The sequence below is a fragment of the Schistocerca gregaria genome, chromosome 4, assembly GCF_023897955.1.
Source record: "Schistocerca gregaria isolate iqSchGreg1 chromosome 4, iqSchGreg1.2, whole genome shotgun sequence".
In the NCBI taxonomy this organism is placed as follows: domain Eukaryota; kingdom Metazoa; phylum Arthropoda; class Insecta; order Orthoptera; family Acrididae; genus Schistocerca; species Schistocerca gregaria.
This window is the reverse complement of record NC_064923.1, coordinates 91,366,056-92,519,488: the sequence shown is the minus strand read 5'-3', so window position 1 is coordinate 92,519,488 and position 1,153,433 is coordinate 91,366,056. Positions and strand designations below refer to the sequence as shown.

Here is a 1,153,433-nt window from a genome sequence, read left to right as displayed (position 1 = left end):
CAAGTTTATATGCCAACTAGCTCTGCAGATGACGAAGAAGTTGAAGAAATGTATGGTGAAATAAAAGAAATTATTCAGATAGTGTAGGGAGACGAAAATCTAATAGTCATGGGTGACTGGAATTCGAGTGTAGGAAAAGGGAGAGAAGGAAACATAGTAGGTGAATATGAATTGGGGCTAAGAAATGAAAGAGGAAGCCGCCTGATAGAATTTTGCACAGAGCACAACTAATTCACAGCTAACACTTGGTTTAAGAATCATGAAAGAAAGTTGTATACATGGAAGAACCCTGGAGATACTAAAAGGTATCAGATAGATTATATAATGGTAAGACAGAGATTTAGGAACCAGGTTTTAAATTGTAAGACATTTCCAGGGGCAGATGTGCACTCTGACCACAATCCATTGGTTATGACCTGTAGACTAAAACTGAAGAAACTGCAAAAAGGTGGGCATTTAAGAAGATGAGACCTGGATAAACTGAAAGAACCAGAGGTTGTACAGAGTTTCAGGGAGAGCATAAGGGAGCAATTGACAACAATGGGGGAAAGAAATACAGTAGAAGAAGAATGGGTAGCTTTGAGGGATGAAGTAGTGAAGGCAGCAGAGGATCAAGTAGGTAAAAAGACGAGGGATAGTAGAAATCCTTGGGTAACAGAAGAAATATTGAATTTAATTGATGAAAGGAGAAAATATAAAAATGCAGTAAATGAAGCAGGCAAAAAGGAATACAAAAATCTCAGAAATAAGATCGACGGGAAATGCAAAATGGCTAAGCAGGGATGGCTAGAGGACAAATGTAAGGATGTAGAAGCTTATCTCACTAGGGGTAAGATAGATACTGTCTACAGGAAAATTAAAGAGACCTTTGGAGATAAGAGAACCACTTGCATGAACATCAAGAGCTCAGATGGAAACCCAGTTCTAAGCAAAGAAGGGAAAGCAGAAAGGTGTAAGGAGTATATAGAGGGTCTATACAAGGGCGAGGTACTTGAGGACAATATTATGGAAATGGAAGAGGATGTAGATGAAGATGAAATGGGAGATACAATACTGCGTGAAGAGTTTGACAGAGCACTGAAAGACATGAGTCGAAACAAGGCCCCCGGAGTAGACAACATTGCATTACAACTACTGACGGCCTTGGGAGAGCCAGTCCTGACAAAACTCTACCATCTGGTGAGCAAGATGTATGAGACAGGCGAAATACCCTCAGACTTCAAGAAGAATATAATAATTCCAATTCCAAAGAAAGCAGGTGTTGACAGATGTGAAAATTACCAAACTATCAGTTTAATGAGCCACAGCTGCAAAATACTAACACGAATTCTTTACAGACGAATGGAAAAACTAGTAGAAGCCGACTTCGGGGAAGATCAGTTTTGATTCCGTAGAAATACTGGAACACGTGAGGTAATACTGACCCTACGACTTATCTTAGAAGCTAGATTAAGGAAAGGCAAACCTACGTTTCTAGCATTTGTAGACTTAGAGAAAGCTTTTGACAATGTTGACTGGAATACTCTCTTTCAAATTCTGAAGGTGGCAGGGGTAAAATACAGGGAGCTAAAGGCTATTTACAATTGGTACAGAAACCAGATGGCAGTTATAAGAGTCGAGGGACATGAAAGGGAAGCAGAGGTTGGGAAGGGAGTAAGACATGGTTGTAGCCTCTCCCCGATGTTATTCAATCTGTATATTGAGCAAGCAGTGAAGGAACCAAAAGAAAAATTCGTAGTAGGAATTAAAATCCATGGAGAAGAAATAAAAACATTGAGGTTCGCCGATGACATTGTAATTCTGTCAGAGACAGCAAAGGACTTGGAAGAAGAGTTGAATGGAATGGACACTGTCTTCAAAGGAGGATGTAAGATGAACATCAACAAAAGCTAAACGAGGATAATGGAATGTAGTCAAATTAAGTTGGGCGATGCTGAGGGAATTAGATTAGGAAATGAGACACTTAGTGTAGTAAAGGAGTTTTGCTATTTGGGGAGCAAAAAACTGATGATGGTCGAAGTAGAGAGGGTATAAAATGTAGATTGGCAATGGCAAGGAAAGCGTTTCTGAAGAAGAGAAATTTTTTAACATCGAGTATTGATTTAAGTGTGAGGAAGTCATTTCTGAAAGTATTTGTATGGAGTGAAGCCTTGTATGCAAGTGAAACATGGACGATAAATAGTTTGGACAAGAAGATAATAGAAGCTTTTGAAATGTGGTGTTACAGAAGAATGCTGAAGATTAGATGGGTAGATCACATAACTAATGAGGAAGTACTGAATAGGATTGGGGAGAAGATAAGTTTGTTACACAACTTGACCAGAAGAAGGGATCGGTTGGTAGGACATGTTCTGAGGCATCAAGGGATCACCAATTTAATATTGGAGGGTAGCGTGGAGGGTAAAAATCGTAGAGGGAGACCGAGAGATGAATGCACTAAGCAGATTCAGAAGGATGTACGTTGCAGTAGGTACTGGGAGATGAAGAAGCTTGCACAGGATAGAGTAGCGTGGAGAGCTGCATCAAACCAGTCTCAGGACTGAAGACCACAACAACAACACCAGTTACAACACAAGGAAATTGAAAGAGTTTGTGGCGTTGTGCAGGGTTTCCAAACTAGAGTCTGAAGGTGATTGGCGACCTCTACATTTAAACGCATCTGTCACAGTGACAGAATAGCTGATGGCTCTGCATTCTGTTTCAACTGACTCCTCATGTTGAAATTACGTGCGTGCTCATGGTTCGGTGCTAGCCATCCCCAAAAGGTGTCTCACATCGACAAAACTCTTTCTCCATCTCAAAGAAGCGATGGATTTCAATCAGTCATTATGTGGTAACGAACATCGTGCCAGTGGATGGGTGGGATGGAAAAGACACTGTTGATGTACTGAAATAATATGCATCACAGTTGATAGTGCAAACAATTTTAGAAATTTTACAGTAATTTCAACACCAACTAATAATGCGACAGCATGTTTTCCCTAATTTCAGTCTTATAGCTAAACCGCCCCTTCTCTACATTGCGAGTATCATTGCGAATGATCCCCTGTGGGTCTCGGGGTTTGAATAGGCCCGAGGTATTCCTGCTTGTCGTAAGAGGTGAATTAAAGGAGTTTGACACGTTTCGGCTTTTATGTGATAGTCCACTGTAGAGTTTGACATCCATTTTTCAAAATGTTCCCGAAGAGCGAGCTAATTGGGGGAGGGCGCCTTACATGGTGCATCGTGCTCATCATGCACTGAGACCTATCGCATTCTTCATCGACGTGGATCTGCAGTTCTCCTCATTCTCCAACTGTTGGGCGAGGTCACCCTCCTGGGTGCGTATTTTTCCATCAACTATGTAGTATCGTTTTCTACACTGCCGATGATAATTGACTTGTTTGCTTGGCTGCACCTGATATCCAGCATGGTAGCCAGTCCATTGTGGTGGGACCGCAATGTACCCTGTTGGTTGTAGCCCCCTGATCAAACAGGGATCGCTCTGCTGATGCCTGCGCTGGTCCCACGTATGCCAAAGAGTAGGTGCCCGTCACCCTGGGGCATCAGGACTCCCGGCAATGGCCATCCTGCCAGGTGGCCTTTGCTGTGGCTGGGTGTCGCCCTTGTGGAGGATCCCTGGTCAAAGTGGGTAGCTTCAGGGTGGATGACACAGGATGAAGCGTAGTACATCATCTCTTGCTGGTGGTCAAACATCAGCAGTCTCTAAGCGTTCACGGGCTCAATTCAATGGACAGATGTACAAATCCTTCCCTTCCCTGGCCACACCTTCGGAGGAACGTCAGGCTAAGGATGGCAGCAGCTCTTATTCGCCCTGGTACTGTGTATGTTCGAGAGTTGATGAGGAATCTTTCATGATGATGAAGCTCCAGTTTTTTGTTGAGCATTTTGAGGACAAGTTTGGGGAGGTGGAGGGCTTGTCCAAAATGAGATCTGGGTCAGTCTTGATCAAAAGAGCATCCTCTGCCCAGTATCGGGCGTTACTCTCTTGTAACAAGTTTAAGGATGTTTCTGTAACCATCACGCCCTATAAGAGCTTAAATTTGGTCCAGGGTATCATATTTCACAAGGACCTACTTTTGCAGTCTGACGATGAGCTGCGAGCCAATTTGGAGCGGCGAAGTGTACGTTTCGTTCAGTGTGTCCACAGAGGTCCAAGGGATAATCAAATTGTCACCGGTGCCTTCATCTTGGCGTTCGAGGGTGACACATTGCCCGAGAAGGTCAAAGTGGTGGTATATCGCTGAGATGTAAAACCCTATATCCCTCCCCCAATGCGGTGCTTTAAATGCTGGAAGTTCGACCGTATGTCTTCCCGCTGTTCTTCCAGCGTGACATGTCGAGATGACAGACATCTCAATACTCATTTTGCCCTACCTCCCATCTGTGTCAAGTGCCGAGAGTACCATTCGCCTTGCTCACCTGACTGCAGGATTCTCCAGAAGGAAATGAAAATCATGGACCAACTGACCTACACTGAGGCTAAGAGAAAATTTGAACGACCACATCCTGTACAACTGACATCAGCTTACGTCGCAACTACAATAGTTCTAGCACCATCCGCTCCGCCAACACCAGTCACCTGAGACTACACCTGCCCCCTTGATGGTGGGGGGGGGGGGGGGGTGGGGGGACACTTCTCTCCCTTTTGCTCCTGCACCACCTACTTTGGCAGCAACGCCTCCCCCCCCCCCCCTCCCAACCATTGGGGATATCAGTGACCACTTCTGCGCCAGAGAAGCGTAAGTCATCTTCGGCTCCTCTCGCTAGGAAGGGGGCCATTAGGTCACTCCCTTCCCAGGTTATTATTCACCCCTTTCAGCACCTGCTTTCTTTGGAGTTGGGATTACTACATTCTCCTGGATCTGAGTGTGAGGGTATTTCGCCTATCTCATACATATGGTATTAAAGTGCCTGTATTATTCGAAATTACGATGCAATGAATGCATCCGCTGTTACCCGCCAGTTATTGAACTATTCGGACAGAAACGTAAGTTAGTTACAAACTACTGTGGGTCACACTTTATTCAACATGTAATCGTCGCTACAGAAATTCAAATTTGGGTTGTGACATGTTCAATACGCCTGCCATCATTGGCGATGATGTGGCGCAGACGAGTAGCTGCATGAGCCACTGAAGTGTCGGAGCATCGACACTGTCGATGACATCCTGAATGGCTGTTTTCAGCTCAGCAATGGTTTTGGGGTTATTGCTGTACACTTTAATATAACCCCACGAAAAGGAGTCGCATGAGTTCAGATCTGGAGAATATGGTGGCCAATCGAAGTCCATGCCATTGTCCTCTGGGTACCACACAGTCAGAATGCGGGCCCCAAAGTTTTCCTCTAAGACATCAAACACTCTCCTGCTTCGATTGGGTCAAGCTCCGTATTATTCCGTGACAGGATCTGTTGACGGTGAAGAGACTTGTCGACCGCGAAATGCGGATTCTCAGCCCCCAAAAACGCCAATTTTGTTTGTTCACGAACCCAACCATTTGAAAGTGTGGTTCGTCGTTAAACCAAACCATGCATGCGCATACTAATTCGCATCATGCTCTGCGGCCAACCGTGCAGTTTGAACGCCTTAACGCAAACCGTTCTGAAGCTATGACGATTTTATTTTATGTTGTTGAATAATTGTCACCCTATACGTAATGGATGTACGAGTATAGTTTGTAGAGACATGATTGACGACATATGGAACCAGGGAGTCGTGGTCGGATAGCCTAATGGTATAAGGCGACCGCTCATGATAAGCGGGAAATCGGGGGTCGACTACTGGTGCTGCACAAATTTTCATTGTCATCGTTCCAATTATACACCCGACGGCTGTCCGCATTCGCAACTATGAATACATGTGTCCCATGCATGCCCTAGCAGCACTAAATTTGTATGAGCTACGCGTCGAGTATTTTCTCCAACTGGGAGCTCTTATTGTGTGACACTAGGGTTTCCGGTGTGCTGCAGATGTTCGTGTTCCACGTGGAGTCGCACCCGAACGTGACGTGGTACCGGCAGTGCGTGTCGTACAACTCCTTCCCCAGCAAGCTGTCCGAGTACTCGTACCTGGGCTTCGGCATGCTCATGATGTACGGCCTGCCGCTCGCCGTCATCATCTTCTCCTACACGTCCATCCTGGGCGAGATCTACCGGCGCTCCCGCGAGTTCAGCGACGGTAAGTCCCGCCAACTAGCCTCACGATCGCGCCGCCGTGCTGCTGCTGCTGCTGTGTTCGTGAGCTGTGCGCGAATTTCAGTCCAGGCAATCTGGTTTACACCGGAGTGGACTCTCGAGCGAACAGAGACACACTCCTCTCTGGTGTAAACGCTAGCCGAGCGCGAGCGAGCGGCGTTCGGTCGCGTTCGGTTCGCATTCGCTAGCGTTCACTTGTGTTCCGCTGGCTGTCGCCCAATTAGCGGACCACCAGAGCGCCAGCAGTACAGAAAGTTTTCGTCTGCTATCTCGTCTACTTCTGTTGTTGACGTGAGTCGAATGGGCGATGGAATGGTTTGAACAAAATTCAACGTTAAACCTTACTTTATACCGGCGTATGCGGTGTTCAAATAACTTACGCGTATGCAGCCGGGTGATGTCACTGACAGCCGCCGATATTTCGACAGTTCATCCTGCCATTTTCAAATAAACACTGCAGCAAGGAAGCGCTGTGGGAGCCAGTTTTTAGAGGATAACGACAGGGTGACTGACGAAATTATTGCTCAAATTGAAGATTGTTTTTCTACGTATTGGAATGTAATAGACAAATGGGGTTTGCTGCACTGAATAATACATACAATGAAGTTCTTATTGATTTTTTAATAAAAAATATTGATATCTTCACTGTGTAATTGGGGTTTTTCCGAGGTAGCTCTGAAAGGAGGTAGATCGACGGTTGTCGCTGTAACTCCGATTGTGGTTGTCTGAAACATGAAATTAGCATACGAGGGTCGTTCAATAAATAATGTCGCACATTTTTTAAAAAGCCATTAATACACAGGGTGATTATAACTAAAGTTAAATTTTCAAACCGCTTTAGAAATAACACCACGGGTCTGAATGACGTAAAATTGCAACGGAATATTATCGGAGAAGGGGGAAAACGTATGGCAGAAAGAAAATAAGCAGTTAAAAAATGTACCAATACATGGCATTGTAAGCATCATAACTGAATAGTAGTGGACTACAAAGGACAATTGAATCACACGGCAATGCCTAAGGCGTACGTTTGACGTTAAACAAACTGTACTACTCAGTGTGCATGGGTGTAGAGTTGTGATGCTGTTAGTTATGTAAGCCCATCCACCACGGCAAGGTCATAAAACATCGGATGGGCAAAATCGGTTTTTAATTATCCTGAGGCAAAAACACGCATTAGAAAGCATCAATCACATCGTTTTTTAATTTTTCTGGGGCCAAAAACCGCATAAAAAGCATGTCACTTCGGTTTTTAATTGTCCTGGGGCCAAAAACCACATAAAAAGCATCACAAAATCAAATCGGATTAGCAATTTCCGTGTGACTGGAGCAGACATGTTCAATGTGCTGTCCACCGTTTTGTGCAACAAGTCGAAATTGAGTAACAGCATGTTCACAACTGATCGAAGTGTTCCCCGGGTCACGTTCAGAATATGTTGCGCAATGAGTGTCTTCAGTGCAGCTAAGTTTGCAATCGGAGCACTGAACACAACATCTTTCAGGTAGCCCCACAGCCAGAAGTCACACGGATTAAGATCAGGTGATCGTGATGGACAGGCTGTAGGGAAGTGGCGGCTGATAATTCTAGCATTTCCGAAATGGCGATTCAGCAGCTGCTTAACTGGATTTGCGGAGGTGCGCCATCTTGCGTAAAAATGATCCCGTCCACACATCGACGCTGTTGGAGAGCTGAAACGACGCGCTGATACCGCTTGCCAGTGACGGTACAGGCAACATGACCGGAAGCTTCTGTCTCTTCGAAAAAAATATGGCCCTATGATTGTTAATCGATGCTGTAATGCTGCACAGTGACCTTTTCAGGATGAAGTGGTAATGGTTGATTTGCATGTGGATTTTCCGTTGCCCACATTCCACAATTCTGTGTATTGGCGTATCCTGTCAGATAGAACTGGGCTTCGTCTGTCCACAAAATCTTCTACAGCCAATCATTGTCCACCTCCATAAGAGCAAGAAATTCTAAACCAAAGGTCTCTCTCTTGCTGGCAGGTCAACAGGAATCAGCTCGTGCACATGGTAATTTTGAATGGATAGCAAAGATGGATGTTTCGTAGGATTTTACTCGCCGTGCTCACGAGTACGTCAAATCTTCGGGCAATTCTCCGTGCACTGCACGTTTGCACACCGTCACTCGTCTCCTCCTGCATTGCTATGGTCACTGCTTCCACTGACCTAGAAATAATTCTTTTCCTCAATACTTTCACCATTTCGCGGCCTTGTCAGCAACTGTATAAATATTAAATTCAAAATTAACAGCCTCAGTTGCGGAGTTACCTAGATTTACCTAGGTTTCAATTGGGATAACCCAACCTTCTTCAGAATTACACTTACTAATGTTTGTCCATAATGGACATTGTCAAACTAAAAATACAAATACACCAAGTGTAGTCATATTTTAAAAACTTAACTGAAGCTGTTCAGAACCCCACTTCCCGACCGCGATGCGGCAGCCACGAGTGTTGCACTGGAACTCAGTTATGGACAACATTAGTAAGTGTAATTCTGAAGAAGGTTGGGTTATCCCAATTGAAACCTAGATAAATCTAGGTAACTCCGCAACTGAGGCTGTTAATTTTGAATTTAATTCTTTTCCTCCCTCTACCAGGCTGCACACCAAAAGAACCAGTCTTTTAGAATTTCTGAATCATTTATTCGAGACCCACAGCATTCATCGGACCAACGCCTTTTTTCAAACCCTTCAGTGTCCGTAACTTCTGCAAAGCGACGTGTGCACAGCCATCAGTCTTGTAATAGTTTTACAAACAGAGCGCGATCCTGCGTTGACAAAGTCATGGAGAACGTCGCAGTCGCGAAAGGAGGAAAAGCCGTGTACCCGGCGTGTTTCTACCAAATTCAATGGGTCGTGCGCATGACAGGTGTTTTCATTTACGTATTCTAACACATACAGCGCCATCTAGTGATCAATTTTCACACTATTTTTTTCTTCTGCCATACTTCCCCCCCCCCCCCCCCCTTTCTCCGATAATATTCCGTTGCAATTTGACGTCATTCTGACCAGTAGTGTTATTTCTACAGCGTTTTGAAAGTTTAACTTTAATTATAGTCACCCTGTACACAGACAAACGTCTTTGTTGTTTCTTCACATTTGATGTTTGTTCTGTGCGTCGGTGAAGTTTCGAACCATTCTGCAGATGGCAGAGCCGTAGTACAGCGTCTATATACGACTCACGTTCAAGCAGCATGCTGTTATTGAGTTCCTGTGTGCAGAAAAAGAAACCTTGGTGAACTTCCATCAACGATTGTGTGCTGTGTATGACGATGCCGCATTTGATAGGAGTACAGTTGGGCGATGGGTAAAGGAAGGTACAGCCTCAGGAACTGCAGAAACAGAGCTCCATGACCAGCCAGGCTCGGGACGTCCTGTCACAGCCACTGATCCAGACATGCCGATGCCGTTATTCGTGCCGACCGGCTCATCACTACTCGACAATTGGCTCTACAGTCGTCGGTCAGCATTGGAAGTGCGTCTGCAGTGATCGAGACTGTCGGGTATTCAAAGAGGTGCACACGATGGTTTCCACGAATGCTCACAGCGGACAACAAGAGTCAAAGAAAGGTCATTTCATCTGAATTATTGTAGCGTTTTGAGACCGACGGAGAGGCCTTTCGGCCACGGATCGTTACGGGAGACGAAAGCTGTCAGTCATGGAGTGAAAACATGGCTCTCCTACAGGACAATGTTGGCATACGGTCATAGAACGCGATGGAGACTACGTACAAAAATAGAACACGGACAAGACATGATGATGCAAATTGTCGCCGAATTCTGACTCTAAACAATAAATACAAACGTCGCAAAAATGAGATCGACAGGAAATGCAAAATGGCTCAGCAGGGATGGCTAGAGGACAAATGTAAGGATTGTAGAGGCTTATTTCACTAGGGGTAAGATAGATACTGCCTACAGGAAAATTAAAGAGACCTTTGGAGAAAAGAGAACCACTTGTATGAACATCAAGAGCTCAGATGGAAACCCAGTTATAAGCAAAGAAGGGAAAGCAGAAACGTGGAAGGAGTATATAGAGGGTCAATACAAGGGCGATGTACTTGAGGACAATATTATGGAAATGGAAGAGGATGTAGATGAAGATGAAACGGGAGATACGATACTGCGTGAAGAATTTGACAGAGCACTGAAAGACCCGAGTTGAAACAAGGCCCCCGGAGTAGACAACATTCCATTGGAACTACTGACGGCCTTGGGAGAGCCAGTCCTGACAAACCTCTACCATCTGGTGAGCAAGATGTATGAAACAGGCGAAATACCCTCAGACGTCAAGAAGAATATAATAATTCCAATCCCAAAGAAAGCAGGTGTTGACAGATATGAAAATTACCGAACCATCAGTTTAATAAGCCACTGCTGCAAAATACTAACACGAATTCTTTACAGACGAATGGAAAAACTAGTAGAAGCCGTCCTCAGGGAAGATCAGTTTGCATTCCTTAGAAATACTGGAACACCTTACGCCTTATCTTAGAAGAAAGATTAAGGAAAGGAAAACCTACGTTTCTAGCGCTTGTAGACTTAGAGAAAGCTTTTGACAATGTTGACTGGAATACTCTCTTTCAAATTCTGAAGGTGGCAGGGGTAAAATACAGGGAGCGAAAGGCTATTTACAATTTGTACAGAAACCATATGGCAGTTAGAAGAGTCGACGGGCATGAAAGGGTGGTAGTGGTTGGGAAGGGAGTGAGACATGGTTGTAGCCTATTCCCGATGTTATTCAATCTGTGTATTGAGCAAGCAGTAAAGGAAACTAAACAAAATTTCGGAGTAGGTATTAAAGTCCATGGAGAAGAAATAAAAACTTTGATGTTCGCCGATGACATTGTAATTCTGTCAGAGACAGCAAAGGACTTGGAAGAGCAGTTGAATGGAATGGACAGTGTCTTGAAAGGAGGATATAAGATGAACATCAACAAAAGCAAAACGAGGATAATGTAATGTAGTCGATTTAAGTCGTGTGATGCTGAGGGAATTAGATTAGGAAATGAGACACTTAAAGTAGTAAAGGAGTTCTGCTATTTGGGGAGAAAAATAACTGATGATGGTCGAAGTAGAGAGGGTATAAAATGTAGACTGGCAATGGCAAGGAAAGCGTTTCTGAAGAAGAGAAATTTTTTAACATCGAGTATTGATTTAAGTGCTAGGAACTCATTTCTGAAAGTATTTGTATGGAGTGCAGACATGTATGGAAGTGAAACATGGACGATAAATAGTTTGAACAAGAAGAGAATAGAAGCTTTCGAAATGTGGTGCTACAGAAAAATGCTGAAGATTAGATCGGTAGATCACATAACTAATGATGAAGTATTGAATAGTGTTGGGGAGAAGAGAAGTTTGTGGCACAACTTGACTAGAAGAAGGGATCGGTTGGCAGGACATGTTCTGAGGCATCAAGGGATCACCAATTTAGTATTGGAGGGCAGCGTGGAGGGTAAAAATCGTAGAGGGAGACCAAGAGATGAATACACTAAGCATATTCAGAAGGATGTAGGTTGCAGTAGGTACTGTGAGATGAAGAAGCTCGCACAGGATAGAGTAGCATGGAGAGCTGCATCAAACCAGTCTCAGGACTGAAGACCACAACAACAACAACGATAAATATGTTCTGTGAAAAGAAATGTGGAGCATTACTTATTGAACCATTCTCGTATAATCCTGACCCTTGACCCTTACAGATCTAATTTTAGTTCATCGTAGGGATGGGCAGAAAAAAATTTCTTGACGAAGTTGTAGAATATTTGAAAAACTGGCCGTTTTTCGACCCCTCTTTTTTCAGAAAAAATATACTAAATATCAACATAAAAAATCGGAAACGATGAACTGAAGAGAATTCAAATGCTTCAAGGGAGATCAGAAATCATTAAAATTGAATGAAAATTGTAGTGTGGGAGACAACCATGCCGAAAAACATGGTTTTGAGAAAAATGCGTCCGAAGTTTGACACATATTTGTCATATAAAAAAAGGACAAAGCTACAAAAGTATAGGATATCATCGATACCTAGCCCATAACAACTATCGCCCCCGCTAGTGGATGGCCGCTTTCTGCTTCTTTGACCTGAAAAGCCCTCATTTTAGTCCTCAAAACTCTTTTCGCCACTGATCGCATCGTCGCTGGCGGCTTTGTCTCCACAGAATCGGCGCATTTCACCGTCGATTTTGATTTGAAGTGCATTTGCCACGAGCATTAAATGTAATCTTTTTGGAGTTCGCCCATAATTTTTGGGAAATAATTCTTCGATGTACAGTATACACATTCGAATTACGTAATAAAAAATATTTTAGAGTTTTTCCGACCGTCACCCTTTCGTTCACCCTTAAAACCTCGTAAAACCTCTGTTTTCAGAGAAGCTCTCTAAAGAGAACACACACACACACACACACATACACACACACACACACACACACACACACACACACACACACACTAGCGTCATCACAAACCAAAGATGAACGACGTCAGAAGTTGTCGATCGTGAGATTAATATTCAACGGTGAGGTATGTTGGGACATGCTGTTTATAGGAATCCTACTCATACTGACATATCTGCAGGGTGATAGTTATCACGATGAGAGTTTGACAGCTGAGATAGCCCATTTCGAAGTCACGTTTCGTCAGAATGGTTACAGTGAGACACAGATTAAACGTGCTTTGCTCTATCAACGAACGTTGAACCGCGTGAGTGATGATAATACCGGGGTACCACCAAAGTTTACCGCATTTTTGCCCTACGCAGGGATCATTTGGAACAGGATTGGTCGTATTTTGTGGATATATTATGTGAAGTGTTTCGATCGCCGTTCTCTGAAAACTGATGTTTTAAATGGACTTGCACAGCGCTTACTTGCTGCAGTTTTGCCTTGGAAATTGCAGTGTGTGCTCCTGCCGAAATATTGGTGGTTGTCGACGATGTTAACCCACTGCATTCCCGTAAGTTATCTGCTCAGAATGTAATGTTTCTGATACAGGAATATACCCGTAAGAATCATAGCTGATTTAGCGATCCAAGAGATCAACAGCGGAAGTGCCGAAGGAAAAGACAGACGACGTTCAGTGAAGTTTTGGGGATTCTGATCAATAAAGTGCATCAAGTAGGAGCATACTTCATTTGAGGATGATTTAGTTGTTACCTCTCTCATGTTGAAGGGGCTATTGTCTACACTACTGCCCTTTTAACTTACTGAACTTGGAAACTGGTATTTTCCCCCTTTATTGTTATTTCACTTCCGTCGCCCTATGATGGTTGAGGGAGGGGGACTGGCATCGGTACAAATAACACGCTCTTCAGGCAGTAGGAGTTAGCACTAACTTAGATGCTACAAACCACAAACAAGGAGAAACATGTACTATGAATTTAAAGTACTAAAAACGTGACATAAACGGGAGAAATGTAAATAACATAGTCCTGTCGCCATGAATTGTTTAAAAACAGTGATAAAACGTGGATGCAGTTAAAGACACTTGACAAACACTTCAACACTAGACGCTTGGAAAAACACTGGTGAAGCTCTAAACGCAACAAAAGATACGCCGACCATTAAAAACGGAGCACCGTTCGCTTTCTCCATAACTGGAACAGGACGTGCCCTAGGACGCTGAATTGTAGATGAAAAGGTTGGATATGTAGGGAGACAGGGAACTGGTGATGGTGAGGAAAGCAAACTAGGAAGAGGTGGCTACAAGATGGGGTTAGCTATGGGGTCAATTAGAGATGGGCAGCTGGTATTGGAAGTTGTAGACTGGAGAGTAGAATGAGGTGTGAAGGCTGTAGGATGAGGTGAAGTAGGGGGAGAGGAAGAGGAGAGAGCCCCGAGTGGGAAACGGGGGGGGGGGGGGTGGTGGATTGGGTGTTATGGATTTAGAGTTGGTAAGTTGGTAGGATGGGTATATATCAGGGCAGAGTTTGTGGTCTGAGAGAGGGAGATGGTTGAAATTTATTTTGGAGAAGATATGGTGGTGTGCAGGTGAAGGGTAGGTGGGATGTGTAAATAGAGGCATAGCAGTGCGCTTGGACTGGAAAGGAGAGAGGCAAGGTAAAATTTTTGGAGTCAAGTTTACATATGGTGTAGGTTATTTGGAGGTGTTCAATGTGAGCGAGGAGAGGTGCGAATTTGATGTATTGGTAAAGAATCCCTGTGGGGTAAGGTGAATGGATGGGGAAAGAGAGATGGAGAGCATGGCATTCGATCATCTGGATGGATGTATAGAACTTTGGAGAGGCAGAGATCCATGTAACATTTGCATAGAAAAAGATGGGATGGATTGCGGATTTGTAGATGGAATTTACAATGTATGAGTGGAGACCCCCCACAAGTTAGTACTTTAAGTCTATTGTGGACTTTCTTTTGGATGGATAGTAAGTGAGATTTCCATGTTAGTTGTCTGTCGAAGGTTTATACAAGGTCTTTTAGCATGTTAGTTAGCTGGATGAGATGGTCCTAAATGGTGAAGTAGAAGTCATGGAGACAGAAGGTGCATATAATACATCCTATAATTATTGCCTGGACTTTGGACGAGTAAATGTTAAGGAGCAGTTGGTTACACCAGGAGGTAAACTGATTGATGTGGATTTGGAGGGATCTTTGTAATGTCTGGACTGTAAGAGAGAGGGTGAGGGAAAAGGTGTCATCAGCATACTGAAGGAGGTGGTTGGGAGGAGGTGGTTTTGGTTCATTGTAGTGTATAAGAGATAACAGAGAGGAGAGAGAACGGAACCTTGTTGTACTTCTGCAGTGAGGTGGAAGGCATAGGAAATGGTATTGTTAGCAATGACATATGATGGGCGATTGGAGAGGAAGGATGCGAAAGGGGGAAACAGTTGATTGGAAGTGTGTGTTTGGAGTTTGGAGACCAGAATGCCATACACAGTCGTATGCATTCTCAAAGTCAAGGAAGAAAAAGACATTGTCTTCACGACTGTTGAGCTGGTTTGAGGTTTCCACAGATCAGTATAGTAGCCTGTGGAGAGAATAGTGGTATACAGGGTTGCAAGTGTATGAAAAAAGAGGTAGGGCATTCCGTGAGGTGACGATAGGTAATACAGTCATGATCAGGGTATGTGTTGTGTTTTCTGTGTAGTACTTGTTTTATGTCCTGTGCTTTGATTGGATGTTTAATTCTGCTTCTGGCATTTTGTTCAAGTACTGGAAGCTGGGATCCAGGGATGGGACTGTGGTATATGTGCATACAGGGACAGTATGGAACTGAGAGCAGTCTAAGTGAGGGGTCGTCAGAGATGGAGAAGATGTCAGAGAGATAGGATACAAAGTGACTGGCTTTGTTCAAGTCAATAGGTAAGGGACAGTTGTGAAGGATGTGGTGGATGCCAGATAAGTCAGTGGAATGATTTTCAGTACTGTTGTTGTTGTTGTTGTTGTTGTGCTCTTCAGTCCTGAGATTGGTTTGATGCAGCTCTCCATGCTACTCCATCCTGTGCAAGCTTCTTCATCTCACAGTACCTACTGCAACGTACATCCTTCTCAATCTGCTTAGTGTATTCATCTCTTGGTCTCCCTCTACGATTTTTACCCTCCACGCTGCCCTCCAATACTAAATTGGTGATCCCTTGATCCCTCAGAACATGTCCTATCAACCGATCCCTTCTTCTAGTCAAGTTGTGCCACAAACTTCTCTTCTCCCCAATACTATTCAATTTTTCATCATTAAAACTGTGTGCCCGACCGAGACTCGAACTCGGGACCTTTGCCTTTCGCGGGCAAGTGCTCTACGAACTGAGCTACCGAAGCACGACTCACGTCCGGTACTCACAGCTTTACTTCTGCCAGTATCCGTCTCCTACCTTCCAAACTTTACAGAAGCTCTTCTGCGAACCATGCAGAACTAACACTCCTGAAAGAAAGGATACTGCGGAGACATGGCTTAGCCACAGCCTGGGGGATGTTTCCAGAATGAGCTGTGAGTACCGGGCGTGAGTCGTGCTTCGGTAGCTCAGTTGGTAGAGCACTTGCCCGTGAAAGGCAAAGGTCCCGAGTTCGAGTCTCGGTCGGGCACACAGTTTTAATCTGCCAGAAAGTATCATATCAGCGCACACTCCGCTGCAGAGTGAAAATCTCATTCTAATTCATCATTAGTTATGTGATCTACCCATCTAATCTTCAGCATTCTTCTGTAGCACCATATTTCAAAAGCTTCTATTCTCTTCTTGTTCAAACTATTTATCGTCCATGTTTCACTTCCATACATGTCTGCACTCCATACAAATACTTTCAGAAATGAGTTCCTAGCACTTAAATCAATACTCGATTTTAAAAAATTTCTCTTCTTCAGAAACGCTTTCCTTGCCATTGCCAGTCTACATTTTATACCCTCTCTACTTCGACCATCATCAGTTACTTTTCTCCCCAAATAGCAGAACTCTTTTACTACTTTAAGTGTCTCATTTCCCAATCTAATTCCCTCAGCATCACCCGACTTAATTCGACTACATTCCATTATCCTCGTTTTGCTTTTGTTGATGTACATCTTATATCATCCTTTCAAGACACTATCCATTCCGTTCAACTGCTCTTCCAAGTACTTTGCTGTCTGACAGAATTGCAATGTCATCGGCGAACCTCAATGTTTTTATTTCTTCTTCATAGATTTTAATACCTAATCCGAATTATTCTTTTGTTTCCTTCACTGCTTGCTCAATATACAGATTGAATAACATTGGGGAGAGGCTACAACCCTGTCTCACTCCCTTCCCAACCACTGCTTCCCTTTCTTGTCCCTCGACTATTATAACTGCCATCTGGTTTCTGTACAAATTGTAAATAGCCTTTCGCTCCCTGTATTTTACCCCTACCACCTTCAGAATTTGAAAGAGAGTATTCCAGACAACATTGTCAAAAGCTTTCTCTAAGTCTACAAATGCTAGAAACGTGGGTTTGCCCTTCCTTAATCTATCTTCTATGATAAGTCGTAGGGTCAGTATTACCTCACGTGTTCCAACATTTCTACGGAATCCAAACTGATCTTCCCCGAGGTCGGCTTCTACTAGTTTTTTCCATTCGTCTGTAAAGAATACGCGTTAGTATTTTGCAACTGTAACTTATTAAACTGATAGTTCGGTAATTTTCACATCTGTCAACACCTGCTTTCTTTGGGATTGTTATTATTAAATTCTTCTTGAAATCTGAGGGTATTTCGCCTGTTTCATACATCTTGCTCACCACATGGTAGAGTTTTGTCAGGACTGGCTCTCCCAAGGCCGTCAGTAGTTCCAATGGAATGTTGTCTACTCCAGGGGCCTTGTGTCGACTTAGGTCTTTCAGTGCTCTGTCAAACTCTTCACACAGTATCGTACCTCCCATTTCACCTTCATCTACATCCTCTTCCATTTAGATAATATTGTCCTCAAGTACATCGCCCTTGTATAGACCCTCTATATACTCCTTCGACCTTTCTGCTTTCCCTTCTTTGCTTAGAACTAGGTTTCCATCTGAGCTTCTGATATTCATACAAGTGGTTCTCTTTTCTCCGAAGGTCTCTTTAATTTTCCTGTAGGCAGTATCTATCTTACCCCTAGTGAGATAAGCCTCTACATCATTACATTTGTCCTCTAGCCATGCCTGCTTAGCCATTTTGCACTTCCTGTCGATCTCATTTTTGAGACGTTTGTATTCCTTTTTGCTTGCTTCATTTATTGCATTTTTATATTTTTTCCTTTCATCAATTAAATTCAATATTTCTTCTGTTACCCAAGGAATTCTACTAGCTCTCGTCTTTTTACCTACATGATCCTCTGCTGCCTTCACTATTTCGTCCCTCAAAGCTACCCATTCTTCTTCTACTGTATTTCTTTCTCCCATTCCTTTCAATTGTTCCCTTATGCTCTCTCTGAAACTTTGTACAACTTCTGATTTAGTCAGTTTATCTAGGTCCCATCTCCTTAAATTCCCACCTTTTTTGCAGTTTCTTCAGTCATAACCAATAGATTGTATTCCGAGTCCACATCTGCCCCTGGAAATGTCTTACAATTTAAAACCTGGTTCCTAAATCTCTGTCTTACCATTATATAATCTATCTGAAACCTGTCAGTATCTCCAGGCTTCTTCCATGTATACAGCCTTCTTTTATGGTTCTTGAACCAAGTGTTAGCTATGATTAAGTTGTGATCTGTGCAAAATTCTACCAGGCGTCTTCCTCTTTCATTTCTTAGCCCCAGTCCATATTCACCTACTACATTTCCTCCTCTCCCTTTTCCTACTATCGAATCCTAGTCACCCATGACTATTAAATTTTCGTTTCCCTTCACTATCTGAATAATTTCTTTTATTTCATCATACATTTCTTCAATTTCTTCGTCATCTGCAGAGCTAGTTGGCATATAAACTTGTACTACTGTAGTAGGTGTGGGCTTCGTATCTATCTTGGCCACAATAGTGCGTTCACTATGATGTTTGTAGAAGCTTACCCGCACTCCTATTTCCCTATTCATTATTAAACCTACTCCTGCATTACCCCTATTTGATTTTGTGTTTATAACCCTGTAGTTACCAGACCAAAAGTCTTGTTCCCCCTGCCACCGAACTTCACTAATTCCCACTATATATAACTTTAACCTATCCATTTCCCTTTTTAAATTTTCTAACCTACCTGCCCGATTAAGGGATCTGACATTCCACACTCTGATTTGCAGAACGCCAGTTTTCTTTCTCCTGATAACGACATCCTCTTGAGTATTCCCCCCTCGGAGATCCGAATGGGGGACTATTTTACCTCTGGAATATTTTACCCAAGAGGACGCCATCATCATTTAATCATACAGTAAAGCTGCATGTCCTCGGGAAAAATTACGGCCGTAGTTTCCCCTTGCTTTCAGCCGTTCACAGTACCTGCACAGCAAGACCGTTTTGGTTATTGCTACAAAGCCAGATCAGTCAATCATCCAGACTGTTGTCCCTGCAACTACTGAAAAGGCTGCTGCCCCTCTTCAGGAACCACACATTTGTCTGGCCTCTCAACAGATACCCCTCCGTTGTGGTTGCATCTACGGTATGGCTATCTGTATCACTGATGGATGCAAGCCTCCCCATTTTCAGTACTAGGAAGAACTAATGGGTGTGTAACATTGAGACTGGTGCATGTCTGGCACAGTTGCGGTGTTTTTTGGCAACGAGAAATTTATAACGTACTGCTGTATTTCCCAGTAGTGTGTGAGTGTTTTCTGGTCACGAGTATGGAGGAAGGAGTGATATAAGTGATGAGGCTCACAGAGAAGGAGCACAGCTTTTGTGGAGTGATTAGGATACATGGGTTTAGTAGGAATATGAGCAGAGGTAGCATCTGACAAGGACTGTTGCAGGAAGGCTGTGGTATGAGGTATATCATCAGGTTTGCTGGAAGGCTAGGGGGTGGCTTCCAATCTGGGTATCTGTGGATTCCTGGTAGGCATTTCATTTTGGATGGGAATAGTTGTGGACAACTTTTCGATGCAGTTGGGATAGGCTGCAAGGGGGTACGATATGGTGAGGAGGACAAATAGATGGTAATTTCCATTTGTATCAAGGACTTACGCAGAGAGGTGTCGAAGGAGGTTGGGAGATGCTAGGATGACATTTGAGATGCTGTTGCTTTCAGGATGGGAGTGCTTTGGGATGGGGGCAGTATTGTTATGGAAGGATTCAGTAAACTGATGGCACCACTAGAGTTCTGCAGGGGATCTACAGTGGATTTTGAGGTCAGTGGCAACAATATAGGTTTACGATACATGGAGGTGTGTGGACGGTGTCTGTGGTTGCGGGGAACATTTCGTTAATGATGAAGATGTCAATGTTGTATTCGGATAGGGTATGCCAAAAAAGGGGATTGTCGGTGGCTAGAGAGCAGATGTCGCTATATCAGATGCCGTAGTGCTTCGCACTCTAGTGAGACGCTGGGAATCAGGTCGCAAGGTCTAGGGGTAAAGAGGTTTATATGAGGGTTTCTAGGCAGATTAAGATGAAGTGGACCTAGTGGACCTGGTTGCAGGAGTATGTGACTTAGGTGTTCAGGTGCAATACTGAGTGGGCAACGAGGGAGAAACCGCACGACCGCTACGTCGCAGGTTCGAATCCTGCCTCGGGCATGGATGTGTGTGATGTCCATAGGTTAGTTAGGTTTAAGTAGTTCTAAGTTCTAGGGAAATAATGACCTCTGGTCCCATAGGGCTGAGATCCATTTTTGAACGAGGGAGATTTCCTGAAGTGTGTGGGGTCGTTGGAAGGGGTGGGTATTTTGGAGGATGATGGTAAGGAAATATATGATGTCTTCAGCAGTGGGGATGGACAGAGGGAGTGGTTTCGATGGACAGGTACAGTTAACTCAGGTTTGACGGGTGGGCCTACACTTAGAGGAGAAGTAGGGTGAGCATCATTGCACATGTTTCAAGTGGGGGGATGGGGGTGGACGTAGGTTGAGACACTGGCCATTATTTAATTTTCTTATTGCACACTTATTTTTAACTTACATGTCTTTCATATCAGCGATGTTTTTCTTCTTCATCGTCTTATTCTTCTTTTTTACTTAAAGGGTGGATTATTCAAACCGTGTTCTGTTTTTTGCACAGCAGACAGGTTCCGGCGCTCGAGTCTGGGATTCCTGGGTCGAGCTCGCATCAGGACACTCAAGATGACCATCATCATCGTGGTGGTCTTTTTCATCTGCTGGACTCCGTACTACATCATGTGCTTATGGTGAGCCTCTTAGGCGGCTACTCTCGGGCTGTGAAAACCAACAATGGCCCAATTTCAGCTTAACGGCCTTTAGATGGTTTATTGTAGATTGCACTTTTCTTGCTCATTACAGAATAGAATAGTTATTGTAGAAATAACATATTACTGTATGAACGTCGTTTGTGTCCAATGTACACTCCTGGAAATGGAAAAAAGAACACATTGACACCGGTGCGTCAGACCCACCATACTTGCTCCGGACACTACGAGAGAGCTGTACAAGCAATGACCACACGCACGGCACAGCGGACACACCAGGAACCGCGGTGTTGGCCGTCGAATGGCGCTAGCTGCGCAGCATTTGTGCACCGCCGCCGTCAGTGTCAGCCAGTGCCGTGGCATACGGAGCTCCATCGCAGTCTTTAACACTGGTAGCATGCCGCGACAGCGTGGACGTGAACCGTATGTGCAGTTGACGGACTTTGAGCGAGGGCGTATAGTGGGCATGCGGGAGGCCGGGTGGACGTACCGCCGAATTGCTCAACACGTGGGGCGTGAGGTCTCCACAGTACATCGATGTTGTCGCCAGTGGTCGGCGGAAGGTGCACGTCCCCGTCGACCTGGGACCGGACCGCAGCGACGCACGGATGCACGCCAAGACCGTAGGATCCTACGCAGTGCCGTAGGGGACCGCACCGCCACTTCCCACCAAATTAGGGACACTGTTGCTCCTGGGGTATCGGCGAGGACCATTCGCAACCGTCTCCATGAAGCTGGGCTACGGTCCCGCACACCGTTAGGCCGTCTTCCGCTCACGCCCCAACATCGTGCAGCCCGCCTCCAGTGGTGTCGCAACAGGCGTGAATGGAGGGACGAATGGAGACGTGTCGTCTTCAGCGATAAGAGTCGCTTCTGCCTTGGTGCCAATGATGGTCGTATGCGTGTTTGGTGCCGTGCAGGTGAGCGCCACAATCAGGACTACATACGACCGAGGCACACAGGGCCAACACCCGGCATCGAACCCATCGTTCTACCATTCCTAGATCGGCAAGGGAACTTGCTGTTCCAACAGGACAATGCACGTCCGCATGTATCCCGTGCCACCCAACGTGCTCTAGAAGGTGTAAGTCAACTACCCTGGCCAGCAAGATCTCCGGATCTGTCCCCCATTGAGCATGTTTGGGACTGGATGAAGCGTCGTCTCACGCGGTCTACACGTCCAGCACGAACGCTGGTCCAACTGAGGCGCCAGGTGGAAATGGCATGGCAAGCCGTTCCACAGGACTACATCCAGCATCTCTACGATCGTCTCCATGGGAGAATAGCAGCCTGCATTGCTGCGAAAGGTGGATATACACTGTACTAGTGCCGACATTGTGCATGCTCTGTTGCCTGTGTCTATGTGCCTGTGGTTCTGTCAGTGTGATCATGTGATGTATCTGACCCCAGGAATGTGTCAATAAAGTTTCCCCTTCCTGGGACAATGAATTCACGGTGTTCTTATTTCAATTTCCAGGAGTGTATTTTAATTTTAAATGTGATATACAAAGACGGTTGTTATCCGGACATGCAACGCGACATACTTGTCACGACGTAACTCTTCCATCAGGCCATTTCGCTACTGAGACAAAACACACTATGAGTCGGTATGCCACCCAGCTACTCATTCACTTTTGAGTGGGGAGTGCGTAGAATCTCTAAGGCTAGAAACAAATATATTATATTTCTGTTGACTATGCTACAAACTACAGGCAAAATATTTTTGTAAAAAAGTAAGAACAAATAAATATTTTTGTCTTCGAATATTGTGTTACAGAATATTGCTAATTTGTGAAGCCATAACAAGATTTACAGGTTTGTCCTTCATGGCTTCTTGGGGAAAATGAATCCAAGGTGCATGGGTGGATGTTCATGTTGTACTGATACAGCATCTTTGCAAAAAAATAATTTATAGGTTTCTTAAGCAACTTTGTAAAATTATTTAATTGACATAGTGGGAATAGCAGTCATAATTTTGTTGAATGAAGGCTACGATTTTCTACTTAGTCTGTATGTTTATTAAGCCCTCTTCTTAGTTACACAACTACTTTCAGATTAAACAGAGCTTTAGAAGATCTCCAGCACATATTGGAACCGCTTGTCGGTAAAAAAAGTTGTGATCTTCACTGTGAACAAGTGTCGCGCTTCCTAAGACATGGCGTCAGTTATACTTTCAGATTAAAGAGCCATTTTTGAGCGTTTACTGAGAGTGTCATAAACACCGTGTGCTACCGTTCGTGATGGGTTTCCAGATTTACGTATTTACAATTGGAATTTCTTCAGTTGATACTTCTCATGTTGCGACTGTAACTTCTAAATACTTCAAAGTAAATAAGTAATCTTTTTGCATACTGACCTGTAACCGTATTTCTTGCTTTTGATAAAAGCATATTTGCGCCAGCAGTTGTACTGTTGTAGGCTTATGTTAATTCTCTACCAGTTTCAGTTATTAGAACCGCCTTCGCAGAAGATGCGCCCTTTTTTTCGCTTGTGAAAGTGGTTGTAATAACTGAAACCGGCAGATAATATACAATTGTACAGCTCATGGCCGAAATACTCTTCTTTTAAATATTTAACAGCCGTAGACAGTTACCTGCGGAAAGGTTTATATTTCTTTGTCGTGCAGTTTTACTTCGTTAACCCAAAATTTTGGAAAACTGCTTGTTTGGAAGAAATGCATCTTTTTTTTGAGTAGAAATCCCTGCATACAGAATAAATGTGAGTGGCCATAGCTAAGAAACTAGCGGTCGAGATTTCCGCCAACAAGTTTTGCTTTGAAAGTATAAAACTACACATCGTAGACGGCTTAATATTTGTTTTTGTTAAACAGTAGATTATCGGGCAGTAAAATAATTTGACCTTACTCGTGTGTTGCAGTCACACGTACCTCTGATTCATGGGTTGGGCCAGTGAGGAATACATATAGAGAAGAGTGTTGTAAACTAGACTGCACTGCATGTCGTCTCTTAGTTTTGACAGAAGTTACCACTCAGTGTAAATCACAGTAAAGATCCGCAAAAGTGAAATAATAATAGCTTTTCTCAGTGTTCCTTTTGTGGAGTAAAGTATTCTTTGATAACAAAACTTAACTGGTACATAAGTTTTGGGTTGTGACCTTTCGTGTGTGTGTGTGTGTGTGTGTGTTTTCACGCCCTTCGTTTCATAAATCTTCACAGCACTGAATCAGTTTTCACTCGTTGCAGGTGGTGGTTTGACAAAGACTCTGCGATGAAGATAGACTTCCGCCTGCAGAAAGGACTGTTCATTTTTGCCAGCACCAACTCGTGCATGAACCCCATTGTGTATGGAGTGTTCAACATCCGAGCCCGACCAGACAGGGGGCAGGTGAGAAACCATAACACGCTCTCCTCAACAGGTGTGCATTCTTCGCGTGCCCAAGGCACTACTCTATAATTTTTATTCTGCATTTAGCTGCACTAGGCTACTTGTTTATTTGTCTGTAATAACTGGGAAAGTCACTGACTGCGGCAGGCCACAGACCGTGATAGGGTCTTCGAACATGGACATTGGAATGGTGGTGTGGAAATTAGCTGCTCCGTGTTTTCCCATACAGTCAGAGATTCCTATAAAACTGTTATCGAATGTTGTTTATACCATCTGCAGACATTCTTCGGCTACAGTCTTGTTTAAAAGTGTCCATCGAAAATTCAGAACCATTTGTAATACAAGTGAGAATACAGGGTGTATCGAAAAGAATCATCCGATTTGGCACATCTGTGTTTCTGAAACTAATAAACATATACAATGAATTTTGTTTTTTGATGAACGGGAAACTCAATTTTTTTTCATACCTGTTCATAGGAGCTCAGTAGTCCCCCCTGAGATGCACGGCATTTGTCAGTGCGGTATTCAAACCGTTCCCACACTGCAGCGAGCATGTCTTGAGTTAAAGCTTCCACAACTACTGTTATGCGATGTCTCAGTTCATTCACTGTTGTTGGTAACGGAGGCACATAAACAGATTTTTTGTAAATCCCGACGATAAATAATCACATACAGTGAGTTCTGGTGACCTTGGAGGCCAGTAATGTAAGGCTGAATCATTTGGTCCAGTGCGACCGATACATCGTTCAGCAGATGAATTTTGTATGGTTTCATATGTAAGCGTCGATGATACACACGCCAGGAGGACATCGAGGGTATGTTGAACTCTCGAGCGGATTTCTGATGACTCCTTGTGAAACTATGACGTCTGTGTCGGAGGACAGCCCGGCGATTTGCCTTTACAAAGACAACCTGTTTCTCTGAATTGTTCATGCCATCGTCTAACGCTCTGTGCTGCAGGAGCATCCACACCATACCTAATACGAAAGTCACGCTGAACAATTATTACTGCCCCGCACTGCGCAAGACGTAGAACACAAAACGCTTCCTGTTGTCCTGATACCATTTTCACTAAAACTGAGGTGGGCGCACACTGCTGCTACCTAGCGGGAACCATGTAAAACTCGAGAGTTTGCTCTTTCCAATATCTCAAATAACATAATAGTTTGTTTTTTTTTAATCCGATGATTCTTTGTGATACATCCTGTATTTGGAACAATGCCCGTGTCAACGTTCCTCGGGAGATGGTCTATTGTTGACTTTATCCTACCGTTGTTCAAGCTCGGTTAAACGCGTAACATTGGCTAGGGTGTGGGGCAGTAGTGAACCAACCCAGTCCTTCCGTGTTCTAATGAGAGCGAGTATTCGGAAACTACCTGAGCACCCGTATGCCCTCAGCTTCTTTTTTTTTTTTCATTTTAATTTCCTTTGAGAAATACGATATTAAATGCAAATGATCAAAGATAGTGTTTTTTCGGTCAACGGTCGCGGCTGCATTAGCAGTGCACTTTTTCTTCCCTCCTAATAACTGCAGACGACAAAGCCACGAAATCGCTTCACTTAATCTGTAGATAATCTCACCTCTTTGTTTTTAAGGATGGAAAGCGGGAGTAAATAGATTGAAGAAAGCGAAACTCAAACCATTAATTTTATCAAGGCTCTTATTATGCAATATAAAAATGACTTATTGGTAATATAAATACAAAAATTTGAACACACACTAAACAAAATTCCATTTGCGCAATTCCTAGGCATTCAGGACGATAACCAACTAATCATGGATACCTTAACTAAACATCTCATTTCACTCTGAAATTTTTCTCACATTATTGCTTTCTGAGCAGTTTGCTAGCACACTGTAAATACAGGGTGATCAAAAAGTCAGTATAAATTTGAAAACTGAATAAATCACGGAATAATGTAGATAGAGAGGTACAAACTGACACACATGCTTTGAATGACATGGGGTTTTATTAGAACCAGAAAAACACAAAAGTTCAAAAAATTACCAACAGATGGTGCTTCATCTGATCGGAATAGCAATAATTAGCATAACAAAGTAAGAAAGCAAAGATGATGTTCTTCACAGGAAATGCTCAATATGTACCCCATCATTCCTCAACAATAGCTATAGTCGAGGAATAATGTTGTGAACAGCACTGTAAAGCATGTCCGGAGTTATGGTGAAGCACTGGCGTCGGATGTTGTCTTTCAGCATCCCTAGAGATGTCGGTCGATCACGATACACTTGCGACTTCAGTTAACCCCAAAGCCAATAATCGCACGGACTGAGGTCTGGGGACCTGGGAGGCCAAGCGTGACGAAAGTGGCGACTGAGCACACGATCACCACCAAACGATGCACGCAAGAGATCTTTCACGCGTCTAGCAATACTTTTTTTTGTTCTCATAAAAACCCATGTCATTCCAAGCATGTGTGCCAATTTTTACCACTCTATCTACATTATTCTATGGTTTATTAAGTTTTCAAATTTATACTGACTTTTTGATCACCTGGTACTTCCACTCATTACAGTCCGCTGGCATAATCTTCTGTGGCAGTTCAGATAAGACCACAAAAGTATTTATTCTACAGAAACATGCTGTAAGAATGATTTATAAATCTGGTAACCAAACATGTGGCAACGCTTCTTCAACAACGCTTAATATCTCAGATTTTAGGAACCAGAAAGCACCTCTTCAAACTTATAAAGGCTGCCGCTCCCCCTATTCCCCCACCCCCTCTTACCCCCCTCCCCTTCCCGCATGCATAAGAGCCACAAGTCTCGATCTCTGAAAGTTGAGCGTCGATCTATGTTCTAACAAGGGTGCGCACAAGGGAAAGAGGAAAATATTCTGAGCGCAGCGTGCAGAAGGGCGTGAGGGGGAAAGATGTTTACGTGTCGGCTCCAAAGACTATCAGCTTGGCACTACGACACTGAAAAAACAAGACTTCGTAAAAACGCATTGTAACAGACGCTCGCGTTCAAACATTCTTTACGTTATTTATTTCTCATCGATGCACATGAGACGAGACGTCGCCGCGCTACTAAATCACTGAGACTGCTGTCAGTCGGAAACAAAAGGCGCTATGAACCGACCACAAACAAATACGGAACCAAACTTATATCGGTATGCTGAGGTCGCCGGCAGACGCAAACAATAGACTGTCGACACGAAGATTGCCAATATAAACTCCACGTTGGTCCCCATTGCCACGTTAGATGGTGCCGGCGCAGCGGCAAATTACATGTAGGGTGGTCAAAATAAATGTTGCAGACTGCTTCGTTGTCAATACTGGACGTAATAAGAAACAAAAATGACATAGTTCTCTCAGATACAGTCATAAGAAAACAAAAATAAAGAAGGTGAAACTATTCCACTTAATAAAAAAGAAAACCCTTGCCAAACATCCCGCTAGAAACTTCTCACTACCATCTTGCATAACATATTGTTTACGAACCAACTGGCCCTCTTTCGAATTCTGGTGGGCGTAATCCGTACCAAATTGTCAGATAAACCTGTGGAAAATTCGACAGCGAGCTCTATGATGCCTTGTAAGTTCTGTGCTGGGACTGGACGATTGCAAACCGCACATTTCAGCACGCAGTTGAGATCTGGCAAATGCGGAGGTCTTTCCATCTGACTGATTCTGCACTCCGCTAGGAAAGCTTTCACAAGATTGTGACGGTGGTGGCGTGCATCGTCGTCCATCAGCGTTAATCGCGCTGTAATATGTCCACCAAATGGAGACACGATGCTGTGCCGTGTTCGGCACTACAGTCTTATTGGTTCACTCTGTCGATGCCGAGGTGACCTCTCTGACTGATATGTTGGCTATAATCTCTGTCGATGCTTAGGTGACCTATCTGACTGATGTTGGCTATGCCCTATGTCCATGCTGAGGTGACCTGTCTGACCGAAGTGAGGCCTCATCAAATGTGCAGAAGCCTTCGGACAAAGAGATTAGGAAAGGGTGGAAACTATTGATTGAAAGATAACATTTCATAAAACAGATTTATTTAAAAACTTTCACAGATCAGCAAATTTGTTGTGTGTTCCAATGAACAACTGCCCGTCGTCATCAAATATCTCATGAGAAGAAATTATTTTGCTAAAACATGGTAGCTATTCATACCAGCAGTAGCTCAAAACTATTAAAACGGTCTTAAAACAATTACTGATCCTACAGCAAAGAAGTTGATCGAATTAGAAGTCAATTTAACGCAATAAATAGTTATTCACCAGAGCATCAAGTAAGTTGTCTAAACTGAAATTACACTACAAAAACAGAATACTCACAAGTCCCAAACTTTGTGTAACGCAATTGTACAGCTGATAATTCTGCTAATGTTGCGATTTTAAAACAAAATTCCACCATAAACGTAATTAGTGGTACCACCTAGTAGACTTTAGCATGTCAGTTTACTACACCAGTTGTACTCAGAAAACCAACGAGTAATGAGCATAATCGTATATTGAGCACATTTTGCTTACTTCATATCGCAGCCAAATCAGCATTGATATTATCAACCAAAATTATTCCTTTTGCAATACTCGTTCAGTTTCCAACTGTTGTTTGTTACATGCAGATACTCGTCTGTTCAGTTTCTAAGTCCTTCATACAGGAAACAAAATAACACCTGAAACAACGCAGTATTAGGAAACACGGTACAATATTTCACTAATGCATGCGGCCAATGCAATATTATCGTAAATCAGCGGAAGCAAGCAAGTACAGGGTGACAGTTATTGAACTATATGAAATAAAATCGCCATAACTTCTGAACGCTTTGTGTTACGAAGTTCAAACTGCACGGTTCGCTGCAGGGTGTGATGGGAATCAGTATGGTTTGGTTTAACGACGAAGCCCACTTTCGCTTGGATCGGTTCGTCTATAAGCAAACTTGATGCATTTGGGGGACTGAAAATCCGCATTTCGCAATCTAGAAGTCTCTTCACCGTCAAGTGGTGACACTGTGGTGTCCAATGTCCAGTCACGGAATAATCGGTGCGATATTCTTCGATGGCGCGGTGGGTACCGAAACGTACGCGAAGGTTTTGGAAGATGATTTCATCCCCATTATCCAAAGTAACCCTGATTTCGACAAGATGTGGTTCGTGCAAGACGGAGCTCGACCTCATCGAAGCAGGAGATTGATATCCTGGAGGAGCACTTTGAGGACCACATTCTGGCCCTCGAGTACCCAGAGGCCACTGTCTTGAGCCTCAAGTAGACGCAGTATTCTCCGGTTCTGAACACATCTGACTCCTCTTTGCTGGGCTGTATCAAAGAATTTACAGCTACTAAATCCAAAACCATTGCTGAGCTGACAGCGTCGTTGTTCCGAGATTACAACGGGTCATGCAGAATTTCGCTGTTCATCTGCTCCTCATCAACGCCAATGATCGCAGACATATCGAACATGCCACAACATAAATCTGAGTATGTGTAATGACGTTTACATGTTGAATAAAGTGTGTGCATGCCGCATATTTTAAGTAATTTATCTTTCTTTCATATAGTTCAATAATTGTCATTCTGTGTATTGTACATGTTTTAAATCTCGTATTGCAGTAGCGACCACTGAAGAAATAGGGAAAAATGAATGCCTCAGTAATGAAGGTGAGCCTAACTGCCCATGCGCAAATAGTAATTAATGTTGGGATAGCAACTTTACTCAGATTAGTAAACACACTGTAGTCGGCTATGACGAGATAACAAGAATGCGTCAGCAGTCCAAGGGTACATCAAAGTCTCGCGTGGGCACCTGGCAGCCAGAAACCATAACCTGAGACAAAACTGTCATTACATAGTACCTAAAAACACTGATCCCTCAATACCGTTAACCTAGACAATTTCTACACTTATTATTCGTTCACAAACTTGAATGTTTACAAGGGGAACTCCCTATCCCAACCCTCTCCCACGCCCCCCTCCCTTCCCCCTTCATTCACTGGCAAGATTACCCAGTGGACAGCCTATAAAAACTGAACACGATCAAATATGAAAACAGGAAGGAGATGTACTGAACTCTGAAAAAGGAAGGAAAAAGAAGGTTAGCTTTCCAAGCTCAAGATGTGCTACAACGAGCGAATTGCAAAAATCAAGGCGTCATGGTCATGTGGTCACGCTGTTGGACTGCAAAGCGAGAGATTCGCATTCAAATCTCCCTCGTGCCCCATTTCCTTTTTCACAAAACTGTAAACTGTCCTACCGGCCATTGACGTGTCTGTTCTTTTGCAATGTTAGCATTTATCATTCTATACACTGGTTGTAGAAGTCGTGTGGTAAGAATATGTTACCGTCGCAAGTACAGGGTGTCCAGAAAAGGGCTTCCTGATTTCAAAATTAAATATTTCGAAAACAGAGATCGATAGAGGAATGCAGTAAACGGTATGTTTATTGTGAAAGCTGTAATAAGTTTATACAGCAGTTTGAAATAATAGTTACAAAACCTGCTAACAGATGGCGCTGTACGCTGTACAGCTCATATCAGCATCTATCTATATCCGAATCCCGCTCCAGTTACTGAAGGGTCTGGGTGCTGACGAGTCCTCTCCATTTGGCTCGGTCCTCCCACCACTTTTCTTCCTCCACTTGCTGCCAGGTCACACCTCTCCTTTCAACAGATATTCTCACTCCCATTTTCCACCGTGTTCTTGGGCGCCCTCGAGGTCTTTTCCCATTCATTTTTAGTTTGGGGAGTCTCTGCCCATGCATCCTCTTAACATGCCCATACCATCTTAATCTCTTTCTTTCAATTTCTTCTCTCATACTTTCTTGTTTGAGGTCCTTTCGAATCTCTACATTCCTTACTCTGCCCATTCTTGTTTTTCCCTTAACTGCTCTGAGAAATTTCATTTCCCCTGCTTGCAGTCTCCTCCAGTCCCTTTCTGTCATTGTCCATGTTTCTCCACCATAGGTGACAATAGGGATGTAATAATTCTTATAAGGAGTTTTGCTCTTTCTGAAACCTCATTATTCCAAATCAGATGTTTTATTGTTTGGTAGAAATTGCCTCCCTTCTGTAATTTCCTATTAATTTCGTTAGTTATTCTTCCATCCATAGATATTTCACTCCCTAAATAAGTGAAACGTTCTACCACTTTGAGGGGTTCTCCATTCAAGGTAATATTTCCATTGATTCCTTTCTCTCTTCCAAATACCATTACTTCACTCTTATCTTTATTTATTTTTAATCCATACCTTTTCATTATTTCCTTCCACGCATCAAGCTGTAACTGTACATCTACCTCTTTATCACCCCATATTACCATATCATCTGCAAAAATCATCTTTTTGTCTTTTTCTTTTACTATATCTTTAACTGCCCTATTCATTCCCTCCATCACAATATTAAAAAGCCCAGGAGATAGAATACTTCCTTGCTTACGTCCTTGTCTTATTTCGAAGTATTCAGAGTTCCCCAATGGTGTTCTAATTCTACAATTTTGGTCTCTGTACATTGTCTTTATAACATTAATGTATCCATCTTCTATATCTATCTTCTTCAGTTCTTCCCAGAGTCTTTCGCTGTCAACTGAGTCATATGACCGAGCGAGGTGGCGCAGTGGTTAGCACACTGGACTCGCATTCGGGAGGACGCCGGTTCAAGCCCGTCTCCGGCCATCCTGATTTAGGTTTTCCGTGATTTCCCTAAATCGCTTCAGGCAAATGCCGGGATGGTTCCTTTGAAAGGGCACGGCCGATTTCCTTCCCCATCCTTCCCTCACCCGAGCTTGCGCTCCATCTCTAATGACCTCGTTGTCGACGGGACGTTAAACACTAATCTCCTAATCTCCTTCCTGAGTCATATGCCTTTTCTATGTCTATAAAAACCATTATCACCCTTTTGATATACTCCCAACTTTTTTCCATCAGTTGACGGATTGAAAATATCAGGTCGATCGTGCTCCTTCCTTTCCTAAACCCATGCTGTTCTTCACTCAACTCCTTTTCTATCTTTTCACTTATTCGATTTAGGCGCGCAGTCCGGAACCGTGCGACTGCTACGGTCGTAGGTTCGAATCCTGCCTTGGGCATGGATGTGTGTGATGTCCTTAGGTTAGTTAGGTTTAAGTAGTTCTAAGTTCTAGGGGACTAACGACCACAGCAGTTGAGTCCCATAGTGCTCAGAGCCATTTGAACCATTTGAACTTATTCGATTTAGTAAAATTCTTTCAAAAATCTTGGCTGTATGACCCATGAGGGCTATTCCTCTGTAGTTTTTACAAAGTCTTTTATTGCCTTTCTTGAAGATGGGAACAATGTCTCCTATTCTCCAGTCGTCAGGTATTTCACTATTTCTCCACACGCTTGATAGTACTCTATACAGCCAGCTTTTAACAGCTTCTTAAAATGTTCTTTCCAGAGATCTTTTATATTCCCTGGCTCTTCAATAATGGTACCGTCCTCTGTTTCCATGTTTACTGGTACTTCAGAAGCCTTCCTTTTATTTTTCATCATTTTATAGAACATTTTCTTATTGCTCTTCACATCTTCTTCAAGTTTTTTTTTTTTTTTTTTTTTTTTTTTTGTAAACTCTTCCCATGCCTTTTTCTTTGCTGTTTCCACTATTTCTTTGCACTTCTTTTCCTCTATATATCTTTTATGATCTTCGACATTTTTAGTTTTCCACCATTTTCTCCATGCTCCATTTTTTCTTCTAACTGCTTGGATTGTGGTATCATCCCACCAACTTGTCTGTCTTATTTTTTCCTTTCCAGATGTTCTGCCACATACTTTTTGTGCTGCTTCGACTAAAATGTCTTTGAATAAACTCCATTCTTTTCCTACATCGCAGAAGACTTCTTTTGGAAATTTTTGTGTTATTAATTCTCTGTACTTCTCAGCACATTCACTCTCCTTCAATTTCCAATCCCGTATCCTCATCACTTTCTTCTGTTTTCTATTTTTCACACACTGATTCATTTTCCATTGTCCCACCAGTAATTTATGGTCTCCATCTGCATTCACACTTGGAATTACCTTCACATTTGTTACTTTCTCTCCCCATTCCCTATCTACTAGAATATAATCAATTACATTCTTCGTTCTTCCATCCCAACTGTATCTGGTGATAACATGACTTTCTCTCTTCATAAACCAGCTGTTTGCTATTTTCATTCCATTCCTCTGGCACAAATCCAGGAGTCTTTCCCCTTCTTCATTTCTGCCTCCATATCCAAAACATCCCAATACTTGCTCAAATCCCTTTCTGTCTTTGCCTACCTGTGCATTAAAATCTCCCATCACTATATTTGCACTGTCTATATGGTTTTCTAACACATTTTCAAAGTCTATCTTCTCTTCTTCGTTACATCCCACTTGAGGTGCATAAATCTGGATTACTTTTAGTGTTTCTTTTTGGAATCTCAGGCTTAAGATTATGATCCTGTCTGATATATATCTCACATTTTCAATACAGCTTTGTACATTCTTATTCATCATCACTGCCACACCATTTCTTCCAGACCTGTTATTCCCACTCCAGTACAGTTTTCCTCCTCCTCTCAAATTCTTCTCACCTTTTCCCTTCCACTTTGTTTCGCTTAATCCCAATATATCTAACTTCCTCTCTGTTAGTACATCTGTCATTTCTTCCATTTTTCCATTGAGGGTTAATATATTAAGGGTGCCAATAATAGTTTTTTTTAGTCCAGTTGGTTTCATCTTCTTGTACTAATGAATATCATCAGGTCTCCCATCATTTGCACCAGTACTTGAAGCAGTGGGGTCAAATCCTAAGTGGTTCGTTCCGAGGCTCGTCTGTGTTTTGAAAGCAATATGTGAAGACTTTCCTACTGGCTTCCTAGGCCTAACGCAAGGAAGGATTTTCTGTTGGGGTTGTCTCCCTTAGCCTTTGGAGTTTATCTTCCACCACAAGGCAGTGGTTCCCTTCTCATTTAATCCCCAGGAAGGAGGGTTGCCTCATCTGCCAGCTACGCCGTTCCGAAGTCTTTCTTGTTCGCCGTCGCTGCCATTAAGGTCTTCACCCGTAACCCTGGGCATGGGTTCTGTGTTATGCCCCACGGGATTGGGTCCCTGCCTGAACTCAGCCATCGTAGTACTCCGACCTACTGAAGTGTAGGATGCCCACCCCCGCGATGTGGACGCGCCAGACAGGAATTACTCCAGTGGAGGAATAGGGAAGGGCACCCTACCTCACTGGAGCCAGGTTAATGATTGTGTATAGTGCCACAATCAAAGGGCTCATATCAGCATACATAAGTGAAATAATCGTATGAAAACAATCTTTGCAAACAATCACATCATAATGTTTTCAAAATGTTCACCATTGGCACTACAGAGGTGGCGCAAACGAAGAATGAAATTCGCCATCACATTTCGTAGTGTCTCAACCGAAATGGATTCACATGCCACAGAGATCGCCGATTCAAGCTCGTCCAGCGTGGCGGGATGCTTCGGGTAGACCATGTCTTTCACTGTGCCCCACAAAAAAAGTCACAGGAAGTCAAATCCGGCGAATATGGAGGCCAATCCGTGCCTGCACCAGTAAATTTGGGATATTCCAAGACAATGACTCGATTCCCGAAGTATTCCTCAAGAAATCGAAACACTTGTTCGGTCCGATGTGGTCGGGCTCCATCTTGCATAAACCATTCAGTACCTGGTCGATCCTCTAATGCTTGCTGTGTGGCGACAAATTGTTCCAAAATTGCAACGTAACGTGCACCAGTGACGGTTTCTCGAATGAAAAAAGGGCCAATAATGCGTCTGAAGCATACTGCAGCCCACACAGTAACTTTAGGAGAATACAGGGGTTTCACTTCACACGAATATGGCTTTTCGGAACCCCAAAGTCGCCAGTTCTGCTTATTCACGTATCCATTCAGGTGGAAGTGTGCTTCCTCTGTAAACCAGATGCAGCCAACATCAAATCCTTCACTATCAATCATTGTGAGCATCTGTTTAGCAAAGGCAACCCTTTGTTGCGCAGCTCGTACGGGTATGGCCTGGTGCGTTTGAATTTTGAATGGAAACATGTGTAGGCTCTTTCTCAGTATTTTCTGCGTGCTGGAACGCTTCAAACCAGTCTCAGATGCAATTCTACGGATGGATGACATTAGATTTCGCTGAATAATTCCAGAAATTGTGGCGATATTTTCAGGCGTAACTGCGGTTTGCTTGTGGCCAACATGCCCCACTATATAATGTGTTCGGTTTCTGTTGGACTGCCCACTGGGGCATCTTGCCATCAAATCTTGGGGAGGGGGGAGGGCGGGGGAGGAGGGCGGGGGAGGGGGAGTGATGGGGATTTTCCCTTGTTAGTACACTCCCGACCAGTATATTCCATGGCGATATCCAGTAAGACAGAGCACGGTGCCCTCCGTCTAGAGCAGACTAACAAGTGGTCTGCGCTGAGCGTGCAAACATCGAGACGCGCACTTGCTGCTTACCCGCGGTGACAGTTCTGGGTCAGTGCTGCCCTTCTAACGCTACGCTTGCACAGAGAAGGCCACACACTTCAGTCAGAGATGTTGCCTCAGCATCGGCATCATAGCAGTAGTGCCGAACGCGGCACAATGCTTAAGAGGACGTTGTCTCGACATTTCAGCCCAGTCATCCTCCGACGTACACAAGTAGTGTCCTGCGACCATTTGTGATTCCACCCCCAAAACGTCACTGAACCGTCTTGATAAGGGTGGTGGTATATGACACAGCTAGGGCATAAACGCTGTCCTCGTTGCCTCCACACACGAATGTCAGTATTGTCAGAGTGGAGACTGAAGTGGGTCTCAACAGAAAAGAGTGCCGTGTCCCACTGCTGCCTAGTCCACAAAGAGTAGCTTCATACCCACTCGACACGAGCTCCTCTCCAAATCCGGTTAAGAAGAGGAGCGCCGAGGCGTCTTCTGGGAGTTAATCCCTGCTCACGGAGTATAACTCTTATCGTTAGTTTTGACACGTGCACTGCTGTAGCTGTTTGGAACTACCACCATAGACCTGTAACAGTGTGTTGAGGGCTTCTGCTTGCTGTTATACAGAGATATCGGTCCTACACGCCTGTTTTTCTCCTGCAACCACATCTTTGAAGATCCTCGACTGATTCTGTCGCTATAAACTTCTTCCAGTTTCTAGAGGCGTAACTTTGACTCACAGCGACATTCACTGCGACGTCCAGAGGTCTCATTCATTGCACCACTATGTGACTAAGCGGAGCCTCCGATCGTACTATACTGATCTCTGAACCATTCGGTAGTACCAAAACTCTTGTAATTACGAGCAGCACAAGTCCTGCAATGTTTGCAGGTGGCGCAGTTGCCATAGACTTCGCAGTAGAGCCATGTACAGATTCCTCTTGAATTACATTAAAAACAAGCCTATGTACTGATGCCAAAATGTATTTCTGGATCACAACGTTCAATAGTAAGGTTTCGTAAATATGCAACATTTATTTTGACCACTGCAGTACGTTGCCATTTAATATTTACTATTTGTTTAATATTTGCTACTTTAAACCTCCAGTGCTGATTTGTTACAGTGAATTAAAAAAGAAATTCCCCGCTTGTACCGGAGCAAATTTTGCACTGTTTGTTAGGAATATTGAGATTCATACACTCATGCATCAATACATTGAATTGTAGAGGATTTCCGGTTAATAGTGAGAGTTAAATTCACAGCTGTATTACTGGAAGCGAAACTAATTTCCACATTTATCTGTCTAGGATTCAGAACAGAGTGCTGTATTCCAATACAAGAGTGTACAGCAGGTTGCCAGTAGACTTCAGACAACCCACTGGAAATCCAAGTATATTCAAACGAATGTAAAACATAACCTTATTCTTACAATTTATCGGAATATTTTTACTTACAGTGCAAATTCTTCTTATTATTATATGGGTGATGTGAAGCACGAGTTTTAGTGTTTTTAGCAGCTAAAACTGACCCATCAGTGTTCATCCTTGGTACGATGCTGTAGAAAGTGTCAGGAAACCAACTAAGTGCAAAATCTGTGCATGCCAGCCTTTCGCCATGATCAACATTTTTCCTTCTCTTTGGCATACTTCAGTAAAAATGAGCAAAGATTTGTATTCTCTTCATCAGTGCGTCATTTTTCTGTAAGCTCGTCAGCACATTTGTGCATCATTATTTTTCTTCAACGCTTGGCTTCACTATTGCCCACAGAGTTTCTATTAATTCATGTCTGGACTCCTCCCACACAGTGACAAAATTTTTGTACCATCTTTCGGCTGAGACTTGTGTGATACTTTTGGCTTTATGACTTGGTTCTCCATCATGAATGAGAAGTCGTCATCAGGAAATCAGCCCTTCAGCTGAAGTAGGAGACTTTTAAACGGAATTTGGAAATTTGTGGTAAGGTCTTATGAGACCAAACTGCTGCGGTCATCGTCCCTAAGCCTACATACTACTTAACGTAACTTAAACTAACTTACGCTGTGGACAACTCACATACCCATGCTCGCGGGTGGACTCGAACCTTCGACGGGGGAGCTGCACGGACCGTAACAAGGCGCTCCAGACCGCGCGGCTACCCCACACGGCTAAACGGATTTTTTTTCGCATTGTTGTTAAGTGAACATCAGCAATATAAAGATTACCTCTACCATGCACTGAAGTTCTGTCCCACAGCATAGCTGATATTCAGTGCGTCATGGCTCGAGTCACACACAACGAAGAGAAATCTTCCATCTGTAGCCGTCCTCACATACTGCCTGCTTTATTCATATATTGAGGACACGGGCTCATCTGAAAAGCTGACCTATAACAATAAAAAATTGTTTAATAAAATAACATCATTATTTAATGTTTTACATGGTCAGCTGAATGGGTACTGCGTTTCAGTCATCTGTTTAGGGTTGTTATGTCAACAGGTAGTTGTCTTCCAGTTAGCGTTTCTCACTCTTGATCACGAGGTTTCGGGTTCGATTCCCGACCGGGCCGGAAGTTTTCTCAGCTCGGGAGTGGCTATTTGTATAGCCCTCATCATCATTCCGTCATCATCGTCGCACAACTGGCCGGATCAGCACCAAATAAAAAGCAAAAACAGACAAAATGTCTGATAGGATAGCAGCAATCAGTGAATTTTACAATGTTACTTATAATCAGTCTTTATTGCAATCAAGACTGATTATAAGTAACATTGCCAAATAAAAAGGCCTGCACCAGCCAGTCGAACATTCCAGATGGGACTTGCGGCCCTCAATGCCACACGCAGATTTTTTTTTTTTACTGTTGTGATAATGTAAACGTGTAATTTTTGTAACAAAAACTTTATTTTGTAGACTCTTCAGAAGCTGTGAAATAGATTCCTTTACCATACTTCAGCCATCCATCCCCAGAATGACTTTTAACATCATTAACCCATCGGAGTATCTTCTTAGCCATTCCAACTGTGAAAAGGCAGTCGTCTGAAATTCATCTTGCTCTGACTGTCTGTGAGATTTAGAAGTCAATATAGTGGAGCCATGATTGACTTCTGAAATGCATTCGACACTGTTATGCACTATCATCTACTGAAAAAAATGTGAGCTCATAAAACATCAGACCAGCTTTGTGACTGCATGAAGGGTTTCGTAGCAAATATAACTCAGTGTATTTTTCTTAACTTGGAGAAGTAATGAGATATGGAAGGAGTTTTGGGCATCCCCAGAGGAATACTGTAGTTGGTGTTACTTTACATAATGCACGTAAATGAGTCGGTAACTTAGTTCAGAAAGGACATAAGGCTGCTTACAGTTGATACTGTTGTGTACAGAGATGTTATAGTAGCAGTAATTTGAGGCAAAATGCAAGGCGACGACAGGCCTCAACATAAACAATTGTAATGTATTCTGCATGAAGAATGAGAGTATTGCTTCTCAGAGTGGGTCACTTGCCACGTTAAGATTAAGAGGGATAATATCAAAGATCCAAAGCAGAGCAATACATTTCATCATAGGTTCATTAATTATGAGATTGTTGTAGAGATACCTATCAAACTTCACTGGCAGACACTATAGACAGAATTACAGGTCACGTGAAGCTGAATTACGAAAATGTATGTTGCAAAAAAGTCAAGTAACAAATTACTTCCACCAGCATTAAATTTGTGTAATGACCAATCACAATTTTAAAATTGATACTAAGGCTCTCCGATACTCATACTTCGAGTGCGCCGTTTGCGAGTAGAGCAGGAAATGAGAGGAAATTGTGATGTATCAGGGGCCATATGCCAATCTCTGCAATATTTTTTTCAGAGAATAAATTTAAATGTAAGTTTTGACATACTGCAAAACTATAACTCCTGACGCAATTGGGAAATTTGCAGACAATTAGATTTCGCGGCGCAGCTAAGGCCAAATATCAGCAGCCCTGTAGCAAACTGTTTGCTCTAGGTTGAACTCTATCTGGCCAACGAAAATTTACAAGCCGCAGCCTTCAAATAACACCACAGAAACGCAGTATTACCTTAATGCTTCCAAGGTTTTTAACGTACAAAATGGAGTTCAAATAATATCTTTGTGTTATCACCAAAATTCTGCACTTTGTTCCCAACAAATATGTGAACACAATAGACACAGTGTGTTTACTTTAGAACCTTTCGTTATGACTGAATGATCTACCTGTTCAGAGCAATGTACTCATTTTTAATGCAAACCAAATAATTACAGTGAGTAAATCAAACCGATCATGTAACTTTCAATTTTCTGATTTCCCTGATCATGCTTGAGTTTTAGAAACACATCAGAATTGAGCCACTGAGAACCATAAAGCCCAAAGCACAGGAACAAAGCTTTGAGAAAAATAGAGGTTTGTGAAAATCAGATTTGTAGATAAATTGCCAGTGTCTTATGTTCGACTTATTTTGTAACCAACTCTTAATATTCTATATCTCACATAAAAAATCATATAGCTATTTTATATTGTGAAATTTTAATTAATATTTCGAGTTATTGTTATTAATGTTAATCCACAAAATTTTCATACACAGGCTAGTGGCAATAGTGTCTTTTGACTGTTGTGTAGTCTGTGTTTAACATGAAACTACAATCAAAAAATAAGGAACAGATGCTAAATGCGCCACTGACACAATTACGGCCTATCCCAATACTTCATGGTCTTCAATATCAGCATTTTCATGAAGTACATACTCTTTCTTGAGGTTCAGATAAAACTGTCTGTTAACCTTAGGCATGAAATGTAGTAGCCTGTCTGTTTCAGGCTTAATCTAGTTGCGTTTCAAGGCTGATATATGCCATCCACGGCATTTTGCAAGGCCTTTACAATTTGCAGTCTCCCTCAAGGAGAGTCGAAGAAAATGGTGGCCTCCTACGATTTCAATAAAGAATATGTCAGTTTGAACAACAGTTCATGGCAACCTGCTGAAAACTTCATATTTGCAAAATTTCTGAACTATACACTGTTACCACAAGCTTCAACTTTTGATTTGATAATGATGTCAGTAGCACCCTTGAAGGTTCTGAAATTCTCAGCGGCTATTTTACAGATTGGAATACTGAAGCCATGAATCGTGACGCTAAGAGCTTCCAGCTTTTATGAATGTTCATATATAGAGTGTAGGGGTACAGCACTCAACAGATACTAGGAGCGAGTGTACATCTACATCTACATCTACATCCTACGTCTACATCCATACTCCGCAAGCCGCCTGACGGTCTGTGGCTGAAGGTACCTGAGTACCTCTATCGGTTCTCCCTTCTATTCCAGTCTCTTATTGTTCGTGGAAAGGAGGATTGTCGGTATGCTTCTGTGTGGGCTCTAAACTCTCTGATTTTACCCTCACGGTCTCTTCGCGAGATATACGTAGGAGGGAGCAGTATACTGCTTGACTCTTCGGTGAAGGTATGTTCTCTAAACTTTAACAAAAGCCCGTACCGGGCTACTGAGCGCCTCTCCTGCTGAGTCTTCCACTGGAGTTTATCTATCATCTCCGTAACGCTTTCGCGTTTACTAAATGATCCTGTAACGAAGAGCGCTGTTCTCCGTTGGATCTTCTCTATCTCTTCTATCAACCCTATATGGTTCAGATCCCACACTGCTGTGCAGTATTCAAGCAGTGGGCGAATAAGCGTACTGTAACCTACTTCCTTTGTTTTCGGATTGCATTTCCTTAGGATTCTTCCAATGAAACTCAGTGTGGCATCTGCTTTACCGACCAACTTTAAATGATCATTCCATTTTAAATCACTCCTAATGTGTACTCCCAGATAATTTATGGAATTAACTGCTTCCAGTTGCTGACCTGCTATTTTGTAGCTACATGATAAGGATTCTATCTTTCTATGTATTCGCAGCACATTACACTTGTCTACATTGAGATTCAATTGCCACTCCATGCACCATGCGTCAATTCGCTGCAGATCCTCCTGCATTTCAGTACAATTTTCTATTGTTACAACCTCTCGATGCACCACAGCATCACCTGCAAAAAGCCTCGGTGAACTTCCGATGTCATCCACCAGGTCATTTATGTATATTGTGAATAGCAACGGTCCTATGACACTCCCCTGCGGCACACCTGAAATCACTCTTACTTCGGAAGACTTCTCTCCATTGAGAATGACATGCTGCTTTCTGTTATCTAGGAACTCCTCGATCCAATCACATAATTGGTTTGATAGTCCATATGCTCTTACTTTTTTCATTAAAAGACTGTGGGGAACTGTATCGAACGCCTTGTGGAAGTCAAGAAACACGGCACCTACCTGTGAACCCGTGTCTATGGCCCTCTGAGTATCGTGGACGAATAACGCGAGCTGGGTTTCACACGACCGTCTTTTTCGAAACCCATGCTGATTCCTACAGAGTAGACTGCTCGTCTCCAGAAAAGTCATTATACTCGAACATAATACGTGTTCCAAAATTCTACAACTGATCGACTTTAGAGATATAGGTCTATAGTTCTGCACATCTGTTCGACGTCCCTTCCTGAAAACGGGGATGACCTGTGCCCTTTTCCAATCCTTTCAATCCTTTGGAACGCTACGCTCTTCTAGAGACCTGCGGTAGGCCGCTGCAAGAAGGGGGGGGGGGGGGCAAGTTCCTTCGCGTACTCTGTTTAAAATCGAACTGGTATCCCATCAGGTCCAGCGGCCTTTCCTCTTTTGAGCGATTTTAATTGTTTCTCTATCCCTCTGTCGTCTATTTCGATATCTACCATTTTGTCATCTGTACGACAATCTAGAGAAGGAAGCACAGTGCAGTCTTCCTCTGTGTAACAGCTTTGGAAGAAGACATTTAGTATTTCGGCCTTTAGTCTGTCATCCTCTGTTTCAGTACCATTTTGGTCACAGAGTGTCTGGACATTTTGTTTTGATCCACATACCGCTTTGACATAAGACCAAAATTTCTTAGGATTTTCTGCCAAGTCAGTACATAGAACTTTACTTTCGAATTCACTGAACGCCTCTTGCATAGCCCTCCTCACACTACATTTCGCTTCGCGTAATTTTTGTTTGTCTGCAAGGCTTTGGCTATGTTTATGTTTGCTGTGAAGTTCCCTTTGCTTCCGCAGCAGTTTTCTAACTCGGTTCTTGTACCACGGTGGCTCTTTTCCATCTCTTACGATCTTGCTTGGCACATACTCATCTAACGCATATTGTACGATGGTTTTGAACTTTGTCCACTGATCCTCAACACTGTCTGTCCTTGAGACAAAACTTTTGTGTTGAACCGTCAGGTACTCTGTATACTGCTTTTTGTCACTTTTGCTAAACAGAAAAATCTTCCTACCTTTCTTAATATTTCTATTTACGGCTAAAATCATCGATGCCGTAACCGCTTTATGATCGCTAATTCCCTGTTCTGCGTTAATTGTTTCAAATAGTTCCGGTCTGTTTGTCACCAGAAGGTCTAATATGTTGTCGCCACGAGTCGGTTCTCTCTTTAACTGCTCAAGGTAGTTTTCAGATAAAGCACTTAAAAACATTTTACTGGATTCTTTGTCCCTGCCACCCTTTATGAACGTTTGAGTCTTCCAGTATATCTGGCAAATTAAAATCTCCACCCAGAACTATAAAATGGTGGGGAAATCTACTCGAAATATTTTCCAAATTATCCCTCAGGTGCTCAGCCACAAGAGCTGCTGAGCTAGGAGGCATATAGAGACATCCAATTGCCATGTCTGAGCCTGCTTTAACCGTGAACTTCACCCAAATCATTTCACATTTCGGATCTCCGTCAGTTTCCTTCGATACTATTGCACTTCTTATCGCTATAAACACGCCTCCCCCTTCTCTGTACAGCCTGTCTCTGCGGTATACATTCCAATCTGAGTTTAGGATTTCATTACTGTTTACGTCTGGTTTCAGTCAACTTTCTGTCCCTAGTACTATATGGGCGTTGTGACCGTTTATTAATGAGGGAGTTCTGAGACCTTTCTATAGACGATCCTGCAGTTTACTATTAGCACATTAATGTTGTTATTCCCTGTTGCATTTTGCCTACTCCTACCTTGCCGCGTCTCAGGAGGCGTCTTGTCGGGCCTAGGGAAGGAATTATCTAACCTAAAAAACCCCCATGTGCACTCCACACCTACTCCGCTACCCATGTAGCCGCTTCCGGCGTGTAGTGCACGCCTGACCTATTCAGGGGGACCCTACATTTCTCCACCCGATAGCGGAGGTCGAGAAATTTGCACCCCAGATCTCCTCAGAATCGTCTGAGCCTCTGGTTTAAGCCTTCCACTCGGCTCCAAACCAGAGGACCGCGATCGGTACTGGGAACGATACTACAAATAGTTAGCTCTGATTCCACCCCGCGAGCGAGGGTTTCCACCTTCACCAATTCCGCCAACCGCCTGTACGAACTGAGGATGACCTCTGAACCCAGACGGCAGGAGTCATTGGTGCCGACACGAGCAACAATTTTCAGTCGGGTGCACCCAGTGCTCTCTATCGCCGCCGGTATGGCGTCCTCCACATCTCGGATGAGACCCCCCGGCAAGCAGACAGAGTGAACACTGGCCTTCTTCCCCGACCTTTCCGCTGTTTCCCTAAGGGGCTCCATCACCCGCCTAGCGTTGTAGCTCCCAATAACTAATAAACCCCTCCCCCCGTGTGCCTGCTCGGACCTTGCTGAAGGAGCAGCCACATGTCCATTCACAGGCAGAGCGGGCGATGCCACACGGCCAGCCTCCACATTGACCCTCCGCCTCGTGCGCCGCGAACGCCGCTGAACCCGCCACTCCCCTTGGGGAGAGGGTGGCCCAACCGCGCCCGGTACCCACAAAGATGTCTCGACAGCAGGGACAGTGGGTGAAGCATGTAGAACCTTGGGTGTACCTTGCGACGCACCAGACTCCCCACTGCTGCTACACTCCGAGGCAGCAGCCTGAAGACGGCTGACCGCGACCATCAACACGTTCAGCTGTTCGCGAACAGTGGCCAACTCCTCCTGCGTCCGTACACAGCAGTCACACATCCTATCCATCCTAAGGAATCAATTTACTGAAGAGAATTAATCAACTTTTAACTAGACTGCTAATTCACTAAAGGCGGCTGATTATTGACTAAATTGTGATTGCTAGCCACTTCTTGTAGAAAACAATGAAAATAGCACTACCTGTCTCTGGACTGTATTGAAAACAAACACTAGCACTACTGGCACTACAGCTGACTAAAGGGACTCTCTCTGACTGTATTCAAAACAAACACGAAATCTATGGAACACTATTAATAGCACTCGACAATTAAAGCTTCCTCAAAGCAAAAACACACGGAAGAGGAAGTGACAAGTAAGAAAAATACAGTTAATACATAAATTAAGGTAAATCGCTGCACAGCAGACGTGAAGCAGACGGAGGTTAGGACGACATGCTACAATCTCAGAATTGACGACAGTGTGGTTTCGGCCCTTATGGTTCTCAGCTCCTCAGTTGTACAAATTCTAAGATTATCTATACTATTGTAACAATAGAGAAATATTTTTGTAAGAAAGAAAATTCTATTCCTAACATACTGAAACAAGTACCCAGATACCTGCACTATGAAACACACTTAGTGGCAGGGTGGGAAAAATTGTTTTTTCTTTCCAACGACTTTTTTCATGCAAGGACACAGGAGCAATTTAAATCGACAGGCTCCCTTGTTAATGCATTCCTAGAACCATTAGAAAAAACTTTATGGGGGCATACCCAGTAGTTGGGTAAAGTCAATTCTTGCACATTTTGTATGTGTTGGTTGCATACATTCAGGGTCAAGCATACCATCAGAGGAAAATCAGCCCTTAGGGGATCATAAATTAGTTAACATTGCAATAGGTTAAGAGAAGGTGGAGGGAGATAATTTACCCCTGAATGTATTCTTGCTGCTGAGTACCTACAACCCAAACAAAAAATATTCCAGGAGCATATTTATCCCACTACTATCACCATGCTGAGGTATGTCTTGTGTAGATGAATAAATGAATGGTTCTGTCACTAGATCTGTTTGTTATTATTGTCTCCAGTCCAAAGACTTGTTTGATGTAAGTCCCCTCACTAGTTCATACTGTGAAAGCCTCTTCATCTCTCCATAGCTACAGAATCTATAGTCATTTGCATCAACTTATTGATACCAAACCTTAGTCACTATCTACTATTTTTGTCCCTATACTTCCCTTGACTGCCATACTGATGAGTTCTTGACCCCTTCCTCTTAGTAAAATTGTGCCACAGTTTTCTTTCTGCTGAAGTCGATCCAGTAGCTATGCATTAATTATTCTGATCTACTCTTGTAATATTCATCATTCTTGTGTAGCACCACATTCCAAAAGCTTCTTTTCTTGTCTGAACTTTCCGTCATCCACATTTCACATCCATAGAAGACTACACTCCAGAAAAATTCCTTCAGAAAAGACTAACACTTAAATTTATATCTAATGAGAACAGATTTCTCTTTTTGACAAACTCTCTTCTTACTACTGCAAGGTTCCATTTTATATTCTCTCTATTTTGTCCATTGTCTGTTATTTTTCTGCACGAGTAACTACAGTCACCCCCTTTTTTTAATTTCCCATCTGTAATCCAGTTCCCATTTCAAGTAATTTTTTTGTGGATATCCATTTTATAATTTGTTTTTAAGGTGCTATCTATTCTGTTCAACTGATTTTCCAAGTCATCTTCCACCTTTGACAGAAGTACAATGTTGTCAGCAAACCTAAAAGACCTTATTTCTTCTCCCTCAATTTCAATTACCTATCCAAATTTCTTCTTACTTTTTCTTTTTTTCCACTTGCTCGATTTATAGACTGAAGTAAAAACGTTGCAAGAAATTGATTAGAAGACGATTAGAATATGATGAACTAGGAATCAATTAAGGCAGAACAGTAATACATAGTTATAGCGAAAGTAGAGAAGAAGAATCCCTAGTTAACTCTGGAAATACTTAAGCTTGTGGGTGAAAGAACACCGACGAAATTTGATTTTCAGCTTGCAGTCAGTGCACCTTGCCCCTACTATTAGTTGTAGGTAACTTGCTGCTCCCTTTATTCTTGCTACCGCCAGAACTTGAAACAGTGTATTCCAGTCCTCACTGTTAAAAACTTGCACTAAATTTACAACTGCCATAAATGCACTTTTGCTTTCCATCCTTCTTCTAAGATAAGTCGTGGGTCTGTGTTGTCTGATGTATTCGTTCATAAACAAACACGAGTAAAAGTCTGAAGATAGCCGCCACTATTCTGTTTGTTTAAGACATGCATAATGGTTACTGCTTTTTTCTGTAAAATACCCATATTTAATCATGAGCTCTGATCCCAGATCCTCACAAAAATCAATAAGGTTTTACAGATGTTTAAAAAAATGCAAATATTGTAATAATTCTATATCTGATGAGAAATGCTGAAAGAGTGTGAAGAACCAGAGCACTTTAAAATAAAAAAGTCATAAAGAAATGATTATAAGCTGAAAATCTGTAAGAAGTTGCTAGCAAATGTAAAACACTTAATTTGTAGTATGCATGCATTTAAACCCGATGAAAGGTATGTCATAGCTATTTTACACATGATAAGTTCGTATACACGGCGATTCTTATTAATGTTTAAGAAAACCCTGAAGCAACATGGATGTACCCAAAGAGTGAATGACAAATATTGGACATTTGACGTCACTAGATGACGTACCTCGCCTCACGTGCAGCGACTGAACTTGTTGATCCTACCCATGCTTCTAAGGGAAAGTGCTACACATCACAACACTAGGATACTCTGTTTTCAAACAACTCTTGGCCCAAAAAACTAAATCTCTACCCGAACAGGCCATGAAGGCCCACAGGCATCACTGTATGCGTATATGGAGAGGCATGTGGTCAGCACACCGATCTCCTGGGCGCATGTCAGTTTACGTGACCAGAGCCACTACTTCTCAATCAAGTAGCTCTTCAGTTTGCCTCATAAGTAATCATACATCCCGCTCGCCAACAGCACTCGGCAGGCTGGATGGTCACCCATCCCACTGTTAGCCCAGCCCAACAGCACTTAACTTCAGCGATCTGACGGGAACCAGTGCTACCACTGAGGCAACGGCATTGGCGTTGTAAACGTAGAAGCTGCAGAATTATTGTCATTGCTGTAATCAAGTACCCGATGTTCTAATTTTGTGTTCCTTTCCCTTTGTCCGTACTTTTTCTTTTGCAGAATTCATCTACAGAGGAACAAGTAGGTCATTTACTGCTAGCGATTCAGTGCGGAATTTTATACTTATTCACTTGAGGAACAAAACGGCACGTCTTTGTTGTACTGTGCTTTACAATCAACCAGCTGTGACAGCGATCAAGTAATAAATCTTGCTTCACTATAAACACGTAATTGTCTAAAGCAATGCAAAAAATACTTCCTGGTAGATGCAAGACACAATCCCAGCGAGCTAAAGTTGCGACAAAGGCCCGGAGCCATATCGACGTCAATACTTACTTGGCTTGGGATGGGTTGATTAGGTGTGACAGAAAAATAGGCTCCACTATTGCAGGTATGGTGAGGTATGTCATCTGGTGATGTCATATGTTCAACAATTGTCATCAACTTTTGGGGTGTTTCCCGACAGTTTCGGCAGCATGTGTATTAAATTATGTGTCTCAACGTTATCTACGTCTATACAAGAGTTTTTAAGCGTATATAATAATCATCCGGTATGCGTGGTTACCGATTTATCAGCTGTTTTATTGACATCAGTCAAAATAGACAATGAAATGCGCATCATTCATTCAGATGGGCCAGCCTCCTTGCATATAGTATAAGTTTTTCTCTTAGCTGTTATGTATAAGAATAAACATAAAAAAATCAGAAACATATGTACCCAGTAAGTCAGTCAAAAATTGTATTAACATTCCCTCATTGTTAATATCACATATAAAGGTTGCTTCTCACAACAGATGCGATTCACTAATGTGATGATAAACTCGTCTGACATTAATGAATTTTTTATAAAAACCTGTGGCAATCAGTGCAGATGTACATATGCATGCATATACAGCGTGTTTCTGAAGATACGGCATAGGTTTGAAGGAGTACCTGCACAGGGTGCTTCAGAACGACCTTCCAGGAATTTGTGGACAGGTTCCTAACACCAACACGAGAGAAAAATGACCAGTAAACATGGGCTCTAAAATGCATAGCTTAAGAGCTATGAGCACTTATTCATCCTCAATACTGTGAAATGCATCTGTTCTATGGCAAGCTCTTTGCTTTCCATTTTTTACAAGGAGGTAGTATCGACCAAAACAAGAAAAAAATTCAGAAAAGAGGGTTATAAGTGCTTATCTTAGGAGCTAGGAGCACTTGTTCAGTAGAAGCGAAGACGAGCGAGTGCTCATAGCGCTTAAGACATGCATTTTAGAGTCCATGTTCTCTGGAAATTTTATCTAACATTCGACTTGTTTTGGTGTAAGGAACCTGTCTCCAAATTTTTAAAACCTCATTCTAAAACATCCAGTATGGAATTACCACTTACGAAGTGTTAATAGAAATACACATAGAAATCTTTACGTGTCACACATCAAAGAAACCTTAGAAGCTTATTAATTTAAAAATAGTATGTTAAATTTTTATAGTTTTAATTAAAGTTTAAGTCTTTCTAACTTTAATACAAAGTCTACCACATTTTTTAGTAGAGTGTATGGATCTTTGGCTTTGTGGTGATCTGTTGTGGGATGGTCATAACATTAGCATCCAGTTTGTTTCTGGCGTTTATTCATACCCGGCATTGTTCGCATCCAAGCAAATGAACGAAAATTAAATGAAGTGATATGAATCTGGCAATTGATTCTTTAGGGGATGTTAGACCTCAGTATACAGTTGCTCTGGGTTGTGATACTCAGGAGCCCTGTGATGTTTATTTGATTTGAGCAATTTCAAAGCAGAACTATACTCTTATAACAATAATAATATAATAACATTAATTGAATTTGCTGTCAGTGCTTGGCAGAAAGTGATAATAATATTAAAAAGGAAAACACTTCCTAATGTTCTGCAAAATTATATTTATTCGGTCAAGAACAGGCTTTCGCCCTCTTATTTTATTTTCTTGTCACAACTGCATGTCGCCAACACAGATAAACATGATGTATGACTTAAACAGATGTTATTCGAACACAAGATACAAAAATGACAAAGTTTTTACATAGGAAAATATTTCCATAAGTACGTTAACTAAAAATGGGAGCGTAAACAAAGTTCTTATGTGGACATACCTACAACAAATGATGAGAAATAAAAGATTTTACAGTTATAATCTAGTATTTGTAACGAAAACTTAATTTAACAAGGGCGAAAACAGAAACTTAGTCTAATCATATAACACTAGGTTGACATTCTGTGTCGTGTGTTGGCTGTTTCCAGTAGAGTAATGTTTCTACATCGTATGAATGGTTTTGTGCTAAAAAGGTGATCAGCTAAGGTCGAAATTTTCTTCTTTAATCGTCAGTTTCTCTAATTTTCACGTAGCCTGACCGCCACAGCTCTGCGTGACTGAAAGTTAAATTTTCGCAACTACAGACCTACGTTTTATAATATCAATAACATATCAAAATTTATTATTCAGTAGTAAAGACAAAACAGACAGAGCAGTGGCAATTAGGTTACGTGAATATGAGAAAAGCTGGGGATTAAAGAGAAAAGTTTCGATCTTTGTGATCATCTTTTAGCAGAATACCATCAACACGATGTAAAATGTAAAATTCTATAGTCTGTCGAAAAAAAAATAATAAATAAGAGCAGAAAGGCGACCCTACTAGAAATATTGAAATTCAACAAACACATGACACAGAATGCCAGCCTAGTATAAATGATCAGACTTAATTCCCATTTCAAATACTAGATTCTAACTGTAAAATCATTTTATTTCTCGTAATTTTTAACGTATATCTCCACATAAAAACTTGGTTTATCCTCCCATGTTTTGTTAATGTACTTATTGTAATATTTTCCTATGTAAACAATTTGTCATTTTTGTATCTTCTGTTCAAACAATATCTGTGTAAGTCGCACATCAAGTTTATCTGTGTGGGCGACATGCAGTTGTCACCTGAAGATGGTTCGAGAAGCCGAAAGACAGTTCGTGACCAAATAAATATAATTTTGCAGAACATTTCCTTATTAAAATTAATAGTAATAATAATTGCTATTATTATAGGTGCAAATTTGACAAGCATTCTGCAGATAAGTCAGCCTAAGAAACCAAAATAATTGATTACTGCCCACAATCGCTAAAAAGCTGCTGCATAGCAACAGATGTTCACATAAACCTATATAATGAAAGTTATCTGCCTGCCCAACTGTTCATTCTGAAGCACCTTGTTTATGTGTACAGTAGTGAGTCGTAGAGATCTTTTGTGTGTGTTGACTCAGTGGATGATGTAAGTACAACTTTTGTGGAGTGCTCGCTCCTACCTGCGCGCTTTTCTTTGCCACTTGCAGAGGGCAGCAGCAGGCAGCGGAAGTAGCAAGCTGCAGCCGGCACGGTAGGCCTCCGGTGGACGGTGGACGGGGTAAGCTGAGCTCCGCCACCCTCATGTAGATAGACTACCGGTAGTGAGTGATCCCAGCCAGAGAACTGCGAGTTATTTGTACTGGCAGTGGAAACTTGCCTTCGCACCCCCTCAGGTCTAGTGGTAATATGGCCCAGTGGACAGCCAGTCAGAAACTAAAACATAGATCAAGCATGAAAACAGGAAGGAGCTGTACCGAACCGCAAAAAAAGACGCAAAATCGAAACAATGAACGGTCCAAGCTCAAGACGTGCAAATAGGGTAAATTTGAGTAGCCACGGCGCCATTGTTATGTGATCACGGTGTTGTAGTGCACCTTCATATCTCCCTCGTGCCTCATTTTTTTTCCACAAAATTATCAACTGCCCATCCGGTCATTGACGTATCTGCTCACTGTATTCAAATTTGTGTCTGTGTCGAGGTGTAACGGCCGTTTGCAACAGTGAGGTGTAAGGAAGGGGCCTCCGGGAGGACGAACCTCCTATTTGTTCTACACAAGTACTGCATGTTACGATTCTTGCGTTCAGTGTTGGAAGTTTTGACTCTAGAATTCCTTGGTTGTAACATAGTTGAGACCCGCTTATTTGTTGTTTTTATTTCTGTGAGAGGTCTATGCGGTATACCACCTCCTCTTACTATTCATCACATTTAGTTACGACGGTAATATATTCCTAGCACATGACTATATTCTATAACCAATGTATAGTATGACAATTACCAAGATCGCAGAAGGAGAACAGACACGTCAATGACCGATCGGACAGTTCGTAATTTGGTGAAAAAGAAAATGGTCGCGAAGGAGATTTGAAGACGAATCCCTTACTTTGCAATGCAGCACCATGGCCATATAACCACGACGCCGTGATTGTCGCAATTCCCTCGATGTTGCACATCGACCGTTCACAGTACACTCTCCTCCTGTTTTCATGCTTGATCTCCGTTCAATTTTTGATGGGTTATCCGCTGGGCCATTTTACCACTTAATCTGAGCGGGGGTTCGATGGCGAGTTTCCCTTGTGAGAAGCTACTGAATTCAAGCTGAAAACAAAAGTAACAAATGCTTCAACGTTTTGTGCAATTAACGGTGGCAGCACATTGTCCAATAGAAGACCTGTATAAATAAACCTCCACCGCACCAAACAACGTATCTTCATACCACTCACGCTACATGCCTCTCTCTCTCTCTCTCTCTCTCTATCTATCTATCTATCTATCTATCTATCTATCTCTGTAAAGCGCACACACAAATGTTCGTGATTTCTGTCACATCGTTTCCATCAGTAGCTTCAGTTTCCCGCCAAATCTTTTTATGCATGGCTTCGCTTCCCACCGGATTTTTTTGTTTTGGCGTCTGTAAATTTGTGGGCGAAAAACGCGCCGAAATACCTCGCGTTTCCTTCTGGGTTGAGTCCAGGCTACGATGAACATGTTGTGGTGGGAGGGAGATTTGTAGATCAGCTACGGTTTCGGTCGTTTCGTGAGCTGAGAAACATCCACGTTGCCGTTACGTTTTCTGCACACAACCCGGATGGCAGTGCGAAGAATTTCGGCAAGTTCCGCCCCCCAGAAGCTTTTTTTTTTTTTTTTTTTTTTTTGTCATCAGTCTACTGACTGGTTTGATGCGGCCCGCCACGAATTCCTTTCCTGTGCTAACCTCTTCATCTCAGAGTAGCACTTGCAACCTACGTCCTCAATTATTTGCTTGACATATTCCAATCTCTGTCTTCCTCTACAGTTTTTGCCCTCTACAGCTCCCTCTAATACCATGGAAGTCATTCCCTCATTTCTTAGCAGATGTCCTATCATCCTGTCACTTCTCCTTATCGGTGTTTTCCACATATTCCTTTCCTCTCCGATTCTGCGTAGAACCTCCTCATTCCTTAACTTATCAGTCCACCTAATTTTCGCCATTCGTCTATAGCACCACATCTCAAATGCTTCGATTCTCTTCTGTTCCGTTATTCCCCAGAAGTTACAGAGGCCAAACTCGCAAATCCTCGGGAAATCGAAGCGATGCATGAAATATGTGCACACCCCTGCGATTGCGTGTGTGTTGATTGAGGAGCGGACGGAAATTGGGGAGGGGGAGTAGGAGAAGTGAGAGGAAGGAGACAGCAGGATTATCACATAATTTCCATTACCATAGTAAAAATTGTTCGTTAGTCATCTGTACACAGTAAATTTGAAGTATAGTATAACAATCAAAATAAGGTATTAAGCTACGGCACTATAGTTGTTATTACATTGCAAAATTTCTGATTGCAGTGAATGCCAAATATAGCAATCATCTTGCAGTAACTGACGGTTCAGGACGAGGAGATGCGAACAAAGAAAAACTGAACTGACAGTGCATTCTCACGTGCCTACAGGAAAAGACTTGCTAAATAGAATATTACTGCTATTTCAGACTAAATCTTTCGTTCTGTAGTGGTGTGCTCACTACACTGAAACTCCCCACCAGGTTATCACTGTAGGCTGGGCACTGGGAGTGTCCGAGCTTTAATGTTTATGAGGACCTCACCTGCGTTTCTAGCATTTGTAGACTTAGAGAAAGCTTTTGATAATGTTGATTGGAATACTCTTTCAAATTCTGAAGGTGGCAGGGGTAAAATACAGGGAGCGAAAGGCTATTTACAATTTGTACAGAAAGCAGATGGCAGTTATAAGGGTCGAGGGGTATGAAAGGGAAGCAGTCGTTGGGAAGGGAGTGAGACAGCGTTGTAGCCTTCCCCGCTGTTATCCAGTCTGTATATTGAGAAGCAGTAAAGGAAACAAAAGAAAAGTTCGGAGTAGGTATTAAAATCCATGGAGAAGAAATAAAAACTTTGAGGTTAGCCGATGACATTGTAATTCTGTCAGAGACAGCAAAGGACTTGGAAGAGCAGTGAACGGAATGGATAGTGTCTTGAAAGGAGGATATAAGATGAACATCAACAAAATCAAAACGAGGATAATGGAATGTAGTCGAATTAAGTCGAGTGATGCTGAGGGAATTAGGTTGGGAAATGAGACACTTAAAGTAGTAAAGGAGTTTTGCTATTTGGGGAGCAAAATAACTGATGATGGTCGAAGTAGAGAGGATATAAAATGTAGACTGGCAATGGCAAGGAAAGCGTTTCTGAAGAAGAAAAATTTTGTTAACATCGAGTATAGATTTAAATGTCAGGAAGTCGTTTCTGAAAGTATATGTATGGAGTGTAGCCATGTATGGAAGTGAAATATGGACAAGAAGAGAATAGAAGCTTTCGAAATGTGGTGCTACAGAAGAATGTTGAAGATTAGATGGGTAAATCACATAATTAATGAGGAGGTATTGAATAGAATTGGGGAGTAGAGGAGCTTGTGGAACAACTTGACTAGAAGAAGGGATCGATTGGTAGGATATGTTCTGAGACATCGAGGGATCACCAATTTAGTATTGGAGGGCAGCGTGGAGGGTAAAAATCGAAGAGGGATACCAAGAGATGAATACACTAAGCAGATTCAGAAGGATGTAGGCTGCAGTAGGTACTGGGAGATGAAGAAGCTTGCACAGGATAGAGTAGCATGTAGAGTTGCATCAAACCAGTCTCAGGACTGAAGACCACAACAACAACAACAACACCTACTACATGTGCAATCTGTGATAGTAATATATTCTTTTGCGCTTCCACAGCCCACTCCTAAACAGACTACATTTTTTCGTATGCTATCACAGTCAGTTAGAATTTAAACATTCTTGAACAGCTTTAAAATCTTCATACACACTCAAAGTTTCCTAAGAAAAAGATTAAATATCAGATGTAAATGTATGCAGACTGGAACGGTCATGTAGTTTCACAGCCAAAGTCGCAAGTTCCCTATCTAAGGAACACGTATGTTATTGAGTGACTGACAATGTATGCAGTATGAGATTTTCCACGGTCTTCAAGTAATGCGGTGAGACGCATCTTATCAGATGCTCAGCTGTGTTTGTGTTGCACTTCTGTTCTCCTAATGTATGCCTTCCGTTATAGTACCGCGTCGTTGTATTTAAACTGGTGGGGTTCTGAGTGCTGCAGTACGGTCTGTATGCATCGCAGAACGCTGAAATGCGGTAGGTATGTTCATTAATCGGCGCGCTCGTAGAGTATGCTCAACGAATGATAGTTCTACTTTGTATCACCAGGCAAAAACATGCCGTTGTATGCAGTCTGAATGTGATGAGCGGGCACAAAAAAGAGAGGAATGATCAAAAACATGATAACCGTTGTTGTGGGATGTTTGTTAGGATATAGTCACAAGTTATACCATGTATCCACTTTGATCTCCCGACTCAGCAAGGAGTTGCATCCTTATTGTCGACATTTGCTGGCATTATACCGAGCGTAATCAGAGCAATATGCTGTCCTATGCTGTCCTTCATAGGAGAAAGAGTCCGGATAAATCCCTAATAGGCAAGGTTTTTCAGATGTCCTCACAACCAGAAGCTGCATGGATTTAGCTCGGGGAATCTCGAAAGCCATATATCTTGAAATTGCCTAGAGATGATGCGCTCATTACTGAATGTTTCTCAAAGCAAATCTTTCACCTGGAAAGCGACTTATGGGGTCGCCCCGTTTTGCATGAAAATGGTGGTGGCTGACACAGTTGCGTTCTTTCAAAAGTGGAATCACGTATTACACAAGGAGGTCCTTATAACGTGCAGCTCTCACTGTACGCATAACAAGCCCGCAAGGCGTCATCTCCTCGAAGAAAAACGGACCGAGAATGAAGGAGCTTGTGGAACCACATCACACAGTCACATGCGCTGTGTTCACTGGATGTTCCTCCACAACGTTTAACGAAGTAGAACACTAAGTGCGACAGTTCTGTGCATTCACCGCACAGTGCAAAGTAAAATGTGCATCGTCCGTCCAAAGAATATTTTCCAGCCACATGCCATATATTTCCATGCGTGCCAAAAAACCAAGGGAAAAATCACTGTATTGTAGCCTATCATGGGGCTTCATTTGGTGCACATTCTCAATCTTGTGTGGATACCAGTATAAAATGCGGCTCTGTTGATCAGAGGAAGAGATTTCCCGCTACAGAACTCGAGCGCTGGCTGCAGAATTTGAGCCATCTGCTGCGCGGTCAACTGTAACAATATGCAACTTCATCAACAACCGCCTTGGTAATGGGCCGTCTTCCTCTCCCTGCCGCGCCATCTTGTTTCTTCAAATTTCCTGATCATATTTATTGATACGAGGTCCCTCTTCAGCTGATTCTGTAGGCGATATTACCGCAATGCAGCGCTGCTATTAGTGCCAATTTCATAAAACAACTTTAACAGCAGTGCACAGTCTTTCTTCTCAGTAGTCATTGCGTTTCGTAAGGAAAATTTCAGCCATCTAAACCTTTTACACCAACGGTCACAGCAAAAGAGAAATCAATACGCATCGCCAAGCGACAAACAGCATGCTGACATCAATACAGCGAGCGTTTCACATTCCGACTGCGTACAGCGCCATATTTTCACCTGGTAGCAGAAAGTGGAACTATTATTTTTTGGGAATATTCCATGAGCGCACCGCCTGATGAGCATACCAATGCTGTATCAGTGTCTAACGATGTACACAGGCCGCACTGATGCACTCGTAACACCGTCTTTTCAATCATAAACACCCGGTACACAAACATGATTTTAGTATGTCGTGTGTGAGTGAAATCTTATGGGACTTAACTGCTAAGGTCATCAGTCCCTAAGCTTACACACTACATAACCTGAATTATCCTAAGGTCAAACACAAACACCTATGCCCGAGGGAGAACTCGAACCTCCGCCGGGACCAGCCGCACACTCCACGACTGCAGACCGCTCGGCTAATCCCACACGGCTGATTTTAGTAAATAAACAAAACAAATTGTCTGCCGTGAATAACTCACTGTAAGATAAAGCCAGACGTAGTCAGTATCACAATTGCAACTATTGTCCAAACATGGGCAGACGAATGCCGGAAAGAGCTTACGGCGTACGTGTAGCCCTGTTCTTAATAACAAAATGTCTCACGTAATGACAAAAGTAGACTGCGTAGTGAGCGAAACAGAGAGAGAGAGAGAGAGAGAGAGAGAGAGAGAGAGAGAAGACAAGACAAGAGGAATGTTGGCCATGACTTTCATAAGAAGCTAGTTCATTCTCAGTGTTACCCCTAGTTACAGCAGATTTATCATCAGCGTGTATAATGGGCATTAGCAGCCTCTGGTACTTTGACGTTGTTGTGGTCTTCAGTACGAAGACTGGTTTGATGCAGCTCTTCATGTTACTCTGCCCCGTACAAGCCTCTTCATCTCTACACAACTATGACAACCTACCTCCTTAGTCTTGGTCTCCCTCTGCAATGTTGACCCACCACATTTCCTTAGCAAATCGACAATTCCTTGTAACTCAGGATAAATTTTATCAAGTGATTCCTTCTTTTTCTCAGGTTGTGTCGGAATTTACTTTTTTGATCGTTTAGATTCAGCACTCCCTCATATGTTATTCGATCTATCCACCTAATCTTCAGCACTTTTTATAGCACCTTATTGCAAAAAGGTTCTACCTTTTTACTGTCTGGAGTTCCTATCTTGTGTGTTTCACATCCATGCAAAGCTGCACTCCAGACAAATACCTGCAGAAAAGGCTTCGTAATACTTAAATTTATAAATCGTCTTTTTCCTACTTCGGCCATCATTAGTTATTCTGCTGCCCAAATAACAAAACTCGCCTACTTTTTTTAGTGTCACGTCGCCTGATATACATTCCTCAGAATCACCTGGTGTACTTCGACTACATTAAGTTACAACTGTTTTACATTGTTGATCTTTATTGTATAACTTCTTTTCAAGACACTATAAATTCTGTTCAACTGATCTTCACAACCCTTTGCCGTCTCTGACATGCTTACAATGTCATCAGCACATCTCAGAGTTCGTATTTATTCTTCCTGGACATTAATTCCTACTCCAAATTTTTCTTTTGTTCCCTTTACTGCTTGCTCAGAGCACAGATTGAATAACATCGGGTTAGGCTACAGCCCTGTGTCACTCTCTTCTCAACCACTGCTACCATTTGATGCCCTCTGACTCTTATAACTGCGATCTGGTTTCTGTAGAAGTCGTAAATAGCCTTTCGGTCGCTGTATGTTGTCCCTAATATCTTCAGAAATTCGAAGATTGCATCCAGTAAACACTGTCAAAAGGTTTCTCCAAAATTATGAATAATACACATCTACCTTGTTAGATTAGTCGTGACTCAGTACCGCCTCTATGGAAATCAAAACTGATCTTTTCCGAGGTCGGCTTCTACCAGTTTTCCAATCTTCTGTAAATAATTCGTGTCAGTATTTTGCAGCCAAGACTTATTAAACTGATCATTCTGTAATGTTCACACGTCTTAGCATCTGTTTTCTTTGGAATTGAATTTACGAGTATTAAATTCTTCCTGAAGTCCGAGGGTATTTTACCTGTATCATATACAACTGTGTGCAAAACTTAAGTACGAAATGGTGTGTCATCGCCAAGTAACATAGCTCGATGGAACTTGGAGCATACATAGAAAGAACTGGCACAGTACAGTGCAGTACAGCACAGTACAGAAGGTAACTCAAATAAACACGGTACGAGACGACCAGAAATGACGCTTTCATTCAAAGACAATAATTAAAACGAAGACACTGTGGTTCGTGACGCTCACCTGGGTATTACAAAAGGATGGTACATGGTTCTTAACAGGGTGTGTGATCACCAAGGACAGCAACGTGCTGCCATGCTCGCCACATGATTGGTGAGCTGTTCTTGTGGAAGAGGGCGAAAACGAATTTTGCTGAGGGGTAAAAAAAAAGGGGTTGGATTGTGTTTTGGTAACGAAACTAAATTATTTTTCAAATAACATTACCATTTCATAAGACAGTACCACCGATTACGAACTTTAGTAATAATGGCATTTTTTTAAGTACTAGCTCTAACTGAGGTTATTGTGCTGGATCTGCAGTCAGATGGGTCATACTTACTGCCTCATTTGCATAAGGAAATCACTTTTTTCACCTAAAAAAATCTGACCATAATAAAATGTGCACGTGATTATTTTGCTGACGTGCAGTACAAGGTCTCTCTCTCTCTCTCTCTCTCTCTCTCTCTCTCTCTCTCTCTCTCTCTCTATTCGACTAGTCGGTTCCGACTCTCCCTGACTCCAAGAACCAAAGCATGCCAATTTCTTCTGTCCTGCACTTTCTCCCATAGGCTTTCCATGTTGGAACACATTACTTCTGTGATGCTGTCGATCCACCTCAGCATCTGACGTCCTCTTCTTCTAGTGCCTTCGATCTTCCCCAGCATTAGTGTTTTTTTTTTTTTCAGTGAAACATGTCCTCGCATGCTGAGTCCAAGATAAGTCAGCTTTCGTTTTAGTATCAGGTCCTCCAGGGAGCGCTCTGGTTTTATATGCTCTAATATTGACCTATTGGTTCTTTTTGCAGTCCATGGGACTCTAAGAAGTTTCCTCCAACACCAAAATTCAAAGGAGTCTATTCTTCGCCGTTCCGCCTTTCTAATGATCCAGGCCTCACGTCCGTACATCACAACTGGGAAGACCAAAGTCTTTAGAACGCGGATCCCTACTCCTTAAAACCTTGTCAAGGTTTGACATGGCCTTTCCACAAAAGCAGTAAGCGTCTCCTGATTTCGTGGCTGCAGTCATCATCAGCAGAAACCTGGGAACCTAGATAACTGATCGTAGCCACTACCTCCATTGTTTCTCCTCGTATATGACCTTGTATTGTCAGTACTTTACAGTTCACTAAAAAAACTGAAGCTTTCTTGTAGTCCAGTACGGCGTGCCGAATGGCTACTACAACATGGAAACTTTGCCTTTCATGGTCCCATTATCTACCATCTGAACTCTCTGGGAACACCCATATATTCATTCTCAGAAAGAATTGTTTGACAGTCCGTTTAGCTGCTACGAAAACGGTGTGCCCAACTGGTCATCACTGATAATTTTCTTGATAAGAAACTTGTTTGTCTATTTCCCACAGATCAGCTGACTTTGACCCATATGGACTTATAATTCCACAGTACATTGTCTTCAAAACTCCTCCATCAGTTTCGTTCTGCCTTCTTGGCTGTCAAAAAAATCTCTGTGGCTCGTTTATTCCAGATGATATTTCCGTGGTTTCCTAAAATTCATGCTCTTTCGTACATTAGTGCCTAAATACTGTGACCATGTGTCAAAAGCCTGAATAACAAACTTTTTCAGTGCGAACCGTTGCGAAACGTGCAGGAAGAGAGCCAGTGAGATTCTGGAAGGTACCGACAGGGACCTGGAGCCATGCAGTTCCGACTCTAGTGCCGCGGCCAGCTACGCTAGTTCTCGCGGTTGAGGATCCATTGCGCGAATAGTCTAGCTGAGGTGGTCCCACATGTTTTCGATAGGATTTTAATGTGCGGAGTTTGGTGGCCACACTCATCGTGCATGTACACTGCGAGGTGTGTGACGCGTTGGATTGTCCTGCTGGTAGCAAAACTGCATCTAATACCAGACATGGTCCCCAGGTGTTGACCCATTGTGCCGTACAGAAGAACGAAATCATCCAGGAAACGCCAAAAAAATATTATCCAGAGTCCACACCACACCCTTCCGACGATTATACAATGTAGGCTTTCACGGCCGGTGTTGTCTTCAGCTGAAACTTCGGGCTGAAAGGCCGTGGTCGATGTATAAAATATCCACCTGACGTTTCGTCTCCATCTGCGGGAGACATCTTCTGAGGTCATCCGGCTACTGCCACTGAGGCTCCAGTTAATCTCGCATTTACTCTCGCATGTACCTTTGGGAGTCACTGTGGGTTACGGGTGGATGGGACGCTGGGCCACAGGGTATACAGAAAGAACACTCACGCGGATCGATACCTCCACAAGGAATCAAGCACCATCCTAGGCAAAAAAGAGGTGTCATAAAAACCTTGGCGGACAGAGCCAACAAAATCTGCGATTCGGCTTACTTGCAAGATGAATTAAATCACTTACAGTCAGCCTTCATGAAAAACAGATAAATCAGCAAGGAAATTGATCCCTCCATCAAAGAAGGAAAGAAGCCAGAAGTCAAGAGCAACAAAGGTCACCTACTGGAAAAGTTTTCCTACCGTTCATTAATAAAGTCACGGACCGTATCGGGAAAGTTCTGGCCAAGTATGGGATCGAAACAACCTTCAGACCTCACCAAGAAGATTAAGGAATATTTAAGAACTGCAAAAGACGGCCGACACCCTCTAGCAACACCTGGGATATACAAAATTCCATGCAGTTGTGGACAAGTATATATTGGAATAACGAAAAGAAGTGTAAACACCCGCTTAGCCGAACATAAAAGGAATTGTCGCTTAGGACACATCGAAAACTCGGCCGTAGCTGAGCATGTTTTTCAAGATGGGAACCACGAAATTAAATTTAATGAGACAATCGTTCTAGCACGACCATCCCATTATCATGCGCGCATGTATAGAGAAGCGGTAGAGATTCACAAACACCATAGTAATTTTAGTAGAAAAGAAGGAGTTTTAAAGTTGGACAAAATACGGATGTCGACGTTGCGCCAGCAGAATGAAAATCGATTACTCTTAATCGAGAATGATGACGCCTTCCAAAGATAGGCATACCGGCAGCATCACGTGACGAATGGCGGTGTCCACTATCCGCTCTATAAATGCGAGAGTACCTGGAGCCTCTTTGCAATAGCCGGTCGACCTCAGATGTCTCCCGCAGATGGAGACGAAACGTTAGGTGGAAATTTTATACATCGACCACGGCCTCTCAGCCCGGAAGTTTCAACTGAATCTTACCGACGATTGATCCTGGGCGTTTCCTTTCAGATGATTCTTGCAGCACACAACAACAGTAATCTGTGCGAAGGAGCATAAAACTTAAACCATCTGAAAGGGGCACCTGTCACCATTAGGTGGACGACCAGTCGTGGTGTTGGCGTGCAAATTCCAGCCTCTGTCACTGGTGAACAGCAGTCAGCATGGGTGCGTGACCCAGACGCCTGTTGCGGAGGCCCGTACGCAGCAATGTACGCTGAACAGTCGTTGCGGAGTCACTGTTGGTAGCCCATTGGTTCATCTGGGCGGTCAGTTGCTCAACATTTACATGTCTGCACGCCCGCACACATCTCCGCAGCCGTCCATCACCCCTGTCATCTGTGGCCTGTTGTGCATCACACTTGCATCGGCGCCGGTTTTGGATAGTGCCATTTTGCGATTCACGGTAATCTTTATCCACGATGGCACGCGAACGGTTTACAAACCAAGCCATTTCAGAAACGCTTTCACCCTTTGCCCGAAAGCCAGTGATCGTGCACTTTCTGGCGTCAGATAAATCGCTACCTTTCTGCTTCACGAGAACGAGTGCATTGTTTTCCGCGGCGCAACAAACCCTGTTTATATTCCCCTCACTGCTAGTGCACCTATGAGTGGTGCCGCCCGGGTAGCCGACCGGTTCTAGGCGCTTCAGTCTGGAACCGAGCGACCGCTACGGTCTCAGGTTCGAATCCTGCCTCGGGCATGGATGTGTGTGACGCCCTTATGTTAGTTAGGTTTAAGTAGTTCTACGTTCTAGGGGACTAATAACCTCAGATGTTAAATCCCATAGTGCTCAAGCCATTTGAACCATTTTTGAACCTATGAGTGGTTGTTGCACGTTGACGTCCAACAAAGGCGCTGGTCACGTTAAGATGCGTGGACCGTGCATTGCACACTCCACTCTGGAACACTGAGAGTGCTGCTTCTGCTGAGTTTCTGAAAATACTTATTTGCGTTTTCTACATTTAAGGCTCCTTCTTTTGTAAGTACTTCCTTTGTTTCGGTTGTAAAGATAACAGATGCTCCCTCAATGTCCATGGCACCTATCAGATTTTTACTTCTCATGACGTCGTTTGCTTATTGTGCTGTTGTTGTTCTTGTGGCCTTCAGTTCGAATACTGTTTTGATGCAGCTCTCAACGCTACTCTATCCTGTGTAAATCTCGCAACCTCTGCGAAACTGCTGCAACCTACATCCACATCAACCTGCTTATTATATTCTAGCCTTTACCTCATTATAATTTTCCCTCTCCTCCAATCCTTCTCCCTATTGCCACATTTAGGATTCCTTGTTGCCTCATCATATGTCGTATACCAATTGATCTTTCCTTTTAGTTAAGCTACCCGTTAATATTTTCCCCTCAGTTCGATTCGGTATCTTCTCGTTACTAATTCGATCCACCCATCTAAGCATCAGCATTCACCTGTAGTCATATTTCAAATGCTTATATTCTCTTTTAATATTAATTGTTTATCGTTCACGTGGCACTTCTGCACAAGGCTACAAAAATACTCCAGAAAGGACATCTTAACACACACATTTAACTGTATGTTAATAAAACTCTCTTTTTCAGAAATGCTTTACTTGTTGATGCCACTCCGCAATTTATACCCTCTCCATTTCAACCAGGGTAAGCTATTTTACTGCGCTTCTACTACTTTTAGTGTCCCATTGTTCGCGGCTAGTGGTCTTGCGGTAGCGTTCTCGCTCCCCGCGCACGGGGTCCCGGGTTCGATTCCCCTCGAGATAACTGGATGTTGTGTGTCTTTCATCATCATTTCTTCCTCATTCACTCGCAAGGCGCCGTAATGGCGTTAAAGAACTTGTGGAGCGACGGTCGATCCGCCCCGCAAGGGGTTTCCTGGCCACCAATGTCATACGCTCATATAATGTCGCATTTTCTACTCTAATTCCTTCAGCAACACCTGATTCAATTCTGATATATCCTTGTTTCACTTTTATTGGTGTTCATCTTATAATTTCTCTTCAGGACATCATGCATTCCTTTCAGCTGATCTTCCAAGTGTTACGCTGTCAGTTCCTTCTATTTTGTAAAGGGTAGTCTGATTTTTGAGCAAATCGTAAATAATCTTCCTCTCTCTTTGTTTTATCCCTGCTACCCTCAGGAAACTCTGCAAACATAGATCTGCCTTTCTCGAACCTGTCTTCTAAGGTAAGCCGTCCCGATAGTACGGCCTCGCGTGTTCCTAAATTTTTTCACTTTGGGTTCTTCGTTGAAGTCGGTTTCTATCAGTTTTCTTCATTCGTCTGTATATAAATAGTGTCAGTTAGCTTTTTTGCAAATACAAGACTTACTAGGCTTATAGTTCAATAGTAATCACCCCTGTCAGTAAATTCCTGCAATGCAACTAGAGTTCTTACATACTTCTTGAAGTCTAAATGTATTTTTCCTGTCCATAGACCTTGTTCTTGAAGCCTGAAGGTATTTTTCCTGGCACATATACCTTGCATAGTAGGTGGGAGGTTTTTTTTATGATATGTTCTCCGAAGGAATGTCGTCTACTACCGGTGCCTTGTTTCGAAGCAAGTCTCTCAGCGTTGCGTCCAATTCTTCTCTTACTGTCTCCTCTCCTTTACTCATTCTTCCATATCTACGTATTTCTCTTCATGTTCATTTCCCTGGTACAGGCCCTCCATACATTCCATTAACCATTCAAACTCTTCTTTCGTTGCTCACTAGTAGCTTGCCATCTGAGCTGCTAATATTCATACAACCAGTTCCCCTTTCTCGGAAGGCCTCTTTAATTTTCTTATAATACTACATCTTTCCGAGAGTCATGCATTTTTCTGCAGCCTTTACATTCCCCCTGTAGACAGTCCTATTTTGCAAATTCGAATTTTTGTTAATCACATTTTTAGGTGGCGTCTTCATACGCTGCATTTTTATATTTTCACTTTCGTCAGTTCAGTATCTCGTATGTTACCCAAAGACTTTTATTGGGCCACGTCTTCTTGCTAATTTCATCCATTGCCGCCTTCAGTATTTCATTCCTCAGAGCTATCCATTCACCTTCTATTGTCTCCCTTTCCCCTGTTTCAGACATTGGTTTCCTAGTGTTCCTTTAGAACCTCTCAACGACTTGTCGTTCCTTTTGTACTTTCTTCGGTTGTCATCGTCAGTTCCTAACCAATAAATTATGACGAGAGTCGTTACCTGCTCTGGAAACAGTTTGAAGTTTAAAACCTGGCTTTGAAATCTCTGTCGTACCATAACATATTCTATCCGACGTCTTTTGGTGTCTCCTAGTTTCTTCCAATTAGACACCCTTCCTGCATGTTCATTAAATTTTCCCTCTCTTTCTATTCCCACTATCAGATTCAAGTCCTCCATACAAATGAAATTTCGCCTTCCTGAACTATATGAATAATTTATTTTTAAGTCATCAGACAGACTTTCAAGCTCTTCTTTGTCTTCAAACCTGGTAGACACAGGAACTTTTACAGCTGCGATGACTGTTGGCTTCGTATCTGTCTTGGCTATCATGATGCGATAACTATGCTCTTCATATTTCCGTTCACTAACCTGTATGTTTTCTTCGTCTAACCTACATACCCGAGCAAGGAATCTAACAGTGAACGCCCCGCTCCGTGGAATGCCAGTAAATGATAAGCAACAGAGGCCCAAGTACTGAATCATAAATAGCAACACTCTACACAGTAGAGAAGTACCTCAGTTTAGCGAGTACCAATGGCATGAGTTACGTAAATCATAATCCTACAGCAATATTCGGCAACCATTATGGAACAGATGAGAGAAAGCACTTCCCATTTATCGTACATAGTCCGTTCCATATGCTTGTGCAGCGCGGAGGAAGTGCCTGTTTGAATTCCACTGTAAGAATATTAACATTGCCCTGATGGTGTGCACGGCCACGATACGTAAGGAGATGTGGAACATCACTAGTTCTTTCACTCAGGACCGGTTTCTCAAGTCTGTAAGTAGGCTCTTGCGAGATAATCTGCTAGAGTCCGCCAATTCAAGATTTTCAACATTTCTGCGGCGCTCTCCCCTGGATAAAACAAGCCTGTGATGTCTTCTGCCTCCCTTCTATGTATACTTTCAATATCCCCCGGTTATCCCCATGTGATACGAGTCAAACACATTCAAGATGTATTGTAGGATGACTGGCACGAGTATATTTTAAGATGAACTGAGTTTTCCCAGATGCTACCGATGAACCGGAATCTATCACCTACTTTACCTATAAATGAACATATATGATCCATGACTTTCATGTTTTCATATTTTAGGAAGTGCACCATTTTGTATTTATGGATATTTGTACCAAGTTACAAATCTTTGAACCTTTTTGAAATCTTATCAAGATCCGAATAAATATTTATGTCGCTTTTTCAGGTACTGCGTCAGTATAGATAGCGTTCTCACCTGCAAAACGTCTGAGGTTCCTATTAATATTGTCTGCAAGCTTATTAACAGATACTGACAGAGAAAAATCGCAACACCGAAAAATATTTAATGTGAAGTAATGGAATTTTGGGAATACATTTGTCTACGTTACATATTGCAAGACCTCAGGTTAATGTAAGCGCTAATGTGAAATGTTGGTACAGCAGTAACCGGTGTATCCGTTAGAATGTTAAATGCAATACAAACGTGTATGCGCTAAGTTGTATAGATAACGGATGTCAGTTTGTGAGATGGAATTCCATGCCTGTTGCACTTGGTCGGTTAATATAGGGACGGTTAGTGCCGTTTGTGGATGACGCTGGAGTTGTCGTCCAATGATAACCCGTATCTGCTAGATTAGATCTGGTGATCGAGAAGGCCCAAGCAACATGTCGACACTCTGTAGGGCATGTTTGGTTACAACAGTTGTATGTGTGCGAGCGACATCCTGTTGGAAACACCCCCTGGCACGTTATTCATGAATAGTAGCCCGACAGGTCGAATCACTAGACTAACGTACAGTCTTGCAGTCAGGATGTCTGGGATTACCACGAGAGTGCTCCTGCTAGCATACGAAATCGGACCCAAAACCATAACTACAGCTGTAGGTCCAGGGCGTCGAGCACGAAGACAGGTTCTACATCTACATCTACATACATACTCCGCAATCCACCATACGGTGCGTGGCGGAGGGTACTTCGTACCACAACTAGCATCTTCTCTCCCTGTTCCACTCCGAAACAGACGAGGGAAAAATGACTGCCTATATGCCTCTGTACGAGCTCTAATCTCTGTTATCATATCTTTGTGGTCTTTCCGCGAATTATAAGTTGGCGGCAGTAAAATTGTACTGCAGTCAGCCTCAAATGCTGGTTCTCTAAATTTCCTCAGTAGCGATTCACGAAAAGAACGCCTCCTTTCCTCTAGAGACTCCCACCCGAGTTCCTGAAGCATTTCCGTAACATTCGCGTGATGATCAAACCTACCAGTAACAAATCTAACAGCCATCCTCTGAATTGCTTCTATGTCCTCCCTCAATCGGACCTGATAGGGATCCCAAACGCTCGAGCAGTACTCAAGAATAGGCCGTATTAGTGTTTTATAAGCGGTCTCCTTTACAGATGAGCCACGTCTTCCCAAAATTCTACCAATGAACCGAAGACGACTATCCGCCTTCCCCACAACTGCCATTACATGCTTGTCCCTCTTCATATAGCTCTGCAATGTTACGCACAAATATTTAATCGACGTGACTGTGTCAAGCGCTACACTACTAATGGAGTATTCAAATATTACGGGATTCTTTTTCCTATTCATCTGCATTCATTTACATTTATCTATATTAAAGTTAGCTGACATTTTTTACACCAATCACAAATCCTGTCCAAATCATCTTGTATCCTCCTACAGTCACTCAACGACGACAACTTCCCGTACACCACAGCATCATCAGCAAACAGCCGCACATTGCTATCCATCCTATCCAAAAGATCATTTATGTAGATCAACAGCGGACCTACCACACTTGCCTGGGGCACTATAGATGATACCCTCACTTCCGATGAACACCTACTATCTAGGACAACGTACTGGGTTCTATTACTTAAGAAGTTGGCTTCAGGCCCTCAACTGACCTCCTCCTAACCAACACACGGCCGTCGTTGGCGCCGAGGCAGAAGCAGCTCCCATCAGAAAACACTGCTGGCCTCCACTCCGCCCAACAGGGAGCTCACGCTTGACACCACTGAAGTCGCAAATGGCGGTGGTTTGAGGTTAGTGTAATGCACATTACACGGCGTCTGGCTTGGAACTTTCCTTGATGTAACCGAGTTGTAACAGTTCGTTGTGTCACTGCAGTGCCAACTGCTACTTTCGTTGCTGCTGCAGATGCAGTACGAGGCACCAGAGCCCTTCGCCGAACACGATGGCCTTCCCTCTCGGTAGTGACACGTGACCATCTGGAGGCCGGGCTTCTTGCGACCACGCCTTCTCGTGACCACCGTTGCTAGCAGTCATCTACAGTGTCTACATTCCTGACAAGTCTTTCTGCAGTATCATAAACATCCACCTTCTCGTAGTGCTATTACACGAACTCAATGAGATGTTGATAATGGCGTCTTTGTCGCCTTAAAGGCATTCTTGACTAACATCAAGTCACCACGGCCAATCTCAAAGGTAACTAACGCTCACGACCTGTACAGTGTCTTTTAAACCAAACTGATTTACAATCTCATGGTGGTTCTGCTATCGCCATCCTTATGCGACTGGTGCGAAATCTGAATAGACATAGTCTTTCAGATACAGAAACACGCCAACTAGCTTTCGTTTATGTCACTCAACTCCTTCCTGTTGTAGTGATTTTTTCCCATCAGTTATGACTTAATCAGGGCACGAATGAAGTTACTTCTGCTCCTGTCAATGACTTTCCATCAACGATCAAATACTGCGTACTACGTACCACAAATTACGTTTAATTCACCATATGATCGTACAGTGACCCTTGTGGAAATGACGAAGTACTGCATAAACCCGACTGTCTCTAACCGTGCCTTCAGAATGTTTTGTGAGTGAAATGTCAGTTTTTTTCACATGACGGATACTTTTGGAATGCATGCTGGTAGGCATTTTGTTCTGTATACCTTTATAGACTTATGAAATATTGTGTCAGCACTTGTGGGAACATAGGCATAATGAAAACGGAAATAGTATTAATATTCCACAATACTGTTTACTTCATATTTCGTATAAACCAGCTTTCACCTTTCTTGACTACCATCGGACAACGTAAGTCTACGCAACAACAAAGATAGTTTCTTTCCTTATGGAGATAGTTATTTTCAAAGATATATGACCATTTTACAACTGCATATATAGATTTAAAACACAAATTGTATGTTTCAGTTTTATGTGAGTACAAAACAAAAAATATTCTGTAATTATGTACTGAATGTTTTAGGCCCTAAAGATATAAATCTCTAAACCCACTGTTTTATGGACGTAAACATAGTACTACCACGTTGTACAGATATTGGTTAAAGTCTCTAGAAAACACACAAACTGATCAAATGCCATTTAGCGTATTGGAGTAGACACAAACAAGGTCTGAACAGATAACCTCTTATTACGTTCAAGGATTAAAAGTATAAGAAGATGATATTCAAAACAGTACGCTGGATGAGCAATGCCATAGTTTACGTGTTCTATGGACAAAATTAGTGGTGAAAGTGATGAACAGTTAAAAAGGGGAGAGGTGGTTGGGCAGAGTGGAGGAAGGTGTCAGTTAAGTGTGGGGGAACAACTATGGCATGGTGAGACAAATGTTAACTAGCTAATACTACTTTAGCAATGATGAATAGTGAGACTGTACTGGGTCATTTAGGACTAAGTTAGGATTCTGTAATTGGAGTTGCGGTTTTTGAGTCAACAGTCTTCTAACTGGTTTGATGCGACCCGTCACGAATTCCTCTCATGCGCCGACCTCTTCATCTCAAAGTAGCACTTGAGTTTGGTAGCCAGATACATAGATCATCACATTTAATATCATAAGAATGACATTCTCACTATAGTCGACACAATCGTCTTGAGATTTATTAGCTGTATAGATATTTTTTATTAAATTACAAGTTTCGATTACTTTGGATCATCTTCAGATTCAAACAATTGCGTTAGCAATCCGTCTTATCTACTTAGAGCCACATATCTGAGTACAGTTCTATTATATGTAGTTCTGAGACGTGTAGTTCTGAGGAGTGTAACAAACGGGCCACCATGTTATATTTAGGTCTTCGCAGGTACTTGCTAACAAATTGAACTCCAGGAATCATACAACAGCTGTTTACAGTAGGAGTACTATTGCCCACATTCTGTTCAACAGTAAAGACAAGATTCCGTATTTACAACAAAATAGGATTTATAGGATTTACAGCAATTTGTGAGCAATTTATACTTAGGTCAGTCATGCGGCACTGTAACTATTAGACTGACTGAACATGGAAAGAGTTGGAGACTGAAAGAGAAAGGATTCCCCCTTTTTTGGCCATGCTCTTAATGTATGTCATTCTTTAATTCTCTATTATTGTTCCATCTCACTTGCACATTTTTAATCAGATTATATTTTTCTGTCACTCTGCATCATCTTCAGATCTACGTAGTGGTGCAGCAACACGTCTTGTTTACTCAGAACCACATATAATAGAACTGTACTCAGATATGTGGCTCTAAGTAGATAAGACGGATTGCTAACGCAATTTTTTGAATCTGAAGATGATCCAAACTAATAGAAACTTGTAATTTAATAAAAAATATCTATACAGCTAATAAATCTCAAGACGGTTGTGTCGACTATAGTGAGAATGTCATTCTTATGATATTAAATGTGATGATCTATGTATCTGGCTACCAAACTCAAGTGCTGCTCAGAGATGAAGAGGTCAGCGCGTGAGAGGAATTCGTGACGGGTCGCATCAAACCAGTCAGAAGACTGTTGACTCAAAAACTTCAACTCCAATTACAGAATCCTGACTTAGTCCTAAATGACCCAGTACAGTCTCACTATTCATCATTGCTAAAGTAGTATTAGCCAGTTAACATTTGTCTCACCATGTATGATAGGAAGTAAAAATTTACACATGTGTGCATACGCTTGATATTGCGTCTAACACAAGTGATCTCGCAATCTGGCATGTTGCTTCATTTTCTGTTTTACCAGATTTGAGTTTCGATTAACAGTATTTCTACACTACCCATTAGCCTACCCTTTCGATATCCACTTACTTTTACCCCAAAAATCTCACTGCCACATTTTCATATTTTAGACAACTTTCCGCTCCTAGAATTATGTAAGAATGTCTCTTTTTCTGGAGTGCCTCAAACTCTGTATTTCAAACGCGTCGACATTAGATCACTAGTATTTTAACAGTCTTAACTGTGAGGGGGGGGGGGGGGGCATGTTTACTTCGATGTTAAACCACTACTTCAGGGTGACCTACAGTTAGCGCTGTATGGATTGCATGTAGAGGCATCCCATCAGTCTGCTAGCAGGTGAAAGCTAGTGGTGTGTAGAGCACCACCTACCCGTAGAGAGGGACTTTTAAGACTCCAACCTTCTGGATCAAGTCTAGGAAGTTGCTACCTGCCATAGAAATTTCGAAGTATCTGTCTCTAGCCTTCCAGTTTACTCTTAACCATGCGGCGGAAATCAGTCTGAGGAGAATGCTACAGATTGTGCTTTTAACTTCATTTCTCAGTATCACAAAACTTTTTCTAGAAATATGACTTTTTTTATAGGTAGTTTGACAAGGTATGAACCTGTGTTCAGTGTATGCCGTCTTTAGCATCTGAAGATGGTCATTTATGGCCAAAACCGGCTATGACTGTGTCATAAACATGTGATTTTCTATTAATAAACAAAAAAATGTTTACAGAAAAATCAATCACGCACTCCATAGACAAAATGTCGTTTTTTCCAAAGTGACTTATTTTTAGTTGTAAGACCCCACACGAAGGATACAAATATTAAAAAAAGGAAAGACCAGGTGTGAGTAAGTCTGAGGGTTCAGTACAAACTTCATTACGTTTGTTTGCGAGGCCATCTTCCGCAGCACCTGCTAAAATTAGTTACTATTGCTTACCCGTCTTGCGCTTACTGCAATTTAATTAAAGACAATTACACTAGATACTTTTCGCTTTTATTTATAAAGCATCTTCCATGGTTATTCTCCAAATTGGATACATACGTTCGTACATTTTCGGTTATTTAGTTAAAAACAGCGTTTATATATATATATATATATATATATATATATATATATATATATATATATATATATATATATATATATAGTTGGTGTGCAAGTTACCTACGGTATTTCTTTACATATACCGCTTCTTCCCTCTTTGCTAACAGCGGTTGACGTCGAAAGACAAAAGCACTTATAGTTTTTGCTATTCTGCAGTATTTATTGCCGCTTTTGTAGAGTGAGACGTCTTACAAAAGTGAAGTGTAAATAATGCACCGCAGACAATACAGCAGAATGGCAAAAACTGCCAAGTGCTTATGTGAATCGAATTCTTTCGACGTCAACCGCTGCTAGCGAGGAGGGAAGAAGCGCAACGTGTAAAGAAACATCGTGAGTAACTTGCACACCAACTTTATAAACAAAAACGCTGTTTTTAACCTAAAACAACGAAAAATGTAAAACCGTATGTATCTAATTTGCAGATTAACCAAGAAAGGTGCTTTATAAATAACAGCGAAACGCGTCTGGTGTAATTCTCTTTGATTAAATTGAAGTAAACTCCGGATAACCAATAGTAACTGGCATGTATCGACGGTTCATCCATCTCAGAAATAGAGGATTTCGACGATTTTTGCCTGTTATCGACATTGATACTGACAGGATGTCGTTTTGCGAGAACTCCAAGGCTTTCGAAAATGTTTAAATTTTGAGTTTGGGAGTCGGACAACACGTGACAAAATAAATATTTTTTCGTGTAATGCTATCACAAATCAACAATTTTCTTTTTTTTTCTTTCCTTCTACTGTAGGTACTATACGTTTTAATGAGTGAGTTTGCGAATATCAAAAATGTATGTCATAAAATGACCGTGTCTTTTGATTTCATTGACTCAGAAACTTACATTTATTAAACCATTGGGAAGCCAAAGACCTTAGAATATGACGTAAATTTTAATTTGACACGTCTCGCCGTTCCTGAGCAAAAATGTTTATAATAATCGGACGGAGAGACAGATAGACAGGACAAAAAAATCATCGTCTGAGAGTTTCGCTTTTACCGATTGAGGTACGGCGGAATCCTAAAAATAGATTTTTTTCATTGGTCCAACTACTATATTCCTAAAACAAAATGAATGTTATATGTAATAGGTTACCAGAAGAAAGTACAAACACTATTAAAAATTTGTTTAAAGTTTTGTATTTTGACATGTAACTCAAAGTTGAAAAACACTCAAGACTGATAACTCAGTGCCAATTTGGAAATCAGCTGCTGCTGCCATAGATAATCAGAACCTACAGATACATCTCCATCTGTACTCTGCAAACAACTGTGAAGTGAGTGGCGTAGGGTATTTTCCACTGTATCGTGCATATATGGTTCCTTTCTGTTCTGTGACATTTGTACACAGAGCGCGATTGGTGTGATGTCTTAAATCCCTCTGTGCATGCTGTAATTAATCTAATCTCATTCCTACGGCAGCAATAGGCGGGGTTACTGCTACATTACTTGTCTGCTCACTTATTGCTGTTTTTTGAGACTTTGTAACAATGATTTCATGGAATATGTTCACACGTCTGCCAGCTGAGATTTTCACCGTTTCCATGTAAATCTGCGAGCCCTGTTACCATTTGTATTGCCTTTTTTGTATACATTCAGTGCCCCTGGTAGTCCTATTCGGTATAGATTCCACGCTACGATGGACAACACAGATGTTTTATAAAGAATCTCCTTTGAGAACTGATTGCATTTATTTAGTATCCTAGCAATAAACCAAAGAGTACCATCTGTTTTACCTACAATGAAGCCTATGTGATGATTGCATTTTGTACCCGAACAAAAGAAAATTTACGCTGAGATATTTGAACGAGCTGACTACCTCCAATTGTCACTCACGGATGTAGTAGTCACATGACATTATGCTCTTGTCTTCTGAACACTTAAAGGAAGTTGCAAACCGTTGCAACACTTTGAAAGCTTATAACGATTTAACACTATATTTGTGCAGCTGTCTACAAATAATTCTTCATATATAAGTACGCAGTGAGAACAGAACGGGTCCCACACACTTCTCTGGAACATGCCTCAAGTTGCTTCTACAAGTATTGTCTCCCCATCCGACATGCTGCATCCTCCCTATCAAGAAACCCTCAGTCAAATTTTCTTTGAGGCTCCATATGATCACACTTTCGTAAATGAGAGTTGGTGGGGTATTGAACCAAATGTTTTGAGAAGTCAGGAAATTCTGCAGCCTGGTAACCTTGGTTATGGATTGAGTTTGACGTTCGTGATATTTTTCAATCTATGCTAGTTGGCATTGATAAGGTCATTCCGTTCGAAATACGTCGTTACGTTTTAGCTCTGAATATGCTCTAAGACTATAAAAACAGATTGATGTCAGTGATAATGAATGATAGTTTTAGGGCTCGCTTCTGCTACCCTCTTGATAAGTGGGTGGATGCTGTTCTTTCTTCCGGCTACTGGGCATAGTTTTTTGCTCAAAGGATCTATGGTATATCCCTTTGGCTACTGGGGCTTTCTTCAGTTTTAGTGCTTCCAACTGTTTCTCAACAGCGCTGAGAATAATATCAACATCTCTCGTCCTTGCAGTGGTGCATGAAATAAACTAGGTCATTTAAGATTCCATCATATCAAAAACGGTTAAAATTAATATCATTACTAGGATAATCATAGAATCATCAGGTGGTCCATTATTACGGACTGATGCGAGTATCAGAGCACGTCACGGCACTAGTGGAGATAAAACATTTAAATTCTGAAATTCCGGGACATCCTAAATACTAATCTTTACCAAAGGGTGAATAGATCTAGCTCATTTCTATAGATACACCATGATACCTAATTCATCTTCTACTTATTTGACATATGCACAAAGCAGATACATACATTCTGCTCGAAAAATTAGTCTCAGAATTAAAGTCCTTATCTATCCCTGCCTCTTAGCTACATATTCACAACACAAAAAAAATTAAGGCAGATCGTAATGATGTCTCAGATTTTCATGACAATTAATTGCATTTTTAAGTAATCCTACAAAACACTGAATGGTACAACATTTCTTACATTTTTCCCATATGTTAATGACATTTTAATACTCCAAACATGACGCACTTTTTATTATAAACCTTCGTTTCTTCAGTACACAAATTCTCGTTTTACATAATTAGTTTTCCATTACTTTTGGATCCCAACATTTACATATATTTACATGGCATTAATTTTGTCGATTATTTTTATTAATACATTGCTTCTCTTGTTAATATCTCTTGTTATATAAGATCATATGAAATATATGGTACCAAACAATGGTTCACACATTGTTAATACAGTATTACTGACTTCTTAGTTCCGTAGCACCATGTTAAATGCAACTGTTAACTTATTAAAGTACATTCAAATACAAAATCTTCTTTTGAAGACATGACGCAGAACGCAATGTACAGTATTACATTCATGTGAGCACAAGCGCCTTCAGAGAGGCAAGAAGCGCCTACACTCCCCTACCCCCTCCCCCTACCCCCTACCCTCCTCCCCCCTCCGGCCCTCCGGAATCCAAAGCACAGAGTTTTTATACAGTACAGAATTATCAAGCACTTCTATAAATGACTTCCCGTGATTTTGCGAAACCTCTTGTTTAGTCTATTGTAGGATTGCGTGGCTGACTGCAGTGAGACAATAGAATGGTTTCAGTCTGTCCAATTCATTTATATTCTTTGATTAAATTCCTGCGGACGCCGATGCGTGTGAGAATCGTACTGTTAATAGTATGTGAGTATCAGATGGTTAATTCCTATGCTATCACGGCAGGTAGCATTCTTGTATCTTAGTTTGTAAAGGAGTATTTGAATGTAGGGCTCATCATTTCTACTTTTGCTTTTTTACCCCATCAATTTCAGTTCCTGTGTCATCCCTAAGTGTCTAGTTTGCTTTCAGACACCGTTGACAGTCTTTACACATGCACTCCGTTTTCAGGCCACGAGTGGCCTACCGGGACCATCCGACCGCCGTGTCATCCTCAGTAGAGGGTGTGGATAAGAGGGGCGTGGGGTCAGCACACCGCTCTCTCGGTCGTTATGATGGTATTCTTGACCGAAGCCGCTACTAATCCGTCGAGTAGCTCCTCAATTGGCATCACGAGGCTGAGTGCACCCCGAAAAATTGCAACGGCGCATAGCGGCCTGGATGGTCACCCATCCATGCGCCGACCACGCCCAGCAGCGCTTAACTTCGGTGATTTCACGGGAACCGGTGTATCCACTGCGGCAACGGCGTTGCCTGACAGTCTTTACATATGACAATAATTTATTAGGATATCCTGCAAGGTCTGCTATGGTGGTCATTGATATGGCGTTCACGCATTGCACTCCAACAGACAAAAGGATCTCATTTAGAAGCTAACCATCTATTGCCCTACGCTTTGTTTACATCTGTGTTGCAGTAGTAGCTAATTCTTATGAAGCTTCGTTACAGAGAATGTACACTATGAATGGCCTCTTCCATTGTGTACTGTTCTAGCAGATACAGATGTATTTCCAGGGTTTGGTCAGCTACACACGTCTTAAACTGGGTCAGCCACAGCGTGCCGAATCAAACGCGGGCCGGATGTGTCGGCCACATGCAGACTGAGGCTCCACCTGCGTCGGAAGTACTCGGTACGGTGTGACATTTCATTCAGTGTTGCGGTCTGGCATTTTTCGGCCGGCACAACTCCCTTCAGTTCCGCAGACTCATGGTGTCAGCGCGGTTTGCCGTTCCAATTTGTTCGTGATATGCAGGATGTTTACAGGTCCAGCAGCTGTTTGCACAAAAAGAGGCAGTGTAGCGATGTACGGTTAAAAATGATACAGCATAATAGAAGAGAGGGATGAGAATTCTCAGTACCTATTATGGACTCGCAACATCGACAGGTACTTGCAAATTTGCTATGAAATGTCATTACAATAACATTCAGAAAGAATTTAAAGATTTAGTTGACAGTGAAAGAGCAGAAGATTACAACGTGTGAAACAGCTTATTTACGATTTGATTGGGGTGCATTTAAAAAGAAAATCCCATTGTAGAAGGGGCAAATTCTGACAAACGCACTCCAGTTCCTTAATTCCACTGAGATTAAATAAAATGCAAGGTTTGAAGAACTCGTTGTGGCTTTGAAAGTATTACAAGAGTATTTTTCTAAAAAGTTTTGAGGACACTGCCTTTCTTATATACGTTTTCGAACTGTTTTCGACATAGTTTGCCATTTTAGTTGAAAGTGACGTAGTTCATGTGCTGATGTAAATGATCAATCCGCAATAAAATTCCCTTTTTAAAGACAGATCCTTTTACATTAAATTTGTCCAGTTCGTCAACATTGTTATTCTCAGGTAGAGGTTGCACATATCCATAATATGGTGGGACAAGTGCCATAATATTTCGATCGAAATGTGTGTGTGTGTGTGTGTGTGTGTGTGTGTGTGTGTGTGTGTGTGTGGAAGGCCTTTTTTTCTATTATGGAACTAAATAAGTCGCGATTACATGGCAACTTGAGTGCGAAGATCAGTGAAATTATCTGTGACTGTACGCCAACAGATTGTACCAGACAAAAATTATGTTGTGTTTTCAGTGCACAAGTCCGCAGCTCGTGGTCTCGCGGTTGCGCTCTCGCTTCCCGAGCACGGTGTCCCGGCTTCGATTCTCGGTGGGGTCAGGGATTTTCACCTGCCTCGAGATGACTGGGTGTTGTGTCGTCACCACCATTACGGTCGGAGGAAGTCAATGGCATACCACCTCCACTAGGACCTTGCTAGTACGGCGGCCGGCCGGTGTGGCCGAGCGGTTCTAGGCGCTGCAGCCTCGAACCGCGCGACCGCTACGGTCGCAGGTTCGAATCCTGCCTCGGGCATGGATGTGTGTGATGTCCTTAGGTTAGTTAGGTTTAAGTAGTTCTCAGTTCTAGGGGACTGATGACCACAGCAGTTAAGTCCCATAGTGCTCAGAGCCATTTGAACCTAGAACGGCGGTGCGGGTCTCCCGCATCGTCCCCTACGCTCTGTCAAGGAGTATGAGACTTCATCATCATCATCGGTGGACAAAAATAATAATACTGACAATTTGTTTTGTTTGTTGTTTATACTGTTGAGAGATACAAAACGTAGAACCAAGTTGCATGCAGTACGACTGCATTGCCAACTAGATGCAGCATGTTTGTAGTTTCCCCCTGGTCTCCTTCTCCTTCCTCCCACTTACACAGCGTGGTGTGGTGGAGGGGGAAGTGTGCAGTCTGGCCGAGTGCAATGGCAATCATGCCAGAGCCCTACTCAAGTGCCGAACCTTGGCTACCCTTCGTCTATATGCTCCTGTCCAGAGCGATGTGGCACACAGAGCATCCACCCTGCAGGGCTTTACCTGTGTAGTATTCCGCAATCATGCCAGAGCCCTACTCAAGTGCCGAACCTTGGCTGCCCTTCGTCTATATGCTCCTGTCCAGAGCGATGTGGCACACAGAGCATCCACCCTGCAGGGCTTTACCTGTGTAGTATTCCGCAATCATGCCAGAGCCCTACTCAAGTGCCGAACCTTGGCTGCCCTTCGTCTATATGCTCCTGTCCAGAGCGATGTGGCACACAGAGCATCCACCCTGCAGGGCTTTACCTGTGTAGTATTCCGCAATCATGCCAGAGCCCTACTCAAGTGCCGAACCTTGGCTACCCTTCGTCTGTATGCTCCTGTCCAAAGCGATGTGGCACACAGAGCATCCCCCCTGCAGGGCTTTACCTGTGTAGTATTCCTTTCCTGTCAGATGCTCTCAAGAATCAAAAAAGCGTGACTGTTATGTCACCTCAGAGGAATACGAGGATCATTCCGAAAGTAATCCCTCCTATTTTTACTCGTGGAAACTACAAGAGATACATAAATCATAACAGCGCAGCTAAATAGAGAGACATTTCAGCTATAGACTGTCATTTTCCACATAATCACCACCATACGTTACGCACTTTCACCAATGCTGAACCAGAGCCTGCGTGCTGCACTTGTAAAAATCGGAAACAGCTGAGGCTAACCACTTCCTTACCGCTTTGACGACAGCATACGAGTCTAGAAAATGATCTTCAAGATCTTTCAGAGGGCCACAGGGACATCTATCAGAGCCCTATAGAGATAGAAGTCTGAAGGTGCTAATTGGATCTAGGGGTAGCGTCTTCGGTCCCGGGTTCGATCCCCGCCACTGCCTAAATTTTGGTAATAATAATCATCATTGGCGGCCGAAGACTTCCGGCATAAGAAGTCAGCCTCATTCTGCCAACGGCCTTGTCAAAGAGGGCGGAGGAGCGGATAGAGGTTCAGGGCACTCTTTTGTCCTAGGGGTCCGAAATTGCCCCTAAAGGCGGAAGAATCAGCAATGATCAACGACATGAGGATGCACAAGGCAATGGAAACCACTGCATTAAAGACACGTAACGTGTATCCACAGGACATTTGGCCTGTAGTTGAAGAAGTGTCATGATGATCTCTCCATTGGCAAAAGATTCCGGAATAGTCCCCCATTCGGATCTCCGGGAGGGGACTGCCAGGGGGAGGTTACCATCAGAAAAAGATTGAATAATCAACGAAAGGATAATGCACTACGAGTCGGGGCGTGGAATGTCAGAAGCTTGAACGTGGTAGGGAAACTAGAAAATCTGAAAAGGGAAATGCAAACGCTGAATCTAGATATAGTGGGGGTCAGTGAAGTGAAGTGGAAGGAAGACAAGGATTACTGGTCAGATGAGTATCGGGTAATATCAACAGCAGCAGAAAATGGTATAACAGGTGTAGGATTCGTTATGAATAGGAAGGTGGGGTAGAGGGTGTGTTACTGTGAGCAGTTCAGTGACCTGGTTGTTCTAATCAGAATCGACAGCAGACCAACACCGACAACGATAGTTCAGGTATACATGCCGATGTCGCAAGCTGAAGATGAACAGATAGAGAAAGTGTATGAGGATATTGAAAGAGTAATGCAGTATGTAAAGGGGGACGAAAATCTAATAGTCATGGGCGACTGGAATGCAGTTGCAGGGGAAGGAGTAGAAGAAAAGGTTACAGGAGAATGTGGGCTTGGGCCAAGGAATGAAAGAGGAGAAAGACTAATTGAGTTCTGTCACAAGTTTCAGCTAGTAATAGCGAATACCCTGTTCAAGAATCACAAGAGGAGGAGGTTTACTTGGAAAAGGTCGGGAGATACGGGAAGATTTCAATTAGATTACATCATGGTCAGACAGAGATTCCGAAATCAGATACTGGATTGTGAGGCGTACCCAGTAGCAGATATAGACTCAGATCACAATATAGTAGTGATGAAGAGTAGGCTGAAATTAAAGACATTAGTCAGGAAGAATCAATACCCTAAGAAGTGGGATACGGAAGTTCTAAGGAATGACGAGATACGTTTGAAGTTCTCTAACGCTATAGATACAGCAATAAGGAATAGCGTAGTAGACAACACAGTTGAAGAGGAATGGACGTCTCTAAAAAGGGCCATCACAGAAGTTGGGAAGGAAAACATAGGCACAAAGAAGGTAGCTGCGAAGAAACCATGAGTAACAGAAGAAATACTTCAGATGATTGATGAAAGGAGGAAGTACAAACATGTTCCGGGAAAATCAGGAATACAGAAATACAAGTTGCTGAGGAATGAAATAAATAGGAAGTGCAGGGAAGCTAAGACGAAATGGCTGCAGGAAAAATGTGAAGACATCGAAAAAGATATGATTGTCGGAAGGACAGACTCAGCATACAGGAAAGTCAAAACAACCTTTGGTGACATTAAAAGCAACGGTGGTAACATTAAGAGTGCAATGGGAATTCCACTGTTAAATGCAGAGGAGAGAGCAGATAGGTGGAAAGAATACATTGAAAGCCTCTATGAGGGTGAAGATTTGTCTGATGTGATAGAAGAAGAAACAGGAGTCGATTTAGAAGAGATAGGGGATCCAGTATTAGAATCGGAATTTAAAAGAGCTTTGGAGGACTTAGGGTCAAATAAGGCAGAAGGGATAGATAACATTCCATCAGAATTTCTAAAATCATTAGGGGAAGTGACAACAAAACGACTATTCACGTTGGTGTGTAGAATATATGAGTCTGGCGACATACCATCTGACTTTCGGAAAAGCATCATCCACACAATTCCGAAGACGGCAAGAGCTGACAAGTGCGAGAATTATCGCACAATCAGCCTAACAGCTCATGCATCGAAGCTGCTTACAAGAATAATACACAGAAGAATGGAAAAGAAAATTGAGAATGCGCTAGGTGAGGATCAGTTTGGCTTTAGGAAAAGTAAAAGCACGAGAGAGGCAATTCTGATAATGGAAGCAAGGCTAAAGAAAAATCAAGACACGTTCATAGGATTTGTCGATCTGGAAAAAGCGTTCGACACTATAAAATGGTGCAAGCTGTTCAAGATTCTGAAAAAGGTTGGGGGTAAGCTATAGCGAGAGACGGGTCATATACAATATGTACAACAACCAAGAGGGAATAATAAGAGTGGACGATCAAGAACGAAGTGCTCGTATTAAGAAGGGAGTAAGACAAGGCTGTAGCCTTTCACCCCTATTCTTCAATCTGTACATCGAGGAAGCAATGATGGAAATAAAAGAAAGGTTCAGGAGTGGAATTAAAATACAAGGTGAAAGGATATCAATGATACGATTCGCTGATGACATTGCTATCCTGAGTGAAAGTGGAGAAGAATTAAATGATCTGCTAAACGGAATGAACAGTCTAATGAGTACACAGTATGGTTTGAGAGTAAATCGGAGAAAGACGAAGGTAATGAGAAGTAGTAGAAATGAGAACAGCGAGAAACTTAACATCAGGATTGATGGTCACGAAGTCAATGAAGTTAAGGAATTCTGCTACCTAGGCAGTAAAATAACCAATGACGGACGGAGCAAGGAGGACATCAAAAGCAGACTCGCTATGGCAAAAAAGGCATTTCTGGCCAAGAGAAGTCTACTAATATCAAATACCGGCCTTAATTTGAGGAAGAAATTTCTGAGGATGTACGTCTGGAGTACAGCATTGTATGGTAGTGAAACATGGACTGTGGGAAAACTGGAACAGAAGAGAATTGAAGCATTTGAGATGTGGTGATATAGACAAATGTTGAAAATTAGGCGGACTGATAAGGTAAGGAATGAGGAGGTTCTACGCAGAATCGGAGAGGAAAGGAATATGTGGAAAACACTGAGAAGGAGAAGGGACAGGATGATAGGACATCTGCTAAGACATGAGGGAATGACTTCCATGGTACTAGAGGGAGCTGTAGAGGGCAAAAACTGTAGAGGAAGACAGAGGTTGGAATACGTAAAGCAAATAACTGAGGACGTAGGTTGCAAGTGCTACTCTGAGATGAATAGGTTAGCACAGGAAAGGAATTCGTGGCGGGCCGCATCAAACCAGTCAGTAGACTGATGACCAAGAAAAAACGATGGGTGCGGTAAGGCAGTCCTGCCAAATTTTGCAATGATTTGCAGCAGGTGAAAGTTGGTCTTCTTCTCTGGCCTTACCCTGGAAATTCGGGCTATCAGCTTAATCAGTATCGTCTTTTAGTCTGCTGAATTGACATTTTCTCCAGGCTCTAGGACATCTAAAAGAGCCACACTCTGGCTATCACAGTGAACATCGCTTTGCTTGCAAACGGCTGTGTCTTGAATTTCTTCTTTAACGGAGAGTTCACATGTCGCCATTCCGTGGACTGTTTTTTGGATTCCATCTCGTAGTGGTGACATTACGCTCATCTCCAGCAGGTCCCGACAAATTTCCATTGGATGAGTTTTTTTTTCTTCTGTAAGCATCCGCGGGACCCATCTCCCGCAGACTTTGCGATAACCGAGATATTCGAACATTGTTTCCGAGGCATTACAGCCGGCATTCAGCTTTGCACACAATTCTGTGGTCGTTATCCGCCGATCAGCGCGAATGGGTTGATTAAGACGCTCTTCATTGCGACGGATGACAACCGTGCTGGGTCGACCAGGCCGTGGTTTGTCATGCACACCCTTCTCATCACATTGAAAATCCTGTACAATACCTTTAAAATGCTGTACCCATCGCCTCACATTACATCGCTCCCATACACCTTTAGCAAGTGTCGATGGATTTCAGTCAGCACGATTTCTTCAGCAATGAGGAATTCAATTACACGTCTCTGTTTTACACTAGCGTCCGTATCAGACTCCATTTTGGAACAGTCCTATGCTGGCACGAACTACCGCAGGACAACGGAACCATCTGAAAATGAAAGAGGAAGGTTCAAGCATTAGTACTACGCCAACGACATCTGGCACCGACACCCAGAGTCACCACAAAAAAATAGGAAAGGCCCCCATACAAGTTGGATAGTGAAGAGCTTCCCATTCCTTTCAGCAAGTCTGCAGGTATGAATTATAAAACGCCTTCAGTCACAACTTTTCGTGTTTTATTAAGTACACGATGCATTTGGACCCTGTTGGTTCATCACCAGGCGTAATTCGTCTTAATAAGTGCTTTATTTTTTCTCTTGAATGAGGTGAAATACATATTCCTGTCATGAAAAAGTTTGATGTTAGGTCAAGAATTTCGTAAGTCAAACGCAGAAAATATGCCGGAAACAGCGTAAAAGATGAACAGTGTAAACCTACCAAGCAATCCAAGAAAAGCGTTTTAGCACAAGCATACATTCTTTTCTCCATCGTTTTCGTACATACCACTTCATTCAAGAGGCTCATTCGCATACTCATGTTTGTAAACAGTTCACAGATATTTCTGTACATGGTGTGGTCAAAGATGAATTTATTCATAAAGCTGAAGATATAATTAATGAACAATTGACATACGCTGGAAATAACTTTAGAATAAGTCTTTAAAATTACTGAAATAGCTATTCCAAAGTTACTCGAAAGTTATTTCCTGCATATGTCAATTGTTTCCTCCTACAAATAAATTAATACGAATTACACCTGATGATGGACCCCACAGGGTCCGAAATGCATCGTGTACTTACTAAAACAGAAAAAGTTGTGACTGGAGGCGTGTTTCAATTTATACCTCCAACGTATTGAATACAGTCACGTTTGAAGCTGCGAAATACGTAAAAATTAAATTTCAGCAAGTTTTTACTGTTAAAATAATTTGTACCGTTATTAAACATTTTAAAAGCGAAGTTGGACTTAATGTTCCCAAACAACGACAGAATTTTTATAGATGTGCGCCATGTCACCGGACCACAATTGTTCGCAATTGGTTTGAAGAACATTCTGGACAGTTCGAGCGAATGATTTGGCCACCCATGTCGCCTGACGTGAATCCTATCGAAAATTTATGGACATAATCGAGAGGTCAGTTCGTGCACAAAATACTGCATCGGCAACACATCTGAGATTATGGGCGGCTATAGAGGCAATGTGGCTCAGTATTTCTTTAGGATACTTGCAGTGACTTGCTGAGTCCATGCCACATCGAGTTGCTGCACTACACCGCGCAAAAGGAAGTCCGACGAGATATTAGAACGTATCCCATTTCTTGAGTCACGACAATTACACTACTGGCAATTAAAACTGCTACACCACGAAGCTGACGTGTTACAACCTGAAATTTAACCGACAGGAAGAAGATGCTGTGATATGCAATTGATTACCTTTCAGAGCGTTCACACAAAGTTGGCGCCGGTGGCGACAACTACAACGTGCTGACGTGAGGAAAGTTTCCAACCGATTTATCATACACAAACAGCAGTTCACTGGCGTTCCCTGGTGAAACGTTGTTGTGATGCCTCGTGTAAGGAGGAGAAATGCTTACCATCACGTCTCCGACTTTGATAAAAGTCGGATTGTAGCCTATCGCGATTGCTGTTTATCGTATCGCGACATTGCTGCTCCCGTTGGTCGATATCCAATGACTGTTAGGGGAATATGGAATCGATGGGTTCAGGAGGGTAATACGGAACGCCGTGTTGGATCGCAACGGCCTCGTATCACTAGCAGTCGAGATGTCAGGCATCTTATCCGCATGGCTGTAACGGATCATGCAGCCACGTCCCGATCCCTGAGTCGACAGATGGGGACGTTTGCAAGACAACAACCATCTGCACGAACAGTTCGACGACATTTGCAGAAGCGTGGACTATTAGCTCGGAGACCATGGCTGCGGTTACCCTTGACGCTGAATAACAGACAGGAGCGCCTGCGATGGTGCACTCAACAACCAACCTGGGTGCACGAATGGCAAAACGTCATTTTTTCCGATGAATCCAGGTTCTGTTTACAGCATCATGATGGTCGCATCCGTGTTTGGCGACATCGCGGTGAACGCACATTGGAAGCGCGTATTCGTCATCGCCATACAGGCGTATCACTTGCCGTGATGGTATGGGGTGCCATTGGTTACACGTCTCGGTTACGTGTTGTTAGCCTTGACGGCACTTTGAACAGTGGACGTTACATTTCGGATGTGTTACGACCTGTGGCTCTAACTTTCATTCCATCCCTGCAGAACCTTACATTTCAGCAGGAGAATGCACGACCGTATGTTGCTGGTCCTGTACAGGCCTTTCTGGACTGCCATGGCCAGCACATTCTCCAGATCTCTCACCAATTGAAAACGTCTGGTCAATGGTGGCCGAGCAACTGGCTCGTTACAATACGCCAGTCACTACTCTCGATGAACTGTGGTATCGTGTTGAAGCTGCATGGGCAGCTGTACTTGTACACGCCATCCAAGCTCTGTTTGACTCAATGCCCAGGCGTATCAAGAGAGGTGGTTGTTCTGGGTACTGATTTCTCAGAATCAAATTGCATGAAAATGTAATCACAGCTCGGTTCTAGTATAATATATTTGTCTAATTAATACCCGTTTATCATCTGCATTTCTTCTTGGTGTAGCAATTTTAATGGCCAGTAATGTATGTTTTAATTAATTAACACTAATTGAAACATTCTGCTTTAAATTAAACATGTTATCTGTATCAAGATAAACTGATAAGCAGAAATATTATGAATGTCGATTGGTGGCGTTGCGAATATATCACACGGTAACAAATGCATAAAGTAACGAAATGTACAGTGACATCTCCTGTAACATGCACAAAATATAATGAGGCGGATATTCACCTTGCTTATGCAAAGAGGTGCAGTGGGAGGGGAAGAAAAGCATTCCAGATTCTCTGTGCTATGATGGATCTCGCACCTCCATCTGTCAAATTTGAGAGGTATTACAAATGTTTGCATGATGCTCTGACAGAAAGGAGTGAAGCATCTATGCGAAAGGAATTGTAGATATTTGTCAGTCTACTGATATTGATGCTGCATTGGGCGGTTCCTGTGAGAAGAGGCAATACATCACTGACTAGAATTGTCACAGTCACATCTGTAGGTACAGGTAAGGTGCTAGACTATGAATACCTGCAAAACATTGCCAAGGTTGTGCCAATAAGGCAAATGAACACAAATGTGATAAAAACTTCGTTGCGCGGGATTAGCCCAGCGGTCTCAGGCGCTGCAGTCGTGGACTGTGCGGCTGGCCCCTGCGGAGGTTCGAGTCCTCCCTCGGACATGGGTGTGTGTGTTTGTCCTTAGGATAATTTTGGTTAAGTAGTATGTAAGCTTAGAGGCTTATGACCTTAGCAGTTAAGTCCCATAAGATTTCACACACTTTTTTTTTTTGATAAAAACTTCGAAGGTTTCAGTGGTGGTATGGAAAGCGAGTAGTAGTCTCATATTTTTAACAGATCAGTAGCTAGACGTGGTGTGTGATACTCACTATCTTGGTAACGTAGATTCTAAAGGTTTCAATAGTGTTGTGGCTGCTAAACCATGTGCTGAAACTGAAATTTAAAAAAAGTGGAATGTGTAGGTGATGTGCAGAAGACAATGAGGGCAAGACTTAGGAAACTCTGCAATTACATGACCTGAAAAAAAGACTATCTGATGGCAAACCAATTGCTGGATAAGACACACACCAAATCAGAAAGAGAAAACCTCACAGAATATTATGGTCTAGCCATCAGGAGAAACAGCGAAAATGTCAGTGAAATGAGAAAAACACTCTGGGCAACTCTGTTTCACAGAGTATCCAACTGATGGACATCCACAGAACGGCCTCAGTCCAAAAGGAAACACTTGCCAAAGTATAATAGGTGTCAACCAAATGGATAAAAGCATACACATACACACCCCACGCCAGAAGTTGTGTGTGTGTGTGTGAGTTCTTAAGGGACCAAGCTGCAGAGGTCATCGGTCCCTAGACCTACACACTACTTAAACTAACCTATGCTAAGAACAACACACACACCCATGCCCGCGCGAGGACTCGAACCTCCGGCGGGAGGGGCCGCGCTGTCAGTAACATGGCGCCTCTAACCGCGTAGCCACCTGCGCGGCGCCAGAAGTTGTAATGGTAGAATTAAAGAATAGAGACCTTTCAATTCTAAATTCATGGAAAAATATTTATATGGCAAAACACAGAATCCGAATGAAAGCTTCAATAGTTGCATTTGTGAACTCTTGTCAAAAACTGCTTTTGTTCGCATGTCAGCTTCTCATATTGGTCTGATGGACGGTATAATATGTTTTGATGATGAAATAACAAGCAGGTTAAAAACAATGAGCAGAATAGGCATCAAAACTGGGACCAACATGGAAAGTGGGCTGCTACAAGTGGACAGGTAAGCTATCGCTGAAGCTGTAAAAGCTACTGACAGCAAGACAAAGGAGGCCAGAATATCAAGGAAAAGAAACAAAACCAAGTAAGATGAAACGGACCCTCTGAATCAACAATACTGTAGAGCGGTAATGTTTTCACATTTTATATCGAGAAGAAAATTATGTGCAAATCTTTAGTTCGGGCTTTCCAGAATCAACGTATTTGCATGCTTAGGTACCTTTATTTTATCCAGTTTTAAAGCTACAAAACAAACATTTGCACGAATAATACTATAGTGCTTCCTACACAGTGAAATACATTATTCAACAAGGTATTAAATATTTTAAGGTGGAGTGTGTCGTATGTTCTTAAACTATTTAGACAGTTGATTTCAAAAAAAAGTTTTTTTTAATGTCATACAAATGAACATATTTCCTGGTTTGCTGTTCCAGCGAGTTAGTAATTAAAAGAACAAAATTTGTTTTTACCTGTTATTTTAAATAATGGCGAAGTACAGTGTTCATCAAATAAAAACTTTATGTAATTCGGTACATAAGATAAAAGTCAATATTCACTCAAATATGTAGTCCACAGTTTCTACTTTTTTTTTCACCTGCAAGCAATAATATACTAATTAATTGGTTATAGTCTCCAATATCTATTAATGTTCTTGAGTTATTAAATTTCAAAGTACTAATAAAAGCTACAGTCCATGAGGTCCAGGTCCCCTTAAGGACATAATGCAATAATGGTGCAGGCACAAGTATTTTGGAACCTGCCGTTCAACGCACGTTGTTGAACGTGGCCCTCCCCAGGCGACTACCACTATGTGATGCTCCAGTATTTAGCCAATGACCTCGTCAGTTACGATTTCATTGGTCATACTCCCACACTAGTCTCTCTAGGTGTACGCCTACCCCGGTGCGCCGAAAATCCGGGCGGGTTGCGTCACCGACTCGCTAGGCGCTTAGCAGGCAGTGCGGCACTATGTTTTCGAGGTTTTTCAAACTGCAGAGTCTAAGTCCGTTACGTAATCAAAGTCACCCGTTTCCTATATAGGCTCGATGGTCGTGTCCAGATACGCCGTAATCGAAGCTAAAGGCTGCTCGAAACATGCATCACGCCGCGGGCTCTGATAGTTAGGTCGGTGTGATGCAGAGGGGTGTGGGGACTCACCTGCGTTTTAATGGCACCTGTGCCCGTAGTCGAAGGTACCATCACGGCTATGAACTACGTGAATCTGTAGCCCTTCTTGCTTGAGGCCTCCTCCGATGGCAATGGCATTTTCCAGCAGCGTAACTGTTCGTCTCAAAAGTCCAGTATCATGCTACAGTGATTTCGGGAGCGTGATAGTGAACTCACCTTGATGTCTTCGCCAGCAGGTTCGCCTGATCTGAACCATATCAAACACATCTGGGACGTTATCAGGCGCCAACTCCGCCGCCAGAAACCACGGACCTGTAATGTACAGGAACTGCGTGACCTCTGTGTGCCACCTTCCTCTGGAAACGTGCTGTACTGTCTCCCAAAAGTGGACTGACACACTAATGATTAGGTGGTCATAATGTCGTCCCACTGGCGCATTTCAACATTATACTTGAAATGTAATGCTTCAGTTGCTGTAAACGCTTTCTAATGAGTGTCAAAAATATGTTGACCAGTACTCTCGTATCACGTTTGGTGGACTCAGTTCACGTAAAGTATCCTTCAAGAAACCTGTTATGTCACTGCCAATCGGACGATGTGGTTTTGACTTCCAGTAAATACACTACTGGCCATTAAAATTCCTACACCACGAAGAGAACGTGCTACAAACGCGAAATTTAACCGACAGGAAGAAGATGCTGTGATATGCAAATGATTAGCTTTCCAGAGCATTCACACAAGGTTGGCGCCGGTGGCGACACCTACAACGTGCTGACATGAGGAAAGTTTCCATCCGATTTCTCATACACAAATAGCAGTTGAGCAGCGTTCCCTGGTGAAACATTGTTGTGATGCCTCTTGTAAGGAGGAGAAATGCGTACCATCACGTTTCCGACTTTGATAAAGGTCGGATTGTAGCCTATCGCGATTGCGGTTTATCGTATCGCGGCATTGCTACTCGCGTTGGTCGAGTTCCAATAACTGTTAGCAGAATATGGAATCGATGGGTTGATAAGGGTAATAAGGAACGCCGTGCTGGATCCCAACGGCCTCGTATCACTAGCAGTCGAGATGACAGGCATCTTATCCGCATGGCTGTAACGGATCGTGCAGCCACGTCTCGATCCCTGAGTCAACAGATGGGGACGTTTGCAAGACAACAACCATCTGCACGAACAGTTCGACGACGACGACGTATGCAGCAGCATGGACTGTCAGCTCGGAGACCATGGCTGCGGTTACCCTTGACGCTGCATCACAGCCATGAGCGCCCGCGATGGTGTACTCAACGACGAACTTGGGGGAAAGAATGGCAAAACGTCATTTTTTCGGATAAATCCAGGTTCTGTTTACAGCATCATGATGGTCGCATCCGTGTTTGGCGACATCGCAGTAACGCACATTGGAAGCGTGTATTCGTCATCGCCATACTGGCGTATCACCTGGCGTGATGGTATGGGGTGCCAGTTTGCTACACGTCTCGGTCGCCTCTTGTTCGCATTGACGGCACTTTGAAGAGTGGACCTTACATTGCACATCTGTTACGACCCGTGACTCAACTCTTCATTGTATCCCTGCGGAACCCTACATTTCAGCAGGAGAATGCACGACCACATGTTGCAGGTCCTGTACGGGCCTTTCTGGATACAGAAAATGTTCGACTGCTGCCCTGGCCAGCATATTCTCCAGATCTCTCACCAATTGAAAACGTCTGGTCAATGGTGGCCGAGCAACTGGCTCGTCACAATACGCCAGTCACTACTCTTGATGAACTGTGGTATCGTGTTGAAGCTGCATGGGCAGCTGTACTTGTACACGCCATCCAAGCTCTGTTTGACTAAATGCCCAGGCGTATCGAGGCCGTTATTACGGCCAGAGGTGGTTGCGTTGAGCACTGATTTCTCAGGATCTATGCACCCAAATTGCGTGAAAAGGTAATCACATGTCAGTTGTAGTATAATATATTTGCCCAATGAATGCCTGTTTATCATCTGCATTTCTTCTTGGTGTAGCAATTTTAATCGCCAGTGGTGTATATTAATGATCTTGCAGCCAATATTAATAGTAACTTCCGACTTTTGCTGATGGTGCTGTTATCTATAATGAAGCATAATCTGAAAGGAATAGCACAACATACAGACGTTGATCACTTTCAAAGAGGCTCAAACATTGACAACTTGATATAAATCATCAGAAATGTAAAATTGTACATTTCACGAAACGAAATAACGTTGTATCGTATGACCATGATATCAGTGAGTCATTGTTGGAGTCGACCAACTCATACAAACACCAGTGTGTAGAACTTTGTAGGGATATGAAATGGAATGATCACATAGGCTCAGTTGTAGGTAAATCAGGTTTATTGATAAAATACTAGGGAAGTGCAATCAGTCTACAAAGGAGATTGCTTATAAATCTCTTGTGCGATCCATCCTAGAATACTGCTCAAGTGTGTGTAACCCGTACCAAACAGGACTAACAGAGGTTTGTCGAACGTACACAGAGAAGGGCAACACGAATGATCACAGTTTTGTTTCACCCGTGTGAAACTGTTACAGAGATGTTGAAGAAACCGAATTAGAAAATTCTTGAAGGTAACCGTTCCGAGAAAATCTACTAACAAAGTTTCAAGAAACGGCTTTCAATGATCACTCTAGGGATATACTACCACTCACTATGTATCACTCACACTGAGATCGTGAGGATAAGATTAGAATAATTACTGCACGCTCAGAGGCAGTCAGACAATCATTGTAACCGCGCTCCATACTTGAAGAGAACGGGAACGGGTACAGTGGGACGTACTCTCTGCCATGCACCTCACGGTGGTTTGCAGAGTATGAATGTAACGTAGATGTAGATGCCGCGAAATGTACCGACGAAATTATATATATGACACACAGTTTCGGAAATACGACGTCATAAACGTTGAGCTGCGTGAAAACGAAACTGCAGGGCAAAATTCGTAAGAGATACACGTAAAACATGTGTACAGATATGTGTGAAATATCTTAAATATTTTTTAATGTATGTGATATGTGCGTACACGGGTGAAGCCATGGGTAAAAAGCTCGTCGTAAACCCCTGCAGCGATCTCGACCAAACTTGGTACACGTGTTATTTGCTATATAGAAAGAAATATTGCGCGGGTAAGAACCACCAGTCTGTATTCGGGTGAGGGTGGGGGAGGAAGACGTGGAGAAACAGAGAGGTGGAAGGAGGAGACGGAGAGAGGGAGAGTAGGAGATGGACAGAAAGCGGGGGAGGAGGAGGTGAATAGGGAGACGTGGAAGTGGAGGTGGAGATGGACTAACAGAAGACTGCAGTAAATGCACACCCGGGCAGTGCCAGAGACTCAGCTTGTACGTGCAAAATTACTGATTGAAAAGGGGCTGATTTCAAGTATTGTTATGTTGCAGCCTGAAGTGTGCATTTTGTTCACAACAGGATCAGCTTTTATTACGCGAAAATTTAGGCTATTACGTACAAACAGCCTTCTGTTGAAGCATTAGATATTAGCCACGTGCTGACAGACGCTCTCTGATTGAGAAAAAGGGGCGGAGAATTCAGCAGAATGATGTCACTGCCCTATTGCTCTACCAGTGCTGTGGAAACCAAATGCCATTCAACCGAACGCCTTCCTCTTTCCAACTGATGCCTAGCGTAATGTTTGGTAGTCTGCTGCCTCGCCGTACACCTCATCCTAATACTCCCTGCTGGTCACCACGACCTGCGTCTCATCAAACGGAATGCTACAGCTGATCTTTCTATTTCTACCCTTCAACTACTACTTTCATTCTGCTCTATTCACCAACACTTCACAATCGAAAAAGCACAATCAACTTCCAGAAAAGCATTACATCACGCCTGAGTATGGATGTATTTACCTGAAATTTCACTTCCGTCTTCACGAAACCACTGTGTACAGTGTTGTAACGAAAGTCGTATGTCCTCCCCACCTTGAGATACCGTCCACAGACAGGAATCTAATGTTCGGTTCATTGAGCGAATCCATTTGATTGCGGCATAAGAGCCCCAGAAACAGCTACCTACTTTTCATAAAAATGTCGTCAATTGAAGATGGCATCCAGTGCATATTTCTTCCGAGTCAATTTTTTTTTTTTACAGGTGGCTTTCACGTCATTTATTCCTGCCCTTATTCCATTATCTCCCATGTTTTAACAATAAATTACGAAAGGTGTTGTGATTATAGCAAAACACGTGTTTTGTCGCCATTTATCACCCAGACTGAGGTTTTCCATGATCTCAGAATCTCTCAGCCTTGCGTCCCCTTTCAGAGCAGCTTTCACTATGATTATCTGTGTTTTAAAGTAGTTAGTTCCTCCCCACAAATAGCAAAAAAATGATGTATAGATTTCTAAATGATTTCATTATATGCAATGTTCCTTCGAAGAAACTGTATGATACTCATTCTTTACAGATCTCGTCATGCTAAGATTTATCAGGACTTATTTTTTAAGTCCAGAAGTTTGTCAACTTACATGAATTAAATAATATGGTTGTTTTCATAAAGTCTATTCTACTTATTTATTGCTGAAAGGAAGTTTTAATAATTTTACAATTTACATAATATGATTTTTGTTCAAAAATAAACGTAAGTGAAATGTAATAAACATTTATAAAACGAAAATCTACACCTGTATAACATATGTTAAGGCATTATACACTGAGAAATTTTTTCAATAGATTTGATCTCAAATAAGCTAACTGAGCTGCATTTTCACCAAAGTTAAAGTTGTAGATGAAATATTTGATAGTGGTGCAAAACAATTTGCAAGTTACCTGTGTTGTACCTCATTATAAAGCGCAAAAGCTGTTATCTGAGGCATTATTGTGTAATATTTCATTCAATTAGAGTTAAGATCTTGAACCTTGAAAAAATTATGCTCATAATAAGTAACTGTATGCATGAATGGTAAATCTAGTAGTGGCTTATAAGTACTCTTCTAATCGCATTAAACAGCTGAATTTTTTTCTGACAGCTTTACTCCATAAAAATTCCCATCTTGAAGTCCTCTTTGAGTTTGTCAATGAAATCTAGTGCCAAAAAATGTCACTCAGGACTAGATCTTGAATAATCATTCATAAAGAAACGTAGGTCAAAAAAGTTGGACATTATGTTATGTTCTGAGCCGTTTACTTCAGCCAATAGATTTCGGTACAATTTTATTTTTAGGTAACAAATACAGAAGAAAGCGGCCAGGCCCTTTATTCATAGTACACTCTGTGCACTTCTATGGAGAGTCAGCGGAAGGCAGTCCTACCTGTCACACACGACACTGTACGAATCCAAGACAGGCAGAAAACAGCATACACACCTTGCCTGGTAATATATGAACACAAAGTATTTCATTCCGTAAACCCACATTCAACATGAATGTGATCAAATTAACTACCAAAAAGGCTAAATTAATTATTAATATATAAATTAGAGCCAAAGAAAAGAGCATTGTTTGCAAATAGCTAATCTGACAAAATACGATATCTTACACAAGTGAGAAACAGTTGAGAATGGCCTGCATGTAATTGAATTGTTTACTTTTTGCAGAAAGGGAAACAGCAACAAGTCACGTCTCGCAGTGGTCGCGGCGTGAAAGTGATTTGTCTAGTCAGCTGGAAGAGACCCCCCAAGGTTCCCCCAGGAGCGGCCGATCGTCCTTACGTGTGTTCAAGCTGCGGGGCGACAGACAGAACAACGGAGGCAAGGTGACTCCCGCCTGATGCTGTAAACTAGCACGATGTGTACTTTTGAGGCAAGCTGTCAATAGGCAAAATACTCTTCAAGTGTTGTACTGTGACAGTGAAAACTCCATCACAGTGACACATTCCTCTACGGTGTACATTTAGTGTAATATCTTGTATGTGTTGCTCCTGTAATGAGGCCCATGTCTTTGATACAAATGACCTGAGGTTGTTTTGTCACAAGTTCTTATTATGCACTGTGATTCATAATGTTAACCATCGTTGATGTGCAAGACACACCACACGTAACCACTAAAAATATCATTATCACCTACTGAAGGTAATTTGTAAGAGATAAATAAGCAAACTGCATTACTTGCCGTTCACAAGGGTGTAATCATGTCTATCAGTTGTACATTGCAGTGAAATATGTTAAGGAGAACACTATAAAATGTGCATCTTAGTAACAAAAAAGAAATACTCATTGTAAAATTATGTGCATCACAAATAACTGTCACAAGTTTGTGATTTATGTGGTGTATATATATAGTCTCCACCAAAGAAAGACATGACTTGTATATTTTTATTTTGTACAGAAAAGAAGAAATATCGATAAATATGTCTTCATATGTTTCAGCATACTTTTCTAATTAATGTGACATGTTCAATGTATTCTCTAGTCTTTAAAGTGTACTTTTTTACTACTTTATGGGTAACTATTAAAGGTGTCCAAAACATTTTTCCAACCCTATAATCGAATTCTCCATCAGTTATAATTTGTGTAAGACTATTATTTTTTGTTCACCATGTATTACTTACCACCTTGTTAATAATGTAAATGACATTGAATGTCACCTTTTCTCAATAGTTCAATGTAGGTTGATCATAGGGTAAATTAACCACTTTACATTCCATGAGATTGCTGGTTGTTTATAACTTGAAGGCATATGATCCAGAAGACTACTTTTCCATACACTTGTACCTGTTCTGATGAAGGTTTGCAGAAAGTGTACTGTAAATTTGGATCAAAATGAATAATAAAAAACTTACCAGTACATCACATTTTAAAAGCACTTGAGGTATAGATACAACATCACGTTGTTGAGAGACAGTTATAATGCAAACATTCTTTGTATGTCTTTAGAACAACTTTTACATCAAAATTCACATGAAAAACAGTCAGTTCTGTGACACATTTTTACAATAAATTTATACCAATGAATATATATGGAGCCATTAAAATTTCGTTTTAAATGTTTATATTAATCTGTGCTTTTGATGTTGAACATAATGTGTAAAAGCAACATTGTCTACAAAAAGTAACTGTGGGAAATAGATTGTTATTAATACCAGTTATTCAGAAATAATTTCCTTCTCTGTGTGTACATGTGTTTCCGTGTGTGTTTCTGTGTAAACTTGTGAAATGTTCACGTTCATTGGAATGAGAGACTGAATTGACACATATTATGTGACTTTCCTGACTAGAAATGGTCAGTTTGTACAATGTACTCTGAAAACAAATTAAATAAATTTTCATGAATATTCCTGAATACTTTCAGTTATGCCTCATGTAAAAAAGAGATATCTAATGGAGATCTTCTAGCAGCACTTTCGACTTTAAAAGCAATTAAATCTGAGTGAAATCTGATATTAAATTCTTTCAAGCAGTTACTCACAGTGGGCAGATAAAGGTTACTGTGTAATCAAAAGAAAATCATTTGTGAATTATTGTAAAGGAACATTTAAGTACCAATATTTGTCAATTTTAGGTTAAGCTATACAAGAAACCTAAATATAAATATATATAAAATTAACATCTAGTATAGCCGATGAGATAGCAGCCTTCTAAGGAGAAGCAGCTTCCATTCTGATTTATGTGTAAATGTCCTTAGGCTATATAGTGACAGTGCGTAGTTCATATAGAACAGACATCAAGTTCTTATCATTACAACGCGTCTTTCAGTTGGGCAGACATGTGGGTACCACTAATGAACTTCTGTCTCTGAATAACTCTAAGACACAGATCGACCACTTCATTGACATTACTGTGAAAATTAAATGCAGCGGATTTTAACGCAAGTGACTATAAAACTTTGCCCTGTATAATGAAACTGAAGATTACACACTGCATTTCTTGCTGCAATACTACTGCTTTTGTCTGCCACATAAGTAAGTAAAATAATCAAATGTGAAGATGGCATCTCGTGAATTTGCATGATAGATACAATTACATATCATGACAGATTTGTTAATTAAAAAATGAGGTACTTGGAATACAGGTCGACATAATAGATTGATTATACTCTACCTCGTATTCATAAAGCAAAATGGTCTCCTTGGTGGTTGACGGAGTTGAACCAAGGGTGATGACTGGACTTTAATTGTGACTTTAAATAAATAACACAACCTGACTGTGATTAGTACGAATAAGAGTGGTTATGAACTGAAACCTGAAATAAACTGCTACAGTGAGTTTGACCATACACCTGCAGAAAATGTGAAACACAGTGTACAGCACGCCTCAGCGTCGAGACGGATGGTGTGCCTCCATCATATCTTCTCGTTTGTTCCGTTACATCTTCATGCGCAGGCTCTAAAAAGAAGTCTCTGGAGGACGCTATTAAATGTCGTCTGCACTCCTCCACAGTTCACCACCAAATCTCTGGCTTATCATACTATCTGCCACGCCGCGGAAAACTCTGTATGGAGTACATACCAACAAAATAAAACCTCCAATTGAGAACTCGAAAAACACTGTTGAGCCAATTTCGCCTACCATACAGCCTCGCTCCAGAAGACGGGAAAAAACTGTTGCTCCAATCCCAGCGTATGGACAGATGTCCACTGTGACGATTTCCGACGTCACGGACCACAGACCAGTCAACGCATTTATTTTGCACGAGCAGTCCGGAGTGTCTACATGACCCGAGAAAAAATTCCACAGCATTCTCGGCCATTCATTGGCCGGCCGCCAACAGTGCTCCCGCTCAATGTTTTCGCTGATCAAGTTGATACTGATCTTAGCGGTAGCAGGAAACAGATTGAAGCCCTCACGGAAATGGTGGACTAAGCTTTGCCTTTTGTCCAGGAACAATTACTTCTCACATTCCTAGACAACTCCACAAAAGAAGTTGTGAGAATAGCTTTTTTTTCCTCTGGCTACGGGGACAATATGCTGAGACCATCTGCTCCTGGCCTGCTCCCAGCGTGGTATGCCACATTCCTCGCGGTGGCTTCTGCCATGCTGGGACCTCAGCCCCACTGGCCTTCTCAGAACTGGCACCACAGCCATGGGGGCCAGGTCAAAAACAAGCACCTATCTCCTCCAGCTCAAGTAACGGCATGGGTCTAGCTACAATTGAATTTACCATTACAACTACTGGCAACCCTCTTTGTTAACCTCACTGACCATAGATCATGTGATTGTCAGTTCGAGAGAGTAAAGAAAGTGGAAGAAAGGCAGGTCGAAAGGACCTGCCATCTTTCACCATTACCTCTCAAGCTTTCTCATTCTACCACACACTTAACCACATGTACTATTCTTCAGCAACCCCCAAAATCGTTCTCTATTAATCTTTAGACTCTAATAAATTAATGTACAGCGTGTTTCAGAAGTGATGGCCAGTATTCAGCGATATGACAGAAATGACCATTCGAAATAAATAAGTGAAGTAAACATGGGTTCTAACCGCATACATTAAGAGCTATGAGCAATTCTTGATCTTCAGTACTGTGGAACAAATCTCTTCTACTGCAAGTTCTTTGCTTTCCACATTTTGGAACCAAAACAAGAAAAAAATTCCAGTAAACATGTACTCTAAAATGCATACCTTAAAGATTATGAGTAACTGTTCATTAGAAACGTTGTGTTTCGGAGTAGCTAAGATGAAAAAGTGCTCACAGCTCTTACGGTATGCATTTTAGAGCAAATGTTTGGACATTTTTTCCTTGCTCTGGTCCATACTACCGCTTCCCAAAGTGTGGAAAGCAAAGATCTGGCAGTAGAAGATATTTGTTTCGCACTATCGAAGATCAAGAATTGCTCATAGCTCTTAAGGTAAGCGTTTTAGGGCCCATGTTTACTTGAATTTTTTGTTTCGAGTGGTCATTCTCTACTGACAATCACTTCTGAAGCATCCGGTATAGTCTACAAAAGTAACATCTATTATAACTGATGAGGCAGCAGCCATCGTTGGAGTAGCGGTTTTTTTCTGATTTAGTTGATTATATTTTGGTGGCTTAAGTTTAAGTATCATTAGGCTCTATAGCGATATTTAATATTTCATGCAGAATAGACATTAAGTTCATATCATTACAACATGTCTTTCAAAAAAAATGGTTCAAATGGCTCTGAGCACTATGGGACTTAACTACTGTGGTCATCTGTTCCCTAGAACTTAGAACTACTTAAACCTAAGTAACCTAAGGACATCACACACATCCATGCCCTAGGCAGGATTCGAACCTGCGACCGTAGCAGTCGCGCGGTTCCGGACTGCGCGCCTAGAACCGCTAGACCACCGCGGTCGGCAACATGTCTTTCATGTGAGTACCTCTAATAAACCTCTATCTCCCAATAACTCTAAGACACAGAGCCACCACTTCAGTTGACACTACTGTGAAAATTAAACGCAATGGAATTTAACGCAAGTTTAATGAAACTGAAGATGACACACTGTGTACTTACTGCAGAACTGCTACATGATTAAGTAAAATAATCAAAGGTGAGGACATGATCCTGGTAAATGATAGATAGAATTAAATAACGCGACAGATTTATTCATAAAAGCATGAATTAAATGGAACAACACAATACATTCATTACGTTCGGTCTCGTATTCGTGAAGTAAAGTGATCTGGCTGGCAGTTGACGAAACTGACCAAGTGTGAGGGATCGACCTTAATTGTCACTTTAAATGAATAACACCATCTGACTGTGATTAATATGAATGATTGTGATTGTTAACCCAGAAATAAACTATTATACCGCGCTTGAGTTGGACAACAAATGTTGCTGCTGTGGGCGAGCAGTTGAGTAAGGGAACTCAGATTCCTAGTGTCAGTGTACAGGTGCTGACAGATTGAGTTCGGGAGTCCTTTGTTTTCAATAAAAGAAAAGGGATTTTTATTTTTTTTAAAAATGCGTGAGCTATGGATCTTCACAAAGCCGTGTACGGGCCCTGGGTTGGCGACACACAAGATTTTTCTAGTATGTGCCGCTATCCCACGGTTTGTTCACGTGCTCGACGAACAAACAACCTTTCTGCTGAAGGGGAGACGCTAGGGGAAGCGTCGCTTGCGTAGACAGAGCTCCAACAGCAGCCAATGAGAAAGGTCCAGGAGATCACGTGTGAGCGTCCAACGCGCCGAGCTGCGCGGCCGAGGCATGTGGATCGCCCTCTTTTACTGACAGACCTCGACGAGATCAGACGCATTGGCCGGTTGCCTCCGTGCACTCTAAGAGTCCCGGCTCAATCTGTTTGCGCCTTAGGGCCGCTAAACTCACATAATGTATCCCGGCTAGGTCAATCAGTAAAAACGAGAGGCAATTTGCCGACCGGAGTTGAAAAATTAACACTTGTGCTTTTTTAGACCCCAGTTCCACCTCAGCCACATCCTGAGATGCACAGTCAGTGCTGCGAAGTGCTAATCATACACTTGTAGAAAACGTGAGGTGCAATTCCCAGCAAAGCACGCCCGGGCGTCGAGTCGGACGGCGGGCATCCATCACCTCCTTTTGTCCGGATACACCTTCGTGCCCAGACTCCAAATTCAGAAAGAAAACCAGATCTCCTCTGGGGGGGCGCTACCAAATCTCGTCTGCAGTTCGCTATAGAATATCTGTCTCCTCGCACTGTCTGCCAAGTCGTAGTAAACTCTGTGTGGAGTTAGCACCGACAAACTAAAACCGCATATTCAAAACTCTGAAAACACTCCTGCGCATCACTCTACGATCGTACTGCCCCCCTCCAAAAGACGGGAAAAAACTGTTCCACCAACCGCAGTACATCCAAAGGCATGCGCAGTAACGATTTCTGACATCACGAACTGTGAACCATCAACACGCTGTTATTTTGTCTGCATAGGAAACCGCACAGTCCAGAGCATCTACGTGACCTGCAGGAAACGGCACGGCATTCCGGCCACCAGCAGTGCTTCCGCGAAATATTTTCACTGGTCAAGCCGACACCGTTCTTAGCGGAAGCAGGAAACAATATGAGGCCCCCTGTCGAAATGGTGGACTGTACTTCGCCTTGTCCAGGAACAATTGCTGCTCCCCCATTCCAACATAATTCCGTGAAAGAAGTTGTGAGATTTTTTTTTTTTTTTTTTTTTTTTGTTTTACCTCTGGCTACATGGACAATACGCCAAGGCCCCCTGCTCCAGATTTTTCACCTCTTGTGGCCAGTGACTCCCGTGGCTCAGGCTGAGTCCTCTGCGGTAGCTTCTGCCATGCTAAAACGCCAATTCAAGCTGTCAATTAAGCGCCACCTGCCGTGGCCATGACTTCCTGGCCAAAAACAAACACTCATCCATTCCATCTCAAGAAACAGCATGCATCTAATGTGATTCTTGAAGCTTTCCCGCTGCACTGAATGTTCGATGAGGTTTTGGCATTGCATTCGGATCATCTTGACTTCCTGGCACGATATTTCGGCCTCCAATCGTCCAGCCATCTTCAGGTGAGTGTCCATCACTGGAGACTGAAAGATCCCAGGGTCGGCTTTATAGCAAAAATTGGAGTGGATACTCGTGCGCATCAGTGGCAGTGGCAGGAGGGTCATCTATCGAAATCCGCGCCCTCTGGAAATACTGTTCTGCCTGTGGCGCGCAGGCCCATGCGTAACAGTGAAAACTCGATGTTCGCCCTCTGTCCAAATATGCGCTCGTGTCGCTAAAAACAAACGTCAGATGGCGCCAGACGTGTTATTATGAATAAACTTTCTTCTCTCAGAAAAAATGTGTGGCAAAGCAGTGCGGCAAAGCTTACGTCGGTCAGAACGCATGCACAGTGCATGAAATGTGCGTTGAACATGAATAGCACTCTCGCCTTTCGCAGCCCAGTAAGTCGGCCATAGCCGAGCATTGTATTACCACTGAACACGCTATGGATTTTTCTGCTACGAAAATCTTGGCCCCTGGGAGAACTGTTTGGGGTTTAGTAATTAAAGAACCTGTGGAGATACACCTAGCACAAAATCTAATAAATCGTGATGGCGGTTTTCAACTGAACAAAGCTTGGGACCTGGTGGTATCTATGGCATCTCCGTACCCTCTTTAAACTCCAAACATACGCCCTGGATATCAATTTTGTCCATCTGGTCGCTTCCTTCCTCTCACGCCGTCCTTCCTATGTCACCCTCTACAACACCAACTCCTGTATCTTTTATCTCACTGCTGGTGTCCCCCAGGGCTCCATCCCCTCCCCTCTCCTCTATCTCATGTACACCACAGATATGCGCAAGCCACCCCTAACTGTCCACCTCGTTGAATAAGATGATGACACTGCCTTCTTGACTTTATACCTTACCCTTCAACGGTCCCAACACACCCTCCAAACCCACCTTCAGCAGTTCATCACTTGGTGTAACCAGTGGTTCCTTCATATCAACGCCTCCAAAACCCAGGCAATCACCATAGGCCGCACAACCCGCTCCTTTCGTCTCCATGATTTCTACCTAACCATTTATGGCTGTCCCATCCAGCTCACCCCCACTCTGAGATACCTTGGCCTCACCCTTGACCATCACTTCACCTGAAAAATCAGCAGAAAGCCCATTCCCACCTCCACTTCCTGAAACTCCTGTCTGGACGGACATGGGTACTGCATCCTTCCCTCATCCTCCACAACTACAAATCCCTCATCTGTCCTGTCCTCTGTTATGCCAGCATTGCCTGGATCTCTGCCCCCCCTCCACCCCCACTTTTAGAAGGCCCTCCAAATCCTAGAATGCCACACAATCCACCTTGCCTTCCATATACGCCCTCCTTCCTCCACTGGACTCCAGTATGACTCATCCCCTTCTCCCACCTCCTCCTTTTCCTCCAACATATCCGCATCCTTTCACTGTCCACAGGCTTGATACCCCCACCCCCTGGTTTCCTCCTTCCTGTCCACCATCCACCCATTGGTGCACCTCTATCGCCGTATCCCTCCCTCTCCACATCCACACCCTCCGTCTCCTTCATCAGGGCAATTTCCAGCATCTCCCCATCCTAGATGTTGAACTTCGCCATGACATCTACCCTTCCTACCAACTGTAGCGTGGCCTTGTTCCCTCCCTCCTCCCTCCCCTCTTTTCCTCTCCCCTCCTTCACCCAGAGCAGACTTTCCCCCTTCCCCCTCTGAATCTCTGCACCCCCTTCTCGACTGTTTCCCTCCCACGGCTTTCCCTCCCTGGTCCCCTTCAGCGCGCTTCCCCGCCCATCTCCCCCCTCTCCCACACTTTAGCACCACCCCTCCCCCATGTCTTCCCTTCTCCCTCGTCTCCCTCCCCCTGGCAGATCCTCTCAGTTCGTTCATCGTCAGTGTGCTACGTGCGCGTTGTGTTTGGTGCTGTTATCCCGTGACATCAGAAGTTGTGATTTTAATCGTGTGTTAAACTTGTACATAGTGCTTGTTATGTGCAACGCTGCCCTTCGCTACTTTTATGCTCCGGCCATACTTCACCTTGTGTTTCTTTTAATTGTCACAGTGTGTGGTTTTCTTGTACAGTTTTTAGATTCTTATCACCATTTTACATTCACCCCATTTTATACGCTATCTTCCATCATGTTTCCCCTTTTATATGTCTATTTCGACGTATTTCCCCCTTTATGTTGTTTTAAATATCTCCATGTCCTGTACTTACTGTCTGTCTCTCGGCTGAAGAGCGGTGCCTATGCTGCTGCCAGCCCGCCCTATATGGGGCATTAAAACACAGTAAAGAAAAAAAAACCTTGCAGTCTCCATGGTGACCACACAGCATTATATACCACTGTCCGTATCACTGACGCCTTCGTCGCCAGCCTCCAGCGACATGTGGACGCCACCATCACCTGGTGCTGCATCAACAAAATAGGTCTCACTGCTGTCAAAACTACGGCAGTCTTTTCACCAAACGGAGCGAAGTTCTCCGCCGCAATATTTCGATTGCAGGCATGCAGATGCTCTGTCCCCTGCGACCACCTATCGAAGGGTCCAGATGTACCACAAGTTGCTATCCCACTGTCATGTGGAGAATGTCGCTAACAAGTGGCAAAAGCTGACCATGGCTTTGTACCCTCTCTTCCGCAGTAGGGAACTTAACCTGCATATCAAGCTCCGCATCTACCAAGCAGTCATCCTGCCTGCCCTCACGTATGGCTCCACTGCATGGGCCTCGATTAGTGTCACCAGGATGCGGACGCCTGCACAACAAGGTTCTCAGGCTGAGCCTACACGCCCCGCCACTCAAGAGAATTGTGATTCTCCATGAGGAAGCAGCAATTGTCCCTCTCAATACGACCATACACAACAACGTGCCGCGGCTCTTTGAGAAGGTAGATGCCCTGTGGGACACTGTCCATTGGTTACACCACGTTGGGACCACAATTCCACGCCGCTGGCATCGACATCTGGTTCCTCTAACCATCCTAGAGGAATCGGATTCCGACGATGGCTAAAAATAGGCCTGGCATGCCCACCATGGATGCATCCTTCGGCGGGACTAGCCCCCCATTCTATGTCCAATACTTTCCCACCCTACCTGCCCATGTTGGACTACGTTTTATACCTGACTGATGAGTACTGTCACCGTTGGTGGGGTGGTACGGGACTCCAAGTCCTACCGTCACACCTCCAAAATGTATTGCAGTGATGCAGCGTCAGTGCCCTGTGGCTAAATTCACTGCCTCACCAACACAGTCAGACCGCAAAAGACCAGTGATACTGTATTGTACCGTACCACACAAAAAAAAATGCAGTCTCCAGTGACGGACACTCATCTGAAGATGGCTGGAAGATTGCCGGCCGAAATACCGTGGCAAGAAGTCAAGATGATCCGGCTGCAATCCACCACCCTCATGGAACAGCATGCATCTAGCTACAATTAAACATTACAATCACTCTCATCCCTCTCCAATAAACTCATTGACCTTAGAGCAAGTGATTGTCAGTTCGAGTGAGTAAATAAAGTGGAAGAAAGGCGAGTCGAGACGATCTTTCATCATTGCTACTCAACCTTCTTCACTCCCTACCACTCTACATACACACTCGTCCTCAGCGACTCCCAAAATTATTCTATATAAATGTTTAAAATCTAATAAAGTAATATGTAGTCTAAGAAACTAACGTCTAATATAGCTGATGAAGCTTTCTTGGGTGTAGCAGCTTTCTTTCTTATTTAGTTGATTAAATTTTGCTGGCTGAAGTGTAAAGGTCATTAAGTCATATGGTGACAGTTCATAGTCAATACAGTACAGACATTCAGTTCGTATTACTAGTTCTCAAGCTTTTTCATTCAGCCACACGCTTATTTATGCGCACTCGTCATCAGCGCCCCCTTCCCCCCCCCCCCCCCCTTCCTCCCCCCTTGCCTAAATTATTCTTTCTAAACGTTTTTAAAATCTAAATACGAAACTGCGACTCTCGTTATTTTAAAATTAAAATTGACATTTATTTCAAATTTAATCATGGACCTAACTTTATACTCAGTTGTGAGAAGACAGAATTAATGTTCTAAGTTGACATTCTTATATGTGACGTACGAAAAATGTGATGCATAGAATTGGTGACGAGAGATCAGCTTTCCAACGTCTGTTTTAATTTCGGTTAATAAGTGCCTCAGATTTTCACGTTGAGTTACATGAAGCAGCACCACACTAAAACCACACACCACCAAATGCGATGTCGGGAATGACGAACAAAGCTTGTTAATCTCTCTCCATACTGCAGGATTCTGATTAGGGACCTTCCTCTGCAATCAAACATCCTGGTTTGTCTTCAAACTCAAGATAATTTTGTAGCACCATTAGTTCTTCCTCCAAAACTCCCACTTTCCCTATGTCTGAGAATGGGTTTGTCACTCAGTCTGGAATTTCCGTCGAAAGCACATCCTCGAATCGTTCTGTCATAACATCATGCAACACACTCAAATGATCACAGTAAGCTTGCAGATCATCAGGATGTAGTCTACTCTTTTCACCTAACCCCGACAACCTTGGAAGACAGTATAAATCTCAACAACATAGGTTTCTCTTGAACAAAACAGAACCAACCGCATCTCCATCTATATTACTATTCTCCAAATCACACTTCAGTGCCTGGCAGAGGGTTCATCCAACTGCCTTCAGACTATTCCTCTACCTTTCCATTCTCTAACAGTGGGTGGAAAAAATGAACACCCGGATCTCTTCGCAACAGCTGTGATATCTCTTATTTCATTATGAGTATCGTTTCTCCCTATATAGGTTGGCGACAGTAATATACATCGCGTTCAGAGGAGAAAGCAGGTAATTGAAATTGGTGAGTGAAATTTGAAACAAATGTGGTAATCATATATTTGACTTTGATTAGATTCATTTAACTACTTTGTAACTCGACACTACCCCCGTTAATTTCTGCAAACAGATGTGACAGGTATGCCACGTGCATCGCTTTTAGTTCCTCACTGAGAAAAGAATTATTTCTTACAAAAAACTCCACAACTGTACCAAAGAGGTCGTAAAACCTTCTAGCACCATTGCCTTTCGACAGGTGTCGAACTTCTGTATGAAGCAGCAGATGTTTGTCATTCTGGTCACGGAGCATCCATAAACGCCCGTCATTGAGAGCTTCGGATATAATTTTATTCATTGCAGTCCTGTTAGTCTGAAGTGGTTTATGTAAGCGGCCATTTAGTTTTCCCGCCACTAAATGTTGGTGTTGAACGACACAGTGAACTGTGAACACATCCATGACAGCTTTCTTCAAGTGGGCAATAAACCCACTGTAGCGACCTACTACTGACGATGTTCCATTGGATGCATAAGAAAGTGTGTTCCTAATTGGGATTTTCCTTCTCTCTGATGAACTGTTCAACAACACCATGTACTGATTCTCTTTTAGTGTGTATGTCGAGCAGCCTTGCAAAAAACAGCTCTTGAGCCAAGCTTTCATCCTTTGTAAAGTGCACATGAGCACAAGCATAATCTAAAAGTAAAGATTAATTCCCTGGTAAAGCTGACTCGTCAAGTTATAATGCGAAATCTGTCGTTCTTAGTATGGAGCATAAACATGTCCCCCACATTATCGGCCATTTCATCTATTCGCCTTTGTGCAGAACTTTTACGCAGTGGAATAATTATATCAAGTAGTAACACGCAAATTTCACTTCATCTAAGCAGCTCACACAAAACCCTCGATGCCACGAATCCACAGGCAACTCCAAAACCCAATAGCATAAATTTCACTTGATCTATATGGGAGCTAAAACGAAGCCCGCAGTACCACAAAACAACACACTGAAATCTTCAAAAGCTTTATCCAGAACATCGCTTGTCCTATCTAAAACGAAGTCTACATTTCAACATACTAAAACTCACTCACATAGCTAATATAAAAAACTTAATCCAACCAATAACGGTAAACCAAGATCCACAATACCTACCAACGCAGTTATCAAAAGGTAGCAAGAAGAAATCCGAAGTTCATGAAAGTTCATAAAACTTGCATCATCACCAGTTTCGAAGTACACAAAGAACTATAAACGTAGACATATATAGCGTACATCAATATGTATTATAAGAGTAAGAGCACAATGTACATGGCGTGAAAACTCAGAAACAAGTCCCGGTACAATCAAGAGCGTTACGACTTGTGGTAGTCCTCTATCCCCCATCCTTGAGGAAGGTTCCCGTTTTTACCCGAAGGGCGTGCTTATGAAGTTTCGCCCGCTAGATATTTCTGGAACATTCCAGAACATTCTAGAGTATCCTAGAACATTCCAGAACACTCGAGAGTATTCGAGGACATTCCAGAACATTTGAGAGTTCCACAACGATCCAGGATGTTCTGGAATGTTCAGGAATAGTCTGGAACATTCGGGAATATTTTAGAATGTTGAGCAACATACCAGATCGTTGTGGAACATTCCAGAACACTCCAATGTTGTGGCATATTCTGGAACATTTTGGACCATTCGAAGTCTTTTTGGTATGTCCTAGAATTCGCCACTGGTGGGCTACCCATTGGTAGGGGCATACAAAGCAAGACCCGTCGTGGGTTCGAACGTCAGTTTCTTATCAGTGATGAAGAAAGGAAACAAAAAAGTAGTGCAGTGAGTGAATAAAAACCAACAGCGAAGTATGAGTAGTTCAGTGACAACAATGACTGAATATAAATCGAAAATAAAGTGTAAAAGTGTACTAAGTATATCTGTTAATAAAAAATTGAGTTGATTTATATTTTAGACGATGTCCAAACGTAAAAGAGGAGGAGAGCTTGCCAGTTCTGAAGACACAATAAGAACAGCGCAAAAACAATCGATAAGGGCGAAGCACCTTTAAGTTCCCAACGATTGACAGTGAGTACCGTGAGAATCAGATAAATCGAAGAACAACGAAATGAACGGTTTGAAGCATCAAGAATTGCGACACAATCTTAGACAAGAAAATATCACCCTACTAGTAGCACGGGCGAGGACAAGTAAACAGTACAACCAACAAGTGAAGCGTGCCACTACGACCCATCGAAAGAATATAAGAAACACAAACATGTCGTAATCTCAAAAATGGATAACTTTTGCCAATTTTCAGAGTGAAAAAATTCAATAGAGAAACATCAGGATTCTGCTGCATGAATGGAAAAATTCGATTATCAGCATTGGCAGCAACTCCGCAGGAACTTTTACATTACATGACCAGGGAAACAGCAGAATCAAGACACTTTCTTCATACTGCAAAAGCCTAGAACGCCTACTTCTAAATGGCTCTTTTCTGTGTCACTTCGACCAACACTAACAGAGATGAAATTCATTTATGTTTTTTTTCCATCCAAGGACAAATCTATCACAACATGGGGTCATTACTACCACTACCCAACAAAGACCATAAATTTCTGCAGGTATATTTCATCGGAAATGAAGAAACAGAAATTGCTCAACGATGCACAAATATCAGTGGAATGAGACGAGAAGCACTCCAAGATGTACAGAGGCTCTTACACAAGTACAACCAACTGATTCACATATTCGAGACAGCGCTAGACCGAATGATTTCTGATAACTATAAATTTATATTTAGAGCCAAAAAAAGATCACCTGGTGAAGACGAACATCGATGTAATGCACCTTAGGTAGACGGACTCGCCATCTTCATTGTAGACAATGAGAACACAAGCGGTTACATATTAGTGCAACGAAGAAGAGAAGGACTACAACGCATTGCAGACACGCGCCGTTCATATGATGTCCCCCAATATCCATTAATACTTCTGCATCGAGGTGACGGATATAATTTTAATGTGAAACACATCCAGCCTGAAAAAGGCTTAGAAATAAGCAATAAAGTCACTGCCAAGGAGTTCTATGCTTATCGCTTAATGATCAGAGACAACGAAACACTCACATTCTCAACACTCGCCGTTTATTCCAACAATTCCTGGTAGATATGTATGAAAAAAACAGAAGTAGGACGGATGCTTTACGTGAGACTGAATCAGAAGAAACTACGCACAGAAGAATACATCCGTCTTCGAGACGCAATCATAAGAAAACATGGACAACCTGACCTCTTCATAACATTAGCATGCAAGTCGTCGTGACCAGAAATCAAAGAGCAACTAAGAATGTGACCAAACCCCGTGTATCGACACATCATAATAGCGCGAGTTTTCCGACTAAAACAAATGAGATTTATGGAAAACATCACAAAATATTACAGCTTTGGAACCGTTATATGGTGGATATACACAATCGAATGGAGAAAACGTGACTGCTTCACTCATACAATCTGATATGGCTGCATGACAGGATTTATCCCACAGATATCGACAAAATCATCCAAAAAAATGGTGGCTTCACAGCGAAAATCGAATACGAAAACTGCAAATAGATAATCAATGCGTAGTACCATATAACACACTACTTTCCAAAACGTTACAAGCGCACACAAATGTTCAACTTCTCAAAACATTACAAGTGCACATAAATGTTCAAATGCGTGTCAATTCCTAAGGGACCAAACTATTGAGGTCATCGGTCCCTAGACTTATATACTACTTAAACTAACTATAAACTAACTTATGCAAAGAACAACAAACGACTGTGATGGTGTTGTCCTAACGCATTACCTTCCTCCACGGCAGACCTTCAATGCACCGTATTGCTGTTCGTTTTTGGAGAATCATCTACGACCAGCTTTGCGAAAGAAGCGGCGACACTTTCTGCGCAACCGACTCACCATTTTTCACAACAATGCGTGAGCGCATACAGCGCAAGCTACGGCTGCTCTGTTCGGTCGATGGGACTGGGAAGTACTGTACTATCCACCATACTCCCCAGACTTCAGTCCTTGTGAATGTGATTTGATACCGAATATGAAGGAACCACTTCGTGGCATTCGCTTCAGAACTGTTCCAGAGATTCGACAGGCAGTAGACCGCTCCATTCATTCAAATGAGATTGGGCTCGGTCCCTATACCAAACCACAGAGAGCATACTAATTTCCAACATGCCCCGCGGCCTACTATGCAGTTCGAGTGTCCTAATCCAAACTGTTCACAAGTCATGACCATTTTACGATGGTTGGAACTTAAATAGTGGCAACTACAGTATTTATTCAAAACTGATACAGAAGAGTTACATGTTTGCACCTGTTAATGTACTTCAAAGAAGTTACCAGCGTTGTGTAAAAGCCGTTGCCAGCAATGTGGAATGCGTAGTATATCGTAAGAAGGGCCTGTTCTCTGTTGATGGTGCGAATGGAGCGGTCTAGTGCCTGTCGAACCTCTGGAACAGTTCTGAAGCGAATGCCTCGAAGTCGTTCCTTCATCTTCTACCTATGGCAACGGGTTCCACACAACGCTGTTGACTACTTTGAAGGACAGTAACAGGTGCAAACAAGTAGCTCTTTTGCATCGGTTGTGAATAAATAGTTGCCACTATTTAAGTTATTGTTACGATGGAAAATTGTACTGAAATGCAGGAGGATCTGCAACGAATTGACGCATTTAATCTCAATGTAGACAAGTGTAATGTGCTGCGAATACATAGAAAGAAAGATCCCTTATCATTTACCTACAATATAACAGGTCGGCAACTGGAAGCAGTTAATTCCATAAATTATCTGGGAGTACGCATTAGGAGATGCCAGACTGAGATTCATTGGAAGAATCCTAAGGAAATGCAATCCGAAAACAAAGGAAGTAGGTTACAGTACGCCTGTTCGCCCACTGCTTGAATACTGCTGAGCAGTGTGGGATCCGTACCAGATGGGGTTGATGGAGGAGAGAAGATCCAACGGAGAGCTGCGCGCTTCGTTACAGGATCAGTTAGTAATCGCGAAAGCGTTACGGAGATGATAGATAAACCGCAGTGGAAGACTCTGCAGGAGAGACGCTCAGTAGCTCGGTACGGGCTTTTGTTAAAGTTTCGAGAACATACCTTCGCCGAGGAGTCTAGCGGTATATTGCTCCCTCCTACGTATATCTCGCGAAGAGACCATGAGGATAAAATACGAGAGATTAGAGCCCACACAGAGGCATACCGACAATCCTTCTGTCCACGAACAATATGAGACTGGAAAAGAGGGGAGAACCGATAGATGTACTCAAGGTACCCTCCGCCACACACCATCAGGTGACTTGCGGAGTATGGATGTAGATGTAAGTTCCAACCCTCGTATTGAGAGTGGGTGGACAGGTCAGTTGGATAACCGGTTTGGGAATCAAATCGAGTGATATTTTGATCTTCCATGCATGTAAGCCCATATAACAACATTTAAGTAAATATCAGGAAAAACAAAACTGGCTACCCACGCTCCGGCGTGGAATGTTACATTCCTTCCACAGCGAGATAGGTTACAAAATTCAAAAATGGAAATGGAATGGGTTGAAGTTAGGGATTCGTCAAGTTCGGTGGCAGAATAAACAGGGCTTATGGTCAGGTGAGTACAGGGTTTTAAATACAAAATAAAATCGGCATAATGCAGTAGTACGTCTAATAATGAACAACAAAGCAGGTATGCAGGCAAGTTGCTACGAAGAGCATAGTGAATGCATTATCGACATGAAACCAACACTCGCCTCTGTAGTACAAGTTTATATGCCTACTAGCCCCGCAGATGGCCGGGAGACTGAAAAAAATGAATGACGATATAAAAGAAATCATTCAGAAAGTTAACGGAGAGAATAATTTAATTGTGGTGGGCGGTTGAATTATAGATAGCAGGAATACGAAGAGAAAGAAAAATAATAGGTGAAAATGACTGTGGGAAAGGAATGAAAAAGGAAGCTACCTTGTAGAATTATGCACGGAGCTGACACTTGGTTTAAGAATCATGGAAGAAGGCTGTATACATGCTAGATACCAGAGCACACTGTTTCACATTGATCATATGATGGTAAGACAGATATTTCGGAACCAGACTTTAAATTTCCAGGGACAGATGTGGACTTTGGCCACAACTTATTGATTATGAACTGTAGATTAAACCTGAATAAATTGCAAAAAGGTAGGAAATTAGAGAATTAGGGTGATTGGCCCTAGATAAGTTGAAAGATTCAGAGGTTGTTGAGAGTTTCAGACTGAACATTTCGCAACGGTTGGCTGAAACCGGGGGAAAGAATCAGTAGACATGAATGGGTAGCATTGAGAGATGAAATAGTGAAGGCATCAGAGAGTAAAATAGGTAAAAATACAAGTCCTGGTTGAAATTCTTGGATATCACAGGAAATATTGGATAAATACAGCAAATGAAACAGCCGAAAGGGAACACAAACGTCTAAAAATGAAGTTGATAGCAATGCGAAATGGCTAAACAGGAATGGCTAGAAGGCAAACGTAAGGACCTAGAAGCGGATGTAGCTAGGGAGAAGATACATACTACCTGCAGATGTTTGGAGAAAAGAAAAGCAGTTGTATGAATACCAAGAATTCAGATGTAAAATTGGTACTAAGCATATAAGGGAAAGCCGGAAGGTGGAAGGAGTATATCGAAGGGGTAAGCATGGGAAATGTAGTTGAAGGCAGTATTATACAATGAGAAGAGGACGTAGATGAACATATGATGAGAGATATGATACTGCGACAAGAATGTGACAAAGCACTGAAAGGCCCTTGGAATAGACGACACTCCGTCAAAACTTCTGACGAAACTTTTCCACCTGCTGCGCAAGATGTATGACATAGATGAAATATCCTCAGACTTCAAGAAGAATGAAGTAAATCCAACTCCAAAGAAAGCAGATGCTGACAGGTGTGAATATTATCGAATTATCTTTTTAATATCATGGTTGCAAAACACTAACACGAATTATTTACGGATAACAGGAAAACTTGATACAAGATCAGTTGAATTCCAGAGAAATGTAGGAACACAGAAGCAATACTGATCCTACGACCTATCATAGAAGACAGATAAAGCAAAGGCAAACGTACATTGATAGTTTTTGTAGATTTGGAGAAAACTTTAGACAATGTCGACTTAAATACACCCTTTGAAATTCTGAAAGTATCTGGGGTAAAAACAGAAGCCAGAATGTAGCTAGAAGAGTCGAGGGACATGGAAGGGTAGCAGTGGCTGAGAAGGGAAAGAGACAGGATTGTAGCCTATCCCCAATATAATTCAGTCTGTACACTAAGCAAGCAGTAAAGGAAACCAAAGAAAAATTTCGAGAAGGAATTAGAGTTGAAGGACAACATACACCATGTGATCAAAAGTATCCGGATATCTGGGTAAAATGACTTCGTGGCATCCTCCATCGGTAATGGTGGAATTCAGTATGGTGTTGGGCCACCCTTAGCCTTGATGTCGGTCGGTGAGGCCTGACACGAAATCGACGTTCAAAAACATCCCAAAGGCGTTCTATAGGATTCATGTCAGGATTCTGTGCAGGGCAGCCCATTACAAGGCTGTTACTGTCGTGTAACCACTCCGTCACAGGCCGTGAGTTAGAAACAGGTGCTCGATCGTGTTGAAAGATGAAATCGCCATCGCCACATTGCTCTTCAACAGTGGGAAGCAAGAAGGTGCTTAAAACATCAATCTAGGACTGTGCTGTGATAGTGACACGCAAAACAACAAGGGGTTCAAGCCCCCTCAATGAAAAACACGACCACACCATAACACCACCGCCTCAGAATTTTACTGTTGGCACTACACACGCTGGCAGATGACGTTCACCGGGAATTCGCCATACCCACACCCTGCTATCGGATCGCCACTTTGTGTACCGTGATTCGTCACACTACGCAACGTTTTTCCACTGTTCAATCGTCCAATGTTTACACTCCTTACACCAAGCGAGACGTCGTTTGGCATTTAAAGGCGTGATGTGTGGTTTATAGGCAGCAGCTCGACCATGAAATCCAAGTTTTCTCACCTAACTGTCATAGTACTTGCAGTGGATTCTGATGCAGTTTGGAATTCCTGTGTGATGGTCTGGATAGATGTCTGCCTATTACACATTATGACCCTCTTCAACTATCAGCTGTCTCTGTTAATCAACAAACGAGTTCAGCCTGTACGCTTTTGTGCTATACGTGTATCTTCACGTTTCCGCTTCACTATCACACTGGAAACAGTAGACCTAGGGATGTTTAGGAATGTGGAAATCTCGTGTAGAGACGTATGACACAAGTGACACCCAATCACATGACCACGTTCGAAGTCCGTGAGTTCCGTGGAGCGCCCCATTCTTCTCTCTCACGATATCTAATGACTACTGAGGTTGCTGATATGGAGTACCTGGCAGTAGGTGACATCACAATCCACCTCATATGAAAAATGTATGTTTTTGTGGGTGTCCGGATACTTTTGATCACATACTGCGCAAAGCTCTGAAGCTTTCTGGTGACACTGTAATTCTATCAGAGACAGCAAAGGACTTGGAAGAACAATTGAATGGAAGGACATGGTCTTGAAAGGAGGCTGCAAGTTTAATGTCAATAAAAGCAAAACAAGGGTAATGAAATGTAGATGAATTATATCAAGTGATGCTCAGGAAATTAAAATTTAAACGAGACACTGAAAGTAGCAGATCGGTTTTACTATTTGGGCAGCAAAATAACAAATGAGGGTGGAAGTGTAGAGGATATAAAATGTAGACTGGGAATAGCAATGGAAGCATTTCTAAGAAGAAAAATCTGTTAATATCGAATATAAATCTAATTGTCTGGAGTGTAGCTATATATGGAAGTGAAACGTGGACGAAAAAGTGTTTACATAAAAACAGAACAAAAGCTTTCGAAATGTGGTGATCTAGAATAATGGTGAAGATTAGATGGGTAGATCTTGTAACCACTGATAAAGTACTGAGCAGAACTGGTGAGAAAAGAAATTTTGACTAATTTGACTAAAAGAATGGACACACTGAGGCATCAAGGGATCAGCGTTTTAGTACTGGAGGGAAATGGGGAGGGATAAAAATTACAGAGGAAGTCCAAGAGATGAATAAAGTAAGCAGGTTCAAAAGAATCTAGGTTTGTAGTACCTTTTCTGCGATGATGAGGCTTGCACAGGATAGGGTAGCGTGGCGAGTTGCGTCAGACCAGTCTTGGAACTGAAGACAGCAGCAAGAAGTAAACACTGTGATTAGGCAGCTGAAATTGATCATGTGCGCTTACCTAAAGTCCATTTCAATAAGTATGTGTAACAGCAACAATAAAACAAACAATCCAGTCCTCTGGTAGCTCTCCATTATTTTCAGACATACTCACGAGGTACATAATAAATATGTCTTTTCTCCACCAACAATCCACAATCACTTTCAGTGTCCATGATCAGCTGTTATGATTTTCGCCTACTTATATATAATATTAGGCCTTCCTAAAAATGACTTGTGTAAAAAAGGTGATTTACTATTTTTCTAGAACATATATACACTTATATGCCCGAGTAGAACTTCAAGTATCACCTCGCTCAGTGAATTTCATATGTTATTTGTTAACACAATGTCCGACTTTTTAGTGTTCTGTTTTCTCTATTTCAGCTATCGGCATGATTACAAGCAGGACTAGAGTTGTAAAACTACCACAGTCTACCGTAGGAGACCATAAGTAAGTGTAGAGTACGGGGGTTTCCGCCGGCCGCTGTGGCCGAGCGGTTCTAGGCGCTTCAGTCTGCAACTGCGCGACCGCTACAGCCGCAAGTTCGAATCCAGTCTCGGGCATGGATGAGTGTGATCTCCTTAGGTTAGTTAGGTTTAAGTAGTTCAAGGGGACTGATGACCTCAGCAGTTAAGTCCCACAGTGCTCAGAGCCATTTGAACCATTTGAATGTTCGTCTAGTGATTTTGGTGGCCAGCGGAAGCGTTTAAACTCAGAAGAATGTTCCTGGAGTCACTCTGTGGCAATTCTGGACGTGTAGGGGGTCGTATTGTCCTCCTGGAATTGCCCAACTCCGTCGGAATGCACAATGGACATGAATGGAAGCAGGTGCTCAGACAGGATGCTTATGTACGTGTCAGCTGTCAGAGTCGCATTTAGATGTATCGGGGATCACACATCACACACCATTACAGAGCCTCCACCAGCATGAACGTTCCCCTACTGACATGCAGGGTCCATGGATTCATGAGGTTGTCTACATACCCGTTCACGTCCATCCACTCGATACAATTTGAAGCGAGACTCGTCCGACGAGGCAACATGTTTCCAGTAGTCAACAGTCCAATGTCGGTGTCGACGGACACAGGCGAGATGTAAAGCTTCATGTCATGCAGTCATCAAGTGTACATACCAGGATAGAATATATTAAGTTTCTGGATGCACATATAGATGAGAATCTTAATTCGAAAATTCATATTTTGGATCTCCTAAAGCGACTAGCTTCAGCATCTTTTGCAGGCAGAATAATTTTGAGGATGTAGAAATTAGTAAGCTAACATACTTCGCATACTTCCACTCTCTGATGTCATACGGAATAATATTCTGGGGCAACTCAACACTTAGGCAAAAGGTATTCACTGCTCAAAAAATGGTTCAAATGGCTCTGAGCACTATGGGACTCAACTTCTGAGGTCATTAGGCCCCTAGAACTTAGAACTAGTTAAACATAACTAACCTAAGGACATCACACACATCCATGCCCGACGCAGGATTCGAACCTGCGATCGTAGCGGTCTCGAGATTCCGGACTGCAGCGCCTAGAACAGCACGGCCACTGTGGCCGGCCACTGCTCAAAAGAAAGTAGTTGGAATAATGTGTGGGGTTCATAGTCGCAAATCTTGTAGGAATCTGTTCAAAAGGTTAGGAATTCTTACAACTGCTTCACAGTACATTTACACAGTAATGAAATTTTTTCTCAACAACATGGACCTGTTTAAAATCAACAGCGACATTCATGATTACAATACCAGAAAAAAGAAAGACCTACACTATCCTTTACGTAACCTACCTTTGGCACAGAAAGGGATAAAATATGCTGCTATAAAACTTTTTGATAAATTATTGTTGTTGTTGTTGTGGTCTTCAGCCCTGAGACTGCTTTGATGCACCTCTCCATGCTACCCTATCCTGTGCAAGCTTCTTCATCTCTCAGTAACTACTGCAACCTACATCCTTCTGAATCTGATTAGTGTATTTATCTCTTGGTCTCCCTCTACGATTTTTACTCTCCACGCTGCCCTCCAATGCTAAATTTGTGATCCCTTGGTGCCTCAGAACATGTCCTATCAACCGGTCCCTTCTTCTTGTCAAGTTGTGTCACAAACTCCTCTTCTCCCCAATTCTATTCAATACCTCCTCATTAGTTATGTCATCTACACGTCTAATCTTCAGCATTATTCTATAGCACCACAATTTGAAAGCTTCTATTCTCTTCTTGTCCAAGCTATGTATCGTCCATGTTTAACTTCCATACATGGCTACACTCCGTACAAATACTTTCAGAAACGGCTTCCTGACACTTAAAACTATATTCGATGTTAACAAATTTCTCTTCTACAGAAACGCTTTCCTTGCCATTGCCAGTCTACATTTTATATCCTCTCTACTTCGACCATCATCAGTTATTTTGCTCCCCAAATAGCAAAACTCCTTTACTACTTTAAGTGTCTCATTTCCTAAACTAATTCTTTCAGCATCACCCGACTTCATTTGACTACATTCCATTATCCTCATTTTGCTTTTGTTGATGTTCATCTTATATCCTCCTTTCAAGACATTATCCATTCCGTTGAACTGCTCTTCCAAGTCCTTTGCTGTCTCTGACAGAATTACAATGTCATCCGCGAACCTCAATGTTTTTCTTCTTCATGAATTTCAATATCTACTCCAAATTTTTCTTTTGTTTCCTTTACTACTTCCTCAACTGAATAACATCGGGGATAGGCTACAACCCTGTCTCACTCCCTTCCCAACCACTGCTTCCTTTTCATGCCCCTAGACTCTTATAACTGCCATTTGGTATTCCAATCAACATTGTAAAAAAGCTCTCTCTGTCTTCAAATGCTAGAAACGTAGGTTTTCCTTTTCTTAATCGTTCTTGTAAGATAAGTCGTAAGGTCAGTATTGTCTCACATGTTCCAATACTTCTACGGAATCCAAACTGATCTTCCACGTGGTCGGCTTCTACCAGTTTTTCCACTCGTCTCTAAAGAATTCGTGTCAGTATTTTGCAGATGTGACTTATTAAACTGATAGTTCGGTAATTTTCACATCTGTCAACACCTGCTTTCTTTGGGATTGGTCCTTATTATATTCTTCTTGAAGTCTGAGGGTATTTCGCCTGTCTCATACGTCTTGCTCACCAGATGGTAGAGATTTGTCGGGACTGGCTCTCCCAAGGCCGTCAGTAGTTTCAATGGAATGTTGTCTCCAAAGGTCTCTTTAATTTTCATGTAGGCAGTATCTATCTTACCCCGAGTGAGATAAGCCTCTACAGCCTTACATTTGTCCTCTAGCCATCCCTGCTTAGCCATTTTGCACTTCCTGTCGATCTCATTTTTGAGACGTTTGTATTCTTTTTTGCCTGCTTCATTTACTTCATTTTTTTTTATATTTTCTCCTTTCATCAATTAAATTCAATATTTCTTCTGTTACCCAAGGATATCTACTAGCCTTCGTCTTTTTACCTACTTCATCCCTCAGAGCTACCCATTCTTCTTCTACTGTATTTCTTTCCCCCATCCCTGTCAATTGTTCCCATACGCTCTCACTGCAACCCTGCACAGCCTCTGGTTTAGTCAGTTTATCCAGGTCCCATCTCCTTAAATTCCTACCTTTTTGCAGTTTCTTCAGTTTTAATCTACAGTTCATAACCAATAGATTGTGGTCAGAGTCCACATCTGCCCCTGGAAATGTCTTACAACTTAAAACCTGGTTCCTAAATCTCTGTCTTACCATTATATAATCTATCTGATACCTTTTAGTATCTCCAGCATTCTTCCATGTATACAACCTTCTTTCATGATTCTTGAACCAAGTGTTAGCTATGATTAAGTTATGTTCTGTGCGAAATTTTACCAGTCGGCTTCCTCTTTCATTTCTTACCCCCCATTCCATAATCACCTACTATGTTTCCTTCTCTCCCTTTTCCTACTCTCGAATTCCAATCACCCATGACTATCAAATTTTCGTTTCCCTTCACTACCTGAATAATTTCTTTTATCTCATCATAAATTTCATCAATTTTTTCGTCATTTGCAGAGCTAGTTGGCATATAAAGTTGTACTTCTGTAGTAGGCGTGGGCTTTCTGTCTATATTGGCCACAATAATGCATTCACTATGCTGTTTGCAGTAGCTTACCGACACTCCTATTTTTTATTTATTATTAAACCTACTCCTGCATTACCCCTATTTGATTTTGTATTTATAACCCTGTATTCACCTGACCAAAAGTCTTGTTCCTCCTGCCACCGAACTTCACTAATTCCCACTATATCTAACATTAACCTACCTATTTCCCTTTTTAAATTTTCTAACCTACCTGCCCGATTAAGGGATCTGACATTCCACGCTCCGATCCGTAGAACGCCAGTTTTCTTTCTCCAAATAACGACGTCCTCTTGAGTAGTCCTCGCCCGGAGATCCGAATGGGGGACTATTTTACCTCCGGAATATTTTACCCAAGAGGACGCCATCATCATTTAATCATACAGTAAAGCTGCATGCCCTCGGGAAAAATTATAGCCCTCGTTTCCCCTTGCTTTCAGCCGTTCGCAGTACCAGCACAGCAAGGCTGTTTTGGGTAGTGGTGTTACAAGGCCAGATCAGTCAATCATCCAGACTGTTGTCCCTGCAACTACTGAAAAGACTGCTGCCCCTCTTCGGGAACCACACGTTTGTCTGGCCTCTCAACAGATACCCCTCCATTGTGGTTGCACCTACGGTACGGCCATCTGTATCGCTGAGGCAAGCAAGCCTCCCCACCAACGGCAAGGTCCATGGTTCATTGTTCATTACCAGATGAAATAAAATGTCTGACAGACAACAGTAAGCCGCGCAGAATTAACCGAGCGGTCTAGGGCGCTGCAGTCATGGACTGTGCGGCTGCTCCCGGCGGAGGTTCGAGTCCTCCCTTGGGCATGGGTGTGTGTGTTTGTCCTTAGGATAATTTAGCTTAAGTAATGTCTAAGCTTAGGGGCTGATGACGTTAGCAGTTACGTCCCATAAGATTTCACACACATTTGAGCATTTTTTTTTATTTTTTATTTTTTTTTTTTTAACAAGACAGCAGTAGTAGTTTCAAAAACAAATTGAAATCATACCTCCTTGACAACTCCTTCTATACCATAGATGAATTCTTGAATATGAATAAATAAATCTGGAGGTATAATATATGCATTTTGTGCCATTTAAAGGAATGGGATAGATAAGAGAAATATTTAGGTGTAACACTATAATATAAAAAATAAATTAAAAAATAAACTTGTTTCCTATGCGCATTTCTTGTGCATTTGACATGTTCCACATCATAACGGTTTTTCCGTGCAACTGATCAATGGAACACGCAACTAACTAACTAACTAACTAACTAACTAACTAACATGGGCATCCTAGATACGCTCAATAATGTTCGTCTGCCGGCTCCAAAAGCCCACGAAAGCTAAGGAATGTGAATGGCCAGTAAAGATTGTGATAACAGATTGCCCTGTAGTGTAGCCTAATGTTTACTTTCGCGCTGTATTTAACAGGTCGATTTGAGCTGAACGTCAGTTGCACGATACTCATTTTAGTGGTTCGTACGGACTTGTGGAGAAAACATGTGCGGAAGAATGGAGGACATATAAAGGTGCGTCTGCACGATTTCTTTCTAATTACTTTGCTCGTACGGATAAGATTCCAAGAGCGTAACTCCCCATGTGCATTTGTAATTTTCTGAAACTGAAGGCTTTGCACGTAGTGCATTGCTTCTCACCTTCGGTGGGCATCATTGCGCCTTTTAGCAGACAACAGGCAGCTAGGACCGAGGTGTGTTTTGTTGCGTATTGTGTTGAGGCTATGCTGTGAAACGCTTTACGTGCAATAATGTCTCTTGACTCCAATCAAGGCATGCTTAAATTTAAAGATGATTACAGACAAACAAAAGTCGTATGGAATGAGCTTCTAAAGATTATTTGAATAAAATTTTTTAGATGTGATGTCCTGAGCGTCAAGTGTTAGATAAAAAGTCTCCGATCATATTACTATAAAGACTAACGTACCGTAAGTTTCGAAGTAGGAAAAACAGAGAAGACCAAACCCAAAGTTTATGAAAAACGTATACAAAAATTTTGGGCGAAAATTCATGCAGTGGAGACTTAATAGCACAACTGAGGAGCCTCACATCTGAAGACATAAAATGATAGAGTTTTTGTAGCTCCTCAACGAACTACTAGAAATAGAAATGGACATCGACGATCCAAAAAAAAAAAAAAAAAAAAAAAAAAAAAAAAAAAAAGTGGAAAACACTACCTCCACTGTAGTGGAGTCCCAGAATGTTAACCTACATATAATCTTCCATGATTAAAGCTGTGTAAACAAACAGTGTCTGAATAGGTCCTGGAAGGCCCAATGGTACCGACCGGCCGCCGTGTCATCCTTTGAGCCCAGGGGCGCTACTAGATGCGGATATAGAAGGGCATGTGGTCAGCACACCGCTCTCCCAGTCATCGTCAGTTTCCGTGACCAGTGCTGCTACTACTCCTCCAAGTAGCTCCTCAGTCGGCTTCACAAGAGCTGAGTGCACCGCAAAACCACTCGGCAGCCCTGGACGGTGGCCCATATAACTGCCAGACAAGCCCGACTGTGCGTAACTTGGGTGATTTGCCGTGAACCTTTGTTATCCCTGCGGCAAGGCAGTTAGCAAAGCTGTGTAAACAACTTTATAAAAATTAAATACAAATGACACATGGAAAGTTAGTTAACCTTCACATAATGACTAAAATCTCTCTCGACTATTTTTCACTTCCAGGAATAATCACTGAAAGGCGTCGTTTTGAAATGTCAAACAAACATTTCAAATTGGCATGTAAGTCACCGGTCACTATCTGAAGAAGTGTTATTTCCGGCGTTATCGCTGCTGTTTACAAGCAAGAAATCCAAAATATCATTGTGACCTGCTGAAAATTGAAAACAAAAGCATTATCATCGTTTTGTGTTTCCCGTACTTCAGTTATTTATATACTTCTTTAGCTACAGTTGCCTTCTCATTACAATAAATGCTGCACAAGCTCCCAAAGAAGGGAATGAATCCACAGCAGACTGCTTGCGCAATGAGGCAACGTGTGTACACGAGAACGCCCATGCGTATATGTGTTGTTTTGGCAAATGTTCGTGTATGCCATTTCATTCCCGTGCGTTTGCGAATGCGATTGCGCACAGACGTGTGGACATACTCTCGTCCATCTCTGCGTAGTGTGGAGGAGTGACACTAGATGGCAGCTAATGCCGGCAGTGGCCTGCAGCAGTGGCCAGCAACTGGCGCCTCCTACGTACGGTCTCTCACCAAAAGAGGGCAGCCGGGAGCTTCATTATCTAGTTTCTGGCCATATGTGCAAAGCGTTACATCACCGATAAGCAACCAACCCGACAACGACGAAGAAGAAGAAGGAAAAAAAAAATCTTTTTGTTTCCGTAAAACATTTTTGTTGCGTTCTCGTGTTTCATGACAAATGAAAATGGAAAATATCAAAGACTGAAAATGTGGGATTGAAACAGCCACGTAACTGGAAACGTGCTTAAAAATTTATGTTGTCAGGATTGTACGATCCTTGGAAGTAAAATATCTGAAACTGCACACAGTCGTTCTGGTATGGCTACGTGACTACGGAGCGGAGTTCTATCGTCAAGAAATTGAACTTTTAGCAGAACGCCCAAACATTCCGTTAGAAATACTTGGTGACTGGGACTGTGAAAAATAATGCAACTTTGGAGTGTAGTGCAGTATTTATAAAGTTATATTTTTTTAGTAAATCATCAAACAGAACAATTTTTAATGTATTTTCATCGAACTGTTTTAATCTTTTAACTCAATAAATTGTCTATATATTTTAGCATCATTTAGCTGAAGAGTGGCAGCCGCCCCCCTCCCCCTGCCCAAACATGCAAAAAACATGAAAACGAGCTTGTGGGCCATCAGACGAAAGAAGTGAGAACAGTACTTTAGGAATATACACTCTTTGTCGGATTAGCAATTATCTGTTTGTTCAAACGGCCGCGTGAAGCTCGTAAGCTTCTTTTATGATTAAACAAGAGACTGCTGGTGATTGACCTTTTTGTTTTCAGTCTTAATTCAATAGGGAAATCTGTCATCCACAATAAATAAACGTTCCTTATCACAGACAGCACACAGCTATAAGATAGACGTAGTTTTATCCAAAGCAGATGCAAACATTTGGCACCTTCGTTAATGATTTGCTTTTCTTTTTTATTTACGAAACTAACACCTCTAGTTACAATGACGTATTTATAGTCAGTAAAAAGAGTGATTTCATTTACTGCCATCCATTTCATCGTATATATGATATACGAAATGTCATTTGTGCAGAGAGAGAGAGAGAGAGAGAGAGAGAGAGAGAGAGAGAGAGAGAGAGACTACAGTGTGTCTTTACAAATATTCATGAGAGCACAAACATTTCACTGAATCTTTATATGTTACAGCCGTTAATTTACTAATGTAAATGGGATCTTTTCACATCGGCGTCTAAATTTTAGACGCTCTTCATATACTTGTACAAATATGTCAGGTATTTACACTGATTGTAAGCGTCGTATGGTTGGCTTACCATATTTAAATGGATCCAACCCAGAAAATATTTTTGAAATTACTTAAAAGTCTTAACAGTGTACTGAAATATTAAACTTTATTTCTTCAGTTGCACTTTTCAGACAGACATCACTTTTTTCAGAAATGCTTTGTTTTAATTACATCATAAAATTCACAACAGGAAAGTTTTGAATTAATTTTAAGATTTAGCAGATGTTTAACAGTAGACATTGATAGTCTATCCCTTTCTGAAGACCAAATGTTCTCTATAACTGAAAAAACTTCTCAGATAGAGCATATGTCCCAGGCAAACACACCGCAAATTCAACCATTTTAGAAACACTGCAACATGAAATGTAAGTCTTTTGCCACCTAAAAACTTGCCTCTTTGACAGCGCATTCCAGATCACTGTCATTCCCGTATTTGCATTAATGAAGTTCTGTTATGTTTGCTGAAGCAGTAACATTAATACCATCTTCAAGGACAACAGAAAATTCTCCAGAACACAGTGTGCAGTAAACACCTTCATTATTACCATCATCGCACAGTTTCAAAAAATCTTTTTTTTGTTGCGGATTTACATGAAAGTCACACTTTCTTTTGCCCATTGCTAAACTTTGAGACCAATAAACGAAAAAAGATAAAATGATGGAAGACGAGTTACTTCACAGACGCAAAAAATATAAACACATTGCTCCTGTTGTGATGCCAAATGACTTACGTTGAGTCCGCGGCTCGTGGTCGTGCGGTAGCGTTCTCGCTTCCCGCGCCCGGGTTCGATTCCCGGCGGGGTCAGGGATTTTCTCTGCCACGTGATGTCCTTTGGTTAGTTAGGTTTAAGTAGTTCTAAGTTCTAGGGGACTGATTACCATAGGTGTTAAGTCCCATAGAGCCATTTGAACCAACTTACGTGGGAAGTTGGGGCGGAAGCGGTAGCCAGGCTTCACCATCAACACCAGCGCTTGCCCTAAGAAGGCCGAGAGCTGCATGGCCGTGTTTCAAAACACGATGTCGAATATATTGGTCTAAAAGCTAAGAAAGCCCGGACATTTGGTAAGCCTACCTATGGCAGAACAAGTCCAGTTTCAGTTTGAGTAACACGAGAAATAACCAGTCGGATTAACCCTATTAAAAGGCATCATCTGGGATGCCAATTAAAATGTTCCACAAGGCTCAGAAATTAACATGTTCCCGAAATTGCTGCGAGTCAAACAAGCAGAAACGATATTTGCACGCCGATATAAAAACTTTTTTTTGTATAAATATTCTGAATTCCGACGTGCTGGTTACCATGTACCTGCTAAAAGCATAGCTTAAATAAACAGGGGAGTAAAAATGGCAGGGAGTTCGTGCTTGTAGAGAGGCAGGGTTTTTAAAACCAGATTTCAGATATGTCCGAAACGGAAATTTTAGAAATGATGAAACGCTATGCTACCATCAAAGAACTGCAGAAAAACAGGCTTTATCTCATTTCAACAGGTGATGATGTTCTTCTTCCTCCTTTCTTCCTGGGCTAAGGCCTGTTTCCTTCAGTACCTCCCAGTCTACCCAGACGTTGTCGCGCCATTTTTTCCTTCGCCGAATTTTCATTTCTGTTGTTTCCAAGCCGGCCGTAGTGGCCGAGCGGTTCTAGGCGCGACAGTTTCGGTCGCAGGTTCGAATCCTGCCTCGGGCATGGATGTGTGTGCTGTCCTTAGGTTAGTTAGGTTTAAGTAGTTCTAAGTTCTAGGAGACTGATGACCTCAGAAGTTAAGTCCTATAGTGCTCAGAGCCTTTTTTTGGGTGGGTTCCAAAAGTGTTTATGTTTGTTGTTTCTGGTCTTGTCTCAGCTGTGGATATCATAATTGGTTTTACTATATACATTTATGTAAAAGGTTTTACAGTATATTTTCTAGAATCTTCCATTTATGAAGTGTTCATCCTCCAAATGACACCTAGATACACCGAAGCCTGCAATCTTCGGATATAACGGCAACATTGTTTGTGATTATATTATACTGCAATGATGATCACGGAGATGAACGGTGCATAGTTTTCTTCGAGAAAGAGGAGGTAAATATCACTCTGTTCAAAGGAGAGTGAATAGATCAGTCGATTTAGACGGTTGCAGTGGTAACTGTCGCGAGAGACTCTGGAGGTGCGAACTTCGGCGCGTGAATTGCTGTTGGTGAAAGGATCCGCCAGCCACGCACCTGAAAATATTCACATTATTCGCACTTTCTCACGGCGCCGCTACTTAGATACCAGTATATTTTCTATATATGCCGGCCCGGCAAGCCGCTCTGCTTCCAGAGGTATGCCGGCCAGCCTGTGGATGGTTTTTAAAGCGGTTTTCCATCTTCCTCGATGAATGTGGGCTGGTTCCCCTTACTCCGTCTCAGTTACACTGTGTCGACCATTTGCTGTGCAAACACCGTACATGTAATTATTCCGCCACGCAAACATTTTGGGGTTACATTCGTCTGGTATGAGGCGTTCCGCCGTGTGCGTGGGGGGGGGGGGGGGGGGGGGGGGGGGGGGCGATCCGCACAATAACCATGGGTTTGGTGTGGGGTGAATGGGTGGACTGCTGTCGCCTGTTGTGAACCAATGAAGGCTACGGCGGGACGAAGCCTCTCCTTCGTTTGTATGTCCCCGGTTTAAAAACACACACACACACACACACACACACACACAAACACACACACACAAACACACACACACAAACACACACACACAAACACACACACACAAACACACACACACAAACACACACACACAAACACACACACACAAACACACACACACAAACACACACACACACAAACACACACACACAAACACACACACACAAACACACACACAAACACACACACTATGTCACTCTTTGCTTTTGTTACTTGTTCTCGAACTGCATTTTCAACATCTCCATTGATGGACAGTTCAATACCAAGACATTTAAATTCATTACCTGTTGAATAATTTTTCCTTCCACTTACAGTTTGTATCTGATTGGTTCTACAGATGTTATCATACATTTGATGTTTTGAATGGATAAGACCATATTTAGGTTTCTGGCTGCCATATTAAATGTGTGAAAAGTTTCTGCGTGTTATCTTCGTTGTTTGTCAGCAGAACTGCATCGTCAGCAAATGTTTTTAACTTCTTCCCCCATTCTACAAACACTACCAGCCAATCCTCCTTTATCTCCTCTTCCATGACTGTATTAAAAAGTAACTGAAAGTGTCCGCTTGCCTAATACCACTATGCTACATAGCTAGTTAGCCTGGGACCAATTTTCACCTGGGTGTAGTTGTTGGAAAAAATGTTTTCAATTAAACATATTAAGTGGTAAGGAATCCCCAATTGTAGGACAGGTGTATCACACCTAGTAACTGAATCCCATCGAAAACTTCTGTAAATCAATAAAACAAAGAAAACGTGGTCTGTTTTATTCAATGACTTTCTGTACAACCTAAGTGACTACTGCATCTGCACATGACATGCCGGATCGAAACCCATACTGCTCCTCTGCAAGAGTTGTAATGCTTTTTATTTTATTTCTTATTTTTGGTTCTAGTTCTCCATTCGTTTGGAATTTCATTGCCATTTATAACATTGTTAACCAACTTGGCTAACTGTTCACTTCGTGAACATCTTCCGTAATTCAGTAAATCATTTGGGATCCTATCTTTTCCCTGGAGACTTAATTATTTAACAGACTCACAGCTGCTTCTACCTTCGAACATGAATCAGATACGTCGTCACTTACTTGCATACTGACCTCTGATCTCTCTTCATTTTCTGTCGACTTTTTACCTTCAAACAACTGTTATATAGTTAACACACGACTCCACATTTATGTCCTTCACTTTAAAATTTTCGGTTAACTCTTTCCTCTTGTGTCATTCTCCAATTGTGCTTGTGTAGTCCACAGTATACACACAGCAGTTTTGTAGATCCGGTTTCCTCAATTTGTATTATAAACTGGTTTGCCAGTTATTCTATTCTGACCTACCCTACCCTACTGCAATGTGAAATCTACAGAGCATTTAGCAATCCAAACGCTGTCAAACCTAACTGATGGGCATGTTATGTATAGATGCATTATCTACAGAAGACGTAATCACTAGTGACGATGGATACGAAGCAGTTTTATCACAAATAGATATGCGATGTTGTTGCTTATAGCATGGTAGTTAAATTGCAAATGGATAACCGAGCTGATGGCGTGTTTATTACTTCCAATATCTTGCTGCGGAACTTCAATGCTCCCGAATGCTTCAATGCTTGCTGCTCCCGAAGGGCGCCCAGTCCAACTAACTCGCTGTTGCTTGGCCTTTAGATAGATGGCAGCACTACGAATGGTACAAGCGAGAAATTTGCTTTTCCGATATTCACATTGTAACAACATTTCACTTTCTGGACCGTCTTTCATAAACGTTTTACTGTCTGTAAAAAAAGACCGCTTCACGACGCACAATCGACTTAAAACTGACGCAGTCGAAAGATGACGGAGAATTGAGCAATGTTCATAGTCATATATAGGGATCCGAATATTCAGATTTTTCCAGAAATCGAGGAAAGAAACTTATACGACGGCCACTCACATACCGAGAACGAAAATGCTGTTCAACGAAAGCATCGCTGGCGTTGATGGAGTAGAGAAGCTGCGTACGATTCGCAAATATATTCTGTAGCTTTTTTTATTTCATTTACACTTTTTTCTTATTGAAATTGCTAAGAATAGGAAGGCATAATCAATAAGGAGTAACGTAGACAAATTTCGCAAAGAACTTGCATTAATAAAAATTATAATTTCATCTTAGTCGCTTTCCAATGGCTATTTCACTCATTCTGTTACAAGTTCTCAGTTTCCTTCGTACAGCTGGATGGATGTCAGTTATAAACATCCGAAGCGAACATACTCGCGGCACTAAGAACACTTAATGAGTGCAATCTTTGAGCAATTACGTCGTTCCTTCCGGAGATTTGTCGGAAAGCAGATTCTCTTAATTTTAAAGATTTTTCGGCAAGTAATTTTGCCGTACAACGCACACGATAATACTGGTTGCAAATTGCTGCTGAAAGTTGATGATGAGTCATGCTGTAAATAGTGATGCAATTGCCGCTGGGCTTCCAGAAACAGATTGCAATTCTGAAGCCTCGAAATAAATTTGAGTTTGCAATAAAAACAAATATCATATGGCTGGCAAACAGGTGCGCAATTTGGCGGTTTTATTTCTACCAAAATATGCTATCATACATGACGTTTTAGCCCTTTGACTGCCATTTTTATTTCAAAAACAATGTTTAGTTATTTTAATTAATGTCTTAGAAGTAACATTATGGAAAGAATATTTCTCGCCATTTAGTTTTCAAACGCGGTGGCAATGGTGAGGGGTTTGAGAAGACGACTGCGAAAAACCTAGAAGACACTCTGGAAACAGACACACACCAGTGGACAGCGCATCCCTCCAAGTTTGTAACTCACGCTGCAGGTGGTCATTACGCACTATGTTTCTGACGTTGACGTGGAACGTCAGTTTATGGGTACAAGTTGTCGACGCGATGTGTTCGCGAAGGCAGCCCGCTTTGCGAATGTGGTAATTGGTTTGCCTAGCTGCAGGTGCAAACTATTTCGATGTGACAATACTGAGACGAAGGTTAACTATGAAACTTGAGAACAGCACAACATATAGGTGAAAACTAATTGTAACGGTTCTGCTGACCATTAGTATTCTTCCTTTTACCAGTGAGACATTGATGTATAGCAATAAAATGCAACGAATTCCAATGGGTCCTCTAATAGCGTACCGTGGGGAACATACATTCCGTTGGTAGTCAAAGTGTTAGGTTGTCCACCACAGGAATCCATTATCAGACAAAACTTGTTATCAGCAAATGTTTTGCCCATGTTCTCACAGTAAAGTTCTGCATACAGAATTTGTCAGTTGCCTGGATTTGGAGCAAGTGACGTTAACATTTTTGACGAGTTAGTTAAACGACTGACTACTATAACATGAGGACCAAATTAATCAATTTCAGGAAAACTGTAGGCAACAATTACCCAGCCACTGTGATGGAATATTACGCCGTGCATGAATGCGTGATGTCTACTGCCAACTGTGGCAGGGATGAAAACTCCCTTAAGTAATGTTGTTGTCTTCAGTCCTGAGACTGGTTTGATGCAGCTCTCCATGCTACTCTATCATGTGCAAGCTTCTTGATCTCCCAGTACCTACTGCAACCTACATCCTTCTGAATCTACTTAGTGTATTCATCTCTTGGTCTCCTTCTACGATTTTTACCCTCCACGCTGCCCTCCAATACTAAATTTGTGATCCCTTGATGCCTCAAAACATGTCCTACCAACCGATCCCTTCTTCTAGTCAAGTTGTGCCACAAACTTCTCCCCAATCCTATTCAATACCTCATTAGTTATGTGATCTATCCACCTTATCTTCAGCATTCTTCTGTAGCACCACATTTCGAAAGCTTCTATTCTCTTCTTGTCTAAAGTATTTATTGTCCATGTTTCACTTGCATACATGGCTACACTCCAAACAATAGCATGCATAAAATGATTGTCTTCGCAAGTGTTACTCTGAATCACTTTCAGCCGACGACGTGTGAGGTTTAATTTTTTTTTTCTAGGCCAAATTCTTTGAGAAATGTACTTGCGTACTTACCCTTCAATGCCTGACAGATTCGGAAAAAAAGCGCAGAGGGGCAGGGTGGGGGGGGAGGAGGAACGGCGGCAGGGGGGGGGGAAACGGCGGCAGGGGGGGGGGGGGAAACGGCGGCAGGGGGGGGGGGAAACGGCGGCAGGGGGGGGGAAACGGCGGCAGGGGGGGGGGAAACGGCGGCAGGGGGGGGAAACGGCGGCAGGGGGGGAAACGGCGGCAGGGGGGGAAACGGCGGCAGGGGGGGAAACGGCGGCAGGGGGGGAAACGGCGGCAGGGGGGGAAACGGCGGCAGGGGGGGAAACGGCGGCAGGGGGGGAAACGGCGGCAGGGGGGGAAACGGCGGCAGGGGGGGAAACGGCGGCAGGGGGGGAAACGGCGGCAGGGGGGGAAACGGCGGCAGGGGGGGAAACGGCGGCAGGGGGGGAAACGGCGGCAGGGGGGGAAACGGCGGCAGGGGGGGAAACGGCGGCAGGGGGGGAAACGGCGGCAGGGGGGGGAAACGGCGGCAGGGGGGGAAACGGCGGCAGGGGGGGAAACGGCGGCAGGGGGGGAAACGGCGGCAGGGGGGGAAACGGCGGCAGGGGGGGAAACGGCGGCAGGGGGGGAAACGGCGGCAGGGGGGGGAACGGCGGCAAAGATTATATAGGAGAAAAAGGAAGCCACAGAATTCATCCAGGAATCTAACAGTTCCTTTACAGTAGTAGTTCCCAATCTTTCTTTCACCGTTACACCTGAGTGCAATCAGACATTAGCTAGTACCTGCACCCTCCTTAATAATGAATATGTGGTGCATCACTACTACTAGCACTACCACTACCACTACTACTCAGGTAAGCAAGTTAATTATCCACAGTGAGGGTAAACACTTCCCCTCATACACCTCTCCATTGTGGCATTTGTTTGACATGCACACTGAAACTCCATTTAATATCAACGAAATTAAAATGTGTGCTCCATACTTATTGTTTGTAATTCAATGGACTTCTGCACCCCTTACTTCTGAATTGGCAGAAACTGGCATATTTCAGGCTGTGAATTGTGTGTGTCTGACCACAGCCGCTAATAGTAGTAGTAACAACGTGTATGTAACTGCAATAGCCTTTATGTAGTTACTGTTGTGTCATGCTGTCAGTTAATTTACTTGTTTTGAAGCAAGTAATGAAGCAGTTTATGGACTACTCCAGGCACTATCTACAACTTGAAGATGTTTTCTTGAGATATGTAGCATTTGTTACGTGTACGTCTCAATTTTATCATCAGCAATGTACGGAACAAAGAACAACATCTGTGTCTAGTGGGTGGACTATGTGAGGACCTGTAATCTCCATCGCATTTATGCTACTATTAGAGAAAAAGAAATCATTGATAAATTTTTGTTGTTGTGGTCTTCAGTGCAAAGACTAGTTTGATGCAGCACTCCATGCTACTCTATCCTTTGCAATCCTCTTCATCTCCAAGTAACTACTGCGCCCTACAAGGTGGCGTGTGGCTCTCGCCCACTCTAAAGGTTGCAGGGAGTGAAAACTCAAGGTGTTGAAGGAGGCAACAAAAGCGAACTCCAAGGGGTAGCAGGGCAGAGACATACAACCCATATTGACGGTCTGACGGTCGAGAGAGTAGTCAAAAAATGAACGATATGATGGGTGGTCGGGCATTGACAGTAGCCGACAGGCATAACGACAAAGCAGTATATCGCGCAGGTAGGTGAGTGGCAATTCACCGGCTTCAGCATGAAGACTCTCGACGGGACTACTATAAAACGCTCCGATCGCAAGCCGTAGACCCCGATGTTGTATGGAGTTGAGGCAGCGTAAGATGGACAGCCGTGCAGAGGAGTATACAAAGCACCCATAATCCGGCTTGGAGCAGACGATCGACCGATATAGGCGAAGTAGGATGGTTCGATCCGCTCCCCACGACGTGTAACTGAGAACACGGAGGACATTTAGAGAACGGGTACAACGGGCAGCCAAATATGACACATGTGGAGACCAACTAAGTTTCCTGTCAAATGTAAGACCTAAAAATTTTGTTGTCTCCACGAATGGGAGAGCAATGGGACCGTGTCGTAAGGACGATGGGAGAAACACTTTGTAGTGCCAGAAGTTAATACAGACCGTTTTCTCGGCAGAAAAACAGAAGCCATTGGCGACACTCCAGGAGTAAAGACGGTCAAGATAACGCTGAAGACAGCACTCCAGGAAACATGTACGCTGCGTGCTGTAATGGATGGTAAAATCGTCCATGAAAAGGGAGCCTGATACATCATCTAGGAGGCAATCCATTATTGGATTGATCGCTATGGCGAAGAGAGCGACGCTCAAAATGGAGCCCTGTGGCACCCCATTCTCCTGGCGAAAGGTGTCTGACAGGACAGAACCCACATGTACCCTGAACTGTCGATCCATTAAAAAGGAACGAATAAAAAGAGGGAGGCGACCGCGAAAGCTCATGTATGCATGGTGCGGAGAATGCCCGCCCTCCAACAGGTATCGTAAGCCTTCTCCAAATCAAAGAACACAGCCGCGGTCAGGCGCTTCCGCAAGAAGTTATTCATAATGAAGGTCGACAAGGTAACCAGATGATCAACAGCAGAGCGGCCTCTACGAAATCCATATTGTACATTGTTAAGTAGGCGTCGAGATTCGAGCAGCCAAACCAACCGAGAGTTAACCATTCACTCCATCACCTTACAGACACAGCTGGTAAGCGAGATGGGTCGATAACTGGAAGGCTTGTCCTTCCCCGTCTTAGGAATCGGTACAACAATAGACTCGCGCCAGCATGCGGGAACATGTCCCTCATTCCATATGCGATTTTAAGTACGAAGAAGGAAACCTTTACCCGCAGGAGAAAGGTTCTTCAGCATCTGAATATGAATAGAATCAGGCCCTGGAGCGGAGGACCGTAACCGGGCAAGTGCATTTTCGAGTTCCCGCATGGTGAATGGGGCATTATAACTTTCACGATTCGAAAAGTGGAAGTTAGGTCACCGAGCCTCCTCTGGCTGTTTTCGGGGGAGGAAGGCAGGGGGGTAATGAGTAGAGCTTGAAACCTCTGCGAAAAAGCTTCCGAAGGCATTGGAAACATCCTCAGGGGCCACAAGGACGTCATTTGCGACCGTCAAGCCAGAAACTGGTGAGTGGACCTTAGTGCCAGATAGCCGGCAAAGGCTACCCCAAACAACAGAAGGGGGAGTAAAACTGTTGAAGGTGCTTGTGAAAGCAGCCCAGCTGGCTTTCTTGCTTTCTTTAAAAATACGACGACACTGTGCACGTAATCATTTACAATTGATACAATTTGCCACTGTAGGGTGGCGTTTAAAGGTGCGTAATGCACGTCGACGAGCACGTAAGGCGTCTCTACATGCTGTGGTCCACCAGGGGACCGGTATGCGGCGTGGAGAAGAAGTAGTGTGAGGGATGGAATATTCAGCAGCAGTGAGAATGACTTCCGTGAGGTGTGCTGCCTGACTTGCAGCTTGTGAAGGTTTGATCCTTAAGGGTCACCCTGGAAGAGAAGAGCCCCCAGTCTGCTTTGGAGATGTTCCAACTAGTTGAGCACGGAGTGGGGTTATGATGCAGGAGATGGATAACACACGGGAAGTGGTCGCTCGAATATGTATCAGAACGCGCACACCACTCAAACCGGCATGCAAGTTGGGTAGTACATAGAGAGCTCTAAATGGGAATAGGTGTGAGAAGTGCCTGAAAGGAAGGTAGGGGCGCCAGTATTGAGGCAGACAAGATTGAGCTGGTTGAAAAGTCTGCTAACACGGAGCCCCTCGGACAGGATGCTGAGCATTGAAGTCTCCAGTTAACAAAAATGGTGCAGGTAGCTGAGCAATAATTTGCAGCACGTCTGCCCTGGTAACGGCAGACGACGATGGAGTGTAAACGGTACAAATGGAAAATGTAAAAGTGGGGGGAGTAATGCGGACGGCAACTGCCTGCAGGCCGGTGTGCAATGTGATGGGATCATAGTAGATATCATCCCAGACCAGCAACATAACCCCTCCATGAGCCGGAATACCAGCCACAGGGGTAGGTCAAAACACACAGAGGTGTAGTGTGCCAAGGCAATTTGATCGCATGGGCGTAGCTTCGTTTCCTGGAGGGCTACGACGAGCGAACGGTGAAAGCGGAGCAGCAATTTCAAGTCCTCTTGGTTGGAGCAAATGCTGCAAATATTCCAGTGGATAAGTGCCATCATGAGAAGCAGAGGATGCAAGAAGGGGTCATCTCTAAGGCTGCTGAGGGCCCGGCTTCGAGCGAGCACTGCCGCCGCTAGCAGGAGGCGGACAGTCATCGTCCATTTGTTCTATAGGTTCACCGGCCATCTTGTGAAGATGGCCCGGAGGAGGAGCTTCCTCCGCTGGTGTACGGCCAGATGTTCGGCTACCAGCAGTGTGGCCAGGCGAAACGGATGATGGCCTGGGTCGGCAACCGCTGGGTGGCGCAGGAGAAGAAATGCGCCGTAGCGGGGAAGGAGAACTGTGCTTCCTATGAGCCTTCTTGGAAGGTCGTTTTGTGGAAGAATTGGTTGATGGCTGAGAGTTCGAGGTACGTAGAAGGTCTGCACGAGATGGTTCCTTTTTGAAGGCCCGTGCATCTGACTTCTGGGTCTTCGTCCTGGCAGAAGCTGATAAAGGTGCTTGTGTCGAAGGGGTGACGGGAGGAAGAGGAGACGTCAACCGAGCGATCTTAGCACTGGCCGAATGGACGACAGTAGTGCTGAAGGTCAGATCGCATGTCTGCGTCGCCACCTCCCTGGTAGTCTGAGGAGTGGCGAGGACAGTACTGTATTTCCCCGCTGGGAGCAACGTGGGCTTTCTACTAGCAAATAGCTTGCGAGCAGCCGAGGTGGACACTATCTTTGACCCAAATTTCTTGGGTACAGGGTTCTTCCTTGTAGATGGGACAGTCACGGGAGGATGCTGCATGGTCACCGTGACAGTTCACACAACGAGGAGACGGAGGTGTACAGTCACCCTCATGGGCATCCCTGCCATAAGTCACATGTAGCCGCATTGGAACAAGACTGGCTAGTGTGATTAAAATGCTGACACTGGTAGCAGTGTGTAGGTGTCGGGACATAGGGGCGAACAGAAATAACCTCGTAGCCCGCTTTGATGCGCGACGACAGCTGAACACTATCAACGGTCAAGAAAAGTGTCCGGGTTGGTACAAGGTCATTGTTGACCTTTTTCATGACCCTATGGACAGCCGTCACGCCCTGCTCAGCGAGGAAAGACTGAATCTCCTCGTCAGTCAATCCGTCAAGTGATCTAGTATAGACCACACCACGAGACGAATTCAAAGTGCGGTGAGCCTTCACCCGGACAGGGAACGTGTACAGGAGTGTGGCCCGAAGCAGTTTTTGTGCCTGAAAGGCACTCTCAGTTTATAGTAACAAGGTACCATTACGCAACCTGGTACAAGACTTGACCGATCCGGCTATGGCATCTACGCCCTTCTGGATAACGAAAGGGTTGACAGAGGAAAAATCCTTTCTGTCCTCAGATTGAGAAACTATGAGGAACTGTGGGGCAGGCGGGTAGTAGTACTTTTGTCACTGGTGGCTGGTCAAGTTTCCATTTGTGGGCAGAAGTCGAGAGAGAAGAAGAAGAAATCCATTGCGGAGGAATCCCCCATGATTGCCAGCATCTCCGATGGCGTGCTCCTTCCTTGTGGGGACCCTCTCAGAGGGCACTCCCGCCTTAGGTGATTGTTCACACCTCAGGTACACCTACCAAGAAACGGACGGAGGGACCTATCGGCATGGTCGGAAGGTGTCAGCTCAGGCAATCACCCCTCCCTGGGCCTGGCCTTTACCAGGGGGTACGTGCGTGACTTACTTGTCTACCCAGGGCAGGGAATTATGCGTTACCCCATCACCGGCTACACGTGCGAACGTGCGAGTCGGCCATCAGGCACGCACAGGGAGGAGGAGGAGGAGGAGGAGGAGGAGGAGGAGGAGGAGGAGAAGAAGGCAAGGAGGAGGAGGAGGAGGAAGAGAAGGCAAGGAGGAGGAGGAGGAGGAGGAGAAGGCAAGGAGGAGGAGAAGAAGAAGAAGGCAAGGAGGAGGAGGAGAAGAAGAAGAAGGCAAGGAGGTGGAGAAGAAGAAGGCAAGGAGGAGGAGGAGAAGAAGGCAAGGAGGAGGAGGAGAAGAAGGCAAGGAGGAGGAGAAGAAGAAGAAGAAGGCAAGGAGGAGGAGGAGAAGAAGAAGAAGAAGGCAAGGAGGAGGAGAAGAAGAAGAAGAAGGCAAGGAGGAGGAGAAGAAGAAGAAGGAGGCAAGGAGGAGGAGAAGAAGAAGAAGGAGGCAAGGAGGAGGAGAAGAAGAAGGAGGAGGCAAGGAGGAGGAGGAGGAGAAGGAGGCAAGGAGGAGGAGGAGGAGAAGGAGGCAAGGAGGAGGAGGAGGAGAAGGAGGCAAGGAGGAGGAGGAGGAGAAGGAGGCAAGGAGGAGGAGGAGAAGAAGAAGAAGAAGAAGGCAAGGAGGAGGAGGAGGAGGAGAAGAAGAAGAAGGCAAGGAGGAGGAGGAGGAGAAGAAGAAGAAGAAGGCAAGGAGGAGGAGGAGGAGAAGAAGAAGGCAAGGAGGAGGAGGAGGAGGAGAAGAAGAAGAAGAAGAAGAAGGCAAGGAGGAGGAGGAGGAGAAGAAGAAGAAGGCAAGGAGGAGGAGGAGAAGAAGAAGAAGAAGGCAAGGAGGAGGAGGAGGAGAAGAAGAAGAAGAAGGCAAGGAGGAGGAGGAGAAGAAGAAGAAGAAGAAGAAGAAGGCAAGGAGGAGGAGAAGAAGAAGAAGGCAAGGAGGAGGAGGAGGAGAAGAAGGCAAGGAGGAGGAGAAGAAGAAGAAGGCAAGGAGGAGGAGGAGAAGAAGAAGAAGGCAAGGAGGAGGAGAAGAAGAAGTAGGCAAGGAGGAGGAGAAGAAGAAGAAGGCAAGGAGGAGGAGAAGAAGAAGAAGGCAAGGAGGAGGAGAAGAAGAAGAAGGCAAGGAGGAGGAGGAGAAGAAGAAGGCGAGGAGGAGAAGAAGAAGAAGGCGAGGAGGAGAAGAAGAAGAAGGCGAGGAGGAGAAGGAGAAGAAGAAGAAGGCAAGGAGGAGAAGGAGAAGAAGAAGAAGGCAAGGAGGAGGAGGAGGAGAAGAAGAAGGCAAGGAGGAGGAGGAGAAGAAGAAGGCAAGGAGGAGGAGGAGAAGAAGGCAAGGAGGAGGAGAGGAAGAAGGCAAGGAGGAGGAGAGGAAGAAGGCAAGGAGGAGGAGAGGAAGAAGGCAAGGAGGAGGAGAGGAAGAAGGCAAGGAGGAGAAGAAGAAGGCAAGGAGGAGAAGAAGGCAAGGGAAACAGTAAGTAAGACAGGGAGATGGAGAAGAACAAAGAAAGGAACCAGCCAAAGGAAGGAAGAAACCAGAAGAAGTGAATAACCAAAATGAAATCAAATATAGGTCGTGAAACCGTCCGTCTCCGGATGCAGGCACTAACTACCCCCTCGAGGGGGAGGGACTCCTTTTAGGACAGGCAGGAATACCTCGGGCCTATTCTAAACGCCGGACCTGCAGGGGTGTTCTCATTTTGTGAAGAGCACAATTTTAAATTTGTGGCCCTTTAAAGCATATTTCCCATTTATGCACCACTTTGAAATCTTATCCAGATCTGACAATATTTATGCAGCTTTTTACAGACAGTACTTCATTACAGGTAACTGCATCATATACAAAAGGTGTGAGATTATTATTAATATTGTTCACAATGTCCACAAGGTCATTAATGACCAACATAAACAGCAAGGAACCTCCTCCTCCTCCTCCTCCTCCTCCTCCTCCTCCTCCTCCTCCTCCTCCTCCTCCTCCTCCCCCCCCCCCCCCCCCCCGCGCGCCTTTTATAAGTCTTTCCTAGATGACATGCTCACTAAGTAAGTGCTGTTTGGTACTTAATATTGAAATGAAGTACAATACAGCATGTATTTTAAATCACTCCACTCTGTGATTACCACAATGGGACTAATGCAGAAACTGTAATAAATCTTAGGAACAGAAAAAAGCCTTGGCTGCACAAATATACGTATCTTGCGCAACAAAGACTATTTTCTGTTCTAAATACATGTATTGTCGTGCAGGTTTCAAGTTTGTGAGAGAGCATAATAATGTAACAAAATAAGACTAATAGAAAACTGGGATGTATATTCCAATTAAAATAAGGCTTGGGGTGTAGTGCTCATTTAATAACATTTCACGTAGCATGTCATATTCCTGAGTCCAGAACCGGTGAATGTACAATTTTATAAAACATGATGACAGCTTCAGAGAATTAATTTATATCAAAGACGTTAACAGGCATCCACTGTCACTCCAGTTTAAATAGCAGGACAACACACACTCAACAGTCAAACTGGGGTTCAGATGGCTAGCCCACTAAAGTGCCATCTCTACAAGCAAGTAACAGTGACAACTAGCTCCTTTGTCCAAATTTTGGGTATAAAAGGATGAATCTGATGATGAACCTCCTGCTGTTCAAACTTCCCCAATCAAGGTATCTCCACTGTAACAGTATTCTGCACTGCCAAGAAATAGGTAGCAATCATTTCAATGTAAGTCAACTGATGCTGAATGAAACTGGACATTCGTTTTGTTTTGTTTTCAGGCCCAAAACAAACGAAGGTCATACATGCACATGTCAGAACCTTAGAAAACTAAAACAAAAGACAGGAGGTAAAAGTGACTACATGTTGAGCCCAATCAATGGAAGGAAAGAGCAAAGAACAACTTCCTTTTGGAGAAACAGCTGAACATCCAGAGGGCTGTGCCCAGTTCTCAGAAACAAGTGGAGTTAGATCAACTAGGGAAAGATTTGCTCATCTGGATGTGTTATAAAATTTTTCCCGTGTTCTATGGTGACACACATCAAATCAAAACTAACAGCTATGCCAAAATCATTTATGAAAAACTGACGATAAGACCCAAGCTAAAACCACACAGTGTTTGGCAATCACAGACAGGGGTTAAGCTTCAGAAAATGTATCTGCCTGTCTCCATAGTTATTCATGTACACTGAGGTGCCAAAAGTCATGGGATACCTCCTAGTATCATGTCTGACCTTTTGCATAGCATAGTGCAGCAACTCCATGTGACATGGACAGAATCATCATGACTCTATAGCCATTCATAACAGCAAAAGCGTTGCCAATGTACAATTTTGTGCATAAACTGACCTATTGATTATGTTCCCCAAGTGCTCAATGGGATTCAAGTTGGGTGATTTGGGTGGGCAAATCATTTGCTAAATTTGTCCAGAATGTTCTCCAAACCAATACCGAACTATTTTAGCCCGGTGATAATGGTGCTCTGTCATCTACAAAAATTCCAACGTTATTTGGGAACATGAATTCCATGAATGGCTGCCAACGGTATACAAGTAGATGAACACAATTTCCAGTCAATTATCAAATCAGTTGGACTATAGGACCCAGTCCATACTATGTAAACACCACTTACACCAATATGGAGCTACCACCAGCTTCCACAATGCTTTGTTGACAACTTGGGTCCATGGTCTCATGGGGTCTGCATCACACTAACTCTACCATTAGCTGTTACCAACTGAAATCAGGACTCGTCTGACCAGGCCAGGGTTTTCCTGTCACCTAGGATACAACCAATATTGTAACAAACCCAGGACAAGCACTGCAGGCGATGTCATGTTAGCAAATGCACACACATTACTCATCTACTGCCATTGGCAATTAACATCAAATTTCACCAAACTGTCCTACTGGGTATGTTCATCACAAGTCACACACTGATTTCTGCAAATATTTTAGGAACTGTTGCTTGTCTGTTAGTACTGACAACTCTACACAAACACTGCTACTATCTGTCGTTAAGCAAAAGCACATACATTGTCCATGGTGAGAGACGCAATGCCTGAAATATGGTATTCTTGGCACAGTCTTGACACTGTGGATCTTGGAATACTGAATTCCCTAATGATTTCTGAAATGCAGTGTCCCATATGCCTAGCTCCAACTACCCTTTTTCGTTCAATGTCTGTTCATTCCCACTGTGTGGTCAATCATGTCTGACACCTTTTCACGTGAATCACTTGAGTACAAATGACAGCTCCATCAATGCACTATTCTTTTATACCTTGTCACGATACTGCCATCTGCATATTTGCATATCACTATGTCACAACTTGCCTCCTAAATCAATGTCTTGTGAAGAATCAAATATACTTTTATCTTGACTCCTTCCCCAGGATCCATAACAAGCAGAAATTGTGCAAGGGTATTCTTTCAAATTTATATCTGAATGACAATTCTACCTACACTCCCAGACATCAGCCTCAGCCTGATGCTATTCTCAAAAATGATCAGACCTTTTTTCAGTGAATTTAAAAAGTGTTTCAGCCATACCAATAACTCATTATTGCCAACAGTATTTGTGCATTTGATTGATTACTGGTCTAAACAGAGAACAAACCAGACAAGTACACGGTGACACATGGGAGACAGACGGTTTTGAACAGCGTAGTACTGAGGGCGCGGTGGTGGGAGGTGGGGATAGTTCTGATCAACACAAGGCGCCATTTCATTTACTCAGTCACTATGGAGCAGTGGGACTTGGAATGTCGAATGTTTGTCTATGACAGTTTCGTGAAAACTGGTGAATCAATTATTGCTACGCAGCAATTGTTTCGTGCGTGGTTTAATGTTGGTCGACATGGAGCTGTTCCGAGTCATAACACATTCCTCAGATGGGTGGAAAACTTCAGATCAACTGGAAACATACTGGATAAGAAGCATTCTGGCCCAAGACGCAGAGTAATGACACCAGAAAATGTTGAAAGGGTAAGGCAAGCGGCAGTCAGAAGCCCAGGACGGTCAGCTAGACATCATGCTAGTGAGTTACGTATCAATCATGAATCGGTTAGACAAATTTTGCATAAAGAACTAAAATTCCATCCCTATAAAATGCTCATTGTCCAACAACTTAAGGAAACTGAATTTGCTGTACAAGAAGACTTCACTTACAGAAAGCAAGTGATTTTGGGATAGAATAAAAATGAAATTTTATTGATGATCAATGACGCTCATTTTCATTTAAACGAGACCATGGATAAGCAAAACCTACATTACTGGGCTCCAGAGCGTCCACATTTTATCCACCAGCGTCCTCTACACTCAGAAAAAGTAACAATCTGGTGTGCTCTTGGCTCTGTTGGCATTTCTGGACTTTTTTTAAGAAAACGGGGCCACAGTTACTATTAATTCTGTTCATTCCATTTGTATGCTTGAAATATTCTTGAAACCAGAACTAAGAAGATGATGATCCCTTTAAAACATGTTTGGTTTAAGCAGGATGGGGCAACATCGCACATCGCAAACACTTCAATGACAGTTCTTAGACGCACTCTTCCTGGCCAGATTATCTCATGTTTTGGCAATGTTGCTTGGCCTCCCAGGTCTCCCGACTTGTCACTATGTTCCTTTTTCTGTGGGGGTACCTTAAGAACTGTGTCTATAACCACAAACCACAAAATTTGGACGAGTTGAAGAATGCAATAATTCAAGAAATTGCTGCCATCCCTGCACAGATTTTAGTCCGTGTGGAGGAGGATTTTGAGAAGAGACTTGAGTCCTGCATTTGAAATGATAGACATCACCTTGACGACATTATTGTTCATAAATAACTTTGTTAACTAAAACTGCAAATAATGAGCTTTGGTTTTGTGTAAACACACGTGCATTAATTTTAAAGTTGGCTGAGTATTATTTCATTAAAAACCGTCTGTCTCCCGTGTGTCACCCTTTATGTTTATTGTGTGTGATTCTAATACTGGTCATATTCTTTGACTAAGTATACCCCAGAAAAAGAATCAAGGTGGGTAAATGTAATGCTGTTTATGTGGATAGGTTTTTTAGTTTGCCAGTAGTTTTATTTTATTTTATGGCAAAATAAAACTGAAGTTGTATGAACATGCACGTCTAACCTGAAGGAGCTGCCAAAAGAAAATGTTTCATTGAAACTCAGAGGCATCAGGTGTGTCAATGAGAAATAAGCTGCTTTGTCCAAAGGCAAAGCAGGCTGGAAACACACACACTGCAACTCTGTATGCCAGAATGCTTGACTTTTTTATGCAAAAGCCAGTTATGTGTGAAGTTGCTGAAGAATGCATCTCACACATTTTTTTAAGAATATTATACCCACAGAATCACAGAAAAAAAGATGAAAAAGAAACACTAAAGTTTATCTTTTTTAGTGTATATTGGCGTTTAAGACCTATCGATCGAAGGTGTACCACTTACCACATGAAATAATGAGAAATTGCTGGTTTTCTAAACCTGCATGTTTTGGAAGGGACTTTACCTCACAGTGTTAAAAACCAGCCATTATAAAAATTTTAAACAGCCAAATGAGGCAAAACAGTACTCTGAGAACTTTTACTGTGGCTGTAAACCAAACCTAGATGAACTTTACAGTTGTCTTTCGATCTTCCTTTAAAATAAATTTTAATATGATACAATGGGTGAATCACAAATAACGGTAGAAATAAAGGTAACTAATCACTCACCATACAGTTCAGACATTGAGTTGTCAATTAGCAATGTAACCTCTAAATGTTCAATGTGTCCATCCTTTACACACTTCCCAAAAACCACTAACCTAACCGCTCAGGGCTCCATATAGTAGTTGATTACTTTGCTCTAATCAAAAGAACCTCTGTACTCATTGGCCAACATCTGGAACCTAGTTTCCCCACTGGCTCTTAATCACCCACACACTTAACACCTCAAAGCCTTTTCATCACTGATAAGCACTACTTCTATACACACAAACATCCCCATAACCTTCTACTGTCCAAAACTACCTCTCCTGATGTCCAACAAACCCCAAAACATGCTCCTGAGATCTTGTGCACCTACCCAGCTATACCCTTACCCATACCCACTGTTCCTTCGAGGAAAGCTCGACAAACAAATCTGTGGCATGACCATAAGCACATGCATGGCACACACTAGTACCAACATGTTTATGGGCAATCTGAGGAATCTTACCTTGCTACCGAAGGTCCTAAAACCCCTCTCCTCATTCAGATTCACTACTGGCTTTGTGATCTAGTCGCAGTTCCAAAAAACTGTATCCTTATTCCCAATTTAGTCTGCAAACAATTTCCTAATCAAACCCTCCAACCATCCTAGTAATTAGGTACAGTACCACCCATCACTGAAAAATTTAACCACATATTACCAGATATTTGACTAGCTGTCGTCCGAAAGCCCAGAAATGACAACCATCCTACCCAAAATCTGTCCCACCCTCCTCAAGTGGTCTCAATATATGGAACTGCCTGGCCCACCACTGTACTGTAAACACTCTCAAGTCCTTAGTAATTGTCCATATCCTTGGGGAAGACAGGTCTAACACTTGCAGTGTTAGAAAGTCCAGCATATTCTACCATGGCAGAAGCCACCTGTGAAATCAGTCATGTATACCAATTCTGTATAGTTTCCACAGAGCCTTTTCCAAGTGGGCATGGCCACTACCAAATGGTGGCGAAAAGCAGAGAACACCAGTCAGTTGGCAGAACACACTGTTGAGCACAACACATACTACTTCAATGGCTATTCTACAAACCATTCTACTTTGGTATCTGGATACCCCCATTACCACATTCTCTGAATTACTTGGATGGGAATTGTTTTTACGAAGCTTCCTTGAATTTCATATCTGTGATAGCACTTATTATTACATAAGTTTGAAGAATGACCTGTTCAACAGCTCGGCAACATTTTCTACTTTGTGTATGAGCCTGTCAACCATCTAACACCTTAACTCTACAGTGAATGATTACGTTTCTCTCCTCCTGTATTTTTCAAGGTGGTTTACTGTATCAGTAACAACTTAGTAACACACTACACTATTCACTCATCTCTCTAGTATAATATTGTCACAAAAAGACTTTTCTGTACAGTAAAATAAGGACAGTAAAATGAAAACAATAGAAAATATTTATTCTTTATAAACCAATAATCTTCAGGTATATGAAAAATCCTGCAGTACAATAGAGAGATTTGCTTCATGCATACTATTTAGTCCATATGAAACTTGGAATTATTCAATACAAAATATCTGCATATGATTTAAGATATGAATGGAACAGCTGCAAATCACCACTACCAAATTAGGTAAATTTAACTGTCCAAGTTAGGAAACAGCATTTATACAGTAGCAATTACACAGTTACGATAAGGCAGCATAACTTTTACATTCAAACAATTTTAAATGTTACTCATATAAAACTATATGTCTTTGCAAAACTCTTAACAAAAATTTACACTTAAAGTAAACACACTATTGTGTGGGATCTACAAACAAGAACTAGTCATTTCTCTGCAACCACAAAATACCCAAAAACCATGATCATGAACCTGAAATTTAGGCATAATCACTCTGGAATAAGGTTACAAGAACCTGTAACGGTATGCTATTGCTCCTAGTAGAACAACTGCAATGCTGCTGCACGCTATGCCCCAAGTTCGATAAGAAATCTGCAACAAAGTAAAATAAAAATCAGCACAGGTATGAAAATTCATAATGTGTGTATTTCTTTTACCCAGCTATTATTATTGCTACATTAGTTGTTAAAAAGAAAAATGCATGTGTGCACAGGGTTTTAGTACTTTTAAGTATTTACTGAAATTATTTGTCTGGAGGGCAGCCTTGTAAGGAAGTAATAAAAAGTAGTTTAGATAAAGAACAGAAGCTTTTGAAATTTAGTTTTACCAACGAAAGCTGAAGGTTATATGGTGGATATTAAACACATAATAAATAACACAGGACAGTATTAAAGTTTTGAATGAAGTGACAAGCTGAAATAACCTGAATATTTGTATCCAGGTGTTCTCTTTTCACCTATCTTTATATGTTGACAATGTTACAAGCAAATCTCAAAAAACTATTTCCAAAACACTATTATAAACAATACCAGATACAGTGCTCTTTGAAGAGGATAATGATTTTAGCTCAAACAGAAGATTATCTGCAACAAGGCTGTACTTGCTTTTGAAAATGGCACATTAATATAATTTAAATATCTCTACAAGAAGACAAAACAAGAACGCAAAATAAATATTTACAAAAAATACAAAATGGTAATGTGCTTTGCAAGATCCCAAGTCAAATGGTTCTCCTTGATGTGAAATGTCAAATTGTGAACATACTGTCATTTGAAAGTTAAGAAACTTGTCACAAAACATGTAAATATTCAATACACTGACAATTCTTAGGCACCATCAATTAGAAAAATCACTTTCTAAAATATTTGTACTGATAACATTACTACATTAAAGTTTTACGGAAGTCAGATTTTACACTGATGTTAAATTACATACACACGTTAGTTCTGCTAGGAAACTCGTCAGTTGAGTAGTAGGAGTTGGTCACTAATAAATCCTATTTGCTCCTCTTAAATTGAACTTTATTAATAGTTAAATTTTATAGCTCCTGGTAAGCTATTGAAAATGTATGCTCTTTAATAATGGACGCATTTCCATAACAAAGTAAGTGGTTTTAAATATTTGTGAGTATTACACTTAATTCTTGTACTGATTTCATGAAGTGAACCATTACTTTGAACGAGATTTTTAACAGCAAATTTCACTGAGAAATAAATACATTTATTGTAAAGCAATAGTTAATATTCCTAGTTCCTTAAACAGGTCTGAGCAGGACATCTAGAGTTTACACCACCAATAATTCATATTACACATTTTTTGACTGAGAACTACTTTGGCTTGAGTTCCCACAAAAAATTATTCTGTACAACATTATGATACAAAAGCGAAGTATGCCAACTTTTTTATTTTTGCGTCACCTATATCTGACAACTTTAGTGCAAATAAAGCTTTATTTAGGTGCTTCAGCAGTTCTGTGGTATCCTCCTCCCAGCTGAACTTATAATAAAAGCTGTAATTTCATTTATCTGACACTATCAAACTATCTGCTTGTCACATTTTAGGCATATACTGGGGGGAAATTTCTTACCAGTTCTAATCTGCATATAGGATGTTTTTCGATGTTTAGTTCCTAGCCACTTCTTGTCATTAATGTCAATAAAAATTACATTAACTGATCTCTCTAAGGCTATACATGATTTGCTATTTATAGCAATGTTTGTATCAACTATGAATAAAACAAACTTGGCATCTGCTCATGTTAATGATGAAATGCCATTGATTTGCACAAGCAACTAACGAAAACGGCATGAAAAGGCTCAAGTGGTCTAATTTTGGATAAAGCTCCACAGGACCATCATGGACTTTGATGAATTTTTTTATGAACATTCACAATGTTCCCTATGAACACTGATGGAAGTTTTACTTTCACTGATTCAGTAATTGCAGTAATATAATCATTTGTTTGACGCCATAGTGCAGCTTTAGACAGTGTACCACTGATTGTTAGAGATAAAAAATTTTCTTGGCGGAAACTACAGTATGCCGTATTATTTTTTTGCACACTCTTACATTGAATAGTAAAAAATCATTTCATGAGAAAATTCCTCATAGATAATTTGAAGCAATGCCACTAAAAAAAAAAAAAAAAAAAAAAAAAAAAAAAAAAAAAAAAAAAAAAAAAAAAACAGCCAGTTTTAAAAATGAAGTTTACCTTTTAGTAACTCGGTAAGTGTGTCTATAATAAACATGAAACTCTGCATGTGATAACTTACCAACACAAGGCATTTGAATATGAAATTTTATTCCTCTACTGCTTCCCAGTACTTTACAAATTGAGAGCAAAGGTGAAGATTTTTGTAAAAACACAAAAAATGGGCACTTTCAGGCCATTTGTACAAAAAAGTACTCTGCAAAATGTTTCGTATAATTTTCTAAACCACCTATAAACTAACGAGAAGTCAACAATATAGTGAAACCATGCCTGTACTATGTTGGTACTCCAATCTGACTTTTTATGGTGTTTTTCAATTGATTAGTAGTGCCTGGTGAAAGCAAAATCAGAAGTCCTAATGAAATGGAAGTGAGATTGAATCAGAAAACTCCAAAAAATGCAAAAAAGTTTTTTTAAACATCTCTGAATTGTAAAAGATTTTTCTATTTAAGAAGGAAAGGGCATAAAAAATCAAATAAGGATAGTTTTGTATAATATGTATACTAAGATGATCGAATTACTGTAGCTTCACAAGCATGGCAGTTTGCAGCCAGCTATTTAAAGAATGTGTGTCCTGGACCAGAAGCTATAGAATCTGCAGTTGCTAGCTGATACTGTATGATTCACAGGAAATAATTGTGTATAAGCAACATGGGACAGTGGAGCTATATAGTCTTTACAAAGTGATGTCATTACAATGCCAGACATCAAAGTTTGTATCTTAAAGCCCTTAAATTTTATCTAAAGTAAGATGAGTTGATTGTCATTATAGATTTAGCTGAAAATTATTCAGGGGAAAGTAGACAAATATCAACACCACCATTTGTCTATTTCACCCAAAATCAGAAGATGGAATCTACAGATTTTTGCTATGTCAGTGACTGGCATGGCATAAATATTGCTCATGTTTTATCAAGGAGCTGATCGAATACGTAAAAACAGTTTATTCAGATTTCCCACATCAATTACTTCAGTGGTGGCTTCAGTGTCCAACACAAAACTTTCAGTAAGTTTCTCTATTTGTACTACCACAAGAGAGACTACAAAGATAAAAGAATGTACTTTCTTTTTTGCTCTACCTATGGAAAGTCACCTTGCTATGGGGACTGGAGATACAACAAAGTTATAAGCACCAAGATCAAGTTTTCAACAGCCAGTTAACAGGCAGATTCTTATGACTATAGATCTGTTTCTCTTCTGCACTGAAAGCATTAATTAGTTGGTTGGTTTAAAAGGGGAGGGAAAGGGACCAAACTACTTGGTCATCGGTCCCTTGTTCTGATAAACAATTCCACGAGGGAAAGAATAAAACAAAAGACACATACAACACAATACTGAAAGGAAGGAAAAACCACAAGAATGAAGGAAAGTCAACAAACACTAAAAGGAACAAAAGAGGACACGAAAACAGAGGCGAAAAGAAGAGATTAAAACAAGAAAGCAGATTACCATGGCTGGCTGACCACGTGAATATAAAGGAGAAGCCAGCCACTCTGCAACACATTAAAACCTCCGACCTAACAGCAGCAGGGGAGAGAAAACAGAGGAACAAACAACAAGCACTAAAACCTATATAGAAGGGTAAACACATCCCTCATGCATAAAACGTTAAACAAGATCAACTGTTAAGGTGTTGCCTGCTAAAGTAGCTGTAACAAGTCTGGTAAATAAAGTTTATGATGCAGGGCAGCCAAAGAAGGACAGCTTGAAAGTATATGGGCCACTGTCAACTGCATGCCGCACCAGCTCTGAGGTGGATCTCCATGGCGCAGGAGATAGCCGTGGGTAGTCCAAGCATGGCCAGTGCTGAGCCGGCAGAGAACCACAGGGCCTCTGTGAGAGGCCCTCATTGAGCACTTCCACACATTCGTAGTTTCCTTAATGGCATGCAGTTTGTTGCGAGTAATGATTATGCCATGCCATCTCCCAAAGCTGAATAAGCTTGCAGTGTGATAATGAACGCAGATTGGTTATGGGGATGTCGATCTCCATAAGCTGTTTCCATGTAGCCTGTTTGGTCAGCCTCTCAGCAAGTTCATTTCCTGTAAATCCGACGTGATCTGGGGTCCACACAAACACCACTGAATGACTGGATCATTCCAGAGCATAGATGGACTCCTGGATGGTCGCTACCGAGGAATGGTGAGGGTAGCATTGGTCTATAGCTTGGAGGCTGCTCAAGCAGTCAATTCAGAGAAGAAATGACTCGGCAGGGCATCAGCAGATGTACTCGAGAGCACGAGAATGGCCGCCAGCTCTGTAGTGATAACACTGCAGCCATCTGGCAAGAAGTCCTATTCACGTTGTCCTCCATGAACATACACGAAGCCAACGTGATCGTCAGCCAGTGAGCCATTGGTGCAAACCACGTCATTGCCCTGGTACATGTCAAGAATCGAGAGGAAGTGACAGCAAAGAGCCACAGGGTTAACTGAGCCCTTAGGGCCAATGGAAAGGTCAAGACAAAGCTTCGGCCTAGGTTTACCCCATGGAGGAGTACGTTAATGGACCTCGAGTAGAGGTGGTAAAGGGGAGGACTCCAGTCCAGACAGACGGGACCGGATGTGAACCGCAATCTGAAGCCCTGACCTGGGCTGCCGAGGCGAGAGTTTAATCGATGTTTGGGAAAAGGAGATTGTAATTTGTATATACCTAAGAATGTGTGCAACGTAACTGGTGAGCAGTTATACATGTCTAATCTGTAATGGAAGAACTCCAGCATCCACCAGCACACTGGTCACCGGACTTGTCCTAGAAGCTCCTGTCGTTAGTCGATTGCCGCAGTGGTGCACTGGGTCAAGTAAATGCAAAGCAGAGGGTGCTGCCAAACCATAAACCACACTCCCATAGTCAAGGCGGGATTGAACAAGGTCTCTGTACAGCAGCAGTAGCTTAGAGCAATCTGTACCCCAGCTGGTGTTGCTCAGGCAGCAAAGGGCATTGAGGTGCTACCAGCACTTCGACTTAAGCTCATTAAGATGAGGAAGCCAAGTCAATTGACCGTCGAAAACAAGTCCTAAGAATCTATATGTCTCCACTACCATGAGTGGATTGTAATTAAGGTAAATTTCTGGTTCTGGATGGGAGGTACGACACCAACAGAGGTGCATGAACCACGACTTTATGGCTGAAAACTAGAAGCCATGGGCTAGAGCCCATGAGTGCACATTGTGAATGGCTCCCTGTAGGCGCACTCAGCAACACCAGTATTGGAGGAGCAATACGAAATGCAGAAGTCGTCTGCATACAGAGAAGGTGAGACTGCTAGACCGTTTATGGCCATTAAAAATAGAGACTCAATACAGAGCCCTGCGACACTCCAGTCTCCTGGATATGGAGGGCAGCTATGGGAGGCACCAACTTTGACATGGAAAATACGAAGTGACAGGAAGTTTTGGATAAAAATCAGGAGTGGGCCTGTGAGACCCCACTCATATAAAGTGGCAAGGATATGTCACCAGGTTGTGTGTTACGCTTTCCGTAAATCAAAAAAGACGGCAACCAAGTGTTGGTGCCTGGGAAAGGCAATTCGAATGGCAGACTAGAGGGACAAAAGATTATCAGTGGTAGAGCGACCTTGGCCAAAACCACCCTGGCATGGAGACAATAGGCCATGTACCTCCAGGACCCAAACCAGCCACCAACACACCATACATTCCAGCAGCTTACAAAGAATGTTGGTGAGGCTGATGGACCAATAGCTACTCACATCAAGCGGGTTTTACTGGGTTTGAACACTGGAATGATGGTGCTCTCTCCCCATTGCGATGGAAAGATGCCATCACACAGATCCAGTTGAAGATAAGGAGATGTCGCTTGTAGTCAGACGAGAGATGTTTAATCCATGTGGACCTGATCTCGCCCAGGAGCTGTGTCAGGGCAATGCTGAGGGCACTGAGGAACTCCTACTCCGTAAATGGGGCATTGTAGGGTTCACTGTGGCAAGCAGTGAATGAGAGGACTTTCCCTTCCATCTGCCGTTTGAGGGTGCGAAAGGCTGGGCGGTAGTTCTCCGACACAGAGGGTCAAGCAAAGTGCTCTGCTATTGTATTGGCGGATAACACGCCATGTATGTTAACAACATGGGCACCTGTAGGGGTCTGGTAACCAAAAACACATCTGATCTATGTCCAGACTTGCGAAGGTGATGTATGACACCCAATGGTTGAGACATACATCTCCCAATGCTCCTATTTCTGTTTTTTTCATAAGCTGGCGAATGCATGCATGGAGCCGTTTAAAAGCTTTTAGGTGCTCCAGAGAAGGGTGCCGCTTTTGTCACTGTAGAGCCCGTCTACGTTCTTTAATGGCCTCAGGAATTTTCGGAGACCACCAAAGCACTGTCTTTCACTAGGTGCACCCTGAGGAACAAGGGATTGGAATTTTTGCCGCAGACGTGATCGTTCTAGTGACCCTCTCAACCACTACATCAATGGTATCTTGTGGGGGAGATTTGATGATGACAGCAGAGGTGAAAGCTTCCCAGTCTGCCTTGTTTATAGCCCATCTGGGTAGGCAACCATGAGCATGATGCCAGGGGAGTGACAAGAAGATGAGGAAGTGGTCACTACCACACAAGTTGTCATGGGCACTCTAGTGGACAGATGAGAGAAGTCCTGGGCTGCAAAGTGATAAATCAATTGCCAAGTAAGTACCTGAGTCACACTGAAACGTGTGGGGGCCCCAGTATTTAAGAGGCAGAGGTCAAGCTGAGACAGTACATTTTTGACACCTCTAACTCGGCCAGTAAGCTTGGTACCACCCCACAAGGGGTTATGGGCCTTAAAATCTACCAGAAGTAGGAAAGGTTTAGGGAGTTGAGTCAGTGTAGCCAATAAGTTCAGAGGTAGTGCACCATCTGGAGGACGATATACATTGCAGACAGTTTTTTCCCGTGTCGTCCTTATCCTGATAGCCACAGCTTCAAGAGGAGTTTGAAGGGGCACAGGTTCACTAGATACCGAGTTCAGGACATACACAAACTCCACCTGACACACTATTATATTCGCTAGAGTTCTTGTAATATCCTCTACAGCCGCAGAGAGCAGGGGTCTGCATTGCTGGGAACCTGGTTTCCTGGAGGGCAATGCATTAAGCAGGTGTGAAGCTTAACATTTGATGTAGCTCAGTCAGGTTGTGAAAAAACCGCAGCAATTCCACTCGAGGATGACATCGTGAGGCTGGGAAGGCATTAAGCACTCAAGGAGGTAGATTACATTGCAGGGTCACCTGCTGCCACCAACTGAGTACCATTCTATCAACATCCTTTGTGTCTGAGGGTCCAGCGAGATCTAGGTCCTCATGGAACACTAGAATCTCCACCTAATCCTCGGACGCAGAGCTTGTAGGTAGCAGTGGTATTGGTGCCACCATTATGTCTGGGTTCGTCAGAAATCTTCTTCTTTTAGGGTTTCTCTCGCGGCTCCTTTGGTTATTTTCCAGCTGGGAGGGCTTCACTGAGTCCGTCTCAGGGACTGAGGAGGATCATGAAGCCCTACGACCACCTCCCTGTGGCTGCTTCAGCCACTGGCGGGAGTCCACTTTGTCACTGGTAGGAACCTGGGAAGGGAGTGACCCAACGGACCCCTTTCTAGTGAGAAGAGCTGTAGAAAATTTACTCTTCTCAGACTGAGAAGTGGGGACTGATGTCCCTGACGGTTGGTGTGAGGTGGGGGTGGAGGGGTGAGAGTAGTAGTAGTAGTAGTAGTAGTAGTAGTAGTAGTAGTAGCAGAGGGGTTTTGGGCACACAACAGCAAGGTCTTCAGCACCCGTTTAGTAACATAGTGAGACAGGTGTCAAGAAAAATACCAGAACAGGAATATAAAACGGAACAGAAAACATGGGTAACAATCGTTGAAAAACATGTGCTCACCCACACCAAAGCGTGGGATGAAGCAGAGCGTCAGCAGTAAAACATGGACAACACATGAAGAAAATGATAAAGGAAGCTAAAACAATGTAGCAGATGGAAGTGGCTGACTGACCGCAAGGAAAAACAGGGGAGGAGTCAGCCACTCTGCAATACACTAAAACCTCCAGCCTAAAAGTTTAGGCCAGAGTCCAGAAACATCACAAAACTTAAAAACCCTAGACACACACGTCTCATCATTAGCTAAAACAGAAGGCAGATCCCCATCAACTTGTGCTTCTGCCAGCGCATCACGGTATAAAATGGAGTCTGTTAAAATGTGCCAGACAGAGATGTGCACACCACAAGCATCACAAAACGGAGGATCCTCCCGCCGTAATAAAAAGCTGTGTGTTGTGGTTGGCTGGAGAGCCAACACCGTATTACTAAACGAGGCCGAAATGCACGCGTCTCAGCTCACGCAGGCTGGCGAGAGGTCTGGAACATGACAAGGGAATTAGAATTGAGAAAAACGGACGTAGCTGGTGGAATACTTAAGTTTAATCCATTAATGAAGAATGTCGCTCGTGACAGTACATGATTCACAATATCAATGGTAACTGAATGTGGCGCCTTGCTATGTCGTAGCAAATAACGTAGCTGAAGACTGTGCTAACTATCGTCTCAGCAAATGAGAGTGTTTTGTCCGTGAACCATCGTTAGCAAAGTCGGCTGTACAACTGATAGTGGTGACACGCAGGTCCGACGTATACTAACAGACCGCGGCCGATTTAAAGGCTACCACCTAGCAAGTGTGGTGTCTGGCGGTGAGACCACACGATGTGCGAGAGGACAGTGCCCGATCCAAAGACGTGTAAGGGCCATCTCCTCCCACCTGAGCAACCGGCAGGAGGAATGCCATGGCCGAGTGGTTGACTTTATCAACCGCAGTTTATTGGCCGTCACCGCCAGCCATTCATCCTCCCACAACTCCACGCACTTCCTGTGGAGTGCAGCGATGACAGACTGCAAGGGAATAGGACACTGGACGACACGCTGCTCTCTGCAGGCCTCCTTGGCAGCCCGATTGGCCTGTTCATTGCCCCATATGCAGACATGACCAGGCACCCAGCAGAAGGATAATTCTGTACTCCGCCGTTGGAGCAAGTACAGTTGCTCATGTATCAGCTGGACCATCTCCTCAGTCGGGTACAGGTTCTGCAGTGATTGTAAGGCACTGAGAGAATCGGAGCAGAGAAGAAATTGATCGCCCCGAACACAATTCATCTGCTCCAGTGCCTTCAGGATCGCGTGGAGCTCCGCTGCGAAAACGGTATATTCAGCAGGGAGGCGAATCCAGGTAACTTTATCAGGGAACACTACAGAACAGCCAAGGAAATTCTCCTGTTTGGAGCCATCAGTGTACACGACAGTGAAACCATGATGCACATCTAAAATGTTAAAAAACAGAGATTGGAATGTAAAATCTAGTGTGCAATCTTTCTTAAAATTAGTCAAATCTAAAATAAGTTTGGGTCTCCGGAGGAGCCAAGGTGGAGATCTGCTCCAACCGCGACGCAAAACACGAAGACCAGCCATAGACATCGCAGGGAGGCAATCCTGTCCGTGCATCCCATAGGGCTGCGTCACACGTTGCCGGTTATGAAATAACTGTGCCAGAGGAGGCTGAGCAACGGTATGGTATGCAGGGGTGTATGGTGTGGAGAAAGTTTTATACGCCTGGCGCACTGTAAGTAGCCATCGCCGCATATGAAGTGGCGGTTCACCAGCCTCTGCACAGAGGCTTGGTATGGGGCTAGTTCGGAATGCCCCAGTGGCCAACCGAAGCCCTTCATGGTGCACAACATCCAGCATCTTTAAGTAAGAAGGCCTCGCAGACCCATACACCGTGCACCCATAATCGAGCCGAGATCACACAAACGCCCTGTAAAACTGGAGCAGACAAGTTCTGTCAGCTCCACATGTACTATGGCTGAGACATTTTAAAATACTTAAAGCCTTAAGTGACCGCCGCTTCACATCTAACATGAGGTAACCACATGAGGTTCGAGTCAAAAATGAGCCCCAGAAACCTCACTGTGTCTTTAAAAGTAAGAATAGTGTCCCTCATCCGCAACTCAGGAAAGGTTAAAATCGAAAGAGAACGGTTAAAAAGAACACATACAGACTTCTCAGTGGAAAACTTAAAACCACTCTTCCGCGCCCAGTCATCCAAACGCCTAATTGTAAGTTGCAACTGACGAGTTGTCGTTGCAAGGCTTGAAGAAGAGCAAAACAAAGAGAAATCATCCACAAACAAAAAACACTGGACAGGAATTTTTTACTATGGACGTAATGCTATTAATAGCGATGGTAAAGAGAGTCACACTTAAAACGCTACCCTGAGGGACACCGTTCTCCTGCTCAAAGCGATCAGACAGGACGTTACCAATTCGGTACCTAAAACATCGTGGCGAGAGGAAAGACTGAATAAAAAGAGGAAGACAACCACGAAAACTCCATTCGTGAAGTTGCTCCAGGATGAGACGCCTCCAAGTGGTATCATAGGCCTTCTCAATGTCGAAAAATACACCTAGAAGGTGACGACTGCGTAGGAAAGCTTGCTGTATAGCCACCTCCAGGAGGGCAAGGTTATCGAAGGTGGAACGAAACAACCTGAACCCACACTGAAAGCGACTAAGGAGTTGCCGGGATTCCAACATCCAGACAAGGCTGCAGTTGACCATCTGCTCCAAGGTCTTCCCCATGCAACTAGTGAGGGCAACACTACGGTAGCTACACGGACTCGTGCGGTCTTTCCCAGGTTTTAAAAAAGGGATTAAAACTGCCTCACACCACGCGTCAGGAAAGTGACCCGATGCCCAAATAGCATTAAAAAGTGCGAGAAGGATTTCTTTGTTGCGCAATGTGAGGTGCCATAGCATACTGTAATGGATCCTGTCGTGACCAGGGGATGTGTCACGAGCTCCAGACAATGCAGAATCCAGCTCCCACATAGAAAATTGGCAGTTGTAAACTTCACGAGAGATGGACTGGAAGTCCAGACTACATCTCTCAGCAACGGCCCTATGGCGCTGGAAACCTGGATCCTGACTGGTTGTTGCAGTAACTGTGGCAAAATACCCTGCCATAGTCTGGGCAATGTCTCGCGAATCGTGTGGAGAGTGCCGTTATGCATTACAGCAGCTATGGGGCACCTCCCTCCTCTGCCGGTAATTCTCCTGATGGTCTCCCACACAACGGAACTTTTGGTGGAACGATTAATGGTGTTCAGGAACTGTTGCCATGACCTCTTCTTGCTCTCACGAATAATGCGGCGACAGCTTGTCCTTGCCACCTGAAATACTGCAAGATTCTCAGCAGTTGGCCGAGACTAACCGACGCAGAGCCGCACGCCTGGTCCTGATTGCAGAGCGACATTCGGCACTCCACCAAGGCACAGATGGCCTCTTTCGGGGGCCCGTGGACTATGGAATGGATGCTGCAGCGGCGTGTGTGTGTGTGTGTGTGTGTGTGTGTGTGTGTGTGTGTGTGTGTGTGTGTGTGTGTGTTTTGAGGTTTACGGGCGCTAAACAGCGTGGTCATCAGCGCCCAAACGCATAGAAACAGGAACACAAGCGGCGAAGGGACGAAGACGGACGCCGAACAAGGAGAACGGCTAAAAGACACAGGCCTGACGCAGTTCCAAATGCGCACATACAGAGGCAAAACAAGAGGAGAAGAAACACACTAAAAAAGGAAAGGAAACACAAGGAAAAGAGAACAGATACCGAAGGGAAACAAGGAGGTAATCGTGACTGGCGGACCTCTTACCTAAAACCTGGGTGAGCCAGTCACCCAGCAGCACATTAAAACCTTCTCCCTAAAATCCGAGGCAACAGATTGGACAGGACACAAAACCGTAAGACCTTAACCACAGTCGCTGCGTCGTCTTGCAAAATAGAGGGCAAATCCGGTGGCAAGGAAACCACCGCCCTCTGGTCAGAGAATAAAAGACAGTCAAGTAAAATGTGGCGGACAGTAATCTGGACGCCACAAGCACTGCAGATTGGGGGGTCCTCCCGCCGGAGTAAAAAACCATGCGTGAAGGGACTGTGTCCAATGCGGAGGCGAGTGAGGAGAACCTCATCCCGCCTGTATGACTGGTAGGACGTACGCCATGGTCGCGTAGTGGCCTTTACCAGACGCAGCTTATTGTCAGAAACTGCCAACCACTCCTCTTCCCATTGATGCATAACACGAAAACGCAAAAGGGAGGTTACAGCATGGAGGGGGACAGCACATTCAACAACGTGAGGGAGGGAACATGCATCTTTGGCAGCCACATCCGCCAGTTCGTTTCCCCCAATACCCACGTGCCCCGGCACCCAGCAGAAAGAAACCTCCTTCCCCTGCCGTTGCAGGTGGAGTAGAGCATCATGGATGTTCAGGACGACCGTATCCGCTGGGTACAAGTGTTGCATGGTCTGAAGGGCACTCAGGGAGTCAGAAAAGATGAGGAACTTAAGACTGGTAACACATCTCAGCTGCTCCAATGCCCGCAAGATTGCAAACAATTCGGCATCGAGGATGGTAAACGCCACAGGAAGCCGTAACTTGACGACTCGATCAGGGAAAACAACAGCACAACCAACAGTGTCCCCCTGTTTAGTGCCATCTGTGAATACAGGTACATGGTCCGGATGCTGGTTTAAAATATCGTAAAATAAGGAGGTAAAAACAAAAGCCGGAGTGCAGTTCCTCCGGTTCTCCGACAAGTCTAAAAGGATGCTGGGCCTCTGGAGCAACCAGGGAGGCAGGCGAGTAAAACCTTGTCGTTGGGGGGCCAGATGCTCCACACCAAGGGACTCAAGCAAATGCTTGGCACGAATCCCAAATGGTTTTGTTGCCCTGGGACGACTGGAAAAGAGACGTTCCATAGGCGGTCGGGCAACGGTAGGGTACGCAGGGGAGGTAGGACAGGCAAGGAAATGACACACCCGTCGCACCATGAGGAGTTTCCGCCGGATGGCGAGCGGCGGTTCCCCTGCCTCAGCACACAGGCTGGGGATGGGACTGGTACGGAAGGCACCAGTGGCCAGCCTGATACCCTCATGGCGTACTGCGTCAAGGATCTTCAGATACGAAGGCCTTGCTGACCCATACACGGTGCAAGCATAGTCAAGACGCGATCGGACGAAAGCCCTATAAAACTGCAGCAGACGCGCCCGATCTGCTCCCCAGGACCGATGGCTCAGACACTTCAAAATATTCAGTGCCTTCAGGGCCCGCACCTTGAGGTCTTTAAGGTGAGGCAACCACGACAACTTGGAATCAAAAGTGAGGCCCAGGAACCTCACAGTGTCTCTAAAAGGAAGAACGGTGTCCCTCAGACGCAATTCAGGGGAGGTAAAAAGAAGCCGAGAACGATTAAAATGAACACACACAGATTTGTCTGCAGAAAAGGTAAAACCCGTCTTTGCAGTCCATGCCTCTAAGCGCTTTATCGTAAGCTGTAACTGCCGACTAGCACTGACAAGACTGGAGGAAGAACAGAAAACAGCAAAATCGTCCACAAACAAGGAGCATTGGGCAGGACTCCGGATAGTGGACGTGATACTGTTAATAGCAACGGCAAAGAGGGTGACACTTAAAACGCTGCCCTGAGGAACACCATTCTCCTGCACGTACAAATCCGATAGCACATTACCAACCCGATACCGAAAGAGGCGGTGAGAAAGAAAGGACCGAATGAAGATGGGGAGACGGCCACGAAAGCCCCACTCATGGAGTTGATTGAGGATAACGCGGCGCCAAGTAGTGTCATACGCCTTATTAATGTCAAAGAAGACCCCTAGACAATGCTGGTTATGTATAAAGGCCTGCTGGATGGCGGCCTCAAGCAGGGTCAAGTTGTCTATAGTGGAACGACATCTCCGAAAGCCACACTGAGAGGGGCTAAGGAGCTGCCTGGTCTCTAGCAGCCAAACCAGGCGGCGGTTGACCATGCGTTCCAACGTCTTCCCAACACAGCTCGTCAAGGCAATACTCCGATAACTACTGGGATGCATTCGGTCCTTCCCTGGTTTGAGGAGGGGAATCAAAATTGCCTCCCTCCACGAGTCAGGGTACGTGCCAGATAACCATATCATATTGAAACAGTTCAGGAGAACTTCCTTGGATGGCAGCAACAGGTGCCGCAGCATGCTGTACCGGATTTGATCATGACCAGGCGCAGTATCATGAGCCACAGACAGCGCAGAATCCAGTTCCCACATTGTGAAGGGGCAGTTATAGGGTTCAGAATTTAGAGACCGGAAGTCCAAGTGACCCCTTTCGACGGCAGTGCGGTAGCGGCAGAAATCTGGATCACAGTTAATAGTGGCGGTAGATTCCGCAAAATGCATGGCCAGTGTCTGGGCAATGTCTCTCGGCGCCGTGAGGAGACATCCCTGATGCAGCAATGCCGTGACAGGTAGCTGGCTGAGTTTCCCGGAAATCCTCCTGATGGCTTCCCATACTTTCGTAGAACTAGTGGAGCGAGAGATGGAATTCAAGAACGATTGCCATGACCGTCGTTTGCTCTCTTTAATCACTCGCCGCGCTCTGGCCCTTGCCACCCGAAAGGCCGCAAGATTGTCAGCTGAGGGACGGCACTTGAAGCGGCGCAGTGCTGCACGGCGGGCGCGAATGGCTGAGTGGCACTCAGTGGTCCACCAAGGGACAGGACGCCTCTTGGGATGACCAAATGACCGTGGGATTGACAATTCAGCAGCATGTGAGATCACGGCTGCAACATGGTCTACCCATTCGTGGACGCTGGCACGGTGTTCCAAAACAGCCAGTTGGCTGAAAAGTGTCCAGTCAGCTCTGCAAAGGTGCTACCGGGGTGGCACTGGTAATGCCACAGCCTCATCCAGGAGGCGAATCCAGAGGGGGAAGTGGTCACTAGAATGGAGGTCAGCTGCAGCCTCCCACAGAGCAGAATCCGCGAGTGCTGGAGAGCAAAAGGAAAGGTCAATAGCCGATGACGATCCGGAAGCAGTACAGAAATGAGTGGGAGCACCAGAGTTGAGGAGGCACAGTTCTTCAGACATCATGACGCTTTCCAGAATGCGACCCCTGGGGCAAGTAGTCTGAGAGCCCCATAAGACATTATGAGCGTTGAAGTCCCCCAGAAGAAGAAATGGGCGAGGGAGTTGGCTAATAAGGTCCGTGAGAGCCTCAGAGTCTATCGCATCCGGAGGTGGTAAATAAACAGAACAGACTGTGAGCCTCCGACCCACAAGAATGTCAACTGCAACTGCTTGCAAGTCAATGACGAGAGGGAGCTCAGATGAGGGGTGCACGTCACGGACAAAAACCGCAACACCACCCTTTGCCCCGTCAGATCATCTTTTCGATATACGGTATAGCCGCGTAAAGAAGGAGAATCAGTGGCCCGAAAATGTGTCTCTTGGAGACATAAGCACAAGGGGCACTCTCGTATAAGGAGTTGTAATTCGGCCACATGCGTCCTGAAACCATTCAGGTTCCACTGTAATATGGGAGCCAGTGATCAGGGTGGCTGAACTTTCACCCTGCCTCTGTGCTTTGGAGGAGAGACCGTACTGGCCGGAGATTTATTCCTGGGGCGAGAAGATCGCCCCCGGTCGACATCAATGTCCATAAGATCCGATGACGACCCACGGGAGATGTCAGACAGTACGATGGCATCATCATCGGACCGACGCTGACTAGTCTCCTCAGGTGGCAGAACCTTCATCTTCTGAGGCTTTGTCTTGGGGGGCTTGGAATGCAGAGCCTTGTCAACAGTTGGAGGTTGACTCGCCTGGGCAGAAGGCGCCATATGGGGGGAGGCTGGAAGTACCTCAATGTCAGCAACCACGGCCTTGTCCGATGTAGCGGGGAGAGCCACAGATTGCAAAACAACCGCAGCAGTACAAGTGCACTGGCAAGCGCAGGTTTTAGTGCTAACACTAGCAACCTACGTTTGTGTAGCAACAGTGGCCAGTTGTACCGGTTTTTTGAGAGCGGAAGCGAAAGATGTTGAAAACACAGGAGGTTGCATGGCCTTAAAGAGCTTCTTGGCCTCACCATAGGGGATGCGCTTAGATGTTTTAATCTCCTGTACCTTCCGCTCTTCGAGATAGATGGGGCAGATCCGGCTCCAGACAGGGTGACTCCCAGAGCAATTCACGCACTTCACAGGCGATGAACAATCGGCTCCGTCATGGGCAGGCTGACCACATTTACCACACGTGGCTATCCCATTGCACCCCAACGTAGTATGCCCAAAGCGCTGACATTTAAAACAGCGCATTGGGTTGGGGAAATATGGCCGTACGGGCAAACGTAAGAACCCCGCTTTAACATGCTCCGGGAGTCTCGGGCAACTGAATGTGAGAATAAACGAGTCAGATTTGACGAGGTCCCCATTGACTCGTTTCATAATGTGCTGCACGTCAACAATTCCTTCGTCAGCCCACTCAGATTTTAGCACGGCTATGGGGATATCCACCAAGTCCCTACACGTCACAACACCCTTACTATAATTCAAAGTGGAGTGGAGCTCGGTCTCGACAGCCTACTCTCCTAGACAATTTGCTTTCCGAAGGGCAGCGACTTGACGGGAACTAGAAGTTTCAACTAACAGAGTCCCATTGCGCAGTCGCTTTACAGATTTCAGTATTCCTGCAATTCCCTCAAGACCCTTGTGGATGTAAAAGGGAGAAACCCTCTCAAAGCTACCCTCCTTCCTTTTAATAATCAAAAACACATTCTGATTATCAGCATGTGCTCCGTTACTACATTCTGTTAAATCTCTAGCAACACCAGGCGCTGGAGGACTCGCAGCGCGTAGCTGCTTTTTCGATGGGGTGTGGTTTCCTACCAGCGGCCCACCCAAGCCACTGGTAGGGGGATATGTTGAGGTCGAAGGGTCCATTGCGGTCCCACGAGCAGCTAGGGAACTAAAAGTCCGCTCAGACAGAGCCCCGCGTGCCTGAGTAAGCCTTATACAACTGGGGTGCAGCAGGTGCCCCAGAGGTTGCCCGCTTGCGACTGTTCCACCCCAACAGCCATGCATCTTCTAGGCGCGGAGCACACCGAAAGATTGAGGGGTTTTTATAGAGGTTGGCCTTCCTCGCAATCCAGGCGGTCAAGCCAAGATTACCATTCACCGCAGCACACAACATTTCACCGCCGTGCCGTACGGTGGTCGCTGAAGCATGTTCGGGGGTTACGGTGACAGGACATTGGCGGCGCAGACCAGTCCCCAGCTCAGGACCCCAGGGTCGCCAAGCCCGTACTCAGCAAGTGAATGCTGAGCCCCTGGGGGCGATGCTGCAGCGGCATGGTGGACCATATCAGTAATATGATCCACCCACACCAACAGTCGCACAGTGTTCGAATTGGGCCAACTGGCTATAAAGTGTCCAGTCAGCTCCACTGTGCACCCATTGTGGTGGTTTCTTTTCGAGGCCCATGCCATCTGGCAGGTGAATCCAGATTGGGAAACGATCACTGCCATGCAAGTCAGCGACCACTTCCCAGTGAGCACTGGCGGCAAGAGCTGGAGAGCAAAGCGAGAGATCAATGGCAGAGAACGACCCAGTCGCTGTGCAGAAATGAGTACTTTGTCCTCCATTGAGCAAGTAGGCACAGGATGACAGGAGAAGCCTCTCAATTGCTCTACCCCTGGGGCACGTAATTGCAGAGCCCCAAAGCACATTGTGGGCATTAAAATCACCACAAATAATGAATGGTTGGGGGAGCTGTGTAAGAAAGTCGGTCAGGGCCACTTCATCAAGTGCGTCATGTGGGGCAAGTAAAGTGAACAGACAGTCAATGGATGACGCACGTGCACGGACACAGCGACAGCCTGTAAAGTCGTCATAAGCGAGAGGCGAGGAGTGGTAGTCTGTCCAGACGAAAATACCTACACCTCCTCTAGCTCTATCTCCACGCAGGTCGTCCTTTTTGTGGAGTGTATAGCCTCGCAGCTCAGGGGAGTATGAGGGATGGAAATACGTCTCCTGGAGACAAGAGACACAGTGGTCTACCCTGAGAGAGTAGACGAAGTTCCTCCACATGTGTCCTGAACCCTTGCCAGTTCCACTGAAGTATGGGAGCCATCTATGTTGGGGGTAGCACCTTTATCCTGTCTCTCCGATGGGGCGGGGAGACCGCAGCAGGTGGAGGGGCAAGTGTGGGGCGAGCTGATTGCCCCACACATACGTCGTATTCCATCAACCCTGGGATAGAGTCAGATGAAGCCTCAAGTAAAACAACATCCGCATGGTCAGATGGTTCACCATGGGACTTGACCCAGTGTTGCTGCTGTACAGGAGCTTTCTGCAGTTTGGTGGGCTTTGGGGGAGCTGATGGAGTGGTAATGGGTGCACTGGTCTTTGGTACAGCCTCAGCTGTTTGAGGTGCCAGGGGCTGACCCAAGTTTGCCACTGTATCTTTGTCTGCCGTTCAAGTAGGGGCTACTGGCTCTGAAACACTGGCTGTGTTGCAAGTGCACTGACAGCTGCAGCTATTAGTGCCAACACTCACCACCTCAGTCTGCATTGAGGCATCGACTTTTGGAGTAGGCTTCTGAACCAGGGATGCAAAAGATGTAGCAAATGTGAGAGGTTGCATAGACTTTTAGATCTTCTTGGCCTCACCATAGGGGATACGCTTGGTTATTTTGATTTCCTGGACTATCATTCCTCTAAAAATATTCGGCAGTCCCTACTCCAAACAGGGTGGTTCCCAGAGCAATTAATACATATGGCTGGAGACGAGCAACCAACTCCTTCGTGAGCAGCCTTACCACAGTTGCCGCAAGTCGCTTCACCTTTACATCCAAGGTGGTATGCCCAAAATGCTGGCATTTAAAACAGCGCATTGGTGACGGGAAATAAGGGCGCACACCAAGGCGAAGGAAGACAGCTTTAATATGTTGAACATCAACGATACCTTCCGGGGCCCACCTCACGTTGCAGTTCGTCTTTGGGAATGTCGACTAGATCCCGGCATGTCACAACACCTTTGCTATAATTCAAGGTGCTGTGCAGTTCAGTGTCTATGGCATACTCCCCAAGGCATTTAGCAGCTTGCAGGTTAGTGGCTTGCTGGGAGATGGAAGTTTCCACGAGCAAGGTCCCATTACGCAAACGCTTCACTGATTTTAAGGAGTCACAGATGCCCTCCAGACCCTTTTGTATATAGAAGGGCGAAACCTTCTCAAGATTACTCTCCTTCCGTTTTACAATGAAAAACACATTCTGATTACCAGAATGCATTCTGTTACTAAAGACTTCACTTGTCAAAGATGTGCTGCAGTCAGGGGAACTGACTGCACGAGCCCTCTTCAGAGACTGGGTGTTAGAACCCTCCAGTGGCCCACCCTTTCCGCTGGGAGGAGGAAAAGAGGATTTTGAAGGATCCATCTCGGTCCCACAAGCAGCTAGGGAACTAGAAGTCCACCCAGACAGAGTCCCGCGTGCCTAGGTAAGCCTTATACAACTGGGGTGCGGCAAGTGCCTCAGAGGTTGCCCGCTTGCGACTGTTCCACCCCAACAGCCATGCATCTTATAGGCACGCAGCACACTGTAAGATTGAGGGTTTTTTATAGAGGTTTACCTTCCTCGAAATCCAGGCGGTCAAGCCAAGATTACCATTCCCCGCAGCACACAACATTCCACCGCCACACCATATGGTGGTCGCTGAAGCATGTCCGGGGGTTACGGTGACAGGAGACTGGCGGCGCTGACCAGTCCCCAGCTCAGGACTCCGGGGTCGCCAAGCCCGTACTCAGCAAATGAATGCAGAGCCCCTGGGGGCGGGGGGTGGGGAGGTGTGCTTCTCCTGAAATAGGTGGTGCCGGAGCAACAGGGAGGGAAGTGCCCCCAACCATCAAGGGGGTCAGTGTAATCTTATGGCTCAGAGCTAACTGGAATTGGTGCAACGGATGGGGCTGGAAACAATAGTAGAAGTGGCGTAAGATGTCATGCATACGGAATGGAGCCTTACAAATTTCCTTTTAAACTCAGAGTAGGTCAATTGGTCCAGGGTCTTTTATTCCATGATTTTCCTCTCTTTCTGTAAAATCCTGCATTCTGGTGAGCAAGTTGAATGATGCTCTACGCAGCTGACAGATTGGAGGCAGGGCACATGGAGTATTGGGATGCCAAGGACATCCACAATTTCAACAGGTGACACTGGAAGTACAGCGGGAAGGACTTCCAGCACTTAAAGCACCAAATCATGGGAGGGATATATGGCATGACATCACATTGGTATACCATCACCTTGACCTTCTCAGGTAATGTGTCACCCTCAAAGGCCAGGATGAAGGCACCAGTGACTACCTGATTATCCTTTGAACCCCTATGTACGTGCCGGACGAAATGAACACCTCGCCGCTCTAAATTGGTGCTCAGCTCATCGTCAGACTGCAAAAGAAGGTCCCTGTGGAATATAATATCCTGGACCATATTTAAGTCCTTATGGGGGCGTGATAGTAACAGAAACATCCCCAACTTGTCACAAGCAAGTAATTTCCGTGACTGGGCAGAGGATGCTGTTTTTATCATGACTGACCCTGACCACATTTTGGACAATCCCTCCAGCCCCACAAACTTGTCCCGTATATGCTCTACAAAAAACTGAGGCTTAATTGACACAAAGGATTCCACATCAGCTCTCGTACAAACTAAGTACCAGGGCAAATAAGATTCGCTACCATTGTTAATCTGAAGTTCCCCCCATGGTGTGGCCAGGGAGGGAAATGATTTGGGGATATTACTTCCGTGCATTAAATTGAGCCCTTGAATGCTTTGACTGCTGGTGGTTGAGATGATGTACTACACTTCATGGCGTGTCATCCTCCCTGATGCCAGTCACTCTGACCAGGGGCCCCTCCCACAGGCACCACCCAGCCACAGCGAAGACCACCTGGCAGGATGGTCATTGCCGGGAGTCCCGATGCCCCAGAGTGAGTGGCATCTACTCCTTGGCATATGTGGGGAGTTAACAGTGCAGGCTTCAGCAGAGTCAGGGAGCTACAATCAACACAGCTGGATATGAGGTGCAAAAGAAGTCCATGGTCATCGTCGGCACAGAAAAAGATACTGCACAGTAGATGGAAAAAACACACCCAGGAAGGTGTCTTCATCCAAGAGATGGAGAATGAGCAGAACTGCAAAGCCACGATAATAAAGGATGTGAAAGGTCTCAATGCAGGATGGAGACAATGCACCATGTAAGGCGCCCTTCCCCAATTAACTCGCTCTTCGAGAATGCCATCACATAAAGACCGAAACGTGTGCGACTCCTTACTACAGGCCTATTCTAATCCTTGGGCCCAAATGGGGGGGGGGGGCATTAATTTTATTAAACTGGCTTTTATTAGCAAAGAAGAAATTGAAGAAAATAAATCATCACAAGAAAAGAGGTTTAAACATGGATATACTCGTGCAGGAACTTCAGATAATCTCCATGTTTTGCTAACTGATTGAACATCAATTCAGGTGGGCAGAGTCTGAAATGATTCATCCTCTTTTTTCTGGGCAAAATTAGTGTGACAGTGAAGTGAGTATCTTTACACAAGACCTCAAGCCAGAACAATACAATAAATTTCTTTATCTCCTTTCTCACACAAAGCCTTAACTTCAGCATATTTCAACCAAAAATGTGAGTAGAGAGCTACATAAAATCTACTACTTATCTGGCATAATCAGTTATTTTAAAAATAACAGAAGATATATTGTTTAAACCATACAAAGTAATGGCAGTACTAACACTGCTGTGTGGAAATGGTGTACTAAATGATACATCAAAAGGATAGAAAGTGCAGAAATAATTCTTATTTGTGTGTCCACAGCTGGTGTATTTTTTTTTAAAGTCTGTCTTCTCCTGCATAGGCTGTTTCTTTGATTTTGAAATGAAGTCTATTTCAATATTCAACAACTAATTCCTTTCACCTAGAATGTTACAATCAAGCTACAGGGTGATAATTATTGAACTGTGTGAAATAAAATTCTTAACTTATTAACGGTTTTCGTTAGGATGTTCAAACTGCAAGATTGGCCATGGGGGCATGATGGGAATTAGTATGCACCGTATGGTTTGGTTTACATACGAAGTCCACTTTCATTTGAATAGGCTTGTCAATAAGCAAAATTGGCACATTTGGGAGACACAGATTCTGTATTTCGCAATCAAGAAGTCTGCTCATCCTTGCCTGGTGACTGTGCGATGTTTAATCACAGAATAATCAGTGCGATCTCCCTTGATGGCACAGTGGCTATCGAATGGTATGTGAAGCTTTTTGAAGACAATTTCATTCCCATTATCCCACCTGAGCTTGATTTCAACAACATGTGCTTCACGCAAGATGGAGCTCGGCTCCATCAAAGCAGGAGAATGTTCGGTATTCTGGAGGAGCACTTTGGGGACACATTCTGGCTCTGGGGTACCCAGAGGCCATTGGCATGCGCCTCAAATGGCCACCATTTTCTCCGGACCTGAACACATGCAACTTCTTTTTGTGGGTCTACATTAAAGAAAAGGTGTACACAAATAACCCCAAAACCATTGCTGAACTGAGTCATTCATGTCATCGACAGCAATGATGTTCCGACACTTCAACAGATCATGCAGAATTTCGCGATTTGTTTTCACCACATTATCATCAATGATGGCAGGCCCATCAAACATGTCAGCGACATTTAGATGTTGAATAAAATGAAGGCAGGCCATACTAAGAAATTTAAGTTTTTATTCATACAGTTCAATAATTGTTACCCTTTACATTTTTATGGTAGTTTGAGAAGGTCTCAGGACAGAATATAAAGAAATGACTTACATCAGAGAAACTTTTTTACATTTCAATGTAGTCACCCTGTATATTAACATACTTGGTCCAGCAATGTTCCACTGCCTAGAGGCCATCACAGAAATTAGATTCCCACAGGCCTTCAAAGTACCTGTCAATTCTGGCTGTCAGTTATTTCATTTTAAAAGAATCTCTATCCAGCAAAGAAAATTTTGAGCTTGTTGGGGAAAAAGACTGAAGTCTTAAGGAGCCAAATGAGGTGAATACAACACATATGGCAACAATTCATATCTTCCTTCATGTATTTTTCCCAAGGTATATATAATATAATCATACATAATATGTTGAATATGTTAGCAAAGCTATTGAACTGAAAGCTCACACAGTGTCATCAGCATCTTACAATCTAAATATGATGCACATCGACCAACCAATTAGGCATGCTACCATATTTTTCGTTTCCGTGCGGTCCAGACATCAAAAAACGCAAAATTTAGGAAAATGCAGAGTTGAAGAAAATGTTAAACCTTCAAAATACAAGGAAAAACATGTAATTGGCATATGATTTGAAATCACAATCTCCTCCAATACCTTGCATGGAATCTAAGTGAAGGAAATTAAATACACAACAATGTTTTTACAATAATTTGTTGTAATGAATTTCATAAGTTATTAAAGACTGAGATGTGATATAACAAGTAAAAACTCACTAAAAAATTGAAATCCGTATCTGCCTACATGGTAATCTAGCTATTTACCTCACTCAAAAAGCAAAAACTAATTAACATGTTGAATTAAAGCAAGAACATCATAGCAGCTAAGTGGGTAAAACAAAAGCAAATGATTAACGACAAACTTTGTCACTATTGCTGTTACTGTTTAATGCTATTCTTACAAGCTGCACTCCGCAAGTTCACCACCATTAAAGTATTACTTTAGGCTTGATGAGAGAAAAACAGTTTACTTCCCCCATTGACGTTACAAGCTTATTAGAAGTCAAGCTCAGTGTACTTCTGTACACTGAGTAAAGTTTGAAAGAAAGCTCAGGTGCTACAGTTTCACTTCATGCCCTCTACACTGCTGCCCATCTTTACTGCTTACAGTGTGTGGTGCAAAGTATATATGTGAGTGGTGTATGTAGTAGTTGCAACTTTAATGTGTCAGATTTAAACAATCAAGTCTTTAAAATATGCTCTTGCAAAACCCTTGTTCTATTCCCCCGTGACACCTCTTTCACAGCACATCATCTGCACGAAAAGCATATCCTCAGCACTTCAAAACACACTTTAACCCCAACATGCACTCCTGTCATTGAAGGGTCTTGCTCCCTCTCCACACATCCAGTAGATGAACTCATTTTACATGTGTCAGTGTTGCAGTGGCTGTGCTGGCTACTGGGTGACTTAACATATTGCAGTCAAAGTTCACTAATCGGAAACATGAGACGTTTGCTCAATTATGATCAAGCATATTCTTCAAGACTGACAGACTGAATTTAAAAGGTTGACGATTGATATAGTTGCTGAATACAGTACATTGGAAATACATGTAAAAATATGACAATGACTTAGAAGTGGAAGAAAAGGTGGTGGGTGCACCCCTATATCATGTACTGGATCCGCTTGGAACACTTCACGTCAACTGTCTTGTTTTCCCATTACTGCTGCTACCTAGCAGTAGTTTTATCATAATTGTGTGGTGATGCTAAAATCTTCCCTCACATCTCCCCTTTGCTCAATGGCCTAAAATATTTCCTCAACTTTGACATCACCTGTGTTGCAAACGATCTGTCTTTTGTGCAACTTGCGGCTCGTTCAGTCACATCAAATGTCAATAGGAAGAATACGTAATGAAGTGAAGCGAAAAGAGTAAGAACTTTGAATCGAAGGAAACCTTACTAGGAAGAAAGGCAAAAATCCGAAATTTTTCGGATTTATCTTATGGTTTTTTCACAGATGCCAAAAATTTATTGTGTAGAATTGTGAAAAATGTAAAATCTGAGAACATAAAATTGAAGTTCCACTGTATTATTTTTGCGACATGTTGCCTGGAATATATAACAACCATCATTATAGTGGCGACTTCTGCCACCGAACGTAACAGCAACATCAAATGTAACAGGAAGAGGTAAAAGGCACCGTATTAAGACTCGTCCGAACTTTCCAAGTGTTTTATTGTTTCCAACTACAGTGGCCCCGTTCCTCTCGATCTGCGTCACTAGCTCTCGCAATGCTGAGGACAACACTTCGCTGTCTGCGAAACGGCTTGGCGTGGAATGGCTGCCTCAGCGAACCATGCATGCACTGCTGTGTGTCGGCCTTTTGCTGTAGCGGAGTTGCAGAGTCATCAGGATGCCAGCAGTTGACTCAGCAGTCTGTGACCCTGCCGACTCAGTGTCACTTGGTTTGAGCCAGCTGTGTGCTTCCCGCCAGTGTGGCTAAGATCGCAGCGACAACAGCAAGCGCCCGCGATTCCGGAGTCTGAATCTGCGGCCCTAGCCTCGGGATGCCTCCGGCATGTGTTGGAAGCCAGGACGACTGCCCGCTGTAGAGAGCCGTGGAGTGGCCTGCCGCTGGCTGGCTACAGACCCTGCGTCGGCCTCAGAAGGTCGAACCAGCGACCCGTCGTAGACTGTAACGCTGGCGCCCCATCTGCTGCTGCATGTAGCTGGTGGTGACACACCCTGCCGTCCAGGAGAGCTGCCACACTTGAAAGAATCTTGTTAGAAACCCACACCTGTTTAGATGCGGCTGTGTACCTCTGTTTTGCCATACACGCTGCTTCGTATCATGTACTCTTAACATGCTATGTTGGCCAGTAGGCCCCTTCTGCCTGTGATTTGACATGTGCCAAACCGCTATGTATACTCTTTCAGCAATTTGACGGCCCTATGGCCTCTATTCTACTTCGCAACTGTTGGTATGCGTAGCTCGCTGCAATCTAGCCTGCACCTGGCTGTAACTTGTGCTCAGAATATTGCACAAAGCTAACTTTCCCTATCATAAACGGGGGTGCCGCTACACTATGAATAACTTTTAATGTTATGTAGCCTGATAAATCCAAAAGACTAAATTAGCTTACTGCTAAATAATGAAATAAAATGTGTTCCAAAATAAAAGAATAGTCCAGGTAGAAAAAAGATTCATTTACCTAAGTGCAGATACAGTTTGGAGGACAGTAATTCAACACAAATTACTTGATAGGAAGAGAAAAAATATTTAATCACAGGGTTATATGCCTGGAAGGAAAAGTAATTCTTTGACTTTTCCCAGATTTCCCACTTAAAAACACTTCTTCCTGGGTGAAAACACACATTTTCCCAGGTGAAAACACACCTTCATGTTAAGTGACCGCATACTTTCCCTCTGAACTGTAAAAGTTAAAGATCCTTTGAATGGTAGAGGTTTTATTCACTGGCGCAGAAACATCCCGGCGCTTCAGGAAATGAAATACAGGCAAATAAATAATGTGTTTCAGAAAGATCTTTGATGTGCAGCAACGTGTATGCTGCATATTTTAGTCAAAGTATAAATACAAACTGCATCAAACACAGCATGTTAATTTCTGAAGCACTGAAATCGAGATTATGATGCCTTTATATCAGCCAATCACAGCTCACATCACATTATCTCACTAAGAAATCACAGCAGATATTCAGAGCATAGGACACATGATGTAGTCAGCCAATAATTCACTTAATTAGTGTGAACTCTTAGTTAATGTTCAAAATTAAGTATAGTACAGCTACAAGAAAAACTAAGCTTTCATTTGTAATATTGGTCTTTTTTGCATGTGTTATGCTTTAAGATATATCAAACACAAATGTGCCAGAAACGTTTATTCAAAGTTTAACACTTTAAGGACGAAAACATAGAAAAATTTCGAAGCTGCAAGACCAGACATTTGTCATCATTTGAGAGTCACACGTTCTGATTTAAGAAATTCATATAGCGTAAAGGGAAATTTACACTGAAATTAATGCTTCTCAAACCACCATTCGCAATACTTTCCCAGAACCTGTTAGAAATAGGTTAGTTTGAGCAAATGCCCGAGAGCACCAGAAGACACACAACTGCACATGCACAGGTATGACAATGTAGGAAGCATCTAGATCTACATCTACACCTATCCTCTGCAAACCACCATGGGGTGTATGGCAGGGGGTACGTCCACTTGTACCAGTTATTAGGGTTTCTTCCTGTTCCGTTCACATATGGAGTGCAGGAAGAATGATTGACTGAATGAATGAATGCCTCAATATATGTAGTAATTATTCTAATCTTATCCTCACAACCCCCATGTGAGAGATACATTGGGGGTTGTAGTACATCCCTACAGTAATCAGACAGTTCTTGAAACTTCGTTAAAAGACTCTCGAGATAGTTTGTATATATGATCACGAGTTTGCCAGTTCAGTTCCTTCAGTATCTCTATGACTCTCCCACGGTTCAAACAAACCTGTGACCATTTGTGCTGCACATGTCTGTATATGTTCAGTATACCCTGTTAGTCCCGTCTGGTATGGATCCCACACAGACTTCAGCAGTATTCTAGAACTGGTCACAAGAGTGATTTGTAAGCAACCTCCTTTGTAGACTGACTGGACTTCCCCAATATTCTACCTGTAAACCAAAGTCTACCACCAGCTCTACCCCCAACTGAACCTACATGATCATTCCATTTCATATCCCTACAATGCGTTACACCCAGGTATTTGTATGGCTTTGCCGATTCCAACAGTGACTCACTGATATTATAGTCATAGAACATTACTTTTTCTCTTTTTTCATTTTGTGAAATGCAAAATTTTATGTTTCTGAACATTTAGAGCAAGTTGCCAATCTCTGCACCAAGTTGAAATCGTATCTGAATTTGACTGAATATTTATGCAGCTTCTCTTAGACCATACTTCATTATAGATAACTGCACCATCTGCAAAAAGCCTGATTTTACTGTTAATATTGTCTGGAAAGTCATTAATATACAACATTAACAGCAAAGGTCTCAACACACTTTGCTGGGGCACACTCAATGTTACTCCTACATCTGATGATGACTTCTACATCCATGTTGTGTCCTTCCTACCAAAAAGTTCTCAATACAGTCACAAATATCACCTGATACTCCACAGATTGTACTTTTGACAAAAAGCGTATGTGTGTTACTGAGTCAAATGCTTTTTGTAAATCAAGAAATACTGCATCTTAACATCTTGCCTCGAACCAAAGCTTTCTGTATGTCGTGTGAGAAAAATATGAATTGGGTTAACAGCCTTGACATACGATCTGAATTTATTTGGAAATTGTGAAATGTCATTTGACAATATTCTGCTGTGGTACTCACTGAAGGTACAACACATTATTCTCTTGACAGCCAAATGTATTTTATTCAGCATGGTTTTACCTATGGCCCTATGTTTGTTTAACAACTATTATGCAGTAATCTGTTTCTTTGGAAGTTTCTTTACAGTGACTGTTGACCACAGAGGTTTCTCTCCTTATGAACTGTTCTACTGGGCACACATCTATCCAGTGCATGGTCAACTATTCTTTTAAACTGGGCCATAGTTCCTCCACTGCTCCTGCTCTGTGGTGAAAGTTTTAAGTTGCTCATTGAGATATGACACAAATGTTTTTATCTAATTTCCTGAACATATAAATATCTTTCTGGTTGTTTTAGTTGTCCTTTGCACTTTAGTAATTATTGTAGCCACAACTGAGTCATGGTCACTGATACCAGTCTCAATGTGGACACCCTCAAAGAGGTCAGGTCTATTTGTTGTTATTAGATCCAATTTATTACCACCATGACTTCACTTCCTAACTACCTGTTCGAGCTATTTTTCCAAATATACATTAAAAAAAAAAAAAAAAAAAAAAAAAAAAAAAAAAAAAAAAAAAAAAAACCAGTTAAATTTTCTCGTAACTTCTCATTGCTATCAATTTCTAGTTTCAACCAGCTTTCTGTACCTACAATTATGTGAGCCTTGCTGCTCTTGAGGAGCACTTCAAACTCTGGGACTTTTTTGAAAGTGTTTCAGCAATTTACCATTAGGATTTTAATATTCTCACCTGGGGAGGCATTTCTTTTGATCTTACACTGATACTTGTGTGTTTCCCACAGCTATCATCTGGATTGAATGGAGACTCAATTTAAATAAACCTTGTGTCCACCACACACAGTCAGCTGCATAAGTAGGAACATCTGATGGATAGTGCACACCTGACCTATTTATGGGGACCCCACAGCTCTCAACCCTATGACGCAAGTCCAGGATGTCAAAGCCTAACTTGTCACAGAACGTTTGAAGTCTCTGGTTCAGGACTTCCAATCAGAACCAAAGGGCCATGATCCATTCTGGAGACAACACTGCAAACTGTGAACTTCCTTTAAACTCCACACACAAGGCTGGTCTTCTCAACTTTCTCTGGCATTCACAGAAATGATACAAGATTGATTGATTGATTGATTGATTGAGAGGGGTTATGAAACCAAATGGCAAGGCTATCAGTTCTGGGATTCCGCAAAGTGAGTCACATAAGAAAGAGGGTCTATTAAATGTGGATGGATCCAGTCACAGGGGTCAAGTTATAAAATAATGAACATTGAACATGCACAGTAAAGGCAAGGTGAGACCAAATCCAAAAACTGGAAAAAAAGGGGGCAGTCATGGGGTCACAGACCGAGAAGACAGTAAAAACAAGTCCTAACCACAATCAACTTGTCCTTGCTTCAAGACTAAAGGAGAACTTTATGTCAGGAAATAATAACCACTTTCACAGACGAAACCAAGGACCAGTTCAACCATCCATGGATCGTCTGCTAACATTAAATTTAAGAATCAGGAAGACAAAACACAAAGGGCCGAAAGAAGGGGACATTCAACCAATATGTGAGATATTGTCAGTCTGGTGCCACAATCACATTGTGGGGGTGAGTCTATACATAGGAGGAAACAATTGGTGAGCCAGATATGACCAATGTGTAAATCGTATAAAGCAATGGACTAATACTGAGACGAATGGAAGGAAGAGTGCCAAACTGCAGTACACTCCTTGATTGTGCAGCGTTTATTACTATGAGCAGTAGCACTCCAGGTGGCACTGCACTTTTGGGCAGAAAGATTTAACATACATCCACATATCCGCCATTGGAATCATGAAAGGAAATGGGGCTAAGTATCTGCTTCTCTAGCCAAACCGTCAGTTCATTCCCTGGGATGCCCTCATGACTTGGAACCCAGAAAAAGACGATTACAGGCGGCATGCTCATCGGTCAATAGCCTGCAGACTGCTCATGGAGTCTGAACAAATTAAAATACTGTGGAGGGAGGCTGGTTGGTTGGTTTAAAAGAGGAGGGAATGGACCGGCTGGTTGGTTGGTTTAAAAGAGGAGGGAATGGACCAAACTACAATGTCATCGGTTCCTTGTTCCTAATAAAACAATGCCAGAAGTGTGAGAATAAAACGGACGAGACATAACACAAAAAGGAATGGAAGGAAGGAAAAACCACAAGAACGAAGGAAAGGCAACGAACCCGAAAAGGAACAAAAGAGGACAAGAAAACAACAGAGATGCTAGAAACGGAAGAGAGTAAAACAAGAAAGCAGATTACAGTGGCTGGCCGAGCACGAGAATAAAAAGGAGAAGCCAGACACTCTGAAAAACATTAAAACTTGCACCCTAATAGCACTAGGGTGGAGGACACAGAGGGACAAATGACATGCACTAAAACCTACATAGAAGTATAAAACCCACTCTCACAGATAAAACTAGAACTGCTGGTGAGGCATCGTCGCCCAACATCGAAGGTAGGGAGCTGGGAAAGTTAAAAATCCACCCAAGAGCGACTAAAAGTGGGCAGTCCAGCAAGAGGTGGGCAACTGTCATTTGGAAGCCACAGCAACCCAGCAGTGGGTCCTCACGACGGAGTAGGTGAACATGCTTTAGCCATGTACGGCCAATGTGGAGCCAGCACAGGACCACTGATTCCTTGCGAGAGGACCGCATGGAAGACTTGCGAACATTCATCATCTCCTTAATGATACGCAGCTTGTTGTGCTTACTGTTATGCCATTTCGTCTCCCAAAGCCTGAAAAACCTACGGCTTAAGACAGAACGCAGGTCAGATTCAGAGATAACCATCTCCAGAAGCGGTTTCCGCGTCGCCTGTTTGGCAAATCTGTCAGTACGTCCATTGCCCGGGATTCTGATGTGTCCAGGGGCCCAGACAAACACCACTGATCAACGGGACCGTTCCAGTGTATAAATGGGCTTCTCGATGGATGCAACTAGACAATGGTGAGGATAGCAGTGGTTGATAGCTTGTAGGCTGCTCACCGAGTCAGTACACAGCAGAAATGCGCCAGGGCATGAGCGGATGTGCTCAAGACCACAAGATACGGCTGCCAACTCTGCAATAAAAACACTGCAGCCATCTGGCAAGGAGTGCTTTTCAATATGTCCTCCATGAACATATGCAAAGCCTACATGACCATCAGCCATTGAGCCGTCAGTGTAAACCACTCCAGAGCCCCAGAACACAACAAGAATCGAGAGGAAGTGACAGCAAAGAGCCGCAGGGTGAACAAATTACTTAGGGCCACATGAAAGGTCCAGACAAATCTGGCCAAGGCATACACCATGGAGGCATACGTGATCGGACTGCAAGTAGAGGTGGTAAAGGGAAGGGCTCCAGTTGAGAGAGAAGGGACCAAACACAAATCATTAGCCCCGACCTAGGCCGCCGATGCGGGAGTTAGACTACTGCGGGCAGGAAAACGAGACTGTAATTCAGGTGCTCAGGACAACTACGAATGTGTGTAACTTAACTGGCGAGCAATTGTGCATGCCTGATCTGCAATGGAGGGACTCAAGCCTCCACCAGTACGCTGGTCACCGGACTCGTCCTAAAAGCTCCTGTCGTTACTTGAACCCTACAGTGCACAGGGTTGAGTAAATGCAACACTGAGGGTGCTGCCGAACCATAACCCACACTCCCGTAGCCAACTCGGAATCGGACAAGGGCTCTGTAGAGACGTAGCAACGTAGAGCGATCAGCACCCCAGCTGGTGTTGCTCAGGCAATGGAGGGAATTGAGGTGCTGCCAGTACTTCTACTTAAGCTGTTGAAGTTGAGGTAGTGAAGTCAATAGAGTGTTGAAAACCAATCCTAAGAATTGATAGGTACAGTTCTGGGTCCGGATGAACAGTATGACACCAACAGAAGTGCATGACACACGACTCTGCAGCTGAAGAAGTCTTAGGCTAGAGCCCATGACTGTGTCTTGTGGGTGGCTCCCTGTAGGTGACGCTACACAATAACACGACTTGAGGAGCAGAACGAAATGCAGAAGCCATCTGCATACAGAGAAGGTGAGACGGAGAGCCTGACAGCTGCTACTAGACCGTTGATGGCCACTAAAAATAGAGAGAGACTCAATACAGAGCCCCGGAGACCCCACTCATACAGTCTGGCAAGAATATGATGTCACCAGGTCACGTCGTATGTTTGACGTAAGTCAAAAAAGATGGCGACCAGGGGTTGCTGTATGGAAAAGGCTGTTCAGATGGCACACTCGAGGTACAGATTATTGTCAGTAGTAGAGCAACCCTAGCGGAAGCCGCCCTAACATGGAACCAGTAGGCCACATGACTCCAGGACCCAACCCAACCATCGACATACCATACACTCTACGGCATTGCGCTCGGATTCATATGTATCTGATACAATTTGCCAACGTAGGATGGCGGCAAAAGGTGCGTAAAGCACGTCGACAAGCACGGATAGCGCCTCTACAAGCCTCATTCCACCAGGGGACAGAAACGTGACGTGAAGAAGAGGTAGTACGAGGAATGGAATGTTCGGCAGCATTGATAACAGCTGTGAGGTATTCAACCTGACTGTCACAACTGAGAAAATCGTGGTCCGGAAGGGTCGCCAGGGAGGAGTAAAGTCCCCAGTCAGCTTTCGGTATGTTCCAGCTCGAAGGACGTGGGGATGTGGTGTGGCGCAGGAGACGAACGACACGGGGGAAATGGTCACTCGAATAGGTGTCAGAAAGGACATACCACTCTAACAAAAGTGGTAGAACAGATCGAGAGGTCCAAGTGGGAGTAGGTATGAGTAGAGTCCGAGAGGAAAGTCGGGGCGCCAGTATTGAGGCAGACAAGATTAAGATGGTTGAAGACATCCGCCAAGAGGGAGCCTCTCTGACAGGATGCAGGAGAGCCCCAAAGGGGATGATGGGCATTGAAATCGCCAAACAATAAAAACGGCAGAGGAAGCTGAACAATCAGGTGCATCATGTCAGCCCGACTAACTGCGGATGACGAAGTGTAGACAGTACAAACAGAAAAAGTAAAGGCAGAAAGAGTAATACGGACAGCTATTGCTTGGAGTGGGGTGGTCAATGAGATGGGATGGTAATAGACATCGTCCCGAACGAGCAACATGACCCCACCATGAGCTGGAATACCGTCCACAGGGGTGAGGTCAGACCACTCCGAGGCATAGTGGGTAAAAGCAATACGGTCAGTTGGGCACAACTTGGTTTCCTGGAGACCAAGGACGAGCGGACAGTGCAGGCGGAGGAGCAGTTTTAATTCCTCCCGATTAGATCGAATACCTCTAATGTTCCAATGTAACAAAGCCATCGCTAGTCAGAAAAATGGGGGAACGAAACGGTGAAGAGCTGGTCACCTCAACGGCCGCGGAGGGCCAGGTTTCGAGGGAACAACACTACAACCGGCGGGAGGTGGATCCTGTTCCATCGAGTCGTCGCCAGCTGCGGCCGCATTCCTGGGTTGCATAGAAGGGGCAGCATCATTCGCCGACGACAGGCCAGCTGAGGGCCTGGCAGCAGAGGGCCTGGCAGCAGAGCATCCCGGCGAAACTGAGGACAGCCGGCAGCAGCGTGTCACGGATGGAGCATCAGACGAAACGCGCCGGGGTGGAGAGGGGGATAAAGACTACTTCTTGGAGGCCTTCTTGGACGTCCGATGAGGCACGGGGATGGTGGGCTGGAACCGAAGAAGGTCCTCACGCGAGGGGTCCGTTTTGGAACGCCGGACCTCGGAAGCCGGGGTCCGGGACGTTTCCCCGATGGACTCCTTTTTTTAAATTTATTTACTGACGCAGAGGTTTTGGCGCCAGTATTTATCTTCGTGCCAACAAAGCATGCCTGTGTAGCGCTACATATATTTGATGGCAGAAGTTAGTTGTGGCGGCACCTACCAACATTTGTCAGAACTTCCGCTTGCTTTGCACTCTATTCTAATCCACAGGCGGTTTTTTGGATTACAAAAGGCGGAAAAAAAAGTGCGGCTTATATTCGAGTAAATACGGTAGAGGTCGAACTGAGACAGTGAAGTTTCGACATCTCTACATCAGCCAGTAAGCACAGTGCCACCAAACAAGGGGTTCTGGGTGTTAAAATCTCCCAAAAGAAAGAAAGGTTTAGGGACTTGATCAATCAGTGCACTTAATACAGTCAGGTGTACTGCACCATCTGGAGAACGATATACATAGCACACAGTTATTTCCTGCGTCTTCCTTTTCTGACAGCCACAGCTTCAGGAGGGGTTTGAAGGGGCACAGTTTCACTACGACCGAGTTTAGAACAAACGCAAACTCCACCTGACACACTATTACAGTCATTACGGTTCCTGTAATATCCCTTATAGTCGCAAGGGCAGGGGTCCGCATTGCCGGGAACCAAGTTTCCTAGAGGGCAATGAAGACATCAGGTCAGGTTTAACAGTCGCTGTAGTTCAGGCAGGCAGTGGAAAAAACCACTGCAATTCTACTGGAGGATGACATCGTGAGACTGGGAAGGCATGGAACATTCAATGAGGTAGTTTATGACTCAGAGTCACCTGCTGCCACCAACTTATTACCTTAGTCTATATCCACTGTGTGTGAGGGGTCTGGCGAGATCTAGGTCCTCAGCAGACACCAGAATCTCCAAGTCCTCAGCAGATGCCAAAATCTCCACCCCATCCTCAGATATACAGCTTGTCAGTAGTGGTGGTGGTGGTGCCACCGCAATTTCCTTGGTCTTAGGGGTTTTCTTTTTTTGATTTCTCTTGCTGCTTCTTGGGTTTCCTTGGCTCAGTCTGGGACTGAGGATGAGGATGAGTGTGAAGCACTACAACCAGCTGCTTTTGGGTTCTTCCGCCACTGGCGGGTGACATTTTTCACACAAACAGAAACCTAGAAAGGGAGAGAGACCCAAGGAAAGCCAAAGACGACTTACACTACTCCGGCTTCCCTGATGGTTTCATGGTTGGGGGGGGGGGGGGGGGGGGGGGAGTGTTGTACACAAAGTAGGTGGTTCTGGAGCAAAAGGGAGGGAAATGCCCCCACCATCAAGGGGGCAGATGTAGTCTTCCAGCTCTGAGGTGACTGGTATTGTCGGGGTTGATGGTGCCAGAAAAGCTGTAGCGGCGGCGCATAAGACTGTCATACACACAGGATGCAATCCAGCCTGATAGGTAGCATGTGTTTCATAGTTTCCTGTTCGTAATGTCACTACTATATCTAAGACTGGATTGTGTTTGTTTGACAGGGCAATCACAGTTGGCAATGCATGCATCTTTTTCTATTACAATTTACTCCTGAGCTCTAATCAAGAGCTTTTTGACTTCACATTGAAGTACTGACTAAGAAACAATCCCACTGTGCAGAAACCAACCAGAGTCAAGCAGTAACTGCAAAATTTTATCTAACATGAAGTCTAAAGGGCCTCAATTAAAATCCAGAAATCAATTTTAATCGAAAACAACGACACTCAACAGCTAGTGAGTTCTTTGTCCACTGGTATACATACCATTACTATTTTCTGTTTTGTCTCAGCTAATTTTGGACTTACGTTTTCTAGTGATAAGGTATGGCAATAAATTATCAGATAGACGTTTATCTTTTTCACCACTATGGAGAGTCACATTCATCACTGTCTCAGCAGTGCATAACTTACTACTAGTAAATACCTACTGCCTGACAAATGAGAACAATACAATTTGTTGAATTAGGACTGAAAGGTGATTTCCAAGAGACTTACCTTCGTTCCTCTTGTAGTCTTTTCTGTGCTTTTATCCTGCCCCAACATTTTCTTGTAGAGGCTTTTCTCTTGCTTTGTGTCACGTTTAATTACATCCAAAAGGCGCTGCACTTCTTGCTTTATCACCTTTGATTCAGGTTCCAATTGACTTGCATTTCGCAAGACTGATAATGCAGCTGTTGTATCTCCTTTTGCAGCTAGGATCTGAAATGTAAATGATTGGACATTACATTCAATCTTTCATATCTTTGTTCCTCATCAGAATATAATCAAACAAGGAAGAATAAGTTGGACCGGACATGTACAGAGAATGCCAGAAACTAAGCATCACGAAATCATAAGAAAGCTCTAAGGGAGAAGACCACGTAGATCCACTAAAGGGGGCTTGAAGAAATGGAAAACGATTTCAAAGCAATGAGAGTCATGACTTGGATAAGGAAATTGATGGACAGAAGAAAGAGGGCAGGTAACAAAAGAGGCCAAGTTTCTACAAGGACTAGCACCGACCAGTAAGTAAGTTGTTCATATTCACAACTGCGAATGTATTTCATGGAATACTGTTCAAATTGAAAATGTTACCCAGCCAAATTGCAGCAATATTTTCAAATGCTTTGAGCAGGCACATAATAGTACAATTGGCCTATACCTTTCTGTGGTTTTTCACATTTTATAAAAATAAAAGGCATACATACATATTCTTATAATATTTTCTATTTCTGTTGCTTTTATTGGAGAGGGAAAAGTATTTCATTGTAAAAATTGTTGTGGAAACAGTGTGCACACAGTGCATACTGAAACATTAAAGATTCTGTGTCATTTCTGAGAAGAATTTATTCAATTCACTGTATCTCACTTTTTCCAATCACATAATGAAATCCGGAAAGATTCTATCAGTGATACATTGTAGCAAGAGGAGTGTAAATGTACTGCCAAAACTGGAGCAGACTGGCCAACCCTGATTCAAAGTCAATTATTCACAAAGGAATTACAGACATTGGCTGCAAATTGGCACCAATTTAAATTAATGGGGAAGTGCAAAATTTGTGCCAGACACCAGGATTCAAACCCTGGTCTCCTGATCACAAGGCAGACACTTTGACCACTGCGCTATCCGAACTCTGGACATTGCTAGTGCATAGACCACCCTAGCAAGCCTCCTGTCACACCCAAATTCTCAACTTATCCACACACTACTAATGTTGTCTAATAAGCAGGAGACGTGGGTTCAAACCTCAGTGCAGCACAAATTTTTAATTTGCCCACTGATTTGAATCAATGCTCACCAGCAGCCAATATCTGTAATTCCTTTGTATCTCAATTCGTAGTGGCTGCTGGATCAAAAATGCGCGTGTTCTTTCAGACATGTTCAAAAATACAGACTCCTCATATCAAAATCATTTGCACTTAAGCTGAAACTGATTTACGATTTAATTCATCTTTATCTATAATGTTGGAAGCTCAAGAAATTAAAATTTGTGCCACAGCTGCAACTTGAACCCGGGTCGTCTTGCTTACTACGTAATAGTGACGATGTAAGGGGGGAATAAACGGTAGATATGAACTGAAGTTTGTGTTGGGGAGGGCATTCAACTTGAGTAGTTTGTGCACTAATGTTGACCAAATAGCTGTGGTGGTGTAGCGGTCAGCTTTTCTGACTAGTAAGTAAAAAGACTAGGGTTCGAGTCCCGGCTGCGTCACAAATTTTAATCCCATTCTTCAGCTTCCAACATTATTGTAGAAATCTTTCATGGAATTGCTCCGTTACTTGGCATATCAAATACCAGAGGAGTTTTGTCCATAGTCACTATATGGCTTCTTTCCACATTGGTTTTCTTTCAATATTTAATAATACAGCGATGGAAAGATAATTTCTCTCTTCATACAGGAAGTAAGGGGAAACTACAGCCAATGTTCTCTGAGGGCATTCTGCTTTACTGTATGGTTAAATGATGATGGCATCCTCTTGGGTGAAATATTCCAGAGGTAAATTAGTCCCCCTATTCCGATCTCCGGGCAAGGACTACTCTGGAGGACGTCATTATACGGAGAAAGAATTGGAATGTGAGATTCCTTAATCAGGTAGGTAGGTTCAAAACTGAAAAAGGGAAATGGATAGATTAAACTTGGATACTGCGGGAATTAGTGAAGTTCGGTGGCAGGAGGAACAAGACTTCTGGTCAGGTGAATACAGAATTATAAATACAAAATCAAATAGGTAAAATACAGGAGTAGGTTTAATAAAGAAACAAAAAAATAGGAGTAGGAGTAAGCTGCTACGAACAGCACAGTGAACGCATTATTGTAGCCAAGATAGACACGAAGCCCACACCTACCTCAGTAGTAGAAGTTTACATGCTTACTAGCTCTGCAGATGAAGAGACTGAAGAAATATATGATGAGATAAAAGAAATTATTCAGATTTAATAGTCATTGGGGAATGGAATTCGATAGTAGGAAAAGGAAGAGCAGGAAAAGGAAGAGTAGGAAAAGTAGTAGGCTAATTTGGAATGAAGGGTAAGGAATGAAAGAGGAAGCCACCTGGTAGAATTTTGCACAGAGCATAAATTACTCATAGTTAACATTTAAGAACCATGGTTGGTTGGTTGTTGGTTGGATTAAAAGATGGGGAAAGCGACCAAACTGAGGTCATCAGTCCCTCGTTTCGCAAAAAACAATGCCACAAATGTGAGAATAAAATAAATGAGGCTGACAACTCAAAACAGAATGAAAGAAAAAAATCACAAGAACAGTGAAGGTAAACAAACATGTAAATGGACAATAGGGGACAAGAAAACCACTGAAATGAAAGAAATGGGATGAAGAGATTAAAACAATCCAGATTACCATTGCTGGCTGACCATGAGAATAAAAAAGGAGCAGCCAGCTACTCTGCAACGCATTAAAACCTCCACCCTAAAAGCACTGACGGACAAAGGACATGCGCTAAAACTCAAGTCAAATGATAAAACCCACCCTCACAAAGAAAACTTAAAACTAAATCAGCCAGTGAGGTGTTGTCAGATAAAATCAGCAGCAACGAGTCCGGTAACCCAAGATCTCGTCACTGGCCAGGCAAAGTGGAAAGGGCACCAGAGTATGGGCCACTGTCAACCAGGTAACGCACCGACACTAAGGCAGGTCTTCACGGCGCAGGAGGTAACTGTGGGTCACCCAAGCACTGTCAATGTGGATCTGGCAGAGGACAATCGATTCCCTGCGAGAGGCCCACACGAAAGACTTCCACACATTTGTAGTCTCCTTAAAGACACACAGTTTGTTGTCTGTACTGTTATGCCAAGAGCACCAGGATTAACTGAGTCCTTAAGGTCATGCAAAAGGTCCAGATAAATTTGCGGCCTAGGTGTACACCATGGAGGTGTATGCAGACAGACATGGATGGAAGGTGGTAAAGGGAAGAACTCGCAGTTCAGATGGAAGGGATCACACGCAAACTGCAATAGTTATCCCTGACCTGGGCCACTGATGTGTGAAATGAACTGCCATGGGTGGAAAAGGGAGACAATGATTCGGATGCGCAGGAGAACTACGAATGTGTTCTACGTAACTGGCGAGCAGTTGTGCACGTCTGATCTGCAATGGAGGGACTCCAGCCTCCACCAGGACACTGGTCACCGGACTCATTCTAAAAGCTCCCATCATTAGACGAACGCCACAGTGGTGCACTGGGTTGAGTACACGCAACACTTAGGGTGCCACTGAACCATAAACCAGACTCATAATCAAGGTGGAATTGAACAAGGGCTTTGTAAAGCAGCAGCAGCAGCAGCAGCGTAGCCCGATGTGCAACCCAGTTGGTGTTGCTCAGACAGCAGAGGGCACTGAGGTGCCGCTAGCACTTAAGCTGACGAAGGTGAGGTAGCCAAGGCAATCAGGCATCGAAAAACCATTCCTAAAATTCGATATGTCTCCACTATAGTGAGTGGATCATCATGAAGGTAAAGCTCTGGTTTCGGATGAACAGCACAAAACCAACAGAAGTGCATGACACACAACTTAGAAGCTGAAAACTGGAAGCAATGAGCGAGAGCCCATGACTGCACCTTTTCCATGGCTCCCTGTAGGTGCCATTCAGAAACACCAGTACTGGTGGAGCAGTACGAAACACAAAAGTCATCTGCATACAGAGAGGGTGAGATGGACTGCCCTATAGCTGCTGCTAGACCATTAATGGCCACTAAAAATAGCGATATACTCAATACAGAGCCCTGCAAGACCCCATTCTCATGGATGTGGATGGAACTATGGGAGACACCAACTTGGACATAGAAAGTGTGAAGAGGCAGGAAATTCTGAATAAAAATTTGGAGCGGGCCTCTGAGACCCCACCCATATAATGTGGGAAGGATATGTTGTCGCCAGGTGGTCTCAAACAATTTGCATGGATCAAAAAAGACTGCAAAAGGTGTTACCAACTGGAAAGGGCTGTTCGGATGGCAGATTCGAGGGACACAAGATTATCAATGGTAGAGCGCCCATGGCGTGAGCCACCCAGACATGGAGCAAGTAGGCCACCTGACTCCACGACCCAACCCAACTGCTGACACACCATCTTACAAAGAACATTGGTGAGGCTGATGGGCCGATAGCTATCAACATCAAGTGGATTTTTACGGGGTTTGAGCACCACAACAATGGCGCTCTCTTGCCATTGCAATGGGAAGACACCATCGCACCAGAGCTGGTCGAAGACACAAGGAGATGGCGCTTGTAGTCAGACGAGAGTTGTTTAATTATCTGACTGGGAATCCAACTAGGGCGTTAATAGGGTTCACTATGGCTTGTAGTGAATGAGAGGGCTTTCCTTTCCATCCGCTGTTTGAGGGTGCAAAAGGCTGGAGGGTTTCTCCGACACAGAGCATAGTGCTCACCGAAGTGCTCAGCAATCGCGTTTGCATAGGTACATAGCATGCCATTGATGGTAATGCCAGGGACACCTGTTTGGATCTGGTACCCAATAAGGCGTCTGATCTTCATCCAGACTTGGGAAGGTGTTGTATGGCACCCAATGGTCGACAAGTACCTCCTGTTTCTGTCGTTTTAGAAGCTGGCGTTCATGGGCGCATAGCTGCTTGAAGGCTATCAGATAGTCTAAAGAAGGGTGTCGCTACAGAGCTTGCCGACACTCCGTAATTGCCTCAGTTACTTCTGGCGACAACCAAGGGACTGTCTTTCGCCGGGGGAATTCTAAAGAGTGAGGTATCGTGTTTTCTGCTGCAGAAACGAGTGTGGTAGTCACCTGCTCAACCATCACATCGATGTTACCATGAGGGGGAGAGTCAACGGCGACAGCAAAGGGGTACGTTTCCTAGTCCACCTTGTTTACAGCCCATCTGGGTAGGCGTTCGTGGACCTGACGCTGGGGCAGTGACAGGAGGATGGGAAAGTGGTCACTACCACACAGTTCGTCATGCTCTCCTGTGGATAAATTGAAAAAAATCAATGGCCGAGTAACTACCTCGAGCCACACTGAAATGTGTGGCGACCAGGATATTTAAGAGACAGAGGTCGAACTGAGAAAGTTTTGACATCTCTGCCTCGGCCAGTAAGCACGGTGTCACCCCACTAGGGGTTATGGGCATTAAAATATCCCAATAGTAGGAAAAGTTTAGGGAGTTGATCAATCAGTGCAGCTAATACATTCAGGACTACTGCACCATCTGGAAAAAAATACATTGCAGACAGTTGTTTCCTGAATCGTCCATATTTTGACAGCCATAGCTTCAAGAGGGGACTGAAGGGACACAGTTTAACTACAGACTGAGTTTAGAACATAAACACAAATTGCAACCGACTCTCGATTATAGTCGCTACAGTTCCTGTAATAACCCGTACACCTGCGGAAGACAGGGATCCGCATTGCCGGGAACCAGATTTCCCAGAGAGCAATGCAGAAAGCAGGTGTAAAGCTTAACAGTTGCCATAGCTCAGCCGAGCAGTGGAACAAACTGCCGCAATTCCACTGCAGGATGAAATCTTGAGACTGGAAAGGCATGGAACATTCAATTAAGGCAGTTTACACCTCATGGTCACCTGCTGCCACCGACTTTTTGCCTATAGGTAGTAGTGGTGTAGGTGCCACCGCAAGTTCCTAGTTCTTAGGAGCCTTCTTTTTCAATTTCACGTGCTGTTCCTTTGGTTTCCCTGGCTAGGAGGACTTCACTGAATCAGTCTACGACCAGCTGCTTTTGGGCTCTTCAGCCACTGGCAGATATCATCTTTCCCACTAGCAGAAACCTGGGAAGGGAGTGACCCAAGGGACCCCTTCCTAGCAAGAGGAGCTGAAGAACTCTTCACTTCTCTGGTTCAAAAGTGGAGACCGAAATCCCCAATGGTCGGGTGGTGTTGCTCCCGAAGTAGGTGGTGTGGGAGCAGTAGGGAGGCAAGTGGCCCCCCCACCATCAAGTGGGCTGGAGCAGCAACTGTTCTCATAGAGGCCGTGTGTGAGGTGGTCATAGCCACAGTATGTAAGTGCTCAAATTTCCTCTTAGCCTCAGTGCATGTCAGTCGGTCCAGGGTCTTATATTCCATGATTTTCCTCTCTTTCTGTAAAATCCTGCTGTCTGGCGAGCAAGGTGAATGATGCTCTCCACAGTTGAAACAGATGGGAGGTGGGGCACATGGAGTATTGGGACACATTGAACGTCCACAATCTCGCCAGGTGGGGCTGGAAGTACAGCAGGAAGACCTATGGCTGAACTTACAGCACTTAAAGCACCACATCGGGGGAGTGATATATGGCATGACGTCACAGCGGTAGACCATCACCTTGACCTTCTCGGGCCAAGATGAAGGCACTGATGGCAACCTGGTTATCCCTTGGACCCTGATGGACACGCTGAACAAAATGAACACCTCGCCGCTGTAAATTGGCGCATAGCTTGTCGTCCAACTGCAAAAGAAGGTCCCTGTGAAATATAATACCCTGGAAAATATTTAAGATCTTACGAGATGTGATACTAACAGAAACTTCCCCCAACTTGCCAGAAGCGAGTAATGCCCATGACTGGGCAGAGGATGCTGTTTTTATCAAAACTGACGCAGAGTGCATTTTGGACAAGCCCTCCACCTCCCGAAACGGGCCTCCAAATGCTCCACAAACACTGAGACAACACGGACATGAAAGATTCCCCATTAACTCTTGTCCATAAGGTTACTGGGACAAATAAGCTTCACTGCCGTCCTTATCTTGGTGTTCCCATGGTGTAGCCAGGGAGGGGTATGACTGGGGGTCATATTTTTTAGCATTAAAGTTAGATTTTGCCCAATTAGAGACTGCTGACAGCAGAACACCTGCAAGAGATGACGTACTAAGCTTCACAGCGTGCCATCCGCCCTGATGCCACTCGCTCCGACCAGGGGCCCTCACCACATGCGCCACCCAGCTGCAACAAAGACCACCTGGCAGGATAGCCACTGCCAGGAGGCCCGAAGCCCCAGGGTGACGGGCACATACTCGTTGGCTTACATGGGGAGTTAACAGTGCAGGCATCAGCACAGTGATCCCTCTGTGGTCACAGGGCTACAACCAACAGGGCACATGGCGGCCCCACCACAACGGACTGGGTACCATGCTGGATATGAGGTGCAAAGAAGTCCATGGTCTTCGTCAGCACAGAAAGTGACACTGCACAGTGAATGGTGGAAAACACATCCAAGAAGGTGTCCTCACCCAAGAGCTGGAGAATGGGCAGGACTGCAATGCCAGCTAAAGATCTCAATGCACGATGGACATGATGCGCCATGTAAGTACCCCTTCCCCAATGACTCACTCTTTGGGAATGCCATCACATGAAGGCCACAACGTGAGAGACTCCTTTTAGTTGCCTCTTACAACAGACAGCAATACTTGGGCCTATTCTATTTCCTAAATAAAGCTCTGGATACACAGTGGGTCGGCGACAAAAAGGCATAACCCGTGTTTTGGAAAGGGAAAACTGGAAGCCATGGACAGTGGCCCACGCAGAGGCCCATCGGATGGCACTCAGCTGACGCTATTGAGTGGGAGCTGCACAATCTGTCAACATACAATGCCGCGTTAACCAGAGGCCCAACAGAGGTCACAACCCATTTATGACAATGAGGAAGAGTGTGACACTTAGCACAGAACACTGTGGGATACCATTCTCCTGAATCTGAGGCGTGCTGAGTAAAGTTCCAACTGGAACCCGGAAGAGCCAGTAGAATAGAAATTCAAGGATAAAAATCTTAAGGGGTCCACAGAAGCCCCAGTAATGGAAGATAACTAAATGTAGGTCAAAGAAAACTGCGACAAGGTACCAGCAGTGAGTAAAAGCCTGTCAGATGGCTGATTCCAATCAGAGTAAATGTTCAGTTGGAGATTGCCCTGCCCGGAAGCCACACTGTTACAGTGACAAACGGCCCCAAGATTTGAGTAACCAACGCAATCTGGAGTTGACCATCCTTTTGAGCAGTTTACAAAGCACATTTGTATGGCTAATGGGGCAGTAGCTGTCTATAGACATTGGATGTTTCCCGGGCTTAAGGATGGGGATAACTATACTGTCTAACCATTCTGACGGAAAAATACCCATGAGCCACATGTGATTGAAAACCCTGAGGAGCTGTCGCCTCTGGGGAACATCCAAATGTTGAATCATCTGGTTGTGAATGGAATCTGGCCCTGTGGCTGTCTCTCGTGAAGAGCTAAGAGCCTGCACCAATTCCCATTCAGCGAAAGGTGCATTATATGGCCCAACATAGTGCGGGATGAAATGGAGGGTTTATGTTCAACACTGTGTTTCTGCTGGAGAAAGTTAGGAGGGTAGGAAGCAGACAACGATGCCAACACAATGTGTATCACAAGGTGTTCCGCAAGGACCAATGGATCAGTGCACAGAGCTCCTTTGAGGTTCAGACCCTGGACAGTTGAGTGTTGCTGGCGACCCAGAACGCCACAGAGCTTTGCTCAAACCTGCGATGAAGAGGCTTACATCCCCAGGGAGGAATTATAGCGCTCCCAGCATTTTTTACTCCACTCTGCTTCAATAAGGTAAAGAGCCTTAGCTCAGAGACACTTAAAAGTGAGGAGCTTGGTCTGGGAGGGGTGTCGCCGAAATCACTCCAGTGCCCATCGGCAGTCCTGGACAGTGGCTGCGACGTCCTTGGTCCAACACGATACCGGCCAATGATGAAGGGGCCCTGTGTATAGGGGAAAAGCAGTGCCAGCAGCATGAAGAAGAGCTGGAGAGATGCATTGCAAGACTACATCAATGGAATTCGAGATGGAGGTGTCAAAGTGGCAAGCAGACATGTATAAAGGCCAATTGGCCCTTCAGAATACTCAACATGGGGGCCTGTCTGCCTGGCGACAGCAGGGGAACGATAGTGTCACTGGGAAGTTGTCACTGTCACAAAGGCCATCATGGGATGATCAATGTAGGGAAGCCACCACGAGGGCAGGGGAGGAGATCATGATATCGATAGCAGAGAAGGTGCCATGAGCAGCACTGAAGTGGATAGGGGAACCATGGTTGATCAGAGACAAATCTAAGTCCACGATAAGTTGGTTGATTAGGATACCCTGACCTGTTGGAGTGACACTGCCCCACAGTGGATGGTGGGCACTGAAATCCCAAGGAGTAGAAATGGTGGTGGGAGCTGCTCGAGTAAGGTAGATAGTGCAACATAAGCAAGTGGCTGACCTGGAGGGAGGTAGACATTGCAAAGTGTGATTGCCAAAGTTGTTTGCACTCTAACCACTATCACTTCCAAGGTGGTAGGGAGAGGGATCCAGTCACTAAGGGCATCAAAGCAAACCGAAGTGTAGAACTCCACCAGATGCTATTCCAGGGCCAGCATGGTTCCGACAGAACACCCAATAACCACAGAAAGTTGGAGAGTGGCCATCACATAAATGCGTTTCTTGGAGAACAAGACAGAACGCAGAATAAAAGGAGACAAAGACGTTGCATTTCTGGTAAGCAACAATACTATCCATTGCAGTTCCACTGGATGATTGTGTGGCGCGAGTCCAAGATGGGCATGAAGGAGCCGAGGAGGAGGTCAGGCCACTTTGTCAGCAGCTGTCACTGACAAGTATGGGATGAAATCCAAAAATAAGATGTCAGACTAAAGTTGCAAGATGGGAGTTGGCACCTCCGAGGGCACCTTTTCATAGGATTTATGTTTTTTCTTCTGCTCTTTCTGAGGTGGAGGAGGGCAGAACACAGGGGGAGTACAGGCGTATGCAAGATCGAGTGCCAAAAGAGAGCAGACGACCTTGGGCCACACAGAAAGTGCGCCTCGTGGCGGTGACAGTCTTCTGGCCTGATAAGACACCAGCAAAGGGTTCCTGGAAAGGAGCCCAATCACCAGCAGATGCCGAGAGGGGAGGGGGGAGTGACTGTGATGTGAGGTCATGGGAAGTGCAGGGGTGGTCGAGGGGAGAGAGGGGAGGGGCTGGGGTAAGGGAGGAGGAGGAGGAGGAGGAGGAGGAGGAGGAGGAAAAAGTTGAAGGTAGTGACACCGGGTGGAGTCTCTCATACTTTTGGCGAGTCTCAGTGTAAGAGAGGTGATCCAGGGACTTGTATTCTTGTATCTTCTCTTTTGTCGAGTAAGTCTGACAATCTGGTGAGCAAGGGGAGTGGCAGCCAGCACAGTTGACACACACAGGTGGCGGAACACAAGGGCTTCCCTCATGGACTAGGTGGCCACAGTCACCACACAAAGGGTCCGCCGTTCAGCGGGAAGACGTAAGCCCAAAATGCAAGCACCAAAAGCACCGCATGGATTGAGTGATGTACAGTTTCACATCACATCTGTAGCACATAACCTTGACCACCTCTGGGAAGGTATCTCCCCTCAAAAGTCAGAATGAAGGCGCCAGTATCTGTGTGGTTGCCTTTGCGGGGTAACAGCTCAGGTATCAGTGTGATCCCTGTGTTGTCAGATGGCTCGACCATAAGGTTATATAACAGCCCCACCACACTGACTGGCTACACACGCTGGTGTCCAAGGAGGGGGCGAAGGAATCTACACTGTAGGTGGTAGGGAGGGATTTCTTCGCCATATGGCTCAAACTAAAATCAGGAAATTCTGAAATCGAGGTCAACCCTCAAGTGGGGACCCAAAAGAGTTAAAAAACAGGCATAAGGATCAAAACTGCAACCAATCAGGGAACCAGGGGAATAGCCAGGTTGACTTAAATCGGAACACCAGGAGAGGGGAAGGAGGTGGCAACGGGGAAGGAGCAGGGATAGGGAGGGAGGAGGCAGGGAGAAGGAAATGCAGCTAGGGAATGAAGAACGGGCTGAAGTAGTTTAGGAACCAGTGTGCGTCATACATGAACTCATGAAAGAACCGTGAGCCCCTGAGGGTTCTGTACTAGGGCAATTTACTTGAGGGCAATATTATGGAAATGGAAGAGGACTCAGTTGAAGATAAAATGGGAGACATGATACTGTGTGAAGAATTTGACAGAACACTGAAAGACCTCAGTCAGAACAAGGCCCTGGGAGTAGACAACATTCCATTAGACCACTGATAGCCTTGGGAGAGTCAGCCCTGACAAAACTCTACCGTCTGGTGAACAAGATGTACGAGAAAGGTGAAATACCCTCAGACTTCAAGAAGAATATAATAATTCCAATCCCAAAGAAAGTAGATTTGAAAACTACTGAACTATCAACTTAATCAGTCACAGCCGCAAAATACTGACATGAATTCTTTACAGACGAATTGAAAAATGGGCAGAAATTGACCTTGGGGAAGATGAGTTCGGATTCTGTAGAAATGTTGGCACACGTGAGGCAATACTGACCCTACGACTTATCTTAGAACACAGATTTTTTGTTTTTGGTCATCAGTCTACTGACTGGTTTCATGCGGCCCGCCACGAATTCCTTTCCTGTGCTAACCTCTTCATCTCAGAGAAGCACTTGCAACCTACGTCCTCAATTATTTGCTTGACGTATTCCAGTCTCCGTCTTCCTCTACAGTTTTTGCCCTCTACAGCTCCCTCTAGTACCATGGAAGTCATTCCCTCATGTCTTAGCAGATGTCCTATCATCCTGTCCCTTCGCCTTATCAGTGTTTTCCACATATTATTTTCCTCTCCGATTCTGCTTAGAACCTCCTCATTCCTTACCTTATCAGTCCATCTAATTTTCAACATTCGTCTTTAGCACCACATCTCAAATGCTTCGATTCTCTTCTGTTCCGGTTTTCCCACAGTCCATGTTTCACTACCATACAATGCTGTACTCCAGACGTACATCCTCAGAAATTTCTTCCTCAAATTAAGGCCGGTATTTGATATTAGTAGACTTCTCTTGGCCAGAAATGCCTTTTTTGCCATAGCAAGTCTTCTTTTGATGTCCTCCTTGCTCCATCCATCATTGGTTATTTTACTGCCTAGGTAGCAGAATTCCGTAACTTCATTGACTTCGTGACCATCAATCCTGATGTTAAGTTTCTCCCTGTTCTCATTTCTACTACTTCTCATTACCTTCGTCTTTCTCCTATTTACTCTCAAACCATACTGTGTACTCATTAGACTGTTCATTCCGTTCAGCAGATCATTTAATTCTTGTTCACTTTCACTCAGGACAGCAATGTCACCAACGAATCATATCATTGATATCCTTTCACCTTGTATTTTAATTCCACTCCTGAACCTTTCTTTTATTTCCATCATTGCTTCCTCGATGTACAGATTGAAGAGTAGGGGCGAAAGGCTACAGCCTTGTCTTACACCCTTCTTAATACGAGCACTTCGTTCTTGATCGTTCACTCTTATTTTTCCCTCTTGGTTGTTGTACATATTGTATATGACCCGTCTCTCCCTATAGCTTACCCCTACTTTTTTCAGAATCACGAACAGCTTGCACCATTTTATAGTGTCGAACGCTTTTTTCAGGTCGACAAATCCTATGAACGTGTCTTGATTTTTCTTCAGCCTTGCTTCCATTATTAGCCGTAACGTCAGAATTGCCTCTCTCGTGCCTTTACTTTTCCTAAAGCCAAACTGATCGTCACCTAGCGCATTCTCAATTTTCTTTTCCATTCTTCAGTATATTATTCTTGTAAGCAGCTTCGATGCATGAGCTGTTAGGCTGATTGTGCGATAATTCTCGCACTTGTCAGCTCTTGCCGTCTTCGGAATTGTGTGGATGATGCTTTCCGAAAGTCAGATGGTGGTCGCCAGACTCATATTCTACACACCAACGTGAATAGTCGTTTTGTTGCCAGTTCCCCTAATGATTTTAGAAATTCTGATGGAATGTTATCTATCCCTTCTGCCTTATTTGACCCTAAGTCCTCCAAAGCTCTTTTAAATTCCGATTCTAATACTGGATCCCCGATCTCTTCTACATCGACTCCTGTTTCTTCTTCTATCACATAAGACAAATCTTCACCCTCATAGAGGCTTTCAATGTATTGTTTCCACCTATCTGCTCTCTCCTCTGCATTTAACAGTGGAATTCCCGTTGCACTGTTAATGTTACCACAGTTACTTTTAATGTCACCAAAGGTTGTTTTGACTTTCCTGTATGCTGAGTCTGTCCTTCCGACAATTATACCTTTTCTGATGCCTTCACATTTTTCCTACAGCCATTTCGTCTTAGCTTCCCCGCACTTCCTATTTATTTCATTCCTCAGCGACTTTTATTTCTGTATTCCTGATTTTCCCGGAACATGTTTGTACTTCCTCCTTTCATCAGTCAACTGAAGTATTTCTTCTGTTACCCATGGTTTCTTCGCAGCTACCTTCTTTCTACCTATGTTTTCCTTCCCAACTTCTGTGATGGCCTTTTTTAGAGACGTCCATTCCTCTTCAACTGTGTTGCCTACTACGCTATTCCTTATTGCTGTATCTATAGCATTAGAACTTCAAACGTATCTCTCCATTCCTTAGAACTTCTGTATCCCACTTCTTAGCGTATTTATTCTTCCTGACTAATGTCTTGAACTTAAGCCTACTCTTCATCACTACTATATTGTGATCTGAGTCTATATCTGCTCCTGGGTACGCCTTACAATCCAGTATCTGATTTTGGAATCTCCGTCTGACCATGATGTAATCTAATTTGAAATCTTCCCGTATCTCCCAGCCTTTTCCAAGTATACCTCCTCCTCTTGTGATTCTTGAACAGGGTATTCGCTATTACTAGCTGAAACTTGTTACAGAACTCTATTAGTCTTTCTCCTCTTTCATTCCTTGTCGCAAGACCATATTCTCCTGTAACCTTTTCTTATACTCCTTCCCTACAACTGCATTCCCGTCTCCCATGACTATTAGATTTTTGTCTCCCTTTACACACTGCATTACCCTTTCAAGATCCTCATACACTTTCTCTATCTGTTCATCTTCAGCTTGTGACGTCGGCATGTATACCAGGACTATCGTTGTCGGTGTTGGTCTGCTGTCGATTCTGATTAGAACAACCCGGTCACTGAACTGTTCACAGTAACAGACCCTCTGCCCTACCTTCCTATTCATAGCGAATCCTACACCTGTTATACCATTTTCTGCTGCTGTTGATATTACCCGATACTCATCTGACCAGAAATCCTTGTCTTCCTTCCACTTCATTTCACTGACCCCTACTTATCTAGATTGAGCCTTTGCATTTCCCTTTTCAGATTTTCTAGTTTTCCTACCATGTTCAAGCTTCTGACATTCCACGCCCCGACTCGTAGAGCATTATCCTTTCGTTGATTATTCAATCTTTTTCTCATGGTAACCTCCCCCTTGGCAGTCCCCTCCCGGAGATCCGAATGGGGGACTATTCCGGAATCTTTTGCCAATGGAGAGATCATCATGACACTTCAACTTCAGGCCACGTTACGTGTCTTTAATGCAGTGGTTTCCATTGCCTTCTGCATCCTCATGTCGTTGATCATTGCTGATTCTTCCGCCTTTAGGGGCAATTTCCCACCCCTAGGACAAGAGAGTGCCCTGAACCTCTATCCGCTCCTCCGCCCTCTTTGACAAGGCCGTTGGCAGAATGAGGCTGATTTCTTATGCCGGAAGTCTTCGGCCGCCAATGCTGATTATTTATCAAAATTTAGGCAGTGGCGGGGATCAAACCCGAGACCGAAGACGTTTTGATTTTGAATCAAAGACGCTACCCCAAGACCACTGGTAACACAGGTTAAGGAAAGGCAAACCTACGTTTCTAGCATTTGTAGACCTGGAGAAAGCTTTTGACGATGTAGACTCGAATATGCACTTTCAAATTCTGAAGGTGGCAGGGGTAAAATACAGGGAGCAAAAGGCTATTTACAATTTGTAAAGAAACCAGATGGCAGTTATGAAGAGTCTAAGGGCATGAAAGGGAAGCAGTGGTTGGGAAGGGGGAGGGGGAGGGGGAGTGGGGGAGGGGGAGGGAGAGAGGGAGAGAGGGAGAGAGGGAGGGAGAGAGAGAGAGAGAGAGAGAGAGAGAGAGAGAGAGAGAGAGAGAGAGAGAGATAGCTTATCGCTGATGTTATTCAATCTGTATATTGAGCAAACAGTAAGGAAATAAAAGAAAAATTTGGTGTAGAAATTAAAATCCATAGAGGAGAAATAAAAACTGTGAGGTTTGATGATTACATTGCAATTCTGTCAGACAGCAAAGGACCTGGAAGAGCAGTTGAACGGAATGGACAAAGTCTTGAAAGGAGGATGTAAGATGAACATCAACAAAAGCAAAATGAGTATAATGGGTTGTAGTCTAATTAAATCAGCTGATGCTGAGGGAATTAGATTAGGAAATGAGACACTTTTAGTAGATGAGTTTTGCTACTAGGGGAGCAAATTAATGTAGACTGGCACTAGCAAGAAAATCATTTCTGAAGAAGAGAAATTTGTTGACATCAAGTATTGATTCAAGTGTCCAGAAGTATTTTTTAAAAGTATTTGTGTGGAGTGTAGTGATGTATGGATGTGAAACATGGACAAAGAGAATAGAAGCTTTCGAGATGTGGTGCTACTGAAGAATGCTGAAGGTTAGATGGGTAGCCCACATAACTAACGAGGTGGTGTTGAATAGGATTGGGGAGAAGAGAAGTTTGTGGCACAACTTGACTAGAAGAAGGGATCGGCTGCTAGGACAGGTTCTGAGGCATCAAGGGATCACCTATTTAGTACTGTAGGGAAGCATGGAGGGTAAAAATCTTAGAGGGAGACCAGGAGATGAATACATTAAGCAGATTCAGAAGGATGTAAGGTGCAGTAGTTACTTTGAGACGATGAGACTTGCAAAGGATAGAGTTGCATGGGGAGTTGCATCAAACTAGTCTAGACTGAATACAGTAACTTTTGGGTAGGAAGAAAAACGTTGAAGATTCGGATTTTCTGACAGAAAAGTAATCAGATATTTTCAAGAGTTCCCAGGTAACAAATATCCAGCTTCTCTACTGCCTTTGATAAATAGAATTGACTGTATATCAACATCCACCAGCAAATGTGACACTATCCACCAGCAAATGTAAAAGGAGTTTTGCAAATGAATCGTGGTTTAACCTAACAGGAGTGTCAGTGCACCTGAAGACTGTTGCCCACTTGATGTAAATCAGATTAGTAGAATCTCCTTTACAATTGTTCAACCCAACTCTATGTGGAAATCTGGTTTCTGAAAGGGAGATACATGGCTATAGACAGCCAACATAAGCTGCAGGAACAGGGGGAATGTTAAGTAGTTACAATTAAACTGGCTATGTTCCAAGTGCTGAAGCGCGAGCTATACACGGTCTGTTCAAAAACTACCAGAACATTCGTGATTTTGTGCCAATGGAATATTGGACCCAAATGTGGTTGGCATCCCTGTACACCTATCTTAAATGTGTAACTGCAAGAAGTTTCACTGTTTTATGTCTGTTAGTTATTGTTCAGTTTTGTATGGAGTAGAACGTTGTGTCACACAATTCGTGAATTTTGAGATGGCAGAGTTAGAGGAGCAATGCTTCTGCTTGAAATTTTGGGTGAAACTCTAAATATTTACAGTGATACACCAAATGATGCAGGAAGGCTACAGTGATGAGTGATTAAGTCATACTTTGAGCTACGAATGGTTCACTCTGTTTAAAAACAGCCAGAAGGTAATTAAGGATGATCCTCTTTCAGGATGCCCTTCGATGTCTACCGACAATGTTCATGTTACAAATGTCAACAAAACTGTGCGTGCCAATCAAATACTGACAGACAGAGATTACAGAAGAATGTAACGTTTCAGTTGGATCATGTCACGAACTCCTGGTATAGCAACTTGGAATGCATCGTGTTGCCGCCAAGTTCGCCCCACATCTCAAGTCGAGACCAAAAAGACCTTTGCCTCACAATATATGAAGAGTTTTTGGATTGTACAAATGAGAACAAGATGTTCCTTAAGATAATCATAACTGGTGATAAGACTTTGGTCTACGGTTACGATGTTGAGACCAAGGTATAGTCTTCACAATGGGTAGAGAAAGATACCTGAAAAATTAATTCAGGATGAATTTGTGCCAGAGGGACAAACTGTTACTCAATGGTACTATCAGGATGCTTTCCGACGCCTGCAAGAAAATGTGAGAAGGAATGGCCTGAAATGTGGTGAGACAATTCATGGCTCTTGCATTGCAAAAAAGCACTCTCACATTCATTTCAGTTTGTGCATAACTATTGCACAAAAAATGAAATCACTGTACTGCCTCTTACTCTGTACTCTCCAGACCTGGCCCCCCTGCAGACTTTACTTTCGAAGTTGAAAACCCCATTGAAATCATAAAGATCTGCAATGATAGACGAGATAAAAGAAAATTCCCAGGCAGCGTTTTGTGCAATCCAGCAAGTGACATACCAAGACTGCTTCTAGAAGTGTAAATGGCATTGCGAGCAGTGTACGATTGTGGAGGACAGTATTTCAAAGGAGACCAAACACAATAGGTAAAAGGTAAGTGCAAAAAAAAAATTTGTGGACAAAGTTCAAGAATTTTCTGAACAGACCCCACATATATCACAGGACACAAACATCGTAGGTAAGCTCATTAATCAATGCACTTGGGGCATTATGCTGAAAAAATAATAGTTTCATTTTTTGCCACCAGTGATAATATGGTGTAAAGAGTTAAGAAGTTTGTTAAGTTTTCCACACAAAACAAAGGTTACTGAGAAGAAGCTACTGGCAAAGTTGTTTTAGCAGAACGGTAGCAACAGCAGTCTGCATTGAAGAAACATTGTTGAAAAACAATTGGGGACAGCCCCCTTGCCAATAAAGACACTAAAGAACATAATCAAAAAATTTGAAGAAATAGGTGAATTAGGTGGGAGCAGGGACAGCATTCCCATGGCAGTTGCTGAAGTTGCTGTAGCTACAGCTGTATGTGTAGAACATGCCTCCAACTCTAAAGTCAGTGCTTGAGCTGTCTCATGGGCATTACCTTTCCATTGGTCAACAGTACAAAGATTTTGTGGTGCATTTTACACTGGTATCCCTGTAAGATTTAGAATGTGCTCCAAATCAAACACCAAAATAGGCTACACCACCTTGACTTCCCCTTTGTCTTTTGGCATGCAAGGAAATGCATGGCATGACCGGCGAACATTCTTTGGACAGTTAAGGCATATCTTGTTCTACATGGTGCCTTGAACACAGAACTGTTGCATATGGGGTTCTACTCCACCACATATCACGCGGGAACATCCACTGCACTCAGTTTATGTGACTGTGCGATGTAGTTTCACAAGCTCCTTAATTTTTCTTTAAGGAGATGACACCTCGTGGGCACCACATCATATGTAGCTAATTTCAAAATGTGTGGCCTTCCACATCACCTGATGCATTCATGTGCCTTCTGGTCATCTGGATATCAAAGATTATGTCTATCAGGGATGTATCTGGACTACTACTGATCTGAAGGCTCAGGATATGATCTGATTACACCAGATATGCTGTAAAGCAACTCAACTCTACTGGGTTATGGATGCAGCAGGTTGCTGGGTCAGGAAATGACACTGAACACATCTTTTAACTTGCCACCATGTCCTAATAAATATTCCAAAACCACGGCTCTCTCATGTTTGATCATTCCTCTTCTCTTCTGCACCTACACCAAATTCTGACTGCTTATAGCACCATATTTTCACCTGGCAGCAGAAAGTGGAACTATTTTCCACCCCAGTACACTCCATGAGCACACTGACTGATGAACATAGCTACAATGTTTCAACATCCTGCTATGTATACGGCCCACACTGCAGCACTCAGTTTAACTGTAACTACCTGAAACTTCCTGGCCGGACCGAGACTCGAACTCGGGACTTTTGCCTTTCGCGGGCAAGAGCTCTAACCGAGCTACCCAAGCACAACTCACGATCCGTCCTCATAGCTTTACTTGTGCCAGTACCTCATCTCCAACCTTCCAAACTTTACAGAAGCTCCCCTGTGAACCTTGCAGAACTAGCACTCCTGAAAGAAAGGATATTGCAGAGACATGGCTTAGCCACAGCCTGGGGGATGTTTCCAGAATGAGATTTTCACTCTGCAGCGGAGTGAAATTCTCATTCTGTATAACTACCTGGTATGACAGTGATATTCTGATGTCAATTTGGAACATGCTTTAAACAACTAGATTCATCTGTAAAGTACTTCTTCATTTTAATTCTAGATATAATACATAAAACTGAATTGTTTGCTTACTTTAAGGTATGTGTTAAAATTATTACACAATTTCTTACAGTAATAACTTGCAAACATTAGACACTGGCAACAGCTCACTGAGTACCACTTCTTTCCTAGAAAATCAGCACTGATTGCACACACGGAAGAGTCCTGGAGGCACTGTAAGTCTATGGATGTATTATTTAATGATAATGCATTTTAAAACCAAATTTTAAACTGCAAAACATTTCCATGAGCAGATGTGAACTGTTCGTAGTTTATTAGTTATGAAATGCAGCTTCAAGATGACAAAACCAAAGAAAGATAAGAGACTAAAAAGATGAGACCAGGATAAGTTTCAAAGGAAGCATTAGCCAAAACTGACTGATATATTTTAAAGGGATACAATGAAAGATGAATGGAAAGCTTTGAGAAACTAAATAATGAAAGCAACATAGAAACAACAAGACAAAATGGTATCGTGCAGCAAGAACCCTTGAATAAAACACGAGGAACAAATGAATTTAGAAGTAAAGGAGACCACTTGCTGAATACATGAAGCATTGAGTCATCAACAGGCACACACTAAAGTGAATGAAAACTTGCTAGCATTCATATTTCAGAAAAAATACTTTCATAAAGCTAGCATGTGCTCTTGCATTTTTTTTACTCAAACTGTTTACTACTCAGTGAGTGGTCTCCTTTACTTCTAAATCATTTACAGTCTGCCAAAAATTTCTTTTCTACCAACATGAGGTATGAAATTTATCAAAAGGAAAATTGACTTTAGGTAACTATAAAACTGTAAGGCTGGGCAGTACATATCTTAAGGAGGTGAAATTCTATGTACTGTCAACAGACATAGTTCAAAAATCGTCCTAGCTTTCAGAATTTTTAGTACTTTAATGAGAAACGAAAAGGGATAGCTGGATAAAGTTAGAAAGAAGGGCAGCTCATTCAGATCTAGGAATGTGGGGATTCACATGCTGTGAGAATGAACAGGGAGTGATGCAATACTGCGGGAAGGAACTGACAGAGCCTTGAAAGACCTATGTCAGAATGAAGCAACAAAAGAAGATAATGTTCAGTGTTATCAAAATCCTTGACGAAATCTTCCACAAAAAAACTGTTCCATCCAATATGCGAGATATGTGAGACTGGTAAAATAGTCTCAGACATTTCTTAGATTGTAACGAGCCCAATGCCAAAGAATGCAGGAGCTGACATGTGAACATTACCAAGCTATCATTGTGATAAACCACAGTTACGAAATAATAAATTGTATATAGTAGACCCGAAGCGCTGGGAGGAGACGAAGTGGATGAATACTGGGACAAACGGCCACGTAACCCGGACAGCAGGTTGCGAGGACTAAGGAAAGTCTAAGATCTGCCCATCCTTCCCAAATCTACCAGCCTTCTGCCGCTGACAAGGGAACAAACAGTTCTGAAAGCTAGAAACAGTTTTTTCACTTTATGCATCCGAAGGAAGTACTAGACTGTCACACTCTCAAAGTTAATACTTCCTTTTAATTCCATATTTTTCTCAAATGAATTTTTTTTCTGATGTGATGGAATTAGTTGGTATAAATTCCTGGCCAAGCAAAGTCTACTAGTATAAAATACAGGTCTTAATTTGAGAAAGAAATTCCTGAGAATGCATGCTTTGAGTACAGCATTGTATGGCAGTGAGACATGGACTATGGGAAAATTTGAACAGAAGAGAATAGAATCATTTGAGATGTGGTGCTACAGGAGAATACTAAAAATAAGCTAGACTGATAAGGTAAGAAATGAGGAGGTTCTCCACAGAATCAATGAGGAAAGAAATGTATAGAAAACACTGACAAGAAGAAAGGCCAGGATAATAGGATATCTGTTATGATATCAGAAAGTAACTTCCATTGTTCTAGAGGGAGCCGAAGAGGGTAAAACCTGTAGTGGAAAACAAAGACTGGGATACATTCAGGGACTAATTGAGGATATAGGTTACAAGTGCTTCTCCAAGATAAAAGGACTGGTACACAAGAGAAATTCACGGCAGGCTGCATCAGACCAGTCAGAAGACTATATTAACTGTAACAGTATGCTGACACTCCACGTGATAATTCAGACCATATTTAGTTTAATAACATGAACACATAGCTCCTCCGCTCTATAGAAATGACAAAGTTTTCAATTTAAAAATTTCTATAGGGCAAGAGTTGGCCCAAGTTCGTTGGTTGTTTGGTTGGGTGGGTGGAGAAGGGGCCCAACTATGTGGTCATCAGTCCCTCCGACCTTATATTAACTAAAACCGATAAAATCCCACATTAAAAGAGGGAACTACAATACCCATAAAATGATATACTATTGATAGGGAAGGCAGGAAAGGATGGAAGAAGAGGTGAGGGAAAGAAAGTGACTAATGGCAGGGGTGTGAAGGAAGCAGCACAGGAGACAAGAGAGATGCTCAAGACATCAGGCCCCATAAGGAAAGGTGTGAGAAGGCAGAGTGTCGGGATGAAACACCAGTTGAAGCCAATCCAGATGGGGTGAAGGGGGGAGGAAGAGGGCCTGCCATCCCCTCCACTCACCAAAAAGGTGGTAGGTCCCTCCCTTAAATAAAGCGATAACCCCCCCCCCCTTTCACAAATAAAACATGAAACGAGATCCGGCATTGAGGCATTGTCAGCCAACACCAGGGGTAGCAAGTTTGAAAAGCTCAAAGTCTGTCGCACGGTGGCTAAGTCCAATAAGATGTGAGCCACAGTCAACCTCGATCCACGAAGACAGAGGGGGGCTTGGGGGGTCCTCACGACGGAGGAGATAACCGTGAGTCAACCAAGTAAGGCCGATGCGAAGCCGGCATAGAACGACAGAGGCCTTACAAGAGGCCCAGAAGGAGGACAGCCACGAAGTTGTAGAATCCTTAATCGCCCTGAGCTTGTTCGGTAAAAAAAGAGTGCTATTCTGCATCCCCAGGGGCCAAAACCTGACGACATAATGCCGAGCAAAAGTTTATTTCCGGAATGGCAATAGCAGGAGATGGCCTAGCAGCAGCTAACTTAGCCAGTTCATCGGCAAGTTCGATGCCAGGAATCCCAACGTGGCCTGGGGTCCAAATGAAAACCACTGAGCATCCACATTGAGCAAGGAGAGAAAGGGAGACCTGGATAGCAATGTCCAACAGGTGGCGAGGGAAGTGCTGGCTGATAGCATGCAAACCGCTCAATGAGTTACTACAGATGTTGAAGGATAGTCCTGAGCAGGAGCGGATATGGTCTAGTGCGCACAAGATGGCTACCATTTCTGCAGTAAAAACGCAACAGCCATTGGGCAACGAACAAAATTGTGTGTGTCACGCATAGGTGTAAGCAAATCCAGTGCGGCCAACAACCATGGAGCCATCAGTACAAATCACTTCTGAACCCTGGAATGAACTGAGGAGACAGTAGAATTGGTGGTGAAGAGCCATCAGAGGGACAGAATCCTTTGAATCGATTGAGAGTTCAAGACAGAGCTGTGGCCGAGAGACGCACCAAGGAGGGGTTTGTGTGTGAGCAGAGAAGAGAGTTGGTAAGGGGAATTGCTGGAGCTCAGAAAAGAGCAACTGAATGCGGACAGCCATGGTAAGCACACATCGTAGCCACCACTGCGGCAGGGTGATCGTGTCTGGATAAAGGAGACCATAATTAGGGTGTTTTGGGGTGCAGCAAATTAAGAGCAGATAAGGTATCAGATTATGTTGGTGCAAAACTAGTAGTTGTGAAATCCCTGCCTCTGTGAGAAGGCAAAGTACAGGACTAGTCTGGAAGGCACCAGTCGCAAGTCGGACCCCACAGTGGTGGATGGTGTCTAGGATCCGCAGTGTCTTAGATATGACTTCCATAGTCTAAATGAGACTGGACCAATGCTGGATAGAATCACAGGAGAACAGAGAGGTCTGCACCATTGGCAGTATTGCACAGACACCTAAGAATATTGAGATGGGACCAGGACGCCGTCCTCAGCTGGCGAAGATGAGGGAGCCATGTCAACCGGGCATTGGATACCAGACCCAAGAAGCGATGGGTGTCCACTACCTCGAGGGGTTGGCCATCGAGGGACAGTTCCGGATGGGGATGGACAACAGAAATGCGTGACATACGCCTTGGCCGCCAAAAACTGTAAGCCATGGGAGAGGGCCCACGAGTGAGCCCGGCACGTTTCCCCCTGTAGACGGCGTTCTGCAGAGCCCATTATGGAGGAAGCGAGGTAGATACAAAAATCGTCAGCATACAAAGAAGGGGACACTGTCGGCCCAACAGCTGTCACCAGACCATTAATGGTCATGAGAAAGAGAGAAGCTCAGCACGGAACCCTACGGAACCCCATTTTCTTGCCAATGGGAGTGCTGTAGCAGCAGCCAACTTGAACCCGAAAAAAGCGACAGGAATTGAAGTTATGGATAAAAATGGGCAGAGCACTGCGAAGGCCCCATTCGTGAAAGGTGGTGAGAATGTTGTGGTGCCAGGTGGTGTCATAGGCTTTATGCAGATCAAAGAAGACTGCAAGGTGGTGTTCCCAATGGGCAAAAGCTGACCGGCTAGGAGACTCCAGGTGCACCAAGTCATCCACCGTAGAGCAGCCACAGTAAAAATCACTTTAAAAAGCGGGCCTAGGCACGGAGTCATTTAAAGACCAGAAGAGCAGTAGAAGGGTGCCACTTGAAGTGTTTAAGAGCATGCCAGCAATCTTTTATGGCTGCAGCAATTTCCGGAGTCCACCAAGGGACTATCTTCCAGCGTGGGGAACATGAGGAAGAAGGGATTGTTGAAACTGCTGCTGTAAGGATGGTAGCATTCGAAGTCTGAGTAGATTCATCAACACTGTTGTGTGGCAGTATAGGGAGGATGGGAACAGAGAAGGCGGCACCCCAATCAGCCTTAGATACGGCCCACCTGGGAGGGTGAGAGTAGGATACACTAAAGGAAGGTCAAAACAATCGGATAATGGTCACTGTCACATAAGTCATTGTGGATTCCCCACTGAATGGAGGGAAGAAGGTCAGGACTGCAGACGGAGAGGTCAATGGTAGAGAAAGTGCCGTTCTCCACATTAAAGTGTGTGGGAGTGCCTGTGTTTAGCAAACTGAGGTCAAGCCCTGCCAGAACAGCTTCAACTGTCCTGCCCAGGGCAGTAGTTGTACGACTACCCCAAAGAAGGTTGTGGGTCTTAAAGTCCCCTAATAGCAGGAAGGGAGAAGGGATTTCTTGAAGGAGGGTGGTGAGGGCATGGGATGTGGGCGACCTGTCAGGTGGGAAGTAGAGGTTACAGACTGATCGGAGTGGCCAGATGGACCCTGACATCAATGGCTTCCAGAGTGGTATGGAGGGGAATCCATTTACCAAGTGTCCTTGCGGACCAAGGTGCAACCACCACCAGAAGCCCACAAAGGGCCAATTCGGTTCCGACAAAGTGTGGAACCAATGAAGGGTGGGTGAGTAAGAATTGACAAAACGTGCCTCCTGGAGCACAATAAAAGTGACAGAGTAGAAGGGAAGAAGGGGCTGCAACTCTGGAAGGTGGTGAAAATACCCATTACAATTCCAATGGAGGATTCTCAAGCTGGAGGCCAAAGGGGAAGCAAAGGGACAAGAGTCAGTTACGCTGCCGAGTCGACATCCATAACTGATAAGGATGGGGTAATATGCATATAGGTGGAGTCAGACTCTGTTGGTCCATTGACGGGGGGAATGTAAATCTGCACCTCAGGGGATACCAGAGGGGCCTTGCTCTAGTTCTTGTGTTTCTGCTTCTTCCCTTAGAAGGAATAAAAGGGAAGACTTCAGCAAGGGCGGGCACAGAATTACACCAGGCAATCTTGGCGCCCACCGGTCGTGGATCGCACTGCCAATGTGGAGCCGTAGATCACCCTTCAAGGGGGTGCCGGGAAGAGGAGTCCCGGGAGGGAGCTCCAGTACTGGTAGCCGCCAAAGGAGGGGAGCACTTCTGCGGCAGGGAGGGGGAGCAGCACCCGAAGGGGTGGGTATGGGTACTGACGGGGAGGGGGAGCAGCACCCGAAGGGGTGGGTATGGGTACTGACGGGGAGGGGGCCAGGGAGGAGGAGGAGGCTGAAGGCATGGGGCGAATGGGGTGGGGGTGGGAAGAGGAGGGGGAATGGACATTACGGAAGCAAAAGTAAAAGACAGACACAGTATGGAGCCGGTCATACTTTTGACCAGCCTCAGTGTAGGTGAGCCGATCTAAGGTTTTGTACTCGTGAATCCTTTCTTTCACAAACCGGGCACACAGGCGAGCGTGGGAAATGCCGTCCATGACAATTTACAAACACTGGTGGGGGAGCACAGGCACTCCCCTCATGGAGGGGTCACCCACAGTCACCACAGAGGGGATCAGTGGTGCAGCGGGAAGACGTGTGTCCAAACCGTAAGCATTTAAAGCATCTCATCAGTGGTGGAATATAAGGTTTTACATCACACCAATACACCATTACCTTGACCTTCTCTGGGAGGACAACGCCCTCGAAGGCCAGGACAAAGGCGCCCGTAGCGGTACGATTGTTTGAAGAGCCTCGCTGCACACTGATAAAAACGAACCCCTCACCACTAGAGGTTAGCACGGAGCTCCTCATTAGTTTGGAGAAGATCTCGGTGGAAAATAATGCCCTGTACCGAGTTCAAAGATTGGTGGGGTGTGACGGACTGGTATGTCATCGAGACGATCACAAGCACACAGGGTGTCAGATTGGGTAGCAGAAGAGGTCTTTATGAGCAAAGCACCGGACTGCATTTTACTCATTGATTCCACTTCGCCATAATTCTCTTCAATAGTCTCCATGAAAAACAAAAGCTTGGTCTTGGAAAAACTTCTGCCATCCGTCCTGGTACAAACCAGGTACGAAGGGAAAGGTTTCAACCCCAGCCGGTGGGCTTGACCCTCCTCCCAGGGGGTTGCCAGGGAGGGGAAGGCCGAAGGATCAGAAGGAGTGTCACGTCTGCTACCACTCTTTGAGACGGTCACAGAATGGTGAAGCTTTTGTCGCTTCATGCGCGAGGCGTACACCCTAGTACCACCCACTCCGATCAGGGGCTCGCCCCATGGCCGCCACCCAGCCACACCAAGTTCTGTATGGGGGGAGTTTACCACAAATGGCACTAGCTGAAGTCCACTTTAATTAGTGGTATCAGCAAAATAAAATCCATTTTCTTTAGTGTAGGCTGTAATGAACTATCTCTTTTACAAAACACCAGTTTTCCAAATAGAAATTGTTTTTCCATCTCTACAGATGGAAATTGAAGCTATTTCATCGACAACAGATACTGTATAAGAACCATTACACAAAAAATTTACAACGTATTTAGGAGCAACAAACCTTTTATTTCAGCAAAAAATAAACATTTGTTTGATACTGACCTTTCCTTTTCTAAAAAGAGCTTTAACATTTTGAGGCTGGCAATGAAGAACATTATCTACTGACTTCAGGGCAGCATCATATGCCTTTATCTTCATCTGAGCTGCAGCCAAGTTATTGAATACCTTCAACCTATCTTCTAGTAGTTCTTGCAACTGTTTTTCCGCATCCTACAAATATTTGGAAACAAATCAGTACATAATTACTTGATGGAGCAGGAAATGAACTAATGTTCATAACTGTACTTTTAAAAATTGAATGATTACCTCTGAAATATCTTTCTTCTCAATAGAAAATCCACCTTCAGCTTCATCCAGAAACTCTATGGCTCGCCTGTAACTCTGTATAGCAAATGAGTATTCTTGCCTGGAAAACCACCAGTTCCCTCGTTCCCGTTTTTTATCGCTAAAATGAAATACGTGTAAATATATATTAAGATATTAAGTCGAAAACACTGTAATTAGTTAACATCACATTCAACCAATTTTTAAAATCGTGTACAAAGTACACATTCACAAACCCTTACCCTATTTCTCTGCGTTGGGCAATGGAAAGAGATTCTAGGTCTGGTTCACCTTCGGCACTCAGTAACTCAATTGTATACATAAGCTTTGCATCTGGTGGAATATCCGGTGAGCGACCTAAATTCCCATAAGCAAATCGTGGGCCAACTTCCAGCAAAGCAACTTCACCCACATTCATAAGAGGTAGAGCCAAATCAATTCCCTGTATGACCTGCATATGAGAAAGGTTTCGAAATGAGAAGCCTTGGTAAGAAAACGAGTTCTAGATGAAAGTGCACTTCTGTGTAACAACTTTTCTGTTGCATGCTGCTGTTGGTAACAGTTCATGTGATGAATGATGTGAAATGAACAAGATGAATCAAGTTTGGTGTGGGTCTCCAGTTGCACTGCTGCTCCATAATTTCCAACAATTCATAAATGAAGTTAACTGGTATTCTGTTTTACTCTAAGTTAAGCTGACCTATTAGGTTCTATCCTAACCAATACCTCTAAAATCTTGACAGACTCAGAAAAGAAAGGGCAATATTTGTGAGAAACCAGATAGGATTGAACAATTCTCATTGGCTACTGTATACTATCACCTGCTTGGCTACAAATGGTAACCAGGTACCAATGGTAGCTTACAAGGGAACACTGGGCATACCATAAGTGCACTTTAGCAAGTAACAATATTATTGTGTTTCAGCGATTCAATCACAATGAAGTTCAACTGAGTACTTACCTCAACGTCACCAATTTGTATTTTGAGATTTTCAAACTTTTCTACTACCGTTCCATCTTCAAGGCGCCCCTCTAAATTTATTTCACATATATGTAAATTTTGTGGCCTATACTCATTTTCTGCTTTTTTAATGATCTGTAAGAGATAAAAGATTATCAAATCAATCTTTGCATATTACACACACACACGCACGCATGCACACGCACAGTAGCCAAGTTTATGAAATTAATGATATACTGTAAAAATCTTGTAAAAGGTATCTTTATGAAACTGTTCTGGTGGTAATGTTTACTTTTACACAAGATTCCACATAAATAAAGCTCTAATAAACGAAAGAAAAAAACTGCTGACAAGCTTTTGATGAATATCTGCATGACGTAAATTTTGCTCTAGAGTAGAAAGTAAGTTCAAAAACTAATCTGCTATGTGCAAGCTCTCTTTTTTTCTTCATGCCTGTCAACCTGCTCAATACTCAAATGTAAGGTGAGTATTTGCTTATTCCCATTACTGGTAAAACCTAGTCATGCTCATACAAAAATAAGGTATGAAAATGAGACAACACAATGACTGGGAGAATGTAAATATTTACGAAGCAATGTACTCGTTCTACCCCACAGTATGATATTAAGATGGTTCACTGAACATGGAAATAACTAACCCATTGTTAGCTGAGTCTATGGAACAACAAAATTTCTTTAAAATTAACAATAATCTTGTAATCACCAGTCACTCCATGCAATAAAATCATATTTCAGAATGAGCTGCAAGGCTGCCGGTATATCAAGACAAACACAAACATTGTTTTACACAGAAAAAAGTGAAGGAGACAAAATGAAACTTAACAGGTTGAGAAGATATGCGATATTATTTTAGTGTTTACAAAATCATGTCAAATTTAGAAAGAACTTTGGAGTATGAGCTCGTTCATTTGTTTTAGGGCGTAAAAACAACTAAGGTCATGAGCGCCCAAGTCATAACCTTAGACCATCAAGAAGAAAAAGAACTTAAAAGAAAATATTCATTAAGCCCAATCGACAGAAGACAAGAGAGCTAAGAACACAGAAAATATACTGTAGAAACAGCAGAGCTCTGGAACCAAAGATAAATTTCCATCGCCATATTGCTACGATAGACAAAAAGTAAAACGCGATCGACAGCCCGCGCATCTTTCACTAAAACAGCTGATAACTCAGGTGGCACAAATACATGAGAATGTGAGTGGCTAAAGAAAGGGCATTTGGCCAGGAAATGGCGAACTGTCAAAGGTTGATGACAATGAGCACAAAGTGGTCAGGAGATCGCCACAAATGACAATGGCTAAAATAACAGTGCCCAATACACAGCAAGGCTAAATTGATCTCCTCATAGCGAGAGGGCCAAGATTATGTTGGCCAAGCTGCTGAGTGAGGTCTAATTCCCCGGAGCTTGTTTCTCTGAAGAGAAGAACAGTGGTGATACTAAAGTGACACCACCTGCCAACAGATGGCTACATGGAGATCATCCAAAGAGGTGGAAGAAATAGCGAACTAAGGTAGGACGACTGCAGCCTTGGCAGCACCATCAGCAGCCTCATTTTCTGTCAGACCAATGAGACCAAGAACCCACAAACATACTGGTGGCTTCCTTAAGAGTGAGCATGTCTAAGATTTCTTGGACCCACTGCATTAAGTGATGGACTATGTACAGTTCACAAGGCACTGAAAGAGACAGGGAATTGGAGCAGATGACAACTGAAAAGCCTGCGTCTCCAGATTTACTGCATGGCCTGATGCAGGGTGTAGAGTTCTACTGTACCAAAAATTGTCAGTGCAAATGATGAAGGCACAACCAACACCACAGTCAGTCCGAGAGCCATCAGTGTACTCAAAGGTCGAGAAACTTACAGTGATAGATTGAATATGGAATAATTTCCTTAGGAAGCAAACGAAGTCCAATGTGAACACAGACAATCACACAAAGCCAAAGTGGTGAAGGGTTTACACCAATCATGGAAGGGGCAGGTAGCGTGAGGTCAAGCTGCTGCAGCATTTATAGTCTAAAGCAAACTCCAGGAGGTAACAGAAGAGGGGCGCACTCCATACTGGGAGTCAAAGGAGTCCTCAAAGGAGGAAGCATTGGAGGGTTGGCTGTACACATCATCAGACAAGCAGCATGTGTATCTGCTGAATAGAACACATCACGCCGGTATGACAGAAGTAGTTCAGCAGCAGATCCTGCATGGAAACTAGGCTAGTGCAAAAGGTGCCAGCGTAAAAGACACCAGTGTCCTTATGGATTCCACAATGGTAGATACTTAGACAGCATTAAGATCGATAGATGCATAAACAAAACACCTATAGTCTAGTTTCGAATGGACAAGGGAACGGTACACACGGAAGAGGGTGGTCTGATCCGCTCCAGAGGAGGTACTGCTTAGGATAGACAGTACACTGAGGCACCAGGCACAGCGGGCAGCAAATACATGTAGGAGCACCAAGAAAGTTTCCTATCAAGCACAGTCCCAGGAGTTTTGTAGTTTCAGTGAACTAAGAGCAACAGGCCCAAGATGTAAAGATGGTGGAAGAAACCCACTGCACCACCAGAAATTCATACAAACGGTCTTGTCAGTGTGAAAGCAAAAGCCACTGCTAATGCTCCATGAGTAAAGACTATCAAGACATTGCTGAAGACACCACTCAAGGATACAAGTCCAAGAAGCAATGCAATAGACTGCAAAGTTGTCAACAAAAAGGGAGCCAGAGAACAACTTGGTCTTTCAAAAATATCTGAAGGAAATGGGGCAGGCAGCCTCAAAAGTCCATGTGTACAGAGTACGGAGGATATCAGTCCTCCAGCATGTGCCCTAGGCTTTCTCCATATCAGAAAACATGGCCAGTCTAGTATCTCTGCAGAAAACCATTCATGGCTGCAGAATGGCACACTGAAAATCCACATTGTGCAACAGTTAGTAGATTTCAAGATTCGAACCACCATACCAATTGGCCACGCATCAGACATTCCATCACCTTGCAAACAGAGGTGATGAGAGAAATGGAGCAGTAGCTACAATGAAGATTTTTGTCCTTACCGGGCTTAGGTCTAGGTACGACAGTTGCTTCATGCCACTATTTGGGAAACATACCATCTACCCACATGCGGTTGTAGATATGAAGGAGGAAGTGCTTGCCTGTGAGAGAAAGGTGCTGCAACATCTGAATGTGAACACTGTCCAGCCCTTGGGTGGAAGATTGGGATGAAGTGAGTGCATGATGTAGCTCCCTCAGAGTATAGGTAACCTTGTAGGACTCACAATTCTGAGAGAGAAGGGTATCACCTGAGCTGCCTCCACTTGTTTTCAAGGAAGGCAGGGTGACAAAGGTTGGAGCTAGGAAACTCTGCAAAATAGCTTTCCAAGGTACTGGACAGCTGTAGGGTCCACAATGATAACACCTGCTATGGTCAGGCTGGAAATCAGGGAATAGACCTTTGTCCCAGAGAACCAACAGAGGTGGTGGTGGATGTGCATGTTTTGTGGGATGCTCAACTGCACAGTCATTAGCACCTGTACAATGTCCCAAATTTTACACAGTCCAATCTAGCCACTGTCACAAATGATGATAATGACGACAACACAAACACCCAGTCCCCGGGCAGAGAAAATCCCCAACCTGGCCAAGAATTGAACCTGGGACCTCGTGATCCAGAGGCAGCAACACTAGCCACTAGTAAATGAAATCCAGCAAAGTTTTTTGCCATCACAAAAAATGTGACAACACTGTACACACAACTGTTTATAACAAACACAGTTCGCCATCACAGAACAAACAGTTAAAAAAACAGAGATCATGTCTCCACGCATGAATCTCGTTATGGCACACCTGTCCACCAGGGGACAGCAACACAGCAGAGTAATGATGAAATGTGAGGTACGGAATGTTCAGCAGCAGTAAGGATAACATTTGTGAGGCACACTACCTGGTCATCATAACCGGGAAAATGTTCATAAAACCTCCCGTCAGCCTCCTAAAGCTGCCGACTGAGGTTACATGTAGGTGGGGTATGAATCAGCAAACATGTAGCACACAGGAAAAGGTCACTCGAGTATGTGCTTGAACGAACCACTCAAGACGAACAAGCTGGGTGGTGCAAAACAAGAGGTCTAAATAAGAATAGATGTGTATTGAGTCAGAAAGGAATGTGGGTGCTCCAGCGTTAAGACAAATGAGGCTGAATTGACTGAAGGTCAGCCAAGAGGGCACCTATTTGAAAGATTCTAAAAGAGTCCCAAAGGAAATGGAGTGCATTACTCACCAATCAACAAAAAGCAGTGAGGGGCTGAAGGAAGTCCATCCTGGTGGCACTGAATGACAGAAGAATGTAGATGTTGCAAAGAGAGAAGTCTAAGTGAGAAAAGATAATGCAAACTGCAACAGCTTGCAGCTCCTTGTTGGACCTAATGACATGAATGTTGCATTGGAGTCATAATGAGGATTGGGGAGAAGGGAAAAAAATGAAGGTGCTACATCTACATACATACTCCGCAATCCACCATACGGTGCATGGCGGAGGGTACCTCTTACCATAACTAGCATCTTCTCTCCCTGTTTCACTCCCAAACAGAACGAGGGAAAAATCACTGTCTATATGCCTCTGTACGAGCCCTAATCTCTCTTATGTTATCTTTGTGGCCTTTCCGTAAAATATAAGTTGGCGGCAGTAAAATTGTACTGCAGTCAGCCTCAAATGCTGATTCTCTAAATTTCCTCAGTAGTGACTCACGAAAAGAACGCCACCTTTCCTCTAGAGACTCCCACCCGAGTTCCTGAAGCATTTCCGTAACACTCATGTGATGATCAAACCTTCCAGTAACAAATCTAGCAGCCCGCCACTGAATTGCTTCTATATCCTCCCTCAATCCGACCTGATAGGGATCCCAAACGCCAAGTTATGCTTAGTCACCTAGGTGGCTGCCGAGTACCATAGTTCGAAGACTCATTCCTACAGGGAGCAGAAATGGGAAGATCCTGTTCCATGAGATCTACAGAGCCACCAGAATTCTCACTGTGTTGGCCTGCGGAATCCAGTGCAGGAAAACAGTAGGCAGTGTGCACCAGTGAAGTGAGGTTGGCCGCGTAAGGGTATCAGGCAGGAACACTGTAAATGAGGATGTCGCCGTGAGGGAAGGAGAGGACCGTTTGCCGTTGATTTCTTTGAGCCTTTGTGGTTGGTAGATGAAGACTCAGATGTTTAGCGGCTGGAGGGATGCAAAAAGTATTCATAGGAGAATTTCTGTTGCCCTTTTTGGCCTACTGATTGCATGGCTGGTGATTTCACAGTCTGAGCCGAAGATTTGGTAGCTTAATGTGCAAGTGGAGGAGGAGGAGGAGACATGGATGCTACTGTGGTAATGGGTGAATTTACAACTGCAGTGCTGAATTTGAGGTTACAAGTCCGTATGGCCACGTCCTCCATCAGGTGAGGTGTAGGACGAATGGTACTGTAAGCACCATATGGTAAAACACAGGGCTTTCAACTAGCCAACAATTTGTGAGTGAGAGGGTAGGGCACTTTTTCCTTCACCCAGGTCTTCTACACAGCCAGCTCATCGAGATACACCAGACATTCTCGGGATGAGGCTGCATGGATGACTCAAAATTTTTCCATTATTGATATATCAGGGAGGAGGAGGTGGGCAATCCCCTCATAAACATCCCTGTTTCGACAGGACATGCGACTGTGGTTGTAACATTTACACTGGTTAGCAGCACATTGGGTTTGGAATGTACAGTCTAACCATGATGACTTCATAGCCTGTTTTGATCTTTGATGGAAGCACTACTGTGTCAAACTTGATAAAAGTGCAGGTTGGCACTAAGGTTGCATCAAAATTTTTCATTATCCCATGGACTGCAACGAAACCCTGATCAGAGAGGTAAGTCTGGATTTCTCTCTCTGACCATTGAGCAGCCTAGTATAAATTGTACCATGCAATAATATAGGAGAACAGACATGCAACACAAAGGGAAAATATGCTGGAAAGGCTGGGGCCCTGTAGTACCCATGTACAATCTCACCACAGATTGGTGAGCTCTGTGTGGGAATGACCTCATTTACCAGTATGAAATTGCACCTCCTCTGGTGTGGATACACACACCATCTAAACCACTGGATTTGGATATCTGACCAGGTCACCACCATAATCACCAACAGTGCTCATGTGACATAGTATGGTACAACGATTAATCACTGAACACAATGTGACAATTCATCAGCAATCCACCCTTCTCAGTCATGTCTTCTGGTTCTGCAACTGGTTATGGAATTTCTCAATTTTTAAAATAAAAAGCCATCTATTGTACCAATGTGGTAAAACAAAACCAATAAATAAGGTTACCTCCCATTCAGAAAGCTGTTGCACACAGCGACTGTTTTTGACTTGCAAATAATAAAATACAACTCAATGAACTGTGGATGAAGCCTGACCAACAGGCATTACATGCACTGATCAAAAATGATAGTGCATTGAGAATGGCTAGTTTCTAGCTGAAATCTAGATCTGGCAACAAAAGGACAATTGATAGCTGAAATCTATTATTTACAAAACCGATAAATGATATTTAAATTATTAATGAATATGACTAGTACAAAAATTTCTTCTTCTGTGTTAAGATTGTGAGTACCAATTTCAAGGTTCTTTTGAAGTAAAGATGTTTATATTTATCACTTCCTCTGATCTAAACATTTTAACAGGGTATCAAGATAGTGAATGAACAAGAAGTAGTCTCCTCTGGTAAGAATGATGTAGATTTTGCATCTGCAAAGGAAGAATTACATTCCCCGAATCCCCAACTATTAAGGTGGTTGTTAGTCCTGTTAAGTAACAGTGGTCAGCTAAGTCAAATTACAAAGTGCATACCTTAAGAAAGCACAGAGAATATATTGAACATGTGCATGATTATACCCGAGCAAAACTAATTACTCTCTTCAATGAAAAAGAAAATTTGGAGTTTTAGCAACTTTCGAGGAATTTTTATCAAATGTCAATTCAGTTGCTGAATTATGTGCTCCTACAATGGAATGGTGTAAATTTTAAGTTATACCAGTGCCCCCATGTAATAAAAATATTCTTTAGCGCATTACATCTGCATAAAAACACACTAAAGACGAAGCAAAAGGAAAGTGAACCAAAAATGGCACATGTTCAAACTGCAGAGTCATTCTCGAAAGTAGATGAGTGTTCCTGCCACAACGCTAACAAGAGATACTTTTATTATAATAGCTGCAGGAGAAAAAGTGGTGAAAGTGAAAAGATACATGATCCAAAGTACTGAAGAACCTTTAACCACGTATGACAAAGAACATTCTGTGTTGGAAGATCAAAATTTTATGCAGCATGATTTAAGTGGGTGGTTCCAAATCTACCTCAGTAAGTCCATTTGTGTGAACATTCCGCAGATTTTGCATTTTACATGGTAACAACTTTGAAGAACCTACTTAACTCAGTGAACTGTGACACCGTGGTTGATTGTGTGAAGTTGTTTGCTGTATGTGTTGCAAGGTGAGAGACCCTTTGCTTCAATAATGTATGGCTGTGTGAACAACTTTTTTTATATAAAATGAAATACAACTGATGCAACACAAGTCAATTAACCTCCACATATCAACAAATAGATTCCCTTAAGTATTCTCAGTTTCAGGAACAATCACTGAAACACAAACTAAATAGGTCAAACTGGTATAAGTTGCCAGTTACCAGCTAACAAAATGTTATTGCCAGCACTAGTGCTACTGCTGTTTTCCCAGTGAAAATCTAAGATCTTGCCATCTCCCAACATTTGCGAGCAAATTTTGCCACTATATATTTCTAATACCTCTGTTACCTTAGATACTTCTTTACCAACAGTTACTTTTGTGTTTCTCTCTCTCTCTCCACCCCCCCCCCCTTTTTCCATCACAAAAGCGCACAACCTCCAAAGCAAAGAGGGGGATATCTAGCAGATTCCTTGCACAATTAGGCATTGTGTGGATTCAAGAATGCCCATGCATGCATGCGCTCTTTCCACAAATATTTGTGCATGCCCTATTATCCCCACACGAGGAAAGAGGCATGATGTGGACATACTTTTATGTCCTTTCCCTGAGAGCACCACAAATATGTCACTGGTATGAGCAGTACAAAATTATTTTTATAGCTTTCCCACATTTATAAAATAGCACACCAATGCACCATTCTTCTACAGAAACAATATGGTCTGCCCACATTTCCTCATCCAGAAAGTGGATAGTCATGCAAACACAGTTGACACACTGCACAGTGATTTATGGGAATAACCATAAATAGAAAATGCCAGTCGCTCCCTCCAACCACCTCGCTGAGTGTCAACCCACTTTGTGCGAGCAGTAATTCACAGCAGGATCCAGGGTTATTACAAGCCCCAGACACACAACCTCTGAATGCAACTTAGAATTAACATACTCAAGAACTTTGCGGACATCAAATTTACCACAAGAACGCATCAACCTCCAAATATGCTGCCCATATATAACACCACACGTGGTCATTATATCTAAATAGTCCAGTAGCTACTGAACATTTCACATGACATTTTTTTCATATAAATTTGCAGAAACTTTTATTCCAGAAACATGAACATTTGATGCACAAAATTAACAATTATATTCAATGAAGTAGTACTTACAGCAACATACATACGATTCTGCAATTGCACTGATACTGTGTCTTAACATATAATTACACTAAAACCGTTCCGTAACCCTATAAATTTTATTTGTTTGTATTAGCTAATTATTACGTGTGTTTATTCGATTCTTTATTGCTAGGCCTACTTCATTCTTCACTTATGTACAATACCACATGCCAATTACTGTGTTGTATTTACTTATTATTCAAGTACCACATACAACGTCCAACCACCCTTCTGCCAATCGCTCCATGACACTGAAGCAAAACAAATTAAAAAACAAAATTTCCACCAAGGTAAGGATTTCCCACAAACCTATTACAAGGCTGTCAAAAATTTCTATTAATAAACAACAAAGCCGATCTTGCATAACCAAACTTTTCTTCTGAGCTATCACTCACACATGTAGTCAATTTTTAATTTAAGCAATATGTAGCATAAAGAGTAAATTGCACTGATACACACAGTCATTTCTTCCATTATCTGAATCACTACAACAAAATGAAAGGAATTATCTTTTGTGCACAAAGAATACATTTACCAAGAATTTACCAGAACTTTTAGGTTTCAAAGTGAATCAATCACCAACCTACAGTTTACAGGCAATACTAATGAAACACTATAATGACAGTAACTCAATGATAAAATTTCTAATACTCTCCTGTGGAGGAAAAATAATGTGGGATGATTTCAGAATGATTTAAGTTAACAAACAGAAGGTTATGTCTTTGATCTCTTCCTCTTTTCTGGTCAACACTATACATTTCATGCTGCAATCAGTATTCACATATTAGTCTGCCATTTCTACAATATCCCTTTCACTGTCTCTCACTTAAAGAGGCCATTTTCAAACTTGGAAGTTGGATTTTTCAGTTTGCTAATACATTCACAGGAAGTCAGATATTTAATGTTTCTCAATACAGATGATATAAAACATCAAAGCTTGGCTTCATATTAAAACTTATTACCACTCATATAAGGTCTTTCCTTCCTTTCTGCCAATTATGTGAGAAACCAAGGCAGAAAATGTACTGAACAAACCTGTTTTGTGGGTACCAAAAATTCAATTTTTATATTGACAACCCACAGCTCATACAGTAATTTAGTTTGAGAGACTAAAACCTCCCAATGCCAGTTACTTTACCATTTCTTACTGTGGAAACCATAATTAGTATAGTGTCCAAAGTGTTGTAAAATCTCTGACTGCTTAGTATAGCAAACTGGTGCATTGCTTGCATATACTTAACAAGCATTACAGTTTCTACACACAAATGTTTTTAACTTCCACATTTTTAACTTCCACAGATTTTGCAAAAAAAAAAGTATCAACAGTAGTTTTAAACCATCACCTCTTCATAACTTATAAATTATTAGCACTAATTATAATGTTTGCATAGACATAAATAATTTTTATGACATATCATCATGAATGTTTGGCAAATATCAGTTTTACTTGACATTAACTGCAAAAGACTCCTCAAAGAAATATTACATACCTTCTTCTTAAGATGTCCACTGCCCAAAATATCCAACCATTCATCTTCAGTTTCATCCTTTGATACTGGTAATTCAGATCTTTTATCAGTGTTCTCATCTGTCCCCTCTTGTTTACCAGAGGTGTCTAATTTTAAGTCTTCCTGATTCTCTCCTAGATGTGTGTTTCCAGCTACTGCAGGTGATTCAGTTTGCTTTTTCTCTTCCACAGACTCTCCTTCACTTTCATTCAAAGCAGAATGCTTGTCCTCAGACTCAATTTGTTGCTTTCTTTCTACAGGGTCCTTTTGTTCACCTTCATGTGAAACAAATTTTAGATGTTTTTCACTTTCTGAAATTTCATCACTTTCAGTCTTTGTTTGGATCTCGGACCTTTCATTAGATATAAAAGAATTATTACTATTCTCACTACTCTCTTTTACATTTTCATTCTCAGATTTCTGTTCACTCGGACCTAAAGACTCTCTTTGTTGCACATTCTTACTGTTACTTGACCACTGATCATCAGATCTGAGATCTGCATTTTCACCGTGTGTGCGTAAATTATCATTTGATTTAAAGTCTTCAGTGTCAGTCTTATTAATTTGAGGACTTACTTTCGGTACATCCATGTTGGTTTGTAAATTAGTACTATCCGAGTCCTTTGCTACCTCATCTCCGAGCACTGAATCACTTGTTTTGTCCAGGGCAGCGACATTTTCATCATTTGACTGTGGAAAGGTAAAACTGTTAATACCATCACGATTTTCTTCGGCGTTGGCTTCCGTTGCTGTTTGTCCGTTCTCTGGCGCAATTTTGCTCGATGTTTTATTAAGCCCATTTTCCCCAATGTCCACACTACCTGAACTATCTTGGCCTCTGACATTAAAAGCAGAATTGTGTGTCCTTTCAGTAACACTTAAGTCTTCAGTTTCACTTGCTTCGCTGGGCTTCCCAACATTTGTATTGGCAGCTAATAGCCCTTCCTCTGTTGGTACGTTTGTTCTGCTTTCATGAAGAATAAATTGATTAACGTCGGTCGCTGAAGGCACAAATTTATCCTTCTTCACGCCCCCACCGAAAAGAAAATCCTCTGGCTGGTGTTCAATGTGCTTGTCTCCCATAAAACCAAGTTGTTCACTGCTACGTAAATTTTCCATCATTCCCAATTCGGCATGTTGCTGTGGTTTAGAATGTTCCGCTGAACTCGACACGAATCTGTCGGTATGAATGTGATCTCCACTTTCCATATCTGTGCGACAAATTAAAAAAAAATAATATTCATTACTAACGCAACGTATAATTTGCGCAGTTAGGTTTAGTACTTTAAATTTGAAGATAAATAAACACCCCATTGGTGAAGCAATAACTTAAAACAACACATATCTTCAGCGACTTAATTGCTTTCCGTACGTAATTCATATAATTGGATATTAAACATTTGTTTTTAAAAATAAAGAACGAATTAACGAAACATCCTATGACATTTACAACAGTAACATGAATCACACTATACAAACCAGGAGTTAGATAATCACTAATTATTCGGTGCAACCGCGTCGCGTGATAACGCTATACACAATTTCGGTGAGTATTTCAGGCACTACTGTCAACCACAAACTTTCACGAAACCGAACCCGTAACACGCCGCATTACTCACAAACATTCTTAACCGGGAGGTGATTGGCAAAACTTTACAGTTCCCAAAGATATTACTTTCGCGATTCCAAAGTTGCGATAGTCGAAGAGGATAGGCCATGAAAAATCATATTTGAATACATAAAGAAATGATAGGGTCACATTACGACGTTATGCTTGTAATGGGTTAATAACTGATTAACTCTTTAAGGCTACAGTAGGAACAAAAGGTTTCTTTCTATGCAAAACAAATATCTACTCAACGGTCAAATTTCACCTGATTAATATCAGCAACATTTGTGTTTAACTGGGATTATATGCGCGTAACTAAATACTATTCCATCTTGTACGCAAGAGGTATGAGACAGGCTAAATACCATCAGATTTCAAGAAGATATAACAATTCCAATATCAGAGAATGCAGGTCCTGACAGACGTGAATATTGCCGAACTACAGTACCACTCTAATGAGTCATGATTTCAAAATACTGACGAGAATTATTTCCAGAAGAATGGGAAAACTGGTTGAAGATGACCTTTGGGAAGTTCGTATCCGAAAAAAGAAAATACTGACCCTACTATTTATTTTAGAATGCAGAGTAAAGAAAGGAAACCCTACGTCTAGAGAAAACTTCTGACAATATTGCACGGAATACACTCTTTCAACTTCTGAAGCCGTGAGGGGTAAAACACAAAAGTGAAATGGTATTTACAACTTTACCTAAACAAGACTCCAGTTAAAAGACTCGAAGGGCATGAAAGGTAAGCAGTCGTTGAGGGAGGAGCAAAGGACAGCAAAGAAGAATTTGGGGAAAGAATTAACGTTCAGGGAGAAGAGATAAAAACTTATAGATTTGCCAGTGGCATCATAATTCTGCCAGAAATGACAAAGCGCTTATAACAAGAAATAATGGAATGGACAGAGTCTTGGAAGTGGAATGCTTGTTTACTTGTTTGTTTGCTGTCCATATAACAATCAGTCTTCGGAATTTTTTAGGTATTACTTCACATATACAAAGGTTTACTTAACATACTTAAGTGCACACACTGATATATGTAGTGAAAGTCAGAAATTTCCTTTTTTTTGTTCCAAAAACTAACAAATAGTATATACACTGTTTTACAGCTAGTTTACAACTTGAAATATAAATGCATGCATTGATATAGTGTGTGAAGATCAGAAATTATCATTTTTGTGTTGTAAAAGCAAAATGCTACATATACTGTTAAAGGGATATTACAACTTGAAATCTTCCACTGAATTTTTTCCCTGTTAATAAATGATTAAGTTTATTCTTTAAAGTGTTTAAATTAGCTGTCATGAGGCCAGATGGAAGTCTTCTATAAACGATGGTTCCTATTGTAGGTGGACTATGATCTGCAGCATTTTTTGACATACAGTTCGGTGAAAGATTTCCCTTCCCCTTGGATTGTTCCTAGATACGTTACTGTTTGTTGCCTTATATTCTAGATGTTGTTTCACAAATATTATTGCATGCAGGACGTACACAGAGTAAATGGTTAGTATTTCATATTTTCTGAAGACTCCTCTCTTCTGTTTACCTTAGCTACCACTCTTAGCATCTTTTTTTTTTTTTTTTCAAGTGTAAAGAGCCTGATTGTATAGACAGCTGGTGCCCTGCCACGTATCTTAATAACATACTGATGATGTAGTCGTATCACTCTGAAGTACATTTGTGTCAAGCTATCACGATCTAGGAACGCTGAGACCCTTTTCAGTAAATACGTATTTGTACTCATTTTCTTACAGATATGGTCTATATGTTCTTTCCACGACAGATGTTCCTGAACAATTATACCCAAAAATTTGTATATGTTTCTGTAGCCAAGGGCCAGTGGAGATGTAAATAGAATTCTGTTTATGTACTGATTATAGCTAAGTGTAAATTGCATTGTCACTGTCTTCTCTTTATTTACGAGTAGCTTATTTGCAGTAAGATAACTTGAGAGAAATTTATAATTTATTTCCCTGCTGTTTGTAGTAGTTTGCATATCACAGCCCCAGCTGACAAAAGATGTGTCATTAGAATAGGTTTTGCAGTTTTGGGGATCACTTAAATCGTTAATGTGCACAAGAAACAGGAAAGGCCCCAACATACTTCCTTGGGGCACACCACATTGAAGTATCTTGTGAGTTAATTAGGTTGCTACCAACTCTTCACTTCTTTTATAAGTTAGCTTGACACACTTTTTCCTGTCTTCCAAATAGCAGTTAAGTAGTTGTAAGACTAACTCTCTCATCCCACATTCATCTAACTACTGCAATAGAATGTATGATTCACGGTATCAAAACCTCTACTCATATCCAGGAAGGTATCTGTTACCTTTTGGCATGTTAATATTTGATGTATATACATTGCTACTGCTTTTCTAAAACCTTACTGTAGATTGGTAAACAGATAATGTTTGATGAACTATGCCTGAAGTTCATTTAATATTACTTTCTCTAATAATTTCTTAAGCTCTGAAGTTAATGATATTGGCCTATAGTTTTTCATGTCAGTTTTTATTCTGCTCTTATGCACCAGTAAGATTTCAATGATTTTTGAAAGCACAGAAAATCCTCCATGGCAGAGGGAAATATTTATTAGATGTATCCAAGGGTCACTAATTCTCCTCTGCATCCCATCAGGGGCGGCTTAATGTCACCCCAGCCACAAAACATTTTAGCTTGTAGTTTTGAAATGATTGTTAGGAACTACATCTCAGTAATGCCATGGATGAAAAAAGATTGGCTAGTTTTTGTTACATTTAAATTTGGTGCCCAGTCATGTGTTTCATTTGTACCACCTGTACTAAACATATGTAAGAATTTCTCACACACTTCTTTTGAATCATTTGTTATACCGTTATTTTCTTTTACTGTTACACTCGTGTATTCATGAGATTGCTATTTCCCACATTCTTTATACATTATTTTCCAAGCTGTTTTACTAACACAGGTTGAGTTGCTTATTCTATAGGCATATTTATAAGCTTTAAGGTTAGTCAAGGAATCTCTGTATTTTTTCTGAGCAGCTTGTATTTTGTTAAAAAGTATTGTAATTTAGTATCTCTAAAGACTCCGAACATCCTTTGTGCTCTCTTTCAGTTCAATGACTTCCGGGGAGAAATTAATAGCTTTAATTACTTATTTTACTAAACGACATGTTTCATTGAAAGTTTTATTGAATAGTTTATACAAATCTTTCCATCTATCATTCACATTTTTTGCATTGGAAGCTGGTTCCCATTTTTCATTGCCTACTGCCCTCTTAAGTTTATTATAATAAAATTTTCTTTAATACATAAATGTGTCACTTTTAGTTGTATCTACATTTCCTACACCAGTTTCCATAGTCAGGGCTGTGTGGTCAGATACGAGGTCTGTTCAATACATTCTGGAACATTGCCCACAAATTTTTTTCTGTGCTTGCCTTTTTCTTACTGTGCATGGTCTCCTTCAAAATATCTCATCCACAATTTATCCACTACTCCCAATTCTGTTTTAGGTTCTGGAAGCAGCCTTGGTACGCCTTCTGCTGGATCTCGCAAAGCGCCGTCTGCAAATTTTCTTTTATCCAGTCTACCGTTGCAAATCTTCGTCCTTTCAATGTCTCAACATCATAACCGTAGACCCATGTATCAGCACCAGTTATGATTCTTTTGAGGAAAATCTCGTTCTCATCTGATCGATCCAAAAGCTCTTCATATATTGCGAGGCGAAGGTCTTTCTGGTCTTGAGCCATGAGCCTTGGTACAAACTTGGCGGCAACACAGTGCATTCGAAGATGCTGTGTCAGAATTTCATGAGATGATCCAACTGAAATGTTACATGCTTCTGCAATCGCTCGGACAGTCAGTCTTCAATTGGTACACACACTTTAGCTGAAGTTCATGGCATGAACGTCCTCAGTACCTGTCGAAGGGCGTCCTGAATAAGGGTCATCTTTAACTTTCGTCTGGAAAATTTTAAACAGTGTGAACAATACGTAGCACATTGTATGACCTACGCACTCATCACTCTAGGCTTCATGTATCATTTGGTATGCCTCTGTAATTTCTTTTTGAGTTTTAAGGAAAATTTAATTTGTCCTCTAACTCTATCATCTCGAAATTCGCAGTCTGTACAACACAACATTCTACTCAATACAGCACTGAACAAAAACTAACTGACTTATGAAACTTCCAGAAGTTACACAATAAACAGATGGATATACAGGGACGCCAACCACATTTCGCATCAACACAGCACTGGTGCGAAATTACGAATGTTCCAGAATTTTCTGAACAGACCTCGTATGTCGTTTTCTATGATGGTTATGTTTATGTTCTCCTTTAATATGTCTGTGAGAATGTGGTCAATGCATGTCTGTCTTTCTACAGCAATTCCTGTAGGTTCTGAGTTTATGTGATAATAATTATAACACTGTAGTAAGACATCACAATGCAAATAATTATTGCCACTATTTAAAGAACCTATGTTGATGTCTGTAACAAACATCATATTGTTCTTTATATATTGATATCTTCTGCAGTAGGTCTTCCAGACAGTTGGAAAATTCTTCAGTACTGCTTCCAGGTGACATATACAGAGCAACTATAATTAGGCTTTTGTTCCCTAGTTTTGAATTTATTGCTGCAACTCGAGTACCATTTCTTTACTCAGATCATCAATCCACTTGACTTTTTCTCATGCTATATCATTTCTGCTATAATTGCCTATCCCTCAACGTTTATGTGTCCTTCTAAAGTACAAGATTAAGAGTTCATAATTTCTAATCCTGTATCCTTATGCTTCCTCTTTCTTGCAAACTAATTCACCCGCTATAAAGAAATTAGCTTTTGATCCATTTAGGTGCATGTCCAAGTGAACATTATGGTATGTAAGGGTAAAATTTTTACGTTTTACTATAAAACAACATCCCTATCACCTTTGTGATCAGTAATTTCATTTACGTCGTCTTTCTCTGCAATGGTTTTGCTTATTTCTCATATAGAAGTTTCTTGCCTTCGAAATTCAGATGCAACCCATGTTTTATATGTAGGAATTTGTTCATTTTACCCATATCCATTATTCTACATTTTCCAAACGAAGCACACATCGGTTTAATTTTGATGTCCGTTTTTCGTGTCTCCTTCTTGACACAGAATTGTATGTTAGGTCATGCCTGAGATGTAGCATTGTAACTATTGTTTTTCTAGATTTGTTAACTTCTAAGAACTTTTCCAGCCTTGCTAAGCAATTTTGTGCCTTGTTTCTTGCGACATCGTTGGCACCAGCTATATGCATGACATATTCATTTTCATCTTCCATTTCTTCCTGCAGGTGGACATTGGTAACATTTATGATTCTTTCACCTGGTTTCACTATTCTCATTGTTTGGAAATCTTTGTTAGTGTTTTCTGATATACTCGCCATATTTCTGCTATGGTTGTCTGATAAGAAAATAACACTGTGCCGTTTTCGTGACTGATTCTTGGTTCAGTTGTCACTGTGTTTCGCTGTTGTTTCTTTTGCTCCACCACTGTGTTGTTTACCAAGTTCATTGCCATTACACTTCACACTTTCATGTTTAATACTACCATTTCTTTCAGTACTAATTGCGATTTCACTACCATCTGTAAATGTAAGCAAATTTCGTACTGATAACGGTTCAGAAAACTTTTTTGGGGTAATTTTTTTCATATTCATATTCATATTTGGAACAGTTTGGTTATCACGCCAAAGTACACGCGATGTTCGTGACGGCTCACACTTTTGAGATGTAAGCTTTTTTCATATCACTCATTAGAACGTTAACTGTTAGTTGAAGACTACTTACAAAATCATTTAAAGTTTCCATTTCATCACTACAATCCATGCACACTCTGTTTTTATCAGTATAGTTTTCACTTTTTTTGTTGTGAAGACACCATGTGTCTGTACATGCTGCATCTTGCATCCTTAACTTTGGTTTCAACATTAACAAAAGTCGAATTAAAACAGGTTATTCTGACAGAATTAAATTAGAAAATGAGACACTGAAGTAGTAGATGAGTTTTGGTGTTTGAGCACAAAATAGTTGATTTTAGTACAAGTATAGAGTATTTAAAATGCAGAGATGGATACAGGTTGCAGTAGTTACTCAGAGAGGTTTGCACAGGATACACTAATGTAGAGAGCTGCATCAAACCAACATTCAGCCTTGAGACCACAACAAAAAAATGTATTAAAATCTTCTGCCTCTGAGGGGCAAATTCCTGCAGCTACATCTAGAGTCTGCAAATCACCATCAAATCGGTAACTGAGACTTTTTTATTTATTTAATTTATTTACTTTTTACGTCATTTCAGGCTAAGTAATGATGATTATTTTTTTTTATTCTTTCAACCTTCTCCAAAATTCTTTCATTTCCTTAGAATGAGCACTTTTCTTCTTGTTTAACCATTTGACTCCAATTCTATTTCTATATGTTTTCTCTTCATGAAAATCATTGAATTTATTGATCTCTTGTCTGATTTTGTCTCTGTTGAAGAAGATCTCCTGTTCAATCTGCATTTGTTCTTAATTCTTTTTGTCTTGCCTCTCTATATAATTTCTGTTTATGTTTCTCCTGTTTTGTGAGAATGTGTTGATCATCCTTTTAACCCAGTTCCTTCATTTTCTCTAGATGTCCACAGAGTTTAACATATCATTGACTGATATTTTATGGAAGAATGGGTATACTTCCCGATTTGGTCTCAAAACCAAATTGCCATCTTTGTTCATGGCTGGACCTAATATTTTTCATAGCATATTTCTTTCACTCTTTGCTATACCTTCTAATGCTGTTTTGAATCCAGTTAAAGTAGTACATCCAACACATAAAGGACTTTGGGTCTTACAACTGTATTCGAATGGCTTAATTTAAATTATTCAAGAAATCTTTTTTATTGTACAGATTTCTCACTTTCATGTACACCCTTTTGTTTTTTCAATACTAACTGTAATAGGAACGTTTTCACTTTTTATGTTTTATTTTCACCCAAATAATTAAAAATGTTTGTTTTCTTGATGTTGCCGTACATGGTTTTCAAATTTTGTAGTGAGTTACTTTCACTAGTCATGTATTTTGTACTTTCAAAAGATACTTGAAGACATGCCTGTTCAGCTATGTCCTTCAGTAGATCTCTTTACAATCTTTACAGTTCTATCTATTATTACAAGATCGTCTGCAAAGGTCCAACAATTTGTTGTTTCTTTTGATCCACCCAGCTTTATGAAATTATTAACTTTCTGTTTTTCTTCTTCTGTTTTCCATTCTATTATAATTTTTTCTGGAACACAATTGGATAACAGTGACAAACCATCTCCATGTCTGACTCCTTCTATACTTTAGAAGGAACTGTAAGTCATTCCAAGTAATTTAACTTAAGTTACTGTGTTTGTAAGATTCTGTTCAGTTATTTTTATAGACGCTCTGTCTACTACAATTTCATTCAACGTTTTAAGGAGAGAATCTCTGTCCATTGATTCATACACTTTTACAGAATCAATAAAAGTCAGCACTGTTTTTATTTGATATTTTTGTATGCCTAATTATTGGATTAAGATTTAGAATTTGCTCTGAACAGAGCTGCTACTTCTAAATCCAACTTGATTGTTTATCTAACAGGAGATTTAATATGTCCAGAAGACCTTTCGATAAAATGTTGTATTCTAAGAGAATTTACTCTGTAATTACTGATATCATTTTTACCCCATTTTGACTGAAGTGTCCACATGCATAGGTTAGTGGCACAGCACAGATGGCTGGCATGTAGAGGAGACATGTTTGGTTCTTGGTACTGTCGAGAATTTTTCTTTGGTGGGAGAACTGGTACTGTACTCAGCCTCGTGACACCAACTGGGGAACTACCTGACCAAGTAGTAGCGGCTCCACAGTCTGGAAAGTTTACACAACAGCTTGGAAAGCATTATGCTGAACACATGCCCCTATACTGCATCCACATAATACTGCAAGGCAGAGGATGAGGCATTGGTTGGTAGCATCCATTGAGTGATTGGCGGTTTTTAATGGCATTCCGCTTGTTCGGTCAGTCTGAGCAGCTTAGTTCCTTTTTCCAATTATTCCACCAGTACCTTACAGTCTTCTTCTTTGCGAAATCCTAGTTTTTCACTTTCTCACCAGAAGCACAGTGACTGTGGAATGTAAGCAGACATACAGTTCTTAATTGTTTTCTTATAGTCTCTTGTACTATATTTTTTAAAGATTTCTTTTATATTTTGAAGTTGGTCCTTTGCAAAGTTACTCTTTTGTGCCCTAATAATTTTATCAGTTTGCTTCTTACCAAGCTGATAAATTTTCTAATTACTGCTTGCTTTCCTCCTGTACCAGTTCCTCCAAGCAAACAGTTTCTGCTTAACATGAAGAATAGCCCAGAAACTTCTTTGACTGGAAGAGGGGTCAAAATAAGTAAACGTACATCTCGGCTTATCTATAGATACTCGACAATTTCTGAGAAAATTATGGTCAAGTTTTTCAATATAATTTTGATACCTTTTACCAGGCAGTAAATTCAGTGGTAGCCTTCACATGGTTGATAGTGTCATGGCTTCATATTTTAGTAACCTAGGTTTGGAACTCAATTGTTGTTTTCTTTTTTTCTTTCTCATTTATCTACCCGTGTCTGTAGAAGGTTACTACACGAATGTTTCCTATCATTTTAGGAGCTATTAATCACCAGTGGCGGCCGGTGATGCATTTCATTGGTGATGCTAAAAAAAACTTAGTTTGGTATCATTGAACGTATTACGGAGTTTTGTCGATAATTCATACATTTCACAAGATATCATTTGAAACAAAACGTGTAGAGAAACGAAATAAACACTTATTACAACAGCGCCCTTTTTATGCACAGTAGGATATACGTATTCAGAGATAGTGAGAGAGAGAGAGAGAGAGAGAGAGAGAGAGAGAGAGAGAGAGAGAGAGAGAGAGAGACAGAAGTTAGTTTAGCTATCTTTTTCGCATGTCTGCATAAGATATAAAACATAACACTACTGTTAGAGATCAGGCCTGATCTACCACGTAACAACACCACCAACCTCAGCTAACAATTGCGCTCTAGCCTTTACCAAATGATTTATGTGCTCCGCTTTGCTCTGAGTTGTGCTTCCTCGTTGTTTCCTTTTCTTATTTTAGAATGAGAGAACATTCTTGCTCTATCACAGGGTTCGAATATGTTTCTCACAACGCCAGAGGAATCAACGATCCATATGTACATTAGTACATCGGTTCTGCCTTCCCAGGACCACAGAACACTGACGTAGGCTGCCAGCCCTATGAGAGGGATGCGTAGCTTGTGTCCCCCCCCCCCCCCCCCCACACCGCCCTTCTCCCCTCGACAGCCAAAACTCCATGTTTGTTTTACGTTCGCGGCCGACTACAACATGAGTTCCAGTATGAGGAGTAATAGTCATGTATAAATGATCCGAACTTGTAATCCTGATTTTGGGGAGCGAACTTAATCATATTAGCAACATTTAAAACTAAAAGCATTGTATTCACCAAAAGCAGTAACTCCGTGACTTTGAGAAGATAGCTTCAAGATCATTAGTAGCGACGGTATTGTAAATCGATTCGTCGCACCTTCTTGTTGGCAATAAATCTGTCATCTCAGATTGAAATGATCAATTTTACACATGAACGACTGTCCATGGGATAGTATCCCTAAAGAACTCCTTCAACGTGTTTCGTAGGAATGTTTTAATTCTCTTGAGCATTGAAAAGCACTGCTCAGCTTCTGATGTCGAGATAGGCTTCGTGATTAGCAGTTTCAAAACTTTAATAGTTTCGTCGACGAATGTGTCACGACGTTCATCCTCTAGAATCAGCGAAATAAATGCAACTGCTCTGAACTCAGTCCTAGCATAGAAGACCTGAAGCTATCTGTCCCTTCCTGTCCTTGATTATGGGTGGACGTGATGCGTGTGTATCAGGCAGCTATGCGTAATTGAGCAAAAGGTTTTTTACAATATATCTTCTGAATAGGGAGGCAGTTTCTTTCATTTCTAAATTATTCGTCCTGAAAATAATACATGGATGCACCGCAGCCTGTGTTCTTAGGATACAACTACGACATCTGTTATGACTGTATAATATTGCATTCTTGATCATGGCGATGAATAGCGCTTTCTTTTCTTCAAGAAAGAAGAGGTTAATATCACTCTGTTCAAAGGAGAGTTAATACATTAATCAGTTTAGACTGTGTCAGTGTAATCGTAGCGAGAGATTGTGGAGGTGCGAACTTAGACGAGTGAACTGGTGCTGGCGAAAGTATCCGCCAGCCACACACCTCGAAATAACCCACATTATGCACGCCTCCCTTATGGCACCAGTACATAAATACCAGTATAGTGGTCGCCTAGGATGGTAAAGTTTGGGGCAGTGAAGGGCGGGAAAAAATAATTTCAAAGCAAACAGCAAAAAAATTGAGCAAATGAGGAGAAAAAATGAAAAAGAGTTAAAATTAAAGAACCGAATTGTTTTCAAAGCATACAGAACGGTTACTTAATAAATTTTTACTTACTTTGACAAAAGTAAACGACATTTATTCTACCTACCTCAAAACTAAAGCAGCTGCTACTGAGTTATTATTTATTTATTAACCTTACAGAGTGACCCACCACCTTGGTAACTATAGTAAGACGTTTGCTACTACACATTATACAATTTTTAGAATTTTAGTACCTTTCTTTTTTATACAATTAAAAAGAAAACAAAAAACACATGATACATGAAGTACAATTGGGAATGGTAACAAACTTTACTATATTCTTAAGAAGAAAATAATAAGGTAAGGAAAGATTTAGATAGCAAAAGAGGTCCCTTTATCTAGCTACTTCAAGTGGAAGGGCTTCGGTAAACACTTAGAGTCTGTCTCACCTGAATTAACCTATTCTCTTCTACTATAGGTACTACTACACAGGGTGTTTCTGTAAAAGCATGCAAAAATTTAACAGAACATAATGATGGTCCACTGAACAATTTGAGGTAGAGAACGTGAGGTGTACTTTCTTATTTACATTATTTACAGTTAAATGCAAATACCATAATTGACACAATGAACGTACCATTTGTACCGTAGCTTACAAAATGTGCTGAAACTGACGGCCATCAACATCAATGCAAGGATGACAAGATTCTGACGCACCCTGAAAGGCAGCTACAATTCTGGCAACCAATTCCATCTCTGTATCGACTATTGTCTCATACATAAATGACTTTAGATTTTCCCATAGGAAATAATCAGGTCAGGTGGCCTCGCAGGCCATGGAATAGGACCTCACCTTCCAATCCAGCGACCAGGACATACAGAACTAAAATAGTTGCGGACATCCACACTAAAGTGATGCGTTGCACTGCATGTCGTATCCATATCCTCTCACAGACAGCCAAGGATACGTTCTCCAACAACTCAGGTAGAACTCTTTCCACAGACCTCAGGTACAGAGACGGCCAAGTAGAACATATGGCCCAATGAGATTGTCGCCTAGAATCCCGGATGATGCCTATTAGGAAATCGTTCCCTGTACAGCCTTTCAGCACCGAGAGCACTGCAACATTTTTCCCCATACACAAGGTGCATGTCGGTGAGTTCTGCGAAACTGTATCAGTACTACTCGTATTGTACTCTACATCTCTGAATAATGCATAGGTCTGTCATTGATTCATAGCACGTTCTGTCATGCAACAGTGTAAATACGATACAACAGAGCCCCCTTATGGAAAAGTAAAATAAACAAAACCTACATCATCACTTCCTAGTAATCACGCTCGTCCTCACTATTTCCTTACAGGAAATAAAGAATGTACATGTAAATAAACAGCACTGTACATGTAAACCTGTACACATGATACTTGTAAATAAGGGAACTGGTGAACACCACAGCACTGGGAATTTTCTAAGACAGCCATTCACCGCCTTGTGTCACAGTGGGACAAGCGTCTCAACAGCCAGGGTCAATACTTCCAACATAAAGGCACTGGTTTCTTTAATTATACTTCCAGCTCGTTTCTTTTTGAACGCCACTTATAAAAAGATTGAAACAGAATCGAAACATATTGTTTATGTGAGTATTAATAGTATTTTTACTTTTATAGAAAAGTAAGGTAAGTACCAAATATTTTCCAAAGATTCTAAAACGCAGTGGGTGACTGAAATGCTGAGGGTGTTTTCTTGCTTACTAAAAAAATGTTGAAATGTGTGTGAAATCGTATGGGACGTAACTGCTAAGGTCATGACACCCTAAGCTTACACACTACTTAACATAATATCCAAGGGCAAACACACACACCAGTGCCCAAAGGAAGGAATCAGCTGCACACTATATGACTGCAGCGCCTTAGACTGCTCGGCTAAACCTGCACAGCTGTTGCTTATTGAAATCAAGAAACTAAAACATGAGAACAAATAACTTTATCATTTAATTATAAATATTTGGAAATATTTAAGTACAAGAACTTAGAATTGCCCAATCTGGGATTCTGACATTCAACAAGAGTTTTTGCTAGGCAACTTTTTCACACATACTTATTGCACTTGAAGCATACGCTTGATGATTTATTTCCCTTTGTTGTTTGCAGAAAACCTGAATTTGACAAGACCTTCTACTTCCATATCGACAAGTGCTTGCATCGAGTGCCTGAATGGGGAGACTGACTTCTCTCTGCGGTTTGTGAGAGGCAGCTAGCTCATCTGCGACTCTGAGGATAAAGTCCTGAATTTTCCACATTGGCCAGCATCGGTGTAGGGTGCGTGCTAGGGGGGACTGGCCCCTGTCTGCAGTTCGTAAAGCAAGCTCATCTGCTATTCTGAGGATAAAGTCTCAATGTGAAATCTTCTTAGAGGTAAGTAACTTAAAAATTGTGTGAGCGTTGATCATGGCAAGGTCAAGAATATTGTAAAATACAAGCACGGGCCATCGGTGGGTGCCAGCTCGGACACTGTAGTTTCTAGCCATTTGGTCAGCTATGTAGACTCCACCCTTAGTTCGTTTCTTCTCAGTAGTCCCATTCATCTGACATGCAGCGAGGATACTGATATTTTTTTTTCTTTTTCCCTTGGTACGCCGTGAGAAGATTGTCGCCTGACCAGCAAGTGTGTTGCAAACAATGTGTCGTCTTCACTTCGCCCTGCAGGAAGGACCTCCTTCAGTTATCTCCGAAGAGCGCCAACTAAACTTGTTCCTTTTTGTTTCAGCTCATCAGCCAGTTGCTCGTAGGAGAAGAAGTTGTCAGTCGTGGAGTCCCCCCCCCCCCTCCCCTCCATCCGGCCACAGAAAGAGACTTGTAATAAGACTTAGAATGAGAAATTTTTTAGAAAATATTCAGGTTTCTAAGCCATAATATGTCATAATCAAAAATATAACACCACAAGGTTCCAATATAAGCAACAGCTGCCATCACTTGCCACCATACCGGTGTCACTTTGCTCCACAATTCTGCTTCATACGTATTGGCACAATTCGGTAGCCTTCGTGACTATGGCATCATGTTTTCAAATGCTGCCAGCCGCAACATTCGAACAGTTGCTTTTTAGCAACTCTATGAACGTGTGTTCGCTATTAATCAACAAGTGGCATTTACAGTTTGACGATGAAGCTACTCCTGCTCCACCTGGGCCTCATACAATTCCGATTTCCCACGTCTTCACGAAACGTTACTTCCATGTACATTTTGTACCATAGCAGCTCATCATTGCGTCGCGCCTGAGTTGATAATAATGCAAGATAAATATAAAGCATTGCCCCCTGTTCCCTCCTCACCCTGAGGCTGCCGTGATCTTCCTCATCTCCTCTCCTCTCCTGCCCACATCATGTTACACTATATGTAAAGTTCTTCAGTCAGATTTTGTGAAGAAGATACCACAAGTTTTACTTATACAGTTAATAAATAAATTCGCTTCTAAATGTAAAATGTAACTAACAGAATAAAAAATATCTATGACTTACTTTTACACTCATAAAATAATTAAGTAGTTTCTGTGTTACTAGCCAAAGAGAAAGGTCTTTACCATTTAATTAACATGAGACTCTACGTCTAAAAATTGAACTGAAAAACCACTAGTGCTCTTTGTAATTTTTGGCGGCCTTCACACGACTTTACTCCATTGCGCCGCTGTCCGGGCCAGGCAGCGGGTCGCCGCGTATAACAATCGGCACGTAACTTCAGCGTAGTAGTGACAATGGCGACAGCATCAAAGCTGGTCGCAGTGGCATTAAAACCCCTCACAGGAGCAGCAGCACGCGTTGCCAGTGGTGGCATGCTGATCTGTACCTTTTGACTTCTCGGGTACACAGAGAACCTCTTCTCGGTGGCGTCGTGTGGAGAGGAGTTCGTCTCGTTCTTTCTGCATCTACTGATTATTTCTCTCTAAGTAAACTAAAACATGAAGCGCGCTTGAAAATGGCAGTGAAACCTGTTAAGCATTGCAATTTGGAAAGTAATTCTGAATCTATATGGAATGTAGGCCTAACTTCTGTTGTGATGCTGCGCGATGCCAAAACATTGTATCCCACTATTGTCAATACTATCTACCAAATCGCTCAATAAACATTACCTTTTTTTCTGCTCGCACTATTGAATATACATTATTGTAAACACGGAACAAGGGCTATTATGACCCACAGAAATTAGTTCAAATAAAATTACTTCTATAACAAAACTGACCATAAAATACGCACCAACGGGTATTGTTTCTAAATGAAAACAATAGTTGTGGAAAATGCCATGCAATTTAAATGTTTCAATATCTTGCTTCCCGCAGTGAGCATAACCAAAGAAATGCTTTCTCTGTCTATAGCACAGAATCACCCAAAAATAATTTACTCAAATATATACAGAAATTAATTGCTGGAAAACAATTATGAAAATTCGAGGATCAATTAAATGGTCTTTCAAAAACTCATAGCCTAGACCTAGTGATTCTAACTGATTTAAAAGTTATTTCGAGATACCAGATGCTGTTGTGTCATTTAGCAGAAAAAGCATCAAAAATTGTCATGGGGTTTTCTATTCCTTTTAACGAGGTTCTAAAGCATACGATCAAAGCGTTTTTGTTTGAAAGAGATGTGGCTTCATCCAAAACAAGTGAAAATTTGGATCACACTTTATTAAATTATTTATTAGATCTGATGTCATATGGTGAGAAATATGAAGCACTATATTAAAACAAGCAATGTTTGAATGTTGTATTCAGCCCATATCCAAACCATTTTTAACTTGGAGATCAATTTCTGTCACAAACTCATAAAACGATCTATTTAACTTTGATGCTTATAAGCAGCGCGAAATAGATGCTCAGTAACAACTTGTTGTTCCTTTACCATGGAAGCAACTGAGTTCTAAATGTGATGTTTTTCTGCATTAGTCTGGATCATGTTCGCTAAACCGTGAGCTTGAGATGTGTGGTGATCAAATAGGTTTTTCGTAGAAGACGTTAGTTGATCATATAAGCTTACAGTTCCTAAAACCCATTGCTCACTCAGTTTTAAGCCTTTCGTTTATTCAGCACCTAGTGTAGATACACTTCTACAATCTTGGCAACCTAGCTTCTTTAAAATAATTAACCACGGGTTTGTAGCTTTATAATCTGTTTTTGTTCGATAGTCTGGTACCGCGCGCAGCGGAATTTCAATCAGCGTCAGACGTCATGGACGTTGAAGACCCATAGAGGTCGCTGCACCGTAAGCTGTGGCGGCGCACCTGCTGGCCCGCTTTTAGTGTGGGGGCGCCACCAGTGGAACACGCGTTCCCAGCGGCCAATAGCGGCGCCCCCGAAAGCGTACTTAACCGCCGGCCACTCGCACGTCAAGTCAGGCGATCATTATAGGCAAAACCACCCCTTCCTTCCGCCTCCTTGATTTCTATCTCACCGTCTATGGCCGTCCTATCGCCCTCACCCCCACCCTCAAGTACCTTGGCGTCACCCTCGACCGTCGACTCTCCTAGACCCCACATCTCCGGACAATCGAAGCCAAGGCACACTCCCGTCTCCATCTCCTCAAGCTCCTTTCCAGTCGCACGTGGGGTCTGGATCCCTCCACCATACTCCACACCTATAAGTCCCTCATCCGCCCTATCCTTTGTTACGCCCATCCGGCCTCGATCTCCGCCCCCGCTACCTTTTACAAATCCCTCCAAATCCTTGAACGCCATGCTCTCCGCCTCGCCTATCGCATCCGTCTCCCCTCCCCCATGCGGATCCTGTACGATCTCATTCCATTCCCCCATCTTCTCCTTTTCCTTGAGAGGATACGGATCCAGTACGCCTCACGCAAACTCGATCCTCCTCACCCGCTTGTCCCGCCCATCCTCTCCCGCCCCCGCCTGCTGCCGCGCCTGTTTTCCCACGTCCTACCTGGTCTCCATCTCTCTACCCTCCTTACCCTCTCCCAAGGTGGCTTCCGCCAGCTCCCCCTCCCTGATGATGTCCTCCTTCCCTCCATATACCCCTCCTACCAACTTTGATCCTCCTTCCCTCTTCCTGTCTCTGTTCCTTTGGGCATCCTTCCTCCCTCATCCCTTTCTCCCCACTCCTCCCCCGGGCTTCCCCTCCCCTGTCCCTCTACTCCTCCTCCCACCTCCTCAGCCATTGGCGTCTTTGTTCTCCCTCTCCAACCCCCCCCCCCCCCCGCCCTTCTTCCCCTCTTGGCAGGTCCCCGGACTCGCACACGCTACATGGACTTTCGCGCGCCGGAGATCTTCGCCCTCAGTGTCTCGTGTGTGCAGTCGTGTTTAGTGTTCAGTGTTCACCGTCGCACTTCATCGTTCACCTTTGCCATCGCCGTCTTCCGTGTTTGTGCGTCGTGTCAACAGTTTCAAGTGTGGACTATCGTCGAGTGTGAACGGCTCCGTGTTTGCCTTTCTGTGTCAACTGTTTTCTTGCCCACCGTTCTGTAACCTATGTGTAATCTTTCTGTTTTTCTCATCTTGTATCCTATGGCTGAAGAGCAGCATAGAACGCTGCTGACAGCCTGCCTGTTGTACAGCTTTTAAAATTACAATAGAGAAAAAAAAGAAGAAAAAAAGCACGGCAAGTCAGTCTTATCTCGCTTACATCAGTTTGCACCTCGTTTGCAGTGGACTGCTTTCTTCCTGGTTCGTGTACGAGTTTGTTTCCTTGTGACTCTGTTGTTCGGTCTTGTCGTATTCGTTCTGTCCTACGTTGGTCGTGTCCATCATTCTCCGTTGTGTTGTTGTTCTCGGGCCTCTCCGCGGGTCCCGCCGCGCCTTTCGTCAGTGCTACCCCTCGGCCGTCCTGGTCGCAGTTACAACAGGTAGACCAACAATTTGGCTTTTCATCATCATTGCAATTATCATTACTGTCTATAGATGTTTTGTCTGTATCCATATCCACCAACCAAATCTTCATTTAGCGACGACAACGTAGGTGAAGGATCGTCTGCTTTGTTGTTTGCATCTTCTTGTCCAGCCACAGTTGAAGTCGTGGATTCTACATCTAAACAGCGGTTTTCATTGCTCTCCCTAACTTTTTGTCTTTTAGATTTAAAGAAATCACTCATTTTCGTTGAGGTATGCATAATTATTAAACTCTCGTGTCCACTTACAGTCACAATGTGTAAATAAACACTACGAACAAACCGAAACAATGCTGTTGGTTCTGAGCAGAATAACTGAACTGCAAGCGACCAACGTACATTGAGTGAGTTATATCGTTGAACATTAATTCCGAAAGTGCCTGTTGGATTGTTTGTTGGCTTCTCTGTGAGACAGCGATGGCTAACAAAGTTAACTGATTCAAATTGAAAAAGCTGTAGACACGACCTGTCTGAATCATGGACTATAAAGACTGAATTCACTAACAGACATACAGATAGGCAATTATAACTCGAGAACCACTTATGCGACTTACATGTTTCTTTCTTTAACTCACAGATATAATCTTTTACTATCTATTAGTATATATTTAGCTACTTTAGGTAACACAAGAAATAAGGTGTAGCTATAATTGTAAGTCAAGTTGCAAGAAAGTGAGCTGCCGTCGCGCTCCCTTGCAGTACGCTGCTCAAACTATTAGAGCAAAATCATTTGATTTAGTAATGAATTGTAGACCTCAAAGAAGCGCAAAAAGTCAGCGAGAGCATATGTTTGTACTTCATAGTTAAGTCACAATCACACCTTTTCTGCTTTGTAGGTTCTGAAATAGGCGACATCAGAAGACAAAACTCATCATCTTTCAACAGTAATCTTTTATTTATGTACATCTTTTTGAACTCTACAATCTGGTACTACTTTACGTGATGTAGTTATTATGGACTACATAACGTATTTCAAGAGACCACGCTGCCGGAAAACAGTTTTACTTCATATAACAGATGAAATTTAAACGGCTGAACATACTTTCAGAAATATAGCTAAGAACCGTCCCGATTAAACCAGCTTTCAAATACAAAACGGCTTTAAAATTGGAACTTTCATTTGAGAACTATGTTGGGGCAGACAAACAGACATACCTACGGGTCAAACATATACACCTCCGTTCTGCACTGGGAGTTCAAATTTTCGTCTTGTGGGAGGTCACCTCTACTGTATAGCGTCAACCATGTTCTAACAAGGGTGTGGGCAGATAAAGATTGAAAGATCAAGAGTGCCATGGACAAAGGGACGTATCGGCTCGAAAGGCTGCCTACTTTTAGTCATGTGTGCTCCATCATACAGACCAAGTACCAGATCAGTCGTCAAAGCTTTTCACAGCACATACAAAGAATCTTGTTGAGCACCACCCCAGGTAAATTTAGCATCGGCTTTTAGCAACTCTTGGGGTGGCCTGGCTTTGATATAGATGTCTTTGATAAAACGACGGTAATAAGAACACAATTCGAGAGAGCTTATCACATGTCTAATACTTTTAGAAATAGGAAATTCCGTTATATCACTCACCTTTTCTAGGTCTGGCCGCACACCTTCGTTTAACACAAAGTGTCCAAGTGTTTTGATTTCTTTTGCTCCAAAGAGACACTTTCTTGGATTAAGTTTCAGTCTGGCTTGTTGGAGACACTTAAGAACTGCCCTCAGTCTTTTTATGTTTTCATCAAATGTCTCTGAGATCACTATAATGTTATCTAAATAACAAAGACATATCGACCACTTCAGTTACCTTAGAAGATTATCCATCATTCGTTCAAAAGTTGCTGGTGCATTACACAAACAAAACAGCATTACCTTAAACTGATACAGACCCTCAAGGGTGATGAATGCAGTTTTCTCACGATCAGTGTCATCTACTACGATTTGCCAGTATCCTGAGTACATGTCCATGGTTGAGAAAAACTTAGCCCCCTTCCAAAAATCTAGTTTATCGTCAGTTCGTGGAAGAGGGTAAACGTCCGTTTTAGTTATCTTATTAAGCTCCTTCTACCGACCCCCCAGACTCCGATGATATAGTTGCTGAACAGTTCAAAGGAAATTTGAGTCTCGTAACAAATAAATACCCCACTCATACAGTTATAGTTGGTGGGGACTACAACCTTCACTCGATATGTTGGCAAAAATACTTGTTCAAAACCGGTGGTAGGCAGAAAACATCTTCCGAGATTGTCATAAATGCTTTCTCCGAAAATTATTTCAAGTAGTTAGTCCACGAACCTACGCAAATTGTAAATGATTGCGAAAACATACTTGACCTCTTAGCCACAAACAATCTAGAGCTAATAGAGACCATCATGACTGATACAGGGATTAGTGATCACAAGGTCGTTGTAGCTAGGCTAAATACCATTTCTTCCAAATCCACCAGAAACAAACACAAAATAAATTTATTTAAAAAAAGCGGATAAAGTGTCACTAGAAGCCTTCCTAAGAGACAATCTCCATACCTTCCGAACTGACTACGCAAATGTAGACGAGATGTGGCTCAAATTCAAAGATATAGTAGCAACAGCAATTTAGAGATTCATACCTCATAAATTGGAAAGAGATGGAACTGATCCCCCATGCTACACAAAACAGGTCCGAACGCTGTTGCAGAGGCAACGGAAAAAGCATGCGAAGTTCAGAAGAACGCGAAATCCCTAAGATTGGCTAAAATTTGCAGACGCGCGAAATTTGGCACGAGCTTCAATGCGAGATGCCTTTAAAAGGTTCCACAATGAAACATTGTCTCGAAATTTGGTAGAAAATCCGAAGAAATTCTGGTCGTATGTAAAGTACACAAGCGGCAAAACGCAGTCAATACCTTCACTGGGCAGTGCCGATGGTACTGTTACCGACGACTGTGCCGCTAAATCAGAGTTATTGAACGCAGTTTTCCGAAATGCCTTCACCAGTGAAGACGAATGGAATATTCCAGTATTTGAAACACGAACAGCTGCTAGCATGAGTTTCTTAGAAGTAGATACCTTAGGGGTTGCAAAGCAATTCAAATCGCTTGATACGGGCAAGTCTTCAGGTCCAGATTGTATTCTGATTAGGTTTCTTTCAGATTACGCTGATACAATAGCTCCCTATTTAGCAATCATATACAACCGCTCGCTCACCGATAGATCTGTACCTACAGATTGGAAAGAATCGCAGGTCACACCAGTGTTTAAGAAGGGTAGTAGGAGTAATCCATCGAACTACAGACCTATATCATTGACGTCGGTTTGCAGTAGGGTTTTGGAGCATATATTGTATTCAAACATTATGAATGACCTCTTAGGGAACAATCTATTGATATGTAATCAGAACGGTTTCAGAAAACATCATTCTTGTACAACGCAGCTAGCTCTTTATTCGCACGAAGTAATGGCCACTATCGACAGGGGATCTCAAGTTGATTCCGTATTTCTAGATTTCCTGAAAGCTTTTGACACCGTTCCTCACAAGCGACTTCTAATCAAGCTGCGGGCCTATGGGGCATCGTCTCAGTTGTGCGACTGGATTCGTGATTTCCTGTCAGGAAGGTCGCAGTTCATAGTAGTAGACGGCAAATCCTTGAGTAAAACGGAAGTTATATCAGGTGTTCCCCAGGGAAGCGTCCTGGGACCTCTGCTGTTCCTGATCTATATAAATGACCGGGGTGACAATCTGAGCAGTTCTCTTAGGTTGTTCGCAGATGATGGTGTAATTTACTGTCTAGTAAGGTCATCCAAAGACCAGTATCAGTTGCAAAGCGATTTAGAAAAGATTGCTGTATGGTGTGGCAGGTGGCAGTTGACGCTAAGTAACGAAAAGTGTGAGGTGATCCACATGAGTTCCAAAAGAAATTCGCTGGAATTCGATTACTCAATAAATATAACAATTCTCAAGGCTGTCAATTCAACTAAGTACCTGGGTGTTAATATCACGAACAACTTCAGTTGGAAAGACCACATAGATATTATTGTGGGGAAGGCGAGCTAAAGGTTGCGTTTCATTGGCAGGACACTTAGAAGATGCAACAAGTCCACTAAAGAGACAGCTTACACTACACTCGTTTGTCCTCTGTTAGAATATTGCTGCGCGGTGTGGGATCCTTAACAGGTGGGATTGACGGAGGACATCGAAAGGGTGCAAAAAAGGCAGATCGTTTTGTATTATCACGTTATAGGGGAGAGAGTGTGGCAGATATGATACACGAGTTGGGATGGAAGTCATTACAGCATAGACGTTTTTCATAACGGCGAGACCTTTTTATGAAATTTCAGTCACCAACTTTCTCTTCCGAATGCGCAAATGTTTTGTTGAGCCCAACCTACATAGGTAGGAATGATAATCAAAATAAAAGTTGAGAAATCAGAGCTCGAACAGAAAGGTTTAGGTGTTCGTTTTTCCCGCGCGCTGTTCGGGAGTGGAATGGTAGAGAGATAGTATGATTGTGGTTCGATGAACCCTCTGCCAAGCACTTAAATGTGAATTGCAGATTAGCCATGTAGATACAGATGTAGAAGCTTCTTGTAATCAAGACAAAAGCGCCAACTGCCATCCTTCTTCCTGACTAGAGCCACTGGTGACGACCATGGGCTCTGCGAAGGCTGAATGATGTCAATCTTCATCATTTTCTCCACCTCGTCGTGAATTATTCGATGTTCCGTTGCTGACACACGGTATGCTTTCTGGCTTATTGGTTGATGGCCTCGAGTGCTAATCCAGTGCTTCACCATCGATTTGTCTAATGCGCTCTGCACCTGTGGACTGAACCATTAAGACAACTCTTGAAGAATGGCAAGTAGCTTCTTCTGTTGTTCCTTAGTGAGATATGCTAATAGTCGAGCTAGAATCTTGTCTCGTAGTGGTAGACCTAATTTCGTCCACAGATTCGGCATGGGAGGTTTCTATGACTCACAGCTGTTCTGCAATTAACAGCTCAGCCTTTGCTACGCACATGCGTCTTGGAAGGATCTGCGGTTTTTGGCGACAGTTAACTATCCACAATTCACTGAATTCGTTCTTAAACGAGACGGCAGAGGCTGGGATGACCAAGCTATTCTTCAGTGGTACGCTTCTCTTACATTCCACTACAAGATCCATGGGTTGGATGCATGGCATGACACATGGCAGTTACCTTTCTAGACCTGACTGCAGGAATGATCACTTCATCCATCACACATACTTTCCACATACTCGGATGCGCTTCTTCCTGTCCACAGTATCTCATCTCGTCTAGCATCATCTTCGAGTGACCACAATCTATAATTGCCTGAGAAGCATTCAAAAAGTCCGATCTGGGAGTGACGTCATGACTACACTTTTGTAAGACAATGAATTCCAAGAAATGTGTATGGCCACTTATACCCACAAGAATGGTACATCTTCCTCTATGTTTTACATATTTCCCATTAGTCACCTTCACCAGAGATGTTTTGCTGTCGACAAATACGGTTTTCAGCAACTAGCGATGGTACTTATCTGAAATGACTGAATATGATGCTCCAGAGTCCACAAGAGCTTGGACTGGTCGGCCATCCATAAGGATATCGACGTAGTTTCCTATCATTTTGTAGTGATCGATGGCGGAGGATTTTTCTCTTCAGCGGCCTCGCCTCCAAGGAAGGTCGCACCCTTTAGTTTTCCAGGTTGTGGCGGCTAGGTGATCGGCTGGAGCGCCTAAAAGGCGATGGAGACCTTCATCGGCGTGTTGAGGAACGTTCTCTCCAGCGGCTACCTTGCAACAATGGTGACCTATGTAGTCCTGCACCTACATTTTGTTGTTCATCTTCGTCGTCCCGGAGTTGCCGTCGGCTAAGATCCGTCTGCTGTCTTCTGGCGCAGGCGTCATCAAATATCCGTCGCCTTTCTCGACAACGGCGCACCACATGTCCTGGTCGTTTGCAGTGGAAAAATACTGGATGGTTATCCTGGGTCCTCCAGATATCAGTCTTCCTTGGTGCCCCAACAGTTTAATCATGTGGCATTGTAGAAACGTAACCCCGCCTCGGTCTCGACTTTTTTGCCGTTTGAAAGGGAAATGGAGGACGAGGGATTGGGTTCAATGTCTGTTCCACTTCCTCCCTTATGACCTCTTCAAGCGTCTTGGTTTTTTGCTCGCCATGCAATCCAAATGCCTTCTGAACTTCCTCTCTCACTATATGACGTAGAACATTTGTGAAATCAGTTTCTTCCTCCATCACAGACATCGATACGACGTTTGGAAGACGTTCTAACTCCTTGCGTGTAATTCTTTTTTGATGCATTGTCTCGATATGCTGGCACCATTTTATGTAGTCGTCTGCTGTCGAAACCTCCTTTAGGAGTAGGGCTTCATACATGCCCTCAGCAACACCCTTCATGAGATGTGCAACCTTATCTTCCTCCTTCAGTCAAGGGTCCACAATTTTACACAGCTCCAAGACGTCTTGATTGTAGGATGCTGTCGTTTCTCCTGGACGCTGTGCCCTGCACTTTAATTTATCTTCAGCCTTGCACTTCTGTCATTGTGTGTCACCGAAATACTTGCCCAGTTTCGCCTGGAATACCTATCAGCTTGTGAACTTCTCGGATGTCTCATGTGGTGGCACACAGTTGCTGTCATTATGATGTCTTCTTCTTCTTCGGTCTCCGATAGATTGCGATCTGTTGAATATGGCTCGAACTCGGGTTTCTCGAGACGTAAACGGTGGCTCTGTCGTGGCCTGATAGGAGCCACTGTGTCGTCGGTAATGTGCAGTATCACAAGTTCCAATAATCGGCGCCTCCACCAGCGTATAATGTCACATAGATGAAGGTGTAAGGACCACTAACTTCACTTAATGAAGGTTTATTCAGTACTTGCACGTACAAGAGTGAACTGCATCCGGCCAGAACACATACAGTGTACAGGGTGAGTCACCTAACATTATCGCTGGATATATTTCGTAAACATCAAATGCATTATAAAATGTTAATTACATCCGGAGATATTGTAACCTAATGTTGACGCTTGAGTACCACTCCTCCGCTGTTTGATCGTGTACCTCACCCCTCATGGTAATGTACACTCCTGGAAATGGAAAAAAGAACACATTGACACCGGTGTGTCAGACCCACCATACTTGCTCCGGACACTGCGAGAGGGCTGTACAAGCAACGATCACACGCACGACACAGCAGACACACCAGGAACCGCGGTGTTGGCCGTCGAATGGCGCTAGCTGCGCAGCATTTGTGCACCACCGCCGTCAGTGTCAGCCAGTTTGCCGTGGCATACGGAGCTCCATCGCAGTCTTTAACACTGGTAGCATGCCGCGACAGCGTGGACGTGAACCGTATGTGCAGTTGACGGACTTTGAGCGAGGGCGTATAGTGGGCATGCGGGAGGCCGGGTGGACGTACCGCCGAATTGCTCAACACGTGGGGCGTGAGGTCTCCACAGTACATCGATGTTGTCGCCAGTGGTCGGCGGAAGGTGCACGTGCCCGTCGACCTGGGACAGGACCGCAGCGACGCACGGATGCACGCCAAGACCGTAGGATCCTACGCAGTGCCGTAGGGGACCGCACCACCACTTCCCAGCAAATTAGGGACACTGTTGCTCCTGGGGTATCGGCGAGGACCATTCGCAACCGTCTCAATGAAGCTGGGCTACGGTCCCGCACACCGTTAGGCCGTCTTCCGCTCACGCCCCAACATCGTGCAGCCCGCCTCCAGTGGTGTCGCGACAGGCGTGAATGGAGGGACGAATGGAGACTTGTCGTCTTCAGCGTTGAGAGTCGCTTCTGCCTTGGTGCCAATGGTGGTCGTATGCGTGTCTGGCGCCGTGCAGGTGAGCGCCACAATCAGGACTGCATACGACCGAGGCACACAGGGCCAACACCCGGTATCATGGTGTGGGGAGCGATCTCCTACACTGGCCGTACACCTCTGGTGATCGTCGAGGGGACACTGAATAGTGCACGGTACATCCAAACCGTCATCAAACCCATCGTTCTACCATTACTAGACCGGCAAGGGAACTTGCTGTTCCAACAGGACAATGCATGTCCTCATGTATCCCGTGCCACCCAACGTGCTCTAGAAGGTGTAAGTCAACTACCCTGGCCAGCAAGATCTCCGGATCTGTCTCCCATTGAGCATGTTTGGGACTGGATGAAGCGTCGTCTCACGCAGTCTGCACGTCCAGCACGAACGCTGGTCCAACTGAGGCGCCAGGTGGAAATGGCATGGCAAGCCGTTCCACAGGACTACATCCAGCATCTCTACGATCGTCTCCATGGGAGAATAGTAGCCTGCATTGCTGCGAAAGGTGGATATACACTGTACTAGTGCCGACATTGTGCATGCTCTGTTGCCTGTGTCTATGTGCCTGTGGTTCTGTCAGTGTGATCATGTGATGTATCTGACCCCAGAAATGTGTCAATAAAGTTTCCCCTTCCTGGGACAATGAATTCACGGTGTTCTTATTTCAATTTCTAGGAGTGTACATGTGCGTCAGTGAAAAAGACCAATAAAAAGGTTTTAGCATGTGGATGTAATGTGCTGTTCCAGTCGCTTCTGTACCTAAGGTCCATCACCGTTCCCTTTGGATGCCTACATAATTCGGTGCTCTCCAATAAACAGCGGAGGAGTGGTACTCAAGCGTCAACTTTAGGTTACAATATTTCCGGATGTAATTAATATTTTACAATGCAACAAACGGCACTGATTACGTATTTGTTTATGTGTTCAGATGTGCTAACAAAACTAACGGGGTTTCATTTTAAAAAACGTAGGTTTGTATTAAAAAACATACTTCTGTGCATTTTTTTATCGTTTGTATTAACCAATTACACTAGATCTCTCCTCACATTCGGTCCGTGGAATCGATTTGTCAGTATTTGATGTTGTTTACGAAATATATCCAGCGGTAACGTTAGGTGACTCACCCTGTATATACAGTTACAGAAAATTCCAGAATAATGATACTTGTCATTTGTGGATACTTATATTATGTACTCGAACTGAATATAGAAATTAAAATTACACAGTCCAGGAGAGTTTTGAACTCATGACCCCTCAATGCAATAGTTTAGTATCATACCCACTACACCATGGTGCTACTCAGCTTCTTTTGTGACAATATATGACTTCTGTATTGGAAGGAGACCCATACATAAAGAATCCGAGTCCTTGTGGAACCATCGACAAGTGTCACAGAAACAAAGCAAACAATTAAAAATACCTATTAACACTATAAATACCATGTGGGTCATTTTTGACCCATGAGTTTTTTGAGGTCCCTACCTACCTCCATAATCATTGTAGGACCAAACACTCCCTTGACTTTTCATCGTGTATGGGGTTTTACAACTCACCTGAATTTCATCCCCCTAACCCAACTAGAATTATGAAACATATACCTGTTGTACCTATAGAACCATGAAGATCTTTATCGACCCATCCGCATTTTAACGCAATTTGATATCAGTAACACCAATTTTCAGACAAAGATAGTTGCCAGGCATGCCTTGGCGTTATTCACAATGCTGGAGAGTATTGCAATACTTTGGGCCGAAAAGACCGTGAAATTCTAAGAATTCGCAGGTGGTGCGATACTTTATATCAGAGCAGCTTTCCGTTTTCTACGGATTGGTGACATGCAGACCAACGGAGTGGCACTGGGAAGCCACAGAGAAACGTATTATACAGTGGGGAACCTCCCCTCACCCTCCCACAGCACTGTCTGGGGCGTTGCTAATAGTTCTCTTACACGATAGCAGATGTCAGGCGCGACGCCTTTTGTCTGTGATCAAACCGAGTGGGTTGAGGTAGTTCTGATGCCAGCGACGTGAGCTTGCAGTTTAATTTGTGCGAGGTTGCGTCATTGAAGCTGCAATGATAAGACGACATGGCCTTACAGACGTCGAGATTCTCTCCTATCTGGAGAACATTTCACTGACGCAAACGAGTGATGAATCCGGTAGTGAGACGAATGTGGAGGAGGACAAAGATTTTGTTCCAATGGAAACTGCTGATTCAAGTGACTGAGGTGCATCAAATGAAATGAGCAAGCAGAACCTGATCCATCTGACAATAACCTACGTCTTGCACACTGCGTACATGAAGCATTGTACATAAGGTTTTTAACCAATGAGCGCACAGTCCACTGTGCGGTTTTCTTTCTTTTATACTTCAGGTGTCAGATTTATGGAGTCCACCTAAGGGCATGGACGTCACACCGAACGATGAGCCAAATGTGTGTGCAGCACAAGACGTGGCCTTCGACAAGGGCGAGGATGGTGGGGTGGAGGAGGTATCGGTCAGCTACCTGATAGAGTCAGTAAGTCACTGATTAATAAGTCATTATGCAAAACTCAAACACAGTATCTCTAATCATCTAATATAAATGCATAATTTAAATTGCTTCATGGCTGGTCTTTCGCAATCATTTCCTATCTCTCACCAGTTACAAAGAATTTTGCATACAATTCGATTTGCAGCTGATAATGGCGACAATCAGGTGTTGTGACGACTCACAAGACGGCGATGCCTGGTGCAATTGATGGCGAGGAGAGAGGTAGACTTGATCGCGGTACATTGGGTACCGGACATGGTGTAGCAGCTCTTTGTGGACGAGGAAGAGGAAGCGCCGTACGGCATACATTCCCTGGCGATGAAGTGGAGAGTTCCAATGGCATCAATTGGACAAAGATTGAGTCAGCTAACACAGCATGTAGACGCAGTGCCCAGAATGTATTGTGGAAGATACACGGGCCAACAGGATACACCAAAAGACATGTTGCAGACAACTCGTCACTCTCTACTTTAGACTGTAAATCAGCGACCCAATCCTGCAACTGATGAAAAACTACGCTGAAAAAAAGACTCACAACACAGTTGGTAATAATGAGTGGTCCCTAAGCTTGAAAGAACTAGATGCTTTCATTGGATTACTCTAGCCTCTTGGAGCATATGACACTCAGGGTATTTCATACAAAGACTTATGGAACAATAAGTGTGAACTTCCTTTCTTTCAAAGCACCATGTCAAGGTACATATTTGCAGAAATATGCAGTCATCTCATTTTTTATTCTGTTTCATCAAGAAGATAACGTAAGATAACTGATACATTTTGCCTTGCTTCAGAAATCTGGAATGTATTTACTGACAACTGCATTGTCTACTATAAGCCAGATGGAAACATGACTGCTGATGAGCAACTGTATCCTTGCCACGACAGGTACCCATTCATACAGTACTTGCCGAGTAAACATGCTAAGTATAGGATAAAATACTGGCTTTTGTGTCATGCTGACAAGCGCTTTATCCTGAACAGATTCCCTTGCCATTGCAAACATGAAACTCATGATACAAACAAGGGTCTTGGTCACAACATCGTTATGAAGCTGACATAGCCATTCCTCAGCTGTGGTCGTAACACCACGACTGACAACTTCTTCACTTTCATGAAACTGATAGATAAGCTGAAACCAAAAGGAACAAGTTTAGTTGGCACTTTTCAGATGTCACTCAAAGAGGTCCCTACTGTGGTGCAAAGTGGAGAGAACAAATGGTATGCAACGAAATTTTATAAGTCAGACCACAATCTTCTCACAGTATACAAAGGGGAAAGAGTCTTTATTCTGAGTAACATGCATGATGGATATCAGGTCAATGAGAATACCGAGAAGAAACTTCCAGAAACTTTGCCGATTTATAATGAAACTGTGGGTGCAGTCGATATGGGTGACCAAATACCTAGAAATTACAGTATCTAAGCTGTTGCCACTGATGGGCTGTGCATGTCCTTTACACTAATCTTGACCTTGCCATTATCACTGCCCACACAGTATTTAATTTACTTACCTCTAAGAAGATTACACACCCATACTTCATCCTCAGTGTAGCAGATGAGCTAGCTACCCCCTACAAACAGTAGAGGAGCCAATATAACCTTGCATGCACTCAATACCAGCACTGGTCAGTACAGAAATAGAAAGCGTTGTCAAATTAAGGTTTCTTGCAAATAACGAAATGGGAATAAAACATCAAATATATGCTTCAAGAGTAACAAGTAAGTGTGCAAAAGCTGTCAAACAAAAGCTCTTGTCAAATGTCAGAACTGTGAGCCCATCCCAGTTAAGACAATTCTGTCAACTCTTTGAAGTTGTTTGTTCTTATGTTTTAATTCCTTGATTGCAAAAAGCAAGCAAACAAACAGAGCATTTCTAATCACCTATTGTGTTTTAGAATCCTTCACAAATACTTGGTACTTACCTTATTTGTCTGTAAAAGTAGAAATACTGTTAGTACTCACATAAAAAGTATGTTTTGACTCTGTTTCAGCCTTCTTATAAGAATAAATAAAAGCACAAAATCCATTATTATTACAACAGGGAGTGTGTCGAGAATAGATTAACTCACAATGTTAGAAGACAGCACCACTCTCCCTCTCAACATCAACACTTTCTCCCTGAGAAAGCTTTACTTTTATGTCCTGCTCCTTTTTGTGATGTACAATGTGAACTAACCGCATATTTCCCTACAGTACTGACCATCCAACTCGAGTTGTAATGATATTTAGTAATATATAATCGTGGAACTCATTATTTTATTAGCTTTATACTAGGTGTGCTAATTCATACACTTTATGAAAAGATATTATGTCACGAAATGTAACTTTTGCCTATAAAATGGCGAATATTACTATTGTTTGTTATCAGAGATTGGAAATATAGATACCCCTCACCTGTGGTCGAAGATATACCACATTGGCCTGACAATAAGTTGCCACTGCATATAAACCACATCCCCAAATTTAGAGGAAGAAATTTTTAAAAAAAGTATTTTGAATGAACATGAGCTGCGCACTGAGCGAAGCAAATTTACCATAAATTTGCTTTGTACTTACATGTAAGAACTCTTATTCACTCTCATTACTGTCTGTACAGGTATTCACTTCATCACTCTCGGTCCCTTCATTTTTTTGATTCTCCTCTTACAGTATGTCATCCTCACTGCCCCCCAGCACATTCGATATGCAGCATTTTTTGAACCTCTTGATGTTGAACTCTGATGATATGGAGAACCATCAACCAAGAATCCACTCATACAGAAGGGTGAAGTTTAGCTTCTAAATCTTACCATATGGCGTAAGGACAAGGTCTTTTTCCGGGAGCCAATCAGAAAACGTTTTTGAGAGGTTGTCCTTGAATGACTTATTTATGGCTTCATCTAGCAACTGTAGTTTTGAAGTGATTCTTCCGAATATTAGGATAAAGTCTATATCTTGTGGCGCAAGTTCATCTTGTACTTCAGCAGTTAGATGTCCCTTAAAAGCGTCCAAAACAAGCAAGCAATGCAACAGATTTGCGTTTCCAAACAGAAGACAATCAGTTGCGCTGTCACCCAGTCATTTTCGTAGCAGCGAATCGCTAAGCCCTTAAGAAAATTTTCTTTGGGCATAGTGTTTCTGTTCAGAATGACATAAGGGAGTGACTTGCCCCCTTCCCTCTCTCCCCATGGGCTGCAACGGCTAACATCAACAGTTATTTTATGTTTTTGTTTAATTCCAGGCTTCTCTTAATATGATATTTTTTGCCCTTTCACGTCTACTGTCATATTGCTAAGCATGTCAGAAAATACAGGCGTTTTATCAGCATTGCCAATTAGATATAAAGGGTATGAATGACATTTTCGCAACTGGATGACGTACCACTGGAAGATTACAAGTTTCTCCTCCTCGAAATCTGCTGGAATTCTCTGTGCTAATGTAGCACTTCGTCAGAGAGCAAGATTATTTCTCTGCATAAACAGTCGACACCAACCAATACTCTCAGGGAATTCTCCTTTTGGAATATTTAAGACTCTTGCGACTTCCAAGACTTTCAGTTGGATTATTTCTGATGAAATTGACATTCTGTCTTTCCTCTTATCTTACACATAGCTGAGAACCTCAGCTTCAAGTTCTGGATATTTTCAAATTTCGGTCCCCTGGATAACTTTCTAGCTTATCTTTCTAAGCAAACCGAACATCGCACATTACATTTGTAAGCTGCATACCTTCTGCTGGCCTCTCTGTTGGTTGTGGTTTTGGTATAATGCACAATTCTAAGTCTGAAGCATTGCATCGCAACTGGGCCGAATTCCTGCGCCATTTATATTGGCATAAATCAGGTTTCTACATCTACATCTCCATTTATACTCCACAAGCCACCCAACGGTGTGTGGCGGAGGGCACTATACGTGCCACTGTCATTACCTCCCTTTCCTGTTCCAGTCGTGTATGGTTCGCGAGAAGAACGACTGCCGGAAAGCCTCCATGCGCGTTCGCCTTACCAGTATCCAACTGAAACTGAGTTACAAGCTAACAAAACAGTATTTGTAGACCTCTTCAAATGCTCACATCAACAAAATACAGGAAAAGTTTTCACTGTTGCGTAATAAAATGTTTGCCACCTGTTACGATGACAGACACTATTTGTGCTGTGTAAATTAGTACAATTTTTTTTACAGCAGTTATGTATTAAGACAAGGTAACAGATATAAGCCACACACTAACGTTTTGAAGATGAAATTTGGATAAAATTGCAACTTATTTTTGGACCAATATGATACTTTATTTTTATTTTTACTTTATTTGTCATTTGCTAAATAACAGTCTTGTAATAGTACCATACAGCCACTCATACTGCATGTATAATACATTGCAAATATTAATGACATAATATATATTTTTTAATATTCCTTTCTTGAACGTCGAAATATCGCAGATTCAACCTTACTGTAATTTGAGCTGAAATTTATACATTGTCATACATACATATATATAGCGCTCATTTCAACTAAAGACAATGAAATATCTCGAAAACTACACATCACATAAAAAAGTTATAATTCCAATTTGTTTGTCTTGGAGGGCAACATCCAATGACACCACACTCTACCCACCACCTCATCCTATGCATGGGTGGTAGGGGACCTACTTTGAAATCTTCAATGAGAATACCCCCCATTTTTATTGCAGATTACAATTCTATAGCAAGTTTACATACCTGTCGTGTGAAGTATTTTCGTCGTTTCGCCATAGATGGCGCTCTAATTGGAAGAATAGAAATGTGTACACAATAGTAATTTACAACATTCTGCTCAATGGCCGCTGATTATCCAGTGGCACTCCCACTTCTTTGCTGCAAGGGTAGGACAGGCCAGTATTTCATAATGTTATATTGTTGTATCGAAGAGGGTGCTACTCATTGCCGCACCTTTACTGTGTAGCAAACTTCAACGTATCATGAAAGGCAGTACACTGTGACCGGAGCTCACATGCCATGCAGACATAGGACAGATAGTGGGTCAAAACACTACAATACTTGCACAGTGTTTGTTGCCTGCACACCTACCTATCATTTGGAAAACAGATGTGTAAGTGGACAATGAATGTTGCAACTACAGAACAAAATAATGGAAACGGTCCTATCTTACAGAGAACATGTTGAGACTGTTGTTGCCTTGTATGCTTTACAGACAAAGCTCGCTCTTATTTGTTCTTTTACAAGATTTTGAACTCCTTTATGGCTGACGGCAGTGTACAGAAGAGCAAAAGGAAAAGAAGCAAATGTGTTACAGGAGAAGCTAATGAAATAGCTGTACTAGCAGCAGTGCAGCACACCCACGAGATAAGTGCCTGGCAATTACACTGTAATTCCAGTATGTCTGTATGTAGTACTGTCACAATACTGCATCATCATAAGTATCATCCATACCATGCGCCACTGCATCAAGAACTTCATGACGCCAATTCGCATAACTTTGTGAATGGGCACATCAACAAAAGCAAACAACTCCAACATACTTTACCGAGGTACAATTTCCCAATGAGTCTAGCATCACAAATCGTAGGTCCTGAGTTCGAGTCCCAGTCCAGCACACAATTTTAATTTGCCGGGAAGTTTCATATCAGTGCACACTCTGCCGCAGAGTGAAGATCCCATTCTGGAAACTGTATTTTTCTCCCTCAACACAGATGACATTTTTACTATAGAAAAAGCTTTTTAAATCAAAATTGCTTGGTCAATATATGTTCTTATTTATACACAGTATAAACTTTTTCTTTGTCCTATGTTGCAAAACCTAAACCAGTTTTAGCTTTCACATATTGGTCTCTGTTGTGGAAGAACTATAGGTAACATATCGAAGTCCTCAGGAAACTGTCGAAAGTGTCACGAAACAAAAGAAACAATAAATATACTGGTTAAGAGTAGATTAATAGAAGATTAACATCCGATGTTAGAAGACCTTTCCACTTTCCCTCTGATCATCAACACTTAGTTGCCAAGATACATTGGCTTTTATGTTCCGCCCCTTTCGTGAAGAGCAGTGTGAACCGACCTGAACTCTGCGTTCCCCTACTGTACTGCCCATTCAACTCGACATGTAATTACTTTACTAACTTTATACCACATGTGATAATTCATGCACTTTATAAAAAGATATTATGTCACAAAATGTAACTTTTACTGGTAAACTGGCGAATATTTACCATAGGCCAAATCATCGTAGGGCCAAACAAATAAAAGAAAAAACTATGATCAGAAATATAGGTACTCTTTATCTGTGCTCAGCTCAGAGATATACTTAGTAGAATGTTTACAACCTAAAAGAAGCTTGTGTTGATCCACAAACCCGGTTACTGGTTAGATATACAGAATGGTGTTTCCGGCAAGCGGTGGTGCTAAGTTTTTCGCTGACAGCGCTAAAGTAATAAGATTTGCTCGCCAAGGCTGTACAAACAGACCCTTTTTCCATATTGTAGTGATGGAGGTAAGCATTAATTATGGTTATAGGGAAGTATCCTTTGTTTGTAATGTGCTTGTCGTCAAGGAATTACACTTCCCGGTTTTTCACTTTTTGCGCCCAGTCACTTTCGTCCGCTAGTGATTAACAACGAATGAAGAAGCTCGTCATGTGTTTTGGTATCGTTGTGTGTCTTTTTTTTACTGTTATATTTAGCTTGTCCCCTCCTTGCAAAAGATATACATGTCCTGTACTGTGAGAATTTGGTTTGTGGTTGGTTTTTGTAGGCTGGCTTTACTTACTTCACGTTTGATTTGCCTCCTGCTGCGTCACATGCATTTTTACCATGGCAAGATGCAAAAATGTGGCATTCAGCCTCCAACCCAACGCCTACATTGTGGCTGCAGAGTTTTCAAAAATTCTTGTTGTTCTTATACTAACTGCCACTTCCATCTGAAAAGTATATCAGTTTCTAACCTTTGAAATTTTCCTTTTATGTAATTTATTACATACTTTTGAACTAAATGTACAGTCAAAGTGTTGTGCTCCAAGTAGTCGCTTAGAATGCAAATTGAAGAACTGCAACCTTCATCTTTTTCATTTTTAAAGTAGACAATACATGGATGCACTGTTCCCTGATCATTGACCCAGTTGTATTGCATCCTGAATCACAGATGTAAAATTTTCTGCAAAATCAGGTAGCACTATGCATTAAATTTCATAAAGTTGTGTTTTTCTGGCCTTCAAAAACTTACTTTGGATTGTGGAAACATAGTGGTGACTTTTGAGTTTTTGTACGTTATCAGTTAAAGATTCCAAGTACTCTTCCTGAGATTTAACCACGGATATCATTTCTGCCCTGTCAGTTGTGACCCACTGTTTGATGGTAATACTGTCTGGCATTTCCTCCTCATATTCGTGAAACAATTCGATAACAGTTTCCTTACCAGGGCATTTATTATACAAACTCATCATGCAGTCATAACTGTTAGTGTCACAGACCATTAAATCTAGTAACTTTTTGTACTAAGATCACTAATTTTTGCACCAGCAATCATCAGTTTGACATTTTAATGATATAAGCAAATACGTACGGAGTGTGTCGCTGAGATCCAGCCAAAATAGACCACTTAGGGCAGAGGTCACAAAATTTTGACCTTCCAATTTTGCATTCAGGATGAGAATTTTTGAAAGCTACAGGAACTTCATTTAAATTTGCCAGCACTAGTTGTTTCTGCTTTATTACTTTAACTCCATTTATAACAACTCTTGTGCTATCTTTGCAACCTGGGCACATTCTACTGTCTTTATCATCTTCAAAAAACTGCTGGCTCTTTCTAATTGTTTCTTCACTTATACCTACTCCTTTCTTCTTTCTTAAAAGTGGAATAATGCCTTGCTCTTTCACTAATTTTTGGGTTAGTTTAACCAAATAATGAGAAAACGTTGAATTCATCAACTTTTTTCTCTTGACCATGAGTCAGAGAGCAAACTTAAATTTTAACTTCTTCCTCATTAGATGTCATTGAACATTTAATTTTTAACTTCTCTATTAAGTTCAAATATCCAGTGTCACATGATGCTGGTCGTAGGTTTTCTTCTTCTTTAGAAATAATGTTGGTATCTGTATTATTGAAGCATGATTCCAAGTCTCTTCTAATTTTGTCTGAAATTAGTTGTACCTTATTTTATAGCTGCTTCTCTTTTCTGCTACTTAATTTTATTATTTGCAAAGCAGGAGATACGTCTAACTTAGAACAAATAAAATCAAATATGCTAACAGCTTCCTCATTAGGATTATAAATGTCATTAACATGGTTACATGGATTCTGGCTCTGGATTCACAACAAATATTTTTGAGTAACAGTTTGGCCACAGGGAATTTCCAGGAATCATATTACGTTTCACTTGGGAAGCTGTTTCACTCTCGCATAACGAGGACAAATGTTCAAGTTTTATTTCCCTCAAACATTTAGTAATAAACTTTTTATGAACTTTAAGTGGATCACAGCACTTCCTTCCAAAAATATAGTAGTACTTCAGAATATATTTCTTCTCATGATATTTACACACTGATGTTACAGAAGAACTTATTCGAAATTTAAACAAAGTTTGTCTATCTTTATCAAAGTCATTGACATTTTAAAAGTTTTTTTTTTGAACTGAACCGTAAACTGTTTTGTGAAACACTTCACTTGCCATCTGTCCAACAGAGCACTGTTCATCCATGTTATTGCATTCCAATTAATCTCTCAAAATTAATTACAAATTAGACACAGAACAAAGCACATAACACATTCTACACTCTTGATGAATTATTTACTTATGCTCTAACAGAGATTTCAGAGCAGACTGACTACAACAGTGCCACACCAAAGTATAATGTACTTCTACAATGCCACACCCAGTAATAATGTACTTCTTTATTGACTGTAAACCGAAATGTAAATGGGCATTTTTATTACCATAGAACAAAAGTGAATGCTCCTATTGTTTAATATTGCATTATTAAAAATAAATAAACTAAATGGATATTGGGTGAGGGGCTTAACTAAATATATGTCACAATTAAATTTTATTACAATGAAACAATAAACCATTTAAATAGGCAACAGCCATAGGATCAGTTATAGAGTAATGTCAATTATTTCCTCATTTTCAAAAATTCAAATCTTTGTTCACAGTCAGATATCAATGTTGAAATTTGTACAGTACGTTGCTGTCATATAGCTATACAAAGTGAGCAAAAATCATATTTTTATATTCCGTCTCACCTGAGATAACTAACCCCAAACTTAACAAAAAATGAAACTTTTCAAATTTGAAAAATTCATAAAAAGTTAAGGAAATATTTGTAAGTGTTTTTGCTCTGTATGAGGCTAGTAGTGTATGATATCTAACTGTAGGAAAAAACTAGACTCTCATAAATCACTCCTTGTTTATTATTTTGGGCCTAAAAAGTAGGCCAGCCACTGTGGCCGAGCAGTTCTAGGCACTACAGCCTAGAACCATGCTGCTGCTACGGTCGCAGGTTCGAATTTCCACTCAAAAGAATGAATGAATAATTCAACCAATCAGTAAAACGACAACCGAATGAGTTGATTGTTTTAGAACAACCAAATGAATCCAATTTTTTCATTCAATTGTTCCTATCACTACAAGTATGATGCTTATATGTCCGTGTTGGAGTCATGCTGCATTGCATGTATGCATCAGCAACATTCTCAAATGGAAACATTTTGATTGCCTCTTATATGGCAATATGATTGGGGAATATAAGTACTAGGCAAATGAGGTCTTCAGTCACATCAGGGGTAGAGTCTGGAGGTTGATATAAGATCCAGTTACTAGTTCATTCTTGATAATGAAACTTGTCCGAACAATGTTGCATGCAGCTTTACTGTCGCGGTGGATTTGAATTCCTTGTCTGCTGCTACAAACATCATCTTCATTTTCTATTAGCCTAGCCTTTTGGAATACATTAAGATTTATCTGAAAATCACACTGTTATTGATTTTTGGGTTCTAGCCAGCTTTCTGTACCTATTATTATGTGTGTGCTCCACCATGTGTTGTGTTTTCTTTGGATCCCACACTAATATTTTGGCATCTCCTACATTGGATGGAGACTTGGCTAATCTGTAAAACCCAAGAGTGTATCCCAGGGTAGTAGTCTAGTGCACATCTTTCCCATTTAGGGGGCTCTACTGTTCTGAAATCTATAGGACAAGTCTAGGTAGCTGCAGCCCACCTTGTCACTTTCTCTGGCTCAAGCTACCCACTTGATTTGGAATGAGGAGGTGACAGTCAGTTCTTTGGATAATGCTGCAGATTGTGAATCTCGTTGAAATTCCAAGTAAGGCTGGTCTTCTGTAACTTCTTACTGAGTATGTGGAATGATCAAAGCACAACTTCAGAGCTTAGACTACAAGCATAGTATTCTACACTTGGCTATACACTTTACCCTCAGTAGCTGTTGGAAAAACCCCTTCAGCACATTGATTGAGGTCTCCAGGCATAAAGGCTGCATGCACAAGGTGATACTTTCCATCTCTCACTGCAGTTTCCCTGAGGGGTACCTTTATTTTCCTCATATTTGAACTTCTGATGTCTAATGGGCTGCTACCCTTTTCTGTTTGGCTCCACCTAACGTGAGCAAAAGCTGTCTTCCCAACAGATGACTTTTGCATTGCTGACTGTTTCAATTCCAGTGGAAGAAAGCATCTTGAATTTGGGCTTAGGGAGATGGATGTAATACCCTGAGTTCTCCCTGCTCTCTGTTTCCCTTGTTCAGTACCTCGAGACCCACCACTGACACACCATTCACAGGCAAATGGACGACTAGTGATAGGTCCTGTTCTTTCTGTAGAGGAGACAATATACACAAGAGAGGGTAGTAGCTGGAGTACCTTTGAAATCCGTGCCACAAGTCTTGTACACAGGAGATGATAGTAACTGTGGCTCATATATTATACACAGCAGAGGTTAGTTCTTGAAGTACCTTCGGTATCTTTGGCCCATGCTCTTGGAAGCCCTCGTAACACACCCATTTGTAGCAGCTTCCAATTGCCTGCAAGTAGTCAAGACATTTTACAGCTACTTATGCACAGAACTTAAATCATTCTGTGCCCAAGAACAGCATTTGCAATGGAGCTGCACTGTGGCTGGTGCAATGTTTTACATAACAGCAAACAAATGACTTTAAATTCGTTGTATTACAGCAATTACCAGTTTCCAAAGGCAACTGAAGTGATTATCATCCATCCATATTGTTTCTGTTGTGACAAGAGAAGAATCTGGAATAAAATTTAATGAGTCCTTGGGACTATTTGAAACTTTAAACCTCATACTTTTTTCCTCTTTTATTCATTTACTAATGGAGAAACCCGCCATTGCCCAGGTATTTATTTATAGCTGTGTGTCCGTGCCTGTAGCACATAGCATCTGGCCTTGTGCTTAATGTTCATGATGTCATGCCTCCTGAACTAAGTATCATACAGTGATATAATTTTGTAGGTACATTCAGCAGCACATCTGGATACAGTCAGCAAAATTTGTTGCAAATGGAGTTAGCAACAATGAAGAAATAAATTTAAACATCTTGTGTGATGCAGTAGTTTTTTTACACATGTAATTGTTTATAACATCATATCTCCTGAATTATATGTCTTACAGAGATATAATTTTGTAATTACACTCAGTGGTATATGTGCATACTGTCTGTTAAATATGTCACAGATACATTTGGTGGTAAAGAAGTAGTGAATTGTAATGTCATGCTTCATTTGGCAGTATTAGTGCATGAACAGCGAAAAATTAGTAAGCAATAAATGTTTTTCCTTTCTTCATTTAGTAGGAGTTGTCAGTGAGGGGAAAATGTTAAAGCTTTGCAATTATGTGTAAAGTTCGTTGCAAGTCGCTAACTGCAAATTCTGGGTGAATAAAGTCTGGGAATTCAGCATCACAGACTACCCTTCATTTTCATCCCCAACTGTTTGGTAGGTAAGCGGTTCTTACCTCCATGTTTATTGACAGTGAAGTATACGTGTACCAGTTCGGTGGAAATAGGTCCAGTAGCATAAGAGGAGCTGCGGAACAGGTACATAGGCAAACATATGGAAAATCCAGGATGGAATGTAGCAATATTATGAGAAGGAAAGTTGCTACACACCCTATAGTGGAGATGCTGAGTCACAGATAGGGAAAAAAGAAAGAAAGAAAAGAAAACACCTCTCACAATTAAAGTTTTTGGCCATTAAGGCCTTCATCAACAGTAGACACACATATGCGTGCGTACACGCGCGCGCGCCCACACACACACACACACACACACACACACACACACACACACACACACACACACACACACACACACACAAAACTCATGCAGACACAGTCGTGTGTGGAAGTTGCACACATGTGTATGTGTGTCTATCGTTCAGAAAGCTTTAATTGTGAGTGTCTTTTTGTTGTGCCTATCAGTGACTCAGCACATCTGCTATATGGTGAGTAGCAACTGTCCTTCTCATAATATTGTTAAATGCAAAAATATATATTTTTATACTATGTATGGATATTTATTTATTTATTTTTTGTTTTGTTTCACTCCTCTGGACTCTTCAACTATAGAATTTTTGAAAAAGAAGGCTAAGAACTTATATTTAGTCAACAAGTTTGCTATTTCGTAACAACAGTGGGTGGGAATCTTAAAACAAGCTGTAATTGGTCACCTAAAGTCTTGCATGGAGTTTAGGTTACACACAACTGAATCCATGTTAGATCATGTGTTAAAAATTTGTGACCTCACTAATGTGAAAAAGATAGTTCTATTAAATGAATTGAATCCATGAAGTGATTTTTTTTTGAGTTGTAAGCAATTAAAATAAATATTAGGTAAATGGAGACTCTTCCTGTCATTTTCCTAGGTTTCCATTTCATTAGACAGCACATTGTTAGCTATAATACTTGATAATTTTTCATGATTCGAATTTGGAATGAATGTATACAAAGAAAGGCAGCATAAGTGGTGCTAGGTTTGTTTGACCAATGAGTCACAGAAATGTTAAATAAAACCTGAACTGGCAGATACTTGTAGATAGATGCCACCTATCCCACATCATCCCACTAGTTCCTATATTCCCTTCAATGATATCTGTTGCCGTCTATCAGGAAGTGATGTCACTTTGGCATTGCCATTGGTCCTCCCCTTATGGGAATAAGCTACGGACTATTAACCCTCACCCAGCAGCTTGAATGACCTCCTCTCAGTGCTCCCACCAGGAGGAGGTTATTTTAAATAGGTTACATATTTGGAACTGCCTTTAAGCCATCAACATTTGTTAAGTAGCATTGTCCCCAAGTTTCAGTTGTCCGCCACTTCCTGATGGAATGCCCATTTTTTAACCATTTATGCCCCCACTTGGGTTTGCCATCTGGGATATCGACCATTTTGGCAAATGATGCATGGGCTGTCGACTGCGTTTTACTTTTTATCCATCGTAGCAATATGGCGAAGCAATTTAATTTTTAGTTATGGACCTCCATTTGTGTTCAAAAATTGTTCAAATGGCTCTGAGCACTATGGGACTTAACTTCTGAGTTCATCAGTCCCCTAGAACTTAGAATTACTTAAACCTAACTAACCTAAGGACATCACACACATCCATGCCCGAGGCAGGATTCGAACATGCGACCGTAGCGGTCGCGCGGTTCCAGACTGTAGTGCCTAGAACCGCTCGGCCACCCTGACCGGCTCCATTTGTGTATGGTGTCTTTCCTCCATGTTCCTGTTTTTAGCTGTCTCCTCTGACGTGTATTGGGATTGACATGTAGTTGTTTTTTAACTTCTCTCTGTTTTCGTGTTCTATAGTTTTGACTTGGGCACATATGTCTCCCATTGTTTTTGTGGCCTAAAACAAAACAAAGCAAAACCTATCCCACAAAAGCCTACTTAACAAAGTTTCATAAGTTGTTATGAATTTCACAGTAGTTTGAATAATGCGGATATAAATATAGATACATTGGAGGATGTCTGTTAATTTTGTGCATAGTCCCTTGACATTTCATATTGTACCATGTCTGATGCTGTGGCTGTGTTGTGGTCAGCAGGTAGCATAAATTGCAGCACTCATGTAGTGAAAGGACAGCAATGTGCCTTTCAGTTATTACAGGGAATGTCCAGACTCCTCTTCTCTGTGAATTCCTGGTGGTGGTGGAATGTCTAATCCTGTCTTCTTCTACAACTGTACTCTACAAACCACAGTGAAATGGATGGCTGAGGGTACTTCCCATTGTCCAATTATTGTGGTGTTTTCCTGTTCCATTAATTGTGTATTTTCCTTCCTGCTGTCTGTCCTATTGAAGGAGGAGGGTGATGTTGTAGGTGATCGTTTACCAGGACAGCAGTTATGAGACAAACTTCTGTTCCTTAAAATCTACTTAGCTGTTCTTTGCCGATGGTATAGAATACTTGACAGTTGTTAGGAAATATCAGTACCTTAGGTTTGGCTTTATTCCTTTCTTCTGTTTAGTTCTTGGTTTTGTTTAAATCTTTTCAGTTCTGCATTCCGTCTGATAGCAACACAAAATTATTTGCTACACCAAAGGATAGCTTTCGTCTAGCAATGTCAGATGACTTTGACATTAGTACATCATCAATCAAAGTGGTACTTCATATTTTTAGTGTAATTAGTGTGGTCCTTGTCACTGTTGTAATGTTGAAAACAGTAACTTATGTTGTAATGTTGAAAAATAGTAACTTAACTGCAACTGCAGTGCATTCATTACCTATCCAAGCAGATTTCTTTTGGGTGTAATTCTGTCTGCCAGACAGGAAAGATAATTGACACATAGATGGAAGGATAGATAGATGGACGGGTGGCTGAATATATGGATATACTTTTTGTACCATAGAACCATGTGATGAGGTCCTCAACTATGTAAAGCTTACTATAAAAACAAAAATACAAAATGCAAATTTGATAATGGTGAATCCTTGCTGAATATAACCAATGGCAGAAATGAAGGCAACAGTTCACTGTATCTTGAGAACATCATTGTGACTTAAGCTGACATCAGCTGCAATGTGTTTATTTTTAATCTACAGGACTGATATTTGGCCTCATGCCCAGCTTCAGTGCGACAGTAGAGAAGGTAATTCAGAGTGTTAAAGTGTATATAGTAATGTACCTAAGTCAGCAGTTTTGCACAATATCTTGATATGGATATTTATATGACGTAAGGTTCTATTTTTATAGTCAGGGAGTCCAAGGAAGAATGGACAGTATTTGAAGCTATGACAGGAACAGTCATTAGACGCAAAAAAGTCTAGCAAACACGCACTCTTCACATGCATATCTTAAGAGCTATGAGCCCTCGTTTATCTTCGATACTGTGTAACATGTCATATCTCTTCTACTGAACTCGTAACTCCTAAGTGCCAAAAAGTTTTATATGCAGGGCATCCACAGCTGCCGCAGGTCGTGATGAATGAAAATCCTGATGGCAGCTAGTAAAACTTAGTTTTCATTGGCCACACTACTGGTTTCATGGCTAACAGCCACATCTTCAGGTGCACAGATTGAACAAATTTACTGGCAATTCAATGCATGTGAAGTATCTATAAGAAAAGGAAATAGTGCTGAACACTAAAACCGATTTCAAAGATACAGCTAAAGTGTATTTAATGTTGGAAATAATGCAAGACACTAGGTAGAAATTAGAATAAACTGTGCAGGCCACTTCCTTACCGTCACAAACTAGACATTGAAAGTGCAGCTTGCAAGAGTAGGCCCTACCAACCAGCCATGAAGAAGCACTGATTTCCCAGGTAAATACCACCATGTGGACACAGTGTTACAATATAAATGTGACTAAGAGCATTGAGTTGCTCCCTTATGATACAGTTAACCGTACAAGTTATCAAAGTTTGGCAAAATACAAAGGCTATCCACAAAGTGCATTACGTTTTGGAATTAAAAATAAATAAAGTATAGGAAATTTTTTTAATTATATACAGACGAAAGCCACACTTAAATACCACTTTTCTACATAGTTGCCATTTAAATCAAGGCACTTATCGTAGCGATGGATGAGCTTGGAAATTCCTTCGTCATAAAATTCGGCCACCTGCGCCTTCAACCACGTGGTTACCTCTTCTTGAAGCTGTGCATCGTCATCAAAACTCTGCATAGCCAACCACTTCTTCATTGCTGGGAATAAGTGGAAGTCGCTCGGTGCCAGGTCGGGACTATACGGCGGATGAGGAAACAACTCGCACTTAAAAGATTCGAGAACTTCACGAGTGGCATTTGCCGTGTGGGCCTGGGCGTTGTCGTGAATCACCAAGATCTTTGAGCCCAACTTTCCAATGCGCTTGTTTTGTATTGCTCTTCTGAGGTTGTACAGAGTTTGGCAATACCTTTGAGAGTTTATTGTAGTGCCTCTTTCCAGGAAATCCACAAAAATCACACCTTTTCTGTCCAAAAAGACAGTCATTACGTGGTTGAAGGCGCAGGCAGCCTAATTTTACGACGAAGGAATTTCCAAGCTCGTCCATCGCTACGATAAGTGCCTTAATTTAAATGGCAACTATGTTGAAAAGTAGTATTTAAGTGTGGCTTTCATCTGTATATAATAAAAAAAATTCCAATACTTTATTTATTTTTAATTCCAAAATGTAATGTACTTCATGGATAACCCTCATATTATGAGTCCAACTGATTATTCAGTGTGTCCTGTATGCTACCTTTTTTGTATCTAAAAATTTCCACTTCCTCCTACAATTCAAAACCTGACCTTTTTCTTTTCTATGAAGGATTACAAGATTTTCAGCAAGACTTGCTATGCTATGCCCCTCTTCCCACAAGTGTGAGGTTAACACAGTTTTGGAATTTTTTAAATTAAGATGTTCCTGGAATCTTTTACTACAGGCTTTTTGTTGGGGGGGGGGGGGGGGGAGGCTAGTCTTGAAAGCTGTGCCTTCCGTGTGTAGTTTGTGATGCTAAGAAAGCAGCACACCTAGTTTATTCTAATTTGCAGTTACAGTCTTGCACTATTTCCAGCTATGTTTGAGCGATATCTTTGAAACTGGTTTTAGCATTCAGCACTGTTTCTTTTTCTTATAGATACTTGAACATGCAATGAATGGCCAGTATATCAATTAGATTTACCCGGAAACATTAGTAGAGAATATTTCAAGGATCACTTTCCCAAGTAGCCTTCGTCTGTTTAGTTTTTTTTAAATACTTGCAGTATTCTCTGAATGGCAATACCTTGACTGAAAATGTTGTGTTCACGTTTGCTGGATTTATGGAATAATTTTTGTGAGTATAAGACTTTAAATAATCTGTACACAGCAGCACAAATTTGCAATGCAGTTTATAATTACGAGGGCTACTCCAAAAGAAATACCCACTATTTTTGTAAAAATACAGTTTTCATTCTGCATGTGTGAAAGTTTCACAGTGTGTAGATACATCCTTCTCACTTGTTTTCAAACTTAGTTCAGCCTGTTCCCGTGATTGGCACCATCACAGTATGTCTTCAAGATGGCTGCTACACTTGACGTTCGCCAGAGGCAACGTACTGTCATAGAATTCCTGTGCTGTGGAAATGAGACAGTGCGAAACATCCACGTATAGTTAATTGGTGGGCGAGCAGGTTACGTGATGAAAGCAGGCTCGGCATTATTGAGGATTGTCCTCACAGCGATAGACCTCATACTGCACACACACCAGACAATGTACAGAGAGTTAACGAATTGGTGACTGCTGACAGACGCATCACAGTGAACGAATTGTCACACTACATTGGGATAGGGGAAGGAAGTGTTTGCAGAATACTGAAAGTGTTGGCGTTAAAAAAGGTTTCTGCCAGGTGGGCTCCCAGAATGTTGACAGTGGCTCACAAAGAAACAAGAAAAACGGTATGCAGCGAACTTTTGGAACATGTACGAGTATGGTACAGATGAGTTTCTTGGAAGAATTGTGACAGGTGATGAAACATTGCTCCATCATTTTTCACTAGAGATGAAGAGGCAATCAATGGAGTGGCATAATGCAAATTCATCCAAGAAAAAAAAAAATTCATAACCACACCCTCTGCTGGTAAAGTTATGGCTATGGTGTTTTTTGATACCGAAGAACTCTTGCTTGTGGACATCATGCCAAGTGGAACCACCATAAATTCTGATGCATACGTAACGACACTGAAGAAACTTCAAGGTTGACTGAGTCGTGTTCGACCACATCGGCAAAAGCAGTATGTTTTGCTGTTGCACGCCAGTGCACAGCCACATGTCAGTCAAAAAACCATGGAATCTATAACTAAACGTGGATGGACACCCGCCTTACAGTCCTGACCTGGCTCCATGTGACTATCATCTCTTTGGGAAACTGAAAGACTCTCTTCGTGGAACAAGGTTTGATGATGATGACTCCCTTGTACATACTGCAAAACAGTGGCTCCAAAAGGTTGGTCCAGAATTTTATGGTGCGGGTATACAGATGCTGGTTTCAAGATGGCGTAAGGCAGTTAAGAGGGATGGAAATTATGTGGAGAAATGAAAATATTGTTCCTAAAGGATATATCTACAAACTGTAGAACTTTCGAAGATGTAGAATAAAAGAAATATTTAAAAAAATAATAATAGTGTGCATTTCTTTTGGAGTGACACTCATATATTTAAATTCTTAAATGTGCAGGCTGCTCCTGAAGATGTGGCTGTAAGACAAAAAACAGTTGTTGTTGTTGTTGTTGTTGTTGTTCTGGTCTTCAGTCCTGAGACTGGTTTGATGCAGCTCTCCATGCTACTCTATCCTGTGCAAGCTTCTTCATCTCCCAGTACCTACTGCAATCTACATCCTTCTGAATATGCTTAGTATATTCATCTCTTGGTCTCCCCCTATGATTTTTACCCTCCACTCTGCCCTCCAATACTAAATTGGTGATCCCCTGATGCCTCAGAGCATGTCCTACCAACCGATCTCTTCTTCTGGTCAAGTTGTGTCACAAACTTCTCTTCTCCCCAATCCTATTCAATACTTCCTCATTAATTATGTGATTTACCCATCTAATCTTCAGAATTCTTCTGTAGCACCACAATTCGAAAGCTTCTATTCTCTTCTTGTCCAAACTATTTATCGTCCATGTTTCACTTCCATACATGGCTACACTCCATACAAATACTTTCAGAAATGACTTCCCGACACTTAAATCTATACTCGATGTTAACAAATTTCTCTTCTTCAGAAACGCTTTCCTTGCCATTGCCAGTCTACATTTTATATCCTCTCTACTTCGACCATCATCAGTTATTTTGCTCCCCAAATAGCAAAACTCCTTTACTACTTTAAGTGTCTCATTTCCTAATCTAATTCCCTCAGCATCACCCAACTTAATTCGACTACATTCCATTATCCTCGTTTTGCTTTTGTTGATATTCATCTTATATATTCCTTTCAAGACGCTATCCATTCCATTCAACTGCTCTTACAAGTCCTTTTCTGTCTCTGCCAGAATTACAATGTCATCGGCAAACCTCAAAGTTTTTGTTTCTTCTCCATGGATTTTAATACCACTCCAAATTTTTCTTTTGTTTCCTTTACTGCTTGCTCAATATACAGATTGAATAATATCAGGGAGAGGCTACAACCCTGTCTCACTCCCTTCCCAACAACTGCTTCCCTTTCACGTCCCTTGACTCTTATAACTGCCATCTGGTTTCTGTACAAATTGTAAATAGCCTTTTGCTCCCTGTATTTTACCCATGCCACCTTCAGAATTTGAAAGAGAGTATTCCAGTCAACATTGTCAAAAGCTTTCTCTAAGTCTACAAATGCTAGAAACGTAGGTTTGCCTTTTCTTAATATTTCTTCTAAGATAAATCGTAAGGTCAGTATTGCCTCACATCTTCCAGTATTTCTACGGAATCCAAACTGATCTTCTCCGAGGTCAGCTTCTACTAGTTTTTCCATTCATCTGTAAAGAATTCGTGTTAGTATTTTGCAGACGTGACTTATTAAACTGATAATTCGGTAATTTTCACATCTGTCAACACCTGCTTTCTTTGGGATTGGAATTATTATATTCTTCTTGAAGTCTGAGGGTATTTCGCCTGTCTCATACATCTTGCTCACCAGATGGTAGAGTTTTGTCAGGATTGGCCGTCAGTAGTTCCAGTGGAATGTTGCCTGCTCCAGGGGCCTTGTTTCGACTCAGGTCTTTCAGTGCTCTGTCAAACCCCCAGTATCGTAACTCCCATTTCATCTTCATCTACATCCTCTTCCATTTCCATAATATTGTCCTGAAGTACATCGCCCTTGTATAGACCCTCTATATACTCCTTCCACCTTTCTGCTTTCCCTTCTTTGCTTAGAACTGGGTTTCCATCTGAACTCTTGATGTTCATATAAGTGGTTCTCTTATCTCCAAAGGTCTCCTTAATTTTCCTGTAGGCAGTATCTATCTTACCCCTAGTGAGATAAGCCTCTACATCCTTACATTTGTCCTCTAGCCATCCCTGCTTAGCCATTTTGCACTTCCTGTCGATCTCAATTTTGAGACGTTTGTATTCCTTTTTGCCTGCTTCATTTACTGTGTTTGTATATTTTCTCCTTTCATCAATTAACTTCAATATTTTTTCTGTTACCCAAGGATTTCTACTAGCCCTCGTCTTTTTACCTACTTGATCCTCTGCTGTCTTCACTACTTCATCCCTCAAAGCTACCCATTCTTCTTCTATTGTATTTCTTTCCCCCATTGCTGTCAATTGTTCCCTTATGCTCTCCCTGAAACTCTGTACAACCTCTGGTTCTTTCAGTTTATCCAGGTCCCATCTCCTTAAGTTCCCACCTTTTTGCAGTTTCTTCAGTTTTAATCTACAGGCTATAACCAATAGATTGTGGTCAGAGTCCACATCTGTCCCTGGAAATGTCTTACAATTTAAAACCTGGTTCCTAAATCTGATACCTTTTAGTATCTCCAGGGTTCTTCCATGTATACAACTTTCTTTCATAATTCTTAAACCAAGTGTTAGCTATGATTAAGTTGTGCTCTGTGCAAAATTCTACCAGGCGGCTTCCTCTTTCAGTTCTTAGCCCCAATCCATATTCACCTACTATGTTTCCTTCTCTCCCTTTTCCTACTACCGAATTCCAGTCACCCATAACTATTAAATTTTCGTCTCCCTTCAGTATCTGAATAATTTCTTTTATTTCATCATACATTTCTTCAATTTCTTCGTCATCTGCAGAGCTAATTGGCATATAATTTTGTACTACTGTTGTAGGTGTGGGCTTTGTATCTATCTTGGCCACAATAATGTGTTTACTGTGCTGTTTGTAGTAGCTTACCCGCATTCCTATTTTCCTATTCATTATTAAACCTACTCCTGCATTACCCCTATTTGATTTTGTGATTATAACCCTGTAGTCACCTGACCAAAAGTCTTGTTCCTCCTGCCACCGGACTACACTAATTCCCACTATATCTAACTTTAATCTATCCACTTCCCTTTCTAAATTTTCTAACCTACCTGCCCGATTAAGTGATCTGACATTCCACGCTCCGATCCATAGAACACGTTTTCTTTCTCCTGATGACGTCATCCTCTTGAGTAGTCCCCTCCCGGAGATTCGAATGGGGGTCTATTTTACCTCTGGAATATTTTACCCAAGAGGACGCCATCATCATTTAATCATACAGTAAAGCTGCATGCCCTCGGGAAAAATTACGGCCGTATTTTCCCCTTGCTTTCAGCCGTTCTCTGTACCAGCACAGCAAGGCCGTTTTGGTTATTGTTACAAGGCCAGATCAGTCAATCATCGAGACTGTTGCCCTTGCAACTACTGAAAAGGCTGCTGCCCCTCTTCAGTATTCACACGTTTGTCTGGCCTCTCAAGAGATACCCCTCCGTTGTGGTTCCACCTATAGTACAGCTATCTGTATCGCTTTGGCACGCAAGCCTCCCCACCAACGGCAAGGTCCATGGTTCATGGGGGAAGAAGAAACTCATAGTGCAGTCGATTAAAACCAAGTTTTACCAGCTGTCAGCAGTGTTTTCATTCATCATGACATAGTTATTAATGTTTGCATTTTAGAGCCAATGTTTACTAGACTTTTTTGTTTCAATTGATCATTCCTGTCATATCCATGAATATTGACCATTCCTTCTGGGACACACTGTATAAACAGTATGCAGTGGAACATTTTGGCATTATCGACAGAATGCTTCAAGCCTTATATCTGATACAAGATACAAAATGTATGGCCACTGTTCACATGAAAGCAGACTTAGTATGTTTCCTTATAGATGCGTGCACACCTGCAGAAATCCCACACACTTTCCGAATGCACTGACGATTATCCACAATGCATCCCCAGAGTTCGACAATATCACCAGGGATGGAAAACACAAAAACTTTTAAGTATCTGAGCTCAACAAAAATTAAACAGATTGAGGTTCGTGGATGTGGGAGGCAATAGTATTGGCGAGCCACAACCGCCACAGTTGTTGCCAAAGATTCATGCTACATGTCCCCGACCCGAATACCCAAATGCACATCTGCATCCTTTCACCATAATGAACGTAATCTGAAATTTAGACTTAGATACGAACAGCATTGTAACATTTGCATGTCTGCACTTGTGCATGCATTGTATCAAGGAAACCATAGGTTTCCAGACATATATTTACCAGGATTATTTGCTTGTCTCATTGTCCTTTAAACATGAACACAAAGTTGTCACAAACACATAATTGTATGTACTCTGTAATGCGTAAGATAATTCTTCAGCTATTGTAGCAACACCTTATTAAACAGTTTATAACACTTACTTGTACAGATCACATTATCACTGTAAAAATGCACAGAAGTCAAATTTTATTTAACACATTATTTGATATTATTGTTAATGCGAGGAGCATTCAGTAAGTAATGCAGCATGTATGTTTCCATGAGTATTTCAGCTAAAAAAATGCAGAATTTGTGTGGGACATCACGAATATTCCCACTTCAGCTCCTATAGTCTTGTGAAGTTCTGACAGATGGCAGCACTATATGTACTCTACAAAGTGGCATCTGCGACGAAGGTGTATTCCGAGTAGAGAGCTATCAATGAGTTTCTTTTGGTGGGAAAAAAGTTTGTCACAGATATTTATAGGTGCTTGCAGGATGTCTACAAGAACCTGGCAGTGAACAAAAGCATGGTGAGTCATTGGGCAAGGCATCTGTCATCATTACAACAGGATTGTGCACACCTGTTTGATTTCCCATGTGTCAGCCAGCCACAAACCGTGCTGAAGTTGAAGAAACAACTTCAGTGTGTTCTGTATCACAAAAATGTGAGTGAACTTCCCCTTCTCCATGACAGTGTAAGGCCTCACACAAATCTGCACACTGGAGAGGAGCTCACAAAACTTCATTGGACTGTTCTTCCTCATCCATCATAAAGTCCTGATCTCGCCCCTTCTGACTTCCATCTGTTTTATGCCCAAAGGATGCACTCCGTGGGAAGCAGTACGTGGATGACAGAGGGAGTACTGATGCAGCAACTTTTTGGCTCTGATGTCAACTATTAGAGTTGTACCATGCACTCCTACAGGCCCTCCAAGTAAGATGGTGCTACACTGACACAGTGAATGGAGATTGTGTTGAAAAATAGGGTTTTGTAGCCAAAAGTGTGGGTAATATGGTGTATTGTAATCCTGAATAAAACCAACTTCCTTTCGGAAGAAAAAAGTGCTCCATTATTTAGTGAATGCTCCTCATATATACACCAATCAGTTCTACAGAGAAATTCATCAGTGGAATAGAAGTTGGCCACCAAAAAATCCTTTAGGCTCTGCATATACTGTGCTTTCACGATTGCTGACAAACTATTGTAAATATGTTCATGAACAAACTTTACTGGACTAATATAACTCACTTTCTACCTTTATGCACATTATTCATATATCTAGTATTGATTCCAGGAATTGAACTGCTGTTTTCTAAAATATATGTCTTTTTATGAACAATTTCATTAAAAAATAAATAAGGTGGAAAGCAGTAGTCAGTATCCCTAGTTCCCTGAACAGGCCTCTGCTGGAAATTCTACAATTCACACCAAAAAAATGCCATATTACTCCCTGTTGCACTTGGAAAACTTTATCTTGGCTTAATGACTTGCCCCATAATATGCTGCCATCTGACATTGTGGGATGGCAGTAAGTGTAATATGCCCACTTTTGTATTTTTTTATTGTGTTTTTATGTTATCTTTGTATGATAATATCCCCATTGCAAATAAAGATGTGTTTACAACAGTATAAGGAAAAGATAGATTGTTACTTACCATAATGATGACACGTTAAGTTGCAGACAGGCACAATGAAAAGATGCTTTTGGCCAAAGCCTTCTTTAGAAAAGTAAAAAAAAACACACACACACACACACACACACATCTCACACACACACATGCATACACACATATTCACAAAAGCAAGCACACCTCACACACACAACCAGCATCTCAGGCAGCTCAGACCGGAATGCAACTGTCACATACAATGAAAGCAGCAACCAGGAGGAGGCAGGATAGCAGTGTATGAGTGGCAGGAGAGGACAGAGCTGTCTGGTGGAGCTTGTAGGGACTAGATTGCCAATAGACATAGTGTCGGGAGGTGGTGTGGCAGGGAGATGGGGAATTGGGGAGAGGGGACTGGGAGTGAAAAAGGAGAGGAGCATGGAAGGGGAAAATGGGTGGGTGCATTGGCAAAGGATGGCAAACAATAAGGGTGTCAGACAAGGATAGAGGGGAGTGAATGTGACAGAGAGCATGGGAACTGTTGGGTAGAGGGTGTGGAGACAGTAGGTTTATCATAGGTTAAGGCTGGGATAGTTTCAGGAACGAAGAATGTGTCGTAAGGATAACTCCCATCTGTGAAGTTCAGAAAGCTTTTTGTGGAAGAGAGGATCTAGATGGCTTGGGTAGTGAAGCAGCCATTGAAATCAAGCATATTATGTTCATCTACATGTCACAGAGTGGCCTACTTTGCTCTTGGCTATAGTTTGGAAGTGACTGTTCAGCTTGGTGGAGCTGGTATACGTTGTGGCTACTTTCACACGTGGGCTGGCCTCTGATGAGGTAGGTAGAGGCTGTGCCAGGACTGGAAAAGGAAGTGCTGGCTGGGTGAATTGGACAGGTCTTGCACCTGGGTCTTCTACAGGTAGAGAAAGGTCTTGAGTAAGATGTCCCTCATTTCAGTGCATGGTGATAGGCAATCAAATCCCTGTCAAAGTATGTGGTTCAGTTGATCCTGTCTGGGGTGGTACTGGGTGATGAAGGGACCACTCCTTTGTAGCTGGTTCTTTGGGATGGTGAGAGGATTTGCGGTTGTGAAGAAATGGCACTGGAAGGCCTGTTGGTGGACTAAGTCTGGGGGGATAGTGCCTGTGGTGAGACCCTTAGCATACTATGCAAGGGAGATCTTCTCATTGTAGGTGTATCGTCTCCAGGTGGCCAGGCTAAATGGGCGGGATGGTGTTTTGGTGTGGAAGGGATGGCATCTGTTGAAATTCAAGTATTGTTGGTGGTTGGTGGATTTAATGTGAACAGAAATGTGGATGGAACCATCAGAGAGAAGGTCTTCAGTGTCCAGGAATGTGGCACACTGGATCTGAGGAGGACTAGGTGAAGTGAGTGGGAGAGAATCTGTTGAGGCTGTGAAAGAATGAAAATAGGGTGTCTTGACCGTGATACCAGATCATGAAGATATCACCTAGATGAACCTAAACCCGACCAGGAGTTTGGCATTTTTGGACGGTAGAAAGGTCTCCTCTAGGTGGACTATAAACAGGTTGACACACAAGTGTGCTATGCAAGTGCCCATGGCTATGTCACATATTAGTTTGTATACCTTCCCTTCAGAGGTGAAGTAGGTGTGAGTTAGAATAAATTTAGTAATGTGTATGAGGAACGAGGTAGTGGGTTTGGAGTCTGAAGGAATTGGGAAAGGGAGTATTTTTTAGTGGTAAGACTGTAGGCATGAGTGATGGTGTACAAGTAGATGTCGTCATCAGTGGCTAGTAGGGATCCAGGACGTAAAAGCGGTGGGGATGGTGGAAAGTCGGTGCTTCGGCTAGATTAAAGGCAATTGGTTGGAGATGTTGGTCAGTGAGGGGCAAAATTCGTTTAGTAGGGGCACAATAACCCATCCTCAGAACACCAACATTTCAGCAGAAGGAAGGACAGCCATATACAACCTCAAAACAAATCCTGACCTAATCAGCCTACCTGCAGACAAAGGTTCTACTACTGTTGTTATGAATCATATTGACTACTGGTGGAGGTCTTCTGCAAGTCATCAGTCTCTTTCGCCTATGAACTGTGCAGTCTGGTCCCATCCCAGAAGTCCAACATAACATACAATCCCTGCTTAAAGCCTTAGTCCCTTCCTGAACCTCCCTCCTGAGTCTATTTCCCTCCTCACTCTTATGATACCCTGCACATCCACAATCTACATGCTCCCCAAAATCCAAAAACCTAACAGTCCTGGATGCCCAATTGTAGATGGTTATCATGCCCCAAGTGAAAGAATTTTGGCCCAGATTGACCAATACCTCCAACCAGCAACCCATAATTTAGCCTCTCACATCTAGGATACCAACCACTTCCTTCAGTGACTCTCCGCCATCCCCACCCCATTACTTCCTGGATCCCTACAGGTCACTCTTGATGCCACCTCCTCATATAACAACATTCCTCATGCCTATGATATTCCTGCTATTGAACACTATATTTGTCAAAGTCCTTCAGATACCAAATCCACTACAACATTCATCATACACCTGCCCAACTTTATCCTAACTCACAGCTGCATTCCCTTTGAGGAGAAGATATACAAACAAACATGCGGCACAGCCATGGACATCCGCATGGCACCCTCCTATGCCAAACCATTTATGGCCCATCTAGAGGAGACCTTCCTAGCCTCTCAAAACACTGAACCATGAGTCTGGTTCAAGTTCATTGATGATATCTTCATTATCTGGTCTCAGGGTTAAGACACCCTATCTTTATTCCTTCACAACTTCAACACCTTCTACCCCATCCATTTCACATGTTCTTCCTCAACCCAGTGCGCCACCTTCCTGGACATTGACCACCTCCTCTCTGATGGCTCCATCCTCACTTCTGTCTATATCAAATCCACCAACCACCAACAATACCTGAATTTCAACAGTTGTCATCCATTTCGCACCGAAAAATCCCTCCCATACAGCCTGGTTGCCTGGGAAAGGTGTTTCTGCAGTGACAAGAACTCCCTTGCTCAGTATGCTAAGGGTCTCACTAAGGCCTTCACAGACAGGCACTATTTCCAAGATCTTGTCCACAAAAAGATCTCCTGTGCTGTTTCCCCTCACACCCACAGTCCTCTCACCACTCCCAAGAACCATTCAAATTACCACCCTGGACTGGATCAAATGAATCATTTCCTTTGTCAGGGCTTTGATTGCTTATCATTATGCACTGAAATGAGGGACATCCTTCCCAAGATATTTCCCACTCCTCCTAAAGAGGTGTTCTGTCACCTGCCCAACCTCCCTCACATCCTAGTCCATCCCTATGCCCCCTCCCAATCCTAATCCCTTGCCACAGGGAAGACGTAGGCACAAGACGTGCCCAATCCACTCAGTCAGCACTTCCTTTTCCTGTCCTGTCACTGGCTTTTCCTATCCCATCAAGAGGCCAGGCCACCTGTGAAAACAGCCAAGTCTTATAGTAGCTCTCTTGCAATCATTGCACAGCTTTTTATATTAGTGTGACTACCAACAAACTGTCTACCAGGCTGAAGAGCAATGTAGACCACCCTGTGGCGCAACATGCAGCTGATCATAACATGCTTTGCTCCAGAGCACTAGCCCGCGAAAGGCAAAGGCCCTGAGTTGGAGTCGCAGTCCGGCACACAGTTTTAATTTCCCAGGAAGTTTCATATCAGTGCACACTTTGCTGCAGAGTGAAAATTTCATTGTCATATATTATTAAAGGAAAAAACTGTTAGTTCACTTTGCTGATATTTTACCACATTTGTCAGATTTTTTAAAATTCAAAGATTTTGTGGTGAATATTAGTACTTATGACATAGTTAGCAGTTCATATTTATGTTACTATTGGTATTTATGATTGCCTGTTTCAGATATTACAAGGCAAAATTTACTGAGCCCTATAACCACCATCTTTTCTGTAACAAATATAAAATTCGTGAAAAGCTATAAGGTTTCCAGCTGTGTGGCAATGTTAATTTTCACAATGTTTCGAACAGCACTATACTCACCATCTTCTGGTGAATTGGTGAGATATTATGGATATCACGATATCTGTACTAGCGGTACACCTCCCAACCTGGCTGTGAGTGGCAGGGTACTGTCGAGGCAGTGGGCGGGGAGGGTGTGAGGCTGTGATGGTGAGCATAATTAGAGGGCTAGAGGCAGCACTTGAGTCTCAGTCTGGACATTTTGGATATGTCTTGTATGCAGGATGATACTAGCATTAGTGTGGGATTCCTCTCTGAATTGAATTGCCATCCTGCATCCTTACTGACCAGGTTCTTGCAAATCCTTATTAAGGGTTCCTTTATAATGCTGTTACAAAAGCCAGTTGCTCAGCATAGCACCTCGGTGTTCTAAAAGTCCAAAATGAGGTCTTCCTTTGTGCTATGCTTTGCTACTGCTGATTTCCCTGTGTGTCTTAGTTATACATACCTGATGTGCTCCTCACAGCATTTTGAGATACAGTGCTGTATTTGGTCAATGTGTTGGTGGCCACATTCACGATGGGTACTGTGTATTCCACGTATATTCAGTTTTAGTTGGTATTTTGCTGAGCCAAGGTATCCTTCCATCTTCGGTGGTGATTGGAAGATGGTTTTTAATCTTGGATTTATGAAACACTCCCTCAATTTTGGCTGAGAGCAGTCTCAAGTAAGGAAGGAAAGCAATTCTCCTGTGTTCTCACTTCACGTTTTGGATTGCTGCTCCTTTTCTCTTTGCAAAGCCTTACTATCCATTGTTTTACTGTACCCATTTTTGGCAAACACTTCCCTCAGGGCTGGAAGGCTTTCATTATCACAGATGGTGTGCACACTATACACTAAGGTGGTTAGCGTTGTCTGCTGTTGCACTGGATAATGGAAGCTTGTTGCATCCAGGTACAGGTCTGTATGGATCTTCTTCGTATATACTGTATGGCTGAATGGATCGTCAGCATTCTCATTTATTGGAACATCCAAGGGAGGAAGACACCTGTTGCACTCTATTTCCATAACGTATGCAGTGCTTTGATGTTGTTTAGATGGACCAGTAACTCATTCAACAGCTGTCTGTCATGCTCTCTCACCACGAAAGTATTGTTAGTAGAAGTTGCTGGGATTTTAGTGACTGGTTTGAAGGTCCAGTTGCTCATAGCATCCCGTGTAGAAATTTGTGATCTCAGGAGCTATTGGCAATCCCATGGCCACTTCATAAAGCTCTCTGTCGCGCCTGAAGTAGGTGGTCATCAGTGCATGTTCAAAAGGTTTAACCATTTGCAGCTTGAAATGTTGAGTAAGGAGCACCAAAGAATCTTGAAGAGATACTTATGTGAACAATGGAATAACATCAAAACTCATGAGCAGTTTACCCCTTTGTAATCACATGTCCTTAAGTACTTTCACGAAATTGGCCGAGTTCTTTACATGGTGTCTACAGTGTTCCAAAAGTGGTTTTAGAAGTGTTGCCAGCTATTTGGCTAGTCCATAATTGTGTGAGTTAATGGTGTTAAGTACTGGACACAGAATGGAAGAAGGCTGGAAAAACACCTGGAAGTTCTGACTGCCCATCTTGCTTTCCATGCGTGCATCACATTGGCCCTCTCAGGAAGGCCCTAGACATTGCTATTACACTTATATAAGCAGAACACCATGTCAACCCTGGCAGTAAATGCTTTCAACACCTGATTACGAGTGGTGGAGTCAGCTGTCGAAATCTAGAGTGTCTTATTTGAAGTGCCACGGCTTGCAAATTGAGAAGATGTTATTGCTACTATTTTTTTACTCGTAATCAATTTGCTTTTTGTGTGGTTTACTTTCTTCAGTATTTTGCAGTGTGCTTTGTAATGCACTAAAACATCAAAATGTGCTGTTTGCGACTGGCAGATTGTCTTACAGTATACCTTTATTCCTTGAGTAATCCAGAGCTTTTTGTAGACTTGAGTCAAATATGAAATACTTTTGAGAAAAAATAGTTTTCAAATATGGTGTGAATTTTAATAAATATGTTGACATTAAATTAGTTGTGTTTTTGTCATGTCAATGAGCACTGTATACATCCCTCCAGTTCAAGTGATCACTGGAATTGAAGTTGTTGGCTATTTTCTTCCGTATGGTATATGAGAGTGCAGGAGCACAACTACCACTCAGTGATACTAAAATGCATAATTTTCCTGGTGTTTAGCATAAACAGGCAGCATCTTGCTGTAAGTGCCTGCCAAACATTTAGCCCTGGATGCAGATATTGTAAGATGAGCCTCGTAGCACAGTGTGTGCATTTGCGTCTTTAAATAATGTGAATGGTTAGGGGGAGTTCCCAAAGCTCAATAAAAGCTGCACTGTCAAGATGCCGTTGAAGTGGTATATGCATACCAGAGTGTAGTGTTAACTGAAATGTCACACAATCCATTACTTAATAAATTAGTTGTGCAGCTACTTGGAGACAAGTGATAAGCTTCGATGACAAACACAGCAGCTCGACAAACACAGCAGCTCCATAAGTTGCCCACTTACCACTGGGATTTTGCTGTTCGTAAGTTGTATCTGCATTTCAGCATGGCAGTGTTTGAAAAGTTTATCAGTTCTTGCTCATAAAATCGATCTTGTTTCTGCATAGCGAAAGCTATCCCCTCCCTAGCTCACTTATTAAACTTGCAGATTGTCACTAGAATTGTTTGGAATAAAATCAGTTACCAACAGAAATTTGTACTCTACAGGTCATAATCAATGAACTGAGTTGGAAATGAATGAAGGCAACAATGACATAACAAATCATAATGTGCACCTCTGTAATTTTATTCTCTTGTAGTTCTTACTGCAGCTGGGACTGATACAACAAAATACCTTTCTTTATACTGAAGTTAAGTTGTAGCAACCTGAAATTCGGTAACTGACATGGTTAATCAGGTGCATCTTAAATTTTTTACATTTCTTGTGCTTACTTAGGGTGCTGCGTGGTCTCCTCCCCCCCCCCCCCCCCCCCCCACTTTTCTTATGCCAGTCATATAGATACATACATGTTCAAAAGAATTTATTACTAGAAATACATGTATTACAAACCTGCATGCAATTACTACTTTATATACATATCTTTATTTTTTTGTTGACATTTTCTTTGTTGATTTACATTGTTTTGGATTCTTCAAGACAAAGAAGAATAATTGCCAATTTTGGGGATATAGAACTCAGTAAATTAACAAACGTTGTATAGAGTCAAAACTGGTTATTACAACATCAAAGGGCCTGACAGTTTACCCTTGTTTTAGCTGATAGTCACACAAACAGGGTTTCTGCCTTCTTTCTTGATGAGTATTTCATGACTATAAATTTTAGGCTGCCTTAGTGTTAATCCTTCAGAGGGACTGAAGAGGACTTTTATTTTTTTGCAGCATATACAGCAATAAAATGCCAAAACCTTTAATAAGTGAAGAATGAAGTAGCAACAATGTAAATTGTTCAATAATGTTGAACATGGTTTTGGATATTGAATGAGATAAAATGTTGAGCTCATTTAAAACCTGCTGTAAGTGCTGTATAGTTCAGCAGTCACAAATGACACACCGGCATTCCAGTTACTGTATTACAAAAATGAGTCAACAATAGCAAAATGAAAAGACAGAATTCGTTATATAAATTACACAAAAGTGTACACCATCTCCTACGTTTCTTTTTAAAATGTTCTACAAATTTGATGTACTGCAGCTAACACATTGAAAATTCTAACACACATAACCACAAAACATCAATAATGAATACACTATTCTTTGAAAAAATAACACATACTGGAAGTTAATTTTCTAGTTTTCTATGGACAGAGAGCAGACAGTGCTGTTAAGTTTTTTAACCAGTTGACTAAACTTTAAAATGCAGTAGAGTAATGTATACTACAGTAGACTTTCCTACTTAAGGTAATTAGTTGTTGGCTTTCGGCATTTAAGATGTGCGTACACTTTTTGTATTTGACAGTGTATTCATTTTGATGCCTAATTTGAAACCATCAATCCTCAGAAAACAAGTGTTTGAAAATAAGCATTACATTGTTGTCAGTACTCTCCAAATACATAACAAACAAAAATGACCATAGACTTTACAGCTGATATATCTCTCCGAAAATGGAATAAAAATACTTCATTTTATGAGATAAGTCACAATAAGTGATGTATCTTTTAAATATAGTGTTTACATAGGATTTAGATGGGACTGTTCGTTTTTGATGTTATAGCTAATACATCATTAAAAGCAATGACTCTATAAACAGTATCGACTGTATTTTCATCCACTAATTTATTATGGGATAATATTGTGGGGTAGCTCCTTACATGGGCAAAAAGTCATCATTGCACAAAAGAAAGTAATTACTGTTAGATGTGGACTTCATCCAGGAGTACATCTTGCAGGTATTTCTTTAAACACTTGGGAATGTTAAACCATAGTCTCACAGAACCTTTGTTCACTTATGAAATTTATTGTCAATCCATCTGAGTTTGAGAGCAACAGTAGAACGAAAAATGACCTGCTTTACCTTTTAATGAGTCTACATTTGGCACAAAAAGGTCCTGTTGATGAAGTCCACATTGTAATGGTTGTTGTAAGTCCAATCTGTAAAAGAAGTAACTAATTGACTAACCAGCCATAGCATGATGTCCTACCTTTCATGGAAATCACATCTCAGTTTGCAAACCATTTATTTTATTTATTTATAGCAGAAGTATTTTATTATATTGACTTTTCATCATCATTCCTTCTCCAGTTTTCCAGTATAAAGATCTTCAAGTAATATGAGACTTAGCATTATTATGGAGCTTGAGCATTCAGACTGTTGTACATTTTCATGTTGAAATGCTTGTCCTGGTGTTCAAAAGTGCACTGACTGCGAGTAAAATTCAGAACATGAAAGGAATTTTCTGGAAGCCTTGCCAGCATTTTAGATTGTTGAAGGAGCCTAACTATACAAGATAGTGCCCCATAAGATGTAATACACAAGAATACTAGCTATCGGTGACATAGCACTGAGTCATAAGAGGCTGCTGATGTACTGATGCCTTCCCACACCATTATATTACAAGTGACCCTACTGTCTCTCTCCCAGCCACTGGTGGAATGTGTCCTCTCCTCATCACCATAACAATCATAGACAATAATTGTTTGAGTTAGTGCAAAAGTGACATTCATAACTGATGGTGATGAAACATCACTTATCAGCAGGCCATATGTCTCCTGGGTACATCACCACTCCAAACCGTCACCTTTGTTGTGCTATGTGCTATCAGTGGCACAAGGTAGTCTAATCACTGGTGCAGTATGCATGGGGTGGTGTTGTAGTAAGCCCATTAGTTGCCCACAGGAGACGGGCAGATGCAAAGGAGTGAAGCGAGAACGCTACCGCACGACCACGAGATGCGGGCGAGTGAACAGGTACTTGGCACATGCAAAGGAGTGAATATATGCTTGGCACACAATACAACTATCTATCCTCTGTCCAGTAAGGCTTCACCAAATGGAATCTTGAAAGTCCATTTCACATTCTAACATTCTATATGACTGGATACTGCATGCTTTTGTTGATAACCAGAACTTGGCAATCACACCAACCTCCTCAAACCCCAGAAGTTCTTGAATGAGATTTTCACTCTGCAGCGGAGTGTGCGCTGGTATGAAACTTCCTGGCAGATTAAAACTGTGTGCCCGACCGAGACTCGAACTCAGGACTTTTGCCTTTCGCGGGCAAGTGCTGTACCAACTGAGCTACCGAAGCACGACTCACGCCCGGTACTCACAGCTTTACTTCTGCCAGTACCGCGTCTCCTACCTTCCAAACTTTACAGAAGCTCTCCTGCAAACCTTGCAGAACTAGCACTCCTGAAAGAAAGGATATTGCGGAGACATGGCTTAGCCACAGCCTGGGGGATGTTTCCAGAATGAGACTTTCACTCTGCAGCGGAGTGTGCGCTGATATGAAACTTCCTGGCAGATTAAAACTGTGTGCCGGACCGAGACTCGAACTCGGGACTTTTGCCTTTCGCGGGCAAGTGCTCTACCAACTGAGCTACCAAAGCACGACTCACGCCCGGTACTCACAGCTTAGTTCTTCATAGAAAGCAGTTGTCAATAGATCTTGCTTCTGATTCACTGTAATCATTTACACAAGTATTCTCTTTGTTCTGGAGTTTACTTTCATTTTTCATATGCTTTAATCCATCCCCTTTCTCTTTTACTCTTTTTATTTTTAATTTTTCTTCTGTTTTTCAATCAATATGTCATCTCATTACTATTTTCTTTGAATTTGCAATTTCTTGCTCCAAATACAAATTTACTTTTAATAATGTTGCTTGAGTTGTGGGTTTACTTCTATGAATTATTTTTATCATTCTTGTAACTACAACACTGTCTCTAACTTAAACATAATGATATTTACAGAAATTTTAATACATAAAAATTCTGCATGAAATGGCAGGTACTGAAACTAAGTAATAGCTTACCTCCAACAAGAAAGCATTGTGCATGTTTTGAGTCAACTCACAAGGAAAAAAACTGCGCAGATATTATTGGAAGTAAATTAACGTGTACACTGTTATAACAAGAAATGTATATTAAATGCTCTTTGATGACAGTATCACCATATATGATAGAATATTTTGCTTATTTCAGCTACTTTAACACATCTGAACTTATAGCTGTTGCAAACACAAAAGTAAGTGAAATAATTTGAAAATTCTGTAATAAAAAGCCAAGTCAGAAAGATTGTATGGTGGACTTTTGAGGGAGATAATCAAGTAATTACCCAGTTTTTTAAAAGACATTTTGCAGTTTGTCAGTGGGAAAATGAATGGCTGTTGTTTGGGAGGAGTAAGTTATATCAGATGGAAGCTGGAATGCTGTTGTAGAAAATTTTTATATTTTACAAAGTTATTCAGCTTGGGTAGATAGAATCACCTAATTTTACTGTTGTGTATGCAAGAGACACTGCACGGATAGAAAGATTTATGTTGTGAAAGAAACCAGCAGTAATGAGGTAGTTACAGCATTTCATAATTTAATGCCTTTTTGTGTGCTTATGATACTGTAAAGTCCTCAGTGGAGTAAAAATAAGGGAAGGAATGAAGTTAACCATTGGTTGTATAGTTAATCAAACAATAGAAACTCCAGGTAGGAATATCAACAATATAGGAAAAGGCAGACTGCTACTCAGTGCTCCAGATTCTTGGGCCGCAATGTAACATCATATGGGATACAAGCAGCAATCTGGAGGGGAAGGAATAGGGGTAGTAGTGTACAGGAGGGGAGAGAGATGAACATTGTCTGGTGAAGTGTGCAGAGCTGCCAACAGGTGCAGAATCTGGTGGTTGTGGGGCAGGGAGGTGGGGGGAAAAAAGGGAGAGGAGTAGGTAAAGATTTTATGGGTGGATGCATTGGCAGAGGACTGCAAATAAACAGGGTGGGAGATGAGAATGGGGAGAAGATGGTCGGACAGAGAGGGTGGAAACTGTTGGGTGGAGGATGTAGGGACAGTATGTTACCATAGGTTGAGACTGGGATAATTAAGGTGGTGGAGAATGTGTTGTAAGGATAACTCCCATTTGGGCAGTTCAGAAAAGCTGGTAGTGGAGGGGAGGTTCCAGATGCCTCGAGTAGTGAAGTACCGTTGAAATCAATTGTGGACTAGGATTTGTGGAGATTAGATGGGTGATGGCAAATCACTTTAAGAGGAGGGGAGGGGGAGAAGTATCTCTGGTAGGATGTCACTTATTCCAGGGCACAAAGATAGATAATCAAAGCCCTGGTGAAGGATGTGGTTCAGTTGTTCCAGTCCGGGGTGCTATTGGGTGACTGCTTTGTGGCTGGTTCCTGGGGGTGGTGGGAGGATTGGAGGTGTGAGGGGAATGGCACTGGAGCTCTGTTACAGACTAGGTTCTGGGGGATAGTGCCTGTTTGTGAAGGCCTTGGTGAGACCCTCACCATACTGAGCAAGGAAGATATGCCATCCTGGAGTAGCCAGGTTCTATGGGAGGGATTTTTTTGTGTGAAAATGGAGGTACTGTTGGAGATTGGTGGATTTAATGTGGACAGAGGTGTGGATGGAGCCCTCAGAGAGGAGGAGGTCAACATTAAGGAAGGTGGCACGTTGGGTTGAGTAGGACCACATGAAGCAGACAGGAGAGAAGGTGTTGAGGTTGTGAAGGAAACGAAGATAGGGTGTCCTGGCCCTGGGTCCAGATCATGGTTGGTTGGTTGGTTTGGGGAAGGGGACCAAACAGCGAGGTCATTGGTGCCATCGGATTAGGGAAGGAAATCGGCCGTGCCCTTTCAGAGGAACCATCCTGGCATTTGCCTGAAGTGATATTGGGAAATCACGGAAAGCCTAAATCAGGATGGCCATACATGGTTCAGACCCACCATTCTCCAGATCAATGAACTTGAACCAGACTAGGGGTTTGGTGTTTTGAGAGACAAGGAAGGTCTGCTCTAGATGACCTATAAAAAGATTGGCATACGAGGGAGCCATGCGGGTACCCATGGCTGCGACATGGATTTGTTTATATACCTTCCCTTCAAATGAGAAGTAGTTGTGGGTTAGGATGAAGTTATTAAGATGTACAAAGAAGGTATATAAACAAATCCATGGAACAGCCAACAAATCCATGGCACCCTCCTATGCCAATCTTTTTATGGGGCTTCTAGAGGACACCTTCCTAGCCTAGCAAAACACCAAACTCCGAGTCTGGTTCAGGTTCATTGATGATATCTTCATGACCTGAACCCAAGGCCAAGACACCCTATCTTTATTCCTTCACAACCTCAACACCTACTCCCCAGTCCACTTCACATGGTCCTCCTCAACCCAGTGTACCATCTTCCTGGGACCTCCTCCTCTCTGATGGCTCCATCCACACTTGTGGCCACATTAAATTCACCAGCCACAAACAATACGTGAAGTTCAACAGCTTCATCCCTTCCACACTAAAAAATCCCTCCCATACGGCCTGGTCATATGAGAAAGGCTGACAAGAACTCCCTTGTCCAGTATGGTAACGGTCTCACCAAGGCCTTCACAAACAGGCACTATTCCCAAGATCTAGTCCACAAAAAGATCTCCTGTGCCATTTCCCCTCAAACTCGCAATCTCCTCACCACCCCCAAAAACATTCAAAAAAACCACTGTGGACTGGATCAACTGAACCATATCCCTTGTCAGGGCTTTGATTGCCTATTATCATGCACTGGAATGAGTGACACCCTACCCAAGATACTTTCCACCTCCACAACATCCTAGTCCATCCCTATTTTACTCCTAATTCCAACCCCTTGCCACAAGGATCATATCCCTGTGGATGACCCAGGTGCAAAAGCTGCCCAATTCACCCACCCAGCACTTCCTATTCCTGTCTTGTCACAGGGTGTCCTACCCCCTCAGGGGCTGGGCCACCTGTGAAAGCAGCCATGTCATTTACCAGCTCTGCTGCTATCATTGCACAGCTTTTTATATTGGTATGACTACCAACCAGCTGTCTATCACAATGAACAGCCACCGCTAAACAGTGGCCAAGAGCAGAGTAGGCCACCCTGTAGCATAACATGTAGCTGAATATTACACACTTGATTTCAATGGCTGCTTCACTACCCAAGCCGTCTGGATCCTTCCCTCCACTACCAGCTTTTCTGAACTGCACAGATGGGAGTTATCCCAACACATTCTCCACTCCCATAATTATTCTGGCCTCAACCTATGATAACATACTGTCCCCACACCCTTCACCAAACAATTTCCACTCCCTCTGTCCTATCATATACTCCCCATTCTCATCTCCCACCCTGTTTATTTGCAGCCCTCTGCCAATGCAACCACCCATCTTCCCCTGTGCTTCCTTTTTTTTCCCACCTCCTTGCCCCACAACCTCCTGACACTGCACCTGTTGGCAGTCTAGTCCCTTCACACTACCAGACAGTGTTCGTCTCTCTCCCCACCACTACTATCCCTTTCCCTTCCCCACCCCCTCCAGATTGCTGCTTGCATTTAGCAGAGCCTAAAGACAAGGCCCCGTTTTTGAGCTAACTGATATTGGACGAGGATTTTAGCCACAGAAGCCCTGTATTTACTCGGTCCTCTGCACTAAACTGCTGTGATGTTTTAGTGTTGTTATATACATTGATAAAATTGCCACTCCTTTGTAGAGTGCTCTTGAAGTTACAATATCCTCAGATGATGATGGACCTGGCAGTAATTCAACTGCCAGTTTGAATACTGCTGTATATTAGTTTATCTGAAAGCACCCTGAAGATTCTTCTCTTTCTGATATGTTTCTCTTTCATCTTTTTCTTTTGTTGCTTTTGTAATTTGTCAATAGCTACTGCAATTTTTATACCTGTGAAGCACTACATTTATGTTCTTTTTCCAGAGGCACAGGGAGCAGTATGATCCAGTCATTGAACAAGTGGGGAGTTACGATCCTATGCCAAATCAATTAAATGAGAAACTTGTGTCCTTAAATTTTGAGAGAATCAAGTATTGGATTGGGAATGGAGCAGATGTATCAACACCTGTGGCAGAGCTTCTGGGTATGTTGAGTAAATCCTTTTTTGTTGAGTTTATTTAAGAAATCAAACTGGCTGTTGATTAGTCAGCATACTATCTTTCTTATTTCTATCAAGTTAGTTTATAAGCTTTCAAGTTATCTTGATATCAACTTGTGTTAACATATTTCAAACAATGGAAACTCCAGGTTGTAAGATCAACAATATAAGGAAAAGATAGAGTGCTACTCACTGTAAAGATGCCACACTGAGCTGCAGATTGACACAACAAAAAGACACTTACTAGCTTTCAGCCAAAACCTTATCCAGAAAAGCATGGACAGACGCACACACACACACACACACACACACACACACACACACACACACACAAAGCAAGCACACCCTCACACTACCGCCATCTCTAGGAGATGGCGGTCATGTGTGCATGATGTGTGGTTGCTTGTGTTATGTATTTGTTTTATTTATTAAAGTTCTCCATGGTTCTGTTCTGATAGTGCAAAACATTTAAGATAATGCCTTTCTTGGTTTTGTACAAAAAAGAAAGCAAATACGGTCACTCATCTATAGCTGACTGATGTGCAGTGCATCAGAAAGAGAGAGAGAGAGAGAGAGAGAGAGAGAGAGAGAGAGAGGGAAAAAGGGGGGGTGGAGTGTGTGTGTGTGGGGGGGGGGGGGGGGGCAGGCAGTACACAATCTGGATGGGGAAGAAGTGATGTGGACAGAGGAGAGAAGGGAAAAGGAAAAGCAAAGGTTAGGCAACAGGAAATAGTTTAGCAGAAGATTAGCCCTGGGTTATTGTGAGAGCACAGGGTGTGTTGTGGAGACAATTTCCACTTGCTGTGTAGTTAAGATAAACTAGTGCTGAAAAGGAGTATCAAAATGGGTCATGTAGTGTAGCAACAATGGAAGTCATTTGTGTTGTGGTATGCAGTTATGTTCACAACTGGATGGTGACATTTGCAGTTTGCGAATGGCCATATCATGCATGTACACAGTTGACTACTTATCATGCCCACCCAGAATTCTGTGCAGTAATTGCAGCATAGTTGATATATATATCATGGCTGCTTCTGTATGTGGCCCTGCCTTTTATAGACAAATAAATGTCTGTGACTGGGTTGCAGTCCATGTTGGCCATAAGAGAATGATCTGAAGAGTGCAGGTTGGCAGCAGGATTGGAATAGTGATGGACAAGCATATTATGTAGCTTGGGTGGACAGCTGAACACTACTTTTAGTGATGTGGTTAGGATTTTGGGTACGATAGCCCTCATTTCAGGGCACAATGAGAGGTAGTTGCCCTGGTGAAACTTTTCAAGGTGAGGGTGTGTTGGTTGGTGAATAGGTATCAAAGGAGGAGATGGCATGGGACATCTGTTTATAGATAAACTTTCTCGGACATTGTCTGTCAGGAAAGGCCCTGGTTGTTGAGGCCATAAGGAAGTTACTTTTGGACATGAAAATGGATGACAGCTGTCAAAATGGAGGTATATGGCAATGTTTTGCACTTGATATGAACAGAAGTATTTATGGAGCCACTTGCGAGGTAGAGATCAACATATAGGAAGTGTATTTGGGAGCAGGTGTTGAGGTTATGGAAGAAAGAGCACAGGTTGGCCCTGTCCATATCGTGACAATGTCATCAATGAATCTGAACCAGATAATAAGGTTTAGGTATTGATAGGATAGGAAAGACTCCTTCAGATGGCCCACAAACGTATTGGCAAAAAATGGCAATACCACATATTTGTTTGTAGCAGGTATGCACAAACTGAGGAACACATGCGGTCTGCAGTTGACATCATGATGGCCTGCCCCTTATCATTTGTTCTTGTGAATATTTTTTTTTTCTTCCAAATCTTTCGTTCCCTCCCTGAAAATGCACTGGAAGCAGTGCAGCTGGAACTAATCAATGTGCTAAACAATGGGACACTGTGAACTAAATTCAATGAAACAAATCTATTGTAGATTTTCACTCTGCAGCGGAGTGTGCACTGATATGAAACTTAATGGCAGATTAAAACTGTGTGCCCGACTGAGACTCAAACTTGGGACCTTTGCCTTTCGTGGGCAAGTGCTCTACCATCTGAGCTACCAAAGCACGACTGGCAAAAGTAAAGCTGTGAGTACCAGGCGTGAGTCATGCTTCGGTAGCTCGATGGTAGAGCACTTGCCCGCGAAAGGCAAAGGTCCCAAGTTCGAGTCTCGGTCGGGCACACAGTTTTAATCTGCCATTAAGTTTCAAATCTATTGTATTTCTGCTGTTGGGTCAGTAGAAACAATTATACATTATTGGTAGGTAGTGTAATAAAATATGTTAACATTTTTGGTCATCTTATATATATCATCAAATTTTTTCAGCAATAAACATTAACAAAATAGGAATCACTCAAGGACTGACAATTTAGAGTGAAGCAATCATGGAAGCAATGGAGCATCATTTTTCTAATTTTTTAATTAAGTTGTGGCCCTTACGTAGTCACAGTGAGGGGTTTGCATCCTGCCTTACTAGCAAGTCTGTACATTTCTAGTTTATATATTTGGGCTTCAAGAGTGAAATAACTGTGGAACTAGATGCATCATTTTACATGTCGTATACCAGCAGTTATGTAAATAGTGTTCGGCCTTTTACATCGGCATGACTACCACCCTGTTCTCACTCAGGATGAATGGACATAGAGGATGTATACCACTAACACACAGTATCCTGTTGCAGAGTATGCTCTACAACATGACAATCATGACCTCGGTGCCTGTTTCACAACATTCGTCATCTGAATTCTTGCCCTAGTCACCAGTTTCTCAGAATTCTGCAGCTGGGAAGTAGCACTACAACATGTTTTTGGCCTTAATTTACATGAATTCCTTCTGTTTCTGCATTTATTCACAGTAACTACCACTGTCTTCACACCATTTTAGTTTTCTACATTTGTCACTTCCTGACCTGTGTATATTTTGCCGTCACCCCTCCCACCTCTGTTAAATACATTGCACTTCGCTTTTACTCTTATTAACTTGTGCACGATGTTTTAGTACTAATCTCAGTCTTGCATACTACCCTGCCTTCCACCACTAAGCTCTTAGGTTTTCAAATCTCATCACGTCCAATCCTTGACAATCAGTCTTTCCTTCTCACCCCACCTGGTAAGTCTGCTCTGACCCTGGATTCTGAGTGACTTTTCTGAACTGTACCCCTTTTTCTAAACCTCTTCTGTCCTTTTTCTTCACTCCTCTCCCTTCCTTTCCAACTGTTCTGCCAGAAGAAGAAGAAGAAGCAGCCATTGGCTCCGAAAGCTTGTAAAAGTTAAACATTCTTGTGTGTGTATTCTCTTGCTGCTGCTAGGTGAGTATATTTTTTTATCAATCCATTTACATTTTAGAAAATTATCTGTGTGACTTGCAAAGTTCTGGCTTTGAAGAGCACTGTCTCCCTGCAAATTTCCCCAACATGCAGCTGCAAGCATTGTACTCACACATCTCGTTACTGTCTGCGGAAATAGTTGCAGTGACCAAACATAACCGATACTACCAAATTTTGAAAGGGCTATGTGGTGAGAAAGAATGAAGTGATTAGTCAGTTTAACAAGCGTTTAATGGCATTGGGACTGGTAGTTCCAAAAATTAATGTTTTATGCGGAAAAATGCAGTAATGAGGGACGAGATTCCACTGTAATTTGTTTCTGTTATGTGTGGAGTTCTGAACTAGCTGTTCTATGTAGTTTTTAGAGAAGGTGCTTAGTAGTTTTTACAGGATGGTTTGTCATGCTCAGCACACACAAAACTGAATTATTTCATTCAGCTATAGGAAGACTGTAGTATCTAAAGTGACGACAGTACAGTCGAGGAATACATGTACCCGTGTTGTGAGTTCTTTTGTAAAGTTTTCATTTACATGGTGTGAACTTCAGAATTGGACATTGGAATACACCTTAATTGGTCCCTTTAATTTTAGGATGTAAATTAGGGCTTTCCCTATAACCAAATCACTGAAGGGTGTAAGAAGGAAGTTGTCAATAGCCATCTCATTGGGAATTGTACTAGTGGAAATAATTCAAAACTGGATGTATCAACAGCATCAGGGAGAAAATACTGAAACCGACACAAGTAATGTGTCTCCAGTGAAGACTACATAACCTTACAGAAGTGCTAATAACTGCCTAATGAAACTTAAGATACTGTACAGACCGCTATCAGGGAGTGTGAGAACTGTTAGCTTGTGTGTGAATGTTTTTAATTTAATATTATGGTACATGATTCAAAGACTTGAAAACACGAATATTTGAATATATAGCAAGCACAACTTTCATTTCATTGGTTCTGCTGTAGTCTTTTATTAGCTTGTGTCTGTCCTGCCCTGCCCTGCTCAGTGATTTCATAAGCACAATAGGTCTACTAATATTCCAGTTACCCTTTCATTTTTCGCCTTAGTTCATCCTTCAATTCACAAGGATTCCTGTGTTTTTATGGAAGACACTAAATATTTCTTTTGGTGTTAACAGTTTTGTCCAGACTGTAACTTATTTAAGTAGCAACTATAGAAACCCCACTTGGCTACCTGATATTTAATCAACCCATGAATTATGTGCCATTATATGAAGGGCTTATTTCAATAGTGGAACAAGTCTATTTTTGTTCCAGAAGAATGCTGAAGATTAGATGGGTAGATCACATAACTAATGAGGAAGTATTGAATCGGATTGGGGAGAAGAGAAGTTTGTGGCACAACTTGACCAGAAGAAGGGATCGGTTGGTAGGACATGTTCTGAGGCATCAAGGGATAACCAATTTAGTATTGGAGGGCAGCGTGGAGGGTAAAAATCGTAGAGGGAGACCAAGAGATGACTACACTAAGCAGATTCAGAAGGACGTAGGTTGCAGTAGGTACTGGGAGATGAAGAAGTTTGCACAGGATAGAGTAGGATGGAGAGCTGCATCAAACCAGATTCAGGACTGAAGACCACAACAACAACAACAACAACATTGAATATAATAGAGGGAAACATTCCATGTGGGAAAAATATATCTAAAAACAAAGATGATGTAACTTACCAAACGAAAGCGTTGGTATGTTAATACACACACACACACACACTGACATCTGCTTGTACATCAATAAGTGGTTGTATTAATCCTAAATCACATAGCCAATAAATAGTTAAGATGGTTGTGGTTTGATGCAGCTCTCCATGATAAGTCTGTCTTATAGAAGCCTCTTTATCTTTTCACAACTACTGCAGTGTTCATCCATTTGAACTTGTTTACTGCATTCAAGCCTTGGAACCCCCCCCCCCCCCCCCCCCCCCCCCCGATACACACTTACTTTCTCATCAGACTTGTATTTCACAATGTGTCCTATCCTATCAACCAATCTCATCTTTCAGTGACATTGTTTTTTTCCCCAGTTCGATTCAGTGCCTCCACATTTGCAATATCTACTTAATCTTCAGTATGATATCAGTATAATAGAGGGAAACATTCCACGTGGGAAAAATATATCTAAAAACAAAGATGATGTGACTTACCAAACGAAAGCACTGGCAGGTCGATAGACACACAAACAAACACACAAAATTCAAGCTTTCGCAACCAACGGTTGCTTCATAATCTTTCCTGATGAGGCAACCGTTGGTTGTGAAAGCTTGAATTTTGTGTGTCTATCGACCTGTCAGAGCTTTTGTTTGGTAAGTCACATCATCTTTGTTTTTAGATATAATCTTCAGTATGCTTTTACATCAACATGTTACAAAAGCTTCTATTGTGTTCTTATCTGAACTGCCTATCATCCACACTCTATTTCCATACAAGACTACACTTCAGACAAATACCTTCAGAAAAAAACTTCCTAACACTTAAACCAAAATTAGTTGTTAACAAATTCATCTTTTTTTCCAGCAACAGTATTCTTTCTGCGTTTGCATCGTCAGTTATTTTGCTACACACATAGTAAAACTCATCTGCTACTTTTAATGTCTCATTTGTTAGTCTTCGGAATTTTTTTTCTTTCTGAGAATGGCCTTGATTGCATAAGTGTGATGACAAACTTTAGAAGCAAACATGTGACATGAATTTAAAATTCTGTCAAGTGGATTATGTCATTTACTAAGACATGTATGTATTGTATGTGCAACTTCTGGGTGACCTGTGGCACTATCTGGTAGCAGAAGACAAAACACTACTTCGAGTCTTATACCAAGTTTAGTGTGTGCCTTTTATTGCAAAAGATGAGTTATAAAACTTTTGGCCTTCTACTACATTAATGTTTTGTCATCTGCTACCAGAAAGTGACACAGGTTATCCAAAATTCCGTGCCTTTGTGGAACCCCCAAATGCGTAGTGTAAATAAATTGTGAGATATTAGAGTAACTAATGGCACCAGTCTCATTTTGATTTAGTTTAACATTTTTTTTTATTTGAAAGAAAAATTAAAATTTTGGAACTTAAAGTTCTGTTTTGAAACTGGACAGTATGACATCACACTTAAGTGTTATTATCTCTACTGTTACACAGGATTAGCAGGTTTCTATCCCATCCATCCAAGGACATACATGACAGCCTGGAGGAACCGCCGCAGTGCTGCAGAAAATAAAGAAGAAGTTAAACTAGAAAATAGTAGTTAGTATGAACACAGTGATGTACATTTTACAGCATATATTTTGAAAAATGTATAATACAAACAATTATAGTCTATTAAATAAAACAGCTCTTTATCTACACTTTCGATGTATCACTTATTTCACCATGCACAGTACACAGATGCACCTAAAACTTCTTTATCTTTTGCAACTGATTATTTCTTCTCAATGCCATTTTCCTCAGTCTTCTCCAATACTCTTTAGTGTTAGGATCCAATTCCTCTAAAGCAGGTGGCTTGCCTAGACAAAGAGATAAACTAACATTAATCCAGCTTTTCCACACATTATTGACTTATCCAATGAAGAAACATTTTTTTTTTACTGTAAGATGACTATTCTAAAATAATTTGTGTCAGAATGAAAAGTGAGTGTTGAAATTCTGGATAACAATAATACAGTAAAACCCCCTTTTTACACTTTTCAGTGGACTGACTCAAAAGGAGTGTAAAATGCAGCAAAGCAGAGAAAACACAACTGCAAATGGATAAATTTCTCTGTCATATAGTTCAAAATATGAAATTGATGTAATTTAAATTTTGCCTATTTGAAAAAAAATATTTTATTGTTTTTGTTTCCTTCTGACAGCAATTAACTCTACTTGTTCATGTAACAACATTAAAAAGATTTTTTTTTGTCAATAAATGAAATTACAACATAAATGTTATTTTTATATGTTATAAATGTTTATGAATGCGAAAAAGTCACTTGATAAGTTTAAGTAAACGCAATCAACAATACAATGAGAATCAGCTTAAATTTTCAAGGAACTCCTTGACAGAATAGGAGTGACCCATGAGGAAGCTCTTCAATTCCGATTTGGAAGTGCATGGATTTCTGCTACGATTTTTGAATTCGAGTGGTAGCTTATTGAAAATGGATGCAACAGTATACTGTACACCTTTTTGCACAAGTGTTAAGGAAGTCTGATCCAAAATGCAGGTTTGATTTCTGCCAAATATTAACCGAGTGAAAGCTGCTTATTCTTGAGAATAAGTAAATATTGTTAACCAGAAATAACAGTAAGGAATATATATATATATATATATATATATATATATATATATATATATATATATATATATATATATATAGAGAGAGAGAGAGAGAGAGGTTCCTGAACTTACACCACTTACTGCCCAAACCGCCCATTTCTGAGCCAAAAATATCCTTTTAGAATGGGAAGAGTTACCCCAAAATATAATACCATATGACATAAGCAAAGTAGACTAATTTTCGTGTCGAACGATCATTCACTTCTGATACCGTTTGAATAATAAAAATGGCAGTATTAAGTCTTTGAACAAGATCCTGAACATGGGCTTTCCACGGCAGCTTACTATCTATCTGAACACCTAGGAATTTGAACTGTTCAGTTTCACTAATCATACACCCGTGCTGTGAAATTAAAACATCGGGTTTTGTTGAATTGTGTGTTAGAAACTGTAAAAACTGAGTCTTACTGTGATTTAGCATTAGTTCATTTTCTACAAGCCATGAATTAGGTCATGTAATGCACTATTTGAAATTGAGCCAATGTTGCACACAACATCCTTTAGTACCAAGCTAGTGTCATCAGCAAATAGAAATATTTTAAAGTTACCCATAATACTATAGGACATTTCATTTATATAAATAAGGAACAGGAGTGGCCCCAACACTGATCCCTGAGCCCCACTCAGATCCCACATCACATCCGTTAGCGGAGATGTTGTGTCCTATGGCTTGTGCGCTGACTAGAACACCATGTTCAAACTCACTTAAATCTTGATAACCTGCCATTGTAGCAGCAGTACCCGATCTAACAACTGCGCCAGACACTTGTTGTCTTATATAGGTGCTGCCAACCACAGAACCGTATTCTGTCTGTTTACATATTTCTGTATTCAAATACGCATGCCTATACCAGTTTCTTTGGTGCTTCAGTGTATAATGAAGTACTATGTGAAAAAAGCTACATAATGATTAATCATCATATGATGAGAAACCCTGAAAGTTTTTTTTGTTTTCATGTACACCGCAACAGCATAGTTTGGTAACTTGCCGATAGTCAGCACTAGTACTATGTGAAAAAAGCTACATAATGATTAATCATCATATGATGAGAAACCCTGAAAGTTTTTTTTGTTTTCATGTACACCGCAACAGCATAGTTTGGTAACTTGCCGATAGTCAGCACTAGTCACAAACATGGCGAGTTCAGTCGTGGAGCGAGCTTTCTGTGTGTTGGAGTTCGACAAAAACAAATAGGCTACAGCTGTTCAATGGATATTTAGAACCATGTCTGATAATAAGCTACCAACAAGGAAGGCCATTTACTATTGACACAACAAATTTGTTACAATGGGTTGCTTGTGCCCAGCAAAGAGAAGCGGATGTCCCAGTGTGAGTGAAATGAATGTGGAGTGTGTACAAGAGGCGACATTTATAAGGAGTCCAAAGAAATCGGTGTGTCATGCACATCAAATATCTGTACAATGTTAGTTCTTGTGCAATAAATAATTGAGAGTGTTCCCGGCCTTTTTGTACACCCTGTAGTGTCCTCCAGTCATCCCCACAGACAGTAATTAAGAATGAGAAATGAAAACTGTTTTATCATGGACAAGCAGTGTAGCAGGCAGTATTGAAATAAACAATTTGCAATAGCAACTGTTTGTTTATTAACATGAATTGAACTAAGTACAGTCCCCGAGGATGAATGTCCATGAAAGTCGAATTGGTGTGGAGCAGAGAGGATAAGCACCGGGGCATCCACTGATGAGAAGCACTGTGCAGTAACGACACAGTCCCATGAGGCAGTGTGCAGTCACATGCAGATCCTGTGAAGTAGTGCCTTACATGGATCATGGCGACAGCAAGACGACACCTTGGCAGGCAGCAGCAATGGCAGGCGTTGGATCAATAATGGAGACACTTGGCGGCTGACGTTCGCTCAGAGCATAACTGGCTCTCGAGGGGCACAACTTATGTATGGAACTGCAGAAGACTACATGCGTGCTGTCGTGTGGATGCATGGCCACATGGACACAGCTAGGTGTCTGTGGCTGCAGCACTATGTACTGTGGCCTGCATGCCACATACTGGAGCAGCTGGCCTCGCCAGATGCTGCAGCAGCTACAGGATGCTTGGTGATAAACATCTGAGTGACTCTTCTATTGAAAAACAACCTCCAAAATTAGGCAGGTGCTCTACCTGACCAAAGAAGCATATCTGTAAGTGTGGTGGACGAATATCTGGGCACAGCCCTGCATACAACACACCCTTTGCCCCTCAAAAGATATGGCTCAACCATCTTACAGAAGCATGGCACCCAAGGCATGAGACACAATGCAGCCACCAATGCAGACTATCCCAACAACTGGACTGAAAGAACAGTACAATCAGCCAACATGCAAACATGTGCCAGAGAAGTTATCAACTAGCTGCCAAGTACAGTAACACAACCTTGCATTCCATGAGCAATGAATACACATAGAACATCATGCATGAAAAGAACCTATGAAGTTACATCAACTTCACAATATGGATGCAAGATACAGCTAACAGGATGGCCGATTATGTTTTGCACAACCACTGACATCTGATTCACAAAAATAGAAAAATCAAATAACCCTTACGGAATAACTTCCTAAAGCTCAATTCAATGTCCTTGAATATACTGTATGAGACCACTACACAACACAAGAAACTGATGTCAATAAGACAAATACATCCTGTCTGTGAAAGGAAACAGTTACTGACTGCTGGAAGTGAGTCTGGGAAAAGCTGACAATGTAAACTAAAGACTTCAGTAACCACACCTGCAACGAAGTGAGCACGGAACCGTGTACCTTGTATGCCATAGGCTCTAAGCTGCATCTCCAACTGTTGACAGTATATGGCCTAGTCCTCTTTCTAGCCATCACATATCTGAAAATTCAGCACCAATGTGGAAGAAGCTTGCTGACACATGTCCACTGTAGGTAAAATCTGAGTGAGCTGAGTTATGAGTCAATGACAGCTCCAACAATTGGACAGACATTACAAATCAAAATGACACTCAAACCTTATGCGAAAATACACTGCCAGAGAACTGGAACCAGAACTATGGAGAACAGAAAACAACAAAGCCCTCCTGCATCAATGTAGAGAATTTCTAATGGACCAGTGCATAAAAGGACTGCCCAATCTACGCAGAAAATAGAACAACTACCACAACACAGGTTCATGAAAATGCAGCTACTAAGAAACTTGGACACCATTTACATAATGAACACCTACCAAAATCTAAACAACCAAATCAACACACACAGTATCTCAAACCAAGAGAATTTGTGGATTGTATTTAATATCACAGACTGTTATTACACAATAAGCATGAATGTGCTGCCCCATCAAGATAAACTAACACATAAGCAAAAATCCATTAGTCTGAAAGCCACACATGCAACATGCAAAAAAAAAACCACTAATACACATCAAGAACCACTGAGAGACACTCTTGTCACCATGTCCTTGGCCAAGTGATGTAGCAGAGAGTACTGAAAGGTAGACTCTGCAATAAGAACTATTTGTTTATTATAAGTACAGCTTCTGGGGACGAATGTCCCTGAATATCGAAGTGGGAAAAAGGAGGAAGGATAAGCAAAGACATGGTCCCATGGGGCTGGGAGCTCAGGGACGGTCACTAATGCTGTAATGACACAGTCCCACAGGGAAAAGGGCTCATGGTGGTCACATGCAGATTCTGCGAAGCGGTGCCACTGGGAGCGGCTGATGGAAGTCCAGTGTCCTATGAGGCTCATGGTGAAGATGTGGTAGATGTTAGTCCATAATGGCGACTAATGGCAACTGATGGTCAGCTGGAGTGTAACTGGCTTTCCAGGGGTGGAGCAGCAACTTAAGTATGCATACACGGAAGACAACATGCACAGTGTTACATGAACACGTGACTGCATGGACACAAATAGGTGCCTGTGACTGGAGTGCTGTGTTCCTGCGCACCACATTACCAGCACTCTTAGCACCACCAAATGCTTTGGCAGTCGCAGGAGGATTGGCAGTAAACAGTGACTCTTCTGTTGACAAACAAACTCTGAAGTGAGGTATAGCCAACCTGGCCAGCGAAGCATATCCACAAGTGTGGAAGCCAAATACACAATGCACAGTGCTGCACACCCCACAAAAATCATTAGGACAAACAACTGCAGCAAATGCATTATAACAATGCAGGAACAGTATCATACCCAGAAAGCTGTAGCAGAGAACAAATGTGTTACAAACCAGACACATATTAATACAAATTCCCTATTAAACTTAACAAAAAAAAACCTTTTATACACACAAACACATTAAAACAACACACACACAGGGATAGCTGACTGATATCATACAGGCACATTCTACAGTTGGTAACAACATTCAACAGATGGTAACACCATCCAAAATATTACATCAAATAAACTAATGTTCATTTCCTAGTGCTGTGAAAATGAAATTTTGTGTGGCAGAAAGCACAAGAATAACAGCTGTAAAACAGGAAGAACACAGGTAGACCAACAACATCTATGAAGTGTACATCAAAATTTATACACCACTCCAACAAAGATATGCAGAAAGTGCCACAACTGTTTATAACTTCAATATATAATGTCCAAAGTGTAAAGCAAAATAATTTAAACAAACAAATATATATGTACTCCAAGCCATTGAAGATGTCTTGCAATAATAAAGCTGAATATATTTTGTAAGAAAAATCTGTCCTACTCAGTTGAGCTTCGACAGTTCTAAAGCAATAATTTCAACATAATGATTCACTATTTTTGTGATAATTTCTTGTGTGGGTACCTTTCTTTTAAGTTCTTTCTTCAATATACATGACAGATGACCAAGAGTGCCAAAAGAGGGGCCTAGACCTAGGGAGGGGGGGGGGGGGGGTGCCGTATTTTTAATATTTCCGAAGACTAATGTCAACTTGTAAGCAGTAAACACTGTTAAAAACTGGTCTAATACTGACTTTTAAATAATTTTCTTGAATGAAACGAAACTGACATACTTAATATTATGTTCTTCACTTTGTTACTTAGAAATTAAAACTGCTGCAAGCTAGGACAATAATACAACTGGACTCTTTACACTATACTACAACACACCATAATAAAAATCTGTGGTTAACAAAACTGGAACAGAATATTGCTAACTACCTTGGAATTGCATGCAGAATTTGGACAGCAAATTCATCAAAAGATGGTCACTTGGTTGCAATAAACTGTAAAATAATTTGCACCTTGCAGTTTAACTGTAATGTAATTTGAGTCAAAAATTTAAAAAAAATCGCTTTTTTATGATACAATGGCCATCTTTAGATGTTATGGGCGACATCTGATGAACAAGTGTTCATGCATCTGGTTTCTTGGGAAGACATGTTTACTAGGGCATAGAAGTGGTCTACTTTGATGCAGTGTTAATGAAACACAAAAAGTAGTCCACATCAAAAATCTGTACATGTAATTTTATTGCTAAACAGTAAAACGCATTTTAAGGGAAAGCAGTAACAGGCAATAGAGACTAAGAGTTTCTAAGCTTTGTTGTTGGTGTACACACCTGTACGTATGTTCCAAAGCCAATCTGGATACTCAGAATCTTCCTTCAGTTTGATATCTTCACCTTCTTTGTATATGTTACTACCACAAACATAAGACACTAACCTAGCTGGATCTGTTTCTACAGGAAGAACCTTTTTCTCCATTACAGGACCTAATTTGCCAAGTTTCTTCCGTTTTCCAAGCCCAGCTATTGTGCCACCTATATAAAAGTCACGTTAATTTAATAGGTCCCTAAAATGATTGGTAATAATGTCATTCATTTGAACAAAAAGCAGCCACAAAGAAAATGAAAGCTTAAATTAGTGAGGTTTCACTATAATTCAGATTAACTGGGTATCCCAGTCCACTTTACACAAATGTTTTCTAAACTCTGAAGCTCTAATTAGCAAAATAACACAGAGCATATATAGTGTCTAAATAAAAAGTACATGAACTGTAGTTTTATTTGATTTTCTGCACAGTGTAATTTAAAAGCTATTAATGTAATTTTATCGTAATAATGAACAACAGGATTAAACAAATTAAAGTTATAGTAGAAATTAAAATCCTACACTAAATAAGACCAAGAGTGCCACACTGCCTGGCACAAAAAAAGTTACATGCGATGAATGATGAGTAATCATCTATTTAATAAAAGTGTAGCACTTTATCCTGTATTTTTCGATGGGGATGTTACTGACATTGCCTCACAAGCAAATAATAAAACTTCAATTGTTTACTGCAATAGACTTAACTGTTCTTCCCTGCACAACCTGAAAGACATCACTGCATGTGAGACGATAATGTCTTCCGTCTCTTTTACCTTTTATTGTTGTACCTTGTATTGCTCCCATTTCAATTACACACATTTGTTGGATCTTTCTCTGGTTATAATAATTGGATTTCTATAATACACATGCTGTTAAACCCTGAAAATGCTGCAAAAACTGTAACTTTGGAAGAAGATGGTTGCAGCAGGCATTATGTTGAAAATGTGTTGAGAACTACAACTACAACAATTTCCACAACTATAAGAAGATAGAGGAAAGTTGGACACTATGCAATGAAACTAGGATCACACGTGAGAAGAGTAACATTGGCAAGAGAACACCATTTCTTATGACTTCAAGTGTCCCACCACTGCCACTGAAGTACAAAATCAACTCCAACTAGTTTGAGAGGTCAATGTTCAGTGAGAGAACCATCCGGAGGAGACTGTAAGAACCCAATTTTCGATGCACAAGACCAGCTGCAGGCCAAGAACACGCCACAGTGCATCATACAGTTCAACTATGCTTCGCAAGAGAATATTGTGGGTGGAGAGCACAACAATGGAGAAAATGTTGTTTATTGATGAGTTGGTAGGGCCTGTGTACACCAGTCGGTAAAGAGAGGGTCTGGAGAACGTCTTGCACATTCTCATCCAGGGTGCATTCTCAGGGTGGTTCTCTGATGGTGTTAGCAGGAATATACTCCACTATAAAGACAGATTTGGTCTTTATAGAGCATGGGAGCCTTGCAACACATAGATGTAAGGAGGAAATTTTTTGGAGCATGTTATGCCTTTTGCTCCATTTACTGGTCATGGTTTTATATGAATGCATGACAATGCACATCCAGATGTTGCAAGAATTGTGCAGGAGTTCTTGGATTGAATGGAGATTTCTGCCACTGCATGGCCCATTTCAATCATATTGAGTTGAGAATGCCTTTTGCGGGCAACTGCTCTACCGACTGCGCTACCCAAGCATGACTCCCGCCCCGTCCTCACATCTTTAATTCTGCCAGTACACCGCCTCCTACAACCAAACTTCACAGAAGCTTTCTTGCAAAACTTGCAGAACTAGCACTCCCAGAAAAAAGGATATTGCATAGACATGGCTTAGCCACAGCCTGGGGGTGTTTCCAGAATGAAATTTTCACTTTGTAGTTGTGTGCACTGGTATGAAACTGAGAAATTGAGCACAATAAGAAACCATTCCAAATTATCACAAATTATGTACTGGAGAGATATATGTAAAATGCAGTTGAAGTGTACATCCCAGAAGAGGAGGTTATGAATTGTTAACAGCATATATACAAGGGTGGTTTGAAAAGTTCTCGGAATCACCACTAGAGGTCAGCACTGGCGCAATTAGTTGTTCACGTGATATTCGTTAGACTGTTGCCTGTGAACAGGTAACACGCCAGTGCTCTCGGAAGAGAGCTGTGGCGGTGGGATGGCTCTGTTGTTGTTCCACATAGGGATTTGCAAAGATGGAAAAAAATCAAGATTTGAGAAGTGATTAAATATTTCGTAAATGGAAGTATGAAACCAAAGGACATTCATGCCAATTTCCAGAATACACTGGGGGACTCTGCTCCTTCATACTCAACTGCTGCCAAGTGGACAAATGAATTTAAATTTGGTTGGGAGAGCTTAGATGATGATCCGTGCAGTGGTCAGCCAAGATGTGTCACTACTCCAGAAATCATTGCAAAAGAACACAAAGTGGTCATAGAAGACCGCCGACTGAAAGTGTACGAAATTGCTCACACTTGCCAGATGTCATCTGAAAGGGTGTATCACATTTTAACTGAAGAATTACAAATGAAAAATTTATCTGCAAGATGGGTGCCCCGACTCTTGATGCACACCCGCACACATGTGCCATCACCATGGCAAAAATTACATGAACTAAGGTATGAATTGTTGCCACACCCACCATATTCACCTGATATAGCTCTGTCAGACTTCCATCTCTTCCCAAAACTGAAAATTTTACTTGGTGGATGAAGATTCACTTCAAAGTAAGAATTGATAGCCACTGTTGACATTTATTTTACAGACCTGGAGGAAAATCATTTTCGGGATGGGATCAAGGGACTGGAACATCGTTGGACCAAGTGCATTAATCTACAAGGAGACTACATTGAAAAATAAAATAAAGTTTCACTGATGAAAGAACTTTTTTTCTGTTCTGAGAACTTCTCAAACAACCCTTGTATCTTAAAGTAACTATTGGCAAACAACAACAACAACAACTATAATAATGAAGTATATTAAATAACATTATGAAAGATCAAGTTACTTTACGGGCCATTTCAGAAGGAATAGTAAGTTTTTAAGAGGTTGTGGTACTGACTAGCTTAAATAAAACATTCCACATATTACATGTCCAATTTTTACTGCTTTCAGAGATACATTCATTAGAAAGTAATCCAACCAAATACTCACAAAAGGTGTTAAGCAAAGAGAAATTACTAAGTTCAAAGTCGATTTTCATAAAATCTACACCCGACTTCAATTTGCTTCAGAATTCTCTTGAAAACTCCTCGTGTAGCTCTCCTGATGTCATCCTGGCAGCACTATCCATACTCTGAATGATCTATATGTCCCTTATGTTTACTATTTCTTTGTAGACTTGGCTTTTCAATGATTTCCCACAGCCAAAAATCTAAAGAGGTAAGGTCTGGGGGATCTGTGTGGCCAATAAAAGTGGCCACTTGTGTTGATCCATATTCCGGGGAATGTTAGGTTTAGATGCTATGTCACCTGATGGCTGGAATATGCAGGGGAGCTATACTGGAAGAACATAGCTATCTTTGTATCCAAAGGAACTTCTTTCAATAATGCTAGTAGCTCATTTTCAAAAAAGTACAAAAAATGGGGCATTGTAACATTATGCAGTAATGCAACAAGGGCCAATAAACTGTTTGTCTATTACACCACACCACATATTTATAGAGAAGCATTCTAGAAAATGGTTCTCCTCAATGGCATGCAGATTTTAATCAGATCAACAATGTGAGTTACCACTGTTACTCACACCATCATGAGTGAAAATGGCTTTGTCAACGAACAGTATTAATGGGCTTACTCAGCAGTTTGCGATTAGCTAATGACAACATTCCAGCTTTCTACCTTCATCTCCTTCTCTGTGGTGTTGAATACATTGTAAATGATATAAAGAAAGGGCACACACACACACGTAATGTCATCATCTGTGGAACACCAATATGTGTAGAAATTGTGTGTGTGATTGTTGAAGGACATACTTCACTTATTTACACATTCAGATGACATATGGCTGCTGGGCACAGCACCAGTTTCATGCAGTTTGGTAAACACACTTTAATCTGAAACCGTGCTGTGAGGAAATCATCTATCATGTTCTCTACAAACCTGTGTTTCAATTAAAAAAACCTGTAGACAAATTAACACTTAGCACTTGTCAATATGTGTGGCATGCTTAAACAATACACTACTTAGCACTGCCTAACAAAGCACTCATACAGTTGAAAAATTCAATTTGTAAACTGGAGCACAACTTAACTTAACTTGGCCTTCAACTCCAAACTGACAATCAATATATAAACCCATAGCAAATGGAGTAGCAACACACAAAGTAAAACTTATACCTGTGGCTGATAAAAATTTGAACATATTATACAGAATGTTTATTTGAATTAGTCTATGCTACTACCTCCTAAAATAGGTGCTATTACTCCTGAAAGACTCTGGATTTAATTTGAAAAGGCTGTAAATAATAACACTGTACACTAAAAGGTGACACTTTTTCTGTCAAATCATTCACTGCTGTTTACGTCTGTTTGTACATCTCGACTATAAATATGCTTGTCAAGAAACCTAATTACTGTAATTCAGAAGAATGTCTCTTGGCCGAAAGTGTAAATGTAAGCAGTCGTTTTCATTGTACCTCTCTGCGACTCTAAGTCCCTTCTATATTGCAAGTAATATTCTCTTAATTACGGTGATTTATGTACAGGGAACAAAACTAGTGACCTGGCTGGACTTCACACAGATAGCATTAAGTATCTACAGCCAGATGACTTGTGTAGCATAGTACATTTTATTTTGCGGGTCACTATGTAGAGTTATGAACAAATTTCAGAGAACAATGTTAAATAACTGAATATCATCAACTTCACAGTACTTATTTAATGTAAGCACTCACAGCAGCAAAGTTGTCTGGAGGCACGAATGTTATATGTTCCATGCTGAATTGGCATTTGGAGTGACATATCATGGCAATGATGCGAGCACATTATGGTGCAAGTAAACATGTTTACAACCAATGTAAATATTGTATGTTTGTGTAATGATTCAGTATGTATCAGAAGCCGGCTGAGGTGGCACAAATAAAAGGAAAAAATAAGAAGAACATGCTTGATGTGGAAATTCTGAGTGGCTAGGGCCTTCTGTCGGATAAACCGTTCGCCTGGTGCAAGTCTTTTGAGTTGATGCCACTTCGGCAACTTGCATGTCGATGGGGATGAAATGACGATGATAAGGACAACACAAAACCCCAGTCCCTGAGCGGAGAAAATCTCAGACTCAGCCGGGAATCAAACCCAGGTCATTAGGTAGGACATTCCGTCACACTGACCACTCAACTACCAGGGGCAGACGACACGCATGATGTACATGCGCAACTCATGTTACAGCAGCCCTCTTGTGAAGCTTAGTACACACTGTGATGCACAGTTGAGACTCATTGCCACAATTCTTTGTCATGGACCTCTTATGGCATTCTTCATCATGCCACAAAAATTCATGTTCACATATAGGTTTGATTCAAGGAAGACAGAAAGCTGAAAGTTGATTCACTTGTTTTTTCAATGTGGAATTGTTCTTAAACAATTGCAGTGAAGCTATTGCTCAAAAATATTTGATTATTTCAAATTCTAAATGTCATATCACAGCTTGATGATGAGATAGTTATCTTTTCATAGTTGGTCACATTTTATTAGAAATACAGTAAGCAGACACAGAAATATGTAGGTTGCAGTAGTTATTCGGGGATAAAGAGGCTCACATAGGATAGAGTAGCATGGAGAGCTGCATCAAACCAGCCCTTGGACTGAAGACTGCAACATTTCATTACAATACCTCAAAATTGAGTAACTCACTGCCTGTTGTTCAAAGAATTTTCTGTGCATTTAGGATGTGAATTGTCACTACTAATCTGAGGGAAGCAGAAACTGGCAGTCAAAAATAACTAACAATCTGATACTGTATTCAGTGTATTGTTTCATCTACACTGAGTACTTCGTCTTGCATCTCTCCTGGTCTAACTTAGTTCCTCCTTTATTATATTTTTAAGTGAGCATTATTAATTTATTATATAAACTTTTTGTCTCATTTATGGTGGTTTCCTCCATAAGAACAAATAATCAGGTAATGATAAATAGGATTGATAGCTATGAAACAGTGTGTTCAATGTTTTTAGTTTCAACATTGTGGGGCAACTGGGTACAAATGCATCTCTCAGAGCTTAGATGTCACAAGAATTAGTAATGTCAAACAAAAAGAAGGGAAAGACTTATCTGGTGAGGTATAAATAATGTGTTAACTGGGGCAACAAATGTTGTTGCAAGTTTTGTGATCATTACAAACAAAAAGATGGGTAACAAAATTGATTAATTCAACCCATGCTGTCACACAATTAATTTTCTTGTAAATACAAAACTTTCAATATGAAAATATTTGTATGCTTAAGAAAGTGATGATTACAAAACAGAAAAATGTGAAAATTGAGGTACTGATCAATTATGTGACGATAATGGAATGTAGTCGAATTAAATCGGGTGATGCTGAGGGTATTAGATTAGGAAATGAGACGCTTAAAGTAGTGAATGAGTTTTGCTACTTGGGGAGCAAAATAACTGATGATGGTCAAAGTAGACAGGATATAAAATGTAGTCTGGCAATGGCAAGGAAAGCGTTTCTGAAGAAGAGAAATTTGTTAACATCGAGTATAGATTTAAGTGTCAGGAAGTCATTTCTGAAAGTATTTGTATGGAGTGTAGCCATGTATGGAAGTGAAATGTGGACGATAAATAGTTTGGACCAGAAGAGAATAGAAGCTTTCGAAATCTGGTGCTACAGAAGAAGCTGAAGATTAGATGGGCAGATTACATAACTAGTATTGAACAGAATTGGAGAGAAGAGAAATTTGTGGCACAACTTGACTAGAAGAAGGGATCGGTTCGTAGGGCATATTCTGAGACATTAAGGGATCACCAACTTAGTATTGGAGGGCAGCATGGAGGAGGTAAAACAATAAGTCTGAGGACTCAATAGACATTATTACCTTGACACAGCATGGTGTCTGAAATGTACCATATATTGGACTGAAAAGAAGAGTCGTGTGGATAAATATTGGGATCATAAACCAGTAATGAGAACAAAATTCTTAAATTCGAATAAATAAAGAGCAAACAAGGCATACACAGAATTGGTGGGAGGAGGGAATTACATGACAAAAGAGAAGAGGAAATTCACTGAAGTAATGATTGTTGAACGAAGCAAACACCAGAGACATAGAAAGAGACAGGCATAATATCATATGTAGGGGTGGAGATGTTATTGTGGCCAAAGCAGAGGCAGGAATAAGCTATGTGAGACTCCAGTTTACTGATGATAGAAGCACCATACTACAATGAAACAGATCAACCAATACATAAACGCATACCCAGAACAGATGGGAGAGAGACATGAAACTGCCTTGTATCCTTGTTTGACAACACGGAGGAGATGGGGCACATAGACTTGATTCCCTCAGTGTCAATGTCAAGGGCACCACCAGCAGCTGCTAAGGTGGCTGACACCTCTGGCAGAAACTCCAAAATTAGAGAGGCAGCACTGCCTAGCAACACCCAGGTTGTATTTAGGTTTGACTGTCACTCATCATCTATTTTACCGCATGCATCAACATCAACTTATTGGACCACTGGACTGTGTGTGTGTGTGTGTGTGTGTGTGTGTATGTGTGTGTGTGTGTGTGTGTGTGATATATGAAACATGATATATGAAACACAGGTATGAATACTGCTGAACCGTCAGTTCAATAAGCTGTAGCTCCAGAATATTAACATGAATTATTCACAGAAGAATAGTAAAACTGGTAGAAGCTGACATCAGAAGATCACTTTGGGTTGTAGAAAAATGTAGGAACAACTAAGTCAATACTGACCCTATCTCAGAAGACAGGTGGATGAAAGTAAAAACTGTATTTATTGATTTGGTTGATGAAAGTCAAAACTGTATTTATTGATTTAGAGAAACCTTCTGACAAAGTGGAGTGGACTAGACATTTTCAAATTCTGTATGGAACAGGGATAAAATACAACGAAGAAAGATTGTTTACAGATGTATGGAAACCAGATTACAGTTATGAGTTGAAGAATATGAAAGGGAAGTAGTAGTTGAGAAGTGAGACAGCATTGTAGCCTATCCCTGATATCATTCAATCTGCACATTAGACAAGTGGTAAAATAAACCAATTAGAAAAATGTAAAGGTAATTTAAGTTAAGGGAGGAGTTGAGGTATTTCAATGACACTGTCATTCTGTCAGAGACAGCAAAGGATTTTGAACATCAGTTGAACGAAATGAATAGTATCCAGAAAACAAACTATCAGGTGGATACCAAAGAAGTAAAAAAGGGTTATTCAATGTAGCCGAATTAAATGAGAGAATACCAAGGAGAATAGGTTATGAAATGCGACACTAAAGGCAGCTGATGAGTTTTGCTATTTGGGCAGTAAAATAACTGGCGATGGTTGACGTACAGAGGATAGAAAATTCAGACTGGCAACAGCACGAAAAGCGTTTCTGAAGAAGATAGATTTGTTAAAATTTAGTATAAATTATTTATCTGGAGTGTGGACAACTAGTATGAAAGTGTACCATGAACACTAAATGGTTCAGACATTAGGATAATAGAGGCTATATTAATGTCTTGCTAAGTAAGAATGCTGAAAATGGGATCGCAAGTCCAGCCTGGAACCACTCAGCACATGCCTAACCAGTAGACACAGCATTAGATTCCACCTGATGCATGGTGTCAGGCTGCTTGCAGTCCCCTCCATAAACAGCTTACTGTCCTGTACGATCTGGAATTCAGTATCAGTTCCAGGAACAGGATTATCAACAAGAATTAACACTTCACGCAGCAATCTTGTTTACGGAGAGCACATGAAAGTGCAGATGGACCTGAACTGTCTGCCTCAGCAGAAATTAGAAAAATTAATGCAATCATCAATCTGAAGATTGGTTTGAACACCACATTGCTTTACTAGGCATGGTACTATTGGAAGTAGTATCCCATAGCTTTTCTCCAACTTTTGAACTGACTTACCCACCCAGTTACAGGGACACCTACAATTTAAACGTGGATTCAAAACATGATGTAGCTCAGCATTTTTCATATCAACAAAAATTGCCAGAGGTAAAAAGGGTGATAAATGACAGGGATATTCCTTCTAGAGTAGGAAACATTTGTGTTTTTTAAAAGTTTAAAATTAGGTACTTCTTATGTATTGTTTGAAAATGTTTGACATTTTACTGTATGGCAACAACAATTGTTGCTCATTATTGCTCCCCCTCCATAATTTGTAGCAATTTTTATATAGTGATGTGTTTTTCATGTGATGGCAGTATGAATTATTGGAGATTTTGGACCTTGATTTCAACTCACTGACAGGTAAGAATTAGTATGTCATTATTTATATTACTGTTACATACCCTAATGTATTGCAGTATAAAATTGAAGTACATAAATTACAGGTCAGGATGAATAACATAACTTTCATGTAACACTAGTCACTTTTATGTAATTAAGTTTATATATTAAAGGGAATGTTAGAGCTAACTTCACCTTGTTCCATAATTTACTTCTTTGTGTAAATGTGTAACTAATATCACTATTAAAAATTTCCCAATTTGAACCAATATTGTAAAAACAGAAAATTAAATGTGTAACATGAGTCACGTAATTTGAGTCACTGTTATATTTTTTAATGTTAAAAGAACAGGATGCCCTTAACAAAAGCAGAAAGACAGAAAAGGAGGTAGGAAAAGTAAAACAGGGAAGAAAAATATGAAGAGTTTAAGAAGAAGCATCTGGAGGAAGCTAGAAAAAGTCAACAGAAGCATTTAAAAAAAAAAAAAAAGTTCCTGTATTTGAGTCCACATAAACAATGACTTATTAGAAGAAAGAAGCTCTAAAACCACAGAGAGAGTTCGAAAACATAGCACAATGTAAAGTAGAAATCAGCAACATGGTACGGCTAGGTTTTCACTGTATAAGTCACATAATGCCCTAGGTAAAGCCATGGCTCAAGCTGATCATTTCTTGCCATTGTCAACATGACATAAAGTCATAGTTGTTCTTGAGCTGTTCAGTGACTTGTGTGGAAATTCATCAGATGGAAAGTCTGAAAGACCCAGTGATGGCAGTAGTCCACAAAACAGAGGGGGGATTGATAATAGAAAAAACTGAGGTTATATGTAAATTTATAAAATTTGCATAGAGGAAAAACACATTTGTCCTTCACACATTCTGTCAGATGAAATTATGTAAAAAATGTAACTGGCACAGGTACATAAACCAGAAAATGAAATTAACTATATCTTACCAAACAATAAAGAAATTAAGCAGAATGTGATAGTCTTCAAAACGCTTTAGAATTTCATGTCATCATAGTACAGTAAGGTCCTGAGTAAAAATATAGGCAAAACTAAAAATGAAAAATGCAAGAGATAGCATATCAAAAAGCTAAAAATGAAAAATTCAAGAGATAGCATATAAAAAAAAAAATGTTGATAAGAATAATTTTCTCAGAATACTGACATAAACCAGATCAAATTTAGCAGCACGTTTAAATCTTTATCCAATCAAATTTGTTACTACATTGGATAACTGGGGAATTACGTCACAAAAAAACATAAAATGGCTATCGTAATAAGAAAATGACAAGTAATGAAGAGAAGGCGTGAGTTACGACTAAACGAAAGTCAGAACATGACGGAATTGGTCGAGCTGAGCGAAACAATATGGAAAAAAAAGTCTCAAGAGAGATTGTGAGTAGGCAGGCTATCACCTACATTTTCTATAAGAAACGATTCAAAATCATAAGCAGATGGGAAAATCATGTGGTTATGTTGACAGTACATAACGTTAAGACGTGACATTAAAATAATCAAAGTTCGATGCATTTCTCATTTAGAACTATTATCTACTCTATTCAAACATTTTTCAGCTAAGGAAGAAAAAATTAATGGGTTGCAAGAAGAGTACCAGTGCAGAATTAACGGAGCATTTGAGTGACTAGAGTTAGAATTATTACTATGGTCACTCAATATTGCATAGTTTTTATACAGTACTAAGCTTTTACTGAAAGAGTCTTGACTCACCGGCCTCTGCTTTTTTGGAATACATCAAATTGTTGATTAAAAAACATGATCTCCTCTGCAGTATATTTCTACAAATGTTCATATTTTGTCTCTTTCACGCCCCCAAATATAACTTTTCTCATACATACAAAACTTCTAACACAGTAGTTCTCCTGCCGGTCTGTTTCATAACATTCCAGCTATAATATTATCTTTGACTAGTTTGTAAACAAATGGTATGATTGGTCTCCATAAGCATGTAAAACTTGCACATGCATGTCCCTCAATAAGACCTTTGGTTATCACATGTAAACAAACAATAAATTCGCGAGCTCCTGATGTTTAACAAAAACAAATACTTAAAATTAGATTTTCAGACACTCAGACGTGTTTTGCGAAACAACGACTTCACGGTTGTTTTTAGAGACGAACATACCGATACACTGCTCTCTGTTAAGGTCGATCAAACTTAACGGAACGCCAAAATATTTAATAATACATTTTCAATCACAGTCTAACATAAATGTCGGGACACACCATCTCTTTGTGGTATACCCACAGCGGCAACAGCTCACCAAGCGAACAGGAAGTTATATTAGTGAATTCGGTTACATCTTGCGAAGGAAAAATCGAATCGTAATTGTTTATATTGGTCTGTAGCGTGGTTTTTACAAACGGCAACGTCAGTAGCGTAATACAATGAGGCAACAATAAGAAGGAGACACCACATTTATCTATTTTTAGGTTTCCTAAAGACCCTAGGAGGTGTGAGCCGCTACATTACAGAACGGTTTATTTCGATGTAACTGCCAAAGTAGTCCCAACTGTCGATAAAAAAAGGAATCACCTAGGTGTAATTAATGAAGAACCTAAATGTAAAGACTTTCTCTCAAAAATTTACTTTCATATTGCACAAGGTCTTGGAAGTAAAATATTTGAACAAGAAGTGTTATGTAAGTGAAAATACAGATGCAAAAATTCTATGTAAAACTGACACTTAATGGAAGCACAAGAAATCGAAAGTATAGTGCTCTTACAATTCACATTAATAGACAATTTTTCAAGAAAAATTTACAAAGGTGAGGAGAATTGCATATTTGCAAGGCAATGAATTGCAGCCTATCCACTCCAGATATGGTATTCTTACAGTATTGAGAAGGATTTAGAATTATTTGGAATTCAACTTACTGACCTCACTTTACCCTTAATTACTGTTTACAGATATCCCTCTGGTAACATAGGCTCATTCTTTAAACTCTAACAAAAAGATGCATTCCAAATATCTTAATCTGTGGCGATTTTAATACTGATTGCTTGGATTATGGCATAACCCAGACAGCCTTCATAAAATGGATGAATTCACGCAACCTGCATTTGAAAGTAAAATCTGCAACTAGAATTACATCTCATAGTAGTAGCTGTATTGCCCAAGTAGCCACTAACATAGAATGTGTTGCAAACTCTGTACAACTAGGGTTCTCAGTTCAAAATGCTGTAATTATATATTTAAAGTCACCTCTAAGGGATGCCTTAGTCAAAAATGTAGCAAGAGAAAGCAGAAATATTTCAGATAACAATATTTTAAAATTTCTATCCCACATGAATAAAGAAAACTGGCAGACAATCTTCTAATCACAAACAGTAGATAAGTATGAAGCTTTCCCAAACATTTTTTCCTATTACTTCAATTTTCCTATTACTTCAATTACGATTACGATTTTCCTTTAAAATTAAAAAAAGTTGTTCCTGGGTTTTTTCACAAAGTGGATTACCTTAGGCATTATGACTGCCTCCAAAAGAAAGAGGGAGCTCTTATCCCTGAGCAAAACAAACTTTGGCAGGAGGGTTCAGTTTAAAAATAGATCAGTGCTTATAAAAAAGATATTCAGAAATTTTCTCAAGGCAGCCAAAAAACTTCATTATGACATAGTTCTCAAAAAGTCAACTAACAAAAGTAAATGTATGTGGCAGATATTTATCACTAATATGGGTAGGACTAAAAATGTTATAAATAGCAGTAACCTAGAAATAAATGGAAGAGGGATTACTAACAAAAAAGAAACGGCTCTTGAATTTAACTCCTTCTTCACAAATTCTATTGAAACCCTTACTGCTCACTTAAAGAATAACCCTGTGCTGACCCCTCTTTCTAGCAGCTCTACAGCTTTATTATTCTTATCACCAACCTCAAAAGCAGAAATCGAAAATACAATTGGTCAAAAAATGAAAAAGATTCCTTCTGCTGGACAAGACGAGATCCCTTGTTACTTGTTCACAGATGTTCAGGTATTTTTGGAAGGCATATTCCCTAAATTACTTAAAATAGCAAAAATTGTACCGATACACATAAAAGACTCTAAATAAGATCCCAATAATTATTGGCCAATAGCAGTCCTCTCTGTATTTAGAAATATATTTGAGTATGTAGTGGCTGACAGACTAAAATCATTTCTGAATAAGTATAGTATCCTTTCTCCAGCTCAAAAGAGCACAGAATACTATTACAAAACCTATATAACTGTGATATATGGGTCACTGCCTACAATTGGTTTGCAGGCTATGTAATAAACAGAAAACAGTATGTGCAGTTATATGAAATCACTACATCAGGAAAATCCGCTGTTTCATATGCAAACTGTAAAACATGTGTCCCTCAAGGATCAGTTTTAAGCCCGATGCTGTTTCTCCTGTTCATTACTGATCTTCCTTGGCACCTACCAACTTGCAATACCTTCCTTTTTGCCAATGGCACCAGTATTCTGATATATGACTCAGAAGATCACACTGAAGCTGCAGTCAACGAATGTACAGCTCTACTGAGTTCATGGCTTACAGCTAATAGGCTACTTCTTAATCCAAAAAAGACTGTAGGCCTAACATCTCATATGGTCCAAGAACATAAGCCTCACTGTCCCAGCTATACAAATGGGTGGAAACAGTATTGAACTGGAAAATGTAACTAAATTCCTTGGAATATCTATCTGTGACACTCTAAGTTGGAAAAGGCACACTGACAGCTTAGCTACCAAACCAAGTAAACTATGTTTTATGCTTCTGTCAGTTAGGGAAGTGTTGAGTATAAAAATACTAACATCAGTGTACCATGCTCTTTTTCACTCAATCCTAACATATGGCCTCACATCCTGAGGCCACAGTTTTGAGTCCAATAAAATACTTAAGCCCCAAAAGAAAGCTTTGAGGATCATGTTATTTAAAAACCAGAGAGACTCATGCAAAGAACTATTCTGAAAACTAGGTGTTCTTCCACTTCCATGCCAGTACATATTGGAGATACTAAGTTTTAACAAGATAAATATTGGCAGCCTGAAGCAGAATCTGGACTATGACCAGCATGACACTAGAGGGAAATACTTGCTGACACAGTTCCGCCATTCCACTAAATTATATGCTGAAAGTGTAAAATGCATAGGAATTAAACTTTATAATCATCTACTACCAAACATAAAGAAAAACAACAATCCATCATATTTTAAAATAAGGCTTAACTCAACATTATTCCAATACTTGCATGAATATTTTGAATGTGATTTTTCTATGTAATATATTTGATCACTTATCTTTCTGTACCGTAATTTATCTTCAAAAGTTTAATTTAAATAAGGTCTAACTGACTGTTAAAAATTGATCTACTTGTATGTACTCATATTTATCTAAAAATCTTAACTATTCTATAAATTATGTAATGCTTATCTGTGCTTCATCTGATTTTAAATGCATCCTCAAGTTTTAATTTTACTTAGGCCTAGTTAACCTTTATTTTGAACAACCTGCAAGTATACTAATGCCATATCTTGTAATCTATAATTATCATACAATTGTGTAAGTCTAGTTGTATTTAATTTGGTGTTATGTATTTTTGAATGTTTGACGACGATAATGACTTTTCCCATATCATGTAGTACTCTCTCTACACAAAATAATGAGTGAATGAACAGTTTATTTATGATTTTCTTGTAACCTATATATATTTACTGGAGAGTATGGTGTTCATTAAGAGCAAAACACTGCTAGTTTACAGTAGAAGACCCTATATTCTATAAAAAGGTGTCGTATTTCTCCTTTAAAACGTGAAGTTTTATTCACTACACTTTCAGTGGAATCAGTGAATGTGGCACATTGGGAACATGTATGGAATGCAATACTTACATTATTTGACATAGCAGATAAGTTAGCGCAACTGTAGCTGAAGGAAAAATGACACATATATGATATCAAGAGAACAAGTTCAATAAAACTGCTTCCCAACATGGAACAAACCAAGTCCACAATCGCTGCTGCATGAGCCACAAATAGCACGAAAATTCTACACATTCACTTTTGAAGCAAAAGTAATTACATTTATAAAAATATATATGTGTCAGAAAGCTGTGTAGGGCGTAAGACAGTGCCTTCTAGGGATGGCGTAAATGTAGTGTTTGCATCGCTCAGAAAAGGCTGCCCCATTTAAATTCTGACAGAGAACAAGAGGGACGCTACAGAGTCACAAGCAGCCAGCGGTCCTTGAGTAAAGCACTGGCATTCCTGTCACAAATATTCGGGTTTGTTGGGTACTCCTTTTCTTGACAGAATTAGGAATAAAGACAAACACTTGAAGTAATAAACTAGTGAGCCACATCCTACGGTATGAAGTATAACGAATAGTAACATTGTGAGAATAGGATGGAAATGTCCTGTTGTATGCTGGCCACTGCAAGATTAAAAGTTTTTATCCTGTATGATAAGTGGGAGGCATGATTAAGCAGGCATCGAACGTTCATTGGGTGGTATTACAAATTGGCCTAACAAAGGCAACATGACTGACAATTTAGTAATAAAATTATTAACAGCCAACCAGTTGCAATGGATACAGAAATTCTTTACCTAGGTTTTGACAAATATAAATTTGTCTTCTTCAGAAGGTAACCTAAGGGCAATGACCATCATAGCTTATATTAGAAAAGTATGAAACTCATAAGCCAAAAATAAATTTTAAAACAAATTAGAGAACTCTTGTATTACAGAAGTATGATAACGACGATTGGTACTTACAATTTTACATTAGTAAGGACTAATGTACCATCGCCATTTTTACAATTCTCAGCATAGATCCATGTGTCAAAAATCAAATATAGCCCTAGAATTAGGGTTTGTCATGTTAATATAAAATAGCTCATGGATCTTGCAGAGCTCACAACAGACTGAGTGTAACCGGCGAGTGTAGTTACTCTGAAAACAGGGCAGGTGGCGCTCGTGCCAAGAAACTTGTGCCAATTGGAGTACAAAGGCCACGCGTAAATTATCAGTATTACTAACGTCCTTAGGTAGAGTAACAATAAAAAAGGAAGGAAATTAACATGCCTGTTATAACAGTATTAGAGCATTGGTACAAATAATGTAGTTACACATAAAAAAGGCAGGTGGCGGTTACGCCGAGAAACTTGCGCCGAGTGGCATATACAGCTAAAATATAAAAAAATACATTACTATATTAGTGAAGCCCACAAACGGTATACATGTCAGAACTTTAAAATTGACAATAATGGCTCTTGTCAAGAAAGAATTATGAACACTTGTACATGATCCTGTTAATACACATTCATAGGAAAATCAAAATTTTTAGAGTCAGGTAAAATCACATAAGGGCCGATGTAGTAGCAACATACATCGTGAGAAAACCACCATTACATAAGGGATAGTGAGCTTAAAGCACTGAAGGTGCATTATAGCTTCCTAAGGAAATATGCCACTAAGGTTACCAGCATTAATGTTATACCATACAGGTTTAAAGCCTTCGAAAAATTGTCTACAAGCAAGGTTCAACTGGTCGTTCAGTATATTACCGTCCTTGAGCTCAAGATGTTTGAAAATTTGTAACTCTTCCCACAGATCTAATGTACGCCCTTTCTCATCTTTGTGTAGGATAACAGTGTAGTCTAAATGTTTTGGCGTATGACTGGCTATCAGGAGATGTTCAGCAAAAGTAGAATTGTGTATATTCGCGTCTTTTTTACCTAATAGGTATTCTTGATATCTTGTTTTCACAGCTCTGCCTGTTTGACCAATATAATATGAAGGACAGTTGTTACAGGTTAGTTTGTAAACCCCTGAATTGGGAAACCAGTGGCCGGCGACTCTACTGAATGTACAAGATTTCTCTTTAAACTGTTGTCTGTAGTGAAGGAGACGTTACAGATATATTTTTTCATTAGAAGACGTTTTATCCTATATGATATATAAGCCCAAGAAAGGAACAGAAATAATTTTTTTAGCTTCTTTGCTATCAGTGGGGAGGTTGTTGCTCAAAGTCGAACAGTTTTGAGAAGTTTTCTTGCTGAACATGTAATCAATCATATTCTGACTGTACCCATTATTAACCGCAATCGCTTTGATGACATTCAATTCCTTTTGTTGATCGGCAGTAGTTACCATTTGGTGAGTGGCAGAATGAAAAAAGCGCCAGTTTATGAGCTTTTGGATGAATTGAGTCAGCAGGGATGACATTATCTGAATATGTTTCCTTACGGAAAATGTTGAAATTGAAGGAACTATTCTGTATAGAGATTGTTAAAGCAACAAAGTTGGGTTAACCTTTTTCGTTCTGAAGTTCTTTTGTGAAGGAAATTTTTTCATGTGAACCATTGACAGTATTGAAGACAAGCTCTAACTCATGATCAGTACCGTCAAAAGCAATGATAATGTCGTCAACATAATGTGCATAATAACAGATTTTGTGGCGTAATTCTGAAGTTGAATTGAAGAACGTAATTTCCTGAGTGTTGTGCAAATATCTGCCAAAATACCAGCGAGGGGACTACCATTGCTAAGCCTTCTGGTTGTATATACAGTTTCCCATTGAACGTAAAGTAATTGTATTTCAGAACGACTTTAAGTAAACTAGTCAGTTCTGGAATCTGAATTTCACTTAGTTTTTTATGTTTTAGCAGATTCTTTTTTACAAGGGCTTGCTTATTGTCATTGGAAATACGTGCTCTGTAACACAATTCTAATCATAATCCCAAAGTTTACGTAAGCAACTTTTCCGTTTTCTGTGAAAATCGAATGTGAGGAAGCTAACAAAATTAGACGTTGTTGTGATATATATATATATATATGGTGTTACAAAAAGGTACGGCCAAACTTTCAGGAAACATTCCTTACACACAAAGAAAGAAAATATGTTATGTGGACATGTGTCTGGAAAGAGTTACTTTCCATGTTAGAGCTCATTTTATTACCTCTCTTCAATTAAGCATTTCCGGGCACATGTCCAGATAACATCTTTTCTTTATTTGTGTGTGAGGAATGTTTCCTGAAAGTTTGGCCACACCTTTTTGTAACACCCTATATATATATATATATATATAAAATCGGAAAAATATAGTATGGGAGAAGCAATTTTTCTGACCATGAGAATGAAAACAAGAACTTACATATTCACAGCAGAGAACAGCACAGGATTTTCTTTCTCAGAGGCATTTAAAAGTAAGCCTGTAACTGTTGTTTAGAAAATATGTCACGTCTGAATGTCTGTTATAGTACTGTGTAAAAACTTGAAGGGAATTCGTCAAGAACATTTTGAGAATTTTGGCATCAATGTTTCTCATTTATGTATTATATATGTACTTGTAAATTAAAAGTAAATAGCCTACTTACATCTGAATTTTCACTAGCATATTGTGTAAAAATTTAAAAGGAATTGGTCAAGAACTTCTCAAGATTTCTAGTAGCAACATTCCCTCTCCCATATGTTACATATACATTTATATATTTAACATATATAGCCTGTTTCTGAATGTTCATTAGATTATTGTGTAAAAATTTGAAGTAAATCATTCGAGAACATTTCGACATTTTTGGTAGCAACATTTTCCCTTTGCATATTAAATATATAGTTATATATTGTATACATTAAAATATATAGGATTTTTACATCTGGATGTTCATTATAGTCTGTCTATCTGAATGTTCATTAGATTATCATCTATAAATTGGAAGTAAATTGGCTATGAAATTTTCCAATTTTTTTGTAATGTTTCCCTTTATATATCACATATTACATTAAAATATATATAGTCTATGTCCACCTGGAAGTTCAATAAATTATCACATACAAGTCTGAAGTAAATCAGCCAAGAATTTTTCAATATTGTTGATAACAATGTTTCCTCTCCATATATATGATGCATGTCTGTATATTAAAAAGTAAATAGCCTTTGTGCATCTGAGCATTCATCAGAACATCGTGCACTAGTTTTTAGTGACTTAGTAAAGAATTTTTCGAGATTTTTGTCAACAATATTGCCTATTTATATAATATGTAAAAACTTACATACCATATGTATTAAAACTATGTAGCATATGTTTGTCTGAGTGTTTACATGAGTTGTTGTTGTTGTGGTCTTCAGTCCTGAGGCTGGTTTGATGCAGCTCTCCATGCTACTCTATTTCGCACAAGCTTCTTCATCTCCCAGTACCTACTGCGACCTACATCCTTTTGAATCTGCTTAATGTATTCATCTTTACGATTTTTACCCTCCATGCTACCCTCCAATACTAAATTGGTGATCCCTTGATGCATTAGAACATGCCCTACCAACCAATCCCTTCTTCTGGCCAAGTTGTGGCACAAACTTCTCTTCTCCCCAATCCTATTCAATGATTCCTCATTAGTTATGTGATCTACCCATCTAATCTTCAGCATTCTTCTGTAGCACCACATTTCGAAAGCTTCTCTTCTGGTCCAAACTATTTATCGTCCATGTTTCACTTCCATACATGGCTACACTCCAAACAAATACTTTCAGAAATGACTTCCTTACACTTAAATCTATACTCGTTGTTAACAAATTTCTCTTCTTCAGAAACGCTTTCCTTGCCATTGCCAGTCTACATTTTATATCCTCTCTACTTCGACCATCATCAGTTATTTTGCTCCCCAAATAGCAAAACTCCTTTACTACTTTAAGTGTCTCACTTCCTAATCTAATTCCCTCAGCATCACCCAACTTAATTCGACTGCATTCCATTCTACTCGTTTTGCTTTTGTTGATGTTCATCTTATATCCTCCTTTCAAGACGCTGTCCATTCCATTCAACTGCTCTTCCAAATCCTTTGCTGTCTCTGACAGAATTACAATGTCATTGGCGAACCTCAAAGTTTTTGTTTCTTCTCCATGGATTTTAATACCACTCCAAATTTTTCTTTTGTTTCCTTCACTGCTTGCTCAATATACAGATTGAATAACATCGGGGAGAGGCTACAACCCTGTCTCACTCCCTTCCCAACAACTGCTTCCCTTTCATGTCCCTCGACTCTTATAACTGCCATCTGGTTTCTGTACAAATTGTAAATAGCCTTTCGCTCCCTGTATTTTACCCCTGCTACCTTCAGAATTTGAAAGAGAGTATTCCAATCAACATTGTCAAAAGCTTTCTCTAAGTCTACAAATGCTAGAAACGTAGGTTTGCCCTTCCTTAATCTAGCTTCTAAGATAAGTCGTAAGGTCAATATTGCCTCACGTGTTCCAGTATTTCTACATAATCCAAACTGATCTTCCCCAAGTCGGCTTCTACTAGTTTTTCCATTCGTCTGTAAAGAATTCATGTTAGTATTTTGCAGCTGTGGCTTATTAAACTGATTGTTTGATAATTTTCACATCTGTCAACACCTGCTTTCTTTGGGATTGGAATTATTATTGGAGTATCACATAAAAATTAGAAGTAAATTGGTAAAGAGCTTTTCAGGATATTTTACTAAAAACCTTTGAGCCACACACACAGAGAATACAAACGGAAGATATATATGTAATATGAGTGGAAGAAGTTTTTAGCAAAAAACATTATATATATATATATATATATATATATATATATATATATATATATATATATATATATATATATATATATAGAGCCAATTTGCGCCTAAATATTTATTAGAGTATTGTGTAGAAATTCATAGTAAATTCGTCAAGAACTTTTCAATATTTTTAATAATGCCATTAAACTATGGCTTGTCTTTGTATAGGATGTTCGAAATTTCCAATTACAAACTTCTAGGACTTGTGGTGGAGAGTGAGAACATAATATTTTGAATAGGAACCCATGCCCAAAAATGTACTGTTGCTGTTCTATGACAGTATCAGTTCGAATGTTAACTCATCCACTTCCACTTGAGAAATTGAATTGGGTGTGATCCAATACAATAATCAGGTAATAGAACACCCATTTGTCATTTAAGCATATTTCTATGTATTAATACTTAGGTAGTACATGTTTGCATTATTGCAAAATAAAAAAGAACCCAGCATACTGTACATATGGAGCAGTACTGGTGCATTACAGCAGCAGTTTGATGTGGCGTCCATGTACGTTGTTACAGACATTGTAACATCGAAGCTTTCTCTGGGTCACACTCTTCATCCCACCTGATGTCTCTTTAGTGTCTTGTACAACAGCTAGAACTCGTATCAGCAGATCTTTCTCTACCTCTATGGGTGTCTTGTAAATTACAATTTCCATACAAGCCCACAAAAGTAATGTATGTGATCTTGTCTACCCTATTGCATCTGAGGTAAAGCAAATTCTGTGATTTTTCTCTTTCCCTTTGCACACGTGGATGCACTACACATCTGAACTGAAAGCGTCATAGAGCAGAAATTGTCAAGTACCACGTATAGTAATATAGATTGTAGATTATAGTTAACTATAACTTAAGTACTGTGTTAACTTTACTTCATTGTTAATGAAGAGAGGGTAGGATATGGGAAGTACATATGCTCTGACTCATCACCTGCTGTGCTACACATATCCAACAGCAACGAAGATAAACATTTGGAATATATATTCATGTAGATCAAATTCCTTAATTGAAAGTGCCTGTACGTGACCTCTATAAATCTTTTAAAGTAGGCAGGTTTGTTTGCTTGAGGACTGTTTTCAAGTCAAAATTCGAAACACGAGCAAAAAATTACAATTGGTGACACTAACATAAATTTTCAATGCAGTAGTCGTTCCAGAGTGAAATTCATGAAGCTACTTCCTACTTCAAATGTGTCGCTACTTCAGCTTGTTTCTGTCCATCATATAAAATGTAGTCACACCATCGTAGGTACATTTGCAGTGAAATCGCGAAACAGAGTGAATCGTACCTCTCAGCTGTCTGCACCTGGCATGTCTGCCCAAGACATAGTTATCATGATGTACTCGCTAGAACGCCACAGAAAGAAACCACTAGCGAATACATTCTGAGAGTTCAGATGCTATAATTTAATTGAAGTGCAAGAAATAGTTTCGGGACGTCCTCTAGTCTCTTCACAGATATAAACGAAAAAAATCATGGATCTACCAACAGACTTACTCAGTTATATGAATGGATGACTGGAAAAATGTGGTATGTCAAATTTCGTGATTTTACAGGAAGCGTGTTTGTTCCATGTTTACTAGGTGTGGGGAGTGTTCCAGTGGCTATGTTATTCAACTGCACTGTAGTGTTTGTAGGAAGGGATGAAGAATCATACCACCACACAGTACCATTTCAATATCGCGTATGTATTATCTTCTGCCTCTGGCAGCTGTATCTCCATTCTCAATTTTCTATTGGAGATCCTTCACTTGCCGTTGGCTTGTAACAAAAATTTTACAGAGTCTTTAAACAAACTCGTTTGTCGTTTTCGATTTTTCTGTTTTTTCTGAACCCCTTTTCACATGATCAGTCTGTACCAATGTATTTCAGAAGAACTAATGACTGTTCGTCATATGATAGCTGGTAAAATTTGTTATACCAATCAGTAACAAAATCCATGTTTAAGTGCAGTATTTTCTGCATGATGACTTACAGGCTGTAGCCTGGAACAGAGGAACAACCAAAGCTGCTCAGATTATAAAGCTCTGTTGAGATATGTGCAATTCAGAAATATTAAGATTTAAATCTATGAAGATTTTGAAAATCTTCTCCTGTATATAAATATTTTAGTGTCGAAATACAATAGTAATGCCATGCAGGAGTACTTTTTACGCTTCTTACCTTTCAATCTAATATATTTACAGCCCTTTTCTGCCCGATCACTGGCAGTAATATTCAAGTGATTCAGCTGCACGCCTCAATGCCAAAGACCTGTGCACTGACTCTGAATCAAACCTGTCTCAGCTACATACCACATTTTTCCATTGGACAGTCGGTACTTCTGCATGTGTCACAGCCATCTAACGGTGTCTCCTAAAACTAGCACAAATTGACAATACGCCCTGAAAATGCGATATTGGGAAAATTTAACATACCACCTTCTTCCAGCCATCCATTCAAATGTTGAAATAATATGCTTCCTTAAGGACTGGAAAATTAAGAAGGAAACTAGCACCTTGGCTGACTGAAGAACTAAAACAACTCACGAATCTCAGAGACTACGCATATCGGGCATACAGACTGCGCTATGCCAGAAGATCATTTTGCTTACAAGCAGAATCGGAATAGAGGCAGTAAAACTGTGACAAGTGCAAAACGCAGGCATGCCCATACATGAATCGACAGCCGAAGCAGACCTACTGTCCTGTGGAAAATCCTGCTTGGTGTTGGAATAGCACTTTGCAGTACATACAATCACAACTGACCCACAAATAAAACGGAGACTCATTGGTTACTTCGTGGCGGTAAACGACTGTAGCTACGAAAACTTCTATCTAAGGCATGTTACTTGCAATAACGTTCAAAAAGCCATCATGCAGTATCAGATCAATATGTGTTCGACACAATGACATCTCTGTCCAAATGATGAAGTTTATTATTGACTCACTATTGGAAACCATAACAAAAATCTTCAACCAGTCCTTAACCACAAGTCCATGAGGCCACAAAACAGGGAATAGTTAAGCCACTACCTGAAAAGGACGTTGGGACATAACCCTCTGATTACCGACCTATTTACATTCATCCTGCACTGTCAAAGCCTTTGAATACATAGTCCACAACCAGCTAACAATCAATTATTACACCGGGAAAGTTCACAGAGCAACATAGCCAAAAATGACCTAGACAAATACCAATCAGGTTTCTGTAAGCATCGCAGCACCACTTCCACCTTAATAAAGGTGGCAGGTGACTTGAAACTTCCTGTGGATTCACAAGAGACAACCATCGTGTGCTTCTTAGAGTTCAGCAAAGCCTTTATACTGTTAACTTCGACGTGTTTCTTGCCAACCTCATGGACCTACATTTCTTGCCATGTGCAGTGCAATGGTTTTGCTCATACCTCATGTATCGCCAGCATTGCGTTATGTCTGGCACCATAAAGTAGCAATGGATGCAGATAGTATCAGAACGCCCTCAGGGTTCAGTATTAGGTCATTTACTCTTTTCACTGCTTTGCAATGAGGTGTCATAAATTTTGTTCTAGTGCAAATACCATGTGTGCTGATGAGATCCAGTTGTATCTATGTGCGAAGCCAATAACTGCTTGGAGGTAATGGTGACATGTGTGTTTTCATTCACATGCCATTTTGGGGAGTACTCACTTCCTCCCAGACCACTGCCCACATTGTCCTCTCAAGTGGACTGCAATGTCAGATGCCATGTAGTCATGCTGAATGCTCAACCTGGCCCAGTACACTAGGCTGGAGTTTAGGGCAGCTTCTGCCCTGGACTGGAGTAATGCCAGTAGACCCTCGAACTAGCCATCATGCACTGGCTGGTGTGCTGTCACCAGTACTGGATGACAGACTCCATCACACCTGTCCAAGTTCACCCAGTTTCCTTTTAATTACAGAGGCAGCTAACCCTCTGATTGAGCACGTTGAGCTACCGCGCTGGCGTCCACATGACCACCATGACTTCTCGTAGCCAATATTTTTCACACAGCCAAAAAAAAAAAACTGGTACACCTGCCTAATATTGTGTAGGGCCCCTGCGAGCAGTCAGAAGTGCCGCAACACGACGTGGCATGGGCACTATTAATGTCTGAAGTAGCGTTGGAGGAAATTGACACCATAAATCCTGCAGGACAGTTCATTAATCTGTAAGAGTACGAGGGGGTGGAGATAACAGCACGTTGCAAGGCATCCCAGATATGCTCAGTAACGTTCCTGTCGGGGGAGTTTGGTGGCCAGTAGAAGTGTTTAAACTCAGAAGAGTGTTCCTGGAGCCACTCTATAGCAATTCTGGAGGTGCGAGTTGTCGTATTGTCCTGCAGGAGTTGCCGAAGTCCGTCGGAATGCACAAAGGACATGAATGGAAGCAGGTGATAAGACGGGATGCTTACGTATGTGTCAGCTGTCAGAGTCGTATCTAGACGTATCAGAGGTCCCATATCACTCCAACTGCACCCGCCCCGCACCATTACAGAGTCTCCAGCAGCTCGAACAGTCCCCTGCAGACATGCGGTGTCCATGGATTCATGAGGTTGTCTCCATAACTATATCAGTTTCTTTGACGCTTCAGTGTATGTCAGTTGCATAATAGATGCATAAAACTTCTCTTGCGATTTTCTCGGAATTACCAGAGTAGTGCATCTTGCTACTTGCACATTAAGTTGTTTTAAAGTTGTACAAAGCTTGAAGTAAATCCGTGATCCCAACGTCGTGGGCTCCCCCTATTGGTATCTCTTATGTAATGTTACGGGAGTAACGAAGGCGGTTCGATCTGTAGTATTCTATTTTCTGCTGAGGTGTTCTCAGTCTCCTTGAGGGTGTCGAGATGGCTGTCTTCCTGGTCCAGTAGCGGTGTTGAAATGTTTAAGCCGCTGGCGGAACTTCGCGTGATTGAGCAACATTGACTATTCGAACTTGGAAAAATCTTTTCTCCCATGCTTCCTCATTAGTTTTGTCAGATAACACAAAGGTCGTTCACCATTTTCTTCCTGCATGTCTCGTCAGCACTTAGGTCTCGTTCTTCCCCCCTTTTTTTTGCGCTCACTGGCCGTTCCATTTCCGTCATTCCTTGTTCCCTCCTAGGGGTCTCGTTGAGCCGGTATCATTCTTTTGCAGGCGGTCACTCGTTGCTCGTTCCACTTCCATCATTCTTCGTTCAGTGACGAGTTGTATGACCTTTCGTTCAATGTTTCTATCTTCTCTTGGACAATTTCAAACCTTTCTCGAAATCTCCACCCCCAGTTCATTGTGTATACAGTTCAGCGTCCAACTACGCTAAAGTTACTTATTAAAGTTACAACAAGAAGCCTACATTAACAGGAACTCGTTTTTTGATATGTTAATCCTTGACTCTGAAAACGAAGTGCCCATAATTTCTAAGTCAGTTTTTACAATTAACGTTATGTTCGTATAAATAGATAATTATATATTCTATAACTTGGTAACAATTATTAAAATTAATTAATTCATCAAAACAATTCTCTGTGCCACTTTCACTTTTTTAGCTTCTGAGGCGCAGCTGTTATTCCTTTGAGGGGATTAGTGGGAAGTCGGATTACCTAGAGTCCATTCTAATTTCAGTTTCATTCGCTCAAGTTACCAACATTTTTAGTTCGAATTTCGAAAATATCTTATCCCACGTGGGGTTGGCATATACGCGATATTCATCTAACAAGAGGATCTTACAATGTCGTTCTCATCAATTCTCTTCATGCTTACTGGAGTTAGAGATGAGAGAAGTGAATTTTCTAAAGCAGTCCAACGCAGGCCCTAAAATAAAACAAATAAATAAAAATAAAAAATCACCTTTGAATATTAGAAGATTTTCGAGCTCTTTTAAGTATACAACACTTCCGCAGCTCGTGGTCGTGCGGTAGCATTCTCGCTTCCCGCGCCTGGGTTCCGGTGTTCGATTCCCGGCGGGGTCAGGGATCAGGGATTTTCTCTGCCTCATGATGACTGGGTGTTGTGTGATGTCCTTATGTTAGTTAGGTTTAAGTAGTTCTAAGTTCTAGGGGACTGATGACCATAGATATTAAGTCCCATAGTGCTCAGTGCCAACACTTCCTTCCATTATTTCGAAGTAGTCGCTGCTAGCTGAGCGCACACTAATAGTATATTAGTTACGCAATCGGACAGTTGCTGGATCGAATCGCACAATTTGCAAACTGTTTTTCACTTTTCTTTAAAACACACTTCTGGGAACAAAAATATTAATTACCAAATAATGATGTAATAAAAATAACATCTATTTTTAAATTAATGATCACTTGTGAATGATAGTATTCACAAAAAAATTGGTACAAAGATCCAAAACATCTAATACAAAATGAAATACTTTTTGTTTCTAGAGATTGGACAGTATTATTCATGTATATATTATAGAAACGAAAGATGACGTACATGAAGATGAGGTGGGAGATATAATACTACGAGTAGAATTTTGCACATCACTGAAAGATCTAAGTCGAAACAAGGCCCCTGAAGTAAAAGACTCTCTGTAAGAATTACTGACAGCCTTGGGCAGAAAGTGATGACAAAACTATTCCATCTCGTGCGTAACATGTATGAGACAGGCGAAATGCCCTTTGACTTCGAGAAGAGTGTAAAAATTCCCATTCCAAAGAAATCATGTGCTCACAGGTGTTAATATTACCGAACTGTGAGTTCATTAAGCCATGGTTGCAAAATACAAACACACATTCTTTGCAGAAGGATGGAAAAAGTGATAGAAACCAAACTCAGGGAAGATCAGTTTCGATCCCAGGGAAACGTAGGAACGCATGAGGCAATACTGACCCTATGATTCTGTTAGAAGATCGTTTAAGTAAAGGCATACCAACGTTTATAGTCATTATACATTTAGAGAAGCCTTTGACAGTATTGACTGAAATAGTCGCCTTGATATTCTGAAGATGTTGTTGTTGTTGTTGTTGTCTTCAGTCCTGAGACTGGTTTGATGCAGCTCTCCATGCTACTCTATCCTGTGCAAGCTGCTTCATCTCCCAGTGCCTACTGCAACCTACATCCTTCTGAATCTGCTTAGTGTACTGATCTCTCGGTCTCCCTCTACGATTTTTACCCTCCACGCTGCCCTCCAATGCTAAATTTGTGATCCCTTGATGCCTCAAAACATGTCCTACCAACCGATCCCTTCTTCTAGTCAAGTTGTCCCACAAACTTCTCTTCTCCCCAATCCTATTCAATACCTCCTCATTAGTTACGTGATCTATCCACCTTATCTTCAGTATTCTTCTGTAGCACCACATTTCGAAAGCTTCTATTCTCTTCTTGTCCAAACTAGTTATCGTCCATGTTTCACTTCCATACATGGCTACACTCCAAACAAATACTTTCAGAAACGACTTCCTGATACATAAATCTATATTCGATGTTAACAAATTTCTCTTCTTCAGAAACGCTTTCCTTGCCATTGCCAGTCTACATTTTATATCCTCTCTACTTCGACCATCATCAGTTATTTTACTTCCTAAATAGCAAAACTCCTTTACTACTTTAAGTGTCTCATTTCCTAATCTAATTCCCTCAGCATCACCCGATTTAATTTGACTACATTCCATTATCCTCGTTTTGCTTTTGTTGATGTTCATCTTATATCCTCCTTTCAAGACGCTGTCCATTCCGTTCAACTGCTCTTGCAGGTCCTTTGCCGTCTCTGACAGAATTACAATGTCATCGGCGAACCTCAAAGTTTTTACTTCGTCTCCATGAATTTTAATACCTACTCCAAATTTTTCTTTTGTTTCCTTTACTGCTTGCTCAATATACAGATTGAATAACATCGGGGAGAGGCTACAACCCTGTCTCACTCCTTTCCCAACCACTGCTTCCCTTTCATGCCCCTCGACTCTTATTACTGCCATCTGGTTTCTGTACAAATTATAAATAGCCTTTCGCTCCCTGTATTTTACCCCTGCCACCTTTAGAATTTGAAAAAGAGTATTCCAGTCAATATTGTCAAAAGCTTTCTCTAAGTCTACAAATGCTAGAAACGTAGGTTTGCCTTTTCTTAATCTTTCTTCTAAGATAAGTCGTAAGGTCAGTATTGCCTCACGTGTTCCAACATTTCGACGGAATCCAAACTGATCCTCCCCGAGGTCTGCATCTACCAGTTTTTCCATTCGTCTGTAAAGAATTCGCGTTAGTATTTTGCAGCCGTGGCTTATTAAACTGATAGTTCGGTAATTTTCACATCTGTCTGCACCTGCTTTCTTTGGGATTGGAATTATTATATTCTTCTTGAAGTCTGAGGGTATTTCGCCTGTCTCATACATCTTGCTCACCAGCTGGTAGAGTTTTGTCAGGACTGGTTCTCCCAAGGCCGTCAGTAGTTCTAATGGAATGTTGTCTACTCCGGGGGCCTTGTTTCGACTCAGGTCTTTCAGTGCTCTGTCAAACTCTTCACGCAGTATCGTATCTCCCATTTCGTCTTCATCTACATCCTCTTCCATTTCCATAATATTGTCCTCAAGTACATCGCCCTTGTATAAACCTTCTATATACTCCTTCCACCTTTCTGCCTTCCCTTCTTTGCTTAGAACTGGGTTGCCATCTGAGCTCTTGATATTCATACACATGGTTCTCTTCTCTCCAAAGGTCTCTTTAATTTTCCTGTAGGCAGTATCTATCTTACCCCTAGTGAGATAAGCTTCTACATCCTTACATTTGTCCTCTAGCCATCCCTGTTTAGCCATTTTGCACTTCCTGTCGATCTCATTTTTGAGACGTTTGTATTCCTTTTTGCCTGTTTCATTTACTGCATTTTTATATTTTCTCCTTTCATCAATTAAATTCAATATTTCTTCTGTTACCCAAGGATTTCTAGCAGCCCTCGTCTTTGTACCTACTTTATCCTCTGCTGCCTTCACTACTTCATCCCTCAGAGCTACCCATTCTTCATCTACTGTATTTCTTTCCCCTATTCCTGTCAATTGTTCCCTTATCCTCTCCCTGAAACTCTGTACAACCTCTGGTTCTTTCAGTTTATCCAGGTCCCATCTCCTTAATTTCCCACATTTTTGCAGTTTCTTCAGTTTTAATCTACAGGTCATAACCAATAGATTGTGGTCAGAGTCCACATCTGCCCCTGGAAATGTCTTACAACTTAAAACCTGGTTCCTAAATCTCTGTCTTACCATTATATAATCTATCTGATACCTTTTAGTATCTCCAGGGTTCTTCCACGTATACAACCTTCTTTCATGATTCTTAAACCAAGTGTTAGCTATGATTAAGTTGTGCTCTGTGCAAAATTCTACTAGGCGGCTTCCTCTTTCATTTCTTAGCCCCAATCCATATTCACCTACTATGTTTCCTTCTCTCCCTTTTCCTACACTCGAATTCCAGTCACCCATTACTATTAAATTTTCGTCTCCCTTCACTATCTGAATAATTTCTTTTATTTCATCGTACATTTCTTCAATTTCTTCATCATCTGCAGAGCTAGTTGGCATATAAACTTGTACTACTGTAGTAGGTGTGGGCTTCGTATCTATCTTGGCCACAATAATGCGTTCACTATGCTGTTTGTAGTAGCTTACCCGCATTCCTATTTTCCTATTCATTATTAAACCTACTCCTGCATTACCCCTATTTGATTTTGTGTTTATAACCCTGTAGTCACCTGACCAGAAGTCTTGTTCCTCCTGCCACCGAACTTCACTAATTCCCACTATATCTAACTTTAACCTATCCATTTCCCTTTTTAAATTTTCTAACCTACCTGCCCTATTAAGGGATCTGACATTCCACGCTCCGATCCGTAGAACGCCAGTTTTCTTTCTCCTGATAACGACATCCTCCTGAGTAGTCCCCGCCCGGAGATCCGAATGGGGGACTATTTTACCTCCGGAATATTTTACCCAAGAGGATGCCATCATCATTTAATCATACAGTAAAGCTGCATGTCCTCGGGAAAAATTACGGCTGTAGTTTCCCCTTGCTTTCAGCCGTTCGCAGTACCAGCACAGCAAGGCCGTTTTGGTTAATGTTGCAAGGCCAGATCAGTCGATCATCCAGACTGTTGCCCCTGCAACTACTGAAAAGGCTGCTGCCCCTCTTCAGGAACCACACGTTTGTCTGGCCTCTCAACAGATACCCCTCCGTTGTGGTTGCACCTACGGTACGGCCATCTGTATCGCTGAGGCACGCAAGCCTCCCCACCAACGGCAAGGTCCATGGTTCATGGGGGGGATTCTGAAGATAGTAGGTGTAAAATACAGGGAGTGATAGACTGTTTACAAGTTGTATAGAGACCAGGCAGCAGTTATAGGAGTCGAGAGGCATGAAAGAGAAGCAGCGCCTGAAAAGAGAGTGAGACAGGATTGTAGCCCATCCCCTATGTGACTCGACCTGTACACTGAGCAAGGAAACCAAAGGAAAATTTGGAGTAGGCAATAAAGTTCGGGGAAAGGTATAAAGACTTTAAGCTTTGCCAGTGTTGCAATTCTATCATAGACAACAAAGGACTTGCAAAAGCAGCTGAACAGAATGGACAGTGTCTTGAAAGGAGGATAATGGAATGTAGTCGAATTAAATCACGTAATGCTGAATATGAAAAGAGACAGTGGAAGTAGTAAATGAGTTTTGTTATTCGGGAAGCAAAATAACTGAGGATGACCGAAGTAGGCAGGACATAAAATGTAGATTGGCAATGGCAAGAAAAGAGTTTCTGAAGGAGAGAAATTTGTTAACATCGGATATAGATTTAAAGACGAGGAAAGGTTTTTTTCTGGGATGTAGCCATGTATAGAATTGACGATAACGATAAAGAGTTTAGACAATAAGAGAGTAGAAGCTTTTGAAATGTGGTGCTACAGAAGAATGCTGAGGATGATGGATAGATTATGTACCTAATGAAGAGGTGTTGAACAGAACTGTGGAGACAACAAAATGTGTGAGGAAACTTGACTAAAAGAAGGGATCGGATAATAGAACACATTCTGAGACATCAAGGGATCACCAATTTAGTACTGGAGGGAAATAAGGGGTTAAAAATCGTAGAGAGAGGCCAAGAGATGACTACAGCGAACAGATTCAGAAGCATGTAGGTTGCGGTAGTTATTCGGAGGTGAAGAGGCTTGCACAAGATAGAGTAGCATGGAGAGCTACGTCAAACCAGTCTTCCTACCGAAGATCACAACAATTAAAAATATCGATATATGTCTTTTTCTTTGGCTAATTTTGCTAAACGTTTGATCAACATGCTTATAAATGAGCGTTAGCTGGTTTTAACTGTGTACTTTGGTGACAATTGTTGATAACTTCGTAAACTGCTTTGGTTTCTTGGCAAGTTTCACTAATTTGCCTACTTTTCAGTTGAGTGTCTCTACCTTTTCCTATATCTAACCCAAGGAATTTATGTTTTTTATTGTTTTTGTTACTTTGGATAGTTTCTTAGATTTCTCTTCCATTGCATCTACCTTTAATGATATTTCCTTTGAAATCAAATAATTCCGTTCACAGATATCGCAAGTCGTTCGTTTTCTTCACAGATCACGTCTCTATTAGTGTTTCTGGCATTTTATTCAATAATAAGTAAGTTTTTATTATTATCCCTAAAAAATAACTTTTATCTTGCAAAAGTGTTTCCCATCAAAAGGTGCAAACACAAGTAAATATTTTTTCGTCACAATATAACGGTACTCTTCTCAATGACCTCCCCATGAACCATGGACCTTGCCATTGGTGGGGAGGCTTGCGTGCCTCAATGATACAGATGGCCGTACCGTAGGTGCAACCACAACGGAGGGGTATCTGTTGAGAGGCCAGACAAACGTGTGGTTCCTGAAGAGGGGCAGCAGCCTTTTCAATAGTTGCAGGGGCAACAGTCTGGATCATTGACTGATCTGGCCTTGCAACATTAACCAAAACGGCCTTGCTGTGCTGGTACAGAGAACGGCTGAAAGCAAGGGGAAACTATAGCCGTAATTTTTCCCGAGGACATGCAGCTTTACTATATGATAAATGATGATGGCGTCCTCTTGGGTAAAATATTCCAGAGGCAAAATAGTCCCTCATTCGGATCTCCGGGCGGGGACTACTCAAAAGGATGTCGTTATCAGGAGAAAGAAAACTGGCGTTCTACGGATCGGGGTGTGGAATGTCAGATCCCTTAATCAGGCAGGTAGGTTAGAAAATTAAAAAAGGGAAATGGATAGGTTAAAGTTAGATATAGTGGGAATTAGTGAAGTTCGGTGGCAGGAGGAACAAGACTTCTGGTCAGGTGACTACAGGGTTATAAACACAAAATCAAATAGGGGTAATGCAGGAGTAGGTTTAATAATGAATAGGAAAATAGGAATGCGGGTAAGCTACTACAAACAGCATAGTGAACGCATTATTGTGGCCAAGATAGATACGAAACCCACGCCTACTACAGTAGTACAAGTTTATATGACAACTAGCTCTGCAGATGACGAAGAAATTGAAGAAATGTATGATGACATAAAAGAAATTATTCAGATAGTGATGGGAGACAAAAATTTAATAGTAATGGGTGACTGGAATTCGAGTGTAGGAAAAGGGAGAGAAGGAAACATAGTAGGTGAATATGGATTGGGGCTAAGAAATGAAAGAGGAAGCCGCCTAGTAGAATTTTGCACAGAGCACAACTTAATCATAACTAACACTTGGTTTAAGAATCATGAAAGAAGGTTGTATACATGGAAGAACCCTGGAGATACTAAAAGGTATCAGATAGATTATATAATGGTAAGACAGAGATTTAGGAACCAGGTTTTAAGTTGTAAGACATTTCCAGGGACAGATGTGGACTCTGACCGCAATCTATTGGTTATGACCTGTAGATTAAAACTGAAGAAACCGCAAAAAGGTGGGAATTTAAGGAGATGGGACCTGGATAAACTGAAAGAACCAGAGGTTGTACAGAGTTTCAGGAAGAGCATAAGGGAACAATTGACAGGAATAGGGGAAAGAAATACAGTAGAAGAAGAATGGGTAGCTCTGAGGGATGAAGTAGTGAAGGCAGCAGAGGATAAAGTAGGTAAAAAGACGAGGGCTGCTAGAAATCCTTGGGTAACAGAAGAAATATTGAATTTAATTGATGAAAGGAGAAAATATAAAAATGCAGTAAATGAAGCAGGCAAAAAGGAATACAAACGTCTCAAAAATGAGATCGACAGGAAGTGCAAAATGGCTAAGCAGGGATGGCTAGAGGACAAATGTAAGGATGTAGAAGCTTATCTCACTAGGGTAAGAGAGATACTGCCTACAGGAAAATTAGAAAGACCTTTGGAGAGAAGAGAACCACGTGTATGAACATCAAGGGCTCAGATGGCAACCCAGTTCTAAGCAAAGAAGGGAAGGCAGGAAGGTGGAAGGAGTATATAGAAGGCTTATACAAGGGCAATGTACTTGAGGACAATATTATGGAAATGGAAGAGGATGTAGATGAAGACGAAATGGGAGATGTGATACTGCATGAAGAATTTGACAGAGCACTGAAAGACCAGAGTCGAAACAAGGCCCCTGGAGTAGACAACATTCCATTAGAACTACTGACGGCCTTGGGAGAGCCAGTCATGACAAAACTGTACCAGCTGGTGAGCAAGATGTATGAGACAGGCGAAATACCCTCAGACTTCAAGAAGAATATAATAATTCCAATCCCAAAGAAAGCAGGTGCTGACAGATGTGAAAATTACCGAACTATCAGTTTAATAAGTCACAGCTGCAAAATACTAACGCGAATTCTTTACAGACGAATGGAAAAACTGGTAGACGCGGACCTCGGGGATGATCAGTTTGGATTTCGTAGAAATGTTGGAACACGTGAGGCAATACTGATCTTACGACTTATCTTAGAAGAAAGATTAAGAAAAGGCAAACCTACGTTTCTAGCATTTGTAGACTTAGAGAAATTCTAAAGGTGGCAGGGGTAAAATACAGGGAGCGAAAGGCTATTTACAATTTGTACAGAAACTAGATGGCAGTCATAAGAGTCGAGGGGCATGAAAGGGAAGCAGTGGTTGGGAAAGGAGTGAGACAGGGTTGTAGCCTCTCCCCGATGTTATTCAATCTGTATATTGAGCAAGCAGTAAAGGAAACAAAAGAAAAATTAGGAGTAGGTATTAAAATTCATTGAGAGGAAGTAAAAACTTTGAGGTTTGCCGATGACATTGTAATTCTGTCAGTGACAGCAAAGGACCTGCAAGAGCAGTTGAACGGAATGGACAGCGTCTTGAAAGGAGGATATAAGATGAACATCAACAAAAGCAAAACGAGGATAATGGAATGTAGTCAAATTAAATCGGGTGATGTTAAGAGAATTAGATTAGGAAATGAGACACTTAAAGTAGTAAAGGAGTTTTGCTATTTAGGAAGTAAAATAACTGATGATGGTCGAAGTAGAGAGGATATAAAATGTAGACTGGCAATGGCAAGGAAAGAGTTTCTGAAGAAGAGAAATTTGTTAACATCGAATATAGATTTATGTATCAGGAAGTCGTTTCTGAAAGTATTTGTTTGGAGTATAGCCATGCATGGAAGTGAAACATGGACGATAACTAGTTTGGACAAGAAGAGAATAGAATCTTTCGAAATGTGGTGCTACAGAAGAATACTGAAGATAAGGTGGATAGATCACGTAACTAATGAGGAGGGATTGAATAGGATTGGGGAGAAGAGAAGTTTGTGGCACAACTTGACTAGAAAAAGAGATCGGTTGGTAGGACATGTTTTGAGGCATCAAGGGATCACAAATTTAGCATTTGAGGGTACTTTGGAAGGTAAAAATCATAGAGGGAGACCAAGAGATGAATACACTAAGCATATTCAGAAGGATGTAGGTTGCAGTAGTTACTGGGAGATGAAGAAGCTTGCACAGGATAGAGTAGCATGGAGAGCTGCATCAAACCAGTCTCAGGACTGAAGACAACAACAACAACAACAACAACAACAACTTCTCAATGACTGATTATGTCAACAATGCATGAACTTCTGCATGCACCATCGCTGGAATTATCTACATACTACAAGAAAATTTCTACTTTTCGCAGAAAAAAAATCTACTGCTCCGCTTTTTTGATCAAATTTCGTAACAATTTTTCTTCTAGTCACCAACTGAAAAAAGTACTAATAGAATTACTTTTGCTTTATGAGTTCAACATTGGCTGCATACTCAGTAATTTGATTCCGTGTTTTATTTAGTTCCTTATTTCTGTTCAGCTATAAAGTCTATCCTCTCCTTAACTGGTTTTCATTCAAATGTGTACATGCTATCAAACATCAGCCACAAGATTAGCAAAGAAAAAAGGGGCTACTCAATGATATACATTTGTAATTCATGACTCCTAATCCGAAAATTATTGATACAGTATGTACTACTTTCACAGTTCCAATTGGATTGCATCATCCTATGCTGCTTTCTTTAAAAAGGCTGTGCTATGATGGCTTATATGAAACTGCAAATGCTCACTGTTTTATTAAAACTATATTTCAATAAATAACTAGTTTATTTAGAATGTAGAACTCACTAATTTTATTGATTTTTATCTCAGTATTCACCAAATATATGTTAATGTAAATTCTTCGAACAGTCTGCAAAAAATAAGAAATCAAAATGGAGCATTCTTCTATATTGCATCTGTGGAGCTCTGCTCAAACAGTAGCCATGTTCTTGTTCGTTTTATCAAACAAAAAATCAATTAAGTTAATGTTTGTATCTCTGGCAGTAATAAGTATGCAAGAAACAATTTTATGCAAATCACTAATCCAAATCTCATGGAATATCGTACGGTGCATTATTTTAGGTGTTCTGTGTCCCTGTGGGGATGAAGGGATATCACAGGTTCGGGATAAGAAACCTCTTTATGAAGCTTTTCCTGACCATTGTATCACTATTTTGAGAAAAATGTGCTCTCAAATTCTTCAAAGAGCTAACATGTATAAGCAACTTCAGTTCATCAGAATGCAGTAGCCCATTGCGCTTTTCCTCAAAAAATCTGATTTTCTGGTTCTCAGACCATTTTTTAAGTTTATTATTATGATTATAATTTAATAAACACCTCTGGCTGAACACCGTGCATTTCACGCAAAAAAGTGAAAAACTGACGATGTCATAGCATACTGTCCTTAAGTATGTATGTTGTCAAATTGCTTTCAACGCCACAGGACTCGTAGTTCTTGCTAAATTTAACTATGCCATGCTGCGAAGCTACTGTCGCTAATGTTAGCCATTTGCCAGGAGTAAATGGGGCTAAGCATGGCATGGATCATAGAGGGTCCCGTACAAACTTAACTGTGAATACACACAGTTCATGCATCGAAAATCTCAACGCTTTTTTGTCTGTTATCGACATTGATACCGGCAAGATATCGGAGTGTTTTAATATAATGTTTGAAGTCGAACAGCAAACGAAAACGCTAATAACTTAAGATATCTCTCTTTATTTTGTACGATGAAGCCTTTACTCTTGTCAAATATCATGATTTGTTTTGTTCAGTGCGTTCGCAAATGGCCTTATCTTTTGATTGCACTGACTTGCACTGTCCAGTCACATTAATGTGGCCAAAAGCCTGAATAACCACCTTTTGCAGTTCCGACTGCTGCGAAAGTGCAGCAAGAGGATCAGTGACGTTCTGGGAGGTACCGACAGGGATGTGGAGCCATGCTGACTCCAGTGCTGTGCCAGCTGCATTAGGTTTCTCGGTTGGCGAGATCAGCCCTATCGAGGTGGTCCAACAGGTTCTCGATTAGGTTTAAATCCGGGGAGTCTGGTGGCCCAGGGATTACGGAAAACTCATCCTGGCGCTCATCGAACCATGCACGTACACTGTGAGCTGTGCGACACGTTGCATTGTCCTGCTGGTAGACTCAACAAGTTGTCCCCTGCAGAAATATTGAGCTATGCTGTCGCTTTTTTTTGTTTTTGAGTCATCAATCTCCTGACCGGTTACATCTTCATCTTAGAGTAGCACTCGCAACCTACGGCCTCAATTATTTCCTGGATTTATTCCAATCTCTGTCTTCCTCTACAGGTTTTGCCCTCTACAGCTCCCTCTAATACCATAGAAGTAATTTCCTGATGTCTTAACATATGTTCTATCATCCAGTCATTTCTCTTTGTCAGTATTTTTCACATATTCCTTTCCTCACGGATTTTGTGCAGAAGCTCCTCATTCTTTTCCAACACTTGTCTGTAGCACCTCATCTCAAATGGCTGGATTCTCTTCTATTCTGGTTTTCCCACAGTCCTTGTTTCATTTCCACTCAATAATGTGCTCCAAACGCACATTCTAAGAAATTTTTTCCTCAAATTAAGACCTATGTATGATACTAATAAACTTCTCTTGGCGACGAATGCCCTTTTTTCCGGTGCTAGTCTGCGTTTGATGTCCTTGCTCCATCCGTCATTGGTTATTTTGCTACCTAGGTAATACAAATTCTTAACCTCATCTACTTCGTAACAATGAATCCTCATATTACAGGGTGACAATTATTGAACTATATGAAATAAAGCCGTCGTAGCGTCTGAGCGGTTTGCGTTAGAACGCTCAAACTGCACGGTTGGCCGTGGGACATGACGGGAATTAGTGTGCGCTATATGGTGTGATTTAGCGATAAGACAACTTTCATTCGGATGGGTTCGTAAATAAGCAAAATTGGTGCATTTGGGGGATAGAGAATCCGCATTTCGCAATCGAGAAATATCCTCACCCTCAACGGGTGTCCGTTTGTTGTGCAGTGTCCAGTCACGGAATAATCAGTGCGATATTCCTTGATGGCACGGTGACTGCTGAACAGAATGTGAAAGTTTTGGAAGATGATTTCATCCCCATTATCGAAAGTGGCCTAGATTTAGACAAGATCTGGCTCATGCAAGACGGAACTCGACTTCATAGAAGCAGAAGAGTGTCTGATGACCTGCAGGAGCACTTTGGAGATGGCATTATGCCTCCTGGATACCCAGAGACGACTGGCATGGGCCTCGATCGGCCGCCATATTCTCAAGATCGGGACACATGAGACTCTTTTTTTGGGGCTATATTAAAGACAAGATGTACAGCAAAACCCCAAAAAGTGCTGAGCTGGAAACAGCCATTCAGGAGGTCATCGACAATATCGGTGTTCCGACACTTCAGAGGTTCATGCAGAATTTCGCTATTCGTCTTCGCCAATGATGGCAGGCAAATCTAACATGTCATAACCTAAACCCGAATGTCTGTAGTGACGTTTACATGATGAATAAAGTGGGTACACGCCGTAGTTTGCCACTAATTTACGTTTTTTCATATAGTTCAATAATTGTTACCCTCTAAGTTTCTCGCTGTTCTCATTTCTGCTACTTCTCATTATTTTCCTCTTTCTTCGATTTACTATCAACCCATATTCTGTTCTCAATAGGATGTTCATTCCATTCAGCAGATCATGTAATTTCACTCAGTATGGCAATGTCATCAGCCAATCCTATCATTGATATCTTGTCACCTTGAATTTTAACCCCACTCCTGAACCTTTCTTTTATTTCCATCATTGCTTCTTCGATGTACAGATTCAACAATAGGGGCGAAAGACTACATTCCTCTCTTACACCCTTTTTAATCCGAGCACTTCGTTCTTGGTCATCCACTCTTATTATTCTCTCTGGGTTCTTGTGCATATTGCATATTAGCCGTCTCTCCCTATAGCTTACCCCTATTTTTATCAGAATTGTGAAGATTTTGCATCATTTTATGTTGTCGAACGCTGTTTTTAGGTCGACAAATCCCATGAACGTGTGTTGATTTTTCTTTAGTCTTGCTGCCATTATCAGCTACATCGTGAGATTGCCTCTCCATTGTCCTTACCTTTCTTAAAGCCAAACTGATCATCATCTAACACATCGTCAATTTTCTTTTCCATTTTTCTGTGTATTATTCTTGTCAGCCACTTGCATGCATGAGCTAGTTGATTGTACGATAATTCTCGCACTTGTCAGCTCTTGCAGTGTTCGGAAGTGTGTGGATGATATTTTTCCGAAAGTCAGAATGTAAGAGGCGCACCTGCAGGCGAGCAATTCACCATAAAGCACATTCATTACAATATTTACATACATATTCAAATACAATTCGAGGTATAGAATATTTGAATGAGGTGCGTGCGCCCAGAAGATTTCGATGTTAGTATTGCGGCTGCCGCGCTTGCGCAGTCGCGTGTATTTCAGTGTGGCAATTGCCGTTAGTTGAACTCGCGACACGGTGATCACAGTTTATAAAGGTCGAATGTGCATGCGAGCAAGACATCACTGTGACAGGACATTCCATGATGTTTTTACAATAAATATGTACTAACACCTAAAACAGTCTAGTTCGGAGACTTGGCCGCTAAGTCTTGTGTTAATCTCGTCTACTTTTTCACACAAAGTATCATTACAAGTTTTTTAGTGCTCTTAATTCAGCCTTAATCTCGTCATGTCACGTTTGTAAAACTGTCATGTGTTCGTCAATGTCTTTTTTGTTTTGAGTCATCTGATTTTTGTTTTCAGTCATTAGATTTTGTATTGATGTCATGTGATTTTAGTTTTCATTCATTTGCTTGATAATAGCATAAAACATGCTTGAAATATTTGTCAGCTGAAAGTGCTCTGCCCCGCCACGTCATTTGACATAACGTCACGGGCAAGAATGGGCTCTGATCTGGATTTAGCTACAGTGGTCGGTCTACTTACGAAATTTCCTTCACTAGGCATGTTAACTGCTGATTGGTTGTCAATGTTTTGTCCAATGTCTAAGTTGGATTCGGTTTGTGTCTGTTGTCTGTCGTGTTTCATTTTTGCTAGTTGTTTACGCGTTATCACCATTCTACACGTAATGCATATTGCAAGAAAAATCTTTAAACACATTCGAGAATGAATTCATGAAATTAATTTCGTACGGTAACAATGCTGGCTTAACTGAGCAAGAATTGCAATTAATGGTGAAATAACTAAAATTAATGACTGCTTGCCATTTTGCGTTGCACATGACACAATTCGGCCATTTTGTGGACTAGAATGACTGTATTGTTGTAATAAACTGTATGATAAAAATAATTTGGAATACACGATCTTGCGCAAAAGTGACTGCTACGGTTACAGAAAATTTTCACAAAGCTAGGAAGCAAGCTACAATTACTGAAAGCGTTTGGACCAGCGTGCTAATACACTCCTGGAAATTGAAATAAGAACACCGTGAATTCATTGTCCCAGGAAGGGGAAACTTTATTGACACATTCCTGGGGTCAGATACATCACATGATCACACTGACAGAACCACAGGCACATAGAAACAGGCAACAGAGCATGCACAATGTCGGCACTAGTACAGTGTATATCCACCTTTCGCAGCAATGCAGGCTGCTATTCTCCCATGGAGACGATCGTAGAGATGCTGGATGTAGTCCTGTGGAAAGGCTTGCCATACCATTTCCACCTGGCGCCTCAGTTGGACCAGCGTTCGTGCTGGACGTGCAGACTGCGTGAGACGACGCTTCATCCAGTCCCAAACATGCCCAATGGGGGACAGATCCGGAGATCTTGCTGGCCAGGGTAGTTGACTTACACCTTCTAGAGCACGTTGGGTGGCACGGGATACATGCGGACGTGCATTGTCCTGTTGGAACAGCAAGTTCCCTTGCCGGTCTAGGAATGATAGAACGATGGGTTCGATGACGGTTTGGATGTACCGTGCACTATTCAGTGTCCCCTCGACGATCACCAAAGGTGTACGGCCAGTGTAGGAGATCGCTCCCCACACCATGATGCCGGGTGTTGGCCCTGTGTGCCTCGGTCGTATACAGTCCTGATTGTGGCGCTCACTTGCACGGCGCCAAACACGCATACGACCATCATTGGCACCAAGGCAGAAGCGACTCTCATCGCTGAAGACGACACGTCTCCATGCGTCCCTCCATTCACGCCTGTCGCGACACCACTGGAGGCGGGCTGCACGATGTTGGGGCGTGAGCGGAAGACGGCCTAACGGTGTGCGGGACCGTAGCCCAGCTTCATGGAGACGGTTGCGAATGGTCCTCGCCGATATCCCAGGAGCAACAGTGTCCCTAATTTGCTGGGAAGTGGCGGTGCGGTCCCCTACGGCACTGCGTAGGATCCTACGGTCTTGGCGTGCATCCGTGCGTTGCTGCGGTCCGGTCCCAGGTCGACGGGCACGTACACCTTCCGCCGACCACTGGCGACAACATCGATGTACTGTGGAGACCTCACGCCCCACGTGTTGAGCAATTCGTCGGTACGTCCACCCGGCCTCCCGCATGCCCACTATACGCCCTCGCTCAAAGTCCGTCAACTGCACATACGGTTCACGTCCACGCTGTCGCGGCATGCTACCAGTGTTAAAGACTGCAATGGAGCTCCGTATGCCACGGCAAACTGGCTGACACTGACGGCGCCGGTGCCCAAATGCTGCGCAGCTAGCGCCATTCGACGGCCAACACCGCGGTTCCTGGTGTGTCCGCTGTGCCGTGCGTGTGATCATTGCTTGTACAGCCCTCTCGCAGTGTCCGGAGCAAGTATGGTGGGTCTGACACACCGGTGTCAATGTGTTCTTTTTTCCATTTCCAGGAGTGTATAACGATGCGATGTCTTATGTTGGATTCAATTGCGCAGTGCATATTCTAGGTTTCATCAACAATTACAGTGGTTCGACATTTAGTTTGGTTTTTACAAACATGTAGTGGCAATGGCTCGTCGGATATGATCCCATTATCCACGCAAAAAGAAAAAAAAGAAAAGAAAGACAATGTGGCAAATACAATAAAAGGTCCAGACACGAAGTCGCCAGTTTGATTTTATCGTGGCTTTTCCAGTCTGGTATGAGAATATCAGAGAACGGACAAATAATAATAAATACTGATAGTAGCATCCATATCTCACTTCTCTGGGTATTGATTCTTCCTGACTAATGTCTTAAACTTCGGCCTACTCTACATCACTGCTACAAACTTTAGGCGCTTGACAATGGCTTATTGCGTAAGGTCCGTTCATTGTAAGTTTGACCGTGAGTGATTTTTCTGAAAATATTTCGCTATCGGACTTCGTAGACTGAATAATTTCAAAGCGTTGATTTGTACTGGACCTTTGATATAATTTGTAACACGGGATCTTTAGCCTTGCCAAGACGCGGTTTAATTGGAACAATAGCTTGCAACAGAAATGAAACACAAGATTAAATAATATCACTGTATTCACAAAATATTATACTAAATTAAATTACATAGACACTTACATTAATTCTGTTGCTGTGTGCACGCCTAACGAGACTGAGTTTCAATAAAATGGCGGTGTGCCCAAAAATTATCTGTAGCGATGGCAGACAAGCGTCCTATCTGGACAGCTACCAGAACAAAAAAGGTGCCTTCTTCACGGAAGACAACTGAACTGCGCAATTATTCTACTGTTTCAGCAGTTGCACGCCACAATCGACACAACCGCTTATACTAATTAATATCTTAAGTAATATTTTATATATATTTTGAACTTACATCTATGTTTTTGTAATATATCCAGGCCCATCTTGAAAATGTGCCTTTAAAAGCCTTAGAGAACTTCAAGCGCGTCTCTTCATTCGTTAGCGTTTCCATATCTCACTTCTCTGGGTATTGATTCTTCCTGACTTATGTCTTAAACTTCGGCCTACTCTACATCACTGCTACATTGTGATCTGAGTCTATATCTGCTGTTTGGTACGAATTGCAATGCAACATCTGATTTCGGAATCTCTATCTGACCATGATGTAATCTAACTGAAAACTTCCCGTATCACCCGGCCTTTAGCAAGCACGCCTCCTCCTCCTGTGATTCTTGAACAGAGTATTCGCTATTACTAGCTGGTATTTACCACACCGCTCGATTAGTCTTTCTCCAATCTCAATTCTTGTCACAAGTCCATATTCTCCGGTAGCAGTTTCTTCCCCTACAACTGTATTCCAGTCCCCTATGAGTATTAGATTTTTATCTCCCTTTACATACTGTATAACCCACCAATATGCTCATACACATTCTCTATCTCTTGATCTTCTGCACGCGACGCCGGCATGTATACCTGAACTATCGTTATCCATGTTGGTTTGCTGTAGATCCTGATAATACCACTGAAGTGATCACAGTAACACACTCTCTGCCCTACCTTCCTATTCATAACGAATCCTACACCTGTTATACCATTTTCTGCTGCTGTTGATATTACCCTATACTCATCTAACCAGAAGTACTTGCCTTCTTTCCACTTCACTTCACTGACCCCTAGTATATCTAGATTTAGCCTTTGCATTTCCCTTCCCTCTGTAGTTAAGGTGTTGCCGGTGCATAATTTTGTACACGAACTGGCCTCTCGATTATGCCCCATAAATATTCAGTGGGATTCAGGTCGGGTGATCTGGATGGCCATATCATTCGCTCGAATTGTTCACAATGTCCAAGTAGCCGAACACAACCATTTAAGTCAATGATCGGTTCAGCTGGACCAGAAAACCAGTCGATTTCATGCAAACACAGCCCACACCCTTATGGAGCCACCACTAGCTTGCCCAGTGCCTTGTTGACAACTTTGGTCCATTGGACTGTGGGATCTGCGGCACATTCGAACCTTACCATGGTTCTTATCTACCGAAATCAGGACTCATCCGACCAGCTCGCGGTTTTCTGTCATCTAGAGTCCACCTTATATGGCCACGATCCCATGAGAGGCGCTGCAGACGATGTCGTGCTTTTAGCAAAGGCACTTGCGTTGGTAGTCTGTGTCGCAGCCCATTTGGGTCAAAATTCGGCGGACTGTCCTAACGGATACGTTCGTCGTACGTCCCACATTAAAGTATGATGTTATTTCAGGTAGTGTTGCTTGTCTGTTAGCACTGACAACTCTACGCAAACGCCGCTGCTCTCAGTCGTTAAGTGAAGACCGCCGACGACTGCGTTGTCTGTGGTGAGAGGCAATTCCTGAAATGTGGTGTTCTTTGCACACTCTTGACACTATGGATCTTCGATTGCTGAACTCTCTAATGATTTCCGAAATGGAATGGCCCATGAGTCTAGCTCCAACTATCATTCCGCGTTCAGAGTCTGTTAATTCCCGTCGTGTGACCATTATCAGGTACAAATGACAGCTTCGCCAATGCACCGCCCTTTTATGCACGCGATGTTACCACCATATGTGCACATCACTATCCCATGACTTTGCCACCTCGATATACATGTTAGGTGTTACAGAAGAGCTATATTATAAATGTTATCTGCGTCACACTTAGCTATGATGTGGTTCAGTAGCGGGATAAATTAGCCATTTGCCTTTGAGCTTGTTAGAGAAATGGGGCTCCAATGAGTTCGTTGACGACACCGCTGCTCTTGTGTCCGCTCCGATTCGGATTGCTTGCCCGCTAATTCCAAGTTCGATCATCATTTTGGTTGATGGCCCATTCATCGGCATATCAAGCTTCTGACAAAGTTGTCTGTTGCGCCATGTCTCTCGTCGGTCTGACTTGCTATAAGTGCAATGCCCGGCGTCACAACGTGGGCGTTGTTTACACTTTTCATTGACATACTTGTTGAAAGGTGATTTATAAAATCTGTAAGTACAGGGACGAGAAGGGGCTGCTACGATGAGCCGCATTCACTGATTCCAACGGTGATCCACAGTCTCTTTTATCGAAGCGTCTGCCAACGTAACAGCAGATGAGTTAGAAGTTAACTTAGATGCTACTATGCGACTCATTTGTGGAGCAGTTATGGATGCTGTTAAGGATGATGAGTCTTGCTTGCCATCGGCTGAGTAACGACGTCGATTACGTGGAATGTGATGCAAATCGACATTGTTTTCGGAAATTTGGTGCACAGACATACACTATGTGAGCAAAAGCATCCGGTAACCTGGCTGAAAATATCTTACAAGTTCGTGGCGACCTCCATAGGTAATGCTGGAGTTCAATATGGTGTTGGCCCACCAGCTTCCACTCTCGCAGGCATACGTTCAATCAAGTGCTGGAGAGTGAAAATTTCATTCTGGAAACATACCCCAGGCTGTGGCGAAGCCATGTCTCCGCAATATCCTTTCTTTCATGAGTACTAGTTCTGCAAGGTTTGCAGGAGAGTTTCTGTAAACTTTGGAAGGTAGGAGGCGAGATACTGGCAGAAGTAAAGCTGTGAGGACGGGGCGTGAGTCGTTCTTGGGTAGCTCAGTTGGTAGAGTACTTGCCCACGAAAGGCAAAGTTCCCGAGTTCGAGTCTCGGTCCGGCACACAGTTTTAAGCTGGCAGGAAGTTTCAAGTGCTGGAAGGTTTCTTAGGGAATGGCAGCCCATTCTTCACGGAGTGCTGCATTGTGGAGAGGTATCGATGTCGGTCGGTGAGACCTGGCACGAAGTTGGCGTTCCAAACATCCCGAAGGTGTTCTGTAGTATTCAGGTCAGGGCTCTGTACAGGCCAGTCCTTTACAGGGATGTTATTGTCTCGTTACCACTCCGCCACAGGTGCTCGATCGTGTTGAAAGATGCAATCGCCATTCCCGAATCGCTCAACAGTGGAAAGCAAGAAGATGCTTAAAACATCAATGTAGGCCTGTGCTGCGATAATGTCACGCAAAACAACAAGGGGTGCAAGCGTGCAAGCACGCTCCACGAGAAACAAGACCACACCATCCCCGAATTTTACTGTTGCCACTACACACGCTGACAGATGATGTTCACCAGGCATTCGTCATACCCACATCCTGCCATCGGATCGCCACATTGTGTACCGTGATTCGTCGCTCCACACAACGTTTTTCCACTGTTCGTTTGTCCAATGTTTACGCTCCTTACACCAAGCGAGGCGTCGTTTGGCATTTACCGACGTGATGTGTGGCCTAGGAGTAGCCAGTGTCGACACTCAACAATACCCATTCTAAATTCAAAGAATAATCCGCCAGTCCTTCTAATAGCCGCCCAAATTTTAGTGTGAATTAAATCGTATGACAGTCGGGGAGGAGTAATTAGTTCTCGGGACCGAAAATTATCTAAAGGTAAGGCAATAACGAAAGAGGAAATTATGTGAAAGAGTGCAAAAATCTATGTGCTAACCGACTTTGGGCTCCTAAGTAATTTTCCTGAACGAAACAACACGGAACTATTGAAACGTACTATAATACTGCAGATCCATTACAAAGGCGCCTTGGAAGAATTTTTGAGTGATTGGGTTATTCATCTTGAAGCATACGCGAAGAGCAACGTAATAAAAACCTCCTCCCTAAGTACTCTGTGAAGAGTCTTGCGTGAAATCACATTCGAGAGTTGTTTCCTAATTTGGAGACTGCACTAGAAGTATTTTTGTCCACCGCTGCAACCAGTCGTTCGGTCGAGCACTCTTTCTCCTCAAAAGGCACGAGATTTATTTGCCGTTATCTATTTCGCAGGATCTAGTCAAGAGTCTTGCCGACCTCGGCATGTATTCTGCTATAACATAGCAACTAGACTATGAAGATGTTATCGACGGATCTGATGCAAAGAGACTACGCCATAAACAGCTTGCCTGGCTTGAGTGTGTGAGTGAGTCTAATATGCATGTATTATCATTACTAATACTATGATTATTAATTTTAGCAGCAGCAGCCGTAGTATTTAGTTGGCTACAATATACGTTGTATTGTATTGTATGTTAACCGGGGGCCTAGAAACGACGGAGGGGCTCCGTCCCCGCCGCAGCCGCAGTGGTCCACAACCCTACAACTACCACAGTCTACTTCACCCCTCCGCCACCCGACACCGAACCACTCTTTCAGGGTTATTGTGTGGTTCGGCCGCCGGTGGACCCCTCCCCCCCTCCACCCACCAGGAAACGTCTCACACCAGTGTAACCCCTATGTTTGCGTGGTAGTAATGGTGGTGTATGTGTACATGGAGAACTTGTTTGCACAGCAATCGCCGACATAGTGTAGCTGAGGCGGAATAAGGGGAACCAGCCCACATTCGCCGAGGCAGACGAAAGACCCCCTGAGAACGGTCCACAGACTGGCCGGCTCACCGGACCTCGACACAAGTCCTCCGGGCGGATTCGTGCCGGGGACCAGGTGCTCCTTCCCACTCCGGAAAGCCGTGCGTTAGACCGCACGGCTAGCCGGGCGGGCTACAACATACGTTACTTGGTAGAACATTTATGTTGAAATGAGAGATGGAAGTATTTTTCTCTATTTAGGTGCGGCGAGAAGCTAAATTCGCCCCCTTCATCGATAAGCCAGTTTGCATAGGAAACATAGGCTACACATCCAAAGTTACATTGTCCAGCGGCAACTTGCAATTTTTTGCATCAAGTCGCATATGACCAACCCGAATGTTTTATGTATTGTTTAAAGTTGTATCTAGATGCAATAGCGTGATGAAACACATTTTATTTGTATATAAACGATGGTCTGAAACAATCTGAAAAGATTGTAAAGTGTTGCAGGTTAGGTTGTACTGAGAGATGACTGTTAAGGAAAAAATTCGACGTATTGTGCTGTTTCCGCGTAATTTAGCATTGAAGTTAGCCAGTCAGGTCGTTGGACATGCAAAGTCAAGCACTTGCACTCACTAAAATGCGGGAATCCACGGCTGTCTGTGGGTCCGTTACTTACCATTTGTTGAAATGCTCATTACCGGTTAAAGTATATGTTTTTCGAAAGTGATAAATTTAAGTTAGATAAGCAAAAACGATCCGGTTTGTGGAAATCGAACGAAGAAAACGTTTGGTGACACGACCGCTCCCAGGCTCCTTGAATTTGCACTCAACGACCTGATTGAGTAACTTCAATGCTAAATAATTCGGAAATGATGCAACGTATCGAATGTTTTACTAACAAACTGCCTATTGGCTTCTGTCTCGGGTTCTTCGGCCGACGTTCATCTAATGATTTTTCTGACGTTTCTCAGCACAGTTATGTCTCAGCACAATCTACTTGCAACATCCTTACAAGCTTTCCAGACTTATCTGACCACGCTCTAAGTTTGCAAGACACCTATAACACAAACCAATAACGTGAGTTTATTGCCCATAGTGTGAATTTTCGAAATGTGTTTCTAGCTGCCGAGTTTTCTCTTCCACAATTGATGGTTGCTCCTACGTAAGCGGCGGGGTCAGAGATTTACTCTGCCTCGTGATGACTGGGTGTTGTGTGATGTCCTTAGGTTAGGTTAGGTTTAATTAGTTCTAAGTTCTAGGGGACTGATGACCATAGCTGTTAAGTACCATAGTGCTCAGAGCCATTTGAACCATTTTTCCTACGTAAGCGCTCAACCGTTCGCGAAACGTGCATGGTTTCAAAATTTCCGTTAACGCGGGCGAAGCTATTTTATGTGCTGTGAAACAAAGGAACTTTCCATTGGGTTGGAAGATGCTCAATTACTTTACTTACTTAAGCACATAGTGTACTTATTAGATGCATAGAGGCAGATAAATGATGATATCTGCGTTAGAAAAAATCGGAGCCCTATATTCTGCATAACTGAGCAATTTATAAACTGCTGTACCGATTCATTCACCAATATGTGTACAGGAACGTGAATGTGTCGTTATTCATTCCGAACATTCCAATCTTTGGGGCCTGCAGAACCTGGGAGTAGAATAATCTTCCAGCAGTTAACACGTCGCATTTTTTCGACAACCCATGACTTTTAGTTGCATTGATAAAATAGTTTCAGACCCAACTGTCGTGTATACGATTTTCCCCCCTACAGTCTCCTTCTCCTCTTCCTCTTCCTGATTACTTGACCACCTATATCCGTAAGGAAACTATAGTATATATTAAAAATAACTTTAACCGCGAAACCGCACATTTGATTTACAGACACCATTCGTGTAAAACAACTGACGATCGGAAACTGAATGTTTGATAGGGACTGAAAAATCAGTTAAGACGCAACATGAAAACATTACAGTGTAAATTGTGGAGCATGTAAACGTACTTATTAGACGTTGGATAGTTAGATAGTCGTCAATACGACGGAGCAACACGCACATATGGTAGTGTAGACACAAATGTTTATCGCATCACTCCTTGTTAAAGACCATCATCACAGAACGTGGTAGTCCACATGCGGATGTTTGTATTTCTGCACGTCTATAAAGACTGTTCGTTCACACACGTGATTGCCGTATGTAGCTCTGTTGACGTCCTACATCCCCTCCGGAAAACATATCGATTTATACCTGTGTGTGTGTGTGTGTGTGTGTGTGTGTGTGTGTGTGCATGCGTGAGAGAGAGAGAGAGAGAGAGAGAGAGAGAGAGAGAGAGAGAGAGAGAGAAGGGCTTATTTAATGGATATTGCGTTTAATTTTTCTACTCATTGTATAGCTGACGAAAGAATCTGCTTTTAACGTGATTTATAACCAGTAACGTGGAGTAAGTAAGCAATTGGATTGTCCAACGATGTAAACGTAAGTTTCTAATATTCGCTCACTTCAGTATTTCTGGCAGCATGAATTTTAATTTCGTGTATGTACACAACAAACAATTAAATTCCAATAAACTAAAATACTATTATCTTCATAAATTTAAACTATGGTGATTTATTAGTAAGACAGTATTGTATTCTCTAAATAAATCATTTATTATCCATGTTTCACAAAGCTTCCTATTTCTATACTAGCACCACATTTCGAAAGCTTCTATTCTCTTCTTGTTCAAACTATTTATCGTCCATGTTTCACTTCCATACATGGCTACACTCCACACAAATACTTTCACAAACGACTTCCTGACACTTAAGTCTATACCCGATGTTAACAAAATTCTCTTCTTCAGAAACGCTTTCCTTGTCATTGCCAGTCTACATTTTATATCCTCCCTACTTCGACCATCATCAGTTATTTTGCTCCCCAAATAGCAAAACTCATTTACTTCTTTAAGTGTCTCGTTTCGTAATCTAATTCCCCGATTTAATTCGACTACATTACATTATCCTCGTTTTGCTTTTGTTGATGTTCATCTTATATCGTCCTTTCAAGACACTGTCCATTCCGTTCAACTGCTCTTCCAAGTCCTTTGCTGTGTCTGATAGAATTACAAAGTCATCGGCAAACCTCAAAGTTTTTATTTCTTCTCCATGGATTTTAATACCTACTCCGAATTTTTCTTTTGTTTCCTTTACTGCTTGCTCAATATACAGAATGAATAGCATCAGGGAGAGGCTACAACCCTGTCTCACTCCCTTCCCAACCACTGATTCCCCTTCATGCCCCTCGACTCTTATAACTGTCATCTGGTTTCTGTACAAGTTGTAAATAGACTTTCGCTCCCTGTATTTTACCCCTGCCACCTTTAGAATTTGAAAGAGAGTATTCGAGTCAGTATTGTCAAAAGCTTTCTCTAAGTCTACAAATGCTAAAAATGTAGGTTTGCCTTTCCTTACTCTATTTTCTAAGATAAGTCGTAGGGTCAGTACTGCCTCACGTGTTCCAACATTTCTGCGGAATCCAAACTGATCTTCGCCGAGGTCCGCTTCTACCAGTTTTTCATTCGTCTGTAAAGAATTCGCGTTAGTATTTTGCAGCTGTGGCTTATTAAACTGATTGTTCGGTAAGTTTCACATCTATCAACATCTGCTTTCTTTGGGATTAGAATTATTATATTCTTCTTGAAGTCTGAGGGTATTTGGCCTGTCTCGTAAATCTTGCTTACCAGATGGTAGAGTTTTGTCAGGACTGGCTCCCCCAAGACCATCAGTAGTTCTAATGGAATGTTGTCTACTCCCAGGGCCTTGTTTCGACTCAGGTCTTTCAGTGCTCTGTCAAACTCTTCACGCAGTATCATCTCTCCCATTTCATCTTCATTGACGTCCTCTTTCATTTCCATAATATTGTCCTCAATTGCATCTCCCTTGTACAGACCCTCTATATATTCCTTCCATCTTTCTGCTTTCCCTTCTTTGCTTAGAACTGGGTTTCAATCTGAGCTCTTGATGTTCATACAAGTGGCTCTCTTTTCTCCAAAACTCTCTTTAATTTTGCTGTAGGCAGTATCTATCCTACCCCTAGTGAGATAAGCCTCTACATCCTTACATTTGTCATTTAGCCATCCCTGCTTAGCCATTTTGCACTTCCTGTCGATCTCATTTTTGAGACGTTCGTATTCCTTTTTGCCTGCTTCATTTACTGCATTTTATATTTTCTCCTTTTATCAATTAAATTCAATATTTCTTCTGTTACCTAAGGATTTCTACTAGCCCTCGTCTTTTTACCTACTTGATCTTCTGCTGCCTTCAATGCTTCATCCCTCAGAGCTACCCATTCTTCTTCTACTGTCTTTCTTTCCCCCATTCCTGTCAATTGTTCCCATATACTCTCCCTGAAACGGTGTACAACCTCTGGTTTAGTCAGTCCCATCTCCTCAATTTCCCACCTTTTTGCAGTTTCTTCAGTTTTAACCTACAGTTCATAGCCAATAGATTGTGGTCAGAGTCCCGATCTGCCCCTGGAACCGTCTTACAATTTCAAACCTGGTTCCTAAATCTCTTGGTTTCAGTAGTACGTAACTCACCCGAAACATGAGAATTAAGCAAACATGCCAAGCTTTTAAACTATAGAGTCGTCACTTAAACTGTATACGTTATCTCTGTTGACAATTTTGAGAAAATTACATGTGGATTTACAATTGTTGAATTTATTGTTTGTCTGAGTAGCTACCAGAAAGCAACTTCAAAACACTAGAAAACATGCCTTACTGCACACTCGCACGTACAATGATGTATGGATGCTGTGCACTGCGTTAGTAGGGGGACAAGGGGGGCATGGCCCCACTCTGCATTGTTGCCATACTTATTCAAGATGGCGGATCCAAGATGACGATGGTTGATATGGCAATGTCGCAGTGATGTCATGGCAGGAATTTCAAATTTTGAGGGGAAACTAGGTCAGTTGGCTACCTCCACTAACCAAATGCCCCTTCCCCTCCCACCCCCGCTATCCCAGAAAAAGGCGGGAAACTCAAATTTTGGTGGAGAAAGATCACTTCGCCTGCCTCCACTAACCTAAGAAAATGGTGGGAAAATTTTGGCAGGAAAATAGGTCACTTGGGCTACCTCTGCTAACCTATGTCATCTGTGAAATGCCTGGTTGATTCTGAAGGACAGAACAGGTAGTTGGAATTGTGGAAAGGGGCCAAAAATGAATGGCTGTCAGTTACACTCGAACACATATAACTTTATTTAGTTGCTAAACATTACAGTGCAAATTTCTGAGCTTAACTGTAGACTGAATAAGTCACACAATCTTATGGCTTAAGGACACAACCTCTTCAATTTTTAAAATGGCTGAAGGAACATGATTTATAACACAACTGCAATAAGTTTTCTAAAAGCAGAAAGCGCAAGATTTTATCCTTAAATAATATTTCAAATGAAGCTGAAGGCCCAAACAATCTAAGACTTGACATGTAAGGAATTTTAATTTTAAAACTGTTTGAGTCCCATGATTTAAAACACAACTACCATAAATTTTCAAATACTGAATGCCCAAGGCTTTATCCTTCAGCATCTTTTTTTAAAATGAGGCTGAAGGCCCAAACAATTCAAGACTTGACTAGTAAGGAACTTTCAGTTTTAAAACGGCTAAAGGCCCATTATTTAAAACCCAACTAAAAGCATACAAGTTCAAACCATGGGCTATGAGCATTAAAATACACAACCAAACAGCAATAAAGAAAGGCAGTACAGCCAGTGGCGATCAGAAGTTTCCAGGGGTCGGTATGCACTTGAAATATTAACATTCGCTTAGGGAGACAGGTAGTTAGCCCAACTATATCCAATCCACCGGCAGCCCAACCAAGTGACAGTCAACAGACCCACCGACAAGATGACTTGCTTCCCACCCGACCAGTGCACAAGGAACTCCAAAGCCAAAACATAAAAGGCATAGCTGCCCATAACCAAGTATGTATAAACTGTCAAAAACACATATGTCTTGTATAGCGACAACACGGTGGGAAAAGGTCACTGTCTGAATTTTAAGTCAGCGGCTAGGGAAGGTAACCAGAATGCTAACGGCCACAAGGCAGAAAATTCCGCTGGTGCACTTGGACTTCAAATAACCAAAATACAGTTAAACTCCAACAGATGGTGCCCAAACCTTCGCCAGCTCGAACACTCGCTTTTGCTCACGGGAATACCCTCAACAGTCAACCATGAAAACCAACGGCACAATGTGAACAGACTGGCTTCGGTAATCAAATCACCACTCAACTTTGCTGGCATGGGTCGGTGAACCACGAACTTTGTAGCAATCGGAACAGCTCCAATACACTGCTTAGAGACCGTTAGTGGGCCTGGCCCACTGCGCCGTGCAGAGATTTCCTGGCTGATCCCCACCAACCAACCAACTGCCACACATCAGCATGGAGACAGCGCTAAAATAACTGAGCAGTCGAAATCACACGTGGTTTCACAAACACTGTTGCAATGGTTCCTAGAACAACACAGGATACAATCTTCCTAGCGATTCTAATACGACAGTTCATCTCACATGTGAGACACATCAGACTTGATGCATGTGCTTACCTGCCCAGTATGGCTGACTCATAGACGTGAGATGTTTGCATAGCATGGCTGGAATTTTCGGTGTCCTACAGCTACAGGTCTGGAGGTGTCCTTATGCCACAATGGCAGATGAGGGACAGCATCATGCTAGAGATGTGCTGTGTAGAGGCTCCTATGTCTGGGCACAATGAATGGAACATTCTGATTGGCTCTTACTGAATTTACCCGCCAAACTGCTGCTTCTGCCAGTGTGGGAGTACTGTCCGCCATTTCTTTTCTGCAGACTACACTTTCAGCAGAAAAACTGTTTTGTACAGATCGCCATATTGCACTGACAGTTAAACGCTGCATACGTGGTCTACATATCGTCAAATAAAGACAGATACTTCCTCAAGTACATTGCTCTGTCACTGACGACGGAAGCTTGAATATTTCAGCGTGAAACCGATCTCCACGTACCGTAGTAAACACACAGTTCATATCCTGCGCCGAACAAAATCGCCACTTCTGTATCCTGCATTTAGTAGTATCGACCACCAGACATTTGTGCATATACTGTGAAGGCAGACAGCATAAGCACCTGCACCGTATATACTCCTCGCAGCACTAGATATTTCCCGTGAGGCCAGGCGGTCATCCACCACAGCCGACGGTCACACGTCATCCACCACCGCACACATACTGGCCCGATGCGTGACCAGAGCGCCGTCAGTGGACCAAGGTCACTCGTCAGACTCTTGTACAAAGCTTGGATCGGTTCCCCTCCTCACAAAGGCGTTACTGTTTCTGGCCCTGACCTGCTTAAGTTCTACACCCATCTCCAGACCCTGAGATTACAAGACGTATTTTCACATGGTTCGCCAGAATATCATACCATTTTTGCGATACTTTTCGATATCAAGCACTTAGCAGTATGCTACCATCGCTTGCGCAACGTAATTCCGAGGATATAGGCTGGAAATTTTTTCTCTCGAAACCGGAAACTTTAGCGAGGTGGAGCGTACTGTAAACGACTGACTAACTTGAAACTTATCCAATCTGTGAAGACCTTTACGTGTAAACTTAAAAAAAAAATATAGAGGGAACTGATATTTCCACTCGCGAATACCGATGTTGGTGATGTAACAGATTCCAAATAATCCCTATAATTTACAAAGTCAACTAAGGTGTTTCTTGTGTCTAGACAACCAACAAACGTGTCTTCCATCTGTCTTCTACCTGCTAGATGCACACACGACAATCAATGTTCTCTCAACCAAATAAAGACGGGCAATGTACAGAAGCAGTAAACTCGACGATTTACATTGGAGAGAATAACGGTCCAGTGCAAACACACGTCCATATTGAATCTCCTCAAGTTTCCACGGAGAACACACGTGATCACGATGGCTGTCCAACTCATAGTATTATTTCGTTATTCAGCCGTCTAGAGGGAGACACAGGTCAGCTACATTCCTGTACCCCAACAGGCCTTTTCATTCGGTCAGCTCCTGCAGTTAGCTGTAAACGTGAATCATTCCCACCACAGGCCACCGTCGCCGCGCGCCATCCACCACCAGACAGATTCGTCCTAGGAATCCAGCCACATGCATATTTGATCGCTATACTTACAATTAAACATTATGATTGCGGTCTCAATTGAATTACTAAGTATAATACTTGGCCAATAACTGATTGCTGCCGATACAAAAAATACTGAGTGAGAATCAGCTATGGGTGGACATATTTCGTAAGTTTTTCTTACGAGTGGTGCCACAGCGTCTTAGAAAGAGAGACGTAATCGTCAATGTTACTGACACAGGCAGTCTTGGTTCTACAAGTGCTCACAAGCGTCGCTAACGAAATCAATGTTAAAACTATACAAGCCTTACAAATCGTGGTATAGCATTACCTCAGAATGAAGTGGTTTTTCCGCACAAATACCACGACACTGAATATAGACGGTGATCGCCGGAGTGTATATTAACAGACTGAAGGTGCAGTTACAAGTCGCCGACAGTGTAATCTCGTAATAAAGTCACCAAAGTTAGAAAGTGATTCGGCTAAGGAATGTGGTATGAAGCCAGTATTTGCAGCTCCCTCATGCCACCGATAGATATTTCTGCAGTATTTGTAACTCATTCTGTCTCGATGCCACGTCAAAGGTTCCTGGGTAGAGCCGATGGTTCATTGAGAATGATCGCAAATGGCGGATGGTGTGCTGATTGAGGTCATGAAAGATGTACACTGGCTTTCCAGATCGCTAGTGCCACACTTTGCAGAAATGCTGTCTGCGATTTGGAATCAAGTCTTTCCATTCAACCACATACCTTATGAAGTCTTTTAATGCTTACAGTGAATGAGGGAGGAAGATGTTGCTGCTTGTCATTTGGCAATGTTTTTCTGCTGTTCTGTCAGGATACATCTGTCGAGTGACATAGCCTGCGTTTGACTCGTATACAACCACGTGTTCTGTGTGTTACTTAGAGCACTGTCTACTTGCGATCGTAAACAGCAAACCTCTCCGTCATCAGTGGACTTCCATCTCATGTGTGATGAAACGTGACCATCCTGTTTCGACACATTCCTCTATATGAACGAAGATTATGGGATGTACCCCATTTTCTGGCGCAGCTTGGGTATAAAATCGAAACTTCACTTTCATAACGAAGATGTCCTGTTTACAGAGTTAGTGGTGGAATAACTTGTAATTTCACAAGTCAAACGCCACTGATATGCGTTTATCTGTTTTCTTGTAAGAGGTCTTCTCTGTTACTAACGAAAATTTTATATAGGACTGATACGGGCATAATATAATTTCTGAACCTTGATCGAATGTGACCAGTGGACGCTATGCATCTCTGGAAAGCTTTGTTGTGCATATATCACACAGAACCGATGTTTTAAGGAAGTAGTTTTTTTAATTTTATAATTGGTTCCCCGCATGAAGGATGTATGTCATGTGCTAGAAATATATTTATTACATAGGAATATTAACAACGCTGCATTCCACAAAACTAATGGGTTGGAAACTCAAGCGATCTAACATTATGGTCTGTTTTAAGTGCAGAACCGTATAGTCTTAGGAGTGCATGTGTGTATGTTCTCTCTTACCAGTACCCTCCTTGTACTAATCTCAGACACTGGAACAATACCTTTAGAATTGATAGCGTAGTTGATTTACAATTGCTTCGAACTCCATCCATCTGGAGGTCCATCATGTATAAAAACCACCCGTTTCTTGTTCTTCTTAACCGTCTGCTATTACATCACAACAGTTTCAAATCTACTACTATACACCGGTAAGGGCTGCTAACCTCCTCGACATGGGTGCATCTGGAGAAATCTTGTGCCCTTAAATGGGTGTGGACTCGGCAAGCTCCATGCATTCACGAGATGTGGAATGTAGTGGTGTACTCCTGGTCAGCTGCAGATTAAATCGGTAATGCTGCCGCAGGGCGAGCTGGTCAAAGACAGTGCGAGGGGTCTTTCAGTCTAACTTTATCCTGAGACTGCAAGGACGCCCTGTGACTCATCCGCATAGAGACACATCGTAAATTACGCTTATGCTTGAGGCGCTAGAAATATGTAGATCGCTTCTGGTATACTTTCATGAAGTATATGTTCGAGAATTAACAACGAATGGACGTACTGCACAATCATCTCTCTCTACATTCGCAATGGTACTCGCAAAGTAGAGAAGTGGCAGTTTAGCGATGATACTGAAACTGGGAAACATGCTGTCGCGCCATTGGTCGGTGTTGAAATTACTGTAAAATAGCTAAAATTGTTCGCACTATCAACCTTGATGCTTATTATTACAGTCCAGCTACACGGTCATCAGTGTCATCTTTTCTTTCGAGAACACGTACTTTCTTCATATATAGTTAAAGGCTACCTGGCCTTTGACCCCTTCGTCTGTGCGAATGGGCACAGGTTGCCCGACCTTTTACAGGAATCGTCTCCTTAGTTGACGCGAGTAATGAGTGGATGGACAAAAAACTACACTCCTGGAAATGGAAAAAAGAACACATTGACACCGGTTTGTCAGACCCACCATACTCGCTCCGGACACTGCGAGAGGGCTATACAAGCAATGATCACACGCACGGCACAGCGGACACACCAGGAACCGCGGTGTTGGCCGTCGAATGGCGCTAGCTGCGCAGCATTTGTGCACCGCCGCCGTCAGTGTCAGCCAGTTTGCCGTGGCATACGGAGCTCCATCGCAGTCTTTAACACTGGTAGCATGCCGCGACAGCGTGGACGTGAACCGTATGTGCAGTTGACGGACTTTTGAGCGAAGGCGTATAGTGGGCATGCGGGAGGCCGGGTGGACGTACCGCCGAATTGCTCAACACGTGGGGCGTGAGGTCTCCACAGTACATCGATGTTGTCGCCAGTGGTCAGCGGAAGGTGCACGTGCCCGTCGACCTGGGACCGGACCGCAGCGACGCACGGATGCACGCCAAGACTGTAGGATTCTACGCAGTGCCGTAGGGGACCGCACCGCCACTTCACAGCAAATTAGGGACACTGTTGCTCCTGGGGTATCGGCGAGGACCATTCGCAACCGTCTCCATGAAGCTGGGCTACGGTCCCGCACACCGTTAGGCCGTCTTCCGCTCACGCCCCAACATCGTGCAGCCCGCCTCCAGTGGTGTCGCGACAGGCGTGAATGGAGGGACGCATGGAGACGTGTCGTCTTCAGCGATGAGAGTCGCTTGTGCCTTGGTGCCAATGATGGTCGTATGCGTGTTTGGCGCCGTGCAGGTGAGCGTCACAATCAGGACTGCATACGACCGAGGCACAGAGGGCCAACACCCGGCATCATGGTGTGAGGAGCGATGTCCTACACTGGCCGTACACCTCTGGTGATCGTCGAGAGGACACTGAATAGTGCACGGTACATCCAAACCGTCATCGAACCCATCGTTCTACCATTCCTAGACCGGCAAGGGAACTTGCTGTTCCAACAGGACAATGCACGTCCGCATGTATCCTGTGCCACCCAACGTGCTCTAGAAGGTGTAAGTCAACTACCCTGGCCAGCAAGATCTCCGGATCTGTCCCCCATTGAGCATGTTTGGGACTGGATGAAGCGTCGTCTCACGCGGTCTGCATGTCCAGCATTAACTCTGGTCCAACTGAGGCGCCAGGTGGAAATGGCATGGCAAGCCGTTCCACAGGACTACATCCAGCATCTCTACGATCGTCTCCATGGGAGAATAGCAGCCTGCATTGCTGCGAAAGGTGGATATACACTGTACTAGTGCCGACATTGTGCATGCTCTGTTGCCTGTGTCGATGTGCCTGTGGTTCTGTCAGTGTGATCATGTGATGTATCTGACCCCAGCAATGTGTCAATAAAGTTTCCCCTTCTTGGGACAATGAATTCACGGTGTTCTTATTTCAATTTCCAGGAGTGTATTAGCAACATTACGTATGTTGATTGTGGACAGTTGGGAATGTGGGTCTCATGGGAGGCGTGCAAGGGACAAGTCCCTGCTGCCGCGCTATTCATCTGTGTCCTCGTTGGCTCAGATGGATAGAGCGCCTGTCATGTAAACAGGAGATCCCGGCTTCGAGTCCCAGTCGAGGCACACATTTTCAGCTGTCCCCATCGAGGTATATGAACAACACCTGTCGGCAGCCGAGGGTTTCAATTAATTATCATTTATTCTAGGGAAGATGCACGGTCATCAATGGTGTCTGTTCTTTCGAGAACAGTTACTTTCTTCATGTATGATCTGTGAATGCCATACGTGTGTGAAAATGAAAATGTGCCCTTGAAATTGAGTGAACAGTTGAAACTAGACAACAGTATGGAATGAAACACTTTGTTTCGAATACACTCCTGGAAATTGAAATAAGAACACCGTGAATTCATTGTCCCAGGAAGGGGAAACTTTATTGACACATTCCTGGGGTCAGATACATCACATGATCACACTGACAGAACCACAGGCACATCGACACAGGCAACAGAGCATGCACAATGTCGGCACTAGTACAGTGTATATCCACCTTTCGCAGCAATGCAGGCTGCTAGTCTCCCATGGAGACGATCGTAGAGATGCTGGATGTAGTCCTGTGGAACGGCTTGCCATGCCATTTCCACCTGGCGCCTCAGTTGGACCAGCGTTCGTGCTGGACGTGCAGACCGCGTGAGACGACGCTTCATCCAGTCCCAAACATGCTCAATGGGGGACAGATCCGGAGATCTTGCTGGCCAGGGTAGTTGACTTACACCTTCTAGAGCACGTTGGGTGGCACAGGATACATGCGGACGTGCATTGTCCTGTTGGAACAGCAAGTTCCCTTGCCGGTCTAGGAATGGTAGAACGATGGGTTCGATGACGGTTTGGATGTACTGTGCACTATTCAGTGTCCCCTCAACGATCACCAGAGGTGTACGGCCAGTGTAGGACATCGCTCCTCACACCATGATGCCGGGTGTTGGCCCTCTGTGCCTCGGTTGTATGCAGTCCTGATTGTGACGCTCACCTGCACGGCGCCAAACACGCATACGACCATCATTGGCACCAAGGCACAAGCGACTCTCATCGCTGAAGACGACACGTCTCCATGCGTCCCTCCATTCACGCCTGTCGCGACACCACTGGAGGCGGGCTGCACGATGTTGGGGCGTGAGCGGAAGACGGCCTAACGGTGTGCGGGACCGTAGCCCAGCTTCATGGAGACGGTTGCGAATGGTCCTCGCCGATACCCCAGGAGCAACAGTGTCCCTAATTTGCTGGGAAGTAGCGGTGCGGTCCCCTACGGCACTGCGTAGGATCCTACGGTCTTGGCGTGCATCCGTGCGTCGCTGCGGTCCGGTCCCAGATCGACGGGCACGATGCACCTTCCGCCGACCACTGGCGACAACATCGATGTACCGTGGAGACCTCACGCCCCACGTGTTGAGCAATTCGGCGGTACGTCCACCCGGCCTCCCTCATGCCCACTATACGCCCTCGCTCAAAGTCCGTCAACTGCACATACGGTTCACGTCCACGCTGTCGCGGCATGCTACCAGTGTTAAAGACTGCGATGGAGCTCCGTATACCACGGCAAACTGGCTGATACTGACGGCGGCGGTGCACAAATGCTGCGCAGCTAGCGCCATTCGACGGCCAACACCGCGGTTCCTGGTGTGTCCGCTGTGCCGTGCGTGTGATCATTGCTTGTACAGCCCTCTCGCAGTGTCCGGAGCAAGTATGGTGGGTCTGACACACCGGTGTCAATGTGTTCTTTTTTCCATTTCCAGGAGTGTAAATTGATTGCCTGTACACCAAAGAAGTTTATTTTGATTAATAACAGCCAAATTTCTTTAGAAAAACGAAGAAACTAACTTCAGTGATCGGCAAGATGATTCGTGCTTGATTTGCTAATAATGTGGAAATAAAATAAAATCAGAAAACTAAAACTAATAAAATATTATTTTAGTTTTCTGTGCATTATGTGAATGTAATTCACTTGTTAGTTCCCACTCATAGAAATCCGTTTTGTTTTCATGTCACGTGAGAGCTGTGCACGAAGAGAAAAGAGCAGAACCAAGAAAGCGTAAACGCGGGTCAGGTGGAGACTACCACCCCTCTCCCGCGCCCCTCTCCGAGAGATTTGTGCGCACCCTTTGACAGCTCTGCGCCTGAGCAAATCTGGCAGCTTAAGAGGCCAGAAAAAAATTTCCAGGTAGAGTCTGGTTGGTTGCTCTCACTGCATAATAAGCAAACGACCACACTCCAAGTAGCCAGAGACGGGAGAAGCGCTGCTCAACTCAACTTCTGCTCTGCGCATGTGTGTGAGCCCGCTGACGACTGCTCGAAGTCACCTGTTATCTGCATAAATCATAAAACATAAAAAATTGTTTACCTATTAGTAAAACAGAGGAAGGGAAACAGGAAGATTAGCGTTTGACGTTCTACCGACAACGAAATCATTGGAGACGGAGCACGGAATGCTGAGGAAGGCAAAGGAGCCACGCCGGTGTACACCTGAAAGCGCTGTGGGGGAGTCAAGGGAAACATAACTCTGTATGGAGATATGGGGATTTGAAGCAGCATGCGATCTGAATGCAATCGGCCAAATAAAGAAGGTCGAAAAGTTACGAGACCCGTCTCATATCATAAAGCATTTCTTGAACACTTTCTTTTGCTCACCAGTTTTCTGACCTTCCTCCCCGTGATCTGATACGGCTTCCTCTCCTTTCATCTTCCATGGAGAAGCTCTTTATCCACATGCTTCCCTCAATCATTTATTATATACAGGATGTTTCAGAAGTGATGGTTAATATTCAAGGGTATGGCAGGAATAATCATTCGAAACAAGAAAGTCAAGTAAACACGGGGTCTAAAACGCATACCTTATGAGCTATGAGCAATCCTTGATCTTCTATACTGTGAAACAAATCTCTTTTACCTGCAAGCTCTCTGCGTTCCATATTTTGGGAAGTGGTAGTGCCGACTAAAACAAGAAAAAAATTCCAGTAAACATGCGCCCTAAAAAAGCATAAGCTATGAGCACTTGTTCATCTTCGCTTTACGATTCTCACGGCTGAAGCTCCTCTCATAAATCGCGGCAAACTCAGCTTTTCATATCTGAGGTCTGCTTGAGTGATTAAGATAGTTTCCAGAATTCCATTAATTTCCGGAAGGCAACACCCTTTTAGGAGCTGATTTTTACAGTCCGAAGTAGACTACAAAGGCTCAATAGCAGTGAGATCTGGTGATTGTGGTGTGGCCAGGAGAGATGAGACAATTTGTCCTCGTGCCCATAAAACCAGTCTTGGACGGTGCGAGCTGTATGAACAGGGGTCCTGCCGTCTTGGATCGCAGCATCACCACTGGTGAACAAGCACTGCACCACGGCATGGGCCTGATCAGCGAAAATTGTTCTTGGTCGTAACGGGCCCCATGGAATACCACGATACGTCTGCTCAAATTACACTGGCCAACAATGAAAATGTTTCGGACTCAAAAATAGTTCATTCTCATGTATTTCCACCTGCGGAATTAAAAAATCATAATAAAATGACAGGTTAGCTCTTGGAGATAAAGCCACACTTCAGTTTGGGGGAAATTTTGTTTTCACAGTTGGCACATGTCTCCAATAACAAAACACAAATGCTATTAAGCTGTTTGTAAGTCATAAACATAGATACTGTTGCTGTGACTGAGTTTCATATAGTTCCTGCTGTAATTGAAACAGACTTTTCTGGTTTGAGCGAGCTTTTGTGGTGATTAATTTTTGTTACATTTGTGGTAAAATAACATTTTCCTCACAGAAACGCAATCTGACAGCTCTTGTGAAGGCTGCCTATCAGCATTAAGTATTGGGCTCCACGTATACGTTGCAACGCATGTTCAGTTATACTGCGGGAATGGCTGTAAAAGAAGAAAGGATCTATGGCTTTTGTTGTGCCTGTGGTTTGGTGGGAGCCTACAAACAGTACAAAAAAAAAAAGGTTCAAATGGCTTTGAGCACTATGGGACTTAACATCTGAGGTCATCTGTCCCCTAGAACTTAGAACTACTTAAACCTAACTAACCTAAGGACATCACACACAACCATGCCCGAGGCAGGATTCGAACCTGCGACCGTTGCGGTCGCGAGGTTCCAGACTGAAGCGCCTAGAACCGCTCGTCCACACCGGCCGGCCAAACGGTACAGGTGACTGCTATTTTTGCTTGACTCCACCAATAACGGCAGGATTGTCTCTGAAGAAAAGAACAGTTCGGTGCCAGAATCTTCGATCTGCTAATTGTGTGGTTGAAGTAGAAAGTGAACAAGAAGAAGAAGAAGAAGAATAGGAACTAAGCAACACCTCCACATCCCGTTACACTGTTTTTGAGGCAAATGATGGAAACCATACAAACTGAATCAAGCGGAAATGAGTGATCTCATTAGAGAGCTTGAATTGTCAAAGGAGAAGGCAGAAATTCTTGGGTCTCGACTGCAGCAATGGAATCTTCTCGAAAGTGACGTCACAGTCTCACAGTACAGAAAAATCACATGGAGCTGCTTCCCTTTTTGGAGAAGAAAAACAATCTTGCTGCTTCCTCCTACATTAATGGCTTGGTGAAATCTTAGTAGCTGAACCATGATACAACTGAATGGAGGCTATCCATTGACTCCTCAAAGCTTAGTCTGAAAGCTGTGTTACTTCACAGTGGCAACCGTCTTGTTTCTATTCCTGTGGTCGTGCAGTTCACATGAAGGAGACATGAGGAAATATGACAGCCGTCTTGGACTCAATCAAATATCATGAAAGCAAATGAAAAATCTGTTGAGATGTAAACGTCATTGCCATACTCTTAGGAATGTAACTGGGCTACACAAAACATTGCTGCTTCCTATGTATGTGAGACAGTTGGCACTACATTAAAGCAGACTGCCCTGCAAGAAACTGGGTGTAGCGAACAAAATGTCGTTGCCGAGCCTCTCATGGACTCAAAAGATGTTCTTTCTTCACCCCCGCATATCAAGTTGGGCTTGCTGAAAAATTTATGTCAAAGATATGAACCAAGCAGACGGACCTTTAAGAATATAAGAGAGAAATTTCTGAAATTAAGTGATGTGAAAGTTAAGGAAGGTATTTTTTATCGGGCCAAAAATTCTAGATCTTGTAGATGATCCTGCATTTGACCACGTTTTGGAGGGGAAAGAAAATGAAGCTTGGGAAGCCTTGAAGGGAGTTGTTTGTGGATTTTTAGGCAACAAAAGAGGTGATAGCTACACTCACTGGTAACAGTCCTCCAGCGACAGTACCATAACCTTGGATGGAACATATCACTTAAAATCCATTTTCTCCACTCCCACCCAGTCCTTTTCCCTCCTAGTTATGGAGATGTCAGTGATGAACGTGGAGAGAGCGTCTATGAGAACATTTCTGTTATGGAACAAAGATATCAGGGCCATTCCTATGAAGCAGTGTTTGAGGATTGCTGTTGGTCTATGTGTAGGGATGCTTCGGAACTCCATTACAAGAGTCAAGCTAAAAGACGACGATCTCATGCAGCCACCACAGGATTCTGTTCAGTTCCAACAATCTGCGAGGAATTCTTCCATCATGTAGAACTCTTAAAATGTAACTACCATTTTCAAAAATTCAAATACATTTTCAACGTTGTTAGCACGTGTAACTAAAATGTATCTTTTTCTCTTAATCCGTTAATATGAAATACTTCCACTTAATGTGTATCATAGAAACTAGAGCCAAGGGAAACTTTTCATTGCTTTATTTGTTTTTCTTCACCCAGAATTAGTGGGAACTGACTCATGAAATTCAGGAAACATTTAATTTTTTTTGTTGGCACGTGCTATCACCATACCCCCACCATGTTTCACTCTTGAGACGTAAACTCGGCCAGAGGTTAGAAACAGCGTGAAGCAAGACTCATCCCATCAAATGACTTTCTTCTACAGGTACATAGTTCAGGGTTTTGGTTTCGGCAACATGGTTTCCTGTTATCATCACTGATGAGTGGTTTTGGAATTCCAGCTCGCCTTGCAATACTTTATTTCTTTAATTTAGACGTAAAGTTCTGTAGGAAAAAATTGAGGAGCAGATCTCCAAAGTCATGGAGCGTGTCAGTACATGAAATTACAACATAAAAGTTATAACAGAAAAAAATAAAATGTTTATGTACCCGAAAAAAGTAAAGCCATAAGTTTACTTAAACGCAATCAACACTACATGAAGGATCAGCTTAATTTTCCAAGGAACTCCTTGACAGAACAGAAGGAGTGAGCCATGAAGACACTCTTCAGTTTAGATTTAAAAGCGCGTGGATTACTGCTAAGATTTTTGAATTCTTGTGGTAGCTTATTGAAAATGGATGCAGCAGTATACTGCAAACCCTTCTGCACAAGAGTTATGGAAGTCCGATCCAAATGCAGGTTTGATTTCAGTCGAGTATTAACTGAGTGAAAGGTGCTAACTCTTGGGAATAGGCTAATATTGTTAGTAAGAAATGACAGTAAGAATATATGTATTGAGAAGCCGATGTCAGAATTCCCAGACTATTAAACAGAGGTCGACAAGAGGTTCGAGAACTTACACCACTTATTACCCGAAACGCCCGTTTCTGAGCCAAAAATGTCCTCTTAGAATGAGAAAAATTACCCCAAAATACAATATCATACGACATAAGCGAATGGAAATAAGCGAAGTAGACTAATTTTCGTGTCAAACGATCATTTACTTAAGATACCATTCGAATAGTAAAAATGGCAGCATTAAGTCTTTGAACAAGATCTTGAAGGTGGGCATTCCACGACAGTTTACTATCTCCCTGAACACCAAGAAAACTGAACTGTTCAGTTTCACTAATCATATGCCCATTCTGTGTTCGGCTCTACGAGCAGGTCTTATCCTATAGACTTTCCTTTCTAAAGGAGCATTTCAAAACTGTGTTTGGCATTTTAGCTTCCGCTGTACTTTCAGTTTTTTCAGTCCCCTTTGAGTTTCTGTGTGTTCGCTTTTGTTTGGTTGTCTGTTTTGGTTTGTGCGTCAACACGTTATTGCACTCTACTCTGTGTGCTCGAACGAACGTAGAAACATACAATTAAAGTCTATCAGATTACGAAGACTGCGAGGTATCTTCCGTGCAGCGAGTGTCTTTAGAATTCTGCTTTAGGAAACATGTCAGCCACACAATCCCGAAGGCATGTAGCACGCATAAATGCAGAAACTACGGTAAAATGAGGTTAACATCTCATGCATCCAAGTTATTTGCAAGAATACTGTGCAGAAGAATGGAAAAAGAAATCGAGGTTCCGTCAGATGACGATCAGTTTCGCTTTAGGGAAGGGAGGCGGTTCTGCGGCTGTTCTCGGCAGTGGAAACAAAACTTAAGAAAAATAAGGACTAGTCAGTAGAATCTGTCTACTACAAAAAAGTATTCCACAGTGTAAAATGGTGCAAGACGTTTGAAAAAACAGACGTCCACTGTAGGCAAAGACGAGTAATATGCAACCGGAGAAAAAAATGCTCCTATCGGAGTGAATATGCTCTTGTTTAAAGGACCCTGAATGATAATTGCGGTACCAGCTGCCTCATTCTAACTTCCTGAGCACTTTTAAAAAATTTTCCCCAGGGCTTTGGCCTGCAAACATATGCGCACTCGTTTTAATGTGCAACTCGCCTTGTAAGGTGTCAGGCAAATCCAACACCTTCCATGAAAACCCTGACATGATAAGCAAATCCAGTAGTATGTCACATATCTCTGAATAAATCGTGACATTAAATTAACCAAAGTAATACGAGTAGCGAGTGAGCAAATGGAATACCACAGACTAACACAAGAATGCCTAAATGCATGTCATACCTTCCCACCGTGAGACAGACGCAGTTCCAAGGGGAGAAACGAGAAAAGAAGCCGAAAGCAGAACCGCTGCTGCTGTCTCTTCTCACTGTCACTATCTCTCCCTTCCTCGTTGTTAGTGTCATAAACTCTGTCTCTCATTATGATTAATTCTCACCCACTTCCACTTTCTTCTTCTCTTTACTCGTCCCCACTTTCACTGTTTCCTTCATTCTCTTTCTAGCACTGTTCTATCACAATCAAATACGTTCCACTACCACTGTGTCCCTCTCTTTCTCATACACTGCCATTTTCTCCTTCGCTCTTTCTATAGCACAACCACTGTCTGCTATATCCAGTATTTATTACTTTTCCATGTCTTTCTCATTGCCACTGCCTCCTAATATCTCACAGTAAAAAAGTGCAAGCATGTTAGCATGCCAAAACGTTTGTGAAAAGTGTCAAAGATGCTCAGGAAGGTAGAATGAGGTAGCTGGTATTCCACTTTTCAGTCAGTCTTTTAATAAGTTGGAGCAGATTCGCCTTTTTCACTCCGATAGGAGTGTTTTTCCGCTGATTCCCTTGTCATACGAATTTATAGGTCGGTAAAATATGGAAACTTTGCTTTTGCGAAATTGAAATAGCAAAATTAATTTTACGTCTCAGACAGGATTTTACATGCACAAAAATTTTGCATGTTCTGCAGCACTATAACAACAGCATGGGGTTCCAGAACTCCTCTGATGATAACGCAGTTACTGCATATTCCACCCTGCTACGTCACTTTATAAACCACGTTTTTGCCTCACACTGGATATTACGTGAGTATATTATGTCTGCAAGTAGGGTAACTCCGAACCTATGCGTCTCGGAAATGGATAAAAATATCAAGAAAGTTTTAACAGTTGTTCGAGTTTTGGATATCAGGAATATAGGGCAAAAATGTCAGCCACTTCCTGTGAATAGCCGCCTTGGAATCCATTGAAGTTTAGGTAGCCAAAAACAAGTTTTTTCCGGTTTTCTCAGGAACCACCCATGAACGAAAGGTGCCTCCTTAAGCCCCTCGAGGCCTAAGCTGGGGGGCCGCGCGGTGCAGCCGCGTGGTCTGATGCGCCTTGTCACGGTTCTCACGGCTTACCCCATCGGAGGTTCTAGTCTTCCCCCGGGCATTGGTGTCTGTGTTGTCCTTAGCGTAAGTTAGTTCAAGTTAGATTAAGTAGTGTGTAAGCTAAGGACCGATGACCTCAGCAATTTGGTCCCATAAGATCTTACCATACATTTTCAATTTCTAAGCTGGAGGGCGTGCGGAGTATTCACAATTTGATCCTGTACTGAAAGACAGTCCTTCTGTTGGGTGTATGAAATGGTCCGTAGGCCAAGGGCTACACAAAACACTTGAGCCTACCTTTTTATCGTCAATAGAGCCCGAGGCATGAGTCCCAGAAAATTTCCGTTTTTATGTGAGACGTTTTGGAACATATTGGTAGCTCACGCTGTCACACATGTGTACATGAAGAGAGAGCTTTCGGCTTTGACTTCAAGAGTGCCTGAACTACTTGAAGGAAGATATTTTACACCTTTCTGTTTACCTCGTACTTCACATGTTCTAAAGAGTCTGCTACTGAATAGAAATATGATCGAATAAGAATGGCATTAGGGTCTTTAAATAAATGAGAATGATGAAATAATTTTACGTTATGTGGAAGACTATTTTACATTTGTATCGCAATGGAATTTTTGTAAGCTGATGTCCTTTCAATATGGAACTTCCCTTTTTGCCTTGTAACACGTCCATGGGCACTGAAATTTTTATTTGTGTATACTGTGGTGTCACCACCAGACACCACACTTGCTAGGTGGTAGCCTTTAAATCGGCCGTGGTCCGGTAGTATACGTCGGACCCGCGTGTCGCCACTATCAGTGGTTGCAGACCGAGCGCCGCCACACGCCAGGTCTAGAGAGACTTCCTAGCACTCGCCCCAGTTGTACAGCCGACTTTGCTAGCGATGGTGCACTGACTTCTACGCTCTCATTTGCCGAGACGATCGTTAGCATAGCCTTCAGTTACGTCATTTGCTACGACCTAGCAAGGCGCCATTATCAGTTATTATTGATATTGTGCATCATGTACCGTCCAGAGCGACGTTCGTCATTAATGGATTAAAGTTAAGTATTCCACCAGCTACGTCCGTTTTTCTCAATTCTAATTCCCTTGTCATGTTCCAGACCTCACGCCAGCCTACGTGAGCTAAAACGCGTGCATTTCGGCCTCCTTTAGCAAAACGGTGTTGGCTCTCCTGCAAACCACAACATATACGATAGACAGAAATGTGGCAGGGGTGGAATACAGGCAGCGATAAGCTTTTTACAGTTTGTACAGAAACCAGATGGCAGTTATAAGAATGGAGGGGTACAAAAGAGAATCAGTGGTTGAGAAGGGAATGAGACAGGGTTGTAGCCTATCGCCGACATTATTCAGTCTATATATTGAGCAAGCAGTACAGGAAACGAAATAAAAATTTGGAGCAGGAATTAAAGCCAAGGGAGCAGAAATACAGCAAACGACTTGGAAGAGCATTTGAAGGTAGTGGACAGTATCTTGAAAGGACGACATAAGATGAACATCAACAAAAGTAAAACGGGGATAATGGAATGCAGTAGAATTAAATCAGGTGATGCTGAGGGAATTAGATTAGGAAATGAGACACTTAAAGTAGGAAATGAGTTTTGCTATATGAGAACCAAAATAACTGATGATGGTCGAAGTAGAGAGGATATAAAATGTACTGGGTGATCAAAAAGTCAGTATAAATTTGAAAACTTAATAAACCACGGAATAATGTAGATAGAGAGGTAAAAATTGACACACACGCTTGGAATGACATGGGGTTGTACTAGAACCAAAAAATAAACCCATATTGCTAGACGCGTGAAAGATCTCGTGCCCGCGTCGTTTGGTGATGATCGTGTGCTCAGCCGCCACTTTCGTCATGCTTGGCCTTCCAGGTCCCCAGATATCAGTCCATGCGATTATTGGCTTTGAGGTTACCTGAAGTCGCAAGTGTATCGTGATCGACCGACGTCTCTAGGGATGCTGAAAGACAACATCCGACGCGAATGCCTCACCATAACTCCGGACATGCTTTACAGTGCGGTTCACAACATTATTCTACATCTACATCCATACACCGCAAGCCACCTGACGGTGTGTGTGGCGGAGGGTACCCTGAGTACCTCTATCGGTTCTCCCTTCTATTCCAGTCTCGTATTGTTCGTGGGAAGAAGGATTGTCGATATGCTTCTGTGTGGGCTCTAATCTCTCTGATTTTATCCTCATGGTCTCTTCGCGAGATATACGGAGGAGGGAGCAATATACTGCTTGACTCCTCGGTGAAAGTATGTTCTCGAAACTTCAACAAAAGCCCGTACCGAGCTACTGAGCGTCTCTCCTGCAGAGTCTTCCACTGGAGTTTATCTACCATCTCCTTAACGCTTTCGCGATTACTAAATGATCCTGTAACGAAGCGCGCTGCTCTCCGTTGGATCTTCTCTATCTCTTCTATCAACCCTATCTTGTACGGATCGCACACTGCTCAGCAGTATTCAAGCAGTGGACGAACAAGCGTACTGTGACCTACTTCCTTTGTTTTCGGATTGCATTTCCTTAGGATTCTTCCAATGAATTTCAGTCTGGCATCTGCCTTACCGACGATCAGCTTTATATGATCATTCCATTTAAAATCACTCCTAATGCGTACTCCTAAATAATTTATGGAATGAACTGCTTCCAGTTGCTGACCTGCTATTTTGTAGCTAAATGATAAGGGATCTATCTTTTTATGTATTCGCAGCACATTGCACTTGTCTACATTGAGATTCAATTGCCATTCCCTGCACCATGCGTCAATTCGCTGCAGATCCTCCTGCATTTCAGTACAATGTTCCATTGTTCCAACCTCTCGATAAACCACAGCATCATCTGCAAAAAGCCTCATTGAACTTCCGGTGTCATCCACACGGTCATTTATGTATATTGTGAATAGCAACGGTCCTATGACACTCCCCTGCGGCACACCCGAAATCACTCTCACTTTGGAAGACTTCTCTCCATTGAGAATGACATGCTGCGTTCTGTTATCTAGGAACTCTTCAATCCAATCATACAATTGGTCTAATAGTCCATATGTTCTTACTTTGTTTCATTAAACGACTGTGGGGAACTGTATCGAACGCATTGCGGAAGTCAAGAAACACGGCACCTACATGTGAACCCGTGTCTATGGCCCTCTGAGTCTCGTGGACGAACAGAGCGAGCTGGGTTTCACAGGACCGTCTTTTTGAAACCCATGCTGATTCCTACAGAGTAGATTTCTAGTCTCCAGAAAAGTCAGTATACTCGAACATAATACGTGTTCCAAAATTCTACAACTGATCGACGTTAGAGACATAGGTCTATAGTTTTGCACATCTGTTCGACGTCCCTTCTTGAAAATGGGGATTACCTGTGCCCTTTTCCAATCCTTTGGAACACTACGCTCTTCTAGAGACCTACGGTACACCGCTGCAAGAAGTGGGGCAAGTTCCTTCGCGTATTCTGTGTAAAATCGAACTGGTATCCCATCAGGTCCAGCGGCCTTTCCTCTTTTGAGCGATTTTAATTGTTTCTCTATCCCTCTGTCGTCTACTTCGATATCTACCATTTTCTCATCTGTACGACAACCTAGAGAAGGAACTACAGTGCAGTCTTCATCTGTGAAACAGCTTTGGAAAAAGACATTTAGTATTTCTGCCTTTAGTCTGTCATCCTCTGTTTCAGTACCAGTTTGGTCACAGAGTGTCTGGACATTTTATTTTGATCCACCTACCGCTTTGACATAAGACCAAAATTTCTTAGGATTTTCCTCGACTACAGCTATCGTTGAGGAATGATGGTGGACATATTGAGCATTTTCTGTAAAGAACATCATCTTTGCTTTGTCTTACTTTGTTATGCTAATTATTGCTATTCTGATCAGATGAAGCGCCATCTGTCGGACATTTTTTGAACCTTTGTATATTTCTTTGGTTCTAATAAAACACCATGTCATTCCAAGCATGTGTGTCAATTTGTACCTCTCTATCTACATTGTTCCGTAATTTATTCAGTTTTCCAATTTATACTGACTTTTTGATCATCCGGTAGATTGGCATTGGGAAGAAAAGCATTTCTGAAGAAGAGGAAGTGAAACATGGATGATAAATGTTAGCAGAATATGAAATCGGTGGGTTCAGGAGGGTAATACGGAACGCTGTGCTGGATCCCAAAGGCCTCGAATCACTAGCAACGGAGATGACAGGCATCTTATCCGCATGGCTGTAACGGATCGTGCAGCCACGTCTCGATCCCTGAGTCAACAGATGGGGACGTTTGCAAGATAACAACCATCTGCACGAACAGTTCGACGACGTTTGGAGCAGCATGGACTATCAGCTCGGAGACCATGGCTGCGGTTACCCTTGACGCTGCATCTCAGACAGGAGCGACTGCGATAGTGTACTCAACGACGAACCTGGGTGCACGAATGGCAAAACGTTATTTTTTCGGATGAATCCAGGTTATGTTTACAGGATCATGATGGTCGCATCCGTGTTTGGCGACATCGCGGGGAACGCACATTGGAAGCGTGTATTCGTCATCGCGATACTGGCGTATCACCTTGCGTGATGGTATGGGGTGACATTGGTTACATGTCTCGGTCACCTCTTGTTCGCATTGACGGCACTTTGAACAGTGGACGTTACATTTCACATGTGTTACGACCCGTGGCTCTACCCTTCATTTGATTCCTGAGAAACCCTGCATTTCAGCAGGATAATGCAGGTTGCAGGTCCTGTACGGGCCTTTCTGGATACAGAAAATGCTCGACTGCTGCCCTGGCCAGCACATTCTCCAGATCACTCATCAATTGAAAACGTGTGGTAAATGGTGGCCGAGCAACTGGCTCGTCACAATACGCCAGTCACTACCCTTGGTATCGTGTTGAAGCGGCATGGGTACACGCCATCCAAGCTCTGTTTGACTCAATGCCCAGGCGTATGAAGGTCGTTATTACGGCCAGAGGTGGTTGTTCTGGGTACTGATTTCTCAGGATGTATGCACCCAAATTGCGTGGAAATGTAATCATATGTCAGTTCTAGTATAATATATTTGTCCAATGAATACCAGTTTATCATCTGCATTTCTTCTTGGTGTAGCAATTTTAATGGCCCGACGTTTTTCCCAATCCTGAAGATTCGGTATTGTTTACCTTTTAGGCGGCTAACCTACTAACGCAACTTTTTACATTGTTTCACATAAAACATTTGATATTGCATTGCCCAGAAATTAATGTGTATGGAGATATTTAGAGTGTCCTTTTCATATAAAAGAAAAATTGAAGTGTAATTTTATATGGCTTTAGAAATGTGGGCTCAGAACTTGCGTAGTAGTTTGTAAATATTGAATATAATGAGTTAAGAACTCAATACCAATGTCTACAAATGTGGGTGTTATGCAGTAACAGCGTGTGCCTATTTGTTACATTTTGCCTGTTTGTTGGCACTTGCAAAAGTGGTGTTAATTTTTTAATTGTAAGTAGGTATTTTAACAAATGTAGCATTTTTCTTGTAGAGATGGGGAAAAAGCATGGCTTCATCTTTTAGCGAAACAAATCTGATGCTTTTTGAATTGCCGTTGAAACTTCATTCTTTGAGGATTGTGTTTTTTGTGCAGGTTTCCTCTCAAGGACCAATTCGCTGTAAAAATGTCACTCATTGTACTCCGCTTATATAAGAAATGGTTTTAAGTATTACTCAGTTTGTGTATGTATGTTTATTATGACGATGCTTAAATAGATCCCAATAAATATTCATCCCCACATAGCCAATTGCGAATACATCTAAAGAATCGAAAAATTTCGAGACTAACTACTTCCGTATAGTTCACGAGTGGGGGAGAAACGCAGTTGTATACAACTGTTTTCGTGTTTATAACTGCTTTTATTAACATATGCTTAGAATACACAGTTTAGTGTCAGGTCCTGTTGCCCATCTGTTTCTTCATTTGGGATCACCTGGAAATCTAAACATCGAAACCTATTTTTGCAATGGTTAATGCTGTTACAGTCCCGGGTCTACGATATTTCCGAACCGGAGCAAAAACTTTATAGTGTCGCTTCCCTTCCCCCTCCTCTGGCATTTGAGATGGGACGTCAAAAATAAAATAAAACAGCTTTTCAAAGATATGCTCATTTTGTAGCGTACATTCTTCTGAAGAGTTTGCTATATAAAACACTATGTTCGAGGAAATGCAAGACATGTTACTTAGTCTTAAGTGTGCCAAAGTGCAGTGCCACGCCTCTTCAGACAGAATTTTCCTATCACACGTCACTGTATTTCGCTCTGTGGAATTCAAACGTGTATACTTTGCAATGGAAGCCATCAAACTTATATTCAGGAAACTTAAAATTAAAATGTCCTGTGGGGCCTCTCCTGCTCCCAGTCGGCCGGTTTGACACCCTACTCCCATTAAAAAGAAACGCACAGTTAATACTGGGTGGGCTTCTTTGTGAGCGGGAGAATTAGAACTCTTCAGAAAATTTGCAGTCTTTATTGCCTATTAGATAACAACTTTTTCTTTTGTGTGACATAAAATTAAATATAGGAAACATAAAAGCAAACAAAGTACACATTCCTGTAGTCCTTAGATCCAAACATTTTTTTTCCTCTCTAATCTTGCTACTGCTTTCCACGGTGCGTTTTCCGTTCTTCGAAAGAATCTATTATCTCATCAAAGTTTGTCAAACGTTTTGCTACATGAAAGATCAAAGTGTCGTTGTCTTATACTGAAAAAGCTGTTAATACGAATACCACTCAAGACCGATGTGGTTTCTCGATTTGATTACGACTATTTTGTCACTGTCTGCTAGATAAAACGAATTACAACTGTAGCAGTTGTAACACACGCCAAATTAACGAGACTTTCTTGGAACAAGTGGTCATTTTTATCTAACTCATTTAGACAAATAACACGACAGAATATAGTTTACGAAGTTGTTGTTGTTGTTGTTGTGGTCATCAGTCCAGATACTGGTTTGATGCAGTTCTCCATGCTACTCTATCCTGTGCAAGCTTCTTTATCTCCAAGTACTGGATCCTACATCGTTCTGAATCTGCTTAGTCTGTTCATCTCTTGGTCTCCCTCTACGGTTTTTACCTTCCACGCTGCCCTCCAATACTAATTTGGTGATCCCTTGACGCTTCAGAACATGTCCTACCAACCGATCCCTTCTTCTAGTCAAGATGTGCCACAAATTCCCTTTCTCCCCAATTCTATTCAGTACCTCCTCATTAGTTACGTGATCTACCCATCTAATCTTCAGCATTCTCCTATTTCGAATGCTTCTATTCCCTTCTTGTCTATACTATTTATCGTCCATGTTTCACATCCAGACATGGCTACCCTCCGTGCAAATAATTTCAGTAACGACTTCCTGACTCCTAAATCTATACTAGATGTTAACAAATTTCTCTTCTTCAGAGCCGGCTGCTGTAGCCGAGCGGTTCTAGGCGCCTCAGTCCGGAACCGCGCTGCTGCTACGGTCACAGGTTCGAATCCTGCTTCGGGCATGGCTGTGTGTGATGTCCTTGGGTTAGCTAGGTGCGCTGCTGCTACGGTCACAGGTTCGAATCCTGCTTCGGGCATGGCTGTGTGTGATGTCCTTGGGTTAGCTAGGTTTAAGTAGTTCAAAGTTCTAGGGGACTGATGACCTCAGATGTTAAGTCCCATAGTGCTTAGAGCCATTAGAACCATTTGATCTTCTTCAGAAAGGCTTTCCTTGTCATTGCCAGTCTACATTTTATATCTTCTCCACTTTGACCATCATCAGTTATTTTGCTCCCTAAATAGAAAAACTCATCTTCTACTTTAAGTACCAATATCAAATGCCTATTAGACCTACTAGAAACAAAAAGTTTTATGTTAGGAAATAGTTTTACATTTCATTCATACACTCCAGTTTTTCGAGCTTGACATCGAAAAGTAGAAGTAGTACGAAATGTTTATGTATTATATGGAATCGTCATATTCATCCATATAATGTGTGACGTTTCCGTTTCTTCTCCTTCCTCGTTTTAACAAACAGTCTTGTCATCACTCATTCTATAACTATTCCTTCCATTCTCAAAACGTATTCTCCGGTTAACATGACTAACGCTGCCACAATCATCGGTTTAGTTACCCCGCGTTTTTTCTCCGCTTTGGCGTTATTAGGTGTTCGTACAATGCGTTTTCCGCGCTGTTCGGAGAATAGAACTCAAGCGGCTGCTAACCAGGGACTGTACAACTGGCCGTTAGTAGTGTAGGGATCTGGCAGAAATTTATTTTCTTAATTTCATTTTCTTGGATACACAGAGGAGATGATATATAATTTTTCTTACCTGTTATTCCTGTTAATCGTTATTTTCAAACTGATAATCTAAATCTGTGGATTTCGCAAAGTATTATAACAACGTTGATTATTCGTGCACCCGATCATCAACATAAACAAACAGCGATTGGTAATCACCTGGTTGGACTTTTTCGGCTCAGCTCGTCGCCTGCGACCGCTACGGTCGCAGGTTCGAATCCTGCCTCGGGCGTGGATGTGTGTGATGTCCTTAGGTTAGTTAGGTTTAAGTAGTTCTAAGTTCTAGGGGACTGATGACCTGAGATGTTAAGTCCCATAGTGCTCAGAGCCATTTGAACCATTTGAGTCACATGTAAACAAGTACGTATATTGTGTACTTTGAAGCAAACATGGAGGCCAGTTCTGCTCAGGTTATAAGAGCCTTAGGCCAGTATTGCACTATCAAATTTCTTTGGCAAAGATTTGATCAAAGATGTGAGGAAATATTCCGTCAAATATATTTGACAAAGATCTTTGACATAGCGCTAGAAGGGGTATTACACTGTTATCATATTTTTCGTCAAAGTTCAAGATGGCTGACAACAAGAAATTGTTATTAACCGCAGTAGTTGCATGTACCACAATTGCACTGTTTGCACATGCGGAAGAGAAGCAGGGGAAAAAAAGGAAACACACCTGGGTGAAGCCATGGGTTTTACGACGACACGATAAAAGCATTCAACAAAACTTGTTATGTGAGTTTCTAGTGGAGGACGTCAAGTCGTACATCAATTACTTAAGAATGAATGAGCATATATTTCTGAGTGTGCTCAGTGAACTGTATCCTCATATCACAAAGCACAATACTCACTCAAGAACTGCTACATCTGCAGAAGACAGGCTCACTGTAGCACTCGGATTCCTTGCTACAGGATAGGGTTAGCGTGCGTCGCGTTGTAAAACGCTTCATCAGCTTCATACATCTCTATTAATTTTGTAATTGTCAACACATAACAATTATATTTACCGGCAATGCTTATAAATACACTACAGACATCAGAACGCTGCAGCGATGCTAGCGCTCCATGCGGTAACATGTCACATTGCAGTGAACAGAAGACAAGCGACTTGTTTGTTCAAATCTACAGCGAGGCCTTAGATTTGTTCAAATATTGGACGACATTCGACAAAAGTCCCTATTACACCATCAAATATGTTTGGCAAAGATTTTTGACAAAGATATTTGAGAAAGAAATTTGACAGTGTAATCCGACCTTAGCTCTGCTGCCGACGTCAGCGCGGCTCGGCAGACGGTGCTGCCCAAAAGGCGGGCAGACAGCGCAACGTCGCACGCACGTCAGCTCGGCGAGCGCGCCCATTCGTCAAACGCCGCCGCACACGCTGGCGGCGCGCATTCCCACTTTTGTCTCTCCGAAATATGACGACGTCTGCGAAAACTGTGGGATCTGCTACTAAATGGACGGACAAATCTAAACTTGGACTGTGTGTAGGCAACGAGGCACTAAAACTGCGTCCACACGATATCTATTTTCTTTCTTTTCTTTTTTTTTTCTTTTCAACTTTACGCATGCGCTTCCATTTCCAGCAGTGCAAGGACGCATGCGTATTTGTGAGTGAATAAATTTGAAAAACGTCGATCAATCCACCATTCGTCCAGTTTTGTGGTTTTATACACGTGCCAATCATTCACTACTGGCAATTATAATTGCTACACCAAGAAGAAATGCAGATGATTAACGGGTATTCATTGGACAAGTATATTATACTAGAACTGAGATGTGGTTACATTTTCAGGCAATTTGGGTGCATAGATCCTGAGAAATCAGTACCCAGAACAACCACCACTGGCCGTAATAACGGCCTTGATACGCCTGGGCATTGAGTCAAACAGAGCTTGGGTGAAGTGTACAGGTATAGCTGCCGATGCAGCTTCAACACGATACCACAGTTCATCAAGAGTAATGACTGGCGTATTGTGACGAGCCAGTTCAGTCGTCCAATGTCTATGCTCCTTACACCAAGCGAGGCTTCGTTTGGCATTTACCGGCGTGATGTGTAGCTTATGAGCAGCCGTTCGACCACGAAATCCAAATTTTCTCACCTCCCGCCTAACTGTCATAGTACTTGCAGTGGATCCTGATGCAGTTTGGAATTCTTGTGTGATGGTCTGGATGGACTTCTGCCTATTGTACCTTACGACCCTCTTCAACTGTCGGTAGTCTCTGTTAGTCAACATTCGAGGTCGGCCTGCACACTAATCCGGTTACCTATGTTATTGAGACATAAGTGTTTTCATCAAGACTGAACGTTAGTTAAAATATAATTTCTCATCACTTCCCCTACCTCCTTGCACTCAGCCTCGTGATGCCAATTAAGGAGCTACTCGAGCGATTAGTAGCGGCTACAGTTAAGAATACCATCTTACGACCGGGAGAACGGTGTGCTGACCCCACGCCCCTCCTATCCGCGTCCTCCACCGAGGACGACACGGCGGTCGGATGGTCCCGGTAGGCCACTCATGGCCTGAAGACGGAGTGCTCCCCCACCTTCTCCTGAAAGTTTGCTGCATATTAAAGCTCTACCGAACAGTACAACAGTAGGAACCCAATAACCTGCGTAGTATAAACAAACAAGAAACCAACCCACAAAACGAAGCAACGCCAACGTCAGTGGTCCAGAAATATGAAGTCAAAATATTCACAACAAACAAAAGGAAACTGAACACGTGGTCTTAATACATATGGTATGTTACGTGAATGCTGAACATTTTTATTACCTTCTTCTCCTTCTTAGAGATTTTATTCTGTACCACCTGTAGTGCTGGTACCTGTAGCAAATCGTCTACCACTCCACTGAAGGGTTTTACTTCGCTTGTATGGGTAATCGGTGTCTCTGTTGGAAGCTGCACCTTCACATTTACTCTGTGAGTTCATATTGATCCTGGTATCTAGTTAAAAAATCTTTGCTCTTTCTCTTGATGTGTAGTCACAATGATAACACCAGTTCCCATCAGATCACCGAAGTTCAGCGCTCTCAGACTCGGCTAGCACTTGGACGGATGACCACCTGGGTCTGTCGAGCGCTGTTGCCAAGCGGGGTGCACTCAGCCCTTGTGAAGCCAACTGAGAAGCTGCTTGACTGAGAAGAAGCTGCTCCAGTCATCAAAACTGACAACGGCCGGGAGGGCGGTGTGCTGACCACATTCCCCTCCATATCTGCATCCACTGACACCTGTCGGATGAGGATGAGACGGCAGTCGGTCGGTACCACTGGGTCTTCTGGGGCCTGTTCGGACGGAGAGTTTTTGGTGTACACAGGTTTGTTACCTAAACACACTCACCCACTTATATTGCGGCAATGTCACCGTATGTTTCCTCTTCTTTTCCTATAGCTCGAGTGGCTTTGTATTCAATCGGTTGACCTTCTGGCAAACTTCTCTTAATCGCTTCACGAATTTTTTTACTGACTCCTCATTAACACACACACAAAAAATGAGCGTTTGGCATTGTCGGCCGAGAGGCCCCAGGCGGGGGAGTTCAGCCGCCGTATTGCAAGTCCTTTGTTTTAGCTCACGCCACTTCAGCAACTTGCTGGTCGATGATGACGAAAATGATGATGAAAATCACACAACACCCAGTCCCCTGCCGGGAATCGAACCCGGGCCTCCTGTGTGATAAGCTAGCGTTACGGTACGGAGGCGGACATTAACACCAAATTTAGGTTTTAGTACGTCGATAGAAGATGGCATCTTTCTACTGTATATCACCTCTTATGGTGAGAGACCAGTTGTAGTATGTACGAAAGATTTATGTTCTGACATGATGTACTGAAGATATGTGTTCCAGTTACCACGTCTACTATTTGATAATGACTTGACATTTTAGAAGTTTTGTCATGATTGTTTTCGGTACGACCATTTTATTGTGCATGAAAAGACCTAGCCGGCCGATGTGGCCGTGCGGTTCTAGGTGCTTCAGTCTGGAACTTCGCGGCCGCTACGGTTGCAGGTTCGAATCCTGCCTAGGTCATGGATGTGTGTGATGTCCTTAGGTTAGTTAGGTTGAAGTAGTTCTAAGTTCTAGGGGACTGATGACCTCAGCTGTTGAGTCCCATAGTGCTCAGAGCCATCTGAACCATCTGAAAAGACCTAGTGCGAAGTTTTCAGATATGGAGAAGCTGGTTATAACATTAGAAACACCAAGAAGCAGGTGACAGAACTCAACTGATTATAGTATTAGAAACACCAAATGTTAGTATCCAATTCTTAACCATCGCGATTGCGAATGTGCTTCCTCGCTGGTCCATAATCGCTATGATTGCTACCAACTGTGATAAATGATCTGCTATTGTTAGAATACACTTATTTTCAGCTGCTGTACTATTAAATGATCCAAGAATATCAATACTAAGCATCTGAAACTGTTTTGTCACTTCTGGCTACCTTTGTAACTGCAAACGCTGGTGAACAAGATCTGTTCTTTACGAACATCGCACACAGTCTTTCATGTAGTGTTCAGCGTCTTGTTTTTCGGGTCTCGACCAAAACTTTCTGGGTGCACGTCTGTCTGCCGTTCTATATCCCTCACGACTCTCCAAAATGTGATCATATGCCTGTTGCAATACTTCGTCTCTGAACAATGTGGGATCCATGATGTGCTGTCCGCATTACCTAAATCTGCATAGGAAACCATTGTGTGTCACAAACTGTAGCTACAGCCTAATAGCCTGACATTCTAGGTCTATGTCACTGCTTGTGCCGTCTGCTACTGTGCATATTGCTCGTCTTCAAGCAGACTTCAAGCTGGCAGTAAAGTTAAGTCTTCAGCCTGCGGGCAGCGTGGCGACTTCCTGGTCTACCGAGCCTTGTCTCGTCGGTGACACATGATGTTTATTTTTACAGGTGGGGGTTCATACTACTAGTTTCCAGTGTGGAACATGTATCTCTTACTACAGCGTCCACAACAGTCACTGTGTATGATGTCACTTTCGAATCATATAGTGTGGCGTGCATGATTTCAGTGTCCACATATGAAGATGTCTGCTTTTGTCAGTGTGCATTGCATATGAGACCTTCTACTTCATTGTTGTCACCGGTTTGTATAAAGAAACTATCCTGCTCACACAAATTATGACCATATGCACCGCTGTTTGGCTCTTGTGCGCTAATCAATGTACATTTATGATCTGAAGATGGCTGGTAGATAAACCAAAACTAGCAATCAGTAAAATTACTTTTGCGATCTTGGCTATTAAGATTTTTGTTAATCCACAGCTTTAATAATCCACAGTTTTAATATCATTATTGGTTTGAACTTTGTACGTTACGTTTCAGACCTGTTGTATCACTTTGGCTGGTAGCCATGATTATTTCAATTTTTGTACATGGTAATGTGACCTTGATTATTGATTTTGAAAAACTTTGGTCTCTACTGTTGTGAATGCGTTTTCTGTTGACGAACAAATGGCTTTATTATTGAAGTTTATGTACGGTGTGTCTTTCGATGCAATTTTTGTGCTGGCGATTTTATTTCACGTGATTGTGTACTCTGAAAGAAAAATTAATAATGCATTATCCTTATTATACTGCTATGTTAACTTTGTCATTTGAGATTTCAGAGATCTTACACATCCTTCAACGAACCCATAGGGCGAAAAGTGCAGTTTTGAAGTGGGATTTGCCTTTTCGTTAATGGAAAAGCTTGAATTCCCTCGACGAAAACTGAGTGCCATTTCTGTATCTACTGATCTCAGCAACTGTTCACTTGAGATATTTCTCTACAAAGCTTGGATTGTTTTCACAGAAGTTACATAGAACATTTGTATCATGTATGGAAATTCCATTAGCCACACATGTATATGATTTCAAATTATTAGCGTTTTCTCTTGTTTAGATGAAGCCCAGAAAAGGAACTTTTTAAGATATATTTGGTCCTTATGATGGTATTTCCTTGTCTACGTTAGATGTTATTTTTATGTATATCTATATTTCTTATCTTAAACTTTTGCTGACTGATTCACCACAAAGATGTACTACAGTAGTTTGCCACAAATTGGGTTTAATGCAAAAAATTGAAGAACGAAATCTGGCGCTACTTCATACTGCAATTAATCAGGTGAGTGCAATATGAAGTGGGGGTATGTGACATTATAAGTAGCCAGCCAGTGCAGACAGAGATGACGGATGTGGCACCAGCCGTAAATGAGGTCGCCACACAGGGCTGGTCCCTGGTCATCACAGTGACTGGTGGACCTGGAATTGCACTCCCCCCTCCCCCCCTCCCGGTGGGTCTAAACTGACGTCGTTGGTGTGGTTGGGGAAGACACGGTTATGGCAACTGTGTAAGAAACATAGGTGGATATCGTCAGGGAAGCTTCATTACAGATCACACTAAAATCGCACGATAAAAACGAATACACTACAAAGAATAGTACAGTTACACTTGGAGGCATAACTGGTGGTGCTGACGATGTGGATGGCCTAGTAGAAACACTGCTGAGGATAAAGAAGGCCTCAGAGAGGCAAGACACTTCGTGGCTGAGACAGGCAAGACACACCTCACCTTGTTGACCATGGATGCCACTGATGTACGGGCGGTGGCTTCCACTGTGTAGGTACCCTGCATTATTGATGGTCACAACCCCAGGGATATTTGACTTCTGTTGGCTATGACTCCTGAAATGGCCCCTCACGTACTTGTTCCCATCGATTTGCTTCATATTAATAGGGGGTGTAGATGGTGGCAAGGACTTCAAGATATTTGAGAAGGAAGGCGCAACTCTCAACCGTTTTCGAGAGAATCGAGTTTGAAAGCTGTAGGGTTGCATATACAGGATGATAGTTATTGAACTGCAGGAAAAAAAATACCGTCATAATTTCTTAACAGTTTGCGTTACGACATTCAAACAGCACGGTTGGCCTTAGGGCATGATGGGAATTAGTATGCACTGTATGGTTTGGTTTAGCGAAGAATTCCACTTTCATTTGGAGACTGAGAATCCGAATTTCGCGATCGAGAGGTTTCTTCATTCCCGACGGTTGACTGTGGTGTGCATTGTCCGGTTATGGAATAAATGGTGCTCTATTCCTTGATGGCACGGTGACTACCAAACGGTACATGAAAGGTTTTGGAAGATGATTTGTCCATTATTCACAGTGTCCCTAATTTCGACAATATGTGGTTCATGCAAGACGGAGCTCGACCCCATAGAAGCAGGAGTGTTTTTGACGTCCAAGAGGAGCACTCTGGGGAACTATTCCGGCTCTGGGGTACCCAGATGCCATTGACATGGGTCCCGATCGGCTGCCATATTCTCCTGATCTGATCACATGCGACTCCTTTTCGTGGGGCTATATTAAAAACAAGGTGTACAGCAATAGCCCCAAAACCATTGTTGAGTTGCAGTCATCCAGGAGTTCATCGAAAGCATTGATGTTCCGACACTTCAGCGGATCATGCAGAATTTCGCTATTCGTCTGCGCCACATCATCGCCAATGATGGCTGGCATATCGAACATGTCATAATCTAAATCCGAATATCTGTAGGTACGTTTAAATGCAGTATAAAGTGTGTCCACGCCGTAGTTTGTAACTAATTTACGTTTTTTCAAATAGATCAATGACTGTCACGCTGTGACTAATGTGTGGTCACTGGCAAACAAGCGACTGAGTAAGCGCTTGGTTTCATAAGATAGAGGGCTCTGGGTCGAATCTCGCTCCAGCTGCTTTCTTTTTTCTTCGTTCCTATTTAATTCTAGTAACAGGTTTATTGCGATTGTGCAAATTATCAGTATCTAAGGAACCATTTATTGTATTTTTAACGTAAGCTTTACTTTCAAAATTCGGTTTTTCGCTAACATTTTGGAAGTTATTTTCCGTTATAACCATATTCCTGTAGGTGCGTTTCAACACACCATGACCCGATTTTCCCCATATAGGTTCAGGTACAGTACGGTACACAGTATGAAGCTATTTTTCCCGATAATCCAAACATTACTTTTGAACCACCATGATCAGCTGCATGTGCACAAACAACTATCGGTTGGTGGAGGGAGAAATGCAACAATGTTTGGAAACCCACAACCTGAACTATTACGGTCTCAAGGGTAAGGGAGCTGACAACATAAAGTCATTTGTGGAATACAGAGAATAGTGCGTACAAGTAAAACATAAAACGAGTGACGCTATTGTAAATGTACACTCTAATTTTCTGGCACTTTTAGGTATGGTGTACCTCAGGGATCAGTTTTGGGCTTTCTTGTTTTCATTCTGTACTTAAATGATATAATATCAGCATTAGATTACAAAGTAGCAATGTTTACTGGGGACACTTCACTTGCAGTAAAAAGTGGCTCTGTAAAAGAAGTGAGATCTAGTACTTCGGGAAATCTGGATGAGACAAATATTTCAGTGAAAACAATGTACCTGTAAATGCGAATAAGTCAACTTACATACAACTACAAGCAAATAAAACTGCAGAGTCTGACAATATTTCCCATGAACTGGGTGATGAAGTTCTCAAATAAGTAAAGAATTACAAATTCTTGAGTGTCATCGTTGTTAAGCATTTGACATGGGAGGACCACATCAGCTAAGTATGCGCAAACATATTCTTAATGAGGGAGGTGTCTAGGATAGTCAACACAGACACGCTATTAAAAATGTATTATGGCCTAGTCTACCCCCCCACTTATCATAGTGCAGTTTAGTCTGGGGAAATGCACCACATATGCATATCTATAGGTTAGTGAAGCTTCAAAAGAAGGCTGTTAAATGCAGTTTGCAAATCTGATCCCAAACAAGTCCCATGGAAATAAATTTAGGGGACTTAATATCATGACAGATCCTTCACTATAAATAATTTGAAACAATTATGCATGTGAAAGCAAATAGTGCTATCCAGTTGAATAAAGATATACACAATTACAATACGAGAAATAGGGATGATTACCATCTACTCAGGAAGTAGCTTAAATTATTCGAAAAAGATCCTATAAGTGCTGGGCGCATTTTACACAATAAATTACCAACCAGAATAAAAAGTGTTGAAAAGACATCCATTTTCAGAAACAAATTAAAAGACTTAGTCTCCTTAGCCCTATATAGTTTAAATGAATACCTAGAAGCTAAACAGTGGAGAGGACCTTGTTCAAGCAGGAAGGCCATCATAAAATGTATTTCCCTAAACCACTAAGGATAAATATTAATGATGATGAGGTCCCATAGCGTAGGGGGTGATGCAGGAGACCAGCACCGGGGTACTACGCAAGGTCCTAGTGGAGGTGGTTTGCCATTGAATTCCTCTGACCGTAATAGGGATGAATGATGATAATGAAGACCACACGACAACACCTAGTCATCCTGAGCCAGGAAAAATCCGTGACCCATCTGGGAATTTTAACCTGGCACGCTGTGCGCGAGTGTGTAAGGTAGTGAGATTATTCAATGCGTAGTGTACACTGCTGAAGTGTGATGGTGAGAGCATACAATTTTGAAAATGTGAACTGAGCATGTGATATATATATAATGTGACCACATCTATTTTATGAAAATTGTCTGCTGGTGGATTGAGAAACAAATAAATAAATAAGAATATATACACACCCTTTCAGTATGAGTCAAAGTGGTGAGGGCAGGAGAAAAGGAGATTCGATCCGTTATTCTCTGGCATGAGTCAGATGATGGTTGGCACATGAGGACTCAGTGCTGGTGGCAGCAGGGGCTCATTGACAGCACTGGGACACAAATGGGGTGATGACCCCTCTGCATTGGGACCGAATTTTTGAAACCAAATATACAGTGATGTAGGTTAAGATCCCAGGTATCACACCCTGCAGCGTTTCACCATGGTGGGCCCTCATTTGCGAGTAACTGACGAAAAACTTTCGGAATTTTGCGTAATGCTCAATAGCTCTAAAACAGCAAGATTACATAGTGTGGTGGATAGGATATAGGTTTCCTCTGCACGAAGTTGTGAATTCGAAAGTCGTCTAGAATGGTAAATTATTTATTTTTTGAATCTTAATTGAAATTACTTCTATCATTATTTTTATTCAGTTAATTGGTTTATTTCTATTCGTTTGTCACATCATTTTAATCAATGTATGAACTTTTCATTTGCTTTCTTTATGTCACTCTTTTTCCAATCTACATTTTTGTGAATGTGAATTTAATTATATGTACAAGATTCTATAGATTACTTCGTCTTTTGTTTTCTAACTCATAGATCGAAATTTTCAAATAATTGAATATTATAATAGATAAATGTAACTAAGTTCACAATCACAAAAATTCGTAATGGAAAAAGGATGATATAAAGGAAAAATGAAAAAAACGAAAAGGTTCATAGAGTGATTAAAATAGTGTGAGAAAGGAAAGGAAAAAATGTTACTTTTAAAGTAATTAATTGAAAGAAATGATGACCAAAGTCATTTCGATAAAAATTTAGAAATAAAAAATGTTACTACACCTACACCTGACAAGATTCAAACCCACAATCTCCTGCATGTGAAATTACTATCCAATCCATTAAACCATCAACCACACTATGTAATGTAGACTTTTTTAACTCTATTGGGTACCATACAAAATTCTGAAGAAGTTTTTCATCATTTACTCGCAAATGGGGGCCCACCAGAGTGAATGGCTGAAGTGTGTGATACCTGGGATCTTAACATACCTAACCATGCAGATGGTTTCAGAAATTTGATCCCACTGCTGGGGACCTCTCCTTGTGAAGCCGTATGAGGAAGTTGGTGTGGAGGTGACAGGCACAGTCCGGATTAGAAGCCATGGTTGCTGCTGGCGATGTACAGTAGACACACTGTCCAACATTGCCCTGGTGTCATGGTGGTGCTGCCCGACTCCGGTGATGAGAAAGCTTCAGCCTCATAATTCAGACATATTTATATCTCTTTGGGGCGCAATTGCTTCGCTAAAACCGGCCCCTAGTCGTGTCGTCCATAGCAAGAGACTTTCCCTGCTGTTGTGGGTGACATCAACCCATCTGTAATATTTATTGCGACTGCATAGTGCAGTTTTCTGCTGAACACGGTTATCCCTACACTGATCAGCCAGAACATGATGACTACTGACCTACTATTGATGTACAACTGTCCATGCAGCATCAACTGGTGAGGAATGATTGTTAGGTCGGCCGTTGTGGCCGAGCGGTTCTAGGCGCTTCAGTCTGGAACCGCACGACCACTACAGTGGCAGGTTTGAATCCTTCTCCGGGCATGGATGTATGTGAAGTCCTTAGGTTAGTTAGGTTTAAGTAGTTCTATGCTCTAGGGGACTGATGACCTCAGATGTTAAGTCCCATAGAGCTCAGAGCCATTTGAACCATTATTGAATGATTGTTAGGCACACGTACAGTGCATTTAGCATCAATGAGAGTGATGTCCACGTGTACAATGGGGAAGGTGCGCATTCTGTCTGAGTTTGACCGAGGACAGATTGTGGTGGCATGGAGGGTCAGCATGAGAATTTCGGCAACTGCATGACTTGTTTAGTGTTCGAGAAGTGCAGTGGTCAGTGTCTTCAACACATGGCGAGACCAAAGTGGAACAAAGTCCATACCTCATACGATAGGGCGACCACCCCTCATTACAGATTTTGGACATTGTGTGCTGGGAAGACCGGTAAAACAAGACAGGTGACGAACTGTGGAGGAACTAACATCACACTTTAATACTGGACAGAGTACAACTGAGACTGAATACACAATGCACCAAATACTCCTAACGATCGGACTCCGCAGCCAAAACGCATGCGTATACCATTGTTAACGCCACGACATCGGCAACAACGACTGAAATGGGCATGTGACCGTCGACACTGGACGATGGCGCAATAGCAGTGTTGTATGGCCTGATGCTGATGATACCATTGTTAACGCCACGACATCGGCAACAACGACTGAAATGGGCATGTGACCGTCGACACTGGACGATGGCGCAATAGCAGTGTTGCATGGCCTGATGCTGATGATACCATTGTTAACGCCACGACATCGGCAACAACGACTGAAATGGGCATGTGACCGTCGACACTGGACGATGGCGCAATAGCAGTGTTGTATGGCCTGATGCTGATGATACCATTGTTAACGCCACGACATCGGCAACAACGACTGAAATGGGCATGTGACCGTCGACACTGGACGATGGCGCAATAGCAGTGTTGTATGGCCTGATGCTGATGATACCATTGTTAACGCCACGACATCGGCAACAACGACTGAAATGGGCATGTGACCGTCGACACTGGACGATGGCGCAATAGCAGTGTTGTATGGCCTGATGCTGATGATACCATTGTTAACGCCACGACATCGGCAACAACGACTGAAATGGGCATGTGACCGTCGACACTGGACGATGGCGCAATAGCAGTGTTGCATGGCCTGATGCTGATGCCGATCGGAGGAACAGCTCCTTGACACCTGTACTGCGAGATGGAGACAAGCTGGTGGTTGCTCCATTATGCTCTGGGGAACATTCACATAGGCAGCCATGAGTCCAACAGAGCTCATGCAAGGCACCATAATGGCCAAGCAGTATCGTACACTGGTTGCAGACCACGTAAACCCTTCCATGACAGTCATGTTTCCAGATGGCAGTGGCATTCGCAACATTACAAGGCCCAGAGTGTGATGGAGTCGCTTGAGGAACACAGTGGCGAGTTCCAATTCATATGCTGGCCCTCCAGCTCACCAGATCTGAACTCGACCAAACACATCTGGGATGTGACTGAACGTGGTGTCAGTTCCCCCCTCCCGGAAATTTATGGAAGTTAGGTGACTTGTGTGTGCAGTTGTGACCCGAGTCAAAGGTGGAGATACCAGAATTTAGGAAAGGGGTAATAATGTTCTGCCTGATCAGTGTATATCGCAATCCCCTTACGTGCATATTATTCTCACCAACATGTCGCCACACTATAGCTAACAGCCTGCAGCTGCTAAAGCAGTACTTCATGGTGGCTTTCTCACTACTTCTTACTACTTTTGCTAAAAGAGTGTGTACAGACAATACAACGAAAATCACAGCAGTGAGACAAATGCATAACAGGTTTTAGCATGATTATATGGTAAGATTTAGGACAATAGAAATTAATAACTATTAAACCATTGGAGTGATCACGTTATGCAGTGCATCAAACGAAATCTGAAAACCTCTGAAAACACAACAATAGGTTATATTTCAGATCTACTATGTACTACTTTGTGGATACAGATATGCTAAAGAGTCAGAGCCATGAATCCTTCACAAGGTACATGTAGTACGAAAACAGAATGAGTTACCTAGCTCCCCACCTGGTCATCTCAGATAATATTACAAACAATTAACTTTTAGACAGACTTTAAGAGATTATTCACATACGTTTAAAAATTTAAACTCCATCCAGACAGATCTTGGAAGACCCAACAGTACTGACCGATCGCCGTGTCATTCTCAGCCTACAGGCGTCGCTGGACGCGGGTGTGGAGGGGTGTGAGGTCAGAACGCCGCTCTCATGGCTGTTGTCAGTTTTGGTGATCGGAGCCGCTACTCCTCAATCAAGTAGCTTCTCATTTCGCCTCACAAGGGCTGAATGTTTAGTAATAAAAGTTGTATTAAATGTCTATGCAAATCCAAAAATAAATAATGAAACATTTGCACGAAAGAATATTTATCTAGACGGCCGAAGAACGCCATATGTACTTCGTAATTTTGGCTATTTTATATTGTGCTGTAATACTGGATATAAACATATTTAAGGATTTTCGCAAACTTTCGTAATAATGTTCTTTTTTTGTTTTTAATGAGAGATCACAAAATGACTAATTTGTGAGTTTATTTTCATAATATGCGTATATGTGCAAACAGCCTTACTTTTGAATGGTGGTCATTGTTTCAGTGTTTAACATGGATTAAGTAGTGTGCGACATGATAGAAATACTCGTATTTAATGGTGAGCGCAGCATGTAGGCAACTTTGATCTTTTGGACTTTTGTCAGCAGCCTGTCTTCGCTGAAGGGTTTCATCTTTTGTGAAAGGTTTTTGTATTGATGGTGTCAACTGAGATGTTCTGGGCATGAAAATAGACACATTAATAAAACACATTAACTTCGTTCGGTTGTCAGTTTTTGGACCTGGAATATTTTTGCAGAGTGTACACTCATACTTTAACTTTTCACTGAATTTAGGCTCTCTGGTAGTAGTTCCCGTAATTAAGTTTGTGGCGCTGATACGAACATTAATTTTATTTGTGGAACTTGATTGGTTCAAATAGCTCTGAGCACTATGGGACTTAACATCTGTGCTCATCAGTCCCCTACTACTTAAACCTAACTAACCTAAGGACATCACACACATCCATGCCCGAGGCAGGATTCGAACCTGCGACCGTAGCGGTCACGCGGTTCCAGACTGAAGCCCCTAGAACCGCACGGTCACACCGGCCGGCGTGGAACTTGAGTAGGTGAGAATTGCAACTGTCTTACGTCTAATGGACTTACTCAGTGTTTTTTGTACTGATTATTTAGGATAACGGACATTTGTTTTATGTCACAATCAAAAGTGAGAAACTGGGCTTTAGACTTTCATGAGTAATGGGCTTTGGAAATGTGTTCCATTTACTTTACTCTGCTGCATCACATTAATTATTGTTTATCTTTATTTTCGTTTGAATCAGCAATTGTGCAATGTTACAATTCAGAAATCGTGAACTACTTGCAGTAAACAGTTATTGGACTTAAAGAATAATTATTTCATTTCGACGATATTGTTAGCCCCACAGGATTTGTCTGTCCAGTTAGTTTAGTTATAAATTATTTCGCTATGCTGCCTGCTAAGTTCTGGAAATCCAAAGGTAAGCTCTGTAGTAAACACATGGGCCTCAGAGTTGTAACACACGACCGAATATAACGACACTGAAGCGAGTCGAAGCAACAGTGTAGGTAGTGCACTGGCCACACCGAAAGTCCCCGGCGATGTATTTTGCACTCCTTCCTTCGTTCCTGAGGGAAACTTATGCCGGTATTTACTAATGAAAAGAAAAGCTTTCCCTAACTGTTGGAGATAACGATAGCACGGCCGGCTCAAGACACGAGCGACATAAGCGGCCATTTGGTGCGTCAAGCCGAGAGAAGCACCCATGTGCATTATGTGTGTAGAATGCGTATCAAAATCAATAACGACAACTGACGCCGAGGAAAGTGTACGGGGGAAAAGGGAGGGGGTGGGGGATGGGAGGGGGGGAGGGCAGTGGAGGTAGTAAAAGACTGATTGTGTGTAAAATGTTCTCGGACCGGCCGTGAACGACAGAAATGTACCTTCATTTACTCCAAAGGTCACAGACAACACAAAACGTAATCCTTCAGTGTCTTGTGCATTTTTCATTCTCTGCTCCAAGGAGCAGAGCGGGCTGTTTGAGGTCCTGCCGATTATATAGGGCGAGGCAAATCAAAGTGGTCTGGACATTTTGAAACCATTTGTGGCAGCATTAATGGAGGAGGAAAAGACCTAGAATACTTTCAACAGGATGGAGCAACTGCCCACACAGTAGGCCGAAGCTTGGAGCACATTCACACAATCTTCACGCCTGACAGAGCTGTTAGCAGAGGTCACTCGGGTTGCGGCTCTAGATGGCCACCTGGATCACCCGTTCTGCCGGCATGCGATTAGTTTGTGTGAGGATTCCTCAAGTCTAAAGCGTATCGCAACAACCCTCACAGTCTTCAAGAACTGCAGCAGTACATTTCGGATGAGACTGCTGCAACTCCAGCAGTGCAGCATCGATCCACCTTCAGCAGCCTGTTGACCAGGGGCAAATGGTGGACACTTTCAACATCTGCTATCTCCCTTTCCTCTGCCGTGTTTCTTTGTATTCTGGAACTCTTTTCTCCAGGCCACTTTTATTTGCCCCACCCTGTCAAAGCAACGATTGTCTTCAGTGTAAAATCGCAGTAGGTGGAATGAGGTTTCCAGGTCTGGCATTCAGCTGGCAATCAACAGAAAGCTCCAAAAACCTTGGTCGGAACGAGACATTGGAACTATTTTATTCCTGCGACAATGTTATCAAATGTCCCAGACAAAAATTAAAATTTAGTTTCGTGTGCGTGCATACTTACGCGCGCGCGTGTTTGTGTGTGTGTGATTTTGTAAGTAAAACTCTCTTTCACGTATACACTTTCATGCGAATATAATTCACAAACAGCATGTTTTTTGTACCACACGAAATGCAAATAATTTCTCTCACCACCCAAACTAATAATAATTTACGTAGAAGAGAACATTCCCAGGCGTAAATAAACGATCTTAGTGAAACTTGGTAGATGTGAAGACGGCCAAAATAATGCAACACATAGTGTTTTGTTTGCATCTAGTTTCGCTTTTAAGGGGTAAAACACACTCCATAAGGTATTTTGGTACATTAAGCTCAGAGGGAATATTTTAGAAATGATGATATATAAAATAATTTGAGGTGATATGTAATTAATTTTCTTGAAAACTATGTAAAGAACTTTCGGAATAATTTGAAATTTTGCAAAATACCTCAGCACCATTAATTCATTTTGAAAAATGGAAACTTTTGTCACAAAATCCAGATCTAACTAACGTGATTTCTGAAATAACATTTTTGGAAAATAAACTGTTCACAGCATGCTGTTAGAGTATTTTCAATATACCTAATTAAAATATCCAAACAATCATTGTCATCCTAATCATTAATTTTTCTTGTATTTCTTTTTATGTTTTAAAGTAATGTTTTACATTTCCCATTCATGTTTCTTTTGTATTGTTTTTTAGATTGCCATATCACATACATGTATTTTGTTAACTGAAAATAATAAGTAACTCTTCATTATGATACAAAATCATTACAATAAAGAGCATCTGTCAATAATTCTTAAAACACAACATTTTTTCACCATGCATATAAAATAAACGAACACAACATAAAACAGAATTTAGAAGGATTTATAATTGTTGATGGTGATCATCTGAATACTCTGAATTGTATCAGGTGTATTTCATTACTGTGGAAAACCTTGGCAAAGAGAACTGATTATGTTCTAATGACTGCAGATTGATTATATTGTTTCTGAAGCGAAGGCTGGCAGTGTACTTATTCAACAGAACTAGATCTGAAAATTTCAAATAGTTCCTGCCACATCCAAAGCCGTATACATCCCACAGATGTCCTGTGCCATCGAGGGTCTTGAGATCACCGTATAAACAAGTTCCTTGTCCTCAAGTACGATGCTCAAAACAATTTTCGCACAGACATACAGAAAACAGAGCAAACGCTCTCCGAATGTGGAGGTGACTGGGCACAGTCGAGTACAGTGCTATATTACACCTCCTGATCAGTACATTTGGGCTAGGTGTTGGCCACTGTGCTACATTTACAAGGAATTTTAGAACATAGAACCAGATGTTATGTCATGATCATATGAATAGATCTGACATAAAATCGATAGAATTGCGAAAAATGATGAGGGAATAGGTATAAATTGACCGAATATACACCAAAATGTGGGGAAATTGAGGAAGTACTAGCGTATCTTCTGGTTCGCGCTGAACAATTCCTATGTGGAACAAGTATGCGGCAACAGGAGGAATCCGAGGAAACGTCAACATCGAAACGAAGGGAATCAGGGAGGCAGTCATTTTTTTCCGTCAAGGCAGTATTACACTGTATGTCTATTGAGGTACCAGTGATACACGCGAGGTGACTACAGTATTGGATGCTTTTCAGGATGACAGAGAACGATTCAACTTTGTACTTACTTGCATCTGCATTAAAGGATAACAGAGAGTGAATGGGGTGATTGATTGAGATAGAGCTGTAACAAGGTACGATTTATTGCTTGACTGATGCATTCTACAGAAGGAGAAGTTGCTGCATGTCAGTTTCTTTCCAGTGTTCTATCCGGATGCACCAGTCGCGTGACATAGCTTACTATCTACTCATATACAGCCATGTGTTCTGTATGTGGTTTAAATCACTGTCTACTTGCGATCGTTAACAGCAAAGCTGTCGGTCATCAGAGGACTTCCATCTCATGTATGATGAAACTTAACACATTCCTCTAAACAAACTTTGCCTTATGCAAGCCCCCCCCCCCCCCCCGTCTCATCTTGGGTGTAAAATCTAGACTTCAACGTCATAACAAAGTTAGTGATAGGAGCTTGTGAAGCGCTGCAATCCCCGTGTACACATTTGCCCACCAGATGTGCTGTACACAAAGTTAGTGACGGAATGACTTGTAATTTTCACATGTCAGAGGCTGCTGCTATGCATTTATCTGTTTCCTTGAAGGAGGTATTCCCCGCTACTGACGATGATGCAGGTATATATAATTTCTGAACAGTGGTCGGATGTGAACAATTGGACACTATATGACTCCGGAAAGCTATATTGTGCTCGTATCATACAGAGCAAATGTTTTTTTTCGTTTTACGGTTCGATGTCATAGCTTATCCTAGAGAAACCAGGCAGGAGGCCATATATCATGCGCTTGAAATATATTTCTTACATTGGAATATTAGCAGCGCTAAATTCCATATGACTGATAGGTTGAAGACGCAGACCATCTAACATTATAGCCCGTTTTAAATGCAGATCGTTGTAGCCTTAGGAGTATGTGTGTTTATGTTCTCTCTTGCCGATACCTTCCAGGTGCCGATCCTGGACTCTAGAACAATAGAGTTGATAGCTTGGTTGATTTAGGTAAAAATGTGTTGATCTCCACCTGTCTCGATCTCCATCACACATAAAAATCTATCGTCTATTGTTGTTCTTAATGGTCTGCTATTACATTACAACACTGTTACTGTACATTGATAAGGATTGTTAAGCTGCTCGACATGGGCGCATCTCGAGAAATCTCATGGATCAGTGAGGACTCGGAAAGCTCAATTCATTCAAGAGACGTGGAGTGTAGCGATCTTCTTCTGGACGGTTGCAGATTAATTTGGTAATGGTGTTCCATGGCTGGTTGGTCAATGACAGTGTGAGGAGGGTCCTTCACTCTCTAATTTTACCCTAAAATGCATAGAGCTAGATAGATTGTAGATTAATAATTATGCTCAAGGTGTTAGAAATATGTGGAGAGCTGTCTGGTATACTTTGATGATTTATGTGTTCGAGAATAACACTGAATAGATGTACTGCACAACTGCATAACTACGTTTGCAATGATACTCCCAGAGTGGAGAAGGGCTGGTTTAGCTGTGATACTGAATTTGGGGAGACATGTTGTCACATCAATGGCCGGTGTTGAAGTTACTGTAAAATTGGTAAAATTTTTCGCGCTATCAACTGTGATGCTTATGATTAGGGTTGTAAGGTGTCAGACAAATCCAACGCCTTCCATGAAAACTGCGACATGATAAGCAAATCCAGTAGTATGTCACATAGCTCCGAATAAATCGTGACATTAAATTAACCAAAGTAATACGAGTAACGAGTGAGCAAATGGAATACCACAGACTAACACAAGAATGCCTAAATACATGTCATACCTTCCCACCGTGAGACAGACGCAGTTCCGAGGGGAGAAACGAAAACAGAAGGCGAGAGCAGAGCCGTGTTAAGCTAGAAGGCCCTACGATAAGGGACGGACCCCACGTCGCCAGCTAACCGCTAGGACCACACCACCTGCAAGTTTTAGCGTGAGACTTTTTCGCATCTCTGTTACGTCAGGACCACCCCCCAGCCCATGTTAAAAGATAGAGCCCTCCAGAAGAACAGTATAGATCTTACAATAACGCTAAAAGCAGCACATCAGCTGCAAGTTTTAGCGTGAGACTTTTTCGCATCTCTGTTACGTGGCAAACTTTAAAAACATTTCCCCAACACGAAAAGTATAACGTTTCTTATTGGATAGACAGAACTTTTGTAGGCGGAGCTTAAGGTTAACATTGAGACCCTGATTGGTCAGATGAAAACACAGCCAGATAGTTCTTTTAAACCAACTTTGGTAAATTGTAGTAAGGAGAAGTTAAGAGAGAGTCGCTTCCGAGACGGCGAGGTGAGCGGAGCTGTGCTGCCCGCTGCCCCCTGACGAACACCGACAAGGTAATGAATGCACGCGATGCCGCATAACAGCGCATAAAGCTTCACTCAGAACTGCAGAAGTCTCAACTGTTACTCCCCCTTTTTGCGTAATACTAGTGTCGATCGTCAATTAAAGCTCATGTTGTTCACATTTGCCACTTGAAGTAAAAATCTGAAATGCGATGATTTTTCTGTTATATAGTTATTGAGAAGCCACATCAGCCACTCTAATTTACGACAAGTTAGATAAGTAATTAAAGATAATTGAGGGTCACTGTAGACCATTTTGATAGTTCTCTCTTTTGTGAAACTTAAATTAAACCTAGATTATAGATGTGATATGGCGTAGTTATCCTTTGATCGATTGTAGAACTTGGAAACCTATTCAGGGAATATTCGTTCACATTTTTGTTGAACGCAGTTGGTTTTTACCACCTTGTATTAAAACATCTCCTTTTATCAATAGTGCAATTTATAAACAATGTTTTGTGAGTAGAATAAAATTTCCAATGGTAAACTTAACTGCTTTTGCGACGTTATTTTACAAGCTAACGAAAACAGGAAGGTCTTGAATCCCTTCCACTAAATTTAGTTAGCATTAAGATTCTTTTACAGGGAGTGCAGTGGAGCTGACGCTGAAATCACTAAGTATTTGGTTATATCATCGCTAGTCTCACTGAACTCTTCTGAGTTCTACATGTCATGTGTGGTCTGGCGTCTCCTTACCAGCAACAAGTCCCAGGTTCAAACTAGCCAATTCCCTAAAAAACACGCTCAGAGCGTCGTTGCGCGAAAGTGGTAGGGAGACACGATATAGAACAAACAGACACCACGCAGAATGTTAGAGGGTTCATCGCTGGTGTCTTTCCCATCCCATCCATGGATTGGCGCGCTGTTTGCTACAATATAATGATTGACTGACAGCGCTTGTCTGGGTTGGGGAATGAGTTTTGTGGATGGGTGACACCTTCTGAGGGCAGCTAGCAGCGAAACAGAGCTCGCGTTCATGGCTCAGTATGAGGAATCAGTCGAATTGTAATGTAGAGTTATCAGCTATTCCGCCAGTGTGAAAGGTGAGTCTAAATGTGGAGCTTATGAATGAGCTTCGGGCTGTAGTTTGGAGACTCTGCACAAAGCGAGCAAACTCTTCCGGTTTTCTTACGTTGTAAGTGTCTTTTATATAAAATCAGCCAATGTGTGGTGTGTTATGGTAACCGCTGTAAGACACAGGAGGCAGTAACAGCAGCAGTTTGAGGTGTAAATTCGGAGAGGGACTATGTATACCGTTAGGAATGCTTGAATGGATGCAAACTGCGCTATTCTGGGGAGTATTGTGAAATTTCTTTCTCTGTGCTGAAGCCCCACCGTAGCTAGATGAAGGTAGTGGAACTTCTATACTTAATTTTTCTCTGTTTGGGGGTAGAGAATAACGATGATAGCATGTTGAGGGTGATAGATTCGAATTGATGCGGATCTGTAGTACTTGTATGTAGTTTGGGAATGAGGGTGATAGATTCGAATTGATGCGGATCTGTAGTACTTGTATGTAGTTTGGGAATGCACCACAATCCGCGCATTTTCATCGAATGGTCAAAACATCCTCCTGTCGCACTAACTCAGGTCGTTCTGTTTACACACTGGTTGCAGAAGGTGGTGGGTATGGTTTTCTCCGAGTACTGCTCAGTTCCGACTTAAATGGTATGAACACATGCGCGAAGCTGTATAAATGGGCGCAGATGCAGGATGTGTAGGAACTGGCTAAAAGCAGGTTCTAATTTTACTATAGCAGACAGGTTCAAGGAAGGTGACTCGTTGCGAGATATGATAGTGCCGGAAACATGACTGAGTAGTGGTTTTAATCATTAAAGGAACTGTCAATAGGATCCAAAGCAGGTATATGCTTGAATTGAAAGAGCTGTTTCCAAATCCCAGACATCATTTCCAGCGGATAGCATGACACTAGAAATCTGAGAAGCTAGTGTACATTTTCTTATGACCTCAATTGGCATTATTGTTTGTGTTCCTTCTCAACCAGTCATCGTCTATAGCTTACTGGGTGTATCGCGGAACGTCTGATATGGTCTCAAGATGGAATGCGCTACAAATACTATAGAATTATCGATTTGAGGGAGTGGCAAATACCGCTTACATACCACGTTCCTTAGCCAAAGCACTTTCAAAATGTGGCAATTTTATCACGAGGTTGCATCGTTGTCTGCTAATAGACATTCCTACGATCACCCTCACGGTATTTGTCTGGAAAAAACATCTTCATTCAGAGGTAACACCGTACCTCGATTTGTAAAGTGGGTATAGCTTTTAACATGGATACTTGTGTACACTTGTAGAACCAAGATAGCTTGTGACAGTAAGATGCAGTAGTTTTGGCGATTGGTTTTTTTAACATCTGGCCGATAAGCCACTCTTTCTAAGCCACAGTCATAGCACTGGCAGGAAAAAAATGTAAAAGACATGCACACCCATTGTTGATTTTCGGTCAGTATTATTTTTTATCGTAGGCAATCAGCTATTTATGACGTATTATACTTAGAAGTAGTGGTGGGTGTATTATATGTTCGTATTTGAGCATCAGGTTTATAAGGTATGTGTTTGTGGAATGGAAATGACCCAAGACTTAGTATGTGTTGGGCGGCTTTCGTGATCAAGTGGAAATTTGAGAAGATTATGTATGGAGGTGCGTTTGCACTAGACCGTTATTCCCTCGCGCGTAGGTTGTTCTGTTGAATGCTTCTGCAAATCGGTATTCGCGGGTGGAAATATGATTTTCGTCTCTTGGTTTCTAGTTACTCGTCGATCTAGAGCACCCGTCACCTAGGTAAAGTTTCGAGTTTGTATTGAAAAAATTCCCAGTCCGCATCTTCGGAATTACGTTGCGTGAACGATCGGCAGGATACTTCTGAGTGTGCAAACCATGAGAAAATATATTTGTTCTCCTAATCCCAGAGTCTCGAGATGGGTGTAGAAATAAGCAAGCAGGGAAGCAGGTCCGGACCATAAACAGTAACATGTTTGTGTCTAGGGGGAAACAGTCCTGAGAGTGACTTCAATCAATCGACTGATGGCTTTCTCACGTGAAAGGGATGATTTTGTATGGTGGAGGATATGAATTGTATGTTTACTACGCCGACACTGTATGTGGTGATATATTGCTCAGTTGGAGATCGCTTTCACGCACTAATATTCAAGCTCCTGGCCCCAGTGCAAGAACAGTGTAACTGAGTAGGTGTCTTTCAGTGTTTGATGATATGTATGGCACTTTGCGAGGTTTAATTGTCGGTTCAATATGGCGATCAGTGTAAAATAGCTCTTTTTGCTGCTGAATGTCATGTCTGTAGAAAGAAAGAAAAAGCGGATGGTGTTTCCCTAGGACTGAGCAGCACCGTGACATATAATCGGTGTGAGTGTAGGCATATGATAATTTTTTCGGGTACTGTACAGATATAAAAGATAATTGGACTGTTTGTGTAAAATGTGTATATATTAAATTGTAATGTTACTGTGGCTTATGTTGTGTAGAATGTATATATATTGCATTGTAAGGTTACTGTGGTTTATGTTGGAACATGACTGGAGAGGATGACGAGTGTCCTATCGTGAGGGACATATAGATTCAGCACATTGATAACTGGGAGAGATTTTTTACGTACAAAATTCTGTGCCCTATATATATTAAGATTCATTCAGCTTCCACATTCGTCAAGAGGAGATCGATGTCAGACTGTAGCAGCAATAGTAGTAATTAATTGTACTTACACTGGTAAACATGTTCCTGGCTTCCAAGATCCTTGTGAGTCTCGTATGTATCTGATGATCTGTAAACAACTTTGTGGGTATAACTGTCTACGCAATTTAGCCATAGTTCCAGAAAGAAAAGGTGGATGGTGCTTCGATACCAATGACAACAGTAATTAGGTGGATAAATTCGATAAGAGCCGTTCAAAATGCTCAATTAATTCACATCCTTTGTGCTGGGATATAGGAGCCTCTACGTAGCGGTGAGAACATTTGCTTATGCTCATTGTAAAACTGTGTCACCTGTATAACGCGATGGCCGGCCTTCGTCTGCCGCCTGCCGTGAGGCTGGCGCATCGCGCACTGAAACACACTAAATCACAATTTCGCGCCATATTTCCTAAAAATAACCTGTTGTCCTCTACAATTCCTCCCTCGTATGAAAAGAATTCGTCCCCAAATTCAACCAAAAAGTCAAAACAACTACAGTTCACTTCACAAACACCACAAAATGCGGTTGATTCACTATTTACGCTGTGTTCATTCACTTCTATCCTCAGTCTAATCTTTGTTCATAAACATTACTCAGTGTTCTGCTGCAGTGCCTCACAACTGTTCAGTGATTCTGTCTGGACCCTTAGGTTAAAGGTTGGAAGGGACGGGATTTGGGCTACCTTCCTCTTGAGCCGATAGCACACTAATCCTACGACAAAGATAAAAATACCGGTGGCGGTGATTGATATTCCCGTAACTAGTAAGCGCTGCTTATGCTCATTACGGTACTCATACACTCGTTGAAAAAGATGTTCCATAGTTATACGTCCATCCTGAGCTGCTAGCATCTGGTCCAAAGAGGCGAGCAAAGTCGGGTCTAATGTACTATTCAAAACTGTGAGATTTTCTTTCATGATGAATGGCACCGGTTGGCCGGGTACGTAGATCAGTGTGTGTGTGTTATGCTCATGATTGTAGTTCCAGTAATCACGGCTGGTAAAAGAAAAGTTGGCCCTGAAATGTCATACTGTGTGCAGTTAATTGACAGTCCCTGCCCCTGCAATTCTATTCGTTGCATACTCCCTTGCTTATCCTGCTCGTTACAAATGCAAATAACGACTGTGTTTTCCATTACGGAAAATACCCAATGTGGACCAACTTGCTGAAAGAACTGAACCCTGCCTGCTATAATTTCCTTAGGGCACTCCGCGACTGGTTCTTGAGAACAGAATAGAGAATACTCACAATGTTTGGGAACAGTGTGTAACAATTTCTTGGGGCAGATGGTAACTGGACCTGTTCCACAATGAACCAAGTCTTGTGCAGTGTGGAAAGCATGAGCTTGTGTGTTATGTACCACTAACAGTATTTCCCGTATGGTTAACTGTACGAATTTCTGCAAAATTTCTGCAAAACTTCAGTGGACATGTATGCAAGGCGTAACATTCCAATTTACAATCCTTACATGTTAATGGTATTATGACATGAATTCTCAGTAGGGTACCCGTCCACGTACTGGTAACAGTGGCCATTTTGTAGTACAGAGATAAGTGTTCGTCTGTTAATGTTGTCAGTATCTCCAGGAATGCGGGCAATTCCGATTGAACTTTCCGTAATCCTTCCCGAAGTTGTTCTGAAGGTAACAATACTGGGGTTAGGTGCCCACGCATTGCATGCAACAAAGCCTCCTGTAGTTCCATGGCTTCTATGAGTGCTTTCGTAATACTATCAGCAAGAAAACGGAGCATCTTAGCGATTATCAGCTGTGAATCGATGTTATCCAACCGATACTTGATTATAACCAAGTCGTGATTGGTTGTGTCGGCTGTGGCCTTGATGTGGGACATCAAGGTCATGGCCAAAGCTCGCAATTGGCGCGTATTATTAACTACATCTTCCTCCAAACTCTCTAATTGGGTTGTGTGAAGATCTAGCATTCCCAGGTTGCTATTCGCATTATCCTGTACCCGCCGTAGCGTTTCATTAATACTTTTAATATCTTCGGCGTCAGCGGTCCCAAAAACAGTTTTTATTATGCGGCCACCTATGTGTAACCATCCTCTTTTCCTACGGACGCTCGGGATTAATCCTGCACTTCGCCGCAGCTGAGCTTGTAAGCGTGCAAAAGCTGATCGTAGTAGCTGATATTTCCCCTGTATGTCATTAAACCTTGACTGATTAGCCACCATGGAATGAAGTTCATTAAGTGTATCCTCTAATTTACAGATATAGTCTTCAACCGCCCACATATTACAGTCCACCCTTAAGGTCCATTGATGTCCGGACATAATTACGTCCGCTTGTCGCGAGAACAACACACCACTTGATATAGGACGTACTTTCAAGGCTTCAGCTAAGCTGCAACAGCAAAACAGAATAACTATGCTGAGAGATAGTGCACACCTTCCCTCTTCCCTCTTCAGCGCAAACCATGATGCTGGAACTGCTGGTCTTATCAGAACGTCATGCCTTCTGAGAAACAAAAGAAATACAACTCACATTAGCTCTTCCTTTTTACGCGTGGCCTAAGAGCATAATAGTATGTCTGATTGCTTCCTCAGTTAACTTGGTTCTCTTGTTTATCTGCTCCTTTCTTATTATTTTTCTTAGATTCATCTTTCTCTCCACTAGTACTGCAGACAATGAAGGAAGTTCCTCAAAATTCCCCTTGAAAGGCCTAATTCGGCTCACATGCACAATAGTAGGGCGAGTTGGAAGCTATAATTTTACATTAACCGGCGATGTGATCTTGATCACCTGAAAAGGACCTTGATAATGGGATGCAAATTTTTTCGTTTTGCCTTTTGGCACATACACATTAGTCATCATCACCAATTGTCCTACATGATATTTGGGTAAAGCCGCCTTTCTATCCTCAACTTTGTCCTGTCTCTCTAACGCTTTAGTGTTCATTTTTGTCACTTCCCGCGATTGTTTTCAACTTTGTGAATAAATCCCAACAAGAGCTGTTGCAGGACGATTGATTCACGGACCCAGTTATATGGCTCCTTCCGTGCATAGCGATTTTACGGCTATGACGAGTGCGGTCTGAAAATGGCACCAATGTAATGCCGAAACTGGTAGCACATAGAAGTTCATAAAGTAAAACAAACTTCTACAAATCATACAGCTGTTGGTAAAGAAGTTTATGCTAAATGGCTGCTGGAAACTGCGTTGCACTGTTGCATGTGGGTTTGCTTCAGACCATACGTGCTCGTTATATAAATTGTGAAACGTCCCCTTAGAAAAATTATACATGACTGTGCTTAAACTGACACATATTATTTTTAGCACAACGCAATCTGACTTTCAAAAATCCCTGCGAAAGAATGACTCTGACTAACATTAACCTATACCTTTCACAAATCACTTACCTCACCAAAAATCTTCGTTACTCGAACTACTGCAATACAGCGAGCGCCACTACTGCCAGCTAAATGAAAGATTCAAACTACAGAAGGCACTAACTGCTGATAGGCATAGTTAGCGAATGAAAGATTTTAATAGAGAACAAACAATGTATTTACCTTAATAGTCACAATATATATAGCAGTTCATGACATCCATTCTTACAAATTTCAAAACTTCGCGATCTCTCTCCCCACGTCCACCACTGCTGGCGGCTCACCTCCAACTGCGCAACGCTACGGGCTGTTCACATCCAGCTGCCGCTGCCCAACACTACAAAGGCAGGCAACAATGCAAACTAGCCACAGACTGCACACAGCACAGCCAGTGATTTTTATACAGAGAGCTACGTGGCGTTACCAATAAGAAAACCTAAACAGCCTACTTACATAGCCCCATGCTCCCCACAAAAAATTTTACAAATTGTTTTGGGCAGTGGCCAATGCAGATTTGAAAAAAATTTCATAATTATAATTACAATAACAAAGAAATCAAATGCACACACTTATTGATACAATGTTGGTCAAAAGCTAAAATTTTCTCACAGTCCATAAAGACAGTCCAAATCGTTCATCACAGTAAAATGGCAGTGTTTTTCTCAATGTCTGAGCAGTAAAAGAAAATGCACACGGAAGTAATGGATCTCCATGAAGTCTTGAAGAAGTAGTGTTGTCCTTCCAACGGAAAGACAGTGCTGACTCTCAACATGCAGACAGGTAATGGGCCACAACAGAGCAAACCCACTGCAGAGTCAGTCGAAGTTTTGAAGAATATTGGTAGGTAGGTCATCACAGAGCAGACGCACTGCAGTCCTGGTAGAGATTATGTTATTGGTGGGGCACCAGAGGTGCAGACCCACTGCAGTCCTTGTAGAAATAATGGTACCGGTGAGTCATCAAAGGTGTAAACCCACTGTAGTCCTTGCATAAACAATGGTATTGGTGGGTCATCAAAGATGCAGACCCACTGTAGTCCTTGTAGAGATGGCCAGCAGCCATCTGTGGTGACTGTGCGGGTGCACAATCACCATTGAAGAGTCTTGCAGATAATATAGGAAGACCATAACTACCACTTGTGCACTCACAAAGTTTTTGGAATTATCCTTAGAACCAGCAATGCTGTTATCCAGTCCCTTGGTGAATTATTGACACACGTGCAAACACTAACAGTCCCTACTTCTCACATATTGTCCATATACTATGACCAATAGAAATGCGTGCAGTGAAATGTAACTTACAAGTTACGTAATTTGATGAACTGGTGTCAATTACAATTTTATAACATAAGAATACAATAACAAAGGTACAAAATACATCATTAAAGAAGATAACAATATAGATAACATTTGTAGTAACACAGGCTTTACAAAAGAATAGAAATAAACATATACATCAGTGTTCCAGGAATTATGACATAAGTAAATATATAAAATAATGAGAATAGCTTTCGAAACATTAATTTCACACATGAGCATTGAAACAGAATAATACATCAGTGTTCCAGGAATTATGACATAAGTAAATATATAAAATAGTGAGAATAGCTTTCGAAACATTAATTTCACACATGAGCATTGAAACAGAACAATACATCAGTGTTCCAGGAATTATGACATAAGTAAATACACTCCTGGAAATTGAAATAAGAACACCGTGAATTAATTGTCCCAGGAAGGGGAAACTTTACTGACACATTCCTCGGGTCAGATACATCACATGATCACACTGACAGAACCACAGGCACATATACAAAGGCGACAGGGCATGCACAATGTCGGCACTAGTACAGTGTATATCCACCTTTCGCAGCAATGCAGGCTGCTATTCTCCCATGGAGACGATCGTAGAGATGCTGGATGTAGTCCTGTGGAACGGCTTGCCATGCCATTTCCACCTGGCGCCTCAGTTGGACCAGCGTTCGTGCTGGACGTGCAGACCGCGTGAGACGACGCTTCATCCAGTCCCAAACATGCTCAATGGGGGACAGATCCGGAGATCTTGCTGGCCAGGGTAGTTGACTTACACCTTCTGGAGCACGTTGGGTGGTACGGGATACATGCGGACGTGCATTGTCCTGTTGGAACAGCAAGTTCCCTTGCCGGTCTAGGAATGGTAGAACGATGGGTTCGATGACGGTTTGGATGTATCGTGCACTATTCAGTGTCCCCTCGACGATCACCAGATGTGTACGGCCAGTGTAGGAGATCGCTCCCCACACCATGATGCCGGGTGTTGGCCCTGTGTGCCTCGGTCGTATGCAGTCCTGATTGTGGCGCTCATCTGCACAGCGCCAAACGCGCATACGACCATCATTGGCACAAAAGGCAGATGCGACTCTCATCGCTGAAGACGACAAGTCTCCATTCGTCCCTCCATTCACGCCTGTCGCGACACCACTGGAGGCGGGCTGCACGATGTTGGGGCGTGAGCGGAAGACGGCCTAACGGTGTGCGGGACCGTAGCCCAGCTTCATGGAGGCCGTTGCTAATGGTCCTCGCCGATACCCCAGGAGCAACAGTGTCCCTAATTTGCTGGGAAGTTGCGGTGCGGTCCCCTACGGCACTGCGTAGGATCCTACGGCCTTGGCGTGCATCCGTGCGTCGCTGTGGTCCGGTCACAGGTCGACGGGCACGTGCACCTTCCGCCGACCACTGGCGACAACATCGATGTACTGTGGAGACCTCACGCCCCACGTGTTGAGAAATTCGGCGGTACGTCCACCCGGCCTCCCGCATGCCCACTATACGCCCTCGCTCAAAGTCCGTCAACTGCACATACGGTTCACGTCCACGCTGTCTCGGCATGCTACCAGTGTTAAAGACTGCGATGGAGCTCCGTATACCACGGCAAACTGGCTGACACTGACGGCGGCGGTGCACAAATGCTGCGCAGCTAGCGCCATTCGACGGCCAACATCGCGGTTCCTGGTGTGTCCGCTGTGCCGTGCGTGTGATCATTGCTTGTACAGCCCTGTCGCAGTGTCCGGAGCAAGTATGGTGGGTCTGACACACCAGTGTCAATGTGTTCTTTTTTCCATTTCCAGGAGTGTATATAAAATAGTGAGAATAGCTTTCGAAACATTAATTTCACACATGAGCATTGAAAGATAAGAGAATAAATAATGTCTAAACATCTTTACAAAGAAAATAACATATTATAAATGCAAATTATATTTGAGGATATCAGTATTCCTCATCGTAGTGAATGTACCTTAGTACTAGAAAAATTCTACAACATAAATCTTATTAACTAAACGCATAAACACAGGAAAAACACAAATACACAAGGGTACACAAACAGATAGCATAATAACACAGGAGGAAAGGGCAGGGTTTGTTTTCAGTGTAACATTTGGTACTGCAGTCCAACCCAAAACTTCATTCCATAGATCTTTCATCTTATTTCAACATTTATTTCCACAAAAAAAAAATCCTATCGAAGCATGCTTTCTGTATTTATATGTACACTTATTTCTTACCTCATTATTTATTTTCCATTATCTTACCTCATCATTTATTTCCAAGAAAATCCTACCTATACCTGCTTGCTGTACATTTTTCATATAACTTCTCAATGTATTTCTTCCAATTCATCATAGTTAGTTTCTTATATAGTCTACCCCCTCTTAAGCTAACTTAAACCTACTGAGCTCAGATGCTAAACTAAGGGACGAGGCAATGCAGCAGCACAAAACAATTAACACAAACAGCAATGACAAAAAAGTGCAAGTAAGCAAAGCAAGCAGCAGTAAATGTAATAACTTATATCTAAACATGACAAACCCACAAACAGAAAAAATAGTACACTAAAGACAAGAACGCAGATAAGGGAAATGTATATTCACATCTTAATGTCTATGTAATAGAAGTGGTGCACTACAAAAACTTATTCTATGAAATAAATTACCATGTACTTGAAAAGAAAATTATGTACGCAATTCCTGTGAAGGGAAATGTCTTTTTGTGCTCCCCCATTTTTTTTGGAAGTATATCACAATATTATTATATACTGGATCTGTAGACAGAAAATATTTATATTAGTACATGTATTAAATTTTATTTTAACCAGTGCTGCAGTGCAACAAGAAACTTGATATGAAACAAAATGAGCAACATATGAAACGTCATTCACTAGCCATATGGCGTTTCATAATGCAGTAAACAATCTTTCAACTAGCAAGACAATAGACGTGAAATGTTTCTCATCATTTCATTTCAGTAAATATCATAAATTAAGAGCTCCACAGTGTAATCATATGTTTTCAAGTTTGGGCGTGTCGTATTTGCGATGCTTTCTACAAAGGAATGTCAATAGCGAGGTTAATGGCCTCCTTTTTTCTCCACCGGTGCCTCTGAAAGGCACACACTAATGACTTTTTCTCAAGGCGGCTGGCACACCTGGCCGCTCACAACGCATTACGTCACGGTCACTTACCTTTCTTACCGCAATATTTACGACAGCAGTTTCAGCTACAGTGACAGTCTCATATAAATATTTCACAGGTCGAGAATTTGCGTTACAAATGTGTAGAAACAAAATCCTATAAATATAGCAGCGTCCCAAAAATTTTTGCCGGCATTGTGATACAGTCACGCATGTACATAAATTTCATAACTCTTAAAGTACGATTCTTGGTTTCGAACAACCTTTTTCATAAACCAGAGTCCCTAAGCACTACTCACTATTCCTTACCTTATTCGTCGACACTTCTTCAATATTTCATCATAACAGATACGTAGCATAATCAAATAACTCATATAGCATCAGATTATTGATCATAAACATACCGCAACAGCATAATACATATCGTCATCATAACATTACAAAACCTCAGCCAAATCTCAAAATCATCGTAGCTTTCTGCAATAACTTCATAACCTAAAAAAATATTCTCTTCTCATTTCAATAGAGTCATATACCTCACACGTACTTTAAAAATCATGATCCAATACCAAATACGTCATTCAAAGCTCTCATAGTATCACAATGGTTCCGAAAAAATATGAACATTTCACAAAGTACAGACAAAATACAATATCTTAAGTGTGAAGTTATCCAACCGTGTAATTACGTAAACATCTGTCACTGAAGTAGTAAAATAAATATTTGTCTCTCTCAGTTAAATGATCAGATAGCTGTGTAATTCTGTGTTAGAGAAATATGGTACCGATGTGTAAAGTTGTATAAGCAAATAGCATATTAGCTAGGGCTCCTTATGCTTGCCATACACATGGTACACAAAGTAAGCGTGTACCTCCCTGAGGATTAATGTAATTATATCCTCAGGTGTTACAGATTACAGCAATGGAATGAAATGTATCACGGAAAACCTTTGTATAATTGTAATTCAAAAATCTTTAAAAATAAATGTTTTAAGTACAAAATTAATCACTCAAATACGTGTACGGTAGCGCTTAACTTTGCATCTTGTTGTAAGATAATCTCTGTGGAAGTGTCGTAGTTATCGTCCTCCGAAAGCTAAGCTCTGCAGAAGTCAATGTACTTACCTCATAATAAACAAAAGAGAAATGCTTTGCCTATAAATATCTTAGTTATTACGCTTATCGCCGTGATGAAGGAAGTGCTGTGCTGTAACGTATTGTTGTGCTACGGAAAAGGCTGTCTCATTGTAGCTATACCACAAAAGTTACTACTAAAACATATTTTACTTTCCAGAATAATTCAGAAAAACTGTGCAGATATAAAACAGATACACCGCAAAAGCAACATTGTAAATTGTCACTCATTAGTAGCGTCGTGATAAAATCGTGTAGTTGTCACACAAACTAACCACTGTGTCATCTGGTATCTCACAGAAAGTACTTTAAATACAGAATGTATCTTCAAGTAAACCAAAATGTTGCATTAAAATCTCGTTAGCAGTACCAGTATATGTTCTAAGTATGTAAGCCTTATAGTCATTACGTAATCGTGCAACTAACAAGCAAGAATGTACACACACAATAACACTGTGTCGTCTGTTCACAATAACAATGCATTCGTAATTTCTGTTTAAAAATGTTCCCTAGGTTCTAGACTGGATATTTAACTTAAAAAATTGTTGCATGTTAACAGATTCAGTCTGACAAAGCATACTACTAACGTAAAGTGAAAAGTTTTATGGCAAAGACAAAGTTAAAAAGTAGATTATCTTTCAATAAACGGTTTTACATGTGAAATGTGGTACAATCTCTTACTCTTCCTAGTACGCAGAGTTTCAGTTTCAACGCAATTGTCATGTGGTTACGTCGGTAAGGAACACTGGAATTTTGCTCAAGGTTAGCTTCTGTTATTTTTCTCTGAGCCAACCGGCGCACGCGGCTGCCTGCGGTGCGAGTCATTGTCTGTCTCTTTGTTGGCGCGCGCCGTTATTGGGATTATGAGACCTAACTTCTACAAATTCACTTTCACGAGAAGGCTCTGCTCTGTTTGGAGCTCGCCAATTGTGATGGAGTTCAGGTCTGTCGTTTTGTCGGTAGTTTACATAGTTTCTTGTTTGTCGGTCATGTGGTGGAGAATTTCTCCCTGAATCGTAACTGCGTCTGAAGTTATTCTGTCTCCCTTGATAATAATTGTTTTTGTTCCCATATTGTCTGTTTCTATGGTTATCTCTGTCATATTCATTACTATTATTACTCTTCCAGTGGTTGACATATGGGTGGTGTCCGTTTTGGTCACGATTTGCGTTGTAAGAATAGCCTTGTCGTGTCCAGTTATTGTTTCTTTCATCGCGGAATTGCGACGGATGTGACCTGTAATTGTTGTGTTCCTGTTTTCGCGTTCCGCGATTGTCAGTGTCAATTTCCAGTTCTTGTAACAGTCCCTGAAAAGCTTCAATGTCGTCTTTGCAACGTCCTGCCAAAATAATATGTCGTAAATGTTCAGGTAGTTTGATTAGGCAAATGCGGATGAGTCTGAGGGTTCATTCTCCAAGTAGCCACACATAAATTCTAATCTGTGCTCTAATGACCAGTTGGGAGGAAAACAATGAGAGAATTGATGGAGCCACGCTTGTGGATGAATGTCGTTGCCAGAATTCTTAAATGTTTTGAATTTACGTGTAGTAATGAACAGCTTATAGTCAAAATCATCGTGTCGGCGGGTAGCATATCGGTCACAACTTTATAAACAAATCTAGCGGTTTCCATTGGCGCTACATTTTCTCCTTTAATTGCTGCTATCTTTACTCTCAATCATTCCTCTCAACACCTATGAAGCCGTATTCTTTGGTCTCCCCTTCCCTATAACCCTTTCTTCGTTCTGAAAACAGTTCTTCCTTATCTCTCGGTCCTAAGGTAAAACGAAGTGTGGCACACATTTAAGAAAGCAATACTTTGCAAGCATTTCACGCTTATATTTTGCACTTCGGCACTTCTATCCATAAGCAGATCTCGCCCTCCTTACTGTTACCCGTCCCTTGACATCTGTATCTACATCTAAATGAATACTCTGCAATTCATAAGTATGTGCTTGGCAGGGGGTTCTGTGGTCTGGTGGATTAATCTTGTATTGATGTGCAAAACGTGTAGGTTCACATCTCACGTCTAGCATTGATTTTTAACACATACAAGTAACTCTCCTTAACCCCTAGTAACGCCAAGTGCAGAACGCCAGTAAGCTCCGTAGTTCAATATCCGCAGTAAAGATAACATCCTTTCGCTGCCGACTGCGGCAGATCGACATTCGTTTGAGCTGTGACAGATGGAGAAACCCCGGAAGGCAGAGACTCTGTTACCAGCAAGCCGCCGTAAACTAGAAAACGTATTTCATTTAATGAACCAATGGCCATGTAAGTTCACAAGGCTCTTACTTTATTTGAAACTGAGACGTTGACTATTGTGGTGCTGGACTGGGATTCGAATTCGATTTCTCTGTGTTCCCCAAGATTGCAAACTATTGTAGGTCTCCTAGAAAGGCACCTATCTGTTTTCGAATCCTAATCAGCACAAAATATTCATTATTTCATTTCAAACCTTAGCATGTGCACTCCGAACTACTAGTGAAAAATAGTTGCATTTTCAACGTCTCTTCGTGCGTTGTCAGCTGTAATGTGTATGTTTCAACTCACAGCCACATGATGAACTTTTTATCACAACGTTACAAGATCTAACACTTACATCTTTTCAAGTTCAAACATTCCTCTCCAGTATACTGGCGAAAACGGATTTGGGTTTGACGTTGTGCTCGCTGTGATCATCAACGACGTATGTTGTGCATTCAACTTCTAGCCAGCAGAGTATTTTCCATCACATCATTGAAAGTACAAACATGCCACTCCTAGCTATTATTGGAAAAGTATTTGATAGTTAAAGTGTCTTCATCACCACGTGTGCGGGGTTTGAATTCCATTCAGCACAGAACTTCTCGTCGCCTGATGTTCAGCTAAACATGCGCACATCTCGCTATTTGTGAACCAACAATAGCTATTTATCGTCTGTTCCTGGCTAGAAAACGACGGCGCTAGATGCTGGGTACGAATCCGTCTATAAGTCTATCGTCATTTAGGGTTCCAACATCTCGCTATTGTTGAAAACATTTGATATTTAATTCTGATTTTACGTACTTCGTTAAGAATCCGATTAGGTGCTGGGTTCGCATCCCTGTCACAAGCTTTACATGATGGTATTTCAATTTTAAACATGAGCATACCTTGTTCCTTGTGAATGACACCATATTAAACGTCGTTGGGGGTAGTTCCCAGTTCAGTACAAACATTCTCGTCATTTATGTTCAGGATCTGAATCGATAACTGATACTGGTGCAAACGTCTATACTTCACGTCTCTTTATACCTAGTAATCGGTTCTCAATAAGGCACAAACAAAGCTTAGCTTAGTTAGCAATGGCTGTAGGTGCTGGGTTTGAATCCAGGTCCAGAACGACGACGTTGGTCATGCCATTTAAAAGTTCAAATTTGTGTACACGTAGCTGTTGATGTATTACGAGAACAATGATATTAATGGTGATTCGCTGTTAATGTTGAGATTTCTGTAGAGTGCTTGTTGCCGTTAATAACTTTCTTTTTACTGGTTCGTCCAATATCCATTTTCCAGAGCTACTAACCGTTGAGCGACGTTCAGCACATGGATGGAAAACCTTTTCGAGAGCGAAAAACTTTTTCCAATTGCCGTACAGCTTTGTACGGTGCATTCAAGTTCTAAGGCCTCCGATGTTTTTTTTCCTGACTGGAAAGAGATAGAAACATGCGCATTGTTTTAAAATGAGGCCACATTCATTGTCAATACGTCCTAGAGATGGCAGCACCGTATGGCAGATGGAATTTTACCGCCAGCGGCGAGAATGAGAACTGTTTTAAATACTTAAAATGGCGACGTTTTCCTTACTTGAATAGCGTGCAATCATTCGTTTTCTGAATTTGCGTGGTGTGAAACCAATTGAAATTCATCGACAGTTGAAGGAGACATGTGGTGATGGAGTTATGGATGTGTCGAAAGTGCGTTCGTGGGTGCGACAGTTTAATGAAGGCAGAACATGGTGTGACAACAAACCGAAACAACCTCGTGCTCGCACAAGCCGGTCTGACGACATGATCGAGAGAGTGGAGACAATTGTTTTGGGGGACCGCCGAATGACTGTTTAACAGATCGCCTCCAGAGTTGGCATTTCTGTGGGTTCTGTGTACGCAATCCTGCATGATGACCTGAAAATGCGAAAAGTGTCATCCAGGTGGGTGCCATGAATGCTGACGGACGACCACATAGCTGCCCGTGTGGCATTTTGCCAAGCAATGTTGATGCACAATGACAGCATGAATGGCACTTTCTTTAAGTCGGTTGTGACAATGGATGAGACGTGGATGCCATTTTTCAATCCAGAAACAAAGCGCCAGTCAGCTCAATGGAAGCAAACACATTCACGACCACCAAAAAAATTTTGGCTAACCGCCAGTGCTGAAAAAATGATGGTGTCCATGTTCTGGGACAGCGAGGGCGTAATCCTTACCCATTGCGTTCTAAAGGGCACTATAGTAACAGGTGCATCCTACGAAAATGTTTTGAAGAACAAATTCCTTCCTTCACTGCAACAAAAACGTCCGGGAAGGGCTGCGCGTGTGCTGTTTCACCAAGACAAGGCGCCCGCACATCGAGCTAACGTTACGCAACAGTTTCTTCGTGATAACAACTTTGAAGCGATTCCTCATGCTCCCTACTCACCTGACCAGGATCCTAGTGACTTTTGGCTTTTTCCAACAATGAAAGACGCTCTCCGTGGCCGCACATTCACCAGCCGTGCTCCTATTACCTCAGCGATTTTCCAGTGGTCAAAACAGACTCCTAAAGAAGCCTTCGCCGCTGCCATGGAATCAGGGCGTCAGCGTTGTGAAAAATGTGTACTCCTACAGGGCGATTACGTCGAGAAGTAACGCCAGTTTCATCGATTTTGGGTCAGTAGAAAAAAAAATCGGAGGCCTTAGAGCTTGAATGCACCTCACATTGTCTCAAGTATTTCATTTTGGTTAAGGAATACTGTAAGATATATAACATAATCCGTTTTCTCAGAACTTTTGGAATGTCACTTGTTGTAATTAAGGTTAGTTTATGAGTTTTATGAGGTGTCTCATCGCTAAGAACGTGTTTTCTAACATGTTTTGTATGACGATATCAGTTGACGCTTAGACTGACTTCCATAAAGACCTTTTATCTCTAGTAGTCTCTTGCGGTACCCGTTGTGTGTAGCCACACGACTTTACCCCACGGGGTTTTGGTGTTTAGAGGACCTGCTACACAGCTACGTTATGTTGGTTGTATTCGGCAGTGACCCACTTTTTTTGCTGTCATGTGTAGATGGTTTCTGGCAATGATGGGTATGGGAATTTACAGTCAGAAGAAGACTGTGCTCTGGACGGTCAGGTGACACTACTGAGAGGGAAAACATCCTATTCGACGTTTGGCTCTGGCGCATCGTACTGCATCTGCACCAGCAATCTGAGCAGCAGCTGGCACTGTAGTCACAAAAGACCTTCTACCAATCGCTTATGTAAAGGACAGTTCCGAGTCAGGCGCCCCACAGCGTGCGTTCCCTTGAACCCAAACGACCACATTTTGCGACTTACTCCAACATGTGCTGCCATTCATGAACAGCATTCCAAAGGTGTTTTCCAACACTCGCCCACGCACCACTGTTGTACCCCAAAATGGAACTCCATCCCACAGATTGACGGCCGGCTCATGTACAACACAATGTTTGCATCCAACATTCTAACAGTTACACTAGTTATTAATGCACCACTAGTGTACATTTGCTATTACTCATCTCGCACTTCGTATTCCCGAAATTTCATTAGTCTACATTAATTATTCTTTCGTGTTACGATTTTTTTCCCGTCAGTATATTATACTTGTATTCATGAATGTCACTGTCGTTTTCAAATTAATAACTTGTGACACGAAACTTCATAGGTGAGTAATTACACTTCGAGGCTTTTGTCTACATGGTTAACTGTTAAAGGGCTGTCTACTAATGGTTCCAGATTCGTCACCACGTATTACCATTATTGCAAGTTTCCTCAATGATGAGCTACCTCAGAATATGATGCCACAAGACATTAGTGAATGAGAACAGGAAACGTAAGTCAACTTTTTGTATTATCATTACTCACAAAAAAGTTGCAGAGTTTAGAGATTTAAGAAAATCGGTAACATGTGACTTCCATTTCAGCTCCTTACCAGTATAAACACTTAAGAATTTCGAATATTGTGTTCTTTTAATGATCTACCCTGATGCATTATTTCTAATGCTCTAATCAGGCCATCTGCAGTAATGAATTACACATATTCTATTTTACCTATATTCACTAAAATATGGCAGTATGCTGTCGGGGAGACACCACTGTGGTTTGTATATTCATATTTTCTCTGAGCAACACACTCTAAATCACAATATTATCGTTTTCAGATTGTGCACCATCTTCATATCTAAAGATTAATATTAATATTAGCTATGTGCTACAATCTAGACACTTCAAAAAAATTTTTGCATCACCTCGGTTCCGAGAGTTCCGGAACCTATACAGAAAATTGTAATACAGATCAACATAAATATCATTTCCACTCTTTTATTGCTCATGAAAACCACACATTGCATGTTGTACCAATATACAGCGAAACCTTCAGAGGTGGTGGTCCAGACTGCTGTACACACCGGTACCTCTAATACCCAGTAGCTCGTCGTCTTGCATTGATGCATGCCTGTATTCGTCGTGGCATTCTATCCACAAGTTCATCAAGACACTGTTGGTCCAGGTTGTCCCACTCCTGATTGTCGGCGTAGATCCCTGAGAGTGGTTGGAGGGTCACATCGTCCATAAACAGCCCTTTTCAATCTATCCCAGGCATTTTGGGCCGGTCTCATGTCTGGAGAACATACCGGCGACTCTAGTCGAGCGACGTCGTTATCCTCAACGAAGTCATTCACAAGATGTGCACGATGGGGGCGCGAATTGCCATCTATGAAGGCGAATGCCTCGCCAATATACTGTCGATATGGTTGCACTATCGGTCGGAGGATGGCATTCATGGACGTAGGCCCCACATAATGCCACCCCAAAACAGCAGGGAACTTCCACCTTGCCGCACTCGCTGGACAGTGTGTCTAAGGCGTTCAGCCTGACCAGGTTGCCGCCAAACACGTCTCTGGCGATTGTCCGGTTGAAGGCATATGCGACACTCATCGGTGACCAGAACGTGATGCCAATCCTGAGCGGTCCAATCGGCATGTTATTGGGCCCATCTGTACCACGCTGCATGGTGTCGTGGTTGCAAAGATGGAACTCGCCATGGACGAAGGGAGTGAAGCAGCACATCATACAGCCGACTGTGCACAGTTTCAGTTTTAACACGACGTCCTGTGGCAGCATGGAAAGCATTATTCAACATGGTGGCGTTGCTGTCAGGATTCCTCCGAGCCATAATCCGTAGGTAGCGGTCATCTCATGCAATAGTAACCCTTGGGCGGCCTGAGCGAGGCATGTCATCGACAGTTCCTCTCTCTCTATCTCCTCCATGTCCCAACAACATCGCTTTGGTTCACTCCGAGACTCCTAGACACATCCCTTGTTGAGAGCCCTTCCTGGCACAACGTAGCAATGTGGACGCGATCAAACCGCGGTATTGAACGTCTAGGCATGGTTGAACTGCAGCCAACACGAGCCGTGTACCTCCTTCCTGGCGGAATGACTGAAACTGATCGGCTGTCGGACCCCCTGAATCTAACAGGCGCTGCTCACGCATGGTCGTTTACATCTTTGAGCGGGTTCAGTGACGTCTCTGAACAATCAAAGGGACTGTGTCTGTGATGTAATATCTACAGTCAACGTCTATCTTCAGGAGTTCTGGGTACCGGGTTGATGCAAAGCTTTTTTGGTGTGTGTATAAACAAGCTACTACAGAAAGTAAATATAATAAACTATAAGTGGAAGTATTTCGTTACCCAAAAACAAGCCTCAACAACTGTTCTACATGGTCAAGTGAATTACTCGTATTAGTGATAGCTGAGTATTATAAAAAACTGTTGTCTCGAAAGCCTCGCTGTGCGAGTAAGAATCCTAACTATCGAGGGGGTGAGGGTGAAGATGAAAAAAAGGGTAGCCCACTACGCATGAACACCCAGACTTAATTCATCCAGTGTTTGAAAATGAGAAGACGTAGTGACTGATAAAAAACTTGACACATAATTTTAAACCTTTAAGGAACTTTTAGTCGCCGACAACCAACACAAAATAATGAAAGGAAGAAAGTTTATCATATATAATGTTTTCGATTTTGGTGCAGAAAAACTGCCGCATGCGTCATGACGTTGTAATTTATTACTTCTTTACTACTAACTGTATTGGTGACAGATTTTGTGGGCAGTATTCACGCATACCACTGAATGTACCACAAAAATGATAACACTGTACGACTCATAGTTCAGGAGACATGACATTAACACTGAAATGCGTGAGAAACGGTCGCTTCATGCATGACGTTTAAATTTATTACTTCTTTGCTGCTAACTCTATTCAGAAAGCATTTCATACGTACCCAGTACCCACATGTGCCGCTGATTATACATACAAAAATATATCATTGAACGACACCCAGTGTAGGATATGGATAGACACAGACAGAGTAAGAGATGGACAGAGAGAGGACGAGGGACAAGTGCACAGTGAAAGGGGGGAGGAGACGTTTGACAGAGAGAGGTGACGAGGAGCGTACAGAGAAAAGAAAGAGGGGGTGATGGACAGACAGAAGTGGTTGATGAGATGGACAGAGACGAGCGCGGAGGACACAGAGAGAAGGGAAGGATATGGACTAATATTTTTGCAGTAGGTACATATCCACGCAACACCGGATACACGTGTAGTGATAGTACTAACGTGTGGAAAAAATGAATACCAAGCTCTTCTGTGTCGCAGGTACGTTCTTTACAATATGGAATAAATGACGTGTGACAGGAAATGTTAAAAGCGAGAAAAAACAATACGTGGCGTGTACTGGCTGGAAACTGGAGTCGAAAATAAATAATATTGCGATCTATAATGTAACTCAGACAGTTACCTAAATGTAGTGAAATGCGTAATCTGTCGGTTAGCCACCTTCGTTTGTGCGGCAACAACACTCAATTAATTACACTACTGGCCATTAAAATTGCTACACCACGAAAATGACGTGCTACAGACGCGAAATTTAACCGTAGGGAAGAAGATGCTGTGATATGCAAATGATTAGCTTTTCAGAGCATTCACACAGGGTTGGCGCACCTACAACGTGCTAACATGAGGAAAGTTTCCAACCGATTTCTCATACACAAACAACAGTTTACCGGCGTTGCCTGGTGAAACGTTGTTGTGATGCCTCGTGTAAGGAGGAGAAATGCGTACCATCACGTTCCGACATTGATAAAGGTCTGATTGTAGCCTATCGCGTTTGCGGTTTATCGTATCGCGACATTGCTGCTCGCGTTGGTCGAGATCCAATGACTGTTAGCAGAATATGGAATCGGTGGGTTCAGGAGGGTAATACGGAACGCCGTGCTGGATCCCAATGGCCTCGTATCACCAGCATTCGAGATGACAGGCGTCTTATCCGCATGGCTGTAACGGATCGTGCAGCCACGTCTCGATCCCTGAAAAAACAGATGAGGACGTTTGCAAGACAACAACCATCTGCACGAACAGCTCGAAGACGTTTGCAGCAGCATGGACTATCAGCTCGGAGACCATGGCTGTGGTTACCCTTGACGCTGTATCACAGTCAGGAGGCCTGCGAAGGTGTACTCAACGACGAACCTGGGTGCACGAATGGCAAAACGTCATTTTTTCCGATGAATCTAAGTTCTGTTTACAGCATCATGATGGTGGTATCCGTGTTTGGCGACATCGCGGTGAACGCACATTGGAAGCGTGTATTCGTCATTGTCATACTGGCGTGTCACCCGGCGTGATGGTATGGGGTGCCATTGGTTACACGTCTCGGTCACCTCTTGTTCGCATTGACGGCACTTTGAACAGTGGACGTTACATTTCAGAAGTGTTACGACCCGTTGATCTACCCTTCATTCGATCCCTGCGAAACCCTACATTTCAGCAGGATAATGCACGACCGCATGTTGCAGGTGCTGTACGGTCCTTTCTGGATACAGAAAATGTTCGACTGCTGCCCTGGACAGCACATTCAAAAGTTCTCTCACCAACTGAAAACGTCTGGTCAATGGTGGCCGAGCAACTGGTTCGCCACAATACGCCAATCACTACTCTTGATGAACTGTGGCATCGTGTTGAAGCTGCATCGGTAGCTGTACCTGTACACGCCATCCAAGTATCAAGGCCGTTATTACGACCAGAGGTGGTTGTTCTGGGTACTGATTTCTCAGGATCTATGCACCCAAATTGCGTGAAAATGTAATCATTTGCCAGTTCCAGTATAATATATTTGTCCAATGAATATCCGTTTATTATCTGCATTTCTTCTTGGTGTAGCAATTTTAATGGCAAGTAGTGTAGGTAATTTGTTGCAAAACCGTTGCACTCCTCCTAAGCAAAATGTCCTGCTCGTTCGGTAGTGGCGTGACGGTGTTCCTGTACTGAAGTGCTGTAAACTGAGTTACGACGTCTGTCGTGCCTGTCGCTGTAGACACAACATTTTCATGTCGCCGTGTAGAATAAATCCATCACTGAAAAGTTACAGACTTTGGCATAAATTTCACGCGTCTTCACAAAATATTACGAGGTGTGGTGGTATGAAACAGTAAGAAGTCGCCGGCAGCTGTACCTGTACACGCCATCTAAGTATCAAGGCCGTTATTACGACCAGAGGTGGTTGTTCTGGGTACTGATTTCTCAGGATCTATGCACCCAAATTGCGTGAAAATGTAATCACTTGCCAGTTCCAGTATAATATATTTGTCCAATGAATATCCGTTTATTATCTGCATTTCTTCTTGGTGTAGCAATTTTAATGGCAAGTAGTGTAGGTAATTCGTTGCAAAACCGTTGCACTCCTCCTAAGCAAAATGTCCTGCTCGTTCGGTAGTGGCGTGACGGTGTTCCTGTACTGAAGTGCTGTAAACTGAGTTACGACGTCTGTCGTGCCTGTCGCTGTAAACACAACATTTTCATGTCGCCGTGTAGAATAAATCCATCACTGAAAAGTTACAGACTTTGGCATAAATTTCACGCGTCTTCACAAAATATTGCGAGGTGTGGTGGTATGAAACAGTAAGAAGTCGATGGAATACAGTCAGAATCGGATAGATGAACGCACCAGTAACTCAGAAGGATCTGAAAATGGAGAACTTAACATTTCATGCATACAATAGAAAGTGTAGGAACAAAGGGTTCAAGTGAAAAATCATAGTAGTATGTTGAAAGAGCAACTCAAAAAATTCGTTCATATTAATGTATCACCGACATCTCCTTCCAAAATCAAGAAAATTATATAATCTCTCAAAGTAATAGCTCATCTGCTTTTCATGGTATTTCGAATAGAATACTAAAGATTTGTTCTCTTATAATAAAACCAGTCTCATACTAAACATGTAATGAATCACTAAATCAAGGCGTTTTTCCAGAGAGACTGAAGTATGCCATTGTCTAAAATCGCCGACCTGTTTCACTGCTGACATTTTCCAAAATTTTTGAAAAGGTGATGTATTATAGAATATTATCTCACCTCAGCAACAGGAAAATCCTCAGAAAAACACAATGTGTGGCCCAAATGGCTCTGAGCACTATGGGACTGAGGTCATCAGTCCCCTAGAACTTAGAACTACTTAAACCTAACTAAACTAAGGACATAACACACATCAATGCTCGAGGCAGGATTCGAATCTGCGACCGTAGCGGTCACTCGGTTCCAGACTGCAGCGCCTAGAACCGCTCGGCCACTCCGTCCGGCAAACACAATCTGTATTTCACAACAGTTGTTCTAATGAAAATGCCGTTTACAGTTTCATGAACCAAATTTTACAAGCATTAAATAATAAAATAGCACCGGTTCGTATTTTCTGAGACCTATCTGAGGAATCTTAGGTTCACTGTTGTTCTTCATATACGTAAACGATCTTAGTTCTTCTTGTGGTTGACGCTAATATCGTAATCAGTCAAGCATACGTTCAGAAACAGAAGAAATGACAAACAATGTTCTTAAACGTATCGTTGATAGGTTTTCTGTGGATGGTCTCACCCTCAAATTTAAAAAGACACAGGATATTCACTTCTGCACGTCTGGGAGTACTACACCAATGACACATGTAACACACGGCGAGGAAATAATAAATAATGTGGAAACTACAAAATTCTTTGGTGTCCTATTGATGAGTATTGGCTGAGCCACATTTGCACTTAGAATCATTACAAATCTTGGGGAGAGACAAATACGTAAGTTAACATATTTTGCATATTTTTATTTAAAAATATCATATGTAACAATGTACTGGTATAACATAACTTTAAGAAAAGAAGACTTCATTGCTCAAAAACGTGCTGTGAGAATAATATGTGATGCTCACTCACAATCTATCTTGCGGATATCTGTTTAAGGAGTTGGGGATTCTGACTTCTGCTTCACAGTGTATTTATTCCTTCATGATGTTCGTTACAAATAATCCACTGCAGTTCCAAGGGAACGATGATGTACATAATTACAATACCAGAAGGAAAAATGAGATTCATTACTTTACGTTAAGGTTGTCTTTAGCACAAAAAGAGGTGCACAAAAGTGCAACTAAAATTTTTGATTATTTACCCAGTGATGGAAAATGTCTGACATAAAGCAAAATAAAATTTAAAAACAATCTGAAGAAGTTTACCACTGATAACTCCTTCTGACCCATGGAAGAAATTCTATTATAGTAATGTGTAAAAGGTGGGGAATACGAAATACTAACTCACATCTATATCAATAATAATAATAATAAACTTTTCAGAAGACTGAAAAACAACATTAATTCAACCAATCCACAAAAGAGGAGATAAAACTGACCCCAAAAACTATAGGAGAATATCCCTCCTTCCAGCGACTTACAAAAATATTACAAAAGCATTACAAAACAGACTGGAATGTCAACTGAACTATCAATCAGGAGGGTACGGAATATCTCTCCTTCAAGTGACTTACAAAATTATTACAAAAGCATTACAAAACAGGATGCTAAGCCAACTGAATCATCAATCAGGAGAATACCAGGGAGGGTTTAGAAAAGAATGATCCTGTGAGAAACAAATTTGAAATTTGAAATTCGTAATCACGTATAGAAGAATGAGATCTAAAAGCTTTTAAATAACATTTGTAGACTCAGAAAAAGCATATGATTCAATTGGCAGATAACATTATTTAACGCCTTAAATGAGTTTGGAGCTAACAACAAATCAGTGGCAATCATAAAAGACACACTGACAAATACAAAATGCAAAATTAAATTTTTAGACGAAGTGTCCAAGGCTTTTGGGAGCAAAATTGGCATAATGGCGTAAGGCAGGGTGATAGACTGTCCTGACTGCTATTCAATTGTGTGCTAGAAAAGGTAATGAGGGGATGGAGGAAAACAACAGAAGAATCACAATTTGGAGAAAAGGGCATAATCTGAGTTTTTATTGTCGGGCTTTTGTAGATGATCTTATCATTTTTGCTGAATCTGTAGCAGATGCAACAATGCAGGTAAATCTCCTACAAGTGACGGCTTCAGGAGCAGGCCTACATACATCTTTCGAAAAAACAGAGTACAAGGGAGATGTGAAGCAGCTCCCGAAATATTTTTAAACTCATTATGGAAGAATAAAAAAGGCTAAACAGTTTAAATGTTCAAGTGAAATAATACAACCAATGCTTTAGGCAAAGAAGCTAACTTACCAAGGCCAAGCAAAATGTGCAACAAGAAGCCTATTTCCATAAATGCAAAACTTCGGCACTACAATACTGTCATTAAACCAGAATACCTTTTACTGCAGAACATGCTAAATATTTGTGTATATTTTATTTGTTTATGTGTCTCAGATATATCTATATATTTTTTATCTCAATGAAGCTACACTAGTTTCCATTAAAATTGCAACGCCACGAAGATGACATGCTACAGACGCGAAATTTAAGCGACAGGAAGAAGATGCTGTGATATGCAAATGATTAGCTTTTCAGAGGATTCACACAAGTTTGGCGCCGGTGGTGACGCCTACAATGTGGTGAATGAGGAAAGTTTCCAACCGATTTCTCATACACAAACAGCAGTAGACCGGCGTTGCCTGGTGAAACGTTATTCCGATGCCATGTGTAAGAATGAGAAATGCGTACCATCACATGTAGCCTATAGCGATTGCGGTTTACAGTATCGCGACACTGCTGCTCGCGTTGGTCGAGATCCAATGACTGTTAGCAGAATATGGAATAGGTGGGTCAGGAGGACTGCCTCGTATCACTAGCAGTTGAGATGATAGGCATCTTATCCGCATGGCTGTAACGGATCGTGCAGCCACGTCTAGATCCCTGAAAAAACAGATGGGGACGTTTGAAAGACAACAACCATCTGCACGAACGGCTCGAAGATGTTTGCAGCAGCATGGACTATCAACACGGAGACCATGGCTGCGGTTACCATTGACGCTGCATCACAGACAGGAGCGCCTGCGATGGTGTACTCAACGACGAACCTGGGTGCACGAATGACAAAACGTAATTTTTTCGGATGAATCCAGGTTCTGTTTACAGCATCATGATGGTCCCATCCGTGTCTGATGACATCGCGGTAACGCACATTGGAAGTGTGTATTCGTCATCGCCATACTCTACTGGCGTATCACCAAGCATTATAGTATGGGGTGCCATTTATTACACGTCTCGGTCACCTCTTGTTCCCATTGACGGTACTTCGAACAGTGGACGTTACATTTAAGAAGTGTTACTACCCGTGGCTCTACCCTTCATTCGATCCCTGCGAAACCCTACATTTCAGCAGGATAATGCACGACCGCGTGTTGCAGGTGCTGTACGGGCCTTTCTGGATACAGAAAATGTTCGACTGCTGCCCTGGCCAGCACATTCAAAAGTTCTCTCACCAATTGAAAACGTCTGGTCAATGGTGGCCGAGCAACTGGCTCGTCACAATCCGCCAGTCACTACTCTTGATGAACTGTGATACCGTCTTGAAGCTGCTCGGGCAGCTATGCCTGTACACGCCATCCAAGCTCTGTTTGACTCAATGCCCAGGCGTATCAAGGCCAGAGGTGTTTGTTCTGGGTACTGATTTCTCAGGATCTATGCCCCCAAATTGCGTGAAAATGTAATCACATGTCGTTTCTAGTTTAATATATTTTGTCTAGTGAATACCCGTTTTTCACCTGCATTTCTTCTTGGTATAGCAATTTTAATGGCCAATTTTAATAGTGTATGTGAGTCAGCCTTTCTTAGGGAAAGAAGATACCTACCAGAAAATGTCACAGGCAAGAGTGTCCGGGATAGAAAAGGTCTGTGTAGAGTTGGATTAAATGAACAGGTACTTGCGCTTTAATTGCAACAGTTTATAAGGTCTTTTGGTCAACATTTTGTCGCATAACAAATGGTTCAAGCACTACGGAACTTAACATTTGAGGTCATCAGTCCGTTAGACTAAGAACTACTAAAACCTGAGGACATCACATACACCCATGCCCGAGGCAGGATTCGAACCTGCGACCGTAGCATCAGCGTGGTTCCGAACTGAAGCGCCTAGAACCGCTCGGCCACCGATGTCACATAACATTTACGAGTTATGCGCAGGAAGAATCTCTCAGATACTACAAGCTAAATGAAAAGGTGGGTGTGGGACTCTGCCCACTTCTCTAACATAGGGTGTCTAGGAAGCTGTTTTCTCGGATAGCTTGACAACATTCAAGCAAATCTTATTAATGGAGTTTATTACAGTGGATTAAATAGACACTATTTAACTTTGCCTTCTTACAATGATGGGTCGCAAGCAAATGGCGACATGCAAATAATCAGTGTCCTTAAGATATACACAATGTCCATGCAAGCAATTAATATAGATCACAAGTCACGGCTAAATTTTCTTGGATCGTGGATTGTCTGCCTCGTATGGCTCAGGCTCGCTGGATTCTCTTCGTATAGATGCCACTCCTGTCGTTCTAGTCAGCGCTCTGTTGGCTGTCGTCGTCTCACAGCCTTCTCTGCTTTTCGTTCCAGACCAACGTGCCGACACTTGATGTTACGTCGGAACAGTGGCGGAAGGTATCAGCTACAGGGCACTCTGGGAATCGTTGTACGACAAGTAACCGAATGACAATCTCTTAAATTTCTCATAAAAGAGCGTTAACCGAACAGCAGTGGTGAATCGTAATCAGTCAAAGTAAGGAAGAAGAAGTTAGGACCGTTTGTACGCACCTGTTTCACGTGCAGCTCTGGGCTCCATACAGTACGTAAGCAAGACAGAACACGAAACTTTCCTGGCAGATTAAAACTGTGTGGGTGACCGAGACTCGAATTCGGGAATTGCCTTTCGCGGGCAAGTGCTGTACCAACTGAGCTACCCAAGCACGACGCGTGCCCCGTTCTCACAGCTTTACTTCTGCCAGTACCTCGTCTCCTACCTTAAAAACTTTACAGACTCTCTCCTGCGAATCTTGCAGGACTAACACTCCTGAAAGAAAGGATATTACGGAGACATGGTTTAGCCACAGCCTGTTTCTAGAAAGAGATTTTCACTCTGCAGCGGAGTGTGCCCTGATATGAAACTTTCCTGGAAGTAAATCTGTGAGAACGGGGCCTAAGTCGTGCTTGGGTAGCTCAGTTGGTTGAGCACTTGCCTGCGAAAGGCAAAGGTCCCAAGTTCGAGTCTCGGTCAGGCACACAGTTTTAATCTCCCAGGAAAGTTTCATATCAGTGCACACCCCGCTGCAGAGTGAAAATCTCATTCTGGAAACAGGCTGTGGCTAAGCCATGTATCCGTAATATCCTTTCTTTCAGGAGTGCTAGTTCTAGTACCCGTGGACTAGGGGTAACGTCTTTAGTCCCGGGTTCGATCCCCGCCACTGCCTAAATTTTGATAAATAATCAGCATTGGCTGCCGAAGACTTCCGGCATAAGAAGTCAGCCTCATTCTGCCACGGCCTTGTCAAAGAGGGCGGAGGAGCGGATAGAGGTTCAGGGCACTCTCTTGTCCTAGGGGTGGGAAATTGCCCCTAAAGGCGGAAGAATCAGCAATGATCAACGAAATGAGGATGCAGAAGGCAATGGAAACCACTGCATTAAAGACACATAACGTGTATCCACAGGACATGTGGCCTGTAGTTGAAGAAGTGTCATGATGATCTCTCCATTGGCAAAAGATTCCGGAATAGTCCTCCATTCGGATCTCCGGGAGGGGACTGCCAAGGGGGAGGTTACCATGAGAAAAAGATTGAATAATCAACGAAAGGATAATGTTCTACGAGTCGGGGCATGGAATGTCAGAAGCTTGAACGTGGTAGGGAAACTAGAAAATCTGAAAAGGGAAATGCAAAGGCTCAATCTAGATATAGTAGGGGTCAGTGAAGTGAAGTGGAAGGAAGACAAGGATTTCTGGTCAGATGAGTATCGGGTAATATCAACAGCAGCAGAAAATGGTATAACAGGTGTAGGATTCGTTATGAATAGGAAGGTAGGGCAGAGGGTGTGTTACTGTGAACAGTTCAGTGACCGGGTTGTTCTAATCAGAATCGACAGCAGACCAACACCGACAACGATAGTCCAGGTATACATGCCGACGTCGCAAGCTGAAGATGAACAGATAGAGAAAGTGTATGAGGATATTGAAAGGGTAATGCAGTATGTAAAGGGGGACGAAAATCTAATAGTCATGGGCGACTGGAATGCAGTTGAAGGGGAAGGAGTAGAAGAAAAGGTTACAGGAGAATATGGGCTTGGGACAAGGAATGAAAGAGGAGAAAGACTAATTGAGTTCTGTAACAAGTTTCAGCTAGTAATAGCGAATACCCTGTTTTAGAATCACAAGAGGAGGAGGTATACTTGGAAAAGGCCGGGAGATACGGGAAGATTTCAATTAGATTACATCATGTTCAGACAGAGATTCTGAAATCAGATACTGGATTGTAAGGCGTACCCAGGAGCAGATATAGACTCAGATCACAATATAATAGTGATGAAGAGTAGGCTGAAGTTCAAGACATTAGTCAGGAAGAATCAATACGCAGAGAAGTGGGATACGGAAGTTCTAAGGAATGACGAGATACATTTAAAGTTCTCTAACGCTATAGATACAGCAATAAGGAATAGCGCAGTAGGGAGCACAGTTGAAGAGGAATGGACATATCTAAAAAGGGCCATCACAGAAGTTGGGAAGGAAAACATAGCTACAAAGAAGGTAGCTGCGAAGAAACCATGGGTAACAGAAGAAATACTTCAGTTGATAGATGAAAGGAGGAAGTACAACATGTTCCGGGAAAATCAGGAATACAGAAATACAAGTCGCTGAGGAATGAAACAAATAGAAAGTGCAGGGAAGCTAAGACGAAATGGCCGCAGGAAAAATGTGAAGACATCGAAAAAGATATGATTGTCGGAAGGACAGACTCAGCACACAGGAAAGTCAAAACAACCTTTGGTGACATTAAAAGCAACGGTGGTAACATTAAGAGTGCAACGGGAATTCCACTGTTAAATGCAGAGGAGAGAGCAGATAGGTGGAAAGAATACATTGAAAGCCTCTATGAGGGTGAAGATTTGTCTCATGTGATAGAAGAAGAAACAGGAGTCGATTTAAAAGAGATAGGGGATCCAGTATTAGAATCGGAATTTAAAGCAGCAGAAGAGATGGGGTATCCAGTATTAGAATCGGAATTTAAAAGAGCTTTGGAGGACTTACGGTCAAATAAGGCAGAAGGGATAGATAACATTCTGTCAGAATTTCTAAAATCATTGGGGGAAGTGGCAACAAAACGACTATTCATGTTGGTGTGTAGAATATATGAGTCTGGCGACATACCATCTGACTTTCGGAATAGCATCATGCACACAATTCCGAAGACGGCAAGAGCTGCCAAGTGCGAGAATTATCGCACAATCAGCCTAACAGCTCATGCATCGAAGCTGCTTACAAGAATAATATACAGAAGAATGGAAAAGAAAATTGAGAATGCGCTAGGTGACGATCAGTTTGGCTTTAGGAAAAGTAAGGGAACGAGAGAGGCAATTCTGACGTTACGGCTAATAATGGAAGCAAGGCTGAAGAAAAATCAAGACACGTTTATAGGATTTGTCGACCTGAAAAAAGCGTTCGACATTATAAAATGGTGCAAGCTGTTCGTGATTCTGAAAAAAGTAGGGGTAAGCTATAGGGAGAGACGGGTCATATACAATATGTACAACAACCAAGAGGGAATAATAAGAGTGAACGATCAAGAACGAAGTGCTCGTATTAAGAAGGGTGTAAGACAAGGCTGTAGCCTTTCGCCCCTACTCTTCAATCTGTACATCGAGGAAGTAGTGATGGAAATAAAAGAAAGGTTCAGGAGTGGAATTAAAATACAAGGTGAAAGGATATCAATGATACGATTCGCTGATGACATTGCTATCCTGAGTGAAAGTGAAGAAGAATTAAATGATCTGCTGAATGGAATGAACAGTCTAATGAGTACACAGTGGGGTTTGAGAGTAAATCGGAGAAAGACGAAGGTAATGAGAAGCAGTAGAAATGAGAACAGCGAGAAACTTAACATCAGGATTGATGATCACGAAGTCAATGAAATTAAGGAATTCTGCTACCTAGGCAGTAAAATAACCAATGACGGACAGAGCAAGGAGGACATCAAAAGCAGACTCGCTATGGCAAAAAAGGCATTTCTGGCCAAGAGAAGTCTACTAATATCAAATACCGGCCTTAATTTGAGGGAGAAATACCTGAGGATGTACGTCTGGAGTACAGCATTGTATGGTAGTGAAACATGGACTGTGGGAAAACCGGAACAGAAGAGAATCGAAGCATTTGAGATGTGGTGCTATAGACGAATGTTGAAAATTAGGTGGACTGATAAGGTAAGGAATGAGGAGGTTCTACGCAGAATCGGAGAGGAAAGGAATATGTGGAAAACACTGATAAGGAGAAGGTACAGGATGATAGGACATCTGCTAAGACATGAGGGAATGACTTCCATGGTACTAGAGGGAGCTGTAGAGGGCAAAAACTGTAGAGGAAGACGGAGACTGGAATACGTCAAGCAAATAATTGAGGACGTAGGTTGCAAGGTTGCAAGTGCTACTCTGAGATGAAGAGGTTAGCACAGGAAAGGAATTCGTGGCGGGCCGCTTCAAACCAGTCAGTAGACTGATGACCCCCGCCCCGCCACCCCCCCCCCCCCCCCCAAAAAAAAAAAGTTCTGCAAGGTTCGCAGAAGAGCTTCTGCGAAGTTTAGAAGATAGGAGACGAGAGACTGGCAGAAGTAAAGCTATGAGGACGGGTCGGGAGTCGTGCTTGGTTAGCTCAGTTGGCAGTGAACTTGCCCGCAAAAGGCAAAGGTCCCGAGTTAGAGTCTCGGTCCGGCACACAGATTTAATCTGACAGGAAGTATCATATCAGCGCATACTCCGCCGCAGAGTGAAAATCTCATTCTTTTCTCAATAGCGTTTTTCGAAAAGAATGTCAGCTTCCCTCAAGCAATTCCCGTTTGAGTTCGCGAAGCATCTCCGTAACACTTACATGTTGTTAGAACCTACCGTTAACAAATCCAGCAGCCCGCCTCTGAATCGCTTTGATGTCTTCTTTCAACCCGATCTGGGACGAATCCCAAACACTCTAGCAGTACTCAGGAATAGGTCGCATCAGCCTCTTATACGCCGTCTCCTTTACAGGTGAACCGCTCTTTCCTAAAATTCTCCCAATAACCCGAAGTCCACCATTCGCCTTCCCTACCACAGTTCTCACGCTCGTTCCACTTCATATCGCCTTGCAACGTTGCGCCCAGATTCTTAAACAACGTGACTGTGTTAAGCAGGACACTAGTAATATTGAATCCGAACATGACACGTTTGTTCTTCCTATTCATCCGCATTAACTGACATTTTTCAACATTTTGTCTAAGTCGTCTTGTATCTTGCTACACTCACTCAACTTCGAAACCTTACCATAGGAGGTCATCAGCTGCCCGTCCTGATCACCAAATCAAATATGTATGTAGAGAACAACATTGGTCTTATCACACTTCCCTATTTTTTTTCCCTTTATTGTAATTTCATGCCTCAGCACAGGCGGGCCGGCTGCGGCCTACATACGCCGCTCTTCGGCCAAAAGACACAACATAAATATACGGAAGGCATAGAAAACATAAAAAAACATGGTAAACACAAGAGGAACACTGGACAAGAGATCAGAAGTCGTTCGACAGGAGACATTGTAATGGAGAGTGACACCAGTTGAAAACAGATGAAGACGTCCAGGTCGAGACACGAACTTAGGAGAAAACGCTTATGAATAAACTGTACACAAATGGAGAGACACTGACGTACAAAAAACACTGGCGACGATAATCAGCGAAGGACTCACACTGACGAAGGGGAGGGAGGGGGCTGGCTCCAGATCAAAGGGACAGTAAGGAGGGTGAGAAGGGGGGGGGGGTGGAGCCAGTGGGAGAAAGAAGGGAGAGTGGTGGGGAGGAGAGAGGGGGAGTTGGAGGCCTGGGGAGAGGGGTGGAAGTGGGAGATGTGGGAGAGAGAAGGGTGGAAGGGTGGAGGAGGAAGGTGAGGTGGGAGAGAGGGAGCCCTGGGGGAAAAAGAGGGGGGAGGGGAGAGTCAGAGCTGGTAGGAGGGGTAGATGGATGGGACAAGGACATCATCAGGGAGGGGGAGTTAGCAGAAGCCTCCTTGAGAAAGGGTATGGAGGGAGTGAAGATGGAGAGCAGGTGGGATGCAAGTCTACAGGTGTGTGAGTGGGCAGGGATGGGCGAGGATGGGAAGACAAGTGGGTGTGGGGATCAAGCTTAGGGAGGTGTAAAGGATCTGTATCCATTCGAGAAAAAGGTGCAGGAAGGGAATCGAGTCATATAGGATCTGCATGGGGGATGGAGGATGGATGTGCTAGGCGAGGCTGAGTGTGTGGCGTTCAAGGATTTGGAAGAACTTATAACAGATGGGAGATCCAGGCAGGATGAGCATAGCAGAGGATGGGGCGGATGAGGATAAGTGTGGAGCATGGTTTCCCTTGGGCAATCCCGATGATACCCTTGTGTCTGATGCACACTCGCTGTCGAGGACAACATACTGGGTTCAATAATTTAAGAAGTCTTTGAGCCACTCGGATATCTGTGAACCTATTCCTCGTACTCGTACCTCGGTTAACAGCCTGCAATGAGGAAATGTGTGAAACCGGGTCAGATGCTTTCCATAAATCTAAAAACATGGAATCCGCCAGTTGCCGTTCATCCATGCGGAATTGACCACTAGATGTCACGATAGGCCGGGTCGTCAGTATAAAAGGAGGCGGCGAGCATTGTGTTTTCAGCAGGGAAGCGGTGACAGTAGAGGGGTCGGTCACGAGAGGTTAGTTATTTCCATTGTGGAGTAGTCGTTGGGTATCAACTGAGTTACAAATCCATCAGGGACATCTCAACCACTGAAACAGGTACATACAATGAAAATTGTAAATTTTAACGTATTTTCCAAGAGTATAAGCGATGTATCGATTACTAAGATATACGTGTGAAAGAACGCTGCGAGGCATCCACCGCTGAGGCAGAATACGTGTAGCGGACGTTAGGCCGCCCAGTATGGGTGAGTGGTTTCTCAGGAGTAGCAGGGGTGTCGCGCCAGAGGCTGGCAGTGTCGGCTGCGATGCTCCGGAGTGGGCAGTCGCTCAGTATTCAATATTCAGTCATAATTTTAGTGTTGTGTATTAATGGTTAATGGAAGAAATAAGCTTTGATGCAAAATTAATTAAGAAAATGCTACAGATATTATTATGAAATTCTGATGAAGAATTTTTTTGCACATGGTTACATCGATCTACAATAAGGTAATCAATATTCATGTATTTATGCGCTTTTGCTGTAGAAAAAAATTTGAATGAGACCAGCTTTGTATGTAACTCCGGTTTTTTTTATTGTATTTGTTTTTTGTAAAGATCATTGCTTGCGTAAATATAATATTTATGATATGGTTTGACATTTGCAAGTGAGCTTCACAATTCCCCTTTGACGCATAATATTGGTAGATTACAGCGTGTCAGAGAATTAGACACTGAACGCACATCAACAAATACGCACTTTATCAGTAGCGAAGCTGTGGAACATTTAACACATGATGGTTTTGACCATAAGCGTATTCTCTCACTTCGAAAATTTAAAGTCTTTGGAAACAGAAATACATCCCTTAGACTGGATACAGCAGTTCTCAATCTCATTACTGCCTAATTGGCCTGTCACCCATAGACTAGAATTTATCTGCAGTTTCTTGAAAAGCGAGCCGGCCACTCGTATGAGACCGATCGGTAGATAATGTCATTCAGTAGAAGTGTTCCAGAATGCATTTTTAACCGCCTACCGGTCTGAGACAACGCAAAGAGGCATAAAAGACCAATTAATTAGTCTACCGAATTTTGAAAATTCCAACTTTTCGACATTAATGCAACATATGGATCAAAACAATCAGCACCTTACAGAACGTTAAAGCCAATCTGCAGTAATATAACTTTGTGTCTCTCAGTTGCCACGATCTCTCGGAGTATCACTGTTAACTAGCAAACAAAAATAAGAATTTCCGCATTTCGCGATTTGCCACAACTACTTGAAATTCAACATTCTGATTATTCATCCGTTAATAAGAATTTTTCTTAGAGTAAGCAAATAGTAGCATGAATGGAAGTAATAACCAACTAGAACATCAAGTTCTTGTCGGGTTTCCAGCCTGATCAAACTCATCTGAAAAAAATGTCCAAATGTGTGTGACATCTTATGGGACTTACCTGCTAAGGTCATCGGTGCCTAAGCTTACACACTACTTAACCCAAATTATCCTAAGGACAAACACACACACCCATGCCCGAGGCAGGACTCGAACCTCCGCAAGGACCAGCCGCACAGTCCATGACTGCAGCGCCTGAGACCCCTCGGCTAATCCCGCACTACCTGTCATCTGAGAACAATATTTCAGCGGTCCACCTCGACGCCATCATCAGGTGAGAAAAGCTACGCTGCTCTAGTGATTCCACTCGCAAATAACTGTACCTTTATATGCATCGGAAGTATAACAGCCCATGCGCTAAATACAAAGCGCGCGCGCTCAATCATTCCTGCTGCCCCCTGACGCAAAAGAGTTCAGCGCCTCCGGTGGTGAATGCTGTTGAAAACGATATATCGTTACAAATGATTATTCATAGCCGGCCGATTCAGATGCCGTTGTTTCTTCATGTCTGGTAAAACAGGATTCTACGTTTTACTTAGCGGGTATCCATTATCACGATTAATGATATTATCTGCTAGTCTGATTTCGACAGATTCTTGTAAAGCACAATCCCAGTACCGCGAAGCATTTGCAACTACTTGCGACTCATTGTATAGCATCCTGTGTCCCTCTGTAAGGCAATACTCAGCCACCGCAGATTTACCTGGTTGTAATAATTGCGTATGGCGATGATGTTCAATACACCTGTCGTTGGCGGTATGAATAGTTTGGCCAATGTAAATTTTCCCGCACTCACACGGTATTTTGTAAACGCCTGACTTCCTCAAACCTGAAGCATCTTTAGCAGAGCCAAGAACTGCTCGAATCTTAGCTGACGGACGAAAAACATATCTGATCTCATATTTCTTCAAAAGTCTACCTATCTTGGAGGACACAATCCCAGCATACGGAAGAAAAGACACAGACCTAAAGGTGTCTTCAGGTTCAGGTGGAGGTCCAAACTCAAAAGCACGTCGAATTTGTCGGCCGGTAAAGCCGTTATTATTGAATACGTCTTTAAGATGTTGCAGCTTCTGTGGTAAATTCTCAGCATCCGAGACAGCATATGCTCGTTTAACCAAGGTCCGAACGACTCCCGTAGGTTACCTGTCGATGTGAGTAGGTCTCCTGTAAACACTATGCCCAAGAGTTCCGTCTTCTTTTCTATAAACTAGTACATCCACAAAAGGTATCTTTCCCTCCTTTTCAATTTCCATCGTGAATTTGATGTTCGGACGAAGACAATTAAAATGATCCAATAACCGGTGCAAAGAGTCTATTCCATTTTAATTGTCTTCATCCGAACATCAAATTCACGATGGAAAGGAGGGAAAGTTACCTTTTTTGGATGTACTAGTTTATAGAAAAGAAGACGGAACTCTTGGACACAGTGTTTACAGGAAACCGACTCATACAGACAGGTATTTATATGCTACCAGTTGCCATCCACCTTTTCAACGTACAGGAGTCCTTCGAACCTTAGTTAAACGAGCATATGCTGTCTCGTATGCTGAAAATTTACCACAGGAGCTGCAACATCTTAAGGACGGGTTCAATAATAACGGCTATACAAAACGACAAATTCGTCGTGCTTTTGAGTTTGTACCTCCACCTGAACCTTCTGAAGACACCTTTAGGCCTGTGGCTTTTCCTCCGTGTACTGGGAATGTGTCCACCAAGATAGGTAGACTTTTGAAGAAATATGATATCAGATGTGTGGTATCTATAGCAACGATGGCACGGAATAGTTTCTCAAGTTGGCACTACGAGAGACACAGACGAGGTCTACGAGCTCCGCGACTGCTTCAGCCATTTGATGAGTTGCAGCCAGCCAGGACACTTCGCTTCAGCGTAGCACCTACGTACAAAGTTATGTAATCTCTTATCACCTTGTTTTTGCACCAGTAAACCATTTTCTTGCAGTACCGACTTGTGTTACCTTTTCCCATTCCTACCCACGCGCCGCCTCCCAGGCGGGATACAAAAAGATGTGTTTATCGTCCGCCAGCTAAGATTCGAGCACTTCTTGGCTCTGTCAAAGATGATCTAGGTTTGAGGAAGTCTGGGGTTTACAAAATGTCGTGTGAGTGCGGGAAAATTTACATTGGCCAAACTATTCGTACCGTCAACAGCAGGTGTATTGAACAGCACCGCCATACGCGATTATTACAACCAGACAAATCTGCGGTGGCTAAGCGTTGCCTTACAGAGGGACACAGGAGGCTATACACTGAGACGCAAGTAGTTGCAAATGCTTCGCGGTACTGGGATTGTGCTTTACAAGAATCCTTCGAAATTAGATTACCAGATAATATCATTAATCGTGATACTGGATGCCCGTTAAGTAAAACATGGAATCCTGTTTTATCAGATATGAAAAAACAACGGTATCTGAATCGGCCGGCTATGAATACTCATTTGTAACGATGTATCGTTTTTAACAGTATTCATCACCGGAGGCGCTGCAACCCTTTTTGCGCCAGGGGGCAGCAGGAATGATTGATCGCACATGCACTGTATTTAGCGCGTGTGCTGTTGTACTTCCGATGCATGTAAAGGTGCAGTCATCTGCGAGTGGAATCAGTTATCGGCGAGAGCAGCGTAGCTTTTCTCACCTGATGATGGCGGCCAGGTGGACCGCTGAAATATTGTGCTCTGATGACAGATTGATCCGGCAGGAAACCCGACAGGAATATACTAATATGCCGGGAGAGTCTACATAGTCACAGAAACTAGACCACTTTACTTGAAGTGGTAATAAGCGTTTTCGTAACGAGAGTAACTATCAAGGTAATTCCAGAGGCAGCCTCACCTTAAGACATAAACGCTACACCCTTCTAAAGTTCGCCAGATAGAATGTTGCTGATGCGATTGCGAGGTGAAAAAGAGAAGGATTAACGACAGCTAAACCGAGACCTGACAGACTACGTATGCTGACGGATGAGGATCGTCGAGCATTGTGGAGGATCAGAGGGTGGTTGTAAGAAAATCGCGTGAGATCAGCAGAAGGATTCACTCGTGAGCTCCAAAGTGCATTAGTTCCGCCAGCAAAATGATTTTAAATAGGGAGTCAAAAAGATTGGAGTAGAGTTGTCCACCAGCTCCTCATGAGCCACACATATTTGTAATCAGTGCTAAGTGAAGCTTCAAGTTGTGTGGACACCAACGCCACTACACAGAGGAAAACCGGAAGCGAGTAGTTTGGAGTGATGAATCATGCTGCGCCCTGTGGAAATCCGATGGAAGAGTTTGGGTTTGGTCGACCGGAGTGGCCGAGAGGTTCTAGGCGCTACAGTCTGGAGCCATAAGACCGCTACGGTGGCAGGTTCTAATCCTGCCTCGGGTATGGATGTGTGTGATGTCCTTAGGTTAGTTAGGTTTAAGTCGTTCTAGGTTCTAGGGGACTGAGGACCACAGCAGTTAAGTCCCATAATGCTCAGAGCCATTTGAACCATTTTTTGGTTTGGGTTTGGCGAATGCCTGAAGAATGTTACTTGTCATCGAGTGTAGTGCAAACAGTGAAGGACAGATGAGTTAGGTGTTACGGAACACAGGAGCTTTTCGTCGTTAGCGTTGGTCTACATTTCGCGGTTTAGAAAACGCTTAAGGTGGAAGGCTATGAACACGTTTTACACCATTCTGTACTGCGTCCAGATAGAAACAGCTTGCTTTTATCGGCATGACAATTCACCCTGTCACAAAGCAGCATCTGTGACGCAGTGGCTTGTGGACAATAAAATTCCTGGAATGGAATGGTCTGGAGAGCGCTCAGCCGTACCCAGGGGAACACCTCTGGGACGATATATAACTTCGACTTTGCTCCAGACTCCAGCGGCCGAACAGACTTCCGGTCTTGAGGAACAATGCGCTGCCATTCGTCCACTGACATTCAGAGACCTCACTGCAAGTGTTCGCAACAGCGTGAAAGCCACTATAACGGCGAAAGTTGGACGCACTAATAGATTTCCGGATACTTTTGACGAGATGGTGCACACGACACAAGGAAATAGAGGTCAGGGAAGAACACGGAAGAGATGGCTAGACTGGAGACTGGAACAGGCAAGGGAGTTAATCCCTGAAGAAATATCTAAACAGGAAGAGTCAGCACTGAACTGTGAGATCCGTATCACCTGTGGCAGGCTAACAGATGGCCCCCGGTACAGGTAAGAGGTAATTCAGCGAGCGGTAATGCTGTCCGGGTGCGGCAGCAGCTAGCGTGGCGGGAAGGCTGTGAGGGCAGCCAAGCAGGATGCACTCTATCAGGAGCGAGCGGCAGCGCGTGGGCAAAGGGGGGGTGGGGGGGGGGGGGGTAGGAGAGGGTGGAGACTTGGCGAGTCTTCACTCGCAGCTGGCCTCACCACTTGTTCAAGAGTGACAAGACAGTCGTGTACCGAAATGCAAGAGTGGCGGAATCAGCTAATTTGGTTCAGTGGCAATCTGGGAGTTAACATCTTGCTCTCTCTCTCTCTCTCTCTCTCTCTCTCTCTCTTTCTCTCACACACAAACACACACACACACACACACACACACACACACACACACACACATACATACAACAGGATAGACAGGACACTACATAAAGTGAGTGCTGTGGAATGCAAATGCCCCACTGTGTTACAACTATAGATCCTGTGAGTGCGGCAAAAGAGTGACAACATGAGACCATATGCAAGAGTGGCAACTCCAAGGGGGAGAGCAGAGACAAAAAGAATTACACTGCCTGGAGGAAGGACCAAATCACCCAGTACAAGACTAACCAGACACATGACTTCACTGCATTTGTACAAATTTTTGAGTTGAAATTAGTAATTGACTTTAAATTCTGTACATGTGTAAGTGTAGTATGTACATACCAGTTTTATCAAAAAATATAACTCTTTTGCTTTAAATTAGTGTCCAGATAAAAGTCAAAACTGGCAGTTGTTACTAATAAGAGTTAACTATTGTTGCCTCTGTGATCACAAAACCAAACGCCAATCAATCTGTTACATATATAGAGTGTATGTGCGCCTGTGTGTAAATCGTGGGAGTAAGAGTGATTTCCGGTGTGGCGCAGGGGAACGTCGTAGGACCGTTGCTATTCACAATATGTATAAATAACCTTGTGGATAACATCGGAAGTTCACTGAGACTTTTCGCGGATGATGCTGTAGTATATCGAGAGGTTGTAACAATGGAAAATTGTACTGAAATGCAGGAAGATCTGCAACGAATTGACGCATGGTGCAGGGAATGGCAATTGAATCTCAATGTAGACAAGTGTAATGTGCTGCGAATACATAGAAAGAAAGACCCTTTATCATTTAGCTACAATATAGCAAGTCAGCAACTGGAAGCAGTTAATTCAGTAAGTTATCTGGGAGTAGGCATTAGGAGTGATTTAAAATGGAAGGACCATATAAAATTAATCGTCGGTAAAGCAAATGCCAGACTGAGATTCATTGGAAGAATCCTAAGGAAATTCAGTCCAAAAACAAAGAAAGTAGGTTACAGTACATATGTTCGCCCACTGTTTGAATACTGCCCACCAGTGTGGCATCCGTACCAGATAGGATTGATAGAAGAGATAGAGAAGATTCAATGGGGAGCAGCGCGCTTCGTTACAGGATCATTTAGTAATCACGAAAGCGTTACGGGGATGATAGATAAACGCCAGTGGAAGACTTTACAAGAGAGACGCTCAGTAGCTAGGTACAGGCTTCTGTTGAAGTTTTGAGAACATACCTTCACCGAGGAGTCAAACAGTATATTGCACCCTCCTACGTATATGTCGCGAAGAGAGCATGAGGATAAAATCAGAGAGATTAGAGCCTACACAGAGGCATACCGACAGTGTTTCTTTACACGAACAATACGAGACTGGAATAGAAGAGAAAACCGATAGATGTACTCAAGGTAGCCTCCGCCACACACAGTATGGATCAGCAGCCCTTAAGAGTATCGGCACTGTGGGGTTAATAATCTCCTAGCGCCAACAGGAGTGGAGATAAGAGCAAAAACGTGTTTTTTCTATCCATTAGTATATAGACTGCATGACAGGCATGTTGTGTGAACAGTACTGCCATGTCAAATCAACAATCTCCAGCCCTGACATGTAGGGTGCGCTGGATGACAGGTATGTTCTATTAGAGTAATATCAAGCTGTTTTAGCGAATTGCTTTGCATGCTATCCTGTACATCAAGAACCTGCTCTGTAGCCTGCCCTAATGACAGACTGATGGCTATGGGTGAGCACAGGTTGAGATGGATAGAGGTGGGGATGGATAGAGTGAAGGGAAGGACGAAATGGATGGAGAGAGGCAAGGAGGGGGAGATGCATGAGGCAGGTGAAAGATGTAGAGGGTTAGTGAGCAGGTGGAAAATGAACAGGGGGGAGATAAAGGTTCAAAGAGAGATCGAGAGGAGGAAGTGAAGAGCCAGAGAGAGTGGGGGTGGGGGGTGGGAAGGAGAAGATAGGTAGAGGTGGGAGGATGATGTGGACAGGTAAAGAGAGTAAGAGGTGAACACAGAGAGGAGGAGGTATATTCAATACATGTGTAAAACGCATATGTGAGTGAGGCTGCAGGGAAAAAGCTACTGAATACATAAAATAGATTATGTGTTCTTGATGGCCTCCAGTAAATTTTGTAAGCAATTCCAGATTATTAAAAACGAGCAAATATAGTTATGACCCCAAGGACACCATCATTTCAAAGCCAACCAAAGATCCAAATCAGCTCGATGTGACACCCATACGTACTTTAAACTGCTAAAAGAATCACCAGTGAAACAGAAAACCTTATGCATCCCCATTACATATATACGATACATATGGTGAAAGGTATGTGTTGAGATTCGATCAGGATAGAGCCAGTGAAAAATGTCGATAGTTCCCAACCGCAAGGTTGGACGAGTAGTACATTTTCGTGTAGTAAGATCTTTGACAGCTAACAGAGCTAGGTGCACGCGGTAAAAGTTTGAGTGGTGGTAAGGAGATGCACAGAGACATCAGACATGTTTCGAGTCGGAGCTAGATGCCTGCACGAGGCAGCCGGGTCGTGACAGCATCAAAGTAAGAATTGGCGCTACGCACATAATAAGCTATATATTGAGCGAAACTCGGCACATACCTGGGGAAACTAGAAAGAATAATTAATAAAATAGGTTTTCTTTTGTTAAATAATGTCTAAAAGCTAGATAGAAATCCCATCGTTGATGCAATAAGCGTTTTGTGAAACTTTCTCGTAAATCCATGCTATAGAAGTTTTTTTTTTAGTTTTTCACATGTGCCTTAAAAGTTTGAACAATAAATATTTTTTAGATAAAATTAGAGTTTCATCTCACACCTTATGTCCTTCTCCGCATCCTGTGCTTGCATTGAACCAAAAGGTACGTTAAAGTAAAGTTCCTGTGAGTAAAGCTAATAATTTCATTTATCAGAGTAAAATAATCTATATGCCATTGCACAGTTGGCAAATTATTCAGACCAGGACAGAATTTTTATTAAGTAACAAACAGGGTCAAAATGAGTAAAGTTATTCAGAATGACAATTTTATGCCATTGCACTATGGCTGAGTTGAATATATGTTTTATAAGCGGCTAAACGGGGAGGAGTGCACGAGCTAAGTCCACAGACGCAGTCAGATGCAGGTTGGTGACTTTCATTTATTTTTACCACTAAACTTTCATGCAGTCAGATGTGTATTTTGAGTATTAATTTTCCAACAATATTTTCATGCAGTCAGATAAAGTTCAGTTCAGTTAAATACGCAGTCAGATGCAAGTTTTATTTAAGACTAAAGCAGTCACATGCAGTTCAGTCTAGTTTAAGTAGAGAATTCTTATTAACATCACTTTCAATGGGACAAATTAACTGCGTTACTGAACAGCACAGGAATAAGATTAGCCTACCGAGCCAAACACAGTCTAAGATCACAGATTCACTCAGGGGAAACTATTTACCAGTCCACACAAATTCAGGAATATAGAAAATGAGATGTCAAGTTCGCGACAAATTTTATACAGGACAAACAGGAAAAAAAAATTCGGGATTGTAAATCGAGAACACACCAGAAATAGCGATACAAATTCATCCACGTCTTTCATTCAGATGAACAGAGAAAGCCACAAAGCGGATTGGATGGAACGAGCAATGCAAATATTACACATGATGTACTGAAAGGAATAAGCATGATTATCTTGGAAAAAATAGAAGTTTATATACACACATATAACTACGCACAGAACGTATTAAACGAACAAAATGATCTTAAATACAAACACTATATCAAAAATTTTATTGACATATTAAGTATAAATAAAGGGTTAACATATATGGGCAATCTGATTTTACAAGCAAAAGTAAAATTAACAGCAAAGATCAAATTATTCATACATGGAAACTAGTAGATTAATAAATTAAAACGAAATTGTAACAATACAACATCGTTGGTGTTCTGTAAGATAAATCTGTCAAAAGTGTAAATACTAGTAAACAGAACAAAAAGCCCAAAGCCAACCAAAAATCTCATCTACAACTACATTAACAAACCAGATATGGCAGTGCAGCTGAAACAATCATATTATCACGCCACCTATAAGACATAACACCAAATCACTAGACAGTAACAGCACCAATCGATGTTTTATGAACGCGAAAAAGAGCTGGACACAAATAATACTCTATAATCACCCACTATTTTCAACAGTTATATGTTGTTGTTGTGGTCTTCAGTCCTGAGACTGGTTTGATGCAGCTCTCCATCCTACGCTATCCTGTGCAAGCTTCTACATCTCCCAGTACCTACTGCAACCTACATCCTTCTGAATCTGCTTAGTGTATTCATCTCTTGGCCTCACTCTACGATTTTTACCCTCCATGCTGCCCTCCAATACTAAATTGGTGATCCCTTGATGCCTCAGAACATGTCCTACCAACCGATCCCTTCTTCTAGTCAAATTGTGCCACAAACTCCTCTTCTCCCCAATTCTATTCAATACCTCCTCATTAGTTATGTGATCTACCCATCTAATCTTCAGCATTCTTCTGTAGCACCCCATTTCGGAAGCTTCTCTTCTCTTCTTGTCCAAACTATTCATCATCCATGTTTCACTTCCATACATGGCTACACTCCATACAAATACTTTCAGAAACGACTTCCTGACACTTAAATGTATACTCGATGTTAACAAATTTCTCTTCTTCAGAAACGTTTTCCTTGCCATTGCCATTCTAAATTTTATATCCTATCTACTTCGACCATCATCAGTCTTTTTGCTCCCCAAATAGCAAAACTTCTTTACTAATTTAAGTGTCTCATTTCTTAATCGAATTCCCTCAGCATCATCCGACTTTATTCGACTACATTCCATGACCCTAGTTTTACTTTTGTTGATGTTCATCTTATATCCTCCTTTCAAGACACTGTCCATTCCGTTCAACTGCTCTTCCAAGTCTTTTGCTGTCTCTGACATGATTACAATGTCAGTGAACCTCAATTTTTTTATTTCTTCTCTATGGATTTTAATACCTACTCCGAATTTTTTTTTTGTTTCCTTTACTGATTGCTCAATATACAGATTGAATAACATCGGGGATAGGCTACAACCCTGTTTCACTCCCTTCCCAACCACTGCTTCCCTTTCATGCCCCTCCACTCTTATAACAGCCATCTGGTTTCTGTACAAATTGTAAATAGCCTTTCGCTCCATATATTTTACCCCTGCCACCTTGAAAATCTGAAAGAGAGTATTCCAGTCAACATTGTCGAAAGCTTTCCCTAAGTCTACAAATGCTAGAAACGCTATATATAAGAAAAAGGCAACTAGAAAAAGGCACTGTAGCCAAAATAGACCTATCCCAAACCAATGAAGCACGAAATACTTTAAACAGCCGCGTTTTGGATTCCTCTACTTATAAATAAAGTACAGGTTATACCTGAACTTCGGAATCACTTAAGTCTTAACGAATACATCGGCCGTTGCAATTGACTCGTGTAGCGAGTAGTCTATTGGGACGCGAAAGTTGCTCGAGTAGAATGTGCCTAACGCCCAGCTGTCGCAGCGGCCCGCCAGTCTTGGCGGACTGTTTGTAAACACAGCTGGCTGTGCTGCCGCTTCCCCTCCCCTCTCTCGAGACGCGAGACACTTCGGGCCACTCCCTCCCCCCCCCTCCCTCCTTCCCTCGCTCCCACCTCCCCTCTCTGCCCGCTCACAGCTGTGCCGCCGTGCGCTCCCGATTCCCGTCATCAGTCGCGAGCCGAGCGGTATCGGGCCAGTGGCTTTCAGAGTACACCAACACTGTTCAGTGTGTCGTATTGTGTGAGCAGTGCGTCCCGTGTGGTGCGTGAGTGGTGCGTGCCTGCTGTGTCATGGCGTTCCAGTGCAGAGCCGCGGACCGCCCCCACAGGTAGGCCGAACATCACGTCACGTCATAATACGGTCTGCACCAAGTGCCCGCAGCGGTCTGGGGTGCGCATTAGCGCCGTACTTCGATTAACTCACCCCAAACCGGGCAAGTACATGTCACGATACACTGAAGTCCTAGCGAACAACACGTCAGCGCACCGAGATGTGAGGCTCTAGATGGACTAAGGAAAGGGAAAGTGTCCACGCTCAGTCGTTTGCCTGTTTCTCTCTTGGTACTGGCCATCCGCTTTAACAACTATAGCACCACATCTCTCTTTGCTGTTTGCTTTTTTTCCAGTATTGCCTCATCATCTCCCCAATTCTTCACTTTACTTCTGTCCATGATGTTCCAAATTTCGTTTTTATTAAGTCTGAAAAGCTTTCTGAATTCCGTATTTTATTATTTAAAACATACTTTCTCTCTGTTACTTACAATTATTTTATGGCGTTTCTTTCTAGTTGTTCTATTATTCCTGTAATTTGTGCTATCCACTCATATTTCCAGAAATACACGATAATTTCTCTCGTTAGCCTATAGTCATTTATTTGGCAGAGATGACCATAGAGGATTAGATTTTACCTATCAGTTACTTCTATTTTCCCTATATTCTTTTAGATATTTTCTTTACTTCTCATTTTCTAACATCTTTAGTTTGTATTGTCCACATCATGTTCCTAATAATTTGTCATTCAAGGGTCTCTATTATGTGTGGCTTATAGCTCGCCTTGAAGTGTTCAAATCCATAAAACCATTGTGGTCTTATCACAGCCGTCTAGTGTTTCAATTTTATATTTCTAGATGCGCGTTTCTTATTCTATACATATTTCGTTAAACATTATTCTCAACTTTTGCATCTATTACAAATTTTTCTAGTTCATTTTCGTGCATAATTTTTCCAATACTTTTAAATTTACTTTCTCTTTCTACTTTACAATTTTCTATCTATTTATTCTGCCTCTTTTATATTTGTCATGAATTTCATGTTTTTCTTTTGAAATTCAGAGAACACTCTATGAAGTCCACCCTCAGTACTTCTGCTGCATCTGAAAAGTTCAAATCGATACAGTTTTACGACGAACACTCCTGCCACAGTATTCATAAGAATAGCTTTAGAGCTGAACTTTGTATTGAAATACAGTTTACTTATCTGGCAGTTCGCGCCTACTTCTGAGGTTCCTGTTGACGTCACAACCATTTATAAAAGATAGATCTAAGACTGTTTTTCAGCTACGACTGAAATATAGCTCATTAATTTTAGCGTATCCACTTTTTATTTACACTTCTTCCAATTCAGTAAACACAGCATAAAACGTTTTCCACAGCAAATAAAGTCACAGTTTGTGTAGCAAAACGTTGTATTGTGTACTACACTTGATTACGGTCGAAACACTAGTGACACCTTTTGATGCCGGAATTGCTTGGTTTATCCATGACATATTGTTCCAGACGCATCCAGAACATGCGATGACTCAACTAAATGTTGTTCAAATTACCTCTTTTAAAGCTTAACAGAAATCCAAGTTAATTGATATGTTTCGCACACGAAAATATTTCGAAAAGTTATGAAAATAAAGGAAATTTACGAAAGTGACAAGACAGATTAACTGTTTATCAAAAATGTAGATATGGGATCACGTTATACAATTAGAATAATGTAGTTTGGTAAATTAAACAAATATAAGTGACATTTCTCATAACAGAGGATATTTTTATTTTGTAAAGAAAAAATAAGAAGAAAGTTGTATTATATACAAAGTTTGTTATGACATCTACACGAAGACTAGTTTTCGTATCATAACCCGGCAACGTATAAAAATACCGATATACAGCATATTCGACTAACTTTATTCACGGCAGAACGTCACCAGGCTGTTGCAGCATTGTGTAAATAACGAAAAACGTGATTCAGTCACTATGCATCCGGAACTAAGGACATCTATGTTTGAAAATAAAACGGTATCTTAAGTTTCCATAATATCAGAAAGTTATGTAATAACTTGGTTTATTATAACGTCTGCCAGCTACTCTTTCCAGAAGATTGACAGCTTTTATCAGAGTTCTTGAAATTATTGCAAAATCATCTGTGAAAGCCAGCCTGATTACCGTCTTTCCATTTTATTTCCTTCTCAGAGTTACGCATTTTTTCAGTCCTAAATTCTAGATTGTTCATCTTTTATTTATTATTGCATTGTATGTTATTTGAAACACATTGTTTTGACGTTAAGTCCAATAACACTCTGCATTCGTTCCCCTGTATCTTTGCATTCACATTACGTGATGTAATGATCATATTACATTTACTCTGTATTATGTACGATTTCTTAGGGCCACTGTGGCCCCAGCGAAAATGCAGAATAAATTTAACAGAGAGTTAAGTAATGCATTTGCAATAGTGTGTTAGAAGTTTTGCTCACAACAACTCCTTCCCTGTTACTGTCTTTATCTTCATTTCAGTGTAGAAAATTTTCACTCTGTTTAAAAGGCTTTATGCAGATCTCTGTAAACTAGCCTTGCTGTCAGACATTCACGTCTGGTCGTACGCAAATCACAACGCTCACACCACTGTGGTTTTGTCAAATTTTAAACAAGTTAGGTTTGTTTATCTGAATTCTTGCATGACTGCTCTACAGTTTTAGCTTTAAGTGCTTGACAGAGGGATCATCGAACAGTTTTCAGACAATTTCTCTACCGTTGCACTCTAGAAGAGCACGTTGGGAAAACGATCAGTAGAATTTACCGTGCGAGCTCTGATTTCTTCAAAGATTTCGTGAAAAGATCTCGCCGTAGTGAGAAACGCCTTTGTTTTAATAATTACCACCCCATCTCTCGTCTCATACCCTTGATACGCTCTCCCCTCTCATAATAACACGAAGTGAGCTGCCCTGCTTTGTGCTTTTTGGACGTCCTCTCTCAATCGGAACTAGTTAGTATCCTATGCCGCACAGTATCACTTCAAAAGAGGACAGACAAGCGTAACGTAGGCAGTTTGTCATTTAAATATTTTACCAATAAAACGCAGTCTTTGATTCGCCTTCCCGCTGTTCATAACCGCGATCCGTAGGTAACTATTTGACTGACAGCCTTTAAATTTGTGTGATTTATCGTGTACCTTTTATTACTTAATTGTGTGACTTGACACTTTTCATTATTTACATTCAATTGCTATCTTTCGCACCACACAGATATATTGTCTAAGTCATTTTGCAAATGATTTTGACACGGTAAATGGATGTGCAAACAAACTGAGAGGGTTGCTCAGAGTGTCTGCTAAATAGTTTATATAGATTAGGAACAGCGTAGGGCCTGTAACACTTCCTTGGGGAATGCCAGATATCACTTCTGTTTTACTCGATGATTTTCTGTCGATTACTGCGTACTGTGACCATATTGGCAGGGAGCAGAATGCCGTAGGCTCACACTGTCATTAGAAGTTTTCCTGTGAGGAAAAATGTCAAAAGGCGTCCGAAAATCTTGAAGTGTGGAATCAATTTCGATAGGACTCATTACTTACTGTGTTTCACAAGAACGATACTTCCTGAATCCGTGATCACTATGTGTTAATAGATCTTTTATTCGGGTTTATTCAAAACGTTCGAACAGAGTGTATGTTACAAAATCCTCCTCAAAGTTGACGTTGGCGATTGGGGTCTGGAATTCAGCGGGTTACTTCTGTTTTCTTTATTGTGTCCTGGTGTGTCCTGTGCAACGTTCCAGTCCTTATGTATGAATCTGCCATCAATCGAGCGGTCGTATATATTTGGTAAATACAGAGCTATTACATCATACTACGAAAGGAACCTAACTAACTGGTACACAACCTGGACCAGAAGACTTATCATTGCCAAGTGATTGTTGCTCATCTACACCGAGGGTATCTATTTGTAAGTTACTCATGTTAGCGGCTGACTCAAATTGTGGAATATTTATTGCGTCTTCTTTGGTGAAGGAGTTTTGGAAAACCATGTTTAGTAACACTGCATTAGTAGAAGAGTCATGAGTAACACTACCGTTGCCGTTGAGCGCTGAAGATTTTGTGTCTTGCCGCTGGTGTACTTTACATACGATCAAAATCTCTTTGGATTTCCTGCCAGATTTCAAGAGACCCGTCCGTAATTCTAAGAGTGTTGCCGGTACAGGATTTTGCGTGCGAACTGACCTCTCGACTGTGTCCCACAAATGTTCGATGAGACTCATGTCGGGTGATCTAGAGCGGGGGAGGGAGGGGGACAGGTCATTCTCTCGAATTGTCCAAAATGTTCCTCAAACCAGTTGCGAACAAGTGTGGCCAGGGACATGGCGTATTGTCATCCATAATTATTCCAGCGCTGTTTGGGAACATGATGTCCTTGAGTGGCTGCAAATGGTGTCCAAGTAGCAATTTCCAGTCGATGTAAACAAATTTCACACCGTTATCGAGCCACCACCAGCTTGCGTAGTGCCTTGTTGACAACTTGGCTCTATGGCTTCGTGGGGACTGCGCCACACTGGATCTCTACCATCAGCTCTTACCAACTGAAATCGGGACTTATCTGACCAAGCCACTGTTTTAGAGTCGTCAAGAATCCAGCCGACAGGGTGAGGGGCCCGTGTGGGGTTCTGCAGGCCATGTCGTGCTGTTAGCGAAGGGCCTCGCCTCGGTCGTGTGCTGCCACAACCCATGAACGCCAAACCCCGCACTGCCCTAAAGGATATGTTCGTCGTCCGTCACATATTGGTTTCTGTGGCTGTTTCACGAAGTGTTGCTTGTCTGTTAGCCCTCACAACTCTACGCAAGTTTGACTGCTCTCGATCGTTACATGAAGGCCGTCGGCCATTGCTTCGTCCTTGGTGAGATGCAATGCCTGAAATTGCTACACCAAGAAGAAATGCAGATGACAAACGAATACTCATTGGATAACTATATTATACTAAAACTGACATGTGATTAGATTTTCATGCAATTTGGGTGCATAGATCCAGAGAAATCAGTACCCAGAAGAACCACCTCTGGCCGTAATAACGGCCTTGATTACATGAACATCAAGAGTTCAGATGGAAACCCAGTTCTAAGAAAAGAAGGGAAATCAGATAGGTGGAAGGAGTATATAGAGGGTCTATACAAGGGCGATGTACTTGAGGACCATATTATGAACATGGATGAGGATGTAGATGAAGATGAAATGGGAGATAAGATACTGCGTGAAGAGTTTGACCGAGCACTGAAAGACCTGAGTCGAAACAAGGCCTCAGGAGTAGGCAACATTCCATTAGAACTACTGACGGCCTTGGGAGAGCCAGTTCTGACAAAACTCCAGCATCTGGTGAGCAAGATGTATGAGACAGGCGAAATACCCGCAGACTTCAAGAAGAATATAATAATTCAAATCTCAAAGAAAGCAGGTGTTGACAGATGTGAAAATTACCGAAATATCAGTTTAATAAGTCACAGCTACAAAATACTAACGCGAATTCTTTACAAACGAATGTAAAAACTGGTAGAAGCCAACCTCGGCGAAGATCAGTTTGAATTTCGCAGAAATGTTGGAACATGAGAGGCAGTACTGACCCTACGACTTAGCTTAGAAAATAGATTAAGGAAAGGCAAACCTACATTTCTAGCATTTGTAGACTTAGAGAAAGCTTTTGACAATGCTGACTGGAATACTGTCTTTCAAATTCTAAAGGTGGCAGGGGTAAAATACAGGGAGTGAAAGGCTATTTACAATTTGTACAGAAACCAGATGGCAGTTATAAGAGTCAACGGGCATGAAAGGGAAGCAGTTGTTGGGAAGGGAGTGAGACAGGGTTGTAGCCTATCGCTGATGTTATTCAATCTGTATATTGAGCAAGCAGTAAGGGAAACAAAAGAAAAATTTGCAGTAGGAATTAAAATGGAGAAGAAATAAAAACTCTGAGGTTCGCCGACGACATTGTAATTCTGTCAGAGACAGCAAAGGACCTGGAGCAGCTGAACGGAATGGACAGTGTCTTGAAAGGAGGATATAAGATGAACATCAACAAAAGCAAAACTAGGATAATGGAATGTAGTCGAATTACGTTGGGTAACGCTGCGGGAATTAGATTAAGAAATGAGACACTTAAAATGGAAAAAGGAATTTTGCTATTTGGGGAGCAAAAAGACTGATGATGGTCGAAGTAGAGAGAATGTAAAATGTAGACTGGCAATGGCAAGGTAAGCGTTTCTGAAGAAGAGAAATTTGTTAACATCGAGTATAGATTTAAACGTCAGGAAGTCGTTACTGAAATTATTTGTATGGAGTGTAGCCATGTATGGAAGTGAAACATGGACGATAAATAGTTAGGACAAGAAGAGAATAGAAGCTTCCGAAATGGGGTGCTACAGAAGAATGCTGAAGATTAGATGGGTAGATCACATAAGTAATGAGGAGTTATTGAACAGAATTGGGGAGAAGAGGAATTTGTGGCACAACTTGACAAGAAGAAGGGACCGGTTGGTAGGGCATGTTCTGAGGCATCAAGGGATCACAAATTTTGCATATGAGGGCAGCGTGTAGGGTAAAAATCGTAGAGGGAGACCAAGAGATGAATACACTAAGCATATTCAGAAGGACGTAGGTTGCAGTAAGAGCGGGAGATGAAGAAGCTTGCACAGGATAGAGTAGCATGGAGAGCTGCATCAAACCAGTCTCAGGACTGAAGACAACAACAACAACGCCTGGGCATTGAGTCAAACACAGCTTTGATGGTGTGTACAGATACCGCTGCCCATGCAGTTTCAACGCGATACCACAGTTCATCAAGAGTAGTGACTGGCGTTTTGTGACGAGACAGTTGCTCGGCCACCATTGACCAGACGCTTTCAGTTGGTGAGAGATCTGGAGAATGTGCTGGCCAGGGCAGCAGTCGAACATTTCCTGTATCCAGAAAGGCCCGTACAGGACCTGCAACGTGCGGTCGTGCATTATCTTGCCGAAATGTAGGGTTTCGCAGGGATCGATTCTAGGGTAGAGTCGCGGGTCGAACACATCTGAAATGTAACGCGCCAGGTGATACGCCAGTATGGTGATGACGAATACATGCTTCCAACGTGTGTTCACCGCGATGTCGTCAAACACGAATGCGTCCATCGTGATGCTGTAAACAGAACCTGGATTCATCCGAAAAAATGACGTTTTGCCAGTCGTGCACCTAAGTTCGTCGTTGAGTACACCATCGGAGACGCTCCTGTCTGCGATTTAGCGTCAAGGGTAACCGCAGCCATGGTCTCCGAGCTGGTAGTCCATGGTGCTGCAAACGTCGTCTAACTGTTCGTGCAGATGGTTGTTGTCTTGCAAACGCCCCCATCTGTTGACTCAGGGATCGAGACGTGGCTGCACGATCCGTTACAGCCATGCGGATAAGATGCCTGTCATCTCCGTTGCTAGTCAGTCGAGGCCATTGGGATCCAGCACGGCATTGCTTATTACCCTCCTGAACCCACCGATTCCATATTCAGTCATTGGATCTCAACCAACCCGAGCATAAATGTCGCGTTACGATAAACCGCAATCGCGACAGGCTACAATCCGACTTTTATCAAAGTCGGAAACGTGATGGTACGCATTTCTCCTCCTTACACAAGGCATCGCAACAACGTTTCACCAGGCAACGCCGGTCAACTGCTGTTTGTGTATGAAAAATCGGTTGGAAACATTGCTCATGTCAGCACGTTGTGGGTGTCGCTACCGACGGCAACCTTGTGTGAATGCTCTGATAAGCATATCACAGCATCATCTTCCTGTCGGTTAAATTTCTCGTCTGTAGCACGTCATCTTCGTGGTGTAGCAGTTTTAATGACCAGTAGTGTATGTTATTCTCGGCGAGCTCTTGATACAGTTGATCTCCGAATACTGAATTACTTAACGATTTCCGAAACGGATTGTCACAGGCGTCCAACTAAAATTAACACTCCGCGTCCAGAGTCTGTACGGCGATAATCACGTCACCTGAGTACAAATGACAACTCCGCCAACCCGCCAACTCTCTGCCTTTTTGTATATTGTTTACGCGATACTACCGCCACCTATATATGTGCATATCGCTATCCCATGACTTCTATCACTTCAGTGTGTTCAGTGGAGGATACGTTTCGTGATACTGAGTCCATCAAACATGATAGGAGAACACTGGTCGACATAGAGACTTTCATTTAAAAGTATCTGTAGCAGCTGAGGTTTCACAGTTCAAGTATAAGGTCGAAATGCACCAGTGAGAGAAAACATTATGCCCAACTGGTTAGCCGGCCGCGGTGGCCGTGCGGTTCTGGCGCTGCAGTCCGGAACCGCGGGACTGCTACGGCCGCAGGTTCGAATCCTGCCTCGGGCATGGATGTTTGTGATGTCCTTAGGTTAGTTAGGTTTAAGTAGTTCTAAGTTCTAGGGGACTTATGACCTAAGATGTTGGGTCCCATAGTGCTCAGAGCCATTTTTGAACCCAACTGGTCAATACCGTGTGTCTTCACTTTTGGAACACAGTACGGCATCCTTTCTGCGTGGCATAGATTCAGTAAGTCCTTTGGTAGTTTTCCGGAGGCAGATGGCACCCAGATGCCTAGAAAGAGATCACCTAGTTCCCATAAATTACGGGACGGCGTTTTGTGGTCGTGGTTCTGGCACCCAGTAGCGTCCCAGATGTATTCCACCTGTAGCGTTTGGGTTTCTGGTGGAAGCAATTGTAGAAGATTAGCAATGAAGCTCGGACTGACAGCGTTCACTAGCAGATCACTCTTCTGTCCCTGGCGTCCGACATCCTCTCTTGCCGGCCGGTGTGGCCGTGCGGTTCTAGGCGCTTCAGTCTAGAACCGCGTGACCCCCACGGTCGCAGGTTCGAATCCTACCTCGGGCATGGATGTGTGTGATGTCCTTAGGTTTAAGTAGTTTTAAGTTCTAGGGGACTGATGACCATAGATGTTGTCCCATAGTACTCGGAGCCATTTGAACCATTTTGAAATGCGTCCCTTCTGCAGGTGTTTCGTAGTCTAGTGAGAAAATGGTTTACAGAAGGGACATTAGGGAAGCTACAGGCAGTGAAAGTCGGGGTAATCTGGCGAAACATGTATTCGGAAATGAACATATAAATTTAGAGGTAGCCGTGTCACAAGTACTCATACACTGTCACACAAGAAATGTAGCCGCTGGGCGAGCATACTTGCCGCAGGACAAGTTGAAACCACACAAGGTCACTCAACAACCCGTCTTCAGTATGAAGTCCAGAGAGAGCACAGAAATGAAATAGTGTGTCTCAGTATAACCAGAGAAACTAACTATGGGTCACGCTAACAGCAACAGGAGTCGGCCCAAACAGATTACTACTCTGCATGCTGGTCTGCGGTGCCAGTATCTCGCTGTAGAGACGCAGCTCTAACGCAGTCGCAACCATCGTAATTGCGAAGTACTTCATAAACATTGCGAGTGGTTCCCTGATGATTAAACCTATGCCGCTCCCAGGGCAATGGGAAGCCCTAGCCATTAAATGGCGGTAACTGCCGTACACTGAACTTCGCCATGTTGACTCCTCTAGAAACTGCAACAGACTGGGGCTGGAGAGATGCTCTCCAGGCTATTTAAAGGCTCTGGCGATGGTCTACAGAGCACGTCCGCGGCATGCGAAGACGTCCTCGTAGCCAACCTAACGGGGGTGAAAGGTGGAACATTCCAGCTCTGGCTGCCGTCCCTCGCGTTGGGTACCCTGAAATAGAGAGAATTCTCAAAAGGCGGGAGAACATAGTGTACCTCCGCCACCGCGTGGCTCCAAAGACGATTTGAAATAACGGCCTGAACAGCAAGCTAGATTTCATCAGGTTACTCTCCATTCAGAGGCTGTTGCACGCAGCGACTGTTATTGGATATAATAGATTTCAGCTATCAGTCGTCCTTTTGAATACTCAGTATTCAATGAACTGTGGATGAAGCCCGACCAACAGGCATTACATGCATTGATAAAAAATGATAGTGCATTGAAAGTGGCTAGTTTCTAGCTGAAATCTAGCTCTGCCAATAAAATTTCAAAAGGACAACTGATCGCTGAAATTATTATTTACAAGCTAGATTTCGCCGTCTCGGGCGTATTCTATATTAATTAAACGGGCAATGTTAAAAGTATCCTGCCCGCTCTGACGGGTGGTCTGCTGTGTACACAATACCACGCTTGTGTCTGTGGACTTGGGAAAATTAATACAGTGATTTTTAATTCAGTGATCAATTTTGAATGAATTGTTAGTTAATTATTCGACTGGTCGGAGTGAGATATCTGTTTACTCGGAATTTTATGTGGAGTACTAATCTATGATCAGAATTAAATGAATAATTTTGATTTCTTTGTCTTTTTTCGTGGTGAGGACTGGTGTGGATAGATGCTGTGCCCTTGCCGCGTGCCTGACAAAGTCTCTGGGTTGCACATCTTGATCAGGTCAGGCGAATATGGTGGCGAAGACATCAGCATGCTGCTCAAACCACTGTTACACGAGTCTGGCCTTATGAGATTTATCCTGCTGGAAAATGCCCTCACGTTTCATATTCTTGGATTTCCGTGAACTGTTTGACACGGTTTCACACTGCCGACTGTTTACGAACGTACAAACATTAGGAATAGGTTACCAGATATGTGGTTGGCTCGAAGACTTCTCAAGTAATACAACCCAGTACGTTGTCCTTGACGGCGAGTGTTCGTCAGACACGAGGGTATTGTCAGGGGCGCCCCAGCGAAGTTTGATAGGACCGCTGTTCTCTGATTTGGCGCACAGGGTGGGCAGCGATCTGCGGCTGTATGCTGATGATACTGCCGGCCGCGGGGGTCTCGCGGTTCTAGACGCGCAGTCCGGAACCGTGCGACTGCTACGGTCGCAGGTTCGAATCATGCCTCGGGCATGGATGTGTGTGATGTCCCTAGTTTAGTTATGTTTAAGTAGTTCTAAGTTCTAGGGCACTAATGACCACAGCAGTTGAGTCCCATAGTGCTCAGAGCCATTTGAGAGCTGATGATACTGTGGTGTACGAGAAGATGTCGAAGTTGAGTGACTGCAGGAGGGTACAAGATGATTTAGACAAATTTTCTAGTTGGTGTGATGAATGTCATTCAGTAATCAAAATATCCACTAGTGTACTGCCGGTCTACAGTGTCTAACTGGCACAATATTTCGGCGATCATACATGTCGCCATCATCAGGTGAACTGACGGACTGAGCTCCTGTGAATACCGTGGTGGCAGCAGTGGTGACGCCAAGTTGAAGTGGAGCACTACGTTCTTGTTTGTTTTGAGATAAATGGTTGAGCAAAGTGGTCGTTTGTTTTTTAACCGTTGCAAATCACCTTGGACATTTGAAGCCGAGGATCTGAAAACCGGAAAAAACAAATGAAGATAAGCCTAAATAACTCCACGAAAGTTGTGGATTGTAGGATTTGCTAATGGGGGCTCGCTTTTTCTGCCAAAACAACCCAATATACACAATCTCAAGTTTTCGACAGTAGATGAACGCTCTCTGGATCACAACTTTTTATTTGCGGGCAGCCGGTTTTAATCTGTGCTGTAGATCATCTTCAGGTCTAGGTTGGAACAAAAAGGCAATAACAATAATCATTCTACAGAACTGTGATATTACGAACACTTGTCTCAGGAATAGTAAAAATAACAACAAACCGTTATAAACTCACAAAATACCTAGCGCAGCAAAATGCAGTTTGTCAACCTTGCGTAAAACTGACATAAAAAAGAAGGATGTGGTGGGAGAAAAAGATTTTGTCCAGTCACGTGATACATAAATAAGTCACAGAGTAACTAATTCAGCGTTGGACTTAAATGACACAGTAATATAATAAATTTCACCATGATTAATACGCTACACAGTAAGGTAAAAAATGTCACAAATAAATTGACGAGACACTGTGCATTGCACATTTTCGTTCTCGTTTACGTACTGTAAAACACTTTGAAATGGCAGTGGAAAATTATCGAATGTTTCTAAAACTTTACGAATTTGTCTTCATTTAACGAATAGGAATATAAATGCACTGAGGACTTTTATTGCAAGTTAAAAAGGGGAAAGAAATTGGATCTAGTTACGGATTACTTATAAAAGAACGGAAGGAAAGGGAGCCTCTTTTTTTGCCTTTTCTCTGACTGATTCATTACTAATGCCCGATTTCTTCTCATTTTTTAAAAATTACAGTAAGAGTCCTCAGGTATTTTTATCAAAATCAAAGCACATTCATAGAGTTTTAGATCTGTTCGGTGATTTTGTGTTGTCTTTTAGAATATTTAAACCAAATAAAAGAATACGATAGACAGTGCGCTTTCAGTATATTTGTAACATAGTTTTATCTTATTGTGGAGCGCATCATTTATCCTGAAATATACGACATTAACGTGTCATTTAAGACTTAATTTGAATTAATTTTTTATAAATGTATACGGAGAATTAGTTTCATACAGTTTTAATATACTGTGTGACTTACGCACAGATAACGGGGATGTACGAAAATTTTTTCTCCCACCACATACGTGTTTTTTTTATATTAATTTCAAACAAAGTTGTCAAACAGCACCTAGCGACGCCGGGTATTTTTGAGTTCACAATAGTTTGTTGTTACTTCTACTATTCATGAGGCATATTTTTGTAATACGACACTTCTGAAAACCAGTACTATTATTGCTTTTTGTTTCAACCTTGACCTGAAGATAATCTGCAGCACATATTCCATTCCGTTGTCGGCAAAGTAAAAAGTTGTGATTCAGACGGCCTTTGTTTATTTATTATTACAAAAGGATTAGGGTTCCAAAAACAGGGCGTCAGTTATGAAAATTATTCAATTATACCACACTGAAAAACATTTTAATGTTCTATCAACTCCGAAAATAGAGTATGACATTCATTTACTGTATTAAGTAGTAAGTAGTAAGTATTGTGGCATGAGTGGGACGGTGTACGAATGGTTTAGTTGATATTTAACAGGAAAAATGCATAAAGTTGAAATTAACAGTACAGATAGTCTGCAAAAATCAGCAGAGTCTTCTAACTGGGGAGGTGTCAAGAACGGTGTCCTACAGCGATCAGTCTTGCCCTTATAGTTCTTAATATGTGTTTATGACTTGCCACTCTGTATTCATGAAGATGTAAAGATATGATAGAAATATAGTAATCACACACAACAAACAAGAATCATCTGAGGAAATTGTAAATGATGTGTTTGAGAAAATTATTTACTGGTTGTCTGCAAATGGACTCTCACTAAATTTTGACAGAGCACAGTACATACAGTTCTGCACAGCAAATGGCATAACACCATTGATAAATATAGACTTTAAACAGACGTCTGTAACTAAGGCAGAATACACAAAATTTATGGGTGTGTACACTGATGAGAAATTGAAGTGGAAGAAACACATTGATGATCTGCTGAAACGGTTATTTTCAGCTACTTATGCTAGTAGGTTAGTGAGAATAATAGCTTGAGCCCATCCAAGACCACCTGGAAGACATTTATTTAAGGCACTCGGGATATTCGCAGTACCTTCGCAATACTTATATTCACTTATGAAATCTGTTATTAATAACCTGTCCCAATTTTTTTAAAAAAATAGTGAAGTGCATAGCTAAAGCTCTAGAAGGAAGGATGGTTTTCACTAGTCTGGATCAAAACTGGCTGTGGCACAGAGAAGGGGTTAATTATGCCGCCACAAAAATCTTTGGTCATTTGCCAAATAGCATTAACAGTCTAACAGGTGGCCAACATTTAAAAACGAACTAAAGGAATTTCTGAATGACAGCTTCTTTTCTTCAATAGATGAAGTTTTAGATATGAAGTAGTAAATGAAAAAACTAATTATATTGTGCAAAGAAGACTTATGTTACAATGACACATTCCACATGATTACGAAATGTCGTATTCATGATCTACGGAAAAACTATTAATGTAATGTAATACTGTAGACGTCCTGCTCCGAACGTCTTTTCGATGTCATTCGGAATGAATTTTTGACAATTCTTACTCTTCGACATAGGGTGAGCTGGACTGGGACTCCAACCAGGGAACTTCGCCTTTGGTGGGGAAGTGCTCTAACGGCTGACCTGTTGACAAGCAGGAATGTCGACCTGCCAGACACTTTCACTTCTGTCTGCACTTTTTCTCCTACTTTCCAGATTTCACACAGGTTCCCCTGCGTACTTTGTGGTGCTATAATCCGATCCTCGAACGATGGTGTTTCGCCCATGTTGCAGCACTGACGGGAATGCCATTGTTGACGATTCCAGGCGACAGTTGAAGTACGCACGTGCTCGTGGTTGCGGCTTGAAGGAAGCCTATGTTGCAAATTATGTCTCTCGCTTGCTTATCTAGAATTTATCATGTACCACCACCATCAGCGATGAGAACTCTCGACAAATGAAATAGAAATGCACTGAACAACTCCTTGGGATCACATTTAATGCTCACATTAGCTACGACATCCGGGACAGAGCACTCTGAACATTACTGCATGCTCATCGGCTGTCGGAGTATGCGTGACGTAGGTGCTCCGAACGAGCCTAAACTCGACCGCCATCGCGCTCGTGTCTCGAACTGCAGCAGTAGTGGAATAAAGTTCAGCAAGCGGTGTGCTGAGCAACAGTAGTTTCAGCGCTGTGAGTCGTTCATCGGCAGTCGCAATCCCGTTGCGGAAGGCAGTACGTCACACTAGGCTTCAGATCACGCGTCGTAGAGAGCAGACTGCGCTCGCGTTGTCGATGCCGCGCAGTCGACGAACCGCGCTGGTAGCGCGAACGGTGTGGCCCCTGTCTCGCTGCTGAACGCAGGGAACGGGGAACGACAAAAAACTCGAAGTTCTTTTTATTACCGAAAGCGCATGTATATACGGTGAAGAATTGTTCCCCAAAATATTATGCTCGAGCTCCAGAAAGTAACTATTCTGTGAGCGTTTGAAGGCGAGCGTGCACGGCTGGTCTCGGCGTTAATGAACCGGCTCCGCGCTCACGCTCTCTTAGTTGCGTCCGTCGGACGTTCAGGGCTGATTCTAGTAGTGCAAACGTTTACCAGTGTCTCGAAAACATAGTAGACTTTCACGTTTGTCATGTTGGCCGCCTGCTAGACGCTCAGTCAGCCGTTTCGTGGCTGAGTTAGCGTCAGTCGCCGTCATTCAGGGACGAATGTTATTACTGTTCGGTGCAAACTGAAAATAAGTTTGTTTGGAAGTTTTACATTTAATGCACGTCGTCAACGCCCTTAAAATCAAAATCGGCGATGCGCTCAACGACGAAAAGGGTTTTGAGGACAAAAATGAAGCCTTATGAGGTCAAAGTAGCAGAAAGCGGCCATCCAGTAGCCGGGACGAAGTTGTCATGGACCAGACCTCGAAGATATCACGTTGCAACATACGCCCTTTTTTTATATGATAAATACTTGTACAACTTTAAACGCGTTTTTCTCAAAACCATGTTCTTCGCTATGGTTGTCGTCACCTACGCTACAATTCTCATCCGATTTGAATGATTTCTGGTCTCCCTTGAAGCAACTTGAATTCTCTTCTGTTCGTCGTAGCCAATTTCTTATGTTGATATTTAATATTTTTAGGCCAAAATGGAGGGGTCCAAAAATGCCAATTTATTTCAAATATCTCTAAGTTCACCAAAAAAAATATTTTTTTCTAGTTTCCTACGATGAACTAAACTTACATTTTTAGGGATCAGGGAGACATGTTAATTTCATATTTTATATAAGCACTACCGGAGTTACAGCGACAGCCGTCGATCTACCTCCTTTCAGAGCTACCTCTGGAAAATTCCAATTACACAGTGAAGATTGCAGTATTTTTCACTAAAAAGTACCAACAAAAACTTCAGTCTATGTTTCATTCATTGCAGCAAACCACATTTGTCTACTACATTCCGGTACGGAGGAAAAAATGCTGAACGTGGCAATATTTTCGTCTTTCATCCTGTGGCTCCCCCTGAAGTGACTTTCTCAGGTCGTGTCAGTGCCAGCTGTCTCCCATTCTGCTGCACATCCACGGAGAGACTGCGCCCGCACAAATCAGTGACGGACAAAGACGCCACCTGCGATTTCATTTACACGTATCCACAAGGCGGTACGATGATACTGACCGCCACAGGCGAAGTTCAGAATTCGAGTCCTGGACCAGCACACAGTGACTTTATCCACCTGGAAGAAGTTTGAAATCAGTGCACATTCCTCTACAGAGGCAAATTCATTCTGGAAGACGTCAAAAAGTTCCACTGCATTGGCAGAGCTGTACTCACGTGATTCATGTGAAAAGGTTTCCGACGTAATTGTAGACCCATTAGGGCAATTAATGGACTTTGAACGCCGAATGGTCGTTGGAGTTGGATGCATAGGGCATTCCGTTTCACAAATCCTTAGGGCATTCAATATTAACTGTCAAGAGTGTGCCGAGGATACCATGTTTCAGTCATTCGCTCTCTCCATAGATAATGCAGTGACCGACGGCCTTCACTTAGCGACCGAGAACAGCGGCGTATGCCAGCGATAACAAACAAGCAACACTGTGTGAAATAACACAGATAACAATGTGAGGCATACGATGAACGTATCCGTTAGGACAGTGCGGCGAAATTTCGCATTAATAGACTATGGCAGCAGACAACCGACACGACTTCCTTTGCTAATAGCGCGACATCGCCTGCAGTTGCTCTCCTTGGCTCGTGACCGTATCGACTGGACCATAGACGGTTGGAAAACTGTGGCCTAGTCAGCTGAGTCCCGATTTCAGTTCGTAATAGCCGATGGTCGGGTTCGAGTGTGGCACAGATACCACGGAGCCATGGACCCAGGTAGTCAACAAAGCACTATGAAACATGGTGGTGATTCCATAACGGTGTTAGCTTTGAGTGTGCATGGAATGGACTGGGATATATCTTCCAACTGGACCGGTCACTGACTGGAAATGGTTATGTTCGGCTACTCGGAGACCATTTTCAGCAGTTCATGGACGTCATGTTCCCGAACAACGATACAATTTTTATGGACGACAATGCGCCATTGTTTTCAAGACATTCAGGATAACTCTAGCGAATGATTTACCTACGCAGATCGCCCGACATGGATCCCATCGAACATTTATGGGACATAAACGAGAGGCGCTTCAGTCTGGAACCGTGCGACCGCTACAGTCGCAGGTTCGAATCCTGCCTCGGGCATGGATGTGTGTGACGTCCTTAGGTTAGTTAGGTTTAAGTAGTTCTAAGTTATAGGGGACTAATGACTTCAGATGTTAAGTCTCATAGTGCTCAGAGCCATTTGAACCATAATCGAGAGGTCAGTTGGTGCACAAAATCCTGCACCGGCAACAATTTCTCAATTATGGACGGGTGTAGAGGCAGCATGGCTCAATATTTGTGCATGGGGCTTCCAATGAGATGCTGAGTCCATGGCACGTTAGGTTGGTGCACTACAGCCGTGCGGGACTAGCCGAGCTGTGCAAGGCGCTGCAGTCATAGATTGCGCGGCTAGTCCCGGCGGAGATTCGAGTCCTCCCTCGGGCATGGGTGTGTGTGTCTGTGTGTGTGTGTGTGTGTGTGTGTGTGTGTTGTCCTTAGGATAATTTAGGTTGAGTAGTGTGTAAGATTAGGGACGGATGAGCTTAGCAGTTTGGTGCACTACACCCGGCAAAGGGAGATCCAGCACGGTATTAGGAGGGGTATTGTCTCTGTGTGTGGATTAAACGGGACCTAGAAACGATGTAGAGGCTTCGTCCCACCGTAGTCCTCAGTGGTTCACAACCCCACAACAGGCCACAGCAGTCCACCCACCCCTCCGTCGCCCCACACCGAACCCAGGGTTATTGTGCGGTTCGGCCCCCAGTGCATCCCCCTCCCTTCCCCTTCCTCAGGAATGTCTCATGCCAAACGTGTGTAAACCCATATTCGCGTGGTACAGTAATTATGGAGTAAGCGTACATGGAGACAGTGTTTGCGCAGCAGTCGCCGACATAGTGTAACTGAGGCGGAATAAGGGGAACCAACCCGCATTCGCCGAGGCACGCGGGAAACCGCCTTAAAAACCATCCACAGGCTGGCTGGCTCACCGGACCTTGACACTGTTCCGCTGAGCGTGTTTGTGCCAGGGAGCGGCACGCCTTCCCGCTCGGGAAGCAGCGCGTTAGACCGCGCGGCTAGCCGGGCGGGCATATTTGGAGGTATCCCATGGCTTTTGTGATCTCAGTGTATTACCGGGCAGCGTTAATGCGGCTGTAGTGGGATTACGCGATAAGTCACACAAATCTGAGGGCTGTAAATTCGGCTACATACTTAGGGATTACAATTACAAATAACCTAAATTGGAACGATCACATAGGTAATAATGTGGGTAGAGCAAACCAAAGACTGCGATTCATTGGCAGAACACTTAGAAGATGCAACAGGTCTACCAAAGACACTGCTTACACTACGCTTGTCCGCCCTATTCTGGAGTACTGCTGTGTGGTGTGGGATCCGCATCAGGTGGAACTGACGGAAGACATCGAAAAATTACAAAGAAGGGCAGCTCGTTTTGTATTATCGCGAAATAGGGGAGATAGTGTCACAGACATGATACGTGAATTGGGATGGTAATCATTAAAACAAAGGCGTTTTTAGTAGCGACGGGATCTTCTCTCGAAATTTCAATCACCAGTTTCCTCCCCCGATTGCGAAAACATTCTGTTGGCACCCACCTACATAGAGAGAAATGATCATCACGATAAAATAAGAGAAATCAGGGCTCGCACGGAAAAATTGAAGTGTTCGTTTTTCCCACGTGCCGTTCGAGAGTGGAACAGTACAGAGACTGCATGAAGGTGGTTTATTGAACCCTCTGCCAGGCACTTTATTGTGAATAGCAGAGTAATCACGTAGATGTAGAACTAACCTGGTCACATGGTTAGGTACAGGCACGCTCCGTTTAAAGTAGTGCGCGTTGTTAGGTCGCAGTCGAAACATGGAAGGTGAGTGCGGAAAATATCTTCACTGGTAGGCGCAACAGTTTCCGGTTAACGTGATTAAATTTGTTGGTGATGAGAAAGAGATGAGATTAATTGTACCGACGGAGAAGACGACGGAACGCGCAGCCAAAAGGTCAAAGTTCAGCAAGAAGATGGTTCACAAATTGGCGTAGAAATCTGAAAGCCACTCTGGTCGGCTTCGTGTACCTCCGTCCGCAAAGGAGGAGGCGTGAGGTGCTCACAATAAGAATTCTGCTCACAATAAGTAATCAGTTGACACGATGGGTAAATGTATTATCAGTCTGAAGTTTCTATGCTATTACGAGCAATGTAAGAAAAACAAACTTCGAGAAAACTACACAGCTTGTATCACAGAGAGCAAAACATCAAGGCTAGCAATCAAACTCTTAGAAAAACTGCACTGTCTACGGGGTTTAGTTTTAAAAAGTGGCGGCCGGCCGGGTGGCCGAGCGGTTCTAGGCGCTTCAGTCTGGAACCGCGCTCCTGCCACGGTCGCAGGTTCGAATCTTGCCTCGGGCATGGATGTGTGTGATGGTCTTAGGTTAGTTAGATTTAAGTAGTTCTAAGTTCTAGGGGACTGATGACCTCAGTAGGTAAGTCCCATAGTGCTCACAGCCATTTTAAAAAGTGCCATAAAAACGTGTTGTTACATGGAACGATGTGAGATAATTGCATAAAGGTCATAATAGTACTTACAGAAACTGAAGCATCGAAATCAAAGCGCCCAGTAGTTTACTCAGATAAAACATGGATTCACACACACTACACCACAGATGAATGTCGGCAAAGTGACATGGTGGGAGGAGTATACTCGACGGAAAGCGCCTGTCAGCATTTAAGTGTTGTGCATGCAGGCAGCGACATGGATTTCATTCAGGATTCAATCCCATATGTGACTAAAAACAAAAGAACGCGCCACTATCACTCAGAAATGGAACATTAAGTCTTTTCTTTATTTTCGTGCAGGGAATCACATCCCATATTCTTTGACGAGAGAATGTACATAATTGCTAAAATATTTTCTAAATTAACAAAACAGTACTAACTGGTGACAACCGTATTACCATTCATGGCAAGCGAATTTGTAAACTATTATACCCAATCTTTCTTTCTGGCAAACCCTTCCGTCCGGTATCATTTGCTGATGACAGAACATTCGGTAACTCACGATGGAGGGTTAGTAGCGACCTTCTGAAACATCTATAAGGCGATCGGCAAATAAATACTATGATTATACTGACGTGGCAGAGGATTAGAAATAAAATAAATACGATTAACGGAATATAAATAATGAATAAAATCGTTTTGATGAAATTAAAATTGCAGCGCACCTGCAGGTCTTTACAGTAGGGATTCACTGCATGTCTTTACAGTGCAATTACATTTATCAAAATCATCTTTGCCATAGTTTTCGAAGTGAACTTTTACTCTTGCAAGATGGTGAAGAAAGCAGGTTTTTATCCCCGTTGGTAGTATCAGATTATCTGTGTCTTTTAACAGTGATGATAGAGTAGGGGACGTATCTAGCAAACAACTTTCCATTCGGTTTTACCACAACTATAATTTCTTTATAATTTTTTTTTAATCCGAGATAGAACAGTAGCCTGTTTATCTTGAAGTGAAGTGTGAAGAATATTTACTTTCTCAGTAGAAAATCAGTGCTGAGAATACCTCATTCCTCAGTTCAAACATTCTTTTTGGTACTTTACTTCTTCAAAGCCACCAAGAGTTACTAACAAAGAGCAATTGAGTGTTTTTAGCACACCACACACAGCAATCTGAAAAGCCTTGTATTTACAGATTTTGCCTTAGCAACTTTAACAGTTTCTGTAAGCGTTTGCAGAACTTCACTAAGTCGTCGGCTAAGTTCTTTAGCGGCCACAACCTCCCGATGTATCCTGCAGTCAGTCCCTACTGCATCAGGATTTTCTACTTCAATTTATACTTATTGTCCACCAAGAATACCGGACACTAAGTTAGCTCCATGTGTGCATACTCCAGTGCACTTATTCCATGATATCCCGTTTCGATTAAAAAAAACTATTGTGTCAAATGGTTCAAATAGCTCCATGCATTATGGGACTTAACATATGAGGACATCGGTCCCCTAGACTTAGAACTACTTAAACCTAACTTAAATCTAAGGATATCACATACATCCATGCCCAAGACAGGAGTCGAACCTGTGACCGTAGCAGCAGCGCGGTTCCGGGCTGCAGCGCCTAGAACCGCTCGGCCTCAGGGCGCGTCTATTGATCATGTCAAAAAAGGCTTTTAGGTGCATCTGTTTTCAGTATAGGACCACAGAATGTTAAACTGATCAACGAAACAAACATAAACTAGCAAATGAGCATCTTTCTGAATATCAGACGCTTCGTCTACTTGAAGACTGAAAGTTTTTTTCCGCAATTTATCGATTGACTGTTCCATTAAATCGTCAGAAATATCTGAAATTCTTCTTCGAACTGTGTCACCAGAAATAGGAATGCTTTTTAACTGTCGAGGAAATGAGTCGCCAAAACATTGTTGATACTGTATCAATCACTGCTGGTAAGACCCGAGTTTCTACAGGCCTGTTTGCTTTCTTGCATTTACCAATCCTATGCGAAATTTGTTAAGAGGCTAACAGGGCCTTGGAAGTCACATTCATCGCTTTAGCAAAATCCTGTTGGTAGACAATGAACAATGAAAAGTTTAGTTTCTTGACAAAAATGCTTTTCGTTTTCGTGGTAATTCAGGATGTTTGGTTTTAGGATGTCTCTTTAATTTGCTAGGGTTCATGCTATCAGTTTGAAATGGTTTAACAAATTACGCACTGCGGACGTTCTTGACCAGTGATTGTAGTTTTTGTGAAACACTGGGATATATAGCTCTCATATTCCTTCTCCTTTTCGCCTTTGGAGTATCTCCCTCCCCTCCCCAGCTGATGGGTCACTGGAGTATTAATGTCGGTCATTAACCAGGAACCGCTTAACCTGCACTCAAGTCTTCCTCGCAAATTCTGAAAGACTGTAAGGAAGCGTGGAGATACACGAGCCAAAGCTTGCACTGTGCGAGATAGTTACGAACACAGTAGCGCTGCCGGTAACACCGACGTCGGGCGAAGTTCAATCCAGGTCAACTACATTTTCTTTGTATGAAGGACAAGGTAAAGTTATTAGGACTTTTGTTCTTTATTTTACCTTTTTATTATTTAAATACCCCCCGCCATTTCACCCCATTCCCACTCCACTCCCTCTCTTGGGGGGTCGCGCCCCATAGTTTGAGAAAAATTGCTCTGCAGATCACGCGAAGTGGTTGATCACTTGCAATGTTTTTACCTATTCGGAATGTTTCTAGCCATTGTAAGTTTGCAAAATGTTTGATTACAATAATGTTCAACCAGTTATTTTCAATAAAGCGCGTGTTCTAACGGGAGTAATAAGACAGTCTCGTAAGATATTGAAACATCTGTTCTTAACACAACTTCCTTTTTTTTTAAATTAAAAAAATAAAGAAACTTACTTCAACCTGCTTCACAGAGTTCACTAAATCGGCACAGCACATTCACATAACCCACTCGTGTTAGATCGGTTTAGCAAAATAGATTCATAGTAAGGTTAAACACGACAGCGAACATCTCATTTGGACTTCGAAATTATACGTTCGTCTTCCGGGAACTGTGTCTCTTGATAATGCGGTGAGAGGCAGGCGCCGTGCGACAGCGCCCCCTTGTAAGAATGCTGGAAAATACGTCAGTACTACATGGTGGGCAAATAAAAGTAGCCCGGAGAACAGAGTTACAGGTTACAAAGAAACACAGCAAAGGGCAAGAAATACTGTACTAGCCTGACTATAGCAGATGCTGAAAGTGACCATCATTCATCTCTTGGCACTTTTGGGTCCTGGTCAGCAAGTTGCTGAAGGCGTATCGAAGCTGGAATGCTGCAGTTTCATCCGAAATGTGCTGCTGCAGGTCTTGAAGACTGAGGGTTGTTCCGATACACCTTACAGTCGAGGGCTCCCAGCACAAAGTAATCGCACACTGACAGATCAGGTGACCCGTGTGGCCAGCCAGGGCCGCGACTAGACTGACCTCTGTTAACAAATCGGTCAGGCGTGAAGACTGTGTAAATGTGCTCCAACTTGTGGCTGGTTGTAAGGGCAGTTGCTCCACCCTATTTGAAGTAGCCGCAGGCCTTTTTCTCTTCCGTTAACGATGCCACAAGTCGTGTCCACTCGTCTGGGCCAATTTCATTTGTTCCACCCTGCAGTTCCCCCTCCAGGACGTAAGGACGACGGTGCTTCCACTGTGGCGAGATTACCACATCGCTTTGCCGAGTAACGCCTAGGTTTCGTTATTTTGATGCGAAAGCTGAGTCCACATCTTGATTTGTTTTGTCCAGGTCTGCAGATATGCGGCTTAAAATGTCTGAGGTGATTTTAAATAAAAACTCTGTTTAATGTTTATTTATTACCTTTCATGTACATTTACATCTACTTGGTTACTCTGCAAATCACACTTAAGGGCCTGGCAAAGGGTTCATCGAACCACCAGTACACTAATTCCCCATTATTCCACTCTCGAAGAGAGTGCAGAAGAAACGAACACCCATGTCTTTCCGTTCGAGCTCTGATTTCCCTTATTTCATTATGATGATCATTTCTCCGTTTGTAGGTCGGCGTTAGCAAAATATTTGCGCATTCGGAGGAGAAACTTGTTGATTAAAATTTCGTGAGAAGCCCCCGCCGCAATGATTTGCACTCCAAATGCTGTGTCACGTCCATGACACACTCTCCCCTATTTCTCGATGATAGGAAAGTGCGCTGCCTTTCTCTGAACTTTTTCGACGTGCTCCGTTAATCCTATATGGTAAGAATCCAACAGCGGACAACATTACTCCGAAAGAGGACGGTCTCTTTAGTAGACATGTTGCATCTTCTAAACCGTTCTGCCAATAAAACACAGTCTTTGGTTCGCCTTACCCAAAAAATTTTCTATGTGTTCTTTCCAGTTTAAGTTGTTCGTAATTGTAATTCCTAGGTATTTAATTGAATTTCAGGCCTTTAGATTTGATTGATTTATCGCCTAACCGAAGTGTGAGGGGTCCCTTTTAGCACTCATGTGGATGACCTCACATTTGTTATTGTTTGGGGTCAATTGTCAATTTTCGCACCAAACTTATATAAATCGTTTTGCAATTGGTACTGATCTTCTAATAACTTTGCTAGACGATAAACGACAGCCTCACCCCCAAACAACCTGAGACGGCTGCTCATATTGTCTCTTAAATGGCTTCAAATGGCTCTGAGCACTATGTGACTTAACATCTGAGGTCATCAGTCCCCTGGAACTTAGAACTAATTAAACCTAACTAACCTATGGACATCACACACATCTATGCCAAAGGCAGGGTTCGAACCTGCGACCGTAGCGTGTTTCTTAAATGGTTTATAAAGATAAGGGACACTAGAGGGCCTATAACGCTATATTTGGGAACGCCAGAAATCACTTCTGTTTCACTCAAAGACTTCTCGTCAGTTACTACGAACTTTGACGTCTCTGACAGGAAATCACGAATGTAGTCGCATAACTGAAGCGATATTCCATAAGCAGCCGGCCGCGGTGGTCTCGCGGTTCTAGACGCGCAGTCCGGAACCGTGCGACTGCTACGGTCGCAGGTTCGAATCCTGCCTCGGGCATGGATGAGTGTGATGTCCTTAGGTTAGTTAGGTTTAAGTAGTTCTAAGTTCTAGGGGACTAATAACCACAGCAGTTGAGTCCCATAGTACTCAGAGCCATTTTTTTTAATATTCCATAAGCACGCAATTTGATTACAAGCCGATTGTGTGCACGGTGGTAAAAAGCCTTCTACAAATCTAGAAATACTGAATCAATTTCAGATCCGTTCTCGTTAGCACTCAACGCATCGTCTGATTAAAGAGCTAGTTGCGTTTCACCGTTATCTTGGAGGCAACTCCTAATGTTAGAACACAATATACGTTCCAGAACGTTAATGATATGGGCCTGTAAGTTAGTCAATTATTCCTACTGCCTTTCTTCAATGCGAGGTCTATTTAGAAAATTTAGAAACTTTGTCCACAATATTTTTCTACGCTTACCCTTTACTTATTGTGTATGGTCTCCTTCGAAATACTGTACTCCACAGTTGATACCCCGCTCCCAACGCCGTTTCCAGTTTGGGAAGCATTCTAAGCACGTCTCTTGCCTTTTCTTTCATGTCGTCTATCGTTGCAAATCTGCGTCCTTTCAATAGGTTTTTCAACTTCGAAAATAAAAAAGTGTCCGCAGGGGCCAGGTCTGGAGAGTACGGAGGGTACGGCAGCACAGTGATTTCGTTTTTTGTGCAATAGTCACGCAACAACAGGGATGAATGTGCGGGTACGTCATCGTGTTGCAAGAGCCACGAATTGTTGAAATCTCGCTACCTGAACAATTAGTAGAATATCCTCCAAACGTTTAATTAAGGCTAAAACACGTTAAGAATAAATTTCCTCTGTGTAATCTGTAAAGTAAGGAGAAATGGTCAAGGTTTAATCTAGGGGACGTTGATACGCCCGCTAAACCCGCTGGGCAGAACAGGTAATGGGATTGTGGAAAGGGCCAAATAGGTTGAGGCCAGTTTCGCCTTCTAATTGCAATTTATTGTAATTTAATAACTTTTACAACCGAAGCGGCCCATAGCCAGACCTTTACCGAACGCAACTCTTTCACGGCTCAAGGCCTCTAAACAAGAAATCTTAACAAATCAACAAGATAAAATCCAACTAATATAGCAATAAAATAATTTTTAAAAAATCACAGCAAAGTAGACAGAAAAAACATATGCAAGGTGCAATATAGATGGCTGAGGGCCACAATTAAATTTCAAAATTTTAGAATATATTGCCATAGACTTTTAAAGGCTGAAGGCCACAGTGTTTAAAAACAAGAAATCTCAAAAGTTAACAAGATTAAATTGCAATTAAACGGGCAAAACAAATGAAAAAAAATATCACGGCTACGTGGAAAGCCTTAAGGCTAAGCAGATAGAACAAACATATACAAGGTGCAATCGCAATGGCTGAAGGCCACAATTAAGTTTAAAAATTTTAAAATATATTACCATAATCTTTTACGGGCAGGGGGCCGCAATGTTTAAGCTTGAAAGATAAATTTAAGAATTAGTTTTGCAAAATTTTTAAGGTAAAAGAAAAAAATAACTATAAGCCTTGAATTTAAAGTAGCTCAAAACATATAGTAAAACACCGGTGGCACTCAGAAGCCTCCAGGGAGCTCGGTCTGCCCTCGTTCACTTAGGCGAGACAGGTGGTGAGCCCAACTACACTTGATCCGTCGGAAGCCAACCAGGGGACAGCCACGGACCGACCTACACAACGACTTGCTTCCCATCGATCAGTGCATGAGAACTCAAACACAAAACGTTACAAACGTGATAGTCCACAATGGAGTATGTATTAGCTGTCAAAATTACAGACCATATTGGACGGCGGCGACAGGTGAGGAAAGGGCGCTGACTGAAATTACATTAGTGGCTAGGGCAGGTAACCGGAACACTGACGGCCACAAGGCAGAAAATTCCACTGGTGCACTCGAATTGTAGTCAACCAAAATAGTTAATTGCACCCCAGGGCGGCTAAAACTTAGCAGTAGAAACACTCGGTGTTGCTCACGGGAAAACGTTCGCTACAACCGACCGAATCGCCGCAGAATGCCGACAACATCTAAAATAGTCGTCAGTGGAGACAACGGCAACTACACTCACAACCTGACAAAAACTTGCACGAAGACCTGAACTGTACCCAACAGTAACCAAGCACACAGGAAGAAAAATCGGGAGTCGATGCGCGCGCGCACACACACACACACACACACACACACACACACACACACACAGCCCACTCATGAATGATCGGCGAGCCAAGACGCGTCGTCCGGTAGGACGACCGACCGACGATCCACCAAGTCTGTAGCCCAGCTCAAGTGATGTGTGGCGGCAATGGTCGGGCGAGCCATGTCGACGCAGAGGTCCCTGCTGCTCCAACCCTACTGATCTAGTGCCGCATTGCAACTCCCCGACTGGCAGGTCCGGACTGCGCTCCAGATGCGTTCCAACCGACCGGCAGACCCGAACTCCCGACGCGAACCGGTTACGACAGACAACGACCGGGAATTAATAGCAGTCGAGCAAAGACACTACGAGAGGGGATATATCGATACTCGCCGCTAACGGCGCTCACGGGCAGGAAAAGCAGCAACTCAGTGACAGTAGTAATTTAAATTAACGTAGTGAGGTGGAAGTACGTTAAAAACAAGGTGTAAAATACACGACGGCGGGAACACGAGCTACGCACGGCTCAGACGTTTTTTTACGTTGTTCCAATAAAGAATGTTCCAGAGAAGTCTTTATATATCGAAATTTTACGCTCAGTAAAGCAAACTGAAAGCAGTCGCCGTAACTTGGTTTGGTCTGTATAAAAGCAAGAACTGCGGGCTGTCTCCCTCTCTCTGTCGCTTGTTCTTGATTGCTGTCTCACAAAATGCAAGTGTCGCTCACTTATCTGTAACTTTTGCTTAAAGAATTGTGTTAATTTAATGATATCAGCCGTGTTTGAATCAAGCAACCTACTTTCCTCTTCCATTAATGCCACATCTCAATTTATTATGTTGTATTTTAGCACGTTTTCAGGGTGCAGCGAAGGAGAGTTGACGACGAATTGTTTGGTGGCCACAGCCGAAAGCTGCTGGTGTTCAGTCGGCATTTATTTTATTTCTGCGTCCCTGAGACCTCTTTTACCAATCTTTTCTATCAGTATGCGGGCAAGGTAGTTACACAAACTGCGTAATTTTGAGATCGGTCACTGCCCTCTGAACAATGGCGTCGGTCAACGTTCTCGTCGGTCTGATGGAAATCTGATGCTGGATGGCGGAATGAAATTTCATTATTAACAAGAGAAAATCTTATATGCATCATTCCTCCATGTCAGGAGCTTTTCTACCAGCAATTTGGAGAGAAATGCGGTTGGCATCCCTGCACACACCTGTGTTCACTGTGTAGCTGCCGGAAGTTTCATTGTTGTACATCTGTTGGTTATTGTTCAGCGCTGTAGTGAGTAGAAGGTTGTGTCGCACAGTTTGAGAATTTCGGGATGGCAGTCAGAAGAGTAACGTGTCTGAAACTCAAGAAAACCTTTACACAGACGAATGAAATGATGCAGGAAGCCTACGGTGATGAATGCCGAAGCAGTACTCGGTGTTACGAATGATTAACAGAGTTTCACAGTATTTTTGTAAATATCAGTAATATTGTCTCTCCACATTTCAGGCCGTTTTCTTCTCACATTTTCAGGTAGGTGTCTCAATACGTCGCAATAGTACCATCTATTGACAGATTGTACCTGTGGCACGAATTAATGATTAACTAAATCTTCAAAATAAAAAAAAACTATCGGCATTGCTTTGACATTTCACTTGACACGGCGAGCTTTTTCTTTGGTCTTGGAGAACCTCTCCCGACCGATTGTAAACCTTGGCCTCAACACTATAATCGTAGGCCCACGTCTCATCAACAGTTATGGTTCTGTCAAGGGACATGTCGTCCTCATTTGCACGATCCAGAGGCTCTTCACCGACTGCGAGGCCAAACTCTTTCTAGTCTTGATTCACGAGCCGTGGAACGAACTTGGCCGCAACGATGCGTTCCAAGATGCTGCGTCAGGATCTCATGACACGGTCCAACTGAAACGTTACGTTCTTCTGCAATCTCTCGGACAGTCAGTATTTGATTGGCACGCACAGTATCGTCAACGTTCCTGACATGGACGTCACCGGTAGACGTCGAATGGCGTCCTGAATGAGGGTCATCTTCAACTTCCGTCCAGCCATTTTTAACTTTGTTAACCATTCGTAACACCGAGTACTGCTTCGGCATTCATCACCGTAGGCTTCCTGCAGACACGTTACTCTTCTGACTGCCATCCCGAAATTCTCAAACTGTGCGACACAACCTTCTACTCACTACAGCGCTGAACAATAACCAACAGATGTACAACAATGAAACTTCCGGCAGCTACACAGTGAACACAGGTGTGTGCAGGGATGCCAACCGCATTTCTCTCCAAAACACCATTGGCGCGACATTACGAATGAGCACTGTGATCGATAGCACTTCCATTGCTATGGCGCAAAGAATGCATTGATCGTGTCTTTCTGCTGGCATACTTCACATACGACCAGAATCTCTTTGTATTTTCTGCCAGGTTTCGAGAGAAAATTTTATTGTGGCACTATTGTAAGCATTGAAGTCCACGTTTAACTTCGAGCTTCTGTAAAAGATCGCCAATCTTGGGGATTTTGTATTCGCTGGCGTGGTCTTTTCGTTGATCCTGCAACAGTATTCTAACCCGTTTCGTGTGTCAAGGAAGATCGCCTTTTGTCAATTTATTTGGTATAAATCTCTTAATTGCTGTCGATACTATTTCTTTGAATTCAAGCCACATCTGGGCTACACTTACATTGTTAATTTGGAAGGAGTGGAGATAGTCTCTCAAGAAGGTGTTTATTGAATCAATTTTTGGTGGATTTGTGAGCTACAGCATTCAATCTTGTTACCACGACCCTGTATTCACTAATCAGTGTGTACGTTTTGATGTCCGTTATTAGCTCAGGATTATTTGTTGATAAGAGGTCAAGTGTGGTTTCACAACCGTCAACTATTCGAGTGGGCTCATGAATGAACCACGAGATATAATTTACAGAGAATGCGTTTAGCACAGTTTCGGATCATGTTCTGTGCGTACCTCATGTTTTATGCGTACTTCCGGATTTAAACATTCATTTTCTCCAACGTATCGAGGGTAAACTGAAGTCACCACCAACTATAATTGTATGATTTAGGTACGTATTTGTAATTAGACTCAAGTTTCCTTTGAACCTTTCAGCAGTTGTATCACCTGAGTTGGGAGCTCAAAACAAAAACATACTGCGCCATTTCAACACGGCGTCGCCAATACTGCGAGCACTCCTTTTATTGGGATCGAATCGTCTGAATCGCTGCTCGCGTTACGCTTCTGACTGACTAGGAAGCTCTCCAGAAGTTCCCGCCTCAAACTTAGGCGTTTTCTTTTATTACGATAGCCTGTGACGTTATTATCATGTCGGCCATTAGTCTTTCGTCAGAATTACGAAGTGTGTTACACGCCAAACCATCATGTACTCAATATCCAACGACTTAAGGCCAACTATCAATATTTTTCAATGACTAAATATAGAATTGGGAATTCATACACACTGCCGCTTTTACTTAAATGCAAATCTTGTTGTAATACCTCGACTGAACCAAGTTGATATGGAATTGGAAGGGGTAAAAGAACATCTAAACTGAAAAAAATACAAAAAAGAACAAAATAAAAGAGGAAACAATATGTGATATGTACATACTATATCAAAATGTTGCATTTCATTCATAAATTACAAGACCGCAGGGATTTCTCCAAGGCAAAGTATTTCGTGAATAGTTTTTTTTAAATTAGTTAAAACTTCGGCTTTTAGGCAGATTAAAACTCTGTGCCAGACCGAGACTCGAACTCGGGACCTTTGCCTTTCGAAGGCGAGTGCTGTACCACATGAGCTACCCAAGCACGACAAACGCCCCGTCCTCACAGCTTTACTTCTGCCATTACCTCGTCTCCTACCTGCCAAACTTTACAGAAGCCCCTAGGAGAGCTTAGGTAGCTCAGATGGTAGAGCACTTGGCCGCGGAAGGCAAAGGTCCCGATTTCGAGTCTCGGTCCGGCACACAGTTTTAATCTGCCAGGAAGTTTTATATCAACGCACACTCCGCTGCAGATTGAAAATCTCAGCAGGCAGGAGTGGCCGAGCGGTTCTAGGCACTTCAGTGTGGAACCGCACGACAAATACGGTCGCAGGTTCGAATCCTGCCTCGGGCATGGATGTGTGTGATGTCCTTAGGTTAGTTAGGTTTAAGTAGTTCTAAGTCCTAGGGGACTGATGACCTCAGATGTTAAGTGCCATAATGCTCAGAGCTATCTGATCAATTTTTTTGAAAATCTCATTCTGTATAGAGATACTTCGACTATGTGCAATAAGTGATACTTCAACTGCTTCAGAATGCTTTTCAAAGAAAATGCCGAGAAAAACAGTCGTGTGGACGAAAGTAACTTTAGCATGTTGTGTCACTGCTAAATAACATAGGTCGATGAAACTTGGCCTCACATAGAAAGATCTGCTCAGTATTGTACAGAAGGTAACAAAGTGATTCTCAGCGAGATGACACTTTTTTTCAAAGACAGTAGTTACACTGAAATCACCGCGGTTATGACGGACTCCTGGGTATTACAAAAGGCGGCACATGTTTCTCATTTGGGTGTATGATCACAGCGGACGGCAATGCATGCTCTGCAAAGTGGTCCGATGATAGACACAAGGTTGGTAAGGAATTATTTTTGTAGGGCGTTCCATTCCTCCACCACAGTGGTTGTCAACTGCTGGACGGTCGTCCGTAGTTGTGGACGATCTGCAGTACGTCTCACCAACACATGTAGCACGTGTCCGATGAGAGCAGGGATTTAAGTCGGGGGAACCGCCAGCCCAGTCTATTTGCCAAACATCTTCTCGTTCTAATAACATCTCCACCTTCACTGTTCGACGCGGTCACGCACTGCCATGCATAAAATTGGTTCAAATGGCTCTGTGCACTATGGGACTTAACATCTGAGGTCATCAGTCCCCTAGACCTTAGAACTACGAGGGTCACTCCAAAAGAAATGCATACTGTTTTTTTTAAATCCATCTTTTATTCTACATATTTGAATGTTTTACAGTGTGTAGATACATCCTTTAGGAACAATATTTTCATTTCTCCAGATAATTTCCATCCCTCTCAACTGCCTTACGCCATCGTGGAACCAGCGCCTGTATAACTGCGTGGTAAAATTCTGGACCAACCTGTTGGAGCCACTGTTTAGCAGCGTCCACAAGGGAGTCCTCATCTTCAAACCTTGTTCCACGAAGAGAGTCTTTCAGTTTCCCAAAGAGATGATAGTCACATGGAGCCAGGTCAGGACTGTATGGCCGGTGTTTCAGTGTTGTCCATCCGAGTTTTGTGATCGCTTCCATGGTTTTTTGACTGACATGTGGCCGTGCATTGTCGCGCGACAGCAAAACATTCTGCTTTTGCCGATGTGGTCGAACACGACTCAGTCGAGCTTGAAGTTTCTTCAGTGTCGTCACATACGCATCAAAATTTATGGTGGTTCCACTTGGCGTGATGACCACAAGCAAGAGTCCTTCGGAATCGGAAAACACCGTAGCCATGACTTTTCCAGCAGAAGATGTGGTTTTGAATTTCTTTTCTTGGGTGAATTTGAAGGTTGATGCCACTCCATTGATTGCCTCTTTGTCTCTGGTGAAAAATGATGGAGCCATGTTTCATCGCTTGGCACAATTCTTCCAAGAAACTCATCTCCATCATTCTCGTACTGTTTCAAAAGTTCACTGCATACCGTTTTTCTTGTTTCTTTGTGAGCCACTGTCAACATCCTGGGAACCCACCTGGCACAAACCTTTTTTAACGCCAACACTTTCAGTGTTCTGCAAACACTTCCTTCCCCTACCCAACATAGCATGACAATTCGTTCACTGTGATGCGTCTGTCAGCAGTCACCAATTCGTTAACTCTCTGCACATTGTCTGGAGCGTGTGGAGTACGAGGCCTGCCACTGCGAAGACAATCCTCAATATTGCCGTGCCCGCTTTCATCACGTAAGCTGCTTGCCCACCGACTAACTGTATTGCGATCGACAGTAGCATCTCCATACACCTTTTTAAACCTCTTGTGGATGTTACCGACTGTCTCGTTCTCACAGCACATGAATTCTATGACAGCACGTTGCTTCCTACGAACGTCAAGTGTAGCAGCCATCTTGAAGACATGCTGTGACGGCGCCACTCACGGCAACATTTTGAACTAAGTTTGAAAACAAGCGGGAATGATGTATCTACACACTGTAAAACTTTCACACATGCAGAACGAAAAGCGTATTTTTACAAAAATAGTGTGCATTTCTTTTGGAGTGACCCTCGTATTAGGCGCTGACGTCTCTATATGATAGTACGCCAGCATGGTCGAACATGATCATTTTGCAGGTGCTCGTGTTATGATGTGGGGAAACATGATGTTGCACGGACGTACAGACTTCTGCACCTTTGAACACGATACATTCACCGGCAACGTTATTGCGGTACTGTGCTCGTTCCCAGTGTGCGTCTTTTCGGGGCGCATTCGGTTCTAACTTCATTTTTATAGATGGCAGTACGTGATCGCATCGAACAGCGCAGGTGCAGGAGTTCCTGGAATAAGAGAATATCCGACTCAGACTGATTTGTCCTTTCCCCCAACTTAAACCCCATCGAGGCAGTTCTATCCAAATCGATGATATTCCAGGTCGAAGGTTCTGGAGACTCCCCGGACAGCTGTGGTATACTAACCTGACTGTCGCCCGCCATAAGATCAGACAGCGAAAAGTAATGATCTGGGATAGCATTCCATTTCATAGCAGGACCCCTTCGGTTGTCATCGCGGCACCCTTACAGCACAGCGTTCAGTCGACGGTAATCTACGTCCCGTTTCGTTGTCCTTCGTGGCAAGCCATCCTAGGGTTATATTTCAGCAAGATAGTGCGGGCCCACGCACGGCGAGAGTTTCTACTGCCTGTCCTCGTGATTGTCACAACCTACCTTGGACAACAGAGGCGCCGGATCCCTTCCTACTTGAGTGCGTTTGGAGCATCATGAGCAGGGCCGTCCAACCAGTTCGAGATTTTGACGATCGAAAGAATTTGGCACGATATCCCTCAGGGGACACCCAACAACTCTGTTAATCAATGCCAAACCCCAAAACTGCTTACATAAGGGCCAGATGTGGACCAACGCAGTACAGACTTTCTCGGGTTGTGAACCTTTTTCTCTTCAGTAAATCATCCAGTTTTTGTGAAACTGTTATCATTTGTTTGTCTGTATATGTACATTACAACTAACGATTTCCGTCCCATTGAGATAAATCCTTCGTCGTGCTTATTTTCTTGTCAGAGTGAATAAGTACGAAGATCGTAACGGATAATTTCGAGCAATTTTACGTAGGCTAGAGTGCATCATGCTACATCACAAGACTTTTGTTAGGCAAGAAGTTAGGTTGGATGAACCAAGGGCCGTCCGTACTTCTGAAGCAGTCCATTAGGTGTCGACCCAATGGTCGCAGTCGACCTATGTATGAAGACATAATAATGTCACAGAGTCGTGGAAAATTTTCGTGTCCTCAAGAATTGTTTCTGCGTGATCCAAGCAGATAAAGTAAATTGTTGAGAATGGCTGTTGCACCAGAGAGACGATTGTTACTTACTTTAAGGTTCTTGCGTTTATTTATACCAAATAATTATATTTTTGCTTAACTTGAAACAATGTTTACAAATTTAATTGAATTCACTTTAAATTAAAATTATCAACTATACTTATTCTTAACTCAAATGCGTAAGGGATAGCATCCGACACAGGTGCTGGTTCAGATACTACTTTCTTTTCTTTGACCTTTAAGTGGTCTCCTACAGCTGTCAATCAATTTGAAATGGGTTTTGGTGATTCTTTAGCAGTCATCGTATGTGTTGCAATTACCATGTCGAAAACCTTTCTTGTGATTTCAATATTGTCTCACAATGAGAACAGAGAACGTTTTGAACGTTTAGCTATGATATCTGAATGATGTCCACGTTCATTGTGGCAACAACGAGACTAAAATGATAATTATTTTCCGTATTTCGGAGCTGAAACAACTGTCTAAAAAATAATACAAAAACGCCCACTGGCTATCGACGTTCCTGCCCCAGGAAGAGACCGAGCTAAGTCCCCCAAGACGACCAACCCACAACCAATGCGAAGTCAGCAACGAAAATAGCGAGATACCCCCCCCCCCCCCCCCCCCCGCCCTAGGACTTCAACAATGCAGAGGAAACATGCCCCCAGGCAACCCGACATCCGTCCACTGAAGAAGGCACCGAGCTAAGCCTCACAAGATGACCAATCTAAAGAACAATTCGAAGCTGAATTACCCAAAGGAGCTACGAGAATTTTAAAGGCCATCAAATGTTGACCACCTACCAAAAAATGGCTCTGAGCACCATGGGACTTAACATCTTAGGTCATCAGTCCCCTAGAACTTAGAACTACTTAAACCTAACTAACCTAAGGGCATCACACAATACCCAGATATCACGAGGCAGAGAAAATCCCTGACCCCGCCGAGAATCGAACCTGGGAACCCGGGCGTGGGAAGCGAGAACGCTACCGCACGACCACGAGATGCGGGTGACCACCTACCAAAAACGGACTAACTGTGCCTGCACCATATTTAGTTGACTGTCATTAGGTTAGGTTCCCGCTAGAAGACAAATAGTGTTCCCAAGGCCTTTAATAGACTCAAACAGAAATTTAATCGCCGCTTCTGTCCCACCGACTACCGCTGACGTGACGTCAACCGGCTGCAGCACGCCAGCGCGGAAACGGGCCACCAATTCCGGAACACTTCCCTCAGTCAGTTGGCGCCTTATTGCCAGCTCGTACACGAAGTGGTCTTTCCTGAGCAGGCCGATCCCTGGACACTCTCTGGCTGCTTTTTAACACGCACCTGAAACAAGTCACACCAAGAGCAATACGGCACCACCAAATACAAACAGAAACAAGAGTGAAACTGACAGCAACTAGAATGGCAAACATAAGTGTAACCACGCTCTATCAGTGAGGCGCCCTGCTAAACCTGCGGGACAGGACAGGTAATAGAAATTGTGGAAGGGGGCCAGAATGAGCGGCTGTCAGTTACACTCCAAACATAACACTTTATTTAGTTGTCCAAACGTTATAGCGCAACTTGTAAACTTGACTATCGACAGCAAACGTCTTTAATTCTAAAACGGCTGAAGACCCTTGAATTAAATAAAACTGCTATAAATGTTTTTTTTTCTTTTGAGACAGAAGGCTCTAGGCCTTAACCTTAAATAGTATTTAAGGCCAAGCGATGTAAGACTAGTCAGATAGATTAAGTTTTCTAAAAGCGGCAGAAGGCTGATAAATTTAAAACAACATAACTAAAATAAGCTATTAATAGGCAGAAGGCCCAACCCCAACCTTTATGACCAATAAGAAACCTTACGCCAAAACGGCTGAAGGCAATTGTAAAAAAAAAAAAAAAAAAAAAAAAAAAAAAAAAAAAAAAAAAAAAAACTGCAACCAGTTTTCCAAGGCAGAAGGTCCAAAGCTCTTAACCTTAAAAGGTATTAAAGCCCAAGTGATGTAGGAGTTGATAAGTAAGAACCCAAAATTTTAAATCATCTGAAGGCCCACCATTTTCAGAACAATACAACTACGATAAATTTTCAACAGGCAGAAGGCCCACAGATTTATCTTGAAAGCATGTAACACTTGATCACTAAAAACCTTAAAATATAAAGCGGCAGAGGGCCCATGCTTTTTAAAAAAACAATACAACTATAATAAATTTTCAACAGGCAGAGCGCCCACAGTTTTTCTTCCAAAAGGCAATACTTGATAAGTAAGATCCTTAAAACTTAAAGCAGTTAAAGGCCGATGCTTTAAAACAATACAATGAATTTTCAGTAGGCAGAAGGTCCAAGCTTTATCTTCAGACAATGTAATCATCATCATCATTTAAGACTGATTATGCATTTCAGCGTTCAGTCTGGAGCATAGCCCCCTTATAAAATTCCTCCATGATCCCCTATTCAGTGCTAACATTGGTGCCTCTTCTGATGTTAAACCTATTATTTCAAAATCATTCTTAACCGAATCCAGGTACCTTCTCCTTGGTCTGCCCCGACTCCTCCTACCCTCTACTGCTGAACCCATGAGTCTCTTGGGTAACCTTGCTTCTCCCATGCGTGTAACATGACCCCACCATCTAAGTCTGTTCATCCTGACTGCTACATCTATAGAGTTCATTCCCAGTTTTTCTTTGATTTCCTCATTGGGGACACCCTCCTGCCATTGTTCCCATCTACTAGCACCTGCAATCATCCTAGCTACTTTCATATCCGTAACCTCAAACTTGTTGATAAGGTAACCTGAATCCACCCAGCTTTCGCTCCCATACAACAAAGTTGGTCGAAAGATTGAACGGTGCACAGATAACTTATTCTTGATACTGACTTCCTTCTTGCAGAAGAGAGTAGATCGTAGCTGAGCGCTCACTGCATTAGCTTTGCTACACCCTCTGGTTAGTCTCAGACAATGTAAGACTTGCCCAATTTAGACAAACTTACTTTTAAAACGGCTGAAGACTTCTGATTTTAAAAACACAATTACAAGCATACAAATTCCAACCATCGGCTATGAGCCATTAAAAATACACAATTAAACGCCAACAAGAAAGGTAGTATAGGCAAAGGCGCTCAGAAGTTTCCAGGGGGTTCGGTCTGCCCTTCAAATGTTAACATTCGCTTAGGAGAGACAAGAAGTCAGCCCAACTATACTCGATCCGCCGGCAACACAACCAAGAGACAGTCAGGGACCCACCGACAAGACGACTTGCTAACCACCGACCAGCATACTACGAGAATTCCAATCCAAAACGTTACAGACATAGCCGCCCACAACCAAAAATACATTAAGCTGTCAAAAACTACACGCCATGTTGGACAGCGACAACAGATGAGGAAAGGACACTGCCTGAATTTACGTCAGCGAACAGGGCAGGTAACGGGAACACTAATGGCCACAAGGCAGATAATTCCTCTGGTGCACCTGAATTTCAAACCGATAAATACAGTTAATTCCCCCACACGGCGGCTAAATCTTCACCAACTCGAACACTCGCTGTCGCTCCCAGGAATACTGCCAACAGCAAAACACCAATCGAGGGGACAACGTGAACAGAAGTGATTTATTACCGAAGCTTCGGTAATAAATCACAACTCAACTTTCATGTCTTGGGTCGGTGAGCCACGAACCTCGTAGCACTCGGAAAAGCCCCTCCCCCCTCCCCCACACTCACGCTCTGACACTGCGTAGAGACGGCCGACTGCGCCGCGCGGAAACTTGCTTGCTGATCTGCTCCAGCCGACCGACTCACTGCCAGTACGCTGACAACATTTAAAACAAGTTGTCAGTTGGAAATGACACCGACTACACACACAGTTTGACAAAGACTTCCACGAAGACTTGAACGACACTCAGCAGTGGCTGTGCAATTACGAAGACAAATCGGGAGTCGATGCACACACACAGCCAACCCGTAAGCGATCGGCGAGCCCATTCACGTCGTCGAGTAGGACGACCAACCGACGATCCACGAAGACCGTTCCCAAGTGATGCGTGGCGGCAACAGTTGGGCGAGCCACGGACATCCAGGCCTCAGTGCTGCTCCAACCCGACTGAACTTGTACCACATACCAACTCTATGACTGGTAGGTCCGGACTGCCCTCCTGGCATGTTCCAACTGCCTCCACGACAGACGACAACCGGGAAGTAACAGCAGTGAAGCAAAGATAACACATTAAGGCTATATCGATATGCGCTCCTGCTGCCGCTGACCGGAAGACAAACCAGCAACTCAGTGACAACAGAGATTGAAACTAACATAACGAGGTGGCAACAGGAAAAAAAAGGATGTAAAACAACAGATGGCACGAGCGCCTAGCCACGCACGGCTCACTTCCCTTGGGGCGTTCATTTACACACATTTCTGAGGACACCATTGGACTGAAGCTCCCTTCTGGAGTGTTCAGATGGTTCAAATGGCTCTGAGCACTATGGGACTTAACATCTGAGGTCATCAGTCCCCTAGAACTTAGAACTACTTAAACCTATGCCGGCCGGTGTGGCCGTGCGGTTCTAGGCGCTTCGGTCTGGAACCGCGTGACCGCTACGTTCGCAGGTTCGAATCCTGCCTCGGGCATTGTGTGTGATGTCCTTAGGTTAGTTAGGTTTAAGTAGTTCTAAGTTCTAGGGAACTGATGAGCACAGCAGTTAAGTCCCATAGTGCTCAGAGCCATTTTTTTTGTTAATTGTTAAAATTAAAATTAATTCTTCTGTAGCATCACATCTCAAACGGTTCGATTCTCTTTCCGGTTTTCCCAATGTTCATGGTTCACTAACATACAACGCTGAGCTCCAACCGCACATTCTCAGAAATTTCTTCCTTCAATTAAGGTCTGTGTTTAATACTAGTAGACTTCTCTTAACCATAAAAGTTCTCTTTGTGTGCTTTATATGACGTCCTTATTTCCAACTTCATGCGTTATTTTGCAGCCAAAAGAGGTGAATTCCTTAACTTCGTCTACTTTGTGATCACCAGTTACGATGTTAAGTTTCTCGCTGGTCTCATTTGTGCTGCTTGTCATTAGTTTTATCTTTTTCCGGCTCATTGTTAGTGCATATTGTGCAGTCATTAGACCATTACATTCAACAGATCGTGCAATTCTTCTTTACTAGCAATGTCATCTGCGAGCCTTGTCATTCACATTCTTTCACCCTGAATTTTGATCCCACCCTTGAATGATTCTTTTATTTTCTGTATTATTTCTTTGATGTATATATTAAACATTAGAGGCGAAAGGCTGCATCCCGGTCTTACAGTCTTTTTGCTCTTCTGCTTCGCAGAAAATCTGTACAGCGTTGCCTACCAGTTGGGCATCTTAGGCCCGTGTTGTTAGCGTTGACATAAATTGACACTATTTTGACTGCTTATGGTGTGAAGGACTTTTGGGGTGTAAGCACTTTTAAACATTTTATTTATTTAAACTTTACATTTCAAAAAATACATTTTTTATACTTTTACTGGAGGCTTTATTACTATTGCAAATTTGTGCGTGGTCTACGGACAACAACAGAGTATTTCGAGCATACAGATTTGGTACACTTATAACGCGTATTTCGACTTTTTCTACCTTTCTTCTCTGCGCAGTATGCACATCTCTTTTTCTTAGCTGGTGGTTTTACTGCCTTCGTGGATCCGATGCTTCCGCGTTCCCGGGTTCGATTTCCGGCGGGGTTAGGGATTTTCTCTGCCTCGTGATGACTGGGTGTTGTGTGATGTCCTTAGGTTAGTTAGGTTTAAGTAGTTCTAAGTTCTAGGGGACTGATGACCATAGCTGTTAAGTCCCATAGTGCTCAGAGCCATTTGTACCATTTGATCCGATTCTACTAATGAATTCATTGACTTCTTTAACCCTGCTAGTTGCTTTCCCAAACTGATGATGGAAGTACATCTCATTTTTTTATTCGTAGCCGGCATCATCCAGTTTGTGTATGCATTCGTTACACTTACATTTGCTATGCTGAAGAAACCCACCAGTGGCCATTGCCTTGGTTTTCTCTTCACACTATAGCATCGAGTCTTCTGGTCCGTGGTGTCACCACCGCCATTTTGTGCCACTGTATGCCACTATAACTTCATGTTTCTTTACTTGTGATGATGACGCACTGGTCGATCATGAAGAGAGCTGAGGACCGTAACAACTTCTTTTTTCTTAGGAATATAAGAGCCTGTCATTAGATCTGGTTGAAAATCAAATAATGTGGGGTTCTCTTCACGTCCTTTAGGTGTAATAAAATCTGTAGGCAGTTCACCTTTGTTTTTTCGCATAGCACCGACTGGTGTCACATCTTTTGACAACAAATAATGAGCTAAATGGAGAGATGTAAAAAATGTTAACACAGGTGATTTTACGTCCAGACTTTTCAAGTTCAATCACAAGGGCTGTCACAACATTCCCTCCAAGTCGCACGGCTCAGCTTTCTTCGTGCTTCCCCAAATGCACTTTCATCTTCCAGCTGTAGCTTGTTTGTACTGCCACAGACTATTCACAATTACAATTAATAAATTGTGTTCTGAGCCCGTATGTGTTCCTGGGTACGTCTTGGGCCTTACAATCCAGCATCTGATTTCGCAATCTCTGAGTGACCATGATGTAATCTAACGAGTCTTCCCCTATCTCCCGGATTTCTCCAAGCGACTGCACACACTCGTTTGTATTACTCTTGACTCCACTGTTATGGAACATTGAACGCAAGTCATCCAAGAACCAGCGAGGATCTGCTCAGTGCGTGTTACACAGAATGATGGGGAAGGTGGGGGTGTTACTGCAGAGCTGACATTTACGGGAGGCAAACGCAGCAAGTTCGCGGTCTAGTTTCGACCGACTCCGAGGTAATCTTAGCTTGCCTCGCCTTCGATTCCGAGGCATCACTTTTAAAAAAAGATCTGACGAAGTTTCTAGACTTAAAGATCAATGAAATCTGGCGTCAGTTTCGTAATCCGGAGGTTGCGACCTTCACGCTAGAGATGGGCCAAACGGTTATTTTGGAATATCAGTTATTGCGGTAACGGATATTTCTTACAAGTTACTTATAATAGATATTTGTAACTATCAGTTATTAGTTATTTATGCAAGCGAGCCTGTTAACTCTGAGTGCCCGTGAGACGGGAGCTGCTAGATTTCCTTAGCTAAGTTACACGCTGACTCGGAGTTCTTTCCAATCAATTTCTTATGGATGGAATTTAACTTTTGTAGCTTAATCTATAGGCAGTATTAGTGTCCAATCTGTTTAGGTAGCCAACTGGCTGTGCCTCTGTCACTACAGCCCAGTCGTGTGGTGTCACACCCCATTTTGTAATTCCTTTGTTAATTAACAGTTTTCAGTTATTTTTGTTTTATTTTGCTCCTGTCGCTAAATCAGCGAAACGTCCGTGGTGATATTAAACGTTTTTCATTTGGTTTGGTAGTCGTTAAAGTTAATTCTAGGTACGGTACCGTGTCGACAGATGCTGTACTTTACGGAGGTTAACGGTATTTGCACGTGTGGGCGCATGTGATCACGTTAAAGGCAACAACGATCAACTTATTTATAAACTCGGTGGAACCTATTGACGGCCGGTGGTTATCTCCTTAGAAGTACGGAGATACTCGAGTCACTGTAATATCTGTTCTCTCTGGAAATATCATTGTCTGCTGCGACCTACTGGAGTGCGGGACAGAGTTGTCAACTCGAGGTTCCTGTCGTGCTAGCCTGTAGCTCCCAGAGAAAAATAACTGTGAGCGAAAATTAACTGCCCGAGAAAAATAACTTCCAGGTATACTCACGTGCTGACGGTTGTACTGCCGATTGTTTCTACAGTCGCACGAATTCCTTGTGGGTACTCTACGTTGTTGGATAGCACGAAACACAAGTACACACTTCGATAAACAGACGACACGCAGTCTGACAGTTATGTCCATGAGTTAAAGAATACCTTGAAGATGGTCTGCTCCGTTCATTTATCCGTGGTCACGTCTCAGCTAATGCGAAAGTCTGGTGCGCACATCGATAAAGAGGTGACGCTAGGCACCGTTGGCAGTTATTAAAATAACCGTTAGTAAGAGACGAGCTGTTATCACAGTAAGTGCTAGTTTTGACCAGGGATGGCCGTTATCGCTCTCTTCGGTTATGACGTTTTTTCCCACGACAGTTAAACCTGACAATTAACACCGCTCAAAATAACCGTTTGCAGAAATAACCAATTTTCAGTTTTTTTATTTCTATTGCTTTCTGTAATGAACGCAAAATCGAAGGAAGACTGAATAATTTTCACTCTCTCAATTTCAAGATATTTAGAATCACATTAGTTCGTCTGCTGTTCGCTGCTTTTCTCGAAGACTGATAAGTAGTTTAGTGCTACGAAAGATCGCGAATATTCTCCTACTGATAATAATTTTTTTGAAAGTCTGCTCAAAAATCATCTTGTAATCGGGGTTCATACCACTGTTTGGGCATTACGAATAGCCAGTGCTAAAGGGTGGAAACTGAGGTTGAAGAACACTGTTTTTCGTATTAATTTGTCCGTTTTCAGAGGCTGCAGGCAGATAGAGGTCCATTACATAGACACTGGCAACAGATCGGCTACTTTTTGTTTTTATTGTATATTATGGTTCAAATGGCTCTGAGCACTATGGGACTTAACATCTATGCTCATAAGTCCCCTAGAACTTAGAACTACTTAAACCTAACTAACCTAAGGACATCACACAACACCCAGTCATGTATATTATGAATGATACGCGTGGCTTAAGCTGTGACACACGGCAACAGGTAAATTAACGTCTCAGCAATGTTATTCCAGTACTTATGCCTTGTGTTTCTTGCTCTTTTCTGTCCGCACTGCTATTTTTCTTGACTTCCGGAAGGCGTTCGATACAGTTCCGCACTGTCGCCTGATAAACAAAGCAAGAGCCTACGCAATATCAGACCAGCTGTGTGGCTGGATTGAAGAGTTTTTAGCAAACAGAACACAGCATGTTGTTATCAATGGGGAGACGTCTACAGACGTTAAAGTAACCTCTGGTGTGCCACAGTGGAGTGTTATGGGACAATTGCTTTTCACAATATATATAAATGACCTAGTAGATAGTGTCGGAAGTTCCATGCGGCTTTTCGCGGATGATGCTGTAGTATACAGAGGAAGTTGCAGCATTAGAAAATTGTAGCGAAATGCAGGAAGATCTGCAGCGGATAGGCACTTGGTGCAAGGAGTGGCAACTGACCCTTAACATAGACAAATGTAATGTATTTCGAATACATAGAAAGAAGGATCCTTCATTGTATGATTATATGATAGCGGAACAAACACTGGTAGCAGTTACTTCTGAAAAATATCTGGGAGTATGCGTGCGGAACGATTTAAAGTGGAATGATCATATAAAATTAATTGTTGGTAAGACGGGAACCAGATTGAGATTCATTGGGAGAGTCCTTAGAAAATGTAGTCCATCGACAAAGGAGGTGGCTTACAAAACACTCGTTCGACCTATACTTGAGTATTGCTCATCAGTGTGGGATCCGTACCAGATCGGGTTGACGGAGGAGATAGAGAAGATCCAAAGAAGATCGCCGCGTTTCGTCACAGGGTTATTTGGTAACCGTGATAGCGTTACGGAGATGTTTAACAAACTCAAGTGGCAAACTCTGCAAGAGTTGTAGCTTGCTCGCCAGGTTGCTAGAGGGTACGTTTCTGGATGAGGTATCGAATATATTGCTTCCCCCTACTTATAACTCCCGAGGAGATCACGAATGTAAAATTAGAGAGATTAGAGCGCCCACGGAGGCTTTCAGACAGTCGTTCTTCCCGCGAACCATACGGGACTGGAACAGGAAAGAGAGGTAATGACAGTAGCACGTAAAGTGCCCTCCGCCACACACCGTTGGGTGGCTTGTGGAGTATAAATGTAGATGTAGATATTAAAATAGCACTTATGGCCTTTCCAATTTTCTAATTTAACGCAATATTTCGAACTAATGCAAATTTTGCGAATCGAAAATACTTCTTTTTTTTTTTTTAAAAAAAAAGGTTTATTTACAAACTAAATACCTTAGCACTGAAGCTATGCTTGATATTTCGTTTCTTTCACTCTGTTAGTGGTAGAAAATACAAAAAATGCCTGTTATACGAGGAGGAGACTAGTATTTAACGTCCCGTCGACAGTGATGTTGTTAGAGACGGAGCACAAGCTTGGATTAGGGAAGAATGGAGAAGGAAAGCGGCCGTGCCCTTTCGAAGGAACTACCCCAACATTCACCTTAATCATTAGTGAAATCACGGAAAACCTAAATCTGGGTGGTCAGACGCAGGTTTGAATGGCCATCCTCCCGAATGCAGTCCTGTGTGTTAACCATTGCACTAACCCGCTCGGTAACACCAGTTGTGACCGAGATGAAACAAATACCGAAAAATACCTGTTACTGAAAATTAAAGTGCTTGTATCGGTTTTTCCCTCCTCTACTTATGAGCAACCAGTTCTTTCCATCAGATAAATTTCGCCACCTTTTTTGTTTGAATCGTGATCCTCTCGAATGCGAGTCCAGTATGCTAACCACTGCGCTACCCCGCTCGGTAACACCTTGAAACGTCCCCTTGGAAAAATTATAAATGACTGTGCTTAAACTGACACACAATATTTTTAGCGCAACGCAATCTGACCTTTAATAACCCCTACAAAAGAATGGCCCTGACTAACAATAACCTATAACTTTCATGAATCACTTACCTCACAAAAATCTTCGTTACTCGAAATACTCCAATATAGCGAGCGCCAATACTGCCAGGTAATTAAAAGATTCTAATTACTGAAGTCACTAACTACTGATAGGCATAGTTAGCAAATGAGAGATTTTGATAGAGAACAAACAATGTATTTACCTTAATAGTGTTCAAAAGTCACAATATATATATATTAGTTCCTGACATCCAGTCTTACAAATTTACTGTCCCTGATGGACACACGTTCAGATCAACCGCTCTCAACACTCCGCCATCTCTCTCCCATCATCCACCACTGCTGGCGGCTCACCTCCAACTGCGCAACGCTACGAGCTGTTAACAGCCAACTGCCCAACACTACAATAGCAAATATTGCAAGACTGCCGACCAGCCTCAGATTGCACACAGCACAGTCAGTGACACAGAGCGCTACGTGGCGTTACCAATAAAAAACCTATACAGCCTACTTACAACCTACTTATAACCGATATCAGACAAATACCTAAAAATAACTGCTATTCGGCGGTGTCGGTTTTTCCCATCCGTACTTGTGGTACCCAGTTATTTTCATCAGATACGTAAATTACGTTTTGCCACCTCTACTGGGCACACTCGGTATTTTAAGCGTACCAGCTTCGCGGGATTCTTCGCGCCGGATTTAGCGCACTCGCAGCCGGTCTGCGAATCAGCACACAGGCGCCTGCGCTCACGTACCGCGCGATAGCTGCTACACGTGACGGGACATCAGCGTGCGCGCGGAGGCGCCCACAATAGCGGCTGCCAGCGCCGTGAGACATTTCCTCAAGCCGGCGGTTATCAGGCCGGGCGTTACGCAACGCAGATAAAGCCAGCGGCCGGGCCCGCCTTTCTGGGAAGCGCGCGGGCTGGCTCAGGCGGCGGCGAATGTCCCGCGCCGAGGCCACCGGCTGCGTGCACCGCGCGGTTGCATAACCCAGGTCCGGCACAGGGGCCGCTCTGTCGACACGTTGTAACCACTTGCCTAAGGCCGTCGGCACACGGACCGTGCTGTCGAACGTTAACGTTGAGCGTGCCGGGTTCAACGTGCTGCTGAACGCTCAGGACATGCGCATACGTGGGCCCCACCGTGGTAAACGCAATCGCAACGCACTCCAGCGGCAGTTGAGGGATGCTTCCAGTTCGTAAATCACACCGTTCACTCAACGGGCGCGCGTAAAATTCCCACGCTACCTCTATTAAAACGCACATTTACTCCATCGTCCACGAAAAGGAAAGTACCATGTCCAATCAATAAGGACACAGGCTTATAAAAGTTCCATTACAAACAGTGCATTACAAGTTTCGAATACTTCTCCACGTAAGATAAACATTATTTCATCATTCCCTCATTTTAGTAAAATCCCAAGGTCTTCTTACTTGATCACTGTTCCTACCCAGTAGCAGAACCTTTGCAACATGTGAATTACGAAGCGTAATAGAAAAAGGAGTGAAATATCTTTATACAAGTAGCGCAAGTTGTCCTGTAGACTAAGCCAATCGAACAAAGTCACCCCTAAAAAAAAAAAAAAGTGAACTTATATTTACATAACATCAAATGTTATAGTATATACTTAAATTAAAGTAACAATAAAGTATCAGAACCTAATAAAAACGCGAATGTTAGGAAAACAATTGGGAAAGGTCAAGACGCGAACCACCGCCCCAACAAACAACTCAATACAAAACAACGACGCTACTCATTACGCTAAACCAACAACACTTCATGAGAAACCATATTCGTAGATATGTTACTAACTGAAATTTAATTATAACAAATTGTACCGAGAACAATGCGTTTTGGGTGGATCTTCAGTGTGTCGCTCCCTTCAAATAGCCTACTCTCATAACACGCAAATTACAGCTTAAGGCTGCGGTCACAGAGGCTCCGATGTCGGTGGATTCCGCCGACGTCAGACGTCGGCCGGAGACAGCCGATCTTTTAAAATCAGTACGCCTTTACGTGCGGCACCTGCGCCATGACGTGCGCGGTTACACTATAGCCGATCTTATCTCCCGAGTGGACGACAAACGGTGAAATTCAAATAAGTTTCTTTTCTTCGGTCAAATCATCCGATGTTATCGTGCACGAAATATGGAGCATTTAGTCTAAGAAAGAGTGAGTTTGTTGCATCCTGAGGATGAAAATATCATAATAGGGATCTATGGACTGAAATCGCAGGTTTATTTGAAACCTAAAATAGGTAACATCTTTATGAGAAATTTTAGGCAAAGACTATAACCTCGAAAAATAATTTGTTGAAGTGAAACGGGTGGCGTATCTTTCATGCGTACAGCTGCTGCTCTGAATCTTTTTTGTGGTAGGTTGTCATTAGTTGTCTGCAAATTACATTTCTATGCAGATTTGGACAAATATATTATACTGGAACTGACATGTGATTACATTTTCACGCAATTTGGGTGCATAGATCCTGAGAAATCAGTACCCAGAACAACCACCTCTGGCCGTAATAACGGCCTTGATACGCCTGGGCATAGAGTCAAACAGAGCTTGGATGGCGTGTTCAGGTACAGCTGCCTATGCAGCTTCAACATGATACCACAGTTCATCAAGAGTAGTCACTAGCATATTGTGACGAGCCAGTTGCTCGGCCACCATTGACCAGACGTTTTCTATTGGTGAGAGATCTGGAGAATGTGCTGGCCAGGGCAGCAGTCGAACATTTTCTGTATCCAGAAAGGCCCGTACAGAACACGGATGCGACCATCATGATACTGTAAACAGAACCTGGATTTATCCGAAAAAATGACGTTTTGCCATTCGTGCACCCAGGTTCGTCGTTGAGTACACCATCGCAGGCGCTCCTGTCTGTGTTGCAGCGTCGAGGGTAACGGCAGTCATGATCCCGAGCTGATAGTCCATGCTGCTGCAAACGTCGTCGAACTGTTCGTGCAGATGGTTGTTATCTTGCAAACGTCCCCATTGTTGACTCAGGGATCGAGACGTGGCTGCACGATCCGTTACAGCCATGCGGATAAGATGCCTGTCACCAAGAGATGACTGTTAGTGATACGAGGCCGTTGGGATCCAAGACGGCGTTCAGTATTACCCTCCTGCATCCACCGATACCATATTCTGCTAACAGTCATTGGATCTCGACCAATGCGAGCAGCAATGTCGCGATACGGTAAACCGCATTCGCGGTAGGCTACAATCCGACCTTTATCAAATTCAGTAACGTGATGGTACGCATTTCTCCTCCTTACGCGAGGCATCACAACAACGTTTCCCCAGGTAACGCCGGTCAACTGCTGTTTGTGTATGAGAAATGGGTTGGAAATTTTCCTCATGCCAGCACGTTGTAGGTGTCGGCGCCGGCGCCAACCTTGTGTGAAAGCTCTGAGAAGCTAATCATTTCCATATCACAGCATCTTCTTCCTGTCGGTTAAATTTCGCGTCTGTAGCACGTCATCTTCGTGGTGTAGCAATTTCAATGGCCAGTAGTGCACTTCTGTACTACTAACTCTATCCACAGCATATTTCGCATACAATAGCCACGTATGCCACTGGATGTAGGTTCTACATTACATCATTGTGCAGCCCATATCTCAAGAGATACGTCGTGACAACTGGGTACAAATACGTGTGAAACATTTTATATATGTATATGTCTTTGACCCGTGGAACGATTTCAACTATTCGTACACATATTAGTTACGATCTGGAAAGAAATACAGTGTGGGGGGGGGGGGGGTAAAGACCACTAGTTCCCTACTTGGGTGGGGCTGATAACTTGGAGAGAGTAGTGGGAGGAGGGAATGGTGAGAGAGGGGGGAGAGGAGATGGGAAGAGAAAGGGAAGACGTGCAGATGGACAGAGAAATGAAAGAGGTAGAGATGGACAGAGAAGGGCAAGAGGAGGGGATGGACGGAGGGAGGGGGAGGAGAAGCTGGACGCAGGGAGAGGGAGGAGGAAATGGACAGAGAAATAGAAGAGGAAGAGATGACAGAGAATGAAGAGAGAATGAGGTGGACAGAGACAGCAGGGGAGGAGGAGGTCGTGGACGCGGAGAGGGAGAGGAGATCGTCAGTTTGAGAGGTGGTGGGGGGTGGGCAGAGAGAGGGGGAAGAAGGAGGTCGACTAGTAGAGGACTGGAGTAAATGCATATCCGGACTGTAGCCATGAGGAGCTAGAATACACATATAACCTCGGAGGCGTGATTTTTCGTTTCTAAACTTAGCGCCGTAACTGACGAAAGTTCAACTTTGACTCCGCCACTTTTTATTTCAATATGCTAGGGAAGAGAAACTGGTAACAGTCGGGAAGGGTGCCCGTTCACAGAAAGACTAAATAAATGGTTTTATTTTTACTTCTGCCTAGGTGGAATTACCCCCAACGTCACTTCTGCGAATTCGTTCCTGTATCATCGACAGTATCTTGTGAAAACAAGTCATGCCCAGCGTCACGAAGTTCCGAAATTCCTTCTGGTCTTAATATTCCTTCATTAATAGGCAATACATGCCTCTCGTTTCCCTCTTCTTTCTGACCAGGGTCGAACCCAACAACCTGTGGTTTTTTGTCGCCGTCGTCGTTCTGCCCCAATCCCGAAGGTGCGTTTGCGCCTGTGCGCCTGTGCGCCTGGTCGCCGTACGACTGTGCTTGCTCCACACGCACGTAGAGGCACGCGTGTAGGTGCAAGCCCCTTCCTCCAGCATGTGCGTACGAGAGGATTTCATTCACACCTGTGTTCACACTGGGCGCCTCTGTTTACATGTGGGGCAAGCAACAGCCGCACGGCGACCAGCCACAAGGCGCTCAGGTGCAAACGCACCCGTAGACACCGCCGAGGCAATTTTTCCAAAAAATCAACTACGTCCTCTATGTGCAAAATGCTGTGTAAACATAAAATCAGATGAACTATCCATTTGGAAACAAGTGCCATAATACAAAACGAACAGCTGAGCCCATAGTTTTGAACAGCATTGTTATCTGACAGCTAAGTAAGAGAAAAACTGTTACTTAGCAGAGAGGAATCTTGAGCTCACAGAAATTTTTAATTCGAATGACTTGACTAGAAATCAGATATTTCCCTTCCCTATTATGTAAATTGAAGGTTTGGAAGGGGAGAAAGCAAAGGAAACGGAAGGGGATATTGATGTCGCCTAGAACCACACGGCCACACCGGCCGGACGATTTGATTTGCATTGGGACTTTTCGTGCAGTCAGTGGCGACGAGTGTAAATGTGTGCCGTATCAGGATTGGAGCCCGGGATCTGCTGCTTATTAGGCAGTTCCGTTAACCACTGCACAGCGTTTATCGCAATTGCTGTGAATATCTCGGTACGCCTCTCTCCCGACCAGGAGGTCGGACGTAATTGTGCGTCCGCACTGAAATGGCGGATTCATTGCCCATCGAGGCAAGTCAGTTTTATTAATGCATGGACTCTGCTCTTTCGGACACTTCCGCAGCTGCAGAGGTATACAGCTTAGGTGCATCGTGTACCAGGGGCCGTCAGGTTGCGATCACCGTAGCACCGATATCGGAGGATTTCACCGACGACCCACTACATGCGAGATCATAATGCAGCCGAGCTTATCACCCGAACGTACAGACTTCGGACGGCAGTCAGCGAAATTTAAACCAGTTCGTTTTCTTGGGCCACATCGATGATGTTCTCAAAGACCAACTATGCACTGTGGAAAATTAGTAGTTCACTCAAAGAAACAAAGAGTTTATAGCGTCATAAGGATCAAAAATCTCATAATCTGGGTATAGTACGAAATCTATGGGCTCAAATCACATGTTTATTGGAAACTACGAAAAGGCAAAATCTTTATCGGAAATTTTAAACGTGGATTATAACCTCAATTAGTAATTTGTTTCGCCAAGATGACGGCAGATGTTTTTCGGGCGACCTCTGAAGAAGGCGACTTACAAAATGACTTTTATCTTAGTAATATGAATATTTATATACGTGTTTGGAGAGAGAGAGAGAGATTGACTTTGATTGAGACTTTGCTTTAAACCTGAATTTTGGTTGCTGCCACCTTAAATGATGAGCTTCTGCACCAGTTGGTGACGTATTGGAATTTGAAGGAAGTTATTGTTCTTTAAGATTTAAAGTTTGACTCTGTTGGTTACTTGGCCGTACTGCGGATAGCTTTGACCCCAAGGTTTCGTAGCTTATCATACCTAAGGGACCACTGTTCTAAGTAAATAAGATCAAACAGCAATATGCTTTTCGTGAGAAAAGGAGATTGCTTCGCACACAAACTTCCTTTACACTACACGTCCTGCTACATCAAAATTGGTCAGTGGAGTTCAGCACCATACTATTGTACAAGAACATAATCCAATTACTGAAATTAGGAATTATGAGAGGTTGTTACTTACTGAATGAAAACTATAGAGAATGCACATATGTTCCTGTATTTTAGTGAACTTTGCACACTTACAATTCTTTCGATTGATAGACGGCGACGACAATGAAGTTCACCTCCTTTTCCAAAAACAAGATATTTCTATTCTTCACTTCCAGAAAATTTGTATACATAAATGTTTCGCAACCCTTACACATACTTTACTCTGTTTTATCACTAAAATATAAATTTTCATTAAATGTAACAATACGTTCTGAGAGACGGCCTAGCAACACGCCCTCTTTCCACAAGATACAGATTAACAGCCCTCTTTTTTTTTTTTTAATAAACCATTTTTTTTAGAGTCCATACTAAAAGATTCACAACTACTTTCGTTGCGGTGATTGCACGCTAAAGAGTTTCTTGCTGCCCAACTGCTCTTCACTTGGTATTTACATACATTACTGAGCTTCTCAGAATAAAATTAGGCACAAATTAAATAATAAAAGGGCAGTGAGGCTCACATAACATTACAGTCTGACGATCGTTATCGGTGAACGATTGTTATCGGTGAACCATATTGCGCCGCATCGTTCAAATGGCTGTGAGCACTATGGGACTCAACTTCTGAGGTCATCAGTCCCCTAGAACTGAGAACTACTTAAACCCAACTAACCTAAGGACATCACACACATCCATGCCCGAGGCAGGATTCGAACCTGCGACGTAGCGGTCTCGCGGTTCCAGACTGTAGCGCCTAGAACCGCACGGCCACTCCGGCCGGCTTGCGTCGCATGGATTGGACAGCTCCGTGGTAGGTTTCCGAAGTATGTGACCCCCAGATGTGTAAGCACATCACGCAGTTCCATCACATTATGGGCCGGTGGTTTGTCGGTGCGGAACTGGCGCCACATAGCGTCCGAGATGTTTTCCATCGGGCTAAGATCAAGCGAATTTGGCGGCCAGACATCAACTGAGTTCAGTACCACGCTCCTCATGCTACTGAAGCACGTCTTTGGCATTCTAGGAATGGAGTTATCCTGTTGTAAAATGTCATCGTGATTGGGGAAGACATCAAGCTCCAAGGGGTACAAGTGATAATAATGATCACCTAGTTCACAGCAGATTTATACCACAGGTCCCGCTGAAGGTTAAAATATGCCATAGCATAATACGCTGAGGTGACAAAAACCGTGGGACAGCGACATGGATCCTGGCGGAGGTTCGAGTCCTCCCTCTGGCATGCGTGTGTGTGTTTGTCCTTAGGATAATTTAGGTTAAGTAGTGTGTAAGCTTAGAGACTGATGACCTTAGCAGTTAAGTCCCATAAGATTTCACACACATTTGAACATTATTATTTTTTTTTTTGAACAGCGATATGCACCTACACAGATGGCGACAGTAGTGCTTATACAAAGTATAAAAGGACAGTGCTTTGGGGAGCTGTCATTTGCATTCAGGTGATTCATATGAAAAGGTTCCTGTATTGACGATGGCCGCACGACGGTAATTAACAGACTGTGAGCGCGGAATGGTAGTTGGAGCTAGGCGTATGGGACATTCCATTTCGGAAATCATTAGGGAATTCGATATTCCGAGGTCCACCGTTTCAAGGATTTCCCGAGAATACCAAATTACGGGCATTACCTCTGACCACAGATAACGCAGTGCCCGACAGCCTTCAATTATCGACCGAGAGCAGCGACATTTGGGTAGAGTTGTCAGACAGACAAGCAACACTGCATGAAATAAGAGCAGAAATTAATGTGGGACGTACGACGAACGTATTTGTCAGTGCAGATTGCCGAAATTCGGGGTTAGTGGTCTATGACAGCAGACGACCGATGTGAGCGCCTTTGTTAACAGCGCCGCAGCGCCTTTCCTGGGCTCTTGACCATATCGGTCTGACCCTAGCCGACTGGAACATCGTGGCCTGGTCAGATGAGTCCCGATTTCAGTTGGTAAGAGCTGATGGTAGGGTCCGAGTGTCGCGCAAATTTCACGAAGCGATGGATCCAAGTCGTCAACAAGGTACTGTGCATGTTGGTGGCGGGTCCTTAATGGTGTGCCGGCCGCGGTGGTCTCGCGGTTCTAGGTGCGCAGTCCGGAACCGTGAGACTGCTGCGGTCGCAGGTTCGAATCCTGCCTCGGGCATGGATGTGTGTGATGTCCTTAGGTTAGTTAGGTTTAATTAGTTCTACGTTCTAGGGGACTGATGACTACAGCAGTTGAGTCCCATAGTGTTCAGAGCCATTTTTTGAACCTTAATGGCGTGTGCGGTGTTTACATGGAATGGGTCGTTTGCTCCAACTGAACCCATCATTCACTATAAATGGTTATGTTCGGCTACTAGGAGACCATTTTCAGCCATTCATGGTCATCATGTTCCCAAGCAACGACGGAATTTTTGTGGATGACGGTACACCCTGGTAGCAGGCCACAATTGGTCACGACTGGTTCACATTCTGGACAACTCGAGCTAATGATTTGCCCCCCCCCCCCCCCCAGATCTCCCGACATAAATTGCATAGAACTTTTGGGGGACATAATCGAGATATCAGTTCGTGCACAAAATCCTGCACAGGCAACACTTTTGCCATTATGGTTGGCTACAGAGACAGAATGACTCAGTATTTCTGCAGGGGACTTCTAACGACTTGTTGAGCCCATACCACGTCGAGCTGCTGCGCTGCGCTGAGCGTAAGGTGGTTCGACAAGATATTAGTAGGTATTCCATGAATTTTGCCGCCTCAGTTTATTACTGCCAGTAGTGTGTGTCCGAGTTACGAAGTATGTTTCGTGCAACCATTTGGGTGTTTGGGTGTATCCGGACGTGCCTGTGGACTTGGGGAAACAAGGAACTTTATTCGTCAGAACAGACGACAAGTTTCCATTAATCCACGGCACTATCCCTATGATCATGTGCCCACTGCAGAGGTAACCGGCGATGTCCCTGGGAAGGTGGGAACACATCCAGGGGTCGTCCGATACAGAACCGCATGTTCAAAATATGTATGATGAATGGTGGACAGAGAAACACTTTTGCCTGCACCAGCATTGTTCTCTCTGTCGTCAGATCTGCCACAGATCGCGTCTGATCTCTCTTTGCCGAAGGGGCAAGCCTCTGACCTCCACATTCGGTGATGAGGCGTGGACGTCCAGTACGTTGTTTCCTACACGGAGTTTCACCGTCCTTCAGCCACCTTCCACAGACACAAAGCACGTAAACAGCCAACAAGCTTCGCCTTTTCTGAAATGCTCGTGTCCAAGTGCCGGGCCGTAACAACCTTCCCTTTCTCAAAGTCTCTTGCGTCAGCGGATTCTCCCGTTTGGGGCCCGTATCGTCACTAGAATCATTGTTCATTCACCTATACTGCGCTTATACAGCTTCTGTGCCGCATCAAGTTCCTGGAGCAGCACTACGGGCTGTTAAGTGAAGCGGCTGGCGGTCGTCATGATGTTTTACTTCATCGGTGTTTTTGGTCCGTGATGGCGTTCACAAGCCCACTCGTGGGGCACTCGGTCAGATGTCTTTTCGAGGTCGCAGAAGGCAAGGTGTAGGTGCCTCGACTTGTCCGGATGTTTTTCAATAAGCAGGCGAGCGGCATGCATACCATCTGCCGTCTCACAGCCATTCACGAAGCAACATTAAGTACCAGTGGCCCCGATAATTTACCGAATTCTTTTATGGGTGGTGCGTTCCAAGCCCTTCATAGTGTGCAATAGAATACATTCCGGGGGGGGGGGGATACTTGCTACGCTCAGCTGGGCTCCTCTTCTGCTCTCTCTCTCTCTCCCTCTCTCTCTCTCTCTCTCTCTCTCTCTCTCTCTCTCTATATATATATATATATATATATATATATATATATATATATATATATATATAGGGTGAGTCACCTGACGTTACCGCTGGATATATTTCGTAAACCACATCAAATATTGACGAACCGAACCGATTCCACAGACCGAAAGTGAGGAGAGGGGCTAGTGTAATTATTTAATACAAACCATATAAAAATGCACGGAAGTATGTTTTTAACACAAATCTACGTTTTTTAAATGGAACCCCGTTAGTTTTGTTAGCACATCTGAACATTCAAACAAATACGTAATCAGTACCGTTTCTTGCATTGTAAAATGTTTATTACATCCGGAGATATTGTAACCTAAAGTTGACGCTTGAGTACCACTTCTCCGCTGTTCGATCGTGTGTATCTGAGAGCACCGAATTACGTAGGGATCCAAAGGGAACGGTGATGGACCTTAGGTACAGAAGAGACTGGAACAGCACATTACGTCCACATGCTAACACTTTTTATTGGTCTTTTTCACTGACGCTCATGTACATTACCATGTGGGGTGAGGTACACGTACACACGTGGTTTCCGTTTTCTATTACGGAGTGGAATAGAGTGTGTCCCGACATGTCAGGCCAATATATGTTCAATGTGGTGGTCGTCATTTGCTGCAAACAATTGCCATCTCTGGCGTAATGAATGTCGTACACGTTGCAGTACGTCTGGTGTAATGTCGCCGCAGGCTGCCACAATACGTTGTTTCATATCCTCTGGGGTTGTAGGCACATCACGGCACACATTCTCCTTTAACGTACCCCACAGAAAGACGTCCAGAGGTGTAAGATCAGGAGAACGGGATGGCCAATTTATGCGTCCTCCACATCCTATGAAACGCCCGTCGAACATCCTGTCAAGGGTCAGCCTAGTGTTAATTGCGGAATGTGCAGGTACACCATCATGCTGATACCACATACGTCGACGCGTTTCCAGTGGGACATTTTCGAGCAACGTTGGCAGATCATTCTGTAGAAACGCGATGTATGTTGCAGTGCTTTCCGGTACACACGATCGAACAGCGGAGAAGTGGTATTCAAGCGTCAACTTTAGGTTACAATATCTCCGGATGTAATTAACATTTTACAATGCAACAAACGGCACTGATTACGTATTTGTTTATATGTTCAGATGTGCTTACAATACTAACGTGGTTCCATTAAAAAAACGTAGGTTTGTGTTAAAAATCATACTTCCGTGCATTTTTGTATGGTTTGTATTAAACAATTACACTAGCCCCTCTCCTGACAAAACGGACAACATGGTTCCATTAAGCCACGGTAAAATCCCAGTTCTCAATGATCGTGTGTCCGCTGCAATGATAATTGGCGATGTCGTTGGGAACATGGGTAAACATCCGATGATCGTGCGGTGCAGAGCCGCATGATCAACACTGTATGACGAATGGTGGACTCTGAAATACTTTTGCTTGCACCAGCTTTGCATTCTGTCGTCAGATCTGCCACAGAGCGCCGATATATTAATATTTATTCAATATATTATTAATTTTTATCAAAATTTCACATATAATGGACGGTGTTACAACATAAAACAGAAACGTAAGGAACTTTCTGATTGTACCTAACAAATTATAAACAGTGTGATAGTAAATTACAGAATTTAGCTCGCTACGGCACAGTACTCGTCTGTATGAGATGTAGGCGTAACCTGTTTGCTGTGAACCACTTGTAAGTTCTGAAACGTGTTCTCCTCTCGTCTTCTGAGATGCTGTGGAACGAGTCCACGCACTGCTGGCGCACGAGACAAATTGCGCAACGTTCCGGTCCGAAGATTAATTAGGAAACGTTTATTGGGGGAGCCGGATCAATTCTCCGCAGTTCTGCTCTTACAAAACAGTCTTAATATGGGTCGGCTGCCTCGCTTTGACCTACGAGACAGGGTTAAACTTGTCAGCGCTCTAAAAAGAACGATTAATGCCCTGTAGGTATCCGACAGCGTCCAACAAGATCTTTAGGTCCGACGACTGGATTGGAAACGGAACACCACTAACAAACACCGCCACCGGTTGGGAGCTGACTCATAACAACTTTCGCTGACAATCTCCACAAAATGCAAAACAGGACAAAGGTCAAGAGTTAATAGGTCAAAAGTCACACAAAACACCACAGTCCTAGTTTCCACGGAAACAAATACTATAATTTATCGACTTAGATTAGCCCTAACAAAGTCCATCTTACCGTGGAACGGGTCCAGCTAATATGTATTTAAATTATGAACTGACACTATGATGCCTCGTCTTCACTACAAGTTCTCTGAAATTCCATTTTTTTCCGATTTATATCACATATGCAGATGACATAGTACTATCAAAGCACGAGTTGAAAGAAATGTACCAGACTATGGACAGTTATGCACAGGTGGGGCTCAAAGCGAATCGAGACAAAACAGAGTTCATGCAATTAGGAAGAAGACAAGAACCGGTAGAATTTCTTGAGATAGATGGCAAGAGGTTCAAGAGAGTAGATCAGTTCAAATACTTGGGATCTTAGAATGAGATCTTCACTCTGCAGCGGAGTGTGCCCTGATATGAAACTTCCTGGAAGATTAAAACTGTGTGCTGGACCGAGACTCGATCTTGAGACCTTTGCCTTTCGCGGGCAAGTGCTCTACCATCTTTCCCATTTTGCTCGTTTTCGGTCGTTGCATTTGCTCCGGGCGGACGTCGCAAGACACCCGTTTAAGTTCGTCCTTCATCAGTTAACTCAGTTTTTTTATTACAGAGAGCAGCTAATCCTCTGACCGAACACTTGAGCTACCGTGCCGCCAACCACCTGAGCTACCCAAGCACGACGCACTCCCCTCCTCACAGCTTTACTTCTGCCTGTAGCTCGTCTCCTGCCTTCCAAACTTTACAGAAGCTAGCAGGAGAGCTTCTGCAAAGTTTGCATTCTGTAAAGTTTGCAAGGTAGGAGACGAGGTACTGGCAGAAGTAAAGCTGTGAGGAGGGGGCTTGAGTCGTGCTTGGGTAGCTCAGGTGGTAGATCACTTGCCCGTGAAAGGCAAAGGTCCCGAGTTCGAGTCTCGGTCCGGCACACAGTTTTAATCTGTCAGGAAGTTTCACTTGGGATCTTGGTTTCCCACGGACAACAACAAAAAATGGACATCAAGGAAAGAATAGCATCAGAGAGACGCTTGGCTCTAAATCGATCTCAGTGAACACTAAGATGAAAATCTACACCACAGTTATATGCCCAGCAGTAATGTACGGTTCAGAACATAGAGCACGACTAAGCGAGAAAGGGAAAAACTATTAATATTTGAAGGAAGAGTAATGAGGAAGATATGGAGACACGTTTTAGATAACGGAGAATGGAGGTGGATGAAAAACTAGGAAATCTACCTTCTCATGCGACAACCAACTATCCTACAGAAGATAAAGAGCAAAGGAATACAATGGGTGGGCCATATAGCCCGTATGTCAGATGGAAGACAGGCGAAGATGGCACTAGCGGGGAAACCGAACAACAAACGCCCCAGTGGACGCCCAAGGCAGCGCTGGATGGACGACCTGGCGAAGGACCTAGCAGCCCTGGGAATTGAAGACACCTGGAGGAACCGGGCACAAAACAGAAAGGAATGGAGGCAGTTTGTGGAAGCAGCGCGTGGTCTGCTCGGCATGTGATCGCTGAATATCTATCTATCGTTAATTCTGTAAAGGTTCGCAAGATTGCCTCATTCCAGGGAAAATCTGACGAGTAAGAAAAATTCGGCACCAGAAGTCGCTGTGATTTAGTTGTTTATTTTTTCGTTGCTTGGCCAACTAAGGATCCATTTGGGCAGTGATCTGTATGCTATCGTTACCAACAGATGGGAAGATCATACAAGTGCGAGAACACGAAGATGTGACGTCAGCTTGAAGCGGCGAAAGTCCACAGCTCTCTTGTGTTGTGGCACAACGTGATAGGTATAAAAAGAACACGTTGTGCTATGTGATCGTCACGAGATTGTTATTTAAGTACACAGAAATCATATTATGTGGTACTAAGCTGTGTTTGTTTGAGTTTAACGCTACATAACATAGACGCATTTTTCCGATCCGTCCAGCGTATCTGTCTTCACTTGCGGGACCATCCAGAGAGGGACCAGAAGAAAAACGGAGCACGTTGGACGCAGCAGCGCCGCAGAAAAGCATCAAGATTAGTGTGGACAGCCATAATGAACGTTTAAACAGGATAGCATATATCGGCCTCCAGGAATCTAATGTTTCCGTTACAGATCAATTGGGTGAAAATAATGAAAGAAGAGTGTAACGAGCCATCGGTGTAGACGCATTATGTGGGGTATATTGTGAGTGATTATCATTTGAAAGTGGAGGTTTATTCAAATGGAGTTTCATTAAGTGGGGTAGGACGTCAAACGGGCCGACATGGAGCAGGAGAGGCACCGCATGACACTTTAATTTCCACTGTCTACACTTCTACAAATAAATTAATAAAACTTTGTCAGCATGACCAGGAAGGATTCAGAATTCACACTCATAGCAGTGGAAGTTCGAAAACAACGAAGTAATTTTTTTTACATGTGAAATTTCATCATTTTTTTCACTTACTAATGGCAGCATTTGTTGCCATAGGTGCACTATTCTTCATAAGTAAGAGAGATGGTTCGATGAATTTTGAACAGCGTACAAACCATACTTAAAGGTGTATCAAACTCTAGAATTTTCCAAATCTATTAAAAACTGTGATAAAAATTGAGGTAATTAACTACAAAATTATCGTCACTAAATTTGTTCTTGAAGCTGTACCGGCAATAGAAAAGTGTGTTTATAAAATTCACTGTGATATGCATGCCTCAGTGTTTTAGTAGAAAAATATTATTTCGAATTGCTTGAAAGTTTTACTAAATAGTTAATGTAAATTTTGAAAAGTTCCAGTTGTTCCTGGCAGTTCATATCCACAAAAACAGCGCATGTTTTAAAGACGTGAGCTCTTTTATTTGCAAATGTTCCAGTCGTGTTGTATATGCAAAGCACAAAATTAATCGCAATTATACGTTCTCCGTTACTTTTGTCTCATTTCCACTTAACTAGGAATCGCCGCTTAGCTATGACGTACCTGTACGGTTGTTTGCCCTTGCCTCTTTGTGGCGGTAATATCGCGTACACAAGGTAGTGAATTGGAGGAGCTGTCATGTGCAGGTACGTCGAAGTTACATGCTGTGAGACCAGAGACCTACATCCAGATAGTATGGCTGCAAATGGTCTCTGTAATGTACAGACGGTAGCAGAGGCAGGATGGGGACGGTGTAGGCACATTTATTTGGTCCAATCCTTGTTGACACAAATTTATTATTTACCAATAATTGGTTATACATCCAAGTTAATACAATTAACAGTTTAAAAGAAAATTTTAGCAATAAATTTTTTTTAAACATTCTCTAGAAGAACATGCAGCTCCACTCTGAAACATTACATAAAGGTACTATTAGTAAAGGGTGTATTATATCGTACAATACGCAACATGTATAAATATTAACAATTACACCAGAAAATATTGAACTTGTGATTTGTACTACATGTAAATCAAACCTTAAAAAAATCCAATTTGGCATGAGTGCAACAAATTCCCTACTGCCTGCTTAAAAAAATGGGGCAATGACAATCAGTTTTTTTTCACAAAATTTCTAAATTATTTTATATCAGTTAAGTAAGCTACAAGACAGAAATAACATTAACGACTGGTGATGTGAGTAAACACTGTCAAGCTTTCCATTTCACGACGGTTGTGTTATCTAGCAAATTTTCATGTAAATACTCCCCCCAACGCGTTCCAAAATCAATTCAGTCAGTATCGAGAAGAAACACAACTTAATACACAAATATGGCAATATCAAGAAATAAATGGGTTTATCCCAAGCAATATTAGTAGAATTAAGAAATTTGCAAATTAAACGCACCAATTTTAACAAAGTCTAATGGTACAAATGGCTCTGAGCACTATGGGACAACATCTGAGGTCATCAGTGCCCTAGAACTTACAACTACTTAAACCTAACTAACCTAAGGACATCACACACATCCATGCCCGAGGCAGGATTAGAACCTGCGACCTTAGCGGTCGCGGCGTTCCAGACTGTAGCGACTAGAACCGCTCGGCCACCCCGGCCGGCTTGGAACTTGAGTAGGTGAGAATTGTAACTGTCTTTCGTGTAATGGACTTATTGAGTGTTTTTCGTAATGATTATTTAGGATAACGGACATTTGTTTTATGTCACAATCAAAAGCGAAAAACTGCTTTAGACTAAGTCTAATGTAATAATAATTGGGACAGAACTTTCATAAAATGATCGATGATAGTGGATACCGTGCCATACACTATGAAACAAATTAAGAATTATTCACAGTAGACACCTGGCACATGATGATATTCTCTGAAGTATTTCAAATCATAAAATGTTGGCTGCAAGTACCAACCACATAATAAAGTAATGATCATTAAATATAATGAAGGTATATGAAAATTTCGGCCTTAGCCAGGTCACAAGAACCACACCAATGCAGTTTCCTGTTACACTCAAGTTCTAGGCCCAACAAACAACAGCTGGTCATGGAGAACCACGCTAAACAAGCGAGCATTCCGTCCTCCCGCATGCTCGCAAACAGCCACACACATCGCAGTCCTTAATCGGCCGGCACCAGTTGACTCCCCGCCGCTTCCGTCCTGTCCATCTCCCGACCGAGCCGTCCTCCAGAACTGGTGCTTCGCGCACCAGCGTTAACAGCGCTCAGCGATCACTCCCCCTATCGCTGCGGCGAAGACAAGTGACATAATCTCGCTGGTGATTCAAATGAGCTGAGCCGTCACACGGCTCAGTCTCCAAGTAGCGAACATAACCATTTTCAGTCAATGATCGGTTCAACTGGACCAGAGGACATGTAAACACAACCCACATGTAGTGTCCCTTTTGCAATATTCACCATTATCGAGGTGAAACATAAATAAAGATGACTGTATCTGACTCGAACTGCAAACATCGATTTATCTGCGAAAGGTAATAACACTAACTGTAAAAATATACGATATAGATCGATAGATGCAGAAAAGACATTATTTTTATTGTATGAGATTATAATGTGTAAGTAATTAAAAGAAGAATTATTATCTTTGTAAGAGTATAAAACACAATGCAACGCTCATTCTTCTGTCTAGTCTGTTCTATTCTGTTCGTTCTGGTGTTAGCTGGAATAAGGTACGCAAGCTATTGTGCTGCGCTAGCATTTGTTTCTGTCGTAACGTAATTGCAAATATTTAATGATGGTAACTGTGTCTTAGTAAGAATATATTAGTATAAAGTGATCTCCGTGTGTTATTTCAAGAACCTACGCCACATTTATCTTATGAAAAGAATATTTAATCAAAATTATTTAGCATGTGTCCAGGTGCTGCGGAGCGAGTAACAGTGATCTCTGACTGTCAACAATTAGCCGCCATTACGCGGTACATTTAAAAATATTTTTTCACAGCACAATGTCTGATAGCCGGAGCGGAAGAAATTATGTAAAAATATTCAGTGAGAGTAATTGAAGGAATCCAGTGAAACAATTTTATTAAAACTTGTCTATTTTCTGTGATAGTAATAATTTAAGATCAGTGAACTGGAGCGGTGTAGTACTACGCTACTGCATTTACAGTAATTTGTAGGGATCCTGGCGCTCGATAAAACCATATACAATACGTAATTGGCAACCTACGAATTTAATTATTTTGCTTATTATATCTCTTTTGTATTTTTTTGAAAGCTAAACGTAAAAACTAACTTCACTAAAAATCAGTAACAGATCACGATAAATCAAAGGACAAACAAATTTACTAGGAGAGTGTTTCCTCAAAATAAATAGTTACATTATTTTTTAAGAGATATAATAAATGATTGGACTGATGGTCCTTTAGCTTCTTTTTACTTATTTTTGAAGGCTGATGTGTAAATCATTCCTTGACATAAAGACAAAACATCTTACAACTTGGATCCATGGCTCTTACCTACTGAAATCTCAATTCATCTGACCAGGCCAGGATTTCAAAAGTCGTCTAGGGCCCACCGACATGGTCACCAGCCCAGGAGAGGCGCTGCAGGCTGTGTTGCGCTGTTAGAAAAGGCACTCACATCGGTCGCCTACTGCTATAGCCCATTAACGCTAAATTTCGTCGGACTGTCCTAATGCATATGTTCGTCGTACGTCCCACATTGATTTTCGTGGTTACTTCACGGTATCTTGTCTTTTAGCACTATACAACTCAACGCAAACGCCGCTGCACTCGGCAGTTTAGTGAATGCCGTTGGCCAGTGCGTTCTCTTTGGCCAGAGGTAATGTCTGTGTATCGTTGAATACTGAAATAGTAGTAGTAGTAGTAGTAGTTTTATTCATCCGTAGATCTCTTTTTACAAGGATATAGGACATGTCAAAGTATTTACAAGCTTAGATCAATTTACAATAAGCTAATTCGTATACACATATATTTACAGACTTCTAGTTAGAGACAATCATTAGATTTTACTCCTGGTATACAATAATTTATTTACAAATAACTCATTAAATAATGTAATGCCACACTATTCACTCATATTTCACTATCAGTCACTGCACACACTATACACACATTGTTTCATAACACTTCACTCACTACATACACACACACACACACACACACACACACACACACACACACACACACGCACACACACAGGTGATCCTTGGGCCATTTTCTGTACTGCAAGTTCCCATTTGCTATCCTGAAAAACTGAGTCAGCATCCCTTCATAATGAGTGAGATGTTGAGCTCAGAAAGAGGAAGAGGTGTTAGTACTGTGCTATGCATAGCTTGAGGGGAGAGTGTCTCTAGAAAGGAAAAAAGAAGAAAAATAATAAAGTGAAGGTGTTATGTGGAATATTGGATGTTTTATAATCATCATTATTATTATTATTTGTTTGTATAACATTTTTTTATCAAACCCCTACTCTGCTTTATCTAAGTAATCCTTCAATGTATAAAATGTATTGCATAACAGGTACTTTTTAGCTGCCTTCTTAAATAAGTGTATTTTTGAAATTTCTTTAATCTCTTTTGGTAATTTATTGTACAGTTTTATTCCTTGGTAGAAAATGCTGTTTTGAGTTTTATGTTTATTTTTTCTTGGTAAATGTAAGTTGAGTCTATCTCTTGTTGCATGGTCATGGACAGAGCTGTTTGTGCAGTAATTGCCAATGTTACTTTTGATGCGTACAACTGACTGGTAAATGTGTTCACATGGAGCAGTTAAAATTCCCAGTGTTTTGAACAGATCTTTACAATGAGCTCGACTACTATTTCTGGTTATTATTCTTATGGCTCTTTTCTGGAGTTTGAAAATTGTGTTCATATTTTGTGGATTTGTTCCCCAAAAAAGAATGCCATAGCTAAGAATTGAGTGTACATATGAATAATATGTAACTAAAAGACACTGCATGTTACACACAGATGATAGAATTCTAAGGGCATAACATGCTGATGACATTCTGTTTGCAAGTACCTTTGTGTGTTCGCACCACTTCAGCTGAGAGTCAATATTCATTCCTAGAAATTTTGCATTTGTTACACAGTCTATAGAGGTGCCATCTACATTTAATTTAACATTGTCATTTTTCCTCTTCAAACTGAAGTTCATGGCATTAGTTTTCTTTATGTTTAATGTCAATTTGTTGCTTATTGACCAATCGTAAACTTCCTTGAGAGTTTCACTTGCTTTCTCGGTAAGGAGTTCTCTTGTTCTCTCAGTGACTATAATATTGCTGTCATCAGCGAAGAGATTTTTCTCACCATGAGTAACACTACTGGGAAAGTCATTGATATATATTAGGAATAGTATTGGTCCTAATATGCTACCTTGTGGAACCCCTATATTAATATGTTTTGGTTCTGATAAGTATTTTACTAAATGTTTAGATCTATTTGAAGTATGTGTTATCTCTACTCTTTGTACCCTATCTGTTAGGTATGATCGAAACCAGTCATTAGCTACCCCTCTTATTCCTAATGCTTCTAATTTATTTAATAGAATCTTGTGGTCGACTGTATCAAAAGCCTTAGAAAGATCCAAAAATATGCCTGTGACACACTCATCTTTATCAAGAGCATTAAGTACAACTTTTGTGAATTCTACTATGGCTGACTCCGTATTTTTGCCACTTCGAAAACCAAACTGTGATTTGCTTAAAAGATTGTATTTATTCAGATAATTCATTAATCTGTCTTTCATAATTGCTTCTATTATTTTTGAGAATGCTGACAGCAGGGAAATGGGCCGGTAATTTTCTATGTCTTCTGCATTACCTTTCTTAAGCAAAGGTACAACTCTTGCCTGTTTTAGCTGCTGTGGAAATGTCCCTGATGTGAAGGATTCATTTATTATATTTGTTAATGGGCCTTGTATAATCCCTATGCATTGTTTCAGTACACACATTGGTACATCATCTAAGCCTTCTGACTTTTTATTTTTTAGCTTTTGAACAGTTTTATTGACTTCATTCTCTGTGGTTCGAAGTAACATCATTGTATCTAGTGCAACAATTTTTGCAGGTGTTATATTTGTTTTGGGGAATTTTTGCTGTAACTTCTCTGCAATACTTGAAAAATGCTCGGTTACATAGTTTGCTAAGTGTTGTGGATCATTTATTACCTTATCCCCCTCCCTTAGCAGTATGTTATTCTGCGTTTGTTTGCCTCTCCCCGTTTCCTTTTTTATAACATCCCAGACTGCTTTGCTTTTATTCTCTGCATTATATATTATTTTGTCATTAAATGACTTTTTTGCAGCAATCAGCACCTTCCTATAAATCTTTTTGTATCTATGATAGAAATTTAAGAATTCTGGATCATTGTGAATCTTTTTCATGGAACTGAGGTGTTTAAGTGTTTGGGAGGACTTCTTAATACCTGCTGTTATCCATCTGTTTTTGTGAGATGTTGATACAGTCATGCATACTTTTGGAAATGCTGTTTCAAAGTTCAATTTAAACAATGTGGAGAATTTGGAGAATTTCATATTCACATTGGTTTCCTTATACACTTCATCCCAGCTTTGTTTTTCTAGTTCTTTTGAAAAATCTTTTATTTTGATTTCTGATAAATGTCGTTTATAGGCTTGTAGTTTAGGGAATTATTCGCTGCCTGATTTTACTGTTGTTATTTGACAGAGATGGTCTGATAGTCCGAGATCTTTTACAGCTACATCACATTTTTCCCTGTCTATATTTGTGGCCACAGGGTCAATTACTGATGCAGTCATTGTAGTAACCCTTGTTCCACTATTGAGCAATAGGGACATGCCAAAACTTTGAAGGATATTTATGAAGGTGCTGCTGGATTCATTTATGATATTAGTGTTGATGTTTATGTCCCCACACAGAATTATGTTGACCTTTGTACTTGAGACTTTATCTAGAACTTCTGTTAATTTATTGAAAAAAGTGTCCACACTACCACTGGGAGATCTATACACACACAAAATGATTAATTTCTTGGTGATATCGAGCCCTGATAATTCAATAGCTGATATTTCAATGTGTTTGTCTTCACTTACTGTACTGAGGTCATGTCTAGATTTGAACTGTGTTCCTTTTCTGATATAAATGCATGATCCTCCACCCCTTGAAGTAGTTCTGCAGTAAGAGTTTGCCCTTTCATACAATGATAATACTACATGTTGGATTTCTGTGTCTCTACACCAGTGCTCAGTAATACAAACTACTGTGCAGTTCAAAGATTGGAGCTCAACTTCTAATGCTTGTATTTTATTTTTTATTGATTGCATGTTTTGATGGAGGATTGTTAAGTCTGTGAAATGCCCCATGTTACTCTTTCCGATGGTTTGTTTTTCTTTGTGACATCTGGTATGTGTGATTTTTGAAGTGTTATAATCTGTCTTGTGAGTGATTGTTTCAGTATTTTTTGAACTGCTAGAGATACTCTTTAGGCAGGGGAACCTGTTGTCTGGATTTATCCTAAAAAAGACCTACTTTTCCTACCTATACAACAGGTATTTGACCGTGTGTGGCCCGAGATCCACCCCCTATACTTTCATGAATCAGCTGTACCAATCTTCCCTTCCCAGTCCTGTTTAGGTGTAGGCCATGCCTAGTGAAACCCCATCTGTTGATAGTCCCGACGGGCACCAGAGAAACATGAGCAAAGTTGGCGGTCCTCAGAGCCATCCCCAGCCCCACATTGATTCGCCTCACAGCTCCATCAAGGCGTGGCTGATCATGACGCCGGAACAGCTCAACAAAGTGTACATTGGTGCCATGAGTCAGGGAAGCTATCTTGTCCAGGTCACCACCTATTTCATATGCCCCATCCCTGTCCAAACTGTTTCCCGCCCCACCCACTATCAGTACATGGTCCTCTTTTGTAAAATCCTTACATAAAGACCCTAGGTCCTCTATCACATGACTTAGCCCTGCATTTGGTTTGAAGATACTGGTGGCCTGGTACGCTGCCCCTAAACTTTCCTGTAACTGAGGGCCTACACCTCGCCCATGGCTACTACCTAGCAGCAGCACTTTCTTCTTCCTAACACTTTGTACATTCCTAGGCTTCTTGGCCTCGGTTGAAGTGTGCTGCACATTTCCTGCTCCTCGTTCTACCTGAGGCTCTTCTCCACTTAACTCTGGCAGTGGCAGATACCTGTTTTTGGTGTTGATGATAAAACTATCAGATCGCGTTCTCTTTCTTCCTATCCTCCTACCAGCTGCCAGTTCCCAACCACCCTCCTCCCCCCTATTTCCCTTGATCCTTATCAGTTCCTTCCTTGCTTCCTCCAACTGTGCCTGAAGGGCACAGATTTTCCTTTCCTGCTCCCCAATCAAAATGTTCCTACTGCATACTCTGCAGTTCCAGGAGAGAGCCTCTTCTGTTCTCCCAACATTCTCCCCACTGCATCCCCCCCAGTGAAAATATTTCCTACAAGATTGGCAACAAATCCCTCTACTCACTACCCTATAACAGCTCCCACATTTCTTACTCATGGTCAGTTTCGAAAGAATAGTTAAGTTTAAAGAATGTTTTAAATTTGTCAAGGTCGCGAGATTGTATGTCTGCAAGCAAAAAAAACGACACAAAGATCTTATGTGCGGTGGTTGTTGTTTTGCTACTGATTTAGAGATGCAAAAACAGAAGAATGAATTTGTAATTACTTTGCTTTTAGAGAATTTAACTTATCAGGCGTGTTTGGTCAGGTTTTTAAACGTTTATAACTCGGAAAATTTAGACCTAGATCGCGTCTATCTAACTAGTAAACAATACGAAATGTGTTAGTTAAATACGATTTAGAAATGTTTAATTACACTTTTATTGCGACAATAGACACTGATGAAACTAGTAGCTGTCTTTTTTAAACGATTTTTGCACTATCAAGAAAACTTGAATAGAATTTGTTGTGTTTATGTCATGCAAAATTACGGGTTATGTCGCGATTATCGGGACCTCAGCTGAAGAACAAGTTTTTTCAAGAACAAGCTCTGCTTGGACGCTAATATTCAGTTGTGTGACAAGAACGGACACTACAGCAAGTAATAAAAACAAAGAATATTTAAACTTGGCACTATTTCCTCTTAAATAAGTTATTTTAGCGGACGAAGAAAATACCTGTGATCTCACTCGGCGGCCATCTTGACTACCAAATCCCCAACGATTTTCGAAACGGAATGTCTCATGCGTCTAACTACCGTTAGAAATTGTTAATTCGCGTCGTGCAGCAGTAGTCACGTCGGAAATCTTTCCACACAATGACCTGAGTGCAAGTTACAGCTCAGCCAGTGCACTGTCCTTTTCCTCATATCGCTATCTCCTGACTTTTGTCACCTCAGTGTATTTCAGTGTACGATGAACTGGTTGCTGTAGAAGCAGAATCGAGAAGTATTTCCATTCTGCGTTCCGTGACTTTTCGTGGCAGCCATCTTGTAATCAGGTAAGAAAAGAAATATCTTTGGCCGGCATGTTCAGACAGCTCAAGTCTGACGTCTAGATAGTATTCTGACTGATTTGGTTCCGCCCGCCACGAATTCCTTTCCTGTGCTAACCTCTTCATCTCAGAGTAGCACTTGAAACCTACGTCCTCAATTATTTGCTCAATGTATTCCAATCTCTGCCTTCTTCTACAGTTTCTGCCCTCTACAGCTCCTTCTAGAACCATGCAAGTCATTCCCTGATGTCTTAACAGATGTCCTGTCGTCCTGTCCCTTCTCCTTTCCAGTGTTTCCGATTCTTCTGTTCCAGTTTTCCCACAATCCAAGTTTCACTACCATAAAATGCTGTACTCCAGACGTACATTCTCAGACATTTCTTCCTCAAATTAAGGCCTACGTTTGTTACTAGCAGACTTCTCTTTGCCAGAAATGCCTTTTTTGCAGTGCTAGTCTGCTTTTGATGTCCTCCTTGCTCCGTCCGTCATTGGTTTTTTTGCTGCGTAGGTATTAGAGTTCCTTAACTTCTTTTACATCGTGACCATCAATGCTGATGTTAAGATTCTCGCTGTTCTCATTTCTGCTACTTCTCATTACCTTCGTATTTCTTCGATTTACTCTCATTCCATATACTGTACACATTAGATTGTTCATTCCATTCAGCAGATCACGTAATTTTTCTTCACTTTTACTCAGGATATGAGTGTCATCAGCGAATCGTATCATTAATATCAGTTCACCTCGAATTTTAATTTCATTCATGAAGCTTTCTTTTATTTACATCATTGCTTCTTCGATGAACAGATTGAACGTAGAGGCGAAAAACTACATCCCTGTCTTAAACACTTTTTAATCTGAGCACTTCGTTCTTGGTCGTCTACTCTTAAATTCTCTCTTGGCTCATTTACTCATATTGTATATTACCCGTCTCTCCCTGTAGCTTATTGCTATTTTTCGCAGAATTTCGAACATCGCCGGCCGGTGTTGCCGAGCTGGTTTAGGCGCTTCAGTCTCGAACCCCGCTACGGTCGCAGGTTCGAATCCTGCTTCGGACATGGATGTGTCTCATGTCCTTAGGTTAGTTAGGTTTAAGTAGTTCTACGTTCTAGGGGACTGATGACCTGAGATGCTAAGTCCCATAGTGCTCAGAGTAATTTGAGCCATTTCGAACATCTTGCACCGTCTTACACTGTCGAACGCTTTTTCCAGGTCGACAAATCCTATGAACGTGTCTTGATTGTTCTTTAGTGTTGCTTCAATTATCAATCGCAACGTCAGAATTACCTCTCTGGTGGTTTTACCTCTTCTAAAGCCAAACTGATCGTCATCTAACACATCCCCGATTTTCGTTTCCATTCGTCTGAATATTATTCTTGTCAGCTACTTGGATACATGGGCTGTTAAGCTTATTGTGCCATAATTCTCACACATGTTAGCTATTGCAGTCTATGAAACTGTGTGGATGATATTTTTCCGATAGTCAGATGGTATGTTTCCACACTCCTACATTCTTCACACCATCGTGAATAGTCGTTTTGTTGCCACTTATACCAATGATTTTGGAAATTCTGATGGAATGTTATCTATCCCTTCTCTCTTATTTGATGTTAAGTCGTACAAAGCTCTTCTAAATTCTGATTCTAATGCTGTATTCCCTACCTCTTCTAAATCAACTCTTGCTTCTTCTTTTATCAGGCCAGACAAATCTTCCCCCTCATAGAGGCTTGCAATGTATTCTTTCCACCTATCCGCTCTCTCCTCTGCATTTAGCAGTGGAATTTCTGTTGCACTCTTAATGTTACCATCGTTGCCTTTAATTTCACCGAATGTTGTTTTGACCTTCTTGTATGCTGAGTCTGTCCTTTCGACAATCACGGGGACTGAGTGTTTGTGTCATTCATCATTCAGAGTGGCTAAACTGGACTGTGTACAGATTGGGAATGTATACAGACGCTGATGACCACGCAGTTGAGCGCCCCACAAACCGACCATAATCATCATCATCATCTGCCAATAATTTCTATTTCGATTTCTTCAAATTTTTCATGCAACCATTTCGTATTAGCTTCCATGCACTTCCTATTTATTTCATTTCTCAGCGACTTGTATTTCTGTATTCCTGAGTTTGGCTTGGTTCAGATGGCTCTGAGCACTATGGGACTTAACATCTCAGGTCATCAGTCCCCTAGAACTAAACTAAGGACATCACACACATCCATGCCCGAGGCAGCATTCGAACCTGCGACCGTAGCGGTATCGCGGTTCCAGACTGAAGGGCCGGCATTCCTGTGTTTCCCGCAACCATTTTGTACTCCCTCCTTTCATCGATCAACTGATGTAGTACTTCTGCTACCCACGGTTTCTTCGCAGTTGTCTTCTTTGTACCTACGTTTTTCTTTAGAACTTCTGTGGCAGACCTTTTTGGAGATATTCATTCCTCCTCAAGTGGCCTGCCTGCTGCGCTATTGCTTACTGCTTATTGCTACGTACGCGGGGACCTCAGAAAGTATGTAAAACACGTCGTCTCACGTTGAGACATTATGCAACAAGAGTGGCGCTTTGTCACTAGGCAGTAAATGTTTCGAGATTCCTGTAAACACAGTTTGCTGCAGAACAGATAACACGTGCGTCACACTGTGCGATGGAAATGGCGTGGCAACTGGAAAGATGATATAAAGTACGCGGGACAATGCGATTCTCGTGGGCACAACGTAAAAATTGTACTCACATACTCACCGTGAAATTCTGGTGGTATGTGGAACAAATGTAGTGTCGCTCAAGACGTGATGAAAGGCTGCCAAGGATTTGACCAAGGGTGCGCAGACGTGGGTGTTCCTGATCGGGGAGCAATGCCATCGACCTCGACCACTGACGACCATGTCACTTAGTTGAGGAACTTATTTGCAGCAATCTCAGAGTGACTATAGCAGATTCTGCTCAGCAGATACACATCTCAATAGGAAGTTCTCATTCCATCGTCAGAGCAGAAATTTATGTCACATACTAAATTCTACGGTCTCTTGGCAGCGTAAAATTTGAAGCTTCTAGGTCAGTGACGTCAAAAGATGCGGCCGTTTATGTCACATATTTCGATACTCGCGAACTCCCTCTTTAAAATCTGTAGGGTTCTCCCCGTTGACACGGAATCATGAAATTTTCACAGAACAAGTAAACCAAAAATATCTTTCTGCCATTAGAACATACATACATTTCGTCATCCGTCAGAAGCACTATTTCATTCATTTTTTTTTAAATCGCCAGTCTTCTGATTCCGTCAACGTCCTCTTCATCTCAGAGTAGCACTTGGAACCTACACCCTCAGTTATTTGCCGGATGTATCCCAATCTCTGTCTCCCTCTAGTACCATGGAAGTCGTCCTGTCCCTTCTTCTTGTCAGAATGGGATCTTTCTCCATGTGGCCGTAATAGTAGTTGACCGTGGTCATCTGGGATAGAGCAGAACTGTGGTCCATCGCTAAACACAATGGGACCCCAGTCCAACTGCTGCTGGTTTCCGACCAGTTGTGCAGCGTGACACATGATGGTCCAGGCAGTCCACTACGTGATCTCGGAGCGGTGGGCGTAGTTGTGAAGGGGCTACGGCCATCCACACAGTTCCGAAGACGGTACGAGCTGATAAGTTCGAGAATTATCGCTCAATCACGTTAACAACTCGTGCATCCAAGTTGCTGACAAGCATAATATACAGAAAAGTGGAAAAGAAAGTTGAGGATATGCTAGATGGCGATCAATTTGTCTTTACAACAGGTAAAGGCACCAGAGAGGCAGATCTGACGTTGCGGTTGATACTGGAAGCAAGACTAAAGAAGAATGAAGACACGCTCGTAAGATTTGTGGACCTGGAAAAAGCATTCGACAATGTAAAATGGCGCAAAATTCTGAGAAAAAAGGGGTGAGCTATAGGGAGAGACGGGTAATATACAATATGTACAAAAGCCAAGAAGGAATATAAGAGTGGATGACCAATACCGAAGTGCTCGGATTAAAAAGTATGTAAGACAGGACTGTAGTCTTTCGCCCCTACTGTTCAATCTGTACATCGAAGAAGCAATGACTGAAATACAAGAAAGGTTCAGGAGTGGGAATTAAAATTCAAAGTGAAAGGATACGATTCGCTGGTGACAGTGCTACCCTGAGTGATCCGCTGAATGGAATGAGCAATCTGTAGAGTACAGAATATGGTTTGAGATTAAATCGATGGAAGGCGAAAGTAATGAGAAGTAGCAGAAATGAGAACAGCGAGAAACTTACCATCAATGTTGATGGTGACGAAGTGGATGAAGTTAAGGAATCCCGCTACCAATGGCGGATGGGGCAAGGTGGATATTAAAAGCAGACTAGCATCGGTAAAAAGAGCATTCCTGGCCAAGAGAAATCTACTAGTATCAAACATAGGCGTTAATTTGAGGAAGCAATTTCTGAGAACGTGCGTGTGGAGGACTGTATTCTACGGTAGTGAAACATGGACTGTGGGAAAACTGAAACAGACGAGAATAGAAGCATTTGAGATTTGGTACTACAGACGACTTTTGTAAAGTAGGTGGACTGATAAGGTAAGGAATGAGGAGGTTCTTGTCGGAATCTGGGAGTAAAGAGATGTGTGGAAAACACTGATAAGGAGAAGACGTCAGGGACTAGAGGGAGGCGTAGAGGGCAAAAACTGTAGAGGAAGGCAGAGATTGGAATACATCCAGCAAATAATTGAGGACGTACATTGCAAGTGCTACTCGAAGAAGAAGAGGTTGGCACAGGAAAGAAATTCGTGACAGGCCGCATGAAACCAGTCAGAAGACTGATGAAAAAAAAAATCTACATCTACATCTACATACATACATACATACACACACCGCAAGCCACTGTACGGTGCGCGGCGAAGGGTAACCTTACACGTCATTTCTTTTCCTGTTCCACTAGAAAATAGAGTGGAGCAAAAACAACTAATTTCTCTTTTCTTATCTTCGTAGCCCTTACGGCGTTTGCAGTCTGCTTCAATTGCCGGTTCTCTAAATTTTCTCAGTAGTGTCGCTCGAAAAGAACTCCAGGGATTGCCATCTGAGTTTCCGAAGCATCTCCATAATACGTGTTGTTCGAACCTACCGATTAGAAATCTAGGATCCCCCTGTTAATTGCTTCGGTGTTCTCCTTTTATCAGACCTTGTGGGGATCACAACACTGAAGCAATATTCAGGAATGGGTCGCTCTGCTATCCTGTAAGCAGTCTCCTTTATAGATGAACCACATTTTCCTATAATTCTCTCAATATAGGAAAGTCGACATTCGCCTTCCCTACTACAATCTTTGCATGGTCGTTCCATTTCCTATTGCTTTTGCAACGTCACGCCTAGGTATGTCATCGAGGTGACTGGTGTCAAGCTCCTCACTACGTACATACATGTTGTATTCGAACATTACGGGTATGTTTTTCCTTCTCATCTGCTTTAACTTACATTTTTCTACATTTACAGCTAACTGCCATTCACCACACCACCTAGAAACAGAACTACAAATAGCACTAAGTGACTCTGGTCACCGTTATATCTGTCACGCAGAATTCCAACTTAATGTCTGTGTATATGTCCGAAGTTAACTGACTTTCGAACATTTCTTTTGGATGTTTCACTTTTCCGTCAGTCAGTATATTTTGTTGGAATGCGAATGGGTATTGTTTCCACTTTCACCGAATAAAACTTCCCATCATCTGCAAAAGGTCTCACGTAGCACCTGATGTGGAATCATTAATATGTAATATGAACTAGAATGTTCCTGTTACTCTTTATGGTGCACACGTGGTATTACACTGATGGGAAAAAAGTTACACCAAGAAGATGTGCGACGTAAACGAAAGTTGGTTGGCGTCTTTCTACATCTGAAACACGATGTCTCTTCAAATTTCGCGTCAATCGCGTGAAAGTGTAGCTAGTAGCGCCACAGTGAGGATACAACTCATGTATGCTTTAAGTACACGCCGTAACGGTCGTGAAATTGGATGTGGTGAGTTGACCTTAGTCAAGAACGCCTTCGAGGTGACAGTGACGCCATTATCAACAAGTCACTGAGTTTGAAAGGGGTCATGTAATAGGGCTACTAGAAGCTGTATGCTCCTTCTGCGATATTGCAGAAAGACTTGACAGATATATAGCAACTGTACATGACTGCTGGCAGCGGTGGTCACGGGAATATATGGTTGGAAGAAGACCAGACTCCCGACGGCCACATACCATTACCGAGAGGGAAGACCATCGTGTCCGGCGTATGGCTCTGTAGCATCGTGCTGCATCTGCATCAGCAATCGGCACAGCAGCTCACACCATAGCGTCAGAACGAACTGTTACAATTCGATTACTTTAAGTACAGCTGTCTCCACTCTCTTGGTTATACCGAGCGCCCTGATAGCAAATTTGTAACTCAGTCTGGTGATTCGACCTGTTGTATTGCCATCAGCATTGCAGGGCGTGTTTTCCAACAGGATAACGCCCACCCACATACCGCTGTTGTTACCCAAGTTGCTCTACAGAGTGTCGCCATGTTGCCTTGGACTGTTAGATCGCCAGATATGTCTTCAATCTAGCACAAATGGGACTTCATTGGATGACAGCTCCAGCGACTTCCACAAACAGAATTGACAGACCCTGGACGACTAAGTGCTACAGGCATGGAACACTATCCCACAAACTGTCATCGGGCAACTGTAAAACACGGTGCATGAACTTTTCCATGCTTGCACTCAACATTCAGGCGGCTACACCGTTTATTAATGTACGAGAATTTCACATTTGCAGTGGCTTACTTCGCGCTTAAATTAACCTGTAACTTTGCGATGTTAATCACTTAAATATGTCATCTTGACAAATGTATTTCCGAAGTTTCATTTCGCTACAGGTTCATTCCATGTCAAGTGGTCTAGGGCTCCCCGCTCTGTCATCTTGGATTTTTCTGAAATTTTGAATGTACAGTACTACATATCTCAAACGAACTTCGGTTAAGTTTTGATTCTCCTGTGGAATAATTGTCGAGATACGGCCTTTTGTTTGACCCATACCCCGACCACGTACATTTCGGCACTGAGGTTTCATCTGCTTTGAGACCTAATGTCTGTCTTGGTATTTTTTTAAAACACGAAACTTACTTACCTAGCTTGTACAACTTTCTGCGCTCTATTTAATGGCAATAAAAATTATTATTTCTTTGTGCGCCATAAGTGGATAGTCTGTGTCAAAGTCGGCATAAAAAATCGGCACTCTAAAAAAATTAATAGTTCAAAGTTACTTCGGTACTTTAATCAAGTAATAGATGTCAAAGTTGATGTATAATGTGTCTACAAGTTTGTATTTTAAAATTTGTAATTTCATGTTGCTCGCTTGTTCTGTTATTTTACAGATTTAGTGAAAAGTTGAAGATTTTTGTAAAAAGGCTAAAAATAGGGTATTTGCAATCCCATGTTGCGGAAAAGTATCTTTTAGAAACGTTAAAAATCACTCTTTTGGAAAGAGCATGTTCTGAGCATCCTAGAAAAGTGCATTTTATTGACTAATGCTGGCGTACAGAGTCCTAAGAAAAGGATCAAAGCAAGGAGCACTTCTGTACAACAGCTTTTATTTTAATATTCAAATTCTTTTTTCTTCAGACTTCTTTAATGCCTTTTTATTGAGAAATAATCAGTGATATGTTGCATTGGTCAATGGCGATGTAGTCAGTACCCGTTCTAGAACTTGAAATGGCAACCCCATTGCCGTATGGGCTACGCCTAATAGCTGTGCAATACCACCCGCGGGTGGGTTTCTTAGTTTAGGGTCCCAAGCCTGTAATTTAGTTTCTTACTGGAGGTTGCAAAGCCTTAAGTGGGTGTCTGACTGGTTTCCAAACCAACGACTAAGCATCTTATCCTACGTTCTCAAACCTAAACTTGGTATGTTATGTAGTTCCCAAGCCGATGCCCAAAACTTGATCTTAATTGATAGTAATATTTCTTCACGTTCTGTTATATTTGCAAGCCACTTCCTTCAGCACAGAAACTGATCATGTCTGCTAGATGATGTGACTGAACCAGTAGGGAGCGTGCAAATCAGGTGTTGCTCCGGAATCCAATATATATCGTGCCCTTCTGGCCAATAAAACGAATGAGCAGGACCTGGCGGATGCATAAATTTTATCAACGCATCATTTTCTTCAACTGAATCTTCCACAACATTGTCAATCGACCATTTGTTATCATAAATACAGGCAACGTATCAAGCAGCCGACATCTCAGGTAATTTCAGATACAGCATAGTGGTGTCAGAAATTGTGGGAACAAAGTACATCGTGTCATTGGAAACTCTGCGGACATAAGTTGAGTTTGAGTCAACTGGTACAATTTAGTGATGCTCTCTACTACCAGCTATTGTGCTGCTTTCTCACTATATTTCTTCCTAAAACTTTCTAATTTCTTCAATTTCGACTTTTGTAACAAAAATATATTTAAATCCATTGATATTTTGATCACAAAAATCGAGGAGATCTTTTAGCATCAATATTTGATTACGTGAAGGTCTCTGTAGGCTTTATGCAGCCAAACGTTTAGTCGTACCACCGACTCCATCACAGGGAGATTTCCAATTGCTTGTAAGAAAGAAGTTCCATTCAGCCTCAATATTGAAATCAGATATATCGTTGCATAAATTCACAAAGTAGTTGTAGTTTTTGTGTTCTGCTGTTGAGCCATCGCTGAAGTAGTATATTTTGGTAACATTTGTTTGAGTCACCAAAAATTCGATAAATTTTGAATAAACACGTGTACGGATACTGTATCGTGTTGCGACTTACCGGAAATCATGCAAGATTTAACAACTTGCGAGATTGCCCCGTTATCGACATAATAAGCAACAAATGGATGTACTGTGGCCTATGAATTATCCCAATGAAAGCCCTGGGCAGCATCTTGGACTACAAATTAGTTGCTTTCCACAAAGTCCATCAGAACTATAAATTCTGATTCTGCAACAATTACAATAGACTCCACAGAACACTCGAGATCAAAATAAAAGATATCTGTACACTAAGACGGTGGCTCAGGGCCAAGAAAAATGGTACTACGCATGCGCAACTTCTGGAACTTGTCCAACTTTGTCCCCTTTTTTTTGTGACACTGTATGTCATCGGTAGTCAATCAAATCCACTTTCTTATGATGCTCAAAACATGCTCTTTGTAATGACAGTGGTTTTAAAACGTTTCAAAGATACTTTCGCGCAACATGGGATTGAAAATACCCTATTTTTAGCCCTTAACAAAAAACGTGAACTTTACACTAAATCTGTAAAGTAACAGAAGGAGCTAGCAACATCAAATTACAAATTTTAAAAGAAAAACTTGTAGACATTCTATGGATAAAATTTGACACCTATTACGTAGTTCTTTAAGGAGATGTATGTAACTTTAAACTTTTAATTATTTAGAGCGCCAATTTTTCATGCCTGATTTGACACAATTTATCTACGTACGGCGAACGAAATAATAATTATTTTTATTACCATTAAGCAGAGTGCAAAGAGTTGTACAAGCTAGGTGTCGTGGTGAACGCGGTCAGAGTACGGAGCCAAACAAGCGGCTATATCTCAAACTATTCCACTGGAGAATCAAATTCTTAACCGAAGTTCGTTTGAGACATGTGGTGCTCTACATACAAAATTTCAGCAAAATCCAAGACGATCGAGCGGGGCCCATTCAAAAAATTATACCACGTGATAAGGAATGTCCCTACATCAATTACTACTTGGTGTTCTGGTTATTTCAGTGTAGTTCTGCCTTAGCAGATTCCCTCCAGGGAATTGTGCTGTGTGATGTCTCTGAAACAAATTTTCAGTTGAATTGCAAGGTTGTACATTTACTCCCTGTGTGCCCGTATTTTGTTCAATATGCGTAATTTTTGCGTAATCACAATAGTTTTGGGAGCACACGTTGGGCTTCGGATAGTTCTTGTTTTCGAAATCCGTGCTTGTTTCTCAGTAAAATGATATTTTCTCCGTTGTTTGTGATAATAATTGTAATGGGAATATGTCCTGGAACACAGACACATAAAAAGAAGTGATGAAAGACGGCAGTGGGTGCGTCCTGCCGCGTTTGTGATGACTGACGTAACTTTTTGTCTTCCTCAGCCACGGTTCTTTGCTCAGAGTATAAACTCTTGTCAAGAGAACAGATAAACTACACGCACGTGGCAAGAAGCCCGATGACGTTGACGCATTTTTAGTTTCAGCGACTCGCGCTGTTTTTTGAAGACCGCAGGTAGTGACTGCTGTGAATTCTTGTTTGCAAGGGTATAGCACTTCACTGGTAACATTTCTCCGCTTTCCTTTGCGAAAATATGCTTCGTCACTCTTGCTATTTTTCTATTATACGTATTTTCGAAAGGTGGAGATCATAATTTCGGGTATGGATTGCCCATATGTAGACACTAAAAAAGTTAATCAAACAAGTGTGTCGAAATGCTTGGTTTACAAGACAATGAAGACAGTGCTATTCACCAACATGTAATTGCCCTCTCAAAAGATGTTCAAAATGGCTTCCTTGCATACAGGCCTCAACACCGATGCCCCTGGCCTGCAAATACGGTCCAGAATTCCAGGCGTATTGCGTATAATTCACAAAATGTCAAAATTCAATTCCAATAGGATTCCATGTCATGCGCTATAGAGGTATATGTTGTGCAGTACGAAAACACACTGATCGGCCAGAACATTATGACCAACTGCCTAAATGCCGCTATCTCCACCTCTAGCACGGATAAAAGTGGCGACTGGTCGTGGTAAGGAAGTAATGAGGCTCTGGTGGGTCGCTGGAGGAAGCTAGCACACACACGTCATCTAATTCCCGTATATTCCCGGCAGGAGGGGAGGGGGGGGGGGGGCGATGAGCTCTAATGTCACGTTCAGTCACATTTCAGATGTGTTCGGTCGGGTTCACATCTGGCGAGTTATTAGGGGGCGAGAGGGACGGAGGGGGGGGGGGGGGGGGCGCCAGCACCACATAAATTGGAACTCGCAACTGTGTTCCTCGAAGCACTCTGTCACACTCCAGCCCTTGTGACATTGTCCGTTATCTTGTTGAAAAATGCCACTGCCGTCGGGAAACTTGATCATCAAGAAGGGGTATACGTGGTCTGCAACCAGTGTACCATGCTTCTTCATCATGGTGCCTCCACTGAACCCATGGATGATGATGTGAACGTTCCCTAGAGTATAATGGAACCGGCGCCATCTTGCTTCCTCCCGCAGAAGGAGATGTCAGGGAGCTGTTCCCCTAGAAGGTGATGGATTCGCGCCCTCCCATCGGCATAATGAAGAAGGTATCAGGATTGATCGGAACATGCAACGCTCTGCCACTACACCAACGTCCAGCGCCGATGGTCACGTGCCCATTTCAGTGGTCGGTCCCGATGTCGTGGTGTTAACGTTGGCACATGCACGGGTCGTGGCTACCGAGGCCCATTATTAGGAGTGTCCAGTGCTCTGTTGAGACATACTTGTACTCTATGAAGCTGGTACGTGTACAGATATCATTGGTAATCTTGCAGCTCCAGAAGAACGAAATTACAATGAAATCTAGACCTTTAGCTGCTTACAGGCATTGATAAATAACAACGGGGCACTACAAATGTAGTGTGTGGACAGAAAGTTGGAAAGTGTGGTGGGTCTCACGGGGAGTGTGCCAGAGTTAAGCCCCTGCAGTCGCACTATTGTCTGTGTCCTTGGTGGCTCAGTCGGCCGGCATGGTAGCTCAGCGTGTTCGGTCAGAGGGCCGATTATCCTCTGCAATAAAAAAATTTAAAAAAATCTGAGCAAAGTAATCAACGATCACTTTGAACGGACGCCATATGACGTCCGCACAGACCAAACCCAACGAGTTAGACTGACCAAATTAAGAAAAAAAAAGAAAAAGAAAGAGCGTATGCCATGTAAGCAGGAGGTCCCGGGCTCGAGTCCCGGTTGAGGCACACATTTTTCAACTGTCCCCTTTGATATTTATCACCGCCTGTAAGCAGCTAAGGGTCTAGATTTCTAGACACTGTCCAGTATTACAGCCTGACATTAGTTCCGCCACAGTTTGCCACCCGTTTTGTTTTACCAGTCTGCCCAGCCTACGACGTCCGACATCTGTAATGCAGGGTGGTCGCCCAACGCTACGACGTCTGGACGTGGTTTCACCTTGGTTTCGCCAACTGTTGAAGGCCCTCTCCACCGCACTCCTAGAGCACCTGACAAGACATGCAGTTTCCGAAATGCTCGTGCCGAGCCTCCGGGCCATCACAATCCGCCCTCGGTCAAACATCGCGCACCTTCCCCATTCTAGGCACGGACGGCACGGTCACCGGAACGACATGCACCGTGCGCGTGTCTGACTGGCAGTCATTCCTCACCAGGTGCCGCTGCTACCGCCTGGACGCTTTTGTGTAGGTCGGCTGTCATAGTGACCTGACTGACCGCTGTAGAATCGCCGTGACAGTGGTGGGGTCTGGGAGGAGATTGAGCGGAACTACAACACACAAAATACTAGTACAGTTTATTACAATATATACATATATGAAGATTTACTTAAATTTTGCAATAAAGAATATAGGAATGTTCCGAGTATTTACAACTATCTCTGTACATTAAAGTATCACTCGATACAGGCAAATTTACGAGTCTTTATACTTGAAGCATAACTGACATAACGGTCACATCAAAACGTGTCTAAGACATTGAATACACTGGCGGCCCATTTCAGACGGTGCTTCCGTCTTGATTGTTGACTGCGAATTGGGGCGAACGTTCCTCTGGTCAGCCGTAAGTAGATCATCGACAGCTGTAGCGTAGCAAAGGTTTAGGAGGCGTTACAATGCCGGCGTTGCCCTTTCATTGGAGCGGCAAGCAGCGACTTTATTCTACCGTGATTTACCCCCTGCGGGTTCGGGGGTTAGTATAGGCCCGAGGTATTCCTGCCTGTCGTACGAGGCGACTAAAAGGAGTTTCACACGTTTTGGCCTTTATGTGATGGTCCCCTGTTGGGTTTGACCTCCATTCTTAAAAACTTTCCCAAAGAGCGAGCCAGTTGGGGAAGGGGCCCTTACAAGGTGCATCGTGTCCATTGTGCATTGAGATCTTTAGCCCACTTACTCGTCGTCGCATTGCAGTCCTGCCCATTCTCCATCTCTTGGGCGAGGACACCTTCCTGGATGCGTTTTCCACCATGTACTGTGCAGTGTCGATTTCTGCGTCGACGATGACCATGGACTTCCTTGTACCTGATATCCAGCACGGTAGCCAGTCCGTTGTGGTGGGGCCGCCAGGTACCCTGTTGGTTGTAGCCCCCTGACCACACAGGGATCGCTCTGCTGATGCCTGCGCCGTTACTTCCCACGTATGCCAAGGGGTAGATGCCCATCCCCCTGGAGCATCAGGACTTTCCTGCAGCTGGGTGGCGCCTATGGGAAGGGCCCCTGGTCGGAATGGGTGGCGTCAGATCGGATGACACACGATGAAGTGTAATCCATCATCTCTTGCTGATGGTGAAACATCAGCAGTCTCTAAGCGATCACGAGCTCAATTCAATGCACAGATGCAAGACCTCAAATCGTTCCCCTCCCTGACCACCCCATGGGAGGAACTTCAGGCTAATGATGGCAGCGGATCTTATTCGCCCCAGTACCTTGTATGTTCGAGAGCTAATGGGGAATCTTTCGTGACGATGAAGCCACAGTTTTCTATTGAGCATATAGAGGACAAGTTTGGGGAGATGGAGGGCTTGTCCAAAATGAGATCTGGGCCAGTCTTGATCAAAACAGCATCCTGTGCCCAGTCATGGGAGTTACTCACTTGTGACAAGCTGGGGAATGTTTCTGTAACCATCACGCCCCGTAAGAGCTTAAATATGGTCCAGGGTGTCATATTTCATAGATACCTTCTTTTGCAGTCCGACGATGAGCTGCGCGCCAATTTAGAGCGGCGAGGTGTACATTTCGTCCGGCGTGTCCACCAGGATCCAAAGGATAATCAAGTTGCTACCGGTGCCTTCACCCTGGCCTTCGAGGGTGATACATTTCCCGAGAAAGTCAAGATGATGGTCTACCGGTGTGATGTAAAGCCCTATATCCCTCACCCAACGTGGTGCTTTAAGTGCCGGATGTTCGGCCATATGTCTTCCAGCGTCACATGCCGAGATTGCGAACGCCCATCACATCCCAATACTCCATGTGCCCTGCCTCCCATCTGTGTAAACAGTGGAGAGCACCATTCGCCTAGGTGCTTGCCTGACTGCAGGATTCTCCAGAAGTAAAGGAAAATCATACAGTACAAGACCCTGGACAGACTGACCTACACTGAGGCTGAGAGAAAATTTGAAGCTCTACATCCTGTGCGTATGACATAGTCTTAAGCCGCTGCTACAACAGTTCTGGCACCATCAGCTCTGGCAACCCAGGTTACCTCTCAAAGCCAGAAGACTACACCTGCTCCCTTGATGGTGGGGGTCATTTCCCTCCCTGTTGCTCCTGCACCACCTACTTTTGGAGCAACACCGCCCCCCCCCCCCCCCCCCCCCCAACCATCGGGGACATCCGTCCTAAGTTGGAGAAGCGTAAGTCTTCTTGGGCTTCTCTCGCTAGGAAGGGGTCCCTCGGGTCACTCCCTTTGCAGGTTTCTTCTAGTGGGAAAGACGACACCCGCCAGCGGATGAAGATCCCAAAAGCAGCTGGTCTTTTGGCTTCACGCTCATCCCCAGTCCCGGAAACTGAGCCTGTGAAGTCCTCCCAGCCAGGGAAACCCAAAGAGCTGCGAGAGAAATCCAAAAAGAAAACCCCTAAGACCAAGGAAATTGCGGTTGCAGTCACACTACCGCTACCTACAACCTCTGCGTCTCAGCTGACGACCTAGATCTCGTCAGACCCTCAGACACAATTGATATAGACTGCTCAGGCAGTAAATCGGTGGCAGCAGGTGACTCTGAGGCGTAAACTGCCTCATTGACTGTCCCATGCCTTCCCAGTCTCACGATGTCATCCTCCAGTGGAATTGTGGCGGTTTTTTCCACCGCCTGGCTGAGCTACGGCATTTGTTAAGCTTTACACCTTCTTTCTACGTTGCCCTCCAGGAAACCTGGTTCCCAGCTATGTGGACCACTGCCCTCCGCGGCTATAGGGGATATTACGGGAAGTGTAGCGACTATAATCGAGTGTCAGGTGGAGTTTGCGTTTATGTCCTAAACTCGGTCTATAGTGAACATGTGCCCCTTCAAACCCCTGTCGAAGCTGTGGCTGGACGACGTAGGAAATAACTGTCTGCAATGTATATTTTCCTCCTGATGGTGCAATGGGGTGGTACCATGCTCACTGACCGAGGCAGAGATGTCGAAACTTTACTGTCGCATTCCTCCAAAGAAAATTCCTCACTGTCCGTATCAATGAGTTTTATTAAATCTGCGACGGGTTTCGTACCACTTATGGGTGCATCCTCAGGCAATATACGCTATTTATATTGCCTGAGGATGCACCGATAAGTGGTGCGAAACCGGTCGCAGATTTAATAAAAATCATTGATACAGCCAGTGCGGAATTCTCTTTGGAAAAATGTCGAAGTTTAGCTGTGGTTGCCCGCTCTACAAAACAACATGTTTACTGTCGCAATTCTACCTCTGCCTCTTAAATACTGGGGCCGCCACACATTTCAGTGTGACTCATGGTAGTTTCTCGTCCATTGATTTATCAGTTTGCAGCCCAGGACTTCTCCCATCTATCCACTGGACAGCACATTATGACCTGTGGTTGTGATCACTTCCCCATCTTCCTGTCACTGCCCCAGCGTCAGAAACACGGACGCCTGCCCAGATGGGCTTTAAACAAGGCGGACTGGGGAACTTTCACCACTGCTGTCACCGCTGAATCTCCCCCACACGGTCACATCGGTTGGGCAGCTGACTAGCACAGTTGCTTCTGCTGCAGAATATGCGATCCCCCTCTCTTTAGGGTGCCCAAGGCGTAAGGCAGTCTCTTGGTGGTCACCGGAAGTCGCTGAAGTAATTAAGGAGCGTCAGCGAGCTCTACAGCGGCACAAGCGCCACCCTTCCCTGGAGCACCTCATAGCCTTTAAAAGGCTCCGTGCCCATGCTCGCTACCTTATCAAACAACGGAAGAAGGAGTGATGGGAGAGATACGTCTCCACCATTGGGTGCCACACGTCACCTTCCCAAGTTTGGGTAAAGATCGAACTTTTTGGGTATCACGCCCCTGGTGTTACCATAAATGGTGAGTTACGTACTGACGCAAACACGATTGCTGAGCCCTTCGCTCGAGCCTCTGCGTCGGAGAACTACCCCACAGCCTTTTGTAGACTCAAACGGGAGCTGGAAGGGAACGTCTTCTCATTCACTACACGCTGCAGTGAATCCTATAGCGCCTCATTTACAGAGTGGGAGCTCCTCAGAGCCCTTGCACATTGCCCCAACACAGCTCCTGGGCCTGATCGCATCCACAGCCAGAAGATTAAACATTTGATTACAAGCGACATCTTCTCGTCATCTTCAACCGGATCTGGTGCAATGGCGTCTTTCCAAACCCGGTAAAAACCCGCTTGGTGTGGATTGCTATCGGCCCATCAGCCTCACTAACGTTCTTTGTAGGCTGCTGGAACGTATGGTATGTCGGCGGTTGGGTTGGGTCCTGGAGTCACGTGGCTTGCTGGCTCCATGTCAGGGCGGCTTTCGCCAGGGTCGCTCTACCACTGATAATCCTGTGACCATCGAGTCTGCCATCCGAACAGCCTTTTCCAGACGGCAACACCTGATTGCTGTCTTTTTTGACTTACGTAACACATACGACACGACTTGGCGACATCATATCCTTGCCACAATGTATGAGTGGGGTCTCCGGGGACCACTCCCGATTTTTATCCAAAACTTCCTGTCGCTCCGTACTCCAAATTGGTGACTCCTATAGTTCCATGGTGTCCCGCAGGGCTCTATATTGAGTCTCTATCTATTTTTAGTGGCCATTAACCGTGTAGCAGCAGCTGTTGGGCCCTCCGTCTCACCTTCTCTGTATGCAAACGACTTCTGCGTTTCGTACTGCTGCTCAAGTTGTTTCTGAGCGGCGCCTCCAGGGAGCCATCCACGAGGCAAAGTCATGGGCTCTAGCCCACGGCTTCCAGTTTTCAGCCGCAAAGTCGTGTGTCATGCACTCCTGTCTGCGTCTTACCATTCTTCTGGAACCCACACTTTACCTTAATGACGATCCACTCACTGTAATTGAGACATATAAATTACTAGGACTGGTTTTCGACACTCGATTGACTAGGTTCCCTCATATTACTCAGCTTAAGCAGAAGTGCTGGCAACACCTCAATGCCCTCCGTTGCCTGAGCAACACCAAGTGGCGTGCAGATCGCCAGTTACGCAGCACACATTCATATTTCCCCTGCGCATCCGAATAACTGTCTCTTTTTCCCGCCCGTGGCAGTCCATCTCCCGCATCGGCGGCCCAGATCAGGCCTAACGATTGGGGTCCCTTTACCACCTCTACTTGCGGCCCGTTCATGTACGCCTCCACGGTGTGCGCCTCGGCTGCAGCTTCGACTGGACCTTTTGCACTGTCCTACGGACTCCGTTCACCCCACCGGTCTCCAGTTTCACCTCCTCTTGATTCTTGACGTGTTCCGGGGCTCTGAAGTGGTTTACACCGACAGCTCAATCGCTGATAGTCACGTAGGCTTTCCATATGTTCATGGAGGACATATTGCACTTCTTGCCAGATGGCTGCAGTGTTTTCACTTCAGAGCTGGCGGCCATATCTCGTGCTCTTGAGTACGTCCGCTTATGCCCTGGTGAGTCATTTCTCCTGTGTAGTGACTCACTGATCAGCCTACAAGCTATCGACCAGCGCTACCCTCGCCACCCTCTGGTAGCGTCCATTCGGGAGTCCATCTGTGCCCTGGAACAGTCACGCCGGTCCGTGGTGTTTGTGTGGACCGCAGGATACGTCGGACTCCGCGGCAACGAACTTGCAGACCGGCTGGCCAAACAGGCGACGCGGAAACCGCTTCTGGAGATAGGCACGCCTGTCCCATAATTCTGTTTACAAGTACATGGCTCCAACTGACCCATCAGCAATGATACTGGCCGAAATGTTGACGGTGATGAGGTCAAAGAATTTCATGAGCCCATACAAGCTGGTTTTGAAAACTTGTAACACCTTCTCTAGTGAACTGTGCGCCTCATCTATAACTAATGCTAAGGCAGGGAAGTTCAGATTTGTAGCACACTACTGTAAGAACCACTGGCAGAAGATAACTCGTACAGAGTAATCAGCTGGCGACGGGGCTGTACACGTTGCAAGTGATAAGGACTCAACTCTTGCTCTCACAACAGTCTCCAGACGGTCGTATGAAGAACATTCACTTACGACGATAAGCTTCGTGTGCTGGCAGGAGCCATGTGCGCAAAATTCAGAATCACCTCTTCATCTGCAGTTGTAGGCCCTCGTCGTCTACTCCCCAAACTTCTGTCACGGCATCTACCTGCGGGATGAAAAATATAGCGGTGTGAATATCACTTTTTTAAATGTCGTAATTCGAAAACCAAGCATTTCTGGACACATGTTGTAAGGAACTTTTTAAAATCTCTGCACATCAGGAACAGATACCTGAAATTACGTCCTCTATTTTTTCAAGGTAATAGATGACTAAAGAGATTTCATAAATTCACTGTAGCTACGTTGACTGACATATTGTCGCAATAATCAACATTCATATCTCTTATGTGGGCCATGGGGGCGGGGAGGATGTACTTTCCACGGAACGTCTTTGCAGTATCTAAGGCAATATGTCTTACCACTTCTGTAAACTCCATCTACTGGCAGTCCGCTGCACCAGCTGTGTGAAGTGTTTCTATTTGTTATGAAATATAGCGTTCACGAGTGTGTGAAGTTTATTTCCCACCAAAAAATGGGGTTTTAGTGGTTCTTGGGAAGTATGGTTACCACCAAAGTAGTTTCTGGAAGGGACCGGGGAAGTATACGTACTACAAAATTAATGTGTCATTTGTGGCCTTTGCGAAGCATACTTCCCACGAACGTAGGGGTATCCCAAAGCTTCGAGGAATATGTCTTACCATCTCTGTCCATGCCTGACATCTTTTGGTACTACACGGCACCAGGTGTATGAAAACTGCTACAACAATAAGTTTCTGTTTGTCGTGGGATCACCATCGTTATCTGAACACATTGGTTCGCTTCTAAAATGTACATTATTGTGTCCTTAATCAACTCATACCTCTATTGCGTGATAAAGTTTCTAGCCTTGTTTACACATTGTGGTAAGTAAACTTTTCAAATAAATGAAATGAAAACAGAAAACACTGTTCATTATCTTTTTATGTGAATTAGCAACACACAACAGCGCAGAAAAGCAGAGTGGGAAATCCATTTACAACCATAGTTTTAATACCTCACAAAGGTGCCGTGGTGATATATGTACCACAATGGTTCTTGGTCCTAAATCACAAAAATAAAATTATCAAAAATTAAATATAGCCAGTTGATCACGGAGCAGTGGTAAAAAAGGCTGTTTTGAAGAGCAGCGCGTAGTGTGAAGCAGTCGCATCTTTGGTGTCTCCCTCTGGTGGGAAAGGGGAAAGGTTGCCTGTTCACGTGGATTTAAGGGGCGCTATGAGCTCGCCAGTCGGTCAGTCTGGGGTCAGTCTCTCGTCCCCAGCTTACTAGTCTGTCTCTCGTCCGTATCTGTTAGGCAGTTAATGTCTGTCTGTCGTTCGGATCAACCTTTAATGCCGGCAAAATGAGTCTTTCCACTCCGCCAGTAAGAGAACTCAGCCAGTGGTCGCCCGGTCGGGGCTTAGTTCCTGCGTCTGAGTCTGCGCGTCAGGCCGCCAGTCTGCTCGAGTTTGCTCAGGCAATAGTCACTGGGGGTTGGATCGATCGGTTGGTCGGTCGCGCACTGAGACACAAGATGACTTGTCCGTCTTGAGCGTCGGCGCGTGTGAGGTCGCCACGAGAGTCCAGTGGGCCGCGCCGTATAGCGAGGGGTAGTGGCTTCCCGGGCGACACGAGAGCAACAGGAGTCAACCCACGACATCAGTCTGGCCGGTGCGAGCTGCGACGCTGTGAGACGGGAGATCGGCGCGCCTTCCTGCGTCCGTTGAAGCGGTTGGCAGCGAACGGTTCGGGAGAGCGATTTGGGGGTGCTGCGCCAGGTCTTCTCGAGAAATCGGAGTTTGTTAGAAAAACGATTGGTGGTATGTTGTTTGATTTACTCTTGTTAAATTCTACTTGTTTTCATGGTCAGTCTCTCGTCCCCAGCTTGCTCGTCTGTCTCTCGTCCGCATTTGTTAGGCAGTTAGTGTCTGTCTGTCGTTCGGAGCTGCCTCTGTCATGTTGTCGGATTTGGTGTGTTAACGAATTTATTGCTTGGAGTGTAACGGCCCAATGCCTGAAATATGTTTTGCTCTTGCCTATGATCTTCAGAGGCGGTATCTGTGTACTGTAGATTATCTTCACTTGTTTGGCCACCCTTGTAGAATTTTATATAAGATTGCATTTCATGGGCTTTTATTTAAATGATCGTTTTAGTATATAAAGTTGCCACCCTTTCGCCGTTAAAATCAAGTTGCACCTTCGGTGGCAAAGCTAATTTTTAGTTTTAGTGTTTTGTACCATTTCCATCCCTCCTACGGCGGATGCATAGTTGGTGTGCTGAGTAAATTCTTAAAACTTTTAGTTTAAGGTAATCTGATGTGTTGCAGATTTGCACCAGTGCAGTCTTTCAGAGCCTGTTGTGAGCGGTTGTAAATACGGCCGTGTCAAAAGGGAGCGGCAAGGTTCTCTGCCCGAAAGCTCCTACAGTCAAAACTTGTTTCTTTCTGCCTCTGAATAATTGTAACTTGATATTTAGAGGGTGCCTTCTGATTATAATTTTAAATTTGTTTCTTTTAAAAAAAATTCTTTTTGGCACTATTAAAGTGCATAAAATTCCCATTTCTTAAAAGGAATTTGGTTATGATTTCTCAGCTACTCCCTGGCAACTACTTCCATGCTTACATAGTGTGATTAAATGTGTTAATGTTCTTGATGAATCGCTAGTAAATAAAATAAATTCTTAAGAATATTCTTTGAAAATAAATCACGGTTCAATCAAAATTCTGATAGGATAACAAAAAAATTTTCTTCGCTGAGTTGCTACAAAAAATGCACGCGCGAAAGAGATATAGAAAAACTCAAAGTATTGTGTTGTTATAGCGAGATTTCTGCCACAAGAGTGCAGGAATAAGCAGTTAGGCAAGATGGCGACGGGCGGCGAGAGATCGTATATTGTGCTCGAAATGCATTCATATCATCTGCCGCAACGGCGCAACGTCACTTCAGAGCGATGGTCGGTCGTGGTGGGATTCATGATCAGCAATTCGTGTCATGGACTGTGCAGTCTAAAGTTTACAGCCCCTTTTTCTTCTGTGAAAATACTGTTTCAGGACACTTGTTCCTGGACATGCTGAAAAATTGTTTATACCACAACTGGAGACCGACAATGTGGACAAGATGGTGTTCTACTCCTCATGATGTTCGTAAACTCTTAAACAGGACATTGAGAAGCCAACGGATTGGTCGTGGTCGTTGTGGAGTCGATGATTTGCACTGTGCTAATGCGATTCTGTTGTGTGCGGTTATGACTTAGTGTTGACGCCGCACCTACCAGAAGTACGGACTCACATCAGCACTGCTTCTGAACAGATGCATAGCAACATGCTGCGCCGAAAATGGTGAGAACTTTACTGTCGACTTGATAGCTGCAGAATCAAATTCAAATGGCTCTAAGCACTATGGGACTTAACATCTGAGATCATCAATCCCCTAGACTTAGAACTACTTAAACCTAACTAGGGACATCATACACATCCATGCCCGTGGCAGGATTCGAACCTGCGACCGTAACAGCACCGGGGTTCCGGACTGAAGCGCCTAGAACCGTTCGGTCACAACGTCCGGCTCTGCAGAATCAGTAGGAGGGGGGAGACATATGGAGCATTTTTTTGATACGTCAAAATAACTTTTTGAGTTTGTACATTCAAACAGGACTATTGACAGTTTGTTATTCGCATTTCTGCAAATCGTACATACTTTGGATGTCACAAACGCTAAGCGACAATTTTGAATCGCTTATTATTTGCGCACAGTCTTTGGTCAGAGTAGCCCTATCGCTGGAAGATGTGTTTGTTTCGTCATCGCTGCTTGGCAGCGAAGGGCGCGGGAGTTCTGTCGTTAGCTGAGTAGTGAGACAGACGTCGAGCAGAGGACTTGTGGCAACGTAGACGTATAGTTAAGTGCATCTGGGTACGAGTAAAATGTTTTGTGTTTGAATATTATGAAACAGATGAGAAAGATTTGATTAGTGATTTAGAATGAAATGATATGTAAGGTTATTAAAAAGGGTATGAAGAGGAAAGAAGGCAATATTTTTTGTTTAGTGGTCGTGCATGGTTAGGATCTGTTGTTGCATGAGACATCAATATCAGGGAACTCAAGATTTTCCCTTAAAGATTGTTTAATTCTCACTGTAAGGTATTTTTTATATTTATCAATTATTTGAATGACTTTTGTGAGAGTCTGAGTTTAGTATCAATGTTATCCTTTGTCAATGTTAATAAGTGTTGTAACATGAACTGCATACGAGTAATAATATATCAGATAGTTTAAAAACAGTGTCAAAGGAATATTTAACCCTCGAGCATTGTCCACATCCTCGATCCAAGTCATTCTTATTTAAGGAAGTGTCTCACTGAATGATGGGTATAAAATGGTTTATTTGTTGTCTGGAGCATTGCACTAACCTGTCAGCAACTGCAGCTGAATATTCCAGTTGGCACACAGAGAGCATTTTTATTCAAAGGAGTGTCTCACTCAACGATGGGTATAAAATAGTTTATTTGCTATCTGGAGCATTGCACTAACCCCTCAGAAACTGCAGTTGGAAATTCCAGCTGGCGCACAGAGAGCAGGAAACACCGATTTCACAAGCATTTACATTACGAGGTAAGATATTTTAATTTCAGTATCAGTTTGCCACGAAAATTGTCAACACACAGGGACCATTTCCTGAACACCTTTGTTAGGCAGGTCATTAACGAACAGGGACCACTTTGTTTAACTAAAGAGATTAATAGTAAAGTTCAGGATTTAATCGGTTTGCACATTTTTTTTAGAAAGATTACGAAACAGGGTCGAATTCATGTTGCATTCTCGCAGGCAGATATATTTGGTTTCTCCTGCAGTTGGAACTACACACAGTCAGGCAAAACTAAACAATAGCGAAGTTGCAACCAACCAATCAAGCCAGTACGAAATCACAAAACACGGCGTGGGTTGGAATCCACGCCACTGAAAGTCCTAACGGGAATCCTCGCGAAAAGGCTTGCAGAGGAGCTCGAACCCCCTCTATCGGAGGAGCAGTTCGGTTTCAGGAAGGGACGGTCCACGACCCTGGCAGTGGAAAACCTGCTGGAACAAATAAAACAGACGATAGGAAGACCAATAGGAAAACTATATGTGGTTTTTGTCGACTACTCAAAAGCCTTCGACCTGGCCAGCAGAAAGGTTTTAATGGACAAACTGGAGGAACTAATTGGAAGAACGAGTACAACGACCCTGATATCGAATATATTGGCAGAAAAACACATACAGATAGATGATGGAATAGGCATATCCGACTGGCTGCCATGGACGAACGGTGTCCTCCAAGACGATCCACTCAGCCCCACCCTGTTTAACGTCCTCACGCACGCTGTCACGAAAGGAATGGCAGGACCAAGCACGTAAATATAGGCTGACGACATGGCCATCGCAGCGACAGATACAGAAAAACTACAAGTAGCCCTAAACACACTAAGCGAATGGGCGGAGCGAAACAACATAAATATAAACGAAGAGAAGACGGCGTTGGTAGTGTTCAGGAAAGGAGGAAGACTCACTGAAGCAGAGAACGTCAAATGCAACGGAAAACCACTCAAGAGGCTTAACAGTTTCAAATATCTAGGGGTCACAATCTAAACAACGAGAAAAAGTTTGTGTGTGTGTGTGAAATCTTATCGGACTTAACTGCTAACGTCATCAGTCCCTAAGCTTACACACAGCTTAATCTAAATTATCCTAAGGACAAACACACACACCCATGCCCGAGGGAGGACTCGAACCTCCGCCGGGACCAGCCGCACAGCCCATGACTGCAACGCCTGAGACCGCTCGGTTAATCCCGAGCGGCGAGAAAAAGTTTCAGACTACATATAACACCTAGAGCAGTGGTGGCCACTAGAGCTATGAATGAATCAGAAACATCACACAACTATCGATCAGCACAGCTATGGACCTGTTTAGGCTAAAGATGCTACCTGTTCTGACGTATGGCCTAGAAGCAGTGGGAGAATATTTCACATACAAACAGCTGGAAGAATTGGAGCGAGTAAAGGCTAGATACCTGAAGAGAATTTTAGGAGTCCCACAAAACTCAAGATCGAGGCTACTGTACGAACTTACCAGGGAGACCTGATAGAGCGTCTAAGATGCGAACTCATACTCCCAGCTACTGCCGGCTTCAAACAGCTTCCGCAAGAAATGCATGAGAAGAAAAACAACATACCTGAGGACTCCTATGCAACGTCTGCCATGCAAGACAGGACCTGGATGGAAGCTTACCATAAAATGCGACACGTGACGACGAGACTGGCAACACGTGGTTTTCACCACAAGGTGTCTTGCAACAAATTATTTTACGAACCAAATGACGAGTGTGTGTATGAGTTGTGCTTGGAATTTTATGACCGATGCCATATTATCAAATGCAGGAACAGACAGAAATCCACCGTAGCTTATAGCAAAGACAAGTAATGTGAATGTAATGTAATGTGATTGTAATGTAATGTTAATATAATTCTGTGCACGGCATGTATGCGTTTCCAGTAAATGAAAATTTTTAAAGAAACCTTTCACTGTGAGTGTGAAAAGCTTTCTGACAATATGTCAGATAATACAGGTACAACAGACCTGTGAAATCGCTTCAGTCATGATGATAATCCTGTGTGAATTCCTGACTCCCGACTGTTTTTACGTGTATTTCGGCATGTTTTGATCGTGCTGGCAGTCTTTTTCCTGTACGTTCTGCAGCGTGTGGGCCACACGAGTGAGGAGGGCGCCTGTGCTGTCGTTACTGTGGGCGACAATGGGCGGATGTCCTGAAAGGCGCTGAACAGGGCAGCCACGGAGCGCGTGCAAGCCTTTGTTCACGCGCAGCGCTGCCCACGTGAGGTCGCGCGCTACAAGCCTATTGTCTGTCTGATCTGAATCAGTTGACACCTGACGTTTCAGGTCCCAGGCTGACACGTGTCTTCCAGACCAGCCAACACACTGCCCCTCACTCCGTGGCGATGGAAAATCACTTTACAACCTGAGAGCCTGCCTCACATTTGACTGTTTGTATAAGATTATGACGCTGGTTTCTACCCTGAAATATACCCCCAGACACTGAGCGTCCTTCATTAATGACTCAATCTACTTCTACATCGATACTCCGCAAGCCACTGTACGGTGCGTCGCGGAGAGTATCCCACACCACTATTTCGCCTTTTCCTTTCGTGTTCCACTCCAAAATAGTGAGGGAAAAACGACTATCTATATGCCTCCGTATGACCCCGAATTTCTCGTGCCTTCTCTTGGTAGCCCTCTGGCGCAATCTACACTCCTGGAAATGGAAAAAAGAACACATTGACACCGGTGTGTCAGACCCACCATACTTGCTCCGGACACTGCGAGAGGGCTTTACAAGCAATGATCACACGCACGGCACAGCGGACACACCAGGAACCGCGGTGTTGGCCGTCGTATGGCGCTAGCTGCGCAGCGTTTGTGCACCGCCGCCGTCAGTGTCAGCCAGTTTGCCGTGGCATACGGAGCTCCATCGCAGTCTTTAACACTGGTAGCATGCCGTGACAGCGTGGACGTGAACCGTATGTGCAGTTGACGGACTTTGAGCGAGGGCGTATAGTGGGCATGCGGGAGGCCGGGTGGACGTACCGCCGAATTGCTCAACACGTGGGGCGTGAGGTCTCCACAGTACATCGATGTTGTCGCCAGTGGTCGGCGGAAGGTGCACGTGCCCGTCGACCTGGGATCGGACCGCAGCGACGCACGGATGCACGCCAAGACCGTAGGATCCTACGCAGTGCCGTAGGGGACCGCACCGCCACTTCCCAGCAAATTAGGGACACTGTTGCTCCTGGGATATCGGCGAGGACCATTCGCAACCGTCTCCATGAAGCTGGGCTACGGTCCCGCACACCGTTAGGCCGTCTTCCGCTCACGCCCCAACATCGTGCAGCCCCCTCCAGTGGTGTCGCGACAGGCGTGAATGGAGGGACGAATGGAGACGTGTCGTCTTCAGCGATGAGAGTCGCTTCTTCCTTGGTGCCAATGATGGTCGTATGCGTGTTTGGCGCCGTGCAGGTGAGCGCCACAATCAGGACTGCATACGACCGAGGCACACAGGGCCAACACCCGGCATCATGGTGTGGGGAGCGATCTCCTACACTGGCCGTACACCTCTGGTGATCGTCGAGGGGACACTGAATAGTGGACGGTACATCCAAATCGTCATCGAACCCATCGTTCTACCATTCCTAGACCGGCAAGGGAACTTGCTGTTCCAACAGGACAATGCACGTCCGCATGTATCCCGTGCCACCCAACGTGCTCTAGAAGGTGTAAGTCAACTACCCTGGCCAGCAAGATCTCCGGATCTGTCCCCCATTGAGCATGTTTGTGACTGGATGAAGCGTCGTCTCACGCGGTCTGCATGTCCAGCACGAACGCTGGTCCAATTGAGGCGCCAGGTGGAAATGGCATGGCAAGCCGTTCCACAGGACTACATCCAGCATCTCTACGATCGTCTCCATGGGAGAATAGCAGCCTGCATTGCTCTGTTGCCTGTGTCTATGTGCCTGTGGTTCTGTCAGTGTGATCATGTGATGTATCTGACCCCAGGAATGTGTTAATAAAGTTTCCCCTTCCTGGGACAATGAATTCACGGTGTTCTTATTTCAATTTCCAGGAGTGTATGTCGGCGGCAGTACAATGATTCGTCAGTCAGCTTCAAATTCCGGTTCTCTAAATTTTTTCAATAGTGTTTCTAGAAAATAACTTCTCATTCCCTCCAGGGATTCTCATTTGAGTTCCCGAAGCATCTCGTAACACTTACGTGTTGTTCAAATCCTCCGGTAACAAATCTAGCAGCCCACCTTTGAACTGCTTCGATGTCTTCCTTCAACCCCACCTGGTAAAGAATACGTCGCACCAGCGTCCTATATGCGGTCTCCTTCAAAGGTGATCCACGCTTTCCTGAAATTGTCCCAATTAGGCGATGTCGACCATTCACCTTCCACACCACAGTTCTCACATGCTCGTTCCATCTCATATCGCTTTTCAACGATACACCCAGATATTTACAGGGCAGGGCACTTGCAATTCAGTATCCGAACATTAGAGTTTTGATCTTCCTGCTCATCCGCATTAACTTAAATTTTTCCATATTTAGGACTACCTACCATTTATCACACCAACTCGAAATTTTTGTCTATGTTGTCTTGTATCTTCCTAGAGTCACTCAACTTCGACACCTTACCGTACACCTCGGCGTCATCAGCAAACAGCCGCAGATTGCTGCCCACACTGACAGCAAGATCATTTATGTGTACAGAAAATATTAGCTCTACTATCACACTTCCCTGGCGCACTCCTGACTCTACCTTTGTCTCTTATGAACACTGGCCGTCGAGGACAACATACTGGCTTCTATTATTTAAGAAGTCCTCCAGCCACTCACGTGTCTGTGAACTTACTCCGTATGTTCACATACCTCTGAACTTATTCAGCCTGTAGTGGAGCTCCTCGTAAAATGCTTTCCAGAAATCTCACTGTGCAGAGAATTTTACGGAGATGGCAAACTTTTCGCAGTGAGCAACTATAACAGGGGACGGCTGTTTTCTAATGCTTGAAAGTGCAATAGGACGTGTCTTGTAGACTCCTGTCATGAAAAACAAATGTGTTTGTCATTTTCGACCCACATTGCCTAACTAGGGCCGGAAAAAATTCGCTTTATGTTATGGCCAAATTTAGTGTTTTTTTGCCAACATTTGGTATCATTTTTTGCTATATTCAGTGTTATTTTCTTGTCAATATCAGGTCTTATTTTGCTGCCGAAGTTGGCCTTATTTTCTTCACAAATTCGGTGATAATTTTTACTAAATTCTATGGGTTTTTGCCAAATTCGGTTATTTTTTCTCCTGTTCGTTGCTAAGTTTCACAACTTTTTGTGTTTTTTTAGGTAAGTTCGGTGTTAATAATTTTAGCAAATAATACGTAAATTTTTTGTCAAATTTGGTGCTATTTTTTTGAAAAATCCGCTGCTGTGTTTTTGCAATTTTTTGGCAAATTTGGTGATATTTTTTGAGAAAGTCTGTGCTTTTTCAGAAAGTCCGAGATATTTTTTTCTTATATTCCGTGCAATTCTTTGACAAATTCCGTTATTTTGCGAAATTTTTTGTCCGTTTTTGTGGTATTTTCGTCGTCTCATATAAGTTCCTTACGTGGAAAATGAACTGTCATTTTAAAATTATACACGAACCTCACCCATGAGAATATTCCAACTCAAAATGCTGTTTTAACATTCGATAACTATCTGTTACGAATACTGATAAACTGCTGTCGCGTTTGTAAAATTTTTATTAGGAAAATTACGTATTTCGCGATATTTTGTAAAAATCGCCGATTTCCCGTCATTTCGCTAAAAGGCGAGGTAAATTTTGTGTTACTTTTCGCGTTTTTCGTTAGCGTGAAATCTTTCTGTTCTTACTTATAACATGTAAAACTTTGAGTTTTTGTAGTGGAAGAAGTAAGTTCAAATTACGCCATCTCTGGCGCTATGTCTCTTAAAGTGCTGCAATTACGTAGTCTTAACTGTGGTGCTGTAAAGTTCCTATGTAGGATAACTGCAAGCGCTGAGTATTTATACATCGTAACTCCTGTGTGAATTGACATATAAGTGAATGGAGAGTGTTTTTATGAACCAAACCTTAAGTATCCACACACAGATATTTGAGACCTCGTGAACAAACGAGGGTATGCAAGATAATAAATTCGCAGAGACCACTTGTATGAAAAACGTAATATAATGTTTAAAAGAGATAAGATACGAAGGTCGTTCCAAAAGCAATCCCTGCTACTTTTATTCATGGAAACTACAGAGACACAGAACTCACAACAGCACAGCTTGAGCCGTGCTGCGCGCCTCATTGGTGCTGTTTGCAGGTTCCGTCCTCTGTTGGAGGCGAGACCGTATCGTTTACTTGACATGGTTGCGGTTGTTTTCTTCTCGTGTTGACTGGCGCCACTTGGTTTCGCAAGCGTCGCCTGTCCGCTAGTGGCAGCAGCGGTGGTTATCGATATGTAATAACTGTGGTCCTATCTTTGGGGAGACATCGTGGTTCTTCCGGGTCGTGTCAGTGTGCAGTTCGGTTGGAGACTCAGGAGGAGCCAGGTCCACGCAGTCCGAAAACGCGCCAGGACCGCTGGCGGCACGCACGGACTGCCGGATGGAAGGGCTGTGGTCACGAGGGTGCACGACCTCGTCGTAAACTGGATCCAGCAAGCTTTAAGATGAGTGCGTTTCAATCCAAGTAGACAAACCTCCGCCACTGTGAAATCTCGCGATTCTCCAATGACTTGGGTTCGTGTTGCAGCTCATAGTGTCACCGAGGTGAAGGGCAGCGAGTGCTTGGGGAAGGCGGATCTGATTAGCTTTCCTGGACTTCTAATTACTATTTATTGCGTTCAGTTTGTTACTATTTGTTAAGTTCAACCAGCGGTATTTTTCCTGCCTCGTGGCCGCTATCGCCCCAGTTACCTGCCCTGAGGATTGGTTGACTATTCTTCTACTCTGGTGGTAGTGATTCCTTTCTCGTTCTGGGCGCTCTAAGCGCAGTATTCTGCGGACTGAGTCCAGACCGCCGGTTCCGCCTTTAGCGTATTTTTACATCTTTGCATTTGGTTTATTGGACGTCAGGTAGCCTCAGGAAGATTATTATTAGCCATCCGTTAGACTGCCACTAGTCTGAGTTACCATCTTGTGAAGTTAATGCAACTCTTGGCTGCCTATCTCATGGCTCGCGAAAGTTTTTTTTTTCTTTTTTTTTTTTTTGCCGGACCTGCTCAGAGGTCCATTCCTGGTGCACCGTCTGTGACTGGCCCTTGTGTTTTATTTTTGTATTTGCTGTTTTATTGTATGTTTCTAAATATTCTTATATAATTTCCATTCTTGGCGTTACAGCACGTTTAAATGGTAGTGCTACCAAGTTGACCGTCATTTTGTCTCACCCGTTTGGTGATCAGTTGCCTGTATTTTTAAATTAACCTTGCCATTACATTGCTGTTTTACAGTATGTTTGTTAAATTTTTTATAGTTCCCGTTCTTGGCGTTAAAGGCCTTTAGCCGTGACTGTGGTTACTTGCCTTAAAATTCTAATTTGGATCACTTTCGCTTGTTTTTAAAACATTATTTGCTGTGTCTGTATATTATGTTTATTTCGTAAATTGTAACGCACTGAAAGCATTATTAATTACACAGTTGTTTATTCCTTCATTAATAACGTTTGATATCTATTTATTGCTGAGTCTGGAATTACCGTTTCATAATAAATGTGTGTAATTGCAAAAGGGAACCAACTGTAACTGATTATGGCCCCGTCCACACTCGTAACCGAGTCTTGCCTTCCTTGACTACCACCACGTTTCACAGCTAAATAGAGCAATATTTGAGCTACAGACTGTCATTCGATATACACTTTTGCCAACGGTGAACCAGGGCCTGCGTACTGCCCTTGTAAAAACCTGAACCAGCTGAGGCTCATCACTTTCTTACAGCTTTGGCAATAGCATAATAGTGTTGAACATGTTCGCCGCGTAGTCCATCTTTCAGAGCCCAAAGAGATGGAAGTCTGAAGGCGCTAAATCAAGACTGTACGGTGAATGTGGTAAGACAGTCCAGCCGAATTTTGCAATAGATTCGTGGTCGTGAAATTGGCGTGGAGCGTGGCACTATCATGTTGCAAGTGAAAGTTTGTCTTCTTCTCTGACCTTACCCTGGAAATTCGGGCTTCAGATTAGCCAGTGTCGTCTTGCAGCTTGCTGAACTGACAGCTTCTCCAGGCTCCAGTGCATCCAAAAGAGCCACACCCTGGCTATCCCAGAAGACTGTGCACATTACTTTGGCTGCAGGCTGCTGTGTCTTGAATTTCTTCCTTGAGAGAGAATTCGCATGTGAGCGTTCCATGGACTGTCTTTTGAATTCCGACTCGCAGTGGTGACAGCACGTCTCATCTCCGTGACGATGCTATTCGGAAAACTGTCACCTTCAACTTCATATTTGTCCAACAGGTCCCAACATATTTCCGTTCGTTGAGTTTTTTGTTCTCCTGTAAGCAGTGCGGTAACCATTTCGCACACTTTGCGATAACCAAGATGTCCGAACAATGTTACCAAGGCATTAGCCGACATTCAGCTTTGTACATCATTCTCTGGTCGTTATCCACGTATCAGCAAGTATTAGATGATCAAGGCGCTCTTCATTGCGAGGGATGAGAGCTGTGCAAGGCCGGCCGGGCCGTTGCTTCTCATGCATACACATCTCACCACCTTGAAAACGACGTACCCGTTCTAACTCTTTAGGCGACAAGGAGCGTTGTGGAGCTGGTTTGCAAACTTCCCACCTCTGTCCCATTGGTTGAATTACTGGTTCGCACAGCCGATCTTCTTCTCTGTACAGCCGGCCACGTCGATCTCCAAAAACTAATTCTCCGAAGAATATTGCTGGTTAAGGCAATTTATAAGACTCTCTCTCTACTCTTGAAATAATTTGGTAGTCGAAGAATACTTTTAGTTCAGTCATGGTATATTTCAACGTCCACAAAAACAAATTCACCACTTCTCATATACATATTCGAATTCGTGCGAGTCAACCAAGTAGTCAAGCATTAGACGCTATTAGGATACGGTTACAACAGGGTTAGTTTAATAACCACCAGAAAATATGAATATGTCTTGCTTCTAGCAAGACCAACACATGAATTACTTAAAAGTCTTATTTCATTTCTTCATATGTTCTTAACAGTCACTAAACCAGCAAAGGGCAGCACAGGCTCTTCTCTACACATACACTGAAACTCTGTGGATCGTACAGCAGATACTTGTCGGCCGCCGTTCCGCCGCCGCGTCCACATTTTGCCCGCTACTGTTTTTAGACCTGCACACACAAACACGCAACGCGCAGTACGTCGGATTCGTCTCTCTCACACTTCTATTTAAAATATCGTGGGTTCGCGATGGAGGAAGGCCAAGTGGTTCTAGAATTTACACGGAAATTCTCGAAGCACTACACCATCACCTCACATTGCTCACTTCTATTTTATCGTCTCTCTTCACCTCCATACACCTTCAGCAAGCGTTGATGGGTTTCAATTGGTGAAATTTCTTCGGCAGTGAGGAATTCAATCACAAATCGCTGTTTTATACGCACGTCTACATCAGACTCCATTTTGGAACACTCCTCTGGTGCACGTGCCCGTCGACCTGGGACCGGACCGCAGCGACGCACGGATGCACGCCAAGACCGTAGGATCCTACGCAGTGCCGTAGGGGACCGCACCGCCACTTCCCAGCAAATTAGGGACACTGTTGCTCCTGGAGTATCGGCGAGGACCATTCGCAACCGTCTCCATGAAGCTGGGCTACGGTCCAGCACACCGTTAGGCCGTCTCCCGCTCACGCCCCAACATCGTGCAGCCCGCCTCCAGCGGTGTCGCGACAGGCGTGAATGGAAGGACGAATGGAGACGTGTCGTCTTCAGCGATGAGAGTCGCTTCTGCCTTGGTGCCAATGATGGTCGTATGCGTGTTTGGCGCAGTGCAGGTGAGCGCCACAATCTGTCCCATTCACCTGTGTAGCCGTGCAGTTTAGCACGTCGATTCCGTGATTCGGGGAGGCGCGCCGGACGTACACTCCTGGAAATTGAAATAAGAACACCGTGAATTCATTGGCCCAGGAAGGAAAAACTTTATTGACACATTCCTGGGGTCAGATACATCACATGATCACACTGACAGAACCACAGGCACATAGACACAGGCAACAGAGCATGCACAATGTCGGCACTAGTACAGTGTATAGCCACCTTTCGCAGCAATGCAGGCTGCTATTCTCCCATGGAGACGATCGTAGAGATGCTGGATGTAGTCCTGTGGCACGGCTTGCCATGCCATTTCCACCTGGCGCCTCAGTTGGACCAGCGTTCGTGCTGGACGTGCAGACCGCGTGAGACGACGCTTCATCCAGTCCCAAACATGCTCAATGGGGGACAGATCCGGAGATCTTGCTGGCCAGGGTAGTTGATTTACACCTTCTAGAGCACGTTGGGTGGCACGGGATACATGCGGACGTGCATTGACCTGTTGGAACAGCAAGTTCCCTTGCCGGTCTAGGAATGGTAGAACGATGGGTTCGATGACGGTTTGGATGTACCGTGCACTATTCAGTGTCCCCTCGACGATCACCAGAGGTGTACGGCCAGTGTAGGAGATCGCCCTGTGTGCCTCGGTCGTATGCAGTCCTGATTGTGGCGCTCACCTGCACGGCGCCACGACCATCATTGGCACCAAGGCAGAAGCGACTCTCATCGCTGAAGACGACACGTCTCCATTCGTCCCTCCATTCAGGCCTGTCGCGACACCACTGGAGGGGGGCTGCACGATATTGGGGCGTGAGCGGAAGACGGCCTAATGGTGTGCGGGACCGTAGCCCAGCTTCATGGAGACGGTTGCGAATGGTCCTCGCCGATACCCCAGGAACAACAGTGTCCCTAATTTGCTGGGAAGTGGCGGTGCGGTCCCCTACGGCACTGCGTAGGATCCTACGGTCTTGGCGTGCATCCGTGCGTCGCTGCGGTCCGGTCCCAGGTCGACGGGCACATGCACCTTCCGCCGACCACTGGCGAGAACATCGATGTACTGTGGAGACCTCACGCCCCACGTGTTGAGCAATTCGGCGGTACGTCCACCCGGCCTCCCGCATGCCCACTATACGCCCTCACTCAAAGTCCGTCAACTGCACATACGGTTGACGTCCACGCTGTCGCGGCATGCTACCAGTGTTAAAGACTGCGATGGAGCTCCGTATGCCACAGCAAACTGGCTGACACTGACGGCGGCGGTGCACAAATGCTGCGCAGCTAGCGCCATTCGACGGACAACACCACGTTTCCTGGTGTGTCCGCTGTGCCATGCGTGTGATCATTGCTTGTACATCCCTCTCGCAGTGTCCGGAGCAAGTATGGTGGGTCTGACACACCGGTGTCAATGTGTTCTTTTTTCCATTTCCAGGAGTGTATTTCGAATCCTCCCAGCGGATTAAGGATCCCGGCTTGTGTGCTAGCCAGCCAGAATGCGGTTTTCAGGCACTTTCCTACATCCGGCTAAGGGAATGCTGTGCTGGTACCCACATCCCATCTCAGTAACGCCGTCCACAAATATTTCGTAGAGATTCACACGTCTTACACGGAATATAACACTGCAGTCATCAGCGGCCGGTTGTCTTGTGCTAAATGTGCTACAGAACACTGCAAATGTCACGCTGAAATTATGCCATTTCCCTTCAAGTGCGAGCCAGAAAGCGCAATAAAATTACGCCATTTTTCTTCGGTTGCGAGCTGGTATTGAAGTACATCGGACAAAAACATGTTTTATAGCGCTCTCTCCGTAATAAATAGAAACCTGTGCCGAGTGCCGAGTGATGGTCAAATCACAGAAGGGAGGCAAGGGAGGCAGCTGTTCGTTTTCGACTGCGCATGCTCTCGCGGCCGACTAAAGCACTTGAAATATAATTACATATACCCCCCAAATTTTGAATAGTGATTTGTTGTTTATATTCCCTGAAATGTTCCAAACTTCTTGCCACTGCTTTTTCAAGATTGTCACGTTCTACACCACCTAGTCTTCTAAAGAGGATCCTGCTGTTTTCCGGCATTTTGGTAACTTCGAAAAACTGCAGGCACTGCATTTGGTTTCAATATGGGATATCTTCTTTTAAATGTCTTTATTTCTCCATCAACTACAAACTTTTCTGTCTTCATTATGCAGTCTTCAGTAAAACGCTTTATACGTATTACTGGTTTGTTTAGCTTTTAGAAGTCGGTGGGAGTTTACCTCAGCCATTTTTCCTTTAGTTCCTCATCGCTTGGTAGAGAAAATGTGCTGACAGCTTCGTTTCGAAATCTGTAATTACTTTTACAGCCAGCCACACTACAGCGCCTTGGCATTTCTACTACCAGTATGTGAAAACAGAAATTCAGTGTAGCTTTTGCAATGTAGATACATTTCAGAAATGTAGATATACATATTTCAAATGTATTTGTACACATTTAGTTAAGTTACAATGTAGCTGTCCACGTAACCTCTCAATCACACACAAGTGTTCTCTGTTTATTAAGTAATCACAAGCAATAATTATACACTACTGGCCATTAAAATTGCTACACTACGAAGATGATGTGCTACAGGCGCGAAATTTAACCGACAGGAAGAAGATGCTGTGATATGCAAATGATTAGCTTTTCAGAGGATTCACACAAGGTTGGCGCCGGTGGTGACGCCTACAATGTGGTGAATGAGGAAAGTTTCCAACCGATTTCTCATACACAAACAGCAGTTGACCGGCTTTGCCTGGTGAAACGATGTTGTGATGCCTCGTGTAAGGAGGAGAAATGCGTACCATCACGTTTCCGACTTTGATAAAGGTCGGACTGTAGCCTATCGCGATTGCAGTTTATCGTATCGCGACATTGCTGCTCGCGTTGGTCGATATACAATGACTGTTAGGACAATATGGAATCGGTAGGTTCAGGAGGGTAATACGGAACGCCGTGTTGGGTCCCAACGGCCTCGTATCACTAACAGTCGAGATGACAGGCATCTTATCCGCATGGCTGTAACGGATCGTGCAGCCACGTCTCGATCCCTGAGTCCACAGATGAGGACGTTTCTAAGACAACAACCATCTGCACGAACAGTTCGAAGACGTTTCCAGCAGCATCAGCTCGGAGAGCATGGCTGTGGTTACGCTTGACGCTGCATTACAGACAGGAGCGCCTGCGATGGTGTACTCAACGAAGAACCTAGGTGCACGAATGGCAAAACGTCATTTTTTTCGGATGAATCCAGGTTCTGTTTACAGCATCATGATGGTCGCATCCGTGTTTGGCGACATCGCGGTGAACGAACATTGGAAGCCTGTATTCGTCATTGCCATACTGGCGTTTGACCCAGCGTGATGGTATGGTAGGAATGAAAAACGTATTGTGCAGATTATGAACATCAAAACCCTTACAATGACGTCCTTTCTGGCCAGCAAAGTCTGAAATTATTATGACGTAATGAACAACACAGGGGTAATAATTCTATCTTTTACTGTCATCTATGGGCAGAGATGTTGAACTATCGCCCTCAACGAGTTTTCTGAGATGCAACAGAGGCTCGCAGAAGTCACGACAGGACACAAATGCATTACTTCGAATCGAAGCTGTTTTTTGACATTTTAAGTCATTTAAAGCCGTCGGAAAGGAAAGTGTTGCAGCAAGGGTAAATTCCCAATACAGCTAGACGTCACTCTCTATGATGGCACTTCATTCCTGCTTCACATCGGTTGAATGCGTCCACCTAGAAAGCAAAAGACGAGCATATAGAACGAGTCCATGCGATGAATAGATGCGCGAGACATCCGAACAGAAATCTGCTGTCATTGGCTGACACTGATCAAAGATTGTCCTTTCTACTGAATCATACCTCACAAATCCTAGCAAAGATGCGGAACTCTAGATAGCAGAGTGGGCCAGCGTCAGACCCTCTGTGAAATTGACAATGATAACTGGTGTTAGATGACACACCTAGAGCGGCCCCTAGACGGTGAATAATATTGACAATACTTTCCGCATGCTCAGTAATACTGATCGTCTAGGAGTGAGAATAAGAGGCGCAGTAACGCTGAGAACACCTAAAACTGGGGAGATACACTGTGCTGCCTGGAAATATTGTGCCGTTTATAGGCAGTATTGACAATATCCTTGAGTCTCTCACTTGCTACACGGACCAAGGAGTTAGGTTGGGTTAGGTTTGTTGTTGTGTGGTAAATGAGTTCAAAACAGCTGCAGTTAGTGCAAAATTATACTAGCAAGCTGCAATATGAGGGGCTATAGCCTTTTTACTTGGATGTAATCATAACTAAAGTGAATATATTAATTTTATGTCCATAAACTGAACTGTTTAAATATATTTAAATTTTTTAATCAATAGTCTAACATTGCGAACAACAAAATAAAATTAAAAACAATAAAATATTTTTTTGTCTCTGTGGGAATAGAACCCAGCTCCGCGAAATACCAGCCTATTCTTTAGACTACTCGCCCATCATGTGTCCTTGACAACGCCATTGTGAAAATCTCTCATACTCTACGCATGCATAATACGCTACGCACAATTTCGAAGAAAAATACTGATCTTACGAATTCAGCAATCTCCTTCAAATGATTTACTTCGGAGTAAATATTTGTTCAAAACATGATCTGTCCTTGTGAAAACCATCTTGATATTCACCTAAATTACTCTCCAGTGTTTTTTCTACTTTATTTAGTATAACCTTGCAAAATAAACTCTAAGACACAAAAGAACGACACAACACGAAAGAATTATCGGAATGGGATGGCAGCAGAAGATGTGACGTACGTGTACAGACAAACAAATGATTACAATTTCGGAAAAAACTGGATGATTTATCCGAGAGAAATAGGTTCACAAATTTAGAAAGTCACAAAAGTGTTGATCCAACTCTGATCCGTGAGCAAGCAGTTACTCGGTTTGGCCTTGATTGGTAGAGCTATTGGATGTTTTTATAAGAGATATCGTGACAAATTCTCTCCGACTGGCGCTTTAGATCATCAAAATCGCGATATGGTTGGAGGGCCCGGCTCACAATGCTCCAAACATTCTCAACTGGGGAGAGATCTGGCGACTTCGTTATCAAAGGTAAGGTTTGGCAAGCACTAAGACAAGTAGTAGAAACTTCTCGGCGTGTGCGGGCAGGCATCATCTTGCTGAAATCTAAGCCCAGGATGGCTTGCCTTGAAGAGGAACAAAACGGGGCATAGACGTACCGCTGTGCTATAAGGGTGCTACAGATGACAGCCAGAGAAGTCCTGCTGTGAAATGAAATGGTACTCCAGGCCATCACTCCTGATTGTCAGGCTGCATGGCAGACAACTGGCAGTTTGGTATCCCACCGCTGTCCAGGGTGTCTCAAGACATGTCTTCGCCGCTAGTCGGGGCTCAGTTCGAAGTGGGACTCATCATTGAAGAAGTTATATAATCAATTTGAAGAAGTTATACAGTCAATTAGCCATGTATGGAAGTGGAACATGGACGATAAATAGTTTGGACAAGAAGAGAATAGAAGCTTTCGAAATGTGGTGCTACAGAAGAATGCTCAAGATTAGATGGGTAGATCACATAACTAATGAGGAAGTATTGAATAGGATTGGGGAGAAGAGAAGTTTGTGGCATAACTTGAGCAGAAGAAGGGATCGGCTGGTAGGACATGTTCCGAGGCATCAAGGGATCACCAATTTAGTATTGGAGGGCGGCGTGGAGGGTAAAAATCGTAGAGGGAGACCAAGAGATGACTACACTAAGCAGATTCAGAAGGATGTAGGTTGCAGTAGGTACTGGGAGATGAAGAAGCTTGCAGTAGATAGAGTAGAATGGAGAGCTGCATCCAACCAGTCTCAGGACTGAAGACCACAACAACAACAACATATAGTCAATGAGACTTCAGCCCAAAGACGTGTCTGAAGACTCCCCAGACAGCGGTGGGAGACCAACGTGGGTGTCGCCCGCCATGCAGTCCAACAACGAGGAGTGATGGTCTAATAGTTCTTTCCAGAGCAGGTCTGCTTTCGTTGTCATCCGTGGCGCTCTTACACCGCAGTGGCACGTCTGCTGTATTCTGCTCCCCACTTGGTTGCCCCCCATGGCAAGCCATCCACTGCTTACATTTCAGCAAGATGATGCTCGCCCACGGAAGGTGAGAGTTTATACTCTTTGTCTTCGTGCTTTCCAAACACTACCTTTGCCAGCAAGGTCGCCAGATCTCAAATGCGAACGTTTGTACCATGGTGTGCAACGCCTTCCAAACATCTGGGGACTTTGATGATCCAACACAGTAATTAGACAGAATTTGTTACGATATGCCTTTGGAGGCTGTCCAACAATTCTGTCAATCAGTGCTAAGCCGAATAACTGTTTGCATAAGGGTCAGAGATGGACCAATGCATTACTTATTTGCTCAAGTTTTGATGCTCTATCTTTTGAATAAATCATTTTCTGAAGTTTCAATCATTTGTTTGTCTGCACATTTACATCACGTCTACCGATTTCTGTCTCATTCGCATAATTCCTCTAAGGTGCATCGTGTTTTCCGTCTTAGAGTGTATGTTATACGCAAGCGGTTGCAAAGAAATTCCACCATTTTTCTTAACATCTTGTTTATTGCCTTTCTTATGTGGTGGATGTATCGGGACACTCCTGGGAGTTTTTATGTTTACCGAGTTTTCTCAAAGAGTAATTTTAGCTGATTTTTTTGTTTTTGGTAGAGAGCATTTCAAAATTTCTGTTATAATAGAGTTTTCTCAACTAGCTTTACAAGGTTTTAATAACTTCCACAATTTCTGTGGTAGGCAGAGCTAACTCGTCTTCTTGCGTGTTTGACTATTTACGCTTATGGATTGGTTGGTTCTGGACAATTAAGAAACTGATCTAAATATTTAGCAAAATTTCGAAATTTTCGTTGTTACATAAGCCAAATTGGTGAGCCTTGTCCCATGCCCCTCTGCCGGTAGGATTTGCATTTGAAGTACATGTAACTAACTGTTTAAATCTCGCTCTCTCCTCCAAAGATGTACTGGAAGAGGCCTTATTTAGGACATCGTCAGTAGAAAACACTTACATACTAAATATCCTTGTATACTCGCTAGTTTTACTACTATCTAGTCTACAGCCTTTTGACTTAGAGATCAGCAATCGTAACTAAATCGAATACATTAATATTATATATATATGTAGAAATAACAAGAAAATAAACTCACTATTACACTTTATCTAGCAACATTCCGCAGTTAATAGCAAATACGAAGAATATATTCAATATATAGAAGTAAATTGAAATTTTTCATATAAGTGAAACATAACCAAAGATTTCATGTCGAAAGCAAAAATTGAAGATTCACGTGCATTAAAAAACTATTTCTCGAAAGCTTCGTCAGAAGAGCTACTACAGCAAATTGTATGAATCTCGATAGCCCCAAAAATGTTAAAGCATTCGAAAATTTTCAGATAATTTTACGAAAGTTTTGAATCAGCTAGAGAATTTCTCTCATGGTAGCAATGGCAATGTTAATACTAACAGATGACATATGAGGTTTATATTGTGCTTGTACTCAGTTAAAAGTTTTCCCTTGAAATGATGTTACTATTCTTCAGTGCTAAAATCAGTATGCCAGGCTTTCCAGGCTTTTGAATTAGGTTTCTTAAAAGTATGTGCCCATGTACAAGTAGTAGTAAATATCCTGGAGCTTGTGACGAGAAACAGCCCCCGCGAATATTAATCTAAATAGAAGTGACCGTATCCCCTGAATTCTCATGTACGTAATTTTTGAGGAAGCTACAACCAAGAATATTTAGCTTCTACCAGGATTAACTGCATATTCCACTGATACTCGCAAGCAAGGTTCGTAGAACTACAACATGGTGAGTATTTACACATCTGTCAAAATCTAATTTCAATAGAGAGGACGGCTATAGGCTTCCGGCGTGGTGGCTCCCCGCTATCAAGGAAGTAAATACGCGGCCGCGGTGTGGTAGCGATATAAACAAAGCGCTGCAAGTCACCTCGGCGTACAATAATATTTTGGGTAAACATTCCCCCTCTCTTGCTCTGTCCGTTTTGAATCTAGCCACTGATGACGAGCAACCAATAGCGGTAGCAGGCATTTCAACCAATAACCCTTCTCCAGCATAGTGTGGAGTAGTGCCTTTCTATCCAATGACGGTGACCGCCAACGGTATCCACAGGAGATAAGCCACAAACGCCCCTTCTTCTGTATTAGCCTATGACTGTGGCCCACCAATGGTAGCCATATGAATTTTAACCAATACTATCACTTCTCCAGCACGAACGCCAGAAAATTCTCCCTTTATAAGTGGACGCGACCCTCGTCTCTGACAGTGTTCTAGCAGTAGTGGACATCAAAAGATCCTGAGAAAGTTCCCAGCAGAGGAGGCGAAACGTCGAACAGTTTAGAAGAAACATGACGCAGCCTAATAACCCAGAAGATTTTCTCTTCAAAATCAAAAGCGTTTGGCCCTAACTAATATATTCACTGTACACGCTGCCCAAGTCGAGGTGGGTTACTATTTCCTAACGAAATGGCGGACACTGCACAACTATTCAGCTCGTGATAGCCCACATGAGAATTGGCTCAAAAACGAAGGAACATGCGCTCGGGATAGCCGCATGGTCTCAGGCGCCTTTTTACGGTTCGCGTGGCTCCCATCGTCGGATGTTGAAGTCCTCCCTCGGGCATTGGTGTCTGTGTTGTCCTCAGAGTAAGTTAATTTGAATTAGAGTAAGTAGTGTGTAAGCCTAGGGACCGATGACCGCAGCAGTTTGGTCCTATAGAACTTACCACAAATTTCCAAATTTTTGCAAGCAACACGCAAATAAGAAAACAACGCGACCAAACAACACAAATTAATATGCATAAACAAATGAAAAAGCGAATGAAAAATAAAGACTGAATAACTCTGATTTCATTTGTAACAAAAGCCGTTATTTGTAATAATGACAGTGTCGGAAGTTAATGGGTTTGCATTATTATGGCGCTTATGGTTAAGGTTTAATAAACGGCAAAGCTTATAATTATAATCCTGAATGTCACTGAAAAGAGAAAAATTGCAGTACTGTGCAGTGCAGCGCAGTGTTACGTAAAATCAATGACTATTAGAAGCTACCATTGCTTCTGCAAAAAGTCTTTATAGCATTGTTTAGATAAATAGTTCACGAGAGTTGAGTTTTTGTTTGAATGTTTTTCAAAGTCTGCCTGCACTGCTGGTGATTGCAATACGTTGACATCCGCGTCGTTGGTCCACAATCCTTCAACGTGCAGTCCAGTAATTATTGTAATCTGACTGTTCCTCTTCATCGTAGCTGCCAGTTGTGAACACGCGATGTTTGTAGAAGCATTTCAATTTGCGTATCTACATTTAGCGACGAAAGTAGGGCACGCTTCATGGAATTAACGCTTGACGTATTTCGACATCATAATGTTTATTAGCCGTTACTAGTACCAATTTCAGATTTATGGCTTTCCGTTAGATTGCGATTCAGTACGGTTCACAGTACAGACGTCCGCAATAAGAAAGGACACTAATATATTCGTAGTCTGAGGTCCGCGGTACGCATCAAATAATCCGTGCTGTACACAAATGTCACCGTACAGTCAGTCGCAGCAATATCGAGACGTTTGCCGCATCGTACATTCCCAATTCAATTCTTTGCATTTTTGTTTGTTTGTTTAATTTTGTTTAATTTATCTATCCTCCTTGTGCAATAAACAGTCTGTGGTATCTGTAATCAAAGCAGTGCACTTACAGCGTTCACGCAGCTTAGCGGTCTGCTCGTCATAGCTTTCAAGATCAATCTGCGGAGTAGCAGTTCCGACTAATAAGCAACGCGACACGCATTAATTTCTTGTCCTCGGTACACATCGAAACTACAAAACATATCACCATCCAAACAGTTATTTTTCATCGCCCACATTAACCCTCAGGCGGTACGACATCATCTTATGCTCGCTCCCGACTCTTTGTAGTGCTTTTCTCTGTCGGCTTATAGATATACTTCTATACTGCTCAACACATCTCGCTTCTCATTACACTTTCAAAGATTCAGAGTACCTCGATTTACATTTTCCTACAAAATTACATCATCACATTACTCTGTGCACGGAAAATGAATTTAGCGATGTCTTTTGTATCTACTATAGCCCCTCCCCCAGTTGTGGGTGTTGCTGAGCACCGACTACAAAGTGCCAATCTTGGGCTCCCACCAGAACCTTCCAGTTTTCTGCCACCAAGACTTGTGTCATTCACTTCTGTTAGCGTTGTACTGTCCATCCCCAACCATAACTTTATCTCGATGAACAAGTGCTTAACGTGGCGGAGTCTTATCGTTTTTTGGGACAGATCTTTGATTCCTGTTTGATGTGGCTGCCCATCTTTGCCAACTTAAGCGAATGTGCTGGTCACACCTTAACACTTTTCGCTGTCTCAGTAACACCAATTTGGGTACAGATCACTGTACACATTTATGGCTCTATAAGGTTCTAATCCTGTCACATCTTGATTAGGGGTCCGGTGTATCTGTTACCTTCAGTATTGCATATGCTGGACCTGGTACACCATTGCAGACTGACTTCGCAACAGGTGCCCTTTGGACCAGCCCTGTGACAGCTTACTCGTTGAGGTTGGCGTCCCTCCCCTACAGATGAGGCACAGGCTGCTCACCTGTGCAGTACACATTCGCTACTTCCCAGAATACCCAGGAGACCTACTACCCACAACAGAGGCCAAGGTCTGGTGTCACAATTGCAGTTCACATACAATGTCTCTGCTTTTAACTCCATCTTCCCCACAGTTGTCCCTTGTTAGAGGGGAAATCGTGTGTGTCCTCATGGTGTGCACCACATCCTCAGATCTGCCTCACCTTATCCTTATGGCTTTCCATCGCCTGTTCCTGGACGTCCTAGATGTCTCAGACATAGTGCACACTGATGCTCTATCGTCGATAGATGAACTGGTTTAGCCTATGGAGATGCAATATGCAGTGAACTACACTCCCTGCTGGACGGATACAGTGTGTTCACTACAGAATTAATGATCATTGCTTGAGTGGCATCTTTGTTCTTGCACTGGCGAGTCATTCTTATTCAGCAGTGACTCCTTGAGAAATCTTCAGGCTTTCGACCAGTGCTACCATAGACTCCCATTGATACAGACAACCCAGGACTTCCACCACAGTGGATGGTCAGTCATCTTTGTATGGAACACAGGACACGTTGGAATTCCAGGGAATGAACATGCCAAGTTGGCTAAAAGAATGTCAACTTTGGAGATGGGGATATTGGAAATTCAACTTCTGCTGAGAACACACTCTCAGTGTTTTAAGTCTTAGAATGCGCATTGGTGTGCCCCGGTTTCTCCAAATAGACTAAAAACAGTAAAGGAGCCCATGACAATGCGGCAGTCTTCCCTTTGCGCTTCTCTCAGAGAATCTACTATCATATATTGGCTTCAAATTGCCACACTTGGCTGAACCACAGCCACATCCTCCGACATGAGCATCCACCCTACTGTTGGCGTGGTGTCCATCTCACAGTAGTCACAGTAGTCCTATTGGACTGGCCTCATTTGGCCAGCTTATGACGATACCTTAAACTTGCTGACACACTACCTCTGGTGCTAGCAGGCGACGCCAGAGCTGCTGATTTGGCTTTATGTTTTACCCATACAAGCGATTTTCCTTCTCTCTGCGATGTATTGTTAAGTAGCCTCATCGACCATTTGAGGGATTCGAGGGGCGCCGTGTCGCCTGCTCTTATACAAGAAACCCATGGCTTCCCTTGCCTGCTGGTCCGGCCTGGTCGCCACCCTCCCCACATTTTTAAATCTTCTTATTCTTTTACATCTGTCGTTGATTAGCAAACTCGTCGTCATTGTTCTCTTTCTGACATTTTATCCCGTCCGTGTAGCTAGTTTTCTTGTTGTAATGGAGGGTGTAGAAGTACCAGACAGACGCAGAGGTGTTGTTCCCAGTTGCAGAACGTATCCCAGGGAACTCCAGCCACTTTCTGGTCAGGGAAGGTTTCCCACCCTCACCCTTTTACTTCTCTCTAACTTTACTGGCTTCTTTCCCTTAGTTTTCTTGACTGTCAGGTACAGACGCGTCCTTGAGGTTTGTCTTTTCTGTCCTTCCTCTCTGGGGACTATTCCTGGCTTAATAGAAAAAGGAACGCCATCAATTCATCCATCCATAATTTAACGTTGTTACCAAAAATTACAGAAAAATTCTTGACAGATTTACTTCATATTTTTACACTGGTTATCAGTTTCATCTAACAGCTGTGCTATATGGCCCAGAAATGAATGTCTGTAATATATTTTGGCGTTTTAGAAATGTTCACACTTTTACTAATGGCAGATCTGGCCTGTAAGACCAGATGACTTGTATTTCATACCAGTCTGATGTCTTTTGACATGTAAATAAGTTTTTATACCTGAAAACGGTGTAAGGATAAAATATGGAATGTATAATAATAAAATAAAAATTATTATAGTCGCATGGCGGCAGTATCCTTCAAAAGCAATTTTTCTTTTTAAATTGATATCCAAAAGGTTTTTTTCTCTTCAGGTTTCTTAATGTTTCAGATTTTTAATTTTTTTGAATCAGCCTAACAACACAGGTGTAGGCGTAAAAATGTCTTCTGTGAACATTTTACTGCTTTATTTACTAATTTATTCATCATATTATTGGATAAATAACAGATTTAAAATACATTCAAAATATAATTTCAGACCATCAACTTAAAAAATATTCCAACTCTGTAATCATGTTAACATTACAAAAAGGTTTACTTTGAATACTTAGATTTTAAGTATTTCAGTAATGTACTTACAAAAATATTTAGTGAGTGTCCCTTTCATTTCTGGGGTTTAGTAATGTTTCTGTGGCACCTATAAAATTTATTTCTCATGGATTTCAAACATCCAGACTTGCTAACTCATTTGTGTAAAAAACACAATTAGAGTTATCTTAGTCCTGTGGACCTCCGTGTTTGTTACTGTATCAAAGGGACATGTAAAAGAACTACAGTACTTACATAAATCTGACGGTGGAATTTTATGTTGACAGCTATGCAGAAGGAATTTTTTGACAATAGTTACGTTATATTAAGGAACTCGTGGAAGAATGTGAGTGGAGTGTGGTAGTAAATCGCACAGAAGTCGATAACGTCAGATGATAAAATAAAAAGAATGTTTGCTGACTCGTATTAATCTAAACATGATATGAATGAAAATTATCTTTGGGACAGCGTAATTTTGACAGCTGGGTATAGAAATTATGAAGTTTTAGACACAAACGGTCCTTATAATTACAAACCAAATTGATGAACCACGCAAGCGTATCCCATTTCAAGAACAGAGAAAATAACGGAGGACTATTGGTCGATATCATTTAGACAAATGTAGGGCAGCAGCGATATGAAAGGCGAGAGGGCGAATACATTAGGAAGGTCACTTGACTCTTGAGATAACAGCGTGGAATTCTGGTGTGATTAACGGACAGAGCAAGGCTACAATACTGAGTTAAATGAAATGCGCAATGACACAACATAGGTCACAATGGTAGTTATGTTAAACAATGACTTACGAAGGTGTGGTGATGCTACAAAGGCTTCCATACAGCGTTACATGTTCACAATGCTACACTCGTACCACGACCAGTAAGTGGTATGCGCCAGCCCAGCAGTGAGGTTATGTGATCCGCAATAGTTTGTTACATGGTGTTACTTCCTATTTTAATTAAAAGAGGTTTGTGCCTCGGGTTCACAGTATGATTTTCTTCAGTATTGAGAATATTACGCACCAGTCGTAGAAAATTTGTGATTTATTTTACACAACATATTTTGGGACTACACTATCACATTATCGAGTCCGTAAAGTTAATATGGGAGGGGATAATGTAGTCCTAAAACATGTTATGTTAAGTAAATCACATATTTTCCACGTTTGATGCATAATGTTACAATAACTAGCCAGTCGTTTTTCATCTACAGCATTACTGACAGCGATCTCAAAGCAATAATTTCAAAACTTAATGTTAAAATGTCTTGTTCCTGCAGTGACATTTCATCTAAGCTGCTAACGGAATTGAGAGAACAATTGGTGAAGTCGCTGACACATCTAATAAATATCTTCCACTGCCATGGAGAATTTCATGATTTCTTTAAAATCACTAAAATCCTACTGGTGTATAAGAAGAGAATAAGAACTGAAATGAGACACTGTAGGCCAATATCATTAACTTCAGAGCTTGGGAAATTATTAGAGAAAACGATATTGAATCAATCTGCGGCTTTCTCATCAAATGTAATCTATTCAACTATCTCTGTTTTAGAAAAGAAAAACCTACTTTAATGGTAGTAGTAATTTTTATACATGAAATTTTAAAGAAGCTACATGAAGGAGACAAGGTAACAGGCACCTTCCTTGTTATGAGTAAATCTTTTGGTACTATCAATAATACAGTTCTATTCCATAAATTAGAAGCATATGGAATAAGAGGGGTAGCCTTATAACTACTTACCTCCCATTTGAAAGACGGGAAAAAGTGTGTCAAGCTAACTTATAAAAGGAATGAACAGTTGCTAATCATCCACAAGATACTTCAATGTGGTGTGCCCCAAGGATGTGTACTGGGGCCTTTTCTGTTTGTTGTGTGCGTTAACGATTTAATTGGAACACAAAAAAGGTACTAAGAGCGGTAGCTAAGGAAAACAGTATAGAGCCTTATAGAGAAATCTTCTATTCTATGTGCATACTGCAGGTAATAATATTTGTGAAACGAAATCCAGAATATAATGCAACAAACAGTAATGTGCATAGATACAATACATGGATACACAGAGAGGGAAAATTTGCACAGAGATGCAAGTAATAAAAAAAATAAAAAAAGGCTGCAGACTGTAGCCGACATCCAATAGGAACCATCTTTTGTAACAGACTTTCATCTGATCTCAAGACAGCTAATTTAAACACTTTGAAGAATAAACTTAAGCATTTATTAATAGAGAAAAGCTGTCATTCAGTAGAAGATTTTAAGATGTAATATCCCTTTGTAAAACAGTGTATATAGCATAAGGGTTTTCGAAATACAAAATTGATAATTTCTGATCTTCACACAAAATGTAAATGTATGTATTTCCATTTCAAGTTTCCAGAATGAGATTTTCACTCCGCGGCGGAGTGTGTGCTATATGAAACTTCCTGGCAGATTAAAACTGTGTGCCCGACTGAGACTCGAACTTGGGACCTTTGCCTTTTGCGGGCAAGTGCTCTACCATCTGAGCTACCTAAGCACGACTCACGCCCAGTTGGAAGGTAGGAGATGAGGTACTGGTAGAAGTAAAGCGGGCGCACAAAAAAAAGGAAAAAAAAGATGGTAGAGCACTTACCTGCGAAAGGCAAAGGTCCCGAGTTTGAGTCTCGGTCGGGCACACAGTTTTAATCTGCCAGGAAGTCTTACATTTCAAGTTGTTCAAGTAGTAGGGTGTCTCTGTAAAACAGCATATATAGCTTATGTTACTTTTTGCAACAAAAAAAGATAATTTCTGACCTTCACTGTTTATATCTATGAGTGCACATATGTATGTTTGCATGTGGGAAACTGATTGTTATATGGGCAGCAAACAAACAAATAAACAAAATATTATTGACAGTACTGACAATGAGATGATGTAGTTCTTTCTGATGCAATCACCATAAATTAACAGAAAAAATGCCACATTTTTACCATTGTTTCATTAATTATTTGTTATTTTTGCACATTTTTCCTTGTAATCCAAATCCTCTTGAATACCCAAAGTTGGTAGTACACGCCTTTACTCTGGCATTCTACTTGGAGGCCAGCCAGTTCGAGTGTTGTTGGTGGATGAAATTGGTCAACAAGGGCAAGAGAGGTGGTTGTGTAAAATTCACGATCACAGAAGCTGCGCCAGTGCCTGGATCAAACTGCGAACCTCTCCACAATGTCTCATCAAGTGAAGGCATGTGACACTGCTGATGCTGATCCATCTTCTGGATGGGGATGTTAAAGCTTTAGGGCCACGCGGTGCTATTCGAGAGGAGGAGGCTGTGTGTTAGTACAAGGTCTCACCCTCCACTTTCTCTCATCGTCTTAATGCATCATATGCACGGCATCACATTGTACACTGCTCACACTTCACAAATACACGTAAGACAAGACTCTCTCATACTTGCAAGAACTGGGGCCATTGTGCATGAAGGGAGAAAACCATTTTTGACTCGGAAGCTGAACCTAACCCTTGGGGGTTGGGAGGCAGCAGGTAGAATTTAATATGGTTTGCTATTAATTTCGTAAGTTGAAATGTTTGGTAGTCATGTGCGATTTTTGGATACTACAACTTTTTACAAGGATCCGGAAACTGTTTGTGTAAAAATCCAGCAAGTGATGGAGAACATATTGTTAATAGTCTTCAGCTCACAGGTCCACCAGTCAGCTTGTCGAAACTGAAATAGAAAGTTCTAAGTCTGTAAGAAAAACGTGGAGTCACGAACAATGATGATAAACGAAAGTCTACTGTCATTTAACGAAGCAGAATATGCCGACCTAAGTTCACACACACAAGAATTAGTTTGGAAAATTATAAAAGCTTTTTCTATTGTACTCAGCGCCTGCTAAGTTTTAAACTTTAACCTGTAGGATTTTTTCAGGGGTACATAATGGCCTCTGATCTGTCTCTTTGCAATTTTTGTATCTTTATTGGTTTACAGTATCATAGTGGAAGTTGGTACAGTTTCAGTATGTCTCAAATCAAATATAGTGCTTTCATTTTAGCTCTGTATCTTATATACTAAGGTAGGTTAACCTAACTCATTGTCTCAGTTTTTGGTACGAAAATTGGTTTTTGCTTAATAATTCAAAAAGTGAAAGAGGTAGCTCCATGACAACTTCCACAGAATGTTTTTATAACAAACTGAACCCAATTGTAGAAGAAAAACTTAGTAAGTTCAATATTAGCAGTTGGAAAATTTCGAAAAATCTTTATATCTGAAGGAACTAATTATCAGATCATGCTGAGACTCGAAACCTTTGACATTGGCTTAATTTTACTTAATCTGGTCAATTTTTGTAACAATATTTAAACATTTAATTTTACATAAGATTATTAAGCAGTTTCTTTGTTTGTTCCAATATCTGAATGCGTTAAGTGGTGCCGTCTTGACCTTGGCTGACTGACGAGAAAAAACATTATCTTTCTCGTCCCACTAGACATACCGATAAGTGCTTGCTTCCACAGTGAGTGACCCAGCCAACAATGCCATACGACTTTACTTTACTTTTTCACCGGTATATTTCTATACACGATTTTTTGTTGTATGTTTTATCAGTACAGCACTTTGCTATGATAGGACGAGTCCGCTGGTGCGGACCTCCGACCGTTACTACAATGGCTGTTGCCCTCTGTGTTGTCGCAGGGGGAGCACCTCGTTCGGCAGCTCCAGCGTCAGCGTGAGCACCACAGGCAGCGGTGACGCAGAGGGGGAAGCGGATGCAGAGGCCGAGGTGGACGCAGAGGCAGCAGCGGCTGACGTCACTGGCCCCGGCCAGGTGAGTGCTGTCTCAGGTCCACTCCTCTCTTTGCCAGAGAATGCTATGCGCCGTTCTAGAAACGTGTTGATGGGTGGAAATACAGTGATGAGTCAAAACATTATGACCACTGCCTGCTGCGAGACTGAATATCGCTTGGTGGCGTTTGCGGGTTCGTATGTCGTGGTGGCGTTTGCGGGTTCGTATGTTGTAAGCAAAGTACTAATGAGGCGCAAAAAATGGAACATCTCCTAATATCTTGTCGGACCTCCTTTTGCCCGGTGTAGTGCAGCAGCTGAAAGTGACATGGACTCAACACGTCGTTGGAAGTCCCCTGCAGAAGTACTGAGCGATGCTGCCTCTAAAGCCATCTATAATTGCGGAATTCTTGCCGGGACATGATTTTGTGCCCATGTCGGGCGACCTGAGTGGCCAACTCATTCTTTCATACTGTCCACAAAGTTCTTCAAATCAGTCACGAACAACTGTGTCCCAGTGTCATGACATTGCTGATTGGGAACATGCAGTCCATCAACAGCTGCAAATGGCCCCCATGTAGCTGAACATAATCATTTCTAGCCGACGATAGCGTCAGTTGGACCAGATGATCCAGTTCATTCCATGTAAACGTAGCTGACCCCCTTATAGAGCCACCACCAGCTTGCACTGTGTTGTAACTGCGATCGGGACGGTCGCGGGGTTGAAGTGACGGAAAGCGCGGCGGGACCCTCGGAGTGGGAGAAGACAGACTCGACCAACGGACAGAACGAACAACAAGATCGAAAAAACGGAGTCACAATGAGACCAAACAACCACGTCCACTCGTACACAGAACAGGAAAGTAAGTAAGCTGTCTAACGTGAGGCGATGTGTCCAGAGACGTATGCAAATTAGACTCGCTAGCTGAGCTTTTTTTTTTCCTTTATTGAGTTTCGATTCCCCCTGAAGGGGGCGGGCTGGCAGCAGCTTATTACGCCGCTCTTCAGCCTACAGAATTTGTTTTAAAAAGATGGAGATAATAAAAAATAACAGTTAGCGATAAAATCGCTGACTTAAAGGTAAAATGGCAGAAAATCCTGGAACTTAAAACATAAAACACAGGGTTGATGATGCGAATAAAATACACAGGAAGCAGAAAAATAACAGACAAACAGTTAAAAAACACAGCGACAGTCTGGTTTCTGTTCCCAAGAGATATAAAATGCACACCCAGCGACAGCATGGTTTCTGTTCGCAACACTGTGGGAAGACGCACAACACTGAACACTCACTTAAACACTGCACTAAAAAGTTGGCACAATTATGACATATCACAGCCGAGAGCAGGTTTGGGGGGGGGGGGGGGGGGAACTGGACTGATGACGGGAATAAAAGGGGGGAAGGAGAGGAAAAGTGAAGGGGGAGGGGGGGAAGGAGCCAATGGAGGATGAGGATCCATAGGAGGGGTGAGAGGGCGCCGAGCAGACGTGCCAGGGAGTGGGGAAGGCAGAGGGGGAGAATACAAAAGTACCCGGGGAGGGGGGTGAGAAGGGAGATGTTAGGCGGGGAGAGAACACAGGGTGGAAGGGGGGGAGGAAGAGGGAGCCCAGGGAAAGTACGGAGGAACTAGCTGAGCGAGAGGCAGGCGCTTAAATACTCTATCGGGGGCGCTGCTATTGGCCGCTGGAACCACGTGTTCCACTGTGGCGCCCTCACACTAAATGTAGGCCAGGAGGCGCGCGCCGCCACAGCTTAGGGCGCGATGGTGCAGAGACCTCTAGGGGTCTTCGACGTCCATTACGTCTGGCGGGGATTCAAATTCCGCGGCGCGCGGTACCAGACACTGTGCCTTGTTGACATCTTGGCTCTATGGCTTCGTGGTGTCTGTGCCACACTCTAACCCTACCATCAGCTCCTATCGACTGAAATTGGGACACATCTGGCCAGGCCAAAGTTTTTCATTCGTCCAAGTTCCAATCGATATGGTCACATGGCCACAAGTATAGCGGAGGCGCTGGAGGCACTGTCGCGCTGTTAGTAAAGGCAGTCTCGACGGTCGTCTGCTGATATAGCCCATTAACGCCAATTTTCGCCACACTGTGGTAACGGATACGTTCGTCGTACGTCCTACATTGATTTCTGTAATTATTTCAGGAAGTGTTTCTTGTCTGTTAGCACTGATAACTCTTACAGTAACGCTGCTGCTCTCGTTCGTTAAGTGAAGGCGTTCGGCCACTGTGGCATTCTCATCACCCTCTTGACATTGCAGATCTCGGAATACTGAATTCGATAAAGATTTCCGAAATGGAATGTCCCATGCATGTGATTCCAACTATCATTCAGCGTTCACAGTCTGTTAATTCACGTCATGCGGCAATAATCATGTCTAAAACATTTTTACATAAATCACATGAGTAGAAATGACAACTCCGTCAGTACACCGCCCTTTTCTAGATTGTATACGCTTTACTACCGCCATCTGTCTATGTGCACATCGCTATTGTGCATATCGCTCTTGTAATCTCAGTGTATATAAGCAGAACAAAGATGATTATGGAATCTTTCTACCTACAATATGGACTCCAAATTGAGGGATACACTGATATAAGAACTTTGACAAGTGGAAGGCTTTTATGGGAAAGGGCATCTTGGAAATGATGAAGCTCGTCATCTGTTCGCGTGCTGCTGCCACGAGTATCTGTGGGAAGTGATTGAAGGACGGTGAGACCACTAGTAGGTGTCAAGGCTTTGGACGTCCACACGTAATCACAGAGCATTTAGGTCGGAGGCTTGACCTGACTGTAAAGCGGGATAGGCGATAATTTGTGGCAGGTCTGACGACAGAGTAGAATCCCGGTGCAGGCATAAGTGTTTCGTGGTTTAGCTCACATTGTCGAATGTGCGACTCGCTAGAACGGTACCTCTGAATGTTCCCATGTAGAACAAACGAAATCGTCAGTTACGATTGCACTGGGAACAGTACCATTGCAGTTGGACTGGAAATAGTGGAACCACGTTAACTGGTCAGATGAAATACGTTTCTTGTTACACCAAGTCGGCGGTTGTGTCCAGATATGCTGTCATCCAGGTGAATGGCTGTTAGGTGAATCACGCCATGGGTGCATGCCAGTGGGGGCAGTATGGGGGACATTCACCTAAGGAGCATGGGGGACATTCACCTAGGTTTCCATCACGGTAATTGACGGCACCATGACAGATTTGGACTATGTGAATATTGTTGTGGACTACCTGCATCCATTCACGTTTATTGTCCTTCCGGCAGCGATGGCATCTTACAGCAGGATAACTGTCCATGTCACAAGGGTCAAAATTGTGCTACAGTGGTGTGAGGAGCATAGTAGTGGACTCATGTTGACGCTTTAACCACCAAATTTACCTGATCTGAAGCTGATGTAACATGCATTGGGATGGACGCTTTGAGGTGCCAGCTCTGCATCCACAAAGGACTGGTCCATAATTTACGGGGATTTCGTGACCAGTGCGTGGACATATAGTGTCATATAACTCCGAAAACGTACCAAGAACTTGTCGAATCTATGCCACACACAACTGCTAACGTACTGCTCTCCAGAATTGTCCAAAATGCTGTTAACGTCACGGTTATTTTGAATGACGGAAAAATCTAAAATATTTTTGTGCCTTCAGTCAGTTCTATAGTCTTTCCTTATTACACTGATTTTAAAGTCAGAGTCCTGCACGCTGCCACGCTCTCATTATTTAAATTATTCAAAACTGTTAGTATTTCGCAAAACAACTGGAAAACTTTTGCTTCCGGTGATTATGTTTGTGATATAATTTATTTGCTGGTTTCCAGAATTTGTAAGAGATCACCTTTTCTCCTGTTTATTTTCGGCTGGTTGAAATATTTTGCCGGCCGCGGTGGTCTCGCGGTTCTAGGCGCGCAGTCCGGAACAGTGCGACTGCTACGGTCGCAGGTTCGAATCCTGCATCGGGCATGGATGTGTGTGATGTCCTTAGGTTAGTTAGGTTTAAGTAGTTCTAAGTTCTAGGGGATTGATGAGCACAGCTGTTAAGTCCCATAGTGCTCAGAGCCATTTTTTTGAAATATTTTGTTTGCGTCCTACTGAAAGTTTCCTGACTAAGTGCTACAGATATCTGCGATTCTAGATGTTCAGTAGTGTGACATAAGTACTAACAGTCCCACACATCAATAAATTCCGCGAAAGAAAATTCACAGATAATTAGTCTACAAACAAAGCAATCCCCACTATTGAGAAAACCTGTTCTTCAGTGCTGATTCAAACTTCGGAATTAACAGTGATGCAATTTGTAGTGGAGCCTAAGCCTTACCTACTATGTGGTATGTTATTCAGTTACTTTCAGGAAATTTACACATTCAAATTATTTACATTTTTTCACATCCTTTACCAAAGAACATGCTTCCATAGTCAATAAGTGAATATAAAATTATATCACGGTAACCCTCCCCAGAATTTTACTGGTAATGATGAATTAAATTTAGAATTCCATTGATAGATAAATATAATTTCCTTTCAAGCAATTACCCATTAATTTACGTAAAATTTATTCACCTCCCTCGAAATCTTATTCCACCAAGCGAATTTCATAGTTAATTTAGTTGAAGAGTGTGTTGTTGTTGTGGTCTTCAGTCCAGAGACTTGTTTGATGCAGATCTCCATGCTACTCTATCCTGTGCAAGCTTCTTCATCTCCAAGTAACTACTCCACCCCAACCTTCTGAATGTGCACAGTGTATTCATCTCTTGGTCTCCCTCTACAATTTTTACCTTCCGCTGTGGCCTCCAATACTAACTTGGTGATCCCTTGCCGCCTAAGAACATTTCCTACCACCGATCCCTTCTCCTAGTCAAGTTGTGCTACAAGTTCCTCTTCTCTCCAATTCTATTCAGTGCCTCCTCATGAGTAACGTGATCTACTTATTTAATCTTCAGCATCCTTCTGTAGCACTACATTTCGAAAGCTTCTATTCTTTTCTCGTCCAAATTATTTATCGTCCTTGAGAACTTTTATCATTATTTATCGTCCATCTTTCACATCCATAGATGGCTACACTCCATACAAATACTTTTAGAAAAGAATTCCTGACGCGTAAATTTATACTCTATGTTAACAAATTTCTCTTCTTCAGAAACGATTTTCTTGCCATTGCCAGTATACATTTTATATCCTCTCTACTTCGACCATCTTTAGTTATTTAGCTCCATAAACAGCAAAACTCATCAACTGCTTGTCTCATTTCGTAATCTAATTCCCTCAGAATCACCAGATTTAATTAGACTACATTCCACTATCCTCGTCTTACCACACCCAGTTAGCTGTGGGGTCTAACGCACGGCTTTCCGGGCGGGAAGGAGCGCCTGGTCGCCGGCACGAATCCCACCGGTGGACTTGTGTCGAGGTCCGGTGAGGCGGTTTTTCATCTGCCTCGGCGAATGCGGGCTGGTTCCCGTTATTCCGCCTCGGCGATTGCTCTGCAAACAAGTTCTCTACGTACACGTGCACCAGCATTACTCAACAACGCAAACATAGGGGTTACACTCGTCTGCTGTGAGATGTGCCTTGGAGGGGCGGAGTGTCCACCTGGGGCCGAACCGCACAATAACCTTGAGGAGGGGTTCGGTGTGGGGCGGCGGAGGGATGAAGTGGACTGCGGTAGTCGTCGTGGAGTTGTGGACCACAGCGGCTGCGGCGGGGACGGAGCCCCTCCGTGGTTTCTAGGCCCCCCGGTTAACACACAATACAATACAATAGAAGTCTTCGTTTTGCTTATGTTGAGGTTCATCTTATATTCTCCTTTCAAGACACTGTCCACTCCGTTCAACTGCTCTTCCAGATCCTTTGCTGTCTCTGAAAGAATTACGATGTCACATCGGCAAACCTCAGACTTTTTATATTGGATTTTAATTCCTACTCCAAATTTTTCTTTTGTTTCCTTTTCTGGTTGCTCAATATATAGATGGAATAACATCGCAGATAGGCTACAACCCTGTCTTACTTACTTCCAAACTATTGGGTTACTTTTCATGCCCCTCGACTCTTATAACTGCCATGTGGTTCCTGCATAAATTGTAAATAGCCCTTAGCTCCCTGTAGTAGACTCCTGTCACTTTCAGAATTTGACAGAGAGTATTCCAGTCAACATTGTCAAAAGCTCTCTACAAGTCTACAAATGAAAGAAGCGTAGGTTTGTCTCTCCTTAATCTATCTTCTAAGATAAGTCGTAGGGTCAGTATTGCCTCACATGTTCCAACATATCTATGGAACCCAAACTGATCTTCCCCCAGGTCGGCTTCTACCAGTTTTTCCATTAGTCTGTAAAGAATTTGTGTTAGTAATTTGCAGCCGTGTATTATTAAACTAATTGTTTGGTAATTTTCGCACCAGTCAACACCTGCTTTTTTGGGATTGGAATTATTATATTCTTCTTGAAGTCTGAGGGTATTTCGCCTGTCTCATACATTTTGCTCACCAGATGGCAGAGTTTTGTCAGGACTGGCTCTCCCAAGGCTGTCAGTAGTTCTAATGGAACGTTGTCTACTCCAGGGTGCTTCTTTCGACTTAGGTCTTTCAGTGCTCTGTCAAATTCTTCACGCAGTATCAAATCTCCCATTTCATTTTCATCTACGTCCTTTTACATATCCATGATATTGCCCTCGAGTACAACGCCCTTGTACAGGCCCTCTGTATACTCCTTCCACCTTTCTGATTTCCCTTCTTTGCTTAGAACTGGTTTTTCATACGAGCTCTTGAAATTCATACAAGTGGTTCTCTTTTCTCCAAACGCCTCTTTAATTTTCCTGTAGGCAGTATCTATCTTACTCCTAGTGATAAATGCTTCTACATCCTTACATTTGCCCTCGAGCCATCCCTGTTTAACCATTTTGCACTTCCTGTGGATCTCATTTTTGAGATGTTTGTATTTCTTTTTTTCCTGTTTCGTTAACTGCAGTTTTATATTTTCTCCTTTCATCAGTTAAATTCAATATATCTTCTGTTACCAAAGGATTTTTACTAGCCCTCGTCTTTTTACCTACTTGATCCTCTGCTTCCTCACTATTTCATCTCTTAAAGGTACCCATTCTTGTTGTACTATATTTCATTCCCCTGTTCTTGTGAATCATTCCCTAATGCTCTCTCTGAAACTCTCTACAACCTCTGGTTCTTTCCGTTTATCCAGATCCCATCTCTTTAAATTCCCACATTTTTCTGGTTTCTACGGTTTTAATCTACAGTCCATAACCAACAGATTGTGGTCAGAGTCCACATGTGCCCCTGGAAATGTCTTACAATTTAAAACCTGGTTCCTAAATCTCTGTCACACCATTATATAATCTACCTGAAACCTCCCAGTATCTCCAGGCTTCTTCCATGTATACAATCGTCTTTCACGATTCTTGAACCAAGAGTTAGCTATAATTCAGTTATCCTCTGTGCAAAAGTCTACCAGAGGTCTTCCTCTTTCATTCCTTCCCCCATTCCATATTCACCTAGTACTTTTCCTTCTGTTCCTTATCCTACTATCGAATGCCAGTCCCCCATGACTGTTAAATTTTCGTCTCCCTTCGCTTTCTGAATAATTTCTTTCATCTCATTACACATTCTTCACTCTTCGCCATCTGCGGAACTAGTTGACATAAAGTTGGACTACAGTGGTAGGCGTGGGGTTCGTGGCTACTACAGTAATGCGTTCACGATGCTGTTCATAGTAGCTTAAGCGCGCTCCTTTTTTTTATTCATTATTAAACCGATTCCTGTTTGATTTTGCGTTTATAATCCTGTATTCACCTGACCAGAAGACTCGTTCCTCCTGTCACCAAACTTCACTAATTCCAACTATATCTAGCTTTAACATATCCATATCTATATCATATCCCTTTTTCAGTTTTCTAACCTACGTGCCCAATTATGGGATCTGACATTCCACGCTCCGATCCGTAGAATACCAGTTGTCTTTCTCCTGATAACGACGTCCTCCTGAGTAGTCCCCGCCCGGAGATCCGAATGGTTCAAATGGTTCAAATGACTCTGAGCACTATGCGACTTAACTTCTGAGGCCATCAGTCGCCTATAACTTAGAACTAATTAAACCTAACTAACCTAAAGACATCACACACATCCGTGCCCGCGGCAGGATTCGAACCTGCGACCGTAGCGGTCACGCGGCTCCAGACTGAAGCGCCTAGAACCGCACGGCCACAACGGCCGGCCCCGGAGATCCGAATGGGGAACTATTTTACCTCCGGATTATTTTACCCAAGTGGATGCCACCATCATTTAACCATACAGTAAAGCTGCATGCCATCAGGAAAAATTACGGCTGTAGCTTGCTCCTGCTTTGAGCCGTTCGCAGTACCAGCACAGCAAGACCATTTTGGTTGAGTTACAAGGCCAGATCAATCAATCATCCAGACTGCTGCCCATGCATCTACTGAAAAGGCTGCTGCGCCTCTTCAGGAACCATACGTTTGTCTGGCCGCCCAACAGATACCCCTCCGTTGTGGTTGCAGCTACGGTACGGCTATCTGTATCGCTGAGGCACGCAAGCCTCCCCACCAACGGCTAGGTCCATGGTTTATGGGAAAGGAGGGGGGGGGAGTGTGTAGACTAATATAACTAGCGTACATTCACCAGTGAAGCAATAAGTACTAAAAGGAATAAGAAGGGGAAGCCTGAAGATGAAGAAATGCAACGGGGTGAAGACTATGTTTCAGTAATTTTCTGTGGCACATTTTAATCTGACTTAAATCTTAATTGGCAGTTTCCCACAGGTTGTTCTTTTTAGTATTTAGGTACACATATCTTCTTAAGTTTATAAAGTACTCCACAATTTTTTTTCCGTAACTTGCAGTTGTCCATATTTATCTACCAGACCCGAACTTTATATCAGGTTCAACTAAATTATCGGCAAATAAAATGTTTAATGGGAAAAAGTAGTCTAAAAATAAATATGTAAGATAAAATACTTTTACTGTGGTCGATATACTTAATGTGTGAACTTCAACAATCTAACTATCTCAGCCCGCATGGCATACATATTTGCTACAAATTTGGTCTTCTTTGCATGTGTCTTACTCGTGTAAATAGATCTCAAATTTGAAGAAGCAATTAAAGCTAATCACTGCTTAATTCTTGTATTTTTATAGACATCAAATGGTCCTAAATTGTTCAATATACATCTAAATTGTTAGAAAGTATTGTGCATTAACTGCGATAAATTACAAAACTGTCAAACATAGACAAAAGAAATAATACATGAAAGAAACAGGGGCTGATTTTCAGAAAATATGGAGCCTCTGCCCTTAGGCAAGTGGTAAGAAGGTTCTGGCTCACCATTGCATGTCAACGCCATAACTGTGATTGACTTAAAGTCGTTCTATCGACGAAATGTGTTAAACCGTCTCACCGTTTCAGTGGATTTAAATTTATGAAATAATGTCGGTGAAATTCTTAATTAGTGTCTACATAGTATTAATAATTACTGTACCAACAGTTTATTGATACTGGTACTGAGTGTGTAACTACTAAAATGCTTTTTTCCGTTGGAATATGAGTTTCGTTTTATTCAGTTAGAAGACAGCCAATGGCAGCGTTTTCTCGTCCATTTCTGGGTTACAGTGTCGAAATGATATATGATGTTAGACTTCGCTAGACGTCTCCCCTTCCGCTGGTAGTCTACTTAAAAATAAAATAAAAATTGGAGACTGTAAATGGCCAATAATGAAACACTACAGCGTTAGCAAAGAAATTAACTAGTAAGACACTATTTTTCGGACGGCCGGTGACACAGGCCGTGGCCAACTGCAGGATGGACAGGAGGATCGACGAGGACTGTTTCCCCACTGCCTGCCCTTCCCCACACAGACATTCCTCTCAGCTGCCTACTCTAAGACACAGCCAGCACAGCAATGGGAAGATACTGACGGAAGGATTTAATACTTAGCAGACAGTGTATAAGGGTAAAATAGGCGGCAGGCTACAATCGGAGCTAAGATTACGTAGAGTTGCCGTAGCAATTGCATGTACAGCAGTTGAAGTGCATGTGATCTCTTCTGAATTACTTCGGAAGATACCTGTAGATCGACTAGTACTCACCTTACCCACCAGTGGCGCGAAGAATATTGGAGGCGCAGGTGTAAAGACAAAAGCTGTCGAGGTAGAAACCCAGTTTGAGATGGCGATAGGGGGAAATTTGCTGTGTACGACTTGTTACACTGGGGTAAGGAGAGGTGGGCTATAGAGCGATGTGTCAAATGTCATCGTAGGAAGGATGGAAGGAGCAGAAGTGATTGTTGTTGTTGTGGTTTTCAGTCCTGAGACTGGTTTGATGCAGCTCTCCATGCTACTCTATCCCGTGCAATCCTCTTCATCTCCCAGTACCTACTGCAACCTACATCCTTCTGAATCTGTTTAGTGTGTTCATCTCTTGGTCTCCCTCTACGATTTTTACCCTCCACGCTGCCCTCCAATACTAAATTGGTGATCCCTTGATGCCTCAGAACATGTCTTACCAACCGATCCCTTCATCTAGTGAAGTTGTGCCACAAATTTCTCTTCTCCCCAGTTCTATTCAATACCTCCTCATTAGTTATGTGATCTACCCATCTAATCTTCAGCATTCTTATGTAGCACCACATTTCGAAAGCTTCTATTCTCTTCTTGTCTAAACTATTTATAATCAATGTTTCACTTCCATACATGGCTACACTCCATACAAATACTTTCAGAAACGACTTGCTGACACATCTATACTCGATGTTAATAAATTTCTCTTCCTCAGAAACGCTTTCCTTACCATTTCCAGTCTACATTTTATATCCTCTCTACTTCGACCATCATCAGTTATTTTGCTCCCCAAATAAGAAAACTCATTTACTACATCAAGTGTCTCATTTCCTAATCTAATTCCCGGAGCTTCACCCAACTTAATTCGACTAAATTCCATCACTCACGTTTTGCTTTTGTTGATGTTCATCTTATAACCTCCTTTCAAGACACTGTCCATTCCGTTCAACTGATCTTCCGGGTCCTTTGCTGTCTCTGACAGAATTAAAATGTCATCGGCAAACATCAAAGTTTTTATTCCTTATCCATGGATTTTTAATTCCTGCTCCGAATTTTTTATTCTTTCCTTTACTGCTTGCTCAATATACAGATTGAATAACACTGGGGATAGGCTAAGACCCTGTCTCACTCCCTTCCCAACAACTGCTTCCCTTTCGTGCCCCTCGACTCTTATAACTGTCATCTGGTTTCTGTAGAAATTGTAAATAGCCTTTCGCTCCCTGTATTTTACTCTTGCCACCTTTATAATTTGAAAGAGAGTATTCCAGTCAACATTGTCAAAAGCTTTCTCTAAGTATACAAATGCTATAAACGTAGGTTTGCCTTTCCTTAATCTAGCGTCTAAGATAAGTCGTAGGGTCAGTATTGCCTCACGTGTTCCAACATTTCTACGGAATTCAAACTGATCTTCCCCGAGGTCGGCTTTTACCAGTTTTTCCATTCTTCTGTAAAGAATTAGCGTTAGTATTTTGCAGCTGTGACATATTAAACTGATAGTTCGGTAATTTTCACATCTGTCAACACCTGCTTTCTTTGGGATTGGAATTATTATATTCTTCTTGAAGTCTGAGGGTATTTCGCCTGTCTCATACATCTTGCTCACCAGATGGTGGAGATTTTTCAGTAGTGAGTAGTGAACAAATTAACACAACAAACAGAAAATTTACTTAACTTCTATTTATCCAAGCATACAAAGTCTCATTACAAATAATGCAGCAAGAACTAGAGTACAGCTCATACAATAGCAACCAGAATGAGGCTCGCTGTACTAAGTACGAACTGTGGTGTCTTAGCGAAGAGGATCCAAGTGTTATTGGGCAGAGTGGCTGCCACCAGCCGACCCATATCACGGCGGCAGAGGGCGCCCGTGGTACGTAGATTCTGAAGATGTGGCTCGGTCATTGCGTACCATTGGGCCCACCAGATCCTGCGCGACTGCTGTCAGCGTCGGACGGAAACTTGCAAATTCGTCACCAACTGTGGGACGCCTGTGGGGTGGTATCGATACGTGAAACTACGGATGTCCTGTTGCACATTCGTTTCTGGTTATTGAACAGATACTGGTTCACCGCATACTTTGAATCGAATCTTTGTGTATACAGGGTGGTCCATTGATAGTGACCGGGCCAAATATCTCACGAAATAAGCATCAAACGAAAAAACTACAAAGAACGAAACTCGTCTAGCTTGAAGGGGGAAACCAGATGGCGCTATGTTTGACCTGCTAGATGACGCTACAATAGGTCAAACGGATATCAACTGTGTTTTTTGAAATAGGAACCTCTATTTTTCATTACATATTCGTGTAGTACGTAAAGAAATATGAATGTTTTAGTTGGACCCCTTTTTTCGCTTTTTGATAGATGGCGCTGTAATAGTCACAAATGTATAATTACGTGCTATCACGTAACATTCCGGCAGTCCGGACGGTATTTGCTTCATGGTACATTACCCGTATTAAAATGGACTGTTTACCAATTGCGGAAAAGGTCGATATCGTGTTGAGGTATCGCTATTATGAGCAAAATGTCCAACGGGCGTGTGCTGTGTATGCTGCTCGGTGTCCTGGACGACATCATCCAAGTGTCCGGACCGTTCGCCGGATAGTTACGTTATTTAAGGAAAGAGGAAGTGTTCAGCCACATGTGAAACGTCAACCACGACGTGCAACAATTGATGATGCCCAAGTAGGTGTGTTAGATGCTGTCGCGGCTAATGGTTCAAATGGCGGCCGGCCGTCTCGGCTAATCCGCACGTCAGTAGCAGACAAATTGCGCGAGAATCGGGAATCTCAAAAACGTCGCTATTAAGAATGCTACATTAACATCGATTGCACCCGTACCACATTTCTATGCAACAGGAATTGCGTGGCGACGACTTTGAACGTCGTGTATAGTTATGCCACAGGGCACAGCAGAAATTACGGGACGATGACAGATTTTTTGCACGCGTTGTATTTATCGACGAAGCGTCATTCACCAACAGCGGCATAATATGCACTACTGAACAACGGAAATTCCACGATAGCTGCGACAAGTGGAACATCAGCGACCTTGGCTGGTTATGTATGTTGCGGCATAATGGGAGGAAGGATAATTGGCCCCCATTTTATCGATGGCAATCTAAATGGAGCAGTGTATACTGATTTCCTGCGTAGTGTTCTACCGATGTTACTACAAGATATTTCACTGATTGACAGAATGGCGATTTACTTCCAACATGATGGATATCTGGCACACAGCTCGAGTGCGGTTGAAGCGGTATTGAAGAGCATATTTCATGACAGGTGGATTGGTCGTCGAAGCACCATACCGTGGCTCCCACGTTCACCGGATCTGAAGTCCTCAGATTTTTTCTGTGAGGAAAGTTGAAGGATATTTGCTATCGTGATCCACCGACAACGCCTGACAACATGCATCAGCGCATTGTCAATGCATATGCGAACATTACGGAAGGCGAACTACTCGCTGTTGAGAGGAATATCGTTACACGTATTGCCAAATGCGTTGAGGTTGACGGACTTCATTTTGAGCATTTATTGCATTAATGTGGTATTTACAGGTAATCACGCTGTAACATCATGCGCTCTCAGAAATGGTAAGTTAACATTGGAACAGCCGAAATAAAAAGTTCAAACGTACCTACATTCTGTATTTTAATTTTAAAAAACTACTTGTTACCAACTGTTCGTCTAAAATTGTGAGTTATCTGCCTGTGACTATTACAGCGCATGTATCACAAAACGAAAAAGTGATCCAACTAAAACATTCATATTTCTTTACGTACTATACGAATATGCAATAAAAAATTGGGTTCCTATTTTTAAAAAAACGCAGCTGACATCCGTTTGACCTATGGCAGTGCCATCTAGCAGGCCAACCATAGCGCCATCTGGTTTCCCCCTTCAAACTAGACAAGTTTCGTTCTTTGCAGTTTTTTCGTTTAACGCTTATTTCGTGAGAGATTTGGCCCGGTGACGCTCAATGGACCACTCGGTATATGGTTCATAAATAGGTTTTATATTAACAAAACATCTATCACGGGGTGCAGATGAAGAGGCAGAGATCGACCTGTTGGAATCGGCACTAGTGCATGGAACGCTTTGCTGGCATGTACATCTAAATGCGGTATGCATGGATCATTGACATTTGAACCCCACAAATTACCTCACTGTGTGCGACGGAGTCTACTTCTAGCAGACTATCATTTCTCTCTTATCTGTTTCATGTGCCATTAGTACATGGGAAAAGAACTGTTGGTAAGTCTTCGTGTGAGATGTGTTTGGGAAGAAGTAAAATGTTGCCTGACTCCTAACAGAATGCAAAGTCATAGAATTTCAACTGTAAAGCCGTCCATGATGTACAAAGCCACCCTTGTAACGTCTGCTACTCGGCTTGTGCACCTCCATAATGTTCTCGCGCTAACTGAAGGATCCAGTGGATCTACTGTATCTCTTCTATTGTATCAAACTATAAGGCTTCCAGACAGATGAGCAATAGTCAAGGATCACTCGAGAACGTTCTTCGTAGGTCACTTCTTTCGTGGATGAATGATTTTTGCCGGCCGGAGTGGCCAAGCGGTTCTAGGCGCTTCAGTCTGAAACCGCGCGACCGCTACGGTCGCAGGCTCGAATCCTGCCTCGGGCATGGGTGTGTGTGGTGTCCTTAGGTTAGTTAGGTTTAAGTAGTTCTAAGTTCTAGGGGACTGATGACCTCAGATGTTAAGTCCCATACTGCTCAGAGCCTTTTGAAATGATTTTTTCCTTAAGGTCCTTTAAATGATAATCATCCTGGTATCCGAAAATCCTACATGTACTTTTATAGTATCATTCCACTTTCGGACGATCCGGATGGGTTTCCCTAGGTTTTTTACTGCTGTTATTGTTTTAATTCATTTATCGCTGACAGAGTAATCAAAAAGTGATGGATTTCTTAATTTTTTTAAGCGCATGGAGCAATCGCAGAACCAGAAATGCGCAACTAGCTCGTGAAATCAGATGCAGAACTGACTTTTGTAATGTTTTGATGTGTTCTGCAAACCTATTCCATATGAAGGGAAGAGATAACAAAGGTTGTGAATACACACCGGGCACCAGACCCTACATACCTATCGCGTTCTTTGGGTCAAGAGATCAGGGTTCAAGTAGGCGATGCGACAGATATTCGACAGGGTAATCATACAAGAAAATAGGAGCACATACTGTAATATGCTTTTTGTGTTCCTTAATCAGATGCAGGTGTTTGATTGGTATTTCATGCACCAAGAATCAGATCTTAAGCTTTCCGAGAGTGTAAATTATTGAGTATATCCTTAAGATGGTTGTGGTCTGGTGTTGCACCGATCCTGCTGACCACTGTACCTACAACCCGCTGCCACCATGAAGGATGATGGCACCTGCAGGCGTGAAAGTACAACTCAGAATCCGTGGCTTTCTTGTACACCTGTGTCCTACAGTGCACTCCACTTTGCGCTTCACTGGGAAGTGCGAAAGACAATTTACCACCACAGTGGTTCACCACCACAGTGAATTTGACGCTGGAGTGGAGAGATCTCTGGTGTTGGAGGAACTCTCGAAGCCTTTCACGACCGTATGGCCACACGACAAATGTCACATCATCGTATCTGAAGAAGCATATGAGAATCAGATCAGTCTTTTCGAGAGTTTTCTTTTCCAAATCCACCGTGAATAAGTTTGCCACAAAAGGGCACCTCAAAGACGCATTCGAGAAGAACTGTTACGGCGACGTTGAGGACGAGATAACGTGGTTTCTTCCGTGTGCCGGCGAAGTAACGAACGAAATCGGCATGTCCTCGTTCGGTGTAACATCTAATACGTTTTCTGACCACCTGCGAAAACGGATGCACTATTGGGTATGGTGAAAGATGACTTGGGGATCCGTATCTCGGGTGTCTGCCGTATTCCACGCAAATATGGTAAAGAGTACATTGGACAGATTGTACGGACAGTTCAAGAAAGATACCAGCAACACAGCAGGCACACCGGACTGAACGAAGTCACGAAAGGTATGGTTTCGGGATCCTGCATAGCTATAGGGAACTCGATTAAATATGAGCAAACGTGTGTGCTTAAGGCGGACTCCGTCATGGAATTGCTCCCCTGAAGGAGGCTATTGAAATATGAGTGGCTGGCGGCCTGTTTAATACAGAGAGGGGCTTCACCCTCTGCAAAGCGTGAGACCCGACGCTCAGCCAGCTGAAGTCACAACGTCAACCTAGAGCGACTACCGCGCCCGACGGGACAGCCAGAAGCGCCAAGGGACCGGGGTTCGAACCCGGCATTCGACGATCGGCCCCCCTCCCAAACACTCTACCCGACGCGGCATGCGGCCGGAAATCTGGGATAGTGGAGGAGAGCGATAAGAGTATAAGGAAAACGTGATGTAGAAGATACGCTCATTCAGCGGGTATGGCCGGCCGGAGTGGCCGTGCGGTTCTAGGCGCTACAGTCTGGAGCCGGGCGACCACTACGGTCGCAGGTTCGACTCCTGCCTCGGGCATGGATGTGTGTGATGTCCTTAGGTTGGTTAGGTTTAATTAGTTATAAGTTCTAGGCGACTGATGACCTCAGAAGTTAAGTCACATAGTGCTCAGAGCCATTTGAACCATCAGCGGATATCCCCTGAAAATGAAGTCAAGGTTGTCAGTATGTGGGTTTTATGTTGACGAGTTGCGCAATAGATTGAGCTGACAAGTACCCTCTGGCTCCTGTAAGAAGCAGTTTCCACCCCACATTACTACAGAAGTCAAACAGACGCTCCCAATGTGCCAAAAAGAAATGCCTGAAAAACATTCAGCAATAAATATCTTCTGGAGTCGTCCACTGTAAGGAAAAGACACAAAAATATTCTCTTTTCTTACATAACTGGTGGGATACTTTGGTACTGGAGTATTGCTAGTTAGTGTAAGAAAACAGAAAATATTATTTATGGCAAAATTTAAGAAAATCAAGAGAAAATTTTATTTATAAACTGATACACAAATTTCCGTTTTTTTTCGGAATAGGAGGTTACCTCTTATGGATAGGAATCCTGTTAATGACATTTATATACAATGTATGGGAAAGCTCTTAAATCCTTTTTCTTTAAGAATGTTATTTACTCAGCAGAATGGCTGAGAGCAGCGCCTGCTCAACTTAAATAATTATCCAACTGAATTTTTCTAAATACGGTTCAGGCTGTCACGTGAGAAATGTAATGGAGTGACGTGAATGAAGTATGTTATTTTTAATGGAGGAAAGATGGGGTTCGCCTATGCTATAGCACACAATACCGAGAGGTGCAATGACTGCTGCCTGCGTCGTTCGCCGCTGAAAACTAACAAAACTATCTCTTTTTATCTGGATTGATATTCACCAATCGAACTCTCACTGCGGCTTGATGAAGTCAAGGACTTCTATCTGCCCCTAGTCTAACTATTGGCGTGGCACACCGATCAGATAAACAGTCCACCGTGATGCCAATCAATGTTAGCTCGCAGGCACTAACGAATACTCTGTCTGCATTCACACCGCGCATTAAGTGTCACAGCCAACACAGTGAACAAGTGCTTAACCGCGAGTGTCTCAATATAGAGTATCACTCCGATTCGCTAGCGACAGCAGCGCTCTCCCAGTGGAGTACTGAGTAGAGACTTTGTTCCTCGCTCTCTGCATATACGCACGAGCGCACTCGCTCCCACTACATGTTCCCGCTAGAAGAGCGGCAACATAACGACTTCCTTCCACGCACTAAGCAAAAGAGTATATCATCCGCTGTCTTTCACTCACTCCTCTGACTCATTGCGTCAGAAAAAGTCCACCAATCAGCATTACTCTTACAAATGGGAGAACGTTTAAGCCGGAAATATTCAGCAACTGCATTACGCACTTGCTGTCCACCTGTAAGAACTCTGAAACTGTCCACTAGGTCCGTCAAAAATGCGCATTTTGGGGCTCTTCCAAACAGTATAGTGGGTTTTGCTTTTACGCTGAACATGCAGGTCATTATCCCTTTTCTGTGGGTGGACGATCGGCCAGCACAGCTGCATGCTAACTAATTGGCTCTGAGCACTATGGGACTTAACATCTATGGTCATCAGTCCCCTAGAACTTAGAACTACTTAAACCTAACTAACCTAAGGACATCACACAACACTCAGTCATCACGAGGCAGAGAAAATCCCTGACCCCGCCGGGATGCATGCTAACACACCCTCCTACGGACTTTCTTGTGGGCTGGTTGCCTCCGCCGATTAAAAACTCCTGTGGCCGTCGTGTCTTGATTGTTTGTGTACGCCAGCCTCGACTTTTTAATCTTGGGGGCACTTGCAATTTATTTATTAGATTTGCATATCGATTAAATGGAAATATGTAAAACTGACTCTACCCTATCGAGTTTGGGCTCGTCTTGATACGCAGAATACGATGGTGAGGTCGGAATATGTAAGGAATGAAGGTCAGGAGACCGCACCACCTTACAAGATATGCTGTTGAAATATTGTGTTTCTTAAGCGACTGCACGTGTCTGGACATCCGAGAGCTATACAAACAGTCAACAAATTATTTCACGTTAGGACCGTACCAGAGAACCTGGAGGAACAGCTTCTACTGTTTCATGAAGTACAGTAATAAGAAGTATGGAGTTAGGATCCTGTAAAAATTTTCCGATACTTGAGTACAGCGGAGTCCGTCCCAGACGGGGCAGATGTCAACGAAAAGAAGAAGCAGAAGAAGTATCGCGTAATTTTGTTGTCATGTGGCCCGAATATCAGCACAGGTGAATTAAAACCTGTACTCATCAAAGCGTCAAGACACGAACTGGTTGAGAGAATTGGTGTCTAGTGGCTGATATGTTGGTCGCAGGTAAGGAACATATGAGCCGCTGGGAACCAAAGTGGTCTAAGTAAAAAAATTATGCCACTCACTTTACTCTCAATGCACGAAATTTGTTGTGGAGGAGTGGTGTAACAATAACTTCCACCTGAGCCACTTGAGAGCTCCAAATGCATGCTTCCTCTCACGCAAGAGTGAAGTGCGTTCGCGGAGTCAAGTGGCAAATACATGTGGCTTTGTTGTTCTGTGTTGTTTTGCGTATTTATTTACGCTCTAAAATCAAAACGGATTATGCTGAAAACGGTTACCCTTTATTGGATAGCGTAACTGGGTACCACCAACGAGTATAGAAGGAACTATTTTCGAAAACCTTCGCTGATCAGCTTTCGGCTACTTCTTAAGGTTTATGTTCAGGTTTTGTGCCCATCGAGAAACTGAATTAAGATTGTCATTCACGTCTGATATGGCAGCAGCGGTAATCTTAGGGCTGACGCTGAGATAAAAACTATAGTACCAAGAAAGTAGAGCGGATGCAGTCCCGTTGATACACAGAGAGAAAAGCAGCATACCAAGAAGTGAGCCTCGGAAGACTGCTAAGAGCACTCGTTTCCATGATAACTTCTCTGACCCATAGATGACTGTCGAAATACAGAATTGGACTCTTTGGGAAATTTATGTGTTTCATTTTCGTAAGTAACGAATCGAAATAAAGAATATCAAAAGTCTTGTCAGTATTTAACTGACGCTTCACGCCCGGTCATAACAAATCTGATGTCGTCAGTCACTTTGGATAATCAAGCGACTCTGATATGGTGTTATCGGAAGCCTGGTTGATATCGGTCGCGTATACTGCTAGTAATACGCCGAGCAGCCTGTTATAATTAAGCTTTGCTTCCACTCAGTAGTATAGATAACATTAAGATAGAGAGAGGGAGGACGTGGTAATAACAGGATTAATAATATCGCCAACGTGTCAATCACACCTATGCTCACACTCTGTAATACCTGCTGCATCAGAAAGGATTCTCATTATTAGACGCACTGTGTGTATACGAACAAACGGACCTGTCGTGAAGGTGCTATATTTTGTAGCTGATAATTTGCTGCAACATGATTGGCCAGAGTTATTATGGTGTTCCAAATTTAAATAAACCATTTTTACACTTTCCACTGAAAAATGTATTCGTTGGCAATTTGCATGTGGTACCCTTAAGTCGCACTGTTTTTTCTTTGGCATGTGTGTTTTATGATAGGCATCAACTGTACACTTTTTCCAGTGTCTCTTCTTCAATCTGTTGCTAACCTAGTCTATTTTAATGTCATCCAGTATTCGAGGACTTTTTCTACCTCTCCCCGCATTCTGTGCAATCTTTTATTCGATGACTCTTCATAGCACTCAATTTATTTTCTTCCCAGCTGAGGTAGTTTCTTAGTTCTTGTACTCCTCTCCTGTTCTGTCTGTTATTCTTCTCTCCATTTCACTTTTGGTATTTTTCACCACAGCCGAATTTCAAAACTGTTGAAGTATTTTTCCGTTGTTTCTTTTGAATGTCCATGATTCGCTGCCATATAATATTACACTCCACACTTGACAAATTTCTTTGCTAATTCTGTCGGAATTCTTTTTGCTAACAAAAACGTTTGACCTTTTCAAGAGCTCTTTTATCCCAGAGATATTCTACTTTTTATTTGCTTCACACAGTTTTCATTCCGGTCACCAAATTTGCTTTTACTAATTCTTTTCGTGTTAGGTACTCAGGATAAATATTAGAAAGCATTAGTGACAGTCAAAACCCATATTTAACACGTCTCCCAATACGCACTTTATTTCTTTCTCAGTGCCAGTCCCACTATCACCTGCTTGTTTTACTTACGTATCAGCCTTCCTGTCTATACCAACGTCTTTCAAGCTCTTCGCAACGGTGCTGAAGCCCACAACGCCTTTTTTTAAATCAACGAAAAAGCTGCAGGTGTCTACGTTAACTTAAAGAATTTTTTGTTCTATCATCCTCAAGCGTGCAATAGAACTTCGCATTCGTTTTCCTTTCCCGAAGCCAGCCTGATCCTGTTTTTAAAAAATTTGCTGTGTAATCTTTTGAATAAAAAGGCAACATTCACGTGAATGGTGGCATATAAAATTAATTTCCGTGTAACTTTTTCATTTTTTGGTACTGTATTTGTAAGACACCCAAGAAATTGTGTTTGGTTTGCTGCACAATGTTTTTTTTCCCTTTATTGATTTTCAATTCCCCCCGAAGGGGGCGGGCTCGCAGCAGCTTAGTGCGCTGCTCTACAGCCTACAGGCTTTTATTTGAAGAAGTGGAAGAAGAAAAGAAACAAGAAAAAACAGGCGATAAAACGGTGACGTCAAGTGAAAAATAGCGGAAAAATGCGGAAAGTTAAAACAGAAAGCAAAAGGGGTTGGCAACGTTCATAAGAGACACAGGAATCAGACAAGTAACATAGTACACACACAATTAAAAAACACGGCGACAATCTGGTTTCTGTTCGCAAGAGATAAAAAGCACACCCAGCGACAGACTCAAGAGGGAATGAGAGGAGGCAGAGGAGGGAAAGGCAAAAGGACTCGGAGGAGAGAAGGGGGGCAAAGAGATTGGAGGTGGGGAAGAAAGAGGATGGAAGGGGGGCAAAGAGATTGGAGGTGGGGAAGAAAGAGGATGGAAGGGGGGAGAGGGAGCCCGGGAAAAGGACAGAGGAAAGGACAGGGGGTGATGATCAGAGTTGAGAGGTGGGATAAATGGAGGGAGAGAGGGCATCATCCGGGAGGGCGAGTTGATGGAAGCCACCTTGCGAAAGGAGATGTAGGGTGTAGAGATGGAGGGTGTAGAGATGGAGGGTAGAGGGACACAACAGTGAAGACATGGCAGGGGGCAGGGATGGGAGAGGATAGGAGCAACCAGGGGGTGAGGAGGTTCAAGGCAGCAGGAGGTGTAGAGGATGCGGATATGTTCAAGGAATAGGAGCAGATGGGGGAAAGGAATGAGATCGTAGAGGATCCGCATGGGGGACGAGAGGCGTATACGGAAGGCGAGGCGGAGTGCATGACGCTCAAGGATCTGGAGGGACTTATAGAATTTGGTGGGGGGGCAGACATTTAGGCAGGACTGGCATAACAGAGGATGGGACTGATTAAGGATTTTTAGATGTGGAGGATGATAGAGGGGTACAACTCCCATGTCTGGCCAGAGAGGAGTTTGAGGAGTCGGAGGTGGTTGTGGGCTTTGGATTGGATGGAGTGGAGATGAGGGATCCAGAAGAGGTGACGGTCAGTGGTGAGGCCAAGGTAGATGAGGGTGGGGGTAAGGCGGACAGGACGGGCGCAGACAGTAAGGGAGAAATCCAGGAGCTGGAAGGAGCGAGTGGTACGACCTATGATGATTGCCTGGGCCTTGGAAGGATTGATTTTCAGGAGCCACTGGTTACACTATGCGGCAAAAAGGTAATGGTGATTCTGGAGAAAGGGTTGGGACCGTTGGATGGTAGGAGCAAGGGCGAGGAATGCGGTGTCATCAGCATATTGCAAGAGGTGTACTGGAGGGGAGGTTGGGGCATATTTGCCGTGTACAGGAGGTAGAAGAGGGGAGAGGGCAGAGCCCTGGGGCACATCTGCAGAGGGGTAGAAGGTGTGAGAATTGGCACTATAGATGGTAACATAGGAGGGGCGGTGGGAGAGGAAGGAGGCCATCAGTCGGATGTAGTTTATAGGAAGGGCATAGGTTTGGAGTTTAAACAGGAGACCGGGATGCCAGACATGGTCGAAGGCCTTTTCGAGGTCAAGAGAGACAAAATTGGCGGAAGGACGGGAGTTAAGCTGGAGGGAGAGGAGATGAGTGAGGCAGAGGAGTTGGTCATCAGCAGAGAAAGAAGGTCGAAAGCCACATTGGGTGTTGGGGAGGGGGTGGTTTTGGCGGAGGTGATGATGGGTGCACCGGGAAAGGATGGATTCCAAGAGCTTGCTGAACTCCAATGTGAGACAGATAGGACGATAGGAAGAGGCATCAGATAGAGGCTTGTTGGGTTTGGAGAACATCAGGACACGGGAGGTTTTCCACAGGTCAGGATAGAAGCCAGTGGCAAGGATGACATTGTAGAGGGTGGCAGGGATTGAAAGGAAGGAGGGAGGGCAGTGTTTGAGGTGGCGGTAGGTAATGCAGTTGTGGCCGGGAGCAGCGCTGCATTTAGTGCGGAGTGTGAGGCTGATGTCCTGTGTAGTGATGGGAGTGTTAAGTTCAGATGGTGGTTTGTAGCCCAAGTACTGTAAGCTAGGAGCAAGAGCAGGAACAGAGGTATTTGTACGGTCCATGATGCCAGTAAAGAGGGAATAATCAAAGTGGGGATCATCTGGGATGGAAAAAAAAAACATCGGAGAGGTGAGAGGCAAAGTGGTTGGCCTTCCTGAGGTTGTCATGAAAGGGACGGTCATTAGGGAGGAGAGGGTACTGGGGGGTGGGGCGGTTCCCAGTAAGTTGGTGGAAAGCAGACCAATACTTGAAAGCGTATATGGGGAGCGTGGTGTTGAGTTGTGTACACGTCTGGCTCCAGGCACGGCGTTTCTGCGCAGTAACATTTGGGCGCTTAGAAGGATTCGTGGTCACGACCGGGTGGAGAGGGGGCTGTGGGACGGGTTGCAGGGGAAGATGGCGAGGGGCAGGACCACCCTGAGCAGCGGATGACGCAGAGGGAGTGGGCGTGGGTGTCACAGAGACTGTGGAACGTCGAGCCGAAATCCGTGCTGGCTTGGAGCCCGTCGGAGGCGGTGCAGGGAGCGGCGGAAAGTCAGTAGCTGTCGATGGGGCGACAGTGATAGGGGAGGGGGAGTTGGGGGTGGTTACAGCCGAAAGTGGCGCAGGGGTGGGGTGGACAGGGAGAGAAGGAAGGACGGGAAGGGGGGTGGAGGATGAGCTCCAGGTTATGGTGGTTGGAGCAGCGGAGGGAGAGATGAAAATGATAGTGGTGGTGAGCTGGGACATGGTGGCGGCGCGCGAGAGGGGCGGCGGCGGCGGCGGCGACGGCGGCGACCAGGCGGGGACATCAGGCAGCGACGGAACGGCGGCGACGGCGGCGGCGGCAGCGGCGAGGAGGACCGGACGGCGAGCAGTAGGGACGGAGAGCAGACGATACAGCAAGGAAATGGTGGGGCTCTTCCACGTCGAATATACACCCTGAGAGTAGCCCAGGCAGTGCTAGTCCTTGATGAAGAAGCGAGGGAATGCAACCCTCGAATGTTGCACAACGGGGGACGCACAGTACCTTAAAACCTCAAAAAGACGACACAGTATAGTGCGAGCGAGGCACAACATACATACAAACATCACACGAAGTCCTTATATAAATATTCTCACATTAAATGAGAATAAATTACCGACACACGTAGTGCTACACGTGAAATACATACGTATTAGGTGTAGTGTTTCACCATTTATATCAGAAACATTTGAGCAACGCTAACAGAGCAAAGGTGCCAACTAGCGCTATAGGTGGCCAAACCACGAAACACGTGAAATTGCTTTCAAGTAACACGAAGGTTTCTGACGGTTGCAGCCATCGGGAAGCTGCGCATGCGCAGCAGAGAGAGTTTGAAAACTGATGCAATCGTTTGTGATACCTTCACTCGAACGAACCTAATAGCTTCAACAAGAAACAGAAAAGCCTCATGCCAATTTGAGCTAGGGCTCTCGTGCTGTGATGAACGTCTGCAGCTGCATATAATTAGCTACAGCTACATATAATCTACTTATAATATCCGGCCACGGCCTAGGCTGCAGTCCGCCATCAACAGTGACGATTGACAGTGCGTCACTCGTGCTGGCGAAATGTCAGAAGATCGCCAGGCTTCAGTCAAAGAACCTGAGGCAAAAGCCAACAGGCAATATAAACATGTGGCTACGAAACCTCAACATTTTTGTGCTAGGTGTGCATGTCAATAAATCAGGAGAACAAAATATGTGCCGGAAAAAGCCTGAAAAAATCTGCAAAAAATTAGCAATGCCAACTTCTGTTTGTAAACATTTGCAGCAGCAGGAAGACATTTCCCAAGCGCCTGTGGTTCACAGTCAACTTCACACCATGGTTATAAATCCATATTTCCAGCCACTTCAGCATCAGAGTCACTTTCATGAAATGCTTGTTCAAGCACAGGCAAACAGTCTACCCTACCTGCTGCAATAATACCAGACGTTTCACCCCCTGGTCCACTTGACGCTTTGTTGCCGGAACACCTTCAATTACTATAGCAGTGATTGAAAATGCGGAAAAGTAGCTACAGCATCTGAACCAAATTCTCTTCCGAATCCTAAATCTTCTGCGTGAGTTTCTCTCCAACCTCTTCCCAGCATTTCATTACACATACACAGCCAAAACTTGATCTGTCATGTAGCTATCTTAGCTCATGTGAAGTCATTTCTGTAGATCTAAAAAATATTTTCATCAGTAACACCTCTAATATAAAAAACACTAAGAAATGAGTAAGTAAGATGCGCAGTTCCAGTACAGCACTCGTGGCTGCCGCATCGCGGTCGCGGAGTGGGGCCGAGGCAGTTCCAGATAAGTTTTATTTTCTGATGATGATTTATTGATTTGTAGTTTTAGCTTGATGATGTCCAGTATGGACCAACGGTAATACTGTTATTCTGAAGAAGGTTGGGTTATCCCGACTGAACTAGGTAAATTCTAGGTAAACGGTGCAACTGAGGCTGTTAATTATAAAAATTAAAATTAATTTTATGGAGACGCTCTGTCTTTTATGTGAATAAAGTATTCAGTACAGGGTTTTATAGAAGTTTGGAGTCGGTTTTATGCAAAAGGAGGAAGATTCCTTTTACAAAGAAATTTATATCTATATGTACATGTGCATCGATACTCCGCAAGCCACCGTACGGTGTCTGGCGGAGGGTACCTTGTACCACTACTTGTCATTTCCCCTCATGTTCCACTCGCAAATAGTGAGAGGAAAAAACCATTACCTGTATGCCTCCGTATGAGTCCTAGTTACTCGTATCTTACATTCGTGGCTTTATACGCGATGTATGTTGGCGTCTGTAGAATCGTTCGGCAGTCAGCTTCAAATGCCGGTTCTCTAAATATTCTCAGTAGTGTTTCTCGAAAAGAACGCCGCCTTCCCTCCAGGGATTCCCGAAGCATCTCCGAAACACTTAGGTGATGTTCGAACCTACCGGTGACAAATCTAGCCGCCCGTCTCTGGATTGCTTTGATGTCTTTCTTCAATCCAGCCTTGTACGGTCCCAAACACTCGCGAAATACTAAAGAATAGGTCGCACTAGCGTCCTATATGCGGTTTCCTTTTCAAGTGAACCACTCTTTCCTAAAATTCTCCCAATAAACCGAAGTGGACCATTTGTATTCGCCGCCACAATTTTCACATGCACATTCCACCTCATATCACTATCCCACGTTATGCCCAGATATTTAAAGGTCTTGACTGTGTCGAGCAGGTCACTGGTAATACAGTATAATTCCCGCAGACGTTACTTCACAAAACATGAATGAGACTTGGTTGCGTTACAGGTGAACGTAAGAATAGGAGCTGTTTGGTCGGGCGCCCTCCCCCATATCATCAAAGACTTACCATTATTTATAAAAACTAAAAAAAAAAAGTAAATCTCATCGTCCCCACTTCAGGTTCCAAAAACGTGAGATTCCCAGCGGAACTTCTGCAACGTTGTCGAAACAACATTTGGCCACATGTGGACCTGCCCTTCCACAAAGAGCTGCACAGCTGGGTACAATTGTGGTTCCGTAAGCAACAGCAAAGGTTTTTCCATAAAAGAATTGACTTTCTTGTCTCAAAATGGCATCAATGGTGATTACCTCTAAAATAATGAACAATTTACTTTCTTTTTCCTGTAGGCCTTGTTTACATTTGAGTAGCCCTTATATGTGATTCTTCAGTTGCTCCCGGCGTATTTCTTAGTCGAACAGTCCACGGGTGTACTGCCGGTCCCTAGCGTCCAACGGGCACAATATTTCGGCGATCAGACATGTCGCCATCACCAGGTGCGCTGATGAACTGAGCCCCTGAGGGCCGTGTTAAATGGGAGGGACAAGCTTGTGCACCTGAACTACATAAATCCGAACATCAGATTCACTATGGAGACCGAAGCAGACGGAAGATTACCATTACTGGACGTCATGGTCAAAAGAAGAGCGGATGGCTCCCTGGGCCACGGGGTATACAGGAAGAAAATGCACATCGACCTGTATTTGCAAGAGGATAGCTGCCACCACCCTGCGCAGCGGAATGGGGTGCTAGAATCACTGGTGCACAGGGCGCGCACCATCTCTGACGCAGAGAGTATGCCCCAAGAGCTGGAACACCTCAACATTGTATTCAGGGAAAACGGGTACTCTGGATGGCAGATCAGAAGCGCTTCCGCCCCACCTCTACACTACAGCGTGTGGAGACGGAAGAAGTCACGGAGAAAGAGATAGCCACTGCCTATATACCGTTTACTGGCGCCCTATCGGCGAAAATAGTACGAATGTTGAGGAAACACCGAGTAGGAACTGTCCTATGGCCACCAAATAAAACGCGAGCGTTATTGTGAAGTGTCCAAGACGATCTCGGTATACGGAAGGCCGGCATATACCAGATTGCGTGTTAATGTGGAAGACCTATATTGGACAGACAGTGTGCACCATCGAAGATCGTTGCCGAGAACATCAGAGGCACACTCGACTTCGGTAGCCCAACAAGTCGGCGGTCGCAGGGCACTGATTGTCCGAAAATCACCAAATGGACTACCAACATACCAGGGTTCTGGCACAGACATCTAAATACTGGGACAGTGTCGTTAGAGAGGCTATCGAAATTCGTACCAGGGACGGACTCATCAACCGAGATTGCGTCTACAACCTCGGAAGGGCATGGGAACCAGCACTGAGTGTAATTAAAAAGACGCTCAGCAAAGGAAACGAACGGGCAACCAGAGCGGAGGAGGCAATTACACCGACACTACCATAGACACCGACGCTAACATTGAAACGTCCCCTTAGAAAAATTATACAAGACTGTACTTAAGCTGACACACAATGTGTTCCAGTAATCGCTACAAGAGAATGACTCTGACTAACATTAACCTACACGTTTCACAAATCACTTACCTCACAAAAATCTTCGTTACTCGAACTACTGCAATACAGCGAGCGCCACTACTGCCAGCTAACTAAAAGATTCAAACTGCGGAAGGCACTAACTACTGATAGGCATAATTAGCAAATGAATGATTTTGATACAGAACAAACAATGTATTTACCTCAATAGTGATCAAAAGTCATAATGTATATAGCAGTTCATGACGTCCAGTCTTACAGATTTCAAAACTCCGCCATCTCTCTCCCCACATCCACCACTGCTGGCGGCTCACCTCCAACTGCGCAACGCTACGCGCTGTTCACATCCATCTGCCCAACGCTACAATGGCGAGTATTACAACAATGCCAACCAGCCACAGACTGCACACAGCACAGCCAGTGATCTTCATACAGAGCGCTACGTGGCGTTACCAATACTCAAGCAATACTATCAATACTATTCACTTACAAAATCATGTCCTCCCCCCCCCCCCCCCCGATGTGCATACAGAACTTAATGCTAAAATTATCCCATGGAAAAAATAGTGTTAGGTACCTAGGTATATTATTAGACAGTAGGTTAACGTTTCAGAAACATGTTGAACATGTTTGTAACAAAGCACAAGGTCTTATATACCAAATGTATCCCCTCATCAAAGGCGACGGCCTATCAGTCTGAAAGAAGATAAAAATGTTTAATACTGTTATCCTATCAGTTATGCTTCAGAACTCTGGGACACAACTACAGACACTCATGTCAAGAAACCCCAGACCCTACAGAACCGATTCTACCGAATAACCGTCGACGCTCCCCGCTACCTTCCGAATACACATATATTCCAACAACTAAACATAAAGAAAATACCCTCAGATCATCCTCGAAAAAGCCAAGTCCTACTACACACGAACACAAACATCGCCTTACACACTCATCCAGTCCCGAGGAATAATCCCACCAGATCCAAGAGCCAAATCCCCCTGATACTCGACAGAAACTATAACATATAATTATTCACCTCAGACAACATGTCACCTCCTTCCAACGACCTCAACCTCATCCAAGTCCTCATAATCAGACACAAGGAAAGGGTCTCTACTGACCCGGGCCTTGAAACATAGGGGTCCTGAACCCACCCGATTGCCTATGTCAGTCAGTCAGGGCTCAGTTCGTTAGCGCACCTGACGATGGCGACATGTTTGATCGCCGAAATACTGTACCCGTTGGGCACTATGGACCGGCATTACACCCGTGGACTGTTCGAGCTACCTCTTATATATTTACAGTGTCAGGCTTGACTTTCTGATCGCTACAGGAACACTCACAGTAGCAATACACCCGTACGACATATCAGGCTGGCGCAAAACTTTTGTCGATGCGTGCATTTCACTGCGACGTGCGCCATTTCTCAAGCTCTCGTGGAAGTGCAGTAATTTCCGTTCTGCAGTGTGTGTCTGCCTTCTGGCGAATCCGCAGACCCGGCGCAGCCGACACGCGGCTGCAGCCGCGGCGGTTAATTTCGCCGGAACACCCAAACAAGCACGTCAGCGCGGGGAGCGTGCTCTGCGATATGTACAGGAAGCGTACGTCATCCTATATACGGGCGCAGGGAGGCGAGTACCTGTTGGCGACATGCGTGGCTAAATGAAGCGCCACTTAGCACCGACGAGCGCAGCTGCGAAATTTCTGCTTAATATTGGCAGCTATTTCCTTGCCTTGGGGCAATACACGGTCAGGTCACATTAACGTGGCCACCGGCTGTGTTCGTTTCAACGTGCAATATGTGGTGTCACCGCCTGACACCACACTTGCTAGGTAGTAGGCTTCAAATCGGCCGCGGTCCGGTAGTATACGTCGGACCCGTGTGTCGCCACTATCAGTCATTGCAGACCGAGCGCCGCCACACGGCAGGTCCAGAGAGACTTCCTAGCACTCGCCCAGTTGTACAGCCGACTTTGCTAGCGATGGTTCACTGACTTCTACGCTCCCATTTGCCGAGACGATAGTTAGCATAGCCTTCAGCTACGTTATTTGCTACGACCTAGCAAGGCGCCATTATCAGTTATTATTGATATTGAATCATGTACCGTCAGGACCGATGTTCGTCATTAATGGATTAAAGTTAAGTGTTCCACCAGCTACGTCTTTTTCTGAAGTCTAATTTCCTTGTCCTGTTCCAGACCTCACGCCAGCCTGCGTGAGCTAAAACGCGTGTCTTTCGGCCTACTCTAGTAACACGGTGTTGGCTCTCCTGCCAACCACAACACAATAAGCGCTCACTGACGGCACGTGGCAGCTTTAGCAGTGGAGGGCGTAAAAGTGTGCCAGAGGAGATGCAGATGACAGTTGAGTCGTCGCATTACTATGCGGAAAAGGACATGATCAATGGCTTTCGGGCCAGGGGCGGAAGCATTTCCGAAATGGTTGGATTTTTGGAACTGATCATGTGCTGCTGTGGTTAAAGTACAGTTTGCACGGCAAAACAGCGTTACGTAAAACCGACACCGAAGCAACTGTGGTGCACCACAGACCATATGGCAGAGGGAACGACGGCTGTGGAGATATGCACGGCTGAATATAAGTGTAACTGTTGAGAAACCAAGGGGAAACCAACAGTGCCTCGTCAGCGGTGGTTCAGCGAATGTTTCTGCGTATAGGCCTCCGCAGCAGGCGCCTGCTTCGTGCGCCCGTGAGAGCGTGTGAGAACTGTCGTGGGAAAGGCGAATGGTCGACTTCAATTTACTGGGAGAATTTTAGGAAAGAGTGGTTCACCTGCAAAGAAGAGCGCATATGGGACGCTTGTGCGACCTGTTCCTGAGTAATGCTCGAGTATTTGGATTGAAGAAAGATATAGACGCAATTCAGAGGCGGGCTACAAGGAACGTGCATCCAAACATTGAGCGTTTGAGCGTGCCGAGTTTCTGACGTCATAGCGCGGAATAGCACGTTCGGCAATCTTTTCGAAGGTGCAGAGCGATATCTGGCATGTCAGATATTCTGAGCGTGCGTCTGAGCGTTGACCAATGAGATGGCACAACGCCACCTACGTCACACACACGCCGTCTCCCTTCAGTACAGAGTTGTGAGGCGCCATATTGGCATTCATTTCAAGCCTATGTATGTATGCCGTTTCTGAGCACCTGCAAATTGAGAATCACTGGAAAACCCGTTGTTAGTTTTGTGATTAGTTCCAATAAAATAATGAGAAACATGATATTCGTGGCAAAAGAATTACTGTAACTTGCGTATTATGAGAGTAGGCTATTTGAAGGCAGCGACACACTGAAGATCTACCCAAAACGCATTGTTCTTGGTACAGTTTGTTATAACTAAATTTCAATTAGTAAAATAATTATCTACGATTAACGTTTTCAGTAAGGGGTAACATCATGTGATTAAGCATTAATAGCATGTTGTTAAAAAAAAGCGTAATGAGTAGCGTCTCTGTTCGGTAATTAGTTTTAGTGGTTCGCGTCCTAATACTTCAAAAATCTTTTTTCCTAACGTTAACGTTTTTATTAGGTTCTGATACTTTGTTATTAGTTTAATATACGTATATGCTGTAATATTTGATGTTATGTAAATATAAGTTCACCTTTTTTGAGGGGTGACTTTGTTGGATTGGCTTAATCTACAGGACAGCTTGCGCTACTTGTATTGAAGATATTTTACTCCTTTTTCTTTTACGCTTCGTAGTTCACATGTTGCGAAGATTCTGCTACTGGGTAGGAACAGTGATCAAGTAAGACTGACCTTGGGGTTTTACTAAAATGTGTGAATGATGAAATAATGTTTATCTTATGCGGAGAAGTATTCCAAATTTGTACCGCACTGTTTGTAATGGAACTTTTATAAGCCTGTGTCATTACTGATTGGACATGGTACTTTCCTTTTCGTGGACCATGGAGTAAATGTGCGTTTCAATAGAGCTAACGTGGAAATTTTACGCGCGCCTATTGAGTAAACAGTGTGGTTTACGAACTAGGAACGTCGCTCATCTGCCGCTGGAGTGCGTTGCGATCGCGTGTACCACGTTGGGGCCCACGTACCGTGTGCACAAGTCGCATCGTTCCTGAGCGTTCAGCAGCACGTTGAACTCGGCACGCTCAACGTTAACGTTCGACAGCAGGGTCTGTGTGCCGACGGCTTAAGTGGTACAGAGGTGCTTTGGGAACTCAAATGGGAATCCCTAGAGGGAAGCCGACATTCTTTTCGAGTAGCACTATTGAGAAAATTTAGAGAACCGGCATTTGAAACTGACTGACGAACCATTCTACTGCCGCCAACATACAAAGCGCGTTAAGGACCAGGAAGATAAGATATGGGAAATTAGGGCTCATACGGAGGCGTACAGACAGTCGTTTTCTCGTCACTCCATTTGCGAGTGGAACAGGAGGATAAATGACAAGTAGTGGTACAGGGTACCCTCCGCCACGCCCCGTACGATGGCATGTGGAGCGTCTGTGTGGATGTAGATGTAGACGTAGATCCAAGCCGCAGAAGGGAGCGTTATTGTCTGGGGTATGTCTTCGTGGTACTCCCCGGGCGCCACAATGGATCATCACAAATAAGCATGCATCCTTAGGGATGATGTCCTCCCCTACATGTTGTTCGTCGGCACGAATCATCTACCAGCAGGACTATGCAACGAGTCACACTGCTCGGAGTGTACGTCCGTGGTTCGAAAATCATCAGGATGAGTATACCGTTCTCCCAAGGCCACCAAAGTGCCCGGATTCAAACCTAGCCTAAAAATTTGTGCAACAACATCGACCGCTGGCTGGGTGGCCGAGCGGTTCTAGGCGGTACAGTGTCGAACCGCGCGAACGATACGGTCGCAGGTTCGAATCCTGCCTCCGGGATGGATGTTTGTGATGTCGTAAGGTTGGTTGGGTTTGGGTAGTTCTAAGTTCTAGGGGACTGATGACCACAGAAGTTAAGTCCCATATGCTCAGAGCCATTTGAACCAGTTTGAACAGCATCGACCAGACTGTTCGCGACATGTATCGTCAACCAAGAAACCAAGCGTGTCTGGCCATGGGACAGGTGGCGGCATGGCTCTACAGCCTTGTCAGTAACTTCCAGAACCTCACTGACTATTACTGCAAGCCTTGCACTGCAGAAACTGGTTATTCATTTTTCGATAAGTGGGAACGTTAACTTGACTGGACAGTGTGATATACACTCCTGGAAATTGAAATAAGAACACCGTGAATTCATTGTCCCAGGAAGGGGAAACTTTATTGACACATTCCTGGGGTCAGGTACATCACATGATCACACTGACAGAACCACAGGCACATAGACACAGGCAACAGAGCATGGACAATGTCGGCACTAGTACAGTGTATATCCACCTTTCGCAGCAATGCAGGCTGCTATTCTCCCATGGAGACGATCGTAGAGATGCTGGATGTAGTCCTGTGGAACGGCTTGCCATGCCATTTCCACCTGGCGCCTCAGTTGGACCAGCGTTCGTGCTGGACGTGCAGACCGCGTGAGACGACGCTTCATCCAGTCCCAAACATGCTCAATGGGGGACAGATCCGGAGATCTTGCTGGCCAGGGTAGTTGACTTACACCTTCTAGAGCACGTTGGGTGGCACGGGATACATGCGGACGTGCATTGTCCTGTTGGAACAGCAAGTTCCCTTGCCGGTCTAGGAATGGTAGAACGATGGGTTCGATGACGGTTTGGATGTACCGTGCACTATTCAGTGTCCCCTCGACGATCACCAGAGGTGTACGGCCAGTGTAGGAGATCGCTCCCCACACCATGATGCCGGGTGTTGGCTCTGTGTTTCTCGGTCGTATGCAGTCCTGATTGTGGCGCTCACCTGCACGGCGCCAAACACGCATACGACCATCATTGGCACCAAGGCATCTACATCTACATCTACATCTACATGACTACTCTGCAATTCACATTTAAGTGCTTGGCAGAGGGTTCATCGAACCACAATCATACTATCGCTCTACTATTCCACTCCCGAACAGCGAGCGGGAAAAACGAACACCTAAACCTTTCTGTTCGAGCTCTGATTTCTCTTATTTTATTTTGATTATCATTCCTACCTATGTAGGTTGGGCTCAACAAAATATTTTCGCATTCGGAAGAGAAAGTTGGTGACTGAAATTTCGTAAAAAGGTCTCGCCGCGACGAAAAACGTCTATGCTGTAATGACTTCCATCCCAACTCGTGTATCATATCTGCCACACTCTCTCCCCTATAACGCGATAATACAAAACGAGCTACCCTTTTTTGCACCCTTTCGATGTCCTCCGTCAATCCCACCTGGTAAGGATCCCACACCGCGCAGCAATATTCTAACAGAGGACGAACGAGTGTAGTGTAAGCTGTCTCTTTAGTGGACTTGTTGCATCTTCTAAGTGTCCTGCCAATGAAACGCAACCTTTGGCTCGCCTTCCCGACAATCATATCTATGTGGTCCTTCCAACTGAAGTTGTTCGTAATTTTAACACCCAGGTACTTAGTTGAATTGACAGCCTTGAGAATTGTACTATTTATCGAGTAATCGAATTCCAACGGATTTCTTTTGGAACTCATGTGGATCATCTCACACTTTTCGTTATTTAGCGTCAACTGCCACCTGACACACCATACAGCAATCTTTTCTAAATCGCTTTGCAGCTGATACTGGTCTTCGGATGACCTTACTAGACGGTAAATTACAGCATCATCTGCGAACAGTCTAAGAGAACTGCTCAGATTGTCACCCAGGTCATTTATATAGATCAGGAACAGTAGAGGTCCCAGGACGCTTCCCTGGGGAACACCTGATATCACTTCAGTTTTACTCGATGATTTGCCGTCTATTACTACGAACTGCGACCTTCCTGACAGGAAATCACGAATCCAGTCGCACAACTGAGACGATACCCCATAGCTCCGCAGCTTGATTAGAAGTCGCTTGTGAGGAACGGTGTCAAAAGCTTTCCGGAAATCTAGAAATACGGAATCAACTTGAGATCCCCTGTCGATAGCGGCCATTACTTCGTGCGAATAAAGAGCTAGCTGCGTTGCGCAAGAGCGATGTTTTCTGAAGCCACTCAGAAGCGACTCTCATCGCTGAAGACGACTCGTCTCCATTCGTCCCTCCATTCACGCCTGTCGCGACACCACTGGAGGCGGGCTGCACGATGTTGGGGCGTGAGCGGAAGACGGCCTAACGGTGTGCGGGACCGTAGCCCAACTTCATGGAGACGGTTGCGAATGGTCCTCGCCGATACCCCAGGAGCAAAAGTGTCCCTAATTTGCTGGGATGTGGCGGTGCGGTCCCCTATGGCACTACGTAGGATCCTACGGTCTTGGCGTGCATCCGTGCGTCGCTGTGGTCCGGTCCCAGGTCGACGGGCACGTGCACCTTCCGCCGACCACTGGCGACAACATCGATGTACTGTGGAGACCTCACGCCCCACGTGTTGAGCAATTCGGCGGTACGTCCACCCGGCCTCCCGCATGCCCACTATACGCCCTCGCTCAAAGTCCGTCAACTGCACATACGGTTCACGTCCACGCTGTCGCGGCATGCTACCAGTGTTAAAGACTGCGATGGAGCTCCGTATGCCACGACAAACTGGCTGACACTGACGGCGGCGGTGCACAAATGCTGCGCAGCTAGCGCCATTCGACGGCCAACACCGCGGTTCCTGGTGTGTCCGCTGTGCCGTGCGTGTGATCATTGCTTGTAGAGCCCTCTCGCAGTGTTCGGAGCAAGTATGGTGGGTCTGACACACCGGTGTCAATGTGTTCTTTTTTCCATTTCCAGGAGTGTAGTTGGGAGGCCGTTTCCACGGCTTGATAAGCTTTTCTGTCTACCAGTAACATAACAGACTTACCTTGGTAGCTATCTTGCACTCTATCTTGTAATCGGATTGAATAGCTGTAAAGACGTCCTCACACAGAGCGTGTATCTCACGGTGAAGCCCGTCAGACGCCGTTTACATCGTACTTGGCGCGTGTTTACAAACGAACTGGTACGTCACACGGAACACGCTCCACATCGTGATTTGCGGCCGCAGCGCGCTCCAGCAAACAGCTGTCGGTTGTATTCTTTCTGGCTCGCAAATAACGCAGTTTGTTTACGAAAACGTACCTGTATTAAAACGCACATTTCCTCCCTTGTTACAGATAATAAATCTTGTAATGTCAGTTTATCACGCGTATACCCTCTGCTGTCTTCTGCACGTCTGTCAGCGTGCTCATCTTCATTCACTGTAACGTTTTGAGATGTAACTGGCACTGTTAAGCCCTCACTGGGATGACCAGAGTTTAATGAGTATGAGAAATTGAGATATCGTATAATTTTTTATTTGTGTTGCACGTCATATTTGTTAACCTGAAACAACAATCTGGTACTAGATTCGTTGGTTCTCTCCACATGATGTAAAAGGCAAAGAAAATGTGACGCAATGCGTGTGGCCACTTTGTTTGTCAAACAGAATACGTGATGATGGAAGGGGGGGGACTACTTGTTGTCCTGGCCGTTTATAATCAAAGGGACGTCGGTAGTTTTTCTTTGCAAGAGGATTAATGTTTGACCTCTGCTTAAGACAGTATTACTATTCAGGGCACATATTGGTTGAAAGCACCGATGACGGCTGTTAATCAGTTGAAATCGATTTGCAAAAGTGAATAAATAAAACATGATATTGTGACTGGTTGCTGCATATTTGATAATTTTATGGTTTACGGTTGCTGCAAGACTTGGGAACCACATGGAGCGCACAATTCATAGGGATTAATGTTGTTCTGTTTGTAGTAGGATAGCTGACGGTAAAACTATGCAGTTTTGGTTTTACCAAATATATTTTTTTAAATTGTAGTAGCATTACATCGGTTACGCATGCAACACCTAGTTTGACATCTTGGCAACATTGTGTCAAACTTTCATTTCGTAAAATTATTATTAGTGAAGTAACAAAATGTTTTTCTGGAAAATAATTTTGCGTGCTCTTACACCATGCTGAGGCTAAGAGTACGCACGCCTTGGAGAAGAAAGTTAAAGAGTGTACAAATAAATACGGCGAATTCAAAAAATAAATGTAGTGATCCGAGAGAAATGGCGGAAAAATGTTTATCGAGACAAATGCAGTGCTGCAATATTGCCTTTTCTTTTCCCAGTGGAAAAGTTTTGTGTAACGGTCAAGATGTTCACTGCTTTTGCCGATTATAAGACTTTCATTACGCCAGCCTCCGAAAACCCGGTAGCTGTGTATGTTTCCGTATTGAACTCCCATTTCCAATAGCGTCAAGAGCTTGTGGTGGTGGAAAGGCTCTGTGGGTGACGTGATTATATTCGAAGTGTATATGAGTAGCAGGTATGTTTGAAAAAAAAAAAAAACATTACCCAAAGAAAGAAAATCTGTTGAAAAGAAAAATTAATCTAATTTTCATAAGTTGGGTCATGAGGCATCTAAGGTAAATATACCCCAACGAAAATTCCTTGAATACGCTAGAAGGGACTACAGAAGTAAAAGTAAAGGTTATGGAGATTGCAAATAGTTTCTCCATGGGGTAAAAGTACGCTCTGAGGCCTTCTACTCAACCAGACCTGCGTACTTTTAGTCTTTTCCTCTATTTTCATTTTCGGCAGTCTACAGATGACACATACAACTCAAGTCACGGAGATCAAGTCGGATGCTAGAAGCTTATAGTGGTCAGCCACGGAACAAATTTTATCTGATTTTTTAAAAGATTTAAGTTCACCTAACACTGAGTCAGACCTGCACAAATTTCACATCGAAAACGTGACTTGGTGCATTTTCTCCATCTGCCACGAGGTTCCAGAAGAGGAATGAAGAGGTGTGGCGCGTGCGCTCCCTGGTGGGAGAATGGCGAACTTCTGCTTTAGAGGCCTAAAAATTACATGTGTACTCTTTTCCACCGCGTTCTTTTACCCTCACTCTAACCGTAAATAAAAATTTCAATATCCTTGAATATAAGGCCAAAAAGTTCCGTGTACAGTCAGTAAATATCTCAGGTTTTAAAAGTTCCATTAGAAATAGAATTATACAGATTTGCAATAGTCAAATGGTTCAGGTGGCTCTGAGCACTATGGGACTTAACATTTGAGGTCACCTACACTTACAACTACTTAAACCTAACTAACCTAAGGCAATCACACACATCCATTGCCGAGGCAGGTTTCGAACCCGCGGCCGTAGCAGCAGCGCGGTTCCGGGCTGAAGCGCCTAGAACCGCTCGGCCACAAGGCCGGCTGCAATAGTCTTTCGAACAATATTAAAAGTGTTTCATCGTTCTAACTTTCTAGTAACACTGAGGTCATTCTAACTAGATCACTGCTTCAGCTGAGTACCAGAAGTTTCTGAATATGTGGAATACAAGGCTGTAAACAAGGAAGTGCAGAATACTAGATCCGTTCAAATAATTCCGGAACATTCGTAATTTCACGCGAATCGTCTTTTGGAGCGAAATGTCGTTGGCATCCCTATGTTTAATGTGTAACTGCCGGAAATTTCATTGTTGTGCGTGTGTTAGTTATTGTTCATTGCTGTACTTGTGTCGCAGAGTTTGGGAATTTTGAGATAGCAGAGTTAGAGGAGCAACGCGTCTGCTCTAAATTTTGCGCAAAACTCCAAGAAATCTTTACAAGGACACGCCAAATGATGCAGGAGGCCTACGGTGATGAGTGATTAAGCCGTAATCGGTGTTACGAAACGTTCACACTTTTTAAAAATGGCCGGACGGACGTCAAAGATGACCCTCATTCAGGACGCCCTTCAGGAGCATCAACGAAATTGTGCGTGCCAATCGAAGACTGACAGTTCGAAAGATCGCTGAAGAATGTAACATTTCAGTTGTATCACGTCGTAAAATCCTGTCACAGCAACTTGCAAAGCATAGTGTTGCCACCAAGTGCGTCCCACGGCTCATGAGTCAGGACCAGAAAGACCGTCACCTCGCAATCTGTGAAGAGCTACTGGATCGCACAAATGAGAACGAAACGAAATGTCCCTTAAGCGAATCATAACTGGCATGAGAGGCGGGTCTACCGTTATGATGTTGAGGAGAATGATTAATATTTACAGTGGGTCGGGAAAGGTTGTCCAAGATCAAAAAAGCTCATCAGATCAGGTCATATCTCAAAGCCATGTTCATAGTTTTCTTTTATTTTGAAGGATTAGTTCCACATGAATTCGTGCCACAGGGACAAACTGTTACTCGATGGCACTATCGGGACGTGTTTCGATGCCTGCGAGAAAATGTGAGGAGGAAACGGCCTGAAATGTCTATCGAGAGGTTGCAACAATGGAAAATTGTACTGCAATGCAGGAGGATCTGCAGCGAATTGACGCATGGTGCACTGAATGGCAATTGAATCTCAATGTAGACAAGTGTAATGTGATGCGAATACATAGAAAGATAGGTCCCTTATCATTTAGCTACAAAATAGCAGGTCAGCAACTGGAAGCAGTTAATTCTATAAATTATCTGGGAGTACGCATTAGGAGTGATTTAAAATGGAATAATCATATAAAGTTGATCGTAGGTAAAGCAGATTCCAGACTGAGATTCATTGGAAGAATCCTAACAAAATGCAATCCGACAACAAAGGAAGTAGGTTACAGTACGCTTGTTCGCCCACTGCTTGAATACTGCTCAGCAGTGTGGGATCCGCACCAGATAGGGTTGATAGAAGAGATAGAGAATATCCAACGGAGAGCAGCGCGCTTCGTTACAGGATCATTTAGTAATCGCGAAAGCATTACGGAGATGATAGATAAACTCCAGTGGAAGACTCTGCAGGAGAGACGCTCAGTAGCTCGGTACGGGCTTTTGTTAAAGTTTCGAGAACATCATACCTTCATCGAAGAGTCAAGCAGTATATTGCTCCCTCCTACGTATATCTCGCGAAGAGACCATGAGGATAAAATCAGAGAGATTAGAGCCCACACAGAAGCATACCGACTATCCTTCTTTCCATGTACAATACGAGACTGGAATAGAAGGGAGAACCGATAGAGGTACTCAGGGTAGCTTCCGCCACACACCGTCAGGTGGATTCCGGAGTATGGAATGTGGCGAGACAATTCATGGCTCTTGCGTCACGATAACGCACCCTCACATTCATCCCTGTTGGTGCGTGACTGTTACACAGAAAACGATATTATTGTGCTGCCTCATCCTCCATATTCTCCAGACCTGGCCCCTGCGGACGTTTTTTATTTCCGGTGTTGAAAACCCCGCTGATAGCACGAAATGAAAGGAAATCAAATGGACTTGTGGCGTCGTTGGCCGGGAGGGACGAAATAAAAGAACATTCGCAGACGGCGCGATCCAGCAAGAGGCGTACCAAGACAGCTTCCTGGACTGGAAACGGCGTTTGGAGGTGTGTACCAATTGTGGGGGAGAGTATTTCGAAGGAAACCATGCACAATAACTAAAAGGTATGAGCAGAAAAATTTTGTGGACAGAGTTCAAGAATTTTTTGAACAGACCTCGTATTCTGTAGCGAGTCGAGCAAGCCCTGTTGTAGATACCACCAAAAAAAAATCATTTATTTACTGCAATATCAATGTTAAAATTTCTGTATTTTATGTAGCATGTGTGTGTGTGTATGTGTGTGTGTGTGTGTGTGTGTGTGTGTGTGTGTGTGTGTGTGTGTGAGAGGGAGAGAGAGAGAGAGAGAGAGAGAGAGAGAGAGAATTCGCCGTTACCTTGAAGCGGGATATTTTCATAACACACGTTACAATAATATGAAAACAACTAAATACGAAAGTTCTTCAACCACCAATTTGACGTTTTATTCATTTTATTATTAGGTTGGTAATAAGTTTTTAGCGTTTTTTTCGTAAGTTTAGTAAATACGTTACACTTAACAGAGATTTTAGTTATCAATAATATACTCTCCTGCACTATTTACAACAGTCTGCCAACACTGGGGTCTTTACGATTTTGCGACTGTAGAAATCACGTGATTTTGAGGCGAGGAACTTGTTGAGTTATTTTCCGTTTTCATCCGGGAAGGAAGTGCCGTGAAGGTTGTTCGACAGAGAGCGGGAAAGGTGAAAATCTGACGACGCAAGATCAGGTGAATAATGTGGGTGGGGAATGACTGCCCAACGCAACTCCTGCATAGTGAGTGTTTCTCGACAGTCTAGCAGAATGCGGGTGGGTTATCGTGGATCAGCATCACTTCTCGCGTTCTTCCTGATTGTTATTCTCGGATTGCGTCTGCAAGACGTCTCAGTTGTTGACAATAGAAGTCAGCAGCGATGGTTACACCTTGGGTAAGCAATTCTTAGTGTACCACACCTCTGTTGTTCCACTAGATGCACAACACTAACTTTTATAGGTGCGCACAGGTCTTTGTACTGGGTGTTGCTGTTTTGTTTGCGCTCACGCATTCCTACCGTCACAAGTAACGATACGGGACAGGAACGCTCGGTGTTGTACACGAGTGAACTGACGACGAGCAAGCAGAGAAGCACATGTGACCACCCGAGCATTCTTGTGATTTTGTCTTACACCATGCGGTCGCTTTACACTCGATATTTGAACCGTCTCCACTGCATACAAATGTCGCCCTATGGTGCAATGATCACTTTTCAACACATCAGTTGTCGAGTACACTAATATATACTACTGGCCATTAAAATTGCAAAACCAAGAAGAAATGTAGATGATAAACGGGTATTCATTGGACAAATTCATTATACTAGAACTGACATCTGATTACATTTTCACGCAATTTGGGTGCATAGATCCTGAGAAATCAGTACCACAGAACAACCACCTTTGACCGTAGTAACGGCATTGATACGACTGGGAATTGAGTCAAACAGAGATTGGATGGCGTGTACAGGTACAGCTGCCCATGCAGCTTCAACACGGTACCACAGTTCATCAAGAGTAGTGACTGGCGTATTGTGACGAACCAGTTGCTCGGCCACCATTGACCAGACGTTTTCAATTGGTGAGAGATCTGGAGAATGTGCTGGCCAGGGCAACAATCGAACATTTTCTGTATCCTTAAAGGCCCGTACAGAACCTGCTACATGCGGTCGTGCATTATCCTGCTGAAATGTAGGGTTTCGCAGGGATCGAATGATGGGTACAGCCATGGGTCGTAACACATCTGAAATGTAACGTCCACTGTTCAAAGTGCCGTCAATGCGAACAAGAGGTGACAGAGACGTGTAACCAATGGCACCCCATACTATCACGCCGGGTGATACGCCAGTATGGCGATGACGAATACACGCTTCCAATGTGAGTTCACCGCGATGTCGCCAAGCACGAATGCGACCATCATGATGCTGTAAACAGAACCTGGATTCATCCGAAAAAATAACGTTTTGCCATTCGTGCACCCAGGTTGAGTACACCATCGCAGGCGCTCCTGTCTGTGATGCAGCATCAAGGGTAACGGTAGCCATGGTCTCCGAGCTGATAGTCCGCTCTGCTGCAAACGTCGTCGAACTGTTCGTGCAGATGGTTTTTGTCTTGCAAACGTCGCCATCTGTTGACTCAGGGATCGAGATGTGGCTGCACGATCCGTTACGTCCATACGGATAAGATGCCTGTCATCTCGACTGCTAGTGATACGAGGTCGTTGGGATCCAGCACGGCGTTCCGTATTACCCTCCTGAACCCACCAATTCCATATTCTGCTAACAGTCATTGGATCTCAACCAACGCGTGCAGCATGTCGCGATACGATAAACTGCAATCGCGATAGGCTACAATCCGAACTTTATCAAAGTCGGAAACGTGATGGTACGCATTTCTCCTCCTTACACGAGGCATCACAACAACGTTTCATCAGGCAACGCCGGTCAACTGCTGTTTGTGTATGAGAAATGGGTCGGAAACTACCTCGTGTCAGTACGTTGTACGTGTTGCCACCCGCGCCAACCATGTGTGAATGCTCTGAAAAGCTAGTCATTTGCATATGACAGCATCTTCTTCCTGTCGGTTAAATTTCGCGTCTGTAGCACGTCATCTTCGTGGTGTAGCAATCTTAATGGCCTGTGGTGTAGATCATTGTGGATTAACGCGTTTATACGATCTTCATCAAATCCCGAAAGTCCTTCTGAACGTGGTGAGTCACTAATTTCAAAACGATCGTCCTTAAGACGAGAAAACGATTTTCTTGCCGTGCTCTGTCCAATGGTATTATACCCATACACTGTGCAATTATTTCTGGCTGCCTCAGTTGCTGCTATTCTCTGAACTCAAACAGAAGTATATGTAGGAAATGTTCCGACAATCGGCACTTCGTTTTCTAGCATCGATAGGTCCACTCACTATCTCCAAATGACAAAATTACTGTTTGTGAACTCAGATAGCAACAATGAACTACAAATAACAAATGAAAATCGATAAATAAATCCATACCAACCTAACACAACAAATCGTACCAATTCGACAGGTACTTACTGTGCTCGTGCTTTGAAACAGCACGCACTCATCGAATGTAAACTCTAATACAAAACTCGGAAAATATGATCTTTCTCTAAAAACAGCTATATCCAGTATGGCATCTCCCAAGTTCTGTTTGTGACGCAGAACATAACCTTGCATCTCATTGGCCACTTTCCTCCACAAGAGGCGAAAATCTGAGTTTCACACTAAGAACTGCTCTGGAAAGTTGAATCAAACGGAAGGGAAATCAGTGTGTCAGAATGGTAGCCCCACCATAGGCTTTACCTTTGTCATGTCTTATCTAGAGCTCGGATGTATTTAAAGGGAATACGTATGGCGAAATTCGTCAAAAATAACATTTTTCCGATTATTATCTCTTAATAACATTTGATCTCTCCTGAATAATTTCGTGCATCATTTGTCGATTAATTCTAATTGAAAGTGTAATTTTTATTATTTCAAAGTTAATAGAGCAACTCTAATAAATCAAGTCATTTTGCACTGACTTCCTTAAGTACCTCTATCTCCGAAAATATTCAATCTAGAAGGCTGCGGTTTTCAGCAATTTATTCACTGAATTCATATTAATATTCGTGTTTAGAGGCTGGATGCAGTGTGTAAACAGAAATGGCGGTATCCCACATGCATTTTGTGGAAACTCTAAATGGCAAAGGAAGACTTGCAGAGAAAAAACATCGATGATCTCCAGCTATAACATGGAATGGCAGTAAGCAACAATACGCATGACCTACAAGGGCTGAGAAATACATTGTGGGCTACATTCTTCCACAAATTATCCACTGATGATACACGTGTACATGATCTTTGTCCACCTGGTGCTGATTCATGGCGCAAATACCGCAATGTTCATGCTAAAGGTACAGAGGAACAAAAATAGCACACAATATGCAGTGACGGAATCTATTACACCAATATATAGACGGTTGTCTCATCCTGACCTATTGTGTTTGTAACGACTGCTGGTTGCTCTTCTAATTCAAATTATTCTTTGTCAGGTTCTTTACGTACTGTTGCTCAAACAATTTCAGATGTCTCCATGGTTGAACATAAAGCCCGCATGAGTCTTTCAATAGTGTCATTTGTACCCACAAACCAAAAAATGTCTTTGTAGAGAATGAAAACTCTATGCTTGGGTGTTTGCGACGCTGTTTAACGTTTAATGATGGTAATAAGGGAAGAACTAGGGTACTAGAGCAGCTTGGTATCACTCCAGGAGCCAACACGCAGCAAGCCTTCCATCGAATGGATCGGTATAGGATCACGAAAGCCCAGCCTGCAGCAGAGGAAATGACTAAAGAAGCGAGAGGCAGGAAAGGAAAGAAGTTTTCAGGTTTGCAGGATGATCAAGAACAGGATCCAGATAATGCTGATTATGAGGCTGGCAGTTTCTAGGAGGTAGCATGCGTCCACAAGTGAGTTAATATCAAATGAAACGTTTAAACTTGATTTTTTAAATATTTGACCCATTATCTCAGGAACTATTACACTTACATCTTATTTTACACTATGTTATCTCTTAGTGTACTGCAGCTTAGGAACCTCCAAAACATTCCTGCCTATACTGGTTTTTTACTTATAGAAACAGAAGTGGATCAAAAAGATTGAACATAATTAAAGAAAACCATAACTGACTAATTATTCGTCTATACATTATGATCCTGGTTCAGTAATCAGAAAAGGAGTGAAACTATACTTCCCAAAAATATCTGTCAAAGATTCTGAGATAATTGGTATCACTACTGCAGATTTAACATTGTAGGTATAGTATATACGTACTACCCTTAAACGCGCAGATACGAATTATTAAACTGATCTGAACTAGCAACCCGCTCCCTGTCGGAGACGGTCGCACGTTCTCGTAGCGCCCATAGTGTCAGGTGGTGTGGCGCACGCCACAGGGTCCTGCCCGTCTCATTGGTGGCGAATTCCACGTTGTGACGTCATAAAACTTGACCAACGCCTCGCCCACGAACGCTTTCTCGTCCCGTGTGAGGACGACTACTAAGAATAGTATCCCCTTCCGTTGTCGCACGCTGCCACGGAAATGAGGCCCACACCGCGTCTCTAAACCAGCTGACTGGTGCAGAGGCACTGGGAATCGCCAGCAGGATCATTCGGTATGAGCGCGCCTCTGTGCCCGCAGCTGTCGAGCTGATTAAATTCACCCAGCAGCATTCCGTGACATTCCCGTCCTTGACCGCTAGCCGTCTTAACGCTCTAACGCCTGCCCGCCACACGCTGCGTGTCCTCTTACGTTTCAATTCTTTTTTCTTGTATTTACCAACTAGTTCGGTTCCGCTGCACAAAAACAATTAGCAGTGTGCAAACTGGGTCCTATTGGCAAGGGGGGAGCGAGTCTATCGGCCCATATACATGAAAAAGAAGGAAAAGTCGAATACAACCAGTTTTTTAATCTCAAAAACTGATATTCTGAAGTAGCTGGTTGCTACTCTCAAATCGATTATTAACATTCCTGTATTAAATTTAAAAATATAGTCTGGAAATTTTCTCTGTACAATGTTTGTGAAATAAAAGTGATGGAAATATATACTTCAGATTTTTACACAATATTCCAATAAACATTCGGACGGACTTGGATACATATACTTTAATTTGCATCTATACTACTGTATAAGGACATATCGTCCTTTAATATTATTGCCAAAAATCCTGAAAAGTTCTTAACCAGTTTAGTTAAAAATTTTACACAATACTCTATTAAACTTTCAGACGGACAAAGTTACATCTTAGGGTGATTGTAATTAAAGTTAAACTTTCAAACCGTTGTAGAAATAACACCACAGGTCAGAACGACGTCAAGCTGCAAAACGTATGGCAAAAGAACAATAAATAGTTACAAAAAAATGTTCCAATGTGTGTGAAGTCGTATTGGAGTTAACTGCTGAGGTCATCAGTCCCTAAACTTACACACTACTTAACCCAAATTGCCCTAAGGACAAACACACAGCCATGCCCGAGGGAGGACTCGAACCTCCGCCGGGACCAGACACACAGTATAAATAGTTACAAAATGTAGCAATAGATGGCGCTGTAAACATCATTATTTTATTGGGGTCGACTACAAATGACAAATAAATCATACAAGAACGCCTAAGGTGTACATTTGACGGTAAAAAAACTGTACTACTCAATGTGCATGGGTGTACTGGTGTGATGCTGCTAGTTTTGTAAGCCCATCCACCACGGCAAGGCCATATCACATTGGATGGGAAAAATGGATTTTTAATTGTCGTGAGGCCAAAAACCGCTCATCGGTTTTTAATTGTGTGGAACCAAAAACCGCATAAAAGCATAAAACACATCGCTTTTTAATTGCCTTGAGGCCAAAAACAAATAAAAAGCATCAATCAGAATCAAATCGGATTATTAATTTCCGTGTGACTGGCGCAAAACCTGTTCAAATGCTGTCCACCGTTCTCTGCAAGTTGAAATCGAGAAACAGCAGGTTCCACAGCTGATCGAAGTGTTTTCGGGGTCATGTTCAGAATGTGTTGCGCAATGCGTTCAATGCAGATAAGTTTGCAATGGCAACACTGAACACGACATCTTTCAGATAGGCGCTCAGCCAGAATTCAGACGGATTAAGATCAGGTGATCGGGACGGCCAAGCTGTAGGGAAATGGCGGCTGTCGATTGTAGCATTTCCGAAATGGTGCTTCAGCAGCTGCTTAACTGGATTTGCAATGTGCAGAGGTGCGCCATCTTACATAAAAATGATCACATCCACACACCCACACTGTTGGAGAGCTGGAATGACGTAGTTGCACAAAAGACACTCATAGCGCTTACCAGTGACGGTACAGGTAACAGGACCGGCAGCATCTGTCTCTTCGAAGAAATATGGCCCTGTGATAAACGATGCCGTAAACCCGCACCACACAGTGACCTTTTCAGGATGAAGTGGTACTGGTTGATTTGCGTGGGGATTTTCCGTTGCCCACATTCGACAGTTCTGTGTATTGACATATCCCTTCATACGGAAGTGGGCTTCGCCTGTCCACAAAATGTTCCACGGCCAATCATTATCCACTCCCATGCGAGCAAGAAATTCTAATGCAAAGGTCTCTCTTGCCTCCGCGTCAACAGGAAGCAACTCGTGCACATGGGCAATTTTGTATGGATAGCAAAGAAAGATGTTTCGTAGGATTTTACGCACCGTGCTCGCGAGTTTGTCCAATGTTGGGGCAATTCTTCGTGCACCACACGTTTGCACACCACCACTCGTCTCCTCGTGCTCTGCTGTGGCCACTGCTTCCACTGATGTCGAATCAGTTCGTTTCCTCCCTCTACCAGTTTGGACACCAAGAGAACCCACCTTTTCTAATCATTTTCTCCAGACCCACGGCAGTCATCGGACCAACGCCTTTTTTTCAAACCCTTCCGTGTCCGGAACTTCTGCAGAGTGACGTGTGCACAGTCATCATTCTTGTAATACAGCTTTACAAGCAGCGTGCGATCCTGCATTGAGACGATCATGGCGAACGTCGCAGACGAGAACGGAGGAAAAGCCGTGTGCCCGTAGTGTTTATACTAACTTCAGTGGGTCGTGCGCATGGCAGGTTTTTATTTGAGTATTCTGACACATGCAGTGCCAACTGTTGATCAATTTTCACACTTTTTTCCTTGCTGCCATACGCTTTCCCCCTTTCCTGTAATATTCCGTTGCAATTTGACGTCATTCTGACTAGTGGTGTTATTCCTACAGCGTTTTGGAAGTTTAATTAAAATCTCCCTGTATGTGCTTTAAAATGGGGCAATTCAAATTTTTACATGACATTTTAAGAAATACTTGGACGGACATAGAATATATATTTTTAATACACAGGATGTATCAAAAAGAATCAATATTTTTAAAAAAAATCGTAACTATTATACACTCCTGGAAATAGAAAAAAGAACACGTTGACACCGGTGTGTCAGACCCACCATACTTGCTCCGGACACTGCGAGAGGGCTATACAAGCAATGATCACACGCACGGCACAGCGGACACACAAGGAACCGCGGTGTTGGCTGTCGAATGGCGCTAGCTGCGCAGAATTTGTGCACCGCCGCCGTCAGTGTCAGCCAGTTTGCCGTGGCATACGGAGCTCCATCGCAGTCTTTAACACTGGTAGCATGCCGCGACAGCGTGGACGTGAACCGTATGTGCAGTTGACGGACTTTGAGCGAGGGCGTATAGTGGGCATGCGGGAGGCCGGGTGGACGTACCGCCGAATTGCTCAACACGTGGGGCGTGAGGTCTCCACAGTACATCGATGTTGTCGCCAGTGGTCGGCGGAAGGTACACGTGCCCTTCGACCTGGGACCGGACCGCAGCGACGCATAGATGCACGCCAAGACCGTAGGATCCTATGCAGTGCCGTGGGGGACCGCACCGCCACTTCCCAGCAAATTAGGGACACTGTTGCTCCTGGGGTATCGGCGAGGACCATTCGCAACCGTCTTGATGAAGCTGGGCTACGGTCCCGCACACCGTTAGGCCGTCTTCCGCTCACGCCCCAACATCGTGCAGCCCGCCTCCAGTGGTGTCGCGACAGGCGTGAATGGAGGGACGAATGGAGACGTGTCGTCTTCAGCGATAAGAGTCGCTTCTGCCTTGGTGCTAATGATGGTCGTATGCGTGTTTGGCGCCGTGCAGGTGAGCGCCACAATCAGGAATGCATACGATCGAGGCACACAGGGCCAACACCCGGCATCATGGTGTGGGGAGCGATCTCCTACACTGGCCGTACACCTCTGGTGATCGTCGAGGGAACACTGAATAGTGCACGGTACATCCAAACCGTCATCGAACCCATCGTTCTACCATTCCTAGACCGGCAAGGGAACTTGCTGTTCCAATAGGACAATGCACATCCGCATGTATCCCGTGCCACCCAACGTGCTCTGGAAGGTGTAAGTCAACTACCCTGGCCAGCAAGATCTCCGGATCTGTCCCCCATTGAGCATGTTTGGGACTGGATGAAGCGTCGTCTCACGCGGTCTGCACGTCCAGCACGAACGCTGGTCCAACTGAGGCGCCAGGTGGAAATGGCATGGCAAGCCGTTCCACAGGACTGCATCCAGCATCTCTACGATAGTCTCCATGGGAGAATAGCAGCCTGCATTGCTGCGAAAGGTGGATATACACTGTACTAGTGCCGACATTGTGCATGCTCTGTTGCCTGTGTCTATGTGCCTGTGGTTCTGTCAGTGTGATCATGTGATGTATCTGACCCCAGGAATGTGTCAATAAAGTTTCCCCTTCCTGGGACAATGAATTCACGGTGTTCTTATTTCAATTTCCAGGAGTGTATTATTTGAGATATGTGCGTGAACAAAGTACTGCTGGAAAGAGTATAGCAATCTTAATAATCGGGTTAAGAGCAGGCATCAGCTACTTCAGAATATCAGTTTTTGAGATTAAAAATCATTTTACATGGTTCCAGGTAGGTTGCAGCAGTGTGCGCCCACTTCAGGTCTGTGAAATTTCGCGGGAAATGGTGTAAGGTCCATTTTTCTTTACCGAGAACACTGTTACAGGAAGCACACGTCTAAAAGGGAAATGTTGACGGTAAAGATCTCTAAAAGTTCTTGACCGATTTCCCTGAACTTTTTCTACAATACTACATATTTTTAACATAAAGTTGTCGGAAAAAATCTCGCAATTTCTTCGTCGAGTTCTTCAAACTTTTACGCAATAGCGTAATAAACGTTCAGACAGCTATATCTTCTTTTAATGGACATCGGACAGCTTTTCTGTTATCGTTGATCGTATGACAGAAAATGCTGTGCTGAAAAAAAAGTGCCGTTTCGATTTCTTCCTCGCAGTCAGTTTTAATACGACAGCAGTGCATTTAAACATTAGGCGGGTTGATTCTCTCATACATATTCTTTCTCCTTATATATAATTTTAAAAATCGTATACACAACTATCAACTGTTTTGTTCCTCGCAGTTCGTTGTAACGGAAAATAGGAAAGTTGTATTTATGGCTTATCAGCTTATGATTACAATACTATTATGGAATCTGAATTGTCCGAAACTATGTAATACTATCCGTTTGCAGATTAAAGCTATGCCAGTTGCTGTCACTGAAGCTGTTATCCTCACAGAGACAGCAGCAGCAGAGGTCTCCCATACCCCATACACGATGTATCCTAACCAGTATACCCATTCGTGTTAAGGGACTTCAGGTCCTAATAAAGCTTTCGTTGGCAATAACAATAAACAAGGTTGAAAGTCAGAGAGAGGGGGGAAAAGGAGATGATGAATGCGAGGCAGGGCTGAATATCCCGTCGATGAGGCGGTCGTTAAAGGCAGGCCACAAGCTCGACCTTGTCGTTTTCTGAGTAACCGTCCCGGTTTTTGCCGTCAACGATTCAGTAACTCTAAATGAACATCAACAAAAGCAAAACGAGGATGTCGGAATTTAGTCGAATTAAATCAGGTGATGCTGAGGGAATTAGATTAGGAAATGAGACACTTAAAGTTGTAGATGAGTTTTTATATTTAGGGAGCAAAATAACAGATGATAATCGAAGTGGAGTGGATATATAATGTAGACTGGCGATGGCAAAGAAAGCGTTTTTTCTGAAGAAGAGAAATTTGTTAACATCTAGTGTAGATTTAAGTGTCAGAAAGTCTTTTCTGAAGTATGGTATGGAGTGTAAGCATGTATGGAAGTGAAACATGGGTGATAAACAGTGTAGACAAGAAGAGAATAGCAGCTTTTGAAATGTGGTGTTACAGAAGACTGCTGAAGATTAGATGGTTAGATTACGTAACTAATGAGGAGGTACTGAACAGAAGTGGGGAGAAGAGGAATTTGTGGCACAGCTTGACAAGAAGAAGGGATCAGTTGGTAGCACACCTACTGAGGCATCAAGGGATCACGAATTTGGTAGTGGAGGGAATCGTGGAGGGTAAAAATTGTAGAGCGAGATGAATACACTAAGCAAATTGAGAGGGATGTAGGTTGCAGTAGCTATTCAGAGATGAAGAGGCTTGCACAGGATAGAACAGCATGGAGAGCTACATCAAACCAGTCTTCCAACTGAAGACCACAACAACAAAAAATCATTCGTCGGTGATTTGAATCGCCGTCTCCCCAGATACGATCATTGCCTCTTCTCGCTGCAGTAGGTGGAGAAAGAAGAAGATGGTGAAGAAGAAAAAGAGGAATACTGCATAATTCAAGTGTTCAACTCATTAAACAGAACGCAAGCCAGCTATTTTTCAGGTATGTTGATCACTAACATAAAGTGCCATTCCTATGGAAACATCATAGATTTTCTTACAAAGAGCTACACTGATGTGCAAAACGGAAGGGCTAAAGAGGCTAGCGCACGATGTGTCACTGGCAAGTAACGTAACTTGGACGTTTCATAGAAAGAACTGCTACAAAATACTGTAGAATGTACCTGAGAGAAATGCGCAATGAGACGAACTGAAATGACGGTTTTATCCAAAGACAATAATTATACTGAATTCACCATAATTCATGATGGTCAAGTGGACAGGAAAAAAAGTGGGACATGTATCTTAATTGAATGTGTTATGATAACGGACAACAATGCATATTTCACAACCTGTTCCCACGCTAACCACAAGCATAGTGAGGGGTTCTTGTGGTTGGGGGTTCCCATTGCCCCACAATCGTGGTTGACAACAGCTGTATGGTTGTTGGTGCAGATAGATGTGAGGCATTACAACTCCCCCAACAACAGCTGTATGGTCGTTGGTGCATATGCTTGTATAACAGCTGTATGTTCGTTGGTGCTTATGGATGTGCAGTATTACTTCTCCCCCAATAACACCTGTATGGTCATTGGTGCATATGGATGTGCTGCATTATGTCTCTCCCAAGAACAGCTGTATGGTCGTTGGTGCATATGCATGTGCAGCCTTACATCTTCCCAAACAACAGCTGTATGGTTGTTGGTGCATTTGGATGTGCAGTTTAACGCCTCCCCCAAGAGCTGTATGGTCATTGGCGCATATGAATATGCAGCTTTACATCTCCTCCAACAACAGCTGTATGGTTGTGATGCACATGGATGTGCAGCATTACATCTCCTCCAACAACAGCTGTATGTTCAATGGTGCATATGGATGTGTAGCATTATGTCTCCCTCAAGAACAGCTGTATGGTCGTTGGTGCTTATGGATGTGCAGTATTACTTCTCCTCCAATAACAGCTGTTTGTTCATTGGTGCTTATGGATGTGCAGCTTCCTGAACAACAGCTGTATGGTCATTGGTGCATTGGATGTGCAGCATTACATCTTCCCGAACAACAGCTGTATGGCCTTTGGTGCATATGAATGTGCAACATTATGTCTTTCCCAACAATAGCTGTATGGTAGTTGGTGCATTTGTGTGTGCAGCATTATGTCACTCCTACAACAGCTGTATGGTCGTTGGTGCATCTGCATGTGCAGCCTCACATTCTCCCAAAGAACAGCTGTATGGTCATTTGTGTATACAGATGTGCAGCATTACATCTCTTCTAAGTACAGAGGTATGGTTATTGGTGCATATGAATGTGCAGCATTACATCTCCTCCAACAACAGCTGTATGTCCATAGATGCATATGGATGTATAGCATTACATCTCCCCTAACAACAGCTGTGTGGTTGTTGGTACGTATGGATGTGCACCATTATGTCTCTTTCAACAATAGCTGTATTCGTTGGTGCATATGTGTGCGCAACATACAGCTGTATGGTCATTGGTGCATATGAATGTGCAGCATTACGTTTCCCACAACTATAGCTGTATGGTCGATGTTGCATATGTGTGTGTGAAGCAAAATGTCTCCTCCACAACATCTGTGTGGTTGCTGGTGCATATGGATGTGCAGCATTATGTCTCCCCCAACAACAGCTGTATGGTCGTTGGCGCATATGCATGTGCAGCCTTACATTTTCCTGAACAACAGCTGTATGCTCATTGGTGCATACAGATGTGCAGCATTACATCTGCCCCAACTACATCTGTAAGGTTTTTGGTGCATATGGGCATGTGGCATACATTCCCCCCCCCCCCCCCCCCCCCCTCCCCAATGCTTCTGACATGTGCTCCATTGGACTGAAATCTTGCGAACGAGCAAACTAGTCCATTTGCTGAATATACCCTCATTTCAAGAGCTTATATGCGTGCTTTATTTGGTCATTGTCGTCTGTAAAAATGAAATAGGGGCCGAACACACCCCTCAAAAGACGAACATGGTGAAGGAGCACAGTGATTCATGACATGGACTGGGGAGCGTACCTTGTTGAACGCTTTGGACGTCAGTACGTACATACAGCATTACGTCTCTCCTACCTGGACTAGCAAAACAAGAAAGTCCCAGGGTGCATTATCTGTTAGCATCTTCGCCGTATGAATTTTCTCACTTCACTGACTCTGTCTGCTCTCATTGGAGAAGAACACGTGAGTCAACAGATCCTTGGTCCAAGCCTTATTCACCTGGCAGCATCACAAATCTTCGAACACCGTTCACCGCGGTACTCCTTCCTCATGTGGGGGTTTTTAGGGGTGTGATCGGCCCTGACTTTATTTTCACAGATGACAATGCACGACCGCATGGAAAAGCACGGGTGGGGGAGCTGCTAGAGCGAGAAAGGATATTCTGAGAATAGACGGGCCCGCCAGTTCATTAGATTTATATCCCAACCAGCTCGTGTGGCGTACATTAGGGTGACGTACTGCAGCACGTGCAGATGCATGAACCATCGTCCAGCAGTTTTCAACTACGCTCGTGGACGAATGGAACACCCTGCCACAACAGTTGTTTGCTAACTTTATGACCTGCATGGCAGCGCTTTGCAGAACATGCGTTGACATCGCTCGTGATCGCACACCCCATTAAAGAACCTGTACAGCCGTTTGTAATGTTAAGGAGCCATAATGAATTGCGGTGACTGTAGTGTAATTGTTGTATTTGAATGAAACAGTCATTTCTTTTCGTCTTATTGCGTATTTCACTTACCTTCTGTACTGTACTGTACTGTAGCAGTTCTTTCCATGTATGGTCCAAGTTCTGTCGAGCTATGTTACTTTGAAAAGACACATGTTGGGAAAGTTATTTTCTCCTTAAAGTTTTCCAGACAGTAGTATTTTTTGAAGATAGCATAGAGAGAATTAGAAATATTGCCTTGATATTACGTTTTAGAAAGCTCTGAAGTGGATGGTAGAACGACATTGCGAAACTGGGCTTTTACGATAAGATTACGATAAGAGAATGAGCTAGGTTTCAAGCCACTATTGCACTCTTAAGATGAAGTGTACATTCACACACACTACACGCCAATAAAGTGCCAACAGGGCGACGTCATGCGGTGATAATGTGAAAAGGGAATGCTAGTGGGTTAACAACACGAGAGATTGCGGCTTCCGGTTTACCAACTCACCAGACAGTTTTATGTGCGGGCGAGGAGAGCGTGGAAGGCTTCGTGTTTAAAGAAAGAAATCTTTATGCGACGCACCTGACCTCTCACCTAAATTGTTTCCTGGCGAACTGCCTCGTCTGTTTGTTATGTAAGTGAACTGTGAGCCATATTTTCCTAACACGCTCCTTTAGCCTCTTTCCCTAGCCCTGTATATCAGTACGTGCATTGAGAGCACATTCTAATGCAAATACCTAGTTAACAGCTTTACGCTTTGGTCTTTGAAAATGATTGCAGGCATCGATAAAAAAGTCTGACGAGGGCGTGCCATTGTTGTCCGTCCAGTTGCGGTGACCACTGTGTCCGGGTGGCGTAGTGGTCAGAGCATCTATCTAGTAATCACGAGACCCAGGTTCGAATCCCAGTCCAGCCCAAATTTACAACTTTCCCCATTGACTTAAATAATTTTGTGGCACTAACGTTTGGATTTTAACTATCTCAGAGTCGGCTCAGAAAGCATTTGGACAGTTTGGAAATTTGTGGTAAGGTTTTATGGGACCAAACTGCTGTGGTCATCGGTCCCTAAGCTTACGCACCACGGAATCTTACTAAAACTGACTTACGCTAAGAACAACACACACACCCATGTCCTCTGAGGGAGGTCTCTAACCTCCGACCGGGGGAGCCGTGCACACCGTGACATGACGCCTAGACCACGCGGCTACTGCGCAAGAAAGCATTCGTGACTGCGCTTATTACTACGCTATTGAATGATCTCAACGAAGAAACAAATCGAATGGTCGCACACACTGATATGCACACCATACAGCGATTGGTGTACGCACCGAAATCACTGGATTCCGCCAACGACCGATATCGTCCGAAGACGTCCGATCTTTCCAAATCAGTATGCCACCATGTGCGTTGTCACAATACAGCCCATCTCATCCCCTGAATGTCCGACGACAATCGGTGAAATTCAGATTACTTTGTTTTCTTAAGCCGTATCGGCTGACACGACAAGAAGCAGGGTCTCTGAGAAACTGAAAAAGACAGTCGTAGAAAGAGTTTGTAGTGTCCTGAGACTGAAAAATATCAAAATCAGGATCTCGTTCCCAATCTGTGGATTGAAATCACAGGTTTATTGGAAGCCACGAGTAAGTAAAATCTTTATCGGAAATTTTAGGTGTAAATTATAACCTCTAAAAATAATTTCTACAAATGCACTCTGTCTTCAGGCCACAAGTGGCCCATCCGACCACAGTGTCATCCTCAGATGAGGATGCGGATAGGAGGGGCGTGTGGCCAGCACACCGCACTCCCAGTCGTTAAGATGGTTTTCTTTGACCAGAGCCGCGGCTATTCGGTCGAATAGCTCCTGAATTGGCATCACGAAGCTGAGTGAACCCCGAAAAATGGAAACAGCGCATGGCGAGGTTACCCATCCAAGTGCCGGCCGGCAGCGCTTAACTTCGGTGATCTCACGGGAACCGGCGTATCCACTGCGGCAAGGCCGTTGCCCTATTGCCCCTCTCCAAATGAGCATGTCGTATTTTATGCTTGAAGTTACTGCAGTGGTAACTAATCTTGCAACAGCCACTGAATTGCTTCGATGTCTTCCTTTATTCCTACCTGGAGCGGATCCCAAGTTTGTTCTTGTTGTGGTCTCCAATCCAGAGACTGGTTTGATGCAGCTCTCCATGCTAATCTATCCTGTGCAAGCTCCTTCATCTCCCAGTACCTGCAACCTACGTCCTTCTGAATCTGCTTAGTGTATTCATCTCTTGGTCTTCCTCTACGATGCTTACCCTCCACGCTGCCCTCCAATGCTAAATTTGTGATCCGTTGATGCCCCAGGACATGTCCTACCAACCGATCCCTTCTTCTAGTCAAGTTGTGCCACAAACTTCTCCCCAATCCTATTCAATAACTCCTCATTAGTTACGTGATCTACCCACCTAATCTTCAATATTCTTCTGTAGCAACACATTTCAAAAGCTTCTATTCTCTTCTTGTCCAAACTAGTTATCGTCCATGTTTCACTTCCATACATGGCTACACTCCATACAAATACTTTCAGAAACGACTTCCTGACACTTACATCTATACTCAATGTTAACAAATTTCTCTTCTTCAGAAACGCTTTCCTTGCCATTACAAGTCTACATTTTATATCCTCTCTACTTCGACCATCATCAGTTATTTTGCTCCCCAAATAGCAAAACTCCTTTACTTCTTTAAGTGTCTCATTTCCTAATCTAATTCCCTCAGCATCACCCAACTTAATTCGACTACATTCCATGATCCTCGTTTTGCTTATGTTGATGTTCATCTTATATCCTCCTTTCAAGACACTGCCCATTCCGTTCAACAGCTCTTCCAAGTCCTTTGCCGTCTCTGACAGAATTACAATGTCATCGGCGAACCTCAAAGTTTTTGTTTCTTCTCCCTGGATCCCAAGTACTCGGAAAGTATTCAAGAAAACGTCGTGGCAGTGTTCTGTCCGCGGTCCCCTATGCAGATAAGCCGTACTTTCCTCAAATTCTCCCATAAAGCGAAGTCGACTTATCGCCTTTCCTTCTGTCTCCCTTAAATGCTCCTTCTGTTTCATATCACTTTGCAGCATTACGCTAGATATTTAGTCGACGTGACTGTGTCGCGCACCTCGCTACTAATGATGTATTCGAACATTACGAGATTGTTTTTCCTATTCACTGCGTTAACTTACGGTTTTCTACTTTCAGAACAAGCTGTCGTTCAACACACCAAATAGAAATTCTTTCTAAGTAGTTCTGTGTCCACCTACAGTCACTTAACGACGAACCTTCCCGCACACCACAGCATAATCACCAAAACAGCGGCTGATTCCTGCTGACCCTCTCCGTCTGATCATTTATCTGTATAGGGAACAAGAGCGGTCGTATCACACTTCCCTGGGGCATATTCCACGAAGAAGCGATAGCTCCGTCCGTTGAGGCGGAATTGGAGATTTATGGTCCGGGCGATCAATTACTGAGAATGCCGACCCACATATTGATACACAATTGGTTTGATGAGAACGAGGTAGAGTTCCTCGTGGATTCACATGGACCCAAACATGTGAAGTGTGGATATTGAGCCGGCCGGAGTGGCCGAGTGGTTCTAGGCGCTTCAGTCTGGAACCGCGCGACCGCTACGGTCTCAGGTTCGAATCCTGCCCCGGGTATGGATGTGTGTGATGTCCTTAGGATAGTTAGGTTAAGTAGTTACACGTTCTGCGGGACTGATGACCTCAGATGTTAAGTCCCATAGTGGTCAGAGCAATTTGAACCATTTTTTGTGGATATTCAAACTTCCGTCACAAGTAGACAAAACCTCGTAGGAGTACAGGACCTCGGCCGGAAATAAGGGGTGCAGACCCGTCTGTTGTAAATACCGTTGTGCGGGCTGCACGCGCTGAGGAAAATCTTCGGATGCTACTGGCACGCGGTAAAGACGGTAAGGATGAAGCTGCTGGTCATGTAACACATTCCACTCAAGGCTATATCTGACGCCAAGGATGTGTCATAGATGGAGTGTCTTCAGCATGTCGCAGAATCTCGACTTCCATTTCTGGAGTCGCACTGTTCCATTCGCATACTTGCGCGGAAAGTGCCTGTTTCTCGGAGGAGGTGATGCAGACGTCCGAGTATTTGGTATTGTGGAACCCGCCGGTTGGGAAAGCGCTGTCCATACTCTCTCACTGCAGCTCGTTTCCATTCACAGACCCGTACACCAGGTGCACGTCTGCCGTTTCAGTACACGTAAACCGCACAATCTTCAGTGTAGTCGTCACAATGCGGTAACAATTGCGACTGAATCGGTGTGTTTTCAAGCAGACCCCAGAGCCACCCATCCTGATCTTACCCGACCACGATATTATTGCGCTTCTCCTACTGTGACCATTGTCGCAAACATGCAGTGACGTTACAGTAAAGAAGTACAGGGGTGACGAAGGAAAATATGTGCATATACTGTCCAGTGGTTCGGCGAGTCCTCGTGAAATATCACCATCGAAACTCGCGATAAACCGACCGAACCACCCTCACTCGCGGGTACCACACTACTGGGGTCGGCTAATGCACATTCCCAGTCAGCAACACCAACACAACAGCTTACGTCAGCACCACTGACAAAATTTTCCCTAACACTAGGAGTTGACTTTAGCGACCGTGTGTTCCTTACCCCCAGATATGTTTGTTTTTATGTTCTCTATCTCGTGTATTAATTTGTACGAATAGCTTCGGAACACCCTGTATAGTCCTTCCTCTGTCCGTGCTTCCGTGGAAAGAAGACGGTTTGGCTAAAGGGAATACGAGGAGGAAGAATGACGTTGACTACGATTCTATATGGCTAATAAGAGGGGGAATTTTAAATTGTTTCTCGGTTAGAAGTGGCAAAAAAGAGATGATGTCGCCTCGTACCGATCAGCAGCTATGGTCGTGCGTAAATAACACACGGAAGTAACAAGGACTCGAGAAAGATGAGTATGGAGACGTTCGTCCCATTATTTCTTTCTCAGTTAACTTGAGGACACTCAATACGATACGTTCCGTTTCGTGTATACTTCTTCCCGTAATCGAACCAACTATAAAGTTCGGTCTTCACGTATGTCTCCGGGTAGCTTCCAAAGTGGTTCAGTTGTCATGTAGATGTAAAAACTTAACGAAGCTAGGAGATTGATTACTCTCGCGTGTTTATTTGAAGAAGCTGGAGCAGTTTTCTAATTTCATTATACTGTGGATGTAAAATTTGCTTTATCTCAGAATCTGTCCTTTGTTAAGCATATCTAACTTCGTACCAGGGCACGACTACAACTTACGTATAACACAGCATGAATTGTTAAAAGCAACTGCTGTGTAAAATTTCCACTGTTGAGATGGCTGTATGGCCAAGTTCCGAAAGCCAATAAAGTAAAAAAAAAGTGGAAGAAACAGTATTCTTGGTCAAAACCAATGGCTCACAGTGTGCTACGGAATTGTAAATTCGGAATCACTCTTGGGAGTAATACCAATATTCTTTTGGACACTTGCAAGTAACAGTAAAAGAATTTAATCTCGATTTTGTCAGCGAAGATACTCTCTGTTAAGGGATTTCGTGTGCAAAAAGATCTATGAGTATCGTGAAGAGAGGAACAACAGAACAAAATTGAGTAAATTTTTAAGATTGAAAACACAAACAAATTGATGTACCAAATCTTAATAAAACCATAGGATTAGAAGCATATAACTTGAAACTAGGTTCATTAAGAACTAAATATAGTGAGAATCAATATCTAGTCCTTCTAATAACTTTAGGCACAGTGCTCTTGAATTTACACTAGAGCTGAGACTTATTACGCAGTTTTGCACTTTGAAAACTTTTTCTCTGTGTAAGTAGGCTGTTTAGGTTTTTACGTTGGTAGGCTGTTTAGGTTTTTACGTTGGTAACGCCACGTAGCGCTCTGTATGAAAATCACTGACTGCTCTGTGTGCAGTCTATGGCTGGTTGGACTCATTGTTGGAATATTCTCTTGTGTAGTGTTGGGCAGTTGGATGTGAACATCTCGTAGCGCTGCGCAATTGGTGGTGAGCCGCCAGCAGTGGTGATGTGGGAAGAGAGATGTCAGAGTTTTGAGAGATCACTATGCTGTATTGCAGTAGTTCGAGTAACGGAGATTTTTGTGAAGTAAATGATTCATCAAAGGTATAGGTTATTGTTAGTCACGGCTATTCTCTTATGGGGATTATTGAAAGTCAGATTGCGTTGCGCTAAAAATATTGGGTGTCAGTTCAGTGATGATCAGAATAAGTAAAGAGAGAAATGTATGAGTACGTTCAGTTTTGCTCAGCTGTTTGAAAATCAAATAACATAAGAGGTTTTCCAGCACAGTGATACTTAAATTTTTCTAAGAGGACATTCATCTGTTTCTAGAATTACCCGAAAACATGATACGATATGAGATACATTGTGGTGATAAAGTAATGGGGTAGCGATAAGCGCATATACAGATGGCGTAGTATAGCCCAAACAAGGTATAAAGGGGTATGGCGTTGGAGGAGCTATCATTTGCCCTTGGACGATTCATGTGAAAAGGCATTCGGTGTCGCTGTGATTATGGCCGCACTATGGGAATTAACAGACCTTGGTTGCGGAATCTTAATTGGAACTAGACACATGGGACATTCAGTTTCGGTAATCATTTGAGGACTCAGTACTCCGAGAGCCACAGTGTCAAGATTGTGTCGAGAATACCACTTTTCGGGCACTACCTCTCACCACGGACAACGCAGTGGCCGGCGGCTTTCGCTTAACAACCGAGAGCAGCGGCGTTAGCGTAAAGCTGTCACTGCTAACAGACCAGCAACAGTGCGTGAAATGACAAGAAAATCAATGTGGGACGTACGACAAACCTATCCGTTAGGACAGTGCGGCAAAATTTGGCATTAATGGGCTATGGCAGCAGTCGACCTACGTGAGTGACTTTGGTAACAGTACGTCATCGCCAACAGCGCCTCTCGTGGGCTCGTGTCCGGAATGATCGAGAACCGTGGCCTTGTCAAATGAGTCCCGATTTCACCTGGTAAGAGCTGATGGTAGGCCCCACGAATCCCTGGAACCAAGTTGTCAATAAAGTACTGTGCAAGCTGGTGGTGGCTCCATAATGGTCTGGGCTGTGTTTACGTTGCATGGAATGAGTCCTCTGGTGCAAGTGAACTGACCATTGATTGGAAACGGTTCTGTTTGGCTACTTGGCGAATGTTTGCAGCCGTTCATGGACTTCATGTTTCCAAACAACGATGGAATTTTTATGCATGCCAATGCACCATATCACCGGGCCGTAATTGTTCGCGATTGGTCTGAAGAACTTTCTGAACACTTCGAACGAATAATTTGGCCAACCATCAAATATTTATGGTAAGTAATCGAGAGGTCAGTTTGTACACAAAACCCTGCACCGGCAACCCTTCCGAGTTAGAGGCTGTAGAGGCAGTGTGGCGCAATATTTCTGCTGCGGACTTCCAGTGACTTGTTGAGTTCCATGCTGCGTCGAGTTGCTACATTACACCGGTGCAGGAGGGGGTCCGACACGATATTAGGTTATCCCATGACTTTTTTCACCTCATTGTATTAGAGTAAAAGTGAGCAAAATGATCCGGGTTTTTTAGTTTTTATCTCTCGATTGACACCCACCCAAGGAAACGTGATGTAGCTGTGCATCTGAAATTTATTGCGGCTGACTCTCCCTTGAACGTCCCATAAAATCATGGTCAGATGGCGGTCATCTCCCTAAAAAGCACGATCAAATACTCTGCTCTATATATAGGTCCCAGTAGTTCTGTATCTTCTAACCAAACTGTGTGCCCATGGAATATCGCCTCAGTTGTGCCACTACATCTGCATCTACATCTACATGATTATTCTGCAATCCACATTTAAGTGCTTGGCAGAGGGTTCATCGAACCACAATCATACTATCTCTCTACCATTGCACTCCCGAAGAATACGCGGAAAAAACGAACACCTAAACCTTTCTGTTCGAGCTCTGCTTTCTCTTATCTTATTTTGATGATCATTCCTACCTATGTAGGTTGGGCTCAACAAAATATTTTCGCATTCGGAAGAGAAAGTTGGTGACTGAAATTTCGTAAATAGATCTCGCCGCGATGAAAAACGTCTTTGCTTTAATAAGTTCCATGCCAACTCGCGTATCATATCTGCCACACTCTCTCCCCTATTACGTGATAATACAAAACGAGCTGCCCTTTTTTGCACGCTTTCTATGTCCTCCTTCAATCCCAACTGGTAAGGATCCCACACCGCGCAGCAATATTCTAACAGAGGACGGACGAGTGTACTGTAAGCTGTCTCCTTAGTGGTCTTGTTGCATCTTCTAAGTGTCCTGCCAACGAAACGCAACCTTTGGCTCGCCTTCCACACAATATTATCTATGTGGTCTTTCCAACTGAAGTTGTTCGTAATTTTAACACCCAGGTACTTAGTTGAATTGACAGCCTTGAGAATTGTACTATTTGTCGAGTAATTGAATTCCAGCGGATTTCTTTTGGAACTCATGTGGATCACCTCACACTTCTCGTTATTTAGCGTCAACTGCCACCTGCTACACCATACAGCATTCTTTTCTAAATCTCTTTGCAACTGATACTAGTCTTCGGATGACCTTACTAGACGGTAAATTACAGCATCATCTGCGAACAACCTAAGAGAACTGCTCAGATTGTCACCCAGGCCATTTATATAGATCAGGAACAGCAGACGTCCCAGGACGCTTCCCTGGGGAACACCTGATATCACTTCAGTTTTACTTGATGATTTGCCGTCTATTACTACGAACTGCGACCTTCCTGACAGGAAATCACGAACCCTACTGCAAACCGACGTCAATGATATATGTCTGTAGTTAGATGGATTACTCCTACTACCCTTCTTAAACACTGGTGCGACCTGCGCAATTTTCCAATTTGTAGGTACAGATTTATCGGTGAGCGAGAGGTTGTATATGATTGCTAAGTAGGGAGCTGTTGTATCAGCGTAATCTGAAAGGAACCTAATTGGTATACAATCTGGACCTGAAGACTTGCCCGTATCAAGCGATTTGAGTTGCTTCGCAAACCCTAAGGTATCTACTTCTAAGAAACTCATGCTAGCAGCTGTTTGTGATTTCCTTTCAGAAAGGTTACAGTTCGTATAGACTGGAAGCCATGGAGTAAAACAGAAGCAATATCCGACGTTCCCTAAGGAAGTGTTATAGGCCATCTATTGTTCCTGATCTATATTAACGACACAGCTGTCTTAGATAGATTGCAAATGATGCTGTCGTTTACCGTCTTGTAAATTCATCAGATGACCAGTACGAATTGCAAAATAATTTAGATAAGATATCTGTAAATACTTAGGGATTACAATTACAAATAACATAAATTGGAAAGATCACATAGATAATGTTGCGGGTAGAGCAAACAAAGTCTGCGATTCATTGACAGAACACTTACAAAGTGCAACATGTCTACTAAAGAGACTTTACATCACGTTTGTCCCCCATATTCTGGAGTATTGGCTGTGGGGTGTGGGATCGGCATCTACATCTACATCTACATACATACTCCGCAAGCCAGCTGACGGTGTGTGGTGGAGGATACCGTGAGTACCTTTATCGGTTCTCCCTTCTATTCCAGTCTCGTATTGTTCGTGAAAAGGAAGATTGTCGGTATGCCTCTGTGTGGGCTCTAAACTCTCTCATTGTTTCCTCATGGTCTCTTTGCGAGATGTACGTAGGACGGAGCAATATACTGCTTGACTCCTCGGTGAAGGTATGTTCTCGAAACTTCAACAAAAGCCCGTACCGAGCTACTGAGCGTCTTTCCTGCAGAGTCTTCCACTGGAATTTATCTGTCATCTCCATAACGCTTTCGCGATTACTAAATGATCCTGTTACGAAGCGTGCTGCTCTCCGTTAGATCTTCTCTATCTCTTCTATCAACCCTATCTGGTACGGATCCCACACTGGTGAGTAGTATTCAAGCAGTGGGCGAACAAGCCTACTGTAACCTACTTCCTTTGTTGTCGGATTGCATTTCCTTAGAATTCTTCCAACGAATCTCAGTCTGGCATCTGCTTTACCGACCATCAACTTTATATGATCATTTCATTTTAAATCACTCCTAATGCCTACTCCCAGATAATTTATGGAATTAACTGCTTCCAGTTGCTGACCTGTTATATTGTAGCTGACGTATAAGGGATCTTTCTTTCTATGTATTCGCAGCACATTACACTTGTCTACATTGAGATTCAATTGCCATATACCTGCACCATGCGTCAATTCGCTGCAGATTCTCCTGCATTTCGGTACCATTTTCCATTGTTACAACCTCTCGATATACCACAGCATCATCCGCAAGAAGCCCCAGTGAACTTCCGATGTTACCCGCAAGGTCTTTTATGTATATTCTGAATAGCAATGGTGCTACGACACTCCCCTGCGGCACACCTGAAATCACTCTTACTTCGGAAGACTTCTCTCCATTGAGAATGACATGCTGCGTTCTGTTATCTAGGAACTCTTCGATCCAATCACACAATTGGTCTGATAGTCCATATGCTCTTACTTTGTTCATTAAATGACTGTGGAGAACTGTGTCGAAGGCCTTGCGGAAGTCAAGACACGCGGCATCTACCTGGGAACCCGTGTCTATGGCCATCTGAGTCTCGTGGACAAATAGCGCGAGCTGGGTTTGACACGATCGTCTTTTCGAATCCCATGCTGATTCCTACAGAGTAGATTTCTAGTCTCCAGAAAAGTCATTATACTCGTACATAATACGTGTTCCAGAATTCTACATCCCGCATCAGGCGGGACTGACGGATGACACCAAAAAACTTCAAAGAGGGGCAGCTGGTTTCGTATTATCGTGGAATAGGGCAGATAGTGCCACAGACACGATACGTGAATTCGAGTGGCAATCATTAAAACAATCACATTTTTCGTTGCGACGATATCTTTTCATGAAATTTTAATCACCAGTTTTCTCCTCCGATTGTGAAAACATTCTGTTGGCACCCACCTACACAGGGAGAAATGGTCAGCACGATAAAATCAGGACGCGTACCGAAAAATTTAATTGCTCGTTTTTCCCGCGCGCCTTTCGAGAGTGAAACGGTAGACGGACAGCTTGTTCATTGAACCCTCTGCCAGACACTTTATTGTGAATAGCTGACTAATCACATAGATGGAGATGCAGAAGAAGACACTAGCGTGTTGACCTGCACCAAACTAGTCTTTGGGCTGATGTCCACGCCAACAACAACAGGAACATGAGAATGTGATGGAAACGGTAGACAGCTTGTTCATTGAACCCTGTGCCAGGCACTTTATTGTGAATAGCAGAGTAATCACGTAGATGTACAGGCAGATGAAGACACTGGCGTGTTGACCTGCGCCAAACCAGTCTTTGGGCTGATGGCCACGCCAACAACAACAAGAACACGAGAATATGATCGAACGGAGCGTTCGGCAGCAGCGAGACGTATAGAGTTTATTTATACGCAGCCTTGCGTCGGCATAGGCGACGCTGGGACGTAACAAGGTTTAGGGAGGGGCAGGGAGAACCGGTCGCTGCAAGAAAGCCGCCTGGTAGGCCACCTGCAGGCGCAGCAAGTGGGTCACCAGCGCCGGTCGCAGCGCGCGGGCATTCCGCCGCCGCTGCAGGCGCAAGGTTCGCGCCGCTCTGACGTAACGGACGCGTGCGATTGTGTGTCGCTCATAACGGGTCGTATGAATAAAGAAGAGACCGTTCTCCGGGGAAGGTTCGCAGACCAGAACAACATTCACCGAGAAAGTTCTCATTTTCGTACGAATAAAAAAAATAGAAGCATGTTCTCTGAGTCCTCTCACACAACTCCCCTCATTTTTGAGAAGGTTCTCAGTGTGTGTCGTCTGCGGCGACCGCACAGAACACACGACTAATCTTCCTATTTGACTCAACTCGCTGAAACAGGCAAACTACACACAGGAGACTAAGGTCAAGGGGTTCCTCCTAACATCATGTGGGACCTCATTTTGCCAGCCGTAATGCAGCAACGCGATATGCCATGAGCTCAACACGTCGTTGGAGATCCAGGAAAGTGTTGTCGGTGTAGGATTTTGTCAGCGAACTGACCTCTAGATTGTTCTGATCTTCAGTTCTGAGACTGGTTTGATGCAGCTCTCCATGGTGTGCAAGCTTCTTCATCTCCCAGTACCTACTGCAACCTACATCCTTCTGAGTCTGCTAAGTGTATTCATCTCTTGGTCCCCCTTTATGATTTTTACCCTCCACACTGCCCTCCAATACAAAATTGGTGCTCCCTTGATGCCTCAACACATGTTCTACCAACCGATCCCTTCTTCCAGTCAAGTTGTGCCACAAAGTTCTCTTCTCCCCCATCCTATTCAATACTTCCTCATTAGTTATGTGATCTACCCATCTAATCTTCAGAATTCTTCTGTAGCAACACATTTCAAAAGCTTCTATTCTCTTCTTGTCCAAACTATTTATCGTCTATGTTTCACTTCCATACATGGCTACACTCCATACAAATACTTTCAGAAACGACTTCCTGACACTTACATCTAAACTCGATGTTAACAAATTTCTCTTCTTCAGAAACGCTTTCCTTGCCATTGCCAGTCTACATTTTATATCCTCTCTACTTTGACCATCATCAGTTATTTTGCTCCCCAAATAGAAAAACTCCTTTAGTACTTTAAGTGTCTCATTTCCTAATCTAATTCCCTCAGCATCACCAGACTTAATTCGACTACATTCCATTAACCTCGTTTTGCTTTTGTTGGTGTTCGTCTTATATCCTCCTTTCAAGACACTGTCCATTCCATTCAACTGCTCTTCCAAGTCCTTTGCTGTCTCTGACAAATTACAATGTCATCGGCGAACCTCAAAGTTTTTGTTTCTTCTCCATGGATTTTAATACCTACTCTGAATTTCTCTTTTGTTTCCTTTACTTCTTGCTCAATACAGTTTATGTTCCATAAATGTTCGATGGGATTGATCTGAGAAGCCAATAATTATCTCGAAATGTCCAGAATGTTGTAACGTATTAGTATCTTTACGACGTTTCTCATCGAGCCATATACGTTATCTCGCATTTCTAGCTGCTTCCCTCACACAAATAATGATAAAAATCCTGAAATTCAGGATCGCCACCAGCCCAAGCCCTTCCTAACCATATAGACAAAAAAGGAGCCGGAAAATTATTAGTTTAATTACCTTAATAATTTAATTACAAGTATGCAAATTTCCTTAAGTAGCCAGATAAATAGCACTCCATGTCGCGCATGAAGCAACTTGATTAATTCAGGATTGAAAATCGGAGTAAGTGGGTAAGATCAACACCACGGAGTTTATCTTTCACGTAGATTATTTATTGTATCTAAGTATATGGTTGCACATCCTAACTACACATAACTGGTGCCTGACTAGAAATATTTCAGTAAGAATTACGTGAGAATGTAACAGAGCACAATTTAATTACAGCGAGAAGAAACACAGAAAACGGGGGTGCGAGACAATGATACAATCAGCTCCTTTGCATTCATACCATAAAAATATCTCAGTGAGATTCGCATTACGATTCTACGCATACACCATTCTGGACAGAGGTTTAACCAATGCACGAGGTTGTGCGATAATTATTCAGCATACTAACTGCGTCTGCTGCTTGCAAAAGGCCGAACTAGAGCACGAGGTGCATTCCGAATCAAACTGTTGTGCTGCTTTGTAGAAAGGGCACGAAAGAACAGATATTCTTGCAGGAATTATAGCTCATTAAACAAGCAAACTGTTAAAATAAAGCCTATTCCGGTGCCGTGATGGACCAGAAGGCCATTGATTACCAAACACGTGGCACAAAATCGACACACAAAGACAAAAGCAACTTCCACTAAATATAATATTAAAAATCATACTCGATTCCCCACAGTATTACACTCACGTACGGTTGAAGTGATCCTAACCAGCTTTTCCTAATCAGATTTTCCGTTTCAAATTCTACTTCATCGTTGTTCAAAATGAACAAAGTAACTTCTACACTTTTAACTCAAACACCCAAAAATTGCCTAGTTAATGCAATATAATTATGGCACATCCGAAAAAACAACTCGCTTCACACGCTTCAGTTAAGCTGAAGTTCTTAAGCATTTCAACAATTAAACATAACGAAATCCTATCTGAACCTGCTTCCTATCACCTGAAACCCCCTTTAAGAGATACGATCCGTACTCACCAAGCGTTCACCGAAGAGTGCCGCTTTCTTTTTCGAGATTACCTAGCTCCCCGTGCAGCGGAAGCTACCAGAGGGGTAGCCCTCCGTCACCAACCTCACACACAAAAACAGCCTTCAACTAAGATGGGTAAACCTCTCTGTTCAGGTATTGGAAACCCAAGTTGCTCATCCTGTGCTCTCCTTCAAACGAGGAACAACATTGTCTGCTCCCAGCTCACAATGACCAACTCTGCGTTTCCCACAAAACAAAACCGAAACCCCACGTTAAAAGCCTTATTTGAGTGCCCAGTCTTTCTTAAAGAGTTCATGAATTGCGATAAAATCAGATAGTAAAGTGAATAAGTTGTACCGAATTCGACAAGCGTCTTATGGAACGACTTCACAGAGACGTTTCAATGTTCTTCAAACCAATCGCGAACACAGCGGCTCGGTGAAATAGCGCACTGGCGTCCACAAAAATGCCATCGTTGTTTGGGAACGTCAAGCCCACGAATGGCTGTAAATGGTCTCCAGGTACCTGATCATAACCATTTCCAGTCGATGATCGGTTCTGTTGGACCAGAGGTCCCATTCCATTCCATGTAAGCGCGGCCCACACTATTATGGAGCCGCCACCGCCTTGCACAGTGCCTTGTTGACAACTTGGGTTCCATGGCTTCGTAGGTTCTGCGCTACATTCGAACCCTACCATCAGCTCTTACCAACTGAAATCGGGACTCATCTGACCAGACCAAGGCTTCATAGCCGTCTGGGGCCCAACCGATACGGTCACGAGCCCAGGAAAGGCGCTGCAGGTCATGTCGTGCTGTTAGCAAAGGCACTCGTCGGTCGTCTGCTGCCATAGCCCATAAACGCCTAATTTCGTTACACTATCCTAACGGATACGTTCGTCCTACATCCCACAGTGATTTGTGTGGTGATTTCAAGTAGTGTTGCTTGTCTGTTAGCACTGACATCTCTATACAATCGCCGCTACTCTCGGTCGTTAAGTGAAATCCGCCGGCCACTGCATTGTCTGTGGTGACAGGTAAAGCCTGAAATATGGCATTCTCGGCACACTGTTGACACTGGCGATCTCGGAATACTGAATTCTCTAAATATTCCGAAACAGAAAGTCGGATGCGTCTAGACTTCTTAAGTAATAGAACCCAGTACGTTGTCCTCGATGGTGAGTGTTCATCGGAGGTGAGGGTATCATCTGGAGTGCCCCAGGGAAGTGTGGTAGGTCCGCTGTTTTTTTCTATCTACATAAATGATCTTTTGGATAGGGTGGATAGCTGTTTGCTGATGATGCTGTGGTTTACGGGAAGATGTCGTCGTTGAGTGACTGTAGTAGGACACAAGATGACAAGGACAGGATTTGTGATTGGTGTAAAGAATGGCAGCTAACTCTAAGTATAGATAAATGTAAATTAATGCAGATGAATAGGAAAAAGAATCCTGTAATGTTTGAAAACTCCATTAGTAGTGTAGCGCTTGACACAGTCACGTCGATTAAATATTTGGGCGTAACATCGCAGAGCGATATGAAGTGAGACAAGCATGTAATGGCAGCTGTGGGGAAGGTGGATAGTCGTCTTCGGTTCATTCGTAGAATTTTGGGAAGATGTGGTTCATCTGTAAAGGAGACCGCTTATAAAACACTAATATAACCTATTCTTGAGTACTGCTCGAGCGTTTGGGATCACAATCGGGTCGGACTGAGGAAGGACATAGAAGCAATTCAGAAGCGGGCTGCTAGATTTGTTACTGGTAGGTTTTACCATCACGCGAGTGTTACGGAAATGCTTCAGGAACTCGGGCGGGAGTCTCTAGAGGAAAGGAGGCGTTCTTTTCGTGAATCGCTACTGAGGAAATTTGGAGAACCAGAATTTGAGGCTGACTGCAGTACAATTTTACTGCCGCCAACTTACATTTCGCGGAAAGACCACAAAGATAAAATAAGAGAGATTAGGGCTCGTACAGAGGCATAAAGGCAGTCATTTTTTCCTCGCTCTGTTTGGGAGTGGAACAGGGAGAGAAGATGCTAGTTGTGGTACGAGGTACCCTCCGCCACGCACCGTATGGTGGATTGCGGAGTATGTATGTAGATGTAGAGGTAGGTCCAACTACCATTCCTTGGTCAGAGTCTGTTAATTTCCAGCGTGTGACAATTAACACGACGGTAACGTTTTCATACGAATCACCTGAGTGCAAATGGCAGCTCCGTTCTGCCTTTTTAGATCTTGCGTATGCGATATTACCCCCATCTGTGTAGTGCTACCGCATGATTTTTGTCACTGCAGTGTATTCAATGTATAAATGTAGAAGTAACATCGGCGTATTCTGGAAGAGCTGTATAATGTTCTGATCTCAGTTTTATACGCGGCAACAAATTATTAAGACGATTACGGACAGTTTGCGAAACTGCGTTTTCTTGAAGATGTTACCAAATTTTCAACAGGCGGGGTACTTCTTGCCTTTGAAGTTAGCTGACCACATTATTTAAACGAAATGATACGAATACATGACATTTTCATTTACTCCAAACCGGAACTCTGTCAGACTTTTCAAACACGAGATAATTTTGGTTGAATACGACGCACAATGGTCCACTCGCGCGTCAAGTACTTAAGCTGGCACCCGTGAAGTTTCGTTCCGAGAATCTGCTCGTTAAGTGTGTAATAAACCAGTTAATATTTTTCTGTTCCGCCTACTTATTTCTAACATAACAAAATTAAGATTAATGCAGTGAGAAAACATGAAAATGAACGTCGGAAAGTGTCAGTGACACATTGTCTACCTAAATCTTCTCGTACATCAGTCTGACAACTTGGGTCTGCTAAATACACTCCTGGAAATAGAAAAAAGAACACATTGACACCGGTGTGTCAGACCCACCATACTTGCTCCGGACACTGCGAGAGGGCTGTATAAGCAATGATCACACGCACGGCACAGCGAACACACCAGGAACCACGGTGTTGGCCGTCGAATGGCGCTAGCTGCGCAGCATTTGTGCACCGCCGCCGTCAGTGTCAGCCAGTTTGCCGTGACATACGGAGCTCCATCGCAGTCTTTAACACTGGTAGCATGCCGCGACAGCGTGGACGTGAACCGTATGTGCAGTTGACGGACTTTGAGCGAGGGCGTATAGTGGGCATGCGGGAAGCCGGGTGGACGTACCGCCGAATTGCTCAACACGTGGGGCGTGAGGTCTCCACAGTACATCGATATTGTCGCCAGTGGTCGGCGGAAGGTGCACGTGCCCGTCGACCTGGGACCGGACCGCAGCGACGCACGGATGCACGCCAAGACCGTAGGATCCTACGCAGTGCCGTAGGGGACCTCACCGCCACTTCCCAGCAAATTAGGGACACTGTTGCTCCTGGGGTATCGGCGAGGACCATTCGCAACCGTCTCCATGAAGCTGGGCTACGGTCCCGCACACCGTTAGGCCGTCTTCCGCTCACTCCCCAACATCGTGCAGCCCGTCTCCAGTGGTGTCGCGACAGGCGTGAATGGAGGGACGAATGGAGACGTGTCGTCTTCAGCGATGAGAGTCGCTTCTGCCTTGGTGCCAATGATGGTCGTATGCGTGTTTGGCGCCGTGCAGGTGAGCGCCACAATCAGGACTGCATACGACCGAGGCACACAGGGCCAACACCCGGCATCATGGTGTGGGGGGCAATCTCCTACACTGGCCGTACACCTGTGGTGATCGTCGAGGGGACACTGAATAGTGCACGGTGCATCCAAACCGTCATCGAACCCATCGTTCTACCATTCCTAGACCGGCAAGGGAACTTGCTGTTCCAACAGGACAATACACGTCCACATGTATCCCGTGCCACCCAACGTGCTCTAGAAGGTGTAAGTCAACTACCCTGGCCAGCAAGATCTCTGGATCTGTCCCCCATTGAGCATGTTTGGGACTGGTTGAAGCGTCGTCTCACGCGGTCTGCACGTCCAGCACGAACGCTGGTCCAACTGAGGCGCCAGGTGGAAATGGCATGGCAAGCCGTTCCACAGGACTACATCCAGCATCTCTACGATCGTCTCCATGGGAGAATAGCAGCCTGCATTGCTGCGAAAGGTGGATATACACTATACTAGTGGCGACATTGTGCTTGCTCTGTTGCCTGTGTCTATGTGCCTGTGGTTCTGTCAGTGTGATCATGTGATGTATCTGACCCCAGGAATGTGTCAATAAAGTTTCCCCTTCCTGGGACAATGAATTCACGGTGTTCTTATTTCAATTTCCAGGAGTGTAGTATCGAACGAGGTGGCGCGGTGGTTAGCACACTGGTCTCGCATTCGGTCCAATCCCGCGTCCGACCATCCTGATTTAGGTTTTCCGTGGTCTCCCTAAATCGCTCCAGGCAAATGCCGGGATGATTCCCTTGAAAGGGCACGGCCGACTTCCTTTCCCATCTTTACCTAATCCGATGAGACTGATGACCTCACTGTATGGTCCCTTCCCCCAAACAACCTAACCCTCTGCTAAATATTGTAATTTTCACTTCGTTTGAAAGGGTGCGCCCCCCTCCCCCCACCTCACCCCCTGTTCTTTCACGATTTTCGGGAAGATAGTTTGCCAGCCAAATAATGTTTTTATTGTTAAACTTGTATAAACTTCTACTGTTTCTCTCTTCAGTATTTCTTTGGGCTACTTATATCTTTCCTGTCTTGCGCGCAACATATATTCTCGGTAAAATTTAACATCTGAACTTACTTTGCTCAGGTATGTTACAGAAAACGTAGAATGTTCTCCGCTTGTGAGAAACGTCTCTAGTTTTATTCATACGCAATCGGAGAATGTTTTTCGCGTTGAGCAACTTGTCCCGCTCCTTTACTCAAGCTGAGAATATTTCCAGGTGAAGTACATTCTTCGACTCGCTTTATTCATGCAAACCTTTGAATGTTCGCCGTAATTTCGAGAATAAAGTACATACACCGTTACATTCTGACGATCCAATATTCTACTATGGCAGTTGATTTTTCGTGCAATCCACCGTCTGCCTGGTTTAGTTCTTATTCCAAAAACAGGATGCAGGAAGTTGCCCTATGGTGTTAGGCTAATTCAAAGACGGACCCCCCATATTCTACAGTGGGTGTCCGGCAGGATACGATCATTGGCCCACTACTGTTCTTACTTTGTGTTAATGGTGTACTGTTTTATTTCTTATCCCTAGGCAAAATTAATAATAATTGTAAAATGTTACTTATCACGACCGGAAATGACACACTTATTAAAATATCCGCCCTATTGAACAGCGATCGGATGGAATTTATCACGGAAACCCAACGTTTTGTGCCCACCTGTGGAGGACCTCTTCGAGCGTGGTTGTAGCTTTTTCGAAGGTACGATCCACGCCGTGGATAGCTAATGACTGGAGTAAAATTTCATTTCCGCGTGCTCCCGCGCTAGGCCGTGACGTCACATTGCGGCAGAATACATTTTTCTTCGACGTGCTGGTATTCAAGAAAGAAGATGGCAGTTTGGGTCGCATGGTATGCCGAAAATCCACACACACGGACAGTCTCCTAGACCGAGATTCAAACAACCACCCACAACAAAAACAATGAATTATAAAAGCGTCAGCGGATAGAGCAAGAAATATTTGTGAACCAGAGGTGCTAGAAGCGGAACTGGAAAATCTCATCAATGCATTTCTGACAAATAGATATTCGTCCGCTGATACAGAAAGGGCATTGTGACAGAAAAAGGTGATAGCGATGCATAGGCGTCCGCGAAAGCCGAGGTTTATCTGCCGTTTAATACAGACATATCGACTGCGTGGGAAATATATCGACGAAATGTAATATCGCTGCACTCTACAAACCCAGCCGAAGGCTACAGGAACACTTAAAGTCGGCCAAGGATGCTCGCAAACCGCTGGAAAAAGCAGGATTTTACAGGACACGTGAACGTACCACTAAAACGACGGTGGAAAAACGACTAGAAGAACACAAGGGCAACTGTAGAAAGGGAGAAACAGACGGACATGTGGCGAAGTGTTTTGCAACCAGGAGACAACCGGATTCGATTTGACAAGGCGTACCGTACTGTAGGTACTGGCAGCGCAAGCGGATACTGTGGAACAAATTTCCTTTACTTTACATCCATGCTCACAAATTTTTTGTCATCAGACAACTGGTTTCGGTCTATAATGACCATCTTCAGATATGTTTAAAAAAGAGTCATAATATATTAGGAAATATTTTCATAAAACAGATCTGAAGGTGGTCATTATAGACAGAAACCTGTAGTCTGATGACAAAAAAAAAAAATTGTGGCCGTAGACATAGAGTATGGGAAATTTATTCTATGTTCGGGTCACTGTTCAGTTCGCGACTATGTCGCAGCTTGTGATACCGTGAAAGGCTATACTAAGAGGCCAAAGAGATTAATGAACACCCCGATAACTGTAATCGGTAGAAGGACGGTGTGTAACTAAATAGTATCTAGAGTTCGGTGCTGAAGAAGTTGTGCACGAGCATTCCATGTGATAGCAACAGCGGCCGACAGTAACGACAACGGCCAACTGCAGCTGGGAATATTAACTACGACTTCACGGTATGTTTATTAAATATGAAATTTGTTGTCAACAGTCCATTTGAGTTTTAACGTAACATGCCTCTGCGCGCGAGCTCGTGGAAACCAAATTTTACTCCTGTCACTGGAGACCAGGGGAGTGGATCGTACCTTAGAAAAAGCTACAACACCCTTTTAAACATGTTCCCCGAAGATGAGGAGGAAACGTTGGCTTCCACGAGAAATTCAGTCTGACGTGGCATAATAGTCCGTATATTTTAATAACAATTAGTTCTCTTTGCAGACTGTAGAAGCACCTTTGTGAGTCCGAGCAAAGAGGCCTCAACAGACAAAATAGTGAAACCTATTTTATCTCTAAGTTGCCGATCGGTTTTGCACAAATAGGCTTGCGCTAAAATCTGAAGAAAACGTAAATCACCCAGTCGAAACATGCCATCTGTTATTAATCTTGTACACCAAAAGAAAATCACAAACAGGGGCAGAAAGTTGAAAGTTCTCAGGAGTGAATATTGATGTAAACTTAATGAGAAAAAAAACGATACAGTAAACAAGTTAAGTTCGGCTACATTTGACCAAGGAATAATCGCCAACTTGGGTATACAGGAATCAGTTAATAAACACATGTTATGCGTATTTTCAATCACTGGCATCTTACAGCAAATTTTATGAAGTAATTCCTCCACAGGCAAAGAGTATTCGTTCTATAAAAGAAAGTACCTAATATTGTGTGTCGGACTCACAGGTGCATATCCTTCATACATATCTTTAAACAACTGGTCATATCAACCACAATACATTTAATCAATATCAACAGTGCATCTGCGTTACAGAGTAACCGAAATACTCAAAAATAATATAGTAAATAAAAATTATCCTTTTATCTATCTAACTTGACACAGAGAGACGTTCATTCACCAACTATAAAACCCGTGCACGATTTATCCAATGGAATAAAATTTCTGACGGACAGGAAAAGACTTTTGAAAAGTAGATTAAACATGTGTCTTCTTAACGACTTCTTGTGTGCCATAGTCTATGTGAGAGGAGAATGCAGGGTGGTTACAATAAGGTGACAAAAATTCATGTTATAGCGATTTGCACATGTACAGATGGCAGTAGTATAGTGTACAAGGGGTATAAAAGGGCAGTTCACTGGTGGAACTGTCATTTGTACTCAGGTGATTCGTGAGCAAAGGTATCGGCCCCACGCGACCCAGCCATTTGGTATACGTGCTACGGCCTGCCTCAAGGATCTGGATCTCTCGGGCATGAAAATACACAACCAGGGATGGAATGCACTACCGCCTTGTCTTCGGAGACCCAAAGTGATTTTAAGCTTGACGCAGTACTCAAAGAAGTGTACTCCAGATATTGTTTTTACAACTTTGTTTTCGACTATTTTAAGTACGTCCCATCGTTTTATCGTTAGTTATATAATGGATCCCAGCAGGGGAATGCTATCGGTTGTTCTGCTGTTTTCCCTGATAGGGTTTTTAAAGAGAGTCTTCCAGAACAATTTACAAATTATGATGCGGAGTTATATGGCATTCTAATGGCGCTGGAGAGGGTTTACAGACATCACCGTACGAGTTTTCTTGTCTGTTCCGACACTCTTAGTGCACTGCAAGCGCTTCATCAAATATATCCGGAAGACCCGCTGATTCAGCAAATCCGTGACTCCTTACAGCGACTCCAACACCGTGACAAGGAGGTGATCTTTTGCTGGGTACCTGAGCACATTGGGACACAGGGTAACGACATGGCTGATAAAGCTGCCAAGGAAGCATGTTGGGCTGGCGCTGTCCATCAATGTCCCATCCCGTTGCATGCCATTATCTCATTTTCTGGCAGATGCATCGTGCGTCAGTGGGAGACTGAATGGTTGCAGGTGTCGGACAACAAACTGCGGACACTCAAACCAACAACAAAAGCTTGGCGGCCTTCGTGTCATTCTCGCGCTGGAAGTAGGTTATGCTTACCAGACTGCGCATCGGGCATAGCCCTTTCACACATAGTTCTCCGGGGGGAGGATCCACCTTTCTGTGAAGTTTGTGGCGGGCCGCTTGCAGTTCAGCATATTGTGGCTACGTATGTCCTGTATACAGATAATAGGGCAGCCCTTGGTCTCGCTGGAGATCTGCCCACCGATACCAGTGTGGTGAAATTTTGTGAAATATCAGGCCTCATCCTTAAACTGGTGGCGAAGGGCGGCAGACTTCAGTACGATATAAACTGCTCTGCATGTGGGGACATCCTTCGCCCCCACCCATGAGATTTCATGTTGACTTTTCGTCAGGGCGCTGATGACCGTGATGTCGAGCGCCCCCTCAACCCAACTCATCATCATCATCATCATTGTGAGCAAAGATTTCCGACGTGATATGGCCCACGACGGAAACTAACAGACTTTGAACACGAAATGGTGGTTGCAGCTAGACGCATGGAACATTCCATTTCGGGAATTGTTGGCGAATTCAGTATTCCGAGTTCCACAGTGTCAAGAGTGTGCCGAGAATAGCATATTTCGGTTGTTACCCCTCACCACGGACAACACAGTGGGTGACGATCTTCACGTAACGACCGAGAGCAGCAGCGTTAGCGCAGAGTTGTCAGTGCCAACAGACAAGCACCAACGTGTCAAATAACCGCAGAAATCAACGTGGGACGTACGACGAACGTATCCGTTAGGACAGTGCGGCGAAATTAGGCGTTAATGGGCTACGGCAGCAGACGACCGACGCGAGTGCCTTCGCTAACAGCACGACATGCCCTGCAGGACCTCTCCAGACCAAATCGGTTGGACTCTAGACGCTAGGAAAATCGCAGCCTGGTCAGATGAATCCCGATTTCAGTTGGTAAGAGCTGATGGAAGTGTGGCGACAGACGCCACGAAGACGTGGACCCTAGTTGTGAACCAGACGCTGTGCAAGTTGGTGGTGGCTCTGTAATGGTGTGGGCTATGTTTATTTGGAATGGACTGGGTCCTCGGATCCAACTGAATTCGCCACTGGTTTGAAAACATTCCGTTCAGTTCGAACCAACGATGTGGCCACCGAGATCGACCGACTTGAATCTAATGTAAAATTTATGGGAGATAATTGACAGGTCAGTTCGAGTACAAAACGATGTACTGAAGGCACTTTCGCAAGTATGTGAGCATATGTCAGTATTTCTGCTGGGGACTTCCAACGGCTTGTTGATTCCATGCCACGTTGCTGCTGCAGTATGCCGGGCAGTATATAATTAAACTGTCTCTGCTTGTGCCAGTGTAGACGGAAAGCTATTTACCGTATGGGTAACCACCTTTGTAGGAATGGTGTTGAGATGGTGCGGTGCAGGATTTCCGTTGTTAGTAATGTTAGTATGATGATTTACCGTTAGGCACCGCTACTGTTACGGCGACTTAGGGCAGACTGCATGACATGGGTTACGAAACTTCTACTGTTTTTCTGTAACTTCGCTACTCCAGCGCTACAAGCTACTGGCATGTATAAACACAGAGCGAAACGATTGTGCCGTGCGGGGTAGCCGCCCAGTCTATATGGCGTTTGGTGACAGACCGCGCGGCTCCCCTCCCCCCCCCCCCCCCCCCCCCCCCGTCACAGGTTCGGGCTTGGGTGAGTGTGGTGTCCTTACCGTTAGTTAGTTTAATTTAGATTAAGTAATGCGTAAGCTTAGGGACCAATGACCTCTGTAGAGATCATTCGTCCCTTAAGACCTTACTACAAATTAAAAAAAAAAAAAAGAAAAAGATTTTGTGTTGTGTAATTGGAGTGGAGAAACAGATTCAAAATGCAGATGAGGTCGCTTTTCGGACCTTACTGTAGTACTATAAATATGGAAATGCATTTTATATTGTGGGATGAAATGAAAGGTTTTCTGTGGTTTTTTTTCTTTTTTTTTTATTAAGGCAATGTGGTGTCGGTAACAGAAGGGGCTGGAAACCCACTCACCTTCTACAAAGCGAATTCGGACGATCTGTACTGACAGGCTTATTTAATAAGTCAAAAACACGAAAGGTGTAGGCCAAGTTCATAGTCGCCACATTTTGTACACTGAAAAGGGAATGGAAGAATTAAAGGACTGTTGTTTGCCAGGGACAGGAAATTAACACATTACGATTAACTGATCATAAAGCAGTGGTAGACGAAAGTGAACAGGAATTGAGGATTGTGCCAAATGTAATGCACGTGGTAGCAGTAGGTTAAGATATCGTCATGCATAAGAAGAAAGCATCACATGTCGGCATGCTCGACAACTAAATGTTACAGGTGCGAAAGAGAGACTGGAAGAAGTTTATACATTTTTGTACCTGAAAGCAGGAAAGATAAACATCATAAGCGCCCGCGAGCCACAGAAACAAGGAGGCCAAAATGTCTTTTATATGTATTCATATGAGACTGGTATCTGTAAATAAACTTTCGAAACGAACTACGGTCGTCGCAAAGCATTAGAAAGTACGTGGCAAATACGGTCACAATTACTTACAATCAGTTTATTTTGAACTTAAACACTTTAGGTGACAATTCATTTTTCTGGTTAAAGGATATTTGAAGGGCTTATTTCAATAGTGGTACAAGCCCATTTTATTCATTCGGAGATACAGAGTCCTAAAGTTAAATGAGCGCTAAAAATCTGCAGTTGAGATACCAGAAATATTCAAGTATATATAATGGAATATTTCTGGCATCTCAACTGCAGATTTTTCAGCGCTCATTTAACTTTAGGACTCTGTATCGCAGAATGAATAAAAATGGACTTGTTCCATTGAAATAAGCCCATCATTTGAACATACGATTATGACTTGGCTATTGTAAACCGTATATACTACATACACTGTACTCAGGTTGAATTATGTGGTAACATTAGCAACGTTTCATTTACGCGACTGTTTATCGTACACTGTGCGTAGGATTGGAACACGACAATCAGAGCAAACAGTCAACACGGATCTGGACAAGATGAGCAGGGCTTTACTGGTTAAGCTGTTTTATCAAAACAGGAATAGCGCTGATAGTCTTCGCAAGTGTCTACGCGTTAAAGGAAGAAGGAGAGGTTCTCTTTCCTCACCGGGATCGAAGAACATGATTCAGACATTGCAATTTGCCACAGATTGTTGAAGAAGTTACTGTTGCCGTGTTTGAGAATGCTGGACGGCATGTGCGAGATTCAAGCAATGCACGATCCACTCATTGTTCGAAACGTGCTGCGAACATTATTGTGAAATGATTTCTCTAGTGCGGTTGCAGGCTGTCTCCACAATGAGCAACGTCTGCAACCTGTAACGCAGTTAACAAATGTTACGCTCTCAGGTGGGTATTAGAATGTGTTCCACGGTTTGTCCGTTATTCCTTCTCCGCATGTCCTACAAATGTTTCCACGCACTTTCATTGCCCTACGACCACTCGATTTTCACGGGGGAGGAGGGGAGCTCCTCTCAAGTAGCGAAAGTTTAATTATAACCAGCCAGTACAAGCAGAGGCGCAATCGCGGACTTCCCAGGTTGCTGCAAGCGCAGAGCTGTGGGTGGGGCCCGAGCGAAGAGCGAGTGTCAGGTAGTGAAAGTGGAGTGACCCGCGATGTATTGTGCGTGTAGGCTGCATCGTCTGGTGTCTGCACCTCCTCAAACGCCCACACGTAAAACTAGTTCACACCGGAGTGAACGCAAGCGAGCGAGAATCCTCTCTACAGCGAGTTGTAGGCGAACGCGAGTGAACTGCATTCTGCAGCTTTCGGTTCGCATTAACTAGTACTCCGCTAGCTGTCGGTCTTTCAGAGAACCGTCAAAGGAATTTCCAATCCACTACACTTCTGCGCCAGCAGTACAGAAAGCATTCGTCTGCAACCTTGTCTCCTTCTGTTGCTGACACAAATTGCGTGGACGATGCCGTGGTCCGAAGAGAATGTAATGTTGGTGACGAAGAATGTAGATATCATAGGTGCTACTCGAATCCAACAGATACGCAGGACACATACTGAAAGAGAGGAAATATAAAAGAATATGTGTCTTTTGTGCTGATTACCAATAGGAATGGGAGACGAAGGGCCAAGTTCTCGGATTAAAAAGGGTGAAGGACGGGAATTAATTCTTGCGCCCTTGCTGTCAAATATACAGGGTGGTCCACTGATCGTGACCGGGCCAAACATCTCACGAAATAAGCGTCAAACGAAAAAACTACAAAGAACGAAGCTTGTCTAGCTTGAAGGGGGAAACGAGATGGCGCTACGGTTGGCCCGCTAGATGGTGCTGCCTTGGGTCAAACGGATATCAATTGCGTTTAAAAAAAAATAAGAACCCCCATTTTTTATTACATATTCGTGTGGTACGTAAAGAAATACGAATGTTTAGTTGGACCACTTTTTTCGCTTTGTGATAAATGGCGCTGTAATAGTCACAAACATATGGCTCACAATTTTAGACGAATAGTTGGTAACAGGTAGGTTTTTTAAATTAAAATACAGAACGTAGGTACATTTGAACATTTTATTTCGGTAGTTCCAATGTGATACACGTACCTTTGTGAACTTATCATGTCTGAGAACGTATGCTGTTACAGCGTTTTAACTGTAAATACCACATTAATGCAATAAATGCCCAAAATGATGTCCGTCAACCTCAATGCATTTGGCAATACGTGTAACGACATTCCTCTCAACAGCGAGTAGCTTGCCTTCCGTAATGTTCGCACATGCATTGACAATGCGCTGACGCATGTTGCGAGGCCTTGTCGGTGGATCACGATAGCAAATATACAACTTTCTCCACAGAAACGAATCCGGGGCCTTCAGATCCGGTGAACGTGCGCGCCATGGTATGGTGCTTCAACGTCCAATCCACCTGTCATGAAATATGCTATTCAATACCGCTTCAACCGCACGCGAGCTATATGCCGGACATCCATTATGTTGGAAGTACATCGCCATTCTGTCATGCAGTGAAACATCTTGTAGTAACATCGGTAGAACATTACGTAGGAAATCAGCATACATTATACCATTTACATTGCCATCGATAAAATGGGGGCCAATTATGCTTCCTCCCATAATGTCGCACCATACATTAACCCGCCAAGGTGGCTGATGTTCCACTTGTCGCAGCCATCGTGGATTTTCCGTTGCCCAATAGTGCACGTTATGCCGGTTTACGTTACCACTGTTGGTGAATGACGCTTCGTCGCTAAATAGAACGCGTGCAAAAAAATCTGCCATAGTCCCGTAATTTCTCTTGTGCCCAGTGGCAGAACTATACACGACGTTCAAAGTCGTCGCCATGCAATTACTGGTGCACAGAAATATAGTACGGGTGCAATCGATGTTGATGTAGCATTCTCAACACCGACGTTTTTGAGATTCCCGATACTCGCGCAATTTGTCTGCTACTGATGTGCGGATTAGGCGCGACAGCAGCTAAAACACCTACTTGGGCATCATAATTTGTTGCAGGTCGTGGTTGACGTTTCACATGTGGCTGAACACTTCCTGTTTCCTTAAATGACGTAACTATCCGGCGAACGGTCCGGACACTTGGATGATATCGTCCAGGATACTGAGCAGCGTACATAGCACACGCCCGTTGGGCATTTTGCTCACAATAACCATACCTCGACACGATATCGACCCTTTCCGCAATTGGTAAACGGTCCACTTTAACACGGGTAATGCATCACGAAGCAAATACCGTCCGCACTGGCGGAATGTAACGTGATACCACGTACTTATACGTTTGTGACTATTACAGCGCTATCTATCGCAAAGCGAAAAAAGTGGTCCAACTAAAACATTCATATTTCTTTACGTAATACACGAATATGTAATAAAAAGGGGTCCGTATTTAAAAAACAAACGCAGTTGATATCCGTTTGACCTATGGCAGCGCCATCTAGCGGACCAACCATAGCGCCATCTGGTTTCCCCCTTCATAATAGACGAGTTTCGTTCTTTGAATTTTTTTCGTTAGATGCTTATTGTGATAGATTTTATGCCCGGTCACTATCAATGGACCACCCTGTAAACATTGAAGAAGCAATTACGGAAATAAAGGTTCAAGATGAAAGAATATCGATGACAAGATTCGCTGATGATATTGCTATCCTCAGTGAAGGTGAAGAAGAACTACAGGATCTGCTCAATGCAATGAACAGTGTAATGAGTGCAGAAATGAGTGCAGAATATGCATTGTGAGTAAATGAAGTAGTAGATGAAGTTAAGGAATTCTGCAACCCACACAGCAAAATAACCCATCACGGTCGGAGCAAGGAGGACATAAAAAGCAGACTAGCACTAGCAAAAAGAGCTTTCCTGGTCAAGAGATGTACTAGTACACCTGCATCTCCATCGCTACTCTGCAGGTCCCACTTAAGTGCCTGGCAGAGCCTTCATCGAAGCATCTTCGCAATAATTGTCTGCTATTCTATTCTAGACGGTCTCGTAAACTGACTCAGGGCCGGGAGACCGGTGTGCTGACCACATGCCCCTCCACTCCGTGTCCCGCGACACTTGTGGGCTGAGGATGACACGGCGACCGATCGGTGCCGGCGGGCCTTCATGGCCTGTTAGGGTGGAATTTATTATTTTTTCTATTCAAGTACGCCGGTAAAACGAACACCCACGTCTTTCCGTGCGAGCTCTGATTTCCCTTATTTTATTATGATGATTGTTTTTGCCGATGTAGGCTGGCGACAACAAAACGTTTTTTCATCCGGAGGCGAAAGTTTGAAATTTCTTGAGAAGATCCCACAACAACGAGTAACGCCTTTGTTTCACTGACGTCCACCCTAAATCCTATATGATGTCCACGTTACACTCTCCTCATTTCTCGATAGTACAAAACGTTCTGCCTTTCTTTGAACTTTCTCGTTTTGCTCAGATAATCCTATCTGGTAAGGATGCCGCACCGCGCAGCTGTACTACTAAGAGGGCGGATGTAGGCAGTCTGTTTAGTAGATCTGTTACATATTCTGGTATGAAATATAGGCCTTAATTTGAAGAAGAAATTTCTAAGGATGTGCGTTTGGAGCACAGCATTGAATGGTAGTGGAACACGAATTGTGGGAAAACCAGAGAAGAAGAGAATCGGAGCATTTGAGATGTGGTGTTACAGTGGAATGTTGAAAATTAGGTGAACTGACAAAAAACGGAATGAGGAGGTTATCCGCAGAATGGGCGAGAAAAGGAGTATTGATGACGCTGACAAGAAGAGGAACAGGATAGTGGGACATTTGTTACGACATCGTGGAATAACGTCCATGGTATTAGAGCGAACTGTAGAGAGTAAAAGCTGTAGAGGAAGACTAAGGTTGGAATACATCCAGCAAATAATTGAGGACGTAGGTTGCAAGTGCTACTCTGAGATGAAGGGAATTCGGGGCTGGCCGTATCAAACCAGTCAAAAGACTGATGACTCAAATAAAAAGAATTAAAAAACTGGTAAAATTAAAAATATTAGAAAATGTGACAATTATTCTCGTTGCTTACCTTTGTGGCGTCTGTAATTACATGATTGATGTTCTGTTAGGCACTGTTTATAATAAATTATAATGGTTTACTTGCCCTCTAACATGCTACAGTATATAGCAGATTTTATCAGGTAGTCTGAGGGTTCGTATGTACTATATTTCACACTAGCTGAAGAACCCGACTAAGGTCACAGGTTCGAATCCTGCCTCTGGCGTGGATGTGTGTGATGTCCTTAGGCTAGTTAGGTTTAAGTAGTTCTACGTTCTAGAGGACTAATGACCTCAGATGTTAAGTCCCATTTTTTGAAGAACCCGACTTCATACACGTGGAATTTATGTTTCACTTGTGAAGCTTCTTCGTAAACAAAATTTACAGTAGTGTGATTGGGGACACTGACACGGAAGAGAATCTCTTGAGAGTTGGCCGTGCGAAAAGCAACCTATACTATGACCCATGGTCGCAACTCGCAGCGTCTGGCCCTATGCTCTGTCACGACATAAGCTCGCTGTCAATTGTACACGTTTAAAGCGAAGTCATAGATTGTTAGGAATTAGCAGGATTCAGGACATAAAAAGTTGCACGCCTGCTGCCACTTGTGACGTGAAGTCACTAGGAGATATACTCCCATTTTTACATAATTTGAAAGAGAGTGTATACGGTGGCAAGACAAAAAAAATCCCGGATTTTTCCCGGAGTTCCCGGTTAAAAAATACAGTTTTTCTCGGGTGAAAATACACTTTTCCCTGGGCAAATTTCACTCCTTCTCGGGTGAAAACACGGTTTTTCCCGGGTGAAAGTACACTTTCCCCATGTTAAGTGACAATACACTTTCCCTAGGAGCTGTAAAACATATCGATTCTTTGAATTGTCAAGTTTTTATTCTCCGGAGAAGTTCCCAACACGTCAGGAAACGATACCCACCAAAAAATAACACGTTTTTGTAAAGATCTTTGATGGGCGGCAACACTTACACTGCATATTTTCCTATTATGAAAGTGTAAATACAAATTCCACCAAATACAGCACGTGAGCTTCCGAAGCACTGATATCGAGATTCCGACGCGCTTTTGTCAGCCAATGACAACAGACATTCAGAGCACAAGACAAGTGATGTAGTTATGGCTCTGAGCACTATGGGACTCAACTGCTGTGGTCATTAGTCCTCTAGAACTTAGAACTACTTAAACCTAACTAACCTAAGGACATCACACACATCCATGCCCGAGGCAGGATTCGAATCTGCGACCGTAGCAGTCGCACGGCTCCGGACTGCGCGCCTAGAACCGCGAGACCACCGCGGCCGGCTGATGTAGTTAGGCAATAGCAATATCACTGTTAAGTAGTGCGAACTCATAAATAAGAAAAGTAAAGGTTTGAAATAATATACATACAGTAAAACTACAAAAAAAGCTATGCTTTCACATATCATGTTGGCCGTCAAAGAGTTTTTACTGTTTTTCTTCCGAGGATGTGGTCTCGCAGGATCCCAAGAGCACACCTTAAATTGCAGCAGCTGAATATTTCGACGAGCACGATTATAAATTTCACTGCTGCGACAGAACATTTCATGGTTTACCTGGCTGAACACATATTCCGTGAAGCACTTACTTTTCCACAGAATAGAAAAACCAATTACGTATGACATTGCTCAAGAACTATCTTAACACTTTTTTTTGAAGGATAATTATACTTTTTGCCGTCGTTATTGCATAATTTTTAGTTTGTGAAACAATTGAAATAAATATAAGAAATAATGTTGAAACTTGCTCTTTTTTGTGTGTGTGTTACCTTTCCGATACGTCAAATACAAACGTGGCAGTAGAATTTAACGTCATATGGTTCAAATGGCTCTGAGCACTATGGGACTTAACATCTCAGGTCTTCAGTCCCCCAGCACTTAGAACTACTTAAACCTAACTAACCTAAGGACATCAACACATCCATGCCTGAGGCAGGATTCGAACCTGCGACCGTAGCGGTCACGCGGTTCCAGACTGAAGCGCCTAGAATCGCTCGACCACTTTAACGGCATAAATGACTGGTATTTTGTCCCGAAATTTTTCTAAGTGTTAAGTTTAAATGAAGGTGTAACGCTGTGTGATTTAAGAAATTGATCGCACATTCACACAAGTAACATAGTTCACCTTACGTAAAAGGAAATTTAGTTTTACGCGACACTTCTCAAACAAACAGCCGCGTGGTCTGAGACGCTGCAGTCATGGACTGTGCGGCTGGTCCCGGCGAAGGTTCGAGTCCTCCCTCGGGCTTGGGTGTGTGTTTTTCCTTACGATAATTTAGGTTAAATAGTGTGTAAGCTTAGGGACTGATGATCTTAGTCCCATAAGATATCACACACATTTGAACATTTTTTTTCAAACCAACAGTCGCAATATTTTCCCGCAACCTGCAAGAAATGTAAACAGTTGTCACGTCACGCTCATCGAAGGCAGTTTGTTGTTTTGCATAGTCTTCGTCACACTCATCGAAACGACGCTCACGAGAAAGACGCATCGAAAGTAATTTATTGTTACGAATTACTGAATAGTCTGACACATGTTGCTGTTGGCAGGCGCTTGTCTGTGCACTGTGTTTTGTTGATGTAAACGGCGCATTTTCTTTGCAACTGACCTTTTATATTTGTGTTATTCTCTCGTTTATGTTTTATTGCGGCAGTATTATTCCAAAGTAGCGAGCTAAAGTAAAATTCTTTCTTAGCGTATCAGTTCTTTCCAGTGAAAATTACAAAAGTTTAACTGAAAACTAAAACAATGAAAAATTCCTGCATTTTTACTTGATTTTTCCCGGATGAAAAACTTCTCTGGTTCTTCCTGGTGTTCCCGGTTGTCTCGGGGCGTATACACCCTGATGTATAAGTGCCCTGACGTACGGTATTAAAAATACGTGGATGTCTCAGGTTGTGTGGTTACTACTTTCTTTAATTACTCGTTGCGATTTATACATCATCAGATTAGGCAGGGTTTGGGTGAACACGTCATACACAGGTATGGAGTCATCTATCTTATCCATGTGACAATTCGAAACTCAAAAATGCCTTTACAATTCCAGAAATGTAGCTGCAGCGTTTCGTACCAGAATACAACTAACAAGATCTTAAATGAACTCCTTATCATATTGAAGAATTTGAGAAGATAAAATGACGTTAGTGTTCGCCATTAGATTGAAGTAACGCAAATCTTGAAACTTTTAGTAAATTAGTTTAGCCAAAAGACATTTAATCAACAATACAACACACTGAAGATGCGTGTCTCTATGTTCTAACTTTAATAAACTACTCAAACATAACATGCACTGTTGTTACTTCTTCACACAAGAAACAGTAATTTTATGACAGGATTTAAATAAAGTAATGAGAAGTAATTAGCACAATTCTCATTCATCGTTCCGACTAAGAGAACTGATATATGGTTCTGGACCGAGAAGACAGATTGTTGACGCAACTACTTATATCTGAAGATCATCCAGAGCGATCTAAACATGTAATTTAATTAAGAATGTGCAACTGAGACGTATCGATAAACGAGAACTATCTCAATTATCTAAATAGTTGCTGAATCTCTCAAGACGATTATGTGACTATAGTGATAATGACAGGTACTTTATTTAAAATACCTCTCATTATCACTATAGTCACATAATCGTCTTGAGAGATTCAGATACTTTAAATAAACCTGGTTTAAAGTAATTGTGAATATACTGAACTTAAAGCACTCTATACTGTCTGGCTTTTCTGTAGGTGAATAATGAAATAAACTGTCTGTAGCTTCCTGCATCAGGAGTAGTGAAGTTGAGACGTGGAGCAAAAGTACTTGCACAAACTCTTCACTTGTTTTATTAATTCGATAGACCAGACTCCATAACGACAACCTTTGAGAAACATTTTTGACGTAAGGTGGCAAACTCTTGCAATACCATATTTTAGCCTGGATGCTGTGCACGCACCGCTATAATTTGTATGAGACGACTTATTAATGTAAAAGTACCCGCCCCTGGTAGCTGAGTGGTCAGCGCGGCGGAATATCATACCTAACGGCCCGAGTTCGATTCCCATCTGAGTAGGAGATTTTCTCCGCTCAGGGACTTGTCCTTACCATCGTCATTTCATCCACATCGACACGAAAGTCACCGAAGTGGCGTCAAATCGAAACACTTGCACCAGGCAAACGGTCTACCCGACGGGAAGGCCCTAGCCAGACGGCTTTTCATTTCCAATGTAAAAGTGTTACTTATGGACTCTTCGCATGATTTTTACCATTCTTAGCACAAATATTTAATGCAGAGACATGATTTCACTCTTAACAGTGTTGGCGGTCTTCTCTCGCATTTCGGTCTGTCTGTGGTAGTCCTCATTCTATATAAAACGCGGTCACAAAACGGAAAACGACAAGCTTCGCCTGTCAACCCTATCTCGTCGCTGTCCACTGGGTCTGCCTACTGCGCTTTGTCCTTCATATAAATGGCGTTCGCAGAATGGCGTGACAAGGGTAGAGCTTGGCCGGTTTCAGGCCTAGCAGCTTCCTCATTGCTTTGGGAGAGTGTTGTACTTTGCATGATCATAAATTATTACATCCTAAGGAAGAGCTGAGACTTTACAGAATGGTTTACTTTACATTCGTAACTAAAGAACCAAAACTAAGTGTGCAGTTCCTAACCCAACTACACTTTTACATTGATTTTTTGTACATCTCTTGCTATAAGGACAGCATTAGATAAGAATTAATCAATCGGTTCAGACTGTAACAGCAGACTACGTGAACGTAAAGTAACGTTGTTTCATTATAATACCACTTCAGTGACCTGAAGGTGAAGTATACAATGTGTTTCAGAATACAGATTACAGCTTTCTTGGGACTGTAGACGGGACTCACACTCCAGCCATATTGGTACCAAACGTTGCATATTTTGAGAGTATCAACCAAAACACTGATATAGTTTGTGCCATGCGCTGTCGTCGAGGAGAACGTGTGTAAACAGTACGTAATAAGTACCACATGGCCCGTGGAGCACAGGACACGCAGAACTGTGAGCGTCTTTAGTGTGGAGCTCCCGGGTTTGAGCTCTGGACATCCCAGTTTTTGCACACTAGTATATGTGAAATGGGACAGAATGTCCCTGACGTTTAAAATTTCGGAGTTTATAGATATACGACGGTGCTGCCATGTAGCAGTAAATTATTATTCTTGTTCTTGTTCTTGTTCTTCTTCTTCTTCTTCTTCTTATTATTATTATTAATATTACTATTAAAGCTACAGCACGGGTGATGCAAATGTTTCTTTATTCTTCTCTTCCGATTGTATTTATTCAGTGAATCTACAAATGAGCTCTGTAGGTTTGCTACTTACAGATAAACGAAGTGAAAGATGGCTGCCAATAAACGTTTCTATGAACGTTTAATTAATTAAAAAATCGATAAAAACGGTTAGGTAACTTTGCTTACATGAAACAATTTTTATGTATACGGTTATTTTAACCTCTGTTTATCGACTGAGGTACGTAAATTGCTTCAAAATGCTTTGAGAGAAAATGTGAAAGAGTTCAGTTAGAGTTAAGTTAAACAGTGGTTCTCGTATCGTTCTTGGTGGAATGATTTCATGAGAGCTGCCTCCCAATAACCCTATTGCGTCACTGCGCGTAAAATATGGTTATGGTTTTCAGTGAATGTTAGTAAAGTAGGGCATAATTTTGAAAAGAAAAGGAAAAACGAAAAAATTTAATTATGCGATAAGAATTTACAGTGAAAATATAGGTAAAATGAGTGGTGTGAAAAGAGATGGATAACTTCGAGCAATTTGATGTTGTAGCTGAAAGAGTTGTGTACTGTTATATCAAAATATACATTCTAAAAGAATAAGAGAGCCTTCCGTCTGAAGCAAAATGTATGCAGTCGATCTTAGACTGGTTACAAGAGTATAAAATATAATAGAATTCTACCGAGCAGTACATAAAACAGCGCAATGAAATAGGAATTCGCAATGATGGCTGCTCCCGCAACGGATACAAATATTAAAAAAAAACCCAACGCTACGTTACCCTTTGTCCAATCTGTATCTGTCTTCAGGACACTACAATCTAAGCTGACATTGTGTTTCCCAACCTACCTCATTTCTTACCTTCATTCCTTTCTTACCGGCGACATACCAAGCCTTAAGTCTTGTTTCTCCATTCTAAAATCGCTACCGTGTTAGGAAAAGTGAGTATTGAGAAGCAAATAGCCGAATCTCAATACTTGTGTCTGAGTCTGGAGATGGGAGACCATTATATAAAGGGAGCAATGTGCTACTCCCTGGCGAGCACGTGCGTGGTTTACGTGCGTAAGTTGGCACGCTTCCTGTACACACCAGACGGGTTTAGAGTAAACTTGAGAGCGTTTACTTCTCTCTTTGCCAACTAATTTCGCTATAGCAGTCCAAGAGTCCAGCTATTGGATGAAATTTAAACCTACGAGCCAAAGCATAATGAGCACCAGCTTCATTGCGCGCTGGTCCACTTTTGGAAGATTCTGCGTGGCACTTCATGGCTTTTCGAAGGTAGGTGCCACCTGCTGTCTACGCAGATGTGTCGCAATTCGCGTAAATTTCGAAGTTTCGGCCTTTGGCTTGCGAACACAGTGATGGCGCCCAATAGCGTCCCGGATGTTTGTTCGATCAGCTCTTTAAATTGGTGGTGTAGATATTAACTTGAATTCACTGTGACGCTCCTGAAAGCAGTGTACACGGCTCTGGTCATTGGAGACGCATAGTTGTACTGCTGTAAAATGCCATATTTGTGGGACAAACATAAAGCATGAAGGGGTGCGGGTGGTCCAAAATTAATGTTGTCCACAAGTGTCATGGTACTGAGACTCCCTGCTAAACCCACAGAACAAGAAAGGTAGTTTCAACTGTGGAAAGGGGCCAAAATATGCGGCTGTCAGTTACACTCGAGAATAAACTTTATTATTTGAACAAACATTAGAAGAGCGAAGAAAATTTAAAAAAAAAAACACCATTAATTTTTGGAACTTAATTACCGGCTGAATGGAGCATGCAATCTCATGCCTTAAGGGCAAGATCGCTTTCATTTAAAGTCGGCTGAAAGCCAATAACTTAAGACTCAAACCAAAATCAGAAATTTAAAAGGCAGAAGGTACAAATACTTCAAATGCCTCTGAGCACTATGGGACATAACTTCTGGGGTCATTAGTCCCCTAGACTTAGAACTACTTAAACCTAACTAACCTAAGGACATCACACACACCCATGCCCGAGGCAGGATTCGAAACTGCGACCTTCGCGGGCGCGTGGTTCAAGACTGTAGCGACGAGAACCGCTCGGGCACCCCGACCGGACAAAAGGCAGGCGTCCTTATCTTAAATCAGGTCTTTCAATTAAGCTGAACCTTAAGAGCCAAACAAGTTTAATTTAAAAATCGGATGGAAGCCATTCAAACACAAACAACGACAACAAATAAGAAAAGGCAGTACACCCAACGGCGTCAGAAATTTGAGAGTCGGCCTGGAATTCAAACACTAACGCTCGCTTAGGTGAGACAGGCAGTCGGCCCAACTATTCTCGATCCGACAACAACCCAACCGACAGACAGTCAACGGACCCACCGACAAGATAACTTGCACTCCACCCGACCATCATACAACAGAGAGTTCAATGGAACAACGTAGAAGGTATTGGCGCCCACAACCAATTATACATTGAGCTGTCAAACTACACGCCATGCTGCACAGTGACAACACGATGAGGAAAATACACTGCCTGAATTTATGTCAACGGCCAGGGCAGGTAACCGGATCGTTAACGGCCACAAGACAGAAGATTCCGCTGGTGCACTGCAATTAAAAATAACCAAGGATTGTGTCTAAAATTTGTCAACTTGGAAACACACGTTGCTGCTCGCAGGAATGTCCCAAAAGCCGACAACGAAATCCAAAAATCACAATGTGAACAGTTGTGAAAATTTGCCAACTCGGAAACACACGTTGTTACTCGCAGGAATCTCCCAAAAGTCGACAACGAAATCCAAACGACATTATGTGAACAGTCGTGACTTTCTGGTAGATTAGGTCAAAACACAACTTTCGTGCCCGGGATCGGTGAGCCACAGGCCTTGTAGAAATGGGAAAAGCACCTCACACTCCGACCGCGTGTTGACGCCGCCAGTGGGCTCGGCCAAACATCCGCACTGCGGAGATTTCCTCGCTGCTCTACGAAAACCGACCAACTGTCAGGTCCGGAAACAATGAAAGGGCCAAATATACGTCGGCCGATCAGACAATCAACCCAACGACCAACGAACGGTCGTCCCGCTCCAATCTCCCTGTTCCAATGTTTGTTCGATGTTTGCCTTTATTACAGGAGATAACAGGAATTAAAAACCTAAAGTCGGTTATTTCAGAAACCAGTTATTATGAGGGGTTTTGATAGTCCGATTAAACTGGCGTTGAAGAAAACCAATATCCGGTTGTTTCAGCGATAACCGCCATCCCTGCTCCAAAGGGTGTTTGCTGCCCCATGTTCAGCGATGTGCGCTGAACCCTCTTCTACGAAACACTTGCACCTGGACCAGCATTGCACTCTGTCACCATTTCTGCCACAAACAGTCGCCTATTCTACACTGAAGTGCCAAAGAAACTAGTATAGGCATGCGAATTCAAATACAGTAAATAGGCAGCAAACGGCGCTGCGGTCGGCAACGCCTGTGTAAGACGACAAGTGTATAGCGCCGTCGTTAGATCGCAGGTTATGGAGATTTAAGTGAGTTTGAACGTGGTGTTATACATCTACATCTATATGGTTACCTGCAATTCACACTTAAGTGCCTGACAGAGTGGTCATCGAACCATTTTCATACTACTTCTTTACCATTCCACTCTCAAATGGCGCGTAGGAAAAAGGAACAGCTAAATCTTTCCGTTCAAGCTGTGATTTCTCTTACTTTGATGATAATTTCTCCCTACGTAGGTGGGTGTCGACAAAATATTTTCGCATTCGGAGGAGAAAGTTGGTGACTGAAATTTAGTAAATAGAACTAGCCGATAAGAAAACCGCATTTGTTTCAGTGACTGCCACCCCAACTTGCGTATCATATTAGTGACTCGCCCCTTTTGCGCGATAACACGAAACTAGCTCCTCTTCTTTGCACTTTTCCGATGTCCTCCGTCATTTCTAGCAAGTAAGAGTCCCATACCGCGCAGCAATATTCCAGCAGAGGATGGACAAGTGTAATGTAGGCTGTATCTTTAGTGGGTTTGTCGCATCTTCTAAGTGTTCTGTCAAGAAAGCGCAGTCTTTGTTTCGCCTTCCCCACAATATTGACTATGTGGTCTTTCCAATTTAAATTGGTCGTAATTGTAGTTACTAGGTATTCAGTCGAATTGACAGCCCTTAGATTTGTGAGATTTATCATATACCCAAAATTTATCGGATTTCTTTTAGTACCCATGTGGATGATCTCGCTCCTTTCTTTGTTTAGTGCCAATTGTCTCTTTTCGCACCATAAAGAAATTCTCTCTTGATCATTTTGTAATTGGAATTGATCGTCTGATGTTTTACTAGACAGCGTCATTGCAAACAATCTAATGGGGTTACTCAGATGATCACCTAGATCATTTATGTAAGTCAGGAACAGCAGAGGGCCTATGACACTACCTTGCGGAACGCCAGATATGGCTTCTGTTCTACTCGATGATTTACCGTCTATCACTACTAACTGTGACCTCTCTGAGAAGAAACCACGAATCCAGTCACACAACAGAGACGATGCTCCATATTCACGCAATTTGATTAATTGTCGCTTGTGAGGAACGGTATCAAAAGCCTTCTGGAAATCTATGAATATGGAATCGATCTGAGATCCCTTGTCGACAGCACTCATTACTTCATGGGAATAAAGAGCTAGGTGTGTTGAACAAGAAATATATTTTCTGAATACGTGTTGGATATGTATCAATAAGTCATTTTTTCAAGCTGATTCATAATGTTCGAGTACAGTATATGCTCCAAAATCCTACTGTAAATTGAGCAAGAGTGATGGGACACAGCATCTCCGAGATAGCGCTAAAGTGAGGATTTTCCCGTACGACCATTTCACGAGTGTACCGGGAATATCAGGAATCCAGTAAAACATCAAATCTCCGACATCGCTCCGGCCGGAAAGAGATCCTACAAGAGCGGGACCAACGATGATTGACTAGAATCGTTGAACGTGACGGAAGTGCAACCCTTCCGTAAATTGGTGCAGATTTCAGTGCTCGGTCATCAACAAGTGTCTGCATGCGAACCATTCAACAAAAATTCATCGATATGGGCTTTTGGAACCGAAGGCCCACTGGTGTAATTGTTATGACTGCACGACACGGAGCTTTACGCCTCGCCTGGTCCCGTCAACACCGACATTGGACCGTTAATGACTGGAAACATATTGCCTGGTCGGACGTGTCTCGTTTCAAATTGTGTCGAGCGGATGGACTTATTCAGGTATGGAGGCAACCTAATAAATCCATTGATCGTGCATGTCAGCAGGGAACTGTTGAAGCTGGTGGAGGCTCTGTGATGCTGTAGGGCGTGTGCAGTTGGAGTGGTATGGGACCCCTGATATGTCAAAATACTAATCTGATAAGTGACAAGTACGTAAGCATCCTGTCTGATCCCTCGCGTCCATTCATGCCCATTATGCATTCCGACGGACTTGGGAAATTCTAGAAGGACAATGCGACGCCCCATACGTCCAGAATTGCTACAGAGTGGCTCCAGGAACAATCTTCTGAGTTCAAACACGTCCGCTGGTTACCGAACTCCCCAGACATGAACATTATTGAGCATATCTGGGATGCCTTCTAACGTGCTGTCCAGAAGAGATCTTCACCCCCTCGTACTCTTACAGCTGTATGGACAGCCCTGCAGGATTCATGATGTACATTCGCTCCAGCATTACTTAAGACATTAGTCGAGTCGACGCCACGTCGTTTTGCTGCGCTTCTGAGTGCTCGCCGGGGTGCTACACGACATTAGGTAGGTGAACCAGTGTCTTGGCTCTTCAGTGTATAAGTATATTGCATCAAAGCCACCTACGTCTACGTTCTGTGCTGAGTTGTGCATGTCGAACGCTTGGTGGCCTTCAACGACGGGAAAAGCTGATCAGCTTCACTCATTTCCGGGACGCTCGTTCGCAGATGCCGTGACACAGCCGTGCCCCATTTATCATATTCCCATTTGTCGGTCAATATCCCCATTTGCGTCTGGTGAAGCCGCTGGAATGATTGCCTCCTTCGCCTCTGCTCCGATTACATACTTTGCTCATTGCTTCACGTGTCCGCAAAGCAGCCACTTGGCATGAAAGCCTCGCAGTAGGTACTGGTCGTAATTTTAAAATTGATTTACAGTCAGTCGTGACCGCAACAAAGTATTTAATGGCAATGGTAACAAGTTTCGTTTAAAATGTGTTGACGTTAACCGCACTGCCTGCCATCATGACGTATGTGGTCTGGAGATATATTTTGACCGTAACCGGTTATCACTGTCAATAAATATTCTACAGACTGTTTTTAATTCAGTTTTAAAGTAATTTGTCGAGACCGCTGACATTGTCCATGAGACATATCCTCAAAAATGTGTGGTCATTATACTTTGAATCATTAATGTGTGTACTGCTAATGAAGTGAAGTTACTTTCCAGCTACAGAAATATGCCTCATTGTTATTGAGATAGTTCCTCATCCAGCTCCGATAATTCCACATTTCATTTATTACTGTAGAAAAAACAAGAGGAGCCCTCATGTATTTTGTCCCACTACATCGTATCTTCTTCCTTGTTGCTGGGGCGGCTTTACAATTTGTAAAATAAATTTCAGTAAATACACTTTGAATGTTTAAGACGAATGTGAGGTACAGTCCAACAGGGACATGTAAACTGTAACAAAACGAATAGCAGGTGTTTTTTTAGCGCTACAGTCAGGAACAGCGCGACCACTACGGTCGCAGGCTCGAATCCTGCCTCGGGTATGGATGTGTGTGATGTCCTTAAGTTAGTTAGGTTTAAGTAGTTCTAAGTTCTAGGGGACTGATAACCTCAGAAGTCAAGTCCCATAGTGCTCACAGCCATTTGAACCATTTTGAATAGCAGGTATTTCACAGTCACAAACATTTGTGGTTGTTTACTGAGGGACACAAAACGTCCACTAGAAAGCAAAGCAAATGACATCGAAGTCTTTTCTTCACAACTTTTCCCTGTATCCAGCAGGACTCTTTTTTTTCTATTACAAACCAGTGACACATTTAATGGAGCTGGTTAAGATGTTTACTGTTCGAGTTCAGTTTATGTTTCTGCAGGCATCAGGCACAGCAGAAAAGACCAACGTGCTTCTATACTTCACTAATAGCGCAAGAGGTATCGAAAACTGCTACCCTCACGTTGTCATTAACTTCGTGCCATTATCGTGAATATTGAACTGTTAGCCCGCATCTCGTGGTCGTGCGGTAGCGTTCTCGCTTCCCACGCCCGGGTTCCCGGGTTCGATTCCCGGCGGGGTCAGGGATTTTCTCTGCCTCGTGATGGCTGGGTGTTGTGTGATGTCCTTAGGTTAGATAGGTTTAAGTAGTTCTAAGTTCTAGGGGACTTATGACCATAGATGTTAAGTCCCATAGTGCTCAGAGCCATTTGAACCATTGAACTGTTAACAGTCACATACAGTCGCCCACGCAAAGAAGCATTATACATACGCTTTCAAATGACTCTTTTCATGTCACTGAAATAAATACATTAAATAACCGTGTTAATTTAAAAAATACTACAGAATTGGAGACAAAAATAAACAGAAAATGATCAGGAGGACTTGTTGACAAGACCACTGTTTTAATTGAAATGAGTTGGTTTAATATTAGAAATAAAAATAAGTAACATGGTTGTCCCTATTATCGAATCGCTATTTTTACCTTTTTTAGGGTTGTTAAATGTTTATACAATGTGCAACACGCGAGTACTTTGTACTCTTCATTGTTTTTCTTTATGCTATACGATGAGGTGACGAAAGTCGTGGGATACTTTCTAATATCATGTCGGACCTACTTTTTTCCGTCATAGCGCATGGCATGGACTCAACAAATCGTTGGAACTAAGAGGTGAAATATTGAACTTTTGTGCGTGTGTAGCCGTCCATTATTGTGAAAGTGTTGACGGTGCATTATTTTGTGCATGAACTGACCTCTCCATTATGTCCCATGAATATTAAATGGGATTCAGGTCTGGCGACGTGAATGGGCAAATCATTCACTAGAATTCAGAATGTTATTTTGACTCTGCAGCGGAGTGTGCGCTGATATGAAACTTCCTGGCAGATTAAAACTGTGTGCCGGACCGAGACTCGAACTCGGGACATTTGCCTTTCGCGGGCAAGTGCTCTACCAACTAAGCTACCCAAGCCCGACTCACGCCCCGTCCTCACAGCTTTACTTCTGCCAGCACCTCGTCTCCTACCTTGCTCCTCTAGAGCACTTGCCCGCGAAAGTCAAAGGTCCCGAGCTCGAGTCTCGGTGCGGCACACAGTTTTAACCTGCCAGGATGTTTCATGTCAGCGCGCACTCCCCTGCAGAGTGAAAATCTCATTCTGGAATCATCCCACAGGCTGTGGCTAAACGATGTCTCCGCAATATCATTTTTCAGGAGTGCTAGTTCTGCAGGGTTTGCAGGAGAGCTTCTGTAAAGTTTGGAAGGTAGGAGACGAGGTACTCGCAGAAGTAAAGCTGTAAGGACGGGGCGTGAGCCGTGCTTGGGTAGCTCCGTTGGTAGAGCACTTGCCCGCGAAAGGCAAAGGTTTCGAGTTCGAGTCTCGGTCCGGCACACAGTTTTGATCTGTCAGGAAGTTTCATTCACTAGAATTGTCCATAATGTCCTGCAAACCAATCGCGACCAATAGTGGCCCGGCGACTGGGTGCATTATCCCCATAAAAATTGTATCGTTGTTTGGGAACATGAAGCAGCCGATGTTACCATTTCCAGTCAGTTATCGGTTAAGTTGGACCATAAGACTCGGTCCATTCTGTGCAAACACAATACACACTATTATGGAGCCACCACCAGCTTGCACAGTACCTTGTTGCCAACTTGGCTCCATGACTTTGTGGGGTCTGCGTCATATTGGAAGCTCTTACCAAATGCAATCCGGATTCATCACAACAGGTGTCAGTTTTCCATTTGTCTAGTGTCCAATCGGTATGGTCACGAACCTAGGAGAGGCACTGCTGGCGATGTCGTGCTGGTAGCAAAGGCGCTTGCATCAGTCGTCTGCTGCCGTAGCCCCTAAACCGCTCTAACGAATACGTTCGTTGCTCGTCCCACATTGATTTCTGCGGTTATTTCAACCAGTGTTGCTGTTCTATTAGCACTGAAAACTGTACACAAATGCTGCTGCTCTCGGTCGTTACGCGAAGGCCGTCGTCCACTGCTTTGTCCATCGCGAGGTGTAACGCCTGAAATTTTGTATTCTCAGCTCTTGATACAGTGGATCGCGGAATACTGAATTTCCTACCGATTTCCGAAATGGAATGCTCCATGTGTGTAGCTGCAACTACGATTCCTCATTCAAAGTCTGCTAACTCCCGCCACGCGACCGTAATCACGTCGGGAACGTTTTTACATGAATCCCCTAACTACAAATGACAGCTCCGCCAATGCATTGTCTTTCATATCTTGGGTACGTGATACTAACGCCATTTGTATATCTACATATCGCTGTTTCATGACTTTTGCCACCTTAGTATACGAGAAATGCAAAGCAAACGCATTTTGATAGGAATTTACAACCACAGAATTTATTTGTTGTTATTGTTGTGATCTTCGGTCCTGAGACTGGTTTGATGCAGCTCTCAATGCTACTCTATCCTGTGCAAGCTTCTTCATCTCCCAGTACCTATTGGAACCTACATCCTTCTGAATCTGCTAAGTGTATTCATCTCTTGATCTCCCTCTACGCTGCCCTCCAATACTAAATTGGTGATCCCTTGATGCCACAGAACATGTCCTACCAACCGATCCCTTCTTCTAGTCAACTTGTGCGACAAACTCCCCTTCTCCCCACTTCAATTCAATACCTCCTCATTAGTTATGTGTCTACCCACCTAATCGTCAGCATTCTTGTGTAGCACCACATTTCGAAAGCTTCTGTTCTCTTCTTGTCTAAACTTTTTATCATCCATGTTTCACTTCCATACATGGCTACACTCCATACAAATACTTTCAGAAACGACTTCCTGACACTTAAATCTATACTCGATCTTAACAAATTTCTCTTTTTCAGAAACGCTTTCCTTGCTATTGCCCGTCTACATTTTATATCCTCTCTACTTTGACCATCATCAGTTATTTTGCTCCCCAAATAGCAAAACTTTACTACTTTAAGTGTCTCATTTCCTAATCTATTTCCATCAGCATCACCCTACTTAATTCGGCTACATTCCATTTTCCACGTTTTGCTTTTGTTGATGTTCATCCTATAGCCTTCTTTCAAGACATTGTCCATTCCGTTCAACTGCTCTTCCAAGTCCTTTGCTGTCGCTGATAGAATTACAATGTCATCGGCGAACCTTAAAGTTTTAATTTCGTCGTTATCAGAAGAAATAAAGAATTTATTTAAGGACTGAAAGTATTTATGGTCCTTGCTCAGGGATGTGGCGTCTCCCTTTAAAAAAAATTGGAGACTGAATCCTGAGCGCTAAAATTCAGCAGATATTGCAATTTGTGTCTGATGAGCCACCGCTATAAGGGGTCTATAAAAAATACCCTGGGGAATTAAAATTACCAGCTTCAGAATTGTAACTGTGGTCCTGGACAACGCAGCTGACTGCTTTCAGTAACATGCCACCACATCGGACGCCGCTGACAAAACCAAAGAACACACAGTGACTAAACAAAGAGGAAGTAATTGTCGCACCTGCAAGCAGCGATTTAAAAAAGAAGCTCCACGCTGCTCTACGTTACTGAGAACAAAATGAGAATATTTTCATTTCAGTGCAGTTTGTAAAGGGAACGACGGACTGCGGAGAACAAAACAGAAGACGTCTCCTGTCATGACATAACAGCCAATAGTCGATATTCTTACTGGCGAGCTACGTAGCAGCAGGCGCTAGCTGGCGAGCCTTAAGCCTAGTTTACACGACGACACTAGGTTGCAGGCAACTGCACTACCGGCCACTGCGCAAGCGCGCCGCGCTTTTGCCCAACTCGTCAGTGAAACTAAACAGTTTCGGCGTGTTCCAACTCTGGCGACACTAGTTTTTGTGTTAGCAGAAGAGCCAACACCGTGTTACGAGTGGAGGCCGAAATGCACGAGTTTTAGCTCACGCAGGTTGGTGTGAGGAGGGAGGAATTATACTGACGTGAGGTCTGGAACATGACAAGGAATGAGAATTCAGAAAGCGGACGTAATTAGTTTGATACTTAACTTTAATCCATTAATGATGAACGTCGCTCTTGACGGTGCATGATTCACAATATTATCTGTTCAGAATACATTCTTGAAGTAATTAGTTGCAGTAACTGACTGGCGCCTTGCTAGGCCGTAGCAAATGACGTAGTTGAAGGCTATGCTAAACTGTCGTCTCTCCAAATGAGAGCGTAAGTAGTCAGTGAACCATCGCTAGCAAAGTCGGCTGTACCACTGGGGCGAGTGCTAGGTTGTCTCTCTAGACCTGCCGTGTGGCGGCGCTCGGTCTGCAATCACTGATAGTGGCGACACGCGGGTCTGACGTATACTAACGGACCGCGGCCGATTTAAAGGCTACCACCTAGCAAGTGTGGTGTCTGGCGGTGAAACCATACTAGTTGCATGAGTTTTGATGTTATGTGTGTTCGTAGAGTGTAGACAAACTGAAATATGAACTGGGGAACGGAGAATAATGTTCGCTTTTTGGATACCTATGCCTTCCATAGGTGTTTGTGGGATTTCAGTGATGCTGATTACAAAAATAAGCAACATATTGCTGCTCCTGAGAGCGTCACGTGCTATCAGAACATAGATAGTTTGACAATATCTGAGCTGCAGGGTAAAATGTATTGAATTAGTAGCATATATACAACTCAATTATGAAAAATACAAGCAAATATAATTATGTCTGTATAAATGCTCTTGTCTACAAGACTAAAATCCCATCGTTCGAGATGGCCCACTCTTTTTTCTCAAGCAATATTGGTGAGAGGAGGGAAGGCTACGCAAATCAAGAAGTTGCATTCTTTATTCAATATTCATCTATCTAAAACGTCGCAGCAGTGCTCCCCATTCACATATATTTGAATTTTAAAATGTTGCCACTGCACAGATCTATCTTCAAGAGAGTAGTTAGCAAACCATTCTCTTCTTAATGCGGCCTGCTTCGAATAATTACTGCTGTCACTGTTAAATATTATTGTTAATACGGATTGGTGTTAATGAAAAGCCGCCCGCGGTGGTCTCGCGGTTCTAGGCGCGCAGTCCGGAACCGTGCGACTGCTACGGTCGCAGGTTTGAATCCTGCCTCGGGCATGGATGTGTGTGATGTCCTTAGGTTAGTTAGGTTTAAGTAGTTCTAAGTTCTAGGGGACTAATGACCACAGCAGTTGAGTCCCATAGTGCTCAGAGCCATTTGAACCATTTTTTGTTAATGAAAAAGTTTCAGCAACAACTAAAACCGCACCTTATAGCACGCCGAGTGTACTCGATTGTAAGGCATGCAATGTGATGCGTAATTTCAGTTCTGCCAACATTGCTTCATGCATTACAATATCTTCATTCCTTATCGTATAATTAACTGTATTTAGAAGAAACGTTAACAGTTCTGTTGCCATTCTAAAATAATTAAAAGAACTTCTTGGATCTTCCGTTAATACACTACCGGCCATTAAAATTGCTACACCACGAAGATGACGCGTTACAGACGCGAAAGTTAACCGACAGGAAGAAGATGCTGCGATATGCAAATTATTAGCTTTTCAGAGCTTTCACACAAGGTTGCCGCCGGTGGTGACACCTACAACGTGCTGACTTGAGGAAAGTTACCAACTGATTTCACGTACAAAAACAGCAGTTGACCGGCGTTGGCTGGTGAAACGTTGTTGTGATGCCTCGTGTAAGGAGGAGAAATGCGTACCATCACGTTTCCGACTTTGATAAAGGTTGGATAGTAGCCTATCGCGATTGCGGTTTATCGTATCGCGACATTGCTGCTCGCGTTGGTCGAGATCCAATGACTGTTAGCAGAATATGGATCGGTGGGTTCAGGAGGCTAATACGGGACGCCGTGCTAGATCCCAACGGCCTCGTATCACTAGCAGTAGAGATGACAGGCATATACGCTAGTCACTTCTCTTGATGAACTGTGGTATCGTGTTGAAGCTGCAAGGGCAGCTGTACCTGTATACGCCATCCAAGCTCTGTTTGACTCAATGCCAGAGGTGGATGTTCTGGGTACTGATTTCTCAGGACCTATGCACCCAAATTTCGTGAAAATGTAATCACATGTCAGTTCTAGTATAATATATTTGTCCAATTAATACCCGTTTATCATCTGCACTTCTTAGCGGTGTAGCAATTTTAATGGCCAGTAGTGTAAATTATTTCAGCAAGGATTCTGAGCAACCGAGCTGACGTCTTTTCTTCACGAATCGAAACACGTTTCTTATTTTTTTCTAATGCAGCGATTCCACGCAACAAGCTTTAACTCCGTCACAACTCGTGCCACGTGCATCTGCCAAACTTTCATTTCAGACACGACTCAGGAGCCTACAAATCGACGAAACTGGAGTGTATACTGGCGTCGCCGTGTCTACAGTCAAATATGAAACCATTTGCATGCAACTCGTTCCACACAGCGAGTGGCGCAACCCAATGGCATCGTGTGAACTAGGCTTTAAAGTGGGTGCAGGAAGACAGCGGGCAGCCTGCACAGGGTGGAACAGCTCGAGGCGGTTTGACCCAGTGCGGCAAATATGCCCTTCTTAAGGCCCCTGTAAACGGTCAAACTTAACTATGCCTGCCAAATATTTGACTGTGTACGGCGCTGGTGAAGCATAGATCGTATCTGACGTGTTTGCCAGTACTTTTGATTGACGGAAAGTTTGACAAGATGGTGGACGTTATTTGTGACCATATTTCGCCACATATGTTTTATGACAAATTGTTTTATTACGACTTAACTCCATGTATCGTGTGTTTCCACAACCATGAAACTACAGTAAAATATAAAAGCAATAGTAGACTGACAGTTACCAAAATGGTAGAGGTATAGCATTTTCCCCAGCCATACATTATTCATGAAGAGGTTACAAATAAAATCCAGTAATTCCGACATAAACTTTTCCGCATGTGCATGGTATACGGTATGTTCCCGACATTGCAAGTGGGTCCGTTTTCTTCTTTGCCTATCTAACACACGCTTTGATCTTCCTTGTCGGTTTGAAAATCGTCTTTACGCCGTGTTTGCGCAATATACGGCCGATTCTGTCCGTCACTCTGAAAATGTATGGCAGAAAGGTCGTATCCGACTTTTCTTTATCTGATTCCTTACTTCGCCGAGTGTTTGGCTCTGTTACACTTCTAATATAACTTGTGGAGTAGCCGTTGTTCCTCAGAACACTTTCCTGGTGTTGCATTTCACGACTGAGGTGCTGCGGCTCACATATTCGTCCTGCCCGCGTTACGAGCGTATTAATCGTGCCTCTTTTCGGGCTCGGGTGGTGGTTTGATAGTTTGTACAGGTATTGGCCCGCGTGTCCCAGGTTTTCACCATCCCTTGTGACCAGCACGTCTAGAAATGGCAGTTTTTTGTCCTTTTCTACTTCCATGGTAAATTTTATGTTGCCAAAATACTGCATACAATGCTTCTGCTTCAAAAGTAACGTTAAATTGACATGTACAGGCTTGTCTATATAAGAGCGAACTCCTCAGACAAGTTTCTCCTTTAGGTAGAACTTAACGAGGTTCTAAAAAAAATCATTATCTTTCTCAGATAGTTGATGCATTCACCGGTTATGAGGGTTATGTTTTTTTAGCAGATATTCGTGTGTAAATCACTCATTTTAAGCTATTTCCTAGACTACAGTCTTGTTTTATTCTTATTCTTCAAACACAGTCCCAAAAGTGGTACGTCTGCATTTGAGACCGTGTCCGCCCCGATAGCTGAGTGGTCAGCGTGACGGATTGCCGTCCTGCGCTCCCGGGTTCGAGTCCCGACTGGGTCGAGATTTTTCTCCGCTCAGGGACTAGGTGTTGTGTTGTCTTCATCGACATTTCATCCCCATCCGGCGCGCAGGTCACCCAATGCGGCGCTGAATGTAAGAAGACCTGCTCTAAGGCGGCCGGACCTCCCCGCCAATGCCGCCAAACGCGCATTTCCATCTGAGACCTTTATCACTTCTGTCAAAGTACTTACGAAGATGAACAGCATCTGCTTCACAGTAAGATTAAACTGTCAAACGTTGTTTGAACGTGAACAGGCTTGCCTGACAAACCCGTGCCTAGGTAAGAGCAATTTTGTCAAACACATTTGACCCGGACCCATCCCTGTTTGCGACGCGCTGCGCTGACAGAATCGAGGCGAGCGGCCGGCAATCTTTCTCAAACGATTTTACACAAAGAAATCGGTAAAAAATTAGATTTTCACTTACATATCAGCTCCATGGTGAAGTGCCCAACATTTCATCATTTATTACAAACTTAACCATAAAAGATGGCAATGTGCCTCTGAAGTAAAAGATGACGTCCTTCAACGTAATTTATTTAACTTCCAACAATAGAACCACTCCTAACCCTGGCACTCTCATTCACATTGATGAAACTAACAGCCGGCCGCTGTGGACGGGCCGTTCTAGACGCTTCAGTTCGGAACCGCGCTGCTGCTACGGTCGTAGGTTCGAATCCTGCCTCGGCCATGGATGTGTGTGATGTCCTTAGGTTAGTTAGGTTTAAGTAGTTCTACGTCTAGGGGAGTGATGACCGCAGATGTTAAGTCCCATAGTCCTTAGAGCCATTTGAACCATTTGGAACTGACAAATTCACACTGACCATGACACAGACGATGTCGATGTTCCTATTCCAACTAAACAGTCCTCTCCACACAGGTAAACACTTCATACTGGACTCGCACGCTCGCTAGTAACTTGCATTGCAAATTTCGTTTCACCGATGGTTCTTAGACATTACATTGCTTCATTACTTTATGAACCGCTCGAAATCTGTCATTAAGGTTAAAATAGACAATAAATATATGTAATGTATCTTTAACAGATTAAAAGACAATTATGGTGGAACACTTCATCACTTCGCTTTCAATGGGGATAGGGACAGAAATATAGGACACTTTTTGCTGCGAATTATTTTCATTTTTTGTTGTGAGAAACAGGGAGAAAATCCTTTGGTTAGTTTCCATTCCAGGCGTTCACTATTAAAAATACTGTGGTGTCACCGCCAGACACCACACTTGCTAGGTGGTAGCCTTTAAATCGGCCGCGGTCCGGTAGTATACGTCGGACCCGCGTGTCGCCACTATCAGTGATTGCAGACCGAGCGCCGCCACACGGCAGGTCTAGAGAGACTTCCTAGCACTCGCCCCAGTTGTACAGCCGACTTTGCTAGCGATGGTTCACTGACTTCTACGCTCCCATTTGCCGAGACGATAGTTTAGCACAGCCTTCAGCTACGTTATTTGCTACGACATAGCAAGGCGCCATATTCCGTTACCATTGATATTGTGAATCATGTACTGTCACGAGCGACGTTCTTCATTAATGGATTAAAGTTAAGTATTCCACCAGATACGTCCGTTTTTCTCAATTCTAATTCCCTTGTCATGTTCCAGACCTCACGCCAGCCTGCATGAGCTAAAACGCGTGCATTTCGGCCTCCTGTAGTAACACGGTGTTGGCTCTCCTGCCAACCACAACAAATACTGAGGGTTACAGGATTTCCCCAAATTTGCAACAGAGCTGGAGGTTTATTTTTGCCTGAATTATTAACTATTCCTCATTTGAAGAAACGTCAATAATTATGAAGAACAGCTACAGTTCTCTTGTTGACAATATTAATTTTCCTTTTTTTTTGATAAAATACGGTATAAATTGCTCAATCTTACCTAGTCATACTCACTGGGACAGAATAGAACTTTCAAATCGCACAATGATCACCATTCAAAGATAAGGGAAATTAGAGCTCGTACTGAGGCGTTCAGACAGTCGTTTTTCCATCGCGCGATCCGCGAGAGGAATAGAGGGAGGGAATGTGATTTTGGCGCGAATTGTGCCCTCCGCGACACACCACTTGGTAGCTAGCGGAGTATATATGTAGATGTAGAGTCGTGAGGATGTCTTATTAAAATGCAGTAGGCCACTAACTAACTTATGGAAAAATTCATTGCGGTGGTTTACTGTAAAATAAAATAAAAAATTTTACGTTTAGTTCCATTCTAGCAAATTGTCTTTTCAGTAGTTGTCTAAGACTCTTAAAACATCACAGTATTTCATTGAAAAAATTAATAAAAAGCATAGTTTCTGCTGTATGGCCGTAGATAAGAAAGTTCCCTATGTTAACCACATAGCAAAATACTCTGCTCTTTGCACGCTGTCACTCGTCAAAACATGAGGTATGTTATGAATATTTCATTCCCTTGCGTGTGTGGTTGGAAGTGATCGTGGTACATAAATTCCACTTTCTCGAGATTAGAAACTGAGATTTCCTCTCAGGTACAGACAAAAATTCAATTCGCAGAAACACACAGTGTAATATGTACCAAACGCAAAATCACAGCGACCCATATTTTTCAAGTCGTCCACGGTTGCCGAGCGGTTCTAGCCGCTCCAGTCCGGAGCCGCGCTGCTGCTACGGTCGCAGGTTCGAATCCTGCCTCGGGCAAGGGTGTGTGTGATGTCCTTAGGTTCGTTAGGTTTAAGTAGTTCTAAGTTCTAGGGCACTGATGACCACAGCAGTTGAGTCCCATAGTGCTCAGAGCCATTTGAACCATATTTTTCATTGCAAACTTTTTCGAATTTCTCGTAGCGTCGTACGTAGATGCGAATATCATGTTATACATTAACATTGCCAAAATAACGGCCTCGATACGCCTGGGCATTGAGTCAAATAGAGCTTGGATGGCGCGTACAGGTACAGCTACCCATGCAGCTTCAACACGATACCACAGTTCATCACGAGTAGTCACTAGCGTATTGTGACGAGCCAGTTACTCGGCCACCATTGAACAGACGTTTTCAATTGGTGAGAGATCTGGAGAATGTGCTGGCCAGGGCAGCAGTCGAACATTTTCTGTATCCAGAAAGGCCCGTATAGGACCTGCAACGTGTGGTCGTGCATTATCCTGCTGAAATGTAGGGTTTCGAAGGGATCGGACGAAGAGTGGAGCCATGGGTCGTAACACATCTGAAATGTAACATCCACTGTTCAAAGTGCCGTCAATGCGAACAAGAGGAGACAGAGACTTGTAACCAATGGCACCCTATACCATCACGCCTGGTGATACGGCAAAAAGCGATGACGTATACACGCTTCCCATGTGCGTTCACCGCGATGTCGCCAAACACGGATCCGACCATCATAATGCTGTAAACAGATCCTGGATTCATCTGAAAAAATGACGTTTTGCCATTCGTGCACCCAGGTTCGTCGTTGAGTACACCATCGCAGATGCTTCTGTATGTGATGCAGCGTCAGGGGGAACCGCAGACATGGTCTCCGAGCTGATAGTCTATGCTGCTGCAAACGTCGTCAAACTGTTCGTGCAGATGGTTGTTGTCTTGCAAACGTCTCCATCCGTTGACTCAAGGATCGAGACGTCGCTGCACGATCCGTTACAGCCATGCGGATAAGATGCCTGTCATCTCGACTGCTAGTGCTACGAGCCCGTTGGTATCCAGCACGGCGTTCCGTATTATCGTCCTGACCCCACCAATTCCATATTCTGCTAACAGTCATTGGATCTCGACCAACGCGAGCAGCTGTGTCGTGATACGACAAACCGCAATCGCGATAGGCTACAATCCGACCTTTATCAAAGTCGGAATCGTGATGGTACGCGTACCTGCTCCTTACACGAGGCATCACAACAACTCCGATCAATTAAGAAGATTGGAAGGGACACACAACACACCAACTAAATTTTGAAGCCATGTTTATAAACACTCTACAGAGATGTCAAGTACCTGTAGCGATCGATGCCAGTGCTGCAAGCGGTTACATTTCACACTGCAGTGAGCAGAAGACGAACGACTTTTACTATCAAATCTACGGCGAGGCCCTAGATTTGATCATATTTTGACGACAGGCGAGATTTGACAAAGTTTCTTATCACGCTGTCAAATTACTTTAACATAAATATTATGCGTATCAGCTTTGACAAATAAGTGTGGTAGTGTAATACCGGTCTTAGACAGGCGCTACCAGAGTGGTCTGAGGCGCTGCAGTCCGGGACTGTGCGGCTGGTCCCGGCGGAGTTTCGAGTCCTCCCTCGGGTATGGGTATGTGTGTTTGTCCTTACGGTAATTTAGGTTAAGTAGTGTGTAAGGGACTGATGATCTTAGCAGCTAAGCCCCATAAGATTTCACACACATTTGAACATTTTTTTGAACAGGCGCTGCGCCTCAACATGGTATTACGGGACGGATCTGAGCATCTTCCTGACCACCTCAACACCACGCAGACACTTCATAACGTCACGTGCCATGTATGGACGAGATAGTCGTGTTGATAACGGCACCACGATACAGTCGCACGAGAGGGGCGGACGATGACGGTGATATACCGTTGTGCCGATTGAGTTTCCTCGGTCACTACCAGCCTATGGCTCCACACACCAAGACGCCAGCTGTATCGTCGCCACGATACTGTCGCACGAGAGGGGCGGACGATGAAGGTGATATGCCGTTGTGCCGATTGAGTTTCCTCGGTCACTACCAGCCTATGACTCCACAAACCATGACGCCAGCTGTAGCGTCGCTGTGCCTCTGCAAAACAGTAACGGGACTTCTACCCAGGACGCCGCAAACTTGCCTTCGGTGATGACGTGGCGTAGTGCAGAGCACCGATCTAGCGCTGAACGCAGTGCGATACCATTCATAACAGGCCACGCTTCGCAGTCACGGCGCCAACACACAGGCAGCCGTTCGTATTGATGTGTCAACGGCGTCCTAGGCTCGAAACGGTAATTTTAGCAGTGCTCATTGCCTGTTCAGTTAAGTCCGTGTCGTCGACTTGGATTGACGTGGCTTGTTCTCTTCATCTGTAATGACAGCTTTCGCTAGCGCTATTTTTTTCACGTTTCGCATTTTATGATGGCAAGCTTAAGTGAACAACCTGCAGCTGTGAAATTTTGTTTTCTGCTCGGTAAAAATGCTCCTGAAACTGTTTTAATGTTGAAAATAGCTGACCAAGATGACGCTAGGGAAAAAACTCACGCCGGCTGGTGTGGCCGAACGGTTCTAGGCGCTTCAGTCTGGAACCGCGCGACAGATACTGTCGCAGGTTCGAATCCTGCCTCGGGAATGGACGTCTGTGATGTCCTTAGGTTAGTTAGGTTTGAGTAGTTCTAAGTTCTACGGGACTGATGATCTGAGATGCTAAGTCCCATAGTACTCAGAGCCATTTGAACCATTTTTTGAAAAACTCACGTGTACGAGTGCTTTGCTCGATTAAAAAATGGCGACATGCCGATTGATGTCAAACATCGTTCCGGATGTCCAACAACTCCACGAATCGACGAAATTGAAAAATAATTCGAGAACTTGTGCTCTCAGACTTTCGACAGACAACTGATCAACTATCAGATATTAGTGGGTTATTTTTGAGTTCGGTTCAGGGAATTTTATCGGAAGATCAGATATGAAGATGGTTCTGATGAACCGAAACCGGTCATATGAATAAAAAAATTGCGATCAAGACGGATTATATGTAACATTAAAGATGATTAGTCATGGTGTAACGTTACGATCCAGAAACACAGTAACAGACAAGCCAATGGAAGACGTCATAGTCACACCGTCCAAAAAATTTCTAGTCAAATCAAACATCAAAACAATGCTTATTTGCTTTTTTGATGCCAAAGGCGTAGTTCATTCGGAGTTTGTTCCCCCAGGTCAGACAGTCAATCAAACCTTTTATTTGGAAGTTTTAAGAAGATTGCCGAACAGTGTTCGTCAAAAGAGATCCGATTTATGATATAAGCAATTTGATAATATATAGCTTCTAAAAAATAATTGCGTTTCTTTTGGGTACCCTTTCGCATTGTGGAGGTGTGTTGACGATGTGCTTGGCGCACAATACACTGATCCTCCATTGCGGTGGTCAGATGTCGACTGCGAGTTGGCTGCCCTCACGTTTTCATGCAGTTTAACATCCGAAAGCCCCACAAATCTGGATATTGCACGATTCGAACAGGCGGGACAGTTCCTCTTTCCTCCTTGCTCAGGGCTTTCACGACTTTGTACTTGCATTGCTGTCTACCGTGTACGTCGTGTTCTAAGACACTTAAGCCGCGCGGGTGAGCCGGGTGGCCTAGGGGGCGCCTTGCCACCGATCGCGCGGCTACCCCATCGGAGGTTCGAGTCCTCCCTCGGGCACGGGTGTGTATGTTGTCCTTAGCGTAATTTAGTTAAGTAGTGTGTAAGGCTAGCGACCGATGACCTCAGCAGTTTGGTCCCATAGGAACTTACCACAAATTTTCAATTTTCTAAGGCACTTACGAACGAGTCCCTTTTTATTTGGTATATTTCCTGGCTCACGGATGTTTTTATCTCTAGAAATATCAGATGAAGTACTTCTTTTCCTTTAATGGAGCCTTAAATTTCTGTGTTCGAATCATTTTTTTTTTTTTTTTTTTTTTTTTTTTTTTTTTTTTTTTTTTTACCAAGTGCTTCCGAGACTACTTCGAAAATGCAGGTCTTAATATTATTCCATTGCAGATTTATGTCTTTATTGACTGGTAGTGTAACAAGCTTTTCCAGGAGTCTGTACTGATAAAGTTTCCCAATACTATGTACATTTTTAATTTCGGTCAATAATTGTATGAAATACTGCAAATTAAGTATATGTTGCCTCTAGTAAACATTAGATAGATAACCTACTACCGAGACTGGTTGATCGGACTACCTTTTTAGTCGTTTATCAATATGCAGCAGAAGGAAATTCAGACCATCTCAAAAACAATTTGTTATGCTATGAACGTATGCAATTTCAAGACACCTGCACATGCAAAGTTTATCGAAAACGTATCGCTTTTGGTAAGATTTGTTGTACGTCAGGTTTTCATATATGTCTGGGTTGAAACCTTTTAAGAGGTGGAAACACACTGTATGTAAATGTATGTATCTATGTATGTATGTGTGTGAATGTTCCACATCTTCTCCTAAACCACTGGAAGATTTCAACCAAATTTGGTACAAATATCCTTTACTGTCAGGCAACAACCGCTGTGGGGATAAGAACTACCTACCTATCATAGTTAAGGAAGTATGACTTCATAAACAATGAGATGCGTGAAAAACTGCTGCATCATTCATGACGTTTAAATTTATTACCATTTTGATAATAACTGCATTCGCAAGGTATTTCACAGACAGTATTCACATATGCTGCTGAATGTACGGGGTGACAATTATTGGACTATACGAAAAAGAACGTAAATTAATTACAAACTGCTGCGTCCACACACTTTATTCACCATATAAACATCACTACAGATATTCGGATTTAGGTTATGACATGTTCGATATGCGAAATTCTGCACGACCCACTGAAGTGTCGGAACATCGATGTTGTGGATGACCTTCTGAACTCATCAACTCAATAATGTTTTTTGGGGTTATTACTGTACATCTTGTCTTCAATATAGTCCCACAAAAAGGATTCGCATATATTCAAATCCTGAGAAAATGGCGGCTAATCGAGGCCCACGCCAGTGCCCTCTGGGTACCCCAGAACCAGAATGTGGTCCCCAAATTGCTCCTACAGGACATCAAACACTCTTGTGCTTCGATGGGGTCGAGCTCCGACTTGCATGAACCACATCTTGTCGAAATAAGGCTCACTTTGGATAATGTGGATGAAATCATCTTCCAAATCCTTCACGTACCGTTCGGTAGTTACTGTGCCATCGAGAAATATCGCACCGATTCTTCCGTAACTGGACATTGCAAACCCCACAGTCACCCGTTGAGGGTGAAGAGACTACTCGACCGCGAAATGCGGATTCTCAGTCCCCCAGATACGTCAATTTTGCTTATTGATCAACCGATCCAAATGAAAGTGGGCTAAGCCAAACCATGCGCATACTAATTCCCATCATGTCACGCGGCCAACCGTGCAGTTTGAACGTTCTAACGCAATCTGTTCAGAAGTTATGACGATTTTATTTCTTGTAGTTCAATAATTGTCATCCTGTACCTACAGAAATAAATCATTGTAGCACACCTGCATCAGGACATAAGACACCATAGACACTGAGACGCATGAAAAACTGTCGCATCTTGTATGACGTTTTAATAAATTTACTTTTTACTGTTAAGGCAGTGCTACAGTCGATTCATATTGATGAAATCCGTGTTGACACCTGGCAGCGATTTTGACAGGTTTCAACTGCGAAGCTCGAACGACTACAGTCGAAAACTGTAGCCGTCTTCAGAGCTATAAATAGCCCTTGTAAACATGCGAAGCAGCTGCGCCCGGCATACAGAAACTGTCCTGGATAGAGTTTTTTTAATTTCTAACTGTTCTTATACACTCGTACGTATATACACTCCTGGAAATGGAAAAAAGAACACATTGACACCGGTGTGTCAGACCCACCATACTTGCTCCGGACACTGCGAGAGGGCTGTACAAGCAATGATCACACGCACGGCACAGCGGACACACCAGGAACCGCGGTGTTGGCCGTCGAATGGCGCTAGCTGCGCAGCATTTGGGCACCGCCGCCGTCAGCGTCAGCCAGTTTGCCGTGACATACGGAGCTCCATCGCAGTCTTTAACACTGGTAGCATGCTGCGACAGCGTGGACGTGAACCGTATGTGCAGTTGACGGACTTTGAGCGAGGGCGTATAGTGGGCATGCGGGAGGCCGGGTGGACGTACCGCCGAATTGCTCAACACGTGGGGCGTGAGGTCTCCACAGTACATCGATGTTATCGCCAGTGGTCGGCGGAAGGTGAACGTGCCCGTCGACCTGGGACCGGACCGCAGCGACGCACGGATGCACGCCAAGACCGTAGGATCCTACGCAGTGCCGCAGGGGACCGCACCGCCACTTCCCAGCAAATTAGGGGTATCGGCGAGGACCATTCGCAACCGTCTCCATGAAGCTGGGCTACGGTGCCGCACACCGTTAGGCCGTCTTCCGCTCACACCCCAACATCGTGCAGCCCGCCTCCAGCGGTGTCGCGACAGGTGTGAATGGAGGGACGAATGGAGACGTGTCGTCTTCAGCGATGAGAGTCGCTTCTGCCTTGCTGCCAATGATGGTCGTATGCGTGTTTGGCGCCGTGCAGGTGAGCGCCACAATCAGGACTGCATACGACCGAGGCACACAGGGCCAACACCCGGCATCATGGTGTGGGGAGCGATCTCCTACACTGGCCGTACACCTCTGGTGATCGTCGAGGGGACACTGAATAGTGCACGGTACATCCAAACCGTCATCGAACCCATCGTTCTACCATTCCTAGACCGGCAAGGGAACTTGCTGTTCCAACAGGACAATGCATGTTTTCATGAATCCTGTGCCACCCAACGTGCTCTAGAAGGTGTAAGTCAACTACCCTGGCCAGCAAGATCTCCGGATCTGTCCCCCATTGAGCATGTTTGGGACTGGATGAAGCGTCGTCTCACGCGGTCTGCACGTCCAGCACGAACGCTGGTCCAACTGAGGCGCCAGGTGGAAATGGCATGGCAAGCCGTTCCACAGGACTACACCCAGCATATCTACGATCGTCTCCATGGGAGAATAGCAGCCTGCATTGCTGCGAAAGGTGGATATACACTGTACTAGTGCCGACATTGTGCATGCTCTGTTGCCTGTGTCTATGTGCCTGTGGTTCTGTCAGTGTGATCATGTGATGTATCTGACCCCAGGAATGTGTCAATAAAGTTTCCCCTTCCTGGGACAATGAATTCACGGTGTTCTTATTTCAATTTCCAGGAGTGTATTTGTACGAGTGTTTGATAATTTCAAATGTGCTTTCATGAGTCACTACAAACAGTCCATTTTTTTGTTTTTGTTTCTAATAGCAAATTGGTAAAATGAATAGTTGGATACTACCAGATTGTCAGCTACTAGTAAAATAAAGTCAGATTCATTTAGCGTCTGTCAACTGTCGCGTAATTCCGTGTTCGCGTTCTGCTGTCTGCTCATATCTATAGAGTGTTCCATGATATATGTACACACGAGAGGTATCGCCATTCACGAGTGAGTTCGTACGAGTTTGTTAATGTGCCAGGAAACATACACGATGGAGAGCGAGGTTGCTGTCCACGTCACTGGCTGATCGCCGCGGAATTCAGTAAACACTACAGAGGGAACAGGAATGCCTGCACGTGGACAAGAGAGCAAATGCTCGCTTTAATACAGGCAGCGAAAGAGGAGTTGTGCTCGTATGGTGTTAAAAAGTATCACACGCAGCTTTACTCTACCAGCAGCTCGCTGTCCAGTCTGTCGACGTGTCCTGAATCTTCGACGACCGCTAACAGGGCTGTCCCCTGCAAGTCGACTTTCGTAAACAAACTGTGCGGTCTGCGCACCAGATGTAGCCGACTGGTGCCGGAGGGACTGAGATTTAGAGGTAAGAGGGCGCAGTGGACAGCCCGTTAAAAACTGAACACTGATCAAGCATCCAAGCAAGAAGAAGGCGTACTGAACTGTGGAAGAAAATAGAAACAATGAACGGTCCAGGTACAAGAAGTACAACATAAGGCAAGCTGAAATACCGACTCCGTCGTGGTTTCTGCACGCGCAAACAAAGTTGACACTCGGCGCGAACAATAAGTGGTCTTAGTGTTGGACTACCAAGCAGGCAAGCTGTGTTCAAAGCTCTCTCGTACAAAATTATTGTTATTTTTTTCGCTGTCCACTGTATTTAAATTTGTGTCTGTGTCGTGGGGTAAAGTATTTTTTCAACAGGGAGGTGCAAGGTGGGAACCTATAAATACATCTGATTTTGCACAACTACTCTATTAGCAGCCGGAAGGTAGTGACTTTCGATTGAAAACCGCAAACTTTTCATAACAAGGTGACAAGCCAACAGAATCCTCCACCGGAAAAAAAACATCTGGTCTGTCATACACGACAATACTATGTCATGACAGCAATCTGTTATCGACGCACCTAATTTGTACATCTGATAAGTGACATATGCCTCGTTATCCGATTTAGTTGTTCGTATGAATGTGAATGTGATCACTCCCAAGGAAATGACGAAAACGTAATAGTTTGTCACATAAGGTGCAACAAATGAATGCATCAGTTTCACAATCACACAGTTCCTCTGTGCTCCGTCAAGACATATGTTTTTAACGTTTTCGAAGTCGCGTTCCGTTTTGAAAGTCTTGACTCTTGAATTCCCTTGTTGTAGCATAGTTCACACCCGTTCATTTGTTGTTTTCATTTACGTGATACGTCTACGTGATATATCGCCTGCTGTCACTATTCATACATTTACTTGGGACAGTAACGTATTAAAACCACGTGACTTATGTTCTATAACCAATTTATAGTATGAAAACTACCAAGACTACAGATAGAGAACAAACATTTCAATGAGCGGACGGACAATTCATAATATTTTGAAAAAAAAAAAAAAGGCACGAGGGAATTATGAACACGGCTCGTCCGGTTCACAGCCCAACAGAGTGACCACTTAACTACGCCGCCGCGACTTTTCAATTTTGCCCGATGTTGGACTTGTTAAGCCTGGATCGTTCACTGTTTCTATTGTGGTTTTTTTCCCCAGTCCAGTGCATCTTCTTCCTGTTTTCATGCTTGATCTGTGTTCAGTTTTTGGCAGGCTACCCACTGGGCCATCTTACTACTAAAAATCTAAGGGGGTGCAATGGGGAGTTTCCCTTGAAAGGAACTGCTGCTAATTGCCATGGAACTACCGACAATTTATGATTATCAGCTTCCTTCTACGTATAAACATCAATAATGTAACACTGACAGGTGAGCTAAGCCAACTAGAAGCAGTTTCACCATGGTTAACATAGATGTTTGTACAATTACTGATATATACTACAATATTGAAATGGACATACTCAACACAATATGTACACATTTTAAATACCAGATAGCGAACTTGATAATGCTGAACATGATACAAGAACTCGTTGATGAGTAGTTAAACAGAACTGACACAGATTCGTACATAATGGATGCACTATTAGATAGTTAGTAGTATGGCTAAGGCAACTCTGTGATTTGTGAACTAGGTCGACGACCCTGACGTAGATCTTGGCATAAATTGTTTACTTTTGGGGTTAGGTCCCTGAGCTTTCCATGTAAATTTAAACACATACACCACTGCATCAGGTTATCCTCCATCCACAGTTCACTGAATTTAATTCAATGAATTAGTATTCAATGAACTGTGGATGAAGCCCGACCGACAGGAATTACATGCACTGATCAAAAATGATAGTGCATTGAGAATGGCTAGTTTCTAGCTGAAATCTAGATCTGCCAATAAAAAATTCAAAAGGGCGACTGATAGCTGAAATCTGTTATTCACATACACACTGTATTTTGCATCTCCCACTTCTCCTCTAATCAGAGCATAGAAATGAAAAAGCTAGTTACAATGTAGCTCCATCTGGGCTGTGCTCTTACCAGTCTGAACGACATGAACAATTAATCAAAAAATATCTCACACACATTTCTGACTTGTCTAAAATGACATAAATGGTGTCAACTGTTTTCATTACTACCTCAAAAATCGTTTATGGACTGGCTAACTATTCACACTGGAAAATTTAATTTGAAGCTGCATATAATTCGTCATAGAATGTTGGAATGAGTGTACAACATACTCTCCATAAGTAATTAAAACCAAACATTTCCTTCTTGAGCAAAGTTAACGAATTAATAGTACATAGCAGATGAACAAGAGCTTTACATTGAATACTATCCTGCAAAACGTCAAAAATGGAAAATAACTGCTGCTTTTATACAAGTGTTACTTATGTTTGTCGACATATGGCTGCATTGGTGAAACGTTCAAAGTTCGATAGGCGTGCCATAGTGTAAGACACAACACAGCCTCAAATTAATTATTTACCGCCTATATGAAGCTTGTCAAATGCTACGATATTCTTTCCAAGTCTGCAGTAATGTATCTGAACTTTAAAACAACTACTCCAATGGTGCTTTTGTGCATAAACACATGTGACGTCCAAACTAGCCTGGTGCTCTTCATATTAAATATGAGAACATACTCTTCATAAATAGTTAAAAATTTATATTTGTTTGTACAATGTAATTAATGAGCTAGTAGTATGTAGATGTTGCAGATGAGTTTTACTTTAAATAGTTGCTGGAAAAACTTCAGAAATGCGAAATGAAATCGACTATGGGTTAAAGTTTGTCATCACCAGTATGTGGCGTTATTCAATCTGAGTACCATCCTTGGTTTAAAATGCAAAAGAGCCTCAAATTAATTATTTTCCATATCAGTGACACTTTTCAAGTGTCACAATGTTCTTTACAAATCTAAAAGTATACAAAAATACTCCAGTAATGCCAAAAATTGCAATGTTTACATTAAGTATCACAAATTATTTTCCGCATACTAACATATTCATAAAATTATTGCCTAAAACATGATTATGAACTGTAAAGAAAGTACTCCACTGCTGTTTCCATGATAAAATAGTTACTGATGACATAATAAATTAACAGTTGCCATTAGAAGTAAGGTCAAAGAGATCAGTGTAGTAAACCTAACCTGATGAGACTTTTTTTTTTGTCATCAGTCTACTGACTGGTTTGATGCGGCCCGCCACGAATTCCTTTCCTGTGCTAACATCTTCATCTCAGAGTAGGACTTGCAACCTACGTCCTAAATTATTTGCTTGACGTATTCCAATCCCTGTCTTCCTCTACAGATTTTGCCCTCTACAGCTCCCTCTAGTACCATGGAAGTCATTCCCTCATGTCTTAGCAGATGTCCTATCATCCTGTCCCTTCTCCTTATCAGTGTTTTCCACATATTCCTTTCCTCTCCGATTCTGCGTAGAACCTCCTCATTCCTCACATCAGTACACCTAATTTTCAACATTCGTTTATAGCACCACATCTCAAATGCTTCGATTTTCATCTGTTCCGGTTTTCCCACAGTCCATGTTTCACTACCATACAATACTGTACTCCAGACGTACATCCTCAGAAATTTCTTCCTCAAATTAAGGCTGGTATTTGATATTAGTAGACTTCTCTTGGCCAGAAATGCCTTTTTTGCCATAGCGAGTCTGCTTTTGATGTCTTCCTTGCTCCGTCCGTCATTGGTTATTTTACTGCCTAGGTAGCAGAATTCCTTAACTTCATTGACTTCGTGACCATCAATCCTGATGTTAAGTTTCTCGCTGTTCTCGTTTCTAATACTTCTCATTACCTTCATCTTTCTCCGATTTACTCTCAAACCATACTGTGAACTCATTAGACTGTTCATTCCGTTCAGCAGATCATTCAATTCTTCTTCACTTTCACTCAGGATAGCAATGTCATCAGCGAATCGTATCATTGATATCCTTTTACCTTTTATTTTAATTCCACCTATGAACCTTTCTTTTATTTCCATCATTGCGTCCTCGATGTACAGATTGAAGAGTAGGGGCGAAAGCCTACAGCCTTGTTTATACCTTTCTTAATACGGGCACTTCGTTCTTGATCGTCCACTCTTATTATTCCCTCTTGGTTGTTGTACATATTGTATATGACCCGTCTCTCCCTATAGATTACCCCTACTTTTTTCAGTATCTCAAACAGCTTGCATCGTTTTATATTGTCCAACGCTTTTTCCAGGTCGACAAATCCTATGAACGTGTCTTGATTTTTCTGTAGCCTTGCTTCCATTATTAGCCGTAACGTCAGAATTGCCTCTCTCGTTCCTTTACTTTTCCTAAAGCCAAACTGATCGTCACCTAGCGCAATCTCAATTTTCTTTTCCATTCTTCTGTATATTATTCTTGTAAGCAGCTTCGATGCATGAGCTGTTAAGCTGATTGTGCGATAATTCTCGCACTTGTCAGCTCTTGCCGTCTTCGGAATTGTGTGGATGATGCTTTTCCGAAAGTCAGATGGTATGTCGCCAGACTCATATATTCTACACACCAACGTGAATAGTCGTTTTGTTGCCACTTCCCCTAATGATTCTAGAAATTCTGATGGAATGTTATCTATCCCTTCTGCCTTATTTGACCTTAAGTCCTCCAAAGCTCTTTTAAATTCCGATTCTAATACTGGATCCCCTATCTCTTCTAAATCTACTCCTGTTTCTTCTTCTATCACATCAGACAAATCTTCACCCTCATAGAGGCTTTCAATGTATTCTTTCCACTTATCTGCTCTCTCCTCTACATTTAACAGTGGAATTCCCGTTGCACTCTTAATGTTACCACCGTTGCTTTTAATGTCACCAAAGGTTGTTTTGACTTTCCTGTATGCTGAGTCTGTCCTTCTCACAATCATATCTTTTTCGATGTCTTCACATTTTTCCTGCGGCCATTTCGTCTTAGCTTCCCTCCACTTCCTATTTATTTCATTCCTCAGCGACTTGTATTTCTGTATTCCTGATTTTCCCGGAACATGTTTGTACTTCCTCCTTTCATCAATCAACTGAAGTATTTCTTCTGTTACCCATGGTTTCTTCGCAGCTACCTTCTTTGTACCTATGTTTTCCTTCCCAACTTTTGTGATGGCCCTTTTTAGAGATGTCCATACGTGTTCAACTGTACTGCCTACTGCGCTATTCCTTATTGCTGTATCTATAGCGTTAGAGAACTTCAAACGTATCTCGTCATTCCTTAGAACTTCCATATCCCACTTCTTTGCGTATTGATTCTTCCTGAGTAATGTCTTGAACTTCAGCCTACTCTTCATCACTACTATATTGTGATCTGAGTATATATCTGCTCCGGGGTACGCCTTACAATCCAGTATTTGGTTTCGGAATCTCTGTCTGACCATGATGTAATCTAATTGAAATCTTCCCGTATCTCGCGGCCTTTTCCAAGTATACCTCCTCCTCTTGTGATTCTTGAACAGGGTATTCGCTATTACCAGCTGAAACTTGTTACAGAACTCAATTAGTCTTTCTCCTCTTTCATTCCTTGTCCCAAGCCCATATTCTCCTGTAACCTTTTCTTCTACTCCTTCCCCTACAACTGCATTCCAGTCGCCCATGACTATTAGATTTTCGTACCCTTTTACATACTGCATTACCCTTTCAATATCCTCATACACTTTCTCTATCTGTTTATCTTCAGCTTGCGACGTCGGCATGTATACCTGAACTATCGTTGTAGGTGTTGGTCTGCTGTCGATTCTGATTAGAACAACCCGGTCACTGAACTGTTCACAGTAACAGACCCTCTGCCCTACCTTCCTATTCATAACGAATCCTACACCTGTTATACCATTTTCTGCTGCTGTTGATATTACCCGATACTCATCTGACCAGAAATCCTTGTCTTCCTTCGACCACTTCACTGACCCCTACTATACCTAGATTGAGCCTTTGCATTTCCCTTTTCAGATTTTCTAGTTTCCCTACCACGTTCAGGCTTCTGACATTCCAAGTCCCGACTCGTAGAACGTTATCCTTTCGTTGATTATTCAATCTTTTTCTCATGGTAACCTCCCCCTTGGTAGTCCCCGCCCGGAGATCCGAATGGGGGACTATTCCGGAATCTTTTTCCAATGGAGATATCATCATGACACTTCTTCAACTACAGGCCACACGTCCTGTAGATACACGTTACGTGTCTTTAATGCAGTGGTTTCCATTGCCTTCTGCATCCTCATGTCGTTGATCATTGCTGATTCTTCCGCCTTTAGGGGCAATTTCCCACCCCTAGAACAAGAGAGTGCCCTGAACCTCTATCCGCTCCTCCGCCCTCTTTGACAAGGCCGTTGGCAAAATGAGGCTGACTTCTTATGCCGGAAGTCTTCGGCCGCCAATGCTGATTATTTATCAAAATGTAGGCAGTGGCGGGGATCGAACTGCAAAGAATACTTTCAGATAAAATACTACATTAAGGAGCCAAGCAGACAGACAAATAGGCAGTCTGGTTTATGAAATTAATTCGTCCTGCTCTTGCTGTATGTTACAATACACCCCCTCCCCCCCTCCCAGTTCAATATGTTCACATTTAAGTTGTTCTCAAGTACCATTTTAGCAGGCTCAAAGACAATGTATCATGTTACAAAGTAGAAAAATATAACTGATTGACAGCTATTGTTTTTATTACAAATGACTCAGACACTAAAAGCTATGTACAATAACAACTTTCCTTGAAGGTTGAGATATTTACCAATCGGAACTATGGTTCCAAACCTCTTTAAAAGGTTGTACACTATATTTCCTATAATCAGCTATTAAACAGCAACTATTAAACACCAACGTCCAATAAAAATATGTGAATGAAAGTACACACTATCACACACAACATAACTCAAAGACAAGCTGAGCATACACTGTATTAGGAAGGAGGGAAGAAAGAAGGTTTTCATAAATTTTACTGTGATGTAGCTATTAAACTGCATACTTTTCACAATACACAACGAGAACTTCTCTTATGGTTCAAATGGCTCTGAGCACTATGGGACTCAACTGCTGCGGTCATCAGTCCCCTAGAACTTAGAACTACTTAAACCTAACTAACCTAAGGACATCACACACATCCATGCCCGAGACAGGATTCGAACCTGCGACCGTAGCAGTTGCACGGTTCCGGACTGCGCGCCTAGAGCCGCGAGACCACCGCGGCCGGCGAACTTCTCTTATGGTTAGACATGAAACATCTCTGAAGAAGATGATGCAACAAGAGAGAGACGATATCTTCAAATAAAACATTTTAAAGTTTTATGTTCTGTTGAGTACAAAAACAAACGAACACAGACACACACACATACACACACACACACACACACACACACACACACACACACACACACACACACACACAAACTCCATACTTATTGTAAGATTCAAGTTTAATTATGGATTCTACAATACTTCCAGCAAAATAAAATTGTGTTATTTCTTTTAAGACGTAAGATTCCACACATACTGCAACTACAGTGGACCTTCAAATTGATTACTTCTACATATAGATTGACATTATTAGTTATTAAAATACATGCAGTGTGCAATAATTACAGATCTTCACCAAAAGTCAACTAAATGAAATTGTGCCTTTTCTCGAGATATGTAACAGTTTGCACACTTTACAAGGGTTTTGGACCCTCAAATTTAATGTTCCTACATTTAAATCGTCTGTATTACTTATTAAAATACACACAGTTTGCTTATGATCACCATTTCAATAAATTAGAGGTTAGTAGATGATTGTAGTTCGATATTAGTAACAAATATTAAATTCATCTTGTAAGCACATGAGCACTAGACAGCCCTAACTTACAGCTTAAAATGTACCAAGCATTACCGATGTTACGGTCATGTGTAAAACTCATCTTTAAAACCGAAAGTTCGATATTCCTACAATTCTTTGAAAGTACAATGGCTTTTCAAATTAAATATTTCCGCGCCTAAATTCTCTATTAAAATTAACTCAGGTCGCTTGCTGACAACATTAAATGCATCAATAGCATTACTATAGATCAAAATTACAGTGTAAAGTACACCAAGAATTGCAGAAAGCATTTCACCATATATTTTGAAATGCCTGTAGCATGGCAATATGATCAGAATGCCTACAATTAACACAGTACAGAACGTTGTCATCTGCCATTCTTACACAGTAGAATATTATATTTCCTCAGTAATATACAAGTATGTTATAATGTTCTTGCCCGATTAAAGTAAGCATTGCAGAGAGAGAGGAAATTCTGTGTAACTTATTAAAATCAGTGTGTATCTGCAGTGGGTCCCAGCTGCTGGGTGTATAGGTTGTGGGGTTGAGGATGGTGAGTAATGGCGGGGGATCGTCACCTACTGGGGGAGCTCACAGCTCTTGACTGTGTCAGTTACTGGAAGAGAGGGGTTGGTATCCCGCAAGTAGTTTGCTTGATGAGATAATATATCATTTGTTGAGTACAAACACATACTCATGTAAATGTGCACACACACACAGATTGTTTGTTAAAATATGCAACCACAATTACAGATCTCTACGAAAATTCAAACACTGCAGGAAAATCATTTTTCACATCTAAGTTGTCTGTATTACTTTTATTATAATACATGCAGCTCACTTTTAGCACTACTTAAATAATAATCTCTTTAACCCACTAGCCATAACCTATAACAGTAACCCAGGACCCATAATCCATAATATTTAACCGATGTGTTTTGTCTGATTTCAGATTGCAGTGTAATATGGGGTGTGGGTTACAGGCCATGGATTGTGGGATATGAGTTACAGGTTACAGTATATGGGTTAAGGCTGAATTTTCTCATTGTGAGAAGATGGAAAGAGCAATTTGTTTTACTTACTAAAAATATCCTACAGCCTAGATCACATAATACACTCCTGGAAATTGAAATAAGAACACCGTGAATTCATTATCCCAGGAAGGGGAAACTTTATTGACACATTCCTGGGGTCAGATACATCACATGATTACACTGACAGAACCATAGGCACATGGACACAGGCAACAGAGCATGCACAATGTCGACACTAGTACAGTGTAGATCCACCTTTCGCAGCAATGCAGGCTGCTATTCTCCCATGGAGACGATCGTAGAGATGCTGGATGTAGTCCTGTGGAACGGCTTGCCATGCCATTTCCACCTGGCGCCTCAGTTGGACCAGCGTTCGTGCTGGACGTGCAGACCGCGTGAGACGACGCTTCATCCAGTCCCAAACATGCTCAATGGGGGACAGATCCGGAGATCTTGCTGGCCAGGGTAGTTGACTTACACCTTCTAGAGCACGTCGGGTGGCACGGGATACATGCGGACGTGCATTGTCCTGTTGGAACAGCAAGTTCCCTTGCCGGTCTAGGAATGGTAGAACGATGGGTTCGATGACGGTTTGGATGTACCGAGCACTATTCAGTGTCCCCTCGACGATCACCAGAGGTGTACGGCCAGTGTAGGAGATCGCTCCCCACACCATGATGCAGGGTGTTGGCCCTGTGTGCCTCGGTCGTATGCAGTCCTGATTGTGGCGCTCACCTGCACGGCGTCAAACACCCATACGACCATCATTGGCACCAAGGCAGAAGCGACTCTCATCGCTGAAGACGACACGTCTCCATTCGTCCCTCCATTCACGCCTGTCGCAACACCACTGGAGGCGGGCTGGACGATGTTGGGGTGTGAGCGAAAGACGGCCTAACGGTGTGCGGGACCGTAGCCCAGCTTCATGGAGACGGTTGCGAATGGTCCTCGCCGATACCCCAGGAGCAACAGTGTCCCTAATTTGCTGGGAAGTGGCGGTGCGGTCCCCTACGGCACTGCGTAGGATCCTACGGTCTTGGCGTGCATCCGTGCGTCGCTGTGGTCCGGTCCCAGGTCGACGGGCACTTGCACCTTCCGCCGACCACTGGCGACAACATCGATGTACTGTGGAGACCTCACGCCCCACGTGTTGAGAAATTCGGCGGTACGTCCACCCGGCCTCCCGCATGCCCACTATACGCCCTCGCTCAAAGTCCGTCAACTGCACATACGGTTCACGTCCACGCTGTCGCGGCATGCTACCAGTGTTAAAGACTGCGATGGAGCTCCGTATGCCACGGCAAACTGGCTGACACTGACGGCGGCGGTGCCCAAATGCTGCGCAGCTAGCGCCATTCGACGGCCAACACCGCGGTTCCTGGTGTGTCCGCTGTGCCGTGCGTGTGATCATTGCTTGTACAGCCCTCTCGCAGTGTCCGGAGCAAGTATGGTGGGTCTGACACACCGGTGTCAATGTGTTCTTTTTTCCATTTCCAGGAGTGTATTTCATTATTTAAGACAACTGGTTTTGACAGACTTTGCTGACATCCTCAGACCTTACAAACCGTCTTATTAAGCTATGTATTCATTTTACTTTGGACCGCACGCCAAGTTGCCATGTGGATAAAAATCAGCACATTATCCACTTGACAATCTGTCATGAGGTCCATCGTAAAATTTACACATTTCACAACAAAAATACTTTTTAAGACCTGGAGATGCAAGCAAAGCCTGTCGAAACCGGTTGTCTTAAGTAAAGAAATATTTATGCAACCTAAGCTTAAGAAAGTTTGTAGCAGGTTATATGGGTTCAGGGTTACAGGTTATATGTTATGGTTGTAGGTCACATGTTATGTGTTATGGTTACAGGTTATGGGGGTTAGTATTTATGTAGTGTCAATAAGCGAGCTGTGTGTATTTTTAAAAGTAGTACAGATAATTAAGATGTAGTAACATTTAATTTGAAACCTTATTGTACTTGTGAATAGTGTGACATTTTACACATTTTAAGAAATATTCCAATACTATTTGCTACAGAGTTAGAATTTTCGCAGAGATCTATAATTGTGCATTATGCGATGCAGTCTTCGGTGTGTGTGTGTGTGTGTATGTGTGTGTGTGTGTGTGTGTGTGTGTGTGTGTGTGCGTGCATGTTTTTGTGTATGTTGCACTCGGTGAATAAACTGATCAAGGAATTTACTTTCGAGATATCAAATCCTCTCCCAGTAACTGAGACAGCCAATAGACGTCACCTTTCCGCAGCAAGTTACATACCTAGTAACTGGCACCCACTGCAGATACATATTGATTTTAATGAGTTATACACTGCGTGTATTTCAATAAGTAATACAATAAATTTAGGTCTGGAAACATTTAGTTTGAGATTCCATAGAGCTTGCGAAGTGTACAAAATCTTATGTTTTTCAAGAAACAATACAATATTATTTTGCTGGAATTTTTGTGACGTCTGTAATTATACTTGCCTCTTAAGCATATGGGTTTATGTTTTCATAAATCGTTTCAGGTAAATTCTTGCATTTTTCCATCATCTTGGCCACACCTGACCACTTGCATATCCTCATAAAAGTATACTTAAAGATTCTGGGTGTATGTATATTTTGAAATATTTATTCTCATTGGTCACTGCATTGCGATGAAAACACTGCTAGATGATGCCTGGATGAATAAAGCAAATCAAATCAACACAAGGTAGGACTAAAGCTTCCTTCCTCCATATGCGCCAAAACCTATCGTGGCACTCAGAATAACGACCTGCAGCGAACTGATACTGGGGCAGGAAGCTGTAAGGTGCTTCATCTCACTTTTGCACACTATTGTGTTGTAAGAGCGACTGTTCTTCATCTCAAGAAAACGTGCACTCAGCGTGTATTTTTCCTACCATGTGCAAGCGTACGCCAAGTCGTTAAGAATAAAAAGAGGGCAAAGGAAAATGGAATGATTGAGGTGAGCACATGATGTATTTCTGTCGTCCCAGAAGGATGTGAAGTTTTGCAATGTTCAGTGGCCATACCACTCCCCGCACCTTTTGTGGGAGGACTGTTGACATTTTTGAAAATATCGGGAACCCTATACATCGATATTTAAAAATGTCATTGTCGACACTCCTTACATCGAGACAAGTTATCGATATGTTGGTATATCAGAGAGAAAAACATCGACGTACTTTGCCAAAAAAAAACATTTCGGTTGCACATTGTAAATATTCTGCCAGTTTTATATATTTTTATTTAAGTATTGATTTGTTGCTAGATATTCTGAACATCAACAAGATAACAGACTGCTTATGCCCCTTAGAGCAAGAACTGGAGGGAAAACGATGCACGTTCACGCTTGGCGATAACCTCTTTGCTAACAATGGTAACTGCATGTAAGTGGCACAACAACAGGTGTCCGATGGGTCCGTCGTTCGGTTTAGTCAGATATCGGATTTGTCTGGGACACTTCATGTTGCTTTTTAACGCAAATGGTGTGCTGTTTCTTCACATCGGATAACTTGCAATCGGACTTCTTTATGCCATCAACACTTGCATCCACACAGCCAAAGCGAAAGACTGGATGTGATGAAAGCTGAAAAACTAGCAAGACTCCTTCACACACTGAAAGTAAAATTATGTTCTACTGAAGCAACAACTTTAAATATTTATCGAAATTTTCGAATAAAATCGGCACGCGATGTTGCCGTTTCGACATCGATATGTCGGTATAATGGTGAAGAGAATATCGCAGATATACGGCGACAACGTTTGGAAAAAATGTGGATACATCGATGTTTTATCAACAGTGCTTCTCCGTGGTACAGCAACGGCCGGTAGGCTCGGGCTGCGCGCTGTTCCTCGTGGTTCCAGTGTGAAAGCTGCCGCCACGTCGCGGCCTGTGGACAGCACACGAACAGGTGTCTGACGGGAGGTAATAGGGCGCATGCCAGCCGCGTCTCCCACTAGGCGAACGTTGTACCCTCGTTCTGTCGTCCTGTAGCTGGACATGCCGTCTGTAAGTACACGTCTTTCGTCGGTGTCGAAACGGGAGGTGTGTTCTCAAGAAAAGTACTGTTTCGAAATAAAAATAAAACAGTAATTTTATTTTTGCATAAGAAAACTCATACCTTGAGCTACTTTTGTATATAATTCCAACCAGTATCATTCAGGCCCGAACTTGGAAGAGGGGGTCGGTGGTTGGGGGAGGGAGGGGGGCAAACCAGAGTATCTGGCCTGGACGACAATTTCAGGGGGCGCCAAACTCATATTCGTAAAGATAAAAAAACAAAAACCCTTGTTTCACAAAGCGCCTAGCATCCAGCGCACGTTCGCCTATCGATTGTTCATATGATTTTGAAACGTATCCCTGTTGGTTTTTGAACACATTCTGAGTTGATTTCTGAACGAATCAGAAGTTGATTTTTGGTTCAAATGGCTCAAATGGCTCTGAGCACTATGCGACTTAACTTCTGAGGTCACCAGTCGCCTAGAACTCAGACCTAATTAAACCTAACTAACCTAAGGACATCACACACATCCATGCCCGAGGCAGGATTCGAACCTGCGGCCGGAGCGGTCGCTCGGCTCCACACTGTAGCGCCTAGAACCGCAGGGCCACTCCGGTCGGCTTTGGTTTTTGGATACGTGCACAGTGTAAGTGATGTCTCTGCCAGGGCAATCCCCGTAAATCAAGAAATAAAAAAAAATTCCCGCAGACTAAACGGAACGGGCTGTATGAGATGAGACAAATAAACCTGAAAGGGCGAATGCCAGTCGCTGTTTGTTTATGTGGAGGTCTGAGTGTCCGAATGATACGCGTTGTTATAATTACTAGCAAAATCCACAGATTCAGACTAAGATTGGAAATGAGTGGAAATAGACGACTACCTGGAATAACAGGTAAGATTACATATCTTCTCGGTGTATTCAAGAAAATGAAATTTTTACAGAAAACTTTTTGTCAGATCGCTACACTACTAAAGGCCAGTTGTACAGTCTCTGCTTAGCATCCGCTCGGTTTAGTGCAGAAAACGCGTTGTGCGAAGATGTAATAACGCCTAACCGGAGAATAAACGAGGGGTGACTAAACTGGTGATTCTGGCAAGATTAGTGAAGTTAACTGGAGAATAAGTTTTGACCGAGCGAGGTGGCGCAGTGGTTAGAACACTCGCATTCGGGAGGACGATGCTTCATTCCCGCGTCCGGCCATCCTGATTTAGGTTTTCCGTGATTTCCCTAAATAGTTCCAGGCATATGCCGGGATGGTTCCTTTGAAAGGGCACGGCCGACATCCTTCCCCGTCCTTCCCTAAACCGATGAGATCGATGACCACGCAGTTTGGTCTCTTCCCTCAAAACAGCCCAGCCCAATAAGTTTTGACAAGGCAGGATTAGTTACAGAATTAATGATGACAAGATTGTCTGCTAAAACGAGGAGGGAGAAGAAACGGGGACACCACACAAGTTACGTGGAAGAATATGACGTTCCAAATTTATATAAAAATTTCGTACTACATCTACTTTTTAGTCTTATGGTCGAGAAATTGGAGCACACGGATGAAATGTATAATTATTTCCTAATAAAGAAAATGCTTGTAGTAGGCCTAATAGTCAATTGATATTGGTACTCCGTGCATTATATTCTGTCGTTGTTGTTGTGGTCTTCAATCCTGAGACTGGTTTGATGCAGCTCTCCATGCTACTCTATCCTGTGCAATCTTCTTCATCTCCCAGTACCTACTGCAACCTACATCCTTCTGAATCTGCTCAGTGTATTCATCTCTTGGTCTCCCTCTACGATTTTTACCCTCCACGCTGTCCTCCAATACTAAATTGGTGATCCCTTGATGCCTCAGAACATGTCCTACCAACCGATCCCTTCTTCTGGTCAAGTTGTGCCACAAAATTCTCTTCTCCCCAATCCTATTCAATACTTCCTCATTAGTTATGTGATCTACCCATCTAATCTTCAGCATTCTTCTGTAACACCACGTTTCGAAAGCTTCTATTCTCTTCTTGTCCAAACTATTTATCGTCCATGTTTCACTTCCATACATGGCTACACTCCATACAAATACTTTCAGAATTCTGTCGTGTTATTTATTTAATCAGGTAGTTACAAATGACCCCTTTTGTCAAAACAGTCTCGCTTATTTGGCGTCTGTTACAATTCCTATAAAATTAGGAGATCTTATTTGCTTTTATGTAGCAGACAGTGACAAAACTGACGTACTCACATCGAGAAACCACACCAGTCTTGGATACTATTCGTATTAACAACTTTTTTAGTATAAGACAACGACTTTGTCATTTTTCATGTAGTAAGATGTTTCATTAACTTTGATGAGCTAACAGATTCTTTCGCTATGTCTACTGTGTTGCTTGTCTCTTGGCTTTAGTGCTTTTATGTTTCGTATAATTAATGTGTTTCCAGAATGAAATTTTCACTCTGCAGCGGAGTGTGCGTTAATATGAAACTTCCTTGCAGATTTAAACTGTGTTGCCGGAGCGAGACTCGAACTCGCGACCTTTGTCTTTCGCGGGCGAGTCCTCTGCCAAGGTAGGGGTCGAGGTACTGGCGAAAATACAGCTGTCAGGAGGGAGCGTGAGTCGTGTTTGGGTAGCTTAGATCGTAGAGTACTTCCCGCGAAAGGCAGAGGTCCCGAGTTCGAGTCTCGGTCCGGCACACAAGTTTACTCTGCCACGAAGTTTCATGATCTTTAATATTCGTATATGCTAAGTCCCCCAGAAAGAAATCCCAATACACAAAATGTTAATTTGAAGCAAAATCATTCAGACGTTTCCTGTATTCCTAAGAGTTTCCCAAGTAAAACACATTTCAGGGATACCACTTTTTGAGTATAGTAGCGTAAGGCGCGGATCCAGGGTTTGGTTCTGTAGGGGGTTGGTTGGGGAGAGTGTCACACTTCGTTACTATCTCTCCCCTCTCCCCCAGCGGATACTGGAGCGAGTAATAAATGAGATTCGTGGACAGAGAATTTAGATATTAATTCATTCTGAATCTAATGTCAAAAAGTAAAAATAGCACATAACATTGTTGCTAAAGTAGTAGCGGCAGTTGATAACGGTAGATTTGAATGTAGGAATATATACAGATACAAAAGATTTATAAATCTGTCAGTCATCAATACTCTGTCTATTCATAAGATGTCGAGCCCTGGCCGCTATGAAAGTCGTAAACGTTATTGTTGGCAAACAGTCAAAAATGGGCTCCGTGCATCGATGTTTGAACTCAAGTAGACCCGCCACTGGAGAGGGGATTCTCCCAAGTATATGCTTTTTCCCTCAATGTATCGTGAGGCGTGGATCCAGGGTTTGATTGTATGGGGGAGATGGGAGAGGGGGGGGAGGGGCTGCGTCGCAGTTTGTTGCTGCCCCTCCCCCCCGCCCCCTTCAAATCTCTCGATGTGTGACATGTCACCACCACGAGTTTTATTGTTTCAGCAATTCCAAGGTTCAAGAACAACAATAATATATATAAAATGTTCAGTATAAAATAATTATTTTTTTTACAAGAGTGCTTATTACACCACTTCACCGAGACTTACAAGAAATTACAGTTCAGAGGAATTCTTCATTCGAAATGTATTCGTCCGAAAATTTGAGAAGCGCATGTGTCACGCAGGTGACTTACGAGTTACAATAGCGACTAACACTAACAACTTTGACAACGTCATAGTTTACACCGTAAATAATCGAAATATACGCTGAACACTGTCACTATGTCACGTAGCATTACGATTCCGAAGACAGGTGTGAAGACTGGGGCTGTGCGAACGTTTAAGAGGGAGGGGGGGGGGGGGAGTGTTGTTTTCTACTGCCTGTGTTCGATGCAGTCACTCCTTATGTAATTTATTTCTCTGGGTGGATGGTATTACCCTCTACTGCTCTCCCTTACTGTGTTTCCTGTGATTTGCCGTGGACTCACGAACAGTGTCGGACTGGCCGTTGGCAGCAGGTGTGGCCAGGCCACATGTCCCTCCACCTGGGCTGTCCCTGTGGCAAGCGAATGTGTCAAACACAGCTCGAATTTCCGACAAGTGTTTGCCATATTCGAGAAGATTAGTTTTCATGCGTCTGTACTGACTGAAATTCACCTGAGAAATATAGCTACTGGTGTATGGAAAAATGAAAATGCTTTTAGGAAATTTTCTTGGGGTGGAAGAGAGGGGGGTGATCATGACTCCCATGACTCTCCTCCCCTCTCCCCCTCCTCACCCTGGTGAGTCTCTTGTCCACTTATATTTGTTCGAAACATCTGGTCTCTGAATAACTTTGCTGTGACGAAACAACGCCTTTGACGTCAGTAATAAAGATCATAACGTATGTTTACACAGCTCCTTGGTCAGTAGTAAAGATCGTAACGTTTATGTTTACATAGCTCCTCTTTCTGCTAAAGAAATTCACATTTTCTGACAGCTGTGTGGCGGCACTGTTAGTATTTCAGCTGAAGAAGGGGCAATACGTTGCCAGAAGGCGGCGTGTCGCTACGAAACAAGACAGGTGCCGGGCGTCATTTATCAACATATCTGCACGTGTGGCTGTGGTCAGAACCACTCGCAGGAACAGAGTCGTACACATTTCAGTCTCACCCGTGGCGTTGCATCATCTCCGCACCGACGACAGAGTAAAGCAACATCAGTTTCGTAGCTGCTTAGATAACAATCCATCACCTATTCGCATTAAAATCACAGGTGACGTAACATTTACCTGGAATGAAATCACTAAATAGTGTAATAAATATGATTGTCGCGAGAAAACCCTTGGGACGAAGCAAACACGTTGGTTTTTTCTAACGATGAGTGGTATCGCGTGATTAGTGTCAATAATGAAGTTGTATGTTGTTTACGTATGACATGTGTATTTTTAGCGCTCTTCTTTAAAAGACAGTTGTTGTTAAAAGAGAGGTATCAGAATATGAACATTAATTGAAACACATCAAGTCTCTAATAACAAAGAGTGTTCGTCCCTTCGCCCCACCCCCCGTCCAACACACACACACACACACACACACACACACACACACACACACGGCCTAAAATCAACGCAATCGTTTGCCCTAAAACTATTAATTATCAGAGAAAAGACGGAATGAAAGATGTGAGGTAGGACAGCAGAACTCGTGGCTGGCTGGTCATTAACCTTTCCACATAATCCACACAAACTTTCATATCCTGTTTTATATGTTCTGTCTCCTTCCCATGTTTATTTGACCCTCCTGACACCCCTTATTTTCCTTACTTGTGTTCTCGATAATGATTTTACTGTTTTGTACATTTATTCCAGTTTTCCTCCCTTTTCCTATTCTTCTGTTCCCTCATCTATTCCTCCGTAGCCTGCTCAGTTAACTTTCTTTTTTCAGTGTTCATTTTTCTATATTGTCTTCTGCCTTCTTTCGAACTGTCATTTTTCCGTTTCCTGTGCTCATCCATTTTATCCCACATACTTCCTGTTATCCGGTTTTTCTTAATTCTTGCTCTTTTCACCTTTAATCCTACCAAAATTGTATTTGTAATGATATTACAGTCTTCAGTGACTTATGCACTTCTTACGTGTTCCAATTTCTTTTCGACGTAGTTACTGCACTCTTTCTTAAAGCTCTGATTCTTGAATGTTTGAAAGTCCCATTTCTTCATCTGTTGATTTTTGTTAATGTGTTTTTATCTTTTCCTAATATTTGCTACGAGTAAATTATGACCTGTATCACCGTCTGCATCTCGAAAGTTTTTGCCATATTAACGCTGTTATTGAATGTCTGATTGATTATAACAATGTCTATCTGATATATAGCAATGTTACCTGGACCTTATTATGTGTATAATCTTCGTTGGAGCTGCCCTAACCAAGTGTTAGCAATCCAGAAACCAAATCTTTCACAGAAGCCTATCACGTTTGCTACACTGTGATTGGTCTTTCCGAGGCTGTAGTCTCCAGATGCATTGCTTCTTCATTCCTTGTCCTCTATGCTATTCCAGTCTCCCATCATTACAGTTCTTACTTGTCGTTTTCTATTTCCTTCGTAGAATTCATCAATGTACTCTTATATTTTGTCCACTTCCTCTTCGTTTCCACCTGATCTTGATATACAAACTTGAGTACTAAGTGTATACACGGGGTTACTGTTAGCTTCATTGGTAATACTGTGTCACTAAGAGAAACAATCTTCACTATGTTCTTGTCTGGATGTTTCTTATATATTACACCAATTCCATTTTCCTCCCTTTCTGGCCACTTGTAAATTATCTCGCAGTCTCCAGATTCAAATTCTCGTTCTTCTTTCCATCAAACCGCATTTAAGCCTGAAAGACTTATATTATGTCTCTTCATTTCTCTCTTCGCGTTTTCTAACGCTCCTTTCTTATTCATCGTCTTTATGTTTCAGGTAACAGTTCTCAGAAAAGACGTTTTCCCTTTCTCCCCTTACCTTAATACAATTCAGAGGCTATTTCTCTGGAGTAAGAGTCCACCTGACTGCAGACCTCTTTCGAAATATTTCTTCTCAGAAACTCGAGAGGAAACTCCAGTGGGAACGGACTACTGCAGGAATTACTGGTCGAAAACTGGGACAGAGATGTGGCCTTTCAAAATACTGCCCACGGGGAGAAAAACGCCCGGACAGATTGTTGGTGTTTCGATACACTGCTGCCATGGAGTAGTCGAATATTAAGTGAGGTTGGGGGGGGGGGGGGAAGAGGAGGGGAGAGGGAAGCTGGAGGCGTCACTAAGTAACGAGCGTCTCCAATGAGAAACGCCCCGCAATTGTTTTCTCAGAACATATTCAGTCTTAAGAGTCAACATTTAGTGAAAATGTCAGTCAGTACATCTTTTACATGTACAATTTTCCTGCATAGACTCCATCACGTTCTGTGGCCTTCCGCTGGCGTTGTGTAAGACCATATACTCCCTGCAGGTGAAAGTTCTTGTTCTACGCTCGTGGCGATATTTTCACTGCGTGAATTACGCTCTCATCATCTGCTAGGTATTCAGAATACTCAACTGCGAGAAGAGCGGAGTTATGAACAAAATATTTGATACGTAAAAAATAAATAAATATTCAATTAAGGAATTAAGTAGTATTAACGGTCGTACCGATTGCAGGATACAACCGCAGAAACAAATGTAGAATTACGTCCCTCGGTTATTTTTATGAATGGAACGATATCTTTTTGTTTTACAAGCGAGCCAAAACTGACGCTTCTCTGTGAGTATGGCAGATGTATACGGCTCATCGACGTTATGATTTATATATTGCTTAATGCAAGTCTCATTGTAAATTTATTGTTTATGTGTGATAATTGAATATAGTTTTGTTACTTAACATTTGGTTCATTTTGTGTTAAAAATGCCGGCCTGGGTGGCCGAGCGGTTATAGCCGCTCCAGTCTGGAATCGCGCGGCCGCTACGGTCGCAGGTTCGAATCCTGCCTCGGGCATGGATGTGTGTGATGTCCTTAGGTTAGTTAGGTTTAAGGAGTTCTACGTTCTAGGGGACTGATGACCTCAGAAGTTAAGTCCCATAGTGCTCAGAGCCATTTGAACCATTTTTGTGTTAAAAATCATCCTCAGCTATACTGTGTCTTGAAATGGCTAAGAGTTAAATACACATATATTGTCCAGTACGAACCATTTCTTTGGTGAGTAAATGTTTTCGAAGTCCTACAAAAGACGTTCTCATTTGAAGGGATATCCTCGGTCGAGTAAAAGAGTTAGAACGGACCTCACACACAAAAACATTGTCAAGCGCGCCAAATACGAGAAATGAATTAACAAAAATTATTTATTTAAGGAATTACTTAATTATTTTATTAAGTGCGGCTACCTCGGTAGCATTTATCCATGCATTATCCTGTCAGAGTTAATAATATAAGAAAATTTAAAGTATGTAGAACCATTTGACGAGTTGTAATGGGCAGTCTGTACGAATAATGACATCCACCCTATTCACCACGTGGGGAGCAGTGGCTGCGGCAGGACATCTAAACGTGGTCGATCATGGAGCTAACATTCTGTCCTTCCCGAGGCTTTAGTTTTCTTTACCCATCACCCAGCGCTACTATGAACTGCATCATTTCCATACAATGCACACGATCGCTTCACGAGTTTTATTCTGCAACAAGAATTCAGTAACAGTACGTTGCTTCTGACTGCTTTCTTGTATAGACGCCCTTTTGACAGTTCTCTACGCCTCTGCGATCTGTTGGAATTGTCCGAAATTTTGAACACGTGCAGAAGAGACATCAAATTTGAAAAAAAAAACGTTAATGGCCGTTCTCGTACACAGCGTGATAGAGCTGCCCTAACCGATGGCTTTTATACAACCAGCAATGCCTACAGGTACCACATACAAGATTTTTATATTCTCTCTCACTCACTATGTGCAAACTATTGGTCCAACAGGAAAAGTGAACAGGATATTTTGTAGGAAATTGAACGTTGTTATATTTTGTACTTGGATACGTTTTCTATAGATCCTGTAATTTTTCGAATTATTCAAGAGAAACATACGAAAGTGACCTCCAAACGCGTTTTTCTTGAGTAACTCGAAAACTGTGATCTGCAGCGAAAACATATCCAGTACAAAACTTAACTACATTAAATTTCCAACAAAAGGTTCGGTTTTTTTCTGTAGGACTGATAGTTGTCACGTAGCGAGTGAGAATGAAAATCTCACACGTAGTTTTTTAAGGCATTCACGCTTGCATAAAACCGCTAATCAGGAGTATCTGAATTACCCCGTTAATACCAGTAAAGGGGACATCTGCTTGCGACGCAACTTCGAACTCTTGACTATCCCACCTGCAACGTGGGGTCAACTTCGAATTTTCAAATGGGAACGCCCCCCCCCCCCCCCACCCTCATTTTAATAGCATATTTGTATTCTACGTGAAAAAATGCGTACGGGTTACTCAAACGATTGTTTCTCATTCGTGGCAGATGGCGCTGTAATCGATAAATATTAAGTGTTTTTTTTTCAATTAAGAACCGACGAATTTGATTCTACGTTTCATCTACGATAGATATAAATGTAAGCCTTTGCTTTGTCTTCTAGTGGTTGATATTTGTGTTCAAACGTTATTTGAGTGTTGCAAATGTGATTGTTCGAAACAAATAACACGGCTAGACATCGATGTTTCTGGAACATAAGTTACTTGTGTGGTAAAATATCTTTCTGTTCCGTACAGAGTTGATTTTGGTGTGTTACTAAGCCATCGCAATGCTTGACTTCGGTGGTCGCCCTCGGACTTTGCAATCAAGGTAACTCATTTAGGTATACATTTCCATCCAACCGCTGGCCGCAACGCAGCTGCCCATGGAACACAAACCACAACCATTACAAAGTCCATGAAGTGACAGTAATAGGGGCAAATACCACAGATACCGAAATCAAGCATCCCATTGGTGACAGACAAGGGATCTCATCTAAATCAAGCACTCCAGTGATGAGATGCAAGATGACTCACTGAAATCAAACACGCCAGTACTGAGAGGCAATGGGATTCACCAATATCAAGTATGCCCACAGGAACAGGAAACTACTATAACCACAGCGGCGCCGCGCTAAAGAGCCGAGACTCTCAGCGCTACTATTTCTGCCTAAAGAGGAAACCTGCTCTCACGTTACGGTGTTCTGGGGATATAACAAAATGAAACAGTACATGATGCAGTTACCATTTACTGCTGTTGATACACGCAAAATACAGCATCTGTGTGTGCACTGACGTTACCTCAAAAGACTGTTTCTGTCACTCGTCTGAATATTGGAAAAACCTGTATATTTCTCCAGTAACTCTCGCAATTTACTTGGAAAGCATATTCAAGAAGTGTACTGGAACATAATACACTCTCAGACAAAAAATGACGAACCACGAAGGAATTTTCCGAATGGGACGGAAATTGGGACATGTGGTAGACATGTACAGACAAACAAACGATTACAATTTTAAAAAAAATTGTAAGATTTATTCAATAGAAAGAGCTTCACAAATTGAGCGAGTCAATAACCCGTTGGTCCGCTTCTTTTTTTTATACATGCAGTTATTCGTCTTCCACTGATTGAGTTGTTGGGATGTCCTCCTGAGAGATACCAAATTATGTCCAATTGGCGTATTAGGTTGTCAACATCCCCAGCTAATTGGAGAGCCCTGCTCCAAACGTTTTCAACTGGGGAGAAATCCGGTGACCTTGCTGACCAAGGTAGGGTTTGGCAAGCGTGATGACAAGCGGTAGAAACTCCCGCCGTGTGCGGGCGGGCGTTTTCCTGCTGAAACATGTCCAGGATGGCTTGCCGCGAAGGGCAGCAAAAGGGGGCGTTGAATATTGTCGATGTACCGCCTGTAAGTAGGCTGTTTAGGTTTTTATGTTGGTAACGCCAAGTAGCACTCTGTATGAAAATCACTGGCTGTGCTGTGTGCAGTCTGTGGCTGGTTGCCATTTTTGGAATATTCTCTTGTGTAGTGCTGGGCAGTTGGATGTGAACGGCACGTAGCGTTGGTCAGTTGGAGGTGAGCCGCCGGAAGTTGTAGATGTGGAGAGAGAAATATCAGAGTTTTGAGAGGTCACTACAAGCGGACGATCTGGACGTGTGTCCGCCAGAGAAAGGAAAAATTTGTAAAGATGTATGTCATGAATTGAGATTTGAACATTATTAAGGTAAATACATTGTTTGTTCTCTATCAAAATCTTTCATTTGCTAACTGTGCCTATGAGTAATTAGTGCCTTCAGTAGTTTGAATCTTTCACTTAGCTGCCAGTAGTGGCGCTCGCTGTACTGCAGTAGTTCGAGTAAGGAAGATTTTTGTGTGGTAAGTGATTCATGAAAGGTATAGGTTATTGTTAGTCAGGGCCATTCTTTTGTAGGGATTATTGAAAGTCAGATTGCTTTGCGCTAAAAATATTGTGTGTCAGTTTAGTGATGATCAGAATAAGTAAAGAGAAAACTGTTTGAGTACATTGAGATTTGCTCAGCTGTTTGAAAATCAAATAATGTAGAAGTTTACCAGCACAGTCACTCATAATTCTTCTAAGGGGACGTTTCACGCCGTGTTGTAACGGTGCCGCGGATGACAAACAAAGGTTTCCTGCTATGAAAAGAAATGGTACCTGAGACCATCACTCCTGGCAGTTGGGCTGTATGGATGGTGACAATCTCTTTGGCATCCCACCATTGTCAGGGGAGTCTCCACACCCGTTTTTGGCCTGGAATCTCATTCGAATAAGATTGTCTTTGTTTGTACATGTATATCACGTCTGCCGATCTCCATTCGGAGATTTCCTTCATGGTGTTCCGTTGTTTTATTTGGAAGTGTACTATTAAAAAGAAATATGATTTCATGTCAAGCATGTCGGACGTTCATAATGATGGCGAAGTATTGTGTGACAGTGTTCATATAGACGAATCAATGAGCAGCTTGACAGAACAAAAAAGACCTGCACTGTGCAGTCACGTTAATGAGAGTACCTGTCAGAAGCTTGAATAACGACCGTTCGCAAGGCGGACCGACGTGAGGCGTGCAGGAAGACAGCGACTAAGCCTCCGGGATGCACCAAGGAAAATGCGGAGCAGTGGTAACTCCAGTGCCGTACGCAGATATGCTACGTTTCTCGGTTGAGGATCCATGTCGTGGGGAGCTCGTTTGAGATACTTCCACAAATTTTCTATTCGATTTCAATCCGGGTAGAACGGTGGCCAGGGGAGAAGGGTAAACCGTTCCAAACACTCTTCTATAAGCACTATTAAGACGGCCTAAGATTCTGTAACAATTGTTAAATTGAAGGTACTTCTCACTTTACCATGTATTCTGGCACGTGGGTGTTACACATATTATTACACGCCAAAAACAATCTTATCTTGGCTACAACGCTCTCTAATTCAAAACTCGAAAAATCGCACTAAGAATCTGAACACTTGCTGTAAAAGGGTCAAATAGCGAACACGCAGCCTTCTGGCGCCTTCGCGAGAAGTTAGCGACGTTGGTGTACTGAGCAGCCATCTTCAAATCCAGTGGATGGCACACAGTCAGTAACTCGGTGCATTCAGCGATGCTCGAGCTGTCTACGGCGTGATACACGATAATTGCGGAGCTTTACTAGACCACTTGGTGGCATAAACCTCTGAATGTGCTTCACTAGCGGATACGTCGTTTTTTGCAACACATCAACGCTTTGTCCCCAAAATAACAGATGGCACCAGAATTGATCGACTCTCTTGAGCTTTCATCAGCAACGATTAACTCTGTGTCCACAAAATAAAGTTAATTCAGCCGCCTGACATTCCTCCTGTTCTCGAACTACTAGATCACTTGTAAAATTTAAAATCCTATTCGCACTCTTTCGCGTCTTCCCCCTGTTTCTGGAAATTGATTCTTCCACAGTCTTCTAGCGTAGGTGTGTTCTCATAGAGTAACATAAAACTTCAGCGGGTGTATGTGTGCGCCAATACTGTAGGTGTTTCGAGGCTAGGAACTCAAACTGCACCAGATGCCTCCCCCTGTTGCGTCAGACAGATACCTCGCCGTGTACGCCTATCCTATAAAAAGTCTCGTAAAGTTGGCCATATTGGCTCCCAATCCTTTCTACGCATTAGTTGAGCTCGATGTAACTCGTAAAAGCATTTAGTTACACAGAAATGCCCCATAAAAATTTACTACAACACCACCCTACATTTTCTTAATTGCTGTAATTAATCACACCGTTGCGCAACGGTATAAAGGAGCAATGAGGCGGCCTACAGCGCCAAGCTGCGAACTCTCTCCAGAAAAGGGAACGTTTTTTCTCCAACCAACAGGCGAGCTCAGTCAACGACAGGTGAACTTGCGTGAATTTTTGAGCCTCAACCAAATTTTGTAGTGGCTAGTTAACAGCTGTTATGTTGGCAGCCGATCTTCTGACATTACCTAAACCTCAGTTCGGTAAAAATTTGTGGATCTAATCAGTGTCGTGTGATGAATTTTAATGCCTGCAGTCAATTTCACATTTTTGTCTCAGAGTTCACTTACGCTATCAGGTTTTTTTGTATGCAGTGCAAATACTGATAAGTCAAAACATTTCTTCATAGCGCAACACTTATTTCTTACGGATCTTCCAAAAGACCCTCCTCTTAAAGACAGTCATGAGACGTATTTCTGCACTGTTCCCATCCTTCATTCACAGAAATTGCACTGAAGAGCCAAAGAAACAAGTACACCTGGCTAATATCGTGCAGGGGCCCCATCGAGCACGCAGAAGGGCCGAAACACGACGTGGCGTGTACGCGACTAATGTCCGGAGTAGTGCTGGAGGGAATTGACACCATGAATCCTTCAGGGCTGACCATAAATTAGTAAGTGTATGAGGGCGTGGAGATCTCTTCTGAACAGCACGTTGCAAAGCATCACATATATGCCCAATGGTGCTCATTTCAGGGGAGTTTGGTGGCCAGCGGAAGTGTTTAAACTCACAAGAGTGTTCCTGGAACCACTTTGTAGCAATTCCGGACATGTAGGGTGCCGCATTGTCCTGCTGGAATTGCCCAAGTGCGCGGCAATGCATAATGGACACAAATGGATGCAGGTGATCAGACCGGATGATTACGTAAGTGTCACCTGTCAGAGTCGTATCTAGACGTATCAGGAGCCCTATATCACTCCAACTGTTCACGCCTCAAACGAGTACAGAACCTCCACCAGCTTGAACAGTCCCCTGTTGACATACAGTGTCAACTGATTCTCCATACTCGTACACGTCCATCCGCTCGATACAATTTGAAACGAGACGTCCGACCAGGCAACATATTTCCAGTCATCAACAGTCCAATGTCGATGCCGGTCGGTGTGGCCGAGCGGTTCTAGGCGCCTCAGTCCGGAGCCGAGCGGCTGCTACGGTCGCTGGTTGGAATCCTGCCTCGGGCATGGACGTGTGTGTGATGTCCTTGGATTATTTAGGTTCAAGTAGTTCTTAGTCTAGGGGACTGATGACCTCAGATGTTAAGTTCCATAGCGCTCAGAGTCATTTGAACCATTTTCAACCAATGTCGGTGTTGACGTGCCCAGGCGAGGCGTAAAGCTTTGTGTCGTGCACTCATTAAGGCGACACGAATGGGACTTCGGTTCCGAAAGCCCATATCGATGATGTTTCGTTGAATGGGTCGCTCGCTGACAGTTGTTGCTGGCCTAGCATTGCAATCTGCAGCAATTTGCCGAAGGTTTGCATTTCTCTAACGTTGAACGATTGTCCCCATTTGTCGTGGGACCCGTTCTATCAGGATCTTTTTCCAGCCGCAGTAATGTCGGAGATTTGATGTTTTACCGGATTCCTGATATTCACGGTACACTCGTGAAATGGTCGTACTGGAAAATACCCACTTTGTCGCTACCTCGGAGATGCTGTGTTCCATCACTCGTGCGCCGACTATAACAGCACGTTCAAATTGATTTAAATCTTGAAAAGTTGCCATTGTAGCAGCAGTTACCGATCTAGCAGTTGCAGCAGGAACGTGTTGTCTTATACAGACGTTGCCGGGCGCAGCACCGTATCTGCCCGTTTACATATCTGTATTTGAATACGCAAGCCCATACCAATTTATTGGCGCTTTGGCGTACAAGTGTTGACTCAGGTGTGGCACTTGGCTGCCGTGGCTAACGAAGGTTTTTGGGCACCTCGTTAACAGTAAAACCTATAAAGAACAAATATGAAAACGTTAGACACTCTTACTCCATAACTCAGGTTGTATGTGGAATAAACCCGTTTATTAGCAGGCCGGAGCAGCCGAGCGGTTCTAGGCGCTACAGTCTGGAACCGCACGACCGCAATGGTCGCAGGTTCGAATCCTGCCTCGGGCATGGATGTGTGTGATGTCCTTAGGTTAGATAGGTTTAAGTAGTTCTAAGTTCTAGGGGACTGATGACCTGAGATGTTAAGTCCCATAGTGCTCAGAGCCATTTGAACCAAACCCGTTTATTGATGTACTCATTAATTTGCACATCACGCCATGCATTTTGTCCGTCTCCGAACAACCAATACGCCAGAGAACAAACTGCGTTAAAAGTAGGGTAACAGCACTGACAAAATCGTTCAATTTCCTAATCTGTTTCAGTACAATTATGCGAGGGGCGTTCAGTAAGTAATGCAACATATTTTTTTTCTCGGCCAATTTTGCTTGAAATAAAATTACAGATTTTGTTGTGGGATGTCGTGTAATTTTCCCGCGTCAGTCCTTATAGTTTCACGAAGTTCCGATAGGTGGCGGCGCCATATGGAGCTTTCAAAATGGCGTTCATTTTTGGAACACAATCTACGACCAGCTTAGAGACGGAAGTGATGACAAGTTTCTGCAGGACCTGACCATTATTTTACAGGAAAGTGCTCAAGCTCATACAGTGCAAGCTGTTACTGACTTGTTTGACTGATGGAGCTGCTAAGTGCTATACAACCTACTGCACTCCCTTGACTTAAGCCCTCGTGAATTCGATTTCTAAATTGAAGGAAAGACTTCACGGCATTCGCTTCAGAACTGCTGCATATTCGTCGGGCAATAGACCGCGCCGCTCAATCTGTCAACACAACTGGCACTGTTAAGGGTAGCCTACGACTTACGCATCGCTGGCAACGGGTTATACACAGCGCTGGTAACTACTTTGAAGGTCAGTAAAACTTGTATCCATTTTGTACGAGCTGTAAATAAATAGTTGCCACTATTAAAGTTGCAACCCTGGTATATCCGCGCGTTGTTTGATTTTATACGATAATATTTGCGTGTCTTGTACACCAGCCTACTAAAAATCCTAAGAATTCCCCTCTTCCCAATGATTTACATGCTTGAATTTTGGGTAGCACGATCATGGGAAGTATAGTAAGACTCGCTTCGTACCTACAGTGGCCTCGCGGTTAGAGGCGCCATGTCACAATCGTGAGGCACCTCCCCACAGAGGTTCGAGTCCTCCCTCGGGCATGGGTGTGAGTGTTGTCCTCAGCTAAGTTAGTTTAAGTAGTGTGTAAGTCTAGGGACCGATGACCTCAGCAGTTTGGTCCCTTAGGTATTCACACATATTTTTTAGGCTCTACGAATGTTGCAGATGGTGGATACATTGACTACTCGAAGTCTCAAGCAATTACCGCAAGATGTCAGCAAGCAGATGGATTTTGTTTCCAATGTACTGAAGGGATCTTAGAGGTTTCTCTACTAGGTGACATGCGGACGTTCTATTACAAGGCATGCTCTCACGATTTGTTTTTTACATTTCGTAAACGCCAGTGTGATATAGCATTGCATTGGTAAACAGGACCTGCCATAATGTACAAAATAACAGCGTCCTCTTGAATTATAGCGTGTTGTCCCGAACGTAAAATGGTTGTGCTTTTTTCCGACATGTGAGCAAACACCATGAAAGATTGTGTTGTGTAATGTTATTTCTTGTGTCAGAAATATTTGTAAAGCACCAGTGCATGACAATTTATTTACGGACACTGATTTGAACACCAGTGACGATATCAAACCATGTGATTTTGTTCGTCAAATTGAAATAAATTGCTTAACATAGGTGTTCTGTTCTGTTAGACTCTCTCTCTCTCTCTCTCTCTCTCTCTCTCTCTCTCTCTCTCTCTCTCTCTGTGTGTGTGTGTGTGTGTGTGTGTGTGTGTGTGTGTATGTGCATGTGTGTGTGTGTATGGTTTTTCCTCAGAGATCAAATTCTCAATTTGTCTTTGCTCTAATAAAGATTTCGAAATAACGAGGACATTCTGCAGTAGTCGGTAGTTTTCACAGCAAAATAGTAGAAGGTTTTTTTGATTCCACATAGGCTGCACATGTATAGCAGATTTGAGATAAGTTAATACATCTGTCAGATGTATAGCTATAGAGCTCAGACCTCTGCAGTTTGGCCTTCTGTAATCAGCGGCAGTGCTGCAGTTTCTTTTTTTCCACGTCGTTAAATGTCACAAACTAACGGGAGGCAGGGGGAGAGAGATTTATCCCGCAGTCGAACGTAAAAGAATGATTACATAGATGCCATTCTATATTGATAATTCAATGATCTGAAAAAGAATGTAATGCCCTCGTGCATGAAAATATATAATTTGGACAAGATGAATACTCTCAAAATATACCGATTTTGCTCATAAAACTACAGGAAAATGGATTGCGTCTATTATCATGGAAACAAGTGTCTTTTTTACTGTCATCGTGATTATGTTCTTGTAATAGATTCTCGCTTATAAGAGATGCGTTGATGTTAAATACACTGACCTAACCTTCCTCTGCTACAGCTGGACAGTTTCCCTGTGTAGGGGGCTGCATTTGGGCTTTCCGCCCAGAAGGCATTGGTTCCTTACCTAGGTTGCATTTATCGTGAATGTCTCCCCCTGCACAAAGTCCCAAGCGACTGAAGAAGGCCCAGGTGACTCCAGTACATAAGAGGGGTAAAACAATGGACCCGCAAAATTACAGACAAGTATCACTAACTTCTGTTTGCTACGGCATTTTTGAACGTATTCTCAGTTCGAATGTAATAAATTTTCTTCAGACTAAGAAGCTAATGTCCAAGAATCAGCATGCTTTTAGAAAGCGTAGGTCGTTTTAAAGTCATCTTGCCCTTGTCTCACATGATATGCTGTGAACTACGGATTCCATATTTCTAGATTTCCAGAGAGCTTTTCACATGGAGCTCCATTGCAGGCTGTTAACGGAGGTACGAGCAAATGGAATGAGTTCACAGATACATGAGTGGCTCGAAGACTTCTTAAATAAATCACATAAAAGATGAATTGCACGTAATTTTATTGGAGTTTCACAAACATTCCCGGAGTGTAAGTGCGGTCTACAAGTATACAGGGTGCTCCATTGATCGTGACCGGGCCAAATATATCACGAAATAAGCGTCAAACGAAAAAAGTACAAAGAACGAAACTTGTCTAATTTGAAGGGGGAAACCATATGGCGCTATGGTTGGCCCGCTAGATGGCGCTGCCATAGGTCAAACATATATCAACTGTGTTTTTTTGAATGGGAACCCCCATTTTTTATTACACATTCGTGTAGTACTTGAATAAATATGAATGTTTTAGTTGGGCAACTTTTTTGTTTTGTGATAGATGGCGCTGTAATAGTCACAAACATATGGCTCACAATTTTAGACGAACAGTTGGTAACAGGTATGTTTTTAAATTGAAATACAGAACGTAGGTACCTTTGAACATTTTCTTGTATTGGCAAAAGAGCCAACACCGTGTTACTAGAGGAGGCCGAAATACACCCGTTTTAGCTCACGCAGGCTGGCGTGAGGAGGGAAGGACTCTACTGACATGAGGTCTGGAACATGTCAAGGAATTAAAATTCAGAAAGCGGACCTAATAACTTTGATACTTAACTTAAATCCATTAATGATGAACTTCGCTCTTGATGGTACACGATTGTCAATATTATCTGTTGAGAATTCATTATAATTACTGAATATGGCGCCATGCTAGGTCGTAGCAAATGACGCAGCTGAAGGCTATGCTAAACTGTCGTCTCTGCACATAAGAGCGTATGTAGGCAGTGAACCATCGCTAGCAAAGTCGGCTGTATAACTGGGGTGATTGCTAGGGAGTATCTGTAGACTAGACCTGCCGTGTGGTGGCGCTCGGTTTGCAATCACTGATAGTGGCGACACGCTGGTCCGACGTATACTAACGGACCGCGGCCGATTTGAAGGCTACCACCTAGCAAGTGTGTTGTCTGGCGGTGACACCACATTCCTCCCCCGCAAATCGGCGTACGGTTGTGGTATAAGGCCTCCGCCCGCCGTGGGGAGGACCCCATGTTGACGTATGCGACGAGGTGGGAAGCCTAACAACAGGCGAGGCTGCGCCACCCGCACCCTGCCATTCGGACCGCGGGGAACTAGGGAACGCCTGAAAACCTGCTCCAGGGTGCACGCCAACATGCGGTGTATGCGCCCTTAGAGAGACAGGAGGGGGCGAAGGGTCGACCTCCATCGGGCCGGGGCACCCGACGGGCGGAGACGACATATGGTCCGGAGCGGGCAAGAGTTCCAAGGCGGAGGACAGCTGGTCACAGGAAGCGATCGGCGGCGCGTGACCCAGGGAGGCGCCCGACGGCTGCAGCGACGCGTCGCCGGCGGGAGAACAGGCGGCGGCGGAGCGTCGCCATGGGGCAAAATGGAAGGCAGCGTCGGTAACACCTGGGGCTGAAGAGAGCTAGAGGATGGGTCCAACGGGGCGCTACCCGGACGGCACCGTCGCTAAAAGCAGACGGCGAGCTGCAGATCCCGTGCGACGACAGAGGCGCAGCTGATTGAGATGCCGACGCACCTCACCAGAGGCCCGCAAAACCAGATACATAGCGCTGCCGAGACAGCGAAGGATGCGCCCTTCGAGCCAAGGCCGTGAACCTCTATAGTGGCGGTAGTAGACAACGTCGCCTGGAGCAAAAGCAGGTGTCTGCCGCTGCACAGGAACCGGATGCGGCGGATGTAGTAAAGACATCAGGGTTCGATGAGGGAGACCGCGGAGCAACTCAGCCGGCGAGCGACCATCTCGGGGCTGAGAGCGATACGACAATGCTACTCTTTCAACTTCAACATCTGTGACTTGAAAGTCCTGACCAATCGTTCAGCGGCACCGTTTCACTGTGGCGAAAACGGCGCGGACGTCGTTGAATACCATTGGCCTTGCAGAATGACTGAAATTCTGAGGACATGAATTGTGGTCCATTGTTGGAAACAATAGTCTGTGGAAGACCTTCAATGCAAAAGATAGCAGATAACGCTAGAATGGTGGCAGATGATGTCGTGGAAGACACCCGGACAACAAAAGGAAAATTACTGAATGAATCTATCACAACCAACCATGAAGCATTCCAGAATGGACCAGAAAAGCATTGCCAAGGGAAAGTGGCTTTTGGCCATGCAAAGAATTTCTCCGGTGGTGCTGATTGTTGTTCGGCACACACCATGCAAGAAGAGCACATACTCGTAATCGGGGCATCGTTTCCGAACCAAGTACAGTGCTGACGAGCAAGTTATTTCGTTCTCACTATAACCCAATGGCCTTGGTGGAGAAACTTTAAGACATAGGACAGTAACGAACGCGAGACCACGACCCTGGACTGATCATTATCAGAATGCAACAGCAAAACACCACGTCGAACAAAAAGTCTCTCCTCGTGAGCAAAAAATCGGCGAACCAACGGGTCCCCGATCCGTGTCTTTGACAGGGGCCATTGTGTAGCAACAAAATGCAGAACGGGAGCAGGAACAGGGTCGGCAGCTTTGGCTGTAGCTACACGACGAAAATCAATCGGAAACGATTCGAGCACTTCATCGGTTTCCGCATCAATGAACATGCAAGCAAGTTCGGAGGAATCGAATGCCCTATCCTCAGCAACAGGCAAGCGGGACAACGCATCGGCGTTTCCGTGCTTAACAGTGGTACTGCGAGAGGAAAATAGACCATCGAATGAATTTCTGCGCTGTACGTGGAGGTACAGGCTAGGTCGGATGAAAAAGCGATGTCAAAGGTTTGTGGTCTGTGAGTATGGTAAAGTGACGGCCATACAAGAAATCATGAAACTTTGTAACACTGAATACGAGAGGAAATGCTGCTTTCTAGATCTGTGAATAATTTCTATGCGCAGACGAGAGCAATTTGGACGCAAAGGCAGTAGGGTGATCGTGCGAGCCATCTTTGTGCGCAAGCACAGAACCGATCCCGAAATCCGATGCATCCACCATCAACAAGAGGGACTTCTGGGGATCGAATGGCGTAAGGCAAGTATTGGAAAGCAACGCCGATTTCAACTGGCGAAAGGCGCTGTCGCATTCCGTCGTCCAGACGAACGGAACACCTTTACGGCGTAAGCGATGAAGCGGAGCTGAAATGGAAGAGGCGTGTGGTATATAGCGGTGATGATAATTAATTTTTCCCAGCACACTCTGTAGCTGCTTCAAATTCCGCTGCGACGGCAAGTCTTGTATGGCTCGAAAGTGCGTGGGACTGTGATGTATGCCTTGGGCATTGGGTACATGTCCCAAGTATGGCAAGTCCCAAGCAAAAAACACACATTTGTCCTTCCGTAAGCGAAGACCATTTTGTCGCAAGACCTGAAATAATGTTCTGAGATTTGCCAAATGTTCTTCTTCCGTCTTTCCGGACATCACAATATCGTCCAGATAATTCGCTGCAATATGAACCGACGCACAAACAGTTTGTAGATATTGCTGAAACAATGCAGGGACGGTGGCACACCCGAATGGGAGTCGTTTGAACTGATACAAACCAAGATGCGTGTTAACCACCAAAACGCGCTGGGATTCTTCGTCCACCAGTATTTGCAAGTACGCATCTGCTACGTCCAACTTCTAAAAATATTTGGCCGGACACAGTTTGTCAAAAAGATCTTCCGGGCAGGGTAAAGGAAAAGTTGCAATCACTAGTTGTGGATTCACTGTTGCCTTGAAGTCCACACAAAGTCTCAACTTGCCGGAAGCGTGCACACGTTCAGTTACACCTTGTGATTCCAAATCGTGTAATGTTTTTGCGACCTCATCACGCAATGCATGGGGAACAGTGTGCGCTCTGGAAAATTTCGGTTGCGCGTTTACTTTCAGTTCCAAATGTGATTTATAGTTCTTAGCACATTCGAGGCCCGGTGCAAATATGTCTGCAAATTCTTCACATAGACGAGAAACACTGTCTGAAGGCACAGTCTGGTTCACTTATAGGACCTGATTTACTATAGACAAGTTAAACAACTAAAATAAATCGAAACCAAACAAGTTCACTGCAGAAGAAGAACGAAGGACGTAAAATGACACAAGTTTTGTTTGTCTTTTGTATGTTGCAAGAAGGCTGCACTGTCCTAACACAGGGATCTCTTGACCTGAATAGCTAGCTAACGTAACATTTGCGGCACGTAATGGAGGTGTGCCCAGCTGTTTGTAAGTGTCTTGACTGATTAGTGAAACTGCGGCTCCTGTATCGAGCTGTAATGGTATTACTTTGCCGTTAATGTCCAAGTCTACAAAAAGTTTATTGTCCTGCTGACGACAAGAGCGACTGTCTCGTGCAACGTGAACTAACACTGGTACAAAATCACTTGCGACTTGACGGGAGTTCCGGCAATGTCGACGCACACTATGTTTGGGACGAACACAGTCACTGTTAGAGGGAGTGGCACTGGGCGGAGTGGAATGAACGACATGAATTTCCATGGGCAAAATTTCGCGAGCCTGAGTATCCTTGGTTCGATTCCGATACCGGCGTGAAGCAAAGGGCTTGGAATGGTTTTGAGTTTCCGATCCGGGCTTTTTCTGGCAAACACTCTGAACATGTCCTGTTTTATTACAGTAAAAGCAAATAGCTTGGCGTGACGGGCAATTCTCATGCGAATGTTTAGTAGCGCACTGCGGGCATGATTTGAGCACTGCATTTGCTTGCCGGCGCGGCACACGTGGCTGAGAGCCTGGCGGCAGCGGCGCGGCCGGGCGCGAGGGCTGTTTACTGCTCCGTGCAGCTCGCACGGCGGGCCGGTTAACCTGACACACTGCTGGCGAAGTTTAAAATGATTCTTGAGCGAAGTCAAGCGTGTCCTGCCGATCCAATATGTCCATCAGTTGTTGAAGGGAGGGATTGACTAGTTTCAAAATCTGTTCCCTTATACGAAGATCAGATACGTTCTGTGCAATTGCATCACGTACCATAATATCTGAATATGGGAGTCCACATTGACACTCAAAAGCACAATCCCTAGTAAGGCCTTGCAAGGTTGCAACCCACTTCCAATTAGTCTGACCTGCCGTAGGTTTTATATGAAAGAAGGTATACCGTTTTGCAACTACATTGACTGATTGTTTGAAATATGCATCTAATGCAGACAAAATTTCTTCGTACGACAGAGTTGCTACGTCACGTCGGGGAAATAATTTGACTATCACACGGTAGGTTTGCACACCGACGGACGACAAAAGAAAAGTCTGCCACTCGTTACCTTGAATTCTGTAGGTGAGGAGATGGAATCCAAATTGGCGTGACCACTCCGTCCAGCTTTCCAGGGCAGCATCAAAAGGTCTGAAGGGCGGTGCAACTGCTTGTTGTGGCTGCGTTAGCGGTGGAGCGGCGGCTGCCGCATCGTTTTGCATTGCCAATCCACCTGTCATGAAATATGCTATTCAATACCGCTTCAAACTCAGGCGAGCTGTGTGCCAGACACCCATTATGTGTGAAGTACTGCGCCATCTGTCATGCAGTGAAACATCTTTTAGTAAGTAATTAAAACTTCCGGTCTAAGAGGCCGTGGTCCAATAGTAGAAATACTTCTCCCTGACGTTTCGTTGCCAGCTGCGGGCAACATCATCTGAGTCTACGACTGGCTGCTAGGCCGTGGAGGTCCTGTTTATATAGAGCGCGTAGAGGGCGCCACCACTCGTCACGTGCTGTCAACAGTAAAATTATCTCTGGCTGGCGTCATTAGTCTCGATCGAAGGTAATCGTTTGTCACATCTTGGTACAGAGTCGATCGCCATATCTTATCTAATTTCAGGCCTTCTTCTTTCCTGTTAAAATTATTGTGGTGTTTAAAAATCTCTACAGCCTCTCTATACATACGTGCATAATAATGCGATGTCTTAGCTAGCATGCTCATCTCACTAAATTTTATTTCATGGTCACCCGTTTCAAAAACATGTTCCGCTACAGCCGATTTGTCCGTGTGTCCCAGTCGACAGTTCCTTTTATGTTCAGTTAGGCGAGTATTGATACTTCTTTTTGTGGTTCCAATGTAAATCTTCTCACAACTACACGGAATCTTATACACACCAGGAGTAGCTAAAGGGTGTCGTGCATCTTTCTACTATTGGACCACGGCCTCTTAGCCCGGAAGTTTTAATTACTGAAGACGCCGGTCTTGAAAGCCTACACGCTATGATCTCGTAGTAACAACGGTAGAACATTACATAACAAAATCAGCGTACATTGCACGATTTAGATTGCCATCGATAAAATGTGGGCCAATTAAACTTCCTCCCATAATGCCGCACCGTACATTAACCCGTCAAGGTCGCTGATGTTTCACTTGTCTCAGCGATCGTGGATTTTCGGTTTCCCAGTGGTGCATATTATGCCGGTTCACGTTACCGCAAAAACTCTGTCATCGTCCCGTAATTTCTCTTGTGCCCAGTGGCAGAACTGTACACAACGATCAAAGTCGTCGCCATGCAATTCCTGGTGCATAGAAATATGGTACGGGTGCAATCAATGTTGATGTAAAATTCTCAACACCGACATTTTTGAGATTCCCGATTGTTGCGCAGTTTGTCTGCTATTTATGTGCGCATTAGCAGCAACAGCAGCCAAAACACCTACTTGGGCATCATCATTTGTTGCAGGTCGTGGTTGACGTTTCATATGTGGCTGAACACTTCGTGTTTCCTTAAATAACGTAACTATCCGGCGAACGGTCCGGACACTTGGATGATGTCGTCCAGCATACCGAGCAGCATACATAGCACACGCCCGTTGGGCATTTTGAACACAATAGCCACACATCAACACGACATCGACCTTTCACGCAATTGGTTAACGGTACATTTGAACACGGGTCATGTGTCACGAAGCAAATACCGTCCATACTGGCGGAATGTTACGTGATACCACGTACTTATACTTTCGTGACTATTACAGCGCCTTCTATCCCACAGCGAAAAAACTAGCCCAACTAAAACATTCATATTTCTTTACGTACTACACGAATATGTAATAAAAATGGGGGGTTCCTATTTAAAGAAAGGAAGTAGATATCCGTTTGATTTATGGCAGCGCCATCTAGCGGGCCAACTATAGCGCCATCTGGATCCCCCCTTCAAGCTAGACAAGTTTCATTCTTCGTAGTTTTTTCGCTTGATGCTTATTTCGTGAGATATTTGGTCCTGTCACTATCAATGGACCACCCTGTAGATGGTTAGTTGGGAATGAGACACAGAGCCAATCTCTCAAGAGTGCTCTTTAGCATGTTTGCAACTAGTGATTGGAAATCTTATTACGAGGATGTGCTGAAAAGTAATGCCTCCGAATTTTTGTGTGTGTAAATTTTTAAAGCTTTTTGTATAAGGCAAACGTTATCAGCGTTCTATATCTTCAGGCTTCATATCTACATGTTTGAAGCTACTGCCACTAGAGGGGTCCGAATTGTAGAGTGTAACGTGGCGGTGTGTCACGTAACTACGTCGCTACGTGAGGAACAGCGTGCCGTAAATGAATCTCGAGTTCGAAGAGTTCCTCCACACATGGATCACCCTCTCATTCAGCATGACAACACCGGACTACCACTCGAACGCTGCGACATGTGCAACAACCAGACGGCTTGCTTTTACAGTGATCGCTCTTTTCCCCTTATAGTCCCGACCTGGCTGCAACCGACCTTCGTTTCCTAACCATCGAGGACCTCGCTTCGATAGCGATGAAGCGCTGCAACTCCGTCAACAGAGTCAAGTATTCTGCAGTGAGGGAATCAACAAACCGGTCTCTCCTTGAGAGAAATGTATTCGTCGCCTGGGTGACTATGTTAAGAAATAAGTATGTACATCTACACTACTGGCCATTAAAATTGCCATACCACGAAGATGACGTGCTACAGACGCGAAATTTAACCGATAGGAAGAAGATGCTGTGATGTGCAAATGATTAGCTTTTCAGAGCATTCACACAAGGTTGGCGCCGGTGGCGACACCTACAACGTGCTCACAAGAGGAAAGTTTCCAACCGATTTCTCATACCCAAACAGCAGCTGACCGGCGTTTCCTGGTGAAACGTTATTGGAATGCCTCGTGTAAAGAGGAGAAGTGCGTACCATCGCGTTTCCGACTTTGATAAAGGTCGGATTGTGGCCTATCGCAATTGCGGTTTATCGTATCGCGACATTGCTGCTAGCGTTGGTCAAGATCCTATGTCTGTTAGCAGAATAAGGAATCGGTGGGTTCAGAAGGGTAATACGAAACGTCGTCCTGGATCCCAACGGCCTCGTATCACTAGCAGTCGAGATGTTGTTGTTGTTGTTGTTGTTGTGGTGGTGGTGGTCTACAGTCCTGAGACTGGTTTGATGCAGCTCTCCACGCTACTCTATCCTGTGCAAGCGTCTTCATCTCCCAGTACGTACTGCAGTCTACATCCCTCTGAATCTGCTTAGTGCATTCATCTCTTGGTGACAGGCATCTTATCCGCATGGCTGTAACGGATCGTGCAGCCACGTCTCGATCCTTGAGTCAACAGATGGGGACATTTGCAAGACAACAACCATCTGCACGAACAGTTTGACGACGTTTGCAGCAGCATGGACTATCAGCTCGGAGACCATGGCTGCCGTTACTCTTGACGCTGCATCACAGACAGGAGCGCCTGCGATGCTGTACTCAACGACGAACCAGGGTGCACTAATGGCAAAACGTCATTTTTTCGGATGAATCCAGGTTCTGTTTACAGCATCATGATGGTCGCCTCCGTGTTTGGAGACATCGCGGTGAACGCACATTGGAAGCGTGTATTCGTCATTGCCATACTGGCGCATCACCGGGCGTGATGGTATTGGGTGCAATTGGTTACACGTCTCGGTCACCTCTTGTTCCCATTGACGGCAATTCGAACAGTGGACGTTACATTTCAGATGTGTTACGACCCTTGGCTCTACCCTTCATTCGATCGCTGCGAAACCCTACGTTTCAGCAGGATAATGCACGACTGCATGTTGCAGGTCATGTACGGGCCTTTCTGGATACAGAAAATGTTCGACTGCTGCCCTGGCCAGAACATTCTCCAGATCTCTCTCCAACTGAGAACGTCTGGCCATTGGTGGCCGAGCAACTGGCTTGTCACAATACGCCAGTCACTACTCTTGATGAACTGTGGTATCTTGTTGAAGGTGCATGGGCAGCTGTACCTGTACACGCCGTCAAAGCTCTCTTTGACTCAATTCGCAGGCGTATCAAGGCCGTTATTACGGCCAGAGGTGGTTGTTCTGGGTACTGATTTCTCAGGATCTATGCACCCAAATTGCGTGAAAATGTAATTACATGTCAGTTTTACTATAATATATTTGTCCAATGAATACTCGTTTATCATATTCATTTCTTCTTGGTGTAGCAATTTTAATGGCCAGTATTGTACGTCTACACGGATACTCCGCGAATCACGCTTGAGTGCCTGGAAGAAGGTTTATGGAACGACCTTCACAATAATTCTTATTTTTCTCTCTCTAACAGTGCGCGGAAGAAAACGAACACCTATATCTTAAAATTTTTTCGATGCACTCCGTTAATCCTATCTTATAAGGACCCCAGGCCGCGCAGCAATACGGAAAAGAGGACGGAAAAGTGTAGTGTAGGCAGTCTCTTTAGTAGACCAGTTACATTTTCGAAGTTTTCCCCCAATAAAACACAGTCTTTGTTTTCCTTCCTCACAGCATTTTCTTTGTGTTCTTTCCAATTTAAATTGTTCGTCATTGTGCTTCCTAGATATTTAGTTGAATTTTCGGCCTTTAGATTAGACTGATTTATCGTGTAACCGATGTTCAACGGATTCCTTTTAGCATTCATGTGAATGACCCCACACTTTTCAATATTTAGGGTCAATTGCCAATTTTCACACCATTCAGATGTGTTTTCTAAACCGTTTTTCAATTTGTTTTGATCTTTTAATGACTTTACTGGACGATAAACAACAGCTTCATCTGCAAACAACCCAAGACGGTTGCTCGATTGTCTCCTAAACCGTTGAGTTAGGTAAGGAAGAGCGGAGGCCCCACAACACTACCATGGCGAACGCCAGAAATCACTTTTGTTTTACTCGATGCCTTTTTTGTCAATTACTACGAACTGTGAATTCTGTGACAGGAACTCACGAATCCAGTCACATAGCTGAGACGGTATTTCATAAGCACGCAATTTCACTGACAGCCGCTTACGTGGTACAGTGTCGAAAGTCCTCTAGGAACGCCGCGTGGCCTGAGCTGTCTTGTCACGATCTGCGCGGCTCTCCCCATCGGAGATTCGAGTGCTCCCTCGGGCGTGGGTGTGTGTGTGTCGCTCTTAGCGTAAGTTAGTTTAAGTTAAAATAAATAGTGCGTAAGCTTACGGACCGATGACCTCAGCAGTTTGGTCCCATAGGACCTTACCACAAATTTCCATAATTTTCTCTGGAAATCTAGGAATACGAAATCAATTTGAAATCTCTTGTAATGGCACTCAACACTTTGTGTGAGTAAAGAGGTAGTTGTGTCCCACAAGAACGATGTTTTCTAAATCTGTGTAAACTGTGTGTCAATAGACCGTTCTCTTCGAGGTAATTCATAATGTTCGAACACAATATATCCGTTTCAGACCCGATACGTACAGTTGTGTGGGTGCGGTTTATTTGCGTTGCAGCATCATATTATTCCGCTATGCAGTTGAGTCCCAAGTCACACGAGTGTGCTGGAATCGTTGTTTCGTATACAACTCGATTTATATTGATATCCCGTTACAGACGCAAGATATTGTGTTTAATCTTTGGTAATTTTCAAGATGGCGGGTCGGAAGCATGTCTGTCGGGGTATTTTTTTTTTTTTTTCTCCCATCAGTCTACTGACTGGTTTGATGCGGCCCGCCACGAATTCCTTTCCTGTGCTAACCTCTTCATCTCAGAGTAGCACTTGCAACCTACGTCCTCAATTATTTGCTTGGCGTATTCTAATCTCTGTCTTCCTCTACAGTTTTTGCCCTCTACAGCTCCCTCTAGTACCATGGAAGTCATTCCCTCATGTCTTAGCAGATGTCCTGTCATCCTGTTCCTTCTCCTTATCAGTGTTCTCCACATATTCCTTTCCTCTCCGATTCTGAGTAGAATTTCTTAACTTCATTGACTTCGTGACCATCAATCCTGATGTTAAGTTTCTCGCTGTTTTCATTTCTACTACTTCTCATTACCTTCGTCTTTCTCCGATTTACTCTCAAATCATACTGTGAACTCATTAAACTGTTCATTCCGTTCAGCAGATCATTTAATTCTTCTTCACTTTCACTCAGGATAGCAATGTCGTCAGCGAATCGTATCATTGATATCCTTTCACCTTGTATTTTAATTTCACTCCTGAACCTTTCTTTTATTTCCATCATTGCTTCCTCGATGTACAGATTGAAGAGTAGGGGCGAAAGGCTACAGCCTTGTCTTACACCCTTCTTAATACGAGCACTTCGTTCTTGATCGTCCAACCTTATTATTCCCTCTTGGTTGTTGTACATATTGTATATGATCCGTCTCTCCCTATAGCTTAACCCTACTTTTTTCAGAATCTCGAACAGCTTGCACCATTTTATATTGTCGAACGCTTTTTCCAGGTCGACAAATCCTATGAACGTGTCTTGATTTGTCTTTAGCCTTGCTTCCATTATTAGCCGTAACGTCAGAATTGCCTCTCTCGTGCCTTTACTTTTCCTAAAGCCAAACTGATCGTCACCTAGCGCATTCTCAATTTTCTTTTCCATTCTTCTGTAAATTATTCTTGTAAGCAGCTTCGATGCATGAGTTGTTAAGCTGATTGTGCGATAATTCTCGCGCTTGTCAGCTCTTGCCGTCTTCGGAATTGGGTGGATGATGCTTTTCCGAAAGTCAGATGGTAAGTCGCCAGACTCATATATTCTACACACCAACGTGAATAGTCGTTTTGTTGCCACTTCCCCTAATGTTTATTGTGCTTAATTTATTGCGTTTTGACATTTGGAAAAATGTGTTTGAGATACCGAAAGGTGTACAGAAGTAAATAAAAATATGTCTGCCACAGTTATTTGAATACTTTCATAGCTACAATGACTGTAACAGCCACACGCACAATTGTGCGTGTTGGGACTATTTTACTGGCATATGGTCGTTTTCGGTCGATGTTTGTGGTTACGATTCGGAACATATTACGGAATAGATAAGTCATTTTACTATTGTATTTACGCATTATTTTCACAGTTCGTTTGATTGTTTCGTTTTAGGGCTTTCTGACGAGGTAATTCTAGCCATATTAGATGACTCTGAAGTGGAAGTCTTCAGTAGTGATGACGAATTGTTAGAAACAACTTGGACTCTTCCAACAATCAAACCTAGACTTGGAGAAAGCTCTGTATCTTCTGACGAGGAGGAACATAATGCTTCTGCGACAATACTACCAGTTACTCCAGAAGTTCACGACAATTTTTCCAGTCAACACTGTAGAAAGAATTCTAAAAAAAACCAGTGGAAACACATCGTCGTGTGTCCACTTGGAGAAAAAGAACATTCACCTCCAAAATTTTTGCGCACTCAGAGAATGAGGTAGGACAGGAAATCAAAACCCCAATGAGCTATTTCAGCGAGTACTACCCAGAAGATTTTATTCAGTTAGCATCTGACTGCACCAACAGTTGCTACTTTTCGAAGAAAGGGAAGTTGCTTCATCCAAATCCTCAAGAGATAAAAAAGCTGTATGGCATGCATGTACTTATGGTATGCATTACATATCTTCGTGCACGTATGTACTGGCAGAAGTCATTGCGTATACCAACTATTGCAGATTGTATGCCTAGAGACAGGTTTTTCACTCTCAGAACAGCACTGCATGCTGTGGACACTAACAACATTCAACGTGAATCAGAATGTAATAGATTGTGGAAAGTACAACCTACAATTAATGTTGTATGCAGTGCTTGTTTGAGACTTCCACGCCCCTCTGAAAATGATTATCCCATTGATGAGCAAATGGTACCATTTACTGGACGCTGCACATTGTCTCAGTATGTTCCAAACATACCGCCCCCTTTGGGAATGAAAAACTTTGTTTTGGCACCAACGAAAGATTTAGTACTTTATTTTGAATTTTATCAAGGTAAATCAAATCCTGTGCCAGATATTGGCCTTGGTCTTGGGCCATCTGCAATACTTCGCTTTGCTCAAACATTATCTCAAGGTGCAAGTCTATACTTTGACAGATATTTTACAGCTTTGCCATTATTGCAACAGTTACTTGACCTAGGGCTGGAAGGAACAGGAACCATAATGAAAAACAGAGTGAAACCAGTTCACCTGACAGAAGAAAAAAGACTGAAGAGAGGAGATATGGAAGAATTCTGCAGGGACGATGGTAAAGTAGTCATTGTTCAATGGAAAGATTCAAAGGCTGTGACCCTTGCCTCTACTTGTACAGGATGTGAACCTGTAAGCAATGTTGAGAGATGCAATAAACCAGAAAAGAAGTACATCTTAGTGCCATGTCCTGCAGTCGTAGTGAAGTACAACCTGTGTATGGGAGGAGTGGCCCTCTGCGATGGAGACCTACAGGACTTTCTTGAAGACAAAAAAGTGGGCTTAAAAGTTTTGATTCACTTATTTGATTTGGCTTGCGTCAATTCCTGGTTACAATACAAAGTTGAATGCGAAGCCAATAAAGCACAAAAGAAAAACACTTTAGATCTTCTTGGATACCGACAAGTCATTGGGGAAGCGCTAATTTCTTATTCATCAGGACAGAAACATGAAAGTGAATCCGATGAAGAGCCATCAAATAAAATGTACAAACCAGCAAACACACCATGTGATGAGAAACGGCTAGACGGATATCATTACTGGCCAACTGCTGATGATTTTCCTTCAGCTCTTTGCTGCAGGCAAAAAAATTGCAAGAAGAGGACGAGAACAAGATGTCTGAAGTGTAATATTTATTTGTGTTTGTCAAAAGCCAGTAATTGCTTTCGTGAAAATCACTGCAAGAAATGACATAAATATGTAAGATAATCCCGACCCACACAATCGTATGGGTTCAAAATTTGTATCAAAATTAATAAATAAAATTTTCTAAGCAATTGGTCCACGATTCTATATTTTTTTAGTTACAAAAATACATTTACTTCTAAATTTTCATATCAAGTTTGGCTGGGAGTTGAAAGGGATATGTTCCAGAATCCCACTGCATATCGACGTTAATGATATGGGCCTGCAATGTAGTGAATTACTCCTATTTCGATTCTTGAGTGACCTGTGCAACTTTTCAGTCTTTGGGTATGGATCTTTCGTCGAGCGAGCGGTTGTATGTGATTTTAAGTATGAGCTTTTGCAGCAGCATACTCTGGAAGGAATCTAATTGGTTTGGTCTGGAACACTTGTATTTATTAAGTCATATACGTTGCTTCACGACTATACATAAAGAAAAAAAGATATTGAATGTTAGTAACGTTTGTTTTATTTAAAGAGCAAGAAGGGTTTTCACATAAAAAATTCGGAGGCATTATTCTTCAGTATGACCTCGTACACAGAAAAGTATTGCGTGAGTTAATATTGTAGCTAATTTACTCACCTTTCTTAAATATTTGGCAGGATGCAATATCTGACAACAGGTTACAGGTTCATTCCACTTCGCGATGTTGGCGAAATGTTCCACAGGAGTAAATTACAAAATCGGTTTCAGTAAGTACGTCAGAAAACTGTAACTTTCGGCCTTTATCATCAATATGAGGGATGAGTTGTACTGAAATGGGGCCATGATCGGCCTTTGTGTTAATGGAATGTAAACTGCGAGGTCCGACTTCAGTAAGGCGAAGATTCGGAGCCAGTGAAAGCGTGTCGTCAGAGCTGCGGGACACCGATCGAATCAAAACAAGGTACAGATACTTTGATGTCTGTGCATGTGGACAGAAGTCCGCGGATGCGAAAGGATTGCGGGCAGCGCGCCCACGCTTCATCTCCGCGCAAAGCCCTGCGCTGGCCGCCGCCTGTTGGGGCTCAGCCGCACGTGACGTCACTTCCGCCCTTCCCGAGATCTCGACCGCGACTTATTTCGGACCGTGTGCGTCACGGCGCACGCGCGCGGACTGAAGGGCGCCCGCCCTGGAACTGCCCTGTGCTGTCTGTGCCGTGTGCGCCCTGAGGATGTCGCAGGCAGCAGCGGCCGACACAGCTTGCTCTTTCTCTGTGTCCCTGTCCATTCAGTATAATCAGTTACGCTTTCAGTGCTTCCATTAATCCTTGTCGGGCACACTTTCTTCTCGAGTACAATGATGTCTCTTCATACCAAGAACTTCAGCAATAGGGTGTGCCTTTCGAAATAGACAACATGTTCTCAGTCGTTAAAATGAATGGACAGAAACCGTCTGAATCGCTATTTCTTTTATTAATAACTATTAGATTCTTTCTGCCGAGCAGATTAGCTTCAGGTCTATGTATGGAAATGGAGAGAAAAAGGAGACAACAATACTAGAATTGGGTAAATCTGATATTACACACACTACCATCAAAGCCGACCTCGGCAAAGATCTGTTTGAATTCCGTAGAAATTTGGACCTCGTGAGGCAATACTGACCTTAAGACTTATCTTAGAAGAAAGATTAAGGAAAGGCAAACCTACGTTTCAAACATTTGTAGACTTAGAGAAAGCTTTTGACAATGTTGGCTTGAACACTCTCTTTCTAATTCTAAAGGTGGCAGGGGTAAAACACAAGGCGCGAAAGGATATTTACAATTTGTACAGAAACCAGATGGCAGTTATAAAGAGTCGAAGGGCATGAAAGGGAAGCAGCGGTTGGGAAGGGAGTTAGACAGGGTTGTAGCCTCTCCCTGATGTTATTCAATCTCCATATTGAGGAAGCAGTAAAAGAAACAAAAGAAAAATTCGGAGTAGGTATTAAAATCCATGGGGAAGAAATAAAAACTTTGAGGTTTGCCGATGACATTGTAATCCTGCCAGAGACAGCAAAGGACTTGGAAGAGCAGTTGAACGGAATGGACAGTGTCTTGAAAGGAGGATATAAGATGAACATCAACAAAAGCAAAACGAGGATAATGGAATGTAGTCGAATTAAGTCGGGTGATGCTGAGGGAATTAGATTAGGGAATGAGACACTTAAAGTAGTAAAGGAGTTTTGCTATTTGGGGAGCAAAATAACTGATGGTCGAAGTAGAGAGGATATAAAATGTAGACTGGCTATGCAAAGGAAACCCTTTCTGAAGAAGAGAAATTTGTTAACATCTAGTATAGATTTAAGTGTCAGGAAGTCGTTTCTGAAAGTATTTGTATGGAGTGTAGCCATGTATGGAAGTGAAACATGGATGATAAATAGTTTGTATAAGAAGAGAATAGAAGTTTTCGAAATGTGGTGCTACAGAAGAATGCTGAAGATTAGACGGGTAGATCATATAACTAATGAGGAGGTATTGAATAGAATTGGAGAGAAGAGAAGTTTGTGGCACAACTTGACAAAAAGAAGGGACCGGTTGATAGGACATGTTCTGTGGCATCAAGGGATCACAAATTTAGCATTGGAGGGCAGCGTGGAGGGTAAAAATCGTATAGGGAGACCAAGAGATGAATACACTAAGCAGATTCAGTAGGATGTAGGTTCCAGTAAGTACTGGGAGATGAAGAAGCTTGCCCAGGATAGAGTAGCATGAAGAGCTGCATCAAACCAGTCTCAGGACTGAAGACCACAACAACAACCATCAAATGTAACACAAATAGCACCAAATCATCATGAATCCATACATACCTGTTGTCAACAGTGGTACGAATACAAGTTCGTAATGAACTGGCTTTCGACTTCTCAGGCTATCGTCAGATAACTTAATGCTGAATTGATCACAAAACTTCAGTGAGAATTCATAGCTGTACAAAGAATGCTGTACAAAGGTATGTGAAATTTTATGACTATATCGATACAAAATACAAGCATGATGTAATACCTCAAGAAACATTGAACAGATCAATCTTACATTACAGTATATTTAAATATTAAAACTATGTGAGTCTATACGACGTCTATGGAAAGTGGGAGTGGAACAGTTTTAACAAATTTCTTAGCTGAAGTGAGAGGAATAATAACTGGCTGCTACTTTAATAAGGGTGGGTAATGGAGCTGTGATTAATCATTAAGGACCAGATCAAAATTCTTTGACTGGTGTTTATTAATGGCCATAGTTTCAAGTAATGTTAGTTTTCTTCCTTTAGTTACTTTATGGGAGACATTTCACATCATACAGGTGACATTCATTCAGAGCATGTTCTGCAAAGATGAAATCTTTCTTTCTCAGTCTCCAATTACTTTCGTGCTCAGTAAGTCTAGTGGTTATAGCTCTACCTCGTTGACCTACATAATTTGCCGAACAGATTGCAGGAGATTCTATAAATTTCATTCTGTTCTAAAGGTGGAATCTTATCTTTACTGTTGAATAGAAGGTGGGCAACAGTATTCCTCGTGTAAGAAGCTGGAGTATATTTCCTGCCCTTAAGTTTCCTAGCAAGAACCTGTGAAAACCCCACATATAGCATCGGGGACTATTTGCTATCAGTGTGGTTTTGTGCTGTTTGAGGTAATAAAGGAAAGATGTTATCCTGTGTCTGTTCTTTTTGGTGAATATTTTGTCAGGCAGTGTAGGACTATAACCATTACTATAGGTATTACATCATCCTTGTACTCTGTATCGATAAAGCCTTAAAATGTCACATACCTTTATAAACATTCTTTGTTCAGCTATGAATTCTCGCTGAAGTTGTGTGGACTATTTCTTCGGCATTAAGATATCTGACGATGGCCTATCAGGCCGAAAGTCGATTCATAAAGAACTAATAAATATTATCATTGAACATTAATACGTTATATTCAAGTTATTAACGAAGCACAACAAAAGCCGAAGTGTGAGTCCCAGAAGAATATCATTTGGATGCTCTCCATTTTGGAACTCGCTTGGTGGCGCATGCCGTCGCCTGTGTACCGATAAAGAGTTCCCGCTCAGATAGAGGATTGTTTTAGCACGCTGCCGGCCGGGTGGCCGAGCGGTTCTAGGCCCTACAGTCTGGAACCGAGCGACCTCTACGGTCGCAGGTTCGAATCCTGCCTCGGGCATGAGTATGTGTGATATCCTTAGGTTAGTTAGGTTTAAGTAGTTCTAAGTCTAGGAGACTGATGACCTCAGAAGTTAAGTCCCATAATGCTCAGAGCCATTTGAACCATTTTTTTTAGCACGCTCGCTGGCCTCGGCCAAATCCGCCCGGCGGATTAACGACGCTGGCCGGCGTACCGACCAGGTGGGATCTGGTTTTTAGGCGGTTACCCACATTCCATTAGGTGAATGACGGGGTGGTACCTCAGGTACACGACTTGCAAACGTTCGGACGCTTTCACATAGACAACAGTACTCGCAGACAGTTTTGGTACACAAATTCCATCCTGGGGAAAGAGGGGGGGGGGGGGGGGCAGGGGCGGTAGGGTAAAGGGGTGGCAACAGGAGGGGCATATCTAACATTAACAGTACTAATAACCCCGCCGGCCCCGTGTATATACGGGATAAAGGAAAAAAAAAAGAAAAAGAAGGGATAACATAAACAGTTAATTGTATGCATGAACGTTCCTCGTAAATACGTCTATCTATTATCACAATGTTTACAGTGATTCCTGATATTAGTCATAACATACAGACAAGAAAATGTGGCAGGGAACTGTAATTTATGTACAGATTGCGTTCACATTTTGACAGCCAAGGATGTTGCAAGCTGATGTATTATATTTATGTAATTTTTTCATGGATCTTCAGCTTTTTGACTCGTTTGATGTGTTCTGCTACGAATTATTTTCTGTGCGAACATCTTCCTCTCACAGTAATATTTGCACCCTAAATCGTCAATTATTTGTTGGAAGTGCCTCAGTATCTGTCTTCCCCAACAGTTCCTATGCTCTACAGCTCTTCTGGTAGCAGAGAACTAATTTCTTGATGTCTTAACGTAGATACCACCATCCTGTCCCTTCGTCCTGACAATCTGTTCAGAAAATTCGAAGGATTGTTACCTAAACTTTCCATTTTATATGACCATAAGTCTTCCGAAGCTTTCTTAACTACACTACTGGCCACCAAAATTGCTACACCAAGAAGAAATGCAGATGATGCCCACAGGTTGAAAAGTACACTACTGGCCATTAAAATTGCTACACCACGAAAATGACGTGATACAGACGCGAAATTTGACCGACAGGAAGAAGATGCTGTGATATGTAAATGATTAGCATTTCAGAGCATTCACATAAGGTTGGCGCCGGTGGCGACACCTACAACGTGCTGACGTGAGGAAAGTTTCCAACCGATTTCTCATACACAAACAGCAGTTGACCGGCGTTGCCTGGTGAAACGTTGTTGTGATGCCTCGTGTAAGGAGGAGAAATGTGTACCATCACGCTTCCGACTTTGATAAAGGTCGGATTGCAGCCTATCGCGATGGGAACGGAATGGTCAGTGTCTTGATAGGAGGATGTAAGATGAACATCAACAAAAGCAAAACGAGGATAATGGAATGTAGTCGAATTAATTCAGGTGATGCTGAGGGAATTAGATTAGGAAATGAGACGCTCAAAGTAGTAATGCAAGGAAACCTTTTCTGAAGAAGAGAAATTTGTTAACATCGAGTATAGATTTAAGTGTCAGGAAGTCTTTTCTGAAAGTATTTGTATGGAGTGTAGCCATGTATGGAAGTGAAACGTGGACGATAAATAGTTTGGACAAGAAGAGGATAGAAGCTTTTGAAATGTGGTGCTACAGAAGAATGCTGAACATTAGATGGGTAGATCACATAACTAATGAGGAGGTATTGAATAGAATTGGGGGGAAGAGAAGTTTGTGGCACAACTTGACAAGAAGGGACCGGTTGGTAGGACATGTTCTGAGGCATCAAGGGATCACAAATTTAGCATTGGAGGGCAGCGTGGAGGGTAAAAATCGTAGAGGGAGACCAAGAGATGAATACACTAAGCATATTCAGAAGGATGTAGGTTGCAGTAGGTACTGGGAGATGAAGAAGCTTGCACAGGATACAGTAGCATGGAGAACTGCATCAAACCAGTCTCAGGACTGAAGACAACAACAACAACAATACGACCCGTGGCTCTAACCTACATTCTATCCCTGCGAAACCCTACATTTCAGCAGGATAATACACGACCACATGTTGCATGTCCTGTACGGGTCTTTCTGGATACAGAAAACGTTCGACTGCTGCCCTGATCAACACACTCCAGATCTCTCACCATTGAAAACGTCTGGTCAATGGTGGCCGAGCAACTGGCTCGCCACAATACGCCAGTCACTACTCTTGACGAACTGTGGTATCGTGTTGAAGATGCATGGGCAGCTGTACCTGTTCACGCCATCCAAGCTCTGTTTGACTCAATGCCAAAGCGTATCAATTAAATGTTAATGCGTTAGGATTGCCCGGAAGGGGAAAACGGAAGGCACCCGTTGAGGTGAAGTTTATGAAGTGTGAAGTTTTAATGCCGTAAAGAAGGACAGGCCTGGAGAAGCCGCCGAGACTGAATGGGCACCTGCCCAAGAGAGCAGGTGAGGAGGGCGTCTGATCGGTTTGGAAGCTGCCAGCAGAAGAGGGCGAACGGCGTGTCCGCTCCCGGCAGCCGGCCGCGGTTCCACCCCCACTTGACCTCCTCCAAGCCTCCCTATTGGTCGGTCAGATCGTAAGGCGCGCAGTTCGGTAGCGTTACCTCGTCAGCAACACGTGAACTTAACTGCTGATGTTTCAACACGTGAGTTTCAGGGTGGTTGTATGCGGTTCTGGGCAAACGTGACTGAGACGCTGCAGCTTACCGACAGGCATAAGGTACTGACGAACATAAAGTGAAAAAATAAAAGTACAATTTATTATTTTAAATCCATTCAGTATCGGCCCTCACTGTAAATGAAGTACGCAGCTCGTGGTCTTGTGGTAGCGTTCTTGCTTCCCGCGCACGGGGTCCCGGGTTCGATTCCCGGCGGGGTCAGGAAATTTCTCTGCCTCGAGATGAGTGGGTGTTGTGTGTCTTTCATCATCATTTTATCATCATTGACCCGCAAGTCGCCGAAGTGGCGTCAGCTAAAAAGGACTTGCAATTTCGGCGGTCGAACACCCCACATGGGGTCTACCGGCCAACAATGCCGTACGATCATTTCATTTCACTGTACATAAAATCTGGTCTAGGTTCCAACCAATATGGTCACGAGCCCAGGAGAGGCGCTTCAGACAATGTCGCGCTGTTAGCAAGGCGTTCATCGTACGTCCCATTTTGATTTCTGTGGTTGTTTCACGCAGTGTTGCTTGTCTGTTAGCACTGTATACTGAGATGACAAAAGTCGTGAGAAAGCCGTATATACATATGGCCGCAGTATCGCGAACATAAGGTATAAAATGGCATGTACTGACGAAGTTGTCATTTGTGTTCAGTTGATTCATGTGAACACGTTCTCACGCGATTATGGCGGCACGACGGGAATTAAGAGGTTTTGAACGCGGAGTGGCAGTTTGAGCTAGACGCGCGGGACATTCCAGTTCGGAAATCGTTAGGGAATTCAATACTCCGCGATACTCAGTATCAAGAGTCTACCGAGAATATCAGATTTCCCTTCTCATTCCTAGCACTAAGCGTATATTATCCTGTAACTCTATCTTCTAGTCCTTCTCATACCACAGTTTCCCAGTTACTCAAGACTGTTGGATTTTCCCCTCCCTTAAAAAACTGAATAAGACGTTATATAACCTACAAGTCTTCGTCTTTTGCTTGTGTCTCCGGCTGAAGTATTGTTGTCGGCGCTTAATTCTGTTGATTCTGATGAGGAAAACCTTGCCACTGAACTATTCACAGTAACTCACTCTCTGTCCTTGTTACCTATTCATAAGGAATCTTAATCCTCTTACCCCATAATCTCAACAATCCTTCTTTCCATTTCGCATTACCAACAATACTATTTCTAGATTTTGGCTCTGTATTTCCCTTGTCCGATTTTCTAACTTCACATATAGACTTCTGATATTCTACGCAGTGACTCGTTGCATGCCACCGTTTCCCTGGTTAGCCATTCTGTTTCTCATGGTCACACCCATCCCAACCCCCCATCTTCGCCGGCCGTTATGGCCTAGCGGTTCTAGGCGCTTCAGTCCGGAACCGCGCGATCACTACGGTCGCAGGACCGAATCCTGCCTGGGGCATGGATGTGTGTGTTGTCCTTAGGTTCGTTGGGTTTAAGTAGTTCTAAGTTTTAGGGGACTGATGACCTCAGATGTTAAGTCCCATAGTGCTCACGCGCGACCGCTACGGTCGCAGGTTCGAATCCTGCCTCGGGCATGGATGTATGTAATGTCCTTAGGTTAGTTAGGTTTAAGTAATTCTAAGTTCTAGGGGACTGATGACCTCAGAAGTTAAGTCTCATGGTGCTCAGAGCCAGCCCATAGTGCTCAGAGCCATTTGAACCATTTGAAACCCCTTCGGCAATCCCCTCCCTGATATTCGAAAGGGGGGCCAATCAGTTATGTTTGCCAGTGAAGAGATCATCATGACATTTTTGATTGCAGGCCACAAGTCGTGTGGATACAGATTTCCGTTAACTTCTGCATCGTCATGCCTTTGATCTTTCCAGGTTTTTCGGCCTTTTGTTTGCAGTTTCGCACTAGAAGCCACGGCAATAAAGCCCTCCGAACTTCTGTCCGTTACTCCACCCTCCTTGACAAGGCCGTTGGCGGAACGAGGGTGCCACCACACACCGAGAGTCTTCGGGCTGCTATAGCTGATGATTTCAGTTCGAAATTTAAGTAGTGATTTTGATTGAAGCAAGGGACAGGAAAGAATCGTTTTATTTTATGGCCAAATTTTGTGTCTTTTTTCCAAATTCAAGGTTTTTTGTCAAATTCTGTGCTATTTCTTCCCCAAATTAGTCATTTTTTGTCAGATTAATTGTTATGTTTTCCGAAATTACTTCCTTTTTGTGAAATTACTTTTTTGCCAAATTACATATTATTTTTGCCAGATTCGTAGTCACTTTTTTTTGCCCATAGTCGATGTTCCTCTTTTCAGTGCCGATGTAATTTTTTGGGCAAAGTCGAATCTGTTGTTTTTTTGAATGCATAAAATTTTTTCGAAATTTCTCTGATATTTTTGGCAAATTGTTTGTTACTTTTTGCCAAATTCGTTTTTTTTTTGCCAGTTCCGTTGCTATTTTCGTCGTCTCGTCAGAGTTCCTTTCCTGGGAAACGATTTTGAAATTAGATATAAACCTCAGTCCTGAGGATGCCAGAAGTCAAGGTAAAATTTTAGCATTCGATACATATCAATTACGAATATTAGTAAACTGCTGTCATCAGATTTATATATTTTTACACGGAAAAAATACAAACGTCATCATATCTGGTAAAAATTGCCGAATTCCCGTTATTTCGCTAAAATCCGCTAATTTCGAGTTATTTTTCGCGTTATTGTTATGGCGAAACTTTTCTTTCCCTGAGGATAGAACATTAACATGATACAGCGCAGGTGCAAAGAGCTACTGTAACATAATTTTATGCCTCACATTAAAAAAAGTTTACATTCAACATATTAGATTGTAGAGCACACATCAGAAGAAAACTAACGTTCAGATCCGTTCCAGTCGACCATAGTGTGACAAACGCTGTGTAGCAGACGCAGAGAGAGCGAGCGGCGGTTGCGTTCGCGTCCGCTTGGCGGCAGCACCAGCTGGGCCCTGTCTTTGGCGGACGACGCGCTCTGCTGGACAAGCGTCCGTTTTGCACTGGAGCGAGTCGGAGCGAACATAAGCGAAAGCGCATTCGCAGACAATTCGCCAGTGTTCACTATTATCCTGTGAACGAGCGTATACAGGGAACAGACGAGAACTCTAGACAACGAACATAGCCTATGAACATTGCATTATTGTTTTTGGCGCTAACAATCGGCAAAAACGATGCAACACTATACATTTAAAACCAAAACTTTGACATTCAAAGGGAATTATTTTGCACTGCGAGCACACTGTTCTTAAAGAAGTAACTAAAATGGCTCACGGAAAAGAATAATTTGGGTGCCTCAAGTTGTACGTAGAATGCTTGGAGGTAGCGCAGGTAACATTGAATTCCAGCTACAGCATCCGCAGCGTTAGTCAAAAATTTAGTACATTTATCTTTCAACGCTATACTCAGGTTTTGCATTACAATTCAGGACGAAATTGAAAAGCAGAACACTACTTACAGATGGCCCAAAAGACAACATGAAGAAAGGCTAGCGTTTACACTCTGGTTATTAACAGCCGGAGACGTTAACGTTAGTGATTGTTTCGTATGTCGATTCTGCTATACGTAAGATAGTTTACGATGTCTGCAGTGACATGTGCGAAACACTTCAAAGGGTGTTATCGAAGTAGGCCTACGAGTAAATAACATTGCGTCTATCAAATATGATTAATGAAATGTGGTATGTCCGTAAGCCCTGTCACATAAACTACTAGTTTGTTAGACGGCAGGTAAACCATTTTTATTTACCATTAAAAAATATCTAACATGAAATTGATCCACCATTCATGTAGTTACAGGTAGCATGATCGTAAGAGAATTTTCAGATCTTCCGTATATTTTTAATTTTAATCAGCATAATAGGTATGTATTCGTCCTTGTTTACTGTCAATAAATTTATTGCGCATTTCCTATTTAATAAAAAGAATTACATAGTTTGTGCTTTTTCACTCCGTTATAACGCCCCAAGTGGGATCTTTAAATGTTTCGTCAATTTCCTACAAATCTTGTTTCTCTTTCTTCAGCATTTGCGCTGTGGATCTCTTGAACTCCCGAACTACCTATGGTATCAACACTGAAGAGCCAAAGAAACTGGTACGTCTGCCTAATATCGTGTAGGGTCCTAGCTAGCACGCAGAAGTGCAGCAACACGTCGTGGCATGTACTTGGTTAACGTCTGAAGTAGTGCTGGAGGGAACTGACACCATGAATCTTGAAAGTCTGTCCATGAACTCGTAAGAGTACGAGGGGGTGGAGATCTCTTCTGAACAGCATGTTGCAAGGCATCCCAGATATGCTCAGTAATGTTCATTTCAGGGGAGTATGGTGGTCAGCGGAAGTGTTGATACTCAGAAGAGTGTTCCTGGAGCCACTCTGTAGTAATTCTGGACGTGTGGCGTGTCGCATTGTCCTGCTGGAATTGCCCAAGTGCGTGGCAATGCATAATGGACACGAATGGATGCAGGTGATCAGGCTGGATGCTAAAGTAAGAATCGCCTGTCAGAGTCGTATCTAGACGTATCAGGGATCTCATACCACACTTACTAGAACTGCACGCACCCTACACAATTATAGAGGGTCCATCGGCTTGAACAGTCCCCTGCTGACATCCAGCGTCCATCGATTCATGAGGTTGTCTCTATACCCGTACACGTCCATCCGCTCGATACAATTTGAAACGATACCCGTTCGGCCAGGCAACATGTTTCCAGTTACCAACAGTCCAGTGTCGGCGTTGACGGACCCAGGCGAGGCGTAAAGCTTTGTGTCGTGCAGTCATCAAGGGTACAGGAATGGGCCTTCGGCTCCGAAAGCCCAGGTTCGCACCCTGACACTTGTTGATGGCCCAGCATTGAAATCTCCAGCAATCTGTTGAAGGGTTGCATTCCGTCACGTTGAACGATTCTCTTCAGTCGTCGACATCCTTGACTTAACGACCAAGAGCATTGCATTTCCTAAGGAAATGCAATCTGAAAACAAAGGAGGTAGGTTACAGTACGCTTGTTCGCCCACTGCTTGAATACTGCTCAGCAGTATGGGATCCGTGCCAGATAGGGTTGATAAAAGAGATAGAGAAGATCCAACGGAGAGCAGCGCGCTTCGTTACAGGATCATTTAGTAATCGCGAAAGCGTTACGGAGATGATAGATAAACTCCAGTGGAAGACTCTGCAGGAGAGACGCTCAGTAGCTCGGTACGGGCTTTTGTTAAAGTTACGAGAACATACCCTCACCGAAGAGTCAAGCAGTATATTGTTCCCTCCTACGTATATCTCGCGAAGAGACCATGAGGATAAAATCAAAGAGATTAGAGCCCACACAGAAGCATACCGACAATCCTTCTTTCCACGAACAATAAGAGACTGGAATAGAAGGGAGAACCGATAGAGGTGCTCAGGGTACCCTCCGCCACACACCGTCAGGTGACTTGCGGAGTATGGATGTTGATGTAGATGTAGATGTAGAGCAGTGACATTTGCGTAGTGTTGTCAGTACTAACTGTGGTGTCACCGCAAGGCACTACACTGGCTTGGTTGTAGGCTTCAGATCGGCCGCGGTCCGGCAGTACACATTGTATCCGCGAGTCGCCACTGACGACGCTAGCAGACCGAGCGCCGCCACTCGGCTGGTCTTACGAGACAAGCTAGCCCACTGGCCAGTTCTACAACCGAACTTTAACAGGAATGGTTCACTCGTTATAGCTTCAGAGATTTAATTTGCAGAGACGCTAGTTACCATTGCTTTCAGCTAAGTCAGTAGCTACGACCTGGCCAGGCGCCACATACAGTTTATGCATTGCCAATTGATCGATATGTGTGAAGCAATCAGAATTGAAAAGCAGTATTCGCAGTTCAGTCTATAACTACAAAGTCAACATCGAGGTTCACCGCTTACGCTGAATTAAAGCAAAGTATTTAATTGTATTCCTGTTTGCTAACTTTCTAATCACCTAAGATGTTGCAGATACATCCCGTCAAGTATAGTTCATTGATCCCCACGTCAGCCTACGTGATCAACACGTGCAATTAATGGCCACCACTTGTGATCAGACTGAGTCAAATTGCGTGACTCAGCCGGGTCACCCTTTTTCCATGAGGCACATAGTTCCGCCTCCTACATATCACTAACAGACAAGCAATACTGCTTGACATAACCGAAGAAATCAATGTGAGACGTACGACGAAGAACAATACTGCGAAATTTGTCGTTAATGGACTAAGGCAGCAGACGACCGACGCGGGTGCCTTTGCTAACAGCGCGATATCGCCTGCAGTGCCTGTCCTGCGCTCGTGACCGTATCGACTACACCCTAGACCCCAGTCACGACTTTGGTCTGCCCATATGAGTCCCGATTTCAGTTGGTAAGAGCTGATTGTAGGGTTCGAGTGTGGCACAGGCTCCACGAACCCATGAGTCCATGTTGTCTACAAGGCACTGTACAAGCTGGTGTTGGCTCAGTAATGGTTTGGGTTGTGTTTACGTGGAATGGACTCGGCCCTCTGGTCCAGCTGTACCGGTCATTGACTGGAAATGGTTGTTTCGGCTACTTGGAGTCCAGCCTGCAGCGATTTATGGACTTCATGTTCCCAAACAACGATGGAATTTTTGTGAATGTCTGTTGGCCATGTCAGTGGGCCACTCGACGTGAGTCTCATCAAACATTTGTGTGACGTAATTAAGAGGCCAGTTCGTGCACAAAATCCTTCAGTGGCCACACTTTCGCAATTTTGGAAGGCTGCAGAGGCAGCATGGCTCAATATTTCTGCAGGGGACTTCCAACGACTTGTTGAGTCCATGCGACATCGAGCTGGTGCACTATCCCGAGAGAAATGAGGTTCGACACGATATCAGGAGGTATTCCATGACTTGTCACCTCAGTGTATGTGTCCCAAGTAACTCTACCAAATCGTGTATTTCCAAAACGAAAGAAAATGTGAAAAATGCAGTTGGCTAGGGATGCACCCATGTCAGGGACTCACACAGTGGGCAGCAATGCACAGTCCACAAATGTAAGCAGACACTTTCAACACAACGTTACGTTTTTTCATGGGGCACATATGTGTTTTTTTCTACGGAAGGAAAAACTAGAGGTACAAACTTAGTGACGGCTGTCTTGTTTTCACTGTTCTAAACCTTGTACCTTCTGAAATACGTAGGCTGTAAAGGATGGCAACGGAGCGACAATTTTGCCGTAATGCGAGCATACAGGGCAATGATAGCCTACGGCAGGCTTACGGCATTAAAGCATTACGGCAGCAGCGATCGCAATGCTTCCATTATTTAAAGTGTTAGGTATTCCAGAAGGTGTAAGGTTTAGAGCGGAGAAATTAGTGATTGTGCCTCTAGTGTTAATTTCAGTAGAAGGAAACATAAATGTGCCATTTTAAAAAACCTAACTTTGTGTTGAAATTCATGTTCATTAACTTGTATGAACTGTGCAATCCTGTCCATTGTGTCAGTTCCCGACAGTGGTGTATCCTTGGCCAGTAGAATTTTTCACACTTTTTCCTCTCGAAAATACTTGAGATGGCATAATTTGGTGGGACAACTTGTATGTATACATTCCTCACCGACGTACCCATTGCTGTCTGAGGCGTCAGTGAATATTTGTCATTTGAGTACCTGAAAAGTTGTACAAAGTTCTCTTCGCTCACGCATACACTTCCTGCTGTTGGAATTCTCACAAACTACAGTGTATTTAATTGGTTATTGATGCCGAAATCAAAACTAACGATAGTAGAAGTATTTTGTGGTACAGGACGTCATGTCGTTTCTCACCTTCTGGCACATTCTGGCAAGCTTCTGATGATGTGTTGCGGCATTCTTTCTTTTGACATAACTCAAACCAATCAAGTTTTTTTCTTCCTTCCAACGTATTTTGCAACGTAAGCGGACTGAGTTACTAAGGAAAGGCATGATAGATTGTAATATTATAATTGTTATTCTTTGATACACAGCTGCCTAGGCGTGAATTTCCGAAAGGTGCAATTACCAGACGATGTAATCGCGCTCTATGAAGAACGTGATAATGCAGCGCAAGCGAGGGACTGATAATAATTGCCAGTAGAAGTCAACAGAGGAGTCAGAGAGAATAAACCCAGGAAGGAGAATTTTAGATTTCCGGCAGAACAAGGATGGGCTCTAAGAATTTTTATAAAGGAGTGAAGTTGGTTGTTTCTAGGACAGAATTGGGACTTTCAGAAATATAAATATTGTGAAAGAGACGTGAAACTCATGTAAACAACAAGAAGATAACGCATAAGTGCTACAAAACGTAAAATTTTATACACACATGTAGTTTATAACTCCGTTACTTTGGTGCTTTTGCGGGTAACTTTGGCCCATTTGCCGGGAAAAGTTTTAAATTTTTTATCCGTGAAAGGTACGTCATTACCGTGCACGCATTCACAATGTGCAAAAAACGACTAAGAAGGACGCAAGTTCCACGAATTAATGTTGTGTTAGCACACTGGGCTCGATGTTGATCGTAAATATTTAAACAGCTGTCATGTCTCAGTAACTTCTGCCTGGGGGAGTTTCTGTCAGTTAAACTAAAAATAAGGTGACTAAATTTTGCATTCTGCCATTATTGGGTAATAAGGTCAGAAAGAGCTGTTTGTATAAAATACAATTTAGACAATATATCTCTGAAAAATATGGGGTACTTTATCCATGGCCAAATTGGTGCTAGAATCTGATGGTAATTCTAAAGGTTTGTCTGAAGTGCAAGATGATGTCCAGCACTACAGAATGTTGAAAAATAAATTGACAGTTGGGTAACAGGCTACAGTTTTATACGGCAAACAAGAATAATCCTGACTTGCGACGGTGGTAAGTGTCGAGGGTACTAAGGTGAACTGCATGCAAAAGATAAAACCTTACTACACACGACTAGAACAAAAAGATAAACAATTTAACCTTGGGAGGATTTGATAAGAATTATCAGTGCAACAACAACAGACAAAACGTGGCTACATTTTCATGTACCAGAGCTTCAGTCATTTGTGTTATACGGCTCATATCAAAAAATGGCTCTGAGCACTATGGGACTCAACCTCTGAGGTCATCAGTCCCCAAACTTAGAACTACTTAAACATAACTAACCTAAGGACATCACACACATCCATGCCCGAGGCAGGATTCGAACCTGCGACCGTAGAGGTCACACGGTTCCAGACTGAAGCGCTTAGAACCGCACCGGCTCATATCCATATTGCACAGTAGCCTAATGATATGATAAAGGCTGCTCTAAAATTACCGTTACAAACTTCTAGGACCTGCACAGGGGACCGAGTAGACATTATTTTGAATTGGGACCCATGTCTGGAACCGTACGCTGTCCTTACTACAGCCGTTTGGAAATATGTTTCCTAGATGGGTATGTAACAGGATAGTCATGGTGGGGGAGGGGTGGGGGTTACATCGGATTGGCTGGTGTCATTTGACATCTGTTCTACCTCTCTCTCAGCCGGGTCGAGCCTCATTCATGTCTCTGTGACTGTTAGAGCAACATGGGTGAGTACACGTTTGCAGAATACATCGACATGATCCTCCTGTATGGCGAAACTCACCTTAGTAGAAGAACTGCTCATCGCCTCTATCTAGATCGCCAACCACAACGTCCGACTCCATCGCTACAGTTGCGCAACGGCTTAGAGAGAGGGGTACCTTCACCATCAGCTGGCGTGAGTGTGGTGCTCCAAGGAGACACCGCACGCCCGAATTGGAAAAAGTCGTACTTTAAATAACAATGTTTGTGAAATCTGATGAAGTTCCCTTTCTGTTTCCTTAGTTGTTGATGAATGGAATTGTCTTCGTGAAAGTGTGCTTAATCTACAACGCATCTACACTGCGCAAGCCACCTTATGGTGTGTGGCGCGGAGTACTTTGTGTGCCGCTATCATACACCCTTCCTTCTTTCCAGTTGCGCTCTCGAATGGCGAGTGGTTGTGTTGGCAAGCCTGCATGCTATCTGAACTTTCCCTAATCTTGTCTTCATGGACTTTTCGCGAAACATACTTAGTTCGAAGGACTGTTCTAGGGACGTACGCTCTCGGAATTTTGACACTAAGCCACATCATGAGAAAGTTTTATACAGTGAAATAATAGTAAATCACAATTAGTTTGGTGTATCACCACTTGATGCATCTTCGAATGCAAATATAATGAAAATTACATGTTTCTTCGGAATATTGTCACTTAAAATACCGTTGCACGCTGAACACTTGAGCAATACAGAACCTGATTTACATTATTAAGAAAAGCTCGGGCAAGCTAGTAAGTAACAATCGAGTCAAGTCGCAGCCTTGCACAGTAGTAGTTATGAGTTCGTGGAAAGAAGGTGTTGTATCATGGCGGAATGAGCAGGTTGGAGATTTCTATTTGAGATATTCCATGAGGTTGAACGATGATTTTAATATGACTGGAAAAAGAGGCAGCACATCAGAAAAAGGTATCATATTTTCAGTTTGTTAGCTGCAAGCGCGAATCAGTAATTATTGCTGTGCAAAGACAGCATTGTGTCCTTGTGTCCAAAAATGTCTCTCGTGTTGGTAAGAAGGCAGAAATATCATTCATGTGTCCTGTATTCTAACTAGCCCCCCCCCCCCCCCCCCAATCTGCATTAGTTCATGTTCTATTACGAATTCATTAAAACAATTTTTGTAGAAGCAGACATTATCGGGTATGAAAATGCAAAGAGAGAGAATGCTGATTATTCATATTATCTTAAATTCATTTTTGTATCTTTAAAAATACTGAATTTCAAAGCTCTTCTTTTTGTCATTTATAAATATTTCACATAGCATATCCCCACTAATCAAAACAACATGTTCGATAAAATTTGCACTGCCACGCTTTTCATTTTAGCGGTAACAATAATGATTTGGAAAAGAGACTCAAAATTATGTGCTATTACATCAGCTTATCAAAAAGAATAAAACGTCAAACTGTCGCGTAGTGGCTTATTTCAGATCATTATTTGCAGTGCAGGTAGAGCAGAATGAGGTTATCCGTTGTAAGGTAAGAGTTGGTTGTAGGGCCTAAGTGAACATCTTGATAGGATATTAGGAACAGTTTCAATTAGTGACATTTCGTGTAAATTCAACACACGTGTTTTTGATATGGGGGACGTTTAAATTATGTTAACAGTTAGTCATTCTGAATATTCTTGTGAATCATTCTTTTATGCAAGCTAATTTACAGATAGTTATATGCATTTAAGATTAATTAAGAGCACATTCCTAAAAAGTAATTTCCATAGTCAAGTTCATATTCAAAAGTAGGATAGCTACACCGATTCTGAATCTGTATCTGTGTCAGAATTTTAGAAATCAGACAGTTTTCAGATTGTTAACGACAAATGTATTTAATCACAGTGTCAGCATACAGCTCCCATACATATATATAAGTTTCACAAGATGCAGAATGCCTCTCCCGTGGTGTCTTCGACTGGAGGTGGTCAAGTATCTCCCTTACCCTTTCGCGCTCACTAAACGGATCTCTGACGAAATGTACTGCTCTTCTTTGGATCTTCTCTGTTTATCAGTCTCACGTGGTAAGAGTCTCGCGCTAAGGAGCAACACTCGAATATCCGTCGAACGAGTGTTCTTCCTTTTTCCTTGGAGGACTACGTTGCCTGAAGATTCTTCCAGTGACTTCCAGTCTGGCATCTGCCTCTCTTGCGATTTGTTTTACGTGGCTGTCGCTCTTAAAATTGCTCCGTACGTATGCTACCAGGTATTGAATAGCTGTGATCGCTTCCAGTAACCATTCGGTAATCGTCTAATCCTACAAAAAGGACTCTTTCCATCTATTTAAGAGCAATACGTGTCCAAAATTGTACTATCTGCAGTTCTTCCTGCATTTCACAAGACTCTACTAGCACTGAGACTCCTCTGTATACAGCAGCTTCATCTCGAAATAGTTCCATGGAGCCTCTGGCGTTATCTGCTAGGTCATATATATACAGTGTGTTTATAAATTAGTTACATAAAATGGCCTTTAACTGTGAAAAGGATAAATAAATTTGATACAGCACTGTATACATTATATCTTCAAGTTTTATTCCTGCCTGACACTGTTAGTTCGCGACGTTTCCGCTAGGTTACATGCAACAGTCGTCATTGAGTAGTATAACGTCGCAGAGCATGCGCAGTATTGTTAGTGGATTCATGAAACCAAACTTCTACTGCACTTCAGAGAAAATTCAAGACGAAATATCGTAAACCACCACATCAAAGACAGGCTGTTATTAATTGGTACATTCGTTTCACTGAAACTGGTCGTTGATAATTTAGGACGTTGGGTCAGAGTCGGCCGGCAGTCTTCGATCACAGTCTAATAAATACAGTCGCAGCAGTCTCTGCTGTGAAACTTGTCACCGATTGGTAGATGGAGCGGTACTAGCGCTCCAAACGGTGAGAAAGCAGTCAAATGCATCGTAAGGCTAATGTTCGTTTTTAATTATTTTCTACTTCATTAACAGATAATTTCTATACTTTTGCGAGAAGAGTGTTTGTAAGTTACCAAGAGACATGATTATTATGAAACAGATGTGAAAACAGCCGAACCACGCTGATTTAGTGACATAAGCTACAACTCATTCTTGAAGGAATATTTTCGAATATGTCTATACTTGCAGCCTATTCCGCTGAAAGCAGGAGAATATAAACAAATGTCATGCATCATAACCATAGTTTTCTTTTGTTGTCTTTTGTTGTTATTGTAGGCATTTTCGTTGAAACTTACAATTTTTTTTGGAGACTAATCACTCGCTCTTTCTTACGCTCCTGTTACACGAATATTTTTGTAAATGTAATTGCTTTTGCTTCAAAAGAGAATGCGTTTTTATGGGTCAGATTTAGCAACAATTTTGGAATTGGTTTCTCCTTTGTCGGGAAACAGTTTTATTGCTATTGACTATTTATTATCACGTCTGTGTGGTTTCCCGTTAAGCTGCAGTTGTGGTGGCTCGTTTGATACGTTAAACAATGTACGTATTACATTCCATATAGGTGTCCTACGTTCTAAATTTACTGGTTTGGCTGAAACTGTAGCGAATGACACTCTGCTTTGTTGCATAGATAGACATCTTTCTATAAAAGGTCAAGTGTTTACTAGCAGCTTTTTGTTGTTAAAAGAAAACCGACATAATTCAGTAATTGTTATGTTCTTTATAAGAGAACCGTAAATAAACTGTCCTGTAATGCAACGTTTCGTACCTCCCAAGGTCCTTAGCAAACTAAATAATCGCAAATGTGGTGTAACTTCTTATTTGTTGTTTTTTTTGCCACTATATAAACTCCATAATGTAAAAACTATGGTATAAATCTACATAAACGCTAGTATTAGCACTCATCCGATATCATGTTCAGAAGTGTCGCTTGCTGGGAGCTTAGGGCGCTGCTATCTCTGGAGGTAACAAAAACGAGGCGTATTGTCGCGATTACCATGTTAGACTGTGTCTCTGATGCTGAACAGTATTACGTTGGTAGTCCAGGTAAATCATGGAGACTTGTCAGTTATAGATTTATACCAAAGAATGTGTCCGATGTTACAGTGTGGAAGGTATCATGGAAACACTTGTCATTCAAACTCTACATATTGAAACTGTTGTGAGTTCGAAGAGAGAGTGACAAGCAAAAACGAGCTAAATTTTGTGTAGAAATGTTTGAGAAAATGCTTACTAAAAAGATCACTTTCGTAATAGAATTGTGTTGACTGACGAAGCCTCCTTCCATACTCGCGCTAAAGTGAATCGGTATAATGTTCGGATATGAAGCGAGCAGAAACCACGTCACGCAATCGAACGTGTAAGGGGCTCGCCTGAGGTAAATGTTTTTTGCGCTGTAAGCTGTAAAAAGATTTACAGTCCATTCATTTTTGCCATGTCAACTGACATATCATACCTTGATATGCTTGAACATTATGTAATGTCTCCGTTGCAACAGCCTATGGGCTGTTGTTGTTGTGGTCTTCAGTCCTGAGATTGGTTTGATGCAGCTCCCCATGCTACTCTATCCTGTGCAAGCTTTTTCATCTCCCAGTACCTACTGCAACCTACATCCTTCTGAATCTGCTTGGTGTATTCATCTCTTGGTCTTCCTCTACGATTTTTACCCTCCACACTGCCCTCCAATACTAAATTGGTGATCCCTTGATGCCTCAGAACATGTCCTACCAACCGATCCCTTCTTCTGGTCAAGTTGTGCCACAAACTTCTCACCAATCCTATTCAATACTTCCTCATTAGTTATGTGATCTACCCATCTAATCTTCAGCATTCTTCTGTAACCCCACATTTCGAAAGCTTCTATTCTCTTCTTGTCCAAACTATTTATCGTCCATTTTTCACTTCCACACATGGCTACACTCCATACAAATACTTTCAGAAATGACTTTCTGACACATCTATACTCGATGTTAACAAATTTCTCTTCTTTAGAAACACTTTCCTTGCCATTGCCAGTCTACATTTTATATCCTCTCTACTTCGACCATAATCAGTTAGTTTGCTCCCCAAATAGCAAAACTCCTTTACTACTTTAAGTGTCTCATTTCCTAATCTAATTCCCTCAGCATCACCCGACTTAATTCGACTACATTCCATTATCCTCGTTTTGCTTTTGTTGATGTTCGTCTTATATCCTCCTTTCAAGACACTGTCCATTCCATTCAACTGCTCTTCCAAGTCCTTTGCTGTCTCTGACAGAATTACAATGTCATCGGCGAATCTCAAAGTTTTTATTTCTTTTCCATGGATTTTAATACCTGCTCCGGGGCACAGAGTTTATTTTCCAGCAAGACAGCGCGCCATCACATTATCATCGTGAAGTTAACACGTATCTTCTCAGGAATGCGCAGACTCGGTCATGGTGAAAAAAAAAGGCCATTACGAATACTTGATTTAATCCCAGTGCACTTCTGTGTATGGGGCTACATTGAAGACACAGTGTCTGTTCGTATGCTCCCAATAAACATCGACGAGTTGCGACAGCGGATAACACAAGTAGCTGGCACCAGACATCAAAACTTGCTTCATAGGGTTTGGCAGTGAACTAATTACAGGTGGGACATTTGTTCTTACAAAAAGTAACAACACTGAATACTTTAAAATAAAATTTGAAAATATAGAGTATTCAGTGCTGTATCAAACATTTCTGATTGTTATTTATCATTTTCATAATTAAAGGTTACTTCTGTATAACTACTTTGCGACCCTGTCACAATGGTCAGCGAAGATAAGGGCTGCTAGGCTTGGCTAGCACTTGGATGGGTGACCGCCCGGGCCTGCCGAGCGCTGTTGGCAAGCGAGGTGCAGTCTGGCCTTGTGAGGCCAATTCAGGAGCTACTTGACCTAGAAGTAGAGGCTCTGGTCATGAAAACTGAGAAGGCAGACAGAGCTGTGTGCTGACCGCATCGAATGATGCCTCTGGCCTGACATGGCGGTCGGTAGGTTGGTAGCGTTTGGCCGTCCGAGGCCTGTTCGGACAGAGGGAATTTGTATAGCTAGTTTAGAAACATCCTGTATACAGGGTGGTCCATTTATCATGACCGAGCCAAATATCTCTCGAAATAAGCGTCAAACGAAAAAACTACAAAGAACGAAACTAGTCTAGCTTGAAGGGGGAAACCAGATGGCTCAATGGTTGGCCCGCTACATGGCGCTGCCATAGGTCAAACGAATATCAACTGCGGTTTTTTATATAGGAACCCGCATTACCCCCATTTTTATTACATGTTCGTGTAGCACGTAAATAAATACGAATGTTTTAGTTGGACCACTTTGTTCGCTTTGTGATAGATGGCGGTGTAATAATCACAAACATATGGCTCACAATTTTAGACGAACAGTTGGTAACCGGTAGGTTATTTAAATTAAAATACAGAACATAGGTACGTTTGAACATTTTATTTCGGTTGTTCCAGTGTGATGCATGTACCTTTGTGGTCTTATCATGTCTGAGAATGCATGTTGTTACAGCGTGATTATCTGTAAATACCACATTAATGCAGGAAATGCTCAAAATGATGTCCGTCAAACCCAATGCATTTGGCAGTACGTGTAACGACATTCCTAACTACAGCGAGTAGTTCGCCTTCCGTAATGTTCCCACATGCGTTGACAATGTGCTGACGCATGTTGTCAGGCGTTGTCGGTGGATCACGGTGGCAAATATCCTTCAACTTTCCCCACAGAAAGAAATCCGCGGACGTCAGATCCGGTGAACGTGCGGGCCACGATATGGTGCTTCGACGACCAAGCCACCTGTCATGAAATATGCTATTCAGTACCGCTTCAACCGCACATGAGCTATGTGCCGGACATCCACGTTGGAAGCACATCGCCATTCTGTCATTCAATGAAACATCTTGTAGTAACATCGGTAGAACCTTACGTAGGAAATCAGCATACATTGCACCATTTAGATTGCCATCGATAAAATGGGGGCTAATTATCCTCCCTCACATAATGCCGCACCATGCATTAACCCGCCAAGGTCGCTGATGTCCCACTTGTCGCAGCCATCGTGGATTTTCCGTTGCCCAATAGCGCATATTATGCCGGTTTACGTTACCACTGTTGGTGAATGACACTTCGCCACTAAATAGAACAAGTGCAAAAAACTGTCATTGTTCCGTAATTTCTCTCGTGCCGAGTGGCAGAACTGTACACGAGGTTCAACGTAGTCGCCATGCAATTCCTGGTGCATAGAAATTGGTACGGGTGCAATCGATGTTGATGTAGCATTCTCAACACCGACGTTTTTGAGATTCCCGATTCTCGCGCAATTTGTCTGCTACTGATGTGCGGATTAACCGTGACAACACCTAAAACACCTGCTTGGGTATCGTCATTTGCTGCAGGTCGTGGTTGATGTTTCACATGTGGCTGAATACTTCCTGTTCCCTTAAATAACGTAACTATCTGGCGAACGGTCCGGACACTTGGAAGATGTCGTCCAGGATACCGAGCAGCATACGTAGCACACGCCCTTTTTGCATTTTGATCACAATAGCCATACATCAAAACGATATAGACCTTTTCCGGAATCGGTAAACGGTCCATTTTAACACGGGTAATGTATCACGAAGTAAAAACCGTCCGCACTGGCGGAATGTTGCGTGATACCACGTACTTATACGTTTGTGACTATTAGAGCGTCATCTATCACAGAGCGAAAAAAGTGGTCTAACTGAAACATTCATATTTCTTTACGTACTACACGAATATGTAATAAAAATGGGGCTTCCTATTTATCCGTTTGACCTATAGCAGCGCCATCTAGCGGGCCAACCATAGCGCCATATGGTTTCCCCCTTCAAGCTAGACGAGTTTCGTTCTTAGTAGTTTTCCCGTTTGATGCTTATTTCGTGAGATAATGACATAGTGTGGATGTAAATCTCCAATCCAGTCACACAGTCCAGAGAGAGGTCCAAATGGAGTAACAGGCAGTGTGGAGCTCAGAACAATCGTGTGGCACGCAGACAAAGCCGTCGCAGGCTAGGCGAGGGCGTGGCTGCCGGCCGCTGCATTTATCAGTCTGCGGCAGCGCGTCAGCATCACTGCCACGCCCACCTCGTGTGCCGACCACACCAGCCTTGCATGCCGATTGCGTCCTCAGCTCGCTGGCTACTTGCACCTACAGTCTGAAATCGCGCGTCGGTATCGATACTAGTGCGGGATAGGGAAACTGAGACGAAAAGCCGTCCGCGGTGGTCTCGCGGTTCTAGGCGCGCAGTCCGGAACCGTGCGACTGCTACGGTTGCAGGTTCGAATCCTGCCTCGGGCATGGATGTGTGTGATGTCCTTAGGTTAGTTAGGTTTAAGTAGTTCTAAGTTCTAGGGGACTGATGACCATAGATGTTAAGTCCCATAGTGCTCAGAGCCATTTTGTGTGTGGATGTTATCTTGCTGAAAAGTAAGTCTAGAATGACTTGCCTTGAAGGGTATCAGACCGGGGTGTAGAATATCGTCGACGTACTACTGTGTTGTAACCGTGCCGCGGATGACGACCAAATGGGTCCTGCTATGAAAAGAAGTGACACCCCACACCATCACTCCTGGTTGTCGTGCAGTGTGGCACAGTGCACATGCCACACTGCATGTGACGGACTGGTTGGTACCTCACGGCTGTCAGGGGTGTCTCCAGACACGTTTTCGGCGTGGAACATCATTGACTGGAGTAGAACTGTCTTCAGTGATGAGTTCCGCTTCCAGTTGGTGCGTCGTTTTTTCTCTCACAGTGTATTCCAGTCAATGGCAAAGCTTCTGTGTTGACCACAGCCCGCAAATGAAGTGCCCCGAATCTCCGTAACAGAAGAAGGATTCATGTCACTACTCCTCACGCTTTAGACATTTGATCCAGTCTCCTGTTGGCAGACTACCGTAATTCCCGTTACAGCCTGATTTTCTGTCGATATATTTGAGTTTTGCTGTGATTTCTTTTCAGTAGCTTCATCAGAACCAAGATACTCCCTTATTCTCTTCGTTGCGATTCTAATATTGCGATTTTAGTGTATCTGAGGAGCTATTTCTCATTATTGCCCTTATGCTGCTTCTTTTTTCCTTGCATTTTTTTTCTTTTGAAGAAACGGGAGTACTTGGTTCTTGGTTCAGTTCGTATGTAACTGCATACGAACGTTTGACTTCAGCTTGAAGTATGGATTCATCATTTGCTCTGCCACCCTAGTTTGTAACAACCGAAGGCAGGAAATCTTTCTCAGTGAAGACACGACGATCTGTTGAATAAATGACGCATATTTTGAACCTTCATTTACCTTCGATACTGGGGCAGTCGTTTGATAAGTATTTTCAAACAGTCCAGCATAAATACTTGCATAATTACGGGCCCAGGATGTTTTATGACTCGCTGGTCTCATTCTTGTGAATAAAAGTTCTTGAGATGCTTTAGAAATCAGCGATCCAATGGCTATATTTTGTGGCTGTTTTGTGGCGGAATGGCAAGTAGATCCATGCTGTGTTCCCTGCAATAAAGAACTGTATTCAGAGTCAAATGGGGCGAGAGATTGTTCAAAATCAATATAGCTGGATTTTCTTCAGTGTGCTGTGTATGTTTCCCATAATGTTGTTACTATGTGAGGTGCAGATGTGAGTTGGCGTATCGATTTAACACATTACTATCCCTTTCATGGTTAAAATTTATTTTGCATGTATTTGAAAAATAAAATTTCGAAGACTGTATTCGTTCGTGATAGATAATACACTTTCAATACCAAAAATATTTTAAGCTGACCGATTTTGAAAATCGGTGAAATGAGACACATGTGTGCCACGAACCTAACTAGATCCATGTTTTCATGTGAACTTAGGATTTCAGAGTTAAATTTTAACTTTAGAGCGATTTTTTTCAGGTTGAAAAATATGTAAAAAAGTATAACGAATCGGTAGCAATCCATATTTATTCTCCTGACAATGAAAGACATGAAATATCGCACACGGGTTTTCAACCTAACCTTTTGAAGACGGCTTTGACATATCACAAACCAATGTTTTCTAGATTCTATGAAATTTTCTGGAACATATATGTCCCACTACATACAAATTATGCACAAATCAGCACAATTGCTGAGGTGTGTAGTAATGTCTTAAAAGAAAGTCTACGATATAGAAAAAACGCCATTAGTTGCTTCAGACATTCTCTGAACTGAGAAGTTGTTGTTTTGATTACATTTTCGTGAAACAGACCTACTGTGCTACCTGTAAACACAAGTCGCCCCGTTTGATACCTCACTACCTTTTATATATCCAGAACATGGATCGTAGTATTTTTCTCTGAGTCTCGAAAGAATCTCGCTACATGCTAACATTAGGCAGAGATGGAATGTAGACGTCCCAACGCTCAAAACTGCGTATTACCTAAGGGGGGCCTCATGTATCACACTAACAACGAAAGGCTAAGCAACCAGGAAGAACGCCGTTCTTCAAACTCTCCTTGATCCATATCCGAGTAAGTATTAATTAATTGACGTCTTTACCACGATGCAATGTTTCCGATGCACTTATTGCTATATGTTACTACCTTTTTCAGAGATTTCAAGGAACATTTATAATCCCCGACTAATTTATGCTAAAAATGCTATGAGGTTCAAATATGTATCTCTGAATTTGTTGCTAGTTGAAAGTCATCAAACTTCCGAGACTAAGTTTTCTGTGGTATCCGAAAGCTAAGCTTATGTCTGTACAAGTAACCATTAGCACAATCCCTTCAGGCCATGCTTGTGCTTTTGACAAATTCATTTTAGGTAATATTTCTCTCAGAATAAATGTGGACTAATCTTCTGAAACCTTTGAGCCGTGACACAATAGTATCTGTTGAAACATTTGCGGTGCTCCGCGATTTCCACTTTCTACTTACCATGGAACGTTCTTCTGGATCTTTGCAGTTTGTTTATTCAAAAAACCAGGAATTTTACAGTGCTGGGAATATTAATTTTAAGCTTATCTTTACACAGGCAACCGTCGTATAATAAAAGAAGAATTAAAACTAAAAATGGCCTCGATCATTTTTAAAGCGATTTATGAGGGCAGCTGTACTTATTCGGTGCTTGTTCAAACTTGACATTTTTGGTTCTCTTTTGCAGTTTTCAGCATTAATTCAGTTTCAGGGGTGCATGCCGTACGGTAACTCTTTGTTTTGTAGACGCTTAGTAAAAATTGTTTCTTCTAAGCTTGAAATGGCTGTAAAAGTTCCATTTCTAAAGTTCTAATTGTCCTTTCTAAAGGTCACACACACTTCTCGCCCCATTTAAGAGATGCATTTGGTAATGGTAAAGTCAGAATGAAGACTACGCACTGAGCAATACTGTATCATTCTCAAGGCGTAAAATTTCCCCGTGCCCCAGTAGCTTTTGCCTGCACACGGAAACGCTTTGTTGGCACGGCGATGTTTTAACGTATCATCACAAATACGATACATCGTAGTATGTGACATACGGCATATGTTATAATTTACAATCTCTTAAGCTAAAGCTTATTTCCAAAATACAGACTTGTAATCGAACTGTTTTTAGCGCATTGTACAGCAGTTAGCACCAAGAAAACAAGCAAATTACGGCAACAAACTGTCAACCTCAGGAGTCGTTACGTGCTCGTCAGAGTAGCCTCCTGCTGGGCGATTAAAACTGAGATCCAGGCGTTGCGCAGTCTTAGCCGCCGCCCACACTTAGCAGACTTATTTCCAGTAAAAGGCTGCCCGAATATAAACCAGTAACCAGTCTGAGCGAAACCGGTAATGGGTGTATTTCGAAAGATGTCCCAGGTGAAACATATTGAGGATAGCCGACCGAGCGAACCAGTGGAATAGTTTCAGGACTTGGTACGCAGCAACTTGCTACAACGCGCTTCGTTAACCCTTTACATACCATCGGGCTCCAGAGGCCAGTTCGAGATGTTTAACATCTTCTCTATTAGTAACTGTACATTTTATTTCAATGAAAGTCTATGACTTTTCCTAATTTGTCAAGTCAATCATAAGTTTAAAAAAATATAGAAACTTACCTATGGCTTTGTGTTAAAGTGCTGGTCCACGTCTTTTGCCGTACGGGCCTAGCAGGCAATTTTTCAACAACCAGATGTCAATTGCGCAGGAGCTGTTACGTCATTTGCCATTGTTGACTCGCGCTGTTATTCTTTCAGAGTTCGTCTTCTTTGTGAAAAGCAAATGTTTATTCTGGTGCATTATTTCATAACATGTCTCTGTTCTACAAACTGAAAACGTTGAGGAGATAAAGGAATTGTTGGAGCAGTCTTTTGATTCTGAAAGCCCACCTAGTGAATGTGAATCTTCCATTGATGACGATAATGAGATAGTTGTCGCTGAAAACTCAGAACTACACGTGATGATTATTATGAAGAATCCCTTTACGATGATGGAGAAGAACAATTTTGTGCAAATTCTGGTGAGTGTGACTTATCCTTTTCTCGCAATAGGAATGAAATACGGGCTACAGCTCCTCAAGCTCGTTGACGCATGTTGTAAGGCGTTGTCGGTGGATTACGATAGCAAATATCCTTCAACATTCCCCACAGAAAGAAATCCGGGGACGACAGATCAGGTAAACTTGCGGGCCATGGTGCTTCGACGTGTGTCGTTACACATAATGCCAAATGCAAATGAGGTTGTCGGACATCATTATGAACATTTATTGCATTAATGTGGTATTTACAGGTAATCACGCAATAACAACATGCGTTATCAGAAATGATGATAAGTTCACAAAGGTACATGCATCACATTGGAACAACCGAAATAAAATGTTCAAACGTACCTACGTTCTGTATTTTAATTTAAAAAACCTACCTGTTCTTTATATACATCCCTTTTGCTCCGGCTGCCAAACTTCAACGATGTAATAGTCACAAACATATGGCTCACAATGTTAGACGAACATTTGGTAACAGGACGATGACGTTGCCTAATAGTGCATATTATGCCAGTTTACGTTACCGCTTTTGGTGAATGACGCTTCGTCGCTAAATAGAACGCGTGCAAAAAATCTGTCGTCGGCCCGTAATTTCTCTTGTGCCCAGTAGCAGAACTGTACACGATGTTCAACGTCGTCGCCATGCAATTCCTGGTGCATAGAAATATAGTACGGATGCAATCGATGTTGCATTGACCAATCCACCTGTCATGAAATATGCTATTCAATACAATATTCGTGTACCCCTCAGTGACAGCATTTAATCTTTCTCCATATGTATGAGTTCAAAGAAAAATTGTTGACGTAACAATGTGGTGTTCTGTTTTTCCCTCGCAGTCAGTTTTAACAGTAAATAGGGAAGTTTTTATTTAGGCTTATCGGCTTGTGTGTAGAATACTGCTAGGGAATCTGAATCGTCAGAAACTTTGTAATCCCACACATTCGCAGATTAAAACTACGCGAGATACCGTCATTGAAGCTACCATCTTCACAGATACAGCAGTTGCAGAGATCTCCCTCACGCTCCGTGTACCAACGATCCCATTCGTTTTAAGCGACTTCGTTTCGTCAAGGTTTCGTTTGCAATAACAAATACAAGGCTCGACGTCAGAAGCCTGGGGAAGAGGAGATGGGAAGGGGGGGGTGGATATAGAGAGGAAGAGATGGAGAGACAGTGGGGTGAGATGATGAGAGGGTGTGGGGGTAGGAGGAGAGGAGACGGGCATACACGAGGTTAGGTTCAAATGGCTCTGAGCACTATGGGACTTAACATCTGTGGTCATCAGTCCCCTAGAACTTAGAACTACTTAAACCTAACTAACCTAAGGGCATCACACACACACCCATGCCCGAGGCAGGATTCGAACCTGCGACCGTAGCAGTCGCGCGGTTCCGTACTGCGCGCCTAGAACCGCTAGACCACCGCGGCCGGCACACGAGGTTAGGACGTAATCCCTTACATATGTGGCAAGTACCAACTATTGCCGGGTTTGCTAGTATTTAGTATGTACAAAGATCAATTGGAACGTGTATAAGACAATAGTCTTACTGTCCAACTACTGTACAACCTGTAGATCGGAGAAGTTTAAAGTAATGTGTGAGACTTAAAGTTGTGTTTATAAGAGTCAGGTTAGTATCTGAATAATGTGTAAAACATACTTTATACAAAATACCCCGTCTCTGAATTCCGGTGCAGGCGCTACACGATGCGAAATCCAGACGGGCCGGTAGAGACTAAGTTTTCTGTGGTATCCGAAAGCTAAGCTTATGTCTGTACAAGTAACCATTAGCACAATCCCTTCAGGCCATGCTTGTGCTTTTGACAAATTCATTTTAGGTAATATTTCTCTCAGAATAAATGTGGACTAATCTTCTGAAACCTTTGAGCCGTGACACAATAGTATCTGTTGAAACATTTGCGGTGCTCCGCGATTTCCACTTTCTACTTACCATGGAACGTTCTTCTGGATCTTTGCAGTTTGTTTATTCAAAAAACCAGGAATTTTACAGTGCTGGGAATATTAATTTTAAGCTTATCTTTACACAGGCAACCGTCGTATAATAAAAGAAGAATTAAAACTAAAAATGGCCTCGATCATTTTTAAAGCGATTTATGAGGGCAGCTGTACTTATTCGGTGCTTGTTCAAACTTGACATTTTTGGTTCTCTTTTGCAGTTTTCAGCATTAATTCAGTTTCAGGGGTGCATGCCGTACGGTAACTCTTTGTTTTGTAGACGCTTAGTAAAAATTGTTTCTTCTAAGCTTGAAATGGCTGTAAAAGTTCCATTTCTAAAGTTCTAATTGTCCTTTCTAAAGGTCACACACACTTCTCGCCCCATTTAAGAGATGCATTTGGTAATGGTAAAGTCAGAATGAAGACTACGCACTGAGCAATACTGTATCATTCTCAAGGCGTAAAATTTCCCCGTGCCCCAGTAGCTTTTGCCTGCACACGGAAACGCTTTGTTGGCACGGCGATGTTTTAACGTATCATCACAAATACGATACATCGTAGTATGTGACATACGGCATATGTTATAATTTACAATCTCTTAAGCTAAAGCTTATTTCCAAAATACAGACTTGTAATCGAACTGTTTTTAGCGCATTGTACAGCAGTTAGCACCAAGAAAACAAGCAAATTACGGCAACAAACTGTCAACCTCAGGAGTCGTTACGTGCTCGTCAGAGTAGCCTCCTGCTGGGCGATTAAAACTGAGATCCAGGCGTTGCGCAGTCTTAGCCGCCGCCCACACTTAGCAGACTTATTTCCAGTAAAAGGCTGCCCGAATATAAACCAGTAACCAGTCTGAGCGAAACCGGTAATGGGTGTATTTCGAAAGATGTCCCAGGTGAAACATATTGAGGATAGCCGACCGAGCGAACCAGTGGAATAGTTTCAGGACTTGGTACGCAGCAACTTGCTACAACGCGCTTCGTTAACCCTTTACATACCATCGGGCTCCAGAGGCCAGTTCGAGATGTTTAACATCTTCTCTATTAGTAACTGTACATTTTATTTCAATGAAAGTCTATGACTTTTCCTAATTTGTCAAGTCAATCATAAGTTTAAAAAAATATAGAAACTTACCTATGGCTTTGTGTTAAAGTGCTGGTCCACGTCTTTTGCCGTACGGGCCTAGCAGGCAATTTTTCAACAACCAGATGTCAATTGCGCAGGAGCTGTTACGTCATTTGCCATTGTTGACTCGCGCTGTTATTCTTTCAGAGTTCGTCTTCTTTGTGAAAAGCAAATGTTTATTCTGGTGCATTATTTCATAACATGTCTCTGTTCTACAAACTGAAAACGTTGAGGAGATAAAGGAATTGTTGGAGCAGTCTTTTGATTCTGAAAGCCCACCTAGTGAATGTGAATCTTCCATTGATGACGATAATGAGATAGTTGTCGCTGAAAACTCAGAACTACACGTGATGATTATTATGAAGAATCCCTTTACGATGATGGAGAAGAACAATTTTGTGCAAATTCTGGTGAGTGTGACTTATCCTTTTCTCGCAATAGGAATGAAATACGGGCTACAGCTCCTCAAGCTCGTTGACGCATGTTGTAAGGCGTTGTCGGTGGATTACGATAGCAAATATCCTTCAACATTCCCCACAGAAAGAAATCCGGGGACGACAGATCAGGTAAACTTGCGGGCCATGGTGCTTCGACGTGTGTCGTTACACATAATGCCAAATGCAAATGAGGTTGTCGGACATCATTATGAACATTTATTGCATTAATGTGGTATTTACAGGTAATCACGCAATAACAACATGCGTTATCAGAAATGATGATAAGTTCACAAAGGTACATGCATCACATTGGAACAACCGAAATAAAATGTTCAAACGTACCTACGTTCTGTATTTTAATTTAAAAAACCTACCTGTTCTTTATATACATCCCTTTTGCTCCGGCTGCCAAACTTCAACGATGTAATAGTCACAAACATATGGCTCACAATGTTAGACGAACATTTGGTAACAGGACGATGACGTTGCCTAATAGTGCATATTATGCCAGTTTACGTTACCGCTTTTGGTGAATGACGCTTCGTCGCTAAATAGAACGCGTGCAAAAAATCTGTCGTCGGCCCGTAATTTCTCTTGTGCCCAGTAGCAGAACTGTACACGATGTTCAACGTCGTCGCCATGCAATTCCTGGTGCATAGAAATATAGTACGGATGCAATCGATGTTGCATTGACCAATCCACCTGTCATGAAATATGCTATTCAATACAATATTCGTGTACCCCTCAGTGACAGCATTTAATCTTTCTCCATATGTATGAGTTCAAAGAAAAATTGTTGACGTAACAATGTGGTGTTCTGTTTTTCCCTCGCAGTCAGTTTTAACAGTAAATAGGGAAGTTTTTATTTAGGCTTATCGGCTTGTGTGTAGAATACTGCTAGGGAATCTGAATCGTCAGAAACTTTGTAATCCCACACATTCGCAGATTAAAACTACGCGAGATACCGTCATTGAAGCTACCATCTTCACAGATACAGCAGTTGCAGAGATCTCCCTCACGCTCCGTGTACCAACGATCCCATTCGTTTTAAGCGACTTCGTTTCGTCAAGGTTTCGTTTGCAATAACAAATACAAGGCTCGACGTCAGAAGCCTGGGGAAGAGGAGATGGGAAGGGGGGGGTGGATATAGAGAGGAAGAGATGGAGAGACAGTGGGGTGAGATGATGAGAGGGTGAGGGGGTAGGAGGAGAGGAGACGGGCATACACGAGGTTAGGTTCAAATGGCTCTGAGCACTATGGGACTTAACATCTGTGGTCATCAGTCCCCTAGAACTTAGAACTACTTAAACCTAACTAACCTAAGGGCATCACACACACACCCATGCCCGAGGCAGGATTCGAACCTGCGACCGTAGCAGTCGCGCGGTTCCGTACTGCGCGCCTAGAACCGCTAGACCACCGCGGCCGGCACACGAGGTTAGGACGTAATCCCTTACATATGTGGCAAGTACCAACTATTGCCGGGTTTGCTAGTATTTAGTATGTACAAAGATCAATTGGAACGTGTATAAGACAATAGTCTTACTGTCCAACTACTGTACAACCTGTAGATCGGAGAAGTTTAAAGTAATGTGTGAGACTTAAAGTTGTGTTTATAAGAGTCAGGTTAGTATCTGAATAATGTGTAAAACATACTTTATACAAAATACCCCGTCTCTGAATTCCGGTGCAGGCGCTACACGATGCGAAATCCAGACGGGCCGGTAGATCAAGCAATTCGCTTGCAAGAAAGCAATCAGTTTTCAATGATATTTACGTGTGCAAAATGACTCCAAAACGAACGACTCAGATTAAAATATTGGCCCTGAAAACAGCTAATCTTTATTCGCACCACTGTGCCGTAACTGGTTTTGTAATTACAGAGCATATGAACATTAAACATTAATGCACTACTTCAAAATTCACAAGATACTCCTTTACTGCAATCTTTTATTGACATTAAGCCACTGGACTGATATGATATTATTTTCGTAAATACCCTCTGACAATCACTGTGCCCACTGGAAATGAACAGAGTACACATCCGGACTTTCCAATACACACTCCTACTCTCTGACTTGGTCTACCAACTTTGGTCTCAAAACACATACTTACAAAGAATATGATTGTTTCGATTCTACAGACACTGAGTAGATTTATGAAATTCGCATCCTTTACATTTATGGTCAAAACATCTTGACAAAGCTCATGGCAAATAGAACGCAAATACAATTCGATGTGAAAGCATAATATTCGGTGATAACATTGCTGCCTTCTGCGAGAGTGAGGTAGAACTATAGAAATTATTGAATTGAATGAACAGTCTAACGACTACAGCATTTGCATTGAGAGTAATTGGAGGAAAGACGAAAGCAATGATGAGGAACAGAAACGATATTAGCTATAAACTTAATATGAAAATTACAAGATAATATGTGGTGCTGTATAAGAACGTTGAAAATTAGGTGCACTGGTAAGATGAGAAATGAGGTTTCCTGTAGAATACATAAGGAAAGCGATATATGGAAACGATCGGCAAGGAGAAGGGACAAAATGGTAGGACATGTATTAAGATATCAGACGATAACTAGAGGAAATTGTAAAAAGCTGTAGGGGAAGACAGATATTCGAATATATCCAGAAAATGAACTTAGGTCGTAGGACGCAGAGATGAAGAGGCTAACAGAAATTAGTCGGAAGACTGATGACAAAAACATCTTCTAAGACTTTCAGGATGTGCACGGTCGCAATTATTGAACTATATACAATAAAATGGTCGTAACTTCTGAAGGGTTTGCTTTAGTACGTTCAGACTTCACGGCTGGATGCGGGGCATTATGGGAATTAGTATGCACTGCATGGCTTGGTTTAGCGACGAAGCCCACTTTCATTTGGATGGGTTCGTCAATAAGCAAAATGGCGCATTTGGTGGATCGACTATCAGAATTTGCAATCAATAAGTCTCTTCACTCTCAACGGGTGACTGTGTGGTGTGCCATGTCCAGTCACGGAATAATCGGTGCGATATTCCATGATGGCGCGGTGACTACCGAGCGGAACGTGAAGGTTTTGGAAGGTGATTCCATCCCCATTATCCAAAGTGACTCTGATTTCGACAAGATGTGGTTCATGCAAGATTGAGCTTTACCCCTCCGAAGCTGGTGAGCGTCTGATGTCCTGGAGGAGCACTTTGGGGACAGCATTCTGGCTCTGGGGTACCCACAGGCCACTAGCATGGGCCTTGATTGGCCGCCATACTCTCCGGATCTGAGCACATGCGACTCCTTTTTGTGAGGCTATATTAAAGACAAGGTGTACGGCAATAACCCTAAAACCACTGCTGAGCTGAAAATAGTCATTCAGGAGGTCATAGACAGCGCCAATATTCCGAAACGTCAGCGGGCCATGCAGAATTTCGCTGTTCGTGTGCGCGACATCATCGCCAATGGTGGCAGCCATATAGAACATGTCATAATCTAAATACGAATATCTGTGATGATGTTGAATAAAGTGTGTGCATGCCGTAGTTTGTAAGTAATTTAGGTTTTTTCCATATACTTCAATAACGGTCTAGCTCACCACTGCTGTTTGTCGCCTCTCCTGTCAAAGTCGTTAGTGGTGCACGGTTTATCGTTACCAGCGTCTCGGGACACAGCTGCGGAGGAAGTGAAAGATTTTAATCGACTTTTCTTAGAGCCATTAAACTAACTTGCCAGTTATTATTTCCCACCTTCCATTAAATAAACGTATATTCACTTCCGTTAACCTTCCTCTTCCTCCTTGTGCTCACTTTAAGTGCCTTATCGCGAGAAATCACTCCATCAGTTAATTTCTGAAGTACTGTAGTCTCAGGTATAAGAAAATTCGTCCATGTTACAGTGTCGCGATCAGTAAAAGCATCTAAACCTCCATAATGCGCATGATTACCAGGCTCAATTTCGCCACTCATCCATGTACACTGTGTGAAGTACTTTGACACGTATAGGTTCGTATTAATAGGAGGTGATTCCGCCATTTGTGACTTTGAGTGAGGTGTCAAAATTGTGGGGCAGTGGTTGCCCTGAAACTAGAGAAGATGTTTGGAGTTATATCTATGGTCACTCATCCCAAAACGTGTTGATATGGATTGAGGTAGGAACTCTGGGCTCACTAGTCTATTTCAGTAATACTCTACTGGCCATTAAAATTGCTACAGCAAGAAGTAATGCAGATGATAAACGTGTATTCATTGGACAAATATATTATACTACAACTGACATGTGATTACATTTTCACACAGTTTGTGTGCATAGAGCCTGAGAAATCAGTACGCAGAACAACCACCTCTGGTCGTAATAACGGCCTTGATACGCCTGCGTATTGAGTCAAACAGAGCTTGGATGGCGTGTACAGGTGCAGCTGCCCATGCAGCTTCAACACGATACCACAGTTCCTCAAGAGTAGTGACTGGCGTATTGTGACGAGCCAGTTGCTCGGCCACCATTGACCAGACGTTTTCAATTGGTGAGAGATCTGGAGAACGTGCTGGTCAGGGCAGCAGTCGAACATTTTCTGTATCCAGAAAGCCCCGTACAGGACCTGCAACATGCGGTCGTGCATTATCCTGCTGAAATGTAGGATTTCGCAGGGATCGAATGAAGGGTAGAACCACGGGTCGTAACACATCTAAAATGTAACGTCCAATGCGAACAAGAGGTGACTGAGACTTGTAACCAATGCCACCCCATACCATCACGCCGGGTGATACGCCAATATGGCGATGACGAATACACGCTTCCAATGTGCGTTTACCACGATGTCGGCAAATAAGGATGGGACCATCATGATGCTGTAGACAGAACCTGGATTCATCCGAAAAAATGACGTTTTGCCATTCGTGCACCCAGGTCCGTCCTGTCTGTCGAACTGATCGTGCAGATGGTTGTTGTCTTGCAAGCGTCGCCATCTGTTGACTCAGCGATCGAGACGCGGCTGCACGATCCGTTACAGCCATGCGGATAAGATGCCTTTCATCTCGACTGCTAGTGATACGAGGCCGTTGGGATCCAGGACGGCGTTCCGTATGACCCTCCTGAACCCACCGATTCTATATTCTGCTAACAGTCATTGGATCTCGACCAACGCGAGCAGCAATGTCGCTATACGATAAACCGCAATCGCGATAGACTACAATTCGAAATTTATCAAATTCGGAAACGTGATGGTACGCATTTCTTCTCCGTACACGAGGCATCACAACAACGCTTCACCAGGCAACGCCGGTCAACTGCTGTTTGTGTATGAGAAATGTGTTGGAAATTTTCCTCATGTCAGTACGTTGCAGGTATAGCCACCTATGCCAATCTTGTGTGAATGCTCTGAAAAGCTTATCATTTGCACATCACAGAATCTTGTTTCTGTCGGTTAAATTTCGCGTCTGTAGCACGTCATCCTCGTGGTGTAGCAATTTCTATGGCCAGTAGTGTATTATTGTACACAAGCCATTACCTCACAGATGCTGCTTTTTACAGGGTACTCGGTCATGTTGATACAGTCACCGTCTGCAAACTATTACTGTACAGAGTGTTGTAAAGAATGTGCTCGTATCCTTCCGAGTTTCCCATTTTTTTCTCTTTTAAACGCAGTTAAGTGACAATTCCCTAACTACGACAAGCACTTCCATAGCACAACATCACTTTTCACATGGTAGCGTATAACGTTCTCTAAGAATTCGCCAAACCCACTGAATTAGCATACAACATAGCATGATCACTTTAAGTCACTCATTTACAGTCATATAATGTCCAGCGGAGACGCTACTCACACCACGTCAAGTGTCGCGTAGCATTGACTACTGAAGTGTATTTCTAATCAGGAGTTGCTCGACCATTGTACCCCATCCCTTTTAATTCCCTGACATACTGTGCCAGCTGGATTGCTGGTAACACTTTGCAACTCACCAGTGATTGCTTCCGTTCCTTTCATCCAGTTTTCTACAACCATCCTGCGCAACACTCAACACCACCTTTCCGTCAGTACGTGAGGTATTTGTTTAGCTGTAGCTGGACATCAGAGCTTTAGAATGGCCGAAATGACTCTGACTGATCTGATACTTAGGCGGCATCCAAGGACCAGTCCACGTTCAAAGTCAATGAGCTCTCCTGACCGAACAAGTCTGCTGTTACTGGCTCTCCACTGACAACACAATACTCCCCTTTCCCTGTCATGCTGGCGAGCCCGTCTCTTGTCGCATCTAGTGGTGAATTACGCGATACGTAGGGGTGTACGGATATTTTTGATAATGTACTTCTTCCAGAAATAGTTCACTAAGAGAGAAAAATTGGAAATACACACTTCAGAAACATTATGTCCACCAAATACACAGAAGAGCCAAAGAAACTGGTACACCTGCCTCAAATCCAGTAGAGCACCCTCAAGCACGCAAAAGTGCTGCAACACGACGTGGAATGGAATCGAGTAATGTCCGAAGTATGGAGGGGACTGACACCATAAATTCCGCAGGGCTGTCCAAAAGTCCACAAGAGTACATGGAGGGAGACACCTCTTATGAACAGCATGCTGCAAGGCATCCCAGATATGCTAAATAATGTTCATGTCTGGAGACTTTGGTGGCCATTGGAAGTGTTTCAAGTCCGAATAGTGTTCCTGGAGCCACTCTGTAACAATTCTGGACGTGTGGAATTGCCCAAGTTCCTCCGGAATGCATAAACGACATGAATGGATGCAGGTGGTAAGACAGAATGCTTACGTACGTGTCACCTGTCAAGAGTCGTATTTGGACATATCATGGGTCCCATACCTCTCCAACTGCACACGTCACACACCATTACAGAGTTTCCATCAGCTTGAACAGACCCTGCTGACATCCAAGGTCCATGGATTTCTGAGGTTGTCTCCATACCCGTACACCCCCATCTGCTCGATACAATTTGAAACTAGACTCGTGCCAGCAGACAATATGTTTCCTGTTTTAAACAGTCCAATTATTTTGGTGCTAACGCGGCCAGGCGACGCGTAAAGCTTCTTGTCGTGCAGTGGGCCTTCGTCTCCAAAAGCCCATATCGATGATGCTTTGTTGAATGGTTCGTACGCTGACACTTGTTGATGGCCCTGCATGGAAATTTGCAGCAGTTTGCGGAAGGATTGCACTTCCGTCACGTTGAACGATTCTCTTCAGTCGACGTTGGTTCTGTTCTTGCACGATCTCTTTCCGGCCGGAGCGATGTCGGAGATTTGGTGTTTTACCGGATTCCTAATATTCACGGTACACTGGTGAAATGGTCGTACATGAAAGTCCCCACTTCATCGCTACGTCGAAGATGCTGTGTCCCATCGCTCGTGTGCCGTCTGTAGCACTACGACCAAACTCAGTTAAAGCTTGATAACTTGGCATTGTAGCAGCAGTAACCGATCTAACAACTGCGCCAGACACTTGTTGTCTTATATAGGCGTTGCCGACCGCAGCGCCGTATTCTGCCTGTTTACATATCTCTGTATTTGAATACTTATGCCAGTTTTTTTGGCGCTTCAGCTTACGCTGTGTAGCAGAAGGATTAATAACATTTAAATATTTCAAGCTCCTGTGTAGTGGAAACTATGTGTCGGCGATACCTGCACAGTGACATGTCAGTAAAACTGCATGTTAGAGCAAATGACACCAACTGCTGCGCACTTCAAGTTTCTGCCTCGCGCTGTCCGAGTATCTGCAGACAGACAGACAGGTGTCACTCTTCTCGCGGCGCCTGCTGCTGCTGCAATTTTGTGACACTTGTGTTGAAGTGGAGTGTGTTGACATTTCTGCGGAGCCGAAAACACTCTAGGCAGTTCTCGGATTTCAACGTCGTTGGCCTGGCAACCTCAATAGCCAAGTGTCAGCTCCCAACCTAACCTAGACCTACTTTTAAGCTACGTCACCACAACCAGGTTCTTTTATTTATTTCACACTCAGTGGCTACCTGCGAAGAGTCACTTATCCCAACAAGAGCTACAGGCTCCTCAAAAATGTCACTTCGCCGAAATGGGCCAACCTCGCCTCAAATGACCGATTAAGTTTTCCTCAATTACACTGACTACCTTATAGCAAATAAACCTTTTTCTAATTATTTTTTTTCACCTCACACTGGTGAACTTGACGCCCATTTCGTTTTGTCCATTTCCCCACCGTTCGGCTGTGAAAATTTGGACAAAATCCATTGTGTAACTGTTAGGGAGTCTTGTTTTCGTTCCGGTTAGTCGTTTGACTAGAAACGCGAACGCCTGAAGTTCGCATTGTTTTCACTTAGGAATAGCATTCTTGGGGATAACAGTTACGAATAAACTCAACAAGTAGCCTACTCACTGAGTATAAACTAATAGTAAAACGTCGAAGAGCACCCATTTCTGTCTCAAATATTTGCAATGAACGTAAAAGCATTTACATTGTCTCTCATTGTCATAGGTACACAAGTCTAACAGTGTATTTCCCTCAATAGAGCATTAAATACTTGGCCGATATTGACAGCAGAGACACAGTGGGAAGATGAAAGAGAACAAGTTTGGAGAATTATGTTATAAAATGTTTGTTACTTTCGTGTAGGGTGTATATAGTAAAGATATCCGACCATACGAAATATTTCTGGAGCAGTAAATTTTCTGTTAGCACTGACATCAAAAAATCCACAAGAAAAATTTTAAAACGTGAAGGAAAGAATTATTCTAGTCATGTGAGCATTTTCTAATGAGATACTACAATTTTGTGCATAATAATCCCATACTGTAGATACCAATACAGTAAATGACATAATGTTCATATCCAGAAATAAATACCACTTAACCACACGCAGACCGATGTAAATGCTTTGCATAAGCACAATATGGCAGGCTATGCAACTCTGCAAGCTACGCTGAAGTTCCATGCTGAGAGACAAGATTCCTAAATTTAGGTAGCATCCGGGGTGATTCTGTAATGATGCAACGATCTCCCAGGGATGATGGAAAAAGGGTGAATGCATCAGTTTGAAATAATGGACGCTGGTCCGGAAACGACAGTCGGAAGTTATGAAAGACAGTCTTTCTGACATTTCTGACAGCGCTTGACGTCACTTCATAGCCTTCTGCCGCTCCATCAACACATATGTGTCCATCGGGCACTGTGCCTGGACCAGAACAAGTATTGACACCTATTTGTTTAAAGGACACCTACTATGGTAAGAACCAATCAGGGTATACGGTGTGGTTATAATTAAACTTTCGCTATTTGAGTCAGTTTGGACGGAAACTATTTACCGTAAGAGTACCCAACTTTTCAGAAACGGTGTTCACACTGTGCGCGGAGGGATTTGCGTTGTTAGCAGTGTTAACGCCCTTAGGCGCCGATAATAGAATGGTGACGCTGGGCTGAAAGACGAGCATTAGTGAGCATTACAAGCGCACACCCTCAAAATGGGTCTGGACCAGGTGAGCAGGACTTTACTCGTAAAGCTGTTTTATCAAAACAACAGCAATAGTGCTACTGCACCAATAGACAATGGCACCACAAATTGTCGAAGAAGTTACTCTTGCCGTCGATGAAAATACTGCGCAAAATGTACGATCTTCAGGCAGTGCACGAGCTGTGCCACGACAGGTGAGCCTTCCGTGGTCCACCGTTCGCTAAGTGCGACGAACAACAGTGAAAAGATAGCTCTAATGCAATTCCAGGCTGTCGTGAATGCGGATGGTCGTCACACTGAGCGACGTTTCTAACGTGGAACGTAGGCATGGAACGCAACTGACAAACAGTACCATCTCCTGTGGGGATTAGAATGCGTTTCTTTCAAAGGCTTATTCGTAATTTCTCTTTCGAATGTCCTTACAAATCTTTCCACAAAGTTTCATTGTGCTACGATCACTCGTTTCGCATGGTGGTCGTGTCAAGTAGCGAGAGGTGAATTGGACTGGGTAATTGGAAAAGGGCTTATGTCGCTGAAGAAGACACAAATATCTTTTTTACTATGCCACGTGTGTAAGCGTGGTATCGTGGAGTTGCTATGTAGCAGTTGGGCCCAAGGCGAAACAGTACATAGAATTACAACATGCTTTAGCCATCCAGTGTGGCCAGTAAACCAGTCTGAATGCACTGGAGATAACCCTTTATTGATAAGGCAACTCGCTTTCTAATTGCAGCGGAAATATTGTGTTTTGCAAGTTTATAATATATTTATTATAGCAATAAATGTGTGTGTTATGATCATTCAGCTTTATTCAAATTGTATCCAAAATACAACCGCAATCACTACAGAACTTGATAGATGTCGTGTCTAATTTTGGTATCCGTATTTTTTTTGGTATCTGAATCGATTGTGAGCGAGCAGCGACGTTATAAGCTGTATCGCAGAAGTTAAGTGAGTATCTTTGACCTGCGTGAGGGCGCAGTGGAGCAGACAATGTTCAGCTTTGGTAGAGAGTGCAGTCTAAGTTCAACTGTGTTAGAGTCAGGCTGATAATGTAAAACTGTGTTACTATGGAAATATTATGATCCAAATCAAATCTCTCAATTTATCATTTTGTTCAATCGACATGATTATGAAACTGATTTGTGAAGGGAGAAATCTAACGGAATGTCAGTTCTTTTTAATGGATGATCCAACGAAGTAACTTCGATAAACTATTCGATTTGCAATGAACAGAGAACTCATTGCACCTCTCGAGTGTCTCTGTGCAGATACAGTAATTTGCAGCCTTAGCATAACGGCGCGCAAGACAGAGCAGTACTGCAAAACGTTATCCAGATTTGTGCAGAATAGACGTAAGGAGAAAGGATTATGATTTTTTTATTTATTCAATCAGGGCCACCTTATGTTTTTCAGAAACAGTTTTGTGATACAATTTTGCAAAGCGAGTTACTCTAGGTTTCATGCCCAAGTTAGATATTCAGGCAGTATATACTGTTCAAAATTCTTGCAGTCAGATTGCTAACTTTTACAGTATGAAAGACTTCTCTTTTCATTAGGATAATTTCTACAGTACAGCTTGTCTTTCACATTACGACAGTATAAGTTTCATTATGACCATTTATTATGATAGCGCTGGTTTACAATCGGAACCAGTGTATTTCAGACATATTTATATTTATCCAGATAACTTTCGGCATAGTTTTATTTATTTAGATAACTTTCAAGCGTAATAGACAATAATGACTATTTGTTGGTCCATTATGGCCAGGGGACATCGGCTAGTGCGTTCAATAAACTTTACCAAAAGCCGTATACTTTACGTTACTTTATTTTATTACGAACGCAACCAGTTTCGGCATTTCATCTTCAGGCCCCATACGCTTTTTTCGAATCAACGAGCGTATCGTATAGGGCCAAAAAACTGGATACCGTGAAGTCCAATCGTTGTGCAACTGATTCATACGAAAGCGTGACACTATAAAGGGAAAGATTTGTCTTATGTGACAGAAGGAACAGGAGTCTATTTAGAAGATATAGGAGATCGAATAATTTAACAGAGCTTTGGAGGAGTTAAAATCAAACAAGGCAGCAGCGATATATAACATTACATCGTCAGAATTTCTAAAATCATTGGGAGAAGTGGCAATGAAACGACTATTCACGTTGGCGTGTAGAATGTATGAGTCTGGCGACGCACCATCTGGCTTAGGGAAAAATGTCTTCCACACAACAACGAAGGCTGGAAGAGCTGACAAGTGCGAGCATTATCGCACAAACACTCAAGAGCTCATGCATTCAAGTTACTGACAGGTACAATATACAGCAGAATGGAAAAGAAAACTGAGGATGTGTTAAATGACGATCAGTTTGGGTTTAAGAAAGGTAAAGGCACCAGAAAGGCAATTCTGAACCTGCGGTTGCTAATGGGAGCGAGACTAAAGAAAAATCAAGGATTTATCGACTTGGAAAACGCGTTCGGAGATGTAAAGTGGTGCAAGATGTTCGAAACACTGAGAAAAACAGGGGTAATCTGTGGGGAGAGATGGGTGATATAGAATACGTACAAGAAGCAGGAGGGAACAATAAGACTGGACGACCAAATACGAATTGCTCGGATTAAAAAAGGGTATAAGGCAGGGATGTAGTCTTTCGCCCGTACTGTTCAATCTGTACATTGAAGCAGCAGTGATGAAAATAAGAGAAAGGTTCAGGAGCGGAATTAATATTCAAGGTGAAATGATAGCAGTGGTAGGATTTGGAAATGACATTGCTATGATGAGTGAAAGAAGAATTACATTATCTGCTGAATGGAATGAACAGATTAATGAGTACAGAATATGGACAGAGGGTAAATCGAAGAAAGAAGAAAGTAATGAGAAGTAGCAAAAATGAGAACAGCGAAGAACTTAACATCACAAGTGATGGTCACGAAGTAGATGAAATTGAGGAGGCAACAAAATAACCAATGACGGACAGAGAAAGGAGGACATCAAAACATAGGCCTTAATTTGAGGTAGAAACTTCTGAGAATGTGCGTTTGGAGAACAGCATTATGTGGAAGTGAAAGATGGCCTGTGAGAATCGAAGCATTTGAGATGTGGTGTTACAGACAAATGTTGAAAAATTAGGTGGACTGATAAGGTAAGGACTGAAGACGTTCTGTACAGAATCGGAGAGGAAAGGAGCATTTGGAAAACACTGATAAGGAGAAAGGACAGGATGCTCGGACGTGTGTTAAGACGTGGGAGATTGACTCCCATGGTACTAGAGGGAGCTGTAAAGGGCAAAAACTGTAGAGGAAGACAGAGATTGGAATACGTCCAGCAAACAATTGGGGACGTTGGTTGCAAGTGCTACTCTGAAGCTGGCACAGAAATGGAATTCGTGACGGGCCGCGTCAAACAAGACAGCAACCTGATGACCCGCCTCCCCCCCCCCCCCCCCCCCCCCCCAAAAAAAAAAGAAAAGTTACCCTCCCGCTAAGCAAACTCATACCGCACGTTGATGTGGAGTGTGTAGAAGTGTTATTGCTGCAGCCACACTGTGTGTGCTGGCCAACTCGAAGTGACAGCAGCACTGTATCCTTCCGTGCTCGTCTTTCCATCACGTTGTTATTTTGTCGAGGTATACAGTCCGTGGGAGTACCTTGTAATTTTGTTTCACAACCAAAGAGTTGTCTTCGCCACAAAGAACATACCGATTTCTATGTATTAGTAAACCTCCAAACCAGTGACACAGAGGGACTGCTATTCCGTGGAGTGGTAACATAATGTATCACTGTAAACTGCTGTAAGAACTATTCCTTAATAAGCGACGGCTTCGGTCAAAGACCGACCGCGTTTAGCCTAATTGAAGGGTCGCAGGGGTTCTGAAATTACGGTTGCTATCGAAAGTTCGATCTTATGGGTTATAAAGCGAAATTTTTGTGACCGGATAGGGGATTTCTAGGTAGGTAGGAAGCAGCATGTTATCTTGAGGGTAGAATCATAGATATGGAAGAAACTTCAGGTGTGCTCCTGGAAAGTTTGCTGAGCCCTTGCTGTTCATGTTCAGATGATGCAGTTATCTATAATGAACTATTGTCTTAGAAAACACGAAAAATAGTCAGATTTTGATAGTATTTCAAAGTGGTACAGAGATTGACAACTTTCTTTAAATGTTTAAAAAATGAAATTTTGAAAATCAGAAAACGAAAGATGATACAGTTCTGTGCCTGCAAAATCAGTGAGTCACAACTGGAATTGTGGAGAATATGAAATGAAACGGTCACGTTGTCTCAGTCATAGGTACAGGAAGTGACAAATTTCGGTTCACTGTCAGAATAATAGTGAAATGCAGTCATTCTGTAAAGGAGGCTGCTTACAGGACACCCGTGCGATCCATCCTAAAATATTAGTCAAGTGCGTGGGATTCCTACCAAACACGACTACAAGGGGTATTGACCGTATACAGAAAATAGCATTACTGATGGTTATAGGTTTGTTTGACCCAAGGGAGTGTGTCACAGAGACGCTGAAGAAACCGAACTGGCAAACTCTTGGAGATGAGACAAATTATCCAGGGAGAACCTAGTTAGTAAATTTCAAGCACCAACTTTATGTGACGAATCTGTGAATACTCTACAACCGCTTACGTCTCTTCTCGTAGTGATACAACGAGATGAGACAGTGGTTAGCACACTGGACTCGCGTTCGGGAAGGCGACAGTTCAAACCCGCGTCCTTCCTTCCTGATTTGGATTTTCCGTGATTCCCCTAAATTGCCTCAGCCAAATGCCGGGATGGTTCCTTTGAAAGGGCACGGCCGACGTCCTTCCCTGTCCTTCCCTAATCCGATGAGACCGATGACCTCGTAGTTTGGTCTCTTCCTCCAAACAACTCAACGCTAAACCAATGAGACCGATGACCTCTCTATTTCGTCCCCTGCCCCAAATAAACCATCAACCAATCGTCCCGTAGCGATCCGGCAGACAAAATTAGACACATTACAGCACCTTTCAAGCGTTTAAGCCGGAGAAAACGCCCTAACAGCTGATACAATGGGAGATAAAGTCTGACATGCAGTTCACAGTGGTTTGCAGAGTATAGGTGTAGATGTAGAAGGACCATTTCGCAGCACAACAGCAGGAATGCAATAACGCCAAAAAAGGAGCACAATATCTTAAGAGTATGATAAGACAATCGAACAGCACAGGTAGTTTGCAAAAAAAGGTGCTATATACCATATGAGTATGTTTACTTCCGACACAGGTTACATTGTTATATGGCGTCACACCTATAGTTTATCAACAAGTTGAACACAACTAACAGAAAATGCTGTGATATTTACTTCTGAATGCGACCCTGTGGGGATTTTTTCATAACGCCCCGCGAGTCTCAAGGAGCTGGCATCAATCTTGGTTTTCTAGATTTCGCGGACGGATGGTAGGTATGTCGTCACGTTGAACTAGAGAAGAAAGTGTGAAGGCTGGAACGAGGCTGGGTCAGATTGCTGGGATATCGAGGAGTTGAGTAATGCCGTTTATTTTTTCTCAGTCACATGATTTAGACGGGAAACGTCGCGGCGGAAACAGATGGTGTTCCTTGGCAGAAGGTCAGATACACAGTCCTTCCGCGCTGAGACCTCGCTCGCAGTTTTTTCTGGTCTGTGGAGTGGTCTAAAAGCGGGCAGCACCAAACTGCCGCAAAACATTCGGGAACGGCAGTGGTGATGGTGTTGGTGAAGCTCGTCGGTGCTAGCTGGTGCCTGAGACGCCATCACCAGGTAGGCTCGGTTTGCGGTCTGCGCCTATAAACGCTACACGTGATGTGAGCTGTGCGAGCCGCTATATTCTGCTTGGCGGACCGCCTGTAACAAACAGCTGCAGACTCAAATTAACTGTTTTTCTGTTAATGTTATACATTGAAGAGCCAAAGAAACTAGTACACCTCCGTAATTTCGTGCAGTGCCCGCGCGAGCACGCAGATGTGCCGAAACACGACGTGGCATGTACTAAACTAATGTCTGAAGTAGTACTGGAGGAAATTGACACCATGAATTCTGCAGGGCTGTCCATAAATCCTTAAGACTACGAATGGGGTGGAAATCTCTTCTGAACAGCACGTTACAAGGCATCCAAGATATGTTCAATAATGTTCATTTGTGGTGGGCAGATGAAGTGTTTAAATTCAGAAGAGTATTTCTGGAGCCACTCTGTAAGAATTCTGGATGTGTGGGGTGTCGCATTGTCGTGCTGGAATTGCCTAAGTCCATCGGAATGCACAATGGACATGAATGGATGCAGGTGATGAGACAAGATGCTTACGCACGTGTCACCTGTCAGAGTCGAATCTAGACGTATCAGGGATTCCACATCACTCCATCTGCACACGCCCTCACGCGTCTTCGGATTGGGCATTGCCCTCTCACACATAGCTTTCTATTACGGAGGGAGGATCCCCCGTTTTGTGATGCTTGTGGTGTGCACATCTCTGTCCGGCAGATTTTAACAGACTGCATTTTATATCGTGATGAAAGGGCAGAAGCACAAGTTGCTGGGGATCTTTTCTGTGTTTTAGGTATTTAAAGTTTTGTGATGTGTCTGGACTGTGGCCTAAACTTTTAGGCTGGAGGTTTTAGTGTACTGCAAAGTGGCTGGCTCCTCCCTTTTTTCCTTGCGGTCAACCAGCCACTTCCATCTGCTACATTGTTTTAGCTCCCTCTACCACTTTCTTCTTGTGTTGTCCATGTTTTACTGCTGACAGCATGCTTCGTCCCACGTTGCGGTGTGGGTAGGCACATATTTTTCCAACCTTGTTACCTGCGTTTTGCGTTCTGTTTTATCTTACTGTTCTGAGTATTTTCTTGACACCCGTTTCAATCTGTTACCGAGCGGACGCTGAAGACCGTGCCGTCGTGCGCCCATACAACCCTCTCCATCCATCATCCATCCATCATCCCTACATCATTACAGATAATCCAACCAGCTTGAACAGTCCTCCGCTGACATCCAGGGCCCATGGATTCGTGAGGTCGTCTCCAAACCCGTACACGTCCATCTGCTCAATACAGTTTGAAACGAGACTCGTCCGACCAGGCAACATGTTTCCAGTCATCAACAGTCTAATGTCGGTGTTGGCGGGCCCAGGGGAGACGTAAAGCTTTGTGTCTTGCAGTCATCGTAGGTACACGAGTGGGCCTTCGGCTCCGAAAGCCCATATCGATGATGTTTCGTTGAATGGTTCGCATGCTGACACTTGTTGATGGCCCAGCTTTGAAATCTACAGTGGTTTGCGGAAGGATTTCTCTTCTGTCACCTTGAACGATTCACTTCAGTCGTCATTGGTCCCGTTCTTGTAGGATGTTTTTCCGGCTGCAGCGATGTCGGAAATTTGATGTTTTACCGGGTTCTTGGTATTTATGGTACACTCGTGAAACGGTCGTACGGAAAAATACGCCTGCCTACACCAGTTCCTTTGGCGCTTCAGTGTACTTACCGTTTACGCGCGTTCTGTTGGGCGACAGCACATAGCCCGAACTAGATCGGTGTTTTAGTTGGTACTCTGTCGGCGTACAGTGTCTGGTACCAATCTGATTGTCTGACTTCTGGAGGTTTTGGCGTGAGAGAATTCTGAATGCACGACGGTATGCAACGGACATCTTGCCCGTGCAACAATATCGTAACGCTATTTGTGAACAGGGCAGTGGTCTTTTACTTGTGGCACATGGATCTATGAGTAATGTTGAAGTCACTTCTCGAGAGAACATGAGTAGGACCGGCTCGGAGGTCATATCTGTCTTAGCCCAGCATCAAGCACCAGTTACGACAGTCCTCGGCTCAGAGAGAATAGAACGACTTTATAGCACCTTCCCCAATAGTAACAGTGCCTGCATCCACGTCAGGGGTTTCAATCTCACACTAATCAGTGTTCCAAGTTCTTTGTAAATTTGACATTGTTTTGTAATTTTTGGCAAGAGAAGGGATCAAGGACTTACTTCAAACGTTGTACACCTTTAGTAGGACATTAAAACAACACAATATGCAAGTAGAATTTGGCACTACTCTCGCCATTCCGAGTAAATTCCAAGAGGCGTTTTACGTCTCTATTGTGTAACGGATGTACCCGTGCGTAGAGCCTTGATGTTAGAGTTCATCGAGGGCAAACGGTTAGCATTCGAGCTTCGTGAGGCGAATATACAGGGTGGTCCATTGATCGTGACTAGGCCAATATCTCACGAAATAAGCGTCAAATGAAAAAAACTACAAAGAACGAAACTTGTCTAGCTTAAAGGGTCATAGGTCAAACGGATATCAACTGCCTTTTTTAAAAATAGGAACCCCCATTTTTATTGCATATTCGTGTAGTGCGTAAAGAAATTTGAATGTTTTAGTTGACCACCTTCTTCGCTTTGTGATAGATGGCGCTGTAATAGTCACAAACATATGGCTCACAATTTTAGACGAACAGTTTGTAACAGGTAGATTTTTTGAATTACGATACAGAACGTATGTACGTTTGAACATTTTATTTCGGTTGTTCCAATGTGATACATGTAGCTTTTTGAACTTATCATTTCTGAGAACGCATGCTCATACAGCGTGACTACCTGTAAATACCATATTAATGCAATAAATGCTCAAAATAATAACAGTCAACTCAGTGCATTTGGAAATACGTGTAACGACATTCCTCTCAACAGCGAGTAGTTCGCCTTCCGTAATGTTTGCACATGCATTGACAATGCGCCGATGCATGTTTTCAATCGTTGTTGGTGGATCACGATAGCAAATATCATTCAACTTTCCCCATACGAAGAAATACGGGGACGTCAGATCCGGTGAACGCGCGGGCCATGACGTGCTTCGACGACCAATCCACCTGTCATGAAATATGCTATTAAGTACCACTTCAACCGCACGCGATCTATGTGCCGGACATCCATCATGTTTGAAGTACATCGCCATTCTGTCATGCAGTGAAACATCGGTAGAACATTACGTAGGAAATCAGCATACATTGCACCATTTAGACTGCCATCGATAAAATGGGAGTCAATTATCCTTCCTAACATAGTGCCGCACCATACATTAACCCGCCAAGGTCGCTGATGTTCCACTTGTCGCAGTCATCGTGAATGTTCCGTTGCCCAACAGTGCAAATTATGCCGGTTTACGTTATCGCTGTTGGTAAATGACGCTTCGTCGCTAAATAGTAAGCGTGCAAAACATCTGTCATCGTCCCGTAATTTCTCTTGTGCCCAGTGGCAGAACTGTACACGACGTTCAGAGTCGTCGCCATGCTATTCCTGGTCCATAGAAACATGGTACGGATGCAATCGATATTGTGTAGCATTATCAACACCGACGTTTTTGTGATTCCCGATTCTCGCGCAATTTGTCTGCTACTGATGTGCGGATTAGCCGCAACAGCAGGTAAAACACCTACTTGGGCATCATCATTTGTTGGAGGTCGTGGTTGACGTTTCACATGTTGCTGAACACTTCCTGTTTCCTTCAATAACGTAACTATGCGGCGAACGGTCCGGACACTTGGATGATGTCGTCCAGGATACCGAGCAGCATACATAGCACACGCCAGTTGGGCATTTTAATCACAATAGCCATACATCAACACGATATCGACATTTACCGCAGTTGGTAAGCGGTACATTTTAGCACGGGTAATGTATCACGAAGCAAATATCGTCCGCACTGGCGGAATACTACGTGATACCACCTACTTCTGGGTTTGTGAGTATTACAGCGCCATCTATCACAAAGCGAAAAAAGTGGTCCAACTAAAACATTCATATTTCTTTACGTGCTACACGAATATGTAATAAAAATGGAGGTTCCTATTTAAAAGAAAAACGCAGTTGATATCCGTTTGAGCTATGACAGCGCGATCTAGCGGGCCAACCATAAGCGCCAGCTGGTTTCCCCATTCAAGGTAGACGAGTTCGTTCTTTGTAGTTTTTTCGTTTGATGCTTATTTCGTGAGATATTTGGCCCGGTCGCTGTCAATAGACTACCCTGTATATGAAGCGTCGGTTCGACACCTACTCAAACATAATTTTAATCTATATTTTTTTGACCACTGCTCCCATTATTTAATTAAACGTTATCTATATTTCCATGAATTTCAAGCTACTTGACTATTTACTATTTTTAGTCAAATTTAATTACTAGAACAAACATATTTGTAACTATCGACAAGTTAATGAGCAATCTCGTAGAATTTTACTGTTAAGTTATTCCTGTCGTTATTTTTTACACATGTCTTACGGCAAGGTACCCGGAACTACTTTGCACCTCGACTCTTCGAGCTGCAGATGCAGAGGAAGACCCCATTTGGCATGTAACCTGTCCTGACAGCCTGTCAGTGTTTCACTACACCACACGTTGTTCGGACGCCCACTGCGCGAAAGTGTGCTAATAAGGGACGGTAGTAGCATTGTGGGTCGCTGTGTTTGTGCGAGGTGTGACGGTGCCGTGGGCCGGCCGCTATCGGCGCGCGGGGGCGGCAGGAGGCACGCAGACAGACAGCTGGCGACGGAAAACCAGCAAAGCCACTCCGGCGTCGGCGGCCGACACGCCCGGCGCCATGAATAATGAATGAACGCGGCGCCGGCCCAGCGCACGCCCACTCAGCGGCAGAGCCGTCACCTGCCGGCCTGCTGGTCGCGCGCACTGTGTTATTTACGTACTTTGGTGGGCGCTCACTTGCCGTCTAGACCAGCAGTTGCCGACGGGGGCGCCGAAGAGACGTCGGGGGAGCGTGACTAATTTGGTGAGCGTTGGCGATCACTTACCAGACGGGGAAAATCTGGCCGGTTAAGCCCGATACCGAAATTTTATTCTGAATAACCAGCATTCATCGCTATTTGCTTAGTGTCGGCAACAATAAATGGTTTTTCCTTATTTTTCACCCTAATTACCGGGTAAAAAATCCGGGTTATCAATTTGACATAGCAGGGGTGAAAAAATATTTTGGTTTTTAAATGAAACTTAAAAAAACAAACGAGTAACGTTTATTCCTAAAACTTCAATTGCTTTGAAATATTGGGTTATTGTAGAAAATTGGAAGAGCGAACAGTTCGAAAATATAAACTTTTTTGAGATTGAGAAGTATATGTGCACAAATCAGCATGGTTTTAGAAATCATCGGTCGTGCATAACTCAGCTTGCTCATTTCTCACATATGGATGAAGGGCAAGAGGCAGATTCCATATTTCTACACTTAAAGGAAGCATTTGACACGTTGCCATATTGAAGGCTAATAACGAAGCTACGAGCATATGGAATAGGTTCACAGATACGTGTGTGGCTCGAAAAATTCTTAAGTAATATAACCCATTATGTTGTCTTAGATAGCGAGTGTTCATCAGAAACAAGGAAATTGTCGGGAATGCCTCAGGGAAGTCTGAGAGAAAAAAAATGGTTCAAATGGCTCTGAGCAAAATGGGACTTAACTTCTAAGGTCATTAGTTCCCTAGAACTTACAACTAATTAAACCTAACTAACCTTAAGACATCAGCGACATCCATGCCAGAGGCAGGATTCGAACCTGCGGCCGTAACGGTCGCGCGGTTCCAGACTGTATGCGCCTAGAACCGCTCGGCCACCCTGGCCGGCAGTCTGAATCGCTGTTGTTCTCCACATACATAAATGATTTGGCTGACAGGGTGGGCAGCAATCTGCGGTCGTCTGCTTATGATGCCGTGGGTACGGTAAGGTGTGGAAGTCGATTTACTATAGGACTTCACTGACCCCTACTATATCTAGATTGAGCCCTTGCATGTTACTTTTCAGATTTTCTTGTTTACCTACTAAGTTCAAGCTTCTGACATTCCACTCCCCGATTCGATCTTTTTCCTATGATCACCTCCCCACCTTAGCAGTCCCTTCCTGGAGATCCTAATGGGGGACTACTCCGGAAACTATTGCCAATGGAGAGATCATCTTGACACTTCTTCAGTTATAGGCCACGTGTCCCGTGGATGCGGGTTACGTGTCTTTAATGGAGTGTTTTCATTGCCTTGTGCATCCTCATGCCGTAGATCACTGCTGATTATTCCGCCTTTAGTGGCAGTTTCCCCACCCCTAGGACAAGAGAGTGCCCTGAACGTATGTCCGCTCCTCCGCCCTGTTGTGCCGTAAGAAACTATTGGGAGCCGTCTACTTGCCTCGGGCCAGGCTACCAGTGATGGCACGACGGGAGGACGCCGAGAAACGCGGATACTCTGGTTCGTGAAAGAATTGACTGAAGAATGGAATGTCGCTCTGTTGTCTTCAGTACGCGAGTGATGGACGTACACGTATGTGGCGTAGATCTGGTGAGCTGCCTATTTTACAGTGCTTTGGCCCACACAGTTCCCACTTCTCGGGCTTCATGGTGTAGGGTTTAATAGTTACACCTCGCGACCACATCTGTTGTTTCCGCAGTGTAAAGGAGCTATTGCCCGCTACATTTCTCAGTCTGTTATCCGCGTGCTACTTTCATTTCTTCCACTGGAAGGTTACGTGCTTTTTCAGCAAGAGAGTGTTCAGGGGATAGGTAAAATAATGTGAACATGCGTACTTAATTGGGGTTGGACCTCCATTTTTCCGTAATGCACCATCGATTCTTCTTGGAATACTGGCATATAATGATTGTATATTCAGTGGAATGTTGTGCCACTCTTCGATCAGAGCCTCTCCTAACTGCTGTAGTGACGAGGAAGGCGGAAACCTGCTTCCGAGTCTGCGCTCCAATACCTCCCACAAGGGACTGTGCTGGCGAGGGAACACACTGCAGTTGTTGCATGCTCCTCATAAAAGGATTCTAGTGTCATGGTTGTGTGAATACATGAATTATCGTCATGAAATATGGTGTCATTATTGGGGAACAACATATGAATCATGGGGTGCACCTGATCACCTAAAATGTTCCCATAATCATTCGCGGTAAGACGGCCTTTGTAATGGTGGGACCAGCAGAATAACATGATATGCCTGTCCACAACATCACACTTGCACCTCCATCCTTGACCGTTGGAATCAAATAATCCGGATTGTTGGCTTCTTTTGCCTTTCTCCACACGTATAGGCGGCCCGATGTTGGAAATAACGAAAACGTTGACCCGTGGGAACATATGACGTGTTTCCACTGATCAGCCGTCCAGGATTTATGGTCCTGACACCACGTTTTATGCTTTTTTGCGTTGGTTGATTTCTGTATAGCAGATCGTTCATGAAATTCGCTTTATGGGGTTCTCGAGGGACAGTGTCGGTAGATACAGGTTCTCGAAAGTGGCTATTGAGCTCTGCAGTCACTTTAGCCGCCGTAGGTTTGTATTGTTTCGACACAATTCGTGTTAACGTACGGCAGTCTCTGTGATTTAGATTTGATTTGCGCTCACTATAACGTTTACACGATGACGTCTTTCCTTCTTTTGTGTAGGATGTCATGAAACAGTTGCTCGAAACATTGAATAAGTTGGCTTTCTTGGTTACTGATCCTCCAGCTAATCGGGCCACCACAACCTGCTCTCTTTGGAAGTCTATTAGGTCTTTCATTGCACTTTGGCCTCGATCTCTGAATGCAAAATGGTTCAAATGAGAACTATGGGTCTTAACTTCTGAGGTCATCAGTGCCCTAGAACTTATAAATACTTAAACCTGAGTAACCTAAGGACATCACACACATCCATGCCCGAGGCAGGATTCGAACCTGCGACCATAGCGGTCGTGCGGTAGCAGACTGTAGCGCCTAGAACGCTCGGCCACCCTCTGAATGCAAATACGAAGTGTGCACTACTCGTAAACAAACTGAACACGCACAGGCGAGAGCGTCACTAGCCTTACCTGCATTGTTGACCGTCAAACACAACCATCCCATTACTATCACAGTTCACGTTATTTCGTCTATCCCCTGTACGTCTACATACGGCTGCTGCGGCGGGACGTGTTCTTCGTGGCGTACAACTGCCCTGTCCAGCAGTATCACCAGCTCTCTCCCCAGCTGAACACATATGGGACAGAATGAAGCGGGAAATTTCATGCGAGTACTCTCCAGGGGCTGCAAGAATCGTTTTCGAATTGCAGCAACACGTGCAAGATGCTTGGGACACTCTATCGCAGGATGTCACTGGACACATCAGTGATCATTTGCATGCGACTGTACACTCCTGCATTGCCACCAGAGTGCGAGACACTATAGTGATGGGACTATTTGGGCACCATTTACCATCACATGTGTGTTTCAATTGGTCTAAATTTGCTATCGTATACCTGTACAGTGACGAACTAGCTGTCGCCTCACTTGTGAGTACAATGACCTTGTCGTGGAAGGTGTTGCATTTCTTTTTTCGACAGTTAATTTAACACCTCATTTATAAAGGGACGAGACGTCTGAAACCGTTTTGTCGCTGGGCGTGTGATTCTTTAAAGATTCAAGGAGGATGCCACAACGTGGGTGGGAGGTGTGGGTTGTTGGTATTTGGTACCAGTGTTAGTGACCTTCTACGATGTTCCAGACGCCTATGAAGCGTAGAAAAAATGCCTCCCCCACTCTATAACTTGTTTTCTTTACGATCCCAGCGGGAGGCATACTGTAGAGACACAAGAATTGTTCCGCGTTGACGCTCAAGTGCCGATTCTCTAAAGTTGCCCACCAGGGAATCTGAGTGACAACGTCGTCATTTTCGAAGAATGGCATTTAGATTTTCTGGCAGTTCTACTTCATTATGAATGTGCCGCGATGGTTCCTCTGAAAGGACATGGCCGCCTTTCTTCCCCATTCTTTCCTAATCCGATGGGAGCGATGACCTCGCCGTTTGGTCCATACCCCCAAATCAACCATGGACTACACTGATGTAATATTCTACTGATGTGGTACTTTCAAGATTTATAGGAAACTTACCATCACAGAAGTTGTAGTACCAGCCAATTCCCACCATCCAGTCACTGATAAAAATGCTACCGTTTATTCAGAGACATATTGCCCAATATCCATCCCCATGAGTGAAGACACCTTCTACCGGGTGAGGTGGTTAACACACTGGACTCGCATTCGGGAGGACGACGGTTCAAACCCGCGTCCAGCTATTCAGATTTAGGTTTCCTGTGAGTTCTCTAAATCGCTTCAGGCAAACGCCGGGATGGTTCCTTCGAAAGGGCACGGCCGATTTCCTCTCTCATCCTTGACACGAACCAACCTTGTGTTCTGTCTGTAATGACCTCGATGACGACGGCATGATAAACCCAATCTTCCTTCCTTTCTTAAAGAAGATATGAGGAAAAGACTTGCCAAACGTTACATCTGGAGCGTTGCACTGTATGGTGCGGAGACGTAGGCATTGAGGAAGGAAGATTAAAGAAGTTTGGAGGCACTAGAGATGTGGATATGGAGAAGAATGGAAAAAGTGAAGTGGGAAAACCGAGTAGTAAGGAGTGAAGGAGTATTAAGGAGAGTTGGAGTAGAAAGAAACTTGCTGAAAGTTATCAGAAAGAGAAAACGGAACTGGATTGGACATTGTATGAGGGGGGACTGTTTATTGAAGGAAGGAATAGAAGGGAATGGTGGAGAGAAACAAGCGAAGTGGGAAAAGAAGATATCAAATGCTGTACAATATAAAAGGAGACAAATATTCAGAAATGAAATGACTGGCTGTGGACAGACAAAAGTGGAAAAGGCTTAACCCATGACAAGACCTGTCGCAAGGCAGAACACCATACTGCTGCCACTACTGCTGCTACTGCCTCGTAAGACAACCTCCAAATTCAATTAAATACAGTCAAACTAAGGCCACTCTCCTATCTCGGTGGACTCCATAATGCACAAAAAGCATAAATAACCGGTGTACTCTCTCATTTACCCTGTTCCCGACCCACCACCTCAAGAATTTAATAAATGGTGCACAATTCCATGTTTAGGAAAAGTCTCCAGAATGTGGCCAGAGAGCTTAAAGCCAGGAACTTTAGAGCATTTTATGTGCACAACACTCTTGGATACTTTTGCACAGTGGTAAAGACAACACTTCACCTTTGGAAAAGAGTGGAATGTACAAAATCATTCGTAATTGTGGTAAATTCTGTATAGGTCAGTCTGGCAGGGCAATATGCACGCGCTTGAAGGAACACCACTGAAGTTGAAAAGGAGACTCTACTTTTACAGACTACCTGCTTAAAGAAAGTCATAGTTACAAAGTGCAACATGAAGTTTTACGTCACATTCATAAATGCAGATGAGTTACCCTGAAATAATGGAAACTATTAAACATATGTCCATATGCCCAAGCTATTACTGAATTACCAGACACAGTTATCTTATTCGACTCTTCTAACTGCAGATACTATTCATAATCCCATCCAGGCCTTATTGTAAATTACCCCTCTTACTCGAAAGCTCCGTTTCTTTCTTTATTTCAGTTACTATAATTTCTTTTGCCCTGCTAAAAAATTCTATAATCATAGCTGCTTCATTCACCTGCTTACTCACTAATATATCTTATCTGTTCTTCATTTAGAACCTGTTGAGAGAGAAGGGTATTTTGTCCAGCCATTTCCTTGCAACATTTCACCTAAGTTTTTTCAGATTATAATCTTCTAAGAACAATTATTGTAGTTTGTTATATAAGTAATTAGTTAATGTGTCACATTTTATCTTATTAAATAATCTTACGTCACGCTTTCAGTGAAATAATTCATGTCACTTCAGTGCAAAATCAAACATTAACAATTTTCATCTTTGGAAATGAAGATATTTTGTAATGCACTGTTTAAAATCTTTGATCGTACAAAAAAATTTCTCTGTACCCATATTTTATCTTTTCGCCTGATGACGCTGTAACAGCCGAGAACCGGTTTGTGAAATAAATAACAGATACTGTAGAATATCACATCAGTGCCGTCTGTGTTTTCATTCATAACGTATAAAATATTCTACTAGGAGCCGAGAGAACAGTCAATCATTGCACTTCTGTTTCAGTTTCGGGTTGAGTGTACTGAGCTGCTACAACCATAACGCAACAAACCTAAAGTTCATGGTTTACTATCAAATCTTTTTGAGCTTCCGTGAATGTAAATGTGGAAAACGCCTCATAATCAGGTATACACGTGTAGGCTCGCAGCGTTTCTGGAAGTTTTGTGGTTTGTTTCTTTCTCATATGGCGAAAGAGTAAATTATACGATAAACTTTGTGTAATATGTTTGCTTATTCATATCACTTCCAAGCAAAAGCAGATGTTAACACTGACAGTTGCTGAAAGTCCAAAATGGCCGACACTAACGTTTGCACCATAAAAACTAACACACACACACACACACACACACACACCCGCGCGCGCGCGCGCGCGCGCGCGCGCGCACACACACACTCACACACCGGAAGACAGAGACGTGTCACGTGAGACGTCCACACTGTCCCTCCGGGTAAAACACACACACACACACACACACACACACAAAACTTGCAAGGAGATTTCCCCAGCGGTGCGATCCACTGTTTGGAACTACCTATACTGTGTGACGTAGTTTCAGATTTCGGAATTTGTGTAACACTCAATAGCATTATGAATGTTACATCATATATTTAAAAAAAAAGTAGGATACCAGGATACAGGAGACTGTGGGTTCAAATCTCATCGGGTACAGGAATGTATTTTTTTAAATTTTTGAATCTTTATCGAAATGACTTTCATCGTCATTTTTATTCAATTAATTTGTTTGCATGTAATTTTTTCTATTTTTTGTTACATCATTTTATTTACCATGTGAACTTCTTCATTTGTTTCATTTTTTCTTCACTTCATTCTCTTATACAATCGCAATTTTTCTGAATATGAATTTAATTATATTTATCTATTATAATTCAATTATTTGAAAATTCCGATCTGTCAACTAAAAACTAAAAGATTAAATAATATATTTGTGCAATGTTATGAACAATGTATTTTTGTTACCAGATGAGCGTCTTTTTTTACACAGTAATCCCATACAAACGTTTAAAGCATAACGTAAATACCTATTGCACTATGGACAAAATAACGCAAATGAAAATTTAAATGAAAGACGGGTTTATAAACAAAACGAAATCGAAACAAAATGAGAAATAGATATAATGAACGCAATAATGGGGACGAAAAAAACAGGGCGATAAAACAATAGAAACTAAATCGAAATTAATACATAAAATTAATATAAACATATGAATAAATGTTTCAAGTGGAGAAAGAATGATAAGAATAAAAATGAAAGCAAATGAAGAAGCTGATATTATGATTAAAATTATGTGGCCGAGGAATGAAATTAAAAACTACATATAAATCAATTAATTTAGTAGAAATGATTTCGATAATCATTTCGATATCGATTTAAAACGTAAAAAAAATTGTGCGTCTTCCAAAATTCGAACCCACAACAACGTGCACAGCTGTTATTCCATCCATTACAACACGCCACCAAATTGTACAATGCTGCTTTTTGAAAGCTATGAAGTGTCACACAAAAACCCCAATTGTTTTTTGTCCATTACTGTCAAACGAGGACTCACCAGGGTAAATGACTGCAGTGTGTGATACATGTGAACGTAACCTACATCACCGTGTAGATAGTTTCAAAAAGTCGATCTCGCCGCTGGGGGCCTCTCTTTGCTAGACACCTTGTGCTGCAAACTTTTAAATTGTGGCACGAGCGACAAGCCACCTATAGTCCTTAATGACGACATGACCCCTAAATTATTTTAGGCGACCGGCTGCCGTAACCGAGAGGTTCTAGGCGCTTCAGTCCGTAACCGCGCTGCTGCTAGGTCGCAAGTTCGAATCCTGCCTCGGGCATGGATGTGTGTGATGTCCTTAGGTTAGTTAGGTTTAAGTAGTTCTGTCTAGGGGGCTGATGACCTCAGATGTTAAGTCCTATAGTGATTAGAGCCATTTGAACCATTTATTTTAGGCCCATGTGCTTATGTGTTGGCTGTATGCAAGGGGCAGTCGAATGTAAACGCAACAGATTGAAAAAAGTAAGTAAACTGTTTGTTATTTCAAACGTAATCGACATAACTGTTAATATATTGATCTTACTGTCAGACTAGAAGGTTGCCTATGAATCAGTGACTGTATCCAGGCGTACACGTCTTCGTTCGAAGCAGCTCGATGGCCACAAATGTCTTCCTTCAGGGCTCCAAAAATATAGAAATCGCACGGGAAGAAATCGGGTTTTCCAACGAAACGTCTGCAGCGTATTCCACACAACCTCGGCAAAGTGTGGACAGGCCATGAAGGCATTGATCGTCTTTTTCACAGTGGTATAAACGTTTCGACAGTCATGGCGATTACATTTGAAATTATAAGCACTTTACTTCTTTTTTCCATCTGTCTCGTTTTCATTTGCGTGTCCCTTATGCACTGGTGTCCAAAGTTAAAGCAACAGATGAAAATTTTCCAGTGTCGCGTTTATTTTACCACAGAAATGTATGAAAAGGAGATAGTAGAGCATAAACAATGTGAAGAATTGTTTTTTTTTTTTTTTTTGGTCATCAGTCTACTGACTGGTTTGATGCGGCTCGCCAGGTATTCCTTTCCTGTGCTAACCTCTTCATCTCAGAGTAGCACTTGCAACCTACGTCCTCAATTATTTGCTTGATGTATTCCAATCTCTGTCTTCCTCTACAGTTTTTGCCCTCTACAGCTCCCTCTAATACCATGGAAGTCATTCCCTCATGTCTTAGCAGATGTCCTATCACCCTGTTCCTTCTCCTTAACAGTGTTTTCCACATACTCCTTTCCTCTCCGATTCTGCGTAGAACCTCCTCATTCCTTACCTTATCAGTCCACCTAATTTTCAACATTCGTATATAGCACCACATCTCAAATGCTTCGATTCTCTTCTGTTCCGCTTTTCCCAAAGTCAATGTTTCACTACCATACAATGCTGTACTCCAGACGTACATCCTCAGAAATTTCTTCCTCAAATTAAGGCCGGTATTTGATATTAGTAGACTTCTCTTGGCCAGAAATGCATTTTTTGCCATAGCATCTACATCTACATCTACATGACTACTCTGCAATTCACATTTAAGTGCTTGGCAGAGGGTTCATCGAACCACAATCATACTATCTCTCTACTATTTCACTCCCGAACAGCGAGCGGGAAAAACGAACACCTAAACCTTTCTGTTCGAGCTCTGATTTCTCTTATTTTATTTTGATGATCATTCCTACCTATGTAGGTTGGGCTCAACAAAATATTTTCGCATTCGGAAGAGAAAGTTGGTGACTGAAATTTCGTAAAAAGGTCTCGCCGCGACGAAAAACGTCTATGCTGTAATGACTTCCATCCCAACTCGTGTATCATATCTGCCACACTCTCTCCCCTATAACGCGATAATACAAAACGAGCTGCCCTTTTTTGCACCCTTTCGATGTCCTCCGTCAATCCCACCTGGTAAGGTTCCCACACCGCGCAGCAATATTCTAACAGAGGACGAACGAGTGTAGTGTAAGCTGTCTCTTTAGTGGACTTGTTGCATCTTCTAAGTGTCCTGCCAATGAAACGCAACCTTTGGCTCGCCTTCCCGACAATATTATCTATGTGGTCCTTCCAACTGAAGTTGTTCGTAATTTTAACACCCAGGTACTTAGTTGAATTGACAGCCTTGAGAACTGTACTATTTATCGAGTAATCGAATTCCAACGGAGTTCTTTTGGAACTCATGTGGATCATCTCACACTTTTCGTTATTTAGCGTCAACTGCCACCTGACACACCATACAGCAATCTTTTCTAAATCGCTTTGCAGCTGATACTGGTCTTCGGATGACCTTACTAGACGGTAAATTACAGCATCATCTGCGAACAGTCTAAGAGAACTGCTCAGATTGTCACCCAGGTCATTTATATAGATCAGGAATAGTAGAGGTCCCAGGACGCTTCCCTGGGGAACAGCTGATATCACTTCAGTTTTACTCGATGATTTGCCGTCTATTACTACGAACTTCGACCTTCCTGACAGGTAATCACGAATCCAGTCGCACAACTGAGACGATACCCCATAGCTCCGCAACTTGATTAGAAGTCGCTTGTGAGGAACGGTGTCAAAAGCTTTCCGGAAATCTAGAAATACGGAATCAACTTGAGTTCCCTGTCGATAGCGGCCATTACTTCGTGCGAATAAAGTGCTAGCTGCGTTGCACAAGAGCGATGTTTTCTGAAGCCATGCTGATTACGCGTCAATAGATCGTTCCCTTCGAGGTGATTCATAATGTTTGAATACAGTATATGCTCCAAAACCCTACTGCAAACCGACGTCAATGATATAGGTCTGTAGTTAAATGGATTACTCCTACTACCCTTCTTGAACACTGGTGCGACCTGCGCAATTTTCCAATCTGTAGGTACAGATCTATCGATGAGCGAGCGGTTGTATATGAGTGCTAAGTAGGGAGCTATAGTATCAGCGTAATCTGAAAAGTCCTATAGTGATTAGAGCCATTTGAACCATTTATTTTAGGCCCATGTGCTTATGTGTTGGCTGTATGCAAGGGGCAGTCGAATGTAAACGCAACAGATTGAAAAAAGTAAGTAAACTGTTTGTTATTTCAAACGTAATCGACATAACTGTTAATATATTGATCTTACTGTCAGACTAGAAGGTTGCCTATGAATCAGTGACTGTATCCAGGCGTACACGTCTTCGTTCGAAGCAGCTCGATGGCCACAAATGTCTTCCTTCAGGGCTCCAAAAATATAGAAATCGCACGGGAAGAAATCGGGTTTTCCAACGAAACGTCTGCAGCGTATTCCACACAACCTCGGCAAAGTGTGGACAGGCCATGAAGGCATTGATCGTCTTTTTCACAGTGGTATAAACGTTTCGACAGTCATGGCGATTACATTTGAAATTATAAGCACTTTACTTCTTTTTTCCATCTGTCTCGTTTTCATTTGCGTGTCCCTTATGCACTGGTGTCCAAAGTTAAAGCAACAGATGAAAATTTTCCAGTGTCGCGTTTATTTTACCACAGAAATGTATGAAAAGGAGATAGTAGAGCATAAACAATGTGAAGAATTGTTTTTTTTTTTTTTTTTGGTCATCAGTCTACTGACTGGTTTGATGCGGCTCGCCAGGTATTCCTTTCCTGTGCTAACCTCTTCATCTCAGAGTAGCACTTGCAACCTACGTCCTCAATTATTTGCTTGATGTATTCCAATCTCTGTCTTCCTCTACAGTTTTTGCCCTCTACAGCTCCCTCTAATACCATGGAAGTCATTCCCTCATGTCTTAGCAGATGTCCTATCACCCTGTTCCTTCTCCTTAACAGTGTTTTCCACATACTCCTTTCCTCTCCGATTCTGCGTAGAACCTCCTCATTCCTTACCTTATCAGTCCACCTAATTTTCAACATTCGTATATAGCACCACATCTCAAATGCTTCGATTCTCTTCTGTTCCGCTTTTCCCAAAGTCAATGTTTCACTACCATACAATGCTGTACTCCAGACGTACATCCTCAGAAATTTCTTCCTCAAATTAAGGCCGGTATTTGATATTAGTAGACTTCTCTTGGCCAGAAATGCATTTTTTGCCATAGCATCTACATCTACATCTACATGACTACTCTGCAATTCACATTTAAGTGCTTGGCAGAGGGTTCATCGAACCACAATCATACTATCTCTCTACTATTTCACTCCCGAACAGCGAGCGGGAAAAACGAACACCTAAACCTTTCTGTTCGAGCTCTGATTTCTCTTATTTTATTTTGATGATCATTCCTACCTATGTAGGTTGGGCTCAACAAAATATTTTCGCATTCGGAAGAGAAAGTTGGTGACTGAAATTTCGTAAAAAGGTCTCGCCGCGACGAAAAACGTCTATGCTGTAATGACTTCCATCCCAACTCGTGTATCATATCTGCCACACTCTCTCCCCTATAACGCGATAATACAAAACGAGCTGCCCTTTTTTGCACCCTTTCGATGTCCTCCGTCAATCCCACCTGGTAAGGTTCCCACACCGCGCAGCAATATTCTAACAGAGGACGAACGAGTGTAGTGTAAGCTGTCTCTTTAGTGGACTTGTTGCATCTTCTAAGTGTCCTGCCAATGAAACGCAACCTTTGGCTCGCCTTCCCGACAATATTATCTATGTGGTCCTTCCAACTGAAGTTGTTCGTAATTTTAACACCCAGGTACTTAGTTGAATTGACAGCCTTGAGAACTGTACTATTTATCGAGTAATCGAATTCCAACGGAGTTCTTTTGGAACTCATGTGGATCATCTCACACTTTTCGTTATTTAGCGTCAACTGCCACCTGACACACCATACAGCAATCTTTTCTAAATCGCTTTGCAGCTGATACTGGTCTTCGGATGACCTTACTAGACGGTAAATTACAGCATCATCTGCGAACAGTCTAAGAGAACTGCTCAGATTGTCACCCAGGTCATTTATATAGATCAGGAATAGTAGAGGTCCCAGGACGCTTCCCTGGGGAACAGCTGATATCACTTCAGTTTTACTCGATGATTTGCCGTCTATTACTACGAACTTCGACCTTCCTGACAGGTAATCACGAATCCAGTCGCACAACTGAGACGATACCCCATAGCTCCGCAACTTGATTAGAAGTCGCTTGTGAGGAACGGTGTCAAAAGCTTTCCGGAAATCTAGAAATACGGAATCAACTTGAGTTCCCTGTCGATAGCGGCCATTACTTCGTGCGAATAAAGTGCTAGCTGCGTTGCACAAGAGCGATGTTTTCTGAAGCCATGCTGATTACGTGTCAATAGATCGTTCCCTTCGAGGTGATTCATAATGTTTGAATACAGTATATGCTCCAAAACCCTACTGCAAACCGACGTCAATGATATAGGTCTGTAGTTAAATGGATTACTCCTACTACCCTTCTTGAACACTGGTGCGACCTGCGCAATTTTCCAATCTGTAGGTACAGATCTATCGATGAGCGAGCGGTTGTATATGAGTGCTAAGTAGGGAGCTATAGTATCAGCGTAATCTGAAAGGAACCTAATCGGTATACAATCTGGACCTGAAGACTTGCCCGTGTCAAGCGATTTGAGTTGCTTCGCAACCCCTAAGGTATCTACTTCTAAGAAACTCATGCTAGCAGATGTTCGTGTTTCAAATTCTGGAATATTCCATTCGTCTTCCCTGGTGAAGGAATTTCGGAAAACTGCGTTCAATAACTCCGCTTTAGCGGCACAGTCGTCGATAACAGTACCATCGGCACTGCGCAGCGAAGGTATTGACTGCGTCTTGCCGCTTGTGTACTTTACATACGACCAGAATTTCTTCGGATTTTCTACGAAATTTCGAGACAATGTTTCGTTGTGGAACCTATTAAAGGCATGTCGCATCGAAGTACGTGCCAAATTTCGCGCTACTGTAAATTTTAGCCCATCTTCGGGATTTCGCGTTCTTCTGAACTTCGCATGCTTTTTCCGTTGCCTCTGCAACAGCGTTCGGACCTTTTTTGTGTACCACGGGGGATCCGTTCCATCTCTTACCAATTTATGAGGTATGAATCTTTCAATTGCTGTTGCTACTATATCTTTGAATTTGAGCCACATCTCGTCTACATTCGCATAGTCAGTTCGGAAGGAATGGAAATTGTCTTTTAGGAAGGCTTCTAGTGGCACTTTATCCGCTTTTTTAAATAAAATTATTTTGCGTTTGTTTCTGATGGGTTTGGAAGAAATGGTATTGAGCCTAGCTACAATGACCTTGTGATCATTAATCCCTGTATCAGTCATGATGCTCTCTATCAGCTCTGGATTGTTTGTGGCCAAGAGGTCAAGTGTGTTTTCGCAACCATTTACAATTCGCGTGGGTTCGTGGACTAACTGCTCGAAATAATTTTCGGAGAATGCATTTAGGACAATCTCGGAAGACGTTTTGTGCCTACCACCGGTTTTGAACAAGTATTTTTGCCAACATACCGAGGGTAGGTTGAAGTCCCCACCAACTATAACCGTATGAGTGGGGTATTTATTTGTTACGAGACTCAAACTTTCTCTGAACTGTTCCGCAACTGTATCATCGGAGTCTGGGGGTCGGTAGAAGGAGCCAATTATTAACTTAATTCGGCTGTTAAGTATAACCTCCACCCACACCAATTCGCACGGAGTATCTACTTCGACTTCACTACAAGATAAACCACTACTGACAGACACAAACACTCCACCACCAATTCTGCCTAATCTATCTTTCCTGAACACCGTCTGAGACTTCGTAAAAATTTCTGCAGAACTTATTTCAGGCTTTAGCCAGCTTTCTGTACCTATAACGATATCAGCTTCTGTGCTTTCTATTAGCGCTTGAAGCTCAGGGACTTTTCCAGCGCAACTACAACAATTTACAACTATAATTCCGACTGTTCCTTGATCCAAGCACGTCCTGTAATTGCCAAGCACCCTTTGACATTGCAGCCCATCCCGCACTTTCCCGAGGCCTTCTAACCTAAAAAACCGCTCAGTCCACGCCACACAGCCTCCGTTACCCGTGTAGCCGCCAGCTGAGTGTAGTGAACTCCTGACCTATTCAGCGGAACCCGAAACCCCACCACCCTATGGCGCAAGTCAAGGAATCTGCAGCCAATACGGTCGCAAAACCGTCTGAGCCTCTGATTCAGACCCTCCACCCGGCTCTGCACCAAAGGTCCGCAGTCGGTTCTGTCAACGATGCTGCAGATGGTGAGCTCTGCCTTCATCTCGTAAGCAAGACCGGCAGCCTTCACCAAATCAGATAGCCGCTGGAATCCAGAGAGAATTTCCTCAGATCCAAAGCGACACACGTCATTAGTGCCGACATGTGCCACCACCTGCAGCTGGCTGCACCCTGTGCTCTTCATGGCATCCGGAAGGACCCTTTCCACATCAGGAATGACTCCTCCCGGAATGCACACGGAGTGCACACTGGATTTCTTCCCCTCCTTAGCCGCCGTATCCCTAAGGGGCCCCATTACGCGCCTAACATTGGAGCTCCCAACTACCAGTAAGCCCACCCTCTGCGATTGCCCGGACCTTGAAGGCTGAGAATGATCCTCTGAAACAGGGCAGGCAGCTGCATCTGGCTCAGCCAGAGACAGTGCCTGAAACCTGTTTGTCAGACGCACCGGGGAGGCTTTCTGATCAGCCTCCGGGGACGCCTTTCGCTGCCTGCCACGCCTTGGAACGACCTACCAATCAACCACAGGCGAGGGCTCAGCCCCACTGCGGGCAGCAACCGGGGCAACCACAGCGGCAGACCGATCTGGGGACAGACGGGACGAGGTTGACATCCCCGTGATACCCGAGTCCGGCTCCCCACAGTGGTGCCCATTGGCAACAGACTCAAGCTGCGCGACCGAAGTCAGCGCCGATTGCAGCTGTGAGCGAAGGGACGCCAAGTCAGCCCTCTTCCGAACACAGCAATCGCAGTCCCTGTCCATTCTAATCGATGTTTAACAACAGTTACCGAAACACGAGTCCGTGCCTAGATAACGCAAGCGGAACACGCAAAGAATGTATCAACTAACCTGTACAAATGCCTAACGACTGCGCTACAATCTGCTGAATTTACGATTACAGTAACTAAAACTCGAAATTGCACCTCCTATACGAAACTCACACGCAATTTAAATAAGAATCTACGAAGTAAACACTAAAGCGAGATGCTACAACTGTCAAATACTATAATACGCCCGAAATATATGAATTAAACAATGCAAGTACCCAAAAACACGCAAAGAAATTAATTAAACTATCTAACAAATAAGTAAGCTAGGGTTATACGACTTGCTGCTGCAGCTGCTTATCCAACGGCGGCAGGGAGCACACTGACTGACCAACCGACACTGGCCGTTCACAACAAAAACAGAAGACAGACAACTACGCGAATTTACACTATTCAGGTACTAAGGCGCGAGTCTGCTATTGATGTCCTCCTTGCTCCGTCCGACATTGGTTATTTTACTGCCTAGATAGCAGAATTCCTTAACTTCACTGACTTCGTGATCATCAATCCTGATGTTAAGTTTCTCGCTGTTCTCATTTCTACTACTTCTCATTAAATTCATCTTTCTCCGATTTACTCTTAAACCATACTGTGTACTCATTAGACTGTTCATTCCGTTCAGTAGATCATTTAATTCTTCTTCACTTTCACTCAGGATAGCAATGTCATCAGCGAATCGTATCATTGATATCCTTTCACCTTGTATTTCAATTCCACTCCTGAACCTTTCTTTTATTTCCATCATTGCTTCCTCGATGTACAGATTGAAGAGTAGGGGCGAAAGGCTACAGCCTTGTCTTACTCCCTTCTTAATACGAGCACTTACTTCTTGATCGTCCACTCTTATTATTCCCTCTTGGTTGTTGCACATATTGTATATGACCCGTCTCTCCCTATAGCTTACCCCTACATTTTTTAAGAATCTTGAACAGCTTGCACCTTTTATATTGTCGAACGCTTTTTCCAGGTCGATAAATCCTATGAACGTGTCTTGATTTTTCTTTAGCCTTGCTTCCATTATTAGCCGTAACGTCAGAATTGCCTCTCTCGTGCCTTTGCTTTTCCTAAAGCCAAACTGATCGTCACCTAGCGCATTCTCAATTTTCTTTTCCATTCTTCTATATATGTTCGTTATAAGCAGCTTCAATGCATGAGCTGTTAAGCTGTTTGTTCGATAATTCTCGCACTTGTCATCTCTTGCCGTCTTCGGAATTGTGAGGATGATGCTTTTCCGAAAGTCAGATGGTATGTCGCCAGACTCATATATTGTACACACCAACGTGAATAGCCGTTTTGTTGCCACTTCCCCTAATGATTTTAGAAATTCTGATGAAGTCCTCCATAGCTCTTTTAAATTCCGATTCTAATACTGAATCCCCTATCTCTTCTAAATCGACTCCTGTTTCTTCTTCTATCACATGAGACAAATCTTCACCCTCATAGAGGCTTTCAATGTATTCTTTCCACCTATCTGGTCTCTCCTCTGCATTTAACAGTGGAATTCCCGTTGCAATCTTAATGTTACCACCGTTGCTTTTAATGTCACCAAAGGTTGTTTTGACTTTCCTGTATGCTGAGTCTGTCCTTCCGACAATCATATCTTTTTCGAAGTCTTCACATTTTTCCTGCAGCCATTTCGTCTTATCTTCCCTGCACTTCCTATTTATTTCATTCCTCCGCGACTTGTATTTCTGTATTCCTGATTTTCCGTAACATGTTTGTACTTCCTCCTTTCATCAATCAACTGAAGTATTTCTTCTGTTACCCATGGTTTCTTTGCAGCTACCTTCTTTCTACCTATGTTTTCCTTCCCAACTTCTGTAATGGCCGTTTTTAGTCCATTCCTCTTCAACTTTGCTGCCTACTGCGCTATTCCTTATTGCTGTATCTATAGCGTTAGAGAACTTCAAACGTATCTCGTCATTCCTTAGAACTTCCGTATCCCACTTCTTTGCCTATTGATTCTTCCTGACTAATGTCTTGAACTTCAGCCTACTCTTCATCACTACTATATTGTGATCTGAATCTATATCTGCTCCTGGGTACGCCTTACAATCCAATATCTGATTTCGGAATCTCTGTCTGACCATGATGTAATCTAATTGAAATCTTCCCGTATCTCCCGGCTGTTTCCAAGTATACCTCCTCCTCTTGTGATTCTTGAACAGGGTATTCGCTATTACCAGCTTAAACTTGTTACAGAACTCAATTAGTCTTTCTCCTCTTTCATTCCTTGTCCCAAGCCCATATTCTCCTGTAACCTTTTCTTCTACTCCTTCCCCTTCAACTGCATTCCAGTCGCCCATGACTATTAGATTTTCACCCCTTTCAATATCCTCATACACTTTCTCTATCTGTTCATCTTCAGCTTGCGACGTCGCCATGTATACCTGAACTATCGTCGTCGGTGTTCGTCTGCTGTCGATCCTGATTAGAACAACCCGGTCACTGAACTGTTCACAGTAACACACCCTCTGCCCTACCTTCCTATTCATAACGAATCCTACACCTGTTATACCATTTTCTGCTGCTGTTGATATTACCCGATACTCATCTGACCAGAAATCCTTGTCTTCCTTCGACCACTTCACTGACCCCTACTATACCTAGATTGAGCCTTTGCATTTCCCTTTTCAGATTTTCTAGTTTCCCTACCACGTTCAAGCTTCTGACTTTCCACGCCCCGACTCGTAGAACATTATCCTTTCGTTGATTATTCAACCTTTTTCTCATGGTAACCTCCCCTTTGGCAGTCCCCTCCCGGAAATCCGAATGGGGGACTATTCCGGAATCTTTTGCAAATGGAGAGATCATCATGACACTTCTTCAACTACAGGCCACATGTCCTGTGGATACACGTTACGTGTCTTTAATGCAGTGGTTTCCATTGCCTTCTGCATTCGCATGTCGTTGATCATTGCTGATTCTTCCGCCTTTAGGGGCAATTTCCCACCCCTAGGACAAGAGAGTGCCCTGTACCTCTATCCGCTCCTCCGCCCTCTTTGATAAGGCCGTTGGGAGAATGAGGCTGACTTCTTATGCCAGAAGTCTGCGTCCGCCAATGCTGATTATTTATCAAAATTTAGGCAGTGGTATGGATCGAACCCGGGACCGAAGACGTTTTGATTGTGAATCAAAGACGCTACCCCACCTTTTTTTTTACAAATTATTAGAATAACTTTAAATACAACAAAATATAACATATCCTGTTGTCTTTTTCTTTTTTTTAAATAATTTGTATAGAACAAACTAAAAGTACATATATAGTCACTATGCAAGAGTTCTTCAAGGTACCACACCATTTAAACATATACAAATGACTGTTAGTTAAGCAAAAAAATAAATTAATTAATTAAAAGAAAAACATTAAATACAACAAAATAATACATATTCTGTCATGTTCCTTTTTTAAATTTTTTTTCTTTTCTTCGATGCATGGGAACGTGGATAAGGGTGCTGCATCATGTTACAGGTAGGCATGGTACACCCAAACTTCGAGGGGGGTCAAGGAAGACGCTTCGGAGATAACCGGCAAAAGTTTGTCGGTAAGATGGTTTTCGGGTGAGGCTGCTATGCGCGGTCACAACTTTGTACCAGAAGTCAAGGACTGTATGCGGACCACTTTGAAAGAGGTATTCTAAAGCCTGTCCTCGAGACCAGATGAGGGTATCGTGCTTAGCAAGAGTGTAGTGAAATGTCTGGGGCAACAACAGGAAATCCGGGGTTACAGTCGTTGGCGGGGCACGGAGGTAAAAGCCCACGAGTCGTTGGATGAGGAGCCATACGTTTTGTTTCAGGGGGCACGTAAAACGGTGCTACACGTCGGTGTCTTCGAGCCGACAGTCAGGGAAGAGAGGGGAGGTGGCCAGTCCTATGCGATAAAGTCGACTATTAGCCGGGAATTTTCCATAGACTAAAACATACCTGAGTGCGGACACAGACGACGGTAAAAAGGGTGCATGCAAACACCCCCAAACCGTGCGCCAGTTAATGTCAGGATGCTGTAGCACCATGGGGTCGCAAGGGTTGGACAGCATAAACAAACGATAGTAATCTTTTGTACGGGGAGGATGGGTGACTGGAAGATGGGCCCGAACGTAGCTGAGTTCTATGAAACAATTGGCGGCATGGCACAATAGTGGAGAAATAGGTGCCACATTGATCGGTGGATCGAGAGAAGCTGGTCGGAGGATATCTAAGAGACTGCGTGTTAAGGACGGAACCGTCCCCTGCCAGTGCCGCAACAGAGTGTGGACAAAGAGAGCAGAAGATCGTGCCCGCACGTTGACGAGTCCGAGGCCACCTTTTGCAGGAGGCAATGTTAGAGTGTTGTAGCGGACTTTGAAAAGTGCCCCTGCTGACACGAAATATCCAAAGGCTGATTGGATGCGGCGGCCAAGGAGTAATGGCATTGGGAGGAGCTGGGCGACGTGTACCAGTCTATGGGCTACATACATGTTGACATAGGACACACGTTGGAGTTGGTGTAAGTTACGGTGCACTTGACCGCGGACATGGTGCCGAATCGACTGTAAAAGCCGCCGGTATGCCAGGGCCACTGTACGGTGTGTGGAGCTCGTAAATTCGATACCCAAGTAACGAAGGGTGGTACTGACTGGAAGTGGGCTCGGCACCATAGCCGGGAGGCCGCGCCCAATGTGCATCATAGTCGATTTACGGACATTAAGAATGCTACCAGAAAGACGTCCATACTGGTGGATCCATTGGATGGCGTCATTGAGTTCCGTGGAGGAGCAGGTGAGAAAGAGGAGATCGTCCGCATAAGCCCTACAATGAAAAGTGTAGTCACGCAAAGTGAGGCCCTGCAGTCTAGAGGTAAGTCCAGTGATGAGGGGCTCAAGTGCAATGGCATATAGTAAAGTAGACATAGGGCATCCTTGACACACAGAGCGGCGTATAGGGATCGGTCCTACAAGCCTCCCATTGACTTGTACCATCGAGACCGCGGGAAGTAGTAACCGGCGAATGGCATCGACAAAAAGTAATGGGAACCCCATACGTGTCGCCACCATGAGGAGGAATGGGTGTCGAACGCGGATCGACGGATACCAGTGCTGCACGAAGGCGACAAACCGATGCCAGTGCATTCTCCTAGGGCTGTTTGTAAGGTGGCCCCACAACCACGTGCAGTCTGCTCAGGTGAAAGGACCGTAGGTAAGACGGTGCGTATGCGCGCTGCTAAGAGGCGTGCATAGATTTTATAGTCTGCATTCAGTAGTGTAAGGGAGCGATATGCAAAGACATGAGGCCCTCCCTTCGGTTTAGGCACAGGTAGAAGAATGCCAGTGACGAATTCAGGTGGAATTGGGAAGGACGGAGTAGAGTTCCTGAATCGTATCCGTCCAGCGAGGAAGCATTAACGTGGTGAACACCCGGTAAAACTCCACTGGGAGACCATCTGGTCCGGGTGATTTGTTCTTGGCCCCGTTGTTGATCGCATCTACCACCTCTTCTGCAGTGATTGCAGACATCATGGACGTTGACTCCGCTACTGTGAGGGTCCGATCAGGGGAAATACGGAGATCATCAGGAATGGGCGTCGCCGTCGGTTCATCATCATAAAATTGGCGATAATGTTCAGCAAAGGCAGACACCACCGCCGCCTGTGTTGTGTGGTGAACACCACCGGAGGGCGTGATGTTGGGGACGAAAAGTCGACGTCGACGACTATGGTCGGATGCGGCATGGATTGTGGATGGGGTTTTGTCGTGGAGGAGGTCTTGTCGTCGGGAACGCACCACGACACCCTGCAGTCGTGCACGTTGAAGAGAGAGGAGACGAGCTTTGGTGCGTTGTCGTTCCCTATGGGTGTCAGGTGATGGAGGGAGCGCATCGAGCTCACGGAGGACGGCGTAGTGAAAATTTGTGGTGTCTCGATGCCATGCTGCTGCTTCCTTGCCACATAGTATGAAGGCCTTTCTGATCGCAGGTTTGGCACATTTGAGCCACCAATGGGACGTGGATGTGTACTGCGGAAGGCGTCTTTCGCAAGACGCCCATGTAGTGGCAATACATTCTCGGTCGGCAGTGTGGATCATTAAGGAGGGAGGTATTAAGCTTCCAGTAACCTCTGCTGCGCCACACTGACTGAGGTGGCAGAGCCAGGGAGCAAATGACGGCGCAGTGGTCCGAAAATGCAAGGCGCCACCGTTCAGCTTGGGCGACGTCATTGCCAAGGTGGGCAGAGACATAAAACCGGTCCAGTCTGCTCGCAGAATGTGCTGTATAATGGGTAAAACCGGTGGTGTTGCCATGAATTTTCTCCCAAACGTCCACTAGATGAAAATCTTCGGTTAAGGTGAATAACCAGGCATTTGGTCCTGCGGATGGAGGACACAGTTGAAATCGCCTCCCATGATAAGGCGATCATAGCGTCCAGGGGAAGGATTGTCGTGTCCTTGAGTGGGATTCCTTCGCGTATGTAAAAAGCCACTCCACGCCCTGATTGATCACATGTGGACGTGTATGAGTCGTAGCCGTAGACTGGTGGTAGTGTGGCAACGCGTACTTCCTGAAGAAGGGCGACGTCGACGTCAGAGGCCCGAAGCATGTCACATAGGAGTTGCAGCTTGGGTGCAGTGCCGATCATGTTGATGTTCAGCGTGGCAAACCGAAACGTTTGTTTCAGTGGTGGTGGACGCGCATCTACCATCACCAAGGGAAGTAAGAGGAGGGCACCGACAGGAAGTGCCGTCCCCTCAGCTGCAGTGCCTTGATTTTGATGTTAACAGGCAGCCTTGTCCGGCGGAGGCAACTCATCCGGAGGAGGGGCCGTCTCTTCCTCAATCTCGTCGGCCCATGCTCCTGTGCCGTGGGTGCGTCCAATGTCCATGGGAATTGCGTCGTGGTGAGAGAGATCTGCAGTTGTCGGCGGGGAGACAGACGTCTCAACCGGCGCACCAATCGTTACATTGTGCGTGGCGACCTCCATAGTGGTCCCGTTCTGCGAAACGTCTTGTTCATCGTGAAAGTGGTCCGCCGACCTCTGCGTGGAAATGTTGGCTGGTTGGGTGTCGTCTTCGTCGTCGCGGGTGGCGACGCTTTGAGAGCCCGTGGGTGAACGGTGACGGCGTTTGCGCCTACGTGGCGAGCGCTGTTTGCGCACGTGTTCCTCAGTGTCGGACGACGGCAAGGAAGAGCTTCGACCTGGTTCGAAGGCGTCGGTGGGTACAATGAAATTGTCAAACAGGTGTTGTGAAGAAGTACTGTTCTCCTTAGCATCCGGTGCGGGAACCTGTTCGGCGGCAAGGTCGTCAGGTGGGGCTTCCACACCGTCCATAAGTGACTGGGGCGGTGGGACGTGCCGATCGGAAGGACCGGACGACGGACTGGACGAAATTGTAGACGTGGCAAGAGCCGCTGCGTAAGTGACCGGTAGGGCTGTCATCGTGGGTGTGACGGACGCTTCCGACAACGGGAGCTGCGCGACGTCGTTGAATGCATTCAGACCGTAGGTGACCTTCTTTCCCGCAACCGGAACAGGTTCGAGGTTGGTCGTCGTACATTATAATGGCACGGCAGCCTCCGATACGTAGATAGGAAGGCACGTGTTTCTGCAACTCGATGCGGACCTGTCTAACACCATTTAAAACGGGATAGGTCTGAAATTGTACCCATCGTTCGGCGACATGTTCCAGAACGTTGCCATAGGGACGGAGCGCCTCGATGACGACGTCTGCAGGTAGTTCGAAGGGCAGTTCGAAAATCCTTATAGTCCGTGTGCCGAGACCTGCGTGATCGACGGTAAGGGGTCCGACGTTGCCGTCGGAATGACAGAAGCGCAGTCCACGTTTTGCCTCTTGAAGCACCTTGTCGCACGCCGCATCGTTGATCATTTTGACGTAGACGGTACTGCTAACTATCGACAAGTGGATACCAATTAGATTCGTTGGTGGTATTTTAACTTCATCGCGAATAAACCGTTCTACCTCCAGGGCCTTGGGTCGGGCGAAGTCGGAACAAAAGTTGAAACGTAATGTCTTCTTCCGATAGTTGTGCGCCATGGTGGTCTAGAAGGGAAAACGGCACTTACAGCGGCCGAAGTAAACACAAACACACCGTGCGCGCCTCGCCTGCTGCGCTCTGGCGCGTGACCGCCTCGCAGCACTGCCGGCGGCAGACTGCCCCTAGAGCGTAAACAAATTCAATGGTAGACATGTTCTCCATTCTTTTCCAACTTAACGGATTCGCATTCCGGCTAATGGTTAATATGCTCAGTATAGGTGTGGCCACGTCTGGCACAAACAGAGGCAAGACAACGACGGGGCATGCTGTGAATGACGTCATCAATCACATGTTGAGCCAATAACACCCGTTATTCCTACAGAGCTACTCGCAAGTTTTGGAGATTAGTTGGTGGATGCTGACGTGATGCAACCCATCTCCCTAGTGCATCTCAGACACGCTCTATGGGACTGAAATCGAAAGAGCGAGCAGGCCACGCCATGCATGAAATACCTTCCGTTTCCAAGAAAACATAAACCACCTAAGCTGTGTGAGATGAGCATTGTCGACGATCAGTACAAAGTCTGGGAAGACAGCACCTTGCAACAACCGCCAATGAGGTCCTAAGATCTCACTACGATACGCGAGAACAGCTAAACTTTTCCGATTCACCCATACAATTTCATGAAAAGGTGTTTGAGTGGTCAACGTAACCCCCGCCCACACTGTTAGCAATCCTTCTGCTCATCGGTCTGTCTCCACAATGTTTGGGTCCCGAAATCAGGATCCACTTTCCCTCCAGATGCAAATCCGTCAAGAGTCACTCTGGAGACCAAATCGGGACACATCTGTGAAAGGAAGAGTGGCCCACTGTTGGACCATCCTGGTGCCACGCTGATGACTCCACTCTGGACGTTGTCTTCGCTGAAGACGTTTTAGCGGCACACATACATCAGGTCTCCGACAGTAAAATTCACTCTGGCAGAGCCTTCTGTACCGTTTGCCTCGATACAATATGTCCAGTGCATGATGCGAGGTCAGATGCCAGTTGCCATCCAGCTCTAAGATGGTACCATCGTGCCCTTACAGCCGAATAAGAGTTCTCTATGACGTTTTACAGATGGTCGGCCCTGCCCTGATCTTTGGGATACAATTTCGATCTCTGTGAACTGGAGCCACATCCGATAAATAACAGAACGGTTCACTTTAAGCCATTGGAAAACATCAGTTTGCCACTGTCCTGCTTCCATTCTTATTACGGTTCTCTACCGCAGAGAGTCTGGTAGGTGTCTTCTCTGTTCCGTACTGCACCGTCTGTAGCTGTACATACAGCGATTATGGATATGGAACTATCCGTCAAACCATACACCGTTTAATAGGTGCCCTGATGTCATCGTTGGCATGGTTGCCCGTTGACGGGAATGCCATCTTCCGCGCATAACACGATGATGAGGACATCTGCTGACTGTCTGTATAGTTATATTGTGAATTAGACACAGGATGGGAAACAGCAGTTTGTTGCTCTAATTTTGGACACCAGCGTATTTTGGCACTGACTCATCTACAGCTACAGACTCAGTCGGGTGACAGACACTTGTGAAGTTCTCGCCTCCAATGGACAGGAATGACCGCTTAGTCATCTGTGGCTGCACCTGTTAACTACAAACGACTGAAGTACATGAATAAAAGTGCTTTTTATTGTACGAGAAAGGGCTTCTTCCCGTTGATTTCGGTATTCGAGTGTAGGAAGAATGAGTGCCTAAACGTCTATGTCCAAGTTGTAATTAGCCTATTCTTGTCTTCGCTTCCACCACAGAAGCGATACGTAGGTGGGTGTAGTATATTTCTGGACTCAGTGTTCGTTCTTGAGACTTTCCAAGTAGGCTTCTGGGGGATGGTTGGCGTTTATCTTCAAGTGTTTGCTAATTTATGTGACACTCTCCCTTAAACCAAACAAATCTGTTAACATTCGTGGTGCGCAATACGTTCAATATCCCTTGTCAGTTCTATCTGATATGCGTCCCAAACAACTGAGCAACATTCTTGAATGTATAGCTAGAGTGGGTTGTAAGCAGTCTCTCTTGTAGACTGACTAGATTTTTCCTAGTAGCCTGCGAATGAACAAAAGGCTACATCCCGCTTAACACGAAATTGACATTACGTGATAAAACTTCTTCATATCGCTCGAGGCGGCCACATTCAGATATTTGTATAAGCTGAGTGTTTCCAACAGTGACTTACTGATGTTGTGGTCATAGAATTCTACACTGTTTCGCTTTGTGAAGTGCATAATTTTACATTTCCGAAAATTTTAAAATAGTTGCTAATCTTTGCGCCATTTTGAACTCTAACCATGGCATGACTGAATATTTGTACAGCATTTTTCAGACAGAGCCCCGTTGCGGATAGCTTTACGATCGGCGAAACAGCTGAGGGTACTGTTTAACATTGTGTACTAGGTGATTAATATACAACATGAACAGCAGGCGTTTGCCAATACACTTCCCCAGGATGCGTCTGAAGTGACTTCGACTTCTGTTGATGGCTCTCCATACATGCTGTGTTCTGCCTTCCTAGAAAGCGTCCCTTGAGCCACAAATTTCGTCCAATACTCATGTTATTGCAGTTTCTTTGATAAGCGTTGTTGTGGTAATGGTGAGTCGAATACTGTTGAGAAGCCTGGCTGCCTGATTGCCCCCATCCACGTCATTTAGGATGTGTGAGAAAAGCGTGAGTTGGGTTTTGCATAAAAGATATTTTCGGGATCGATCGAAGTTGGCACAGATGAGGTTGCTCCGTCAAAATACTTATAACATTTGATTTCAGAATCCGCTCTAATTTCGACAATTTATAGTAAGTGTCGTGTGTTTCCTTTCATATGCAGGTCTTTACATTTACGTAGAAACCAGTACACCTCCGTTTCTTCAAGTAATCGAAGCCCCTTGCGTAAAACAGCGTCAAACGTGTGATTACTTTACAAATCAGTTATAGTGTTAAATGTTTGACGTTAAGCATGTAAGCGAGTAAAAGTTTTGTAAATGTTTGAAATTAGTGTTAAACTTTATTCTAAATGGCTACGTGGTCTATTTAAGAAAAGGTAGATATATGTAGTGTGGTTAATATGCGCTTATTTTTAGCGAAAGTGAGTTTCTCGTTCATTTCAGTATTTATGAGGTCATATCTCCCGAACTATATTCGTACAATGATATAATTTTGCTGGGTCATTCAGTGGTTCACATGGATGCTGTCTGAAAAATATGTTAGGAATAGAATCAGTTGAAAGAGGTAATAACTTAAAACGTTATATACGATGCTCAACTTTTACTGTATAAACATTTGGAATGTAAGAAATAAATCTCTATCTTTTCATAATTTTATGGGGCGAGTCAGCAGGAAAAACTTTCCGAAACGTTTGAAATTTTGTGTAAACTTCGTTGGACGTCGCTAAGTGCCTTCATTCTCAAATACTGGATGGATAAAGTCCGTCTGTTTGCGGGCAGCCAGTTCCGCTGACTCAAAACAAACACACAGAGTTTCTAATTGCAGTGCTTGTCTCTTGGTGTCAAACTTCTAACAAGAGATTATAGATCTTAATCAGAGCTTAAGACAGCGTTGTAAGTGGGTAAATCCTGTCAAAATACCGACAGTCAAATTACTCTTGATCGTGGAGAATGTTAGGTAGCAACCTGCGCCTGGTTTTTGGCCCCTTAGTAATATTGAATTATTATTATTGTTATTGTTATTGTGTGGTATTCTGCCTAGTGGCAGGTACATGTCTTCGTACGGAGAATTTCTGATTCCACTGTTCCCTGTCTTCAGCTTCTTCCTTCAGTCTGTTGTATATCCTTACATCTTTCATGTCGTCCAGATGTTGAATTCTTCATCTTCCTTGTCCTGCGTTTCCTCTGAGTTTCCCTTCGATGACACCATGTATGAGTCCCTCGTGTCTAATAACGTCCAATCCAGTTGGCCTTTCTCTGAAGAATTGTACGCAGAATACTTCTCTTCTCTCCTACTCTTCGCAGTACATCGTTATTTTTTATGCGATCTGTCCACTTGATATTTTTCATTCACCTCCAGCACCACATTTCAAAGCTCTCTAAGTATTTTTTCTCCTTCTTTCTCATGGTCCATGTCTCTGCTCCATACAGTGCAATGCTCCAAATGTATCACTTTATCAGTTTTTTCCTCAATGCCTCAATGCCAAACTCAACTTGCTGGTCTGCAGAGTCCTCTTGTTGAAAGCAACTTTGGCCACGGCGATTCTTGCTCGGATTTCGTTGGTGCAGTGGGCATCCTTTGTGATAAAACCTCCCAGGTACTTGAACTGATTCACATTGAATGCCAGCCGAAACGATTCAAAAAAAAAAAAAAAAAAAAAAAAAAAAAAAAAAAATAATAATAATAATAATAATAATAATTCTGTTGTCGTAGCTGTTGTGACAATTCAATTCAAATGGTTCAAATGGCTCTGAGCACTATGGGACTTAACTTCTGAGCTCTTCAGTCCCCTAGAACTTAGAACTACTTAAACATAACTAACTTAAGGACATCACACACATCCATGCCCAAGGCAGTATTAGAACCTGCCACCGCAGCGGTCGCGCGGTTCCAGACTGTAGCGCCTAGAATCGCTCGGCCACTCCGGCCGGCTGTTGTGACGACCAAACATTGGACTCCAGTAGTGCTATATTGGCGAAATCGACCTATAGTGGTTTATATACCCCATTAGGTGTAAAAAATCCGTAGCTTGTGGTCTTGCAGTAGCGTTCTCGCTTCCTGAACAAGGGGGTCCGGGTTCGATTCCGGGCGATGACAAGGATTTTCAGCTGCCCCGATATGTCTAGATGTTGTTGTATCGTCTTCATTATTATTATTCATCCCCATTACGGTCGGAGGAAGGCAACGGAAAAGCACCTCCATTTGGACGTTGCATAGTACGGCGCTGTGGGTCTCCTGCATCGTTCCCTTATGCTCTGTGAATATGCATGGGATTTCATCTCCATTTTCCATCTGTGGAAAAAATGTCATGGTTAAAGAAATTTAAAAAGTAGCGTTACTTGGTTCTACTTGCTCAGGTAATTTATCCTGAGCGACAGCACTCAAACGCGTGGGCAAGAGAATGAAGAAATATAAAACGTATGTGCGTGTGTGTGTGTGTGTGTATGTGTGTGTGTGTGTGTGTGTGTGTGTGTGTGTGTGTGTGTTTGAAATGGAAGTGTTATAACCAATTGTGGCAGGGGGGAGGGGGAATCGTTAAATCGAAGAATGTTGATCTCTGAACTCGTAGGTAGTTTCGGTCGTGAAGGAGCACCAGAGTGTCAAGAAAACTAAGTTTCTCCTGGCCTTTTGATGCTGCAAGAAAAGAAAAGATGCTCAGATCCAGGGATTACTTAGCTCGGTGGCCGCCCTAGAGTCGGCTCAGCTTGTGAGGTCAGCGCCGGTCAGTGGTTTTGTCGTTGACGCTTGTCTTGGGGTGGCCAAGAAATTATGTAACTGTTACATATCACAATGACTAAGTAGTCGCAGGTTTCACAATAACGACTTGACAGCATGTGTCTGTGATTTCAGTCACAACTGGAAGTCGCGAACGGTAAGCAATAACTAAATGTACCACTTCACAATCTGCGACTTGAGTGACAGGTCACAAGTTGAAGTCGTAAGCAGCCACTAAAAGTACGCAATGCACTATTTGTTGACTGGCCCACGAACTTCGTTCTAAGAACTTCGTTGTAGCAAGAAGACTTGTATAAGTTATCTATGGTCTGATAAATGAACCAGACGGTAATTTGTTCAGATAAAAGTTTTACACTTTGCTTTTTACCTGTTCTAAAACTTTGTAGACCGTCTTGCTGGTACTCGAAAGTGAGTCCTGATACCATCTAGCCGAAGTTCTGTTTAGCACCCACGCATACGTTAGGTGCATACATCGCACACGAACCATTAAAAATGCAAGATGGGTAACGCGGAGGGGGAGGAGGGTTGGTTGTGGGGGGGGGGGGGGGGTGGAGGGGAGCGCTAAGGCCCCACTAACTTTTGCGAAAGTTTCTCACAGTACCCGTTTCAACACTACAATGCACTTGTAAACTTAAAAGTGTATCTTCGGGTACTGCACTTAAACTATTCCTGGTTTCAAATTTTATCTGGAAGGTGCATACTTCCCACTCTTTTCACTTGCATATTGTCAGCCTTAAAAGACAACCAAGTATTCGCCAATACAAAATTGTTAAGGCTTTCGTGGCCACTTGTTGACAAACTGCCTATTGGTTTCTGAATCGTGTTCTTCGGCCACCACCGGCAATGGCTTTGACAATGCCTGCTATTCGTGCTGACGAAACCTCAGTAAAATCATTAGATGAACGTCTGCCGAAGAAACCGATACAGAAGCCAATAGGCAGTTTGTCTTCGCCAGTAACGGCATGGCAGAATAAAGGCAAAATTATTATGGGATATGGAAAGGAAGGCTTTAACAACGGGAGAATCATTATTATTGGCTCATGATATATTTCACATTCGTCAGACCTTTCATACCCATAGTCAAGCGGTAGCGACTTTCACTAGCAAGCGGGTTCGAAACTCTCCACTGCTTAAATTTTGAATAAAAATCATCACCATTGGCGTCCGAAGACTTCCAGCATAAAAAAATCACCCTCGTTCTGCCAATGGCCTTGATAAAGGGGGCGAAGGAGCGGACAGAGACTGAGGGCACTCTCTCGTCCTTGTGGTAAGAAACTGCCCCTAAAAGGCGGAGGTATTAGCAATCATCAACGGTATGAAAATGCAGAAGGCAATGGAAACCACTGCATTAAAGACACGTAATATGTATCCACATGCCATGTGGCCTGTGATTGCAAAACTAAAGACACCCGTAGTAGCACTTCTGACGTTGCTGTTGATAATAGCAACAAGACTGAAGGAAAATGAAGAGATGTTCATAGAATTTGCGAACGTGAAATAAGTGTACGACGATGTAAAATGGTGCGACATGTTCGAAATTCTGAGAAAAATAGCTGTATGCTATAAGGAAAGACTGGTAACTTACTATACGTACAAGAGCCAGGGGGAACAATAAGACTGAAAAACCAAGAACAAAATGCTCGGATTAAAAAAGATGTAAGACAGGGAGATAGTCCTTTGCTTCTACTGTTCAATTTACGCATCGAATATAGATGGAAATAAAAGAAAGGTTCAGGAGTGGAATTAAAATTCAGAGTGAAAGGATATCAATAAAAAGATTTGCTGATGACATTACTATCCTGAGTGAAAGTGAAGAAGAACTACAGGATCTGTTGAACGGAATGAATAGTCTGATGCGTAAAAGATGTGGATTGAGAGTAAGCCGAAGAAGAAAGTAATGAGAAGTAGCAGAAATGAGAACAGTATGAAACATAACATTAGAGTTGGAAATCACGGACTGGACGAAGTTAAGGAAAAATGCTACCCAGGGCAGCGAAATAATCCATAATGATCTGAGCAAGGTGGGAATAAAAAGCAACTGTCAGTCACAAAAAGGACATTCCTAGCCAAGAGAAGTATACTAGTAACAAAGATATGCCTTAATTTGAGAGAGAAGTGTCTTAGAATCTGCGTTTCGAGCGTAGCATTACATAGTAGTGATACATGAACTGTGGGAAAACAAGAACAAATGGTTCAAATGGCTCTGACCACTATGGGACTTAACATCTGAGGTCATCAGTCCCCTAGAACTACTTAAACCTAACTAACCTTAGAACATCACACACATTCGTGCCCGAGGCAGGATGCGAACCTGCGATCGTAGCGGTCGCATGGTTCCAGAATGAAGCGCCTAGAACCGCTCGACCACCCCTTCCGGCGAAAACAAGAACAGAAAACAAGAACAGAAAAGAATAGAATGATCTGAGATATGTTGCTACAAACGAATATTAAGTGGAATGATAAGGTAAGGAATGAAGAGGTTCTCCACATAATCGACGAGGAAATGAATGTATCGAAAACGCTGACAAGAAGGGAAAGGATGATAGGACATCTGTTAAGACATCAGGGAATAAGTTTCATGGTGCTAAAGGGAGCTATAGAGGGTAAAAACTATAGAGAGATCGGAATACAATCGAGTAATAACTGTAGACGTAGGTTACAACTACTGTTCTGAGATGAAGAGGTTGGCACAAGTAAGGAGTTCCCGGCAGGCCGAATATTAAGTTAGCACACTTTACAGGCGCTTCTCTTTCATTGACACAGTTCACTTGACCAGAAATGCCACTTAGCAGACATACCTGTATCCCATCCCTCCGGAACGTCAAAATGCGATTCGTGCGGAATATTACGGTAAGTGATGCTTGCGACTAATCACAGTGTAACATCTATGGTGATAAATTGCATTTTAGCGTTGTGGGGACTTTAAAGTTGTGAATTCGTTAACTGCGATTTTAAACTCTGGCGATTCAGAGCCAAGAATCGCAGTCACCGGAAAATAGCATTCACAGAAATCACTGACATCGAGAAGGCACAATGCGTTCTTTCGACTGCATGAGATGTACGTCAACGCCAGTTGGCAATCGGCCCCTTTACTCGCTGGAAGCGGCAGGGACTCGTTCTGCGGACTTTTGCGATGCACCCCTTCCTATCCCCTCCCCCCCCCCCCCCCCCCCGCACAAGTCAGTGACGACCACCGATATGGATCAGCTGATTGATATCAATGCCATTCTGTTTCCTTGGGCACGTGCTCATCATTGACACACCTGTCCCGTAGTGACGAATGGAAATTTCCTGATAGGAGTGGTTTTTAAAGCTTGCATGCGTTAAGGTTTTAAAGAAAAACGGGAAGCGGTCGCCACGACTTTATCTGTTCTGCAAGCGTTCCTTTGAAGAATATCAAAGAGGGCATAAACCTGTTTCCCGCCACGGCCCTGTCTGCTGTGCTAATGTGTAGTGGATCCAGCCTGTTGTAAAACTTTGAAGACCGCCTTGCTGGTCCTCGAAAGTGCGTCCCGATACGGTCTGGCCGAGGTTATAAGAAACCGGTGCCTCTGTGGCAGGCGCTAAGCGCTACTTTTCTCTTCGCAGCTATACTGGGAACCTCATACACTAATGCCTTTCCTGTGTTCACCGTGACCTGGTCACTAACTTTCATTTCCTGCTGGCAGCGATAAATAGCCCCGGACTTTCGCTTAATCGCAACATAACGCTGAACAACAAATTTGAAATGAAAGTGTGTAAATTGCGTGATTTTGATTTATTTATGTTTATTTCAGTATAAAATGATACAAAATCATCATCTTCATAAATATTTAGCTCTAGTTTTTTTTAAAGAAAGGAATCTACATTTTTGTATAAATAATTCACTAACTTAATATGAATTCATGTTCCAAGATTCAGCATAACAAATTTTAAATGAATAATTACTTGAATTATGTTATGTGTTATGCATTGATAAATTTCAGTGCCATTCTGGAAGCACAAAAGTAAATTTTAAGAAAAAAATGAAGATAATATTACATGAATGAAAATACTTTGTAAGTCTACTTTGTACCAGTACTATGTAAAGCGCAAAAGAAAATATGTAAATTAAGTGGTTGCAAATGTATGTAAAGGATTACAAATGTTAAATGTCCATATATAGTATATACAATTAGATATTTTGTTCAGAGATAAATTCAGATGATGACCGTTTTCGCTTGGCTGGACGTTTATGCACATACTCGGTAACGTCCTTTATGAAACCAGAATCAGATTTTCACTCTGCAGCGGAGGGTGCGCTGATATGAAACTTCCTGGCCGATTAAAACTGTGTGCCGGACCGAAACTCGAACTCGGAACCTTTGCCTTTCTCGGGCAAGTGCTGTGCCAACTTTTTTTTTCCGTATCTTTCATTGTGGTTGGACATAGCGGACGTCACGGGACATCCGCTGAAGTTCGTTGTTGGTCGTTTCACTCAGTTTTTTTTTATTACAGAGACTAGCCTGCTCTCTGACCGAACAAACTGAACTACTGTGCCGGCTGTACCAACTGAACTACCCAAGCACGACTCACGCCCCGTCCTCACAGCTTTACTTCTGCCAGTACCTCGTTTCCTATCGTCCAAACTTTAAGAAGCTCTACTCCGTACCTTGCAGAACTAGCATGCCTGAAAGGAAGGATATTGCGGAGACGTGGCTTAGCCACAGCCTGGGGGATGTTTCGCAGGAAAGCTTCTGTAAAGTTTGGAGGGTAGGAGACGAGGTACTGGCAGAAGTAAAGCTGTGAAGACGGGGCGTGACTCGTGCTTGGGTAACTCAGTTGGTAGAGCACTTGCCCGCGAAAGGCAAAGGTCCCTAGTTCGAGTCTCGGTCCGGCACACAGTTTTAATCTGCCAGGAAGTTTCACCCCTATGAAAGTCCAGCAGTAATCTGCTAAAATAGTAAGGCCCCACTTCCCTACGTACCTCTTCACAAATTTGGCAATATCTTGATGAAATTGCTCCCCTTGTTCATCACTTACTTCACCACAATCATGTTGCAACCAAGTTTTTCATAAGATGACAACACAATCTCCTTGTAATTTATTGCTCGTTTGTTCCCTAAGAACTGTAAACAGACTGTCTCAAAACATTCACTTGAATGCTTCTCCTCACCTTACATGATTCCATCAAAAGTATGGTCTCCGATAAGCTCTCGAATCTGTGGGCCTACAAAGATTCCCTCCTTAACTTTGGCGTCACTTAAGCAAGGGAATTTTTGCTTTAAGAACTTAAACGCGTGATCATCTTTGTTCATTCCCTTAACAGAGTTTTTCGTGAGACAAAACTTGATGTGCAAGGGCGGGAGCAGAATCTTTTTAGGGGTCTACTAGAGGTTCACTCTTAATGTTCTTTATACGTGTATGAAGAGATTTTCTGGTGGGCCATTGATGTTTACTGTAATGATATGTTCGAGCTCGGCTATCCCATTCACAGAGAAAGCAGCAATGTTTAGTATAACCTAACTGCATACATAACAGCAATGCAACCACTTTGAAGTCGCCAGAAATGTGCCATTGAGAGTCATTATACTTGATGGCTTCTAGTAAAATTTTCATGTTTTGGTATGACCCTTCATATACACACTATGCCCGACTGGAATTAAAAGTTAGCTCATTACCAATACGTAAAAGCACTGCTTTTAAGCTCAACTTTAACGAAACAATAAAGAGTCTCCATTTATCAGGATAGTAATTAACTGTGAGAGCCTTCATTACACCATTTATGTCTACACATGCCACATGCCTATCTTGCATGTTAAAAAAAGGAGTGAACTGTTGCTCTCTTCTGCGGTAGAATGAAACATATACATTGTTTTCCGGAAAATTGCGCTGCTGCAGTCTTAATGCTAAAATGTCAGCCTTAGCTTTAGAGAGCTCCAAATATCTAATGAGACCACTTAACTCATTTTGAGACAATTTTGGTGGATCATCAGTTGATGATATACTTGGGAGAAACTCTGGATCTTGTGATGAACATGACATTCAGAATCCCCGTCAGAAGTAATCTCGTACTCTGTCGGCGGTTCAGTTATTGGCAATCCTTCCCCATGTAGAACTAGACGTATGGCAGATGGAATATTTGGATAGATCACTGTCCGCTTCTTCTTCTTAGATAATCCCGTCTTGAAAGGAGGAACCATACGAAAGTAGCAGTCACTGACGTGGTTAGTTGGCTCACGCCAGATCGTGGGCACTGCAAAGGGCATTGAACGTCCTTTCCCATGCATCCAATTTCTGAGGTTACTGGCACAAGTGTTGTAGATCACATGTGGAACCCAGGGTTTATCCTGATCACCTATTTTGTACCCAAAGTAGCAACTGTAAGCTTTTTTAATCAGTTGAGTTATTTGCTGTTTTTTTGTGAAGCAAATGTCACTTCCCGACACACATAACAGAATGTGTCAGCATTGTTAACACAAACCCCTAGCATTTTTGTTCACTTCAATAGCATTCAACTTGAACAAGTGGTAGGTAATCTGAAACAAATTTGCAAAAATTATTACGTGCATTAAGAAAGTCACTGAAGTTGAAGAGGAGGGATACAAAAAGATCACTAAAATTGGTTATCAAAATTTTTATATCCAAAATATTGCACAACAGTAACACTAGGGACACTACTATAATTCATTGTTACTAGTTTTTATGACATTGACAAATTATATCTCAACGTAGCAAAACAGTGTAAAATGAAACCTGAAGCTAATTTTGAATTGTCTTTGTGGTATTCGCGAACACCACATTAGAACTGACAGGAATTCGCTATTTTCATTGGATTTACATTTTCATTGTTGCACAGTGAAATTAAAGCTGCTATTAGAAAATAAAGGCCTGTGGGGACCTTAAAACAATACCCACGTAAGAGTGATGGTCTCAGACGAATGAAAAGACGTTAGCTTCTTCAGTTACGTCTAACAAAGAAGCACATGCACTGCGCGTGTTATAAAGCACAGTTTGTATACTCTGAAGAGACGTGAAGAAACAGAAGCAACAAAAAAATAAGAAATTGGAGCAAAAATATCAACTGCACTGCAAATGTCAGACAACCACATAAACTAAACGAACCCACTGACGATAATGAAACTTCACCGAAAAATGGTTGGCTGTTAAAAAAGAATTTGTTTTGTGTTATAGGTGTATTGCTGCCGTCATAGAGTTGATAAATGTTTTTAAGCCTTCGTGGAAGTTTTCTAGTTGATATAGGACCAGCATTAGTAAGCACGATCACCCTCACTTACACTAACAGGAGAATGTGCTAGAAACCACATAAAATGAATACGATATCTATAGAAATTTACATCAGAGCATAAAAATACAGTGCGAGACCACTGATGACTATGTCTTCATGTGCAAGGCGCTTATCAATGACAAATTTGTATTTCCTCAAGATAGAACCGTATTTCCACAGTTATATACAGAGTGCCAATTATTGAACTATATAAAATAAAATCGTCAAAACTGGTGAACGGCTTGCGTTAGGACGTTCAAACTGCGCGGTTGGTCGCCGGGAATGATGGGAATTAATACGCGCATGCGTGGTTTGGTTTAGCAACAAAGCCCACTTTCATTTGGATGGGTTCGTCAATAAGAAAACTGGCGCATTTGGAGGACTGACAATCTGCATTTCGCGATAGAGAAGTCTCTTCACCCTCAACGGGTGACTGTGTGATGTGCAATGTCAGTCACGGAATAATTGAATAATCGATGCGATATTACTTGATGACACTGTCGCTACCGTACGGTACGTGAAGGTTTTGGAAGATGATGTCATCCTCATTCCCTAAAGTGACCCTCATTTTGACAACACGTGGTTCATGCAAGACGGAGCTCGACCCCATCGAAGTAGGGGAGTGGCTGATGTCCCGTAGGATCACTTTGGGGATCGCATTCTGGTTCTGGGCTACCCAGAGATCACTAGCATGGGTCTCAATTGGCCGCCATGTTCTCCGGATCTGAAGGCATGCGACTCCTTTTTGTGGGGCTGTGTTTAAGACAAGGTGTACAGCAATAACCCCAAAACCATTGCTGAGCTGAAAACAGACATTCAGGAGGTGATCGACAGTATCGATGTTTCGACACTTTAGACGGTCATGCAGAATTCCGCTATTCGTCTGGCGTCACAATATTGCCAATGTTGGCAGGCATATCGAACATGTCACAACCTAAATCCGAATATCTGTAGTGACGTTTACGTGTTGAATAAAGTGTGTGCACGCCGTAGGTTGTAACTAATTTACCTTTTTTTCATATAGTTCAATAACTGACACCCTATATTGGGTGTGCGCTTTAAACACAAGATGAAGTGTTTAACTTGTTCACGTGCTACGTCTTAGTTGGTAGTTATTTAAGTGATCAGATTCTACATCATGGCTTTCTGTACGAATTTCATTCTCCACGAATTGTGGTCATTGATGCGGTGGCTTGACAATACGATACGCATATGGCGCAACAGCGGTTGCGCTGTTCCAGCCTGTAGCGCCTGGAACCGCCACCCAGGCTGGCCACAAACCCTCCTCATGGTGAGGTCCATCTATTACTGAAAATTGTATCAACATCCGTACAGTAGTTCCTGAGATTATCCTTAATATGCAAACGGAAACTGCAGCAAGGGACTTAAACGACGGAATGGGTGAATGCAGGTCCTGTGTGGTCTTCAAGGGAATTTTACGCAATTATTCCTGGAAAATGGATGCACGTTTAAGTACGATCCTGGTGGTAGATACCGATTACGCACCCTTCTCTTTGAGGTCGACCACAGAGACTGAATAACACCGAGACGTGGTGAGTAAGGTGGTCAGGGAAATGCAGCAGTTCATCTTCGTGCTCACAAAACAGCCCTGGACGACGATGTGAGCTGTGTGAACAGGGCCCTGTCATCTTGGAATAGAGCATCACGTCTGGGGAAAGGATGCTGTACCATGAGATGGACCTGATCAGCCAAAATGGTCACTTAATCATTTATAGTAATGCGACCTTGCAGAGTAGCTATTGGGTCCGTGGATACTACAACATGGCTGCCCAAATCATCGTAGAACTTCTACCATCTTTCACTCTTGGTGGGTAATTTCGATCTGAAATTGGAAACAGTGTGGAACAAGAATCATTGGACCAAATGACATGCTTCTGATGTTACGTGGTCGAGGTTTTATAGCTTCGGCATCATGTTTTCCTGTTAGAAACATTTGCATTACTGATCAGTTTAACTGTAATTCCAGTTCGCCTTGCAATTTCCCGCTTCTGAAGCTTCCTTCGTGTGGTTTCAGTGCTGACAGGGTTCGCGAGTGCGACATTGAGTTCTGCAGCAACTTTTGCAGCTGAAGTCCTCTTATTTTCCGTCACCGTCCTCTTCAATGAGCGACTGTCACGATCGCTCAACACTCACTTTCGCCCGCGTTGTGGCCTAGCGGATGATGCTTTTCCTTTTTTCCTGTATGCAGTATAAATCTCGCACACAATGCCTCTTGAAACACCAAACACTTTGTCTCCCTTGGTTACGAAGGACACGCCGTATAAGCACCAACAATTTGCCGTCGTTCCATTTGACTTAGCTCACAGCTGCACGAGAACACACGACTGACCACCACTGGCACGTGCAACGTGTTGACGACATTGCACAGGTGCTGCTCTTGGTCAAACACAACAGCGCAAGTCGGCCGGTGTAGCCGAGCGGTTCTAGGCGCTACAGTCTGGAACCGAGCGCCCGCTACGGTCGCAGGTTCAAATCCTGCCTCGGGCATGGATGTGTATGATGTCCTTAGATTAATTAGGTTTAAGTAGTTCTGAGTTCTAGGCGACTGATGGCCTCAGATGTTAAGTCTCATAGTGCTTACAGCCATTTTCAACCAACAGCGCAAACTGCGAACTTCGCTAGCATCTCTATGTTGAAGCACCCACTTCTCTAGGTGCTTCCGTATTTTTGTCCAGCCCCTATGGTACTTCTATAACGTACGGCTGTGTGTCGACATCTCCTGCCCAAAGGGTTTTCGTAAACATCAGCCTCCCTCCAGAAAGCTTTCCAAAACGTATCAGGTAAGGCCACTACAGGTTAATCAGATTAAGGTCTCCCTGTGTTCAGGCTGGAGAAAGCGGCGGAAAATACAAAAGAAACGTTGCCGCGCACATTGGCGGCCAGCACTTGCCGACGGCGCGGGCTGGAAATTATACACTGAAGAGCCAAACAAATTGGTACACCTGCGTAGTATCACTTTGGGCCCCCAAGAGCACGCAGAAGTTACGCTACACGACGTGGCATGGACTCGGCAAATGTGTGAAGTACTGCTGGAGGGAACTGACACCACAAATCCTGCAGGCCTATCCATAAATCCATAAGAGTACGAGGAGTGGAGATCTTTTCTGAATGAAGAGCACGTCTCTAGGCATCCCGCACACGCTCAATAATGTTCATGTCTAAGGAGTCTGATGGCCATCGGAAGTGTTTAAACTAAGAAGAGTGTTCCTGGAGCCACTGTGTAGCAATTCTGGACTTGTGGGGTCCTGCTGAAATCCCCCAAGTCCGTCGGGATGCACAATGGACATGAATGGACGCAGGTGATCAGGCAGGATGCATACGTACGTGTCCGAGTCCTGTCTAGACGAATCAAGGGCCCCATATCACTCCAACTGCACGGGCCACACACCATTACAGAGCCTCCACCAGTGTCAACAGTCATGCAAAGTCCGTGGATTCATGAGGTTGTCTCCATACCCCTACACGTCCATCCGCCAGATACAATTTTAAACGAGACTCGTTCGACCAGGCAACATGTTTCCAGTCATCATTAGTCCAATGTCGGACGGGGCCAGGCGAAGCGTATAGCTTTGTGTTGTCCAGTCATCAAGGGTTCACAAGTGGGCCTTTGGCCCCGAAAACCCATATCGATGTTTTTTTTAAATAATTCTCACGTTCACGCTTGTTGATGGCCCAGCATTGAAATCTGCAGCAATTTTCGGAAGGGTTGCATTCCTGTTGAACGATTCTCTTCAGTCGTCGTTCGTCCAGTTCTCGCAGGATTTTTTTTCGGCCGCAGCGATTCGAAGGTTTGTTGTTTCACTCGATTCCTGATATTCACGGTACTCTTGTCAAATGGTCTTACGGGAAAAGCCACACTTCAAGGCTACCTTGGGGATACTGTGTCCCATCGCTCGTGCGCCGACTATAACACCACGTTCAAACTCACAGAATTCTTGATAACCTGGCATTGTGGCAGCAGTAACGATCTAACAACTGCGCCCGACACTTGTCTTGTATAGGTGTTGCTGACCGCAGCGCCGTTTACATATCCCTGTATTCTAATACGCATGCCTTTATCAGTTTCTTTGGCGCTTCAGTTTATGTGACAACATCTGCTACGGTTGAGGGTACATAGACATACTAGGTAATCCTGACTGTGAAGTGTGGAGGTGACTGTGCTTTAACTCGCGCTGTTAGCTCGCTCACAGAGGGCTGTTCTGTTGTGTTGCAGGTCATCGCGGGGTCGCCGGAGGCCGCATCACAGGACGCCGACAGCGCAGGTGAGCCAGCTAATTCCAGGCTCCTCCTACATTTGCAATGCGCGCATCAGCCGTGAACAGGTCACGCTTCTGAAAGAGTTACGCGCTTGGAGTGCGCACTGGAGAAATCGATGCCACGTGCGAGAGCTCAGTCGTCACACATGAGGCGATGAAAAGTTTGATTCTCTTGAAGACTTTCGCACTTTTTACAGTGCCCTTTTTGCTTAATGCGCACTAAGTCATTCATATTCTGCACACACAAGTTTAATTTTGTTTACATGAGAAATGACGGTTACGATTACCTCTGCTCAAAGGGCTTTTCACTCAGGAAGTCACGTTAAGGGACGCAGTGTGACATCATAACATTCCACAGTCGATTGTCAAACGGCGGCGTTCAGCAGGACGATCAACGGAGCGGTACTTCACAGGACGCAAACGTTAAGGATTATCGGAAAGAATTGTTAACTTTGAGGTTGGTGGGTGGGCACTAGAGCTGTTCTTATTTGTCAGGTCACAGTTTTTCTTTACACTGCACCATGGTTTAGATCTAGTCCACAAAAACTATGTTGTGTGTAATTTGGAGTCATTACCAAAAGAAAAAGGATACACAATCCCCAACTAAATAAAAAAAATCGAAATTTCACATAAGAATATTATATGACGCAAAAACATCTCAAGTAGCTTATTAGACTTTAAAAATCGAACAGAATTATACTGAACATATTTAAAGCAAACCCGTGTTGAAAATTAAACTTTCTTTTAAAAATCCTGTCTTTTGATAAAGTTCATTTCATGCTATGGAACGTATTGTGGCACTCACGTACAACCTAAATAACATATGGGTTCTGTCTCTCCTATTTTATACATTACTCAGTTTAGCAAGTTCTATATAACATTACGAAAGTCTTCAATTTTATAACAGTGCGAAGAACTTGCCTTACGAAACTTGTCACTCAAGTCAAATATCCAGAATAAGACTTCCACTCTCCAACGGAGTGTGCGCTGATATGGCAGATTAAAACTGTATGGCGGGCCGAGATGCGAACTCGGAACTTCTGCCTTTCCCAAGAAAGTGCTCTGGCAAATGAGTTTCCCAAGCTCGAATCACAACCCATTGTCACAGCTCTACTTTCACCAGCACCTCGTCTCCTACCTTCCAAACTTCACAGAATATCTCTTGCCTAAATTGCGGGATCAGCACTCCAGGAAGAAAGGCTTTCGCGGAGCCATGGCTTAAAAAAACCTGGGAGATTGTTTCCAGAATGAATTTTCACTCTGCAGCGGAGTGGACGCTGATATGAAGCCTTATGGCAGATTAAAACAGTGTGCCGGGCCGACACTCGAACGTGGAATCTTTGGCATTGTTCCTGCAGTGATAATCCTGCAAATTACGCAGGAGAATTGCTGAGAAGTTTGGAAGGTAGGAGATGAGGACTAGCTGAAGAAAAACTCTGTTCATTCTGTTACAACAGGCTTTCAATCTGTGAGAGAGGCCAATGACTCAAGCAACAATAAGAGTGCTACGCGTATTCAAGAATTCAACTTACTGAGATACGCAGGTGTTATTTTGTTTCATTTTAAGAGAAGATTCCTTTAATTTCAACGTCAGATCACATCGACAAGGTCTGCCGCCGAGATAGTGGATCTATATTTTCTTACTCATGTGTTTTATTTTAAAACATATTTGTATGGAAATCTTTTGTTGTAAGTGCATTAATACGTATCATAGCTGCATCGTTTCTTTCACCTCTTCAAGGTTGCCCATACTCGTTCAAAAGCTTTTCTATCTTTCTCTAATAAATGATGATTTTAACGAACCTTGGCTTTTGTTTCAAGTAATAATTAATCAGATACTGGCTATATTTTCAACGATATTGGTATTCGAAGAATTAGAAAGGGCTATGTCTCCAGATCTTTGAAATAAAAAGATGTGTCTTTTGGTCTATGAATCTCCAGCAACATTCCAGTATATTTCAGTGTCTTCCTCCACTGTTGATACAAAACTCATTTTGATATAACAGTTTTCTCGGCTCCTGTGTCGGTACTTGTACGTATTTGTCAATAATAACCGCTTCCCAAACAGCTTGTGTAACACTTTGAACAGTTCATGTACACATCGTGAAATTGTAAAACGTAAGTATTAAAATTTCTTTGATAGGTGTGAGTTATTTTCCCCGCGATATTTTTTCACCAAAGGTTTGGGCCAGCATGTACACAAGGTAGCGCAGACTCCTGCTAGCAGTGTGTGGTTTTCTTAGCAGATACACTGCTCTTACCTAGAACGCCCGTGGCAGTTCCAGACCATCGACTCGTATTCCCTGCTACTCATTATATGTGCGCAATACATTTCCCCTCGCTTCACGTGGTAACCATTATGTCTGAAAGCGGACCACTTATATTCCATTCAAATAATTTCAAATCCTGTCTATTTTACTGCTCATGTAAGGAACTTACCATTTGGTACACCAAGTGGAAGCACTTTTCAAGTTGTATCTGATTCCCTTCTAGTTATTAAGTGGCAAGCAAACTCAGGAATGCCCTGTCAGGTACACCCTGCTGTGATAAAACAGGCTCATGTCGCATACCATTCTGGTTTTGTAACTTGTTTCATCTCTGGAAGCGAGGATCATTAGGTCTTTTCTGTATTTAGCAACAACACCAGATAATGGTAATCACTAAAAGTCGCCACAAGACAACCTAACTTACAGTCCTTGCCCTGGTGGCAACACATTAGTGGCGTTAAAATACCGTCCTGTACAACATCGAAACAAAAAGCGATGCGCGTTTTATCTGTGATATTTAGGCTCATTGGTCGGGTGAGTGATCAAAGCACAACTGTGAAAGGTATTGAGAACATATACGTCTCACTGATAGTACAAAACAACGTAGTAGCATAATCTTTCACAGCAGTAACCCCCACCGCCGATACTTTAAAGCACAGAATCGCTCTGTTTAAGGGAAGCAAGGTGAGACGTCATATCTCGTGAAATATCAGTCGTAAAATGATAGAATTTTGAATTTGCATTCAGTGACATGTGTGGATACTATCTACAGAAAAATGGTTCAAATGGCTCTGAGCACTATGCGACTTAAATTCTGAGGTCATCAGTCGTCTAGAACTTAGAACTAATTAAACCTAACTAACCTAAGGACATCACACACATCCATGCCCGAGGCAGGATTCGAACCTGCGACCGTAGCGGTCGCTCGGTTCCAGATTGCAGCGCCTAGAACCGCACGGCCACTCTGGCCGGCTGTCTACAGAATGCTTTGCGGACAGAATTCGTAGTAAGGAAGTAATAAATTAAAACGCTATGCCTGATGTTGGAGGTTTATTGCGTGAACAATGAAATGTAGTAATTTACAATAATTGACAGATTTCTTTCCTTTCATTTGTGAGTCGTGTCACGGTGTTTCTAAAAGGTTAAAAATTCAGTTTAAAGTTTATTCCAAGCCGCTAAATGCTGTCATTCTAAAGTACTCTACCAATACAGTGCGGCTAATATGCGCGTTCTGAGTTATTCTGCTTCAAGACACATAAAAAGTTATTAATTTCAGAATTCTACTTATTATGTTAATATGAAGATAGTAACTGTTCGTAAAGATGATGACCATGCAGCTTCTTTAGAACGAAATGATAATTAATCGAAACCCTCAGCTGCCAACAGGTGTTGCTGATATACCTCAATGAGGACGTCTGAAAATGTGTGCCCCGACCGGGACTCGAACCCGTTAAAGGCTACCTGGCCATTGACCTTCTCCTGTGCGAATGCGCACACTTTGCCCGAGCTCTTACGGGAATGGTTGCCTTAGTTGGCGCGAGTAACTAGTGAATGGGCAAATATCTTTCAGGAACATTACGAATATAGATTGTGGACAGTTGAGAATGTGGGTCTCATGGAAAGCCTGCAAGGGATGAGTCCCTGCAGTCACGCTATCCTCTGTGTCCTTGGTGACTGAGATGGATAGAGCGTCTGCCATATAAGCAGGTGATCCTGGGTTTGAGTCTCGGTCGGGGCACACATTTTTAGCTGTCCCCATTGAGACATATAAATAACACCTGTTGGCGGCTGAGGGTTTCGATTAATTATTTCTTATTATGTTAAGCCTTTAACGATACATTGTACCTTTTAATGACTCGATTAAGTCAGCATTTTAAATATTTAAATTCGTTTGATAATTATATGACATAGTGGAAAATCTAGTTATGGTACCACTGGAAATCATTATTAGATGGGTAGCCTCCAAAAGTGACCGGGTGACGAGATGACCGGGCGACCGGGTTGTATTAGAACACGTATGTAAGTTTAAGAGGCTTTCAGCATAATAAGAATGAAGTATATTTGGTAGGAAAATAACTTAACCATAATTTAACGCATTGTTACTGAGGCTGTGGCTTCTAATTCTGCCAAATTAACAGAAAATGCAGAATAGTCAGCTCCAAGCATTCACCGTGGGTAACAAAGACATTGAGCATCTTTGGTCGGAATTTGAAGGTACCGTCCACCACGTGCTATAGACGTATATGCCTAACAAAAATATAGGCGAGGGAACAGATCCACCTTGGTACAACAAACACATTAGGAAGTTGCTGAGAAACCAGAGAATTTTGCACAGTCGTTTTAAACGTAGTCACTGCCCCGCTGCCAAACAGAAATCATGCTAAATGAAAGCAGCTCTCAAAAGGTCAATGAGAGATTCTATTAACGAATTTGTTAGCAATATTTATCTACTGATTCTAAAAACAACCGCAAAAAATTTCGGTCGTACGTAAACTCTATGAACGCTACAAATAATTCAATGCCTTCTCTTGCTGACAGCACGGGTAATGTAACAGATGATGATAAACAGAAGGCTGAAATTCTAAACCTAGCTTTCAAAAACTCGTTTGCGGTAGAGTACTGAAGCACCATTCCCCCTTTCATTTATCGAACAAACGCAAGGATGGCTGACAGTGTATAGTGTATCTGGGATTGTAAAACAATTAAGATCCTCAGACGCCAGGAAGGTATCTGGCCTAGACGGTATCCCCGTAAGATTAAATGTTGACTACGCTAAAAATATAGCACAATTCTTATCCATCGTCTATTAGAGATCATTGGAACAGCGGAAATTTCCACGGACTCTTAAGACCCAGATCATAGCAATCTATAAAAATGATAGAAAATCGGATGCACGTAATTACCGGCCAATTTCACTGACATCGATTTGTTGTAGAATCATGAAACATGTTTTGTGTTCAGACATTATGACCTTTCCAGACTGAGAAGCTCATCTGCAGAAACCAGCACGGTTTTAGGAAACAGCGGTCGTGCGAGACACAGCTGGCCCTCTTTGTGCATGATATACAACAGGCTCTAGATACCGGCTCCCAGGTTGATGCCATATTTCTCGACTTTCGCTTGCTCCAAACAGTGCGCGTACGGTCTATCCGATGACGTATGCGGTTGGATAGAAAGTTTCCGAACAGACAGAGAGCAATATATCGTTCTGAATGGGTGACTTCAACAGAAACAAGCGTAACATCAGGTATGCCCCAGGGCAGCGTAATCGGTTCTCTGCTTTTTACGATTTTCATAAATGATCTGGTAGATGGTATAGACAGCAGCATTAGACTGTTTGTCGATGATGCTGTAGTCTACAGGAAAGCAGTATCACACGAAAGTTGTGAACAAATCAATGAGAATTTGCAAAAAATAAATGCGTGGTGTAATGACTGGTAGTTCTCTCAATATTAGTAAGTGTAACCTACTGCGTATAAGAAGGCGAAAATCACCATTAATGCACGAGTACAAAATAAATGCCCAGTATTTAGAAGCGGTAACATCCGTCAAGTATCTGGGTGTGACTATTCTAAATCATCTTAAATGGAATGATGAGATTACACAAGTAACGGGCAAGGCGAATTCTAGTTTGCGGTTTATTGGTGGAATCCTATGCAGTCCTACAACAAAGGAAATTGCTTACAATACGTTAGTTCGTCCGGTCTTGGAGTGTTGCTCGTCTTTACGGAACCCTTACCAGTTGGGTCTGATTCAACAGATTGAGAAAGCCCAAAGAAGAGAGGCAAGATTCGTGACTTGTACATTTAGCCATCGCGAGAGCGTTACAAATCTCATTGAAAGTTTGAAGTGGGACATACTTGCAGATAGACGACGCGCTAAACAGAAGGGGCTGCTCACTAAATTCCGAAATCCGATCTTCGCCGAGAATGTAGATCACCCAGTTGGGTCAGGGATTTCCTCTGCCTCGTGATGGCTCGGTGTTGTGTGATGTCCTTAGGTTAGTTAGGTTTAAGTAGTTCTAAGTTCTAGGGGACTGATGAGCATCGATGTTAAGTCCCATAGTGCTCAGAGCCATTTGATGTAGATCACCTATAATTACGACCACCTTTGAAATCGCACAATGATCATCAGTGAAAGGTAAGGGAATTTAGAGCTCGTACTGAGGCGTTCAGACAGTCTTTTTCCCTCGCGCGATCCGCGAATGGAACAGGTGGGGAGAGGGGGGAGGAGGGGGGAGGGGGGAAATATGACTGGCGCTCTCAGCCACGCACCGCTTGGTGGCTAGCGGAGTACATATATGTAAATGTAGAGCAGAGCCCTAAGCCAGTCATTCGGATCTGGTCCTGTATGAACACCAGAAGGTAGCAATAGAAAATTGGAGAAGGTAGCGACTCCAGTTGTAAAACCTGACAAGGCTAATGTCCCAGTGCTATTGTATAGAAAACGCTACTTTGACGGAAGTCAGCGGTATTTTGAATAGAAATAAATAGGGATCCATTCAAAGAGTGTCAGATGCAGTTAAAAAAAAATAAACAACTGTTGTCAGTTTCTGTTCGAAAAAAGTATATTGAAGCACGTTAACAGAAACTTAGAACTGCTTACATCAACACGAGCCACACAGGTCTTAATTATGCTGAAATAAATAATTTGCACGATAAGGAATGGAAAGTATTTTTAAATCCGACAAAAGTTTTACCGTCAGGAATAATTGTAATAGACAAACAGGGAGACATAAATGGATGTTTCAAAAGGCACAATATTTGTTTCGTCGTGTGTAAATAACTTGCGAATGAACCAGTTAACGACCCCTTAGCAATAACTTAAGAAACAGACAGATTCCATCTAATCTTATAAGGTGTCGTGTCCTGACACAGTATACAGAGAAGACGAGGGGTTTGTGTTCGGTCTGCAATTTACGAACGGTGAGGAGCAAATGCAGAAAGACAGATCCCATTGAAGGCAGGTTGATGACTTGGATCAGCGCCAAACACTGTCACAGGCCAACTACGAGAGGTGCGGGTTCTGGGACTCGAAACGTTCCTTGCAGCAGGAGACTCATGGAATTTAGTGGTCTGGTTAACACTACTTATTTGCGACCAGACTAACTACTGCACGTTAAATACAAACTTGAGAGCAGCACTCCAAGTGAGGAAAACTGATATGTCGGAGCTTACCGAGGCTAGCCACGAGCGTCACGGAGTCAACGACGAGGCTATCTTACTATTCCTCTCAAGACAAAAACATGGGTTTGTAAAGAATCGTGTCGGCGCACTATTTCTTCCTTCCTATAGTCGGCCCACAAATTCACTGGAACTTTTGTACAATCTGGCGAGTCGTTCTGTACTTCCAGGGCGCCGCTGGCCAACCACATTTAGATTCCTCCCCCACTGCTACTCGGTAGGTATAGGTAAGGGTGCTTCTACATCTACATCTACAGCTATACTCCGCAAGCCACCTGTCGGTGTGTGGCGGAGGGTACCCTGAGTACCTCTATCGGTTCTCCCTTCTATTCCAGTCTCGTACTGTACGTGGAAAGAAGGATTGTCGGTATGCTTCTGTGTGGGCTCTAATCTCTCTGATTTTATCCTCATGGTCTCTTCGCGAGATATACGTAGGAGGGAGCAATATACCGCTTGACTCTTCGGTGAAGGTATGTTCTCGAAACTTTAACAAAAGCCCGTACCGAGCTACGGAGCGTCTCTCCTGCAGAGTCTTCCACTGGAGTTTATCTATCATCTCCGTAACGCTTTCGCGATTACTAAATGATCTGGGCTTTACATTAACGAACTCCAAGTTTGGTATCAGCAGCGTTCAGCGGAAAGCTAAACGTCAGTACCACTCCCTCTATGGCCAGCAACAACAATGTTTTACCTCACTTGACTCCGCCCTCAGCCCTTCTGTGGGTGCGGCTGCTGTAAACCACTGACGTTGCAGTACTCGCTAGCAAGTATCGAGCTTGCTGCCTCTGCTAAGAAGTACCGTTTCGTGGCTGTCTTCTACAGTGACATCTTACGACAGCATCTAGGGGGTGGATGGAGCTACCGGATAATTCCCTGAAGTGTAACGTCTCCCCTAAGACAGCTGACCAGAACGTCTGCAGTTTTCAGGATTCTAGTACACTACTGGCTATTAAAATTGCTACACCACAAAGATGACGTGCTACAGACACGAAATTTAACCGACAGGAAGAAGATGCTGTGATATGTAAATTATTAGCTTTTCAGAACATTCACACAAGGTTGGCACCGGTGGCCACACCTAAAACGTGCTGGCATGAGGAAAGTTTCCAACCGATTTCTCATACGAAAACACCAGTTGACCGACGTTGCCTGGTGAAACGTTGATGTGATGCCTCGTGTGAGGAGAAGAAATGCTACCATCACGTTTCCGACTTTGATAAAGGCCGGATTGTAGCCTATCGCGATTGCGCTCTATCGTGTCGCGACATTGCTGCTCGCATTGGTCGAAATCCAGTGACTGTTAGCAGGATATGGAATCGGTGGGTTCAGGAGGGTAATATGGAATGCCGTGCTGGATCCCAACGGCCTCGTATCATTAGCAGTCGAGATGAAAGGCATCTTATACAAATGGCTGTAACGGATCGTACAGCCACGTCTCGATCCCTGAGTCAACGGATGGGAACGTTTGCAAGACAACAACCATCTGCACGAACAGTTCGACGACGTTTGCAGCAGAATGGACTATCAGCTCGGAGACCATGGCTACGGTTACCCTTGACGCTGCATCACAGACAGGAGCGCCTGTAAACAACGACGAACCTGTGTGTACGAATGGCAAAACGTCATTTTTTTGGATGAACCCAGGTTATGTTTACAGCGTCATGATGGTCGCATCCGTGTTTGGCGACATCGCGGTGTACTGACATTGGAAGCGTGTATTCGTCATCGCTATACTGGCGTATCACCCGGCGTGATGGTATGGGGTGCCATTGGTCACCTCTTGTTCGCATTGACGGCACTTTGAACAGTGGACGTTACATTTCACATGTGTTACGACCCGTGGCTCTACCCATCATTCGATCCCTGCGATACCCTACATTTCAGCAGGATAATGCTCTACCACATGTTGCAGGTCCTGTACTGGCCTTTCTGGTTACAGAAAATGTTCGACTGCTGCCCTGGCCAACACAGTCTGCAGATCTCTCACCAACTGGAAACGTCTGATCAATGGTGGACGAGCAACTGGCTCGTCACAATACGCCAGTCACTACTCTTGATGAACTGTGGTATCATGTTGAAGCTGCATGGGCAGCTGTACTAGTACACGCCATCCAAGCTCTGTTTGACTCAATTCCCAGGCGTATCAAGGCCGTTATTACTTCCAGAGGTGGTTGTTTTGGGTACTGGTTTCTCAGGATCGATGCACCCAAATTTCGTGAAAATGTAATCACATGTCAATTCTAGTATAACATATTTGTCTAATGAAAACACGTTTATCATCTGCATTTCATCTTGGTGTAGCAATTTTAATGGCCAGTAATGTATTACTGTTTACCTCCGGTAACTAAATGCTACCGCTTTTGCCTGCTCCCTTCACTGTCTCTCTGAGTTCCTACCTTAGAGTACCGTTGATGCCTCCGAACAGCCTTAAGCATAACAACGTACAAGTAGTTATGTCGTCTCTATGCGACAAAGTGCTTTACAGGCTTTATATATGAATAATAAAATACAAATAAAAATAGCAGGCAACTGACATAATATTGATGAAATATACTAAGGTGGTAGACAAGGATCTTCCCTCTCACCCACCCTTTTCAATATGTATATCGATGATGTAACCATAACTTGGTTACCAAAAATAAAACGTTTTAAAATTAGCGTTGTGAATGTTAGTATACTGCTTTTTGCTCACGCCAAAGTAATTGTTAGAATGGAAATGTGTAACGAAGAACCAGCCAAAGTTGCAAATTTTAGTTTGTATATTTACTCGGTTACTGGTTTTCAAATAATCGTAACAGATAGTCAAAAAGATACTTAAACTAGTATATATAATGTGTGTGTGTGTGTGTGTGTGTGTGTGTGTGTGTGTTTACGATGATTTCAAAATGTGTCTCAGCCCAAAAGTAGTTATCGAGTAAATAAAAAAAGTGAAATTCGCATATTTCACTGGTTTTTCGTTTTAGTGATTAACAGAGGTTGCTGACCCACAATTACTCCAGCATGCTCGAAATTCGTGAGAATGAAAATGATGTGCAAGAAGCTGTCCTTAATTTAAGTAAAGTAGCAAGAGAATAAAATCCGAACGTCTTCATCACAAAGACAAATTCAATGACTTTTTTAGGAGATTAGTCCATTCTAGTTAAGACTGAAATTGACAAGCGGATGATAGAGCATGTTAATACATTTAAAAAATTGTTGTTGTTGTTGTCTTGAGTCCTGAGACTGGTTTGATGCAGCTCTCCATGCTACTCTATCCTGTGCAAGCTGCTTCATCTCCCAGTACCTACTGCAACCTACATCCTTCTGAATCTGCTTAGTGTACTCATCTCTCGGTCTCCCTCTACGATTTTTACCCTCCACGCTACCCTCCAACGCTAAATTTGTGATCCCTTGATGCCTTAAAACATGCCCTACCAACCGATCCCTTCTTCTAGTCAAGTTGTGCCACAAACTTCTCTTCTCCCCAATCCTATTCAATACCTCCTCATTAGTTACGTGATCTATCCACCTTATCTTCAGTATTCTTCTGTAGCACCACATTTCGAAAGCTTCTATTCTCTTCTTGTCCAAACTAGTTATCGTCCATGTTTCAGTTCCATACATGGCTACACTCCAAACAAATACTTTCAGAAATGACTTCCTGACACTTAAATCTATATTCGATGTTAACAAATTTCTCTTCTTCAGAAACGCTTTCCTTCCCATTGCCAGTCTGCATTTTATATCCTCTCTACTTCGACCATCATCAGTTATTTTACTTCCTAAATAGCAAAACTCCTTTACTACTTTAAGTGTCTCATTTCCTAATCTAATTCCCTCAGCATCACCCGATTTAATTTGACTACATTCCATTATCCTCGTTTTGCTTTTGTTGATGTTCATCTTATATCCTCCTTTCAAGACACTGTCCATTCCATTCAACTGCTCTTCCAAGTCCCTTGCCGTCTCTGACAGAATTACAATGTCATCGGCGAACCTCAAAGTTTTTACTTCGTCTCCATGAATTTTAATACCTACTCCAAATTTTTCTTTTGTTTCCTTTACTGCTTGCTCAATATACAGATTGAATAACATCGGGGAGAGGCTACAACCCTGTCTCACTCCTTTCCCAACCACTGCTTCCCTTTCATGCCCCTCGACTCTTATGACTGCCATCTGGTTTCTGTACAAATTGTAAATAGCCTTTCGCTCCCTGTATTTTACCCCTGCCACCTTTAGAATTTAAAAAAAAGTATTCCAGTCAACATTGTCAAAAGCTTTCTCTAAGTCTACAAATGCTAGAAACGTAGGTTTGCCTTTTCTTAATCTTTCTTCTAAGATAAGTCGAAGGTCAGTATTGCCTCACGTGTTCCAACATTTCGACGGAATCCAAACTGATCCTCCCCGAGGTCCGCATCTACCAGTTTATCCATTCGTCTGTAAAGAATTCGCGTTAGTATTTTGCAGCTGTGACTTATTAAACTGATAGTTCGGTAATTTTCACATCTGTCAGCACCTGCCTTCTTTGGGATTGGAATTATTATATTCTTCTTGAAGTCTGAGGGTATTTCGCCTGTCTCATACATCTTGCTCACCAGGTGGTAGAGTTTTGTCATGACTGGTTCTCCCAAGGCCGTCAGTAGTTCTAATGGAATGTTGTCTACTCCGGGGGCCTTCTTTCGACTCAGGTCTTTCAGTGCTCTGTCAAATTCTTCACGCAGTATCGTATCTCCCATTTCGTCTTCATCTACATCCTCTTCCATTTCCATAATATTGTCCTCAAGTACATCACCCTTGTATAAACCTTCTATATACTCCTTCCACCTTTCTGCCTTCCCTTCTTTGCTTAGAACTGGGTTGCCATCTGAGCTCTTGATATTCATACACGTGGTTCTCTTCTCTCCAAAGGTCTCTTTAATTTTCCTGTAGGCAGTATCTATCTTACCCCTAGTGAGATAAGCTTCTACATCCTTACATTTGTCCTCTAGCCATCCCTGTTTAGCCATTTTGCACTTCCTGTTGATCTCATTTTTTAGACGTTTGTATTCCTTTTTGCCTGCTTCATTTACTGCATTTTTATATTTTCTCCTTTCATCAATTAAATTCAATATTTCTTCTGTTACCCAAGGATTTCTAGCAGCCCTCATCTTATTACCTACTTTATCCTCTGCGTCCTTCACTACTTCATCCCTCAGAGCTACCCATTCTTCTTCTACTGTATTTCTTTCCCCTATTCCTGTCAATTGTTCCCTTATGCTCTCCCTAAAACTCTGTACAACCTCTGGTTCTTTCAGTTTATCCAGGTCCCATCTCCTTAATTTCCCACATTTATGCAGTTTCTTCAGTTTTAATCTACAGGTCATAACCAATAGATTGTGGTCCGAGTCCACATCTGCCCCTGGAAATGTCTTACAACTTAAAACCTGGTTCCTAAATCTCTGTCTTACCATTATATAATCTATTTGATACCTTTTAGTATCTCCAGGGTTCTTCCACGTATACAACCTTCTTTCATGATTCTTAAACCAAGTGTTAGCTATGATTAAGTTGTGCTCTGTGCAAAATTCTACTAGGCGGCTTCCTCTTTCATTTCTTAGCCCCAATCCATATTCACCTACTATGTTTCCTTCTCTCCCTTTTCCTACACTCGAATTCCAGTCACCCATTACTATTAAATTTTCGTCTCCCTTCACTATCTGAATAATTTCTTTTATTTCATCATACATTTCATCAATTTCTTCATCATCTGCAGAGCTAGTTGGCATATAAACTTGTACTACTGTAGTAGGTGTGGGCTTCGTGTCTATCTTGGCCACAATAATGCGTTCACTATGCTGTTTGTAGTAGCTTACCCGCACTCCTACTTTGCTATTCATTATTAAACCTACTCCTGCATTACCCCTATTTGATTTTGTGTTTATAACCCTGTAGTCACCTGACCAGAAGTCTTGTTCCTCCTGCCACCGAACTTCACTAATTCGCACTATATCTAACTTTAACCTATCCATTTCCCTTTTTAAATTTTCTAACCTACCTGCCCGATTAAGGGATCCGACATTCCACGCTCCGATCCGTAGGACGCCAGTTTTCTTCCTCCTGATAACGACATCCTCCTGAGTAGTCCCCTCCCGGAGATCCGAATGGGGGACTATTTTACCTCCGGAATATTTTACCCAAGAGGATGCCATCATCATTTAATCATACAGTAAAGCTGCATGTCCTCGGGAAAAATTACGGCTGTAGTTTCCCCTTGCTTTCAGCCGTTCGCAGTACCAGCACAGCAAAGCCGTTTTGGTTAATGTTGCAAGGCCAGATCAGTCAATCATCCAGACTGTTGCCCCTGCAACTACTGAAAAGGCTGCTGCCCCTCTTCAGGAACCACACGTTTGTCTGGTCTCTCAACAGATACCCCTCCGTTGTGGTTGCACCTACGGTACGGCCATCTGTATCGCTGAGGCACGCAAGCCTCCCCACCAACGGCAAGGTCCATGGTTCATGGGGGGGGGGGGGGTTTAAAAAATTAGAGTGCAATATTACATATAGGGAAAACATGAAATACAAAATAGGTCAGACCTATTTACGAGTAACTATATCTGTGGAACTATATACGAAACACTGGGAATGAAAGTACGCAGAGATACTCTACTAAAGTTCTAAAGGTTAGGCTATGCCAGCAGCGCTCTATGGATTCGAAAACTGTTCTCTTAAGAAGGGATATGAAACGCGAATAGAAGCATGTGAATTGAATTTTCTTAGATACGTGGCAGAAAAGATGGATAAAAAGAGAAATGATCACATATGATCCGTAATGAATATACAAAACATAATTGCCATAATAAAACGATGTCACTTAAGCTGGAAAGAACATACGGACCGTATATCAGATGCAAGAATCACCAAAGCCGTAAAACAATGTAAATCAAGAGGCAAAAGATCTTTAGAAAGACCAGTGAAGAGATGGCTTAACCAATTTTGAAGGATTCGACGCAGACCAAAAGGTCCGTCTTTGATGTAGCTGTAGGTAGAAGTAACTTCTAAACACAAAAAGCCATGGCTCTGAACGAGCTGGACTAGTCGTTAGACATGTTACAGGTTATCTTAGCGTTCCGGTTTATTGGCTTCGACGCGGAAAGGACTACCGAATATTGCAGGGCCGACCAGAGCGTGCCAGACCTCAGGAGCACATGCTGTGAGGGCCGCGGGCGGGCCAAGGATCGGCCTTCCTCGGCTTCGCTCGGTACGTCTCGGAAGTACCCGGAAAAGAGCGACATTTCATTGAGTATTATTGTGTGACATTTTTTGGTCGTCACAACTCTATTCAGTTCTGCAGATTCGTGGTGTCAACGACGTTTACCCTTCGGAAGACGTTCACAGGCTGTTTGCACAAAAAAAGGCAATCTAGCGATCTACCGTCAGATGCTTTTAAAAATGAGTGGGACTGACAGAAGAGTGCGATGACAATTCTCAGTGCACATTATGCAGCCGCATAAGCGACGGGTATTGCAGATTTCCTATGAAACGACATTACAATACCGTGCAGAAAGAAAACCTTTACTTGGCAATGAAAGAGCCAAAAATTTCAACTACCGACAGACGGGATTCATAGCTCTGTACATCAAGAAGCACATTATACTAAATTTACAGGTACGCAGCATATGGATAAATTGGTGCTACGGATAGAAAAATTTCTGAAGTCGTAGCATTATTCTGCTGTCAGTTGAAGAGCTTTCGATGGTCCTGAACGCAGACTATTGAGGCTTTATATGTTACTGCAAAGCATGCTGGTTAAGTCAAGGGGCATGCCCGGAACGATTTTTTTAAATTTAAAACTAGCTGTCGTTATATTCATGAAGGAGTGGAGGAGCGAAAATTAGAACATTCGTAATGGATTTCAGACTCCGAATTGTAAGTGAATTTGACTACCCATTACTCACAGCAATACTTTGCAAGGAGAGGAAGAAGTTATTCCTCATTTTATGGAGATTAATTTAAAAAGAAAATCACGCTGTAGAAGGGATGCATTCTGACAAACAGACTAATTCCGTGAGCTCCCGGCCTTTAAGGAAAACGCGAAATTTGAAGAATTCATTGTGGGCTTGAAAGAATGGCAAGGATAGTTTCCTAAGCGTTTTGAGGACACTGCCATTTTTTAAACCTGTTGTCAAGCTGTTTTCGAGACCGTTTGCGATTTAATGCGCAGATGTAACTGAATCAGATAATTACAGTTTTAAAGACAAATCCCTTTAATATTAAAACTGTCCCGGAACTCTACGTTGCTTTCCTTAGGCAGAGTTTCTATATCTCCATAATGAGGTTGCAAAAGTGCTACAATATATCGACGAGCATATGTGTGTGAAAGACTTTTTTCCATTATGAAGCTAAATACGTCACGATTACGTGGCAACCTGCGTACGAAAACCTGTGAAATTGTCTGTATCTGTCCGCATGCGACAGTTTGCGCATATAATAATTATTTGTCTTTAGGGCACCAAAAGTAATAAAATGATACTGATTTTTCTTTTTTTATCTAAGTTGTTGACAAATGTGAAATACGAAACAAGGTCATACGCAGTGCGACTGTATTGCCATTTAAATGCGGCCTACGATCCTATTTCTTGGCCACCCCTAGAACAGAGGATGGCCTAGCAGAGGTCAGTTTGTCTGTAGATAATTATGTTAGAAATGTTCCTTACAGAGTTCGAAACAAATTTTTTTCATAAGTACCCAGACATACAAAGACGACATAGTTTTATTAAGAGGCACCAAAGAGGAGTTGTATGGAATAGCCTATAAACTTCTCCAAATGCTAACAAAAATTGCGCTTAAGCTTGAAAATGAACGTGAAGGTGGTATCAAATTCCTGGATGTGTGCGTTAGCATATCGGAGGTGAAATACGCATTTAGGATTAATTGAAAGTGCCTACACATTCAGGAGCAGCTATTGGGAGTAGTTCCGGTCACCCAAAACAACATAAAAAGGCATATTTTTATCCATCTTCACAGAAAATGTTTCAGTTGCTTCTTAGAGGTGAAGAATGAGCCAAAGAGCTACATACCATTAAAAAGGTTCCGTTAACAAACCGTTATCAAGAACATCATATATTCAAACTGTACCGCGGTCTGGAGAAAAACGTTAAACGAGAAAAATGCAATCAAACAAGATGACGCGACGGAAACAAACGTTACGGTATGCTTATGTACGAGGGGTGTCCCGAAACTAAGTTCTGATCTTTCAAATTGGAACGACAGTGAAAATCCAATGAAACTTTGCACAGAAGTGTTGGGCAGTGTGGCTGGAATGCTAGTCAATTGCGTCACGTTACACTTTGCAGTTCTGAACGCGCAGTGAGCACGTAAAGATGCCTAGAAAATAGTTTCTCCCTCCAAGTATGAGTGCCTGCAATGAGATTTAGTTTGATTTCATGAAACCCCACGTAACGTAACTATTACGCATTTCCTTCTTCACAATTCTTGACCGCACACTGCAGGGGCAGTGAAGATGCTCCTGCAGCGTTTTCGATGGGAAGTGTTTGATCACTCAGAATACAGCCTGGACTTGACGCCCTCTGATGTTCATGTACACATGACCTGCTGGCTAAGAAGATAACATTTTGACATAGACAACGAACTGCAGACGAGCGTAGAGAATTGGCGGTAAGGATATTGGAAAGTTGGCGCAACTTCACTACGGATGTCTAAGTCGAAGCGGCGACAACACAGGGAAATAGCTGGAAGGTATGGCTAACTGCTGCAAATGGAACATTTCTGGTGGTTTCCATTTCGCGACCGACCGATACTTACTTTCTGCACAAGGCTCGCACAATGGTGTCGTAAGTGACAGCATCTGTGTCTGAGGTCATCAGTCCCCTAGAACTTACAACTACTTAAACCTAAGTAACCAAGGACATCACACACATCCATGCCCGAGGCAGGATTCGAACCTGCGACCGTAGCGGTCGCGCGGCTCCAGTCTGTAGCGCGCCGGCCGCGGTGTTCTCGCGGTTCTAGGCGCGCAGTCCGGAACCGTGCGACTGCTACGGTCGCAGGTTCGAATCCTCCCTCGGGCATGGATGTGTGTGATGTCCTTAGGTTAGTTAGGTTTAAGTAGTTCTAAGTTCTAGGGGACTAATGACCACAGCAGTTAAGTCCCATAGTGCTCAGAGCCATTTGAACCAGTCTGTAGCGCCTAGAACCTCTCGGCCACTCCGACAGGCGAACAAAAAGAAAAATAGTAGGTGAATATGAAATGGGGGAAAGGAATGAAAGAGGAAGCTGCCTTGTAGAATTTTGCTCAGAGCATAATGTAATCATCCCTAACACTTGGTTTAAGAATCAAAAAAGAAGATTTTATACGTGGAAGAGACCTGGAGGCATCAGAAGGTTTCAGACTGATTATATGTGGTTAGACAGAGATTTTAAGTTATAAGCCATTTCCAGGAGCAGATGTGGACTCTAACCACATTTTATTCGTTATGGGTTGGAGGTTAAAATTGAAGAAACTGGAAAATGGGAGGAAATTAAGGAGATGGGGCCTGAATAAGCTGAAAGAACCAGAAGTTTTGAGACCTTCAGGAGGAACATCAGACAAAGGTTGACTAGTGCAAGGGAAATGTATACAGTCGAAGACGAATGGGTAGCTTTAAGGGATGAAATAATGAGGGCAGCAGAAAATCACATAGGTAAAATGACAAATCCATGGATACCATAAGAGATACTGAATGTAGTTGATGAAAGCGGAAAATTTAAAAAGGCAGCAAATGAGGCAGGCGAAAGGGAATACAATCGATTAAAAAATGAGATTGAGAGAAAATGCCAAATTACTAAGAAGGAATGGCTGGAGAACAAACTTAGGGATTTAGAAGCATATTTCACTACGGGAAGATACACACCGCCTACAGGACTATTAAAGATGGTAAACCGGTCCTGAGCAAAGAAGGGAAAGCTGAAAGGTGGAAGGAATAGATAGGGGACTATACAAGGGAGATGAACTTGAAATCGATATTATAGAAAGGGAAATGGTCGTAGACGAAAAGGAGATGAGATATATGATACTGCGAGAAGAATTTGACAAAGATGTGAAAGACATAATTCGAAACAAGCCCCTGGAAGTAGGTGAAACTCCGTCAGAACTGCTGATAGCCTTTGGAGAGCCAGCCGGTGTGCAAGATGTATGAGACAGGCGAAAAGACTTCAAGAAGAATGTAGTAATAACAAGTCCAAAGAAAGCAGTTGTTGACAGCTGTGAAAATAGTCAGTTTAATAAGTTGTCGTTGCAAGATACTAAAATTCTCTACAGAAAAAAGGAAAACTGGCAGAAGCAGACATCAGTTTGGATTCCGGAGAAACGTAGGAGCACACGAGGCAATACTGACCCTATGACCGATCTTAGAAGACAGGTTCAGGAAAGGAAAACTTAACATCAATAGCATTTGTAGGCTTAGAAAAAGCTTTTGGCAAAGTTGACTGGAATACTCTATTTCAAATTCTGAAGGAGGCAGGGCTAAAATTCAGGGGGCGGAATGCTATGTACAATTTGTGCAGATAGAAGTTGTCAATTATAAGAGTCGAGGGGTATGAAAGAGAAGCAGCGGTTGAGAAGGGAATGAGACAGGGTTGTAGCTTATTTCCGATGTTAATCAATCCATACATTGAACAAGCAGTAAAGGAAACCAAAGAAAAATTTCTAATTTTCTATTTTTGAAATTTGTGGTAAGTTCCTATGCGAACAAACTACTGAGGTCATCGGTCCCTGGACTTACAAACTACTTAATCGAACTAACTTACGCTAAGGAAAACACACACACACAACCATGCCCGAGGGAGGACTCGAACCTCCAACGAGGGAAGCCGCGCGAACCGTGACAAGGCCCTCAAGACCGCACAGATAACGAACGCGGCCGAATTTGGAGTAGCAATTGCAGTTCATGAAGAAGAAATAAAAACTTTGAGGTCTGCCGATGACATTGCAACTATTTCAGAGACAGCAAAGGACTTGGAAGAGCAGCTGAACGGAATGGAGAGTGTTTTGAAAATGGTTCAAATGGCTCTGAGCACTATGGGACTTAATTCTGTGGTCATCAGTGCTCTAGAACTTAGAACTATTTAAACCTATCTAACCTAAGGACATCACACACATCCATGCCCGAGGCAGGATTCGAACCTGCGACCGTAGCAGTCACGCGGCTCCGGACTGAGCGCCTTAACCGCTAGACCACCGCGGCCGGCTGAGAGTGTTTTGAAAGGAAGATATAACATGAACATCAACAAATGCAATACAAGGATAATGGAACGTAGTCGAATTAAATTAGATGATGATAGTGGAATCACGTTAGGAAACGAGTCACTTAAAATAGTCGTTGAGTTTTGCTACATGGGCAGCAAAGTAACTGATGATGGCTGAAGTAGAGAGGATGGAAAATGTGGGCTGGCAAAGGCAAGGAAAGCATTTCTGAAGAAGAGAAATTTATTAACATCGAATTTAGTTTTAAGTGTTAGGAAGTCTTTTCTGAAGGTATTTGGAGTGTAGCCATTTATGGAAGTGAAATATGGACGATAAACAGTTTAGATAAAAAAAAAAACAATAGAAGCTTCCGAAATGTGGTGTTGCAGACTAATGCTGAACATTAGATGGGTAGATCACGTAACTAATGAGGAGGTACTGCATAGAGTAGGAAGACAAGAAATCTGTGCCACAGATTGACCAAAGGAGGGATCGGTTGATAGGACACATTCTAAGACATCAAGTGATCACCAATTTGGTATTGGAGGGAAGTATGGGTAAAATCGTAGAGGGAGAACAAGAGGTGAATATAGTAAGCAGAACCAGAAATATGTAGGTTGCAGCAGTGATTTGGAGATGAAGAGGCTAGGACACGACAGAGTAGCATGGAGAGCTGCATCAAACCAATCTTCAGAGTGAAGACCGCAGCAGCAAGATAAACTTTTGGTAGTGAACTCATGTCCAGACATTTACCTTTTGGATATAAAATAAGTTTCACGATCGAATCACTTCCAAATCTCCTACTTGGCGGTACGCACGCAAACTGAGAAGAGGGCGTCTCGTCAGTACCTGTTGTAATTACGACGTCACATACCACCGTAGTCCGACGACAACAGCGGCTGTTTGATACTGGTACGTTAGAAACTAGATGGGTTGACTGTGATGCTTCACAGACTCGCGGTATTCTCGACTTTGAAGAGGACGTCCTACCTCAGGTGGAGCAGAACCCGACGAAAAGTATCGGAAACATTGCTCATACCTGTTTACATCAGAGCTGAAGGTCAGAGGTCATTCCATGTGCAGTTCACTGAAGGAGGAGATATTAATGTGATCGGATCTCCAAATTTACTATACATTCAAACGGTACATTTCCAGACATTGGTTCCTTAACAAAACTTCATGCGCTAAGTCCTTGCTAAAAGGCCTTGAAGTATGCGATATGAATTGTGAATCAGACTGTACGTCGTCTAGGCAGAAAGACCGTTACATGTACTCCACAAAGAACATTGTATCGTATGTTCCAACCGTAGGCATGAGTTGGGCATTTAAACACAGCCAAGCAAACCTTAGGAGAAACTGTGGAACTGTGAGTAACCTACACAGTACCTGAAAGTTGATTGTTGAATATGATGCAGCGATTACAGATATTTACGGAAATGAAAAGGAAACTGCTAAAATATTGAACGAACAGAGAGAGTTAAAGTGGACTCATATTTCCATTTGTTCGATGAGGTGTTGGAGCTGGCAGGGTATTACGGTAAGTGAAAGAGAGAAAGGTAGCGAGAGTGGTTACGTGTTTATGATAAATACGTTCCCTCGAAAATTTACTTCCTTCATACCTCCTCTTTGTTGCCGCAAATGACGTATCACCGATCTCATTTTTACTATGACTGGAGTGCACGCGCGGTGTCTACTAATCGCGTATTTGAGACACGGCGCGGTGACTAATGGAAGCAGCCGTAAGTGAATTTCCCACCTGTTGTCGTTCCCATCAGTCACCGCTCTGAGAGTCAATATACTTTGCGCGAATAATAGCTGTGTTCACCGCCCTGACTGGAATGCATAAGTCCTGAATAATGTTCACCAACCTGCAGCCTTCTATTGCTGCTGTTCCCTGCGCAGTAAACACGAAGATGGTGAATCCCTCATCTTGAGGCTGTTATAAACTGTCAGCGAGGAACTAGTATTGCATAAACAATTAAATTTTGAATTGATTTGTTTAAACGGGATGCCATTCGATTTTTATTAGCAGAATACGAGAAACTGTGCAAAGAATCCCAAATAATTTTCATTCTTCACACTTTCACAGAGAATTAAAAAAAATGATCTGAATGTTTACGAAATTACCGTCAAACTCGTTCTCAGTTACAGGTCCAGAACTCAGAGATTGCTAATTAAGTTATAAGAAATACCGACCGTGGCAAAAAGCATGTCTGTTCTCCTTAACTGTCGATCGAGTTCTTATATTTAAGAACCAGACGTTGCTAATTAAGTCTTAACTGATACCGACCGTGGAAAACAACATGTCTGTTCTCCGAGAATGCCGATCCAATTCTGGTCTCTCGACCGCCATCCAAATTAAGCAAGATCGAAAGATGTGCGAAGTGTTTCGTCTACCTGTTATTTTGTTGGTAATTAACACTTTGGAAGTAATACATCGCTAGCCTCCTATCGAGCGATTCTTTTATATGAAATGCAAATAAATTCACAGTGTAGTTTCACTGACGATTATAGCAAAAGTTTATCATTTTGCGCGCTACTTCCGAACACAGCAGCCAAACGCAATGAAGGACCACAATTTAGGTGGTCTTTCTCATGATACACGTACCGGTACTTCACACCACATTATTTCATCTTTCCACCGCTGCCTTCTCACCTGCTATAAGAAGAACTTCTTGTACACTACTGGCCATTAAAACTGCTACACCAAGAAGAAATGCAGATGATAAACGGGTATTCATTGGACAAATATATTATACTGGAACTGACATGAGATTACGGACTCACGCAATTTGGGTGCATAGATCCTGAGAAATCAGCACCCAGAACAACAATCTCTGGCCGTAATAACGGCCTTGATACGCCTGGGCATTAAGTCAAACAGAGCTTGGATGGCGTGTACAGGTAAGGTGTCAGGCAAATCCAACACCTTCCATGAAAACCCTGACATGATAAGCAAATCCAGTAGTATGTCACATAACTCCGAATAAATCGTGACATTAAATTCACCAAAGTAATACGAGTAACTAGTGAGCATATGGAATAACACAGACGAACACAAGAATACCTAAATGCATGTCATACCTTCCCACCATGAGACAGATGCAGTTCTGAGGGGAGAAACGAGAACAGAAGCCGAGAGCAGAACCGTTTTAAGCTGATGGCCCTATGATAAGGGACGGACACCCACGTCGCCAGCTAACCGCTAGGTCCACCCCCCAGTCCATGTTTAAAACCTAGAGCCCTCCAGAAGAACAGTATAGATCTTACAATAACACAAAAAGGGTCACACCACCCGCAAGTTTTAGCGTGAGGCTTTTTCGCGTCTGTTACGTCAGGACCACCCCCCAGCCCATGTTAAAAGATGGAGCCCTCCAGAAGAATATAGATCTTACGATAACGCTAAAAGGACCACACCAGCTGCAAGTTTTACCGTGAGTCTTTTTCGCATCTCTGTTACGTGGCAAACTTTAAAAACATTGACCCAACACGAAAAGTATAACGTTTCTCATTGGACAGACAGAATTTTGGTAGGCGGAGCTTAAGGTTAACATTGAGACCCTGATTGGTCAGATGAAAACACAGCCAGATAGTTGTTTTTTAACCAACTTCAGTAAATTGTAGTAAGGAGAAGTTAGGTTGAGAGTTGTTTGCGAGACGGCGAGGTTGAGCGGAGCTGTTCTGTCCGCCGCCCCCTGACGAACACCGACATAAATGCACGCGATGCTACATAACAGCGCATGAAGCTTCACTCAGAACTGCAGAAGTCTCATCTGTTACACCCCCTTTTTGTTTAATACAAGTGTCGATCGTCAATTGAAGCTCATGGTGTTCACACTAACCACTTGAAGTAAAAATCTGAAAAGCGATGAGTTTTCTGTTGTATAGTTATTGAGAAGCCACATCAGCCACTGTAATTTACGACAAGTTAGATAAGTAATTGAAGATAATAGAGTGTCACTGTAGAGCATTTTGATAGTTTTCTCTTTTGTGAAACTTAATTTAAACCTAGACTATAGATGTGATATGGCATAGGTCATCCTTCAATCCATTGTAGAACTTAGAAACCCATTCAGGGAATATTCGTTCACATTTTTGTTGAACGCAGTTGGTTTTTACCATCCTGTATTAAAACATTTCGTTTTATCAATAGTGCAATTTATAAGCGATGTTTTGTGAGAGGAATAAAATTTCCAATGGTAAACTTAACTGCTTTCTCGACATTATTTTACCAGCTAACTAAAAATATGAAAGCTGACGCTGAAATCATTAAGTATTTGGTTATATCATCGCTAGTCTCACTGAACTCTTCTGAATTCTACATGTCATGTGTGGTCTGGCGTCTCCTTACCAGCAACAGGTCCCAGGTTCAAACTAGTCAATTTCCTAAAAAACACGCTCAGAGCATCGTTGTGCGAAAGTGGTAAGGAGGCACGATATAGAAAAAACAGGCACGACGCAGAATGTTAGAAAATGGCGACCCTGCCAGGATGGTAAAATACCATGATTGAAGGTCGACCAAATGCTTAACTAGGTCAGAAAAATATCCTGTTGAAAAATTTTCGTAACAAAATTTTTTTTTGAACGTTATAAATAGTCGTAAACAGTAGCTGCATCGATAGCTAGTAAGAAAGTATTCAATAAAAGTAGACAGAGAAAATAGCATAATTAAGTTGTGAATTTTAAAAATTGTTAGAATTAAGTTTTCTCCCCAATGCAAGCGCACAGGTGGTGGATATATCGTTGACAAGTTGGTTCTGACCCAGCAAGTAAGTGAATTGATTGTCAAATCGTGTGTACAAAAAGTTTATGAAACGGGTGAGATCGTATGAGCGCATGTTGACGCGAAGTAGGGCGCGTGAATTGCTTTTAAAACAGAAAATAAGGGATTCGGAAAGATTAGCAATGACAGATCGAGACCTTGACCGAATTGAGATAGAGGCCCAGCATGAAAATGGACAGAAAATAGAGGACAGTACAACAGACGATGCAGTATCGCTATAAACAGGACAGATAACGCAGCATAACGAGGATAATGTACGTCAAGGCATAGAAAACACAGCATACGACAGAGGAAAGTAGAGAGACAGTCAATGAAGATTCTAGCTTGCGTCTTGAATACATAGAACCCATAGTGCAAGTAATCAGAGCTCCCTCACCACAGAGTACAAGGAATGCGAGCAGAAACGTGTCACAGCACAGCTCAATGCAATCGGTTGCGAACCAACACTTGGGCGAAAACACAGAGCGTAGGACGTCGGAAGAAAACGCAATAGGACCCACCAATCTGGCAGAATTATTAAGATTAATGACGGAAAGCATGACAAGACAAAATAAAGAAATTGCGAACCAAATTAAAATTCAGAATGCAGAAACGACGAACCAAAATGCAGAAATCACGAGACAAATGCGTGAGGTTAAAGAACAAAACAAACAAAAAAAAAATCAGCTACACCTAAGTCATATTGAAGACGAGGCAAAAGAATCTCGAGAAATGATAGGAAACTTAATAACAGGTCACAATCAATTGAGAACAGACATTGACAAAGTACAAGTGGACGTACAAACATTGCGTAATGACACTCAGGACGAGATCAAAACATTACGTAACAACACCCAGGGAGAAGTCAAGAAACTAGACAAGCAGCAGGTACAGCGTGTGAAGTTGTTGAAAACAGTGTGTTACACAAACGTATTACAAAAGCAGCGCTGAAAAGATATGATAACCGCATAGTCAAAATAGAAGCACAAACGAAGCGGACAATTTCAGAAATTGCGAACAGAGTTGTTGCAACCCATTGAAGAGCGTAGTGAACAGGATCGAACAAGCACTGAGCCTGTAACCACATCCGTATCTGTAACAGCACCGGAAAAACAAGCAATTAGCGAAGATGTCATGCATTTTCGATTCCAATCACAGGCGGAAAGAAACATACGTGAAATCAGACAGCCTGCACCGCGGGTACGCGAAAGTTACAGTGGACAATATCCTATGGATCTACCACAACCGGAAAGAACGACGGGAGAAATGATTAGAAACAAAAGTGGTGAAGAACCGCGAATTTCATATGGAACTATGACGAAGTACGACAACGATCATTTCCTCACAGTCAGAAAATTTCAACACTTTCGAGAAGGAAACTCATTACATCCACGAACTTTGATTGATCAATTCCGAGTAGGATTACCAGAACACTGGACGCTAGCACACAAATTACACTTTATATGTGCACACATGTCAGGAACAGTCGCAGAAACCATGCAGAATGTTGTAGCGACATGCCGATCGTAGGAAGATTTCAGAGAGAAGTTTCTCGCACAATAATGGTCCAGCGAAGCACAGAAAAGAGTGAAGTACGAATTATTACAGAATCCATATTTTGAAATTTCAGGAGAGAAGAGTCCCGTGAAAGTTTTCGAATTAATGGCAAAGAAAAATCAATGCTTAGATGTACCATACAGTGACGGAGAGTTGATTAAATTATGCGCGATGAAGCTACCATTGAAATACCAGCAATCATTAGTAGGTTGCGGAGGCAATGACGCCGAAGCATTTAAAGGTATTCTTAGGGAACTATAGTTCATATATTCAGAAGATGACGAAAGAAAAAGACGAAGCGCACATGAAAACGAAAGCAAAAAGCAGTGGAATCCACAAGACACAGTACGGAGAAACAATAATTACGAACCATGTGATAACTTCGCACCAAGAAACGACAATAGATTTCAACAAAGAACCGGTTATGGATTTAGAAGAGAATATGGCAATAACTATAATTCACCCAGAAACGGCAACAACTATTACAGAGGGAATAACGACAACCGGAACGGGTACTGGAGAACCAATAGAGCGACAAATTATCAACAAAGAAACCACTATCAACAAGCTGAACAAGAAAAGAGAATACAGATACAAGAGGTGGAGGTAAGACCACAAACCCCGATAAACGTTCGAATTGACAGCTAAGCGCCCATGCCAAAGAGAATGACGCACCGACCCAGGACAATTGCAGCACCTTGAACAGAGAAGTAAAAATCTTATCACGAGAAGAGAAGAAGGAAGAAACAAATCCGAAGGGACCAGATGAAAATGAAGACAGGAAAATAACAATATCGTGTTGGAACGAAATTAATTGGGAGAATACTGACGAGGAAGATGAATTACCAGAGGCATGCACAACGAATGTAGGAAGAAAAGACGGAGTAATGAGTATTGCAGTGCTATTTGAGATGGAAACCAGGGAAAGCGAATTCAGTGAGGATAATGCGCAGTCGACAGAAGTTGAAAATAAGTTACGAGTGGGCACACAACCCAACGTATATAATGAAGGAAGTTATGAAGCGATAATTAGAGCATTTAGATGCGATTATGTGGAAGTAGCGACGAAGAAGGAGAAGATAGACAAGGAGAAGTAGAGGATATTGAAGAAAGCGTAAATGACCGAAGAAATAGAGAAGAGGAAATAAAAGAGAGAGAAGTAGCAGTCGAAGCTTATCCTGCAGAAAGTTCGAATTCACAAGGGAAATTCTTAAAACGACTCATGTATGATTCAGTGGAGGATTTGTTGATGCAAGAAGAAGAAGAAGAAGAAGAAGAAGAACAGAACCAACCCTTTCAAATTCAACCAATTGTGAAGGCCATGATAAAGCATATCCCAGTCAATATTGTAATTGATAGTGGAAGTGAACTGACTGCGATCTCAGAAAATTTATTCATGCAGTGTAATGCCAATGAGGAATTGCCAGTTCTGAAAACATGTAAGATCAAAGTAAGAGGTCATATTAGAAACAATGCTGCGGAAGTTACGAGGCAAATAAGGTTAACTCTTTCGTGCCAAGGTCAAAAGATCGAAGCCAACTTCGTGATTAGACCTAAACTAACTGTAGATTTGACAATAGATGCAGATTTTTTAAATGAGAGACGAGCGATAATAGATATGGGGAAAGGTAGCGTAACATTCGGGAATGTCATACTTCTCTTTAAGCAAATCTAAAATTAGAAGAAATACCAGTTATAAACAAACAATTAAGAATGACATGAGATAAAGAGGATGAAGAATTAGAATGGTATGTACAAAAGGGGGAATCGCCTCAACTCATGTTAGAAATCCATAAAGAAATCGACGAAAAATTGCAAGAGGTTCAAGGTATTTCGGAACACAGTAAAAGAGAATTAGAGGGTATTTTACGAGATAAAGTAGAGTTATTTTTACCTAAGACTGGCAGTATTAAACACTTTCAGTACAAGTTTGAAGATTAATTTTATTACTGGTAAATAATGAGCACAATATTTCAAGATTATGTTGCAGATAAGATCGTCAGGAGAAAGAAGAATGAAGAGAGAGGAAGGTGGGAAAAAGAAAGTAGTTTCCATAACAACACCAATAGTACCATAAATTAAGGTGAAGGGATAAAGCATAGACAGTCTAACAGCATGAAATACTAAAATGCTAAGCACCACGACACTACACAAAAATAAAAAAAGAATTTGAGGAGTCTTGAGTAGACGTTAAGAGTCAAAATATCTTAGAATCGTAACATGGAAAGGGCGCCGAAATTTGTAAAGCTTTTTAAAAAAGGTGTGAAACAATGTAGGTACTAGACATATGTCAGATGATTATGAGTAAAACTTTTTGTAAGAACCATTGTAAAAACTCCAGCAAAGACCAGATGCAACGACCCACAAGTTGCAATGCGAGAAGTATCAAGAAATAAAAGGACGTAATTAGCAAGACACAATTCCGACAAGGCAGAAGCGTTGAGAGAAGGGGAAGGACAGCGAGACCAACAGAAGGCCCTTGTAGCTCAAGTGGGCTGTATATCTGCTGGGACAGAACATGGAACCCTGCAGAGACACGACAGGACACTGAACGCCAGAAGGGATTGGTGCAGATTAGTTTTTTAGCAAAAAAAAAAGGCCCGATGAGAAGACTGCATGGGCAAGCCACCATTGGCAAAAAATATGTGTAAAAGTCACACTACTGCTATTAAGCAGCATGCTGATGCACAGAAATGAAGAAAACTTCCACAAAGAAAAAATGACACACCCAAACAATTTATCAAACAGTTACTAGGAGGAGGTCTTCAAAGCAGCTAGTTATCAATAAATATTTCCATATCCTGCCCAGAGAAGAACCAAGAAGCAAGTAAGAAGCAGAGAAAAAGCACGAAGAACAGAAGTTGAAGATTCGCAAGATTGAGACCAAGAAAGAAGATGGATGAAGAATAGGCGACATACCTTCCCAAATCCCTATCCTATTGTTAACCAGTCGTCTGTGAAGTATTACAACGAAAAACGACCGCTTTCAGTGACACACAACGGTGACTTTCACGCATACAAAACCAGTAAACCACGAGATTCTGCACTCACAGCTCCATTGCATTATGGCCCCTCCACAACAGCAACACATACTTGCAAAGGAATGACGAACGAAGCTGTACTTCAAATACTTGCCCACATCCATCTCGCTCAAGTCCATCACCTTCGTACAAAAACAACCTCATGCTTAAACATTCATAGGATTGTGTGAATGTGTGAAATCAAATTATGTGATGTGATTGTGCAAAATAAACGCGTGAAAAACTAAATAAGTTAAGCACACCAGACAGCTAATAAACTACAAAATAACAGTCATTGACTATGGACTTAAGTAAAATATAGACTATCGATAAAAATAAGTCATTAGTTCTGAAATGGACAGTATATAAAGACAAAAAGTAAGGCATAATAAATACTAAAACAATATGCCACTTATTTTCTCCTCACAAAAATAAAAGAATAACTATATTTTACTTATTTTCTCCTTATAAGAACAAAGAATAAAAATTATCTTGTTGGATGTTTTCCCTTTTTTTTAACATTAGTACCATTTGTTAGGATAATATCTCAATACTTGTGTATGCATGTTTCTATGTCAAAGCAATTCTTGGAAATAATTCTTATTTGTTAGTGTAACAATGTTGAAATGAGTGTCTAGAAACAAAAACATTTTACTTGCACATGATATTTAGAAAATGTGTTAGGAATAGATTTTACTTAATTACTACATTTATAAAAACAATATTTCTAAGAAAATCGATGTGAAAGACTCCTCACTTTCGATAACAAACATCTTAAAAAACAAACTTCACACTTAAATAAAGAAAGAAAATTATTAAAAATTAATAATAGCATAAAAATATTCTTCTCTTGTCATTTTTAATTACAATATGGAAGAAATTTAAAAATATAAATTAGTAATACAAACTAGCATAGAACAGAATAACGTGGCTGAACAGTATGCAACAAAATTTAGATAAATTAGAAAATTTTTGACTGACTTAGACAACGATTCATTCACTGCCTAACTTTAGTGCAAAAATTAAGTTCGAAACGTGGTGATATGTAAGGTGTCAGGCAAATCCATCACCTTCCATGAAAACCCTGACATGATAAGCAAATCCAGTAGTATGTCACATAGCTCCGAATAAATCGTGACATTAAATTAACCAAAGTAATACGAGTAATGAGTGAGCAAATGGAATACCACAGACGAACACAAGAATGCCTAAATGCATGTCATACCTTCCCGCCATACCTTCCTTCAATCCATTGTAGAACTTGAAAACCCATTCAGGGAATATTCGTTCGCATTTTTGTTGAACGCAGTTCGTTTTTACCATCCTGTATTAAAACATTTCCTTTTATCAATAGTGCAATTTATAAACCATGTTTTGTGAGAAGAATAAAATTTCCAATGGTAAACTTAACTGCTTCTTCGAGGTTATTTTACCAGCTAACTAAAAATAGGAAACTCTTGAACTCTTTCCGCTAACTTTAGTTAGTATTAAGATTCTTTTACAGGGAGTGCAGTGGAGCTGACGCTGAAATCGTTAAGTATTTGGTTATATCATCGCTAGTCTCACTGAACTCTTCTGAATTCTACATGTCATGTGTGGTCTGGCGCCTCCTTACCAGCAACAGGTCCCAGGTTCAAAGTAGTCAATTCCTTAAACAACACGGTCAGAGCGTCGTTGCGCGAAAGTGGTAGGGAGACACGATATAGAACAAACAGACACCACGCAGAATGATAGACACGATACCAAAGTTCATCTAGAGTAGTGACTGGCTTATTGTGACGAGCCAGTTGCTCGGCCACCGTTGACCAAACGTTTTCAATTGGTGAGAGGTCTGGGCTATGTGCTGGCCAGGGCATCAGTCGAACATTTTCTGTATCCAGAAAGGCCCGTACAGGACCTGCAACATGCGGTCTTGCATTATCCTGCTGAGATGTAGGGTTTCGCAGGGATCGAATGAAGGGTACAGCCACGGGTCCTAACACACGTGAAATGTAACGTCCACCTTTCAAAGTGCCGGCAATGCGAACAAGAGATGACCGAGACGTGTAACCGATGACACCACATACCATCACGCCGGGTGATACGCCAGTACGACAATGACGAATACACGCTTCCAATGTGCGTTCAACGCGATGTCGCCAAACACGGATGCGAGCATCATGATGCTGTAAACAGAACCTGGATTCATCCGAAAAAATGACGTTTTGCCATTCGTGCACCCAGTTTCGTCGTTGAGTACACCAGGCGCTCATGTCTGTGATTCAGCGTCAAGGGTAACCGCAGCCATGGTCTCCGAGCTGATAGTCCATGCTGCTGCAAACGTCGTCGAACTGTTCGTGCAGATGGTTGTTGTCTTGCAAACGTCCCCATGTGTTGACTCAGGGATCGAGATGTGGCTGCACGATCCGTTACAGCCATGCGGATGCCTGTCATCTCAACTGCTAGTGACACGAGGCCGTTTGGATCCAGCACGGCGTTCCGTATTACCCTCCTGAACCCACCGATTCTATATTCTGGTAACACTCATTGGATCTAGACCAACGAGTGCAGTAATGTCGCGATACGATAAACCGCAATCGCGATAGACTTTATCACACTCGGAAACGTGATGGTACGCATTTCTCCTCCTTACCCGAGGCATCACAATAACGTTACACCAGGCAACGCCGGTCAACTGTTGTTTGTGTATGAGAAATCGGTTGGAAACTTTCCTCATGTCAGCACGTTGTAGGTGTCGCCACCCGCTTCCACCTTGTGTGAATGCTCTGGAAAGCTAATCATTTGCATGCCACAGCATCTTCTTCCTGTCGGTTAAATTTCGCGTCTGTAGCACGTCATCTTCGTGGTGTAGCAGTTTTCATGGCCAGTAATGTAGAATGAGATGTCGTAAGCAAAGGGCGACATAAGCAATCCCTTCAGTATATACAATTCGTAACACAAGAGAAGAAATACAGTTTCTAATTCACTGCTATAGCGTTAGTGTGACAGCCAGTCTTCCAATCCGGCCGCGGCTAAGCGGCCCCGCGCTTATATTCCCTTCGTGTAGATGCCACTCCTGTCTGGGTGTCGTCCCATTGGGCGTGCTAGTGGCTTCTCTGCTCTTCCGTCCTTCACCGTTTTGCCGGTGCTTGCCGTTACGCCGGAACAATTAGTTTTTCATCAAGCTTTCTCATGTGCGGAGAAGATATAGGCATTACAAAATTAAAGTACTTGCTGATTACGACAGAGTTTACCAAATCCCCCTAAAAAAAAAAAGAAGACAAACGTCTTACCTTACAACCTCGATCCGACATGAAGATAGAGCCATCGTTACTGATGCGGTAAGTAGTGGTTTGTTGTGAAATTGTGTACAAGCAGTTGACGGGCATGTACCAAACGCAAATTTCTTATTCAAGAAATATTAATTTCTGACCACTGTCTCCTTGTCTTAAAGAGCTGAGACTGTGTGTGAATGAGGGGCAAAGTTGAACTTCCCCGAAAATGTATTATGCACGTTAAGATAGGCAGCCCACCTGCACTGGATACAGATGACGTAAGTTGTGTTGCCTATTTTAAGGTGGACGAAAAATTTTCTGGGGCAGTTTTATTTTTCCCGCAATATATTTTCACCAAAGGTTTGGGCCAGCCTGTACACTAGGCAGCGTCAGACTCCTGTTGACAGTGTGTGTGGTTTCCTTAGCAGATGCACCCCTCTCCTCTAGAACGGCCGTCACACATCCAGATCATCGAGTTGTATTCCCTGCTACTCGTCTTATGTGCTCAGTCCAGTTCCCATCGCTTCACAAAAAAATGGCTCTGAGCACTATGGGACTTAACTTCTGAGGTCATCAGTCCCCTAGAGCTTAGAACTACTTAAACCTAACTAACCTAAGGACATCACACACATCCATGCCCGAGGCACGATTCGAACCTGCGACCCTAACGGTCGTTCGGTTCCAGACTGTAGCGCCTAGAACCGCTCGGCCACTCTGTCCGGCCATCGCTTCACATAATAAATATTAGGACTAAGTGGCAAGCAAATTCAGGAGTGTCCTGTCAGGGGCACACCAATCGTTGTAAGTAATGCTGACATAAAACGTGCACAGGTCGCATACTATTTTGATTTTGTAAATTGTTTCATCTGTGGAAGCGAGGATCATCAGGTTTTTTCTGCATTTACTAATAACACTAGATAATGGTAGTGACTAAAACTCTCCTCAATCCTTGCCCTGATGGCAACAAATTAGGGGCATTAAAAGTACCGTTCTGTATCACAGCGAAACAAGAATCGGTGCACGTTGCATTTGTGAGGTTTACTTTAGGATTACAAGTCGCGTGAATGATCAAAGCAGAACTGTGAAAGCTATCACATTTGATTGAGAACGTATATGGCACACTGATATGTACAAACCCAGGTACCAGCATAAACGGCCACAGCAGTAACAGCCACCACCGATTTTGTAAACAATAGAATCGGTCGGTTTAAGAGAAGCTAGTTTTTCACGCGTCACAATGTTTATGACGTCGTATCTCGTAAAATATCAGTCGTAGAAGATAGAATTTTGAATTTGCATTCAAGGAGGTATGCGGGTACCGTCTACAATACGCGTTGCGAATAGAATTATTAGTAAGGAAGAAATAAATTAAAACGCCATGCCTGATGTTGGAGGTTTATTGCATGAACAACGAAAATGTTGTAAGCGACAAACTTCTTTTGTTTCATATTTTGTGGGTGGTGTCACGGAAAAATAGCTTCTAAAAGGCTTAAAATTATGTGTAAAGTTTGTTGCAAAGTCGCAAAGTGGTGTCGTTCTTAAGTACTGGATTAATACATAGTGGGCAATTCGCTCGTTCTGAGTTATGTTGCTTCAAGACATATAAAAACATTTTAATCCCAGTGTTCGACTTATTATGTTAAACCTCCTACGTTACATTATACCTTTTAATGACTCAATTAAGTCAGCATTTTAAATGTTTAAATTTGGGTACTAATTATATGACGTATTAAAAAATCTAATGATGTTGCCACTGGAAACCATTACGTATGCAACGTGCAATTGTGACAGGCTGACTAGGTGGCCGGGTTTGGCTCCTCTCAAATAATTTCCATTCTTCAGTCTTTCACAGAGAATTAAAAAAAAAAATGATCTGCATGTTTACGAAATTACCGTCAAACTCGTTCTGAGTTACAAGTCCAGAAATCAGAGGCTGCTAATTAAGGTCTTAACAAACACCAACCCTGGCAGGAAACACGTCTGTTCTCCTTAACTGTCGATCGAGCTCTTACATTTACGAACCAGATGTTGCTAATTAAGTCTTAACTGATATCGACCGTGAAAAACAACATGTCTGTTCTCCGAGAATGCCGATCCAGTTCTGGTATCTCTCGCCTGACATCCAAGTTAAGCACGACCCGACGATCTGCGAAGTATTTCGTCTACCTGTTTATTAATTTGTTGATAGTTAACACTTTTGAAGTAATGCAATGATAGCCTGCTATCGAGGGATGCTTTTATATGAACAAGTAAATTCACAGTTTAGTTTCTCTAACAATAATAACATAAGTTTATCGTTTTGGCGCGCTACTTCCGAACACAGCAGCCAATCGCAATGAAGGAGGACAATTTAGGCCGTCTTTCTCATGATACGCGTACCGGTACCTCACACCACATTACGTCATCTTTCCACTGCTGCCTTCGCAATCGCTCTAAGAAGATGGCTGTAAAGCCAGAAATATGACAGTACGATATTGTCCTTAAGTTCGCAATCAGATGCGATAACGTCCACCGTTGTGAGTTGATGGGCCTTAACTAAACATCACACACCCAACGAACACCACTTTGTGTACGACTGTGCTACATGAAGTTGTAACCCCTAAACCGTAGCCACCAAGGTAATCATTGCAAGTTTTTACGTCTTAAGCTCACTTTTAGAGGTTACTTTTATCTGAAGTCGTTCCTGAATACGGTAATTTCCACAGAGCTGCCTGCTGAGCCTCGCGCTAGACAACACGGCCCGTCAGCGCTTCAGGTGTGCGCTCCTCAGTTCCTCTTCTCTAACAATTTTAAAGCGCATATTCGCTAAAAAAGATTCTCACGCATCTCATAGTCTCATTAGTCATCTTCATGATGAACTTCATATCATTTCCTTAATGAGCATATTTATTGTGATATTTCTAAATTTAGTAAGCTACTGAGCGAAATTCATATACCTGGCAATGAAAAATCGGGATCTCTATGACTGTGGATTTGGTGCGTATTAGATCACATACTGCGGCATATTGAACTACTTAAACTTGAGACAAGATCTACACCCACCGGCTGTCTCGAGATAATGGATTGAATGTAGGGCACGCACTTTCGATCGTGTGTGCAAATTACATAGTGGAAGTTAGGTGTTCATAGCATCCCCCGCATCTCATAAACTGCTCTAAATATCAAAACTAATTTTAGGCTAATAATAGCAAGCAAAGCGGAAACTTTTGCCAGATAGCTAACATGCCAAACGTTCACATCCACATCGATATTCGAGTGACTGCAGACCTTTTCAATGATACAATGTAATCGATATCTGGTGAAATGAGCATTAGCACTGGTTTTTGACAATATCGATGAAGGAATCACACTTATTTTTATGCCGTGATTAAGCTTCCACAAGCTACTACCGTTACATGTGCTCAATTGTTTGATTAATAGTAGACTGTTTCAAGATTCTGTCGCAATTGCAACTGCATTAGCATGTAAATGAGGCAAAATTATTTTAACATCGATGCACTTTCGGAAATGAAGTTAATTTTAATATGAAAAGAAGAGGAAGAATGGTGTAGAAAACAGGCGAACATAAATCGCTTCCTCTGTTACAATTCCAGCGCAATCGTGTACCCATTGTGTCTTAATAATAAATGGTTGGCTTGTCGAATTATTTTCCATACTGGCATAATTTGTTAATACGTTCGCTTGCAGTGTCGCTAGCTGAAGCCGCGAAATACGCATTTGTGTGAAGGTTTCAGCTGTGAAACTAAATCTTCCCCCTTCGTGCTTTCCCATGCACAAGAAATCCCTCGCCCCCCACCCCTCCCCGACCCCACGATACCTTTGTCGCATCCCCTGCCGCGCTGTCTCAGCAGCTAGAGGAAGTCTGACGTTGCACGCACTCTTCCAGATGTCTCCACACTGGTCACTCGATTCCCACAAGTTACTGGCCGGACGTTTGCTGGAGCAGAGCTGCCACCTGATAACGTACCTGACACATTACATCGGGCTAAGATCAGACGAATTTGTTTACCAAGACATTGTTGTTCTTGTTGTTGCCTTCAGACCGAAGACTGGTTCGATGCACCTCTCTATGCTACTTTATCCTGTGCGATCCTCTTCATCTCCGAATGTATGCAAATTATACAGTGCAACCTACGTCCTTCTGAATCTGCTTAGTTTATTTGTCTCTTGGTCTCCCTCTACGATTCCCCCCCCCCCCCCCCCAATCCTCCACCAAACTTCCCTCCAATACTAAATTGGTAATCCCTTGATGTCTCAGAATGTCTCTTGTCAACCGGTCCCTCCTTTTGGTTAAGTTGTCTCCCCAATTCTATCCAGTACCTCCTCACTCGTTACCTGATGGACCCATCTAATCTTCACCATACTTCTTTAACACCACATTTCAAAAGCTTCTACTCTCTTTTTGTCTAAACTATCTTTTGTACACTTTTCACTTTCAAACATAGCAAAACTCCATACAAATACCTTCAGAAAAAACTACCTAACACTTAAACCAATGTTCGATGTTAACGAATTTATCTCCTTCAGAAGAACTTTTCTTGCTGGTTCTAGTCTACAGTTTATGTCCTCTCTAGTTTGGCTATCATCAGTTATTTTTCTGTCCTGATAGCAAAACTCACCTACTTCTTTAAGTGTCTCGTTTACTAGTCTGATTGCCTTCGCATCCCTTAATAAAATTCGATTACGTTCCATTATTCTTGTTTTACTTTTGTTAAGGTTCATCTTATATTTTACTTTCAAGACACTGTCCAAGAGATTAACGTGAATTACCTATCGTTTTCCTCAGACTACTGTAGTATGATTCTGACCTAATTATTTTAACTATCGTCGTCCTCAAACCACCGTACTACATGTCTAGCCATGTGACACGTACAGTTACCCTCTTGGAAGATGACATCGCCGTTAGGGAAGATGGACTTTGGATGTCAGCAGGGTCTGTTCAAGCTGATGGAGACTCTGTAACGGTGTGCGACGTGTGCACTTAGAGTGGTATGGGGCCCATGATATGTCTAGATATGGCTCTTGACAGATGACACGTACGTAAGCATTCTGTCTTATCACCTGCACCCATTCATGTCCTTTGTGGTTCAAATGGCTCTGAGCACTATGCGACTTCTGAGGTCATCAGTCGCCTAGAACTTATAACTACTTAAACCTAACTAACCTAAGGACATCACACATATCCACGCCCGTGGCAGGATTCGAACCTGCGACCGCGGTCGCTCGGTTACAGACTGTCGTTAGGGAAGACGTCGACCACAAAGGGATGCATTGGTCCGCAGTAGTGTTCTTGTAGTCTTCAGCTGTCATGGTGCTTTCTATTACTACCACATGACCACTATTCCCCACAGCATTATAATGCTCGCAGTTGCCTCCGTCTGTGGCGCAGAGTATGTTTGCAGCAGCCGTTCACCTGCATGAGGGCATGGCTCAAATGGCACGGGGCACAATGGGACTTAACACCTGAGGTCATCAGTCCCATAGAGCTTAGAACTACTTAAACCTAACTAACCTAAGGACATCACACACATCCATGCCCGAAGCAGGATTCGAACCTGCGACCGTAGCGGTCGCGCGGTTCCAGACTGTAGCGCCTAGAACCGCTCGTCCACCCCGGCCGGCGGATGAGGGCATGGCCAGACACAATCATCGACCTGCTGTAACAAGGAACGTCATTCGTACGATAAGACGACACATTTCCAGTGATCCACGGATAAGTCTCGATGTTGCTGTGCCTATATCGTTGGATGAAACTAGGAGCTCGTATGAGTCATCTGCTGCTGAGTCCCATGTTCAAGAATGTGCACGAACGGTGTGCTCCAAAAGACTTGAGCCTGCACACGCGTTGTACTCTGGCGTCAGATTTGGCTCAGAACGTCTGTTATACAGAGTCATAAAGCCACCAACCACTTACATCATCGAGGGGCATCCAGCCTTACAGTGGGCTGTGATCATAAAGTTTCGTCTCATCAGTTTATTTATAGATTGTTTGGTCTAAACATCTATCATAGTTCTTCTGCATCCTCCCGCCCAGACACGTACAATTAGAATTCCTCTTTCACTTTGACAATAGCGTATGTGTAGCTAGCTTACTGAAATATGTAAATTTTTCAACTTGTTTTACTCGCCCTTTGGGCATTTTTAATCACTGATGTCACTATGTCTCTGGTAGTTACTGTCACAAATTTCAGTTTGGGTGTATTCAAGTAGGTCAGTTGTAATTGCCGACATTATATCGACACTGGACAACACAAATAAACAATCACTTTTTTGAAACTTTGTAATTGCCTTCCATTCCAAACCAGAAGCCTGAAATTTGGTTCTAAGGTGCGTACAACGTTCCTCTGTAATGGTGCAAATGCATGGCTCTCTGCAGCGTCACCCTCTGGCTCGGCGACGCTACAAACAGTAAGGCGTCAACACGTGCGAAAACAAGGCCACAGCTGAGAAGTTCATGTGAGGTGTAAGGTGCCGTCTTGACGTCACACTGGCACCAAAGTTCACCACAATGCTGCTCAACACCACAGTGGTCGTGGCAGACGATGGGAATTTCGTCATAGCCCCTCTTACCTACATGTCACACTTTTTTTGACGGCAACGCGATGAAGTCACAATCGCGAAATTACGTGGTTTCTCAATGATGGCCACGGAAAGAATTTTGGGTACATTACCGCTAAGAATCGACTCGAAAACGCCTAAGGGGCCCTCCCCCCCTCCCCCCTCCAGGCTATTCACCCCTGCTCTAAGGACATCACGCTGGTGCAGCCCCATTCAACATGATCTTCCCAGTCTGGAGCCTAGCGCAACCATAAGTTCTCCTTTGGCATACAGCATGGAACCACTAGCAACAGTTCAAAAACCATTCGACGAAATTTGAACATTGTCCGAAGCAGCAAAAGGTGCTTATACTTTTTCAGCTCGGCTTATTTACTATTTCCTTTGATGTGATGCCCGGGAATTACAACTACGGACAACTTAAATTGGAAGGAACAGACAGAAAATGTTGTGGGAAGGCTAACCAAAGACTTCATTTTATTGGCAGGCCACTTAGAAAATGTAACAGATCTACGAAGGAGACGCCTACGCTACGCTTGTCCGTCTTCTTTTAGAATACTGCTGTGCCGTGTGGGATCCTTACCAGACAGGACTGACGGAGTACATCGAAAAAGTTCAAAGAAGGGCAGCACGTTTTGTATTATCGTGAAATATGGGAGAGAGTGTCACTGAAATGATACAAGATTTGGGCTGGACTTCATTAAAAGAATGACATTTTTCGTTGCGACGGAATCTTCTCACGAAATTCCAATCACCAACTTTATCCTCCGAATGGGAAAATATGTTGCTGTCGCCGACCTGCGTAGGGAGAAACGATCATCATGATGAAATAATGGAAATCAGAGCTCGTACGAAAGATATAGGTGTTCGTTCTTTCCGCGCTATACGAGATTGGAATAATAGAGAACTGTGGAGGTGATGCGATGAACCCTCTACCAGGCACTTAAATGTGATTTGCAGAGTATCCATGTTGATGTAGATGTAGATGCAACATTGAATCATGGGTGAATAAGGATTGCTCTAAGACGATTCACTTCGGTGACACCCTTAGTGAAGTTTGCCCACCTTTGCAAATAGCACTTTAAAAATGTACCTGTAGAGAGACACCTAGGCACCTGCAGGCAGACTACGTTGTTGCTCTAGTTCCTGCTAGTAGGCATGTGACATTGGAGCTGTGTCCAGGGACTAGCTGCCTGCAGCAGTCTCTGTCTCTGACACGATTTCTCTCTGTAAAGGTGGACGGGTGTCACCGAGGATGTTACCAAAGTGGGGTACTTCAGAAGGAATCTTTACTGTTTTATTCGTACATCTTCCAATGTCGAACTGTGTCCTCCGTGAATCCGCCAAAAGAGGGCGCGATAAAGGAGGAATTATAGAGCCAGAGATCCCTTTGCTGCTTCGGATCACGTTCATTCGTCGAATGGTTCGGAAAGACCCCTAGTGGTCCCACCCGGTACAACAAAGCGAAGTATGTGGTCAACCAGCATCCAAAGGGGCGAGATCTAGTTCAGCGGGGTTGCAGGACCACAATGTCCTCAGAGATAAGAGGCCTGTCAGCCGTGTCAAATGTTGTCAAAAGTGTTAAGGTCTTCGTGGTCACTTGCTGACAAACTGCCTGTTGGCTCCTGTCTCGGTTTCAAAATGGTTCAAATGGCTCTGAGCACTATGCGACTTAACTTCTGAGGTCATCAGTCGCGTAGAACAGAACTAATTAAACCTAACTAACCTAAGGACCACACACATCCATGCCCGAGGCAGGATTCGAACCTGCGACCGTAGCGGTCGCTCGGTTCCAGACTGTAGCGCCTAGAACCGCACGGCCAATCCGGCCGGCCTGTCTCGGTTTCTTCAGCCGACGTTCGATCGTTTTTCTGACGTTTCTCCAGAGCTCGCGGCCGCAGACTATATGTACCCGGCGCGCCAACATACAAGGGCTTCTCCCCGATCATTTCCGGTATGTTTCTCTCCGTGCTACGTGCAACAGTCGTTTGCTGCATTACGGGAAGCCAGGTTTTCTTATTTCTTGTTGGAGCTATCCTCTTTCTAAAACAGAAATGCACAAGTGGGTTAGTATGGTTTTTTACCTACATGAAGCTGCTACTTAACTTGAAGAGAGTCCACTTTCGTGGTACAGACTCCTCGGTATTGTGGACAATATCGGTAATCTTGATATTACAAACTTTATTCTCTCTGCCAGTCTCGCTATAGGTACTAATCTGTTCGCTCTGCACTGTCGAAACCTGTGACCCGCTCTGCGAATGAATGACAGTCACCAAATTGGAAGAGTGAGTGAGTTCAGCCCTCCAGTCAGCGGAGGAGATCTAAATACTTGCTCTGAGAGGGAGTTGGCGGCGTGTTTCTTGCGAGTGTGTTTCTGGCCTCTCTCGTGATAGGCGCATTTCACCCATTGCCTACTACCGATCTTCGCCCTGCATCTTTGCCGGCTGGTGTGCTGCCGACTGCTTACACCAGCACACTATAGAAATACAGAAACACGGGAGTAGCTTCAACAACAAAGAGAAAGCTTCAAGGTAAACGGATCCTGAAGTCCCGTGCTGCAGCGAACGACCGTTGCAGGTAGCAAGAAGAGAAACGCATCAAAAATGACCGTGGAGAAGCCCTTAGATGTTGGCTTGCCAGGTACATATAGATTGCGGCCCCGAGCTCGGCTCCATTCGATCACCAGCAATGGAGGCTGAAACTTTGACGATGCCAGCCACTCGTGCTGGCGAAACGTCACAAAAATTATTGGACGAACGTGTGCCAGAGAGAGAGAGAAGCCAACAAGTAATGCACTGTGAACTGTAGTTTTCGACCGTGAAATGTATGGGATCCAACGTCCTAAGGGAAGCGATGGTTTCATTGACGCCGTGTACCACCCCATGGAGGATTTTCGTGCTAATTCTGAGAGGCAGTGTGTCTGAAATGTTTTCCCCATCCACCCGTAAGAAAACCGTGCGATTTCAACGCTGGACGTTGCGGTAGTGACTCCATCGCAGAGTCGTCAACAACAGAGGTGAAATGTCGGTGAGAGAAGGTGTGACGTTCTTTCCATCGTGTGACACATCAACGGTAGCGATGGGCAGAACTGAGGTGATATTTGACGCCGGGTTTACACGTCACAAGAATTTCTGAGCTCTGTTTTTGGCGCATGTGTCGACACCTTAAGTGTGAAGTGTCACCGAATTGTAGGGTGACATCACAGGGCACTACGGTTTTGCACCGTTACCGAGAAAATTTGTAGGCGCGTTTGACCCGAATTGCAAGCTTCTGCGTCGCCGTGGGAGACAATTACGTGATTTAGAAGACGTGACGCTTTAATTGTGTTGTGCAATGTTGTATATTCCCGTCATGAGGTCCCTCATAAAACGACACCTGCTCTCGTGTGTTGTAATTCTCAACGTACTACGAAATACTGGTGGAATGAATCTCTAAGTGATTTGATCTCGAGACATGTAATCTATCAGCCACAAACTGTACCAAATGCCGCCAATTGTTTCCTGATTATTGTCGGCTTCACGGAGGTTGCAGGTTGGCTGTGGCAGCCTAGTGCATAACAGGACAAGTGTCGCTGCCAGCCAGCTCTAGCCCTAACTCTGACCTCGGCGCGCGCCTCTTCTGTCGCAGGCTGCGGGGGCGGCGGCGAGGGCGGCGGAGGCGGCGGGGGCTGCCGGGGGCCGAGCGACGGCCAGGGCGCGGGGAGTGGCGCTGCGGAGGTGAGTCGCCTCTTCCTCTCTCTCTCTCTCTCTCTCTCTGCTTGTCCTTGCCCTTTGCCATCTTCGTGCCACATCTTCAGCTTCACTTTTCGAATATTACACGTCTTCATTGCAGTACAAGCGTTTCTTTGCACACTTGTTGCATTTTCGCAAGTTTCAGGAGGGAGCTTTGTTAACGACTTGTTAAGTGTCTGAAATTTTACTAACCTAGTGGAATATTTTGGAAAAAACGACATATTGTCAATGGAGTGAGTAATTATTTTGTAAAAATTTTATGTTTATTTGTAGACGCAGTCACATTCTTATGACACAGTCATAACCGGTTTCGGCCATACAACGACCATCTTCATATTCTATAACAATACAGAAGAAAATTTATTTTAAAACCTTTGTTGCGTTGTCAACGCATGAACCTGTGTTCAGTGAATGCCGCCTTTAGGTTTTAAAATAAATTTCCTTTTGTGTTGTTTTATAATCTGAAGATGGTCATTGTATGGCCGTAACCGGTTATGAATGTGTGATAAGAATGTAGCGGCGTCTACAAATAAACAAAAAAAAAATTACTAGTGTAATATTATTATGTAATTTGGAATGCCTTGAAATTAACGAAAAGTCCAATGATGCAACGGTAGATAGGTTAATTGGTAACGGCGTGTGGACTGTTTGCTGCTAATGAGACATTTTACTCCGGAAAGCCCAGGTGCGACTTCTTCCCTACCGCTTTAGGACAGTGACGCATGAATGCAGTAGGTGAGAGGACGTAAAACTGAAACAAGTATCAATTTATTTTCCGGCTGTTTCGCGCTTATAGTGTAGGACACTTTACCTAAAGCACCTGTATTGTGCTTGGAGGTTAAATACATCAGCCTGAATACCTATAATCGGATAACGAATCGAGCTCCTGGACTGAGTGTGATTTCAGAAATGTGGGCAACACTGCAACGAATAAAACTCTTTCTTTGCGACCAGCGAGCAAGTAGTTCTGTACAGAAACTCTAAGAACTAGAATGAAAAACAAGTATTGGATATCAGTCAGCTTGATAGCGAAAATAAACATATTCTTGAGCATCAGACTGAAGGATTTACTTCGTCATGAAGAGATAGGCTGCTAGATTTAAAAACAAAATTTAATAAAGATGAGAAAATGACCAAGCTGTTGCAACAACCCAACACCTTCTGGGATTGTATCCTCGAAGAAGCTTTAGAGATTCGACTGCATGACGCGCTAATAAATGAAGACAGTGGATTTCAGCTAAGCAAGGCCTGAGACCCAGTCTTCAGCTTGACCATGGCACAGGGACAGTCCACGCGGAGATCCGCTTCCGTCAAGACGACTATAAAGGACGAAGAGCATTGTGGCCACAAGAGTGGAGATCCGTTCCGCGACATTACTAGAGGCCGTGGATCGACGACAGACGCCGTGCTCCCTCCCCCCCCCTCCCCCCCCCCTTCCCCAACGCACCAGTCCTGCTCCGGAGGCTCTGACTGGTGATGGCAGGAGGAGGTGGAGAGGGGGGGGGGGGGGACGAGGATGTAAAGGCGGCAACTAACAGATTTGTAATTGTGTTCCCTCTTGCCTGCCACTTGAACTTCCACCGTTGGAGGGTGGATGGGACTTCACGTCCCATCGCCACACTTTCAACGTGTACACCGATGATGTCATTGCAGTGATACTCTACGATATAAAAATTTTACTCTGACACCCAGAAAGTAAGACCGCAACCTACCACAAAATAAATAAATAAATAAAAATGACACCACTTAGTCATCGGGAACGTCTGAAGATGGCAACAATTCGGGTTGCTGATATATCCCGTCTTTTAGACGACGCCACCCGGCTGAATATCGGAGAAATATTTTGTTGACGCCCATCAAATGATCAATGTAATAAAATAAGAGAAACCAGAGTTCGAACAGAAAGATGTACGTGTTCTTTCGTCCCATTTGCTGTTCGAGAGTGGAATGGTAGGTTGTTGGTGATTGGATGAACCCTTTGCCAGGCATATAACTGTGAACTGAAGAGCAGACATGTACATGTACATGTAGATGTACGGATTATGGAGACTGATATTGTGTATGTAGTCAATTGCAGGAACTGTTTCACAGCAGAGCTTACGAAAAGTGACACAGAAAATTAGGTAATACACGAAAACGTATGTAATGTAAACAGTTGGATTGCGTATATTTACACACGTATGGTGAACAATGACGATGTAATGAGGGATGTTGCAATCTCAATAAGTGAACAGGGGATTTTGGGCGTAACTGTTGACGAATGTTGCTCTGGGACGTTATGAAAACTGTAAGCTAACACTGTTGGTTAGTGAATTGTAGTTCATTAAAAAAAAAAAAAGTGCAAGGACGCCCTCCAAAATAAAATGCCAACGGGGTACTTAAGATAACTATATGAGACACGAATTAAAAATTATTTTGATTTATTCCAATAAAATGTTTGACAAAGAAATGACAACTTGTGCAACATTAATAATATTACAACAAAATCATGGACAAAACAAATGGCAACCTGTAGCAGCATTAACATAATAGGACACTGCCATGCGTAACATAAGGGGGAGTGGGAAAGAGACTGATAAGCGTAAAAGTGATTTAATTACAATCGCGAAATGCGCAGTGATGGTCTGGATGTTACTTGGAAACAGGTAATGCTACAGAAGGGAATACGTCTCACATGTGATTGGAGTTGAAAGAAAACTGCTGAGTGGTGATAAAATACCAGCCTTCAGAGTGAACCTGGAAGTAACTGCATTACCACAAAATGACATCAAAGTCCCCAGACATCGTCTCGCAGCTGTGGACACCATAGTACTGCTGCTAGAGGGTGAAGCGGGTGTAGAATCAGTCTTCGGTGGAACCAATGACCGACGTCAGTGGCCAAGTGCTGATTATCCCACAGTTTTACTAAATCCTCAGCATACCAGCTCAGACGGAGCGACAGGCTGGCAGAGTCGATGGTGTAGGAATGAAGGCTGGTGGGAGAGACCCTCAAAGAGTTTTGACCAATCGAAAAGGAACCTCTCATGTTGCCGCTCTGTCTGAATTTTGGTCAGCGCGACCCCGGATCTTCCGACCACCGACCGATAAAACTGCTCGTTATAAAACACCCCGTGGTCTAAGACAGCCGGCATGGTAGTTCAAATGGCTCTGAGCACTATGGGACTTAACTTCTGGGGTAAGGATTCGAACCTGCGACCGTAGCGGTAGCGCGGTTCCAGACTGTAGCGCCTAGAACCGCTCGGCCACTTCGGCCGGCCGGCACGGTAGCTCGGCGCGTTCGGTCAGAGGGTTAGCTGCCCTCTGTAATGAAAAAAAAACTGAGTGAATAGACCAACGATGAACTTGAACGGATGTCAACGGGCGTCCGCCCCGAATAAGTGCAACGAACAAAATGAGATTAAAAAAAATAAAGAAGAAGGATGGCGTCTTTGACTCATAATCAAAACGTATTCGGTCCCAGATTCGAATCTCGCCGCTGCTTAAATTCTGATAATCAGCATTGGCGGCCGAAGACTTCCGGCATAAGAAGTCAGCCTCATTCTGCCAACGGCCTGGTCAAAGAGGGCGGAGGAGCGGATAGACATTCAAGGCACTCTCTTGTCCTACGGGTGGGAAATTGCCCCTAAAGGCGGAAGAATCAGCAGTGATCAACACTAGGATCCAGAAAGCAATGGAAACCACTGCATTAAAGACGCGTAACGTGTATCCACAGGACTAGTGGCCTGTAAGAGAAGAAGTATCATGATGCTCTCTCCATTGGCAAAAGATTCCGAAATAGTCCGCCATTCGGATCTCCGGTAGGGGAACTGCCAAGGGGGAGGTAACCATGAGAAAAAGATTGAATAATCAAAAGAAGGATTACGTTCTACGAGTGATAGCGTGGAATGTCGGTAGAAAATGGTTCAAATGGCTCTGAGCACTGTGGGACTTAACATCTGAGGTCATCAATTCCCCAGAACGTAGAACTACTTAAACCTAACTAACCTAAGGACATCACACATATCAATGCCCGAGGCAAGAGTCGAAACTGCGACCGTAGAGGTCGCGCAGTTCCAGACTGAAGCGCCTGGAACCGCTCGGCCACACTGGCGGGCAGTATGTCGGAAGCTTGAACGTGGTAGGGAAACTACAAAATCTGAAAAGGGAATGCGAAGGTTCAATCTCGATATAGTAGGGGTCAGTGAAGTGAAGTCGAAAGAAGACAAGCATTTCTGGCCAGATCAGTTTAGGGTAATATCAACAGCAGCAGAAAATGGCGTAACAGGAGTGAGATTCACTAGAATAGGAAGGTAGGGCAGAGAGTGTGTTTCTGTGAACAGTTCAGTGACAGGGTCGTTCTTATCAGAATCGACAGCAAACCAGCACTGACAACGACAGTCTAGGTTTACATGCCAAGGTTGCAAGCTGAAAATGAAGAGACACTGAAAGTGTATGAGGAAATTGAAAGGGCAATGCATTATGTAAAGGGGGATGAAAATCTGACAATGGGTGACTGGAATGCAGTTGTAGTGGAAGAAGTAGAAGAAAAGATTACAAGAGAATATGGGCTTGGGACAAGGAATGAGAGAGGAGAAAGACTAATTGAGCTCTGTAACAAGTTTCCGTTAGTAAAAGCGAATACCCTCATGAAGAATCACAAGAGGAGGAGGTATACTTGGAAAAGGCTAGGTGATACGGGGAGATTTCAGTCAGGTTACATCATGGTCAGACAGAGGTTCCAAAATCAGATACTGAACTGTAAGGCTTAACCAAGAGGCAGAGACAGACTCAGATCACAACATAGTAGTAATGAAGAGTAGGCTGAAGTTTAAGACATCACTCAGGAAGAATCGATACGCAAAGAAGTGGTATACGGAAGTACTAAGGAATGACGAGATACGCTTGAAGTTCTCTAAGGCTGTAGATACAGCACTAAGGAATGGCTCAGCAGGCAGTAAAGTTGAAGAGGAAAAGGGCAATAGCAGGGTTTGGGAAGAAAAACATAGAAGGTAAGTGCAAAGAAATCATGGGTAACAGAAGAAATATTTAATTGATCGATGAAAGGAGGAATTACATAAATGTTCCGGGAGACTCAGGGATACAGAAATACAAGTCGCTGAGGAATGAAATAAATAGGAAGTGCAGGGAAGCTAAGACGAAATGGTAGCAGAAAAAATGTGAAGACATCAAAAAAAGAATATTGTCGGAAAGACAGACTCAGCATACATGAAAGTCAAAACAACCTTCGATGACATTAAAAGCAAGGATGATAACATTAATAATGCAACTGGAATTCCACTGTTACATGCAGAGGAGAGAGCGCATAGGTGGAAAGAATGCATTGAAAGCCCCAATGAAGGGGAAGGTTCGTCTGATGTGATAGAAGAACAAACGGGAGTCGATTTAGGCGAGATAGGGGGTCCAGTATTAGAATCAGAATTTATTTATAAATCAGGTCAAATACGGCAGACGGGGTAGATAACATTCCATCAGTATTTCTTAAATCGTTGGAGGAAGTGGCAACAAAACGACTATTCATGTAGGTGTGTAGAATGTATGAGTCTGGCGACATACCATCTGACTTTCGGAAAAGCATGAACCACATAATTCCGAAGACGGTAAGAGCTGACAAGTGCAACAATTATCGCACAATCAGCTTAACAGCTCATGCATCCAAGTTGCTTAAAAAATGTTCAAATGTGTGTGAATTCGTAAGGGAATTCACTAAACTTACACACAGCTTAAACTAACTTAGACTAACTTATGCTAGGAATAACACACACACCCATGCCCGAGGGAGGACTCGAACCTTCGGTAAGAGATGCTGCGCAATCCGTGACATGGCGCCTCAAACCACGCGGCAAGTTGCTTACAAGAATAATATACAAAAGAATGTAAAAGAAAATAGAGGATGCGCTAGATGACGATCAGTTTAGCTTTAGGAAAAGTAAAGGCACGAGAGAGGCAATTCTGACGTTGTGGTTAGTAATGGAAGCAAGACTGAAGAAAAATCAAGACACCTCATAGGATTTCTCGATTTGGAAAAAGCGTTCGACAATGTATAATAGTGCTTGATATTCGAAATTCTGAAAAAAGTGGGGGTAAGCTGTAGGGAGAGACGGGTTATATACACTCCTGGAAATGGAAAAAAGAACACATTGACACCGGTGTGTCAGACCCACCATACTTGCTCCGGACACTGCGAGAGGGCTGTACAAGCAATGATCACACGCACGGCACAGCGGACACACCAGGAACCGCGGTGTTGGCCGTCGAATGGCGCTAGCTAGGCAGCATTTGTGCACCGCCGCCGGCAGTGCCAGCCAGTTTGCCGTGGCATACGGAGCTCCATCACAGTCTTTAACACTGGTAGCATGCCGCGACAGCGTGGACGTGAACCGTATGTGCAGCTGACGGACTTTGAGCGAGGGCGTATAGTGGGCATGCGGGAGGCCGGGTGGACGTACCGCCGAATTGCTCAACACGTGGGGCGTGAGGTCTCCACAGTACATCGATGTTGTCGCCAGTGGTCGGCGGAAGGTGCACGTGCCCGTCGACCTGGGACCGGACCGCAGCGACGCACGGATGCACGCCAAGACAGTAGCATCCTACGCAGTGCCGTAGGGGACCGCACCGCCACTTCCCAGCAAATTAGGGACACTGTTGCTCCTGGGGTATCGGCGAGGACCATTCGCAACCGTCTCCATGAAGCTGGGCTATGGTCCCACACACCGTTAGGCCGTCTTCCGCTCACGCCCCAACATCGTGCAGCCCGCCTCCAGTGGTGTCGCGACAGGCGTCAATGGAGGGACGAATGGAGACGTGTCGTCTTCAGCGATGAGAGTCGCTTCTGCCTTGGTGCCAATGATGGTCGTATGCGTGTTTGGCGCCGTGCAGGTGAGCGCCACAATCAGGACTGCATACGACCGAGGCACACAGGGTCAACACCCGGCATCATGGTGTGGGGAGCGATCTCCTACACTGGCCGTACACCTCTGGTGATCGTCGAGGGGACACTGAATAGTGCACGGTACATCCAAACCGTCATCGAACCCATCGTTCTACCATTCCTAGACCGGCAAGGGAACTTGCTGTTCCAACAGGACAATGCCCGTCCGCATGTATCCCGTGGCACCCAACGTGCTCTAGAAGGTGTAAGTCAACTACCTTGGCCAGCAAGATCTCCGGATCTGTCCCCCATTGAGCATGTTTGGGACTGGATGAAGCGTCGTCTCACGCGGTCTGCACATCCAGCACGAACGCTGGTCCAACTGAGGCGCCAGGTGGAAATGGCATGGCAAGCCGTTCCACAAGACTACATCCAGCATCTCTACGATCGTCTCTATGGAAGAATAGCAGCCTGCATTGCTGCGAAAGGTGGATATACACTGTACTAGTGCCGACATTGTGCATGCTCTGTTGCCTGTGTCTATGTGCCTGTGGTTCTGTCAATGTGATCATGTGATGTATCTAACCCCAGGGATGTGTCATTAAAGTTTCCCCTTCCTGGGACAATGAATTCACGGTGTTCTTATTTCAATTTCCAGGAGTGTTCAATATGTACAAATCCAAGAGGGAATAATAAGAGTGGACGACCAAGAACGAAGTGCTCGTATTAAGAAGGGTGTAAGACAAGGCTGTAGCCTTTCGCCCCTACTCTTCAATCTGGACATCGAGGAAGCAATGATGGAAATAAAAGGAAGGCTCAGGAGTGGAATTAAAATTCAAGGTGAAAGGATATCAATGATACGATTCGCTGATGACATTGCTATCCTGAGTGAAAATGAAGAACAATTACATGATCTGCTGAACGGAATGAACAGTCTAGAGATACACAGTGTGGGCTGAGAGTAAATCGAAGAAAGTCAAAAGTAATGAGATGCAGCAGAAATGAGAACAGCGAGAAACTACAGGATTGATGGTCACGAATTAGATGAAGTTAAGGAATTCTGCTACCAAGGCAATAAAATAACCAATGACGGATGGAGCAAGGAGGACATCAAAAGCAGACTATCTATGGCAAAAAAGGCATTCCTGAGAATCTACTAACATCAAATATCGGCCTTAATTCTGAGAATGTGTGTTTGGAGAACAGCATTATATGGAAGTGAAACATGGACTGTGGGAAAACCGGAACAGAAGAGAATCGAAGCATTTGAAATTTGTTGTTACAGACGAATGTTGAAAATAAGGTAAGGAATGAGGAGGTTCTGCGCAGACTCGGAGAGGAAAGGAATTTGTGGAAAACACTGATAAAGAGAAGGGACAGGATGATAGGACATCTGTTAAGACATGGAATAACTTCCATGGTTCAAGAGGGAGCTGTAGAGAGCAAAACCCGTAGAGGAAGACAGAGATTGGAATACATCCAGCAAATAACTGAGGACGTAGGCTGTAAGTGCTCCCTTGAGATGAAGAGACTGGCACAGGAGAGGTGTTCGTGGCTGGCCGCATCAAACCAGTCAGAAGACTGACGAAAAAAATAAAAAAATAAAAAAAAATACTGATAGTCTGCTTCCGCTAGATTGTTAGCCAATAACGTACATACTATCATCCTCCAGACGAAAAACTACGTCACTCTCTCTGTCTCTCTCTGCAACCAATGAGGTGGTCTTCATCGCCACCGTGCTCTGTCTCTTTTTACTTTACAATTTATTGATTTACGTTAACCAATCTGGCGGTTTTTACATTGCGTAAACATCTGTTGCTGCATTCAGCAATATACACTCCTGGAAATGGAAAAAAGAACACATTGACACCGGTGTGTCAGACCCACCATACTTGCTCCGGACACTGCGAGAGGGCTGTACAAGCAATGATCACACGCACGGCTCAGCGGACACACCAGGAACCGCGGTGTTGGCCGTCGACTGGCGCTAGCTGCGCAGCATTTGTGCACCGCCGCCGTCAGTGTCAGCCAGTTTGCCGTGGCATACGGAGCTCCATCGCAGTCTTTAACACTGGTAGCATGCCGCGACAGCGTGGACGTGAACCGTATGTGCAGTTGACGGACTTTGGGCGAGGGCGTATAGTGGGCATGTGGGAGGCCGGGTGGACGTACCGCCGAATTGCTCAACACGTGGGGCGTGTGGTCTCCACAGTACATCGATGTTGTCGCCAGTGGTCGGCGGAAGGTGCACGTGCCCGTGGACCTGGGACCGGACCGAAGCGACGCACGGATGCACGCCAAGACAGTAGGATCCTATGCAGTGCCGTAGGGGACCGCACCGCCACTTCCCAGCAAATTAGGGACACTGTTGCTCCTGGGGTATCGGCGAGGACCATTCGCAACCGTCTCCATGAAGCTGGGCTATGGTCCCACACACCGTTAGGCCGTCTTCCGCTCACGCCCCAACATCGTGCAGCCCGCCTCCAGTGGTATCGCGACAGGCGTGAATGGAGGGACGAATGTAGACGTGTCGTCTTCAGCGATGAGAGTCGCTTCTACCCTTGGTGCCAATGATAGTCGTATGCGTGTTTGGCGCCGTGCAGGTGAGCGCCACAATCAGGACTGCATACGACCGAGGCACACAGGGCCAACACCCGGCATCATGGTGTGGGGAGCGATCTCCTACACTGGCCGTACACCTCTGGTGATCGTCGAGGGGACACTAAATAGTGCACGGTACATCCAAACCGTCATCGAACCCATCGTTCTACCATTCCTAACCCGGCAAGGGAACTTGCTGTTCCAACAGGATAATGCACGTCCGCATGTATCCCGTGCCACCCAACGTGCTCTAGAAGGTGTAAGTCAACTACCCTGGCCAGCAAGATCTCCGGATCTGTCCCCCATTGAGCATGTTTGGGACTGGATGAAGCGTCGTCTCACGCGGTCTGCACGTCCAGCACGAACGCTGGTCCAACTGAGGCGCCAGGTGGAAATGGCATGGCAAGCCGTTCCACAAGACTACATCCAGCATCTCTACGATCGTCTCCATGGGAGAATAGCAGCATGCATTGCTGCGAAAGGTGGATATACACTGTACTAGTGCCGACATTGTGCATTCTCTGTTGCCTGTGTCTAGGTGCCTGTGGTTCTGTCAGTGTGATCATGTGATGTATCTGACCCCAGGAATGTGTCAATAAAGTTTCCCCTTCCTGGGACAATGAATTCACGGTGTTCTTATTTAAATTTCCAGGAGTGTATCACATTTTGAGAGGTCCAGGACAATGGATCTCCATTGCGTCTTCAAGACATTTATCTTTAGTTGGCAGTGCTTTCTGGAGAAATAGAGAGGTTTCTACATTTTGAGTAAAGTGGTGCCTTCTGCAAAAAACCAAACCTTCTCACTCCACTCCCAGGTTGGATGAATATGTTTTCACGAGGAGTCTGCTCCATTGGAGACGGTATATGTGTTTGTACATGAGATGGCCATACGTCCTAGGGTGGTACCACAGCGAGATGGCTTTCGGCCCTTCCTCATCAATCCTTCCACGAACTGTAAGGGATGGTCGACTCTACTGTCCCTTCTATGGACCTACTTACCGATCAGAATGCTTTCAACGTTTTCTTGGTTTTACAAGGCGTGCAAATTCGAATTAATAACAAAAGAATAGTGGCTTTATATTGGTGATTTACTGACAATCACTACTACTGCTATTTATCACACCCCGTTTATCACACCCCATGGAGTCGATTAAATGGTACGATTAAATGGATCTTTGATTATGAATTTGCACACGTTAAGTGACTGTTTCTGGAAACACGGTCTCATACCAGTGGAAAACTACAAAGGTTTTTTGAAGCGCATCACGCAGAATGGACAAACAATGATAAGAAATTTCAAAGAAGTTTGTTAACATTTGACGCACGAACGTTGTCAGCGTTTCTGTGTATTCGCGGAATGAGATACTCTGTACAACCCTACACACCTCTTGGGAGAAAATGTTTGAAATCTATTCTCTACGGCGCCAGCTCTGAGTACTATGGGACTTGACATCTGAGGTCATCAGTTCCCTAGAACTTAGAACTAATTAAACCTAACTAACACATCCATGCCCGAGGCCGGATTTGAACCTGCGACCGTAGCAATCGCGCGGTTCCAGACTGAAGCGCCTAGAACCGCCCAGCCACAGCGTCCGGCTCGCCGCCTATATTGCCAAGAAAATCTTCAGCCGTGGGCAGAAAAAGCCGTGAATATATGAGAAGGACATACAAGACACAACTTCCTACAACCACATATATTACATTCAAGCGCCATAGAAACTGGTATAGGCATCGAGAATCATTCAACGTGACGAAGTGCAAGACTTCCGCAAATTGCTAAAGATTTCAATGCTGGGCCATTAAGAAGTGTCAGCGTGCGAATCATTCAAAGAAACATCATCGATATGGGCTTTTGGAGCCGAAGGCCCACTCGTGTACCCTTGAAGACTGCACGACAGAATGCTTTACGCCTTGCCTGGGCCCGTCAACACCGACTTTGATGAGTGGAAATATGTTGCCTGATCAAACGAGTCTCGCTTCAAATTGAATCGAGCGGATGTAAGTGTATGGGTATGGAGACAACCTCATAAATCCGTGGAGCCTGCATGTCAGCAGCGAACTGTTCAAACTGGTGGAGGCTCTGTAGTGCTGTGGGGCGTGTGCAGTTGGAGTGGAGTGATATGGGTCCCCTGATATGTTTAGATACGACTCTGACACGTGACAAATACGTAAGTATCCTGTCTGATCACCTACACCCATTTATGTCAATTACGCATTCCGACGGACTTGGTCAGGAGGACAATGTGATACGGCCAGAATTGCTGCAGAGTGTCTCCAGGAACACTCTTCTGAGTTTAAGCGCTTCCGCAGGCAACCAGTCTCCCCAGACATGAACATTGTTCAGCATATCTGGGATGCCTCGCTACGTGCTGTTCAGAAGAGATGTCTATCCCTTCGTACTCTTACGGATTTATGGACAGTCCTGTTAGATTCATGGTGTCATTTCTCCCCAGCACTAAGACATTATTCGAATCCATGTCACGTCGTGTTGAGGTACTTCGGTGTGCCTGCGGAGGTCCTACACGATATTACCTTTAGGCAGGTATACCAGTTGTTACTTAGGAATTGGGGACGAGGATACACTTAGGATGGAAGATTAAGGCTCCTGTGATATCACTCCTTAAACAACAACTATCAAATTCATTGTTTATTCAAAACAGGTAAGAGACAATCAACGCGGACATCTTTTTATAAAATATTACAGATATCTTGCTTCTCAAGCAAGACAGCAGATAACAATTACCAACAGACTTAAAGAGATGACCAACAGAGATTTCAAATAAATTACAGTATGAAGCTAATGTAAAAAAATGGCACAATTTTTTTTAGAAAGAAATTTACAATATGAAGGTAATTTACCAAAAGCATCAATTCGTTTAGAACCCCAAAAACCCCAACCAGCACAACACGTGACCATAATAACAATTCATATTAAACGAATTTAAAACCCTTTTTTTTTTAAAGAAAAAACAAACAACACATGAAATAGGTTTTATTTATCAAACGAGCAGTGACCGCAGGCTGCCCTGGGCAAGGGTGACTTAAATGCAGGATGCAGCCTTCCATCCGTCCAAACAATACCTAAACGTCGGGGGCCAAACTGGAGTCACTTCCCATTAGACGACACGTCACAGCTTCTGTGCACCGAAGCGGGACGTGGCGCCACACCCACGCACCCCAACTCGCAGAAAACTGGAACACAAACAGACCGTAGAAGACACTGCAAACACCAAGCAAACATCAATCAATATACGTTAATAAATCGATTAAATACACAAACCAATTACTGTGGACTGAGAGCATTCAGTAAGTGCACGTACACTCTTGGAAATTGAAATAAGAACACCGTGAATTCTTTGTCCTAGGAAGGGGAAACTTTATTGACACATTCCTGGGGTCAGATACATCACATGATCACACTGACAGAACCACAGGCACATAGACACAGGCAACAGAGCATGCACAATGTCGGCACTAGTACAGTGTATATCCACCTTTCGCAGCAATGCAGGCTGCTATGCTCCCAGGGAGACGATCGTAGAGATGCTGGATGTAGTCCTGTGGAACGGCTTGCCATGCCATTTCCACCTGGCGCCTCAGTTGGACCAGCGTTCGTGCTGGACGTGCAGACCGCGTGAGACGACGCTTCATCCAGTCCCAAACATGCTCTATGGGGGACAGATCCGGAGATCTTGCTGGCCAGGGTAGTTGACTTACACCTTCTAGAGCACGTTGGGTGGCACGGGATACATGCGGACGTGCATTATCCTGTTGGAACAGCAAGTTCACTTGCCGGTCTAGGAATGGTAGAACGATGGGTTCGATGACGGTTTGGATGTACCGTGCACTATTCAGTGTCCCCTCGACGATCACCAGAGGTGTACGGCCAGTGTAGGAGATCGCTCCCCACACCATGATGCCGGGTGTTGGCCCTGTGTGCCTCGGTCGTATGCAGTCCTGATTGTGGCGCTCACCTGCACGGCGGCAAACAAGCATACGACCATCATTGGCACCAAGGCAGAAGCGAGTCTCATCGCTGAAGACGACACATTCGTCCCTCCATTCACGCCTGTCGTGACACCACTGGAGGCGGGCTGCACGATGTTGGGGCGTGAGCGGAAGACGGCCTAACGGTGTGCGGGACCGTAGCCCAGCTTCATGGAGACGGTTGCGAATGGTCCTCGCCGATACCGCAGGAGCAACAGTGTCCCTAATTTGCTGGGAAGTGGCGGTGCGGTCCCCTACGGCACTGCATAGGATCCTACTGTCTTGGCGTGCATCCGTGCGTCGCTGCGGTCCGGTCCCAGGTCGACGGGCACGTGCACCTTCCGCCGACCACTGGCGACAACATCGATGTACTGTGGAGACCACACGCCCCACGTGTTGAGCAATTCGGCGGTACGTCCACCCGGCCTCCCGCATGCCCACTATACGCCCTCGCTCAAAGTCCGTCAACTGCACATACGGTTCACGTCCACGCTGTCGCGGCATGCTACCAGTGTTAAAGACTGCGATGGAGCTCCGTATGCCACGGCAAACTGGCTGACACTGACGGCGGCGGTGCACAAATGCTGCGCAGCTAGCGCCATTCGACGGCCAACACCGCGGTTCCTGGTGTGTCCGCTGTGCCGTGCGTGTGATCATTGCTTGTACAGCCCTCTCGCAGTGTCCGGGGCAAGTATGGTGGGTCTGACACACCGGTGTCAATGTGTTCTTTTTTCCATTTCCAGGAGTGTATATAAAGAGGTACATATAAATGAGTAGCTTTAGCGAATACAAGTTTTATTAATAACAGAATAACTGGTTGCTTTTTTTTTTTTTTTTTTTTTTGCAGAAATATACCATGGACTTCGCTTGATGGCAATAAACCCAAAATCACACGCACGCCTTCTTGCTAATCTGCCTTTTAATAGCCATCCAACCACCGGATTTTAAAGCAAACAGTAACTGCTGGTCTGCATACAGTCTCACAGACCCATCTGGCTGCCAATCGACCAACATGTTCACTCGCTACAACGCAAATCGTTTGACGAAACGAAGGCACCAAAACCACTTACACATACGATGGAGAGCGTTGTTCGAGATGGTCTCGAGGGATGGGCTCTCCGAGAAAACAGGCCCCAAAGCAATGCGACGAGCAGCGCCCGAAGTTGACATCAGACGGGTCCACCACAAACTCGTGACCATCTTGCAAGGTAGACCGGCGGCGCCACCGCTGGCCGAGCCCGCGTGTTTGCTCCGTCGTCCTGTCAAGCACGTCCTAGCTCCTCGTAGAGAGTCCGGCGACCAACTCCCCTACCACAGATACCCGCCGCCAGATCAACACAGGGCAAAGATCGTAGTACAGCCGGGTAATCGGTAGTACTGCCAAATAGCTGGTGTGCTAGAAAAGACGCGCTACGGCTCACCAGTTTCTTTGGCTCTTGAGTGTAGATATGGGCCAGCAATAGCCAGTGATTAACCAAAAGCTGTTTATGTGCGAATGATCTCGAAATCCTCCAGTTTGGTATTTGTACAGGCTATACAGTGATCGAAATATTCCTCTCAACAGGAATCCTTGGACCACCCCTGCTATCCATGTTGTTCAAATGGGGGACTAAACTTCTGAGGTCATCAGTCCCCTAGAACATAGAACTACTTGAACCTAACTAACCTAAGGACATCACACACATCCATACCCGAGGCAGGATTCGAACTTGCGACCGTTGCGGTCGCGCGGTTCCAGACTGTAGCGCCTAGAACCTCTCGGCCACTCCAGCCGGCTATCCATGTTGTCTTTTCTTGTAACATTGTATGTAGGAACACCATATTTGAAGTAGATTAAACCATGAGTGCTGTAACAGTTACTTAAATCCTGTATAATTCTTGCAACAAACTTTCTTCATCGGATACTGCCGATCCTGAATACCACTGTAAAAATTCACAGTCTCCCGTTTTGTAAGGTTTTTTAAGCTATTTCTGATTTTTCACAGTTGTATATTTTCTCCTCCCATTGATTTTACTTGCTCATTTGTAGCGATTAATAAACTGAAAATATTAAACTGTGATCACTTACACCTTGGGTTTTAGTGACGTTTACCCTGTAAGGAGAAGGAATATATGGGTTTCACATTGTTGGCTGTACGAGTCACTGAAAATGATAGCGAGTTGAGCGGCGTGCACTGCAGTTACAGTTCACGCAAACAAGACGTGGACGCACTAAACAAGATGCGCAGTACATCCCGGTCTCTCGATCGGCAGCGTCGTGCCTGTTGCCATCCAGTCACGTGGAGCGATTTATCAATACTCTGGGTGAACACATTCGAAGTTGGAGATGTCAACAGCCCAAAGGAAGTAAAAGGGAAAGGTTCTTCATAGTGAAACACCGAGGTAGTCGCAGTTATGAAGAAAGAAGTTGTGTTAGCTGTTCCATTCAAAGTAAAATCCACGTTGAAGCGAGTGGCCGGAGATATCGTTCCCTCCCTTTCGACGAATCCAGACCGAACCAAAAAGAATAGGTAGGTGAATCATCAACACCTCATAATAAAAGGCACATAAGATCTTGGAAGACCAATTTAGACAATTTAAATGCGTAAGTCAGTCGCCGTGTTGTGAATAATTTCTATATTAAAGTGAGAGAAGACACAGGTCAAACGCAAGTTCATAAAAATTATAGATTTCAATAAATTTTTGAAGGATGTACAAAGACACTTTGTGTAATCTGTCGCACTGTAGGTTTTAGATGGAACAAGACGGCGAATGAACGAAAAGTTCCCCAGGATCAAAGTAGTGTCAGGGCAAAACATATTGCTTCCTTAAAAGTGATGTGACATTAATGACAGGAGTGTCGTCCAACAGTCTATATAGACGAGACATACGTTCGCACTTGTCTCACAGCATCGTAAGGATGGAATGACAGTTCGCTACAGGGTGTGTTGGAACTTGTCTCGAAAAGAAGCACAATTATCACCACCCATGCTGGCGCGGAAGACGATTTTGCAAGGAATGGCTACGTAAGGTTTAAATTTGGCCAGAAAACATGGAATTTTCACAATGATATGGACTTCTCAAATTATGAAAGTGGTAAGGGGAAGGTTAGTACCTAACCTACCACTTCATTTTGTCCTCGTGATAGATAAAACGCCACTTGCCGCAGTAAGCAACTACCTAGTGCTTCAGCTTCAAACTCTGCCAGGGCAGGATTGATGTCTTGGTTAACAGTAAAGGAAATATCTTTCTATAGGGACATGCTGTGACCTCAGTTGTATTCACTGTTCAAAAAGAACAAACCAGGCCGTATCACTGATAAAATAGGACAGTATTTTAACCAAACATAGTTATATTGCGTTACAATTTCCTCTACGCCGCCCAGAATTGAATACTTTACAGCTGACACGGCAAGAGTCAAGAACGGAGTTTCTAAACGTAATGTGACATTCACAATGGACACGTCATGAACATATAACCCTAACACTGCTGTTGTAATTTAGTATGCTTTTACCTGAATAACAAAAACCCTATCTCTATTTTGCCACGTATGACCCTCTTCGTAAATTTAGTTTAGTTTTCAAATAAAGTACAATATCAGAGGATAGTCCTGTTAATAGGAAAAGCTAATCAACAGAGTTACCCTTTTTACAGAATTTGCCCGTGTGTTGCGTCTCATGGATAAGTAATTCTTTTCCTAAGAACTTACCCAACGGTTAGAAAGAAACGCAGTATGAATAGTATAATTTTGAAGCTAGGACAATTCAGTTCCAAGTCCATTTGGTGGTTTAAAATATATACTAACGGTCGCCAGCCCATCCAGGCAATGAAACAGTGAAGTATTGGAAAAGCAGAAGTATGAATTTTGCTTTCTTTCTTGCTACTGTTTAAGTTGCGTCTTCAAATAAATACTACTACATGTAAACAATGTTGGAGCAGACACTGGAATTACTTGACTACTACACCCTTATACATTACGTTTTCAAAAGAGAGAAAGCCCAGTAGATAGCTTCAAGGAAGCTAAAAAAAAATTAGGCCTGGGGGAACATTTAGAAAAGCACTTACCATAAGCAACAAACTTAAATACTAAAATGCTTGGATACATAAGCACACACTTTTTATACTGAATATTTCACTTCAAGAAAACCTCTTTCTTACTGGAATTTACTTTCAAAAGCTATCACTCATTGAACTAACACTGTATAATAATCATTTAACAGATTCTAGTAACTTGACTGACATTTACATAAGCAAACTTTTACTATAACACTTTGCAATAGTTAAAAAAACTTTTAAAACAAGAATAGTTTGACTGTATTTCTCTGTAATGTTCTAAAGCATGGACTTGTTAATACTCGAACTAAAATTTTCATTACACCTTTCAGTGAAACAACTAAGACAACCTTTCTTTAACTATTTCTCAAGATGAAAATATTTACGAAGTCTTTAACTTTATGATGCGAAATTACATTTAAATTCACTCTATTCAATTTACACTCTTCCACGACTGAGACGTAGTTTCATTACTGCAGGATTTAGTCCCTCACACATATATCTCATTATTTACACAAAAATAATATAAATGGTGCCTCTTTATATTAACTTGGCACTTCAGAAGTCTTTAAAACAGGAGACACGGATTAATCAAACACCAGAAAGGGAACTTATATAAGTGTATGATTAGAATGAAATAACAGGATGAACCAGTTTCTTTAAAGTTCAAGAATGATTATTCACAAATAAAACACAGTTTAAATTAATAGTTCACGCTGTATAAAAGTAAAATTAAAAAAATCTTATCTGGTGGCCGTAGGCTTGAGTGTGACAAACAATAATGGTGGCTACAATAACACAGTACGGCCTGCAAGTATCTTGCCGTATAGGCTTAATTTCTCTTCTTGGCGTCGTTCAATTTTAGCTACAGTAGCGCAACAATTCGCAGCTATGCCGTAAGCCGTTTGCACTCTTCGTCCGAGCCATCTTTGTGCAAATTTGCAGGCAAAGCTTCTCCTGCTCTACGAGGGTGTTGCCTCAATCACTGCTGCGTACAGACTGTGTCACTTACTTCCCGCGCTTGCTCTAGGTAGCGCACCAATTGGCTCTTGCCACGTTTTCCACTCCTCAGAGACACTTTCGTTTCGAACAAAAGCGCACTGTCGTTTACATAACACCTGTTTCTTACAGTGTTCCTAAGCGTGACCATTTCTTACAATTATCAAATTTACATCAACATGAACAGTATATACATACATAAATATTTTTAAATACAAAATATCATCAGAAAACTATTTGACGTAATAAACAATTTACATTGTATTTTACATATATTACTCACACACAATGCAAAGAACTTCAACCTCCATTATAGCATACTTTTCTTTAAATATACAGAAAATATAGAACAACATACGAAAATTTTAAAGCAAACTATTATAAAAAATTTAGATGAAGCGTAAACAATTAGTGTTATAAACACTTAAAGATGAAGAAATTGCTTTCTTAACGGAAGAAGACTGCAAGAAATGCTGTGAGCACATAAGTAAAATTGAAGAGCAGTATAATTCAAGTGAATATTTATGGACCAAAAGCTGGAGATGATCATAAATGTGGGAAGGTAGTAATAGTCATAGTGACGGAAGAAATATTGATTGCACAAGTAAACTTGAAAATGAATCAACTGATATGGCAACGGAACTGAAGAAACGTAGGGTGGAGCATTTTCTAAATAAGTTTTGTGTGTGTGTGTGTGTGTGTGTGTGTGTGTGTGTGTGTGTGTGTATGGAAACAGTGACAGAGAGATCCATGGTATTGTGTGAAACGACGAACTGTATTATTTGTAGGACGCAATTGTGTCTACAATTAAAGAACTGCAAACTTCTTAAGAGTGAAGCTACAGTTTACGACCGGATCGTAAGTTTCACATGGCTATGTTTGTAAAATAAACACGCTTACATTTTCTTATCGACGCTCGTGCAGGCTCTGACCCCTGACACTGCAGTACCACTTCCTCTCGCTTGCGCTTCCCTCTCTGCGCATACGAATGGCCTCCTCTGTTTGCATGAAGTGTACTGGCTTGCCGAGTTTCCGTGTTTACTTTCGTGATGCGCCGTCGTGTGAAATAGGTTGATCTCAGCCACGGCTGTTGGCTAAGTTCACTTCCTGGTGTGCGTCCGCGGTTGTCTTCCCTGTTTTTTGTTCGCTACAGCTGCATTATTCAAAGTATTCATAGTACTCTGTCGTTATGAATGTTATGCGGTAGTGACGTAACTGTATGAATTTCGTTTTTACAATATTCTGTCGTTATGAACGTTATGCTGCAGTGACATAGCTGGTAGAGCCAGGGAACTGATATCATGAATTGTGCAGGGTTGTCCATAAATCCATAAGACTACGAGAGATCGGATATCTTCTGGTAGCACGTTGCAAGGCATATCAGATATGCTCAATAATGAGAGTTTGGTGGCCAGCGGAGGTGTTTAAACTCATATGTGTGCTCCTGGAGCCACAATGTAGCAACTCTGGACGTATAGGGTGTCGCACTGTCCAGCTGCAATTCCCCAAGTCGTGTCGGAATGCACACTGGACATGAATGGATGCAAGTGATCAGACAGGATGCTTACGTAAGGGTAACCTGTCAGAGTCGCATGTTGCCGTATCCGAGGTCCTATATAAATGCAACTGCACATGCCCCACACCATTACAGAGCCTCCACCAGCTTGAACAGTCCCCTGCTCACTTGTAAGGTCCATGGATTCATGAGGGTGTCTCCATACCCGTACACGTCCATCCGCTCGATACAATTTTAAACGAGACACTCCCGACCAGGCAACATGATTCCAGTCATAAACAGTCCAGTGTCAGTGTTGAGGGGCACAGGCAAGGCGTAAGGGTTTGTGTTGGGCAGTCATCAAGGGTACACGAGTGGGCCTTCGGCTCTGAAAGCTCATGTTTCGTTGAATGATTCGTACGCTGAGGCTTGATGATAGCCCAGCATTGAAATCTGCAGCAACTTGCGGATGGGTTGCACTTCTGTCACGTTTAACGATTCTCCTGAGTCGTCGTTGGTCCCATTCTTGCAGTATCTTTTTCCGGCCACAGCGGTGTCGGAGATTTGATATTTTACCGTATTCTTGATATCCACTGTACACCCTCGAAACAGTCATGCAGGAAAATCCCCACCAACTTCATAGCTATCTCGGAGATGCTGTATCCCATCTCTCGTTCAAACTCACTTAAATCTTGATAACGTGCAGTAACCGATCTAACAACTGCGCCAGACACTTGTTGTCTTATATAAGCGTTGCCGAACGCAGCGCCGTATTCTGGCTTTTCACATAGCTCTGTATTTGAATACGAATGCCTGTACCAGTTTCTTTGGCGCTTCAATATATAATCCTAGGCAGAAGGGGGAGAAATGTTTTTTGCCAGACATAGACACTGTACCTTGTATGTGGTGACTTTAATCCACATAATTCCACATTTATGAACCACAATATTGTGATTACTCGATTAGTAGCATGTTGGTCTGCCTTTGAAGCATAGTACAGCACTGATTCTGCGTCTACGCATTGCTCGCATCTCGTGGTCGTGCGGTAGCGTTCTCGCTTCCCACGCCCGGGTTCCCGGGTTCGATTCCCGGCGGGGTCAGGGATTTTCTCTGCCTCGTGATCGCTGGGTGTTGTGTGATGTCCTTAGGTTAGTTAGGTTTAAGTAGTTCTAAGTTCTAGGGGACTGATGACCATAGATGTTAAGTCCCATAGCGCTCAGAGCCATTTGAACCATTTCGTCTACGCATTTACCGCGCAAGTGCTATAAACGGCCGCCCGATAACGTACCCAATGTTTTCCATTGGGTTCAGATCAAGCAGATTTGCTAGACATCAACGTGAGTTCACTGTGATGCTCCTCAAACCACTGCAGCACTATTCTAGCCTTGTGGCGCCGACAGTTACCCTGCTGGAAGATGCCAGCGTCATCAGTGAAGATATGAAGCAAGAGGGATGCATGCAGGCTGTAATCCGCAGCTCTCACGGTGACTACGATTATTACCACAGGTCCCATGGGCAATCACATGAGAGTCTCACATTGCGCAATACAGCTTCCATAGCCCTGGCAATGTGGTATGTTTCGACTGGGCTTATACCTGGTCGATGGTCCGCATATGACTATGACTATGATTTAACAGCAATCACGATTCGCTTGAGCAGGCGAGACGTCTATTATTCCACTGTCCAATGTCGATGATCCCGTGGTCACAGCAGTCGTAACTGACAATGTCGCTGGGTCAACGTAGGAGCGCGTAGGGTTCGGCTGCTGCAGAGCCACATGTTCAGCAACGTGTGCCAATCAGTGTGCTCCGAAACGCTTTTGTTTGAACCAGTGTTGAGCATCTGCCACAGATCACCGCCTGTCCTGATTTACAGATCGTGTAAGGCTCCGACATTCACCTGCTGTGGCGAGATGTGGATGTTCAACATCGTGTCACCTACTCGTGGTTTCGTGCTGCTTCAACCACTTTCCGTATATGGTCATGAAAGTATCACGGGAACAGTCGACCAGCTTCGCCGTTTCCGACATTCCGAGCCATAACAATCTCAACTTTGACAAAGTCACTTGCGTCTGTGGATTTCTCCATTTTCGGCTAATGTAGTCACTAGAATAAATTACCTATTCGTCTCTGCTCAGCTTAATTTTCCTTAAAACGCCACGTTCCCAATACGCGACTAGGCAGCATTCGATCTATCGATGGGCAGTTATCACAAAGTTTTTTTCATCGGTGTACAGGGGTGTGTGAAGTTCCAGTCGTACATGAGAGATAACTGGAAGAGATAAGTGGAGACCATGCGTTAGCACTATCTAATGACGGACAACCCACCGTATCTATACTGAATGTTAGGTGTTTAAGTGCCGATATTATGCTTATTAGTACCTAAATATGTTCTCACTTCAGGGCCTTACTTTTTTTTCGTTTTCTGTGCGTCTAACAGTCTTCCTGCAAACACGTCACATAATAGCTACCTAATGTTTTCTGCACAGTTGTAACTGCACCAGTAACTGGTCTACTCCCATCAGTATACACTCCTGGAAATGGAAAAAAGAACACATTGACACCGGTGTGTAAGACCCACCATACTTGCTCCGGACACTGCGAGAGGGCTTTACAAGCAATGATCACACGCACGGCACAGCGGACACACCAGGAACCGCGGTGTTGGCCGTCGAATGGCGCTAGCTGCGCAGCATTTGTGCACCGCCGCCGTCAGTGTCAGCCAGTTTGCCGTGGCATACGGAGCTCCATCGCAGTCTTTAACACTGCTAGCATGCCGCGACAGCGTGGACGTGAACCGTATGTGCAGTTGACGGACTTTGAGCGAGGGCGTATAGTGGGCATGCGGGAGGCCGGGTGGACGTACCGCCGAATTGCTCAACACATGGGTCGTGAGGTCTCCACAGTACATCGATGTTGTCGCCAGTGGTCGGCGGAAGGTGCACGTGCCCGTCGACCTGGGACCGGACCGCAGCGACGCACGGATGCACGCCAAGACCGTAGGATCCTACGCAGTGCCTTAGGGGACCGCACCGCCACTTCCCAGCAAATTAGGGACACTGTTGCTCCTGGGGTATCGGCGAGGACCATTCGCAACCGTCTCCATGAAGCTGGGCTACGGTCCCGCACACCGTTAGGCCGTCTTCCGCTCACGCCCGAACATCGTGCAGCCCGCCTCCAGTGGTGTCGCGACAGGCGTGAATGGAGGGACGAATGGAGACGTGTCGTCTTCAGCGATGAGAGTCGCTTCTGCCTTGGTGCCAATGATGGTCGTATGCGTGTTTGGCGCCGTGCAGGTGAGCGCCACAATCAGGACTGCATACGACCGAGGCACACAGGGCCAACACCCGGCATCATGGTGTGGGGAGCGATCTCCTACACTGGCCGTACACCTCTGGTGATCGTCGAGGGGACACTGAATAGTGCACGGTACATCCAAACCGTCATCGAACCCATCGTTCTACCATTACTAGACCGGCAAGGGAACTTGCTGTTCCAACAGGACAATGCACGTCCGCATGTATCCTGTGCCACCCAACGTGCTCTAGAAGGTGTAAGTCAACTACCCTGGCCAGCAAGATCTCCGGATCTGTCCCCCCATTTAGCATGTTTGGGACTGGATGATGCGTCTTCTCACGCGGTCTGCCCGTAAAGCACGAACGCTGGTCCAACTGAGGCGCCAGGTGGAAATGGCATGGCAAGCCGTTCCACAGGACTACATCCAGCATTTCTACGATCGTCTCCATGGGAGAATAGCAGCCTGCATTGCTGCGAAAGGTGGATATACACTGTACTAGTGCCGACATTGTGCATGCTCTGTTGCCTGTGTCTATGTGCCTGTGGTTCTGTCAGTGTGATCATGTGATGTATCTGACCCCAGGAATGTGTCAATAAAGTTTCCCCTTCCTGGGACAATGAATTCACGGTGTTCTTATTTCAATTTCCAGGAGTGTAGACTAACCGTTTTGTGTCCACGCGTCCACACTTCAACCCCTGACCTGCTGCCCAGGAGAAAATAAGTATTAATGGCTTGCTCTTGCCACGTGTACGTGGAGGTACTACCTGTACTAAAAACGTACTGAAACGCCCGCTAAACCCGCTGGGCAGAACAGATAATAGAATTGTGGTTCAAATGGTTCTGAGCACTAAGGGGCTTAACAGTTGAGGTTATCAGTCCCCTAGTACGTAGAACTACTTAAACGTAACTAAGCTAAGGACATCATACACACCCATGCCCGAGGCAGGATTCGAAACTGAGATCTTAGCGGTCACGCGGTTCCAGACTGAAGCGCCTAGAACCTCTCGGCCACAACGGCCGGCAATAGGATTGTGGAAAGTGGCCAATGGTTGAGGTCTGTGTCTGCTTATAATTGTCATTTATTGTAATTTAGTAACTCTTTCACCGCTGAAGGCCTCCAACAAGAAATCTTAACAAGATAAAAATCCGGTTAAGATAATAATGAAATAATGTAAAGGAACAACATATACAAGGTGCAATACCAGTGGCTGAGGGCCACAATCAAACTTCAAAATTTCAAAATATATTACCATAATCTTTAAAGGCACATGGCCGCAGTGTTTAAGTTTGAAAGACAAATTTAAAAATTAGTTTTGTAAAATTTTAAGAAACCACTAATAACCATAAGCCTAAAATTTAATATAGCTGACAACAGATAATTAAACACCTGGGGCACTCAGAAGGGTCGGTCTGGCCTCGTTCACTTAGGTCAGACAGGTGGTGAACCAAACTACACTTGAACCGTCGGAATCCAACCAGGGGCAGCCACGGACCGACCGACAAACCGTTTGCTTGCTACAGAAGAGTACATGAGAATTCAGACTAAAAGTTACCAGCGTCACTACCCACAATCAAATAAATGTGTGTACTAAGGCGCCAAAACTATACACCATGTAGGACGGCACCAACAGGTGAGGAAAGACACTGGCTAAAATTACGTTAGCGGCCAGGGCAGGTAACCAGAACACTAACGGCCACAAGGCAGAAAAAATTCCGCTGATGCACTTGAACGATAGTAAACTAATTTCATTAATTCCACCTGATGGCGGCTATTTCGACCACTTCAGACACTCATTGTTGCTCACCGGAAAGCTCCGCAGCAACCGACCGACTACCCGCAGAATGCCGACAACATCTAAAACAGTCGTCAGTAGAAATAAAGACAACACAACCTGACAAACGCTTGTACGAAGACATGATTGATACCCAACAGTGACTAAGCACACACAAAAACAAATCGGGAGTCGATTCACGCACACGCACACACACACACACACACACACACACACACACACACACACACACACACGCACACAGACATACACATACACATACACAGCTGATTCACTAACGATCGGCGAGCCCAAACGACCGACCGACGATCCACCAAGACCGTGGCCCAGCTCAAGTGATGCGTGGCGGTAATGGGCGGGCGAGCCAAGTCGATGCAGACCTCACTGCTGCTCCAACCCGACCGCACCAGTGACGCACTGCAACTTCCAGACTGGCAGGTTCGGACTGCACTCCAGACGCTTTCCAACTGACTGACAGATCCGAACTCGCCACGAACTCCCGACACGAACTGACGACGAAGTAATAGCAGTCATTCAAAGATACTGCAAGAGGGGATACATCGATGCGCGCTGCTGACACCGGTCACGGTCAGGCAGAGCAACAACTCAGGGACAGTAGTAATTTAAACGTAATGAGGTGGAAGTACGATAAAAACTCTGTGTAAAATACATGATGGGGGGAACACGAGCCATACACGGCTCACATACTACTCCTAATAGCTATCTTAATTAGTCTGCAAGTGAAGTAAATATTGATTTGATGTTGTTTACTACACTGTCCTCCATCACTTCGACCCCCACACCCTGTATAATGCAGAGCACTGATGGCGCTAGCAGTGGCTACTTCAGCCCAATGGAAAGTTCATAAGGGCACATTGGGGTCAGATCATCTCTCATCTAAATTAAAGTACAAAAACTGCAGCTTTAGACAATGTAGTACAGATAAGTGGGTAGTGAAGAGCAACAGAAGCGCAGTGGGAACAACCCAAGACATGCACGCAGCACCCAATTTATGAGATCATAACATGTGACGAGGTTGCTAATGAAACTTTCCCCATCAAGAAATTATCGAAGAAAGCAAAGAAAAATCCAAGCACTTTGGAGGGGATGCAGTATGTTCGAGAACTGTAGTGCCAAGAAGAAAAAAGTATTGAGAGAATATAGTGAAAAACGGTCACTCGTGAAATTGTTACAATTCCATAAAATAGAGTCCTAAGTGAATCTTGTGTTGGAAACAAAACTAACGGCATTTGGTAGTTACTAACGCCACAGATATATGGGGACGTATTAAGGATCTTCGGCGTACGAACGAAGGAACATTCAGTTTTGAAATGGTGGATGGATCACTCAAAGACACATTCCTAGATAAAGTAGCGTTTCTGTCCGTATCTTCTTAACCACTGAGTGCTCCACTGGAAGTGTAAAACCACTTTCTCTGCTCGTTGTTCGCAAAGGAAGAAATTTTGATTACCACAATTCTCACAACGAATACTTCGTCACAAGTGGACTCTACTTGATACGCAATCCTGCGTTCGTTAAAAATCCCAAAAGAGTGTCTACTGGGATTTTGTATTATCGTCATGCGACTCATTTCCCAAGACTGGACTGAAGAGATAATCATACCTATTCTGAAACGTGGGAAGAATCGTGTGCCATCCCCTATAGAACCATGCCATCGCGCCATGCATTGCGAAATCTTTCGCACGATTCATAAAAAAATGTACCTGAGTGGTATCTCGGAATAACAACACTCTGCCAGCAAGTCAAAATGAGTTCCGAAAAGGTTGCTCTACATCAGATAATTTTACTACTCTTACTTTAGAAAAAAATTAGAAAAGACATTGCGTTACAACTACGCTTATGCATAATGAAGGGGCGCACGAGAACGTTACGATACCCATATTATCTCAAAGATCGTAGAGATTGGATTGTCCTACAACTTCGTTTATAAAATAGACAAATTTTTACTTAAAATAACTAACCTCATATGCATATAAAATAAAACCGTAGGCCTTATCTCGGACGAGACATATTGGGTATCTCTTCAGAAAGATCCAACTTTTTGTCAACATGATGCAGTTGGTTACAAGAGCATGATGGGGATCAGACACAATATTTTGCTGTTAACAGCTTATAATCGAATCTAATGAAATTTAAATTCGACTATGTGTGCATGTTGTTGGGCAGAGGCAACAAGAAAGCAATGTTAAAAGATCCAGTTTATTTGCGCCACGACTTATCTAAGAATTGTACTTTTCTCGTCAACATAAGCGTTCTTAGTGGAAGATACAGAAATTCCCAACGACATACAGTAGAAACTAAAGACGGGAATATTCATCAAGATATCTCAACAATCTGAAGCTATCTTCAGTGTTTTCTCTAAATGTGATGGTTGCTACCATGTCTTTAAGAGTCCCATCACATTTTCCAAGAGTCAGTGACAACTTTGATCTTTTCATTCAGAACAACACATAATAAGATAAATACGCTTACTTTCAGTCTGTCGATCGCAGTTTTGCCTTTTTCATAATTACCGGATTTCGGCCAGTTTCGGTCACCTGCAGGTCTGTTACAAAATATAGAAGTAAATGACAGTTGGGCTCTAATGGCATATTTACAATATTAGAAAGCTAGAAGAATTTTTATTTATAGTACATACATTGTAACATCATTCTCGTAGTTGCAGAGTAGCCAGGAAACATTATCAATTTCAATGCCATATACTAGAATTTAAAAGAAATTTCATTGATGTAAGAAATCCAATAATATCAATGAGTACCCTTAACAACTAACGGATTGAAAAAAGTGAAGTAATTCTAACATAGACCATTCCCGAGCATCTGAACTAATAAATATCTAAAATGGTCACCGGTGTGCCGTTGCAAGTTGTCTATCTAATGGCTTCCAAGGGCACCAAAAATTATGTTTTCAGTGTATCATTTAAAAATTTAAAATGTTGTCATAATTTACTCATTAAGAGGTTTAATCGCATGTTAAAAGTTTAATACAAAAAGTGAAGTGTTAAAACTAGGAACTGTGTGCACGTCTTGAGGCAATGTAAATCCGGGCCGCAAACTACCCACACTGTTCATCTAGTATTTGATAATAAGTACAGTTAGCGATTTGTAACAAACATTATACATAATTTCAACACTTTCTGAACCTTTTCTGACATAATAATGAAAGAAAAAATTTTATCGATTTCTACATTTTCGCTGTGCATGTGGGAAAAACTTCAACACCAGCATGACGGTTTGATATATTAGTTTGTTACTGTAATGTCCATTCGCAACATATTTACACATTCTGCAGACTGTATTCACGTATACCCCTGGATGTACCTGCAAAATTATATTATTGTCCGACACATACACAACTGGTCATTAAAATTGCTACACCACGAAGATGACATGCTACAGACGCGAAATTTAACCGACAGGAAGAAGATGTTGTGATATGCAAATTATTAGCTTTTCAGAGCATTCACACAAGGTTGGCGCCAGTGGCGACACCTACAACGTGCTGACATGAGGAAAGTTTCCAACCGATTTCTCATACACAAACAGCAGTTGACCGGCGTTGCCTGGTGAAACGTTGTTGTGATGCCTCGTGTAAGGAGGAGAAATGCGTACCATCACGTTTCCGACTTTGATAAAGGTCGGATTGTAGCCTATCGCGATTGCGGTTTATGGTATCACGACTTTGCTGCTCACATTGGTCGAGATCCAATTATTGTTAGCAGAATATGGAATCGGTGGGTTCAGGAGGGTAATACGGAACGCCGTGCTAGAACCCAACGGCCTCGTATCACTAGCAGTCGAGATGACAGGCATCTTATCCACATGGCTGTAACGGATCATGCAGCCACGTCTCGATCCCTGACTGAACATATGGGGACGTTTGCAAGACATCAACCATCTGCACGCACAGTTCGACGACGTTTGCAACAGCATGGACTATCAGCTCGGAGACCATGGCTGCGATTACCCTTGACGCTGCATCAGAGCCAGGAGCGCCTGCGATTGTGTACTCACCGACGAACCTCGTTGCACGAATGGCAAAATGTCATTTTTTCGGATGAATCCAGGTTCTGTTTACAGCATTATGATGGTCGCATCCGTGTTTGGCGACATCGGTGAACGCACATTGGAAGCGTGTATTCGTCATTGCCGTTCTGGCGTATCACCCGGCGTGATGGTATGGGGTGCCATTGGTTAAGCGTCTCGGTCACCTCTTGTTCCCATTGACGACAGTTTGAACTGTGGACGTTACACTTCAGATGTGTTAGGACCCGTGGCTGTACCCTTCATTCGATCTCTGCGAAACTCAACATTTCTGCAGGATAATGCGCGACCGTACATTGCAGGTCCTGTATGTGCCTTTCTGGATACAGAAAATGTTCGACTGCTGCCCTGGCCAGCTCATTCTCCAGATCTCTCACAACTGAAAACGTCTACCCAATAGTGTCCGAGCAACTGGCAACTGGCTCGTCACAATACGCCAGTCATTACTCTTGATGAACTGTGGTATCGTGTTGCGGCTGCATGTGCAGCTGTACCTCTACACGCCATCCAAACTCTTTTTAACTCAATGCCCAGGCGTATCAAGGACGTTATTACGGCCAGATGTGGTTGTTCTGGGTACTGATTTCTCAGGATCTATGCACCCAATTTGCGTGAAAATGTAATCACATTTCAGTTCTAGTATAATGTATTTGTCCAATGAATATCAGTTTATGATCTGCATTTCTTCCTGGTGTAGCAATTTTAATGGGCAGTAGTGTAGTTCTGGAAACATGACGTCACGACCAACGGGATGCATGAAAAACTAGTTATGGCTAAAGTTAGATGCTTTAGAGAATCGAGGATGGGTGCTGAAACTCGGAGGAGGGGGGGGGGGGGGGGGGAGGGTATTGGAGGCGGATTTGTTCCTGATTAAATATAGATTTCGTAGATCAACAAACACACGAGTGGGTGTCCAGAATGTATTCCAACACTTTTTTCTGATAGTAGGTTGGTTTTATTGAGGATTCCAATACACCATAGGATTCTCTTTTCGCTACAAAACCATATTTTTCAACATTATATCCGCTAAATACGACGGTCTTACGCCATCTTACTGGGAGGGCCTGTACGCCCCCATAATACCATTCCATTGGTCGCCAACGGAGTCAACGTCTTGCTACATCAGTGATCTCACAATCATCCACGTACTGCTTCCCGCAGAGTGCATCTTTCATTGGGCCAAACAGATGGAGGTCGGAAGGTGCAAGGTCCGGGCTGAAGGGTCGATGAGAAGGACATTCTAAAAAAGTTTTTTGAGTTCCTCGCGGGTGGTCAGGTTTGTGTCAGGCCTTGCGTTGTCATGGAGAAAGAGAAGTTCACATCGAATGAGAGTGTCCGCACGTTCCAACATTGCAGGAGTCACAGCTACGTGCGGACAGCAGGCACGCGCGAGATCGGATAGATTTGCGAGACCTTATGACTCAACGTGCTTTTTTTGACTGTTAGGTGGCCGTAGACATTCTGCGAGTGTGTATGAATATCTGTGACGTCATTTTCAAGGTTATGTAAAGTTCCGCCACCTACGGGAACTACATGAATCTATAGCGTCTGAAGCGGGAATATTCCACGATCTGTTTTACTATAGGAAGGCAGTTAAAAAACTTTCAAGATCTGTCCTCGCCTCTTTCCATCAAACAATCACATAGGGAGTAGCGTAACCGCCAGGTTCGGAGGAATCATCAGGCTGAGGTTTCACTTCCTCCGTCATGTTGTGTTGTCAAACTCGACACCTTCAGGGCGCCACGGCGTGTTAACAAAGTGTAAACCATGTTTTGAAAATTTCACTACGGTGTGCAAAATCACTTTGTTCGCTCAAGACCTGCTGAGGTTTTTAGCTAACGGAGTAACTATTTAGAGCTTTGTGCAGTATTTCCATCTTCTATTTTATGGTGTTAATGTTTGCTGCTTTTTGTGTGCGCCTCAAATGCCGGTCTGCTATTATGCCCACAGTGATCTTTACGAAACACTTTAAAGTTTTTGGTCTGTATAATATTTATTACATACTGCGCATTTAATTTTACACGTTCAAATGGCTCTGAGCACTATGGGACTTAACATCTATGGTCATCAGTCCCCTAGAACTTAGAACTACTTAAACCTAACCAACCTAAGGACAGCACACAACACCCAGTCATCAGGAGGCAGAGAAAATCCCTCACCCCGCCGGGAATCGAACCCGGGAACCCGGGAATTTTACACGTCCAGGAATTATTACATTCCAAATTTTTTGTACATGCTAGGTTCCTGCCTTAATCTATGTGCCATTTAACCCTTCATTCCATAAGTGTACACATTATTAAGTAAGTGTACTTATTATTTCTCTTATTTCAACACTGTGGCCATTAAGGCTGAAAATTAAAAAAAATTTCAGAACTTTAAGAAAATAACGATGTTATGGAAAGCAAAATTTTTGTAACTCATATATATTGTGAATGTGCAAGGTTTTCGCCAATGCTTGGAACAAAAACTCGTTTTATTTCCAAATAAATTCTTGAGTTATACAACTATCACCACTCCAATAATTATACGTTAGCTGACCCCAGCAAAGAAGGGTTAAAATTTTGATACAATGCAACAGCACTCAACTTAGACTTTGATATACAATAGTGAAACTGATAGTGTTTCTGTTAATACAGGTTGCTCTTTAACACTGAGAATGGCGTCGCGCAGCAACATACACTGCCCGTTTAGAACTTTTACGGTAGCTACTTTGGTACTTGAAATGAGTCACGGCTTCATCGCGACAGGTCTGTCCCGAACCAGCTGTAGCTATCTGCACTGTGCCACCATCGTCCAAGCAACGAAATACTACGACCATTATTATTAAATCACACCTTTGCGGTAGGCCAAACTGGTAGAACTCGGTACTTTTGTTATATCAGTAGCTAAGAACTGGGTTATTTCGAGTCTCACATCTACAAAGCGTTTAGAGCTATACAAATTCATACAAAACACATAATTTAGAGCTTTCATGAATAAGTGACTTCCTGACACGTTCCTATGTGTTAGATATTTCGTGAGTGGAGAAGTTTGATGATGCCTCCAGCCTTTCAGTAACGTAGCACAACACATTTTTAAAAACAACTTGATTTTACTTTATGCTTTATGTTAAAGAATGCCAATTTAATTTGAAGGAATAAGTGTGTTACGTATGTGACGTGTGAATGTTTGCTCTTATAAACAACTGGGTATATAAGACTGTGGCGATGGGGATCTGCATTGCGTTGTGAGCCATGTACGTACGGAAGATACAAACTGTGAAGCAGTCAGTTACCAATCATAATACTTTGCCCAGTTGTTCAAACAACTGATGAAAATACTCATCTGCTTTTATTCATTCTTCTGGATATTATATTTAATAATTTGGCTTAAAGTAACTTCGGAATGGGATTGGTCCAGGGTGGACAACGCAGGATTGTATGGATCTAAATCGAAAGCTCGTTGGCTACGTTGGGACTCGGCCAACACAAAATATTTCGCGCTCTCGTGTTAGCACTGAGCTCTGTAAAAAAATGTTTTAATTTTCAGCCATAGTTTGAATTAAAAGGTTGTGGAGTATCGGAAAGTGCTACCTAAAAAACGTATTGAGGACTGGGCAACGTTATATATAAACGGTATAAACTATAACTTTATGTAGAATAATTCAAGTTCCGTTCTGTGCTGTGCAATTGTAACTGACAAGGGAAACAAGAGAAACTCCCCATCGCACGCTGCCCCCCCCCTCCCCCCCTCCAGATGTAATGCTAGAAGGGTTTCACAACACATCCCGTCAAAAACTGAGTACAGATCAAGGGTGACAATAGTAACAAGGTGTAATGACCCGAGAAAAAAAAGCAAAATAGCAAGAGTGAAAAGAACAAGAACTGCAATATGGAGCAGCCAAGCGTCTTGCTGAAGTGGTTACGGTGTTGGACTGTGAAGTGGAAGAGCCGGGTTATTATTATTATTATTATTATTATTATTATTATTGCTGTTCACTTTATCCAAATAAATTTGTGTCTGTGTACTGATCGCTCAAATGGCTCTATGCAGTATGGGACTTAACATCTGAGGTCATCAGTCCCTTAGACATAGAAACTACTTATACTTAACTAACCTAAGGACATCACACACATCCATGCCCGAGGCAGGATTCGAACCTGCGACCGTAGCAGGCGCGCAGTTCCAGACTGAAGCGTCTAGAACCGCTCGGTCACATCGTCCGGCTTATCTACTGATGTAACTGCCGTTTGCAACAGCGATGTGTAAGATAGAGACCTATAATGATAGTTGATTCTGCACAACTATTCTTTTTGTAAACCCTCGTCACCAGTTTTGTAAAGGGTTCATTGCTACTGCTAGAGGCAGAGTTACCACGGTTGTTACGACAGACCGAGTTTCTGAATTCGTAAAATGGCTTCTGATGGAGTCACCGCTAAGACAATTTCTCCCTGCTACTGTTACACAGCTATGCCTAAGAGTGAGGTAACAGGATAGGAGAACGAAGATTCCACAATTCTCCAACAAATTAGTAACAAAGTCACACAATTGAGCTGCAAAGGTTTACTTATCTTTGTGACTTGTCGCATAAGGACGTCTGCAACACCGAATGTAATATAATACAAAAAGTATCTCAAAGGATAAGTGCAAATAATCGTAGATAAACTTCAAAGTACATAGCAAACGCAATTTACAGCAACTATCTATTCAGTTCTTTCACTTCACTAAACGACGTGCCCTGTCTAAATCAGCCCTGCATGATGATATGTAAACAAGTGGCCGATAGCTGCTGTTCTATCTCCCAAGTAGGCTTGTGTCCGTGTCTCTTGAATGACAAGGCTACAAGTCAACCGAATCCTCCACCGGAAAACACGTCTGGTCTGTCATACACAGTACGTGTAACGTATGAAAGGAATCTTTTAACGAAGTAACTAATTCGTACGACTGGTAAGTGAGTGAGATTTGCCTCCTTGTCCGATTCAGATGCGAGTATGAATGTGAATGCAATCACTGCCAAGGAAATGATGAAACCGTAATAATTTGTTATCTAAGCTGTAACAAGTGAAAGCAACAGTTTCTCTGTGCTTTGTCAAAACATCCCGTTTTTGAAGTTGCGTTCCGTTTTGGAAGTCTTGACTCTTGAATTCCTTTGTTGTAACATAGTTCACACCAGTGTAATTGTTGTTTTCATTTCTGTGAGACGTGTACGTGGTATCTCGCCTGTTCTCACTATTCATCACGTTTAGTTGCGACGGTAACGTATTGGGCCTCCCGGCCATCAATGCTACAGATCACTTCTTTCTTACCACGTGACTTACTCTACAACGAATGTATAGTATGACAACTTCCAATACTACAGAAAGAGAACATATATTTCAGTGACCGAACGGACAGTTCAAAATGGTGGACATGAAAAAAAAAATACTAGCACGGGGGAGTTTTGAACACAGCTCGGCCAGCTGGCAGTCCAAGACCACCCCTACATACCCACGAGACCGTTCGTGTTTCGGGCTGCTCTTTATTGCACTTTTTGTTCGTGGACCTTCACTGTTTCTACTTTCTCTTTTTTTCACAGCTCAGCATAGTTTCTTCCTGTTTTCTTGCTTCATCTGTGTTCAGTTTCTGACAGGCTATCCAGTGGGCCATCTTACCACTAAATCTGAGAGTGGTGCTATGGGAAGTTTCCTGTTTGGAAACCGGTATTCCGAACTGAACATTTGCAAAGAAAACCCTTGTATATTTTCGGTATCGGGTCACCAGCTGGCTGCCAACGAGCGATTGTTCTGTACGAATAAGTGACTTAGTGCAGACTGTGTTCTTTTGTGATTTATGTTGAAAACAAAAGACTAGAACGTCTTGATTGATTCAGTTTGTACTTGAAAGTGACCCCTCAGTGGAGTTTTGCTGCCTGTCGGAGTGGCCGAGCGGTTCTAGGCGCTACAGTGTGGAACTGCGCGACTGCTACGGTCGCAGGTCGAATCCTGCGTCGGGCATGGATGTGTGTGATGTCCTTAGGTTAGTTAGGTTTAAGTAGTTCTAAGTTCTAGGGGACTGATGACCTCAGAAGTTAATTCCCATAATGCTCAGAGCCATTTTTTTGGAGTTTTACTTCAGTGGCTTTCACTCGTTTGGTAGTTAGACCTGGAACGTGAAAAAAAGTCTTTGGAGTGGGTCGACATATTTAGAGCGGCTTGTTTCCATAATAGCTTTTCTAGCTGGGAACATTTATCGTAGTGTCAGGGCAGGCATTTGCTGGAGAAGAAGTTCGACAAAAGGCAACAAACCGCGCGGCCGCAATGGTGTATTTTATAACGTTTGTATTGTGATAGATAAAATTTTCCTTTAGTTTTGTAATATCTTAAACACAAGATTAGAACTCAGCTGTTATTTAATATAATGTTCCTTACCAGATTTGCAGAGGGGCAGGCACTGCCGCGAACCAGTAACTGGGATAAGAAAACAGCGATCGAAACATTGAACATAAGGGTACGTTGTAGTAATAAGAATCGCAGATCACTCCTTACTAACAAGTGCGTCCAATTTTCATGAGTGTAACATAGTATTCAACTTCTTCCTCAGTAGCTTTCTTCAAAACAAGAAAAATGATCATTATTGGCATCAGTACGCTTAAGAATATGATGGCGTGTGGTATCACAACCACAGGAAATACATTATCAGTTTTAACTCCTTACAAAAATAAATTTAGTTTCGGCTTTCGTACTGCATTAAAAAGCATACATAAACAGAAAAAGATACTTCCTCACACAAAATCGTTGTTTTAATAACAAAGGCAATATATATAAATAAGTAAAATCGTTGTGCTTATTACGGTACGCACAGTTCAACAACAAATGGTTCAAATGGCTCAAAGCACTATGGGACCTAACATCTGAGATCGTCAGTCCCCTAGAACTCACAACTACTTAAACCTAACTAACCTAAGGACATCAAACACATCCATGCCCGACGCAGCATTCGAACCTGCGACCGTAGCGCCAAGAACCGCTCGGCCACCCCGGCCGGCAGTTCAACAACAGACGCCATTTACTATCACTTCTTTCGTAGACATGACGTGGTCTGGCAGAATACGTATGAGCAATGACTGCTTTTATGTTGCCTTTATAAATGTTCTTCAAAGAATATATCCACCCTAAAAGTGCGACCAAGTATTTCTGCGTCTGAGTCAGCATAGCAGAACAGCAGTAGAGCGGAAAATAAATTTATAGCTCACTTTTCTAAAAGAGAATACCGTTCTGATTCTTTTTTTTCGTTAAATAGCTTTTCTTAGCTTAATATACGGATGGAAAGATAAACTATTACTAAGAGTCATCATTCGCAAGTAGCCATTGTCAAAATACATTCGTAGTTGCCGGTGAAACATATTTTACTCACGCGTAGATGTATGACGAGAGCGTAAAATTCTTAGTTTATTTTTTTTGTCTTTATGACATACTTCTATTTTTTCGTGATGCGAGAGCGGTGTAGTGAGGGTATAATATACGGCTCAGTTCCATTAAAGTGGCCACCGTCTATGTTCTAGGTCAACGTGCAGTAAGCACTCATGCCACCAGAAGGTAGCATTAGCGGTGGAGGGTGTATAAAGCGTGTCGGGGGAACGCGGAAAATAATGCAGTCGTTATCGTTATGTGGAAACAGAGCGAATAATCAAACGTCCAAAAAGGCATGATCACTGGCGAAAGGCCAGAGGTGGAACCATTTTCGAAACCTCTAAGTCTGTAAAATTTTCACGTGCCGCAGTAGTTAAGGGAGGTAGAACGTCAAATGGGCAGACTTGGAGCAGGAGAGGCACCACAGGAAATTTTAATTTCCAGTGTCTATACTTTTACAAGTTAATTCATAAAACTTTGTCAGCATGATCAGGAAGGATTCAGGATTCTCGCTCATGCAGTGGAAGTTTCAAAAACATAGCAAAATAAATATTTCTACATGTGAAATTACATCACTTTTTCACTTGCTATTGGCTGCATTTGTTGTTATAGGTACACTTTTCTTCGTAAGAGAAATTCTTCGATGAATTTTGCACATCATACTAATCATACTTACAGGTGTATGAAACTCTAGAATTTTCCAAATCCATTAAAAACTGTGGTGAAAATTGAGATAATTAACTGTAAAATTTGAGTTTTTTCTAAACATGACGTTTCAAACGTAACAACTCATTCATTTTTTCATAAATTAAATAAATCTTAGAGTTTCATACACCTGTATGTTTTGTATGCTGTGCAAAATTCATCAAAGACTCTCTCTTACTTATGTAGAAAAGCGTAGCAGCAAACGCAGCGAACAGTAAGTGAATAAAATGACGAAATTTCGCATGTAAAAAAAATGGTTATGTTTTTGAACTTCCACTGCTATGAGTGACAATCCTCAATCCTTAACGGTCATGCTGACAAAGATTTATGAATTTATTTGTAAAATTATAGACAATGGAAATTAAAATGTCCTGTGGTGCCTCTCCTGCTACAAGTCGGCCTGTTTGACGTCATACCCTCCTTAAAGTATATAGTGAATGGCAAAATGGCGCCATCCAAAACCGGCCACGAGGCAACAATAGTGCACCATGGGAGATATACGACAGGGGCTATCGACGGCTGTGGGGATGTATGCTGGCGTGCAGCTGATGAGCAAGTGACCACGCGGATGAACCAAGGGGCTACCTACCTACATCTACATCTACATCTACATCCATACTCCGCAAGCCACCTGACGGTGTGTGGCGGAGGGTACCCTGAGTACCTCTATCGGTTCTCCCTTCTATTCCAGTCTCGTATTGTACGTGGAAAGAAGGATTGTCGGTATGCTTCTGTGTGGGCTCTAATCTCTCTGATTTTATCCTCATGGTCTCTTCGCTAGATATACGTAGGAGGGACCAATATACTTCTTGACTCTTCGGTGAAGGTATGTTCTCGAAACTTTAACAAAAGCCCGTACCGAGCTACTGAGCGTCTCTCCTGCAGAGTCTTCCACTGGAGTTTATCTATCATCTCCGTAACGCTTTCGCAATTACTAAATGATCCTGTAACGAAGCGCGCTGCTCTCCGTTGGATCTTCTCTATCTCTTCTATCAACCCTATCTGGTGCGGATCCCACACTGCTGAGCAGTATTCAAGCAGTGGGCGAACAAGCGTACTGTAACCTACTTCCTTTGTTGTCGGATTGCATTTCCTTAGGATTCTTCCAATGAATCTCTCAGTCTGGCATCTGCTTTACCGACGATCAACTTTATATGATCATTCCATTTTAAATCACTCCTAATGCGTACTCCCAGATAATTTATGGAATTAACTGCTTCCAGTTGCTGACCTGCTATTTTGTAGCTAAATGATAAGGGACCTATCTTTCTATGTATTCGCATCACATTACACTTCGCTACATTGAGATTCAATTGCCATTCCGTGCACCATGCGTCAATTCGCTGCAGATCCTCCTGCATTTTACAATTTTCCATTGTTGCAACCTCTCGATACACCACAGCATCATCTGCAAAAAGCCTCAGTGAACTTCCGATGTCATCCACCAGGTCATTTATGTATATTGTGAATAGCAACGGTCCTATGACACTCCCCTGCGGCACACCTGAAATCACTCTTACTACGGAACACTTCTCTCCATTGAGAATGACATGCTGCGTTCTGTTATCTAGGAACTCCTCAATCCAATCACACAATTGGTCTGTTAGTCTGTGTGCTCTTACTTTGTTCATTAAACGACTGTGTCTCCTCAACGACCGTTCAGCGAACGCTGCTGCGTATGTACCTGCGCAGTTGGCGCCTGGTCCATGCTCCCATGCTGACTGTTGTTCATCGGCGACGAAGGCTGGAAATTGCAAGTAAATACCGCAACTGGATGTCTAGTGAATGGAGGAATGGGGCCTTTTCAGATGAATCACGTTTTATGCTCCATCGGACAGGTGGCCATTGGGGTGTACGGAGTGAAACGTCAGAAAGCAAACTTCCTGCAACCAGGATGGAGTGTCATGGTCTGGGGAATGTTTTCGTTGCATTCCCTAAATGATCTCTCCACTCTCGAAGGCGCAGTGGATCAACACAAGCATGCACCTATCCTTGGCGACCACATTCAGGCTTCTGATAGGTACTCGCATTCATGTGACTGAACAGTGTAGAAGCCGGGATGGGTGTCATGTGTGCCGATTCCGCGGGGACGCAGATTTGTGATGGGAAAAAATTGAGGAAGGGCAGATGAGACGAGGAAGAGGGAGAGTGGAGGAGGGAAAAAGGAATTCAGAAATGAACTGAGAGTTCTCCTCGTTTAATGTTTACGATATGTTTCGGCTTCTTTTTGGCGCAAGAAGATCTGAAAATCGAGTGCGAAAGTTTTTACAAAATTTACAGCCGCATGTGGACGGCGAACAGCTGCGTGCAGAATCTGTGAACTGCATGACCCTACTACAAGAGGCGCAAGTGAATCAAACTATCGAGATAAGAACCGTTGCAGTTCACTGCTAAAATCGGTGATGAAAGCTTCTTATCTAATATAAGAGTAACCGTCCGAATCATGATGACATTCCCTGTGTCCGTCGCTAGCTGCGAGAGAAAAAAATGTTTCAAATGGCTCTGAGCACTATGAGACTTAACAGCTGAGGTCATCAGTCCCCTAGAACTTAGAACTACTTAAACCTAACTAACCTAAGGACATCACATACATCCATGCCAGAGGCAGGATCGGACCTGCGACCTTAGCGGTCGCGCGGTTCCTGACTGAAGCGCCTACAACCGCTCGGCCACTCCGGCCGGCAGCTGCGAGAGAGCCTATAGTAAACGTGATCTACAGTTAAAAGTAGGCAGCTCTACTTAGTTTGTAAGGGAGGCCACAGATAAACCTAACATATTTGTTGAGCGATTTGCAACAGTGAAAACACGTTTTTGACTATCAGCAGTGAGTAGGTAAAAGGTAAAGGTTTAATCATTTTATTAACTGCTTATTAAAACAAATATAATATCATTACTCGCTACGTAAAAATCGCAGTGAGTGTTTCTCATCTTATTTTGCTGTTTTCTTAAATGAAAATTGGTATCTAATGAGCTTTCAAGTAGAAAAAAAATATTTTCATCGATTTGTAATTTCGTAAGAACAAAGCGAATTTCCTTTCGTTTACTGTTTTTATTTTTATTCCTTTGTATTATAAGAATATAGTTAATACGCAGCCACATCTCAGTAGTTTTTGTCTTAAAAAACATCAATTACCATTCAGTGGGCAAAACATGTTTTTGTGTAGAACTGATAATTTTCGATTTGTATTGTTTGTTTTGAAAGTTATCTAAGTGGATCTTACACAGTGTTACACGGTAGAAACACGAAGCTAAACAAGATATCAGAATAACGCCAGGACATACAGAGATAAATACTTAGCTCTTTGCCGATGACGAAATAAGTTTGGAAATTTTCGATATTTATGGTAAGGGCTTATGGGACCAAACTGCTGAGGTCACCGGTCCATAAGCTCGCACGCTACTTAGTCTAACTTACGCTAAGGACGACACACACACACACACACACACACACACCTGCCCGAGGGAGGACTCGAACCTTCAGCGAGGAAAGCCACGCGGACCGTGACAAGACGCCTGAGACCGCTCGGCCACCCTGCGCGGCACCAAATAAGTATTCAGAAGACAGAAACTATCATTGGCTAAAGCAAATATGCTAGAACCACCATCTAAATTTTCAATAAAAAAGCTAAAGCAATCGTCTTCGAAGGGAAACTCCCAGTACGCTCAGCGCTAGATGAACAATCAGTAGAATAAGTGTCACATTTTCAGCTCTTAGGCTGCAGTATCTGCTGTGAACATGAAAACGACGTCAGTAATGAGTTTAACAAGTTTCAAGTGATATGTGGCACAATACACAGAACATTTGCTGAGAAGAGATGGGAGGATGCAAAGTGAAATTTTTACAAAGTAATGCCTACCTCTGTTAGGTACGGTACATAGAAGCATGTGCTAGGAACCTTGGGGATTTACTCTTGACGTCAAAACACTACAAAAAGTTCTTATCAGCATGAATCGGAAAATCCTTCGTGAGAGAGGCATGAAACGAGGTTTCTGTAACGACTCCTGGTTGTGCAGTTTACACCAGACGCGTATTTTTGCTGAGTTTCTTGTTACATTTTATCATGGCACTTGTTTTATCTGATTGTCTTATGTGCTGTTACAAAATAACTTCCATTGCTACACGTCGCAGCGACATGTTCACTGTCTAAAATGATTGTATGCACTGTGTTTGCAGCGTAGCAGATGGGAAAGAGGACGCAGCACGTCAACTTTATATTGAACATTACTGTGCGAGACAGTGAGACAGTTATCTTGAGAAAGAACGTTTGCACTATTTTCGAAAGACAGGTTCGTTTGAGAATAAAGTTGCAGATGGTGGGATCACATACGATGCACTGAACTTGAAGAACGGGTTCTTCGTACTGTGGATGAAAGTATAGGAACGAGTGCAAAGAGAATTACGAGGAGGGAAAGCGTTAATCACATGCCGATCTGGAACATTCTACAGGAAAGTCTTCTATACGCGTTTCACCTTCAACGGGTACAAGTATTACGTGACTTAGACTTTCGGCCAAGAATAACTTTCCGTCACCGCATGTTGGGCAGTGTGCTGTGTTTCCGCAGTTCGTTCAAATGTCCAAATGTGCGTGTGAATTCCTAAGGGACCAAACTGGTGAGGTCATCGGCCGCTAGACATACACACTACTTAAACGCACTTGAACCTACTTAAACTGGCTTACGCTAAGAGCAACACACACATCCATGCCCGAGGACTCGAACCTCCGGCGGGAGGATCCGCGCAATCCGTGGCATGGAGTCTCAAACCGCGCAGCCACTCCGCACAGCAGGCAATTCTAGCATACACCTTATTCACTGATAAGGCCTTACATTTCGCGTGATTAGATCGTCATTCATCATAACAATCACGTCTGAGAATGTGAAAAGCCTCATGAAGTGCGACAAGACACACACCAACTGAGGTTCAGCATCAACGCTTGAGGTGGAATCTACATCTACATCTACATATACAGGGTGTCCCAGCTATCTTGTCCACCTAAAATATCTCTGAAACAATAACAGCTATTGGAAAACGACTTTCACCGGTATCAATGTAGGGCTGGAGCCCATGAATGTGCATATTTGGAAACATTCTAAAACGAAAGCATATGTGTTTTTTTAACACAAACTTATGTTTTTTTTAAAGGGACCTCCTATATTTTTTCTTCTGCAATCCATAGCATGACAAAGCACATACACAACGGCGTTGATTGCATCGCAATATTCCCATTTCATCCCGAGATATTGAGACGCGAAGTTGACGCTTGAAACACCCGACATGCGCTGCTAGCGCACGTCCTGAGGCTCAGTCGTTAACCTCATGCTGCCTCTTATCGCGATGTGATTGACATGTGTAATCACACCTCCATACTTATCAAGAGGTCCGAAACGAATAATACTGTCATCGCGATTACGCCTCTCATGGGCGAACCTCAAAGTTTTTATTTCTTCTCCATGGATTTTAATTCCTACTCCGAATTTATTTAAAGGAAAACCTCATTTGCATCCTTATAGTGTTGTTAATAGCGCCACTACTGTGCGGCTGGTGCGAAATTTGATTAGACACCATCTTTCAGATATAGAAAAAACTTCTTTTTATGTAACACAACTCCTTCTTAGTGTTGCGATTTTTTCCGTCAGTGTAATTATAAACGAATAGGAAGATGAGTTGTAGAAAGGCCGTGGAACAGAAGGCTTCATTGAAGATGGAACACTAAGCGAAGACCAAGAAGAGGATCAAAGGTGGAGTTTAAGAATGAATTTTTTTCATTCTAGGGCAAAGGAACGACAACACGTGGTGCAAACCACACTACAGACAAGATATAAAAGTTGTTTATCACGGTAATTATTGTAATGAAGTAGCGAATGTGGTACAGAGAATCTGGTGGCTGACGCTGAGTGGATCTGTCTGTTCTAGCAGCAAGGAGAGGCGCCTCAGCTGGAGGCTCCAGGCGCCGCGCCACCACCCCGCCGGCCCTCGCTGGAGGCTCCAGCCGCCGTGTTCTTCCCCCATCTGCCGCCTGAGCTGCTAACCGAACTCCGGTGAGTACAGGACACTTACCGTTACCACGGCACTCTTATCCGTCATGGAGGCGTCACACCTCCTGCTATGAGCCATATCTTGATACCTAAGAAAAAAGCACCAACTGAACTTTATTTAGTTGCAGAGGTACACCAAATTTGCGACTTCTATTCGCTAAACAAGGCAACCAAGCCAAGAGTTTCGTTAAAAATGAGCTTGACGTGTATTCAGGGTGACAATTATTGAACTATATGGAAATAGACGTAAATTTCTTACAAACTACGGCTTGCACACACTTTATTCTAAATGTAAACGTCACTACAGATATTCGAATTTAGATTATGACTTGTTCGATATGCATGGCATGATTGGCGATGATGTGTCGCAGACAAATAGCGGAATTCTACATGACCCGTGGAAGTGTCGGAACATCGATGTTGTCGATGATCTCCTGTATAGCTGTTTTCAGCACAGCAATTGTTTTGAGGTGATTGCTGTACACCTTGTCTTTAATGTGGCCCCACAAAAAGGAGACGCATGTTCAGATTCGGAGAATATGGCGGCCAATCGTGGCCCATGGCAATGGTTTCTTGGTACCCCAGTCGAGAGTGCGGTCCCCAAAGTGCTCCTCCAGGACATCACACACTCTCCGGCATTGATGGGGTCGAGTTTCGTCTTGCATGAACCACATCTAGTCGAAACGAGGATCACTTTGGATAATATGAATGAAATCATCTTCCAAAACCTTCACGTACCAGTCGGTAGTCACCGTGCCATCAAGGAAAATCGCACCGATTATTCCGTGACTCGACGCTACACACCACACAGTCCCCCAAATGCGCCAGTTTTGCTTACTGACGAACGAATCCAAATGAAAATGGACTTCTGCGCTAAACCAAACCATAATGCGCATTCCAATTCCCATCATGCCCCGAGCCCAACCGTGCAGTTTGAAAGCCCTAACACAAACTGTTCACAAGTTATGGCGAGTTTGTTTCATATAGTTCAATAATTGTCATCCTGTACTTACGGCATTAGGGAAAAACTACCTCAGTATCCGACACGGAGTAACTCCCTGTAGAGAATTTCTTTAATGTGGCTCTTGGCTGCACACGGCAGAAGTTATTCAAATTACTTAGCATTACAGCTAGAGGGCTCAGCACCACTACTATAGTGCTGTAAAATACGTTAGTAAAAACTGTCTACTTTACCTTGTGATACTGACTACAGTATTCCAACAAATTCAAACTGGAATTTTCTGCTAAATACGGTGTACGATCAGGAATGAGTCATGTAATGCCCGTTCAACAAACCCCAAAATATATACCCCGTAGAACTGATCTTTTAAGGGGGGCGGGGGGGGGGGGGGAACCTTCGAAGAATTTTAAAAGCGTAATAATTATTACGAACCATTAATCTGTACGTACATAGCGGTCGGCAAGGTATTACGTTTGATTTGTGAACAAAACGTTATTCTTTGCGCTTTAAAAACAGCTCGCTTGTAAACCTTAACAGATCGCTGAAGAAGAGAATGACTAGGAAATATCTGTGAAATCAGTTTTCAGTCGTTTACTCATAACGACCCTCTACGTTTTGAATTCGTATGTTGTTCACGTTCATCATTGGTATTTTATTGATTTGCTTTCTATATCTGTACTGGACTTAGCTTAAGAATTTGAAGACACAGATGCAAGGCCATTCTTCTTGTTTGCGGCAAGTATCACGGCACAGATGTCGCAGAGGTGTAGACGCGTTATATTTAACTTTTTGCAGTACGCTTTATCATGTCTATGTTTTTACAAAGTAGTCGCAACCGGCCGCGGTTTTGGTCGCTTAGTACTAAGTATGCTATGGCCTGACGACTTACGTTGCATTTCGGTAATAGGTTATACAGTCATACCTTCCCTGAGACTTCTGTCTGTTAATGAAAACCGTATCAAAATACCTGCAGACTGTTCCTGTGATTAGACTGCACACACACACACACACACACACACACACACACACACACACACACACACACACATATACACACACTCTGCGAGTGACTTCAATTTATAAGTATAGATGCTACGACAGCAATGCGAAATGGCTTTCAAGTACGAGAGAATGAAAGTGTTCCGAAAAAACAAAAAATGGTATTTGGTATGATGAGGAGCAAAAAGTTCTTACGATATGTTTCTTAACACCCACACACCCACACAGGGAGTGACTTCAGTTTATAGATGCTACGAGAGCATTGCGAAATGGCTTTCAAGTACGAGAGAATAAAAGTGTCGCAAAAAAAAAGGAAATGGAATTTGGAATGATGAGGAGCACAAAATTCTTACGATATGTTTCATTTTTCTTCATCCTTAGGGAAACTGAAATATTAATGCCGCATACTTTGAGATCCACGAGTACTAGTAGTACACTTTCCTGTTCTGTCTAGTTTAAGCCAGTCGTTAGGACGTCTGTACAGTGCGAAGGTGATGACACAAAACTGCCGAAAATAAATTTCATCTGCAGGTGAATATTTTTCATTCAACTGACTGATTGACAGTACAGAATATATTTGGCACATCTCTCGTAAATACACGGACATAACACAAATACCGTCGGAACTGGCCTTGAATGCTCAACGGTACCGACCGGCCGCCGTATCATCCTTAGGCGTCACCGAATGCAGATACGGATTGGCATGTGGTCAGCACACAGCACTCGCGGCCGTTGCCAGTTTTCGTGACCGGTATCGCTACTTCTCAGTCAAGTAGCTCCTCAACTGCCCTCAGAAGGGCTGAATGCATCCCGCTTGGTAACAGCATTCGGCAGACCTGGACGGTGACCCATCCGAGTGCTAGCCAAGCCCGACAGCGCTTAAGTTCGGCGATCTGACGGAAACCAGTTTTTACCGCTGCGGCAAGCCAGTTGGCAAATATACGGTTATACAGTAACGTAAATTACCCGTTCGACTTTACGTCTTTATTACACTACGTCTAGAGGTAAATCAGAACAAAACGCACCTCTTATTGTTATGATAACCATAATTAGGCCTTTGTGGTACTTTCAGCGGATGGATAAAAATATGAAAACACCAAAAACTCAATACATTGTCAGGCCCAAAACCAGCTGGCAAAAAAAAAAAAAAAAAAAAAAAAAAAAATCTGGCCGCCTCGGAATGGACAAAATATAGGTCCTCTACAGTTCTCAAGGAACGTTATACCGTTCGTAGTGGCAAGTTCAGATAACGATGATGGAAGTGGATGGCGATCACGCACTCTCCTCAAGTGTCCAAAGTGGACACAAAGGCTCAATAATATTGAGATCGAGTGACTATGGTGACCAGGTTAGACACGAAATTTCATCCTAGTGCTCACATAAACAGTCCAGGAACAGTGGCCTTGTCGTCTTGGAGCATATCATCACCACTGCGAAACAGACATTATACACTACTGTCCATTACAATTGCTACACCAAGAAGAAATGCAGATGTTAAACGGGTATTCATTGGACAAATATACTAGAACTGAAATTTTCACGCAATTTGGGTGCATAGATCCTGAGAAATCAGTACCTAGAACAACCACCTCTGGCCGTATTAACGGCCTTCATACGCCTAGGAATTGAGTCAAACAGAGCTTGGATGGCGTGCACAAGTACAGCTGCCCATGCAGCTTCAATACGTTACCACAGTTCATCAAGAGTAGTGACTGGCGTATTGTGACGAGCCAGTTGCTCGGCTGCCATTGACTAGACGTTTCCAGTTGGTGAGAGATCTGGAGAATGTGCTGACCAAGGCAGCAGTCGAACATCTTCTGTATCCAGAAAGGCCCGTACAGAACCTGCGTGCATTATCCTGCTGAAATATAGTGTTTTCAAGGATCGAATGAAGGGTAGAGCCACGTGTCGTAACACATCTGAAATGTACCGCCCACTGTTCAAAGTGCCGTCAATGCGAACAAGAGGTGACCGAGACGTGCAACCTATACCATCACGCCAGGTGATACGCCAGTATGGCAATGACGAATACACGCTTCCAATGTGCGTTCACCGCGATGTCGTCAAACACGGATGCGGCCATCATGATGCTGTAAACAGAACCTCGATTCATCCGAAAAAAATGACGTTTTCCGATTCGTGCACCCAGTTTCGTCGTTGAGTACAGCATCGCAGGCGCTCCTGCCTGTGATGGAGCGTCAAGGGTAACCGCAGCCATGGTCTCCGAGCTGACAATCCATGCTGCTGCAAACGTCGTCGAACTGTTAGTGCAGATGGTTGTTGTCTTGCAAACGTCCCCATCTGTTGACTCAGGGATCTAGACGTGGCTCCACGATCCGTTACAGCCGTGCGGATAAGATGCCTGTCATCTCGACTGCTAGTGATACGAGGCCATTGGGATCCAGCACAGCATTCTCTATTACCATCCTGACCCCACCGATTCCATATTCTGCTAACAGTCATTGGATCTCGATCAACGCGAGCAGCAATGTCGCGATAGGATAAACCGCAATCGTGATAGGCTACAATCTGACCTTGATCAAAGTCGGAAACGTGATGGTACGCATTTCTCCTCCTTACACGAGGCACCACAACAACGTTTCACCAGGCAACGCCGCTCAACTGCTGTTTGTGTATGAGAAATCGGTTGGAAACCGATCACATTGTAGATGTCGCCACCGGCGCCAATGTTGCGTGAATGTTCTGAAAAGCTAATCATTTGCATATCACAGCATCTTCTTCTTGTCGTTTAAATCTCGCTTCTGTAGCACGTCATCTTCGTGTTGCAGCAATTTTAATGGCCAGTAGTGTATATGTGGTGTACATGATCAGCGGAAATAGTCACATAACCCTTGGCAATATTGCAACCTTGAAAGTAACCATGGATCTCATGGAATACTACGATATGGCTGCCAAAATCATCACTGAAACCCCACCATGTTTCACTCTTGTGACGTAAACTGGGCCAGGCGTTGCAAACTGTGTGAAACGGGAATCATCCTACCAAATGATTGTCTCCCACCGCCCCATAGAACAAGTTTGCTGGCTGCGGCAGTGCGTTTCCCTATTACGGGGATTAACATCACTATTGAGTAGTGTTGGAATTCAGATCGCTGTGCAATGGTGTAGACAGGTTTCGCGACGGCGAAATTCAGTTATGCAATGGCTTTCTCAGCTGTCGTTCTTTCATTTCTCCTCACAATCGTTCTTCAATAACCGTCGGTCATGATCACTCGAGACGCCCTTCCGTGCGAGTTGTGACGTACCGGATAATGTTTTCCGTTTTCCCTGTATGCGGTATAAATCTCTGATATGGTGCCTCTTGAAACACCACTTCGGCTGCCTTGATTACGGAAGCTCACGACATGTGACCACCGGCAATTTGCCGTCGTTATATTTGACTTAGCTCCGCCGGAATGCACTCACAACTACGGAGAACACTATTCCGATGACGACCGACACTTGCAGAGTATTGAGGACTTTGCGCCGGCCGCGGGGGCCGGGCGGTTCTAGGCGCTTCAGTCTGGAACCGCACGACCGCTACGGTCGCAGGTTCGACTCCTGCGTCGGGCACGGATGTGTATGATGTCGTTAGGTTAGTTAGGTTTAAGTAGTTCTAAGTTCTAGGGGACTGATGACTTCAGATGTTAGTCCCATTGTGCTCAGAACCATTTGAGCCATTTGAGGAAGTTGCACTGATGCCGTTCCTGTTTTAAATAGTTCAAATGGCTCAGAGCACTATGGGACTAACATCTGAAGTCATCAGTCCTCTAGAACTTAAAACTACTTAAACATAACTAACGTAGGGACATCACACACCTCCATGCCCGAGGCAGGATTCGAACCTGCGACCGTAGCAGCAACGCCGTTCCGGACTTAAGCGCCTAGAATCGCTTGGCCACAGCGGCACAGTCTACAAGGTTTGCTAACATCTGCGTTTATATTCCGGGGTGCATTTGTCGCGGTGTTTCCAAATTCTTATCCACCCCTTCCCCCTGTACCTATGAAAAATAACTTATCCTCCATTTGGCGAGTTTCTAGTTCCAACCGTAGCAGCAACAATTCGGCACCATTGTTGTTACTAGAAATAAATATACGAAAACAGACTAAATACGTGGAATGTTAAAGCGTGTGTCTTATCGCACAGTGTAAACAACAGTGTCATACAAGCGCGGCGCCACTATTTCCGTTTGGTGCCGGGCACACGAGCAGCTACGTCGGCTCACCCCACAGGTATTTCTGCTCCATGGCGCAGAGGTGGTCGTTCTCTGTAGCCATGGCGAGAGAGTTACATTCGTCTGGCCGCCTTCTGTAGATTGCTGACAGATTACGCTTGTGTCGACTGGTGTATCTGAGTGGTTATCCGTTGTGTATGAAAGAAACAAAAAGGAATTCCAGTTCGTTTCTTAAAAACTGTATCATTCGTATTTTAAACGTATTCTTTCTGCTTACCCTCCATTATTTGCTGGACTATGTTTCCTTATGCACAACCCTAACATCCATAAAATGCATACGGAAATTAACACCACGGTACTACTACAATTTTTTTTAAAAAGATCCAGTACTGTTGAACCATGGATTTATTTACACAGAACATTCCTAAGAATTTAATTTATTTACTAGCGATTCATCAAGAACATTAACACATTTAATCACACTATATAAGCGTGGAAGTAGTTGCCAGGGAGTAACTGATGAAATCATAACCAAATTGCTTTAAAAAAATGGGAATTTTATTCACTTTACTAGAGCCTAAAAGCATTAAAAAAACAGATTTAAAATTATAATCAGAAGGCACCCTCTAAATATCAAAGTTACAATTTATTCAAAGACAGAAAGAAACAAATTTTGAATGTATGAGCCTTCGGGCAGAGAACCTTGCTGCTCCCTTTTGACACGGCCGTAGTTACGACCGCTCACAACAGCCTCTGAAAGACTACACTGGTGCAAATCTGCAACACACCAGATAACTTTAAGCTAAAAGTTTTAACAATTTACACACGCACACAAACTATCCCCCCCCCGTAGGAGGGATGGAAATAGTACAAAACACTAAAAGATAAAATATTAACTTTGCCACCAAAGGTGCAACTTGATTTTAACTTCTAAGAAAGTCTTACGGTGAAAGGGTGGCAACTTTATATACTAAAATGATCATTTAAATAAAAGCCCATGAAATGCAATCTTATATAAAATTCTACAGGTTTGGCCAAACAAGTTAAAATGCTCTACAGTACACAGACACCGCCTCTCAAGATGATAGGCAAGATCAAAACATATTTCAGGTATTAGGCCGTTACACTCCAGGCAATAAATCCGTTAACACCAAATCCGACAAACATGATAGAGGCAGCTCCGAACGACAGACAGACACTAACTGCCTATCAAATGTGGACGAGAGACAGGCGAGAAAGCTGGGGACGAGAGACTGACCAAGAAAACAAGTAGAATTTAACAAAAGTAAATCACGCAACATATCACCAATCACTTCTAATAAACTGCGATTTCTCGAGAAGACCTGGCGCAGCACCCCCACATCGCTCTCACGAACCGCTCACTGACAGCCGCTTCAACGGACGCAGGAAGGCGCGCCGATCTTCCGTCTCACGGCGTCGCAGCTCGCACCGGGCAAACTGATGTCGTCGGTTGCCTCCTGTTGCTCTCGTGTCTACCGCGAAGTCACTATCCCTCGCTATACACCGTGGGCTACTGGACTTACGTGGCGACCTCACATGCGCCGATGCTCATGACGGACAAGTCATCTTGTGTCTCAGTGCGCGACCGACCAACCGAACGGTCCAACCGCCAATGATCATTGCCTGAGCAAACTCGAGCAGACTGGCGGCCTGACGCGCAGACTCAGATGCAGGAACTAAGCCCCGACCGGGCGACCACTCGCTGAGTTCTCTTACTGGCGGGGTGGAAAGACTCTCATTTGCTGGCCTTAAAGGTTGATCCGAACGACAGACAGACACTAACTGTATAAGAAATGCGGACGAGAGACAGACTAGCAAACTGGGGACGAGAGACTGACCGACTGGCGAGCTCATAGCGCCCCTTAAATGCACGTGAACAGGCAACCTTTCTCCTTTCCCACCAGAGGGAGACACCAAAGCTGCGATTGCCACAGCGGCGCCACCGCCAGAAAAGGAGGGCGACTCCTTCACACTACGCGCTGCGGCTTGCTCTTCAAAACAGCAATTTTTACCACGGCTCAACGGTGTGGGAGTGAAGTCTTCCTCAGAACTATTGCGCCGAGAGCAAACCTCCTGCTACAGTCAGCGTTGCTCTTCCTGATTCTGTTCTTACAACCGTATGGAATGAATTAATAATGCTCAAATGAAATGAATAGATCGACAGGGAGAAAATCAGAGAAGGTGCAATGACAGTAAAGAAATTTTCTGTTGAAACATCCCAATGGACTACAAAACTGTGCAGGCTGGAACTCGAACCTGGACCCTTTGCCTTTCGTGGGCAAGTGCTCTACCAGCTGAGCTGCCCTCGTCACAGCTTCACCTCTACCACTGCCTCATCTCATATTTTGCAAATTTGCCCTCGAAATGCAAAGATCTCAGGCTCGAGTCCCGACCAGCCACACTGATGAAAAATGCTAGGAAGTTTCAAACCAACGCACACCCGCTGCAGAGTGAAAATTCGTTCTGCAATTTTCAGTTTTCGCTACATGTTCATATTCGTCATAACATCTATGGGGAGGGGGAGCGTGTAAAGATAACATTTTTATTGTTTTCTTGGGTAGTTGGAAAACTCCGGCTTCTGGCGAAAATATTTCCCAGTAAAAGTTAAAATACATTCAATTTCCAACAAAAAATTTCTGTTAATTTCTTCTCTAGAGCTAATAGGTTCCACGTTGCAGAAAATGGAAAAACCGCCAATTCTGAAAATTAGTTTTCTGATCGTATAAAATTAATGTTTACTTTTAAATGAAGAGGGTTAAGAACAAATATTAAGTGTACTACATCTAAGCGCAGTCGAGCCGTATTGGGCGACGTATTGTGCTCTGGGGGGTGTACCGGGGTGGAGATGGTGGGGGTGGAGTGTGCGAGTGCGAGGTAAGGCGGGTCACCGGATTGTGGTTATATACTTCCCTCTATTATACACCCTTGGCCACAGGTATTTATCACCCTAGAAACTTCGCGTGTGTCCCACATACATAACAGTAATTAAATCCTATGGTTTAAATAGTAGTTTATCGGCATCGAAAAAGGCCAAAAACAATGGTCCATCGTGAAGCCATTAATAACACATACGGTCTACTAAAATTTGTCATTTGAAAATTTTTCTGTGTACTAATGAGTTCGCTACATTCGATCCTTGTGCACTCCTATCACTAAACTAGTGTCTTTTTCCTGTTTAGATCTGTGACATCAGTGATAGCGCCGTGTTATGCATGAAAGAAACGAATTTAGTTTAGAAAAACGAGTACAGCTAGAGATTTTGCGTCAGCAGGTGATATCGCAGCTGGCGATTTCGTAAACTATGAAATGTTCACGCCGATCTGTACAGGATGCTATTGGGCGATTCGCCACCACTGGGTCGCAAGCTATTACGCCCAGAACCAAGCAGATCAGAACAGACCGTGAAGACCAAATGATAGTAAGAGAGTCGTTAAACAGTAGGGAAAAAAACTCATTAGACCTCGCTGCTGAGTTGTCTGAAAGTTTTAACAAAACAATGTTTGCTCGCACCACTTGTAGCTGACTTCAGGAAGCTGGTCTAAAAGGCTGTAAAGCCAGAAAGAAGCCATAGCTGCCTGACGAAAATGGAAAGGCTGGTTATGACTGGACTCTAAAAGCTAAACGTTCACCGAGCAAGATTGGTCAAATATCGTGTGGTCTGAAGAAGCAAACATTCGTGTAAGTTTGTCAACTTGGTGCTCTAACAACACATACCAATTTGGGTAGAAAACAAAATGTATTAATTCAAAAACTCGTGAAGTGTTTATTCACATTTCAGATGTTCCGTACACCGGGTGTGACGCATGTCCGTCACCGAATGGGCGAAGGATGTAACCCAGAGTATGTGGTAACTAACGTAAAACATGGTGGAGGGAGCGCTATGATCTGGGGCTACATGAGCGCTGCAGGAGTGAGACAAATGGTCGTATCTGAAAGCCGCATGGATCCTAAAAAGCACCTAGACGTCCTTATTTACTGCCCTCTTTCAAAATCTTTTGCCACCATCATGGACGAGTTGAATTCCAGCACGATAACGCAATTTGCCATAAATCAATCCTGTTGGAAGAACATCCGCAACTGGGCATGATAGCAGAGGTTGAAAATACCGATTCAGTTGTAAATTACTTTATTTTCACACGACCGGTTTCGGACTGTTATAAGCCCATCCTTATGTGTCGTATCTGTGCTGTGGTCCCCTATCGCCGCGTGCACCAGGCGCGGTGTGCTGCCTATAAGTAAGTGCAGAACTCCCGGTGCTCGGGGACCACAACACAGCTACGACACCTGAAGATGGGCTTATAACAGTCCGAAACCGGTCGTGTGAAAATAGAGTAATTTACAACTGAAGCGGTATTTTCAACCTCTGCTTGCCACACAATGGCCGCACAATGACTTGGCTTCGGGAAAATACGAGTAACGTCGAGTTTTCTGGACTGGCCTGCACAGTCACCGGACCTGAAACTTTCTTGTTTTGAAGCGCAATCAAGTCGAACGAAGAATTAAAAGACCGTCAGCGCCTTGAGCGAAACGCCATAAGTGCCGAAGGTTGTAAAAAGCTAGTGTACTATTTATCTAATTTCTGCTGTAATAAGGGCAATGGTTGGCACACAACAAATTGAGATTGTGTTACTATTAAACATAATAAATTCGAACAAATTGTTTCTATTTATTTGATTTTCTAATTTTTTCAACGGTTAAAGTTGCTTGGGGTGCTCCGTACTGTTGGCCAAGGTTGTAGGTGGCAAACTCACGAGTGAACATATGATTCTCCCCTTTACGTCACAAGAAGCAGCTACAGACTCTTTCACAAAGTTATACTGACCCTATGCAGTGCGTCTTACGAATCAGTTGTGACACTGTACGTGGACATGGAAGGCGATGTTTATTTTCCATCAAGTGCGCTAACACTATATGGAATACAGGTTTGAGGTAGTACTAATACTGACGTAAGAAACACATATGCACAGAATCTCTGCACACTGTTCTACACTGCTAGGGGGAGTGTAATTTCGTACTGGGCAGCATTTTCGCTGGAAAACGCGTTTTCGACTTATCCAAGAAACACATAAGAAAGTGACGTTCTCCACGCTCACACTGCGCAGATTTTTTTTTTTTGTGTGTGTGTGTGTGTGTGTGTGTGTGTGTGTGTGTGTGTGTGTGTGTGTGTGTGTGTGACTAGGGCCTCCCGTCGAGTAGACCTTTCGCCAGGAGAAAGTCTTCCGATTTGACGCCACTTCGGCGACTTGCTCGTCGATGGGGATAAAATGATGACGATTAGGACATCACAACACCCAATCCCTTAGCGGAGAAAATCTCCGACCCAACCGGGAATCGAACCCGGGCCCTTAGGATTGACAGTCTGTCGCGCTGGCCACTCAACTACCGGGGGTGGACTCCACAGGTGGCGATCTTGACTGGACTATGCGCTACAGTTTCCCAGTCGTGTGCGCAATGTCGTAAATTCGACGGAATGAGGACATCAGAAATACGAGCGCCGCACTTTGTAGGAAAACGTAGAAGGTAAGTTCGTGGCTGTCACGAAAAAAAAAGAGTGTTACGACGGTATACGCACTTTATGTTGCCAGTGAAATCAGCTCTTCAGCAGCCAGTCGCAAAGTGTGTTCTGAGGCACCAAGTCTTAAAACAGTGTGAATGACGTCTAATCGAAATTAACCGGTTGGCTCTGTAGTTGAAGCTCTGAATTTGCATTCGGGAGGAACGTGTTTATCCCCTGCATCTTGCCGTTTGATTTAGGTGTGACGTATTAATCCAGGATCATCTAAGTTTATTACTAGGATGGTTCCTTTGAAAAAGACAACGACATTTACAAAGCCTAACAGCGTACATTACTTAACAGCTTAAAACCTCGTACTATCAGCTGGTCAGCCGGCCGGAGTGGCAGAGCGGTTCTAGGCGCTTCAGTCTGGAACCGGGCGAGTGCTACTGTCGCAGGTTTGAATCCTCTCTCGGGCATGGATGTGTGTGATGTCCTTAGGTTAGTTAGGTTTAAGTAGTTCTAAGTTCTAGGGGACTGATGACCTCAGATGTTAAGTCCCATAGTGCTCAGAGTTGTGTGAACCATTTGTGCGCTGGTCACCCCAGCTCAGCTGAAGGTTGCCTATCTAACAAGGGGCAACAAGAATTTGATTACCATATTTCACTTATTCATGGAGGTATGTCCCGCCTATGCAACTAATTGAAGGCAATTTGTTTATTGCCATACACGCTTGGCATCTTTTATTTGTGAAGCACCTTCAGTCGCGTGTAATTACATATATGATAAACACGTTATGTGGTAGTTGCAATATGTCATTTGTTACATTTTACCACGTTTTCCTCTTTTAGTTTTTCAGGTTAGAATAAGCTTTTGTAGCACAAATTTTGTGAGGTGAAATCGTTCGGTGTTACTTACGATTTCCAGCGGTGGTAGCGCATGGTGTGTCGTTCTGGAGATGTGCTCATTAGTCTCCATGCTCCAACTGGCTGATCCCGGGGGAGGTTCGAGTCCTCCCTCGGGCATGGGTGTGTGTGTTTATCCTTAGGATAATTTGGGTTAACTAGTGCGTAAGCTTAGGGACCGATGACCTTAGCAGTTAAGTCCCATAAGATTTCACACACATTTGAACATTTTTTTGAAGCTCCAACTGTCCGATTTCCGGGATTGTTTCGCCCACATTTGCTACAATACGTCGCTTACATAATAAATGCTGATAATTCAAGATGTACATAATATAACATTTTGTTAAGCATGAATTTCTTGGGAATCGTCCAGTATGAGGATGGTGAGTAATGAACACATCTCCAGGACCACACACATGTCCTAACAGCGCTGGAAATCGTAAGTAATACGAACGATAATTTCACCTCACGAAATTTGTGCTACAAAAGCAGAGGACAAAAAAAACACATGGCAAAATGTAACATAATAACAAATTGTAACTACCACATAATATATTAATCATATGTAGAAAAAGAAACGTGTATTACACACCACTGAAGATGCTTCGCACATGAAAGTCAAACGCATATGGCAATAAACAAACTGCCTTCAGTTAGTTGCATAGACGGAACGTACTTCCATGAATTTTGAAGCAATTAAGGAACGATACAAAACAGAAAAAATGACGATTTCACATAATTATTTACCGAATTTAAGAATTTAAAATACTGTCGTAATCCACTCATTAAGCAGTATAATCTTACGTTAAAGGTAAGTCCAGTACAAAGTTATTACAAACGATTTAACGTATTTTCTGTAACTCTATTATTTGGCATATTGTCACACGGCTTTGAATCCACATAGAAAAACTCAAGAACTTTTTTTTGACATGTTAAAAGTGGTGTCATCGTCTCCTCCGTTTGAAAGTTCAGCTCCACGGGACAGTGACTGCCGACGTCGTAGTAAGTTAGGTCTGCGAGAACCAGTGAAGCTAGAAAAATTGTTTACTGTCGAGTTCACAAAAGACTTTCTTCAGAGGTAGGAAATGCTTGTTACGTTCTACATGGCTGATTCTTAGAACATACACAAATGTGTTTGATTATTCAAATCCAGCATCGTCTATTGATATTCTTTAGTGTGCCCAGCTACCCTGATTGTCTCCTGCTTTCTAGTGAACGAGGTACTGCTGAGGCTAGCCGAGGTACAACAGTAAGTGCTCGATATGTGCTCCCCTACTGATTCTGCAGATAACAAGTCGATAGTGAAGTTCTTTCCACGTTTGGCGCAGCCTGTTCCTATCAATCTGTTTAAAAGCACTGTTGATGCGCCATCGGGCTTCTGGTAGGTTCGTTGCTGGCGGAGGCGTAAACGCCGAAGCTTTTACACAACTCCACATGAAAAAATCAATGGCGTTAGGTCGGGAAAGCAGGGAGGCCATGACCGAGACTGATCCATTGGTTTGTCAATTTTCTGTTTAAGAATTCAATAACATCGTGATGAAAGTGGGGTGGACCTCCAAACCTGTTGGTAGATGAAGCCCGCACTGTTGGTCTCCAGTTGTGGCATGAGCCAATTTTCCAGCATGTCCTGTGACGATCTGATCGCAGAAAAAACAGAGACCGTAAACTTTAAAGTGTCAGACTGAAAAGAACACCTTAACTTTTGGTGAATCTCAAATGTTCCGCAGGATAGCGTGAGGATTCACTGTCCTCCAAATTGACACATTCTGCTTATTCAATGTGCCATTCACAAAAAAATGTTCCTTCATCACTGAAGCTGTTGCAACTGTGCTGAAATTTCAAAGGATTTGACTTCGTCATTGGGGGTCAAGGCTTGTAGCAATTAGAAGCGGCGAGGCTTCAGCTTCAGCCATATCCTTAAGACCATTAAAATGTCGTGTTGTTGTAGATTAGATTAGATTAGATTCAGTTTTCGTTCCATAGACCCAAAAAATGAGATGATTCTCGTGGGTGTGGAACATGTCAGAAAGTATGACATAAAGACATAAAACAATTCAATATAATACTTACTACTCTGACCAGTCGACAGTCGAAAATAAGCTAATACAATGCAGTAAATTGGGACAGCTAATATTTACAGAATTAACACCCTGTCAGAATGAAACACTGTTATCCACAATTAATAAATGTATCATACGCAAAATACCGAATCTTGACTGTTGCGACGAAGTTTTGTCAAAACTGAAATCTAACATATTTTTACTTAAGATCACTTAACAGTCTCTGTTAAGATATTCATCTATGGAGTAGAAGGAGTTGCTTATCAAAAAGTTTTTCAGACTCTGTTTAAACCGTGCTTTTTCTGGAACAAAGTTTTTATAGGTTGCCGGTAATTTATTAAAAATGTGTTTTCCTGAATATTGGTCCCCATTTTGGACCAAGGTAAGTGATTTTAGGCCTTTATGTAGATTCTTCGTATTGATACTGTGTACTGAGCTATTGGTTGGAAACAGAGATGTATTACTTGCAACAAATTTCATTAAGGAATAAATATATTGAGGAGCTGTACTTAGAATACGAAGTTTTTGGAACAAGTTTCTACAAGATGTTCTTGAATTTACAACACAAATGATTCGTACCACACGCTTTTGCACCCTAAAAACTTTTGCTCGGTTTAATGAGTTGCCCCAGAATATCATCCCATACGACATAATAGAATGAAAGTAAGCAAAGTGTGCAAGTTTTTTTGATATTTGTATCTCCTACATCTGGCATCATTCCCACGGCAAATGCAGACTTGTTAAGGTACTTAAGCAATTCTGTGGTATGCCCTTCCCAACTGAATTTATTATCGAGTTGTAATCCCAGAAATTTAACACTGTCAACCTCTTCGATTTGCATGTCTTCATACGTCATACTCATGTTGGAAGAATGCAGCTCTCTGCTTGGTCTGCTCGTCGACTTCTGCGAGCTACGTACGAAACTCGCCTGCGCGTGGTCATTCGCTGCAGGCCGACGCTTCGATTTCCCCTCGCGGAGGCATCTTGAAGCTTTAAACAGCGCCTACCGTTGCCGAAAGCAGTTTGCAGTTGGCAGATATTTACTGAACTTCGTTGTGGAGTGTCGTTGCATGGTTACTGTAGATGATGTGAATACGTCTGAAGCACAACGTACGCTTTTTCGACGCCTCTCGCCATCTTGCCTAACTGTTCACCGCTGCCATCTCCCAGCAAAAATCTGAAGTGCGACTGCGACAATACAAAACTTATTATGTTTTTCTATAAAGGTTTTGAGTTTTGTCACAATATGTCAATTAATGTAGCTATATTGAGTTTGTGATATCGCCTCAGTCATTTATAATAACCTGTATAACCTGGTTCCTCTCAGAGTATGCTGATAAAATAGCTCCCTACTTAGCAATTATATAAAACCACTCCCTCACAGAAAGATCGTATCTAAAGACTGGAAAATTGCTGAAGAAACACCAGTATCCAAAAAGGCAAGTAGGAGTAATCAGCTGAATTAAAGGCTTATATCACTAACGTCTATTTGCAGTAGTGCTTTTGGAACATACATTGTATTCGAACATTATGAAGTACCTCGAGATAAACGAATTATTGACACATAGCTCGGTTTCAGAAAATATCGTTGTAAGATACAACTAGCTCTTTATACCGATGAAGTAATAAGTGCTATCTACAGGGGATGTCAAATTGATTCCATATTTTTAGATTTCCAGAAAGCTTTAGACGCCGTTCCTTACAAGCGTCTTCTAATCAAACTGCATGCCTTCGGAGTATCGCCTCAGGTGTGGGACTGGATTTGTGATTTCCTCTCAGAAAAGTCACAGTTCGTAGTAATAGATGGAAAGTCATCGAGTAAAACAGAAGTAATATCCGTAGTTCCTCTAGGGAGTGTTATAGGCCCTCTATTGTTCCTGATCTACACTACTGGAAATTGAAATAAGAACACCGAGAATTCATTGTCCCAGGAAGGGGAAACTTTATTGACACATTCCTGGGGTCAGATACATCACATGATCACACTGACAGAACCACAGGCACATAGACACAGGCAACAGAGCATGCACAATGTCGGCACTAGTACAGTGTATATCCACCTTTCGCAGCAATGCAGGCTGCTATTCTCCCATGGAGACGATCGTAGAGATGCTGGATGTAGTCCTGTGGAACGGCTTGCCATGCCATTTCCACCTGGCGCCTCAGTTGGACCAGCGTTCGTGCTGGACGTGCAGACCGCGTGAGACGACGCTTCATCCAGTCGCAAACATGCTCTATGGGGGACAGATCCGGAGATCTTGCTGGCCAGGGTAGTTGACTTACACCTTCTAGAGCACGTTGGGTGGCACGGGATACATGCGGACGTGCATTGTCCTGTTGGAACAGCAAGTTCATTTGCCGGTCTAGGAATGGTAGAACGATGGGTTGGTTTGGATGTACCGTGCACTATTCAGTGTCCCCTCGACGATCACCAGAGGTGTACGGCCAGTGTAGGAGATCGCTCCCCACACCATGATGCCGGGTGTTGGCCCTGTGTGCCTCGGTCGTATGCAGTCCTGATTGTGGCGCTCACCTGCACGGCGCCAAACACGCATACGACCATCATTGGCACCAAGGCAGAAGCGACTCTCATCGCTGAAGACGACACGTCTCCATTCGTCCCTCCATTCACGCCTGTCGCGACACCACTGGAGGCGGGCTGCACGATGTTGGGGCGTGAGCGGAAGAGGGCCTAACGGTGTGCGGGACCGTAGCCCAGCTTCATGGAGACGGTTGCGAATGGTCCTCGCCGATACCCCAGGAGCAACAGTGTCACTAATTTGCTGGGAAATGGCGGTGCGGTCCCCTACGGCACTGCGTAGGATTCTACGGTCTTGGCGTGCATCCGTGCGTCGCTGCGGTCCGGTCCCAGGTCGACGGGCACGTGCACCTTCCGCCGACCACTGGCGACAACATCGATGTACTGTGGAGACTTCACGCCCCACGTGTTGAGCAATTCGGCGGTACGTCCACCCGGCCTCCCGCATGCCCACTATACGCCCTCGCTCAAAGTCCGTCAACTGCACATACGGTTCACGTCCAGACTGTCGCGGCATGCTACCAGTGTTAAAGACTGCGATGGAGCTCCGTATGCCACGGCAAACTGGCTGACACTGACGGCGGCGGTGCACAAATGCTGCGCAGCTAGCGCCATTCGACGGCCAACACCGCGGTTTCTGGTGTGTCCGCTGTGCCGTGCGTGTGATCATTGCTTGTACAGCCCTCTCGCAGTGTCCGGAGCAAGTATGGTGGGTCTGACACACCGGTGTCAATGTGTTCTTTTTTCCATTTCCAGGAGTGTATATTGATGACATAGGAGACAATCTGAGTAGCCGTCATAGATAGTTTGCAGATGATGCTATCAGTTACCGTCTTGTAAAGTCATCAGATGATCAAGATGACTTGCAAAATGATTTAGATAAGATATCTGTATGGTGCTAAAAGTGGCAATGGACCCTGAATAAGGAAAAGTTTGAAGTTATTCACAAGAGTACTAAACGAAATCAGCTAAATTTCGACTACGCGATAAGTCACACCAAACTGAATGCTGTAAATTCAGCTAAATACTTAGGGATTACAATTACAAATATCCTAAATTGGAACGATCACATACATAATATTGTCGGTAGAGCAAACCAAAGACTGAGATTCATTGGCAGAACACTTAGAAGATGCAACAGGTCTACTAAAGAGACTGCTTACACCACGCTTGTTCGCCCTATTCTGGAGTAATGCTGTGCGGTGTGGGATCCGCATCAGGTGGGACTGATGGATGACATCAAAAAAGTACAAAGAAGGGCAGCTCTTTTGTATTATCGCGAAATAGGGGACATGATACTCCAATTGGAGTGGCAATCATTAAAGCAAAGGCGTTTTTCGTTGCGACGGGATCTTCTCATGAAATTTCCATCACCTGTTTTCTCCTCCGATTGCGAGAACATTCTGTTGGCACCCACCTACATAGGGAGAAATGATCATCACGATAAAATAGGTGAAACCAGGGCTCGCACAGAAAAATTTAAGTGCTCGTTTATTCCACGTGCCTTTCGAGAGTGGAACGGTAGAGAGACAGCGTGAAGGTGGTTCATTGAACCCTCTGCCAGGCACTTTTCTGTGAATAGCAGAGTAATCACGTAGATGTAGATGCAGACGTGAAGTTAGGAGCTGTGTATACTCAGGTGACAGAAGTCATGGAACAGCGATATGCCCACATACAGATGGCGGTAGTGTCAGGTACATAAGGTATAAAAGGGCAGTGCATTGGCGGAACTCTCATTTGTACTCAGGTGGTTCATGTGAAAAGGTTTCCGATATGACTATGGCCACACGACGGAAATTAACAGACTCTGAACACGGAGTGGACGTCGGAGATAGACGCACGGGACATTACATTTCGGAATTCGTTACGGAATTCAGTATTCCGCTATCCATTATGTGGGACGTACGACGAAGGCATCCGTTAGGACAGTGCGGCGAACTATGACGCCGTTAGGAGAGTGCGGCGAACTATGACGCTAATGGGTTGTGGTACCAGACGACCGACGCGAGTGCCTGCAGCGCTACACCTGTGATACTGGCCATTAAAATTGCTACACCAGGTAGAAATGCAGATGATAAACGGGTATTCATTGGTCAGATATATTATACTAGAACTGACATGGGATTAGATTTTCACACAATTTGGATGCATATATCATGAGAAATCAGTACCCAGAACAACCACCTCTGGCCGTAATAACGGCCTTGATGTGCCTGGCCATTGAGTCAAACGGAGCTTGGATGGCGTGTACAGGTACAGCTGCCCATGCAGCTTCAACACGATACCACAGTTCATCAAGAGTAGCGACTGGCGTATTGTGACGAGCCAGTTGCTCGGCCACAATTGACCAGACGTTTTCAATTGGTGAGAGATCTGGAGAATGTGCTGGCCAGGGCAGCAGTCGATATTTTCTGTTTCCAGAAAGGCCCGTACGGGACCTGCAACATGCGATCGTGCATTATCCTGCTGAAATGTAGGGTTTCCCAGGGATCGAATGAAGGACAGAGCCACGTGTCGTAACACATCTAAAATGTAACGTCCACTGTTCAAAGTGTCCTCATTACGAACAAGAGGTGACCGAGACGTGTAACCTTGGCACCCCATACCATCACGCAGGATGATCCGCCAGTATGGCTATGACGAATACACGCTTCCAATGTGCGTTCTCCGCGATGTCGCCAAACACGGATGCGACCATCATGATGCTGTAAACAGAACCTGGATTCATCCGAAAAAATGACATTTTGCCATTCGTGCACCCAGGTTCGTCTTTGAGTAGACCATCGCAGGCGCTCCTGTCTGTGATGCGGCGTCAAAGGTAAGCGCAGCCGTGGTGTCCGAGCTGATAGTCCATGCTGCTGCAAACGTCGTCGAACTGTTCGTGCAGATGGTTGTTGTCTTGCAAACGTCCCCATCTGTCGAGTCAGGGATCGAGACGTAGCTGCACGATCCGTGCGGATAAGATGCCTGTCATATCGACTGCTAGTGATACGAGGCCGTAGGGATCCAGCATGGCGTTCCGTATTAACCTCTTGAACCCACCGATTCCATATTCGGCTAACAATAATTGGATCTCGACCAATGCGAGCAGCAAAGTCGTGATACCATAAACCGCGATCGCGATAGGCTACAATCCGACCTTTATCAAAGTCTGAAACGTGATGGTACGCATTTCTCCTCCTTACACGAGGCATCACAACAACGTTTCACCAGGCAACGCCGGTCAACTGCCGTTTATGTATGAGAAATCGGTTAGAAACTTTCCTCATGTCAGCACGTTGTAGGTGTCACCACCGGCGCCAACCTTGTGTGAATGCTCTGAAAAGCTAATCATTTGCATATCACAGCATCTTCTTCCTGGCGGTTAAATTTCGCTTCTGTAGCACGTCATCTTCGTGTGTAACAATTTTAATGGCCAGTAGTATAGGCTCGTGACCTTATCAGTTGAAAAGTAAACGGCTGCAAAACCGTGGCCTGGTCAGATGAAACCCGATTTCAGTCGGTAAGAGATGATGGAAGGGTTCGAGTGTGGCGCAGATCCCGCGAAGCCATGGACCCCAGTTTTCAACAGGGCATTTTGCAAGCTGGTCGTAGCTCTGTAGCGATGTGGGCTATATTTACAAGTAGTCGATAGGGTCCTGTGGATGTGCGCCTACTTGGAGACCACTTGCAGCCATAAAAAATATGTGAAGACAGTAACTGTTCTCGAAAGAACAGAAATCTGCTGATGACCGTGCAGCTTTTCCCTGGAATAAATGATAACTAACTGAAACTCTCAGCTACCGACAGGTGTTGTATACCTCGATGTGGACAGCTGAAAATGAGTGCCTCGACCGGGATCTCCTGCTTACATGGCAGACGCTCTATCCATCTTCATTTTTTTTAAGCTCGTTTTTGTTCGTTATAGTTTGTTGCGATTGTTCGTGGCGGACGTCCCTGACGCCCTTTTTGAGCTCGTTAGTGATTCATTCACTCAGTTTTTTTATTACAAGAGGGCAGCTAACCCTCTGACCGAACACACTGAGCTAACGTGCCGGCAAAAACTGCAGGGACTTATCCTTTGCACGCTTCCCGTGAGACACTCATTCCCAACTGCCCACAATTCTACATATGTAATGTTCCTTATAGACAGTCGCCCAGTCACTCATTACTTGCGCACGCATTGGCGATTCCCGTAAGAGTTTGGGCAACCTGTGCGCATTCGCACAGATGCAGGTCAATGGCTGGGTAGCCTTTAACTATATATACGAAGACAGTAACTGTTCTTGAAAGAACAGAATGCTGTTGATGAACGTGCAGCTTTTCCCTGGAATAAATGACTAACTGAAACCCTCAGCTGCCGACAGGTGTTGTTGATATACCTCGATGTGGACAGCTGAAAATGTGTGCCCCGACCGCCAAAGCGTGCGCGAGTAATGAGTGAATGGGCAAATGTCTATAAGGTACATTACATATGTAGAATTGTGGACAGTTGGGAATGTGAGTCCCACGGGAAGCGTGCAAAGGATAAGTCCTTGCAGTCGCGCTATTCATCTGTGTCCTCGGTGGCTCAGATGGATAGAGCGTCTACCATGTAAGCAGGAGATCCCGGGTTCGAGTCCCGGTCGGGACGCACATTTTCAGCTGTCCACTTCGAGGTATATCAACAACACCTGTCGGCATCTGAGAGTTTCAGTTAGTCATCATTTATAAAAAATATGAAAGTGCGGCATGTCACTGGGCTACAACTATTCGCAATCGGTTTGAAGAACATTCTGGACAATTAGAGCGAATGGATTGGCCACCCAGATCTCCCGACACGAATCTCATCGAACATTTATAGGACATAATCGAGAGGTCAGTTCGTGCTCAAAACACTGCACCCACTACACTTGCGCTGTTATGGACGGCTACAGAGACAGCATGGATAAATATTTCTGCACGAAATTTTCAAAGACTTGTTGAGTCCATGTCACATCGAATTAAATTAAAATCGCTCAAAAGAGGAAAGGCCGCTGGAGCTGATGGGATACCAGTTCGATTTTGTACAGAGTACGCGAAGGAACTTGCCCCCTTCTTGCAGCGGTGTACCGTGGGTCTCTAGAAGAGGGTAGCGTTCCAAAAGTTTGGAAAAGGGCACAGGTCATCCCCGTTTTCAAGAAGGGACGTCGATCAGACGTGGAGAACTGTAGACCTATATCCCTAACGTCGATCAGTTTTAGAATTTTGGAACACGTATTATGGTCGAGTATAATGACTTTTCTGGAGACTAGAAATATACTCTGTAGGAATCAGTATGGGTTTCGAGAAAGACGATCGTGTGAAACCCAGCTCGCGCTATTCGCCCACGAGAGTCAGAGGGCCGTAGACAAGGGTTCCCAGGTAGATGTCGTGTTTCTTGACTTCCGCAAGGCGTTCGATACAGTGTCGTTTAATGAAGAAAGTAAAAGCATACGGATTATCATACCAACTGTGTGATTGGACTGAAGAGTTCCTACATAACAGAACGCAGCATGTCATTCTCAATGAAAAGAAGTCTTCCGAAGTAAGAGTGATTTCAGGTGTGTCGCAGGGGAGAGTCGTAGGACCGTTGCTATTCACAATATATATAAATGACCTTGTGCATAACATAGGAAGTTCACTGAGAATTTTTGCAGATGATGCTGTAGTATATAGAGAGGTTCTAACAATAGAAAATTGTACTTAAATGGAGGAGGATCTGCAACGAATTGACGCAAGGTGCAGGTAATGGCAAATGAATCTTAACGTAGACAAGTGTAATGTGCTGCGAGTACGTAGAAAGAGAGATTCTTTATCATTTAGCTACAATACAGCAGATCAGAAACTGGAAGCAGTTAATTCCATAAATTATCTTGGAGTAGGCATTAGGAGTGATTTAAAATGGAATGACCATATAAAATTAATCGTCGGTAAAGCAGATGCCAGACTAAGATTCATTGGAAGTATCCGAAGGAAATGCAGTCCGAAAACAAAGGAAGTAGATTACAGTACACGTGTTCACCCACTGCTTGAATACTGCTCTCCGTTGTGGGAACCATGCCAGATAGGGTTGAGAGAAGAGATAGAGTAGATCCAACGGAGAGCAGCGCTCTTCGTTACAGGATCATTCAGTAATCGCGAAAGCGTTACGGAGATGATATATAGAAGAGTGGAAGACTCTGCAAGAGAGACGCTCAGTAGCTCGGTATGGGCTTTTATTGAAGTTTCGAGAATATACCTTCCCTCCTACGTATATCTCGCGAAGGACCCATGAGGATAAAATCAGAGAGATCAGAGTCCACACAGAGGCATACCGACAATCTTTCTTTCCTCGAGCAATATGAGACTGGAATAGAAGGGAGAACCGATAGAGGTATTGAAGGTACCCTCCGCCAAACACAGTCAGGTGGCTTACGGATTATAGATGTAGATGTAGAATTTCTGCACTACGACGGGCAAAAGGAGGTCCGAAGCGACAATGGGAGGTATCCCATGACTTTTATCACCTCAGTATGTGTAGATTGAGGCAGCATTACTTACGCCCAAATTATTGTTATTGTCTTCGCCCAGAGTTCAGAATGACAGCACTTAGCGACTTCCTGTAGACTGTAGACATAACTTGAAAGATTTTCGAAACTTCCAGGCTTTTCAGTCTCCAAGTAGACAAGTCATCTTGAGATACACTCCTTTTACAGTGACACTGCGTACTACACCAGAGAAGCGCAGTTTCACACCAGCGCTGGCGTTATTTGCATATTGTGTGAGTTGTGCGTCTACACGTCCGGCTGCTCACCGCTTTGGCCGCCCGACGCTGCACGAGCAGGGGCGCGCGTTTCAGTTCATCAGGGACCGTCGCGGCTCCTTTTATCATCTGCCTTCCTTTCATTTCCGTGCGGCGCTGATGACAGAAGAGTAGTAACTCAGGCGTCAAAGGAAATGAAATTGTTCCCGCAAAAAATCAAATTCACTGTGGAGATGAATGTTTCACTGTGACAGAGGTATTCAGTTTTCGCGCTGTGGGAACTTTTTTTCCCCTTTACTATGATGTCATTCCCTGCCCCATATGGGCATGGGAGAGCTGGCAGCGGTACCATCCGCTGATTTTCAGCTGTGTGATACATTCAATAAGAAGATAAAAGCGAGAAGGTGATAACGAGGGACATCAGAACATACACGTACACAGAGACGTTCATTGTGGCACAGTTAAAATAAAGTCTACTTCAATATAAAAAACACAGTTGGCGATTTGTGTTGCACGGAAAATGCCCTGAAGTCATACGCACAAGTTAAAGATTGGCCACAGTACTAAAACAGCCCAGAACGACGACACTTTAAAACCACTGCATGTGAAACGCTCGCTAAACCCGCTGGGCAGAGCAAGTAATAGGATTGTGAAAAGGGCCAAGGATTAGGGTCAGTTCCTGCTTCTAATTGTCATTTATTGTAATAGCCGAATCTTTACCAAATGCAACTGTTTCACGGCTGAAGGCCTCTAACAAGAAATCTTAGCAAGATAAAAATCCAATTAAGATAGCAATAAAATAATTAAAAAACCACATACGCAAAGTGCAATACAAATGGCTGAGGGCCAGAACTAAATTCAAAAAATTTAGGATATATTACCATAGACCTTTAAAGACAGAAGGACAACAAGAAATTTTAAAAATTCAATTAAGATAGCAATAAAATAATTTAAAACCCCAAAAGGCAGAAGGCCGCAGTGCTTAAGCTTGGAAGATAAATTTAAAAATTAATTTTGTAAAATTTCAAGAAAACAAAACAAATCACCATAAGCCTAAAATTTAAAATAGCTGACAACAGATAATTTAACATCTGTGGCACTCAGAAGGCCTTCAGGGAGGTCGGTCTGCCCTCGTTCACTTAGGCGAGACAGGTGGTGAGCCCAACTATACTTGATCCGTCGGAACCCAACCAGGGGACAGCCACGGACCCATCGACGCAACGACTTGCTTGCCATCGATCAGTGCATGAGAACTCAAACAGAAAAGGTTACAAACGTGATAATCCACAATGGAGTATGTATTAGCTGTCAAAATTACACACCATGTTGGACCGCGACAACAGGTGAGGAAATGACGCTGCCTGAAATTACGTTAGTGGCCGGGGCAGGTAACCGAAACACTAACGGCCACTAAGCTGAACATTCGGCTCGTACACTTGAATTTGAAACACGTTAATAGTTAACTTCGCTCAAAAGAACACTGCCTGAATTTATGTCAGTGCACAGGACAGGTAACCAGAACACTAAGTTAGCAGAACTAACATTAGTTTCGATGACATTGTGCAGCGAAATATATCGCGACGGGCACCATCGGTAGCAAAGATTCTCTTTATTGGATTTGAAAATTGCAGTATAGTAGAGTAATCCAATGAAGGCCATTTCAGTCAGTGAACCATCTCTCAATTCCTGATTTCATCATCATATTTAATTCTGTATTGTTTGATTTCCTCATGTGTGTGTTACAACTTCAGTTAGCATGTCCTCTGAAAAAAAGCATTCCCATACCTGCAGTGGTGTAGAAGAATGGCCAAGACGTTGTCCATTCCCTGTAAGTGCTGGAAGATGTACTATAATATCGTGAGCAGGCGTTTGAACGTTTCTCTTAGGTTCAACTGTTATCCTGTTAAAGTGGTTGCTTCCATAGAAAGTGTTCTGTTTTGTTCCTCTTCTAACTCGTTCACACTCATCACTATTTGATATATCCAGATCTGATTCAGTGTCGTTTTCACTGTTGGGTTCAGGATCACTTTCGGTGGCAGTTTCAGCATCACTGTATTCAATATCTTCCACCTCATGTAACCACTGAGCGATAACAGCCTGAAAATCTGGATAAGAAACACTCACTCTTTCCTTGTTAGCTTTTGCTGAGTAATATTTCTGTAAGAAGTGCAAAATATTAAGTGTTTAAAATTACTGAGATCGTAACGCAAACTGTGTGGTGGGGTCGCTTCATAACCCTAGCAATTTGTACTACTTACCAAGTCAAAATAATAGGGACTCGCAGCTATGACTGTTCACTACAATTGCTCATAACAATCTGAACGAAAGCTACCGACAAGCGGAAGTGCGCAGTACGTAAAATTCTGACGTTATGTGCATTTGAATTTTGGAGGGGGTATCCTCATACTCCACAACACCATTTGAGGGTTAATCTACAGTTGTATTAACGTAGTTGTTCAGTCAGTCTTCTCACGTAAGTTGGATAGCCAGTATTGACTAACATGTTTTTACATTTCTCTGGAACCCTAACTTATTTTTGGTGATATCGACTTCTAACATTCTTTGCACTCTCCTGTAAGTGGGTTTTGCTTTATTGGACGGCAAAAGCTCTGCAACTTCGTCCCATCCATACCGTCACTCACCTAAGGGAAACTTGCAACTAGCAATGAGACAGAACTGGGAAGTCTGCACTAGGACTGTTAATATTTCTAAAAGTATTGGGAATCCGATAAACGATATTTAAAGGAATGTCATTATTGGTGATCGATATATCGAAAGTGGTAATCGAAATATCGACGGATAAAAGCTGACGTACTGACAAAAAGAAATAATGGTTGCACATTGTAAGTGTACTGCCAGTTTTAGAGCTGTGTGTTTAAGTATTTATTTATTATTAGATATTCTGTACATCAACGAGCTAGCAATCTGCTTATCCCCCTTTACAGAAAGAATTGAAAGGGAGACGATGCATTTTCACGCTTGGCGATTACCGCTTTGGTAATAATAGTAACTGCAAGTGGCACAATAAAATTTTCTGCTGAGTCCGTCGTTGGGTTTCGTTACATACCGGATTTGTCTGGGACACTTCCAGTTTTTTTTTCGAACGCCAACGACATAGCAGTCGTAGTGTCAAAATGGCGTGGCGAAGTTAAACGTTGCAGTTTATTTTGGTAGCTCCGATTACGTCAGCATTTCCCCCTTATGCGTGTCCATCCACCGCAAAGACCAATCTTTTTATTTAGATCATTTTCAGCAACTGTTTTTGAAGAATGCCGACGTGAAGATATAGCACACTAGGTGCGTCAAAATTTTCAAAAGAAAAAATTCAAATATTTATCGAAAAATAATATAATATAAAATTAAAAAATCCCGCGCGCGTTATTGCCATTTCGATATCGCTATACCGGTGAAAATAATAAAGCCGACATATACTGATATTTCATGGAAAAAATATCGATATATCGACATTTTGCCGACAGCCCTAGTCTGCACTCCTGATGTTTCTTTTTCTGGTGTGTAAATAACTCCGCCACTTGTCAGTCAGAGACGCCGGTGGCCCAGTAGACTTCTGCAGGGGGCATGTGCAGCTGTCTGGAAGGGAAGGGTGAGTGCAAACAACAGGAAGTCACGTGGTGTCGCCGTGCAAGCTTCGTCGCAGAGGATGTGGCCGCCGATTAGATAGCTGCGGCGTCGCAACTGTGTGCTGGAAGTAATGCTGAGCCGCAGGAGAAACGTCCAGTGCACGGAACTTGGCAGGACTAGCAAGGCACGACAACTGACAAAACAACAAGAAAAAGTAGGTATAGTGATACAAAGACGGCAGCTGTAAACAAGTTAACTACCAAAAGTATTTCATTGTGCTTTTGGTCTAGGTTTCGTGTGTGTGCGCAAACCAAGTTTTCTTACACGGCATGCGTTTCGTGTTTTGCACAACACGGTATAAACTCAGATTCAAAATTTGTTCTGCAGAGACGACTGTTGTTAAGTGCTTAAAAAACCGTAGATGATCAAATTTTTGTATGTCCATCCTTTTGACAGGCTGTCTTGGGGACGGCGGCCATTTGCTATTGTGAGAATACGAAACTTCTACAGCTCTCCTTATGACTTTACTTATTTTGTAGCTACCAAATGGCTCTGAGCACTATGGGACTCAACTGCTGTGGTCATCAGTCCCATAGAACTTAGAACTACTTAAACCTAACTAACCTAAGGACATCACACACATCCATGCCCGAGGCAGGATTCGAACCTGCGACCGTAGCAGTCGCACGGTTCCGGACAGCGCGCCTAGAACCGCGAGACCACCGCGGCCGGCTTTTGTAGCTACCAGTTTCGGCGCTTCAGTGCGCCATCTTCAGTCTGTAGCTGATGCTGAGGGAGTTGACACGATCCCTATATATACCGCATCAGTTTTCAGATAGTCTGCGAAACCAGTTATGTTGGCCACTGATGCGGTGTATGCAGGGGTCCTGTCAATGACTTCAGCGCCAACTACAGACTGAAGATGGCGCATTGAAGCGACCAACCTGGTAGCTACAAAGTAAGTAAAATCATAAGGACGGCTGTAGACGTTTCGTTTTCTCACGTGCATGATCATTCCTCACCTCTCTCTTCCAATGCTAGAGAAGGTAAGAAAGTGGAAGAAACGAACTGCTTGGTAATAACAAAGGATTTCAACAGAATTAGGCATAAAATGACAATCTGGAGAGTCATCGTGGTGCATGTATTCTTTATTTAATTGTCTTGTTCGCAAAAGTTTTTGAATAGCCATCTGCAGAAGCTCTAACATAAGCAAAAGAAATTATATTAGAAATTACATTAAGGGTTACACGTGTCATTTGAATGTCAAGCCACATAGAACATACCACTATAGTTTCTATCCCATTCCTTGGAAACAACGCAATGAAGTGGACCAAGAATACAGAGAATGTTAGATTGGAATCTAATTGAACCTTCGAACAGTACTTACTGCAGTCCGCTTCTCGTTGTGCCGAAACCAGCTGGAAAGGTACGTCTTGTACTCGAAGCTCGTGTAATGAACACAATTATTGTACCAGTATGTACTCACCCAAAAAATATAGATGAGTTGATCCAAAAGTGCAATGGAGTGAAGTGTTTTACAACACTCGACTTGCGTGCTTCATCCTGGCCTGGCAGGTCAAGTTAGATGAAGAGTCGAGAAAGTATACTGCACTTGTATATGCTGGAAGAATTTTCTTCCAATTGGTTTGAATATCAGTGCTGGAGTATTCACATCCGCATTAGAAGCAGCATTAGGACTTGACTAAGGAGTCAGCTAACATTGTTTGTGGATGACATCTTGGTAGCTACAAGTACCGGGGAAGAACACGTGCATCTACTGACATGAATATTAGAGAGATTTTCTAGTGTGGGAATAACACCTTATCTCCAAAAGTCACATTTCTGCCAGGAGAAAATAAAATTCTTAGGGCATTTACTAAATTCAAGATGCATTTTACCAGATGAAAAGAAGATAAGTGCGATAAAAAAAATTCCTGTTCCTAGAACGAAAAGGCAGTTAAAAGGAATTTTAAGTCGTGCATCGTTTTTTCGTCGGTTCATAGAGGCTCAGTCTATGAATTCTGTGCCGTTACTAAATTTATTAAGGAAGAATGTGCATTGGTATTGGACAAAGGAATGTCAACGAGCATTCGAAGCAATCAAACAAGCTTTGTCTAATGTAAAGATTCTCTATCATCCTGATATGTCCTGGGAATTTGTATTAATGACGGATGCTTCATCTGTTGGTTTGGGCATTTGTTTGTTCCAAATTCGAAAAATAGATGGCAAGCCCATCTTTTGCCCAATAGCTTTCGCTAGTAGGACACTGTCAAGCTGCGAGAGATCGTATACTACCACGGAACAAGATGCTCTTGCAGTAATGTGGGCACTCAAAATGTTTAATTATTATTTATATGGAGCCAGAACAACTGTGTATTGTGGCCATCAAACTCTTAGCTTTTTAAAAACTTGTAAGCTATTACATGCAAGATTAGGAAGATGGATGGTCGATCTTCAAGAGTACAAATTTCGTATTGCGTACATACTAAGGAAGGAGAATATAATATCAGATGTGTTATGCCGTCTTCCAGAAGTATTAGAAGGCATCACCTTGGATGAAAATGAAGATGAATTTCCAATATTATTGATGAGAGATCAAGTAAACCGGAGATAAGAGATTAAAAACAAACGACAGTAATTTTAACAAAAACGTGGTGTACCTGCCTTTTTGTTGCATTGCAATAAGAATAACACGTAAAAATGGAACGAGTTAAAAGTGCCATGGGTGCTTCAATCAGTTGTAACAGCACGCAAAGCTATCCTAGAGGACGTTGATGCATTCATAACGTATGAATAATTACACGAAGTAATTAAAAGGAAGTTCATTTAAAAGTAAAGTTCTTTAAAATATTTTTGGTTGTATATAAGGAAGCAGGATTTAAAAAAATGTTTAACGACATGAAGAAGGCATTCGTCTTCTGAGGGTTGAAAGCTGGTCAGAATTAAACAAAATATTCGAAAAATAAAACTGATTACAGAGATCAGTCTAAAATTGATTACGATGTGGCGGCTCTAAAATTAATCTGAAAGGAAGAAGACGTTGGAAACTCCGAGAAGGTGCACATTGCCCTGCTTATCAAATTTCAATTCATGCTTTGATTAGAAAAGTTCCTTTTTTTTAAAAAAAAGATATTTGTTTGTTATATACAGCTGAGAATATTTTAAAGCACTATACCTTTAAATGAACTTCGTATTAATTACTTTGTGTAATTATTTGGACGTTATGCAGACACCAACGACCTCCATAATATCGTTGCATCGTATATATAACTGGTTGAAGCATGCATGGCAGTTTCGACTCGTATTATTTTTACGTGTTATGACTTGTTGCAGTGCATCAAAATGAGAGGTATATTGTGTTTTTGCTGTAACTTCTTCCATTTGTTTTTCATCTCATAATAGCTTGAATATAATTTGTTTTACTTCTTTTGTAGCTTTTAGCTGAAACCGAAAATTCTATTTCAAAAACTTTGCGGTCAAGACATTTAAATACAAATTATGGGATTACGTTCGTATATACTAAAATATTGTGACTACATTTTACGCAATAAATAAATAAATAAATAAAAACAAGAAAAGGAAAAAGGAATAGTACTGGATATGATAGTCTTAAACGATTGTACTGATCCTGAATGAAAAGTACTTACTTTGCTAGAAAGTAATAGGCTTCTTACACAGTAAGGCAGAAGTATGGGTTATGAGAAACGTACTGAAGTAGATGGACATATATGAAATTTAACTGAGCATCGTGAATGGTATTATTCAGACATTAATGGTTAAAAACAGTATTGGTTGCAATTTTAGTTTTTTTGTTTTTCAACGACACGTTTCACCTTATTTAGGCATCTTCAGGTTATCTCGAAAAGATAACCTGAAGATGCCTAAATAAGGCGAAACGCGTCGTTGAAAAATAAAAAAAAAATTGCAACTGTTGTGGTTGGCAGGGGAGCCAACCCGTATAACTAAAGGAGGCCGAAATGCACGCGTTTTAGCTCACGCAGGCTGGCGTGAGGTCTGGAACATGACAAGGGAATTAGAATTGGAGGAATACTTAACTTTAATCCATTAATGGAGAACGTCGCTCTTTATGGTACATGATTCACAATATCAATAGTACGGATACTGGCGCCTTGCTAGGTCGTAGCAAATGACGTAGCTGAAGCCTATGCTAAACTGTCGTCTCTACAAATGAGAACGCATGTAGACAGTGAACTATCGCTATCAAATCCGGCTGTACAACTGGGGCGAGTGTTAAGGAGTCGCTGTAGACTAGACCTGCCGTGTGGCGGCGCTCTGTCTGCAATCACTGATAGTGGCGACAAGCGGGTCCGACGTATACTAACGGACCGCGGCCGATTTAAAGGCTACCACCTAGCAAGTGTGGTGTCTGGCGGTGACACCACAGCAACCAAGACTGTTTTTAACCAATACTGTTAAGCACTGGTTTTCTGTATGCCATATATGGATTGGAAGAATTTCTATTCAGACATTGATGCAGAAACAGAGGTTCCCCGCCGGCCGTTCTGGCTGAGCGGTTCTAGGCGCTTCTCTTTGAAACCGCGCGACCACTACGGTCGCAGGTTCGAATCCTGCCTCAGTCATGGATGTGTATGGCGTCCTTAGGTTAGTTAGGTTTCAGTAGTTCTAAGTCCTAGGGGACTCAGATGTTAAGTCCCATAGTGCTCAGAGCCATTTGAACCATTTTTTGAACAGAGGTTCCCAAGTAAACGATCCGAGCAGGATGATAGAAAATTCTGAATTAAACAAGAATTTTTCTGAAATGTCTTCGAGAGCATGTCGAATGAATCCGTTAAATGACATATGGCACAGAAACTAGCAACAGGGAGAAAATTGGACGAGCACGCCGACACTGGTTTACACGCTTATGAGCCGGCCGCGGTGGTCTCGCGGTTCTAGGCGCGCAGTCCGGAACCGTGCGACTGCTACGGTCGCAGGTTCGAATCCTGCCTCGGGCATGGATGTGTGTGATGTCCTTAGGTTAGTTAGGTTTAAGTAGTTCTAAGTTCTAGGGGACTAATGACCACAGCAGTTGAGTCCCATAGTGCTCAGAGCCATTTGAACACGCTTATGCCGTTCAAGAGATGATTCTGAGGGACAGGTTTTTTTTATCTCCCATGAAGTCTATAGCGCAGCTAGAGCTAAGAAGAAGGAAAAGACATCTGAGGAATGCAGATTTTTAATAGACGTGAGTAAAGGTGGAGACAAAATAACAACAAGGAAATCGATGAGGTTCATTCCAATGGAACCTGGTCGGTGCATTTAACTTTGCCTTACTCATAAGGTGGCACCACCTAACTGCCGGCATGGTGGCGCCATCTATTGGTAGAGAGAATGACGCGTGCGCACCGTTTGATGGTGTGGCTTCACGCCGAAGAGGTGGCCACACAAGTTATCGTCCACTACCGAACATGCAGGCGAGTAAGCAGGGACCACGATGAGTGATTTGATTTTTGGCGGTGGAGGGAGTTGGAGGCCGTGAAATGTATCGACGGGTGACGGCTGTGTACGGTGAGTAAAGTCTGAGTCGTGTAAGTGTTGTGGAATGGCGCAAACGATTCCTTGAGTAGCGCGAATCCTGGATAGGCTCATCATGTCATCACACCGGAAGTGGTTGCGGAAATGAATGCATTGGTTTTGGACAACTGCAAAATCACCGCGGACGAGATCCATCGGTTACTGGGTATTAGCGCGGGCATCGCCCACACCATAATGCATCAATACTTGAACTTTCGAAAAATCTGTACGTAGTGGGTTCGTCTCCAACTGTCCGCCGAACACCGCAATGCTCGAACGTGCCAAAAGTTTTGGCGACTATTTTTGAGTGAGTGTACTGTGTATAACTACATTTATGAGTTAATAAAATCGTTACCGTTACTTTACACTAGTGACCAGGTTTCGTTTGAATGCCCCTTATAGGAAAAGGCGACGGAATGTCTGATCAGAATTTCTCAAAACTGTTCCGATGCCATAATTTTTAAAGTTGACAAGACAAGAGAGAAGGCGAGAACAGCATCTGAATATTCCTGGCAGATTAAAACTGAGTCTCGGCCCCCGCTGGCACAAAGTTTTAATCTGCGTGCGAGTTTCAAAACAGTGAATACTCCGCTGTAGAACGAAATATTGCTTGTGGAAACCATATGCTAGATTACTAAGAAGAGGCGTGCCGTCGAAACGAAAATAAACGCCACAGACGGCGAGGGCGCGGCATAGTCTTCTTCCACAACAGACAGCACCCGCAGCCGCTGCCGTAACAAGGAGAAAGTTCAGCATCTCTGTTCACAACTTTTCAAACAACCGCCGTAAGGTCAGGCACTTAGCGCCTGTTGTCTGTCTTCTTGCACTCGATACAACGGCTCCGTGAACAAAGATTTGCAGAAAACGAGACACTCTCTAGTAAAGAGCCTCCCTTGTAGTGCCATGGCAGGAAGTCATAGGACAGCACGGCCTTTGTCATTCAAGGTGATTCTTTCCGAGAATTTCTGTGATACCAGACTCTCCAGGGGTGTCAAATTACACTGCTGGAAAAGAAAAATGGAACACCCACAAGGTAAGGCCATTTTATCGACAAGTTGAAATGGCTCTGAGCACTATGGAACTTAACATCTGTGGTCATCAGCCCCTTAGAACTTAGAACTACTTAAACCTAACTAACCTAAGGACATCACACACATCCATGCCCGAGGCAGGATTCGAAACTGCGACCGTAGCAGTCGCGCGGTTCCGGACTGAGCGCCTAGAACCGCGAGACCACCGCGGCCGGCTATCGACAAGTGATGTGAGAGGTAGTTTATCATTGTAGAAGTCTGTCATAAGAAATTCAAACAAAATGAAACAAATATGTGACAGTAAAATGTGCCCAAAATGTCTACATCTACATAGATACTCCGCAAGCGACCGTACGGTGAGTGGCGGAGGATTCACTGTACCACGACTTGTCATTTCCTTTCCTGTTCTACTCGCAAAGGAGCGAGGACAAAAAAGTATCTTATCTTCGTGGTCCTCAAGCGCAATGTATGTTGGCGGCAGTAGAGCATTCGGCATTCAGCTTCAAATGACGGTTCTCTAAGTTTTCTCTATAGTGTTCCTCGAGAAGAACGTCGCCTTCCTCCACCCCCCCCCCCCGCCCCCTTATCAGTTAAGTTTCATAAGATTTCATTTGACTTCGAGAATCAACAGCCGTGTTGTTTGTTGTTCGATCCTACCGGTGAAAAATTTAGGAGCCTACCTCTGAATTGCTTCGATGTGTTAACTGCAGTTCGACCTGGTACGGATCCCAAACACTCGAGCAGACTCAAGAATAGATCGTACCAGCATCCGATATGCGGTCTTCGTTACAGGTGAACCACTCTTTCCTAAAATTATCACAATAGACCGAAGTCGACGATTCGCTTTGTCCATTTTGCAGCGGTACTCCCAGATATTTAAACGATTTGACTGTGTCAAACAGGACACTAGCAATATTGTACCCAAACATTACAGGTTTGATCTTCCTACTCATCCGCATTAACTTACAATTATCCACATTTGGGGCTAGCTGCCATCCATGATACCAAGCGGAAGTTTTGTTTCAGTGCCGCGCGGGATTAGCCGAGCGGTTTTAGGCGCTGCATCAATGGACTGTGAGGCTGGTCCCGGCGGGGGTTCGAGTCCTCCCTCGGGCATGGGTGTGTGTGTTTGTCCTTAGGATAATTTAGATTAAAGAGTGTGTAAGCTTAGGGACTGATGTCCTTATCAGTTAAGTCCCATAAGATTTCACACACATTTGAATATTTTTGTTTTGTTTTGTTTAAGTCGTCTTTATCTCCTGACGGTATACTTAGATGAACACTCGCCGTCGAGGACAGCATACTTTGTTCTATTACTTGAGAAGTCTTCGACACAGTCTCATATCTGTGAACTTATTCCCCGTATTCTCGTACCTTCGTCAACATCCTGAAGTGGGGCACTATACACGGTGTACCACCCTCTGATGGCAACGAAGACGCGTATTCTCGCATGAAAACGATGGTAAAGGCGCCGAATGCCATCCTCCGATCGATTGTCCCAAGCACCTTGTACCTTTTGCCGCAGTTGAAAAATGGCTCTAAGCACTATGGGATTTAACATCTGAGGTCATCAGTCCCTCAGACTTACAACTACTCAAACCTAACTAACCTAAGGACATCACACACATCCATGCCCGAGGCAGGATTCGAAGCAGCGACCGTAGCAGCAGCGCGGTTCCGCACTGAAGCGCCTAGAACCGCTGTGCCACAGTGGCCAGCTACTGCAGTTCAGCAATAGTTGTTAGGCTCTAGTGAAGGAGCAGAGTCCTGCCTCAGCATGTCCCATACGTTTTCAATTAGTGAGAGATCTGGCGATCTTGCTGGCCAGGGCATTCGTTGTGAGCTCTTTGCCGTGTGTGAACGTGCATTATCATGCTGGAAAAACGCATAACCCTTCCGTCGATGAAATGACAGCAGCATGGGGATAATAGCCTGCGCAATGTAGCGGGCACCAACCACTCTACCCTGCAGGAACACCAAATGTAACCGCGAGTTGTAACTGATGGCCCCGCGTACCACGAAGCCTGGAAGGGCCAGCTGCGTGTCGCGGGCGAATGCACTCCGGTACAGTCCACTCACCAGCTCTACGCCCTGCAGGTGTAGGTCATCACACACTTACTGACAGAAACTACTCTCATCACTGAAGACAACACAAAGTCACTCCCGTCTCCAGTCGACTCTGCGGTGTCGTGGTGTCAGCGGTAGCCTGGCCAGAGGCCCACGTGATCGTAGTCATGCTGGAGTAAGACGGTTGCCAATGATGTGATCCCTGGTGGCGCATGAGGTACAGCGAGTGGCCGTATTTCTCCCCCGGATGATGTTGGGTCGGGCACCATGCGTCGACCTTGCGCATCTGTACTACGTGGACGTCCAGAATATACGTCCATCCAGCTTCCTGCAAGCCCATAATGTGGCCATTTTCAAACTGCTAAACAAGTATTCGTCGGCGGGACACGGTTATATCCTGGAATGAACTCTGGACAGACTATCAACTCAAAACTCAGCATTGTTACTGAATGTACATCCAAAACTGGGGGCGCACAGACAGACAGTCTGAGCGCCATCGTGACAACTAAGTCGTTAACGGTGTAACTCCTCCGTATACAGGGTGCAGCGCTTAAATCAGGACAAATTTTAGTTTGAGTTTCCCGCCATATCGTAGTTCTGCCGGACGTCGCGGCTGGCCTTTTTTTTTTTTTTTTTAGCGATAGGCATCTAGCAAACAGTCTGAACCTCAAAATGGCCGAGATGTCATGGACAAGCGCGCAGTACTACCGAGGAGCCGCCATTATCGAGTCTTCGCGCTTCGCGTTCGCCAACTGAAATCGCTCGTTTCTTCGGGTACTCGAGATCAACTTTTTACGATATTGTGGCTAAGTATAATGCTTCGGACAAGTCTGGGGAGGGATCCGCTAATCAGGCGAGAAAACCTTATTCGAGGAAACGCTTGTCACAGAGTGCGGCTATCGTCGAAAAGGCTCAGGCACCGATTTCGGAAGACGCGGGACAATCACTGAGGAAATTGGCGTCAGTATTGAATGTCTGTGAGCGAACAATGTTTCGGAAGGCGGAGGAGGACCTCATACGAGCCATTCAGTCCAAAACTGGCTCTCTGATAACGCTGATATATTCTGGTCAAAGGAGTTGTGGCCCCCGAATAGCCCGGATTTGAACCCCCTCGGCTACTGTATTTGGAGCGTAGTCGAGAGAGTTACCGAGGAGACGAGGCACCCTAATGTCGCACCTCTAGCCACCGCTATCGAAGCAGAATATGGACAACGTTGTTTTAAAGAGTGCGTGCGATCGCTTCAGGGCAAGATTGGAGACGTTCACTGTGGCTGAAGGGGGCTGCATCGAGTAATGTTACTCCTGAAAGATACCACTATTTATATGTGCAAGGATATTCATTTTCATTTGTATTATGTTTTAATAAATTTGTTTTTTTAAAAAAAAGTTCCACTTGTCCGGATTCAAGCGCCGCACCTTGTGCACATACCCTGGTGCCAGTGAACACAGTTCTGCAGGATTTTGCATATTTTTTCTGGAAATGTAGTATCGTATCGTTAGAATTAGTGTAACTAGAGATTAACAAGCCTTCGAAGGTATCAATGACATTAACTGGTTTTTTGTGTAATCTGACCGAGCGGTTCTAGGCGCTACAGTCTGGAACCGCGTGACCGTTATGATCGCAGGTTCGAATCCTGCCTCGAGCATGGATGTGTGTGATGTCCTTAGATTAATTAGGTTTAAGTAGTTCTAAGTTCTAGGGAACTGATGACCTCAGAAGTTAAGTCCCATAGTGCTCAGAGCCATTTTTAGTGTAATCTGATTTGTCATCTAATCTGCGTTGTGGAGGCGAATGAGAGAAACGAAATAGGCAGTAATGATGCCCTGGTATAGATGTATTGTCCATAAATTTTTCTGGTTGTAAATGTAATTAATAAACAAGTTTGTTTGTGTGGCCATTCTCCGCAGCAATCATATAAATATTTGTTTTGCAAGTCAAACTGCCTTTTCCTGCTGCTAGTTACTTTATCTATCCCATACGCGATTCGCTTTGTCTTGTTCTAAGACATCATCAGTGGGATCTATAACGATACAGTTTTGTTAGTTATAGATTATCAAACAGTTCACTTCGCGATTTTTTTGTAAAAAAGTAATTACTTACGATTTTCTGATGTGCATTTCCTCACATCTGGTCTGGAGGTCGCACTGCCATATATTCACATATTTGTGTTCTCGCCATCCACACACTGTTCACCATGTTTCTCACTGTAGTCCAATACAAAAAAGAATGAGAAACATGGCGAACAGTGTGTGGATGGCGAGAACGCAAATATGTGAATATATGGCAATGATAAAAGTGTGCTATCTCTTTCCGTCCCTAATGAATCCCATCGTCTTTCTGAGGAGAAGCTATAGTCATCGCCATGACATGTAGTTCGGCAAACCGAGCGGCCTTTACTTTTCGATACAGCAGGTACATCAAAAACAAAACAATGAAAATTAACATTGAAGACATAAAACCAGTTCGTCAACTTTCGTATCTGGGGCGGTAGGAGATGCTTGCTGAAAATGTAGGAAAAGAAATAGGGAGTAACTATTGCCGAGAAAGATTCCAGTAAACTAAACAGCTGTTTGACAACAAATTTTTCTATGAGTCCGAAAGGAGAGTTTACTATCGATATATATTATGTGTTATATTTAATCTGCAGTAAATCAGACAACATATTCAGGATTTTTCATTTTTTCGTTTTTCGCTGTGTTTATTTGGGCAGCCATTCGAAAAAAATGTAGAAATGAAAACAGAGCTCCTGGATTACAGCTACATTATGGCCTGCATTAAGTGATGTAGATAGCTATGTAATTTAATAAAATGAGTAGACCCTATCAAAACAGCCAAAGTCCCCATTTTATAATGGATTAAAACGTTCCCAGAATACAGCCTTGAAAATAAAGATAGGAAGTAGAAACAAGCGAAATAATAAATTTTGAACTAAAAAATAAATTCTTCTTGATGATTCTCTTAGCGTACCACACCGTTCTACAAACTGAAAGATGGGTGCCACTGAAATTAGCCCTCGCGGAATTAAAAAAAAAAATGGAAAACGGAGCGAGGGTTCAATTTTTTATTGAATAAACTGTGGAATTAACTCTTTCTTAGTCATTATTATTATCTGTCTCATTTGCAAGGGAAAAGAACATAAGACAATCTCTTTGTGAAAAAAAGTAAATAAATGCAACATGTTGCTCGTAAATGGCCTGAGATGCCCACTATTGTTTTATTAGACTATTGTCGCTAAATTAATGGAGACAGTAACTACCGTAAAACACCTAGTTGTAATCACAGAGAACAGAGTGACAACATAAAACAGTTTGGGACCCAGACAGGGGTTTATTCGCAGAATGTTAAGCAAATGTAATTCATCCTCGAAAGAAGTGACTTAAGAAACACTTGTTCGGCCGATACTTGATCACTGCTCATCATCCTGGGACCCTTATCAGGGACGATTAATGTAAGAGAAGATACAGGATGTTACGAGTCATAGATACAGATATTGTGATCATTGGTAAATTAGTATGCATCAACTTTAGCGTGTTAGTTGTTTTTTCTCCGCATCTACCAATCTTCCCACAAACGTGTTACACTATTCACCACATGACGTTTCCTCCACGGTCGTAAATGCACCACTAAGCGGACTACTCCTGTCAGTATAAACTAACCGTCTGCGTCCACACGGCCACACTTGAACACGCGATTCAGTGGAAAGTAAGCTTTCATGGGCTGCTTGTGCCTTTCGTACTTCGGAGGTACTAACCAACCTAAAAACACACTGTTATTAATTACTATAATAATTTTTCTGCTAATGAAGTAAATACTGATGTCACGCACCACTAAGTGGACCACTCCAGTCAGTATAAACAAACCGTCTGCGTCCACACGGCCACACTTCAACACCTGATCCAGGAGAAAATAAGCTTTCATGGCTTGCTTGTGCCTCTCGTACTTTGGTAGTACTAAGCAACCTAAAAACATACTGCTGTTAATTGCTGTAATTATTTGTCTGCAAATGAAGTAAATACTGATGTCATGTTGTTCAACACACAGCCCTCAGTCATCGCTAGAAATATCTGTATTTATACTCCCAACACCGTGTATAACGAAGAGCGGCGCGTTTCTTCACGGTATCGTCCAGTAATCTTAACGGTGGCTGTCAACAAACCGAGGGGGCGGACACTACATGGCAGGCGTTGTTCATCAGGGAGACTTTTTTGCTGAAATTCCAAGAGCGCTCGTTCTCACAAGACAAGGCCACCCTCACGACGTTCGTTTCGCGATATGAGCGCGACGATAACACCAAATAAATAAGACGTCATATGGAAGTTTAATGAGAATCATCTTTTACAGGCACCAGAGGTGAATGGAACAGAGAAGCAGGGGAATGTAAGGGTACCAAAAGTATCTCCCGTTACACACCGGGAAATGCCGTGACTCTAGATGTAGAAGCGTAAAAGAAAATATTCACAAAATTATAGACCATTATCTGTCAAGTCCAATGGTTGCAGTATTCTAGATCATTTCCGCCAGTGGCTCACCCACACCGACTCTTTAAAGAGTCGAAATCCAATAAATAAAACAGCCTGAGACGTCTGATTCCTTTACAAACGTGCTAATGTGTTGAATATTTGAGGCTAGACATGTGAGGCCTCTATGGTTCAAGACATTGTAGTACTTCAGGCAGCTCAGTACTTATGACGTCATCATCTCCTGAACTACGTTGTCCAGTCTCGTTAATGTATCCACCTGTCAAAAGCCTGAATAACGACATTTTTGCAACGAGACCGTTGAGAGAAGTGCAGAAATACAGTCAATGAAGTTCTGGACGGTACTGACGAGGATGTGGAGCCATGGTGACTCCAGTGCTCTGGCTAGCTGCGTTAGGTTTCTCGGTGGCGACAACACCCTGATCGATGTGGTCCCAAAGGTTCTCAATCGGGTTTAAATCCAGGGAGTTTCGTGGCCAGGGGAATACGATAAACTCGTCATGGTGCCTTGCGGCTCATTGCATTGTCTCGCTCGTAGATGTCATCGTGCCCGGTGGACATGTCCCCAAGGATAGATGAATACTTGTGTTTATCCACAGTGGCTTCCAGAATTATGAGATCACCCATAGAATGCCACGAAAACATTCCCCCAGACTTTAACGCTCTGATCCGGCCTGGACCCTCACTACGATTGCTGCGAGGTGGTTGCGTTCAGTCCGATGGAGCATAAAACCCGAGTCATTCGGAAAGGCCACCTGCCGCTACGCAGTGGATGTCCAGTTGCGCTAGCTGCGTGCAAATTCCAGCCGATACCTATAACCAGCAGTCAGCGTGGGTGCATGAACCAGGTGCCTACTGCGGTGGCCCATAAGCAGCAACGTTCGCTGAACGGTCGTTGATCCCTCTGGGTCCACCTGGGCAATCACATGTTCAACAGCTGCACGTCTATTCGCCAGTACACATCTCCACAGCCGTCGTTCATCACTCTCCTCTGTGGCTCGTGGAGCACCACAGTGACCTCTACGCCCGTTTTAGATCTACATCATTACTCTGTAATTCACATTCAAGTGCTTGGCAGAGGGTTCACCGAACCACAATCATACTATCTCCCTACCATTCCACTCCCGAACAGCGAGCGGGAAAAACGAACACCTAAACCTTTCTGTTCTTATTATATTTTGATAATCATTCCTACCTATGTAGGTTGGGCTCAACAAAATATTTTCGCATTCGGAGGAGAAAGTTGGTGACTGAAATTTCGTAAATAGATCTCGTCGCGCCGAAAAATGTCTTTGCTTTAATGACTTCCATCCCAACTCGCGTATCATATCTGCCACACTCTCTCACCTATTACGTGATAACACAAAACGAGCTGCCCTTTTTTGCACTCTTTCGATGTCTTCCGTCAATCCCAACTTGTAAATATCCCACACCGCGCACCAATATTCTAAACAGAGGACAAACGAGTGTAGTGTAAGCTGTCTCTTTAGTAGATTTGTTGCATCTTCTAAGTGTCCTGATGATGAAACGCAACCTTTGGCTCGCCTTCCCCACAATATTATCTATGTGGTCTTTCCAACTGAAGTTGTTCGTGGTATTAACACCCAGGTACTTACTTGAATTGACAGCCTTGAGAATTATACTATTTATCGAGTAATCGAATTTCAACGGATTTCTTTTGGAACTCATGTGGATCACCTCACACTTTTCGTTATTTAGTGTCAACTGCCACCTGCCACACCATACGGCAATCTTTTCTAAATCGCTTTGCAACTGATACTGGTCTTCAGATGACCTTACTAGACGGCAAATTACAGCACCATCTGCGAACAACCTAAGAGAACTGCTCAGATTGTCACCCAGGTCAATTGTATAGATCAGGAACAGCAGAGGTTCTAGGACGCTTCCCTGGGGAACACCTGATATCACTTCAATTTTACTCGATGATTTGCCGTCTATTACTACGAACTGCGACCTTCCTGACAGGAAATCACGAATCCAGTCGCACAACTGACACGGTACCCCATAGGCTCGCAGCTTGATTAGAAGTCGCTTGCGAGGAACGGTGTCAAAGGCTTTCCGGAAATCTAGAAATACGGAATCAACTTGAGAACCCCTGTCGATAGCGGACATTACTTCGTGCGAATAAAGAGCTAGCTGCGTTGCACAGAACGATGTTTTCTGAAACCATGCTTATCACGTATCAAGCGCCATTTTGCCATGCATATTATACTTTAGCCACGGCGTCACGCCAACAGTTTACAAACTTAGCCGTTTTGGAAAGAGCTCCACTCTAGCCCCGAAAACCAATGATCATGCCCTTTTGGACGCCTGATACTTCACTCCATTTCTGTATTGCGACGACGGCTGCACTGTCATATGAATGTGATTGGACTTTGCATGTGTCTCACAGCGCCATAATTTTGCAGGTACTTTCAGAGGTATACATTGATACTGTATGTAAAATATGTTGCGAGTAGAGTTAGTACTAAAGAACTAAATATAAACACAACGCGGACATCACTCAGTGATTAGGTCGTATGCCTACTCTGATGGGCGAACGGCTGCCTACGAGGCAGTACAGTGAGCGATCTATGACTGCGGCACTCGTGATCAGAACATTTCCAATCCCTCCACCCGTCACTGCCCGTAGATGAATCCCGATGACGATGCTACGTCTTTATTCAAGCAGTTCCTCATTTGGCCTCACAAGGCTACCTGTAAACAAATATGAGGAAGTACCCGGAATCGAACACGGATCCTTCCGCTGTGTAGGCAATGACGCTAAGCACTTTCATTTCTTTTTTGTTTTCTTTCGACCTGTTTCTTAATCGTTTTTCCGTCATTGATTCTGTACCGATGTTGCATGACATATTCCATATTTTATCGATGAGAAATTCCTCTGTACATAGTGGCCCATTTCTCCGACAGAGCACGCTAAGCTGCCGTCTTCGCGTGCGGTCAACTAACAAGGGAAATTCCGTATCGCGCCTCCCTCGGATTTAGTGATAAGAGGGTCCAGTAGGCAGCGCTTCAAAAACTCAACACAGATCAAGCATGGATACATGAAAAAAAAAGCAAAATACAGACAGTGAACGGTCCAAGAACAAGAAGTGCAGTATAGGCCAATGGGGCAGAGAAATGGCATCTTGATTAAGTGTTTACGGTGTTGGTCTTCCTAGCGGGCGACCCGAGTTAAAATCTCCCTCGAGCCAATTTTTTTTTATTTTTTCGATGTTCGCTGTATTCAAATTTGTGTCTGTGTCGTGATGTAACGTCCGTTTCCAACACCGAGGTGTAAGGAAGGGGACCTATAATGACAGTTGATTCTGCACGACTACTCTATTAATAGCGGAAAGGAAGTAGCTTTCGAATGGGAACCCCAAAGTTTTGATGACAAGGCGACAATGCAACACATCACGTGTGTCATATACGCGGCATTAGTGACAGTAGATGTGTCATATGATAGGAATCTCTTATCGATGCACCTAATTTGGACGATTGGAAAGTCAGTGAGATATGCCTCCTTGTCCGATTTAAGTGTTCGTATGAATGTGAATGTGTCACTATCAAGGAAATGATGAAAACATAATCGTTTGTCACGTAAGGTAAAACAAATGAACGGAACAGCTTCACAATCACACAGTTTCTCTGTCCTCTGTCAAAACATATTTTTTCAACGTTTTTGAAGTTGCGTTCCGTTTTGAAAGTCTTGACCCTTGAATTCCTTTGTTGTAACATGGTTCACATACAATTATTTGTTGTTTTCATTTCTGTGAGACGTCTATGTAAGATCTCGCCTGTTCTCATTATTCGTCACATTTACGTTCGACGTTAACATATTAAAAGCACATGACTCATATTCTATAAGTAATGTATAGTATGACAATTGCCAGGACTACAGAAAGAGAGCAAACATTTGAATGGCCGGATGGACTATTCATAGTGTCGTGGGGCGAAAATAATGGGAGGATTGAGTGTGGAACACGGCTCGCCCGCTTGGCAGTTTGATACCATTACCACTTACCCACGACGGCTTCTTCAGACTGCTCTTTATTGCACTTCTTTTTCGTGGACCATTCACTCTTTGTATTTTGCTTTTTTTCATAGTTCAGTATACATTCTTCCTGTTTTCATGCTACATCTGACAGGCTACCCACTGGCCCATCTTACCACTAAATCTGAGGAGGTGCGATAGATAGCTTTCCCTGTGACAAGTAATAAATTAAAAATCATAACTGATGCCGAAGTTTTACTGCACGAACTGAGAAAATGAAGAAAGCAACAATCTTACCATTGTTTTTCGTTTCATTAATTTGTGAGGCTTACCAGCAAGAAAAAGTTCCAAAAGTTTTTAAATCATGGTAGAAGTCACTAAGTGCCGTCATTATGAAATACTGGACGAATTTAGTGTGGGAAACGTTGCCTGGTCTGCGTTACACTGCCCCAAGAAGTATAGACAGTCAATGGTTGGTGGCTGTCATGTGCTAATGTGCTGCAACACACTGTAAATTATGCCATTTCTGTTCGGATGTGAGCCGTAAATCGCACCAAAATTACGCCATTTCTCTTTTAATGCGTACTGGAATGCAGATAAACTGGACGAAAACATGTTTTATAGTGGTCTCTCCATGATAACTGGAAACGAGTGTCGAGTGCTGAAGTGACGGTCAGCTGCGATACGATCAACTCGGAGGAAGGACGCAGCTGCTTGTTTTACATCGTGTGTGCTCTCATGTGACATCATCCCTTCTGGCACGACGAGCGCTAAGTTGCTTAGAGCACCGGGTCAGTATTTGTCTTTGAAACTGCGTCTACCACATTCTGATTGGATAGGGCAAGACGAATTTCGGGGGAGCTGCTATTAAAATCCATGGAGAAGAAATAAAAACTTTGATGTTCGCCGATGACATTGTAATTCTATCAGAGACAGCAAAGGACTTAGAAGAGCAGTTGAAAGGAATGGACAGTGTCAAGAAAGGAGGATATAAGATGAACGTCAACAAAAGCAAAAAGAGGATAATTGAATGTAGTCTAATTAAGTCGCGTGATGCTGAAGGAATTAGATTAGGAAATAGACACTTAAAGTAGTAAAGGAGTTTAACTATTTGGGGAGCAAAATAACTGATGATGGTCGAAGTAGAGAAGGTATAAAATGTAGACTGGCAATGGCAAAGAAAGCGTTTCTGAAGAAGAGAAGTTTGTTAACATTGAGGATAGATTTAAGTGTCAGGAAGTCGTTTCTGAAAGTATTTGTATGGAGTGTAGCCATGTATGGTAGTGAAACATGGACGATAAATAGTTTTGACAAGAAGAGAATAGAAGCTTCCGAAATGTGGTGCTACAGAAGAATGCTGAAGATTAGATGGGTAAATCACATAACTAATGATGAAGTATTGAATAGAATTAGGGAGAAGAGAAGTTTGCGGCACAACTTGACAAAAAGAAGGGACCGGTTAGTAGGACATGTTCTGAGGCATCAAGGAATCACAAATTTAGCATTGGAGGGCAGCAGGGAGAGTGAAAATCGTAGAGGGAGACCAAGAGATGAATACACTAAGCAGATTCAGAAGGATGTAGGTTGCAGTAAGTACTGGGAGATGAAGAAGCTTGCACAGGATAGGGTAGCATGGAGAGCTGCATCAAACCAGTCTCAGGACTGAAGACCACAACAACAGCTGTTAAAATTCAGCGTGGCCGAGTGGTCCAGTCTACCTTCGCGCGGCACCTTGTGTATGTTTACATCCTTACTGCAGAACTTCACGCGCATGTGGTTGTTTACCAATTCAGCGCATCGCAAGTCTTGAGGAGACCGCTGTAGAATGGCACATGGATACTGAAAATCGGCTCTCAAGATTTGCTCTTTAAACGAACAAGCGCGATGAGAAGCCTGTGTAACTGAACGGTACCTACGAGGCGAAGTTAAACTTGATTACTATGAAATTTCTGGAGCACACCTCTCCATAGTGAGCAGTGTCGTCTACATAAGACTAAGTAATGATGCAGTGTATGACAAAATAATTCAAGACACTAAACATCGTCTCAAATTTCGTAATTCTGACGGATGTGTTGGCTAGGTGACTATTCAGTTTACAGGACTTGAATTACAAACCATAGGCATCTTCGAACGAGTTTCCATCCGACTTGATGACTGGTGCACTACCCTTGCACGAAAGAGTGCTTAGCCACGTGGAGGAAACATAGTCGAACTTCATGGCCTATCCCATTCTCAATGGGGTGCGACAGATCACGATAGAGCTGAAACAACATGTACCCCCCCCCCCCCCCCCCCAAATTTGTTCACCAGAGAACGCAGAGCAGTAGTCGTCTACGACATACGAACCAAAACATGCTCAGGACGCGGAAGGGAAGACTACGTCCGTTCAGAATGCATGCTGCAGGTGATTCTGGAAGCTTCAAATGGTGAACCCGTGCCTGCGTTCTCGCCGTCGCCCCTGACGCTAACGTATGTTGATGCGCTATGAATACACGCCTTTCCAATGACTGACAAACTTCACCTTCTTAACAGAAGCGGCAACAGCCCGCAGCAGAGGCCGCAGTCCCAGCAGAAACACTGTATACTGAGCCCGTCCTGGCGCCGGCGACGCTAGTGACCAACAAGGAGGGATCGTTGTTGATTTTTGAGTCGTCAGTCTTCTGGCTGGTTTGATGCTGGCTCCACATGTATTCCTCTTCATCTCAGAGTAGCAGTTGCAACCTACGTCCTCAATTATGTTGTATGTATTCTAATCTCTGTCTTCCTCTACAGTTTTTGCCCACTACAGCTCCCTCTAGTGCCATGGAAGTCAGTCACTGATGTCTTAACAGATGTCCTATCATCTTGTCCCTTCTCATTGTCAGTGTTTTCCACATATTTCTTTCCTCTCCGATTCTGCGCAGAACCTCGTGGTTCCTTACCTTACCAGCCCACCTGATTCTCAACATTCGTCTGTAGCACCAAATCTCAGATTCTTCGCTTCTGTTCCGCTTTTACAACAGTCCATGTTTCACTACCATACAATGCTGTGCTCCAAACGTACATTGTCAGAAACTTCCTCCTCAAATTAAGGCATATGTTTGATACTAGTAGACTTTTTACCAGTGACAATCTTCTTTTGATGTCCTCCTTTGCTCTGTCCGTCATTGGTTATTCTGCTGCCGAGGTAGCAGAATTTTAGTTCGTGACCAGCAATCCTGATGTTTTCTCGATGTTCTCATTTCTGCTGCCTCTCATTACTTTCGCCTTTCTTCGATTTACTCTCAATCCATATTATGTACTCGTTGCACTGTTCATTCCGTTCAGAAGATGATGTAATTCTTCTTCACTTTCACTCAGGATAGCAGTGTCATCAGCGAATCGTACTTTCACCTTGAATTTTAATTCCACTCCTGAACATTTATTTTATTTCCATCATTGATTCTTCTATGTACAGATTGACCAGTAGGAGCGAAAGACTACGTCCCTATCTTACACCCATTTTAATCCGAGCTCTTCGTTCTTGGTCTCCCACTCGTATTATTCCGTCATGGCTCTTGTACGGGTACCCCGCACGGTCTGAGGCGCCTCGCCAAGGTCCGCGCATTGCTCCCTTCGGTGGTTCGAGCCCTCCCCCGGGCATTGATGTGTGTGTTGTCCTTAGCGTAAATTAGTTTAAGTAGTGTGTAAGCCTAGAGAACGATAACCTCAGCAGTTTGGTCCCATAGGAACTTACCAAAACTTTCAGTTTCAATTTCTTGTACATATTGTATATTATTTGTCTCGCGCTATAGCTTACCCCCATTTTCCTCAGAATTTCGAACATCTTGCACCATTTTACATTGTCGAAAGCTTTTTCCAGGTCGACAAATCGTATGCACCTGTCTTGATTTTTCAGTAGTCTTGCTTCCATTGTCAACCGCAATGTCAGAACTGCCTCTCTGGTGGCCTTACCTTTGGCCGGTATTACACTATCAAATTTCTTTGTCAAAGATTTGATCAAAGATGTGATCAAATATTCCGTCAAATATATTTGACAAAGATCTTTGACGTAGCGCTAGAAGGGGTATTCCACTGTTATCATATTTTTCGTCAAAGTTCAAGATGGTTGACAACAACTTGTTATAAACCGCAGCAATTGCATGTACCACAATTGCACTGTGTGCACATGTGGAAGAGAAGTTGGGGAAAAACAGGAAACATACCTGGGTGAAGCTGTGGGTTTACGACGACACGATAAAAGCATTCAACAAAACTTGTTACTTGAGCTTATAGTGGAGGACGTCAAGTTGTACATCAATTACTTAAGAATGGATGAGCATACATTTCTGTATGTGTTCAATGAAGTGTATCCTCATATAAAAAAGCACAATATTAACTTAAAAACTGTAACATCTGCAGAAGACAGGCTCACTGTAAAACTCCGATTCCTTGCTACAGGAGAGGGTTAGTTTAGTTTAGGTAAGGGTAGGTTAGATCAGGTCAGGTCTCCAATTTTCGTAATCCATTTTTGTATTCAGCGTGCCTCACGTTGTAAAGCGCCTCATCAGCTTCATACATCTCTATTAATTTTGTAGTTGTCGCCACACACCAATTGTATTTACTGGCAATGTTTATAAAAACACTACAGACGACAGAATGCAGCTCCATGTGGTAATATGTCACATTGCAGTGAACAGAAGACAAGCGACTTCTTTGATCAAATCTACAGCGAGGCCTTGGATTTGATCAAATGTTGGACGACATTTGACAAAGTTCCCTATTACACCATCAAATATATTTGACAAAGATACTGGAGAAAGATATTTGACAAAGAAATTAGATAGTGTAATACCGGCCTTTCCTAAAGCCAAACTGATCGTCAACTAACACATCGTGTGCTCTGGAATTGGTAGGAACATCGTGTGCTCTGGAATTGGTAGGACGTATGTAAATTGATCCCATGGTAGTGTGAACAGCTATTTTCGCCCCTGAATGCAGAAAGTTGCTTCTGTACGCAGACACAGAGACGCACACACGGAAACAACCATCGCCGAAGCGCCGCTAGAAACGACCAATAGCGCCGTCGGACATCTGCTTAATGAACTCCGCGGTAGATGGAGTTGCGTACGACTCGGAGAATCCAGATACACAACGTGAGGTTCTTCCTTCCTCACAGCAGTACGAAGCGAATCACACAAATAGGGGCTGACTGCGCAACCATCAATCGGAGATTGCCCTCTATCTGCCCGACGGGCGAACCACACCAAGGAAACTGGGCCGATGAGTGTGACACTGATCCATAGATGGATGATACAGCCGCAATAGCGGGCGCAGCGTCCACCGGATGTAAGCCACGTGGAAGACGCAGATGGTCGAGCAGTCATTAGTTCGCCGACCAACAGCATGCATTCACGTGAGCCATACGTACTGACGGGCAGTGGAAGGCATATAGGACACCCTTCATTAACGGTAATACAATTAGAATGCTTGACAATTTGCAGTTAACACGAGACATTGTAACACCGAAAATGCACGATGCATGGCACCTGTTAACGATATATAACTTTTTTTAATTGTATGTAAATATTTGTAATTTAAATGCTTTCTTTTAATAAGTATGGACATTGCTTCACTGTACGTACATTCAAGTAGAAGTCTGCTGACTTTCCATTTGAAACGTCCCCTTACAAAAATTTGTGAATGACTGCGCTGATATATCTCTTACGTTATTTGATTTTCAAACAGCTGAGTAGAACTGAACGTACTCAGACATTTCTCACTTTACTTATTCTGATCAACACTAAACTGACACACAATATTTTTAGCGAAACGCAATCTGTCTTTCAACAATCCCTACAGGAGAATGGCCCTGGCTAACAGTAACCTATAATTTTCATGAATCACTTACCTCACAAAAATCTTCGTTACTCGAACTACTGCAATACAGCCAGCGCCAATACTGACAGCTAAATAAAAGATTCTAACTACTGAAGGCACTAACTACTGATAGGCATAGTTAGCACAGGAAAGATATTGATAGAGAACAAACAATGTATTTACCTTAATAGTGTTCAAAAGTCATAATATATATATCAGTTCGTAACATCCAGTGTTACAAATTTCCTTTTTCTGACGGACACGTCCAGATCGTTCGCTCTCAAAACTCAGCCATCTCTCTTCCCACATCCACCACTGCTGGCGGCTCATCTCCTACTGCGTAACGCCACGCGCCAGAAAAACGAAATTTGTATATATTATGACTTTTGAACACTATTAAGGTAAATACACTGTTTGTTCTCTATCAAAATCTTTCAGTTGCTAACTATGCCTATCAGTAGTTCTAGAAATATTGTGTGTCAGTTTCGTGTTGATCAGAATAAATAAAGAGAGAAATGTCTGAGTACGTTCAGTTCTGCTCAGCTTCTTGAAAATCAAATAACGTAAGAGGTTTATCAGCACAGTCATTCATTAATTTTTCTAAGGGGACGTTTCACATTGTATTTGTCTGTGGTTTACTGTGAAACTTATAAGCTCTGGTAAAAAGCCAAAGGAATTGTTATTTTCATCGACTAGCAACGATAATAGCAGTGCTTCCGCGTTGTGAAGTCTTTGAGGAAGGGAGTTGCGCAGAGCGCGCGGAGAGAGCGGAGAGATGGGTTGCAGCGCGCGCTTGTAGTGTGCGGAAGTGGTGTTAACGCTCTCGCAGTAGAGAGTACCATTTTCGGCGGCATCATGTACGCGGGCCGGCCAGATGTTTGGAGCAGGAGTACGGACAGTGGACGAGCGGAAGACGCTGTATTGATTACGATTGCCCGTTCCTATAATTAGCCGTGACTCCAGAAGATGCTACAGTCTTCAACAACAGCAGCAGTTCCAGCAACACAGTTTCGTCGTCGGCTCAGTGTTTCGTCGTATGCACAGCACTGAAGTAAGACAGTTCATTGGTAGAAAGTATTAACGGATAACCCAGCAGCATAACCGAATGTGATTTGATTGATGAGATTTATTTAAATAATAATCAGTTAAACTCAGGGTGATTGTGTCCTCATTGTCCCCAGACATTGTCACCAAGCAGGATCCTTGTTCCTTTTTTGTCCTAATATGCTGAGTGTCTTAAGAAACCAACTGAATAGTTACAGCCAGTTTGTTAATGAATAATTTCTCGTTTATGAATTTTAGCCTCATCTAGTTTCAATTAACTGTTGAACAACAGAGGCTTCAGTATATGACTAAAGTAAAGCAATTTCATTTTTCAAGTTTGAGATTCAGTTACTGGAAAAAATCCAAATCTAAAGAAATGCACAAATTAAGAGTGCGGAAGTTTTATTTATTTTACATATAGCTTGGAGCACATGGCTGTCTGGTTTGGTATGTATTCTAGTATTTAATTCTGTTCATGTCAGTAAAAAAAGGCTCAGTGGTTCAGATAATAATATGAAATTCACTTTGCAAAATAAGTAACGACAAAGTAAAAAGTGCTTGCTTTTTTTTCTAAATTTCTTTGATGACGTTATGCTGAGGTCACTGGAAGTCATTGTTCACGTAACGAATTTCAGTACTAAGATACAGTTTAATTGTATATTTTCAAATCATTACTCGATTGCCTTTTTCAAAATTTAATGCCAAACATAACGTCAGCGCGACTTCTCAGTTTTCTTTATCATTACATACTCGCTTAGCGTAAAAATACACGTGGCAAACTTTAGTTACCACGTTAGTGTTAATAAACCATGTTTTTCTTTCCCATCATCTTGTACAGGATCCTGGATGTAAATTGTCCTATTGGGCTGGCGACCATTATTTACTTCCTTTTCGTTCATTAGTGTAACTTTTGGGTTTATGATCAGTGGTACCCCTCCAGAACGAGATTTTCACTCTGCAGCGGAGTGTGTGCTGATATGAAACTTCCTGGCAGATTAAAACTGTGTGCCAGACCGAGACTCGAACCCGGAACCTTTGCCTTTCGCGGGCAAAGGTCCCGAGTTCGAATCTCGGTCCGGCACGCAGTTTTAATCTGCTAGGAGGTTTCAGTGGTACCCCTTTCTGTCCAGTGTTGTTCGTGAGTGAATGCACAAAATAACTTTCATTTTCCAAACTATAGCCCTGTTAGGTTTAATTATTTTTATTTTTTGTAAACCATTTTCAGAATGGTCGATTGTGCATTTTCCTCCTACTTATCGGTATCACGTCTTCGGGAAGAGCCTTATACAATTAGAAAAAAATCCATTAGTCATACACGCGATCCACGGTCATATTTTATATCGCAAGCACGATAGGCCGATTAGTAAGAGGGAGGTTACAATATGACGCGCGTATCGGACGCCGACATCGTCCTTCTGCAGAAGGTATGTGTCGAGAGCTTTCCCGATCTCGATGGATACCATACATCCACTATAGACGACAACGGAACAATTTTAGGCGAAGCTGCCAGCGCGAGGACTGGCGCTAATAGTGCCAGGGGTACGGATCATTAATATCTATGCCTCGATGGGATCCGATATAAGACACGGTCGATCCCGATTTTATGCAGACGAGAGGGCGCCACTATTCTCAGGCCGCTACGAACATGCGGAGGCGACTTCAACTGCGTGCTCGCACCAAAAGATCAATACCCAAAATATAGTTCATGGCAGGAGCTGTGGCAACTGGTATAGGAGAAGAATCTAAACGATGCATCTGAAACAATACGCGGCGTCAGACGCGGCTGTAAAAATGTTCTGCTAGTTTCCTCGATCAATTTACGTCACACATAGTCTCGAATCTACCATACTCGATGCAGAATTACGGTCCGTGATCTTCTCAGATCATACAGCGTACACATGCACGGTCTCCGTGCGTCGTCAGGTGATGTGAAGGAGCCGCGGTGCTTGGAAATCGAATACAGCACACCTCAGGGAACCTGAGTGCCGACGCTTAATTGAAACGAACGCCTGCCGACTTCCTCGTCTGCGTTACGATGGCGGCTGGAATGCATTAAGCCTGCATTGCGCCAAGCCTTAACTGAGTTCGGAAGGGAACAGACGAAGCAGAAGCGCCACACGATGGAATTTTACTTCACTATGCTCCGCGAACTTTCTGTGCAAGCGTACAGATCGTAGTTCGGTAATAATACACACGCAGGTCCAAATAATCATCGTTAAGCGGTCGCAGTCCGCAAAAGACCCTTTGAACGATTCCTCGGAGAAGCGCCGTCTATGTATCGCTTTATCGGAGAAAAACAACGTAGCCTCAGAGATTTCATAGAGGCGGTCGTACTGCCCGATGGTCACCTACGCCTTTGTTACCATTACGACGATGTGAAACACGACGAGACCTCCTTCCAAGATGTCCTGCGGGCTCTATCCACGTGCCTTGATGCGGTGGTCCAGCGAGCGTTAGCGGGGAAGTCACAGAGGCCGACGTAATGGAAGCACTCGAGAAGGGAGCATCAAACAAGACACTGTGGGCCGACTGCTTTCTGTTAGAATTTTATCGGACGTATAAAGGTCCCACGACTCCGCCACAGTTTACAAACACTGCAAATTGGTGTCTCCCAAAGCGCCATTTTCACCCGACTTTGCCGGCCGTTGTGGCCGTGTGGTTCTAGGCGCTTCAGTCTGGAACCGCGTGATCGCTACGGTCGCAGGTTCGAATCCTGCGTCGGGAATGGTTGTGCGTGATGTCCTTATGTTAGTTAGGTTTAAGTAGTTCTAAGTTCTAGGGGACTGATGACCATAGATGTTAAGTGGCTCTGAGCACTATGCGACTTAACATCTGTGGTCATCACAGATAAGGCACCACAAGTTTATCTGCTGAACATACCGCGACGATGAGCTGTTTTTGGTACGGTCACACGACGAGGCAAGATCAGCTTTGCGTTGGATTAATTTTTATGGAACGACTATAGGTAGTCGCACAAATATGTCAGAGTCAGGAGCGATAAACATTAGAAGAGAACTCCCAAGTGTGGCACGTTACAGACGATATACAAGATGAAATCGTTGGGAATTCTCTTTACCGCTTACGCTCAACGTACGGTGGCCCTCTGCAAATGATTCGTACGAGCGTTCGAAGTCACAATGTAAGGGCACTAGACATGATCCAGTAAGTTACCCTTTCCAACAATTACCTAGCTTCTCGCATCCCTACCCGGTCCAAGTAATTCCAATGTCGGTCGTGTTGGCGCGCAGAATCCTGGGGATTTTGAGCACAATGCTGCTTTTTAAAGTGGAATGTGAAACCCTCGCCCTTCCTAGTAGACTTGGAGGTCTTGGGGTATTTCAGGTGGCATCTATGCAAACACAATGATCAGAATGTGGAAACAACACCAGAGAACTCTGATAGACGAACTGGCACCATCGCCTCGCCTCGTCTCGTCTGGCGGTAGTAGCGGTGGCATCAAATCTCTCCGTCGCTTGCCCACCCATGAATCTTTTTTGTGGACCAGAGTTATGTGCCGGCCGGAGTGGACGAGCGGTTCTAGGCGCTACAGTCTGGATCCGCGCGACCGCTGCGGTCGCTAGTTTGAATCCTGCCTCGGTGATGGATGTTTGTGATGTCCTGAGGTTAGTTAGGTTTAAGTAGTTCTAAGTTCTAGGGGAGTGATGACCACCGCAGTTAAGTCCCATAGTGCTCAGAGACATTGTGAACCATAGTTATTTGCGAACGGAACCACCGACTGCCAGGACGGCAACGGCAAGTGATGTGCAACGAGTGGTGGACGAATAATACAGTAAAAACGTGGCGACCGACAGTGACATTGCCAATGGTACGGCGTAAGTGCAACGCCTATACTTTGATACGGAGACGCTGCGATATCAGGTTGTAAATGGGAAACATGTGACACGTTCCAGGTTACATACAATTCACATGACAGACACGCCACTGGGCCCACAGTGCAGTGTTATAGACACAGATGAAAATCACTTGACATGCAGGCTTTCTGCAGCGTTGTTGTGTTTTGTCCACAAACTGACCCCCTTCCTCATTCGGGTGGTGCCAAGGAAAGAAGACCAACGTACTGACTTGGATTCGTGGTCTGACTGTAACATTATCGAGAGAGCGGTGAGAACGTGCTAGACTTTTTGACCTAATTGATTTTTCAAAATCCGAGATGTGGGACATATTAAGATAATTTTTTAGCCAGTGCCTTGCTTGATCTCCCACCCAGTTGGTATGTGTCACATAGAAGAGTGTAGCTACTACACATACTGATTCTGAACAAGAAAGCATCAGGTCAATGGAGAGGATCCACCATCACACACGAAGACGTGCCCAGCTCCAATGCGAGGTACAACGGGATCGGCGAGGAATGCGTCCATGAAGAGGGACGCGGTCCACAATTGGTTTGTACTGAAAGAAGCAGTTTATGTCGATTATTTGTTACACCGTTTATGTAATACGACTTGTTGTCATCTCCAACTCCTTAATAGCAATAACAAAAAGAAATAAAGTACTGTAAGAGTGCAGTTATAATCTGTATACAATTTTTGTACTGTCACATTTATCATGAAAAAAAGGTAGCGTAGTACGTGACTGGCAGTTTGTCGCCTCGGGTTCGATTCCCATTGTTTCTAACATCTTTTTAATTGAACTTCATTTCTCGCAGAGTTAAACTATTTACTATAAAACTTAAATATATTTAAACGTTTCAATTTATATACGTAAAGTTAATATATACAGTTTACTGAGGTTACTAACCTTGTAAGTCAAAAGGCCACGATTCACAACATCGGTAAAATCTTGCATGAGCCGCCACTGTACACAATTAGTAATGTGTTAACCCTTTGACGTACGGTGACGCGTCTTAATTAATAGATTATTACAGCCTTCCTTGTAAATTTTAAATTTAGTAAATAATTATATGAAATATTGGAACTCAGATTTCTGTTGCTCCTGGAAGCCATCAGATAGACGTCGAAGCAATTCAGAGGCGGGCTGCTAGATTTGTTACTTCAACAACACGCAAGTGTTACGAAGATGCTTCGGGAATTCAAATGGAAAACTCTGGAGGGAAGGCGGCGTTCTTGTCTAGAAACACTTTTGAGTAAATTTAGAGAACCGGCATTTGAAGCTGATTGAACAATTCTGCAGGGCCAACATACATTACGCCTAAGGACCACGAAGATAAGATGCAGGGTGACAATTATTGAACTATATGAAATAAAATCGCCGTAACTTCTGAACGGTTTGCGTTAGGACGTTCAAACTGCACGGTTGACCGCGGGGCATGATGGGAATTAGTATGCACTGCATAGTTTGGTTTAACGAGTTAGCTCACATTCATTTGGAGGGGTTCGTCAATAAGCAAAATTGGCTGTTTTGGGGGATTGAGAATGCGCATTTCGCGATCGAGAAGCCTGTTCACCCTCAACGAGTGACTGTGTGGTGTGCAGTGTCCAGTCACGGAATACTTGGTACGATATTCCTTGATGGCACGGTGATTACCGAACGGTAACTGAATGGTTTGAAAGATAACCTCAGTATCCAAAGTGGCCCTGTTTTCTGCACCATGTGGTTCATGCAAGACGGAGTTCGACCCCATCAAAGCACGAGAGTGATGTCGAGGGGGAGGGGGAGCACTTTGGGGATCGCATTCTGGCTCTGCGGAACCCAGAGGCCACTGGTTCAAATGGTTCAAATGTCTCTGAGCACTATGGGACTTAACGTCTGAGGTCATCAGTCCCCTAGAACTACTTAAACCTAACTAACCTAAGGACATCACACACATCCATGCCCGAGGCAGGACTCGAACCTGCGACCGTAGCGGTCGCGCGGTTCCGGACTGTAGCGCCTAGAACCACTCGGCCACACCGGCCGGCGAGGCCACTGTCATGTACCTCGATTGGCATGTATACTCTCCGAATCCGAAGACATGCGACTCCTTTTTGTGGGGCTACATTAAAGACAAGGAGTACAGCAACAATCCCAAAATCATTGCTGAGCTGAAAACAGCGATTCAGGAGGTCATCGACAGCATCGATGTTCCGACACCTCAGCGGGTCATGCAGAATTTTGCCATTCGTCTGCGCCACATCATCACCAATGATGGCAGAGATATCGAATACGTCATAACCTAAATCCGAATACCCGTAGTGACGTTTACAAGTTGAATAAAGTGTGTGCACGCCGTAGTTTGTAACTAATTTACGTTTTTTTCTTATAGTTCAATAATTGTTACCTTGTACGTGAAATTAGGGCTCATATGGAGGCATATAAATAGTCGTTTTTCCCTTGCTGTATCTGCGAGCGGAACAAGAAAGAAAGTGTCTGGGACCTGGAGACTGTTTTAGCCATTTCGTAATACACATAATTGTAGAGAAACGGGAGCTTCTCTCAACGAACTGAAGCTGCGTCAGTAAATATTAGTAGTGTGAAGCACAATAGGGATGTTCCGTACAGTATAGTGTATTGCAAACCACAAACAAGCACACTCAAAGACTACGCCTTTCTTTGGTCCTAGGAAGTCCGGCACCATAGCTGAGCTGTGGGCGTGGTATCTTTTTTTCCCAAACAGACTGTTGTATTGTGTCCTTGTACACGAAAGTGAACACAGAGAAAAATGATTTTAGTAACACAAACAGCAAAATACAAAACACTTTATTTAATAGAAAATGAAATTTATGTTTATTGGTCTCCACTGCTGTCTGCTGTGCCTGGAGTAGGCACCCCACAACAGGTGCCGGCCGCTGTGGCTGAGCGGATTTATGCGCTTCAGTCTGGAACCGCGCTGCTGCTACGGTCGCAGGTTCGAATCCTGCCTCGGGCATGGATGTGTGTGATGTCCTTCGGTTAGTTAGGTTCAAGTAGTTCTAAGTCTAGGGGAATGATGACCTCAGAAGTTAGGTCCCATAGTGCTCAGAGCCGTTTAATTCAAAAACTGAATTACTTGGAAAACATGGTCAGATATCAATGCAACATCTAACACGCTCACAACATCAGAGTTGAAGTTTTCTGTTACAGGCACAACGGCCACCAGAGAGCATTAGGGTTGTTCGTGTTTAGTGTTGTTACTAGGCCCGTTAGGGTCAGTAAGTGGGCGTGAACAGCGTCAAAGATTGAGTGATCGCTGTGAAGCAGATGGACATGCCGTTGTACTCGTTTGGGACACCATTATCAGCACCTGACAGAGTTAAAAAGGCGATCTTTAGAGCCTGTGTTATTCGGAATTACGTCGTAATGTTCCTTCGAACGTATATACATCTCCAAAAGAACGGTCACTGCGGTGACTATAGGAGCCGCCATGAGATACATGAAATGTATTCGCAGTTGCGATTACGGACTACCAACAGTTGTATAATGGAATGGCGACAATGAAAATTCGAACCGAACCGGTCCGGGAATCAAACCCCGATTTCCCGCTTATCGCGGGCGGTCGTTTTGCCAATTGGCTATCCAAGCACAACTCACGGCCAGAGCCAACCTTCCATATGTCTTGATAAGGGGGAAATTTCCACGTACGATTCCAGATCCGGCACGGAATTTTCATAGTCGTCCTTCCATTATACAGTCCATATTCGCAGCTGCGAATACATTTCATGAGTTTAAGAAGGTCCTCATTGTGGGCCTCCATTTGGACTGCTGGTCGAATGGTGCGGTATCCTGATTTATGGGGCATTAGTACGTCGAGACCAATGTTGGATTCCGTGGGAAGGTGAGGGCAGACAGACTCGCCGTGAAGGTTCTGGTCGAACACATCTGACCACTACAATGGAGGTTCGCCGAATCGTGCGTGCGCCGGGCACTTCATAATGGCTATATTTGGAGTGGTGCCATCACTGGAAAGCATACACTGCTGACGAATGGGGTAGCATTACGTTCAGCGGTGAATCTTGGTTTTGCACAACCGCAGACGATCACCGTCGAAGTATATGCCGCCGATATGGGGAGAGATGTCCTTCGTCCAATGTTTCGGAGAAGCACAACGCCGTAATGTCATGGCCTGATAATGTGTAGAGCCATTGAGTACGACTTCACGCAGTGGTTGGTAGATAGTATCTGACGGCCCAAACATTGGTCACCTATATCCAGCTTCATCACGTGTCACCGCTAATGCGACAGTACCGTGGTGCCATTTTTCAACAGGCCAGTGCTCTCCTATACATGGCAGTCGTGAGTATCAGCTGTCTGGATGATGTCGAGGCCGGCCGGAGTGTCCGAGCGGTTCTAGGCGCTACAGTCTGGAACCGCACGACGGGTACAGTCGCAGGTTCGAATCCTGCCTCGGGCATGGATGTGTGTGATGTCCTTAGGTTAGTTAGGTTTAAGTAATTCTAAGTTCTAGGGGACTGATGACCTCAGCAGCTAAGTCCCATAGTGCTCACAGCCATTTTGATGATGTCGAGGTACTCCCGTAGACACCAATATCCTCGTATCTGTCAGCGACGGAACGTGTATGGAACCAATTCAGATGTCAACTCCATACCAGTGCCTGCAGGCAGGATATGAAGGACCAGTTACAAAAGTTCTTGTTCAGCTTGGCTCGTGAGAGCATACAACGCTGGCTTATGAGACCTTTCTCACCCAAATGACTACATCCTTCCAGGCCAGAAGGCGTGCAGCATCATATTGATAAGTGCGATCCTTTCTGTGTAAATTTGACTCGATATTGTAGTCAGTGAGGTAACATCACAGACCCCCCTCATGAGGTTTCATTTCGTCCTCCGTCCCTTCCAGCAGAGCAACCTCTCTCTCCGTCACGGTCAGTGTAACACGCAGAGAAGAAATTTTGTCTGTAGTGCTGGCAAAACTCTACCATCAGGTGAGCAAGATGTATGAGACAGGCGAAATTCCCTCAGACTTCAAGAAGAATATAATGATTCCAATACCAAAGACAGCAGCTGTTGACAGATGTAAAAATTACCGAACTATCAGTTTAATAAGTCACAGCTCCAAAATACTAACGCGAATTCTTTACAGACGAATGGAAAACCTGGTAGAAGCCGACCTCGGGAAATATGAGTTTGGATTCCGTAGAAATGTTGGAACACGTGAGGCAATACTGATCCTACGGCTTAGCTAAGAAGAAAGATTAAGGAAAGGCAAACATACGTTTCTAGCATTTGTAGACTCAGATAAAGCTTTTAACAATGTTGACTGGAATACTCGCTTTCAAATTCTGAAGGCGCCAGGGGTAAAATACAGGGAGCGAAAGGCTATTTACAATTTGTACGGAAACCAGATGGCAGCTATATGAGTCGAAGGGCACGAAAGGGAAGCAGTGGTTGGGAAGGGAGTGAGACAGGGTTGTACCATCTACCCAGTTTTGTTCAATCTGTATATTGAGCAAGTAGTAAAGGAAACAAAAGAAAAGCGTGGAGTGGGAATTAAAATCCATGGAGAGGAAATAAAAACTTTGAGTTTCGCCGATGACATTGTAATTCTGTCAGAGACAGCAAAGGACTTGGAAGAGCAGCTGAATGGAATGGACAGTGTCTTGAAAGGAGGCTATAAGCTGAAGATAATCAAAAGCAAAACAAGGATAATGGAATGTAGTCGAATTAAGTCGGGTGATGCTGAGGGAATTAGATTAGGAAATCAGACACTTAAAGCAGTAAAGGAGTGTTGTTATTTGGGGTGCAAAATACCTGATGATGGTCGAAGTAGAGAGGATATAAAATGTAGACTGGCAATGGCAAGGAAAGCGTTTCTGAAGAAGAGAAATTTGTTAACATCGAGTGTAGATTTAAGTGTCAGGAAGTCGGTACTGAAAGTATTTGTATGGAGTGTAGCCATGTATGGAAGTGAAACATGGACGATAAATAGTTTGGACAAGAGGAGAATAGAAGGCTCTCGAAATGTGGTGCTACAGAAGAATGCTGAAGAATAGATGGGTAGATAACATAACTAATGAAGAGTTATTGAATAGAACTAGGGAGAATAGGAGTTTCTGGCACAACTTGACCAGAAGAAGGGATCGGTTGGTAGGACATGTTCTGAGGCATCAAGGGATCACCAATTTAGTACTGGAGGGCAGCGTGGAGGGTAAAAATCGTAGAGGGAGGCCAAGAGATGAATACACTGAGCAGATTCAGAAGGAAGTAGGGTGCAGTAGGTACTGGGAGAAGCTTGCACAGGATAGAGTAGTGTGAAGAGCTGCATCAAACCAGTCTCAGGACTGAAGACCACAAAAAGAACAACTGAGTCTCCTAGACGCAAAACTGTTCATGTCCTCCATAACCGGTTTTGAGAAAAAGTGAAAAAACTGTTTTCACTGGGTAAATACACTCTGCCCTACACGGTATGTTGTATACATAAGTATGGATTAGTCAAAACCATTGGGGCTATTGAAAAAAAAATCAGGAACCGAATGCATGTAAGATATAAGCAAAATAAAAATGGACTTGGACAATTTTGCATCTGACTTTGCAGATGGCCACTTTTGCATGCAACTGAAATGGACATGGACAGTTTTGAGCCTGACTAGTTGTACATGAAGAAAGGATATGGGGTGAACATAATACTGTGTATTCAGTTTTAATTTCTTTTAATGTTTCTGAAGGTACATGGTGTAACAACTGACAAATTGCAATCCACTTAATACATCATATCTGGAACAATGTCTTTATCTTCTCCTGCTAGGCATTCTGACCCGCGGAACCTAGTAATGCCATATACCACGACAGGGATTCACGTTCCCTCCAGGACTCACCATCGTGTTTCTCGAGGAGTTTTGAATCATCCTCCAGTTTCTTTTCATTAATAGGAACAACCGTGTTCGTAATTGCAGCTTGAGTTTATGTGTCCTAATTGTTTCCCACATTTGCATACGGACAATGCTAGGTTGATTTCAGAATTATAATTAGGCTCCCCTTGGACTTTCATAGCATTCTGAGAATGTGTATAACTTTCAGAGTAAACAGCTGTAAGAGACTACAGCAGTACATTGTTTACATGCTTATAGTAGCCATCTTGCATTACAGTCACGTGACCCCAGCGTCCCATGCGATTTGTCAAAAGGGGCAAGGCAAGTTTTGCACCCAACTTACTGATGGACATGGACAGTTTTGAATCTAACAACACTTTTCGTGAGCTGTTTTCCATAGGACATGGAGAGCTTTGAGCGAAAATAGCATTTCAAGCATGAGTAAAATGTCATGCTCTACAATCCAGAATGTTGTTGTTGTTGTTTCCTTACCATTGCCAGTCTACATTTTATATCCTCTGTACTTCGACCATTATCAGTTATTTTGCTCCTGAAATAGAAAAACTCCTAATCTAATACCCTCAGCATATCCCGACTTGTTCGAATACATTGCATTATCATTGTTTTGTTTTTGTTGATGTTCATCTTATATTCTCCTTTCAAGATGCTATCCATTCCGTTCCACTGCTCTTCCAAGTCCTTTTCTGTCTCTGACAGAATTACAATGTCATCAGCAAACCTCAAAGTTTTTATTCGTTCTCCATGGATTTTAATACCTACTCCGAATTTTTCTTTTGTTTCCTTCACTGCTTGCTGAATATGCAGATTGAATAACGTCGGGGAGAGGCTACAAACCTGTCTCACTCCCTTCCCAGCCACTGCTTCTCTTTCATGCCCCTCAACTCCTATAAGTGCCATTCGGTTTCTGTACAAATTGTAAATAGCCTTTCGCTCTCTGTATTTTACCGCTGCCACGTTCAGAATTTGAAAGAGAGTATTCCAGTCAACATTGTCAACAGCTTTCTCTAAGTCTACAAATGCTAGAAACGCAGGTTTGCCTTTCCTTAATCTTTCTTCTAAGACAAGTCGTAAGGTCAGTATTGCCTCACGTGTTCCAACATTTCTAGGGAATTCAAACTGATCCTCCCCGAGGCCAGCTTCTACCAGTTTTTCCATTCGTCTGTAAAGAATTCGCGTTAGTATTTTGCAGCTGTGACTTATTAAACTGATAGTTCGGTAATTTTCACATCTGTCAACACCTGCTTTCTTTGGGATTGGAAGTACTACATTCTTCCTGAAGTCTGAGGGAATTTCGCTTGTCTCATACATGTTGCTCGCCAGATGACAGAGTTTTGTTAGGCCTGGCTCTCCCAAGGCTGTCAGTAGTTCTAATGGAATGTTGTCAACTCCTGGGGCCTTGTTTCGACTCAGGTCTTTCAGTGCTTTGTCAAACTCTTCATGCAGTATCATATCTCCCATTTGATCTTCATCTACCTCCTCTTCCATTTCCATAATATTGTCCTCAAGAACATCGACCTTGTATAGACCCTCTATATACTCCTTCCACCTTTCTGCTTTCCCTTCTTTGCTTAGAACTGGGGTTTCATCTGAGCTCTTGATATTCCTACAAGTGGTTCTCTTATCTCCAAATGTCTCTTTAATTTTCCTGTAGGCAGTATCTATCTTACCCCTGTTGAGATAAGCCTCTACATCCTTACATTTGTCCTTTAGCCATCCCTTCTTAGTCATTTTGCACTTCCTGTCGATCTCATTTTTGAGAAGTTTGTATTCCTTTTTGGCTGCTTCATTTACTGCATTTTTGTATTTTCTCCTGTCATCAAGTAAATTCAGTATCGCTTCTGTTACCCAAGGATTTCTACTAGTTCTCGTCCTTTTTACCTACTTGATCATCTGCTGCCTTCACTATTTCATTCCTCAAAGCTACCCATTCTTCTTCTACTGTATTTCTTTCCCCAATTTCTGTCAATTGTTCCCTTATGCTCTGCCTGAAATTCTGTACAACCTCTGGTTCTTTCAGTTTATCCAGGTCCCATCTCCTTAAATTCCCATCTCCTTAAATGCAGTGCCACCTTAATTTTTTTAAAGGTGGACATGGACGGTTTTGCATCTAAGCAACTCAGTTTTTGACCGTCTAGGGTCGGCTTTTGAGTATACATATGTAGATGAGAGAACATGTCGGAGCTTCGTGAAGTCTGTATCGAGTTTTCTTAGTTCAACGATTCTTTAAACGGAACACGGATGGAGAAAGAAACGACGCGAACAGAGATGGTCAGGGGACTGAGGTGCAAAGATTCCTGGAAACCGCCGCGTGAATTTTGCAGAGAACTGAAGCGCTGGACTTGTGTGTTTGTGTCGCCGGGTGGTGTTTGTCTGCGGCGTCTGTCGGCGCCGGCCGCGCCGCGCCACGCCACGGCAAAGATGGCGGCGGGCGTGACGTGACGCGAGGCAGCTGAGGCCGCGCGCCGCCAGTGGCTGAGTGGCAGTCCGTGGCCAGCAGCCATGAGGGGCGACGGTGCCAGGATGAGCTACTCGCTGGCTGACGTCGTGGCCGCGCTGCGCCTCAGGTACCGTACTCCGCACTGTGCGTGTTCCCGAGCAGTGTGAGCCACAAAGTAGGGATTTATTTCGACTGAACATTACTGGCAAAAACCGCCTTGTGCACAGTATTTTACATTTTAAACTCGACAAACGACAGTGCAGGATTTCTCGCCAGATTTCATATATGAAGTCTTCACGGGTTGTCTGACGAGTAGCATCGTCGTCTCGTACCAATGTTTCGATGGAATGCGTCTCCATCATCTTCAGGCGAAGTCTTGTAACTTTGATGTATATCCTCCCCGTAGAAGTAAGTTATATGCGAGTGCAGGCTTTCTCGGCAAATTTCATATATGAAGTCTTCACGGGTTGTCAGACGAGTAGCATCGTCGTCTCGTAACAACGTTCCGATGGAATGAGTATTCATCATATTCGCCTGAAGATGATGGATACGCATTCCATCGAATTTCGTATATGAAGTCTTCACGGGTTGTCAGACGAGTAGCATTGTCGTCTCGTAACAACGTTCCGATGGAATGCGTCTTCATCATCTTCGCCTGAAGATGATGGATACGCATTCCATCGAAACGTTGCTTCGAGACGACGATGCTACTCGGCTGACAACCCGTGAAGATTTCGTGTAAGGCAGTTATGTAAGTTAGGTGATTACTACAACATGTCGATATGACCGTTGCGGTGGGACAACCCATTCTGTCGAGTCCAGACGAGTTAACAGCGTCTGCACCTCTTCCCCTTACAGTCTCCACTTCCTCTGAATACTGTAACATGTACTTAGAAATAAATTCGCTGTTTACATTACGTATTTGGTCAAATATAAACAAAGTGCCTAACTTTCGACTACCACTCTGCACTCTACACTACTGGCCATTAAAATTGCTACACCACGAAGATGACGTGCTACAGACGCGAAATTTAACCGCCAGGAAGAACATTCTGTATTTTGCAAACGATTAGCTTTTCGGAGATTTCATACAAGGTTGGCGCCGGTGCCGACACCTACAACGTGCTGACATGTGGAAAGTTTACAATCCATTCCTCATACACAAACAGCAGTTTACCGGCGTTTCTTGGTGAAATGTTGTTGTGATGCTTCGTGTAAGGAGGAGAAATGCGTACCATCACGTTTCCGACTTTGATAAAGGTCGGATTGTAGCCTATCGCGATTACGGTTTATCGTATCGCGACATTGCTGCTCGCGTTGGTCGAGATCAAATGACCGTTAGGAGTATATGGAATCGCTGGGTTCAGGAGGGTAATACGGACCGGCGTGCTGGAACCCAACGGCCTCGTATCACTAGCAGTCGAGATGACAGCCATCTTATCCGCATGGCTGTAACGGATCGTCCAGTCATTTCTCGGTCCTTGAGTCAACAGATGGGGACGTTTGCAAGACAACAACCATCTGCACAAACAGTTCGACGATGTTTGCAGCAGCACGGACTATCAGCTCGGAGACCGTGGCTGCGGTTACCCTTGACGCTGCATCACAGACAGGAGCGTCTGCAATGGTGTACTCAACGACGAACCTGGGGCACGAATGGCAAAACGTCATTTTATCCGATGAATCCAGGTTCTGTTTACAGCATCATGACGGTCGCATCCGTGTTTGGCGACATCGCGGTGAACGCACATTGGAAGCGTGTATTCGTCATCGCCATACTGCCGTATCACCCGCGTGATGGTATGGGGTCCCATTTGTTACACGTCTCGGTCACCTCTTGTCCGCATAAACGACTCTTTGAACAGTGGACGTTACATTTCAGATGTGTTACGATCCGTGGCTCTACCCCTCATTCGATCCCTGCAAAACCCTACATTTCAGCAGGATAATGCACGACCGTATGTTGCAGGTCCTGTACGTGTCTTCCTGGATACAGAAAATGTTCGACTGCTGCCCTGGCCAGCGCATTCTCCAGATCTCTCACGAATTGAAAACGTCTGGTCAATGGTGGCCGAGCAGCTGGTTCGTCACAATACGCCAGTCACTACTCTTGATTAACTGTGGTATCGTGTTGAAGCTGCATGGGCAGCTGTGCGGTACACGCCATCCAAGCTCTGTTTTACTCAACGCCCAGGCGTGTCACGTCCGTCATTACGGCCAGAGGTGGATGTTCTGGGTACTGATTTCTCAGGATCTATGGACCCAAATTGCGTGAAAATGTAATCACATGTCAGTTCTAGTATAATATATTTGTCCAATGAATACCCATTTATCATCTACATTTCTTCCTGGTGTTGCAATTTTAATGGCCAGTAGTGTATTGAAACCTAAGTTTCGACCTCCTTTGAGGCGACCCTCTTCAGGGCGACGAAACTGCGCAAGATCCGGAATATATTCAAGACCACGAAGGGTTCTATCGCTGCATTTTAACGCCGCCGGTGCTAGCGAAATCCGATGTGATTGCTGAAACTAGTCGAGCAATTACATTCACGAGTTTAAGCACCATAGCTACCCGAGACTGAGGCAACACAGCAAATTAGCAATAGTCGTACAACACCTGGGCTGTGGTCGGGCCTTCAGTTTCCAAGAATTCATTGTGCTTTCCAGACAGCCGCAGATTCAGCAGTGGAAAACAAGGAAGGCTGTTAAAGTAATTGCGCCTCCCAACAACACGAATAGAGTGGCAGCATGTTGCAGACGACCTGGCTGTCTGAGATCCCAGTCGAACGGGCAGCGTGTGTCCGCCAGCTGGCAGCTGGTCAAGACCCGGTCTCACCAGCGTAAACATGCGGCCACAAAACAACTGCCGTGCGCCGTCGACCTCTTGCTGCAGGGAAACGTCGCCCCGGGTGCAAGCTGCCGATTGGCTGTTGTCTGCTAGTCAGCTGCTAGAGTAAAACAGACAATAGAGTGTCGTACTGCAACCCCTCCACAGGCATCTTAACTTTGATCTGTCCAATGACGTTCGGCAAAGAGACGTAGGTTGCCACGTGACAACGAGTATAGAGCGGTATATAGGGAAACACCATCTGTAACAACCAAGAGTTAGTCGCCCTGAAGAAGTTCGTTGCATTGACTGTCGAAACGTCAGTTGTAATTTCAAAACGACTCGGCCGAATGAACTATAGGAATTTATTGAAATTATCACTGGATGTGGAACCGTCGCACTTATAAACCGTTTACTGTGAGAAATTAAGAACAAAAAATTTTTCAGTCTTTAGATTTTTGTTTACATAATGTTGAACATGAAAGTCTATTTGTTACAAAAATCTTATCCATATTGAGTTATTGTTGTAGTGGTCTTCGGTCCTGAGACTGGTTTGATGCAGCTCCCCATGCTACTGTATCCTGCGCAAGCTGCTTCATTTCCCAGTACCTACTGCAACCTACATCCTTCTGAATCTGCTTAGTGTATTCATCTCTTGGTCTCCTTTTACGATCTTTACCCTCCACGCTACCCTCCAATACTAAATTGGTGATCCCTTGATGCCTCAGAACATGTCCTACCAACCGATCCCTTCTTTTTGTCAAGTTGTGCCACAAACTCCTCTTCTCCCCAATTCTATTCAATACCTCCTCATTGGTTATGTGATCTACCCCACTAACAGTAACAGAAATAAATCCTCGATGTCTGAGCATGTTTGATGTAGTAATGTAATTGTATGGTTCTTAGTGCCCTTAACCACTCACACATTTGGGTTGCTCGTGAGGCTGGAAGACGTTCGCAAACTTCCAGCGTTTAATGTTTTGGGTTACTTCACTCTATTTTGTTATATCACATTCGAAAAACATTCCTTGTACCTCATCTCACTCACTGCATTTCGAACGATTCTCCTTTGAGTTATAGTTTTTAGACCTGTCCTCATTATCTGAAGAATCCATATCTTCTGACAGCTACGGTTGTACCAACCCAACTTTTAGCAGTATCTTTCACTGTATACACCAATCTGAAGTTCACGTTTGGTGAATACCTTTTCTTGCTTATATGAGAGCCGTCTCCTGATTCCACGGGCTGGATGCCGAGACAAGTGCATTTTCTTTGCATGCAACGTAATATCGTATCACTGTGTGCAACATAATGTCACAGTGAAGTACTTCAGTTATACTACGAGTGACAGCTCTAGATGATAGAAAATGCTCTTCAACCAAGGGGAACGGTTTTCCAAACGAATATTATTTAAAATGCTGTTTGATTCCATAATGAGACATCTAAGATTTTGCGGAAGGTTGTCGAATATGTGAGACTCATTGTTGAACCCTTCAAGGTCTGTCAGGTATCACTTCGCCTTCGAAGTACTGTAAGATTTGCAATAGCTGTTGAGGAAACGAAAGTATCTGTGATGACAAAAATGTTATCGACTGTGTATTGTGAAACAGTTGTTATTTAAAAATTTCCCATCATAACTGTCGTTGTTACATACAGGATTTTCTTTTAGATTTCTGTAAATAATATGCATTTAAATTACAAACCTACATTCGCAAATGTGTTATACAAGGGAATAATACAAATAAACTGCGAAGTCTTGTCTGTACTAAGCTCGTAATATACAGAAGTGTTGAATCGTCGTTTCACCGTGACATCGCAATGCGACATTCTCATTATAAAAATAACATCGTATATTCTCCTTACTGAACTCGTTATACTGCGTTAAAAATTAGGAGGAGACGCCTTGAGCGCCTGAAACACAATGTTGCCATTGCGGCTGGCTCGCCGAAGCAGCGTGGCCCGTTCCATTGCTCGTTGACACGCTGCTGTGGAGAAGGACGGCAGATGATCCAGCGGCCGCTGTCTGCCCTTAGCTGACTCATGATTGGCGGGCGGTCGGGGGGGGGGGGGGGGGAGAGGCCAAAGCTGAAGGCGTGAGAACTGGACGCTGAGGCGTGAATTGGGCTGGCTAAAAAGAGATCATATCACCCAGAGTTATCCGTATTACTAAACGCCGAGGAAGAAGGAGACTGCAGTACATGGCTTGCAGCCAGCAAATAACTGAGGACGTAGGTTGCAACAAGTGTCAGTCTGAGGTGGTAAAGTTGGCGTTGTGAAGTAGGAATCGCGTGCTGGGCCGCATGAAACTACTGGGAAGAGTGATAACAATATTTTCCATTAAAAATGCAGTCGAATGTACACATTAAGAGTTGTGTTATAATCTTACGTTCAGTGTTTAACACGATAAATCAAGTATTACATATAGAAACTGTGCATGTGCCTTTAGGTAGAGTAAACAATGGCGCGCAAATTACGTGGACTACATTCATCCAGTATTAGACAATAAGAGCTTTTTGCGACTTCAAACAAACTTTACATATAATTTGCAACCTTTCTGACACATTTTTCTCGCTGATACGCTCCACTGCACAATGAAAGAGAGCAGGTTTATCGATTACTAAATTTTTATCTGTTCATGCATCAGGCCGATCTGGTAAGGTTCCAAGCTTCAGACGAGTTACTCATGTTTCTGTCAAACGGGACCCTTACTGAGAACTTCTGTTATGGATGAAGTACATTTTATTAGGATGTTCTAATTTATTATTTCTTTACCACTAACTCTGTTCACCATACATTCTGCAGACAGTATCCACACATACCACGAAAAGCTGCAAAATTATATCGTTGTACGACATATTTCAGGAGATACGCTATCATATTGAATCATAATCACCCAATATTGGTGCTGACTTTTTCGTTAGTTTGTGGCTGAGTAATGTGAAACTAATAAACGTAGATACCTGGGGTTTTGCATCTTCAAATGTTCAACACATTGACTTATTTGTAGAGTAATCCGACGGGCGTTCGTTTCTTTGATGAATCGGGTCAGTGGCTAGTTTTGGTTAATAAGTGTACGAAACAGTAGTTATGAAAAATATTTATACAAATATTTTCATATTTGTCATATGAAATTTTTTTAATCATGTTCCGACTTCTGATTTAAATCTTATTGTACTAACCTTCCTGTATAAATTTTACGAGTTGAAAGTACTCTATGTATAAATCGAAATTTAGTACAGCATATTTATCGAATAAAAATGTTTAATATATAAAAACTTTTACTGCCTAGACCGCAGTTTATGTTTCACAATTACAGCAGGATTACTGTGTCCTGTGCTAACCTCTTCATTTCAGAGTAGCACTTGCAACCTACGTCCTCAATTATTTGCTTGACGTATTCCAATCTCTGTCTTCCTCTACAGTTTTTGCCCTCTACAGCTCCCTCTAGTATCATGGAAGTAATTCCCTCATGTCTTAGCAGATGTACTATCATCCTGTCCCTTCTCCTTATCAGTGTTTTCCACATATTCCTTTCCTCTCCGATTCTGCGTAGAACCTCCTCATTCCTTACCTTATCAGTCCACCTAATTTTCAACATTCGTCTATAGCACCACATCTCAAATGCTTCGATTCTCTTCTGTTCCGGTTTTCCCACAGTTCATGTTTCACTACCATACAATGCTGTACTCTAGACGTACATCCTCAGAAATTTCTTCCTCAAATTAAGGCCGGTATTTGATATTAGTAGACTTCTCTTGGCCAGAAATGCCTTTTTTGCCATAGCGAGTCTGCTTTTGATGTCCTCCTTGCTCCGTCCGTCATTGGTTATTTTACTGCCTAGGTAGCAGAATTCCTTAACTTCATTGACTTCGTGACCATCAATCCTGATGTTAAGTTTCTCGCTGTTCTCATTTCTACTACTTCTCATTACCTTCGTCTTTCTCCGATTTACTCTCAAACCGTACTGTGTACTCATTAGACTGTTCATTCTATTCAGCAGATCATTAATTCTTCTTCACTTTCACTCAGGATAGCAATGTCATCAGCGAATCGTATCATTGATATCCTTTCACCTTGTATTTTAATTCCACTCCTGAACCTTTCTTTTATTTCCATCATTGCTTCCTCGATGTACAGATCGAAGAGTAGGGGTGAAAGGCTACAGCCTTGTCTTACTCCCTTATTAATACGAGCACTTCGTTCTTGATCGTCCACTCTTATTATTCCCTCTTGGTTGTTGTACATATTGTATATGACCCGTCTCTCCCTATAGCTTACCCCTACTTTTTTCAGAATCTTGAACAGCTTGCACCATTTTATATTGTCGAACGCTTTTTCCAGGTCGGCAAATCCTATGAACGTGTCTTGATTTTTCTGTAGCCTTGCTTCCATTATTAGTCGTAGCGTCAGAATTGCCTCTCTCGTGCCTTTACTTTTCCTAAAGCCAAACTGATCTTCACCTAGCGCATTCTCAATTTTCTTTTCCATTCTTCTGTATATTATTCTTGTAAGCAGCTTCGATGCATGAGCTGTTAAGCTGATTGTGCGATAATTCTCGCATTTGTCAGGTCTTGCCGTCGTCGGAATTGTGTGGATGATGCTTTTCCGAAACTCAGATGGTATGTCGCCAGACTCATACATTCTACACACCAACGTGAATAGTCGTTTTGTTGCCACTTCCCCTAATGATTTTAGAAATTCTGATGGAATGTTATCTATCCCTTCTGCCTTATTTGACCGTAAGTCCTCCAAAGCTCTTTTAAATTCCGATTCTAATACTGGATCCCATATTTCTTCTAAATCGACTCCTGATTCTTCTTCTATCACATCAGACAAATCTTCACCCTCATAGAGGCTTTCAATGTATTCTTTCCACCTATCTGCTCTCTCCTCTGCATTTAACAGTGGAATTCCCGTTGCACTCTTAATGTTACCACCGTTGCTTTTAATGTCACCAAAGGTTGTTTTGACTTTCCTGTATGCTGAGTCTGTCCTTCCGACAATCATATCTTTTTCGATGTCTTCACATTTTTCCTGCAGCCATTTCGTCTTAACTTCCCTGCACTTCCTATTTATTTCATTCCTCAGCGACTTGTATTTCTGTATTCCTGATTTTTCCGGAACATGTTTGTACTTCCTCCATTCATCAATCAGCTGAAGTATTTCTTCTGTTACCCATGGTTTCTTCGCAGCTACGTTCTTTGTGCCTATGTTTTCCTTCCCAACTTCTGTATTATGGACCAACAAAACTAGGGCAGCATGAAGTTCAAAGCTTTATGGAGAGCGAGCCAGGTTGTAAACTTGCCTAAGTAATTCACGACAAAACATCTTAAACCAAGCAATTTTAAAACTATACAGATAAAAAGAGAATGAAGTTAAAATTACAAGACAGGGAAGCTGTCTTTTCTATATAACTGGAGACATGCTATATGTGAAACACAAATCCTACGTAACTGTCAAGTGATAAAAACATCAAATTTCAGTGTAACGCGAAAAATGTGAACGACATGCCATAATCTCGCAAGTTATAAGGAAGTAAAACGGCTAGTTACGTAAGTAAAAATACAATGAAACTTACATTAAATGTAATTGTACAGCATATTTTATAGTCAGAAAAATACAGGTCGAAGAAAAGTTCGCGCACTCGGACTTCGCAGAGCGACTCCTCACATACGGGCAATTCAAAAATGTCACTCACATAATTTCGTCCTGCGCATATTTCGGGCAATAAACGGACCTTAAACATTTGCAGTCTGGCAACACTGTAATCACGTGTACGGTAACTACCTGCACCTCGGTGCAGTAGATAGCGTTCCACGTTAGCATGCAGTAGGTGGAGGGTTCGGCTCTGGGTTGAGGCATATTTGTTTTGATATGCTGAAAGTAGTATGCCTGGTACGGTATATGGCGTCTTAATCGTCATACAGCGATTACAGGGGGTCTTTTACAAAACATTTGCAGTACATACTACGAGCATAGAAATGTAAATACGATCTTTTCATTGGCCAGGTTTTAAAGAAAGCTTTTGAATGTCGTTGACGCGAATTGTTTCGCACCACTGTATCTACTACAAACTTCTTGGGTCCCGACGGTCCCATCGAGTAGATGGGACGATGGTGTGAGGGTAACTAGGAAACAGATTTGGAATCTAGTAGGAAAACCACGGAAAACCTGAATCTGAATGGCCGGAAGGCTAAAATAAAAATAAAAATTCTAAGCTCTCCATTCTACTTTGTATATCTTTGAATTCTGGATGTCACAAGTTAAAGAGTACTTCATCTGTTTCCTACTTTTTATTAAGTCTGTAGTTGACGCGGTGCTATGGTGATTCTGAACTGAGTATTCTGTTTTGTAATATGTACAAATACTGAAATGAACTTTCATCCATTCGTAACTAATTTATATAGGACTTTACGTTCTCCACATGCAGCTCTCGTAAAAAAGTTGTTGAATACTTTTATTATCTCGACGTAAAACGCACGGCTTCACCCGAGTAAGTTTCCTTTTTTTTCCGTCGTTTCTCATCCAAATGCTCATACAATGCAATTGTGGTACAAGCAACTGAAGCTCACAGTAACGAGTTGTCCGCCATCTCGAACTTTGACGAAAAGTGTGACGACAGTGTAATATCACTTTTTAGCGCCACGTCAAATATCTTTGTCAAAGAAATATGATAGCTCGCACGCATTAAAATTTGTCTTTGCTACACTACATTGACCCAACTGTCTAATGAGAAACAAAAGCAATTTGACCGGAATTATCGTGCATTTCGAAGTAAGTAACTGTCTGCAGTTCCTCACGAATCACGAATCAGAACAACCTGGAAAGAACAGCGGCAAATCTAAAAAAAAAGAAAAAAATCGTTCAATGGCTCTGAGGACTATGGGACTTAACATCTGAGGTCATCAGTCCCCTAGAACTTAGAACTACTGAAACCTAACTAACCTAAGGACATCACACAATCATGACCGAGGCAGGATTCGAACCTGCGACCGTAGCGGTCGCGCGATTGCAGACTGAAACGCCTAGAAGCGCTCGGCCACACCGGCTGGCCTCTAAACAAAACAAAATACCTTTGTTCATCCTTCCTGCAAGACGCCACTAGGTTTGTGGTAACACTTTAGTAAATGAGCCTTTTTCATATTCAACGTGTATCCCATCTCGATTTGCAGGTCATTCCACTACGATTCAGATGCATGGTAATTATTCAGATGGAAGGAAACAGAAGGGAAGTGCGGCCCTCACTTGTGGACCGTAGCGAAGGGTGTTGCATCAAATTAATAAATACGAGAGTAGCACTGGGGAGAGATGGCCACTGGATGGAACAGCAATTCAGAAACATGATTTATTGAGAACTTAGTAGCATGCAAATTATCAAGGAACAAAGAAAAGTAATGAAATTCTCTCCCTGGGAAGAAATGACTGCCGGATCAGAGTTCATGAAATAATAAATTTAACTGTTAAGGTGAGCGGTATAACTCATAAAGGAATTGAAATTACTCTTGTAACAAAGCTTCACGGAGAATCTAATTGAATTTATACGTGAGAGCGTTCTCATTACGATGATTGGACCGAATTGATAAGTGAGATTTATGAGATGAATGATCAAGCGAGCAAACCAAACAAAAAATGTCGTGGCAGATGTTTCGAACACTTGTGATACTCCAGTCTGAGCGTATAGAGGTACTGCTGGAAGTAAAGCTGTAAGGACGGGGCCTGAGTCGTGCTTGGGTAGCTCAAATGGTAGAGCACGTGCCCGCGAAAGGCAAAGGTCCCGTTTTCGAGTCTCGGTCCGGCAAGCAGTTTTAATCTCCCCGGAAGTTTCACACAAGCGTATAGATTTGGTGACGGTACTTTTTTTCTTAATACAAAGTTTTCCCATTTTCTGAATTTATTATAATGGTTACACGTTTACAGGATAAATAAAATACACGTACTGCAGTTCGATCAGTGGAGCAGCGGTCGCTCCTTCTAGTTGTGAGTGGAACCACTCATGCGCGCCTGTTGAGAAAGAGGCACCCACCGACACGCACTTACCACGCTTGATCCACTTTCAACACTTACATTCATCCAAATTATTTCACATTCGGAATATGTGCTAGCCCTACCAGATGTTTTCGTGTTATTCACAGTTGTAAACAAACCTTCGCCACCGGCGTCCAGCCTATTGTTGCGATGTTCATTCCAGTGGCAGTTTAAAATCTCGTCTCTATTCACTTCTGGTTTCTTCCAGCCCTCTGTTTCCACTACTGCGTGGGCGTTATTACCATCTGCAGTCGAGACAATTCTTTGTCATTTTCAGTGATTAACTTGCATTTAACTAATACTATATGAACATTTTATTTTAAAGACACCAATTACGAATGCTACTCTTTCTAATTAATGAACTTGATATTTTTCCAACTCCAAATGAAGTACACAATTTTTTATCTGGTCTGCGGATGCGTTTCTCTATCCTAAAACAGCTTCATTTGCAAGCCACACATACTTTGATGCCCTAGTAGCCTCTCCGTGCGTGTAATAAACGCCTGAACAATATATAGGATTTGTTCTGGAGTAAAGTCAAGCGCTGGCTCGAGAGTCGGGAACGAGAGAGCAGAGGGCTGTGAGGAAGACGTCACCCAATTGCAGGCTGACCGACCCCTCTCCAGGACGACAGCGCTACAGCATCTATGCGAAGAGAACATCCCAACTGGCCGCTGCGCAGTTCAACAGAAGCTTCACGACTAGCGACCTGAATAGAAGAGTGAACGCTATTACTTCACTTGTATTAAGGCATTGTATATATTGAAGAGATTTCTTATTTGCATGTCGCCCTTTGCTTGCGACACTTCTGCGTTATTGTCAGAGTCAAGTAGTGTCATTGTTCATTTGCAGTAAAACTCATTAACACGATTTGTTTGAATGTTGTCTAGTGATCTGATAAGGCAGGCTACCTAAACCCCACATATTCGACGTCAAGACAGGATTCAACAGGATTCTACAAAAATAAGGGGGAGCGGACGTTCTCATCTTCTCAACCTTGTATGGCAGTCGCTGGAATGAGCCAAGTATGACCTTGCAGCCGACAGGCATTGTTCATAACCAGGTCTGCCAAAATTTGCAGTTGGTAGCACCTTCTCCCCTCAGTGACTGGTGGAACAGCCTCAACATGTTGAAAGAGGCCTCCAGGCATCCTTCCCATCTCTTGCTGCCATTTCCTTAATGGTACAATTATTCTCTGGATGTTGAAACTGGCGACGCATAATGGACGCCACGCCCTTTTGAACTTAATGCACCATGACACGGAAAACAGCAGGCTTCCCAAAAGGTGATATGTGTCCCAGTGGTTCAGTTCCAGCTTCAGTGGAAGACAGCGCCTCTAATTTGTTGATTATGGGGAGGGTATTACATGCTGAGTCCTCGCTGTTTCGTGCTGCTCATGTACAGTGCCTCAAGACCAGTGGTTTCCAACCTTTCTCAGACGCTTACCTCAGAGTACATTTAGACTTTAGTTAGTACCTCCCCACCCACCCCCACTCCCCACATTATCACCAACTTCAGCACGTAACTAAACTGGGGGATGAAATACTTTTCACTTTCATGGAACACTTTTATTTCTAAAATGAAAGACGAATGATATATATACGAGGGTAATCCCAAAAACAAGATCTCCTTTTTTTGTAAGTACATAGACCTGTTTACATCAGTTTACAGCTTGGACATTTAGCTATTTTTCGACATAATCACCATTTCTGTGGATGCATTTTTGTAGACGCTGTGGTACGTTTTCTATGCACATCTCATACCAGTTTGCTGCCATGCTGTTCAGAAAGTTATGAACCTCTTCTTTCACCTCATCGTCGGAGCTGAATCGCTTTCCGGTCAAATGTTCTTTTAACCTATGGAACAGGTGATAGGAATATACAAGGTGCATTCAAGTTCTAAGGCCTCCGATTTTTTTCTAATTAATCACTCACCCGACATCGATGAAACTGGCGTTACCTCTCGACGTAATCGCCCTGCAGACGTACAGATTTTTCACAATGCTGACGCCATGATTCCATGGCAGCGGCGAAGGCTTCTTTAGGAGTCTGTTTTGACCACTGGAAAATCGCTGAGGCAATAGCAGCACGGCTGGTGAATGTGCGGGCACGGAGAGTGTATTTCATTGTTGGAAAAAGCCAAAAGTCACTAGGAACCAGGTCAGGTGACTAGGGAGCATGAGGAATCACTTCAAAGTTGTTATCACGAAGAAACTGTTGCGTAACGTTAGCTCGATGTGCGGGTGCGTTGTCTTAGTGAAACAGCACACGCGCAGCCCTTTCCGAACGTTTTTGTTGCTGTGCAGGAAGGAATTTGTTCTTCAAAACATTTTCGTAGGATGCACCTGTTACCGTAGTGCTCTTTGGAACGCAATGGGTAACGATTACGCCCTCGCTGTCCCAGAACATGGACACCATCATTTTTTCAGCACTGGCGGTTACCCGAAATTGTTTTGGTGGCGGTGAATGTGTGTGCTCCCATTGAGATGACTGGTGCTTTGTTTCTGGATTGAAAAATGGCATCCACGTCTCATCCATCGTCAGAACCGACGAAAAGAAAGTCCCATTCATGCTGTCGTTGCGCGTCAACATTGCTTGGCAACATGCCACTCGGGCAGCGATGTGGTCGTCCGTCAGCATTCGTGGCACCCACCTGGATGACACTTTTCGCATTTTCAGGTCGTCATGCAAGTTTGTGTGCACAGAACCCACAGAAATGCCAACTCTGGAGGCGACCTGTTCAACATTCATTCAGCGATCCCCCAAAACAATTCTCTTCACTTTCTCGATCATGTCGTCTGACCGGCTTGTGCGAACCCGAGGTTGTTTCGGTTTGTTGTCACGCGGTGTTCTGCCTTCATTTAACTGTCGCTCCCACGAACGCACTTTCGACACATCCATAACTCCATCATCACATGTCTCCTTCAACTGTCGATGAATTTCAGTTGGTTTCACACCACGCAAATTCAGAAAACGAATGACTGGACGCTGTTCAAGTAAGGAAAACGTCACCATTTTAAGTATTTAAAACATTTCTCATTATCGCCGCTGGCGGTAAAATTCCATCTTCCGTACGGTGCTGCCATCGCTGGGACGTATTGACAATGAACGCGGCCTCATTTTAAAACAATGCGCATGTTTCTATCTCTTTCCAGTCCGGAGAAAAAAAAATCGGAGGTCTTAGAACTTGAATGCACCTCGTAGGGTGGGTGGGTGATTACGTTCCACTGAAACTGTTGCAGGAGAGCAACGGTTTTGCCGAGCAATGTGTGGGCGAGCGTTGCCATGGAGAATGTGTATGTCCTTGGTCAACATTCCTCTTCTCCGGTTCTGAATTTCCCGTTTGAGTTTATTCAGTCTCATAGTACCTGTCAGCGTTAAAACTGTGGTCCCAGCGATTCAGCTCCGACGACGAGGTGAAAGAAGAGGTTCATAACTTACTAAACAGCATGGTGGCGAGCTGGTATGACATGGGCATACAAAAACTGCCGCAGCGTCTACAAAAATGCATCGACAGAAATAGTGATTATGTCGAAAAGTAGCTAAATGTTCAAGCTGTAAACTGATGTAAACCGTTGTAGAAATAAGCAGGTCTACGTACGTATAAAAAAATATGAGAGCTTACTTTTGGTGTTACCCGCGCGCTTAGAATGAATGAGGAAGGAATACATGGTGCATCGTAAGATCGCAAGTACTGCTAACCACTACTTATCAGATAAGGAAACTAACTATCTACAGTGAGGGTAGACACTCGTTACAAAACATCCCCTGCATTACCCCTCCCCACTGCGACATTTTCTTGACCTCCACACTGCAACTTCATTTACAACCGACGAAATTAAAATGTTGCACTATACTTACTGTTCATAAATCATTTGATAGCAGCACTCCTTACTTCTGAAGTGGCAGAAACTGGAAGACTTCAGGATATTAATTCGTTGTCTGAACACAGCCAGTAATATTAATATTAATATTAATAATAATAATAGTAGCACTATGTAGAGCACTATATTAGCCGTTATGTAGTTACTTCTTTGTCGTGCTGTCAATTAATTTATTCATCTGTTTCGAAGCGTATAACGAAGCAATTTCTGAACTACTGCAGGCACTATGTATAGTTTGGAGAAGACATTTTCTTGAGATATTTTGCATTTGTTACAAATATGTCTCACTTTGACATCGGCGATGTACGGGAAAAAGCACAAAATATGTGTGTAGTGAGTGGACTATGTGAGGAACCTGTAACCTCCGTCGCATTAATGCAACTAACTGTGAAAAAGTAATTGTTGATAACTTATATAACCAGTATTAGAGTCTTACAAAATTGTGATAATAGTGATGATCTTTTGAAAATAATTTAAGTTAGTGACTGAAACAGAATCGAATCGTTTAGTTTTTACCCCTCAGAAAATTCCATTTTACCCTCAGAGGGTAATTACTCCCAGGTTGGGCACCATGCTCTAAACCTACCACTGACCACCACTCAGGGTCAAGTGGACGGATGGTGATATACTTTCTGTGACAGCCTGTGGTATCCAACGATGCTCCAAAGAGTCGAAGCTTCGCACAGAACAACCGTTCTTTGGTTTCTAGTTTCATTACTTATTACATTTTCCCGTTGTAGTAGAATTCAACTCATTTGGCGGCTTCTGTAACTCTTCGAAGTAACCATCTACTTTTTTCATAATGTGAACAAGTGAAATTCTCCCATCACATCTTGAATTCTAACTTGCGAAGCCGGCCTATGTGACCGAGCGGTTCTATGCGCTTCAGTCTGGAACCGCACGACCGCTACGGTCGCAGGTTCGAATCCTGCTTCGGGCATGGATGTGTGTGATGTCCTTAGGTTATGTTTAAGTAGTTTTAAGTTCTAGGGGACTGATGACCTCAGATGTTAAGTCCCATTGTGCTCAGAGCCATTTGAAACACTTTTTGAACTGGCGAAAGAAATCTTTTTCTTCTCTCGTTGGATACGCTCTGTTTCAGCGTCGCGCTACTAAAATTAGTGTAAAACAATTGAACCAGTAGATAGTTAATACAGTTGACGCCAGCGTCTTTTGTGACTCGCCGTTCATTCAGGAAAATCTATTACGAAAACATGATAGCTGCTGACCTTTTTGCGTCGGTACACCTCGACATCCACCAGGGGAAGACATGTTGGGTATGTTCTCTTCATTTATTTTAAGACAACTGTACAGGAGGCGATGGCAGAGAAAAAAATTCCTCAGTGTGCGCCTGATAAGTGGTAACGGATACATGACGTAAAAAATAAAAGACGGAACGAAACAAGAAAGAATTATGTTGCAGTTAGAAGAGGTGTGATGTGTTAGAGCATCGAGGTGAATCCGTTCCATGTAATATGTTATTGTTTATTTTGACAACTGGTGTTGATATTCTGTTGGAGACTTCTTCAGTATCTAATTTCGTCTCTGCTCTCTTCGTCTGTAACGAAATGTATAGTTATGATTTTAATTACCTTTGTTGAAAATGTTCAACTGTGTGTGAATTCCTAAGGGACCAAACTACTGAGGTCATCGGTCCCTAGACTTACACACTACTTAAACTAACTTAATCTAACTTACGCTAAGGACAACACACACAACCATGCCCAATTAGATTTTTTTTGTCGTACTGTCAACTATCTTACTATACACTGTGTCATGGCATAGCGTGTGCAAATATATAGATGGCGGTAGTATCTCGTACACAAGGAATAACAGGGCAGTGCACTGGCGGAGCTCTCATTTGTACTCAGGTGATTCATGTGAAGAGGTTTCCGACGTGATTATGGACTCACGACGGCAACTGACAGGCTTTGAATGCGGATTGCTAGTTGGAGCTAGAAGGATGGGACATTCCGTTTCCGAAATCGTTTGGGAATTCAGTATTCCCAGATCCACAGCGTCACTAGTGTGCCGAGCATACAAAATTTCAGGCATTACCTCTCACGACGGACCATGCAGAGGCCGACGGCCTTCTCTTAACGACCGATAGCGCGGAGGTCGCGCAGAATTGTTAGTGCTAATAGACAAGCAACACTGCGAGAGATATCGGCACAAATCAATGTGGGGCGTACGATGAACGTATCTATTAAGACAGTGCGGCGAAATTTGGCTATGACAGCAGGCGACCGACGTGAGTGCCTTTGTTAACAGCACGACATCGCCTGCAGCGCCTCGCCTGGGCTCCTGACCATGTCAGTTGGACCCTAAACGACCGGAAAACCGTGGTCTGGTCAGATGAGTACCGATTTCAGGTGGTAAGAGTTGATGGTAGGGTTCGACTGTGGCGCAGAGCCTCTAATCCATGCACCCACTTTGTCAACAAGGCACTGTGCAACCTGATGGTAGCTGCAAAATGGTGTGGGCTGTATTTACATGGAACAGACTGGGTTGTTCTTATAGAACCCATCATGGACGGGAAATAGCTATGCTGTGTTACATGGAGACCATTTGCAGCAAACTACGATGGAATTTTTATGGATGATATTGCGCCATGTCACCGAGCCGCAATTGTTCGCGATTGATTTGAAGAAGATTATGGGCGATTCTAGCAAATGATTTGGCCACGCATATCACCCAAGGTAAATCCCATCGGACAGTTATGGGACATAAACGAGAGATCAGTTTATTCACATAAAAGGTGCACCGGCAACACGTTCGTAATTATGGACGGCTGTAGAACAACATGGCTAAATATTTCTGCTGACGACTTGCTGAGTCCGTGCCATGTCGAGCTGCTACACTACGCCGGACCAAATGGAGGTCCTACACGACATTGGGAAGTGTCCCACGACCTTGGTCTCCTCAGTGTATTCAATTTGTGCATGTTTAGCCCAGCTTCATCTCTACTAACTTGGCCTCGGTCCCTAAGAGGTCAGTAAATTAAACACTTAAAATTAATGTAGCTTTCAGGATCGGACGTGATCTAAGATTCTGTTTTCCAGTCATTTGTCTAGAATGATTCATTCTAGTTCGCAGTTCTGTAGCTCATAGATGAAGGAAGATATTAATCTTGGGGAACGTTTCGCTTACACGTTAAAACTAAAAGTTTACCGCCGGTTGAAAGTTCCCGGTTCATGTGGCGCAGCTATTTTGCTAACTGGAGTCAAGTATCTGCATATGTTGCAGATTTGGCTAGTTCCATTGTAACTAGGTAACTCTATGTAAGTAGGCTGTTTAGGTTTTTGTGTTGGTAATGCCACGTAGCGCTTTGTATGAAAATCACTGACTGTGCTGTGTGCAGCCTGTGGCTGGTTGGCAATGCTGTAATATTCGCTATTGTAGTGTTGGGCAGTTGGATGTGAACAGCGCGTAGCGTTGCGCAGTTGGAGGTGAGCCGCCAGCAGTGGTGGATGTGGGAAGAGAGAGGGCAGAATTTTGAGAGCGGACGATATGGACGTGTGTCTGTCAGTAAAAGGAAATTTGTAAGACTGGATGTCATGAACTAACACTATTAAGGTAAACACATTGTTTGTTCTCCGTCAAAGTCTTTATTTGCTAATTATGCCTATCACTAGTTAGTGCTATCAGTAGTTTGAATCTTTTATTTAGCTGGCAGCGTTGGCGCTCGCTGTACTGCAGTAGTTCGACTAACGAAGATTTTTGTGAGGTAAGTGATTCATGAAAGGTATAGGTTATTGTCAGTCAGGGCCATTCCTTTGTAGGGATTATTGAAACATGGCGTTGCGCTAAAAAATATTGTCTGTCTGTTTAGTGTTGATCAGAATAAGTAAAGAGAGAAATGTCTGAGTACGTTCATTTTTGCTCAGCTGTTTGAAAATCGAATAACGTAGAGGTTTCCCAGGAGTGTCATTTATATTTTTTCCAAGGGAATGTTTTACCATAAATAGATGAGCACACCTAAAATTACATTTTTCAAGGGTACGATTCACCACCGCACTGGAATCTTCATGTAAGAGCGTTTCTTAGCAACGAGTTGTCAAAAGAGACGTACGAACTGGACATCGAACGACTGACTAGAAGTCTCGCCCAGTACCAGTGTTTTAGTCTTCGTTTTTTTTTTTTTTTTTTTTTTTTTAGGCCGGGTGGAGAGACGAGTTTGCGAAAGTTTTGACCCATATACCACTCCTTACCACAGCTCTGATGCCGCATAGCAACAGCAGCCCGTGCAATAACTCGATACATGCTCGGAAAACCGAGAGCTAGTGGAGCGATCTCGAAATACGTCTCCTTCAAGTGAAAGCTGGAATCATTTCTTGCAATAGGGCGCGCCTGCTTTTCTCGCCACCCACTGTTGGCTCCTTTCGTTTGTGACGTCGATATGGACGGACGCTCGAGGAACTTGAGCGAGCGACGTTTCGTAGACTGACTGGCGAACGATGGGAGTCCAACAGAGTAGTGCCATTTCCTGGGAGGCAAGATTTTCGAAACGACCGCCAACCTCTTTCTTGTGAACGCGAGAGTGCTGGCTATTTCTGTGTGGCGCCCCCGCACGACGTCGTTAAATATAGAGTGTTTTGAAAAGGAGCGGGACTTTGGTTTTCAGCACTTTCGACCGCGACTCAAAAGACGCCCGGTAAACACATCCCGCGCATCTGTCTTTAGGGCGCAGCGGCATTTTTCTTTTCAATGGCGGAACTAGCAGCGCTTGCTCTCACGTACTTTAACAGCGAAAGATGAGCAGTGGTGTTCATCAGAGACAGAACAGCGGTCGATTCACGCTGGGTCCAAAAGAACGGAACGGAACGTAAGGAGACGTTACCGCCGTAAGGAGGAATATTCAGACTGACAGAATGGGAATAGAACGTGACTTCGCTTAACCCAGAACTGTACACTGAAATACATGACAGCACAAGTTATACAAAGACTCCGAACGTAGTGCCAAAATTAACCAAATAACAATGTTGGAGTTTTAGACCAAAAGATAATCCTAAAGCAAATTCTTAACAAATTTATTATTATAAATTTTCCACGCTGCTGATAAGTGTAACAAAACCAAAATTGCCTGCAAAACATTTCATAGAGTCGATATTTACACAGATGATATTGTGTTCATGTTGTAGACTTTCAGGGTTGATGAAGAAGGGTAAAAGTGTCATTCTGAGGTAAGAGTCCCTGGTCGAGTCGAAAGTTATAAGAGAAAATAGTTCTTAGACCTCTGACTGTGGTATGCATGTTGTTGCTAAGTTTGTAGGGCAGTCAGCCCGGACGAGCACATGTTATTCGTCAATGGATACGAGTTATTCGCCGACGGATGTGGTTCCATCACGATGGAGCTCCACGTCACATTGGACTGAGGCTCCGTGAACACGTGGATCAGACAGTGCCTTAAAACCAGATATGCAGAGGAAGTTCTGTTTCGTGGCCAGCACCATCACTTGATGCCATCTGAAAAGTCGAGACTGAAGAGGATATCCTGGCAAGAATTGTCGCGGCGACACAGCTCTGTGCGACGATGCCATACCTCGTTCGACGCTGGACGACCCCATTTTGAAGAGCTCGTACTTCGTTACGGAGACTGCCTACTAATAAGCGCTGTACCATGCAGACGTAGTTACAGTATGTATGGTTTCCTTCTAGAGGGTAGTACTGTTACTCATACGTCATGCCCTAGCGCCCCCTCCTACCGTAGTAATTGGCAATGTTCTGTCCGATTCACTTCTCTTGCTGACTCACCTTGCTGTGGATTGTTGTTTTTGTGGTCTCTAGTCCTGAGACTGGTCTGATGCAGCTCTTCATGCTACTCTATCCTGTGCAAGCATCTTCATCTCCCTGTAACTACTGCAACCTACATCCTTCTGAATCTGCTTAGTGTATTCATCTCTTGGTCTCCCTCTACGATTTTTACCCTCCACGCTGCCCTCCGATATTAAATTGGTGATCCCTTGATGCCTCAGAACATGTCCTACCAACCGATCCCTTCTTCTAGTCAAGTTGTGCCACAAACTCCTCTTCTCCCCAATTCTATTCAATACCTGCTTTTTAGTTATGTGATCTACCCATCTAATCATCAGCATTCTTCTGTAGCACCACATTTCGAAAGCATCTATTCTGTTCTTATCCAAACTATTTATCGTCCATGTTTCACTTCCATAGGATATGAAACACCATTGTATTCATTGGTTCCGTAACCGAATCGAGAGCTTGCCGACGTGGTGCTTACTTACGGGAAGGCAAATGGAAATGGGTGGCGGGTAACAAGGTTGTATCAAAAAATGTTCCAATGTCTGTGAAATCTTATGGGACTTAACTGCTAGGGTCATCAGTCACCAAGCTTACACACTACTTAACGTAAATTATCCTAAGGACAACCACACACACACCCATGCCTGAGGGAGTACTCGAACCTCCGCCGGGACCAGCCGCACAGAGGGTTGTATCAGGAGACCTATCTCCGACAACAACCACGGCATTCAACAGTGTTTTGCCGTTTGTCCGAGATAGGGTCGTTTCAGGAAGCAGAAAACCGTGAAGGATGTACCCGAAATGTTCAGACACTGACTTGTAAGAAAATATGATTAGCACTGTGAAAGGCGACTGCCGTGTCAGTACCAGGCAATTGGCCCGCCAGTAGAGGATGCGCCACACGACCGTGTGGACCGTTCTCCATGACAATTGTTACTACCCTTGTGAGTAGGCTGTTTAGGTTTTTATGTTGGCAACGCCACGTAGCGCTCTATATGAAAATCACTTACTGCGCTGTGTGACGTCTGTGGCTGGTTTTCATTGTTGGAATAGTCGCCATTGTAGTGTTGGGCAGCTGGATGTTAACAGCGCGTAGCGTTGCGCAATTGGAGGTGAGCCGCCAGCAGTGGTGGACGTGGGGAGGGAGATGGCGGAGTTTTGAGAGCGGATGTTCTGGACGTGTGTCCATCAGAGACAGTAAATTTGTAAGACTGGATGTCATGAACTTGAGCTCCACCTTTTAAAAAAATTGAGCTGGCAATTCTGGATTGTAGAGCATGACATTTTACACATGGTTCAAATGCTATTTACGCTCAAAGCTCTCCGTGTCCTATGGAATACAGCTTTTATATATATATATATATATATATATATATATATATATATATATATATATATATATATATATATAATGACTTTTGAACACTATTAAAGTAAATACATTGTTTGTTCTTTATCAAAATCTTTCATTTGCTAACTATACCTGTCAGTAGTTAGCGCCTTCAATAGTTAGAATCCTTTATTTAGCTGGCAGTAGTGACGCTCGCTGTATTGCAGTAGTTCGAATAACGAAGATTTTTGTGAGGTAAGTGATTCATGAAAGGTATAGCTTATTGTCAGTCAGGGCTATTCTTTTGTAGGGATTTTTGAAATTCAGATTGCGTTGCTTGTGTGTCAGTTTAGTGAATGTCTGAGTACGTTCAGTTGTGCTCAGCTGCTTGAAAATCAAATAACGTAAGAGGTTTACCAGCATGGTAATTCATAAATTTTTCTAAGGAGACGTTTCACCCTTTCACTTACAGCGTTCAGGGCTTACTAGCGTCAGACTTTTCACATTTGGAGCAGTTTTGTCACTAGTTTCTTCACCAGGCAACCACGATTCCGGGATTGATGCTATCACTCCTATTCACAGATGAGGCTGCCCATACATGGAGTGGTATCGTCTACTTTCGTAACAGTCATCTGTGGGATAGTATGCCGGACCCCCGTTGTATGGTGACAACGAATCATCAGCATCGGTTCAGCCGGAATCTGTGCGCCAGGATAACTGGCGACCATACTTTGGGACCAGTGTTCCTTCCAGACCGGAACTATCGGAGTTCCTTGCTGGTGACTTTGCTTCCCCTGCTGGAAGAAGTACTATTGATGATTCGAAGGGTTATGTGGGTGCGTCATGATGGTGCTCCAGCCCACTTCCCCGTTAACGTTCGGACGCATCTCAATCGTGTCTTCCCTGGTTGATGGGTCGGACGAGGGGGCCCAGTTGCATGGGCTGCTAGTTCACCGGATTTCAACCCGTGCAGTTTCTCGTTATGGGACACTCTGAAAAGTATCTTGCTTGCCGAGCCTATTCCAGATGTGGAGACACTGGAGCAGCGTACTGATGATGCCTTTGACACTGTTCTCTATGCAGCCTGACTGATGTGAACGTGTGAGACAGAACATGCCACGGTGTATACAAGCATGCGTTGAGGCACATCGAAACCATTTTCAACACATACTGTAACTGTGGCTGAATGGCACAGCGCGTAATAGACTGCAGTGTGACCACGAGTGACCTAACGGTACCATCCGACCGCCGTGTCATCCGCGTGGAGAATACGGATAGGAGGGGCATAGGGGCAACACACCGCTCTCCCGGTCGTAAGATGGTATTCTTGACCGAAGCCGCTACTATTCGGTCGAGTAGCTCCTCAATTGGCATCACGACGCTGAGTGCACCCCGAAAAATGGCAACAGCGCATGGCAGCCTGGATGGTCACCCATCCAAGTGCCGACCACGCCCAACAGCGCTTAACTTCGGTAATATGAGGGGAACCGGCGTATCCACTGCGGCAAGGCCGTTGCCTCATTGTGATTGAGTAAGGGAAACTATTCAATTTCCGAACATCAATTAGACATTTTTTTCCTTGTAATCTCATCGATCAATCCCTAGTGTTTGTAACGGTGGAAAAAATCATCCTGCATATGTAGAATCCATGAAACAATACTGAAAAGGTAACACATTGAGCCTTTTTATACTATCTGTTGTGGTTTGCGTTTTTTTAACTACCAAATGAAGTAGAATCGACAGTATTTTTTGCAATTATTAGAGCTGATACATGGTGTACAACTTTGCTTCCACCGTTTGCCGATTGGTGGCGACAACGGTAAGTAGCGGTCGAAAGACGTCAGACAGTTAGCTTGGATCTCGGTCAACGTGACCTCATTCAAACATTAGTCGATTTGTGTATGCACCATAAAGTTGTTCTTGATTGAAAATGTCAGTTTCCGAGCCTAATTCTCGTCATTTGCGGGAGGTGCTTTGTTTCAGTATGACGAAAACAGCGGCTGAATCTCATCAAATGCTCTCAAGTACGTATGGTAAGGACGCTGTTAGTGAAAGAACGTGTTGTGAGTGGTTTCAACGCTTCAAGAATGGTGATTTTAACGTCGTACACCGGCATAGTGCTGGAAGAGAGAATGTTTTCAAAGATGCAGAATTGGAGACATTGCTGAGTGAAGACTCGCGCAAAACTCAAGAAGAATAGGTACGATTAGTGGGAGTAAAACTGCAAGCCATATCGAAATGTCTCAAGGCTATGGTCATGATTCAGAAAGAAGTAACTTGGGCCCCGTGTGAGCTGAAACCAAGAGACGTTGAACGGCGTTTGTGTATTTGTGAACAGTTGGCTCAAATGGCTCTGAACGCTATGGGACTTAACTTCTGAGGTCATCAGTCCCCTGGAACTTAGAACTACTTAAACCTAACTAACCAAATGATACCACACACATATATACCCGAGGCAGGATTCGAACCTGCGACCGAAGCTGTCGCGCGGTTCCTGACTGTAGAGCCTAGAACCGCTCTGCCACTTCGGCCGGCCTGTGAACAGTTGCTTCAGAGGCAAAAACGGAAGGGATTTCTGCATTGCATTGTGACCGGGGACTAAAATGGGTTCATTACGATAACCATAAACGCGAAAAAATCATGGGGATATCCCGGGCATCCTTCCACGTCGACGGCAAACCGAATATTCACGACTCCAAGATCATGCTCTGCATTTGGTGGGACCAGCTTGGCGTCGTGTACTATGAGGTGTTAAAACCAAGTGAAACAATCACAGGTGCTCGTTATCGAACGCAATTAATGCGTTTGAGCAGAGCATTAAAAGACAAACGGCCGCAGTATAGTTAGAGGTACGATAAACTGATTTTGCAGCACCACAACGGTCCACATCACGTTGCAAAAGAGGTCAAAGTGTACTTGGAAACGTTTAAATGGGAAATCCTAACCCACCCGCAGTATTCTCCAGACATTGCCCCCTCTGACTGTCACCTGTTTAGATCAATGGCGCATGGCCTGGCTGACCAACACTTCTGATCTCATGAATAAGTCACGGATTGGATCGATTCATGGACCGCTTCAAAAGATGAACAATTTTTTCGACGAGGGATTCGTATACTGCCCGAAATATGGAAGTAAGTAGTGGCCAGCGATGGAAAGTACTTTAATGAAACAAATTGGTTACACAAGTATCATTCAAAGCCTTAAATGTTAAAGAAAAAAGGCGGAAGCAAAGTTGTACAACGTGTATTTTTTCTGTTAAGAATGGATGTTTAATAAATGTTGTTTCATTTATTAATGTTCCTATCCAAGCACAGTGTAGGGTTTTTCTTTGTCCAATTAGTGCAAAACCTAAATTATTTTCGTCACTTTCAGATATTTAGCGCTTTTGTGCAAGAACAACTAGAGCACAAATACAGGGTGGTGCATTGATAGTGACCGGACCAAATATCTCACGAAATAAGTATCAAACGAAAAAAACTAAAAAGAACGAAACTCGTCTAGCTTGAAGGGGAAAACCAGATGGCACTATGGTTGGCCCGCTAGATGGCGCTCCCATAGGTCAAACGGATATCAGCTGCGTTTTTTTAAATAGGAACCCCCATTTTTATTACATATTCGTGTAGTACGTAAAGAAATATGAATGTTTTAGTTGGCCCACTTTTTTTCCCTTTGTGATAGATGGCGCTGTGATAGTCACAAACGCATAAGTACGTGGTATCACGTAACATTCCGCCAATGCGGACGGTATTTGCTTCGTGAAACATTACCTGTGTTAAAATGGACCGTTTACCAATTGGGGGAAAGGTTGATATCGTGTTGATGTATGGCTATTGTGATCAAAATGCTCAACGGGCGTATGCTATGTATGCTGCTCGGTATTCTGGATGACATCATCCAAGTGTCCGCACCGTTCGCCGGATAGTTACGTTATTGAAGGAAACAGGAAGTGTTCAGCAACATGAGAAACGTCAACCACGACCTACAACAATTGATGATGCCCAAGTAGGTGTTTTGGCTGTTGTCGTGGCTAATCCGCACATCAGTAGCAGACAAATTGAGCGAGAATCGGGAATCTAAAATCGTCGGTGTTGAGAATGCTACGTTAACATCGATTGCGCCCGTACAATATTTCTGTGCACCAGGAACTGCATGGCGACGACTTTGAACATCGTGTACAGTTATGCTACTGTTCACAAGAGGAATTACGGGACGATGACAGTTTTTTTGCACGCGTTCTGTTTAGCGACGAAGAGTCATTCACCAACAGCGATAACGTAAACCGGCATAATATGCACTATCGGGCAACGGAATATCCACGATGACTGCGACAAGTGGAACATCAGCGACCTTGACGGGTTAATGTATGGTGCGGCATTATAGGAGGAAGAATAATTGGCCCACATTTTATCGAAGGCAGTCTAAATGTCTGTTGATTTCCTACGTACTGTTCTATTGATGTTACTACAAGATGTTTCACTGCATGACTTCCACCATGATGGATGTCCGGCACATAGCTCGCGTGCGGTTGAAGCGGTATTGAACAGCGTATTTCATGACAGGTGGATTGGTCGTCGAAGCACCATACCATGGTCCGCACGGTCACCGCATCTGACATCCCCGGATTTCTTTCTGTGGGAAAGTTGAAGGATATTTAGTACCGTGATCCAAAGACAACGCCTTACAACATGGGTCAGCACATTTTCAATGCATGTGCGAACATTACGGAAGGCGAACAACTCGCTGTTGAGAGGAATGTCGTTACACGTATTGCCAAATGCATTGAGGTTGACGGACATTATTTTGAGCATTTATTCCATTAATGTGGTATTTACAGGGAATCACGCTGTAACACCATGCGTTCTCAGGAATGGTAAGTTCACAAAGGTACATGTATCACAATGGAACAACTAAAACTAAATATTCAAACGTACCTACGTTCTGTATTTTAATCTAAAAAAACCTACCTGTTACGAACTGTTCGTCTAAAATTGTGAACCATATGTTTGTGACTATTACAGCGCCATCTGTCACAAAGCGAAAAATGTGATTTAACTAAAACATTTATATTTCTTTACGTACTACACGAATATGTAATAAAAATGGGGGTTCCTATTTAATAAAAACTGCAGTTGATATCCGTTTGACCTATGGCAGCGCCATCAAGCGGCCTATCGTAGCGCCATCTGATTTCCCCATTCAAGCTAGACAAGTTTGTTCTTTGTAGTTTTTCGTTTGACGCTTGTTTCGTGAGGTATTTGGCCCGGTCACGGTCAGTGGACCACCCTGTATAGCGTTAATGAACGCAGGAAGGATAACTTCGCGATATGCCCTGCCAGGCTCATAACTCCATAACTGTCGTCCGAGAATGCTTGACGGTGACCTTCCGCTCCGTCCCGTAGACATGCTGTGTATACGGCGCCATTTGTAACGCAATGTGGAATGTTTTGACGTTATGTTCCGTGGCGTGCGTAATCACGTCCAATAAGCCAGTGCAGCTCAGTGGAAACGTGAAGCCAAGTTTTAGTGAGCGTCGCCGCCGCAAGAAGTCGCAGCACCACCGCGTCGGTGATTTGGGATGGGCGGAGACGTCCGTCACCATCTGTGTACCTGTCAGAGGCTGACTTTCGGCTGCCGGCCTTGTAACCCAGGCATTGCGCTATCAGCGCAGCAGGGAAGGCTGATTACGAAGTCAGTGTTCAGACTGAACACTAGCTGCGAAAGACTGCATCAATATTTTGAAAATGGCTGCACTACAACAGCGGTTACAGAACAGCCGCAACAAAAGACAGCCAACCAGGTGCAAAAAATGGTGGTTTTCAAGTAACCTTGACTACGATTTCGACGAATCTAAATCCATCCTCTTCAGACAAACAGACAAACTTCACATTAGCAATCAGTCATTAAAATCTGCCGGCCGAAGTGGCCCAGTGGTTCTAGGCGCTACAGTCTGTAACCGCGCGTGCTACTTTCACAGGTTCGAATCCTGTCTCGGGCTTGGATGTGTGTGATGTCCTTAGGTTAGTTAGGTTTAAGAAGTTCTGTTCTAGGGGACTGATGACCTCAGCAATTAAGTCCCATAGTGCTCAGAGCCATTAAAAGCTGTCTCCACATAACATTTATATTCAGCGGTTTGTATGTCCATATGTAAAGTTAAGGCTACTTAGAATCAAGTGCTTGTCTCATTAGTGAAAACAGTCACTTGAATACCAAGACCATGTTGGTCGGCATGTAGCTACTAATATGCTATGTTATTGTGATTGGTTTTACTAGTGAGAGAAGCCCTTGGTTCTAGTGGCCTTAACTTTTACATATGGACATACAGACCGTTGCCGATAAATGTTACGTGGAGAATGCTTTTAATGACTAAATTGCTAATGTGAAGTTTGTGTGCCCTTCTGAGAAAGATGAGTTTAGATCCGTCGTAACAGTGGTCAAGGTTATTTGAAAATCATTTTCTGCAACAGAAAGACTGCATCCCTGACTTACGCTCTTTGGAATCAGAGCACTAGGTTCTTCGTCTTCCATTGTTGCTTTTCTCTCTTGGTTCCCGCACACATCGCTACACGTACGATAGCATGAGCTACCAGTACGTCCCAAAACTCCGCTCATAAAAACAGGATTTTTCCGGACCACGTACTTCGGGGTTCTGTTGGCGATAGAAAGGTAAGGTGAAGTGTTTTGGATAGACCTTGAGCTTTGGACCATTTTTATGCTCAGCAGAAGGATCGCCTTATTGCAAGTATCCTACAGGAAAGGGTCAAATTTTGAGTCTTACACTCTTCCTCCAGCGTAGGCTAATGGAGCAAATCGGTTGGTTCTTCTACCGTGCGTCTTAAGAGATTATGGAGGCACCATTTAGGTTATGGGTGTTTCCTGACAAAACCCGATAAAAGATATTTTCACCGTTGTTTCATAGTCACCACCAGGATCTAAATAATTAACCTCAGAAAATTACTATAATTTTAACGGTATTTTCTGTAGTCATTTATTGACTAGTTTCATCTTCCCGTTTTCAAAAATCTGTATCTATTATCGAGAGACACCTCAAAATCATGGTTTTTGGGCACAGAAGCCGAGCCGCGAATTCCGAGATGGTTACGCACAGAAAAGGCTGTAGTTTTTGTATTCCTATAATCGGTATCTCGAACAACCGTGAAAACTTTCTTCATATATTTATTCGTTTCTGAGATACAGTGGTTTAACTTTATCCTGCTTCTACACGTAAAAAAATGAATGTAAAATTCGGTGTGAGGCGAAAACGTAGTTTATAAAGTGACGTGGTACAGAGAAGTATTTTATAAATTGTCTCCATTATCATTAGTAGGGTGCTGGGAACACCATGTTGTAGTACTGAAGCACACGCAACATTTTCGTGCGCACAAAATCCGGCCTGAGGCGTAAAATCAAATTTGCACTATTTCTGTTTCACAAAACTAAAGTATCAGAATTTACTGACCCATAAAGTTCTTTTCATGTGTGTGACTTGCCCTGCTGTGACGGGCAAAAGAAGTGAGCCAGCGGAAAAATGCTCCTATTGGAGGACAAAATAGGCTAATACATCCGTTTTAAAATACTGTGACTGAAACGTTGGGTACCGGCTGCTTCCTTCTATCTTCCTTACCACTTAAAATTTTCCAAAAATTTTGGCATTCGAATATGTTAGCACTTTATTGTCCCCAGAAGGAGACTGTGATAAGAGACGGAAAAGTAATAAATACTGGAAGATAGTGCTTGTGCTACAGAAAGAGGGAAGGAGACAATGGCAGTGTGCGAGAGATACGGACACAGTGGCAATGGAACATAGCTGATACTGATATAACAGTGGCACGAAAAGGGGGAGGCAGATAGTGACAGCGAGGAGGAATAAAGAGAAGGAGAAAGTGGAAGTGGGTGAGAACCAGTGATAATGAGGAAGAAAGGCTATGATGAAGCGAACGAGGATGAGAGAGATAGTGAGAAAGCAGCACTGGGAAGGAATAAATGAGATAGTGGTAGTAGTAGGAGAGAGAAAGAGAGCAAACAGTAGCAGGACAGAGAAAAGGACACTATGTTTGTGGGACACGAGACAGTGGCCCTTAAGAGATACGCTCCTGCCGCATCAGGTCGACCGCGCTTACAAATACGCTCGCCGCCAGGTTTATACAGCCGCCACTGCGGCACTAGAGCGCTGCCACCTCCGATTACGCCACTGCCGGAGCTCCAGCGGCGATTGTACTTAAGTTCGTACGTTCATGCACTGATCCCATTTTGTGTGTTGGCCTGTTGAATAACATTTACAGCCTGCCATAGTGGCCAGGGCTCGTCTTTTGAATAGACACTGTATTGAAGAGTGACAGATTTATAAATCTTTTGTATCTGTTTACACACTCAGTGATCAAAAGTATCCGGACTCCTGGCTGAAAATGATTTACAACTTCGTGGCGCCCTCCATCGGTAACGCTGGACTTCAATATGGTGTTGGCCCACCCTTAGCCTTGATGACAGCTTCCACTCTCGCAGGCATATGTTCAGTCAGGTGCTGGAAAGTTTCTTGGGGAATGGCATTCTTCACGGAGTTCTGCACTGAGGAGAGGTATGGATGTCGGTCAGTGAGCCCTGGCACGAAATCGTCGTTCCAAAACATCACAAAGCTGTTCTATAAGATTCAGGTCAGGACTCTGTGCAGGCCAGCCCATTACAAGGGTGATATTGTTGTGTAACGACTCCGCCACAGGCCGTGCTTTATGAACAGGTGCTCGATCGTATTGAAAGATGCAGTCGCCATCCCCGAATTGGTCTTCACACACTATAACACCACCGCCTCTGAATTTTACTGTTGGCACCACACACGCTGGCAGACGACGTTCAGTGTTCGATCGTGGGAAGCAATAACGTGCTTAAAACATCAATGTAGGCCTGTGTTGTGATACTGCCATGAAAAACAACAAGGGGAACAAGCCCCCTCCATGAAAAACACGACCACAATATAACACCACCGCCTCGGAATTTTACTGTTGGCACCACACACGCTGGCAGAAGACGTTCAGAGAGCATTCGCCATACCCACACCCAGCCATCGGATTCCATATTGTGTACCATGACTCGTCACTGCACTGTTTAGTCGTCCAATGTTTACCCTCCTCACACCAAGCGAGTCGTCGTTTGGCATTTACCGGCGAAATGTGTGGCTTATGAGCAGTCGCTCGAGCGTGAAATCAAAGTTTTCGCACCTCCCGCCTGTCATAGTACTTGCAATGGATCCTGATGCAGACCGGTATTCGTGTGTGATGGTCTGGATAGATGTCTGCCTATTACATATTACGGCCCTCTTCAACTTTCGGCGGTCTCTGTCAGTCAACATACGAGGTCAGCATGTACGCCTTTGTGCTGTACGTATCCCTCCACGTTTCCACTCCACTATCACATGGGAAACAGTGGACCTAGGGATGTTTAGGAGCGTGGAAATCTCGCGTACAAATGTATGACACAAGTGACACCCAATCAGCGCGTTCGAGTTCCGGGGAGCGCCCCAATATGATTACTGAGGTCCCTGATATGGAGTACCTGGCAGTAGGTGGCACCACAATGCATCTAATATGTAAAACGTATGTTTTTGGGGTGTCCGGGTACTTTTGATCACACAGTGTATTTGCACAATCGAATCTACTGTCAGCAGCTGACGCTGCTACGTCAGCAACAAAGCTACGTATTATTTTTAGCTTTTGGTATTAAATGCACGATAAATTGATATCTGAATTCTCTGTTCTCAAACGGCATCTGTTCCTCTCTCCTGCATCCACTAAAGAACATCATAGCCTACAAGGAAGACATAACAAGAGAGACGCAAAGAGGTAATAACAATGGGTTGGGCTGAATGAGTGTGTGTGAAAGGACAACTAGGACTTGATGGGTATGAATGGCTTACAGCGATGGACTAATAGGTGTGATAGAGCTGCAGTTAGGGGAGCATGTGGGTGTGAGAGGCGCGTTGTGTGTTAAAAAAGAGCGCGAATATGTTCACAAGCCAATACTTTTGGGGAAATTTTTAAAGGAGCTGAGGAACACAGAATGATGCAGTTGGTATCCCCTTTAAGCAGGAGCACAATCGTCTTTTTTCTGCTCCTAGGAGGTTTTTTCCAAGAGCTCTATATTAAGCGCCTTTGTGTGTAGCTGGCACTTTTTCCTGATAATTTCGAACCTTAGGAGCATTCCACGTTGTCGAACGCCTTTTTTAGGTCGATAAATCCAGTGAACGTGTCTTGATTTTTTGTGAGTCTGGTTTCCATTATCAAGTACAAAATCAGAGCTGCCACTCTGGTGGCTTTACTTTTCCGAAAGCCAAGTCGATTGCCATCTAAGCTGTCCTCGATTTTATTTTCGCTTCTTCTGTATGTGATTCTTGATAGCCACTTTCTTGAAAGAGATGTGAAGCTAATAGGGCAGTAATTCTAGCTATTATCTGGCCTCCCTATTTCCGTGACTGTGTGGATGATACTTTTCCGAAAGTCGTGTAGTATATTTCCAGCCTGATAGATTCTACAACCTAGCTTGAATACTCCTTTGGGTGGTACTACCGGGCCGGCCGGAGTGGTCGTGCGGTTCTAGGCGCTACAGTCTGGAACCGAGCGACCTCTCCGGTCGCAGGTTCGAATCCTGCCTCGGGCATGGATGTGTGTGATGTCATTAGGTTAGTTAAGTTTAATTAGTTCTAAGTTCTAGGCGACTGATGACCTCAGAAGTTAAGTCGCATAGTGCTCAGAGCCATTTGAACCATTTGGTACTACCGTCTCTGACTTTAGACGCTCCGAAGCAATGTTATCTATGCTTTCCGCCTTATCTGATGTCTGTTAAACTCTGTTCGACTGAATCCCCTATAACGTCCACATCGATCCCCAGTTCTTCTTGTGTCACTTTTCTCCTTCTCGTAGAAACCATCAGTGTTATATCCTTTCCACCTATCAACTTTCTCCTCTGCATTTAACTCTAGAATTCCTTTTCTGGCCTTTATTTATTTACCTATAGGTGCCCAGACAATAACATATAATACATGTATTGTTGAATACCATATATGATACTACAAAATATATCACATGATTATATTCCGCGTGGTGCCCACAATTCCCCTGTACTAACTGCCTTATCATTGGTGACAACCAGACCGTCCATCGAGACAGGTTCTGCCATTTCCGTACGGTTGAGTAGTTGCTGGTGGTCTTGAGGTTCACTACACTCACATGGGCCGTCCTCTGAGATGTATCTCCATTTCTTCATGTTCATCTTACACCGAGATACTGCAGTTCTCAGTCTGTTGAGGACCTTCCATGTCTCCTGTGGGAGGTGGTGATCTGCAGCAAGTTGTTCTTTGGGGTCATCCCAATATTCCTCTGATGATGAACTATGCCAGAGTTGTATGCTAAGCATTGCAGCTGGTGTCGGAATTGGCTGTGGTGTGTGCAGGAAATTTCTCTCGGTTTCACTCTTGGTGACTGGTGTTCATGTCCAAACAGGAGATGTCTTGGGTCTCTCACTTGCTTCTCTCTCTCCATTTCAGTTACAGCTCTCCTTTAGATATCTGGAGGCGCTACGCCCAAGAGATAGTAGATTTAGTTAACCGGGGTTGCCCGCAGGCTGCTTGTCACAGTGCATCCTGTGTCATTCATTGCAGTATTTACTTGTTTGGTATGGCTGGAGTTCTTACTGCGTATTCTGCAGCGGGGGGTCACAAAGAAAGGGTAAATTTGCTCTCCACTTATTCCTCGCAAAGACTTCCATTTTTGGGTCCGTGCAGTGGTCTTTGAAGGTGAGAGATCGGTCCAACTTTCTAACCCTAATGTTGATCCATTTCTACATCTACATCACCATCTACATGGATACTCTGCAAATCACATTTAAGTGCCTGGCAGAGGGTTCATCGAACCACCTTCACGATTCTCTATTATTCCAATCACGTATGTCGTGCGGAAAGAATGAACACCTATATTTTTCGGTACGAGCTCTGATTTCCTTTATTTTATCTTTGTGATCGTTCTTCGCTATGTAAGTCGGTGTCAACAAAATATTTTCGCATTCGGAGGAGAAAGTTGGTGATTGGAATTTCGTGAGAAATTCCGCCGCAACGAAAAACGCCTTTCTTTTAATGATGTTTATCCCAAATCCTATATCATTTCTGTGACACTCTCTCTCATATTTCGCGATAATACAAAACGCGCTGCCTTTCTTTGAACTTTTTCTATGTACTCGGTCAGTCCTATCTGGTGAGGATCGCACACCGCGCTACAGTATTCTAAAAGAGGACGGGCAAGTGTAGTGTAAGAAGTCTCCTTAGTAGGTCTGTTACATTTTCTAAGTGTCCTGCCAATGAAGAAGTCTTTGGTTATTCTTCACCACAACATTTTCTATGTATTCCTTCCAATTTAAATTGTTCGTAATTGTAATACCTAGGTACTTAGTTGAATCTCCGGCTTTAAGATGAGACTGATTTATCGTGTAACCGAAGTTAAACGCGTTCCTTTTAACACTCATGTGGATGACCTCACACTTTTCGTCATTTAAGGTCAACTGCCACTTTTCGCACGATTGCGATATTTCTTCTAAATCGTTTTGCAGTTTACTTTGATCTTCTGATGACTTTATTAGTGGATAAGCGACAGCGTCGTCTACAAACAACCGAAGACGGCTGCTCAGATTGTATCCGAAATCGTTTATATAGATAAGGAACAGCAAAGGTTCTATAACACTACCCTGGGGAACGCCAGAAATCACTTCTGTTTTACTCGATGACTTTCCGTCAATTACAACGAACTGTGGCCTCTCTGACAGGAAATCACAGACCCAGTCACATAACTGAGACGATATTCCATAAGCACGCAATTTCGCTACGGACCATTTGCTGTTAATTTAATTTTTAATTTTAATAAGATTGGTAGCAGTGTATAACTTAGTAATTCTTGGACGCTTCTCGGGTTGAGGTGGCGCGGCTGCAGCAGGTACGGGTGACAGACAGCGTGTTGGCCGTCAGTCGCCGCCACCGCTGCTGGAGACGCGCGCACCGCCTGCAAAAGCAGCAGCAGCAGAAGCAGAAGCAGCTGCTCTGCGCCTTGCGCAACGACCGCGCCTCCCGGGGCAATCGGGAGCAAACACATCTGTTAGCCGGCGCGCCTCGCTTCAATACGGGGCGACTCGCCCGCTGACCTGCGCTGATCGGTCCAAACGCGCCAGTGTGGGGCACCGCCAAAGCTCCAGCGGCTGCGCCGCGTGTGGTCAGCTCGCACTAAGCTGTGCCAGATGACCGAGTTAACGCGTTCGCGGGGATACAAATTCCACATCTACGACTGCTCTGTAACTGACAATTAAGATTGAATTTTCTCGTGGTGAGAAATGAGAAGGAGCGATCAGTTTTACGTGGCAAAAATTTCCTACAGCAAAGATCTCATAAATACTTCTTTATTTTTGACAAAAGGTTGGGACGGAGTTTGCAGTCATCTTCAGATCTTATAAACTACGTGTCCGTTTGGAAGTCAGATCTGGAAGCTGGAGAGTTCTGGAGTGATTGAATAAGATTCTCTGACCTTTCTTTCCACCGACCTATCGTCGTCTAGCCGGCCGCTGTGATCGAGCGGTTCTAGGCGCTTCAGTCCGGAACCGCGCTGCTACTACGGTCGCAGGTTCGAATCCTGACTCGGGCATGGATGTGTGTGATATCCTTAGGTTAGTTAGGTTTAAGTAGTTCGAAGTTCTAGGGGACTGATGACCTCAGAAGTCCCATAGTGCTCAGAGCCATTTGAGCCATTTTATCGTCTTCCAAAGTTGTCTCCCCAGCGTAGAAGACAGCTCGATGATCGTGGGATCTTTTTCGGCGGAGGTTGGTACGCTCTCAATTCGAACCTGTGATTGTGCTTTTTGCAGGGTGCCACTTTCCCAGGTGAGTCTCTGTATATACAGAGGGCAAAATCTGTAGTACTGACAATGGCGGTATGCGATACTTCTCATTAATGTATCCTGTTTGGTTATTATTAAAATATTCACACATTTACAGTGTCTTTTACATCACTCGACATAGCTTTCTTTATTGTATCGTAACTTTTCCATCCAACTTCCGAAATCTATGCGCACTAGAGAGAGTGAGTATTACGTACTAACAACTAAGTGACGCCCGATATAGAGCACAACACGTCCGGCACTGAAGAGCACCCGAAACATAGTGACTATTACATATTCACATCTAAGTAAAGCACGGTACAGAGATATATGTGCTACCCTCTAGAACGCCCGAAACGGAGATACGCGTCCGGCCCTTTAGAACTTCCGAAACAGAGTGACTAGCGCAGCCGAAGTACTTTGTCTCCCCGGCGTGCCAAAGCGATCCGAAGGTGTCCGAAACATTTCGGCTGCAATATCGTTTCTCTTATGTTTCTCAAACAAGTGAAATTTAACAAACAAAAACGATAGGCTCGCACGGTAACCATGAAAAGTTTATAAATAATTACTAAAAGAAGTCAGGCGTTTTGTAACCTATCACCTGACTGTGCCGACCAATCAGAATCAATATGAGTACAATTGGCGGACTCTCCCATGGACTGGTACATTCTGTACCATCTCTCGCTTGTACCTCACTCCACTTTCGTACCATAGACTACTTTACGTGTATCAAGCTGCATCAAGGCGAGATTCTAGCAAAATAAAATACTGTCGGCCACACCGACGAATATCCAAATCTTCAAAAATTTTGTTACAAAAAGTGTACATCTATTCATTCACTCAGCGACCACACCGGCACCGAAACGCAAGATGACAGAGAAAAGGCCCAAATACTGAATTCGTTATTACAAAATTGTTTCACCACCCTAGATCGTAACACAGTCCTCCCTTTCATTCGTACGAACGTCTAAATAGCAAATATTGAGATAGCCGATCGCGTAACAAGTACAATCGCTTAGTAGTGGAAAGACGTCAGGACCAGATGAGGTGCCTATAAGATTCTACAAAGATTATGCGAAAGAACTTGCTCCCCTTCTTGAGCAACGAAGCGCACCTAGCGAAAAGAAGAAAGCGATGGCCTTTCCCGTTTTTAGGAAGGACCGTGGGACAGATGCGCACAATTATAGACCTATATCGACGATGTCAATCTGTTGTAGAATTATGGAACATTTTTTATGCTAAAAAATTATGACGTTCTTGCAGAAGAAAAATCTTCTCTACAAAAATCAACATAGATTTCGCAGATAGAGACCCTGCGAAACTCTAATCTCTCTGTTCCTAGAGGAGATGTGCAGTGCCTTGTACAATGGCGCTCAGATTGATGCTGTGTTCCTTGACTTTAGGAAGGCATTTGACACCGTCCCGCACTGCTCTTTAATAAACAAAATACGAGATTATCGAGTATCGGAGCAGATTCGCCACTGAATTCAAGACTTCCTTGCAAAATCGACAAATGGAAAGGTAATTTCCGGTGTGCTCCAAGGAAGTGTGTTAGGACCATTACTGTTTACAATATATATACATGATCTAGTGGAAAACGTCGGATGCTTTCTAGGGCTGTTCGCAGATGATGCAGTTGTCTATAACAAAGCAGCAACGCCAGAAGATAGTAACGATTTGCATAACGACCTCCAGAGAATTGATGAATGGTGCAGGCTCTGGCAGTTGAGCCTGAACGGAAATAAATGTAACATGTTGCACATACACAGGAAAAGAAATATATCACTCTATAGCTTATGCACAATCCACCTTCCCTATTGACGACTTTGTGATGGCTGTCAGAACCACGACCCCCGACTAGTTTCCAGTGCGGTATGCAACAGAAAAACGTTCTTGACAACCTTCGACATTGCTGTCATCCCCCCCCCCCTTCCCCCACCGCCTGCACGACTCAATCCTTCTCCAACCATGTCGTAGAGCTGAAAGCGCATTGAACTCTTGGGAGTGCAGCGCGACCGCAGTTTCTGCACTGCTATTCATGCAGGAAACGCTAGGGTATCTTCAGAACTATTTGACGAAATTTGAATGTGATACGGAGCAGCAAAAGGGTGTTTTTGCTTTACTCGCTTTCCTGCTTCGCACCTTCGTATGGATTGCTTATTTGGAGGGGCGGGGGGGAGGTGACGAATACACTAAACAGATTCAGAAGGCTGTAGGTTGCAGTAGGTACTGGGAGATGAAGAAGCCTGCACAGGAAACAGTAGCATGGAGAGATGCATCAAACCAGTCTCTGGTCTGAAGACCACAACAATAGGGGGGGGGGGGGGGGGGGAGATCTTTGAGAGAACCTTTGTCGTGTTATTCACACATTCATGATATTTATATTCTTCCTGTGATTATAGCACATGATGGTGCGAAAGAGAAGGACTGGTACTTCGGAACACATTTATATTCTATCGAATGATTTGACCGATTCCTAGTGGTTTAACCCTGTTTACCAGTGCAAAAATTGCCGTTGCGCTACACTCCAAAAGGAGTCAAATAACGTTCAAGGGATTCCAGCCTCACGGTAACCTTACAGAGGGTTTGAATTGTCCGGGGAGAGGGAGAGGTTGGGGGCAGTGTTTTCAGCGGTGTTAAAGAAGGTCGTTCTGTTGCACATTGCCCTGCAAACAGCGAAATGTGTTAAAATGAACGTCTCAAAGGTAAAAGGGATTTCTTTATCGCCCTTTATGCCACTCCCTGGGGCATTTTCGTGTAACTTCTGAGCGACGTTGCCTCTGAAATTCTTTCCTCGGTAACTCGTAAATAACCGTGTGATTCCAATGGTGAGCGTCACGGTTCTGACCCGCCTGACATCCGTGTCAATAGAAGGGGGTGATGTGTGGATAAGCGGGGAGGGGGGGGGGGGGGGCACGACCTGGTCATCGAGTGACACGCCCTCGGTGGCATCAGGGAGAACTATGGTAAAATTGTTCGATTCCCGGTAGGGTCAGGGATTTTCTCTGCCTCGTGCTGACTGGGTGTTGCGTGATGTCCTTAGGTTAGTTAGGTTTAAGTAGTTCTAAGTTCTAGCTCACTGAGCACTGGCCTTTTCTTCGCATGTGTCGACCACTTATACCTGAAATGCCGCCGAATCCGAAGATGATGCCGCACTGCTTTTGCACCATTACGGAGGTAGGGTGTAGGCCACAGCACAGTTCTGAGTCGCAGTGGCAGAAAATTACGGCGTTTCAAAGAAGTGATCCTTTAATAATTATGCGCAGTGTAAAAATCATTGCACGTGGAAAAGAATAGATAAGTGACAGGAAAAAACTTAATGGATTTAACGGAGGAGCTTCGTATTTGTAATCTGAGACTGAGTCACTGACCGATACGTTGGGACCTGACGAATGATGAAGCCGCTCTATATTACGTTGTTCAGCTCCAAAACCTTGTCTGCGCTTTTGAAGCTGCAATAGTTAAGTGGTGTACGTGTAGTGTCATGGTCCGAGTTGAATACAAAATTTTTAAAAAATATTAAAAGCTTCGGTACTTTAAAGTTATAGAAGGAAATAATATGCACGCCGTGGTATATCAGCGTAAACCGCGAAAGCAAGATGGCGCAAGAATGAACATGCATGAAATTATAATGTTGCTGCATAAGTTCGTAGCTTTTTTCCGTAAATTTAATAAACACAACAGATACACATAACAGAAACTTTAGTCATTAATAATATGTTCTAATGGTTCGAATGGTTCTAAGAACTATGGGACTCAACTTCTGAGGTTATCAGTCCCCTAGAACTTAGAACTACTTAAACGTAAGTAACCTAAGGACATCACGCACATCCATACACGAATCAGGATTCTAACCTGCGACCGTAGCGGCTCGCGGTTCCAGACTGTAGCGCCTAGAACCGCACGGCCACTCAGGCCGGCTTAATATGTTCTCTCTCGCTATTTGCAACCAATGCTGGGATAAGTTTTCGATTCTGCGACTGTAGAAATCAAATGATCTTGTGACGAAGAACTCGCCGAGCCATGTTCTACATCTACATTTATATTCCGCACGGAGGGCACTTTACGTGCCACTTTCATTACCTCCCTTTCCTGTTCCAGTCGCGCATGGTTCGCGGGAAGAACGTCTGCCGGAATTTTACACTCGCGATCTCCTCGGGAGGTATAAGTAGGGGGAAGCAATATATTCGATACCTCATCCAGAAACTCACCCTCTCGAAACCTGGACAGCAAACTACACCGCGATGCAGGGCGCCTCTCTTGCAGAGTCTGCCACTTGAGTTTGCTAAACATCTCCGTAACGGTATCACGCTTCCCAAATAACCCTGTGACGAAACGTGCGGAGCGCATTTTCATCCGGAAAGGAAGTTCCTTGAACATTGTTCGATAGAGAACGGAAAATGCGAAAATCTGAGGATGCAAGGTCAGGTGAATAAGGTGGGTGCGGAATGACTTCCCCTTAGAACTCCTACGTATTGTTTTTTGTGAGTCCAGCGGAATGCGGGCAGGCGGTGCCGTGAAGTAACATCACATTACAGTCTTCCTGCTCTTTGTTCTTGGACTGCGTCTGCAATACGTCTCAGCTGTTGTCAATAAATGTCAGCAGTGATGGTTACACCTCGGAGAAGCAATTCACAGTACAGCACACCGTCGCTTTTCCATCATATGTGTAACACTATCTTTTGTGCATGCGCAGAGGTCTTTGTACGTGGAGTTGCTGATTTTTTTCGGCTCAACCATTCCTTATGTTATCATAAAGACACCATTCCTCGTCACCACTAACGATACAGTATTGTTCACGAGTCAATTGATGAAAAGCAAGCAGAGATGTACGCGTGGCCGCCTGCTGATTTTTGTGATTTTGACTCAGAGCATGCGGTACCCACACACCTGATTTTTGAACCCTCCCCAATGAATGCAAATGTCGCACGATGGTGGAATGATCACAGTTCATCACATTTACCAATTTTCGAGCACACTGGCGTGGATCATTATGGATTATTGCATTTAAACCATCTTCATCAAGCCCAGAAGGTCTTCCTGGACGTGGAGAGGCGCTCCTCAAAACGACAAAACCATTTTCTTGCCTAGCTCTGTCCAGTAGCATTTTCCCCATACGGCGCAAATGTTTCTGGCTGCCTCCACTGCCGTCACCTTCTATTGAAATAAAGCAGAAGAATATGTCAGAACTGTTCCCATTTCTCGACTTGTCACTACTCTGTAGGAATCAGCATGAGTTTCGAAAAAGACGATCGTGTGAAACCCAGCTCGCGATATTCGTCCACGAGACTCAGACGGCCACAGACACGAGTTCCCAGGTAGATGCCGTGTTTCTTGACTTACGCAAGTTGATCGATACAGTTTCCCACAGTCGTTTATTGAACAATGTAAGGGCATATAGACTATCAGACAAATTATTTGATTGGATTGAAGAGTTCGTAGATGACAGAACGCAGCATGTCATTCTCTATGGCTTCCGAAGTAAGAGTGATTTCAGGTGTGCCGTAGGGGAGTGTCGTAGGACCATTGCTATTCACAATATACATAAATTACCTTGTGCATAACATCGGAAGTTCACTGAGGCTTTTTGCGGATGATGCTGTAATATATCCAGAGGTTGTAACAATGGAAAATTGTAGTGAAATGCAGGAGGATCTGCAGCGAATTGACTCATGGTGCAGCGAATGGCAATTGAACCTCAATGTAGACAAGTGTAATGTGCTGCGAATACATAGAAAGAAAGATCCTTTATCATTTTGTCACAATATAGCAAAACTGGAAGGAGTTAGTTCCACAAATTAGCTGGGAGTAGGTATTAGGAGTGATTTAAATTGGAATGATCATATAAAGTTGATCGTCGGTAAAGCAGACGCCAGACTGACATTCATTGGAAGAATACTAAGGAAATATAGTCCGAAAACAAAGGAAGTAAGTTACAGTACACTTGTTCGCCCACTGCTTGAATATTGCTCATCAGTGTGAGATCCGTACCAGACAGGGTTGATAGAAAGGATAGAGAAGATCCAACGGAGAGCAGCGCGCTTCGTTACAAAATCAATTAGTAATCGTGGAAGCGTTACGGAGATGATAGATAAACTGCAGTGGAAGACTCTGCGAGAGAGACGCTCAGTAGCTCGGTGCCGGCTTTTGTTGAAGTTTCGAGAACATACCTTCGCCGAAGAGTCAAGCAGTATATTGCTCCCTCCTACGTATATCTCGCGTCCATGAGGACAAAATCAGAGAAATTAGAACCCACACAGAGGCATACCGACAATCTTTCTTTCCACGAACAGTAAGAGACTGGAATAGAAGGGAGAACCGATAGAGGTACCCTCCGCCACACACAGTCAGGTGGCTTGCGGAGTATGGATGTAGATGTAGATTTTCTAGCGTCCACAGTTCCACACACTATCTCCAGAAGACAAAATGAAAATATTTAAACTCAAATAGCAACAGTCAGCTGTAAATAAAAATGACAATCGATAAATGCACACATAGCAACCGGAATACCAACATGCAAAAGAAAAACGCTACAAAGTTGTGCATCAACCTAATATCGAGAATAATAAAGGCATAAATCTGCAGTCTGGAGCAAGGAAAAAAAGATCTTTGACACTGTAAAACATACATGACCGATATTCCAGTTGAACAGATTTCAGCGAGTGTCATACAGTTTAAATTCAATTCTGTAAAACTACAGAGTAACGCAGAATTCCGCTATAAAGTCTGGCGTTTCTGGTTGGTGCTAGACAATTCCATTGAACCGCAGAGATGAGCCAGACGGTCGTCACGCGTTATTTGCGACCGCCAGTCGGTTGCGTGGCATGGCTGCCGAGTGCACGCTGTGACAGGGCTTCCCGCCGCAGGCAGACCGCAGCTTCCGCCCGATAGAGCGGGCCGCGCCTGTCGCCACACACGGGGTTCCGCCATTCTTCTCGCCTCACGCGAGGCAAATGTTCGCTTTGTTTCACAGTTTCACTGACCGGAGCTCAGGACCGCACTCCCAGAGACGAGCATTTAGTACAGTTCCAGTATTGCTCTGTTTTGTGTTCAAATGGTTCAAATGGCTCTGAGCACTATGGGACTTAATATCTGAGGTCATCTGTCGCCTAGATTTACAAATACTTAATCCTAACTAACCTAAGGACATCACACACATCCATGCCCACGGCAGGATTCGAACCTGCGACCGTACCAGCAGCGCGGTTCCGGACTGAAGCGGCTAGAACCGCTCGGCCACAGCGTTCTCTGTGCACTGGCTGTATTTCACCCCTACAGTCGCGTTTTCTGAATAGGTCTCGAGACCGTCAAACAAGAGCAAGGCAGTTGGTATGACTTTGAAGAGTCCCTTCATCCTCGGCTGTGCTTGTTGGCAGTGAGGATGTTTCAATGAACGAGCACGCTGTGACCAAAGAGGAATTTGTTATTAGCTGCCAAAGCTGTTTATCATCTTACCAAGAAAAGTAAACAGAGAAGGAAAGAGAGAAGATGGCTTTTAGCTTGAGACAGACTGAGTCACTTAATATTTTTGAGGACATTATGGGCGCCTTTGAGTGTGAAACGTGTTGTTTTTGTTGTTGTAGTCTTCACTCCGAAGAGTGGTTTGCTGCAGCTCTCCACGATACTCTGTCCTGTGCAAGCCTTCTCATCTTCCGACACTTGCTGCAACTTACGTCCTTCTGTATCTGCTCGCTGTATTCATCTCGTGATATCCCTCTACCATTTTTACCGCCCTACACTTCCCTCAAATACAACATTGGTGATCCCATGGCGTCTCAGACTGTCCTACCAACCGACCCCTTCTTTTAGTCAAGGTGTGCCACATGTTTCTCGTCTCCTTGGTGCTGTTCAGTATCTCCCTGAAAACTGTTTTCTTCAACCACTCCGTCTACAGGCCACAAGTGGCCCATCGGGACCATCCGACCGCCGTGTCATCCTCCGACGAGGATGCGGATGGTATTCTTGACCGAAGCCGCTACTATTCGGTTTAGTAGCTCCTCAGTTGGCATCACGAGGCTGAGTGCACCCCGAAAAATGGCAACAGCGCTTGGCGGCCTGGATGGTCACCCATCCAAGTGCCGACCATGCCCAACAGCGCTAACTTTGGTCATCTCACGGGAACCGGTGTATCCACTGCGGCAAGGCCGTTGCTCTGCTTTCTTCAACATTTGTAATTATTATTTTTCTGGTGAAAGACGTACGGAAATGGGTAAAGCTCCATCTCTGACAGTATTATCATTCTGATTGAGATAAGAAAAGAAAAAAACAGAAATTTATCACTCTTCCTCTAAGTCTTGAGAAATCCAATTCTCTCGCATCTGACTGTAATTAAAAAGTTATTTTCCAACATCCCCTAAGAATCAATACAATAATGCTTCTGCATGGTGACAAAAAACTTAGCTTGCCTTTCCGCTACAACCGCGTGATTATTCTGCATCCAGCAACATGCTAAACTAATACAAAAACAATACTGCGATCCATGTAGAGCCCAATGCATGGTCACAACTACTGAGACAATTATTGCAATCTTTTTAAAAATATGTAAACTGAATGATCAGCAAGGGTTTGGTCGATAAGCCTTCAGCGGTGTAAAAAATGAAAGAAACCAATAAAAACTTTTAATTTACTACATTCTCAAAACTGACAATTTAAACACCAACAAACCTTACTCGGACCTTCCTTTTCCTCGACAGTTTAATTAGTAACAACTTTAATTATTCCATAGTGTCTATAATCAATTATCACGTGTCTCACCACAACAAGAACACGAATATTCCTCTCAATGTATGCATATACAAATCTGACAAAATGTCTCCAAAATCCCTAAAGTGTCCTCTGGCTCTACGAGCACGGCCATGGCAGGCTGTGACCTCATCTGTCGTGCTGCTTCTCTCCACCGCACTACGCTCAACAACTGTTCGTCTGCTGCCACTCGCGATAGTAACATCTCTGACTCAGAGTTTTTGTATGCACAGCACAACAGAATCAGTGATCAACTTTCCAAAGAAATATTGACGTCCAACTTTCATCCTAATTACTTACGTCATCTATCCATCAAATCCTTACCATTCCTCTGTAGCACCACATTTCCAAAGCTTCTGTTGTCTAAACTGTTTATCGTCCATGTTTCACTTCCGTACATGGCTACCCTCCATACAGATACCTTCAGAAAAGACTTCCTAGCACTTAAATCAATATTCGATGTTAACAAACTTCGCTTCTTCAGAAACGCTTTTCACGCCATGTCCAGTCAACGAGGGCTACTCGGAAAGTAATGAACGCTAGTTTGCGAAATGGAAACCACAGTGAAAATCAAAACCAAAACTGTTATTTGCAACAGTTAACTGCAACTCCCAGCTACTAATCTCCATAGTCGCCGATCCGATTTAGACGTTTGTCGTAGCGTTGTACCAACTTTCCAACACCTGCTTTCCGCCAGTTCTCTACGCTGGCCTACAGCTCGTTGCCTGTGCCAAAATGTTGTCTACATAGCCAACGGTTCATATTAGTAGAGATGAAACTCAGAGGGAGACAATTACGGGCTGTATTGTGGGTAATCAAACATTTCCAACGATGCAGGAGTATCTTCATTGCCCCTGCACAATTCGGCTGAGAATCGCCTTGAAGAAGAAAACGCACGACAGTTATTTAATGTTGGCTGCATACCTTCAGGCGATATTTCTCACTAGGCCCTCGTACTTGGCGTGAGACACTGTTACTCTTGGTATCTTCATGTGCTGCCTGTCTGTTCAGAACTAAAAAGAACGACGTAACGCGATCGACGGGCACACTATAGACACTGCCCAACAAACCTGTGCAAAACTTCACACTGTGGTTTCCATTTTGCGACCGAATAACCCTCGTACATTTTATATCCTCTCTACTTCAGCCATTATCAGTCATTTTGCTTCCTAAATAGCAAAACTCTTTTACTACTTCAAGTGCTCTCTCTCACAAAACTGCAATGTCATTACCGAGCCTCAATGTTTTTATTTCTTCTCTCTGAACTAAATTCCCTCTACAAATTTTTCTTTGTTTCCTTTATTGCTTGCTCACTGCACAAATTTAAAGGAAGAGTTCAATTAATCTTCAAGTGATTTGTGCAGACGATTTTGCATTCCTGCTACCGGCTATCGCCACTTCTTTCCTTCCTTGTTTGTGTCTGTGCTGACTCCCACAGTAGCCGACACAACACCTATAACCTACCGGCACCTTCAGTTTAATGTAACAGAATACTGTCGTCTAGACGATTAGCCGGCTGTTCTTCTATGAACAGGCTGTTACAGACAATTCTTACGTAGGAGTGTTGTACGTGATAACTCCATGTCGTGATGATAGTGTTGATAATCAAAATTGTTACTTTCAGCATTGGAGTGCTCCAACTCACTTTCAAACTGATCTCAATTGCACATTCTCTTTGGAATGGACAGGACGAAGAGGAAGTGCTCTGGAGTATCCAGCTCGATTAACGGCTTTAACTCATATAGATATCTTTCTCTAGTGTGCTGTCAAGAGCCACAAAACCACAATCGCTGAATGATCTCAGAGAGCAAAGTGAATAAGCCTGCGACGCTATTTGATTAGAAAAAATGCAATTGGTATGTCCCTCTGTCGCACTGCGGTGACATATGATACTTTTGAGCATATACTACCTTAAATTACACGTTAATGTACGCAACAACAAAAACTTTTGAGTTCCATGTGCTTTAGTTAAAGCGATATTCTGTTTCAAAGAGTGTATACGTTATTACGCATGATGTCCATGTGTCGCGTACTTAATGTTACGTTGTCATCATCTTTTCCACTTTATTAAATGTAACCGTTGACATTATCTTTTATATTTCATTCAATTGTAAAAGACGGCGACATCCGCTAATAATAAATAACCAACATATTAACATAATGATGACATATATGCTTACATAGTTCTATTTCTTTTGTGGTCTTAACCTCACATATTTTTTGAATTACTGAGTATGCTATTTATTACGATTTCCACGATAGCAAATTCAACCCTACGTCATTTTCAGGTGCTTGAAAGTGCTGAATACCGAGCAGTTGCCCAAATTAATAAAATGAATAAAGAGGATGCGAGCCTTTGTGACGAATAGAGACATCAGCCATTGAAACCCACATCCTCTTTATTACTTTATCACTGTTGACAACTGCTCTGTTTTCATCTTCTTTATCCACTTGAAAGTGACCTAAGGTCGAAAGTGATAACATGGAAATTATAATAAATATTATAGACGATGGAGAATATGCTGTCCTTAAAAAAGTACAGATACACATGTGCTGATGCACAATTTTCTCAGTACGCCACGTGATAATTGAAACGATAGTAAATTTATGAATAAATAGTTTTACAGCCAAAGGCGATCACCATCTCCTTTAAAAAAATTTAAAAACATGATTCCAGCCATGTCATGTCAATCATTTAAAGTTTGTTCAAGAATGGTGGCGTGAGGTGATGTGTGCAATAATTGTTGTTTACGAGTGGGTGTGACAATGTACAGTACGTTACTCCGAATAAATGGTTACCAGTAATGATAATGAAAAGGACGGAAACACAGTAAAAACCTTTACACTTCACGAGTCAATCATTGATATACGTCGGTACGTTGTATGTGGGTGTACCAATGAGGAAGTGAAATTCTTTACAGTTGTTTCATCGCAGTCTTTGTCGCAGGTAAAGCCTCGTACCTATCAAGTGATCCCTTGTTGCTTGCAAGTCTACGTCAACGGAAAATGTATCAAAATAACGATCACACTAACTTATTAAAAACAGTTGAATATTAGAAAATTCATGGGAGTAATACTGTCCACAAGCAATCATTAGTAGATAATTAAAAATTGTATGAAATGTGTAAAATGTTGCCAGGACTATTTTTTCATTTCTGATGAACGGATAAACGGCTGTCTTCGCACTAACCGTCGTGTATTTTGCACCTGTTGGAAGAAAACTATTTCGTTTATTGTTTTATAGCAGTAAGGAACCAAAGATGAGAGAGCCCGAATATTCGCTAATAGTATCGTATGGTCGTTTTGATTTTTCTAGAGATGACATGGTGGTGACGGACACAGGAAGTATTATTCCTTTGGCATTTTTCCTAACTCTTGATCTGCTTCTGCTGGTATTCGTTTGAAAATTGTTGATCTTTGCGAGGAAGAATGGTTACTGTGGTCTTCAAATGACCACGAAATAGGTGAATACTCGGAAAACGAGAATAAAAGTAAAACAATACAACTATCATATTCAGTGTTACCGTTAGTGGCAGACATTACACGCTGTTAGGCAGCTGTGACTCTTACTTTAGCTCCACATATTCTGCACGGTGCCACACACGAACGATGCGGCAGAACAAACGACCTTACTTGGGACCAGACGTGGTGATCTGAGAGAGAGTGTACGACTGACTGGCGTGGTTCGTTCCTCTACACATGAAACGACTGTGTCTTAGACTACGGACACATACAGACCGCGCGCGCTGTCCAACACATGTCACGCGACGGAAGGCAGAAAGAAGAATTTCCGTCATTATGCTGTGTGAGGAAATGCACCTGCTAGTTACAGTTATTCTCGTTTGTAACTGAAATCAAGCATTGATTTTAACAACTGAACTACGTGTTGTATTAGTATTACAACTGTAGCTGTACAGTTAAGCTAATTCTCCGAAGTTCTCTATATTGTGCGATCATTATCATGTTGTATTTGATCAGGTGGAAGGGTAACAAAGATTTTAGAACGTTGTAATGACAGTCCTTTCTTTTAGCGAAGGAATTGCTGTGTGATATGGCCGGTGATGCGGCAGAGGTCCTCTGTAGGCCAGACTAGAAATACTGCTTCGACCATTCTTCGTCTCGCCACTTAACGCCTGACTCTTAGGCAACCCAAATGACACCGCTGCACCGCGCGCAGCCGCTGTGCCCTGTGGGATACTGCAGGCAGTCGGTTTTCTCGACTATCAGCCACAATTACCGTTTGCAAGGTTTGCCGCTTCCCTAAGATTGCGACAGGGACCGATTGTTGCGCAGTCAACAGCTTCTCGCATTGCTGTGATAATTGCAACCGCCTGAAAGGATTTTTTGAATTTTTTGAATTGGTGGATGTGTAAAACAGTGGATCCATAATAAGTGATAAATATTGCAGAGAGATGGCATGACGGGTTGGTACTACGCCATGTTCAGTAGATCAAACGAAGTAGAAGCGTGCAAGGGCGACATAACCTTGGTGGGAATTGTTCAAAAGTGATGGGACATCCCCCGTCCCCCTGGCGTGAGGTTTACCCCGTAGTCGGATACGTAAATGAAATATTTTTATTTGTTTTAAATATCGATTAAAATGCTAATAAAACCATGTTGTATATGGAAAATGTAAGAAACAATATTTTGAACACATGATTAAAAACGATTTATTTTAAACATGCGTACTTTGAGTTGAATTCAGACGGACAGACAACAAGGACAGAGGTACAAGAAGATTCCACGAAAATAGTAACAACCGTTTTAATTGATCCCTAAAAAGATTGACCTTTTATTGATGTATTATGCACATTAAATGTCAGTTACCTTTACCAACTATGAAGATAAAAGACAACGTTGTTTTTACCTTCCTTCGGACCGCGTGATTACGTAGCTTTTCATTCTCTTGTTTTATATAATCACTAAGAGAATTTTTGTCGGAGAGAACTTCAGCTTAGCTTCCGCCCACAGACGATTAATTTCTGCTCTCACGTTCGTTGAGACTTGTCGGCATGCTACTTAACATAGGCATTTTAAAAGGTTTCATACAAGTCCATGTTGAACACAGTAACAAATGGTTGAAATGGCTCTGAGCACTATGGGACTTAACACCTGAGGTTATCAGTCCCCTAGAACATAGAAGTACTTAAACCTAACTAACCCTGCCCGAGGCAGGATTCGAACCTGCGACCGTAGCGGTTGCGCAGTTCCACCCTGAGGCGCCTAGAACCACTCGGCCACAACGGCCGGCGAACACATTGGCAGAATATCAACATTGACTCACTGACTGACACCTAGTCATGTCGACCGCGCGACAGATCTAATATGATTAAATCGGAACCTCCTCCCCCCTCCCTCGCATTTTGAGATCGCAACATCGAACTGCACAATTTCAGCGCGTGAGTTGAGCTCGAAGGGGCAGAATGATTGATATCTGGGAAATGGGTATGTCGTATCGTGACATTATTACTCCGACAGGACACGCTATTACGCCGGTGATGCGTGTATGGAGCAAGTAGATGGGCGCCATTTTGTCCGCCTGCCATAACCGGCAGTATAGCGCCGCCCAAAACGTTTGCTCAGCATTGAAGCACTACGAGAGTTGTGAAATACATCTGCGTCCACAGTTCAACGCCATCTGTTGAGGGTTGAATAGGTGACACGCACGCTATCGCGTTGGTTTCCACTGACCAAAAGCTAACAATACTTCCATTGCCGTGGGCGTGTGAATGGTGTCACTGGCATGCTGAGTGGCAAAACGTAGCGTTTCTGGACGAGTCCCACTTCAGTTTGCCGTATAGCGGTGAAGTGAGGGCCACGTGCGTGTTAGACGCTATCGTGGAGAAAGCAATCGGACAGAGTGCATTGTTGAGTGGCATAGCGGACGGACGACAGGTGTGATGGGTTGGGGTGCCGTTGGCTATAAAGTATGATCTTCGCTTCCACATAATGAAGGCAGTCTGAACAACAACTGCTCCATGATGGAACTTTTACAGTCCGTGGGAGTGCCTCTCCCACAAGAAACTTGGGATGCGGTATTTCAGGAGGGCAATGCTCGATCACATGTTTAGAATTAGCGAGCCTTCTTCCAAGAACGACTAACACCACTACTTCCGCCGGCCGATGTGGCCGAGCGGTTCTAGGCGCTTCGGTCTGGGACGGCGCGACCGGTACGGACGCAGGTTCGAATCCTGCCTCGGGCATGGATGTGTGTAATGCCCTTAGGTTAGTTAGGTTGAGGTGGTTCTAAGTCTACGGGACTGATGACATCCGATGTTAAGTCCCATAGTGCTCAGAGCCATTTGAACCATTTTGAACCACTGCTTCCATAGTCTGCACGTTCGCCAGACATGTCGCCCATAGATCTTGTATGGGATACGGTCGGTCGGCAAGTTGTAGTTTCTGGTCCTCCTGCAGCCGCTGTCAAAGCTCTGTAGATTCACCTACAAACCGTGTGCCATGTGTTCCCCACAGCATATCCAGGCTCTCTTTGATTACACGCCACGACATCTAGAGGCTATAGTTGATCCACGTGGTGGCTGGCTACATATCGTAGTGAATTCTCGAAGTCAAAGTGGATGTACGGTTCTGTAATTCTAATCGTTAATGTTTGCATCATATCTCTTAGCTATTGAATAACTTTCATTATAAAGATTTTCTTCTTTCTACCTATTACAATTTTCACAAACACTAATGTATTTTATTTTTTATTTTTCTGCTGTTTTTGTGCCACCGCTCGTGCTCATAGGAACGATCAGGAGCAGAATCCTCACCGGCAGAAATCTTAGGGTTCTGCGTGATACTCTGTGAGACCTGGAATGACTAAGTACTGGAAATATCAAAATAATGAATAATGCCATCACCAGTCCAAGAAACCAGGACGTCGTAGGTGGAGGTCACAGCTTCCGCCTTTCCAAATTACGACTCCGTCCGAGGTCTGGGTTTCGCGCCATTGTTTTACTGGACAATCGTTCCATTTTTAGGTTCATAGAGTAGCATGGAATTTACCAACTACTGGACTCTTGCAGCATTTTACGCTCCCACCATTTGGGGACTGTGAAGGGAGGGAAGGATTCAGGGTAGGTGATCGACTTTTAATTCTGACAACACTAATATAGGCACCTAATGGTGGTACCTCACCTCCAGCCGCGTAATTTGTCTGAGAGTATAACTAATAAACTGTCCACTTATATTTATGTGACCACCTGCCAAAAGCTTGAATATCCGTTTTCGCAGCCCAGACCGCTGCTACGTGTACAGGAAGAGAATCAGTGAGCTTCTGGAAGGCACCAACAGGGCTGTGCAGCCATGCCGACTCCAGTGCCGTGGCCAGTCGCGCAAGGTATCTCGGCTGAGGATGCACGGAGCGAACAGCCCGGTCAAGGTGGTCTCTCAATTTCTCGATTGGGTTCACATCTGGGGAGTTTAGTGGCCAGAAGAGCACAGAAAACTCATCCTTGTGCTCCTGCATGTACGTCTACATCTACATTTGTACTCCGCAAGCCACCCAACGGTGTGTGGCGTAGGGAGGTATAACTAGGGGGAAGCCGATACCTCATCCAGAAACGCACCCTCTCGAAACCTGGACAGCAAGCTCCAACGCGATGCAGAGCGCCTCTCTTGCAGAGTCAGCCACTTGAGTTTGCTAAACATCTCCGTAACTCTATCACGCTTACCAAATAACCCTGTGACGAAACGCGACTCTTCTTTCCATCTTCTGTGTCTACTCTGTCAACCCGAACTGGTACGGATCCCACACTGATGAGCAATAAAGTATAGGTCAAACGAGTGTTTTGTAGCCACCTCCTTTGTTGATGGACTACATTTTCTAAGGACTCTCCCAATCAATCTCAACCTGGCACCCTCCTTACCAACAATTAATTTTGTATGATCATTCCACTTCAAATCGTTCCGTAAGCAAACTCCTAGATATTTTACAGAAGTAACTGCTACCAGTGTTTGTTGCGCTATCATACAATCATATAACAGAAGATTCTTCTTTCTATTCGCAATACATTACATTTGTCTATGTTAAGGGTCGGTTGCCACTCCCTGCACCAAGTGCCTATCCGATGCAGATCTTCCTGCATTTCACTGCAATTTTCTAATGCTGCAACATTTCTGTATACTACAGCATCATCCGCGAAAAGCCGCATCGAACTTCCGACACTATCTACTAGCTCATATATATATATATATATATATATATATATATATATATATATACTCCTGGAAATGGAAAAAAGAACACATCGACCCCGGTGTGTCGGACCCACCATACTTGCTCTGGACACTGCGAGAGGGCTGTACAAGCAATGATCACACGCACGGCACAGCGGACACACCAGGAACCGCGGTGTTGGCCGTCGAATGGCGCTAGCTGCGCAGTATTTGTGCACCGCCGCCGTCAGGGTCAGCCAGTTTGCCGTGGCATACGGAGCTCCATCGCAGTCTTTAACACTGGTAGCATGCCGCGACAGCGTGGACGTGAACCGTATGTGCAGTTGACGGACTTTGAGCGAGGGCGTATAGTGGGCATGCGGGAGGCCGGGTGGACGTACCGCCGAATTGCTCAACACGTGCGGCGTGAGGTCTCCACAGTACATCGATGTTGTCGCCAGTGGTCGGCGGAAGGTGCACGTGCCCGTCGACCTGGGACCGGACCGCAGCGACACACGGATGCACGCCAAGACCGTAGGATCCTACACAGTGCCGTAGGGGACCGCACCGCCACTTCCCAGCAAATTAGGGACACTGTTGCTCCTGGGGTATCGGCGAGGACCATTCGCAACCGTCTCCATGAAGCTGGGCTACGGTCCAGCACACCGTTAGGCCGTCTTCCGCTCAAGCCCCAACATCGTGCAGCCCGCCTCCAGTGGTGTCGCGACAGGCGTGAATGGAGGGACGAATGGAGACGGGTCGTCTTCAGCGATGAGAGTCGTTTCTGCCTTGGTGCCAATGATGGTCGTATGCGTGTTTGGCGCTGTGCAGGTGAGCGCCACAATCAGGACTGCATACGACCGAGGCACACAGGGCCAACACCCGGCATCATGGTGTGGGGAGCGATCTCCTACACTGGCCGTACACCTCTGGTGACCGTCGAGGGGACACTGAATAGTGCACGGTACAGCCAAACCGTCATCGAACCCATCGTTCTACCATTCCTAGACCGGCAAGGGAACTTGCTGTTCCAACAGGACAATGCACGTCCGCATGTATCCCGTGCCACCCAACGTGCTCTAGAAGGTGTAAGTCAACTACCCTTGCCAGCAAGATCTCCGGATCTGTCCCCCATTGAGCATGTTTGGGACTGGATGAAGCGTCGTCTCACGCGGTCTGCACGTCCAGCACGAACGCTGGTCCAACTGAGGCGCCAGGTGGAAATGGCATGGCAAGCCGTTCCACAGGACTACATCCAGCATCTCTACGATCTTCTCCATGGGAGAATAGCAGCCTGCATTGCTGCGAAAGGTGGATATACACTGTACTAGTGCCGACATTGTGCATGCTCTGTTGCCTGTGTCTATGTGCCTGTGGTTCTGTCAGTGTGATCATGTGATGTATCTGACCCCAGGAATGTGTCAATAAAGTTTCCCCTTCCTGGGACAATGAATTCACGGTGTTCTTATTTCAATTTCCAGGAGTGTATATTGCGAGCTCTGTGGCACGTTACATTGCCCTGGTGGTAGATGCCGTCGTGCTAAGGAAGAAAAACTGCGTGTTGGTGTAGACACAATCCTGAAGAAAAATAAATACACGTGTTGATCTAGTGCACCTTGTAGAATGATAATATCATCTAAAGAATACCACGAAAACGTTCTCCAGATCATAACGATCCCTCCTCCAGCCTGGGACCTACCAACGTTGGTAGCAGGGTGTTTACTTTCAATCCGACGGGGCGTAAAACGCGAATAACCTGAAAATGCCAAGTGTCACCATCGTTGGACGTCCTGTTGCGGTATTTGCTTGCAAATTCCAGCCTTTGTCGCCGATGAACAGCAGTCAGCAGGGCTGCGTGAATCAGGCGCGTGCTGCAGAGACCCATACGTAGTGACGTTCGCTGAACAGTAGTTGAGGAGACGCTGCCCCTTCGTTCATCTGGATGGTCAGTTGGTCAGCAGTTGCACGCCTGTTCGCCCGTTCATCTTTTTTTCTGTGAATGACTCATTATAACATTACAGTAATGATGCTTGACTATCCTAAGATCAATTGCAGACGGGTCCTCGTGTTCCGAATGAGCACGTTTTCTCTATAAAATACTGTGCAAAGTAATGTATGAAAAGTGATCTGGAAGTGCAGTAACATCCTTCTGTGTACCTCGATACGTCGCTTTCGGAATGTCACATACGTAGAATACTGGTGGGATTTCACATAATCAGTGTCTTCTAAGTCTGCGTCAAGTCTGGTCCGTTTGGTGGGTCAGTTCATTTAGCTATTTTTTAAGGAAAGTCATTGACGTGTTGTTTGGATCTAGGTGACTGTAGTTCGGCCTCAAGGACCGTGGGAGAAGAATGGGACAAACTTAGGGTTGTTGCCCCAGGAACGATCGCGCTGCTCGATACAAAGACTGAGATACGAATCTCGCTCTTCGTGAGTGTGTGTCCCGTATTTAAGTAATGAGCCCAATCGCTTCCTTCCTGTTTGGTTTGTGTTAGTATTTAACCGCAGTATCCAGATACGGCTTTGATTACGCGGGGTGTATTAACGGCACAAACGCGTATGGTTCAAAATAGATGATAGTAGAAGGATAGTGTCTCAGTAAACAGGGGCTCTAAAACGCACATGTTAGGAGCTGCGAGCGTTTGTTCATCTTCGCTACTGAGAAGCATGTTTCTTTTACTGAACAAGTGCTCACAGCTGTGAAGGTATGCACATGAGAGCCCACGTTTACTGGACTTTTTTTTATTTTGAACATACTACCTGCTCCAAAAATATGGAAAAGAAAGAGATTGCAATTTGTTTTACAATATCGATGATGAAGAAATGCTCATACGTATTAAGGTATGACTTTTACAACCCTTGTTTATTGAGACATTTCTGCTTCTAGTGTTATGTACTTTCAACTCTATGGCTTTACGCTATTAAATATCAAACACACTATATAGGCGAAATACGATATTACTAATTTGAATCTTTGTCGATATTCCCCTTCATTCTTTTTATGATATCGTAAAATTTTTTGCACGTTAAACACGATGTGCAGTTTCAAGTCTGGTTCATTTACCGACGAATGAGGCAAAACAGGGTTGTGACGGATCTGAAAAGGTGTAATTCTGAGAGAAACTTGAAAAGGTTGTGGTTGCACATCAAACGTGACTTTACTTCTGGTTAAGGGAACAGATACCTGGAGTCTTGTGTCCTACACAGTGAGTAACCACCGTGTGAGACAGTATCTTCCCTTTCGAAACGGACAATTAACGAACGAAGGAGAGTAGACTTTTAGTAATGTTGATAGATTCCTAAGAAGCATTATTGAAACTCTATCTTCTGTAGTTTGTGACTGATGATTCACCCATTTTCTCCGCCCTGAACTCTCTCCAAGCAGAAAAGTGGTAAATAATTTTTAATTTTCTCTGTTTACAGGTAATTGGGGAAAAAACTGAATTCATACTAACATTTCTTTTTTCTCTTTCGCAGGGAACCACCAAGTGACCAGGACATAGAGGTAAGAATCTTTCAGATGAGTGTGGTGTGGGGGTGCTTCACAGTGACTGGGGAAAGGTAATGCTGGTGAGTAATCTAGCCAGACCCATACGCTTTAAACATGCGAGCGTACGCTGAGAGTCCTCTTTATATTATGGCATCAAACAACGCCCACGCATCTTCACCGGGGCACCACACACTTTATGAACCTTTCCTTTGCCATGTAAATAGCAGTTATGCACTGAGGTGACAAAGGTCGTGGGATGCCTCCTAATATGGTGTGCGACTTCCTTTTTGCCCTGCATAGTGCACCGCTCGACATTACGCGGACTCAAAAAATCTTTGGATGTCCTTAGCAGAAATATTTAGCCATGCTACCTGTATAGCTATCCATAATTACGAACGTGTTGCCGGTGCAGAATTTTGCGCATAAACTGACCTCGCGATTATATCCCATAAATGTTCGATGGGATTCAAGCTGGGCGGCCAAATCATCCACTAGAACTGTCCATAATGCACTCAAAACCAGTCTAGAACAGTTGTGGCCCTGTGACATGGCCCATTGGCATCAATAAAAATTCCATGAATTCCATGAATGGCTGCAAATGGTCTCCAAGTAGCTGAACGTAAACATTTCTAGTCAATGATCGGTTCAGTTGGACTCAGTCCATTCCATGTAATCACAGCCCACATCATTATGGAGCCACCACCAGATTACACACTGCCTTGTTGGCAACTTGTGTCCATGGCTTCGTGGTGTCTCAGTGAGATATTACCCCACAGTGAGATATTACCAACTGAAATCAGGGTTCATCTGACCAGGCCACGGTTTTTCAGTCGTCTTGTGTGCAACCAATATGGTCACTAGCCTAGGAGAGGCGCTGCAGGCGATTTTATGCTCTTAGCAAATGCACTAAAGGCACTCACGTCGGTAGTGTGCTGGCATAGCCATCAACGCCAAATTTGTCATACGTCCCACATTGATTTCTGCACTTATTTCACGCAGTGTTGCTTGTCTGTTTGCACTGACAGCTCTACGCAAACGCCGCTGCCTTCCGTCGTTAAGTGAAGGCTATCGGCGGCTGCGTTGTCTGTGGTGAGAGGTAATGCCTGAAATTTGGTATTCTCGACTCTCTCTTGGCCCTGTGGTTCTCTACTGCTTTCAAAATAAATTCGATATATGTACGCTTCAGCCATTGTATGTTACTTTCATACGAACCCTGTCTTTGCACTGATATCGACTACTGTATGTGCAGACAGGCGCATTATAACCCGACAGTTGGCTCTACAACTATCGGTGAGCACCGGAAGTACGTGTGTTATAACTGAAACTCCTGGATACTGAAGGTGCGCTCAAGACGGGTCCCGTGATTGCTCATAACAGACTGCAACACTCTCAGGAAAGCCATCTGAACTGTTAGAGCAGTTTGAGTAGTATAGAGATGCCTCATACTCCTCACACTCCCGTCCATTACGAAACTGACAATTTCTTGATGCTTCTGGATGCATCCTATCAAGCGATCCCTTCTTTTAGTGAAGTTGTGCCACTAATGTCTGTATTGTCCATTCCGATTCAGTATGTCTGATCTACCCTCGAGCGTCCATCTGTATCACTACATTTCAAAAGCTTCTATAGCCTTCTTGTCTATCTTCCACGTTTCAGTTCAGTAAGAGGTTACACACCATACAAATATCTTCAGAAAACATTTCCCACCATTTAAATTTGTATTCGATGTTAAGAAATTCCTCTTTTTCAGAAATAATTTTCTTGCTATTCTCAGTGTGCGTTTTATATCTTCCCTACTCAGGCGATCATCAGATATTTTTCTGCCCAAATAGTAAAACTCATCTACGACATTTAGCCTCTCATTGACTAATATAATTCCTTGAATATCGAGTGATTTAATTCGAGTATGCACCATTAACCATTTCCTACTTTTATCCACGATCATTTTACAGTCACTTTACGAGACGCTATCCATTTCGTTAAACTGTTCTTCAAAGTCATTGGGCTCTCTAACGGAATTACAATGTCATCGGCAAACCTCGACGTTTTCATTTCCTATCCCAGAAAGTTAATTCCCTTTCCGAAATTTGTCCTTGGCTTTCTCCACATCTAGAAGAATATCCAGACTGGATAACCCTGTCCCACTCCTTTCTCAACCACTGCTTCCGTTTCTTGTCCATGATCTCTTATAACTGTAGTCTCGTTTCAGTACAACCTTTAAATAACGCCGCGCGGGGTAGCCGCGCGGTCTGTAACGTCTTGTCACGGTCCGTGCGGCTCCCCACGTCGGAGGTTCGAGTCCTCCCTAGGGCATCGGTGTGTGTGTTGTCCATAGCGTCAGTAAGTTAGATTAAGTAGTGTGTAGGCTTAGGGACCGATGACCTCAGCAGTTTGGTCCCGTAAGACCTTACCACAAATTTCCAATTTTCTTTAAATAACCTTTCGTTCCGTGTATTTCAACACTGCTACGTTTCGAAGACAGAAGTCCATTTCACATTGTCAAAGAATTTCTTTTTAAATCTACAACGTGTCCCAGAAATGTTGCGACGAACTTCTAGCGGAGGCGGAGCACATCATAAGGATTGAGAATAGCGTAGCAACTCATGGCTGCCAACGGCGTCACACACCGCTAGGTGATACTGTAGACGAACACGGGCCCTCCGCTTAGGAGTCCATTGCTCTGCCTGCGCAGTTACCGAGGCAGTCACCTCTGATACATGGATGTGTCTTAGCAGTGTCCGCAGTGTTTTGAACGCAGAGTCCTTTCGCGGCCCTCGTCTCCAAAGGGTGACGCATTTGATCACCACAATGATTATTTGCGGTCCGCGGGAAATCACCTCGGTGTGTGGCACCACGAGGCACGACATCGCTTCACGGTTAATGTGTGGGCGGGTTTGGTCGGCGATTGCTTAGTCTTGCTGTTCCTTCCACCATTCCGCTTGACTGCTGCGAATTTTCAGACCTTTCTGGAACATGTTCTTCCCGGTTTGACTGAAGGTGTTCCAGCAAATGTGAGGCGCAGCATGTGATTCAGACATGATGAGGTGCCTGCTCATGTTGGACCGAACGTTTGTAGGTCTGTGAGCAGGTCATGCCGCCATCGACGATTTGGCCCCTGCGCTCACTGGGTTTATGGAGCCTCGATTTATTTCTGAGGGGAGCCATAAAAGCTCTCATGTATCGCGACCCCGTGGAGTCTGAAATGAATTTAGCCGAAAGAATCCTCTGCGCAGCAGCTAAAGTCAAAGAAACCACAGGTGTGTTCTAAAAAGGAAGATTGGGTTGAACGTCCCGTCGACGTCGAGGTCATTAGAGACGGAGCAGAAGCTCGGATTGTGTCAAGGGTGGGAAAGGCAACTATCCAGGCATTTTTCTGGAGCAAGAAGGTATTGTCGACCATAATGTCGTTGTGGCTTCTGTCAGTGGAAGTTGCAAAAAAAAGAAAAAAGAAAAAAAACGCCGTAGAGTTTGGGAAATCAAATAAAAGTGTCATTAATGAATATCTTCTACATCTACATCTACATCCATACTCCGCAAGCCACCTGACGGTGTGTGGCGGAGGGTCATAGTCAGCTCCAAGCATTTTACCGCGGGACACAAAGATATTGAGCATCTTTGGTCGGAATTTATTGTTCGCCACGTGCTAGAGAATTATGTGCCTAGCGAAAGTATAGGGGAGGGAAAGGATCCACCTTGGTACAACAAACGTATTAGTAAGTTGCTGAGAAAGCAGTCTTTTTAAACGTAGTCACTGCCCCGCTCACAAACAGAAATTATTCGAAATAAAAGCAGCTGTCAGAAGGACAACGAGACACTCTTTTAACGAATTTGAAAGCAATATTTTATATGCAGATTCTAAAAATCACCCCAAAAAATTTTGGTCGTACGTAAAATCTATGAACGCTACAAATAATTCGATACCTTCTCTTGCTGACAGTACGGGTAATGTAACTGATGATGATAAACAAAAGGCCGAAATTCCAAACCTAGCTTTCAAAAACTCGTTTACGATAGAGGACTGTAGCACCATTCCCCCTTTCAATTATCGAACACACGAAAGGATGGCTGACATAGTTTTTACTGTATCGAATGTTTGTAAAACAGTTAAGGTCCTTAGACGCCAGAAAGGCGTCTGGCCCAGACGGTATCCCCGTAAGATTTTATGTTGACTATGCTACAAATACAGCACCATTCTTATCCGCCATCTATCAGAGATCACTGGAACGGCGGAAAGTTCCACGTTACTGGAAGAAGGCTCAGGTCATAGCAATCTATAAAAAGGGTAGAAAATCGGATGCACATAATTACCGACCAGTTTCACTGACATCGATTTGTTGTAGAATCATGGAACATATTTTGTGTTCAGACGTAATGACCTTTCTAGACTCTGAGAAGCTCATCTGCAGAAACCAGTACGGTCTTAGGAAACAGATGTCATGCGAGACACAGCTAGCCTTCTTTGTGCATGAAATACAACAGGTTCTAGATACCGGCTCCCAGATTGATGCCATATTTCTCGACTTTCGAAAGGTGTTCGACTCAGTTCCGCACTGTCGCTTGCTACCAAAAGCGCGCGATTACGGTCTATCCAATGACATATGCGGTTGGATAGAAAGTTTTCTAACACACAAAGAGGAGTATGCCGTCCTCAACGGGATAACTTCAACAGAAACAAGAGTAATTTCAGATGTGCCCCAGGGCAGCGTAAGAGGTCGTCTGCTTTTTACGATTTACGTAAACGATCTGGTTGATGGTATTGACAGCGGCCTTAGACTTTTTGCCGATGATGCTGCAGTCTACAGGAAACTAGTATCACACGAAAGTTGTGAACAAATGAATGAGGATTTGCAGAAAATAAATGCGTGGTGTAATGACTGGCAGTTATCTCTCAATATTAATAAGTATAAACTAATGCATATAACAAGGCGAAATCGCCAGTAATGTATGAGTACAAAATAAATGATAAATCTTTGGAGGCGGTAACATCAGCCAAATATCTATGTGTGATTATTCGAAATGATCTCAAATGGAATTATGAGATTACACAAGCAGCGGGTAAGGCGAACTCTAGATTGCGGTTTATTGGTAGAATCCTGAAGCGATGCGGTCCTTCAAAAAAGGAAATAGCTTATAATACGTTAGTTCGTCCAGTGTTAGAGTATTGTTCGTCTCTATGGGACCCTTATCAGTTGGGTCTAATTCAAGAGTCTGAGAAGGTCCAAAGAAGAGTGGCAATATTCGTCACTGGTACATTTAGCCATCGCGAGAACGTTACAAATCTCAATGAAAGTTTGATGTGGGACACACTTGCAGGTAGAAGACGCGCTAAACAGGGGCTGCTCTCTAAATTCCGAAATTCAATCTTCACCGAGGATTTAGAGCATATAGTATTACCACCAACTTTCAAATCGTGTAGTGATCATCATTCAAAGATAAGGGAAATAAGAGCTCGTACTGAGGCGTTCAGTCATTTTTCCCTCGTGCGATCCGCGAGTGGAACAGAGGGGTGGGGGGGATATGACTTTGGCGCGAATTGTCCCCTCCGCCACACACCGCTTGGTGGCTAGCGGAGTATATATGTAGATGCAGAAAACCTAAATCTGGTTGGCTGGACGCGGATTTGAACCGTGTGTTGGAGGGTGTCCGCAGTCAATACTCCGTCCGTGTCGTGTGATGGTGCTAACTTCCAGCATCAGTTCATCCAAGCCTCCCTGATCAAACATCACGGATTTTCACGAAATTTTATGTGAACATTCGCAAAACTCCCCAGTAAACAATGGTAAAGTTTGACGTTCGTCGAAGTAACACAGGCCGACATATAGTCACTTATTTTGCCCATGCGCGATCTTGGGCAGAGAGAACGTGAATTTCTGACGAATTTGAGCTGTTATATATCGGACGATATTTTGTTGAAAGAAATGAAATTTGGCCAACTGGTACAATTGTACGCTTTCTCTTAAGAAAAGTAACGAAAGAATTTTGCGAGCTATATTATGCCAGAATATTTTATAAAAAGAAAACCGAAAAAAGTCGGCGCCCGGAAAAATTTCAAACTCTGGCTTCTGATATCTTAGGGATTTAAGATATGACGAACGTGAAACTGGGCAAGCAGTAATCTAACAACAGAAGGTTCTCCAATATGTTGTTTCATTTATGTACCACTTTCCAATACTGAATAAATTAAGTAAAAAATTGAAGATTTTGCAAAGAGAACAAATAAACGGTAGTTTCAACCTGATTTTTAAAAAAAGCTGTGTTCTATAAAACTTTTAACTGTGCTCATTATAAATACCATGGTTTTACCCACGTAAAAATGTTTATTTGATTATCCTAGACGGTCTAACAATGCTAGATAATTTGAATCAATATTAGGTGCGAAAACCGGTATAAAAAAATGTTAACTTTGAAGTGCTTTATCTCACAGAGTAAACGCACACTGAACATGAAAATGAACACACAGTAGTTCGGTTGCAGAAGCATGTGAGATACAAAATTTCATTCACCTACTATTTTCGTCGAAAAGATAACTATTTTTGTAAAAAGGTGAAACTAGTGTATATTCGACACTTCATTTACAAATACCGTCTTCTATTAAAGCTTCAAAATAAGTCTCAGCCGAAACAACATGTTTTAAGCTACTCTAGAACAGTGTGAAAAATTTCCATCTTGGGCTAACGGTGGTAAATAACTGTATATAAAATATCCGGAAAAATCACGCAGCGAATAAAGATATAATTTTTGGCTTCTTTATCTCGTTGACTAAACACATGATAAAAAATAAGACTTTTGACAACAATTTAGCGAGAGAGTGCTTTGCGTTATAAAATATCATTCAGGTACTGATAATTAAACTTCTACAAAATATGTTCAAAATTGATTTTCGTCAACAATACAAAAATAGATCACATTCAATTTTCTTTTAGAAAATCTGTTTTCCATAAGTGATTTCAAACTAATCACAGTTGGAAAGAAAATGTTAACAAGCATTCAGAAAGTCACGGTCGATTTTCCAAAGTACGGTAACGATACCTGAAAATGACGGACAAATTTGAGGGAACGTACCATAGAAAGAGGCTACGCTGCAGAAAGTTGTCCGTGTTTCGTTGCATGTGGTTTTTATTTTTATATTGACTAGTAATATCTGGCTGTATTACGTTGGTGTAATGTGACATTGTCACTCCCGGTTCAAGAACATGAATCGCCGACCCCGTCAGAGTAGGAGTCACGCCCAGTGGCTGTGCCGTACCGCCGACGGGTGGGGTTTGCTCATTCAGGTTGGTTTCTTTATTTAAATTCCAAACATTTTCGGTGGTGCCTATCTGCTAACAAAGCCATTTGCTTAGTATCTTATTTCCGATCCTCATAGGCGGTAAGGAAAAGTAGTATCAGTTTTGATTTTAAACGTCTCTGCATTGCTGTTTACATTTTTAGAATCTTTTGAGACACTCTCTGCTGTTTCTTTTCTGGAAATTGACCCTGTCAGGCAGATGATGATAGTAAATAAACAGAGAGCGTGGATATGAGGTGTTTTCTGATACCCAACAGGCATCCTGTCTGTCGAGCCAAGAAAATGAAAGATTTGGGCCTTGAGAATTCATAAATTGTATCAGTGCATCATTTTGTTCCGTTGATATATTAATAATGTTGCGATGTTGAGGAGTTTAAAATGAAAATTGATATTACTTTTTGCCGGCCGCGGTGGTCTAGCGGTTCAAGCGCTCCGTCCGGAACCGCGAGACTACTACGGTCGCAGGTTCGAATCCTGCCTCGGGCATTGATGTGTGTGATGTTCTTAGGTTAGTTAGGTTTAAGTAGTTCTAAGTTCTAGGGGACTGATGACCTCAGATGTTAAGTCCCGTAGTGCTCAGAGCCATTATTACTTTTTGCTTGCTGCCTATGACAGGTACTCCTAAAAATTTGAGAATTGGAGGTAAGGTATTTAGCAAATGGCTTTGTAAGCAGACAGGTAGTACAATAAGGCTTTAGAGCCTAAATTAAGAAACCAAATTGCCGCGCAGGATTAGCCGAGCGGTCTAGGGCGCTGCAGTCATGGACTGTGCGGCTGGTCCCGGCGGAGGTTCGAGTCCTCCCTCGGGCATGGGTACATTCCCTCAAATTTGAGTAATTTTGATTTATTGTTGGTGATTTTTACGAAAATCGAGTGTGGTTGTCCTTAGGAGAATGTAGGTTAAGTAGTGTGTAAGCTTAGTAGGGACTGATGACCCATAAGATTTCAGGCACATTTGTCATTTTGTCAAGAAACCAAATTAGACGATTGGGAACCTGGATGAAGAAACACACCAGTGACTGTTATTGCACGGCCATCGGGCGTGACCTTTATGGCGATTGGGTTGCCGGTTCATGTTCTTGAACAGGTTGTGACAGTGTCACCAGGCCCCAACGCAACCTCATGCATCGAAACACTGGCAACTGGTTGCTGCAACTTAGTCTTTACCCGCCGTACATTCCCTCAAATTTGAGTCGTTTTGATTTATTGTTGGCGCACTTTGGAAAAATAGAACGTGATTTTTTGAGTGCTTCAAAACATGCACTTCCAGCTGTGATTAGTTTGAAACGAATTATGAGAAACAGATTTTCTAAAAGCAAATAAAATATGATCTATTTTTGGTGATTTTTACGAAAATCAAGTTTGAATTGATTTTGTAGAAAGAAAGTAGTAAGTGCATGATATTTTATACGGGAAAATTTTATGATGCCAACTTGTTGTGTACAAAGTTCCATGTTTATCGTGCCTTTAATCGACGACATAAAAGAAGCCAAAGTTAAAACAGCGCGATTTTTTGCCTCAATTTATGTATCATTGTTAGCTCATGGTGGAAAGAAAAATTACTGTTCCGTAGGGAGTTAAAGCACATTGTTTCGGACTAGATTGGTTTTGAAGCTTTAGCAGGAAATGATATTTATAAAAGAAATGTCGAAAATACACCACTTTCAACTTTTCACAAAAACGCGTCGTTTGTCGACGAATTTGCACATTACTGGATAATTGTTGGCGAATGAAATTTTGAAATCCACATCCTTGTGCTTCCATGAAATTGAGTTTTAAATTTCATGTTTAGCGTGTGCTTATGAGATAACGGAATCAAAAGTATACATTTGTCTCATACCGCGATTTTCGTATCTAACTTTGATTCTAATTACCTAGCATTGGTAGCCCTTCTAGGATAATGAAGTGTACTTGTTACGGGGTTAAAACAATGGTATTTCTAATGAGCGCAGTTAACAGTTTTATAGAACACAGCTTTTTTGCAAAATCAGATCAAAAATATCGCTTTTTTAGCTTTTTACAAAATCCTCAAGTTTTTTCTTAATTTATTCACTACTGGAAAGTAGAACATAAATGAACCTTTATATTTGAGAACCTTGTGTTGCTAGATCACTACAAGCCCAGGTTCAAATTCGTCATACCTTAAGTCCTTAGGTATAAGAGGCCAAACTTTAAAAGCTTAACCGGCGCTTATTTTTCCGGCGAGTTTGTCTAAAATTTGTTGGCTGAATATGGCTCACAAAATTCTTTTCATTACTATTCGTAAGTGAACTTATACGATTGCACAAGGCGGCCAAATTTCATTTTCTTCACCAAAATATTGTCCGAGATATAACAGCACAGATTCGCCAAAAATTCCCGCTCTCTCCGCTCAAGGTCACACAAGGAGCCAAGCAAGTGACTATATCTAGGCCAGTATGGCTTCGATGAACGTTAAACTTTACCAATGTTCATCGGGGACATGTGCGAATGTTCACATAATATTTCTTCGAAATCCGTGATGGCCGAGCAGGGAAACTTTCCGAAGTTAAGCGATTTGACATGGAATAACTCAGTTGTATTCATATTGTGCAGCATGTGCACCCATTGTTTCCAATAACTGCTTCAAATGAACCATTCTCTTGTTTCCTTTCCGATCTTCGACCTCTGCTTCCACTTAACAATTACATTTGTGGTTATGAGTTCGTAGATAATCCTCAATCCCCTAAAAGTCTGTCGCAACATTTGGCTTGAAATGCTTCTGTCTAGCTCCTCAGAACCCCTACTGATTTTCCCCGACATCAGCGTCTACAAGTCTTTTCTTTTGTAAATAATTCGTGTCAGTACCTTGCAACCATAACTTATTAAACTATTGGTTCGGTTGCCTTCACACCTGTCAGAACGCGCTTTCAATGGATTTGGAATTATTACTTAGCTCCCGAAATCTGAATGTGTTTCGGATGTCAAATCGAGACGGAGCTTCACGTACACCCAACACACACAGTGAATGTGCAGGACGCTCTGGTAGATCTCCAAATTCCGCACTTAATGTAAGCTTTCGCAGAACAGTCGGCGTAGGATTTCAAATGCCTGTCAGCCCAGGTCTTGAACAATTTCCGGCACGTTCTCCGTCGAGTTACACACACTAGTCGTTATTCGTGTGTACGTTCAGTATCAAACCAGCCAGGTACATGTTTGAGTTGATGGTACCAACTGATTTATTTTGACTGTTGATATAGGACACTACCATTTTCACACTTTCTGTGGAACGCTATTTTATATTTCTGAATATTTAAAGAAAGTTGCTAAACTTAACTATGTGTAACTAACTACAACGGATGAATGTGGAAAACACTGGACGAGGTTTCGTGGGTTACTTGTGCCACCAGTTGTTTTGTAGACGAGTACCACCTGTGCTTTCTTCGAATTACTGGGCTCAGTTTTTTGTTCGAGGTATCTACGGCGTGTTATGATCAAAAGAGCGGATGACACGTCTGCAAACTCTGTCATATCTGACAGGGATTCCATTTGGTACTGAGGCCTTGTGTTCAATTTTAACTGTTTCTATACGCTAATGACACTAACATCTACGCCACTCATTTTTGCAGTGGTGCTAGAATTTTCCTTTCTAAAGAAACTGTTGAAAACTGAGTTCTACATTTCTGCCCTTGCTGCCTTGAGTCACTTTTTTTCTTTATGACAGATCTTTTTGTACGTTGTTTTTCCTGTATTGTATACTAGTTTCTCTTTCTATATAAGTTTTGTTTTGTAAAAGACTGTCTACCATACTGTCCCATCACAGACTGTCTTAATAAATAGTCATATATTCTGTACTTTGTCAGTTATTCTTATACATTTTTACTTCAACTGCTGCACATACTTCTGCCCAGTGCTAAATGTTTCGAGTTCCTGGTTGAAATTTGACACTAACTGCTTCCTTATCGAGTTTGCTGAATGGATATATCTTTCTGCTTTTGTTGGTTGTCCTTCTATCTCAATTCTTACTCCTGCAACTGCCTCGTTATACCTAATAACAGTTTTATTGCGAAGATCATTAAAGCAAGCAAGTCATTTTCGCCATTAGATCTTATATGTCTCTAGAGTCTTCTGGAAAGATATTTATTATTGTTACGCAGGCTGTCTTGTCGTGCGCACAAAAGAATGTCTGTCAACGGAATGTTAGATGAGTAAAGTCTTCGTCAGTGATGACAGGATAATTGGGAACCATACGTATTGGTGACAAAGAGTTTCCGTAAAGTTTCCGGTTACATCTGGGGATCAGTCTGGTATTCAAAAGAAGGATGCAATTATAAACTTTTGCTAGATCTGATACTATGCCTTGATGAAAAACTCTCACATCTAACTTCAGTTCCTGTTTCGATGGATCTGAGTCTTATGCTTCGTGCGAAGAATACACCACATCGCATTAGCCTATCAAAATCTCACGTGTTTCGTGTTTTAGTCAGGTATCTGTGCCTAATATTACGTGACATCCATTGTTTTTTTAGGAGCACTTCTAACTCCAAGACTTTGTTGCGAATGCTTCCACAGCTGATCACTAGTACCGTAATATTCCGATATGTGGAGGTGGCATTTTTTTTATCTTACACTAACCTTACAAGGGGCCTGACCCCGGTAGCTGAGCGGTCAGTGCGACACAATGTCAATCCTAAGGGCCCGGGTTCGATTCCTGGCTGAGTCGGAGATTTTCTCCGCTCGGGGACTGGGTGTTGTGATGTCCTAATCATCATCATTTCATCCCCATCGACGCCAAGTCGCCGAAGTGGTGTCAAATCGAAAGACTTGCACCCGGCGAACGGTCTACCCGACAGGAGACCATTGTCACACGACATTTACATTTACAAGGTTTCCCAAAAATACTACGATTTGGACTGGCTAGAGATTCACCAGATCTGAAAAAAACTGTGAAATAACAAAATTTCCGCCATAGACTATAACAATAGTCGATGACGGCAATTTTGTATTTTATATATTTTGTATGATTGTGGTACTTGTCCGGGGACAGAGTTAGGAACAGTGAACGGAACAGTCAACATTCTTATTCATGTTTGAGTACCTCGTATCCGTTCTGTCAAGTTATTGTAAGTTATTAAAATAAATTTAAAAGTACGAATGGTGCTTAAGTAACGAAGCAACAGACTTCTCTACATTTTCCAGCCAGTCTTATTTTACTATTGCATGTTTCCTTCCCGATTCATTAATGGCTTATGCTGGGATAGTTCTTAGGAATGAGATATTCTGACGCCTTTCCATTTTCGTGCTAATCATTATCATGTGTGAAAGAAGTACATTTCTTTGCCGTATGTATCTCATTATTATTGTTACGTTTATTTTTATTGTTTTATTGTCTTATTATCTTTACCATTCTGGAATTTCGTGGAATAATGTTCTAACATTTAGATAGTTTTATTTTAAATGTTCTGGATATTGTATGACGTATACTGCAACCCAGCGGCATTATCACATAGGTCTAAGTGAACTAAGAGTTAAAGAAGTTAATAAGATATACAAATAATTTTTCAAATGACAACGTTGTTCTGCTCCTATAATGTGTACTTTGACACCAACGAAGACACTTTACATTCACTGGTATCCTACGATTGCTGTTGATTGACTTATTACAACATGCACGGTTGTTTGCAGGTGTTTATATTTTCCGGCTATACCCACGTAGCCAGTTTCTTATCGAGTAGCGTTCATGCACTTCATGTATCGTGTGATAGTGACTTTACAATTGAAAACGGCCAGTAATGGACTAACAAGTAAAGTTTTCAATCGTAAGTAGAACAAAGTTGTCATTTCCTAAATTTTTCAAGACTGTGTAAACAAATGAAAGTTACATAATTAAATAATATATTGTAGAACTGGCATCATGAAACACCTTAAGCTGCTGTTCAACTTATTCCTTATTGTGGGACTGGTTTCGTTCAAAGACCATTATCCAGTACCTGTTGTACGCATATCATGATCATTAAAATTTCAGCTGAAAAGGATGCTTGAAAATTGAAATAAAAAAAGAGTGATATATACAGACTTTTGTTAACATCAGGAATTAACACACATACATAAAAATTATGTTGTTACAAATATGATATGTAAAGAACGTTTAGTAATGTAAAGTCAGATGCATGGAGGGTCAAATGCAGACACCTGTCAAAGAAATGCACAAAACAAAACGGCAAATAATCACTAGCAACTGTTAGCATTAAGCATTTCTAATCTGCAAATGACGTATTTTTCCCCGAAGACCTTTGTAGCAAGACATTACGAAAAATCTAATCTATAATTTTTCAGTTCGAGTTGCTAATTCATAATGAAATTTGATTCTTCTGCATAACGTGAAAAAATTTCTATCTCTTGCATGAGATCCCTATGCCTATCTTTCTCTGCTTCATGTAATATAACAATATTTTCAGTTTTGTTTGCTAAACGATTTTCATCTTTTAAATGCTTAGCTAATGTCGATGGATTGCTTTTGTAGGTGTTACGTTATTCTTTCCAGCATGTCCATATTTTTCTATCCGTTTGACCTTTGTCATTCTTATTGCAGTAGTTCACTGTCTGATTGCTGGTAGTTGGGTATAGGGCCACATTTATGTCCTGTACTAGAATGAATTGTATTTCTGTTCCGAAAATCAACTTTTCGTATGTGATTTTCTGCTTCTCTTTCACTATAGTTGTCTGTTTGAGGTTTTACTGCAATCGAAAAATCGGACATCTGAATCTTGGAATGTCTTTTGTATATTACCATTAGATAGCATTTTTGTTTTCCTGCTTACAAGTATATTACACTTCCTCCATTACACAGATTACAACACAAACACAAACCATCACTTACACTACTAGTTTTTGTAATCAAAATATGCTTCAGAGATATTATAACATTGTTGTTTCACACCGAATTTGTCAGAGATGTTAGATTTTCTGTGGGTTACATTATAAAGTTGCCAATTATAAAATTTATTTTAGCATTATTGGCTTTTGTATTATAGATTGTGTTTCTTTTTTATTGTAGTGTTGAGTAGGGTCGATGAGGTAGTGTGAATATTTATGGAAATTACTACAGTTATCATATGTGGGAGAAATACTTGGAAAAATTAACTGACTCGTTATCTAGAGTTTTGCTGAGAAATTTTTATCCTTGGTTTTTGTGGCGTACTAAAAAAATTTCCAACTCCTCCTTTAAATGCATTGTTTGTAATTTTTGTGTATCAGCAATAGCAACACACATAAAAACAATGGGCACCCATTGAAAATCATAGAAGAAGATGTAAAGATACTCCACCAAGTCCCAAAATCAAATACAGTGTATTTAATGGAGGAGCTGAAAATTTTTACATATGAGAAAAAGCTAGGAAAAAAATTTCCAGGTCACAAACTAGATATCGAATCAGTTAATTTTGTCAAATGTTCGACCACAAAAAATTACATTACCCCATAGACTACTCATCATCTACAGCAAAATATCAGGACAATCGTTATTCAGTAGTTAATAATGGTAAAATAAATTTTGCAATTGACAAGCTGAAGGATATAAATGTAACCATCAGAAAATGTAACATCTCTGATTGTATACAAACTCTGTGTGAAACCATATTGTCATAATATCTTTGAAGCATATTTTGATTATAATAAGAAACATTCTAAGTGATGATTCGTGTGTGTGTGTGTGTAATTGCATGTTCAATAGAAGTCACGTATAATAGAGGAGGTGCAGTACTTATTAACAGAAAACAAAAAAATACTGTCTGTAATGTTAGTATATAAAAAATCCAATATTCATTTGTCCAGTTTCTCGATTGCCTTATAACCTAAAGAGAAGTATAATGGAAAAAAATTCAGAAAATCACACATCCAAACATCACAAAAAATCTTTATGTAAACAAATGCATTTGAATATAAGGACAAAACCTCGAAACACGCTGTGCTCATCATGAATTACACAGTTGCAGGCTTACTAAAACATTGATTATGATGAATGAAATTCAGCTATTTCTCTTCTACTTATGGCACCGTTTTTATTTTCTTTCTATAAATTTCTGTATCTATTTCGGGGCTGTATCACTTTTCCATGGATCTCTCTCAATATATTCAGTTCTATTTCATTGTTCTTATCAGATAGTAGTAAACAGTGTATTATGTCTAACATTGCATTAAAAACACTTCTTTGTGTTATAAGCTGACATGAGGTATGGTGAATTATCCCATATCCCACTGAATGTGACCTGCTTCCGGAAAACATTAAGTGCATGAGTCCTATTTTCATTACGGATACTAACATCTAAAGAGTTTACATTCTTCTGTTTTTCATACTCCGTGGTGCACTGCATGTCTTGTGCAGTTCATCTGTATTTATTATGCGGGTTAAGGTGTTACGTAATGCTAATAAATAGAATTACATTTCGACGAACAACTCGAACTGAAAAACGAAAAATATTGAAAATTTTTATGACATCTTGTTATATAAGTAAAATTAGTCATGACGTGCAGTTGATTGGAAGTGAATCTACGGCATTTAAAAATTAGTAGGGCTAACAGTTTCTCATGATTGCCGTTTTATCTTATGTGGTCCTTGGATAGTTGCGTGTAACTGACACTCCATGCATCTGCCTCTGAATGACTAAACATTTTTATCAATATTATATTTTAAACATTATTTTGTTTTAATGTATGCAAATCTTGCTGTTATTAAAAATATGTAACTATTGCTTGTATTTTTTCTACAATTTTCAAACTTTCTGTACACCTGAAATTTTCCTGTGTCAATGAAGTGCGTAGAACAGTTGCTGGAAATTGACCTTTCAGCGAAACCGCTAGAACAATCAAGAATAAATTGAACACCAGGTTAACGTGTTAAGCGAAGCCATTTATACAACTCTGAAACAGAGGCAACAAATATTACTTTATAACAAGCTAAGTTAGTTCTTTAACGTAGTGTCGACTAATTTAGTTTTAAAGTAAAACAGTGTCAGCTGTATTATTACAAACACATATTATGTGGTTGTTGTTTATAGAATCGCTTCACTGCAATCTCTATTGCGTTCAAAACAGACAAGCTCACGCTTGAGGAACGCGTCGCTCTGCAGAAGCGCTGGAGGGACCAGGCGGAGCTCAACATGATCCAAGAGGAAAACAACCTGCGTGCCGCCATCCAGGTGAGGTAAACTCCCTCCTGTCAACAACTTTCCAGGGATTTTCAAGTGATTGTCTTCGCTTGAGGCTTCTGTATGGTGAGCAAAATAAAACTGGCCTGCAGAATTTGTCATGCAGCCTTAAGATAGAAACAAAACATACCTCGTACACCATCCGCACCCAGGGCAGAATTTGTGTTTCATGACAAATTTTCCAGGCCATTTTAGTTTTCCCACCTGTAGTAACATTTATTGGAACCTGCCGACTTCATCACTGAAAAGTGCGAGAAACCGTAACAGCACGACATAGGTGATTTGCAGAGACGGTAATATCGTTTTAATACACGGAAAACAGACAACATAATGTGATTTGTGATTGGTGTAAAGAATGGCAGCTAACTCTAAATATAGATAAATGTAAATTAATGCAGATGAATAGGAAAAAGAATCCCGTAATGTTTGAATACTCCATTAGTAGTGTAGCGCTTGACACAGTCACGTCGATTAAATATTTAGGCGTAACATTGCAGAACGATATGAAGTGGGACAAGCATGTAATGGCAGTTGTGGGGAAGGCGGATAGTCGTCTTCGGTTTATTGGTAGAATTTTAGGGAGATGTGGTTCATCTGTAAAGGAGGCCGCTTATAAAACAGTAATACGACTTATTCTTGAGTACTGCTCGAGCGTTTGGGATCCCTATCAGGTCGGATTGAGGGAGGACATAGAAGCAATTCAGAGACGGGCTGCTAGATTTGCAACTGGTAGGTTTTATCATCACGCGAGTGTTACGGAAATGCTTCAGGAACTCGGGTGGTAGTCTCTAGAGGAAAGAGGCGTCCTTTTCGTGGATCGCTACTGAGGAAATTTAGAGAACCAGCATTTGAGGCTGACTGCAGTGCAGTTTTACTGCCGCCAACTTATATTTCGCGGAAAGATCGCAAAGATAAGAGAGATTAGGGCTCGTACAGAGGCATATAGACAGTCATTTTTCCCTTGTTATGCTTGGGGGTGGAACAGGAAGAGAAGATGCTAGTTGTGGTACGAGGTACCCTCCGCCACGCAGCGTATGGTGGATTGCGGAGTATGTATGTGGATGTAGATGTAGATTACGACATCGATAGCGGTGGTGAATTACCAGTAATTGCAAAGTAATGTAATTATATTTCATAACAGAGTAGCTGAGAAAAATGATACAAGTAATCGTGTACGCACCTAAACAGTGTTGCACAGGGTTTCTCTAATCGATCCATTCTGTAGACGTCTCCGCCTGTTAATACCACGTTCTTTAGCCAAGAAAGACGTAAAAGTTTCCGGTAATTGCAGTTTATAAAATGTATATGGTGGTTAACAATAACTTTGTTCAGTCCTGAGTTGGTGATTTGACATAAAAATATTCACTGCGGCGACAAAACTCGTTGGACGCATACACATTTACAGACGAGGTAGTATCAAATAATTAGGCATAAGAGGGCAGTGCATTGGCGGAGCTGTCATTTGTAGTCAGGTGATTCATGTGGAAAAGTGTCCGACGTGATTATAGTCTCTCCACGGGAATTAACAGAGTTTGCAGAATGGTGGTTGTAGCTAGACGCGTGGGATCTTCAATTTCGTAAATCGATAGGGAATTTAATACTCCAAGATCCACAGAGTCAAGAGAGTGTTGAGAATATAAAGTATTTTAGGCATTACTTCTCACCACAGACATCGCAGTGGCCGACGGCCTTCACTTAGCAACCGAGAGCAGCGGCGTTTGCGTAGAGTAATCAGTGCTAACAGACAAGCAACACGACGGGGAACAACCGCAGAAATCAATGTGCGACTTATGACGAACGTATGCGTTCAGATAGTGCAACGAAATTTGGAGTTAATGGGGTACGGCAGCAGACAACCGGCGCTATTGTCTTTGCAGACAGTACGAAGTAGCCTGCGGCGCCCCTCAAAAATGTTCAAATGTGTGTGAAATCTTATGGGACTTAACTGCTAAGGTCATCAGTCCCTACGCTTACACACTACTTAACCTAAATTATCCTAAGGACAAATACACACACCCATGCCGGAGAAAGGACTGAACCTCCGCCGGGACCAGACGCGCAGTCCATGACTGCAGTGCCCTAAACCGCTCGGCTAATCCCGCGGTCCAGCGCCTCTCCTGGGTTCGTGACCATACCGGTTGGATCCTAAACGACTGTAAAACCGTGGCCTACTGAGAACAGGCCCGATTTCGGTTGGTGAGAGCTGATGGTAGGGTTCGAACGTGGCGCAGACCCCACGAGCAATGCACCGAAGTTGTCGACAAGGTACTGTTGAAATTGGTGGTGGCTCCATAGTGATGTGAACTTTGTTTACATGGAATGGACTGGGTCCTCTGGTCCAACTGAACCGATCATTGACTTTAAATGATTTTGTTGGGCTGCCTGGAGGGCATTTCCCGCCATTCATGGACTCCATGTTCCTAAACAAAGATGGATTTTTTATGGGTGACAATGCGCCATGCCACTGAGTCACTAGTGTTCGCGATCGGTTTAGAGAATATTATGGACAATTGAAGCGAGCGCTTTGGCCACTCAGGTCGCCCGAGATGAATGCTACTGACCATTTATGGAATATAATCGAATGGTCAGTTCGTGCACAAAAGTCTGCACCGGCAACACTTTCGCAATTATTGACGCCTATGAGGCAGCATAGCTCAATATTTCTCGACGGGGATTTCCGTCGAGTTTTGAGCCCATGCTACATCAAGCCGCTGCACTGTTCCGGGACACAGGAGGCCCGACAGGATTACTAGGAGGTATCCCATGTCTTTCGTCGCCCAGTGTATTATGTAAGTTTTACTCTACAAATGGGGATCAACCACCTTAAACAGTCAACCCAAGCTGTCATATTGTACAGTATAATACTAAGTCTCGTTTTATACGCAAGATTTCATCTCCAAGCGAACACTACGCTCGACGTCGGAAACTTCACAGAACTACGGAAGCAGTGTGGTTGCTATGGCTACTATATGGCGGTGAATAACTATAAACAGCGTCTAAAATCTTTAGCGTAGGCTGATAGTGCAGTTTCGCATGGCAGAATAGTATGGGAATCGCACGTGCGGTGCGTATGTATTACTGACATCACAGCATATTCCGCAAAAAAATGGCCGCGAATAAAAACGTAACGGAATAATTAAAGGGCGAATTCTGCGATTTGTGTGTGACAGTGTGCTAAATCGCTACGGACGAAGTCTGTTGCTGGTGGTATTATGAAGAACACTGTTCCCCTGTTTTAATATATCACTTCTGTGTCGTATTTTTCGGAGCTGTAATAACTTATAAAAACCGTATGTTTGTAGAACATGAACTGTGTCGAAGTTCAAATGGGTACATTTATGATGTCTCCCCTGTGTAGGTTATTACCTCGCTAGCTAGAACAGCTTACGCTGTGACTCTAAGTAAATAGTGTTGTTATGCAGCAGATTACAAGAGTGACACTCGTAATGCTTTTATTTGACGCACATATACCAAGAAAAATTACAATAATTTTTATACGCGGTCTGCAATCTGCATCCAACTACTTTCACAGTGTGTAGCACGTAGCAAAAAGGCAATCGTCTGAGATTAATTCAGCTGAGCTGACTAACTATTTTTCCTAAACTCGGCTAGAATCTAGTGATTCACAAGAACTTGAAGACGATAAAATCTTCTCGGGTTGACAGCCGAGTCAATACGATGGTCTCCAGCAACGTTTCAGCAAGTAAGAAACTTGCTGAAACGTTGTCGTACAGCATCGCATTGACTCGACTGTCAACCCGAGACGATTTTATCATAGAGATTCGCCGAGAAACCCTGCATTCTCAAGAACTTGAAGAGTTAACAACAACACATAACGCCCACGGCTTACGTGTAAACACAAGGGTACCGGTATTATCACTTTCAAACCTACACACAAAGCAAATCTAACAGCTACCATTACATAACATATTATGAAAACTACTTTAATGGCGATTCTGTTATTTTTAAAGACGCTAAAAATCCATTTTTGATTACTTTAGCAAAGCTATTCTCAATAGAAAGCCACTGTAATTACCGGAAAACCGTACCTTCACACTACATTAATACGACACAAATCAGTTTAATTAATCCAGCAAAATGTTAAGGGACCATCGATTTATTTTCAATACTATTACTGATTGTAGAATATACTGATACCGTTGTTAAAATAGTTCAGATTAATTTGTTTTAATACTCTCTGTATGTATTTATTCCTCGTATCTTTTTATTACCATATAAATATATATTTTCTTTGTTAATTCAAAGATAAAATAAAATTTTACATTCAGATACTACTACTACGTAAATAGCGCCTTTGGTCTTCTTATTACTGAAATATTAACGATACTTTTATTTAACTTCATTTTTTATCTTCACTTCGGAGTTACTTTCTCTTAAATACACCCATCAAAGAAAGTTTTGCATCGCCCTGGTGAGCTGTGGCACTGCTAACCACAGCTACTCAAGGCTCCTAGGAAGCTAGGAATCTTTGGTGATGGATAAACTTGTGGTTGGTACATAATTTCAATTTTAACTAAAGAACAAATTTCATTTTTAAAATAACAATATAAAATTTTAATTCGGGCCTTAAGAAAATATACAACTAGCTTTCGCAAATGGCAGAAGCTTCTACTTAAAATTCTGAATTATTCACACCCGTTAACTTAATGAATTTAACGAATTTACGTGGATGAGTCAAATGAACACCTAATTTTTTAAAAAAAATTATTTATTGTGCAGAAGTGGTACAAAGTTATATCACTTTTCAACATAATCTCCCCCACACTCAATGCAAGTCCTCTAGCGCTTAAAAAGTGGATAATTTCCTTCAGAAAAAAATTCTTTTGGTAGTCCGCGCACCCACTCATGCACCGTGTGGCGTACCTCTTCATCAGAACGGAACTTCTTTTCTCCAGTTGCGTCTTTGAGTGGTCCAAACATATGGAAGTCACTTGGGGCCAGGTCTGGTTAGTATGGTGGATGAGGAAGACACTCAAAATGCATGTCTGTGATTGTTGCCACTGTTGTACGGTCAGTGTGGGGCCTTGCATTGTCATGTTGCAAAAGGACACCTGCTGACAGCAATCCACGTCGCTTTGATTTGATTGCAGGCCGCAGATGATTTTTTAGGAGATCTGTGTATGATGCACTGGTGACAGTGGTCCCTCTAGGAATGTAATGCTCCAAAATGACGCCTTTTTCGTCCCAAAAGAGAGTGAGCCTAACCTTCCCTGCTGATAGGTCTGCTCGAAACTTCTTTGGTTTTGGTGATGAGGAATGGCGCCATTCCTTGCTCGCTCTCTTCGTTTCCGGTTGGTGGAAGTGAACCCAGGTTTTGTCGCCAGTAACGATTCTTGTAAGGAAGCCACCACCTTCTCGTTCAAAGCGACGTAGAAGTTCTTCACAAGCATCAACATCTCGTTCTCTCATTTCAGGAGTCAGCTGCCGTGGCACCCATCTTGTAGACACTTTGTGAAACTGGAGCGCATCATGCACAATGTGGTGTGCTGACCCATGACTAATCTGTAAACATGATGCAATGTCATTCAGTGTCACTCAGCGGTTTTCCTTCACTATGGCTTCAACTGCTGCGATGTTCTGTGGAGTCACAACTCGTTGTGTCTGACCTGGACGAGGAGCATCTTCCACGGAAGTCACACTATTTGCGAACTTCCTACTCCATTCGTAGACTTGCTGCTGTGGCAAACATGCATCACCGTACTGGACATTTATTCGTCGATGAATTTCAGTAGGTTGCGCACCTTCACTACGCAAAAACCGAATAACAGAACGCTGTTCTTCCCTGGTGTAAGTCGCAAGTGGGGCGGCCATCTTTATACTGATACTGCGACGGTATTCCTGCATCTGGCACTATACTGCCACCTGCAGGCTATTCTGCACTCTGTTTGTAGCACGCTTACCAACTTACAGGACAACGGCGCGAAATTTCGATTTGTTATTACAAATTTAAGGTTTCCATTTGACGCTCCCTCGTAAAAACAAACAAATTCAGAAACTTAAAAACTTTTATTTAAATCAGTTGCTAGCTGCATCAACAAATGAAAAGGTCAGCTCTTAAAAAAACTACCCACAGTGAGGTTGCTGTGAAGTAGGCCGCCCATACCACTGCCAGGGAAGCAACGGCCAGGTCCGCGCGGCAAGGCAAAGTGACAACCGGCCACACCAGAAAGAGCGCTTCAGAAATCAGTAAAAACTAAAACTAAAGTTAGAATAGACAATGACAGACCAAATACACACAAAGGAATACTACATTAGTACAGGACCCAAAGAGGGCGTGAGAGTAAGACAGACAGGCTCAAGTGACAATGTCTAACCCTACCAAAGGCTTTTTAAAGCTTATCAGTGGTCACAATGAAACTGACTGAACAAAAACTCTGCCCTTCATATTAAATAAAGTCTAAAACCAAAACTGGGCAAAGAGCACATTAATTAACATACTGCATCAAATTAACACTGCAAGGAACCTTTAAGACAAGCAGTAAAACTGCCACCACTTCGAAGTCTTAGACTTCGTAAGTTCCGTACAACATGTCACCACAAGTTTCCCAAATCTTCACAGGTTAACAGCAGAATACGAATCATACGTAACTTATTGCTTCCAATTACGCGATGAGATGATGTCTAGCATGAGCTGACGGACCCGCCACCGTTTCGCACGTAAACGCGCCGACCCATCAGCACCATCCACCTGGCGCACGGCAACAACGGCAAGGACGGCGAGGCGCAGCCTTAGCGGATAGAGACGAGGGCCTGCCTTTCGAAATATGTTGCCTCGTTGGACGCCGACCGGAGAGAGAGAACTCGGCCACACGCCAAGCCGGAAAACCAAAGGCGGAACAGAGATACAAGACCAGACGAGTGACGATATCAGCGACACAAGTTGACCATAACTAGCGCCAGTTCCCAGAGCTCCTGAAGATAGACGTTGACTGTGGATAATGTATCACAGACACAGTTCATTGATTGTTTAGAGATGTCACTAAACCCACCAAAGATGTAAACAACCATCCATGAGCAGCGCGTATTAGACGGAAGGCGTCCGACAGCCGATCAGTTCCAGTCATTCCACTAGGAAGGAGATACACGGGTCGAGTTGTCTGCCTAGACGGTCAGTACCGCGGTTCGATCGCGTCCGCATTGTTACTTTGTGCCAGGAAGGGCTCTCGACAAGGGAAGTGTCCAGTCGTCTCGGAGTGAACCAAATCGTTGTTGTTCGGATGATGACAGGCCTCGCTCAGGACGCCCAAGGGCTACTACAACAGTGGATGACCGGTACCTACGGATTATGGCTCGGAGGAACCCTGACAGCAACGCCACCATGTTGAATAACGCTTTTCGTGCAGCCACAGGACGTCGCGTTACGACTCCAAATGTGTTCAATAGGCTGCATGATTTGCAACTTCACCCCCGACGTCCATGGCGAGGTCCATCTTTGCAAACGCGACCCCATGCAACGCGGTACAGATGGGCCCAACAACATGCCGAATAGACCGCTCACGATTGGCATCACGCTCTCTTCATCGACGAGTGTCGCATATGCCTTCAACCAGACAATCGTCGGAGACGTGTTTGAAGGCGACCGGGTCAGGCTGAACGCCTTAGACACACTGTCCAGCGAGTGCATCAAGGTGCAGGTTCCCTGCTGTTTTCGGGTCGCATTATGTGGGGCCGACGTACGCCGCTGGTGGTCATGGGAGGCGCCGTAACTGCTGTACGTTAAGTGAATTCCAACCTCCGACCAATAGTGCAACCATATCGACAGCACATTGGCGAGGCATTCTAATCATGCACGACAGTTTGCGCCCTCTTCGTGCACATGTTGTGAATGAATTGCTTCAGATAACGACATCACTCGACTAGAGTGAGCGCATGTTCTCCAGACACGAACCCTATCGAACATACCTGGCATAGATTAAAAAGGGCTCTTTATGGACGACCTAGCCCACTAATCACTCAGAGGTATCTACGCCGAATCGCCGTTGAGGAGTGGGACAATATTGCCCAACAGCGCCGCGGTGGAATTGCGGATAGTATGCCACGACGAATACAGGCATGCATCAATGCAAGAGAACGTGCTGCTAGGTATTAGTGTTACCGGTGTGTACAGTAACCTGGACCACCACCTCGGAAGGTCTCGCTGTATGGTAGTATAACAAGCAGTGTGTGGGGTTTCATGGGTAATAAATAGGACGGAAACGATTTTTATGTTGATCCCTATTCCAGGTTTCTGTATAGGTTCCGGAACTCCGGAACCGAGGTGATGCGAAACTTTTTTTGATGTGTGTTAACTCCTTAATAACTTTCAAGGTTTTATCTTCTTAATTAGTGGGAATTCGCACGACGTAAAACAAAGAATAACAAATACTTTTGGTTCAAAATACTATTATACTTCACACGCACACGTAAACAGTTTCTCATATGCACCTCTTTCAGATAACCAGAAACTGTTCCACTCACATTACAAAATGAAGAGAACGAATTTTTAAGTTTTACTTTCTTTAGCCAGTCCTGGCTCACTTCTTTTATGATTTCTTGGTAAAATCCAATACTCAATGCACTTTCTGAAAACACATGTGGTCGAGTGACAGCAAGGAAAGAAAAAGAAAGAAAAAAAATCTACGTGTCACCGCCACTTTAAATACTGCGATTGACTGTTAATTCGAAGCTCAACCACTTTAGGAGTTCACAATACGCTGTCCCACTACTTCAAACGAACTACGAAAATCACTTCTCACGGGTCTTTTAAATAGTCGTTAAATGGTATCACAGTGCCTCGTGATATGTTTCCAACTGTTCTGACCTTCAATTCCTTTTCTTTATTCATTAGGGTGGATCGAAAACTTCACATAAAACGCTGTGTGCAGTAGCAAAATAAGACACAGTTCCCAATCTATGAATCGTTAAGGACTGCGAAACAGAATATAAATTACATCGAGATCTACGCTCGGAAACCACAGTAATCCTAGAACCAATAACCACCAAATAAGCACGAACTCGTGTCACCTCAGAGTCGGCCAGCAGATCCGCCAACAAATTTTCGCGGAACTGCATAATCCCTAAAGCCCAAATACAGTAACTATCACTGAAACTATCCAGCCTCACAAACACACAGCTTACTGCACCGGCTCCTAACTCTAATAGACGATCTCGCCTGATTCGCTAACTGCATTCGCAGCTTAATAAATCGAATTCTAACATGCAGAACCTCACTGTTAGGAATACTACTAAATTTCGGAACGAGCTATCCTCGACCTCTCTCAGCAGTTAGACGTACCGATCCAGGCGAACTATTACCAATGTTAACTCCCGTCGGTAAATCTACTGCGTCCTAGGACAAGACGGGGACTAAACTAACTGTCTGACAATGTCAATATGTACAGGAACCATATCACTGACAACATGCAACGATTTTTTGACCTCACATTGTAGAAAATAGCTCTCGCAGCGTCGTATAGCGACCAGATGGGGATCTATCTCTGAACTCCGCCGTCGCCACTGCCCAATCTCTGCTTTGCTGTACAGCTGATGGGTTTTGCGGCCATTTGTCGGATATCTACAACATAAAAATGCTTAGGCACCAATTACAACATGATTACATTGAAACTCTTTGTGTTCCTTCACTGTAACTCGCTTGACTTGGAGGCGAGTAACGTCTTTTGGTACGCGTCAAATCTGACACAGTACAAATACACCTAATGGTTTAGCTGTACGCAGTAGACAAACAGCAGAAACGTCGTTCCACACCACACAGCAAATGTTCTGTAAGCTAGTCGTTAATTTACACCACGTCGAAGCAACTGGCACGGCGTAGAGTTGACCAAATCGTAAATATTGTTTGATGGTGTGTAATACACTTAAGGAATCTTGCGCAGGCTCAAAAACACGATCCATACTGTTCCCAGTTGTTATATTCTCGTGGACTCTTTATTTGGATTTGTAATGCTGTGGTATTCTATCCTAATACACGGGAGCTGCAAGTAAAGCTTTATCGATAGCAACACGACTACCGCTGGCGAGTTAAAAAAAAGGATGGAATAACAGCTTGTAACTATAATTCGGGAGCGCTCCATATCAACCTGCTGTCATTCTCCTGTGGAGAGCCTCCCTGCATACAGAAAAATGCCAGTATTTGTGTTTACACCGGGAATTACCCTACCATGCTCTCACTAAAATGTACGGTGCCGTGTTACGACTTTGTTGTAACAAGATGACATATAGGGTGGGACTGACGGATGACATCGAAAAAGTACAAAGAAGGGCAGCTCGTTTTGTATTGTCGCGAAATAGGGGAGATAGTGTCACAGACATGATACGTGAACTGGAGTGACATTAAAACAAAGACGTTTTTCGTTGCGACGGGATCTTCTTATGAAATTTCAATCACCAGTTTTTTTCCTCCGATTGCGAAAATATTCTGTTGGAACCCACCTACATAAGGAGAACTGATCATCACTATAAAACAAGAGGAATCAGGCTTCCCACAGAAAAATTTAATTGCTCGTTTTTTCCAGAGTGCCGGTCGAGAGTGGAACGGTAGAGAGACAGCTTGAAGGTGGTTCATTGAACCCTCTGCCAGGCACTTTATTGTGAATAGCAGAGTAATCACGTAGATGTAGATGTAGATGTATAGGGTAATCAATAACTCCACCCATAGATATTATACAAAGCCTGATTCTGCGGAAACGGGTTCATCAGTATCATCATTCAAAGACTAGAGAGCTGTTCATAAGATTTCCTAACTTATACTGTGTTCGAACACTAGAAAAAGTTCCACACGTTCGAATTCACTAATCTACACCATAAAGCAATGTACTGAGGACAAAATACAACTGTGTAGCCTGTCCTAGCGGGCTTGTGACTATGAAAAGCCTACAGCAAATATTTTTTTAGACTTTTCGGTAAGTCAACCATCACATGCGTATGGCGCGTCTGGTGTGTGAGCCACGTTGCAGTAATCACATTACCATACGAACATAATCAGATTTGCATTATGGTACATTGCTATAAGAGGTGGAGTGCGTTGCCTATTTGCAGAATTTCGGAGTGATGGTCGATTGTCTTGTGGTTGGCATCTGTGTACGCGTGCTTGCGTACCGTGTCAGGCAGCTGAAGCACGAAGACGTGCTGAGCAGCCTCATGTAGAGGCCACCCTACGTTGCTGTAACAGCAGCTGTGTGCATCTAAGTCTCAGAGATCTGAGTTATACAGTCATATTTGGAACACGCTACAACAATTCTCTCTCGTCAGGAATTGTAACCGCTAGAAACACTGGTAAGAATGTCGATGGACTTATGTCTATTGATAGGACACGGCGGGTTGTAGTGTTCCGCAGTAATATATATTAGACATGTAACTTTCATATCTGTATTACTTATTAACACAGATTCTCATCGTAATATAAAGAAGATCTCTACGAAAATTCGACCAAAAATAAAGTTGTATTATACAGCTTGTTTCCCTAAGTGCGTGCAAAAGTTTAACAGGGTATAGAGGATGCTTCACGCAACAATTTGGGGTAGGTAACCTGGGGTCGGAGAAGCCTACTTAAGGAAATAGCAGAAATAAAATTACATTACTGTATACTTTTTTATTTACATTAGTTACATGCAAATACCATTATTGACACAATGAAAGTATCATTTGTATTGTATCTTACAAAATGTGCTGAAACTGATGATTATCAACCTCAGTGCAAGCATGACATCGCCGAATAAGGTTCTGACGCATCCTGACAGGTATCCGTGGTGTGTATCCACTGGGATCTCATATACAAGTGACTTTAGATACCCCCATAGGAAATAATCAAAAATGTTCAGGTTAGGTGACCTCGCCGACCGTGGCATAGGACCTCCCCTTCAAATCCAGTGACTAGGAAATACTGTACCGGTACTGCTCTGTAGTATTACTGCAGGTCTCTCAATAGCACCGAGTAATGAATGAGTCTCTCTTTGATACATGGACGTTCTGTCATGGGACAATGTAAATACGATACAACACAGCCACCTTATGGAGAAGTAAAGGAAACAAAATCCGCAAAATGACTTCCTGGTAATCAGTCTCGTGTCCTTGTTCCCTTGCAGGAAATAAATAATATGCATGTAAAATGAACAGAACAGTATATGTGAACTTTTACCCCGTTAGTTGTAAATAAGCTGAAAAACAGTAATGATTGACAAAGGTGTAGGCAAGTTTACTTCCATACCTGCTTAAGCTGACTTCTCTGGTCCCGGGTTTCCTACCTCAAATTTTTCAGTGGAGCCTTCTCTAACTGCTGTTACATTTTTGTACGCTCTTACGGGAACACCCTGTATGTACGATTTCACACACTTTGCAAGTACAATGAGGTATCAAATACACGCAAATGCTAACGCCTAATACGTGATGGGTGAGGCAAAGCGTCTACCGGCTAACGCGTAACGCAATACATTTTCTGTAAACACACTATTGTGTGACCCCCTTCCATTACCATTACTGCCAAACAAAAGCCGCAATAGGTAGTGAAGTGGTAAATAACATAAAGACATAATGATTTTTTTCTATAAGCAGACCTTTCTCCCATCGCTAAATGCTATAACTTTTACTAATTGTTTTTTCTCCAAATAGCCACGCAGTTCCATTTTAAGACATATGTAAACACGTGATATTAAACGACTAACAAGTAGCTCAGCGCACAGCTCTCCCACTCTAATCCCAGTGGTAGCGACAAAAGTGTGGGTTATTACCTAAAGGGTCGAAAAACAGAAGACGTAAGCTCACGTCCGCACTTACTGTGGCGAGCTCTGGCTCTGGCGTGCGAGTCCTCTAGCTTCCGGTTGTCTAGGCGGTTGGTGAGATGGTGGTGGTGGTGGTTACTGTTTAACGTCCCGTCGGCAACGAGGTCATTAGAGACGGAGCATAAGCTCGGGTTAGGGAAGGATTGGGAAGGAAATCGGCGTGCCCTTTCAAAGGAACCATCCCGGCATTTGCCTGAAAAGATTTAGGGAAATCACGGAAAACCTAAATCAGGATGGCTGGAGACGGGATTGAACCGTAGTCCTCCCGAATGCGAGTCCAGTGTGCTAACCACTGCGCCACCTCGCTCGGTCGTTGGTGAGAGGTCCTCAATCATTTAGTGCTTGTCTTTTATTTTTTCCTCAAATAAAGCTTCCAGTTCCCCTCCTTCTCACCCCAGATGGTGATGCTAGGAGGAGATATAAAAGTTATTTGGCGAATATTTACGATTATTTCTTGAGAAAAAGGTAAAACAGCTCCCAAACAGTAAATACCGTCGTTTGTTGGTATACTCGCAGGGTATGCAGTGAGGAGTTAGTTGTTACACATTTAAGGCTCGTTGTGCGAGTGCATCTTCTGGAAAAAGTAGGTACTTATGCAATACTGAGGAAACGTCGATGGCCGGCCGCGGTGGTCTCACGGTTCTAGGCGCGCAGTCCAGAACCGTGCGACTGCTAAGGTCGCAGTTTCGAATCCTGCCTCGGGCATGGATGTGTGTGATGTCCTTAGGTTAGTTAGGTTTAAGTAGTTCTACGTTCTAGGGGACTAATGACCATAGCAGTTGAGTCCCATAGTGCTCAGAGCCATTTGAACCATTTTTTTTTTTTTGAAAAGTCGATGAATATTTAATTAATTACCTGAAAACTATAAATAGCGTCATTTGGTGATGGTTGTTAGACCTTTAAAGCTACATGTTTATGTGTGTTTACTGAAAATAAGCGAAAGCCATATTTATGTGCAACGTCTTAAGAAATCGGTAACATTAGTCACGTAACGCATATTTACGTGTATCTGGTTAAAACTGGAGGGAAAATCAGAAAATAGGAACGGAATGCGCGTCTTCTTAAAAAAATGGTAAAAATTAGTTACGAAACCATAAATACCATCCTATGTTGAGACAAATATCCACGATAACTAGGCCAGTACAGCTGGGTGCTGTACTACGCAAGAAATTTGAGGATAGTGAGGATAGTAGCAGTGGGGCAGGAGCACACTGCAACGGTGGGGGAAACGCCATTTCTGGGTCGGAAATTACCATATTGGAATGACAGTTATCAGTTTTACTCAAAAAGCACTTGACTATTAACTGCCACTTGGCTAAACATGAAGGCAAGTGCCCTACTCAACCACCTTCTCGACTTTAAATTACAGTAATTAGCATGAAAGTTATTGACCATTGATTTTTATCATCACAGACAGCTATTGCCCATTAAATACGGTATAAATAAAACATGGGCACAAATGTACAGTTTGTTTACATTAGGATCATTAAATTAGGCTGGGGCAACTTGCTGGTTTGTCGCGTGGGACTAGCCGAGCGGTCTCAGGCGCTGCAGTCATGGACTGTGCGGCTGGTCCCGGCGGCGGTTCGAGTCCTCCCTCGGGCATGGGTGTGTGTGTTTGTCCTTAGGATAATTTAGGTTAAGTAGTGTGTAAGCTTAGGGACTGATGACCTTAGCAGTTAAGTCCCATAAGATTTCACGCACATTTGAACATTTTTTTAACTTGCTGGTTTGCTTACATAAAAGAACAATGCCCTCCCCCCACCCCCATTTGGCCAATAAACCATCCATAACCACTAGTATGGACGGTATTATTTTTTTTAAATGGTAGGGAGCTAGGTGGTGGAGTGACAAGGCGCAAGTGCCGTCGAAGTGGCCGTGCGGTTATAGGTGCTGCAGTCTGGAACCGCGAGACCGCTACGGTCGCAGGATAGAATCCTGCCTCGGGCATGGATGTGTGTGATGTCTTTAGGTTAGTTAGGCTTAACTAGTTCTTAGTTTTAGGGAACTAATGACCTCAGAAGTTGAGTCCTATAGTGCTCAGAGCCATTTGAACCATTTGAACAAGGCGCAAGATCTTAATAAAAAGCATAATACTTTCAAAAAATTCTCTTAAAATATTTAAAGATCCAGAGTGTGGAAACAGATTCGACCTTTTCTTTTATAATCAAACACGTCCACCATGGGAAACAGGAAATAACAATCTTCGTCAGAATGAATTTAATTTAGCCGACCGGAGTGGCTGAGCGGTTCTAGGCGCTAGAGTCTGGAACCGCGCGACCGCTACGGTCACAAGTTCAAATCCTCTCTCGGGCATGGATGTGTGTGATGTCCTTAGGTTAGCTAGGTTTAAGTAGTTCTAAGTTCTAGGGGACTGATGACCTCAGACGTTAAGTCCCATAGTGCTCAGAGACATTTTTTAAATTTAATTTAAAATCCTCCAACCGAAAAGAATTACTGAACTCACTATTATAAACTTCATGCTTTTTACATAACTCCACAGCAAATCGCAATGCGTGAGCTCTTAAAAAAAGTTCTTAAGAAACAAATACAGATTTAAAATGTAATTTCGAGAATCTACGGTGTGCAAGAACTCAGGTACAAAATGAAGAGCCAGTAGCAATGTGGTCGCAACAAACCACATCTGTTTACTAGATTGTACGCACAGCCTCCACGTAAGCGCTTATAGTTTCAAGCTTTTTACCAAACAATAATAAACTACTTGCATCATCAAATGTATACAAGAATAAGCACAAAATAGAATAAAGTAACCCTTCCTCAGTTCAACAGCCTAAAGTACTTAAAACTTGACACTAGACTTTAAAATTATTACACAATAACCACAGATGAAGGAGTCACGAAGAATTACACACATTGCTTCAGACAATTTTCTACCGGCTTAGGAAATTTAAAGGCCAAAACAAGGAAGTACTGATTAGTCGTACCATAACATAATGGTTGGCTGTTTGATTTCGGAGAGAGTACCAGACAGCGAGGTGATCGGTCCCATCGAATTAGGGCAGAAGGAGGAAGGAGGTCGGTCATGCTCTTTCAAAGGAACCATCCCGGCATTTGCTTGCAGCGATTTAGAGAAATCACGGAAAACCTTAATCAGGATGGCCGGACGCAGGTTTGAACCGTCGTCCTCTCGAATGCGAGTCCAGTGTGCTAACCACTGCGCCACCTCGCTCGGTCACAACATAACGGCAACAGCACTCGCCCGTAACTTGGATCAGAATTACACAGCAACATTTAATAAATGACAACGCTGTCTTACATATGAGGTTCATATGGTTCAAATGGCTCTGAGCACTATCGGACTTAACTTCTGAGGTCATAATTCCCCTACAACTTATAAGCGCCTAGAACCGCTCGGCCACTTCGGCCGGCCTGACATGTAAGGGCGTCGTAAACATTTGAAATTATTACACTTTACTCTACATACCGATCACATCGCATTGCACACTCCTTGCGCTCTTAGGAAACCATAATACAATAGATTGGAAACCAGGATGATGTAGACTGGCAGCTACCTAGAAGAAAACGAATAACTTCGTAAAGATCGAGGTAAGGAAGATGCTCACCATTGAAACCACAACATGCCCGAGTGCATGTTTGGATGTACGGCCCAATTTCCGTGCCCTCGTTGCAATGCCTCCTCCTAAGTCACACCGCTATAGAGGTAAATCCGCCGGCTGTGCTCCCAAGGAATTCGCACCTCTTCACGGAGACTGAGCCGTGCTGCTGACTGCCGAGCATCCACTGCTCTCCACTCTGCACCGGCCTCTCTTGCACCGGGCCAAATCCGGGAACACAACTGAGCGTTCGTGCTGAGAACGCCTCAATCACACTGTTTGCTAACCGAACCACTACCGCTTGTTACCGCTCTAATGCCCTTACAGATTACAGTCTACTGAAGCTCTCCAAGCTTACTACGCCCAAAATATAAATTCGCACAAGATCTTGTCGCAGCGTTTTTAAATGATCAACGTAAACATAGTGTACCGCTACTAGCGTAACAGTGACAAAGTCGTGATTTCACAATAGCGTATCATTAATTATTTATGAAACTTACAAATATTTAAAATCTTCCGTGAAAATACGAGTATTTACGAAAGGTGCACTGTACAAACTTGCTCAGAAAGTTCCTTGTGATAACGCAACGGCCATAAACAGAAACTCAACATACGGTAAGTGCACCAGAAAGCAATAAGGCAGATTCAGCATTCAGAAGAGACGTGACAACAGCAGACAGCTATTATTTCGCGCTTGCGGAATGAGGCCACTAATACCGAATCTACCTGGCCCTAGAATTATCGCCCATCGTTACTAAAGCAATCATAAAAGTGAGACCGTTCACACGATGGATGGCTGCCATTCACGCAACTGCTTGTCAATCAATTTCAAGTTCGTTCGCTTCGTAAAACGGGTATAAGAGCATTGTCGCCAGAGAGAGCTCTGCCCACGCATGCACACTTCATTGCGTCCATCTTCCGTGTGCCTTCCGGTGACAAGAATCTAAGATCCGCCTATCGGATAAAGAGTAAATATCTCTTACTCGCCGAAAGCTTAATCGAAAAATCACGCTCCACAGTTCATTTTTGTTGTCCAGTAATTCCGGGTGGTTATTGTTCCGGTTTAAAGTCGAGCGTCGGCACGCCAGTCAGGAACGGTAAAACGAGGACGGCTGTGAAGAAGACGTCAGCAAATAGTACGCTGACCGACCCCTCTCTAGTACACAAAGTGGTACGTGGTTGTGAATGGGAAGTTCGCTACACGGCAGAAGCTACATTCCATTCACCTGACTGATGACCCCTTGTGTCCGACATCCTCAGTCGCTGACTCAGATGCAAACCGCCTGACTTCTGCCGCAACCAGCAAGTGCTGGCTACTGACGCAGCGTATGCTGGCAATACTCTTGGGCGATTTCCGGAGTCTATATCCTCTGATGATACACTCCTGGAAATTGAAATAAGAACACCGTGAATTCATTGTCCCAGGAAGGGGAAACTTTATTGACACATTCCTGGGGTCAGATACATCACATGATCACACTGACAGAACCACAGGCACATAGACACAGGCAACAGAGCATGCACAATGTCGGCACTAGTACAGTGTATATCCACCTTCCGCAGCAATGCAGGCTGCTATTCTCCCATGGAGACGATCGTAGAGATGCTGGATGTAGTCCTGTGGAACGGCTTGCCATGCCATTTCCACCTGGCGCCTCAGTTGGACCAGCGTTCGTGCTGGACGTGCAGACCGCGTGAGACGACGCTTCATGCTCAATGGGGGACAGATCCGGAGATCTTGCTGGCCAGGGTAGTTGACTTACACCTTCTAGAGCACGTTGGGTGGCACGGGATACATGCGGACGGGCATTGTCCTGTTGTAACAGCAAGTTCCCTTGCCGGTCTAGGAATGGTAGAACGATGGGTTCGATGAGGGTTTGGATGTACCGTGCACTATTCAGTGTCCCCTCGACGATCACCAGAGGTGTACGGCCAGTGTAGGAGATCGCTCCCCACACCATGATGCCGGGTGTTGGCCCTGTGTGCCTCGGTCGTATGCAGTCCTGATTGTGGCGCTCACCTGCACGGCGCCAAACACGCATACGACCATCATTGGCACCAAGGCAGAAGCGACTCTCATCGCTGAAGACGACACGTCTCCATTCGTCCCTCCATTCACGCCTGTCGCGACACCACTGGAGGCGGGCTGCACGATGTTGGGGCGTGACCGGAAGACGGCCTAACGGTGTGCGGGACCGTAGCCCAGCTTCATGGAGACGGTTGCGAATGGTCCTCGCCGATAACCCAGGAGCAACAGTGTCCCTAATTTGCTGGGAAGTGGCGGTGCGGTCCCCTACGGCACTGCGTAGGATCCTACGGTCTTGGCGTGCATCCGTGCGTCGCTGCAGTCCGGTCCCAGGTCGACGGGCACGTGCACCTTCCGCCGACCACTGGCGACAACATCGATGTACTGTGGAGACCTCACGCCGCACGTGTTGAGCAATTCGGCGGTACGTCCACCCGGCCTCCCGCATGCCCACTATACGCCCTCGCTCAAAGTCCGTCAACTGCACATACGGTTCACGTCCACGCTGTCGCGGCATGCTACCAGTGTTAAAGACTGCGATGGAGCTCCGTATGTCACGGCAAACTGGCTGACACTGACGGCGAAGGTGCAAAAATGCTGCGCAGCTAGCGCCATTCGACTGCCAACACCGCGGTTCCTGGTGTGTTCGCTGTGCCGTGCGTGTGATCATTGCTTGTACAGCCCTCTCGCAGTGTCCGGAGCAAGTATGGTGGGTCTGACACACCGGTGTCAATGTGTTCTTTTTTCCATTTCCAGGAGTGTATATTGCGCCTTGACGGCGTACACTTTCCATCGACCAGGACGAATGCTAAAAGGAATGGCCCTTTACTACACACACTACTGGCCAGTAAAATTGCTACACCAAGAAGAAATGCAGATGATAAACGGATAATCATTGGACAAATATATTATATTAGACTGACATGTGATTACATTTTCACGCAGTTTGGGTGCATAGATCCTGAGAAATCAGTACCCAGAACAACCACCTCTGGCATTACTAACGGCCATGATACGCCTGGACATTGAGTCAAACAGAGCTTGGATGGCGTGTACAGGTACAGCTGCCCATGCAGTTTCAACATGATACCGCAGTTCATGAAGAGTAGTGATTGGCGTATTGTGACAAGCGAGTTGCTCGGCCACCATTGACGAGACGTTTACAGTAGGTGAGAGATCTGTAGAATGTGCTGGCCAGGGCAGCAGTCGAACATTTTCTGTATCCAGAAAGGTCCGTACAGGACCTGTAACATGCGGTCGTGCATTATCCTGCTGAAATGTAGGGTTTTGCAGGGATCGAATGAAGGGTAGAGCCGCGGTTCGTAACACATCTGAAATGTAACCTCCACTTTTCAAAGTGCCGTCAATGCGAACAGGAGATGACCGACACGTGTAACCAATGGCACCCCATATCATCATGCCGGGTGATACGCCAGTATAGCGATGACGAATACACGCTTCCAATTTGCGTTCACTGCGATGTCGCCAAACACGGATGCGACCATCATGATGCTGTAAACAGAACCTGGATTCATCCGAAAAAACGACGTTTTGCCATTCGTGCACCCAGATTCGTCGCAGGCGCTCCTGTCTGTGATGCAGCGTCAAGGGTAACCGCAGCCATGGTCTCCACGCTGACAGTCCATGCTGCTGCAAACGACGTCAAACTGTTCGTGCAGATGGTTGTTGTCTTGCAGTCGTCCTCATCTGTTAGCTCAGGGATCGAGATGTGGCTGCACGATCCGTTACAGCCATGCTGATAAGATGCCTGTCATCTAGACTGCTAGTGATACGAGGCCGTTGGGATCTAGCACTGCGTTCCGTATTACCCTCCTGAACCCACCGATTACATATTCTGCTAACAGTCCATTGATCTAGACCAACTCGGTCGTGATACGATAAATCGCAATCGCGTTAGGCTACAATCCGACCTTTATCAAAGTCGGAAACGTGATGGTACGCGTTTCTCCTCCTTACACGAGGCATCACAACAACGTTTTACCAGGCAACGCCAGTCAACTGCTGTTTCTGTATGAGAAATCGGTTGGAAACTTTCCTCATGTCAGCACGTTGTAGGTGTCGCCACCGGCGCCAACCTTGTGTGAATGCTCTGAGAAGCTAATTATTTGCATATCACAGAATCTTTTTCCTGTAGGTTAAATGTCGCGTCTGTTGCACGTCATCTTCGTGGTGTAGCAATTTTGATGGCCAGTAGTGTATTTTGCCATGCTCAGAAAGGCACACTTGAATCTTGGTCCTTACTGATGACGACACATGTTGCTTTCAGCTGCTATCCGAAGTACACAACCCGTTTCGCAAATTATTTAGGTTCATTATTTACGGTTCCTGCTGCTCACTGGGGAATTCCGGGTCGAGACGATTAAAATGAAGAAGAATCCTCGAGCATATTCATCCTCTATGGACAGAATAGGGGGGAACCCTTCCCAACAGACGAGAAGACTTTGACGCTCGGTTTCGGCAGTTGTAGGGCCTTTTTTGTAATGAAACAAAAATAAATCCATAAATACAATATGAAATAAAATAAAATATTATAAAAATTAAAGAAACAAATAAATAAAAAGACACTGACAATCCCGTTACATCCTCTTCCTGATCCTTCGATCAGAGAACACGTTGCTTGGGCATGGCGCCGGGATGGCCAGGCCTCGCGTGTCGACCCCTGCCCTACCCGTCGTCCTGCTCCCGTAGCGCAAAATATATATATATATATATATATATATATATATATATATATATATATATATATATATATATATATATATATATATATTACGACGCTGAGACAGCAGCGGCCTCTAGGCGAAGAGAACACAAGCGACGCACCGCCTGCTCGTGGCCCAGTTGGAGACTATAACCGTTCTACGAGCTCTACAGCAGCGACTTGCGAACTATATAATTTCGTTTGTGTTAAGCATTGTACACGCGGAAGAGATTGCTTATTTAGTCTCTTCACCGTTTTGCCTGGGGCATTTCTGTATTTCACAAAGTTAAGTGTTGTAATAATTTCCTTTTGTAATAAACTGCATCAACACGATATGCTTGAATTGTTGTCTACCAATCCGAGAAAGCAGGTTTCCTATGCACCCCATAGCGACGAATACGCATGACACAAGAATTACAGTTAAACTTTCTCTATATAACACGCTGTAACACGGAGGCTAATGACTGTATGACTACCAAATGTGGTAGCATTAGTGTCGAGAGTAAGGGGTGCACGATTTCCATGCGTCACAGACCCACTGTCCAGTTCCAACTGTGGCCACCAGGTGCTGTGATCAGTCATCGTGATCCCTAGTGTCACACACCTGACCACTCGTAGTGCACTTGTTGACGTGTCAACATGAGCTTGGACAAAAGGAGCAGAACGTCGTTGGTGAAGCTCTATTATCAAAACGACAGTAATGCTGCAGCTGCACTTCGAGAATATCACCAGCTGAACGTATAACGGAAGGGTCCTCTTTCCCCACCTACTGTCTGGAGGATGAGGATCGTCCTGTGTCACAGTGAGATAAATGTGTTGACAGTTTTGGGGGTTATTTTTGAAATAATAAAGAATTTCCTTACTTTTCTGCATCTATCTCGTTTTCATTTGAGTGCCCCTTATACATCACAGAATTAAGAATTCACTTATGTCAATTTTTTTCTACAAATAGTATTGATACTTTATGGTTTATTTATGTTTATTTTAAACTAGACTTTTGGTAGGACCTGTTTATATTTTATTTTAATTGGGCTATGCAGAAATGTACTCATGTCATTTTCGGATTGTTTATTTGTTACAGAATCTGTCCCACTTATGTAAGGATTCCACATCAATCGAAATAGTAACAAAAGTGAAAGAGCAAGTCGACATTTTGAGGATGGCCGTGGACTGGGTGGCGAGGTCTTCAGAGGTAAGCCCACGCTCCTGCTGTCTACTTTCTTTGCGTGGTCCCGTGAAGATAGCTTTCACGTGCACTCTGTACTTGTGTAGAGAAGAAGTGGAAAGGTTTGTTGTAGTCTTCATTGTGAAGACTGGTTTGATGCAGCCATCTGTAACTGTCTACAAGTTGAAAGTCTCTTCACGTCTGCTTAAATATTGCAACCTACATCCATCTGATACTACTTACCTTAGTCAAGATTTGATCTAGCTCTGCAATTTTACCCCCTGACACGTACCTCATTAACCAAACTACATATTACTTGGTGCTTTAGGAAGTGTACTGTCAACCTGTCTTGTCCTTTAGCCAATTTGCGCCACAGCCTTTTCTTTTCTACTAAATTCGGTTCAGTACGTCTTATTTTATTATTAAATCTAACCATCAGCTCTTCAACATTCTTCTGCAGCACCAGATTTCTATGTATCGTCCATGTTTCGCTTCCGTACAAAGCTGCACTCCAGATGAACACTTTCAGAAAATTTGCCTAACACTCAGTTTATACTAGTTGGTAACATATTTATCTCTTTCACCAACGCTGTCTTTGTTATTGCCAATCTGCATTTTACGTCCTCTTTGCTCAAGCCTCCGTCAATTCTTTTGCTAAACAGCAGAAGTAGTAAAATGGTTCAAATGGCTCTGAGCACTACGGGACTTAACATCTGTGGTCATCAGTCCCCTAGAACTTAGAACTACTTAAATCTAACTAACCTAAAGACATCACACACATCCATGCCCGAGGCAGGATTCGAACCTGCAACCGTATCAGTCGCGCGGTTCCGGACTGCGCGCCTAGAACCGCTAGATCACCGCGGCCGGCGCGTAAGTAGTACACCACTTCTATTGTCCCATTTCCTAATCTAATTCCCTCACCATCGCCTGGTTTGATTAGACTGCAGTCATTTACATTTGTATGACTTACTGATGTTATAACTTCTTTTCAACACACTGCGAATTCCGTTCAGCTGCTGTGCACAGACTTTTGCTGTTACTGAGAGAATTACAAAGTAATCAGCAAACGTGAAAGTCTTTAATTCTCCTCTCTGTACTTTAATTTACCTTCCCAAATTGCTCCATGATGTCATTCACAGCTTGTTCAGTGTACATGCTGAATAATGTGAAGATGGGCTGCAACATTGTCTCACACAGTTCTCAATCACTGCTTCTCTTTCATGCCTTGGGAATGTTATACCACCGTTGGAACTTTAATAGTGGCAAATCTTTATTTACAGCTCGTACGCCGGCCGGTGTGGCTGAGCGGTTGTAGGCGCTTCAGTCTGGAACCGCGCGACCGCTACAGTCGCAGGTTCGAATCCTGCCTCGGGCATGGATGTGTGTGATGTCCTTAGGTTAGATAGGTTTAACTAGTTCTAAGGGACTGATGACCTCAGATGTTAAGTCCCATAGTGCTCAGAGCCATTTGAATCATTTGAACAGCTCGTACAAAATAGAAATTTCTTTCAAAGGTTAGTGACCAAAGTAGTCACCAGCATTGTGTATAACCCATTGCCAGTGATGTGGAAGTCGTAGGATACTCTTAGCAGTGCCAGTTGTGTTGACAGTTCGAGCGACACGGTCTATTGCCCGACGAATTTGTAGCAATTCTGAAGCGAATGCCGTGAAATGTTCGCTTCAGTTTAGAAATAGAATTGGTTCAAATGACTCTGAGCATTATGGGACTTAAAATCTATGGTCATCAGTCCCCTAGAACTTAGAACTACTTAAACCTAACTAAGGACATCACACAACACCCAGCCATCACGAGGCAGAGAAAATCCCTGACCCCGCCGGGAATCGAACCCGGGAACCCGGGAAGTGAGAACGCTACCGCATAACCACGAGATGCGGGCTAGAAATAGAATTCACGAGGGCTTAAGTCAGAGGAGTTCAGTAGGTGATATAGCACTTAGCAGCCCCAACAGTCAAACAAAACATTAACAGCTTGCACTGTACGTGCTTGTCCTGCAAAATGATGGTCAGGTTCTGCAGAAAGTGTCATCACTTCTGTCTCTTAGCTGGTCGTAGGTTGTGTACCAAAAATTAACAACATAGCGACAGAACTGATGACATTTTCTGCAGGACCTGACCATCATTTTGCAGGACAGTGCTCAAGCACGTACAGTGCAAGCTGTTACTGATTTGTCTGACTGATGCGGCAGCTAAGTGGTGTACCACTGCCCTGACTTACGCCCTCATGAGTTCAACTCGATTTCCAAACTGAAGGACACACTTCACGGCACTCGCTTCAGAACTGCTACAAATTCGTCGGGCAATAGACTGCGCCGCTCGAACTGTTGCGACGCGGTAGCTCAGCGTGTTCGGTCAGAGGGTTAGCTGCCCTCTGTAATAAAAAAACTTAGTTAATCGATCAACAACGAATTTAAACGGATGTCTTGCGACGTCCGCCCCGAGCAGATGCAACGAACAAAAGCGAACAAAATGAGATTAAAAAAAAAACTGTCAACACAACTCGCACATCGCTGGCAACGGGTTATACACAATGCTGGTGACTACTTTGAATGATGTCACTAAATATTGAAACACGTATCTATTTTGTACGAGCTGTAAATAAATAGTTGCCACTATTGAAGTTCCAATCCTCGTAATTGCAGTCTCTTTTGTATACATGTTGTAGACGATCATTTGCTGCAGGTATTTTACGCCTGTTAGCTTCAGAATTTCAAAGAGTGTGTACCTACAGACGCAGACTCGAGATGTGTCCTCCTGATTTCAGAGTCTCGGCGCCATACAACAGGAGAGCCGAGTGTCCAAGGCTGTGGAGGTGATGCTGCAGTATGTCGAAAACCTCAAGAGGATCCAGGGGAAGCAAGACGAAGAAGGCAAGAAGTAAGTCCATTCTCTACTGGAGTATTTCATAGAACACATAGAGTAGGCTCAAATGAAACTTACTTGTTGTGTTCAGATTCTACCATTATTGCAAGTAGAAGGCGATACTGTCATTGCAAGTATAATACGTTATTGGTTTTTTCAAGTAAATGCCGATATTGTTATTGCAGCTAGTAGATGACACTGCTATTGCAATTGGAAGACGATTCTGTTATTCCAAGTATGATACTGGTTTTGCAAGTTGAAGTTGCAAGTTGTTATTGGAAATAGAAGACGATCCTGTACTGTAAGTAGAAGATGGTACTTCTGAACGACAGCAGCGTCACCCTTTGTAAACGAGCCAATGTTTGCAAGGCTTTTGCTTTGTGTTTTTCTTCCTTTGCATGCGGGATGGGCTGCAATGTCAAAGGGTGCTTGGCAATTACAGGACGTGCTTGGATCAAGGAACAGTCGGAATTGTAGTTGTAAATTGTTGTAGTTGCGCTGGAAAAGTCCCTGAGCTTCAAGCGCTAATAGAAAGCACAGAAGCTGATATCGTTATAGGTACAGAAAGCTGGCTAAAGCCTGAAATAAGTTCTGCAGAAATTTTTACGAAGTCTCAGACGGTGTTCAGGAAAGATAGATTAGGCAGAATTGGTGGTGGAGTGTTTGTGTCTGTCAGTAGTGGTTTATCTTGTAGTGAAGTCGAAGTAGATACTCCGTGCGAATTGGTGTGGGTGGAGGTTATACTTAACAGCCGAATTAAGTTAATAATTGGCTCCTTCTACCGACCCCCAGACTCCGATGATACAGTTGCGGAACAGTTCAGAGAAAGTTTGAGTCTCGTAACAAATAAATACCCCACTCATACGGTTATAGTTGGTGGGGACTTCAACCTACCCTCGGTATGTTGGCAAAAATACTTGTTCAAAACCGGTGGTAGTCACAAAACGTCTTCCGAGATTGTTCTAAATGCATTCTCCGAAAATTATTTCGAGCAGTTAGTCCACGAACCCACGCGAATTGTAAATGGTTGCGAAAACACACTTGACCTCTTGGCCACAAACAATCCAGAGCTGATAGAGAGCATCATGACTGATACAGGGATTAGTGATCACAAGGTCATTGTAGCTAGGCTCAATACCATTTCTTCCAAATCCATCAGAAACAAACGCAAAATAATTGTATTTAAAAAAGCGGATAAAGTGCCACTAGAAGCCTTCCTAAAAGACAATTTCCATTCCTTCCGAACTGACTATACGAATGTAGTCGAGATGTGGCTCAAATTCAAAGATATAGTAGCAACAGCAATTGAGATATTCATACCTCATAAATTGGTAAGAGATGGAACGGATCCCCCGTGGTACTCAAAAAAAGGTCCGAACGCTGTTGCAGAGGCAACGGAAAAAGCATGCGAAGTTCAGAAGAACGCGAAATCCCGAAGATGGGCTAAAATCGAAACATTGTCTCGAAATTTGGTACAAAATCCGAAGAAATTCTGGTCGTATGTAAAGTACACAAGCGGCAAGGCGCAGTCAATACCTTCGCTGCGCAGTGCCGATGGTACTGTTATCGACGACTGTGCCGCTAAAGCGGAGTTATTGAACGCAGTTTTCCGAAATTCCTTCACCAGGGAAGATGAATGGAATATTCCAGAATTTGAAACACGAACATCTGCTAGCATGAGTTTCTTAGAAGTAGATACCTTAGGGGTTGCGAAGCAACTCAAATCGCTTGATACGGGCAAGTCTTCAGGTCCAGATTGTATACCGATTAGGTTCCTTTCAGATTACGCTGACACTATAGCTCCCTACTTAGCACTCATATACAACCGCTCGCTCACCGATAGATCTGTACCTACAGATTGGAAAATTGCGCAGGTCGCACCAGTGTTCAAGAAGGGTAGTAGGAGTAATCCATTTAACTACAGACCTATATCATTGACGTCGGTTTGCAGTAGGGTTTTGGAGCATATACTGTATTCAAACATTATGAATCACCTCGAAGGGAACGATCTATTGACACGTAATCAGCATGGCTTCAGAAAACATCGCTCTAGTGCAACGCAGCTAGCTCTGTATTCGCACGAAGTAATGGCCGCTATCGACAGGGGATCTCAAGTTGATTCCATATTTCTAGATTTCCGGAAAGCTTTTGACACCGTTCCTCACAAGCGACTTCTAATCAAGCTGCGGAGCTATGGGGTATCGTCTCAGTTGTGCGACTGGATTCGTGATTTCCTGTCAGGAAGGTCGCAGTTCGTAGTAATAGACGGCAAATCATCGAGTAAAACTGAAGTGATATCAGGTGTTCCTACGGGAAGCGTCCTGGGACCTCTACTGTTCCTGATCTATATAAATGACCTGGGTGACAATCTGAGCAGTTCTCTTAGACTGTTCGCAGATGATGCTGTAATTTACCGTCTAGTAAGGTCATCCGAAGACCAGTATCAGCTGCAAAGCGATTTAGATAAGATTGCTGTATGGTGTGTCAGGTGGCAGTTGACGCTAAATAACGAAAAGTGCGAGATGATCCACATGAGTTCCAAAAGAAATCCGTTGGAATTCGATTACTCGATAAATAGTACAATTCTCAAGGCTGTCAATTCAACTAAGTACCTGGGTGTTAAAAATACGAACAACTTCAGTTGGAAGGACCACATAGATAATATTGTCGGGAAGGCGAGCCAAAGGTTGCGTTTCATTGGCAGGACACGTAGAAGATGCAACAAGTCCACTAAAGAGACAGCTTACACTACACTTGTTCGTCCTCTGTTAGAATATTGCTGCGCGGTGTGGGATCCTTACCAGATGGGATTGACGGAGGACATCGAAAGGGTGCAAAAAAGGGCAGCTCGTTTTATATTATCACGTTATAGGGGAGAGAGTGTGGCAGATATGATACACGAGTTGGGATGGAAGTCATTACAGCATAGACGTTTTTCGTCGCGGCGAGACCTTTTTACGAAATTTCAGTCACCAACTTTCTCTTCCGAATGCGAAAATATTTTGTTGAGCCCAACCTACATAGGTAGGAATGATCATCAAAATAAAATAAGAGAAATCAGAGCTCGAACAGAAAGGTTTAGGTGTTCGTTTTTCCCGCTCGCTGTTCGGGAGTGGAATAGTAGAGAGATAGTATGATTGTGGTTCGATGAACCCTCTGCGAAGCACTTAAATGTGAATTGCAGAGTAGTCATGTAGATGTAGATGTAGATGGAAGGCTATTGCAATTAGAAGACTATCCTGTTACTGTTGCAAGTTGAAGCTGCAAGTTGTTATTGCAAATAGCAGACGATACTGGTATTGTAAGTAGAAGGCAGCACTTCTGAATGACTGTGGCACTACCCTTCTGAAACCAACCGAAGTTCGCAATGCTTTTGCTTTTAATTTTTCTCCCTTTGTGTAATTTAATATTATAATCGTTCTGTTACTGTTTTTCTGATTGCAGCCAGACATTTCGCTGTGGAAAGTACACAGCTCTGCAAAAGTTCAGGACGAGTTAGGTAAAGCAACATAGTACATTAACTACCAGGGGTAAATAAAAGTGTGACAGCATGTTGCCAGAGATCCCCCAGTCCTGTACATAAAGCATATTGTCAACTGGCGTGAGGTGAGCTTCACTTATAGCGCCAAATGAGGTGAGCCCTGCAACACGAGGCTGTCGAAGGGGCGGGAATAGGCAGTGTGAGTCTATCAGCGAGATATTACGGTGCGTTGTGGTGCTGCCCTTCATTAACATTGCCCTGGAAGAAGTATTTGAAATGACTTCACACGATGATGAATCAGGTGCAAACCGGAATAAGGACGAGGTGTGACGAGGTGGCCAGGAGTTTGGTACTGCTCACAGCGCTTTTTCTCGTGCATGGGGAACGTTTCGAAAGACAGCCACTGCTGGCCGAAGGAAAGGAGATGGTCGATCACGGTCAACTGCAGCAGCTGGTGTCCCTCTGCATTATGCAACTGGCAAGAACTTGCAGCAAGTCTGATTGTGCTCTTATTGTCCCTAATGAGTCTACCTAACTGGAGAGGTTTCAGGTTGTCTGCCCCTTCACTCTGCGATGGCAGATACTGGTTTAGCTTACAAAAACAACGCAAAGGCCACATAACTGCTGTCCATGGGCAGTAGCTGGAAGTTAGCTAAACTATCGATCGTTCGGGATTTTTGTATGACTCGTTTGGGAAAAGTCTAAAATTTCCGCTTAATTGGTTTATTGTCTTTAAAACACGGAAAATGGCTATCGAGTCCGTATTTAATATTCTGATATTATTATATAGTGTTACTAACGTCTCTGTTACAAGTGCACAGTCGAAAGCAGCCACAAGATATTTAATCTGACCTGATATTTTGAACGTGCTAAACAGTCACTGACCCACGGCTATTTGCTAGTTAACAGATTCAATCGTTCAGTAGGCATCTTGTAAAGAAGTACTCACCACAATGTCTCGTAATCTGCACGTAACACGCCATGCGGTGCTTATGTAGACATGAATGTCCTAAAATCAACCACTCACAAAACTCAAACTTTTACAAAATACTCAATACTGCAGTAGCTTTTCCTCAGCGACACCAGAACCGATCAAACGCGTGAATTTCTTCATTATGATATTCGATCAGCGGGGGCGTTCGAAGCATTCAACGAAATTTGAACGCGATCCGCAGCACCAAAGTCTACTTACGCTTTTTTAGCCCTCCTGTTTCATGCCTAAAAAAAATTTTTTTAATTAAAAAAAAAAGTTCAAATGGCTCTGAGCGCTATGGGACTTACCTGCTGAGGTCATCAGTCCCCTAAGTCCCCTAGAACTTAGAACTACTTAAACATAACTAACTTAAGGACATCACACACACATCCATGCCGGAGGCAGGATTCGAACCCGCGACCGTAGCGGTCTCGCGGTTCCAGGCTGTAGCACCTTGAACCGCTCAGCCACTCCGGCCGGCTTTCACGCCTCGCTGTGGCGTGAACACAGGGATGCAACATTAATACATGCATAAACAAAACGGCAAAGGATCCCTCTAAGACCACCCACTTTGTCCTAGAGTAAGTAAATAAATGAATGAATGGCCTGTTAATTCCCATTGCATATCTTTCTATCTCTCTATGAGTATCCTTCTGTGTTACGTATTCAAATTCCTAGTGTTACAGCCACCAGAAATTGTCCAAACTCCTTAAGCACACTGATTGTCGACTTCCAGATTCAGATCAGTTGGAATTTTCGCTGTGGAAACCCTGACCAGTTCACGAAAAGCACTCTATAAGCCAATATATAAGAAACCATCAGCCTCGATTGCGGTAATGAAGCCAACCTTGATCTAGATTTCAGCCCAAATAGTTGAGCCTTCTTCAGAAGACATACCTGAACCTATTTGTCTAAGAGGGCATGGTCTAGAAATAAAACTAAAATAGCCTGAATAGGCGTAGTCACATTTTAAAAATATCGGTACATAAGTACTAAGTCTCTATGAACGCCGTGTGATGGGCCTCGGGAGCTCACGTCCAGTTTGTCTGCGTAGCTGCCTAAACAATTGCTGCCTTCAGCTGTCATAAATACAAAACCCCACCAACTGGTTATGTGACTTCATTGTTGATTTGCACTACTTTCATTTTGATTTTTGTTTATTGTACATTACTTTAGTGTTGCCCTACTTGAATTTGAACCCTGGTGTCAGTCGTTCCCTATTAAGCTACTCCAGCCGTTGTTGAAGTTAACCTGACTAGAGACGAACTCATGAGGTGTCCACTAGAATCAAGGGAGGTGAGCAGTGGCTTCCGTTAACACATATTTCTCTGTTGTTTTGCCAGTTCATGGTCATGAATTATTAAGAAATAGAACGGAAGCTGTGCCTTTCTAGTCTGTGTTTTGTAGTATACTCTAAAGCATTGGATGAACACAGTTTTTCTGTAGACTTGACGGTAGAGGTCGAGTTGAATCCGAGTCAAACGACGGTTCAATCCCGTCTTCGGCCATCCTGATTTAGGTTTCCCTAAATCGCTTCAAGCAAATGCCGGGGTGGTTCCTTTGAAAGGGCACGGCCGATTTCCTTCCCCATCCTTCCCTCACCCGAGCTTGCGCTCCGTCTCTAATGACCTCGTTGTCGACGGGACGTTGAACACCTCCTCCTCCTCCTCCGAGTGAAACGTACAAATAATCATAAAGGTAACACCGGTTGCATAGAAAAAAAATTATTTATTACTAGGCAAAAGAGGCAAATAGGTTTTCCAAGGAGATGTAGCGCAAAGATTCACTTGGAATTCATGAACGAAGTTACACGACAGAGCAGTGAGTATAAGCGACCACTTGGTGCGGCATGTATGGGTATCAAGAAAGTGTTTCTCGCTTTGATCAAACCTCCTCAACGATAAGGCCAGAGAAGAGAGGAATTCAATCTATGTGAACAGGATGCAGTGGCTTAGCGCCATCATTCCCTGAACAGGTTCTTTTTGTTTTGACACTATCTTTTAGATTGGGGAGAAGAGAAGTTTGTGGCACAACTTGACTAGAAGAAGGGATCGGTTGGTAGGACATGTTTTGAGGCATCAAGGGATCACAAATTTAGCATTGGAGGGCAGCGTGGAGGGTAAAAATCGTAGAGAGAGACCGAGAGATGAGTACACTAAGCAGATTCAGAAGGATGTAGGTTGCAGTAGGTACTGGGAGATGAAGCAGCTTGCACAGGATAGAGTAGCATGGAGAGCTGCATCAAACCAGTCTCAGGACTGAAGACAACAACAACAACAACAACTATCTCTTAAGCTGTAACGTGTTGTCCTCCTTTGTGAATTAGACAGAAAGACCTCTGAGTTTATCCGATGGCCGGCCGCGGTGGACGAGCGGTTCTAGGCGCTTCAGTCTGGAACCGCGCGACTGCTACGGTCGTAGGTTCGTATCCTGCCTCAGGCGTGGATGTGTGTGATGTCCTTAGGTTAGTTAGGTTTAAGTAGATCTAAGTTCTATGGGACTGATGGCCTCAGATGTTACGTGCCATAGTGCTCAGAGCCATTTGAACCATTCTTTTTTGATTATCCGATGACAACGTAATTCTTTTTACAGACGGTATAGGACGTGGAAAACAGTAGCACATAGTGGATAATACCTTGAAACGCTGTTATAAGACGAATATCAACAAACGTACATCAAGAATTGCTTTCACGTCGTGAAACTTGATTTGTGTTGATTCCTAGATTCTCCCTTTTTAATAATCTGTTAATGTCAACAATTTAAAATCTGTGGCTTTCTTTCACAGATTATTTACTTCTAATTGTTCGTGGTCTCACTAATAGCTAAATATAACTTTGTCATGCAGAAATAAATAGGCATTTTAAATTCGAATGTTTTGTCACACCCGTCCCGCACCCCTGTAAAAAAAAATTGAAGCAGCCAAAAGCTATGATAACTTCGCACACATATACACCATCTGCGGACTTGTAAATAGTCGGAGTTACAATTGTCTCTGACATAATGGCCGCCATAATGCATTAATGTTGTTCATGTTTAATGTTTTTAACTGGCGTGGTAGGGTATACGAAGGCGTGAAAAGCGTCAGATGTTGTCGAGTGATAACTGTGAAAAACATAGACACACCGCGTACTCACGTGTGACAGAGTTTATTCAGCTGTCCAGCTGGTCGAATTGTTGAATAACCAGGCCTGTGGGGCATTCAGATGCTGCAGTTTTCCGATGTTGGACTGCATGGGAACTTAAGGGCAGGCACAAACGTCGCCAAGGTTCTGGTCTATCGCCTATGAAGGTTCTGGTCTATCGCCTATGACCATCACAATGGGGGATCCCGATTCTGTGCACCAATCGTATCTCAGTCCGTTTACACTAGCACCTGCTATCCTAGGACATGTAATGTAATCCCAGAAACATTCTGTGTTACCCTACGTTATTTGTCGGCGACCAGAGCAGCCGGTCTCGGGGATTTCAGACCAATGCCCAGGCTGTCGCTAAAACCATAATCTGGGTCAATGAGATACACAGGCTCAGCAACGAACTTGTGACGTCACACTAGTAGGCTTGTCCGCCACACTTCATGAACGTTCGGCTCGGTGCAGGACCCACGGGAAATTAGTATTTTAATTGAAACGGTATCCGCTAAACGCCTTAATCTTGTCGTGTACTATCGAGAACTTGTATGCATTTAAACACGTAGTTAAGAATTCTTAAACTCATGTGAAATAGTTACTCGCTCCCAGCCGGAGACGGCTGCTGGGAGTCGTAAGACCTGCAATGTCACGTGATGTGACGTACGCACCACGGCCTGTCTTTCTCTTGAGCCTCGACCACAACGGCTGCATTTGGTGTTGTCTCTTGACTGGGAAGCGCACACTGCTGTCGACTAGCGTCACATTGTTTTAGGTGATGAATCGTGGCGGTTCTGCACTACCCAGGGTATAGTATGGCGCCGACCTTCCACGGTTTTGGAGATACGTAGTGGTGTTACTCCTGGCGCATAGATACGTCACAGACTCCCTGCGTCGTCTTGCGTCGCCTCTCATGCGACAGTATTGTGGTGCCATTTTTCAACACGACAATACTCGTCCGCAAATGGCACGCGTCCCTATGGAATGTCTGCGTGCTGTTGAGATACTCCCGTTCTATCAAGACACCTATATCTGTTTGCGACAGATCATGTGTTGGACCAGCTCGGAAATCAGTTTCATCCTAGTGTCGGTTTCCAGGATATGAAGGACGATTTACAGTTGATGTGGCGGCCAGCTCGCCTGAGGAAAGGATATAAAGCCTCACCCGATTAAGATTTATTTAGTTTCCTCGCCCCTTCTGTTTCGTAGCCAGAGTATATGACACTGCTCCGACACTGGCCATCCCTGTTTTACTCTTTGATTTGCGATAACTCGGGTGACCTCTTATGGAGGAATTATTCAACTCAAATTATAGTGTAATCAGTAACTTCCTTTTTTCACATAATTTACTCCAGGTTGCACAGTTGAATGACTTGTCATAATCGATGAAAGACAAGAACCTTTTACTCACTGAAGACTGAAAGTGGCGCAGATCATTTTGAATCCATGAAAGTAATACACATTACTTAAAATAATAGCCCGTGTATGTTTTGACACACACAAGTTGCGTAAAAGTGCTTTTCCAATACTTTCATGCTCATTTAAAAGTGTTTTACCGGCGCTGTAAGCAGTCAATGCCCAGTGCAGAATTAAGGAAAGAAAATTTTAGTAGAGTAACTTAGAGAGAAGTGACAGCGTGTCTAGAGAATTATTGGCTTGGAACGTAGCAAAGCATATGCAATATTTTTTCGTAGGATTCTTTTTCAACTTCTTGAGATGTAAAATACCAGATACTAAATTATGGGAACTTTTAGAGTAATTTTTATGTGTTGTACGTACAGAATGATGTAATGAAAAGTTTAATCTTTGTTTTCAGGCGATCGAAGAACCAAAGTGATGACTTAACGGACGCCGAGGAGACTGTGGCACGGACAGTCCGGTTGAGGTCCCTGCAAGCCCTACCTGGAATGGTCAAGACTGTAAGTAGGCTGGCTTATCACAGCAGTTTCTTGTTTTTCTGCTCGTGTGTTTAACAAAAAAATCATGTACAAATAAAGATATTTTTTTCGAAGATGCTTATGACAAAAATAATAATAAGAAGAAGAAAGGAATGAAAGGAGAAAGGATCCTCGGGGCTTAAGATCCCGTCTACGACATTGGCATTAGATACTTCATGAAAGAAGTTTCCCGCTTTTGCTGCAATGGGGCATTAAAATAAATCAGTGGCGAGAGATGAAAATTTGTGCCGAGCCAGAATTCGCTTCCAGACTTCCCATGGCACCCAAGTGTTAGCCTTGACCGCTTCGGCTATCTGAACATGTCTCCTGTCGGACGCAAATCTCCATCTGCTGCACACTACAGAGTAGTACCCCCTGTCCGTTATTTCTCTTCACTTGCCCTACTATACTTCCGCAAGAGATCGGACATTATGGTGCATCTGCACTGAAAGATATATGTTCCTTCATAAACATATATTGTATAAGAATCGTGTATGTCCTTTTGGACATAAATGCGCAGTGATGTCACATCCATGTCCGAAAGAACAGACCTCATAGACCCCATATCTATGTAATATATGCGCCTGACGGCATGTACATATTTCAGTGAACATGCTCTGTAATGTTAGATGCATGTTCGACAAAACGGACACCATATCTATACCATATATGTATCTGATGGCATGTAGATATTTCAGTGCAGAGGCTCAATAATGTCAGATGCATGTCCAAAGGAACAGGCACAATAGCTATACGATATACGCGCCTGACGGCATATCGATCTTTCAGTGTGTAGGCTCAATAGTGGCAGATCCGTGTCCAAAAGAACAGACACCATACCTGTATAATACATGTACCTAATCGCATATCGATCTTCTAGTGCAGATGCTCTATGGTGTCAATGCATGCCTGAAAGAACAGACACCATAACTATGCTTCTGACAGCATATCAGTCTTTGTGTGCAAAAGCTCAATAATGTCAGATGCATGTCCGAAAGAACGACATCATACCTATATAATATGTGCCTAACGGCATATAGGTCTTTCAGTGCAGAAGCTTAATAACGTCACATTCATATCCAAAGGAACAGACACTCTACCTATATAATATTTCTGCCTGATGGCATATCGACGTTTCAGTGCAGATTCTCAGTAATGTCAGATGCAGATTTAAAAGAACACAAACCACGCCAACATAATATATGCACCTGATGGCATATCGATCTTTCACCACAGATGTTCAATAATTTCCGACCTCTCGCAGTAATACAGTAGAACTGCGAGCGAAAATGAGTAATGAACAAGGGACTTTATTCTGTAGTATGTGGCATATAGAACTTTGGTTTTGCTCGTGCGTAATCCTCTGGCTGCCTAATGGTAAGGCGGTCAACCGCGAGAGGCGGCAATTCCGAGTTCGGGTCCCCCAGCGCAAATTTTCACTGTCCTCATTACATTGTATACCTAACGGTTGTCCGTATTCGCAACTGCGGATACATTTCATGAATTTAATAACGGTTGTGGTCGCCACAGTGCCTGTTCTTCGGAGATACAGCAAATGCATGTCCGAAGGAACACTGCACTGTACTTCGCTGTCACACAGGCAGTGCCGTACCGTATCGGGGATTTGAACCGTCGTTCTCCTAGATACGAGTCGTGTGTCTGGCTTACTGCGGTGCCATGTTGCTCGGTTTGAACTGGGATCTACACTTCTTTGCAATACTAATTTCACCAAGACGTCAGGAAATGGCAAACTTATACTACGCAAGAGTCTTCCTCACTCATTCTTCACAAGATACGAAGTCTGTTCTTATATAGATTCTAAAATGTTCCATTTATCTTATTTTGTACATTGCTGAAACAGCGCGATGGAAGTTTTTATGCTGCTTTTCTTTCAATTACTTTTTTGAATATCTTCCGAAACTCACGAAACAAAAACACACAATTTAGTTGATATTTGATGTAAAGCTGTTGAACGGGTGAGTAGAGTACCTCTGCAAAGGCTGAGTTTACAGTTTCCTTGAAAATGGTATGTGGACGTTCCACAGCAGTTTGTATTGTTTATATAAACATGAGTGTATTGGAAATCGAAACACTTATTACAACATCTGGCAATATTACTGAACTGATATTAAACTAACGATATTGACATTTGATAACTTTCAGGAAGCATAACTTAGAATCACCCACTAGCTTTCCGTGTAAAACACTGGAGAATTGCGTCACCTCTCAGATCTGCTGTCTAACAATACGAGAATTATTGCACCTAGTATCCAACTGCATGAAGAAGCTGTATGGAAATGATAGTAAATTTCTTATTTCTTTTCCTACAGGGATCGAAGCGAAGGGCTAGCATAGCGGCGATTCCTCGAGCAGCTGCTAACTACATAGAACCTTCCAGGGCGTCCATCAGCATTTCTCCTTTGTATATGGTATGTACAGTAATATAAATGGAAAACAGGTCACTGACCTTAGGAAGACGAAATTCATTTTGTAACAACATAATGAAAAGGATAGTTGCTACTCACCATATAGCGGAGATAGCAAAAAGGCACAACAAAATGACTGTCGGAAAGTTAGCTTTTGGCCAACAAGGCCTTTGTCAAACATAGGCATTACACACACACACACACACACACACACACACACACACACACACAAACGCAACTTACACACACGTGATCACAGTCTCTGGCAGCTGAACCCAGTGCTCATGCATGTGTGTGAGTTGCGTGTGTTTGAGTTTGAATGTGTGTGTGTGTGTGTGTGTGTGTGTGTGTGTGTGTGTGTGTGTGTGTTTTCGACAAATTCCTTGTTGGCCGAAAGCTAATCTTCTCTCAGTCTTTTTGTTGTGCCTTTCTGTGACGCAGCATCTCCGTTGCATGGTGAGTATCAACTATCACTTTCATTATATTGTTACATTCTGTTCTGGATTTTCCATTGTTCGAAATTGATTTTGTAAATGTAAAGGAAAAAGTGTTGGTACTAATCTCTGTTATTAATAAATGATTGATATAGCTGCATTATTTTTTCTTTTCGTTTTGTTACAATATATTTGTGACTTAAAATGAAAGTTTTTCAAGAAATGAGAGATGTTGGAAGTGGCTTATAAATCCCATTCTATCTCGTAAAAATAATATATTTTTTTCGTGGGTCTACAGTCACCAAAAAATTCGTAAATGAAAACACGGTCCGTAGTAGACTGTAATGTTCTTTATTAATTGCGTGATCGGGTGATTTTGAACTTTGTATAGTTTTCAAGGAAAAGTTCTTAGAAATATGAGATGCAGTCAGATGAAAACTTAATACCCAGCACAACGGGACTGTGGAATAGTTCTATTCCAATGTAACCACCACGTACATTAAGACATTTATCCCATTGGTAGACGAGACGATTAATTCCTGCTCTGTACAACGCGGTCGGTTGCTGAAGGAGTCACAACCGCGTCCTCTCTTGCACTTCTACGTCGGACTGAAAACGGCGTCCATGCACGTCTTTCTTCATATCGCCAAAGGAATGAAAATCATACGGTAAAAGATTTGGGCTGTATGGAGGATGCTGCAGTGTTCCGCAAAGAAATCGCTGACTTCGTCCAATTGGCAGTGTGGTGGCGGGCATTATCGTGAAACAGTGAGATTCCGGCCGACCGTTTCCGACAGCCCGAGGCGAAGACAACTGTGGAAAGAAACACCCGACATCTGCGCCACAAAAGAAATCCAAACTGTTTCACACAAGGTCCAGTCAGGCAGCGCCGGATCTACGATATTTCCGAACAGCGGCAAAAACTTGATAGTGGCCATCCTCTCCAATCCCCCTCCCGGACACCTCGAGCGTTCGAGATAGGACAACAAAATTTTTTTAAAAAAATGATATTTCAGAAATATATTCATTTTGTAGCAGCACATCTTTCTGTAGAGTTTGATGTATAAAACATATCTGTTCGAGGAAATGTAAGAGACGTAGTTTGGTCTGAAGTGTGCCAAAGTGCAGTGCCACACCGCTTCACATAGCAGTCTTCTATCGCGCATCACTGTACTTCGCTCTGTGGAATTCAAACGTGTGTACTTCGTAACGGACCCATCAAAACTATATTCAGGACAGTGGAAATTAAAATGTTTTGCGGTGCTTCTCCTACTCCCAGTCAGCCGGTTTGATGTCAATTACAACCCCCCCCCCCCTTAAGAAAATCTGTGTTAATACCCGGTAGGAATATTGTAATTGGGGGAATAAGAACTGTTCAGAAAATCTGTATATCAGCTAATAACTTTCTCTTTTGTGTGACATAAAATTACGTGTAGGTAACATAGAACCAGTAAAGACAAGAAACAAGCAGGAGAGTACACATTTCTTCAATCCTTACGTCCCAGCATTTTTTTCTCTAATATTGCTACAGCTTTACAAGGCGTGCTGTCCTGTCTGCGACAGAATCTGTTACCTACGCAAAGTTCGTCAAGCGTTTTGCTATATGAAAAATCAAAATGTCGCACTCTGATACTGAAAAAGCTGTTAATACGAATAGTGTCCAAAACTATTGTGGTATCTCAATCTGATTATGTGTGTTTTGTCACTGCCTGCTAGGTAAAACGAAATAGGCCTTTCAAATATTGCAACGACTGCAACACACGTCAAATGAGCTAGACTATTTGGGCACAAACGGTCATTTTTATCTACTTCATTTACATAAATAACACGACAGAATATAATTCACGAAGTACGAATCAAATGTCTGTCATCTACAAGCAAAGACTTGTATGTTAGCAAGTAGTTTCACATTTAATTCATACGCTCCTTTTTCTGAAACATGAGATCGAGAAGTAGTAGTACGAAATTTTTATATAAATTTGGAATCGTCATATTCTTGCACGTAATTTGCGTGATGTCCCCATTTCCTCTCCTTCCACGTTCTAAGAAACAACCTTGTCATCACTAAGCCTGCACCTATTCCCGCCATTGTCAAAATTTATTCTCCATTTAACTTCACTAACACTGCCAGAATCACCCGTTCAGTTATCCCGTGTTTATTCCCCGGCTGGGAACTATCACGTGTTTGTACAACGCGTTTTTCGCGCTATTCCCTAACCGGGGACTGTGCGACTGGTCCTTAGTGATATAGCGATCTGCCAAAAATTTCTGTCAAAATTTCATTTTCTTGGATGCACTGAGAAGATGTAGTCTTTTTTACCTCTTGTTCTTGTTAGTCATTTATTTCCACTTTGATAGTCTGAATCTATGTATTTCTCTAATTATTATAACAACGCTTATCATTCGAACACCCAATCAGCCACATAAACAAACAGTGATTGGTATTCGGCTCATCTCGTAAACCCCCTCCGCTTTTGTCTGCGGGACAGTTTTTTATTTCTTGATGCGACGGGGATTCCCCGGACAGAGGCATCAACTTAATGATTCGGTCATAAATCAACTTACAATGTGTTCAGAAATCTTCAAAATCATATCCATAATCGATAGACCATCATGCTCTGGATGCTAAGTGCTTGGTGAAACAAGGTTATTTTCTTCATGAATATGAATTTGGCACCCTTTGAAATTGCCGCCCGGGCAGATACCCCGGTTTGCCCCCCCCCCTTCCCACCCCACCCCCCCTTCCCCATTCTTAGATCCGGGCCTGCGGTAAGTCATGAGAACCTCCGTTGACTCTAGGGGCCTTCTGCTCGTCGAGTTGTTTGAGTGTGGAACCACTTTGCCGAAGACACTTTCAAGAAACTGTGACGCACCGTAAAGTCAAAACGTTGAGGAATGCTGTCCGACGGAATCATCCTGTCGGACGATAACGTCCGCTCCCACACCGCCAATCCAACGTGCAGCCCCGATTCTCCACATTGTGATGTTTACGTCTTAGGTGACCTGAAGAGAGACATGCGTGGACCTCGGTTTTCATTTCAAAGCCTCTTATAAGTTATCAATCGATCCAAAAGCTAGTTGACAAACTAGTGCTTATTAGTACCACCACGCAGTTTGAGATGATATTGCTTGCTTTTCTCCAACTTGAGAACCATCAACGGCAGTCAGTTCTTACTTAATTTATGCTGCATCTACATGGATACTCTGCACATCAAGCTTAAGTGCCTGGCAGAGGATTCATCGAACCACCGTCAAAATAATTTCCCATTATTCCAATCTCGAACTGCGCGCGGAAAAAACAAAAACCTTTATCTTTCCGCGCGAGCTCTGATTTCGCGTAATTTATTATGATGGTCGTTTTTCCATATCTACGTAGGCGTCAACTAAATATTTCCGCATTCGCAGGGGAATGTTGGTTATTGAAAGTTCTTGACAAGATACCGCCGCAACGAGAGACGTCTTTGTTTTAATGATGTCCGTCCCGGCGGAGGTTCGAGTCCTACCTCGGGCATGGGTGTGTGTGTTTGTCTTTAGGATAATTTAGGTTAAGTAGTGTGTAAGCTTAGAGCCTGATGATCTTAGCAGTTAAGTCCCATAATATTTCACACACACATTTTATGTCCGTCCCCAATCCTGTATCTTGTCAGTCACACCTTCATCCCTATTTCGGGATAATACGAAACGTGGCTTTCTTCTTGGAACTTTCTCGATGTATTCTATTAATCATATGTGATAAGGATCCCAGACCGCGCAGAAGTACTCCAAAAGAGGATGGACAAGCGTAGTGTAGGCAGCCTCTTTAGTAGATCTGTTGCATCTTCTAAGTGTTCTGCCAGTAAAATGCAGTCTTTGGTTTGCCTTCCCCACAACATTTTCTACGTGTTCTTTTCAAATTAAGTTGTTCGTTAGTTACAATTCCTAGGTATTTAATTGAATTTACAGCCTTTAGATTTGACTGATTTATCGTGTAAGTTTAACGGGTTCTTTTTAGCACTCATGCGGAAGACCTCACACTTTTCGTAATTTAGGGTCAATTGGCAATTTTTTGCACCATACAGACATCTTTTCTAAATTGATTCGCAATTTGTTTTGACCTTATGAATATTTTACTAGACGATAAACGACAGCACCGTCTGCAAACAATCTAAGATAGCTGCTCAGATTGTCTCCAAAATCGTTTATGTAGATTAGGAACAGCAGCGCGCCTTTATCACTACCAGAAATCACTTCTGTTTTACTCGATGACTTTCCTTCAATTACTAAAAACTCTGACGTCTCTGACACGAAATCACGAATCCAGTCATATAACTGAGACGATAATCCATAGGCACGCAGTTTCACTACAAGCCGCTTGCGTGGTACAATATGAAAATCCTTTTGCAAATATACAACTACGGAATTAATTTGAAATCCCTTACTAACAGCACTCAACACTTCGTGTGTATAAAGAGGTATTTGTTTCACAAGAACGATTTTTTCTAAATTCTTGGTGACTGCATGTCAATAGACCCTTTTTTTTCGAGGTAATTCATAATGCACACATCAAAAAAGTTTTGCACCACCACGGTTCCCCGAACTCCTGAAGACAGACGTTGAGTGTGAATATTGTATCACTGACACAGTCTCTTCACTGTTCAGAGGTGTCACTAAACCCATACAAAGTTGTGAACAACCATGCATGAGCAGCGCCTATTAGAAGGAGCGGGTCCGACAACCCATCAGTTCCACTCATTTCACCAGGAAGGAGGTACGCGGCTCATGTTGTCTGCAGTTCAACCATGCCTAGATGGTCAGCATCGCGATTCGGTCGCGTCCGCATTGATACTTTGTGCCAGGAAGGGCTGTCAACAAGGGAAGTGTCCAGGCATCTCGGAGTGAATGAAAGCGATGTTGTTCGGACATAATGGGCATAGAGACAGACACGAACTGTCGATGACATGCCTTGCTCAGGCCGCCAAAGAGCTACTACTGCAGTGGATGACCGCTACCTACGGATAATGGCTCCAAGGAACCCTGACAGCAACGCCACCATGTTGGATAACGCTTTTCGTGCAGCCACAGGACGTCGTGTTACGATTCAAAATATGCGCAATAGGCTGCATGATGCGTAACTTCACTCCCGACGTCCATGGAGAGGTCCATCTTTGCAACCACGACACCATGCAACGCAATACAGATGGGCCCAACAACATGCCGAATAGACCGCTCAAGATTGGCATCACGTTCTCTTCACCGATGAGTGTCGCATATCCTTTCAACCAGACAATCGTCGGAGACGTGTTTGAAGGCAACACGGTCAGGCTGAACGCCTTAAGACACACTGTCCAGTGATTGCAGCAAGGTGGAGGTTCCCTGATGTTTTGGGTTGGCATTATGAGAGGCCGACGTTCGCCGCTGGTGGTCATGGAAGGCACCGTAACTGCTGTACGATACGTGAATGCCATCCTCCGACTGGTAGTTCAACTATATGCGCAGCTTGTTGACGAGGCATTCGTCTTCATGGACGACAGTTTGCGCCCGCATCGTGCACATTTCGTGAATGACTTCCTTCAGGATAACGACATCGATCTACTACAGCGATCAGCATGTTCTCCAGACATAAACCCTATCAAAAATGCCTGGGGTGGATAGAAAAGGGCTCATATGGACGACACGACCCACCAACCACTCTGAGGGATCTACGCCGAATCGCCTTTGAGGAGTGGGACAATCGAGACCAACAGTGCCTTCATGAACTTGTGGATAGTATGCGACGACGAATACATGCATGCATCAATGCAAGAGGACGTGCTACTGGGTATTAGAGGTACCGGTGTACAGTAATCTGGACCACCATCTCTGAAGGTCTCGCTGTGTGGTGGAATAATACGCAATTGTGGTTTTCACGAGCAATAAAAGAGTGGAGATGATGTTTATGTTGATCTCTATTCCAATTTTCTGTACAGGTTCCGGAACTCTCGGAAACGAGCTGATGCAAAACTTGTTTTGATGTTTGTAATTGAACACAATATACTTTGCAGAGTCCTGCTGCATATTGAACGTTAACAGTATGGGCCTGTAGGAATGGCTCAAATGGCTCTGAGCACTATGGGACTTAACTGCTGAGGTCATCAGTCCCCTAGAACTTAGAATTACTTAAACCTAACTAACCTAATGATATCACACACATCCATTCCCGAGGCAGAATTCGAACCTGCGACCGACTGTAGCCCCTAGAACCGCTCGACCACACAGACCGGCGTGGGCCTGTAATTTAGGGCATAATTCCCTCTACGTTTGGTGTGCAACTTTCCAGTTTTTGGGTACGGATCTTTCGTCTAGCGAAGTAATTATGGAGCTGATGTATGAACGTACTCTGAAAGGAACCTAACTGGTATACAGTCTGCACCCTCGACTTGTTTTTATTAAGTGATTTAAGCTGCTTCACTACTCCGAAGATATACAGGGTGTTACAAAAAGGTACGGCCAAACTTTCAGGAAACATTCCTCACACACAAATAAAGAAAAGATGTTATGTGGACATGTGTCCGGAAACGCTTAATTTCCATGTTAGAGCTCATTTTAGTTTTGTCAATATGTACTGTACTTCCTCGATTCACCGCCAGTTGGCCCAATTGAAGGAAGGTAATGTTGACTTCGGTGCTTGTGTTAACATGCGACTCATTGCTCTACATTACTAGCATCAAGCACATCAGTACGTAGCATCAACATGTTAGTGTTCATCATGAACGTGGTTTTGCAGTCAGTGCAATGTTTACAAATGCGGAGTTGGCAGATGCCCATTTGATGTATGGATTAGCACAGGGCAATAGCCGTAGCGCGGTACGTTTGTATCGAGACAGATTTCCAAAACGAAGGTTCCCGACAGGAAGACATTCGAAGCAATTGATCGGTGTCTTAGGAGCACGGAACATTCCAGCCTATGACTCGCGACTGGAGAAGACCTAGAACTACGAGGACACCTGCAATGGACGAGGCAATTCTTCGTGCAGTTGACGATAACCCTATTGTCAGCGTCAGAGAAGTTGCTGCTGTACAAGGTAACTTTGACCACGTCACTGTTTGGAGAGTGCTACGGGAGAACCAGTTGTTTCCGTACCATGTACAGCGTGTGCAGGCACTATGAGTAGCTGGTTGGCCTCCAGGGGTACACTTCTGCGAATGGTTGACCCAACAATGTGCCAATCCTCATTTCAGTGGAAATGTTCTCTTTACGGATGAGGCTTCATTCCGACGTGATCAAATTGTAAATTTTTACAATCAACATGTGTGGGCTGACGAGAATCCGCACGCAATTGTGCAATCATGTCACCTACACAGATTTTCTGTGAACGTTTGGGCAGGCATTGTTGGTGATGTCTTGATTGGGCCCATGTTCTTCCACCTACTCTCAATGGAGCACGTTATCATGATTTCATACGGGATACTCTACCTGTGCTGCTAGAACATGTGCCTTTACAAGTACGGCACAACATGTGGTTCGCGCACGATGGAGCTCCTGCACATTTCAGTCGAAGTGTTCGTACACTTCTCAACAACAGATTCGGTGACCGACGGATTGGTAGAGGCGGACCAATTCCATGGCCTCCACGCTCTCCTGACCTCAAACCACTGACTTTCATTTATGGGGACATTTGAAAGCTCTTGTCTACACAACCCCGGTACCAAATGTAGAGACTCTTCGTGCTCGTATTGTGGACGGCTGTGATACAATACGCCATTCTCCAGGGCTGCATCAGCGCATCAGGGATTCCATGCGACGGAGGGTGGATACATGTATCCTCGCTAACGGAGGACATTTTGAACATTTCCTGTAACAAAGTGTTTGAAGTCACGGTGGTACATTCTGTTGCTGTGTGTTTCCATTCCATGATTAATGTGATTTGAAGAGAAGTAATAAAATGAGCTCTAACATGGAAAGTAAGCGTTTCCGGACACATGTCCACATAACATATTTTCTTTCTTTGTGTGTGAGGAATGTTTCCTGAAAGTTTGGCCATACATTTTTGTAAGACCCCTTACATAGTTCTAAGTTGATCCTGATGGCAGCTGTTCTTTATTCGAATTGTGGAACATTTAGTTCGTCTTCTTTCGTAAAGGAATTTCGGAAGGCTCTAGCAGCACTGTCGTAGATAGTATTTTCGCTGCTATCACGGAGAAAAGGCATCGATTGTGTTTTGCCACTAGCGCACTTTACATACGACAAGAATCTCTTTCGATATTCTACCAGGCTTTGAGACAAAGTTGTGGAAACTGTTATAAGCATCTCACATTGAACCTCGTGCTAAATTTCGAGGTTCTGTAAAAGATCGCCAATCTTGGAGATTTTGAATTCGTTTCAGTATGGCATGCTTTCTTCGTTGTTTCTGCAACAGTATTCTGACACTTTTGTGTATCAAGGAGGATCAGTTCTGTCGTTTGTTAATTTATATGGTATAAATTTCTCAATTGCTGTCGATATTATTTCTTTGAAATCAAGGTAGATCTGATCTACACTCACATATTTAATTTGAGAGGAATGAACTGTGGATGAAGCCCGACCAACATTCATTACATGCACTGAGCATAAATAATAGTGCATTGAGAGTAGCTAGCTTCCAGCTGAAATCTAGATGTGCCAATAAAATTTAAAAAGGACGACTGATCGCTGAACTCTATAATTTGCAAGACTGTAACCTATGCGTAAAATTTACAGTAAAGATTTCAGTCCGTAGATACCGAACAATATCCCGATTATGATATTTTCACCCTCAGGATGCGTGTGCGAGAACGTCAGTCGATTTGACCGAAGAAAAGAAATTAATTTGGATTTTACCGATTGTTGTCCGGAGTTTGTACATTCGGGGGATCAGATCGGCTATAATGTGACAGTGCACGTGGTGGCATAATGATTTGAAAAGATCGGCCTTCTCCGGCCGATGTGGGTCGTCAGCGAAGTCCACCGCTATCGGAACCACTGTGACCGCAGCCTAAGCGTACCGAATGTAAAGACGATGACAGTAGAGCTCATGTGTGTATTACCTCGAGCTAGATGATGAGGGGGGGGGGGGGGAGTATGCAGCTGTAATCATGGTATTCCATTGTTCCATCGTGGAATACAAAGGCAATGGAAGAAACGTGACGGGGCTCTACAAGTGCCCCCAGAGTCGGTTTAAGGTCCAAGCAACAAGAGCGGCCGCTTGGACCGCAGATCGGAGAGGACGCCGGAGGCGTCCCCACTGCAAAATTAGTACGCAGCGTCTACAGACAATTGCGTCGTCACAAGATTTAGATTTATTTTTAAAGGCTGTTCCATGAGTACGGCAACTAATGTGTAATGTGTTATGGCGTGGAAAACAGGTTGAGGGGGGGGGGGGGGGGGGGGGGGGTGGGAGGGAGCGATAAATTACATGTAGCTTATGAGAAAAAATGTTCTCGAACCGGTTCTGACTCCCCATCGACAGCAGACGAGCTAAATGCGCCAGGGACGTTCCAGCTGAGCGAGGGATCGAGCAAAACCCCGCAGAAGTAATTGGTGAAAAAGGCTAAGTAACTAGCCCTGTTGATAAAATATCGATATTCTTTCATATACCGGCAGTATTTTTTCGCAGATATCAAAATGGCAATATCGAGAGAAAATTTTTTTATTTCATATGATATTTTTTTGCAATTTGTGGTAACTGTTTGAAACTGTTCTTTTGAAATTGTAGCAGAACATAATTTTACTTTTACTGCGTGAACGAGGCTTACTACTTTTTGATGTTTCATCATGTCCAGTATTTCGCATGCGCAGAAGCACCTTAAAACGTGCACAACTGAAGGTGTGCTCGCGATCCTGATGCAAAAATTTCACCGAGTCTAAAACGAGCAATATATAGCACAGCGCGGTAGATTTAGTGCCGTGCTTTTCAGACTGCCACATCTACTTTTCATTTAAAGAGCATTCAAAGTAAAATAACCAACCAATCCGCAAGGTGTCAAAAGTTGGGGTTTTCACGTGCTCTTGTGCTCTTAAACAGCAGCCGCCACTGATTTGCAGAGTAATCATGTAGATGTAGAATCTCACTCTTGGGCGAACAATATTGCTGCGCACATGGGAAATATTGTCAATATTTAAAAAATGTGGGACTAGAAATTTGACATTGTGCACACCAGCAGCTGTCTGTCGCTACACAGCCACTGTGAAACAATTGCAGGACGGCGGCAGCGCCAGCCCCAGGCTGCTGTCTCGCTCCCCACTGCAAAATTAGTACGCAGCGTCTACAGACAATTGCGTCGTCACAAGATTTAGATTTATTTTTAAAGGCTGTACCATGAGTACGGCAACTAATGTGTAATGTGTTATGGCGTGGAAAACAGGTTGAGGGGGGGGGGGGGGGTGTGGGAGGGAGCGATAAATTACATGTAGCTTATGAGAAAAAATGTTCTCGAACCGGTTCTGACTCCCCATCGACAGCAGACGAGCTAAATGCGCCAGGGACGTTCCAGCTGAGCGAGGGATCGAGCAAAACCCCGCAGAAGTAATTGGTGAAAAAGGCTAAGTAACTAGCCCTGTTGATAAAATATCGATATTCTTTCATATACCGGCAGTATTTTTTCGCAGATATCAAAATGGCAATATCGAGAGAAAATTTTTTTATTTCATATGATATTTTTTTGCAATTTGTGGTAACTGTTTGAAACTGTTCTTTTGAAATTGTAGCAGAACATAATTTTACTTTTACTGCGTGAACGAGGCTTACTACTTTTTGATGTTTCATCATGTCCAGTATTTCGCATGCGCAGAAGCACCTTAAAACGTGCACAACTGAAGGTGTGCTCGCGATCCTGATGCAAAAATTTCACTGAGTCTAAAACGAGCAATATATAGCACAGCGCGGTAGATTTAGTGCCGTGCTTTTCAGATTGCCACATCTACTTTACATTTAAAGAGCATTCAAAGTAAAATAACCAACCAATCCGCAAGGTGTCAAAAGTTGGGGTTTTCACGTGCTCTTGTGCTCTTAAACAGCAGCCGCCACTGATTTGCAGAGTAATCATGTAGATGTAGAATCTCACTCTTGGGCGAACAATATTGCTGCGCACATGGGAAATATTGTCAATATTTAAAAAATGTGGGACTAGAAATTTGACATTGTGCACACCAGCAGCTGTCTGTCGCTACACAGCCACTGTGAAACAATTGCAGGACGGCGGCAGCGCCAGCCCCAGGCTGCTGTCTCGCTCCGGTTCTTTCCCGAGACGCACCTCGCTGACCCCGTCTGCGGCTCCGAGTAGTCCCTCCACCACCAGCTGGGGCTCATCCGAAAACCTCGACACATTTGAGTGAGTAGCAGTTGTGCTTTACTTTACAAGTCTAACTGTCCGTTACCATGCAATTATCAATTTCTTCATATATTACTCATTACCTGTATGGAAATTTGCAAAAGGATATTAAATTACAGCGTCTATATACTCTTATTTAAGGCGTATATTACTAATTTACATTATCTGGTACACAACACATGCATCTTCTAAGTAATCAGTGAACCTAGAATTACTAACGGTATCAAGGCTGGCAGGTGTGCAGAGCAGACAAGAAACCTAAATCTGAAAGGGGAAATGGGGAAATAAATAAATTTCAGAAACAGGTCCCGAGAACTGAATGACGAGAGAAGCAAGGTGCATAATAGTTTTAATGATTCCAAACGCTAGACTTTTTCGCATTGCTTAAATGTAGGTCCACTGACTCAAGCTCTTCAAGCCACGCCATTGTGTCTGACAAAGAGGAGTACATCACTTCCGTTACACCAACTCCTCGCTGACTGGCAAATTGTGTGCTGGTTGACTGTCTTCAAGTAACTCTGCATATTGCCTAAAGAATCGGATTCTACCACCACGTTATTTTGTCAGATATAGACGAAATTAACTGATGCTGCATTCTCATTGGAACCGTGATGCACAATGCCTCTCTTGTAACATCTGTTACTGGAGTTGGTTGAGCGCCTACAAGATGACTTATCGCTGACGAAAATAACATATGACACTGTATGTATATCCTTTAATCGTCTCTTTCCTCCATTAACTGTGCCTGGTGAGAGTATCATTCTGGCGAATAACACTCGAGGCTGATCAAAATGAAAGTTTTGCAACCCATCTCTTTCTTGGATAATTAAATTTCTTATATTATTTCTTCAAAGAATCTGCCATTCACGCAGCTACTTTTATGTGTTTCTGCCACCCTAAATCTCTTTAGCTGCGTATCACTAGATATTTCATTGTTGTCTCTGTTTGCAAGAATTGATCGACAATGGAACAATCAGACGATAATGAGTTTCCATGGCATCTTATAAGCAATATGTGGCTTTTGTTAAAGTTGAGCTACTGTTCCTTGCACCATATGTCCATCCTTTGCGATTATTTCTGCATTTAATTACTATTTACTGCCATTATAACTTCCCTACATACAACAACATTATTTGTGAACGGCCTTAACTCACACAGCAACACACTAATGTATCACGTGAGTGCAGTTTGTCGCAAAATAGTTGTTATGCATCATAAACTGTGACAGCTGCACAATAGAATTTCATTGCCACATGTGATAGAGGTCTTCCAACAATTGTTCAGACTGGCTGTTAATGATATCATAATAAAGCCAGACGATGTCAACAGTAGCGAATGCTGTCATAGAGCAAGTGAGGCTAACCGTTAGATTAAATTCATCCAGTGTGCGTCCATGAAGTGGATATGCTATGCGTGACCGCTGGAATGTACTGGGAAAATGCACCGTAAATCATACACAATTACAGTGTAAAAGAAGTAAAAGAGACAGATGAAACGGTTCTCAAGTAGCTTTATGTTGGAGGTTAAATAAGTTGGATGAAGACAAGTAGGCCACTAGAGCGATCTCAACTTTCAAAAGTGGTAAATTGAGTACTCAAAAGTATCAGTTACGAGGCGGTGAAAACCTCTCAGCCCAAAACTTAATGTCATTTGTATCTTCAGCAATAGGAGGGAATAAGGCCCTTTATTTTTTAAGAGAGGCCAATTAAAACAAGCCAGCAGTTTTCTGCTGCACTAGCAGGTCAGAGTCAGGCTGTCCATTGCTTCCTTCTTAGTGCTGCTGTGTGTATGCCGCCGTCCAGAACATCACCTACAATCTGAAATCTCTTCCTCCCCCATCACCCTTTCCACATACGCTTCCAAGACCGTTGTTGTAAGAGGCAGGCAAATGAAAGTGAGACAGGTACAGGAAAAGTAACTAATTCTTAATTCTTTCAAAACTAATCGCCGCAATATAACAACGCTTATCCATCTGTGAGGCAATGCGATCAATACCTTCATTGAAAAAATATTTGCAGTTCCCTACGGAGCCATGTTTTATCCGGATGTCGACATCTTCGTCTGAAGGAAATCGTCAGCCGCCATCGTCTTTGTTCAGGACTCCAAATATATAGGGCCGCAAGTTGCCGAAATTCCTTCGACTACGCTGCAGAACAAAATTGTTAGGCTTTCGTGGTCAGGCTTGTTGACAAACTACCAGTTGATCTCTGTGCCGGGTTCTTCGGCGACGTTCGTCTGATGATTTTTCTAACGCTATGCCAGTACGAGTGTCTGGCATTGTCAAAGTTTCACCCTGCAATGCTGGTGGTGGTCTGGAGCCGAGCTCGCGACCGCAGGCTATATGTACCTGGCGCGCCAACGTCCAAGGACTTCTTCGCGGTCACTTCCGGTGCGATTATCCTCTTGATACCTGCAGACTATTTACGAACCGACAAAGAAGATCAAAAAGTGTCTCAGATCGACAAAGAAGAAAAGGGACTCACTTGCAATGTCGGAAATATACCACATATCTTGCATTTGCAGAAAAGTTCTGTGTTGAAATGACTGGACAATCAATCAGCACCAGGATCACAGAACATCAGCGGCATTGCAGATTGGGGCAGGTGGAGAAATGGGCCGTGGTAGAGCAACCGCTGTGTGAGACCGACCACGTAGTAAAATTCGCCGACACGGAAGTTCTGGGTGTAGAGAAGAGCCATCGCAACCGCTTATTCGGAGAAGCTATAGAAATACACAATCATGAGGATAGCCCCAACAAGAAAGAAGAAAGCCTCAAGATTAACAGATTCTGGCTTCCCGTGCTGCAGCGAACGACCGTTGCAGGTAGCGAGAGGCCAACGACAACGGAGATGACCGTGGAGAAGCCCTCGGACGCTGGCGCGCCAGGTGCCTACAGTCTGCGGCCGCGAGCTCGGCTCCAGACCACCACCAGCAGTGGACAGTGAAGCTTTGACAATGCCGAACATTCACGCTGGCGAAACGTCAGAAAAGTCATCAGACGAACATCGGCCGAAGAACCCGAGACGGAGACCAGCAGACAGTTTGTACGCTCCAAAAGTTTCGCTGGGAACCAGTACACGTTCCCTGTACAGTCCCGATCGCTCCCTATGCGATTTGCATACTTTTGAACACCTAAAGAAAGACATTCGTGGCTGTCGATTTGTTTCGGACCAGGATATGCAAGCCTGTGTACAATCATGGTTCCATAGGCAACCTCAAATATTTTTCCATTATGCCATCGATCGTCTTTTATCACTATGGGATTAATAGTTTGGCGATTACTTTTGAAATAATAAATACTTTACTTACTTTTCTCCATTTATCTCGTTTTCACTTGACTGCCCTTTCCACTTCTTACTTTATACACTATGATCTATTCATTCTCAGTTTCCTGTTCTTACACAAGTGCTCTGCCCTTCCATTCTTTTCTGTTCCTTATCTTTTTCCACTCTGTACATCCAACGTATATTTTGATCCTCCACCAAACCCACATCTCAAAAGCCTCCAGAACTGGTTCATTTTTCTTCACCATGAACCAAAGTTCAGCGCAGTGCAGGAAGAAAGTCCATGTAAAAAGCTTTATCACATAACAAATGCAGGAGGAAACAGATATCACAAAACACTATTTGCATTTTGGCAAGGATTATGCACCATTAGATCAACTTTAAATATGCTTAAGTGACGTAATTTAATTTTGACCCACTAAAGCAGCTTACTGATTGCACTTCTTTTTTTTAAGGAATACAACCAATACCTTTATGGACAACATACAGGAAATTAGTGAATCAAGACGAGAAAGTTGCAGCAGTAGACTCGAGCTAGAGAATGTGGAGCCAGAAGGAAATAATAATTATGGGTATGTTCTATAATAGTTAAAATTTTTGCATATTATATATGTGAACTGAAAAAAAAAATTGTATGTGTTGTACGAATGATTTTAAAGTGTTGCTCAAAAATAGCTATGGCAAATGGCTTATGAGTTATTCAGACAGGAATTATTGTCTTAGAATAAACATTTTTAAATCTGACTTGAAATCCCATAAATATTTTCTGTGAAATCTTACAGGAAAATGTGTTTCCACAGAAGTAGGCAGAGTAATGAATATTCTAAATTTAAGGTTGGATGTGTTGTTACATCCCTTCAATGTTGTTTTAATGTAAGTAAGCAAAAAATGTTAAAGGTATAGGTGTTTATAGGACGTGATGACTTTCTTGGATTTTCTCTACAGCTATGCTGTTGGAGTAGTGACGGTTCCATACTGAGAAGAAGACAGCTCTTTCTGCGTCACATTTAGTAAGATTTGACTTATGTCACCGACCTGAGATTGTCGTGCAGCTCGTTTTTAAGTATGAAGGAATTCCTGCCGGCTGCATAACTGCGTTGTGGAAATTAAGATAGATTTCTGGCTGTGAGATCGTTTCAGTATCCATCAACTCACTTGACATGGATGATAATTGAATTTTCATAACGTGCTACTAGGTACATGATATACTTCTCGAGCCGGCCGGTGTGACCGTCGATTCTAGGCGCTTCAGTCTGGAACCCCGTGACCGCTACGGTCGCAGGTGCGAATCCTGTCTTGGGCATGGATGTGTGTGATGTCCTTAGGTTAGTTAGGTTTAATTAGTTCTAAGTTCTAGGCGGCTGATAAACTCAGACGTTGAGTCGCATAGTGCTCAGAGCCATTTGAACTATTTTGATATCCTTCTTGGTATGTAGGAAGACTTTGCATGATGCTGTTATTTGTTGAAGAAGCAAAATACTTTTCCGTTTCGTCATCAACGAAGGTAAACAAACTGCTTGATGCGCTAATGAGTTGGGGAATAAAAGGGGCAATTAAGATAATGATTTCTGACAACCTGAGGCGTCAAGTATGCTGCACGATCATGAATCCAACTCATGACACCTCAGTGCGTGAACGATGCTGATATCTGACAGAATGCTTGATGTCTGTGCATGAACGACGCTGTTATCTGGCAGGACACTTGGCGTCTGTGCATGAACCATGCTGGTATCCGGCACCTGATGCATGAACGACGCTGATATCCAGCAGAATACCAGACACCTCAGGGCTTGAACGATGCTGATATCTGAAAGAAAACTTCACATCTGTGCATGAACGATGCTGAACTCAGCAGAATACCCAGCACCTGGTGCGTGAATGGCGTCGATACCCAGCAGAACATCCAACTTCTCAGTGCGCAAATGGTGCTGATATCCGGCAGAATACCTGACACCACATATGTGAACGAACTTGATATTCGGTAGACTACCCGACATCTGTGCGTGAACAGCAGGATGCCCGACGCTTCAGTGCTTGAACGATGGTGATATCCGGCAGAATACCTCAAATCTTGGTGCATGAACGGATATCTGGCAGAATATCCAATGCCGGCCGTTGTGGCCGAGCTGTTCTAGGCGCTCTAGTCCGGAACCGCGCTGCTGCTGCAGTCGCAGGTTAGAATTCTGCCTCGGGCATGGATGTATGTGATGTCATTAGATTAGTTAGGTGTAAGGAGGGGTAGGACGTCTAATGGGCCGACTTGGAGCAGGAGAGGCACCACAGGACCTTTTCATTTCCATAGTCTATACTTTTACATATAAATTCATAAAACTTTGTCAGCATGACCAGGAAAGATTCAGGATTCACACTCATAGCAGTGGAAGTTCAAAAAGATAACAAAATAATTTTTTTTAGATATGAAATTTCATCATTTTTTTCACTTACTGTTGCATTTGTTGCTATAGGTACATTTTTCTTCACAAGTAAGAGAGATTCTTTGATGAATTTTGCACAGCATATAAATCATACTCACAGGTGTATTAAACTCTAGAATTTTCCAAATCTATTAAAAACTGCGGCAGAAATAGAGATAATTAACTACAAAGTTTAATTTTTTTCTAAACATGAAGTTTAAAACCTAACAGCTCATTCATTTTTTCAGAAATTAAATAGATTCTAGAGTTTCAGACACCTGTAAGTATCGTTTGTATGCTCTGCAAAATTCATCGAACAGTATCTCTTACTAATGAAGAAAAGTGTAACTATAGCAACAAATGCACCCAATAGTAAGTGAAAAAATGATGAAATTTCACATGTAAAAAATATTATTTTGTTATATTTTTGAACTTCCTCTGCTACGAGTGCGAATCCTGAATCCTTCCTGGTGATGCTGACAAAGTTTTATGAATTCACTTGTAAAAGTAAAGACATTGGGAATTAAATTTTCCTCTGGTGCCTCTCCTGCTCCAAGTCAGTCCGTTTTACGTCCTAACCCCCTTCAGTGGTTCTAAGTCTATGGGACTGATGACCTCAGTTGTTAAGTGCTGAGAGCCATTTGAACTATTTGAAGAATATCCAATGCTCTTGCATAAACAGTGCTGATACCTGGTAGAATACCTAACGCTACAAGATGTCGACAGGTCGGTAGCGTGAAGAATTACAGAATGGTTTCTCTTTACGAAACTATGATTGGATCAAAACTTTTTCTCGTTGCACAATATGAAAACCTCCTTAATATTTTCACAGTTCATTGATAAGAGACGTTTCCGGCATAAAATTCTATCTAATAATGGATAATCGTGGTGCATTGAAAAAAGCCTACTGAGGACTGCTATGAAGCCCCGCTCCATGGTCGCGTTTGATCAGTGGCATGTTGGCGCTCTGTAGCCCGCCCAGTTCCCGTCGTTTATTTTGGTTCGCAACGATGCTGCATGCTTTTATACAATAGGTCTCTGTTAATCGTCGTAAGTTTGAATTTTTGGCGTAATCGGAACGACGGCAAGGGACAGTTAGAACCATATAGCGTGTAGCAGGGGGCCTCGCGCAAAGACGCAGTTCCGGTAGACCGATGGAGAGAACGCTGCCCGTTGTCTGGGTCCATAGGTCAAACACTGCAGCGACTGGGAGAATGACTGACGAAGGCCAGTCTGGCTTACAAAGTTTTCGCGGAACTTACGGCCTGCAGTCTTGTCCCCTGCTGCAATTGTGGCCCCCTGGTTCTGAATCGAGTATAAGGCTTCAACTGCAAAAAAGCCTGTGACATGGCAGGCTACGACTTCGTATTTTTTCACCATAATACACTACCGGCCATTACAATTGCTACACCAAAAAGAAATGCAGATGATAAATGGGTATTCATTGGACAAATATATTGTACTAGAACTTACATGTGACTACATTTTCACGCAATTTGGCTGCATAGATCCTGAGAGATCCGTACCCAGAACAAAAACCTCTGCCCGTAATAACGGCATTCATACGCCTGGGCATTGTGTCAAACAGACCTTGGATGGCGTGTACAGGTACAGCTGCCCATGCAGCTTCAACACGATACTACAGTTCATCAAGAGTAGTCACTGGCGTATTGCGACGAGCCAGTTGCTCAGCCACCATTGACCAGACGTAGAGATCTGGAGAATGTGCTGGCCAGGGCAGCAGTCGAACATTTTCTGTATCCGGAAAGGCACGTACAGGACTTGCAACATGCGGTCGTGCACTATCCTGCTGAAATGTAGGGTTTCGCAGGGATCGAATGAAGGGTAGAGCCACGGTTCGTAACACATCTGAAATGTAACGTCCACTGTTCACAGTGCCGTCAATGCGAACAAGAGGTGACCGAGACGTGCAACCAATGGCACTCCGTACCATCACGCCGGGTGATACGCCAGTATGGCGATGACGAATACACGCTTCCAATGTGCGTTCACCGCGATATCACCAAAGACATGCGACCATCATGATGCTGTAAACAGAACCTGGATTCATCAGAAAAAATGACGTTTTGCCATTCGTGTACCCAGGTTCGTCGTTGAGTACACCATCGCAGGCGCTCCTGTCTGTGATGCAGCGTCAAGGCTAACCGCAGCCATGGTCTCCGAGCTGATCGTACATGCTGCTGCAAACGTCGTCGAACTGTTCGTGCAGATGGTTGTTGTCTTGCAAACGTCCCCATCTGTTGACTCAAGGATGGAGGCGTGGCTGCACGATCAGTTACAGCCATGCGGATAAGATGCCTGTCATCACGACTGCTAGTGATACGAGGCCGTTGCGGTCCAGCACGGCGTTCCGTATTACCCTCCTGAACCCACCGATTCCATATTCTGCTAACAGTCATTGGATCTCGACCAACGCGAGCAGCAATGTCGCGATACGATAAACCGCAATCGCGATAGGTTACAATCCGACCTTTATCAAAGTCAGAAACGTGATGGTACGCATTTCTCCTCCTTACACGAGGCATCACAACAACGTTTCACAAGGCAACGCCGGTCAACTGCTGTTTGTGTATGAGAAATCGGTTGGAAACTTTCCTAATCCCAGCATGTTGTAAGTGTCGCCACCGGCGCCAACCTTGAGTAAATGCTCTGAAAAGCTAATAATTTGCATATCACAGCATCTTCTTCCTGTTGGTTAAATTTCGCGTCTGTAGCACGTCATCTTGGTGGTGCAGCAATTTTATTGGCCACTAGTGTATATGAGAGCTGCTCTCATCAGGGGCTGCTCATGTAGCAGAGTATGTGCGTGGAATGCGCACAAGACGTTTTACCTGATTAGAGGGTTCACCATTCAGTTAAGACAATGAGAGCTGTCCCAGAGTTTTACTGTGAGATCCAAAGACGTGCCCCTTCCCATCCCTTCTTGGATGAGATTACCAACATCATAGAGATGACTTAGTCGACCATTCGCAACAAAGTGAAGGCTCTGAAGCGCTTCTGAAAAGCCAGTGGACTTACAGTGTGACAGTTATTGAACTTTATGAAACTAAATCTACATAACTGATGAACGGTTTGCGTTAGGACGTTCAAACTACATGGTTGGCTGCGGGGCATGATGGGATCAGTAAGCGCATGCGCACTCGCGTTATTGTTGTCGGCCACTTTCATTTGGATGGGTTCGTCAATAAGAAAAATTGACGCATTTGGGTTCTGAGAATCTGCATTTCGTGATCGGGAAGTCTCTTAACACTCAACGGGTGAGTGTGTGGTGTCTATTGTCCAGTCACGGAATAATCAGTGTGGTATTCCTTGGTGGTACAGTGACTACCGTATAGTACTTAAAGGTTTTGGAAGATGATGTCATCCGTATTATCCAAAGTGACGCAGATTTGTACCAGATAGGGTTGATAGAGGGGATGGAGAGAATCCAACGGAGAGCAGCGAGCTTCGTTAAGGGATCATTTGGTAATCGTCAAAGCGTTACGGAGATGATAGATAAACTCCAGTGGAAGACTTTGCAGGAGAGATGATCAGTTTCGAGAACATACCTTCACCGAGGAGTCAAGCAGTATATTGCTCCCTCCTACGTATATCTCGCGAAGAGACCACGAGTATAAAATTAGTGAGATTAGAGCCCACACAGAGGCATACCGACAATATTTCTTTCCACGAACAATACGAGACTGGAATAGAAGGGAGAAGCGATAGAGGTACTCACCCTCCGCCATACACCATCAGGTGGCTTGCGGAGTATGGATGTACATTCAGATGTAGATGTAGGTAAAGATTTCGATAAGATGTGGTTCATGCAAGACTGAGATCGACCCCGTCGAGGCACAAGAGCGTTTTATGACCTGGAGTAGCATTTGGGGACTGCAGTCTGGTACCCAGAGGCTACTGGCGTGGGCCTCAATTGGCTGCCGAAGTCTCAGGATCTGAACACATGCGTCTCCAAGTTTTGGGCTATATTAAAGACAAGCAATAAGCCAAAAAGCATTACTGAGCTGAAAACAGCCATTCAGAAAGTCATCGACATCATCGATGTTCCGACACTGCAGCGGGTCATGCAGAATTTCGCTATTTGTCTGCACCACATCGCCACCAATGATGGCAGGCATTTCGAACCTGTCATAACCCAAATCGTAATATCTGAAGTGACGTGTTTCATGTTGAATAGTGTGCACTCCGTAGTGTTTACCTAATTTACGTTTTTTTCATATAGCATATAGTTCAATAATTGTCACCCATTACATGATGACAAGCCAGAGGCAAAGTTCTGCGTTGTGGCCATGGATGGAGCAGTCGAGCCCGACCGACCTTCGTGTCATCCTGTGCCAGTGGCGTCAGCGGAGGCAATATGGAGGGACACGTGGTCAGCACTCCGCTCTCCCGCCTGTTGTCGGGTTTCTTGACGTCGGAGCTGGAACTGCTCGGTCAAGCAGCCCCTCAGTCGGCCTCACGAGGCTGAGTGCACCATCTTCCTGTCCTCCTACCTAGGCAAAAGGTCGCAAGCAGTACTGGGAATCGATCCCGGTTTGGCTGCATGGCAGTCGGTCGCACTGATCGTTCAGCTCTGGATACGGAATGTGGAGTAAAACCCAAAATAGACAGCAGTGCAAATCTAAGTGTACATCCAAAGGGTATGCTAATGAGAAATGCAGACAGTGTATTTCTCGCAGTAGACATCGAGATAGAATTGGAAGGTGCGCTTGAGATTGTTATCAGAAGCAGAAAATACAATTAACGTGTCTCCAGCACTCAGCATTCACAGTCTCTTTCATGGTGGCAGTCAAATAATGCCGTGGGCGAATGCGTGTATCAATGCAGGTCTCAGATAATAAAGACACTGTATTGCACACTGAGTTCTGTTTGAGGGAACTGTCTGTTTTCCTCCTTTCGATTTAGATTCGTCAACTTGTAGAAGTGAAAGGGAAGACAGAAACTTCATTTACAAATGGCTCCTGCTCTAGACGTAAACGTGTCTGAGAAACGGCCGTTTGACAACAGTGAAATGTGAATTGGCTCAGAGCACGTGTGGAGGATATGAAACTGTTAGAAAAATGACCTCAGAGCAAGCTTATGTTATTAGTAGTAGTATAGTAGTAGCTTTATTCATCCTTAGATCTCTTTTTACAAAGATATTGGACATGTCAAAGTATTTACAAGCTCAGACCAATTTAAAATAAGCTAATTCGTATACACATACACTTACAGACTTCTGCTTAGAGACAATCATTAGGTTTACTCCTGTATACTAAACATTTTTTTACAAATAACTTATTACATAATGTAACGCCACACTGTTCACTCATCTCTTTTATGAGTCACTGCACACACTATACACACATTGTTTCATAACACTTCACTCACTACACACACACACACACACACACACACACACACAGACACAGACACATTGGTATCTGTGCCGTTTTCTCTACCACTACTTACCAATTGTTATCCTGTGCTATCCTGAAAAACTGAGCCAGCATGAGTGAAATGTTGAGCTCAGAAAGAGGTGTTAGTATTGTGCTATGCATAGCTTGGGGGTAAGTTTTTCTAGAAAGGAAGAAAGAAGGGAAAAAAACGTAAAGTGAAGGTGTTATGTGGAATGCTGGATATTTTATAATCATTATTATTATTATTATTATTATTATTATTATTATTATTATTATTATTATTATTATTATTATTATTTATTTGTATAACATTTTATCAAACCCCTACTCTGTTTTAGCTAAGTAATCCTTCAATCTATAAAATGTATTTCATAACAGGTACTTTTTAGCTGCCATTTTAAATAAGTGTATTTTTGCAATTTCTTTAATCTCTTTTGGTAATTTATTGTACAGTTTTATTCCTTCGTATAAAATACTGTTTTGAGTTTTATGTTAATTTTTTCTGGGCAAATGTAAGTTGAGCCTAGCTCTTGTTCTATGGTCATGGTCAGAGCTGTTTGTGCAGTTATTACCATGTTACTTTTGACACGTACAATTGACTGGTAAATGTATTCACATGGTGCAGCTAAAATCCCCAGTGTTTTGAACAGATCTTTACAATGAGCTCGACTACTATTTTTGGTTATCATTCTTATGCCTCTTTTCTGAAGTTTCAAAATGTTCATATTTTGTGCAGTTGTTCCCCAAAATGACACATGCCACACGATCTATGTCTGTCCCGTTACAACTGTCCAAGCAGTTGTTACGAAGTTGCCCACGGCACGCAATGTGCGGCTGTGCGACATTTAATGGCAACCCGATGAATCTCTAGGTGCAGAGAGTGTACCTGACCATATTCCATTACTCCAACCAGTGATCTTAAAGCGGATAATAGACACTGATCAGCAAAAAATGAGGAAGAAACGATCTTCAATGACGTGTCACTGCCAAGTATTTTTTTTTTCTCATCAGTATACTGACTGGTTTGATGCGGCCCGCCACGAATTCCTTTCCTGTGCTAACCTCTTCATCTCAGAGCAGCACTTGCAACCTACGTCCTCAATTATTTGCTTGACGTACTCCAATCTCTGTCTTCCTCTATCGTTTTTGCCCTCTACAGCTCCCTCTAGTACCATGGAAGTCATTCCCTCATGTCTTAGCAGATGTCCTATCATCCTGTCTCATCTCCTTATCAGCGTTTTCCACATATTCCTTTCCTCTCCGATTCTGCGTAAAACCTCCTCATTCCTTACCTTATCAGTCCACCTAATTTTCAACATTCGTCTACAGCACCACATCTCAAATGCTTCGATTCTCTTCTGTTCCGGTTTTCCCACAGTCCATGTTTCACTACCATACAATGCTGTACTCCAGACGTACATCCTCAGAAATTTCTCCCTCAAATTAAGGCCGGTATTTGATATTAGTAGACTTCTCTTGGCCAGAAATGCCTTTTTTGCCATAGCGAGTCTGCTTTTGATGTCTTTCTTGCTCCGTCCGTCATTGCTTATTTTACTGCCTAGGTAGCAGAATTCCTTAACTTCATTGACTTCGTGACCATCAATCCTGATGTTAAGTTTCTCGCTGTTCTCATTTCTGCTACTTCTCATTACCTTTGTCTTTCTCCAATATACTCTCAAACCATACTGTGTACTCATTAGAGTGTTCATCCCGTTCAGCAGATCATTTAATTCTTCTTCACTTTCACTCAGGATAGCAATGTCATCAGCAAATCATATCATTGATATCCTTTCAACTTGTATTTTTATTCCACTCCTGAACCTTTCTTTTATTTCCATCATTGCTTCCTCGATGTACAGACTGAAGAGTAGGGGCAAAACGCTACCGCCTTGTCTTACACCCTTCTTAATACGACCACTTCGTTCTTGATTGTCCACTCTTATTATTCCCTCTTGGTTGGTCTCTGCCTACAGCTTACCCCTACTTTTTTCAGAATCTTGAACAGCTTGCTCCATTTTATATTGTCGAACGCTTTTTCCAGGTCGACAAATCCTATGAACGTGTCTTGATTTTTCTTTAGCCTTGCTTCCATTATTAGCCGTAATGCCAGAATTGCCTCTCTCGTGCCTTTACTTTTCCTAAAGCCAAACTGATCGTCACCTAGCGGATTCTCAATTTTCTTTTCCATTCTTCTGTATATTATTCTTGTAAGCAGCTTCGATGCACGAGCTGTTAGGCTGATTGTGCGATAATTCTTGCACTTGTCAGCACTTGCCGGCTTCGGAATTGTGTGGATGATGCTTTTCCGAAAGTCAGATGGTATGTCGTCAGACTCATATATTCTACACACCAACGTGAATAGTCGTTTTGTTGCCAATTCCCCTAATGATTTTAGAAATTCTGATGGAATGTTATCTATCCCTTCTGCCTTATTTGACTGTAAGTCCTCCCAAGCTCTTTTAAATTCCAATTCTAATACTGGATCCCCTATCTCTTCTAAATCGACTCCTGTTTCTTCTTCTATCACATCAGACAAATCTTCACCCTCACAGAGGCTTTCAATGTATTCTTTCCACCTATCTGCTCTCTCCTCTGCATTTAACAGTGGAATTCAAGTTGCACTCTTAATGTTACCACCGTTGCTTTTAATGTAACCAGTTTTGACTTTCTTGTATGCTGAGTCTGTCCTTCCGACAATCATATCATTTCGATATATTCACATTTTTCCTGCAGCCATTTCGTCTTAGCTTCCCTGCACTTCCCATTTATTTCATTCCTCAGCGACTTGTATTTCTGTATTCCTGATTTTCCCGGAACATGTTTGTACTTCCTCCTTTCATCAATCATCTGAAGTATTTCTTCTGTTACCCATGGTTTCTTCGCATCTACCTTCTTTGTACCTATGTTTTTCTTCCCAACTTCTGTGATGGCCCTTTTTAGAGATGTCCATTCCTCTTCAACTGTGTTGCCTACTGCGCTATTCCTTATTGCTGTATCTATAGCGTTAGACAACTTCAAACGTATCTCGTCATTCCTTAGAACTTCCGTATCCCACTTCTTAGCGTATTGGTTCTTCCTGACTAATGTCTTGAACTTCAGCCTACTCTTCGTCACTACTATATTGTGATCTGAGTCTGTATCTGCTCCTGGGAACGCCTTACAATCCAATATCTGATTTCGGAATCTCTGTCTGACCATGATGTAATCTAATTGAAATCTTCCCGTATCTCCCGGCCTTTTCAAAGTATACCTCCTCCTCTTGTGATTCTTGAACAAGGTATTCGCTATTACTAGCTGAAACTTGTTACAGAACTCAATTAGTCTTTCTCCTCTTTCATTCCTTGCCCTAAGCCCATATTCTCCTGTAACCTTTTCTTCTACTCCTTCCTCTACAACTGCATTCCAGTCGCCCATGACTATTAGACTTTCGTCCCCCTTTACATACTGCATTACCCTTTCAATATCCTCATACACTTTATCTGTTCATCTTCAGCTTGCGACGTCGGCATGTATACCTGAACGATCGTTGTCGGTGTTGGTCTGTTGTCGATTCTGATTAGAACAACCCGGTCACTGAACTGTTCACAGTAACACACCCTCTGCCCTACCTTCCTATTCATAACGAATCCTACACCTGTTATACCATTTTCTGCTGCTGTTGATATTACCCTATACTCATCTGACCAGAAATCCTTGTCTTCCTTCCACTTCACTTCACTGACCCCTACTATATGTAGATTGAGCCTTTGCATTTCCCTTTTCAGATTTTCTAGTTTTCCTACCACGTTCAAGCTTCTGACATTCCACGCCCCGACTCGTAGAACATTATCCTTTCGTTGATTATTCAATCTTTTTCTCATGGTAACCTTCCCCTTGGGAGTCCCCTCCCGGAGATCTGAATGGGGGACTATTCCGGAATCTTTTGCCAATGGAGAGATCATCATGACACTTCAACTACAAGCCACATGTCCTGTGGATACACGTTACGTGTCTTTAATGCAGTGGTTTCCATTGCCTTTTGCATCCTCATGTCATTGATCATTGCTGATTCTTCCGCCTTTAAGAGCAATTTCCCACCCCTAGGACAAGAGAGTGCCGTGAACCTCTATTCGCTCCTCCGCCCTCTTCGACAAGGCCGTTGGCAGAATGAGGCTGACTTCTTATGCCGGAAATCTTCGGCCGCCAATGCTGATTATTTATCAAACTTTAGACAGTGGCGGGGATCGAACCCGGTACTCGCTCAAACCCGTAGACCACGGGGCGTAGTGATGCAGCTCGCTCAAACTTAGACCATATATAGTATATTAACAGATCATTACTGAAAAAAATGTGCAGTATGATAAAGAGAAATGAGAGTTTCATTCAAAGATAATAATCGCCCTTAAGTCACCGCTATTTGCGATGATTTGCCAAACATTACAAACGGCAGGACACAGTTCATAATAGGGCCTGTGTTAACGACAGACAGCAATGAATGCTGTGAAACGGGCACCCATGCTAGCCACGAGGTTGGTAAGAAGCTGTTGTGGCAGGGCGTCCCATCCCTCCACTGCCGATTGGTCGTCGGTGTATCTGGAAGTGCTGTGATACGCTTCCCTAACGCATCCCACACGTGCTCGATGGACTGAGTCGGGGAACGGCCGGACCATTCCATTTGCCGAATATCTTCTCGCTCCAAGAGCTCCCTCGCCTGCGGTGTTCGGTGCGGTCGGCGATTGTCGTCGATGAAAGTGAAGTCTGGGCCGAATGCATCCCCGAAAGGACGCACATGGAGAAAGACTACAGTGTCACCGTGTACTGTGTTCAAAGATTTGGAGATCAGTACGCCCAAGCACTGTTATACCCCCCATCGTAAAGCCTGTATCACCAAAACCACCATGTTCGACAGTGTGGCTAGATGCATTATGTGGTTCTACCTTTTGCCGTACGAGGGTACGTCCAAAATCACTGTAAAGACTGAATTAGCTGTCGTTCACGAAAAGAACGTGAACTCAGTGCTCTTTGGTCCAGTACCACTGCTCTTGCCAACATCACAAGTCGTTGAACACCGTACATTCATCTGTCAGCGTCACTGTAACACTGCACTCCTTCGTCACGTGCGTCTTTCAGGAATGTATTAGGCTCTAACTTCATTTTTGCAGATGACAATAAACGACAAAATCCAACGGAAAAGGTGGAAAGCTCTTGAAATGAGAGGATATTAGGCGAATGGACTGCCATGCTGTTCTCCCGACTGAAATCCCATCAAGCTCGAGTGGGAAGCGTTGTTGTCAAACGCGCTATTGGAGGAATGAAACGCCCCATCACAGCAACTCCTTACCAGGCATGTGGCCGGCATGTTAGCACGTTGCAGAGCATGCACTGTCGTCCATAGTCATTAACACCATATTAAGAATCATGTCCTGTCCGTCTATGAACGATCATTACAAATCACGGAAAGCTCAGTGTAATTATTGTCTTAGAATAAAAGTGTCATTCATTTTTGTCTCATTGCGTATCTCCTTCAGTTACCTTCTGTACTATGCTGTAGCAGCTGATTTTATGTATGGTGCAAATTTTGTAGAGATATGTTGCTTGACAGTCACAGGTCATGCAAAAGTTACCTTCGTCGTTAAATGTCGGAGTAAATATTCTGGAATTGGAGTCCAGAACACCTGGTAGCATGAGGAACTTAGAACTAGATATCCTCGGAGTACTGTAGCTACTTAAATGGCTTATTAAAAGGATGTCTTCCGATCCAGATTGTATACAGTTAGGTTCCTTACGGCGTATGGTTCTGCAATAGCTCCATACTTTACAATCACACAGAACCGATCGCTCGACGACTGGAAACTTACACAGATCACACCAATATTCAAGGAAGGTAGTAGGGTAATCCACTAAATTACAGACTCATATCATTAACGTCTATATTTTTGGACATATAACGTGTTCCATTATGAATTACGTAGAAGAAAACGGTCTATTGACGCAGAGTCAAGATGGATTTAGGTAACATCGTCCTTGTGAGGCACAAGTAGCTCTTTACACACACGAAATGTCGAGTGTTATTGACAACGGATCTGAAATTGATTCCGTATTTTAGATTTCCATATGGCTTATGCACCATACCTCAGAAGTGGCTTCAAACGAGATTACGTCTCAGTTATGCGATTGGATTCGTGATAACTTGTCAGATGCCACAATTCGTTGTAATTGATGGAAAGTCATAGGTTAAGACAGAAGTGATTTCTGGCGTTCCCAAAGGCAGTGTAATAGGAACTCTACTGCTTCATATCTCTATGAACGATTTAGAAGCCACTCAAGCAGTCGTGTTTGGATGTTTTCAGATGATGCTGTCGTTTATAGTGTAGTAAAGTCATCAGAAGATCAGAAAAAATTGCAAAACAATTCAGAAAATATATCTGTATGGTGCGAAAATTGTGAACTGACAGTAAATAATGAAAAGTGTGAGGTGAAACACATCAGTATTGAAAGGAATCTGTTAAACTTGGGTCACACGATAAATCAATCAAATGTAAAGGCCTTAAATTCAACTAAATACCTAGGAATTACGATTACATCTTAAATTGGAAAGAAGACAGAAAATGTGAGAAAGTTCAGTACATCCGGAAAGTTTGTGAGAAGGGCAGCGTCACGGACATGATACTGGATTTGAGGTGGAAGTCACTAAAACAAAGGACTTTCTCGTTGCGGCGGGACCTTTTCACGAAATTTCAACCACCAACTTCCTTTCCGAATATTTTATTGACGCCAAACTAAATAGAGAGAAACAATCATCACGGTAAAAACCAAACCGCCCATGAAAAGATATAGGTGTTCTTTTCCTCCGCGCGCTGTTCGAGAGTGGGATAACAGAGAATTAGAGTGAAGGTGGTTTGATGAATCCTCTGCCAGACACCTAGGTGTGATTTGCAGAGTAGTTATGTAGGTGTAAAAGTCTTGCACACCAGTGAAATATATGCCCATCTTCGTCATTGGGTCCATATGGCTCAGTTGTGGAATCCTTGCAATGCCAACGTGTCAGTTGTAACTGGACGCACAAGAGTGGTTTTAAGTCTTCCACCGAGAAGTCCGTATGTGTTGTTTTTCACCGTTCTCGTTAAATTTTAGCCTTTCCTGCGTTGAGAGGGACAGTGTCCTTACTTTTATAGACACGGTGAGATTTCTGGGACTTATTTTTGACTCGAAATTAATGTGGTTGCCTCATCTTAAAGACCTGAAACGACGGTCACGTAAGGCTTTAAGTATTTTAAAACGTCTTAGCCACAGAACTTGGGGAGCCGACAGGACTTGTCTGCTCCAGTTTTACAGGGCGTTTGTGCGATCTCGGCTCGATTATGGGTGCACGGTGTATGGGTCTGCGAGGCCTTCTTACTTAAAGATGTTGGACGTTGTGCACCATGAAGGGCTTCGATTGGCCACTATCACGACACTACACTATACAGTTACACATTTGATATGTAGAACACTCAATCCACTGAATTAATGACCAGAACAGCAACCTCCCCATAGGGAAAGCAAGCATTACATCCTTATCCTTTTTCTCATCTCATAATTAAGAAATGACGTGCATCTCCATTTTATTTTATTTTTTTGTTTCAGTCTGAAGCATCCTTGCTGTGATGATGCTGATGGGACCACTACACCTGATGCAGAACCAATTAAAAATGTGTCTGTTCTCAAGCAGATGTATTTAAACTAGTGAGTAAACATTATCTTATCAATGCAATACTTTCATCAATCAAAAATACCGATAAAATTGTATACAGTTGAACGTTTACCACTGTGAATAAAGCAGTCTATTCTGAGATCGTCAGCCAAAAAAAGATTAGAAATAATTGTGAAGGAATGATTTTGGAAGAGGGTGTGTGTTCGAAAAAGGACAAGCAGTAGAACCTCGTCTTCATAAGTTTAAATAACAAAAAGTATTTTTAGCATCCACCTACTAAGTGTCCCACTATAGACAAGATTAGCGACATAAAAATTCCTGTCTCATTTACCTTTCTAAGATTAATGATGCGGATCACGTTTACTTTTTAGTCTCATAATCAACCAAACTGTCATTTTCATGCATTAATTCTCGTTACTTTGTTAACTGATTTACTGTGCAACATGTATGACTTGAATCTGACAATTGAGCTAGAAAAATGCAACTGATAACTTTACATTCCTCAATTTCTTCGACCAAAGAAACAGAATATCATACCCCGTTTTACTAAAAACATGTTTTATCTCATTCCTCCATAAATGTGTTAAGGATAGGGACAGGGCTGTTACATAGAAATTGTGTTTTGGATGGTTTATTAATTAAACAAGTTAAGGATGGATCAAATATAGACAACGAAATTTCGATATAACTCACTGGCCTGCTCCCTATTTAATAGTTAAATTAAATTTATCAGAGCATCAAACTAACCAGTGACTGAGGTAGCCAGAATATCGAAATGATATGTGAGTTAGGGTAGGAGTCTATTACAAGCCCACTACTTACTCAGCTGAAAGAATAGTAAATCAACCCCGAGGAGGGTGCGAACCATGAAAAATTCATTGAGTTCCAGGAATCAGAAGTCAAGAATAAATCCTATTGTACAGATAATCACTGTATTTGCGGTTTCCAGTCTATCCAATATACAATAGAAAAATGAATTTCAGCATGTTTTGAGCAACTCATTGTCGAAACATGCCACTGTCCACACAAAGAAACATTCATACACACACACACACACACACACACACACACACACACACACACACGAACTCTGAATTGAACATCTCTGTAATTTAAGCCAGTGTAAAAAACTGTGTCCTTACGTCATCACTTTGTAGTTGGTTGGTTGGTTGTTTGGGGAAGGAGACCAAACAGCGAAGTCATCGGTCTCATCGGATTAGGGAAGGACGGGGAAGGAAGTCGGCCGTGGCCTTTGAAAGGAACCATCCTGGCATTTGCCTGGAGCGATTTAGGGAAATCACGGAAAACCTAAATCAGGATGGCCGGACGCGAGATTGAACCGTCGTCACTTTGTAGTGTAACACACTTTGCAATCCTTGTCAGAATAATTATTGATAGCAAAATTATTACTGAATAGTTGTATAATGAACTGCATTGTCATTAAGAAAAAATTAATTAACTTGACTTTTGATTTTGAAACATGTGAAACAGGTACTGCATTGAAACTTTATTTATATTTTTTTGCCTAGATGCATACATTTTAAAAATTTTTACCTGGCTAAGATGTTTTCTTTGTAGCTGCTGTAAGGATAGAACGGGTGAGGTACACGATTAGTTGGCGGTTGGAGGTTTCCGTTCATCTGGTTCTCAGAGAACATCAGACAAAGTCGGAGAAAAGTGCTACAACTCGCGATGAAGACTCCGTCTCTCTTGACAGCTAAAGTACTCGCAGTCGCCGTAAGATTTTCTGGAAACACTGGTCGCTTAGGGAACGTTTTGAAAACAGAAGCTGACGGCGAAATATTGCGCGTCGTTCAGAACGTGATAATAGCAGATTTGCCCAGTATTGTTAATGTGCGAAGAAATCGCTATGCGCCGTATTGCTAAACACACTAATCATTTTATGAAGGTCCGGGGATACCACACGGAATAAAAGTTCGTAGACAATATTTACCTTCTTTTTCACAGGAGATTTTTTTTATTCTTAGAAAATTGCGATTACATGTGGTACCTCGTCTGTATTTCAAATTACTTTTATGTGTAAATATCTGATCGAAAAAAAGAAAACAATGTCCAATCGGCATTCCTTCTCTCCAGCAGTTACACAAAGCATAGATCCTCCTTTTTTGTGTAGCAAAGAGCGTTGCCGTCTGAATTACAAACAAGTATATTTCGACAATGACTAGAGTTTTCTATCCTGCTCCTTCCTTTATGTGTTTTCATATGGCTGCACTGCTGCGAAGATAAAATGAGAACACTAACATAAAAAGGTTTAATAATAAGGAATCAGTGCCCAATATGATGGAATTGTTAGATTCCGATACTAGTCGATTCCTACAGATTTGGCAATTCTGGGAATCACGGAATTGGAATTGGGACATGAGACATCCCTAATTGAAATCTTTATGGATAAACGTTTTTCACTTTAATTCCAGTTATCTTAAGTAAATATTAGTGCTTTTGCTATTATTGCAAATATTATGTGAAATTTTGAGTGAGTAGCTGATAATTTCAGATAATTCATGCAATTCTGTGGGTTATCTAGTAAACTGGAACTGGAAACACTGGTCTGTCTGTCTAACAGCCACTCTAGTTTGTGTGACTGAGTGGAAAGCAACATAACTTCGTTTGTGTGTTTCTTAAAGCGTTGTACACAATGGTTACTGAACAATTGCAAAATGACTACGAAAAAACGACCTGTTAGGAACTTTTTCAGTTTAAAAGGAAAAGGAGTATCATGTGAATTTTTAAGGCATGCAAGCACACTTCAACAAAATGGAAATTCATATGAAAAAGTGTTTAAAGTCCCCTCAGGATTTAAAAAAAGTGCTTGATTTAGGTACAGTGATTCAGAAACTTATTCAATGGAAAAGCCCTATAAAATAACAGCTGAAAAAAATTCAAAGAAAGGATTACACTGGGGTTTCGAGGAAAGAGATGATGGGGCAGCCATCTCTTTGGTCTTGAAAGTTTGCAAGTTGTTGTACAAATCTCAATTGTAAACAAAAAGGTGCAATCACAGGTGCAGTCTTAAATGAGTAAGAGGTTCTTGGATGATGATGTTTTCTGGGTGATAGTTGAGAAAACGATAGAGCTCATGAATCCAATCACACATTTGATTTCAGCTCTACAGTTAAATGAGCCTCAAGTTCACAAAATACACACATACTTCAATAAGCTGCAGGAAGAACTCATGAAGAAACTACTGTCCTCTCCATTGCAGTCTATCGAATAAAAGTCAATTTCGTCAACACTCTGAGCTACGAAGGAATTCGATGTGTCTTATATCCGTCTTGCAGCCAATCTTGTTAATCTAGCAGTACAAGGTAATAACCTGAAGCCTATAGAGATGACTGATTGAATAAGATTCTTTTGTTGCATAGCAAAAAACACAGGACCAAATATTATTCAGCTTAGAGAGAACATGGCTGACGATAGGGACAAACAAGGAATTTGGTCCAGACAAGTTGTGTGGAAAGAAGTGGGTCGTCACCATCAAAAAGACAAAAATCATCATGTAAATCCTTTACTATGGTGGTGAGGCTTAAGATGAACTTGTAAATTGGCAGAAGTTGCTGTAAAAATTCTGGGCGCACAAGTTGCATCTGCTGCTACACTGTGTTCCTTCAGCACTCTTGGATGGATCCACAGTAAAAAAAAAAAAAAAAAAAAAAAAAAAAACTGTTGATCCCAAGGAACAACCCACACCGAAGGAGTCCAAACAAAGACAAAATGGAAAGAAACCCAGTAGACAGTGAGGAATTAGGTTCAGGAGAATGTGAGGCAGAGTCGTAATTTCATGATGCTTCTTCAATGTATGAAGATCAAGAAACTGATTGAGAACAATTTCTTAATGTTTTTGCAGTTGTAAAGCATAAGCAAAGGTACTAACTAAAGACTAGCTAATTCAATAATATGCTTTATTCCAAAATGTTACTTTGAAGCTCGAGTTTTGCTTTTTTTTTATTATGCACTAACCAAAGAACTAACCTAATTAAAGACGTGAAAAGTTACATTTGTAGTCCAGTTTATTTCCTCTAACAACTATCCCCTATATCTCAAGCAGATTTTTCAACTTATTTATCCAACCAATAAACAAGCATTGTTGCTAAACACGTTCCCAATACAAAATACCAGTTTAACTTTTATAAGCCAGCTTATCAGTTAATCTTTAAAATGCATAAATGCCTGAGAACTTCAGAATTTTGGGCATTTGCTCAGATATTTATACTGGGCATTTGCCCCAATTTATAAATTTCTGGGCATTTTACGGCACTATACACTCTCATACAATTTCTTATTTCACCAGTTATCTATAGTGCTAAATAAGCATTATTTCTTTGAAACAAAAATCTGTAGTTCTACAGAAATATTTGTGACTCATCTGTTGGTTGGGTTGGGTTGTTTGTGGGAAGAGACCAAACTGCGTGGCCATCGGTCTCATTGGATCAGGGAAGGACGGCGAAGGAAGTTGACCGTGCTCTTTCAGAGGAACCCTCCCGGCATTTGCCTGGAGCGATTTAGGGAAATCACGGAAAACCTAAATCAGGATGGCCGGACACTGGATTGAACGGTCGTCCTCCCGAATTCGAGTCCAGTGTGCTAACCACTGCGCCACCTCGCTCAGTAGAACTATATGTATGAAAGTATATTAAGCACACTCTTAAATACTCTGCTCTTTGTGTGCTACCATTTGCCAAGACTTCCTCCTAAGTCCAATGAAAAATTCAATGTATTAGCCCATTTCATATGCAGGAATTTAAGGCGTAGCATGCACTAAATGCAAACTTATTGCAAACTATTTGAACTTCGTCTGTGGATTACTTAATTTGGTAGTATCACAGTAGCTATTACCATTAATGTAGGGGTCGGTAGTTCATCATAAAGCTACAAGAAACGAAAGATTTTTTTTACCGAATAGTTTCTATAAAATTGTTTGAAAAATGATGCAGAGCAGGTGACATGTGCATGACACACTGTTGGTGCTACAGTACTATTCACCGACTGGTGGGTCAACCATTCTCACTGTGCATCTGTAGGCGCTTAAAGCTACGCTGGACAGCGCAGTCAGTCGCCATGCAGACTACCATCGGGTTCCTTCGAATCGCCACACTAATGGCAGCGTCCTAGCTTCTGAAACTGTATAACACGCATATCGAATCTGTGGTGCGGTTTAATGACCGTGACCTGTGCAATGGAAAGCTTGAGTGCGGTTTTTGGGCAGTTTCCCACGCTAGCTTAGCCAAATGCTAGGCTGTTCTCCCACCTTCTAAATCAGAAAATACGATGCACAGATAGTTAAAATACACGAAAACACACAAAACAAAGTTCACACATTCCACATACGAGTAGTGCACGTTAGGTAATAGACGACAACCCGGAAGAAGAAGAGGAAGAAGAAAAATATGTGTTACGCATCTAAGCCCTTCAAAGCAGTCGTCACAACAATCTGTGTCTTGAGGCTACAGAAATTGGAAACCACCTACCTATATAGTGAGAGGTGTAGAGGAAGTTAATAAATGGTTTAGATGGCTCTGAGCACTATGGGACTTAACATCTGAGGTCATACTCGGTAATTCTTAACATTCATGGTGGTGTCTGTTTGTTCTATATCGTGTCTCCCTACCACTTTCGCGCAACGACGCTCTGAGCGTGTTTTTTAGGGAATTTACTAGTTTGAACCTGGGACCTGTTGCTGGTAAGGAGACGCCAGACCACACATGACATGTAGAATTCAGAAGAGTTCAGTGAGACTAGCGATGATATAACCAAATACTAAATGATCTCAGCGTCAGCTCCACTGCACTCCCTGTAAAAGAATCTTAATACTAACTAAATTTAGTGGAAGGGGTTCGAGGCTTTCCTATTTTTAGTTAGCTGGTAAAATAACGTCGAAAAAGCAGTTAAGTTTACCACTGGAAATTTTGTTCTACTCACAAAACATTGTTTATAAATTGCAGTATTGGTAAAAGGAAGTGTTTTAATAGAGGATGGTAAAAACCAACTGCGTTCAAGAAAAATGTGAACGAATATTCCCTGAGTGGGTTTCCAAGTTCTACAATGGATCTAAGGGTGACCTATGCCATATCACATCTATAATGTAGGTTTAAGTTGTTTCACAAAAGAGAAAACTATCAAAATGGTCTACAGTGACCCTCAATTATCTTTAATTACTTATCTAACTTGTCGTAAATTACAGTGGCTGATGTGGCTTCTCAATAATTATATAACAGAGAAATCATCGCTTTTCAGATTTTTACTTCAAGTGGCAAATGTGAACACCATGAGCTTTAATTTACGATCGACACTAGTGTTACGCAAACAAAGGGGGGTGTAATAGATGAGACTTCTGCAGTTCTGAGTGAAGCCTTATGCGCTCAAAAATGCGGCATCGCGTGCGTTCATTACCTTGTCGGTGTTTAGGCAGCGTCAGGGCGGCGGGCAGCACAGCTCCGCTCACCTCGCCATCTCGGAACTAACTCTCTTCTCCTAACTTCTCCTTACTACCATTTACCGAAGTTGGTTTAAAAAAAAACTATCTGGCTGTGTTTTCATCTGACCAATCAGGGTCTCAATGTTAACCTGAAGCTCCGCCTACAAAAATTCTGTCTATCCAATGAGAAACGTTATACTTTTCGTGGTGGGGCAATGTTTTTAAAGTTTGCAACGTAACAGAGACGCGAAAAAGTCTCACGCTAAAACTAAGGGTGTTGTGGCACTAGTTGTTAGCTGGCGACGTGGGTGTCCAGTCCATCCCTTATCGTAGGGCCTTCTAGCTTAATACGGTTCTGCTCTCGGCTTCTGTTCTCGTTTCTCCCCTCGGGACTGCGCCTGTCTCACGGTGGGAAGGTATGACATGCATTTAAGCATTCTTGTGTTAGTCTGTGGCATTCCATTTGCTCACTCGTTACTCGTATTACTTTGGTTAATTTAATGTCACGATTTATTCGGAGCTATGTGACATACTACTGGATTTGCTTATCATGTCAGGGTTTTCATGGAAGGTGTTGGATTTGCCTGACACCTTACATACTACTTAAACCCAACTAACCTAAGGACATCACCCACATCTATGCTTGAGGCAGTATTTGAACCTGCGACTGTACCAGCAGTGCAGTTCCGGACTGAAGCGCCTAGAATTGCTCAGTCACAACGGACGGCCAGGAAGTTAATAGATGAATGGGAAGTGATGACGTGAGGGAACCTGTAGCTGAGTCAGCAAATCATGCGCCTAGTCACTTAGTCCAAATAATATTCCAGATATGTGAGAGACCATATGAAATAACAACGGAGCCCTAGACGATATTTTATATTTTAGGTTGAAAATAGACACGAAGTTAGGTAAATATGTGTTAACAGCAACAATAAGACAGGTGACCATTAAAATGTAGCATAATGCTTGATGAACTTTCCAGTACCTGTTGGAGTTATTGGTAAACTACAGTACAGATGTACTCTTGTTAAACTTGTCGATTACTGTAGTCTGAACACTGAAAAGCAGTCGCCATATACCACGGTTCCTTAGACAGGTTTATGATCAGAGTACAGTTAGAGAAGATACCATAACCAACTGGGAACTTGCGAGACATAAAAGTATGTACTAACAACATACCAGCGTAATATTGTATATTACTTCATCGAACAAGCAGAAAAACCCCTCAGATTGAACTTACTCTTCTCATTTAATAGATTATCTGGATTTCTTTAATTTTTCGTAAATATTTTCAATGTCTCCAGCACATTTCACAGAGAACCTTCACCTGATATGAGGGCTACACTCATGCTCTCCTGAATTTCTCCTACGGTTCACTTGGTTGCGTTCAAATGTCGTACGGTTAGAAGGTGGTCTCAGTGTTCTTTACGGGGTACATTAAACAGTCTTCCTATCTAGCGGATATGTCTGCTGCTGCAATTTCGGCAACTGATTCATTGTATTAAACCTTCTGTAACTTCTGTCTATTTTTCAAGGCGTGCCCAAGAAAATTATTAGTCTGAACCGAGACTTTAACCTTTTCTCTCTGAAAACATCTCGCTTGCTGTCATTTACGGGATCTTTATACATAAGCGCAACGGAATATTTGTTTCCGTTGCGACATCTTGTTTAACAGCGTTTTGCTCGTTTAACATTTTTCGTTAGAGGGCGGCATAATTTCCGTGTCACGTTCTTGCTAGGTGCTTCTTAGCGCAGTCTGTTTCCTAGTATGTATTCTTGGGCTCTTTCCTCGTCAGTAAGGGGAACTGAAACACTCTTTCTAACGCCGAGTAAAAATGTGTTTTCTTATGTTGTGTCGGATGACTGGAAGTACTATCTGTAGTCGCTTTACATCTTAAACATGCGAGGACGTGCTGAAAAGTAGTGCATCCGACTTTTTTACGTGAAAAATCTTCAAGCTTTTTTAATAAAACAAACGTTGTTAACATTTCACATCTTTATTCTTCCTGTCTACGTATTTTATTTCTCAACATAGGCACACTGGCGACGAACGCATTGCTTCCAACAAGAGAACAGTTGGTCGAACTGTCACTGTAAACTGTTCAACTTCGTTGACGGAGTCACAGCTGCACCAGTGATTGCACCCCTTCATCACTGTCATCTTGAAGCCCCCGAAGACGTACTTCAGAGTTCTGCAAACAGATGAAAATCGGGTGGGGCCACATTGTGACTGTATGGAGGAGGATGAGTGATGACTGTGAAGCCAAAGTTTCGGATTGTGTCAGATGTCGCAGCGCCCGTGACTGGTATGGAGTTGTCGTGCTGCAGGAGAGGGTTCTCCTTGTGTGGTCGAACTCTTAGAACTCGAATCTCGATTACAACACGGTGCTTTTCACCCATCGACCGCGATGTACATGCTACAAATGGGAGGCCTCTAGCGCCAAAGAGCTGCAAATATGTAAACATGAGGAATAAATGGGTATAATATTATTAAAGTTTGTTTTATATAAAATGCTTTAAGAGATTTCATACAAAAATTCGGTCGTAATAGTTTTTAGGACGCATTCGTACATCTACATCTACATCTGTGTGATTACTCTGCTATGCGCAATAAAGTGCCTGGCAGAGGGTTCAATGAACCACCTTAATGCTATCTCTCTACCGTTCCACTCTCGAACGGCACGCAGGGAAAACGAGCACTTAAATTTTTCTGTGCGAGCCCTGATTTATCTTATTTTACCGTTATGATTATTTATCCCTATGTAGGTGGGTGGTAACAGAATGTTTTCGCAGTAGGAGGAGAAAACTGGTGATTGAAATTTCATGAGAAGATCCCGTCGCAACGAAAAACGTCTTTGTTTTAATGATTGCCGCTCCAACTCACGTATCATATCTGTGACACTACCTCCCCTATTTCGCAATAATACAAAACGAGCTGCCCTTCTTTGTACTTTTCAGTGTCATCCGTCAGTCCCACCTGATGCGGATCCCACACCACACAGCACTACTCCAAAATAGGACGGACTTGCGTGGTGTAAGCAGTCTCTTTAGTACACCTGTTGCACGTAGTAGATCGATCTGTTGCACCTTCTAAGTGTTCTGCCAATGAATCGCAGTCTTTGGTTTGCTCTACCCACAATATTATCTATGTGATCGTTCCAATTTAGGTTATTTGTAATTGTACTCCCTACGTATTTAATTGAATTTACAGCCTTCAGATTTGTGTCACCTATCGCGTAATCGAAATTTAGCTGATTTCTTTTAGTACACATGTGAATAACTTCACACTTTTCCTTATTCAATTGCCACTTTTCGCACCATACACTTATCTTCTTGTTGTTGCGGTCTTCAGTCCAGAGACTGGTTTGATGCAGCTCTCCGTGCTACTCTATCCTGTGCGAGCTTCTTCATCTCCCAGTACCTACTGTAACCTACATCCTTCTGAATCTGTTTAGTGTATTCATCTCTTTGTCTCCCTCTACGATTTTTACCCTCCGCGCTGCCCTCCAATACTAAACTGGTCATCCCTTGGTGCCTCAGGATATGTCATACCAAGCGATCCCTTCTTTCAGTCAAGTTGTGCCACAAATTTCTCTTTTCCCCAATTCTATTCAATACCTCCTCATTAGTTATGTGGTCTACCCATCTAATCTTCAGCATTCTTCTGTATCAACATATTTCGAAAGCTTTTATTCTCTTCTCCTCTAAAGTATTTATCACCCACGTTTCACTTCCATACATCGCTACCCTTCCTACAAATACTATCAGAAACGACATTCTGACACCTAAATCTATACTCGATGTTAACAAATTTCTCTTCTTCAGAAACACCTTCCTTGCCATTGCCATTCTACATTTTATATCCACAGTTATCTTATCTAAATCATTTTGCAAGTCGTTTTGATCATCTGATGATTTTACAAGACGGTAAATGACAGCATCATCTGCAAACTATGTAAGACGGTTACTCAGACTGTATCCTATGTCGTTAATATAGATCAGGAACAATAGAGGGTCTATAACACTTACTTGGGGAACGCCAAATATTACTTCTGTTTTATTCGATGACTTTCCGTCTATTACTACGAACTGTGACCTTTCTGACAGGAAATCGCGAATCCAGTCGCATAACTGAGGCGATATTCCGTAGGCACGCAGTTTGGTTAGAAGACGAATGTGAGGAACGGTGTCGAAAGCCTCCTGGAAATTCAAAAATGTGGAATCAATTTGACATCCCCTGTCGATAGCACTTACGTTTTCTCTCCGATGTGCTAAAGGATACATCGAGAAAGCTGATACTACCTTTCGATTCATGTCTAAGGTTAAACGTGGTTAATGGGTACAACTGGTTAAGTTTATAGATTACCTCATCCAACAGCTATTTAGTGCCTCTAATTAAAACTGTACTGTCATCTATGTACCAACAGTAATAAAGTATTTCCCCTTTTATGTCTGATTACTTTTAACAAAATTTGATTTCTAAGTCATTATGAAATATTTTCGATACGAAACTCGACAGACAGTTGGCCCTCGAGAAATGGGAAGACCATCATGTACGCTATAAGGAATACTATAACACTAGTTCTAACTTACGGTGTAAGAAAAACACTTAAACGCAACCAAGCAAAACATTGTATAAATTCGTGATATCATAGGCGTAAACCACACAGTAGAGAAAGGCACGTTGTTATGTATGCTAGAAGAGTTGAAGATATTCACGGGAAAAAAGAAACACGCAAAATTTTTAAATGCGCAGAGTGAATTCAATTTGAACGGATTTTTCTGATTATTCGATGAGGTGTTACAGAAGACTGTGGTGCCACGTGATTTTTTTTACATATCGGTATGACTCTTACATTCCCAAATCAGGTGTGATAATTTCCACGGTTTACCTCTGATCATATGCCCGACTAATGAAGCTAAAGCAAACACAGCTCCGGCGCACACCACTTTGAGTATGGTAACGAACGGCACTTTTAACCCACTAACGTGTTTCCAGCAGAATAACGACTGTACGTTACTGAGTTGTGAACTGACTTCCAGTGACTACCTTTGTCCGTTGTGACGTTCTTGTTAAATATATCTGCTGACGGTTGAGTCTGACGAAAGTTAAACAGAGAAAGAAAAACGCGTCAACGTGCATTTCAGATGGTGTCAGAGATGTTTATTATTAACAACTTGTTCACTAGGTGGCGTCAAAGCACACATGGTTTCTCGCAAACGAGAAACTGTAGTTAATCTGGTGATCGGGGCGTTAACTCACCTGGAACTGGTTACAATACCGTCACTTGCGACTTTCTGCCTGGCACTGCACTGTGACATTACACTGAAGAACACAGGAAGCGACTCTCAAGCGACTCGATCACAATTCGCGTCACAAACGCGTTCCTTTTGAGCAGCTCCTCGTGCAGACGACACAATAAAAAAAAATCCACGTGAGACTAAACTCTCTGGTTCACAAGCTAGCACTCAGCAATTTAAAATTTGTGATCATTTGTGTTGAAAAATTGTACGGAGCAATTCCCCCACCTGTTGGCATATTATTTCTATCCATGATCTGCAGTTCAATAGCAACAGGAGGCTATTGTTAATCATGGTCAGTTCTTCCCCTGTTACTGGGCAGCTGAGGCTGTACGCTTTATTTCTAATGTTGTTGTTAATAATATTTTAGACTATAATTTAAATTATGTATAACTTGGCTCGCAGCTTATAATTTATTTCACTAAGGATTTTGCTGTTGATCATTCTTGTTCTAGAGCATCGTATTTAGGAGAAAAATTAAATAATTTCGTTGGTTTACATAGAAACTATTTACCAATTTTCGACGATCTAATACTGTATAATGTTCGTTTGTTGCAGTGACAAATATATGAATGCCGTTGAAGCCGCCAGATACGCCGTGATGGATTACCTGGACACAGACAACATGATGTTCGTGGCTCGCAGAATATTAGCGTCTCTGCTGGTACTTGCTGCAGTGTACTACTTGATAGCCATGTTCTTTGAGCCTGCAGAAGCTGTTCGCACGGCACAAAGTCAGTGCACTTCCTCGTGTTCAGCAGATAAGCTGGACGATTTATGCTAGTAAAGCGGCGAGCACATCTACCCGAATACTCACTGAGTTTAATGGTAAATAAGATTCGTTTTGTTAGTATTAAATTTTTTAATGTATAAGAGTTTGTGTAGTGAATATTTATGCTCCGTTATGTACAAATGGGCATCAGAAAAGAAGTTACGTGTGTCGTCCCACACCCAGACTATCTCAACAGTGCAACGCCGATTCCGCTAACAAGGTTTAAGCCTTGACGTCCCAGGTGCGGTCTCACACTCCGCAAGCGTCCATTGTTACTCCGTTGCTAATGGATAGGGATGGGCAGGTGATTACAGCGTTGTCTGGTTGTCCTTTCCCGAAGCTGCCGTGGTTTCCTTCGTTAGTGGCCCCTTGAACGTGACGTGGACCTACACTGTTACTGCTTCTTTCACACTAGCAGTCTCTGAGACCGCACCTGGAACTTTGTGTTGTGGATTCAGTAGCCAGGTCTTCGTCTACTGTTCATGTTAGAGACCCTGACTTCGAAGGTACTGTTTTAAAATGGGTTGAGGACAGTGTAGGACGTAACATTGGACAGTGACAACGAAATTGAAGGGGGACATAATTAAGAATCGTAACAGTATGAAAGCGAAGACGAATTTGCTTCGTCACCCGAAAATTCCTTGAATGCAGCAAGTGATGAGAATGATGAGTACGGAAATGTAGAGACTGAATTTTTAGCTAAACATTCTACTAGGAACATATTTGGTCGAAACAGACGTCGCTGGTCGTGAAAGTCTCTTCTAAAGCGATCTCGTGTTCCGCAGCTCATCATCATCCGTTTGCCGACAGTACGACCACCTGCTCAAGTAGGTAACAATCAAGATCCTCTAACTATTTGGACTCTGCTTATGACTGACAATATTTTGAGTATCATATTGAAATGGAATAAAGTAACAGTAAACAAAGAAAAACCTGAAAACGATCCAAATGTTTGGCATGAAGCTCATTTATGTGAACCGAAAGCATTTTTCAGTTTCCTATTTCATTCATTTAGTTTCAAATCAAGCAGATTACGAATAATTTTATTCTGCAGATGGTATACAACGTGATATACAGAGAAAAGCCAAAGAAACTGCTACACGTGCCTAACATCATGTAGGGCCCTCGCAAGCTGGCAGAAGTGCCGCAATACAACGTGGCATGAAATCGACTAATGTCTGAAGTACTGCTAGAGGGAATTGACACCATGAATCCTGCAGGGCTGTCCATAAATCCGTAAGAGTATGTGGCGGTGAAGCTCTCTTCTCAACATCACAAGGCATCCCGGATATGCTCAATAATGTTCATGTCTGGGGAGTATTGTGGCTGGCGGAAGTGTTTAAACTCAGAAGAGTGTGCCCGGAGCTACGCCGTAGCAATTCTGGATGTGTGTGGTGTTGCATTGTCCTCCTGTGATTGTCCAAGTCCATCAGAATGCACATGAATGGATACAGGTGATTAGACAGGATACTTACGTACGTGTCATTGTCAGAGTCGCATCTAGATGTGTCAGGGGTCCCATATCACTCCAACTACACATGTCGCACATCATTTCAGAGCCTCCACCAGCTTGAACAGTCCCCTACTGATATGCAGGGACACTGGATTCTTGAGTGTCTCCATATCCGTATGGCCTGTACAAGAAGATATATGTGTTTAAACAAAAAAGACATTTTTGTGCTTCACAGACAAATTAATCTGTTTGTGTATCAAAAATAGAAGATACTAAAAAACACAGCTGATTGTAAAACCTCTCAGCTTGTGTTTCATCAAACCTGATACAAAGCATTAAACTTGTGGACTGAGGCTTTCCGTAAGACAGTTCTGGATGGTTCTGCATTAAGTGTTGATAGAAATGTTTGCTGCCATTTTCTTTTCAATGTTAAATTTCTTAGGTATTTTTAAATTTTCCGCCTAATTGTGAGCCAACTTTTGAAATTCAATTCTACCTAGTGGTTTTAACCTGGCTTCTAAAACAGTCACTTGTGCTTTAATCTTTGCTTTCTAACTTTCTTCAATTTCTGTTTTAAGAACCCTGTCTTGAGGTGTCATAGATGTCTAATGATTCCGTACAATGATTTTAATCCCCTTTGCAGTGAAGTTGTTGGAACATTACAATTAATGGCAGCAGCCATTTCAATCATTTCACCTTCCAAAACACTTGAAACAACTTTCTTCTCTGTAGTCTCAAACCAATCTCCTCAGCCCTCAACGTCAAGCATCTTCTTCAAACATGACGCTGTGCCTTAAAAACAAAACAAAAATTTACCTATATGGCCCATACCACCTGGCTTTCGTATATTCTATACTTCCCGACTGACACTTCACATTAAAACATTGTAGAAACAGAAACTGGCATGAGTGATCTTATTTTTATTATTACTGTACAGTCAACATTGCGCTACTTAATTATTTATCCTAGTATGATAATATTACTTATTAACACTAAAAATAAAAATCTGTGCTGAAAGTTGCACCATTCTTCATTTTCGAGTCCCAGAAACAAATAAAATTTACTTATCCCACAAATTCAACAGCTACACCACTTAAGTTTTAGCAAATGGTGAAATTATATCTGCACTTTATTTCAAACACTGCATGCATCTGCTTTTTTGTGGCAAATCCTAGAAACACCAACGGACTCATAATACCCATCACCCAATACTAAATGCCATTCCCATACTACACTTCTGTTTAGGAAGGTATGCATGAGCTTGTTTAAAAGACATCCTGTCCCACAAAGTCACATACACTGATGAAAAGTATCTGGCCACCTATTAGCACTCACTGCTACCGGATGTGTCCACGCTTCCCCTTATGACATTACTGGGTCTGATTGTCTGTGAAGGAAAGGCAGCCCACTGCTCCTCAAAATCCAAAACCAGAGAAAGTAGTGATGTTGTACGATGTGGTCTGGAGAGAAATTGCTGCAGTCACCACAGACGCCTGCTGCAGCAGCAATTCTACAGACAGATCTGCGGTGCGCGTTGCCGTCTCCACTGCGATGTGTGGCAGATGCAAGAGTGTTTACAAGCAAGTACCACAGTCGACAACAAACATGTAGTTGCGGCCAACATCCATCAAAGGGCATCAATCAGCAGCAGAGGAAGGGGATGCGACAATCAATGAACTGCTTCCTGGTGATCACATGCGTGCAAATAGTCCAGGAAATGTCCTTCTGCCCAGTGCTAGATAAGCTGGCTCCCAGCCATTCAGCAGATAATTCTTGACTCACCCAGTGTGGAGAAGATTGCCCGGTTCAACAGTGTGCCACCTCCACCACTCTCGCTTCCGCAATGATTGTGATATGTTGCTTCCATCATGTTAGGCTATCTACCAGCTGCTAACAGCCGACTTCGATGTACAGGTATAGAATCAATGGAACCTCTGGTTATAGAAATTAGTTGTTATTTGATTGAACTGCAGAAGCCATCCTTATAGTTTTCTGGTTTTGAAGAGTGTGTTACTGTTAGTGGTTTATTGTAGTTTTCTTTATAAACCAAAAGCTGGAAAAACGAGTTGGTTCTTGCTGTGTAGATTTAGCAGCATACTAACTCATCCCAAAGGCGTTCTGTTGGATTAAGGTTAGAACTATGGGCAGGGCAGTCCATTTCAGGAATGTTAGTGTTCAAAAATATTTGCCTCACAGATCCTTCTTTATGATGGGGTGCATTGTCATGTTGATAAAAACATTCATCATCTCTGAATTGTTTCTCTACTGTCTGCAGTACAGAATGTTGTAAAATATGCCCATATACTTGTCCACTTACCGTTTTCTTAAGCGTAATAAGAGGAGCACGCCATAACTTCAAAAAAAACCCCTATACCGTAACCCCCCCCCCCCCCCCCTGTACTTCACTGTGATGGCTGGTGATGTTCTGAAGGCATTTGCCAAACCCAAATCTTCCCATCCGATTGCAACACGATATAGCATGATTCATCAGTCCAGGTCACTCGTTTCCAGTCATCCAATGCCTTTATACCACCTCAAGTGTCACTCAGTATTGAGTGCAGGAAATGTGGCTTATTCAGTGCTGCTCGACTATTGTGTAACCCATTCTTTTTAATGCCTTACACAGCGACATTGTGCTGTTTGGACTGCTGGTAGCAAGTGGAACTCACGAGTCATTCCTTCCACTGAATTAATGCGATTTTTGCATGCACACTCTGCAGTGCTCGGCGGTCCTCATCTGTCAGTATGCAAGGAATGCCTCGACTCTTAGTTTAGCTGATGTTGGACCTTCATGTTTCCACTTCACAATCACAGCAGCAACGCTTGAGTTGAACGGACTTAGAAGGGTTGAAATGTCGCTCTTGTATCTGTCACTCAGGTGGCATTCGATGGGCGATCCACGTTTGAACCCACTGTGCTCTCCTGGCAGACCCATTCTTCTGTTACCCCTTCTCTCCTGACAACACATTACTTCTCGTCTCCTGTTATATAGATGGGTCCTACACGTTTGTCGTCTAGTGGTCAGTTCCACATTACATAGGGGTGTCCTAATACTTTTAATTGGGTATTGTACAGAATTTAAGATGTACATAATGAATAATTAAGTAATGTTTAATCTTTAAGAATCCGTTTAACATTATGTACCGAAAGATATATTTTAGTGAACACATGTGTGTAATTTTGCCACCGTGCACCTGAATATGAAGGCACAGGGAATGGGAATGTCTCACATGTATTAAATAAAGTTTAAATATGACTGGAGGCAAATTTCTAATTCTGAATTTCTTCTTACTGCTGACGATGCTTTTCTTGAGTGACTTAAAGTTTTCTTGGTGCATCAGCTGTTTGTGCTGCTCTCGCATTTCCAGTCGGGTACAGTAAATGTGATCTTTTGACAAAACACCATGCCATCATCTTCAAGTGCTAATTGTGGTGGGGAACGTCGTTGCTACATTGCACCTTCTTTATACTCTTTGTCCCACTACCCTGTCACACGCCACGCCGTGCAGGAAGCACTTGCCGAATGCTGAGCTCGATCCGGTGCTTCTGCCTCTCATGTCGGGTGTGGAAGTGACTTAGGGCCGACATTGTGACTTAGAGACTGAATCTGCTGTCGCTACTCTTGAGGCCATTGGCGACTTGTATTTCAGCAGCTCATGACTGACTAAAATCTGACGCCATACTAAGGTTTTTTTAGGTAGTAAATTTTTTGAACAAAAGAAGTCTGAATTATTATTCAGCATAGTGTATTATCTGTACAGTTTTACCACAGCTTTAGTCATTGGTTGAAACATCATTTTATTTAGTGGTAGTTACACTAGTCCCTTGCTAGATCATCGAAAACTTGAATTTTTCCCTAGTATACTGAAACACTAGCAACTGTTACAATGCTTCGCAATTATTAAATATGCATGGGAATTGTCTATACGTCCATCTTCTCCTCCCCTTCTCTCTGTCCATCACCCCCTTGCCTTCTCCAACTTCATCCCCTCCTCTCTCTTTCTCTGTGTCCATCTCCTCCTTCCCCTTGTCTATGTCAATTTCCTTTGCCTCTCACTGTGCATCTCTTCTTTCTCTCATCTCTAGCTTTTTGTCATCTGTCTACTGCTACTGACTGGTTTGATGCGGCCCGCCACGAATTCCTTTCCTGTGCTAACCTCTTCATCTCAGAGTAGCACTTGCAACCTATGTCCTCAATTATTTGCTTGACGTACTCCAATCTCTGTCTTCCTCTACCGTTTTTGCCCTCTACAGCTCCCTCTAGTACCACGGAAGTCATTCCCTCATGTCTTAGCAGATGTCCTATCATCCTGTCCCATCTCCTTATCAGCGTTTTCCACATATTCCTTTCCTCTCCGATTCTGCGTAAAACCTCCTCATTCCTTACCTTATCAGTCCACCTAATTTTCAACATTCGTCTATAGCACCACATCTCAAATGCTTCGATTCTCTTCTGTTCCGGTTTTCCCACAGTCCATGTTTCACTACCATACAATGCTGTACTCCAGACGTACATCCTCAGAAATTTCTTCCTCAAATTAAGGCCGGTATTTGATATTAGTAGACTTCTCTTGGCCAGAAATGCCTTTTTTGCCATAGCGAGTCTGCTTTTGATGTCTTTCTTGCTCCGTCCGTCATTGCTTATTTTACTGCCTAGGTAGCAGAATTCCTTAACTTCATTGACTTCGTGACCATCAATCCTGATGTTAAGTTTCTCGCTGTTCTCATTTCTGCTACTTCTCATTACCTTTGTCTTTCTCCAATATACTCTCAAACCATACTGTGTACTCATTAGAGTGTTCATCCCGTTCAGCAGATCATTTAATTCTTCTTCACTTTCACTCAGGATAGCAATGTCATCAGCAAATCATATCATTGATATCCTTTCAACTTGTATTTTTATTCCACTCCTGAACCTTTCTTTTATTTCCATCATTGCTTCCTCGATGTACAGACTGAAGAGTAGGGGCAAAACGCTACCGCCTTGTCTTACACCCTTCTTAATACGACCACTTCGTTCTTGATTGTCCACTCTTATTATTCCCTCTTGGTTGGTCTCTGCCTACAGCTTACCCCTACTTTTTTCAGAATCTTGAACAGCTTGCTCCATTTTATATTGTCGAACGCTTTTTCCAGGTCGACAAATCCTATGAACGTGTCTTGATTTTTCTTTAGCCTTGCTTCCATTATTAGCCGTAATGCCAGAATTGCCTCTCTCGTGCCTTTACTTTTCCTAAAGCCAAACTGATCGTCACCTAGCACATTCTCAATTTTCTTTTCCATTCTTCTGTATATTATTCTTGTAAGCAGCTTCGATGCATGAGCTCTCAAGCTGATTGTGCGACAATTCTCGCTCTTGTCAGCTCTTGCCGTCTTTGGAATTGTGTGGATGATGCTTTTCCGAAAGTCAGATGGTATGTCGCCAGACTCACCAACATGAATAGTCGTTTTGTTGCCACTTCCCCTAATATTTTAGAAATTCTGATAGAATGTTATCTATCCCTTCTGCCTTATTTGACCGTAAGTCCTCCAAAGCTCTTTTAAATTCCGATTCTAATTCTGGATCCCCTATCTCTTCTAAATCGACTCCTGTTTCTTCTTCTATCACATCAGACAAATCTTCACCCTCATAAAGACTTTTAATATCACCAAAGGTTCTTTTGACTTTCCTGTATGCTGAGTCTGTCCTTCCGACAATCATATCTTTTTCGATGTCTTCACATTTTTCCTGCAGCCATTACGTCTTAGCTTCCCTGCACTTCCTATTTATTTCATTCCTTAGCGACTTGTATTTCTGTATTCCTGATTTTCCCGGAACTTGTTTGTACTTCCTCCTTTCATCAATCATCTGAAGTATTTCTTCTGTTACCCATGGTTTCTTCGCATCTACCTTCTTTGTACCTATGTTTTCCTTCCCAACTTCTGTGATGGCCCTTTTTAGAGACGTCCATTCCTCTTCAACTGTGTTGCCTACTGCGCTATTCCTTATTGCTGTATCTATAGCATTAGACAACTTCAAAAGTATCTCGTCATTCCTTAGAACTTCCGTATCCCACTTCTTAGCGTACTGATTCTTCCTGACCAAAGTCTTGAACTTCAGCCTACTCTTCATCACTACTATACGGTGATCTGAGTCTATATCTGCTCCTGGGTACGCCTTACAATCCAATATCTGATTTCGGAATCTCTGTCTGACCATGATGTAATCTAATTGAAATCTTCCCGTATCTCCCGGCCTTTTCAAAGTATACCTCCTCCTCTTGTGATTCTTGAACAGGGTATTCGCTATTACTAGCTGAAACTTGTTACAGAACTCATTTAGTCTTTCTCCTCTTTCATTCCTTGTCCCAAGCCCATATTCTCCTGTAATCTTTTCTTCTACTCCTTCCCCTACATCTGCATTCCAGTCGCCCATGACTATTAGATTTTCGTCCCCCTTTACATATGCATTACCCTTTCAATATCCTCATACACTTTCTCTATCTGTTCATCTTCAGCTTGCGACGTCGGCATGTATACCGGAACTATCGTTGTCTGTGTTGGTCTGCTGTCGATTCTGATTAGAACAACCCTGTCACTGAACTGTTCACAGTAACACACCCTCTGCCCTGCCTTCCTATTCATAATGAATCCTACACCTGTTATACCATTTTCTGCTGCTGTTGATATTACCCGATACTCATCTGACCAGAAATCCTTGTCTTCCTTCCACTTCACTTCACTGACCTCTACTATATCTAGATTGAACCTTTGCATTGCCCTTTTCAGAATTTCTAGTTTCCCTACCAGGTTCAAGCTTCTGATATTCGACGCCCCGACTCGTAGAACATTATCCTTTGGTTGACTATTCAATCTTTTTCTCATGGTAAACTCCCCCTTGGCAGTCCCCTCCCGGAGATCCGAATGGGAGACTATTCCGGAATCTTTTGCCAATGGAGAGATCATCATGACACTTCTTCAACTTCAGGCTACGTTACGTGTCTTTAATGCAGTGGTTTCCGTTGCCTTCTGCATCCTCATGTCGTTGATCATTGCTGATTCTTCTGCCTTTAGGGGCAATTTCCCACCCCTAGGACAAGAGAGTGCCCTGAACCTCTATCCGCTCCTGCCCCCTCTTTGACAAGGCCGTTGGCAGAATGAGGCTGACTTCTTATGCCGGAAATCTTCGGCCGCCAATGCTGATTATTTATCAAAATTTAGGCAGTGGCGGGGATCGAACCCGGGACTGAAGACGTTTTGATTATGAATCTAAGACGCTACCCCTAGACCACGGGTACACCAGTACAAAATCGATTAGGTCTCTATATTTATCCCTTAGTGATTTCCAAGTGTAGAACCTCCTCTTGTGGTTCTTGAACCATGTGTTTGCCTCTATCAGCTGCCTTTCCTTGCAGAATGCAATTAACCATTTACCTCTGTCATTTCTCTTTCCAAGACCATGACTGCCAACTATTTTTCCCTCTTTCCCTTCTCCCACAATGGCGTTCCAGTCGCCGATTACTATTTTGCAGCATTTTTTCGTCCATTATTCTCTCTATTACATTGTATGTTTCCTCTACAATTTGGTCATCATGTTCTGAGTTTGACACATACACCTGAACAATCAGTAAATCTTTTTGTGCTCCTTTCAGCCTTACACCAATAACCCTATCATTTGCATAGTCTACATATTCCACTCATTTAGCCAATTCCTTTGTCATAATCATTCCTACTCCATTAATTCCTATTATTTCTCCTCCTGAGTAGTAGAATACATATTCATCTGACTGCAACTCTCCATGTCCATTCCATCTTACCTCAGCAACTCCTACGAGGTCCATATGATTCTTTTCCATCTCTCTTTTAAGGTTTTCTAGTTTTCCTGCTTGTAGCAGGGTTCTGATATTCCAGGTACCAAATCTTGTTTTGATGTTTTGCCTCCTTTCAAGTTGCCCCCCCCCCCCCCCCCAGAGATCCAAATGGGGGACTATTTTACCTCCAGACACTGATTTAACATGAGAGGAAGCCATTTTTTGTAAATAGAATGGACACTGCATTATGCAGGGAAGACAATCTGTGGTGGTATTCCGTTGCCTTCCGCAGTTCTGGAGTCCGCCCCTAACATGGGATACACACGCCTTTTGCAGCCACCCGCTCTGGGTCAGACGCTGCATGAGAAGTATAGGTTGGAAAATGAAAGACCCCTAGCCCTCGAAACCTAACAGCGTCAGGGTTGGAAAAGAACAAGAGCTGGCCGAGGGTGGCCAGATAGGAAAGATAAAAGTGAGGAGCCTGGCATAAGTAAGTTGAAGCAATGCCAGGACTCAGCTCGGGGCCCCGTGGTCGCCAGCCACGTATCACTAGGTGTGACTCCATGAGGGAATGTATATATACACTCTGGTAGGTGTACAAAATAAAAATGCGCATAATGGAATGCAACAGTGTCAAAATTTGAAAGCCATTGAAGTAGAACATTCGGAAATTTTATGTTGTTATGTGTATAGCTTTCAGTCTTGTGACTTGGAACTTGTTTTGCAAAGTATTATTGTGTTGTATTATTAAATTTTTTTCTGAAGCACCTTCTTTATTAACAACTCTAGTTTTATATGTCTCTTCCTAATGCACTGACACTGCAGTGGTACTTTGTAGTGCAAGGCAACTTTAAAATTTTATCTTTGGACAGACCTTTTTTTCACAACTTTTTACACCACATGTTTTCTGAAGTGTACAGCGTTATTGAGTTGATGTTTTCTTTTCCACAGACATGATGCATCAATGCTGGAACCTACCTTTGGTCATCGTGTTACCATTAGAAAGAGAACAACAATGTCACTGGAACAGAAATAACCAGTCTGCAGAACCTTGGCATATTTTGTGTGTGTAAATATTATATGTATCAAAATAACTGTGTTTAATTCTTTCTTCAAAGTGACATTAAAGGAAATTTTACCTTACAATTACTCTAGTGTTCCTTCAAATGTGAGTGTGAAGTTCTGTTAGAAACTTGTGATACATGAAACTTCCCACAGCATGCAGTGTTAATACTTATAAGCAAACTGTCAGCTGTTGTTAAGCTATTCCCTAGAAACAAATTTGTAACCAGTACCTCTCCTTTTACATTTTCAGCAGTATCATCCTTGTCACTGTGTAGTTAATGGTGAAATTACTCATACTGTTTCAGTATTAATGTTGAAATATTGATGTTGCAATGCTGATGTTACTGAAAACATCTCAAACTAGTTTAAGGTACCAGTTGGATTAATATCAGCACTCAGCAACAACCCACATGCACGCTAAAGCTACATATATTTTGGTCAAGAGACGCTTAGCTGTTTCGAGAATGGAGATGTCCAATAGAGCCAGATGCTTGCATGCTGTTCACAATGGAAGATTTTCTGGCGCTAGTTGTCCTGTTGATATGTAACTACACGTTATTGTTTTCAGTTGGCAGTGTGATAGAGTATAATGTAAATGTTAACATCAATCAGTTTTATGTAAAATCGACATTTTATTGAAATTTTGTACGAAGCTAAAAAAGCCAAATTCCAATTTCCATTTTTGCATCACAAGAAACATGACCCTCAATACTGTAATACAGTATAAGTAAAAAATATATAGGAATTTGTTTCAGGATATTTTGTATGGGGTGATAAAACAGATCAAGCAATGTTCTAACTGGTGAAGTAACTTCCACAAATTCAAAAATTAAGCAATATATCTGTAGTCATTCCATAACAATTGCTACAAAGTACCCTTCATTCACCTAGACTTTTGTTTAAAAAGTCCTAGACATTTACTAATTGTAATGCATGTGAATACAACCAAAAATTACCTCATTTCACAATGTAGGGGCCTACCCAGAAGCTGTTCACATTCTTATATATTTTTTCTCGATATAGCAGTTTTTTTGGGAAAATGATAAAACTGATCCATTGTTTGTTACTTACAGTATACTGCTGGACAGAAACTCCAAACTTCCATAATTATTAACTGTACATTAACAACAATTTTGAAGACATTTGTTTGGCAATAAATATATTACTGAAAAATTAAAATAGATAAGAAAACTTTCACAATTACTTTAATAAAAAGTGTATTTTTCTTTAGTACTAATAATCACAAAAAGAATGGCAATGCTGTCCAATTGTAATCAATAATAATTTTCATTAATTAATATTTTATTTTTTTGTATCTGTAAGTGTGCTGACAACATTTAATATTCAAAGGTTAATATTATTTCAAATGAATTTCCTACAAAAGAATTTAAAAAAGCTGCAATACAAGGAAAAGCATCATATCATATTCCGACACTTCATAAGCTTTCTTTCACAATACAAACAGTAACTGTTGTTTCTTTTCCTCCTCTCTTGATATTACAATGTTCCTATTGACTTCTCAAGGGGCATAATGTGATTAATTTAGTTTCTTGTTATCCAGTGGCAAAAACAGATGTCTCCCATATGTGACTTAAGACTGCCATATTCCTATTCAAGCCATTTATATTTTTCCTAATTTTACCCCAAACCTCGATGTGTAAGTATCTTTTTCATGGAATATAGTAATTTTGATTATCACCACACCAATGTTAACTACAATGGTGATACTCTGGCAATTACATCTTTTCATTACAAAAACTGCAGGCTTAGGTACTTCTGCATATATTAAACCGAACCAAAAGCTAACAAAGAAATAGTAAAGAAAATCATGTGAGTATATTTAAAGGGTGAAGAATTCGTATTTCTATTTCTTGATTGTTATTTTATTCCCCTTACTCCATATAACATGGGGAGGTGGTAGGGTGTAAGCGGTACAACATTCTATTCTCTAGCCAACAAGAGATTTTGAAAGCACAACAAAGATGAAAACAAATATCATTAAAATATGAAAAGTTTACAAATGGTTTTAAAAAGTGTAAAAAGGATGAAAGTTGTTGGTGTTTGTATGAAAACAGTAATACCATTGTGTTTCTTTGATGATGAAATTTAAATTGTAAGGACTAAAGGATAAAAACATAGTTATGATGCACTGCAGAAATTTTGAAGTTCTTCCCATATAAAGATGGAGATGACAGTAGGTGTTAGATTGGCTAGCGGAGTGTGGAAGCAGTTGTATGGAAGCAGCTGTACTGAGGCAGTCAGCCTTTTGTCAGATGAGTGCAGTCCTAGTTGGGATTGCTATGTAGTGCAGTGAATGTTATTGTGAGTTTTATTGTGAGTTAGTCAGTGCTGAGCAGTTTAGTGCCAGAGCTGCATGTTACTGTGAGTTGGTGAGAGCAGGCAGTGCTGATCCAGAAGAGACCACTTAGAAGTTATTTGTATCAGACCAGCTGTGGTCTGATGATTATGTTGCTTCTCTGTTGAAGAGAAGGATTGCATGATACTGGTATTGGTGCTGAGAATTGCTGCAATGTTGGTTCTGAGAGAGCAAGCCATGTTTGTTAAAGTGACTTTGACAAGCACATGTTGCTCCTCTATATGGATTCTGTTCGTTCATCTGAGGTAAGGTGTTACTGCTTCCCTTTTCTTACAGATTGGCATGTATCTAGTGGCAGTCTAGCTGATTAGCTTTTTTGATTAACAATGTAACAGAGTGATTATTAGGCTGAGCTCAATATTTAGAATTGGTTATGTACACAGGAAATGTTTAACCTGTGACTGGGAGTTAGTAAAACATTGTTTTCATACACCAAAAAATTGGAAATATTTATTTATTTCCTTAATATTGCCAATTCAGGAGTAGAGCCAAATGTAATTGTATTAAATGTAACGTAAGGTACATGTTGTATGAATGTATGTCAGGGTTTCTTGTAATAATTATTCAAATAAACAAAAAAATACTTTAATTTTCCAATTTCTTTACCTTGGTCATGTTAATGGTCCCATTTGAGACTTTTCTTCAGTACTAATCAATAGGTATCTTACAGTTACTTTAGTGTGCATTATTAACTTTTTCTGCCTGAGTATGATGTCTATGAGGAGTCACAGCTGTATGTTATGGTGAATTTTATAATTTTAATTAGCCACATCACCTAATGACTAAGCTGTACCTTCTGAGTTCCCAACTTATTCTTTCCAGGTGGTGTGGAGTTGTCAGTCCACATATGAATAAATGTATAAGTGATTTTATTCTCATGTAAAGGGATAGGAATTGGCTGTCAGTAGCTTATAGAGGTCATTTATTGATCAAGCCACAGTAGATCATCTTTAAAATGCCAACAGATGGTACCATTGCATAATACGTGCATTGGTGCCTCTCAAACTGTGCTTGGATGTAGTCAGATGCTCCTCATTGATACAGACATTTCCTCTGAACAGGTGTCATACACAGGATTTGTAGGTGTGTTGGATACTATAGGAGTACGAAATCCAAGATTGGCCGATTAGTCGTTTTAGTAGTTTCTGTCTACTACAGGCTCTAATGATGTGTATGAGTCATCTGGGTAGATAAGCTTGCACAGATTTTAGGTGCTCTGAGGTGGACAGAGGAACTATAACAGTGAAAACGAATAGTCACACAAATATACACTTTATTGTGCTGTAATACTTAACTAAAGTTGTACAGAAACTCAGTGGATGTACTTCCAAACAGATACAACTAAGCAGTGGCCTATCACTGTGTGCATTACTGAATACAGTGTTAAGAAGGCTCTGTCCATCCTGGGTACCACACTGTCAATCACTGTAGTAAACACCTGCCCCTATGTGTAGGCCACGAGTGACTCCACTTGTAGACTATGTCTCACAGGCTGATCTCCACTACAAACTGTAGCTACAAATAGCGACCATAGAACTCTGCTCTCAAACTGTCACACACCAATGCTGAACATGAACTGGCCTCCACTTCTCACAACAAGGAAGCCCATCTCATTTGCGGCAGTGCGGAGGTTGCTGATTGGTGCAGACTTGTGTTTGGCAATGAACTTGAAAGCATTACCTGTGGTGCCACCTAAAACTGTCTCAGTGCACCAGCCCCTGTCGGGTCCATTGGTGAGTAAATAACACTCCTCCTCTCAGGAACCTCCTCAGCAGCATTGTGTGGTGTCGTTGGCTGCTACAATGGTGATGGTGGTGGTGGGGGGGGGGGGGGGATGCAGCAAGCGATGGGAGGAGCCGAATCTGAAGCTGGTGCCAAGACCAGTCTTGTGCCCCAGCTTTCGCTTGTGACTGCCCTGGAATGTGGTGGAGGGCACACCTCTGCATCTGACAGTGGAGCGAAGTCTTCGTAGTGTTCACTTGCAATGGTGTCAGGATGTGGAATGGCAGCCCATTGGTAGGCTGCAGCGTCGAGTGGACCATCACTGAAGGGCGTACAGCTGTTGCTGGCTGAGGCGTTGGGTGCAGGTTCTTGGGTTCGGAGCCTGGTAATGGTGACACAGGACCGCAGGTCGCTGTATGGAGTGCAGGATGTATCATCTGAGGAGGCAAAGAATCTGTAAACAAAGACTCGGAGGCAGGATCACGCAAATTACAAGGGTCAAGTTAGTTCCATTGCCGCTGCTCCAAACCTCCTGGATCCTGTACAAGAAAGATGGGTCTGCCTAACGATTTCACAATACTGCCGTGCTCCCAGGTTTCCGTCTGCCGTACAGCCTGAAAACAATTTATTGGTTAGCTCTGTATATTGCCTGTGTGAGTGGAGGAGGTGCCAGCCACTGTTGTGGGTGGAGCAGCTGAATCAGTGCCTGGTGACGCCGTCCACGGAGCAGCTCTGCTGTGTACGGCCGTTGTGGGGTTGGGAGTGCTATGTCGAGAGGAAGAGCAGCAAAGCTTGTTCCTGCCTGTGGTGGATGTGTAGCTTGTCCATCTGCCGTTTGAAAGTGTACACGAAGTGCTCCAATTCTGTGTTTGATTGAGGGTGAAAGGTCGCACTGATGGTGTGACGAATGTAGTTGGTTGCACAAAAAGCGTCAAATCCGTCAACACAAATTGATGTCTACTATCAGTCACTAGCAACTGTGGAAGACCGTCAAAGCAAAATATGGACTGCAAAGACTGGAGTGTGAAACGTGTTTCATGGGCATGACAAAAGGAAAGTTGTTATATGTGTCGACGACAACCAGCCAACTAATATCCCAGTAGGGTCCAGAAAAGTCCAAATGAAGGCACTGCCAAAGCGCTTGATCTTTTGGCCAATCAAAGAAACGTTGATGAGAGGTTAATGGTGTTCTGCGCAATTATAGCACTGTCCCACCATCTGTTCTGTTTGAGCGTCCATTCCGAACTAAGTGCAGGGTCTGCGAGCTAATTGTTTCGTGCATACCACGCCCCAGCGACCCTGGTGGAGCAAGCTTTGTAACATGTCTCTGGAGAGCCATTGGGATAACCACACGCGATTGTTCTGATTCAGTGCATAGCAAAATAACACCTCATAGCACTGACAAGTCATGCTGACATGCAAAGTATCGGTGGATCGCCGGTCTAATTATTTATTTCACTGAGCAAGGCCAGCCTGTGCAGACGTAGTGCAACAAAATATGACAAGTCCTGGTCCACTTCCATTGCCTGGACAATCTTCCAGTGGTCTACGGGGAACTGGCCCAGAGCATCCAACTCCCATGCATCGATATTACAACTTGCTGCTTCGATGTTTCAAAGGCCGCATCCGGTCTGGCGGGAAGATGCGAGTGCATTGGTATGTTTAGATGTGGGCCTGTAAATTATCTTGTACTGATAATGAAGGCAATAAGAGACCATCAGTGCAGTTTGGAATAAGCTATGCCGGGTTGAAAAGTGACTGCAGCGGCTTATGGTAAGTGACTAACTAGAATTTCTTTCCATACAGGTAATGGTGAAATGTTGTCACTCCATGAATGATTGCAAGATCCTCCTCCTCTAACTGCGAATAACTGGTCTGAGCCTCGTTGAGAAGTTGGAGCCAAAAGCTGTTGGTCTATCTGCAGAACCAATTCTGTGTGATAGTATAGTGTAAATGCTGAACGAGGATGCATCCGTGGCCAACTTCTTCCCAGGATCGAAATGGACCAGACAATGATCGCTGGACAAAGCGACTTTCAATTTCTGAAAGGCAATGTCACTTTAGTGGGACTATACGAAAGCTACATTCTTGCTTCGAAGACATCATAAGGGCGCCGCGATTTGAGGTGCATGAGGAATGAAGCAGATGTAGTAGGTCAACTTCCCCAGTAGTGATTGCAGTTCGGTGACATTTCTTGGAGCTTTGAGGCCACGAATAGCCCGCAGATGCAATTGTGTTGGATGAAAACTTTGGGATCTGATTAATATGGCCTAGGTACTCAATTTCATTCTGGAAAAAGACACAACTGTTTTTGTTACATTTGAGGCCTGCATCTGACAACACTCTGAATAGGCTACACGAATCAGGGAGGTGCTCTTATGCCGCGCAGCCTGAAACCACAATATCACACAAGTAATTTTTGCATGAAGGCACGGATGCAGGTAATTGTTCCAGATGGCGTTGAAAGATCGCTGGTGCAGATGCTCTACCGAAAGGTAAGCGAAGAAATTTGTAGAGTCCCAATCAAAAACACTTCCTGTGACAGTTCAGCTAGTGGAATCTGTAGGTAGGCATTGCGCAAATCGATTATGGAGAAGTAGCGACCCGCTCCTAATCCGTCCATGTCATGGCAGTGGGAGTGGATCAACTATTGTCTGAGGATCCACTGTTGCCTTAACGTCCGTGCAGGTCCTCAACATTCCTGAAGGTTTCTTCACGAAAACTAGCGGATATGTCCACAAACTAGCCGTGATGGGTGCAATGACGCCTTGTTCCTGCCATTATGCAAGGTCCTTTGCAACGCGTTCTCGGAGCGCGTATGGTAACTCGTGAGCCCTGCAAAAGCGGGTCAGTGCATTCTCTCTCATCGTCACCCTTAAGCAAACAACTTTTTAAATTCGTCACACAACTGAGCAACACTGGCCCTTGAGTCAAACGGAAGTAACTGTTAGAATATTGTCTACAATACGCAATCCAAACAAATCAGAGCCAAAAATATTAGCATTGTCCTGTCAATGCAGAACCTGGAATGATACAGTCTTCAGCAAATTTTAAAATACGGCAAGAAAGCTACTAGATTATAATGTAAAATATCCTATCCATTCTAGGCTGTCAGCGTAGTTGTTGACTTTTGTAATTGGGTTTGCGAAGCAGATCGTACACATTATGATTTAGCAATGACACTCGAGCACACGTGTCTAACTGAAACTGTACACTTTGGTCAGTATTAACGAGGTCCACACAAAATTTATTGGAGTGGCGTTGCGCTGAAGAAACTACTGGTTCTTTGTATTGCACATTTTCACTATTACGTTCTAACTAGCATCACGGCTCAGCTCAGAATAAACAACATGCACTTGAAACTTCGACTTATTTTGGCGTTTGTTCTGAGCGGAAGTCTTTGTCACTTGCAGACAAACAGCTTGAACGTGCCTGTTCTTACCGCGTGCAAAACAAGTCGCGCAACGCGAAAGGCACAGGTCACGTTTGTGAGATCTGAAACAGTGCTGGCAAGATTTCACACCGGTAGATTTCCGGCCAGGCTGTTTGGGTGGCGAGCTGTGGCACACGAGATTGGGTCGCTGTGTGTTTACCTTCGAAGTTGGCTATTCGTGCTGCCTCGCAATGTTATCTCTAACTAACGCTTCGCCATAAATTAACTGCACTGCCACACGAATCTTGGAGATCTGCAAAATCTGTTTCAGCGTGACGTCAGGATATTTTAAAATCTGTCCACGGATTCAACTATCACGTTTTAAGTAATAGCGTCACGAAACGTCAAGTCACTTTAAAATTTTCACATTCCCACTTGAATTGGCACTGCCTTGTGTACCCCTGCAAATCTCTCACCCACTGCCTGTAGGTTTGACCTGGTTGTTCCTTGAGTCTGCAGAATTTAAATGCGGCAGCCACCACATTGATCTTATCGTCGTAATATTTGTTCAGTGCTTGAGTAAGTTCCTCGTAGCTAACTACGAGTAGTTCTGACGTCATAGTAGGGAATAACTTCGCACAAACGCTGTAAACGTCATGAACAGTGGATACAAAAGAAAACTGCTTCACAGTACCTTGCATTTGACGAGCGACCTGGTGTGCTTCAAATTGTGGCAAATATTCCGACCAATTTTCCTTTCCTTCTTCAAACTGTCGAAATGTAGGCAGCAGCGAAGCCTGTGCTGCTTGTGGCGGTGCAATTGGTGACGCCGTATCATTCCGTACCTCATTTGCTGCCATCTGCGTTTGGATGAACCCCTTCATCAGTTCTGTAAGCTGGTTCATTTACTGTATCTCTAACTGAACAAACTGATTTACATTGAAGCTCCAGATAAACTGATACGGCTGCCTAATATCATATAAGACCCCCGCGAGCGTGCAGAAGTGCCACAACAAGGCGTGGCGTGGTTCGACTAATGTCTGAAGTACTGCAGGACGGAATTGACACTATGAATCCTTGCAGGGTTGTCCACAATTCCATAAAATTGCAAGGAAGTGGAGATCTCTTCTGAACAGCACGTAGCAAGGCATCGGGAGTGGAGATCTCTTCTAAACAGCACGTAGCAAGGCATCCCACATATGCTCAATGTTTTTCATGTCTGGAGTGTTTGGTGGCTAGCGGAAGTGTTTAAACTCAGACGAGTGTTCCTAAAGCCACTCTGTAGCAATTCTGGACGTGTAGGGTGTTGCATTGTCATTGTCTGTCGAATTTCCCAAGTCTGTCGGAATGCACAATGGATATGAAAGAATGCCCCCGCCTCCTCCTCCCCCCCCCCCCCCCCCCCAGCTATACTGGCAACCCATTAACCCTGTACATTGCAGTTGATTGGAAGGTTTGCGTGCCTCAGCGATACAGATAGCCGTACCGTAGGTGCAACCACAACGGAGGGGTATCTGTTGAGGGGTGAAACAAACGTATGTTCCATGAAGAGGGGCAGCAGCCCTTTCAGTAGTTGCTGGGGCAACAGTCTCGATGACTGACTGAGCTGTCCTTGAAACACTAACCAAACCGGCCTTGCTGTGCTGGTACCGCGAACGGCTGAAAGCAAGAGGAAACTACAGCCGTAATTTTTCCCGAGAGCATGCAGCTTTACTGTATGGTTAAATGATGATGGCTTCCTCTTGGGTAAAACATTCCGGAGGTAAAATAGTTCCCCATCCGGGGACTACTCAGGAGGACGTCCTATCAGGAGAAACAAAACTCGCGTTCTATGTATCGGAGCGTGGAATGTCAGATCCCTCCATCGTGCAGGTATGTTAGAAAATTTAAAAAGGGGAAAAGATAGATTAAGGTTATATATAGTGGGAATTAGTGAAGTTCAGTGGCAGGAGGAACAAGACTTCTGGTCAGGTGAATACAAGGTTATAAATACAAAATCAAACAGAGGTAATGCAGGAGTAGGTTTAATAATGTATAAAAAAAATAGGAGCCCGGTGAAGCTGCTACGAACAACACAGTGAATGCATTATTGCAGCCAAGATAGACACGAAGCCCAAGCTTCCGCAGTATGACAAGTATATATGCCAGCTAACTCGACAAATGACGAACAGATTGAAGAAATGTATGATGAGATAAGAGAAATTATTCAGGTAGTGAAGGGAGACGAAAATTTATAGTCATGGGACACTGGAACTCGATAATAGGGAAAGGAAGAGAAGGAAAAGTGGTAGGTGAACATGGTCTGGGGGTAAGGGAAAAGAGGAAGACGCCTGGTAGAATTTTGCAAAGAGCATAACTTAATCGAAGCTAACATTTGTTTTAAGAATCGTTAAAAAAGGTTGTATACGTGAAAGACGCCTGGAGACACTGGAAGGTTTCAGGCAGGTTATATAATGGTAAGACAGAGATTTGGGAACCAGGTTTCAAATTGTAAGACATTTCCAGGGGCAGATTTGGACTCTCACCACAATCTATTGGTTATGAACTGTAGATTAAAACTGAAGAAACTGCAAAAAGGGGGGCCTTAAGGAGATGAGACCTGAATAAACCGAAAGAACCAGAGGCTGTAGAGAGTTTCAGAGAGAGCATTGGGGAACGATTGACAAGAATGGGGGAAAGGAATACAGTAGAAGAAGAATGGGTAGCTTCGAGAGATGAAATAGTGAAGGCCAGAGAGGATCAAGTCGGTAAAAAGACGAGGTCTAGTAGAAATCCTTGGGTAACAAAAGAGATATTGAACTTAGTTGATGAAAGGAGGAATCATAAAGATGCAGTAAATGAAGCAGGCAAAAAGGAATACAAATCTCTCAAAAATTAGATCGACAGGAAGTGTAAAATGGCTAAAAAGGGATGGATAGTGGACAAAGGTAAGGATGTAGAGGCATATATCACTAGGGGTAAGATATATAGTGCCTACAGAAAAATTAAAGAGACCTTTGGAGAAAAGAGAATCGCTTGTATGAATATCAAGAGCTCATATGGAAAACCAATCTAAACAAAGAAGGGAAGGCTGAAAGGTAGAAGGAGTATGTAGGTGGTCTATAAAAGGGCGATGTACTTGAGGGCAATATTATGGAGATGGAAGAGGACGTAGATGAAGATGAAATGGGAGATATGATACTGCGTGAAGAATTTGACAGAGCACTGAAAGACTTAAGCCAAAAAAGTCCCCAGGAATAGACAACATTCCATTAGAACTACTGACGTCCTTGGGAAAGCCAGCCCTGACAAAACTCTAGTGGTGAACAAGACGTATGAGAGAGGCGAAATACCCTCAGACTTCAAGAAGAATAATCACAGTCCCAAAGAAAGCAGGCGTTGACAAGTGTGAAAATTGTCGAGCTATCAGTTTAATAAGTAAAGACTGCAAAATACTACCTCGAATTCTTTACAGACGAATGGAATATCTCGTAGAAGCCTACCTCGGGGAAGATCAGTTTGGATTCCGTAGAAATGTTGGAACACGTAAGGCAATACTGACCCTCCGACTTACGTTTGAAGATAGATTAATGAAAGGCAAAGCTACGTTTCTAGCATTTGATGACTTAGAGAAAGCTTTTGACAATGTTGACTGGAATATTCTCTTTCAAATACTGAAGGTGGCCGTGGTCGAACACAGTGAGCGAAAGGCTGTTTACAGTTTCTACACAAACCAGATGGCAGTCATAAGAGTCGAGGGGCATGAAAGGGAAGCTGTGGTTGGGAAGGGAGTGAGACAGGGTTTTAGTCTATATACTGAGCAAGCAATAAAGGAAAGAAAGAGAAATTTGGAGTAGAAATTAAAATCGGTGGAGAAAAAATAAAAACTTTGAGGTTTGCACATGACATTGTAATTTCGTCAGAGACTGCAAAGGACATGGAAGACCAGTTGAACAGAATGGACCGTGTCTTGAAAGGAGGATATAAGATGAACATCAACAAATGCAAAACGAGGATAATGGAATGTAGTTGAATTAAATCAGGTGATGCTGAGGGTGTTATTGGGAAATGAGACACTTAAAGCAGTAGATGAGTTTTGTTATTTGGGGAGCAAAATGACTGATGATGGTCGAAGTAGAGAGGATGTGAAATGTAGACTGGCAGTGGCAAGGGAAGCGTTTCTGAAGAAGAGAAATTTGTTAACATCGAGCATATATTTAAGGGAGAAGTATTTTCTGAAATTATTAGTATGGAGTGTAGCCACCTATCGGAGTGTAACGTGGACGATAAATAGTTTACATAAGAAGAGAATAGACGCTTTCGAAATGTGGTGCTACAGAACAATGCCGAAGATTAGATGGCTAGATCACGTAACTAATGAGGAGGTACTGAATAGAATTGGGGAAAAGATGAATTTGCGGTACCAAGGGATCACCAATTTAGTATTGGACGGCAGCGTGGAGGGTAAAAAACGTAGAGGGAAGCCAAGACATGAATACAGTAAGCAGATTTAGAAGGATGTAAGTTGCAGTAGTTGCATCTTCTTTACTTTCCAAATTACCTTAGAAGAGCATAACAAAGATTTTAGGTTCTGGGTAACTGCTTTCCCGTCGGCTATTCATTGTTTGTAGATCTAAATTACTTTTTGCGATAGGATCCTACTCAAACATTACTTGAATTTTTTTCCAACCCCTGGTGTGCTGGCCTTCTAATATTAAGTTTTCTACATTTTCTCCACTGCTTAGGCATTCAGTCATTTGAAAATTTACTTTCAATCCCCTCCTGTCATATTCTTTTAATAATTTTCTTAGCAAAATGCGGATACCATCTCCACTGGACACACCTACCTAATTATCTGTGAAGTACAAAGTGTGCAAATATGGATACTTCGTTATCCAAATCCCCTTTCTTCAACATTTCTTACTCAACAGGTTGAAGGTTTTCTGGACGCGTGTTTTAAACAATGTAGGGGATAAGCAGCATCTCTGTTTTAATCCCTTTGTAATTCTGAAGGGCTGTGACGAAATTTTACTCCCCACTTTGATTACACACTCTCCAAACTTGTATACTTCTTCCATTGTATACTTATGACTCAAGACTTCAAACGGCTCCTTTGGCGGCACAGTGTCATAGCCCTCCTCGACAATTATGACCACTAAATGGCTACTCAGGTTCCTATCCTGTCACTTTGCCATTAGTTGTGTGTTGAAGTAAAAGTGCTCTCTTCACAAGATCTTCGCTTCCGGAACCTACACTAGTGTCCAAAATTAAAGCAGCAAGGCACTATTTCCACATCCTGTGACTAAGTCACGACATAATTATACTAAATGTCAACAGATGTCATAACATCGTGTTCTGCAGGCAAGATGTCATTCTGGTCAACGGGAAAGCTCGCCGCGGTGGCGGCAGGGCACCCACCAAATAGGGTAGAGTTTGCAAGTTAGTCCTTCAGCCACAAAAGCTGCGTAGGCACCCGCAGACGGTGCAGTACGGCACAGAGAAGACACCTACTAGACTCTCTGCAGCGGAGGGGCGTAGGAGGAATGGAACGAAGACTGTCGTTGTTTCTCGGATGTGGCGACAGTTTGTAGAAATCGAAATCGTATCCCAAAGACCAGGGCAGGGCTCACCATGTGTAACATCAGAAAAAGAGACTATTTTTTGGCTGTAAGGATACAACGGTACCGCCTTAATACTGAACGGCAACTAGCATCTGACCTCGCAGCATCCACAGGAATCGTATTGAGGCAAACGGTGAAGAGAAGACTTCGGCAGAGTGCCCTTTACAGTCGGAGACTTGCTGAATGTGTACGTCTGACGCGTCTTCACAGAAGGGAACATCTAGAGTGAAGTCGTCAACATACCACCTGGACGGTCGAACAGTGGGCCATTGTTCTTCTTACAAATGAATCCCGATTTGGTCTGGAGAGTGATTCTCGACGGATTCGCATATGGGGGAACGTGGAACACGTTTTCGGGACCCAAACTTTGTGGAAAGAGACCAATATCGAGGAGAATCCCTAAAGGTGTGCGCAGCTATTTTGTTGATCACTCGAATAGCTCTTCATGAAATTGTGCAGGTGAATGGGTAAGGTTTAACAGCTGTCAGATAGCGTGACGAGATCTTAGGACTGTTGTAAGGTGCCGTGGGCCCAGACTTTGTATTGGTGGACAATAATGCTCGACCTTGCAGAGCACAGGTGGCTGATGTTTTCTTAGAAACGGAAGATATTGCACGCACGGCGTGGACTTCTCGCCCTCCCGATTTGAATTCCATGGAGCATGTGTAGGATGCACTGTCGAGACGGATTGCATCCCGTCAGTATCCACCAACCACTCCCCAAAACTCCCGAGCAGCTCTGTGGGAAGACTGGCGTTACTGCCTCAATAAGAGATTGATAAAGTCGTTCACTGCATCTCTCGCCGTTGTCGGGCCTGTATTGCTGACAGAGTTGGTCACACGTCATACTGAGCGCATTAACCAGTTGTCAGAATGCGTGTGCAAATCCGTTAAGCTGGAAAAAACAAAGATCGTTATTGTCTACCATTACGCATTTTTTTAAAATTCTGTATTCTTTACATAGTTTCTACTTCTATCACCTGTTTACTGTTTGGCGGCAAAATGCACGCAACCTTGCAAAAATTCCATTTGTTGCTTTAATTTTGGACACCAGTGTACTTTCCTGATAAAAATCCTTGAAAGTCCCCTCTATTCTGTCCTTTAGGACTTGACCGAACAATCTACCAATAGATGTTGTAATAGTGACTCCACGATAATACCCACACACCTTCTTACTATCCTTCTCATAAATTGGAGTTCGAAAATCGAAAGTCCATTCCTTGTGCACTTCTTCTCCCTGTAACATGCATGCATTAAACAACTTGCCCAATGGTGCCCATAACACACACATTCAGTCCATATTCCACAGGTTCTATTGGCATGTTGCCTGGTCTGGGAGATTTTCCATTTTTCAGATCTTTCACAGATCTTCTAACTTCTACTGTTGTTATTGTGTCTATGTTTCCCACAAATGCTTCATCTTCGAAATCCAGTTTTATGATATCATACCCGTTTCTCTCTTCCGTTTGTAGTGTCTTGATATTATTTTCCTATTCTTTAATGTTATATTCATCCCCTTTTTCATGTCTCTTCTTAAACACTTCACTGTTTTCCGGACTACTTTTACCTTTTATCCCCCATCTGTTTTTACACATCTGTCTTTCCAAATCCCTTTTCCCACATTTTTTGCTATTAATAATTTCTTTTTAATCTCCCTGTTTATTTCCATATACTTTGCTCTATCCTCCGTCTTTCTCGTCCTCATTCACTTTTATCTTTCCTCCCATGTTCTCCGTCTACAACGCTGGGCTTTGTCTTCTTTCATCGCTTTGCTGACACAGTGCTTCATATGATGTCTTGCATCTTTTAATCTATTGATATCTCTCTTCAGCATTTCCATCTTCGCCAAAAGTTTGCAATCTGCTGATCAGTCTCAGACTACAAAGAAATTTCACACTTAGGATTTTCTGACTATGTTATGTTTAGCAGCATCCAGAAATTTAATAGGAGCATGCCTGCCTGAGGTACCCTTTTCCCCAATGTTGGAAATACAAACTTTTGCTTCCAGCAGGAAGTGGTCGGGGCCACATTGTGGGACTCTGTATACACTTACGCCACTCACCTTAAGTCTAGAATTTCTCTTTTATATGATGTAGCCGGCCGTGCTGGCCAAGCGGTTCTAGGCACTACAGTCTGTAACCGCGCGACCGCTACGGTCGCAGTGTCGAATCCTTCCTCGGGAATGAATGTGTGTGATGTCCTTAGGTTAGTTCGGTTTAAGTAATTCTAAGTTCTAGGGGACTGATGACCTCAGAAGTTAAGTCGCATTGTGCTCAGAGGCATTTGAACCATTTATATGATGTAATCTATACTTGTTCTCAAATCTCTTGAAAGATTCTACCTCGTTTATTTATGTATCCATCTACTGGGGAAGGAACCCAAGTTACTATATGTGCTTCTTTGTTTGTGGATCGTGACCTGATGTGACATCATCCCACCTGTCTGAGTTCCAGGTACCATCCTATATTTTTGGTAATTACAGTTTGCAGGACATCAGGACGATGGTCGACGACCATGGACGTATTAAACCAGGGACCTAGAAATGGCAGAGAGGCTGCATCCCATCGTAGCCCTCAGAGGTTCACAACCCCACTGCAGTCCACCCACCCCACCGCCGCCCCACACCGAACCCAGGGTTATTGTGTGGTTCGGCCCACAGTGGACTCCGCGGCAATCGTCTCGTACCAGACGAGTGTAATCCCAGATATTTGCGTGGTGGAGTAATGATGGTGTACGCGTACGTGGAAATGGTGTTTGTGCAGCAATCGCCGACACAGTGTAACTAAACCAGAATAAGGGGAACCAGCCCCGATTCGCCGAGTTAGATGGAAAACCGCCTTCAAAACCGTCCACAGGCTGGCCGGCACACAGGACCTCGACACTAATCCGCCGGGCGGATTCGTGCTGGGGACCGGCGCGCCTTCCCACTCGGGAAGCAGCGCTTTAGATCGGCGTGGGCTTCGACGAGCATACTAGGGATGCGTGTCGGTACTCTAGCAGCAAAGATTGCAATGTTCAGCTGCCTTTCTAGTGCAGACAATTTTTTGCCTTTGAGATTGACACTTCACGAATTCCGAGATTTCGCTTCTCGTTAATGTCGCTACTAATAATGAAGTTCTCATAGATAGCAATACTGTGTTGATAATCGGGGCGTTCCATTTGGGCGAACGGTGTTAAGCATACTGCGACGAAGGTTACTTCCCATATACTAGTCCAGCCCGTAGTTGCTGTGGGTTCGAATTGTTGCACTGGAAGCAAATTTTCGGCTCTGTTAGTTATGGCCCGTCCCCTCCGTCCGTCCTGTATCCGAACATATTTCGTAGTTGGAATGTTACTGTTGTGCGACACAGGACAGGACGAAAACACTGACTCTGATAATGATAGTTGAGTGACGAAGAGGAAGCAAAATGGGACAGAGAACAGTGGGAAATAAGCGTCTAACAGCTCCCAGGTTCGGGAACAACAAGAAATAACATCTGTAGACAATAAATAACTGTAACTGTGGTTGAGTGTACCCTGGATAGGCACGTTAAACTTGTGACAGTTGGAGTGGAGAAGCAGTACCACTGGTTAACTAGATCACACATAAATGAAACAGACCAGCCACACACATAGAACGATGCAAGGACTTACGTTTGATTAGAATAAATTGGTAATTAGAATAACCTAAAAGACAAAGTGAAGGCAGCGACTCTACGTTCATTTGGAGATGCTTCACAATGCTCAGTCAATAAGTAGGATTAGAAATCAGTGTGCCACGCAAAGGTGAGTGGCCCCCGGTGTGTAGTATGAGGTCGTTGCATTTGGAATAGCACTGGTGATGGGAACTCAGATATTCTACTCCAGTTTCTTCTGTAATAATAATCAAATCATCTTTAGTTAAATTATTCTAATTTTTCAATCTAAAGCTATTTCTAAGTGTCTATTTAATTGTAAAATTATTATTATATTTTCGAGTCAGAAGCAAATAAAATACAATACAATTAAAATCAAAAGACAGTAAGAATTACTAAGTTACACTATTGTAGCCCAAAATCTTACATTAATTGCGCCATAGGGATGTACCATTTCCTGAGGTTACGCCTGGTTCTTACAACTCCCGGTCGAAGGCAGCAGAGTGAGTCCACACGGTCCAATTGTGCTCATGCCCAGATGGGAGAGTCTCCGAAGGAGTTGACCAGGTATAGGTATTCCTTACCGCATTTGACGCACCGCTGGCAACATTTTCAGTTTTCCGGTTAAGCCGGTGGCTAGGAATCTTTGACTCGCAACTTTCAGTGGAGAAAACTGAGGACATCATGAATTTTGTCGGACCAAGATTGATGTATAAGACGTCGGTGAGTTTAGTGACGTTATTGCAAAGACTTACTTTTCCAGTAGCTGCTCCCTTACCTTTGGATGGTGAACTGGCTTTCAGCTCTGCTTTTGTTCATCAGGCCCAGGTATGTATGGAAATCCTCGTTAGTGTCCTAAGAGAACTCGAACATTTTGCTGTAATTCTCCGTGGAGTCGACAATATTTGATGCAATCTCTCTAATAGATTGCCCTAAGGCTGCAAGTCATCACTTTTTTATCTTGCAAGTGGTTTCCAATAGGTTTGCTACATTCTGCTGTATAAGTGGTGCCACATTTCATCGTGTGGTTTTTGGCTGGTCTCAGTTTTGGAGTGTCTGTTCCGTCTGGTCTTCTTTGTGACGCTCATATCTATTATATGTCTCGATGTTTCGTCTTCGTTGTCGTGTTCCTATGTGTTGTGCTGTTTTCAGTATCGCCGACTTAGTTCTTGTGAGTTGCTTAAAAGATAGGTCTTTGTCGCCTGTAGTTTCATTTTGGCTCTCCCCTTATGCCTTAACGATGCTTCCGTAATTCCATTAGTAGCAGAGTTGTTTCTGTGACCTTTGATTACACCTTCAGGGTCCGAAGACGACGTATCTGGTATCTCTTTTTGTCATTAGTTCAAAATGGTTCAAATGGCTCTGAGCACTATGGGACTCAACTGCTGTGGTCATCAGTCCCCTAGAACTTAGAACTACTTAAACCTAACTAACCTAAGGACAACACACACATCCATGCCCGAGGCAGGATTCGAACCTGCGACCGTAGCATGTCATTAGTTGTTTGTTTCTTGAGCTACTGTTTTTACTGTAGAGTTATCTGTAGGTCGACATCCAGTGTTCATGTTGTCGTGTCCTGGTTCAAGATGGAGGGAAGTTAGGGGGTTTAAGATCACCCCGCAACTTCTGAGCGGTGAGGAGTAAATGCAGAAAGACAAATTCCCAGAGAAGGCAGGCTGATGACTTGGACCACCACCAAACACTGCCACAGGGCATACACGAGAGGTGCGCATTGTGGGGCTCGACACGATGCTTACAGCAGGAGACTCATAGAATTCAAGGGTCTGATTAACACAATTTATTTGCGATCAGACTAATACACTGAAGGGTAATTCTAAACGTTAGAAAAAGCAAAGGAGGCAGATGGTTGCACAACATTATAATCAGTGTCTGAAACTATGGGCGTGGGTGCTAACAGAAGTAGCGAACACTAGCAGCACATTAAGAACAAACCTGAGAGCAGACGTGTTGGAGCTTACCGAAGCTGGCCACGAACGACACGGAGTCGGCGCCCCAAGCGACCTGACCGAGAACTCTGTGTGAATACAAAAACATGGGCTTTTAAAGAATCGTGGTGGCGCACTATTTCTCCCTTCCTATAACCGACCCACCAATCCACCGGCACCTATCAATCTTCGGCCAATCTGGCGAATCGTTCTGCACATCCAGCGCGCTTCTTGCCTACCACATTTAGATTCCTGCCCTACTCCTACTCGTTAGGTGAGGATGCTTCTGGATTTTACATTAGCAAACTCCAAGTTTGGTACCAGGAGCTCTCAGGTGAAAGCTAAACGTCACTGCCACTTCTGGTATGGACAGCAACAACAGTGTTTCAGGTCACCTAGCCCTACCCTCCCGCCTCCTGTAGGTAGGAACTGCTGTAGCAGCACTCTAACCTGTGCAAACCCACTAACATTGTATTTCTCAGCAGCGCGTATCAAGCTTGTTGCCTCTCCTAAGACGTATCTTTTCGTGGCCATCTTCTGCACTAACGTCTTAGGACAACGTCTAGGCGGTGAGTGAAGTTATCAGTTAATTCTCTGAAGTGAAACTTCTCCCCTTGGACAGCAACAATGAGCGTCTGCAGTTTGCAGTGTTACTATTTTCCTCCGGAATCCTGCTACCACATTTGCCTGTTCTCAGCATTGTGTTTCTGATTTACTTCGTGGAGTGCCATTGATGGCTCCAAATAGCCTTAAGCGTAACCATGTACAAGATATTATGTCGTCAATGTATGGCAATGTGGAAGCCGTGAGTTCTGCTTGCGAGTTCAGCTGACGCCTGAGCAAATCGTGTCCTCACAACCCCGGGCTGATCCCACGTGATAGGCCTGTAAACCTGTGAGCACTGGCTTCTGGCCGCCCAGGCATCTTATCTGAAAATACAGCAAGCAGTTCGAAAAGCACCTCGGAAACAGTCCAGAAAGTCCGTTGCAGCACTGACTGCTATCAACACTCAAACCAGATTGTGTCTTTTTTTTCATATCCGGGCTGATGTCCCACCTCCCTATTACGTTCCCACACTGAAACGAAAGAGACCGATACACCTACCTAATATCGTGTAGGGCCCCCGCGAGCACGCAGAAGTGCCGCAGCACCACATGGCATGGACTCGACGTCTGAAGTTGCGCTGGAGAGAACTGACATCACGAATCCTGCAGGGCTGTCCATAAACCGCAAGACTACGAGGGTGTGGACATCTCTTCTGAATAGCACGTTGCAAGACATCCAAGATATGCTCAATAATGCTCATGTCTGGGGAGTTTGCTGGCCAGCGGAAGTGTTTAAACTCAGAAGAGAGTTTCTGAAGCATTTCTGCAGCAATTCTCGACGTGTGGGGTATCGTATTGCCCTGATGGAATTGCCCAATTCCTTTGGAACGCACAGTGGACATGAATGGATGCACGTGATCAGACGGCATGCTTACGTACATGTCACCTGTCAGAGTCGTATCACGGGTCCCATATTACTACAGCTGCACACGTCCCACACCATTACAAATCCTCCACCAGCTTGAACAGTCATCTGCTGACATACAGGGTCCAAGAATTCACGAAGTTGTCTCCAGACCCGTACACGGCCATCCACTCGATACAATCTGAAACGAAACTCGTCCGACCAAGACATGAACAGTCCAACCTTGGTGTTGACGGGCCCAGGCGAGGCGTAAGGCTTTGTGTCGTGCAGTCGTCCAGGATACAAGTGTGGGCCCGCGGCTCCGAAAGCCCATACCGATGATGTTTCGTTGAACGGTTCGCACATCGACACTTGTTGATGGCCCAGCATTGAAATCTGCAGCAATCTGTGGAACGGTTGTAATTCTGTCACGTTGAACGATACTCTTCAGTCATCGTTGGTCCCGTTCTTGCAGGGTCTTTTTCCGGCAGCAGCGATGTCGGAGATTTGATGTTTCACCGGATTCCTGATTTTCACGGTACACCCGTGAAATGGTCGCACGGGAAAATCACCACTTCTTCGGAGATGCTGTATCCGATCGCTTGTACGCCGACTATAGCACCACGTACGGACTCACTTAAATCTTGATAACCTGCCATTGTAGCAGCAGTAATCGATCTAACAACTGCGCAAGACACTTGTTGTCTTACGTAGGCCTCACCGGCCGCAGCGCCGTGTTCTGCCTGTTTACATATCTTTGTATTTGAATATGCATGTCTACGCCAGTTTTATTAGCACTTGAGTGTATATCTTTATTGTAAGGTTGAGGACTGAGTACTTGTCTTGTTTTTTCAGTCTCTTCAGAAGGTGTTTCAGGGGCCGCCTGACGTCCTTCTACCTCTCCCTATCTTAGTAAGATAAATTCCCATCTCCACGTAAGCATTCAAATTAAAACATTTCTAATGTTTTAATTTACTCAATTAATTATCTCGACACTTTGAAAGGTTGCCTTGCCTCCCAAACGTGGTGCGTGGTACTGTTTATTTCGACACGGATTTGCCGTTCTTTGTCCTCAGTTTGGTGTCGTAGATTCTTGACGCTCAGCTGGAGGTGTATACCGTCATTCCTAGTGAACATAATAGGCACTCGTAGTATCCACCAGAGACCTTTTTTGTACGTTGTAGGTCCCCTTTAACTGGTAGTCGCTGGTTAACCTCTGTCTTGAGCTTCTGTATAACATAGTGAGTAGTATTGTCGCTTTATAGAGTTGAACTTCTCAATTGGATTAATTCGCGTCTGAAGTAGAATGGTAGCAGTGATTCGCCATGTGCGTAGAGTTTTGACACATCTCTTGGACATGATGTTTGAAAGTGAAGGTGGCCACACGCGTAACTGCTTGCTTGACGAGCATCCATGGGCAAGCGCGTTTGCGCGAGGAAATGCCGAGCTCAGATAACGATGCGCTGGCTTTGATAGCCTTTTTGCTTCAGTTATGAAGAAAACAAACAGTAAACGTGATATTTGGAGTAAAGACTGCTTAACGAAACGAAGATACTTTACGTAGATACGCTACGAAAACTATTGCACGGTATTGCTGTTCTTTTCTTCTCTTTTTCTGCATGTAAAATTGTATTCTTTGACTTGTCCTTCATTATAGTAGGGCCTTTTTAGACAATGTGGTTTGCAAGAACACAGAAATATTAAAATCAGATCAAGTCACTGACGAATCTTTGCACAAGTCTCCCTATTCTTCACACACAAGCCAAGCATGCATACGCTCAAACACCTGCACGAGCAGGTATAATCAAAATTCGGTCAAGCGTCAAGCTGCTTGTGCCAGTGGCTATAATTAAACGGACGCTGACCCCAGTGCTGCAGTGTGGACTGTACACATT

At 43.1% G+C, this 1,153,433-nt stretch overlaps 6 protein-coding genes and 2 non-coding genes across 23 annotated transcripts in view; 6 read left to right on the top strand and 2 right to left on the bottom strand.

The window, feature by feature from the left end:
- Nucleotides 1–96,289, top strand: part of LOC126365747 (adipokinetic hormone/corazonin-related peptide receptor variant I-like) — a 1,043,803-nt gene extending 947,514 nt beyond the window's left edge. For 3 of the 14 annotated variants that reach the window (XM_050008209.1, XM_050008210.1, XM_050008208.1), the window contains 5 exons: nt 5,971–6,178; nt 20,796–20,922; nt 24,144–24,316; nt 94,242–94,391; nt 94,614–96,289. In XM_050008209.1, the coding sequence (XP_049864166.1) occupies nt 5,971–6,178; nt 20,796–20,922; nt 24,144–24,316; nt 94,242–94,391; nt 94,614–94,786 (831 nt within the window). In that variant the 3' untranslated portion in view covers nt 94,787–96,289. Of the gene's footprint in view, nt 1–5,970; nt 6,179–20,795; nt 20,923–24,143; nt 24,317–51,162; nt 51,234–94,241; nt 94,392–94,613 lie in introns of those variants that run through there. The other 11 variants (XM_050008213.1, XM_050008211.1, XM_050008214.1 and 8 more) reach the window with 7 other exon arrangements.
- Trnas-uga (transfer RNA serine (anticodon UGA)) lies at nt 16,181–16,255 on the top strand. The gene has a single exon. It is a non-coding gene; the product is annotated as a tRNA-Ser (tRNA).
- Nucleotides 96,290–144,740: 48,451 nt separating the features above from the next.
- Nucleotides 144,741–221,266, bottom strand: LOC126365746 (peptidyl-prolyl cis-trans isomerase FKBP8-like). The gene is made up of 8 exons (XM_050008207.1): nt 221,078–221,266; nt 219,581–220,809; nt 209,404–209,538; nt 208,685–208,893; nt 208,425–208,563; nt 208,161–208,328; nt 181,159–181,362; nt 144,741–145,298 (listed from the first exon to the last, which is right to left on the bottom strand). The coding sequence occupies exons 2-8, from the start codon at nt 220,805–220,807 to the stop codon at nt 145,212–145,214; spliced, it is 2,169 nt and encodes a 722-aa protein (XP_049864164.1). The 5' UTR covers nt 220,808–220,809; nt 221,078–221,266; the 3' UTR covers nt 144,741–145,211.
- Nucleotides 221,267–255,202: 33,936 nt separating this feature from the next.
- On the top strand, nt 255,203–294,361 carry LOC126365749 (probable 28S ribosomal protein S16, mitochondrial). The gene is made up of 3 exons (XM_050008225.1): nt 255,203–255,358; nt 287,511–287,670; nt 294,156–294,361. Exons 1-3 carry the CDS (start codon nt 255,245–255,247, stop codon nt 294,263–294,265), a joined length of 384 nt encoding a protein of 127 aa, XP_049864182.1. The 5' UTR covers nt 255,203–255,244; the 3' UTR covers nt 294,266–294,361.
- On the bottom strand, nt 294,282–312,250 carry LOC126365748 (39S ribosomal protein L54, mitochondrial-like). Its single transcript, XM_050008224.1, has 3 exons — nt 312,043–312,250; nt 300,860–301,060; nt 294,282–294,520 (listed from the first exon to the last, which is right to left on the bottom strand). Exons 1-3 carry the CDS (start codon nt 312,122–312,124, stop codon nt 294,408–294,410), a joined length of 396 nt encoding a protein of 131 aa, XP_049864181.1. The 5' UTR covers nt 312,125–312,250; the 3' UTR covers nt 294,282–294,407.
- A 132,688-nt stretch (nt 312,251–444,938) lies between these two features.
- Nucleotides 444,939–968,443, top strand: LOC126267611 (uncharacterized). Its single transcript, XM_049972912.1, has 6 exons — nt 444,939–445,082; nt 564,846–564,978; nt 818,019–818,067; nt 860,486–860,574; nt 903,715–903,836; nt 968,326–968,443. The coding sequence occupies exons 1-6, from the start codon at nt 445,045–445,047 to the stop codon at nt 968,441–968,443; spliced, it is 549 nt and encodes a 182-aa protein (XP_049828869.1). The 5' UTR covers nt 444,939–445,044.
- Nucleotides 925,525–925,599, top strand: Trnat-ugu (transfer RNA threonine (anticodon UGU)). The gene has a single exon. It is a non-coding gene; the product is annotated as a tRNA-Thr (tRNA).
- Nucleotides 968,444–968,489: 46 nt separating the features above from the next.
- On the top strand, nt 968,490–1,131,539 carry LOC126267444 (inositol 1,4,5-triphosphate receptor associated 2-like). 3 transcript variants are annotated; one of them, XM_049972709.1, is made up of 12 exons: nt 968,490–968,568; nt 1,024,545–1,024,572; nt 1,040,860–1,041,000; nt 1,063,208–1,063,318; nt 1,066,077–1,066,189; nt 1,075,570–1,075,672; nt 1,078,021–1,078,119; nt 1,089,718–1,089,854; nt 1,093,594–1,093,710; nt 1,108,578–1,108,676; nt 1,120,937–1,121,206; nt 1,131,345–1,131,539. In XM_049972709.1, the coding sequence occupies exons 1-11, from the start codon at nt 968,504–968,506 to the stop codon at nt 1,121,160–1,121,162; spliced, it is 1,239 nt and encodes a 412-aa protein (XP_049828666.1). In that variant the 5' UTR covers nt 968,490–968,503; the 3' UTR covers nt 1,121,163–1,121,206; nt 1,131,345–1,131,539. The 3 variants fall into 3 exon arrangements, with proteins under 3 accessions (XP_049828666.1, XP_049828669.1, XP_049828668.1); XM_049972712.1 differs by having other exon boundaries at nt 968,520–968,568; nt 1,040,897–1,041,000; XM_049972711.1 differs by lacking the exons at nt 968,490–968,568; nt 1,024,545–1,024,572 and adding an exon at nt 1,037,543–1,037,622 and having other exon boundaries at nt 1,040,897–1,041,000.
- The last annotated feature ends 21,894 nt before the right edge of the window (nt 1,131,540–1,153,433 follow it).

Excerpts from the sequence above, each read along its gene's own strand:
- LOC126365746 (XM_050008207.1), bottom strand. The coding sequence starts at position 220,807 with ATGGAAAGTGGAGATCACATTCATACCGACAGATTCGTGTCGAGTTCA. Across the intron at positions 208,564-208,684 it reads GCCCAACGCAGAGAAATAGG|CGATAAAAAACGGGAACGAG; the intron begins GTAAGGGTTTGT and ends ATTTCATTTTAG. Across the intron at positions 208,329-208,424 it reads AGAAGAAAGATATTTCAGAG|GATGCGGAAAAACAGTTGCA; the intron begins GTAATCATTCAA and ends AAATATTTGTAG.
- LOC126365749 (XM_050008225.1), top strand. The coding sequence starts at position 255,245 with ATGGTGTTTCCGGCAAGCGGTGGTGCTAAGTTTTTCGCTGACAGCGCT. Across the intron at positions 255,359-287,510 it reads TCCATATTGTAGTGATGGAG|AGGCACAGGGAGCAGTATGA; the intron begins GTAAGCATTAAT and ends TTCTTTTTCCAG. Across the intron at positions 287,671-294,155 it reads ACCTGTGGCAGAGCTTCTGG|GATTAGCAGGTTTCTATCCC; the intron begins GTATGTTGAGTA and ends ACTGTTACACAG.
- LOC126365748 (XM_050008224.1), bottom strand. The coding sequence starts at position 312,124 with ATGAACATTTGTAGAAATATACTGCAGAGGAGATCATGTTTTTTAATC. Across the intron at positions 301,061-312,042 it reads TTCCAAAAAAGCAGAGGCCG|GTGGCACAATAGCTGGGCTT; the intron begins GTGAGTCAAGAC and ends ACTTTTATATAG. Across the intron at positions 294,521-300,859 it reads GCTTTGGAACATACGTACAG|GCAAGCCACCTGCTTTAGAG; the intron begins GTGTGTACACCA and ends CTCTTTGTCTAG.
- LOC126267611 (XM_049972912.1), top strand. The coding sequence starts at position 445,045 with ATGGCGTTCCAGTGCAGAGCCGCGGACCGCCCCCACAG. Across the intron at positions 445,083-564,845 it reads GCCGCGGACCGCCCCCACAG|GGGGAGCACCTCGTTCGGCA; the intron begins GTAGGCCGAACA and ends GTGTTGTCGCAG. Across the intron at positions 564,979-818,018 it reads ACGTCACTGGCCCCGGCCAG|GTCATCGCGGGGTCGCCGGA; the intron begins GTGAGTGCTGTC and ends GTTGTGTTGCAG.
- LOC126267444 (XM_049972709.1), top strand. The coding sequence starts at position 968,504 with ATGAGGGGCGACGGTGCCAGGATGAGCTACTCGCTGGCTGACGTCGTG. Across the intron at positions 1,089,855-1,093,593 it reads GAAAACCTCGACACATTTGA|GAATACAACCAATACCTTTA; the intron begins GTGAGTAGCAGT and ends CTTTTTTTTAAG. Across the intron at positions 1,093,711-1,108,577 it reads GAAGGAAATAATAATTATGG|TCTGAAGCATCCTTGCTGTG; the intron begins GTATGTTCTATA and ends TTTTTGTTTCAG.